This window comes from Pan troglodytes, chromosome 9 (genome assembly GCF_028858775.2).
Source record: "Pan troglodytes isolate AG18354 chromosome 9, NHGRI_mPanTro3-v2.0_pri, whole genome shotgun sequence".
Taxonomy (NCBI): Eukaryota; Metazoa; Chordata; class Mammalia; order Primates; family Hominidae; genus Pan; species Pan troglodytes.
Genome location: NC_072407.2, coordinates 23,347,632 through 24,420,735, shown reverse-complemented (window position 1 = coordinate 24,420,735; position 1,073,104 = coordinate 23,347,632). Strand labels below are relative to the sequence as shown.

At 43.5% G+C, this 1,073,104-nt stretch overlaps 4 protein-coding genes, 3 long non-coding RNA genes and 1 other non-coding gene across 26 annotated transcripts; 5 read left to right on the top strand and 3 right to left on the bottom strand.

Moving 5' to 3' along the window:
• Window positions 1–2,098: 2,098 nt before the first annotated feature.
• HTATIP2 (HIV-1 Tat interactive protein 2) lies at window positions 2,099–22,217 on the bottom strand. Of its 6 annotated transcripts, none has more exons than XM_001173819.6 (6): window positions 22,145–22,217; window positions 21,462–21,657; window positions 18,600–18,707; window positions 9,171–9,308; window positions 3,636–3,697; window positions 2,099–2,901 (listed from the first exon to the last, which is right to left on the bottom strand). In XM_001173819.6, the coding sequence occupies exons 2-6, from the start codon at window positions 21,654–21,656 to the stop codon at window positions 2,676–2,678; spliced, it is 729 nt and encodes a 242-aa protein (XP_001173819.1). In that variant the 5' UTR covers window position 21,657; window positions 22,145–22,217; the 3' UTR covers window positions 2,099–2,675. The 6 variants fall into 6 exon arrangements, with proteins under 6 accessions (XP_001173819.1, XP_001173812.1, XP_508329.2 ...); XM_001173812.7 differs by having other exon boundaries at window positions 22,096–22,203; XM_508329.8 differs by having other exon boundaries at window positions 21,982–22,196.
• A 204,355-nt stretch (window positions 22,218–226,572) lies between these two features.
• Window positions 226,573–233,648, top strand: DBX1 (developing brain homeobox 1). Its single transcript, XM_016922415.4, has 4 exons — window positions 226,573–227,091; window positions 227,757–227,858; window positions 229,803–230,005; window positions 230,468–233,648. The coding sequence occupies exons 1-4, from the start codon at window positions 226,725–226,727 to the stop codon at window positions 230,831–230,833; spliced, it is 1,038 nt and encodes a 345-aa protein (XP_016777904.1). The 5' UTR covers window positions 226,573–226,724; the 3' UTR covers window positions 230,834–233,648.
• A 20,086-nt stretch (window positions 233,649–253,734) lies between these two features.
• Window positions 253,735–265,124, bottom strand: LOC134807335 (uncharacterized). The gene is made up of 2 exons (XR_010147509.1): window positions 262,027–265,124; window positions 253,735–259,806 (listed from the first exon to the last, which is right to left on the bottom strand). It is a non-coding gene; the product is annotated as an uncharacterized LOC134807335 (long non-coding RNA).
• Window positions 265,125–268,514: 3,390 nt separating this feature from the next.
• NAV2 (neuron navigator 2) lies at window positions 268,515–1,041,939 on the bottom strand. Of its 14 annotated transcripts, none has more exons than XM_054662160.2 (40): window positions 1,041,798–1,041,939; window positions 1,036,084–1,036,738; window positions 554,393–554,510; window positions 544,335–544,387; window positions 520,292–520,364; window positions 509,057–509,315; window positions 504,823–504,891; window positions 496,772–496,932; window positions 455,393–456,494; window positions 449,904–450,016; window positions 443,511–443,619; window positions 440,940–441,329; window positions 405,878–406,000; window positions 353,997–354,135; window positions 345,805–346,096; window positions 344,407–345,109; window positions 340,864–341,331; window positions 340,158–340,223; window positions 338,726–338,770; window positions 335,815–335,975; window positions 334,098–334,286; window positions 327,696–327,748; window positions 321,841–321,864; window positions 321,652–321,726; window positions 312,418–312,501; window positions 311,949–312,060; window positions 309,847–309,992; window positions 306,869–307,041; window positions 299,030–299,183; window positions 297,681–297,843; window positions 296,850–296,950; window positions 294,286–294,381; window positions 292,307–292,475; window positions 288,878–289,113; window positions 286,643–286,797; window positions 286,328–286,399; window positions 284,325–284,521; window positions 282,334–282,452; window positions 275,318–275,521; window positions 268,515–271,977 (listed from the first exon to the last, which is right to left on the bottom strand). In XM_054662160.2, the coding sequence occupies exons 2-40, from the start codon at window positions 1,036,156–1,036,158 to the stop codon at window positions 271,852–271,854; spliced, it is 7,167 nt and encodes a 2,388-aa protein (XP_054518135.1). In that variant the 5' UTR covers window positions 1,036,159–1,036,738; window positions 1,041,798–1,041,939; the 3' UTR covers window positions 268,515–271,851. The 14 variants fall into 14 exon arrangements, 13 of the variants coding, with proteins under 13 accessions (XP_054518135.1, XP_054518139.1, XP_508328.3 ...); XM_054662164.2 differs by lacking the exons at window positions 1,036,084–1,036,738; window positions 1,041,798–1,041,939 and adding exons at window positions 333,427–333,525; window positions 673,096–673,362; XM_508328.8 differs by lacking the exon at window positions 504,823–504,891.
• LOC104008431 (uncharacterized) lies at window positions 340,997–349,735 on the top strand. The gene is made up of 2 exons (XR_683015.5): window positions 340,997–341,085; window positions 345,780–349,735. It is a non-coding gene; the product is annotated as an uncharacterized LOC104008431 (long non-coding RNA).
• On the top strand, window positions 673,604–676,129 carry LOC104008432 (uncharacterized). Its single transcript, XM_009460077.4, has one exon. It carries the CDS (start codon window positions 673,604–673,606, stop codon window positions 674,339–674,341), a length of 738 nt encoding a protein of 245 aa, XP_009458352.3. The 3' UTR covers window positions 674,342–676,129.
• Window positions 796,250–796,385, top strand: LOC112204897 (small nucleolar RNA SNORA1). The gene has a single exon (XR_002938643.1). It is a non-coding gene; the product is annotated as a small nucleolar RNA SNORA1 (small nucleolar RNA).
• LOC107967035 (uncharacterized) lies at window positions 797,417–809,404 on the top strand. The gene is made up of 3 exons (XR_001707200.3): window positions 797,417–797,594; window positions 798,416–798,503; window positions 809,202–809,404. It is a non-coding gene; the product is annotated as an uncharacterized LOC107967035 (long non-coding RNA).
• Window positions 1,041,940–1,073,104: the final 31,165 nt, after the last annotated feature.

The window sequence follows — 1,073,104 nt, the reverse complement described above, 5'->3', positions numbered from 1 at the left end:
CCATTGGCTTACTTGATTTTTTTTTCTTTTTTGGTGATACCCCACAGCACTGAACAATAAGGGTAAGTAAGGGCGATGTCTCTTTACTTTCATTTCTCTGGCACATAATATGTGGCCTGGCCCATAGTATTAATAGATACGGAATGTATTCACTGAATAAAAATGATGCCTTATATTATTGCTAAATGTACTTCTAAATGTACTTCTCTCCCTTAATTGTAAATTCCTAAAGGACAGAATCCATTAAACATTAGTTTTTGTTTTTGTTTTTCTTTGAGACAGAGTCTCGCTCGGTTGCCCAGGCTGGAGTGCAGTGGTGCGATCTTGTCCCACTGCAACCTCCACCTCCCAGGTTCAAGCGATTCTCCTGCCTCAGCCTCCCAAGTAGCTGGGATTACAGGTGCTCACCACCATGCCTGGCTAATTTTTATATTTTTAGTAGTGACAGGGTTTCACCATGTTGGTCAGACTGGTCTTGAACTCCTGACCTCAAGTGATCTGCCCACCTCGGCTTCCCAAAGTCCTGAGATTACAGGCGTGATTGACCGCACCCGGCCCAAATATTAATTTTGAAGCTTTCTTACATCCTAGGACATTGCCAGAATAGCTGCTGGCTCTCTTGAGTTGGAGTCATCGTTCATGGATGCATCCCCAGTGCCTGTGTGCTCAGTGGCACATGAAAGGCACTGAATAAGCATTTGCTGAATGAATTAATGAACACTTTTGATTACCTGGGCCCATCCAACTTTTCCCTTCATCCTTCCAACATAAACTTTTTCTGTCTGTGTAACATTTGGTGGAAAACTTCCTGAATCCCTTAGTACTAAATGGAACACCTAGTCCATTCAGTGTTGACAATAAAACAAGTTAACACCCATTGTGGAGGAGTGATTGGGCCAGAGACTTGTTCCTTAGTAAGTTCATATCTCACCACAATGCAGAGCTCAAGAGAGGGCTGCTTTTCTCTCTACTCCAAAGGTGAACACAGACCCTTCCTCATTATCCCACATCACTGCTGAGACCAGAATAACATGTTGAATGAAACCTGCTCGAAGGTTTGTGAGTAAGGAAATAATATAAGGAGAATAACTTAAAACAGGCCACTAGGTTTAGCTGCTTTCAGAGCCCACAGTCCTCAACATATCCTCGGCCCATGCTTTTTCACCACCAAAACAACACACTTAGGCTCTTCAAAGTCCAACTCCCAGGGAACCCCACCTGGCAGAAGGAAGATATTTCATTTCCTTTTAAAGCTCACATTTCAATATCCCACCCTGCCCTAAAATATGCCTCTTTTTTGGGTGACTGACACTGGGAATGTCTTCTCCCTTCTAAGGATATACACTCCAAATTAAGGAGAATGGCCTTTATCCTCCAGTGTATACTGAAGCTTGAAATGTACTTGGCATACAGTAGGCCTTGGAAGAATTGACTGAGTCCCTCGAATCACTTTGCTTCCCTGGTGCAGACGTTAAGACAAGTTACATTAACATCTTTTGTTCTATGATGGAAATTAGCAATGTATGTTCCTCTTGGCTTTGACCCTTCCTTCTGCATCTTCCTTTGCCTTAATTTTTAAAGTGCAGCAGCATGAGCACTTTAAAGTTTGGTGGCATAGAATTTTACTGGCTATGTGAACATTTAGTAATTAATCACTAGAACAAAGGAGAAACCCAAATATTTCGATTTTGTTCATCCACAACATGTAGTAACCATCAACTGGAACTACCTGGAAATATACGGGAACAGAGTGCTCTTGCAGGGTGCTTAAAAACACGATCTATGGGATCTATGGGATCAGGCAGACCTGGGTTAGAATCCTGACTCTGCCATTTCTTTGCTTCAGTTCTTCAGATTTGGACTCTTGAGCAAGGCACTTAACCACAGTGAGCCTCATTTCCCCATCTAAGACATGAAGATCATGATAGTATCACTTTATAAGGATCGTTTATAAGAGGGTTAAAGCACAGATAACACATGTAAAGACTGGTGCTTAGCAAGCATTTGGTAAATATTAGCTGCTATTATATCACCCCATAGGCTGAAATGCTGCATATCACACTACATGGGCATTTTCAAGCAATCTAAGAGGCACCCAGGAGTTGTCCATTCATCTTTATTCCTTTATTTAATCCTCCCCATGTATTATATAAGCTTAGGTACATAACTTCTATTACATAAAGAAGTAGTAAAGGCACAATGTTTACTTACACAATTACATGTAGTGAATTAGCACTTTTGTAACTCAGAGACATGAATGTCAACAATTTTAGAGCAGAGCTCATTTGCACGGTCATAAGGTTTTCATGGCTGCTGTGACTCTGCAGACAAGCATTTCAAAGCAGGCCCCCCAGCCAGTGGCATCAGAACCAGTGGCATCAGGGGAAGTATAAACAAAGAAAATTACAGATTATTGTGCCCACACCCCAGAAATTTTGATTCAAGTTTGAGATAGGGCTGACAAATCTTTAATTTTTCCAAAGCTCCCTGAGTGATCTATATGTATAGCCAGGCTCTGAACCACTGATGCAGAGCACCATCATTTCTTGATTGGAATGGATGCCTGAGGATAGTAAAACAACAAAGTTAAAACATGCTGATTTTTTTAGACCCTGAAATTACCGATTTGGTGATGGGTGTTAAGGTTGACAATAAAAACCATTTCTCCAGTGTGGTCATGGCTTGAGAGAGCCATGCGCTTTCCCCAGGTCATGGATGGCCTTGTTCTCCAGCAGTTCCATCTGCTTGTCTCTTGGTCTCACCACATTGTTCAGCATTGCTCTAACCACGGTCACCACAGGCACAGAATGCCCACTGGCCCAAGAGTCTGGTAAGGAGCCAAAGAACTTTCTAACCAGCCATTCACCTGGGCGAGATTCTTGCCTATCACATAACAGAACTCTAAAATAAAAATAAAAAAAAAAAGCAAGAAAAGCAGAGGAAGAGGTGGTAAATTGCACTGAGACCACAGTGGGCATTACGGACAAAACTGTATCCCCTCAATATTCTAATGTTGAAGCCCTAATCCCCAAGGTGTCTATATTTGAAGATAAGGCATTAAGGGAAGTAATTAAGTTTAATGAGGTCTTAAGGATGGAATAGGACTAGTGTGATGGGACTGGGGTCCTCATAAGAGGAAGAGACATCAGAGGTCTCTCTGTCTCTGCATACACAAAGAAGAAAGGCCATGTGAGGACACTGCCAGAAGGTGGTCTGTCTGCCAGCCAGGAAAAGAGGCCTCACCAGACACCAACCCTGAGGGCACCTTGATCTTGGACTTCCAATCTCCAGACTGCGTGAAAAAAAATTTCTGTTGTTTAAGACACCCAATCTGTGTGGTATTCTGTTATGGCAACCCAAGCAGACTAATACAGTAGACGTAAGGTTTTATTTGGCACATGAAGAGGATTTAAGAAGGCAGCCAATGCTGTCCAGGAAGTTCCAGACTATTCTGAAGCAGGCCGCACCATCTACCCTTTCTTTCTAAGCAAAACGGTGTGTCCTTCAGAGAAGCAATCTACCTCTAGCCAATGTCTTTCATATCTTAGATATTTCAGCTGTCAGCCTTTCCAAATGAAAAATTAGTATCTAGGGATTAACCAACAGTGGCATACTCTCATAAATATTATACTTACCCAGGCCTAAATACAGAGTAACGATCAAATTTTAATTCTTCAACCTTGGCTTCTACTTCTCCCTATTAAGAAAAAACACATTTTCAGTATTTAATTGCGACCAGCTCACCTGTGTGAAGTTTAAGAGAGAATAATTTGTGGTTTTGAGATAATCTGCTTTTGCAGATCTCAATACTCAAAATATCCTTATCTAGAATTTTAGGTTCCAAGGAGTCTGGGAAATTAAGGAAGAGATCATTTAATCCTGATGTGTAGTCTTGCATTTAAAAGATCCACTAAATGAGTGAATGGCTGCATAGTCAGTCCTCTCACTTTATTGATATTAAAACAGATTCAGAGAGGGTAAGTCATATGTTAGTACAATCATAAAAGAATATCCTCTATTTAGTCCAGAATTCATGTTGCATGCTAGCAGACACTAACGTTTTTTTGGTTTATAGGTAGTTCCAGTGGGTCAGAAAACCATAGACACACTATATTACTCACTTCTTAAACCTCACAAAATGTTAAGACAGATTACATCTAGATGATGCTTTAAATCTAATTTGTTAAATAAAGCATGCATTTTCATGGCAGGCATCTCTGGAAACAAAATGCCTGAGGAGCTCAGCCCACAGGCACTTCCAAAGGCCTGTGAACTACCACACGGTCATGCACGCCTCCTTCTTGGCCTGTGTGTACCACTCAATTGGCACTTAACCTGTCTCATCACAGACATTTAAGTAGCTATTTTTAAATATCTTTTTCTTTTTAAAAATTTTTTAATTTTAATTATTTATTTATTTATGTATTTTGTGTGTGTGATAGAGTCTCACCATGTCACCTAGGCTGGAGTGCAAGGGCATGATCTTGGCTCACTGCAACTTCCACCTCCCAGGTTCAAGCAATTCTCCTGCCTCAGCCTCCCAAGTAGCTAGGATTACAGGCATCCGCCATTATGCCTGGCTAATTTTTGTATTTTTAGTAGTGATGGGGTTGTCACCATGTTGACCAGGCTGGTCTCGAACTCCTGACCTCAAGGGATCCACCGGCCTCAGCCTCCCAAAGTGCTGGGATTACAGGCGAGAGCCACCGCGCTTGGCCATTCTTTTTTTTTAATAGGTGGTTTTTAGTATATACACAGAACTCTGTAACCTTCATCATGATCTAAGTTTTAAAATATTTCATCACCCTGAAAAGAAATCCCATATCATTAGCAGTCACTCCTCGTACCCTACCCTCTGGGGACCTAGTCAACCACTAATCTACCTTCTATCTCTATAGATTTGCCTATTCTGGACATTTCATATAAATGGAATCATATAATTTGTGGTCTTTTGTGACTGTCTCCTCACACTTAGCATAATATTTTCAAGGTTCACCCATGTTGTAGTATGTATCATTTCTTTTTATAGCTGAATAATATTCTATTGCATGAATATATCACATTTTATTCATCTGTTCATCAGTCGATGGCTATCTAGGTTGTTCCCACTCTTTGGCCATTACAAATAATGCTGCTATGAACAGTCATACACAAGATTTTATGTGTACACACATTTCTTAGCTTTTTTTTTTTTTTTTTTTTTTTGAGATGGAGTCTCACTCTGTCGCCCAGGCTGGAGTGCAGTGGCGCAATCTCAGCTCACTGCAAGCTCCACCTCCTGGGTTCATGCCGTTCTCCTGCCTCAGCCTCCCGAGCAGCTGGGACTACAGGCACCCGCCATCACGCCCGGCTAATTTTTTGTATTTTTAGTAGAGATGGGGTTTCACCGTGTTAGCCAGGATGGTCTCAATCTCCTGACCTCGTGATCCGCCCGCCTCGGCCTCCCAAAGGGCTGGGATTACAGGCGTGAGCCACCGCGCCCGGCCCATTTCTTAGCTTTTTAAAATATTTGTTTTGTCTCTATTAGCAGTGTGCATAAAAGAGATACCATAGCAGGCTGAGACTGCTATCCTTAGAAAGGCCTGTTGCAAGTTTGGCCCCTGGCTTGTGCTTGCAAACTTGGATTTTCGGTGTGTTCTCACCATTCCCTATCTGATAAGGGTCATGTACTATGCCTAAACTGTCTGTACAAACAATGTGGTTTATGCTGAAAACTTGCCTTTCTTCTGGAGGGCTGCAATTTGGCTAGGCCAATGTGCCTATGTAACTGGCTCCCATAAAAACCCTGCATTCCTAGGCTCAGATGAGTTTCTCTGGCAGAAAACATTCATCGCTGGAGACATTAAGCACATCCTGTGCAAGCTCTATGGGGAGAGGCCTCTTGGAAGCTTGTACCTACTTTCCTCCAGACTTCACCCGACACACCTTTTCCCTTTGCTGATTTTGCTCTATATCCTTTCAATGCGATAAGCTGTAGCTGTGAGTATGACTATATGCTGAGTCCTATGAAACCTTCTAGTGAATTACCAAACTTGGGGGTGTCTTTGAGGATCCCTCAATACAAGCAGATTATAAACTCCTTGAGGTCAGGGATGATACCCAATAATAAAATGTCACATGTCTGGAAAGTATACCTTCACCCTGAATAGATGAGGAAACCAAAGCTTATAAACCCTGAGAACAGAGGACATGAGGCCCATCCAGTACTCTGGGCTCCACATCCTGACATGTCTCCCCACAGCACCAGCAGAGTGCCCATAAAGCACATGATTGATCCAAGCCCCCAGAGCTGGCCCACCATGAATGAATGCAATTGAAACTTCATTGAGTAGAATAAATGTTCCTAAACAATAAAGGAGTTTCTAAAATTGGGTGGGGCGGGGGAGTTCATACACACATGGAGGCTGAGAAAATAAGCAATAAATACTAGGAATGTTACACACAGTAGTTGAAGGATTATTTTGGAAAGATAATCTTTCCAAATTGTACAAGCAATTATATATTGTTCAGCGTCATTCTGGGTTGGATCATTTGGTTGTCATTTCTGTCCTTTATTAATCTAATTCATAATCCCAGGCTGCAGGTAATGCAGGCCAATTGCAGTGAAATCAGAAGTGTCTTTCCGTTGTATTGGCCTTAATATTTGCTGAGGCTCTGTCATGGTCCAATCTCTGCTGGGTCCCTTTTGCATGTATTAGTGACAAAGGCTATTCATTACTTAATAGCTAGTGGCATAGGCCTTCGAATCAGCCTGGGTTCAAGCTCTAGCTTTGCCGCTTAACAGCTGGTGTTTTTGTTGTTGTTGTTGTTGTTTGTTTTGTTTTGTTTTGTTTTTGAGACAGAGTCTCACTCTGTCCCCATGCTGGAGTGCAGTGATGTGATCTCGGCTCACTGCAGCCTCTGCCTCCCGGGTTCATGCAATTCTCCTGCCTCAGCCTCCCGAGTAGCTGGGATTACAGGCATACACCACTGTGCCAGTTAATTTTTGTATTTTTAGTACAGACAGGGTTTTGCCACGTTTCCCAGGCTGGTTTCAAACTCCCAGCCTCAAGTGATCTTCCCACCTCGGCCTCCCAAAGTGCTAGAATTACAGGCGTGAGCCACCGTGCCCAGCCAACAGTTGGTGGTCTTAATATCACAGTACCTGTTTCCACACAAATGCACATAAAAGTCCTCAGAATACTGCCTGGCTCATTTAGTGTTAGCTATTTTTTTAAAAATCTGGTTAAATCATTATTATAACCCAGTGAGTCAGTAGTAATGCCTTTATCTTTAACAATGAGGAAATATCTTATGTATATTTTCTTTCCTAAAAGGTATAAATGTTGATCTTGCTAATGAGAGCAAAAATCCTATTTGATAACCTTTCTCAGAACCCACATGTGTCAGTGTTTTGAAAAACAAGTTGGGCCTGGTCCCTCATGCCTGTAGTCCCAGCTACTCAGGAGGTTGAGGCTGGAGATTGCTTGAGCCCAAGAATCTGAGGTTGTAGTGAGCTGTGACCGCACCACTGCACTTCAACCTGGGTGACAGAGCAAGACTTCGACTCTAAAAAAAAAAGGAAAACAGATTTTTTCCTTTTAAGAATTGTTCTAAACTCTGACAATTAAGTGGAAACTTTTCCATTCTTCGTGTAATTTCATTGGTGGCTCACTGATCTTCATCTGGTTCAAAATACTATTTTAGGATAGGTGAGATATGGCTCACTATAAGCCATGTGAAAAAAATCTGGAAATTTTTATTATTACAGGCTGATCATGAGCCAACAACATAATAAGGATGTTTGGTAAAATAGTAACAATCTTATATCTTATTTTTTAAAAAAAACATAGTGTTCGGAGCATGAATAGTACTCCCAGTGCAGTTCCAGTATAATATCACTGCAAAGTTCACCCTTAGCAAAGTGATGCAGTCATGAAGGAGCTAGACACAGGAACCCATAAAGAATGGTGCAAGGATTTAAAGGTGTTATGCCTGGGAAACATACAATTAAGGGGGCCATAATCTCCAAATGTCTTAAAAACTACAATGCAAAAGAAAGACTGGACGTATTTTTGTTATTTTACAAGGCAGAACTGATAACAATTTGTATTTACATAACAATAAATTTCACTTCAAGGTAAAGACTTTTGGACAAGTAGATCTGACCCAAAATAGAAAAAGTTGGCTAACAAGATAGTAATCTCTGTAGTGCTGGAGATATTTAAGCAGAAGGGAGATGAACTTCTGTAAAAGGACTTCACATAGGAAAAGTCTATGGCTGAATGACCTCTGTGGCTCTGCTGCTTAAACTGTGGGCACCTGGGGTGCAAAGGGAGGCACACAAAGACAAAGCCATGCCTATCTTCCAACAGCATCAATTTAACTGAAAGGTAAGTTAATAGAAACCTTTTAAATTAAAATAAACAGGGATATGTATAGTACTAAGAATAGCAAAATGTGCCTAAATTTTTAAAAGATAAAACATAAGACTTTTAAGAAAGTTGAGGCCAGACGCAGTGGCTCACACCTGTAATCCCAGCACTTTGGGAGGCTGAGATGGGCTGATCATTTGAACTCAGGAGTTTGAGACCAGCCTGGGCAACATGGCAAAACCCCATCTGTACCAAAAATACAAAAATTAGCCAGGCATGGTGGCTCGTGCCTCTAGTCCCAGTTACTTGGCGGGGCAGAGGCTGCAGCGAGCCAAGATCATGCCACTGCACTCCAGCCTGGGAACCTGTCTCAAAAAAAAAAAGAAGAAGAAGAAGAAGAAAAAGAAAAGAAAGTTGAGTCTGTAACTAGAATACTGCTTCAGGATAGATTTCTCCAAATCTCTACACAAATAAAAGCTCTTCTTTCCGCTCAGTCATTAGGGAAACTGACAGAAAAGTTTAAGAATCACTGCCTCCAAGTCTCTTCCAATGCTAAGTTGCCATGCTGACAGTCAAGGCTGGAGATGCCATATCTCATTCCATTTGTTGCTGGATAATTAATAGAGAGGAAGACATTGGAAATTACCTTTCAAATCATTCCTGTTTACTGAATATATTCCTGCAGTCCCGTAGCCATACAAACGCATAATATGATGTATTTGATGGTTTTTGTATTATATAATATTTTATATTCTTTAGTACTGCCAAATAGCTAGGGTTCTCCAAAGTGTATGAAGAACAAAAAATTGCACAAACCTTAACTTGTAGATATAAAAAATTGCTTGATTTATCAGCTCCTTTAGAGGATAGCAAGTTGAAATGTTTGCACCCTCCAGCTTTGGCCAGCTCTGCAGACTTCAGCACATAATCTCGGTCAACACGAGCAAATCCCTCCTAAGGGGGAAAAGGACATGAGTTATTTCCAAAAAGCAGCAAGTTCATCTTAAAGATTACTACTTGGCTTGGGTAGCAGGCTGGGAGGCCTGGAAGGATGGAGAGCTAAATAAAATGTGTCCAAGCAATACATGAAAGTCAGGCTTAGACCCTGGGAAAGGCTCCAGGTCTGGTCCTCCGGATAGACATACCAGCTTTAGCAGCAAGGCTGGACTGCAATAAGGAAACAAGGACAATGACATTGAAACACAGACACCAAACAAATCTGCAAAGAACAAAGGGAACAGTAAGATCAGGCTGAGAAACTACTTTTAAGCCAGACTTTTTTTTTTTGTCTTAATAACTTCACAACTTTACACTCCTGTTTTCTGTGTCAATTCTAATGTGGTAGGGTCTCCGAGTATGGGTGAGGACACTCCCCAGGCCCTAAGAGAACAAAGTCTATTTAATTCCCAATTTTTGTGTATGCTTTACAGTGTACCTCACACATTAGTAAAGAACGCATCCTCAAACGTTTTTATTAATGGGTCTCTAATCAAAAGTGTTTGGAGACACCCAATCTAGATTCAGTCCAGTGAAGGCAGTGGCTGGGTCTTTTTTCTTAATTCATCTCTCAGCATCAGCACATGTCCAGCATATGGTAGATGCTCCAAAAATGAATGAACAAAACTCCAATGAAAGCAGAGAAAAGGTAAATCCAGTCAGAAACAAACAGAACTAAGTGGCAATAAAAGGGGGAGGGAAGAGAATGACACAAATAACAGAATATAGACTCACTTCCAGGGCCTAACTGAAAAGCATGCACCTTTACCCAGAAAAGGGAATTCCAAGGAGTAACAGTCTCTTGAGACCACCATAAATTCTGGCATCTTCAAACCCAAGACAGCTGAAGACAAGTCTAAAGTCTATTGAAGCTGAACTTTATAGGTAGTCACAATTACAGAATGAGGTCTTAAGAGTAGTAGGAATTCCAAATCTGAAGACTGGACTACTGCCCCAGTGATTGATTGAGACAGTCTTGCTCTGTTGCCCAGGCTGGAGGGCAGTGGCGTGGTCTCCACTCACAACCTCTGCCTCCTGAGTTCAAGTGATTCTCCTGCCTCAGCCTCCCAAGTAGCTGGGATTATAGACACACGCCACCATGTCCGGCTAATTTTTGTATTTTAGTAGAGACAGGGTTTCACCACGTTAGCCAGGCTGGTCTTGAACTCCTGACCTCAGATGACCCGCCCACCTTGGCCTTCCAAAGTGCTGGGATTACAGGTGTGAGCCACCGCGCCCGGCCTGATTTTTTTTTAATTAAAAAATTTGCTCTGCAGTAGTTACTGATTCTAAATGTTCTATTTGGTAGGGCGATGTGTATCTTTCACAGAATGTTAGAAGGTACTTTAGGAAATATCACATCCAGTCCCCTCATGATATAGACAGGAACCAAGGTCCAGTGGGCGGGTGAACTGTTAGCTGGGAAGTGGGAGAGCCGAGAGCAGAGTGCAGATTCTGGACTCTGAGCAGTGCTCTTTTCACTGTACCCATGTTCCTTTTTTATCCCCCACCCTCTCTCGCTAATGAAAATGACTAATCCGTGATTGTGGTAGGCAGAATAATGGTCCCTCAAAGATGCCCACGTCCTAATCTTTGTGAATATGTCATGTTACATGACAAGGGGGAATTCCATCACAGATGGTATTTAGGCAGAAGCAAGATGAATCATGCTAAAACAACAACAACAACAAAACTGAATTTATTTCACTAGTCAACTGTGTCATTTTGTTGTAACAAACACATTATTAAAATCAGAGTTCTAGTGAACTGGCATGAGGGGAAGAAATAGATGTGGAAGGGAAATTCAGTGTTTTAGAAATTCAGTGTTTAGAATTAGGGTGCTAATCAGCTGGCCTTGAAACAGAGAGATTACTTTGAATTATCCATGTGGGCCCAATGTGATCACAAGGGCCCTTAAAAGTAAAAGAACGAGGCAGAAGAGCAGGCTGGAGTAATGCAACCTAAGAAGGGCTCAGCTACCACATTGCTGGCCTTAAGGATGGGAAGGGGACCACAGGCCAAGGAATGGGGGTGGCCTCTAGAAGCTGAAAAACATATGGAAATGGTTTCTGTCCTACAGCCTCCCAGAAAGGAATGCAGCTCTGTCAACACCTTGATTTTATCTCAGGTAAACCCGTGTCAGACTTCTAAGATGATAAATTTGTGTTGTCTTAAGCTGCTAAATTTGAGGAATTTATTAAAGCAGCAATAGGAAACTAATACAGAATTCAATTTTAAAACAATACGCCCGTGCAGATTTTTTAACTTTGTATGGAAGTGTATCATAAAAGTAAACATAAGTATAGAGCTCAATAAATTTTCATAAACTGAACATGCTCTGCCACCAGTTCCAAGATCAAGAAATAGAACATTACCATTACCGTAAAAGCCTTCCTCATCCTCCTTTCCCATCACTCACAAGTATATTTTTAACTATATCCACCACCTGGAGGACAGTGTTATTTTTCTGCCTTACTTTTTCTACCTTAGTTTATGGGTAATATAAACTTACCTCTTTACTCACGAGTCATCACCATCTCCTTTTGTATACTTTTTGTTGTATACTTTGACACTCAATCCTGAACAACGGACTTGCCAAGCTGTCTATATACTGACTCAAATTCATGCAGTTGCTTTTAAAGTCAGTGTAAAGCAAACCAATTTTAGTACTCAGCACATCCTGAGAGAAGTGATTACCCTCAGAGCCATTCTCCAAATGGAGACTTTAGATGTGCTGAAAGTGTGACAAGAGAAACAGCCCAAAACTACATAGAAAAATTCTAAAACACTAAATTTTTCTTCCACATCTGTTTCTTCCCCTCATGCCAGTTCAGCAGAACTCTGATTTTAATGACAGGTTAGTTATTCACAACAAAATGACACAGTTGACTAGTGAAATAAATTCAGTTTTTTTGTTGTTGTTGTTGTTTTAGCAAGATTGATTGGAGGGATTATTATAGTCGTCTGTTAAAATACTTTTTCTTTCATCCGTTTCTTTAAAAATAAGGGAAAGATTCAGCCAATCACAAGTCTCCTGACCGACGCTGTCTCTCTCACTTAATCCAAAGCCAGTAAAAGGATAATTTGATTAAACTGAGACCCTAATTTATTTGGCTTTAGTTCTGGATCAACCTCTCCTTAATAGAGTGCTGTCGTCTCCAATTGTTTGATGAAAATTAAAGTGACATAAATACCATGGGACTTTTTCAATCTGATTAGTCAGCTAAGGCACATCAATACCACCCCAGCCATCAGACTTTGGCGTCCTTCCTTTCACCCGCCTCGCTAACAACTGACAACCGCTCCTTGAAGGACGAGCACCCACGCTGCTGCAGAGACCCCCACACTTAGCCCATCATCCCTGCTCAATGGGGCCTGTTGACAAGATGCCCATACCTTTCTCCATTGCTGTTCTCTGGACAAAGCTAAATATTGTTTTATTAGCAATCAATGGCTGTTAATCCAAAACGATTTCACAAATCCTCTGAGCCTTCAAGCTCATTATAAATACGCGTTTTTCCAAGCCCACTAAATTTTGAATTTCACTTCCGTCACCCTGATGGCGTGGCCTTTTAGCTGGTGAATGAAACTCAAAAGCAAAAGGGTCAACAGCTTTCAAAGACTTAAAAATCAAACCGAAGCATGGGTCCTGATGACTGACTAGGAGGTATCACACACCAATTTTCTCTGGAGTGAGGAAGATTCTATTTACAGATGAAAGGAGCGATCTCGAAAATCTTATTCATGTCCTTTGTTGTTCTCCAATAGCTCGATTAAAAAGACAACAGAAAAACTAACTAAAGCAAGCTATTTCATATCTCAGAAACACAATTTTTAGAAAAACTGTACTTAGTTTCCCTAACCATGTGGACAGACATCTCTTCTGAGAGTAGTAAGTCCACATGTCATTCTGTCTTTATGATTCCATAGCCAATGTGTCCTGCTCTAAGCTAGGAATCTGAGTCCCTTCTAGAAAAAGGAATTAATTAAATAAGTTCCCACTATAAAGTCCTTTCCCAACACCCTCTCAAAAAGAATAAACACAGTATACTACACTCAGTAGAGATATCCTCATAGGCTCCACAACATCAAAGGCAGCAAATTCTCCAACGACTCTTAAGTCTTACTAAAATCCAAAGCTACTAAGTATTTCTTCTAATCTTCTTTACCAGTGCCTGAAAACTAAAAACAACATTCTGGCTTCAGAACAACTCATCCTAACAAGGTATAGTATTTCAGTGCTGACTGATAGGACAAGTTAGCACATCTAAATGACTCAAGAAGGTCATGGGGTCAGGCACGGTGGTCTGTGGTCCCAGCTACTCAGGAGGCTGAAGCAGGAAGATCGCTTGATCCCAGGAATTTGAGTCTAGCCTTGGCAACACAGTGAGACCCTGTCTCTAAAAAATTAATTAATTTATAAAAAAGTAAATCATGGGGATCTTTTTCTAAGAAGGGTGGGTCTATCATTCTGTAAAGGTCCCACTCAGCCCTATTTCTGCTTCAGGTTCTTTCTCCTTCACTCCCTTTCAATCCAACCCTATAAATTAGACTAGAAAACAAAGATGCTGACAAACACCAAATGGTATAATCTGAGGCACCTTTTGTTTGTGTCCTGGAGGGCATCTCCATATTTGATGTTCAATGGTAGGGGAAAGATCTTGGTTAGAGAAGGAGTTCTGGATAGATAAATAAAATCAAGCAGATACTGAGGATTCCTGGGTCAATCTATATGTTCTTGAAAAAGTTTTCCAATTGGATATTCTTTCTTCTGTGTTTCATAGAGTCAAAGAATTTTTCAGGCCGGGTGCGATGGCTCATGGTAATCCCAGCACTTTGGGAGGCCAAGGCAAGCAGATCACTTGAACCCAGGAGTTCAAGACCAGCCTGGGTGGGAAGCATGGCAAAACCCTGTCTCTACAAAAAAAAATACAAAAATTAGCCAGCCATGGTGGTGCATGCCTGTGGTCCCAGCTACTTGGGAGGCTGAGGTGGGAGGATTGCTTGAGCTGGGTAGGTGGAGGCTGCAGTGACTGAAATCGCACTCCTGCAGTGAGCCGAAATCACACAACTGCACTCCAGCCTGGGCGATGGAATGAGACTCTGTCTCAAAAAAACAGAAAAATGTTTAAGAATTTTGCAGTAGGAAGGTGGGTTCACCGGTCACCTCCTTCTGACAGACAAGGAGGCAGTGGCCTCCAAAAGCTAACCAGCAAACTCCAGGCTCCATAGCTACTTGGCAACCAAACAGGGCCTGTGATCTGGGTCCCCTGAACCAGCTAGGACCTCGCCACTTCACAAGCCCCCTCCTAGACATCAAATAAAACAACAGAGATTAGAACAAGGGTGGGCAAACTTTTCCTGTAAAGGATCAGACAGTAACTATTTTTAGCTTTGCAGGCCTCTGTTGCAACTATATAGCTCTACCATTATATTAATAGCACAAAAGCAGCCACAGATAATACATAAAGTAATGAGCATGGCTGTGTCCCGATACCACTTTATGTATAAAGACTAAAATTTGAAGTTTTTATATTTTCACGTGGTATGACATTATTCTTTTGAATTTTTTAACCATTTAAAAATATAGGCCGGGTGCAGTGGCTCATGACTGTAATCCCAGCACCTTGGGAGGCCAAGACGGGCAGATCACGAGGTCAGGAGATTGAGACCATCCTGGCTAACACGGTAAAACCCCATCTCTACTAAAAATACAAAAAATTAGCTGGGCATGGTGGTGGGCGCCTGTAGTCCCAGCTACTTGGGAGGCTGAGGCAGGAGAATGGCGTGAACCTGGGAGGCGGAGCTTGCAGTGAGCCGAGATTGCGCCACTGCGCTCTAGCCTGGGCGACTGAGCGAGACTCCGTCTCAAAAAATATATATATGTATAAAGACATTCTTAGTTCACAGGCTGTACCAAAACAGGTGGCGGGCTGTATTGCAAACCTTTGAATTAGAAGAGCAGATCATTAGAATCAGAAGCCATAAGATTCTAATGAGATGGGCCATGAGATGCCTAATAAATGTCACAGTGGCCACACTAATCACATTAATGACATCATCCACTCAACAGAAAACAAGAACCTGGACTTCTGGAGCCTACTACTGCCAGGTGAGGAAACAAATGAAAAGGTGAAACCACATCGAACCACCTTGAATTCACTAATCAAATCCCTCTTTTGATACAAATAAGGGGAAATGAACTATTCTCACTGGCATCTCTAAGTTTTTGTGCTTCACTCCAGGACAATACAGATCTGGTTTTCAAAGGCTATTTCGATCTTCACTAGCAAACAAGTTACTCACTAAAGCAAGGCAAAGGTTATCCAGGACCACAGTACCCAGAAAACCAGCAAGTGAGGAGAATTAATACACCCCAATGCCTCTTGAAAGTAGGTTCAACAAGAAGGTCAGGGTTGACTGCATCAGGATCTCCCAAGGAGCCTGCTAAAAATACAGATTCCAAGCTTCCAAATTCAGAGATTCTGATGCAGTAGATCTGGATCAGGGCCAAGTCAGGGAGCCAGTGCATTGACTGAACAACTATGTTCTGTGAATATGAGAAGGAAGATTAGCATCTACCCAGCTACTGCTAAAGGAAATAGTCTTCCAAACAGCTGAGGAAAGCTAATAGACCTTTTCCTAGAACCAGTGTCAATAGAAACCTGAGTAGACTGAATTTTGTGGGTTGGATTACATCCCCCCAAAATGCGTATGTTGAACTCCTAACCCCCATTACCTCAGAATATGACCTTATTTGGAAATAAGTTCATTGCAGATGTAATTAGTTGAGATCATACTAAATAGGGTGGTCCCTAATCCAGTATGACTAGTGGTCTTATAAAAAGGGGAAATGTGGACATAAGCACAGGTATTCAGGGAAAATACCACGTAAAGAGACACAAAGAGAAGGCTGCCATCTACAAGACAAGGAGAGAGCCTGGAAACTCAAGGGCTCAGCCTCAGAGCACTGACCAGCCTGCTGAGACCTGGATCTCAGACTTCTAGCCTCCAGAACTGTGAGACAATACGTTTCTGTTGTTCAAGCTACTTGGGTTATGGCAGCCCTAGCAAACTAATACACTGAACATCACAGGGAAATAAGCCACCTACTCAGAGGATCTCAATACTGAGACAAAAACGCTGAATTTCTAGAAGTTTCTCTGCTGGAAACACAGACTGCTAAGGCAATATGTGAGGTGTTCCAGTTACAAAATCCCTAGTGAAGCGTACTAGTTTTGCCACTAGCTTTGTAGTACTCATATGATAAACCACCCAACGACCTTTTTTCTACAGAGAGGGCTGCTGACCCAGAACACCAGCTGGGATAAGCTTGGAAATCCACAACCCCCACTTAAAACACTATCGTTACTTAGCCACATATGAACTGTCACCTCTTTCATATTGGCTAAAGTTATCAACCTCCCAACTTTATACTGTACACAGCCCAAATTAGTTTTTTTTTTAAAGCCCCCAAAACAAACAAAACACTTTTCTGGTATTAAGTGTCAGCTTGCTTTCTACCACTAACCTCTTAAATCATTTAAGTCCTAATTCATTTCTAAGCTAGGTGAATAGTCTAGGCTCATTAGTCTATTCTTGCTTACTAGTTAATTACTTTTATCTTTCCAAATTGATTTTAAAGGAGAACAAAAGGTATTGAATAGCCTGAGAGGTGAAGAACCAACCCCATTAAAAAAGAAAATTCTGGATAGTGAAGACACACAATTCCTCTGATTAAAATTGCATTACCCAGTTTGAACACAAAAAGCAGTTTAGACTTTTCCCTGGCACATCCTATAATGAGATTTGCCTTATGTCATGAAAATCAACCCTTCTATGCCTAATGCAGCATTTTGTTTTGCTGACTCACCACCAAAACCAGGTTGGCACTTGAGACAAACCTGCAGTGTCCTGGAACAAAAGTTTTTCAAGCTTTTGGAGGGCACACCACTTGTGACCGTGCCTGGGACAGAAAAGACTGTACCCACTGTTAAGCAGGAACATGACCCTTTCTAGGAGAGACAATGTGCCAATTCCTGGGAAAGTCAAACTTCTCTATAATCCACAGTTCCCATCACAGAGCTCAAATCCCAGCTGTGTTCCAGGATAGATATGCAGAACTGCAGAAGGTATGGAAATACATCTTGATTGAAAGCATACATAGAATTACTCTTTGCATCACAAGGAGGCCCAGAGAAATACATCTGAATCTAACTACTCGGTTGGTATAAATGAATAGTTCTTCACTATATGCTCCCTTAATGATTCAGGTGAAGGGGTCTGGCTTATAAACCTAAGGAGAATTCCCACGGCAGAGTCATAGTCATATATATATATATTTTTTTCTTTTTTCTTTTTTTCCTGGGATTACAGGCATGAACCTGGGCTTTATTTATTTATTTACTTTTTTCAGTTTCTTCTGTTTTATTTATGTATTTATTATTAAATATTTTTAAATTTTACTTTAAGTTCTGGGATACATATGCAGAACGTGCAGGTTTTTTCAGCTCCAGCATGTAAATTCTGCCAGAGGAATAAACTATAGTCAAAGTATAAATTAAATAAGATGTACCCGCATTAACATTTGCCCAGAATCCAGGTAGTAAACTCTGATTTCTAACTATGTAGTAAACTATGACTTCTGTACAGGAGCTGACTCCATTTAGAACACCATTAAAAAGAAAATAAAATGTGTGTTAAAAGACTTTTGCGTCAGTAAAGACTGAATCATTAGTGGGGTTGAATCATCGCTGAAGGCTGAGTCATCGCTGGAGGCTGGTTGAATCGTGCCTGTGTTCTGATGTTCTATTCCAGAAGTTTAAAGCTTGACATGAAAATAAGTTGAAGCAAATCACTCAAGTGAGACAGAACATTTCAAATTTCAAACATTTATTAAGGGGAAAAACAGCTGATTGTTAACAGCATAAACCAATTAGTTTTACTCAGACATCATGGTTTCCCTTAGTCAGGGGATGTAGTGATAGCGATAATCACAATAGGCAAAATCATGTAAATATTTACGACGTCTCCAGCACTGGGGCCTGAACTCAAGGATTACTTTGAAAGACGAACTTATCAGTACTATTAAAAGGATACCAAAGGTTAGTGCAGCATATAGAATCTTAAACAATAAAGGCTTATTCACATTTAAGCATTGCAACAGGCACAAAGAAAAAGAGTGAGCAAGAAAAGAATCCTTGATATTACTGGCCAGCAAAAAGGGAAAAGAGCATTTGCCTTCCTTACCGCCCCAGCTTTCCCTCTGGTGGTACCCAGGCAACAGAATCCAACATCATGACCTTGAAAGGCAGAAGCGTAGTCATCCAACTTTTCAAAGTCCACCACTTCTTGATTCTAGGCAAGGACACAGTTGTATGTAGTTTCATGTTATTTAAACAACAGACCAAAACCCCCCTCTAGATTTAAAGACTAAGTTACAGAACATTACTGATAGGCCTGTCCACTTAACATCAAATTTTACAAATTCCTTTTCTCCAACCAAAAAGCAATGAACCTCAATTGAAAATCAATAACACACACATATGTCCACAGTCTATATAACCGGACTAGGGGTGATCCAGATTTCTGAAGTCAGGTTCGATTATAATCTCTCTCTGGAAAAATAAAAGACCTGTGTGTAGCTTACCAGGAAGGAGACCACTGAGGTATGATGTGAGGGCAAGAGATGGTGTTTGGCATCTTAAAGAAGACCTAGCTGCAAATCTTGGGCTTGCTACTCACTAGGCATGTAATTATGGGCAAATTATTCATCATACACTACAGCTTTTTTTTTTTCCAGCTGTAAAATGGGGGTGACAATCTTTCCTTCAGTCCAATCCATGAACCATTTGCATTATAATTAGTCAGGGAGTGCTTAATAAAAAGGCATATTCCTACATCCCACACCAATAGTTCTGAATCAGAATCTGCACTTTTAACAAGCACCCACCTTAATTCTCATGCACACAGAAGTTTAAGAACCTCCATCTAACCTTATAAGTTGGCTGTATAACTTAAAAAAGAAAGCGTGATAAATTCCTATCATCCAAGAACTCAGATAAAATGTTGGTTTCCATCCTTACCGTCAACTCTGAAAAGAATTTTTCTGGCACTGCCTATGACACTAAAGAAAAATAGGGTTTCACTGTAATCCCAGCACTTTGGGAGGCTGAGGTGGGTGGATCACGAGGTCAGAAGATCGAGACCATCCTGGCTAACATGGTGAAACCCCGTCTCTACTAAAAATGCAAAAAAAAAATTAGCCGGGTGTGGTGGTAGGCACCTGTAGTCGCAGCTACTCGGGAGGCTGAGGCAGGAGAATGGCGTGAACCCAGGAAGCGGAGCTTGCAGTGAGCTGAGATCGCACCACTGCACTCCAGACTGGGCGACAGAGTGAGACTCCATCTCAAAAAAAAAAGAAAAGAAAAGAAAAGAAAAGAAAAGAAAAGAAAAGAAAAGAAAAAGAAAAATAGGGTTTCACAAAGTACCTAGTCAAACAGATGTGCCACCAAAACTCGACACTCAAAACACACATTTCAATTTGTTTCTTTTCTTTCTTTTCTTTTTTTTTTTTTTTTTTTTTTTTTTGAGACAGAGTCTTGCTCTGTCACCCAGGCTGGAGTGCAGTGGCACAATTTCTGCTCACTGCAACCTCCATCTCCTGGGTTCAAGTGATTCTCGCACCTCCGCCTCCTGAGTAGCTGAGATTACAGGCGTGCACCACCACGCCCAGCTAATTTCTGTATTTTTAGTAGAGACAGGGTTTCACCATGTTGGCCAGGCTGGTCTGGAACTCTTGACCTCAAGAGATCCCCTACCTCGGACTCCCAAAGCGCTGAGATTACAGGCATGAGCCACCACGCCCAGCCTTCAGTTTCAGCTTCTAATTACCATGAATATCTGACACAGCCCATGAAACCGGTGAGAACACATCTGCCTCAGCCTGAGGAAAGATGTCTGTTTTAAATAAACAAGTCCTGATGGACCAAAGGCATTCACACCATGACCTGAACACAGACCTGCGAGAATCAAGAACATTTATTTGCAAGATGGCTTGTTATTTGAAATGTTCTTCCTATGAAACCTGTGGGGCCAAATTCTGTAGCTGTGGTGTCTTGAGATCACACCATGTTAATTTGTTGCAGTTCACAGATAATTCCCTTTAAATAAAGAACAGAATCTCCAAGAAACTCAGGCTTCTGATATTTAGGGGGTCATGACAAGACAAAAGTCTGGTATATCATTCCTATAATCATAAAAGTGTAACTTAGGCTGGGCGCGGTGGCTCACGCCTGTAATCGCAGCACTTTGGGAGGCTGAAGCGGGAGCATCATCTGAGGTCATGAGTTCGAGACCAGCCTGGCCAACATGGTGAAACCTTGTCTCTACTAAAAATACAAAAGTTAGCCAGGAGTGGTGACACACGCCTGTAGTTCCAGTTACTCAGGAGGCTGAGGCAGAAGAATCGCTTGAACCTGAAAGGCAGAGGTTGCACTGAGCCGAGATCGTGCCACTGCACTCCAGCCTGGGGGACAGAGTGAGACTCCGTCTCAAAAAAAAAAAAAAAAAACCTTTAACTTAGAGTGAAGGTAATATCCGATTTACAGACACAAGCCTGGGAAGTCAGGCAGGGCAAATTCTTGTAAGTGAATAACCCCATCTTTCACTGCCATAGACCTTTCTCACTCTGCAAAGCAGTTTCAGAATCCCTGACAATATTAGTGTGAAGTGCGCAGGTTGACAAAATCAGCAAAGTGGCTGAGAAAATTCTCAAGGTCACCAGGGCTGCTTCTAGAAGACAGCTGAAAACAGTGCTCTTCTGTCTCACCAGCCCCCACCCCCATTACAACCCAGACCCAGCTTTATAGGGTTGCAGATGGAGAGAAGGGCTTTGCCCAAGACCACACAATGAGCGGGAGGGAGGCACACCTGGGCTACAATCCAGGAGTCAGACTTCTGGGAGGGACTCTCACAGACCAATCTTGGCCAAGTTTTGATGGCCTCTCACTACCCCCACCACTGGCAGGGCAGTATTCAGCCTTTAGGCATGAAATATGTTCACCTCGCAGAATCCTGGGGGTCCATTTGAGTCCCAGCTGAAATACCCACCACATTTTTATAAGCTTCCTCGTCGAAGGTGAGCTTCCTCCGGCCAATGAGCGTGACTTTGGAAAACAGGCCCTGCTCCAGGATTTCCTTTAAGAGCACTCTGCCGGTTTCTCCGCTGGCGCCCAAAATAAAGACGGATTTATTCTGCATCCTGAAGTCTTCCCGAAGCTTCGACAGGGCTTCTGTTTCGGCCATGCTGGGGAAATAACATCGACAGGTGCCGGTCTTAGGGTGTCAGGGGACTGCCCGTCCTTATCCCGAGGAACAAGGGCTGTTTATCTGTTAGGGAGGAGGCTATTGTTCTCCGCAGTCCCGGCTCTGGGGAAAGTGCTGAGTCACGTGCGGGGCGCGGCTCCCCGGCCATCTCCCGCACCTGAGCCAGCAGACCCATCGGAAGGGGCCCGAGCTGGAGGGTGCGCCCAGGTGCCACAAGCTGCTGGCATCACTGGGCATCCCCCACGGTATCCCCGGCCCGGCCAGGAGACCTGGCCCAGCTCGGTCCCATACGCGGAGGGGTTACCTGGGGCCAGCCCCCGGCCCCGGGTCCTCACGACACAGCAGGAGCAGGGCGGCCGCCAGAGCAGCCGCCGCCGCCGCGCTCAGCGCCGCAGGCCCGGCCATCAGAGCATCCCACCTTCCCTGGTCGGACCGGGGGGGTTGGAGGCGACGGAGACAGCGCCTACCCGGCTTGGTCTTCCGGGTGGCCTCGCGGCGACGCTGCCTCGCCCCGCCCACAGGGGCGGGACCTGGGGACGAACTCCCGGCACCGTCACAGGCGCGGGGATGGTGACCCCGAGAGCACGTGCACGGAGCCGCGACCCTTCCTAAGTCTGGAATCTGCAAGACCCTCTTCCCGCGTTTTCCCTCACCTGCTGGGCTCAGCTCACCCAGGCGCCAGCTAGTAGACTTGCCAGACTTGATCTTCAATGGTCCCCCCAGCTGGAATGTCAATTGTATATTGGCCATCATCTCAAATTCACCAAGTCAAAAACTTAACCCTGCCTACCCAACCACCCCAAACAGGAATAAAACAAACCTATTCCTAGCCTCTCTTGGGTGTCACTGTCCCTACATACACATACACACACACACGCACACACACACACACCTCCTTCTACCCTGTCAAGTCAGAAATCAGGATTCCTTTGATCCCTTTCTTTTCTAGCCTTTCCACACTACAGACTTATCAAGTTCTGTTATCCCATCTGCCTTACAAATATTTCTCCCATGTAATTCAAGCTCTCATCATATCTCCCCAGAATAAATGCTCTTCCTGCCCAGGTCCTGGCCTAATTCGTCACCTAGATGGTTGAACCCGGGTGACCTTCCACACCTATGATTCAGTCTTCCTAGCCCAGATCAGTGGTTTGGGACACAGGTATCTACACTGGGCCTGTCCTGGATCTTGGAAGTCCTGAACAGAGGTTAGAATGACAAGCAGAAATCTGAATAATTTCAGATTGTTCAGGTTTTGTTGGGAACATTGGTCATTTGGGGGCCCCACCTCCCATCTAGAAGCCAATGAAACACATTGCCTCTTCCATCTCCATGGGAGTTATTATATGTAGGCTTTGCCTAGGGTCAGCCAACCAGAGGCTCACACATAGGTTTTCAGTTTTGGAGGAGTAATGAAAAGATGCAGTGAAGGCCTGAGATATATGTGGGTTGGTTGGGGCAAGGGTATAGGATTATGGCATCATATGATCCACCAGCCATCTGATGATCTGATCTTGTCTTAAATTCCTGCCTGTTTTCAGAGACTGTTGTGAATACAGTACTTCCTGTTATTCTTCTGATAAATTCCTGTGCTGTATAAGCTTACCAGATATATTCTGTTGTTTGCAATAAAAAAGCTTGATTAATACAGAGCAGTGTGGTTCATTCCCCACTGGCCTGTCACAGTGCCTGGACTCTTCCCTTTGAGTTCCTAAAGCTTTTCTACAAGAATGCAATGTTAAACCTTGTCAGCAAACACTGTCCTAGTAATTCATTTATCAAATCTGTCACAGAAATTATTCATTGTACCCTGTCTATTCTTCCCCTTTGTTTAAAATTGTGGCATAATTAATATACAATAAAATGTACAGATCCTAAAGTTTCTGTTCCATGATTTTAGAAGATTGTATATACACCTAAATAACCACCACCAAAAACAAGATATAGAGCATGTCTGCCATCCCTGAAAGTGCCTTCATTCCCTTCTTGGCAATCTCTCCCCACTCCAGAGGTAATCACTTTCTGGTCACTATCAACATAGATTAGTTTTGCCTGTTGTAGAATTATATTTAAGAGTACAGCATGTACTCTTTTGTGTCCCAGGTTTTTGGCTTAACACATATTTTAATATTTATTCTTGTTTGTAGGCCTGCATTATGATTTCTATGGGCCCTAAGCACTTCATGAGCCCCTTCATTTTATGTACACACACTATATAATCAAAAATTATGTCTTATGACTATGTTGCTATAAAGATAAATATGACAAACTATTTATATAATCAAAAATTATGTCTTATGACTATGTTGCTATAAAGATGAATATGACAATTTCTTTCACCTAAAACATTTTCTTCCACCTAAAAGTTTATTTTCACAGGCCCCAGAACTGTGCCTACTATGCCAAATGAGTAAATCAGCCCTGGTTGTTTCATGTATCAGGAATTCATTCCTTTTTATTGCTGAGTAGCCTTCCAGTATTCCAGTATGAATATCCCACAACATGTTTAAATATTCTCCTGTTGATGGACATTTGTTTTGTTTCTACCTTTTGGCTAATTATGAATAAGGCTCCTATGAACATTATTGGACCAGTCTTTCTGCAGTAACATGTTTTCATTACTCTTGGACATATACACACACACACACACACACACATATAATGTTATATATATATATATATAATGTGTATATATATATAAAATGTGTATATATATAATGTGTGTATATATAATGTGTATATATATAATGGGTATGTATATAATGTGTATATATATAATGTGTGTGTATATATATAACGTGTGTGTATATATATATAAAATGTGTATATATATAAAATGTGTATATATATATAAAATGTGTATATATATATATATATATATAAAAAATGTGTATATATTATATATATAATATAATGACCCTGCAGGCAATCAGACCTTATGGTTGTCTTCCCTTGTTCCCTAAAAATTGCTGTTATTCTGTTCTTTTTCAAGGTGCACTGATTTCATATTGTTCAAACACACATTTTACAATCAATTTGTACAGTTAATACAGTTATCATAGTGGTCCTGAGGTGACGTATATCCTCAGCTTACGAAGATAACAGGATTAAGAGATTAAAGTAAAGACAGGCATAAGAAATTATAAAAGTATTATTTGGGAACTGATAAGTGTCCATGAAATCTTCACAATTTATGTTCCTCTGCCAGAGCTCCAGGCAGTCCCTCCATTTGGGGTCCCTGACTTCCCACAACACACTTGCAAGCTAGCACGAGCACGTGACAGTGATTTAGCCAATGAGAAGCAAGCAGAGGTAATATGTGCACATTTGAATCACATCTTTATAAGGAAGTTACCTTCTTTCCTTTCACTTTCCCTTTCCCTTCCCTTTCCCTTTCCCCCTTTGCTTAGGCCAGAATGTGAATGTACTGGTAAACCAGCTCTGACCATGAGGAGAAAGACACTCTCTAGAGGATAGCAGGGCAAGGAGTCCTTGGATGACTTCATAGAACAGAGCCGCCTGCCCACCCTGGACTGCCTGCACACCTCTGGGGAGTAATAGAAAAATAAACTTCTGTCATGTTGGAGCCACTGTAATTTTGTTACAGCAGCTTAGCCAGCATTTTGCCTAATGTAAGATTCTTTTAGTCAATCTTGTCAATGGATATTTACTGATTATCTAATGCAAGCCAGATACTGTGCTAGGCACAATAGATTTTTCCAAGGTGAATCAGGGACACCAGCTAAATTCACTCTCATCTTGAAGGCAAGTCATAAATACTTGGGAAGCTAAATAAAGTTAAGCAACATTATAAAACATCCCCCAAACTTTCATAGGGTGGCACATGCTGAAGGCCAAATGAGCATACAGAAATAGAAGGAAACTCAGAGAAAAACAAGTCCATGCCTTTCCTTCTCTGACAGCTGGAACGTCTCATCCAAGTGCTGAGATAATGTGACAAGACCTAGGCTCCTAGAGCAACCGGACCACAAAAATTCAGGGCAAAGGGGAAGGGGAAAGCATAGGGAAGGAGGGAAAGGGGACATAAAGAAACGGAGCTGGCATGGAAAGATCCTTGGCCAGAGACCTGCCTGCCACGTTCAGGTTTGCCTTTGATGAAGTCTCTTCATATATCTTGGCCTCCATTTCCTTATCTGTAAGATGGGAACTGTTTCATTACATTCACTTTGCTCCAAGGAACAAACTGACTCATGGCGAGTAAAGATGGTGAATATTGTAATATTGTAAGGCTATAAATCATGTATAAGAGAGACAGAATCTCAGAGAAATCTCAAAACAGGATCTGCTGTAGGATGGGGCCTTAGGGAGACTGGAACTGTATTTAGGTCAGATTTAGAGTCCTCAGGATCAGGGATCCATGCATCTTCACTTCAGAGCTATATTTTTAGTTATACCTTCATTAAGACTCTGTTTCACGTGTTTGAAGCCCCAAACTCAAAATGTTTTGAGGAAAAAAAAAAAGGAAATGTCCTGGCTCATGCAACTAAAGAATCAGTGTATATAATAGTCTTGGCATGACCAGAATCAGCCAGTCAGCCAATGGGGCCAGGACCCAGTCCCTTTCCCAACCATGGCTCTATTTCCCTTCACGTCGGCCTTACTCTCAGACCCTGCAAGATGACCCAAAGGCTGTACTCTTGCTCATACTCTTCATTGTCTAAATTCAACCAGAAGCTAGAGGGAACTTATATTGTGCAGACCAGTTTTCTTCAGGGCATACAATAAGGTAGATAAATGAGGAGAATGGATGATTGAAGCTATCAAGTCCAGTAGAAGCTATCAAGTCCCCCTAGATTCAAGTCCAGTAGAAAGAGCATAATTGTAAGCAGAAGTCCCCAGCTGTATCTCCTTAGTTCTGATTAAACCTGATTGTCACTGTGGCTCTGGGAATGAAGCCGGGTGGGGCTATCTCTTCCCACATGTCTGGGAGTAGGGGAGGAAGTAAGGTCCCCAAGGAAAGTAGAGGTCACTATTATAGAAAGAAAAGAGAACGGATGTTAAATAGCATCTAAAGTGGCTATACTTGTTCCCCATTTATCTCATTTATTTGTAAATATGAATGCTAGATAATTTTTTTTTTTTTTTTACAAACGAGAGCTTTAAATAACTGTAGCATGACTAAGATATCTGGTTGGGCACATAAGAGGTTGGATTTGGTAAAGGTAGGTGTCTGAAAGAAAGTATTGTAATTTTCTGCTCTCACATAACAAATACAACCATGAATTGCATTCAACAGTTTAGGTAGTTGATTTAGTGTATCTATCGTGTTCTTGATAGCTAATTGTTTTTATAGATGGAGAAACTGAGTCACACGTTTATTAAATATATCATCTAAGATCTTGGGATTAAACTTTGGTGCCAGGACAAGAACCTGGATATCCAGATCAATGACAAAATCATGAGTAATACCTGTGTAATTCTAGAATGTTTTCAGGAAAGCATAATTCTTCTTGTTTTTAGCTGATAGCACTGTATTTGTTAAATTCTTCAGGTTCCCTAGCACTCATGGGTATGTCCTCTTACTGATATATACCAAAGGAATAACCTATGTAAAAGCACTGTGGTAGGTAGAAGTATGGCTGGTTTTGAAGGGCCAAAAACCAATATGTTTGAAATGGAGAGATGGAAGCACGGGGCAGGGGCAGGGCAGGGGAGGGGAGACTAGAGAGGCAGGTAGGGACCAGCCTGTGAAGGACATCATAAGATACATTATCATTTATAATTATTGTTTAAATTTTAGGTTTTAAAATTTAGCAAACTTGATTTTATTAGATTTATTTTTTATGGTTTTCTTCTATTCAAGGTAGTGAAATATTACCTTAATTACCATTAATACATTTATTAGTACCTGTTACCAGTAGTACATTTAACAAAGTTTAAAAAAAAAGAGGACATTTTCATAAAATATTAAGTACAGCTGAGTGTATAGTAAACATAGGATATGGTAAACTCATGAAAATAGTATCTGAAGGAGTAAAGTTTGGGAAACACTGGTATGTTGGGCATTTTTCTTTTTTCTTTCTTTTGTGAGATATGATTTTGCTCTGTCGCCCAGGCTGTAGGGCAGTGGCATGATCTCAGCTCATTGCAACCTCTGCCTCCGGGGTTCAAGCTCCCACAGCCTCCCGTGTGGCTGAGACTACAGACACGCATCTTTTTTTTTTTTTTTTCTCCAGAAACAGTGTTTTGTCATGTTGCCCAGGCTGGTCTTGAACTCCTGAGCTCAAGTGATTATCTGTGTCAGCCTCCCAAGTACTGGGATTACAGGCACATTTTTCATTTGCCCCTCCAGATCCACTTTCCACTCTCTGTATCCCTTTTTGTGACTCCACAGCTGACCTCTAAGGCCTGCATCACCCAGTCTACCTTGTCCTCCTTGACCTATCACCTACCTTGGTGATAAGAGTCACCAGTAGGAAATTGAAGCAGAGGAGGAGTATGGGGTTAGGGGCTTTATTCCCCTGAATTCCTGCTGTGAGATTGCTATTCCTCGACCCAAGATCCTCACTCCCGTCTGATAGCCTCCCTGACAGCTACAGGCACTCTCTCCAGGTTCCAGTAACCACCTCCTTGCCTCAACCTTTTAGACTTAGGAGTAGAAATGGCTCCCCGCTATTGCTAGCACTGAGACACAGCACCATTCCTTGTTGGGTTTTCTTTAACCCTTCCTGCTTCCTTGTAAATAATCTTTCACTAAATTCTCCCTCAGTTACTCTGTTGGTACACGTTCTCTGTTTCTTGCCAGGACCCAAACTGATACACATGATGTGCTAGAAAGCAACTTTGCAGTCAGACGGAAGTAGATTTGAATCCTGGCCATCCACTTAGTAGCTGTGTGACCTCAGTGAAGTTCAACTAGATAAGCACAATATTTATCAAAACAGGAAGACTCTGCTCTGTGAGGTCAGCCACCACATCTATCTCACTGCTACAGCCCCAGCTCTGGGGCAGTGTTTGGCACTTAGTAGGTGCTCAAGAAAAATGTTTTCATGGGGTAGATTTCACCATACCTTATGCATGAGACCTAGGAGTGTAAGAGGTCAACTAGTCAAACATGCTTTATGGATGACCCCCAAGAATGTAGCAAGACTTGTGCAAGTAGTGGATCTTAGACACACTCTTTAATGCAGGCAACAAAAGGAAGGGTTGAGGCTGGTAAAAAAAAAAAATTAGAAAACATGTCAAGGAACTGACTGGCAAAGAGCACCCTGCCTACTATATCACCACGTCCCTAGAGATCTCATCTCCTCCCCCACTATCACTCCACCTCAAAAGTCAGTTCCCTTCTGAAGGGGGACTCTGTTGAGAGGGCATGTCTTCTTTCTGATGAGGAGGGAACATGAGGGAAGTCACACAAGGAGACCTGAGGGTCCCAGGGAGAAGACATTGAAGGAACAACCAGATGGGCAGAGGATTTATGCAAGACCAGGGCTGGATTGGCAGGGAAGCCACAGATGTCATGGTCCCTGAAAGTCAAAAAGAGGTGATGAGCTGGTATATTAGTTTCCTAAGGCTGCTGTAACAAATGACCACACACTGGATGGTTTACAACACCAGAAACTTACTCTCTCAGAAGTCTGAAGTTGAAGTGTCAGCAGGACCGTGTTCCCTCTGCAGGTTCTAGGGGAGAATGCTCCCTTCCGTCTTCCTGCTTCTGATGGCTCCAGGCGTTCCTCGGGTTGTGGCTGTAAAACTCCCATCTCTGCCTCTGTCTTCACGTGGTCTTCTCTTCTGGTGTCTGTGTCTTCTGTCTCTTATAAGGACAATTGTCAATGGATTTAGGGCCTGCCCAGATAATCCAGGATGACCTCATATGAAGATCTTTAACTTATTTATATCTACAAAGACCTTTTTTCCAAATAAGTTCATGCTCATAGGGTGCAGAGGTTAGGATGAGGACAGGTCTTTTGGGGGGCCACCATTCAACCCACTACGGATGTTGATATGGTTTGGCTGTGTCCCCACCCAAATCTCATCTTGAATTGTAGTTCCCATAGTCCCCACATGTTGTGGGAGGGACCCAGTGGAAAGTAATTGAATCGTGGGGGCAGTTTCTCCCATGCTATTCTCATGATAGTAAGTTCTCACAAGATCTCACGGTTTTACAAGGGGCTTCCCCCTTTGCTCAGCTCTCATTCTTCTCTCTCCTGTCATTGTGTGAAAAAGGATATGTTTGCTTCCCCTTCCACCATGATTGTAAGCTTCCTGAGGCCTCCCCAGCCACGCTGAACTGTGAGTCAATTAAACCTCTTTCCTTCATAAATTACCCAGTCTCAGGTATGTCTATTAGCAGCGTGAGAATGGACTAATATAGTCGGTAAACAGGACAAATATTGGTCATTTTTAAACGAAAGAGTTACTGGATGAACTCTGCACTTAATGGTTAAAGATTAAGCCGAAGGTAGTGTTCAGGGAAGAGATAAAGACAGGAGGGGGCTTCTGGTGAAAGCTCTTGCCAAAGTAACCTACGGGATGATGAAAATATGGACCGATGTAGCCACTGCAGGAAAGAGGAGGAAGTAATGCATATGAAAGACCTTATTTTTTAAAAAATCAATCTCGTTCTCTCCAACAACATGGAAAGAGCATAAGTTTTTGAGTCATATGACCCACATATAAGCCCCAGTTTGTATACTGACTAGCTATGTACATTTGGTCAAGCTCTTAGTTTTAGTCTTTTTATCTGTAAGTTGAGGGTAATGGCAAACCTGCTTATTGCATAGGTTTATAGGAAAGTTCAAATCAGATACCACACAGCACTGGTTGTGTGCTGTGACAGTATACCACATGGCCACATGGTGGCGATTTGCAATTCTGACAACACGTGGACATCCCTTGAAGCTTTAGAAAAATAAAGATGCCTGAGTTTGCCCTAGACCTACTGAATTAGGAACAGCAGGTTTAAAAACTCCTTGAGTCATACTGCTGCCCAGTTAAAGGAGAAATTCACCGTGGAAGGACATGGTATTAAGATATAATATCCATAAAGAGAACGAACATAGTCTTCACCTTAGGAAGACCATGTAGTGGCCTGAAGCAAACTGGGGTTCAACTCTCCTCCTTTAAAAAAAAAAAAAAACTTATGAACATCCTTATAAATCAGGAATTATGATTATTATGGATTCATTTTGTATTTTTAGTAGAGACAGAGTTTCACCATGTTGGCCAGGCTGGTCTTGATCTCCTGACCTCAGGTGATCCACCCGCCTCGTCTCCCACAGTGCTGGGATTACAGGCATGAGCCACCATGCCCGGCCAATTATTATTAATTTTAATATTATCACTAATTATTCAGTTTCATGTAAACATAAAACAAGTTCCAGTTTAATTCTAACTAAGAATTTGAAATATCCGAGCCTGTTTATCCGGCCACTGGGACAGGACACCCAAAGTCTACTTGCTGGGGTCTGAGGAGCTTCCTGGGAGATAAAGCATCCAAACAAAAGAAAGATCCTGGTACGAAAAGTTTCACCTCATAAGAAAGATTCAGCCATCAGAAAGGAAGGAGGGTGATTCAAATACAACGTAGGATCTGTTTCTTAATGACATTTACTTCCTGAGCTTCTGCTAGTTTCCCATGGCTTTGTGTAACAGTCCTGTGGTGCACACACAGTGAACCTGAAAAACCAAAACGCTTGTTTTACTAAGGAATGAACAAAAAGCTCTGCAAGACATTGAAGAACAAGCAGCACTGCTTGGAGGCTGCCTTTAAATAAAGGAAAAGTGGAAGGAGAATGGCTATATTTTATTCTTCCAAAAGGAATTTCCTGCAGTTTTAACTCCTCAAGGAATTCAGAGCCTTGGCCTCAGAAAGGAGGAAGAGGGTAGATGGAGGAGGGGAGGGAGAGGGAAAGAGAGAGAGAGAGAATGAGATGAGAACAATCTTATCAAATAACACAGTCAGACAGGGAGACATACTTCCAAAAACGCATTTCATAGATTGTGTGAGTCTTCAGAAGCAGGAGCTGAAGGGACTTCAAATGGATAAGGACAATTTCAGCCTAGGAAACCCAGGGTAAAGGATATTTTACAATTCCTGGCATAAGCACTGATTAGAGTAACATACAGGGAAGAAAAACAAGTTTAGTTTATAAAGGTTTGTGTGTACAACGCAGAACATAAATCCAGATCCAGTATCACCGTCCTGCACTCCTGGAAGCATCGCAATCTTGACAGTTGCAGCTAGGAAGCACAAGAGGGCGCCAGAGAAGGTGGAAATGTTTTATTTTCCCGGGTACTATTCAGTGTTGGAAAATCCCCTTTGATCTATTTTTTTCCTTTTTTACCATTAATTCTAGTTAACCCCTTTTATCTTTATTTATAAGCATGCTTACTATTAGTTCTCTTGGCTTTTTTAAGAAATGGAATGACTATCAGCGTTAAGTTTATTGGCTAATATTTCATTATTAACTTGGTTAAGTTGAGGGGTGGGATAGTTCACAAGTGAAAAAGCTAAAATAAGTAAGCAGTTTTGGAGAATGCAGAAGGGAAAGAAGTTGCTAGTGATGGATTAATTAAATAAATTAACATTTACTGGTTGGGTGCCCAGTCGTGTGTTAAACCCTATGGGTAGAAAGATAAAATGCACTCACAAATTTTCATCGAAACATCAGAAGTTAAAATTTCATAATACCTTATTTTCCCTATTTGAAACTCTCCTTATCCTCTTCACCTCTTCATCTATTAATCTCTTCAGAGGAACTATCTGTAATAGTTAAGCACAAAGGCTTTGGAGTAAGACAGCTGAGTTCAGTTCCCAGTTCTTTCACTTTCTGGCGATTAACTTCCTTGTGCCCTACTTTCCTCATCTGTAAAATGGGATGATAACAGCACCAACCTCATTAGGTGGTGTGAAGATTAAATGAGATAATCCAAGTAAAGTGCTTGGAATTGTGTGATATTTAAGAGTGCAGTCTCTATTATTATTATTATTATTATTTGAGACAGTCTCTGTCGCCCAGGCTGGAGTGCAATGGCTCGATCGATCTCAGCTCACTGCAACCTCAGCCTCCTAGATTCAAGCGATTCTCCTGCCTCAGCCTCTTGAGTTAGCTGGGATTACAGGCATGAGCCACCACACCTGGCTAATTTTTGTATTTTTAGTAGAGATGGGGTTTCACCACGTTGGCCTGGCTGGTGTCAAACTCCTGACCTCAGGTTATCCTCCCACCTTGGCCTCCCAAAGTGCTGGGATTACAGGCATGTGCCATCACGCATGGCTAATTTTTTGTATTTTTAGTACAGATGGGATTTCACCATGTTGGCCAGGCTGGTCTCGAACTCCTGACCTCAAGTGACCTCCTGCCTCGGCCTCCCAAAATGCTGGGATTACAGGTGTGGCCTGGCCTTTTTTTTTTTTCCTCTTTTTCTTTTCCTCGAGAGAGGGTATTGCTCTATGGCCCAGGCTGGAGTGTAGTGGTTTGATCATGGCTCACTACAACCTCAACTTCCCAGGTTCAAGGGACCCTCCCACCTTAGCGTCTGGCATAGCTGGGACTATAGGTGGCACCGCCATGCCCAGCTAATTTTTTTTTTTTTAATAGAGACAGGGTCTCACTATGTTATCCTGGCTGGTCTGGAACTCCTGGACTCAAGCAATCCTCCCACCTTGGCCCTCCCAAACTGCTGGGATTGCAGGTATGAGCTACCGTGCCTGGCCTGCTATTTGTTCTTGTTCAGGTACTACCCATTCGTAGGATTCCAACTGCAATAATAAATTCAAACAACTACAGAGCTGGAAAGGAAATAATATCTAATCTAATTCTCTCATCTTATAAATGAGAAAATAAAAGTTTGCCACTTGCTAGCCGTGTAAGATGGAAAAGTTCTTCACATTTCCAATCCTGTAAAAGGGAATAATGAGCCTCAACAGTCTCTTGAAGCTGTTGAGAGAATTAAATGAGGTAATGTACATAAAGCTATCAATATCACACAAAGTCAGTGCTCAGTTCTTCCATACTAGGGTATGGTAAAAAAACAAAACAAAACAAACAAAAAACACAATACACTCCAGCCAACTACAAACCCTAGCCTTTCAAGAAAAGATGGTCAAACAGTTTCAGATTTTACAATCATCCTTCTCACCAAATCAAATGAATGACACCAGGAAAGACTATGCAGGCTGTACTCACACAAAGGAAGGGCACTCCCTTATACCTCAAACTTTAAAGTGGCAGCTGGAGATCAAAGAGCGTGGAAATTAAAACACAGCCTAGACCTCTCCCTTCTAGGGAGGAAGAAGAGTCTAGAGACTGTAAGGCAGACAGCCAGGAGGAAAAGACATGGAATGTTCCTTGAGGCTAAATTCCCTCTTGGCAATGACATAAGAAGAGCTGAGCTAAGAAACATATTTTTCCCCCAGTTTAAAAGAAAGCTGGGCAGAAGGGCTGAGGAATGAATGCCTTATTCAATCGTCTCAGATTGTGAGCAGAAGCTTGGGTGGGTGCAGGTGAACATCCCACTAGAAAGAAAACTCCATGAAGACAGGAGTTGTATCTGTTTGGTTCATTACTATATTCCTGCCACCTAGATTAGTGCCTGGAACTTGGAGGATGCTCAGTAAATATTGAGTAAATATATTGAAACACTCCTTATAGTAGGGAAAAGTGCAAACATATTTTTGGAGCTTGGGGAATGCAAAAATAAATTTTAATGAAATTATATATATTTTCTTAAAAATTCATGCAAATTTTATGCTGTGTCATCTATTAGTGTTTATTTTTACATAAATTAGTGACAACACTTGTAGCAGACAGCTGTACTTTTTTATCCAGCATCGATTCATATTTCCTTTGTGACCCACCCCTTCCCATTCCCCATCCTGCAGGTGACTCTAGCAGCAATTCTACTTTCAACTCTAAGGCTGGGCCTATGATTCACTTCTAGCCAGTCTGAACATTTCCTTCCCCGACAACAGTGATTGTTTTAGGGTTAGGCACATTACTCAATCAGACCTCATGTGACATAATTCCTATTTGGCTGTGACTATGAAAAGAGATGCACTGTCTTCCCTACTGGACCTGGAGCTGTGAGGGTATTTGTCTGTGTAGGAGAGGAAAACCAACCTTTCCTTCTATCCTTCTAAGTTCTTAGCTGAAGCCCCTATAACCAAGGACAGATTAACAAGAGAAAATCATATGAATGTATTTAAGATGTTTTATGTGACATGGAAGCCTTCATTAGGAAATAAAGACCCAAAAAGGAGGTTAAAGACAGTCCCAATAAAAATAGGAGCAGTCAGGTTTTAGCTCTCAGTGGTGCCATTTTAGGAGGCTAGAGAAAAATGTGAAACATTAATTTGAAGAGCTGTAGACAGATATTGGAGGAAACTAGAAGATTTAGGACTCAGTTTATAGGTAGATAACAAAACCTTAAAGACAATGAACAAGACTAAAATGGAATACTCACAAAGCTGTGCTACAGGTTTCCATTGAAACATAATTTTTCTCTCTACAATCACCTCCATTTCTATAAAAAAAATCAAAGTAAAACTAATTTGTTGGCAAAAGAAGCCTAGTCTCATTAAACTTGGTCTGATTGTTGACAACACTACAGCAAGAATAGTGACTGACCACATAGGTCCCTTTCTTTTAGTTCGCTTTGCTAAAACTTTGCATAAAAAAATCTCAGATTAGACTTTTAAAAGCCTCTTAAGGCTAGGAAGCCATGCCAGGGACTTGCCATCAGATCTTGTCTGCAATCTCTGCAGATTTAGGCAAATTCCTCTTTTCTTAAGTTTCCCCCAATATTATGAAGTTCCTGGGCCTGCAAGAACTGAAAAGACAACATGAAGCACAGGAAATTATTTTGATCAGACACAAATCTTTGTTTGCTAGGCAGGTTACTTAAAAGATAAGGAAAAGCCATTTTACAATTTCTTTCTAAGAGAAGACCCATAATCCAAAAGACCATCATTTTAATGTTGCATCATACATTTATGACACTAACATTCTTTTTTTCCCTTTTTCTTTTCTTTTCTTTCTTTCTTTCTTTCTTTCTTTCTTTTTTTTTTTTTTTTTGGAGACAGGGTCTTGCTCTGTTGCCCAGCCTGGAGTACAATGACACAATCACTGCTCACTGCAGCCTCAACCTTCCAGGCTCAAGCGATCCTTCCATCTCAGCCTCCTGAATAGCTGGGACTATCGGAATGCACCACCACACTTGGCTAATTTTTTTTACTTTTTATTTTGTAGAGATGGGGTCTTGCTATGTTGACCAGGCTGGTCTCAAACTCCTTGTCTCAAGTGATCCTCCCACCTCAGCCTCCCAAAATGCTGGGATTACAGGCATGAGCCACCATGCCAGCCTCATCTCACATTTCTTATAGGTATATGCTGTTTCCTCATAGTACAATTTCTCATATTTATTAGCAGACTCAAATATATTTAGATTCTCTATACTGCATAAAAACAAGATGCCAGAAGTATACAAACTTAAACTTATATTCAGCAATTAATGTTTCATTGTTTTATCTTATTTGGAAATGATCTAGATATTCAATGAATACTCATAATTTAACTTAACTTACTAAAGCTTTAAGGTTTCAAATTACCAAAAAGAGTGGAAACTATTTTTAAGTAGACATATTAAAAACCATAATTTATACATCATAATTATTGCTGAAAAGTTCATTTACAAACTTTTATCCCACTTACATTAATTCACTTGTTCTTAGTAATTATGCTTGAATTGCTCATGAAAATTTCATGAGATATTAAACACAGCCATCACCTCAAATTATTTTTTGTTTTTGCTGACAAATCAGGCAAATATCAAAAATATCACAGGAGCAAAGAACCTAAAAAGTTAAACATATAGCTTTTTAAAATTTTACTGCTGTACTTGATATATGTCAAGCAATTCATTTTTATTGTATATTTTGTTCTGAGGTTGGATTTATAGTCTTACAATCTTAACTAATCCAGTAAAGATAACTAAAGCTTGTTTGACTAGTAAAGCTAGGTAGAAAATATGTCTGCATTATATTTAATGCTGACAACTCTAAAGGCATATTTATTGTCTTTAACTAAACCAACAATATTTTTATTTACCAAAGATTACCCAGGGCACATGTACTTGAAAATCATTTGAGTTAGTTCCTATATTTTTGAGAGAATACATAATATATATGAGTATTTTTTAAAGCTGATTAAATAGAACTCTTTTACAAATTAATTTTGGAAATACCATTCAGAGCTAGAAAAATATCACACGTACATAACATTACATGCCAGACACATATATATACATATAAACATATGTACAGATACAAAAAGATCTTATCGCTTTCATTCTAAATCTTAGCAATGAGTTAGATATAAACACAGAAACACAAAATTCACTAATCTACCAAAGAGTTGATTTTCATTTTTGTCTTATTTTTGTAATACAAATTATGTTTTTGGCAGATGGAACAAGTTAAGGTTACCTACACAATGATGGCTAAAGGAATTTATTTTATTTTATTTTACTTTAAGTTCCAGGATACATGGGCAGAACGTGCAGGTTTGTTACATAGGTATACGTGTGCCATGGTGGTTTGCTGCACCTATTGACCTGTCCTCTAGGTTCCCTCCCCTTGCCTGCCACCCCCCAGAAGGCCCTGGTGTGTGTCATTCCCCTCCATGTGTCCATGTGTTCTCATTGTTCAGCTCCTACTTATGAGTGAGAACATGCAGTGCTGGTTTCTGTTTTTGTGTTAGTTTGCTGAGGATGATAGCTTCCAGCTTCATCCATGTCCCTGCAAAGGACATGATCTCATTCCTTTTTACGGCTGCATAATATGCCATGGTGTATATGTACCACATTTTCTTTATCCAGTCTATCATTGATGAGCATTTGGGTTGGTTCCATGCCTTTGCTGTTGTAAATAGTGCTGCAATAAACATACATGTGGATGTATCTTTACAGTAGAATGATTTGTATTTCTTTGAGTATATACCCAGTAATGGGATTGCTGGGTCAAATGGTATTTCTAGTTCTAGATCCTTGAGGAATCGCCACACTGTCTTCCACAATGGTTGAACTAATTTACATCCCACCAACAGTGTAAAAGTTTTCCTATTTCTCCACGGCCTCACCAGCATCCATTGTTTCTTGACTTTTTAATAATCACCATTCTGACTGGTGTGAGATGGTATCTCACTGTGGTTTTGATTTGCATTTCTCTAATGATCAGTGATGTTGAGCATTTTTTCGTATGTTTTTTGGCCACATAAATGTTTTCTTTTGAGAAGTGTCTGTTCATATCCTTTACCCACTTTTTGATGGGGTTGTTTGTTTCTTGTAAATTTGTTTAAGTTTCTTGTAGATTCTGGATATCAGACCTTTGTCAGATAGGTAGATTGCAAAAATTTTCTCCCATTCTGTAAGTTGCCAGTTCACTTTGATGATAGTTTCTTTTGCTGTGCATAAGCTCTTCAGTTTAATTAGATCCCATTTGTCAATTTTGGCTTTTGTTGCAATTGCTTTTGGCATTTTCGTCATGAAGTCTTTGCCTATGCCTATGTGCTGAATGGTATTGCCTAGGTTTTTTTCTAGGGTTTTTATGGTTTTGTGTTTTACATGTGAGTCTTTAATCCATAGCAAGTTAAGTTTTGTATAAGGTGTAAGGAAGGGGTCCGGTTTCAGTTTTCTGCATATGGCTAGCCAGTTTTCCCAGGACCATTTATTGAACAGGAAATCCTTTCCCTGTTGCTTGTTTTTGTCAGGTTTGTTGAAGATCAGATGGTTGTAGATGTGTGGTGTTGTTTCTGAGGTCTCTGTTCTGTTCCATTAGTCTATATGTCTGTTTTGGCACCAGTACCTGCTGTTTTGGTTACTGTAGACTCGTAGCATAGTTTGAAGTCAGGTAGCGTGATGCCTCCAGCTTCATTCTTTTTGCTTAGGATTGTCTTGGCTATATGGGCTCTTCTTTGGTTCCATATGAACTTTAGTTTCCTCTAATTCTGTGAAGAATGTCAATGGTGGTTTGATGGGAATAGCATTGAATCTATAAATTACTTTGGGCAGTATGGCCATTTTCACAATATTGATTCTTCCTTTCCATAAGGATGGAATGTTTTTCCATTTGTTTGTGTCCTCTCTTATTTCCTTAAGCAGTGGTTTGTAGTTCTCCTTGAAGAGGTCCTTCTCATCCCTTGTTAGCTGTATTCCTAGGTATTTTATTTTCTTTGTAGCAATTGTGAATGGGAGTTCATTCATGATTTGGTTCTCTGCTTGTCTATTGTTGGTGAATAGGAATGCTTGTGATTTTTGCACATGGATTTTGAGACTGAGACTTTGCCGAAGTTGCTTATCAGCTTAAGAGTTTTGGGGCTGAGATGATGGGGTTTTCTAAATATAGAATCCTGTCATCTGCAGAGACAATTTTACTTCCTCTCTTCCTATTTGAATACGCTTTATGTCTTTCTCTTGCCTGACTGCCCTGGCCAGAACTTCCAATACTATGTTGAATAGGAGTGGTGAGGGAAGGCATCCTTGTCTTCTACTGGTTTTCAAAGGGAATGCTTCCAGCTTTTGCCCATTCAATATGATACTGGCTGTGGTTTTCTCATAAGTAGCTCTTATTATTTTGAGATATGTGCCATCAGTACCTAGTTTATTGAGAGTTTTTAACATGAAGGGATGTTGAATTTTATCAAAGGCCTTTTCTGCATCTATTGAGGTAATCAGGTGGCTTTTGTCACTGGTTTTGTTTATGTGATGGATTATGTTTATTGATTTACGTATGTTGAATCAGCCTTGCATCCCAGAGATGAAGCTGACTTGATAGTGGTGGATAAGGTTTTTGATGTGCTGCTGGATTCAGTTTGCCAGTATTTTATTGAGGATTTTTATATCGATGTTTATCAGAGATATTGGCCTGAAGTTTTCTTTTCTTTCTTTCTTTTTTTTTTTTTTTTTGTGTGTGTGTGTGTCTCTGCCAGGTTTAGGTATCAGGATGATGCTGGCTTCATAAAATGAGTTGGGGAGGAGTCCCTCCTTTTCAATTGTTTGGAATAGTTTTAGAAGGAATGGTACCAGCTCCTCCTTGTACCTCTGGTAGAATTAGGCTGTGAATCCTTCTGGTCCTGGACTTTTCTTGGTTGGTAAGCTATCAATTACTGCCTCAATTTCAGAACTTGTTATTGGTCTATTCAGGGATTCGACTTCATCATGGTTCAGTCTTGGGAGGGTGTATGTGTCCAGGAAGTTATCCATTTCTTGTAGATTTTCTAGTTTATTCGCATAGAGGTGTTTATAGCAATCTCTGATGGTAGTCTCTATTTCTGTGGGGTCAGTGGCGATATCCCCTTTATAATTTTTTATTGTATCTATTTGATTCTTCTCTCTTTTCTTCTTTATTAGTCTAGCTAGCAGTCTATCCAATTTGTTATTTTTTTCAAAAAACCAATGAAAACCTGGATTCATTGTTTTTTTGGAGGGTTTTTCATTTCTATCTTCTTCAGTTCTGCTCTGATCTTAGTTATTTCCTGTCTTCTGTCAGGTTTTGGATTTGTTTGCCCTTGTTTCTCCAGTTCTTTTAATTGTTATGTTAAGGTGTTGATTTGAGATCTTTCTAGCTCTCTGATGTGGCCATTTAGAGCTATAAATTTCCCTCTTAACACTGCTTTAGCTGTGTCCCAGAGATTCTGGTATGTTGTCTCTTTGTTGTCATTGGTTTCAAAGAACTTCTTGATTTCTGCCTTAATTTCATTATTTACTCAGGAGTCATATTGTTCATTTTCCATGTAATTGTGTGGTTTTGAGTGAGTTTCTTAATCCTAAATTCTAATTTGATTGCACTGTGGTCTGAGAGACTGTTATGGTTTCAGTTCTTTTGCTTTTGCTGCAGAGTGTTTTACTTCCAATTATGTGGTCAATTTTAGAATAAGTGCCAGTAGCACTGAGAAGAATGTATATTCTGTTGATTTGGGGTGGAGAGTTCTGTCGATGTCTACTAGGTGCATTTGTTTCAGAGCTGAGTTAAAGTCCTGAATATCCTTGTTAATTTTCTGTCTCATTGATCTAATATTGACAGTGGGGTGTTAAAGTCTCCCACTATTATTGTGTGGGAGTCTAAGTCTCTTTGTAGGTCTCTAAGAACTTGCTTTATGAATCTGGGTGCTCCTGTATTAGGTGGATATATATTTAGGATAGTTAGCTCTTCTTGTTGAATTGATCTCTTTACCATTATGTAATGCCTTTCTTTGTCTTTTTTGATCTTTGTTGGTTTATAGTCTGTTTTGCCAGAGACTAGGATTTGCTTGGTAAATTTTCCTCTATCCCTTTATTTTGAGCCTATGTGTGTCTTTGCAAGTGAGATGGGTCTTCTGAATACAGCACACCAATGGGTCTTGATTCATTATCAAATTCGCCAGTCTGTGTCTTTTGATTGGGTCATTTAGCCCATTTACATTTAAGGTTAGTATTGTTATGTGTGAATTTGATCCTGTCATCATGATGCTATCTGGTTATTTTGCACGCTAGTTGATGTAGCTTCTTCATAGTGTCATTGGTCTTTATATTTTGGTGTGTTTTGCAGTGGTTGGTACTGGTTTTTCCTTTCCATATTTAGTGCTTCCTTCAGGAGCTCCTGAAAGGCAGACTGGTGGTGATGAAATCCCTCTGCATTTGCTTGTCTGGAAAGGATTTTGTTTCTCCTTTGCTTATGAAGCTTAGTTTGGCTGGCTATGAAATTCTGGGTTGAAAATTCTTATCTTTAAGAATGTTGAATATTGGCCCCCACCCTCTTCTGGCTTGCAGGGTTTCTGTTGAGACATCTGCTGTTAGTCTGATGGGCTTCCCTTTGTAGGTGACCTGGCCTTTCTCTCTGGCTGCCCTTAACATTTTTTCCTTCATTTCGATTTTGGAGAATCTGCTGATTATGTGTCTTGGGGTTGATCTTCTCATGGAGTATCTGAGTGGTGTTCTCGGTATTTCCTGAATTTGAATATTGGCCTGTCTTGCTAGATTGGGGAAGTTCTCCTGGATAATATCCTGAAGTGTGTTTTCCAGCTTGTTTGCATTCTCCCGTCTCCTTCAGGTACTCCAATCAATCGTAGGTTCGGCCCTTTTACATAGTCCCATATTTCTCGGAGGCTTTGTTCATTCCTTTTCATTTCTCTAATCTTGTCTGCATGCCTTATTTCAGCAAGGTGTTCTTCAAACTTTGATATCCTTTCTTCCACTGGGTCGATTTGGCTATTGATACTTGTGTATGCTTCATGAAGTTCTCATGCTGTGTTTTTCAGCTCCATCAGGTCATTTGTGTTCCTCTCTAAACTGGTTATTCTAGTTAGAAGCTCCTCTAACCTTTTATCAAGGTTCTTAGCTTCTTTGCATTGGGTTAGAACATGCTCCTTTAGCTCAGCAAAGTTTGTTATTACCCACCTTCTGAAGCCTACTTCTATCAATTCACCCATCTCATCCTCTGTCCAGTTCTGCACCCTTGCTGGAGAGGTGTTGCAACAATTTGGAGAAGAAGAGGCACTCTGGCCTTTTGGGTTTTCAGTGTTTTTTCATTGACTCTTTCTCGTCTTCATGAGTTTGTCTAGTTTTGATATTTGAGGCTGCTGACCCTTGGATGGAGTTTTCATGAGGACTTTTTTTTGTGTTGTTGATGCTGTTGTTGCTTTCTGTTTGTTTGTTTTCAATGGTCAGTTCCCTCTTCTGTAGGGGTGCTGCAGTTTGCTAGGGGTTCACTTCAGGTCCTATTCATCTGGTTCGCTCCCATGCCTGGAGATGTCACTCAGTGAGGCTGGAGAACAGCAAAGATGGGTGCCTGCTCCTTCCTCTGGGATCGCTGACCTCGAGAGGCACCAACCTGATGCCAGTAGGATCACTCCTGTATAGGGTGTCTGACAACCCTTATTGGAGTGTCTCACCCAGTTGGGTGGCATGGGGAACAGGACCCTTTTAATGAAGCACTTTGTCCCTTGGTGGAGGGAGTGTGCTTCCCTGGGGGGAAACCCACTTGCCTGGGCTGCCTGGATTCCTCAGAACTAGCAGAAGGAAAGGTTAAGTCTGCTGGTCTGCAGAGACTGTGGCCAATCCTCCCCGTAGGGGCTTAAGCCTAGGGAGATCAGAGTTCTGTCCCTGAGATCCTGGCTGGAGTTGCTGGAGTTCCTGCAGGAAGGCCCCGCCCAGTGAGGAGGGATGGGTCAGGGTCAGGCCTGAAAAGGCGGTCTGGCTATAGTCTGCCTCAGCTGGTGTGTTGGGTTGTGGGGCACACCTCTTGGGAGCAAGCCATCCTGCCTCCCTGGCTCCAGCGGGGGCCGGGCGGGGGGGTGGGGGCGGTGTGAAGCGCAGCCTGGAGCTATAGAGATGGCTTGCGTCCTACTCCTGCCCAGGGAGCTTAGCGTGTTAGGCAGTTATCAGTTCCAGTGCTGGCTGCTGCCCCTCCCCCAAGGAGCTCAAAGGGCTTAGACAGTAGGCAGCCGCAGCTGTGGTGATGGTTGCCCCTCCCCGCAGGAACTCAGCAGGCTTAAGCAGATTTTAGCTTACTGGCTGTTGAGAATCTGCATGGCTCCATGGTTGGGACCCTAGGCCCCGGTGGCATGGGTTCATGAGTGGGATCTTCCGATCCGTGGGTTGCACAGTTCCGTGGAAAAAGCACGGTTTCCCCGCTGGGTAGCACACTCGCTCACCACCTCCCTTGGCTGGGGGATGGGTGCTCCCCCGGCCCGTGTGGCTCTAAGGTGAGCTGCTGCAACACACTGCTCTTCCTTCCTCTCTGTGGGTCATGCTAGCCACCTAGTCAGTTCTAATGAGAGAACCTCGGTTGCTGGTGCAGGATTTGCACGCTATTATGGTTCTTTTAAATGGGAACCTCCGATCGCCACTGCTTCTACTTGGCCTTCTTGGCCCCACCCCCAGGAATTTTTTAACCAATATTTGTGGGAAAATATGTTTAAATTCTCATTTGCCCTGACATGTAATCTTATGCAGGCTGTGAACTACATTCTAGGCAAGTGACTAGAAGACATCTAGCAGTTATCTGTGTGCATGTGTGTGTGTGAGTGTGTGTGTGTTTCAAGAGACGGAATCTACTATGTTGCCCAAGCTGGTCTTGAACTCCTGACCTCAAGCCATCCTTCCACCTCAGCCTCCCAAGTAGCTGGGATTTCAGGTATGTGTCACCACACTGGGCTCTATCTGGATATTTTCAAAGCACATCTGAGTGGATAAAATAGACTATTTCCAATTAGGCTTTTTCCTTTTCAGCCTCAGATACTTGCTTTTGGGGGCCCTCGAGTCTCTTGAGAGCAGAGGAGCTGAAGGTTCAAGTGACTGAGGGGCTGGGGTGGAAAAAGGTCTGGCAGAGATGGACAGAAGAATGGAGGAGGTAGGAGCTTGAAGGGGGACATATCAAAGGATTCAGGAAACTGAATGGAAGATTGAAAGTGGCAAAAGGATGAAGGAGGAGCAGAAGCAAAGGGAAGGCAGAAACTTCAGAGGGGCCAGTTTTGGGAGATCTTAAGTTTCCCCAAGGAGCCAATGGAGTTCCAAATTATCCTCAGCAAAATTGTGCCAACAAGAAGGAGGTGGACATCTAGTCAGCAGGGGCTTGAGAAGGGGATTTCAGTCAAGTGAGAAGTTCCCATGGGAGGAGCAGGATTAAACAGAGAAAACAGAGAAGACTTAAACGAAATTGGTTCCATTAGGCCCTGAATATCAGCTTCCAATTAGGCCAATTTCTGACCATAGATCTTTAAAAAAAAAATTCTTTCAAATATCTTATTATCAAGTTTTAGCTGGGACAAACAGTAAATATCTCTGGCAATACTGAACTTCTTTTTAAAATAATTTTTTTGAAACTAAAGGTATCTATTTCAAGTGACTCAAAACAAAAGCCAATAAGCCTTTTATGACTTACAACCAATAAGACTTTTATAGCTTAACCGTGGATGCAAGAGCCATCTTCAAAGAGAGTGCAAAAAAGGCAGCCTTTCAAGATCCAGACCACTCCCAAAGATAGCCACAAGAAAGACAGACTTAGATGGCCCTTCTTGGGGGCTGGCAACAGTCAGTAAGACATTAGCGGAGAATGAGATGCAACCTACATTTCCATTAGGCCATATTCTCAGGGCCAACAACCTGATGGTTGACTGTCTGCACATTTCCCTGGCAGGCAGAAAGCCAAGCCAAGCTCTCAGGATGCAAAATGACATAACTAGGAAAGCAGTAGCTGTCTCTGGCATGGAAAGAATCAGTAAACAAGATGTACCTCAAAACCAAGTTAGCCAAATGTGCAAGAATCATAATCCAAAGAACTAATGTTTGCAAGTTTTTCTTCTGCAAATATGAATATGGAAAAGAAAAAGTGACAAGGAGAAATTTTTACCTTTGTCTCTTAACTGGGTGCTACAAACAGAGATCTGAGAAAGCTGACTTTGGGAGAATGCTTACCTTTTTCTGGCTTTTGTCAGTTTCCCTGGATCCCATCAGCAGGATCTGAAATGAGTGAGGTGTCCAGCCGTCCCTTTGTGGTCACCAGAAACTGTAGGGGAAGAAAAATTTCTTTTTATCCTTCTAAGTTCTCAGCTGGGGCCTCTGTAACAAAAGGCAGATTAAGAAGAGAAAAGCATACAAATTTATTTAATGTAAATTTTATGTGACAAGGGAGTCTTCACAAGGAAATGAAGATCAGAAGTGGTTAAACCTGAGCGTTTTTTGTTTTGTCATTTTAAGACGGAGTCTCGCTCTGTCACTCAGGCTGGAGTGCAGTGGCGCAGTCTCAGCTCACTGCAACCTCCGCCTCCCACGTTCAAGGGATTCTTCTGCCTCAGCCTCCTGGAGTAGCTGGGATTACACGCACCTGCCACCATGCCCGGCTAATTTTTTTTTTTTTTTTTTGGTATTTTTAGTAGAGATGGGGTTTTGCCATGTTGACTGGGCTGGTCTTGAACTCCTGACCTCAAGTGATCCACCCACCTCGGCCTCCCAAAGTGCTGGATTATAGGAGTGAGCCACTGCTCCTGACCAAACCTGAGTGTTTTTATGCTAGGTTTGAAAAGTCATGGAAAGTTAGGAAAGTTGTGGAAAAATGTGATAGGACAAAAGTAACAAACTGGGGGAAATTTAGCAAGACCTGTTCATTCATATTTCTTTTGGAGTCCCTTCATCTTTAGGAATATGGATATTCCTTTCCTCCGGGTATAGAGTAAGGTACGAAGGTCTATAACCTGCTTCAGGATAGAAGGGCAAGGGAAAGTCAGAGAGTTCCTCCTACTGTTTCTCAAATTACTTCAGCTTAAAAATATTCAATATGCCAAGCTCCTATATTTTGGGGTAATGTGTCTTTGGGGTAGGCATCCTGAACTCCATTATCTCATGTAAGCCATCATGCCACCTTGGGAAGATCTATCAAGGAGTGAGGGCAGAGCAGAAGTAAAGCGCAGTCAACCAACAGAGAGAGAAATTGGGTCCTAAGGCCTTGTTTGCTATGATTATGCAGGCCGGTAAATTCTTTTCTCATTGCAATCTCTTGCAACAGAAGTAATCCAACCTGACGTGGCAGTTATATTTATTAATTTCTTACTTTGTGTCTATCCCTGTGCTAAGCGCTTTCCATGTCTTATCTGTTTTATCTTCTAACTGTCATAATAGCTCTATTAAGTAGAAATGAGATAGGCACTACTATTTTGGGGAAACTGTAAAAACCATGAAATAACTCATCTGAGAGCACACAATTTGTAAACGGAACAATCAGAATTTGAATCCAGTTTCAGGCTTTTCTTATAAAACTAGTATTCCCAGAAATGACACAACTACTCCCTAATGTAATATACATGCTCTAAAAAATATGACCTTGGTTGGTTGTCGCTCTAGGTAAGAGTAGCACATTTCTATCTATTCAAAGTTTCATTGATTTCTCCTTTCTCTGGGTATTGGTCAGGGTCACCATAGTCGAAGCCACCAAAATTTATCTCTCAGTTGCATATTGTGCTATATTACTTGCCAACTGTCTTACTAGAATGAACATTCTATGAAAGCAGGAACATTGTTTTGTTCACCGTTGCATCCCTAACACCTAGAACAGTACCTAATCACCAAGGCATTAAATAATATGTTGCATGAGTGAATGAACAAATGTGGATTAGCTTTCCTTGACTATAGTGGACAACTTGGAGAGCAAGAGAATACTTGAGAATGTTACATGCTTGATAATATTGATCGAAATCCTTTTTGTATCTTCCATATCTTCATATTGTAGAGGCTAAATGCACTTGGTCACACGTACACACATGCAGGCAGGTATGCACGCATGTTAACAGATAGATATGTCAACTGCACTCTTAAAACTCACTTGTTTCTCTCAGCTTCCACAGCAGGATCTGAGAGCATCTGGTTAGTGCCTTGAAACTGAATGTAAATGTTCCCAAACCCTGTTCTAGGCTCCTTTGCTAAGAGCAAAGCAGGGTCTACATTCTTGGCACTGTTGTGGTGGAACTGGCCCCAGCAGAGGAGGCTGAGAGATCTGAGGTCTCATCCTAGCTTTGCCACTTACTAGCTTTGTGGCCTTAGGCAGAGCCTTTTATGTCATCATACCTCCATTTCCTTGGGCATAATACAGGAATAATAATTCAGACCCGTTTATCTGCCAGCTTTTTGTGAGAAGCAAATTATATGGCTATGAGAAGACTGAAAAACCAAACAGGATATTTAAGAGTATAAATTGGATTCATACCATTTCTGGGTAAAAGAGGTTAAAAATCTCATTTTGATGCCTAAATCCCTTATATTTATTGACTGTGTGGGTAGCACAGGATTTGACTGAATGCAAATTGAAAGCAATTTAGCCAAATGATTTGGAAGAAAGAAATCTGGTTGAAATTAGTTGGCTCATAAAACAGATTGGTCAAAATAACAATTTGATAAAGAAAACTTGATTTTCCCAATTATTGGTTTTACAATAATTGGTTATTTGGTTTTACTTTGATGGGGAAGTCTTTTCCCATCTTTTGATATTATTTTTTGCCTTAAGGAATTTCTTAGACTTTAAAAAATTTTACCTGTTTAAGTCATTTTAAGGACACTTTTGATTTGGGTCTTTCATCAGTTTGGCCATGTATCAAATGTTCCTCTCAGGAGATCTTACTAGCATCCATTAATTATTTATAACTGGGAATTCATAATTGAATAATTAAAAAAATAGATTGCCGGAACACACTCAACTTCTCAGCTTGATAAATGTTGGAGTTTCCCTTTCAAACATTTGGACTCTCGGCAACTGGCTGCTTTTGGGTCCTTTTTACCACTTTTATGCAATTTGCTGTTGAGAGAGAGCAATGAAGGGGAGAAAATCTTGAGTGCAGGGGAGGAAGCAGTCAGGATTCCAGTGTGGACAAAGACACTATTATCGGCTAAGAGCCTTCTAAAACCTCCATTTAAATTTAAAACTAGCGGGCAAACTCAACTGTTGAAGTGGAAGAGGAAAGATTGGGTGAGAGGAAGGCAGTGAGGGGATATGCATCAAGCCGTAAACTCCGTGGAAAGCACAAGAGGGCGGTGTAACGCTAAATATTTCAACACTGACTGCTTGAAATCCTAACACTTGGACCTAAACATTACATTAAAATTCAAAGCCTTGAGATAAGAACTATAGCATCTATTTATGAGGCCATCAACAAAATACTTGCAAGTGGTTTTTTTCAGTGCTTTTACTGGGAAAAATTGAAATATACACACAAGTAGCAAGAGTTGTATATTGAATTCTCACGCCCATCACCCAGACAAAATAATCCGCAAGAGTTCACCACCTGTGCTTCATCTTGCCTTTCTTCTTTTCTCTAACTTTTGTTTGGAAGTATTTTAAAGCAGATCCCAGACATTATGTTATTTTGCCCCTACCTAGTTCAGTTTGCATTCCTGAAAGGCATGGAGATTTTTCTATTTTACATAAATATAGGCCATTCTCACTCTTGATAAAGTTTCTTGTTATTTTAAAATATCCAATTCATAATCCAATAATTCCAGTTGTCTCTAAAATATCATTTTCTAGTTTTGTTTGAATCCGTAACCAAACAAGGTCCATAAATTGTATTTGGTTGATCTATTTCTTGTCTCTTTTAATCTAGATAGAACAACAGTCACCCTTTCCCTTGCCCTCATACTTTTTCTGATGCCACTATACATTCAAGAAAGATCCAGATTCTGGATTTGCCTGTTTGATTCTTCATAATGTTTAGAAGTAACTTTTTATATTTTTTTAAGCAAGAGTAAATAAATGTTGTATTCTTAATAGATCATTTAGGATTATTAGAGTATTTGGATTGTAGATGTTGGTTTTATGCTGTGTTACTCTTAAACTCAACAGCACAAACTATGAAGGCAGATAGAACCACATTTAAATCCCAGCTTGGCTGTTTAATAGCTGAATATTCATCAATCTGAGCCTCAATTTCTTTATTTGTAAAGCGGATGTCTTGGGACATATGATTCTTGGGAAGATTAAATGACAATTTATGGTAAGCTCTTGGGACATAATAGCTGTACCATAATTGATAACTATTATTGATAATTGTTAATTTGATAGTTAATAATTGATAACTATTTGATAATTGATTACTATTATCACCAAACTGTATTTTCATAATGCTTACCATTTCTGAACAAGACAGGTAATACACAATCTGATGACAATAACAGACAGTTCATTTTCATCCTCAAGGGTGAAAAGTGTAATTAGTTTAGTTCTGCCACATTTATTCTCCTCCTGAAAATCATTTAATGACTATGGAAATCAGTATAACTCATTCAAATATCGAAATTAGTGTTCTGTGGAGCCATAGCAAATGAAAATGTCCTGTTATGTGTTAAGATGTTAAAGAAAGATTTATGAGTAGAGACTAGCAAGCCAAGAATTTATAAACCCATTTTTCTTGTCAAATCTCAGTACCTGATCCAATAACAACAGTAACCATAATAATAACAGCCCTTATTTTTCCAATTGACAAGACTGCCAAGCCCTAATTGATGAAAAGAATTCACCTGGTGATCCAACAGTCACCCTGCCATAATGTCAATCATAATAAATTGCAAGGCTGCAGATGAAGCACTCAGAAAATAAATATTGGCTGTTGAGGGTTTAAAGGAAAGAACACCTAGGACTGGAGAGTCACTGACGCTCCCGACTCCACTGGAGACGATTGTGTGAGAATGTAACATTTAATACAAGTAGTAGTATTCTGCATGTGAGAAAAATTTCGATCACCACTATTGACATGGACTAATTCAGTCTAAAACAAAAATCCATTAGGGAATTGAAAGTAGAAGAACTTAAGTCTATTCTCAAATTGTGTATAAACAGAAAGAGGAGAGTGAAGTTAGCTGCTGATATTTTAAGTTTCTTTTATTGACCTGGAATAGTCTATTTACATACATTTAAAAAATCTTACATTTAAATTAAAATATAGCATTCTGCCTCCTATTCTTTTTGGTACAAATCCAACTACATGTAAATAAATACAATAAAATGAAAATATACTAATTGCATTTTAAAATAACATGTGCTTATTATGTTAAATAATTGTGTATGCTTATTAAGAAAAAAGTCCAATACATGAGCATTTATTTGAAGGTAATATAATTTGGCAACAGTTTTGTTATTATGCTGATCCAATAAAAAATCACCCCTATAAATGCATGTTACGTTGGAGATGATGATTCACTCTTCCACAGTAACTTTGAAAGTATCTGCTTTAATTAGCACTGCTTATAACAAAAGCATCATTCTGTTTTCTAATGTGCTGTAAAAATGGATATCAAAATTATTCTCTTAAATGTATTGTACTTTTGTAGTGAAATTCATACTGCAAATATCTGAGATGCAAGGGCTATATACAAAGGACTATAAAATAAAGAACAAAAATGTGTTCCTTATAGGAAAGCTTGATTAGTTTCTACTTTTCTAACTAATGATTTACATCAAACCTACTGCAATCCAAAGAGACAAATGGTAATCAACTGGACAACTGTGGTCAGTGGCCACATAAATGACTTCATCTGCAAACCAAATCCCTCAATTTTAAATTGGATGGCTCTTTCCCTTGAAATTACAAGAAGGAGATCATACCCTTCCAACAAGGCCAACATGAATTCATTTGGTTGTTATTACTGTCTTTCTCCGGGCAACATAAACTGCCAGAGAATATTAGTCCTTTTGTAGTCATGTTTCAAAAGCAGACCTAATTGTTGGTAAAACATGCTAATTGTCAGAAACAGATGCTTGAAGATGGGTATGTCATTTTTGACAATGTAATCAAAGATCTTGTAATGATTATCTGCCCTTGAATTATGGATTCCAGAGTTCCAGAATTTCAGTGTTGGAGGGACCTTCAAGTCTTTTTTAGCTCTTCCTCTAGCGTCTACCCAGATTAAGCTGGAGACTCTTCTGATCTTGTAAAACTCCCCACAGATGAAGATTCTATTCTTTTTTTTTTTTTTTTTTTGTCTTTTTTTTAGGACAGGGTCTCACTCTGTTGCCGAGGCTGGAGTGCAGTGACACGATCTCAGCTCTCTGTAACCTCCACCTCCCAGGTTCAGGCGACTCGCCTGCTTCAGCCTCCCGAATAGCTGGGACTACAGGCATGCGCCACCACGTCTGACTAATTTTTGTATTTTTAGTAGAGACAGGGGTTTCACTATGTTTGCCAGGCTGGTCTCGAACTCTTGACCTTAAGTGATCTGCCCACCTTGGCCTCCCAAAGTGCTGGGATTTCAGGTGTGAGCCACCGCACCCGGCCGAAGACTCTATTCTTATCTTACTAATTGATTTCAAGAGTTTACTAACACAGATGTTTAAGTTCTTTCCCAGAGCCCAAATTGAATCTGATATTTTTGTAGTAGTCTCCACAAACTTCCAAATGTGTACACCATGCTGTTGTAGAAAGAACACTGAACTTGGAAGAAAAAGACCTGGATTTGACACTTCCTATTTGACCTTTGACAACTCCTTAATCTTTCTTGGGTTCAGTTTCCTTATTGGAACAGTGAAGCTAGTAATTCTTCACTAATCTATCTCAAAGGAAGTTGTGAGAATCAAATGAACAAAGATATGTAAAAACACATAACAATTGTAAAGTTGCAGACTTTTAAGTCTCACGATATTTAGGAAGTATAGAAAGAAGTAAAACTTTAGGTCTTAAATATTTATTTTGCTAGGGATTTTGGTTATGATTGTTTTCAGTTTACATTAGACATACCCTTTATGCAGGGGTCTGATCCCCAGGCCTAACATCTACAAAATTTCAACATCCATCCATCGCTTAGATTCTTTTTAAGCATATTGGGAGCTGTGAAGTCATGTAAATTAAGCTGTTGCAAAAATGGTTAGTGCTATTCTATTAAGAATTACAGTGAACCACCTGTTTCAGAAAATCCTGAGGCTACATTGTTTAATGAGGGCTGGGCTGAGTAGTTTTTCTTGGAAACTATAAGGCATATCCTTTATGAATGAATCTAGTTTGCAAGGAACTTGACTATACAGAGAATCATCTGATCCTAACATGGTAGTCAGCATCCCCAACTCGAAAGACCATATTGAAATCAAAGAAGCAAGGAGAGTATCTGCCATTTGTATAGTGCAGTTTTCTAAGTTCTTCCATATATTACAAATAGAATGTGTAATATGACTTACATCATTGGAATAATCTCAGTAATTTGAGAAGTGGCAACAAAAAGTAAGGAAGTAAATGTCATAAGTTCAACCACTTAAATATCTTAAGACAAAACTGTAGGGAGATTAAAAACACAGATGTAAAAAGTGTGTATCCAAACTCAAGTGTGATACTAACATCCATCAGAATACAAAGCTGTACCATTTATGCAATGGAGTGGAGATTTGTACCTACTCCTCATTTGTTTCCTTTTTCTCATTCTAACTTTCTTTTGGAAAACCATCACTCATTGCCTAGCATCCATACACTTTGGGTGTTATAGACATTATACTTTGGTCCTGGGGTGGGCTCTGATTGCTCTCAATCTGGTTGATCCTTACTTCTTTGAGATTACTCAGGATTGGTCTAAGCACAGTGAAACTCAGACCTGTGTTTGAAGGATGTGTAAAGCATCCTCTTTTCCAGGATGTGGAGGAGAAAGCCCAGTCTTCTGCTGCCAGCTATCTTAAGACTATGCCTGAAGCCCACCTAATGATAAGTTCACCCACATTGAAGAGCAGGGTGGAGAGGTGTGTGGAGAAAAGAGGTGAAGCCTAAACCATCTCATGGCTTATCAAGTATGAAAGCCAACACATTTTCTGCATATTTAAGCTACTTTGAAATGGATTTTCTCTTACTTGCAACCTAAATCACCCTAAACGATATATTTAATATACAAAGCACTTTTTGGTTTTGTTGTTGTTGTTTTGCTTTTTGAGGCAGGGTCTTTCTCTGTGTTACCTAGGCTAAGTGTAGTGGTGTATCACTGCTCATTGCAGCCTCAACCTGCTGGTCTCAAGCGATCTTCCCACCTCAGCCCCCCAAGTAGCTGGAACTACAGATGCATGCCACAAAGCCCAGGTAATTTAAAATTTTTTTGTAGAGATGGGGTCTCACTATGTTGCCCAGGCTGGTCCTGAACTCCTGGGCTCAAGTGATCCTTCTGCTTTGGCCTCCCAAAGTGCTGGGATTACAGGTGTGAGCCACCACCCCCAGCCATAAAATACTTTTGCATCATATATTGTGTAATTGTACATTCACAGTGACTCTGTGGAGTGGGTTTCACTGTTATTCCCATTTTACAGAAGAGGAAGGGAATCTCAGAGGTTTATGACCTGCATAAAGGCCATACCAGGCAAGTGTTGGAGCCAGAAATGGAATCAGGTGTTCTAGCCTAAGAGCAATTGCTTTCTGCTCTACCATGTCATGTTGAAAAGCCAAATTAAAGGCAGATTTTTGGGTTTTTATGACCTAGGAAGCATATAAGATTGTTTAATTATTAATATTATTAAAAATGGCAGGCACAAATTACAAAACTTAAAATCTGAATCTTTTGTTTGCAGCAGTGGTTGGATTCCTTAATTTAAAAAATCCTTTTGACATATGGGCCCTAACCTGTGGTCTGAGTATGCTGTAACTTTCATTGACTATACTGTAGTTTTAGCTCTGTACTGTACAACCAGGCAGCAATGATGATCTTCCGTTATGTGAAAGCTGGGATTATACACCTTTATGGTTAGTGCTACTAGCCCTGCAGTTAAGAGTGTCCAGCAAAAATCTTTGAATTGCTACCAGTTTCAAAACCCTATTCTTTGAAGGCAAGATGAGATGCTACATAATCCTGTTGTTTGTTTTTAAGTATTTCACTAAAAAGCCCATTTTCCAATGTCATGGGTGTGGAGTCTCATTGTATCAGAAAGGCTCAAGTGATATTCATTTATTTGGCAAAAATGTATTGAGAACAAACCAAGTGTCAGAAACTACTGGAACCCAGTTATACATATGAATGAACCATAGTTTTTTCTATCCCAGGTTCGCCTGTCCTTTTGTTTTAATTCAGTCAGCCAATAATTAGCTCTTATTGATTGAGTACCTTCTAGAGGAATGTGAGGGAATCAAGATGTGGTGTTCACCTTTGAGGAACTCACAGTAGAGAAAAAATAATGAAACATCAAGCTATTCAAGAACAACTAAATTATACATTTGTGACACTAAATCTGTTTATACTTGGTGGCCACATAAGGAATATCAGGGTGGGCCCAGTTTTCCGTAAAGGCTTTGAGAAGGTAGTAGAACAGAAATCCAGTAAGAATAGGGGTATCCTATTTTCCTTAATGGAGGGTCGCTATACCATGACAAGACCTACCTCTACAGATTTGTCTATAAATTATGTTTGTTTCAGGCAAAGATCCTGCTTTTGCAGCTGGTGTCACCATCTGTAAAATGGGGATGCAACAAAAACTGTCTTCATAGATTGGCTGTGATTATCTAATCATATGATGTATAAAATGAAGGCATTTTCCTATCAGTTATAAGCTTTCAGTTGTAAGTAACAGACAACCAATTTCAAGTTTGGCTTAAATAATACAAGGAATGTCTTCTCTTTGAAATCCATAGGACGATCGGTCTTTAGACACAGCTTGATGAGAGCTCTGTATCTCTGTGAATTTGTCTAGTTTGTCCTTTTTGTTTTTGTTTTTTTTTCTCTGTATAATGGCTTTATCCTCAGGCTGACTTCTAGTGTTATTCAAAGCATTTATCACCCTTATCAGAATGTCCTCTTAAATCAGAATCTTGGAGTATGGGGCTGGGGAGTGGGTGTCCAGGAATCATTTGACACGATTCCAGGTGACTGTTAGGCACATTAAAGATGGGGAATCACTGGATAGCCCAGAAAGAGGAAGAAGCTGAGAGGACATCGTTTATCCCAGGTTTTTCAGTCACAAGCCTATGATTATAGGGCATTAGCTAACTACTTGGTAAAGCCCAAGTCCCTTCATTCTTATACTAGAGGCACTCAAAGAGAAATTCAGGTCTGAGACTCCATAAACATAGTGTTTAGCTCAAGTCCCTTTTTCCTGTGTGCTTCCCTTCAGACACTTGACATATACACCATTATCTTCTCAGTGGAATCTATAGAGGGAGAGGCAGGTGGAAGGTGAACCATTAGGATTTTTTATCACAGCAACAAAAACAGACTCTGACTATATTAGGGAAAAAATAATTTATTAGGGCTGGACGTGGTGGCTCACACCTGTAATCCCAGCACTTTGGGAGGCCGAGGCCAGCAGATCACGAGGTCAGGAGATCGAGACCATCCTGGCTAACATGGTGAAACCCCATCTCTACTAAAAATACAAAAAATTAGCCGGGTGTGGTGGCGGGTGCCTATAGTCCCAGCTACTTGGGAGGCTGAGGCAGGAGAATCACTTGAACCCATGAGGCAGAGGTTGCAGTGAGCCAAGATTGTGCCATTGCACTCCAGCCTGGGCAACAGAGCGAGACTCCATCTCAAAAAAAAAAAAAAGAATTTATTAGATAAATACTAGGTGCTCACAGAATTGACAAGCAGCTGAGGAACAGCATTTGGAGACAGGAAGGAAGCATGAAAGACCTGGAAGTTTAGGCAGAAGGAACCATGCACAGGTATGGCCACACCTACAGTTTGGCCTCTAGAATCTACAGTCCCCAGAAGACTGAGGGCATAGGGACATGTGTTGATTATAATTTCCTGGAGTCAATCTTTATTGAATGTTCTTCCTGTAACAGGCCATGTGCTAGGGATACATGAATTAAAAAAAAAAAGAAATAACAACAAAAAACCATCCTTGCTTGGAGGGTACTCACAGACACATAAGCAAAGGCTGGGGCTCAGAAAACTCACCCCAAAATGAAGATCTCAGAAGCAGCTCTCTCTTACTTTCTCCTGCCCTGGCCTCCCATTCTACCCCAAGGCCAGCCATAGAAACTAGAATCCCTGCTCCCTAAGGCAGCTCATAGAAACCAGAACCCTTTTCCCCAGAGCCAGCCATAAAACCTAAAAATATTACTCTAATTTTCTCTTTTCTTCTGTGTAAAAACTGGCCATAAGGAAATCATCTGACTGACCTTACTTGAGCGTAGGTCATAAGACTTCCGTTCCACAGAGAGTCCTGCCCCATACCTGGGAGGAAGGAAAGCTGCACAGAGAGGCCAAGAATAACCTAGATAGACTCACCTTGCTGGGTTTGCCTACTCGGTCCATTAGCATTCAATCATACCCTTTTTGCCTATCATATTTCTACAGGGCTATCTACACTTCATTGAACTTAAGTATAAAAATGGGCCATTCCTTTGTATCTTTGGGTCTTTATTCTGAAGGCTCCCACATCATGCAAGACTATGATCAAATACATTTCTATGCCTTTTCTCCTTTTAATCTGCCTTTTGTCTGTGATTTTCAGTGAACTTTCAGAAGATAATGAGGAAGTTTTCCCTTGGCGCCTACACAAGCAAGTAGAATAACATGTCAAAATTGTTATTATCCAAGATAGCAATTTTTTTATGTCTTTAGAGCTATAGGACACAGATGAGGCTGCCATTGCTTTTAACTGGGGAGTAGCGGGGAGTCAAAGAAAGCCATAAGGAAACACTGACCTGGGCAGAGCTTGGAAGAACACGGTACAGTTCACCAGTGGATCTGTGAATGTTGGGTAAGATTTTATCTTTTTATCTAGCTTGACACTAGACCATTCAAAATATACAGTTTCAGGAAATAAACAGAAACAACTGCAGCAAAGTACATTTAGTCTTAATTTGGCTCATTTAGAAACACAATTAGATTAAAAATTAGTTTTCTTCTTGATTTTGTTAAAATGCCCTCCCGCCGAGACCGTGTCATTAGTAACATATCACTCTGGGTATCAGGTGTTTGGGGTTTATAAGGTACTGTGTGGTTAACATGCAAGTTTTTCATTGATTTTCTATGAATATTTTAACTTTATCTTTTCTAGACGTTGCTTACCAACCTGGACAATGACAAAGTGAAAAAAGAAAGAAGGAAAGAGAAGAAGGAGAGAAAGAAGAAGAAAGAGAAGAAGAGGAAGAAGGAAGGAAGGAAGAGAGAGAGAGGAAGGAAAAAAAGGAGGAAGGAAGGAAGGAAGGGAGGGAGGAAGGGAGGGAGGGAGGGAGGGGAAGAAAAAAAGGAAGGAAGGAAGGAAAAGAAGAAAGAAAGAGATTGATCCTGGGGGCATATTCATTTGGAGATTAGAATCCAGTGCAAAAGATACATCAGTTCTTAAAAGAAACAGCATGACCTAGCACCAAATAAAGTATGAGACAAGCATGATGGGAGTTGAAAGAATAACAAACAAAAAAGACCCAATAGGAATAAGTCAGAAAAGAATGGTGGTGGAGTATACCCAGCAGAGATGACCCAATTCCAAAAGCAGACACAAAAGACTAGGCTGTTGCTCTACTTACTAGGAAAAAGGATTAAAAGTGTGTAAAAATTTACCTCCCTGCACAAACAAAAACAAAAATTGCATCAGCAGAGGGAAAGTAGTTAAAATTGACAGTTTGTAAATAAAGCAAATTAAAATTTCATATCCTGTGCGGAGTAGGCTGAAAACTGTCTCCCTAATGCCAGCAGGAATTGTGCTCTGAGGGTCGTTGGCTTTAAAAGATACAAGGGTAGTTGCTGGTCCTTCTGTTGAGCCTTTGGCCCAGAACAATTTCCCACTTTGATGATGATTCCTGTTTGTCACTAGCTAGGGCTCCACTAAAAAAATCCTTTTCAGCTCTTTTGCAAGTTGAAATTAGCTTCTGGGGAAGATGACAAAGCCATCCTATTTCTGACTGCTATGGCTGAGTCCTAGAAAGTTCCATTCCTTGCAAATATCTGAATCCCAGGCAGCTGCACATGTCTTGATTTTCAAATAGAATCCCGGGACCGTCACTTCCCTGGGGATTTACCCTTTAAGCTGCAGAGCGACAGGCATTCAAATGATACCCATCCTCTGCCATGGGGGAGCCCAGGGAGAATTTTTACGTTTCACAGCTGAACCAAACTTCACAATGTGCCAGGGAAGAATTGGTAAAAGGTTGAGCTAGAGCGACCGTCTTCAAATTGGAATACTAATGATGACCTTTAATGAAGCCTGACAGTACAATCTGTTTCTCATTGTTGCTTAAGTGCCAGCTCCCAAGCACTCCCTGGCTTTCGAGGCAGGAGCAGACTGGGATAAATGGGCCCTGCTGGTTAGCAGGCCTGAGCACAGCTGATCTTTCAGCCGGGATTAAATTAATTAAAATGATTCTCTTGGCCAAAGAATTAGTCTTTTTATCTGTCATTATTGTATTGTTTATTAATCTCCACTGGAGGCTAATTGGTGTCTGAGCTTTTAGGGGCAAGGGATCTCAGAGTGATAGGGATGAAATTGCTCTCATTTAGAATGGGGAGAAGAGGAAGGGTTGTCTTAGTTCTAGATGTAAAATGAGCTTGTTAATTTAAGACCTTCATCAAAAGACTACAACAGCCCAAGGCAAGAACAGTAAGGCAAAATGGACCTATACGGAGAAAGGTTTAACTGTGTTGGCTGACCCAGATTACCAATCAATGGAATAGTCACTATATGGAATAGAAACCTACTATATGCAGAGTCCTATGCCGGGAAATTAGAGAACCCAATTCAGATGTCCTGGTTCCTCAAATAGGGGCACTTCCATTAAAGAGATGCCCACGTTCCATACCCCAGAGGAATCTGGAAAAAAGTCGAACACTCATCTAGTTCAAATTTTCATTTTAACAGATAATAACGAAAATGCCATCAGTGGTGCCTAAGTTTATTAAAGCTAGAGTATTTCTTAGGGTGGGAGAAAAGTGCCAGGCCAAGCTTAGAGCACCAACATGTCAGCTGAGTCCAAAGGAAATAAGGCCTCCCTTCTACTCTGCTTTCAATTCTTCCCTTGGAACTGGGGTAGATTTGGAAGGATAATCCAAGGAGAGGATCTCCAGGTTGTGCAGATATGGGTGGGGTATGTACCCAATGCTTCTTGAAACCAGCCTAGCCAGGAAAAGAGAGAACCCAAGTTCTGTTTGTATTAGTTAAGGCTTTTAGGTTGCAAATGACAGAAACCTCTTTGTCCTTTGCCTTTATGGCCATTTGTGGGAGGGACATTCTGGAGAAATTCTTATTCTGAAGGCTATGCTGCTTTCGCAGTTGTCTTTCTGTTGGTTTGAGTTCTGGTGTCTAGGGATGGCAAAAGAAGGTGATCAATTACAAGATGTTATTTTGCAAGCTTGGGGCTTCTCTGGCAATACCAACCCTTAAAACCTCAAGTCAGATGCTAGACTGTTAGCATTATGTCAGGTGTCAGGGATGGTGGGCTAATGTCCAAAGCCAGAAATCTTGGTTTATGATTCTTGAATGTAGACTCCAGCCTTGGGGTTTCTGTCTCTTAGCAACAGTCTTGTCTTGCTAACCTTTTCCCACTCTGATCATTAAGTGCTTCTTAGCCTCTGCTGAGCAAAACAATAGCCTGAGAGGTAAAACACAGCTGATGTTTCTCTTGCCTCCAGGCTGCATCCCAGTGGATGGCTGCCTACAATAGGGTCAGATAGGGAGTACACAGCATAGATGTTTGGGAAAATAAGGAGGGTCAGGCTTCCCTAGTTCCATGATTATGCCCAAATTCTAAAAGTATTTTCTGTTCTATATTGCAGTCTTTTCCTTTGTTGGCAGTATAGGGTGGGATAAAGGATTCAGCCTTCTCAACTCAGGCAAGATACAACCATCTTGAATCACTGACCACAGCAGAAAGGGTACCTCAACAATTCCCCTCTGTTGCTAATGCTCTCACCTGGAGCATGTAGGAGACTTACAAGGACTCAGAGCTGTAATGGCCACCTCCACCATGCCTATGTTGGGGAAGGCATGCCCCTTGTGAAAGCTGTCACAATAAAAATGGAGTCAATAATATTAAGAAAACCCTGATGAACAGAGCCAGAGAAAGCCATGAAGAGCAGGTTTTACTTGTATGCCTGATAATGAAAAAAACTACAAAAACCACAACTTTGCACAAAGGCCATCGTAACCTTACACCAAAAAAATACTTCTGCAAGGACATCTGCCCAGCAACTGCCTGTCCAACCTTGGATTGGAGTCACCCTTGTTACTGATATTCATAGCCAAGGATAATTATTTCCAAACAATTATGTAATCTTCCTTCTTTTTCTCCTTTAAAAACCTTTGTCTGCTTCTCAAAAGAAGACATTTATGAGGCCAAAGAACATATGAAAAAAAGCTCATCATCACTGGTCATTAGAGAAATGCAAATCAAAACCACAATGAGATACCATCTCACACCAGTTAGAATGGTGATCATTAAAAAGTCAGGAAACAACAAGTGCTGGAGAGGATGTGGAGAAATAGGAACGCTTTTACACTGTTGGTGGGAGTGTAAATTAGTTCAACCATTGTGGAAGAGAGTGTGGCAATTCCTCAAGGATCTAGAACCAGAAATACCATTTGACCCAGCAGTCCCATTACTGGGTATATACCCGAAGGATTATAAATCATTCTACTATGGCAGGGCAAGGTGGCTCAAGCCTGTAATCCCAGCACTCTGGGAGGCCAAGGTGGGCAGATCACGAGGTCAGGAGATCGAGACCATCCTGGCCAACACAGAGAAACCCCATCTCTACTAAAAATACAAAAAATTAGCTGGGCATGGTGGCACACCCCTGTAATCCCAGCTACTCAGGAGGCTGAGGCAGGAGAATCACTTGAACCCGGGAGGCAGAGGTTGCCGTGAGCCGAGATTGTGCCACTGCACTCCAGCCTGGGCAACATAGAGAGACTCTGTCTCAAAAAATAAAAATAAAAATAAAATAATAAAATAAAATAAATCATTCTACTATAAAGACACATGCATACGTATGTTTATTGCAGCACTATTCACAATAGCAAAGACTTGGAACCAACCCAAATGCCCATCAATGATAGCCTGGATAAAGAAAATATGGTACATATACACCATGGTACATATGCTGCCATAAGAAATGATGAGTTCATGTCCTTTGTAGGGACATGGGTGAAGCTGGAAACCATCATTCTCGGCCAACTAACAAAGGAACAGAAAACCAAACACCGCATGTTCTCACTCATAAGTGCAAGTTGAACAATGAGAACACATGGACACAGGGAGGGGAACATCACACACCAGGGCCTGTTGGGGGGTTGGGGGCTAGGGGAGGGATAGCATTAGGAGAAATACCTAATGTAGATGAGGGGTTGATGGGTGCAGCAAACCACCATGGCACATGTATACCTATGTAACAAACCTGCATGTTCTGCACATGTATCCCAGAACTTAAAGTATAATAAAAAATAAAAAATAAATTAAAAAAAACTTTTGTCTGCCGGGCACGGGCTCACATCTGTAATCCCAGCACTTTGGGAGGCCGAGATGGGTGGATCACCTGAGGTGAAGAGTTTGAGACCAGCCTGGTCAACATGGTGAAACCCCATTTCTACTAAAAATACAGCTACTCACTGTAATCCCAGCTACTCACGAGGCTGAGGCAGGAGAATTGCTTGAACTCAGGAGACAGAGGTTGCAGTGAGCCGACACTGAGCCACTGCACTCCAGCCTGGGTGACAAAGTGAGACTCCGTCTCAAAAGCAAACAAATAAAAATCTTTGTCTTCCTTTACCTCCCTGAATATGCACAGTTTACTATGGCATATGTATGCCCATTGCAATGTTTTATTCTTAAATAAATATCTTTTCTCTTAGAGAGCCTCTCTCTGTTATTTAGGTTGACACCTTTCATTGCTAGGGTGGGTAGAATCCCAAGGGCTTTACCCAACAGAGGTCACTTTTTCCCCTCTCTCCTTCCATCTTTTTTCTTTCCTTCTTTCCTTCTTTTCTTTCTCCTCTCCTCTTCTCTTTCTCTTTCTTTCTCTTTCTTTCTTTCTTTCTTTCTTTCTTTCTTTCTTTCTTTCTTTCTTTCTTTCTTTCTTTCTTTCTTTCTCTTTCTCTCTCTCTCTCTCTCTCTTTCTTTCATAAGTTCTTGCTTTGTGCAGTGGCCCAGTCATAATTCACTTCACTGGCAGGCATGGTGGCTCATGCGTGTAACCCCAGCACTTTGGGACGCTGAGGCCAGTGGATCACCTGAGGTTAGGAGTTTGAAACCAGCCTGACCAACATAGTGAAACTCTGTCTGTACTAAAAATACAAAATTAGCTGGGCATGGTGGCGTATGCCTGTTATCCCAGCTACTTGGGAGGCTGAGGCAGGAGAATCACCTCTGGGAGGCAGAGGTTGCAGTGAGCTGAGATTGCACCATTGCACTCCAGTCTGACCAATAAAAGCAAAACTCTACCTCAAAAAGAGAAAGAGAGGCAGAGAGGCAAAAAGGAAGAAGGAAGGAAGGAAGGAAGGAAGGAAGGAAGGAAGGAAGGAAGGAAGGAAGGAAGGAAACTCACTGCAGCTTTGAACTCCTGGGCTGAAGAGATCCTCCTGCCTCAGCTTCCCAAGTAGCTAAGACTACAGGCATCCACCCCTGCACCTAGCTAATTTTTTGTGGAGATGACACCTTGCTATGATGGGCAGGCCGGTTTCGAATTCCTGACCTCAAGTGATCCTACCTCCTCGGCCTCCCAAAGTGCTGGGATTACAGGTGTGAGACACTCCGCCCAGTCAAGGGGTTGGTTACTTTCAGTGCTGCTGCTGCCACTGATAGGGAGAACAGACTTGCTGTTTCCTTGCTGACTCTCACCTGGAGTGGGCCAGAAAAAGTCAAAAGACCTGCATATTGTAGCATTCCCCCGCATCTTGCAGGTCCTGTGGCTAGAGAGCATGGGATTTCTCAAGCTTTTTCAGTCCATAACCACATGTAATTCCAGGTTTCAGGCTTCCCTGGAGCCTGAGACAGGATGTATAGGAAGGAAAAGCAACCCAGGAAATTAACTTCTGGTTTGTCCCTCAAGTACAGAGTTCTTTACGCAGTGTACCTTCCAGAATCCTCTGAGAGTTGCTTCATGCATTTTGTCTAGGGTTTTAGTTGCAGTCAGTGGAAGTAACATTTCTATCATTGCAGTACTGGTCTAGGTAATTTCAGCTAAATAATGTCTTCATTATCTGTATTATTTTACATGTGAAAACAAAGCATAAAGCCAGGTCAAAATTCCCATAACATCTACCTATTAAATTAAATACACGTAAGAGGCATACATACAACCCAGGAAGTACTTTTGAACAAAAGGAAGATCAATGTTTTCAAACAATCAAATTGCTTTCCAGGCCAGCAGTTTATCTACTTAAGTCAGTTTTCACTCTCAAAAGAGGCTTGAGATTATAACCAATACATTTCTCAAGAATTCAGAGTCCAAGATGCAGTACCATCTGAAATGAGAAATTCTTTATTTTTATTCCCTGTTTGTATTTTTTCCACTGAGTCAATGAGGGAAGGCTACTAAGTAAACACATTGTTGATTATACAAGGCATGTCCTAGCAGTACAATACATAAAGTCCGTCCTCTCTAGAGGACCACAGGATGGAGACTTTGATGTTTTGACAAAAAATCGAAGCTGACACAGTTCTCATTTTGTTAGCATTCTTGCTAAAGTGTCACAAATCCAGGCCTGCTGACAGACTGGCTAGAGAAAAAGGAAAAAAATAATCTCAAAATTGTGTCCTATATTGTCTCAAATGTTATCACATAGTTGGTGATACTGGTTTTTGAGAAAACGATTCAACAATTACCACCATACAACAAACATCAAAATTTTCAAAAATTGAAGCTACAATGTCTTTAGCCTTATATTAAGAGGAGCATATAATCAGAAAATTTAAAACAGTAGTAAATCCAGTTGCTATAGATATTCCATTCCCATACACGATTGGAATTCTCATTCTCTACCAACCAACTCTCACATTATTTAGTTGTTATTTCTTTATCCTTCACACGAATACATTCTGTTACACACACACACACACACACACACACACACACTCTCAGCTCCTTTAGAAGAACTTGACCATTATGTTTATCTTTCTGAATTATTCTGACTCTTTGCACTTAAGACTTATAGCTCCTTGAGTGGCAATATGCCTGAAAGAAAAGAGAAGATCAGTTGAAAAACATGAGTGGAGTTGCTTAGAAAACTGCAAGCCTCCATCACAGGGCTGTTGTGAGGATCAAAGTGAGAATGTACGTGACTCCGTTTTGAAAATTCCAAAGGCGTTTTCAAGGGATGGAAGGGATCGCTATTGTCATCATACTAAAAACAAAATACCACCTCTTCTTCCCAAAACAATTCCCCCAAACACAGATCAGTGGAAAGGCAGAGCCTGTGGTTCATAGCCTTTCTTTTTATTGTCAGACCTCAGACAATTTGTAGGTTTTTTTGTTGTTGTTGCTGTTACTGTTTGTTTCACTAGGTTGCATAAGACTTGCACAAGCTCATGAACACTGTGCAGTAAAAGATTCATCTATGAATTGGTCCAACAGATGACACATTTTTTCAGGGAAATTTGCATTTGTCATTGCAATAATTGATTCATGCTCAACACATGAGTACATTTCTGAAAGATGTCTTTGTGTTGTGTTTGGGATTAAGAGTATTTTTTTTCTGTCAAAGCAAGGCAAATTCTGCCTGAACTCAATTCCTTTATAAAGCACAAAAAAGTAAGTTTGTAAAAAGATGCTAAGACAATCCTTTGGATGTGATGACCTCAGCTGAGCCTTTTTGCCATGTGGCCTGAGTAAAACATCATAAAACTTCTCCAGGTCACAGTTTTTCTAGCTAGAAAAACTGGATGAATGGACTAGGACTTTGTAATCCATTCAGACACTCACATTTTATGATTTTATGATTCTTCCCTTCTGAGATGCTCAAATGATTAAATGTGGTGCACTTAGGCCTTTAAAATGGATAAATCCTAGCATCTTCTCCAATTAACAGTGACATGGCTATTTTTGTTTTTGGCCAATTTGATGGCATAAGATGGTACCACATCATTACTACATTTGGCATGTCCGTCACTACTGAGGTTAAGTCTCTTTTCATGTGTTTTAGGACTTTTAGATTTCCTCTTATGTGAGTTTCTTGTTTATGTTATTTATCCAGTCCTATAGTTTGCCTGTTAAAATTTGTAGGAGCACCTAGCATAGTACAGATATTGTTTTCATTTGTCATATATTTCATATTTTTTTCTAGGCTACCACTTTGATTTTGTCATTGTATATTTTGCCATATTAAAAAAAAACACTTCTATTCCTTCATGGCTTCTAGGTTTCCTGTTTAGATTAAGAAGGTCTCTCACATAAAATGTTCCTACAAATATTTTAAAAATTTTTTAATTCTATTTTTAAAACACTGAAATATTTTATCAATCTGTTACTTTTACATAGGATATGAGTTAGGAAGCCTTTTTCTTCCAGGTGGAGAGCCAGTACCATTTCTATAATGGGCCATCTATTTGTATTGAATTATAATGCCATATCTCATATTTTAAGTTCTCACTTGCACACGATCTTTAGATTTTCTATTTGGCTCCATTGTTTTATTTACTTAAAAAAATTTTCTGCGTTGTGGCAATCCTATACTGTGAGAACAGTAGACTTGTGATAAGTCTTTACTTGCCTTAGTTAGTTGTCATTTTTTGATAAGAAAGAATTGAGTAAAAAGTCAAATTATTTAAATTGAAAAGCTTATTACTCAAATGGAAGAACAAATGAAAACAAGCAATAAGCTAGTTTTATCTAACTGAGCTATTTTTGAAATGTCCTTTACTTTCCTCAACTTCAGACTTCTCATCTCTAAACTGGGTGTTGATAATTGACACCTACTCCCTGGGTTTGTTGTGACAAGCTAAGGAAATTGTAACACAGTTCATCTACCTAAAGAATGTTACAGATGTCTGCTGTTATTATTTACATATGTCACAATATGTGGGATACTATTTCTTTATGGAATATGTGTGAATATGTAAACATGATGACACCTTGTAAAATGTCATGAGCCTCCTCTTGTTTCTCTCCACTGGGAACAGAGGAATGGGCTACAAGGCATTAAAATCACATGGTTTTCAAAGCCTTGGCCAGTTAATTGAGAAGAACTACAGAAAACAAATGGCAGTGATGAACAATGTGGTGTGGAAAAGCTGCCTCCCCAAATCCCCAGGTTAAATAGACTTAAGCATCCTATGTTGTGGGCCTTGCCTGGAGAGGATTCAAAGAGGATCACTTCCCCATGGCAGGCTGGGTAAAGGGTGAAAGGTTAACAGGCCAATCCCAGGACAAGGTGTTGGCCCAAATTAAGTATTTAGAACATTTGCTGAAGGACTTAGTCAGCTGAGTTCTTTATTTCCAACAGCAAAAGTATTTAGGGAACAAAAAAAGACTTTCGTATGGAAGAATTTGAGAAATCTAGTTGGGTCCTCTCTTCTTCAATGGAACCAAAAAAGTAAAAAAGTTTTCCTTCTATTTCAAGGAGACAGTTATAGATTGAAACTTATTTTGTGTTCTGAGAACCAATATCATATGTAAGACTCTGTGCTCAATAACTTTCATTTGGAATTACTCTTCCAAAGACCAACCAGAACCACCAAGAAGTACATACGTTTGCCTGGTAATCTGGCATCTCAATACTTCGATAGGTTGGTGCAAAAGTAACTACGGTCTTTGCCCTTACTTTCAACCTAATAATTTTTATTTTTATTTTTTAATTTTTCAGAGAAAATGAATTCTCCAGTAAAGCCTAGGCTGGGGCAAGGGCAAGAAGAGGCAGACAATTTTAGAGTTTGGGGAAAGAAGTATAACTGGACACCTGCCCCCATTCACTCCAAGGTCAGAAAAATTTTCTCCCATCAAGTTGCAAGGTACTCAAGCACTGACTTTTGGCTACGTTGTTATCCAAAGATGGAATTCCATAGCAAATAGATCACAGACCTGGAAAATGGCATTTTTGAAGACAGAGAAAAGAATTTCTTCAGATATTTATATAATACACTCTGTAAAGACCTCTGTTGAATTTTATCTAGTGCCAAAACTCTCATATCATCTTTCTAAATTCTGAAGATGTTGGCATAGATAGAATACAAAGGATCACATTAGCAAATCCCTAGGAAACTGATGCCAATCAATCAAATAAGGATTTACCTTCATTCTGCAATGACAGGCAAGATAATTTTAGAAAGCAAAGTCATTGTACATGAGACTAAAGCCTATAAACTACAGAATTTAGAAAAATAGGTGTTTGGAATGGGATAAAAGGTAAATATGGGAGGGAGAGGGTAGCAATTATTCACTTTACTGAGGAATTGCAAATATAGCAAGATGCCTTAATGGATTTAAATGATATGGTATACAGAACAAAAATCTGAGTTTCATACATACCTTCGGCATAAGATAAAATAAAATGCCACAAAAGTAAGGACAAGCCTGAAACACCAGTTTCTTTTTTCTGAGACATGGTCTTGCCTTGTCACCAAGGCAGGGGTGCAGTGGTGTGATCTCGACTCATTGCAACCTCAACCTCCTGGGCTCAAGCTATCTTCCCATCTCAGCCTCCCGAGTAGCTGAGACCACAGGTGCACACCACCGTGCTCTGCTAATTTTTAAATGTTTTTGTACAGATGAGGTCTCACTATATTGCCCAGACTGGTCTGAAACTCCTGGGCTCAAGTGATCTGCCTGCCTCGGCTTCCCAAATTGCTGGGATTACAGGCATGCACCACCACACTCAGCTAAATTTTTCTGTGTTTTTAGTACAGATGGGGTTTTGCCATGTTGTCTGGGCTGGTGTCGAACTCCTGGCCTCAAGTGATCTGCTCACCTCGGCTTCCCAAAGTGCTGGGATGACAGGCGTGACCCACCATGCCCAGCCTGAAACATCAGTCTTCAGCTCTGTAAAATCCTTCTCATTTTAGGCCTCTTGTGACCAAGCGCATATACTCAAAAGATGGCTAGCTAGGGTTTAGGTGCTATCTGTAGAAGTTGGAACAAAGCCATTTTCTCCTGGAGAACCATCCCAGGTGACCTCACAGCCCGGGCTATTCTAGTTGCTTCTCCCTGCAGGTAGATGCTTCCAACAGACCCTTCCCTCCCGGTGTCCTGCCTGCCTCCTTGCTAGACCATGAGCTCCTGCTGAAATGCAGCAGGGGCTTTTTGTCTTTGTTTCCCTATACCTAGCCAAGGACACAACATGTAGTAGAAGTTGGATCAAATTTTGTCAAGTAAAGTAAGCAAGGATGGGAAGGAAGAAAGCCAGGAGGAGGCCCTCCTTAGCCCTGAGCTTTTCAGGAGGTTGAGAAAACGGCAGATGGAGGGGTTGTGTCTATTCAACAAACACTCATTAAATACCTATGACTGCCAGACACTGTACTGGTTCTGGGGACAAGTAGGACCCAGTTCTTGCTTTCAGGAAGTTTGTAATTTACCAAAGTATTATGAAGCCAGACAGTTTATTGCAACGGAGGTGATGAAACAACATGGGGAAAATACAAGGGTAATAGGAAGGGGTTTTGTTGCCAGAGAAAGCTGGTTTGACTCCTTTCTTGGTCCTTCAGGAGCTGAATTACCTCAATAACTAATTAGTAATAGCCTAATATCTTATTATGTCACTGAACTTCTCTGTAAAATTCTGTATAATGCCCACTTTATTCGGTAATTGTAAGAATAAATTAATAAGACAAGGTATGTTACAACATCTAGCAGTCTCTGGTAGTCAGCAGGAACCCAGTTGTGTTTATTTTTCTCCTTGCCTTAATAAAAAGTAAGGGTAGAATATAAAATGATTTCTATGCTATGATGACAACATGTAATCATCATGGCTGCTTGTGGGTCAAGCCTGAAAGAGATCATTAAACACACAAACAAAAAAAAAACTGTGTGGGGGTGGGGTGGGGGATTAAAGGTAATTTTTTTCTTTCCTTTTTTTTAAAAGGCTTATTAAGTTGCAATATTCCTTGGGAAGTAAATAAGAATTGCACTTTTTAAAAAGAATTTTTTTTTTTTTTTTGGAGACAGAGTCTCACTCTGTCACCCAGGCTGGAGTGCAGTGTTGTGATCTTGGCTCACTGCAACCTTCACCCCCTGGGTTCAAGCAATTCTCTTGCCTCAGCCTCTCTAGTAGCTGGGATTACAGGTGTGTGCTACCGTGCCCGGCAAATTTTTGTATTTTTAATGGAGACGGGGTTTTGTCATGTTGGCCAGGCTGGTCTCGAATTCCTGACCTCGAGTGATCCGCCCGCCTCGGCCTCCCAAAGTGCTTGGATTACAGGCATGAGCCACCACAACTGGCCAAGAGTAACACTTTTTAAAGTCTAACTCTTAAAGTCTAACTCATCATATGATTTTCGCCAGAAGGATAACGATCCCTTATGATAATGGGGGTGTAGATTTGCTATTTTCCAGAAGTGATAGTTTGCAGAAAGTCAGGTCAAAACATGTAGCAGTGTGTTTTCACTAAAAGTAAATGAAATCTAAAAATTAGAAAGGTCTAAAATTCTCCAAGCCTGATTTTGCATTACACACACTTCTTTTCTTTCTGTGTGTGCCAAAGATCACCAACATTTCAAAGGCCCTCAGGCCAAAGAGGACCTCACAGAGGTGCTGATAAGTCCCCAGTTTTCCCTAATCAGGAGAGTACACTCTGGTGAAGACCTCACCATTTTCTTTTGCAGTGTTTTCAAGTTTGCACCCTCATAAGGACTAGGAAGGCAACATAAATGTGGGAATCAGGGGGAGTGTATGAATGGGGAGTGGTGGGACCTGGAACAATTTAAACTTATCAAACACAGTGCCAGCTAAACAAAACACAGTCCCAGGATACATATGCTCCAGACCCCAGCAGCCAGAGTCATCATTCTAAATTGCAGATCAGATCAGATCAGATCATGACCCTACTTAAAGACTTCCTGTGGCTTCCAGTTGCCCACTAAATAAACACAAACTCCTAGGCAGGCAAAGCAGACAAGGCATCCCGAGCTTCAGAAGCTGTCCCTTGCCCTTCTCCCTTGCTGCCCCACAAAATCACAGGTCCAGCCAAGCCGACCTTCTTATGGTAATGAAAGCGCGTGCCCTCCTGGCTTACATAACCTGCCTGGCTTCCCCTTCACATCACCTTCATTAAGCAAACTCTTACTCATTCTTCAAGACAAAGAATAATATCCCACTAGATCAGTAGTTTCCAAATTTTTTGGTTTCAGAATCCCTGTATACTTTAAAATTATAAAGAACTCCAGAGGATTCTGCTGGTGAGAATTATATCTCTTGATATTTGTAGTATTAAAAATTAAAACTGAAGTTTAAAAAATATTTAATTCATTAAAAAGAATATAAATGCATTATATATTAACAAAGACAACATTTTTATGAAAAATAACCATTTTTCAAAAGAAAACATATTAGGTAAGAAGAGTGGCATTATTTTACATTTTCATAAATCCTTTTAGTATCTAAGTAGAAGACAGCTGGATTTTCATAGCTACCTCTGCATTCAGTTTGTTGGAAATGTGGTTTTGGCTGAAGTATATGAAGAAAATCATCCTCACAGATATGTAGTTGGGGAGAAAATGTGTTTTAATAACCATTTCAGATAATTGGATTGTATTCTTTGCCATTATACCCTAGCTTGACAAGTGGTGATTTCTTAAAGGTTGGTCACAATATGTAATTTGAAACCATTTCAATGAAATTTTCATACTCTCTCATGTTAAAATTTGTTACTCTATCTGGCACTCTGAATGGATCTTTTACCTGTGCCTGATTTTGTGCCACCACGCACTGGTCAATTGGAAAACACTGGTTCACTGAGTTATGCAGATCTTTCAAATGTTGACACATTTCATCATGCAACACCAAAACATCACTTTCTTTAATATCTCCACTAATCTAAAGAGAAAAGTCATTATATCAGGAGATGTCAAGCTCATGATGGAGGATACATACACTTCTAAGATTTTAATTTTTGCTTTGAAATTTCAAATGTTAGGCCGGGCGCGGTGGCTCATACCTGTAATCCCAGCACTTTGGGAGGCCGACGTGGGCGGAACACGAGGTCAGGAGTTCAAGACCAGCCTGACCAACATGGTGAAACCCCATCTCTACTAAAAATACAAAAATTAGCTGGGCATGGTGGCACGTGCCTGTAATCCCAGCTACTCAGGAGGCTGAGGCAGGAGAATCGCTTGAACCCAGGAGGCGGAGGTGGCAGTGAGCTGAGATAGTGCCATTGCACTCCAGCCTGGGCAACAGAGTGAGACTCCATCTCAAAAAAAGAAAGGAAAAGAAAAGAAATTTCAAATTTTATTGTTCGCAACAAATATTCTCAGCTGTTTCCCCTGAAGTGATCAGGCCCACTTCATTCATTTGCAGGAAAATGTCTGTCCAGTACCCAAGTCTGAATAAGTATAGTTTGCTCTTTGAAATAAAAATGTTTCATGAAAAAGCAGCTAGTGCTACTTCAGCTCAGAACCTGAGCAATCCCACAGTGCTTTACCTTGAGGTGATCATCACGTTTGAAGTAGTATGTTATATGCATTTCCCAAGTAATCACACAGAATATTTAAAAAGACATGTATTCAAGGATCAAGATTTAATAAAATTAATATTTTTTGCTGTTTCATCAAAGGCATTCTTAAGAAAACCTGGAATTTTTAATTTTCCTGCAAGTGTGTGGTGGTGAAGAACACAAAGATTGTGCTACGAGTGCCATGCCTTGATTCACACTAAGGCTCTAGTGTCTCCTGCCATTGCTTTTGCACCAACTGTGCAAATGTCAACACAGTGAAAAAAGGCAAAGAACCCAGTGAAAAAAGGCAAAGTATAATGTGAAAATAGTGTTAACCTCACAGACACCCTTTGAGAACTACTGCCCTGGACTGTAAGTGGTATGAAGGCAAGGCCTATGTCCAGGGGCATGCCAGAGTCAGCTCATACTGGCTAGCAAGAACTTGTTAACTTTTCAGTGATTTTTGCAAGGCTGTTGATGTCACATTGGCTGTCTGGCATCAGCCATGGTAGAAGTGTTTACTCTATGGAAATCAGCAGACATTACAAATCAGGGTTTTTTTTTTTTTTTCTGGAAAGCTTATTGTTAAACATCTACCAATATACCACTATCTATGTCTTTACTTCTTTGTGAATTAGCATCTTCCATTGTGTTTGTCACATATAGGTATTTAATAAATATTTGTTAAATAAACAAGAGAAAATGAATAATTCAACCTATTGATGCTACCCCCTCCAGGAGGATTTCCCAGGCTTTCCAGGAAGAGTCAGTCTCGCCTTTGTGTTCTCAGTATTTGACATTCTAACATTGATTACATTGAGCCATAATTATTTTACAAGTCAGTTTTCCCCACCAGTGTGAGAACATCTCAAGAGACTATTTCTTGCAGAGTGGTAAGACAGCAAATTTCAGCATAGATACTTTGTTGTGAAATCACCTGAGTTCTAATCTCAATTTTGCTAATGCTAACTGTATCACCAGGCAATTGATGTCTCTTCTTTGGGCCTTATGATCAAAGTAGAGATCACATTAGCTTATCCTTCCAGGGATTTTGGGGAAAATTAAACAGATTAACACATGTCTATCAATGCGAACAGTAAATTAGTTCAACAAACTTTTACTTTTTCTTTTTCTTTTTTTTTTTTTTTGAGACAGAGTCTTGCTCTGTTGCCAGGCTGGAGTGCAGTGGCACTGTCTTGGCTCACTGCAACCTCCACCTCCCAAGTTCAAGCGATTCTCCTGCCTCAGCCTCCCAAGTAGCTGGGACTACAGGCGCACGCCACCACGCCCAGCTAATTTTTGTATTTTTAGTAGAGACGGGGTTTTGCCATGTTGGCCAGGATGGTCTCAATTACTTCTACATCAACTATTTCTTCATCCATTCTATCTTCCTAGAATCTGGTATATAGCAGAGGTTCGTGAAATATGTTGTAAATGCATCCTGTATTTCAAGCCTTGTACTAGTTGCTTATGAGGATAAATTAAGTCTGGAATTCTAACCTCAAGATATTTTATAGAAAGGCACACATATAATACAAATAAGAAAGGAAGAAAGCAGAAAGCTCCACAAGATGGTAAAGGTGAAATGATGAAGGCTCTATTCTCAAGAAGATGAGGATAATAGAAAAGAAAACAGAAATAGGCGACTGACAAGTTTGAGGAAATGGTGAGACAAAATAACCTTCAGAAACAGAAGTTGCTGGTAATACTTGGCTAGCTTCTGCTATGCCATCTGAAAGGGAGGGGAAAAGTGAATGTGTTCTGGTTACTAGAATAAAGAATTCTATTCTGGGGTAGTTATAATTTATTGCATCTTACCTAAGTCTGGATTAAATGTCCCTCAAAATACTTTCAGAATAGTAGCCCTCTTAGTCTTGGTTCCTCCACTTATAAAATGGGAATTATGATAGTGCCAGCTTCAGAGGTTTTTGTGTGTGCTAAACAACTCAGTGTTTGCAAAACATGGCACATAGGAAATACTTTATGAATATTAGCTATTGTTACTGGTTGTTCAAATTATTCTATGCTTACCTTCTAACTTCTGATTACTGTTTTGCTTTTTAAGGTGCCTTGATGACTAGGAAATGGTTAACCTGTACTGATTACCAGTATGCTAGTCATCAGAAAATTATTTTGGTAGGCATAATAATGTAGTGTTTTGGTGAAATGTTCCTCTGGTGCTTGATTACCTTTGGGTTAACTGATGATTCAGTTTTCTAACTCCTTTCCTGAAACCCTTGGGCCAGATATGTTTCAGGATTCAGATTTTTAAAGAAAATTTTTAGAATAATATCAAGTATATATCATAATTTAGATAAAACCCTGTGTGTTTTATCTAGTGTATGGTATATACTTTATATTATAAGCACCTCAAAATCAGACATATTAATAATATTCGTGCAATAAAATACATAAATACTTAATGAGATAGAAAGGTTATAAGTAGCTTCATATCAGGTTTTGCTGTTAAATGAGTTATGAAAAAAAACCTCTTTGGTTTTTCTGATCTTTGAGGATTTCAGAATTGCAGAGAAGGCGTGTAGGCTGGTTTTGGGCTTTGGGCTGGTGGAGCTGGGGATCCGACCTGCCTGGTAGTGACCTCTCCAGAAACAATTGCTCAGTTGCAGCCAGTCAGTCTCTCTCTGACCTTCTCTTTTGCAGCACATTCCACAGATAGGCTGTCATCCTCTGTAGGTAAGTACTTGTCTCAGGACACAAGAAAAAAGAAAAAAAGATGAGGGGCTAGGTGCAACTCCCAGATAGCATTCCTGGTGGAGGCTGCAGAGGCAGCAGTGAGTGGTGAATAATATTGGATACAATGCCCGCTCACTGCTCCATAGCAGTTTCTCAGGCCCTTCCCCATGTGGGAAGAGAAAGAAAGCCCCTACCGTGAGGCCACTCTCATGTTGCTGTGTATGCCTAAACACCCAATGACCGGATTTATTAACTTCGTATCTTTTAGCGAGGAGTTCATGTCAGACCTACCACAGGCCTAAAGATGGCTCCTGCTGGCCCCCAGGGTGAGGACAAATGTCCAGGCTAAGAGTGTAAGCGCAGCATGAATAGGCCTAAATTAGGCCAGGCCTAATAACCCGTTCACTAACACCTGTATTAGTCCTCCATCACTAGGGGTGCACTGCTGTCCGACAAGCCATAATCCCATAAGCTTTTCATTTGCATGTACCTCATTAGCTGATTAAAACTTAAAGAAGGCAGGTTTTTGCAGCTGGCGGGCCCATTCCTTCACACTGCCTGCCTGGGTGGCTTTGGTAATGAAGTCATGTGGGTGGATGTGAGGTTTATATGTATGGAAGGGATTAAGAGTATTAGAATTTGTGTGAGCTGATGTTGCCATATTCTCTCTACTGGAGCCCAGTAATTGGATGGGAGGAGAAATGGCAGACCCATTAGTTTTGTCTGTTTACTCAGGAGCAGGGTGCTGGAGATTCAATTTTGCTTTCTTTGGCTCCCTCGCCTTTGTGAAGCAGGCCCGCTTTGTCTCCTCTGGCCCTGAGCACCTCCAAACACCAGCCCCGCTAAGGCGATTCAGCCTCAAAGAAGAGACATCGGTGACTAGGGGCCCAGGGAGGAGAAAATGCAGCCCTGACTCAAGTACTACTTGAAGGCAACCTCATCCCGTCTAGTCCAATCCTGGGATAGAGAGCAAAAGATAATTGAAATTTATAAACACTTCTGAGGCCTTTTTTGATTATTTTATTAGTTTTCCACATTTGGGATTAACAATCCTCAGCATCAAACGCACCGCAGCCTCCTTATTTGAGAAATGAATGGTTAGACATTTCGGAGACTTAACAAAGCAATTGTTGTATTTGCTGGGTTTGCATAATTTTAATAGACAAAAAATAACACGAAGAAAAAATCCATTTCCTGTGTTGTTTGTACAGCTGGAGACAGAGCTCCTTGTGTTTGATGATGTAAGAGATGCACCATTGTCTCACCCCTCACCCCGACAATGCGGTCCCACTAATGTCGTTAACAAAACCGGACTGGGCAATTCTGAAAACTTTGAAGCTGAACATTGTCTCCAAAGTGTATGGGGCGCCACAGACACAACGATGTTTATTCATCAGCGGGGCTGGGTTTTGCAAAGCCCGGAGATGAGGACTGGAACCAGCAAAGAGTGAAGAAAAACGTGGCCTGAGCTTGAAGCCAGGGAATATACAGGGAAAATGTGGATTTGGAAATTTTATTTTTCTTCCATAAAGATATTACGGAAGCATAGAATATTTCAGGTCACTTATGTTCTGTGAAGGTTTATTTTATGTTTTCAATTTGCTTCATTAAAAGCCACAGTTCCCCTTTTCCCTCCAAAAATTTCTGATGTGAAACTGTGCAAGTATTTTTATCACTTACTGAAATATTTCATTTTAATTTGGTTTATGTTTTTAAATGTCTTTAGTGAAGAAACAAATTAAAACACCCATCACATGCAACTCTTGAGTTTCGGAGTTGGGTCATTGGTGGCGTTTTTAGTGAAATCACTCAGCGAGATTACAGAATTCTAATGAGACTCTCATAGGGAATAGAAAAAGAAACAGCAATACTGGTCATTGTAAAAAGTTTCCCATAGTACAATTGAGATGAAATGTTTAAAAACAAAACAAACAAAACCAAGCAAGCCAAAAAAAAGAAACAAACAAATAAAAACACTAACAATAATGTAATAACCATCCTATGGGAATATTTATGTGTGTTTCACCAATCATTAAAACAAAACTTTTCTATCTCTCTCTGCCTTTTTTACTGTAATGATTTTTTTCTGCTCCTGTTAACACTTTTAGTAAAAGCAATGGAATCCCCTGTGCTTAGTGTTCAATTCAGCTAACATTTTAGATCCCCTACTCTGCTGTACTTAACTTGGGGTTAGAAAGAGACTCACTAACAAAGCCTGCAAGATTTCAACCACAGCTCGGCATTACCAGTGGGCATGAAAGGAAATCTGGTTGTAAAGATAGTGAGGAAAAGAGAATAGGAGAAAGTTTTATCCTGGCTCACGTAGTGATTCTTAGAGCCAGAGATTAATGGAATCTTAAGAACAGAATGACCTTTAAAGGTCCCCAAGTCCATCCATGTAACCTGCATTCTACATCCCTTCTTAGTAAAAAATTCAATGGATCTACTTACCTGTTCCAAGCATTTGTGACCTATCATGTTCCTAAATTTTTGTAACCCTAATCTACAAACTGATCTTCCAGCCACTTTGCATTCTTCTCAAGCTTATCTTTAGGTAACATATTCTTCATAAAGAAGGAATTTCACATTTTTTGAGGACCTACTTACCATATAGCAAGTAACATGCAACATCCTGGGAAGTGGGAATAAATATTCTCATTGATAGATAATGAAATGGAGGCTCCAGAGGGCTAAGCAGCCTATCCATGAACAAATAGCCCCTAAGCAGATTGGCCCCCGATCTGATCTCTTGCTACATAACAAACCACTCCAAACTTTGTGGTTTAGAACAACAATTATTCTATTACTTTTCATAATCCTGTGGTTGAGCAGGGATGTTATGCTGTTTTGGACTGGCTTGGCTGGGTGATCTAGGAAGGCCCCACTCACAGGTCTGGGCCTCAGCATGAATGGCTAAGACAGCTGGACCTCTCTTCATGTCATCTCAAGGAGACTAATGAAGACTTGCTTATATGGTGGCAGTATTTCAAGAGAGCAGAAGCTGCGAGTCCCCTGAGGTCTAGGCTCAGAACTCACAGTCACTTCCCTTGCATTCTGTTGACCAAAGCAAGTCACAAAATAAGCCCAAGCTCAACAGGTGGGAAAACAGATTCTGCCTCTTGATAGCAGTAGCTGCAAAAAAAAAAAAACAACAAACAGACAAAAAAAAAAAAAAAAAAAACAAAGTTTGGCCATTTGCAACTGAATACATTATCTGGGTTCTATTCACTTAATTCTGGAGCCAGATAGTGTATGTTCAAATCTTGGCTTTGCTAGTTTTTAGCTGTGACGCTTTGGGAAAGTTAACAAACTCCTTTCTCTGTCTGTTTCTTTATTTGTAAAACAGGGATAATAATAGTACCTTAGTCAGAGGGTGGTCATAAGGGTTAAATAAATAGCTCTGCAGAAAGCACTTAGAATGCTGCCTGGCACAGAGTCTGCACACAGTGGAAAACTGTGTGTTTGTGACTTATGATCGTCATTCACTCATATGTTGTACTGTCTACCTCGATATTTACTAATGTTTAGCATGTGCTAAGACATGGGGACCCAAAACCAAAGAGTTAGGTGGGAAAGATTTTTATCACCTATTTATGTAGGCACCACGCTGGGTGCTTCATAAGTGTATTTTATTAAGTTCTTAGAAGGATTCAGTAGGGTAGATGTTATTCTCTCTGGTTACACGTAAATAGTGTCTCTTTTCTCAAAAAGCTCATAGAGTATGGAAAACATTACAAATGATAACAGTTGTTTGGTAATTTTATAACACACTCATATACACTATTAACTCATGGGAACTTCATGTTTTTGTCATACCTATGAAGCAGCTGAAGACACTGATGTGCAGAGAAGTGAAGCATCGGGAGGTCACACAGCTAGGGCGAACAGCCTGCACTAGGACCAATGTCTCTGGCACTCCATTCTAGGCTTTTCCATGATGCCCCAATGTCTCTCTTATTTATATCGGCATTTAACACATTAGGAGGGAAAAGATCTCCAGAAATTGCTGAAGATCTCCAGACATTGATTAGATGAAGGCAGAACCGCCAAACAAAGCATAAGATGGCTGCCCCTGGTGCATTCCATGCCTTGCCATAACACTTCCAGTTGTTTGCTGAAATCATTTTGGATGTGGTATGCCTCTTAAGCTGATACAGCAACACTAATGTACCATGGCCTTCTCAGGACTAGACGTATAGTCCAGTTCATAAAAGGAAATCATGCGATAGCTGGCTTGATGAGTAATCAGCTCACAGATGCAAAGCGTTAGTCAAGGACTAGGATGGTCACTATGAGAACAGCTTTAGAAAAACTGGGGATCATCTACATAATTTAGGATTGTCACAGTTCCCGGTCAAGGTGATATTGGCACATGGGGGCTCCTTTCGTACAGTGGAGGGGACCCAGTATCAGCCATCAGAAAAAGCAAGAGTTGGAGTCAGACAGACCTGAGTTTTGATGAACTGCCTCTTATTGATTGTGTTACCTTGGGCAAGTCCTTCACCCCGTGAATCTCAATTTCCTCATCCATTATAATAGCAGCTTCCTCAGATGGCTATTATGAGAACTATGTGAGATTCTGCACATAAAGTGCTGAGCATAGTGCCTGGCACAGGGAGAACCCTTCTTTTTGGTGAAAGATGAATTGATAGTGTCAGAGTAAGGAAAACCCAGGCATTCCCAAATCCTGCCCTGCAATCACCTTTCCTATTGAGGAAGCTAAACACATAGGAACATGAGCAGAATGGAAATTCAGGTTCCATTTTGGCATTCAGCTGCTTGTACACCCTTTTCTAAGTTCTGGAAAAGCTGTGGGGGAACTCAGAGTTTTAACTTGAGGACAAAGCAGGGCCTTCACCTTCTTCTTTAAAGAAGAAATCTCAGAATTACCTACTCTCTGATGGGTTCACGAAGGAAACTGGTCAAAGAGAAGAGGAAGGACAAGTGGGCATGTTGACCAGGTTTGGAGGGAGGAAGAGAGAGAAAGAGAAAAACAAAAAGACAAGGACAGGAGGGGGAGGTAGTGGTGGACGACGAGGAGGAAGAAAAGGAGATGGTTGGCCCCTTTGATGTGCCAGGCTTTGTCTAGGTTTGCTAACCACACAGAGGTAGGAAGAAATGGAAAGGCTGTTTAACACAGTGATACTGCCTTTTGGTAATCATAACTCACTCAGTGTTTTAGAATCTCATTATTCAGATTAGCAATTCTTCTTCCCTTGACAGGGATCATGGAAAAAGGTGGGTGGAGGTAGGCTTGGCATTGGGATACAAGGCTGAAGACTCGTGTCCACTATGGGACTCAATCTACCATACTATTGTCATTGTTGTTGTTGTAATATGCCTATACTTCAGTGTCCCCACTAACAGTTATAGAGAAATTGAATAGTGAGGGCTAAAGTTCTTTTCAACTTGGAATTAATGACAGTAATATTTTAGAAAAACTGTAGGTAAGTAAAATTCATTATTTTCCAATGGTACATTGAAAGAAAGAGAGAGTAGCATAAAAATAGAGCACAAAGAGAAAACCATACTTGGGCAAATTGTTTAACCCCTCGAAGTCTTAGTTTCCCCATCTGTAAATAAGAACTCATGATAACTATCTTCCAAATTTGGGAGAATTAACGAGTTAATATAGAATAAAACCTTGTATATGGTCAAGGTCCAAGAAGTGGTAGTTTATTATTATTCTTATTCATTAATTCTGATCTTTATTATGTTACTCAATGTACTCCTACTTTTTCAGCTTGAAGTTTATCATTCCTTACCCACCCACACCCCATAGCCCCACAGTGCCATGTCCAGGTGGAGCATCATAATAGAAGTATCATTGAATTTGGATTTAGGAAGGACTAGAATTAAGCCCAGGACAGTTTTCTAGTTTTGTGACTCATGACAAACTATTTACTATCTCTGAACTGCTTCCTTATTTACATAATAATTCTGTGGCCAAATTTCTAACTGTTAACCCCCGTATCCATTCTTTTCCTTTTTATCTGGGCATATTGCTGCTTGGTTAGAAGACTACATTTCTCAGCTTTCCAGTGGTGACCACATGATTAAGTAGTGGCCAGTGAGATACAATTGGGAATTTGTGATGACCCTTCTTTAATTCTTTCCTGTTTCTCAGGACAAAGATATGACGCCTGGAGCTTGGTCCCTGGGGACAATTGAATAGCTGGAAACAGGCCAAAACCCTGACATAGTATGGGTGCCCATACCAGCCCTGTAACAACTACCTTTTAACATCTCCTATGAATGACTAAAAATAATCAACCTTATTTAAACTAATATTTTAAGTTTTCTGTCACATAGAGCCAACTTTAAATAAAATAATGAATGTTCAACTGTTTGGTGTATTGTAGGCACTTTTAAAGAAATTTTAGTTTCTCTCTTCTTCCCATCAAATCCATTCTTCTTGCTCTAGTCAAAGAACCTTTCTTAAATTCAAATATTAAACAACATATTCCACAGATGTGCTTGTGTTATCCCCACTTCAAAGTCCTTGGTAGGATTATAATGAGGGTCAATTGAAATGATTCTGTAAAAGTACTCTGTACTTTGTAAAGCCCTATCTAGGTAGGAAGCCTGGGGGCCCTTCCCATCCTGACCGCAGACTTTCTGACCAGCCTTTTTTTCCACTGTTTTCTCCTGCCCATCCCAACTCTGTCTTTATGTACCTTATTTTCCAGGTGCACCAAACTGGACATGTCATACACAAGTCTCAAATGTTTCTACCAATGGCAGAGAAGCAAAAGCTCAAACCCCGGGAGTATCTAGGGACAGAATCTGAAGCAGCCTTAAACAAAAGCCCCAAATTTCTTGGATGTATTAGATTTTTATCTCAAAAAATTAATCTGAATTTTTACTCCTTAATATCCTGTTTACATGAATAAAACTTTACTGTTTAATTAACTCACCCTTGGGTAGCCTGTAGCTTTGAGAACTCCTGAGATCCAGGTCTGGGAAAGAAGAGCAAATTTGTCACATCTCTGTTTTTCTATGCTGCTGCTTCTGCCAGAAATGTCTTTCGCTGAACTTACTCCTTGCTAGCCTCCTCTGTAAAAATATTCTTGACTTCTTAAAGCAGACTTGGTCATTCTGTAGCATGTTGTATATCCGTCCACGATGGGTATTTAAGACGTTGTATCTAAAGTGGTCTTGAGGTGGGGAGGTGTTGGGTGGGATGGGCTCTTTATGAGTCTGCAGTATCTTCCAGAAAAATTACTTCATTTTTGTACCATCACCACTGATAAAACCACCATACCCCCATCTCCCTTAGGGCCTAGCACTATGCCTATGTCCATAATAGATACTCATTAAAGATTAGATGGAATGAATAAATGAATGAATGTTCAGCAAATGAATGCCCCTCATAACATCAAAAGAAAGGTAGCTTTGTGGATCTTAGACCTCAGATTTCACCCATGTGCACTGTCTAGTTTAGCCTGGGGCAATGCCAGTGGTGACCTCCTCCATGTACATGGCTTACTACACTTCTGAGGTGGGCCCTGGACCCTTCTCCGAGTTCAATGGAAAGATAAAGGCAACCACCTATAATTCAAGTCAGCCCAGCTAGGAAAATCCACTGCCAAGGTCCCAGTGGTCTCCGAAATGTCAATACTATGAAGGTTGACGCTAAGCTTTGCACACCCCACATTATCAAATGCCCTTTTGCTTCATGTTTTGTCTGGTCTGTCAGCACCATTTACTGCTGAGCAGGTCCCTTATCTTTATTGATCACTTAATTTGTCTTTTCTTAACTTCCCTTGCACCGTCTGGTGCCGTGTGTCCGTCTGTTGAGGCTGTCATGACTGGTTTGCTCTTGAAATAATAGGGGCAGCAGGTGGTGTGACTAAGTCGACCCTGTGCAGAATGGGGGACCATTCCCAGTCCCTGTCTCAACCTGCCGGTGTGTCTACACCCTCCCAGCTGTTCCACATTAAAGCAGTCAACTGTGACTTTACAGTCCGAGTTTTACACAACTGTTTTACAAACTGGGAAGAGGGTCTTTTGTGACAAATCCTTTGTCAGGCAGTAGAATGGGGGGAGAGAAAGCCAGTTCCGAGACTTGGTGCATTTTAATGAATATGCAGATAGACACACAACCCTTTGCCTTGGTAAAGGGGGTGTGTAACAGAGATGGGTGGCTGGCTGGAAGGAGAGAGAGCAGGCTCACTTCTTGCTCTTGGGACAATTTAGTATGAGGAGCAAGTGCTCTTTCAACACTAGTTTCTGCTTCAAACAGACCTCGACTCCATGAAAGCCTTCATTCCTCTTGTATGAAGGGTAGTTAGTTAAGAGCTTTATGTCCTAGGGTCAGTACTCTGTAGGCAGGGGTTATGCAATTGGGAAAACAAGAAAAGTATGCCTTTGGGAGGCAAAAGCAAGTCCCTTTATGATTTGAGGCTTGTACTCACATGTGAGAAGACATGAGACAAAATGAAAAGAGCACAGAGTTTTGAATCAGACAGACGTGGCTCCAAAGTTAACTGACTTTGACATAACTCACTATTAACAATATGTTGCATTAAAATTTCTATTTCTTAAAACAGAAATCTTTGATATGACAACATCTCTATTAACCAGAAGTTGATTAATCAAAAATTTTAAGTAATTAAAATCTACCTCTCTCTCTCTCTCTACACACACACACACACGCACACACACACACACACCCCTATACTTTAGTTATAAGCTAAAAGGCAAGGGAGAAATGATTTAATCTTAACACTATGGAAAGCGTACATTTGAGGAAGAGTCAGGAAACTTTCTATGTTCTAATACTAACCAGATGATTGAGTTTAGGCATATCACTTAAGCATTCCAAGCCTTAGTTAGGAAATTGTAGTAAGTTATTTTATCTCTAAGGTGTGTAAATTGGGAAAGGTGATGGTAATAGCTAAGCATGGTGGCTCATCCCTGTAATTCCAACATTTTGGGAGGCTGAGAAGGGAGGATCATTTGAGACCAGGAGTTTGAGACCAGCCTGGGCAACATAGCGAGACCCCATCTGTACTAAAAACAAAAAAAATAGCCGGGCGTGGTGGCACACGATTGTAGTCCCAGCTGCTTGGGAGGCTGAGGTGGGAGGATTGCTTAAGCCTTGGAGATTGAGGCTGTAGTGAGCTGTGACCATGCCACGGCACTCCAGCCTAGGCAAGACAGCAAGACCCTGTCTCAAAAAAAAAAAAAAAAAAAAAGAGGAGAATGGAACACTTGTTTTCTTTTCTCCCTTATTCATGTTCACGCAGGTCCATGGAATGGGAATTCCTACTCTCTTTTTGGTATTAAAAAGGCACTTTATTTAACTCTTCCTCACCTTGACTCCTTTCTAAGGTGGGAGAGGACTAGAGCCCTATCCCTTGGATCCACCTCTCTAACACACTATGTGGGGTGTTAAAGGTTGCAGTTTCCAACGGCCTGCTCTCCTCTTTCTGGTTGGTTGCCTGAGTAGTCACAGATACAATATTCTCCCTCCAGCCTATACATCTTCATCCATATGCTGAGCAAAGCTGGATCAAAACCCTGGTCCCATGGAGTCTCGCTCTGTTGCCCAGGCTGGAGTGCCGTGGTGTAATCTTGGCTCACTGCAACCTCCACCTCCCAGGTTCCAGCGATTCTCCTGCTCAGCCTCTCGAGTAGCTGGGATTACAGGCATGTGCCACCATGCCCTGCTAATTTTTGTATTTTTAGTAGAGACGGTTTCACCATGTTGGCCAGGCTGCTATCGAACTCCTGACCTCAAGTGATCCACCAGCCTCAGCCTCCCAAAGTGCTGGGATTATAGGCGTGAGCCACTGCACCCGACCCCTGGTCACATCTTCTAATGCAGAGATACTAAACATTTGATCCGTTGACCAAAATGTTTATTACTGATCCAAGACAAGTAATGCAGACACTGTCACTAAGCATTTAAAAATATGTCAGTTCAACCCAGGCTAGATAAATTAATCACAAAGCAAGCTTATTTTTCACATTAAAAACTCATGATGTAGCTTAGAGGAGAATGTATAGCATTATATGTTCTTATTAGAAAACAAGTAAGTCCTTTAATCAATAATCTAAGATTCCACCTTAAGAAACTAAAAAAAAAAGAAGAAGAAAAGAAATAAAAATCAAATGCAAACCAAAGCAAGAAGGCAAGCAAAAGGAAGGAAACAATAAAGAGCAATAAATAAATAAATAAATTAATTAAAAAATACAATTTAAAATAGAAAATGATAGAGAAAAAATTTTGAAGTTAAAATTTGTTTCTTTGAAAAGGTCATTAACATTGATAAACTTCTAGACAGGCTGATCAAGGAAAAAAGAGGGAAGACAGAAGTTATCAAATCAGTAATGAAAAAGAGAACATTAATATATGTATTACAGAAATTAGAAGAGAAAATAATATTGTGAATATCTTTATGCCAATGAATTTGATCTCAGGTAGATGTACAGATTTTTTTGAAACACAAAAACTACTCAGGAAGAAATATAATCTGAATTGTCCTTTATTTATTAAAGCAATTCAATTAATTACTAGAAACTTTCTCACAAAGAACACTTCAGGCCCAGAGGAGTTCACTGGTGAATTCTACCAAACATTTAAAGAAGAAATTATGCCAATCCTAAATAAACTCTTCCAGGAAATAGAAGAGAAAGAAATATATCCTAAGTCATTTTATGAGGTCAGCATTACCCTGACAGCAAAACCACAGAAAAACATTATAGGAAAAGAAAACAGTGTAATATTTCTCATGAATACTAAACATAAAAATCTTTAACAAAATATTTATTAAGTTGAATTCATCAATATATAAATGACATTTCATGAGTTTATCCTACAAAGCCAAAGTTGAGTCAACATATGAACATCAATCAGCATAAATAATCATGTCAAAGGACCAAAAAGAAAAATCCCATGCTCATCTCAGTAGATGCAGAAAAGCATTTGACAAAATCCAACATCAATTGATGATAAAAATTTTTAGCAAGCTAGGAATAGAAGGGAACTTCCTTAACCTTATAAAGGACATCTATGAAAAACCTATACTGGTATCTTACTTTGTGGTAAAAGACTGAATTTTTCTCCTTTAAAATCAAGAGGAAGGCAAGGATGTTTGCTCTCACTACTATTGTTTAACATTGTATTAAAGATTATAGCCAATGCAATAATTCAAGAAAAAAAAGGCATACAATTGGAAAGGAAAAAATAAATCTCTCTTTACTAGAAGATTTATAATCACCTATATACAAAATAAAAAAACTATTTAAAATGCTACTAGAAATAATAAGTGAGTTTAGGATAATTTCAGGATACAAGCTCAATATACCAAAATCAATTATACTTCTACATACTAACAGTGAACAATCAGAAAGTTTAAAAGTTTTTAAATGCTATTTACAATAGCTTCCAAAACCATCAAATACATAGAAATAAATCTAACTGAATTTGTGCAAGATTTGTAAAATGAAAATTACAAAACCCTGAAGAGAGAAATTAAAGAATACTTAATAAATAGAGAGATATACTATATTATTGGATTAATATTGGGAATATGTCAATTCTGCCCAAATTGATCTATAGATTTCAATCAATTCGAACCAAAATCCCAGCAGGATATTTTGTAGAAATCACAAGCTTATTTTAAAATATGTGCTTTATTTTAGATAAGTATTATTACTTGTAATAATACTTTATAAAGATTATATATAAATAATATAGAAATATATAAGTATATTTTTTAAAATAATATTTTAAACAAAATGTATACTGTATTTTAAAATGTATACAGAAAATCAAGGCCCCCAAAGAGCCAGAACAACTTTGAAAAAGAACAACATCAACTGATTTCAAGGCTTACTGTAATGCTACACTAATAAATACCATGTGGAATTAGAATAAAGATAGACCTATTGATCAATGAAACATAATATAGGGTGCAGAAATATACCCACAGATATATATTCAATTGATTTTTGACAATAGTGTTAAGGTTATTCAATGAATAAAGTATAATCTTTTCAGCAAATGGTACTTCAAAAGTTGAATATTCATGTAAAAAAAAGAAAAAAGAAAGAAAAAAAGGAATTGCAACTCTTATTTACAACATATACAAAAATTAACTCAAATTGAGTCAGAGACCTAAATGTGAAGCCTAAAACTACAGAGCTCCTAGAATAAAGCACTACAGAGAATCTTTGTAATCTTGGATCAGGCAAATATTTCTTAGATAAAATGCAAAAAGCTTGAGCCATAAAAGAAAAACCTTGATAAAGTATATTTAAACAAAATATAAAATTTCTGCTCTTTAAAAGACATTGAGAAAATGAAAAGTCAAACCATAGACTGGGAGGAAATATTTGCAAATAAAACATTTGATAAAAGACTTGCATCCAGTATGTATAAAGAACTCTTACAACTCTATAATAGTAAAAAAATTTAATGGGCAAAAGAGTTAAATAGACGTTATCAAAGAAGAGATTTGGATGCCCAATAAGCACTTTCGAACATGCTAACATTTTTAGTCATTAAGGGAAATACAAATTAAAACTACAGTGAGATATTACTACACACTTTTTAGAATGGTTAAAAGAAAAAAAGAAAGAAAAACAACTCCAAATACTAGTGAAAATGTAGAGCAATTTGAATTCTCATATAATGTTGGTGAAAATGTACAATAGTTTAGTTATTTAGAAAACAGTCTGACAATTTCTTATAAACTTAAAAATACCCTTACCATATGAACTAGCAATTCTACTTCTAGACATTTATCCAAGAGGAATGAAAATATATGTAGAGACAAAATCTGTTCATAAATATTTATAGTAACTTGATTCATAATTGCCCAAGACTGAAAATAACCCAAATGTCCATTAACTGGTGAACAGATAAATGAATTTTGCTACATCCATACAATGAAATACCACTCAATAATGAGAATAAACTACTGATATGTGTAATAACATGTATGATTCTGAAAATCATTGTGCTAAGTAAAAAAAGTCAGATACAAAAGATTGTGGAATCAAACTGTGTGGCTCCATTTATATGATATTTAAAAAAAGGTAAAACTACAGGAACAGGCTCAGAGTTACCAAGGGGTACCCTGAAAGGACTCTTGGGGGAATATTGGAATATTTTGTACCTTGATTGGTTGGTGGTTACCTGACTGCATGTATGTAGCAAAACTCATTGAACTATATATGAAAAAAGGGTAAATTTTACTCGATTTAAATCATAACTCAATAAACCTGATTTTTTTCCATTCCAAATACTTGGATCAATAAATCTGATTTAAAAAAATGTTTTGGATGATACATTTGTAAAAGTCTTGAAACAAAACCAACATATAGATGAGTGAAGCCCATCTTTTAAGCAACAAGTATGCTTATGCAGTTAAACTGTTGTAGACAATAGAAAAAGATGAAAAGTTTCCCAGTTTCTCAGCTGAGAATAGCCCAAAATTGATAACATACCTTAACAATGATAGCAATTAAAATCCAAAATTATAATTATAGATACAAATATATAAAATGCAATATTAGAAAACCTGTTTGAGAATTATTTTGAAATAATTATGTATTATAGCAAAATAGGGTTTATTCAGAATTTTTTTTTTTTTTTGAGATGGAGTCTCGCTCTTGTCGCCCAGGCTGGAGTGCAATGGCGTGATCTCGGCTCACTGCAAACTCCACCTCCCAGGTTCAAGCGATTCTTCTGCCTCAGCCTCCCAAGTAGCTGGGATTATAGGCATGTGCCACCACACCTGGCTAATTTTGTATTTTTAGTAGAGAGAGTGTTTCTCCATGTTGGTCAGGCTGGTCTTGAACTCCCGACCTCAGGTGATCCACCTGCCTCGGCCTCCCAAAGTGCTGGGATTACAGGCGTAAGCCACCACACCTGGCCTTCAGAATTTTTTAAATGGTTCAATATAAGGTAATCTATTGGCATCTATTCCTGGTTTTAAAATGCCTCAACAAACAAAAAGTAATAATGTAACTTAATATGCAACTAAAATGTAATGTTATGAGGAATTGCCTAAAATTATCAGCCAAAATCCTTCTAAATAAGGAAATATCAAAGAAATGAGATACAAAAATCAGAAAAGTAGAGATAAAGTTATAATTATTTACAGATTATATAACTATATATTTAGAAAACCCCTCAAAATAAGCTCAAATACTTTTGAAACTAATTAGAATACTTACTTTTTTAGTTTTAAATAAAAATCTATAAATATAATACCATGGAAAAACAGTAATCAGTTGGAAAATATAATGAAAAAACAGGTGCCAGCAGTAACAATAAGAACAACAACATAATTCTTTGCATAACCCAAAACATACAGAACCTATTAAAGAGCTATAAAACTTGGCTGGGTGCAGTGGCTCACACCTGTAATCCTAGCACTTTGGGAGGCCAAGGCAGGCAGATCACTTGAGGTCAGGAGTTTAAAACCAGCCTGACCAACATGGTAAAAACCCATCTCTACTAAAAATACAAAAAATTAGCTGGACGTGGTGGTGCATGCCTGTAATCCCAGCTACTTGGGAGGCTGAGGCAGGAGAATTGCTTGAACCAGGAGGCGGATGTTGCAGTGAGCAGAGATTGCACCACAGCACTCCAGCCTGGGCGACAGAGTGAGACTGTCTCAAAAAACAAAACAAAACAAAAAAACTTTACTGAAGTACATAAGTGAAAACATGAGTAAATGCTAAGACCCAGCTTGTCTCTCAATGATAAGGCTGATTGTTATAAAGATGTAAATTCTTCTCAGATTAATGTATAATCTATAAATGTAATGAAATGCAATAATCTATAAATCTAATGAAATTGCAATAAAAATTCCAATTCCTGTTTTAAACTCAAATATGCTTTTAAGAATATCCAGAATACTAAGGTCTGAGAACAGTCAAGAACATCTAGAGAAAGTATTGTAAAGGGTATGATAGGGACAGTGCTTGTTACACCAGATATCAGAACATATTATAAAACTATAGTAATTAAAAGACTGTAGCATTGTCTTTCACTTCAAATGAAATAATTTCATTTTCAGAGAAGAGAGGAAATTTTGTGGAACAAAATTCAAAGTTCAGAAACATACCTAAGTGTATGATAAATTTATACATGATAAAGGTGATATTTCAAAATAGGAGAAGGTCCACAAAGAGAGCTGGGAAAACTGGCTCAAAATGTGGGGGGAAAGTTAAAGCTTTACTCCTTTAATATATCAAAATCAATTCCAAATGCATTAAATATTGAAATGTAAATCGGAAATATGTAAATAATCAGAGAGAGGAAAAGAACATCATGAGGGTGACTTCTGACACAGGTCTATAAGAAAAGATTGACAGATTAAAATACATAAACTTAAGGCCAGGCGCAGTGGCTCATGCCTGTAATCCCAGCACTGTGGGAGACTGAGGCGGGTGGATCACCTGAGGTCAGGAGTTCGAGACCAGCCTGGCCAACACGGTGAAACCTCATCTCCACTAAAAATACAAAAATTAGTCAAGCGTGGTGGTGGGCACCTGTAATCCCAGCTACTCAAGAGGCTAAGGCAGGAGAATTGCTTGAGCCCAGGAGGTGGAGGTTGCAGTGAGCTGAAATCATGCCATTGCACTCTAGCCTGGGTGACAGAGTAAGACTCTGTCTCAAAAAAAAAAGCAAAAAACCATAAAATTTTGTTGAAAAAAAAAAGTATAAACATCATTAAAAGAGGCAAATCATAAGAGAAACACATTGGTAATGCGATATATCACCAAAAGAAAAAGAGTTTTTACAAATTATTGAGAGATAAATAGGTAAAAATATAGGCCAAGAACATAAATGAAAAATTCATGAAAAATTTATTAATGCATAGAAACAGAAAATACACATAAAATATTCAATTTTACTACAAATCAAACAAATGCAACTTATGATAGAAATGTTCATATTTAAATTGTTTTTATTTTAAGGATATCGCCCCTACATTAATCTTTATTATGCTGTTGGTAGATATAAATTTATATAACTTTACCAGGAAACACTGCAGTGTAGGGTAAAACTCACCAAGGCTTTAAAAATATTTATTTCTTTTGAAAGAGCAATTTCCCTACCAGGAATTTATCTTAAAGAAAACATTGCTTAAGTGCGCAGCAATTCATCTCCTGAATGTTCAGTAAATGATTGTTTATAGTTATGGAAATTTGGAAACAACTAAAATGACTTACTATAGGAAATTAATTTTAGAAATTTATGAATGTTCCTACATTGTACAATCGCATACTGATGGTGTTGTAGAAGACTATTTAATAGCATGGAAAGACGTTCAGGTTAAAACGCTGGTATGGTATGATCCCATTTTGATAAATAAACAAAAAAATACTTATAAGGAAAAAAAAAAGTAAAAGTACATAGACCAAAATGTTAATAGTGATTTTTCTTCTATCTGAAAGCTTCTTCTAAGCTTTCTAAAGTGGAAAATTTTATTTAAAAAGATCTAATTGGTTTTATATTGTTTATGTCATCTGTGTCACTCTTAACATTGCAGAATGACTGTGATGATAAATATCTTCATGCATATGTGAGTCTGTATGTCAAGTGTGGGCTATGTTCTTACCATACTGTATTCTAGTTCTTTGATTAAATATCTCTTTCCAGTAGACATAGTATTATTTAGAGTTCTTCTTCTTCTGTGAATAACACAATATCTGGTGTATGTGATAAATAAATATTTAAACTGGAAAAAATATGGGCTAAAAATTTGAACCAATATTTCTCCAAAAAAAAAAAAAAGAGAGATTCTGGAGACGAATACATGTCAAGATACTCAACTTCATTAGATATCAGAGAAATCCAAATTAAAACCACAATCATATACCATTTCACACCTATTAAAACAGCTAAAGATTTTTTAAATGACAATACTGAATATTGGTATATCGGTGAGCAATGAACTCTTACATATTGCTAGTGAGAATGCAAACTGCTACAGGTACTTTGAAAAACTTTGGCAGTTTCTTATAAAATTAAATATGCTATTACCATAAGACTCAGTAACTCTAGGAATTCACTCAAGAGCTATGAAAAAATCTGTCCACACAAAATATGTGAATATTTACAGCAGCTGTATTTGTAATTACCCGAAACTATAGACACTCCAAAGGTCCATCTACTGGAGAACAAACAGATTGTATTATATCCCATACAAATGACATATTTCTCAGCAATGAAAACTAATGAACTATGGATACATGCAACAACATGGCTAAATCTTAAAAGCATTATGTTAAATGAAAAAAGCCAGACACAAATAGCTTCATCGTATTTGGTTCCATTTATATGTCATTCGGGGAAAGAAAAAAAAATCATACTATCAGAAATTAGATCTGGTTGCCAGAGGCTAAGAGTAGTGAAAAGGGTTTAATTGTAAGAGGGTATAATGGAAATTTCTGGGATGTTGAAATATCCTATATCTTGATTGGTTACATGACTTTACACATTTGTACTTGTCAAACTGTGCACCTAAAAGGGGTGGATTTGCCGGCAAATTATAACGTAAATTATAATAAACATAAGTTATACTTCCAAAAACCTGGCTTATAAAAATAACATTGATGTACATAATGTTCACGCAAAGCACGCAATAGGTATTAAAAGTGGGGAATTGCTATTTTACTCATAATTTTAAATTTTGTTCTGATTTAGGAGTGGCAAAAAGTTGTGAGTATAATAGTAATTCTACATATTAATTGCCCATATGCACACTTTCAATGAAATGTACATAAAGCTTTGTAATTCTCTGCTTTTATCTATGTGATTTGGTTTTTGTTTGTTTAGTGATGGGAGTCTATGTTGCTCAACTGGCCTTGAACTCCTAGGCTCATGCAATCCCCCCACCTTAGCTGTCTGAGTCGCTGTGACCACAGGTGCATACCACTGCATGCAGCTCTTACTTTATTATATTAATTGAAATATAATTTTATATGTGTCAAATATAATAAACATTAACATTTGTGTTTTACATGTCTTTTCTTTCTTCATTTGTCTAGTAATTCATACTTAGTGCATTTGGAAAATTTATAGTGTGCTATGGATTGGAAATTTTAAAAACCTAGTCCTTCAATATAGATAGTGTCTAGAAGTCTCTAGAACCACTATTCTAGAGACAAGTCTAGAGGTTCATATGAGTGTGTGTGTGTGTGTGTGTGTGTGTGAGAGAGAGAGAGAGTTTGTGAGTTAGTTATTTCCCTTGCAGTTGGATTGAGTGACTGCCCATTCTTCAGACCCAATCTCCTCTCTATAAGGTAACAATTTTAGAAATTCCATTGGTTTAAAATATAAGATAAATTCTCCAATATAGCCCTATTGGCAGTCTGTAGCTAATTCTCAACTTTTTCTGAAACTGCAGGAAACAAGGTGTGATTGGCCATATCAAACCTCAAGATGAAGTTCCTTCCAGTTTTAAAATCCTAACTTTTGTTCCTTGAGCACTGAAACAGTGCTCAACGGTGGTTGCCAGGGCCAATTCACAGAGAAGTCTCCTTCCACTAGTCATTTTTGCCAATTTTGGGCACTTCCTTCTAAACTAGCAAACAGTTACAGGTGCCTGGGCTGCATAAGGTCCCTGCCTAGCACTATAATAGGGAAGATGAACAAAGCCGTCTGTGCCCACAAGGATTTATAGCTTATCTTATAATAAGAATTGCTCTCCAAAATGATGGTCCCAAGGTCAGAAAGATCTATAATTATCATGAAACATTCAATTGTGTTTTCCTTCTTATGTAATAAAGTAGTGCCAGAAATGCTAGAGAGGTTTTATACCTACAGTCATGAAAATTAATAGCTTCTTCCTTAAATTTCAGCAAACTAAGCATTTATTTTATCCAAATATCCAAATCTCAAATTTCTCAAGATTTTTATTCCTTCTAGTTAAGGATTTTTTTTTCTTTGAGATGGAGTTTCACTCTTGTTGCCCAGGCTGGAGTGTGCAGTGGTGCTATCTCGGCTCACTGCAGCTTCCGCCTCCCAAGTAGCTGGGATTACAGGCGTGTGCCACCACGTCTGACCAGTTTTTGTATTTTTTTTACTACAGACAGGGTTTCACCATGTTGGCCAGGCTGGTCTCGAATTCCTGACCTCAAGTGATCCGCCCACCTTGGCCTCCCAAAGTGCTAGGATTATAGGCGTGAGCCACTGTGCCCAGCCCCTACTAGTTAAGGTTTTCACTGCCCACTTGGAACTGTTATCCGAGCAGGGTAGGACCTTCACTCCTAAAGGACCAAACCACTGTCTGCAAAACAGCCACAGTCAATCAGATAATTAGCTTGATTCTGATACACCTTCATTTCTTCCATTGTCTTAGTTTTTTAGCTTACAATTTAATGTATTTATGTAACATAAAAATACTTTAGAGATTTTTCCAAGTAAGATAATAGATATAGCATTAATTTCTTCTAGTTTGTTGATACTTTCAAATATTGGAATGCGAGGTTTATATAGAGATCTAATTTCCAGGCTTTTCTTTTGCTAAAATGTGAAACCCTGGACCTTAAGAAATAATGATCTAAAGGCTTTTCATTTCTGGAGCAAATAGTTTAAAACCCAACCATTTATCAAGAACATCCTTCTAGAATATTTTGTTCAGGAAAAGGTCTTACTTTCCTCATAAACCCATATAATTACATTTAACATAAAATGGGAGATATATGATTTATCACATATCCCCTTTTGGTTTAAGCCAAACACTTTTCTCTGGTTCACAGTTACTTAACCCTTCCTAATCTCTGATGTCTCACTTTATCTGTCTTGCACCTTTATGTAAGGTGCCTCTGAACTTCTGTGGAAGCAAGAAAGTATGTAGTACTCAAAAATAAGCTGATTAACCTAATAACTGCAGTTTAAGAATGGGTTTTCTGTGAGGTCCTTCCCCTCCTTCACCATTATTTTGTTTAATTACTTAGATCTGGAGGTCTTTCAAGACCCTAAATTTATTTAACTAAATCCATGTAATGATATAATCACATAAAAATATTTATTAAAACTGGATGTTATTCACTCTTTCTCCCCTAATGAAATCAGAAATAACTCTTACTGGGTTTCTGGAAACGATAATTTTTTTTTATTATTATACTTTAAGTTTTAGCCATCATTCTCAGCAAACTATCACAAGGACAAAAAACCAAACACCGCATGTTCTCACTCATAGATGGGAATTGAACAATGGAAAAGATAATTTTTTAAAACAAAAATAAAAAATGTTGCAAGCAACTAAACTCAGATAGTGGGTAACGGTGTTCCTCAACAAAGTACTAGAATAAGCATCTGAAATTAGTCTTTAAGAATAAAAATTCAGGCCACGTGTAGTGGCTCATGCCTGTAATTCCAGCTACTCAGGAGGCTGAGGCAGGAGGATAGCTTGAACCTATTCAAAGCAATATGCAAGATATTTGATATTTGGATAACATAAATAAAAGCAACATGTTTTCTTAAAGATAGCATAAAAGATTTAACTTATAACCAAAATCTGGGGCTCAGGTTTACCCCTGAATACAAGTCTTATAAAGGATGACCTTTTTTCAAACATCTCTTATACCCCTGTGTCAGTAATAAACCCATGAGAGCAAGCAACTTCAATGCCTGTCATCACATTCAGAAAGCTGGATTCTTTCTAAACTCCTTCAGTTAAAAGTCCTCCAGTTGGTCTTATTTACTGTGGTCAGATGATCAAATAGTAGGGTCTCTCACCTCATGGATCCAGGGTATAAATTACAGAGAAGGCACAAGTGAACTGAGTTTGGTGGCTTCAGTTGAGACCCTGATGGACATTTGTCTACTTCACAAAAGCCTTTGTACAATTGGGTTCAATTTGTCACAATTGACAGTTTCTGCTCTAAAGAATCTGGAGTGGCACAGATGTTATAGTTTTTATCCTTCCTCAATTTGGACCAGAGAGACTCAGGAGAGTTAATAATTCCAAGCAATCTGCCCAACCCAAAATATAAACTGTTTTATATTTTTTCCCCTATCTCTCTGATATTATTTGAGATCAGATTCCTTAGCATGAGAGAAGTAGTTTCCCAGCCATTGCCAGACCCAACCAGGAGACCTGCAAAAACATAGTCATTTTATAAACTCTTAAAAGAGCTCTAAAAGGTACAAGCCGAGAGAACATCCTAACAGAAGTCCAGCTTGTGGAAGGCAGAACACTGCCTGACCTGTTACTGTATTCCCACGTAGTGTGTGAGTCAGTTGATAGTGCAATAGTCCCTCAGCACAGGTAATAGATACTGCAATAGTCCCTCATCACTGGTAACAGAATTGACAGAGGAGCTTGACACGTTGCCTTAAATGCCAATGGACTCATTTAACTCAAATCTCCCTTAGGCTAGTTTCAAAGAAAGCCCAATTTGTAATCAAACATCGACAGCAGGGCCATAAGAAGGCACAATTATAATTGCTTTTGGGACAAAAGTCACCAAACTCATGTTTTTTTGTTGTTTCCAAGAAGATGACTGAGGAAAACAAAAATTGTTGTGTAGGCACCTTGCAGTGAGTGCAGTTTCCATATAATTGTCTTAAGAGTAATTGAATCTGTCCTTTAACAACTCACAAATTATCTCCTGACAACTCGAAATAATAGACCTTTTTGTTAAAAGGAGAAAGCTTGTGGAGACCAAAGGTTAAACAGGTCTTTTCATCATGATAAATCACTGGTTAATGAGGTTACTATTGTTGGGTATTATGACCATTCCCTTTAATGCCATTACCTCCTGTTTGTAAAGCTGACACTAGTAATGATCTACATTCTTTGAACTTTTCCACAATATTGACTGGCTTCTCTGAGCAGATGTTCCTTGGATGCAATTGCAATAGGGACTACAATTCTTCGTCATGGAAAGAGCTTCAAGAAAGTTTATGAAATCCAGATGGTCTAGGCATTTGCAGAGAGGCAGGAAGAGGTAGTAGAAAACATAAGAACACAACATTTTAATTCTGTGATAACAATATCAATTTGCTGTAAGGACCAGAATGAATGGCCCTTAATTGGAAGGTCACACTGCCATTGCCACCAGGAGAAGAAATTAACCAATTACTGCAGTAGACTCTGTAGTATCAAATATCAAAATTAAGATTTTTCCCTTACAAATGCAATTCCACAATAAAGTAGTTCTTCATTTGAACTTGATGATTGAACAGAAATAGAACTATATAATTTTCACAACGGAAGGATTCTGAAGATCAATTACATAGAGAACAGATACCCAGAGGCAGGCATTTTAGCAACATTGGAAGCCACATAATGAATATATTATCAATGTTACATTTGTAGCAGTGTTCTTAGGGCAGAATGGTTTCCAGGGCACATTGCAATTTTTGAATCACAAAATCGCCCTTCTTTTGTTGTTTATTTTTGTTATTGTTTTGTTTCACTTTTTGTTTTGCTTATCTGATTCAAAAAAGAAAAAAAACAAATCAATAATCCAGACATACTGCTAATATGAAATAAATTATGCACAATGCCTTCCAAATATACATATGATTAGTGTTGTATAGGCTGGATATCCTGGTATGTTGGCATGAATTATATGTGCTGTTCGTCACTCAATGTCCACTGCCTTCGTGAAAGAAGAAAACAATAAAACCGTGCAATTGCAATCACTCAAGAGCTAGCAGGCACTCAGTAAATATCAGTTGAGTTAAACAGAAAAACATTTGTATGAATTTATGCCATTAATATTTGATACACTGAGATATTATAAATGTTTTCTTCTTTGCATTGCCGGGAAAGAACTTTTCTTATAGATGAATGAATCTAGAAATACCAATGCTTGTTACTTTTTCTCCCTCACAGTAAGTAATCACATCAGCAGGTTAGCTAATCTTTGGTACTTCAATCTTGAGCCCAGCTAACACAGTGTGGGTTTGTTTCACTTTTGAGAGGACATTGATGAGATTCAGAGAGAAAAAAATGAAGCAGTTAAAAAAAAAAAAAAGAGAAGAGGGGGAAGTAAGAGAATGGTCTGTATTCAACATGTAAAAACTCTCCTTAATGGCAAGGACTATATTTTATTCACTTAGTACCTGTCAGATGGAAGGTATTCAATATATGTTTGTTGAATTAATTTCACAAATACATAAAGATACAAATTCACGAATGAAAACTTCATGTACACACTATAGTTTATGGCTTAACTATTTCAGAATTCCTTTTCCAAATTTGGCTCACTTCAAATACCTAATTTGTTATTACAAATTCCATGAGTCAATTGAGTGGGGAATCATTTTGTCTATTTTGATGGATTAAGGACATGGATCCACAGAGCAGGTAACAAACTGCATAAAAAGGAAATATTGATTTCAAAGGGACTTTGTTCTACTTTTAAAAATTGCAAAAAGGAGACTGTCCAAAGTAAAATGGATCAAATTAATGCAATAAGAGGTGGTCTTGGCTGAGTGCCTTTCTTGTGGAAAGAGGTTTCCATTCTTGGTAAAAGAATCAAAATCTTTCCTTTTGCACAACAAAGGGTGAAACATGGTATTGAAACATTAATCTCTTAAGTGCTTTGTCTCTGCACCACCAAAGATTCTGAGATAGGAGGAAAACTCTGGATGTCTGGAATCTCATATCAAAGCACCAATAATTAGCTGTTTTTCACTTTTTTTGAAAACACAACCCTGGAACCACAGCGGGGATTAGGCAAATGTTAAATAGTAGGGCTTAATTTCCAAACCAAAGCTCAGACCAGGCCTATTCAGCATTCAGCTGAAATCTGGGGGGAAAAATCAAGAGGACATCAGGATGTTTTGAAATATATGAGTATCAAGTCCCGTATAAGCAAAACAGATATTCCACTTAATTCCATTTTTCACCACATTGAGGTATCATAGATAGTCTAAATTGGAGATTAAGCCTTTTTTCTCATTTTCAGGGCTTACAGAGTTTCAGTCATCAATTAACTTGTGATTCTGAGAATCTAGAGACAGGTCAGTAGACAGAGACATGATGAGAAAATGACAATTTACATTTCACTTGAGCCTCACAACAATTTTACATTGTGTTAGCTTTGGCTGGTATTATTATTCCTGTTTCAGATGAGAAAACTGAAGTTCTAAGAGGTGAGATGAGAGGCTAGATAAAGCCCAGGGACATATGACTACTAGGGAAAGATGCTCATGTAAACTAAAAATAAAATCCTAAGCCCCCTACTGATTGAATGGACCCCTTCTTGGCCAAGGGGACCCAAGAAAAAAATAAAAAGTGAATTCCTGGCCATGACTGGAAGAGAGGTTGAACACGTCTCATTGTATCCCCTTCCTTTTGGAGTTCAGACACAACTGTCCAGCATTAATATTAAAATAGAGAGCATAAGACTGACAGAACAGATTCTTTGTGGCACTAAGATACCGAAGTATACATGACCTAAGGCCATATGAGGCAAGGGTTAAATTGATGCCTGTAGGTCATCAATTTTGTTACATAAGATCCTTATCTTTACTTAAAACAACCTTTCTGCTGACTCCAAGTTTTAGACAGAGACTTACTCCTTTAACTAATTGTAAATTAAAGAATGTCCAAATCTACCTTAATCTGTAAGCCCTCCTTCAAGATATCCTGCCTTTTGGGGCCACACCAATATATATCATCCATGTACTGATTTGTCTTTGCCTGTAACTCTTGCCTCCCTAAAATGTATAAAACAAACTGTAATCCAACCACCTTGGGACCACTTGAGCGAGGCTTCTTGGATTTGTGTTTTCCCTGGGCTGTGGTCACTCATATTAGCTCAGAATAAACCTCTTTAAAATACGTTACGGAGTTCATTTTTTCTGTTAACACTTGCCTCTCTCCTGCTATGACTATGGGAATTTTCTTGTTGCACATAGATAACTAGACCCGTTTCTGTCACAATATACAAAATTCAAATCCAAATAGATTAAAGACTTAAATCTAAGACCCCAAACTATGAAACTACTAATAAAAAAATTTTGGGGAACTCTCCAGGACTTTGGAGTGGGCAATAATTTCTTGAGTAATAATCCACAAACACAGGCATCCAAAGCAAAAATGGACAAACGGGATCACGTCAAGTTAAAAAGCTTCTGCACAGCAAAATAAACAATCAACAAAGCGAAGAGATGACCCACAGAATGGGAGAAAATATCTGCAAAACTGCCCATCTCACAAGAGATTAATAACCAGAATATATAAGGAGCTCAAACAACTCTATAGGAAAAAAAAATCTAATAATCCAATTTAAAAATGGGCAAAACATCTGAATAGACATTTCTCAAAAGAAGACATACAAATAGCAAACAGGTGCTCAACATCACTGATTATCAGAGAAATGCAAAAAGGTGCTCAACATCATTGATTATCAGAGAAATGCAAATCAAAACTACAATGAGATATCATCTCACCCCAGTTAAAATGGCTTTTATCCAAAAGACAGGCAATAACAAATGCTGGTGTGGATGAGGAGAAAAGGGAACCCTTGTACACTGTTGGTGGGAATGTAAATTAGTACAACCACTATGGAGAACAAAAAACTAAGAATAGAGCTATATATAAAAATGTATAAACATTAATGTAAAAATATTACATACAAAAGTGTATAAACATAACTGTAAAAACAAAAATGTACAAAGTATGCTCTTATTTTAAGAAAGTTATAAAAATTGCTTTGTGTTCAGCTGGTGAACTGTACTTCTAAGTGTCTACACCTGTATCTGTCCTCCTAGCATCCCACCTAGCTGGGGTTCCATTTCCCAGATGTAGTCCTTTGCAGGCCATGGGATTATTGCAACTATTGGGCAATTCTAAAATCTATAAATGAAGTGGCACAAAATGACCACAGCATAAGGCAGAGTGAAAAAAAAAACTCTAAGATAGTGCTGTAGGAATTGAAAGAAGGGAAACACCACATTAATGAATGAAAAGGCCAAACACAGTGATAGCAAAGTCAACGGGATGGAATCTCATGAGCTCATAGCCTCCTTGGCAGGAGCACAGGAGCCAAGAGGCTTGTAGGAAATCTAAGGAGGTTGGGGATACCTTGTGAAGGACTGAAAATGCTCACCAGAGTATGTGTGTTTTGCCTTATTCTGGAAGCATTCATCTATAGTTGCATTGGGTAGGTCTGGTTAATGAAGGCTCTTTTACTTGCCTTTGCCCCTGATTCTGGAGTCAGTTTTCCCTGTACCCTCCATATGGATCATCCTCTCCTCAGATAGGTGAGTATTGTTGGGTTCAGGACACACCACCCCAGAATTTGACTACAGAAGACCAGAATATGCCACCCCAAAATATACTTCTGTTAAAAGACAAAATTACAACAAATCTATCCTTATATTAAGTTTAGCCTAAAGCTGCCTCCTTACATATTTTAAGTTTGGCCTAGAGATTTACCCATATATAGTGAACTATAACCTAACTGGATGTGTAAACAGACTGTCATCTATACTTGTACCAATCACCAAGTTTTGGGTGGTCACAAGTGGCCAACTGTTCAAGCTGTGTTCAAATAAGGGAGATGTTGAGCTGTAACCAATCTGGCTGTTTCTGTAAGTAAGATGTGTGCAAGGCTTTAGGAGAGCCTAGCAGCCACCTATTTTATTATTTATTTATTTAGGAGACGGAGTGTCACTCTGGGGCCCAGGCCGGAGTGCAGTGGCATGATCTCGGCTCACTGCAACATCTGCCACCCAGGTTCAAGCAATTCTCCCGCCTCAGCCTCCTGAGTAGCTGGGACTACAGACGTGAGCCACCACGCCTGGCTGATTTTTGTATTTTTAGTAGAGATGGTGTTTCACCATGTTGGCCAGACTGGTTTTGAACTCCTGACCTCAGGTGATCTGCCCACCTTGGTCTCCTAAAGTGCTGGGATTACAGGAGTGAGCCACCACACCCAGCCTGTATCTGACTTCTGTTTTCTGTATGTCACTTTCCTTTTTCTGTCCACAAATGCTTTCCAACCACACGGCAGTGCAAAAGTCGCAGGGAAACAGGCTATCCAATTCAAGAATCCTTCTTTGCTCAATGAAACTGTTAAATTCAATTTAAGTTTTTTGTTTTGTTTTACGTTTTTTTGTTTTTTAACAGATGGTGTCAGAAGTGCTGTTAGAAGTAGAACTTTCAGTGACCCCCAAAAGCATCAAGTGGCCAAATGAGGTACATGCTGGGCCCATTGTGTCACTGCTCTCTTGGATTCTGAAGCTCCATGACTTTGTGTTTTGGGCTATCCAAGTTTGTTTGAGCAAATTTTTTATCCAAACTTGGTTCAGAAGTCACGACTGAAACTGGACTGGGTCCAGGATTTGATCGAATCTGATAATTAACTGGTCTAGACCCAGATAGAGGGTTTAGATGTCTGACTGGGTTATAGACAGAAACTGGCAGCAAATGTCAGTACTGCAGGAGGTGTGGACTTCGGCTTTCAAAAATTTGCAGACATGTTTGTGTTCTATCCCCTTTGTTTCCTTTTCTTGCATGCTTTAGGTAGGGGAAAAAATCACTAAGTTGATCAAAAGGGGATCCAAGAGCCAAAGCCAAGATTCAATGTGAAAATGGGATTTTTAGTTTCTGAAAAACTGAGTACTCCATCTTTTGGCTACATCTACCTATACACATATAAGTATTAGGCCCTGAAAGTAGCAAATGCTTATAAAATGGCAAAATCTTACTAAAGCTAATTTAAAATTATAGTGGAATTTTCCAAATGAACAACACTGTACTTTAAAAAATCCATTCAAAAATCATTGTTGGTGTGTCTGTATATCTACACATCTATGTATGTTATATGTATGTGATAATCCTTGGTAAATGAAGCTAGTTTTCAAATTGTTAGCAAACTAAAATATAAAAGGCTTCAAAATTGTCAGTTAAACATAATTGAGACATTTTTACCTGAGTCTACTGGTCAGACAGGTTTATTCTGTCTTAGCTACATGTTTTAAGGTCATAAAACTGATACTTCTGTAATATTTGTCACACTTGTTTGACTTGTCTGTGAGCTAAAGCTGTAAGGGTTGGCTGCTAGACTCTCCTAAAGCCTTGCACACATCTTGCTGTGAGCCTGTCTTAGGTTTGAGCCTCTAGATTTTTGAGGTCTGGACAGGTGACCATGCTGAGGCCTAGGGACATAGTCTCAACAGTTGAATCACCAGCTGCAAGGCAGAGCCACGCCCCATATGGCCCTATCCTCCCCGGTCCAACTTTGCCTCCTGGCCATTTTGGGATTGGTTGGATCCTCCAAGCATCCTCTTCACCACTGTGTTCTCTGTCCTGAGCTCTATATCTGGGACATAGAAGGGTCCTGCCTTTCATAGCTCTTCTGGGTGCCATGTGGCTACTTGGGACCCAGGAAAACTGGGAAAGACATTAGGGAGTTTATCTATGTCACAGTTTCAAAACTCTTCAGTAATTTAAAATCTTACAGTCATGTTAATAATTTAATAAATTAAGTAAAAATAATATAGTGTTTGAGTCATTTCTAAGTTAAAATACTGAAACATTAATTATTATTATTATATTACTTTTTGAGACAGAGTTTCACTCTGTTGCCCAAGCTGGAGTGTAGTGGCTCAATCTTGGCTCTCTACAACCTTTGTCTCCCAGGTTCAAGTGATTCTCCTGCCTCAGCTTTCAGAGTAGCTGAGATTACAGACATGCACCACCACACCTGGCTAACTTTTTTTGTATTTAGTAGAGACGGGGTTTCACCATGTTGATCAGGCTGGTCTCAAACTCCTCACCTCAAATGATCCACCTGCCTCTGCCTCCCAAAGTGTGGGATTACAGGCATGAGCCACTGTGCCCAGCTGAAACATTAATTATTAAACATACGTTTAAGTTTATATACTTTGGCATTTTATTTTTATGTGGTATACAAAAGCTAAATATATTTAGATCTGTTAATAAAAAATTGAGAAAGTATATCTTTTTAAAAATATGTAATATGGTTTTTATCTATAAATAATAATATAAAACAATTCAAACTTAAATCCTAGGTTTTCACTAGAAATTTGGGTTACTAGAGTTAAAATTGTAGTTAATATATGTAATTCAAACTACTAGATACTTTAAAATTCTGTACACAAAGTATATAAAAAGCAAAATATGTTTTTGGTGAGGAAAGTTGTAAAGGAATAAAAATGTGTGTTTGTTAAAAAAATAATTTTGTCTAGTTTAAAAGTTATTTAAAGGTAATTTTTAATTTCAAAAATAAAAAATATATAAATAAAACTAAAATATAAAAAGCTTAAAAAAGAAAAAAGAAAAATCTTGTAAGAAATTATAAAAGGTTTATGAAGATCTTATGTGGTTAAAAGCTGACTGAGATTGGATGATATATTTATAAATTTATTAAAATTAGCTTAATATTAATAATACATTAATACAAAAGTAAAATTTGGTTTTTACTTTTAAAAAACTTTATGTAGTATTAAGAAGAGACAGTAAAATACTTTCGTTCAAATTTGCATAAACTACAAAAAAAGTGGGGGAGAGGGAGACAGATTCTATCTCATACTGTTTTTATTAGGTCTTTTGATTTTTTTGGAAAATAGTCTCCTCTTTATCAAAGAATAGAGGTTTTTGCTTTTTTTAAAAAAATAATTGATTATCTGTTTGGCTAAGTGAATGACTTTTATTTTACAGTGACCTGTGATTCTTTTTTTTTTTTTTTTTTTTTTTTTTTTTGAGACAGGGTTTCACTCCCATCACCCAGGCTGGAGTACAGTGGTGCAATCTCAGCTCACTACAGTCTCCACATCCTGGGCTCAAGTAATTCTCCTGCCTCAGCCTCGTGAGTAGCTGGGACTATAGGTGTGCACCACCATGTCCAGCTAATTTTTGTATTTTTAGTAGAGACAAGGTTTCACAATGTTGGTCAGGCTGGTCTCCAACTCCAGACCTCAAGTGATCCACCTGCTTCGGCCTCCCAAAGTGCTGGGATTACAGGCATGAGCCACCACGCCCGGCCTCTGTTTTGATTAAGTGTTTTAAACTTTTGATATATTTGACAGGCTTCCAAAAATCAAATTTCAAAATCAGAATTAAGGCTTTTCACCTCAAACTAACTTTGGGATGTTACGGAGGGCCCCTGCAGCATCTAAAAGAGATAATAAATAGGCTTATTAGATATGTTAAATTATATGGGAAACCTTGTCAAATAACAAATGATGGTTAACCTTCTTCAAGTTACATTTTTATGAATATGTTATTAATATATCTTTCAAAATTGCATGAGATTCCTAAAATTCTAGTAGGTCTTTCTATGTTACCCATCATAACTATGGTTATTATGTTAAATTATTATAGGCCACAGAAATAACCAAATTTTCTTGTCAACTGTGTCTTTAACCATGACCATTCTAAGTCCTTTCCACAGTTAATTGCTGAATTCTGATGCATTTCCTGGAAGTTCTTTGCAAGCAAGTAAAATCCTAGAGTGTTGTGTCTTCAAGGAAGTTCATGGAAAGTATGGAAAGGACCCTGAGAAGCACTGCTGAATAGAGATTTTTGATAACTTTAGGATAATATCGTTTGGACTGGGTAAGAATTCCTGGAATTCTAATAAAGAGACTGGCTGGTTTATAAAACTGCTAACCCAAGCAGAACAAGAATTAGTTATATACCAAGGAAATACTTTGCCAGATTTTCATGCTAAATCAGCCAGTACTGAAATTGTTAAGATAGACAATTTGAGTGAATTCCATATCCAAGTTAAATTACCTATGATAACCCATTTAATAAACAGTTATGCACCTGAATTGGAGAAACAAAATTGATATTTAAGAGGATATTTAAATATCAATTTAAGAGGATTTATATCCTTTTAAATATCAATATAGAAGCTTTCCCATGGAAGAAGGCTGATGCTATAACAATAGCTAAAAGATTATTAGAAAGTGTGATTCCCTCATAGGACACTCCTGGAAAAATCTCTAACAATAAAAGTACTTGTTTCACTGGACAAATTGCAGAACAGTTAAATATGATATTATAGATACAATGGCATTAGGTAAAGCTAATTGAATCGACTGGATTGCCTTGGTCAAAGGTATTGCAGACTGATGACAATCAGATCTACTTCCAGTGGAAACTAAAAGTTAATCTTCTATAAATAGTCACTGGTAGGCTTATGCCCCTAATAATAGAACCTCATGTATCTCCTGCTCCTAAACTCCCATACGACTAAATGCTGCAAGCTTTAATGCATTATGCCAAAGTGTATTGCCACAAGGTAAAGAAAGCTTTTCCATGATCCACCAACTGAGGACCGTCATGATCTAGAACGCAGAGATTGGGTCTTCTGGAAATGACCTCAGAGAAAGATCACCCTTGCCACTCACACTGCAGCAAAACTGCAGCCAACTGTTTAAACCATGTTTAAATAAGGCAAAGATTGAGCTGCAACCAATCTATTTCTATACCTCACTTCTGTTTTCTTTATGTCACTTTCCTTTTCCCATACATAAATCTTCTCCAACCACACAGCCACACCAGAGTTGCTCTGAACGTATTCTGGTTTGGGGGGCTCCTCATTCAAGAATTCTTTGCTCAATTAAACTCTGTTAAATTTAATTTGTTTAAAGTTTTTCTTTTCACACTGGTTTTGCAGATCTTAATTGGCTTCTATTTGCAATTCTAGAATTGGGCAACATTTTACATCAAAAATGGTTCAGAAGCCAGGTATGGTGGTGTGGACCTGTAGTCCCAGCTACTCAGGAGACTGAGGTGGGAGGATCACTTGAGCCCAGGAGTTCAAGGGTGCAGTGCGCTATGATTGTGGCTGTGAATAGCAACTGAATTCCAGCCTGGGCAACATGGCAAGACCCCCATCTCTAAAACAAATAGAAAAATGGTTCAGAATGCTTCATCCCACCACATGTGCAGGTTATACTTATAGTCAGAGGAAATGAAATGACACACAGAGAGCAAAAATGAGGTATAGAGACAGTCAGTTGGTTAAATCCCTGCATTTGCCTTAACTGAACCTAGTTCGAACAGTTGGCCACCTGCCACAGGCTGAAATTCGGCTGCTATAATTGGCTGAGACTCAGTTGTTGTTACAAAGGCAAATTCCTAAGTTAGGTTTTCTGTTGGTTTATTTGCTAAGTTAGGTTGCAGTTAGTTACACGGACTTGTACAGAGACTTCTAAAGCCCAAATGTAGTTTGATTTAGAAATTTTTTCGTATATTTTCAGCTGGTCATTCTAAGAAACTGCACACACAGGAGTAGCTCTAAAAAGCTGTCCTTCTGTAAAGGAAATTTACATCTAGAACAGAAATCTACATTATTGGAGTATCTGTATCAGGAAGAGGGCTGCTGGGAGATATATTACCTGAGAGAGACTTCAGCTGCATGACAAGACAACCTTTATTCACTGTACAATTCCTCTCCTCACCTTTCCATAACTTGCACTGTCTGCCACTCCCCGAACCCACAAACTCAAAGCCTCTATTTCTTTCTGTAACTCAGGATGCTACAGAAACTTCAATCATCTGACCCTTCTTTGAGTCTCATATTTTGTGGGACTCCCATGGTTATGCATGTAATTAAAATGATTTTTTTTCATGTTAATCTGTCTACTTTCAGTTTATTTCACAGACTCAATTCTCAAACCTTCAGAGGGTAGAGAGAAAGTTTTTCTCTCCCCGAAATACATTAGTTTCACGTCCTCAAACACAGCCCACGCCAACACTGCCCACAAATGTGCAGGGCTTCATGTTGAAGAGATGGGCAGGTCTGACAGGCTCTGTCCAGTTCTCCACTGCTGCGTACTTTCCTGATGTCGGCCCCGCTTGCTGTGTGCCTCAGCTGAGGAATGTGGCTGTATAGACTCCCCTCATGTATCATGTCTCCAATTGAAAGAAGTAGAATTTGTAAAAAGAAAAAAATTTTAAAAGCTTCTTTCATGTACACTGATTAGCATAAAATTGCTCCTTTGTCTCAGCTTCAAGGGAGGACAATGGTGCTGAGACTCCCGGCTGGGGGGAGTCTTCCTTCCTGCACTCTGAGCTCAGCAAGCCACCCCACACACAGACCCCATCCGCACGGGAAACCAGCATCAGCCACACTTTCAACCGTAACACCTAAAGGGGGGCCACCTGGCCAGACCTCTTTCACCCCAAGGTAAAAGTATCAACATGTATAAACAAGTATAAACATGACCTAGAGACCTGGACAGGAGAGAAAATATTCTGCCTTAAGGTAAAGCTTCAGCTTTCCTTCAGGAAACACATCAGAAACTTCATTCATCTAGTCTTTCAATATTTATTCAGTGGCCACTATGTCCCAGCCACTTGCTAAGTACTGATTTGCCCAGACCCCTGGCACTTGAGAAAGAGATGAGAAACAGCAAACAAAGCCATTGCTTTTTCCAAGAACATGGAAAAATACAGCAGCCCTATGATGCTGAGATCCAGGTACATATATTGGATTCTAAAATATACAACTTTCTACATCGTAATACCTCTCAAGTGGGGATAATCCTATAATTAATAGCACTCTGAAATCAGTAGCACATAAAATAAAGGCATGTCTAATAATGGAGGGTGTCTTGGATAAAAATCTTAAAGTGAAAGGCAATAACAGAATGTTAGAAACTGAGAAACTAATAAAAAAGCCTCATAGTTATAAAGCTCTGCGCATCTCATAGAAATTTTCCTTCCCATTCCAACCCTTTAAAATGTCTTCCAAAAGACCGAATTATATCTTATCAATCTGAATATGAGACTGTGTATTTAAAATTATCTAAGAGTATTTTGTTCCTGGCAAAATTGCATGGAAACAGAACCAACTTTGGAACAACAGAGCCAACAAGTCAGTAGACAGACTTGGTTCTAACTTCCATTTCAGGTACCTCCGATTCCTTTTCCTTTTTGAAGCCTTATTTTCCTGATCTATAAAAGATAGACGACAGCATTCCCTTCCTTGTTGTTGTTGTAGGATTAAATGAAATAAAGCATGGCACATAAGAGATATTTAATAAGTTACTTTCCTCTTTATATATAATTCCAACAAGTTCATTCGATCTGCAAAACGTGTCTATCAAGTGAGGAACTGAGGAAGTTCAGCAAGATCACGCAGCTTGTGAAAGAGTCAGAGCTGGTGTCTCCAACAGATCTTCCAGAGCCAAGAGTCTAGTGCCCTATTTTCTATAAAATGGCCAATTCCATCAAAATCCTCATCACAGGATTTTCACTCTCCAGAGCAGGGTCTCCAGCAAGCCCCTTATTTAGGAACATTCTGGTTCCTGAAGAGCCACAACTCATTCAATAACAAAGTTCAGAATAAACAAATCCAGAGAATGACATTAAAACGGCTAGGCTACTTATAAGACATTGATTGATTCTAGTGAACATTTGTGTGAGTTCTTGCGTCAAAGATGCAGGGGTCATAATCAGCTCTGATAGGATCCAATGCCTGTGACCCTCTCCTCCTGACACCCTCTGGGGCCCACCAGTTCTGGGCCGACACAGCTGCTCTGCTACCCCAGTTTGCAGCTATATTGACACAGCCATTTTCATGGTAGGCCTGTTGTAAATGTGTTGTTACATGGTGCGTCTGCCCCAAATTGCACGGTGTACGTAAATTTTTGTGTGTGTGGTGGGGCTGGCACGGGGGTTGTGGGGGTGCTAGGGCTGAATGGAGCGTGTGATGGGGCAACCCGCAGGAGACCTAACCCTGATAAATTGTTTACTTGTTAGCGATGGGGCTCAAGAGTGGGCTGGGGGCTGCAGGCTCAGCAGGACAGACGTAGAAGGTGGACCCACGCCAATTACCGGCCATTGTGGTGTCCCACCCCATGATTGACACCAATGTCTCCCCTCTCACCATGGGTCCTTTTACTATCCCGGACCCAACACAAGCCCCACTGTGCTAATACTATGGTGTCTTCAATTTCCTTTGCAGCTAGCAAAAATTAACCTAGGCCTCCGGCCTGTAGGAGACCTAAGGGCCTTATTTTATTATGCATTTTTTCCCCAGTTTTTCAAGGATGAGTAAAAAAATAGAGGTTGCTAAGGCCAGTTGGACAACAAAGGAAGCAAAGGGACAAACATTATCTTTGGATGACTGACTTCAAAGTTAATGATCTCCCCCCACTGAATTGTGCCCTCTGCAGCTCAATGAGGTCTTTGCCATCAGATAAAGAAGCACCTCTTTAATCCACTAAGACTTCTTTGTCCCATTGTGGCAAAATGATCATTTCATCAGTTGCGGGTACTCTCTGCCTGGAGAGTTTTTTAGCCTGAATGATTCAGAGCAGGGGAGACAGAGAAGGGTATTTCTCTACTTCATTTTTCCTCAAGTGACGGCTGAATAACTATGCAAAAAAATTAAGGCATAATGACCCGGCAACAGTGACAAAACCTAATTAGTCACGGAGGCCACTGGGTAATGAGCCGCAAAACCCGGCTCTTGAGTGTGTAATAACTGTATTTTTCTCCATTTCTTCCCCTTTAGTCACAGTCTTGTGTGGCATTTTTAACAAACTAAAATGGCACCAGATGCAACAGGGTTCAGACATTTTAACTTGAATTAAGAAACCATATGTTCCGATAAGTCATGGTCTCTTCTTTCCCACAGGCTAGGTCCTCCATCTGTGAGGTAACACTCCAGTGGTGAGGGAGTGATGGCCACTGGGACGATCACCCCACGAAGGTGACTGGGTGTTAGGGTTGGGAGTGGGTCCTCCAGAACCCGCCTGAGACTGAGGGTCCAGCTCTTGGAAGCAGCCCGGACATTCCAGCTGTGGGCCCCAGATATGCTCCCAAGCCACAGCAAGACTGAGAGGCCAAAGCTGGAAGAGAAGATGGGAGGGAGGGGGAAGAAGTGGGAAGGGCTCTGTGTTCGAATACCAGTGTGGAAAGCTGAGAGCTGCCTTTAACAACGTTATCCGCTTTCACGTAGAAGAGTGCTTGGCCATCTAAGGCATACGTTAGCCAACCCTGAGTGCCACAAACACCTTGGGCCTTAGTACCTCCATTGTTTTTGAGATGAAGGAACTACAGACCAGTGAAGTTAGGAAATTGCCCGTGGTCACAGTTAGAAATGCAGGAATCAGGATTTCAAGCTCTATTTGTGATCATTATCCCAGTATGTTTCCTATGTTTGTGGTCATTATTACTGTTAATCATAATTTCTTCTTAGAATTAAAAAAACTTAAAAGGATGGAAAGTTTGCGTATCATACAGCTTGGCATGATGTATCTCTTCAATCCTTGGACAGGGAATTACTTTCCAAAGTCAGTGAGGTAAAGTGTCATTAAGACATAATTTTTATTTAAAGCAAGCCATCATCTATGGTGTGTTCTTGGTCCCACTCTGGGTTTAATATGAGACATTTCCAATCTCAGTTTGTGGAGGAGACACTGCCCCACAGTGCTAAGTTGAATTTCTGTTCTACTTTCATGAATGTCGTCTTCTGGCTGTCACTAACATGGGGACTGTGAGTGGGTTTACGAAACGGCAGACATTGTGATCTCTGTTCTCTGAGAAACAGGAAAGCTGACCTTTCTTTTGTTTTTCTCCTTACCCAGCAGATGAAGGAAAAAATCTCCCCAAGATGAATCCAATTCTCCCTTGACTTCAATAAGGGATTCATTTCCTCCTGAGCCTCTCTGGTCATGGAATCACATAAGGGAATCCTGAATCAGGAATTCCATGTAGAATGTGGAGAATAGAATTAACTGCAGAACACAGACACAGTTTTGGACAGGGACTGCTGTCTTCTTGAGAAATCTTAAAACAGCATGCATTAAACAATAAAAACAAAAAATGTGGCCCTTCTCTCCCTGTAACAGGAACAAGACATGAAATGAAAATGCAAACAAAACTAATAAACAAAAACAGATGTATCTGTGCAGTTTGAAGGTTTATACAATGTCAATTATATTCTTAACTCCTCATACAATTCTGACACAGCAAAGACCTGGTGTCTGGGACTGTATAAAGTGACAGCTCTTTGTCTTTCTAAACCAGGACTGGCTGCATAATTTGCTGGGCCCGATGCAAACTGAGAATGTGGGATATCTTGTTCAAAAATTATTAAGAATTTCAAGATGGCTATGCAGAGTGTTAGAACTCGTGCAGGAGGACCTCTTTAGGGATGAGGCCCTGTGTGACTCCACAGATTACACTCCCATGAAGCCAGCCCCGTAGAGAGAGCTAGTGCCTCAGTGTCCATGTAGTGAAGGCACACACTAGACAACTGTGAATAGTTCACAAGGCTGCCTACCATTATTCCAGCTTCTCACTCAGAACCGTTCAAAGTTGAGTCTTTCTTCTTTAAACTTTGAACTTCAGAAAGTCTACTTTAGCATCTCAGAAGTACCGTATGTAAAATGGGGAGTTTCTCCATGCAGACAATGCCATTTCTTCTCGACTCTTCTCCAAACTTTCATCTATTCTAGTCCCGGCAAGCTTGGCTGCTCTGTTCATTGGGCCTTTTCCTACACTGAAGTCAAGTCATTATCCTCTTTTTATATACTGCACTTCGTGCCCTTGTGAACCTGTTGAAAAATAGTGAAAGAGAGTTGAAAAGTACCACTGGCTCCTAAAAATAGTGCTGACTAGGAGGCAGAAAGGGGGAACTCCGGTTTTATTCAGTGCTAAAGATAACACCACCAGAATGATAGACTCCTCCGAATTGTTTGTCCCCACTGGCCATTGTCCCTCGGGCACTGAATGAGCCTCTTAGCAGCTCTTGAGGGCCTGTCACAGGTAGGCACCCAACAGAGATAATTCCCAGCCTATGCTTGACTGCCCCTTTATAGACACTCACTCACGGCTCTGAAAGGCCTCAGACACTGTTGAATAAACTCCTACTCGCTTCCATAAACTTTTTCTCCCACTGAATTTTCCGGGGATGTGAACAGCTTCCCAGCCTCACCAGAGGATGCTTCTGAATGCACTCCTGTTCTGAATCAAAGCCTGACAGCCAAGCCTCTTTCGAAAACAAGAAAGAAAAAACGGACCATCAGTCCCCAGGAAGAATCTCTGTGCTTTCTTCTGCAGGTGAGGGCCAACTCCCAGCGGCTCTGGTCTGCTTTCCGCTCTTCTTATGGGTTTATTTATTTTGGTTGCAGGAGGCATCTTTTTCTATGAAGAAAAAAACCCTCTGTTTGTGGTTCAAGTCTGTCTCCTTTGGTTTTAAAAACAGAAGGGCCTCCCTATAGGGCAAAAAGACTCCAGGGTATGCTTATTGGGATGTCCTAGAAAAGCATGGGCTTTAGGGCTCTGCCAAGCTGGAATCTGGCTCCCACACTCACTTGCCTTTCTGAGGCACAGTTTTCTCATCTATGAAATATAATAGAGCTGCCTGTAATCCCAGCACTTTGAGAGGCCAAGGCAGGCAGATCACAAGGTCAGGAGTCGAGACCAGCCTGGCCAATATGGTGAAACACTGTCTCTACTAAAAATACAAAAAATTATCTGGGTGTGGTGGCAGGTGCCTGTAATCCCAGCTACTCAGGAGGCTGAGGCAGGAGAATTGCTTGAACCTGGGAGGTGGAGGTTGCAGTGAGGCGAGATGGTGCCACTGCACCCCAGCCTGGGCGACAGAGTGAGACTCCATCTCAAAAAAAAAAAAAAATATATATATATATATACACACATACACACACACACACACATATCACACACATATATAATAGAGCTAATAATAACCTATCTCAAAGGCTTTTTTTGGAAGGTTAAAATAGATAATGTATGTAACATATTTAGCATAGTTCCCAGCAGATTTTATGACTATATAATTATTATATTTTTCTTATATTATTCTTCTGACTTATCAGATTCTTGGGAGCCCCCTACAGCCAGTCCTTACATTCTGAAGTTATCATTTACCTATTGGTCATTCAGATCTTTCTAAACTGGCTTCTTGAAGGAGACATTAATTCCTCCTTAATACTTACAATTCAACTCTCCAAAATATCCCAGGTAGACACATAGTGGGCTGTTCCAAGGAAATCCTGCCCCAATTCTAACTCACCCTGAAGAATCCATTCCTCTGAAACATCTCTCCTCCAAGTTTCATACAGCAGGACTGCTTTTCAGTAACCACTTACTCTTCGGCTACTATTTATTGAGCATCTACTCTGTGCCCAGTCCTGTTTAGGTGTGGTGATATAAAAATGAGTCAGGAACAGATCCCCAGGGCAAAGAACTTACTGTCTAGGTGGGATAATGGGACTATATACAAAAAAAATGGGACTATATACAAGTTTTTTTTTTTAAATACACTATGCCCCAAAAGGGGTACAGATAAAATACTGTGAGGGTCCAGAAGAAGAGAGATTAGTTCAATTTTGAAGTGTAAGAAGGAGAGAGGATAGGGTCAGGAAGGTCCTCTTGAGTTGCATCTTACAGGATAAAGCGGATTTGTCCTTGCTGAGCTTGGCCAGGGGGAGGAAGGGAGCTCTCAGGTGGGGAAACCATCAAAGCAGGGAAATGTGGGATCAAGGGGCATGTTCAGGAACCAGGGGCTGGGCACGTATCCATCAAGTTCTCAAATAAGAATGAACTCAGAGAAACGGACCTTCCTTACCCATAGCCTTAGCAGTCAGCAGGCCTATTTGGTGTGGCCTTCTTGTTCTTGGTTAAATACCACAAATGCTTACCTCTTTCCAAAGGGCAGAAAGTTACACGAGGAGTTCTGGGAAGTCAAACCAACGTGAGACTTGGTCCTTACTCTCCCAGGAATAAAAGCCCTGCTTCCCAGCCCTCTCCTTCCAATAGCGTCATTTAATTTGCTACTACATTGAAATTATCTCTCTATATTATCATATGTGATATAACCTACCTACATATGTGATTTCAAAAAAGCAATGTGATGCCCTATCAGTAATTTAAAGGAGAAACATAAAGAAAATAATTTATAATAAAACAGAATATATTTCAATATGTAAGTGCTTGAGGAAAAATAGTTATGAGAGGTCAGCAATTTTCATCTATAATCATTGTAAATGCAATAGCTATAAAAGCAAACTGACATAGCTATACTTTGTTGGAGACTCAAATGCCACAGGCAGTGTTGCCATTGGTGGGTATAATTTTCTGCAATAGTGAAAAACTCTTGGCCCTTTAAAGACCAAACTAAACAAAGTATAATTGTCTTTTAAATTTTTGTTAGCAATGTTAGTTCCTTTCCTGGAAAGTTCTCTGGGTCAGTTTAAGCTATGCAAAAATTATTTAGTGCCTATATGTAAAATAGTATTTGGTTTGAGCTTTGGATAATTATGAACAGGTTTTTAATCTTGGATATCTAGTGGGACATCCGAAGTTCTAATGAGTTGTGGGATGATTCTTTGTTGCCTGGGGCTGTGCGGTGCACTACTCCTGCAGGGTAAATGACAATGGTTCTCCCCAGTCAATGTGATGACCAATCTCTCTACACATATAAATTTCTACAATGCCTCCTAGGGGCAGTACCACCCCCATTGAGAACCACTAGCCTAGAGTTTAGTTGGGGAGGGAAGGTCTACATCCCAAAGGAAGGTCTATATCCCAAAAGACGATTTGTATTATAAGTGATCATTGATTAAATGACAAATCAGCCATTCAGAAGAGACATCAGGTACTCTTCAAAAGAGGGCAAGCCACCATGGGTACAAGTCATCAGGAAAGTCTTCATGACTAAGCATGGTGTCAGAAAAAGTATAGACTCTGAAGTCGGACAGGCCCTGAGTTCAGAATCCCAACTTTGGCACTTATTCCCTATGGGAATTTGGGTAAATAATTTAACCTCTCCAAGCCTCCAGTTTCCCACCTGTAGAATGGGAGCAATGGTACCCACTTTGAAAGGTAAGTAGAGGGGATTCAGTAAGATTATATATGTAAAGTACCTAGGAGAATACCTGGTACATGGCAGATGCTTAATAACAGTAGCTAGTATTGGTATAAAAAGAGCAACTTCAGCCAGCCTTTGAAAGATGACAGGGGTCGGCGAGGGCAAGGCAGGTATAGCATGAGCAAAGGCTTAGGGGGAAGAATATCTAAGGTGGGTTTTTGGGCAAAGTAAATAGGTAAGTCGGGCTAACAAAGAGGGTAAGAGTGGGAGGCCCGACTGGAAAGATGGGCACATTTAAGAGTGTAAAACCTTAAATGCTTGGCTAAGGAGTATGGCACTTATTCTTGTTGACTAGACAGAGTCAATGAACATGGAGCATTCCTAGACAAAACTTAGGTGAAAGCCAACTACAAACAAACCCAGTGAGAGCTACAGCATCTGCTTCTCTAAACAGCCAAGTTATATACCACAGGCTTTTTCTCACACTGCCCTATACCTCACCTGATGTGAAATGGGGTGGCCTTGGACTTGAGAGCAGCCTGTCCAGTAATCTGTAATTTATTCTTAAAATGCTTCCTTGTGGCTGAATGTGGTAGCTCATGCCTGTAATCCCAGAGCTTTGGGGGGCCAAGACAGGAGGATCATTTGAGCCCAGGAGTTGGAGACCAGCTAGGGCAATATAGCAAGACCTTGTCTCTACAAACAAAATGTTAACAATTAGCCAGTCATGGTGGTGCACACCTGTCATCCTAGCTACTCGAGGAGGTGAGGAAGGAAGATCACTTGAACCCAAGAGTTTGAGGTTACAATGAGTTATGGTCACGCTACTGCATTCCAGCCTGGGCAACAGAGAAAGACCCTAACTCAAAAGCAAACAAACAAACACCCCTACCTTGCTTACAAAGTTGAGCTGGACCAATCAGACAATGAGATTCTTCTCTCGGGAATTTGAAAAGATACAGTTGCTAGAGCCAAGCAGACCTGGTGCTGGAGACTTTAGTTGGGGCCATGGGGAAGTTAGGAGGAGGCCAGTTGATAGAGGGCTTGAGGACTGGATCAAACACGGACAGAAGCAAAATCATCATTATGAGAAACCACGTGGCTTCTGGAGAGGCTGAGAGAGTAGCTGCACCCTACCATTTGTACTGGTGGTTTTCTGGATCCAGATCCAGTTTCCATACAATTCTTATAAAAATTCCCCTTTTCTTAAGGTTAGTTTATGATCCTAGATACCCAAACTTCTCTAAGCACACTGATGTTTATCTCTTCTGGAAATTCATGGATAAAGTGATTCCAACCCTTTAAAAACCTTATGCATATTCATATTTCAAATTTGTATGTAGCCTAATTGTGGAGATGATATGCTAAGTTACAATCTATGACACCATAAGAAAGACAAAGAATGGATTCTGGTGAAGAATGTGATCATAGACCTAATGCTTGATGTTCCCTGCCTCAACAAAATTTCCACTAAAATTATCAAAGAAAATAAACTGCGTAGAGTTAAAAATTCACCTTATCCCTGGAAGCTAGGGAACTGTGGCACTCACATGCCAGCAATTTTGAGGAATTTCTGCAGATTATAGCACAGGCAGCACTGAATTGGTGGAGGGACTAACAATACACTGTGTGGGGAAATAACACTGCCTGAGTTGTAAATGGAAGAAATCCCAGTGAGCCCCACATAACGATCTGTAGTTTGCAGCATTTTTGGGGGGAAAATCAGTGAAAGGGCACATTTCAAGCTTCCTAAAGACTCTAAAGAGGCAGCATGCTATAATCCTAAAGGAATTAGGGATCCTGTTGCCACAGGTTGTACCCAACACAGATGGATAGTCTGTCAAAGTATGAAGACAATGGCCACAGGTGGTCCCTAGCAAGAGCAGCCCTGCAAGTTAGAGAAGAGAATGGGGGCACAGTTAATTCAGACAATCAATCCCAAGGAAGAAACAACTAATACACAAAAGTAAATACTCCAGCTTTGACACTTCTGGTAGCCACTTGTTTCTACTCCATGATCCATGAGAGTGACAGACTGCTGGTTTCCCCTCAGAGCCATTCTATGCCCCTTTCTAAGTAGTGAAATGTTTAGTGGAGCACACAACTGCTTAGAATAAAAAGTGTGTTTCCCAGCCTTCCCTGCAGGTAGGATTCAGCCATGTAACTAAATTCTGGCCAATAGGATGCAAGTGAAAGTACAATGTGGCAGCTTCCATAAACCTCCCTTAGTCCCTTTTTCCCCCTTTCCTTCATTCTGCCCCTTGGAATGTGGATATGATGACTGGAACTCTAGCATGGACAGGGGAATAAGGAACACACCCTTATGATGGCAAAGCAGAAAGCTAGAGGGAGCCTGCACCCTGAGGACTTGAAGAGGGCTGCCTTACCAGCTCCAGGTTGATTCTCTCTGGATTTTTAATCTCTAGAAATTTGTTTATGTTCCATTTAAAATAGTATTATTTCATATCTTTGATACAGCCAGACCTAATTCTAACTGATTCAAAAAATAAAACTATACCAAATCTGAGGTGTTCACTTCCACCTTTATCTGAGTTTAAAGAGCTGTATAAAGGTCAGATATAATCATACAACCTCGATACTCAACAAATAAGCACACCACATTGTAATGCTAAACAAAAAGAGAGAATCCCCTGGATACATAAAAATATTCAGCAATTCAAAAGAGGGTTAGTATGAGGAATGAGAAGATGTACATCTCTAAGAAACAAAGAAAAATTGTAGGAACGTCTACAATTTGTATTGTCAATAACCTCTAAAAGCTATTGATCTATAAAACAGGATCAAATTGGCAACAAGAAAAAAATATGCTTAGAGGAAAGTTTTCTTAAAGAAACCAAACATGACCAGGTGTGGTGGCTCACACCTGTAATCCCAGCACTTTGGGAGGCTGAGGTGGGTGGATCAGCTGAGGTGACCAGCCTGGCCAACATGGTGAAACCCCATCTCTACTAAAAATACAAAAATCAGTCGGGTGTGGTGGCACACACCTGTAATGCCAGCTACTCAGGAGGCCGAGGCAGGAGAATCGCTCAAACCCAGGAGGCGGAGGTTGCAGTGAGCCACAATCGTGCCACTGCATTCCAGCCTGGGCAACAGAGCAAGGAAAGAAAGAAAGAGAGAGAGAGAGAGAAGAAGGAAAGGAAGGACGGAAAAAAGGAAGGAAGGAAGGAAACAGGAATAATGAATTTTAGAATGCAATGAAGGCAATAAACAGCAGATAGAGTGTTGCAGAAATCTGTGTGCCCCTGGTTATTTACCTTGCTCATTTCAACTTATAGCAAGTGCTAAATCAAACTAAATTTGGGCTTTAGAAGCTTCAGTATGAGTCCTAAGTAATGAACTGCAACCTAACTTAGTATGTAAACAAACTGGAAACCTAATTTAGGAATTTGCCTTTATAACAAATAGCTGAGGTTCAGCCAATCACAGTAGCTGAGCTTCAGTCAATGATAGGCAGCCAACTGTTCAAACCAGGTTAAATTAAGGCAAACACCAGCTTTAACCAATTAAGCTGTCTCTATACCCCACTTCCATTTTCTGTATATCACTTTCTTTTCTCTATCAATAAATATAACCTGCACATGTGGTAGGGCAGAGCATTCTGAACTACTTTTGACTTGGACTGTAATTGAGTCTAAAGTCACAAATAAAAGCCAACTAAGATCTGCAAAGTTAGATTTGTTGTAATTTTGTCTTTTTTAACACCATTTTTTCTGAAGCTTACAACACAAATCTATTCTATTCTTTCCAACATTTGGCTTAACCTGTTTCATTGTGAATATTAGGTCTATTAGGTATGAAATCCATCAAGTTTTTCTTTATACTTTATACCTCATCTCCACCTGCCTGTGTCTTCACCAAAAAAAACTTCTAAATCTAAGAGAAATATTTATATTCTTCCCTGTTTTAAGGCCAACCCTTTAATCTGCATGCTTGATCACCCCCTTTTCTGATTTCTCTAAGATCAGGAACTTGTACCTTTCTTTCTCCCCTATACTATAACCGTTTAATCCTTTCCTGAGTCCTTTCATGCAAATTATAAATATGCTCAAATTACCTATCTTTTAAAAAGCCCTGCCATTCTTCATCCACCATGGGTACCACATCACCTATCATCTCCTGTCTCAGTCATGGTCCCCAAAAGAACAGGTGATACTATCTCTATTTCCTCATTTCCCTAGCACTGTTTTTAAATGAGTTGCTTTCATTGTTATAAAATAATTTTTAATTATAAAAATTTTGAAAAATGTAAAAAGATACATAAAATAAAAATCATCCACAGTTATGTGACTCACTGAATATTACTGTGACTATTTCAGAGATTTTTAAATTCATCCAGTCTTTATATATTAGAATATAAAATTGAGTCCTACCACAATTATAATTTTGTAAGCTTTTCTCATGTTATACAGTATTTTGCAATTTTTCTATATCAATTTTTGTCAAAAATGATATTCGTTCAGACAAAAATTTATACATGAACATTCATAGCAGCACTACTCACAACAGCCAAAATGTGTAAACAACCTAATTATCCTTTTTTTTTTTTGAGACCAAGTCTCACTCTGTTACCCAGGCTGGAGTGCGGTGGCAGCATCTCAGCTCACTGCAACCTCTGCCTCCTGGGTTCAAGTCATTCTCCTACCTCAGCCTCCCAAGTAGCTGGGACTACAGGTGCATGGTACCATGCTCGGCTAATTTTTGTATTTTTAAAATGGGGTTTCACCATGTTAGCCAGGCCTGTCTCTTAACTCCTGACCTCAAATGATCCGCCTGCCTTGGTCTCCCAAAGTGCTGGGATTATAGGTGTGAGCCACCGTGCCCAGCCAATGACCTAATTATATATCAGCTGATGAATGGACAGACAAAATACCATATAGACTTACAACGGAATACCATATTGTTCAGCCATAAAAGGGAAGGGAGTACTGACACATGCTACTATATGGATAAAACTTAAAAACATTATGTTAAGTGAAAGAAACCAGACACCAAAGGTCACACATTGTGTGATTCCCTACATAAGAAATGTCCAGAATAGGCAAATCCGTAGACAAAAAGTAGATTAATTGCTGCCAGTAGATAAGGGGTGGGGGGGAAAGGAGTAACTGCTTAATGGGTATGGGGTTTCCTTTTGGAGTGATTAAAATATTCTGGATCTAGATAATGGTGGTGATGTCACATTAGGTTATGTATATTTTACCACAATAAAAAAATGATATTCAATGACTACAAAAGTTAACGTTGTATGGTCATGCCATAATTTACTTATTTTCTCTATTGTCTAAATTTTAATGTATTTAAAATTTGATTTTAGCCTAATATTACAATAAAGTTATTTTTCATTAAATCTGACTCACAGTATAATAATGACTGTTAATTTGATGCATATGCCTTTATTAGTTTGAGGAAACATTAATCTATTCCTAATATTCCAGGAATTTTTATCAGAAATAAGTGCTGAATTTTATCAAGCACCTTTTCATTACCCATTGGTTGAAATAATTATTTTATTATGTGACCTTTTGCCTTGATATATTTGCACATTTCCTTATAGCAAACTGCTCTTGCATTTCTGTTATATATCTTACTTGGTCATAATGTACTGTCGAATTCTATATATTAACATTTTACTTTGGACTCTTCTATCTATATCAAGAAATAAGATGATCTACAGTAGTGTTTCCATGTCTGGGTGTCTCAGGATATCTGCCAAAGCCAAACAGATTCAGAAAATTTGGGTAAATGCATTTAAGGTGTTTTTTTAATTGCAGAGTTCCTCAGATTCTTTAATATGCAAACGTATATTGTGAATCTCCAAGGGGAAGATACAATGTGAGAATTTCCCACATTTATTTGACCACAGACACATTTTTCAAGTCCTATCTGTTAATGGAACAGAGTTCCCTAATGTGGAAGTGTGTTCCACAAAATATCATTAGGAAACTGGCTATATTTTTTGTGGACTAAATTTGAATATATTATGTTTAATTTATAAAATAAGTTGGCCATCTCTTCATCTTTTCCTCTACTTCAAAACATATACATTCCCTGCCGCCTTCAAAATATGATTTTCCAGAGCTCTGTCTCTTGATTTTATTAAAGAACTACTTGGGCCTGTAATCCCAGCACTTTGGGAGGCCGAGGCGGGTGGATCACGAGGTCAGGAGGTCGAGACCATCCTGGCTAACACGGTGAAACCCTGTCTCTATTAAAAATACAAAATATTAGCTGGGCATGGTGGCGGGCGCCTGTAGTCCCAGCTACTCAGGAGGCTGAGGCAGGAAAATGGTGTGAACCTGGGAAGTAGAGCTTGCAGTGAGCCGAGACCGCGCCACTGCATTCCAGCCTGGGCGACAGAGCCAGACTCCGTCTCAAAAACAAACAAACAAACAAACAAACAAAAAACTACTTGGATCTATCTGTAAATTCAGTCTCTAATTTGGTGATTTCTGTTTCCATCTTTATTATTTCCATGCGTATCCATCAGTATCCTATCAGGAAAACAGGAACCATGGCAGTTATGTGGCCCGAGAAGATGTAACATAAGGAATGAGTGAAATAACGATCAGAGGGCTGAAAATTGAAAGGGGACTCAGGTAACACAGAGCTAGTAAATACTGGAAACAACTCCCACCCCTGGGGAAACAAAGGACAGAGCTTGGGCTTTTAAAACCTGAATCTTGGAGAAGGGAACCCTGTAAAGTCAGGGCCCAGTCTCGGAGGAGGAGGGGCTGCTGTCTGGCTGCTGCTAGCATCTTTTGAGGGGACATTGTGGAAAGCATCAGGACGCTGGAACCAATGTTGCTGCCATGGTCAAGAACTGTTGCCAGGGTGGTATAAAGAGGAACAGCAAGCAAACCACAGAAGCATATCCGTCTTCCTCTTCCACTTCCCTGTCCCCCTCTAATCCCTCCTAACTGACACCTAGCTAGCAAAGGAGGAATGTGGCTTGCAGGTTCCCAGCCTCAGCACCACACGGCAGGTATAGAAGGATGGGCTTGGAGCTGAAGACGAGAGCTTAATGGCCTGCACACCTTCCTTTTCACTCTTGTTTGTTCTTTCCTCTGCTCTTTTTTTTTTTTTTTTTTTTTTGGTATAGTTTTATTGAAATACAATTCACATGCCAAAAAATTCACCCTTTTAAAGTATACAATTCAGTGGTTTTTAGTACGTTCACAATGTTGCATAACCATCACTACCATCTAATTCCGTATTTCCATCACTCCATAAAGAAACTCCATACCTATTAGCAGTCATTTCTCTTTCCCCACTGCCCCCAGCCTCTGGTCATTCTTAATCTACCGTCTGTCTCCATGGATTTGCCTATTCTGGGCATATAAATGAAATCATCCAACACGTGGCCTTTTGCATCTGGCTTCTTTCACTTTAGTATAATATTTCCAAGGTTCATCCTTGCTGTAGCACGTATTAGTACTTCATTCTTTTTGTGCATGAATAATATCCATTTATATCAATATATGGCATTTTATTTATCCATTCATCATGATTCATCTTTTGTGTTCTTTTTGCTTGATATAAGAAAATGATATCAACATATTTCACAGTTATTTTGTCTCTCAATTTTTCTCTATAGTTTCTGGTTAGTTGACCCATAAAAATGGTTAGTTATCCATTCATTGTGAGTGGATAAATGAAATGTTGTATATTCATATAAATGGATATTATTGTTTTGTTTCTACTTTTTGGCTATTATGAATAATACTGCTATGAACATTTGTGTATAAGTTTTTGTGTGAACTGAGGTTTTTCAATTTTCTTGTGTATATACTCTTTTGTTTTTTATTTTTATTTTGAGACAGGGTCTCACTCTGTTGCCCAGGCTAGAGTGCAGTGGTGGGATCATGGCTCACTGCAGCCTCCACCTCCCAGGCCCAAGTGATCCTCCTGCTTCAGCCTCTGAGTCGCTGGGACCACAAGTATGTGCCACCACGCCCAGATAATTTTTTTATTTTTGTAGAGACAGTGTTTCCCTATGTTGCTTGGGCTGATCTCCAACTCCTGGGCTCAAGCGATCCTCCCACCTCTGCCCACAAAGTGCTGGGATTACAGGTGTGAGCCACCATGCCTGGCCTCTTTCATTTATTCTCAAACATAATGTTTCATGTAATTATTGGTTGTGTTTAAAAGCTGACCCCTTTGAGATCATTAGTCTTGCTCTGGTACAACTTTTCCACATCTGATAAAGTTTGACATGCAGTGTTCTCATGTATGCCTCTTCCTAAATAGCCATTAGTTGGAGGGTTTTTTTTTTTTTTTTAACCCAATGATTATTTAGGAGAGTATTTTAAACTGCATATAAAACTTCTTTTAAAATTGCGTAGAGCACTTAAAGCTATTTGGAATGTGTTGAGCTTTTCTTGGCAGCCTAGTGTATTTTCAATATTTTATAAGACCCATGATTGCTTAAAAAGTTTTGTTATATACATTTTTCTAATTTTTATTCTGCAAATTGTTTTTTGTCTGGTTGATATAAGAAAATACTATCAATATCTTTCACAATAATTTTGTCTCTCAATTTTTCTTCATAGTTTACCTAATTTCAGCTTTATGCATATTCACCCTTGGTTAGTCGATGCATAGAAATCTTTGACTATTAATTCTTCCTTGCGAATTTTTTATTAATATAAATTATTCGATTTAATACTTTTTAAATTTTGAACACATGCTAAACAAGGGAATAAGCATGCTTTCGCTGATATCTTTTCTTCCTAGATTACTTTTGCAATTGTTTTCAGTATGAAAACAACTATTTTTATGGAAATCATTCAGTGTTAATTCTAAATTTACTTTTGTCCCAGAATATTTCCTGTCATGTTCCAGTCAGGGTATCCAAAATGCTTCTATTATTTAGTCACTGGGGAAAAGGAGAGTGAAGTGATTATGTTTTGGGTAACTGCCTAAAAAAACAAAACCTAAAAATACTGAATGCTTATTGAACATTTCTACATGCTAACATCTGTTTTTAAAGCCCTATTTATATTAAATTATTTAATACTCACAGAAAAATGCTGACCTGACACACTTAACCACTTCATTCCCCGACTCTGCACAGCTGACCACCATCTCCCTGTCTTTGGCAGTGTCTCCTCCTCTGTCCCCTGCCGGGAAGTCATGTTCATATATCATGACATGGCCGCAGTCACCACAGTGATGAGAATAGGGCTAGTGGGAATTGGGCTGGGCCTCTGACCCAAGGTAACAATCTGTAGATTAGGCTGAATCATTTATATATTTTGTCCAAGAGACACTGAGACATTAGAGGGATAGGGGCACTTGTATAGAAAGGCTATGTGGAATCTATACTGGGCAGCCATTTCCAACCACAGGATGTTGATGATGCAGCCTGTGAGAGGCTGAACCAAATGCAAAGAGAGATGCAGTGTCAGAGGCCACGTGGATCCTGAGAGAGAGGACGATAGAGTTCCTACAAGGCTGAGCTATACTTCCTATATATTGTTACTGTGAGATATCCTTGCCTTCTTTTAATAATCCCTTTTAACTTTTACTGGTTTTGGTGTCCTCTTTCTTAGATGAGCCCTGATTAAAATAGAGCCAAGATTAAAATGCTATTTAACTAGAGAAGATATTGTGGCAAAGTATATTTTCCAAAGGTAGACACCATAATATCCCCCATACCACATGCTCTTCTAGATCCTTGCTATTTCTCAAATAAGAGGTGGAATCTATGTCCTCTCCCATTGAGACTGGGTAGCTCTTAATAATTGTATTGCCCAATGCAGTATGGTGGAAATGGCACCATGTGACTTCCAAGGCTAGCTCATACAAGTGGATATTACGGTGTTTATCTTTGGAAAATACACATTGCCACACTATCTTACATAGTTAAGTAGGGACACTTGCTCTTGGAACCCAACACCTTGCTGTAAGGAAGCTCAAGTAGTTAGTGGAGAGGTCCATGTAGAGAGAAATGAGGGCTCCAGGCCCAAACCCAGCTGACAACCAGCATCAACTTGCCAGCTAAGTAAATGAGCCATTTTGAAAGTGTATCTTCTAGTCCTGAGTTAAGCTGTCCCTGTTAATGCCACTGAAATCATAGATGGAGTTGCTCCTAACAAGTTCTGCTCTAATTGCAGATTCATGAGCAAAATAAATGATCACTGTTCTTTTAAGCCACTAAATTTGGTGGTGGAGGGGAGAGCTTTTTCCTGCTTTAGGAATATATAAGTCATATAAACACCACATTAAACTATAGTCATCAATTAATATATAGTTATTTCTTAGTGGGGATCTATAAAAATTGGACTTGGGGAAAGATGTCTTAAGATGGAGAGGCAGGGAACAAACAATGAGGAAAAGAGCCACCTTGCAGTCACCCATAGTCAGTGCATTTTGACACCTTGAGGGCAGGTTACTAAAGAAATGGATGAAAAAAGGAAGAGAGGATGGAGGGGAGGACGACTTTGGTTTCTTTCCCTGTGCTCTGCAGAAATCTCATGAGTGGCTTGGAGGCAGTGGTGGAGGTGGTGATGGGAATGCATGAGATGCTGGCATGAACTGTAGAGTCCTCAGGAGTATATCCTGCTCTTTATTCCTTATGGTTTCCGCAGAGGCTGGCACAATGCCAGCCACATAGCAGATGCTTAATACATATTTTACATTAAAGAAATAAATGAAAATTCCATGGTGTCCTGGTCAGAATCTTTGTTTATAAAGAATAAAAACTCCATCAAATTAACTTGGGTAAAAGTGAGTTTAGTGTGCAGATAAAGGTGAATTGCCTATAACCCAACTATACAATGTAGAGCAGGGTCTTGTGAGGACGAACAGATAGGATGTTTATATGTTTCCCTCTGCCTGGAGCCATGGGCATCTCTTACCTTGGCTCCCTTCTCCATCTCTAATCAACTTTTCCTCTTTACAGGTTAGCTTCCTCTGCCAAGCTTTTAGTTTATTTTTTCCTAAAATTCTTCTTGCTTTATAGAACCTTGTTGACCACCCAACATGCCTACTGCGCTATGACCAAAACTAACTGGCTCTCTCAGCCTAAATTTCAAACTCCTGTAAGGGAGACTTTAATTGGCTAAGTTGGGGCTTGGTGTCCCCATGAGTCTAAGCAGCTGTGACCAGGCTGGAGCCATGCAGTTCTTTGGGCTTTCTCTTCTAGACTGTGAGTGAGACAGCTTTCTAAGATGGGCATTGTTGAGGAGGAAATAGTGAGGCTATGACAGGGTTAAGCACAAGAGTTAAGGGGCTTGCATTCCACCCTCCAAAGCTTTGCTACAATCTATGGTCCTATGAAAATGCCTTTAGGATATAAAATACCACCATTGCCATAAAAATACCATCAACAAGATGCTTCCACTGCCCATCTGTTTTTCAAGCCACAATGTAAGCCTCAAGGAAGGAGATCAGGCTACAGGGTGAACCACAAAGTCATGACTCATGTTGTCCAAGATTCCCTATGCTTCTAAAAATTAGCACCTCTGGACCCAAGGGCACTCTCAGGCTAAACAATGCGATCCACAGGCAGCCAATGATTAAGATTCAGCGTTCCTCCCTGATTGAGAAGTGCAAATACCAATCCCCTTTCTCAGAGTTCCAGCATTCTAGTCTTCTAGTAACCTATATAGAAGCATACAGGAACCAGGATGTCAATTTGAATCAATCAGCTGTGTTGAAGCAGGAAAGCAAACAGAGGGTTTCTGTAGTGCCCACCTTAGGCTGATGGTCTGGATGGATCTTCAGACTTTCAAAGGTCTCCTAGTGATCTGACAGGCGCAAAGCTAAATCTCCGGCTCCACCTTCTTCTTAAAGAGTAGCTCCCAATGGTTAATTACTTTTTATCATTTGGGCCACATACAAGAGTTGAACACACATTGAGTTACAAACACATTTTCTAGGCCACACATCAAGTTGGCCCAGAAAAAAAAAAAAAAAAAAAACCTTTAAATATGATATATTTTTATACTTGCTTGGTCATGTCTTTCGGATAACAGCTGATCAAAATTCTAGTTGGACAGTTTAAAAAAATAGCATTTTCTTCATTCTGATATTCTGCACAGTGTTCTAGTCAGTGTGATAATAGGACCCTCTAAAGACATAATATGGGGGAAACTTTTATATTTATTAGTGACAGCCCCTAATGTCAAGTTTGTATCATGTTAGTTTCTAAAATGTTTACAATCCATTGCTCTATTTCGAAAAACTTAGTCTGAGATGGGGTTAAGTGCTGAAATAAACCAGATAAACTTAAGTTCTTGCCCCAAGGTACTTTTCTAAAAATTCCTTTTTAAATCTTTAAAGGTCCAGGCTGTTGGTTAACTGAGAGAAAGCCAGGGTTGATTGACAGTATCTGTCAGAGGCAATGAACTGCACTTCAACGATGCCTTTATGCCGGCGTGTCAAGTTGTTCAACTGTGACCCTTCCATCTGTTCCAGCTAATCTGAAAGTCATTTAGACCCGCTTCCCCATTCATTTGAAACACAGCACATTCTCCTGTTAACACACATATGCAAAGTTGTCCGCTGTCAGCAACCTAAGGAGTTTGTTGAAAAGTCTCACTTACAACATCTGTATAAACATTTACACAACAGAAAATCCATTTATGGACTATTACTGCCTCCCTAACTTAATTTTTTCAGACATTTCCAAGTATGGGGTCAATTTGAATGCACGTTTAGAAATTTACCTCCTCAAATTATTTTTTAAGCAGGTATGGTCACTTGATTTTGATATTTGAAAAAAAGAATCATTCTGTATTCCGTATATTAAGACTTCTTAAGAATACGCAATCTTATTTTCAAGGATTCAGTTAAAATTGAAAATGCTTGCATACTTTGGGGTTTTCTTCAAGCAAGTCTGGGAGCAGATAGTCAAGTTCATTGTATCTACTGAATCAGAATCTCTGGGGTGGGGTTCTGAGAACCTGTATTTCAAAAAGTACCCCAAGTGATTTTGTGAATCAACCAGGCTCAGAAACAGCTGATCAGGTTTATTTACACCTTAATAAAGTGCCTCCTACTTCATGATTCTATTTTCTTATTCATATGACTCATATGATCCCATTGAATAAATTTCTTCACAAAAGGTAAAAAATAAAACATAACAAAAACAGGAAAGTTTATTTGAGTGCTTTACATGAATGTTTCCTTGTGTTACTTGTAAACTGAGATTGTATTTGGATGTAATACAAAAGCATTTATATTAAATAAACACCTCCTTTGGTCCAGAACTAAAAATAATTGCTTTGCTCTATTTTAACCTGGTTCCTTCCTATACTTTGTCCAGATTTACATTGTATTGCTCAAGTATCCTCAACCCTGACACTGAATCTCTGTGTGACCTTGAATGGGTTAATCTCATCTCTTAGTTTGTATAAAGGAGTTGGAGAAGATGATCTCTAAAGTTCCTTATAACTCTGACATTCTCTGTGTATCTAAAACAAGTTTCCTCAATGATAAAATCACCTCCAGCTTTGAACATTATCTCCAACCACACAAAATCAGAGCCCACAAAGGTACAAGTTTATCAAGGTATCTTAGAAAAGTAATTCAGAGGTATAGGAGCTTAAGGGACCACCTTTGTGAAATCTCCCTAGAACTTAAATGTACACCTCAAGCTCCAATACAATTTTTATTGACCTCTTCACAAGATCTTCCACTCTGTTCCTTGAGGTTATATTTATAATATCCAATGGTTCTTTTCATTACATTTGTCCCTCCATTTCCCCACCTCCTCTTCATTTTTGTCTTTAGCCCTCTTGGTGCGGTCAAAAACACATAAAAGACCTCTGATGAGGTGTGTGAACTTGAACAAACAAGTCATTTAACCTTCCCAAGCTTTAGTTATTTTCATCTGTAAGATGGAAATAATATCTGCTTGAGTACTAAAGGAGGTAAGTGAATGTCAAAGCACTTTCTATGCTTTAACTTGTAGAGAGGTCATTATCATTATTTATTATAGTACTTCTGGTGCTGCTGCTGCTCATAAATTGATCCTCTGTTTTACTATTGTGAATAAAATGCCTTCTAATAAATTACTGTTTTGGACACCTATGGAGAAAAATGGAATTGCAGACATATATATCAAAAGACATGTATATTAAAATGTTTAAAAACATTCATAACTTTTGGCACAGGAATCTTTTTTCTAAAAACATATCAAAATATGTATCCTATATTTTACATAAGAACATCCATAAAAACACTGTTTATAATAGCCCCCATTAAAACCAATCCTATATCCATGAGTAAATCATTATCTAGCCATCAATGAGATACTATGTGGCCATTCACAATGGTGTTTTGGAAAAATATTTAATGACTTAGGAGATGCTCTTATTATGTTGTAAAGAATAAAAATAAAGCAAGATTCAAATTTACTTTTTTTTTTTTGAGACAGGGTCTCACTATGTTGCCCAGGCTGGAGAGCAGTGATGCGATCTCGGCTTACTGCAACCTCTGCCTCCTGGGTTCAAGCGATTTTCCTGATTCAGCCTCCCGAGTAGCTGGGATTACAGATGCCCACCACCAGGCCCAATTAATTTTTGTATTTTTAGTAAAGACAGGGTTTTACCATGTTGGCCAGGCTGGTCTCCAACTCCTGACCTCAAGTGATCTGCCTGCCTCGGCCTCCCTAAGTGCTCGGATTACAGGCGTGAGCCACCGTGCCTGACCCAAACTTACATTTAAGTTTGTATCTTATTAAGTATGTGAAATATATTCCCTAAATATATCTTAAACAAAGAAAAACAACTGACATATATTGAAGTATTTACAGTGGTTGTCAGCAATGGCAGTATAGATAACTTATGTTTTCTTTGCACCTCTGAGTTTTCTAAATTTTCTTTTAAAAATATATTTTTTTAAAACCTGCAGCACCTGCTCCTCTCTCAAATTTCAAGTCATATATACATTCACCCAAGGAAAACATTTTTAGTATCTCCTGTGTATCTTTGTGCATCTTTATACTCTGTTGGACACAGTGGAGACACAGAAATATATATATTAGGCTTTAAGGCACTTACAACTTAGAGGGAGAAATTGTTCGTTATACCAAGAATGGCATGTGAAAAGGGTCCTTAGAACAGTGCAAATGAAATGCCAAAGAAGTTAGCAGAGGAGGTTTCTCTGAGGATGTGAAAGTTAAGCTATTTATCAAATCCCTTAAGAACTGCTATTGAGGTAATAAACAATTGATAGGACTATTTTAATCTGGTAAGAGTCTGCATAAACTATACCTTCTCACTGGAAAATGGGTAATATTTTAGCTTTTATTTACTGAATGTCTCCTATCAAATTAAGGCCCAACCTGGTGAGCCCCTTATTTTTCAGAAGAACAGATAAAAGTTAATTTATCAACAATTCATTGTTAGGAAGTAAGATATCTAAGAAAGAATTTGAGGAGTCTTCAAATAACAGGTTACTCAAATCATATGAGGGCACCTGGCTTCATCTTATGATGCTCACTCAGTCCCCTAAACTCAGAGGTAGGACTTCGCATGGAAACGAGCAGGAGCTAATGTGAGGAGGGAAAGAACACTTTCTATCCAGTTCCAAACTGCCTAGCTAGGGGAGAAAATAAATAAATCATAGTTGGAGTCTATAATGGTTGACCTCACTGTAGAAATACAAATAAAATTGCCCACATAGCTGTCCCATCTTCCACCTTGAACAGCACAATTTTCTATTGGTGAATAAATTGGGGATAGATTATTCCACTTGGATGAGCACTTCTATGTCTAAAGCATGGGCCATGAACTTTAGTTGCTTACAGCAGCCAGGACAGGCAATATAGATTTGCGAACTAGATGGGTATTAGACCCTGATACTGCAGTAAATTGGAAAGTATGCCTCACCTAGAGGTATACTAAAGCATCCAAACACCACGTCAAACATTTGCTTCCCTATATTGTAGCCAGTTTTTTCCTGTACAGAGTGGCCCACAGAAGACATATTCATCAACACACTATTCACAATTCCAGGTAAGAGCTATCAATTTCTCCACCAATGCTAGCATTCACATCCTGGAAATGATTCCTTTTCAATGAGGAAGCTAGAACAATGAGAAGCTGGAAAAAAGCTCAATGTGACCAGAGAGCCAAGCAGAGCTTAAGTCTTGAGTCAAGAAATGTAAATGGTGAGGGAAGTTACACCCTACCTAAGGAAATGAATGAGGAGCTGCTGGTCTTCTTCTGATGCCCCCAGATGATATGATGAATTGCTTCATATCAGTGGTTCTCACTGGGGCAATTTTGCCCCAAAGGCCATTTGGGAATGTCTGGAGACATTTTTGGTCATCACAACTGGGGGACAGGGGACAATGTGACTGGTACCTAGTAGATAGAGGCTAGGGATACTGCTAAACATCCTACAATGCACAGGACAGTTCCCACAAGAAATACTGTCAGCATCCCAGAGGTCGAGAAATCCTGTCCCATGCTCATGGCCAATGGGTGTTAAAGGTAACACATTGCTACACTGAATCACAGAATTATATATTTGCATGTTTCTTCATTTCTAGGAGTAATCCTAGAGGGCATTTCGGAGTCTGTGGCAGACTGATGGTAGAAATGTTGAGGCAGGAAGCCCTTTGTTATCAAATCAATCCTAGCTCCACAATTGTGATTCAGCAGGTTGTCACAAAGTTTCCACAACAGAGTCTCCTGCTCCCAAACCTTCCAGGCCTCCCTACTGCCATCAAGATGAAGACTAGGCTTCTCAGTGTACCTTCCAAGGCATTTCATAATCTGATTATATCCTGTGCTGCCAGCTCCATCTCTAGTCAACACCTGCCACCTGTTCCAGATCTAGACTGTCTTGCCTTCTCCCAAACGTGGCTTGTTCTTCACACCTCCATGCCTTTGCCCATGGAATTCCCTCTGCCTCAACTGTCTTCTCAGCTCCACTCCCCTTCCCTGATTTTGCCAAAGGTAAAACCTCATTCATCCTTTTTGACCCAGTGAAAATGTTATACCCTCTCTATCCCCAGGAACCAGGTAGGGTGAACCACTTCTTCCCGTGTCTTCTATGGCGTTTTGTCCTCACCTCTGTTAACCTACTTAGCACTTACCGTCACGTGTTTTAGTTGCAGGTGTTTCCTCTAGCACTTTACCGTCATGTGTTTAGTTTCAGACTGTGCCTGGCACTAGGCCCGGCACAGGCTAACCCTCAAATCTTCCCTAAACTTAGTTCAATTGAATCATACGGCACTGTAGGTCTTTAGTGCTTACTATTCATTCATTCATTCGTTCATTCATTTTTGGACACTCACTATGTATCAGGCATTAAACAGGCCATATGGTCTCTCATGGGGCAGAAGTTCTATTGGGGGAGATAGATAATAAAGCCGATTCTGAGGTGAGAAATGGACTCCATAGGCTTCCTGACCATCAACTTCCTCATCTCTGCTTGAACTCTCTCTGTGATGAGAAACTCACTTTCTGAAGAAATCTAATCCAATGCTGGTAGACTCAGACTCTCCTTTGATTGAGCTGGAAACTCTCCCCCTGTACCTTCTACAAATGGATCCCAGGTCAGCTCCCTGCAGCCATGCAGAAAAAGCCAGCCTTGCTCTTTCTCACGATGATGCTTTGTGGATTTGAAGATGGATCTCCAGGCCCTCACTTCCTTCAGTAATTCTCACACGCCATGGCTCAGACTGCTAACTGCTATCATATTGCTCCTACTCCTTTGGGGGTCTCCCAGAATCTCTAACCCTATAATTGTGATCATTGCCATAATAGCCAAGATATATTAAACATTTACTATCAGCCAGGCATTGTGCTAAGACTTTTTTTTTTTTGAAACGGAGTTTTGCTCCTGTCGCCCAGGCTCACTGCAACCTCCACCTCCTGGGTTTAAGTGATTCTCCTGCCTCAGCCTCCCAAGTAGCTGGGACTACAGGCATGTGCCACCATGCCTGGCTAATTTTGTATTTTTAGTACAGATGGGGTTTCACCATATTGGTTAGATGGGTCTGGAACTCCTGACCATAGGTGATCTGCCCCGGGCTCCCAAAATGCTGGGATTTCAGGTGGAAGCCACTGCACCCCTCCTGTGCTAAGATTTTTAAAAGCCTTATCTCACTTAATTTTCATAACAATTCTATGAGGTGGGTACTATTATTATCTCCATTTTACAGATGAGAAATCTAAGGCTAAGAAGAATAAATAACTTGCCTAGGTTTACAGTTGTTACATGATAGGGTTGGGACTCATACCCTGAACTGAATTTGTAACTATTATATAATACTGCTTTTATGGCCTGTGTAAGGGGCCTTTTATAAACCTGGAACCTGGGTAATAACTCTACATCATATTGCATTTTTACAGATGACCACACAATCCTAGTGATTCATTGACTTCCAACTTTTTCAATCCTGGTACTGCTAAGGTCCCCGGTTCAGTGCCTGGCAAAACTTGGTATCAATAAATAGTTTTTAAAAAAATAAATCAGGTACATCTTCTAGCCATATCTGCACATTTTTTTTTTGTTTTATCTTGCCCAAGTACAGGACTTCACATTTATGCCTGAAATATTTAACTTTGTCAGATCCGACTCCTGGCTTTACAATGCTGTAGTAGGCTGAATAATGGCAACCCAAAGATATCAGGACCTAATTCCTGGGACCTGTAATGTTACCTAATTTGGAAAAAGGTCTTTACAGATGTGATTAATTTAAGGATCATGTGATGAAGAGATGAGCCTAGATTATCTGGGTGGGAACTAAATGCCATCACAAATGTCTTATAAGGGGGAGGCAGCAGGAGATTTGGCACACAGAAAGAAGAGGTGTGGGCAATGTAACCAGGGAGGCACATGTTGGAATCATGCTGTCATAAATCAAAGAATACCAACAGGTACCAGAAGCTGGAAGAGACAAGGAAGAGATTTTCCCCTGGAGCCTCTAGAGCGAGTACAGCCTTGCTGACTCCTTGATTTTGGCTCAGTGCAATTGATTTCAGTTTCCAACTTCTAGTACTGTGAGAGAATACATTTCCGTAGTTTTAAGCCACCACGTTTGTATAATTTGTCACAGCAGCTACAACGAACTAATACAAATGCTGAGTAGTTTTGGATCCTAATTTCCTAATCCAATGAATTAATTGTATCTCCCCAACCTTAAGCCATCAGCAATGGAAAAGATCTTGATCATGTCTTCTATTAAATATATATACTGTACAATCATGTAACTGCCAAAATGTACACCAGATGCAAGACCACAGGCATTGTCAGCCCAGGCATTTTCAGAATATGTTCATAGGATGCTAGTTTCACAGTAGGAATTACCACACAAAAGAAGCTTCATGGTTTAGCAAGGAAGTTTGGAAAACGCTGGGTTGAAAACATTTGAAAAAGTTTCTCTACTACAGGACTTCTCAGAGCCTTTAGCATGCTAATGCATGCTGTGAATGTCTAAGTAGGCATGTGGTCTGGTGTGTTTCCCAAGCTTATTTACTCACATTCATTTCACCCTTGGAAAAAGCACTTCTACAAACACATCTTGCAAGGACCACAGTTAAGAGAAAAATATGTCTGGAAGTCCAAAGCAATTGCTTTGCTGAAATCCACTGTTGGTACATTCAGGACTATAACACAGGTCTCCTAAGATTGTGTCCAGCATTCCTACTACTAAATATGTCGAACATCCAAAAAGGAAGCACTGAATCTTACCTTTAAAATAAAGGACACAGATTCTCCAAAGACAACTTTATTGAAAGGAAACTTTTTTTTTTTTTTTTTTTTTTGCAGTGAGTTAACAGCTTATAGAATACAGCAGTGAGATATGAGAAAGGGTGAATTTTTCCTATCTTTTGTTATTGGCATTGACCCTGAAGGTCCTTAGTCCTTTGCAGAAGCTTAAGGAGCTTAGATCAAGGGCAGATTTTGAAATTGAATTTATTCAGATTAAGCAAAACCTTCAGTGAGAGGATTTACTCCCCACAAGCTGTTGCCAAGTTGGGGCTGCCCAGGCCAGGCCCATTTTCCTGAGTCATAATCGACCTGTTTCCAAATTGCTGTCAGTGTATGGGCAGCCAGTTTCCCCAGGACATTAAACATTCAGAGCTTCCTCAGCCTTCTGGATCATTTTCTATCTCTCCAATATTTTTAGACAGGTTTCTTGCAGGCTGCATATTTTATAACAATTGTACAGGAAAATGATCCTAGGGACAGTAGCCAGAGATTCAAAGTTTAGAAAAATGCTCCTTCCTTATCAGTTGGCAGTTGACAAATCACAGTGAGATTACTTTTGGCAAGGAGGATATATTTTCCCATAACAATCTAGAAGACAGAGTGCAGTTGGGAGCCCAGTGTTACGAGTAGTTGTTTGGAGATTTTTCTTTTAATGCCATATTCTCCTGATTTACCAGACGCTACTTTTATTCTTCAAGTCTGAAAAATTGCCACTGATTTTGAGAGATCTGCCTGTGGCAGAAATAGTAGTTGTAGTGATATCTCTCAGAGTAGATGTCCTGCTTCTGAGATGCAACATTATCCATCTTCTATTAATAGTTTAAACCTACTTTGCTTTAAGACCTAGCATTTGGAAGGCCTTAGGTCTCAAGTTTTGTTCTTTCGTGTCTATATTTTAAATGCAGCTTTTATGGATGTGTTTCAAAAGTAATGCATATTTCTTTTAGAAATGTTGAAAATACAAGAAAAGCATAAAGACAGAAGTTAAAAATCTCCTCTCTTCCCGCCACTAAGAGATAAAGATCATTAACACCGTAGGCTCCTTTTAGAGTCATTTAAGAATATCTCAGCAGGATGCTGATGAGGGCAAACTTTGAGATTAGTCCCTCTAATCCCCACAAAATGGAAGGTAGTCTGTGTGATTCAGCTCTGTGTCAAGCACAAAGAGAATCACCTATAATTCGCTGAGCTACTATTTTTTTAAAAAATTATAGTTTGTGAAACTGAATGGGGTCTGTGAATCCCAATGAATAGATGAGGAAACTGAGAATCAGAGAGTGGCTGACTGTCCCGATCGCCCAGCATTTCAGTAGTAGGGCAGAGAGTATGAAACTCTTCTGATTTTCATTTAGTGTAGTTTCCCTTGTTATAACAGCTGTCTCACTACAGAAAGAATTCTAGCTATAAAATTCCACTTGAGTAAGAACATTTGGCTATGTCCTCAAAGCACAGGCAATTTTCATGCACCAATTTGGCATTATGGAGAAAGAAATGATCTCCACATAAATCCGAATTTCCAAACACCTAAAGGTGAGCTCCTTTAAGCCCAAAGACTTTTATCTTAACTTTAACACATTTCAGTGAAAATTATTCTAAATATACATTTGAAGGTCAGGCACACAATAACATTTAATAGTTTCTTGATGACTCAAAATTATAAGCATCAGTTTTTATCCTGTGCTATAATACAGTGAGACCTTCTGGGATTGGTAAATCGTAAAACCCTGAACTGCTCTAGACTGCTAAGCTTTTATAGTTTTATGTTTGCTTTATATGGATTTTCTGTCTCTCCCTGTGCAATCAAGCTGTCAGCTCTTATTTCTTGCTGCTCCCAGTATGTCCGAGATCTTCTCTTTATTTGTTTCCCATCTGCTATGCTGCTTCTAATCTGTATGTGCGGGGGAAGCAGATACTCATGTTTGTTAGAAGCATTTGTAATGTAAGAGTAAGTAGGTTCTGAGTGAGTATTGAGGGTCATAAAATTAGTGAGCAGACTTAGGGACATACATTTTGGTTAATCAGAATCCTCGTTAACTTTATTTTCTTTTTAGATTGGCAAATAAATGATGTCTAGATAAATGATACAGGACAGTACTTTAAAAAATAGGCATAAAAAACGCAGACATCCTTTGCTTATTTATATACATCAGTCTTTCCTTGGGAAGTGAACCAAATCTCCAAGCAACAGAGTGGGTCCCGGGTTTTTTAAGTTATTTCTTTCATTTCTTTTAAATTTCTAAAATCAATTTCCAACTTAAAAGTGGTCTTTTCTAAACTCAAATGGAGAGTAAATGGAAACTCAGCCAAGGTATCACTCATGAGAGACTGGCAAGTACAGAGGACATATCTCTAAACATTGAGGCTGCTTCTCTCCCTAGCAGCTGCTATCTTCCCTCTGCCAATATTTTCATTTCTTCACTTGTTGCTTGTGTGTTTTTGAAAAAATTTAAAATATTTCCCTTCATCCAAACTTTAAAATGCAATTTTTCTTTTAAATAATTGATAAGACTGATTTTTCCTCTTGTCACAATATTTTCTCCCAGATTTCAAATTCCTAAAAATACAGTCACCAAAAAACAAACAAGTAAACATGATGGACTTGAAAACTTCAAGCTCACTTGAGGCTGAAATCATTTTTAAAGCTACCATTAGCAATGGTGCTGTGGGAGCGATACGGGTTGTAAAAGCCAAGCGATTTGCAAAATTATGTTAAGACAAGGAATTACTCAATGCAAACACCTGCTTCAGAGTGATCATCAAATTATTCACAGCCTAGCTATGACCCTGCAAGCTGACTTCCCTGCAAGCTGACTTTCCTTTACTCCTACTCTGTGGTCGTTTGCATTTATCAGTAAACACCCACAGACCCACTACACTTTGCTAAACCAAGAGGCCAAATTAAACAACTCATACTGGAGTTAATGATGGGTTGTAATAACAACAGCCCAGAAACATTTGAATGGTGCATTAACAATTTGCAAAGGACTTCACACGCAGGATCTCACTTACACTTTGTAATCACTCTACGCTTAGGCTGTTCCCTGGGAAAGTTGCCACCAATGAGTTTTCCCAAAGAATGTGCAAAACTTTAAAATAAACTGAGGTTAATATACTACCCTAAGTCTCCTTTCTACTGTCTCCTCCCCCTTTTCCTTTCCAGCTGTCAGTTTTAAAAGTGTATGTTTTAATTTTCCACGGTTGACCACATCCAAAGCTGTTTTAAGAGGCACGGGATTCTATTCTTCTCTAAAATCTATATGCAGCCGTGGATTACCACAGCTGGTTCTGGTAACATTTGCAAATTCTAAACTATCTAAGACTATTTCTAAGGCTATTGTGAGTGACATTAGGCCCATTTCTGGCAAGAAATCCTCTAGTTGTAATGTATACTATCTTAAATGGTCTTTTTGTGACCATGGTCTGTATCCTTAAACAAATGAAAGGCATATTTCCCCTGATGGGTGTCCCAAGGAGAGCTTGGGAAGAAATCATCATTATCAAGGCGGTTCACCCAGACACACAGACTTGCTTGTTACCGTATTTAAAGAAGTGGCCACAAAGAAATAGTCATTGGATTTACAATAGGGGAAACCTAGTATGCATTTCCAAGGAATCACATTTTGGGGAGAATTACAGAATAATTACACATATGCTTAGATCACGAGCATTCAATGAAGCGGACAGTATTTTGAGGATTTAAGATGTTGGTGTTGTGGTCGTCTCTAAGAAACCGGGATAATTCAGACATTCAAATGCAAAACCGCACCATTTGGAGAGTGTAATGCGGTCTGTTCTGGTCACTGTTACAAATTCGGAAAGGATTCCCTGGCTGCAGACATTAGAGGCACTTAATACTTAAATCTGTTTCCAAATGTAAAGAATAGAACAAAAGTGCTGGGCATTAATGAAACGTATCCTAACACTGGTGTGCTGACACATTTCATTAAAGTGTCACTTTGGGAGAGTAAAAAATAATGACAAGAGCTTTGCTGTGTGCAACTTGATAAGGTCCTCAGATGAAATATCATTAACTAATAACACATTAAACATCCATTTTAATGCTATCAGGGTTTTCAGATTGGGACTGAATTAATTTCATGCCTAGGATGTTTCCTATAACCAATTACTATAAATAAATCTCTCTCATTGGTCTAAATACTTATTATTTATTCATGTTAGTTTCATTTTAACTTCCAGGAAATCAAGTATTGTTAGAAATTACCTTAATAAAATACTTTGACATATCAAATATCTTGTTTACTTATAAGGCCAGCCATAAATTATTTCCTGAAGGAATGTATTTTGTGAATATTTTAAAATACAAACTTTCTCCATTTTTGTTGGGTAACTGGCAAAATAATTTTCTATTGAACTCTAAAATGCTAAAGTGCTCTTCTACACTCAAAATAGTTTCTTTAATTAAAAAATTGTGATAAAAATACTTAACAAATGTAGTCCTAAAACTCAGCATTTTATAGGTTCAAAAAGACTGCTAATTTAGTGTTCCAGTTTAAAGCTAAGTTGTTTTCTAGAAAATTTTCCATACATAAATATATGTAATTTGTATTTTCAGTAAACTTTAAAAACTTCCTCTTCTAAGATCTTGTATGCAAAATATCAAAATAACAAAAACTTTGCAACTTTGATAGCCACTTCGATACTCTGGCAGATTTACATGGTGTTCTCCACATTTACAGATTTGTTTCGTTTTGTGCAGAAGAGTCATTTGGTGAAATGAACCAAGACAAGAAATTCTCCCAACAGGGCCTATGCAGCCAAGAATCAAGTTGCAAAGTAACACACAACAGGAGAGATGAAATAGAGAAATTAGTCCACAACAAAACAAGAAAATTGCTCAAGGAACTTGGAGCTGGCAGTCTCGCAGTGTGAAAGGTTAATCACAAGATTTAAAATCTAATCTTGCTTTCAAACGCAGTTCATGTAATTGCATACATTGTGAAGGAACATGAGAACAGTGGGAACAGAAAAAAAATTTAAACAAGCGGGCTTGATATAAGCTGTAAATTTAATATGGAGAAATGTAAAAAGTTAGCAAGAGTAAGCACAGACCTCAGTAAAGGGTCAGCCCGGGACCTGGGACAGCAGAAATGGCCACAAATCGCCACCTTGAAAGGAAAAGAAAGTTTAAATTTTGGATAAACATGTATTCGGATGGGATACTCCCTAAAAGACCCATTAAATTCAATTCCATTCATTCATGTTGTCTAACCCATATTTATAGGGGACCTATCATTTGCTGATATCGTGGGAATACGCAGATAAATGAGACACTAGAGGAAGAAAGTCATAGTTCCTTAGAGCACGAAGCAGAAAGTTTGGAAGTGGAAGAACTCACTCCATAAAGGGGATGGCATTTAAACTATGCCTTGAAGAAGGGCAGGACTTGGTCATACGGAGGTGGGAATGGGAAAACACAGCTGGCAGAGGCAACTTCAGGAGCAGGACACTAGACTATGCACAGAAGCCAGGGAGCACTTCAGGCTGAACAGCAGTGGCTTCCTATGTGGGAACAGTGGGGGCTGGAAAGGTAAGAGGCCTGGAGGAGTTTGGCTTAATTCTATGGAAAGCAGGAAACCTTCCCCTGGAGGTTTTAGAGTCCAAGAATAATATGATGCTAAAGGTTAATTTATTTATTTTTAAAATTAATTTTTTTTTGAGACAGCATCTCTGTCTACTAGACTAGAGTGCAGTGGCACGATCTTGGCTCACTGCAACCTCCACCTCCTGGGTTCAAGCAATTCTCCTGCCTCAGACTCCCAAGTAGCTGGGATTACAGGTGTCTGCCACCATGCCTGGCTAATTTTTGTATTTTTAGTAGAGACAGAGTTTCGCCATGTTGGCCAGGCTGGTCTTGAACTCTTGACCTCAGGTGATCCGCCCGCCTCAGCCTCACAAAGTGCTGGGATTATAGGCGTGAGCCACTGCGCTCGGCCCAAAGGTTAATTTGACATCTATTGTGAGGCAATCTAGAAGAGGAAGAGGATAATATAATCTTAGCAGAATATATTTCAATATAGCAAAAATGTAGAGGTCTATATTCTTGGACTAGAAAGTACAGAAGCCGTATTTATGAGTTAAGTGTTTCTAAATTCCAAGACTACTACTTCTTGTTAACTGGAAAAGCAGTAAGAAAGAGGTGCCACTGAGGAATGTGGTTTTTTTTATTTTTTTTTATTTTTTTGCGACGGAATCCAGCTCTGTTGCCAGGCTAGAGCGCAATGGTGCAATCTTGGCTCACTGCAACCTCCACCTCCCCGGTTAAAGCAATTATCCTGTCCCAGCCTCCTGAGTAGCTGGGCCCAGTTAATTTTTGTATTTTTAGTAGAGATGGGGTTTCACCATGTTGGTCAGGCTGGTCTGAAACTCCTGACCTCATGATCTGCCCACCTCGGCCTCCCATGGGATCACAGGCATGAGCCACCACACCTGGCCGGACATGTGGTTTATCAAGGGACAGTGAAGGCCCTGACCAGTTGGTGCTCTCAGAGCAAATTCCCTGGTTTCCCCAGAGAGAGGTGCAAGTTCTAGAGTGGTTGGGGGAGGGGGGGTGATAAATGCCTGGGACTGAAAATAACCACCCCTAAGGGCATATGTAATTCCCCCATCATAGCATAAATTTGAATTTGGATACATCCCAGATCTCAGCCCCAATCATGATATACAACTGCTGGCCAATCCATGAGCACCACCACCCCTGCCTAGAATTGTGCTAATCAGGATAAAAACTGCCTCTGCATTAATATCTAGGAAGGAAAGCAGCCCTCACCATGTCGGCAAACACATTTGGGGGCCCTTGGTAATAACTGTATGATGTTAAAGTGTTGGGGAGACAGTACAAAAATGGGTAATGGACAAGTGAGTAAAAGAAAGAAAGTCTTGGTTTTCATAGACGTATTTCTTTATCTGTCATATTTATGCAGTATTTTATACTTTTCAAGGTGCTTTTAAATATCTGATACTATTTCATTTCTCCTAATAACTCCATTATTTCCATTTTACAGGAAGAGTTATGGAAGCCCAAAGAGGCTGTGTGACGCATCTGACAGCCACTTGGCAGAGGAATGAGAACCCAGAACCCTAATTTTTTTATTCCTCCACCACTACATCACCTGGTCTCCTACTTATATCAACAGATTTTTTATTGAGAGCCTATTCTATAGAGGCCATGCTTTAAATCTGAGGAAAACCTATGTTGCGTGAAAACTCCCCTGCACAGAGCCCTCTGGTGGCAGGTAAATTAAGAATTATAAGGTAGGAAATTGAGAAATGTTTAGGATCTGATTTTACGGAGAGAGAAGGATATTGAAATATAGAAAGTTGTTCAGAAGGGCTTATCTAATATAGTTCTCTCACTTGGCATATTAAGAAATTGATGCCCAGAGAGGTCAAGCAATGTGCTCATGGTGGCAAAGCATCCCAAGTCAGCACTTCTCTCCAATCAGAAAGGCACCTCTCAGCATCTTCCTCATTCTCATTTGTCTTAAAAAAGATTTAATATTTGCCCTTCTTATCCCCTTTTGAGCTTCAGCTTTTTCATTTGTAAGCTAGGAATAGGGATAGTTCTCACCTCATTGGGTTGTTTTAGAGACTGAATGAAATAATGCAAGTCACACACTTAGCACAAGCCTGCCATGTAGTAAACACTACTCAATGTGTGGTCATTATTATAATGCTTAAGGAACCATCTCTGTCTTGATGTACTCAGAACCATTAACCCTAAAGCTTTGTGTTTGCCCTCATCTGTAGATCAGAAATAAAAAATATTTTCAGGGGAAGTGAGTGCTTTAAAGATGGTTTCTTCTCCAAGCTGAAAATAATGATCACATAACCTCTGAGACAGCGTCTCTCAGTGTGCCCAGGGAGCCTGGTTATTCTTCCGGGGTTAATGAGATTGGTCCTTCTTGGGGCAGGGCCAAAGGAATCTACCTCCTGCCCATTTTCTGAATGCAACCTCAATCCCATGGGTGGATCAGGGAAAAGGAATTGCAACATTTCCCTGTGCTTTTCTATTCGCCCCTCAGTGCCTCTTCTAAGTTGCTCAGTTAAGAGGCATTGTTAGCACCTCTCATCCACAGTTGTAAAATGGGAGTCGATAAAAATGCCTTGCCCTTCCTAACCTCAGTGAAGATATGAAGAGCACAAGCAGAATACAGTAGCCTCACTGAACAGAGGTGACAGAGGTCAGATCTCAGTGAGGCTGAGACAACAAAAGTTTGTGGGGAACACTACTGGAAAGCAGAAAGCTACTTGGTGGAAGAGTGCTATAAATCTGCATGGGGTCCTATGAGTCTCTGATGGAATATTAAGCTGACATGCATAGAGTGAGACTTCACAAAGTCAGGGAAAGGACAACTGCTGGAGTGCTATAAGCTGAAAAATTATAGGAGCTTGCACAGGGATGGGAGACATTTGAGTTCTCCAGAGTAGTGGACCTGACAGAATATCAAGAATATGTCACAGAGACCCCAAAAGGCCACAGCTTCAAAGTACAGTCATTCATCTCTTAATGAATGAGATACATTCTGAGAAATACATCATTAGGCAATTTTTTCATTGTACAAACATCATAGACTGTACTTATATAAGCCTAGATGGTATAGCCTAGGTGATATGGAATAGCCTATTGCTCCTAGGCTACCAACCTGTATTGCACGTCACTGTATTGACTACTGTATACAACTGTAATATAGTGGTATTTGTATATCTAAAAATTGAAAAAGTACAGTAAAAATAAGATATTACAATCTGGTATAATATGGTACTATAATCTAATGTATAATGAACTATAGGTTTAAATTAGCCTAAGAGTAAAGAGTTTTCTAGTCCCACCCTAATAAAGATTTTTTTAAGTCTTTACAGGATAAATCTGATCTTACAGAAAATTAGCTATCTATAATAATAAAACTCAAAACTCAACATGCTTTAAAGGGAGACAACAAAATCTGAACTCTCAAATATTTAGCATCCACATTGTCCAGAATACAATTTTAAAATTACTGGCCTGCAAAGCAGGAAAATATGACCCATAACCTGTACAAAACTAAGTCACTAGAACAGACCCAGATACAAGAGAAATGATGGAAGGAGTGAAAAAGAACTTTAAATACCTATTATAAATATGTTCAAGAATTTAAAGGAAAACATGAACACAATGAGGAGACAGATGGAAATTATAAAAATAAAACAAAAGGAAATTCTAAATCTTAAAAATGCAACTTCTGAAATTAAAAATGTACTGGATGGGGTTAACAGAAGATTAGATACTGCAGAATAAAAGGTTAATGAACTTGACATTGCATCAGAAACTATCCACACTAAAGTGAAAGGCTCGAAAATTTAACAGAGCCTCCATAAACTATGGAACAACATTAAGTGGTAATTGGACTCCCAGAAGGAAAGGAGGTGGGAGATGGGAAAGGATACAATTTGATGAATTAATTACTGGATATTTTCTCAATTTAATGAAAAGCATCAACCACAGATCCATAAAATACAATAAATTTCAAGAAGGATAAACACAAAAACACACACCAAGGCATATCTTAATAAAATTGCTGAAAACCAATAATAAACTATCTTCAAAGCAGCCAGAGAGGGAAGAGGACATAATACATAGAGAAATGAATGAAGATAGGAATTATTATTGATTTCTAATATAAACAATGCAAGTCAAAAGATAATAAAGTAAGTTTTTTTAATGCTAAAAGGAAAGGAAAAAAATAACTTTATATGTGTAAATAAAGCTGTATTCAATTCAACATTTAGACCTATCTAAATCTGTATTCTATTCTGTTCTATAGGTATAACTATTCTATTTTATCCACATCTGGCTAAAATATCCTTCAAAAATAAAGACAAAATGAAAACATTTTTAGAAAAGGAAGAATTGAAACAATTTGTAGAACTGCACCATAAGAAATGTTAAAGAAAGTGCTTTAGGTTGAAGAAAAACAATACTAGAAGGAAATTTAGGTCCACATGAAGAAATGAACAGCATTAGAAATGGTAATGATTTTTACACTTTACATGAAACAATAGAATACTATTTATTAACCTATAATAACATTATTAACTTAGATATAATTTAGTAACTGTGAGAAGTTAAAAATGCATATTGTAAATCAGGACATAGGGATAAGCTTAAGAAACTATTCTCAGAAACAGTATAATGAAAACAATACTGTTAGAAGTTAAAGAAGACCTAAATGTTCATACATTGGAGGCCTCAATATTACCAAAATGTCCACTTTCAACTAACTGACTATTTAAAGTAATCCAATTGAAAATTGAAGTGGTTTGTAAAAAGAAGAAACTGAAAAGCTGATTCTAAAATTTATATGAAAATGCAAAATAATTAGAATAGTCAAAACAATTTTGAAAAAGAAGAGCCAATTAGGGAGGCTTTTAATACCTGATTTCAAGATTCATTACTATAGTAAGTATACTAAGTATGGTATCATTTTGATAGACATACAGATACATGGAAGAGAATAGAGAGTTTAAGTACATATATATGCATATATATCTATGTATATGTTCAACTGATTTTTAAAAAGCTTAGCAACATAATTTAATGGGAAAAGCAAAGTCATTTTAACTAACAGTTAATGATACTGAACAACTGGATATCCCTATGGGAGAAAATAATGAACCTTCACCACCAGCTCTCACCATATACAAAAATAAACTCCAAATGGATAATAGACCTAAATATAAAAAATAAAACTATAAAACTTATAGAAGAAAATCTTCACTGCCTTGAGATAAGCAAAGTTTTGTTAAATGTGATAGAAAAGCACTAACCACAGAGAAAAATATTGACAAATTGGATTTCCTCAAAATTAAAAACTCTGCTCTTCAAGACACACTATTAGGAAAAGAAAAAGCAAGCCCCTTACTTGGAAAAAATACTCACAGTACAGATATCTGACAAAGAACTTGTGTTTAGAATAAATATTTTTTAAATGGGCAAAAGATTTGAACAGTCACTTCACAAAAAGATATAAACATCCCATTTATACTCACATACTATTGTCAGCCAAAAAGCACAAGAAAAGTTGGCCACGATTCATAAACAGGGAAATGCAAATTAAAACTATAATCAGATACCAACTCCTGATGAGAATGTGGAGTAATTGAAATTCATACACTGTAGGTAATACAACCACTTTGGAAAACAATTTGGCAGTATCTTACAAACTTGAACATAAGCTTTACATATAACACAACAATTCTACTCTTAGATGTTTACTCAATAAAAGTATATGTCCAAGATTTAAAAAAAAAAAGCCTTGAACATGAAGACTTATAGCCGCTTCATTCCCAACAGCCTCAAACTGTGAACAATTCAAATGATGTTTCATCAGGAGAATGAATAAACAAACTGTGGTTTATTCATATCATGGCATACTACTCAACAGTAAAAAGGAACATACGTGAACCTCAAGAATATTATGCTGAGCAAAAGAAGTCAGACAGAGTACATATTGTATGATTCCTTAATATGCAGTTCTAGAACAGGCAAATTGAATCTATAGTTATAGAAACCAGATCAGTAGAATGTTCTGGTTCTAGGCACAGAACCAGAGGCACAGAAATAGGCACAGAAATAGAAATGTTCTGTGCCTTGATTGGCAAGGCAGTTACATGGGTCCATATATTTGTCAGAACTCAATGAACTGCACATTTAAAATGGATGTATTTTACTGTTAAATTATACCTCAATAAAATTGTTTTTTTAAGACAAGTGAAAGGGGAGGAAGACATGGCAAAGTTATAAAATAGTATGCAGCTATTAAAAGGAATAAGGTAGATAAATATTTCTGAATTGAAAGATATAGTGTTAAGTGGAGGATAAGAGTTGTTAAATAGTACACTTGATCTAGTTTACATTTTCAAAAAAAGTAGTAGAGTGTGAGGGCAGAACAAGATGGTCAAATAGAAGCCTCCACCAAACTGCCCCCCTATCTGGCAGGAACACCAAATTTTAACAAGTAACTACACATAAAAAAGCACTGCCACAAGAATAAAAAATCAGGTGAGTAGTCACAGTACCTGACTTTAACTTCATATCACTGAAAGAGGCTCTGAAGAGGCTAAAAAAGAAAGTCTTGAATCACTGATGCCACCCCTCCTCCATCTTTGGCAGTGGGTGCATGGCACAGAGAGAGAATCTGTGCACTTGCTGGAGGGAGAGCACAGTGACTGGGGGACTTGGCATTGAATTCAGTGCTGCCCTGTCACAGAGGGAAGCAAAACCAGGCTGAACTCCTTGACCCCTATGGGGGGAGCATTTAGAAGACCTCTAGCCAGAGGGGAATTGCCCATCCCAATGGTCAAAACTTGAGTTTGTCAGCAAACCTTGCCAATATGGGCTGAAGTGCTCTGGGATCCCAGGTAAACTTGAAAGACAGTATAGGACACAAAGGCTGCAGTTTCTAGGTAACTCCCAGTGCTGGGCTGGGCTTAGAGCCAGTAAACCAGGGTGGCATGTGACCTGGGGAGACTTTAGCCAGGGTGGCTAATGGAGTGCTTGTGCTAATCCTCCCCCAACCTCAGGCAATGCAGCTTGCAGTAACAAAAGTAACTCCTTTCTTCTTGAGGAAAGGACTCAAGAAGTAAAGAGGACTTCGTCTTGCATCTTGGATACCAGCTTAGCCACAATAGGATAGGGCACTGGGGAGTCATAAGGTCCCAATTCCAGGCCCTAGCTCCCCGCTGACATTTCTAGACATACCCCGGGGCCAGAAGGGAGCCCACTGCCTTGAAGAGAAAGACCCAGTCCTGGCAGGATTCATCACGTGCTGACTAAAGAGTCCCTGGGCCCTGAATGACCAACAGCGATATCCAGGTAGTATGCTGTGGGCCTTGGCTTCGGGTGAGACCCAGCATATTCCCAGCTGTGGCAGCTACAGTGCAAGATTCCTGCTTAAGAAAAGCGGAGGGAAAAGTAAGGGGGATTTTCGTCTTGTATTTTAGGTACCTGCTCAGCCACAGTGGAGTACAGCAGGGGTCCCCAACTGTACCATGGTACCAGTACCAATCTGTGGCCCTTTAGGTACTGGGCCACAGAGCAGGAGGTGAACGGGGGGCTGAGTGAGCATTACTGCCTGAGCGTTGCCTCTTGTCAGATCAACAGTGGCATTAGATTCTCATAGGAGTGCGAACCCTATTGTGAACTGCACACGCCAGGGACCTAGGCTGAATGCTCCTCATGAGAATCTAACTAATGCCTGACAATCTGAAGTGGAACAGTTTCATCCCAAAACCCCCAGCCCCCGTCTGTCCATGGAAAAATTGTCTTCCACAAAACTGGTTCCTGGTGCCAAAAAGTTGGAGACCGCTAGAGGTAGAGCACCAAGCAGGCTCAGAGTCCCTGATTCCAGGTCTAGGTTCATGTACAACATTTCTGGAAGTGCCCTGGGCCAGAGGGGGGCCCACTGCTCTGAAGGGTGAGTTCCAGGCATGGCAGCGTTTATCACAAGCTGACTGAAGAGCCCTTTGGCTTTAAGGGAACATTGGTGGTGGCCTGGCAGAACTCCTCATGGGCTAGTGGTGGTGGTAGCCACTGGGAGAGGTTGCTCTGCCTGTGGAAAGAGGAGAGAAGACAGAAGGGCTTTGTCTTGTGGTTTGAGGGCCAGCTTAGCTGCAGTAGAATAGAACACCATGTAGATTTATAAGGTTTTTGACTCCAATCTCTGGCTCTCAGACAGTGTCTCTAGACACCTGGGGCCAGGGGGAACTCACTGTCCTGAAATGAAGGACACAAACCTGGTTGGCTTCCATACCTGCTAATTGTAGAGCCTCAGAGCCTTGAGTGAACACAGGCAGTAACCAGGTAGTGGTTACAGTGGCCCTTTGGAGAGACCCAGTGTTGTGTTGGCTTCAGGTCTGACCCAGTGCAGTCTCAGTGGTGGTGACCATAGGGGTGCTTGTGTAACCCCACCCTCAGTTCAGCACAGACAGAGAGAGAGAGAGACTCCATTTGTTTGGGAGAAAGCAAGGGAAGAGAACAGGAGTCTCTGCCTGGTAAGCCAGAGAATTTTTCTGGATCGTATCAAGACCACCATGGCAGTACTCCTACAAATCTGCAAGAACCACAGCATTTTGGGGCTTGGGCTCAACTCCCTTTGAATGCCTGGAAAGCCTTCCCAAGAAAGATGGACACAAACAAGCCCAGACTGCAAAGACTATAATAAATACTTAACTCTTCAATGCCCAGACATCGACGAACATCTATAAGTATGAAGACCATCCAGGAAAATATGACATCTCCAAACAAACTAAATAAGGCACCAGGGACTAATCCTGGAAAGACAGAAATATGTGACCTTTCAGAGGATTCAAAATAGCTGTTTTGAGGAAATTCAAAGAAATTCAAGATAGCACAGAGAAGGAATTCAGAATTCTATGAGATAAATTTAACAAAGAGACCAAACTAATGAAGAACCAAGTAGAAATAGAACTGAAAAATGTAATTGATTATTCCCTCAAATAAGTTTTTTTAATTTCATATTTTATTTTTTTATATATATATATTTTTATTATACTTTAAGTTCTAGGGTACATGTGCACAACATGCAGGTTTGTTACATATGTATACATGTGCCATGTTGGTGTGCTGCACCCATTAACTCATCATTTACATTAGGTATATCTCCTAATGCTATCCGTCCCCACTCCCCCCACCCCACAACAGGCTCCGGTGTTTGATGTTCCCCTTCCTGTGTCCAAGTGTTCTCATTGTTCAATTCCCACCTATGAGTGAGAATATGTGGTGTTTGGTTTTTTGTCCTTGTGATAGTTTGCTGAGAATGATGGTTTCCAGCTTCATCCATGTCCCTACAAAGGACATGAACTCATCCTTTTTTATGGCTGCATAGTATTCCATGGTGTATATGTGCCACATTTTCTTAATCCAGTCTATCATTGTTGGACATTTGGGTTGGTTCCAAGTCTTTGCTATTGTGAGTAGTGCCACAATAAACATACGTGTGCGTGTGTCTTTATAGCAGCATGATTTATATTCCTTCCCTCAAATAAGTTGTACAAACTTTTAGATTTCTCTTCTTCCTCAGGAACACCAATTATTCTTATGTTTGGTCATTTAACATCATCCAAAATTTCTTGGAGGCTTCATTCATTTTTTAAATTCTTTGTCTTTGTCTTTGTTGGATTGCATTAATTCTAAAGCCTTGTCTTCAAGCTCTGAAGCTCTTTCTTCTGCTTGTTTGATTCTATTGTTGAAACTTTCCAGTGCATTTTGCATTTCTGTAAGTGTATCTTTCCAGAAGTTGTGATTGTCTTTTCTTTATATCTATTTCTCTGGAGAAGTTTTCACCCATATCCTGTATTTTTTTAAAAATTTTTAAAATTTGGTCTTCACCTTTCTCTAGTACCTCCTTGAATAGCTTAATAACCTTCTGAATTATTTATCTGGCAATTCAGATATTTATTCTTGGTTTGGATCCATTGCTGGGAGCTAGTGTGATATTTTGAGGGTGTAATAGAACCTTGTTTTTTCATATTAACAGAATTACTTTTTTCATTTGGGTAGACTGTTTCAGTGAAAGAATCTGGAACTCAGGGGCTGCTGTTCAGATTCTTTTGTCCCACGGGGTGGGACATGTCATGCTCTCCCCCTTCCCCTAGGGGTGGGGCTTCCTGAGAGCCAGACTGCTGTGATTGTTATTGTTCTTCTGGGTCTAGCCACCCAGTGGGCTTGCTGGGCTCCAGGCTGGTGCTGGAGAATGTCTGCAAGGAGTCCTGTGAAGTGATCCATCTTCAGGTCTCCCAGCCATGGATACCAGCACCTGCTCCAGTGCAGGTGGCAGGGGAGTGAAGTGGACTCTGTGGGAGTTCTTGGTTGTAGTTTTGCTTAGTGCACAGGTTTTCTTGAGTGTTGGTTATGCTAGCAGTCACATAAACAGACTCAGGACCTCTGGTTAGTGAGGCTGTTGTTTTCTCCTCCTTTGGAGTGGGGTTGTTCTGTTATGAGTTACTGTAATGGCTTGAGTTTGTTGGCCTCCAGCCAGGAAGTGGCACTTTCAAGAGGGCACCAGCTGTGGTAGAAGAAGGGAGATATAAGCTTGCCCTACATTGGCTGGGATAAGTATTTTATAAGAATTTTATTTTTGGTTTACACACATAGACTGAAAATAAAGAGATAGAAAAAGATATTCCATGTGAAAGAAAACCAGAAAAGGGCAGGAGTAGCTCTACTTATATCAGAAAAAAATAGATTTCAAGACAAAAATTGTAAGAAGAGACAAAGAAGATCATTATATGATAATAAAAAGGTAAATTCAGCAGGAGGATATAATAATTATATAATAATTATATAATATAATAGTTATAATACAATAATCATAACTATATATGCACTCAATGCTGGAGAACCCAGATATATTAAGCAAATATTATTAGAGCTGAGAAGAGAGACAGACCTGAATACAATAACAGCGGGAGACTTAAACACCCCAATTTCACCACTGGACAGATCTTTCAGACAAAAAATCAACAAAGAAACATCAGACTTAATCTGTACTACAGACCAAATGGACATAATTGATATTTACAGGATGTTTTACCCAGTGGCTAGAGAATACATATTATTCTCCTCAACATATGGGTCACTCTCAAGGAAAGACCAGGTGTTAGGTCATAAAATAAGTCTTAAAATATTCAAAAAATTGAAATAATATCAAGCATCTTCTCTGACCACAATGGTATAAAACTAGAAATCAATAACAGGAGGAATTTTGGAAACTACAAAACACATGGAAATTAAACAATATGCTCCTGAATGACCAGTGGGTCAATGAAGAAATTAAGAAGATAATTGAAAAATTTCGTGAAACAAATGCTAATAGAAACACAACACCAAAACCTATGGGATACAGCAAAAGCAGCACTAAGAGGAAAATTTATAGCTGTAAGTACCTATATCAAAAAACCAGAAAAACTTCAAATAAATAACCTAGTGATGCATCTTAAAGAACTAGAAAAGCAAAAGCAAACCAAACCCAAAATTAGTAGAAGAAATAATAAAGATTGAAGCAGAAATAAATGATTTCAAAATGAAGAAAATTATACAAAAGATCAGTGAAACAAAAGGTTGTTTTTTTAAAAAAGATAAACAAAGTTGACAAACCATTAGCCAGACTAAGAAAAAATGAGAGAAGACACAAATAAATAAAATCAGAGACAAAAAAGGTGACATCACAATTGATATCAAAGAAATTCAAAGGATTATTAGTGGCTACTATGAGCTACTATATGCCAATAAATTGGAAAATCTCAAGAAAATGGATAAATTCTTCTTAGACACATACAATCTACCAAGACTGGACCATGAAAGAAATCCAAAACCTGAACAGACCAATAACAAGCAATGAGATTGAAACCATAATAAAAAGTCTTCCAGCAAAAAGTGCCTGGGGCCCGATGGCTTCACTGTTGAATTCTACCACACATTTAAAGAAGAACTAGGCTGGGTGTGGTGGCTCACACCTGTAATCTCAGCAATTTGGGAGGCCGAGGAAGGTGGTTTGCTTGAGCTCAGTAGCTTGAGACCAGACTGGGCAACATGGCAAAACTCTGTCTCTACTAAAACTAACTTTGCATGGTGGCATGTGCCTGTAGTCCCAGCTACTTGGGAGGCTGAGGTGGGAGGACCACTTGAAATCAGGAGGTCGAGGCTGCAGTGAGCCATGATCATGCCACTGCACTCCAGCCTGGGTTACAGAGTCAGACCCTGTGTCAAAAAATAAAAATAAAGAAGAACTAATACAAATCTTATTCAAACTGTTCTGAAAAATAGAAGAGGAAAGAATACTTCCAAACTCATTCTACAAAGCCAGTATTACACCGATACCAAAACCAGGCAAGGACATATCAAAAAAGATATCAAAACAAAAAACAAAAAACAAAAACAAACCTACAGGCCAAGCCAGGCACAGTGGCTCACACCTATAATTCAAGCACTTTGGGAGGCCATGGCAGGTGGATCGCTTGAGGCCAGGAGTTCGAGACCACCCTGGCCAACACGGTGAAACCCTGTCTCTACTAAAAATACAAAAATTAGCCAGGCATTAGTCCCAGCTACTCGGGAGGCTGAGGCAGGAGAATTGCTGGAACCCGGGAGGCAGAGGCTGCAGTGAGTCCAGATGGTGCCACTGCACTCCAGCCTGGTTGACAGAGTGAGACTCCCTCTCAAAAAAAGAAGGCGAGGCGAGGCAGGGCGAGGCGAGGCGGGGCGGGGCGGGGCAAGGCAGGGCAAGGCAAAGCAAAAAATCAATGGAAAAAAAAATCAACATTCCTATGATAAAAATCCTCCAAAAAATTGGGTTTAGAAGAAACATACTTCAACATAATAAAAACTACATACAACAGAGCCATAGCTGGTATTCTGAAAGGGGAAAAACTAAAAGCCTTTCCTCTAAGATCTGGAACAAGATCTTAGGATGCCCATTTTTAACACAGTTATTTAACATAGTGCTGGAAGTCCTGGGTAGATCAATCAGACAAGAGAAAAACATACAGGGCATCCAAATTGGAAAGAAAGAAGTCAAATTATCCTTGTTTACAGACGATATAATATTATATTTGGAAAACCCTAAAGACTCCACAAAAAACTATTAGGACTGATAAATTCAGTAAAGTTCCAGGGCACAAAATCAACACACTAAAATCAGTAACATCTCTATATGCCAGCTGTGAACAACTTTTGATATAGGCATGCGATGTGTAATAATGATATCATGGTAACTGGGGTATCCATCCCCTCAAGAATTTATTCTTTGTGTTACAAACAATCCAATTACACTTTTCTAGTTCTCTTAAAATGTACAATTATATTATTGACTACAGACACTCTGTTGTGCTATCAAATACGAGGACTTATTCATTCTTTCTAATTATTATTACTTTTTGTACCCATTAACCATCCCCACTTATCCTTCTACCGCACGCCCCCATTACCCTTCCCAACCTCTGGTAAGCATCTTTCTCCATAAGTTCAATTGTTTTAATTTTTAGCTCCCACAAATAAGTGAGGATATGCAAAGTTTGTCTTTGCATGTACCCTATATATATGTACAATTACTATATAACCAGAAAAATTAAAAATTAAAAAAATGTTTTAAGAAGTGGGGGGGAGAGAGAGAGAGAGAGTGTGTGTGTGTGCGTGCATGTGCGTGTGCACCCAGAAAGAATGCTTGAAAGGATACAGAGGAAAGTATATCAGTAGTTACTTTGGAGAGCATCAAAGAGGGGGAGAGCGCTTTTATTTTCACTCTGGGCTCTTCCACACTTCTCAAAATTTTAATGAGCCTTAATAGTTTTAAAATAAAATAATTTTTAAAACTTTAATACCCTCAAAGACAAGCTTTCTTCTCTCTAAATGATAGGGTTAATACAATAAAATAGAAAAGCATTTATTTTTCCAAATATTTTTATTATTCATACTTTAAAAATGTTTAGAAGCCTATACATGTTTTACTGTAGTTATATATACATTATAACTATACATGTTTTTCTGTAGTTACATATATATATACACGAAACTGATCATTTTAACCATTTTTAAGTATACAGCTGAGTGATAGTAAGTACATTCCCATTGTTGTGCAACCATCATTGCTATCCATCTCCAGAACTTATTCACCATCCCAAACAGACACTCTGTACCCAGTAGACCATAACTTCCCACTCCCTCCTTCTCACCCCTGACAATGACTAATCTACTTTCTGTCTCTATGAATTTTACTATTCCACGTACCTAAGTGATTAATACAATATTTGCCCTTTGTGTCTGACTTTATTCACTTAGTATAATGTCTTCAGGGTTAGTCTATGTTGTAGCATATATCAGAATGTCATTCATTTTTAAGGCTGAACAATATTTCATTGTGCATATATATTACATTTTATTTATTCATTAATCCATCCATGGGCACTTGGGTTGCTTCCATCTTATGGCTATTGTGAATTATGCTGCTATGAAAATTGGCTCAAATTCCTGCTTTCAATTCCTTTGGGTATATATCTAGAAGTGGAATTGCTGGGTCATATGATTATTCTGTATTTAATATTTTGAGGAGCCAACATACCATTTTCCACAGTGGCTGTACCACCTCACATTCCTACTTGTAATGCACAAGGGTCTCCATCTCTCCACATCCTAACCAACATTTGTTTGTTTCTGGGATTCATTTGTTTTTTGTTTTTATAATAGCCATCCTAGTAAACGTGAAGTGATATCTCATTGTGGTTTTGATTTGCATTTCCCTAATAATTAGTGATGTTGAACATCATTTTATGTGCTTATTGGCCATTTGAATTTCTTCTTTGGAGAAATGTCTATTCCAGTGCTTTACCCATTTATAAATTGTGTTGTTTGCTTTTTGTTGAGTTTTAGAAGTTTTTAAAAAATATATTCTGGATATATAATTGTTTATCAGATAAAGATTTGCAATTATTTTCACCCATTCTGTGGGTAGCCTTTTAATTTTGTTGATGATGTTCTTTGATGCTCAAAAGTTTTTCCTTTTTATGCAGTCCAATTTATCTATATTTTCTTTGTTGCCCATGCTTTTGGTATCACATCTCAGAAACCATTGCCAAATCCAATGGCATGAAGCTGTTTTCTTCTAAGAGTCTTATAGTTTTAGTTCTTATGTTTAAGTCTTTGACCCATTGTGAGTTAATTTTTTATATGGTGTAAGGTAAGAGCCCAACTTCATTCTTTCACATGTGGATATTCATTTTTCTTAGAACCTTTTGTTGAAAAGCCTGTCTTTTCCTCATCAAATGGTCTTGGTATCCTTGTTGAAAATCATTTGACCAAATATAGGAGGGTTTATTCCTGGGCTTTCTATCCCTTTCCATTGGTTTGGTGTGTCTGTCTTATGCTAGTACCACACTGTTTTGATTACTGTAGCTTTGTAGTAAGTTTTGCACTCAGGAAGTATGAGTTCTCCAACTTCATTTTTCTTTGTTCAAGATTGTTTTGGCTATATGGGGTCCCTGGAGATTTCATAATAATTTAAGGAAAGATTTTTCTATTTCTGCAAAAAATAATGTCAGAATTTTAATAGGGATTATATTTAATCTGTAGATCACTTCGGGTAGTATTGGCATCTTAGCAATAGTAAGTCTTTTAATCCATGAACACAGGATGCTTTCCCATTTATTTATGTCTGTAATTTTTTTCAGCAATGCTTTGTAGTTTTCAGTATATATCTTTCACTTCCTTGGCTAAACTAATTCCTAAATATTTCATTCTTTTTGATGTTGTTGTAAATGGAATTGTATTTTAAATTTCCTTTTTGGATTATTAATGCACAGAAATGCAACTGATTTTTGTGTGTTGATTTTGTATCCTACAACTGCTGAATTTGTTTATTAGATCTAATAATTAATCTAAATAATTTTATGGGAACTTAGACCTCTCCATACAAGATAATGTCATCTCTCTAGTGTTTTCTTATTCACCATCTGATGTTTTATACACTGGGTTTTAATCATGTATTTGTTTGTTTCCTATCTCCTTTGCTAGAATTTAAGCTCCATAGGAAAAGGAACATTGTTTCCATTGTTTACTGCTGCCTCCCCAGTGCTGTGGACAGTATTAACACAAAACAAAGGCTTGATAAGTATTCATTGCCTAAATAAATGAAAGAATAAAACTTTTCTTATTGGAAAAAGAGATTATGTTTCAGCAAGCTTGAGCTATTTCTTCATATGGAAAATATTTTCTTTCTATTTCCTTAACAGTTGCGTCCAGACAATAGTAAGTGGGTAAAACTTGTAGTCAGGGCAAAATAGAAGCTTTCTAAAGCAGGGTTTTCAAGGCATGGTCCGTTAATCTATGACACCAGAACCACCTGGTGATACATACTAAAGATATAGACTGTTTCCTGAGGTCTATAAAATCAAGCATCTTTTGGAAATGGATTCCAAGTATCTACACTGGTAACAAGTTCCCAGTCGCTTCTATTTATACTAAAGTTTGAGACTCACTGCTAAGATGATGATATGACTCCTCTATGGTCTCCATTATCTCCACCTGTAAATGGTGGATGACAATGATAATAGTAAGATGTGGTGATGAGCAATGGAAAGGATAGAGAGTTCTCACTCATAAGTGGGAGTTGAACAATGAGAACACAAGGACACAGGGAGGGGAACATCACACACCGGGGCCTGTCGGGGGTTGGGGAACAAGGGGAGGGATAGCATTAGGAGAAATACCTAATGTAGATGATGGGTTGATAGGTGCAGCAAACCACCATGGCATGTGTACACCTATGTAACAAACCTGCACGTTCTGCATATGTATCCCAGAACTTAAAGTATAATTAAAAAATACAGATAAAAAAAAAAGAAAGGATAGAGAACTAGAAGTCCAAAGAACCAGGTTCAAGACCTGATTTTGACACTTTCTAGCTCTGTGAGTGCAAGCTAGTCGTTGTGTCTTAGTTTCCTCATCTGTAGAATTGGTATGATAATCCCTGCTCTGTCCGTACCTATGGGGCTATGAAAACAAAATATGAAACCCTCTTATCAGTTGCTAAACACTAAGTTCCTGTAAAGAATTATGAGAAAGTTTTATGAGGAAGAGTATAATCCTAAAAATAAAATATGTATAAATAATTGTAAATTTAAAAATACAAATTAAGAATAACAACTAAAAGAAACATCTACTGTGTTTACATGTGCCAAACGCTGATGTCAGTATTTTACAGGTGTTAACAAACTGAAGCCTCATGATATCTTCTGAAGTATTACTATGATAATAATAAATAAGAAAACAGAGGCAAAAAGAAGTAACTTTGTAACTAACTCACCCAAAGTCATGCAGCTAGTAAATAGCATAGTTAGAAATAAATTCAAGTAGTAAGGAACTTTCCCACACAACAGAATTCTTTCAATATTTAGTAGGTTTTGTTATGACTTACAGTTACCAATTTTGAGAATAAAATGCATTTTTCTAATTTCAAAGCCATATGAGTAGTATAGGGAAGACAAAGGAAAATACATTTGTTGTTATAAATGCTACATAAGTTTCTCTATAAATGGTTCCTACTTTGATTCTGGAAGGCAAGAAGAGAAGGGTCTAGACTTTATAGACACCAACATTATAAGTATCCTAAAAACTAGCTTTGGAAAAGATTTTGACCTCCTTGTTACCTGAGAGGATTGGGCAAGGGGGCAGGAGGGTGGGGCATGGAAGATGGAAAGTAATGTCTACCCTTGGTGTTAACATCAAGGAAAGAGAGAGCAAAGGAAAGCCTATACCAAAGGCATGTACGAGCCAACATGAGACACACCATATTTCTAATGAGGTCTTCATGCATTTCCTTCCTTCAAGTAAAAACTGGAGCCATGAAATTCCTTTTTTGTTAACGTAAAGATATGGTAATGCCAAGCATTCATGACCGTAAGCATGGAAAATCGATGAAATTACAGTCTGTTCAGGGAAATAATATGGTGATGAGAGAAAGCATCTTTGCCTGTGTCAGGATCTTAGTGGCAGCTTTTAAAAACAGGTGAACATTTTCTTCTCCCTTGGCTAAAAAACATCCCTTTGTACAATATGCCAAGTAGATGTCTATGGAGAAAGGTCAAAGGAAAACCGAATGACACAAATAATTGAGATATTTTTAAGGGCATGTAAGTCAGTGAACATTTCATGAGTATCATTTCAGAAATTTTCTGCTCTCAAAGAAGTAGCCAAATTGAAATCATATACTTCTACTTAATGAGAAAAAGAATGTGATTATGTTGCCATAACATTAAGATTTGAGATGGTCATGTGACAAGCATCAGAAAAGTCAGAGTTTAAAAATCTAAGTAAAATCAACATGGTTCTTTCCCATAAATACTTTTCAGCAGAATGCATTAGAGAAATCACTAATTTATGAGCTAGTAGCAGCCACAAGTTAATGTTCAGAGTGATGCATTTCTAGTATATGCTATATTAAAGTCTTAAGTGATTGAAAAAAGTGTCGGCGTATCCAATCATGGAGTACTCAATTTCCATCTTAAGTACCATCTCCCAAGGTTCAAAGCTGCTTAAGTGTATCAGTTAGTTATTGCTGTTTAATAAGTCAAAATTTTGTGACTTAAACTCAACCACTTATTAACTTTCATGAGTTATGCTGACCTGTATGAGCTTTGGCTGATCTCAGCTGGGCTCACTCATATGGTCAGCTGCTTTGTTGACTGGGGGTTGGCTGGTTTAGAACGGCTTTGGCTAGCATGACTTGGCTCTGCTCCACATGGTGTCTCATCCTCCAGCAGGCTAGTCCAAATGAAAGCAGTCAGAATCTCTTGAGGGCTAGGCTCAGAATTGGCACATTATCTCTTTATTACATTCTATTGGCCTAAGGCACCTTGATTCAAAGGGTGAGGAGGAAACAGTTCATCTCTGGATGGGAAAACTGAAAAATAATATTGCCAAGGGGTAGATAGAAGCCATTTTTGCAAGAAACCACTATAATTAGCTAATTGAAAAAAGATTGCCCCAAATTTACAAATAGACTAGGGTCATCGTTTGACTCTTAGGCCATATATTCCTCGGGTAACAAATGTTAGATTATGGTCCCAGATTTATTCATGAGTCTGTTATCTTAAAAGGCTGAAAAAACAATTATGCATTGGCAATATAATTTAAAAATAAATAATGTAGTTGCTAAAAAATTACAAAGAGAAAATAAACAGCATTAAATCAGGCATTCATTTTTTAGATACAGGTGCCTGAGAAAAGCAAGTTTTGTTAGAAGATGGCTATATGGCATTTTCAAGCCACTGGGATACAGTAAGTAATCTATAAAATTAGGAATGCCTTGTCTCTAAGCCCTTTTTTGCCATCTGCTACTTGAACCATTCCCTGCCCACCATGAAAATGCAGTTTTAGTTCTAAATTCCCATCCCAATTTCTTTTTTTCATTTACTGCTGGGAAATTCAGGCAACTGCAGTAATGCTTAGGCTGGAAGCCTTGATTCCAATGCAGATTTTTTTTTGTGATGACTCTAAAAAGAACTTCTGTTCACTTTCAAGTGCTTAGAATTTAATGTCATTTATTCCTTTTCTTTAAATGCATTTTAATATGCTTCAACCATACAGAAAAATAGAGAATCACATAAGAAACACCCCATGTCCATTGTTCAGCTGTATCCCAATCCTAAATTATCATATTTGTTTTATATTTCTTTTAAATAAATAAAACATTACTGAAACGATTGCCCCTGTGTATCTCTCACTCCCTCATCTTTCTGCCCCTAACTCTCTACAAGTAAGAATGCCTCAGAGTTTGATCCTAGCCCCTTTTCTTGAACTGTACTTTCCTCCCAGGTTATCTCAGCCATTCTGCTGGCTTAAAATCAGAAGAGCACTACTCCCTTAAAATTACTCCTAGAGGCAGGACAGTAGGAGTTTTCTATCCCTGGTGCAAATAATAATGAGTGCCTTATCTGTAGACATTTTAGAAACAATATATGAGTGGGTCTAATTTTTATTATCACCATTTCTAAGCAGTATCAGTGATTAAATGGTCCTTCCAAGGTTGGGAGGGGGGATCTTTTTAAAAATTTAACTATGGGCTGGACGCGGTGGCTCACGCCTGTAATCCCAGCACTTTGGGAGGCCGTGGTGGGTGGATCATGAGATCAGGAGTTCGAGACAAGCCTGGCCAACATAGTGAAACCCCATTTCTGCTGAAAATACAAAAATTAGCCCGGCATGGTGGCACACGCCTGTAATTCCAACTCCTCAGGAGGCTAAGGCAGGAGAATAGCCTAAACCCGGAAAGCGGAAGTTGCAGTGAGCGGAGATTGCACCACAGCACTCCAACCTGGGCAACAGAGTGAGACTCTGTCTCAAAAAAAAAAAAAAAATCAACTTATAAACAATGGTTACAGTTACTGTTGAGTTTTTATTAAAAAGATGTGAGTTTTGAATTTATACATTTTTATTATTGATTCTTTAATAAGCATTGTATCCTACAAGGAAGAAAATTTGGAGGATGCCCATTTATATAGTCAGCTCTTCTCCTCCCTGTAGGATACAGATAAACTCAGCCATATGCATTCATTTCAAGAGTGGTTCATAATAGTTGAAATTATTTAGTCTGTGTCAGGTATGGTTCACTCACTTTCCATATCTAAGTAATCTCCAAGGGGTTCCCACTAGTATCAATCTAGTTTAAGCCATCTGGGTGCCATGACCTCCCAGTACCCGTGCATTTTCATCTCTCTTCAATTAGTGCTTCCCATATCCCCTGGAGCAGGTGACGCTGACTCCTCTCAAAAACTTTCAATGACTTGCAATTGCACTAAGCATCATTACCACGGCCTGAAAGCCTCTCTGTTTCCTGTCCATCATCATCTCAGAACACTCTCATCCTCCCTTCCTCACTTCTATCTACAGAGGGCTTGTTTCTGATTCCCAAACACCCCAATATGTTCCCTAACTCAGAGCCACCACACTTGCCCTCTCCTTTTCCTGGAAGAGTCTAGAAGGCTTTTATTCCAGTTCTTGCAAGGGCTCATTCATTGTCATCCTTTATCTTATAGTTTAAAGTCACTTCTTCAGGGCAGTATTCCTTGACCCTGTCTACATTTGTTATCAAGTTCATAATTACAGTGTTTATTTGCATCCTAGTGAATGATTTATCCCCTTCACTATAATGTAAGCTCCAAGAAAGCAGGAACCTGGTCTGCTTGATGTTTAGTATCTAGCACAGTGTGGGTACACATTGGGCATACAGTAAATATTTTTTGAGAATGAATGAATGAACTCTCCCTTTTTGCTCTGCATTTGTATGATTGCTATAGAAGTTGCCACGTTTTCACGTGATATACTCCCACTGTACAGAAGAATACCCATGGCTTATGTTGAAACAGCAAGCCTCTGCCTCAGGGTTTTTGAACTTGGATTGAGAAAGAGTCATTCAATTCCTCTCAGGTAGATAAAGTTGTACTGTAAAAAACTCATTGGCTATCAATGACTTTGCTTTCCTTCATGTAAACCAGAAAAACAGAGACAACACATTGGCAGAGAGATAAACAAAGCAGATGTGCATGGAGTAGTAAATACAAGAGACAGCATTCCTGATGGTGTTATTGTACCTGGCTCCAGGTGTTCCTGAGGCCCCACTACAGCCCTATCCTTGGTGTCTACTAGAAAATGACAAAATCCACATACTAAAGAACCCTTTTGCTTAAATTTGTTCAGACTGAATTCCTCTCATTTGCAATCTTAAAAATACCACGAATGCACTATGCTTTACCCAAAAAGTCACATGGATAAACAATAAATTGTTGTGCCCATCAAGTGAGCAGTTTAAGAAGGTAGTTAGGTGAGTGAACATAAGTCAATGTCACTCTTATAAAAGACACTGATAATCTGAACTCACATTTACCAGCCAAATAGGACAATAAGAAAATGAGATAAATGACCAAAGGACTCACTGAGAAGACTCCATTGTCATGAGGCAGGAGGATGATAGCACCAAGTAAGAGGGTGTCCTCAGAGATAAGGGGGAGGAATGATGTCTTGGAGCACGTTCCCTTTGGTGGACTTGGTACTTGTAATGATCATCAGATTAGGTGATTTCACAACCTAGAAGACATTCATCCATCAGACATTCACCAAGTATCCTCTGTGTGCAAGGTACTAAGCATGGCCTGCACCTTTGGTTTGGTATGCAGTCTCTGTACTCAATAAGGGGGAGTGGAGTTAGTGGTCTGAAATCCAAGCCAAGTGCTGCTTGCCAAACTGTGAGCAGGAGCTATAATAAGCAGAAATACAAGGGGGCTAAATGTTTTGACCAAGGGAATAGCATGTGCAAAAGCTTAAAAGCATGACACAATGACACATAGGATACTGTTTGTGTCAGGTACTATAAGCAAGTCAGAAAAGCTAGCAAATTGGGAACAGAGAAGAAAGGTGTGGAAAGGATGCTGGAAAGGGAAGAAGCCATCAAGGAAGGTCCCCTGAGGGGGCCCTTGTTTAAAGTTCACACAAAAATCAGTAGTGGTCCTGCCTGAGGTCCCAAGCTTCTAGAGAATAATCAAACACAGGTATCACCCTCAGGGTACTCCTAGGCTAAATCCACACATTGTTATATGGCAAAAGTCTTCCCAAAGTAGAGGACATTTGAGCAAAATCTTGGATGATTTATAGGCAGAAAGACAAAGGGGCTAAATGTTTTGAGCAAGGGAACAGCATGTACAAGAGCTTGAAAGCATGACATGAGGTAGTTTGTGTTGGGTACTGCAAGCAAGCTAGAACAGCTAGAGAACTGGGTGCAGAGAAGAAAGAGGTGGGAAGGATGCTGGAAAGGGAAGGAGCCATCAAGGAGGGCCACGTGTTCTACACTAAGGAGCTTCGTGTTTATCCTCCAGTGCACAGAGCCGCTGAAGGGATTTACTCCAGAAAAATCATATAAATGGGAATGGTGGATGAATTTCAGAAGGCCAGGTCTGGAAACAGGGAGACCAGTTAGGAGGCTGGTGCAATAGTTGGGGAGGGGGCTAGTGAGAAAGCAGTGGCAAAGGCAATTGAACAGAGGAAACAGACTGAGTGACATTTAAGGGGTGGGATGGAGACAATCCGAAGACCATAGGTCCTGTTTGCCCCAGATGATTTCAGTTTACATCTGTTGTCTGGCCTAATTATTAACAGTGCCTCTTGCACCCATAAAAATGTTCAGGTTTGGGTGATAAACTGTGTGTTCACCCCACCTGTAGGGCATAAAAGAAAGAGGAATCTAGGGTGTCCTTCAGGATCTGGTGTGGACATCCTTGAAAATCATCGTCTCAGTTAGTAGTGTAGAGTACAAAGGAGCAGTTCTGAGCCAAAAATAACAAGACTGTTCCATACTCGCTTTAAGGTGTTTGTGGGACATTTGAGTGAAATTACTGAGTAAGTAGTTTCAAATGTACTACAGTATGGTATGCGATGTTACAAAATATCATAAGTGACTTTAGGGCCATCTGTCATTGTTACATAATTCTTTCCCCTAAAATGTTCTTCCAGTCCTTAAATGTGTGAAGTTCTACACCAGAAACTCAAAATCATTGATAGAAAGCTAAAGGCACATCCATGACACATGGAGAGAGTAAAACCAATGGATTTTACTGATTGACACTGACAAAGGAATCTGGTTTCTTTTGCCAAATCCTTTTCCAGAGGAAACTCTCCTGCCTGGGACAGAAATATTTTACAGAAATGGCAGCATCCCAGGCTCTCAGAGGAGAGACTGAAATTATAATGTACAATAAGTCAATAAAGGAGCTTAATTTTTTATCTAGTCATTTGAGGCCAAAGCATTCCAAAACATAAAGTGGAAATTCACAGACTGCAATTAAAAACTACACTCCTCATTCTGGATTGAAAATTAAATAGGAAGAATAATGTAAGATAAGCTGAAAACTAGCTTCTTTCATGACTACTGCCTCTCTCTATGGCTTCTTAAAATTTAGCTTGCCTTCTTAACTAACCCCACCCCAGTCCCCCAACTACACATGCACATACACACACACACCACTGATACTTGGGTTGAACTTCAGCAAAGAACCAATTTGTCACAGCAACAGCTGAAACAAGAAGTGTCAGCAAGATTGATTAGACTTATTATTACAGGCTCTAGCACCCATCAGAACCATGACAACCATGCCTTCTCCTTACAGCCTGTGCTGGGGGAGTAGTAACCAGCCCAAAACTGACGGCCACGGAAGCCAACGACACCCATGCTCTCCTGGGCTACTGGAAACAGGCAGCCCACTCCACACCCCACCAACTGAGCCCCCATCTGACATGACCACCCCACCCATCCTGCCCTATTACCAGCCTCATTAGGCCCTATTTATGCCTGCAACAATCCAAACATCACACAGCAGCACCATCATAATTGATTAAGGAGATCTACCAAAGAGCAGTTTTGCTCAGAGATGTTTTTGGAATTCCAGTAGTCCACCCTAAACAGGGAGGGCGCAGAGTCATAAAGAGTGTGCTTACTAGGAGATATACCTAATGTAAATGATGCATTAATGGGTGCAGCACACCAACATGGCACATGTATACATATGTAACAAACCTGCACGTTGTGCACATGTACCCTAGAACTTAAAATATTATATATGTATATATATATATATATGTATATGTGTGTGTGTGTGTGTGTGTGTGTGTGTGTGTGTGTGCGCGCGCTCACTCCTCTCTTGCTTTTAACTGGGTGAGGTTTAGAGAAGAAAGAAAATGGGGAGGAGGATGGGAAATGCCTTATCTAGAAGAGTGAAAAGCAGCATGAGCTTCAGGATACTCTCTGCTACTAACAAGTTGGGTGACCACAGACAAGTCCCTTCCACTTGCTGATTCCTAGTTTCCAAGCCAGAAGTCTGGAAGCAACCCTTTTTCTCCTTATTCATCAGGCACCTCAATTCCCAACTATATTTTTATTAATAAAATCTGCCTTGGTTTTAAGCATCTGTTACTCTACAACTTAAAATCCTTCATTGGCTTCTCAGTGATGGGTAGGAAAAAGACTCACCTCCCTCTTGAGACATACAACATTTTAGGATTTACTCCTATAGCAGAAATAGGAAAATAATGACCAAATCAACTGGACTTTCCTGACACTGATCCTTCTCCTGGATTACCTCATCTTTTAACCCCATATCCTCTGGATGCTATGGTCCACCTGCATGGCTGGATCCCACCCATCACTTAGAACTGAAATGTTCATATATATTCTCCCCCTTTTGACCTCAGGATCCCCTACTATCTTAAAAATTATTGAGAACTCCAAAGAGATTGTGTTTATACAGATTATATCTGTCAGTTATTACTCTATTAGACATTAGAACTGAGGGTTTTGAAAATATTTGTTAATTCAATATCCAGAAAGCCACAACTTGTTAACATAAGTAACATATTTGGGTAAAAATAACTATATTTCCAAAAGAAAAACAACAGGGCATAAAGTAACATTGTTGTGCATTTTTCAAATTTCTTTTAATGTCTGGCTTAGTAAAAGACAGCTGGATTTTCATATCTGCTTCTGCATTAAATCTGTTACAATATTATATGTCATGTAGCCTCTGGAACACTACACACTTGTAAGACAATGAGAATGAACAAATCAAATAGCACCTTAGTATTACTATGAAAATAATTTTGAGCCCCTGAAAGACTCTTGGAAAGCCCCAGAAGGCCAAGGTCACATTTTGAGAACTTCTGATCTAGTGCAAATGGGAATGAGTTAAACTTCTTAAGATCAAAGACCACGGGAAGCAGTAGGGCAAACCAGGTAACACGCAGATTTAGAATCAGGCAGAATTGGATTTGAATCTCAACTTTGCCACTTACATGCTATTTAAGTTATATAAGCCTCAGTTTACTCACCTCTCAAATGGGAATAATGCCATCTAAAAATAGGGCATATAAGTGCTTGCCACAGCCTAGGACATGGTAATTATGAGAAAAAGAGAGAGAGAGAGTGTGTGTCATTAAATGACCTCAAAAAGTTATGTGCTGTCCTGACATGTCCTGGCACACTTCGGCTCTTGCTATCTAGTTTAAGGGGGAAAAAGGTACAAATGTATATAGTATATTATGGCAATGCTATACTATTGCCATTCCATGCTATGCCATACCACGCCATGCTATAATATATTATGCTATGACATGACATAGGATGGTATGATACAGTATGGTACAGCATGGTATGGTATGGAATGGTGTGGTGTGGTGTGGTATGGCATGGTATGGTATATGGCATGGCATGGCATGATATAGTATGGTATGGTGTGGTGTGGTATGGTATGGCATGGTATGGTATATGGTATGTCATGGAATACCATGGTGAAGTTCCTGCATCCGGGGCTGGCCGTTCGTCAGCTAGTTGAAAGAGCAGTTAAAGCAGACCACAGAAGGTAATGCACGTTTACGTGAAACATGTTATCTTAATCTAAAATGTGTGTAAAGATTCATCAGTTTTCCAAAATGGGGTCAATGCTTTTGAGGACAAGTCTTCTCATTGGTGTTCTGTGTTATTACTCTTATATAAACCACACCCAAAAAATATCAGCTATACTTTCAAACTTCAGTTTTTAAGTGTAAGGAGAAATTAAAGACACTTGAGAAGCAATATAAATACAAAATCCTTTTTAGATTTTTACTATTTTTCCCCAAATATCCCCAGTTTTCTTCAGTTGTATAGCAGTGGCTTTTAGTGGTCGACTTTGACCTTAGTCCCAAGTATTAGACTTTATTTTTATAGAAACAACAGCTGTCTTTCATTGTGCACTTAAATTTCATTGACTTATCTAATATTTAGTTAAGTTATATATCTACAATAGCAAGAACAACTGGCATAAACGGGTTTGGGAACAAACAATTGACTCTTGGTGAACATACAACTCACCTGATGAGGGCAGACATGCTTGGGTGTGCTATGGAGTGGCCAACAAGACAAGAGTGTTCACGGTGCCTCAAGCATAGGTCTGTATATTTAACAGAGAAAATGGAAAGTGATGGTTTATCAGAATTGGTTACATGGAGACTGCTTAAGAGAGTTTCTATAGATCTGTCTATACCATAATGGAAAAATATTCAGAAATCTCAAATGGAAAATACTAGCTGCAGAATACCTAGCTTCACTTCATTGAAAACAAACCAAAAAATCTGTGTATGTCCAAATGATATAATGCGTAGAAAAAGGTCTCGGAAGATGGACACCACATCCTTGGTTGTAGTGGTCACCTGTGGGGCAAGCAGAGATTTAGGATTATAGTAGAAAGTGAGTTTCACTTTTTTCTCTAGATACTTCTATATTGATTGAATTCTTCTACAGTGGTGATTACTTCTATAATAAAAAAATAAGTAAAAGAGTAATGCAAAGCCCTCCCCAAATAGTAAAATTAGAGGATAGCAAAACAGCTGTCCTCAGCTGGCTAAAGCAAACTCCAAAGTCCCCAGTGTTTGTCCTTGATGCACCCTCATTCCACTTCTGTGGCCCTCCCCATGTGGGTCCCAGTGAGCTAATTCTGCACTGCCACTCTTCACTTAAGTTAAAGGCTGGCCAAGGAAAATGACTTTTATCAATTAATTGTACAAATATGTCCCCTGATAAGAAAGGAAAAGTGCTATGAGAACAAATAGAGAAACCAGACCTATTCAGGAAAGGCATATAGGGTGAACTGAGATCCAAACTAGAAGTTAGCCCAGAAAGGAGATAAGAGGTGGGAAAAGCATTCCAAGTAGAAGGAACAACATATGTAAAGACCTGGTGATGAGAAATGCTGAGCATGCTGGATATTTGAAAGATGAGCAATGCAACAGAATCATAGAAAGAAAAGAGAGGAAAGCGTGGTAAGAGAAGCATCTGGAAGAGTGGGAGCCTTGGGGGTGGAAGCAGCTCATTCTCAGTGTCATAGGCCAGGCTAAGAAATTTGGTCTTTATCTTATGAACAGTGGGAAGCCATGAAAAGATTTTAAACGAGGAGTAACATGATCAGATTTACTTTTTGTAAAGATAGTGCTGGTGGAAACATGAAACAGTTCATATCAAATGATACAATTTTTCTAGCTGGTGGTTACCCTTGATAGGAAGGTTAGTGATTGCAGTAAGGCACTAACTAGGGAGCTTCTGGGGACTGGTAATGTTCTGATTCTTGATCTGGGCACTGGTTACATTGGTGGGCTCAGTTTGTAAAAATTCAGGTTGTACATCTATGACAGGTATACTTTTTATAAATATACTTCAATAATAATGGTTTATTTTAAGAAAAGATGATGCTGGCTCTAATATGGACAACCAAGTCAGAAGCAACAAGAGTAGAGGCAGAAAGGCCAGTTAGAAAGCAACTGCTGAGGTAGAGGCAAGATGGAGACTTGGGCTAATGCAGTGACAGTGGAGATGTAGACAGTGGAGATGTAGGGGTGGATTCGAGAGTGGCTTAGGAGATGATGGGGAGTAGGGATGTCAAGAATGTCTCCTAGATTTCCTCCTATATAGTTTGATGGATGCTTATACCATTCACTGAAAGAAAACAAGACACTAGAGGAAGACCAAACTGGTTCTTGTTGGTGCTGCTATTGTCTTAAGGGCAGGGGAGGCAGGAATGCATGAGATGAAATTTAGGCATGTTGAGTTTGAGACAGCATGAAAACATCTAAGTGGAGATGCTAACAGCCTGCTAGATATGCAAGAGCTCATAGAGGATATTTGGGTTAGAGATTTATACTGGAGGATCATCTGGGAAGTTGAAGCCATGGCATAGATAGCCTCAAATATGGAGAAAGTCTAGTGTTTGAAGGGAAGGGAGCTCAAGAACTTTGAAAAATGTCAGCATTTAAAGGACTTCATGGAGGAGGATGAGCCAATAAATGAGAGGGAGAAAGAAAAGTCAGAGAGAGAGGAGGAAATCCAGACATGTTCTATTTGGGGAGCCAAATAGAGAAAGAGAAATAATGCTTGCAGGACAGCATGGTGAGAAGTGCTTACTGCTGTTGAGAAGTCAAAATAAAATAAGAAAATGCTCATTGGAAAAAAAATGCCCTTTGGATTTAGTGGCATTTTTTTTCCAATGAGCATTTTCATATTTCATATTTTTTTCCAATGAGCATTTTCATACAAAAGCCTCTTTTGTAGGCAACTGGTGAACACTGCTGATGATATGCCTGATGGTGCCCACACCCAGGCCAGCACAATGAGCATTTAGAGGTCACCAGTGGCTTTATCAAGTACTCTTTTGATAGAATGATGAGGCTACATGCTAGCCTGGAGTGGTTGAGAGGTGAGTGGCAGGTGGGAAAATGGAACAGTGAGGATGAAGAGAGCTTCTGAGAAGTTTGGCTGTGAAGAGGGAGGAAGGGGAGACACTAATTGCAGTAGGTAGGGTTTTCTGTTGTTGTTGTTTAACATGGCACAGAATTGAGCACATTTAAACAATAAAGAGAAAGATCCAGGAGATAGAGATTGGAAACCCAAGAGACGGAAAAGGAGAAACAATAGGGACATTTCCTGAAGAGTGAGAATCCAGTGGAATTGGAGCACAGGTAGAGGTTTTGGTTTTAGACAGAAGGTGAAATATTTCCCTATTATGGAGAAGAGGCAGAGGATGAGTACAGAAGCTGGTGGGAGTGGAGGCAGCAGAGCAGGAAGTTGGGAGAGTTCTCATCTGATAACTCCTATTTCTTTCCAAAATGGGGCCATTTGCTGAGTGTGATGGGGAGGCAATTGTTACACATACCCTGATAGTACCACAGAAATTCCAATGTTAAACACCCTCAGTCCAGCATTTTACCTCCCACTCCAGTGTTGCACGCGTTCACTGACAGCTCACACATAGGGATGTAACAACACAGGCATTCAGGTGTTCCACACATGCTCACATCTTACAGAGTAGCTCAGGTGCTGTAGTGCATGCACACACATATTCATCCACCTATTCAGGTGTTCCCACGTAATGGCTGCCAAAGAGGTGGCCAATCCAGTTGTGAACAATGCAGGGAGGCTCTAAAGTTCTGGCATGGTCTCCTTGATCAGTCACCTATTTTCCTCCCTCTTTCCTCAGAAGAGTTCCACCTTTTCTCTTATATGGTTTTATTTTAACATCATCCAGTGTGTTTCTGCTTTCAGAGTACATGACATTCACTAGATGACAACGGGTTGTAATCTAGCTAAGGCCTAATCTCCAGAAGCCTCTTTTGTAGGCAACTGGTGAACACTGCTGATGATATGCCTGATGGCGCCCACGCACAGGCCAGCACATGGTCCCCGAGTGCTATGTTTAGGAAAACATGGCAATTATTGTTACGAGGCATTTCAAGGCTCTAGTGACCTTGTGTGATCATGGGTCACAGTCTCTTGACTATTGTCATTATAAATGGCTTTAAATAGCCTCTCCTTGTTAGGCTTCCATCTCCTTATTTGTAAGTTGAGGGGCTTGAATAGGTCATTTTTCAAGTCCTTTTCATCGATATCATTCTATGGTACCAAGCCTCTTTGGCTTTGACCTCCAAAACCAGTTTTTCAATGGGGCAATGTCCACAGACAGGCCAGATCATTGACGAAAAAGAAACCAAGGCCAGATATGTTTTTTTCCCAAAGCCCAAGAGATTACCAAGCACAAAGCAAACGTTGGACCCAGAAGTTGCTAGCCACTTAGTGTCTGTGATAGCTAGCTTTACGTGTCAACTTAGCTAGGCTATAGCAACCACTTATTTAATCAAACTCTAAGCTAGATATTGCTGTGAATATGTTCTGTAGATGTGATTATGATATATAATCAGTTCACTTTAAATAAAAGAGATTGCCCTCAATAATATGGATGACCCTCATCTAATCAGTTGAAAGCCTTAAAAGCAAAAACTGCAGTTTCCCAAAGAAGAAATTCAGTCTCAAGACTGAATTCTTGAGAATTCAAGAATTCAGTAACAGCAACTCCTACCTTAGTTTCCAGCCTGGCAGCCTGCCCTATAGATTTCAAACTTGCAGCTTCCACAATCTCATGAGCCAATTTTTAAAAATAAATATCTTAACACACATATATGTGTATGTATATATATATAAATACATATGTATATGTATACATGTGTATCTATCTACATCTATATTTATAGCAATTGTCTAATCTAATCTATTTATCTAATTGGTCTGTTTCTCTGGAGTATCCTGACTGATGGTATCTGAGAGGTCTGCAGGGAGAAGGGACAGTTGGTGATGTCCATTCTGATGATGATAAATGCAGAGAATGAAAGTGCAGCTGAGTTTTTAGTTTTTGTCTCAGAAAGAAGCAAGAACACTAGTTCATAGGCTTTGATTCTAAAATCCTGTAAGACTTAAAATCACTGCACTATGTTCAAGTTGACCACTTTTGTTACTTTCCCCGTTTCTGCACATTAGCAGTGATAAAACTGTTCAATGCCAAAGTATTATGTCTAGTTTCAGATGTGGCATAAAATGTGCAAAAGAGTGAGATGCACCCTACTGCAATTGTACTTAGGAAAGGGAGAATCCCAAAGGGAAGGGCTAGGGGCAGGACCCTAAGTCCCAAGAGCAGGCTGAGACCCCAAATCCATGGCCATCAGGAACAAAATATACTGGAAGGCACATTCCAGGCAAGGCCCTGAGGGTTAACAGCAGAAAGGCCTCTGATGTCTCCCCTTCCCTAAGAGTCCACAGTTTTTAGCACTGATTAGAGGGTGTATAGAGATAATCCTCATGCCCAATACTGCTTTTCTCTTCTGTGCTGACTTATAGGATGGTAAGCATCTAGCAGCAAAAAACTACAAACGAGGCTGGCAGGTGTACTCATGATACATGTATGCTTTCCCAGGCAGTCATTCTAAGAAAGCCTTTATCTGTCATGGCCAGCTCCAGCAGGTGATGCTTTCAGTTTCCACTAATTCAATTTGTGTAGAAATAAGCATAGCTCATTGGCTAAATCTCTCTTTCTCTTAGAGAGGAACTTGATATGGCTTGAAGTGGCCAGCTTAATTCTCATCTCCTATTACAGTCAGGAAGCTATATTTTTATTTGGTTAAAATTAAGAAATCTGATATCTGGAAAAGACCTTAGAACACATCAAGTTTAGCCTCTTCTTTTAATGGTAAGGACCTGGAAGTCCACAGAGAAACACACCCAAATAAGGCAACTGAGAAAATAAGTGGTGGGGATCAGAAATGACACAGTAAGATATCAATCCAGGGTGCTCAAGTGTGGGGTCAGGTGGAGGTGAGAATGCATGTTGAGGGTGATGACATGGAAGTTCATCTGCCGGTAGGAATGGCATCCTGGTCATCTGGTCCAAACTCTCCCCCAAAACCCCTACACTATTTCCAATCTCTGCTTAAATACTTTTCAGGATGAAAGTCTCACAATTTTTTTTTTTTTTTTTTTGAAACACAGTCTTGCTCTGTTACCCAGGCTAGAGTGCAGTGGCACGATCTCGGCTCATTGCAACCTCTGCCTCCCGGGTTCAAGCGATTTTTCTACCTCAGCCTCCCGAGTAGCTGGGACTACAGGCGCAAGCCACCACGCCTGGCTAATTTTTGTATTTCTAGTAGAGACAGGGTTTCACCATATTGGCCAGGCTGGTCTCAAACTCCTGACCTCAGATGATCCGCCCTCCTCGGACTCCCACAGTGCTGGGATTACAGGCGTGAGTCATGCACCGGGACCAGAAATGGTAAAAAGGCTAACGAAGGTCAAACAAGAGACAGAATCACGGGCAAAAGGGGCACATTCAGGGTTTTCTGGACGTCAGGCAGGGACTGCGGGGGCAGCTTTAGAAGGGGCCGGAGCCCGCCCCTGCACGCAGCTCACGCAGAAAGCGCCTGGATACTTCCTTAGGACCTTTTGCACTCTGGCCGCTCGACAAAAACACCATTTTGAAAAGGTGGTATTCACTGGGCTGTCAGAATTGAGGAACACCAAATTAAGGCCAACAGAACCGTGCTGGGCTCAGAACTGAGCCTTGGTTTTAATCCTGATGCTTTGGATTAATACCAGGTGCTAATTAGTTGACCCAAGACAAAGGTTTGGATTATTTTCAGAAAGAATTAAATCTGTCTCCTTAAAATTTCTATCTATTGCCCCAGTGATTCTTACCTTGCCTGCACATTAGGCTCACCTGTGGAACTTTTTAAGTGTCCTGATAGGCAGGTTACACAGCTGGCCAATCAAATCCGAATTTCTGAGGGTAGAACCCAGGCATTTGCCTAAAGCTCCTCAGTGATCCTAATAGGCAGCCAAGATTGAAAACCACTGCATTTGGCTCCATTCTTGTATTAGCCTGCTGTGGGGTGCCATAATAAAATACCTTAGACTCAGTGGGTTAAACAACAGAAATTTATTTTCTCATAGTTCTAGGGGCTGGAAGTCCGAGAGATGAGTGCTGGCAAGTTTGGTTTCCCCTGAGGCCTCTCTCCTTGGCTTGCAGAGGGCCGCCTTCTTGCTGTGTCCTCACTTGGCCTTTGCTCTTCGGGCTTGCATCCCTGGTGTCTCTCCCTTTTCTTAGAAGAACACCAGTCACATTGAATTGGGGCCCCAGCCCTATGACTTCATTTAACTTTAGTTACCTCCTTAAAGACCCTTTCTCCAAATACAGTCACATTGGAAGTTATGGCTTCAACATATGAATTTTGGGAGGACACAAGTCAGTTCATAACAGTTCTGCTCATTGACTAGAACTGGTTGGGTTAGAGCACCTTACCCAATGAGCTGTGGCACCCACAGGTAGCATCATGTTAGGCTGTGAGGGTGGCCACTAGAGGCCCTGGGATAGCAACCTCTGGCTTTATGGGATCTACTCAAGCACCCAGTGAGTTGAGCATGGCCTGGATTTCTCCTTTCACAGTCAGCTGCAGGGCACCCACGGAGATACTAGAGGAATTTCAGGTGCCCAAGGAGCCCAGAGCTAGAGGGCGGGAGACCTCTGTAGAGAGCTACAGACCAAGGAGGCGGGAGCTAGAGACCACACAGGTGCATCTCCAGGTGGTGGTTTCTACCCTCTCCTTTCCCATATGTCAGATGACATATTGTAACAAATGAGCTGGTGTGTTAGGCAAGCAGACTCTGCAAATTAGAGTTTCATTATTTTGAAGTGCTTCGTATTTATGTGGCTAGAACAGTACCTGAACATAGTAATCTTCAATAAATATTTGTTGAATGAACACATAAATACAGTAAATGAAAACATTTGATTGGATTTGAAATTCATTTAAAATATCAAAGATTTTAGCACTAAAAGTTCTAAAATTTAACTGCAATTATTAAAAGTTTTGAATGATGATTAAAAATAGTTTAACTTATGTTTCCTGTGTGAATACAAGTTTTCACTGATTGTGTTTTTCAGGAATTTTAAGAGCTTATTGTTAAGTAGTCTTTGTTAGAATTGTATAAGCTATTTCAAGCTTAAAACCATTTTTTTTTCAAGTCTTGATCATTGAAGCAATGTCCCCCCTTGTTCCCAAGCAATATTCCCAAACAGGTTTCTCATCACATTTTTAAGAGATTTTATTTGAAATATATTTTTGACGTATTTACATGTGTTACATATTTGAGATTTAAATCCTTCCTAATACTTTGTATTTGATTTTTCTTATAATTGTATCATATATAGAAAAACAGTGAAAAATTTCACCTTAGACATCTGCAAATCTCCTCTAGTTTATCCAGCTAAATCTTACATATATTATCAATTTGTATATGTGTTATGACACGAAAATGGATAGAAAACAGTCTTCTACTTCTCTCAGTAAATGGCACCCCCATCTAAATTACTAAACCAAAAACCTGGGAGTCGTCCTGATTTTTGTTCCTCCTGCTCTAAATCCCATTCTTTCAAAATTATCCCCACTGCCCACTCCTTTCCCTTCAACTAAGCCACAGTTATCTCTTGCCTGGACTATTGCAAAAGACTCCTAACTGCTCTGCCATCTTCTGCATTTCTTGCCCTTCTACAATTTCTTCTTTACATGACAGCCCGAGTGTCCTTTTAAAACCTTAAATAGATCATGTAATGTCTCCCCAACTCTCTGCACTTTTTAAAACCTCCCAAAGTCACTTCAAATAAAACCTAGGCTCCTTCCTATGGCCTAAGGGGCTCTACATGAGCTGGCTTTTGTCTTCCACTCCAACCTTATCTACTGTTCTTCCATAGCATGTCATGCTCCAGGCACACTGGCCTTCTCTCTGATACCTGGGGAGAGAATATCCCAAACCAAAGACCAAGGCCAAGTGGAGATACCAAGCAAGCAAATAGATATACAGACGGTCTAGGGTTCAGGGGGACACTGAGCCCATAATTTTTTTTTTTTTAATTTATAAAGAAAAGAGGTTTATTTGGCTCACAGTTCTGCAGGCTGTACAAGCAGCATGGTGCCAGCATTTGCTTCTGGTGGGGGCTTCAGGGAGCTTCCACTCATGACGGAAGGCAAAGGGCAGCAGCATCACATAGCAAGAGAAGGAGGAAGAAGGGAGGGAGGTGCCACCAGGCTCTTTTTAACAAACAGTTCTCACAGAAACTAATCAAGTGAGAACTCACTTGTTACCACAAAGATGGCACCAGGCTATTCATGAAGGATCCATCCCGATAACAGGAACATCTCCCACCAGGCCCCATCTTCAACACCAGCACTGCCATGTGGCAGAAGTTCTCCAACATTATGTCTCTGTAGAGGCCTCCAGGCAGCACTTAGGAATTGCCAACTCCTCTGGTGAGGTCACTACCACATCCTCAAGGCCCACAGTCTCCTGCTGCTGGCTCCGGAACACGGCACGCAGCGCCCGCAGCTGCCCCACTTCCTGCGTACTGAAGCATGGCTGCCGCTCTGCAAAGCACAGGACTGCGTCAAAGGCCACGGCCGCCTGCTCCCAGGCCACCTCCTCACCCTCACCAGGATCTCCTCCGCCGTCCTGGTCAGCTTTCGGAGTCTTTTCTGAACTCCACACAACCTCTGCTGGCGACGTGACAGCAGGGGGCCGTCCCCCTTCTGCCTCCCTTCCCACTACCCCCCAGCTGGCAGCCTGGCGCTGGTGAAGCTGTCCCGGGCAGGAGGAGCCTTCCTTCACAAGCTCCAGGATGTGTGCAAAGGACTTGTTGTGGGGCTTCACTGGGAAGCGCTCTGCCTCCACCTCCTCGTCTGGGTGTCTAGTAGAAACCTACAAGGCTGGAGGAGTGCACCCAGGAGGTGAAGCTTAAAAAGAACAGTACTCAAGACTGAGCCATGGTGCTCTCCAACATTTTGAGGTCAGGGAGATGAAAAGGCATCTGTTAATTAGCTCAAGTGACTCTTTCTATAATGTGTACATAGATCAAAACATCACACTGTACTCCATACACACATACAATTATTTATCAACTAAAAATAAATTTTAAATTTTAAAAAGGAATCTGTAAGGCTGAGAAGCAGCAACCAGTGGCATAGGAAAAAAATCAGATTTGGGGGCCTTCATAGCCCTCTGAGAAGCTTGTTAAAAATATACATTTTTTCCCCATAATCTATCCATCGGAGTTTTGTTTCAGTATGAAGATGGACACCCAAAATTTGTTTGTTTGTTTTTTTTAAACAAGCTTAGTGTTGTTATCATAAGAGAAACCTGGGAAACGCTGCGTTAGAGCTTGGCCCAATCAGAAGAATCAACTGTGTGGGGCCCTGTTCAACCACGTACCTTCCAGGGACCATATCCCCCAAAACACTGAATCTGGATCCCCAGGGGACTTAGAGCTTGGCAGCTCATCATCCAAACTTCAAACTTATTATTCCTTCTTAGGACTTGTTCCAAAACAAGCCACATGGTTTTGCTTCGGAGCCGATGAATCAGTAGTTCTCGCTCCATTTACAAAGGCTGATATGCTATTTCTACAACTGGAGGTGCTTTCTCTAAAACCATGTGGAATTTATTTCAGTTCATGTATGGTATGTTAGGGTCTTGGCCAAGAGTCTTAGGTAGGAACTAGGATTACAATAAACAAACAAATGGGAATCTCTCATGTAGACCTAATGGTAAAACTAAGAGCTTGAGCTCGTCACCCAAGCTTCTCAGCTGATCTTGGCTTTCAAAAGCACAGGGAGTTATTTTCTCTGAGTCTCAGGAACCACATTTACTTTTCCCAAGTGTTCTGAATCTGATGATGCCAAAATGGTACTTAACAGCCTCTCTTACTGATGTCCCCACACTTCACTCAACCCAACCTGCAGACAGCTGGCTTTTCGGATTCTGCATTGAGGGTCTTTCTACATTTCCTTACTCTGGATGTTAACCATTCCCCCTTCCATTTGCTCCAAATGGGAAACTTTTTGCCCTTTCTGACAGAAATCATTCCTTGTTGGCCACCTGATGGGTACTTGGGGTTAATTAGAAAATCCCCATCAAGAGTTCAGAGGCCAATATCAGCTGTCAAAATCCCACATTCCCCTCTTTCCTCTCTTTCAAGTGCAAAACAACCTGTGTCTGAAGATGTGCCGGAGATAAAAGGGCACACACCAGCGCAGGGGGCTTTAGCCCAGCCCTATTCACGGCCCCACCACCATGAATACAACAAAATCTCAATGAAAGTTTTAATCTCCCCACTGCATTCAGCCTAAAGAGAAAAGGGCTTCCTTTTAACAATTTCCCCCCTTAAATCTTTTGTGTTGCAATGCTCCTGAAAAAAGGCGGAGATTTCACTCTGACCCGGCAAGGGCTTTACGCCAAAGAAAGCAATGCACCTCAAACCTTTTGTGCTAAAATAAGAAGGGCTGCCGGCCCGAAGCAACCGGCGCAAAAGCAGCAACCCAGTGGTGGGGCTCGCGGGGACAGAGAGTGCCCGCGTCTCTGCAGACCCCGGCTCTGGCCTCTAGGCCAAAGGGCCTAAAACGATTCCTGAGTATGATCAGGCTAAAGGCCCCATTGCGCCTCAAAACTGCGGCGTCTGGAGTGGGAATGCGACACGGGTGCATGATTTCCCAGCCCAGAGTCTGAAATGCACCCACAACCCGCAGGCCAGTAGGCCCAATTATGCCCTTTGTTTTCACATTGGACTGAAGAGAACAAGAAAGAACAATTGCAACATAAACTCCACTCAAAGGCCAGCCCTCTCCAAGCACCCTTTGGGGAGAACTTCTGACGGCTTAAGGATTGTTCACAAGACCCTGGCTGGTTGCTGTGAACCAGATTCCAACTGCTCCACCATGCCTACCTTTGGGCACAGGCTCCAGGTCACTCCGCGAGCTGGAAGCGGGGAGCTCCCTCCCGCCCTCTGCAAAATACCTTTTGGTGAAAAGCGCCTCTCCCTCTCAGGCTCGCCTTTTCCAAGAGGACTTGGGAAGAACTTGCAGGGCGCCGCTTCGGTCTTTGGCTGCCTTCGCAATGACTCCCTTCGCACTTTCTTAACTGTTAGGGGTGCTCTTGGCAAAAAACGCAACCCCCCAGCTCTTGTAGCATAAACAAAACACAAATGTTTGTTTAATAAATCTGTATGACGTTCTTGTCTTCTTTATTTCTTCCAAAGAGCTGCCCTGAATGTTTGAAATTAGAGCCTGGTATTAATCCAAAGCATCGGGATTAAAACCAAGGCTCAGTTCTGAGCCCAGCACGGTTTTATTAGCCTTAATTTGGTGTTCCTTAATTCTGACAGCCCAGTGAATACCACCTTTTCAAAAGGGTGTTTTTGTCGAGCGGCCAGAGTGCAAAAGGTCCTAAGGGAGCGTCCAGGCGCTTTCTGCGCGAGCTGCGTGCAGGGGCGGGCTCCGGCCACTTCTAAAGCACCCCACGGCGGTCCCTTCCTGACGTCCAGAAAACCCTGAATGCGCCCCCTTCGCCCGTGATTCTGTCTCTTCTTGTTTGATCTTCGTTAGCCTTTTTACCATTTCTGAACATGATTTTTATGGAGGGTCAGAAACAGCACAGCAGATACTTTGCCACTGTCCATAGCAAAATTCTTTGGTTTGTTGTTTCTTTTTAAAATTTGTTGGTAAAAAGCCTCCTTTCTGGCCGGGTCCGGGGGCTCACGCCTGTAATCCTAGCACTTTGGGAGGCCAAGGCGGGTGGATCATCTGAGGTCCGGAGTTCGAGACCAGCCTGGCCAACGTGGTGAATCCCCGTCTCTACTAAAATACAAAAATTAGCCTGGTGCAGTGGCAAATGCCTGTAATCCCAGCTACTCGGGAGGCTGAGACATGAAAATCGCTTGCACCAAGAGGCAGAGGTTGCAGTGAGCCGAGATCGCGCTACTGCACTCCAGCCTGGGTGACAGAGTGAGACTCTCCCTCAAAAAACAACAAACCTTTCTCCTTCCCTGACCAGTTCTTTTTGGTGTGCATGGCTTGAGGTGTGTTTATCTTCAGGACAGTGACAGACACCGGGATAGATTTAAAAGATATCTCAAATTAGAGGTTTAAAGATACAGCGATGAGAAGGGAGTAGAGTGAGGGTGACTGTGTTACAGGAAAGGGGTCCTGATCCAGACCCCAACAGGGGGTTCTTGGATCTCATGTAAGAAAGAATTCAGCGCAAGTCTGCAGTGCGAAGTGAAAGCAAGTTTATTAAGAAAGTACAGGAATAAAAGAATGGCTACTCCATAGATACAGCAGTCCTGAGGGGTGCTGGTTGCCCATTTTTATGGTTATTTCTAGATGATGATATGTTAAACAAGGGATGGATTATTTATGCCTCCCCTTTTTGGAGTACACAGGGAAACTTCATGACTTGCCATGGCATTTGTAAACTGCATTGGCGCTGTTGGGAGTGTAGCAGTGAGGACGACCAGAAGTCACTCTCATCACTCTTTGGGTTTTGGTGGGTTTTAGCTGGTTCTTTTACTGCAGCCTGTTTTATCAGCAAGGTCTTCATGATCTGTATTTTGTGTTGACCTCCTAACTCATCCTGTGACTTAGAATGCCTTAACTGTCTGGGAATGCAGCCTAGTAGGTTTCAGCCTCATTTTACGCAGCTCCTATTGAAAATGGAATTGCTCTGGTTCACACTCCTCTAACATTTCTTCTCTCCCTTTTATAAGAGAATCATTAATCTTAAGGGTTGTAGAGGGAGGAAGATCCATCTTCTGTAACTTCTTTAGGCTGAATAGGGGTGATGATATTCCTATCTCACTGTGAGCGTTTCTTGCATTCAGGGTAGAGAGGAGTTCAATCAGAAAGTATCGCTATGGTGGCTGGGCGCGGTGGCTCATGCCTGTAATCCCAGCACTTTGGGAGGCTGAGGCAGGTGGATCACCTGAAGTCAGGAGTATGAGACCAGCCTGGCCAACATGGTGAAACCCCGTCTCTACTAAAAATACAAAAATTAGCCGGGTGTGGTGGCAGGAGCCTGTAATCCCAGCTACTCGGGAGGCTGAAGCAGGGAGAATTGCTCAAACCCAGGAGGTGGAGGTTGCAGTGAGCCAAGATTGTGCCATTGCACTCCAGCCTGGGTGACAGAGTGAGACTCCCACTCAAAAAAAAAAAAAGAAAAAAGAAAAAAAGAAAGTATCAGTATCATAAGGTCTATTCACAACTCTTGAGTTTTGACAAAAGGTGATATCTGGAATATTAATAAATGTTTAAGAAAACATTCAGTAAGTTTGTCCTGTATTTCTATACAAAGAGTAGAACAGTAATATATTCCACAAGAGTAATGTAAAATAAGTAAAGTTATTCTAAGTAAATTAAATTAGAAGGCTTTTCATGAACTGGGCAGCTGTTAGAACTAAGTTGTTACTTGATTCTAATATATCCAGAATTAGAATACTGATCCAGATTTTTACATTACCTGTCCCTCTTGTTTCTTCTGTGTAGTAGTCAGAGAGCCCTGGTTGGTTTACAGCAATAAGTAGGGTTAGCCTAAATTGTAGAAACAAGCTTAAAAACAATTGATGAGACCAGAAAGTATAACATAGTTTTTGAAACATATTTCTCTCTCTCCAGTTTCTCATTTTTATTAAAGACAAATCATGGTAAGACTGATTTGTTTTATTATACTTGGCCTGATTATTTGTATAAAGTGTAATAAGAATAATTATTTTTCACATAGGTTTTTAATTGGCTTTGATGGAACTCTGTTTCATAAGGAATCTCAGATAAGACTTTTTTAAAGTCGAGTCCTGCCATGGGTTTTTACCCTCAAATACCTATGAGTGGGGTAAATTCTTCTCCTTTTGAGGTCCCAAGATAACTTGGGGCTCCTGGACCTGTGAGAAAGTGACATTCTTTACTTAACACAGGTCAGAAACCCTATACAGGGACTGTGTAGGGAAGGTATGAGGCTAGTTCCCCACAGGCCTTTACAAGTTAAGTTTGATTCCTTAAAGGAAAGTACACCATTCTAGTCAAAGTCTTAGTAAAATTAACCAATTTCTCCAATTGTGTCCTATTACAAAAGAAAACAGAATCTTATCGTACTTATGTAACTAACTATATTGCCATAAGAATGCTCACAGCTAGTTTCTAAACTCTGGAGAAATCAGGTAGAAAGAAACAAATATGTTCTAAATTTTGTTCACAGTAGTATACTTTACTCAGTTGTTACAAGCTGTAAATAGCTTAAAAGTTTCCTTGACTCTGAAAAACAAAACAAAGGATTAGTAGTGTTTTAAGCAAAGTTAAAAAGATTGCTTCAGTTTTTTATTGGTTCAGTTAATTCCATTAACTCCTCTTCTATTTGATATTCATGAATATTCCAGTTCTTCATGAGAGTTCTGAAAGTTGTTTCCTCTATTCTAATGTTACAATTTTCCAAAGTTATTAGAAAACCTTTATTTAGGAACATCTGTTAGAGTTCTATAGTTGATTATAAACCACCTTCTAAAGAGGATTAAAACAAGACAACAATTGTCTGTGGAAGATAAAAAGTTTTAGGACAGCCACTGTTAAAGCCACAACTGATAAGGAAATTTGGTTACTTCTGTGGCACACAAAATTTTACATAACAATTATAAGTATTAATAACATACACTAAGTTACATTAGAATTATAGGAGTTTCCCATAATTTTGGAACATATACTAATAACACATTTATGCAAATATAGTCCAAAGAAAGCAAAATACCATTTCATATTTGATAATGCTTCCTGTATAGTTTTTATGCCAAATAAGTGAAATTTCACCTTTACATTAATGTACTATTAAACTCAATTTTTAATAAAACCTTATAGACATATTTACCTAATTTTAATGTTTAACCATAAGATTCTTATAAACCTGCTATAACCCTTTACATTTTTTTGTGAAAGATCCGATCAGTGCTCTAAGAAAAGCCCGTTGTGCTTTTATTCCAATGTTTAATTTATGGAAAAACTGAATAATATTCCTTTAACTTTAGCCAATATGTTCACATACAGAATCTCTTACAATTAATCTTTATAAACCTTCCACAACTTGTTTACATTTTTAGATTTTTTTTTTCACTTAAAACAATCCTTTAGTACTCTAGGCCGAAAAAATCCACATTCCCATGACTTCTTATAATATTTCACCAAAAACACATTTTACTTTCTTTACACACCTTGCATATAAAGTTGTTTCTTTAGTAGTTTTAATCATGTTATAATATTAACTCTTAGCAACTTTTACTTTTGGTGAAAACCCTGGTTAGTAAGGATTTTTAATTGTGTACTAGGTATGGAGTCTAGTCTAGGACACCAGGCAGAAGTGTAGATAAGAACTGACTCTCTAGCATAGTTAGGGGTGTGGCTAACTCCACATGTCCCCAGGCCTTATCTAGAATCTAATGGCTTTAAGGGAGGTAAATTGAACAATTTTCAAAAGTCAAAGAAACAGTTTGACCTTAAAGTAGTTAGTAAATCTGATATCTGGTCTTAATTTAGACCAAATGTCTACATTTTGAAGACATTTTACTTTACCAATAATCTTTAAAATTGTCTTTATTTCCAAAAGATTACTAAAGTCACATGAACAAAAAGGCATTAAAGTTTCTATTTTTCTGACAAAATATTTTATTTAATTGTTCATTTTTCTAAGCCAGTTAATTAGAGCTCTTTTATGTATAAACAAATGACACATATGACACACAGACAGAAGATTCAGCACACTTGTAAGATTTTTCATTGGTCAGTTTCTTAATTGGATTACTGGCTTCAGGGTGGAGCCCTTGGAAGAACAGGGCCAGGAAAGCATCCATTTCTAGGGCCAAATAAGCAGCTGAAGGCAAAGACAGATCCCCAAAATTAAGGGTATCATTTTATACTGGTTCCTGGATCCCCAAAAGGAGGGAAATACTGTGGAAGAGAGTGTAGTGCTTCTACTCTGTATTTCATTGTAGAACAACCCAAAGCTAATCAGCCCATTTGGTAATCAGCCCATCCCTCAGGGAAGCCTCATCTCCCGAGGGGGTAGGGGTGTTTCCTTATCTTCCAGGTGGCCAAGAGCATGTTTCTCTGATACAAGTGTGCAAAGAGTCAAGTATCCCTCTGTAACTACTATTAACTACCTAGTTATTACACATCAAAGCTCTCTCATAATGTGAAGTAATTTCTGATATCCCCAAAACTCAAAGCCGTCATATAACATAATGTAAAACAGAACAGAGTCTTTGATTTTGAGAGGGATCTATCTGTTTTTAATTCTTGGGGTTTCACGAGGTTAATTCTTGGGGTTTCACGAGGAAAACAGATTTTTCCCCAAAACGGGGTCTGTGGCACCTCCTCTGTTTTTCCCAAGGAGTCCCAGAAAAACAAGTTCCAAGAAGAGAAAAACATAAAGGCCTTTAAAATATATCTATAGCTTGTTTATCCACTTTTAGTTAAGTTGACTTTTAACCATAGTGCTCTTTAAAAAAGAAATCCTTTCAGATCTCTTATTACCTGACTTTAGCCATGCCAAGCAGCCAATATTTCTAGCTTCTGAACTTTACCAAAGGTAACCTGCTAGGTGCATAGAGAAAGGAAAATGTAAAATAGTCCACAGAGAAGAGAATAGACAAGGTCATGCAGATATTAAGCCAGAAATGATTTACTTCCTAGGTGAGGAATTGAACCCGGACCACCACTGTAAAAGTGTAAAACCTTAGTTACTGAGTTACAGTAGGAGGCAGTCTCCATTTTCTTTCCCAGAAGAAGTCTAGAGTAGTTAATTTTGAGGTTGTAAAGGGTTTTAACTGTTTAATATGATTTTTAGAGTTGACTATGACATGAACCCTAAAATTCCTGTTCCCTGCAAGGCGGAGACCAAGAGAAGGTACCACTACGTGGTTAAAAAGTCAAGCTCCCAAGGACATGAAACAAGGTGGAGACTTCATCCAGTTTTTTTGTTTGTTTCAGGGACCTGCAGCCAAGTTTGTTTACTGACCAGCTTGTTGGGTCGTCTTGAAACGTGGGGTTACAGGTATTCTAAGCCCATGTTTTATTCTACAGAAAAACGAATTCATAGCATAAAATACAACAGTTTAAGACTAGCCTTAGAATTCTTTTTCACATTAATCAAAACTTTACAGAGGAGATAAACACTGGTTTTTGTTTTGTTTTGTTTTTTCCATTCATTTAACCATTTGCACAGAGAGAGAGAGAGAGAGAAGCCAGAAATCTGACTGGTAAGAAATGGTTACCCTTTGGCCGGCATGCCAGGCTTCTGGGTTCCCTTCCTCTGAATGGCCCTAGTGATCCGGTTTGTGGCATCATCGCCCTGGGGGCCAAGCCGCATCATAAAGGAAAATTACTTTTTTTCATTCTGGCCAGAGTAAAATACGTGTGATAAAACATAGATATTAGCCACTCTGCTTAGCACCCAATATCAAACTGGCAAGACTTAAATTTGCCACCAGATGGGCCCTGTCATCTTTAATCCAACCTCTGACTTGGAGTTTCGACACGTGGTCAATGGGCAAGATGGCTGCCCTGAGTAATAGGAAAGATAAGAAAGGGAAAGGAGAGACAGAAAAGCATTGCCTGTGGCAGTGTGGGGAAGGCGAAATGCTCAGGGAGGTGAGAAAGACCCACCCACTGCAGCAATATTGAAAAGTTCAGGCGGCTGTTTCTCGGTAGCAAAGGGATATTTTCCAGCCATCCTATTAGCTCTCAAGTTTCCCTTTTAGGGAGGAAAAAGGTCCCTATGTCCCAGGATCCTGTACATGCCTAACCCTGTCACCCACAGCCATCAGCAAAGAGTGCAAGGCAGATTAATCCAAAGAGAACAGCAGTTAACATCACTAAGTGCCAAACCTGTTCTTAACTGAGAGAGACTTTACTGAGAGAGGCCTCTAACCCCCTAAATCTTAGAAGGGACTCTAACCCTCCTAAGTCGGGCCTCTAACCTAAAGTCAAGCATCCTTGCCTTTTATTAAGATGGGCCTCTAACCCATTCTGTTTTAGGAGAGACCCTAACTCCCCTAAGTTGGGCCCTTAACCCCATCCCATTCTTTACCTGGGTACCTCACCACTTACCCAAAGTTGTCCCATCAGTGCTGCAGTCTATTTCCTTTGGGTCGGGCGGGCGGGGGAGGGTCTCCTTAGTATTGTCCCTTTTGTGGTTCCCTAGAAAGATGTTACCGGACCCCACCACTTACCGAAAGGTAGCCTTTGGGTCAGGGGTTTCCACAGTATAGTCGCTTCCTTGGTTGCCAGAAAGACGTTACAGGACCCCGACACTTACCCAAAGGTAGCCATTGGGTCAGGGCTACTGCACTATAGTCCCTTCATGGTCACCAGAAATATGTTACAGGACAGGGGTCCCGATCCAGACCCCAAGAGAGGGTTCTTGGATCTCGCATAAGAAACTTAAAGTATAATAATAAAAAAAAAAAAAAGTAAAAAAAAAAAAAAAAAAAAAAAGAAAGAATTCAGGGCGAGTCTGCAGTGCAAAGTGAAAGCAAGTTTATTTAGAAAGTAAAGGAATAAAAGAATGGCTACTCCACAGACAGAGCAGCCCCGAGAATGGCTACTCCACAGACAGAGCAGCCCCGAGAATGGCTACTCCACAGACAGAGCAGCCCCGAGGGCTGCTGGTTGCCCATTTTTATGGTTATTTCTGGATGATATGTTAAACAAGGGGTGGATAATTCACACCTCCCCTTTTTAGACCACATAGGGTAACTTCCTGATTTGCTTTGGCACTTGTAAACTGTCATGGTGCTGTTGGGAGTGTAGCAGTGAGGACAACCAGAGGTCACTCTCGTCGACATTTGGGTTTTGGTGGGTTTTAGCCGGCTCCTTTACTGCCACCTGTTTTATCAGCAAGGTCTTCATGACCTGTATTTTGTGCTGATCTCCTGTCTCATCCTGTGACTTAGAATGCCTTCACCATCTGGGAATGCAGCCCAGTACGTTTCAGCCTCATTTTACCCAGCTCCTACTTAAGATGGAGTTGCTCTGGTTCACACACCTCTGACAACTGCATGATTTTGTTTTGTTTTGTTAAGACAAATAATAACAAAGGCCAGATAGCATTTAAAACTAGTACATAGATGTGGGTCATATGTCATATATTTTTCAAATAAAAGTCACCTATAAAGACTTTAAGGTTCCTTTCTTTGTATTTGCTACTTGCTGAATAAAGGGGTAGTAGAAAATACTCCTTTAAGGAGAAGGTATAGCTCAGGGGTAGAGCATTTGACTGCAGATCAAGAAAATACTCCTTTGATCATTTTTAGGCTAGGAAATTTTAGCCAACTTCTTATGCCAAATACACACATGCACACACACACACTTACAAAATGAGAGCTAGAATAAATTAATAAGTGATGATAATGCTGATCAACTTTCCTGCATCTACATTCTAACTACAAGCTCAACATTAAAAAAAACAAATCTACATACAGCTTGATTAAAGGGTTTCTCAGTTCCCTTCCAGTTCTAATGTTCTATAAATAACATTGTTTCTCAGGTTTGGGGTAGTTCAGGTGAAAGCATATCTTTCTTAAAAACCATAATTATCTGGATAATTAGACAAATGCAATAAAATTTAAGATAGTAATAAGTACACACTTTTAATACAAAATCATATTTCGGATGCACACAGATAAAATGAACTCCGGTGCAAATTATCCTGTAAGGTGAATAATTTTCTAATAAGAGTAAGCACTTCCTTATTAGTCTGTTTTATATGTCTGATTTTTCTTGAACTAGGTTCCTGTAAAACCATGCATAGCTTTTTTATACACAAAATGGCTATATTCATAATATACTCAAATTAACAATTCTCCAGAGTCCTGTTAAATCAAGTTTAGCCTAAAGTTGCCTCTGTACGTATTTTAAGTTCGACTTAAAGGTTTTTCTGTACATTGTGAACTATAACAAGTGGAGGTGTAAACAGACCGTAGCTTACATTTGTGCCAATCATTGAGTTTTGGCCAAATGTAGCCAATTGTTTGAACATGTTGAAATAAGGCAAATGCCAACCTGTAACCAATCCAGTTGCTTCTGTGCCTCACTTTCGTTTTTCTATCCATAAATCTTCTCCCATGTGGCTGTGCTGGAGTCTCTGAGCCTACTCTGGCTGGGAAAGCTGCTTGATTCGCGAATCGTTGGTTGTTCAGTTAAACTTCTTTAAATTTAATTCAGCTGAAGTTTTTCTTTTATCAGTCAAATAAGTACAAAACTGAGGAGGTTGGGTGGCATTTCTTCTCTGTAAACAAGAAAAGGGTAGGGACAAATGTCATTTATATAAATATGTCCTAGAATTTAAAATCACCTTTTTTTTTTTTTTTTTTTTTTGAGATGGAGTCTCTGTCATCCAGGCTGGAGTGCAGTGGCACGATCCCGGCCCACTGCAACCTTCACCTCCCAGGTTCAAGCGATTCTCCTCCCTCAGCTTCCTGAGAGGCTGGGACTACAGGCACGCGCCGCTAAGCCCAGCTAATTTTTGTATTTTTAGTAGAGAAGGGATTTCACCATGTTGGCCAAACTGGTCTCAAACTCCTGACCTCAGGTGATCCGCCTGCCTCGGCCTCGCAAAGTGCTGGGATTACAGGCGTGAGCCACTGTGCCTGGCCTGAAAATCCTTGTTTAAATTCAGATCAAATCTTAATCTTTTTTTTTTTTTTTTGGCCTTTCCTGTTTATTTGCTTCAACGGTTTTCAGGAGCAGTGATGAGAATTATTCCACATGTGCTGGATAGATTTTAGGCTTTAAAAGAGGCAAGATGCCTCTGACTTTGTCAGCATGAAAAGACTGCCCTGAGCAGTCTTCAACATACATTGTTAAAGACACTTGACTTTTTGTCTTGTTAAAAAAAAAAGAGAGAGATACAAAACGTAGGGCTATCTCTTGATCAGTGGGGAAAAAAAAGTCACTTAGAAAACATAAAAGTATTTTAACCCCTCCATTAAATAAATCTGTGCCAAATTTACATCTTTGTCAAGAGAAAATAAGATCAAATTTAAATATTTTATATTTTAACCGAATTATGAGTAATGTATTCTTTACATAAGTCAATTTAATGTGGCTCTTTGTGGAAATGTTTTCATTTGATGTTGATGCTCTTTCCAGAAGTTTTAGAGAAGGGAAAATTGTGGGGGGAAAAAAAAAGATTAATACAATGGCTTACAGATTTCAGTTAAGCCAAGATAGGAAAGGAAACAAAGTTGTAGCTTGTGGTGATAACTTGAACTTTAACTTAAAACACTAAAAATACTAACATTCCTTCAAAACTCAGCAATTTGAAAATTAATTTGTGAACTTTGCTGGAGTGAGATTTCTCACCTGAGCATTTTCTCTGCTTTTTGTAAAGCAAAGAGAAGACTTGATACAAACCACCTGTTGTGCTACCCACCTTATCCAATTAGACAAGTCTTTGGTCTTTGTGGAAATAATAACCCATATGAGTCACTACTTTCAGACTAACCAAATCTGAAAACCCTTCTCAGGGTAGTCTTTTCGTGCTCACAAAGTCAGAGGCATCTTGCCTCTTTTAAAGCCTAAAATCTATCCAGCACATGCGGAATAATTCACATCACTGCTCCTGAAAACCTTTGAAGCAAATTAAACAGAAGAGGCCAGAACAACAACAACAAAAAAGATTAAGATTTGATCTGAATTTAAACAAGTTAACAGTAACCCTATATTATTCCATATTTTACCCAGCTGTTTTGGGTATTTAATGAATTTGAACAAGGGAGCAGACCTGTGTTAAGGATTAGAGGCTATAAAGGTTCAAGAGGATTCTAAACCTTTGCTGAACTACGTATCTCTTACCCTGGCTTCTTGCTTGGAAGACTTTTAGGATTCAATGCCATTGACTTCTTTCTTATTTTATTTTACTGCAAAAATCTGGTTTTCTTGTCATTGCTTCCCAAACCAGATCCCTCAAATATTCAAAAACTATAAACAGTATATGTCATGCAGAGTGGGCTCTAAGTCATTTAGCCTCGTAGGACACTGGGGTTTATTTCTGAAGTCTTTCATAATCACCTGTGTCGACTGCAATGAAAGAGGCTTTATTTCAGTTTTACTCTTTTTCTAGGAAGGCATGAGAAAGAAAAAGACCAAATATTACCACATTTAGAGTAAAGTTGCAACCACTTCTCAAATTATCACTTCTCCAAAAAGAGTGAATCTCCTTAGTTTTCCCAGAATTGTAGAGAGAAAGATGAACATTTTCATAGATTAAAAAATTTGATGTTTAATAGAAGCTGATTCTGTGGATTAAGTTCAAATGGAGAGCAAGAGGGACATACAGTCACTCCTCAGGGTAGTTGGGGGATTTGTTCCAGGACCCACCCCAAGGTTTTACAGAACATGGACAATGAGACTCGAGTTCATGCTCTTAATTAAGTGCCATTTTTGACTGCCTCTGTAGTCACCAGAAAGATTAGAGCGATGTTGGAATTGTGCAATGGCTTGCAAAATAGGTAATACAGATGAAAGGAGAAGAAAACATTGCATAAAATTGATCCGAAAACGCAGCAAGACCCTGACTCTACAAAAATAAAAATAAAAAATTAGCTGGGCATGGTGGTGTGGGCCTGTACTCTCAGCTGCTCAGGAGACTGAGGCAGGAGAATCGTTCAAGCCCAGGAGTTGCAGGTTACAATAAGCTATGATGGCACTACTGCGCCCCAGCCTGGGCAACATAGTGAGACCCTGTCTCAAAAAAAAAAAAAAAAATCCAACAAGAGGATGTATGCTTCCTAACTCAATTTGGCATTTGGGAAAGATTTCCAGAGTACCAAGAATAAATCATTGATCAAATGGGATGATAGCAACAAAGGTGAAGATATCCTAGAAGATGGGATAGATTTTCTACAAAGGAAAGCAATAGCATCACTACTTCTCTGTTAGTAAGAGTAAGTAGACAACTACAATATGTACAAAGTAACAAATAATATTTTTTGTTCATATAGAAAATTTAGGAAATGTACAAAAATTAGAAAATAAAAAAAAATCATCCATAGTCTCACCACTCAGAGATAGTTGCTATTTTTTTTTTTGGTAATGCACATGTAAATACATATATAATACACATGCATAGGTACATTTTAAGTAGAATTAAATCTTATATATAATGTGTTATCTGCCTTTTTAGTCACTTATTATATCAGATAAATTTTCCTATTCCATTAAAAAGTCTTTGAAAATATTCTTCCTAATGTTACACGTATATATCATAATTAAACCAATTCCCTAGAATTGGGCATCCAGTAATTCTGTTTTTTGCTATTATAAGTAGCTCCATATTATACAAGTATATTTTTATGGAAATCTCTGATTATTTAATCAATATTAAATAACATTTTTTAAGTTCTTTATACATACTGCCATATTGTCTTCCAAAATGGTTGTATTCATTTACTTTCCCATGAACAAGATACAAAATGATCTTTTCACTGCTGGGTGATGATATATAAAAAAATTTTTTCTACCAACTGAATGGGGTTGGGGGAGAGAAGCATATTATTATTTGAAGTTGTTTCATTATTAGGTTGAATATTTTAATATGTTTCTTTACATTTTTGCCTTTAGTAAATTATCTTTGATGTCCTTTGGCTTTTTTTTTTTTTTTTTTTTTTTTTTTTTTTTTTTTTTTTGCTATTGGCATGCTTGTCTTGTTTATTTTTAAGAGCTCTTTACATATTGAAAATATTAAATAATTTCATGAAATTACATTTGGACCTATTTTTCAAGGCCCAGACTAAATTATGCATCGTTCATTATATTTTTCCTGACTTAATCTGCCTAAGTCAAATCTCCTGCTTCTAAGTCCTAATACAATATTCAATACTGAATTATACACTGTTTGCAATTCTTTAGAGTTTTTTCTTTTATCCTCCATAATAACTTTTCAAAGGAGAGTTCATGGATTTTAACAACTACAAAGATGATCAACTTGACATCTCTGAATTCTCAGTGTCATTTGCTGTGACAGAGTTACTGGAATTGGGTGGGGTTCAGCCCAGTTTCCTTAGCTACTATGTGGTTATTCTTGGGACATGACCAGGCTTTTTTTTGTTTTTGTTTTTGTTTTTTTTTGTTTGAGACAGGGTCTTGCTCTGTTGCACGGGCTGGAGTGCAGCAGTGTGATCTCAGCTCACCATAGCCTCTGCCTCCCAGGTTCAAGTGATTCTCCTGCCTCAGCCTCCCAAAGTAGCTGGGACTACAGGCATGCGCCACCATGCCTGGCTAATTTTTGTATTTTTAGTAGAGATGGGGTTTCACCATGTTGGCAGGCTGGTCTCAAACTCCTGACCTCAAGTGATCCTCCCAGCTCAGCCTCCCAAAGTGCAGGGATTACAGGCATGAGCCACAGCGCCTGGCCTCATAGTTTATTTTAAATATATGAGACATAATTCAAAGAGAGCCTATAGTAAGAAATAGAACCAAAAAAAGAAATTTTGGATTTTTTGTGAAGAGAGTTGAAATATTTTTTCTCATAATAATTTCTTTAATGATTCTTTATAAAGAATATTAAATTTTTCCGAACTTAATTTTATGGTTTGCTTACATAATAAACCAGGTGTCCAATCTTTTGGATCCCCTAGGCCACGTTGGAAGGAAAATTGTCTTGGCCACACATAAAATACACTAACACTAATGATAGCTGATGAGCTAAAAAAAAAAAATTGCCAAAAAAATCTCATAATGCTTTATGAAAGTTTATGAATTTGTGTTGGGCCACATTCAAAGCAGTCCTAGGCCGCAGGCAGCCTGTGTGCCTCAGGCTGGACAAGCTTGATGTAAAGCATTTACATGAGTCACCTTAAAATTACAGCACAGATAAGCAATGATAATCGAAATAAAATTAAGCATCTTAGGGCTTTCAACATTTGTTTCCTCTTAGATGACTTGCTCTAGAATCCAAGTCTTTATGAGTTATTTGGATGTCCTGAATGAATGTCTTTATCTTTCTTTTTATTAGTAATAGGAACTTATTTTGAACCAGTGTTCACCCACAAAACCTTTTATTTAAAAATCACTCTGAAATGGAGTGGCTCCAGGGATGGTCTAGAACCCAATGGAGAGGAATCTGAAATCACTTCCTCTAAGGAGGGAATCTATCTATCTATCTATATCTATCTAACTAGAAAGATAGAGTGGGGTGCATACTTGATTTGTCTACTTGTATTATTTTTTGCGCAATCTAATATAATTTATCTGGGGAGAGAACTAATGAGGAGGAGGAAATGTATGAAAAGGTGAAATTCATGCATCCTGTCTGGAACAGAGGCCTGATTTGAATGTTATTAACATAGCTGGACTTCCAGGCTTTCTGAAATGGTCTTTCATTTCCATATGAATATTGGAAAACGCTCCACTTAGGGAGGGGGAGATGTTGGGGAACAGACCTCTTTGCCTACATCTCAGCTAATTTATATGCTCTCCAATGGAGGTCATATCGATATGAGGCCCAACCCCTGTCAGCTTTGTGGGTCCCTTAACCTGAGAACCTTGAAGCCCATTGAGAGCTATTCATACTTGGCAGATTGATTTCTTCTGTCATTTTGTCATAGTAACTGACAATTCACTGCCATCCAAGTGTATCTGGGAGCACAATGCCCACATAAATATTGTTGGCAATTCTGAGCATATCCCTTTGTGGAAATAGTAGGTTAATTTCCTTCTGCCGCTCGACTTTCTATAGCTATGTGGCAGAAGATCATTTCCACTGGAGCCATATAGCCGACAGGCCCAGCAGGGCTTGTTTTGAAGAAGCACAGAGTTTAGAATCCCCCATCAGTGCAGAATAAAATTAATCAAAGCTTCAAACACAGGCTAATCTGAAAAGGGAGATGGGGTTAATAGGGACATAAAAACTTTGATGAGAAACAGGTGCAGCCCAAGTCCTAAAACTAGTCTAGAAAGTTTCAGGCATGAAATTAACAGACACAGGAAACTGTCTTTACTTTCAAACAACAATAATCACACAAGGGACAAAAGTCATTGAACCTCCTTAATCACACCAGCCTATTTGAAAGGTGCACTCTGAGCTGTGCTGACTCACAGAGCAGGTGGGGGACTTCTTGAAAGCGGTGCACAGAGTTCTGGGGTGGTCTTGGTCTACGGAGGACTTTCTTGTTGCATCCCCCGATGTTAATCCAATCATCACCGAATGGAGAGGCAGTCACAGTATGGCATGGCAGAAAGAGCAAGAGCTTCGGTAGTAAACATTCCTGGATTTGATATCAGGCTCCCCCACTTAGCCATGGTAGTCTAAGTCCCTTAACCTTTCTGAGCTCAGTTTCACTATCTATAAAACGGGATTATAAAAGTACCCACTTTATGGGGCAGCCATAAGGATTAAATGAGAGAATTTATTCATTCAATAAATCTTTTAAGTGTCTTCTTTGAATTAGGCACAGCATTTAGGACTGGTGAGTGAAACTGTTGGGGTCGGGGGAGGTCTCTGTCTTTGATTTTAGTGCATCCAGTTAGAATAGAAAATAAAATTCCTTCAGTGCAGGACTTGACTCTCTGAGTTAGCTTGGGAGAGTCAAGGAAGGCTTCTCAGAAAAGATAGCTCTTGAGATTTGAAAGAAAAGATGTTTGTCAAGCAGACCAGCAGAATACAGGCATCCCAGGATTGTGTGAAGGCCATGAGCAAAGACTAAAGGGGTGGATGAGGGCACATTCATTGTTGCTAGAGTTTAATGTGCAAGGAGCATGTGGTAGAAGACACTGCTGAGTAGAAAGAAGGTGACCTAATCACACTGAGCTTTGTGTATGCCCATTGCTGAGGAGTTTGGATTTTATATTGTAATCACAAGGAGCCTGTGAGATATGCCTGCCCTGTTGAGGGTTTACTATGGAGCACGTGCTGTGCTCAATTTCTGTACTATCTCAACAACTCATAAAGTGTCAGGCCTATAAAATGGCAATACGATTTCTCTAGTCAGGGGTAATCAGAGCTGTTGTCCCATGGGAGTTGATTTTCTAATTAGTTCCTTGTGATGGAAAATGGTGAAACAAGTTTGAGTGTGGGTGTGCAGGGAGAGGGATGAGAAACTTTTGAAAAATTCTACTCATGTCTGGGGTTAAGAGGCATGGAACAACCTCTAATTGATTTCTTTATCTCTCTGAACCTCTCTTGGACTCTCTGGTATGTGTGTAAATGACATCTGCCAAGCCTTAATGTAGCGCTTTCATGGCATGAGGGATGGCTAGCATCTTAAAAAATTCAAGTGCTATCTAAGGCTATAATCTGCTGCAATTTTCTTCTTCCTGTTTCTGAAGTGTGAGGCCAGGATGCTGGAACATCTGAAAGAGCCCAAGCTTAAAGAGAGGGGAGCTCCAAGCTTCCCAAGTCCAATTAAACAGGAGACAGGATTCCCTCGGAGGTTAGTAACATCCTTTGCTGCTGAGGCTTATGTATGAGATTCAGGACTTTGTGGGGGATATAGGGAAGACAAATCCTAGAAATCCAGATGCCTGGACTTTACCACCCACCGGCTATGTGACCTTGAGGAGGTCACTTAACTCCTGTGAGTTTCAGCTCCCTCATCTGAAAAATGAGAATAAATGGTAATGCCCACCTTGATTACTGCATGGGCCAGCAGGGGCTGGGATTACCCTGTGTTCTGGTTATCTGTTGCAGCATAACAATGACTACAAAACATAGTGGCTTAAAACTACAACAGCATCTATTTTGTTTACAAACCTACAATCTGAACAGGGATCAGTGGGGACAACTTGTTTCCGCTCCACCTGATACTAACCAGCTGGGGCTACTCAAATGCTAGTCCTGGGCAGGGCACAGTGCCTCACCCCTGTAATCCCAGCACTTCAGGAGGCTGAGATGGGCAGATCACCTGTGGTCAGGAATTCAAGACAAGCCAGGCCAACATGGTGAAACCCCGTCTCTACTAAAAATATAAAACTTAGCTAGGCATGGTGGCACATGCCTGTAGTCACAGCTACTTGGGAGGCTGAGGTGGGAGAATTGCTTGAACCTGGGAGGTGGAGGTTGCAGTGAGCCAAGATCGTGCCACTGCACTCCAGTCAGGGTGACACAGCAAGACTCCGTCTCAAAAAAAAAAGAGGCTCGCTCCTTCCCATGTCTGGGAGTTGATGGTAAGTCTGTCAGCGCCTCCTCATGACACGGTGGCATGGTGGTGGCAGATTAAAGGGCGAGCACCTGAGATAAGCAGAGTGCCAAGTCAAAGCTATACCATTCTTATAACCTAGCCTCAGAAGTCAGGTAGCATCACTTCTGCCATTTCCCTTGGTTAGAGCAGTCACAAGCCCCCACAGGATTCAACGGGAGGAAACACAGACCCTCCCCTGCCACCCCTCTGCAGAAGGAATGGCAGTGATGTTATAAGAGGGTGTGGGATGGGATATATGTATTGATGGAGCTATCTTTGGAAAACACAATCTTCTACTCCACGTGTAGCAAACAGCTTTATTAAGTTTAAAGCATCATACAAATGATGCTGCTAACACTTGGGCCTTTCACTTAAGTGCTGGCTCACAGATTTAAAGAGTACTATTAAGCTCTGTATTTATTCAGATAAGCAATATTTATACCTATTAAATGCAATTACTGTCCAAGACATGATTTTTTGTTGCTGTTGTTTTGAGACAGTCTTGCTCTATCGCCCAGGCTGGAGTGTAGTGGTGCAATCTCGGCTCACTGCAACCTGTGCCTCCAGGGTTCGAGCTATTCTCCTGCCTCAGCCTCCTGAGAAGCTGGGACTACAGGTGCCTGCCACCACGACCGGCTAATTTGTGTGTGTGTGTGTGTTTTTGTAGAGACAGGGTTTCACCATGTTAGCCAGGATCGTCTTGATCTCCTGACCTCGTGATCTGCCCGCCTCGGCCTCCCAAAGTGCTGGGAATACAGGCGTGAGCCACCACACCCAGCCGTCCAAGACACTTTTAAGCACAGGAACTCATTTCTCCCATAAAACAACCATAAGAGGTAGGCTTTATGATCCCTGTTTTATAGGAAACTGAAGCTCAGGGCATGTATGTGATAGCTTTATTCATTCACTCAATAAATATGTATTGAACCTCTACTTTCTGCCAGGCAATATGTTCCAAGGGGAACAATAATAAGCAAAACAGACATAATCTCTACTTGATCTAGTGAGAGAAAAATAAAAAACAAATACTTTAATCATAAAATACATTGATGACCTTTGTGATCAACATCATGATGGGAAGACCCCCATATAGATGGAGTCAGGGAAGGATTCTCTATGGAAATGATACCTTAAATGACACCTGAAGAAAGAGTAGGAGTGAGGACAGGCAGGAGAGCATGCCAGGCAAAGGGACCAGTCCATGCAAAGCTCCTGTGGTGGAGGGAGAAGGGTATAGCTGGAGTATAGAGAGTGAGGAGGGGCTTGCTTTGAGAGCAGCCAGAGGGGTAGACAGGCACAAAAGCAGATCTTTGCCCAATCATAAGACAGAAGCTGCAGACTCAGGGCTTGAACGTAGGTCTTCGCACACCCATTGAGGGCCTTCAACCCAAGACAATTGCCTGGATTGTGTTAGGCAGAGAGCTACCTTCCTGTCATCTCCAAAAGACCATTATACAGGTTTGGTTGAACCATGTGTTTCTCCACTCAAGTAACAGGCTCTTGAAGGGCTGCATGTTCTCCCTCTTTGATTAATCTCTGTGTAATATTAAGTGTAGAGCCTCAGCTAATTACTCCCAGACTGACAGTGAATAATGCAAACTCCTCTGTTAATTACTTTTTTTGAGATAGAGTCTTGCTCTGTTGCCCAGGCTGGAGTGCAGTGGCATGATCTCGGCTCACTGCAACCACTGCCTCCCGGGTTCAAGCAATTCTCATGCCTCAGCCTCCTCAGTAGCTAGGATTACAGGTGCATGCCACCACACCCAGCTAATTTTTATATTTTTAGTAAAGACAGGGTTTCACCAATTTGGCCATGCTGGTCTTGAACTCCTGACCTCAAGTGATCTGCCCACCTCGGCCTCCCAAAGTGTTGGGATGACAGGCATGAGCAACAGCGCCTGGCCAATTCCCTCTTAGCCCCCAAAAGGCAAATGCCCAAGCACAGCCCTAAGACCAAAGGGCCTCCCTTGGAATCAGGATGGCACATTAGTGAAAGAAATAAGAAAGCAGGACCTTTTTCAAAGCCTCAACCTGCCCTTCTGTGAAATAGGAGAAATTCTGCCCAATTACTTCTTGCTGAAGTTATTAAAAATTAATAGCACCAAATCTAATATAATCAGTTCAGTTACATACCCAGTGCAGGGATGGCATCCTTTGCTGTTTTTGCAGGGGAACCAGTAAGCTGGAGCAGATGGAACAGGAAGGCCCCAGGGAGAGAGAATCTCAGCACTCAGATGCACCATCAGAAAAGAATGTTTGCAGAGAGTGAAATGTGTGTTACAGCACGCACTTCCTAGCAGCCCTTTGACTCGCTTACCCAGTGGCTGAACTGTTGCCAAAATAGTTCTGTATAGGCTTTTGAAAGAAAACATCCTGGTTTCTCTGCTGGCAATTGTTTAGGCTACTGGAAGCTTGGACATTAAAAAAAAAAAAAATTCTCTCTCTTTAGCCAAAGACAGATTACTGGATCCTCTGACATGAGGGAAAAATGATTCCTTGGAGATAGGCACTATGTAAAAGGTATTCCAATTGTCACTGTCATTCACAGTTTTCAGATCTGTTTTATTATGGTGTCCAGTAGTAGAATAGTTAAACCATGATCCTCTACATAAATCTTTTTCTCATGTGTTTATTCATAACAACTACAACAACAAAATGCCAACTTAAATGACAGGAATTAGAATTGCTCACCAAAGGCAGGTAAAACATTTCAAAGTTAAAAAGAAAGGACACCCACTTTTCCAATTCATCTCAGCAAACTGCTCTGAGTTTCTTTCATAGTAGCTCAGTCATTATTCTGGCAACAAGACCATGACAGTTTTCATCTTGAACAGCTATTACTGATGAGCTATACTTGAAATTTCCATTCACTTAGAAGGATTACAATCTCAGTTATAGACTTCTCATCTGGGATAAAACTCAGTAAAATGATTCTTACATGAGAAACCCTCAAAATAGCCACTGAGATGAGACTAGGTTGGAAATAAAAAGGCAGTTAGGAAAAGAGTTAATCTTTGGGGGAAAATATCCTCCCTGTAGTTTTCATTTCAGTAACTCTTTCATTGTGAAAAGAATCACTTTAAGATCACACATTGATGTGCTTCTGTCTAGGAACTAATACATTCCATGTGGTCATCTACCCTTTCTGGGCAGAAGTCTTTATTTCTAACCATGTTTAGGTGCCAAAGTAGGTTATACTTGGTTGCCATAGGGTGCCAGTAAACTATTGTGAAAAGTTGTCTTTTTTTTTAAAGTAAGCTCATAGGCAGATCTGAGGCAATGATTAATTGTTGCTTATAATTAAAAATACCCTGAGAACATAATAATTATGCTCCCTTTGTCACCGGCATAAAAAATTTCCTGATGTTTTCAGACTAACCTGGTAGCAGCTGTCTAACAATCAATCAACATATCATTGACCAGATCTTCTAACCGTGAACTATAAATCCCATCTGCAGCATCCCAGGCTGAGGTTAAGAGCATTGTGGAAAATGGGGGACAGCCCAGGATAGCAAGACCTTAGAAAGCAAGGGCAAATATGAGGGAAGGTGACACTGGAGAGCTCTGTGGTGCCTGGTCTTATACACAAGATCTAAAACTCTGTACTCTGTGGCCCTTGCTGTCTTGGAGACCCAACCTGTGACTATGAGCCATTCTTGTGATTGCATTCAAACAAACCTCTACTCAGTTACAAATGAATGAGTAAATACTTGCAATGGAAAAAAATTTAGACATCATAAAAAATAATTATTTTCTATGAGGATGGAAATGAGAACTTAGGTACTGTACTCACAGGTCTAATATCCATAGTTGTGATGAAAACATCCATCCATCTTGTTCTATGGTGATGTTTCAGACATGGTGTTGGACTCCTGAAATAAAGTGATTCTCAATATAGACCTTCAACATTTTCCCTGCCATCGTGGAGCTACAACCCGGGAGGAATGCACTCAATGACCTTGCGAGTCTGAATGTGGTGGGTGTTAGAATGGAGAAATGTCAAGTGCCATAGGCCCCGAGTTTTCTGTTGGTTGTGGTTAGGGAAGGTTTCCTAGAGGAAATGGCACTGAAGCATCTAATGCTACGATCTTATGTTGTAGGGAGAGGGAGAGGCGGTAGAGCATCCCAGGCAGAGAGAATAACGTATATAACAGCCCCATGGTGGAGAGACAATGCCTGACAAATATGCTGAGAGGAATTAAAGGTTTTAAATTATAGCCCGTGCAGCAAGGGTGTGGGGAAAAGAGATGAAAAGCGGGGTCTGTAGAGATTGCCAGGGGCCACAGCGTGAACATTTGCCAGCCAAGTTAAGGCATTTGGATTTTATCCAAATTCAACAAGCCATTCAGGGTTTTTAAACAGAAGAGTGACAAGAGATCTTTATTTCTTAAAGACCCCTCTGTCAATCGAAGAATAAAAATTGGCTTTATCTGTGTCAGAGAGGTTGGGGAGAAACCAGGTAAAGGCTGTTGCAGTCGCACAGGTTAAGAGATAGTGCTGGCCTAGAGGTAGATGGTTGTATTTGTTCTATTTATTTACCCAGATTAATAGAAATCACATTTTTGCATTTTTATCTCATTATATAGCATAATCAAACTATGATAGGTAAGTTAGACCAAAGAGTTTAATACAATTCAATCCAACTTTATTATTTTTATTTATTTAGAGACAGAGTTTCACTCTTGTCAACCAGGCTGGAGTGCAGTGGCACAATCTCGGCTCACTGCAACCTCTGCCTCCCGGGTTCAAGTGATTCTCCTGCCTCAGCCTCCCGTGTAGCTGGGACTACAGGCGCACGCCACCACACTCAGCTAATTTTTGTATTTTTAGTAGAGATTGGGTTTCACCATGTTGGTCAGGCTAGTCTCAAACTCCTGACCTCAGGTGATCCACCCACCTTGGCCTCCTTTGGCTGGGTTGCAGGTGTGAGCCACCACAGCTGGCCCCAACTTTATTAAATGAACCTAATCTAAGTACTAACATTTCTAAATTTGTAGAGAATTCTATGAAAATGAGAAAATGTTTAGAGGACTCAAGTTATATTAGGATGGCTCAGTTATATATTCATAAATCTAAAACTTGATATACTATAAATAATACTGAACGCTTACTATTTGTATGCCCCTCTTTGCTTCCAAAACACACACACACACACACACACACACACAAACAAAAATACAATCCTATAACTTTCTTAGTAATGGTTTTCCTCTCAGTTGACATCCTAACTTGGGTGGAGCCAAAAGTCTTTAACTTCAAAGAATGCCAATTTGGGATTCTCTGGGTCTGATTCAAGCACTGGAAACAACAGCAAAGAAAACAGGAGACTTGCTCAATACCCCCACCCATTCGCCTAAATAATGTCACTATTTTAGGTGAAATCACCATCACATGTTTACTATAACTGTGCAAATATTATTTATTAATGTGCTGGTATTATACTATGGTTACATTTCCTTTAATGTGTAATTATTTTTTTTTTGAGATGGAGTCTTGCTCTGTGGCCCAGGCTGGAGTGCAGTGGCACGATCTTGGCTCACTACAACCTCTGCCTCCTGGGTTCAAGCGATTCTCCTGTCTCAGCCTCCTGAGTAGCTGGGATTACAGGTGTGCACCACCATGCCTGGCTAATTTTTTGTATTTTTAGTAGACATGGGGTCTCACCATGTTGGCCAGGCTGGTCTCGAACTCCTGGCCTCAGGTAATCCTCCCGCCTCAGCCTCCCAAAGGGCTGGGATTACAGGCGTGAGCCAATGCACCCAGCCTATTATATAACTTTTTATTTTTCCTGAAGTGAATACTTTCTTCTTTTTTGTTTACGTCGCTCTCTATGTAACTATCATTAGTGGTTCTAAAACTCTACATCAAAATTTTATTATTATTTTTTATTTTAGTTAGTATTTTGAGATGGAGTCTTGCTCTGTCTCCCAGGCTGTAGTACAGTGGCGTGATCTCGGCTTACTGCAGCCTTCGCCTTCTGGGTTCAAGCAATTCTCCTGCCTCAGACTCCCAAGTGGCTGGGATTACAGGCATGCACCACCGCGCCCAGCTAATTTTTTGTATTTTTAGTAGAGATGGGGTTTCACAGGCTGGTCTTGAATGCCTGACCTTAAGTGATTCACTGTTTCAACTTCCCAAAGTGCTGGGATTATAGGTGTGAGCGACTGCGCCCAGCAAAAATTGTAAAACACCTCGGAGTGCTGTTCTCTTTTCCATATCGGAGGGCTGTTCTCTTTTCCATATGGTCAAATGCAACAGGTGACAAAGATTCTCTCTTCGGCCAAACTCTACTTAAACTCCCCTGAACTTCAAACTAGGCCTTACATATTTCTCTCTGCATTGTTCAGTTTCAGCAGGAATCCCGATGAATTAATTTAACCAGAATCCTCCACCCTTGATACCTGATCACCCTGGCCTAACTTTTGGAAGAAGTTTATTAGGTTTGTTTAGCCAGAATCTGTCCTTTCCCTTGTGTTAGGCCATTCTTGCATTGCTATAAAGAAATACGTGAGACTGGGTAATTCACAAAGAAAACAGGTTAAATTGGCTCCTGGTTCTGCAGACCATGCAGAAAGCATGCTTTGGCATCTGCTCAGCTTCCGGGGAGGCCTAAGGCAGCTTTTACTCATGGCAAAAGGCTAAGTGGGAGGAGGCATGTCATATTGCAAAAGCAGGAGCAAGAGAGAGTGAGTGTGAGACACCACACACTTTTAAACAACTAGATCTTGCAAGAACTCACTCACCACCAAGGGCATGGTGCTAAGCCATTCATGAGGGATCTGCCCGCCGATCCAAATACCTCCCACCAGACCCCACCTCCAAATTTTGGGGATTACAATTTCACATAAGGTTTGGCGCGGACATATATTCAAACTATATCAACCCCTGATGTTTCCTGTCAGTAACTTTTCATCCAGTGACCACCACCCTGCTTTTTGGCTGGAAGTTCCCGCTTGCCCATGCTGTGTTCGGAGTTGAGTGCAATCTTTCTTCCCCACTGCAAATTCTATCTTGGTGGTTTCTACACCTATTGTGAATAAAGTGAATAAATCACTCGAATAAAATGGTTCCTACGCCTACTTGCCTTGAATAAGTCTGTCTTACTGTGCTTACCAAGTGTCATAGAATCATTTTTTAACACAGGTGACTGACAGCTCTGTTTTCCTCAGAAACTTTCCATTTTCCTGCTCCTCTTTGCACCATCTAGTCCTGCTGTCCCTAGACTTGCCTTTGTTTCTCTCCTGGGTTGGATCCCTTATTTCCAGAACCCTATGTCTTCTTTCTTGGTTTATACCCTCTTTTGGTAAAACACATCTTCCTGAAGCTTCTTCAGAAAGGATGGAAGACAGGTTCCTCATTGCTAAGAGTCCCAGTCCTCATTTCTAAGAATCCTGCTCCGTTGCAACCTTCTTTAAGGCAGATGCCATATGCTATGTTTTTTTTTTTATCTTTCAGGCTCAACATTCCCATTCTTCCACCAGTCATTCTTCATCATAAAGCCCTGAAATGATCTCAGTAACTTATCTGTTTACCTGTCTATTGTTTTTCTGCCTTGCATGCTTTATTCAAATACATTCAATGGAAAATGTATTTTCCATTCATAGGACCCCCATCTCACCCTGCCCCACCAAAAACTGTTGAAAGCATGATTAACAAAAATGGTAGTGTAGAAAGAGCATGAGTTTGGGAGTTGGACAGCCTTATGCTCAAATATTGGCCTTGTGCTTTTAGTTCTGAGACTCTGAGGAATCTACTTAACATTGCTGAGATCCCATTTTCTCATATGTCAAATAAGAGTGACCATCTCTCATTTTCATACCAGGTGATGATGCTGATATAGTTAAGGGTTGAGTTGTCATGATATCTGTAACTTACTTTCAAATGGTTAGGTCTCCACCTTCCCAAATATACACATACACATGCAGAGAACAGATGTGAAAAAATGGTAACAATTAGTGAACCCAAGTTAAGGATATGCAGGTGTTTATTGTACTTGTTTTTTCAAACTTTTCTGTAGTTTGACAATTTCCAAAATACACATTTGAGGCACGGGGAAAAGCAGAGCTATCTTACAGGGTCTTTGTTAGGATTAAAGGAAGCTAATGATGAAGCACTTAGTATGCCTGGTTATATCAGATGCTGAATAAATGTTAATGTCCTTCATTCCCTGGGGCTAATCCCAACTGTAGACTGGCCATCAGCCAGCCCTGCAGAGGGCTCCCTTTTAACCTCACAATCCAGTTGTAGAAACTTGTCTCTTGACTTTGCTCCCTATGCTAGGCCCACAAATGGCCTCCCAAAAGATACCTACATCAAATCTGTTGAACCTATGTTACTTTATTTAGTTAAAGGCATTTACAGATGTAATTAAATTAAGGATCTTGAGATGAGATCATCCTAGATTATCTTGGTGGGCCCTAAATCCAATGGCAAGTGTCCTTACAAGAAACATACAAAGGAAAACAGACAGAAGAGAAGGCTGGCCAGGCATGGTGGCTCACGCCTGTAATCCTAGCACTTTGGGAGGCCGAGGCGGGCAGATCACTTGAGGTCAGGAGTCCGAGACCAGCCTGGCAAACATGGTGAACCCTCATCTCTACTAAAAATACAAAAATTAGCTGGCCATGATGGCGCATGCCTGTAATCCCAGCTACTTGGGAGGCTGAGGCACAAGAATTGCTTGAACCCGCGAGGCGGAGGTCCAGTGAGCCAAGATTGCACACTGCACTCCTGCCTAGGTGACAGAGCAAGACTCTGTCTCAAAAAAAAAAAGAGGAGAAGGCAGTGTGAAGACAGAGGCAGAGATGGGAGTGATGTGGCCACAAGCCAAGGAAGCCAGGGAATGCTGGCAGCCACCAAAGTTGGAAGAGGTAAAGAACATATTTTTCTCTTAGAGCTTCCAAAGGGAGTACAGCCCTCTAACACCTTGAGTTTAGACTTCTGGCCTCCAGAACTCTGAGTTTCAAGCCACCACGTTTGTGGTCATTTCTTATGGAAGGCCTAGGAGACTAATATACTCCCCCTGCCAAGTCCTCAACTTGTGCTCCTATTCATGCAGCCTGGCTCTGCCCAAGTCTTCCCATAGCTCTTTCTAAGCTTCTGAGACTTCATTTCCACAGCCAGAGATCCACCCTTGTCACGGGCACTCCTTTGTCTCTCACCTGCCCTCCTGGCAGCATCTCAGTCAGCTGCTTGCTGCAGCATCTCTCTGATACCAGCTAGCTGCTTCTCTGCTCTTTGCATGTGACTTTTCCTTCATATCTCAAGCCCCATTCTTGCAGTTCAGCTGTCTGGTTCCTAGGGTCTAGTTATCTCTAACCTAACTAACCCTACCAACTACCATGCCCAGTTATGAGATTTTTAATATTTAAAAACAATGAGCATAACAATCTATGGTGACAAGAAATCAGACAGGGGTGGTGTGGGAACAGATTGGAAAGGGGCATAAGAGAACTTACTAGGGTGAAAGAGATGGTCTATGTAGTGATAGAAATCTGGGATACACAAAAGTTTGCACTTGCTAAAAGTAATCAAAATGTAACAAGATCTGTGCATTTCATTATGTATATGTAAGTTATTCCTCAACCAAAAAAAAATAAAAAATTAAAAAGAACAAGGCAAACCTGCTTTTAGCAAAAAAACTTAAAAGAAAACAAAAGTCACAAATAAAAAACAAATTTTTTAAAAAGGCACTTAGTAAATTCAGGGTTTCTCACCTTTGGCACTACTGGTATTTTGAGCTAAATAATTATTTGAGGGGCTGTCTTGCACATTGACTAGCAGCAGCCCTGGCTTCTGCCACTAAATACCAATACCATCCTCTGCATTTCCCCCAACTTGCCCAATTTGTGACAACCAAAAACATCTCCAGACATTGCCAAATGTCCCGTAGAGGGAAAAGTCGACACCCTATTGAGAATGGATGGGTTAGTTAACATGTAGTGTTCACCTATAGCCATCCCATACAAGGTGATTTGTGTACAATATGACAAGTTTGGGAGACAAACTGAAAGTGACCCGCCAAAAAACCTTTCTCAAGTGGAAAAAAAAGTTGGTCATTAGAGATATGGGCATGACCTGATATTTATTTCTCCACTCTTCAGTTCTAGTTGTGAAAAAAATATTAATACCTACGAGGACACCTAACAAGTAAGAATACCAAAAACAATAGCAGGAGGAAGAGGAGAGAAGAAGAGGAAGAGGGAGGAGGAGGAAGGAGGACAAAGCATATCAGTTAATTTAGCAGTTGCTATCATGGTAGTGATACAATACTAATGATAACTGATATTTATATATGTAATATATGTTTAAATCCTTAAAAATCCACTAATTTCTCCTCAACAATATCCCTTTGGGAAAGGTAAATATATTAGTTTTCTCTACTTCATAGGTAATAAAATCAGGGACAAAGGTTAAGTAACTGCCCAAGGTCACAGTCAATTAAGGGAAGAGCTGGAACCACCATCTTCGCCTTGGCCTTGTGATTTTTAATCCATCACTTTCTTCCCACTGCAAACCCTATTTCTAGGCATCAGCATCACTTGGAGGCTGGACGCAAATCAGAGAAAATTGTGTGCCTGGGAGGAAATAATCAATCCGTCCGTGAAGGGCTTGCCCTACAGACCCAAGTTCACCTATGTGAATAATAAATAGTAAAAAAAAAAAAATTACTTTAGAAACAACAGTCATTGAAGGTTTTCTTCATCAGTAAGATGTCTGAGGAGCACAATTTGTGGGGATGTATGTGTGGGTAAGGAGACCATGTGACAGTGGTGCCCAGCAGAAAGCAAAGCTCAGAGAATCCCAGAGACTGTTTCTGAGATAATAAACTCAGTCATCAAGCGAGGACTCCTCATTTCTCAGAATCTCAGTACTGTAATCTCTGGAAAGGCAGAGGCCTTGTTGTCTCATTTTTTACATGCCCCTGAGTATCTTTTAGGTAACAGATCCTAATAGACCCTGAATGGGTCGAGCTCTTTCCAAGCCTCTACCTTAAGGATTATTGGAGTTGGGAGGATTCTATTTCAAATAGGGTGTTCAGAGAGGGCTTCATTAATATGGTAAGGTTGGAGCATAGACTTGAGGAATGTGAGGAGTGAACCATGTAAATATCTGGAAAGTGAGCATTCCAGACAGAAGGAAGAGCCAGGCAAAGGCCCTAAGATGAGAGTACACCTGCCAAGTTCAAAGAGCCACAAGGAGATCAGTGTGTCTGGAGCAGAGAGAGCGAGAAGACCAACAGGAGATGAAGTCTGAGATATAATAGGGTGGTGAGGGAGGCAGGGCAAGGTCATGGAGGACCTATGGGCTTTTGTGAGGACTTTGGCTTTTATTCTGAGATGAGATGCATTGGAGGGTTTTGAGCAGAGATATGACAGATCTGACTTGCATTTTCAATGGGTCCCTCTGGCTTCTGTGTTGAGCACAAGGTTAGAAGCAGAGAGACCATTGCATTAATGGGGGCAAGGACCAGCAGATAGCAGTGAAGCTGGTGAAGAGTGATCAGATTTGCAGATGTAGTTGGAGAGGAAAGCCTGCAAAAATCTGTATCTTAAAGCTGTGTGTCAGGGATGGGTAGGAACAAGCCAGGACTGAGAAAAACCTTTGCATGAACTCTGAAGCACAAAATAGCTCTGCTGGTTCAAGGATCCAAAGGCCAAGGCAGTTTGAGTTTAGTAAACAGGAAGGGGATGGGGTAAGAAGCTGACCAGGTGGGAAGGGGACAGATGAGGCTGGGCACTGCAGGCCACAGGGAGGAAGTCTCTGATGGGTTTCAAGCAGGGCCATGTTTTGATGTAATTTATGTTTTCAAAGGTCACTCTTCTATAAGGAGACTAAATAAACTGGCAAATGAGCCATTAAAATAGTCATATTTGTATTCAGCCAAATCAGTGTTCCTCTAGCAGTCCCAGTTCTACTTGCTTAGGGCCGTGTGAAATGAGTCTCATTTCCTTCCCTGAGACTCCTTGCTGTCATGAGAACTCATCCACTTTGTTCAGCACCTCTCACAGTTACCCATGACTGAGTGCAGCATCACAGCTGCCCTGAGGCCCACACACAGCCAAACCAAACAGGGTGCTCCAGCTTCTATGCTTCCAGCTTGAGCAGCAGCAAGGACAGGCCACTTGCCATTCTTTGCATTCTGGTGCTTGCTAGGTGATGCACTCATTTGGCCCCAGTGACTTCTCTTTATCTGATCTATTTCACAATCTGATTACCACAATCATTTTGGCCTCCAGGGATAATGGCTTCCCACTAATGCTCGGCTATTGGGAATATATGGGTATGAGTGTGGGAAAGTATTTGTCTTGTTTCCCTGATAGGTAATAAGATGTTGGAGGGAATGAGAGTGAATTAGCTTCTCTCTCTCAGTAGGTAGTATAATCTTTTGCATAAAAGTTGGTGACTCTCTTTCAGAGTAAATATAAAAGAAGTATTGAGTATACCATGACCAACTAATTAGAGAACAGGACTTGCATTAAATGAGGGCTAATTTCAACACAAAATTAGTATTACTGCTGAAAGGGTTAAAAAAAGCTATTGGAGGCTCACCTTTATTTAATAGGGGGTGGGATAAGCAGAGCTCAAAGAAAGGGTCCTCAGCTAGGTGGGCACTCCTAAAGCAGTGGAAATGCATAAAATAGACCTTTTCTTCTCTGCTTGTATTAGGCCCTTATTCCTTGATTTTCCTAAGCAACAAGGACATCTAATTGTCATTCTGGGTATAGTCAAGAAGAGAAAATGAAATGAACATTTGTCAAGCACCTACCATAGGCATTTCTACTATAGCAGGAAGTTTTCAAAATAAAATTTGGAATTAACCATGTGATCAGTTAGAAAACAGGATTTGCCTTGTTGTTGTTTGTCATGTTTCTCCATCTGGAACTGGTGAAAATGGAAGCATTTTGAGCCAACATGGCAGTTGCATCTAAATGGCTTTGGTGCTTTCTTTATCACAACAGTGAATGATAAGGGAATAAAAGTAATAAGAATGAGTAAGAAATACTGAAGACAGTGACTATAGTACTATGAAAAAGAAAGGTCTTTCTTCTTGAGCAAAGGCTGGAAGTAATGAAGGCTAGATTTGCCAAGTAACGTTTATAGCTATATTTCAAAATTCTGTTAAAATTTTTACAGAAAAAATAACTTTGGTATCAAAAATCTGAAATTCGTGAACCCTTAGTCCTCTTCCATCCATCCTGTGTTTATAATATGGTTTTTAAAAATAACACGCAGATTTCATTGTCATACCCACCATCACACACCAGCAGCACCAGGCTGTGCTCAGCAGGTTCTCACTGATTGAATGCACTGAGTCAAAATAGGCCATGAATGTCCTGAGTTTTATAAGCCCAATTACTTATTTCTCAGTGAAATAGCAAATAGACTTGAAATTCTTTTCAGAAACACCCAGCGAACTTGAGTACACCAGAACTGAACCTACATATTTTTGAAACTATGATGTCCTTTGACCAGAACCTAAACCTGGGGGGATATTTCACTCTGGGCCGATGTCCTGAGCCTCTACTGAACAAGACCCCACCATCTGAGCCGAGAGCTAAGACTCCTAATGCTTCAGAAAAAGTTGATTTTTTCCTAGGAAGAGTTAAACTTCTTGAGGCAACGGGGCTTCCCTCAACTCCAACTCTTCTTGGTCCAGAAAACAGCTCTGGGAGCCCCAGAGGGGGCTTTTGCTTCTCTGACTTCTCACACCCTCTTCTTTCAAATGAATTTAAACCTTTTTTTGTCCAAATCCCTGCAGAAGAAAAAAAAAGTAACCACTCTGCAGTTTTTCTACTATTATGCAAATAGATTAATCAGGCAATGCTCCTGTGAGAATTAATTTATATTTGAATCCAATGAGGCCTGGATGCTTGCTAACTGAACCCCCAGGCCAATGCCTCAGCTAGGTAGCACTTCATATTATTCCTTTGACGAAATGTGAACTGACATAAATACTATGGCTCCCTTTCAATCCGATTACCCCATTACCTCACATCAATGCTACCCCAGCCATCAGATTCTGGCGTCTTTCCTTTCACCAGCTCCAGGAACAACGGACAACTCCTCCTTGATAAACAAGCATCCACGCTGCCATCTCGTACCCCCACTCCTAACCCATCATCCACACTCAATGGGCTCTATTCGACAAGGTATTTTATTTTGTTTGTAGGAATCAAGGATTAAAACCAGTTCAAAATCAAGCCAGGCTGGAACTGCTCATTCAGAGCTACCCTTTCACACAATCAGTCACTAAGAGCCTCTGGAAATAACACCCCTGAAGTATCCACCCTTTAATAGACGTCATCCCCCTGGGACGCCCCCTCCACTTCATCTCCCTCCCTTAACGTCTTATGAACTCTTTTTAAAACACACAAAAAACAAATAGCAGCACAGGTTTCCCTGGACTTGCGTGACCTGAAGCTCAGTCAAAATGAACCTACGTTTTACACCATACCTTTGTACTAAACTCATGTTGACAACCACTAAATTCTTTCCGTTGCTCTGCATAGAAACTTAAAAAAAAAAAAAAGATTTATTTCTTTACCCGTGCCTCCTCTTGTCCCCCCTTTTTAAAACTCTGCACATTTAAAAAGCTTGGCTAAACAATCCACCAGGTGGGAGGAAAGCTTTTCTATGTGGGCAGCTCTATTTCTGGAGCCCCCACCTCAGTAATTAGATTAACAGGCGATGTATGAATAGCAGCCCCGCTCTCTTCATGCTTTATGCGATTGATTGCACATAACTGATAGCAAAACATCTTCAATGGTGGCAGAAAAAAAACATGGATTTGTGAACTGTTCTATGATGAAAATGCAAATGAGAGGAAGAAAACAATGCAAGCTTTATTTTTAAAAAGCAACGCCTAGTAATCATAGTACTCAGTTTTTTGAGAAAGGGTCAGAAGTTACACATGAGAAGAAACTGGGGCTGTGGGTATGTTTGTTAGCTTTGTAGTAAAATAGTTTGAATATTTTGGTGTCCCCTTTTAACACAACCTAAAATAGAGGGGCATGACCCTGTAGGCAAAGCTTGTCTTTCTGAATTGGTGAAGGCAGAAATATCTTTTCTAACCACAGTCCCTCTAGAGGCTCTGAATTTGAGAAAGCCTTTGAAACATATTTTAACTACATATACATATTAGGAAATTATTCACTTTTTAAAAATAAGATAAAGCAAAATAACTATTAAGAATTAAAATTCATAAACACTCATTCAGCTAACTACAAGAAAAATTATGTTTTTTTGCCAAATACCATTTATATTTTTTTGCAATTTTCTTTTGCTTTCTGTTATTCCAGAGGATATCTCTATTTTCATAAAAAGTAGACTTCCATTGAAAAGTAAAAGAGGCATTGAGGAAACACATTGAATTGTAGCAATTAATTTTTATTAAAAATGCCACACCCCCTTTCCTCTCACCCTAACCCTGATAATTTTCAGCAGATGTCTAAAATTTGCTGCTAAGTATCTGCCAATTACAGGTTTAGTGGTTATTCAGGAATATTGTTTGATATCACATTTTTACTCAAAAATAAATGCAACTCAGGCTGGATGTGGTGGCTCACACCTGTAACCCCAGCACTTTGGGAGGTTGAGGCAGGCGGATCACTTGAGCTCAGCAGTTTGACACCAGCCTGGGCAACATGGCAAAACCCCATCTCTACAAAAAATACAAAAATAATTAGCTGGGCATGGTGGCACGCACCTGTATTTCCAGCTACTCAGGAGGCTGACGTCGGAGATTACTCGAGCCTGGGAGGTCAAGGCTGCATTGCATTGAGATTGCACTACTGCACTCTAGCCTGGGCAACAGAGCAAAACTGTCTCAGAAAAAAAAATAATAATAAGTGCAACTCCATTTTTCCCTTCCTTTGTTCTGGTTTTTCATCATTTATTTAACAAACTCCCATTTAGTATGTACTGATGGCTAGATGCATCTGCAGTGACAGACGCTCAGGAGTGTTCAGGATGACCAGTCTGGTTAAAATCCCTCTCCCGTCACATCCTTCCTTTACCTACAATTGAGGGCCACAGGAATCTTCTCCAGCAATCTCAGCCCTATTCAGCCCTGCCCCTCAACAGGAAACATCTAGGAGACTTAGTGCATTAGCCTAGAGGACTCAGCCTCTAGTTGCCTTCTTCTGGTGACAAACACTCCCAGACTACCCTGACTGGCCCTTGCTTTCTGGGTTTCCATAACTGACCCTTTGTGGTCACCTTCTCATTCTTCAGTCCCTTCCCAGCTCATGGCCTGCCCAGAACCAGAATTGCTCCAAGTGCAGGGCTTGCTATCCTCTAACCTAGTCGTACTCAAATGGGGCAAATAGCGCTGCCCCCCACCCCCACCCGGGAACATTTGGCAGTTTCTGGATGTATTAGTCCATTCTCATGCTGCTAATAAAGACATACCCGAGACTGGGTAACTTATAAAGGAAAGAGGTTTACTTGACTTTCAGTTCAGCATGGCTGGGGAGGCCTCAGGAAACTTACAATCACGGTGGAAGAGAAAGCAAACATGTCCTTCTTCACATGATGAGAGGAGAGAGAAGAATGACAGTTAGTGGGGTGGGGCAGCCCCTTATAAAACCATCAAACCTCGTGAGAACTCACTATCATGAGAACAGCATGAGGGTAACCACCCCCATGATTAAATTACCTACCACCGGGTCCCTCCCACAACAGGTGGAGATTATGGGAACTACAATTAAGATGAGATTTGGGTGGGGACACAGCCAAACCATATCACTGGAGACATTTCTGACTCTCATGATGAGGTGTTTGAGAGATGTGCTACTGGTATCTAGTGGGTAGAAGCCAGTGATGCCATTAAACATCCTACAATATACCATATGGCTCCACATGATGTTAAAAAAACCTTGCCATAACCAGTCCTTTCCCCAATCCCATAGGCAGTTTAGGCTGCTAGGTAGGAACACAGACTTTGGGTTAGATCATTCCAGGTCCAAATCCACTTCTGCCACTAAATTAGCTACATGACCCCTTGCAAGCTACTTTATACTTTTTGAGCCTCAGTTTCTTTGTCTATAAAATGGACTTATGAGGAGACAAGGAAATAAAATACATAAAGCACTAGCACAGTACTCACTAAAATAGAGGCCATCATTATTGCTGCAACTGTTCTTATTATAATCCCCAAATCCAGTCCCCTGAGTCCTGCTATTTAATGGCAAACTTCCTTCCTATGAACTTTCTCCCCATTGCTTAGACCAGAGGTGCCATATGGGGGCATGAGTCCACCACTTCTGCCTTCACAGCCTTGGAAGGCATTATTAATTAACAGTAGAAGTTTTTTCCATACCACTCAGAGTTGGCCTCAGAATCCTTCTTTGCACAGTGTGCTGAATCTATTTCAGTTCATGTGCTGAATCTCTACAAATTAGTGAGATTCAGCACATGAGCTGAAATCTAGTTGTCATCCTTAGTCCATATGCTATCTCTTACTAGAGGTTATTTCTTGCTAGATATAATGAGTTCCCAGTCACTAGAAGTGCTTAAGTAAGGCTGACATGAAAGGGATTTCACAGAGAGGATCCAAAAATTGGATGCATGTTTGGATAACCACCTTGGTAGCATGAGACCTGCACTCCAGATTGGCAACCCCTGTTCTCAAAACACAAGTCACAAGGAATATGATTTTGATGAGTACATAAGTCAATATAGGATGAATTCTCTGATAACTCCAAAATCTTATAAGAAAAGCTTGTTTCTTGCCCATGCTGCAATCTGATGCAAAGTGGGGGGCTCTCCTAAGTAACTCAGAGATCCAGGTTCATTCCTTCTTGTACCACTGCCACCCCAACATGTAGTATCCCACTGGAAGGAGAAAAAACAAAGAAGTGTATATTGGGAATTTTGTATGCCAGGCCTGAAAGTGGTGTACATCACTTCTACCTACATTCTGTTAGCCAGAACATAGTCACATGGCTCTATCTAACTGCAAGAGAAGCCAGGAAATGTCTAACTGTGTGCCCGTAAAGAAGAAAAGAATGGGTATTTGTGAGCATAAGCAGTACCTGTGGTAGAGTAATTAAACCACGAACAAAAGCCAGAAGTGAGACACAGTGATAAAGGGCAGCTACTAAGACTCAGCCCTGGTTCTAGCTTTGGGTAGAGCATATTTCACAAATCATGCTTTAATACGCAGTAACAGGCATTGTCTGTTGCCTACCCAAAGATACACCCCCCTTTTCCTTAATAACATGCACGTGTTTCCAGGAAGTTGGGCCCTTCACTAGCCCCAGGGAGGTGAACCTTGATCTGTTTAATCAAATAACGGTGATTCCATTTTCCTTGCCACTGACTGGTCAATTGGCACTATTCTGACTGATGACGTAAAAGCAATCCTTAGGTTGCACTTCTGGAAAAGATTTTCCCTGCTGATAAAAGGAAGGAGAATAGAATAAATTGGCTCATTTCTCTTCTGCTGAACATTGTCACTGGCTTGTGATGCCTGGAGGGGGGCAGCCATCAGGGACCAATTGGGAACCAGCCAAAGAGGACAATTCAAACACTAAAGATGGCTGAGCAGAGAAGGAAGGAACCTGAGTCTTTGGTGCTATCAACAAGCTGATGAATTAATGAACTCTTATCCACCATCCCTTCTCTGTCTGTCTGGGATTCTTCCTTCTGGGATTACCTTCCTTCTGGGTTTCTTGTTTTGTGAAATAATAATTTTTCTTTAGAGTTTATTCTATTTTTGCACAGGTCTTTTGCCACTTGCAGTCAAAAGCATCCTGACTGATAGATATGTACTAGACACTTGAGATATATGTACTTCAAACTGGAGCCAAGGTAGAACTGGAATTCATATTTAATCTCCCTTTGTCAGGGCAGGAATCTGAGAACTCTCCCACATGCTTGGTCCCCTGCCCTCACGAAGTTCACTTTTTAAAAATCTAATAACTACTTCTGTGAATAAGTAGGTGCTGGAAATGCTGCATCCATTTATTGAGATTGCTGTAAAGATTAAATGAGTTGATATCTAAGCACTTAGAACAGTACCTGGAATTCTGTAAGTGCTAAATATGTGGTCACATCATTGGTAGTAGTAGTACTGGTAGTTGTAGTAGTGGTAGTAGTAGTGGAACTCCTGATTTTTATAAGCCAGTGAAACTTTATTTGTTGCTGAATGCCTTCTGGGTGTCAGTTTGGCTTGGCTTATGAGTATAATGATGTTTTAATCCCTGTTAGTATTTCAAGGAAGAAGAAGGCCCCAGATTAATTGAAACCACAGACAACTCTCATCAACCTCCAAAATCCCAAAACTTTCTTAGAGAGTGGTTCTGAGTTGGTATAGAATAATGGTTATGAACATTGGTTCTGGGGCAGACTACTGAGTTCCAAGCCTCAGCTCTGGCATTTACTCTCTGTGTGTCCTTGGGCACTGTACCAGTCAGGATTCAACTAGAGGTTCAGAACGAATAAAATATATGCATACATATATATCTTACAAAGATACTATACCTAATATATACCTCATATATATCATACCTAATATATGTAGCATATATATCATCTATGTATTATGTAGTACATATGTAGCATATATATTATATATCCATATCCATATATATGTATATAGATTTGTTACAGGAGTTTAACCTGATACAATTGTGAGAGCCAGCTAAGCATTTTCCATAAGGCTGTCACCTTCACATCTAATGCTGGTGCGCGAGGTCCACGGGGCAGGCAGTCGAGAAGGAATGGTGGATGAAAAGTAAGGGGAGATCAAGAGCAGGATAGAACCCACCAGCATGAGCTGGAAGCCCATGAGAACAGACTAAAACCCACACTGGTCAGTCCCTGCTGCCCCCATCCTTGTGAGTGAGTGTGGAAGTCCTTTCAAAGCCCAGGCCTTTCTTCATATGGCTAAACATGCACACCTGGCCCTGGAGTCAGGAAAGCTGGGGAACATGGAGCACTTGCAGGACCAGCTGCTGCCTCGTGCCAGTGAAGTGGCTACAACAGGGCTATCGCTTTTCTTTCACTCTCCAAATTTCTCAGGCTTTCTTTTGTGGCCTACCCTGACTGGAATCACATAGGGAGGGAATTCTGAAAAGTGTAGTTCAGCCTAGTCAAGTTAACACCATGTAAAGCTACCACAATTAATATTATTAACTTTCCCTCAGTTTCTGTGTCCTCTCCTTTAAATAAGCAGGAATAATAATAGTATCTACCTCATAAGGTTCTTTTGAGGATTATTTTAAATAATGCATGGAAAATATTTAACATAGTACCAGACACATAGTAAGTACTCAATAAAAGTATATATCACTATATCACTATCATTGTTGCTGTTATTATTATTGGTTTAAGTATTCTTCACCAGGCCGAACGTGGTGGCTTACGGCTGTAATCCTAGCACTTTGGGAAACCAAGGCAGGTGGATCACCACTTGAGGTCAGCAGTTCCAGACCAGCCAGGCCAACATAGTGAAATCTCGTCTCTAATAAAAATAGAAAAAATTAGCTGCATATGGTGTTGCACACCTGTAGTCCCAGCTACTTGGTAACTGAGGCAGGAGAATTGCTTGAACCCAGGAGGCAGAGGTTGCATTGAGCCAAGATTGCACCACTGTACTCCAGCCTGGGTGACTGTGAGACTCCATCTCAAAAAACAAACAAAACAAAAATCTTCATCAATATCTAAAAGGAAATCTGGTACAGAATTAGGAGTTAGAATATTTTGTTTCTTGAGGGGTAAAGGCATTAAACTTCTCATGTATCTAAATATAGGCTGGTCACTGTTGTAGGGAATATGTATTTTTTACAATCTTTTATGGCAGGTATTATTATACTTATTTTAGATAAAGCAGTTGAAGAAACTAAGGAACAAAAAGGCTGAGTAACTAGACCCAAGGTCACACAGTTAGTAAGTGGCAATGCTTTATATATATCATCCCAAGAAGAAAAAATATAAGGTGATTGAAACTGAATGATGAGAAAGTAGTATTTAAGCTGTAATTTGAAGGATGAACAAGAGTTAAACAAATTAAGAAGGCAGAGGAAAAACCACATGTGAAACTAGAGTAGTAAGAAGAAACCTGGCACCTTACAGGAGAGAGGAGATGGGGATGGCAGGAGTACGGGTAAGGAGGGGAGGATGAAGGGGCCAGCAGGACCTGCTTCCGCTTTATTCTCTGTGGAATAGGAAGGCCCAGGATGGCAGGAACTGTGTATGTCTTGTTACTCCAGCATTCCCAGCTCTTGGAATAGTACCTGCTGGCTTATGCTAGGGTGTCACTAAATATTTGTTGACTGAAGGAAAGGGTGGAGTGATAAGATCTAACGTATGTTTTAAAATCTCCCTTCTTGCTGTAAAGTATGCTATTCCTTGGCTCCTTCTAGTAACAGGGAACTCATTACTTACTCATTACTTACTCTAGGCAGCCCTTTTAATATCTGAATACTGCAGTCATATCTTTCTAGGTTTCCATTTCTGCAGGCCAACAGCCTCAGCTTTTTGGCTTCATTTTCCCATATTCAGGAACCCTAGTCAATGCTATCCAAAAGAACTTCTGCAGGCATCATATGACCTGATTTCAAAACACACTACAAAGCTATAGTAACCAAAACAGCATGGTACTGGCATAAACACAGACACACAGACCAATGGAACAGAATTGAGAGCCCAGAAACAAAGCTACATGTTTAGCACTAACTGATTTTTGGCAAAGATGCCAAGAACACGTAATGGGAAAAGAATATTCTCTTCAATAAAGAGTTCTGGGAAAACTGGATAGCCACATGCAGAAGAATAAAATTAGACTGTTACCTCACACCATATACAAAAATCAACTCAAAACAGATTAAAGACTTAAATGTAAGACCTGAAACTATGAAATTACTAGAAGAAAACATAGGGGAAAATCTTTATGACATTGGTCTGGGCAATAGTTATTTTGAATATGACCCTAAAAGCACAGGCAACAAAACTAAAATTAGACAAACGGGGTTGCATCCAACTAAAAAAGTTTCTGCATTGCAAAGGAAACGATCAACAGAGTGAAGAGAAAACCTACAGAATAAGAGAAAATATTTGTAAACTACACATCTGCTAAGAAGTTAATATCCAAAATATATAAGGAATGCAAATAATTCTATAGCAAAAAACTCAATTTTTTAAATGGACAAAGGATCTAAATAGACATTTCTCAAAAGAAGACATACAAATGACCAACAGGAATATAAAAAACTGTTCAACATCACTAATCATCAGGGAAATGCAAATTAAAGCCACAATGAGATACCACCTCACACCTGTTAGAATGGCTACTATCAAAAAGATAAAAGATGACACGTGTTGGTGAGAATGTGGAGAAAATGAATGTCTCACACACTTTTGGTGGGAATGTGAATTAGTATAGACATTATGAAAAACAGTATATAGATTCTTCAAAAAATTAAAAGTAGAACTACCATATGATCCAGCAATCCCATTACTGGGTATACATCCAAAGGAAATGAAATCAGTTTGTTGAAGATGTATCTGCTGTTTATTGCAGCATTATTCATAAGAGCCTAGAAATGGAATCAACCTGAGTGTCCATAAGTATATGGATGGATAAAATGTGCTACACATACATAATGGAATACTATTCAACCACAGAAAGGAATAAAATTTTGTCATTTGGGACAACATGAATGAACTGGAAGGACATTATGTTAAATGAAATAAGCCAAGGCAGACATCACTTTCAAAAACTTTGGTTATGAAAGAAGTACCATGCTTAGACCAAACAGGAACCTTGCTTGGGGCATGTACTTTAGATAGGTCTCTAGTCTGGGTTCTCTACAGCCCTATGCATCTCCATGGGGCAGGAGTCCGTAGGGCCACAGAGACACATGTTCACCTAGAGCCTATAAATTCCCTTTTAGGCCCAGGAATTCTTTGCCCAAATAGAACCAAGCTCATTTTCAAAGACTGCACAAGCCCCTCCCAGGTCTCTCTGCCCAAGGATGGATCATATCACTGGTATGCCTATCACCAAACCTAAGGCATAGCCCAGGGATGGCTGTTTGTGGGGCTTGGGGATGGATTTCAGATAGTCAGACCAGGTGTCAACACTTTGGGTTGTGTGGCCCTTCATAATGCAGGGTGAGTAGTAAAGCAGGGTGAGCCTCCATCTGTAGGCCTCATAGGAGTTAGAGGACATTTCTAAGAAGAGGTAGTTACGGGCAGACATAAGGCCAATGGAAAGTCCTTTTGAAAATGAACACAATTTGAAAGAACCAGTGGTGAAGGGAATATTGAAGCTATATAGAGAGAATATGAAGCTATATAGAGAGAGAATAATGGAGAACAAAGTCCTTGTATCATTTAGGATTCCAGCAGCATATTTTCCAGTGCATATGGAAGAGACTGTTTGTAGAGGTGTGAGTGGGTAAAGGAAATAAACAAAGGATATTAATGTACTTAAAGACCAGCAACAGTGGGAAGCCATTATATCCCATTATGCCCATAGGTGTGAAAGGGCAGAAGGCTGAAAGGACAATGTTGCTAGAGTCCAGTGACCTTGGAAGCTGTAGCTACAGTCCCTCCCAGAAATGCAACTAGGCAAGAAGGGAGTGGGAGGAATAAACACCTCTTCTGCCCTTGAGTTGGTGCTGGTGCTTTCCATTGATAGATATCAACTAGAAGAATCTAGCCAGCAAGGTATCCTGGTGTCAATGCACGGCCTAAAGGCCAGCCTCTCAGGGCAAAGCAGGAGGGAGAAAGAGTAGACAGTGGGGTTTAGAAGTGTAAACAGAAAACAACTAACCAGCACAGTTCCCAAGGAGGCAGGATGGGGCTTATCTGCAGGGATGTGAATAGAATGGAGAGTAAGCTGGCAGAAAGGAACCTCTCTGTCTGATGACCATCTCTTTTCTCTCTGCAGTGGGAGGGGAGGTTGATGGTAGATGAAGGTAAGCAGGCAGGGGATTGTCTTATTATTCCTTCTACAGATGGAAGCTGGCATTTGGACTTGAGGCCTTTGTGTAGTATAGTCATACCAGAAATAAAGCTATTTTCCTCATCTCTTACCCATGTAAGAGAATGTCACATTCTCTTGTGCCTCCCTCTCCCTTCCCTACACTGACTAAGTGGAACTGCAGAGCAGGCAAAAGTCCCTGGAGATTTCTTCTCTCTTTACTGCATTAAAGCCTACCTTTAATGCATCTAAGCCTACCTTAGCCCCAGGCAAAAAACTCTCCAGCAATTTAGAGGCTCACACAATTCAGAATTTCCTCTCAAGCACTGGCTCATGGTTCAAAACAGCCCCTCTGATAGGTCCCTCCTTTGGCCAAATCAAGACTCCCTACCTGTTAGAAGAAAAATAATTTTTAAAACTAACTTTCACTACATTATAAAGAACTAGTAGCTTTGCCTCCAATCCTCCCATGGGTGTCTACCTCTTTGTCCCAACAGGGTAAATCTCTAAATCTCAAACAGAGACAAAATGAGCTTTGATGTTTAGAGGCAAGGATGTTTCTCCCACACTCCTTCTCCAGTTTACGGGTCCTGATTCTAAAAATGATTCATTTTCCTTCTGTTGGGGCTCAGAAAACAATAGCCCAAAATATGGCGCTTTGGCATGCTGAGTGCTTTGAACAAAGGAGACTGAAAGTTCTCAGAAATAAGCCTCAGACACAAGGTCTCTCACTGACCTTCTCCTGCCTCTCCCACTTCTCCTTCTGAAGTACAGGGAGTGAGTGGCTTGCTCTGAAATTCCCTTATCTGACTGAAGGAAGTTCTTCCAAAAGAAACACAACTGGCCGGGCGCGGTGGCTCATGCCTGTAATCCCAGCACTTTGGGAGGCTGAGGCGGGTGGATCACGAAGTCAGGAGATCATAGCCATCCTGGCTAACACGGTGAAACCCCATCTCTACTAAAAATTCAAAAAATTGGCCAGGCTCGGTGGTGGGTGCCTGTAGTCCCAGCTACTCGGGAGGCTGAGGCAGGAGAATGGTATAAACCCGGAGGGCGGAGCCTGCAGTGACAGTGAGCCGAGATCGCGCCACTGCACTCCAGCCTGGGCGACAAAAAAAAAAAAAAAAAAAGAAAAGAAACACAACTGTCTTCAGCCCCCTCCCTAAGAATCTCATCAAACCATCAGGGAAGATGAATCACTTGAGAAAAGATTGCAAGTCATCACTACACCCAACAAGCTATTCTTATTCTTCTGGAAGCTGCTCCAAAACAGCTTTTAAAAAGAAATTTAAAAAAAATTTTTTTTTTTTTTTTTGTAGAGACAGTCTCAATATGTTGCCCAGGCTGGTCTCCAACTCCTGGACTCAAGTGATCTGCCAACCTCGGCCCCCCAGAGTGCTGGGATTACAGGTGTGTGCCACCGCACCAGGCCAACTTTTTTTTTTTAAGCAGATACTTACCTACATCATAAGACAACCTTCGTTCACAGCACAGTTCTGCTCCTTTTGCCTTGGACAAAAGCAGCCCTTTCAGAGAAAAATTCTATACCCTTTCCCACCCAGCACCAATTTCATCTTCATCCAAGCCTCTTTAACCAGAAAGATTCCAGGACAGAACATCAATAGTTCCAGCTTGGGGTGGGGGGAAGGCAGAAAAGGCAAGAGAGGGAAAAGATGATGGAGCATAGAGGGGAAGGGGCTCATTGTGGCATTCCACCAGCTAAAAAGTGAGGCCCAGGACAAGGGGAGTGGGCCAGGGAGGATCCCCTCCTACTTTTCACCTAGTGTCGGGCCATGCCTCATGGTGGGACAAGAACTGGCGAGGACAGTAAGCAGGGCAGCCTGTTTGAAGGGAGGGATGTGGACTGGAATGTGAGGGTGGCATGACCTCAAGGCTTTTGCTCTTGGTACCCAGTGTATCTTGAGACCCCAGGAGTGACAGCCCAGTGTGTGCAGTCCTCCCTGGCTGGCAGATTTGCCTTAGGCCTCTAGAGCACTCCACTTTCCTCCCCTCCACCAAGGGAGCACCCTAGAACCTGGAGGTGCTGTCCTTCCTGTCATCACCCTGGGCTCAGAGGCTGGTTGTTGCTGGGCCCCTTCATAAGGCAACAAAGAGCTGAGGGGTTTTAAACCTCAGGAGATCAGATCTGAAAGGGCCCTTAGAGAGCTTTCTGAGGCAACCCCCCTCGTTTTACCCATAGGGACACTGAGGCCCAGGAGACAAGAACTTTTCCTAAAGACATACAGTAAAGTGAAATGGATTCAAATGTGAGTTAAAAGAATATTTAGATGCTGGAGGATCACTTGAGGCCAGGAGGTGGAGACTAGCCTGGACAACAAAATGAGACTCTGTCTTTATTATTATTTTCTTTTTTAAAAAAAGAAGAATATTTAATCCTGCAGTCTGTGAAGAGCTGGTTAAGCAAGGAGAAACAATGGCTATTTTCAAGCAGAGTGGGATGGAATCTTCAGCTTTAAAAAGTAGCAGTATGAAATTAATTTCCCAGACAAGTGGGCAGAGATAATGATGGAGAGAGAAAGCACTCAAGGCTGGGCTTACCAAAATTTAATTTTGATTATTTTGAACGGTCTCATATCTCCTTGGCCCAACATGGTTTTAATATTGCTAGGGAGAGGGTTGTCCAAGAAGGGAGTTGAAGTAAACTTTCTCCAAGTCCGCACTGCAAGCCCTGCACCGCTCTACAGAGATCCCCTTTATTCGGGTTAAAAAAATAATAATAAAAAAAAAAAAAGAAAAAGAAAACACCAAAAAAACCCACACACACAAAAAAACAACACACAGTTAACCACCTGTCAGGGCTGAGGATACAATGAGACTCCTGGAAAAAGAGCTTTTCATGCATGCGTAATATATTTGTTCAGCTATTCACTTAATGAAGCTGATAAATGTGATGCAAGACAATAGTCAAGTTAATCTATTTAGTAAAATGTTTTGAGACTTTCAGGCTACGTTAAGGAGGGGAGCGTCCGGCGACATTTTCATTTAAATGCGCTCATCTCCTCTCTTAGGCAGCACAAGGGGGTTCGGGCAATCTATGTGAATATAATTTCTTATAAATGTGTCTTTAATGGGTTTAATTCACCCTTGCCAGCTGTTTTGGGGGCTACTTTGTAAGAGCAAAACAAACGTTTCGGGCTTGGAAAGCTAGTTAAAATTAGTTTCGGTCAGCAAGGCCAAGCTATATTTCCTGCAAACCATCTGCTTGATTGGCACAATAGAAGGATTTTCAAGGAAAAAGAGAGGAGTGAGTGTGAAAGGGATGGGGGGTGAGGGGGGAGATACTAGAAAGAGCTGGTGCAGCGGTAGCTCCTAGTGGCCTATTCTGAAGGTGAACCCCTTAGAGCTGTCTTAAAAGAGAGGCTTGCGAAGAGGGGCTGGGGCGGTAGGAAAGCTCTTTCAGTCCGAGCCTCGCAGCCCTCCTCCTTCGCCTCGCCCGTTAGCTCCCTGCCCCCCCTCCCCACACCCCCCACCCCAAAGCCAGGCGTCGGGCGCTTTTCCCTGTCGCCGCCCGGCATCCTGCCAATCTTTCCAAAATGCGCTCTCACTCTGTTGGCTGCTCCGGCAGGGAGCATGGAGGACTGGGGGTCCGAAGCCTGCAAAGGGTGACCTTAGCGTTGCAGCCTTCCCGAAACGGAGACTTGCCATCTTTTCAGAGGGCGGGGAAGCTAGTGTCCGTTTCGCCTCGCTTGCTGGCCTTCGCTTACCCGAAACATTCTAGGCACGGCCCGCACTGGAGAGGGCCGCGCTGCTGCTGCGACCGCACGGCGCCCGGGGCAGGAACATGCTCGCTCTCCCCTGCGCGGGGGGAACGAAACCCCCAGAGTGCGTTCCGACACGCTCTTTCTACTATCCAAGGCAGGTTTCGGCAGCTTTGGCCACCTAGGCCCGGGGAGCCCCAGCCGGATCTGCTGCGGCCTCCCCGCGTAGGCAAGGACCTTAAACCCCAAACCAGGGACTCCGATTCTCTCTTTTCCCCTCCCGTCTTCTTTTCTCTTAAAAGAGAAATAGAAAGCTCAGCCTTGAGACAAAGAACGCGAGTGATTTCTCCGAAATAAACTTGAAGATAACGACATAACAGTGAATGGCAGGACGCACAAAACCCCATGGGGTCAGGTCAAATGGCATTAGTCACAGGTCTTAGCCGCAGCCGCCGCGCCGCGCAGCTCCTTGGGCTATCGCGGAGTTTGAAAAGACGCGTTCAAGGAGATCACTTAAAGTAAGATCCTTTCGTCCGAGTTCTTGCTTCCTTAGGATTTATTTTTCCTTTCACGGGCGGCCAGCCCTCGCCCCCTCGCCCCCGCCCTCACTTTTCCTCTTTGGCGCTTTAGGAATTCTTTAGGAGGCTCTGGAGACCGACCCCAGGAAGCAGGGTCCACGTGGATCGCAGCAAGGGGTTGATCCACCCTCCAAAAAATGGCAGGGTAGACTTTTAAAAGCCGAGAAGTTAGTAGCAGTTAGTCTATAGTGAAGCAGAATGGCTGGGGCTTGGGGTGGGGGCTGGGGGGTGGCATGAAGCCTGTCGACGGGCAGGAAACCGTGAAAACTGCATCCCGGCAAATGCCCCAACAGGGAAGGAGGAGCTGGGAAGGGCTCACGCTGGCTTCAAGTTCTTACCGTTCCCCCCTCCAAAAAAACAAAATCCAAGTTGATTTTGGCAAATATAGACTCTATTCTGATCATCCGGAAGACTTGGACAAGCGCTTCACCGGTAGGGAATCAAACATCCTGAAGCCCCCGGCGCGTCCTTCTGGGAACTGGCAATTGCCCAAGTCCTTAAGATTCGGGGAGAAAAAGGGGTGGGGGGCAGAGGGAAAGGGAGTGGGAGAAGGAGGGAGGTGGGCCTGAGGAAAAAAGTAAGGGAGAGGAAGGGAGAGAGCCAGTCTTATTGCAATGGGAAACTGTCTCGTGGCAAGGTTAAAGTGCAGGTGTTCAGATAGCTTATGCTTTTCTCACCTATTTTATTGCAAACTTCAAAAAGGAACTTTTGACGTTCTTCGACAGATCTCCTTCTTCCGTTTCCAGGAGACTCCAATTAACTCTAGCAAGGCGCTTCCCATATTTAAATAGCCCCTTATTTAAAAGTTGTTTCTTTCCTGATTGGTTTTCTCCCGCTGCCCATGAGCATGAGCGGTCTTGGGCTCAGAAACTCCGCACTTACGTCATCTTCTAGCATTAATTCGCCTCTAGAGCTGGGCCCTAAATAACTTTTTAATTTGAATCAAGGGAGAGTTTTAGCGGGCTCCGTTTCTGGTTTAATGTGATATAAATCGCAGATGCACTTTTATTGAATGGTTAAAGCAGCGACATGGAGATCATCAACACAAAACACCCCGAACAAAACCATCGAGAGAAATAAAGCTGGTTAATAAGATTTTTGAGAAAGCTTTGTGTTAAAAAGCAAAAAGGAAAACCAGCTGAAGGTGACAGTTAGTTCATGGTTAATAGGATCAGGGCGGCCTGGCGGGGCTGCACACTTCTCTTTGGGGAGGTTCAGCCACACTAAAGAGATGAATGGGACATTTAACACATCTGTTATCTCGCCGAACAGAGAAATGGGGGGAATCGAGTCTTAGTACCACCTCAGCCCCAACCAGAGGAAAGCGAAGGGACTGTCTCCAGGAAGATTCTCCTTTGAAGCCCCACATTCAGGGGAGGCTTTCCCGGAGTGGACCAACATTCTTGGGAACCGCATCCCTTCCCTCTGGTTTTCACGCGTTTGTGCGTTGTAGTTAATTAAGAAGCTGCCAAACCTTGGGCCAAGTTAAGGGCCCCGCAAGTGGTAGGGTTCTCTCCAGACGACGTCTGGACCTTCGCTGCTATGGCTTAAAATGTCAGGGCTGTGAGTTTCAACTTAAACTGCCGAGAGCTCCCTGTGTTTGGAGAACGGCCAGCATAGCACTCACAGCCTTTGGATACCCTTGCCCGAGGCAGTTTCCGGTCAGCCTAAGCTCTTTGCAAGCGGAATCCTGCCGCTCGGCAGCCCAGCGCCGCTCTCCTCCGCTCCTCCCGCAAGGTGAGGTGCGGAGAGCCCCTTGCAGAAACTCCTAGAGAAAATCGTTTTCCAAGTTGCTGGGAATTTGAAGGAGACTCGTTTTACTGTTCAGGTATCCACCAACGCTCAAACTCAACCAGTCTCCCGAAATGAAATAACTCCAGACCTCTCCCCACTCTTACGGACACACATCCAGTGGCCCCAAAGCATCCGTTTCCAAGTTTCCCTGAGTCGTCAGAATGGGACTTCTAACACTGATTTCACTCACCCCTACATTTGCTTTATGCTTCAGCTGGAGTAACGGATAGGGCTAGAGACCGGAAAGGGAGTATATTTTCATGTCCACTGACTTGAAACTTTTCATTGCCCCACCCCCACAAGAGGGAGGGCAACTTTGCTGATAGCCTGAAGATGTATTTCTATGAATATTTATTGATTTATTTTCCGGGCTTAGCAGGGGAGCTGCAAATAAATTTAGCGCGTTCTTTAAATAATTCCTTTTCTATGAGGCAAGATGTCATCTGAAACTTCTAAATAGGCATTTAATTAGCCCGGGTGTTGCTTCGGAACAAAAACCTTCGGCGAGAGCTTTGGGGGCGCACTGTATTGCAAAGAGGCGGTCGATATGAAGAATTGATGCGCGCGGGCCTTTGTTGCCGGCCCATTGTGCGGGCCATGCTTATGAAGACTAATCCAATCATAAATTGCACCCCTGCGCCAATCAGAGAGTCCAGAGCCTCCGGCGAATGAAGCTCGAGTGGAGAACTTTGTTGAACTTCATTGTCAGAGCTGTCACTTTTCAAAGTGCTTTAGCGGGCGGGCCACTATAAAACCATCACCTCGACGAGAGGACCACGGAGGACTCGCAGACGCCCAAGTGGGATTGTTACTTGGAGACGTTTGCTAAGCCCAAGAGAGAGGACACTGTGGGGGCGGGAGGGGCGGGAAGCGAGGCGTTTACCCTCCGGCCACTGAAAGAAGGGTTATTTCGCCCGCCCCGCGCCTACCATGATGTTCCCCGGCCTCCTCGCGCCCCCCGCCGGGTACCCTAGCCTCCTGCGGCCCACGCCCACCTTGACGCTGCCCCAGTCCTTGCAGTCGGCATTTTCCGGCCACTCCAGCTTCCTGGTGGAGGATCTGATCCGCATCAGCCGACCCCCCGCCTACCTGCCCCGCAGCGTGCCCACCGCCAGCATGTCGCCGCCCAGGCAGGGGGCCCCCACGGCCCTCACCGACACGGGGGCCTCGGACCTGGGCTCCCCGAGTCCCGGCAGCCGACGGGGCGGCTCTCCGCCGACTGCTTTCTCCCCTGCCAGCGAGACGACGTTTCTGAAGTTCGGAGTGAACGCCATCCTCTCCTCGGGGCCCAGAACAGGTAAGCGAGGGCAGAACCCTGAGGGCCCATTCAGGTACCAGGTATGCGCGGAGTCATCCTGGCCTCAGTTTCCTCTAGCGAGCGGGCCCCCCCACACACATCGGTGCACACACATATGCACGAACTCTGAGACCCTACGTCAGGCAATGTGAGAATAGCACAGTCAATTCCGGGGAAGAAAATCCTCCAGGCTCGCCCCATCCTCGGAGTGAACTTGAGCACACGCAGTCGGAGACGGTGCGCAGTCAGCTGGTGCAGTAACGCTGAGCGCACGCGCCTGGACGTCTGCGTTTCTGCCTTCGAGCTTTTGGGAGACAGTTTTTTTTTTTTAACTGAATATGATATATTTATTGGATTAGCAAATATTATAAATCTGCAATTTCTTTCCTCCCCACTCAGTCCTATCTCGTTAGTGCCTAGGATGGAGATTGGGGTAGAGTGGAACGGCGCAGAGAATTATGTTGGGGAGAAAGAAAAGAGTTTTACAGATAAGACAATGTTGGGAAGATTTATTTTACCCTGTCAACGTATGAGAAAGATGTCTTTGAAACCAGATGAAGGGCTAATTATATCGTGTGTTCAGTGTGCTATACAATAGGCAAGTACGTAATCAGATTCTTTCTGTCTCCCTCTCTCCTTTCTGTCCCCCCTCCACCGCCCACCAGAAACATCCCCAGCCTTGCTCCAGAGCGTCCCTCCCAAGACCTTCGCCTTTCCCTACTTCGAAGGGTCTTTTCAGCCTTTCATCAGATCTTCTTATTTCCCAGGTAGGTCTCGTCCCCCTTCTTTGCGCGAGGCAGGGCGGCGCCCCAGCCCCGGCCCATCGCTCCCTGCTCCGAAGCCATATTTCTCCGTCCACCCCTCGGGGTTATGCTCTGGTTCAGAGGTTGCGAGGCGTACAACATTCATGAATCCGTCGCGCCAATTTGATGCCCTATTTAGCACAAGCAGTGACTGCTTGACACTTTGCACCAATTCCCTGCTCTACAAATTAGCAGGAATTGTCATGGTCCCAATTTGAGGCGGTTCCCTTCCCTGCGAGGAGCTGTTGGCATCCCTTCACGCCGCCGTTTTCCCACAGAGTCAGTGCACTTGGCCACGATTCCCCACAAAGGTTTCAGCACCATGACCAATTGGTCAGCTCCTCCGGGCAGCCACACACAGACCGGCCCTAGTCCCTCCACGCCGCCGAGAGACACCTACCAGCCGGGGCTAATTTCTCTTTAAGACTCATTCAGGGCTTCGGGCTTTTCACAAGACCACATGGGGTGCCCTCTTGTGTAGGATGCCTAGGGTCGCCCAGGGGGAGGGGGATTAGATCCTCCCCCAATCCCAACCTATTTCCAGCCTGATTTCCAAACCCCTTCTCATACTCCTTTCCCACCCTGTCTTATAAAATACCGTTGATCTTGCAAAATAAGAAGCAGTTAGAAGAAAGCCCATAATTGTGTCCCAGCCTAAAGGAGCAACACCTTAGGCAGCTTCCACCAGGTTTTCTTCCTGTAACCTCAATGATGATTCAAACTATGGCTCAAAAACTCTGCCACTGGTCAAAACTAAAAAGGAGGCAGGAGAGTCCCTATACAGAGAAGAAAAACTGGGTATGGCCTGCGGGGGATGGGTAAAATCACGACAGCACTCCCAAATATCAGCAAAAGAAACAAGCAATTGATTTTTTAAAGGGGGAGAGATAATTCACCATCCCCCCACCCCCCAGCACCACCACCACCACCACCACCACCACCATTCACACTGCTGCTAATAATGGAATTTGCTCCCTTTCTCCCTCATCTCAATGCTCTAACAAAAACAACCCGAGCTTTATAAATAGCTTTTCATGTCCATTTAATGAAAACGATTCGGGGAAGAGAAGCCTCTGCCATCAGTATTCTCCCAACGGTCTTGGCCTGCAGTTGTGTTTAGTTTGAAAGTGTAAATCTCTTTTGTCCCAGTAATATATGGCTTTCGCTGCTTGTCCTCAGTCTTTTTCTGTTAGTTCATTACTACACAATTACCATTCACGCTTCATTAGAGTCTCTGTTTCTTTTTGTTTTGTTTTTTTCTTTCGCTTAAAGCGAAACTCTCCTCCCTTTTATCATACCAATACCCATTGGGAAGCAGTCAATGTGCTAATTAGCTGCCACTTTTCATGTATTCGGGCCGAATTCTTTACGTTTCGTGGGGGAGGGGAGGAAGGATTAATATAAAAAAGATGAATACTTATTGGATTTTTCAAAAAAATCTAAATCGGATTTTTCCCTCTTTATCAAAATAGTAAAGCACCTCATTTTCATCTAAAGAATGCAAAAGCCACTGAAATGATAAAAGCTTAGGGGAGAAACCCAGTGGCCTCGGCTGGATATTTTATTTTTATTTTTGTAATTTATTTTTTCTATTGCTGTTTTAGCTGATGTACGCAGGTTTGTTTCCCTAAGTCCACTGAATGGAAAAACGAAACAGGCTATTGTGGGGGCTGTTTTCTCTGTTTCCGTGGTTTTACCTAATCCGGGTTTGCACGGTTGAAAGGGAAAGTTATTTGGGCGGAAAGCGCCTTTCACTCTCGCAGGTTTGTAGGTTCGTGGCCTATTCTCCAGGGGGAGAAAAAGGAGCGCTTTAAAGAGATGAACAGATCAGAGCAAAAAGCCAGGGAGAGCCGTGTTGGGACTGGGGGGCGTACGCCCACTCACTCGCCACCTCCCCCCACCCTGCAGCTTCCTCCAGCGTGGTGCCCATCCCCGGGACCTTCTCCTGGCCGCTGGCCGCGCGCGGGAAGCCTCGGCGGGGCATGCTGCGTCGAGCAGTCTTCTCCGACGTGCAGCGGAAGGCGCTGGAGAAGATGTTCCAGAAGCAGAAGTACATCAGCAAGCCCGACCGCAAGAAGCTGGCGGCCAAGCTGGGCCTGAAAGACTCGCAGGTGAGCGCAGTTCCTCCACAGCATCCCCCCGCCCCCGCCCTTCACCCCTCCCCGGCGCACTCGTCAATTGCAAGGGTTCGGAAACGGCTTAGGTCCCACTGTACAGATGGGAAAACCGAGGCCTAGAGAGGGAGTGAGTACACGGGCCACTACCCTCGAAGCTCCGCAGGATAGCCCTCTTCTCTCCCCACCCCGACTCCCCGCCTTCTCTCCCGGCCTCACCGGCCCCCAACCCCGCCCTTCGGGGCAGGGTGGCAGCGGATGAGGCTAACGGAACCGCGAGCTGAGGCGGGGGCAGAGTCAATGCGGGAATCCACCGGAACTCATTTCTGGGGGTGGGGAGAGGACACAGCCCGAAGGACAGAGCCTGCACCCCACTCCACTCCCCGCCCCCGTGCGTCCCCCGGGGCCCCTGATCTGACCTCTGCTTCTCCCTTCTTCTCGCCGACCGGGACATTCCAGGTGAAAATCTGGTTCCAGAACCGACGCATGAAATGGCGGAACTCCAAGGAGCGCGAACTCCTGTCTAGCGGGGGCTGTCGCGAGCAGACCCTGCCCACCAAGCTCAATCCGCACCCGGACCTCAGCGACGTGGGCCAGAAAGGCCCTGGGAACGAAGAGGAGGAGGAGGAGGAGGGCCCGGGCAGCCCCAGCCTCCGCCTGGCCTACCACGCGTCCCCCGACCCCCAGCACCTGCGGGACCCGCGGCTGCCAGGGCCGCTGCCCCCCTCGCCCGCGCACTCGAGCAGCCCCGGGAAACCTTCGGACTTCTCAGATTCCGAGGAGGAAGAGGAGGGCGAGGAACAGGAGGAAATCACCGTGTCCTAGGAGCCGCTCGCACGCCAGAGTACTATTTTTAAGTGCTTTGAAATCGAAGATGTGGGGTCCAGTCTGCGCATTCACTTTGTCCCCGTGCCCAGATGCTGCCTCTCCCGACGGTAGAAACCATCACCTCATTGAGGGCGCCACCGGCCCTGCGGTAGCCCCAAAGAGACATTTCCTTCCCAACAAAACCAACTCCAAATAGTCCTCCCCACATCAGTTCACTTTAAGTCTTGGTCCCAGCCTTAACTTTTCAGCAAGGGCTCCATTCTATTTTGTTTATTACAAACTATTTTAAACACAGTGGGGTGTTCTATGGTCCCACGACGGCCTGGACCTTACTGTGAGACAGACTCTGCTGGTCGTTAGCAGCAACCACCCTATATGGTAGGAAACCTGTTTATGGAGGAGGAAACCGAGTTGGGAGTGAAAACACCAAACCATATAACTAACTCCAGCACCGTTGACCCTCTAGATCCCTTCCCCTCCCCTAATAGGTAGCAAGGGGCTCCTATTTCACTCCAGTCTCTCATTTCCACCCCCTACCCCACTTCTGTCTTCCCATAGATGTTCTCTTAGAAAGCTCAAGATTTTCAAAAAGGAAATTATATATATATATATATATATATATATATATATATATATATATATTAGTGCCTTCTGATTCAAGGCACAACATACATATTGAGTCTTCTCTGTCACCTTCCAAAAGCTCTCTGGCGAAAGAAGTGAGTTCTCTAAAGGGGGAAAAAAGCAGCAGTCCCTATTCTTGTATGTGTGTTTTAAAGCTTTTTCTTTTTAATGTCTGTATCCATAGTATACGCACCACACACTCTACCTTGTGCCCTTTTGTTATTCCTAGGGAGGTGTTGCTGAGCTGCAAACCTCCTGGAATTGGGCATGATGTGGACAGAGAGACCTATACAGCCTCTTTGTTTTTTTTTTTAACTGAACTTTGCTGTCTTTGCACAGCTCTTATGAACTGTACACTATTTTGTACACACAGGTTGTATGGATATTTTATACCAAGGTTATTGTGAATGACTATAAAGGACTGACTAGATTTCTCACTTTTTTTTTGCAATGGCTTTTAAACTTTAAAAAGGTAGCTGTTTAATTGCATAACTTATAAAGAAATACTTATTTTGTATTTTTATCATGTACAGATTTTTATATATGTATATATGTATCAAATGAACAAATGCCAAATAAAAGTAGAATGGATGCAATCAATGGTCAACTGATGTCATTAATTCACAGAATGGTAGAGCTGAAAGAAATGGAGCTGTTCTAGCCCTGGGACTGGGTTTTACAGTAGGTAAGCTGAGGATCAAGAGGTGCAGGCACTTATCCAAAGCCACCCAGCTAGTAAGTAGCCAAGCTGGAACTAGAAACCATCTGACTCTCAGGCCAGTGTCTTTTCTGCTTTCCTGTACCTTAAAGTAACCATATTTGCTATGTTACAAGTAAAGGAGCTCCAGAGTGATACCAAAAGTTGAATCTGCAATAAGCCGCCTCCCCTTCTCTGAGGACTGAAATGATGGGATAAGAGAAATCCATGCAAGTCAAAGTGGCTCAAGTTTGTAATGGTTTTTCTTTTCCTCCTTGAAGGCATTTTTCCTGGTCCTCAGGGAAGCTTCAGAACTGGTCTTGACTCATTCCTTCTGTGTATGACCTAATTTTATCAGGAATGCCATCTACAGGCCTGACATGGGAGCCCAGATATTGACTCTGGGGTCTGCATATGAAACAAAAGTTCTTTAGAGACTAGCTTTCAGCAGGAATGATTTCTTTAACCAGCAAGCTAGGGAATAAAGAACATCTGGTTAGATCCTGGCAGGGGCTTTTGTGCCCTTTGAGAGTTTGGTCTCTGCCCCATCAGCTACACACACCCATGTTTCTTTGCAATCCTAATCCAAACTCATGGTAGTTTGTATTATATTTGAAATGGAATATATTCTATTTTATATTAACCCTGTTTTCAAATAACACAAACCACCTCCATGCTAAGATCCCCTGCTGGGCTTGCTCCTGATGTTGGTGATCACTTTTCATTATTGTTATATATGATGTTGTGAAGTTGAAGAAAATAATTGTCCTCATTTTCATAATCATAAAATTCAAAAAACCTCCCACATTTCCCTATCAACAGACACAAAAGTGTTCAGCATGGTCAGCATTCAACCCAAGTTAGTGCTTTCCTTTCAGACAGGACTCTGAAGGATTCAGGCTGTTTTCTATCTCTCTGCTGTTGCCTGGATGTCCAACATGGGAGCCTGACTGGAAGCCTGACCTGGCCTACCTTTCCCTTTCTGCCAGCTCAAAAATTCTTTCTTATAGTCAAGAATCACATTCAGGCACAGGTGCGCATTAGTGTCTACATCTGGAGTCAAAGCACTCTGAAGGCATAACCGTGTTCATTGCAGTATTATTCACAATAGCCAGGAGGTGGAAACAACCCAAAGGTCCACGAATGGATGGATGAATGGATAAATAAAATGTGATATATACATACAATGGAATATTATTTGGCCTTAGAAAAGAAAGACACCCTGTCACATGCTACAACGTGGGTGAACCTTGAAGACATTGCATGAAGTGAAATAAACCAGTTACAAAAAGACAAATTGTACATGATTCCACTTGTATGAGATATCTAAAGTAGTCAAACTCAGAGAAACAGTAGAATTGTGGTTCCAGGGGCTGGAGGAGGAGGGAACAGAAAGTTGTTTGTTGTTCAATGAATATAGAGTTTCAGTCTTACAAGATGAAAAAGTTCTAGAGATTTGTTGCACAACAATATGAATATAGTCAGCACTACTCAACTGTACACTTAAAAATGATTAAGGTAGTATATTTTATGTTATGTGCATTTTTTAACCACAACGCTAAATTAAAAATTTGTTTTATTGGAAAAATAACTCCCATGCTAGAAGGATTAAAAATCTAGCAACCATCAAAGTTATGGCAGGCAAGTGAAAAATGTGAAATAAGCAATATTATAAGACAATGTAGAAGTCAAAGCACTTAAGATATACATCAAGTGCTTTTTAAAATCAGTAAAATGTAGAAAAGGAAAAAAATACTTGAGTTTTTTTTGTTTGTTTTTTGTTTGTTTGTTTGTATTTTGACTGTTTATTTGTTTTTGTTTTTGAGACAGCATCTCACTCTGTTGCCCAGGCTGGAATGCAGTGGTATGATCTCGGCTCACTGCAACCTCTGCCTCCCAGGTTCAAGCGATTCTCCTGCCTCGGCCTCCCAAGTAGCTAGGACTACAGGCCCATGCCACCATGCCCGGCTAATTTTTGTGTTTTTAGTAGAGACGGGGTTTCACCATATTGGCCAGGTTGGTCTCGAACTTCTGACCTCAGGTGATCTGCCTGCCTCGGCCTCCCAAAGTGCTGGGATTCAGGCATGAGCCACTGCACCCAGTCAATACTCGAGATTTTTTTTAAAAAGCATATATTATTTACATATTCACAAAGTGTTCCTGAGAACTACAAATGCTGTATTTCGGTTCATTCCTTTAGTGTTTCTTTCATCACAAGGGTGAGGATCATGTTCATTTCACACTGTTCCCCTAATGTCATTCACAATCCCGTACACATATTGGTTATTTGATATGTGTTGAGTGAATAAATGAATTATTATAAAAGGAGGGACAGATCTTCTAGTTATACAGGCAGTGGGTCTCCACACACAGCAACCACATGGGGCTCATTGTCAGGGTGGCTGCTTTAAATTTTTTATTATTTTTTATTTTATTTTTATTTTTATTTTTTATTTTTTTTGAGATGGAGTCTTGCTCTGTTACCCAGGCTGGAATGCAGTGGCGCGATCTCGGCTCACTGCAAGCTCCACCTTCTGGGTTCACGCCAGTCTCCTGCCTCAGCCTCCCGAGTAGCTGGGACTCCCGAGTAGCTGGGACTACAGGCGCCTGCCATTAGGCCTGGCTAATTTTTTTTTTGGATTTTTAGTACAAACGAGGTTTCACCATGTTAGCCAGGATGGTCTCGATCTCCTGACCTCGTGATCCCCCTGCCTCCACCTCCCAAAGTGCCGGGATTACAGGTGTGAGCCACCGCGCCCGGCCTAAATTTTTTTTTTTTTTTTTAATAAAAAAGGAGAAAAGAGACACTCTAGAATCTAGACTGCAGGCCTGGAAGTTTTAAACTTTACAAATGAATGTAAAGATTACTTTCGCTGATAAGAAAAAGGGAGTAAATTAACAGGTCAGATGTATTTTTAAAAATCAAACCAATAACTTTAGTCCAAAAAGACTGAAATAGTTACATGTATAAACTAAAGAATAAGAAACAAATAGTAAAAGAAAAAAATAAGGAGATATTTATTGAGCACCTACAATGTGACAGGCAGTCAGTCTCCTGGGTGCCTTACACCAGCACTACTCTGTGCATAAGGACCGCTTGAGGGTCTCACTGAAATGCAGATCATGATTCAGAGCTCTGGGTATCCGCTTTGCTAATGTGGTTGGTCCACAAAACACACTGTAGCAAAATTTAAATGAGTTTTAACCTCACAGTAACCCTTCTAAGGTAGATGCATGTTACAGATGCAAAAATTGAGGCTAGGAGTTTTGGTGATATTCCTGTGGTCACCCGGTCAGAATTCAAATTCAGATTAATCACAATCCTACTCCCTTGACTAAACTGATTAAAAACACATTTAACTGAAACTCAACCAGTGGGAACTCTCTAATAGAGCTTTATGTCTTTTAATGTTGTGCAGTTATGTGAAAAAAATAAATTATCAATGGTTATTAAAACCTTTCTTATGCTTCTAAATGTCCTACCCCACCACGAGATCTCCTTCCTATGGTCTAAACCTGTGATTCTCAAACTTTAGTGTTAAAACTCCTTTATATTCTTAAAAATTATTGAAGTCTTAAGATTTTTTTTGTTTTTATAGGTTTTATCTATTGATATTTATTGTAGAAGAAATTAAGATTGAGATAAATTTTAAATATTTTACTAATTAAAACAAATCCACTAAATATCAATAAAATATCACATTTTATGACAAATATATTATAAAACAAAAAAAGTTAGAAGAGTAGAGCCGGGCACGGTGACTCACGCCTGTAATCCCAGCACTTTGGGAGGCCAAGGCAGATGCATCACAAGGTCAGGGGTTTGAGAATAGCCTGACCAACATGGTGAAACCCCATCTCTACTAAAAAATACAAAAATTAGCCGGGTGTGGTGGCACACACCTGTAGTCCCAGCTGCTCGCAAGGCTGAGGCAGGAGAAACGCTTGAACCCAGGAGGCAGAGGTTGCAGTGAGCCTAGACTGTGTCATTGCACTCCTGTCTGGGCGACAGAGCAAGACTCCGTCTCAAAAAAAAGAAGAGTGGCACTGTCGTACCTTTCTGCAAATCTTTTTTTTTTTTTTTTAGACAGTGTCACACTCTGTTTCCCAGGCTGGAGTACAGTGGCACAATCTCAGTCCATTGTAGCCTCAACATTCCCAGGCTCCGGCAATCCTCCCACCTCACCCTCCCAAGCTGAGTCTATAGGCACGTGCCACTATGCTGGGCTAATTTTTGTATTTTTTGTAGAAACGGAGTTTTGACATGTTGCCCAGGCTGGTCTGGAGCTCCCGGACTCAAGTAATCCACTTGCCTTGGCCTCCCGAAGTGCTGGGAGTACAGACATGTGCCATAGCATCTGGCCACAAATCTCTTTAATGATTGACTTTATAGAAAACAGCTGGATTCTCTTATATGTTTCTGTCATTTGTTGCGATATGAAGAAAATTCGGCTTTATATAGATATGCAATTGAAAAAGGAGGAGTATTTGTATAGTCTTTTTAGATAATTGGGGTTGTTCTTAGAACAACAAGACTTGACAAGTGGTAGTTATTTAATGGTTAGCTGCAATATGTAATCTAAAATCTTATTAATGAACTTTTCAGCTCCTTTACATGAAGATCCATTGGTCTCTCTTCCACTTAGAATGGGTATTTTAGAAGAACTAGAAAAGCAAGAGCAAACACATTCAAAAGCTAGCAGAAGGCAAGAAATAACTAAAATCAGAGCAGAACTGAAGGAAATAGAGACACAAAAAACCCTTCCAAAAATTAATGAATCCAGGAGCTGGTTTTTTGAAAGGATCAACAAAATTGATAGACCGCTAGCAAGACTAATAAAGAAAAAAAGAGAGAAGAATCAAATAGACACAATAAAAAATGATAAAGCGGATATCACCACCGATCCCACAGAAATACAAACTACCATCAGAGAATACTACAAACACCTCTACGCAAATAAACTAGAAAATCTAGAAGAAATGGATAAATTCCTTGACACATACACTCTCCCAAGACTAAACCAGGAAGAAGTTGAATCTCTGAATAGACCAACAACAGGATCTGAAATTGTGGCAATAATCAATAGCTTACCAACCAAAAAGAGTCCAGGACCAGATGGACTCATAGCCGAATTCTACCAGAGGTATAAGGAGGAGCTGGTACCATTCCTTCTGAAACTATTCCAATCAATAGAAAAAGAGGGAATCCTCCCTAACTCATTTTATGAGGCCAGCATCATTCTGATACCAAAGCCGGGCAGAGACACAACAAAAAAAGAGAATTTTAGACCAGTATCCTTGATGAACATTGATGCAAAAATCCTCAATAAAATACTGGCAAAACGAATCCAGCAGCACATCAAGAAGCTTATCCACCGTGATCAAGTGGGCTTCATCCCTGGGATGCAAGGCTGGTTCAATATACGCAGATCAATAAATGTAATCCAGCATATAAACAGATCCAAAGACAAAAACCACATGATTATCTCAATAGATGCAGAAAAAGCCTTTGACAAAATTCAACAACCCTTCATGCTAAAAACTCTCAATAAATTAGGTATTGATGGGACGTATTTCAAAATAATAAGAGCTATCTATGACAAACCCACAGCCAATATCATACTGAATGGGCAAAAACTGGAAGCATTCCCTTTGAAAACTGGCACAAGACAGGGATGCCCTCTCTCACCACTCCTATTCAACATAGTGTTGGAAGTTCTGGCCAGGGCAATTAGGCAGGAGAAGGAAATAAAGGGTATTCAATTAGGAAAAGAGGAAGTCAAATTGTCCCTGTTTGCAGACGACATGATTGTATATCTAGAAAACCCCACTGTCTCAGCCCAAAATCTCCTTAAGCTGATAAGCAACTTCAGCAAAGTCTCAGGATACAAAATCAATGTGCAAAAATCACAAGCATTCTTATACACCAACAACAGACAAACAGAGAGCCAAATCATGAGTGAAATCCCATTCACAATTGCTTCAAAGAGAATAAAATACCTAGGAATCCAACTTACAAGGGATGTGAAGGACCTCTTCAAGGAGAACTACAAACCACTGCTCAAGGAAATAAAAGAGGATACAAACAAATGGAAGAACATTCCATGCTCATGGGTAGGAAGAATCAATATCGTGAAAATGGCCATACTGCCCAAGGTAATTTATAGATTCAATGCCATCCCCATCAAGCTACCAATGACTTTCTTCACAGAATTGGAAAAAACTACTTTAAAGTTCATATGGAACCAAAAAAGAGCCTGCATCGCCAAGTCAATCCTAAGCCAAAAGAACAAAGCTGGAGGCAGCACACTACCTGACTTCAAACTATACTACAAGGCTACAGTAACCAAAACAGCATGGTACTGGTACCAAAACAGAGATATAGATCAATGGAACAGAACAGAGCCCTCAGAAATAACGCCGCATATCTACAACTATCTGATCTTTGACAAACCTGAGAAAAACAAGCAATGGGGAAAGGATTCCCTATTTAATAAATGGTGCTGGGAAAACTGGCTAGCCATATGTAGAAAGCTGAAACTGGATCCCTTCCTTACACCTTATACAAAAATCAATTCAAGATGGATTAAAGACTTAAACGTTAGACCTAAAACCATAAAAACCCTAGAAGAAAACCTAGGCATTACCATTCAGGACATAGGCATGGGCAAGGACTTCATGTCTAAAACACCAAAAGCAATGGCAACAAAAGCCAAAATTGACAAAGGGGATCTAATTAAACTAAAGAGCTTCTGCACAGCAAAGGAAACTACCATCAGAGTAGACAGGCAACCTACAAAATGGGAGAAAATTTTTGCAACCTACTCATCTGACAAAAGGCTAATATCCAGAATCTACAATGAACTCAAACAAATTTACAGGAAAAAAACAAACAACCCCATCAAAAAGTGGGCAAAGGACATGAACAGACACTTCTCAAAAGAAGACATTTATGCAGCCAAAAAACCCATGAAAAAATGCTCATCATCACTGGCCATCAGAGAAATGCAAATCAAAACCACAATGAGATACCATCTCACACCAGTTAGAATGGCAATCATTAAAAAGTCAGGAAACAACAGGTGCTGGAGAGGATGTGGAGAAATAGGAACACTTTTACACTGTTGGTGGGAGTGTAAACTACTTCAACCATTGTGGAAGTCAGTGTGGCGATTCCTCAGGGATCTAGAACTAGAAATACCATTTGACCCAGCCATCCCATTACTGGGTATATACCCAAAAGAATATAAATCATGCTGCTATAAAGACACATGCACACGTATGTTTATTGCGGCATTATTCACAATAGCAAAATCTTGGAACCAACCCAAATGTCCAACATTGATAGACTGGATTAAGAAAATGTGGCACATATACACCATGGAATACTATGCAGCCATAAAAAATGATGAATTCATGTCTTTTGTAGGGACATGGATGAAATTGGAAATCATCATTCTCAGTAAACTATCGCAAGAACAAAAAACCAAACACCGCATATTCTCACTCATAGGTGGGAATTGAACAATGAGATCACATGGACACAGGAAGGGGAATATCACACTCTGGGGACTGTTGTGGGGTGAGGGGAGGGGGGAGGGATAGCATTGGGAGATATACCTAATGCTAGATGATGAGTTAGTGGGTGCAGCGCACCAGCATGGCACATGTATACATATGTAACTAACCTGCACAATATGCACATGTACCCTAAAACTTAAAGTATAATTTAAAAAAAAAATGTAGTAAAGAAAAAAAAAATGGGTATTTTACCCATGTATGATTTTGTAACATGATGCATTGGTCATATGGAAAATATTGGGTTCATTGACTCATGCAGATATTCCAAATATTAATCCTTTTCACACATCATCAAACATCACATTTGTTAATATCACCACCCATCTCATCATCAAAGTAAGTGTTGAGAAGCTGTCAAGCTTATAGTAGCAGATACAAGCTTCCAAGCCTCAAATTTTTATTTAAAAGCTCTAATTTTACTATTGAGAAAAATGCTGTCAGTTGCTTTTTCAATGGATAGGTTCACTTTATTTATTTTTGAGAAAATATCTATGACATATCCAACTCTGAGCATGGTTTGTCTGTCAGTCATATTTTCAAGTAAAAAGGGAGTTACATGAGAAACATGGCTAGTTCTAACAATTGTACGAGTGCTTGTCTTGAAACAATCATCACACTTCAGTATGCAGCAGAAATATTTATTTATTTATTTATTTATTGAGATGAAGTCTCGCTCTCTCACCCAGGCTGGAGTGCAGTGGCGCAATCTCAGCTCACTGCAACCTCTGCCTCCAGGGTTTAAGCGATTCTCCTCCCTCAGCAGCCTGAGTAGGTGGGATCACAGGAGCATGCCACCAAGCCCAGCTAATTTTTTGTACTTTTAGTAGAGATGGGGTTTCACCACGTTGGCCAGCCTAGTCTCGAACTCCTGACCTCAGGTGATCCGCTCACCTCAGTCTCCCAAAGTGCTGAGATTACAGGTATGAGCCACCGCACCCGGCCTAGCAGAAATATTTTATGCATACTTCTCATTTCATTATATAGAATATTGAAAGGGTTGAGTATTATATACTCTAGGGTTGAGATTTAATAACACTAATAAACTTTTCTGCTTTATCGAGCACATTCATAAGTGAAACTGGCTGGGTGTTGGGATGACTGGGGAATCATAGCGAATGTAATGACCACTAGCATGGGTTGGTGCTACTCCCTTGATTTCTTTTAAGGTAGGCTAGCAGCTTTATTGATCACCGGTTTTACATTATCCACAAAAATCTCAACACAGTTGTTCCACAAAAAGCCATGAGATTTAAAAAGGCATTCAACACTTTAAATATTTCAGCAATACTTGTATTGTTGTTAGGCATTCGTATAAAAGAAGCTCTTTGTTAATTAGTTGGTGCAAGTACTAAATGAATACAATCAGAATAAAAGGTCCAGGTACTTCTGTATATTTGGCCATTTTCAAAGCAAAAGTACAATTTTTCAGGTAATTTATTAACTCAGTCTTTTTCGAGCTGTTATACCACTGGAAGATGGCATTGCCATAATTTCATTAGCTGACTATCCAGTAGGTGTTAATTAATGTAACTGTACAGGGTTTTATTAGTCTTTTACCTATTGAGGGCACTTTCCTAGCCAATGCAAATAATAACTTATTTTGTAAGATGCTTTAGTGACCTTTTTGTTTCTAGTTAGAAAAGGTGTAACAAACAGGTTTTATTTATTTATTTATTTATTTATTTATTTATTTATTTATTTATTTATTTTTGAGACAGAGTTTTACTCTGATGTCCGAGGGTGGAGTGCAATGGCAGATCTTGGCACACTGCAACCTCCGCCCCTGAGTTCAAGCAATTCTCCTGCCTCAGCCTCCCAAGTAGCTGGATTACAGGCATGCACCATCACTTCCGGCTAATTTTGTATTTTTAGTAGAGATGGGGTTTCACCATGTGGATCAGGCTGGTCTCAAACTCCTGACCTCAGGCAATCCACTCGCCTTGGCCTCCCAAAGTGCTGGAATTACAGGCATGAGCCACTGCGCCCGGGTGAGAAAAGGTGTAACAAACAGTGTTTCAGTTTTTAAAGAGTGCGTCATATCAACGTTTTAAAAGTTCACTTCGATTCCTTTGTTTAAATTCCAATGGCTGCCCTCAAAAGGATAGTAAAACTTAATTGGAAGAATAACAATTTCTAAGAATGGTCTCTTGTGTAAAACAATAAAGATAAATTATTAGCATCAATAAAGCTGAGGGAAAAGGTAACTTTTGACATAATTTCTTTCTTAATTAGTTACATTCAGATTTTTGTGTGTGTATATTTCTCCCTTCCATGGCTCAGAGAAGCTTCGATACGTCATCTTCAATTTTTCTTAGCATTTTGAGAAGTATACAGTGCAGCTGTGGACTGAGAGAAAATGAGTCTGCTAATTTCCTTATTTTATTTTTATTTTTTTTAGACAGAGTCTCGCTCTGGCGCCAAGCTGGAGTGCAGTGGCGCTCTCTCGGCTCACTGCAACCTCCACCTCCTGGGTTCAAGTGATTCTCCTGCCTCAGCCTCCCGAGTAGCTGGGACTACAGGTGCATGCCACCACGCCCAGCTAATTTTTGTATTTTTAGTAGAGACAGGGTTTCACCATGTTGGCCAGGATGGTCTCAAGCTTTTGACCTCTTGATTTGCCCACCTCGGCCTCCCAAAGTGCTGGGGTTACAGACGTGAGCCATTGAGCCCAGTCTGCTAATCTCCTTTCTAAAAGCCAACAATTCATCCTTAAATATGAGAAAGATACAGTCATCCCTTGGTATCCATGGGGCATTCGGTCTGGTACCTCCTTCAGATATCAAAATCCACAGATGCTCAAGTTCATGGTATAAAATGGTGTAGTATTTGCATATAATCTATGCACATCCTCTTGTATATTTTATATCATCTCTGGATTACTTATAATACCGAATACACTGTAAATGCTATGCAAATAGTTGTTGTGCTGTATTGGTTTTTTTTTTTTTTTTTTTTGAAATAGTCTTGCTCTGTTGCACAGGCTGGAGTGCAGTGGCTTGATCTCAGCTCACTGCAGCCTCCACCTCCCAGGCTCAAGTGATCCTCCCACATTAGCCTCCCTAGTAGCTGGGATTACAGGCACATGCCACCATGCCAGGCTAATTTTTTTATTTTTTATTTTGTAGAGATGGGGTCTCACTATATTGCCCAGGCTGGTCTCAAACTCCTGGGCTCAAGAAACCATCCCATCTCGGCCTCCCAAAGTGCTGGGATTACAGGCATGAGCCACCACCATACCCAGCCTTGTCATCCACGTATTGTTTAGGGAATAGTGATAAGAGAAAAAGTCTGTACATGTTCAGTACAAACAAATTTTTTTCAAGTATTTTTGATCCACAGTTAGTTGAATTCATGGATGCAAAACCCATGGATATGGAGGGCCAACTGTATATGACAAATGAATTTTCTTTCACTTTAAAATAAAATATAAAATTCTAAAATTATAGCAGTGTTTGGTAAAATCTTGTAGAACATTTTCAAAGATTTTTAAAATACTATATTGTTGCTAAACAAGACAACAAAGTGCCCTTCTTGTGTTTCTGCACAGACTCAAAGGAAACTTGGGAATTTCAAAATAACAATTGGTTGAATAACAGGGTTACAGGTGTTGTAGCAGGTATAACAAGAGAGCAGATAAGAGCACAGTAGAAGTGCTGAAGAAAAAAATGGAGTTAATCCCGAGAAATGCACATAAATCTACATCTACTTCCCTAGAAAATTCTGGGAAGCACAAGAAAATACAAGCAAACATTCCATTTGCAGCCATCAGAGGGGGAGATGCGGACATCATCACACATGTAGCCTCTGGAAAACTCCACCACACAATTGCAGAAGGGTCTTGGGGACTTGCAGGGATCCTCACACCCCACTTTGAGAACCACTTCTCTACACATATAAACTACTTTACTGTGGTGAGAGATGGGAGAAATCTATGAGGCCAAGTTCCTACCACCCCACCTAAAAATTCAACTGCAACCACACCTGTGCCTTTCACAGGTCTTCATGTCACTCTCCCTTCTTGCAAGTCTTCCTTTCTACAACCTCTTCTCTACCCACGTTCAGCCTGTCTTTCTCACTGGTAACTTCTCAACAGCGTTAAACATCCCTCACCTGAAATATACCTCAAGGTGTCTAAGCCTCATCCTTGGACTCCTCAATCTCTGTCTTTCTCTTAAATGTTAAGTGTACCTCAAGGTTCTATCCTTAGCCCTTGCTCCTTCTTTCTCTACAAGCTACCTGGGTGATCTGCTCCTCTCTTCTTCAGTTTCAATTAGCACCTGTATGATGCAGAACCCCAATCTGCCACTCAAAGTTTTTTCTTCTTGTTACGGTAGGTAGCTAGTCAGACATGAGCAGGGCAGAAGAGGGACTCCCCACACCTCACCAGGAATGTGAGGTGACCATCAGGTGATGGTCAGGTGGTTGTTAAACTCTCTAAAATAATTGGTCATAGCCAGCACCAGGGAAAGGCAGTCTCCCAACAGACAGAAAAAACCCAAAACTGGTCATCTGCATCTTTCTTATAAGATCCCAGGAGATGGGTGAGTTGGCTCAAGCATGTGCATTAAGAGGCAAAATGGCGGGGTTTAACTGGTATATGACCTTCTTCTAGGAATGCTAGATGGTAACGGAAGAACGCCTCAAGTGAGCATGTGTACAACTCCAGTAAACACTCTGCGCACGTGGCCCCTCCCAAGTGCTGGTGAGCCACTGCACATGGGGATAGCCCACCCCAAGGGAAGAATCAGGGGAGAAGGGATGCAAGACATTGGAATTATGCCAACATATAAAACCCCAAGCCAAAGGTCAAACAGTGCACTTGATCTTTGAAGTTGCCTGCTTGGCCCTCTTGTAAGTGTACTTTCCTTCCTTTCATTCCTGCTCCAAAGCTTTCTAATAAACTTTCACTCCTCCTCTAAAACTTGCCTCAGCCTCTCACACTGCCTTATGCTCTCAGTTGAATTCTTTTTTCTGAGGAGGCAAGAATTGAGGTTGCTGCAGACCCCTACAAATTCACCACCACTAACATACTTTGGTGCCGGGTGACTCAAATACATTCCGCTGCTAACATTCTCATCTCCAGACCCAGATGGTCAACAGTCTCTGGACATCGGCCCTGCAGTGTCCCCACGACTTGTTAAATTCCATATGATCAGTGTCAAGTGCCATGTCCTCTAGTTGCAACAACACATTCATATAAAGCAAAAATGACTCTTGCCCCTAACTTTATGAATGCCTTTATTTCTCTTGCTCAAAAATTTAGAGACCCAGTGCCATTCCTGACTCCCCCCTTTCTCCTCCACACAAAACAATGAATCAACTGCTAAGACCTGCCACTGCATGTATGCCCTGAACAGGTTCTCTGCTTCTTTCCATTTCTCATTGCTACTATCTAAAACATTAGCTATTAGTATTATTGGAGGAACATACTATAAGCTAGATGCAGTAATTCGCATTTTACATACATTATTTTCTTTATTCCACATGATGACTATTTTAAATTCCATTTTACAGATGAGTAAACAGGTTCAGAGATCTTTTTGGTTATCCCTGACTCCAAAACCCTTCCCCTCTCACCAGCACTGAAGGCATCAAGGAAGGCTTTGTGGTGAAATTTGCCTATAGCCCTGAAGAATGGTATAATTTTTATAGGGTAAGATGGGGAAACCATACACCATATTGTTTCAAGAAAGACATAAGAAAGAGCAGAGAGAAGACTATTGCTGGCGTGTGTTTTGTGGACAGTGATGTTGAGTGGAAAGTGGTCCCTAACCCCCGGGCCATGAACTGGTACTGGTCTGTGGCCTATTAGGAACCAGGCTGCACTGCAGGAGGTGAGCATGGGCAAATGAGTGAAGCTTCATCTGTATTTACATCCACTCCCCATTGTTCGCATTACCTCCTGAGCTCCACCTCCTGTAAGATCAGTGTCGACATTAGATTTTCATAGGAGCACGAACTCTATTGTGAACTGCACACTCGAGGGACCTAGGTTGAGTGCTCCTTATGAGAATCTAATGCCTGATGGTCTGTCACTACCTCCCATCACCCCCAGATGGGACCATCTAGCTGCCAGAAAACAAGCTCAGGGCTCCCACTGATTCTACATTATGGGGAGTTGTATAATTATTGTATTATATATTACAATGTAATAATAGAAATGAAATGCACAATACATATAATGTACTTGAATCATCCTGAAACCATCCTTCACCCCCCGTCCATGGAAAAATTGTCTTCCACAAAACCAGTCCCTGGTGCCAAAAAGGTTGGAGACCACTGTTGTAGGAGACGTTTTCACTCAGAGGCAATAAACTGCAACAAGTAAAACATTTCTAAAATGCTTCTTTCCCTTACTTAAGTATAAATGAATAAAAATAATGGCTACTTAACGCACCATAGTGTTCTGGGTATAATGCTAATGCTTTTATTTCCTTTTCTTCTAACCTTTACCTCAGCCCTGCGTGAAAGGATCAATATCTGCATGTGACAGAATGGGAAACTGAGGCTAAGTAACTTTCCCTCAATTAACCAGACAGCAGAGGTGAGATTCGACTACATTCTTTCCACTAAGGGCAGAGACACTGTAGAATTCCAATCTCCACCACTTCTCCCCACCAACTTCAGCCCCTACAAGGGGTCCTTTCGGTAGATATTTACTCTTTCTCCTTTAAGAAGTAATTTTAGCTGGAGTTGCACAATCCAAATTTGAAAAGACAACCAGTATTAATTGACTATATACCTGGCAGAAATGTAAATAAGTTTGTAACTTTACACCCTCCAAAAAGAAAAACGTTTCCTTAATTTTAACATGATAGTTTTACTTTAAAAGAAAAAAATATGACTTTTTGATGCCAATGCAAAAAGAAGCCCAATCTAATGCAAAGTACTATCCTATCCAGATCCTAGAACAGAAAGAAGGACATTAGAGCATTAGGCAAAAACTAGGACAATCTCAATAAAGAAATGACTTTTGTGAATAATGATGCATCAATATTGGTTCATCAATGATGACAGAGGTACCATACTAACGTAAGATGTTAATATTAGAGAAGTTGGGTGATGGGTATACGGGAACACTCTGAACTGTCTTTGCAGCTTTTATGTAAGTCTACAATTATCCCCAAATAAAAAGTTTATGTAAAAAGAGTCCAAATGTGTTTGCGTAGAGGTTGCTAAGAACAAAATGAGACCACATTCTTTATCATGTAAATGACAAAAATACTATTAGAATAAGGTGTTTAATAAAAGAAAAAGTGAAGTTTCAATTCATTCTTTGGTAATCCAAAGCAACAAAAGTGTACCCCACCTCCAACTGGCTCAAGCTCAGGGGGGGCTGAAGATTCTATTATTTAACTCACTCACCCCTGCTCCCCCACACCCCTCAACCATCAGGGTAATGCCTCTTGGAATTCCTTTTGGCACGAACATCTTGTTTTAGAACCATGTTTAGACTGTGATTAAAAGAGGATTATTTACACCACACAGCCATCCCAATGTGAAAGGACAGGCCACCCCCTACATTTTACTAAACTTTTCTGTAAATACTACATCCAAGCAATCACTAGCAAACTAAGCAAAGTAGATAAAGGGGCAAAAGAGCTGAATTTGATTGTTCTGAGCAAAAAGTTTCATTTCAACTAGCAGCTGCCACTAAACTCTTCATTCTCAAGTCAAAAGGACCCATTTCCTGGGTTTGATGACATAAGCAGTGCCAAGGTTTATATTCCAAGAAAATGCTTCCTTTAAAGCTATAGCTACAGGGGATGTGACCAGGGATAAATAGTTATGATTGATAAGGCCTTGGACAGACTATTTTACAGAAGCCCATTCTACTTACACATATTTAAGAAAGCAGGTTCCTCTAAAACTGGGTAAGCTAAGTTCTCATGTAAGTTTCCTTTGCTTCAATAGTAAATTTCCCTGCTTCACATTTGTTCAGAGTATTACAATTTTACCTTGCATCATCACCCTTGATTTTCATAATCTCATGAGGATAATCAGGGTAGGTCTTATTATCTGCATGTTCCACATAGGCTCTGATAGGTTGACTGATTTTCCTAACACAGCACCACAGCACGGCCTGTTAGTGGTGAAGACGGTACTTTTTTTTTTTTTTGGAGACAGAGTCTCACTCTATTGTCCAGGCTGGAGTGCAGTGGCGCGATCTTGGCCACTGCAAACTCTGCCTCCCAGGTTCAAGCGATTCTTCTGCCTCAGCCTCCCAAATAGCTGGGATTACAGGTGCCCACCACCATGCCCAGCTTATTTTTTTGTACTTTTGGTAGAGACAGGGTTTTACCATGTTGGCCAGGCTGGCCTTGAACTCCCGACATTGGGTGAACCACCCACCTTGGCCTTCCAAAGTGTTGGGATTACAGGCATCAGCCACTGCACCCGGCAGTGAAAATGGTATTTGAATCAAGGTTTCTTAACTCTAGTTCAGGGCAGTTTCCTTTAGCAAGTATTTATTGCATGCTTTCTGTGTGTCTAGATATATGATTGTTTCTGTGGATAGAGTGATTCCTGAAATAAACAGACACCTTTCTCTTAGGGAGCTTATAGCCCAGTAGGAGAAGAAAATAATCAAGTAAATTAATAAGTGCATACATAATTATAAATTGTGAGAAGGGCTATGAGGGAAATAAGTACGATGTAAAGCTAGCCAGAGGAGCCTCTTTAAGAAGGTGACATTTTAGCAGATATCTGAAGAAGCCAATGAGGCACATATTGTAGAAAGGGTGTTTGTATCAGTCTGTTCTCATGCTGCTAATAAAGACATACCCAAGACTGGGTAATTTATAAAGGAAAGAGGTTTAATTGACTCACAGTTCCACGTGGCTGGGGAGGCCTCACAATCACGGCAGACGGCAAAGAAGGAACAAAGTCACATCTTACATGGCAGCAAGAGAGCTTATGTAGGGAAACTCCCATTTATAAAACCATCAGATCTTGTGAGACTTACTCACTACCATGAGACTAGTAAGGGGGAAACTGCCCCCATGATTCAATTATCTCCACCTGGCCCCACCCTTGACACGTGGGGATTATTGCAATTCAAGGTGAGATTTGGGCAGGGAAACAGCCAAACCATATCGGTGTTCCAGGCTGCTTATCACTGAGTCTGTGAAGGGCAGGAAGAGGTGGAAAAGGCTTGAAAGGAAATTGATACAATGTGGTCAAAGAGAGTGATAGTCTGGACCAAAATGGATCCAAAGAGATGAACACAGAATAACTCCTGTGGATGTTTGTGGGCCCATAAAAGACTTACATTTCATTCTATATGGGACAGGAAAGTACAGAAGGGTTTTAAGCACGGATTGATATAAATTGATTTGTGTTTTTAAAAAATTATCCTGAACACTATGTAGAGAACGAATTGAAGAATGAGCTAGTTCTATCTATGGGCAAAAGTTGAGGCAGAATGACCAGTTGGCATCAGTTATAAATTACGGTAGCTTGGATGGGGGGAGTGGCAATGAGGGTGCAGAGAGGCTGAGAAGTTAAAGGTAAAATCAACAGATTGTAGGAATTAAGTGTGAGAAGTGAGGGAAATGGAGGAATATACTGTTTGGTAATAAAAAATTCAGCCACAGAATCACATATGGACATCTTATGAAAAAGAAAAGACATATTAGCATGTAGTTAGATAAATTTTGAGTGTGAGAGAAAATCTCAAATGATAATAGTTCACAAAAGCATGCACATTTATCACCTGTGTACAAGTGTGGGATGGAATGGTGGCTCCAAGATTATCGGTGTCTACGCCTTTCTAATCTTCCCCTCTCTCCCTCAACACACAGCTCCTACTTTATGGTTCCAGGTGGTTGCTCTGGCTCTGGGCATCCAATAGTGGAAAGGAGAAAAGAGAGGGAGAAGAGCGTGTCCTTTCCTTTGAGGGAATGTCCTTGAAGTTACACACACCAATTTCCCTTCTCAACCCTCAGCCACAACTCAGTCACAGGACTACACAGAGCTGCAAGGGAGGGAAATGTCAGCTCACTTCTGGGCAGTTCGATTACAGAAGATGAAGGGGCGAATGGATATTTGGGGCAGCTCCCATTCTGTGCCCCATGTCTCCAACTGTCTACAGTACCTCTGTGGGGAAACAGGGTGAGGCAGAGATGAAAAGATGCTTCATGTTTCCTCTTATAGCTGTGCCCTGCTTCATTTATCTACTTTAGGAATGTGTTCATGCATTATTTACATACTTTTTTTGAAGATAAAGAAGGGTGGAAAAAGAGGGAGGAGGAGGAGGCGGGGGAACTGGTACCAAGGCTGGATAGAGTAGAAGGCACTAGTGAAGGTGATGGAAAGGATGCTGCCCTAAATGTGGGCAGAAGGCCAGGAGAGTAAGTCCTCATAGAAGCAAAGAGGAGAGAACATTTCAAAAAGCAGGATGCCAACTCCCCTGAAATTTCTAAAATGTCAATGAAAATGAATAGAAACTACTCTACTAGGTAGAAGTCACCAGGGACCCTGACAAGACCACTTTTCCTTGTGAGATGGATGTATAAGCCAAATGGAAGTGAACTGAGGAATAAAATGCACCAGAAACAGAACCAAATATATATGAAAGCTTGCTGTTGATAGAGAAGCCATTTCAGATCAATGGAGAGAAAACACACAATTCAATAAAGGATGCTGAGACAATCGGCTCTTCAAAATCTTGTGCACTTCTGATCCTGAGCTCCTATCATATGCAAACATTTACTCCAAATAAATTAACGAAAATGTAAAATATAAAATTTTCAAATTGGAAAAATATATCTAGTAGATATACATAGATTTACTAAAAGTGAAGAATGCACACAGGATACACATCCAATTCTTGCCTGGAAAGAGGGAGAAAGGGAAATAGAGCGAGGTGGAGGTCATACAGAGGACTTGAATTTTGCCAGGTTTTCACCTGAAGGAAATATGGCAGTTAACATTTGTAAATTCTAAGTAGTAAGAACAAATTTTATTATACTACCCTTTGACCTTTAACATATTTAAACATTTCTTAATGCCAAAAAATTTAATAGGAAAAAAGGAGGCGGACAAAAATGTAGGTTAGTTTTTTAAAAAAAATTAAATAGCATAACATAGTATAGAATTGAACAGAAAAATCTTAGCATGCATTCCATGAGTAATGTTTCATAAAACATTTGTTCCCACTTTATATGTGTGTTTGTGTGTGACTATGTGTGTGCAGGTGTCTGTGTTTGGGTGTGTGTGCTTGTGTGAGAGGGTATGTGTGCATTGGGCTGCTTTATAAAAATATATTTCCTACTGTGGGTCATAGTCAAAAAAATCCGAAAGCTGAATATAGACAAGTTTTTCAAGCCGGTTAGCTATAAAAGGAAGCAGACCAATGGAACAGTAGCTGAGAAGGTACGTGTTGTTAAGGAAAGTTCTTGATTTGTTTTGCCTTTGTCTTATTTTAAGTCTATAGATACTGGGCTGATGCAAGATAAATCAGTAGGGAAGCGGAGTTTGGTGATTCAGACTGGGTGGGGCGCATGAAAATGAGAAGAGAATTGAGTGAGTGGATGGTGCAGTCAGACATCCAGCAGGCTTTGCTGAGCACTGATTACGTACACAGGTATAATAGTGTGTGTATGCATGCATATGGGAGAGGGTGCAGAAAAATGCATAAGATACATTCCCATCCCTTGCACTCCATGCCATGGCTGAAAGTCTGTGTGATGTGATGCACAGTCTTTGACACAAAGTCTGTGTGCTGGCAGCCACACAGAACAGGCCAGCCAACAGGCAGGCAAGACTGGGCGGTAACAGTGTGCAAGTTGGAGCTTAGGCAAAAGACAAGGGATAGAAGTGACCAAGGCGGAGAAGCCTTCTTAGGGGACATGGACCTTGAGGTGGACTTGGGGATAGGCACTGAATGGGGGCAAAAAGCAAGAGGGCATTTGGGGAAAATGGTATTTCCTTGTGGAGGGGATATGGGAGGAAGAAGAATTGGGTCTTGGTAAAGGAGAGCAGAGGGGAGATAGACCCTGGGCTTTGGATTCCAGCCTGGAGAAGGGGACTGGGACGCGAAGATGGAACTCTCTTACTCAAGGCCAAGTTACAAGTAGACAGAATAATAACATTTACAGAACATTTACTGCATACTAGGTACTAGTCTACACAAACTACATGTATTTACTTTCCAAGTTATTCCTCATAACAACCCTACAGGGTAGGTTCTATTTAATATATTTATTTATACTGACAGTGAAACAGAGGCACAAAGTGTGAAGGAGTTTGCTTGCTGGAGGTCACACAACTGGCAACTGGCAAGCAGAGCTTCAGACCTAAGCAGTCTTGCTCCAGAGGCTCTGCACTTCCTAATGTGTGCCACGTCTAACAGTGAGCTGCTTTATGGTAGATGGCACTTAGTAGGTATTCAGGAAATGATTGAATTACAAAAGGAAGGGCATGACTTGGAGAAAAAAAAAAAATCCCTACTCTGTCCTTCTATTGTGCCTCAATTTTTTGCAATTTAGCCTGAGTTACGCCCACAAGTCATTCATTGAGAATCCACTATGTTCAAGTCATGTTACTGAAGTCAGTTAAAACACTGCCTATTAATACTTCTGTGACAAAGATACTTGTGACCTGACTGAGAAGAGCAGCAGGAGGCAGTTGGATCCAAACTTCTTTGATTTTGGACTAACTTGTAAGTTGAAAGACATTGTCAAAGAGGCAGTTGTTATGTGAGTAAAGAAGACAGAAATGTCTTAGTTCACATCTTAGCTCTGTCATTCACTGCTGTGTATGCCTTGGCCGAGTTATTTAATTTTTTAGACATCAGTGTCTCCATAAATAAAATAGCAGCATATTGGTAGTGGTCCAAGACAGGGAGAAAAATAGATCAGATTGTTTAATTGGCACTCCATGACCATATTTTGATCCATCAATTAGCATTGAAGAAGCTCCCACATTTATTTTTGTTATTTTTTATTTATTTATTTATTTTTTTTGAGACAGAGTCTTGCTCTGTCACCCAGGCTGGAGTGCAGTGGTGCAATCTTGGCTCACTGCAAGCTCTGCCTTCCTGGTTCAAGTGATTCTCCTGCCTCAGCCTCCCGAGTAGCTGGAATTACAGGTTTCTGCCACCATGCCCAGCTAATTTTTGTATTTCTAGTAGAGATGAGGTTTCACCATGTTGGCCAGGCTGGTCTTGAACACCTGACCTCAGGTGATCCACCCACCTCGGCCTCCCAAAGTGCTGGGATTACAGGCATGAGCCACCACACCTGGCCTTATCTTGAAATAGGAGGAGAAACTAACATAGACCAACCTGTCACCAAGTAGCTCACATAGGATGCGAAGGCCCATAGTTAGTGGCATCGTGTCTTCATCAGGGGATCATGCCTGCAACTCAGGTTCTGTGGCATAGCTTATCATGTTCTGCAGGTAGACCATTCCATGCTCAATACTGTAGAGATTTATTTTGTGCTTTCTTACAACCTCTCATAATCAGTCCCTACCACCTTTCAAGGTCAGTTCCCACTGGGAAAAGAAAGGTTTTCTTTTTACATTCTTTCCAAGTTTTCTGCTTGCCAATATTCCTTGGAGCCACAATAGTTCTCCTACCACTTCCAGCTGCCCTAACTTCTTTGCTCATGACCACTCTGGGATCTGGGACCCCATTTCTCGGTAGGATACTGCCATCTCTGTATAGGCATCAGTGGAGGAGTGAAAATGGACCAGGTCATGTTTCTCATACTGCCTTGTTCTGTTATTCTCCTACTCAACCTTCCTTGACATTTTGGCTTTGGAGCTGGTTGCTTTATGGTGGCAAGGTGGCTGCTGCAGCTCCAACCATCACTTCTTCATATGACAGCATCCAAAATGGGAAGCAAAAGGGACAATGGCAAAGGGAACTTCTTGCATGAATCTCTTTTATTTTGGAGGAAAGTCCTTCCCAGAATCCTCCTTATGTCTCTCACTGGACACAACTGGATTCTTGCCATGTATAGGCCAATCACAAGCAATGGAGCTACCATAATCAGACCAATCATGGTTTATTCTCTGTCGCTGGGCACACTGATGCTTGAACAAACCTGGGGTACTCTTACTCAGAAGGGTAGGGTGGCTGTTGTGTAAACAACCACCAGATGCCTCTTCCGAGACATCTAAGATAAATTCTTTAAGCAATTAGCCAATTTTGCTCCTCAAACCCATCCCATCATTTGGCCCCCTTCCAAAAGAGCCTTCTTAAGGCATTAACTGGCTTGAAGCCTTCCATCAACTTTTTGGAAAACTTGACCCCTTTCCCCTAGGGAACATTCTACTTCCAGTTGTATCTCCTTCCCCTCCTGTTTCAATTATTACCCCCACCCAAGCTCACATGGAATGGAAGGTAAAGAAGAGGTGTCCACATGACAAGTGAGGTGGCTGGGTGCTCCGAGTCCAGGGAGACTTTTGATGTCCCAAATTCTTTGTTTTTTTCAGATAGAGTCTCGCTCTATCACCCAGGCTGGAGTGCGGTGGTGTGATCTCGGCTCGCAGCAACTTCTGCCTCCTGGGTTCAAGCTATTTTCCTGTCTCAGCCTCCTGTGTAGCTGGGATTACGGGCGTGTGCCACCACACTTGGCTAATTTTTGTATTTTTAGTAGAGACGGGTTTTCATCATGTTGGCCAGGCTGGTCTTAAACTCCTGATCTCAAGTGATCCACCTGCCTTGGCCTCTCAAAGTGCTGGGATTATAGGCGTGAGCCACCGCACCTGGCCTAATGTCCTAAATTCTCCAGTGAAGTCCAGGAAGAGTGCTTCCAAATCTAGTCTTCACAAGTGGGAGTTCATCTCTTCATTCTCCCAACTGTCTTGTTAGCAGATGTTGAATCAAATTTCATCAAGCACACACATACACACACACACACACACACCTCTATCCTAATGACAGACACTAATCCTCAGAGGCAGTGAAGTTTAAACTAGTGGTCATTCCAGTTTTATAGCTCATAAGTCAGAAACATAAACAAACTAGTGGTCATAAAGGATAATGTCTCCAGGGGCCAGACAGGTGACAACAATCAGTGAAGGGAGCCTGTACTACTGGGAGCTCTGATGAGCCCAAGGATGCAGGCCCTACTGAATAGGACAATTTCTGCTCATGTTAGCTGACTGTTTTCAGGTTGAAATGAAGACTAGATTGCCTGGTTTTTAAGACAATCCAGAAATCTGGAATTTAAGTGCAATTTCCCAATTAAAGAAGTTTGTGAGTAAAAATATCTGTGAGTCATAGCAGGACATTAAGCCACCAGTTTTTAAGCCCTTGTCTAACCCATAATAAGGAAGAGAAATATGTTCTCATTTGGTAATACCTCCTCTCTCATAATGAAATCTCTGTAATATTATGCAGGCCTGTACCGTGCCTTTCCTTCATCTCGCCAACTCTTTTCAAATGGTCCTCTTTATGCCTGCCTGGCAAAAGAAAGTGGCCTGTAGCTGAGCAGTATGGTTTGGCATGGTAGCACCTTTAGCCTTTACTTGTCACAATGACTCACAGGTTTTTGTTTTATTCAATTATCTTATGATACGTAGCCACCGTTGCTCTTGTTGATGCTCAGGTCTTTCAGATCTGGCCAGGGATGCCCCTTTAAGCTGGATCTGGTGTTCTCCACTGTTTTTGTTTGTTTGTTTTTAGCACCTCCATGTTTTCTGATACAAGATGTTCAGGCTTGCCTTGTAATTTTTCTGTCAAATACCTGGAATCGGCCACTTCTCTAAGAAGTTCAGGTTTTTAAAATTAGAGAATGGCATTTAGAAATCATGGTGTGGTGGCTGCGATCATTTGTACTATAATATCATTGCTTCTATGCTCTTTCAGGGAACAGATTTATAGCTATCCTCTGTCTATCTATCTTTCTGGAGCAAGAGGGAGGTCTTACTGGTAATCTTTAATTTAATACAGCAATGTGGTGTTCTTCCTTTGTTCTCATTCCATATGTTTTCTCCCTTCTCTCTTAGTGAATGAGAATTATTATTCCCCCAAACAATATATTTGCTTTAACATTCCTTAGTCACAAATAGTGCTGGAATTACTACATCAATACCACGACCATCAACACATCTACAAAGCAAAGCACAAGATTATATTCCATTAAAATTATATTCCACTAAATTATTAAAGTTCAATTTGATATACACTTAGGTCTTTTTTCTGTTGGTGTCGACGTTTAAGATATCTTTCCATCCTTGCTGATTAACTTTATTTTCCATGCGCATTCTGTAGAGTTCCCCCTCTGAACTTCCTTGCACTCAACTTCCCTTCATCTCACTCCCTCCTCAACCCCTCTTTCTTTTTCTGCCAGACTGAGTCCTTTAAACTTCTGAGCTTCCTTCTACCTCTCTCTTTCTTTGTTCGCTGTCCTTATTGCATTTCCCCATAGGAGACTAGTTCTGTTCTAGGGACTAGATCTGTATCATGGAGTGAGCCATGCCTCCAGCTCTCATTTCATGTGGAAGAGATGCAGGGCCACAGCTACCACAGCAGATTGGGGGGCACTCTGTAACAGGGAAGCACAGGACTGCTGGGAGAACAGAGGGGACACTTCTCACCCCATGGTTGGGGGGGGGCTTGCACTCCTTAGCTGGCTCTCACGCTATAGGAAGAAGAGATATTTCCTTGAGTTTTTCCTTTCATGAAGCACCATTAATAATACTCTCGCCATAGAGTCGCTGAGAGGATTAAATGAGATAGTACATGTTAATTGCTTAGCACAGTGCCTGGCACAGGAAAGGAGTGTTGCACAGGTTGGGTATTACTATGTTATTAGTTCTTCGAATAAGCTTTCTACCCCTTGCTCTTGCTCAGCTCCCACTGTTTTGGTTTTGTTTTTTTTTTTTTTTTGAGACAGGGTCTCACTCTGTCATGCATGCTGGAGTGCAGTGGCACGATCACGGCTCACTGCAACCTTCATCTCTCAGGCTCAAGCGATCTTCCAGCCTCAGCCTCCTGAGTAGCTGGGACTACAGGTGCACATCACTGTGCCCAGCTAATATTTTTTTAATGTTTAGTAGAGACGAGGTCTCGCTATGTTGTCCAGGCTGGTCTCGAACTCCTGGCCTCAAGCAGTCCTCCCACCTCTGCCTCCCAAAGTGCTGGGATTGCAGGCATGAGCCACATGCTCGGCCTCAGCTCCCTCTTGAACACCAACAATTCTTAGATTTGGTCTTTTGAGTTACTTTTGTAGATCTTAGATTTGGTCTTTTGAGTTACTTTTGTAGATCTTGTTGGCGGTCTTCATTCCTTTCCGTTATTTTTTTCCTTTCTTTTCCTCTGGCTGTATTTTCAAATAGCCAGTCTTCAAGCTCACTGATACTTTCCTCTGTTTGGTTCCCTCTGCTGTTGAGAGTCTATCGAGTTCATCAGCAAATGAACTTCAGCGATTGAGCAAATGAACTTCTCAGTTTCAAGATTTGCTTGATTTTTAAAATTACTTTAATATTTTGTTAACTTTGATAAGTTTCTGAAATGCGCTTGTGTGCTGTCTCGGAGATCACTGAGTTTCCTTAAAACTGCTATTTTGAATTCTTGGTCAGGGAGCTCACCAATCGCCATGTCGTTAGGCCCAGTCACTGGATTTTTGCTTTGTCCTTTTGCGTAGGTCATGGTCTCCTGCTTGCTGGTGTTTTTGTGGATATACGCCCGTGTCTTTGCAATGAAGGATTATTTATTCCAGTTTTCTCTGTCTGGCTTGTTTGGGTTTCTGTGGGACATCCTTGCCTAGCGAAGCTTCGCGGCCAGGTCGCTTCCTCTTTTTTGGCTCTAGGTGGCGCCCTAAGCCCAGGTTCGCCTCGTCTCCAGTAAAAGGTGGGAGCACGGCCTGTCCCAAATAGGGGAGGTTTCAAAAGGGTTATCCTGGCAGTGTGGGAAGGCTGGCTAGGGGTTTGCGCCCAGGGCATCAGAGGAACGTACCTTCTACAGCATGGTGCTGCGGAACAGCCGCTCCAATGCGGCGTCTCCTTTGGCCGAGTTACAGGGCAGAGTTTCCGGGCTGGGGTTGGCCCTCGCCTCCCTTTGTCTCCGACTGTGCTCAGGGATGCCGCTCCCTTCAGTCACAGCCACACCTACTGCGGTAAGGCAAGGACCAGGTCTCCTGCCAGGGGACCCGCGAAGGTGGGGGAGTTGGCGCACCCCCTTAGTTTCAATCGTTCCAGTGTAGAAACCGTGCGTTGGGGAGAGATTCCGCGGGATCGGTGCCAGGCCGAATGTGGATGGGCGGAGGTGTCCTGAACACGGAGGTTCCCTTCCTTCACCATCTGCCCGAGGTTTTCCTCTTTTCTGTGGCCCTGGAACCGTCTCATCCTCAGACTGGAGCTCTGGGTTGCTGCTGGTGTGGATCTGGGCGCTGGGTATTTGTTTCTGGCTGTCGGAGGGAGGGGTATTGGAAGCAGCTTGCCTGACACTGCCATTTTGGGACTGGAACTCTCCACGCTGCGAGTATTGCTGCACGGTGCGTCACGCCCTCCATGGAGCCACACATGCCGCGGTGCGGTTCCAGGAAGAGCTCCGATGGCATGATTTTGGGTCTTCCCTCAACTACTCAGAACGTATCCCACGTCGGTGTCGATACGCACATGTATTCAATTTTGCCGACGCCACAACCATTCTTGCTTCTGGTAACGCTCTTCAGTTTTTCTTTAGCAACCCTGCCCCCCGCTTCTGGGTCCGTGTGGTCTGGGTGTAGCTGATGATCCCCGTACCCCAGCTCAATGAATGGGCACGGAACCCAGGCACATGAATCCACACCAGGACCCACTACGTAATAATCTGCAGGACCCGGTGCAGATGAAAATGCAGGGCTCCTTGTTGGAAAAGTATGAAGAATGACAAAGCTTTGCCCAGAGGTTCATGCCTGTAATCCCAGCACCTTGGGAGGCTGAGGTGGGAGGATGGCTTGAGCCCAGGACTTTGAGGCTGCAGTGAGCCGAGATTGGGCCATTGCACTGAAGCCTGGGTGACAGAGAGTGAGAAACTTTCTCTTTTTCTTTTCTTTCTGAGACAAAGTCTCACTTTGTCACCCAGGCTGGAGTGCAGTGGCATGATCTCAGCTCACTGCAACCTCCACCTCCCAGGTTCAAATGATTCTCCTGCCTCAGCCTCCTGAGTAGCTGGAATTACAGGTGGCTGCCAACATGTCCAGCTAATTTTTTTTTTAATTTTTTTATTTTTAGTACAGACAGGGTTTCATTGCGTTGGCCAGGCTAGTCTCGAACTCCTGACCTCAGGTGATCCACCCGCTTTGGCCTCCCAAAGTGCTGGGATTACAGGTGTCAGCCACCATGCCTAGCCCCTTTCTCTTAAAAAATAAAAGGAAGAAGAAGTGTTCCACTGAAAAAGTGACCACAGCCAAGAGGCTCAGAAACTGTAACTGAACCCAAAAAACCCTCCAAGCTTCTGCATCTCAGTGGTGCCTGAGGCAGGTCCAGCGCTCACTTGGGATACAGAGCAAAGAAAAGTCAAGGAAGCAAGGGGATGGGTCAGCAGTGAGGGAGGGCTCACTGATGTGTTGCCTTTGCTTCACACCTGACTGTCCTGAGCCCACAGATGGGAAGTGAGTCCCCACAGGGAATGCAGCAACTTCATGGAAATGAGCCCACAGATGGGAAATGAGTCCCTACAGGGAATGCAGCAAGTTCATGGAAATGTCTAAACTGAAACCCAGGTCCCCTAGCAGCAATCCAATCACAGGAAACTACATTGGTCTTTACTAGACAGGAGGCCAGAAATAAATTCCAGCCTGGCAAGATCTGGGGCAACTGCTATGGTTTGAATGTGTCCCTCAAAGTCTGTGTATTGGAAATGCAATCCCCAAGGCAACAGTGCTGGGAGGTGGGACCTTGGAGAGGTGATTAGGTCATGATGGCTCTGCCCTCACGAGTAGCTTAATGCTGTTATTGAAGGAGTGGGTTGTGGGTTAGTTTTTGCAAAAGTGGGTCCCTTGTAAAAGGATGAGTTCAGTCGCCTCACCCCTTTCTCGCTCTCTTACCTTTCTGCCTTCTGCCATGGGATGATGTGGCAAGAAGGTCCTTGCCCAGAGTTCAGGCGCCTTGACCATAGACTTCTCACCTTCCACAAAAAATAAATATCTGTTCATTATAAATTACCCAGTCTCAGGTATTCTGTTATTGCAGCATAAAACAAAGACAGTGACCTTTTAAAAACAGCTGTGATAACGATTGCAGTTCAGTTACGAAGAGTGGACAGTGGCTGCTAATGTCAGGGTTCAGAAAACGATATCCCAAAGTATGGTGTCTTGGCATGCTGAGTGCTTTGAACTGAATGACACTGAAAGGGTTTCATAAACAAAGTCTTTTTCTGTCCTTTTTCCTTTCTCTTCTGCTAACCTTTCTCCTCCAAGTCAGGCCATAAAAACTAGAATTCCTTTTCCCCAAAGCCAGCCATAAAACCTAGAAATATGACTTTAACTTTCCCCTGCCTTTCTGTGTAAGAGCTGGCCATAAAGAAATTCTCTGACCTACCTTGTCTGATAGCAGATAATAAGACCCTTATTCCAGAAGGGACCTTGCCCCATACCAGGGAGGAAGGAACGGCACACAGAGAGGCCAAGAAGAATCTGAAGTCGGGCCTTGCTAGGTTTCCCCACTCCACCTATTAGCATTAGATCATACTCTTTCTGTCCAATCATCCAATCACATTTCTACATGGCTGTGCATTCTTCATGGGGTCTAAGGCTAAAAACAGACAGTTTTCTCTTGAGTTTTTAGGTCTTTATTCTGAAAGCTCCTGTGTCACATAAAACTTTAAGTCAATTTGTTATGCTTTTCTCTTGTTGTCTTTTGTTATAGGAGTGTCATTCGTGAGTCTTATGATGGGTGAAGAAAGGTATCATACCTTTCCACCCCTACACTGAGAAGGACACTTATAGCATCACCTGCAGGTTAATATTGTCACGTCTATTTTACAGATTTGCAAGCTGAGCTCAGAGAGAGCTGCACCACTTGCCCAGGGTCACAGCTTGCAAACAGTGGAGCCCTGATTTGACTCTAGAGTCTGGGGCCTAACTGCTCCCCTAGTTGCCTGGGAAGGGAAGTTAGAGCACCTGGATTCTTATTCTGGCAGCATCATTAGCTCAGGGTCCATTCTGAGACAGTTTCCCTTCCTAAGTGTCACTATACCTTCCGGGCCTCACCTGCAAGGCCAAGGCAGAATGCCAGTGGGGTCATGGATGTGAATGCATAGTCAGCAGTGGCTGGTAGGGGTGCAGGCTGGTATAGGAGCAAGACTCCATGCTTTCTGGCAGGGCCTGGGTTCAAATCCTTACTCTGTCTCTGATTAGCAAGACCTTGCCCAAGTCCCTTGACCAATCATGAGACAGAGGATGACACCAACCTCACGCGAATGTTATGCAGATCACATGGTCCACGAAGGCAGGCTGCTTGGCTTAAGAAGATGCCTGACACACATCAATTCCTTTTCCTATCTCCTTTATAGAGAATGTAGCTTCATTCTCCAAGCATGAGGTAGAGGGAAAAATAGTATGCTCGACCTTCTGAGGGTCCTTTTGATTTTATTTTGAGACAGAGTCTTGCTCTGTCGCCTAGGCTGGAGTGTAGTGGCTCAGTCTTGGCTCACTGCAACCTCTGCCTCCTGGCTTCAAGTGATTCTTCTGTCTCAGTCTCCTGAATAGCTGGGATTATAGGCGTGCGCCACCACACCTGGCTAATTTTTATATTTTTAGTAGAGATGGGATTTGGCCGTGATGGCCGTGCCGGTCTCAAACTCCTGACCTCAGGTGATCCACTGGCCTCGGCCTCCTAAAGTGCTGGGATTACAGGTGTGAGCCACCACACCAGGGCCCAATCCTTTTAAAAACACTCTAACTAAATCTGAGAGAGAGCTGAATTTACTGCTTTGCAGGTCCACCCGTAAAGTCAGGGCCTGCCTGAGGATGGCATTGCTTGGGCTTTGCTGCCCTCTTGTGGCCACTGTGAGGTCGAAGGAGCTGCCCCTAATTGCGGCCCTGGAATATAGGAGTTGGGGGAGGACTGTATTCCTGATTCCCCACCCCGGGACATTCTGATCCAGCAGCAATAGGGGAGGTTCTGTGTCACTGGTGATAAGCCACATTAAGGAACCACTGAACTAGTCCAATCCCTCATTAGAGAGGAAGACTATGTCCCTGAGGGTGGATAGGACTTCTCTGAGAGTAGCAGCTAGGGTAGGCTAAGTAACTCAGGTCTCCAGACCTCAACACCCTTTCCACTATCTCCCCTGCCCAAGGCAATCCTGCCAGGTGAACAAAGCTCCCGAGACATCTGGACCCACCTGTCACCCAGGGCGAGGATTCGTCCGCTGCTTCGGTCAGGTCGTTCCCCAGCCTTTGTGTGAATCCAGTGGTGACAGGGCGCTCAGTATCCCATTAAAGCAGCCTATTCCTGTGGCCCTTAGGACGTTTTCCTTTGTATGGGGTCTTGATGTGCCTGTCTGCATCCTCCCCTGTTGGGCCTAATTCTGGCCTTAGAGGCTCTGCAGCTCCATCCTCTGACTCCTGCAGAGACTGCAGAGGCAAGCAATCACAGCTGGGAGAATGAAGAAGATGGAGTCAGTGTTTCATGGCATCTGGCACACGTGATGCATCACCTTCCTCAATCCTGCAAGACAGGGGAGTGGCATTAACTTGTCCAAGCTCACACATCAGTTAGTGTCAAGGTGGACAAAGCGTCCTCGATTTATGCATTCAGGAACCGACATACTGCTGAGAATTCAAGCAGTGAGTTAGTGATGGGGTGAAGGCCAAAGCCGGTGCTCAAGGGCAGCATTCTCAGCTGCACTGCAGCTTTCACTGATGGCCAGGTGGGCAGCCTGGGGTCGTGTTTACTTTCTAAAAACCTTCTGGTGCACAAAACAAAGACATATAGCTCAAAGATCTACAACAAAGCAAACACTTGTGTCACCACCACCTGTCTTGGTCTGTTAAGGATGCTATAACAGAAATACCATAAACTGGGTGGCTTTTAAACAACAGAAAATTTTTTCTTCCAGATCTGGAAGCTGGGAAGCCCACAATCAAGGCACCAGCAGACTCGGCATCTGGTGAAGGATTACTCTCTGGTTCATAGGTGGCTTCTGTGCTCTGTGTCCTCACACAGTGGAAGGTACTAGCTAGCTCTGTGGCTTCTTTTTTAAGGGCACTAATCTCATTCATGACAGTGGATTCCCATGACCTAATCACCCCGTAAGGGCCCATTTCCTCATATTAACACATTGGGATTTAGGTTTCATTTTATGAATTTTGGAGGGATAAAAAACTCAGACCGTAGCATCACCCAAGTCAAGAAGGAGGACATGTGCCAGCACCCAAAAGCACCTTTCCACCCCTCCCAACTGCTGCCCCTCCCTTCTCGCTTTCCTTTATATTTCTATGATCTAAGCCTGCACTCACTCCTGAAGGCTATTGTGAACTTTATAGACGTGGAATCATACATTTGGCATGAGTTTGTGTCTGGCGGTTTTCACTCAACATTTACTCAACATTCATCCACATACATTTTCACTGTGGGGTGATAGTGACGGATCACAATTTCATTTGTCCTACTGTCAGCGGACGTGTGGGTTGTTTCCAGTTTTTGTAATTATGAATAGTGCTGCTATGAACATTTGTGTCTATGTTTCTTGGCCCATATATGTATGCTTTTCCGTTGGATAAATGATTGTGTAGTTTCCTAGGGCTACCATAACTAAGTGCCACCCCCAAGGTGACTTCACACAATGGAAGCGTATTCTCTCGAGGTTCTGGATGACGGAGGTCTGAAGTCAGGGTGTCAGCAGGACTATGTTCCCTCTGAGACTGTGGGTACTTGCTTCTACTTGACTCCTTTCTGTGCCTCCATTTTCCCATGGCATTCGTCTCTTGGATCTTCACATTGTCTTCTTATGAGGAAACTAGTCAGATTAGATGAAAGGCCTGCCTTACTCTAGTGAGACCCCATCTTAATTAATTACACCTGTAACCACTCTGTTCCTAAATAAGGCCACATTCTGTGCTGGGGTTTAGGACTTCAACCTGTCTTTTTGGGGGACACAGCTTACTTAACCCATAACAATAAGAGGAATTGCTGAGTTGTCTTAGCAGATCCTGAGAAAGGAGTTGAGTGCAGATCATTTGTGCTGTGGTGCCAGGAAGCATGGCTGAGGCTGGGGCCAGGACTAGGCTCTCCTGAGGCAAGTGAAGTGAGTCGGTGCAAAATTTAAAGGGGACTCCCAGGGCTGCGCCCTCGGTGCTGACTCAACTCATCATCATTCCAGCTCTGAGGGAGGGAGTAGGAAAATGTGACAAGGAAGGGAGAAATTCCAGCTGAGTTTCCTTCATTATGACTGTGGGCGACGTGGCGTTCAGTCCCACTGGAGATCCTCTAATGCACCTTGTGGAGGGTGCCTCCCATGCCTCCCACTTGTCCCACAGAAGGATGAGAAAGCTGGGCATAGGCTGCCCCTGGGCCACTAAGTCCCTAGTCCTTGTGGGCCGCTCTGCCCCAGGACTGGACAAGCTTCTGCAGCACTGGAGAAAGGTCCCAGGTAGAGAAGCAGAGAGACACAGGTGCTTGAGATGGACCACTGTGAGCGTGCCAGGAGTTGTCCACTGGAAGTTCGGGTGAAGTCAGGCTGAAGGGGTACAAATTAAGGAATTTTTTTTTTTTTTGAGACTAAGTCTCGCTCTGTCACCCAGGCTGGAGTATGATGATGCAGTCTCAGCTCACTGCAACCTCCACCTCGAGGGTTCAAGCGATTCTCCTGCCTCAGCCTCCCAAGTAGCTGGGATTACAAGAGCCTGCCACCATGCCTGGCTAATTTTTGTATTTTTAGTAGAGACAGTGTTTCACCATGTTGGCCAGGCTGGTCTTGAACTGCTGACCTTGTGATCTACCCACCTCGGCCCCCCAAAGTGCTGGGATTACAGGCGTGAGCCACTGGGCCTGGCCCAAATTAAGGAATTATTGATGTCTGCTACAACCCATCCATTATACCCCAGACACATGTATTCCAGCTATTGGGCATTCAACAGTAAATTACAACAGACACAGTGGCTAACACCTGTAACCTCAGCACTTTGGTAGGCTGAGGCTGGAGGTTCACTTGAGGCCAGGAGTTTGACATTAGCCAGGGCAACATAGTGAGACCCCATCTCTACTCAAATATTTTTTAAAAATTAGCTGGGGCCAGGCATGGTGGCTCACACCTGTGATCCCAGCAATTTGGGAGGCCGAGGCAGGCAGATCACTTGAGGATGGTAGTTCCAGACCAACCTGGCCAACATGGCAAACCCCATCTCTACTAAAAATGCAAAAAATTAGATGGGCATGGTGCCATGCACCTGTAATCCCAGCTACTTGGGAGGCTGAGCCAAAAGAATCGCTTGAACCTGGGAGGCGGAGGTTGCAGTGAGCCAAGATCGTACCACCACACTCCAGCCTGGGTGACAGAGAGAGACTCCATCTCAAAAAAAAAAAAAAAAAAAATTAGCTGGGTTTAGTGGTGTGTGTCTGTGGTCCTAGCTACTCAGGAGGCTGGGGCAGGAGGATCGATTGAGGCCAGGAGGTGGAGGCTGCAATAAGCTATAATCACGCCACTGCACTCAAGCCTGGGTGACAGAGTAAGACCCAGTCTCCAAAACAAAAACCAACAAACAACAAATAATGGCTGACTGTTGAAAATTTATACTGTTTCCTAGATGACAGTGCTCTAACACAAAATGTCTTTCCTGAGCTGGTGCCTTAGTTACACTAACCTTGAAGAGGGCAGTCCAACCTTCGGCTTTAGAGTAAAAACCAGTGGATCCCATTGTCATGTGTTCTTTGTCACATTTTCTTCGCTTCTGAGACATTATTCATGATTCCATATAGCAAAGCAAGTGTGTGTTGGGTTTATTTCAGGGGTGTCTATCCTGTTCTTTTTAACTATTTGTCAATTCTTATACTAATAGCACAAGGTCTTAATGACCTTTATACTAAGTCTTGATTTTTGGTAGAAAAATCTCTCTCTTCTTCTTCTTCTTCATTGGCTATGCTTCACCTGTTGCATTTCCATGTAAGTTTCCATGCATTTCCATGTAAGTTTTAGAATCATTTTGTCAATTCTATAAAAACTCTGTTGGGCTTTTAAATGAGATTGCATCAAATCTCATTTTGCAGGGATTGACATGTTCACAACATGTATTCTAACTCAAAAGCATAATATTTTCCTACTTTTATTTGGGGTTTAATTTCTCTCAACAATGTTTAATAGGTTTCTTTATAGAAGTCTTGCACACCTTATATTGCATTTATTCTGCAGTATTTGATATTTTTGCTCTTAAATTTTTTTTTTTTTTTTTTTTTTTTTTTTTTTTTTTTTTTTTTTTTGAGATGGAGTCTTGCTCTGTCCCCAGGCTGGAGTGCAGAGGTGCGATCTCGGCTCACTGCAAGCTCCGCCTCCCGGGTTCACGCCATTCTCCTGCCTCAGCCTCCCCAGTAGCTGGGACTACAGGCACCCGCCACCACACCTGGCTAATTTTTTCTGTGTTTTAGTAAAGATGGGGTTTCACCATGTTAGCCAGGATGGTCTCCATCTCCTGACCTCGTGATCCGCCCGCCTCGGCCTCCCAAAGTGCTGGGGTTACAGGCGTGGGCCACCGCGCCCGGCCTAAATTGGTATTCTTAAAAATTTAAAACTTCTGGCTGCATATAGATGTTCAACTGATTTTTATGTACTGACTTTGAAAACTTAGTTACCTTATTATTTCTAATAACTTACCGGTAAATTCTGTTGCATAATCTAAATACAAAGTGTTACCTGTGAATAAAGACTGTTGAATTTCTTCCTTTTCCAATCCTCATAATTTATTTTTCTTGTTTCTCTGTATTGACTAGGATCTCTACCACAGTATTCAGTGGTGGTAAGAGACATCTTTATCTGTTTCTTAATCTGCAAGGAAAAACATTTAACATTTTACCATTAAATATGATTTATATAGTTCTTGCTTTTAAATATTTTCTTCCTTGCAAATTTTATTTCAGACATGTTGACTACAGCTCTGTGGGAAACCCTGAGGCACAGTACTCAACAAGACATACCTGAACCCCTGATGCACAGAAACTGTTAGAAAATGTTCTGCTGTAAGCTGCCAAATTTGGGGTTAATTTGTTACACAGCAATAAAGAGCTAATGCAGAAGGGATGTGTAATCCTCCATCAAAGTCCAATCTAAGTTGATTGTAGCTTAGCGTAGCAGAAAAGGCATGGGTTTTGAATCAGATATACCAAGAATTCCATTTCTACTATGTATTAATTTAACATTACTCAGCCTCAGTTTTCTTAACTGTAAAATGGAGATAATTACACCTACCTCTTAGAGGTGCTGTAATTATATGTGATAGAAATTTTCTATACGTCTGGTACCCAGTGAGTACGTAAATGCAGTTCCTGTCCTTCCCTTTTTTTTTTTTTTGACAGAGTCTCGCTCTGTTGCCCAGGCTGGAGTGCAGTGATGTGATTCTTGGCTCACTGCAACCTCCGCCTCCTTGGTTCAAGTGATTCTCGTGCCTCGGCCTCCTGAATAGCTGGGACTACAGGCACGTGCCACCACGCCTGGCTAATTTTTTGTATTTTTAGTAGAGACGGGCTTTCACCATGTTGCCCAGGATGGTCTCGAACTCCTGGGCTCAGGTAATCCACCTGCCTTGGCCTCCCAAAGTGTTGGGATTACAGGCGTGAGCCACCGCACCTGGCTCTTCCCTGCTCTTTAAAAAGCCATCTGTCCACCGTCCCCTTTATGTATGCTGATCATATTTCCTAGGTAACCTCAGAATATATCATGGAGCAATGGGATAGAATGTTTGACATGGAATCTTGGAATTCAGGACATCTAGTCGTCAGACTTGTACTACCCCTTCTTTATTATTTTTTTGACAGGGATTAAAACTGCCTATGCTAAATATCCGGATTCTTTACCTACTCCCTGGTTGGGCCACTGTTGTATGTTAAGAGTTAGACACTTCATGTTGTGAGCAGTTGAGCCAGCCATGTGGGATCAATTTCACTGTGAACCCACAGGACTCCAAACCATGCCTTTTTTGTTGTTGCTATTCAAAGTGAATGCTGAGATGTAAGGTCATCTCCCACGGCCTGTGTCTGCTATGGATGTGAGCTGCAATGTGGCAGGAGGCCCCCAAGATTAGAAGGCAGCCTGGCAAGGCAGGACGGTCAGAAGATGGGGCTGAAACTCCAACTCACTTCTTGGCTATAGGTTCCTTGGCACGTCATTTTCTCTGTTTTTTTTTTTTTTTTTTTTCCACTTGTAAAATGGGAGTAAGAATACCTCTCTGGCATCATTTTGCATTATACTGAGTATTTGGGAAAGCATTTGGAAATTAGTAGGTACTCAATACATTAAAAAAAATCCTTTTCATGCCAAGGGATCGACTTAGGGGGCTGGCTGGACACTGATGTTGCATGCCACTCAATGTGTGGTCCAGGCACTAGAGCACTGGTATTGCCTAGGAGTTTGTTAGAAATTGAGGATCCACTAGATCCCTGGTGATTCATAAAGTCTGAGAGGATCTGAAATTCTACAGCTCTAACAAGCTCCACAGGAGTGGCAAGAAGACCTGAGAAACTGAGAAGATGTGGGATATTGATGGCATACTAGCCAAGATGGGTTTGCAAAGGTTTTGGGTTTTCCCTGCATTTGCTGCATCCAGATAAGACTGACTTGCTCTTAGCATGAAATAAAACTCCTATGAGGACTTGCTCTAGCACAGACAAGCCAAACCACTAATCTGAATAAATAAGCATCAATTTTATTGAATCATGAATAATTTAAGACTGGTACAATCATCAGCTTTATTCTCTATGACATGGGGCATGATGTCCAGCAGATCATTGGCAAATCCAAAAACCTCATGACAAATGAAAATTAAATAGGTAGGAAGAGAGAGAGAGGAGGGGAGGAGGAAGGGAAGGGAGGATGGAAACATACCGTACACAAAATACTCAATTCCTAGTTTTCTCTTTAAAAATGGCTAGAAAAAATTCATCAAAATGCAGCACTTTAATCAATTATTTACAATTTCTATGTTACAATGAAAAAATGTACATCTTATAGAACATATTTCATAAACTGCTCCACTGGAAACAACTAGATCAAAACAGCAAACCTTCCATTTAATATCCACAAAGTTGGATTATTTTTCCTTTTTGAAGGAGATTCGCCACAATCAAATTTGAATACAGAGAATCTTGAAGTTTAAGCATCAAACAACAAAGTAAAAGTCCCCAAGATACAACAAAGATCTAGGCAAGTCTTGTTCCTGTCCCACTCCCACCCCACCCCTAATGAAACTTAAAAGGTATTCCCATTTCAATTATGGCCTGTATCATTCTTGGCAGTTTGGGAAGAGAACTTTTGGCTTCCATTGGTAACTCAACATAAATGTTGCATAGAATTTATATATTTCAAAATTGGCCTAACTGTAGAAAAGGCAAAATGGAAGCATTTCCGATAGAGCCCTAAATGAGTACAAAGTCACTTTGTAAAAGGTGAGTGACACTAAAGTAAAAATATGACCAAAATAAGAAATGTGCATATTAGACAACCCTGCTTCCTGAAACTTTAGGAAGGACACGGAGTTGTGAGTCACACAAGGGCTATGCTACTTGAAGTCAATGTTCACCAATCAGGCAGCACTAGGTACAGAAGTCTTGGTTCTGAACCTGGACCCAGTGGGAGGGAAGTCTGTGGGAAAGGGGAGAAGAGAATGACAAGAGAGGATCTCACATTAAAACAAGGTTTCAAACAATATTGGCAGGTGTCTACTCACAAGGTGATTGGAAAACTGCCCACGAGGAGAAGTCAACTTTACCTCCTCCCAAATTCACAGTACGCGAGTGTAGTAGGGTCATTGCTGGGAGATAAATTGTCTGAGGAGGGCCACCCTTCAGGTTTACCAGAAATCTTAGGGTTTGGCCCCCCTGGTCACAGGCTAAATATATGGTTTAAAAGTTTTATTAAAAAGAAAAACAGAACAAGACACACTCACACCCAGATGACTAATGAAGGCTAAGCAGAATAGTCTGAGTTTGCTGAGATTAAAGCAGGGATAGTGTTGAAAAGTTTTCCTTTCACTAGTGGGACACATTCCCCTTTTCTTTTCAAAGAGGAAGAACATGGTGTCATCCAATGTGAAGTGAGCAGTTTCGGGTCAAACTCTTATGGTAAGAAACTAAAAAAAGATGCCAAGAGACAAACCTTCAGAAATAGAAGAAATGCAAAAGATGGAATAAAAACCCCGATCATTAAAACAGAGACACCTTCACTGGTGTCCAATAAGGATTCTCTTTACAAAACAGAAACAAAAAACTCAAAAATTTACCATACTTTGTAATGAAAATACCAGTATGTTGAAGACACAGCAGACTGGGTTTCTATTAGAACAAGTATCAGCAAGGTCATGTAGACTTGTAGAAACTTTTGCCTTCTCCTGCACCAGACAGATCATTGTCCAGTTGGGTTGTCAGCTGGAGACTGATAAGAACCTAAAAAATGGATCTTTTTTTTTTTTCTTTTTCCCATGGTCACGCATCCACACAAATGAGTCTTTTGGATGAGAAAAGTCACAGCAACTTGAGTTCTCCTAATGAATAGATGACTTTTTAGCCCTGTTTGTTTCAATGGGGAAAACAATGACAAAAAAACAAACCCCAGGCAGGCACGACACTTATGTAAAATGAACACAGTTAGTACAAAACCAGTAAGGCATCACTTTGGGAAGGTCAGCACCGAAGAGGTCAGGCAAGGCTCGTCCAGACGGGGCTTCTGGGAGGGAGTGACCCTCACCCTTATTGAGCTGCGTCATGTTGGTTCTGAGGAAAGTGCAAGTCTTTTGCAGGGTGACCGCATCACCCCACCGGAAGCTGGGGCGGGCACGCTGGAGGTGTTGGTGTGTGTTCTAAACCCTCGAGGACGAGAAGGGAAGGCAAGGTCCATGGCTCACCCACATGTCGAGGACCAGGTCCTCGTCCATTTTAAAGGACACAGATACCCCCAGCCCTAGCAGGAGGAGGCGAGTGTGTAGGACTGTGAGGATGGACAACTAAAAACCAAAACTGAGCAGGACCAAACCAAAACTCAACTCCTGCGGTTCTTACTTTCACCAAAGGATTGATTCTGACCAAGAGGGGAAGGGGGAAAAAAAATCTTCAAAAATCAATGCATCAGAAAGGAAGAAACTCAACCTCATTTTCAAAAGGTAATCTGTTCTCCAAAGTAGAACAAGTCTCACTATACACAGTGTTTGCAGAAAAAAAAAAAACCTGATTCATTCATATATCAGAAGGAAAGAGACACATGCTGTTCTGCACTGACAGCCACATCCACTCACTCACACTCTCACTCCGTCACTCACTCTCAAGGATATTAATCAGAGGCTGATGGACCTGAATGGGGTGGTTCGATTGGAACAGGCAAAATACCTCTCGGGTAAGGAAAGCACCATTTAAGAAACATGAAAGCACGGTTTATTTGCTCCTAAGGTTTCCCTGTGTCGTAGCTCTGTAGTGCGTTGAACGTGACCAAAGCAAGCACCCTGGTTAGCACCAGTTCTCCCTGTGGCCGGCTGTGTGGGAGGGTGGGTGGCATGGCTCTGAGACCCAGTCTGGAGGGTCTGTGCTGAGGGGAAGCCGTGCTTCTCTGTGTTTCCGACTTTGCTCCAGTCTCTTCTGTCTCTGGGAAGCTCATGGCAGGATGCTGTTTGGTTTCAGAGCTTCATGTGGGTTCTCTTTTTTTTTTTCTCTCTGTCTCTCTTTTCATTTCAACGGCGATGATCCTTTCCCGAGAAGTATCTTCAGTGTCTTAGGGAGGTCACAGCAACAAGGCAAAACAATAATTAAAGTACAACAGAAGGTAGTGTAGTTCTCGCTGTGGAAGGAAGCGGTCCGCAGGCAGCTGGCCCGGGATGCCTGCACCCAGGTCGAGGCTGAAGGACGAGGGGTCTCGGTGTTCCCGCAGCTCTAAGGCTGTGGCTGGGGGCTGGCTCAGGAAGTCATCTTCAGGGTGATGTGGGGGATGCAGGTGGAATGCGGTGAGGAGAAGAGGAGGGCGCTGGGCTCCGGGCCCCTGTCACAGAGTGGACTCCAAAGAGGAGTCCAAGATGTCATCGTGATGGCTGTTGCTGTTGGAGTCGCTGTCATAGCTCTGGGGGCTGGAGTAGTTGGCTGCCTCCTGCAGCCTCATCAGCATGTTCATCTAGGGGAAGAGTGGAGAAGCATGAGCCGCTTTCTGTCTAGTTGGCCGCCCACCCTGGACTCCTAGAAGGTCATGCCACCTCCTCCAGACTCACCTGGGATAACAGCCCACAGTGGAGGCAGTGGACAAGAACATGGACTTTGGGCCAGGCTTCTAGGGTTCAAATCCCAGCTTCACCAATTACTAGCTGCATGACTTTGAACACATTACTTAACCTCTTAATACTTGTTTCTTTACTGGTCAAATGTGAATAATAATAGTACCTGCCCTATAATGTTAAGGGTAGATTGAGTTAATATACGTAGAGCACTGAAAACAAAATGATGCTCTCTATACATATTTTATTTCTTTTTTATTTAGGAGGGGCACACCTTTCAGGCATAGCCCTCGGCCTGGATGAAGGTGTGGCTGAGCATCCCTGTTCCTGGAACTTGGCATCAGCATCACTGACATCGGAAGCACACGGACCCCCTCCCACTTCGACAAGCATCAAACCCATCTCTTCTCCTTGCTCTGGCCAGGTCAGACTGGAGCCAACTGTGCTGCAGCTCCTGTGGAAGCCTTGGCAGGGAGGTGAGGGGGAGCACCAGTTACAAGCAAAGCCTCCGAGTGCAAAGAGCCTTCGCTTATGATTCAGGAATCTCTGGGCAAGTTACCTAAGGTATCTGAGCCAGCAGTTCGTCATCTGTGGAATGGGGAGAATGGCAACACTTCTCATAGGGTTGAAGTAGGGAATAAAATGATATAATGTGTATTAAACCCTTAGAAAAGGGGCTGGCCTGGCATATAGTAAGTGCTTAATAAATGTCATCTGTTGTCATCATCATCTAACTTAAAAGAGTTTAGCGACAGTGTTCTTGAATCTGCCTTTGTTTACATACTACGGGTCACGTGTTTGGGAGTGGGGAGAGGGAATAAAAACTACTTTTATTTATAACTGTAAATTGTGTGTATGTATTTTATATTTTATATAGGAAGTAAGTCAGGAATATGGGGCCTCTCTGAGCTAAGGCCAAGATGTGGTGCAGCTGGGCATACAATCCAGCTGCCCCTCAGGATGCTTTGCAGAGTCTACCCAGATGCACCAGGCTGCAGAAGCACCATCATCTGGTGTCCATCTGCACAGCCATAACTAGGGAAGAGGCAGAGCTGAAGTATAATGGACAATCCTTGGCAACTGGGATTACTTATTCACTCATTAAACACTCCCAGTATGTCCACAGTATATGGTTCTGGAACAAAAGCAAGTAAATTCTGTTTTCATGAAAGTCTCAGTCTCATGAGTGAGAAGCATTAATACATAAGAGAGCTATGATAATAGAGACACATGGCCCTGGGCAGAAAGAGCAGAACTGAGGAGAAATACCAAATATCTAACTTGGTAATGGAAGTGGCTGGACTGGCACAGCTCACTTCTGGGGGCCTGGGGTTGGAAGGAGAAATCTGTTTCTGCATTTCCAAGAATCCTGGGTCTTACCTACACACCTTCTGTGTCCAACCAGTGATACAAATGTTACTGGCTCAGAAAAGATTGTTTAGGGATGGGCTGGCCATTCTTTCCTCTAAATATACTAAATTCTATTTTCTATGTAAGTTAAGACCTCATGAGTTTGCCCCTGCAAAAAATACCTCCGTGACTTTGGCTTTCAGCAATGGTTAACGTTGCAAACGGCTGTTTAAAGTATGCTTCTTTCCTTTGTAAGACTACTGTTATAAATATTGCAAACTAGGTTGTACATGGCAACACAAATAATAAATCCTTAAAAAATACAGTTCCCACTGCAATCTTCAACAGAACCACAGCTACATCCCACCAAACAGTAGGATAGCAACCTGAATCGCCTGTTAATATTATTTTTTTTTTAATCTAGGGACTTAATTAGCTGCTAGGAATAGAACAGTAAATCAGTTGTCTTTTAATCCTGCTACATCTCTTATAATATTTTCTTTCATTAGGTAATGTAAATAATATTCTCTGTTATGTTTTCTTTTTGCTATGCCTGCCAAGAAAGCTTGGGGCTAAATTTAAGGCATGATAATAGTCCTTTAACCATGGGAGGTTTTGGTATATTTGCTTCCTTTTTATTTTACTGGGCTTTTGATTTGTTAGGTCTAATTTAGTAGTGTGACTCTGTGTGGGTCTTATATTGGTAGAGTACTACAGTCGATTAGAAATACTACTGTTATTGGCCCGGGTGTTTCTTTTGTTTGTTTGTTTGAGACAAGGTTTGGTTCTATCAACCAGGCTGGAGTGCAGTGGCACAATCTTGGCTCACTGCAAACTCTGCCTCCTAGGCTCAAGCCCTCCTCCCACCTCAGCCTCCTGAGTAGCTGGGACTATAGGCGTGTGCCACCATGCCCAGTTAATTTTTGTATTTTTTGTAGAGAAGAGGTTTTGTTACGTTGCCCAGGCTGTAACTGCCCACCAAAAGTGCTGGGACTACAGGCATGAGCCACCACACCCAGCCCGGGTGCTTCTTCTTTTTTTTTTTTTTTTTTTTTTTTGAGACAGAGTCTTGCTCTGTTGCCCAGGCTGGAGTGCAGTGGTGCGATCTCGTCTCACTGCAAGCTCCACCTCCCGGGTTCACGCCATTCTCCTGCCTCAGCCTCCCGAGTAGCTGGGACTACAGGTGGCCGCCACCACGCCCAGCTAAATTTTTATATTTTTAGTAGAGACGGTGTTTCACCGTGTTAGCCAGGATGTCTCGATCTCCTGACCTCGATCCACCCGCCTTGGCCTCTCAAAGTGCTGGGATTACAGGTGTGAGCCACCCCAGCCTGGGTGCTTCTTAAAGGGCCTTTATTGTTTTAGCAACAGCCGAATAAATAAGAAGCTTAAGCAGTGTGAAAGACTTAGCTCATCTCAATGGCCATGGGACTCATATTCAGGCCTCCTCCCCTCTGTGAGTCCCTCCTGCCCTCAAACCTCTCCCTGTTTACCCTATCATTTGCCTTGGGCTTCTGGTCCTTAGCAATCTCTTCCTCTGCTCTGCTATTGGTAGGAGAGATCAAAGTAATAGGATAGTAGGTAATAGAGGTGGCATCCCAAATCAGAGGGCAAAGTGTTGTATAGAGACAGTAGGTATAAGAACATTTAAGGGGAAAAATCAATTCTTAATCTTTTATCTAATACCAGAAAAAAATTTCAGAGGAGAAGTTTTTAGTGAAAAACTAAAACCATGGAAGAAAATATTGGCAAAAATGGCCCAGTCATTTGGGTCCAGCCTTCCAAAGCGAGGCTGGATTTAGTCACCTTTGTATTTCCAGAGGCTCTGCATCATACCCAACACACAGTAAGTGCTAAAGGAATGCTGAGCTGCTCTGGTGGCTGAGGACTCACCAGCGGGTCACCTTCAGCATCACTGGGGGGCATCTGCTTGCTTGTCGATCCCTCTCGAGGCATGGAGTAGCCGTCGAAGCCGACATCCTCAGGCCGTAACTGCAGCAGGGGAGGCCACTCGTGCTGTTGTGGGCTGGCTGCCCATGGATATGTGTCCATCACCCACTTGGCAGGATCCTCCCAGGGGGCGCGCCTTCCATAGAGCTGAAAACAGGCAAAGAAGGAACAGTCTGGAAGTGGCCCACATCTCTCTTGTAGCCCCAGTTTTGCGGCTTTCTGAAAAACTCCCCAAATCCAGCATCATGCCTTCCCTGTTGGAGTAATTCCACTTCTATTCCATGCTCAGGAAGTCATCCAAGATGCAGACAGTTCGAGGTGCTAAGGCTGAAGGCAGCATGACCCAGTGGTCTAGAATACAGGCTTTGGAGTCAGGCTGATCTAGGTTCATGTCTCAGCTCTGCCACTGACTCACCGTGTGACCCTAAACTCTGAGCCTTGATAATCCAATGTGAAAAACTGGCTGTGGGGGAAAAACAATGACCTGATTTGAAGCATTTGCCAACATCCATGGTACGATCCCACCATGACTGATTTCAAACCACTGACATGATGTCACTGGATGTGGAGTTGGAAAAAGGTGCTATCAGTTTTCAAGAGCCAGCTCTAGTACTCCATTTGGTGCATCTACCCAAAGAATACTGCCTACATACCTTGGGTTCTGGGCACCAACACTGCAGGCAGAGGTCACAATGGCCCTGGCTCAATATTTACTTTGATTTTGTATTGAGACAAGGTTTTGCAATGTTGCTCAGGCTGGAGTATAGTGGCATGATCATGCTCCCTGTGGCCTCCATCTCCCGGGCTCAAGTGATGCTCCTGCCTCAGCCTCCCAAGTAGCTGAGACTACTTGTGTGCCACCATGTCTGGCTAATTTTTAAAACATTTTTTTTAAGAGATGGGATCTCTCTATATTGCCCAGGCTGGTCTCGAACTTCTGGGCTCAAACAATCCTCGTGCCTTGGTCTCCCAAAGGTCTGGGATTATAGGTGTGAGCCACTGTGCTGGGCTGGTCCTGGCTCAATAAAACCCCGTTTCTTGAAAGGGGTCTGACTCTTACAGCCCCTATATAGAAGGGCTACTCCTTTTCAAAACAGCAAATTGCTAACAGAGGTTGCACATAGGCAGTGAAATTATAAGGGCTTCTCTCTTGTCATGTATTTCTCAAAATTCCATAATAGCTAATTGGCTCTTAAAACAGTAAACTATATTATCACTTATTTTTATGGTAAGATCAACACCATGCCTCCAAGCTCCTTTTCTTAAGCCTCAATTATCTAATGGTAAAATGATTTTAGTGACCATTACTAGCAATTTCAAGAAATACATACATTCTCTGAAGAACAGAAACCTAGACTGGCCCAACACGAGGCTCTGTATATTACACAGCTAGGTATAGGCTTTATATTTTTCTCCTTTAACACCACCACATCTTCCAGCTGACTTTGTGCCAGGTACCGTGAGAAATGCTTTACGAATACCTTGCTTAACCACCGTGCAACTCCAAGAGGAAGTACTAATACCCGTGATTTACAGATGAGGAAATAGGCCCAGGGAGGAGAGAAGCCAGAATTGGAAACTAAGTATGTTCAATTCCACGGCCCACTAGTTTGGCCCACTTGGTCCATGTGGCAGGACATGCTCACAGCCAGGGCAGTGTCACCTGTAGTTCTGCCGAGAGGACTCTGCAGGGGGCCTTAGGGCACAGAGACTAAAGAGTCCTGTGGGCCACCACGGCTGCAGTGTGTCTCTAGGGTGGCCACGGCTGTCTGTCTGTCTGTCTGCTCCCCCTGCCCTCCCGCGAATCCTGCCGTGGAGAGGGTACAGAGAGCAAGGTGCTGACAACAGTGCGAAGCTGAGCTCTGAACCAACAAAACCACGTCTTTCCAAGGGGAAGGAGCTGGGGCCACCTAGCCCCACCCCCTCATTTACCAGATGGGCCAATCAAGGCCTGAAGAGCAGAGCCCGCTGAGAAAGGCTGTCAGGCAGAGCCCGATTTGAACCTAGAACCTCAGCTTCCTTTGCCAGGCCTTTTTCCTCTCCACCCCTCCTGACTGACACCACCTTGAACAACTCTGAGTCATGTGAGCCACGTGACTCAGCCAGACCCGGAGCAGGGAGATGCGGAGCAGGCTGTTGGCCAGATATCAGTGTGACAGCCTGCTGGGCTCATTGTCCCTGCCAGCAGTGCCCATACTCCCATGACTGTCTGTGCCATCTGGGACCTCTAGCTATGATTTCTGTCAGGGAAGCTGCCCACCCTGCCCCTTCTCAGATGGGCCCATCTCTCTGTATTCGTGGCTATCACCCCCTCTGCTTAAGTCATGCAGCCTCCTATGACTCATTGCCTTCCCAGACACCAGCACTCCTCCCGTCCTGCGCTCTGGCCCAGTCTGTTGCTAAGTCTTCCTTAACCTGGGGCAGGAGTGAGTCTCAGGCCTAGGAGCTCAGTCTGGCATTTGAAAGGCAATTATTGTGTGAGCAGGAAGGAATCGTGTGAGGGGCATGAGTTTGTGTGTATGTGGGCATGTGTCTCAGGGCAGAAGAGAATGCAAAAGTGGGATATTTGGAGCAGAAGAAGGCTGCTCCACATTAGAACCATTTGTGCAATTTTGAGAAGTTTCTCCCTCTGAGGTCTTTCCCTGTGGAAACTGGGCTGCATTTCCCAAGCCAGACCTCACATGAGGCTGAACCAAACCCTCACAGCTACTGCTTCTGTGACAGCTACTGCTTCTGTCTCCACTCTACAGCCTGGATGAGGACATGCTCAGGGCTGCAGAATCACAGAGGCTAGAACTCCTGGAGCTGAACATGTCCTCAGAGATTATCTGGCACCATGGTTTTCAAACATTTGCTCTTCATCTCTGGTCCTCAACTGAGTAGACTGGGGAACTTTTGGGCTTCATAGAAACCAGCCTGAAAAAACACTCTTCCAGTCCAAACTTGTCAATTTATAGATGGAGAACCCAAGGCCAAGAGACGGGAGACCTGTCTGGGGTCTCAGAGCAGGCTGGACAATCCGATAAATGGCCCCACACTCACTCTGCACTGTTCCTGTTCCCTGCAGGCACCAAGCCTGCCCTGGGCACAGAGAAAGGTCTTTTGAGTTACCCTGCAGACTTTAGACACTTTGGCAAGTGTTTCCAATGACAGCTCCAAAGGGAAGCAGGGCTCAGGACTGAGTCATAAGACAAATGCGCATTAGGTACAAGTTAACATCATCTGCAAGAACAGAAAATATTTTTACAAGCCTCCTCACTTGTCACTGGACATGTTCAAGTCTGGGTGATGAATGGCTGGGTAAGTACTGTGGTAAGCAAAGGAAACATCATAAAGCTCCTCAGCTCCACTGCAGGCCCCGAGGGCAGCAGCAGAGACATCTGGACAGACAGACACAGAGGGGAGGACATTCACTTTCCCTAAGGCAGGAGAAGGAAACTGGCATCCCCACTGGGTCAGGAAAAATGGGAGCAGGACAACAGGGAGCTGAGACATTGAAAACTAAAACCTGGGCCACTGTGAGCCTTCTGACTGTGGGATGCAGGGGGCTCCTGGGAGGGTGTGCACATCACAGAAGGATGCATCGGCTGCACATTCAGGAAGGTCCTCCAAGCAGTTCCACAAGTGCATCTGCACATACACGCCCTTGCAGTGCTACCTTATGCTCACTAGAGGGCGATATCATGTTTCCTCCTGGCATGGGTGTACCTGTGGGAGGGGCTACCTGGAAGCCATCCTCATCCCCTGATGACAGCAGGTCTCCTTACGTTCCCACCAAATCCATACTACCATGGGCAGCCCTCCATCCCAGCTCCTGGTGCACGGTAGCCCTGTCAGAACCCATTCTAGGGACTCCACCTGTTCTCAGCCTAGAACCTCACTCTGAACTGCAATGTGCTCACTTCATGGCCACTTACCCGGGTTAGGTGAGGGGCAGGTGACCCTAGAGTAGGTGTGGACTCAAAGTAACACAAAGGAGAGTAGGGAATTTTAATTTTTTAAAAATAAAGGAATCCTTTTGTCAAATGAAATCATAGGGAGAACTCCACTCTATAAAATTCAGTATTTGGTTCCCCAAGCCACCTGTGGCTTCTCAGTGGAGTGATGGGTGTCCTCAGGATAGCCTGAAAATAACAGAAGTAGCCAAGGGGCCAGCTAGTCCTGGGCACCAACACGCACTCCACCATACCCTGCTGAGTGGACATGGTACGGGGCAAGAACGTCCGTGAGCCTCAGTTTCCTCATCTGTTAAGAGACTCACTGGGCTGTCAGAACTAAATGAGATCATGCACGTCGGGCCCCTAATGGTGCCTGGCAAGTAGCAGGCCCTCAAAAAACATCACCAAATGTTCCTTCAAAACCAGAGGCATGAAGAACACAGCAAGCTTCCCCAGGAATCCGCAGAGTCTATACAGTCTCCTGGGCTGATCAGGATGGCGAGGTCACAAGTTTGGGGCATAGTGACTCACTTTTGAGCCACTTAGTGGGATGCAAACTCTGGCCGCCTCCCTTTGCAGCTCCACACTCTTGAAAGACTAACCTTCAAATGACCTCTAAGCACAAAGCAGTGATGACTTTTCCTGCCTCACACTGAACTAGTGAGTCTTGAGATTGAAGCATGTCTCTGCTCTCTGCCCCAGATGGCTGGGGCCTCACTTTCCCATGGTGGGAAGGACGCCCAATGATCCTCTATGATCAGCTCCATCAGCAACCTCTCCTAGGTGGGAAGGGGAGTTCCTTTCCAGCCATGCCCAGAAAGCCTTCCTTTAGGTTCAGGTCCAAAGGAGCAGGGCCTTGGCACCGCCAACCACTGTTAACCAGTGAGGGGCTTGCTCAAGTGCAGCACAAGGCTGGAGCACAGACAGGCTCCCTGCTTCCTGGTTAATGCCTTCCAGGGCAGGGGAGGCCTTTATTCAGCAGAGCCCGTGAGTTCTTCCCAGTGACTCTGAGGTTCACTCCCCTTCCTACACCAGAAGACCACATTTAGAGCAAAGATGAAGCAAATGGGAGAAGGTGAGGTGGAATCAGGGGCAAACAGTCCACCTCATCTGCCTGCAATTCTCTTTGCTTTTCTTAAGCAGCTTGGGTTTCCCAGAGGTGCTGGGCATATCACACTCCCTGGAAGCCATCAATGAGAACAGAGGAGAGAGCCTTCTGAAATGAGACAGACTGCAAGAATCCAGCAGGTAGGAGATGCTTCCACTGGTCCCAAAATAGGAATGACTGAGTGGTTGTTTGGGTCTGTGGTCTTAACAAAACCATTTGATTAAGGACTAAATTATGGTCAATTTATCCACGCCAGTGACTTTACCTACCTAGGGAGGTTCCACTGCAAAGATCCAAAATCATTCATACCTTCTTGTATGAAAGCAACAGTTGATAGAGCTCTGCTAACCAATGATTTTAGGCTGGCCAAAAGTTGCCTAATTTCTTGCTTTTTTCCTGCTTTCACAATACACTTTATTAAATATGCTGACTTGAATTTGCAATGCGCATGCTCCAGTTTAGTGAAATACATCACAAGAGGCAAAATACTTTCCTTTTCAAGCTCTCTTTGTCCTGAATGCCTCTGAAGACCATCATTGCTGCTATAAATCATAGATAGAAAATAGTTGAATACTCCTCAGTTCAGCCCTATACAGAAATGACAAACACTGACTGCAGCCATTAACTTGCATTTGTCACACACGTGCCTGTGGGTGCACACCAGTCCCTGCACCCTCCACAGGCCTATGATAGCATCTTGTGTCTCCCACTGTCCAGTACCAAGGAAACAAAGAAACTCTTGGAAACCTGGCTACCAAACTGGTTTCTGGATTATTCAGCCACATGTGATGTCTGCTGATTACTCACTGTGAGTGTTAAAAGCCTACAGAACTTCTTAGGCTGCCTCCAGGCTCAACAATAAAACTATCCCAAGTTCCAAATTAATGGTAAGCTTCCAGTTAAACCCTGGGTCAAGTGAGAAGTAAAGAATTTTTGCTTTCCGGGCTGGGCACAGTGGCTCATGCCTGTAATCCCAGTACTTTGGGAGGCCAAGGTGGGTGAATTGCTTGAGGCCAGAAGTTCAAGACCAGCCTGGCCAACATGGTGAAACACCGTATCTACTAAAATCCAAAAAAAAAAAAAAAAAAAGCCAGGTGTGGTAGCACACGCCTGTAATCCCAGCTACTTGGGAGGCTGAGGCACGAGAACTGCTTGAACCCAGGAGGTGGAGGTTGCAGTGAGCTGAGATTGTGCCACTGTACTCCAGTCTGGGTGACAGAACAAGACTCTGTCTAAAAAAAAATAAAAAGAATTTGTGCTTTCCAACTGCTGCCAGGCAGGAGGAACTGGCAGCCTTATGGGCCCCAAAGTTCCTAAGAGGGTAGGGGTGCTGATGTCAGGGAAAGAATGCCACCAGCCTCAGGGCTAAGAACCTGGGATTTGACCCAGAAGGCATGGATTCAAATCCCAGACCTTTCAAGCTTCCCTTTTATAACCTTAAGCACATAATTTGTTCTCTTTGAGCCTCATTTTTTCTCTTAAAAATGGAGTAAAAAACCAAATTTCTGTCCAAGTTCCAGGACTAATCCAAGGCTTAACCCAAAAGGCAGATAGGAGAATATTTTGCAAACTGTGAAGTACTACACATGTGTGTGGTTCTACTTCTCAGGCACTCGCGATGCTGAGCACTTTCATTTCATCCTTGCAACAAACTCTTTGTGGCAGAATATCAATGAGGGCTCTGAGGCACAGAAAGGCTAACCAGCTGGCCTGGGGTCACAATGCTAATGGGTGGTAGAGCCAGGACTTGCAGCCAGGTGTGTCCCTACACTGCACTATACTGATGAACTCCCAGGTGAGGGGTTGTCACCCCATGTCAGTCAGATTCCTGGAGGAGGAGATAAAGACAACTCATCTGGTCACCAGAACAGTCCCCCTCAGCTTCAAGGAAGCCAGCAGGGGTGTCTTCTCACCTGGAGTCCTTCTCTGACAGCTTCCAGGAGATAGGGGATAATGGAATAGTTCCACAAGTCGGTGAACCACACTCTTGAGCCGTCCACATCGATGGGGCATGACAGGAAGAGCCGGGGGCCTGGAGACCACAGTGAAAATACATTAGCACTCAAATGGGCATGGGTGATGGGGCATCAGGTGAAGCCATGGTCCGAGCACCCTTCACAGGAGGGACCCTAGATGTTCTGAGGGATGGCAGGGCTGAGGCCTGAACGCAGGTATACTAGCCCTGGATGGTGGCCACAGAGAAGGACACTCTGATCCCTGATTCCACCTGGGGGTCTCCCTCCTCCAGAAAAGGCTTTATGGGGAAGATGCTCACTGTGGCATCACTAATCTTGATTTTTAAAAATGGAAGCCCATGCGCGGTGGCTCACGCCTGTAATCCCAGCACTTTGGGAGGCTGAGGCGGGTGGATCACGAGGTCAGGAGATCGAGACCATCCTGGCTAACACGGTGAAACACCGTCTCTACTAAAAATACAAAAAAAAAAACTAGCCAGGCGTGGTGGTGGGTGCCTGTAGTCCCAGCTACTCGGGAGGCTGAGGCAGGAGAATGGCGTGAACCTGGGAGGCAGAGCTTGCAGTGAGCCGAGATTGCGCCACTGCACTCCAGCCTGGGCAACAGAGCGAGACTCCGTCCAAAAAAAAAAAAAAAAATGGAAGCCCATGACTGCAAGTCCAAAAGAACAGAAACAGTTAAGCAAATGAGAGTACATCTACATTTGATAATGTTGTAGCCTTTAAAAATAATTTTTAAAACTGAGTAATTGGCTGGGCACGGTGGCTCACACCTGTAATCCCAGCACTTTGGGAGGCCGAGGCCGGTGGAACACCTGAGGTCAGGAGTTCGAGATCAGCCTAGCCAACATGAAGAAACCCCTTCTCTACTAAAAAATACAAAAAAATTAGCTGGGTGTGGTGGCGGGCACCTGTAATCCCAGCTACTTGGGAGGCTGAGGCAGAAGAATCACTTGAACCCGGGAGGCAGAGGTTGCAGTGAGCCAAGATCACACCATTGCACTCCAGCCTGGGCAACAAGAGCAAAACTCTGTCTCAAAAAACAAAAACAAAAAAAAAACAACAACTGAGTAGCAACAGAGAATGCTCATGAGATAGTGCTAAATGAAAAAGGATTTTTTTTTTTTTTTTTGGAGTCTCACTCTGTTCCCCAGGCTGGAGTGCAATGGCGCAATCTCAGCTCACTGCAGCCTCCGCCTCCTGGGTTCAAGCGATTCTCCTGCCTCAGCCTCCTGAGTAGCTGGGATTACAGGTGCATGCCACCACACCCAGCTAATTTTTTGTATTTTTAGTAGAGACGGGGTTTCACCATGTTGGCCAGGCTGGTTTCAAACTCTTAACTTGAGGTGATCCATCTGCCTTGGCCTCCCAAAGTGCTGAGATTACAGGCATGAGCCACCATGCCTGGCCAAAAGGAACATGTTATATGTATGCTATGATTGCCACTTCATAAAGCATATATATATATATATATATATATATATATATATATATATGCTTTTATATATACACACATATGAACAAGGACAGAAAAAATAAGCTCAAATTAAAATTATGTCAAGATGGTGGGGTGGTTAGTGATCTTTTTTCTCTGTTCTAAATGTCCAGCTTTCAGAAATGCTGATAAAATTTTATTTTTCAAGCAAAGCCAATCCCAGAGTGTAGCTTCAGGTTGGGGGAACCTTGAGGTGGGAGCTCTTTAGTGAGCCAGCAGTTTCTACATTGGGCCAGGCTGGACACATCTCTCTTCTGCAGACCACTAGCAATTTGGGGTCTACCTGGTCTGTGACTGTCCCTCTGCCCCCCTTTCTATCTTTATGGGCAGTCCAGCTTCTGCTGACTGTGCCTGCGAAGTGCTGTCCTGGCCAGGGCCCAGAGGATGGGCACCTGAGGATGCCAGCCCGCCCCCCTGACCCCAGTCTCCCACCCACCGATGGTGACGTCCGAGGAACTGTGAGCCTCCAGGAAGCGGTTGAGGTGATGCCAGACCTTGGGAATCCAGTCAATGATTTTTACCAGCTCCATATTGCGCACCCGCCCACTGATCTCTGTTTCCATGAGCTTCCTCCTCAGGAATCGGCCAAGGAAACCCTTCACAGGCTCCGTGTGGTTGGCACAAAGCACCCATCTGGAGGAAGTCAGAAACACTTTTGAAGCTGATGATGGTGATCCAAATGATGGCTGACCTCAGGAACCAAAGCACGTTAGAAACAGAAGGTGTATATGCTAATGCAACAAATTGGATTAGCTATGCACTGAACACTGTTCTAAACATTGTAACTATGTATTAACTCACAGTTCCTGATACCAACCCTCTAACATAGATATTATCTCCACCTCCGTTTTACAGACAGAAATGCTGAGGAACAGACAGGTCATGTAACTTTTCCAGGATCAAACAGCTAGTTAATTGAAGAACTAAGATGAGAACCAAGAAGCCTGGCTCCAGAGGCTAGGCTCTAACCACCGAGATAAACTGCCTCTTGTGCTTGATGTCAGGCCCGGTGCTAGGCTATGGAACTATCACTATGACTAAGACACAGTCCTGGTTCCCAGGAGCTCACAGTCTGGTGGAGGAGGCAGACAGGCAAAGAAAGAAATGAAATATGATGAAGCCTAAGGGAATCAGGGAAGGCTCCCCAGAGGAGGGGATGTCTGGGCTGAGACTGGACAGATAATGGGCAGCAACATAAGGAAAGGCAGGAGCAGTTGTTGGGGTCAGGAGTGGGGTGATGCTGCAGCCTTTGCAAAGGCATGGGAAATAGCGTGGATGTTTGGGGAAACTACCAGAGGTTTAGTGTAACTGAAGTTCATACTTGACCTGCCAACCCATGGAGTCTGGATTTCATCCTGCAGGCCATAGGGAGCTGGAGCTACTGAAGGACTTTAAGCACGAGAGTTCTATGGTCAGATGTGTACTCTAGAATGCTCACTCTGGTCTGGCTGCCACAGTGCAGAGGATTGGCTACAGAGTGCAGGGGGAAATCTGCAAGCAGACGTACCGGCTAGGTGATGGCAATGGTGTGCTGGGTGATGATGGGGCAGTGATAGGGGGAAAGAGGAGGACGATGGACTTGAGGGATAATTAGGGGAAAGCATGAACAAGACCAGGACAGCCTAAATGCAGAGGTGAGCCATGCTCTCAGTGTGCTGGAGGAGTCAACATTTCTCTGGTAATTACATTCAGACCCACTTTCAATAGATCTCCCTCAGAGATGCCCATAGAATGGCCAGTGGAAATGAGCCGGGGGTCCTAGCCCAGGAGACAGCTTCACATCCACCTCTAAGGGCCCAGGCAGGAGAGGCGGAGTCAACTGAGATTCAATATGGGGCAAGGGGTGTTTGGTGATGTCAATCAGGCAGCAATGCAATCTAGCACAATCGAGGTGAACAGCCCCTCCCACATCCTGGCCATGAGAGAGCACTAGCGTGGTGCTGTGGCAGCGGGGCAGGGAAGACAAGCTGGTAGGGAGTCACAGCAGCTGGGACTCGAGGGCCCACAGACCCAGCTAGGTGGGGACATTTTAGGTAAAAGCTGTCATTGCTCATGTTCACTTGGGACAGAGAGACGCCACTGGACACAAGCAGGGCAGCAGGGTCACCTGCAGTCCCTTCCAGAGCTGCCCCCTTGACCCTGTGACAGCAGGACTCAGAGGCAGAGACTTGATTGCAAGTTCCACTCTGCCACTGACCAGTGTGTGACCTCACCCAAGTCACTTAAGTCTCTGGGCCTTAGTTTCCCCATTTGTAAACTGAGAGTGGTGAATGTAATTACTTGAGGCTGAAGTTAAAATTAAATGGATTAAGCTGAGAAAAATGCTTAACAATACCTAGCATACAACACATACTCAACACAGGCATCTCTACCCGCCCCTTCTTGCTTTCCTTCTTTGTGATTCCATTGTTTAACTGGACAAGGGAAGGGAAAACTGACCTGAAGTTATGGTGAAGCTGCAGGTTGGGAGTCGAAGAGGTAGCCTGGTTCATTGTGCCAATTATGTAAGGGCTGCGGATAAAATAAAGGAAAAGAAAGCTGTGAGTCCAAGCCAAGCTAGAGAACAAGGTGGTCACAGAGGCCCATGGCCCTGTGCTTCCAGGCCAGTGGACAGCTGGCTGCCTCCCACTCCCAACCCTATGCGTGTGCACAGCTTCACTCCTACACCGGCCCCGGGCCACCTGTGTGCACAGTGCCCCATCAGCTGGCAGCACTCTCTCCCAGGGGGCTATGAGGTCCAGAACCAGCCTTTACCATTTGTGGTACTTGCAGTTGAGCAGCCCATTGAAGATCTCGCCCAGAGAGCTCACGTGGTGTAGGTTGTCCAGGATGATGACGAGGGGCATGTCCACAGCATTGTTCTCACTGTTGCACTGGTCAGCAAGGTTGGACAGGTACTGGCGCAATTCCTGTGGTGGCCAGGAAGGCCGAAGGAGAACAAGTTGGTGAATGCACTCAGTGAAGACACACCGCTCAGGGCCTTTGCCTCACCCAAGCCAGTGGAGGCAGAAAGGCCCTTCATGATTCTGCACTGTAAACACATTCTGGGTGCCTGCCTATTACAGGGCACTGGCTTGGTGCTCAGGGGATGCAGAGTGGGCATGGGATGAGTTAGGACTGGGTCCTGACTTCCAGTATTCACCTGATAAGTGAAAACCTTGAGCCTGGGGTAAAAGCACAGCACTGTGCTCTGTATGTATGTAGCCTGAGAGCTACATACACAGAAGCCCTCTACACATCAGAGCAGCAGAGGAGCCAGACACACACTTAAGTCATGCTGAGTAGTGCTGTGGCAGACACAACACACAGCATTGGGGAGACAAGTCAATATGCACCGGGCTTGGGGAAGTCCTGCTGAAAGGGCAAGCTTTGTATTTAACCTTGGAGAATGGGTGGGGCACTGGCTCAGCAGGGACTAGAACACAGCCCTGCATGCCTGGGGTAAGGGATGCATGTCATAAATGGAAGAGGAAGAATAATGGTGCATCAGTGGAAAAGGCTGAAACGGCAAGGTAAGGAGCTGGCAGAGAACCTAGGATGGCTGCCTGCCATTACTGTCATAATGATAGCTGGCATCACTTAGAGCCAGGCAGGGCTTTAAGGGCCTTACACACAGGAACTTCTGTAGTCCCACAATAACCTAGAAGGCGAGTACTATGATTACGTCCATTTTACAGAAGAAGAAGCTGAGGCATGGTATGATAAGGTGCCTGGCCTGAGAGTGCGCAACGGGTAAGCAGCGGGCATGGGTCAGACCTGGGTGCCTGCCCCAGTCTGTGTCTTCACCACACTGGCCTGTCTTAGATGCTAGCCTGCTTGCTCAGGGGGTAACACCTTCTCCATCTCCTACCAGCACCCACCCACCCTGGGCCTCCATTTTAAGTCAAAATATGTCCTGTTAGCAGTAGAAAAAGCCCACCTTTTAAAGTGGCTAGTTCTCTTAGTCCCTCTTCACCGTGATCTCTGGGCCCCAGGCATGTGGCTCCCCATGCCTGCGGAGCCTTCACTTACTGGTCCCAGGAGAAGTTCCCTAACTCACACAAAGGCTCTCAACAGAAGAGCTCTGGGTACTTCTCTCTTGTCCTGCACCTACATCAAGTTACTTGGGGAACTTGTAGATGGTGCAGATACCCAGCCTCAAACAACCTAGTGAAATAGATCATCAAGAAGTGAGGTCTAGGAACCTGTATCTTCAAGCACACTAGGTGATCCTTAAGGCGAAGGAGTCATTTCCAATCCGCCTTTGATTCTCTGGCCCCTTTGCATAAGGCCAGCTAGAGTGAATTATCCATCAATGCTCACTAATGCATGCATGAACAGGTCTGAGAAAGCACTTTCCAACTCTCGGCTGGGACCAGGTCAGGCTCCATTCAAACAGGTTTCCGTTGCTCACTGTGAAGCAGGAGCCAATCTATTTGCTGGCCACAGGGCTCTAGAGTCCAAGACTTTGACTTGAGCTTCAGTTCTACCACTTAGTACCATCTGAGTGGTCTTAGGTGCAGGACCAATCTGCTTCAAGCCTCTGTTTCCTTCTCTGTAAAATGGGGATGGTGACAACTACTCCCGTGAAGGTATTGCTGTGAGAAGGTGTTTGCTGGTGATGGGGCAAACAGTCTATAAATGTGGGCTTCTATTATTTTTATTATTGTTATTTTTGTTATTGGTGTTATTATCGTTGTTCCACAAAATATTTTACTTTGGAAAATCAAACACCCAGTACGCACATGATAAATTCTTGGTAAACTGCAACAGATGTATCGTGGATAACATTAAAGAACTACCAGCACTGAGCATCATAAATGAGCTCGATCAGCTTAACCACAGATGGAACTTCTTTTCTGCTAGCCCCCTCTGGACCTCTTTCACTTGGCTTTCTAAAACCACCCAAGGATTGTTGATAGGAAATGCTGCTTTCCCTTCAGGCTAGTGGTGATATCATCAGTTTTGAAAGGGCCAAAAAATACAGCAGACTCAGAATGACCTCCTCACCTTGCTGGACTTATGGTCCACGTTAAAGGTGGCGATAACCCCATCTGTCAACTCCCGTCCCTCTCGAAGCACTATATACTCAGACAGCCGGTTGGCCAGGTAGGTTTTCCCAGTGCCGCTGGGGCCAGAGAGAATGATCCGACGGTGCTCTATCAGGAGGGAGACGTAGCGCTGCAGGATGGGCTTGGGAATCAAGGACTCAAACACCAGTGAGTCCAGGCTGTTTTCTGCGAGCCCTGCATTTGAGAGAGACAGGAAGCATCTGAAGCCCTGTAGAAAAGGCAGCTCTCTGTGCTTGCCTAACTGGAACTGCCAAGACCTGAGGTTATTCCTCTCCTCGGCAGTCCACTCACCTGAGACTCCTGCACACCCAGGAACACTGGAGGCTGAGAGCAAAGTGCTACTGCTCTAGGAAGTCACCTCCCTGTTCATCAACGCCATGTGCTTCTGTCTCCTGTCTTGGCTAACTTCCCAGATTCAAACTCACCTTGAACATTTTGGCTCTCAGTCCCTATCTGTCCTCTGCAGAATTCATGAGGCTCTGGGCTCTATTTGCCTGTCTGGATTTACTATACTTACTACACACACACACACACACACACACACACACACACACACACACACACACCCCTCTAGTATACTATACCTATGGCATCTGCCCAAACCAAACCTGAGTCCTGTCTGTCACAACCCTGAGGTTGCCTCTTCACCCTGCTCCCTCCCACATACCAGGTACCACTGCTATCCACACTAAGATGTGCCACGAAGGCAACAGCACTTTTATCTTTAAAAGGAGGAAAAATGCAAGGCGGGATCATTTGATTCCGGAATGTGAATACTGGCAGACCTAGCCTGAAATGTTGTTAGCTGGGACTCTTGGTCCTCAACAACATCAAGTGGAAACTTATCCTTCTCCTTTCCTATCTGGGACAATGTCATTAATCAGGGTTGTTGGCTTCACAAGGGGTACCTTTTGGATACTGTCTCTAAGAGAAGATCCATCCAAGGTTAGCTGTCCAGAACCTCAGGTCACTGTTAAAAGGTACTCTCAAGAAACCAGCAAAATTAATAAAAAGTAAACTGAAGAGTATGTACTGTTTTATAATAGCATATTCCTTCTATGTACTCAGTCACTGCTAGCAGATCCCCCCAATGCATCTATATCTAAGTGTACAATGACTCTTCCAGAATGAACATGACAAAGGCCCCCAGATGCCTTATCTGCTAGGGACAAGCCTAAGATTTTCCTGCTACTGAGCTTGATGTAGTGTACACTTGCTCAAACCTCAATGCAAAGTATGGAGTGTAGGGTCTCTAAATTTAATAATAATAATAAACACAGGAAAAAACCACGAGAACACCCTCTCTGCATATATATGTACTGCTCTGTTTCGGTCTTCTGCCATAAACCCCACAGGAAGTGACTATTTTGCACAAGAGCTCACTTGAGGAAATGCAAAGTCAAACCCCCTTCCCCTGGTACCACTGAAGTGAATCACTGCAGCTCAGGCAACTCTTTCAGCTCAAATCCTTGAGTGGTTTTTAGTGTCTTGAAGGCATAAGTTTTAAGTACTCTAGGAAAGAGAAGAGTCAGGTGTCACTGAAAAATAAACCTGAGCTGATCCCTTGAGGTGCTAAAACTTGATGTGCTGACAGCAGCGACGGATCAGGGTCTGCAGAGGGGTGGCACGCTCCACTAGAGGCAGGTAATCTTGTTACTTTCTAGAGAGGCTTGGCCTGGTCTCAGCAATAGGCCATTCCTTTTACTCCTCAGTCCTTTGTAATGCTCACAGGTAAAACCAGCGAGTGAACAACGCATGCTTGGCAGGAGGGATGAAATGCAATTTGAACTCAGGACATAAAAGGCTCTCCTTAAAGGGTTCTTGTCGAGGATGATTGTTCCAGTGGGTCTGGTACTCCTTCCTGCTTCCCCTCATGGTAGAACTCTTCTTTCCCATGGGGAGCTCATTCCTGGTGGTTCAAGTGGAACCAATCCAGCTCCTCCACCAATTCTCCTCCACTGGTCCAGCTCTTCCACCAACCCAAATGGATGGGCTGGTGCCCAGGCTCGGACAAATCCTCTCCCTGGTCATAATGACCAATTCAGTGATGGGCATTTGACCTATAGTGGGCCAGAGTCATCCCTAGGAATTATCTGTTACATTTTCCCAAAAATCCCTCTTTCCTTCAGGTTCCTAAGCTAGAATAAGGAATTGGGCTACCAGGGGCCATTTCATCAACCATGTACAAAGAGCTCAATAAATAAGCACAGCCGATGGGCAAAGCTGAGGCAGGCCTGGTCCTGATTCACTGTCTGACCACCTGGATCCAGCTGTGCTTGAGGTGTACCCCTGGATTGCCCAGGGCCATGAGCCCATACATTTCCTTTTTTGTTACAGCTACTTTTGAGTCTGTTTCTGTCACTTATAGTCCAAAGGCACAATTGTGGAATTTCACTTGCTAGCAGGAGAAGGCTGTGTGAGGCTCAAGCAATATGTACCACTTGCCACCTGCAGAGCAAGATCTTAATTCCTGCTGATGGAAAATGGTGGGGTGCTTGTGGAAATTCTACCAACCAGGAAATACACCTTGCATCAAACAACTGCAAAACTGCAGTCAAGAGCAGTGCCTTTCAGGGAAGAAAGAAATGAGACAACACAAAAGAATGAGCCTAGTACAGTATTTATGAAAGTCTATATTCAAGTGGTCCATAACATATAGGAAATGATAGGGTTTTACAATCAAATACATTTGGGACAGACTGGATTAAACAGCCTTTTTAACAGCAGGAGTTAGGACATTGAATGACAGAGCCTTTGATGTACCAGTGCACTCCTGTCCCCTAAACACAAATGGGGATAACGATGTAGTTTCCCAGAATTGCATGGCAGTGAAGCTTTTTTTATCCTCAGTGAACTTTGTGGGCCTGGAGTTCTAAGGAATCCACTGGCCTGGGGCTTAATATCACTAGGTAATGAGAAACTGGAAGCTCTAGCAGCATCATGCGTGGGCACAAGCTTCAGCAGTTTCATCAGGATGCTCAGAGTGACTCCTACAGCCTATTGCAAGTCATGGTTTTCCCATCTGTAGAACGGGACTGCATCCAAAGCTTGCTGGCAAGAGTAATTCATCAGTATTGGTGAAGCCCTATTTCAACAGGGTTATTAAGATTCCATCATCTCAGAGTCATAAGGCTAATGGGATCTTTTGTTAGATAATTGCAGCAATAAGCTAAAATGATTTTGTTTCCTAAGGTGGTTGAAAAAGCAAAAGACGGTTCAACTTGTGTAGAGTAACTGTGGTAGAAGGGAGAAAAGCAGCCCACAAATATATGCACAAACAAAACTGGGGCCACAAGTGCCTATGCCAAGTCACAAAACGAACACTGCAATTCCTGAAAGCTCCGACCTCTGCAACAAGCTCAATTACCTTTCACAGTCACTGAGATGGTCGTGTTCTCTCCAACCAGATAGCCACAAGGAAGCAGCTCCGGTGTTTCGGAAGTGTTGCTGCGCTTGATTTCTCCAATGCTGTAGCCAAGAACGCTGTCTGAATTCAGCCCTAGCTGACTCACTGGGTCGACATGAATGATGTATTCCTGGAAAAAATAAAAAATAAAGACCCCATCAAAGATGTGGCTAAAATCTGCCCATGACTCATGTTTTCCCTGGGTGATTTATGATCATATTCTCTTCTTTCTCAGATGTCTGAGTTGAAATTGAGCTGTGGGATGAGGGGGAGAAAAACTGACTTTCTAAGGGGATAAAGCCCGAGTACCACAGGCCTCTTAAAATACAGATTTATCTGGGTAGCAGTGGAAGAAAAAAAACAAACCCCTAACAAGGTTGTGAACGTTTAGTCTGGATGAACCAAGCACGGAAAAGCTAGGCTGCTTTTCCTAAGTTTGGCTGAAGTCTTGAAGACATCAGGGCCTGTGAATGGTGCTGGAAAATTCACAAAAAAGTAATTTTGACGGGAAATCTCTCTTCCATCCCCTTCTTTTGGCTCAAAGATCATACAAAGAGATTAAAATGCAGACTGCTAGAAAAAATCAGCTCTAGATCTTTGAGAAGGAAAACGTGTGTTTAATTTGGAAAGTGTTCCCTCTTAGTTGAGTGAACAAAAGGTTTTAGGTTAGTAAATGTAGAACTAAGGTCCATGTACTAGGAGGTGACTGCACGATGACTTAGGTGGAATCCCAGTAACAGGCTTTGCATGGTCTCATTTCCTCACTTACTATGATGCCAGTGTGTCTCTTTTCAGCCCAAACTGTTATTCTAATCCAAGGATGTCCCAACTGTCCATCACCAGAGATAAGTTTTTGGCCTAGGTCGGAGAATCGGTCCATCTAAGCCATTCATATGTCTTCTCTGGTCTCATTTCTATAGGCTGGCTTACCAGGATGGGGACCAATCTCCAGTCAAAAAACAGAATTTTCTCTGTATGAGGCTACCTGGATCTAGCTGTTAGAAAGAAACTATAGTGTACTATTAGGTTGTTGCAAAAGTAATTACGGTGGTGCAATTACTTTTGCACCAACATAATAGTTAAGTTAGGTTTTGAAGTCAGACCAACTAAACCGGACCAACGGGGTCTAATTCTAGATCCATGACCTTGAACAAGTGCCCAACCTGACCCTCACTTTCTTCACCTTTAAATGGGATAATATAAGGGGCTTGGCATAGTGTCTGGCACAAAAAACGTGGGCTATTATTACTACTCAGGGAATATGATTAATGAGCACTTATAGTTGTTGACTTACTTCAGGACAATAGAAAAAAATGTACCAAAAGCTTCCTTCAAATCACCGTGTGTTTCAAGGTTCACCTTGGTACTCATTAGTTATTTATCCCATGGCAAACACCCAATCTAATAATGTGATTAAAAAGAATAGAGAAATAAGTATGGCAACATCCTTGAGCCTGGCCATCGATCAGACATTAATGTCACTCGTAAAACAAATCAAAGACTCTGAAGTGTTGGCACAGGATACCTGGAAAATCAAATTAAATCCCCCAAAATGAAGGCTAGAAATCTGATGTCTAAGCCCTGGCCACAGATTACATACTCCAAAGCATATGTCCTAAGACACAATTCTAAGGTGAAAAGAGAGTTGGACATTAGCAGTTCACTGTGAGAGGATCAAAGAGTTGCTCAGATCACACTCACTAGCTGGCCCACCACTGCAAAGGGCAGATGGAAAGAATTTGGCCGATGACCAGTCTGTACTTACCATTGTCCTTCCATTCCCTTGAGAGCCAGGGAACAAGTTCCAGCAACATTAACATGTAGGGAAGGGGACAGGTCTGAGAAATGGCCAAGCTCAGGATATCAACCTCTCTTTTCCTCCCCAGGCCCGGATGCCCATGTTAGGTAGTATGCTGTAGCCGTTGTCTTGAAACACTTACTTTGAACAGCCGTCTAACCACCCCATCGAGCACATCCCACTTCGTCTTGCCACTAACTCCAATGCAGCCAATAAGAAAGAGGTGTGGTCTGGAATCCTAAGGGTAAGGAAATGTACACAGGTGAAAAACAGGTGGATCTTTTCTGACTCAGTTCAGCAGAGGACTCAGGTTGCCTTAGAACTCCGCCAATGGTTTGAGAGGGGAATAAAAGTCCTATTTGCATTAATACCAGGTATAACTTAGGTGGAAGTAATAGTCTTAATACCTTTCCCTGCTTTACTGCTAAAACAGCGTTCCAAGAGTCAGGAAGAGAGGATTTCCTCTCTGGAATATGGAAACTTTTGCTAAGTAAATGTGTCAGACAGGGCATAAATCACATATTCCTTGTATGGAACTCTCTCCACATCTGTCTAGCATCTCTCTCTTTTCAAACCTTGCTTATAAACTCACCTCTTCCAGGAAGCCTTCAGTGATTAACCCCATCAGGCTCAGAGCTTAAATTGCTTCAGCAATTCTGTACATAACTTATATAATGATACATTCTGTACTAATTTATATTTAGTTTTAGGTATTTCTGTCGTATTTTTGCATATCAAGTTTACCTCCTTACTAGATCTTAAACATTGTCAGGACAAAATGTGTTTCTATTTTTTCTTCTATCTTGTTTTTAAATAACATTTATTGTTTTTATTCTTGTTAAAACTTAAAACATGTGCAACTCAGAAAATTAGTAAAACTCTGGGAAGAATACTCTCAAAACATCTTTTTCTAACTCTTTTGCATCTCTGTTCACAGGGCTTTGCGTAGTGGCAGCTAACCAGATCACAGTGATAAAAGAAAAGCTGATAGAACATGCCATAATATTGGGTTTTTACATGCTCATAAGGATCAGAGTCAGGAGCGTGGTTGGGCGGAGGTGGGGGAGGTGTCATATGGTGGCTAAGCAAAATCAGCAGAGAAAAGAGCACCAGTCTTGCAGTGACATGATCTGACCCCACCACTTGCCCCTGGCTTCAAATAAGTAATGTTTGGGGTCTTGGGTTTCTCAATTGTATAATGAGGATAATAATCCCTGGTCAACCAACCTCACCTGTATGCTGTAGTGATGCAGAATAATATAACTTTTGAAGGTGACTTGTAAACTTTTGTAAAAGGTATGCTCTATCTGTTCATATTGACAATCACTAGAATAAATAGTCCACAAGGTATAACCTGCATTTACTGTAAGAATGAGTTTCCCAGCCGGCTGTGGTGGTTCATGCCTATAATCCCAACACTTTGGGAGGCCGAGGCAGGTGGATCACAAGGTTGGGAGTTTGAGACCAGCCTGGCCAATATGGTGAAACCCCATCTCTACTAAAAATACAAAAATTAGCCGGGCATGGTGGCAGGTACCTATAGTCCCAGCTACTTGGAAGGCTGAGGCAGAAGAATCGCTTGAACCTGGGAGGCAGAGGTTGCAGTGAGCCGAGATCGCATCACTGCACTCCAGCCTGGGCAACAGAGTGAGACTCTGTCTTCAAAAAAAAAAAAAAAAAAAGATAAAGAAAAGAAAAAAGAACGAGTTTCCCCTAATAGTCCATCACTTTACTAGCTATGTTTTGAAAACGGAGCTATCTATTGTATATTTCATGGCTAGATGACGCCAATGGAAGTGCCAAAATGCTGAGCTTACCCCCTATAGTGAGGCTAGCAAGCCAGCCACAAAGCTGAATCCCCTAAGAAAGGTCTGGCTGCAGACGCTTTGCTCTGTGGGTTCCCTAGCTGTCTGAAACTACAATAGCATGTTGGCTAGAAATACTAAGAAATAACAAACAAAAAACACAAGGGAACTTGAAATGGTGACTCATGAGGCCTTTTCACATTTATTCGAGAAATAGTCATTCAAAGCATCACTGGGTTTTAATCACTGGCTAAAATTCAACTTTCAATATCAGCTCTAGCCCCCATCCCAAAACAGTCTCTGGCAGTGGTATAGACTCTGGAAGTTCCTAGACTTTGGAAGTGAACAGAAACCGTACTAGGAAAACTCAGATTCCCCAGCCTTGGGGAGTCAGGACGCCCCACTAGCTCTATTTTCAGCCACCTGCATGCTCCCAGGGCTTGGCATCTCCATCCCTTGATGTCTACCAAGATGTCTACTCTTGGTGACTGATGACCGATAAAACTGGTGCTCTTGGTCGGCTGCATGTGGTCAGCTTATTTCTGTACCTTACATGCTGAATGTGCATAGCTGCCTCTGAAGTGCTTTGGGAGTATATTACATTCAGAAAGGCCCTTTCCAATGGATGTTAGTGTTTAGTTAATTACATGAAAGTGAAACGTGGGACCATTTTTAGTATTCTTTATTAGACTTTCAAGCACACGAGAAAGGGAAATGCCGTTCGCACACTTTACTTGTGTCAGAATGCTGCAAGGGATTATGGTTAGTTAAGAGAAGGGTTAGTAGTATTTCCAAATCACCTTAGGCTCCAAGGTGATAGAGGTTTTACAATTAGATCACTAAGCTAGGTAGTTCTACCTGGGGGAGGGACAGGCAAAGCAGGGAAAGGGATCCAACTAACCTCCTTCCACTTCATTTCCTCCTGAAAGCTGACAACTATCTTAACATGCCTGCCTCCTTCCTTCCGAGCCGAGCATTCACCAGTGTCATCCAGCAACATGTCTGCGAATGGAAAACATCAACAGCCTTAGGCACATGGGGACAGCAAAGCCAGCTTCCTGACACCCCCGCTGCTGGTTGGCACAGCAGCGGGACAAACAGGTGTCAGGGTGCAGGGGGTGGGGGGGAAGGGGAAGAGGAGAGGGCAAAATGGAGAATGCAATCACAGAAACCAATGGTGGACCAACCAAAGAACCAGTAGGCTGACAATGCACCTTGCCAGATGGAAGTGCGAGGGAGAGACTCAACCAAAACAACAACAGCAGCAGCATCATGGATAAAAAATAAAAGCATCAGCCTTAATACGCTTACAAAGAAAACCTAGATTGTGTTCACTGATGGTTGCGCCAGCCTGGAATCCATCCTGAAGGCAGGAAGATCATAGACCAAGCCACTGCCTCAACTGAGACCTGCTACTATGGGGTTTGTGTACAGCATTCAGCTTGCAGGTCAGCCTCTTAAAATGGATCAAACAAACTCAGCATGGTGGGCGAGGGGATCCAAGCTCAGGGCTTGGAGAATTTGGGGTGCTGGAGCAAAGCATGAGAGCAGTCTAACGGCTGGGCTCATGTTGGTAGCAGACTCACACCCAGACACATACACACCCCAAGTGCACACACGCCTGTTGCCTCTCCATTTGATCTGTTGATCTGCTTATTTTGGGGTTCTCGCTTAGAGATCAGGGTGCCAGCTGTAGGTCCATTCCTGCCCCCAAACCCTGTAGGCCACTCACCCAGGCTGGTTGACTCAGTGAGGTTCAAGCTGTGCTGGGAGAGGCCCATGGACTGCCTCGGGGAGGCAGAGATGGACACTTGGGAAGGAGCCCGGCTGCAGCCACTGCCTTGAGACTCTGACTTCAGCCGATCATTCTCAGCTTTCAGCTTCTCTATTTCACTCTGCAAAGAGTAATGGAGAAGCTCCCTTAGTAGGCAGAAGTAATGTGAACAAGATTTTTCTGAAGGAAGGATCTGAAAGTTCCCTGCAGAAACCAGGCTGGTCTTCCACCCAAGGCGAACAACACCCTCAGAGAGATTTAGCAGTGTTTGCTAACCCTGCTGTAGACACAAGACATGCTGCCACGGGAGATCCATCCATTCAGAGAACAGGCCTTTGAAAAGACCTCTGAAATGCTTCCCAGAGTCTGCTGCTTGAGGGTTAAGTGAAAAACAGTCTTATGATCTAAGAGGTTTGTGCAACTCTGGCTTTTACAGGCTTCTTTCCTGCAGGACTTCTCAGAATCTTTAATGAGCTCCTCTACGCCATGAATTGAACAGAGGCACATGGTGTGCAGCATTTTCCAAACATATTTGATCAAGGTATTCTCCTTTCATAGAGCTTCTCATGGAAAGAGTGTTTCAGGGAACCTCCTTTGCGAAACACTGACTCCATTAAGGTCCCAGCAGACTCTAGAGGTATCTTTCATTCTATGAATATTCATGAAGAACCTACAATGTGCAAGGCATTGGTGCTACGTCCACAGAAAGGTATGCAAAAAGCCCAGAAGACCCAAATGTCTTCACTCCATGGCAGAAGGTGGGAGGGGCTGTAAGAACATATCTACAAGAATACTCAGATAAGGGTACTAACTCTCCAGCTGCAAGACTTGGAAAGGAATCAGGCCGAGCATTAAGGGAAGGGTCTAACTTGGATGTGCCGAGGAATATACCCAGTGGAGGGAACAATATGAAAGAGGAATTTCCAAGGATGCAAAGGGGGCAGTCAGCGACTCCATCTGGCTGGCGAGTAGATTCTGGGAAGAGGAGCTGGGGAGGGTGGTGTGGATTAACAGTGGAAATGACCCTGCAGAAGGCCTTGAAGGCCAGCTGAAGGAGACTGTACCACATGCCACAGGCACCAGGGGAGTCACCAAAAGTATTACGTAAAGGAAGAGCATGGGTACTCTTATTCTTCCAAAAGACTGGTCTTTGAGCAATGTGTGGGAGGGACTGAAAAGAGATAGAGGCTGGGAAAGTGAGGGCTGCCACCAGATTCTGATGTAGCCCTCAGGGCTTAGTGGAGAGCAGCCTCTGGGAGCTCCTTCATAGACAGCCTTGAGCTCAGCCCATGCTCCTGGGCTCTCACCTGCATCCTGTTCATGGCCTCCCGGAGCTGGTCCAGCTGGTGGGCAGAACTGAGAGCTTCTAAGCGGATATCCGTCAGCTTCATCTCCTTGTCTCTTAACTCATTTCGGAGCTGCATGACGGTCTCAGCTTCACTATCCATGCATTCTGAAATTCTAGGGAAAGAGGAATGTTACTGATGAAAGCAGCTCCTTTTAGTCCCCTACTGAACACTGGTCCACATCAATCATCAGGTTTGTTTAGCAGTAACTGTGAATAACCAGCTGCCTGGTGCTTCCTGGGGGTGACAATGCCAAAAGCACCTGAAAACAGATTTTATTCCTTCTCTGTATTCTTTTTTTCTTCTTTACATTGGTTTATTTAGACCACTGATGTTTAAAATCGTTAATATAGTTAGATTATTATTTACTGTATTGTTACTTTTCTATTTGTTGTCCTTTTTCTTTGTTCCTATTTTTGTCTTTCACTCTTTTCCTGAGTTCCTATTTTTGTCTTTCACTCTTTTCCTGCTTTTTGTGGTTTCACTTTTTAAATTTTATTTTTATTTTTATTTTTAGAGACAAGATTTCATTCTCTACATTCTTTCTTTGCTGAGCTCTGGCAATCAGAATGGCTTTGGTGTGCCTTTCAGCAAAATTCCAGGAATATAAGGATAAGCAGGAGCTGGCAAAAGAGAGTAGTAACCTTCCAGTTTGATAACCCCCTCCCCCACCATGTGTACACAGCTGGGCTTCCATGACACCACACGCCCTTGAGTTCCAAACCGACTCAGAGAAGCAGGGTCAGCTTACTGTTTTAAAGATTAGAAACTTCTTTATTAAACAGCTGAGGGGTGATTTTTATTTGCCAAAATGGGGATGAAACCTAAAGATATGCGTGGAAGGTGTTAATCTGTTCCTGATCACATTCTGAAAACTCACTCCCCTAAAAGTGTCTAGACAGATCAACCTTCTTTAGTTCTCTCAGCCCCCACACTGATTAACACACTCAGGGCAAGAAGGGAAACCTCTTCAGGGAGTTAGAGAACAGACGGGATGGTGTGACAGGCAAGCCAAAGTTGTATCTGAAAACTCTGCAACAGCCTGGCTAATTATCTTCTTTTCCCTGCTGCACACCAGGTCAAGGTCACCATGGGACCCTGTAGAGTTCCTCTTTCTGAAGAGGTGGTTCTTCTAGCTTAGGCTCCTTAGTTACTTAGGTTTGCTCTTCAAACACCTGGCAAATCAGCACAAAGTAGAAGATCATACAAGTCGTGATGAATTGCAATGTTAGGAAAGATAGTTCTCTTAAAAAAAATAGTTCTGTGAGTTTCAACGATCTTAGCATCTGGGTTACTGGGTGATCCAGAATAGAAAGCTTTGACATTTCTTGGACTGAAGACAGAAAAACAACCCCAAACACCCCCATTCTCAAGTTCATAAAGTTACAAAGCTGAAGCTGATTATGTCTAAAGGAGATGATAAGCATGTGGTCTCTGCAGAAATAAATGATCACATGAGTCTGCTCTCCAAGACCCAAGCTATGGGTTTGGGGCCAAACAAAACCTGACCTGTAAAACCGGGTGAGGGTGTGGAAATTTTAATTCCCAAAGGAAAATGATTTATAAAATTGTTAAAAGAGATGAAATTGTATTTCGGGGGCAGAAAGAACTGGAAGAAAAATTTAACACTTGAATAGCCAAATGTTTCTGTTGCTCTTTTCTTGACCTGAACCTGAACTTTTTTGATTTGAGAGACACGGTAAAACCACCTTATGTTTTTAAAAGTTACCAGTCACCAAGGAAGATTCTTAGCTTCAAAATCTTATTGAAAAACCCAAAGAACTCCTGAAAATGATCTAATTATTTCCATCTCACACTTTTGAGAGACTGAAGCCAATAGATTCAGGGCTAAAAGGGCGAGACAGAAATGTCTTTAGAATTTGCAACATCCTTTCTTTCTCAGCTCTCTGTACTTTGAATAGCCTGTGGTTTGTGAGGTTTACTGATAGAACCATGCTTTTTTTTTTTTCTTTGGTTTGGGAGGTTTGCAGGAGGAGCTTGCAAAAACTGGTTCTATCTTGAGAAGACTATGGTTTCTTGATTTAAATGGAGTGTAAAGTCTGAACAAAATTCCACTGTGATACTCCCTTCTTAGCCAAATCATGTCCTACATGAATCTTGAAGGCTCAGATTCACTGCAGAGAACAGTCTGTTCTGGCTGACACCATGTGAGGCTGGTCTGTCCAGCACTCCACGATAAGGCACCTTGCTCAAGTCATCTTCACCTGATCTGCACCCTTTTCCCAGAAAGCTCTCAGCAAGAGAGAAAATACCTTCTTGGCACTCATGTTATGGAACGTATCACATGGGTTACCTTGCAGAGCTTGGCCTAAACCCTTGACTTTACAAACGGTACCAAACTGAAATGAAGAAAGTCTGTGTTGGGAGGACTCTGTCCTCCCTATGCTCCTCCAGAATCAGCCAGCTCTCAGAAACACACAATGATGAGGCCTCATGAGACAGATGCCCTATAACATAGACATGATGTTGAAAACACATTCTTGGCCCGGCGTGGCGGCTCACTCCTGTAATCCCAGCTGAGGCAGGTGGATCATCTGAGGTCGGGAGTTCGAGACAAGCCTGGCCAACACGGCGAAACCCCGTCTCTACTAAAAATACACAAATTAGCTGGGTGGTGTAGCTTTGGTGGCAGGCACTTGTAATCCCAGCTACTCAGGAGGCTGAGGCAGGAGAATCGCTTGAACCTGAGAGGTCGAGGTTGCAGTGAGCCAAGATTGCGCCACTGCACTCCAGCCTGGGAGGCAAGAGCGAAACTCAGTCTCAAAAAAAAAAAAGAAAACACATTCTTTTGCAGCAGCCTTAACTAAGCTTTAGTCCCTAATCCTAATGCCCAAGACAGAGCCTTCTCCCCTAGTTCCTTCCCTGACTAGACTTATGCTGTATCGCTGATAATTTCATTTCAACTTAACATGTCACCTCTGCTTGGCTGCTGGCTCCTCAGGGACCAGGGTTATTCTCGGCATCATTTCTGGTATCTGATCACATTTACATAATGGGTACCTAACAAATGCTTATGGAATACCTAAACAAATGGGCTAGGTAGTTGAAGTATATTATTCCATTTCCTTTGTACATTACTCACTCCATGAAGAGGTACTGTAATTATCTCCAGTTTTAAAATGGGGAGGCAGAGACATGGACACAAACAGGCCCAAGACTGCACCATGTAAAAATGATAGAGGCAGATTCAAACCTGGCAGGTCTGCTCAGCTCTAGAGCCTGTGTTCCTGAACTATACCCACTAGGCGCTCAATACATGCTTGTCCACTTCATAAACTGCTTACTGAAGACACCTTATGTGTGTTTTTCCCTACTCAGTCCCTTAACTGTGATTCAAGCCTTTTTCCACTGTCTCGTCCACAGTCAGGGCTGGTGGCATACCTAATTTTAAAATGCCTCGAGTGTGGGAAAACGTTGCCTTACCACAACTACCATTCCTTTCGCCCACGGATTGGGGAATTTCCTAAGCCCAACTCCTCTGCCTATGGTTTTCTCTTTGAACTCCCTCTCACATCTAGATTTGCACATTCTTACAAACCCTTCGAGGTTGGAAACAAGCATTTGCTCTCAGCCTACCCTTTGGAAAACGAGACCAAAAACAAACATCTCCAGTGTGCATGGATGCTGTGGAATGTAAGAAAAGGGCTGGGGAGCCAGGAGCCAACCCCACCCGATTCCTCTGGGGAAAGTGAGTGGCTTGGAGGATAGTTCTGCCATGGTCCTGCACAGCTGAGTGCATCACCGCCTCTCTCTGCTCATCTTACTTGGCCGCCCAGCAGCATCTGGCCCCGTTCCTACTCCCTCCAGCAACAGTTTCTCCTCTCTGCTCCCAGGTTTCCTCCCACCTTGCTGGCCGGCAGCTGTAACTCCCTCTTTCTGAACTTCAAATATCAGAGTGCCCCAGAGCTCAGTCCTCTTGCCCTCTTGCCCTCTGGCCCTCTGATCATCTTCGTCTTCATTCAACCCCTTGGAGAACTCTTCCAGTTGCCCAGCTTTCGACACCACCAATAAGTCTGTGTCTCCCAAATCTACACCTCTAGGAAGTCCAGGCTGGTTGACCTGGATATGGATGTCTGCTGGCATCTCAAATTTAATGGAACCAAAGTAGTGCTCTGACTCCCCACTCTGCCCCACTCTGTGTCTCCCACTCATCCCAGGTACTCAAGTTGTAAATCTAGGAATATCCCAGGATGGCTCTCCTCTTTCCCTTGCACTCACATCTGATCCATCACCATACACTGTCAACTTTTCTTCAAGAATATATCCTAAATACATCCAGAACTCACTACTGTTATCAGTGGCTCATTCTTTCCACCAAATATTTGAGTGCCTGCAAAACCAATACAGTACTTACCTCCATGGAGCTTCTACTGTAGATCTGGGGTTGGGGTGGGGGACAGAGAACAAATAATCAAGGAAAACCTCTATGTCAGGTGTCAGGGGGCAACATGAACAATGGGGAAAAATGAAGCAGGGGCAAAGGGACCATGGGGAGCAGTGGCTCATGGTGGAATGTTGGTTTATGCAAGTGAATGGGCAAGGCCTTATTCATTAAGTCACATTGAGCAGAGACCTAAGGAAATAAATATCTGAGGGAAGAGCATACCAGGCAGAGGACACAGGAAGGACACAGGCCTTGAGGTGGAGAGTGTGATTGGAATGTTCAAAGAAAAAGTGGGCCAGAGTGGCTAAGAGCCCCTGGGTGATCTCCCTTCCCCATATTCCTTATACACAGAACAGAGACTGATCTTTGTAAATTCAGATTATCTCATATTCCTGTTTCAAACTCCACCACACCCACCCATTATACATGAAATCGGATGCGAATTCACTTCAAAGCCTTGCGTGTTCTAGGCCCTGACTATGTCTGTGGCTGTAGCCTCTTCGCATATGTGGGAAGTCACGCTGTCCATCCCTCTCTCTTTCAGACACATCGAACCTGTTTCTACATCAGGCTCCTTGTGTTATTTATTTTTTGGGTCAGGAAGACTGCCCTGCTCATTGGGAGGCTGGGGTGGCAGAGGCTGCTATGTGTTCACCAAAGCCCATTTCCTCCTTCACTTCTTCTGCTGCAGGTGGTATGGCTTTGAGTCCTGGTCAGTGGACTGTGGGAAGAGGCGACATAAGCCTCTTCTAGGCCTGGTCCTTAAAACCCTCCTGCAGGTTCCTCTGCACTCTCCACACCTCCACGCCCACTGGCTGGACACAGAATGTTGAGCAGTGGACTGGGCCCTGTGGATGGCGGGAGCCTCAGTGCCTACATCACTAGAGGGCAGGCCACCTGCTGACTAGGACTATCTGCACTGGGTTTGGAGTGAGCAAGAAATAAACAGTCATATGTAAAGCTGCTGAGCGTTGGGCTGAGTTTGTTACAGCAGCTAATGTTACATGCTGAAACTAACCCAGTGGCTCCCCCTGGCATGCAGATTCAGCTGAAATGTCACCTACTCAGAGGGCTCTTTTCTGACCACCCCATCTAAAGTTGCTGCCAAGGTACTCTGTATCTCAGCACTGTTTTAATTCACAGCATTAGCCCTTAGCACTCTCTAATTTTCCTAGTTTATTCAGGATTTATTTGTTTAACATTCACCTCCTCTCTTGGTATACAGGGTCCATGAGTAGGAACTTTGTCTTGTACTTTATCGTAACCACAGCTGAGAATGGGGCCTTCAGAATGAAAGTTCAGGAGTAGAATGAACTGTACTATGTCATGTCTCCACTAGTATTTACTCTTCTCAGGGGTGGAGAATCTGTTTAACTTTTTTTTTTTTTTTTTTAAATGGAGACATGGCCTTACTCTGTCACCCAGGCTGGAGTACAGGGTGATCACAGCTCACTGGAGTCTCAAATTCCTGGGCTCAAGTGACCCTCCTACCTCAGCCTCCCAAGTAGCTGGGACTACAAGTATGCAACACCATGCCTGACCGATTAAAAAAAATTTTTTTTTGTAGAGACAGAGTCTCACTATGTTGACCAGGCTGGTTGCCAGCTCTTGGCCTCAAGCAATCCTCCCTCCTTGGCCTCCCAAAGCACTGGGATTACAGGCGACAGTAACTGCACCTGGCTTGGTTAACCCCTTTTTGGTCTCTTCAGAGCATCTGGAATAGTGCTCTGCTCACACAGGTTGCTATACAAAAAGTTTAAATCAATAAATAAAGAAGACATGATGAGTTCCTTTTTCTCCTGGTCAGGAGACAACTGAGTTGGGATGCTTTGGGATGATGGCATGTGTGAGAGTCACAGGCAACTGGTTCTTTACTCTTTCCTTAGGCACTCTGCAGATGGAGGAGGACACACTCTCTCAGTCATTTGTCTAATTCTTCACTCAAAATAACACAGGGCACTGGGCTGGGCACTGCAGGGCCAAACCGAAGTCCAGTCCCTCAGTGTCCTTCTTCCTTCCCCCATTCAGTTTTACCCTCACCCATAGCAGTAGGAAGTACACATCCCTGTGGCTACCTTTTACTAGGGTGTTCTCCAAGAAAAGAGGAATTGATCATCTAACTCAGTAAAGTAGAGACCCTGACAGGGCCATGTTTCAATAGTGGGTGAGGTTGCTTAAAAGTCATAACCCTGGTTGGGTGCAGTGGCTCATGCCTGTAATCCAAGCACTTTGGGAGGCCGAAGCAGGTGGGTCACCTGAGGTCAGGAGTTCAAGACCAGATTGACCAATATGGTGAAACCTCGTCTCTACTAAAACTACAAAAATTAGCCGGGCATGGTGGCATGCGCCTGTAGTCCCAGCTATTCAGGAGGCTGAGACAGGAGAATTGCTTGAACCTGGGCAGCAGAAGTTGCAGTGAGCCGAGATCATGCCTCTGCACTCCAGCCTGGGCAACAGATGAAGACTCCATCTCAAAAACGAAAACAAAACCAAAAAAATGTCATAACCCTACTATCCTCTGTTTCCCCTCTTCCACTCCCATGCAGTTGGTATACTACAAAGACCTGGCCTCTGATTTTGCCTGTACTCCCTCTACCCATCTGGTAAGCTGCTAAGGCAGAGCCTTAAGACACTTATGCTGTCTTCAGTGGGCTGGCTGGTTAAGTGGACTTAGGGTCAGCGGCACAGACCTGGCCCCCTGAGAATGAAGAAAGATGGAACAGCACGGAAAAGGCCCTTCATGCATAGTATTTAACTTGGCCTTCCCAAGAATCCAGTGAAGTAGATGTAATGAACCCTATTTTTTACTAGTGAGGAAACTGAAGTTTATACAACCAAACTTCTTTCTCTAACCCTATCTCAGTGGCTGTCCTGACCCTGGCCATGACTTCCCTCTTCTCCCATGCACTGTCTCATCTCTCTGACAACTTTCCTTGCAGACTACCTGTGCTGCAGTTCTTTAATTCTAGACCTGGAACACCATGATTTCAAAAGAAATTCAGCCCTACTGAGCAGGGCCAGCCTTCCTTACTGCTGCAGGAAGCAAGCTCCTGTGTATCCATTTATCTCATTCAATTCTTAGGGCTAGGATACGTACACAAAAACCATTATCCCAAATTGATATACAAAGGTATGGAAACAAAGAGAACTTAAGTAACCCGCTTAAGGCCAACAAGTTAGTTATGGATATTGACACCGTCAGAACGAAAACCTAAGTTTCTTTTCTCTTTCAACTTTCCCAGTCCTAAAGCATTGAAAGAACACGCACAGTCCTATTAAAGCAAAGCATAAAGGATCCCAAGGAGCAGATGTGTCATAACAGGACTCCTAGCCATTCCTACTGGAGAAGGTTCTCAGGGGCCAAAGATGTTATCTGACTAGGCAGACAGACTTACAGAGAGTTGGAGTGAGAATTCCTCAGCAGTGGGGTGGAACCTGTGGACCCATTGTGTGGTAACTTTGGTGAGGAAGGCAAAGAAGAATCCGTCATCTCCTCAATGTCTGAATGAGAGGACGCAGATTTTGGGGACTTCTTCTTCCCGAAAGCTTGCTTGAAGGAGCTGCGTAACTGAATATACAAGACTGTCAGTCTCACAGCGGGGGCAACCAATGCTTAGACCTTGGCAAAACAGAGACATGCACACAAAAAAGCGATTAATTCTCCCATGTTTTTCCCCCCACCAATGGAAGAGGTTCCCAAGAGCTCTTTTGAATCAGTGCATTAAGGGAGGAAGAGTTATCTGGTGTTGCCAGCTTGAGGGACTGCATCTGTGGGTAACATTCCATGCCTACTCTTGGTTCAAGACTAGATGCCAACAGCAACACAGAGTCTGGCTCAGCAGATGGATGTTGGGAAGATGAGGTTACACGGCAACAAAGCAGGATGCTCAGACACGGTGATGGATGCGGATGAGGTTAGTCATATCAATGGATGGGTTAGCTTGGTATCTGATATTAAAGTTGGTCTTGCTTACCTCATTGACCTGCCAGAGAAAACGCAAGCAAAAATGGGGAAGGGGGAGGAAAAAAGACAATTTTTTAACAGAGAAAGCCAGTGACAGGGAAAGCTTCGGACTTTCAGACACAACATGGCTAATAATAAACACCACACACAGGGGAGGTTTCCAGTAGGAACACAGATCTTTAAAAGCACTGGGGGCATGTTCCTCCCTTCTGAAAGGAAGGGAATAGCAGGTTGGGGAGTCCTCTACAATTCCAGTTCTTCCAGCTTTTCCCTGTCTGGCTGAAATGGCTGCCTCCCACCTTCCTGTGCTTCTCATTCTCTTCTTTTTTCTTGTCAGTCACCTCTCTGTGCTTTAAATTTCTGGGGAGGTTGGAGCGGATGTCTTCTTTTTGAGCAGTTCTAGCTTCACTGTTACACTGGCCCTGGATGGCTGTATAGCTCCTTAACCTATCCACTTAGGAGTTTCAGCTATTTGTGTATATAAGAAGATACTCTAATAAGCAGCAAATTAGCCATGTCACTTGTTACTCAGAAAATGGTTATTTTAAAGAAATTTATTAACCATATTGGGGGAAAAGGAACTAGTATATTACAATTTCCCCAAATCATGAGATGGATCTGAAAATTCGTACCCCCCCCCACCCCGCCCCCCGTTGCAGGAAATGGATACCTAAACATTTTAATGAGAACATAAAGAATTAAAATGCAATGTCTTCTCTGAAAGCCATAATCAGATTTTTCTAGGCCAAAAACTAATGTTTCATCTTGAAAACAGGCCTTTTCAAAGTAATTTCCTTTTTCTAAAGTCTTTTTTCCTTGTGAAAATACATTCCAGGGGTTTTCTTAGTCACTGAAAAATTCAGAAAACAGGCCATTCTAAAAATTGATGAGATTTTTCTCCCATCAACAGGTTTCATCTATAATAAACCACATGTCCAGCTTGTGGGCAAATCTAGATCCCTTTTCTCTCCCATTTCCTACCTCTGATAATATTTCCAGAGAGCAGTCACAGAAACAGAAGGATTAGGGACACAAGCCATCAACTGAAATCCTTGCCTCTACCTCTGGTGAAAAGCCAGGTGGAAGAGGAGATTACAAAGATCAGACAGAGCTAAGCTTTGGGATTAGCTGAGGATGCCAATTATCCATCTTCCCTGATTTGACTGATAAGCGGGAGTTGTCTTAAAGCAACATAAGCACGTTTTATTTCTTGAAGAAAATGGAATAACCACTATTTTTCGTAGAAAATATCTCTCTCGTCACTTTGAAAATCAAAGCTGACCATGTTTATCGATTGCATATTAGAGACAGCAATATGAATTAATCCTATCTGTGTTTAGTCATAACAAATAAGTTGACTAAGAGCCATTAGTAACTTAAAAAAGAAAATTTAATCAGAAAGATGAGAGGGTCACACTAGACTGGCTTTTTAGCTTGCTTCCAATGCAAGTCATTGACAACCAAAATTACTAAATCCCTGATGTCTGTATCACTAGACCTCGCCACCCATCCAAGATAACACAAAATGAGTGAGAAGTGTACAGAATGAATGAGGACACTGAAGCTACTAGTGAAACAGGATGCCGTCAGCACAAATGGGGAATGGGGCCACTGGTCAACTCCAGATCAACTTGAGATATTCTTGCACTGAAGACAAGGGATAGCAAATCTCAGTCAGAGCTCTGTAGCCTTTAAAGAAGAATTAAAAAACTGGATGGAGAGTGGGGGGTGGAATTTTTCTGGGAGAGTGGAAAAAACCACCCAAGGCACCATTGTCCAAAAATTCAAATAACTCATTGGGATTATGAACACATGGAGAAACACTGTAATGGAGACTGATTCTATTAAACTTGCTATTTGAGGTACAACCTCTGGTTTAGAACTACTTGCTAACTTCTAACACTGACATTAGGAAACTTTTATTTATAGGACATGGTCAAAAAGTTTTCAAAGAGAGGGTTGGTTTGATGCTATCCCTAGGCATTTGTGATAATAAATAGATAAAGATTATGGCTAAAGATGGAATAACTAGCAATATGCTCAAAAAATATTTTGGATCTATGAAGAAACCATTTAAGAATAACTTTCCTCTAGTACCTGAAACTTTGTGGCCAACATATAATGAGGAAGAAATGACACACATATGAAATGAAAGATGAGTACTTTATGAAAAGTCTCATGAATGAGAAAAAAATACAAAGTGGTAGGGATGTTACAGATTCTAGTGTTTTGCTGAGTACAATATTGATTTTAGTAAAAACCCATCCACAAACCATTTCCTGGGATCTACGCCCAAAGTGCTATGTTCCACAGATAGTAGCTGGGCTGGACTTTATCTGGGGAGATGCAGCAGCCAGTTCTGCAACTGACTCTGTCCGTCAGTCCCCAGGAGAGTGGATGTGCACTCACCCAGTTCTTCCTCTTCTTCTTCTTTGAGTCACTCTCTATGTTGCTGCCCACGCTGGAGTGGCTGGTGGCACTGTTGATGCTGGAGACGCTGTCTGAGGAGTGCTGCCTGCGGATGCGGAGGTCTGCAGACTGGGCAGTGCCGTTTCCTGGAGACCAAGGCAGGGTGTTTCAGCAGCTGCCAGCCTGAGCCCTATTCTTTATCTCAGGATTTTGCCCTTTAAGCAAAACCCACCCACCTGAGGACTACTGGGTGTTTTCCACATATACATCAACTCTGTTCCCTACAGCTGTTTCTAAGATCCTTGAATAGGTGAGTGCATTGCCCTCTTCGGTCAGTTAAATGAGGCCTATCTCTCCCCACTTTACAAAACAGAAGTCAAGGGAGGTGTAGGGAGAATTTCCCCAACATCAGCTCTTAAGCTTTAGATAGGTGTGGAAATGTGCCTGTGAACTGAGCAGTTGGCACCTTCATTGCTAGCCCCCTCCCTCTCCTGCTCTCTGGGCTCCTGTCACAGTGGCCTTCTTGCAGCCCTCTGGAAGTGCCATGCCTGCCTCATCTAGGGCCCTTCCATGTGCTATCCCTCTATCTGGATATTCTTTTCCCTTAACTCTGTCCAGCCAACTCATTTGCAAATCCTTCCCATTTCAAAGCTATTATCACTTTTTCGGGAGGCCCAATAGACTAAACAACACCAATATTGAAAATGTGTGATATCTGACATAAAGTTTGCAGATAGTTTTTCTCATGAGGACAGAACTACACCTAAAGGCTGGTCTTTGAGAACACTAGTTGTAGGGTCAAACCAACTCATCAGGTTCTAGCCTCACTTCAGTTTCTCCCTAATCCCTGACCTTAAAAAGTGACCCTCGGCTGGGTGTAGTGGATCATGCCTGTAATCCCAGCACTTTAGGAAGCCAAAGCAGGCAGATCACTTGAGGTCAGAAGTTCGAGACCAGCCTGGCCAACATGGTGAAACCCTGTCTCTACTAAAAATACAAAAACCAGCCAGGCGTGTTCGCATGCACCTGTAGTCCCCGCTACTCAGGAGGTGGAGGCAGGAGAATCACTTGAACGCAGGAGGCAGAGGTTACAGTGAGTGGAGATCATGCCAGTGCACTCCAGCCTGGGCAACAGAGTGAGACTCCGTCTCAAAAAGAGAAAAAGAAAGTGACTCTCATCTATGAACACTAGTGTCCTCATCAGTACAAGGAGGAAAGAACAGAATCACACTCACAAGATTGTTGTAGAAAGAAAACCAGATAATGAAATCATTGAAACACTTAGCACTGCCCTTAGAACATATTAAGTGTTCCATAAATCCTAGCTCTCCATATTACTTCTATGATTACTATTACTGTTAATATTATTGTTATGAGAGCTAACTCACCTGCACTCCTACATTACCCCAAGATACACAAGGACAAAATAATTCACTTAGAAACGTTTTCCTGGGCTGGGTATGGTGGCTCATGCTCGTAATCCTAGCACTTTCGGAGGCCGAGGTGAGCGGATTGCTTGAGGACAGGAGTTCAAGACCAGCCCAGCCAACATGGCAAGACCTGTCTCTACTAAGAATACATAAATTAGCCAGGCATGGTGGCACATGCCTGTAATCCCAGCTACTTGGGAGGCTGAGGCAGGAGAATCACTTGAACCCGGGAAGCAGAGGTTGCAGTGAGCCAAGATTGCACCACTGCACTTCAACCTGGGTGACAGAGCAAGAGTGTCTCAGAAAAAAAAAGAAATCTTTTCTTGGACAAATAAGGGAGGAACTCAGTTCAGCTTATGCCATATATCAGCATGCAAATATCAAAGTGCTAGTGAAATTAAGGGTTGTAAAATACTTTAACACTCTGCCAATAGAAACATGTTTTCTTCCATTTTTCAGATATATCAGAGAAGATGAACTACCATAGCCATCTTTGTAGAGGCCAGAAGTGACTTGATTAAAGGTGTTTGCCTTCCAGTTCCTGCTCGCCTGACATGGAGCTGAATTACGCAGACACTGTCTTCTAGCAAGGAGGTTGCATCATATGATGTCAGGGGAGGGCTCCTAAGGGCAGGCAGGTCTTCTGGCTAAAGGCTGTTTCCCTTACTTTACCTTTGCAGTTGAGCTCAGGTGTGTTAATTACTCCATTAATGGCAGCCTGGGCAGCTGCGTTCTGTTTCTTTAGCAGCTCAATGGTTTTTCTTAACTCATTCAGTTCTGAATCCTAGGGAACAGAAAAAATTATTGGTCAGCCTAAAATCATTCTGTACAGAGTTCAACTGAAGTACAACTTGGCTTCAACACAGGAGGAGCGGGAATGAAGTAGCTCAACAAAACCTTTCAGATGGATCAACAGGCATGAACAAACACATAAAAGTAGGATTATAACTACAAGATCTATCATTGATGCCATTATCAATCTGTCATATTTTCACTCAACAGATTGGACTCCTTACAATTAAACTTTAACAATTCAAGAAATACATTAACATCCACACAATGATCTGAAATGAAAGAATAGTATTTTCAAGTTTGTTGTTAACTCCAAGTAGGGAGGGTTAAAGTATCCTTTCTGCCATACCTTCTGCTCAGCTGTCATGGTCAGACTCTGGAGCCTGATTGTCATGTTACCAAGACTCTGTTCAAAGGCTGCCACAAGGTGAGCCTGGAGGGGAAGACACAACCTCAGTTATATTACCTTGCAAGGCAAGAGTGCTTAGAAGGTGTCTGGCTCTTAAAGATGAAAATGCTGTGGGTCCATTGATCTAGGCTACTTTTTCAGCCTCCTCTTGAATCCCACTCCCCACCACTCTTTGGGATCCAGTCACTCCAGTCTTCTACTTGCTCAAACAACCCGTGCTCCTTCACACCTTAGGGCCCTTGTACATCTTTTCCCCTCTACCTGAAATGTTCTTCCCTCTCAACCCTTTCTCCCATTCCTTGCCTAATAATTTTTACCTGTCTGTGTAAAGAGCTCTCGGCTCGTACTTTCACGACACCCTCATATGCACTCTCACAAGCAAACTGTACTTCTGATATACACTTTGAGATATCATAGTTAAAAATACATGCAGTCTTGTAATTGGTAATGTATGTCTGTCTTCTCTACTACAATGGAGGATGATCTTCTGTTCACCAAGTGCTAAGCTCACAATAGAGGCTCATATTAAGCATGTTAGTAGAATGAACAAACAAAATGATTGGCGTAGTTTGCTTGTTATAATCCTGGTTAATAAAAAGCCACTGAAAGGCCCATCTGCTACCTCCTCAGAGAAATGTTTCCCAGTTCCTCCAGGGGGTTACCACTTTCCCACAGGCTTTCACGTAGTTTTATACACTTCTGTTAGAATATGACATAAGACGTACCATTATTTTATATTTCTAAGAATTTTTTAAATGCTTCCAGTTATAAGTAAAATAGCATCTAATTTTCAGAGATGTTAAAATACAAAAAAAGAGTAAGTTTAAGAATGGGGAAATGTGGCATTTTCCTGACTGCCACTTGCTCTGCAACTCTCTTCAAGGGTAAGAGGTAACTTTGTGCCCTAACACTAAGCTTTTGACTGTGAAGCAGAGTAGTAGGTGATATATTAGTTGATTGAATGAGAATCCTGGTAATGTTATTAAAGCCAAAAATAAAGAATGGAGCTGTTTCAAACAGTCATGCTAAGGAATTTCCAGCAATAGACTGAAGAAGCCATTAGGCAGCTAGGATCTTCTAATCTTCAATCTCTACTTGTATAATGGAATAGTGGCATGTCCAAGAGTGAGAGGCATTTGAGCAGCAGATGAGAAGGATCACCAGATTGTGCATTTGATGAGGACTGACACCATGTCTACCTTGCTCCTTACTGTATCCACACTGCTGGTACAAAAACAGCCACTCAATCATATATGTTGGATGAGCAATTAAAGGATTGAAAAGAAAAGCACTTAGATGAAGGAGGCAGTGTAGTACAGGGGAAGGGAACAGGATTTAGAGTTAGAGGTCTTCAGCTCTCCCTGTAGTTCCTTCTGAATACCCATAACAGAGCAAATCACCTGATCCTAGCAGCCTCAGCTTCATATATGAAATGGTACCAATATCTATTTTCCTCCCAGGGTTATTTTCAGCTAAATGAAACAAGACCGGTGAAAATGGTCTATGAACTGTTCAGGTACTGCAAAACACAGAAATGCATGGACACTTGTGGGGAAAAAAGGAGGTTTGGGAATGAGAAAGTGACAAGAGAAACTATGAGAGGAGTGCGAGTACCTGAGAACACAGGTGTAGACGGGGGAGTAGAAACACAGTGGGCTACAAGAGGGATGAGAAGGGCAGAGGATACATGGGAGGAGCTTGGGAGATGTGAGATTTGATCATGCTGTGAAATTCGAGAGGAGGAGATGACTGACACACACAGTGAGGAATCAACGCTGGATAAGCATGGGGGGTGGGTGGGGAGAAGCTTTTGCCGTGCACTGTGAGGAGGCACAGTGACATTTCAATCTAAGGAGAGATGTGAGGGGTAAAGAGAGGCCTGTTATTAGACTTCATTAAACAGGGATGGTGGAGGCTAAGACATCTCTAGAATCAACCGCTGGCAGGGAGCATTTCTACTTGTAGTAGAAATGTTAAGTGGAATAGTTAGCTTCTCTCTGATTGCACTCCCTCTCTCTATTAAAAATGGAGACAGGCCAGGCGTGGTAGCTCATGCCTGTAATCCCAGCACTTTGGGAGGCTAAGGCGGGCGGACCCTGAGGTCAGGAGATCGAGACTATCCTGGCTAACACGGTGAAACCCCGTCTCTACTAAAAATACAAAAACAAACAAACAAACAAACAAAAAACTAGCTGGGCATGGTGGTGGGCACCTGTCTGTAGTCCCAGCTACTCGGGAGGCTGAGGCAGGAGAATGGCGTGAACCCAGGAGGCGGAGCTTGCAGTGAGCCAAGATTGTGCCACTGCGCTTCAGCCTGGGCAAAAGAGCAGGACGAGACTTTGTCTCAAAAAAACAAAAAACAAAAAACAAAAAACATGGAGACAGTGCCTCTGCATTTTAAAATAAAGAGATATGCTTTAGTCTGCCCTGGAGAGTGTGGCAAAACAAAAGCCAATCAATTTATGACAGTCACATAGTTGACAAAGGAAACAGGCCAGGGTCTGGATGTCTCAAAGAACATTTACTATCCTCATATTGCAAAAGAATGACAAAGTTAAATGTAAATGATTGGATTTCCATTGATTTCAGTTCTGCATTTGATTGTCACCCATGACTCCACTTACGGGCATTCCTATTGTAAACAGGCTAAATGCCCCAATCAAAAGACACAGACTGACAAATTGGATAAAGAGCCCACACCCTTCAGTGTGCTGTATTCAGGAGACCCATCTCACATGCAAACACAGACATAGGCTCAAAATAAAGGGATGAAGGAATATTTATCAAGCAAATGGAAAGCAAAAAAAAAAAAAAAAAGCAGAGTTGCAATCCTAGTCTCCAATAAAACAGACTTTAAACCAAGAAAGATAAAAAGATACAAAGAAGGCCATTACATGACGGTAAAGAGATCAATGCAACAAGAAGAGCTCACTATCCTAAATATATACGCACCCAAAACAGGAGCACCCAGATTCATAAAGCAAGTCCTTAGAGACCTACAAAGAGACTTAGACTCCCACACAATAACAGTGGGAGACTTTAACACCCTACTGTCAATATTAGACAGATGAACAAAACAGAAAATTAACAAGGATATCCAGGACTTGAGCTCAGCTCTGGACCAAGCACACCTAATAGACATCTACAGACCTCTCAACCCCACATCAACAGAAAATATGTTCTTCTCAGCACCACATCACACTTATTCTAAAATTGACCTCATAATCGGAAGTAAAACACTCCTCAGCAAATGCAAAAGAATGGAAATCATAGCAAACAGACTCTCAGACCACAGTGCAATCAAATTAGAACTCATGAATAAGAAACTCACTCAAAACCACACAACTAATGGAAACTGAACAACCTGCTCCTGAATGACTACTGGGTACATAAGGAAATGAAGGCAGAAATAAAGATGTTCTTTGAAACCAATGAGAACAAAGATACAACATACTAGAATATCTGGGACACATTTAAAGCAGTGTGTAGAGGGAAATTTATAGCACTAAATGCCCACAAGAGAAAGCAGGAAAGATCTAAAATCGACACCCTGAGATCACAATTAAAAGAACTAGAGAAGCAAGAGCAAACAAATTCAAAAGCTAGCAGAAGACAAGAAATAACTAAGATCAGAGCAGAACTGAAGGAGATAGAGACACAAAAAACCCTTCAAAAAATCAGTGAATTCAGGAGGTCGTTTTTTGAAAAGATCAACAAAATAGACTGCTAGCCAGACTAATACAGAAGAAAAGAGAAAAGAATCAAATAAGATGCAATAGAAAATGATAAAGGGGATATCACCACCAATCCCACAGAAATACAAACTACCATCAGAGAATACTATAAACACCTCTACATAAACAAACTAGAAAATCTAGAAGAAATGGATAAATTCCTGGACACATACACCCTCCCAAGACTAAACCAGGAAGAAGTCAAATCCCTGAGAAGACCAATCAGAAGTTCTGACATTGAGGCAGCAATTAATAGCCTACCAACCAAAAAAAGTCCAGAACTAGATGGATTCACATCCAAATTTTACCAGAGGTACAAAGAGGATCTAGTACCATTCCTTGTGAAACTATTCCAAATAATAGAAAAAGAAGGAATCCTCCCTGGCTCATTTTATGAGGCCAGCATCATCCTGATACCAAAACCTGGCAAAGACAAAACAAAAAAAGAAAATTTCAGGCCAATATCCTTGATGAACATCAATGTGAAAATCCTCAGTAAAATACTGGCAAACCAAATCCAGCAGCACATCAAAAAGCTTATCCACCATGATCAAGTGGGCTTCATCCCTGGGATGCAAGGCTGGTTCAACATAAGAAAATCAATAAACATAATCCATCACATAAACAGAACCAAAGACAAAAACCACATGATTATCTCAATAGATGCAGAAAAGGCCTTGGACAAATTCAACAGCCCTTCATGCTAAACACTCTTAATAAACTAGATATTGATGGAATGTATCTCAAAATAATAAGAGCTATCTATGACAAACCCACAGCCAATATCATACTGAATGGGCAAAGACTGGAAGCATTCCCTTTGAAAACTGGCACAAGACAAGGATGCCCTCTCTCACCACTCCTATTCAACATAGTATTGGAAGTTCTGGCCAGGGCAATCAAGCAAGAGAAGGAAATAAAGGGTATTCAATTGGGAAAACAGGAAGTCAAATTGTCTCTGTTTGCAGATAACATGATTGTATGTTTAGAAAACCCCATCTTCTCAGCCCAAAATCTCCTTAACCTGATAAGCAACTTCAGCAACATCTCAGGATACAAAATCAATGTGCAAAAATCACAAGCATTCCTATACGCCAATAACAGAAAAACAGAGAACCAAATCATGAGTGAACTCCCATTCACAATTGCTAAAAAGAGAATAAAATACCTAGGAATACAACTTACAAGGGACGTGAAGGACCTCTTGAAGGAGAACTACAAACCACTGCTCAAGGAAATAAGAGAGGACATAAACAAATGCAAAAACATTCCATGTTCATGGATAGTAAGAATCAATATCATGAAAATGGCCATACTGCCCAAAGTAATTTATAGATTCAATGCTATCCCCATCAAGCTACCAACGACTTTCTTCACAGAATTGTAAAAAAACTACTTTAAATTTCATATGGAACCAAAAAAGAGTCTGCATAGCCAAGACAATCTTAAGCAAAAAGAACAAAGCTGGAGACATCACACTGACTTCAAACTATACTACAAGGCTACAGTAACCAAAACAGCATGGTACTGGTACCAAAACAGATATATAGACCAATGGGACAGAACAGAGGCCTCAGAAATAATGCCACTCATCTACAGCCATCTGATCTTTGACAAACCTGACAAAAACAAGCAATGGGGAAAGGATTCCCTATTTAATAAATGGTGTTGGCAAAACTGGCTAGCCATATGCAGAAAGCTGAAACTGGACCCCTTCCTTACACCTCATACAAAAATTAACCCAAGATGGATTAAAGAATTAAACCTAAGACCTAAAATCATAAAAACCTTAGAAGAAAACCTAGGCAATACTATTCAGGACATAGGCATGGGCAAAGACTTCATGACTAAAATATCAAAAGCAATGGGAACAAAACCAAAATAGACAAAAGGGATCTAATTAAAGAGCTTCTGCACAGCAAAAGAAACTTCATCAGAGTGAACAGGCAACCTACAGAATTGAAGAAAATTTTTGCAATCTATCCATCTGACAAAGGGCTAATATCCAGAACTTAAACAAATTTATAAAGAACTTAAACAAATTTACAAGAAAAAAACACCCACCCACCCATTTAGTGGGTGAAGGATATGAACAGACACTTTTCAAAAGAAGACACTTACGCAGCCAACAAACATATGAAGAAATGCAAATCAAAATCACAATGGGATACCATCTCATGTCAGTTAGAATGGCAATCATTAAAAAGTCAGGGAACAACAGATGCTGGAGAGGATGTGGAGAAATAGGAACACTTTTATACTGTTGATGAGAGTGTAAATTAGTTCAACCATTATGTAAGACAGTGTGGCAATTCCTCAAGGATCTAGAACTAGAAATACCATTTGACCCAGCAATCCCATTACTGGGTATATACCCAAAGGATTAGAAATCATTTTACTATAAAGACACATGCACACGTATGTTTATTGCAGCACTGTTCACAATAGCAAAGATTTGGAACCAACCCAAATGCCCATCAATGATAGAGTGGATAAAGAAATGTGGCACATATACACCATGGAATTCTATGCAGCCCTAAAAAGGATGAGTTCATGTCCTTTTCAGGGACATGGATGAAGCTGGAAACCATAATTCTCAGCAAACTAACACAAGAACCGAAAACCAAACACTGGATGTTCTCATTCATAAGTGGGAGTTGAACAATGAGAACACATGGCACATGGATACATGGAGGGGAACATCAGACACCAGGGCCTGTCGGGGGGTGGGGGGCTAGGGGAGGGATAGTATTAGGAGAAATGCCTAATGTAGATGACGAGTTGATGGGTGCAGCAAACCGTCATGGCACATGTATACGTACGTAACGAACCTGCATATTCTGCACATGTACCCCAGAACTTAAAGTATAATAAAAAAAAATTAAAAAAACCTGACCCCATGAAGACTGCTATTGAGAAGGTGTTTTTGCAAGCTTAAAAAGAAAACACATTTGCTCTGGAGATCCAGAGGATCCCATTTTTCTGCTAAGCAAAAGGGTTGCCTTTGTGTCATTAGCACAACTATGAAAATACAGGCTGTGGAGGCTGTTCCAAGCCTGGTTCAGAGCCACACACAACAGCCTACTCATCAAGTGCCACGCTCACATTCCCAGGGAAAACAAACACAAGTGGTATAAAAACACTCAGAGAAGGTGGCTTTGAGTAGTTTGTCCTAGAAAAACAAACACAGCTTGGTTTGCGAGAAAGATGGCAGACAATAAAACATGTTCACCCTTCCAGCAGTGTGCGGTAAGACTAAATATTTACTTTAAAACAATACTGGATTCAGTGCCTTTTATGAGGAACAAAACACCTTCTGGAATAATATAAGGGATCTCACTCTGACTCTTCTAGAACAGAGAGCAGAGTTCCAAATGGCCCAAGGTGAGGCTCCTGTGGCAGCACGAGGTCACTGGAACAATTAACCCAAGTTCACCGGAAAGTAAGTTAACTACTATTTGTTGACTAGTAAAGGCAACAATTGGCATCTGTAACTCTTAAACTAGGAGAGTAGCTCAGAATCACTGTGGTTTGACAGGGGTTTGCTGTCAAACCACACATTTGGATTACACCCAGAAGACCCTGACTTGCTGGTCTAGGGTTTGTTCTGGATTCAAATCTACACATCTAGTTATCCGGATGAAGAATCTGCCCATGGAATAGAACCTGTCTATAGAATACTGCTTTTCTGAATAGGACCTACGCCTCAGAATTAAGTTCTCATGTCAGTTTTTAAGGTTCTTTTGATAGCATTACTGGTGGCAGAAGAGGTAAAGAAAATAAAAGATTACAAAACACGTTGTGGTCTCCTATGTTAGGGTTTTTTAAAAAAATCAAAGATTTCCAGAAAAGAAAGAGAACTTAGGAGACTATATATTAATGGGGGCAGCTACCAGTTACTGAGCTAATAACTAAGGTCAAGCACTGTACTAGGTATCTCACATGCCGACCTTAAAGAGAAATGGTTCCCTTGAGTAAACTAAGGCTCAAGCTGGGAATACCATGGCAAAAACTCCAGGCGAATGACTAATGTGGGGGACTGGCTCAGTTTTCTAGTTGAGGGAAGACAGCCTCTTGAAGTTGGTTTCCATTTTAACGACATGCCGTGGTCATGCAGGTTGCTTTCTGTCTGGCTTGAACACATTTATCAACGGGCTCAGGCTGGGTGGTGAACTCCTGGGCAGCAAGCCTTGCCTCAGAGGCACCTTAGCACCTTTCGATATCTCAGGCTCTGCCTTCTGAGCTTCAGCCTTCACCTGGTCACAGCTGTGCATCAGGGCTCCAATACAGACATGGCTGATGGGGGTGGGGGATGAGGCACCTCTGCCTCTACTCTGATCCTCTATCTAAAGTGCAAACCAGCCCACCCACTGCTTACTTAAAACGCACTGAGAGGTGTCTACTAACTTCAGGAGGAAGCCCGGATGCTCACCCCAACAGCTCAGACACTGTGATCTGACCCCTGGCTTTCTTCGCTGCCTTCTTCCTCCCTACTTCTGTCCCCTCTCCACCCTTACCTCTCCTCCACATCCAAGCCATAGACACTAATTACACCCACCTACTGAGAGTTCAAAATACACCAAGATCTTTCTCCTTAACCTTTGTGCAAATTATTCTCTTTGGTTAGAATGCTGTCATCCCTGTGCATTCTCCCCTACCTAGCATCCATTAGATGTCACCTCCTCCAGGAAGTCCTTCCTGTCCCCCTTTTAAAAAATTTTTTTCTTATTTTCAATATCAGATGAGCTGTCCCCTTTTTCATCCCCCACCAAGAGTGAGCTAGGTGCCCCCCCTAGATATTCCCACTACCACCTCCTCCCTTTATCTTAACAGTTATCATGTTATAGCAAAATTGTTTGTTTTGTTTCTCTGCTGTCCCAGAGACTGAATGTTAAGATGTCAGTCACTGTGCTTGCTCTGCTGTTGAACCCACAGTGCCCGGGGCATAGCTGGCACTCAAACAGTTGTTGAATTGAATGCTGGTTGGCAGCATCTCCTAAATTCATAATCGTGTATATCACAATGACAGAGCAGCTACCTACATATTGAAAAGCCCTACATTTCGTTTCTTCCCCCTTCTTTCCTTTTTGCTTCTTTTTCCCACCCTTAAAATCAAAATTTTCAGAAAGAGGAAGAGAAATTAAGATTTTAATAAGCACTTCGCATATTGCAAGCATTGACTGTGGGCCAATACTGAGATGTAAATACTGTCACCCTCGTTACACAGATGAGGACACGCGGGCTGAGATTCAAGAACTTACCCAAAGTCACAAAGCCAGTAAGTGTCCAAACTGACATTCACACCCATGATGCTAAAGCCTGTGTCTTTTTCTTTATAATGTGCTACTTCTATTTGTTCAGCACAGGAGGACTTGAGGCTGTTCAGAAGGCAAGGATGGTGCTTCCTGTCCCGATGCTACTGCCCTATGTCTGTACTTACATTTGCTGTCAGCTGGGTGGTCAAAGCTGAAACTTTCTCCTGGGAGGCATCCAGTTCCCGCCGCAGCTTGCGAATCTAAAGATGACAAGGGAGAGGGTTACATGCTTTGGGAGTCCATTTCCAAGGTGAGCAGGGTCAAATAATTGACAATAGTTAAAGAGGAAATCCAACCAGAAAGCTGTTCCTTACCTCTGACTGGCATTTTTCTTCTGGCTGTAAAGAAAACATAAAGGAAATTAGACCAGTTAAGGAACAAAGAATAGTGTAGTCCAGCCCATCAGGAACACCATATTCAGATAGTTGCAGCAGTCTGGAAGAATTATTAGTTTCTTTTCTGGTGTATTTCTCTGGAAAAACTGGTTCAATTAAATTGACCCATCAGAAAGGCTAAATACAAACAGCTTATGATTTTTAAAAATTAGGAAGAATGAGAACACCACTCCACATTTTGGTTGTGAGGAGCCACCCTGCTCCCCAGGCAAGGATGGTGATAGGTAAAGTGCTCAGAAGAAGATATGTGATAAGAAGGCCATGAGTCAGATTTAGTAAACAAAAATACAGGAGGCCTAGTTAAATTTGAATAGCTTTAAAAAAAACAAAAAAGTCTAGGGCTGGGCATGGTAGCTCATGCCTGACATCCCAGTACTTTGGGAGGCTGAGGTTGGTGGACCACTTGAGGTCAGGAGTTGAAGACCAGCCTGGCCAACATGGTGTAACCCGTCTCTACTGAAAATACAAAAAAAAAAAAAAAAATTATCCAGGTGTGATGGCATGCACCCATAATCCCAACTACTTGGAGGCTGAGGCAGGAGAATGGCTTGAACCCAGGAGGTGGAGATTGCAGTGAGCTGAGATCACACCACTGCACTGTAGCCTGGGCAACAGAGGCTACCCGTCTCAAAAAATAAAATAAAGGGTCTAATATGTCCCATGCAATATTAGGGACATATTTATACTAAAAAAAATTTTGTTGTTAATCTAAATTTCACATTTAATTGAGGGTTTAGTATTTTCTCTGGCAACCCTGTCTAGGGAGCAAGGAAGACTGCTCCTGGGTTAATTCTGCCCCATTTTCTGCCCTCCTCTCACTTCCCTAGGACACTGCAGTGGGAGCACCAGGGCAGAAAGATCTCAAAGTGAGGGGGGTTTGGGAGCCCCTATCAGCCAGCCTGGTAACTCCACAGGTTGTGAGGATAAATGTGGCCTTCATCTTTGTGCTGTCCCATTTCAAGGACCCCAATTACCTGTGACCCTGTGAAGTAATCGTGAACTCTGCTGCCCCTCTTACTGGCTTCCCTCTTTGTCCCTTACATGCTGGCTCTGTGTCTAGGTGACACAGGTACCTGCTAGCCAGAAACTATAAGACCCTCTCTCCTCCCACAGGGGGAGCCCACATGAATTGGGGAGCCTGCTGCAGGAGGAACCTTTCTTTCCCTCTCCTCTAGTTCCCACAGGGGCTCATAAAGAGGAACCCTCCTCCTTCCTGGAAATGTTGAGGGTTCCTGACCTTCTCTCTACCCATCACTGTACCCAGGGAGGGAAGAGTGACTTGGGAACCAGATAGGTGAGTGAACATCAGTAAGAACTCTATTTTGTCCTTGGGTCCTCGCTAGGTGTCCTAATCCAATTTTACTAGGGATAAGCCCATTATTTTTAAAAAATCAGCATCTGACCCTGATGTCAGCATCTCCATTAGTTCACAATACAAAGTGGGTATGATTCATTAGAACTCGCAGGGCACATCCATCAGCTGGAATAGGTAGGCAGCTGCTTCCTGTCTGATCCGCCTTCAACCTATGCTCCCCATTGTCCTCCCTCCTGATCCTGCCCACAAGTCCCCTCCTCTAGGTTGGCTCCTACTAGCAGCAACCAATTTTTAAATACACGGAGCCAAGTCATTTAATCCTTGCAGAAATTCCATTAGGTAGGTTTGTTTGTATTCCTTCTGAGGTTCAGAGAGGTTAAATGTTTTGTATGAAATCACACTGAACAACCTCCTTATCTAAGAAATGCTTTCAGGAGAAGGTTGGAAGATGTCTTCAGAGCTCACTCTTCCCTCCCAGATAATATTCATTTGTCTCTGTCTGTCCATCTATCCTCACTACCACCACCTATCAAATATTTACTGATTTCCTACTGTGTGCCAGGCACTATTTTTAAGAACCTAAGATAGAGCCGTGAACATGACCAAGTCCCTGACCTTGTGTTGCCTGCATTCTGGTAATAACAGCTAGCATTTATTGAATGCTTACCATGTGCCAGAGACTGTTCCAAGCACTTTACATTCATTATTCATCTAATCCTTATAACAACTCTTTGAGGAGGTACTAATACTATTGCTTTCTGTTTTGTGTATGAGGAAACTGAGGCACAGGAAGGTTCAGTCATTTGTCCAGGGTCACAGCTGGTAAGTGGCAGAGTTGGGACTGGATCTAAAGTAGTCTGGCTCCAGAGCCTAGGCATATTCTCCTGCACTTTTACTATAGCTACATTCTCACGGGGGCTTTCCAGAAATAAGCCCCGAGTTCAATCCAAAGGGTACAAGTTAATGGTGAGAATGTAACCACTATCTAACATTTAGAAGGCTGGCGGAGACCTGTTAGCAGGCTTAGCCATCCACATAGGACAAGCCCTACTTTGAAACACTTCTATCGACAGGCCCTAACAGCCCTTCCCCATGCCTCTGCCACTGTCTGTCACTGTGCCCACCTGTCTCTGGGGTTGGGCCCCAATTATCAACAGCAGCCTAGAGAAAGCATGTGCTTTGCATCTTGCCCCCCTTGCTGCTGTTCTGCACATCTGGTAACACTATGTGAAGCTGCTAGCCTCCATCCATCCAGCAGCTCTCCTGGGAACTCCAGTGTTCCCTACCAAACAAGAAAGCAAGTCTAATGCCAGAAGTGGCCTTTGAGATTTTCTCTACTCCAAGAGCTAGCCATAACTTTTCCATGGCAATCATTTAGCACTGTGTAATCTTTTCTTTCACTGATAATTAAAATTGCAAATTTCATGCAGAATGAGCATTCTTGAATATTCATTATAGAGATTTCAAGGAAAGAATCTACTGTCACCCAATAAGAGCCTTTAAAACTCTCAGCAGGCTCCTTGGTCTGGGTCTGTGGCAACTTAACATTTCAAAGATCTCTTTTCAGACAACAAACAAGTACTTTATTCACCTTAACGTTTACAAAGGTGCCTGGAGCATGTGTTTCAGAATTTCATTATCACCAAGAATGTAATAACAGATAAAGGACCACACCTCAGTGCTAGGCGGTAGCAGAGTCTAGCCAGACTTGTAGTTTTTCTTGAAATTAGTAGACAGCACCAGCATAAAAACATTCAACTGATAGGCTATTTTTTTTCAAGTCTGCAAAAGCAACCTATATTCTCAGAGAAGGCATACTGAGGACAGTAAATGGGAGCCTTTGACTCCATGACTCATGGAATGTCAGAGATTGTAGGGGCCTCAGAAGATCACCTTGCTTGGTTTCCTGATGCCAAGGGCAAAACTGGGGAGACACTCTGAATAACCAGATGACTTGCCCAAAGTCATATGGTGAGAAGAACGCTATGATTACACCTCGGGTCTCTTGTTATCCAGATAAAAATGGAATTCAAAAGTATTATTATTAGGTCTTTACTAATTCATTGAATTTATATCAGCTCAGAAAAGACAATTTCAAATTTCATGAAAACAGTATCTTCATGTCCCCATATCCAGAACAACAGCTACTGAAGGAGAGTCTTTTACTGTAAGGACTTCTAGTGGTTGGCATGAAGGGGCTGCCCCCAGGAACTGCATGTGACAGTTTCCTAGATCTGAAGACACACAGGTTGAGAAGGTTATGCTCTTTCCCTCCAAGTCTGGATAATGCTGGCCAGTCTCCCATTTTTTTAATCTTCTGGAAAACCCACTCCCCTCTGTGTTGGCAAGAACCCCTGGGAATGCCACAGGGAAAACACGGGGCTGGGCACTGAAATATCCACTACAGCTTCTCTGTGCCAGTCCTGTGAAGCTAGAGTCCCATGTCCCTCTGGTGCCTGCAGCTTCCTCCGTCAGTAGCAGGCTCCTTTCTCTCCTAAATTATATCCTAGGGGTTAGTCCAGAGCCTGGTATATCCATGGTGCTAGTAAATACTGTTGAAGAAGTGCATTTAGGTTTGAAAGTACCAGCCTTGGTACCCATATTCCACAGTTTCATTCTAGAAGAAAGGACATAGTTTATCTACAGGCTGACAGCTGAAAGACCATCTCTATGCTTTCTTAGCAGATGATGGCTTAAAAAACCTCTCTCCAAGGTTACTCTACATAAAGCCTTTAAAAGGAAAGCTAGGACTTAGTGATGAAATTTCAAACAAGATGACTAGCTGAGGAAAGAGGAATTTTAGAGTTGGAGGGGTGAGGTGGGTAGAAGCAAGGGTTTCTAGGTCCTTCAAAACAGACCATATCAGCAATCACTGAAGTTTGTTTGCTCAATACAGGCCTAAGTTAGGCCCTGGTATCTTTAACTTGATTCTGGGGTGTCCTCTTATTTTCCAGGAGCTATACACAGTGTATTCTGCTATATAGAAACCAGGCATTATCAAAACCTAAATTATTAAAACATTTGTTTCCATGGGATTAAGGGCTAAAGAATTTCCAATTCACAATTAACAAAGAGACTTTTTTTTTTTCCCTGTAGAAATTCCCAAATTACTGTTTTTAAAGTAAATAGCATACAGCTATAGCCATGCGCGGTGGCTCACGCCTGTGATCCCAGCACTTCGGGAGACTGAGATGGGCGGATCAGTTGAGGTCAGGAGTTCAAGAACAGCCTGGCCAACATGGTGAAATCCCGTCTCTACTAAAAATGTAAAAAAATTAGCCAGGCATGGTGGTGCCTGCCTGTAATCCCAGCTACTCAGGAGGCTGAGGCAGGAGAATTGCTTGAACCCAGGAGGCAGAGGTTGCAGTGAGCCAAGGTCGTGCCACTTTACTCCAGCCTGGGTGACAGAGCGAGAGTCTGTCTAAAATAAAATAAAATAAATAGTGTACAGCTATAAAAAGTAAATACTACTGAACAAATCCAGTAGTACTGAAGATCTAAATGTATTTGATTACATTTGGCTTTCGTTTAGTAAACCTCTCTCATGTATGATAGCTAGCATTTAGGAGTGCTTGCTCTGAGCTGTGTGTACTATATTCATTGTTTTAGATTCATTTTCCCATTTCTTTCAAACCTACTTAAAAAATACCTACTACGTGCTAGGTACTGTTCTAGGCACTAGGAATAAAAACAAAAATGTCCTTGTCTAGAAAGAGTTTATATTGTAGTGAAATGTAATCTTCATAACATTTAATCCTCATTACACCTCTATAAGGTAGGAACTGCCATTATTTCTACTTTACAGATAAAGAAACTGAGGCTGTTCGGGCACCATGGCTCACGCCTGTAATGCCAGCACTTTGGGAGGCCGAGGTGGGTGGATCACAAGGTCAGGAGTTTGAGACCAGCCTGGCCAATATAGTGAAACTCTGTCTCTACTAAAAATATAAAAATTAGCTGGGCGTGGTGGCACGTGCCTATAGTCCCAGCTACTCAGGAAGCTGAGGCAGGAGAATCACCTGAGCCCAGGAGGCGGAGGTTGCAGTGAGCCGAGATCAAGCCACTGCATTTCAGCCTGGGCAACAGAGGGAGACTCCGTCTCAAATAAAAAAAGAAAGAAAGAAAGAAAGAAACTGAGGCAGACAAAGGATTAATAAATTGCTCAAGGCCTTTATTTTCCAAGTCCATCAGCAGGTGGCCAAGGCTTCTCACACATTCTGAATAGTTATCACCTAAAGCACAATGCCACTTTAACAAGGCAGCCAGTTCTGGATTTTGGGGTTGGTATAATATAATTAATAGCTGTTTGTGAATTTTAAATCTTGTTCCCTAATTAATTGATCCCCTTATAATGGAAATGCTTTCCCTAGGATAAATGCATATATTTTATTCTTGACACATTTGATAAAGGAACCCCAGTTCTCATGATCACAGCCACACAGCATTGATTTATACTCACTGTAGAATAAATTGACGATGTGCTGGAAACCAAGGAGAGTGAGGATCCATGAACTATTAAAAGAAAAAAAAAAGGTGAATTGATAGATGGCTGTTATGGAACCAAAAAGGGGACAGGGGAGGAGAACATCAGCAATACAGGACACTCCAGGCTTGGAATGACTTAATCTCACCTTGACACAACCTTTCCTGGTTTGGCGATAGGTCAGTGACAAATAAGTAATAGTTTGCTAAGGATGTCACTTTTCTATTACCACATTTTTCCCTTCAACCTTCTGAATACTTTTTCTCTTGACTGTCAGAATAATATATGATTACTGAACAAAAATGTTCAAGTACGGAGAAGGGTTAAGAAGCATATTCACTGTCACAACCTGCACTGACTCACAATTGCATTGCCCGGAGGCAACCTGTTACTGTTCCAGCATATTTCGCTTCACTCTTTTTTCTAATGTATTCCTTTAGGGTTAAGACTGTGTTCCAAATACAGTTTTTTACCCTGTTGGCATCTGTCAGTTGTATATGCAAAAAAAGAGCTGATTATTTTTAACCTAAGAGGCTGTTGGCCACAGTAAGTTCATTCTAGATGACCATATAGCAGATTATTTGTTTAGAAAACATATCCATCAGAATATAGATTCTTTATTTGATTTCTATCATGTCTACAAAGCGATGAGCCAGTGGTGTCTTCTTTTCTGTTTCAAACTGATACTTTTGGACTAGAACCACTTATATGTCCTTAGCACCCTTCCTGCCCCCAGCCAGTGGAGACATCTTTTTTTTTTTTTTTGAGATGGAGTTTCACTCTGTTGCCTAGGCTGCAGCGCAATGGCACGATCTCAGCTCACCACAACCTCTGCCTCCCAAGTTCAAGTGATTCTTCTGCTTCAGCCTCCCGAGTAGCTGGGATTATAGGCGTGCGCCACCATGCCTGGCTAGTTTTGTATTTTTAGTAGAGGTGGGGTTTCTCCACGTTAGTCAGGCTGCTCTCGAACTCCCAGTCTCAGGTGATCCACCCAGCTTGGCCTCCCAAAGTGCTGGGATTACAGTCATGAGCCACTGCGCCCGGCCGAGACATCTTATTATTTGTTCTAATTTTGCAGCATAGTGTTTTCTAGGACTTGGGTATTCTGGCCGCCTTCTTCTGTGGGAAGAAGGTTCTTTATTTTCTTGGTAACTTCTTGACAACTTGTTTGAAAAACAGAACTATTCCTATGTTAAGGCGTCACAGGACTTGTAACTGGGCACAGCTTTCCTGGCCATGGGTGGAATGGCTCTACTCCCACACCGAGTTATGACCTGTAGTCTAAAGTGGGAGGCACTGGGGTAACTTCCACGTGTACTAAATGGCATTCATCTACCACCCACGAAGTGAACTCACCTTGGATTAGCAGTCGGCAGAAGCTATATGCCAACAAGATAGCTGATAAGTAGCTCAGCCTAACACTCAGGTTCCTCTCTGTCATCTTTCCAATAAACCTTCCCTGACCTCTCCTTCTTCCCTTATATGTTCTTGTTACACTATGAATTCTGCACTGCTCTCCCAAGCTTGCCCTAGACAGTACTTTCCTGCCTCAGAGTCTCTGCCCATGCAGTTCTCTTCGTTTAGGCTGCATCTAAATACTGTCTATGAAAACAGATCTGCTCAAATGACATCTTCTCTATGGGACCTTTCCTCATTTCCCGGACTGCCACCTGGGTGGGCTTCCTCCTCCCTCTGAGCCCACGTAACTCTTGGCTTGCTATTCCAGCCCTCTTCTCTCTTAGCAGCTCCCTAATGCTCTAAGCTGTCCCTATATCAGCATGTACATCCACCCTCCTTAGCAATGCCCTGTGTTCTAGATCTTTTCCTCCATGCTTTCTTCATCCATGACTAATCTGACTCATGCCCATAAAAAATCAGGTTAAGGTGTTAATGGCCAATAATGGCTTTCAGTGTTAATATGTCCACACATTAACAGAGGCCTTTAATGTCCCAACTTTGTGGCCTAATGTTCCACAGAGGTAAGTTAATTCAGCTTACGACACAGACAATAGTGGAGGAATTATGTTGGAGGCCAAGCTGGGTGAAGAGATGTGTGTAACACATAGCCACACACACTTGCATGACTGGTCTGCCAGAGACTAGCACAGGGCTGCTATATGGCCTGTGGCTAATGGAAAATGGAAGTTTTTTCTTTTCTATTTCTGCATCTCATATACAGACATTTACTGACACAGTTTTAGCAACAACTCAGTACAAGCATGGGGCCACAGGCAGAGAAGAGCACATCTGGCAGGCTTAAGGTAGAGGTAATTATTTTTCTCAATAATTAACTCCTCTCACTTTGTAAATAGCAACAGCAAGGCTGTGTTCCAAAGAGACAGATCCTTGATTTTCAGAGTCAACCCAAAACTGGATGTGTTTTACCTGAACCATTGCAGTTCGGCCTCCTTCAAGGGAATTGAGCCAAGTCAGAGCCTAGGTTGTGCAATGTGGTTATTTTTGGACAACAAAATGCCTGTGGGAGTTACAGAAGCTAAACAGCTAAAGCAGGCTACATATTTTTCCTCCCTATAGCTATACCTCCACATTTTTCCAGCTACAAGGAACCACAGAGAATATCTAGGCCACTTCTGCCATTGAGAAATCTGAAACTCGGAGAGGTTAAATGACTTGTTTAAGGTCACACAGCAATTCAAGAACAGGATCTGCTGACTAGAAGTCCGGAGATCGCTCTGCCTTTGAGTAATCTGTTGTACTGGTTTCTGATTTTTTTTTCGTTTGTTTGTTTTTTTTTAAAGAGCCTTTTGGTGTCTTTTAGAATGGTGTCCTAGTCCCTTCATTCAGTCAACACATGGGCACAAGCTAGGAATGTTTGAGAAGAAAGATGCTTTAGTAGGAGTGAAAACACTAGATAGAATGAAACAACTAGGCATATTCCAGCCAATAAAGCAATCAAGTGCCTCTGACCCTCATCACAGAGAATCTGCAGGTAACAATCCCAGACTAGGCAGGAGTTTCCACCGTTAATCAACAACAGAGTACATTACATCTCAGAATGGTTAAGTGACGTGGCCAGACACACAGCTAGTCAGGAGCAGAAAGAGAATGTGGATCTAGGCATCACGATCTACTTCTCATTCCACAATTGGGTACTGTGGAAAGAGTCAGAAGAATGAAATGCAGTTCTGATGGCTAATGGACTGCCCTGCCTCTCCACCAGCAAAGGAAGCATCACAAAACAGAGAAGACATTGATGAAAGATCAGAGCTTGCCTCAGACAGGTTTTAAAAAAAAAAACCCAACTGAGTCAGATATCAAGGTAGGATTGAGTGAAAAGAAAGAGGGACTGGAATCAAGAGGCTTAAGACATCATTGTGGCTGCATAAAGTCTTCAAGTCACTTTTGCCTCAATTTTGCCATTAAAAAAATGAGGATGATAATGGCCCTTGGGGAGAAGGCTATAATATGACAATTATAACAATAGCTACCATTGAGTGAGCACTTACAATACTCCCCCTTCAAAGTTATTTGTTAAATGCTTTCCAAGATTCATCTCACCTAATCTTCACTTCAATTTTCCAAAGCAGGTACAATTATTTTTCACATTTCAGTGAATAGGAAACAGGCTGAGCAGGTCAAGTCCTTTCTCAGAATCACACTGCTAACAGTAGAGGTGCCAGGATTTGAACCACTTCAGCAATTCAGGGGCTAGATACACAAGCATGCTGCAATACAAGCTTTCTTGATTAATAAGCTTCTGTGCTCCTGGGGATTCCATATAAATTGATACGGTGGAGGGTTTCTGTGTTTTTCACTGCATTAGCTCTTAGTGATGATTGGTGAAGTCATGGGATTTTTTTTTCTCTAGAATCCATTTTAATAATGCCTCAAGCATCCCCTTAAATGTACGCTATTAAAGTTGACTTTAAGATCGCATAGTGCATCTGATAGAAAGTAATTTACCTGAAACACCTTTGAAAGGCTGCATCTGGCCATGCCTGTACCTAATCTACATATTTATAATTCCTAAAACTCCTTCAAAGTGGAAAGAGCTAATTAAATTGCACAAAAACCTCACACAAATACTTGTGCTACTTCTTCCTAAATTTCTATTCTGCTTTATGGCGTATAATACACCTAACTGATTATTACAAGGAGGTTCTGTTCGGTCCAAACATGAAATGTCAATTTTCTTCCAACTGCTCCTGCAATACTGGGAGTTAATAAATTCAAAAAAAGGAATTTCAACGAAAGGAATTAAAAACCTAATTACACAAACTCTATTTTATTTTTGAATGTAATAACCTTAGAAGAAATAAAATCAATCTGATGCCATATTTTCCAAAAGATGATAATGTTATGTATTCACAGTGTATTCACAGCGGTCCCTATCCATTCCCCTAAAGTTTGACTTTTACCTCTGTGCTTCAGTTCCATGTCACCATGAATCATTAGGTTTACAAAAGTCTAGACACTGCTTGTGGGCAAGCACTTTTTATCAATGTCATTTTGATATCCCAGATATTCCACAGTTGTGCTGTCTGCCAGCTTGATTCCAGATGGAATAAATAAAAGCTATCTGATGACGATACTGTAATGGTCCTGGATCTTTATGAGGCAAAGTGTGCTTGTTTGGACAAGTTTCAGTACTGGACGTGGTTCACTCAGGAACACACATGGCAGAGAAGAGGAATACAGTGCAGGACAAACTCCATATGCAAATCCTTCCCGGGGAGGTTGGGAAATGCTCCCTGGCGATGCTTGGCCAGTACACTGACTAGAAAGAAGTTCAAGACAAACTGCCACTTCCTTCACCTTAGGATCACAATATATTCTCTACTATCACTGTTCTGAGCAGTTATAGCATTAATTTCTAGCTCTTAAATCTCACAAATGCCCCTCAGTGACTCAGGCTTCTCCCCTCCTTAATCCTTGGTCCCAGCAGCTTCCCATATATGGATTTATAGACTTGTGCCTGTTCACTGAATGTCATGGTATGCAAATGATACATAAATCAGGGTGGAAAGTATTAAGTTAACAAGAAAATAAACCAGGGGGCAATTGTTCTGTAAATACATTCTTTAAAACTTCTGTTAAAAAGAACATTAGGCAAAAGCAGAATCCTGTGCGTTGTGTTTCTCTCCCTTTTGACTTGAAACTTCCTAAACAATCACAAATTTGTTTGTTCTTTCATGCTGGGAGGATGGTGGCCCTTTTTCCCTACTCATATGGGGACCGGGAAGCACCTATAACTCACCCTCCACATTCTGCTTTTTCAATGGCAACAAAGGGACAACTAGATGTATAGTCCTCAGACTAGGCTCCGTTTGCTCCAAGATTCCCCACTCTCTGGCTGGGGACTTTGAGCTGCCAGGAAGTCAATGCTGAAGCTGTGTTTTTACAGCTATGTTATTATAGCTTTACGGCTGTGTTATTACAGGCCATGACATGTAATAACATTATTGTGTTAACATTTATATGTATTATCTCATTTAATTCTCATAATTCCATGAGCTGAATACTATTATTACTCCTATTTTATCCATGAAAAAACAGAGGCACAGAGAGGTGAAGCAACTTGTTCAAAATCATATACCTAAAAAGCAGTGGAGCTGGAATTTAAACTCTGCTAGTCTGACTCCTATTCTTAATCATTGGTTAATGAGCATTGCCGCCAATGTCCCATCAGCCCCATCTTCATGGGGTGGGGATGATATCCTCCACAGAATTCTGACGGCTTACTCACCTAACTCATACCTTGGGTGATGGAACAAAGGAAGAGAGAAATGAAGTGAGCTGTGAAGACGGCTGACAAAGTTGTCCACAGAACTTTTCTCCCATGATTCTGATTAAAATGAACCAAACATAAAAATCCAACCCCAAATATTCTCAGTTAGCAACCAAAGAAAGAAAAGGGCATAACTGAAAACAATACACTTAAAAACCCAGTGCTTGAGAAAAGAGATGAAAAATTCTGGAGCAGAGCAGAAAGGCGTGGCTGCCCGGCCCCCAGAGCTACATGGGCGTGTCAGCACAGGGAAATGAACTCTCCAGTAGTTCTCTCTGCCAAGATGGTGAGCCGGTGGCTGAGCCTCAAGGTGGAGGCGCATGCCAAGAAGCTGTGGCCCAAGTCCAGGAGGGAGAAGCCTAAAGCGGACCTCAGTCAGCTCTATGGTTCACCAGTGATTTTTAAGCAGCCTCTTCCTCAAAGGCCTGGAAGGTTAATTAAGGGTCAGGCCAGACCTTACTCTTCAGAGATCCCCATCCCTGACCCCCAGAGTAGGTGGGAGAGGTGGGAGCACTTATAGGTGGGCTCTCAGGTTAAGGAAGTGAACTTAGCATAGAGGACCCTTAACTACACTGAGTAACCTGGGAGATGGAAGTTTCCTTCCTTACCTTCTTCCTTTCCTTCCTTACCTTCTTCAAACCCATCCCGGAATGAGCCTGAACGGCTCATGGTTCTGCTTTTCTCATCCAGGGACATGGAGCTATTCCGGAAGCGGCTGTCAGTGTATGGATCATACTGCCCATCAGCATTGGAGAGGCTGTGGGTCCTCAGCATGGTCGGGTTGGACAAGCTCATCTGGGTGACAGTGGTGGGACTCGCTGGAATAAAAGGAATAGAATCAAAAGGTTAGACATTCATGTCTCTGTTCAAATCCTGGTTGGGGACAAAGAGAAGACTGCTTATTTTTAGCCATATGTGTTTCTGCCAACTCTTCTCCCATCTGTTTTCTAAATGGTAGTCCCATCAGCATTTGAGTTACACACCGGGAGCTAAAAATAAGAGTAAAAAGGCAGGTCAGCTCCAAAGCAAGGCTCTGGGCCTCAGCTTTCCAACTTGGCACGTTCAGACAGGCCAGTATCACCTTCCAGGCATGAGCTAATTACTCCCCAGGCTCATCTGGAATGATTTTCTCTAAAGCCAAAAGCCCAAAATAGTCCAATCAGGCTTTTGATCAGATGGGAAGCATTTGTGCATGACAAGAATCTCTTGCCTCAAAGAGTTATGGCTGGGAAAGAACAGTGTGAACACAGATCCCATTGCCTCAGATGAGGGACATTTAATAATGGTATATAAAGAGGTTCAATGCAAGGAAGGTACATTTGTCTCAGCTAAAACTAGCTTTCTTATGAAAATCCTGTCCATTTGAGTCATGTGCAATATTTTCAGAGGTACTCATTTAGTCAATCAGAAATGAAGTGTTAAACCTCACTTGATTACAAGCCACCTCTATCCTTAAAGACTCTGAATTTGTTATTCACTATATTCAGAAAAGCCTGCCTCTCTAAAGAGTGAGATGAGATTAGAAAAGATTTCTCACCCTCTATCAGTCCTTCAAGGCTCAGCTCCTACTCTGCCACCTTCACATAACCTCTGCCTATAACTTCAGCCAGCACTAATCTTTCCTTTTTCTAAATGTGTCTAATACTTGCTATCTAATTATATTCAGCTTTTACATGATTTCATATAAAGCTTTGGATTGTTCTCTTTTACTCTATTATATAGGTGTGCATTGATGTGTTTGTCTTCCTGAAAAAGAATTCCATTGACATGTCAGCAGGGACTGTGACACAAATTCTTTTCCTTTCCCCACTGTGCCAGTCAAAGCATTATGTCAGAAGTAGGCATTGTTAAGAATACCTATTCAATCAAAACTTAACTTTTATTTCCAACTTAATAAAGCAATGAGGATGACCTAACATGGCATATGCGATAAAATCTATTTCTTCAGAGGTCTTAGAAAAAGAATGCATTCTTTTTAAGAATGGGATAACATGTTCTTTGCTATAGCCCTACCAATATCAACCAAATAAAGAAAATCATTGATTACAGTATCAAAAACTTTACTATTTTCTCTATTTATTTTTCTATCAATCTCCTGTAATCGAACTATATTGCCGAGGGCTAATCAGACACTGAGCGGGATGTGACTATATGTCTATTTCAAAATATAAGATAACTCAAGTGATGGGCGCACCAAAATCTCAGAAATCACCACTAAAGAACTTACCCATGTAACCAAAACCACCTGCTCCCCAAAAACTATTGAAATAAAAATATGTTATGTATATAAGATAACCACTGCCCTGTGGAGCTGATCAACATAGGTAATGACAAGTGGCTACTCACCAAGCTGGGAAAAGTTGAATCTTGTTCCGGAGGGAGAAGTCACGCTGGAGCCAGAGGAAAAGGGGGAATTGGCAGCGGTGTCCTGCAGGCCTCCTGCAGAATGGGACCGTAACCATTCTTTTGCATCTTCTTGCGTGCGAAGCTGGGAGGTGGGAGTATACCTGGACAGACAGAAATCAAGCCAGAATTAACTATGAACAATGCTTATTAAAATGAACTCTGTGGAGCTGATGGTAAATATATAAAAAGAAAACATATATCCGAAGATGATTTTTTTTAAAATCAGATCACTACCCGTCCCGAAACTTACGAAGTTTCTCAAAACCTTTTTTCTATTTGGCTGTGTTTGGGGAAAATGACTATTCCTTTCAGTTTGGAGGGAACACATAAAGGGAAGAAGATTGGTAAATGCTCAGAAGAGCCGTCACTGGGCGTATCTGTAACATGTTGCTTCATGACAGTGTCACGTCAAAGCCCCCACCTTGACAGGACTGAAGCAACAAAATGAGCTGCCGTTAGAGCTTTGAGGGAGGTTTAATTAGACAACTCATGGCATCTGCCATTCTACAACACAAATAAATGACCGTGAATCACAGCATATGAAAAAGCAGACATACAAAGCAAGGTTTGAGGACACTGATGCTTATAGTAGTTGCTGTAATAGAGCACAAACAAATCTTCATAAAAGCAACCCCAAATTGTTGAGTTTTATAGGAGAGGGTCTTCAGAAGTTATGTGGTCCACCTCCTCATTTATTCTGAAATGTATATGGTGATGATTTATTGAACATCTACAATGTGCTAGGTGCCTTCATGTGCATTATCTTACCAAAGCCTCAGACCTACTCAGCAATGCAGATGCCATTATTCCTATTTTACATTCAGGGAAGGTAAGGACCCTGCTGGTAGTCACAGAGTTGAGATTTCAATCCATGTTTGATTTTAAAATGCATGTTCTTTTCATTATGCCCATAAGTAGCATGTGAAATGTCTTTCCTCTTTTTTTTTTTTTTTTTTTTTTTTCCCCGAGACGTAGTCTTGCTCTACTGCCCAGGCTGGAGCAAGGTGGCATGATCTCGGCTCACTGCAACCACTGTCTCTTGGGTTCAAGTGATTCTCCCACCTCAGCCACCCGAGTAGCTGGGACTATAGGCATGTGCCACCATGCCCAGCTAATTTTTTGTATTTTTAGTAGAGACAGGGTTTTACCGTGTTGGCCAGGCTGGTCTTGAACTCCCGCCCTCAAGTGATCCACCTACCTCGGCCTCCCAAAGTGCTGGGATTACAGGCATGAGCCACCGCACCTGGCCTGCATCTGAAATTTCTGAGTGCCAAGTGGCCAGGGTATCCTCGGACTTATATATTATGGAGTGACTACTGATTATGTCAATAGAGGGATTCTTTGGGCTTAAGGAAAGATGTTGTCAGTGTGTTCGTACTGGATGTTCATGTGTATGGAGTGGGTGAGCTACACAGGAAGAATCAGAGTGAGAGGGAGCACAGAAATGTTTTCTCCTTAATGTTTTTACTATATCTGACAGACATGCAACTTTCCAGGACACATCAATTGCCTGAAAATAGCCTGTCACGTATCTCTATTCTGAATTTTTAAAAAACCAGAGCTACATAATTTTGATAGGCTAGATCTGCTACAGAAGTATACGCACCATTTCACAATGTTAACATTTAGAAGTTAGCTTTCTCTCAGGGCACCAGTGGGGCATCAAAGTCAAACTCACAGTGAGAGTGGCCATGATTTAAGCATCTGGCATGGTTGCTGACAAGCAGCTCATAGGCACGATTGAAACTGGTAAGTACAAAAGGCCTTGCCAAGGCCCCCTCTAAGGCCACACTGCTCAACAACTTCCTGCAGGATGACTGTTGGGAGATTTTAATACTTTCCTTCTTAGATTCTTAGAACTGGCTTTACTCAGAGGATCCCATTGAAAGGAAGCATTGATACCTACCTCACATTACTGTTCAAAATGCTCTCAGTCTTAAGAGCTGCAGGTTATTAACTACAGACATACATGACAGCAATGAAACATTTCATTCCAAGTCCCATTTTATGCGAAAGCACTTAATGCTTAGTGCAGGGTGAAGCTGATGCTACAGGGCATGTGGTGTTTAGAAAGCAGAAGAAATGACGGCTGCAACCATAAGACAGCAAGATCACAGGGGAGGCATTAGCAAACTGAATTTTCTCTGATTGGCAAAGTGATATAGATGGTGTGAGCAATGGTGACTTATAGCATCTTGTTTTGCCAGGACTAGCACCAAAAATGAACCTGAGCCACCACTTACCAGGAATGGAAGGACAGTCCTTCCTGGGAGTCTTTTCTTTATTATCCACCAAAAAATGATCACACCCATGTCTTGTTGGGCAATGAAAGTGGACCAATTTTCCATTAGAATATTTAGACAAGGGCAAAGTATCTGTCTAGCAATTTTTTTATGGGGAGAAAAGTTAAATATTTTCAAATTGGGGGAAAATATTCCTTGCCTCCTGTGCTCTTGTCCTAGCTTACAAATCAGTATGCTATAAGTCATGTCCTTTCTCTTGGAAGACAGCCATGTGAACAGAATGGTCATGGTGAAGTGCTCAGAAATTAAACCCATTGGCCCCAGAAGCAGCAATGACTGCTCCTTGGGCTTGCCCAGGGATGTTTTTCATGAGATGGTTTTACCACATTAAGCCTGAAAAAGCACAGCCCCTGCTCAAGCAAATAAGCTGACAAATGGAGAGTGAGAACGAGAGGGTGCAAGGGGAGCCGTCATCCAAAAGGTCCTGCGGTGGTGGTCAAAGCGGGGACCCCAGCCCAGCCCAAACCCCCACCAGCCATGAAGGAGTCACACAGCCAAGCTCCAAAGCCACAACAGATGGCACAGATGCAAGGAGGAAACACAGATACCTGAGTCCTTTCTTAGGCAAAGTGTTCCTATCAAGGTGCGGGTCACTGTAGGAAAGTTAAAACAAAAATAAGAACTTCAGAGCAGCACACAGAAGGCAGAAAGAGGGAAAGCTAGGGAGGGGGCTGAAGGGCCCTGGAGAAAGAGGTGCACATCACCAGGAAGTGCCTTATCCAGCTAGGCATGCAATGCAACACATCCACATCCGTGGAAAACAAAAGAAACCCAATCCTCAGCCTGAGCTGACACCAGCGCATACTTTACCCCAGGTCACCAGGAGGCCTGAGTCCCTTAACCCCAATTGTTCCTCGTTTTCCACAGATTCAAAGCAAAATTCAGGGGTTGCTCCACCTCAAAGCAGAGGTCCTGTGCCTTCTACTGCCCAGGGGCACTCTCTGCACCAACACGGCTTCTCAGAGAGAGGGATGCCCACTTCCCTGCACCCCTAACTCTGACCCACCCCCTAAATGCCACTGGCAATGACTTCAAATGGGAGAACGGACTTGTTGGAGGTTTCAAGAGGCCAGCAGTCTGCAATATTTGGAATTCATCTGTAACGAAGTGAATTCCAGGTCCCTCTCAATTTCTGCGGCCCAGGCATAGCTAGGAGCTGAGTCCTGGGTGGGGCATGTTACAACTTGCTGGCTGATAAAGTCAAAGCCCCTGGATTTCTAAAGACCAACGGTTTAAAGGCTTGGTTTGTGAGCTGATAAAAACAAAGTTTTCACTGTTGATGGGGTGAAGAGTTTTGTTTTTTTTTTTTCTGGCAGGAGACAACATCTGTTTGTTATGTTTGGCCTAGTCATCACTCCCCCACAAAATTAAGGTCAGTATCCATCTCTGAGGCCCACCTACAGCTAGGGGCAAACACAAGCGTGTACATTCGTAAAGTCTTAATACTCTACACATTCTTTTTCATTATCATCGCAGGAAATGGGCACACAGAACACAACAGTCTGCAAGACATAATGAGCCAAACTTCAGCAAAGGATTTTGAAAGGGAGAAGAGGCAGCTGCATGGGGAGGGGTAGACAAAGGTGAGGGCCAAGCTACACAGTGGGTGGCAGGTCATTTCTGGGCTTGGGGTTGGGGGTGGCAAAAGGAATGGGAAGGAAGCTGAAAAGCAGGAACATGCCACAGGAGGCCACAAGAGATGCAAGCGAGAGCTTCCGCTGCCCCAGATCAAGTGGCAGGGTTTGAGGTCGCCTTCCCAAAATGGGAATGAAGAGGCCAGCCCAACTCCACCTCTCCCTGGGCTTTAGCAGACAGAGGAACAGACTCTCACTGGCATGTCCATGTGTCACAGAGTACACTAGAGCCACAAACACAAGCAGGTGGCTTAGGCCAACAGCCTCGCACAAGACATCTGGCTTGACAACGAATGGGCAGAAGAACCTAGAGGCTCGGTTGGTCCCCGGCCTGCAATGTCATTACCTGTCCTGTTTCCTGGGCAGAGTACTTCTGCAGAACTTAGGGCTAGCAGCAGGGGAAGAGAGAGGGCTAGAAGTCCAGGCAGGTAGAAAACAAGAGAAGGAACATTAGCTTGGAAGAAAGGAGTGGTGTTGTTATATACATTTTTTTCATTCCCCATGCTGATCCTCGCTTTCTTCCCTATATGCAGAAACTGGACACATTTATCCCTGCTGCAGAGAAATCCAGGGCTCCGAGAACACTTTTAATTTCTTGATTTCCTATCAGTCCAGGAGGAGGGTGTTTGCCACGATGACAACAAACCTACCCAGCTGTCTAAAGAGCATCCTACTAAACACTCCATGTCTGCACCCAGTCACCTGCTCTGCTTGCACAATTACAAGGGGAGGGAAAAGAAGCTGTTGATGAACAAACAGGATAAAACTGAAGGATTTCAAAAGCTGAATGCCATTTCAAATGGTAGCATAAATCTGCCCCCGAGAGACTGAGCAGCTCCAAGCACCAAAAATAACCACAGAGGAAAAGATAACAGGGAGCAGAGCCAAGCTTGATTCCATCCTGAAGTGGTTTCCCCATGAAAGACAGCAGTAATTAGAAAGAGAGAAATCTTACAGGCAAAGGCTATTCGACATTTGGGATTCCTAAGCTAATCTTTTTATTTTTGGAAGGGTGTCTTTCTGAGAAAGGCAGCCAGAGGCACAGCACCAACCTTTCTGACAGTGTGGTCTTCACACTGTTAGTTCTGACAAAGGGAGTCAAGGAGTCGTCCTTGGAGGAGGCGATGAGGCCAGTGGAAGAATTGTGGCTGGGGACCCCTCCACTGCTGAGGGAGATGTCGATGGACTCACAGCTGGTGTGGAGGCTGCTGATAGACTGAAAGCCCAGGCCATCCTTGCTAACTGCGGAGGAGCTGCTGGCGTTGGTGCCCCAGGTGAGGCTGTTGGAAGGGGCCGAGTGGGCTGAGCTGGGGCTGGAGGCTAGCGGAGACTGGTTGAGGTCCACATTCTTGCTGTAGAGAGGACTGCTGCTCCCACTGCTCAGGACGCCACTGCCTGACGGGGAGTCTAGGTTACCTTGCTGAGTCATGGTGGCATGAGGATTGGAGATGACCACCGAATTTTTCATGTTTTCAGCTGTGGCGATGGGCACTTGCTTGGTAGGCTTCCCACCAAAGAGTCTGTGAAGAGACAAAGGGTTGTGTAGGTTGAACACCCAGTGCCAAGGGGCACCGGACTGTTAAAGAAGGGTAGGGCAGAGGAGTTGGTGAGAATTCCTGGGGAAGGAAGCACAGCCATTCCTACTGAAATGGCTAACGGTACTTCAGGGAAAGGTCAGCCAAAAAGTGGGCCTAGACACTAGTGCATCACAGGCTGCCGTCTTCAAGTTCTAAGCTGCAGCTGAGACTCTGACTCCATCTGAGCCAAAGAGCCATGAGTAATAATTTTCTACAGGCCTATTCACATGACACTGGGCCAAGATCTTGCTTCCCTTTCTTTCAATAGATAGACTAACTAGAAAACTGCCCTGGCCCAGGAAGATGGTTGTCTTCATCATCTCTGTCTCTGCGGCCCCAGGCATAAAGCAGGCACACAGTTTATGACAGCTCAACTCTAAGGGATTTGGTTTCTTGACCTCTGAGCACAATACATAGAATCAAGAGCATGAATTTAGATCTGGAGGGGGCCTAGGAAAAGTATCTTCAGAGATTTATCCACAATAGAAAACGCAACTGGAAAGATGTATCTTTTGAAGCCAGAGAGCTTACTTATCCAGTGACATACATGGAAATCTTGCTTGGTTCACAAGACATTAGACCAGACACACTGGGTGGGAACTGTGTCTCTGTGACAGACACACAGAAATGCCATTCTATGTCATCTCCCCTGCTCGTGGCCAAAAATGTGCCATCAGACTACAAGGAATGACATAAATGCCCCCTCTTCCACTGGCAGAGAGCTCTCTGGTAGAATGTTGAAATTATCTTTAAGTCAGAGAATTGTCCACATTCTAGTAATGCAAAGGCTCTATTACACTCACTGAAACCTGTGTTGAGTAAGTATCTCACAAGTGACAAAACTACTATGTATTTCTGACATGCAGGTTGCCTTGGGTGCTAAAAGTGGTGACAGTTTGATCTCTGCCCTCTCTAGACCGTCCTATAAATCTCAAGTATTGTAAAGACAATCAATCAATCAATCCTTACTACAGTGTGTGGTGGCAGAAGGGAAACACTTTGTGCCTGGTGACAACCAGGGAATGAAATATCCTAATGTAGAATCTTGGCTTTAGAATGCTTACATACTTCCAGTGATGACAGGGACCTCGTTACTTCAAAGGGTAACTTGTTCCATTGCCAAGCACTTCCAATTATTAGGAAACCCAAATCTCATCCACTTTTTTTTCTGACTTTTGCATATTGCTCCTCATTCTGCTATGCATGACTACATACAAAAGTCTAATCTTTGGTCTGTTAGTCCTTGAAATCATTTGAAGAGAGTTATCTATCAAATTCACCAAAGATTTTTCTTCACCATACTAATACACATCAAGAGAACTGAGAATACCTTAACGATTTAGGAAGAAATGTAATTTACCAGGAATTGGCTAAAAGGTGTTCAATGTAGAGCCGTAGGAGCTGCATGCATTTTCAAGCATTCCATTACACTAGCCTAAGGGTCTAATAAAATGCCTTTGTAGTTAGTAAAGGAAATCTATAATACCAAAGAGTGAATATTACATATAATACTTGAGGCAAGAAACAGAGAACATTTTCATTTACAAGGCAATCTGTTAAAACAACAAAGAGCAGCACAACAGACTTACCCCTGGAAAAAAAAATCGTTACTGAAATTCTAATAATCAAGTCTGGACAAAGAACAGTGAACTGCTTCATTATACCTTTCATGTGGAATGCTTCTTCTGAAGTCTTTTCAAACATTCCTGTTCATCCCCAAATATGTACGTGTGCATATAATTTTTATTTTCTCACTGCTTGATTTTCTTTTCTTGGGACTTATTCTTTCTTATGATAAGAAATTTCCTGGGAAAGTAGGATGAACTGTAACCTAGCAGTTGCAGTTTGAGAATGGTCCAGTGGATATTATAATAAGATAATATGAACAGGCAAAAGTTGAATAAATTTAAAAGAAACTTTAAACAAGTGAATAATTTGTTTATATCTAGAGCTTCCACCCAGTGTGAAAATGTGGGGAAATGATGTCTATTTAAGGTAACAGGAAATCAATTTCTCTTTTTCAGAAATATTTCTTCTTTAAGAGGTTTGTGTGTATGTGTATGTGTGTGTGTGTGTGTGTGTGTGTCTGTGTGATGGGGAGGGGGAAGTTAAAATTTCAGACTGACTTGGAATTCCGGAGTAGCGTAAAAGTATATGTGGGGACACTGGGCTTTTTGAGTAAAGGAAGGAGCTGGTCAAGATCACTGCCTGCCATAATGAGGAAGCTCAGCTGAAGAATTATTAACACAAGAAAAAAATGTATCTGCTCCCCTGAGCTACCCACCCAGGTCCAAGGGTGTATCAAGACCTCATTCTGGATTGGATGGTAGCTAACTTCTTTTTTTTTTTTTTTGAGATGGAGTCTCGCTCTGTTGCCCAGGCTGGAGTGCAGTGGGGTGATCTTGGCTCACTGCAACCTCCGCCTCCTGGGTTCAAGTGATTCTTCTGCCTCAGCTTCCTGAGTAGCTGGGACTACAGGTGCACACCACCATGCCAGGCTAATTTTTTTGTATTTTTAGTAGAGACGGGGTTTCACCATATTGGCCAGGCTGGTCTCGAACTCCTGACCTCATGATCTGCCCGCCTTGGCCTCCCAAAGTGCTGGGATTACAGGCGTGAGCCACGGTGCCCAGCAGTAGCTAACTTCTATTGAGTGCATACTACGACCAGACACAGCTACAAAGACGTATCTTTACAAAAACCCTGACAAAAAAGTATCTTCATCCCCATTTTACAGGTAAGGAAACTAAGGCAGAATTGTTAAAAAAGGTTATATGGCAGCTAATTAAAATGGACCTAAGATTTGATTCCAAGATGATTGATTCCAGAGGCCTAAGTTTTTCATCCCAACATGGGAAAATAGTCAACTGCAAAACTGCCGGCATGATCTGACAAAACAGCTTTACTGGAGGACTAAAGTGGAGAAAAACAGAGGGTGCTTCAACTAAGAAACAGGAAATTACTAAATCCATTCCCTGTATTCTGGTTCTGCTCTGCACCATTTATGTACTCACTTACCTGCGGAGTGTGGGAGAGGCCACATCTGGGTACTTGGCTCCAGGCTGGAGACTGGTCTGAGCCGGACTGGACACAGGCTGGGCTGCCGGATTCACTTTCACCGAGTTACAGGAAGCCACACTCTCGTTGTCTGATGAGATGCCTTTCTCCTTATCTGTTTGGTTGACCAGACCTGGTAGAGAGCTGCCTAGGGCTGTTTTGGAAGGCTCCCTCAGTTTGGGCACTGGCAGGCCTGCGGACTTGCTGCTAATGTTGGAATCTATGCTGCTGGTGCTAGACCTGTTCCCAGCCCCGTTCCGGCTGTTGGACTTACTGGGCCTCGGCAAACTCCGGTACTGAAGGTTTGTCCGGGAGCTTAGGGCTAGATACCCGTCATCCTGATTCTGAGCCCCATCCATACTTGACTTCCGACCAGCAGACCGACTGACGAGTGCAGATGACTTTGGGATTTTGCCCAGTGTGGCTGACCTGCTGGTGACCGTCACCCCGCTGGCTGTGATCATGGCCAGGCCGGCGGCGGAACCACTCTGCTTCTTGAACCCAAAGCTGTTGGCATTGGCAGTGGGTGTCCTCGAGCTGCTGGGGAGGGGCTTTTTGGATTCGTCACCACTGCTCCGGCCTGCATCTGATGGGGAGCGCTTCACCTGGGAGGCTTTAGGAGAAAGCCTTCCTTTCTCAGACACCTTTGCGTCGTCTGTTTTTCCTAAGAGAGAGATCAGCAAGATTAGCCTGCAAGCCAAGAGCCAGCTCATCCATCTCGTCTGTTTAAGATGCTCTCCTCCTCTGAAGAGCTGGTTCACTTTTCCCTTGGGGAGGCAGAGGAAAGAGCTTTTTATAAAAATAATATAGTCTACTAATGTACCGTGAGCCTTTTAGGAAATGTCAATAATTTTACTCATTTGCAAAGCAGTCTAAATTTACCCAGGATAAAGCAAAGCCAGCCAATCACTGATATGTCTGGGGGGAAAGAACCCCCTGCCTTTCCTGATCTTTCACCCTCTGTCCATTAAAGGGCTGTCCCTAACATGTCCAGGGGATACCTCTGCCCTTGTTTATAAATATCCCCTAAGTCAGGGACAACATCAACTCACCACACACCCACAGCTCATAAACCCATGCTGTTGAATAGCCTGAACTGGCTGCATTAACTCACCCAGTGTCTAGTTAAACCAATTCAGTATGTCTCAGCAGCCGAACCATCTTCAGAGCTTAAGAGGCTCCCATGCTTACTTATTTCCACTTAGAAAAAGGTAGGGATGTGAAAGTTTATGGAAGCTCGTTGTTAGCAGAGTATAAATCCTGAGACAAAATATATAATGTCACATCCTTGCTAGAGTTAACTATGGCTTTGGTTTTCAAAATGTCAACTGTAGGGCCAAGACAGCCCCGGCCTCTTACCAGTTCCTGGGGTCTTCAGTGCGCCTGCCGGGGCTGAAGGCTTCGTCCTTGGCATGGTGATGCCCACCTGAGCTGTCATGCCTCGCCGCCATGAGCCTGTCTGGGAGATGACAGGATTCTTCTTGCCCGACGTGCTTTTGTCGGACTCGTCAGACACATCAGAAGGATTCCGCCTCCACTTGGAACCTGGCTCCATTTTTATGCCGCTGTCTGAGCCTCCGTCTGATTTCTTGACATCATCACCAGACCACAGGGAATTCCTCTCCACCTGTGAGTGCTTCTCAGCATCAGTCTATGGACAGAGACTCTCTGAATTAGTCCTTCCCCAATCCCAGGCTGGGAAGCCCCTCACTCCAAAGGCAAAAATGCCAAAACACTGGAGTAGTTAAGGGAAAAATAATCATTACTTTAAAGATGTTTGGACTTTTGTACTCTGGTTATCTTGTTAGAAAGACTGATTTTCTTTTTTTGGAAAAAAAATAAAAAAGTAAATAATATCAATGTATCCCTGGAATGGAATGGAACGAGATGGCTGGGCACAGTGGCTCACGCCTATAATCCTAATATTTTAGGAGGCTGAGGCGGGAGGATCACTTGATCCCACAAGTTTAAGACCAGCCTGGGCATCATGGCAAAACCCCATCTCTACAAAAAATAGAAGAATTAGCTGAGTGTGGTGGCACACGCCTATAGTTCTACCCACTCGGGTGGTTGAGGTGAGAGGATCACCCCGGGGAGGTGGAGGCTGCAGTAAGCCGTGACCGCACCACTGTACTCTAGCCTGGATGACAGAGCGAGACTGTCTCAAAAAAGAAGAAAAGAAAAGCAAAAGAAAGGAGTGAGGGAAGAGAGGAAAAGGGGCCCAGGAAAAAAGAAGGAAAGAGCCCTAGCGAGGGGAAGGGGCAGAGCAGATGGAGATGCAGTGGGAATTCAGCCACCACCTATTTTCTGCCACTTGAACAAGCCTCCTCCAACTCTTGCGGCTGATCTCTAACCAGCATCCAGTCTCCTGGCCCGTTTCCCTTTGTTCTGCCTTCTTCCCATCACTGCACCGCAGAGAGATCTTTGGATCTAACACACCAAGCAAGGGAGCAAGTGAGCAAGGGTGGCTGCTGGTTCTACTCAAATCAGGGAGAGCCAGGAGCTGAGGGGAAGCACATCCTCAAATGCTACTTCCCCCAAATGTGGAGAGCCAATGATGCCTGCTCCGACCCCAGCATTATTTATATGTCACTGCTTTGCTCCCCTTGTGGGATTTTGTTCTGACAAGGGATATAATTAGCCAGCTTTCTTTGGAAGAGCCCTGACCTGCTGGCCATAAAACCCAGAAGGGGACAGAAGTGTGACGTTAATGATCTCCTGCAGCTAAAAGGCATAAAGCTGACCAGAATGCTTTGGAGGCCTCCTGGGGTTTGAGGCCAGTTGGAGGATGTCAGTAGTGAGAAGCAGCACAGTAAAAGGGGAAGGGAGGTCAGGAGCGCTTTCAGGGTGGGTATACTAAGATACCAGTCCCATATTTGCAATGCTTAACTACCGAGAGTAGGCAAGATAGGAAATTAAAATGAACACCTGGCAAGAATCTGCCTAACGCCTGTCATCCAAGAGTGGAAGAAATGCCTTCCTCCATGGAATACAATGGCTGAATGGGATAAAAGCTAAAAACAGATAGGCAGCCCAAGTTCAATCGCCTCCCCAACACCACCCCAACCCCTTCTCCCCTTGTGAATTCCACTCATCCATTACAGACACCTTATGAGTTCTTTCATTTGTTTTTTTCCAGCTAAGTATTAGTCACTAGAGATATGAGGAGGACAAACACACACTGCCTGGCTATGAGAAGCTCATCATTCAGCTGTGGCAAGGGACAGAGAGAGGGGAGTTCCTACATGTGGGCACGGGGCAGGAGCTCACTCAAAGCTTGATGAGCGAATGAATGAGCCTAGGAAGGAGCCAAGGAACACACGCTTTTCAGGCCACAACAGACATTAGCAAAATTATCTTATCCGATCTCAGCCTCTATTTAATCAGAAAGGGTAAGTACACAAGTACTCAAGTACTGTTATCTTTATCTCAATCTTACAGAAACTAAAGTTGCCCATTCTTTGTCCCAACTACCTCAGGTCAGTTTCCTTCCTCTAACCACTTCCAGTACATTCATCCAACCAGAATTTACTCCATGCTTGCTGTCTGCCAGGCACCACGGAGGGTCAGAGAATCTGGGGATAAGACTGATTTCCCACCCATGGTGGAGCTTACGATCCAGTGAAACAGGCAGAGATAGAATAAATAAACACAAACAAGGGTGTAATTGTAGACTACGAAGACTATTATAAGGAAAAAGACAAAAAGTCTGAGAAATAAATATAGACATTGACCTAATTTAGATGACAATGAGGTGGGTAGGCGACAGTGATCAGTTCAAAAAGAAGTACCCTAAAGAAAGAAAAGAAACTTACTTAGTAAAAGAAGAGTTTGGGGCAGAGCATACCAGGGAGAGGGAACCACATGTATAAAGGTCCTGAGGCAGAAAATAACTTGGCTTTGGAACATTCACTTCACAAATATTTATTGGGTGCCACTACGTGCCAGGAAAGCTTATTCGCACTAGGAATACTGCAATGAACAAGTATAAATCATTAACCTCATGGAGCTTACATTCAAGTACATTTTAACATATTCTAATATGCTCTAAGAGGTACTGAAAATTTAGCACATGCCACATCCTGGGTTACTGCATTATTTATTCTTTTAATGTTCCTATACTTATTTCCCCCCAATCAAACTGTAATGGTGCTAATACTAGTAGCATAACAACTACAATTTATTGAGTACTTACTACGTCCCAGGCACTAAGCTAAAGTGTTTGATATGTATCATTAAATTTAATCCTTATCAAAAACCTATGAGGAAATTACAGTTAATAGTCTCAATTTTACATGACAAAACTGAGGCACACAGTGAAAAGAAAATTTCCCAAGATCACATAGTGAGGAAGTAGAGATGCAGGGAATTCAGGGAGTCTAACTGCAGAGCCCACATTTTAACCACCATGCCACACTGCCCTCCCTAGGGATAAGTCGAGGTATATGATACATTTGTGCATACTCAGTAGCACCTAATAGCTATACCCAGCAGATTCTCCTTCCATACTGGCAGGCTCCCCAACCCCAGTTCTAGAGCAGCTCTAGCTTAGCCTCTGGGTGGGACCCATACAACTCCATTTCCATCAGTGGCAGAGACAGCGCACATGCCCCTGGCCTGGGAATGTGGCTTGACTTTCTCTCTCTGGAAAGAACAATCATCCAGCCATCACATCTCCCTAGCTTGGTCCAGGGTGGTCACCTTCCCAGCTCTACTCTGAATCCTTCATGAGCTACATGCCGGACTATAAGGTGGCACCCCTTGGGATTAAAAAACGAGAAAGTCCCAGCCTCTCTGTTCCTGGAGCTCACAACAGCGGAACCAGCCAACAGGACATCCACATGGGGACGTACGAAGAGTTCTATCCTGCCTTCCCCTCCATGCCTTGGCCAGTTGTTTCCATCTCAATGGTACCTCCTTTCTGAAGGGTTTTCTTCTGCCTGTTCTTGGAAGTCTATGTAGTCATTCGATATCCACATGGGAAGGTGAGGAAAGAAGACACGCACAAGGGACTTCAGAAGGGAGGCCAGTCTTCTGAGAGCAAGAGGTGAGGCCTGAGGAGCATGATGTGGGGGAAGAGTGTGGGCTTTGGGTCTGACAGATCTGGGTTCAAGTGCTGGGTGCTGCCACTCATTTGCTGTGCATGACCTTGGAGGACATTGCCCTACTTATCTGAACTTATTAACTCATGTATAAAACATGGATGATAAATAGGTCTCTTACAGCATTGATGGTGAACTCAGTGAACTCAGTGTGTGGGGGGCTCAATAAACAGTGGTTCTATTCATTACCAACTTTCCTGCCTCTGAAAATCCCCAGCACTCTGTTGTCCATCTTTAGCATTTATCCTGCCTTTGTCTTGCATTATGGGAGAACAGGTACTTGTCTCTTCTGCCACTGGGCCACAGGCCTTTGGAAGGCAGGGATATTCCCTCCCTGTGCCATATCCCTTGCGGATCTAGATGCTGAGCTGGCTCAAGTTTAAGCCCCAGTGACCGTGGAGATAATTATCTGCATCAACATCATCGCCTGCCAGTCATCCTGCCAGGCACTGTGTCCCTCCACATACATCCTGAACTCATCTTATCCTCTCAGGCTGTGTTATTATCCACATTTTACACATCAGGAAAATACAGGACTGAAGAGGAAAAGTAACTTACCCAGCGGGTGAGCAGAAGGGGGCACCCCTCCTCACCCCCAGCCAAACCCCATCCCTACATCCATGCCAACATCTAGAGAGCTCTAGGGTCATTCAAGGCCACACAAGACAGGAATCCTTGCCACATAATTCAGAATTTTATTTCCCTGAGTAGCAAAAAATAAACTGACATGGAATTATCTTTTTCCTCCGCATATGTTATTAAACATTTCACAGGCATTGAAAATGAGAGGAAATCTTGATGTGTGCATCTTTGCTCCTCAGCACCTGGGATGGTGCCTTCCACAGAACTGAGAGAAAATACTGAATGTACAGATGAATATGTGAGGGAGTTGCGTGTGTTTGTTAAAGCCCTTTGCCACCAATATCTGTCCTCAAAATAAAATACTGCAAAGTAAGATGAGTTGCTTTGAGACTACAAACAAAATATATTAAGAACGCAGTCAACCTTTAGTTAACCGCCATGAATGGAGGCTGGAGGCAGAGGAACAGTTAACCCAGGTGGCAGGGGCTGGGAAGGGACGAAGGGAAGGAGAGGAGGGAGGAAGGGAGGGAGAGATAAGAGAAATGGAGGGAAGGAAGAGGGAAAGAAAGTAACTTCTGAGGAACCATCCAGTCTCAGGCACCTAGGGAAGCATGTGCTGATAAAGCATTTCCCTGTTACTTTCACACTCACCCTTGAAGATGCATCTAATTAGTGCCATGTTATGGATGAGGAGGCAGGGGCTCGGAGAGAGTGCTTAGTTCATCCAAGGATGTCATAGAGTGAGGAGCACAACTCAAGATCATCTGGCTTCCAGGTCCACACCTACTCCCTGACACCTCAATTTGCTTGGCCAACCGGACTCACCAGCTCTCCTGGAGGAGTTGCTCAAGAGGCTCTTGGGCCTCAAGCAGGGGATTCTCTGCCTGGCCCTGAGGAAACAGTGGGCACAGGAGCTGATGCTGGACAGCTGGGCACCTGTGCTCTGTGGGGGGCATTCTCCATTGCTCCTCAATGTCCCCAATGATAGCGGAGTCCCTCACAGACAAAAGGAATCTCCATTCCCAATGATCCGTCTCCTCTTCTTTCAATCAGCTACACGAGGCTGTTTCTTAGGTTTTCCAGACAATAACTTCCCTGTTCCTGAGATGCTTTAGTTATTTCTCAGAGGCTTTTCAAACAGCAAAAACCTAGGCAGGCAACCTGTCCTCAATTTGCTTTCCTGATGGACATGCTGAGCCACTTCTCCCTGCCTCCCCATGCCTTGCCTGGCAGACTGTGTGCTGCCCACCCGTTCCAGGGTAAACCAGTATGTGACAGGAACCCAAATGAGCGACAGCATAGAAGGCGCAGCTCTTGGGAAGGGTACAATGCACATCTTCCCATTGCCTGATGCCGCTCAGACAGGAGTAATGGCCCTTAGCATTCCTCAGCGTGATATGAGGGAGGAGGATGGGAGCCTGTGAATTATGCTGATTCAAATATTTTGAGATGCTCCCTGGACAGGAACAAAAGGAATGTCACTAAAAATCCATTTAAAGAAACCATTGCGTTAGAAATCTTAGTAACTATTGGTGTAATCTGCATTTAGTTTACTTTAAGACCTACTTTTTTTTTAGTTTTCATTTCAACATTTTTAAACTCAGGTAGTTTTATAGGAAAAAAAACCTACCCAATGAATAGTAAACCATTTACATCCCTTAAAATAACTTCTGATCTTGATCAAAAGGCATGTTTGTGCAGAATCCTGCAGCCTTTTCTGATGTGACATTTACAAGATGAAAGTGAAGAGCTGGTCTAAAGAGCTGGGGCGACTGTATCAGCTAGAAAATCATGTAAAAATCCGAGGTGTTTATCAATGTGGAACCAGAGATTTCAATTCCAGCTTTGCAAGAAGGGAACAAAGGCAAGGACATTCTTCCAGTACAGTGTTTTACTGGCTCCACCTGCATCTCAGGAGCAAGCTTCTCCTACCTTGTAAGTCAAAAAGGGAAACCTCATGGATCTCTCTCTCTCTCTCTCTCTGCAGTACCTCTAATAGCCCGCCTCCTGAATATGTAGATGCAGGTGAGCAATTCCTTGGTTCCTTCCTTAGTATCTAAGGACAGTCTGGTTGTTCTTATCTTGAATATACAATGAGCCTCAGGAAAAAAAAATTAGTGTTCACAAGGAAAGGAAAATTGGTGGCAGGAGCATAGCCTGGCTGGGCACTTCTGACTTGCGTCTAATCACTGATGAAACAGTGATCGGCTTGTGAAGTGTGGCTTAGGTTTTGTTTGTTTGGTTTTTGTACAGTAAAGTACACAAATCTTAAGTACATAGCTTGAATACATTTTAGAAAATTAACATACTTACATAACCACTGCTCAGATTAACATACAGAGTATTACCCATGGCCCCCTTTCTAGTCATATGGGTAGTTTTTGTTTCTTAAAACAACTACCACCACCCACTGTCACTAGGTTGGGTTTCTGAACAATAATCAGAAAGTCTGGCTCAAATGAAGAATACAAGAAGTAACTGGGAATCCCAGGGGCAACACCTAGTGTATTTCATCAGGCAGTAAACGTTTCCATTTCTGTGGGACAGAATTACTCCCACACTCTGATACATCCTTTTCTTTTTTTTTTTTTTTTAGCCCTATTGTCAAAGAAGAGACACCTTTAAAAGAAAATAGATTTCCAAATCAGCTCCTATCTGTATGAAGTAAAGCACTGCTGAGAAAGGAAGAGGTTATGGAAGGGAGTGAAAGACGGGGCAGTGCTAGTTCTGCCTCCCCGCAAGGTTGCTCTGAGAGACTTTGTCCCAAACAGATTTCTCCAAGGGTTCGCCAAAGATGGGGGGTGGGGAGGGGTGGCGCCTGCAAATGGGGGGGATCAATCATGAAAAAGATTCCAGCCTGCGACACCAGTGCCACCACAGCTGGCCAGTTCTGGTGCTGGTCAGTCCCAAACTGGGGACAAGCTGTGAGGACAGCACTTTAAGTTTCCACTAGTAAAATGGGCCTTTCAGAACCATCCCTTGCCAATCATGAAGGAATGGTCTGAGGGTCAGTGAACGTGTCCACATGAAACTACACCACATTTGAAACATGAAATCTGAAGCCTTAAAGTAGGAATGGAAAACTCCAGTGCCTTGGGGTCAGGCAGGTAATTTAAGGAGTACAGCTGGCCAGCAGGGTAGCAGCTGTGCACACTGGAGCAGGAGTGGCAGGTCTAAGGGGTTGGATACTGGGACATCTGTTGATTGTCACCACATGGAGAATGTAGGCTCAAGGAAGCAATATCTTTGTTTTTCTCAAGAGCAACCAGGAAGACATTTTCATGTGAAATAATGTAATTCTAAAAATTTGACAGGGAATCTAGTTTAAAAGAAGGGTAACACTGTGGGCCAAATAAAACACGTCAGCAGGGGAATGTAACCCAGAGACAGAGTTCTCAACCACAGGTCAGGACATCCTGGCCTTCTGGTCCAGGGTTCTCAATCTTTATTTCCATCCCATCCTCCTACAGGGATTAGACACGTGCCCCTGGATAGCAGTGGCTTGCTGCGGCAAATAAGAGACACACACTCTGGGCTGAAAATTGCTAAAGTCCAACATCCTTTTCTGTTGTTTGTTTTTAAACAAATTATGAAACCGAGGTCCAGGGAGGAAGAGTGATTTCATCAAGTCCACACAGTGAGGGTGGTGAAGCCTCCCTACTCCCGTGTCCACCATCCGCTGCCTGACCCCTCCCTTGTGGACACAGGTCAGGGTCAGGAGGTGAGAGCAGAGGCGGCAGGAGGCTGGGCCTCATCTCATCAACCTGGAGATTCTGGTTGCCCCAAATGGCCCTCTTACCCCACAAGCCCAAGGTTCCCTGCTGCCAGAGGCTACTGGAGGAGCCTGGGAGGGCCTGTGTTCCTCACCTGCACATCCAGGTTTTTTCGAGAGGAGGCAGGTGTGTTGGCATAAGAGCTGATGGAGGAGCTGGTGTTGATGTCATCAGTGCTGAGGTTGTCTATGGTGTCGCTGATGCCGCTGCTGACGGAGCTGCTGTCGTCCCAGCTGCCAAGACAAACACACATCCTGAGCACCAAAACCTCAGGCTGTTCCAGCTCAGGCTGATGACACAGACAGACAAACACCATCCCCGAAAAGATCCAATCTATGCCATGAAGCCCCGGACAAAGCTCTTTTGCCTCAGATGTGACTCATCTCCACATCAATCACTGCTGTCTGGGATTGGAAGCTGGGTGAAGAGGCTGACAGATACCTTCCCCAAACTAAGTGCTTCCATAGCAGGGGTGGCTACAGACACTACCCATGTCCTACCCCATCCTCAACTTCATCCTGAGAATTTTATGGAAACCAATTTGTTCCTTCCCAGGCCTAGTGGCAGAGTAGGGGCATTGAGTCTGGGGACTAGAGCTAAAAGCATGCAGGGAAGGACTCCGCAGCAGGCACCTGTCGGGTCAGAGGGCAGAGCTGCTGTATGACTTCTGCAGACTTCACTCCTGGAATGAAACGCCGAGCGAGGGAGAGCGGCAACAGTTAGGAGAAACCTGTCAACTTGGTTAGCAGCTCTAACTCTAATAATATCCCCAAATACATCTAAAATAGATGTTCTTCATTTCCCAACCCTCCAACCGAATGAGGTCAGTCCCAAGCTGCCTAAGTCCAGTCTCCTAGCAATGGTTCTTTCTTTCTTTTTTCTTTTGTACCATCTCCCCACCTGCCAATACCACCACCACATTTAATCCAGCACCCAGTCCTATCACCTTGCTTCCAAAACATATCCAAATGTGCAGTTCTCTGCCCCCACTGCCACCCTGCAGTTCATGGTGCGGTCAATGCTGCCTGGATTACTGCTAAAAGGCCAGCTGGTCTCTGTGGTCTGCTTCTGCTCCCTAATGGTCCATCCGCCCGCAGCAGTCAGAATATCCTGTCACTTTACTGCTTAATACCCTTGAGTTGTTTCTCAGGTAATTAAGAGTCCAAACTCTCTATATGGCCCCTCAAGACCCTCTGAGCTTGCCTCCTACCCCAGTCCTGTTTTGCACCCCTCTCCATTGCGAGTGGCTCTGATCACATGCACTTCTGTTCCTTCTAAGCCAAGATTGCTCTCTTTGAGGCTTTCTGTTGGTTGTCCCTCTTTCTGAACACTTGCCCCTGCCTCCTCTCATCTTTCAGATCTCAGCTGAAGTGTTACCTTCTCAGGAAAACCACCCCACCAGCCATCAAGCCTGTCACACTCTGTCACGTCACCCTGTTGCATTTACTCATTTGTTTGCTGTGGGGTAGCAGATATGTAGCAAGTGCTCAATAAATACTTGCTAATCGAGGGCTGGGCACAGTGGCTCATGCCTGTAATCCCAGCACTTTGGGAAGCCAAGGCGGGTGGATCACCTGAGGTCAGGAGTTCGAGACCAGCCTGGCCAACATGGTGAAACCCCATCTCTACTAAAAGTACACAAAAATTAGCCGGGCGTGGTGGCACATGCCTATAATCCCAGCTACTTGGGAAGCTGAGGCAGGATGATTGCTTGAACCCGGGAGGCAGAGGTTGCAGTGAGCTGAGATCACATGACTGCACTCCAGCCTGGGCAACAGAGTAAGACTCTGTCTCAAAAACAAACAAACAAACAAACAAAAAACAAAAAAAAACTTGCTGATCGAAACTTACAGAAGTGAGAAGTCAGGTAGACAATAAAGCAGAATTCCAAGATCAGTGTGACACTACTCTAATTGACCTATAGGGGAAAAGGGTAAGTATTATTGTTTTTCTATTGTACAGGCAGAGAAAGTGAGGCTTAGAAAAAAATAGATACCCTGTACAAGGTCAGAGGGCTAGGAAGAGACAGAGTGGATCTTGATCGAGCCATTCTGATTCCAGAACCAACTACCCTCTTTACTGTGACTGCAGACAGTTTTGTATTATGTCAATTCTCAGCACACACCAGATGTGACACAGCCCACTTTCTCAGGAGGAAGCCAGGCTTGGGAGGCCAGGCAGCCTGGTTAAAGGCCGCTCAGCCAGGAGTGGCAGGTCTGATACCAAAGCATTGACTTAACCTCATCATTCTACCACTCAGTCTTCCACAGTCTTGCTGAAAGCCCTACAAAGTGGCAGCGTGGAACCTGGGAAATGCTGAGTGGTTGAGATTTTGAAAGCCAACAGAACATCTGCCACACACACACATAACCCCAAAGTTCTAGTTCATTCCAGCAGCTTGGAAGATACCTGCCTGTACATCTTGAGCTCTGCTGATCAGGCAGGAAGACAAAGGCTTACTAAAAACCTGTTTTCATCACCTTCTCCTTCAACACTATTTGGCTTCCAAAACCCAACCTGGAACATCGCACAGAAATGCGGGGGAATGTGAGGGTGGTCCCAAGGTGGGAGGATGAGGCAGGGAGAGTGAGGGCTCAAAAGGGGCTTATTGTGAATGAATCCACAAGGGTCCAGCAGCTCTGGAACTCTGCACACTTCACTCCTGTAATTCTACTTCTTGTGCCCAGCCCTCCATCCTGTTCCAAATTCTTCCTTTAAGGCTTTCTTCAAATACTCCAGCCCACCCACATCATCTCCTACTTTAAATTCCTACATAGCGTCACACATTTCTATTTGCTTCTATACACTCTTACACAGTTTTCTAGCTATTCTCTATACAAAGGGCTGTCCTATCTTCCAAACATATGCAGGGGCCTGCTTAGCGATAACAACTAAGTGCTTATCATGATCAGGCATTGTGCTGGGTACTTTAAATATATTGTTATAGGTTTCTCCAGTCCTCATATCATACCTGCAAGGTAGGTATCATCCTGCCCATTTTACAAATGAAGAAATAGAGGCTGAAAGAATAAGTACGCTGACCGATGTCATTCAGGGTTGGAACTGGGTTTAAAAAGCAAATGTCTAATTGCAAAATATGTAGTCCTTCTAGTCTGTGTCATGCTGCCTTCTGTAGCAACAACGGCTGTTCCCTGAGCCTGTGCCACATGCCAAACTATTCAACATTTGCACATACTCTCCTAGTCACTCTTAAGGGTGTTTCATAATGAAGAAACTGAGGCCGTGAGGACTGAGGGGCAATGCTGCAGCAACGTCAAGTTCATTCGGTGGACCACGTGCCTTCCATCTCCAAAGACACAGTCTGTGCTCCTTAAATACCTCCTGACGAACTCAATGTGCAGAGGCAAGACAGAGCAAGTTTCTGGTGCAAACTCGCCACCAGTAGTGGATTCTAAGCCCAGCTCCCTGCCCAACGATTCTTTGCAGGGTCACAGCTTCTGTGCCTGTTTCACCTAGGCTGGTAACCACAGGAGGATCTGATTGGGAAAGCATGGCGTCACAGATGGAAAAGGACTCAAATTTGTTCTAGTGATTAAAAGAAAATCCCATGTGTCTTTTCTTGCATCTGCTCTTTGGGGTTAGGAATTTAATGTATCTAAAATTTCTCATAATTTGATGAACAAGAAAGGGGAATGGTGGGAGAGGACCGTGGCTGGCAGGGAGGAAGGAGAGCAGTTGTAACAGATGCTCATGAATCCAAGTCCCAGATTTTGTGCTTTGAAATTGTAACCTTTCTTCCCCGATGTCCTTTCAACACCAAGATAATATTCCGGAGGGGCATGTGGCCCTCGATACACAGGATTCTTCCCATATCAGTGCCTGGAGCACTGGGTGCTTACCCTGAGTTGACAGGAAGCCTTTGTAACTGAGCCACCCAGAAGAGGGGAAGCCAGGGATCTAATCCATGGGTGGGAGTGGGGGACACTTATGACAAGGATGAAGGGCAGTGACACAAGGGAAGGCCACAATGAGCAAGGGCAGCCTCGATATTTGCCAGAGCTGTCTGTGGCCAGAAACCAAAGCTGCCCCTGCAGCTGGAAAACCAGCCATGTCTCCTTTGCTTCTGGGTCTCTGGGATACTGGCAAGTTCATCTTGACATAAAGTCACTTAGTTCTAACTTGTCCTTTTCCATTCAGGGTACAAATGATCAGGAGCCACCAAGATTAGTTCAGTGAGTTAGCAGATGTATTCTGAGGAAAACCAGTTCCACCAGATGCTCTGTGATAAGAATGTTGCCCTAAGAAGGGAATGTGGAATCTCCTGCCTTGTTGGAGATTCACACTGTAAACAGTACATCAACATTTTAACAGCTGTGAAGTCCAGTAAAGATCACTATAACTTTGCCTAAAGGAGCATTCCCCAAACTTATGTGACTACACAGGAAAAGCTGAGAAGAATGAAGCACACACACACAAAAAAAAAGCGAAAATGAAGAAAAATGCAATAGAGCCTAGAGCTGCCAGTGGCTACTTGATTTTCACTTCCCTGAGAAGGAAGCTGGCACAGTGGGAAGCAGAGCTGAGAGGGATGGAAGTGTGCCTTTGACATCGCTTGAGTGCCCATATCCAGCCATACTGAAAGCCAGAAGCACCCCTGGGAGATCCAGCCATGAGAAATAGTAAATTCCTTTCTTTCGCTTTTTGTCACTTGGCATACTCATGCTAACTAATGGGGAAGCGTAACTTGTTTGTAAAATAACTCCAGATATGTGGTTGAGAGTCAGATGGGAAAAATGTGGAAAGCATGCAGAATTCACTCAGGCAGTAAGGACACTGGTTGAATCTAATCAAGTGACAAAGGAAATTAGGTACAACCTGGGATGAGGCACAAAACTCCACTGACCCAAATCGGGCAATAAATGTTGAAAGCAGTTACAAAAAGTGATTAAGATAGCAACTTGAAAGGAACCTAGAGAATTCGTGTTTACTATGTGGTGAAATGAAATTCCAGAGAAGTGGCTTGGGGACCTCGATAACACAGCAGAAAGAACTACAGTGTACTCAGCTATGATTCTGGAACCATCATTCCTGGAAGAGGATTGGACCATTCCTGTGTCCTGGTCCTGAAACGGTCGGAGAAAAACCATATGATGGCGCTGAGCCCACCTGAGATGATAAACCGACTACCCTTATTTCAGAGTGTGTGATTTTAAATCTGGGAAAGGTTTAAAAAGATGAAAAAGAATGATGAAGTAAATCATAATATTAAGATTAAGGCTTTGTGATCATTGGGTTAATCAGTATGTATTTATAACATTTAAAAGAATACACAGCATATAACAGGATCTGACAAAACAGTCTTGTGATTTCAATTTGAAATGACTATTGATTTTTTACTTGAGACTTTTAAGCTGAAATGTTTAAGAATTGGATTACGGTTGTAAAAAGAATTGAAATGTTTATGAAAATAATTTATGACATTTGTAACTTTAATTTATTTGATTTGCAAGAGTTGCTTAAGTGCTTAGAAAGATTTTGCTTGTTTGGCTGGGAAATCTACCCTGTCAGACATCTGAAGAGCTTAAGGAAACCAGGTATGTTAAATTTACGAATGCAGTCTAAAATATTTCAGAAAATTTAATTATCCAAGCTTTCAAACAGCACTAATTTTGTAGGTAAGTGTAATCTGTTGCCTGAATAAAGTACTAATTGACAACAAGTGAAAATGATCTTAATTTATGAATAAAATACTTGTTTTATAGATGTGATTTCTAAGAAAATCTAGATATAAAACCAAAAACTTCGATTAAATATTAAATCCTAGTTAACCCTAAGAAGTTATTTTTGGGCACAAAAGCACTCTTAAAAATAAGATATTTTTTAAAGTATTAAAGCAGGTTTCATCTTTTGAATGAATCAATGATTTTTATATGAATGACTAGAAGAATAAATGAACCCACGATGGCATCTTCTCTCCTCACCAGTTTTTGCCACTCCAGTTCACCTTCACTCTACACAATAAAACTTTCAAAGCAGCTCCAAAATTGCTCTGAAAATGTTGGTGGAGATAGCATTGTGTTTGACAACCTTGGGAAATAAGCAAAACAACCCCAGGGCCTCCTCCTGGAAACTAACAGGAATATGGGACACAGAGCTTCGCTGGTTTCCCTATCTTTTTGGTTTTTTAATAATTTTAAGACAGCCTATCACAGATATACCTGACTTCTTTGGCTGAAACATCTAGAGAAATGGCTAGAAGATACTTCCATTGATTCATCAGAACAATCAACACAAAAGCATGATTTCCTAGCCAGATCACAGTCATGTACCTTTTTCTCCACCAATGAAATGCCCTACATTGGTCAAGTCAGATAAGAACATAACTGGAGTTATAAGTGATCAGATTTTAAAATAACCTTCACATATTTTTAGCCAATGTATAGGTGGAAGGAATTTTATGAAACATTTTCTATGTTTCTTCTCATAAACTCAACATTTTTAGACCCTTAGCCAAGGGCTTTGAATTCACTTGTTCATCTTATCCATTGAGCCACTGCCCCTGTGTGCCAGGCACTGTGCAAGGCGGTGGGGATACAGTGAGAACTCAGAGTTTTCCCTGCCTTGACCATAAATCCAGTAGACATAACAGACAAGAACATAGCTTAGACACAAATGAAAACATAAAATAGGGAGATGAGCAAAGGGCACCAAGTGGAAACAACACTGGTTCCAAACATCATTTCTATAGCCTCCCATATCTCTTAAAGCCACCAGCCAAGTTGGAGCACAAAGAGCTCTTCTGGCAGTGTTCCAAAGCCCGGGCCCACCACGCTTTTAGCTATGTTGCTTTCTTCTTCAACACATGGACACGCCAAGGGCCAGGAGCAAGGAGAGCCAGGCCTTTGCTCCAGGCTTCCACAGAACTACCACCGGTGAGGGTTCAGACAAGACACATCCTCTCCAGGCCCCAGTCTTCTCTTCTTTATAATGGAGTAGCTGGACTAAGCCATCCCAAAGGTTCCTTTCCAACGGACGTCCTTTACATTTATGCTCAGAGAAAAGTTGGTACAAAGGCAAGTGGGCACACTGGAGTTCTCCACGCTGAATGGTCTCCCCTCATTCAGTAAAAGCTGCCAAACAGGTAACTCCATTTTCTAATGTCTGGGCTTTTTCATTGCTGATGCTGATTTCACCTGTCAGATTATTTTTAGGTAGCCCTGAGTTAGCGGCCCTTTTTAGACAGAAGTATGTTCTCTTATTTGATACAATCCCCATGGGAGCCTTTCAGTTCACATGTGCTACCTGCTTGGTCCTGCAATTTGAGTTTGCAAACTCTGGTATAGAGGCGTTACAACTCAACTCACAATAGAGTGTCTGAACCAGACCATGCTATTTATCCAAAGAAAGAGGATGCAATCTTGCCTAATACTTAAAGCCACCATTGACAGCGTTACCAAATATGCCAGGCACTGTAGTAGGCACATTATTTATATTATTCCACTCCCAGTTTCCCCCGGATGGAAAGGAGACTTAGGACGCAGAGCTCATCAGAAGGATGAGATTCAAACCACGGCAGAATGACTGCAAGCAGCCTTCCAGCTCATCTGAAAGATGGCAGTGTCTTATAGATTGTAGCGCACAGCTATAGTACATACAGATCAGCTTTGAAATCTGTTAACTAGCTTAATCAAAAAGAACCTCCATCTACCAGCAGCCACCAAGTGTATCAAGAACAGACCCCATTTTGGCCAACATGTAGCCTTTTAACCAGAATCAAGGCTCTCACAGCCTCAGCCTCAGCTGTTTCTCTACTACCTCTTGGAGAAATACAGATGTGAAGGGAAAAGCCTCTACAAAAGTAACCAGAAAATCCATTCAAACATGGAAGGGCCCATTAAACCACGAGATCCAGTTTCAGTCTTAGAAGGGATGCTGACATCACCGTGTCAGGAATCCAAATGCCACTCAGAGGGCTTAAAGCACAATTTTAACAACCCCAAGACAAGCGATTTGCTATGAAAAAATGCAGGTGAAAGAAGCATAAATTATTTCAGCTTCACACATCTATTTTGCTCCACTGTTGTGAGGAGTGAGAATTCCACAGAACTGAGAAAGTAAACCAGACTTCACTGGGACCCCTGAGAAACTATATTTAATATAGGCAAATTTTTAATATCAAGCTCTTCCAGAGAGGTATCTAAAAGGAGCAAGAATCTGTAATGGTCCTGAATTAATGTGATATGATATTTACAATTTCATCTCTCACAAAGCAAAAAAGCAAAATAGAATCCCAAGGTTCCAGGGATGATTAAACAGATTTTTCCACTAGGATATACACACCCTTGCTTTCAGCAAAAGACTCCAGGAGGAGGAGTTATTGAAGGATCTGGAGGGAGGATCATTACACCTTTCAAATGAACTCCCTGTGAGATAATGTTGTTTATTCAAGGGAAAGACATGCTACATGATGCTGTAAAAAAATCAGATTGCAGATATATATTAGTTCCTCTCTACTTACTAATAAAACCACAGCCGGTGAGCAGAGATGAGGTTCTCTAACTACGGTTCTGAAAAGCAGTCTTCACAAAGCAAGGATCCTAATCCTCCCCAAACTCCAAAGGCTGGGTCTGCTTCCAGGAGGCCCTTACTGTCCTTGGAAACAGTCTGGGCCAGCCCCCGCCCCTCTGTCTGCCTCTTTCTAGGTGACTAAGCTCACACTGCGCAGCTGTGACCAGCTGCATCCAGGACTTACCTGCTCAATTTTCCAGTTCTGCTCCAGAATCAAGGCAGAGCCCATTTACAGGGCTGGCCCATGCCCCCCGCCAGACAGCTGCATTCAGTTGCAAAAAAGTCCAGACTGGTGGAACTCGTTTTCTGGCTATTGTTCAAGGCAATTGTTCCCGTGAAACCCCAGGGCCCGAGCGGAACGAGATCCTTTGGTGTGGATGAGTGAGCAAGCCTAACTGTAGGCTTAGTAGTAACCCCTGGGGAAGAGAAAGGGTTTGGCTACCTACATTTCCCACCAAACAGGTATGTTAACTATTTCCTCCCCAGGAGGTTTTCTCTGGAGCATCATCTCCTCTAACTATTGCTGGGGCCTGTTAAGAAAATCCACCTTCAAAGAATGAAGCAGGGCTCCTGCAGGGTCTTACCTTTTGTAGTCTATGTGGAAAGCATAATAATAGCCAACTTTAATCGACATTTACAGTTGTCAGCCCCTGTGCTAACTGCACTACATACATTATTTCAGTTAATCCTCCAAGCTCTGATAAAAATAATCACCAACACTTATTAATGGTTTGCTATGTGTCAGGCTCTGTTGTTATGTAACGTATGTTCTCCCAGTTACTGTTAGATAAATATTAACACTATACCCATTTTACAGATGAGGCAATTGAGGATTGGAGAAATAGTCCCATGGGTCATACAACTAAGAAATGTTGAGGCTGAGATTTAAACACAGACACATGAGTGTTCAACCATCGCATTTATTTATTCATTTTACACATTTTAATGAACACTCATCATGTGTTCATTAGACTTTGAAGGACTTCAAAGTTTCCCACACCAAAGAAGATACAGTTACTTGAATTAAAACTATAAGCAAGCTGGCCAGGCACGATGGCTCACGCCTGTAATCCCGGCACTTTGGGAGGCCGAGGCGGGTGGATCACGAGGTCAGGAGATCGAGACCATCCTGGCTAACACAGTGAAACCCCTTCTCTACTAAGAATACAAAAAATTAGCCAGGTATGGTGGCGGGCACCTGTAGTCCTAGCTACTCGGGAGGCTGAGACAGGAGAATGGCGTGAACCTGGGAGGCAGAGCTTGCAGTGAGACGAGATTGCACCACTGAACTCCAGCCTGGGTGACAGAGTGAGACTCTGTCTCAAAAAAAATAAAAATAAAAAATAAATTTAAAAAAAAACTATAAGCAAGCCACCTGTCTCTGGACTACAGCTCTGGGACCAGCTTACATAGTTTGCAGTTCTGGTGCAAGATGATCCAGAGCCTAAGCTTCAATTAATGCAAGGACAGAATGTAGTCACTAACCCCAGCAAATTTAGTCTCATCTAGTACCACTAATACCAGGAGGCTCCAAATGGAGGGACCACAGCTCTGCAGAGAAAATGAAAATAGGTCTGTGTTTGAATTCTGGCTCTGCCATCTCCTTATCAGGGCACCTTTACCTCCTGGGTGGCACTGTGCTAATAACATCCAGTTATCATAATCATTTTGGTGGGACCAAATCAGGTAGCCTAAGTACAGCTCTCCATGTATATGGGAGAGAGTCCATGCATGTCAGTTGCAGTACAGGATCCAGGGAAGCTGCAAGGACTGCAGGAAGGAGATGCAGGCCTACATTCTCAAACAGATGATTAAGTTCTAGTGTAAGAACTTGCTTCTTACTGCCATAAATGGATAGTGTCCTAGGGGAGAAGCAACGTCTACAGACGGTGCCAGGTGCAAGGCCAGTGATTTGAGGTGGAGAGAGGAAAACACAAACCGCATAAAAAAGGCTCCAAGGGGATTTAGCAGCCATCAGGCTTGAGTTTCACCCCACCGCACCTTTGTCCCATTTTGGTAACTCATTCCTTGACAAGTAGGTGGTCCCCTGAGTAAGCATGAAATTTTTCCCTTTGGCTTCAGGAGCTTGGTCGGGTTAGAAAGCCTGGAGCTTTGGTCCGGATGCCTTCGACCCTCATTGTTACACTAGGCACCAGCGTGTCTGCTGACCTCAGCTACACAAAGCCCTCTCTCCTTCAAGGCTCCTCTGGAGAGGGCTGCTTACCCTTGGGCCACTGCCGGCTGGCTTTTGCCAAGGATATCAACAAACTCATCCTAGTTTTCTGTTTACCAGAAGATATATTTCCCCTAAACATCAACAGAGTTCAGCATATTATAGCAAATGAAAATAACAGTAAACATTTATACAAGGTGAAAAGTTTTAATAATAGGTTCCAGATACCATGCTAAGCACCAACCCCTAAACACCTCTCCACTTTCTTATCAGGCACAAACTACTAATGCCCCCTTTGGATAGATGTGGAAACTGAAGCTTAGAGAGGCTATGTGACCTGCCCAAGGTGCCAGGGCTAACAAACAGAGCTGGATTTGAATACAGATCTGCCTGATTCTGAAACCCAAGCTTTTTAAAATCACATTGACTCAATGTTAAGAACAGAGGTAAAGATGCATTTAAATAGATCATGGTCTTATAAGAACTCAGAACTTCCAACTGTTATTCAAAATACACAGGACACTTTAATGCAATCAAGTTACTTTTAAAACATCTCAAAGAAATTAAAGGAAAGGGGATGGGGGACAAATCCCAGACAGGGCATTGGCCAGCTGTCTTAAAACTAAGTAGAATGGGACAGGAGTTCAATACCCCCATAGTCTCCCTCCCTCCAACCCTCCACTAAGCTCCCAATATATCTTAGGGATGTGGGAACCTGAATGCACAAAACAGAACCACAGTTGCCCCAGGGCAGCCAAGGGAGGCGGCTATCTCCCAAAAACAGGCTGGCCTCATTTTGCAGTTTGTCAAGGACTTGCCCTTAAGCTCTCTCTTTCTTGGGGTAAGAGGAAAGCGAAGGGACCTCAGGTCAAGATTTCTACAGCCCAAGAGAAGCTCAGCTTTAGCTAATTAGGCACCTCCAGCACACATGTGAACAGCTAGCGCCAATAGCTTTGGTCAGCATTAATATGCTGGGTGTAGATCTTCTCCCTCCAAGACTCCATACATTCAGCGTCTTAAGAAGCAGACCCAGAGTTCCAGGGCACAGCCTCAGCAGCCCAAGGCCAGCTCCAAGGTCACTGGCCTTTCCTGATTTGACCTTCACTTGGGATCAAGTCTTCCTGAACCAGGTACAAACTAAAGCTCCAGCCTGATCCATCCAGCAGCCCCGGAGCCTCAAGATCACAGAACTCCCAGCTAGGTCCTACTGCCAAAGCAGGGCTGCTTCTTAATACACAGCCCTCTTCCTTCCAGAAACAAGCTGAATCCGAGAAGCCCAGGCAGGCTGTGCTGCTAGCATCCTGTGTATTTCGGTGAGTCCTCCACAACAAAGTACGCCCTTCATCCAGCTGAAGTCACATTTAAAATTAACAGGTAAAACCATTCCGAGCTCAGATGCCAAGCCCACCCAGGAAGGCATGGTGGTAGAGTGAACCTGGGTTCCAATCCCAGCTTTGCCTCTTATCAGCTGTGTAACCTTAATCAAGTTACTTAACCTCTCTTGGTTCCCACTGGTGATTTTCAAAATTGAATGTGATCTCCCTGGCTTTGCAATGAAATTGAATGACACAATGTCTGCTAGATGCTTGGCATGTGGTAGGTGGTCATGAACATTGTTTTCTTCTCCCCTTGTCTGGCTTAAAAACAGAAATGTGCTTCCCTGGGCAGCTCTATAGGTCATAAGGTAGCAAGAAAAGTCCTTATGCTTAAACCTCCCATGCCATCTCTCCTGGAGCCTAGTTTACTTACACACACACACACACACACACACACACCCAGTAATTTGCTGTATAAACACAACCACAAGTTCACCAGGATCCTTAAATTCCAAACAAAACCTCCAACTGCAAGTCTTTTTAATCAGGGCCCTCTGAACCACAAGCAGCCCTTGCTTGGGGCCACACTGCCTTTTTCCGGCTCACCCCTCTGTACTGCCCCCACCAGCTGAAAAGTCCGGAATAACGACTTAAGACAGCTAGGTGATCAACACCCAGATTTTCAGGCTCAGCAGCCTAATTTGATAAGACGGTTTGGAAAATATTGACATTACCCAAATGTCTAGGTGGACCCAGGACATTCGGGTAATGCCCCAGTTTCCTCTGAAACCATCAAGGTTAGAATCAATGGGGGCGGAAGAGGAGAAGAGGTGAATTTCCTGACCAGCAACCTTGCCCCCCGCCCCCTCCCGCCCCCACTCACACACCACCACATAGCTCACAGTGATTTAGGCAGCTGCACCACAGGCTGCTCCACCAGGCTTTTCAATACCGGCCAAGGAAGACAAGGCAGTACATGCACCACACCCACCCCCTGGCCCCAGAAATTTTAGAAAATCGTCCTACCTTGTAAGGTTCCTAGGCCAGAGCATTTCACTACATTGCGGCCCTTGGAGAACAGCGGACAAAGAAGCTGAATGAATCTCACAGGATGGCAAGTCCTTTAGCCAGCTGAGCCAGCCCACACTGGGCCAGGGAATCCCAGGCACCCAGCAACTCTGTAACTAAAGGACTAGCTAGCAGGGATCACCATTCCCCAGGCCAGGAAAGAAATCCGATCCCCCAACAAAATTAACCTCTGAAGTGCTGAAGGATTGAGAGGTCAGGCCTCAGTGCTGGTATCAAGTCAGCTGTGAAAAGTTTCAGCAAAGCAAAAGCTAACACCAAACTCTGAAACCATTACCGTAAAGCACTGAATGGAAGGGCCCTCCATGTGGTCCCAGGGGAGTTTGCAACAGCGGGTCAAATTGAAGAAAATCTAAGAATGAAAAACTACTTTAAATCCTCACAGACTGCACAGAAACATTGCAGAAAGTCATTCCAGCCCTAAGTGCTACTTTTAATGATGCAAAAATCATTGACTATAACATTTCTTAGCTCATTCCATTGACGTCTGAAGGCAAAGCATTTGATTGAAATGATTAGCCTACAGAGAGAATTTCTGAACCTAAAAAGGAAATGATACCTGTTTGTACAGTTAACAACGACACACATACATTATTTCCGGTGATGTCAATTTTGATGCAGTGCCAACAAAAATATGCACTAATTCCGCAGGCTACTTATTTCAAAAGAAAAAGAATCTCAGTCTAGGCATGGCTACATTAAACATTATGGTACAGAGGCTGGAAGGGGAGGTGGGTGGGAGAGAGTCCCAGCTCTGGGATGGGAAGGGGTTGCACGGACTAATCCCTATTAAAACCTGTAATCAAGGCACTCAGAAAGAACTATGTAAACAGATGCTATGAACAATGAACAACTGTATTACTACTGAGAACTCAAAAGCAAACTTATGTTATAGCCACAAGCTTTATTTGAAAACGAAGGATTAAGATGTTCTCCAAAACCCTGACTCCCTCTCCAAAAATCCTACCAGTTGGTTCCTGGTAGCTTTCAAAGACTTTCCCCAAGAAAGGCTCTCCCCCTGGCCAGGGTGGCCTCTCCAGTGGAAGCAGGGAGCGGGGGTTGTGGCCCTGGGGGATGGTTAGGGAAGGAAGCAGTAACTGGCTCCAAGCGAGGTCTCTGTGTGGTCAGCATTTGCTCAGCAAACAGAAGCTTTCAAAGTGGAATGAAGAGCCATTCCTCCCCCACTGAAAAGGGAGGGAATAAAAGATCTGCTCAAAGAGGAGAGGAGGGTCTGGTGGTGATTCCCAGGTGAATGAAAAAAAGATTGTAATCTCGAAGGAGTCCCAACCAAAGTTAATCATTCACATCTCATCCTTCAGGGCCCTCGTCCACTTGAAATACTGCTGAGGCATCTGCCGTAGGGAGTGGGAAGCAGAGGTGGGGGTGGGCAGTGGGTGAGTTTGAGGGAAGGAGTAGTGTCTAGATTTATTAAGACAAAAAAGTTGGGACAGACCCAAGTTCTGGCTGACAAGGATGCTTCAAACCACCCCTTACCTTCTATGCTGTCCCTGGAACTGACTGTATCTTTACGATATTACTTCTTTGAGAATCTGTCCAACATCCGAGTTAACTTGGGAATGGGATGGTGATTGTGTGTATGGAGACACACAGGCACATGGGCACAGATGCACACACACGCTCTAAAAAGTTTCCATTGTTTCCTCGCTCTAGGCAAACATAATAGGTAAACATTCTGATTTGTCATCAAGGTAAGCTAGGAAATGTTGATCTATTCATTTATTCATTCATCAACTACCATATTTATAAAGCATCTGCAATGTGGCAAGTGCTGTTCTAAGTGCAGAAGATACAAGCAGTCAACAAAATAGACCAAAAATCTCAACTCTAATGGAACTTAGCTTCAGTGGTAGAACTATAAAATAAATGAGACAAAATGTAAATTTTACAGTACATTAGCAATAAATGCTCGAGAGAACAACGTATTGTAAAGAAGAAGATGTGATTTGTCAAGGTGGGGTGTGGGAAATTTTACATGGGCTGGCTATGGCAGGTCTGCTGAGGGCATGGTTTTTATTACAAATCTAAAAGAAGTATGGGAGCTGGGTATCTGAATACCTGGGGATAAGGGACTTTCAAGAGAGGAAATGGTCAGTGCAAAGGCCCTGAGATAGTATACGACTTGCAATGCATTCCAAGAATGAGTGGCTGGAGCAGTGAGTGGTGAACCAAAGTGGGGTGAGGAGGGGGTCAGGCCAGAGAGTCCAAGGGTACAGTGAGAGAGGAGAGTGCCTAAATGGGGCCCTGCAAGTCAGCGTAAGCAGCTTGTCTTTTACTCTGAGGGAGAGAGGATACTGGTTAATAGATGGAGTTTCTTCTTTTTATAAAAGTTCATGTAAATGTACAACACTAAACATATCGTTTTGATTACACATGATTTTTACAGGGGTGAGTTTATTGTAGGAGACATAGTGCTTTAAGGAGGTCTTAGTTTTCTTTCTGTGGTTAAAAGAATCACACCTTTCATGTTAGAGGCTCTGAATTATTTGCAGCTACAGGTTCTAATTGAGTCAGGGTTTTCTCATGGTTTGAAAGATAATAATTAGCAGGGATAAGGGAGACCCAGGCAACGAGAGAGGAAAAGGGAAAGTAAACCAACTCCATGAGGGCAGATGCCCTTTGGCGCTTTTCAAGAGCCAGGATTGCTCTGTCATTTTTGACCCTTGCTTCTAAACAGGCCAAATTCCAAAGGGCTCCCAGAACTCATAACACTTTTCTCCATAGAAACAATGTTATCAGTGATGTTAAGGTTTCCAGGTTACTCACAGAGCCATCTATAAAACCAAGATGTAGTTGATGAACTCTACTCAGGTATCAAAGAGTAGAAGAAAACTTTATTCTTGGAACACAGTACATAATTAGACAAAACAGAAAACCACAAAGATAAATCTAAAAAGATGTTCACTTATTTCTAATGAGTATTTTATGAAAACAATGCTAGTGAAGACACTTCGTTCCTTTTCTTCCAACATATTCAACCCTCTTTCCTGGCTTTTCCCTGCAGGCTGAAAAATATATCACTAATCTCATCAAATCAAACAAAAACTTTTTTTTTTTTTTTTTTTTTACCTCATGCCCATATTCTCCTCCACTCCTTTGAGGTGTTTTCCTGTACTTCTCATGTTCCGTGATCCTTCAACCCACCAGGCAAGATGTTTGTTCCCACTACTCCACTGAGACCACTTTCTGTTTTCCCTGAGAACATCAATGGCTTCCTCCTTGCCAAAGCCAATGGTCAACTCTCTGTCCTTACCCTACTTGAGTTTTCAGCAGCAGGTAGCATCGACAGATTCTCCCTTCTTGAGTGGGCCTCATCCCGGGTTTCCATACTGTCATCTGTACCTGGTTCCTACCTCCCTAACTGCGCTTCTCAATCTCCTAGGCTCACCCTCCTCTTCACCTCTCCAGAACTCCAGGGCCTCCATCCCTGGACCCCTCCTCTTCTCTAACTATAACTTCTCACTAACTTCTAACTAAGTTATAACTACCACTTCTAACTAACTTCTTTTCCTGGGTGATCTCATCCATGGCTTCAAATACTAGGTGCAGGCAGACAACTCTAAAGTCTGTAATCTCTAGCCTGGCCCCTTTGTGTACCCAACACATCTGAAATCAAATTTACCTTACTCAAAACTATTGCTCCCAACTTCCAATGTGTCTGCACCCCCACTCCCAAAGTCTTCTGTATCTCAGAGTATGACTCTACATTAACAGTCCTAATTCTCTCCTTCCTTCTTGCCTCTCATGTAATCCATTAAGAAGGCCTTTTGCCTAGAGTCCCCAAATATACCTTGAACCCAATCACTACTGAACATCTGCAATAAGATAACCTTGGACCAAGATGCCATCATCTCTTTCCTACAACAGCCACCTCCCGGGTCGCTCAGCCTTCCCTCATGCCTTGCTAGGCTCCATCCTACACACCCCAGGGGCAGCAATCTTTCTCCAGTGTACAGCAGATTCTGTCACATTCCTGCTTAAAGCCCACTGATAGCTTCCCAGGGAACTTAGAATAAAATTCAAATTTGTTCCCTTGGCCTAGAAGCCCTGATGTGATCTGGCTTCTCCTCTTCATTACGTCCAAAGACAGGACCCACAAATGCACCAAGCTTCTTCCCACTTCCTAGGCCCTCGCACTGTGCCTCCTTTCTGGAATGCTCCTCCCCATGTCTCCCACTGGCGGCCCACTTCTCACGGGTCAGATGTTGGTTGAAACGGCACCTCCTCAGGGATTTCCTCTTAGACCCTGGCCCAATTCCATTCCACCATATGATTTTCTTCATGGCATCAACCAGTCAACACATTGTCTTTCAACAGTCTGTCTTTCCCTCAACACAGGGAGCTCCTCGAGCACAGGTGTACCGTTTGCCTTTGTTCTGAGCCATATCCTCCCAGTGCCTAGATCACTGCTGATGTGGTCCTGGATCAACCAAGCATAGGAGGACAAAATGGAACTGATTATTCCATGCAGTCTCCTGGGGACTGTGTAGTACTTCCAAGGACTTTAGTTCAATGGTTTTATTTGGTCACAGACCCACTTAGGGGCCCGTCTCTCCATAAGAAAAAAGATATACAAACAATATTTTACACAGAATTTCCAGGGACTCACTGATCCCCTGAATCCTGTCCATAAAGCCCAGGTTAAGCGCAGCTGCTTCTGAGTTTTGTAATACCACTTTAGTTTCACTTTTTTTTTTTTTTTTTTTTTTTGGAGATGGAATCTCACTCTGTTGCCCAGGCTGGAGTGCAGTGGGCCGATCTCAGCTCACTGCAACCTCCACCTCCCGGGTTCAAGCGATTCTCATGCCTCAGCCTCCCGAACAGCTGGGACTACAGGCATGCACCACCATTCCTGGTTAATTTTTGTATTTTTAGTAGAGACTGAGTTTCATCATGTTGGCCAGGCTGGTCTCAAACTCCTGATCTCAAGTGATCTGCCTGCCTTGGCCTCCCAAAGTGCTGGGATTACAGGAGTGAGCCACCACACCTGGCAGTTTCACTTTTATACTGACTTTTTGTTTCCTTAATTTGGGAATCAGTATTATACTCAATTCAGTGGCTTTCTTCTTGCTTGCTAGTAACAGAACAAAGAGAGGAAGGGAAGGGAGGGAGGGAGGAAGGAAAGCTCTCCTGGATGAATGAACAAGAAGGAAAACAGAAAGGTTTAAAAGAGGATCTGTGTGTATGGGACACATTAAAACATGTGACACACATCGCATTGCCTGGTGTGGAATTTTACTGGGTGTGATCTGCAACAGGCAGTGGGAAGGAGAGTCTTTAGCAAAGATTTTGAAGTACAGCAGTTAATACTAGGGAGTTTATTATTTTCAACAAGAATTATAGGAAACTAGGCAGCTTTGGGGTAGAAAATGAACAACATTCAACAAATAGTCAATGCAAAACCTTTGCCAGATACTAGACTGGACACTGAGAATATAAGGCGGAGGAAAAGGAAATGCCCCAGTCCTGACAGAGCTCTTTACATGGAGGAGACAAACAAGCAAAATCATTATGGATGTTACGGGGAAAGTGATGGCAGAAATAAACAGGGTGCTGTGAAAGAGAGTCACACAGGAAGCACTTACTTTAAATAGCGTGGTAGGGACAGGCCATTCCCAGGAAGTGACATTTAAAGGAAGACATGAAAGATGAGAGGGCACCAAGCAGCCATCAGAAGGAGAAAGCCAGGTGTTCCAGACGAAGGGGTTGGGGAGTGGAAGGGGGACGCATCAAGTGCAGAGACCAGAGGGAGAGTCTGGGTGTGCTGGAGGGGCTGAAAGGTGGTTACTATGTTTGAAGCTTAGTAAGTGGGTGTGGGGACATTAGTGGAAAAGAAAGACTATCCTCTGGAGAACTCTCAAACCATTAATAACAACTGATCCTAGAAAAGTATCAATAAAGAGCTTTGAAAGGTAGTCAGTGTGCCTCTGCATCTCCCCCCATTCCTTTTCCACTTCCTCTATTCTTTTCTGGGAATTAGGACCTAAAGGATAAGCAAGAGGGCCTCCCTTCCTGTTAATGTTCTTTTTCTTTTCTTTTCTATTTTTATTTTTTGGAGACAGAGTCTTGCTCTGTTGTTTAGGCTGGAGTGCAGTGGCACGATCTCAGCTCACTGCAACCTCCACCTCCCAGGTTCATGCAATTCTCATGCCTCAGCCTCCTGAGTAGCTGGCACCACGGGTGTGCGCCACCGCACCTGGCTAATTTTTTTTTTTTTTTTTTTTTTTTTTGTATTTTAGTAGACAGGGTTTTGCCATGTGGGCCAGGTTGGTCTTGAACTCCTGAGGTCAGGCAATCTGCCTTCCTTGGCCTCCCAAGGTGCTGGAATTACAGGCGTGAGTCACTGCGCCTGGCCCTATTCATGTTCTTATGCAGAATCTCTATTTCCACTGGGTCCAGGGAAGCAGGACCTCACTCTTTGCATTTACCCAGATTGTGGATCCCTCCCTCCCTACTGTTTCCAGTGAAGTGGTGATACTGTGCTCCAATTATATTACAAAAACAGAATGAGCTGCCTTTCAGCTTCAAATATTTTATCTTATAGAGCTGCAGTTTCTGTTACCTTTTGTTGGTTAATTGTTGAGATTGTCTGGACTCCACATTTGTGAGTACTCACATGTAAAAGCACACATATTCCTTAATCTCTAAACAAAAGATTTCATTCAGCAGGAACAGTATCCAATCTGTTATCCATGCTTATGCCCTTCCCATTCTAAATCTGAAACCAGCGGATTGTTAACAAAACCTTAAAGACAGCTAAGGAACAGGACCATGTGGGTGCCAGCATCTTCAGCCTCAACTCACAAATCCAGACTTTCCACCCTCAGTCCAACATCAGGGATGTCTTTTCTGGAAGGGTGCCAATCGGCTATATCAACTCCAAAATGGCAGCATTTCCAGTAAAGGACATAAGAGGTCGAAGTTACTCCCAACAATAACGATAATTAAACTTTATAAGCTTTACTGCCTACACATCTCATCTCATTTAATTCTAAGAACTGTTCTAACACGCTTTATTATCCCCATGTTATGAAAAAGAAACCGGGGCTCAGAGAATTTAGATGATTTGCTCGTAGTCATACAACTGCCAAGCGACAGACTGGAGCCAAATCCTGTTTGATTTCCGTGACACGGCATTAGAGGAGTGAACACCTCCAGGTCACTATGCCAACAGATGACACTAAGACACTTAGTGGGCCAGGGCCATTCACAGGTTATCCCACAGTCCTTCAGCTCCTTCTAATACTTTTGGGTTTGGTCCAATTGAGATACAGTCATTTACCAAATTCCACACTATAGTCGCTCCTCCTATATTTGCAGTGATTGTTCTCTTTAAAATATCAGCTGGATATTGACTTTTGTGTGCCAGGCATTGTGCTGGGGAAACAGTGGTATGTCAAAGAGAAGATGTCTCTCTCTACCCCCTCGTGGAGCTTATAATTGGGTGTATGTGGGGGTACCAAGCAGTCAAATAAAAAACAAATACATTTAACCGCAATCCATGAGATATGCCATGAAAGAAAAAAAGAAATAGTAAACTGTGAGGACATATTATAGGGAAGAAGAGAAGGAAATTATTGTCCACAAAGTCAGAAAAATCTGTACTCAGGCTGCCTGTATAGGAATGCTGTGCAATGGTGAAAGTTGACAATTTTGGTGAAAATCTTGAAACTTGACCCTAGATGTAGCTTTCTAAATAGCAAAACCTAGATTACCCCATAAAACCCCATCCCACACATCCCTGGCTAAGAACAACAGCCACAAAAATTTCTGTGTCATTGTCTCCAAGGCCATAAGGAGTAGCAGCAGATGGCAATGCTCGACACGTATTTCAGGGAACAGTATGAAGTGAGGCTATCTTGCCTATTTGGTCATGAGCATAAATCTGGTTATTTAGAGTAAAACAGGAAAAAAACCCAAAGAAGCAAATCCATGTGGCAATTGGGTCTTTTATTTATTAATTAACTACCTTTTTTGAGACAGTGTTTCACTATTGCCCAGCAGGAGTGCAGTGACACAATCTCAGCTCCTTGAAACTTTAAACTCCTGGGCTCAAGCAATCCTCCCGCCTCAGCCTCCCCAGTAGCTGGGACTACTGGCATGTGCCATCATGCCTCTAATTTTTATTTATATTTATATTTATTTATTTATTTTTGAGATGAAGTCTTGCTGTGTCACCCAGGCTGGAGTGCAGTGGCGTGATCTCGGCAAACTGCAATCTCTGCCTCCCGGGTTCAAGTGAGTCTCCTGCCTCAGCCTCCCAAGTAGCTGCGACTACAGGTATGCACCACCACACACAGCTAATTTTTGTATTTTTAGTAGAGAGAGGGTTTCGCCATGTTGTCCAGGCTGGTCTTGAACTCCTGACCTCAGGTGATCCGCCTGCCTTGGCCTCCGAAAGGGCTGGGAATACAGGCATGAGCCACTGCACATGGCCTATGCCTGGCTAACTTTTAAAATTTTTTGTAGAGGCAGGGTCTTGCTTTGTTGCCCAGGTGGGTTTTGAATTCCTGGCCTCAAGCAATCCTCTCACCCCGGCCTCCCAAAGTGCTGGAATATTACAGACATGACCAAATACACCTAGCCATGGTCTTTTAAACAGAAAATTAAAGGAGATTTAAAAGAACATGATGGGCTTTGAGGATCTATATTTTATTAAGGGTGCTGTAGGGGCACAGAGAGAGTTCAAATGTTTATTTTTGCAGCTGCACTATTATCTCTATTAAGATGGATGGGGAATGAAAAAAATGTTTCAGTGCTACTCTTTGGCTTTTTCCAATGGGAGTCCGGCTCCAAGGACATCCTTGACTGTGTCTACCACAGGGTGATAATGAGGGAGAGGGACAGGTGGCTGGGGTGAGGAGGGGGAAGTGTAATCGGGGAGAAGGAAGGGATTGGAGAGGAAACTTGTAGGTGCTCATCATTGGCAGCCCCTAGGCAGACTGCGACTTAAGCCAACAGTTGGGGACTCTGATCTCACTCCACTTCCTGCACCCAAAGTTTTCCCACTGGCCCCGGTCATGCAGCCCTCATGTTGTAGGATGCGCTGCAGGGCAGAGGAGAGAACACTGGAACAGAACAGAAGCTTGGGGCTGAGCCCCTACATCTGTCACCACATTGACTTTGGCCAAATCACTTCCTGACTGTGGCTCTCAGATTACTCTCCTGCTTACTGAGCAGGCTGCCACCCCAGAGGTCCGCTAAGAACCTTCCAAGTATGAAGGTTTTGTAAAACTATACCCCTAGATCTCCCACTGAATTCCTTCTCAAAAGAAAATTCATTTGCCTTGTGAATTTGACTCATGATCCATCTGTCCCCTACTGGGGACAGACCTTGAATTTACTGCAGACTTTCTAGGGACCGGGCATTGTATGAAATGCTGTAAATACCTTTTCCTGCAGAACCCTTCCTACAGCTCCATGAGGTCGTAATTTCTCTTGTAAGAAAACCTGTTCTATACCTTAGCTTTGGTATTTCATTGTTTCCCTTCTGAGTTTATAGGGACTATAAAATAGGTTCACAAAACCTTTCCCAACCTCTGAACCACAGTCTTGTCTACAATGAAAGGAAAAAAAAAAAGTTTGGCAAAGAGCCCAACTCATTCTAGGTATTTGCCTAGCGGGAAGGCTAGCTGAAAAAGTTATAGACTGGTTAAGAATTAAACTCCTTCCATTTGACCATTAGTCTCTAAGAGAAAAACTGTTTTGAATGGAAGAAGAGAAGTTAAATAGAGTGACTGGCACACAGAAAGTACTTACAAATTTTGCTATTGGTTCTGAAAACCAACAGTGTGCCAGAGACTCTACTAACTTTGTATACAATGTTGGTATCAAAACTCACAATATCCCAGTATGATAGATTTTATTATCTCTCATATACAGATGATCTACAACTCAGAGAGGTTAAGTAAGTTGCTCAAGGTCACATAGCCAAAAAATGCTAAAGCCAAAATCTGGACCCAGGTCCAACTTATTCATAAATCAGTGTCCTTCTGGGGCTTTCTTAAGCTCCCATTTATGGAGTTCTTATCATGGTGTTTACTGTGCTAAATTTTCTGGTCTTATTTTATCCTTCTGACATTCCCTATGCAGTATGTATAATCATCCCAAGTTTATATGAAGAAACTGGGAAGCAGTGAGTTAAGTAAGATGCCCAAGGCCACACTGCTGGTAAGCCCCCAGGCTTCTGATTTCAAAGCCCATGCTTAAAACTACTCTTTATCACCTCTGGATTTTTGCCTTGAGACTGGTAATTGGCACATTGGGGATGATTTTCTTGACTTTACAGACAGCCACTTCACTGGTTTGAGTATTAAGAGTGTATTGACAACAACCCTATCCCCTGGTCGCTCTTTTCCCCCCTTTCTTTCTTTTTATTTTTTTTGAGATGGAGTCTCACTTTGTTGCCCAGGCTGGAGTGCAGTGGCACGATCTTGGCTCACTGCAACCTCTGCCTCCTGGGTTCAAGTGATTCTTCTGCCTCAGCCTCCCGAGTAGCTAGGATTACAGGCGTGTGTCACTGTGCCCGGCTAATTTTTGTATTTTTAGTAAAGATTGCTTTTCTCCATGTTGGCCAGGCTAGTCTTGAACTCCTGATTCAGGTGATCCACCTGCCTCGGCCTCCCAAAGTTCTGGGATTACAGGCTTGAGCCACTGTGCCCGGCCATGAGTGGGTGATTCTATCAGTAGGCACCATCATGGTATTAGGTTGGTGCAAAAGTAAGTGCAGTTTTCACAATTAAGAGTAATGGCAAAAACCACAATTACTTTTGCACCAACCTAATAGTTTCAAGTTCTATATTTTTGCTTAAGTTTAGAGAGAAAGATAAATGTTCTCATTCAATTCAGAGCACAATGTAAACTGATGCTATATGTGTAGGTTCAGCTGCAGGGAGCTAGCTGGACCTAGACAGAAACTCCATTCTTCAGCCAACTTTCTTCCAAACACCGTACCAGGAACAATGGAGTATGGATAGAAAAAGTATGTGAATGGTTCAGGGTAGCCCCATCACCACTGCCAGAAGATACTCGAGACTATGCTCCTCTGTAGTGCCTCAAGGGCATCATCTGCACACACAAATGTCAGAATTATAAGGGAAATATAGAATACAAGCTTTATTGGCAGCCCTCACTAGTGTGCATACATTAGGTCCAAGAATGGTCTTTGCATTTTTGTTTATAAGAACAAAAGAAGTGAAATACCCTAAATATTCACCAGTAGGAAGAGAGTTAATCAAATTATGTCTCCTCCACGTAGAATGGAATCCTGTGTGTGACCATTAAGAATGATGTTAATGAATCCTGATAAAGAAAAATGCTCATGCTGTACTACACAATTACAAAATTAGATTATAAAACATCTCTCATTTTTTAGAGGCTGTATAATGTAATTAAAATTAAAGACTATAGAGTCACACTGTCTAGCTACAAATCCTGGCTCTGTCACTTTTAGCTGTGTGACTTTGGACACGTTGCTTAAGCGATGTGTGTCTGTTTCATCACCTGTACAATGAGTTCTTACTCCCAGAGGTGTTGTAAACACCAAATGAATCAATACATGTAAAGAATTTAAACTAGTGTGTGACTCATTGCAAGCAAGTATTCAAGACATGTTTGGTCTTTCAAAAAACAAAATGTCTAAGTGGTTACATGAACAAAAAACACCTGGAAAGCACCACGGTGTTAACGATAGATTTCTCTGTGTCATATAACATTACAACCTTTTTCTTTTATCCCTATTGTTTGCTTATCTGCATTTTCAATATTTTTTCCAAAATTAAACATAGGCTAAAAAAAAAAACAAGAAAATCACATTTAATATTTTTAAATCCCAATCTTTTATCAGAAACAGAAACCTCACCAAAACTCATTTTTTAAAAAAAGCTATGGGTCAGGCCAGGTAATTACAAAACCTGGAGTCTGAAGAAAGTGCATTGTGTTTCCTCGTCTTTGCTAGTTTGATGGCCTAACAGCAAGAAAGAATTTGCACCCCAGCACCTTGATCCTGAAGATGCATAGGCAGGCCTGCGGAGAGGAAGAGACTAGAGAGATGGGAAAGCCTGATTTCATTCCTAGCTATCCACTTAGTTTAAAATGTCAGGAAGTTTAGCGGATTAAGGGTATTACAGTCGCTATTCATAAAGGTGTTTTGTTAGAACTTCTAAATAGCAATCTGGTGAAATAAGCCTTGCACAGGCTTAAATGAAAGCCTGTTACAGTACTTAAAGTTTCCTAGAGAAGGAAAAAGACCCCCAGGTATTAATTTACCTAAAGAGCAGCTGCCTGGAAGACACTGTAATGTATCTTAAGTAGCCAATGCTATAAAATAGATAACCAGTCACAGAACTAGGAGGTTTGAGCCCAGATCACCCGGTGGTAGAACTGCAATTAGCAGTAATGAGAGGCATGTCTACATTTTGATAAAAGCCACAGCTGCACATATATTATAGACTTGGGTGCTTTCTAAAAAATCCAAGGACATTTAAAGCTGTTGGAATCCAAGAGACAGAGAGGCGTGTTTGAATTTCAAAATTCGCAAATTAAAAAAAAGGTGGTGGGGGGCTGTCACGCTTATCTCACAAATGCATCTGGATGGGACAGTATGTCAAACTCCAGGGAGAAAAGGAGACTCACAATTATTAAGCCCCTATTTGCACAGCAGACACAGTGCCATTTAAGCCAATTGACCTAAGTGTTCTCCTTTGCAGTCCTGATCCACGGGAGCAGACAATCTTGTAAATGAGTCTCTAAATCAAAGGTCTGCAAAACAAATTCCATTTTCCCCCAGTCCTTCTTATGAGATCATAGAAGGCATCTCAAGAAAAAAGACATCTTCACAATTAGGGGAAAGATGGGTCAGGATGAGAAGTCTTACAGAATGGAAGGGGGTGGGGTTTGAGAGAAGCAGGCTTGGGAGTGAATTCTGGCTTCACTAATAAGCTGAGCTATACAGACTGGAGCTAGTCTATCTGTCTGAGCAGTTTCCTCATTTGGCTTGGGTAATGAGGAAACACTGGTGAACAAGATAGGTTCTTGCCCTCAAGATGCTTACAGTATAGATGAGGTGACAGGCTAGTAGCAGACATTTAAAATAGGATGTATTTGGTACTATGATAAGGAAAAGTTCAGGCTATCATGGGAGCAAATAGGAGGGACACCCAATCTGGTCTTTGGTGTGGGGTAGAGAAGGCTTCCTGGAGGAGGTGACATTTAACGTGAGCCCTGAAGGGATGGGGTGAGGATGAAGAGAATGTCTCTGCAAAGATTGGAAGGCAAGAAAAAGGATGGTTTGGGGCGTGGGGGAAGCAAGTAATTCAGTGTGGTTGAAGAGAGGAGAAGGAGGGGAAGAATAGCAGGAGTCAGATCTCATAGTAAGCCCGGTAACAGTTTGAACTTTATCCAAGGGGGATCGGAAGCTCATAGACAGGCATTTGCTGCTTTTGGAAAAGCCATGGGTAGCAGAGATGCAGACGTACCAAAGGAAAATTACTCCAGCTCTGCTTCCCAATTCAGAAATCTCACGGCGCTGTTTGCATTTTATCTAATTTCTCTGACAAAGTCAGCGTTTTAAAAATTATGATGTCCACCCCATGGAAAGCTGTAAATCATAACACTATCTCACAGCTCATTTGTCACAGGTTCTAGAGCTCGTTCAGACACCATTGAGTTCAACGAGCACCTGCCTTCATGCACTTCATTTTGGATAATCAAATCTCAAATTTTATACAGGGTTGGTTATCTAGTAAACTGAAGTTACTCTAGACGCTCACAACTGAAAAGAAAATTAGGGGCCATTTGACTCAAATCCGAATTTGAGTAAGTAAGCTCAGGGGGAAAAGTACCTTGCTTGAGGTCACAGAGTTTAGGGATAGATCCAAGGTTAAACCTCAGACCTCCAACCTCCAACCTATGCTTTTTTGTCTTGCACCTTCATCTCTCCCCGTTACAGACTAGGAATTCCAAATTCCTAGCCCAAGGTCAGAGAGGTCTCACTGATGCCTGTGTAGCCACGTGAGGATGGGAAGTCTCATTTGCCAGTAAGCACTACAGGAAGTGATGGTTGAACACGATGGGACTAATAAGAAGGAAACGTAGTTAGAGTGATCTTATTCATTTAAAAACAAAAGCAGCAACAATACAGCAGTCGAGGAAAAGAATCAATTCTATTTAAGCAAAGCAATTTAAAGTAATAAAAAATGTTTCCAGCATTATCCTATTTCAAAACATTTATCAGATGCCAGGGAAATTAAGCATGTGCAAGCACACACACCACTCTGTGCAAACGGTTTATCTAGCAAAACAAGCAGGCGGAAAAAAAAAAGGTCTGAGGAACTTCAATTTTTAACTGCCAAGTGGATCAAAGACACAAGCAACAGAAAAAGAAATACACAAGTCTAAATTTAGTCATCTCTTATACTGGTTAAGTCTTTTTTCAAAGTCTGTTGGCTGTTGCCTGGACACAGCTTTGGTGTGAATGACTTTCATCTGAGCCTCTATCCTAAGGGTCAAGCTTAAGATGCTGATGGCAAGCATGCTTGTTTGCTGTGTCCCTGAAGTCTCTGTTTGGCTGTTAGGGGGCAGGAAAAGCTCTCTGGAAGTTTTTGGACCTCAAGAAGTAGCTGAAAAGAGTCAAAGTGATAGAGAAAAGACAGAGAAGATGACAGGCATTCATACACATACACTGATTTAAACTTTTTTTTTGAGAGAGTCTCACTTTTTCACCTAGGCTGGAGTGCAGTGGTGCGATCTTGGCTCATTGCAACCTCGGCCTCACGGATTCTCCTGCCTCAGCCTCCCTAGTAGCTGGGATTACAGGCACACGCCACCACACTTGGCTAATTTTTGTGTTTTTAGTAGAGATGGGGTTTCACCATGTTGGCCAGGCCGGTCTTGAACTCCTGACCTCAGGTGATCTGCCCGCCTTGGCCTCCCAAAGTGCTGGGATTACAGGCATAAGCCACCGTGCCTGGACTGATTTAAACTTAAAATACACAGGCTGACAGTTCTGAAATATTTGGTTTCTGCAACTTTGCTCTATAAAACAAAGCTCTCTCAATGACCAGTCTCACAAGATTTCTACAAGGGGTAAAGTATGATAACGTTCTCTTCTATAAAAATATTTTTTGTTTTTGTGAACATAAAATGTTTTTACAAATCCAAAACAGCATCATAAAGCAAAGGATCTAAAGTGTGTGGCTGGGGATAGCAGGCAGTTACTGTACCACTGGCTGATCTTGGAAGATGATTACAGCTGAAGCCCCACAGTGGTGGCAGTTGTGCCTCCTAGTACCACCACTCCATTCTCCCATCGCAGCTGCTGATCAATGGGCTCACACACCAGGCTTGATAGAGAAAAATAATTAGTCTGACTTACCTTTCAAAGGAGAACTGATTTCTTCAAGGGCTGGCTTTTGTCCCCCAGCCAACCTGTCAAATCTATCTTCTCCTGGTGACCCGGGTGCAAAACAGCACATGAATACACTGTGCTGGCTAAATTTAGACTTTGAGAGCCTTTCTAACCTGTCATTTCACTCCACAGAAAAGCAGATCAGTTTCTTCAGTGAAAATACTGCCAACCCAATCAATGTGGAGAGATGAGGCAAAGCCCCAAGGCCACTCAAAGGTCCTCTCAAACTTGCCCTGCACCTCCAGGAAAAATTCTGTTCACACATCCTGGGCATATGAACAGAGTCTCATTTTCAAAACTGTTAGAGAGAGCAGTGCCACCATTTTACTTAATCACCTAATTCTTCTGTTTCAGAAAGTCCTATGGAGTCCTTACTACACCAATAAAGCCCTTACTAAAAATGGGCTGGGCACAGTGGCTCAAGTCTGTAATCCTAACACTTTTGAGAGGCCAAAGCCGTGGAGTCCAGAAGTTCAAGACCAGACTGGATGACATGGTGAAACCCTGTCTCTACAAAAAAAACAAAAATTAGCCGGGCATGGTGGTGCATACCTGTAGTCCCAACTACTCTGGAGGCTGAGGTGGGAGGATTGTTTGAGCCTGGGAGGCGGAGGTTGCAGTGAGCTGAGATTGTGCTACTGTACTCCAGCCTGGGTGACAAGAGTGAGACACTGTCTCCAAAGAAAAAAAAAAAAGAAGAAAATGATCTTCAGAAACCAGGGTCCAGTCTCAGCTCTACCACCAATTATGTGCAAATTATTTTGCATTTTTGTACCTTGGTCCTCTGTTGTTTTTCTTTTTGAGATAGGGTCTTACTCTGTTGCCCAGGCTGGAATGCAGTGGTATGATTACAACTCACTGCAGCCTCAATCTCCCAGGCTCAAGTGATCCTCCCATCTCAGCCACTTGACTAGCTAGGACTGCAGGCATGTGCCACTATGCCTGGCTAATTTATTTATTTATTTATTTATTTATTTATTTATTTATTTGAGATGGAGTTTTGCTCTTGTCGCCCAGGCTGGAGTGCAATGGTGCGATCTTGGCTCACTGCAACCTCCGCCTCCCGGGTTCAACTGATTCTCCTGCCTCAGCCTCTCAAGTAGCTGGGATTATAGGCACCTGCCACCACACCTGGCTAATTTTTGTATTTTTTGTAGAGACAGGGTTTCACCATGTTGGTCAGGATGGTCTTGATCTCTTGGACTCATGATCCACCCACCTCAGCCTCCCAAAGTGCTGGGATTACATGTGTGAGCCACTGCACTCGGCCACAATTTTTATATTTAATAGAAGGAGGCATGGGTTAAACATTTTTCAGAAGAAACATCTTTGGTGCCTCTGCTACCACCCCCAGGCTGGCATGACCTGTGGGAACCTGGCTTTCCGAGGAGGCCCTTATCTCCAGAATACAATACCCAGTCTGCTTTGTCTATAATCAAGCCCTAATGATCCCTATGGGAACCTGGACACCCTGAATCATACAACTGAAAGACCTTTGAAAGATCACCTCTCTGTCTCCTTCTCACCTCACGCAGGAACCCCTTCTGTAATGTCAGGGATATACAGTTTTCCAGATTCTGAGTGAATATTCCCAGGAACAGGGAGTAACAGGGTCTGGAACTCCCGACCTCAAGTGATCCACCCGCCTCGGCCTCTCAGATGCTGGGATTACAGGCGTGAGCCACTGCAGTCAGCTGGTTCCCTCATCTTTAAAATGATGAAATCTCACTGAGTTGTCATGAGGATTAAATGAGTCAATTTAGGTAAAGTGTCTGGCTCACAGTATATGCTACATACATGTTAGCTGCTGCTGCTGCTATTACTACTTCTACTATTATTCTAGCTTACCCAGCTGTCCGACCTCAGGCAAGTTCACTTCTCTGAGCCTCATTTCAGTTTTCTGGCATGAAAAGTGAAGGACACACCAGCCTTGCAGGAGTTCTGAAGGGTGAAGTGAGATGAAATACTTTGAGCATTCAGCTCACTGCCTGGCACAATGAAGTGCACAGAAATGTTGATTCCCTGTCCCTGTATTCCTCTCCTTATTGAAAATCTGTCTTATTATAGATAGGACTCATTTCTCGTTTTTTTTTTTTTCTTTTTTTTAAAGAATGACTAGGCTGGGTGCAGTGGCTCAAGCCTATAATCCCAGCACTTTGGGAGGCTGAGGCAGATGGATCACCTGAGGTCAGGAGTTGAAGACCAGCTTGGCTAACAAGGTGAAACCCTATCTCTACTAAAAATATAAAAATTAGCTGGGCTTGGTGGCAGACACCTGTAGTCCCAGCTGCTCAGGAGGTTGAGAGAGGAGAATTGCTTGAACCCGGGAGGCAGAGGTTCCTCTGAGATTGCGCCACTGTACTCCAGCCTGGGCAACAGAGCAAGACTCCATCTCAAAAAAAAAAAAAAAAATATATATATATATATATATATATATATATATATATATATGATTAAAACTCAGCAGAATCACTTGGGATTGAAATTGTTCTCAAACATTTATTGAACTTTTATCATGTGGCAGTTTCTTCTCAGGCCTTGGCTTTAAAGTGTTAAGACAGACAGAAAGGGTCTCTATTGTCAGAGAGCTTGTGGGCCAGTGAGAATGAATCAGAAGACACTTCCGTTCCTGCTCTGCCTTGGAGCTTAAACTTCCTTCCAAATAATAGCTATTGTTTATTGGGATTATCGCAAGTAAGCCTCACAACTCCACCAAGAAGCACTTCTTACTATCTGCATTAATTTACTCTAAGTCATTCACTGGTTAGCAAGTGGCTGAGCTGGGATTTGAGCTGAACCCTATTCTGGAGCCTTTGCTCTTAACCACTGTGCTATACTGCCTTGGGTTCAAGGTCTTGCATCAAAAGAAGGATTGGAAAAAAGGAATGGCAGACGAGAAACCCTGACTCCCTAAAACACATCTGGTGGTGTCTGGAACAACAACCAAGGCCAGTGTAGTCCATGATGAGGGCTTAATGTTTGTAATGTGAAAAGCAACCCAGTGGATTTAGATGCTATCTTCTTTCAGCACCCCCTTAAGTTACACTAAGGCACTGGGAGGGAGAGGGAATTTATGAGAATGGCAGGACTGAGCCCCTCTGAAAAAAGTCACTGTAACCTGATCAGAATACCAAAACTGCCCAGCATCAGAGCCCACTGCAGTCACTTCTTCAGTGGCAGCAGAGAGAAGCCAGGCTTCTCTGGCCAGAGCCCTGCATTTACAATGCCCCTGGGTTCCTAGGGGTGCTGTAAGCTCCTCGCCAGTATTGACTTACGGCAGTGGGGAGAGGAGAGACCAGGACTTTCCATGCCCATTTGACAGAAAGGGAAACTGAAGCACAAAAAAGGTGTGGATTACACAAGAAACATGGATTCTGAAATTAAAGGTTCCTCCTGAGGATATTTTAGCCTGGCAAGCTTACCACCTTTTGGCATCACAATTCTAACTGTTCTGGTGAACATACAAAATAGCAAATTAAGCCTTTTGAGGTGATATGGAGGGGAATGTAGGACCAGTGTAATAACATCTGCTACTAGGAATTCCAGGTGAGCTTCTGGATGGTCTGGAGGTGTCTCCATCTCTGGAGTTTAAAGACCCCTGGTGTTTGGGAACCAATTTTCAGGAGTTCACCAGCAAGTTAAGAGAACGGGCTTATGCAGACTGGATGCAATTTTCCTAAGATGTTTTCTTCTCAAATATTCCTGAACTCACATGAGCCTTCCATACTCTCTAGCAGTAACTAGAAATAGATAGTATTATTAACAATTTAACAAAACCAGAAGCTAGAACATCCAAATCCAATGAACAGAATGGCTGTTTTTCTTACTGAAGAATAAGAGCAACAGATCCCAATAATTCAGGCTAGCAATAAGGAAGGGCTTTGTTCTCATCCCCAGCTCTTAGAGACTGGTGAGGGTCTGCTTCATGCCCACAGCCCTGGTCTGGCCTGTCCAGAACAGTGGGAGGTGTGCAGGTAGGTGGATGTGACTCTCTCACCTTTCCCACCAATAGGGTCCAGTTGCTTCCTTCCTGGAGAGGCAACAAACCAGAGCAGGGGTGATTCTTTTACCTGCTGAACTCAAGTAGAACTAACTTAGAGATGGAGGGAAGTGGGTGTGGGTAGAACAAGAGAGGCAGTGTCCCACACCTGGCACGCTGAGTCATTTACCCCTGGGAGTCGCTCAGTATAATCATTTCAGATAATGGAGAAGGCTTGTATTGCAGGGTCAGAGGACCTGGATTCTGGTCCTGTTTCTAGTCACTTGCTTGCTGTGTGATTCCGGACAAAAGACCTAGTCTCTCTGAATCAGCTGTATCAACTAACTTAAGGGTAGTGGCAATAGTTTTCCCCTCATAAATGGATATGCAGATAAAATAGACATATTTTATTGATGACCTCAATACAGATGTCATCCGAATCCATCCTGATCAATTGCCAGTTCTCACCAGGTTATGATGTAAGTTAATGTGCAGCATGTTTAGAGCACCTAGCACAGGGGAGGGGAGGGAGGTACTTGTCATTTTCCACTCTCAGTGACCTCAGAATCCCACCTTTCCCCTCTCCGACTTCCCTCCCAGGGTGCAGGAAAGGTCTGCGTTTGTTTTCTGGGCTCTGCCTGAAGGGCTAGTTGCTTAGGACAGAAAGCATTTCTGTAGCCTCGCTTCCTCCCAGTTGGTGGAACAGCCACTGTCCACTCTGGTTTACAGCCCATTTATGGTGGGGTAATCTGGTCACTGGGTGTTTGTGTAGTGTTTAATCATTAGGAGGTGGCCAGTTCTAATACTGTGAGCCCCAGGGCATCTATGAATAAGTCAGCTATTTGCTTCAACCTATCAGAGTCTGTTTTTGGAAGGCTTCTCTCCAAGAACACAAGGCTGACCCCTGACACAGACAGTTCCAGGGGCGCTGGGGTAGGTTACTTCTGAAGGGCACAGTGGAACACAGCTACCGGAGGTGGCTATTACAGTGGCTTTGAGTATCAGAGTGGGGCACCTACTGGCCTGGAAAACAAGTGGTTGGCCTTCAACGATAGGATTTCCCAGAGAACAAAACTCCCCAGGCTCAGTCTCTTTTCTCCATCCCTCCCGCACATTCTGTCTTCCTTTCCACCAAACCTGGACTGCTGTTTCTCTCCCTCACCACCTATAACTCCCACCTGTTTTCCAAGGTCCAGCTAAAAGCCTACCACCTCCAGGAAGCCTTCCTTCTGACCCATGCTACAGTGCTCTTGTTCTGCCCTCTGAATCTGAACGCACTGACATCTCCCTGACTGCGCTGTCCCTTCCTTTAGTCGCTCACGACCTGATCTCTGAGATAGAGAGAGGGCTTTGGGATCTTTGAAAAAGGCTCCACTCCAGGCCTCTGTGTCCCCAAAGCACCTCTTACACAAGGAGTTCCCAGCAAGTACTATGCCTGATGACAGGTGTGAGGGACTGAATTCCCCTTCCCATGCCCCAAATTCACATTGAAATCTAACCCCCAATGCGATAGTGTTTAGAGGTGGAGTCTTTGGGAGGTGATTAGTCATGAAGACAGAGCCCTTGTGAGTGAAGTTAGTGCCTAATAAAAAGGATCCCAGAGAGCTAGCTTGCCCTCTTTCTGCCATGTGAACGTACAAGTAGAGGTCAGAATTTCTGCAGCCCAGAAGAGGGCCTTCATCAGAACTCGACCATGCCGGCATCCTGACCTTGGACTTCCAGCTTCCAGAACTGTGAGAAAGAAGTGCCTGTTGCTTATAGCCACACAATGTGTGCTACTTTGTTATAGCAGCCTGAATGGATTAAAACAGGTGGGACAGCCACACCCCCACATCATCTCAGGGAGGCTTGCCCTGATTTTTTTTTTTATTACACTTTAGATTCTGGGGTACATGTGCACAACGTGCAGGTTTGTTATATATGTATACATGTGCCATGTTGGTGTGCTGCACCCATTAACTTGACATTTACATTAGGTATATCTCCTAATGCTTTCCGTCCCCCCTCCCCCCACCCCACAACAGGCCCCAGTATGCGATGTTCCCCTTCCTGTGTCCGAGTGTTCTCATTGTTCAATTCCCACCTATGAGTGAGAACATGCGGTGGCTTGCCCTGATGTTTATTGAAGACCTACTCTGTGTCACCCACTGTGCTAAGGGCTGAGACAGTCCTGAGAGTGAGAAAAACAACAGTGTTCATAGTGAAAAAGCCAAGGTCTCTGGATGGAGAGAGATAACCCATCATCCAAAACTGGAGTTCATTTCAGTAAGTGCTGAATGAGCACCGACTATGTGGCAGACATCATATTTTTGGGTCCTGAAAACCCAGTGATAAATAAGATAATCCCTGTCTTCAAGCCAAGCAACAGGGAAAATAGGAAAACAGAAGGTAAAGATTTGGTTAGACTTAAAATAAAGGATTGCACGGGGTCCTTTGGGAGCCCTGAGGAAGGGACTTACTAGGCCTGAGATGCCTAGAAGTGGGCATTGGAGCTGAATCCAGGAAGAGGATGTGTTAGCCTGGCAAAGAAGGGTCAGGAGAGGGCATCCCAGGAGGCAAAGGCATGGAGGTTTACAATACCCCGGAGCGTGCTAGAGACTGCCAAGTGTTTGGCGCAGCCGGCTTAGATGTTGGGGACGAGGCGGGTGTGATAGCAGGGGCCAAGGCTGGAGGGTCATCTCTGAGGCTTGCACTTTATCCTGTATGTGACACAGAGCCACAAAGGGTTTTCAGCAGGCAGGTGGCACACAGGATCAGATCTGCATTTCAGGAGGATCACTGTGGCTGTGCTGGGATGATGCGCTGGGTAACAGGACGGGCACAGCAGGACAGTAGCAGTGAGAGCAGAGAGACAGTGCCAGGAACCGCAGCACACAAGGACGTGCTACAGAGCAGTGGATGAGGGAGGGAGAGGAAGCGTTCGTCCCAGCTCTCCAGTGGAGCTCAAACCTGAAGTCTCAGAGCTGACCTCTGTGGCACCAGAGAGGCTGGGTCATTAGCATGACAAGTGCTGCTTGTGTACAGAAGCCTCCCTAGCTGACTTCCTGCAGGGACATTCAAGGCCAGGGCTCCCATTAGCTCCCCCAGCTTGCTGGCTTTGCTCACTACCCCTTTATTCCAGATCATTAAGAACGCAGCCCTCTGGGAGGTTTCCTTGAGGCCTTTGTTTAAACTGAGAAGCAAGTACATTTAATTGCCTCAGCTAGACACCCTGCTTTACTCTCCTCACACCACCCTCCACACCCCTTCCTGGTCAGTACCCCAGGCCCTCCCCCAGGCAGCTTCATCCCACAGCTTGTGTCCTGAAACATAATAAGTGCATGCTCTGAGGCCCTCCTCAAATTATGGTTCTGATCTTTACTTCCAAAAACAGAGCTGGAATTATAGCTTGGCTCCATGAGAAGTTCAAATCCACAGGGTCATAAACCCTTTCATGTTCTGTTTCAAGACCTTTGCTGGGGATTTTAACAGGTTTGCACCTCTGATGTTGTTACACGGTGGTTAGTCTGCCAGTTCCAAAGATTGAGACCTCCTGCCAGGATGTGGAGCGTGTTAACTACTTCGGGTTTTGCCAGTTATCCATCGGGGTCTCAGGCCTTAAATATCTTCTGCCTTTTTTTCATTGCCAGAGTTCCCCAAGGACAGAAGTCAGGGAATAAGAGCTGAGTGAGACCTCCCAAAGCAGATCACAAAGAGAAGGGGACACTGCACCACGGAGGTGACACAGGCCAGTGGCCACGGTGCTGGACCTGGGGCTGAGAGGACCCACATGTATATCCTGGCAGATTTAGGCATCTTAGACTTTCTGTGCCTCACTTTCCTTATCTGTGAAATCAGCATTCTGATCATGACTAAATAAAAATTGCTGCCATTGATCAAGGGCACTGACTGGGCCAGGCACTGTGCTAACCTTGTGCCTGGCACTGTCTCATTCAATCTTCACAGCAGCCCGATGAAGACATGGGGGCTCAGGATGGTTAACTGACCTCTACGCAGCAGCAAAGTCGGCGTCTGAACTTGTAAGAGTGTCACATAGGTTAAAATCATTTTTCCTGGCCCAGCGCGGTGACTCACGCCTGTAATCCCAGCACTTTGGGAGGCCGAGATGGGCTGATCACCTGAGGTCAGGAATTTGAGACCAGCCTGGCCAACATGGTGAAACCCTGTCTCTACTAAAAATACAAAAACATTAGCCAGGCATGGTGGCGGGTGCCTGTAATCCCAGCTACTGGGGAGGCCGAGGCAGGAGAATTGCTTGAATCCGGGAGGCTGAGGTTGCAGTGAGCTGAGATTGCGCCATTGTGCTCCAGCCTGGGCGACAAGAGCAAAACTCCATCCAAAAAAACCCCACATTTTCCCAAAGCAATAGTAGACTGGGTTAAACCATTCAGTCTCCCGCAAGAGAAGTTCCTGAACATGAATAACCTGATTTTTTTGAAGGCAAGTTGGGCCATGATTATCTCTCTTTGAGGACTGGCTGAGGACTGAGTGGGTGGGTTCACTGTGTGCCACAACAGCAGGGTTGATTTATGCCAGGCATGAGTGGCTTACAGCCGACTGATGCCCCTTTCTAATGGGTCACAGCCCTGTTCTGGCTATTGGCTAGTGCCCTATTCTGGTTGGTTGGCACCAGAAGCACACTGGTTTTAAACATTTTGCACATCAGCCCTGCATCACAGTGCCTGGCAGTCATTTATTCCTTCATGGTATATGTAATAAGCACCCTCTCTGGACGGGCCCTGTGCTGGGAGAGGGGATTCACCTGCAAACGGAGCTGACCTGGTTTCTGTCTTATTGATACTGATAGTCTAGTGGGAAAGACATAACAGGCAAATAAATAAAAATTAACACAAATGAAAGTAAGAGATGTCAAATAAACAGTTTCCAAAAAGAAACCAACAGCTGAAACTTTCTTTAGATTGAGTGGTCAGTAGCAGCCTCTCTAAGTGGTGAAGTTTGAGTTGAGACCTGAAGGAAGAGAATAAGCCAGGCTTATAAGGAGAAAAGGAGAGGGGTGGGAAGCACAGTCTATGCAGAGGGGACAGTATGTGCAAAGCTTCTGACGAAAGAGAAGATCCGGCACGTCCAGGGGAATGGATGAAGGCAGGAGTCAGGGAGGTAAAGCGTGATGAGGTGAGGCTGGAGAGGTGCGCAGGGGCCAGAACACACACCACCTTGGAGGCCACGGCAAGGAGTCTGACCTTTATTCTAGGTGCAATGGAAAGGCACTAAGGGAGGGTTTCAGGCAAGGGCAGAGGAGATCTGATGTATATGTTAAGATTACAATAGCTTCTGGGTGGAGAACGTACCGCATGAAGGCCCTGGTGGGTACAGTGGGCCTGGAAGGCTGCAGTGGGAGAGCTTAGATGAGAGAGGATAGCAGCCTAGACTCCTGGACCATGGTAAATGAGGGAGAAGGAGACGGAGGTGGGCGGAGAGAGGGAGAGAGAGAAGCAGAGAGACAGGGAGAAACAGAGAGAGAGAGAGAAGCTGAGATTTGAAACTGTTTGGGGGGAGTTTGCCGACTGGAAGGAAAAGGGGGAGGAAAACTATTCAGTCAGTCTTATCAATTATCTTAGGATAATATTAATTACCTAAAATATAGCAAACATCTCCTACTGTATATGCCCAGCTCTGTGCAAAGCCTGGGAATGCTGAGAAAAACACACTTTTGTTCTGCTTCCTTCCTCTCAGTCTTGGGGGAGACCATACCTAGGAGCCTATTGTTCCAAAGGCATGTTAAGGGCTACCAGAGAACAAAACATGGTTATGGAGAGACCCCGGATAGATGAGAGCCCCCAGAGGATCCTACCTGGGGTGGAGGGAGGAGTGTGGAAGGCAGGGCTATAGCCAGCCATGGACCATGAGTCGGGATTCCCTGGATAACGTAAAGGATGCCAGGAAGCTTTTCCTGATTATTCTTGGTGCTGGATCTACCGACTAGTCAACAGCGGCCTGCCCTCCCCTTTTAGAGATGGGGCAGCCTGGTGTCTCTGATATAACACTGGCTTTAGAGCCAGACAGGCCTAAGTTAGAATTCAAGCTCTGCTTCTCTCTGCCTATGTAACCCTGAGCAAGTCACATAAGCTCACTGAGCCAGGATTCCTTATTTGTGAAATATGGATAATTCCTGATGTGGTAAGTCCTCTGGGAGGTTAAAGCTAATATGTAGAGTACCTAGGAGAACACCTAGAACATAGCAGGTGCTCAGTGAATGAAAATTGTTGTTTTTGATGATGAAATTCAGACTAGGACCACAGATCCCAAACTGTCAAGAGTCCTACGGTAGAGTTTAAGCAGCCTCCCAAGGAGCCTCTGTTTCTGGTGTACCCAGAGCTCTCATGAGTTGCTACCACACTGACAATGGAAAAATGAACCTATTCTCTCCACAAAACTCTTCCACAAGTTGGAGGGGCCCTGGAGGCCCACCAACATCTCCCCACATAGTGCTCCACCAGCTTCTGGTTAGGTGTAGGGCACCCAAAGTCGTCCCTGCACTCACCTTCTAGTGTCAAACTTTGCACCCCATAGGAGGTGACATGACAGACTCCTACCCAGACTACCATGGCCTGTGGTTCTGTTCACATCTTCTCTAGGGCTTCAATTACTGCATACTCATAGGTTGCCCACAAGCAATGTCCAGGCAACTCAAATAAGCAGCCAGGGAGAATTTTTTTCAAGCCTTATTTTGCCAGTACAGAAACCGTAGGCTTGTGAGTCTCTCTCTCCAAACCTCAGGGTCAGCTAAAGAAAGAGGTACCAATAGAAATCCTCAAGTTGGAGGTTTGAGCCCACTGAGCCATGCAGCCACCTCATTTCCCTCTGTCCCCATTTAATCTCCTCCACACAATCCTGCAACATCCCTCAAAATGTCAGGGTCTCTCTTCAGATCTCGTTTCAGGCAATTTTACAGTACTGAGCACCACAGATTAATGAGGAAGATAAATCAAAGAGCACAGTGGACGAGCGAAAATAACAGGACTGCAGCTGAAACACACAAGGCTAGCCTCTTCTTTCTGCATTACTGAGACGCAAAACAGCCACAGGGGTTTACAGCAGAGGCTGCTCCTAGAGAAGGCAATGGAAGACAGACCCTGAAGGTCAACTGGTGTGATCAACACGACAGGGGAAACTCTGAAGCCTCAGCTGGGGGTTCTGGCAATAAAACAGTTAAATGTCCTTTAGAGAAAAATATTATACTCACAGCTTCAAGCATCCCTAAGATCTTCTTAAGTAAAGGATAGAATTCCCTCAGCAATAGCAGAGCTTGGCCTGAGCCTGAGCCACACTCTTGGGCTTTCTTTTTGCTGAGCCTCCCAGATGGGGAAAATGATACCCGGAAGGCGGACTGGCTTAAAGGTCAGAAATCCAGATGCAGTGGCTTTGCAAGCACCTCAGTTGGTGCTAGGCCCTAGGGGATGCTCACTTATTACTCATGTAGGTCTAAACAAGGTTTGCTTTTTGGAAGGATAACAACTGACTCTTTAAACAAAGAGGGAGGCAAGCACAATGATTAAAAGCAGAAGTTTTGTGGCCAGAGAGACCTTAATTCAAATCCTAACTTTGCCCCTTATAGCACTGTGGCTTTGGGGAAGAAATGTCACCTTTCTGAGCCTCATTTTCCTTATTTGTAAGCCTATCCTTTCCTTGTGTAACTTACAACTCATTCCAAGAGCTGTTTTGTCCTCTGGCACTCAGGAGTACCATGCAAAGCCTGTCAACTGCATGAAAAATCACAGCATAGGAGAGTCCCTCCAAATGACCTGACATTGCCCATTCTCCAGGCTGACCACTGCCCTGCTCAGGACAGGCAGCACCCACTATTAGTGCTGATTTAGGGAACAACGTACATCCAAGTCTGATTAAATCCTGAGTCAAAGCACCCAAAAAAAATAAAAACAATTCAGTTACTTGGAATTTTGTTATCTCAATGAAAACAAGACTACAATTTCATGAGTGTCATCTCTGAATATAATTTTGATGAAGCTCCAATTAGAACAAAATCCATTGCAATGTATAATAGCAGATACTCTCCAAAGCATTAGAAAAGTCCAAGACCCCACCACTCTCCACCGCAGCTGTCCTCCTTGCACTTCTCCTTGGGAAGATTTCATTCTGGTTCTTCAGGTCCAGACATTCTTCTTTACCTGCCATCAGCAACAACAGCTATCCACCTCTCTCAAACACCTCGAAGTGCATTACAGCTTACCCTAGGCTTAGCTTTGAAGTACAGCGAGAATGGACACCTTAAGGCCTTCTCCTCTGCTGCCTGCACAAGAGGGGGCCCCACGGCATGCCAGCTGCAAGAAGCCACTCAGCCTGCTGGAGTTGTACACATGAAGGGCCTTGGGCAAGAACCTCACTCCTAACTGAAATACCATCAAATGAGACACATGTCATCATCACTGTCAGAGACAAACAGTTCACAGAGTCCCTGCCCTGCATGGATAAGCTATACCCATGAGTCATTCTGTTAACTCTGCCCTTCAAGTAATAAACAAGAACACTGACTTACAGGAGCTCGAGGACCTTAAAGATCAGCTGGGCTGACCACACAAATGAACAAATAGAGGTGCAGAGAGGGGAAGCATCTTGCCCAAGCTAATTCACTAGTGGCAGAGCCAGGTATAGAACAAGGTCTTTTGGTTCCTACTGCACTCCTTTCCTTATCGCCTGGATTGCATTCATAATCATCACCAAATAAATAATGTGTGCCTTCATCAGAGTTACTTAGAGTTCATGCTTTCCAAACCCAAGAGATGACCTTACCCCTGAAGGCTAGAGGACAGAGAGTAGTCACTGGGCTACTAACAATCTCAATTTCCTCATTGGCAAAATGACAGGGCTACAGTTGATGATTCTGAACAAACCCAACCTTGACATTGAAAGCTTCTATCTGGTGTGAACTGGCTGAGGAGAGACAGCCCTGGGAAAATACCTTTATATACAAAGTAACCTTGGATAGAAACATCAGTTCACTACAACTCTGGGTGTCACAGCTGTCCAGCATGTGAAGGTTATAGTGAAGCCAGGGACCCTTTTCCATAGGCCACCGTAAGTGCCTTATATTCTGGGCTTATTTCAATCAGATCTTACATTTCAGTAACAGAAATCATGGCTAGGCTGACCTTTCTTTTTTTACTCTTTTTTTTTTTTTTTTCTTCTTTGAGACAGAGTTTTTTGCTCTTGTCGCCCAGGCTGGAGGGCAGTGGCGTGATCTGGGCTCACTGCAACCTCCACCTCCCGGTTCAAGCGATTCTCCTGTCTCAGCCTGCTGCGTAGCTGGGATTACAGGCGCCCGCCACCACGCCCAGCTAATTTTTGTATTTTTAGTAGAGACGGGGTTTTGCCATGTTGGCTAGGCTAGCCTCGAACTCCTGACCTTAGGTGATCCGTCCGCCTCAGCCTCCCAAAGTGCTGGGATTACAGGCATGAGCCACCACGCCTGGCCCTAGGCTGACCTTTCAACATGACAAAAGATACTTAGGGAAATAAAACGAAAATCCCAAATGGTTGATGAGATAAGCAGGACTATTGGACACTTGGGTAATGTTTCTAAAGGATCTTTCACATCATCACTGGCAGGAAAAGGAAATTTCCTGCATTTTATTAGGATAACAGCAAGTTCCCAGTATAGGACCATATGCAGTCCCCGATGCTTCTGGTCCTCTCTGCACCCAAGGCACATGGTTAAAGTCTCTATAGCACTTGGCACATCACGTTACAATGGCTTATTTAGGTCTTTCTCTCTCTACTTGATTGTAAGCTTCTTGAGTACAGGGACTACATCCCACTCATCTTTGGATCCCAAGAGCCCGTTGCATAGTAGGTGCTCAGTAAATTCTAAACAATCACCAGCATTTTCTATGAGCCATTACATATGAAAACATGGTCCAAATACTTTGTTGAAATACAACTGACTCATAGCGTTGAATAAAATTCCTTAACCAACTCAACCATTATGTTCCTTCATCTACCAAGAAGACAATTTTACCTGCTCACTCTTCCCCATCCAGAGGAGCTACCAGAGGCCATGTGATCAGACTGGGTGGCATAATGCCTGGCATCTGATATTACTGCATGCAGTAAATACGTGATGAACTGCATGATAAGGCGGTTAAATAACGGGGGGAGAGGGGAAACATCAAGCACAGGCACTCACTTGCATGTGATAAAAGCATGATAGTCATTAGTGCAGTTCACTACATATTTTCTGTTCTCCTTGCAGGCATATGGTATAACTGTACTTCCCTTCGCCTTTGAATTTAAGTGTAGCCATGTGACTTCCTTTGGCCAATAATGAGGAAAAGTTACGTGGGTCATTTCCAGACAGAAGCTTTAAGAAACTGTGTGTGGTTCACCATGCTCTCTTTCTTCTTGCAGTGAAGACTGTCAGTGCTCTAAATGGTAGTTCCTCTAACTCTGGATCCCAGAGTGAGAATGATGTACAACATAGCCTTCCACTGACCTGTTATGGCCAAATAGAGTTTTTTGAGAATTGTTTGTTATGCAGCATAACCTATGCTATCCTGACTCATACAAAAACATTCACAGGTACCCAGATTAAAACACATGAAGTTATTTTCTATTGCAGGGCACAGATATAGTCAAATTCTGACTTGGGATTGGGGCCTATGCTTTGGGTGACCAGGGGAGTTGGCATAGAGAAAGGTGACCCATCTTGGCCTTTCTCTTTGGCCTCTTATTCTTGCTTTCATATTGCTAGACATCTTTTCCTCCACACTTTGAACAATGATTAAGTTTAAACAATCACCTTTAAACAACAACTGTTGAACAGTTACCATTTATAGAAAATGTACTTCAGGTGGGGCACAGTGGCTCATGTCTGTAATCTCAGCACTTTGGGAGGCTGAGTAGGTGGATCACCGGAGATCAGGAGTTCAAGACCAGCCTGGCCAACATGGCGAAACCCTGTCTCTACTAAAAAGCAACAACAAAAAATTAGCTGGGCATGGTGGTGTGCACCTGTAATCCCAGCTACTCAGGAGGCTGAGGCAGAAGAATCGCTTGAACCTGGAAGGCAGAGGTTACATTGAGCTGAGATCGTGTCACTGCACTCCAGCCTGGGGAACAGAGCGAGACTCCATCTCAAAAAAAAAAAAAAAAAAGTACTTCAGGAGCATGATTATACTCTCTCTGACCCTCAGGTCTGCTTTTACTATCGTGTAAAAAAGTTATGGAACAAAGTTATGAAGTTGGGCAACATTAGGGAATGAGAGATTCCCATGAGGCCACCATACAGCTCTTTCCTTTTTAAAGTGAAAACACTGCATGCACAAGAATGATACTCTGCAGACTATTCCTTCTCCTCTCTTTACAACCCCCTGGTAGAATTCCTCTGTGGTTTAAGTTACAGATGGTTTACTTCCTGTCAGCACCATCCCTTGTTCAGCACTTGTGGCTCCAGCCACTGATCCCACAGGTAGTGGCACTAGCATAAAAGAGCCTCTTGGGCAAGGCCAATGTAGTTATTATTACCCTGCTACTGAGGAAATAGGCATTTGCCTCTAAGGCTCCTTTTATGAGCTTTAAAATGAAAATGACTTTCACTGTCTCTTACTTTGTTTCTAGTTGTTATACACAACTAGGAGAAGAGGAAAGGGGATGGAAAGAAACCAGTGAAGATCCTTAATGCTGGCCACTGTGCTGGAAGCATCTTCTCATCCCAAGACAATGAGTATAACTCTTGAATGCAGGACTGAAAAATGCTCAGGGGCACTAATAGTATAACAGAAAGTTATAAGGCAGACAAAAGGAGAAGGCAAGGAAAATGGAAGAGGAAGAGAGGGGAAGGGCTGGGAATGAGAGGTAAAGAATGACAGAGAGTCAGAGAGAGGGTCAATTGATTGACCCTAGCAAGAAAAGATGAAGACAAAATAATACGAGAGAAGTCATGAAGGAAGGAGGGAAAAGCAAGGACAAGTTCATTCTCACTTGGGCCAGTAGGAAGCTCAATGCTGAATTACTAAAAAATGCAACCATGTGGGATGAAACACGGATTGTGTTTCATCAATCCGTGTTCTCTATTTTTACCTTTTTTTGCACATCATATTCAAACTTACATTTCCCCACAGTCTTAATGCTATACTCATTTATTTTATAATTGTTCTTTTTATTAAATGCAGTTATTATAAGCTGTTATAGAAATAAAAGGGGTTAATTATGAGCTAATTAATTAAATATAAAGAAAAGTGAGTTGCAACGAGGTAGAGCCTAGATTGTCCTAAGTAGCTTGCAGGACCTAAGAATTAGAGTATTTATCTTGGAGGCTTGGCACAGTGGCTCACACCTGTAATACCAGCACTTTGGGAGGCTGAGGCAGGCAGATCACTTGAGCTCAGGATTTTGAGACCAGCCTGGGCAACATGGTGAAACTCTGTCTCTACAAAAATGCAAAAATTAGCCGGGTGCAGTGGCATGCACCTGTAATCCCAGCTACTTGGGAGGCTGAGACAGGAAAATCACCTGAGCCGGGGTGGAGGTTGCAGTCAGCCAAGATCACGCCATTGCACTCCAGCCTGGGTGATGGGGCCAGTGAAACACTGTCTCAAAAAATAAAATAAAAATAAAATATTTGTCTTAGGTGCTTCGCAAAAACACTTTCACCACCCTCATTCACCTCATTTGATCCTCACAACAGTCCTGTGAGACAGGTATGAATACTGCCCTCATTTCAGAGACAAAAACCTAAACTCAGGGGAGTTAAGTGACATGGAGATTGAAGACTGGAATTAGGGCATGTTTACAGCAAAACTCACATCTTTTCTTTATAGCTGCCTTGGCAATATAACTGTGATGGTTTGTATCAGTGCTGTCCAAAAGAGTTTTCTACAGTGTGGGAAATGTTCTCTGTCTAGGAGAGCACTGGCCACATGAGACTTTTGAGTACTGGAAATGAGGCTAGTGTGATTAAGAAACCAAACTTTTAGTTAATTTTCATTAATTTTAAATAGCGGTGGCCATTACAGTAGGCAGCACAGATCTAGATTCTCTCACCTCTACCACATGTATGTAGGGGAGATAAGGCTCAAATACTGGCAGCTAGAGATTGTATGAAGTGGGATTAGTGGTCAAAGAGGAGAGCTCACCTTTGCTTTACTTGATGACGATGGGAAGATTAGGAACAGACCGTACATAACAAGTAGAGAGGGGAGGTAATGGGGGGAGGGGGAAGGTATTTTAGGGTGCCCTTCTTAAACCATGGTCCCAGCCTCTGGAGGCCCTACAAATCCCCAAGCTCTGGGTAGAGAACCTCTAGCAATTGCTTAAGGGTCCATGTAGTGGTTAGCCAAGACCCGGAGAGAAAAGTTTTTGAATGACTGCAGAATCTCTGCAGATCTGGTGGCCTTGGAATTCCTAGCTCACTAAAGGGAAGCATCACCTCTGACCTGTGATCTTGACATTGCAGGCTCCTCCCTCAACTAACAATATAAAAATTGCAATAAGTCAGAATTCACAAATGGGCATCCCTTTTCTAAACTTGCAAGAAGGCCAAGGAGGCAACTGGCCCAGCTCTGTGTAAGAAAGGACCTTTTCCTTGAAGTCTGAGAACAGTGATGAGAAAAGGGGTGAGGGCAAGCCCACTCGCACGGTCCATGTGCAACAGGTCTGGGAGGGAGACAAGTCAAGAACTATTCCCTTTTTCCTCTTAATGTGAATCATTTTGCATTGTCTCTGAAGGACAGAGTTCACTTTTCCAGCTGTTTGGGCATTGCTTGTATTTTCAGTGGCTAAGGGCTCATTTGAAGAGACGATACCATGGTAAGAACTCAAAATTAGGGAATCTCTACAAGGAGAGCTCCCTAAAAGAAGCAGTATGTTAGGTGACTGGAGGATTTGGGGGGTGATCAGACAGGCCTGGGTTTGAACCCCAGCTTGGACACTCATTAGGTGTGTAACCCTGGGCACGTTTACTCACCCTCTCTGAGGACCACTGCTTCAAATCTATGAAAGCAGGATAACATCTCCTCTCAAAGGGTCAGGGGTAAATGAGATATTTGTAAGGTGCTTGACACAGTTCCTGGCATAGAGCAACCCATCAGGAAATGGCAACTATTACTGGTTTTATTACCTTCTGATATAAGTTTATATTAGTTTTCTATTGCTGACATAAGTTTATGTCAGTTTTCTATTGCCATAACAAGTTAATATAAACTTAGTAGCTAAAAACAAAAAAAATTGATTAGCTCACAGTTCTGTGAGTCAGAAGCTGACATGGGTCTCGTGGGCTAAAATGATGGGTATGTGCAGGGCTACATTCATTTCTGGAGGCTCTAGGAGCATCTGTTCCTATGGCTTTTCCCCTACATAGAGGCCACCTGCATTCTTGGGCTGTAGCCTTCTTCCTCCATCTTCAAAGCTGGCAATGGCATGACGAGTCCTTCTTACATCACATCATTCTGACCTCCTCCTCTTGGCCTCCCTCTTTCACTTTTGAGGACCTTGTGATTACGTTGGACCCACCTGAATAAGCCAGAGTAATCTCCCTGTCAGCTGACTGGCAACCTTAATTCCCCTCGCCATGAAACTTAACATATCCACAGGTTCTGGAGATTAGAATGTGGCCATCTTTGGGGATGATTATTACACCTACCACAGGCTTAGAATGAAGCGTGAGGGGAGCAGTCTCTTCCCGTTTTTGCTGCTTCTCTTATGTGGCTCTCAGTAGGGACTATGCTTCAGAAATAACTGGCTTGTTGGGGACCTACCACCTGGTAAGGGTGCCAATTGCATCTGCAGGCTGGGGACCTCTGGCCTGGATTAAACTCTTTCCTCCAGATCAGACCTGAATCCATGAATGCACTGCTTGGTGCCAGGAGGCCTGCTTTGTTCCATATGAATCACAAAGCCAAGCAGTGTCCTGGGCTCTTGGAGTTCTTATGACACTCCCAGCAAGGAAGGAGGGCTCAGCTTGGCAGGCTGCTCAAATACCAGGTTGCATAGTTACATTCTTGCACCATGAGACTCTCCTTGAGAGAGGCCTCCCAATTCAAGCTGAAACTGGGACGCCTCTGAGTGCCAAGGCCCTGGATGCAGCCTGGAAAGTCTGTACAGTGACTCTGAATCCTTCACTGAAACAGCAATCTCAGTACTTAAAACATTCAGAATTTAAAGGGTAATGAAAAACTTATAACAAGATGAAAAGAAAAATCTCTCCTTTCTGCTTGGTTTCCTGGCACAAAGGTGGAGGGCGATTTTCATTTGGTTCAAGTTTCAGGCTGACTCTTTACCACACAGCATTTGTTTTTTTGTCTTTAGAAGGTTTGAAGTAATATGGCCTTATCATCTAAATTAATAAAAAGCACTGAAATTCAGTAAGTATTCTAACGGCTTAGAAGAAAGTTACCAGGTAGTTCCAAAGTCCTCCTCCTGATCTAATGTCACACCAAGCCTGATTTCTGTCCTTGTTGTGCTCTCAATGGCATTTATGTGATCTTGGGATGACATTCGAGAGGAGCATCTAACTGGCTCAGCCCGTTCTGTGCTAAAACACAGGTTGGTAAAGAAAAGGATGAGGAGGATGGTGTGGCTTTGCAGTCACCAAGAAAGGGACTTAGAACTTTCCCAGAGCTGATCTTTACGCTATCAAAGCTCTCAACTTGCTGGAGTTCGGGAACTTTTGATGGGTTCTGAGAGGACAGCAGTGCATGTAGGAACTGGCAGGAGTTCAATGAGCCATTTGACTGTCTGTTAGCCTAGTCTTGGCCCTCCTTGCCATATTTCTTCTTCTTCCCAGTCTGCCAGTTTGGAGACCTCCATGCCAAAGCTCCTTTTATCTGTCTGTTATCTGGAGCCTATGATGTGTAATAAGCCACTCCATTTGTCCCTTTTGATCCTCTCTTCTCAGACACCTGGCTCTAGTCTGCTGGAAGTAGACACTGATCACTATCAGGAAAAACCTGGAGCCCAGGAGTGGCAACCCTAAAGAGTGACAAGAGATCAAGGGCACACTTTACTATCTTCATTTATTATTTCTTAGAAGCTGGCTGATAACATACCAGACTCACCAACTGACACAGTCTCTATCTCCCAGGCTCTGAAGGCATCCATTCTTATCAGTTACTTTTAATAACCCTGAAGATACCCCAGCCACATTCTGCTGCAAACAGGCAAGTTCTGCCTGGTAGGCCAGCGTCCCTTAAGGTCTTTTCCTGGAAGAGCTGTTCTCCCCAGCTGCTTGGCTGTGGTTACTAATTTTCTTATTCACACAGTGATCTGCCTTTCTTTCATTTGCTGAGGTCTAATCAGGTCTAATCACTCAGTACTTTTCCTCTTTCCTTTGTAGAACTCATGTGGTCTATTGCTTATGTGTGAATGGAAAAAGGACCGGGCTATCTTTTTATACAGAACTTCCTGGAAAAACCTTAGCTCCGGGACCTTCGATTTTCAGGTTTAAAGGAAAGAATTCGGGTCAATTATCTAAGTTGTTTAAAGAACATATTTCCAATTACAGGGACAAGAACAGTATTATCGAAATTGCAGCCACTTGCATACTACCTTTGTTTTCTGATATAACTACATACCACCTGTGATATTCTTCCTTGATATTTCACATTAAATTGTCTCAAGTCTACACTATCCTTACCTTAAGCAGCATTTGTAAAATCACAGGTTTGATGTGCTAGTTGTAAGTTTTTAAAAAAATATTAAAATTAAAATGTAATTATTAAAAAGGAGTATTTTCCTATCTGCCATCTAAAATTATCTCCTATACCACCATGATAGCCTCCCACTTTGGGAAACACTCATTTAGAATATAGATTTTGTAACTACATGAGACTAAATTTGCGATTTACATAAAGAATTTTACAGAAACAAATGTACTATTTCAACTTAGCCAAAGATGAACTATTACTATGGTCAGCTCATAATAACTTTGGAAGTTATAAAAATTTAGCATATTCTAGAATAATGGAAAATATCTCCTTGCCTATAGGCCAGAACTTATGTAAAACAAGGGTAAATTTGTAGTCTTTTACAAATCCTATGTCTTTAAAAAGCCATCTGAGTTCTTTCTTTAAAACTTTGTCAGTTATCCACTCAGTTTGTTTTTTGTTTTGAGACTGAGTCTCACTCTGTTCCCCAGGCTGGAATGCAATGGCTGCAATGGCACAATCTCGGCTCATTGCAACCTCTGCCTCCCGGGTTCAAGCAATTCTCATGCCTCCACCTCCCGAGTAGCTGGGATTACAGGTGTGCATCACCACAAACGGCTAATTTTTGCATTCTTAGTAGAGACAGGGTTTCATCATGTTTGCCAGGCTGGTCTCAAACTCCTGACCTCAGGTGATCTGCCCGCCTTGGCCTCCCAAAGTGCTGAGATTACAGGCGTGAGCCACCATGCCCGGACTCATTCAGTTTTAAATAAATGATCATATTGGAGCATTCCAGTCTGGAGAGAACCAAAGGACATTGTTGTCCATTTGGTTTAACCATACAGGCTGAACTAAAACAACCTAACAAGTGCTACCTATCTTTTCAACCCCACCCTCATCCTCCATCTCCAGAAGCAGGAAACAAGCTCAACTGTGATCTATAGTAATCCCATTAATCTTACAATGAAGCATTAAATTAAACTGCCTAGCATAGATTCTTCTGCTACAAGGAAAACTGTATCTTGTAAGGCCTGTATTTTATGCGGATAGATTTACTAAACAACGTATAGAAGAATACAAATAAGCAAAATAATTTGGCAAATTGTCAAATCTCCAGTGGGGGTGTTGTAGCAACTGATTTTTTTTTACTGTTATTATTTACTATGAAGATTTTAGTTACAGAGAGTTTAGTTTCTCCTTAGTAAGAGCAGTTCTCAGCCTGGGCGCAGTGGCTCACGCCTGTAATCCCAGCACTTTGGGAGGCCGAAGCAGGTGGATCACCTGAATTCGAGAGTTCGAGACCAGCCTGGCCAACATGGTGAAACCCCGTCTCCACTAAAAATTCAAAATTAGCTGGGCATGCTGGTACACACCTATAATCTCACCTACTTGGGAGGCTGAGGCAGAAGAATTGCTTGAACCCGGGAGATGGAGGTTGCAGTAAGCCAGGATCATGCCACTGCACTCCAGCCTGGATGACAGAGTGAGACTCTGTCTCAAAAACAAACAAACAAACAAACAACAACAAAAAAACAAAAAAAACTTTTTTTTCTCAAATGGTTCACGTTTCTATGGAATTTTCAAACCCATTCCTTTCTTTGTTAATTACAGGAAAAAATCTGACTTGAGCTAGAACCCTAGTGGAAGGCCTTTTAACATCCCTGATATAAATCACAAGCCTGGGCACTGGGGGGACTCTAAGGAGGACACATTCAAGTTAGTGGTAGAGACTGGGCCAGATCGCAAGTTCCTAACAACTCATTCAGTGTTTCCCAGCCTTCCCTGAGAGAACATGAAGATTCTTCTTCAGCAAATTCCATCTCTGGGTGTGATTTCAGTATTTGTCTCTTTGGTGTGCTGCCCTATTTCTCTAAAGCCACACAATTACAGAAGTCACTTAGCTCTTTGTAAAAAGCATGCCCTGGGAACAGCAGGAAGCTGTTGTTGTGCTACTATTTGGCTTTCTGACATAAAAGGTTTAGTACCCGAAAAGTCGATGGTCATTTTAAACCACTTGCATCTAAATTCCATGTTACATCTCATCAACCCAGATGTGGAAAGAGGTCACGTGTTCCAGCAAATCCTTAAACAGCCAGATCATTAAGGGTATTTGAAATCTGCACTGAAATCCAGAATTATAGCACATTAGAACAGGAAGGGATCATAGAAATCATATAGTCCAAACTGCTCACTTCATCGGTTGCTCAGGGTCATAGAATCAGTTTGTCAGAGTAAGAACTAGAACCTGGAGGCCAAATAGTCCTCTTTTATTATCACAGTATTTTCTGAAACTCTTTTCTTCTCTGGCAGCAGTGGCAGTGACGCCTGATCAGCCTCTATGATGTCAACTACTTAGCATGTGGTGTCTAAACCCATGTCCTTAAGCATTGCCTCCTATTACCATGCAACAGGAGGCTTTTTGGTGAAGGCTGCTCAGCCAAGGCTAGGAGAGATCCCTTCTGCACACAGACCTTCTGTGCCACAAGGTGCAATACCTCATTAGCCAGAAAGCTGGCTAATGAGAGAGGAAGTAAAGCACATCCCTAGGGCCTGCTGAACTGACAAAGACACAGTAGCAACAAGCAAAACAATAACAAAAACCACCCAAGCCTGAACTCCCTGTGTTACTGCTGTCAGAAGCACCACCCTACACAGAAGCAGGACTCAAGAACCCTCGGCAGCCCTTTCCTACCTGCTGTACCTGCTCCTAACCCCAGGTACAGATTCCAGGCCTCCCCTCCCTCTCTGTGGGTTAAAGTCTCCATTCACTCTCCCAATATCATAACCCTCATTTCTCAGGCCACCCTGGGATCACCTCTGCATCTGACCAGCCCCAAGTGCAGCAAGCTTACCTGTCAGCGTCTCCGAGGCCCAGGGAGGTATTTCGTTGCAGGGTCTCCCGTACCACAGCCATCCCATCAGGGAGCCGGTTCAGGCGACGGGTATAGAGGCCAAGTCCACCATCAGTCATGTATCTTTAAAAGGAGAAGAAGATGATGCACATGAATGTCCAAAGCAAGTGCCTTCCAGGCTTGCATTCATATCCAGAAGCCTGTACAGCCACCAAGTGCTCTAAGGGGGAAGAAACTGAGGATTCCCTGAGGCTCTGGTGCTGATCACAGCCCAAGGATAACTCAGCTGCTGATCCAACCTAGAGGATCACCAGCTTGCTAACAAAAAAGTGAAAAAAGAGAGCGAACTCAGCTTAATTAACCCAAACTCACAGGTACCTACGACGCAGAAGGGAACTAGGGAATAAAATTAACTGTCAGATGGATTCATGACATTCTTTTTAATGTCAGCGATTATACAAGCAGGTGTTTTACCTGAGTAATGGAAATGGAACTGACAAATCATTAGCAAATCATAGGCAATAATATTACAGAACAGTGAGTGGAAAACGCAGGCAAGCTTTTGAGAGAGGGGGAAAGAAAGGATAGAGGACAGATGAGTGACCTTTGCCATCACAGGCAAGTCACTTCCCTGGATGGTGAGTTTTTCACCCAGGCTATAGGACTATCACAGCCTGTGATATGTGGGGATATCACAACATGGGCATGAGAATTAGTGAGATAAGGAATATGAAAGTGCACTGCAATTTGTGTAAGGCTATATAAGTGGAAGACATTACGGTAGTCACGATCATGAGGTGAATTTCACCCTTGATACTGATGTTTTCAGGGGGTTGTCACAAAACTCTGAACAACACTAATGCTAATTTATTCTTTTTTTGGTAATGCTAAAAAGCTGTCTTCTGATGAAATCAGTGCTGTTCTTGAGAGGGAGGATGTTTGGAACTTTCTGTACAGATGGCTGATTGTCTACCAACCAGACAAGTTCCTGAAAGCTTAGCCACTAGTAGGAGGTAGCTCAGTCCAAGGCAGCTGTACCTCATATCTACCTTGGCTTCCTCACAGCCCCCATAAAGGAGACTGGTTTTGTCATTTCCCTCATCTTCAGAGGAGAACAGGGAGGCAAAGCAAAACTTGGGCAGAGCCAGAAACCAAACTTGGATCCCTTCAATCCCTTGTGGGCCCCATCAGATCACCCTGCAAGGTATCTGAAAATGCAAGCATTTTACATTTCAAATCAAGTAATATGTAGTCAGAGGACCAATGAGTCATTATTTTTCTGAAACAGGGTCAGCTGAGCTACATCATGGAAAGCTTAATTGCACTTGACATTTTAACTTTTGCATATATGGAGTCGACCCTGAGGGTTCCCAATCCTTGAATTTCTTCTACCTGTAGCTGGGGACCTTTTTAGGATATATTTTTCAAGAACAGAATTATGAGATGCAGATGAGGCTGCCCAGACCAGGAAGTTCAAGTAAGGGGCAGAGAAGAAAATTCTCACTGGAGTTATCTCATGTGAAAAGCACCTTCCAGAATGGGTAAGAGGAACCCAGGAAGCTTCTAAGCTACTGTGGCTAAATTCAACACCTCCAATGTTCCCTGCTCCTCCCTTTATGACATTAATGATCCCCGAGGTCACAATGTCAACATAATGAGAAATCTGTTGGAGTAAATCAGAGTAAGTGTTTGTGCTTGTGCTGAAAATGCAACAGAAGAGACTGAAGTTTTCACTCAACTTTATCATTTTGAAAACCACTCTGGGAATACACTAAAAACCATCAAATTGTATGCTTTAAAATGGTGAATTTTTAGCCGGGCATGTGGCATGCACCTGTTGTAGTCCCAGCTACTTGGGAGGCTGAGGCAGGAGAATCACTTGAACCCAGGAGGTGGAGGTTGCAGTGAGCCGAGATCGTGCCACTGCTCTCCAGCCTGGGCGACAGAGTGAGATTCTGTCTCAAAAAACAAAACAAAACAAAACAAAAACAAAACAAAAAAGAAAACCCCAAAAATAAATAAATAAAATGGTGAATCTTATGATATATGAATTAAATCTCAATAAAATATAAAAAATGATTACAGCTATAGTTAAACAATTATTTGTCTAATTGCCCTTCAATACATGTCTCTCACACTAAATAGTAAGCTCTTTGCAGGCAGAGATTCTTATTTTGTTCAAATCTATATCCCATGAGCTTAGTACATACTAGGTGCTTATTAAATACTGTTTTTGTTGAATGAATGAACACATGAATGAATGAAGCCCAAAGACACAGCCATAGGGCTGTGCAAATTTTTTTTTTGCAAGAACACTGATTACAGGTTTTCTTTCCTCTTAAGCTTTAACAAACTTACATTTAAGACATATGACAAGCAAATTAAACGGTCGATCTGCCAACCTACCCATTATCCATCCATCCAGCCACCCTCCAACAGATAGAGTGACTCAGGGTAGAGTAATGGGTTATGGGCATCCATCCTACAAGTAGCACAAGGAGGAGAAAACACCTACACCAAAATGCCATAACTTTGCCAGAGGCTGGACTTTCTAGACCCCATGTCCTTTCAAGGAGAACTCAGTGGAAGCTCTTCAAAATACAATCTATTACACCATTAAGCAAGGCAGTTAATTTTGATTTTAGCAAAGTCTGCCCAGCCAAGTTAGATAAACAAAATTCTTTCAACTGGGGAGATCTTGTCAAAGGACAAACAAACTAATTTTAGCATTCATTTCCCTGCTGGATTTTTATTGCTGGTGAAACAACACACACGGTTGGGTAATTACACACACACAGGCATGTAGACAAGGCCCACATGTACAGAACCCTGGCTTCCTGCTAAAGCCAGACGGTGGGGCCTGGTGAGCATTCCAGACACGGAATGCTGAGAAACGTTGCAGCCCCAGCCCAGCTACACCCGGGTGCAACGTGGATGTGTCAGAAAACGACAACCCCAGAAAAGCAGGAAAGCCTCTGAGAAATGGGACTGAAATGGAACTGAACATGTGAGCTGGGCTTGCTGTTGGGAATTCTGACTTTGTTTTGGCAGAGGGGAGGGGAAAGGCAAAGCTAAATCAGGATCTTCTGCCTTCTCAAACTGTAGGAAGAAATGAAAGTCAGGGAGGTGAATGCAACTAGTCTGACAATGATCTAGTTTCAAGACTGCAAGTCTATTTCACTTATCGTGCGCATGTAGAGGGAGGGCAGGCAGAGTGATAAGGAAAATGGGGAACTTACCTCTTCTTTTAGAGGTATGTAAACACATGTTCAATTGTTTTTTAAACAATAATATTCTTTGAAATAAATTCTGTTGTATGTCTCTCCCTGGGAGACGGCACAGCACCAGAGACAGAGCTGTGGTTAGAGCCAGCCTCACACTCAAGAAACTAATTTAAAATGTTTCTAAATTATTATCCACCAATTACAATGATTTACAAACAGCTCTGTATATATTTTTAAATAACTCCTGTATTATAGTCAATGAAAAATATACAAATTTGGGTTTGCTGGACCAAAATTTGTATAGGAATTGGCTATTGTATACATCAATATAGACTGCCTTAACAAAGTGAAAGCCTTAAGAAAGCATAATTTACAGATGAAGCAGCCACGGGTGTGTTTATCTGAAACACTGGCTTTTGCCCAGGGGTGTTAAAAAAGCTTGTGTTTCTGAAGGTTCAGGGAGCCAGAGGACTGATGGCCTCACCCTCCACTTTAGGAGCTTTTATAAGAGGCTCACACTGGGTGAAGAAGAAATGACTTGCCTGAGGTCACAAGCAAAGGAACCAGCTGATCCAAGAACTGAATCTCAGAACACCCATGCCACACTTTTCTTCTCCTTGGAGAGATAAATAATTAGTGCTGGAGCCTAATGAGGTGCTGGTAACATCCTCATGTCTTCTGAGTGGACTCTTGCCTCAGTTGCTAAGCTACTGAACCATCTCCCCGTTACCCTCCCGAGTTCTGCCATGATAGGTGGGTGGAGGTGGCTCTCCGCATCCACCTTCTTAAGCTTCCCCAGAGACCCCTGGATGGAAAGAGTCAGAGCCTCTGCTAAAGGGACAAGGTGTCTGTGGGGTGTTTTTCTTGCTTCCCTGGGGTGGCCCATGAGCATCAGGGTTAAGGAACATGACTGTTGTTAGACCCAAGTTGTTCAAATGCCTTCTCTGCCCCTTGCTGGCTGAAGGACCTAGTATACATCATTGTTAGTAAGCACTAATGGTACTAAATGCTCACTGGGTACTGTGTTAAGTGCTTCACATAAATCATGGCATTCAACCTTCAAAATAATCTTATCAAGTGTTATTATCATCTCTATTGTTCAGATGAGGAAAACAGAGCTGTGGTTAAGATCCCAGTGCAGGCAGGTGAGTTCAAATCCCAACTGTCGCATTTCAGCGCAATTTCTTCTAGTTTAAGTTCCCTCACAGGATTGTGGCAGGTTAAATGAGACAGTGCATATGTTTAGAATGCCCAGTACCTGGCATATAGGGAGCACTTCCTAATCATTAGCTGCTTACAGGAGTGGCAAGACCTAGTTCCTGCTCTGGTGAAGCTCAAAACCTACTAGGGACTAAGACATGCAAATAGCTCTACTGCTACATAAAAGTGGTATAACAGATGAATGCATGACTGGCTTTGAGAACACACGGGAGAAAGCATCGCAGAGGAGCGCTGTTTAAGTTGGCCCTAAAGAGTGCGGAGGAGTTTGCCAGCCAAAAGAGGATCCATCTAGACACATGGATAACATATGCAAAAGCAGAGAGAAATGGCAGAGGGGAAGGTATGTTCAGAGAAGGGTAAGTAGTTCACTATTGTTAGAACACTGGGATCACAGCCAGGAACTGGGCTGCATGGGACCTGGGGGATGGTTTTGAACATCTTGGATGCCAGGCCTTTGCCTGTAAGATGGGGGATACATGAAGGTACTAATGAGTAACAGGCTCTGGCTTCTGTTTCAAAGAGAACATCGACTTTTCGATTCTTCCAACATTCTGTATTCAATTTTTGGTGGGCATTTTCTCATCAGTATTTTCTTCTACAGAGTTTTCAGAACACACCATTTCCTAGTCCTGTCTGAGTCATCCCAGACCTCTGGGAGCTGGCCAGACTTGAAGGGTAGTCCTCACCATCCCTCCAGTCAAGACAGACCTGTGAAGGCAACATGCCTTTTACGAAAGGAACTTTCTCTACAGAATAGGTTGGTAACTGACACTAGCTATGAAAAAGCTGTGGAATCTAACAGGACCTGTTAGAACAAATACTCCAGACTTCAAGTCTAACATTTAGTAAACAGATTTCTTCCCTTTCTTTAAATGTAATGATGCAACAATGTGGAACCAAGTGAAACTGGCTTTGTGAGTCACCTTCAGAAGCGGCGAAAGGTGGCTTCTCATTTCCAAAGTTCACAGTTCAACATGGCCTGCATAAGTAATACAAACTGACTGCCACTAATCTCACCAGAAATCACCTCTGTCAAGAACTGTGTGAGGAGAGAGGGGACAGAGAAGGAAAGAAATACGTACCGACTTGCTCTAGTCAAGTGCATTTCTAATAGAGCATGACATAAAAAAAAAAAAAAAACCTCTCAGATGCAAGAAATGAAAGAACAAACAGAAAACAAATCAATCGTACATAATTACTTTTCTTCAAAGACATGTCAGCCTGCCTGTATTTTTTGGACACACTTTTGGTTGAAACGTGGACATAGAAACATGGAATAATTACAAATGTGTGTGTAATATTCCTTGCCAATAACAATATAAATATCTGGACGTATATATCAACACATACTTTGTTGCATAAGATTGAAAAAACTAATGGGGGCTGATGAAAAGCCCTTGTTGTTGAGCAATGTCATCAACATCCAGATCCCCAAACATCATATGCTTTCACAGGCCCCTCTACTCAGTTATAATACAGCGTGACATTCATTCTCTGAGTTTATTAGGATGCAAATCGAGTTTCTGGACAGACCTGGAAAAGAATCCCTTTAGTTTAGGGCCTCTGAGAAGACAGATGAATCAACTTCACTCGGGGTCGTAGGAGGATGCACCGGCCAGCGAGTCTAACAAAGCTGCCTGCATCCTTTTGAAAAAAAGCTGACCTTGCTGGGTGTGGTGGCTCACGCCTGTAGTCCCAGCACTTTGGGAGGCTGAGGTGGGTGGATCCCCAGAGGTCAGGAGCTTGAGACCTGCCTGGCTAACATAGTGAAACCCCGTTTCTACTAAAAACAAAAACAAAAACAAAAAAAACAAAATGAGCTGGGCGTGGTGGCAGGCGCCTGTAATCCCAGCTACTCGGGAGACTGAAGCAGGAGAATTGCTTGAACCCGGGAGGCAGAGGTTGCAGTGAGCCGAGACTGTGCCATTGCACTCCAGCCTGGGCAACCAGAGTGAAACCCTGTCTCAAAAAAAAAAAAAAAGAAAAGAAAAAAGTTGACCTCTCTGAAAAGAAAAGCAGTGGCCACATTGGCTTAAGGAAGAAGAGAATGCTCTGAAATGCAAAAATATGACTGGAAAAAAAATGGGCTTAATTTCTCAGTGCGAATTATAAAACTGCAGCACTAAAATTTAGTGAATACTTAAAATTTTGCTAAGGAAACACATGGAAACCACTTTGTCCTCAATGAGTTTTTAGGCATAAATGTTCAGGCAAATGTGGCATATTTATCAAAACCTTTGTCCCCCATGACAAGTTCAGAGACATGTTGCAGTGACTCTAATATCCTACTCACAGCATATTCTTACATATTTTAGAATCAAATAAAGGTGAAATTCAAGCGAAGAACACAGTATTGCCTCTTCCTGATTATGGGTCACCCCAAACTGACACAAGATGAAACAAAACCAACAGCAACCTTTGGAGAGAAAGCCCAAGGTGACAATGCCTTTCTCAGTTGGGGTTCCCTGTGGTAACAGGACTTTAACCATAAATAAGACAGACTGCACAATCCACACAGTTAAGAAACAAGAGGATGTGAGGTGGAAGAGGGGTAAGAAATGTAATCTTTCATTTTTATGACTTAGTGGGCAATTCTTCTAACAGACCCACACATCTTTGGCCTTCATGCCTTTGGGGGAATGCTTCCAACAACCACTGGCAGAGGCCAGTGGGAAATGTGACTTAGAGAATCCAACCAGTTTCCTACCTTTCTGCTTGATGCAAAATTGGGGCACCCTTTACGCGATTTCCTACTGTCCTCCAGGACTGTCAGCTCTTCAGGATGTCACCAAGTTGATAACGACTTGTTCTTTTTAGGAGGATTTGGGAGTTCAATGTACATCGTGAGTAAAATCTTCCCTTATCTCACTCAAGCCTGGAACAGTCTCCTGTGGCCACAACACACACCACCTTGGTTCAGAGCATAGGATGACGTGACCATGGCATATAGACAGCACTGCTGCGAAGTTTCTTCAATGGCCACGAGCCATCCCCCAGGAGAACACACAGTTGAAGGGGCACCAGCCCCTGCTTCTCTGCTGCAAAGTGAGCCAGATAACCAGGAAAACCCAGATCAATCCTCTGGTCAAGGTACAGCAGGAAGTCAAGGCTGCTGCAGAAGTGAACTCACTCAGGAGTTCTGGAGCTGACTCTGGCTAGTCCCAGTCAACAGAGCACACCTCACTGGGGAGTACTGCAAAGATGTTGCTAAGCTAATCAAACAAGGGCTCAGATCTAGCAGGCCATGGGGACAGAGGCAGCAGCAGGAAAAGGTGGGCCTGAGTTAAAGAGGAGTCAAAAGGTCCCAGGGGCCCCCTGCCAGCCTCGCCAGGGAAAACTGGTGTCACAGACTTTTGCCATTTCTACTTCCTAAAGCCAGTGCTGAGGACTGCTTGAAAGAGAAAGAGACAGAAGAGATAGCGTGGGAGTCGCTGTCTGCAGCTCAACTCAACACATGCCTCTCCATCTACCTGCTGCTTGAAATACGGGCCATGGAGCAGTAGTTTCAACATCACCTGGAAGCTGTTTTAAAAAGCTGTATCCGAGACCTTCTAAATCAAACTCAACATTTCCATAAATTCCCCAGGTGATTTGTGTGCACACTAAAGAAAAAGAAGCACTGGACCCAGGCAGTGGTCTCTGTAGAGGGGAGCACAGATGATCCAGGAGTGAAAACGCAAGTGCTTCTATGTATATTTATTTCTCATCAAGATCTTTCTGATTCCTATGTTTTTGCACGCTATATAGTATATGCAATATTTCAATAGCATGGCACATATATATTTTAAAAAGAACTACAACCAAATCCAGTTTACAGACCATTATCTAAATCAGAAATTCCTAAACTTTCTTATTAACCTCTTTGGAGAAACTAGTGAAAGCTAGGGACCTCATCTCACATATGTGCAAAATTCACATCCAGCATGAGTTGGCTCACAGACCTCGAGGCCCCACCTTAGCAGTGACTTTGCTAAAACAGGGCAGAAGTAGATCCTGGCTGAGTAGATGCTTCAACATACTCTACAATGATTTCTACATTGCAAGACTTGTCTGTTTGCTATAAACCAATTCCGCAGTGGCTCATGGCATTGCTACAATTCACGTTACCCTGAGTTTTAGCACACAGGCTCAGTCTCACCACTGCTTGGGTCTTGCTTTCACCAAACTTCTAGCAGAGAGATTGATCAAGTGGAGAATTTCTGTGTGGTGGTGAAACAGGCTACCAAGGTTTGTGTGTCTTTTGCAAAATGCAGTGTGACTTTCCACAAGTTTAATAAAATTCCATCTAATACTAATTTCCAGAGCATTTTGGTTGAAAAAGATCTATACGTATATAAAGTCCAGGAGCATTTTAATTTGAAAGGCCTATAATAGCCCTAATAAAATACACACTCCGATGCACAAAGAGCCGAGGATTATAACAATAGTGTACTTATCACCCTTAAACCAATAGACATATGTAAAATTTTAATTATAATCCATGGCTACGCTTGTTTGAAATGGACGCAGGCAGGGCACACTTCTGAAGAAAGGCTGCACACGTTCGAAAATTGACAGTCCCTGTGTCTGAAACTGGTCTTGCCTGAATTGTCTTTATTGTGGTTCAACTGTCAGTGTGGAATTGCAGCAAATATTTCTAGCATTAGCAGGAAGCTTTTTGTCCACCTTCTGAAAGATGAAACACATCCTAACACACAGGAGACAGTTCTCTAGACAAAGCCCCTTTAAGCTCTTTCTTAGAATGAAACAGATGGTGAAAGGAGATGGACTGATATCCAGGAATTCTCAAACCTCAGAATACATGCAGATCCTCTGGAGAGCCTGACCAAAATGCTTATTCCAAGGCCTCAGCTTCATACATGCAAGATGTATTTAGTAAGGCCCAAATCTTGCATATTTTTAAAAAACAGACTTTACTTTTTAAGAGATTATTTCTCTAACACCGTACAGAAATTACAGAGTTCCTTTATATCCCCTCTTCCCCCCAACACTTTGCTCTATTATTATGTACACTTTTTTCTTAGAAACAGGGTCTTGCTTTGTCACCCAAGGTAGAGTGTACACTGCTGTCCTAAACTCCTGGGCTCAAGGGATCCTCCCATCTCAGCCTCCCGAGCAGCTGGGACTACAGGCGCACGCCACCATGCCCTAATTTTTAAATTTTTTGTAGAGATGGAGTCTTGCCACATTGCTCAGGATAGTCTTGAACTAGGCTCAAGCCATCTTCCCACATCAGCCTTCAAAGTGTTGGGATTACAGGCGTGAGCCACTGCTCCTGGGCTATTATTAATATTTTGTATTAGTGTGGTTCATTGTTGCAACTGATGAACCAATATTAATACATTATTATTAACTAAAGTCACATTAGGGTTCACTCTGTGTCTTACAGCTCTACTGGTTTTGATACAGAATGTCACCTACCCACCATTACAGTATCACAGAATATAATTCCACCACCTTAAAAATGCCCCATGCTCCACCTATTCATCCTTTCCCCCAAGTCTGCATTTTTAACAGACATGCAAGTAATTCTCTTGCAGGTAGTCAGGCCAAAACTGTGAGAAATGTTGCCTTAAATCATGAGACCTGGGCGGAAGAACTGTGAGCTAGACTGGATTCAGTTTCCCTAAGAATTAGTTGACTATAATGTGGCTACACTGTAACAGTAATTTAAACTTCAGATCCTCTTAGTAACTACTCTTGGCCCCCTCTGTGTTAGGGGACAATATCCACATTAACCTAGGTTGAAGCTGATCCCCAACGTTTCCTCCATCTCAAATCAAGGCTTGATAAAAGTTGTTACTACTTTAAGTTTCTTCTAAAATATCAAGTGACTCATGATCTCATAGTTAAATGCCTACCGGCCTCAGGACAGTCTGACTGTTGGAAACTCAGATGGCTGGCAAGTGGCAAGAGAGAGCAGTATTAGGCATGCTGAATTCAAAGCATTATGGACAACACACAGGTAGCTCAGTGGGGCATCATAATCAGATGCTCTTCCTCTGGAAAAGCCTTCTACATTGTCAACAGAATCTGACAGAAGTGGATCCTGGCTGAGTAGATCCTTCATCGTATTCTGCAATGGTTTCTACATTGCAAGACTTGTCTGTTTGCTATAAACCAATTCAGCAGTGGCTCATGGCAATGCTACAATTCACATGTTACCCTGAATTTTAGCACACAGGCTCAATCTCACCACTGCTTGGGTCTTGGCTTTCACCAATCTCCTAGCAGAGAGATTGATCAAGCAGAGAATTTCTGTGTGGTGGTAAAACATACTACCAAGCTTCGTGTGTCTTTTGGAAAATGCATTCTCCCGAACACTTCTGATGCACTGAAACACACCTGCCAATCATCATCTGTGGGCTGGTAAGTCTTATCATTCTTGCGATTTCTGCTACGGCTCCCCAAGCCTCAGAGTGCTCTGAGACACAGGCTCACTATTCACGTTCAGTCAGCAGAATTTTTGTTGGCTTTGAGGATTGTATGTTCCCTTTGGAAGATGACTAGAGCCTGTAGGGGTGGGAATCTGACATCTAGTGTCTGTTTCTCTTCTGGGTTCATGTAGACCCCCCCAGGTAACAACCAAAGTCTTTACCAAACTGGGGAGAAATCAGCTGGCACTTTGGCTTAGGTTCATGCAAGTTTCACCTTGTCTTTTCTAGACTGCAGCTGAAAGAATGCCACGGTGTACTGAGAATAGATAGAATGAGAAGGCGACTAATTTGTAATTGTGAGACAATCCCTGCTGTAGACAAAGGCAAAAAGCAGGCCTTGGGAACATCACTCAACCTCAGCGAACAACTAGATTTCTGGAAGCACTGTAGGGAGGCTGCAGGAAGGGCTCACATAGAGTCACATGTAGGACTTTGCCCAGAGGAGGCCTATGTTTAAGGTGGTGGCATTTGTGCAACAAACATTTATGTAGTACCTACTGAGAGGCAGGCACTAGCCTGGGTGTTGGGGACATAAGAATCAGACTCAGTCCTTGAGCTTGAGGGGCTTAGTGTCAGCTTGGGGCAAGCAGATGTGTAAATATTTGCATGGGGTTCAGTAAAGGCCAAAGCACAGACAGAGGCCAGAAAAGGCTCCTTAGAGAAAGAAAGCCTCCCATAGCATCTTGAAGGTGTCTGCCAGGCAATATTGGCTTGGGGGAGGGAGATCAGGTAGTTCACACAGACACGCATGTACAAACACAAAGGACCCAACATGTAAAGTGAACTCGGTGTATGGTTTTCTATGCTAAGTTTCTACCAGGTGATATTTTCATCAAGACAGTGATTATTCTGGGCACTTATTCTAAATGGGATTCAAAAAATAAACCACCAATACCAAGGAAACAGATATATAGACCTTTGGCCTTCAAGGGTAGAGGATTAAGCAAAACTAGGTGACTATGGGATGCTCAAATTACCAGCCATTGAATCCACAAGAACAGTAGACATGACAGCTGACAACATGAAATGCTGGCCCTGGTCACTCGTGCAGATGTCACCTTCAGAAACTGCACACAGGCAGCTGAGAACACTGGTTGTCTGTAGGAATGATCCTATCTCTAGGGAGGGAGCAGGAATTTGAAAAGTATGTTCAAGGCCCAATGTTTTTGATAATGCATTCTGTAGCTAAAGTTTGACAAAATTTGAGTTGTTGTGGAGCTATTAAAGATACAGTGATTCTGAAAAGCCACATCTAATTTTACCCTCCAGCTCTGCACCTCCTCACCCCCCAATCAGGGTGTGAGATCTTTCAGGATGGGGCATGACATCTAAAAAGAAAAAAGTTTGGGCCAGGCACAGTGGCTTATGCCTGTAATCCCAGCACTTTGGGAGGCCAACGTGGGTGGATCACCTGAGGTCAGGAGTTCAAAACCAGCCTAGCCAACATGGTGAAACCCCGTCTCTACTAAAAATACAAAAATTAGCTGGACATAGTGGCACGTGCCTGTAATCCCAGCTACTTGGGAAGCTGAGGCAGGAGAATTGCTTGAACCCAGGAGACAGAGGTTGCTGAGCCAAGATCGTGCCACTGCACTCCAGCCTGGGTGACAGAGCAAGACCGTCTCAAAACAGAAAAAAGTTTGAAAAACATTGAGTTAAAATATGTGAGGATGGAAATCAGTCATTGTCTTCCTGGAGAGTTCAGATTTTGAACTAATTAAGGTACCAGATTTCCATATTAACAGGAACTATCCAAAAGTGTGTTGTACATCCACAAAAGTTGCATATGATACATTCACATGGGGGGAAACAAGGCTGTGGCTGGGGTGTTACAGGGGGGCCCACCCATGCCCTGAGCCAGGAAAGGGAAATCTCACAGCTCTCTCTTTGGGGTGTAAAAAGGCTTTTTTATACCCTGCAAAATAGGTCCCAAACCCATCTCTCCATCCCCTTGCCCCCTAAAAAGAAAACAGGCCATGGTAGAAAGTCTTAAGATAAAATCCCACAGTGAAAAGGCACCCCATGCAAACCACAGGCCACAAGAAAAGAGAACAATCACTCTAACCTCTTCAGCTTGGCACATACCACATAACCCCCGTCCCTCGCATAGTGAGCAATGGAAAAATGCCCTTTTCTACTAAGGTTGGCAAAAGTGTGTCCTACTCACAAACGTGCCTGTGGGGCCAGACATGACACAAACTCCCCAAAACCAGTTGATGTGCTCTCAATGACTAAAACACTTGTGCTTATCTTCACCTGGGCATGCAGTGTTCCCACACCATGATGCTCTGCCTCATCTAGCATATTAATGTCGAAATACAGGATGTCTTTTAGATCATCTCCCCCACCTCCCACTTGAGGACACCACACTGAGAAGGTGTGAACTCTAAAACCTCATTTTAAGTGCAACAGAGCATTGAGAAAAACATTCATGATAGGCAGTTTCATGGAACTACAGAACATTAGATCTGGGGGGATTTCAAAGATTACTTGGTTTAATGATTTTTCAGATGCAAAATGAAGACTCAGAGAATTGGAGTGATTTGTCCAAGAAAATACAAGTAGAAAGTAGTCACTAAGGTTTTTTTCATTTAAATGTATTTGTGTGTTCAATAAATCCTTTTTCTGTCTTTTATGATAAAATTGAAGCCTGGCTCCCTTATTTCACATTTATTATAACTGTTGGCTTGTCTTTCTTCTTGTGCTCCAGCCTTCACCCAACAAGTTCAATAAAGGTAGCTCTGTTATTATTATTTCAGAACCAATACTTTTGCTTCAAAATCCCCAGTCCCTATAACTGTGCCTTCAACTCTCGAGATAGGTACCTACCAAGTGTTTCTTGGTATACTGAAGAAAGAATAAATAACAATCAACAATTAAATTGTTGGACTGGGTGCAGTGCCTGTAATCTCAGCACTTTGGGAGGCTGAGGCAAATGGATCCCTTGAGGCCAGGAGTTCAAGACCAGCCTGGCCAATATGGTGAAACCCCATATCTACTACAAATACAAAAATTAGCCAGGCATGGTGGCGCACGCCTGTAATCCCAGCTATTTGGGAGCGTGAGACAGGAGAACCACTTGAACCCAGGAGGTGGAGGTTGCAGTGAGCTGAGATCACGCCACTGCACTCCACCCTGGGCAACAGAGCAAGACTCTGTCTCAATAAAAACAAAAAACTGCTTTCACTGTAGTCCTTCCTTATCTGTGGTTTCACCTTGCATGGTTTTAGTCATCCACAGTCAACTGTGGTCTGACATTGGGTGAGTATGGTACAATAAGATATTTTGAGAGAGAGAGAGACCACATTCACATAACTTTTATTAGAGCATATTGTAACAATAGTTCTATTTTATTGTTAGTTACTGCTGTTAATTTCTTTTTTCTTTTTTTTTTTTTTTTTTTTTGAGACAGAGTCTTGCTCTGTCACCAAGGCTGGAGTGCAGTGGTGCTATCTCGGCTCACTGCAAGCTCCGCCTCCCGGGTTCACGCCATTCTCCTGCCTCAGCCTCCTGAGTAGCTGGGACTACAGGCACCTGCCACCACGCCTGGCTAATTTTGTTTTTGTATTTTTAGTAGAGACGGGGTTTCACCATGTTAACCACGATGGTCTCGATCTCCTGACCTCATGATCCGCACACCTCAGCCTCCCAAAGTGCTGGGATTACAGGTGTGAGCCACTGCGCCCAGCCAACTGTTGTTAATTTCTTACTGTGTCTAATTTATAAATTAAACTTTATCACAGGTATGTATGCATAGGAAAAAAACCCCATAGTTTATATAGAGTTAAGCACAGTCTGCAGTTTCAGGCATCCACCGAGGGTCTTGGAATATATCTCCTATGGGAAAGGGAGGAATAGTGTATGTATATTTTATGCATTAAGCATCTGGAGAACACAAAGAGAAATAAGATGCATCCTTGCATCTGCTTTAGAGATAAGTCAAATACTATCAATAGTAGACAATGATACAGAAAGGGTCCAAAAAGGACTTCCAGGAAGATGTGGGCCTTCCGGGTCTCATTTAAGGGACAGCATGGCTCCAGCAAAGAGTCCACCGTATTGGGAACAATGTTACTGCCACACCCTACAGCATCCTGAACTTGAGCTGAAGTGAGTTTCATTTCTCCATGGCCAAATTCCCCACTGTATTTGATTCTTAGAAAAGTGAAAGCAGTATAGTGGGGAGCTCAGTTTGAAAGGCAAAAGAACTGTGTTTCTCTTTTAGAATTTCAATATGTACAGGTCAGGACAGTACCACAGGTGTGTTCACAAGAGGGACAGGGTGTGGCACAAACTGTGTGGATGAGCACGTTTCTCCCTGTAGGAAGGCAGCTGCTGGAGCTCTGGAGGTAACCTGGGCATAAGACACTCAGAAGCCAAGCAGCCAAACACCCAGGCAACCTGCGGACAAGGAGAAGCCAAGGCGGTTGGGAACAGGGTGTGGCAGGGGTGCCCTAGCAGCAGCCGGAGCACTCTGGGGGGAAAGACAGGCTGAGAAGTCGCCGAAACACAGGCCAATGACCTCCAGAGTAGGAGCCAAGCTATGGTCAGTTGCCTATAGGACACTCAAATTACCTTCTATCAGTGCACCAGGAGCTGGTCATAGTGACTGATACTACTACACAGACCAAATAATGGGGTACCTGACTTTTTTCACTCTTTAACTTGTTCAAACGCTTCCACTTCCACAAGAAGGTAGACAGATAAGCTAAAATCATAATTCAAATGGGATTGAAAGCAAAGCAGAATTCCCTAGGATCTGCATACTGAGAGAGCACATTCAACAGTAAAACATGTTTACACTTTAAAGACCTATTATTAAGGCTGGGCACAGTGGCTCATGCCTGTAATCCCAGCATTCTGGGAGGCCGAGGTGGGTGGATCACCTGAGGTCAGGAGATCGAGACCAGCCTGGCCAACATGGCGAAACCCCGTCTCTACTAAAAAAAATACAAAAAATTAGTTGAGTGTGGTGGTATGTGCCTGTAACCCCAGCTACTTGGGAGGCTGAGGCAGAAGAATCAGGAGGCGGAGAATCCAGGAGCTTGAACCCAGAAGCGGAGGTTGCAGTGAGCCGAGATCGCACCACTGCACTCCAGCCTGGGCAACAAGAGTGAAACTCTATCTCAAAACAAACAAACAAACAAAACTACAACAACAACAACACCCTATTTGTTTTCATCATATGAACTCTAGGTAGTAAAGTTCATGAACATCTCAGCTGGTGTGCAGACACTGTGTTTCCAGCGGTCCTCATACTCTTATCTGGACTGTAGCCACAGTCCACTTCCTTATCTTCCAGATCAGAACCTGGGGCAGGAGGGAGGTGTGCACAATTTTTGTATTTATTAGAAGGAGTCATGGGTTAAACATTTTTCAGAAGAAATGTCTTTGGTGCCTCTACTATCACCCCCAGGCTGGCATGACCTGTGGAAACGTGGCGTTCCAAGGAGACCCTTATCTCCAGAATACAATACCCAGTCTGCTCAGTCTATAATCCAGCCGTAATGATTCCTCTGGGCACCTGGATACCCTGAATCATAAAACTGAAAGACCTTTGAAAGATCACCTCTTTGTCTCCTTCTCACCTCACACAGGAACCCCTTCTGTAATATCTGGGATACATAGTTTTCCAGATTCTGAGTGAATATTCCCAGGAACAGGGAGTGACAGGGCTCATGTCCTTGCAACACTGCCTCTAGTTTTAACAGGTCTACTTTTGGGCACATTTTTCCTTATGCTGATTAATGGTCACCTTGGTGTCTAGGCAATAAAAAACCTGTCTAACTTCCACCTATGGTTCAAGTTTGGTCCCCTGGAACCTACTGCTTTTCTAAGTACTTTCCATGCCAAGCCAATATTTGTACTTTCTACAAACATTTCTATTATGTTTTGGGTTTTGAATCCTGCACCTTGTTACCTGTTCTTAAAAAAACCTCTGCCTTATTCTGAACCCCTTAAAACCTAGCACCGAGAATAAAACAGAGCTTGATATTGTCTAGCTAGGAGAAACTCTGTTGCTTCCCATATTCTTATTCTATGAATCCAGTTGAAGGTTAGGCTTTGTAGAGCTCTAAGGAAAGGTAGGAAAATCCTTGGGTCTACAGAGCCTAAAGTGCAGCAGGCGGCAGCACCAAGAGGATAGGCTTGGCTCTCAAGCTTCCTGAAACTGGCCGCACCCTTTAGTAGCAGTATGACCTTGGACAAGGGACTTCTCTCATCCTCAGTTTCCACATCTGTAAGATGGGGACAATCACGTTATAGGCCTTCCAGGATTTCTACAAGAATTCAATGAGATAATGCCTGAAAAGTACCTGCCACATGAAAAGTACTTAATGAATACGACCTGTATTATTAATAGCAGCAGCAGCAGCAGCACTGCTCCTACTATCACCCCCTTTCTCTCTCTTTTCATTCCGCTCATATTACCCAAGCATACACAACAGGTCTGGTAGAAGAAGTTGGAAATGTGAGAGAGTAAAAAGACACAATCCCTCTGTTCAAGGATATTCTGGCCTGGGGGACAAACAAGCCCAAAGAACCTAAGAGAAGCCATCTGGGAGCTGTTACCAGGTGTTTGGAAACTCAGAGGAGGGAGACCATCAATGTCCATCAATGTGCATCAGCGGAGGCTTCCTAGCTGCAGTAGACTCTTGAAGGATTGTGGCAGGTGGGTGGTAATTGATGGGGAGGAGTTTATGGACAGAGCAGACTGATGCAAAGGCTCAGTTACAAGAGCATGGTGTCTGTATCAAGGAAAACGTCTGTGGTTCAGAGTGGCAGGAACAGGACGGCAGCCGGGGTGGGGAGAGGACGGGTGGTCAGTGAGGGGATGAAGGAGATGGCAGGAAATGAAGAAATGAGGCTAGGCAAGTTGATCATTTGTTAGCTTCTCAAATGCAAAAGGAGGGCCTATGATGCGCCATGCTCTGTGCTAGGCACTGGGGATACATAGTGTACAAGAAAGACAAGGCTTGTGTCTCCATGGAGCAGACACTCCAATGTGAGACTATGGAGGGAGGGCCGTGTATATCATACTGGGTGGTATGGGGATATATTGTTGTGAACTGTATTTGCCACAGATGACCACAGCAACATCTCTGATCCCACATGCAAGGTGACCTTGCCATCCTCCCACTGAGAGGTGGGATCTATGCACCTTCCTCTCGAATCTGGAGGGCTCGTGACTGCTTTGACCAATACAGTATGGCAGAAGGGACAGTCTCTGCCTTCCAAGGCTAGATGATAAAAGGTGAGGCAGCTTCTGCATTGTTCACTGTACCCTTTGCCCTTGAGCCCTGAGCTCCATGTAAGAAGTTTGCCAATCCCCAGGAAGCCACGCCATGTGGAGAGGCTGCAGCCATCTTAACCTTCAAGTCATCCCAGCCCAGGAGTGAGACGTGGGAGTGAACAAACTCTGGAAGAACTCTAGCCTTCAGCTATCAAGTCAATGCCAGCCCTGCTGTTTTCCAAGCAGAGGCTCCACACATGGCAGACCAGACACATGCCATCTCTGCCATATCTTGTCCCAATTCCTGGTGCAGAGACCCCATGAACATAATGAAATGGTTGTTTCAAGAAGCTACATTATGGAGTAATTTGTTGTACAGAAACAGTAACTAAAACACAGAGTTTTCTCAGCAGGCAGTGAAGAGCCACTGAGGAATGTAAGCAGAGAATATAATCAGATTTGTGCTCTAGAAAGATCTCTCTCACCAATGTGTGGAATGGATTTGTTGGATGGGCATTGGGATCAGAAGAAAGGCAATTAGTGAAAGGATGAATTGTCATCATCTGGGTGAGAAATATTAGCAGCAAGATGAGAGAAAAACCATAGTAAGAGATACTTAAGAAATGGAATCCATCAAATTCAGTGACTGGCGTTCCATGAACAAGAGAATGGAAGAGTCTAAGATTCTGGGTTCTGGGTGTGGGAAAAAAAATGGATGGTGGAAACACAGAAGAAAAACAGGTTTGGGGGAAAGAAGAGCGATTACATTTTAGACATGTGTACACAGCTTCAGTGAAAGTCCTGAAATGAGTGGTTGAATTCAGGCTCTGAAGTCAGGCTGTCCAAGTTTGAGTCCCAGCTCCCTAGCTCACCACCTCTGCAACCTTGGGCAAGTTACCAGTGGCCTCGCCCCCGCAAATCCCTGTGTCCTCAACAGGAGAATGGGAAGAGGAGTTCCTAGAACATAGAGATTAAAGTAGGAGGCTGGGTCCAGTGGCTCACACCTGTAATCCCAGCACTTTGGGAGGCTGAGGGGGGTGGATCACCTGAGGTCAGGAGTTCCAGACCAGCCTGACCAACATGGAGAAGCCTCATCTCTACTAAAAATACAAAATTAGCCAGGTGTGGTGGCACGCACCTGTAATCCCAGCTACTCAGGAGGCTGAGGCAGGAGAATTGCTTCAACCCGGGAGGCAGAGGTTTGGTGAGCCGAGATCGTGCCATTGCACTCCAGCCTGGGAAACAAGAGTGAAACTCCATCTCAAAAAAAAAAAAAAAAAAAAAGTAGAATGAGGCCAGCTGTGGTGGCTTATGCCTGTAATCCCAACATTTTGGGAGGCTGAGACAGGAGGATCACTTGAGGCTAGGAGTTTGAGACCAGCCTGGACAACATAGCAAGACACCATTTCTACAAAAAATGTTTTAAAAAAATTAGCTGGGTGTGGTGGTACATGCCTATAGTCCTAGCTACTCAAGAGGCTGAGGCAGGAGGACTGCTTGAGCCTAGGAATTCGAGGTTTCAGTGAGCTATGATCACGCTACTGCACTCCAGCCTGCACAACAGAGCTCCTAAGCTCCAGTCTCATAAAAAAAAAAAATGAGGATGAAAAGAGATAATGTATATAAAGCACAGTGCCTGGCATTTAAAAGTGTTCAATAAATGGTAGCTAGTCGTGTTAATATTATTACAATGGTCATTATTATTAACCATTATATATACTTGGTCAGAGGCTAGGCAGGTTCTTTGTACCCTGAGGACCTGGCTACAGGGCATTAAATGAAAGCTGTTCCCAAGGAGCCTCACATACAAATCTGGTGCATGGTTTAGTCAACTGTAATGTCCGTGTCAGCTTCTAAAATAGCTACACCAGCTTGCAAAGGAGGGAGAAAATCCAGTCTGTTAGCTGTCCTCAATCTCTGTCTCTCTCCCTCTCTCTCAACTCAATGGTTGAGTGGTTTTAATTAACAACTCCCAAAGAGTAAGGCAAAAGTCACTCGATTAATAAAGCTCTAACTTGCCGTGCACAATTCTGAGGTCTCAGGGTGGCGCTGAGCTTGTAATTGTGGGTTTTGTTTGGGTTTGCAGTGGGTGAGGGGCTGAGGGAGTGGAATTTCCTCAGAGAAATTCGGGTATCACGTCTAGAAACCATAGGTGACTGAAATGCCCGCTTTCATGAGATTTAACAACAGGAAGCCACATTGCGGTAAGGCCCTTCGGTAAATCACTGTGCAGAATTGGCTCTTGATCTGAACTTTCCTGCCTCTGAGCACCTCATCGGTTTTCATTTCCAGCACGCACAGAACCAGTTTTGCCCCCATTCACTTTCTGCATAAGCACTGGGGAATGTTGACACAAGTGTTTCTCATGCTACAGTAAAGACCTGTGACATTTAATTGAAATTAAACACATAATATTGCTTTCGAGGCAAAGAGAAGTATCTGCCTCTGCCCCTGCCACAGCCTCCATGGTCCTTGCACAAGCATTCTCCAGCTATTTTTTTCAGTTCCTACATAACTCACTCCTCTGTACCTTACCCTTCCAAATGGCACTTTCAAGTACCTTCATAGCTCCTTCAAATGGCACTGGGAGTATCCAGGGCTTCCGATGTTCAGAAGGTGCACACTCTTCCTTTTTGGTCTTGCCTTCCATATATTCGGATATTCAGAGTGTGGGGACTAGCTATAGTAAACTGCCATCCCATAGGGTGCTTGGGATCCCGGGCTTTGAATCAGCCTGGCTGAATGCTTGCTTCCACCAGTTACTGTCTGTGTGGCCCGGCCAAGTAACTTCACCTCTCAGAGCTTTGGCCCCCTTGATTGTAAAACCGGGACGAGAAACAGTCTCTATTGCAAATAACTAATGGAAAGAGTAAGTGAGAAAAAGCATGTAAAGAGCTCAACACCGTGCCTAGCACATAATAAACTCTCCAAAGCAGTTAGCGACTATGAATTACAGTGCCACCACAGCAGGACTGGCAGAAAGTCATGGGTTAGCAGGCACTGTTGAGTCCTCTGTGGCCTTCCCCCTTCTCTATAGAGCCAACACCACATTTATTTCGTCCCATGTTTCTGACAACTTGAGTTGACTTCACCCTTTAAACTTCACTGCTCAAGTATGTGAGCTTTCTAATTTCGAAACAGATGACTGGATGATTACAAGCACAAAGCTCTGGGAAAGGGATACAAGACTCCAGTGATGCAGTGGAGATAACCACAGACCCTGTCTCCCACTGTTCCCAAGATCAAGAAGTGAATGTGGGCTTGATTTATAGGTAGAAGGCTCTGGAGACAAACTTGGGGCCTCTCCTTAGGCTCAGAATCTTATTTCATTTTTGGGTCTCAAAAATCATCAGCTCTCTGGAGGTGTCCATGCCAGTGTGTCTGTCTCACTCTGCAGTTATTTCAGGATTAAGAGGAAAGGTCAAAACCTCCATTTCTCAGGGAGATTTCTTACCAGGACCCAGGGGACGAAGGAAGGGATGCAATGATTCTTCCAAGGCAGGCATAGAGTCTTGATCTGTGGTCACATCCAAGGCAGGGTGCATTAGCTTTGAGCCCTCGCAGATGTTTATTAAAGCTGATGTGTTGACCCTGGGCCACAGGTGAGTTGCCTCCTCCCTTACATGATTCACTCCCACTGATCATATGGCAAGGCCTGCTTACAGGCTGGGATGGCTGATTTTATGTGTCAACTTGGCTGGGCCACAATACCCAGATATTTGGTCAAACACTAGAGTCCAGATATTGTTGCAAAGGAATATTTTAGATGAGACTGACGGTTAAATCAGTAGACTCTCAGTAAAGCAGATCATCCTCCATAATGTAGGTGGGTCTTATCCAATCAGTTGAAGGCTTTGAAAGACTGATGTCCTCTGAGCAAGAGGGGATTCTACCTCAAGACTGCCTTTAGATTTGAGCTGCCACACTGACTCTACTCTGGATCTCTCAGCCAGTAGGCAGGCCAATAGGCTGAGAGACCCAAGGAGGAGTTGATGTTGCAGCTCGAGTCTAAAGGCAGTCTAAAGGTAGAATGCCCTCTTGGCCTGCAACGAGGGCATCTGAAGATTTTGGACTTGCTCAATGACATGACCAATTCCTCCACACATGCATACACCCATACCCACACAAACCTACACACACCCTATTGGTTTCGTTTCTCTGGAGAACCTTGACTAATGCACAGACCAACTCTGATCCAGCCAGGAGCTATTTGGTCACTGTGCTCAAGAATAAGATGTTGTGCCTGATATCATCTTTGTAAATGTTCTAAATAAAATAAAAGACTAAAAAGGCAAGCAGATGTAGTAACTCCAATAGGGCTAAAGGAGCCACCATGCTACCTGTGCCAAACACTTTACAAACACCATCTCCTCTACTCCTCCTCACACACCTGAGAGGTGCGCCACAGTTTAACACATGGGGAACAGAGGCTCAGGAAAGGAAGAAATTTCCCTATGGTCACAGCTGCCAATCAAGAAATGTGAAGTCAGGTCTTCTGCCTCCATCTCTAAAGTTTCTTTCATTGTACATTTCTTCCAGAACAGCTTGATGAGAGGTTCATGAGGTCCCAACAAAACTTAAGCTTCTTATCTTGATCTGAGCACAGGCACACATCGCCTTCTGTTTTGAGTCTTTCAACATGGGCTGACTGTCTCAGGGCCAAAATACTCCCAACCTCGTCCAAATGTTTCTTTTCATATTCACCTCAACTCGAACTTGGTATTCTCCAACCTTCCCATCATAAATCTGTTGAGCCACTCTAGCTGCTGGCCCTTGAAAAATACTGGGAAGGGTATTTTCAACTTGAGTGATCTACATGCTTAAGATAAAAATAAACATGGGCCGGGTGCAGTGACTCACACCTATAATCCCAGCATTTTGGGAGGTCAAGGTGGGAGGACTGCTTGAGCCCAGGAGTTCAAGACCAGCCTGGGCAACCTAGTGATACCCCATCACTATATAAAAAGAGAAAAAAAATTTAAATTAAAAAAAGAAAAGAAATATGGATTTGGTTTTCTAGATGAGAACTATGCAAAGGCTTAGCAGGAAAAACAGGGGGGCTCAGGGACTGTCTGTGAGCCCTCGGGTTTCTGTCTTCCAGGTCCATTTGCATAACACTGAGTAGAGAAAGAAGATGCCTGCAGACCACTACTCTCCAGCAAAGAGGGTGGCCCTGGGCTGGACATAGTGGTTCACACCTGTAATCCCAGCACTTTGGGAGGCCCAAGGCAGGTGCATCACTTGAGGTCAGGAGTTTGAGACCAGCCTGACCAACACGGTGAAACCCCATCTACTAAGGATACAAAAATTAACTGGGCATGGTGGCATGTGCCTCTAATCCCAGTTGCTCGAGAGGCTGAGGCAGGATAATCACTTGAATGCGGGAGGCAGAGGTTGCAGTGAGCTGAGATTGTGCCATTGCCCTCCAGCCTGGGCAATGGAGCAAGATTCTGTCTCAAAAAATAAATAAATAAATAAATAAAATTTAAAAAAAGGGTGGCCCTAAAGGATGCAGGACAGCATCAACTATAGCAAAGCAACAAGAGCACCAAAGTCACAGTGGAATCCCAGGATACAAAGGGAAAGTGACAATAAAATGGTAGGCCATCTTTTTCAACTCTTCCATGGGCTTAAGACAATTAAGTAACAATTACCCTCTAGGGTCTTCATTTTCTTTATTAATAAAAACAGTATAAAGCCAGAGTGTGGGACTTAGATAAGACGCCTAGCACACAGAAGGGATGCCACACATATCAGCCCCCATAAGCCACCCGGAGCTCCAGAGTAGGATGGAATATGTTTTTCCTGTACATGTAAGCACACTTCATTAAGTGTGAGCTCATGGGCCCCTGGTAAGAACCTTGAATGATCAAAAGTTGGCACAAAAAGTAGAGTATCAAACGGTCCAGCTTTGAGAACAAATAACTGACTCCTCCTCTTGTCCATCAAGCCCCAGGGCACAGTCAGGGGCCTGGAACTGACTAGAACTTATTAAATACTTGCCAACTTGATTCAACTAACATGCAGAGTCTCGATCATGTTGATTAATGGACTTAAGGTGGAATTTCCCTTAAACATCTGGGCCAGTCTCAGTAACACCCAAATGCTGACTGTGTTTTGTTGATGCTGCTTGCCAGTGAAGAGCCCCGGAAGGGCAGGAGGTCCGTTCCAACAAGACAGCAGACAGTCCAGATGGTGAGGGGGGAAGAAGGAGCACCTTGCTAAGCATGATTAGTCACAGCGGGCTTCTCTCGCCCAGCATGGTAGTTGTCGGCTGGAGGGTATCGTGTTCATGCTTCCCACATGAACATCAGTTATGGTCTTATGTCTAAGGAGAGGGCTCACTAGCTTCTTACCCTTTGGGGCTTGGGGAGGAGTCATGGGGGGAAGAGCATGAAATATGTTAAGTACTTTTATCCTGCACCATGCGCTGAATTTGGTTATATCAGATTGAATCTAGGAAACACCCTCATTATGAGGACAGTTTGGTGGGGTCTGCAATGCCCCAGGAACTGGACTAGCACTTTGCCTGTGTCACCTCATTCAATTGTCACCATAACTCCAGGCATTATTATTCTCATTTGCAGATGAGCACAGTGGGCTTCCCAGAATGTGAAAGTGAGAACATACAAGGTCCTCACAGGACCTGCTCTAGTTTCAGATCCACTTTGGAGCCCCCACATTTTGCCTCTTCATGTTAACATTCACCACCATCTGCCTTGGGTTGCAATGAACTATTGACACGCAGGGTGTTCTTCCCCTCTGCGCCCTGGGTTCCTCCGGGGGCAAGAGTTGGCAGGCTGTGGGACTGGGTTTTCCTAAGGCTCCTGGAATCATATTCTACACTCTCCTTAAACATTCAACCCACCTTGGTCTGGGGGTGGCCTGAAAGGCCTGAGACAATCTGGGGGCACAGGGTGGGTGCTAACATGCAAGAGGGAAAGCTAGGAAATGACAAAGGGTGTTGAGGACAGACATCAACTATTTCCCAGCAGTTACAACACAGGCTGGAGCTGGGGAGCCATCCTTATCTTCTCTGTCTCCTTTGTGTCCCCTGTGTAACTGGCCCCCACATCAGGCTGAGTTTAATGTAAAAAGTGTCTTTAAACTCATTGTGCATCTGTTCCCCTGGCCCTGGCCTTACCCAGCCCTGTGGCTCTGCTGCATGGACTCTGGAATAGCTTCTAACCTGAGCCCACTGCCTCCCAACCTCCATCTTGAATCTGCAACCCACCCAAGCACCAACCTCATAATAACATGACAATGCCTGTATGTCCTTAGGCTATTGGTCTGCCTGGGCCCTTGTTTATCCTGTGAGGCCCAGCTCACATGTCCTCAAGGTGCTACTGCCGCTGCTGGTAGTGACAGCGGTGGACAATATGGTAGCGAACCCTGCTGAGTGCTTAAAGCATGCATGCCAGGCACTGGGCTGAGAGTACACACCATGATCTCACTGAAACCTCACATCAAACCTATGAGATGGGCACAGTGAAATTAAATAGGTTACTCAAGGACACACAGCTAAGAGTGGTGGAACCAGCCTGGACTGCAGGTCAAACTCCACAGCCCACACTTTTCCCACTGACCCTCACCATATGGTAAGGGTGTTTGTGTCCCAACACAAGCCATCACTTCCTCACTGGCCTCCTTCACTCACCACTCTTATGCTGACCTACACAGTGCCCTGTTGCATGATCTTCCCTTCACAGCGTTAGGATCCTGGCAACCTGGTCTTACTCATTTCCCTTGGTCTCAGTGCTTTTAGCATAGTCTTTAACATATAACAAACTCAATAAACACTTTTTACACGGGATTTTACTGCCTTTTGCCTGGAGCCTTCCCAGAAGGTAGGCCAAAGGAAAGGATTCCAGTGTCCAAGGCCAGAAGAGCCTGTGCTTTGGAAAGCTATGGGAGGAGGACATGTGTAAGGGTGGGTGGCAGGCAGGGAGCAGCCCATTTGGAGGCCTCTCAACAAGGGCCTGAGACTTCCTTCTCCCAAAGCACCCACTTTTGTTCCCGTCTTCTTTTTCCTTCCCACAGGATGCAGGGGTGGGAGGGAGGCAGGAAGGGATTCAAGCCTCAAAGCTAGATAGGAAATTCCCAAGAAATCGAGGCCCAACCCTAGTTTCCTGAGAAGACAAGACACCCATTTATTATTTTTTTCCTCTCTCTTCCTCATAAATTACTAAGCCAGCATTTGCCATTAGACATCTGTGGCAGTCTGGGCTGCCCACGTCAAAGCTGGACCACACTTCATTTCTCCATGGGGCTGACCCCCAGTAAATCTCTTTTTAATCCAGGTCTCAGCCTGCTAAGTCTGTCGTCACCAGCAGTGGACAGAGTGCGCATGGGAGTGCTGGAGAATTTCTCCTCCTCCAGTGGGCTAGCAGCTCAGTTATTCTTTCTCCTCTGATGAGATTGCCTACCCAGATGCCGATAAGGGCTAGTAGGTTTCCTGCACTCAGTACATCAAGTGGGTCCACCGTGGAGGGAGAAGAAGTGTTCAGTTGATGCTGCCCCAGCCATCAGGGACGACTGATATTGGTAGCCAGAGCCATCCATCTGCCAAACCACCCATGTCAGACAACATCACAACCACGCAGGGAAAGCTGTCATTTGTTCTGCAGCACTTGGGGAAATTAATCTTGCCCTCTGCATGACTCTGCGCTTGCTTACTCTACCTAGAGAGCTGCTTAGGAAAAGAGACCATTGTACTTGCCTGGGATATTTAACACCAAGGAAAATATCAGACAGGGAAAAGTATTTATGATTTCTGTGAATTCATACACTATTAAGAGCTGTCAGCAAGTAGACACTGAGGGAAGCAGAGAGGCACAGAAAGAACCCTAGAAAGGATCTGGCCCAGCCCCATCACCAACCTACTGGGCTACTCTGGGCCTGTTCCTTCATCTTGGAGCCTCATTGCATCTTTTAAGTCTGTCTGTTTTAAGAGGACGGCAGTGCATTAGGGGCAAGTGACTTGCTGTGACATAATGAGAAATGCACATTTGGTCTCTGCTCCCAGTGCCTGGCACAGAGCTCCTAAGTCTTTGGAATTTCTTGATAGGGGTAAGAGGAGCATCTTTTGTTATTCATAGCAAACCCCTTTCAAACATACCTGGGCTTATGCTACTGAGGTGACTCTTGGAGGATAGGAGCTGGTTGCGAGACAAACCAACCATGTGATTAGAGCATTGGAACTTTCATTCCTGCCCTCTGACCTCCAAGACAGTAAGGAGACAGTAAGGCGGGGATGGAGATGGACTTAATTGCTGATGGCCAATGATTTAACTAGTCATGCCTACATAATAGAGTCTCCAGAAAAACATTCAACTATGGGACTCAGAGAGCTTCCAGGGTGGTGGACACACAGTGTTGCTGGGATGGTAGCACTCATGGAGAGGGCATGGAAGCTCTGCACCGCCCCCACACCTTGCACTATGCACCTCTTCATCTGGCTGTTCAACTGTATCCTTTACCATATGCTTTATAACACACCAGCCACAGTAAATAAGTGTTGCCCTGAGTTCTGTGAGCCATTCTAGCAAATTTCTGAATGTAAGGGAGGTCATGGGAACTCCTGATTTGCAGCCAAGTTGGACAGAAGTGTGGGTAACCTTGGGACCTATGACTTGTGATTGGCATCTGTAGATATATATATATAGAGAGAGAGAGCGCGTGTGTGTGTGTGTGTATGTGTGTGTATGTGTGTCGGGGGTGTGGCAATCCTGTAGAACTGAGCCCTTAACCTGTGGCATCTAGGCTAACTCTAGGTAGATTGTGTCTGAATTGAATTGAATTATAGGATGCTCAGCTGGTGTAGGAGAATTGGTTGTGTGGGGAAAGCAACCCACATATTTAGTGTCTGAGTGTTGGGAAGAGAGACTTTCCATTCATTGGCTCCAAGCCCTACAGATAGGTCTGTCCACATAGCTGAGTCTTTACCTTTCCTTGACAGCTCAGTCTTCCTAATCCCACTGAGATCAGCCCACTGGCTGGCTGGCAACCTGAACTTCCCAAGCGTTCCAAGAGCGCCAAAAGCCAAGATCATTTCAGTGGGATCGGCCTAGAGAAACAAGAATCTATCCTTTCCAAATCTCGAGATGCCTGCCACACCCTGCTGGAACCTGCCATCAATCAGTGCCTTTCAGGGCAGCCTCTCCTAAATTCATTTATCTTGGCTCCAGGGTGTGTTAGGCTGTAAGGAGCACTCTGGCTTTCTCTCCTATCAGTCTGCCAGAAACAACAGCCTATCAAGGTCACTCCAGGTCTGGTCTGGACATATTCACCAGATAAGAAAGAGCCTTTCATGCTATTAATCTACCCCCTTTGATTCAGGGTACTGTCTGCTATGTTCTATGCTGACTTGGTGAGAAATACCTCACACATTTGTCCCATAATGTTCAGTGAAAGAAGGAAGAGATGAACGGGGCATGTCTATCTTCCATCAGTCCACATGGCAAATGCCCCTAGTTCTCTCTTTTTCTTGTATTGACATTGTCAAGCTCACAGGGTTAGAGGCAGTCCAAACTGACAGGGCCCAGAAGAAGAAAGACATGTGGCTACGTCCTCAAACTCAATGGTGCTACAATCATAGGCACAAATTCATTTAGCGGAATATGGTTGGCCTTGCCATTTTTAAAGTTAGTTGTAGCATTCATTTGACATTTTTTTTTTTTTCTCAGACAAGGTCTTGCTCTGTTACCCAGGTTGGAGTGCAATGGTGTAATCACAGCTCGCTGCAGCCTCAACCTCCTGGACTCAAGTGATACTTCCACCTCAGCTGGGACCACAGGAACATGCCACCATGAATAGCTTTTAAATTATTTGTTGCAACAGGTCTCACTATATTGTATAGGCTGGTCTTGAACTCCTAGGCTCAAATGATGCCCCCATCTCAGCCTCCCAAAGTGCTGGGATTGCAGATGTGAGTCACCATGCCCAGCCAACAAATATTTATTGACTGCTTACTATGCAACAGGCAGGCACAGTGCCAGCCAATGAAGATACAGGAGCATTCAAGATAGATTTGACCCTAACCTTTAGAACTTACAACAGGTTTGGGTTTTGTCTTTCCTATCTCATACACACACACACACACACACACACACACACACACACACACACATATATACACACATATATATACACATACATACATACACACACATGCATATACACACACACGTATACACACATACATACATACAAACACTAATAAACCAATCCTGATGTAGTGCTACCAGTGCTAATACAGATACAGCAAGTAACAAGGAAGCATACAGAAAGGTCACTACCTCTGCTTGGATGGAATCAGAGAGGAGATGACCTGACGGGCAATAAAGGAAAAGATACAAGGCATTATACATGCAAATGATGCATGAGAGCACGAAGCATCCTCTTATGAACAAATAATACAAACAAAAATAAAGTATAACAACTATCCATATAGCATTTACATTGTATTAGATATTATAGGTAATCTAGAGATGATTTAAAGTATATAGTAGGATGTACATAGGTTATATGCAAATACTATGCAATTTTACATGAAAAACTTGAGCATCCACAGATTTTGGTATTTTCTGGGGGTCCTGAAACCAATCCCTCATGGATACTGAGGGATGACTAATTAATTCAGCATGAATGAGTTCCTCAATTTCTGAAGAACAGAGTCTCCCAGCAGGCATCTGTGCCCATATTTGTTGATGGAGTAATTCCTGCCACCAAGGAGGGAAGACAGCAGCCCCTAAAAAGCCACTGTGGAAGACCAAATGCTTACACCCTGTTTTCTCTCCACACTAGGCTATTGATCAGCCTCATTCTCAAAAGCCAACATCCTTAGCCCTAAATATCACCAGCCAGGAGCTTTAAACCAACACAATGACTCACAGTGAAAAGGAATTGAGACCACAGCCTCTATCAACCACTAGATGGACACCACAGGCTAAGCTGGCTTTCTCCAAGTGTTCTGTAAATAGAACCATTGAGCTTCATAGCGTGTGGTAGCGAGTTATATAAGCATAAGGTCCTGCCAGAGTAGGCATCAAGAATAGACCATTCTCAAAATATTAAATACCTGCTAAGTCCCAGTCTCTGGGTTTAGAAAAATAATGAGTGCTGTCTGCCTGCTAGGAACTCCAAGTTTAGTGGAGAAAGACACACACACACACACACACACACACACACACACACACACACACGTGCACATTTCTTGTGCATCTCAGATTCTTGCCTGTTCTTTTCAAGCTCTATCTCTAATATTCAAAGGTTAAGAACTTGTTCCAGTTCACTTGGCAGAGCCAGGATTAAATCTCAAGTCTGTTTGCCTTTTAAGAATATACTCTTTCCTCAGTACCATCTAGTGGCTTTCAAACACTTCCCATGCAAAGTGAAACGCTTATACATAAGGGTAGGTGTGAACCAAGACTACCAGAAACACGTGAGACTGAGCTAACTCTGACTGGGGGAATCCCAGAGGACATCACAGGGGAGACATTTTCTTCAGGATTAGTCAGATGGGCATGAGGGGAAAGGAATTCCAGGAAGAAAGCAGCATGTCCCAGGAGGGAGGGCTTTGCAAATGCAGGAACCAGCTTTTGGTGGTGGCAGGTAGCCTAGAGCAGTGGGAAGTCTGGAGTGTGTGAAGGGAAATGTGGCCGGGGGTAAGTCAGCGAAGGCAGATGAGGCAGAGGCCATGAAGAGCCTCCACAGTCAGTTACGGCATTCAGATCTGTTCCCACAGGCAATGGGAAGCCATCAAAGGTTCTGAGAGGGAGAAACTTCTGATGTTATATTTGAAGGGTCATTTTTTTGTCCATAAAGGGATATCTACTTATACTTTGGAACATTACATAACTCAGTGCCTCCTTTGAAAAGAAAAAAAAAATCATTTCAAACATATGGACGTGGAGTCTGCCCCTTTAATTTTATTCTGTACCATATGGCACTTTGAATTTTTAGAATATGAGTAGAAGATTGACTTCACAGATCAAAACCTAGTAAGAGAAATTTCATCTGTTATTTTAATTTCCTCCCCACTACAGCCAATGCCCAATTTATCAATCCAATAAAAGGGATGAGTGAGATCAGATAACAACCTGTAAAGTACTTCGACATGTCTGGTATATACCAGGCACAATATAAGAACACACACACACACAAAGTGTAAAAGGCATTTGCCCTTAATTCTTAGCTAAACTACATGGTAATATGGTAATAAAGTAATTTCAGCCCTACCATAGGGAGAATTGAAGGATACACACAGGTGCACATGCACACACCAGTACAGAAAATGAACTAGAGGCATCAAAAAATAGCTGTTATGCCAAGCCGAAGTACAGCATCACTTTGAAAACAGAGGTCTTAGGTTTTTAGAAACCAGAATTTACTTCCATATCAGATTTTCTAAATAACCTTGCTATAAACTTTTACAAGAACTTTCCTCAAAGAGCCTCTGTACAGATTGATATATTACTCATACATCAAGGCTACATTTCTACTAAGCCAAATAAACATCTGGACAAAAGCTTTAATCATTTCATTGTTTCCAAGCGCCTGGATGTTTGAGGGAGATAAGGCATCTAGACCCCGACTGGGATTTTGGTCTTTATCAGATACAACTGCAAACAGAAATCCAGCTGAAGGTTTAAAAACCATATTAATTGTAGCACTTCAAAGCTCAGGGAAGTCAAATGACATGCCTAACGTCACAGAGCTGGCAAGAGGGTGGGGAGGGTTTAAGCCCTGGTCTGCCCAATATGATATCCCAGCCTATTTCCCTTTCACTACATCAATTGCCTCAACAATGCCTTATTCAGCACATTCTGAAGCACAGAATAACCAGCCTTTCAATATTTACAACCTTGCCAGTTTATAGGAAGAATATGATGAGTAGAAAAGACATTAAGTGTCTTGCCCTGAACTCTGCCTGTAAACACAAACTGGTAACTTGGCCTCAAAGCAGAAATTCACATGCATTTCCGCAGAGTGGAGACATGCTTAACAAGTGTTCTAGAATGCTACAACTAGAAGGAGCATTAGGTTCCATCTGGGCTACCTCTCCTCATGCTGAGGGTACATTTCTACATTAAAAGGAACAGGAAGAGAAACCAGATCAAAGTTCTCCAGTTTCAGTAATCGGGTGCTTTGCTTACATTTCTGAACTTTTTATCTGCACTTGCTCTAAGTGCTATCACACATGCTAAAACGTAAGCTTGGCAAAGCTGGAACTGAAATGTAAACATCGGTGCTTTTAAGCAAAGGTAAAGGCTCTGGTTTGGATGGTTAAAGAAACCAGGAGTTTCTCAATCGGCTATCACTAAGATTCAGGTTAGAGTGTTTCAATGTCTCCACCTTGTGGACATAATCAACACTACATCAAAATGAATTCACTGGCCATCTTTTTAGAATTGAAAGACTGGTTCGACAATAAAATCAACCCTTTATTACAGGATACAAAAGCCTCAAAACAAGCCACAATTTGTTGGGTAGTATATGAAAATGGGAATTGATAATAATAAATCTGAGTCCATGCTAGATACCAAAAGTCTTCTAAACAATAATACAAAGATTACATTATGTGAAATTCAGTTGTAGTAATAGGTGTATGCTATTGTTTTTCATGTTTATGGAAAACTAGAAAAAAAAGGATGCTCTAAGTTGACCAGGTCATTTAATTTCTCACTCCATTAATTGCGCCAGCCATTCCAGGCAGCAGAAATTTGTTGTACTGTAAGGTGTTGGGGCTCAGAAAACACTACAAAATAAAGGCCTCAGAAGCGAAAGTTTTTCTCTGACCTTTTTCTGCCGTCTGGTCTCTCAATCCTATTTCCCCTGAGGCCAGCCATAGAAACTAGAATCCCTGTGCCCCTAGGTAGGCCATAGAAATCAGAACCCTTTTTCCCCAAAGCCAGTCATAAAACCTCCAAACATTATTCTAATTTTCCCTCTTCCTTTCTGTGTGAAGCCTGGGCATAAGGAAATTATCTGACCCACCTTGTTTGATTGTAGAAACCTCCATTACAGAGAGGGCTCTGCCCCATACCCAGAAGGCAGGAATGCTTCTCAGAAGGGCCAAGAAGAACCTTGCTTGGTTTCCCCACTCCATCTACTAGCATTAGATCATACCTTTTTTGCCCAATCATATTTCTACACAGCTGTCCATACTTTGTAGAACCTAAGCATAAAATTGGACAATCTCCCCTATATCTTTGGGTATTCATTCTGAAGGCTTCTGTGTATATACATTAAGTAAATTTGTATGTCCTTTCTCCAATGAATCTGCCTTTTGTGAGCTGATTTTCCAGTGAACCTTCAGAGGGTAAAGGGGAAATTTTCCTTTTGCCCCTGCAAAAGGTTTGGTGGATCCCGTTTTCAAAGATCTCACTACCCAAGATAGTTCTAAAAGTAACGGGCTGAAAACCAAAGCACCTCTATGCCTCAGCTTTTAATGAAATAAAAGAACACTTCTAGTCACAGAGGTAGAACAGAGGAAAATCAAATTCATTTTGAAATAAACTCTAGTAGTTGTAGTATTTCAATACAGCAATAAAATATTGGCAAGATGGTATACTATTACGCTCTGTCCCTAATAGCTGCAAGCCCTTGGGCAAGTTATTTAACCTTCCTGGACTTCACCTTCCTCATCTCTAAAATGGGGACTACGATATCATCTACCTCAAAGGATTGCTATGGAGATAGAACAAGAGAGTATAAAAGTAAAGCACCTAGCACTGTGTTTGGCATATAGGAGAGTTAGCTATTATTTAAATTATAAAAATACTGACTCACGCATTGGGTTCTTGATCATTATTTTCATGGAAATGAGTGGCACAATTAGTATTTCTGCTTTTTCTTATCTGTAACTTTAACAGCTAGAACATTCAAGGTGGAAAAGATCTTGGAGAACTTCTGGGCAAGTCATGTTAACAGATGAAGGAAGAAGTCCCAGGCAAGTGAAATAACTCACTGCACCTTAAGTCTGCAGGGTGATCTGAGAGGGGAGCATGAACAAGTTACCAGCCAGGCCTCGTGCTATACAGTCATGGCAGGCTCCACCTGAAAGGTTCCTTAGACATCATCTCATCACTCCCCTTCACTTCATATATGAGCACACAGAGAAACGGGGAGGCTGGGTTTGTTCATTCATTCACTGATTCACATGTTCATTGATTTAGCAATATTTATGAGCTCCTATTATACACAACACACTGGGGATTCTGCGGTGAACGCACAAGACAAGTCCTTGGTTTATGGTACTTACTGCTGCAAGTAGGAGGGGGCCGGGAGGCAACAGAGGATATACACATAATCAGGTTAATTTCGAATAGTGATAATCTTCCAAAGGAGCCTGCCACAGAGTGGTGGAGATGCCTAGGGCAGGAGGCAGGACACACACCTGCTTCAAATTGCATGGTCAAGGAGGGCCCCTCCAAGGAGGTGTCAGCTGAGCAGCAAGAAGGACCTACCACGCAAAGACCTGGGAAGCAGAATCCAGGCTGAGAAACAGAGTGCAAGGCCGTGAGGCCGGAAAGAGCTTGACAAGACTGAAGATTGGAAGGGACAGCTGCAGCAGGGAAATAGGTAGGAGAGAGGAAGATGAGATCTAAGAGGCAGGTACAGGCCAGATCTCATAGGCCCAGGGAGGCCGTCTAACCTGCAAGTAGTCCATCCTCAGTGCAAGGTTTGGTTTAAGGGACTGATGCGACATGGTTTGTTTTCAGGTATTACTCTGTTGTGATTTACTGGCCAAGCCTGGACTACCCAGGCCTTCAGACTCACAGCCGAGCAGCGTTTCCCTCCATGTCACACAGCCTTTGATATGGACAGCAGAAACTCAGGTGGGCAGTTTGACCTCCTCCGGAAGACTCAAATAGAGCCCTACAAAGGAGAAGCCAGGTGCCAAGCCCTCTTTCTCTCTGGGAGAAAGGGCGGCCCCGGATACTTACCCGCTTGTAATGTCATCGGTCCGGATGTTCTTGCTCAGAACATCCCCATCGCTCATGTAGCCGGGGGCGTCCAAGCTGATGCCTTCCAGGTCCATCTCATCTCCTGCCTTGTCTGAGACGTCCACATGGCAGACACTACTGCCCCGGGAGGCCAGCTGCCTTCTCAGAGGGGCGGAGTACACATAGCGACCTGACTCAGTGTTGATGAACCGGCTGGCGTTGGCTCGAGGGGGGTACCCATTGCCCATTGAGGGGGCGTCTCCTGCTTGGAGCCGAGGGCTGGACTGGCCCAGTCTCCAGGACAGAGGCGTGGGCCTCCCTGTCAAGCTGAGTATGCTACGGCCACTCATCTCCGTGGTGACATTGGTGTCAAACGTGGTTTCCAATGTGCTAGAAACAAAACCAACCTGATTAGACTCAAAGGTACCTAGTATCCTTCACAGTTTATATGATCTTTAATTATTTAGAATTATGAAATAATCCTCATATATAAAATAGGATAAAATAGCCAGCCCCCATGTACCACCTGATCTGCTTCCTCTGCTCAAAATGAGAAAGGAAAGCTACACATCTACATAACATTCTGAAAAGCCTACCGGAGGCTTTCCCTGCTAAAACATGGTACAAGAAACGAATTACTTTAATTAAATGGCCTCAACTACTAGAATTTTCTTTCCAGGCCAGATGCAGTGGCTCACTTTCCAGGCCAGATGCAGTGCCTGTAATCCTAGCACTTTGGGAGGCTGAGGAGGGCGGATCATGAAGTCAAGAGATCAAGACCATCCTGGCCAACATGGTGAAACCCCATCTCTACTAAGAATACAAAAATTAGCTGGGCATGGTGGCATGTGCCTATAGTCCCAGCTACTCGGGAGGCTGAGGCAGGAGAATCGCTTGAACCCAGGAGGCTGAGGTTGCAGCGAGCTGAGATTGCACCACTGCACTCCAGCCTGGCAACAGAGAGTGAGACTCCATCCTCCCCCCGGCAAAAAAAAATAAGAATTTTCTTTCCAATCTGGGAAAGAAAATACTAGAAAATGCTGAACTGATTAGGATGGAGCATGAAGGTTCCTGCTTGCCCATTCATTCTAGGATGTTGCATCACAGCCCTCTTTTCCTAAGGGTGGGATTCTCCACCCACCGGGAGTTCCTAATACCACATTTTACATCCTCAGCTCCCTCCCAACTGAGCAGTGGACACAGTTCTAATTTTTTAACCCTCTAAAGTTCACTTCCCCCAGACTGTTGCTTTTCTCATATTTCATCCAAAAAGCCTGGAAAGATTGGTAAATGCCTGGGCTTGAGTTCCCTCTTCAATCAAGTTACATGGACCAGAATCTGCCCAAGGATGAGCTCAATCTCTTGGCAGAGTCTGTCTTCCACTGTTTTCACAGCGCTGCAGTTTCTTGCAGCCCAGTCAAGACTATCGTCTGTACCTTCACAGGAAAACTGGAATTTCCTCACTGAGCAGAGAATGAGATTCTTCCCTGCAGAAGAAACCACTGAAGTCTTCCCTCCTGTCATAATTACCATCCCACCGTCAAACTGCTATGCCAACATTAAGTCAGTGTCAGTGACGATGGTGGAAAAAGGGATGTTTCACACCTAATGGTAGAGTCACAAGATCCAATATCTGACTCCCCTTCATTCAGATACCTAAAGGTTTAAGAGGGTACCACCCCCAAACCCCCGAGTTTACTCTCCTCTGGAAGAGCCAATTTGGTCCCTTAAGCTGTTTTTGTTTTCCTCTGATCTTGGAAGTGGCCTTATTTTTCTCAGATTGGACCCCTTGTTTTGGGCCTCGGTCCTATTGGAGATGGAACCCACAGTGGTTAACCCCAATCTTCCAAAACTGCTGACAGTGGGGAAGCCCTGTGGTTTCCTTGCCATAGCCACTTATCAAAGAAACTGAAATTGGAGAAGCAAAGGAGACTCCCTGGGAGCTCAGTGGGGACAACAAGAACTTTCCTTGATTTCTGCAACTATAAAACCTCCTCCTGCCCAAATCACAAAAGACATCCCAGGGTTGCATCCTCTTCAACTTCTTGTTCAACAATGAAAGCACCTGATGTTTCCAATGTAATACTAGATTTCATCCAACTAAATCAGAGTTAAAACATGATCATAAGTTTTTATAAATATTTCCTTACATGTTTTATGTACGTGCATGACTAACAATATTACAGAGTGCTGCATATCAGAAGATTGGGTAGGAATTCAAGCTATTCAGTTTATCACACAGGTCAAATATAGTTCACCTGCTCATTTCCACAGCACCAGACAGTTATAGAAAATGCAGGTAAAGTGAAATTTAAATAGAGCTGGTCTACAGTATCCTTTGTTGAATGGATTTAGCCACCTTCTGCTTTTGGGAAAAATCTGTCTATACTAATTTTTTATTTCCTATAACTCTCTTCTGCATGTCGTATGGCATTCTTTGTGAATTCCGGCACATTTGGAAAGCAAGGCTATGATCCATTATAACCAAATCGCTTTGCTACTGGTATGAACAAACACAGGAGAAAATTAGGATACCAGGTAGTTCAGTAAAGTAATTCACACTGCAGATACCTGTGTGTAACCTGAGTTCCCCTTAAACTGGACATGGTTTCCTCCAAATTCTGCCGCAGATCAGCGATGTTCTTCACTGTCCGCAGCCGCCGAGCCTCAGGATCTTCCCCTAGAAAGATGAGGGTTAAGACTAGTTTAATTCTCTGACCAACCATGAGCTTCATAAGGGCAGCATCCATGTCTATGACCATAACCATATTCCATGCTCAGCACGTGCTTTGCTGTGGGTGCTTAATAAGGATTTGACAATGAATGAATGATTGAATGGAAGTGTGAATGGAAGCCCAAAGGAAGTGTGAAGTCCAGGGAGATTCTTCCTTCAGGTGCCTCCTTAAATAGGTGAAGTCTAGCATGTGGGAGAAGCCAAGTGCCTAGTCTGAGATGTAAACACATTTCCACAGTGTCTCCAACAGAGACATGCTCAGGTTAGGTCCAACCAGGTAGTCATTTTCTACCCATGCAAAAATGAGTGAAGCATTTTGTTTTCTCACCTATTGATGATATATGCAGCTATCTTAGGCCCTACTGTGCAAGCATAGCTTGCAGTAGTTAGAAGATCTGCAACTGTTAATCACAAATATTTATACAGAGAAAGGTTGCCTTCTTCCTTGTTAGATGTATTATGTCACCTCAAATTCAAGCTCCTCTACTTACTGGCTGTGTGACTGTGGGGAAGGTGCTGGTCCTCTCCATCCTTCAGATTTCACTTTTCTAAAAGGAACGCAGTGGTAGTACTGACCTCAAAGGACATTTGTGGAGATAAACTGGGATCAGGCCTGGAGATCCCTTAGCACAGTGCCCACCATAAGCACTCAACAGAAGCCAGCTGGTGCTCTAGAGCAGGGAGCCTGCAAGAAACAGCTGGGGGTCAGGTGCAGTGGCTCACGCCTATAATCCCAGCATTTGGGAAGCCAAAGTGGGCAAATCGCTTGAGCCCAGGAGTTCAAGACCAGCCTGGGAAACATGGCAAAACCCTGGCTGATGGCATACACCTGTAGTGCCAGCTACTCTGGAGGCTAAGGTTGGACGATGTCTTTAGTTTAGAAGGCAGAGGTTGCAGTCAGCCGAGATTGTGCCATTGCAATCCAGCCTGGGTAACAGAGAGTGAAGGGAGGAAGAGAGGAAGGGAGAAAGGAAGGGAAAGGAAGGGAAGGGAAGGAAAGGGAAGGAAAGAAAGGAAAGAAGGAAAGGAGGGAAGAAAGATGAGAAAGACAGAAAGACAAGAAGGCAAGAAAGCAAGCAAGAAAGAAAAGACAGACAGAAAGCCAGCCAGCCAAGAAAGAAAAGAAGGAAGGAAAGGAAAGAAAGGGAAGGGAAGGAAGACAGAAAGAAAGGAAGAAAGGAAGAAAGAAAGAAAGAAAGAGAGAAAAAAAGAAAGAAGAGAAGAGAAGAAAAGAGAAAAGAAAAGGAAAGGAAAGAAAAAAGGAAAGGAAAAAGAAAAAGAAAGAAGAAAGAAAAGGAAAGGAAAATGGAAATGGAAAGGGAAAGGGAAAGAAAAGGAATGGAACGGAATGGAAAGGAAAGGAAAGGGGAAAGGGGAAAGGGGAAGAACAGAAAAGAAAGAAAGAGAAGAAAAGGAAAGGAAAGCAAAAGAAAAGAGAAGAAAAGAAAAGGAAAGAAAACAGACAGCTGGGTTCCTCTTTGTCAGGACCACAGTATTCCATTCCCTGGGCAAAACTTTCCACAAGACACTTGGCTGAGCAGCATTTGAGCTGACCTGGCACTAGTGTACCATGAGAAATATGCCACACACAAGCTAGGACACAGTGCAGTCTTGTTTTGCCTTCTCTGGCAATTCTGTTTCTTTCTTTCTTTCTTTCTTTCTTTCTTTCTTTCTTTCTTTCTTTCTTTCTCTCTCTCTCTCTCTCTCCCCCCTCCCTCCCTCCCTCCCTCCCTCCTTTCTTTCTTTCTTTCTTTCTCTCTCTCTCTCTCTCTCTCTCTTTCTTTCTTTCTTTCTTTCTTTCTTTCGAGACAGAGCCTCGCTCTGTCGCCCGGGCTGGAGTGCAGTGGCACGATCTCAGCTCACTGCAACCTCCACCTCCTCAGTTGAAGCGATTCTTCTGCCTCAGCCTCCTGAGTAGCTGGGATAACAAGCGCCTGCCACCACACCCGGCTAAATTTTTTTTTTGTTTTTAGTAGATACAGGGTTTCACCATGTTGGCCAGGCTGGTCTTGAACTCCTGGCTTCAGGTGATCCACCCACCTCGGCTTCCCAAAGTGCCAGGATTACAGGCGTGAGCCACCGCACACAGCCTAGTTCTGTTTCTTTTAGCCTTACAAAGGGAAGAGGAGAGGGGCAATAACTACAATAATGATTAATAGAATTATATATTTTCTCCCTCAGAGTAATTTTAGGGAGAGCTGAGAAGACTGAGGAAGCACAATCATGGGTCTTTAAAAGCCTAGGACTATTTTCAAGTGTTGAGCAATATTTTCAAAGAAATCTCCATCTAGAACATAGCACAAGCAGAATTTACATTAGACATCAAGCAGCAGCAAGTAGAATTGACATCAGACACCAAGTTGAACTTCCAACAATTGCCATTAACAGGGGACAAGGCAGCTAAGAAATATAATAGAATTGACTTTTCTTCTGAGATAGATGACAACTTTCTTAGGTCGTTCTTGGCATGGTGGTGCCTGGAGGCTGGGATGGAGTAAATGATACACCCATGATTTCATGGAGGAAATTTACTTGAAAATGCAAGTGCTTTCCAATTTCTCCTTCCACCTTTTAACCCAAAGAAATTTGGAAGGCATTTTTCTCTTATCTGAAAAGTGGTCAAACTTGCATTTCCCTCCCAGTGCTTTAAAATACATATATATGTATGTGTTTTTAAACAACAGCAAAGATGAATGTCTATTATACCTTCCCCTAATGACTTTGGAGGAATGTAACTGCATCTACCTTCTGGGTCATCAGTGAAATCTTTTACTGCCAATTTGGCCACATTTTATGTATATAAGCCTGTTAAAAAAATATTGATTCTTAGGTTAGCTCTAGGCCCTTTAGAAAATATTGATTATGAAGCTAAGTCTAGGCATAGGTTTTCAAATTACCTCAACTGATTACCTTAACCACACGCACAAAATATAATAGCCATATTTACTTATCCATCACTCTATTAATGACATATTGTTGCTGGTCTTAACCCTCCGTTAGAAATTCAACTATTTTATTTTTTAGAGACAGGGTCTTGCTCTGTTGCTCAGGCTGGAGTGCAGTGCTGTGATCACAGCTCAATGCAGCCTCAAACTCCTGGGCTCAAGAGATCCTCCCACCTCAGCCTCCCATGCAGCTAGGGCTACAGAGATGCACCACCATGCCTGGCTAATTTGTTTTCTTTGCAGAGATGAGGTCTTCTATGTGTTGCCCAGGCTAGTCTCAAACTCCTGGCCTCAAGCGATCCTCTCACCTTGGCCTCCCAAAGTGCTGGGATTACAGGTATAGCTACTGCACCCAGACAGAAAATCAAAGATCTTTGAGTTGGGGATGGTGTCTCATCTTTCCTTTTGGTAACCCCCCCACAATTTATAGAGGTCTAAGAAATGTTTATTATGCAACACGTTTGGTCAGTGTGGGGTTGTAGGAAAAGCATGGACTTCACTTATCCACAGATAAATATTTAAATTGTGGCAATGCTGCTTATTAGCCACTTGATCCTGGACAAGTCACTTATCCTCTCTGGATCGCATTTGTAAAGTGGTCATAAAAACCTCTCGCTAGAAGGGTTAGGGTGAGAGTCAGGTGATATGGCATACAGCACAAAATGAGGGCTCAGTAAATATGAGTGTCCTGTTTCCCTCTTGTGGTTCGCGCTGGGAAATATTTGCCCTCCTCCAGGGCTCTACATCAGATCCCAAGGGCAATGTAGGAACACAAAACAGTAACCCATCTGACATGCTTAGGTGATCACATTCTGAACTGCCAATTATGCCTCCTCTGACAATGACCTGAATGTAGGATTTACCCACTAACTCACAGCCTGAACACAATAAAAACACAATCGAGCTCCAGTGGAAGCAGCAGGGAGCTTTCAGCTCACAGATATGGAGAGGTCTTAAAACTTTAGTGTCTACCTGTAGCGATCTGGACTTTGCCAAGGAGGGCTCTACCTCAAGCCACTAGTCATGATTGGGAGAGCATCGCATTGTGACCAAATATGACTGAGTTTGGAGGATATCAAAGTGTTACAAAAGGACCATGGAAAAAATCCAGGATTTTTACTTGGAAATAAAGAAACCTTAAGGGATATGTTACAACATGAAAAAGAATGAAAATGGGGCTTCAGAAGGCTGAATTATATCCGGTGATTGGAAATGTAAGAATAAAGAACTCCATTAACTGGTGAAGCCGTCAACAACAGCAAAAAAATAAAGGGCTGCCTTATGAAGGAACAACATTTTGTCCAAGAAATATTCAAGCAGAGGCTGAAAGATGAGTCATCAGTAAGCTATAGAAGGAATTCATGAGCAGGATGATAAGCAGGTGTGTGTGGTTCCTTCAATTCTATCATGCAAGATGCATTTCTCAACTGTAAGGCTCTGTACATGACCACACACCATAGGAAAACCCACCCATTTGCATAAGTAAGAGGAAGAACTAAGCAATTGATCAAATAGTTATGTAAATGTCCATTTCTAAATAGTCCTACCATTCACTGTCATTTCAAAGGATTGGCTGTGGGTAAGTTAAATTCAACCTCATGCTATTTATTATTCAGTGTCTCCATAAAAAAAAATTCAACATAGTCACATGTGTGATTTCTACTGCTTGAATATAAAGACATGTCACCCTGATAAGGAATTTTTGTTAGCGACCAACCCCTTTTGATTTGACACCAAAAAGTGCACAGTCAAGCACTACTGGCTGCACAGTCTCTTCCCCGCAGCCGATTGACAGCATCTCAGGGTTTCTGAGCTCTTAAGGCCTGGTACAGTGGAGACATGGAGATAAAAAGAAAAATTAGGGGAAGATCACATACTGCAATCTGTCACTCTGAAATCTAAGTAATATTTGGAATATTCTCTGGCTCCTGCTTTTGCTTTTCAAATGTGGATTTTGCTGAGACTCAGCATCTGACAGGAATCCACACTGCTCCACGGGCCACACATCTGAACCATGCTGGGATCTGAAGCGTTGGCCTCGCTCTTTTGATGTCTGCACATCAGAACACAATCTGGAATGTGCATGGAGACTCGAGCAGCCATCTGAACTCCACACCCTTCTCATTGCTGGTCCTTTTCCTGTGCTATCCATGTACTCATATGAAAGAAAGCTACAAACCTTGAAGAGAAGGAAACAAAATCAATCCCAAATGTGGGGCCCAAATCATTCTAAGATGGACTGCTTACAAATGGCTTGAAGAATCTCTGCACCGTCACCGTGCCCAGGCAGTGGAACCAGAATCCTCTGAAATTAATCATTGGGGCTAATTGCTAGATGGGTAAGGTTCAATCATTGGGCTGCAGATCAATTCCATAGCTGTAATGTGGCTATTAAAATGCTGTAGTCAGGGATATTCAGTTCAATAAATGGATTTTAAGCCTGGATTCAGGTTTTAACCCGACTGTGGAAGTGGTAAGATATGAGAAGAATGACACAGCCACTAATAAATCCATGGCTTACCACTCATTTCCCTGACTAGAAGTTGCTGGAGCATGGGACACAGAGTTTTGGAATGGGGAAAAGAGACAGAGAAGATAGCAGCCTGGAATCCACTGTAGTAAGAATTCTAATTAAGGTGTGACTTTTCTTCTTTAATTAAGAATGTGACAGTATAGTGTCCAAAAATAAATGCTTGCAGAATTAACTATACAACAACTGTGGATTTTATGCTGTCATACAGTATAATGTACCTGTAATCATCATTGTCTACATTACATTTAAATAAAATTTATATATTTTTTTTGTTTCTGGTAAAAAGAAGCATGTTACAATTTCCCCCCCCCCAATTCATGTAGGACTCTAAGAACACATTTTAAATCAGTGCTTCCATACAGGAACAAAATCCACTATTTTAGAATTCTAAATCTTGTTGAAAAGCAACTTTATCTGAAGAGTAAACAAGAAGATTCAAAGTTAAGTATCAGTGCGGTCCAGAGCCCCTAAATGAATAAAACTGAATGTATCTTAAAAATAGGATTTGCACACCAGTAAGAGACTTGTTTACAATTCTGGGGAGGAGGGAAGAAACTGTAAGAGGGAGAGAAAAGGGAAGAAAAACAAGAAGAAAAATAATAGGAAAAAAAAAAGAAAGAAGGTTTGTTTAGCTCAAAGTCAATGCAAACATAATGCAACTCATAATCAAGCTGGGTTCATGCTGTTCCAGCAGGTATTGCGTGGAAGGCCTCATCACCAACGGACACAGATTTCTGAGGCTCCATACTCACCAGTGAGTTCTTCCAGAGCAGGCTGTCCAGTCTTGGTGAAGTGGCTGGGCTCCATGCTCACACCCGTTGAGCTTGACTCGGCAGTAACATTCCCTTCAGTGTCCGTCTGAGACCTTCACACACAAACCAAAGCAGACACACTTGTCATGAGAGGCAACTACCACATCTGGACCACTGTGGTCTAACCACAGCCCTCACCATCACCTCCTGTAGCAAGAAGCTTCAGAACAGAGTGGACCAGCGGACTGATGCTAAATAATTCATTAGCCGTATGTGGAGCAATGTCCTAAGAACAGAGAGAGCCGCTGAACTGTAAAAGATAAACTTTTCATTGCCCAGATGGAGGGTCTGCAATCCCTCACTGGGGAATGCTTCTCTGAACCTCCATCAGGATGCTAGGTCTAGCCAGACACATGCTGGAGGGTACTGGGTGGTTTGAATAATTTAACCTATGCCAAAGAACAACTTCTAAGTAACCAGCCATGCCAACAAGTCAAACATAAAGATGACTCTATTAACAGCACCCCCACCCCAAAATTCTCCTGACATGGTTTTCTCTATAAAGGTGACCATAAAACCAGTCGGAAGTGGGTGCCAAGCAGGTGTGTTTGCCCTCCAGGTCTCTGATTCAGAGCTTAGTTCTTCTGACATGAAAGGTCTCATTGATCATTATTTCAACACTTGACTGAAATCTGTACTTCCCCAAACCCTCTCCATGCCCTTATTTGTCAAGCAAATTGAAGCAACAGCTTCATGCAATGTTTTCTTGTCACAGCTACCTCTGCTCATTCAGGCATGGCATGCAAATGCATAATTACACTCAGATGCATGACCCTGCATGTAACATTATTAACGCACTGGCATGCTGAACTAATTCAACCGATTTCACTACCTGTGAAGAAAACGTTTGCCCAGAATGAGAATGGACCACGGGGGATGTACTGATAAACCTCAAGTCATCCAACTGTTCTTCCCTCCTTTGTTCTTCCTACTGAGGCCATCGTTCTCAATTCTCTTATCTTTACCTTTAAAGGATTTCATAATCCCTGTGCTCCTTTCACCTCCAGCCAGGGTCCAAGCCCTCATCATCTCTGCTGAGGCCTTATGAGTACTTTGAAACAGGTACCTCACACCTAGAGGTTGCAAATGGCAGCCTGGTGTGGAAACCAGCCCAACTTATTCCTACTGGTCTGCATAATATTTTAAAGTTTTAAAATTAGTTCAACATTTAAAAATCGGGATATTTCACAATAAATATCTGAATTTCTGCCTTCGTCCAGTAAAAACAATAAAGCCTGGAAAGGACTGTCTTTGTTATTGCAGATCGCCACCTGCTGGTGCCAAGTGGTGGCTGCACCCTCTAAAGAGGCGTGGCTCCCTCTGCCACAGCCCCACTCACCCTGAGCCACCCATCTAGATGACCATTTAGAGGCCAATTAGGCATCTGAATCTGTGATCTCCATTCTACACTCTTCCTAAGTTTGGTCTACTCCCCACACGATCCTTCATTGACTTTTGTAATACTGACGTGATGACATCACTGTCTTCAGTGGTTTCCATTACCCACAGAATAAGGTCTAAACTCATTGTGGTAGATGATGGCCACATTCTTCCTTTATTTCCAGCCCCATCTCCTGCCTTTCTAACCCTTTACATACAACTCTACTATGCTGCACCCACATGTGGCTTCTCTCCACATGGCTTTAACAGGTTTATCTTTGCAGTAACTGCAACCTCTCTGCCTAAAGGCCCTTCTCCTCCTTCCTTAGTTTGCTGCTAATCTGTCTTTAAGATGCAGCTTCCATGTCATCTTTTCCTGAGAGCTTTCCCTGACTCCTTGCCAGGAGTTCCTATAGCACTCTCCTTATTCTCTTGTTGGCTAAAATGTGATCCTATAGCACTCTCCTTAGTCTCCTGTTGGCGAAAATGTAAATCTTTCCTCAACTAGATTGAGAGCTCTTCAGAGGCAAAGGTTAGTTCAAGTTCATATGCTGCACAGGCAACACAAGAAGGGTGTGTTGACTGGATAAATAAGAAATGTTTAAGTCTCAGAAGATGCTAGGTACTAGAAGGAACATTAGACTTGGAAGTCTAAATATTCGACTAGCTCCAGGTCTAAGATCTATAACTTGTTAGCCATGCAAAATTTGAGTTGTCACTTCACCTCTTTGAATCTCAGCATCCTCATCTGTACAATGGGGATAATAATAGCAATCTCCTCTGGTTCTATAAAAATGAAAGGTGATGTGACACACAACTCTTAGTAAACTATAAAGTGATAAAGTGATAGATGAATCCACTGTTACTTCTGAATTGATAAATATAATTCATTCTGAGTGATTTTTTAAAAAATGACCCATCTTCCCTTTACTCCTTGCTAACAACTTTAACATGGAGAGGTTTTGGTGGGGGTGGGGGGGAGCAATTATAAGTTATATATAGTGAACCATAAGCTTGAGGGAGAGAATTTTAGAGCAGAAAAGGAGAATAAACCATTTTATAGAATCTAATCTAATCCAATCTTCTCATTTTCCAGATGAAGACAATAAAGATAAAGTGATTTAGAGTCAAGACTGGTGGTTAAGAGCCTGGTCTCACTAGTTAGACAGACTTGGCTTTTTGGTTTGTTTGTTTTTGAGACAGTCTCGTTCTGTTGCCCAGGCTGGTGTGCAGTGGCGTGATCATGGCTCACTGCAACCTCCGCTTCCGAGGTTCAAGGGATTCTCATGCCTCAGCCTCCGGAGTAGTTGGGACTACAGGCGTGCACCACCTCGCCAGGCTAATTTTTGTATTTTTAGTAGAGATAGGGTTTCACCATGTTGGCCAGGCTGGTCTTGAACTCCTGACCTCAAGTGATCTGCCCACCTTGACCTTCCAAAGTGCTGGGATTTCAGGTGTAAGCCACCATGCCCAGCCCACACCTGGTTTTAAACATGAGCCCCTCTAGTCTAGTTCTGTGACTTGGGGCAAATTGCTTAATTACCTCTAAGCTGCTAGCTCATGGAGGTGTGGGAAGAATGAAGTGAGCTAAGATGTGGAAAGCCCTTAGCGGACTCTCTACCCACACTCGATCAATACCTGTTCCTGCAGCCAGTGCCTAAGACCTCAGAGGGCACCAAGGGCTGATAAAGGACAGGGCCCAGGTGTCCTGATTCGTATCCTGGTGCTCTTATTTCCAGCGTCACTTCCCAGACTCCCCTAAAGATGAAGGCAACTCAGAGGGGACAGAAGGACGTTAGTTACCCAGAGTGGGCATTAACGTAAAAATGGGGCTAGTCAGATCCACATCATAGACGTTTTCCTCTTCCTCCTGTCAGACATTTGCTCTTTATCATTAAGACTTTTTCTTCTGATAGAAAAGCTGGAAATAAAAAAAGGTTATATCTTTTATAATCTTTCAAATGATTATAGCAAACAACAAAAAAAGAAGGAATGGGATTGATGGTGATCAAAGACTGTGATATTTTAATTTTGAAAATGCAAATTGAGAAGCTGTGAATCCTGAATATGTATTACCTTAAGACTAATAATGCTATTGGAATTATAAAAATTTCATATGGAGCTATTTAGTTGCCTCCACACTTCAGAGAACAGTTCATGGCTGGGCGCAGTGGCTCATGCCTGTAATCCTAGCACTTTAGGAGGCCGAGGAGGGTGGACTGCCTGAGCTCAGGAGTTCAAGACCAGCCTGGACAACATGGTGAAATCCTGTCTGTATTAAAATTAAAAAAAAAAAAAAAATTAGCCAGGCATGGCGGCATGCACCTGTAGTCCCAGCTGCTCAGGAGAGGCTGAGGCAGAAGAATTGCTTGTACCTGGGAGGCAGAGGTTGCAGTGAGCTGAGATGGTGCCACTGCACTCCAGCCATGGCGATAGAGCGACACTCCATCTCAAAAAAAAAAAAAAAACCAGAAACAAAACAAAACAAAACAAAACAAAAGCCGTGTATGTAGACCAGCTGAGTCATTATCTAAGCCCTGGTGCTCTTCTCAGGATTGTGAGCTGAGCTGATGACTTGATTCAATAAAATGAGACCTCCCAATTAAAAAGATTGGTATGACCCTCACTGAAGGAGAATGCAAGCAGAACAAAAGGAAGGAGTGCAATGCCTGACATTCCTTTGCTGGCCTGGTGCTGGCTGGCTTTCCTTTGAAAGCACTTAAGCCAGTCCCTCCACCAGCTATTGGCAGGAACTGTAACAGAGACCTCTAGAACACAGTTCAGGAGGAAAGAGGGAATATCGAATTCTTTGGGGAATCATACAAACATAGCAAGCTGAAAGTCTGGGCATGCACCTATGCACCTGAACAGGTATGTAAATACGTGTATGCACATATGCCTTTGCATTTTATGTATGAATGTATACTTGTGTCCATGCTTATACGTGACTTTTAATGTGTGTCCACATGTATGGCTGTATGAGTGTGAGTGTACAGCTGTGCATATATATGCACTTGAGGTACAACTGTAAAATACGTGTCTAGAATGTGACACTTGATCATTAATCCTCTTTTGTGTGTACAAGTATTAGTTATCCAATTGTGCAGTGTGGCCAAATGCACTGCTCATCTCCAGCACAGGATCGAATCAGGCACTGTCAGTGAAAGCTCTGGGAATTATAAGAACTTTAAGGGCAGGGGCTGGGGAGCTTCCATCTGCCTGGAGTGGACTCATCCATGTGTATGACATGGCCCCTGAAGCCCATGTGCCTCATTCAGTAAGGGGTGTGGTGTAGCCTGAGCAATGAGCAATGTCACTGACCAGAATCACACGGAGCAGCAGCACCACTGTGTGGACTGGCTCCACACAGCCTCCCATGGTCCTGAGGATGTGCCATCAAAGAGACAGGGGCTAGGGGACAGATAAGGACAGAAGGATCCATCCATTGCCACAAACACCCAGGCTTATGTCCTCAGAACATGAGCTCTTCTGTACTTCTAGAACCAGCCCCTCCCCTACCATTACTCTTCTCCCCAATGTCCCTCTCCCTTCAGAAAGCCCCAGCACTCAGCAGGGACTGTGAGGATCTGGATGTTCAAGGCAATCCCTGCTATAAGAAATCTTAGTTATTGAGCCAGGTGTTTATTATTTATTTTTTAAGTATGTTGGGATGTGTTAGGACTAATGCTGGGGACTGTCGGGTGACACCAAACCGCCCCCACCCTCATATTTAGGCCTTCATGCTTTCTGCTCAGGGAAGCTGCTACTACAAGGCCTGGGGTCCCCACATTCCTATGCATCCTGGGATCAGCTCACATTTTACTTCCCTTCTTCAGCTTTCTCTGTTCCTTCCCCAACCTGTGCTGTATGAACTGCTCCCTGGAGCACATTGTGTCTGCTTCTCTTAGGAGTTTATCACATGGTTTCTTAGCTATTGACTTAAGTATTCCTGGAGCACAGTCTAGCTCCTGCCCTTACAGACCCGGAATCCACTATAAAGGAACTTTTACCCAATGTCCCAGGCAGCACAGGTGGGTGGCAGCTCCTACCTGTACAGGAAAGGTGCAACCGTGGCAGTGTTGGGATGGTTGTATTGCTGCTGGGGCTGAGGTAGCTGAACACTGACGGTATTGCTTCCTGTGGTCTGGGTGGTCCCGACGGACCCACTGACAGTCTGGCTGCTGATGCTGTGGTTCAGGGTGGTCCCTCCTGGGCCTTTTCCTTCTGAGGACGCCAGGCTGGAAGAGGAACTGGAGTGTCTGCCGTCCAGCTGGGGCTTCTGCTGGGGGAGTCCTGAGCTCAGCTTCCCACTCCGGCTCCGCTCCCCTTCCTTGGAAGGCGCTGGGGCACTTGGGGATTTCCCGGGCATGCTCTTCATTCCTGGTTTTGGTATTCCACTGTGGGAAGGGGCCATGGGCTCCTTCTTGGCACTGTTGAGCTTCCCCCCTTTGGGGATGAAGCTGGCGATCTTGGAGGACTTTTTTGGCATCTCGGGCACAGCTGCTCCACTGGGGTCTTCTTTTGGCTCCTCCTTGAGGTCCAGCCTCTCCGTCACAGAGGCTCTCTTGGCAAGGTCCTTGCTTTTCTCCTTATCCTTCTCCCGCTGTTGTTTCTCCTTCTCTTTCTCATTGCCTTTCAGAGAACTCTTCTTGTTGGTCAGTGCCCGGCTAAAAGTCCTCTGGGCAATGCCCTTGAGTGCAATCTTGGGGCTGCTGGAAGCAGGGCCCACAGTGGTGAGCATGCGACTGGCGGCCTCCAGCTCCTCGCTCTCTTCAAAGCTGGGCAGAGTCTCCAGCCGCTCACAGCTTGTGTCCCGGGACCCCGGGCCCTCACCTGCCTTTGAGCCCCCTTTACTGTTGAAAAGTTTCAGCTTTTCCAGCATGGACTTCTGATTGTTGGGGGCCGGCTTCATGGCTTCAGGTGTGGGCCTGGGGGCCTCAGGCCCAGGAGGCTTGACCGAGAGCATGGATACCGTGGCACTGTGCTTCACGCTGAGGGATTTGCTGCGCCAAGGCTTGGTGGCCGCACCGGGCTGCGGGATGGCCGAGGAGGTACTGCAATTAGTAGGGGTGGAGCTGCTGCCGCTCTCCAAGGAAGCAGGTGCATTGTCACTCATTCCGGGGTGGGAGGAGGCTGAACTTGCCAAAGGCTCTGCAGAGACAGAAGAGAGGAGGCCTGAATCATACTTGTTGACCTGCACTGAAGACCAGGGAGGGTCAGCCATGGCCACACAACCAATCACTCCCAACCCAAATGCCGTATAGCTCCATTGCCCACTTTGTGGATTATCTGTGGTTAGGTTTTAATTTCTGGCTTGACTTCCTCCTGCTTTCCATACTGCACAGTTCACATCTCCCCAACCCCATCACATTTTGGTGGCATGTACCACCTGAAAGCATGCAGGTCTTAACAAATCTTAACAGACACCTGCACCGTTAATACAGCCAGTGCAGGAAAGAGTAGGAAATACCTACCGTTTTCAATTATTCCTCCCATAGCCTGTTTCCCAATTATGGGAAAGAATCAAGAATTATCCAACTTTAAGCAAACAATGTATCAGAGACATTAAAATACAACAATTACAAAAATAGAAAAGAAGGAGAAACCATGTAGAATCTTTAAAAAAGAATAATTACACACAAAAGTTGTTAAAGCCTATTAAAGCATGTAAGTTTTTCCTATGCTGGCACTTTTTAAAAGCTGCAAACGGCTGGGTGCAGTGGCTCACACCTGTAATCCCAGTACTTTGGGAAGCCGAGGCAGGCAGATCACCTGAGGTCAGGAATTCAAGACCAGCCTGGCCAACATGGTGAAACCCAGTCTCTACTAAAAATACAAAAATTAGCTGGGTGTGGTGGCACATGCCTGTAATCCCAGCTACTTGGGAGGCTGAGGCAGGAGAAGTAGAGGTTGCAGTGAGCTGAGATCATGCCATTGTACTCCAGCCTGGGAAAAAGAGTGAGACTCTGTCTCAGAAAAAAACCAAACAAACCAAAAAACCAAAACACGTTGCAAACATGGTTCAGGTTGGACTTAAAAACAGCTTTTTTTTCTCCTTTTTTTTTTTTTTTTTTTTTTTGCTTAAGAGTGTAATCTATGCAATGGGTTCACTGTGGGCAAGAAAACACACAGGTTATCTGAAAGTCAAGGCTTCCCCTTGGCGCTCAGTGAGTATTTCCCTGGCCAGACTCTTTTCTCAGAAAAGCCTCAAAATATTTCCAAACTAGAGCCAGAATTGTTCTAGTGAGGGCAGGCTCCAAACTAACGGCTAGTCACCAAGGTGGCCAATGTGACAGAAATGGAAACTGCAGCAGCCTGCTTCTGTCAGTGCCCGGGATGATGCAGCCTATCTCTCAAGGAAGGACAGCTGTTGGAGAGAAAGTGCCAGGCAAAGCACGTCTCCACTGGGCCCCGTGCCCGCACCCACCCACACCCCATGCCCAGTGTGCACGGCAGACAGGATACACCCCTTCAGCCCCCCAAAAAGCACCTCTGCATCTGCAAAGTCACAATGACATGACTTACCTAGCAGCAGCCACTTTCTCCTGCAATGATTCCCTAGGAAAAATCCTCCAACCGGAGAGGCTGCCCTTCCAATTGTCACAAGTGTTTTCGGTTAAACTGCTCATGTTTCTAATTAACTTTTGTCATCCACAACTACTCCAGTGCCCAGAAGCCTGGCGGGATTAACGGCTGCTTCTTCTGCCTTTTTTTTTTTTTTTTTAAATACCTATGTTCCACTGCCTTCTAGCAACAGAGTAAACTGTATATAGAGCGGCTTTTTATGATTTAAAAGTCAACGGCTGCTGAAGCCGAGTGAAGGCAGCCCCTGTGTGGGGCGTGAGCACCGTGCCGTGAGAGCTCACAGTAAAGGAACTGCCTCCTTTCACTCTCAGCTGCTCGGGGAAGCCACAGCTCCAGGGTGATCCAAAGCAGACCTCCCAATGTTTTAAAACACATATATCTTCCTGACTTACTGGGGATTTGGGTTTGGAGGGAGGGTGCCTCACAATCCTCCCTAACAAAACTCAAGGGGTGTTGTTGGATGTTTTCCTGGGGAGACTGGCTTGGAATCAGGCTCCGAGAACCCACCCACACTGCTGGCCTGTTAGAGGGTTGCTACAGGCTTGACGCTGCCCATCAGCGGCCTGCTTGGTGTCAGGAGGCTCAGTGCTCAGCACATTGTGAAAAGGAGTTCCTGCCCCTATTTTAAGAGTGAGGAAACTGAGACTTAGGTAGGGCTAAAGAATAATCCTAAATTACACAGCCAGAAATGCAGATATCTGGGATTTGAACTCAGGTCTCCTGACATGGTGTCATAGCTACCTCCTTCGATGAAGAATGCATGTGAACAGCCACTTAAACAACAAGAGCACTTTTAGGAACTGCGCATTCTACTAGCTTATGTATGTTCATGACATCCATGGTGGGGTACAAACCAACCCTGCCATTTGAAATACAGCAGCCTACATCACAGAGGATGGCTCTCTGGCTGAAATAATAGTGAACCCACCAATCCTGAGTACCACTCCTCCTAGGAAAACTGCCTTTCCCTTTACCTGAACTTAGATCTGGGGCAGATGTAAAGTTTTCATTCATTCATTCAATATATTCATTCATATGTATCTGTTCATTCATTGAGCTCCTAATATGTGTCAGATACTGTTTTAGGTACTTGGGATCCATCGATGAAAAAACAGATAGAAATCTCTGCCTTCATGGAGTTCACATTTTAGCAAGAAGGAACAGATAATAAATTTAATTAAATAAACTATATTATTTGTTAAAAAATAGTGCTAAAGAAAAGGACGGGGGTCTTAGGGGCAGGTTGCAACACTGTCCTTATAGGAACTACAAGATCCCATTCAAAGGTATGTTCCTCTTTCCTAAAGAAGTTTTAGGCATAGTCCCCACATGTACATGGATCAATGTGATCTTACTGCTTGGAACTACTCTGAGGCTTGCTCAGAAATGGATGTCTCCACTATAATTTCTATTTTTTTTAACACTAACAATCGCAGCTAGAAATTAACCAACTAAGTAGCTAATAACTGACCCAGAAGAAAACAGATACTTGGCTTGTCTTGGTGAAATGGCCATCTGAGACTCTCAGGCCTGGTTTATATCACATGACATTTTCCCCTACTGTGTGCTTCACTAGGATTCTGTCCATACCTCTTCCATAGAATGATTTTGGAGGGGCAGCTACTTTATACAATGCTCTGGGAACACAGAGTTGAATAAAGCTCCCGCCCCCTAGAACTCACTGTCTCAGGGTGCAATGGACCTCAAAACAAACCATGAAAACAGTGTAAAAAGTGGTAGACGGCTCTATGAGGTGCTATGAGAACTGGAGAATTAGTAGGCTCTACTAATTCCCTCTGAAGAGTTTGGGAAAACTTCCTGGAGGAAGTGATCCTTGTGTTATCACGTGGTGCTTCTGCTATAGGTCAGTTATTCCCCTGGTCTGGGATTTCCTCCAGGACAGAGACTCCCCGCCCTGACTCATCTTTGTGTTCTAAAGCCTGCTGGAGCATAAAGATACTTATGAATTGCTGGTGGGTAATTTTGATATTTGCAAGTCATATTTAAGGCAACAGAGATGTAGGATTTGTGATGAGTCTTTAGGGTTTTATTACAACTCTTAAGCCTAAACTCAGGAAAAAATTCAGATTAAAACTCAGAGAATCAGAATTTCTATGTAGTATTTAGTCTGGGCTCCCCTGGTTATTAAGTCATGGGGGCATTTCAAGGCTACTCATTACGACTATAAAAGGTAGCACCTGGGTATGATTCTGAATTTGGTTTCTAGAGCAGGAGTCTTGAGTGGTGCTAGAGAGGGGGCACTAGGGCATCTGAGGACCAGGTCATCAACATTCTACACTCATGTCACAGCCAGAAGTTCCCTATGACATGAAGGGTATGTCAAGTCATGAGTGGTCTTGTACAAAGTAACTTGATACATTTCTATCATTCCTAGGATATCATACCAGTGATCTCAGAGCTTGGCTGAGTGGCTGTTTGGGGCCTGTTCCTCTCTTTGTCTGTTTCTTTTTTTCTTTTTTTGAGATGGAATCTCACTCTGTCACCCAGGCTGCAGTGCAGCGGCTCGATCTTGGCTCACTGCAACCTCCACTTCCCAGGCTGAAGTGATTCTCCAGCTTCAGCCTTACAGACGAGTACCACCAACACCTGGCTAATTTTTGTGTATGTGTGTGTTTTTTTTGTAGAGATGGAGTTTCGCCATGTTGCCCAAGCTGGTCTCAAACTCCTGAGCTCAAGGGATCCAGCCACTTCAGCCTCCCAAAGTGCTGGGATTACAGGTGTGAGCCACCGCGCCTGGCCTTCTTTGTCCATTTCTAATCCTGGGGTCCTATGACTCCTAGCATGAAGCTTTCCTCAACAGGCTTCTCAGATAGTAAGTTAAACAAAGGGGAGGTGTGGGTGGGTAGGCTGGACCTTGAACTTTGTCCCCAACTCATGGCGTGATCCTAGATATGCCATTTTGCCTCTCTTGGCTTCAGTTGCCCCATTTGTTAGAAAGAGGATGAGCTATTTCTCTAGTGTCCTTTTAGCCTTGCTTCTATTCAAATCGGGGCAAGTCTCTGAGACGACCCCTGCAGCTGGGTGATTTCCAATCTTGATGGAGAAAACCGGCTGGGTCAAGGTATGGTCAACATTAGATGAGCTGCTTGTGAATTCAGAAATGCTAGTATCCTATGAAAACCAGTTTGGGGGAAGGTGGGTGGGGTGAGTTCTTCAAAATGAAAAGCACTTATTTCCCTGGTAACTAACAACTCTTGTTATTTTCCTCAAATATCTGAACTTTTGTTAAAGCAAAGGAACCTAAGGGGGAAAAAGAAAAGCATAAAAGAATGTTTTGAACATCTGTATCCCCCAAATGATGATATGTGGGCCACTGAAGTGGATGAGATTGTGTTGGATGGCACATGAATATTTTTATATTTTAAAAGTCATATTTATTGCTTATTAGATATATTAGAAACATATTGGAAAATGATAACTAGCCATATATAAATTAACAGTTTCATGGATATTAAATGTAGATTTAAAATTTGAGCTAGTTTAAGGAAAATACGAAATAAAAAACACAAGTGGCTCACAGATTTGGCAAAAATCACGCAGAAATTTTATGAAAGACTGAAGTGGGAGAAACACTGTTACATTAAATCAAGATATACTCATATTAAATGTGTTCTTTTGAAAAACGTAATCAACCAAATAGAAATCAAACCAGAAGGCTCAAATAAGGACTAGGTTCAAAACGAACCTGAAATGGTTAGTTTTTAGAGCTTTATTTATTTCTATGTATTTGTGTAGTATGTGATATTTTGCCAGTTCTGGCAACATGACCAGGCCTTGTTGAGCCAAAGGTAATTTTAAAATAGTAGCTGTGACAATTTTTGACCACATAGTAAAAACACAGTAAGAATGATATATCGCCATCCAATAAACAGCCACTTCTCCACATGTTAAACTGAAAAATATCAAGATATACTCTTATTATGTACAATAAACTCTGATATATGCTACTCTAGTCTGTTCTAAAATGCTGATTGCAGAGCCCTTAAACAGGTTTGTTTTGTTTTGTTTTGTTTTAAGATGTAGTTTTGCTCTGTTGCCCAGGCTGGAGTGCACTGGTGCAATCTCGGCTCACTGCTGGAACCACAGGCACATACCACCACACCTGGCTATTTTATTTATTTTATTATTTTATTTTGAGACAGAGTTTCACTCTTGTTGCCCAGGCTGGAGTGCTCACTGCAACCTCCACCTCCCAGATGCAGGCAAGTCTGCTGCCTCAGCCTCCTGAGTAGCTGGGATTACAGGTTCCTGCCACCATGCCCGGCTAATTTTTGTATTCTTAGTAGAGATGGGGTTTCACCATGTTGGCCAGGCTGGTCTGGAACTCCTGACTTCAGGTGATCCTCCCACCTTGGCCTCCCAAAGTGCTGGGATTACAGGCGTGAGCCACTACGCCTGGCCCTTAAACAGGTCTTATGCCCCACTAGTGGGCTGTGCCTTGCAGTTGGAACACCTCAGTTCTAAAAGACCAGCTTACAAGGTTGGCCCACCACCAACTGACAAACCACTGTAAGAAGGAAAAGTTTCATTTGAAACACTGCAGACAGGATGCCTTTGAAGAAAAGGAATTTTTTTTTCTTGGAGTTTAGAGAGAGTATTAATCCTCCGGTTGGGAGGGAAAAAGTTTGGTTTGGTTTTTCTGGCAACCAGACTTAACCTTCCCTGACAGGAACCAAAATGCTTTCTAAATGAAAATACTGTTTAAAGCAGATAAATAAAGCATTTCTTCCTCTCTCCTTCAGTGAGGGCGGACACTGGCCCCAGGTCTCTCCTGTCCCCAGCTTTTCAGTTAGGGAGATGTTGGTGGTCTGGTCCTGATGCCAACAGGCACTCAGGGAGAGTGTCCTGTTGATCCCAGCTCCTGTCACTGCTACTGTGATTTTTAAATCTGCCCTGGGGGGGTTTCTGGCCTAAATCCTCTCCCAAGTCTTTGGAGAACAGGCCTGATAATTGGGTGTGGGAAAATGTCTGCAATTTCCTAAAATTTGTCAAGGTGTCAATCTTGAGTATTCAAATTGGTTAGTATAATTGAAACTAGTTTTTTTTTTTAAAGTGTATTGACTCCAGCCACATGAGCTAGAGACTGTTTTCAGAGTCATCCTAGTCAGTTCTTGACAACCTGGTAGCCACCAGACCACAGAAGGGCAGGTGAACCTGTCTCAATCCACTTAGAGGTTCTGCAAGGTTCTTGGAGCCTGGCTGGAGGAGCCTTCTCAGCAGCACTGCTGTGTCAATGTCTAATATTAAGTATATAGCTTAAACACAGTCTTCTCTCCAACTCCATCTTGGAGAGGATCCCTGGAGGTAGAGAGAGAAGTAAAGAAGGTAAGCGGGGCATGAGGACAAACAAAGAATGGAGACAGGAAAGTGAGAGGGCATGGAGGGAGAGCGAGCTGGGCTTTGGATCCACATGCTTCAAGGATCTTATTGTGTCTATAATTCCATACGCTTCCAGAAAGTCTAAGCTAGAATAAGGATGAGGATCTATACAATAAAATGGTTTTTTAAATAATCAAATGTTTTTTAAAGGTTGTTTGGTTAATGCAATCCCTATCAAAATTCCAGTGACTTTCTTTTTTTTTCAGACATACAGAAATCTATCCTAAAATTCATTGGAATCTCAAGGGACCCCCAAAAATCAAAACAATCTTGAAAAAGAACAAAGTTGGAGGCCTCACACTTTCTGATTTCAAAACCCACTACAAAGTTAAAGTAATTTTTTAAAAGTGTGGTACTATCATAGAGACAGACATATAGACCAGTGGACTAGATAGCTCAGAAATAAACCTTTGCACATATGGTCAAACAATTTTTGGTAAGAGTTCCACAACCATTCAATAGGGGAAAGAATGGTCTTTTCAATAAATGGTGGTGGAAAAACTGGATATTCTCATGGAAAAGAAAACTAAAGTTGGATTCTTTTTTTTTTTTTTTGAGACGGAATCTTACTCTGTTGCCCAGGCTGGAGTGTAGTGGCGCGATGTCAGCTCACTGCAACCTCCGCCTCCCAGGTTCAAGCAATTGTCTTGCCTCAGCCTCCTGAATAGTGGGATTATAGGCATGCACCACCACGCTCGGCTAATTTTTGTATTTTTAGTAGAGACAGGGTTTCACCACGTTGGCCGGGTTGGTCTCGAACCCCTGACCTCGTGATCTACCCGCCTCAGTCTCCCAAAGTGCTGGGATTACAGGCGTAAGCCACCACACCCGGCCTGGATTCTTACCTTATATCATATGCAAAGATTAACTCAAAATGGATCTAAGATCTATACATAAAAGCTAAAACTATAAAACTCCTAAAGGAAAATATAGGGCAAAACCTCATGACTTTGGATTTGACAATAATTTCTTGGATACGACACCAAAAGCACAGGGGACCAAAGAAAAAATAGTTGGATTCATGGAAATTAAAAACTTCTGTGCATCAAAGAACACTATCAGTAGAGTAAAAAGGCAACCTACAGAACCAGATGGAATATTTATAAATCACATATCTGATAAGTGACTGATATCCAGAATATATAAAGAACTCTTACAACTCAACAAAAACAACCTGATTTTAAAATGGGCAAAAAACTTGAATATTCTCAAAAGAAGATAAGCAAATGGCCAATAAAAATATGGAAAGACATTAAACATCACTAATCATTAGAGAAAGCAAATCAAAACCACAACAAATACCATTTCATGCCCATTGGAATGCCTACTATTTAAAAAATAAGCATCCCTGACCCTTGTTATCCTGCATTGTGGTTAGTAGATGCACCTGACTTAGCTTACTTCCAAGAATGCCTGAAGTCTTATTAGGTCCCCTGAAATGGTGGTTAGAAAAATCAATAAACAAACAAAAACTATTATCCACACCAGATCTCTCCACAGGGCTCAAAATTAAAATCAGGTGCTCCTGACTTGTCCCCCTCTTGACTAACCATGTCAGTTCTCTCTAAAACTAACTGAACCCAATGACTAGAAATCTTGGTGAGGCTTTTAATGTTTTCTTCTTCTATGCATGGTGGAGATTTTGCTCTCTACTGGGTCACTTAAAATGTCATGTATGAATACTCCAGTATCTTGTGACAGTTTGATCAAAAATAAATATGCAGAATGCAAAAGCACATTATCCTAACAGACAGAACCCTTCTCTGTCCTGCATGAACCACACATTTCCCAGTTTTTCTCAGTGACTTTTTCACCCCAGAGGAAGCAGAAGAGGCCCTCGACAGCTGGAGCAATTACAGTTGTGTTTCTTTGTAATATGTGACAAGGTAATCCTTTTTCTTCAGTGGCTTATTTTGGATAAAACCAAGTGAAACCATGGGTGATGAGGTAATTCATTTATCTGCTGGTAGCTAAGAACCAGTTTTGTTTTTTTTTTTTAAAGAATTACCCCTTTCCAAAGTAGTTTTCACTACATTTTCTCCAAACAGTTTTACAAGGTATGTTCTTAAATCCCATGTAATGTTATAAAGAATTGGTAAAGCTAAACAAAGGTTAACTTGCTGGAAATATTCATATGCAGCTGGGCTTATGTTTGACCCTATGATAACACCTTAAAAAGAGAATAAATTCTTAAAATCTCTCCCTCTCTCTCACACACACACCCTTTACATCAAATGTATTCCATACAAATTTTAAAAATCCTCCCACTCAGCTGGGTAAGGAGACGGATCATTTGCTGGTATCTGAAGGAAGATACCTTTAAAAATATAAGACATGTCTATTCTTTATCTTTCAGTTCTTGAAGCCACATCACCCTCAAAACACATCCTTTCTCTCTCTTGAACTTATTTGTTCAAAATCCCCAGGAGAAAACTTTTGCTTTAATTGGTCAGGCAATTTCTCTATCTTGTACCATATATGGCTATAAGAAAGTACAAAATTGGCTGTAGAAAACCATCTCCCTTTTTCCAAGAGTGTATGAAGTTTCACAGACAGATTATACACACTTTACAGGGGGCAAATCCCATTCTCTCAAGAGGTCATTGTTCACAACCAGCAGCTTTTTGGCAGAATGCAATGGCTGTACACTATTGTAAATAAATCCTTCTAAGATAGAGTTAGTTAAGGAATTCTGTAGGCCCCTTCCTCTAGGAGCCCAGCCCAATCTTTCTGCTTTCTATTGGGGCAAGGATGGGCAGCCCCAAATAGGAGCCTCCAAATCAGTGTTAAACCAGAATGGCTTCCACTGAACAATATAAATAGACAGTAAAAGAAAGAAGAAATTCCATGGTCAGGTAAGTTTGGAAAATGGAGGTCTAAATAGTAGTCAAATCGTTTCTTTTTTTTTTTTTTTTTTTTGTCTACAGGACTTCTCAGAACCTTTAATGTGCCTATTTGCACTGAGAATATCCTAAAGAATATCCTAAAGGATAATGGGATGATAGTGTGATTCTTAAATGTATTTTTGCCAGGGAACTGATTTTATGGGATAGTTTAAAGAAAAAGCCTATCATGGGATGCATTTTGGCAAACACTGTCCTAATGAAGGGGGCATAAAATGGGTTTACAAGCTAAATCAGAAAAGACAGATGTCCACTGGCCACTTACGAGGAGAATTAGAAAAGGGAGAAGAAGATGAGCCCTTATTTCCTCCTGTGATGCTATAATCTAGTAAAATGTGGGATTCTTTCATGCATTCGAGCATTAAACACCCGTAAGGTATACCCGCTTTCTTTTATTTACTCTGCATGGAGGCCAAAAGCTACATGAAAATAGGAAGTAGGTTATTACCAGGCAGCAGTATGCCTAAAAAGATTTCTATCAACAGTTAGGGTCACTGTGACTCACTACAGAGACGTGGCTGCCATGAAAATCCATGGGATCTTGGGTTATATTAACACAGGAATGACATTCAGAACAAGAAGGGTGAGGATCTTGCTTTGCTGCACACAGCCCAGACCACAGCTAGAATGGTGAAATCTTAGAATTTTGGACCTGGAAAGGCTTCTTGGAGGTCAGCTACTTTAAGGCATTCTTTTCTCAAAGCGGGCAACAGAACCGTGGGCAGGTAATGACTTCTCCAAGGTCTCACATTCAGTAAATGCCACAGCTGCTACTAAACTTGGGACTCTGGAATTTGTTAAGTAACATAGCTTCCCTGGCTCTACTCCAAACTCACCAAATCAGAGTATCTCTGGGGAAGGACTCAAAAAGCAGGGGTTTTAACTAGCTCCCCAGGTGACTGTAATAGATACCAAAGTTCAAAAAGCAGATGTTAATAGAGTTCAAATCTTACAACACACACTGAGAAACTATAGTTTGCCCTAAAGGACGAGGATGACCCTAAACCATGCTCAAGGAAGAGTGGCCAAAATGACAGAGACCCTCAGCTTTAGAGAAGAGACAATGAAGGAAAAGGCAACGGTAGAAGAACTCTTCTGAACAAGGTGGCTTTCCTTTCCCTTCAATTTTTCTGCCCAAAGACACTGGGAGGCAAAGAAAAAAAAAAAAAAAGTTACAGCAACACCTGCCAGAGCAGTCCATGACTCAGGACCATTCTGAACAAGAGTGTTTGGACAGTGAGAGACCCAGGACCCATTACTTACAGTAGTGGGTGTTAGGAGGCGCCCTCGGGTTCCCTGGAGCAATTTTGGGGACAGTTGAAGAGGGTGAGGTCAGAGAGTATTTATAGCAATTGTGGAAAAGGGGAATTGAGTCAGCCTGTTTTTATATATTCTCTGCTCCACTTCGACCAGAGCAGCTCTCTTTACATCTAAGATTTTATTGGACAAAAATTTTCCATGGCAAAATATATTTATACACACACACACACACACATATATAGCAATATTACTAACAACACATGTTAAGAAGGATAACATTCAACATTTACAGAGCATGCACTTTGTGCCAGGCACAGTGCTAAGCATTTTTATTGTTTTAACTTCTTTTATTCGTGCTATAAATCCAATGAGGTAGGTAATAATGATCCCATTTTACCAGTGAGGACAACTGAGGCATAGGGGTTAAGTTACCCAAGATCGAACAGATTAGAGCTAGGCAACTTTATTTCAAAGTCCACACATGTAAGTTGCACTTCTAGTCTACCCCACCTTGAGAAGGGACAATAAACAGGACTCTCAAAATATGTGCTTTTCTCTGGGCACAAGATATAGTATTTTCATCAAGCCTTCTGTCAACAGCTTTTAGAAACTTTACAACAAAGTTTGTTGACCTTTAACTCCTTCCCTGAAGACAAAGAGAATGTTTCCCTCCAGGAGGTTCTTTTTAAAAATAGGAACGTCAGACAATTTAGCAGTCATTTAAATATGGTTTTTGTTCTTCAAAATTTAGGATGCTGGCAAAATGTAATCTTTCTGCTGTTATTTTTTCTGTCAATCAAAATCAGGAGCCAACCAAAGAACGAGCTTATTATATTTCTCTGGAGGAATCAATGCAGAAACTGAGAGCTGAATTGGACTATTATTCACTCTCTATGATTGTATTGTGCCAAATGTGCAGGAACAGAAGAAAAAAAAGGAGTCATTTATCCTGATTCTGCCAAGAATGCAGACACTTAGTATCAGATAGATCAAACAATTTCAGGGCTTCACGGATGTGACTGATCCACACACAGCCCTACTAGATTTCTGGGCCTTTTCACCTGACAGTTGTCTTCTTAATGGGAAAACAGAATTCTTCTGAAAAGATGAAACATACTGAGATAGAAAATGCCTCAAGAGACTTCTCACCAGCTTTACTCACCTAAATCAGGAAACAATTTCCTACACGTGTCTGTTTTATTTTATTTAATAGGTCTGGCTGTGACAAGTTGGTGGTAGATTGAGGTTTTGCAAATGAAGCACCCATTTAGAGGAATCCTAACAATTCTTTGTAAGGCTAAGACACTTTTAAAAATCAGATAATTATAATGAAGTGGAAAGAATGCCAAGATAATCATCTTATTCTGTTCTGTGATATTCAGACTACCCTTAGAATTATGCAATCATCGAACTTTGTGAATGGGTTCAAGTCCAACTTAAAGGCTTGGTAATCTTGCGTCTAGCTAAGCTCCAGTTTATTCATAAGTAAAAATAAAACTAACACTAATAACTAGTACTTTTTGAATGCCACCTCTGTACCAGGCACTGTACTAAGTGCTTTAAATAATTTCATTTAGCCGGGCGCGGTGACTCATGCCTGTAATCCCAGCCCTTTGGGAAGACAAGGTGGGTAGGTCACGAGGTCAGGAGATCAAGACCATCCTGGCTAACATGGTGAAACCCCGTCTTGACTAAAAATACAAAAAATTAGCTGGGCGTGGTGGCACACGCCTGTAATCCCAGCTACTCGGGAGGCTGAGGCAGGGGAATCACTTGAACCTGGGAGGCAGAGGTTGCAGTGAGCTGAGATTGAGCCACTGCAGTCCAGTCTGGGTGAAGAGGGAGACTCTGTCTCAAATAAATAATAATTTAACAGGTTTATTTAATTATTTCATTAATTCACGCAAGTATCTTATACAGTGGATTTACTGCAGCTCAGAGACATTAGCAACTTGCCCAAGTCATGGCTAATAAGTGCTAGAGTAAGAATTTGAACAATAAAGTCCATGCTCTTATTTTTTTTTTTTTTTTTGAGACAGGGTCTTGTTCTGTTGCCCAGGATGGAGTGCAGTGGTGCAAGCATGGCTCACTACAGCCTCACCTCCTGGGCTCAAGCAATCCTCTTGCCTCAGCCTCCCATGTAACTAGGACCACAGGTACATGCTACCATGCCCAGCTAATTTTTTTATTTTTTGTAGAGATGGGGTCTCACTATGTTGTCCAGGCTGGTCTCGAACCCCTGGGCTCAAGTAATCCTCCTGTCTTGGCCTCCCAAAGTCCTGGGATTACAGGCGTGAGCCACCGTGTCTGGCCCCATGCTCTTCTTAATCAATGGACTTTATTAAATGGAGATGGTGACTAAAGCTTTCTTCCTCCCTCATGAGCAGCAAAAGGGCAATGATGTGAAAGCACACTGCAAACTGCAAAGTCCTGAGATTAATTCTTATTCTTCTCTATTAATATTGGGCTTTCTTAAAGCAAGGTATAGCTACACCAAATTTTGGTGGCGTTATTCTCTTTTATAAGCAAGATGGGACCAGGTCTCAAACCCAACTCTATGGAGAAAGGGAGAACTGTCCTTCCAGTGCCATAGTTTCATACGTGGCTCCCACGGCCCTGCCCAAGCTGACCTCTGCCATATTCCCACTCTGAGCCAGGGCCCTGTGCCCTACAGGCATTGGCCTGTGTGCCCCGTCAACTTCACCAGGCTGACTGGAAGCAGCCCAGTAAACACACAGTTCTCACTGTCTGGAGTGGTGACTCAGTCACTCTTGGCAACATCTACTCTGTTTCCATAAGGCTCAAAGAGCTCTTCATATGAACCTTGTTGAACAAGGACTCAAGGAGCTTCTCACCCACGTGCACGGCTACGAGATAGAACATGGAAACCAGGCTCACTCGCAGACCAGCTTGGAGGTTTTAATTCCAACTTAAACATTCTCAAGCTTATTAAATTTTGTTTCAGAGAATCTTTGTCATCTTGAATAATGAATTCTGGATGTACAGGAACCAGGGATATGACTGGGCTCAAAGTTATTTGGCCACATTTCTCTTCGGAATCCTAAAATAACCACAACGTTGCATGTTTTTTTCTCCAATCACCCTATCTCATCCCATCCTTCCAACTTTTATTTTTCTTTTGACATTTCTTCTGTTCCAGGTACTTTCCCAGGTGTTAGGGATACAGCAATGGATATATGGTGTATGCCTTCAAGGGGTTCCAGGTCTTGGGGATGAAACAGAGCATAAAGCAGAAGGAAGGACAAAGCAAGAAGCTATCATGATGATTGGTTTACGGACCTGTGGATCACAAAAGGGGTTGCCTAACTCAGTCCGAGGGCAAGTGGGAGTCAAGAATTCATTCAAGTCACTGAATGACTGCATGAAACTTCTAGAACTAAACCTTTTACAAAGTAGGAAAAAGAAATAAAATGTCCTGGGGTCCATGCCTAGTGATTAAAATCAAACTCAAGATAACAAAATATATAGATTCTGCACTTGATCAGGGCAAAATCTGGTCAGCCAAATACATTCATGATACTAATCATAACCAGGAATTCCAGGGGCATATCTATTCCACCCAAGCATAATGAAAAATGGGACATATAACTCAACCAGAATGTTGTTCTTCTCTGCTCACCCAGCATGCATATACTTTTTTCATTCAGTTGCACGTCGTGAATTTATTTCCACAATGAAGAATGCTTACAAGTCACCTCCCAGTCCATGATGGAAAAAAACAGGCATGCAGACTCAACTCTCATTTTTTCCCCAAATTTGGCTGACAAGCCAGAAGCAAAGTTGATGGTTTCAGATAATATCAAACTGACTATTGACCCAACCACTCCCAGCTGTCAATCCAGATACCCGTAGTTTGAGACAAATGGCAAACTTTCTCCAGCAAGAGTCACATTTTGTACTAAAGATGTAAATGAATGGCAGACCCAAATGCAATGTTATCCTCTCAGTTTGGGACTTAAAGGAGAAGATGAAGGCAGGAAAAGACAACCAGCATTAGCTCCACACTGAGGTGCACTGGGCTTGATGGACCCAGGTTCTCTCCCTGAAGAGGGGATTATCAAGCCTATTTTACACAACAGTAAATTCAGGCTCAGAGAGGTTGAGTCTTTGGCCTGATATCAAAAAGCTGGAGAAGGTAGAGGTGGGATTCAAATCCAGGTCTGTCCAATGGGGAAGCTATAGCCTGTTGCCTCAGTCTCATTCTCCTTTGTGAAAAGTAACAAACCTGGCCAGGTGCAGTGGATCACGCTTGTAATCCCAGCACTTTTGGAGGCCAAGGTAGGCGGATCACCTGAGGTCAGGAGTTCGAGACCAGCTTGTCTTGGCCAACATGGCGAAACCCTGTCTCTACTAAAAATACAAAATTAGCCAGGGGTAGTGGTGAGTACCTGTAATCCCAGCTACATGGGAGGCTGAGGCAGGAGAATCACTTGAACCCAGGAGGCGGAGGTTGCAGTGAGCTGAGATCGTGCCACTGCACTCCAGCCTGGGTGACAGAGTGAGACTGTCTCAAACAAAAACAAAAACAGACCTGTGAGAACAAAGCTATGAAATGAGGTAGATGTGAGATGAGAGGGGGATAGCAGAATATTTCTTGGAAGCCACTGTCTGTGAGGGTAAGGGGGGCAACGACATTTCAGTTACAGGGGAGAGTTGTCTCTAGTAGAACAATTCCTTGACAAGCCACCTGGCCCAGAAACTCAGGCCCTAGGAGAACAGCAACTGCCTTACAGAAGGCAGAAAATTGCTAGGGAACATGGGGTGTGCAATATTTCCCTCCCTGTGACACCCCCTCCCTCAACAATATACTGTCACAAAAGTTACTAAAAATATGAAATGCTTGCTGTGAATGCGTATCTCTTGGAAACCAGCAAGGAGGTGGGCTTCTTGTTCAGAATGTGGGAGTGGAGTAGAAACCACCTTCACAGAAAGGCTGGAGGCAGCACCTCATGGGAACTCACAGAAATCCTGAGGCAGGTTCCATACTGTCCAATCAGATCTCCAGAAGGCAGGTAGGTTCTTGAAGCATCTAGGCTGGGCAGGGCTGATCCAGGACACCTGATTTCTTAGTTACACCAGCATTGCCTGCTTCTGCATCAAGGGATAGCCATGCATTTCTTCCTCCTGGCCTTAGTTGTTCTCCTTTACCTCTCAAAGTACCCCCAGTTCCATAACCCATTTCCTAACCCATTGTCTTCTCATCTCCCCATTCTCTATCCTTCACAGATTTTGGCCCTCTGTACTTATCAGTAGCCTGCTGCAGACTTAACTCACTCCTCTAGGATGAAGGCCAGTAAGCCTGGGCCTGAAGGCCAAATGCAGCTCCCCACCTATTTTTGTAAATAAAATCTGATTGGAACACAGCCGTACTCATTCATTTACATATTGAATAGCTGCACCAGAGACCCCATGGCCCTTGAAGTCCAAAATATTTATTGTCCGGCCATTTAAAAGAAAGTCTGCTATCCCTTGCTCCAGAATATCAAGTCCTTAAAGCCTGGGGCTCTGTTTCATTCATCTCTTTATCTCCAGTATGTGATACAGAATAAATGTTGTTTGATAAAGTGAGTGAATGCATGCATGAGGGTTAGACAGACGCAATTAGATCAATTTAACACAGTTGTTACTGCAAAGACACTAATTGGAAATCCTTTAAACTGAAAAGAGATGTTCTAGTTAGCCATATTTTCTATTTAAGCCAGTTAACAGCAACAGCAACTTTTATGTATTAATGCATACTGATTTTATTTTTTTTCCTCAAAAGCATGTTATTCTATTTCTCTTTCTTAGTAAAATTGGGTCTAACTGAAAACTCTGTGATGCTTTGGGCTGCATTGCTGAACATTAGTATCTGGTACTGAAAATGACAGGTATAGCCTTGGAAGATATTTGGGAACAGGATAATTTATCTTCCAGTTAAATGGTGGATGTTACTGGTTTTTGGTACATATACCAAAAACATTAGTTTATTTCCCTTTCATTTGCTCTTCATGATTTTAATCATTAATAGTTTAATAACTTATTAAGTATATACTGTATAAAAGGCACTATGCTAAGTATTGTACTTGCATCACCTAATTTACTCCTCACAATAACCCTATGAAGTAGATACTGCTATACCCCCGTTTTACAGATGAGGAAACCGAGGCTTGAAAAGACTAAGTAGCTTGTCCAATGTCAGATGACAGGTATACATCTGTGTGGCTCCAGAGTCTGAGCTGTAAATAATTACTCTATAGCTCACTCATTTATTCACTATACCAACAAATATTAAAGTACTTAACAAATACTTTAATGTCTCTGTATGCCAAGTCCTGTAATGGCAATGGAGAGAGAAGAAAATGAGGCTCAGTCCCTGACCTCAAGGAGCTCACCTGCTCATGAAGGACCAACAAGATAACCATGGAACCTGGGGAGGACAACTAGAGAGTAGAATAGGGTGCAGGAGAACTCAGAGAAGGGGCTTCAAACTCAATCTCCAGAGGTCAGGGAAAGATTTCTAGAGGAAACAAAATCTAACCTAAAACATAAAAGATGAGTTAGAAACTTGGTGGGAAGAAGGATGAGGAAAGTGGAATGCATTTCAAATGGAAAGCTGCAGTGGCAGAGGCTGATTATAAGAGAGTATGGCCTTTGCATGAAAACACGTACTATTGGATATGGCAGAAGCTTCCAGTGAGAGGGGAGGGCACAGCAAAAAAATGAGGACAGCTCACGGAGTCTTATAGGCCATGGTGAAGAGTCTTCAAATAATTAAAGAGAGAGGAGAAATGGTGATTCAGTGTTCCAAATTTTATGTGAAGGAAGTTTACCTGGCTACAATTTCCCTCTTCTCAACACAAGTCATCTTTCCCTTTACGAAAATGAGATAACTTCTGACAGGGGATTTCTCCCCAGTGCCCCACTGAAAACCCAGATCCTGGTGGACTCCATGATCAACTGAATTCCTTGAAAGCACAGTGGCTGGAAAAAGTCAGGACTCCACAAATATGTACCACATGAATGCACTGGATTAGTGCAGCAAAGCTGTGCACCAACTTTGACTAACCTTGGACAGGCTACTCCAACTGTGGAAGACAAAGCTCTTAAGGGTATGTTCTGAAAGGAGATAAGAAAACAGAGATAAACTTCTCTGTATAAAAAGAGGAGAGAAGGGGAGAAAAGTAGAAAGGAGAGGAGAAGGGAGGCATGGCTGAACAATATAGCAGAAGGCTGGAATATTAAGAACAAAACAAAAGGTGGCCATGGAGAAATTCTAAGTGGCAAGGGAGCTGAAGAACTTTTAAGAACAGGAACAACAATATTAAATTTTAAGCGGTTTGTATTGCAATCGTATAACCCCTCCACGGCCCTAAACATTCAGGAATAGTCCACAATGCCCACAGCCTGTATCACTTTTCTGAGAATGATTTGGGGTGGTTCCCATGGGTAAGAGAGGGATATTACACAGAGAATGAAGATACATGACCTGTAAGTGCAAGTATTTCGGCAGAACAGACTAGGCAAAAATAGTGACCGACAGTAATGTGACACCACCTTTATCCCAACAAAACAAAATAAGCAAAAGGAAACACTTCCAAAAAGATTAAAAAGGACACTGGGTCTTCCACATGTGAGTTCTCCAATTCACATTTAATGGCTGGCAAATGACTAACAATTGATTCTGGAGGGAAAAAAGAAAAGTTCTCATTCATAGTGTTTGCCAATTCCTGTGGTGTAGATACTCCTGCTATGGCAGATGTCTAGCTACCAGCATGACATCAACAGGCTTGCAAAACTCCTGAAAATTAAAAAATTCGCTCGGATGTGCTAGTAGAAGCTGACTCCAGCAATAACACTGGCTCGTGGAGTCCACAGCTGATGTCTAAGTTAAAGGCAGTTTCCATGGATCAAGCCTTTGCTTAGGTTTTGCCAAGACAAGGTTTTACCCAGAGTTGTAGTAGTTTTTGGAGACTATGCGGACCCTATAGGAGACTAAGGTAGGCACAGGGATAAGAAAGGCGTAGAGCTAGTCGCCATCCATCAGGTAACTATCGTGTGATCAAAGTACATAGAACTAAAAGGAAGCACTGAGGTCAGCTAGTGCGATGGAGGAATCTAAGGCCCAGAGTGCGTGATTGCTACTCAACGTCACTCTGAATTAGTAGCAGATCTGGAACCAGAGTTTTGACAGCCTCCTTCCTTTCTCTCTGGGCCTCAAAGTCTCATCCTCTTAGGCAAAGGCACGGCATGAATTTGGCTTATAACCGGGCAGGGGCACACATAGACAGTTCTGGCTAAATTTGTACATTTTGCTAGTTTACAATTTGCAGGATTTCTGCCTCTCTCTGTATGAAGAGGAGCTCTGCCAGGGATTGGTGTGAGCTTAAGAAAGCTAGCCAGAAACCCAGCTGACAGGAAGATAAGACCAACTGGGGTGGCCAACAGTGAAGGAATGAGCAGACAGGTTTCTACAAGACAACATACAAGGATGTGGGGCTGATGGGATATTACAGACTGGGAAAGGCTCCCCCACACTCTCATGCTAATTAGCAGGAAATAGAAGGGCAGAAGAGGGAGGTCCTTTTATTTTCTTAATAAAGCTGCAAACACAAAAAATACAAAATGTACCAGGCAACGCCTCTCTTTTGCTGAAAATGAGATCAAATTAGGTACCCTAATTATTTTTCAAATGATTTCTGACCTGGTTATATTATACAAAACAGGACAGAGTGATTCAAACCTGCTGTCAATACAGAGTTAAGGAAAGAAAAATGCCAGCGATTCTGCAGCTGTCCAGCTGTAATCCTGGAGGAGTAGCTTTCATGGCGACTCTGAGGCACAGAAACAAGCCAAACTGCCAGAGCAGGAGTTAAACCAAATAAACCTGAAGGATATCAGTTTATTAGGAGGAGAGTCTTAAAATAGCAGCCAGGAATGCATGGGTTTCCCTGGACAACTCAGATTACATGCCCTAACCCTGCCTTTAGTAACACAATGCACTAAAAGGTTCTGTTCAATCTAGTTTCTCTCTGAATTGCAGTAAGTTTTCAGCTTAGGGAAGTCAGTCTGTAAGCAAACACACTGGATGAGCAAAATGTATACATACAGTGATGTTCCTCAGAGGGGTTAGCTGGGTGTAAAGAGAAATAAGGCACAGTCTGGGTCTCTTGGAAATGTACATCAGGGTTAGAAGAAGAAACATGCCTATAAGGACATGGTCCCAAGGGTGAGGGTTTCCAGTTACACTAAAGGATGGTCTTCATGACAATGAGTATTCGACATGAACTCTAAAGAATGCATTCCTTCATTTAATGCATCTCTGTTTTGTGCCAGTTATGGGGACACAAAGATCAACAGTGACCAGTCTCATGGGGCTGGGTAAGGGGTGTCAGGCATTCTAAAATATTACATTGAAACAAATTTTATTTTCTGTTTCATTTATTTAACATTTTGGTAATCAGCAGCACAGACATTAAAGTCCAAATGTGTTTAAGTGGAATGTAAACATTTGCTCAAAGCTGTGGGTGTTTGAAAGCAAAGAGGACTTTTGCAAGAGATATAGAAACGTACAAGAATCACTTTTTTGCTCTTATTCTGCAAATGAAGCAGCAAAGTGTCCTAGAGTCCAGATGTAAATTCCATTTCCATTTTTTCTATTTCAAAAACATTGGCCCTAGCTCATCTTGTCTTTGGCAGTTCACTAAACTTTATTTAATGAGATAAAGTTGAAGAACTACTACCAAACACAGACATTCTGCTTAAAAATTAGAATGTAAGCACCAAAAGATTAAGTCAGGATGTAACCTAGTAGAAATTCAATGATGAAATGCCTGCAATCCATCATTTTTGCCAGTTAGAATCGCTAGAGTGGCTGCAGATGTTACCACTTGTGCTCTCAAAGGTTGAGGGCTGCCTTTTGCTAACAGATGCTGAAACCTACTAGAATTTAGGTGGCCCAGAACTTCATCACCACGGAGCTCTATCAGGTTTCCCCATGTCCACAAATAAACCAATCACTGGATCAAGATGCGCTCTCCCTTTCGCTGTAAGTCAACCAAGTTATTAGCAAAGCTCCTTGGACAGAAGTTTGGAGTCTTTCCGCCTTTGCTGCAGCTCTGTCACCCACCAAGAATTTGATTTCTGCCCTGACTGGCTTGGGTGGGCATTCTAGGTCATCCGCTGTCTGAGGTCAATTTGGAACTGATGAAGAATTCTTAGAGTGAGGTGACAGGATTCAACACCAAAGAGATTCAGAAAGCCTGGGTTCTGATCCCATTTTGGCCACCATCCTCTCAATTCTTTCAACAAGGATTTATTGAATATGACAGGCATGCTCCCTGCCCTCATAAAACTTGGAGTCTAGCACCAATTTGCTGGGTAGAATTGAGAAAGTCATTTTTCCTACTTCATTTAGACACCTACACACATATACACACTCAACTTCCCTCTATCATGCCATGTCCCCTTTTACCACCTAGACTTTGGACATGCTGTTCTGTCTAGAATACGCTTTCCTTATTCTATACAGCTAATGCACCTTTCAGCTTAGACCTCACTTCTTCCAGGATATCTTCCTGACTCCTCCAAGATTGGATTGGATGCTCCTTCCAGACATAAATGTCCTATAGACACTTATCACAGGATATTACAAGTGTCTGTTTCCGTGCTACGTGTCCTGTCCCTATTCCAAGCACAGCATCTGGCACATGCGGGGATTTCAGGCACCATATAGCCAACAGAGTTGGCTACAGTTCACTTCCAGCTCACAAATATTTGCTGAGCCCTGTCCTTGCCCTAAATGAAATCAAGACCAAAAAAAAAAAAAAAAAAGTGCTTGCAAAATGATGACACTGTAAAAGCCAATGAGACAGGGATTAAGCATTACCTTACACTTAAGGGCATTTTGGGGGAGAAGTGATCATTGTCCTCATAAAAATGAGTTCAAATTATCATGATATTTTTACATGTGGTGTTTGGTTATTTTTTTATTTTGTTTTGTTTTGGAGACAGAGTCTCGCTCTGTCACCCAGGCTGGAGTGCAGTGGCACTATCTCGGCTCACTGCAACCTCCACCTCTCAGGTTCAAGCAATTCTTCTGCCTCAGCCTCCCGAGTAGCTGGGATTACAGGCACATACCACCACGCCTGGCTAATTTTTTGTATTTAGTAGACGTGGAGTTTCACCACGTAGCCCAGGCTGGTCTTGGACTCCTGAGCTCAGGCAATCAGCCTGCCTCAGCCTCCCAAAGTGCTAGGATTACAGGCATAAGCCACCGCGCCTGGCTAGTTATGTTTTTTTCTTAACATGCTGATATGTCAGAAAACAAACTCCAGGGCGCCTCTGATTTAGAGTGTCCCTATACCGTTTTTCAAGAACTTCATACTCTTCCTTTAAGCTCCAATTCTATATGAACTCTCCTTGCCTACCTTCTCCCAGTCCCTAAGCTTCCACTTTCTTCTCTGAATTTCCATGACTCTGACTGCCTGGACCACTCATCTGGCATTGGCTGGTTTTGTTCATAGTTGCACCTCCAGCAATTTGTACAGCATTTAACGTAAAAGAGGGGCTCAATGATTAGTGAATTTAGTAAAAACTAGCTTGTATGATAGCATGAGGGTTAAAAGCAAAATATTAGCTTTGCAATGATGCAGATTCTGGTTCAAATGTCAACACTGGCCCTTAGCTGCATAATGTAGGCCCATTATTTAATCACTCTGAACTTCAGTTTCTTTATAAAATGGAGATGTTACTACTGACACTTCTAGTAGTGATGTGAGGGATTAAATGAGACTATGTATGCAAAATACCTAACACACCTCCAGGCACATAATAACTCAATCACCCCACGATGGGCAGTGACTGTTACCATTTTCTTTGTTGTTACTGTTTCAGTGCCCCCTTTCTATTCACAGTCCATTTCCTCACCTATATTACAAGCAATTATATAAGTTATTATATATGCCTTATAAATAACTTTATAAAGTTATAAAACTATAATAAACTTTATAAAGTTATTTATAAGGCAGGCGTTTGTAACATCTGTTGTTGACACACATGGAAGGCTTTAGGATAGTGATGAAGAGGAGGAGGAGGAACATGATGGCAACTATTACTTCGTCTGATGTCATTAATTTGCAACCCTATGGCAGGCTTTTGATTTCAAAAAGAGCAGCCGAGAAGTGGGAGAAGAGAAAGACCAAGCTTGCTCCTGAAGAAATGTGCTTCCCAGAGAGATTCCACAGGACCCCTGGACCACAAACCACAGAAAACCATGAGATGTTTTACAGCCAGGAATCTCCTCCTACTCCCAACTCCCCACCTCTTCCCCGGCCAGGGTCTTTGCTCACTGAGGGTATAGAAAGTGGTTTCTGTGCATTAGGATCAATTGACAACTCAAAGTTACAATCTGTTTTTATCTGGATCAGAGGCAGAAAGATAAATGTCTCAGGCATTACTTAAAATTCCTAGGCCAGCACCAAAGGCCTTCTATCTATGCTGTGGTTCCAGAGGGAATGGCCAGAGTGGGGTGGCCAGTTACCTGCGTCAATGCTCCGTTTACTGCCTGGCTACTCCTGGAATGGGGCACTGTCTAGAATTGGGGTCTCAAAAGGAGGGGGTACACACAGTCCCATTCCATATGAACTAGATTAAAATTAAATATATACAGGGAAAGTGGGACCAGAAATTCTTTCCTTTAGTATCCTTCATGCAAAATCAATACACTTTTTTTATTGAGGGGAAACTGAGGTCCAAGAAAGGGGAGACATTTAACCATTAATGTTTTGGGGTAGAAGAGCTAGAGTTATAACATCTACTTGAATATGGCATGAACAGAAAGCCATTTTTAAAACCACTGTATTGACATATAATTCACATACCATGAAATTCATGCATTTAGAGTGATTCAATGGTTTTTAGTATCCTCATACTCACGAAGTTCTCCAACCATCACCACAATCTAATTTTAAAATATTTTCATCACATCAAAAAGAAACTCTAGCCACTCCTCATCCCTCCTCTACTCCCACCCCACAGCCCTAGCAACCACTAATCTATTTTTTGTCTCTATAGATTTGCCTACTCTGGAGATTTCATATAAACGGAATCATACAATATTTGGCCTTTTGTGTCTAGAATGACATTTTTTTTAATGACAGACTTCAGCAGCAGACTCACTGGCTGCTCAATGAATAATTTTCTAGAGCTGTGCTGTCAAATACCATATCCACTAGCAAATGTGGCCATTTAAATGAATTAAAATTTACTACATTAAAAATTCGTTTATCCACACTAACCACATGTCAATTGCTTAATAGTCACATGTAGCGCTAGTGGCTACCACATTAGACAGCACAGAGCGTAGGCTATTTCCATCATTGCAGAAAGTACCGTTGGACAGTGCTGCAGAGGATAGAGGCATTTATTTATTAAATACAGACCAGCACTCTGCAAAATGTCTCCTCCTCCTGGTGCTGGAGAGTAACCAGTGAGGATGAGGAAGAGGTTAAGGGAGGAAGGAGGGAGTGAACGGGTGGGCCAAGAAAAGCTCAGTATACCCTCCTCCTACCCCACCACAATGTTACTTCCAGTGCCCTGAGAGCTCCCACACCCACCCTGGACCTCAAAAGCTCTCTGTTTAGTTAAGCTCATCCAAAAGGCAGATATGCCAAAGCCTCTGGAAAGACTTCAAGGAAGCCAGCCTCTACCTTAGCCGTTTGATGATTTCTGAAGCGTTACATGTCAGAAGGTGATCTGAGGGGCTCCTTAATGAGACTGAACAGTTCTGATCAGTTTCCGGCCAGCAGTGGCCATTCCGGTTGCCAAGATCATAAGTGCTAATGCTGACTAACACCACAAGGCCAGAGCCAGGGCATCTTGGCATGCTCAGACTGAAGGGAACACAGAAAGCTCCCTGCTCCTTTCCTGGGGGCTGCCTGGGAGTTCAGCTACAATGTCTTTCCTCTAATCTGTCCAAAGACACTGTAGTCACCAGCCCGCAGCAATGGGGGAGCAAGTTGCAAATTGTGGGTCTGGATGCATTAAGACAATCAGAGCACCCAGACTGAGGGATGATAAAAAACAAAAGGAAAAATAAAATCATATTCAGAGAAAAGTCCTTTGATCCTTCACCTATCAGAGTACTTTGTTCCAAAACACTGTGGAAAAATAATCAATTCTGACTTTCAAACATTGTTTTATAGGAATATAATTGGCTAATTTCCTTTTGTTTAAAACTCTGCCAAAAGATGTATCTTCTTTTGTCTACTTTAGCCAATTTATAAAAAAGAAAGGACAACCTAACAAATGCTTCTTTCAGTGTTCGCTAGTTTCAATCAATACTTCTGTCTCAAATTCCCCCTCCCCCTATGAGTGGCAGTGGGGGAATTTCAAGAATCAATAAGTGACATTTCTAAGACACCAGGAGCAAAAGATAACAGGGTGGATATTTACCAAACTATGTCAAGTGTGCATTTGCTAAAAGTTGTCCTTTCAGTGAAGGTCATTCAGTGTTTCTTGGTCCCTTGGTTTTCAAAAACACTTTTCATCACGGTTTATGAGAGAGAGAGGAGGATGAGCAAGAAGAGGTGGCTACAGGGGTGCTTCAGACTTTTGATCTGAAGCAACAGACCAGGAGTGGAGAACTGGCTCTCTGAGGTTCTCAGTTCAGCTGCTGTGGTTACTTTCTCCTTTGTAGTCATTTCTGACTTTTGGACACTTATGAAATCATTGATTCAACAAACCTTATATACACAATTTAGGGTATTTTTCTGTATGTTTCATCTCATGGAAACCATACAATAACTTTATGTGGTTGGTGCTATCCTCATTTCCATTTTAGAGCTGAAGAATGTGAAGTTCAGAGGTGTTCAATGACCCATCAAAGCCACACAGCCATCAAATAGAGTTGCTGGGACCAGACCCCAGGTGTCCTGAGCCCAAGTCTGACATTTGGATCATCTTCATCACACAACAACTTTTGCCAGTTGGTGTGGGAAAGAGAAAGCAGAGAAGTGTAGGCCTGTGAATACCAAGAATCCCAAAGGCTGGAGAACAGGCTCAAGTGGAGTAAGACCTGTTTTGCAGAGTTCTACTTTAACAGCTGGTTCCTACCTTCTTTCCTTGGCCACAGGGGCCTCATAAAGCAAGTGGTGCTTGTGCCCCTTCACCGACCTGCCAGCATCTGCTTCTTAGAGACACCTTCTATTGGACTGGGGTAACCAAGGATGCTTTGGCTGCTCTACCCCGTGAGTTCTTAGAACTACATACCCCTATAACTTATAGGAAACTGCAAGTATGTCTTAGTGCATCTTAAATGAGCTCAGTGCATTCTCATTTTCATGCAACTACAGTGGAAACAGACTATTACCTTGACAACTGAAATCAATCCATCAACACAAATTCACTGGGTGCAACCTGTTTATTGTTGTAGATTGATTACAAAAACAGCCCCTAGTGTCCACCCCTCTCTGTGCCATGTACGCTTTGCAGTGTGACTTTGCAGCTCCTCCTTCAGTAGGTGGAATCTGTTTCCCAATCACAAGAATTTCGGCAGGTCACGTGACTAGGTTTGGCCAAGAGAATGAAGACAAAAACTGGTGTCCTCTTTCAGAGCTTAGGCCTCAAAGGGCCTTGTACATTTCAACTCTCTGCCTTGGCACTCACCTACCACCAGAAGAATAGCTTAGACCAGACTGCTGGGAGATGAAAGACCATGTAGAGAATTCTGAGTTGTCTCACCTGAGGCCATTACAGATCAGCCAGCATGCAGTCAATGTGCCAGATGCCCTCAGACATAGGAGCAGGCCCAGCCGAGACCCCCTGAAGCTGGTGCACCTTAGCAAGACCGTCCCATCAGCCTTGGGCTTGTAAGAAATCATACGTGGCTATGATTTGAAACCATTCATTTTGAGGGGCTGGGAAGATAGGGGTGAGTAAGGCACCTGCTTCACCAAACTTATCAAGATGAGAGGGTCCAAAAAAAGGTTTGCTCCCACAAGTTTTATTATTATCTATTTCCTAGGCAGTAACAGGTTTGAAGATGTTCTGGGGGAGGTAAACACTACTTGTGTTGGAAGGTATGAGCCTGAAATGGTTCAAATTGTGGCTAAAAGAGCAAAAGCTTGGAGTCAGGTGACCTAGGTAAGAATCCTTGCCCTAGCACATATGTCCTATATGGAAAAGTCCCTCTCCCTCACAGGTATTCACTGGTTTTCACTCCAAGCCAGATGAATTTAACATAAGCCAAATTAATCCTGGCCCCCTAAGAAGGTTCATTACTGAAGGTCAGAGCCTCATTCATGCACGAACAACAGGACAGACTGAATGAGTCTCTAGTATACAGAAATAGTTAAAAATAGGGCCCAGTTTCTTCCCTACAAGGTCGAAATTACTGGCTCTTCCTGGACTCTGTCCCTGGTTTTCCTTAATGAATACTGCCCCCTACAGCATGTCAGTGAAATAGATTTTTAAAAAAATAATTTGCATGAACATTCCTATCTGGCTCTTAGATGAGGGCAAGGAATTATCCAAGTGTTAAATGGTGGAAACCACACATGCGACTTCTCATGAAGTAGCCATGATTTCTTCTGTGTGGCACCCATCCTTGCCTGTGAACTCTCTGATGGCCTCTGAGCATGAACTTGGCAAGTTCAAGACAATTTAAGTGAAGTTAAGGGAGAAATCTTCTCAAGAATGTGAATGGAGCAAAAGAGGTCATCACAAATGCACACAGGCATATCCACACAAGATGCAGTCTTTTTCCAGCATACAAATGAATCCTAGAGTACAAGTAGCACCCTCAAAAATAAAGCGCATTTTTGGAATGAATGAATACTTTTAAGGGAACCAATCCAAAGGTGGGGTTTTGGGAACTCTAATAAACTGTGGGGATATGTGTGAAATTACTGAGGTGGAGGAGACTCTTCCAGAACAAATCACACCAACTTTACCCTTGCCTGGGGTAATTAAATGCTAGATTTGCAAGCAATCTTAGAGAAAATCTATTCCAACCTACCGGCTATTGTAAGAAACCTCACCTGTAGCATCCCTAGCAAGTGATGATCCAGCCTCTATTTGAATACCTCTGGGGTCAGGGAACTCACTACTCTCAAGAGAGCCTATTCAACTGTGAGAAGACAAATGTGAAAAGCTCTTTTCACAATATACATATGGAGCCAAAGTTTGCCTCCCTGTATTTTTTTTACTTTTACTCCCTATGTCCAGAGAGAGAAGAAAAAAGCTAGTTCAGGATATAGATCTTCATTTGTGCAAGGGAACTGGTTTCTGTCCATAACACTGTTTTCAAAAACATCCTTTATTTCCAACCATTGTGTGGGAGAATGGGGATCGTGGGCACAATGGACCCTGCAAACTTTGGCTATGGGTCTCACCCTGAAGAGGTTGTACCTAGTCCAGAGAATTAAGTTTCTACCTAATCCAGAGAATTAAGTTCATTCATAGTACCCCTCTTTTTTTTTTATAAGAGCAGTTACCACAAAATGTAACGATACTGTTTGCATTTGTTTACTGTCTCTTCCATCAGACTTTAAGTTCCATGCAGGCAGAAATAATCTGCTTTTTCACTTTTGAATACTCAGTGACTGGCATAATGCTTGGTACATAGAAGACATTCAATAAATAACCTCAGACACATGAATATATGAAGGACTGAATTCCAAGTACACAAATGTATAATAAATAAGGGAGAGAATCATTTATTCCACACTATACAGTCTGGTTTAGAATTATTTGCCTCTTAAAAATGGAACCAAATCTAGCATACCCTTTTTGCAGCAAAAATCAACTAGTGCCTTCAAAAATCCTTCTCCTTAGGGCTAAACCTGATCCTTGAATCCACCAGCTGGCTGCCTGCCCACGTGAGTGGGTGGACGGCTTTGTGAAGACCAATTTTAGCTCAGGCCTGCTGTCAGTTCCTCACCACTCAAGAGAAAGTCTTTCCACTAGGCCACATGAACCTGATCACACCCACACTGTGGGTTTTCTCCACTTCACATACATTCTCCTAAATTGAGGAAACAAATGTGGGGAGGCCCTGTCTGGAAGAAAGCATTTAGACAGTCTGCAAGTTATTATCCTCCCAAGCACAGTGCCTGAGAATGCCAGGCTAGAAACCAAGGATCCTCTAGGAAACACACACAAAACTTGGGCAGTAGGGGGCAGCAGTGACTTACAGTCCTAGGCTGTCCTGGAGCCAAAGGACTTTTTTTTTTCCTTAAACTTTTCTTTTTCCAAGCTATGTAATTATAGCTTCCCCACTCCACATTTAGATTTCCCACTCCACATTTGAGAAGAATGCTGTGATTCTCCAACTCTGAAAAAGGCAAAGGGAGCATTAGATGTTAAGAGGCTGCCTTTACCTTTGCTCTTATGAAGGAAGCAGGCCAGGCCATTGATTTCCATCAGCAGTTGTTATCTGTGCATTGTCCACAAAGTTTGGGGAGCCTTGCCATCATAAAAACTAGCATAACCACTGCTAAGGAATCATGGCAGGAGCTCCTAGGACACTAAGAATGTGAACTGTGTCCATGAGGCCTTGGCACAAACCAGCGTGTAGCATGACCATTCGTCCACAGTGTGTGACACCTGCAAATGGCCCATGTGTCACTCTCACCACCAAGTAGATATACCATGACCATTGTCTCAGATATTCTCATTGCAACCCCGATACCTTCATCAGGAGAAGATGGCTCCCTGGCACGTGGGCTACACACTGGTATCCCAATGAAATGCACACGTTGATGGAATCACAAAGGCAAGCTGCAGCTAAGAAACAAGCACTTTATTTGCGAGAGTCACTGAAGCCTGAGGATGTCATGTCCTTGGCCCAGAGAGGCAGCCAAGTGCACATTCACAAGAAACTCCTCAGTAAGTAGTTGCAGCTACCTGAGCTGCCAGGCTTTACTGTTCAGGGTCTCTCTCCTCATTCTGACCAGCACTCCATGCTTGCACTTCACATTGTGAACATGGGCTACATATGCTCACAGAAATGTTAGCTTCATTTATCCCAAAATGTATGTATCTTCTCATGCTGTTGAACACTGTCAAATACCTAAACTTGGAGGAAATAAACTTTTAAAGAGGACCTTAAACTAAGGAATGACTAAACTAAGTCCTGACTACAGATGAGAGCTTGATAAAAATGACTATTATGAGAGCACCCAGAAATGTAAATACTTCCCCCTCCCAATGATCCTTGAAATGAAACTGAATTCATGTATGTGTGATAGTTTCCTCGTAACAGATGGAAGCAAGAGAAATGCTGAGATTTATCATCTGAAGATCGGATGAACATCAACTAGTCATTTTCAATTCCTGAGACAAGACTAATCAAATAGATCGTTCATCTTTCCAAATGATTTATTTTCTCTTTTTCTCTACTCCCTGTTACAAAAAGCCAGGTTTATTGTATTTTAGAGAAAGGTTATATAGCAGAACCATAAGTTCACACATTGGTTTTGAAATGTATCCATATTTAGAGACAAACAAACATGGTGGCATTCTTCTTCTCTGTGAAAAAAGGAAGGCTTCAGTATTAAAGGTTATTAGTTTCACACATTAGAGGGATTTTTGTGTCTCCTCTTCTGAAGACTCTTTTAAATTACACAGTAGATCAAGAAAATGACTCCCAAAGGGGGCGAAAGACTGCACCGGATACAATTTCTTTCACCTTGATGTTCGACTGTAATGCTTGAGGTTAAGGACAAAAGCTAGGGTGGAATAAGGGCAGTTGGGCACATCACTCAGGTGCCTCTCTAGGCAGCTTTAATAGTGCTCGCCCTTCCTCTGAACAGGACAGTGCTCTCCTCCACATAAAGTACCACCAAGCTCTGCAAGTGCCAAGGAGACAAAGAGCCAAAAGGTGATTCTCCAGCTAGGGCAAGGTGAGCCAACTTCTCCCTCAGAGCACCTCTTTGTCTTGTATTCCCTCTGCTCCCCTATTTAGACCTCAAAGGGACACTTTCTTTTTAATATTGCCAGTCTAAGGAAGAATCTGTTAGCTCAGCAGAAACAAGACAGCAATGAAAATGTAAAAATGAAAAATGCAAGAAAGAACTTTGCTAAAGGTTAGTGAGGCAATAGCACAAAGCCAAAAGAAAGTAAGACCTATGCAAGTAGTTAAGTCTACCCAGTGTAAGTTGCTGGTTCTCAGAATAAATTTCAATATGTATATGACAAAATGTATACATACATTTAAATGATTCCCCATTTATTAATCTCCTGCTATGTGCTAGGCATTTGTCTGGGTGTCTTACTATATTACCTCCATTCCCCATAACAATGTACTACAAAGTAGTTGCTGAGAATTAAAGGGCAATTAAAAGGGAGTGTTCTCTTTTCTCGCTCTGTTGCCTAGGAGGAAGTGCAGTGGTGTGATCTCGGCTCACTGCAACCTCTGCTTCCCAGGTTCAAGCGATTCTCCTGTCTCAGCCTCCCACTTAACTGGGACTACAGGCGTACGCCACCACACCCAGCTAATTTTTGTATTTTTATTAGAGACAGGGTTTTGCTCTGTTGACCAGGCTGGTCTCAAACTCCAGACCTCAAGTAATCCTCCTGCCTCCGCCTCCCAAAGTGCTGGGATTACAGGCGTGAGTCATCATGCCCGGCAGGCGGTGTTCTCTTTTAAAGGTAACCAAGAAGTCCTGCTAAAACTAGGGTTCTCAAGCTCCAGTGCCTTAAGATCTCGTGGGTGTGAAATGTAAACTTCTAGGCTTTTATTCAAAAATATGAATTAGAAGGACTCAGTTTGTAATGCCTGGGGATTTGTCTTTTTAGCAATTACCTCAAGGGATGATGAGATGGCTCATGAATCACACCTTGAGAGACAACAGTCTAGAGTTTTAATTGGATTATGCAAAAAATGAGAAAGAATGCTTCACATCTAACTTTCTCCCAACATTAGGGCTATAGAAGCCTGTTGCCACTTCAAAGATAAATCAACTGAATCTCTGAGAGGTAAGATAACTTGCTGTTGGAAAAGGATTAACAAAACCCTTCCCTCTTTTGGATGAGAATTTGACCTTGGATTAACTTGCTAACTGTTCCCCTGGAAATGTGATAAAGACAGAATGCCCACTATATTACTAAGCACATTGCTTATGGTAAAAATGACACATCTGGATGGGAAAAACCATAAATGAGGTATAAATACTTCCTGAGGACACCATCATTTTGAGCTTCTCTGAGTTCTATGACAATTGATTGGGCCTAATCCTTGTGGGAACCCTAGAATTTATACTTATGGGGCTGTTACATACTCCCTTGGGATATGTGACTTTTAAGCTGGACGGACTTGTGCACCTGCCCTATTCAAGTCTTATTACCTCACACCTGAGCTGTTACCTGGGGATGCAGGGGTACAGCACTAGAATGGTGCTAAGCATGGCCTGTGATGGTCTTTTGAGGGTCATCCTGAGCAGATGCATTGGTGACCATGACATTTGGCCAGAGCCATACTTCTGGGAAGCGGCAGAGCAAATACTCAAACGCGGTGGTCTGCCTTCACAGTACTTGCTTTCTCTTTGATTGCAAGGCCCCAAAACTCCTCTCCTGAGATAACTGAACACTGGCCCCAAGACTTTGATACAACTTCTTGTTTATTCCTCCAGTGATCTGTGAAGTCCCTAAATTTGGCAGCATCTAATCCATCCTGCCTACTTAGCCTCAACAGGTGGTCTAACTGGTCACTGAGTTCCATTCCAGGCAATATCCCAGACAATTCTTTAAATTCAATGATGCCACCTTGGTTCACACCTCTAGGTTGGCTTTCTAAGCCCTTTGACAACTATGGGTTCTAGCTAGAAGGTCATAATAACATCACAGCTGATTCCCAAAAAAAGATGGCTATCACCCACTCTAACCAACCGACACCTAAGCTCTCCCTGGCCTGGGATAATAGCTCCAGCAATGACAAAGACCAAGGGAGGCCCTACCCCACCACAGAAATGATCTTGCAGAAGTTTACACTCTACAAGCCCTCCATAGAATATGAGTTGAATAACACAGTGAACCCAGCAGATTTGCTGTCAGATTAACACCCAGATCAGAAAGGGTAGGACAAGTCATTCTTTCCCAGCCTTCCTTTTCTCTAAGCAAAAATTTTGAAATGGAAATCAATACAAATGATATCACTTCTCGGAAGTCCTCCCTGAGTCTTCCCAGCTATGTTCATCTTTTTCCTCACAACTTTGAGCCTCTCTCTATTATAGAACACGTGAGCATCATTCCTCCCTGAGACTGTGAGTCCCTGGGAAGCAGAGTCTGTGTCTCAATTCTGCCTGTCACGACAACCAGTCCAGTGCTGGACAGATAGTAAGTGCTCTATAAATGATGATGAAATGAACAAATGAAGAAAGTAACCTGAAACAGGCCACCCCAACTGTATTTTTGTCTGCATGACTTGGATGACTGAATTAATTTCATCTAGTCTAACCTGTAATTTTATGTCAGAATCCTGGTTAATAGCAGGACGTGGGCAACTTTTCCATGGTTACATCTAATCACCAGCTCAGATAAATAACTTGGTTTGCCAACCATAAAGTGACATGTTTATAGAGATTCTAAATCAATGGCCCCAAAGTTACTCAGACATGACATAGTGCTGAAGGTTATAAAATTCTGTCTCGAGCCATGTCTGGCTCTTCTCTTCTGCTCATGACAAGGAGTGAACAAAGAGGAAGGGAATGACACAGAACAAAAACTAGAGGAGGAAACCCACCAGAAAGCATGGATCACGGATGGCGCTCCCATCAGATGAGGTGCAATAGCCAGCGCCAACTGAAGAATTCATTCACACCTCACGGTGGTTTAGTGATGGAGGACCTCAGACTCACAGAGGGGAAACTGAGTCTGGAGAAGTATCTTGAGAGTAGAAAGTTTGACCTCAAACTCAAGTGCTTTTTGTCCTATGTTAAGGCAACTGGTTGTCAAAGCAGTGTCAGTAAACAAGTCCAGTTTTTATCAAATGGTCTTGTTATTTCAGCTTCTTAAAATAATTTGCCTCATTTCAAAAGAATGAAAGTATTTTTTGCTGAAGACAGTGATAAAAGTGCTATCAAGTTTGTAGAGAAAGTAGCCCTCTCATATCTTGTTGATGGGTATATAAATAGGTATAATCTTTTGGGAGCAAAATTTGGAAGTATTAAGAAAACTATGCATACCCTTTGATACAGCAATTCCACTGAAATGGTTATATACATGTAAAAAACATACAAGGATATTAATTTCAGTACTATTTAAAACATCAAAAAATTGGAAACAACATAAATGAAAGTGATTAAATGATATTGTGGTAAGTCCATACAATGGAATATTATGTGACTATTAGGAAGAAAGAATGACCTATATGCACAAACGAGAAAGGCTGTCCATGACTTCATGATTTCATTTAAAAGATTTTGAAAGTAATATGAATGTGTGTACGGGTACAGAGCTTCTGAAGAATAATTACTTATAAAGCACTTTCTAAGAAAATTTTATCTGTCAAAATGTGATCATATGTGCATAAAATATGGAATAATATAAACAAAGTGATAAACAGTGGCTAATCTAGGAGGTGGGGCTATGTAGGGTTCTTTGTCTTTGAATACATTTCTATGTTGTTTGAATATCTTCCATTATTTTTGTAACGAAAATCAAGATGTGCTTTCTGTAAAATGAAGAAAACCGTATTATTCAGGAGAAAGTATCTTCTATATGCATGTAAGTCAGTCTAGGAATACCAAATTTTTCAAATTCATAATATGGACCAAATACTTTAGAAATGTACTAGATCCCAGGCAGTGTTAATTCATTCAAAGGATGTGAGAGGACAGGAAGAGAAAACACATATCACAAATATTTAAAAAGACAGCTATTTCTTTGCCCCTGAAAATCTGTGATTCTGGTCTGGAGCCCTAGGGCCACTTGGAGTCAACAGAAGTGAGTAGTCTTCCTGCATCCTTGACCATCTCTGGACACTGACTTTTCAAGGGCAAATCTGCTCACATATATATCACAGGTCAGGCACAGCTGTGGCTCATTGCTGCTTGCAGGAGAGAGAAAAGGAAATCAAAGGCAAATCTAACCATGATGGCAATGATGATACAACAAACAACTTGCAGGTTCTCCTAAAGGTTCTGCAGACTTTCCTCCAAACCTCACAGGCAAAATCTGAGATCAGTCTTTGGGAAAACTAGTAGGTTATGTTGCTGTTCAGGAATATTTTTGTTTTTTATACATGAACTGTGTACTTGGCCACCACCTTATGGAACAAGTGAATGAATTTCATGTGAGTCTCTAGGCCTTTTCTAGCTAAGAAGTATTATATACTATCACTTTTTCTTTAGCTTCATATCTCAGTGGGTTGTTCTGTGTAACCAGAACTAAATTCAGTGATGATGGTAGGAGGGGGCATGATTTTAAGATAAATTCTTTAGGATTTCCCTACAAAGCATAAAGTGCTCTATGGGTTTTGAAAAGTTGCCTGTTACAATTTTTAATTCCCTTTTTTTAAAATTACACTTTAAGTTTTAGGGTACATGTGCACAACGTGGTTAGTTACATATGTATACATGTGCCATGTTGGTGTGCTGAACCCAGTAACTCGTCATTTAACATTACGTATATCTCCAAATGCTATCCCTCCCCCTCCCCCCACCCCACAACAGGCCCCGGTGTGTGATGTTCCCTTTCCTGTGTCCATGTGTTCTCATTGTTCAATTCCCACCTATGAGTGAGAACATGTGGTGTTTGGTTTTTTGTCCTTGTGATAGTTTACTGAGAATGATGGTTTCCAGCTTCATCCATGTCCCTACAAAGGACATGAACTCAGTATTTTTTATGGCTGCATAGTATTCCATGGTGTATATGTGCCACATTTTCTTAATCTAGTCTATCATTGTTGGACATCTGGGTTGGTTCCAAGTCTTTGCTATTGTGAATAGTGCCGCAATAAACATACGTGTGCATGTGTCTTTATAGCAGCATGATTTGTAATCCTTTGGGTATATACCCAGTAATGGGGATAGCTGGGTCAAATGGTATTTCTAGTTCTAGATCCCTGAGGAATCACCACACTGACTTCCACAATGGTTGAACTAGTTTACAGTCCCTCTTAATATTTTTTAAAAATTGGGACTAAATGCTGAAATATTTTTGTCACTTATTGACAGAATAATGAAATTCTAATTTAACTCACTGATGTCATTAGAACAATTCCTCCAAGTGAAATTCTTAGGTCAATGGGGTCACACATTAAAGCCTATGAATTGCAGGCTATGACATGGATGACCCTTGGGGACATTATGCTAAGTGAAATATGCCCATTATTTATATTATTCCATATTTTTATGCATATCCTATCACATTTTGATAGATAAAATTTTCTCAGTGTTTATTTTCCAAGCAGTATTCTAAAGTGCTTTATAAGTAATTATTTAATTCTTCAGTAGCTCTGTCCCATACACAAAAAGACAAATGCTGTGTGATTTCATTCACATGAGGTATCGAGAGTTCTCACTCATAAAAACAGAGAGTAGAATAGTGGTTGCTAGGGGCTGCTGGTGGGAGGTGGTGAAGGAGAGTTATTGTTTAATGGGCACCGAGTTTCAATTTTGCAAGATGAAAAGGTTCCAGGCATTGGCTGTACCACAATGTGAATATACTTAACATTATTGATTAAAATGGTGAAGAGGGTTAATTTTATGTTATAGGTATTTTGCCACTACTTTTTGAAAAAGTAGTCTATGAATTGGCTCACCTGAGAGTGCAATGCCAGATCCTGACCCAGTCAGGGTCTGACTCACTTACAGGAAGGCTTCGGTGAAGGAGCAGGAGTGATGGGATTACATCACGGACTTTACCTCACCTGAAAACAGTCCACACCTCAGCTACAGCACCCACCACAACAAACTGTGGCTTATCTGTTCACAAGAGCGTCCCTCCCCGAGACAGAACTTCTCAAGGTGAAGGACAAGAGGTGACCTCATCCAGGTACCTGTTGTGTCTTACCCAGGTGGTTATTTCACTCTGCATGTGGGCTGGCTACCTCAGGAGCTGCAATCAACAGGTTGGATTCAAGGAAAACCAAGGACAAAGGTGAAGGAAATGCAGAAGTTTCTGAAAGTAAACTTCCACTGGCTTTTTACCTCAGGATGGTTGAAAAAGTTAGTATAAAAAAAAACCTGGGACAGCCCAGGGTAGGAGAGAGAATAAATGCACCCTTCTACAGACTGGGACCACCATCAGTTATTTTTATCATTGTGAATTCTCACAGGAGTTTTCCAGCGTCACAGCTCACATAACACTCTCACAGGTACCTTATCCTCATAACAGACCTCCCCAAGGACAGGAAGAAGCCAGAGTTTGAATCCCGGAGTGGAACCTGGATACAATTCCAGTGCTTAGTTACCAGCGAGGGCAAGTTACTTAATTTCTATTAACCTCATTCTCTCTGCCTGTAAAATTGAGTTAACAGTATTTACCTCACAGAATATTTGTAAAGATCAGCTACCATACTGAAAATCAGGCCAGGCGCAGTGGCTCACACCTGCAATCCCAGCACTTTGGCAGGCCGAGGCGGGCAGATCACTTTTGTAGTGATCTGTAGTGGAGTTAGAGACCAGCCTGGCCAACATGGTGAAACCCTATCTCTACTAAAAATACAAATATTAGCTGGGCATGGTGTTGCACACTTGTAATCCCAGCCACTTGGGAGGCTGAGCTAAGACTGTGCCACTGCACTCCAGCCTGATTGACAGAGTGACACTCCGTCTATAAAAAAAAAAAAAAAGAAAGAAAAAGAAAAGAAAGAAAATCAAAGTTCCTGGCATATAATATGCACTTAATAAATAAGTATGATAGCCGGGCACAGTGGCTCGCGCCTGTAATCCCAGCACATTGGAGGCAGAGGCGGGCGGATCACCTGAGGTTGGCAGTTCGAGACCAGCCTGACCAACATGGTGAAACCCCGTCTCTACTAAAAATATAAAATTAGCCGGGCGTGGTGGCACATGCCTGTAATCCCAGCTACTAGGGAGGCTGAGGCAGGAGAATCGCTTGAACTTGGGAGGCGGAGGTTGTAGTGAGCCAAGATCACACCACTGCACTCTAGCCTGGGCAACAAGAGCAAAACTCCATCTCTAAATAAAAAAATAAGTATGACTTCCCTTTCTTTCTTCTGACACTAAAGTCTTTCCCTGGGGCATTGCCTCTACTGGAATTTGCACCATGGTCCTTTAAGGGGCCTCGTTGTTCTCAGGCTGCTCAGAGCAGATATGGGAGCCTTTGCCCAGGGCAGGGGCAGGTCAGTCACTGTCCTAGCATTGGCGGGCACACCCGTAGGCAGCTGTAGAACACAGTATACTTCTACACCTGTTAAATCCACCAGGAACTTTTACCTTTATTTTCTCAATTTTTTGGACTTGAGTCTCACATCCATCTTTCAGACTCTTTTATAATAGCTTCTCCCCAAATGAGCATAGGGCAAGGGCAGACTGGCCCACGAGGAGACGCCCAGCACAGGCTTTTCCTAACACCTTCCCAACTTTCTCCTCCTGTGCCAGCCAACCAGCCCTCAACAGACGAAGCTTCAAGCATTTGTTTCCCACTTCCAGGGAAAGCACGGTATTAATCATGGTTCTGAAACCGAAGTGCCTAGGTTCAAATTCAATTCCATCTCTCACTATCCCTGATATGACTTCAGCAAGTACTTAACCTTTCTTTGCTTTAGTTTCATCTTTTGTAAAATAGGGTAAAATAAGACACATGGTAGATACTCATAAAGTTTAGCTTTTACACATCAATGTAAAAACACAAAACTTTCTATTACATATATACACACACATACATATATACATATATATAAATGCATTGTGAAAGTTATGGATGGATATATATAGAATGGTGTATATTTGTACTCTAAGGAGAATATGCAGGAGAACTTTGATACTTGTACCATTTTACAAGCATATATTATTTTTGTAACCTAAGCACACTTAAAAAACACACGGGTATGGTGAAGAAAAGGAAAGTGGGAGAGAAGAGGGCAAGGAAGCAGGAAAGGAGAGAGAGAAGAAGACTAAAAATGGTTGCTTGAGGCAGAAACTAAGGGCTGGATGACAAAGTCTTGATAGGTTAAGATATCCTGGTGATGGCGTTAGTGCCATTTGCAGAGTTCCCAGTGCCTTGGCTGGGAAACCTTTTTCCATACACATCTGTCAGCCCTGTATACATTTCCTTCATATGTAGGGAGGAAAAGATAGAGTGATTAGCAAACACTTGGGGGAACTCAGTTCCACTGAATCAAGTGACCCTGAGTTAGAGGAGAAAATGGCGGCGGTTCCCAGCTCATTCACAGTAGGAGGGCTGCCCATGTTCCTGGGGCACTTTAGGGAGTGAGGGGGCAGCTTTCCTGGACGTCAGGGAAATAGAGAAACACCATGTGGACAGCCCTAGGAATCTTCTACACCACCAGGTAGGAAATGCTTCCAGGAGACCTGGACGTATTTCCTAAAGATGTCTAGACTACTTTGCCTAGAAGGAATGAAGGAAGGCTCTGCCTCTTTTGGAATAATCTTTGAAACTACCTTAGTTTCTCCAATGTCTCAAGAGATAGAGGCTGAAACAAGCAAAGGTTTGTTTTACTACATTCTGGGCAGGACCCCCATGGGACTATTCACTATTTTTCTCCAACCTAAAAACTCAGTACTGTGTATAGTAAAAAAAAAAATCCATATCCTTTTATGGCAAAAGTTACATCATCACAACTCCTAGAGCAAGGCTGTCCACTCCTTATATGTAGCCAAGATCTTCAATGAGCCAATCCACATTCCTGACTTTTTCAAAGGGTGAAAAACCTCTTGTTCCTAACTCCCCTCACATTATTTCTGACGGATAAAAAAGCTTATCACAGTTCACAAAATGCATGCTCCAAGAAGCTTGCATTTCTGAAAAACTACTTAATATATGGAACATATTCCATGAAAATTTATTTTCAAATTCCAAATGCTATATTGCTTCTATGCATAGCCAGGTGTCTATGGGGCCCCACCCAAACAAAGATAGCAAATTATTTTTGCTAGTGACTATAACAATATTTTCCCCCACTTTATTAATACCTCTGGCTACTAAAGCTCCTGCCTACCAAATATGTCCTTGTAACTCATTCTCAACACAGATGCAACCCCTCCCCACGACCCAACCCAATTCACCCAAAGGAACGAGGTAGATGTGCTCTGAAGGAAAATACCAAAAAGGCTCCTCAAGAAGGTGACTCACCTTTCTCGTGGCTGCTTGGCGGTGGGGGTGGGGAGGTGACTGGTTTGGATTTATCATAGTTGTTAAAGCTCTGGCTGCGTCGGTTGTTAGCAGTAGTTGACCCTCCGCGTGTTTTGGCCTCGCTGCCTGCAGCGGATACCCTCGCGGTAGGACCTGGAAGTCTAAAATGCAAAAGCAACAGGATAATGCATTCAGTCTCAGAAGAATAACAGTGTGTAGGAAGAAGGAACTGCAACCATGCAGGAGGTAAAAGAAACTATCCAAGACATTGTGTGGAGGTTTGCCAGTCACAGAATTTGGTGGAACCATTACAAACATGTAGGCAAGTAATGACCCCAGCAAAGTCCAACAGCAAAATGTGAAGTTTCCCTTTGAGCAGAGAGAAAAATTTTGATGAAGAAATATGTTTGTGGATTAAAAATACAAAGTTCAACATGGCAAAACCCCATCTCTGCTAAAAATGCAAAAATTAGCCAGGCATGGTGGTGGGCACCTATAATCCCAGCTAATTGGGAAGCTGAGACAGGAGAATCAGTTGAACCTGGGAGGCAGAGGTTGCAGTGAGCTAAGATCACGCCATTGCACTCCAGCCTGGGTGACAGAGTAAGACCCTGACTCAAAACAAAACAAAACAAAAACAAAGTTCATTTTTTTTTCCCCCTCTGGGATAAGTATTTTTACTTTTGCATAGGGTCAAGCCAGTCATTTCTAATTCTATCAAGCATGGAACATAAAGGCCTCAGAGGATTCTAAACTGATAACCTTGTGTGTGCATCTCTTCTGATAGGTATAAAAACTGTTTGCCATAATCTGGGGTTGTAAGTATCAAGAAAAGGGCAATTTATAGAGGTGAGAAGGTGAATTACTACCACTCAGAATCCAACATATTTGCAATGAAAACTTCAGGTTGGTTGGAAACACTTGCCCACACATACATTTCCCTTCAACACCTGATGACCTGTCTCCAAAGGCATTATTTTGAGGCTGAAGTACAACTTATCTGCACAGTAGATGGATAACATCATATATTCTTCCTGTAAAACTGGCAGGAATTTGTTGGCCTAAAGACAAACACACACTCTCCCTTTAAATAAAACACCTCATTTTGGGTGGTTTGGGAAATAAAGTCACCATCCATAATGTGTCTAAAGGTATTATGGCCCATTCACCAAAGAGTTAATGGTAAGACTCCTCAAATCAGAATTTTGGTCCAGGGAATTACTAAGCAGGCTGTTTCCAATAATTAAAGTTGAAAGATGAATAAATGATGAAATGTTTAGTTATATCTTTCAGCTGAAATCCACTTAGCTGTGTTTAAAAGCCACTGGAACCTCAGCTGACTAGCATTAGATCTAGTGATAAGTCTGAATTTTCAAGTCATAAAACTTTCAGCCTTCTCTTTCCATGCAAATCTGTAAGCACCAAAGAAGTCTACAGTCTGGAAGCATTTTAGATATAAGCAGGCAATCACTTTAAACTTTTTCTTGTTGGCTGGGCAAGAAAGATGGTTGTAGAGTAAACAGAGAACATGAGCTGGTGTGAGGGGACTGTAAAATTTATATAGTTAAAAAGAAGCTGGCCCAATTCCCTGACTGGGAGCTGGGAGAGAAGGAAGGGGGTTAGCTCTTCCCCCAACAAGTTGCAGTGAGAATTACTTCCCACTGTGCTGCGAGGATTTGTCCCTTGGTTAATTTACCTCATCTCCTTTGGAGAGGACATTCACTCCACAAAGACAGGCACAGAACAGAGTACAAAATACTAGCAGTGCCAGTGCCTGTGTTTGGGGACCAGATGTGGCTAGCACATCTGGCCAAGGAGGTCCAGCAGTGGGATCTTAGTACCTCTTGGTTCTGCTTCCAATGCAAACAATGTTCTGCAAGTCCTTCAAGTCAGTGTTATCTGATTACTCACATCCAATGGAAGAGCTTCTGCAGGTGAAGATCTGGGCCTCCCTTGGGCTGGACTTTTTAAACCAGACAGAGTCTTTGGGAATCATTATGCCCACAGATAGGCCTAGAAAAGGATTATGGACTTGTACCAAGATGATGTCACAGCAATGGTATTAAGTGGTGTAGGGGAACGCAGGTCACAGTATTTTACCACAGTGTGGAATTTGCAAAGAGCAGGGAAGCAAAAAGTAATGAAGAGGGAAAAGATGCATTCTTTCAGAGTTGCTGGAGAGCCCCTGCTGTGCTGACCATAGGCTGAACCACAGCAGATTTTTAGGACAGGATAAGGACTTTATAGAGGCAAGCAATCAAAGCATAGGATGGGAAAGATACAACCTTAAATCAGGTAGGCAGTCTGGTCCTCTGTGAGGCAGCATGGTGTAATGGATAGAATACAGGTTTTTCCATACACAAGACATTGGCGCAGTCTCATAACTTCTCTGAGATTCAAATTCCTTACCTGTAACTTTGGAATAATGATGAATAATGATTTACAGTTATACCCAATAGTTAACAGTTATACCATTGGGTATAGCTGTAAATCTGAAATGGCTTAATGTCCAGCCACCATATGTTAGTTTCCTTTCTTGTCTTCTCCAGTGAACACAGGTTCATGAAGGGATTGGACACTGGCATAAAAGAAACATGCTATGGCACAAGAAATAATTGGATAAATCAAGAAAATAGATGAGTCTAGGTTAAAGTATCAGAGAGAACTGGACAAAAATCAATACACAAAAGTCTGAGATGAACATTTTCAAAGAGGCAAGATAGGCTTCGGCGAGCAGGGCTCATCATCTCCCTAGGAACATTCCAGAAGAGAAACTACTCAATCCAAGTATCTGTGGCTGACTGAGATCTTATACTTGGGGTATCTGTGGGCTCCACTCTCTGGAATGAAACATCCCTGGTTTTGGATTAACTAAGACAGTTCTGGGTTTTCCTTGGGTTGTCATGGTCAGATTCTTTTCACTGAGTCAGTGGCTAGCTACTCTTTTGATGGGAGCAGCACATCGTTCAAATGGCTACAGCATTGTGCCAAGCCTTTTGGGACATGGAGAAGGAGTTCTTGAGGACTGTGAGGATAGTGGACATGGCAAAGGGCGAATGGTTTGCATATAGCCGTCAAAAGCCACCAAAAAGCTCAAGCCAGCTCCTGTCCACCCCTGACCACTATCGCCTCTACACTCTAGTCAGGACAGCTCCCTGAACTTGATCAAATCAGAAAACTGGATGGAGATCATGTACTTTTTCCCACCATTCAGAGAGAATCTATGTTGACTCTGTAGTTTAACACTAGGTTCTGTTGTAAATGGGCTCAGATCGTTGCTTGCTCCAAAGTAAGCCCCCTCCGTCTGACATTTTCAGCAAAATTTGGTTCACAAACAAAGGCCATAATGACTGTGTGGTAGGTGGGAAGAAAGAAAAAAAGCTAAGCCCGGACTCACCCAGGAGGGAACCAAAACATCTCTTGGGATGATGAGTCCATCCACAAACTGAACTAATTCAGACTGAACTTTAAAGTACTGGGGTTCAAGTGCAGGATTTCAAAGCCAAAGGTTACCACAAGAACCTGAGACACCCAAGCAAACCTGGAAGGCCACTGGACTTTCTACAAACTGAAAGAGGCAGAGCTAGAATGCTCAATCTTACCCGGATCTCAAGGGGCTTGTCGACCCCAGCTGACATCTAGATTACACATGTATTGGTAAAATACGTGAAGTTCAGAAGGTATTCAGAGAAGGAAATGAAGATCTCGGAGGTTGGTGAGATGATCAGGAAAGGTAGTGTGTACAAGACCCCAGAGCAAGTCCGGCACGCTGAATGGGAATGTGAGTAGGGGATGGGAAAGCAGGGGGCAGAGCATGCCACTCTGAAGCAAAGCCTGTAGAAAGTACAGGGGAAAGAAAGAGCTGGTGTGTGCTGGGACTCGGGGGACAGAGTGGGAGTAAATGAGGCTAGAGAAGCAAGCAGGGCAGGGGAGGGAAGACTTTGTATGCTACACTATGGAGCTTGGACTTGGTCCTGCCCTCCAGGGATATGGTGTTAATTAAGGAGGCGGAGAGCACAGGTAGAGGTGAAAAGCAGAATATCTTCCAGTTTACCAGTGGTGCAGAGCCGGGGCCTCTGGCTAACATTTTGAGATTCATTATTGGTAACATCCTTGTGTATCATGGGAATGTCTATCAACCTCCAGTCTGGAAGCATCTGCCATCTGGAGCATTAGAATCCCTGTTTGCTGAAGAGCTAGGTCTTGGCTCCTGTGGAACAGCTGCAGGTATCACAACAGATGCTGCCTACTGGGCCTGCCTCACTGAGGCAGCGTGGTGAGAGGGGAGCATGGCAGGTCAACCCTGCGTCCCTTACAGCACCAGAAAGTCCCAACAGCTCCTTCCCAAGAGGAACTTGACCTCTCATAATCACTGTATGTCCAAACACAGTTACAAATAACAGAGAACACAGACGGGTCCTTTGAAACATATACATGTTGAGTTTTTAAAATATTAAGCTTAAGGGAAGTGGTGTAAGAGGTGGGGGAAGAATCCTGCTGCTGTTAGAGCCATGGTCAATTTCTCCAACGTGTGCAGAGCCAATTAAGCAGAGCAGTAAAACTGTCATTCCCAGCACATAACCTACGAGTGCATCCCGGCTCCTCTGCTCCACGTGATGTACGTGCTGATGGCAAAAAAAAAAAAAAAAAACAGTTCTTCCCCCCAAAACCACTTCAGAGGCTGGGAGCAGAGGATGGCCCCTCCCAGGAAGCATGGCAGCTTGTGTGCACATGCTGGGGTTTGGGGAGGGCGGTCATAATCAGAGATGCTTTTTGCCAGGCGAGATGATTACATACTAAATCTCTCATTTCCATGGCATCTGCTTTTCAGCCCAGCAGCTGGGCAGAGAGGACCAAACTACTAACCCCACTGCCTCTTTTCCACAAGATAGTTGCATGCAGATCAATTCTGTGGGACTTTCTAGAGGCAGCCTGGTTGCCTTACCTGACCCAGATGAACCCAAAATACCAACACTGCCATATCTGAACTGATTATATGTCAGGACTAAGGAAAGACTTTATTAATTTATATTTATAATTATTCATTAAATGACTTTTTTAAGCCTCACAATGCTGTGAGCAAGGCAAGACTACCCCATTTGACCAATAAGGAAACCCAGGCTCATAGAGATCAAATCATTTGCCCAGGTAACACCATCAGTAAGTGGTAAGGATGGGCCTTCGCTTAGGTTTAACTGCACCTCATATCCACTATGCTTCTCTGCTTCCTGCAGGTAAAATAAGCCTCCCTGGGCTCACCAGGGAGGCCGGGAGGCAATAAGAGTGGTCAAAGGCAGAAGTCCATGGAGAGCTTTCACCCTTATATCAATTCCCTCCATACGCCCCTACCCACATCCAGATTCAAGGGTGAGGCTTCCCATTCTTCTCAATACCTCTGGTGCCCATCAAAGTGTTGGGTTCTGGCAGGTGTTCCACCAATGCTTGGTCTCCAACAAGAGACCTATTTCCAGAGCCCCAGGGGAGGTGGCCTCCTCTGCCAGAAGGGGTAGGACTGCTTCTTTTGGCAACCAAACTTTACTGCTGTGCTTAGTGGTGCTTGATCAGCTAAAATTCTTCACAGGATCCTGCTCAAGGCTGGGGGTGGGGAAAGGGGGGTGTAGAGAAGGCAAGGAAGAGCCTTCAAAGGCTTCATTTGAAACAAAGAAGCATCCCTTCATTGGCCTCAGCAGAGACAAAAGCGTATCTCAAAGAAGCTCTAAGTGGGGGATATGACACTAAGGGAAAGCCAGATCTTGGCTTAGGGTAAACCCAGAAGCACTGTGCCCAGCCCAGCATCAGGACAGGGTTGACACACCCTCATCTTCCAGTGCTTCCTCTCTTCCCCCTGCCTTCTTCCATCATCTGGGACTGATAACAAATCATTCACGGGATGGGCATGTGCTTCCAATTAGATATTTCCCCAGCTAGGTCCTGTTTTCTTTATCTTGCAGGGCTGAGCACATCGTGGGAACAGGCACTAAATTTCAGGTTTCCTCCCAGCTCATCCCTCCCCTTTCCTTTCCTATGTATGTGCATTTGTGTGACATTCAACCCAACTGAGAAAGAACCAGTTTGCCAGAGCAGTGGGTGTCCACTCTGACTTGGGCCTGGTGTTGTTAGGGAAAGCAGCTACTTTCTGCATGGCTACCAGAAGTGGTGACAAACTTGGGTCCCCTATTGTCCTCCTCCACCGAGTCTGGGTAACGTGTGGACTTGCTCTATGGAGAAGCACACTGCCATACGGTTTCTCCCCTCGCCAGCCAGGCAGAGCCTGACCTGGGTCTCCCCAAGTGTAAGCACTTCAGAAAACCAAACTCTAGGTTTGGCAGCTCAGTGGCTCACACCTGTAATCCCAGCGCCCTGGGAGGCCAAGGCGGGAGGATTGCTTGAGCCCAGGAGTTGGAGACCAGCCTGGGTAACATTGAGAGACCCCACCTTTAAAAAAAAAAAAAAATTAGCTGGGTATGGAGGCATGTGCCTGTAGTCCTAGCTATGTGGGAGGATTGCTTGAGCCCAGGAAATCAAGGCCACAGGAAGCCATGATAGCGCCATGAGTCTAGGTTAAAGTATCAGAACTGGACAAAAATCAATACACAAGAGTCTGAGTTGAACATTTTCAAAGTGCATCTGCACTCCAGCCTGGGTGACAGAGTGAGCAAGACCCTGTCTAAAAAAAAAAAAAAAAAAAAAAAAAAAAAAAAAAAAAAAAAAAAAAAAAAAGAAAAGTAAACTCTGGCTAGGAAAGGCACCTAGAGGCTAACACACTGGGGTAGCAAGTGAGCAGTTATTTTGTACGTATTTGTGATAAATGAAGACAGACATGAGTATGGATTTCCCTTTCCATACTCAATAAGAATATGGAATTCAATGAAATATAAGAATAAGAATTCAATGAGAATTCAATAAGAATTCAATGAAAAATAAATACCAGTCATAATAAGGAGATTCTACCCCAGCAGCAATTTCTGTTAGGATGCCACAAGGGCAGTGTGAGAGAAAAAGCCAAGAGTAGTGGTTGAAACGTAAGATTTTAAAAAGCAGCCTCAACAACCACAGAGATCCCAGAATTGAAGGAGAGGGAAGAGAGTGTAGCACTGTGGTTATAGTGAAGGTTCTGAGTTAGACCACCTGTGTTCAAATCCTGGTTCGTCCATTTTTTATGTGTGTGGCCTTGGGCACAATGACGTAACTTCCTAAATTTTAGTTTCCTCATCTGTGAAATGGAGACAATAATATGACCTACCTCATGAAGCCTGGCATGAGGATGATATAAGATGACACATTTGAACTGGTGCATTCAATAAATGTTAGCTGTTGATACCTTGAAAATAACAGTAGAAGCAATGATGCAACGTGATATAACTGGCTTTTCCCATACCATAGGATGGGTCCTCATAGGAGGCAGCAGACAGGTTAAAGTCTGAATTAAGAGAACTAGCTCGTGAGCAAGCCTATTTTTTATTTTCAGGGAACTGAGGCGGTCTCCATGGCACCTAAGAGCATCCAGAAACAAAGACGAGACATAGCTGCCTTGCTGTTTTGTCTCCTCTGCCCAATATGGATTCATGCTCAAGTCTCTATAACTCAAGAGAAAACCAAACCCACATTAGTAATTTTAACAACAACAACAACACAAAGCACAACACACATAAATGAGATGCAGGTGAGGTGGGATTAGGGCCAGGACGAAGCAGGAAGCAAACTCATCATAAAACCACTATAAAAACTATGTAGAAACTCACCTTTACCTAAATCAGAATGGATTCTGATGACAAAGCAGTCAAAGCCAAAAGTCAAGAAAATGCGAAACGTCGTGTACACCTCATTCTCACTTGCACTCTGTCACTTCCCCCACACACACTTGCAACAATCCCATGGCCACTTTCAAAGCTCTGCACCATGGGACCATTAGCCAAAGCACATTTAGTTTTCTCGAACTGCAAACATGAAACGAGGAGAGGACCAAAGGCAAACTCAGCCAGAACAGAGGGAACAATGGAACAGTGGGTTGGGATTAAACCATGCTTTGCAGGACACAGAGAAAGTCTAACCTAGAGATCTTTTTCTGACCCAGAGTGAAGCGGATGATTTTGCTTTGAGATGAGTCCTTGGATGATGCACTGCATGATAGGAAAGAAAAAAGTGGAAGAGCTGAATGAGGAGAGAGAAGATACATTAGACACACAAATCCTAAGAGTCTTCTGACAATGGGGATGTTGCTGTTTCTTTCCCCCTGCCCACTGTTTTCTATGACACACAGCTTTCTTTCTAGGTCTCAGTTTACTGATTTGATAGATTTCCAATGTGAAGAAACTGCTTTTAAGATTATCTAAGAATGCTTGTGTGTATGTATTCATGTGTGTGTTTCTTTAAACATCAAATGTCTTTCTTGCCTTAAGGCCTTATTCTCAAAATATGGGGTCCCTAACAAGTAAACAAACTTTATGCCTTTCTAAAGTATTGAGATGTTTCTATTTCACATGCTTGTTCTACTGGGGTGCTTTTCAGATGAATGTCCTCAGTATCCCATAAAGGTGACCCAAAACAAGATGTTTGCAAACCTATACCCAGATGTTGCTGGCCTTGGGAATTTTTGCTTTTAATGCTATAGAAATCACCATTTAATGCTTGTTAAACTCACTAAATTCTGTTTTTCTTGTACTATAAATTGGTACATATAAAGAATTTTAGTTAGGCTTAATAAAAGAAAAAGTTAAACTTATTTACTGCTTTCTGAAAGATAGAAATATTTATCTTTCTTGCATCCATACATCCTGTACCATGTTCATGAAAGGATCTGAGGTAAGAAATAATTTATTGGTTTTACTAGTCTTAGGCAGTGAAGAGACAGAGGAGAATAGAGAAAAATATAAAGTCATTTTCTGGATTATTCTTTAACAACTGAATACTGATTATCTGTGTAGACGCAGATGGAGGAAAAAAAGCAAGTCCTGGAGACTATGCTCCTCTCCTGGACTCCAGACCAGTGGGGAATTTCACAGGGTGAAATGTGGATTAAGTTCTTGGCCACCATGTCAGTTATGAGACGAGCTCAGGGGAAGAAGCAAAGTGAGCCTCTATGAGGCTGTCATGGAAGATTTGCTCTGATTCCTTCATGCCAGTGGAGCAAAAAAAAATCTCAGATTTTCTTTGCCAACTTCCATAGCTCCTTTACCAGCAAACTTCATGAAAAGTTGTCCAAGCTTTAGTATTTGCTACCCCCCAGGGGTGCTGAACCTAGATAGCTTCAAAATAGTTTTTAGGCAGAGTTCTAACAGAAAAACAAAACAAACCTGGCATGTGGGGGGTTTGCATCAACATTTGACATTAATAATCAAGGGTCCAAACCACTGCCCTTGGAATTTTGGTTATCAAAGATAGAATTTGGAGACCGAGCCACTGATGTAATTTTATCATTCTTAAATTTATAGCCAGAGTGTTAGCATGGGATAGCATATCCCTAGACCTTGAGAACAGGATTATCCTTTGGAAATACAATTAGAAAGTATCAGGATATAGTGAATAAAACCAGTCTTCTGCAGAAGTAACCCAACCTGGGCAAGATGAAGGGGTGAGGACATACAGCAACTCCAAAGCCCAGTCTATGTCACCACTGTAGGGTCAGGGGGCCATGATGGCAGGACACTTTGTAGCTGGAATAAATGAATGTAAAAACCTGACTCAAGTAAGTTTGGCTCTTCTTTAGGTAAAGCACTCGTTAGTAGTAGGATGTTTTGGCTTACTGGGAGATGGGTGCTCTGACTGGAATATCTGGTTATTTTAAGAAAACAAACGCCTACCATGGAAATGGATGCCTCAGGTTAGCAAAGCTCAGTGACACAAGCCACTATTTCTCAATGCATGTTCCTTGGAACCCTATGCAGTGAGATGCTCTATAAAATAAGAAGAGTGACATGGCTAAGTTTGTAGAATGCTCCTTTCTGTGTCACCACCTGTCTGAACATTCATAATGCATACCTGCTCTCCTGGGCTTCCTCATCTCAAAGAATTAATACCACCACTTACTTAACTGTTCAAACCAGGAATCTAGGCTTTATCTGTGATTCCTCTCTTTCCATTACTCCCGAGAGTTAATCTGTTTGCAGGCCTCTTGGCTCAACCCCCTAAGGATTCAGAATTGGTCCAACTCCATTTTTGCTTCTATTACCTTGGCCCAACTCATCTATAGGATTGCAAAGTCCTCTCAACTGAGGTCCTTCCTTCCATTCTTGCTCCTCCACAATCTCATTCTCCAAAGAGAAGCAAAGGTGGATTTTTCGACCTGCCAATCAGATCCATTCTTTCTACTACTTTAAGACTTTCCCGTGGCTTCCTGTCACCCTTAGAATGGAGTCCAAACCCTATCCAGTTTAACTGGTACTCTATGATGGGGCCTGAGTGCCACAGCAATGTGCAACTCCAGGGACCACAGGTCACACTGTTATCCACATAAATGGTAGCAGCCCTCTCTCCTTCCAAACTACCTTATCACTGATCCCTCTCCTCCCCTACTAAGCTGTAATAACCTTGTTTATGCTCTTCCAACACACCAAGCTTACCCTTCGTGTCCTGAGAGAGACCTTTCTATCAACCAAACCTAAATTAGCAACCCAGCCCCTCTGAATCCCATCATCTTATTACAATACTCACCACTATCTGATAGCTCCCTTTCCTGTTCATGTGCTTGTTTGCCTGCCTCCTCCAAGAGCATAGGAGAGCAGGCACCTCGGCAATCTCATTCATTCTTGACTCCCAAGTGCCTAGAACAGTGTCTGGCACGTGGGAGGCTTAATACCAATTAAATAAACAAATGCATATTGGCAGGTTCAAGGATCTCAGTAGACCTACAATGACAGCCATATAACAATTTAACCCAAATTATCTCCCAATATTTTCCCCCCACAGAACTGCAATATGACCCAAGTTAACATCCCAGGGAATAAGCACTCGGCAGAATGCAGTCTGGGAAATGATGCCCTGATCATTTAAATAACCCATGTCCATCAGGGAAGCTCTGACTGGGAGTGACTCCCACTCAGGCAGTTCTCCAGGGAAAGGGTTTGGCAACTGGCTGATAAGGCTGTCTGTTCCTCATTGCTAGTCCAGGCATCTCTCCCACCCCACAAATTTCCATAATGCAAACTGGATATAATTAGATAATTAATTACAGGACCTGATTTACATTACACCCATCAGTGCTGGTTTTAACATCATCACAACTGGGAAATAGCACTTCTCATGGGGAAAAAAGAAGGCTGTAACTGTCTATAAGGCAGCAGCTGTGTTTGAGCAGCTTTGTGCTCTGCCCAACTAAATGGGTAATAAAAGGTATATCAAGGTGTGTGAGAAGCCTTATGATTATTAATGCTGGTGCTTTGGGGGAATGAAAAGAAAAGGCCATTACTCTTCAGCACACATTGGATGAAATCAAGCAATCAATCTGATCAGTGACATTTAGGGTTTATAGCTGAAGTCTTGTGGCTTAAAAGAAAACAGTATGAACTTTTCTGTAGAACTTGACCTCCAGTCAAAAACTCTAGTTCCTAAAGTCTTCCTTTTTTTTCTACCATTAAGACAAAAGTTTTACCGGGTGATGTTATTTCCATTGTAGCACAGTAGATAGTAACTACAGTGGCAATTGGCTTGTACCCGGTGAGTATGACTGGCAAATGTCAGTCCCCCTGGGAACAAAATCCAGGCCCTAACCCTGCAGATCACTCCTGCATTGTGGGACTCTCCCCATCTCAGTTCAACACAACACAGTCACATTTAATGGTAACTGCTCCTGTTAGGTGATACTGCCCTGCTCAGGGATGGCTGCCTCCTTCCCTTGCCACCTTTCTTTGGTGCCCTCTATATTTCTGTTCTCGCAAAGCAGAGGCATCCACAGGAATAGAACTTTTACCTCCACTAAGTAAAACCACTCTCATTTATAACACTGAACATTCAGCTTGTAGGGAGACACACAAAAGGTGTTCGAAGTCTATTTTAGGGGCTGTTTATTGTCTACGAGCATGTGTGTAATGGGCCGGAGTAATAGCAGGAGCAGGTAATTAGCTTTGGCTGCTGGCAATTCTGACCTATAAAAGCATACATCTCTGCCAGACACAAGAAGGGCTCCTCACTGCATCCATTTCAAGGCCATGCTAATTTCCCACTAACCACCAGTAGCTCTCAGCATTGAAGAAGCACAAATGAAAAAGCCATACAGGATAGCCTAGAGATTGGTTGGCATGGAGGAAGGTGCCTGAAGAACAGAACCATCAGTTGGCAAGGAGCCCCCACCTGGACTGCATTTCAGCTTGTGCTTTTGACTGCTGATGTGGCGCTGGCTGGTGAGGCTGGCACGGGGCTTGGGGAGTGACTGGCACCTGCTGCTGAGGGGTGCCAGCCTGGCACTGGGAGGGGGCCCCGGCCACCTGGGATACGGCGGGCGGCAGAGGTGAGGAGAGGTGCTGCTTCTGGGGCTGCTGCTGCTGCTGCTTGAATCGGGAGAGGCTGAAGAAGAGGCCTAGAATGGCCTTGAGGTTTCCATTCCTGATCTCTGCAAGACAATAAAGAGACTCTTGTCAGATGGGGAGCTCTTCTTGCTGTTCAATGGGCTGTTTCAGTCGGCACGTGAGTTTGATTTCTTTAGGATATGACAGGCTTCCTGAACACTTCATTGGTATCACAGTCAATTAAAATCAGGCCTATACCACAAAGAAATTAGCTTATTCTCGCCATTAGGATTAGAGTGGATACAGGAGGCAAGTTGCAACTGGATGTCCGGTAGGTGCCAAGAGGAAATTCTCAGTAAGGACACCAGTGAAAAAGCGTCTCGAGCAAGACCGTGCTTGTTCTACAGGCAGGGGATGGAGGAACTCTGGCACTGGGGGAAGCTTATGGGTCTTCACAGTGCACTTGGCTTCTGCCAAGTCCATGTTCTAAGCTTCAAGCCACAGTGAGTGTGCCAAGTGGCTGCTGTCCCACTCCATGATCTGTGCTCTGCTTTCCCCAGTCGTCCTACTCTCAAATACGTGGCTCTGTGTCCCCCATCTGCTGAACAGATAACTCTAATTTGGGGTGGGTATAGGATAGGCTAGAAGGACTTGGTTCCATAATGGACTCATACAAAATATTCCCTACATTAAAAGAAATTAGAACAGAGTGGGAATAAATTTTTGTTTTTATTCCAGACAGTATTTTTCAATGTTAAAATGCATTTGCCTCAAAGTATGCATAAAGAGTTGCAGAGGAGAATAAAATATTTATTCACAGGCAAAGGCTATGGCTCATGAGGGGCTTCTCCTTGGGAGATCCCTCCTTTCTATGCAGTTAACACTAGATGCAGATGGCCAGAGTCTGAGCAGATCCTGAGAGTGAAGTTCTGGGGCCACTGAGCATGAGGGACAGAGGAAAGGGAACCTTGGGGGCAAACTTACTCAACACTCTCTGCTTTCCTGTCATCCTAGGATGGGTTTTTCTTAACTGGCAAGGGGGAAAAGACAGATGTGAAGCAAGAAAGCTTCAAAGGCCTTGTTAGAGGGGTAGGTAATGCACACTTACAGGTTAGCCCCAGGCTGGGAAAGAGGCTGCTAGTGAAGGAACAAGAGTTTCCTCCAAGGCTTAGTTGAGGGGCAGAAAGTATGAATGGAGTCCTTTCAGAAGCAAGCTCCATTCCACGCAGAGGAGGAAGTGCGCCCTGCCAGTGCCTTCCCCCCAGAGTGATTTGCTGATTAGGTCAGGCTGAATTATTTCCCTTGAAGCATCCCTTTCTCCAGGCTCTGAAGAAACTGACAATACAAACTTCTAGAATCCAGCCTTCACACCCTACTTTGGGAGCTAGCAGATTCTGATCACAGGACAAAGTAGACAGGAGCATAGCATTTGGAAAACCTAAGCCATGAGTTCCAATCTGTATTCTTACCACTTAGTTGTGCAACCCCAGGCAAGTCACTTAATCTCTCTGGGCCTCAGTAAAAGGGCAATACAGACACCACTTTGCCCCATTGCACAAGGTTGTTTTGCAGAACAAATGGGAGCACTTAGGCAAAAGCACACTTTAAACAGTGAAGTCCTTCATTCATCTTGGTTATTATATGACTATAACCCCAGAATCCTGAATGAGATTCTCATACAGCTCCAGCTTCATACCTTAAAAATGACAGTTTTTACTATGGTGACCTTTTAACCTATTGTGCTAACTATGACACTTTTGAGAATGAAAGCCAGGGAGTGGGGAGCTCTTAATTATACCAGGACCACAGTTGATAGCCAGGACTGATGTGGACAAGTCAGGATGCAAAGTCACTGCTTATAAACCACTCTGTGTGATGTGTGAAGCAGATAAATGTCCAAGGGGTGGGCCAGCCCCTCAGTCTCTTTTGGTAATTCAGCTTTAATCCTTCAGCCATGGTTCCTTCCCCACACTAAGGAAACCAAATGAGAGCCACACACCTGTAGCATGTTCCACTTCTGCTTCCAAATGTTCTCAGTGGTACATGAGAATCACACAGTGTGAGGCTTGGATGAAATAATTCAGCTGGCTACTCACTTTACTTATGGGAAAACAAAGGCCCACAAGGTGAAGTGACATATCTATAGTCACCCAACTGGGCAGTGACAAGACCTAGGGACAGAATCAAGATAAGCCGGCCAGGCATGGTGGCTCACACCTGTAATCCCAGCACTTTGGGAGGCCGAGGTGGGTGGATCACGAGGTCAGGAGATTGAGACCATCCTGGCTAACACGGTGAAACCCCATCTCTACTAAAAACACAAAAAATTAGCCAGGCGTGGTGGCGGGCGCCTGTGGTCCCAGGTACTCAGGAGGCTGAGGCAGGAGAATGGCATGAACCTGGGAGGTGGAGCTTGCAGTGAGCCAAGATCACACCACTGCACTCCAGCCTGGGCAACAGGGCAAGACTCTGTCTCAAAAAAAAAAAAAAAAGAAAAGAAAAGAAAAGAAAAAAGGAAAAAAAAAAAAAAAAAAGAATGAAGATAAGCCAAGCAAGGTCTGACACACTAGTTAGTGTCTGTTAAAGTTAAGAAAACAATTTCCCCTCAAAACTGAATTCACTGGAGGGAGAAAGTACTGCTAATTATGGGGATAGATGAAATCTATGTAAGATTTATTTTTAGTGCCTTTTACAGTTATCAAGTCATATAGTTTATAACAATAAGAGCTATTATTAACCAGTGTGTATCAGGCTAAGCTCTTTATATGCATGATCTCATTTAATCCTTACAATATGGGAAGTGAGTAGGATTATCCCTCTTTCACATAAGGGGAAACAGAAGCTCAGAAAGGTTTTATGACTTGTCCAAGGTCGTAAACACTGGAGCTGGGATTTGAATCTAGGTTTTCCGACTCAGGGTCCAGTTTCCTAACACTGTGTAACTTGAATTACTTGTATAGCCATCATGTTTTATTTTAATAAATAAAATAAATGCTAGCTGGTAGGCATTTGAGTATTCTTTATTTAAATAAATAAATATTTTTTATTGATAAATATTTTTTATTGATAAATAAATATTAAATATATAAAAATATATTTAATGTTTATTTTATAAATAAATAAATGAAATCCTAGCTGGTAGGCATTTGAGTATTCTTTATTTTTCTGGGATGTCAAATATTCTGTGATGCTTTTTTTTTTTTTTAACCATGCAAGAAAAAACAGGAGAGGAACTAACAATTCAGCATACCTGGAGGATCAGGGGTCATCCACTGCAAAAAGTAGGCACGTTCACATCAGCTCCCTCCATCACCTACCAGCCCAATCCCAGTGCAAACAGCGTCAGTCCTGTTGTATTTTCTACCTACCATTGTCATTTAGTCATTTATTGATCAGAATGGCCACTGTTCCCTAAAACATTTTTTTCATTTGTCAGAGACTACAGTGCTCCTCCAATAAATATATTTCCTCTTAGAAGGCAGCATTTTTATAACAAACATCTCTCATTTTTTGGAGCCAGAAAATCTTGTGGTTAAATCTCTATAGTCCATCGTTTATACACTTTGAGATTTCACAGGATTCAATCTCTCTGAGCCTCAGTTTTCTTCTTTAAAATGGGCATATGTCCTACTGTACCTTTCCTATAGGATTGTTATGAAAGTTAATTGAAGATTAAATGAGAAAATGAGGCCGGGCACGGTGGTAAACTCCTGTAATCCCAGCACTTTGGGAGGCCGAGGCAGGCAGATCACAAGGTCAAGAGATTCAAACCAGCCTGGCTAACATGGTGAAACACCGTCTCTACTAAAAATACAAAAAAATTAGCCAGATATGGTGGCACGTGCCTGTAGTCCCACCTACTTGGGAGGCTGAGGCAGGAGAATCGCTTGAACCCGGGAGGTGGAGGTTGCAGTGAGCCGAGATCACGACACTGCACTCCAGCCTGGTCAACAGAGCAAGACTCCATCTCTAAATAAATAAATAAATAAATAAATAAATAAGAAACTGAGTGCACCTAGGATACTTCCCGACTCTGTACTTCCCTTTTTTGGCTGAGAAAATGTGGCCATTCTACCTGCAACCTCCTCAGAACCCACCACAGAGCTCTTCACCCAAAGGAAGCCTAAGAAGTGGTCCATTCTCTCTGCTCATCCCCTGTGTGCCACAGTCGCTGGTGTCCAGAAAGGAAAACCATGAATGATCTAACATTAGAGAAAACTCAATGGTAATCTTTCTGGTTTTAAAAACAGTTTTACTGAGTTATAATTTCATAAAATTAAGTATACAATCTAATGATATTTAGTAAATTTAGCAAATTCTAGATTTAAAATATTTCTATCATCCTAAAAAGATTCCTTGTGCTCATTTACAATCAATCCCCAAACCCACTCCCAGGCAACCACTAATCTGCTTTCTGTTTCTACAGATCTGCCTTTTCTGGATATTTCACATAAATAGAATCATGCAATACAGATGGTCCCCAACTTGTGATGGTTTTACTTACAATTTTTCACCTTCACTATGGTGTGAAAGCAATAGGCATTCAGTAGAAACTATACTTCAAGTACCCATACAGCCATTCTGTTTTTCACTTTTGGTATGGTATTCAATAAATTACATACAATATTCAACACCTTATTATAACACAGGCTGTGTGTTAGATGATTTTGCCCAACTACAGGCTAATGTAAGTGTTCTGAGCACATTTAAGGTAGGTTAGGCTGAGCTATGATGTTCAGTAGGTTAGATGTATTAAACGCATTTATTTTCAACTTATGGTGGGTTTATCAGGATATAACCCTACAGTAAGTTGAGGAGCATCTGTATATAGTTTTTTGCATCTAGTTTTGTTCGTTTTGAGACAGAGTCTCACTTTGTCATCCAGGCTGGAGTGCAGTGGCGCAATCCCAGCTCACTGCAACCTCTGCCTCCTGGATTCAAGTGATTCTCCTGCGTCAGCCTCCCGAGTAGCTGGGATTATAGGTGCATGCCACCACGCCCGGCTAATTTTGTTGTTTTCAGTAGAGATGGGGTTTCACCACATTGGCCAGGCTGGTCTTGAACTCTCGACCTCAGGTGATCCACCCACCTCAGCCTCCCAAAGTGCTGGGATTAAAGGCGTGAGCCATCGTGCCCGGTCTGCATCTGGGTTCTTTTACTTAACATACTGTTTTAAGGTTCATCGATGTTAGAGCATTTGTCAGTTTTTATATTCCCATCATATAGATACACCATATTTTGTTTATCCATTCACCAATTGATGGACATTATAACTGTTTAATTTTCTTTTCAGATTACAAAAACTCAAGAGTGCTGAATGTGCTGACAGCCACACAGTTTCTACCATGGGTGGTCTATAACAGACAGTATCTAAAATAGCTAGAATTATATTCTTTCCATATTTCCAAATGGTATTTGTCTGTGTTCCATGAGGCTTGGTAAGCCAGCTCCACAGGAAGTCTAAAAAAACCCCAAAGCCCCACAAGAATGTTTCCCTCATGACATTCCCCAAGGCTTTGGAAAAGGAGTTACTGTTTTGTATCTGATTAACCTCACTTTCTGGACTTCTAGAGAAGGAAAAACATGTAGATGTAGAGAACTGACTTGCCTGAGGAGACACTAGCCAGTTGTGGCTAAACCCAACCTGGAGCCCTGTTCTTTCTCTTCCTGTGGCCACTCTTGTGGCAACAGAAAAGCAAATTGCATGGGCCATATTCTCATATTCCAATTTCTATTTGAATTAGTATTGCCTTGACTCCACTTTCTTTGGGTTCTGACTAATCGCTTTCTTCCCACTGGCTGGTCCTAATCTGCATAGATGCTGGGGGGTAATGTCAGGCATGAAGAGTAAGATAAATAGGAGTTATTTTCTTTCAACATTTTTAAAGAGAAACTTCAGGCTTGGTTTACATGGCACAAGTGCTGAAATAATCTAATACAAAGAAACCTGCTTTGTAGGGTATAAGGGATTCAAAGCCAAAGGGAGGGCTGTGCAAACCACAGAGCTGCAGAACTCCTATTCAATTCCTTTGAGCCATGGTTGTGTGAGGTTTACCCAGCTGATTAAGGACTGTGGATTCTGCAGCATTGTCCCTGCAGTTGGGCCGGCCGCATAATCAGCATTCACCACTTAACTTGCCCCTCCACTCAACAGCCCTCTGTGTTCTTGCTGCTCTCCAAGTCTGCCAATCACTCTACCCACAGGAGAAGTGGGATGAGAGGATGGGAGCAGAGCCTATGGGGACCCTTCTGCTAAGAAACAGAAACTGAAGGTCTCAGTCAACGCCATACTCAGGTAATATAGGTAGGAGGAAATGGAAATGTTCCACCTGCTGCTTTCACCGTACGGGTCCAGAAAGACCTCCTGCTTTCTAGCTTGGGATGAAAGGAGGAGAAAACTCAGTACCTAGATCTCTGGCCATCAGGGCAGCAAACCCAGGACTGAGCTAATCAAATCAGCAACTGGTTTCACTTCAAAGCATACACTCCTTCCACCTGGAAGGATGTTCCTACTTTTGTTTATCCAATGTCTGCAAGGTTTCCCCCCATCATATTAATATTACCTATGCCTGATCTTCTGTCTAGATTTCCTTTCACCTTCCTTTTCTGTCTGGCAAATGCCTATTCATCCCATGAAATCTGGGGAGAAACGTCCCACTTCTGTGTAGCCCCACTGAGAGCCCCAGCAAAAGTTGATTTGCCTGTCTTTGGTCACCACTGGATCCTGTGCTTACCACTAACACAGCTCTGTCTTATTAACTGGAATCAAGGTTAGTTTAATATGACTGGCTTGATCACTGGTGTACCCCAGTGCCTAGCACTGGGCCTGGCATACAGGATGTGCCCAGGAAACATTTGCTGAACTAGATAGAATATGCCTTACTCCCCAACCTCCACTTCTCCATTGCAGGAGGATGGGCTCAGGGCCAGATAGCACAAACCCCAGGTGTTCTCAAAATGGCCAGAAATAAAGGCCATCCTTCCTCACAGGGGCAGGTTTACAGATGGCTGTGACAGGTGGTGTGTTCTGGGGAAGGGTTGGTGGGGGGTCTTGAACACCACCCCAGGGCAAAGGGAGGCCCAAGCTCACAGGACTCTGGCACATCTCCAAGAGCAAATAGATAGGTTCAATCTTCAGGAAAACTGATGGGGCAGGAAGGCCTAGTCCAGGGAAGTTCCCCAAACCAGCAGCACCTCCATGGGGCTCACTCAGGCCTGCAGCCTCTGCCCCCAAGCATCCGCCGTCTGTGCCCTAGAACAAAGGCTCCCTGTGGCTCTCTAGCAGGCGGGTCGGGGCAGGCCTGAGCTGCTGAAATGCTTTGAGGACAGGTGCATACACCCTCCTGAGTGCAAACCCAGCTTTAGACTGGGAAAGGGTGGAGATGTATCTATGGGGCCTTCCAACTGCTGATGTTTTCTTCATCAGAGAAGGAGCCTCAGGGCACTCAGTCATCTTCAAAAGGAGAACAAAAAGCATTAAATCTGCATTACTTTTTAATACACCACACTGCTTTGCTAGTAGTTATGCAGGTGGATAGAAACATAGGCAGTAATGTGCAGTAGCACACACCAGGCCTTTGAATCAGCAGATGTGGGTAGTTTAGCCACTGCTGATCTTGTGGGCCTCCTTTTTATAATGTGTAGCTTAATCTCTTTGGGCCTTGGTTAGCTCATCTGCATAAGGGGGATAATACTAATACTGACCGCATAAGGTTGCTGGGGGTACTAAATAAGATATAAATATGCACAGCACTTAGCTCAGTGACTGACATGTGGTAAGTTCTCAATAAATCTATCCCTGTAATGTAACATGATGTCAAGTGAGATATTGCCTGTACCCTGAAATTATGAATAAGGCCAAATTTGAGGATTAAAGGCTGTAAGTACCCTTGCTTTTTATAAGTTTGAGAATGTGGCAGACGTTGGGGCCACTTTCCCAAAGGAATGCAGCACTTCACATTTTTAACACTCATATCTTCATCACTCCCCAACCTCCAAAAAATATAAGATCTAGATGACAGAATGTCATTTTGGGGAGACAATGTTTGATGATCATGGAGAAAGGATATTTTCCTCCCCTCACCAAGGAGGCAAGGCAGCAGAGTCCTTGGGCCCCTTGAAGTCAAGGGAGTGGTAGCTCTAAGAATCGCTCAAAGTAGGGGTGCTGGCAAGAAGGAGGGCCTGGCATTCCAGTCCCAAATTGGACATCCGCTTAGCAGAGACTTGGCTGATCTGCCTCTTGGCCACCTGAGTGGGGAAAAGAACCGGAGAGAGACTGTCTGGTGGGGGACTGCTGCCAGGTGACAGGAGGCCTTGCAGTTCCACCCACTGCAAGTGGAAAATGGGGCCCACACGTTCCTGCTAGTCCTATGGTAGGTACCGGAGGGATCATAAGACTGAGGTGAAAGATCTGGCCAAGTCTCACAGAAGACCACCGGTGCCCCGGGAGCTACATGGGAGTAAGTCCTGGTCAGCAGGGCCTGCTGAGACTACCAGCTGAGACAGTGGCAGTGATGTATACTGAGGACAGCACCTTCCCCAGCAGCAGAACTCTGCTTCCTCTGTGCTGCCTCAATCCTGGGGGCTCTGGCACAAGAACATGGGAAGGGGAAAGGAGAGAAAGTCAAGCCGGCATGCCCCCATCTCTCTTCAAACTCCTAAAGCCATTTATACTGGAAGGAATGAGGGTAAAGAGCTTTGAGTAGAGTCTGAGATTGAAGTTTAAAAATGACCGTCACTGAGTCATAAATATGGGCATCAAGTAATTGTAACAACTTGAAGATGACTAAAGAGTTATACATTCTGGCCAAAATATCATTAAGTGAGTCTTGACCCAGCAGGAAGGATGGGGGTTCAACATAGCACAGTTAGGGCAGTTATTGAAATACCACAAAACTCCTTCATGGTTATGCCACAATGGCTTGATACCACAGCACACTGGCTATGGTATGCTCTTCCATGCTCAGAGCCTCCAAGGGTCATCTCAATGTTAAAAAGGGGCAGACAGCTGAGTGTCTCTCTGCATGATGTGCCTCCATGGGCTATAACATCTTCTGAAGCAATGCTCCAGGTGACAAAGAATTTAAACCTCATTTCTTTTACCTTTATATGGCATACCTAGATTTTATCCACCTCTATCCCAGAAGACGCCATAATCATGAGCTCTGAAATCACACAGAACTGGGTGTAAATCCTGGCTCTGCCACTCTCTAGCTACATGCTTCAGGGATGCCGCTCATAACCTCTTTAAACCAAAGTTTCTTCATCTATAAACTGAGGCTGTTATAAACTCCAACTTTAGTTGTGAGAACTGAAGCCAATATAGATAAAATCCTGCAAAGTACAATTGGTACTTGTTCTTTCAACAAATACTTATTGCATAGATTCTCTATGCCTTGGGGTACAGAGAGGATGGGACAGATGGGGAAAACAAATGAGGCAGAAGTCAGGCCAATGGGTAGATTGCTGAGTAGCCAGGGGTCACTACCAGCCAGGCAGGATGAAGCAGGCCTGCAGAGTCTGCATACCCAAGAGGCCCTGCTGCCAAACACACCTCTGTAAAAGTCCCTGCTGGTGCTCTGCTGGGGGACACAGGCCTGTCCCAGGAGTTCAATCACTCCCAGAAACTAGGAGGAGTATGCCCTGCCACCTACCAGCCAGCACAAGAACTCTCTACTAGGAGGAAATCATGTGCTCCTCTGAATGGGAATTTGCATCTTCCTACTCCCAGCAAACCCCCGCCCCCCAGCAAAGCATATTCCACATGTCAGCCAGCCCTGATGTTATCCCCATGGATGAGGGTCCGTACCCCAGGGCTGAGGAATCTTCTGGGATTAGGACTGACCACACGACAACTGCTTCTGCGACCTCTGGAAGCAGTGTGGCCGTGGCTGACTGGGAACAGGTCCAGTACATCAGAGTTCCCAATTGAGGAATTCCTACAGTCCCACTCAGAGACGCAATACATCCACGAGGCATTAATAGTTGTCATTTATACCACCCACCCCCAATACCAGGAGAGACTACCACTCAGAAACGCAGCCAGGAAAACCAAGCTTTCACCGCGTAGCAGAGCAAAGGCAAGGAACAGGTCCCAGATGGAATCCATCATGCTTGCAAGCTTACCTGCTCAATTTGGCTGTTTCCTTCCTCATTGTTCTTCTCTGCCCCACTCTGACCACCAGAGTCCATGCTAACAGGCCTCCTTTCAAAAAGCAGTCTCACTAGGGAAAGGTGCTATCATCTGAAGCCCAAACTGCTTTACCTGTTCTGGGAAAACTGGAGGCAGGTGCAGCCTAATGAGCTTGGGAGGATGCCTGGGCCTATGGCAGCTCTGAGCTGGCAGCTGCTTGTATTTACAAACAGGAGAGAGCGTGAAAGTTTCAGGCTGACTTGTTGTCTGAGGTGGCAGCTCTGAGCTGGCAGCTGCTTGTATTTACAAACAGGAGAGAGCGTGAAAGTTTCAGGCTGACTTGTTGTCTGAGGTGGCTGAGAATTCAAACCAGCCATCTCCAGACCAATAACTAATTTAATAGCAAAACACTGGTGAACACTCATGTGCTAATTAGCCACCAAATTTAATTAAAAACTAATCACAATGTAAAAATATAGCATTGCATTAATAAATCACATGCTTTTTTAAGAGCAAGAAAAAGTGCTGCTTCCTCGAATAAAAGAGATAAGGATTAAGCAGTTTTCCCTGGGAACTGTACAGCTGAAATATGCTCTGTGGTGAAGCATGCTCTCTCCCATAGATAAGGCCTGACTTGATAATTAACTGAATTACTAGACAGGTGAATCAAATCAGCATTGTTTAAGCAAGTCTTTCTCAAATAGGACAGCTTCCCCTTCACTACCCTCTCAGGGTCTTGCAGAGGTGGCTGGTATGGTTGAATCCACATTCTTGGAGTGAGTCCTTGGCATCCTCAAGTCTAGGCAACCACTGAGCAACATAAAGGAAAACAAAACCAGAGGAGCCCACAAGCATCCCTTGTCATAATGGTGTTAATATCATTCATAAGTAACAGGTGGGCATTTCTAATGATGAAGAGGCAGCTTCATGACAAGCGCTCTGACTCACCTTCTGCAGACAGCCCCTGGATGTTTATTCCCTTAGCTGCCAGGAAATTCAAGCAGGCATCTATGTTTTCAATCTAGGAGGGAAAAACAACAATATATACTTAATAAATGTTCAGCCTCTCCAGAGCCATCTCTTATTAGGAACAATGGGAAAACAGAATGCTGTAAAAACGGCCGATGAATGAACGCCAAGATAGGACACTCTCTTTTGTCTGTACTTGCACAGGAAAAAGGTTACCTAATATCCCAACCACATAGTGCCAAAAGTTGAGGTCTTGCATTGCTCACAGCCGCCAAAAATAACCAGGGTGGAATGGGAGCTCTCATCTTGATCACTGTCACCACCAGTGCAATCCTGAAAACTTGAGCAGTTGCCAGAAAAATGGAGGTGGGGAAAGGGTTAGTGGACACACCCATCTACCAGCAGCTGGGAGAAATTTCCAGCCACCAAAGAGGCAGGCAGTCAAATGTACCAACAGTGAATGGGAGTTTTCGCAGGAATCTGGGTAGCATTTACTCACAAAATTCTCCGGATGGCAGGCATTGCAGATGACTGGGGAGGGCTGTGACCTCCTGAACCCCTCTGTCCTTTGTGCTTTCTGTGGCAAGAAAGGACCCACCAGAGTCTGTGAGATCTGCCAGGTTTGCCAGGGCTGACACCACAGCCAAGGGCAAGCCAGTGTCCAGCCTTCCCAAAAGAACAATTAGGTCATTCCCAAGAGGCTAATTTTACTTCAGTTGTCAGGGCTAATTGTTTTTTGGTTTAAAGGAAAATGTTCTGGCTTGATTAATGTCAACGGGTACCATAAGTAAAAGAAATTGCTTTAGACTTGGCACAGAGGTCTTTGAATTTCACGCAATTTGCATTTCACAATGGGGACCCCACTCATTCCCCTCCACAATCACCCCACCCCTCATTACTTCCCAGGTTCCGTCAACATTCCTATGAACTCAAATCAGTATTTAACCCATGGAATTTATTTTGAACTAATAAATGATTGCCTTCCACAGTATACATGTGACCCTTCTCGTTTCTTCAACTCCAAGCAATTTCCCAATGCTCCTTCACAGCCACAGAAAATGTAAAGTGTCTACACTTAGGAGCTCTAATTTGAGTAGCGTCTAGCTCCAAGGCAGTCTTCCTAAAGTTCACATCCACCCACCTATTGACATTTGGCATTTTATGACTTATCTACTCCCAGTCTTCACATCTTCCAAGTGCTTTAAATTAAGCTATGGGATACCTGAATAAAACTGCACCCATAATATAGACTCTACTCAACCCTGAGCTTGAAGTTGCTCCATCCTTGCATGTTTAGCACAGGTTCCCATCTCCTTTCCAACCTCCATCTCACACTTCAAGGGTCCTCATCTGGAAGACACTTTCTCATCTCTAGAAAAAGGTGCAGAATGCAATTTGCTGCAAACTAAATGTTGATGCTATGCGTTATGCCTTTCATCATTGCAGGAAGTCCTTTCTTATACACATGGAGGAAAGGTGAGTTTTCTTTTCATCTTTCCTGTCCTCTGTCCAGCCCCGTGGATGACTTTTGATGGTGTTGGTTTTAGCAAATATTATGTGATAGAGAAAGTGAAGTAAGGAGGTCAGATTTCTGACCAAGATTACACAGGTCAATGTCAATGGCAGAGCTGGGTGAGAAACCAGGAGGTCCTCTTCCCTGTTATACACAGGAGCCTGCATTTACATAAATGCAGACAACCAGGTGCTATTGGCTTAGAGGGAATGAGGGAGGGGAAAGTAAAGACAATACTGGCCGGGAGTACCCTGTGTGTGATGTCTTGGAGCAATCTGCTCCCATTTGTAAGTGCAATAACAGTTGTGTCTCTAAATGCCACTTCACCATACCATGAAACCCTGCTTTTGAGAACAAATGTTAACTATCAGTCCTTATTTCTACTTTTGTACACAGTGGTAATATACCAAATCCACTCAAAAGGACTTGTTGCCCCCCAAAAGAGACACTAGTATTTAAATAATAATAAAATTATAAAATCCCTCTTCTACTGCTTGCCTTTTCCTATCATTCTCTCCTACTTCTTTTATATAATATCTTGCACATGGCTGGTGAGTGAGGCTTTGGCAATTATGTCCCCATGGAAAGTGAGAAAAAGAAAAAGCTCACCATCCCGGAATCTCTTATTGCAAAATCAAAAATAGTACACTCGATATTTATTCTGGGAAGTGTCATGGAGGTGGGCTGATGAGGTAGGTTAAGATTTTTCAGCAATAGTCCAGCAATATGGCACTGAAGAAAAAAATAAAGACAACCACCAACATATTCAAGAAAAGCACTGCTCTACTACAACACTATTTCTATAGAACTCACATTCCAAGAAGCATAAAGTACATTACTTATATTTATGGAACATTCAACACATACAGCATCATTTAAAGTACATGATAGTGTCTGTTTGCAAGGCTAGCCTTGATACATTTCAATTCAGCCATCTGCTGGACTTTCTTTTAATGTCCGATTCTATTAAAAGAATGAATAATTATAAATAAGTTACCCGAATACTTCTTCTTTGTTAACTTTTTAAAGTCCTGTCATTTTTTTCACAGAATTTTATAATTTTGATCAGTAGTTCTCCACTGGCTAGGGATGGAGGGTGGAGGTGAGGGACCAATTTGTCAATGTCTGGCAGCGTTTGGGGCTGTCACAATGGGAGCAGGGTACTACTCGCATCTTATGGATAGAGGCCAAGATGTAGCTAAACATCCTACAATGCACAGTACAGCTTCTCACAACAAAGAACTGTCCAGTCCAAAACATCAACAGTGCTGAGATTGAGAAGCCCTGAGTTATAGGATTCTTTCAAGCATTCATTCAGTCAACATCATTGTGTAGATGTCTGCTCTGTGCCAGCATGGCACTCAATTCTTTGGATGGTGTTGGTTTTAGCAAGTATTACATGATACAGAAACTGAGGTAAGGAAGTCAGATTTTTGACCAAGATTACACAGGTCAATGTCAATGGCAGAGCTGGGTGAGAAACCAGGAGGTCCTCCTCCCTGTCAGACATAGGAGCCTGAATTTAGATAATCCTTCTCTAGGGTCCACAGTGCCATTCAACACACACCTTGATTCCTGTCTTTCTCTAGAAGAATCAGAGCACACAGACAAGAGAAGCATTAGGATCTTCCTTTATTAGGTGAACAGGGAAGGCCTGAGGGCACCATTGTTTTCTTCTAAAGAGATGAAATACAGGGAGCCAAAACCAGATGGCTGGTCTGCACTCCAGAAGATGTTAAAACTAGAACTTTGTCATTATTTAAAAGATCATTCGTAAGTCCATCAAGTGCCTTGAATTTTTCCCTTCTACTATGATTTCTCTGTTCACAGAAGGAGTTCAAAAAACATTCCTCAAGTCTGAAATCCACTCTTTAATAATATTCCATTAAGGTTAAAAATCACTCCTGACAAGGCGGCCGAGACCCACGCTCTTTCATCTGCACCCCAGGAAGAGAGTGAGGCTGGGAAGCAGAATGGGGTCAGATGTGGCTTCCAACCTCCTGGCTTCATTTGGAAGGAGATCAGAAAGGGAGATTGTTTCTTTGATCCAGGCCCTCTTGTGATTAAAATTCACCTTAAGGTTTTCTTCTAAATACTGTACAGGTAAACACAATCCATCTTCATGTACTGTTGAAACTGCAAACTCCTACCACACCTCAAGAGGGGAACAGCCCCAGCAGCAGCACCCCAGTAGTCATTACAGCACAATGATGTCCTCGTGCCCATCTTTAACAAGACTTATGTGTGATCCAGACACACAGCATGAGATGAGGATCTGATTAAAGTTGGGAGGCAGAGTGAAAGAAAAGACTCTTAAACAGCAAAGTATGTAAATAAGACCAAACTTGTTCATTAGCATGTAGTGGCCAATATAAACTACTTTCCAAAATTAGCTGAAAAAAATCTGTATGAAGTCTGACATTCCAGTGTTTTTGAAGGGGGCTGGGGACCGGGTGAGAAGCTATTGTAGTTGTTGCCATAGAAATGGGTCCAAGAGCTCTGGGACTGAGTTCCTGGAATTTGCAGCATTAGCTGGGGTAGAGGGGGAAACCCAGAAAAGGGACTACCACGTGGCTTGGAGACTCTGGGAGCAGAGAGGTGTTGAGTGAAGGATGGAGGTAAAGAAAAGGGGCAGACCAGGATGCACCTCCCCAGAATTCCCTTTGTTTGGAGCCAAATGTGGCCTCCACCTTGCGCAGTGCCTGAACATCCATGAGAGAGGCTGCAATTAAGCCTTTCTGCCAATCTCAGCTGAGACTGCCATCCCAAAGTTTAGTTTCTCAACAGTCCCTGACCTTTAGACTTGCAGGGCAACTTCCAGGGGCTGTGTTGCAGCCTTTGTCTCCCATATCCTGAAGTATTTCCCCACCAAGGAGAGCCAGGGAGTTAGAAAAATCAAAACAAATGCCAAACAACTGGAAAGAGAATCAGGAGATAGGAAGCAAATGGAAAACTTTGCATTTCAATCATGATTAAGGCTGGACTTGGGTCTCCTGATAACGTAAAATATGCAAACCTCGGAAGCACTGCTATATATCTCCCTGGTAGCTTAGAGACTGATCAAATACCATCTGTTGTGGCAGTTGTCATGGCAGCATTTTTCTCTGAATACCAGTGTAGCTGAGTGCAAAGCGCATGAAAATGATTAATGCAAACGAAGACCATCTCTATGGGTGCTACCACAGCCTAGGGGAAGATGACATTCTGGGCATACCAAATAAATGGAACTGTAGTTCTTATGGTTTAATAGTTTTTCACCAAGCCCCTTGGGAAATCTCCAGTCTGGAAGGAGAGGTAAACAGCTGCTGCATTAAAGTCAGGCATGGTCACAACCATTTTTGTAAATCATGAAATGCCTAAAGCTTAGGCAGTAGGAGCTTTAGACCCCAGGCAAGGCTAAGTGAGAACCTGCAAGTTCTGGTGACTTTGGAAGCACAGTGTAGCTTCTTCATAAAACTCATATGTCAACCCAACTTCCTCCCAGAAGTGTGTGGGACCCTCATACCTGATATTGCTATTTGCCATCAAAAGTAATTGTCACCCATTCATTTATCTATTCCTTCACCCCTATTTACTCAGCACCTACTGGGTGTCAAGCAATGTGCTGGTGTTGAGTATATAGTGGTGAATAAAACAGACATAATCCCCAACCTTGTAGAACCTACAGTCTAACGCAGGGAAACCAGCATTTAATAAAGAAAGCACAAATAAGTATATGATGACAAGCTGTTATGGTTACTGTGAAAGAGAAGAGTGTTGGGAACGTGTACACAGGAAGGAAGACCTAATCTAGCCTATGGGTGCAGCAGGGCCAGGGGGAGGGTAACAGACAAGAATTTCTTAAGGAAGAGGCAGCACATAGGTCCATGGATAGGGTTTTTTGTCTGCTTTGCTCACTGATGTAGCCCCAAGCACCTAGGATAGGGTGCAGCACATAATAGATCTACTCAAGAATATTTGTTTACTGAAGGAATAAAGAGAAATTTGTGCTGAGACCTAAGGAGTTAGCCAGGCACCAAGAGTGGGGAGAATAAGAACCTACCAAGCCTAGGGAATCTAAAGCTAAAAGACTCCATACAGGATGCAATATACCACATTCTGGAACCCAAAAAAAGTCATAATGGCTGGAGCATGGCAGGCAAGGGAGAAGGGCAATGAGAGGTCCCTTGAGCAAGAGTAAATGGGGCCACATTGGGGCATGTTGACCACATAAAGGAGTTGACATGGAGAAGGAGCAAAGGCAAGGGTCTCTTCATTCCTTGGGAAGTCTTGTCAGTACCTCGACCTGCCCCATTACCATGGAAGTAGCAGCCCAGCCAAGTCCTTCCTATCTGAAAGCTGGAGGATGGGCTGTTTCATGTTAGGGATGGGTCAAACAGTGGCCTCAAGGTGGCTTCTAGGCTGGTCACAAAGAAGGGGAGGGATGGGAGGCAGATAGCAACATTTGTGGTCACATGTACCAGAAATGTCTGTTCCATATCTAAGAGGTCTCCACGTCCTTCTAATATCCCTTCCTCTGTCTCTTTCCAAAACTAAAAAAGAAGAAAAAAACTATGAAACCAAACCAAAAAGCAAAATGAACTTTAGGGAAATGCCCTCCTAAATGTCTGTCTTGTAGTGTTATCTGCCTCTTTCCTCTATACTCCTAGAGGTCACCACCTTACGCATGATTTACCCACCTTCTTTTTTTTGTCCACCCGTATCAGTGTTGGGGGCCTAGCGACCTCACAAGATCACATGTCTTATGGAGCACAGTGTGGTCCTGGAGATGCACAACTCCATAGGGCAGAGCTTGCGGGGTCCTGACACTACAGTTTTAATTTTAGAAGCGGACCTCAGAAATGAGGGAAACACATGGTGGTGCTTCCAATTCTCCTAGGTATGGAAATATTCGGGAGCATCAGGGCCTGCCCTTCTGTAATGTAAGCTACTCAGGCTGATGTATAAAGAAAGCCAACTTCGTCCTGTCATAAGAGGGGCTCCATGACTCTGTCCCAGCTTTGGCTATTCAAGCATCAACGTTTACAGCAAGCCAGCTCAAGCTCTCATGGTGGCTTTGAAACAGGAAAGCTTAAGAATGTGGGAATCACGGGCTGGACACAGCTTATGAGTCCCTATGTCAGACTGCTTCTCCTCCTGCTTTTCCGCCTTGCCCAGCTCCTGCCTTTAATTTGGCAGTGTTATCCACCATACTGTTTATAATATTTATAACTTCAGCTTTCCAAGATGTTGTCAAAAATTCCCTTTTTAAAAAACTTTTTAAGAGTTTCTCTGCTTTACAGCAAATGGGTAAGTCCATATGGATACAAAAAAAAATTATCTCTAGAGAAAAAATTGAAAGCAGGATTCTCAAATTCCTCCAGTGACTATCTTTTTCCACTTTGCTTCCAAGTGCCTAGAATATTTTTTCCTATTATTTTCCAACTTCTCAATTTTTCCCTTGAAACAAAGAAAGCAACCTGGGAGGGGAGTTGTAGCTAAAGTTCTAGAAGTCTATCCTTACTCTGGAGGCTCCCATAAGATACTCTTATGGCTGAACTCTGTTCTCTTTTAGAGATGGTAGACCCTACGAGAGGAAAAATTCCACTGGTGACTAGTGTCAGAAAGGCCCAAGGATACCTTTGTGTGCATTCAATCAGTATCCCATTCTGTGTATCCTTTCTCTTGCTACAATTTCAGAGTGACTCTCCTTAAAACTTCCTAGCACTTCCAAAAGGAATCATCAAGCTAGAAGCTGGACACAAACACAAAAGGGGAATGATTAGGGCTAAGGAGTGATATTTAGAGGATGTAACACAGGCTTTAGGTTCAGGCAAGTCTGGATTCAAATCTTGTTTCTGGCATTTACTAAATGATGATGTTCAGCAATTACCCCAGTGGCCTGATCTATAAAATGGTCATTATAACACCTACCCCCTAGGGTGGTGGTTGTCATTAGACAAGAGGATATATTCGTGATGTTTAATATGTGCCCAACAACTGGTAGTTTTTATTACTGTGTTGTAATTTTAGGCATGAGTGGCCCTGGGCAATAGTTCTAAGGACAGGACATTCCAAAGCTGTGTCTTGGGTTGGCCCCTGGTGAAACAGAATCGAACAGGCTTATCTGCTTTCCGTTTCCTCCTCCAGGCTTTCCTCTCAAGCACAGCTCTCCAGGAATCTGGGCCCTCTCCGTAACCTGATGTCATGCTTACTTCTCCGCAATCTCTTTCTTGAAAAGATGCTGATAAACAAATTCACACCAAGACAGAAGGGACTGCCATTGGCTTCCCACATTACCTCTTGCCCACAATTATTAGGTGACAATATCTGTTTAAGAGAATATGACTTTGGACTCCTCCATATCTGGTTCTGGCTCCCTGACAGATGCCCACAAGACTCTAAGAAAATTATTAACTGCTTCAAGCCTTAGATTTGTCATCTGTAACATGAAATGCTGATATCTATCTCCCACCATTACTGAGAGGATTGGGTGGGTGGATATATGTCAATGATCTGGAACTTCACATATTCAGAGCTCTAAAAGGGCTCATTCTTCACGTAATTTCATAATGGCAGAATTTTCATACCAGTGGCATTTCCAGAAAGTGAAAGATCATTTTGAAGTGTGAGACACTCTGAGACTTGTTAAATTATGTGACACTAGTACAGCCTTTCTACGAATATGTAATTTGTCACTAGCATTCATTTTTAGCCTGCCAGAACCAGAACTATCTATCCAAAAAATTTTGTGGTCAAAGTCTCTTCTATTGAGTTGCATGAGAAACCCTAAGACCTTTTAGGCAAATAGTTTTGGTTAAGGAGAGTCAACAGTCCATTATGAAAAACAGTATGGAAGTTCCTCAAAATATTAAAAATAGAACTACCATGAGAACTCCCATTGTCAAAAGGAAAGGAAATTGGTATTTCAAAGAGATATCTGTACCCTCATGTTCACTGCAGCACTATTCACAATTACCAGGATATGAAAATAACCTAAGTGTGCAACGCATCAAAGGATAAATGGATACAGAAAATGTGGCATATGCACACAATAAAATATTATTCAGCCATAATAAAGGAGGGAAATCCTGCCATTTGCAACAACATGGATGGGCCTGAAGGACATTATGCTAGGTGAAATAATCTAGGTACAGAAAGACAAGTCCTGCATGATCTTGTTTATACGTGAGATAATAAAAAGTTGAATTCATAGAAGCACAGAGCAGAACAGTGGTTTACCAGGGGCTGGTGGATGGGGGAAATGGAGAGATGGTAGTCAAAAGGCATCAACTTTCAGTCATAAAATGAACAAGTTCTGGCCGGGCGTGGTGGCTCACGCCTTTAATCCCAGCACTTTGGGAGGCCAAGGCAGGTGGATCACAAGGTCAGGAGATCGAGACCATCCTGGCGAACACGGTGAAAACCCATCTCTTCTAAAAATACAAAAAATTAGCCGGGCATGGTGGCGGGTGCCTGTAGTCCCAGCAACTTGGGAGGCTGAGGCAGGAGAATGGCGTGAACCCGGGAGGCGGAGCTTGCAGTGAGCCAAGATCGTGCCACTGCACTCTAGCCTGGGCGACAGAGTGAAACTGTCTCAAAAAATAATAATAATTAAAAAATGAACAAGTTCTAGAGATCTAAGTTAGAGCATGCGTGGTAATTGAAGTATCAATGACTTTGATTGTGGAAATCATTATACAATGTATACATATATCAATTCTACTTTTTAAAAATCAAGTCGTTTTTGCAGAAAACATTGGTTTTACCCACAGAAGAGGACATAAACTTGGACTCAAACTTTAAGAAAAAAATCCTGACTTCCAGTCCCCTAAGACAGACAACAGAGGTAGACAGAGTGGGACTACAGACACTTGTTGGAGATTTCACCCAGTGCAATTACCTGGAACCTGACAGTCTCATTCATTCCCTGAAAATACAGATTGAGCATCTACTCTCTTCTCAGTCCTATTCAATGGGCAGAAAATGCAGGCAGACAAGACAGTGTGGTCCTTCCCTCAAGGAGCAGCTAGTCTCCTGGGCAAGAGTTGACTTTAAGTAAACAATCACTCCACTAAACATACAGTCACAAATATGTTAAGGGACAACTTATTCTTATCAAGGCACCTACCCAAAAGCCTGACACTTACTCACCATGCTCTTTTAAAAAGGTCTGGATTGTTTTTTTGGTATCTTTGCCATATTACATGCTTAAACCCATAAGCCACCATAGAATCTTCAAGAGGTAGCAGAATATAAATGCAAAATTAAATAAGACATCAGATCCTTGAAATTCAGGAGTAGATATGTCTCTAGAGTGCAGTGACTCTTCAGTTTTGGAAGAACCACTAGACCACATCGTTATACCCACAAAACAAGTAGATATAAAGGAATATGGTAATGGAATAATCTGTAGAGGAAGGCCAAGAGTGAAACTCATTCCTCAGCTTGGTACCAGTTCCCTCACACCAGCCTGTGTAAGTCAGCTTTGTGCTTTGTGCCTCAGCCAATTTGCCACTGTCGGCAGCTTATGGTTCTTCTGGTTGTTCATGAACAGTCAATCCATGCATTTCCTGAAATTCCAATGATAGTGTGTACTTAAATGTAAGACCTGTCCTGGTGGCATCCATAAGCAGGAAACAAAGCCAAGCAAATACCTTTGAATGCATTAATGCTCAATTCAGAATCCTGCAGGACTTTGCTCACCTACTCTGATGATGGCTAGAATGAAGGCTATGGGTCTGCTATTCTCTGCCTTTATAGAACACCCTATTGTGTTAAAGTCTATGAGAAATCTAACCCCAAATCACCATTGTTTCCACTCTAATTTCAAATTCTGCTAGCAATCAGTGGGTGATTATTATATGCCAGGCACAATACTGTCCACATACATTACCTCAATCTATTTTTTATTTCAAAAGCTAGTTGTAGGCATGGCTAAGGAGTTGCACCTGAATCCTAGATCACTGATGATCGTGAATATATAATTTGGGGAATTTTGCAAGGAATACACAAAATATTTTAAACTAAGAAACGATTTGGCCAACAGTTTCAAATTCTAAAATCTGTGATAAAGGCAAAGAGCTACATGCCAACCAATTAGGAATTATGAAATTAAAAATAATTAAGCATATAATAACTAATTCTCCACTCTGCATACTGCCTGCTGCCACAGCCACAATGTCAGAGGCATGGTCGAAATCCACTGAAAGAGGAGAACAAACTAGACAAGGAAGGATTCCATTGCAGGACATCCCTGAGCTTTCCAAGGCCACAAGATACCAAATGCACCTGTGAAGAAAGAGTGATAATTTTTAAGTTGTCATAGAATGCTAACCTCTGTTACTATTTACATCTTTGCCAAATCTTTGGTTGAACTAGATAAAATTGCCATTTTTGTAGGTAAAAAATGGTTAAATATTGGTCATTTCATATGGTTCTATCTACATATCCACATATCAGGAAGGCTCCCTCCACCCACCCCAAGGGCTAAAATTAAACTGCTGGGTGATCATAAAGAGAGAGCACTTGATAATCATTCATAAAAGGAGGCAACCAATGAATTCTGAAACTCAAATCAAATCCCAGGAAATCCTTCTTAAAGGAGTCTCACAAGACTGGTTATGCAATGTATGTAGAGGAAAAGACCAAGTAGGAAGAAACACCCTATCCAAAGGCTAACCATGAAAGGCCCTTTGCTCTGGTTAGGGTTTCTTCTGTACAATCTCCTTGGAGAGACAGAAGGGGGCCTGAGGAATACTTTAATTCAAAGTTGACTCATTTCAGAAAGCCTCCCACTAAAAACACGCACGAGTAGTCCCTCAGTGGAAACCCGGAATGCATGCCTCTTTCTTCTTGACTTCATATTCCTTCAGGGGAAAGTATATGAGACGACATTGTGGACAGGTTCTGCCCTCACATCCAACTCTGTGTAACTGGTACCATGTTCCCACCAATGTGGGAGTCCTCTCACCCAAGAAAGCTACTGAAATAGGAAAAGTCAACTCATCTCAAAGTTTCATCATTACTACAGCTATTACTAAGGGAGATTTCAAGGGTAGACAGCGGAATCAAGGATTTCGAATGACCAGGTGGAAAGTCTAGGGAATTGTGGATTTCTCAGGGCTCCTTGGCCACCTCTGGGCAAGGTACTCAATTTCCCTAAGCTTCAGTTTTTCCTTCAGTAAAATGGGGATAATTATTCCTTTCTTGAAAGCCGTACAGAGACCTTGCCAGAAACTAGTATTTGCATTCTTATGAAACCTGAAGCACTGCGCTAAATTCTGTCCCATACATTATTATTTCAGTTAATTTTTATTTTTTTAATCCACCACTAGATAAGGTAGATATTATTATCATTTTTCAGATGGGGAAATGGAGGCACAGAGTGTTTAAGAGCCTGCCTAAGTCACAGCTATTAAACAGCAGAGTTAGAATTTGAACACAATAGGAAGGGTTCTGTAAGCTATGAAGCCCTATGCAAACATGGGGCATTAACAACCAAACAGCAAGTGCTTTGCCAGAGCTGGGAAGGAACATGACCACCTTGCCTGGTCATTTTTCCTGCCCTCTGGTTTCAGCAGTACAACAAGGCAATAAGTAATCAGTCCATGCAAACCAAATCTAACCTTTACATTTTAAAAAGGATGCTTCACAGAGGAAGAAGTAACTTTCTTAGGGAAGATATTTAGGTTCTAAATCTTCAGGAGCAAGAATAATTTAAGTCAATATAAACATTTATAGGCCTCTCAAGCTACCACATGCCAGTGCTTAGGATTCCTGAGGAAGCTCAGGAAACTTATGAGAATATCATCATTTAGGGATCAAAAACGTCAAATGTGTGCAGGGGGATAGGCAGGTAACAAATGATTAAAAGGGGTTAGGTATAAGACAATAGGGAATGGTGGAGATTGTGACAAACAGCCCACACCCACCCAAAGGGGGCAGCTCCTACCCAGTTATAGCCAATTTTTTGCCTGTTGTGTGCCAATCCACAGAAGATCAATTTTAATGAAATATATTGATTTTTATCTAACTGTTGGCATCTGTTCAGTTTTTGTTTTAAAAGCACCTCAACTTAGCTTTTTGGCCACCATTCTCTACTCTCTGAAGTGAACACACTGGCACTTGTCCACTGACCTGACCAGTTTCCAACATGCAGATGCCATAGGCTAAACATGCCTTACAAAGTCCAAACAGGATTTCCCTGCTAAGTTCCACTTCACGGCAAAATTTTTAAAAAAACAACACATATACAAAAAAACACCTCTTTGATGCTAGGCTGAAACATAAGAACTCCATGAAGACATATGCAGGGAGGTGGATCCAAGCATGAGGCCCAGATGGCTTTTATATAAACCACAATCCACACGGTTATAAATCACCATCCAATTTCTCTTTCAGCTCAGATCTACAGCTATGTTTCCCTTCCCCCAGCCCCAACCTCAGTCAGCCTCACATTTGCTACGTTCTTTAACCTTCCTGAGTACAACATGTTGCCACTCACAACACGTCAGTCCCAATGCAGGTGTGTTGGGAATTTCTTCATTAAACATTCACTGAGTGAGCATCTACCAGGTTGCTAAGCAGTGTGAGCAAATGGACAGATGCCACTACTGTCCTCAAAGAAGTTAATGTCTAGTGGGGACACAGGCATTTAAGCCCAGTGTGCTAAAGAATTATCACCCCAAACGTTCAGTGGAAAAAAAAAAGTTACAGAGGTTAAGTGAGCTGGAAGAGGGTAGAGAAGGCATCTCAAACTCCAACCAGATCATGACCACATGCACAGTTCAGATCATATCAATTTGGAACATATAATAGTTCTAAGAAAAAAGAATGTACAAGGCAGGAATGCCTAAACTTTTGACTTCCCTGGGCCACATTGCAAAAAGAAGAATTGTCTAGGGCCACACACAAAATACACTAACAATAGCTGATGAGCTTTAAAAAAGTCACAACAAAAAAGATCTCGTGATGTTTTAAGAGAGTTTACAGCTTTGTGTTGAGGCTCATTCAAAGCCATCCTGGGCTGCAGGCGGCCTGTGGGCCACGGGTTGGACTAGCTTGAAGGCATCCTAACCTTTCCAAAAAGTAAAAGGATTCCCTCATATTAACTTTTAAAACTGGAAACAACTTTACAGACTAATATATATTTAAATGCATGTTTGCTCAGTCATATCCCAGCAAAGAGGCTTTGTTACTTAACTCAGAGACAATGTGTCATGCTTGGCAAAGTGTGGTCACCAGAGCAGTAACATGATCAGCACCCAGGAGACTGTCAAAAATGCAAATTCCCCAGCTCCTCCCTAGGCATACCAAATCAGAAACTCTGGGGATGGGGTCCAGCAATCTGTTTTAATAATCTCTCCAGGTGCTTCTCACATATAAAGTTTGAACACGGCTATTGGAGGCTTTACCAACCCAAACACCATTTCCCTTATTAATGAAAATAATCTGTTATTTTGGTGTCTTTTCATATACCTTTAGAATTGAGTTAAAATATAAAATTGTGAGAGAAGAGACTGGATCCCACATTTCTTGAGAGCACTTAAACTTACACAGTGCGCTCAAAATATTAAAATTTGATATGTCACATCACTCCATTCTCTGTGAAACTCCTGGATTGTTGGACCACTTATTGTTTAGCTTTCTCATCTGAGAAAAATTGCTGAGCACTTCTAACATACCTAGACCTATGCCAGGTGCTGAGAATATGGATATTTTTATTGAACTGAAAGAGATTTTTAAAAAAACTATTCACATTACAAAGCTTTGATGTTATTAAATAGCATATAAAATATGGTAAATTCCTAACATTTGCTTAAATGTTATGTTAATTAACAAGACAAACATATGTTAGTTGTGGGGACAAAGTACCTATTTGTGAGTTTACATTGGCAAAGAGGTCCAGAAGATGCAATATTCACTTCTAATTACTGAGATGAAATGCACTTGCCTCTCCCATGACAGCTTAGTATGTATATCAGCCCACAATGTGGACACAGTACTAGAAATAAAAAACTGTGGGTCTCTGTCCTCCACATGCTTCCCTACAGTGACGTGCTCTGAATGTACTGATGCAGCAAGCTCCATTCTGAAGGGTTCTAACAATAGAGGCACCTTCCAGTAAACTCAGAAATCCAAGGAACCCACATTTACAGCAAAATGAGCCTGTGCTATAAAACCCAAATAGCTTACTCTCTGATACAGCAAGTTATTTTGCATGAATCCCAGAGTGTATTAGTTTCTTATTGCTGCTGCAACAAATTAACCACAAACTTAGTGGCTTAAAACAATACAAATGTATTATCTACAGTTCTGGAGGTCAGAAGTCCTGAATCAGTCTCAGTGGGCTAAAACCTAGGATTTGGCAGGGCTGCATCCATTCTGGAAGCTCTAGAGGAGAATCTGTTTCCTTTACCTTTTCCAGCTTGTGGAGGCCACCTGCATTCCTTGGCTCATGGCCCCTTCTTCCACCTTCAAAGCGTGCAACTTAGCATCTTCCAATCTCTCTCTCCAACTTTACTTCCATTGTCACATCTCTCTCACCTTCCTGCCTCTCTCTTATAAGAATCCTTGTAATCACATTGGGCCTGCCCAGATAATCCAGGATCATTATCCCATCTCAAAATCCTTAATCACATTTGGAAAGTCTCTCATCAGGTAAGATAACATATTCACAGGTTCTGGGGATTAGGATGTGAACATTGTTGGGGATGGGTTGACACTGTTCAGCTACCCCACTGAGGGCGTACTTTCTGAATATGAAAAAATCTTTTGATGTACCATAGTTAGGAAATATGTGACTTGTAAACAGGGCAGGGAATGACCTTCTCACTTGCATTAACTGTGAGCCAGGATGAGACCAGGTGCCTTTTATACCCCCATCACAACAACCCTAGAAGGTAGCTTCCATCATTATCCTTTTCCAGATGAGAAGACAGACTCAGAGAAATTCAATTAACTTGCCCAGCACACATACCCCGTGTGTGGAACCTAGGTCAGCCTGATCCCAGAGCCCATGCTTATTCTTCTTATCCCACATCTCCTTCCCACAACAGAATGTCTCATCCTGAGCCTCTGCCTATGCCTAGATGAGGGGCTAGGGTTACAAATGGAGTGTTTGCCTTTCCATGTCATAGTGAGTCTTTTTTTTTCTTCTTTAATCAATTTCTTTACATGTAGAATAGCATAACAGTTAAGGGAGTAGACTCTCGAGCCAGGCTTCCAGCAAACAAACTCCAGCTTGCCACTTACTAGCTGTGTGACCTTGGGCAATTTACTCAACTGCTCTCTGTCTCTGTTTCCTCATCTATAAAATGGCAATCATAATTGTATATGCTCTCATAGAGTTTTAGGAAGATAAAATCAGTCAATACAGATAAAATATCTAAACCAGTACCTACTCTAAGTGTTTGCTATACCTTGTTAAATAAAAGCATGGTGGAAAGTCAGGGACAAAGGTGCTACTGGGTGAGGGGAAAGAATGAGAGGTTCTTTATCACAACCCACAGCTGGCCCCTGGCAGAGCATATTAAATGGCATCAAGGTCTAAGTTCCTCATTCTTTTTAATGGAATGGATAAAATACATTCCTCATTCTATAGGACAGTTATGAGAATAAAATAAGTTAAAACATGGAAGGCACTTAGAACAGTACCTTATCATCATTTTTGTTATCAACATTAATAAACTGGTGGTTGTGAGGGTGCTTAATTAAATATGCTCACCTCAAGCAACACAAAAAACTCAATAAACTAAAAATTAACCACAAGTCCTGAGAGTAATTACAATGTTCTATTTGTATTTTCTTCCTCTGGATAAACTGAGGAAGAAAAGAATTAGGGAAAGACACTTCTAGAACAGCACTACATATCTATTTCTTAAATCCTATTAGGAACTTCCAAATTAATACTGAGTGCTCAAAGCACTGCTCAGCTGTAGATAATGAAATCAGAATAATGGTATGTTAGAATCCTCCAGCTACACACACACACATTCAGGCCAGCTCCCTCCCTGGTCTTTCCGTCTGTCCATCTACTCATCTTGTATTTACTAAATGCTGACTACAGGCCCAGTCACCAAAATGACAGACACTTAGGATACTCAAGTGAAAGACATGGTATTTCCTTCAAGAAGATGAGTAAACAGACAACCACAAGAGAGTGTTATGTTAAAAGCAGGCACAGGACACTTGGGGACACAAAAGATGATAGGCACCTCATTATGTCAACACTTTGAGGAAACAAGTGACCTGAATATTAGAGGTCACACTGCCCAGGAAGGGGCAAGCGGGAGATCAGTCCTGGCAGACTGGACAGTACTTTATCTGTAAATAAGTACTTTGTATATTACCAAAGTACAAAGGCATGAAAATACACGGCCTCTTTGGCATACTACAAGGTATCTGGTCTCGCTGGGGCATAGAGTTTGAGTGGCCAAGTGGCAGGAGAGGATGGTAATCAGATCTTGAAGGATCTTCTATTCCGTGCTAAAGAGTATGGAGAGGGAAATGGGAAGGCAATGACAGTTTTAAACACGCATGACTGAAGAGACAGACAGACGTGGAGGTTGTTGCCACCTTTGAAAGACAGTGAACGATGGCCAACACATAAGACAGTGTGTATATGCTGCCCTGGGTGGGAAGCAGTGGATGCTTCCTGCTGATCTTGGCCCTGAGCTCTTTCTACTTTGCTTTAAATTCTAAGTGGCCTATGGACTTTTCTTCATTCCTTCTTGGTTCTGCAACATGTGTGTGCCCTTAGGGCTGTGTAAAAATAGGCCCAGGGCCCAGGGAAGAGGCAACTCAGCTGCCCAAGGATCTCAGACACTCCCCAGGCATGTGGCCGGCTTTCTGGCAGCTGTTGGGAGGGCTCAAGGTCACTGGGCCTGGAAATCTGATCCCACTGCAGATGGCCTTTTCCTGGCCCAGGAGGCTCTGGAGAGAATGCAGCCAGAGGTACCTGGCGCCAGGGCCCTTCGAGGCCAATTCAAGGAGCTGCCTTTCACAAGGGGCCACCTGCCCCTGTTTCAGCTTTCATGTTCCCATCAGCAGGTCAACTCAGGCCCTTTCCAGAAATATTCCATCTCCTCCCTTTTTGCTAACTCTCAGCTAAACCTAACTGGTTCTGCTGTATCTGCAGATGAAAACTAAGGAGAACAAGGCTTAGTGAGGTGGAGACTATTTTTATGATACCCCTTCTCTGTCACAGAGGTAAACACCATATCTCTGAAAATAGACTTGGGTTCGAGCTCCAACTCTGCCTCTCCGTAGGTAAATAATCTGGGACCAAGAGCAACCTTTTAAATCCTCAGTCCCCATGTACAAAATATAGACAATAACTGCATCTTTATCATAGGGCTGCTTTGGGTGATTGAGTAGGCTCTCAGCACATCGTCTGGTGCATAGTGAGTGATCAATAAATGTTAGCTCATTAAAATCTCATGGTAACCCTGCGAGGTGTTGTTCTCTTCCACATTTCTCACAGAAGGAAGTGAAGTGCTAAGGCCAAGTGGATTATCCAGGGCCACTTATGATGGGACTGAGCGAGACTGACCACACTGTTCTGTGACATGAGATCTCTCAGGGGTTTCCTTTGAGTCCAGTGCTATCATTCAGAGAGATGTAGGTATACAAATGAATTCAAACCCCACTAAACAAGCCCCCACCCAAAAGCAGAGTTGGCTGTTCCCGAGGCATGTCTGTTTTTTAACAAATGGTTAAGTCCCTTGAAAAATCATCAAAAGAGCTAACATCTACTGAGGCCAGCAACTCTGTGGCCAGCAACGTGCCAGCACTTCATGTAGATTGTCTTGTGGAAGCCTTAAAACAACCCCATGGGGCAAGTACTGTTACTACCTCTGTTATAGGAACTGGCTACCTTAGAGACTAAGGGACACACCTGGGTTACAAGCAGTTGGCGTTCCCAGCCCTTGCTCTCAGCTGTGATGCCTTGCAGAGGTCAGAGGTAAGACCTAATCCGACTTCACAGAAAAGAGACTGAGGAGGACCAGAGAAAGGAGGGCTGGAGCCAAGAGCAGAGCTGAAACCTGACACTGCCATGTTCCTTCCTAGGCTGCATCCCGCTGCATCTCCCCAGGTGCTGGCCTCCTGCAAGGGGCAGCTATGGTGGCCCTGTCCTGGGCTACCTACCCCTACTTATAGCAGATTTTATCACTCATATATGGGGTTCCACAGCTTTTATTTGGGAAAATGAGGGGTTCTGCTTATGGAATAGAAGTTAGAAAATCACTGCCTGGCCCTTCTCTGTGCCTAAGTGCAGATTCCTACTGTCTTAGGAACTCCAGTGCTGGCATTTTCCATAGAGCTCCCTGAAAGGACAGGGTGAGAAGAAGGGCTGTGCCCTATGCAGCAGGGGCACCAAACCTGGAGTCTATGGAGCCCCAGGGCATACATGAGCTGGCCTCTGGGGTTCATGATCTGCTCAGGTTGTATGCAAAATTCTGGGGTAAGTGCAATTTGGGGAGGAGAGAGCTAGAAGATTTCTGAAGGGTTCTCAGATTTCCAAAAGGTTCTATGTCCCCCAAAACATGAATGATCACTGAAAGAAATCTTCATTATCATAGTAACTGCCATATACTGAGTGCTGATTATATGCCAGGAGAATAGGGATAATAAGATCACCCGCATCAAAGGGCTGTTGGGAGGATGAACTAAGGGGACATGCTGTATTTGTAAAGCACTTAGAATGGTGCTTGGCACAAGGCAAACACTGTAAGCTTTGGTTATATTTTATCACTTTAATTAATATTATCCATTATTATCATTTTCATTGCCTCATTAGTCTTCATGAAAACTTTATGAGGTATGTATTATTATCAACCCCACTTCATAGAACAGGAAATATGAGGCTTCAAAGAGTCAAGTAATTAGCTCAAGGCTGCAGAATAGCAGAAAAGGAATTAGAAACCTGGCCTGGCTGGTCCCCAAGCTCAGGCTGGCCCTCAGTCTAGATGCACTGAGGGAAGAAGGCAAGAGGACTCCTTGAAGAGCCCAGGAGGAAGCAGGGGCTCAGCGCTGGGAGGCTCAGCTGACTCCAGGTCCAAGATCAGCTAAAGGGGAAAGCAGGCCTGGGGCTTTTTTGCTGAAAAGGCAAGCAAGCCTCCCTAACTTTGCACTTCTCCTAATCAACAACAGACAGCCAAGCTGCTTAAAATAATAACGATGAAAAAAGAAAAGCACCCCCTGCCACTGGCTATTCCCAGGCTCCAAAGTGAGCCAATGCCCCCAATGTCTTGAGTACAGTGAGTTCAAATTGGGAAGCAGGGCCGCCCCAGCACCCGCTGGCTAACCTCCAAGCAATGTTTTTCCTTCCACACTAACAGATAACTCTGCTGAACACTTGAAAGCCAAAGAGATGCCCCTTGGTTGCCATGGCAATGTTAAATAGACAAAACATTTTAACCAGCTCTGACGCACACACACAAACTTATTTAAGGGCCAAGGGGATGAATTTGGTGGGGGAGAGGGAATGGGGTGGGAGTGTTGTCTCTAAAGCTCCATCTCCAAGGATTTGGCCCCAAAAGCATCTGGGTCAGACTGAAACAGGGCAAAGCGCTCCTTAAAAACAAGCCAAGGCTGGGCTTGCTCCAGGAAAGGGAAGCCACTGCTGTGCCTCTCTGCCTTTGGGTTACAGACCTGGTGCCATTTTACCAGGGCCAAGAGGAGGGCGGCACTGAGGGTTACAAATGCTGATGGAAAAGCATCAGGCTTGAGTCCTAGGGAGAGCATCTCAGTTTCTCACCCAAAAGGTGTGAGTGTTACGCCAGCCCACAGCAGAGTCAGGAGGACTGAATGTGTGATGGGCTCATAAGCCTTAAAGCACTGTGTAGATGCATATTAGTGCTAATATAAAAATATTAACAGCCGTTTCCAACCGGGTTGTGTTTCCATTTCCCAAATTTCATGGCTGAACTTCTGTCCACAGGAATTGATGACCTTGAATTTTTTCCTTTAGAAAACTTTGTTCTGAGGTTTCTCCCCCATATGTAGGAATCTGTGTGATGAAGCATGCACAAGGCTTGTCCCAGGTCTGAAAAGACCTCTGTGCCTATGAGTCTGTTGCACTGTGGGCTCTTCCATGCCCCTCCTTTCACCCCAGGTACAACAGGACAAGGAGTTGATGCTGCCCAGAGGCTAGAAGAGCCTCACCAGACACAGTTCATGGCAATTTGGTACAATCAATGGATGACTGTTTGTAAAACCTTCCTCTGTGGGATCCATGATTTCCTCAAGTAAACCCATTCTCCAGAAATGGGTTCCATGCCTGGCTGTCTCCACTTGGAATCCTCTTTCACCCATCATCTCTTCTGGTGAACTCTCTGACCTTTCAAGACTCACCCTTTAGAAGTTATTTAGGAACCTTCCTTGCCCTGGGGGTAGAATGGGTCCCCACAGTGCCATGCACAGGTGTCTGTGGGAGCAGCTGCAATAGTCTATTCTTCTAATTGTTCTCTGGTCTCTTGCCCACTTATCTGAGTTCTTTGAGGGCAGGGATCACATCTTGGTCACCTGTGTATTCAGCTTGGCCTAGTCCAGCATCTCACATTAGTAGGCACTCTGTGACTGCTTGCTGATTGACAGTCTAAAAGTACACAATGCCAAGCCCATTATGATTATGCACTGCTGCCCCTGGAATCCTCTAGGTCATATTCCACAAATGTCTGCTTTTACTTCCCTATCCTCTGGGAAGACAGCAGGAGTTACAGCAGAGAACAGAGCAGCTGGGCAGCCTAGTGGGTTAGGAAGAATGAAGGGAGGGAGGAAAAGGTGCCTTCTTCCAGGGCTTGCTCCTCCTACAAAGCTCATGCTCCTAACCTACTCGTGAGCTGAGGATACAAACTGACCCACTGAAAACTGGAATAGCACCCACTCCATTCCTGCTCTGAAATAAAACTCCTTTTGTCTCTATTATTAAAGGGCCCTAAAGGTGCTCTATCTGTTTTCTTAGGGAGTGACTGCATTAACTCTATGCTGATTATTTTTTTTTCCTAGCAGGGCCCGTTACCCTCCTAACAGGATACACTTCCCAAGTTCTCATCTCATTGTGTGTCATCTTCCTTCTGCCATGCTTTCTACATATCTTCTCCTTTGGTATCCTCCAAACAGGCAATATTTAGCGAACAACAAATGTTTATTATTGGCCACCCAGATAAAGTCTAATTGGGAGGTTAACCACCTAGGAATCTAGAAATGGTGGCTCACACCCTATGTCATCTTCTCAAATTATACTTCCCATGAGCAAAAATGCTTTAACTCTATATATGCTTGTGTGCACACAGGTGTCCTATTAGCCAGAAAATCATCCATGCCTGTCTATCGAAAGAACTTCCTGTGTAATCTAGTGAGTTCTGCCTTATGAACTTGTCATTGTTTTGTGATGTAGGGGCAACAACAATGATCCTATTGTCCTTCTCATCATCCTATTCATTTCCTACAGAATAGAATGACTGTGGCAGAGGTTCTCACATTTTCCTGGACTCACATCCTGTACGCTGAACTACTCTCTGCTAGGCTTACCACAAGACTGTGTCTGCCTCCCTACCCCTAAGCTGGAACTAATTATCACAGACAATTATAGGATTTTATATTCTTGTGTTCTAAAAAAAAAAAAAAACACACACAGTTCACACACACAAAAACAAAAACAAAACAATATAGCACTGGCATGGCTGAAAGAGTTATAGAGAAACTGCAACACTGCATTGGTGCTATGGTAGTATTTATAAGTAACTTATTTGCATATGGAAATAAATTTGCAAAGAAGAATCTGAAATGACAATATTACAGGTTGAACATCTCAAATCTAAAAATCTAAAATCTAAAATATGCCAAAATCCAAAACTTTTTGAGCATGACATGAGGCTCAAGGGAAGTGCTCAGTGAAACACTTTGGATTTTCAGATTTGGGATGCTGTAAGTATAATGTAAATATTCCAAAATCCAAAACATTTCTGGTCCCAGATATTTCAGATTAGGGCTACTCAATCTGTATAAGCTTGGAAGTAGACTCTAACAACACGCAAAACCTCCAATAGAAGGTGCTTAGAATACAGGTGCACCAAATAGAATAAAAGTTTGACAATTTCCACATATCAGTTCTACACACACATTATAATGGCCTGGGGCAATTGCATCAGTATCTATCCTGGAGGGAAATAATACATCTGTTTCATATGAAGATAGGACTACATGTGTAGCATGCCTGCACTAAAATTAAGTCTTCTATCATCCAAATTTTCTCAATTATTAATACCCTAGACAGCTGCAGTAGCTGCAGCAAAAATAGCAGCCCAGCTTTTCCAAAAGTCAAAGCAGCCATGAGATGTCAGCCTGGGGACTTTCCTATGTAAGAAGTGGTTGGTCTTTGGATCAAAAAGAAAGAAAACCTTCAGTGGAACAACAACAACAAAAACTTGTTTCAGAATATAAACTGGAAAATGACTCCCTTTCCATACATACACTGACATCTTTATATTCAAAATGTGCATTAAAAAAAGCCAACTAAAATGGCTGCCTACTTGCCCAAGTCACTGGGATAACAATTCAGAAAACTAAACAGTAAAGCCAAGGAATGCCAATCACTTTGGTTTATTCTGAAATGAGACCTATCAAACTGTGCCTACTCAAAGGAGGTAGGATAGGGTTACAGAAGCAAATTAAGCTTTTTTTTATTTTAGATTTCTGGAAGCAAATGAACATCCAGCAAAAAATAGTTGTCCTTAAGTTTCCACCTTCATGTTTTAAATAGGTTATTAGTGTTATCTTAACGGACTCTGGAAACATAGTTTTTTTGTAAATATTCATTCTTGAAATGTGTTTTGAAGTGAAAAACTAAGCCAATGTTTTCTGAACTCAACAATGACCATAAATTTTAATTCAAAGATTATGTGCAGGACATGCAATAAGAAAAAGAACAGATTTTTAAAAGATTAGTTTTGGGGGTTATGTATAAAGCTATAATATCAGAACTTAAATGCATCATGCCAGAGAGAATATCACTTGCAAAGGTTATGTTGAAAAGCTTCAGATGTGACTGCATATTTCACATTTCCTGTCACAGTTCTGATTTCACATCATTCTAACCTTTAAAGGCAATCTGACCACATGCTCCAGTTTCTGATTAGTAAGATACCATCACTTCATCCGTGCCTCAGCTCCATACACAAACACATATTGATGTGGGTCTTTGAGGAAGCAGAACGAGCCATAGCAGTTCAAGTACTAAACATGTATATGTTTGTACCAGTTCTGCATAATTTGTGTCTAAGAACAAGGACAATATTTCACTTTAACTGTCTCACAATCTACATAAAAATCATAGCCATTTTTCAATAAATGCCAACAAATGTCAGAAAAGCAGAACACAGCTACTTGGAAATAGCTGTGAGTTTATTAATATAATCCCCTGGAGTAAAGCATCTGGTATGAATGTTTTCAAGATGGTCAATATCATTTAGAGGCAGGGCTTGCTGACAGAACTCAAACATTTACTACCTATGCACCACTTACCATTTGGGATCTGTTCTTCGGACAGCCATTGATGTCTTCAATCTTTTCATTTGCTGAAAAAGGAAACACAAGTCAGAAAAATAAATCACCAGAGAGACACTTTCAGTAGTGATGTTCAGGACACTTGAGGCAACCAAGTCCTAAGGCCCATACCAGGGTTTGTCCAATCAGTGCAGGCATGTGAAATACTGAGACACATCTAGCAAGCTTCAGGACTTACTCATCGAGCTGCCGTCCTCCAGGGACAGCTGGGGCAAGGTCGTCATCTAAAACAGAGACAACTGCATCGATGACAGTCTTGGAGTGATGGGGCATCGTGGAAATGCTTGGAGACTGGGAAAGAGAGTGAGCTAGCTGTGATTGTGCTTTAGGCTCTTGGAAAGGCAAATACAACTGTCACAAAAGACAGAATAGTTCAGAGTGGATCAGTCCAGCTACAACTCAGCTCCCAGGGAAAAAAGCCACAAATGAAAGCGTCTCACTCCATCTTTGGCCAGACTAATATTGCTTTTGTTTGTCCTAATAACTATTCCCAAAGCAGTGGCAAATGGGGAAAATGAGAAAGTGAGACTTCATCACTTTCTCACTATGTGACTTGACCAATGCCACACAGTAAGTCCAAATTAGATCAAGGGACACACATATGTGAAGTCATAATAGCACCCAGCTACTTAGAGAAGTAATAGAAAGAGGTTGCATTGCATTCACAGGAAATCAAGTACTAATACAAAGGGGGACTGGCCCAGCTTCCCTGGGTGAATGCAGTTCATTGTAAGTATGGAGGAGTCCCTGGCATAACACAGTCCAAGATATCTATGGAGAGACTGTGTTTGAGAATACAGCAGCACAAGAAAGGCCGTAGCATAGTGGTTAGAACACTGACTTTGGAGGCAAAGATACGTTAGTGTGAATTCCAGCTGCAGAGCTTCTTAGCATGTGACATCAGGCATGTCACTCGACCTCTTTGGGTCACAGTTTCCTCATCTATAAAACACAGTTAATACTACCTGCTTCACAAGAGAAGCAATTAGAATTAGATGATGCCAGTAAAATGCTTAGCACAGTGCCCAACACGTAGTAAGTATTCTCTAAATGGTAGTATCATTAACCCAATAATACGTATTGTATATAAAAATTGTCCTTTTGATATCTCTGTCTCAGTTTGGAAACTCAGCTAGGGCTCCACAGTAAAGGACTAAGGGTTAGCTTCCTCTTGAAACCTTTATATGCTCCCTCTGCAATCCCATGTCCTCACCCACAGAAGGGAAAGATACATTCAGGCCTCTGTCCTCACAGCACCCTGTACCTGCCTCTGTTTTGTTCTTAATCATCCAATACATAATTCCTCCTTTTCTTGTTTCCCCAAAATATGCTGTGAGAGCCTGGCAGACATGTATAGTTTACCTTTCACATCTGTATCCTTTGAGCTCAATAACTGCTCACAAAATTGAATTCCCCAAATAAAATCATACCATATTTTAATAAATATGATACCTAAAACTTCCAAAAAGAGAAAAGCCATTGGAAACTGTCTGAAAAAGATAATAGAATCAAAGTGTCCCAAGCCTCCAAGATTTTAGAAACCTGAATCATTATCTCAAATTGAATTCATTTTTTCTCTGTTTCTATCTTGAGAGACAAGTGAAAATTAAGAAGCAAGCTAGTGGCAGAAAATTGTTTAAAAATCTAATTACCATAAGACAGACTGGTTAGTATATATTCAGTCTAATCTACACCTTTTTTTTAGAACCTGCCAGAAGTAATAGATGTTAAGGTTTATGACCCACCTGGGAAAATCCCAATCTTCAGAGATCTAATTGCATTTTCTCAACTCCTCTTAATATAAGAACACTAGGATAGGCATTGTAGAAAGCCTTGCTCCCAAAAGAGGTGCCATGAAAAGCACAAACAAGATGCCCACTGAATGGAATAACTCATAGATGTTTGTTCTTCTGTTTATTAGAAAATATAATGAGCCAGAATATATTGCTAGCTTGTAAACTTCATAAGAATAGAGATTCTTATCTGCTTTGTTTTCTACAGTCACCCCAGAGCTTAGCACAGTGTCTGGCACACAGGAGCCACACAATAAATACTTGTTGAGTGGAACTAAGAAATAAGTCTTCTGAATATCTCAATGAATCAAGAAATCTTGATTCTTGAACACTGAGATGAATCAAGAAATCTTGATTCTTGAACACTGAGATGAATCAAGAATAGCTGCCTATTTTCAGGCAGCTATCCTTCCACTTGTAATACAGATGTACATACTAAAGTCCAAAAAAACCAAACACTTGACAGATGGCACTCTTCCATACCTGGGAAATTATGGCAGGCATGAGCTCTGACCTTGGATTTTGACACTCAACATTGGAGAGAATAAATATGCCGCTTTTGAGAATCAAGGCCAGTCAAGGTGTCTTCCAAATGGATACTCATGATGGCCAAAGTCATAAGTCATTGGATTCTGATCAATACCCAGTTCAGCATTAGGTCATTAGTGCTCATTACAGTGAAGGATGGATAACTGTGATCCTAATAAGTCATTTGGGACACTTTAAAGATTCTTTATATGCCACCTGAATAATGAAACCAAAGGGCTTGGTCTAATTTCTCATCTAATTCCTTTTCATGGTCTGTCACCTAAACCCAGTCAGGTGCTCTTTGAATTTAAATATCATGGCTCTTACAAGCCTAATACTTCCATTTTACAAAAGTCAAAATAAACTGATGGGGTAAAGCCTAAATATAACCACTCTAAAGAGTACACGGGAAGAGATGAATCAAATGACTAATCCAATCTCAAAATAAATAATTAATAAAATTACAAAATGAGTTTTGGGCCTCCTAGTTTCCAGTTTCATATACTTGAAATACTTCTCCTATACTTAAATTCCCAGGAATTCCTATGGTTGTCATAAATAATTAGAGTGCTAATAGCAGCTCTGATTCTGCTGGTAAGAAGGAAGAGCTTGGTCTTCAAAGCTGAATTTAGTAACTCAGGGCAGGGGGTCTTTGGCTGCATCCCAAAAGCAGATAATCAAAGAAACAAAGGCACTTATCCCCAAAGTCCTCATCTGTGATTAAAACTGGCATCCTTAAGTGCCAATGGTTATTTATCCCAGCGTATTCAAGACTTTCTTAGCCCCACTAATGCAGTAACCTGCCTGCATGCAAGGTGACTAGTTAGTGACTGGAAAGCATCAGTGCACTTTTAAAATAAGAACAGTGATATCAAGCTTATTACTTTTCAAAAGACTTCATTAAAGGATTCAGAACATTTCAACATAGCTTGTGCATCTATGCACTTATCATCCCTGGCAGTTAACAATCCTGCCAATGGGAAGAGACAAAAACTGGCTCCCCAGAAAGGTAAATGACTTACCCAGGGTCACATAATGGTAGTAGATCATCAACAGAAAGAAGGGATAGTCCTACATGTTGTCTGAATTTCCTGGTTGTGTTCAGAGGCAGCCCAAATGGTGGTGGAAAAGAAGCTGCTATCAGGTCTTCCCACTTCTAAGAAGAAATTCTCTCTCTCTCTTTGCTCCCTTTTTCTCCAATCCTCCTTTGTTCATCTTTTCCTTCCTCTCTCAACTCTTATCCCCTTTTCTCCCACCCCTTCTCTCTCCCTCCCTGCTTCCCTTGCTCCAACCTCTTCTGGCATCCTCCCTGTGTGACAGCAACGTAAGCAAAGGAGGGAGGCCTGTCTCTCTCTTGATTCATGCTGTTTATCCTGGCCTCTTAAACCTTCTTAATAATTCACAGAGATGCCACTGTGATGGGCTGGCAGGCAACAGCCAACTTGGGGAAGCTCATGACTCAAAAAGATAATCACACTAACAAGACGCTGAACACACAGATCCAACCTTAGCCACCAAAGGAAGGCTCCTAAAGAGCAGCAGCAAAAGGCCCACTTTCTTCTGCCTTATAGAAGATGATGGCGGAAAAGTCCCAAACAATCCCACCATCTAGGAAGCCCAGCTCCAGGGGTGTCTGGGATAGATGAAGACTTAAGAACAGCGCATGTGAAAAGCATTTAAGGCCAGGCATGTGGCTCACACCTATAATCCCAGCACTTTGGGAAGCCGAGGTGGGCAGATCACTTGAGGCCAGGAGTTCCAGACCAGCCTAGCCAATATGGCAAAACCCTGTCTCTACTAAAAATACAAAAATTAGCTGGGCATGGTGGTGTATGCCTACAATCCCAGCTACTGGGGAGGCTGAGGTGGGAGAATTGCTTGAACCCAGGAGGCAGAGGCCTCAGTGAGCCAAGATCGTAACACTGCACTCCAGCCTGGGTGACAGAGTGAGACTCTGTCTCAAAATAAAACAAAACAAAAACCATTTAAGTTTTTCCTTGAAGTTACACATCAGATGTTACTTCTCAGCCTGAAAAATCAACTCTTCAACCACTAGCCCTTGTTCTTAGGCTAAAGCCCAGAATTCATTGCCTTATACCTGGTGGCCCTGCCCGACTTTGCCTTGCTGGCCCTCTGGCTCTCCTCTCCTCTCTACACACTATTTTCTCTGCTGGGAATGCCCTCCCTGACTGCTTTGCCTGTCTCACTCTTAATAAAGTCTGGAGTCTTGGCTTATAGGTAAGTTCCTTGAGGAACCTTTCTGTGATTGACACCCTCCCACCATCCCCACTCCATCATAGGTCGGGTCTTAGCACCTGACCCATAATGGAGTGGGTCCTCAACCATGCCATCATCACTACACTCCTCCTGGGCCTGGAAAGCGGCTGTCCCTTAAAAGGCACAATCTTGCTGCCTACAAATTTTGATAGGCCTTCATTTAGATATGTTTTCTTTTTAACTTTTCATTTTGATACAACTTCAAACTTACAGAAAAGTTACAGGAATAGTATAGAGAATTCCCACATACATCATCCATTCTCCTTTCCTTTCTCCCTCTCCTCCCCTCCTTTATCTGTAAGGCACACATATCATCTTTCTTCTGAGCCATTTCAGAGTAAGCCACATAGATTATGCCCTTTGCTTCTTATGCTTAGTGTTTATTTCCAAAGAACTAGTATATTGTCTTCCATGGTACAGCTATAAATTCTGGCAATTTAACATTGATTTAATTCCAACATTCCAGTTTTGCCAATTGAGTAAAAAATGTCCTTTAGACCATGTTATTGCTCTGCACAGGATGCAGTTCAGGATCACGTAGTGCATTTAGCTGTCACATCTCTTTAGTCTCCTTCATCCTGGAACAGTTTCTCAGCCTTTGTCTTCCACAGCATTCACATTTTTGAACAATGTAGCCCAGTTTTTTTTTAATAGAATGTTCCACAATTTGGGTTTGTCTGAGATTCCTTAGGATTAGTTTCAGGTTTTCCATCCCTGACTGGAATATAGCATAACTGATGTTGTGTTCTTCTCAGGGTATCACCTCAGGAAGCACATGACGTCCATCTGTCCCTCACCAGTGATGTAATTTTGATCACCTAGTCATGATGTGATCTGGATACTCCAATTAGTGCTTACTTTGTTTCCCCTTGCAGCTAATAAGCAATCAATAGAGAGATATTTTGAGACTATGCGAAAATCCTGCTCCTCCTCAAATTTCCCCCTCTAGATTTCAGCATCCGTTGATGATTCTTGCCTTAACTCCCATTCACCAGATGGTTGCAACTCCCTCTATCAGTCAGCGTTCTCCTGTAGAGTCCAGCCCTCTCTTCTCCTCCATTGATATATCTATTTTTAAATGTATCTATTTATTATTATAGGCTTGTGGATTCCTATTTTATTTAGTGGCTATAATCCACTGTTGTCTTCAATTGATTTTGATGTTCACACTGTCCCCAGATTGGATTATTCTTTGTAGCCCTACAGGGAATGACACTACCAAGGGGAGGACTTAATAAAAGAAGAGCTGCTGTGGTCTGAATGTTTGTATCCTCCCAAAATTCATATATTCAGGTTTAATCCCTAATGTAATGGTGTTTGGAGATGGGGCCTTTGGGAGATAATTAGGTCATGAGGGTAAAGATCTCATGAACAGGATTAGTTTCCTTATAAAACAGGCCCAAGAGAGCTTGATCATGCCTTCCACCATGGAAGGACACGGTGAAAAGATGGCTGTCTGCAAATGAGGAAGTGGGCCCTCCCAAGACATAGAATCTGCCAGCACCTTGATCTTTGACTTCCAGCCTCCAGAATCATAAGAAATAAATGTCTTTTGTTTATATGCCACTCAGTCTGGTATTTTGTTATAGCAGTCTGAATCTAAGAAAAGAGCTTTTGAAGGATTCCAACTCTCCACCATTAGAACTAGTGCCTGAAAAGGTAGTAAGCTGCCCATCACAGGAAGTAATTAATAGAGGTTGTTGACTACTTTTTATAGAAGCAATTCATTCATCAGATCGGAGCTTTTAAAGGTCCTTTCCAAACCTGACAGTTGAGAGCTGTGGTAGATCCCTAGAAAGTAGAAAGGTGTGACATACAATTTAGAGGAATGTTTAGTGGAGTACTAAATGTTGAGAAGGGGAAACATTCGGGCTACCTATTGGAAACAATCCAACCCAGGCTGGTAGTGAATAAAATTCTTATTCCTAATCCTCTCAACTTTTCGTGAACATCACTGCATGCAAGGCACCATGCTAAATGTTGGGAACCCAGAAAGGAAGACAACTAAGACCCAGGCCCAAGACAGCAGCTGGTGGGATGATAGAGGGAGGTCCCTCTGGTTCTGTGTGGGGGAGCTAGGAAAGGTCTCAAAGAGAAACTCACTTTTCAAGAATAAGTAGGAGCTTGCCAGTCAAAGAACAAGTATAGCCACTAGAATTCTGTCCAGTATAAGATGAAGTCAGTAAGATTCCAATTCTGGGAAAATTTTATGTAGATATATATAAAATTTTATGTAGAAAATTTTATGTAGATATATATAAAATTTTATGTAGAAAATTTTATGTATGTATATATAGATATATGAATATCTATATATACATACATATGTGTATATTAAATATGTGTACACATACAAATATATTTTTACATTTTCTTTTAATGGGCATGTATGGGGGAAAGCATGGACTTGAAAAGCAAAGTGTTCAAATGGCCAATAGTTCAGCATCCTAGTCAGAAGATGCTTCTCCCCCCTCTCACCAAGAGACCTGTGTTCATCAGACAATCTAAGAGTAAATGCTCTGAGCTGGCTGATAGACAACTGAGGAAAGAAGTCACACAGGAGATGCCTACAACTGCTGTCTTCTCACTCCTTTTAGCCTGTTCTCTACATACAGAGCAGAGTTTCCAAGCCCCAGCACAGCCAGTCTGGTGAGAGAGTCACATGCTGATATCCAGCCTTACTTGAGGAGTCTCTGGACAAAGCGATCCTGTGTTGGAGGGTGGAGGGTTTAGGGAAGCAATTTAGTGGCCTCAGGTGTGGCCTGGACAACTGGTGCTAACTTGGGTCTCTGGAACTGCAGACCAGTACCCTAGGCCTAAAGATGCCACTGTCTAGGGAAGTTCATCTGATCTGAATAGATTCAGGGAAGCATCATCCTGAGCAATGATAAAACTGCTAACTTACATTTTCATAGCACTATGTTTAGAAAATGCACAACATACATACTCCCATTTGCCTCTTCTGAGCCCGAGGCAGACATGACTAATCTATCACAACATACTGACACAGATATTGAGACCTCATCATCCTTCCATACATACCTTTCTAGGTAGCTGCTGCCAAGTGCTATCTGGAACATGCCATAGGTTTCAAACTTATGTCATATTTGATACCTAACTTGAATTTCATAAGACTGCTGTAAGATCAGATACAACAAGCATGAATATCCTCATTTTAAAGATGGAGAAACAGGCAGCAGAGCTGATCCCACAATCAGGAGGGATGGAGCTGGAATGAATGTAAGACCTCTCAGTATGATCCTTTTTATATTCCCTCTCTTGCTGCCTGTGCTAAAACCTGGGAAGTTTTCAGGTAGAAACACTCTGCACAGCTGCAAAACTCAGTCAAAGTAGGCCCACATGCATAATGTGATTCTGCTGATGTGGGCTTCAAATCCCAGCTCAGATGCAAGTTGTATTTCCATGACCATCCTACCAAAAAAAAAAAAAAAAAAAAAAAAAAAAAAGGTACCGCTTCTGAGGTCTCAGCCTTCCACATTTGTTATTTATTCTTAGCAAGGAGTACAGAACTGGAACACATTGGTGCTCAATAAGTGGTTACTAAAGTGAAGGAGGACAAGGCCCCGCACTAAGTTAAGCATCTCTGGAGTAAAAAGTAATATAATACAGCAGAGCAAAGAACAGAAGCTTTAGAAGCAGACTGGCTGGGTTAGAATTCCCACGGAGACTAGTCAGGTGACATTGGACTACTAAGCTTCACCAGGCCTCAATTTCTGCATCTGTAAAATGGAGAGAATACCACTTACTTCAAAAGGGTTTTGAGAAAATGAGAGAAATTTTAAAAGATCTTTGGACAATAATGATGAAGAGTAAGAGGAAGAGGAAGAATTGGAAAAAGGAATGTGGCAGACAGACTTTACAGAGACCCCTAATGATGTCTGCACTTTGGTATTCATGCCCTTGTATCATCCTGTCCCCTTTGAGTGTAGGGACCTGTGACTTGCTTCTAACCAACAGACTATGGCAAAGCTGGTAAGATGCCATTCCCATGATTATGTTAGGTTAGGTAAGATTCTACCTTGTTAGCAGACTTGTTCCAGAAGCTTTCTCCCATGCTGGCATTGAGGAAGCAGGCAGATATTGGGAGGCCCATGTGGCAAGGAGCTGAGAGCAGCTTCTAGGAGGTGATGGTGGCCTCCAGCTGACAGCCACCAAGAAGCCAGGGCCCACAGTCTTATAACAGCAAGAAAATTAGTTCAGCCAACAAACTGAGTGAACATAGAAGCAAACCCTTCCCCAGTTAAGCCTCCAGATGAGAATGCAACCCGGGGCAACAGCTTGACTGAAGCCTTGCAGAGGCACCCAGCTAAGCTATGCCTAGAGTTCTGATGCACAAAAGCTGTGAGATAATAAAGACATGTTGTTTTAAGTGGCTAAGTTTGTGATAATTTGTTATACAGCAACAGAAAACTAATACAGGGAGAGGAGGAAAAAGGAGAAGAGGAGAATCAATGGCAGGTAGTCTAAGAAATCAATCACAAGACAACAGGGAAAACAAACTCCTTTCTCTTTGAATGGCAGCAGTAGTCCAACAGTTTCAGCTAAGGCCAACCTTCTGTGTTTTCAGGTACGTACTCCACGGATTTGAGCAGAGCTCCAACTATGAAAGACTACTTCTCACACTTGAAGGGTAAGCAACTTTTCCACAACAACATGCCAGAGAGGCTGGGCCCTGTCCTCTCCTTGCACCTTCTCCCTTGGCCAAGGCTACCAGTAACAATAATCAGGCTAATGCTGTCCAATTGACCTCTAAGCCTCCTCGGTCTGCTCTGGGCTCTCAGTCAGGCCCATGGGGTGGTTACCTTAAGGCCCAAGGCAAAGCTGTGGCCAGTATCCACCCACGTGCCTTCACTGGAGGAACTCTCTCCTCCCAGCACATGGCCAAGGCATGACAAATTCTACTGCTCAAGTTCCCTTCCCCTAGTATTAACCAGGACCATCTAATCCTCTCTGGAGTCTTAGCCTTTGATTTGTCAGACCCAAGTAGAGTTGGCAGGATTAAACCAGCCCCACGTTACTTTTTTTTGGGAAATATTTCCAGAGTAATCCACAAAAGTACCATCCAAAGGGGGAAATGAGAGAGCCAGAAAGATAATGGGAGGCAAGAAGTGGTGCAGAACACCTCTTCCCCAAATGACCAGCATTTCCCTCTGGCCTTGGCCAGCCTTTCTTCCAAGAGAATCAAGATGATATTTCTGTGTATGTGACCTTAACAGGAAAAGCATAAAATCAAGCTGGTACTCACACAACTTAGTCAAAACACAAATCAAATAAATTGTCAAGACATGAGACAGAAAGCTGCCTTCTGAGAGATTTCAGTGCTCTGTTCCCCTCACCCCGGCCTTTTGAGATGGCTCCACTGTAACTCATTACCCCCAAGGTAAAATCTTCTCTTACCCACAACCTGGATAATCTGGGCCAGGAGGACGCCATCTGTCACATCTTGCTGGAGATCCTTGATAAGACGCTTGTGGCCGGATTTGGCTAGGTAATGATTGGCCCAGTCTGTGTAGATCTGTAAAAAAAGCAAACAGGCAACTTTAGGAAGCCAGTCGGATCCCCTCTCAGAGTCTGAGGCAGCTGCTCGGGCCGGCACAGTGGCCACTGTCCCATTGGTGAGCTTTCAGGGCCAGCCAGCACCATTAAAATTCAGTGCATTGTGCTGATCACGCATTCAGCTAACCATAGCTGGGCCTTAGCCTATTGAGAGGACTGCCGTCAAGATTCAGGGAAAAACTAAAGAAAGCTTCAAAACATGCAGAGGGCTGAATGAGACAGGGGACACAGAACTAAACAGTCTGCTCCAGACGGCTTTGAGAGGCTGCAGCTTTGAGAGGCTGCGACTCTAGATGCAAGCAAAGTCTCCCCCACCCCTTCCCATCTTTTTCTCTTTATTGAGAAAACGTATGGGGAGGTTACCACCCAACAGGCATCTCTTAATGGGCCATTTCAGGGTAAGGAGGGCTATTGAGCTATTCTGAGTTCTCAGGAGCCTGGGTCCCTTGAAAAGAAGCCAAGTATGAAAACAGAGCCCCTTCAATTACTCTTGTGTGAGTGAAGTTATTTATGGCCTCACAATAATCTCAAATTTAATCGGTTTAATTTAAAAGCCAGGCATCATTTTCACTGTTGGGATTCTGTGAACAAAACCCAGCAAATTCCAACATATTTAAACACAACACTGTTGTGTGCAGCATTTTAGAAGGCAAAGACTGGCTGACCCATGGAATCAGGAGAACAGACCGCCTTGGGGAACATATCTGACCTGCTCTTCCTGGTCACAGAATGGTCAGGAAAGAAGAATATTTTCTTTCGAAACAAGCCAACAAGCACAAGAAAACTCTTGCCTGAAAATTTTCTCCCCAACCATCAAAGCCAAAAACAAAACAAAAAACCTTCTGATTTTGAGTGCCAAGTTCCATGCATGGACTTGTGAGTTTGCAGAACAGTGTATATGTGAACATGTAGGCCTTAAGGTATCAGCACCTCTTTTTTTCAGATGGATAGGAACAAATGATTGGTCAAAAGGAGAATGTCCTGCCTCAACTGGTTAGTGACAACAGGCTCAAGTACTAATCCCATGATGTCTCCACCAAAATGATGAAGGTGATCATTCTACCTCAACCAGTAGGCCTGCTCCGAGGATCCATGTGACTCCCAGAGCAGCATATGGTCTCATCCTCACCCTCCATCCTGTTCTTCCAAATGCCTTTCCCAGTGTAATCCCACACAAGGGTCATCCCCCCCACCCCCCAGCAACACTCCTGGAATGGGAACAGGAGCCGGGGTCAGGTTTGCCAAGCAGAGATCTTCTAAGGAGGTAGCATCTCTGGCTACTCCACCTGGGGACCATGAGGGCCTCATACCAGGAAGTGATGAGGTGGAGCTGCATCTCCTGGTTCCTGAAGAGATGAGAGCTGTAGCACCTGTCCACCACCCACCCACCTAGAAGCTCTGTCTTCCACTGCAAAGGTGCACCCACAGTGTCCTTCTATTTCACAACACAGCCCAAGGATCCAATCCTTAAATCCATGCTAGTCTCCTTCCCCGTGACTCTCCATTTGTCAGAGACCAACGGTCTAGTAAAGTAAGAGTATTTTCAATTTTATAAGCACAAAGAAGGCTCATGAAGTAGATCATCACCTTTGTAATGACAATAGCCAACTTGAAATTTAAAAGATCATTAAAGAAAATTATTAAGAGGGAGAGAGGAAGGAAAATAAACATTAAAAGGAAAAGAGGCAGACATGGGTTCAGGTCCCGGTTCTGTAGGCTCCACAAGAGTAGGGATTTGGGTATGTTTTGTTTAATGACGTATGCCAAGTACCTACAAGAGCACTTTTGAAAGAGTGCCTTATGCAGAGAAGGAGCTTAATAAATCCAACTAACATACGGTGCCTACTACATGCCAGGCACTGACATAAACATTTTACACATGTTAACTCATTCAATCCTCATTCTATGTGGCAGAGGTTATTATTGTGTCCACTTTTCAGAGGAGAAAACTGAAGAGCAGAAAGGTAAAGTAACCTGTCCAAGGTCACAAATAAGTGGCAGAGCCAGGATTTGAGCCCAGACTAAACTATTTTACAATCCCTTTGACATCCTACAATGCCTCTCTGAATACAAATGTGAATGTTAATCGAGTTATTCATCCCTTCCGTGGCACCCTCCTACTGACTCTAGGTTCATGCCTCTATTATGTTCTCAGTGAAAGAATTTATTTTATTTTATTTTTATTTATTTTTTCCCAAGACAGAGTCTCGTTCTGTCACTCAGCCTGGAGTGCAGTGGCGTGATCTCGGCTCACTGCAACCTCCGCCTCCCAGGTTCAAGAAATTCTCCTGCTTCAGCCTCCCAACTAGCTGGGATTACAGGTGCACGCCACCACGCTTGGCTAATTTTTGTATTTTTAGTAGAGACGAGGCTTCACCATGTTGGCCAGGCTGGTCTCTAATTCCTGGCCTTGTGATCTGCCCACCTCAGCCTCCCAAGTGCTAGGATTACAGGCGTGAGCCACCGCACCCGGTCCCAGATTTTAAAAGTAATCAAAACCCAAACCTAGCTCTTTCCCTTGCTATCTGAATGCCTTTGGATAGATAAGTGACTCTACTTTTCTGGGCTTCAGTTTACTCACCTGTAAAATGAGTACAATAAGGCCTGCTTCAGAAGGTCGATGTGAAGACTCAGAGTGGGACTACATGGAAGTGCCTGTCCTGATCCATGCTGGGGCTCAGGAAGTGAAGGCAATTGGGGAGAAGGGTAATAAAGAGGCGTGCTCTGGAACCGACAGAGTTGCTTTAATCTTAGCTTGTATGCTATCAATTCCCTCTGTGCCCTCTGGCCTAAGTGTTGTCATTTGCAAGATAATGATACCTACATCATTGGTATTATGAAGATGAAATGAGCTCATACATACAAAGGTCACAGAATCTGGCACATGCTAAGTGTTCAGTAAATAAAAGTTAATAATAAAAAATTTTATTAACAGCTTCATGAAATGGGCATAACAAAATCAGCCACAGCCTCCATCCTGAATCTCCAGGATACAAATGACTCAAGGATTTCTTCCCCTTCTCACAGCCAAATTTCAAGAGTCTGGAATATCCCCTACCTGGAATAACAAAGTATGGCACAGTGTAAAAGAAAAACAAGTCAGAAACCGGCCAGGCTGGTATATAAAGCAAGGCTTCCTTCCCTAACTAGGGGATGCACCACACTGCTCTCTCAAACCCTGGAGGGATTTCCTCAGCCACGTGGGAGGGACCATGAAGTTTACAGTTTAAAGCCACGTGCACCTAAAACATCAGCTGAGTGAGAAGTGAACATCAACAAGGGCACAGCTGAGTGGAATGAGATGCTGTGCCTCAGCTCATCCCTTCTTAGATGATTAAGGTTCTTTAAAATAGACGTACTGTCTCTACAACTAGGTTTCTTTGTGAGTTTGCACAACACAGCAAGAAGCCAAGGTTAAACTTATTTCAACAAGTGCACATACACACACACTGCGATTACAGAGCCACGGTGAGGCCACACAAGTATCAGGTACACTCACAAGAACTTCTACAGGATAGAGTGGTTGGAAACGGCTCTGCCAAAGTGAACTTCTCATTCTGAAACAAGAGCTCTTCTCTCAACTTTAATTTACCTACACACCAATGCCAAATGAACTTTCCTAGGGCGCAGCTCTAATCTAATTACCCATTCAAAAAATCATCAATGGCTCCCCACTTCCCACTGAATTAAAGGCAAACTTGAGCCCACGAGTTCAAGACCATCCTGGGCAATGTGGTGAAACCCCCCCCCCCTACAAAAAACACAAAAAATTAGCCAGGTGTGATGGCACGTGCCCATAGTCACAGCTACTGAGGAGGCTGACGTGGGAGGATCACTTGAGCCCTGTAGGTCAAGGCTGCAGTGAGCCGTCATGCATCATTGCACTCCAGCCTGAAAAAGGAATGAAATTCTGAAACATGTTACAACATGAATGAACCTTGAAAATGTAATTCTAAGTGAAATAAGCCAGATACAAAAGGACAATATTGCATGTTTCCACTTACAGAGGTACCTACAAGAATCAAATTCATAGAGACAAAGTACAATAGGGGTTAAAAGGGTCTGGGCAGAGGGAGGAAAGGGAAGTTTTATGGGTACAGAGTTTTGGTTTGGGATGTTGAAAAAGTTCTGGAGATAAATAATGGTGATGGTTATGTACCATTTGTTACATGAATGTACTTAATGCCACTAAATTGTATATGTGAAAAATGGTAAATTTTATATCTATTTTATACCATCCCCCCCTTAAAAAAATTGTTTTTAAGAGTCAAGGTCTCACTCTGTCTCCCAGGCTGGGGTGCAGTGGGGTAATCAAAGCTCACTGCAGCTTTGAACTCAGCCAGCTTCCCTGACTCAAATGATCATCCTGCTTCAGCCTCCCGAGTAGCTGGGACTACAGATGGTGCCATCACGCCCAGCTCATTGTTGATTCCCTCCCCTTCCTCCCCTTCCTCCCCTTGGTAGAGACGGGATTCCGCTCTACTACCTAGGCTTGTGGAACTCATAGAACAAAGGATCCTCCCTCCTAGGCCTGGGCGTGGGCTCGCAAAATGCTGGGATTCCCAGATTACAGGCTGGTGCACCACACCAGGAGCAAACACTTCCCACTTTAAATATTCAGTTTGTGATTGGCTGTCATTCAGTATTATGCTAATTAAGCATGCCTGTTTTTAAACTTCTTAAAACAATTTTTTAAAATTAAAAAAATAATAAAAATAATAAAGGCTAACTCTTCACACTTCAGTCAAGGCAGCCTTATCATCCGTCTGTCCCAGAAAGTCCTCCAGCCTTTGAAGGGGAGGCAGCGTGTGTGGAAGAATGCAGCCTTTGGAATCTGACCTAGTCAAGCTGGCCCTTGCCCTGGGCAATGTTAGTTTCTACTAATCTTTCTGTTCTTTGGTTTTATCCTCCATAAAACAGGGATTATATCAAACATATTGTAAGGCAGTGGCTGGCAAACTGCAACCCGGGCCAATTCTAGCTGACCACCTATTTATGTAAACAAATAGGCGGTCAACAACCTCGGGACAGGTATCGGGACACAGACTCATCCATTTATGGTCTCTGGTTGCTTTCATGCTACAAAGCAAAGCCAAGCAGTTGTGACCAAGAGACCTGTGGCCCACAAAACCTCAAGTACTGACTTCCAGGTCTTCACAGAAAGTCTGCCAGTCTATGTTATAAGGACCAAATGAAATGATACACCTACACATACCACATGCTCAGTAGTAATAATACGATAACCCTCAGGAAAACCGGACACACCCCACACTTCCCTGTCTCTGAACTCAGTCTATCCCCTCTGCCCAGGTGCCTCTGCTGCCTGAGGCCATCTCACCCAGCTTAATTCCAATGCCTGTCCCCCATCAAGTCCCTCTTAATTTCCTGACCCAAACCTCAGCTGCCTGTGATATAGCAGATGTAGAGAACGTGTATGCTGGCACCACCTTTCCACTCCCACTCACCCATCTCTGCACTCCTGGTTGTGCGTCACAGGGGCTGGCCCACGGCAGGAGGCTGGTAAGTGGTCGCCAGGTAGAGCTGAACATGGAGAAAAAGGGCAAATCTTGGGAAACTGATTACACTTGAGACTTACATGATGTGGGCTCTCAGCAAATCCTCCAACCAGAATCTCTTTATTGATTAAAAAGAGCAGGGAGCAGGGAAAATAAATCACTCCATAGCTCAGGCTCATTAATCAGAAACCATTTCACAAGGATCATTAATTATCTGGAGTTTCCTCTCCCTTCCCTCCCTGTCCCCAGCTCTCAACTTTTTGAAGTGAATCAAGAAAACACCTAGATTTATTTTTTAAATCAGTGTTCATGGGCCATGCTAATCATGGACATAAATTCAGCCCCATCTCCTTCACTTGCTGTTTCAGTAGCTCATGCAAGGAAAATCATTCTTCCAAGGGGTACCCTTGAAAAATAAACTTATAATTTCTTTAGTCATCAAAGATAGATTTCATCAGGTCCAACAATTCAGCAAAAACAGAGCAATGTGCGTTTTGAGTAAGGGCTCAAGATTTGGAGTAAGGGCTTAAAGCAAGCAGGCTTCCTGTCTGAGCCTCAGCTATCCAGAATTGTTTTCTCCAAAGTCTTTCATTCCCTAAAATGATGGAAAATTGAGGGCTGCTGTTGCTTTTTCCCCAGGAGCCCATTGATTCTTCATCCTGGTTTGCCCCCAGGTGGATAGCTGTGAAGTTTCAGTAGAAACTGATTGGACAAAGAACAGCAGGAAAGACCAAAACCACCATCCCATCCCCAATTCCAATTCTAAATCATCAAGTCATTTCACGAGAAAGTCTCTAGGATCCTTTGACACTAGTACCCAAGAATGAGTCCAGCCATCCTCTTGCTCCAATCACTCCATCTTGCAGAGGTACCCCTCTGCCCATCCCTTCTAACCAAAAACTCAGTGCTCCAGAACTGCTCTGTGAGGGAGAGAAGCTGCTGTCAAAGGCTTGACAAGATAAAAGGGGAAGGAAAGCTAAGACAGCTAAACAGTGAATTCATTTTGATTCACTTTATTACCCCTGACAGAATTTTAAGGAGTGCATCATTTGTTTGCTTATAACTCCACATCATTCCACATCAAACAGGCTGAAATCCAAAAGAGAACATTTTGTCAGATCAAGTAAAGAACCTAATCATTAGTTGTAATAACAAAAACTGATAATAATTGTACCATGTTAAACCAAAGGGGATAATAGCACTGCTAAGTTTATACTGCAATTAGCCCTCAAATGAAGCAGGGTAGCACTAAAGAACCCAAGAAAAATTCTGCAAAACAACTGCACTGAAAGTGCTAGAATGGAGCCTTAGCTACCAAACTATAAATGCAGATGGATATGCCAGGCAGCCTGATGGATCCAGAGGCAGATGGCATCAGGTTAGCAGCTCCAGGAGAAACAGAGCAAACTGTATTTCTTAGAAGGAAATGCCAATGTGGAGACTAATGTTTAAAGTAAACCAGTCGTTTAGCATCTGAGGCATTTCCAGTGGATTGATTGTAAGGGGAATGCTACTGTTTGGCCCCAATTCAAGAAGACTCACTCTAGACTTTGGTAATGTCATCATATAATGCCTTTTTTTTGTTTTTTTTTTTGTTTTGTTTTTTTTTTGAGACAGAGTCTCACTCTGTCTCCCAGGCTGGAGTGCAGGGGTGTGATCTTGGCTCACTGCAACCTCCATCTCCTGGGTTCAAGTGATTCTCCTGCCACAGCCTCCCAAGTAGCTGGGATTAAAGGTGTGCACCACCATGCCCAGCTAATTTTTGTATTTTTAGTAGAGATGGGGTTTCACCATGTTGGCCTGGCTAGTCTCAAACTCCTGGCCTCAAGTGATCGCCCTCCTCAGCCTCCCAAAGTGCTGGGATTACAGGCATGAGCCACCACACCTAGCCAACACAATGTCATTTCTAAGACTGAGCAGTAGGTGGTTAAATGGTTTAGTTCTGAATGCTCTGGAGTATAAAAAATGATTTTGCAACAATAGTAGAGTGTTCATCCTGTCCTTGAACACCACAAAGAATGTCACCGCTTATTCAATTGTTCACAATTTTAAGAAAATCGAAATGCACCATTTGTTATCAAGAGCTAAGCTGGTGACACATTCATTCCTGCATCTGCAGCATCTAGCAAGGAGTATGATACCCATCCCCACAGGTGTCAACCACAAGTCCACATAACCTTTTAGCTGCATGGGGTGAGGAAACCAAAATTAGCTGGTGGCTTTTTCCCACTTTCCTCTCTCCTTAACGGTTTAATGTATCCTCCTTTTAATGTAGCCCCCACCTTGGGATTAAAAACCACCTCCTTACAATAGTCAAATAGGTGAAATGGTGTCCCCAGCCCTACACACTGGAGAAACAGGCAGAGCACAGAGAAGCAAGTCTTTTGCTCAAGGCTGCACAGCACCACAGGGGTTTCTGCTCTCCGGTTTCTCAGAAAAGTCTGGTTCTGCCCAATGTCCCTGCAGTGCCCCACATGCCCAACCTCTAGGGCAATGACCATGATTCTATCCCCATCCTTGCCATCTTCTGATGTATTACTTGGGACATTTGTGGGCTTTCCGCAACCACAAAATCATAAAGGCAAGTGTCTACAGTCTCAGGTGTAGGTGTGGACCAGGGTTGAACTCTGGCTTTGCCTTATAAGCTAGGTGACCCTTGGGGAGTCATATCCCTTCTGAACATCAGTGTCCTTCTGAACTTGTGCAGTGGTGATATACAGTTGCTTTACAGATTAAATGAGATCATATAAGTGGTTAACACAGTGTCTGGCACATAGTATGTAGTAAATAAACAACCATTATTAATATTCAAATGAATAACACTGAGTTTTGGAGGAATAAGTCATTCTAGATTGCTGAAGGTTTACACTTCTGAGAGCCACATTTTAAACTATTCCACTGGGATTTTTTTCCAAACAGATTATAATGATCTGATTTTTAATTAACACAATTGCACTTTTTCTTTTCTTTTCTTGTCTTTTTTTTAATACTTGAAGTTCTCAGATATGTGTGTAGAACGTGCAGGTTTGTTACATAGGTATACATGTGCCATGGTGGTTTGCTGCACCCATCAACCCGTCATCTACATTGGGTATTTCTAATGTTATCCTTCCTCTAGCCCCCGAGCCCCCGACAGGCCCCGGTCCCAGGGACGTCACTATAAATGATAGTGTTTTGATGTTTACAGGGATGTGTCCTTAGGACCTACTGAGTTGCTGGACCTTCCTTAAGAGACCCCAGAGTCTTTAGAACTGTATAAGCTGGGCACAGTGGCTCACACCTGTAATCCCAGCACTTTGGGAGGCTGAAGCAGTCAGATTGCTTGAGCCCAGGAGTTTAAGACCAACCTAGGCAACATGGTGAAACCCTGTCTCTACAAAAATAAGAAATAGGCTGGGCACTGTGGCTCACGCCTGTAATTCCAACACTTTGGGAGGCCAAGGTAGGCAGATCACCTGAGGTCAGGAGGTTGAGAACAGCCTGGCCAACATGGTGAAACCCCTTCTCTACTAAAAATACAAAAATTAGCCAGGCATGGTGGTAGGCACCCGTAATCCCAGCTACTTGGGAGGCTGAGGCAGGAGAATCACTTGAACCTGGGAGGCAGTGGTTACAGTGAGCCAAGAACACGCCATTGCACTCCAGCCTGGGCGACAAAAGTGAAAATACATCTCAAAATAAAATAAATTAGCCAGGTGTGGTAGCATGTGCCTGTGGTTCCAGCTACTCAAGAGGCTGAGGCAGGAGGATTGTTTGAGCCCAGGAGGTCGAGGCTACAGTGACCCCTGATCACCACTGCACTCAGCTTGAGTAACAGAGCGAGACCCTGTCTCAAACAAAACTCTGTATAAAGTAAGAGCACACACTGTTTAAGCAAGAGCCATGCTGGAACTTTTCCCTCAAGGAAAACCCATAAGTAGAAGGATTTTGTGACACCCCTTTGAGCTGCCCCAAGGTACAGCAGGGAAGGCTCTTTGGTTCTCAGCTGATCTTGAGCCAGGTAAGACTCCTAGAAAGCTGGGTTCCAGGAGCACTGAGATGTGAATGGGTTCTCTATTCCCCATCTGAGCATATGAGGAATTGTATTGCCAGCCTTTGCTCTTGACATATGTTTTGTAATATGGCTAGCATGAACATTTATACCAAAGGGTATAAATCCCCGTTTGGACCCAGAAGAAGGCAGCAGGGGGAGGGGAATAGCCATCTGCTGGTTTCTTCCCTTTTTATCTGCAGTAACCTACTTGCCTGCACAACCACCAAACAAAGATAAACCCTAATACCTGCCCACCTAGAAGCCTTTGTTTCAAAGGGATACTCACACAGAGCAAGTGACCAGCAAGAGTGGCACAGCTTCTCATTAATTAGGATTTTCATCTTTTTCGACATCCTGGGACTATCCCTACTCCTAACTTTGCCTGTGAATATCAAGTTAAGTAGCTTAGAGCTGCATGCGTGCCTTGGTGCATGAAGCAAACATTGCCTGAGCATCTACCTGTGCAGGGGGCAATGCTTGCTCCAGTCTTATGTAGGATAGTAACTACCATCTGCCAAATGTCTACGGTGATATGATTAAGAGAACACTTCTTAGAGTCAGATAATTTAGTTCCAAACATGCTCCAAGCATTTCCTGATAGTTTTAGTAACTTGCCCAGAATTACCCTATCTGAGACTCAGTTGCCTCATCTGTAAAATGGATCACCCATTCTGGTTACTGTGAGATTGAAATGAGATAATCTACCAATGCCTGACACACGGCAAGGGCTCAACAGGTTAGCTGTGATTATAATTACCATGAAGATGATGCCATGCAACGTGAACACTTTACAAACAAGGGATTCCTTCAGTTTCCAACCCACCTCTGCGGGAGATATTATTTTCCCCATCTTACAGATGAGGAAACTGAGGCTCAAAGAGGCAAAGTGACTTTCCCAATGTTATGTGACAAGTACGCAGGGTTTGAAAGCAATAACTGGCTCCTAATGATGCCACACTGTTACTGAAGGGCCCACACAGAAACCACTAGCCACAGAAGGTCAAGTGCTACAGCAGTGCGGAAAAAGCAGAGAGAGAGGGAAAGGCATATTGCATAATACCCATCACAGTGTTTCCCCTGTCCCTGGGAACAGGGCTGGCCACTTGTCAATCAGGACTAACAGACCCAGGAGGGGAGCTGACACTTTCCCATGTCACCAAAGCACAAAGCAAACATAGTTTCACAACAATCTCACTGTAGCAAAAACAAAAATGCCAATATAACATGAGTTACCATTGCAGGACTGTATCCAAGTAGGGAAACACTCAGGGGCAAAGTCCCCCAGTTCTTCCAGTCTGTGGTGTCCAAGGCTGGTCTGGGACCCCATGCAGCAGCAGACACTGGGTCATGCCTGTGAATGGCACCACAGCCACACAATGGTGACATTGTCTGATGGGAACATGAACAAGCCACAGGTGGGTGTACACAGCACCTCCAGAGGTTTTGAAACTATGCCTTTAAAAAAAATAAACCAGGCTGGTGAACGTGCTGGGAGAAACAGGTGATATTTTAAGGATGAGGGTGTAGGTGCCTGCTTCATCCACACCTCAGGATAACCCACATTCAGTGCCTACGAGCTTCCTCTTTTTTTTTTTTTTGAGACAGAGTCTCGCTCTGTCGCCCAGGCTGGAGTGCAGTGGCGCAATCTCGGCTCACTGCAAGCTCCGCCTCCCGGGTTCACACCATTCTCCTGCCTCAGCCTCCCAAGTAGCTGGGACTACAGGTGCCTGCCACCACGCCTGGGTAATTTTTTATATTTTTAGTAGAGACGGGGTTTCACCGTGTTAGCCAGGATGGTCTCAATCTTCTGACCTCGTGATTTGCCCGCCTCGGCCTCCCAAAGTGCTGGGATTACAGGCGTGAGCCACTGGGCCCGGCCCTCGATCTTCCTCTCAATGCCCCGTTTCATACTTCATATAATAGAAAGTACTTTCCTATTCATTTCCTCATTTGATCACTACCCCCTATGTGCTAGGAAGTCTGTGCTTCTGTCTACTGTGTGCCAGGTGTTTTGTGCCTGTGATCTCATCTACACTCTCTCGCTCACTGGAGTAACAGCTCCAATACGCCAGGACCAAACATTTAGAGCCGTCCTTGTCACATAGTAGGTGTTCACTAAACAGTTGTTGAATGGATGATCAGCCCCATTTTACATACTGGAAAACAGGCTCTAAGAGGTTAAGGTGCACAGGATCACATAGCTAATAAAAGGTGAAGCTCCATCTGACTCAAGCTGACCAGCCTCACGGCTACCACCTCTCACCACGGCAAAATATGTCTCCAGCTCTCCCTGTAAACTCCCTGGAAAATCAAATAAGTCCAAGTGAGGCTGAAAACTGGAATTCTTACTGGTCACTTCAGAAGAAAATTGAGTCCCTTTCTACAGCACTTCCTCCCACCCTCTCCAACCTTAGAACCCAGATCTGAACAACTTTTAACCACAATGTCTACTAGCTGCCAGAAAGCCAGATGTCAGAGCCCTGCTAGGAATTTTTCAAGTGTTTTTTCTCCCTGTGTTCATTAGTTACTGACTAATCAGATGCATTCTCCTTCCAAGTGCTTCCTCTGGTATGATGGCAATCAGGCCCTTGCAGAAAGGCTTGGGAGCAGCTGCAAGCACACTTATTGACAGCAGACATCAATCAGTGCCACTGCCTGACAGGGCAGCCACACCTAAGTGGGTACTGAGAACCTGGGCCACTACAAGGCCTCTCTCTGGTCTGGTCACAAACTGACCTTTTAAGTCGTAGCCTCCATCCGGTTGTTCAAACTTCCATAGCTCCCCTCACCTGCAGACTGCAGACAGAGGGACTGTCAGCTGCCCTCATCCAGCCAAACACCTCAGCTCCACCTTCTAGGCACAGGCTCCCTAGGACGTCTGGCCTTATCATGCCCAGCCAAGACTTTGGAGTCTTGGTTGACGTCTGACAGGTTGCTTAACATCTCAGGATTGTTGAGGGGATAGAATGAGAGATTAGATCCGCAGAACTCTGCACATGTTTAGACACAGACTACACTGAGGCTTTGTGGCTTTGGGCAATCCACCACTCTCTAAGCCTCAGTTTCCACATTTGTAAAATGGGATAATACTCTTATTATCTGTTGTAAAGACTAATGTGTCTATTGTGAGGACTCAATGTTTGTAAAGTGCTTAGCACACAGGTGGTGCCTTTACTGTTAGTTTCATTATTTCCGTCATCTCCATGTCCCTAAAAAATGCCTTCAAGTGCATCAGCTGGTGGCATCCCTCACACCACAGTTCCATGCTACTCTAACCCTCAGTCCCTATGGGCAGGTTCTCTGGTCCCATGTGCCTCCCTGGTCCCCTCCACTTAGCAGAACGCCCCCTTCTCCTAGAAGCCAACCCTGCCTGCCAGGCTTCTGTGTGAACTGGGAGGTCAGAGAAGGCAATTAAAACAACCCTGTGGGACAGGCTCCCCAGCCTCTGTGCCTTTTCACACGCTGCCCTCTCTGCCTAGGGTGCCCTTCCCCCACCACCTAGGAAATGCCCACTTGAAATCTGAAATGCAAAGTAAATGTCAGTCCCCGTAAAGCCATTCCCAACCTGCTTGCCTACTCCTAACAGAATTACTCATTTTTTCTTCTCACCTCTGAAAGCACTTTGCATCTGCCTTTATCCTGGCTGTTGTAACTACTCACATCTGTCTCAATCAGGAGCTTCTATAGAGTAGAGAACAAGTTTTATACATATTTAAAACACAAGCACAACACCTGACTCACTACAGGAGCGTGATAAACAAGCACTCATTGATTTACTGGTGGGTGGGTAGATGGATGAATGGAAGAAAGTAAAAATGGATGGAGGAAGGGAGGGAGGAAGATCTGGGTAAACAGACTGGTGAATGTTCAGATGGATGGAAGTGTGGATGAGTGGGTGGAAAAAAAGAGATGAATGATTAAATGGTGGGGGATGCACAAATAGACAGATGGACTAATGGGTGGGACAGATGAATAAGTATGTTCCCCTTCACTGCCTAGATTATAAAGTCCATAAAACCAACATATTTCATGTAGCTTTTAGACCAGTCATAGCAAAAGGCCCACAGCAGGCACTGGTAAGTAACACTGCCATGAGACAATTTCAGTAGCTTGGTAGCAGGACCCACCCGACGGTGGATGCTAAAGTGCTATTTTCAAAGATACAAACACACATACAGTGGTATGCCAGGGCAGGCATGGACTGGCTCAAGAGAGTTGGTTGTAACATTTTCAGTAAATTTTGGAGCTGATTGTTAACTACAGCCACTATTTTAATAATTAAATTATATAAACTTAAAATTATATTTTTAAAGTGATAGTAAATATTTAAAACTCATCACTTTCTAATTATTTTACTGTATTTTACTATTATTTATGGTCATGAGATTATTTACACCTATTATATCTGTATGAGGGAAATACTATATAATAATGCACTACTGTACATCTCTTCCCAGCTCAGAGTGGGTAAATTAAAATCAGTCTTGGTAGAAGGATTTACACCATGGTAATTGGCAAGTACTACCTATCAGGCTTTTCTCCTTGGAGAGCCAACTGTTAAACATCACTGAGTATAGACAGGTGAGATGGAGTTAAAAAAAAAAAAAAAATCACTAAATACACACAGGTGGGACAGGAAAAAAACATGAGTTATTATTTTCCCTCCTTACCCCTACCCCTCCCCCAAACTGGAAATCTCTTTGTTTTGTAGAATGATGGGTAAGAGTATGCAAATTTAGGGGACAGTAGACTGTGCTAAAATGCTTTGCATAAAAAAAAGGGAATTCAGGGAGAGAGGTAAGATCTGGAGCTGGGAAGCCTGTGGGGTGCAAAGAGGCTATCTGGGTGGGCAAGAAGGCTTGGAGATGAGATCGAGGGGCCTTTAGGGAGACTGAATACGATCTGAACTCTCCCCTTGGAGATGAGATCGAGGGGCCTTTAGGGAGACTGAACGATCTGAAGTCTCCCCTTGGAGATCTCCAGTGCAATCTGTATTCTTACTGGTGCTTTCTAGGGCAAGTGGAATCCTTCTCAGAAAGGACAAGAGGTGCCAAGTTCCGCTTCCTAGTAGGTGAAGGGACAGGAGCAAGTGAGCTGGAGCCAAGGTTCAGTTGCTCCCCATTAAGAGAGTGACCCGGCTTTATTTACAGGGCCAAGTGGGTAGAGCATGAGCTCAAGGTTTCCCTTTGCAGGACCTCTCAGCGTGCTTGTTACAGAGCACCTGCTCAAGGACTGCTGGCTCAAAGGCCCTCTTGGCCACCCCATCCCTCCTTTCACATGAGTGTCTTTGGTTTTGGCACTGGTCTCCCAAACACTGACCATCCTCAATTTGCCCAGTCCCTCCCTTCCCCAACTCGGACCTCATCACCCACTGAGGCGTCCCAAAAGCCCCGCTCCAGGTGTTCCCCCATTCCCAGACACTGGACCTAACTGTCTCTGCCTGACTTGGGGATCAAAACTCACTGGACCCACATTCCATTCCATCAGGGCTTGCTCTGGCACACAGCTCTGGCACAGGTCCCAGGCACACAGCTCTGGCAGAGAAAGGTGAGTCACAGTTCCCAAAAAACATTTACATTTCCAATGGGATCCTCAATGCTTTAACCCCAGGAGACTGATGTGAGGCTATATAATCACTCTGGAAAGCCTGGGAGATTTTTTTTAATGGTAAAGGATTTTTGTTTTGTTGTTTTGTTTTTGTTTTCTTAGAGCCATTCAGACCAGGGCAGGTGAGTGGCTATATAAGGTGTACATTGCTTATTAAAATTCCCAACACCAAAGGCAAACTGTGTGCATGCATGGTGATTATTTGAGGATGTTTCTTACCCAAGAAACCTGAGCAGTGGGGTGGTGGGTAGTTTAAGGATTTCCCCTGAGAGATGAGGGGTCAGGTTTCCTGAAAGATTACACAGCAGACTGATTTATCTGGGAGAAGTAGATCCAGAGAGGGCTCCATGTGGAGTCCCTTTTTCTGCATAAGGGGCTGTGACCGAAGGCACAGAGGGGAAAAAAAACAGTGGTGGGAGCCTCCTCTGGTTTCACCTGAAGAGGGAGGTGGAAGGGCCTGAAAATTATATTTTGTTTATAAATAATAGACATTATTGGTATATTTACATATTTTTACATAATGATGCCAACCATAAACAATGGACCATAAAGCATTGACCTCGGAATGATCAATTGCAAAATGTTTAAACCCTGGAAGCATTTGCTTAGGAGAGCGGATATTCTGTGTTGATGTTATTCTATAACCATAAACTTCCCTGAATTTTCTGCTAATGTATCCAAGTCCAGGCAAGTCACTTAAACTCTTCAAATGCAGCTTCTTCATCTGTGAAGTGGAGATCATAATAGCATCTACTGCACCAACTTAGATGAAGAATTGAATGAGGAAAAAATGTGAAGCACCTATGAGCACACTTGCAGAAGTACTCAGGGAGGGGTAAGGGACAGAGGGGTGAAGGAAGGTACAGAAGGACTAGAGAAGATCTGACATTCTCATAAATGGCCATGGCCCTCCAGCCCGTTGGGCAGAGAGGCACAGAACCTGGCAAAGACTGTTGTGTCATTTGTGGGAAAGTTGTGTAGCAAAGGCTTTAAAAAACTCTGGAAGGCAGGCAATTCCCAGCAGTGGCTGGCGCTGCCCGGCCCTAGGAATGCGCTTGCCTGCTCCTTCCCCATTTGGGAGCCTCATTCCTTTCTCAGCAACTCCATGGCCAAGAGACTTGGCCACAGTGGAAATGACCGTTGTGCCCCGGGCCCTTCTCCAGCCCAGATGTCAGAGCTCTCAGGCCTGAGGGCATCTCGGGTTTTTCATGTTTATTATTTTTATTATACTAGGCGTTTACTACGAAGAATACCAAACACCAAGCTGGCACCTAGGAAAGAAGTGGTGTCTCCCCTACCCAGGGGACAACCTGGCCCAGAGCACAAAAGAACAATTTGCACAAAGGTACTATTTATTCTCCAAAGTCCTGGAAGAAGGCCCTGATTGATTCATCTCAAGAAGAATAATAAAGTCCTAACAACAGTGCTGTCTCTGCCTCCTGTCTGCAGTGCTTACCATTTATAAAGTTCTTTCGTAAATACAATCCAATCTGAGCCTCAACACAATCCTGGGAAACATGGGCGGTGGCAGCTTGCATTCTCCCCATTGCATGGATGAAGCCAGTGAGATACCAGCTGGACAAGGTTAGCATCTGTCCAGCTAACAGACCAGGTATTCCAACTCAGTCCAGTCATCTTTATGCCACAAGGCAGTTACAAAAATCAGGCCAGGTCATTCAGATGACCACGATGAAGAGGAAGTTCTAGGATGGAACTGGAAGGAGCCTTGTGTTCCTATGAAGATGGGAATTTGAATTCTATGTCTAATCACCCAGGTCCAGCATGGGATGGGAATTCCCGTGCAGGCATATAAGATGTGTTCATCCAACTTCAGAACCACATACAATAGCTGCCTCCTATTGAAATGTCTATTTTTAACCTTCTATCTCAAAAGAAATCTCTTCCACAGGGCAGTGAGCCTAGACCCCAGGAGTTAAAAATAATAATGATAACTCAGGGACATCCCCATTAATTGTGCTTGGCCTGGGTAGTGCTACACATCTAGAGCAAACGACACACATGTCCAATATCCCAGCAACCTTCCACCTTTAATGAGCCACACACCCAGAGGATGAAAGAACAAGAGGATATCAAATACTCAGAGGACTCAGTAAAGTGGCTCACATGGAAAATGACCTCAAAACTGTGTGAAAACGTATCTTCATGCAGGGATTTTTTTCCCTACACCTTTCATACCCACATCATTCTTATCTTTGTACATAAAGGGCCACACAGAATATCTGCTCACCAAAGCAAATGCTTTGCGGGTTTAAACGTTTTTATAATAGATCCCTCCAAGGTCAGCTGTATAGAGTAAGCATTAAGCAGATAAGAGAAGCACACTCTTTCCTAGAAAATAAGCACCTGCCAAGCCACCTAATAATGCTAATGTTGCCTAGGAAGTTGGGTTAGATACGTGGGGGAGAAGGATAAGTTTTAGGAGGGGAGGGTAAACTACAGCATTTTTGCAAGAAGAATAGGCTAAGAAGGTTCTCTCTCTGTCATAAAGCCATTGCCTCTGACCACATCAAAGTGACCATTCTACCTGGGCATGGTGGCTCAAGTCTGGAGTCCCAGCTGCTCCAGAAGGCTGAGGCAGGAGGATTGCTTAAGCTCAGGAGTTCAAGGCCAGCCCGGGCAACATAGTGAGATCCACTCTCTCAAAACAAACAAACAAAAAAGTGGCCATTCTGATTGTAAAACCAGAGCGCCACACAGCTGCAGGCACCAGGACTGCCATTAGCCCCTGAGTTACAGTAACCGTCTGAAGGTTAAGGAGGCATAAAGGAATAAAAATGCATCTTGCCTTTTTGCTCTGTGAATGCATGCTCCCAAATGGATTCTCGGCAGCAAGTGGAAAGCCATGGGTACAGATGCCTTCCAGCTTAAAAGATCCCATTCAGGTCACCCTGGCCAGGGGAGGGAGAGGGCAGTGGGCCCTTCCCAGGACATCCCTGGGTCTCACTGAACAGGAAATTGCTTCCAGTTTCCCCCAAGCAAGTCCCTCCTTCAATGAAGCCCTCAGGAGTACTCCCTGGCATCTCCTCCAACTCTTTTGCACCTGCTGAGGCCCACAATTAAGAAAACAACCGAAACCTGCCACACCTGTTGACATCCAGGACCTTCCCAATTTCAGCTTCCTCAGCTTGGCCTTTGGTTTATGCAGTTGTATTTTCTCAGGCCACCAACAATGTCCAGACAGATCTTTCTCTACCTGCTCTAAAAATACACCACCCAGCCCTCACCCTGGGCGGACATATGAAACAAAAAAGCAGCACAAAGGTGGCAGTTAGCTCTTCTAGCTTTCCACAGATGAAAGTCCTGCTTGGAGGGCTCGTGGTCTCTGCTCTGCATAGAAAATAAATTGAAACCATCTCTAAACACAAGTCCAATTCAAATAAACTTCATTGTCTCTCCCCAGAGACCCTGCCAACATCCCTGGAGGTTGCTTACCACTTTATAATGGTCACAGGAATCCCGACTTTGACCCCGAGCGGGAACCCATAAGTTGATGCTTACAGGCATGGCTCAACCCACAGCAGCAGCGCAGTCCTCAGCAGTCAACGTCCCATGCCCTCTCTGGGGGTGTCTAGTTCAAAGCACTGTGGAAGCGTGTGAAGCCTCCAAGGTTAATTTTAGCTGAAGTCACGCACCCGCTGTGGTCAGATTTTCTTACACAGGCCACCTCCTGAATAGCGGCAGCTTATGTTACCCCAACCCACTGGGCGGCCCTCTGGCCCCCAGCCCTGACTCCAAACTGCTGCAATTCTTCCATCTCCATCTCCCCCATCAAATTCTCACCCTCCAAAATAATCCAACTCTCGGTGCTTACATTTTCATGACACACTCAGGGGAAATAAATCACCGTTTCTTTGGCTGCCCTAGGCAACCAAACCTGGGGAATCGTTCCCCCACTTGGCCCATGCTTGGCAAAAGCTGGGCATGAAGCTCTAGGCCAAGGGACTGTGCAAACTTCACTTGAACCAGGCAGTGGCTGCTGAGGCCACACAAGAGCAAAACCTTACATGCTTTCCAACTCCTCCAGTGGGGTTTTGACAATCATCCTCAGAGCTTTTAGTCGCATGGTGTCTCCATGTGCCTCATCTTTTGCTTGACTCTGTTGAAAAAAAAAACAACAGTGCCTGCCCTTACATTTCTCTAAAAGGCCAGTGCAGGGGAGGAATCTACATGTTTCATCGAAAGGTCTCCCTCCTGCAAAGAAGAGTTTGAGCCTTCATTCAACTTTGTAGAGGTTATGAAAAGGCTACCGAGACATTGGCATGGGTGCCGGATTCCAGATTCCAACAAGGGAATGAGTATAGGCTTCAGGTGGAAGGTTATTAGAAGAAGTACATTTCAGCCCTTGCCTCCTGCCAAGCTCAGAGATAGGGGCCTGGCAACTTCATGATGCAATTTGTGCAAGAGTTGCTTGCTGGACTGAATTCTGGTCTCCTCTTAAGATTGCCTTTTCTCATTGTGGACAGGACTATAGAAAGGCGATGGAAAAACTAAACAAATCCAGAGTGGCCTGCTATGATCGCAGACAAATCCCACAGCCTGTAACCTTGGAGACAAAACTCTGGTATGCAGTGTTTAAATCAGGTGTTAAGGCCACATCTAGAAACTGCTCCAAGTAGGATGAAATGCAATATCTTTGCTCCACCTTAGGTCTACCTGTTACACTACCAAGGCATCTTAGGTCTTTCCTTCATATGACTCATTACTCTTGTAATTATTTAATTCATTCAGGTATTTATTGAGCACATACTCTGGTACTCTGATAATCTCAGAGGATTCAACAGTGTCTAAGGAAGTGCTCTTATGAGGCTTTATTCTATTGAGGATGAGAGGTAGGAGAGAGAGACAAAATGGTAATAAAAAATAAGCAAACTAATATTAGAGAATAATAAATGCTATGAAGATGCATTAGAGAGTGAATGGCCAGGAGTGGAGGGACAATGTGGTTGGGAAATCAAGAATGGCCTCGCTAAGCAGGTAATATTTGATCAGAGACCCAACTGATAAGAAGAGAGCAACCATGCAAAGGCTCAGGGAGTGGTTCTCCCAGACCAGCAGCATTAGCATGGCCTGGGAACTCATCATAAATGCAGATTATCAGGCCCCACTCCAGGCCTACTGAATCAGAAATTGTGGGGGGTGGCAGCTTAGCTGTGCAATTTGTGCAAGAGTTGCTTGCTGGACTGAATTCTGGTCTGCTCTCGAGATTGCCTTTTTTCAATGTGGACAGGACCATGGAAAGGCGATGGAAAAACTAATCAGCAGACTGGGTTTGAACAAGCATTCTGGTGGTCCTCATGCATACTACAGTCTGGGAACCACTAAGCCATAGGAAGACCATTCCAGGCAAAGGATTCTAAAGACAACGCGAATCTGTTTTGCTCACCACTGCAGTTCTCAGCCACTAGACCAGGGCATAGCACATAGTAGGAATTGAATAAATATTTTTTTTGACTGCTCACCAAGCTTAAGTCCCATCCCCCTAGAATCCAGATAAAAATCACAAGAAGATAAAAATCACAAAAGGCTATCTGCATAAAACTTTAGCAAAAGCACGCAAAAAGGAAGAGGAGGCAGTCATTTACAATTCCAGGTGGCCAGTGGAAAGCTTTCTGTCATGCCAGAAACTGCCAGCCACTAAGAGCAACTCTTCCCAATCTAATAAACCTTGGCACCACAAGGTTGGCAATTAGATTTCCTGTAAAAGGCTAAATGTGGTAACCTTCTGCTTCCTGATTTTGAAACTCAGTAAGAAAGGCATTAGTGTGTGGCAGCTGGGATAATCATTTAATTGATCTTTTCCCCCCATAGAAGCCTCCCTTCCCTGCTCCAAGGCACTGACTTGTAAATCAATGTCACCTTCATTGTGAGCATGAAAAGACAGGAAAAAACACCCCCCTTCCCAAACCAAATGGGAGTCAATTTCCTAATGAGGCCTGGGTGACACTCTGAATGGGTGCTGCCATTTCTCCCCCTCTGACCTCCTCCTTGGCCACCCACACAGCTCCATCCAGTCCAGTAGGAGAGCCCATGACATGCAAAGCAGAAGACAAGAGGCTTCCTACCAGCAGGAACTCCACAAGAGAAAGGGTGTGGATTCTGAAGTCAGCCGGACCTGATTCAAATCCCTGAACTGGATAATATTTAGAAAGCAACTAGACAGCCGTTTAGCATGTAGGAAGAGTTCGATAAATCACACACATTTTTCTCTTCCTCCTCAGTGTTGCTGTGTGTCATTCCACCCATTCATTCAACAAATATTTAATAAATACCTACAATGCACCCTTTCTGAGGACAGAATGATGAGCAAAACTGACACAGAGCCTATTGTCTTGAGGGAGTTGACAGATATTAATCAAATAAGGATGTCAAATAAAGATATTATAAAAAGATGCCAAAGGGAAACGGTGACAAAAGGTACAAAGGAGAAATATATGGCATCGTGACAGCCTATATTGGGAGAGTTCAATCTGTGTAGAGCTTATTAAAATACAGATGCCAAAATCCCAGGTGGGCATCTACCTCAACCTCAGGCCATAAGGCCCAGGCCCAGGTGTGTTTATTAACAAGCTTCACAGGATGTTCTCACTGTTGGAGTGAAAGCTTACAGACGAACAAAGATGGAAGGCTAGGATGAGCCATGTGGAAATGGATTAGAATTGAAGACTCTATAGAAACTAAAAACTGCTTTCAGTTTATAAACTATACTATAGTTTATCAGTATAAATTACATACTGATCTATATAGCATGTCAGTGTAAAGGAATCTAGATGGGATATTTGTAGATACGTGTACATATCCTTGTTCTTTCAGCTGAAAAGTCCTAAAAATAACAACAGCCCAGTAGCAACAAGCAGATCTAGCCCCTGATCTCGGTTTCTAATAGCATTCTCCAATCAAAAGAACCAGGGATCCTTGGAGAAATGATTCTTGGACTGGGGCAGGAAGTATTTAAAATAAGCCTGGAGCACAGTATAGTGCCAAAATGTAGGCATATATCCCCACTCCAAAACACAATGATGGAGTATGTCAAAGTGACACAGGAGCCAACTGAAAGAGCTCCCAATGGCCAAAGCTGACCAAGCTCAAAATAATTTGAGCAACAAAATAAAGTAGTATTGGATTATAACTCAAAGTGTGAAATAATTGATACTGCCACAAAGAAATGATTGACTAAATAAATAGAATAGAAAAATCTTCCATGTAAATAGAATTTCAAATAAAGTATGTAGATGTTCTGCTCTCAAGGTTAAGTGTGGGCTGCACAAAGAGTAAAACATGGAAAAAAGGGAAAGAGTAACTTTACAGTGAAGATACCAGCCAAACACTATCTCAGCCAGGTGATCGAGGTTAACATAAACATTAGCAAGTCATGTTGATAGCATGACCCTGATAGGATGGGATGAAAAATGTCACTTTACCTCTGTGTTCTTCCTCTCCAAAACCTACAACTTCAGTCTAATTAGGGGAAAAGCATCAGACAAATCCCAATTGGGGGGCAATAGCGATGATGTCCATTCTACAAAATATCTAACTATAACTTTTCAAAACCATTAGAAGCATCAAAAACAAGGCAAGTCTGAGAAGCTGTCAAGCCCAGAGAAGTCTAAGGATGCATGAGAGCTAAATGAAATGTAGTATCCTGGATGGGATCCTGAAACAGATAAAGGTCATTAGGTAAAAACTAAGGAAATCAGAATAGAGTATGGACTTTAGTTGATAATATTTCAATGTGGGTTCATGGGTTCACTAACTAACTAATATGTGAATATTAGTTGTTAATAATGGGTGGGGTATATGGCAACTTTCTGTACTATCAAATTTTCTGTAAAATTAAATCTAGTCTTAAAGTTTATTTTTTAAAAAAGAACAATTACAAAGCTCCATAGTTGACTATGGTGTGCAACCAGGTTTGAAAACCCAATTCTTAATCCTCCATGGATAACATGTGGATTTAGCCATTTCAAGGGCAGAATGCTAGCCTGATGTTTGATTTGAGATCAGAAAATTTCAGAAACTCTCATGTGTGTGTAAACACACAAACAACATACATGGGTATGTGAATATAAAGTTTATACCCTAGTTATTATGCACAAGAAATTCTTCCTGCATGCATGAATTTCCTAGAATACTCATTAGTAACTGTTCAGGATAAAAGGACTTAACAAAAAAGAAGCCATTCAAAACTCCAGGTTTTGCTTTGATCCATTCAAAAGGGCCATGAAAGAACTATTTGTGCCCAAACAATAAGTATTGGGAATCTCCAGTTAACAACCCTGAGCTCTAACTCAAAAGCTCCCATTTGTTCTTAGATAAAGATTCTGCATTTGGTTCTTCCTCACCATTAAAAGAAGGACTCAAAAATGCCAGAGGTTCCCTCAAGTTTACTTGATGTAAGACATTGTAATTAATAATCAATAAACTAGAAAACATCAGATCCTAAGAACACCAGTAGCATAAAAATGTCTCCAAAATGAATTAAATACTCAATAACCCATGAAGTGAAGATTTATTTCTAAGGGGAAAAAAATATCCCCCATATGATTGGAAACATAAGCCAGGTTTTACCAGCAATAGGTGGCAGCATTTCTATTCTCTGGGCCACATTCTACATAATTGTACCAACTATTAATAGACAATAAAAAGACAATTGTTTTTTAAGGTCCTACCATAACTCTTGTTTTCCACTAGCGGATAAACTTGCTATAAATCTCTTTTGCCAGAGATAACAAACTCACATCTCTTCTTTTTTTTAATAAATAAAAGAAAAAATAATAAAGTGACAAATTAATTCCTCCAAACTTAATAAAACTAATTTAATCATTTTGTGCAGACCATCTGCTTCATGGATGCAAATCTAACTGCATTTTCTACTGCCTGATAACTTGCTTAATTCAGTTAGCTCTTGTGACCCCGCTTTAGTGCTCAGTTCTCAATGGGACCTTTCCTTGGTGGCTTCTGACAGCTCCTAGTCAGGAGCTGACTGAGCTAGAGGAGTGTTCCCCCATGGAGTGGTGATGCAACCCCTCTCCAGCTGGTGCCCCTCAGTGAATGAAGTTTTAAAGAGGGCAGCTAAGATGGCTGGAGTTTTAGTGGAACTGAGGCTGGATAATGGGTACCACTGAGCACTTCCTACGTGCCACACACTAATCCCTTTATATGTGTTTGCCACATTTAATCCTCACAATCTTAGACTTAGTTTCTGTGACTAGTCCTGTTTTTAAGAGAGGTTAAAACACTTGCTTAAGGACTCATAGCCAGGTCTCAATACCAAGCTCATCTCACCTGACAGCCACCTGCCACTATGAAGGTAATTCAGCATGACAGAGTGGCCACTCCTAAGTTGGCTTAAGCTGAGGCACCAATACCACAGTTAGTGGTTACCAAAGTAAGCAAGCACAGGACAAATATGCAAAATGCAGAATTTCAAGGAATATCAAAGAGTCAGTTTCACGACTTTTCCTGCTGTATCAGACGGAGGATAGAAAAACAGGTGAACGTGTAGAGAGAGAATTTTTTGAGAGGAGGTTATCATTGGAGAACACTGCTATGAGCACATCCTTTGCTCACCCAATCAAACCTAGTGGGTGGGTGAGAACTTCAGTGGGGTCACTGGGGAGCCTGCAGTGGATATCCCTGCAGTTAGGGATGCTGTGGCCTGGGGCCTGACTCCTGCCCTGAGAATCTAGAGGGAGAGAGAAGAGCATGGCTGATGGTTCAGTGGTAGCACCAAGGGATGGTTCCAGGCTGGGATTGGCCTGCAGCCCCTACCATTGGGGCAAGGAATTCAAATGTCTCTTTGGAGAGAGTGTGCACATAGGTGCATTTTGGGTTCTAAAAAGGGACCCTAAATGTGCCCCAAAAAAGAAAGGCCCAGCTTTTAGCAGAACAGGAAACCAGCTCAAGAAGGCAGCATCTAAATAAGCATCTTTGTCTTCTGTGTAGCTCCCTGGGGGTGGAGCAGGAAGGTGAGGGTGGAGGAGGCCGGCTGTTTTCACTCTCCTGCTTCAGGGTTCTGACCAGAATTCCAGTTTGGAGCTTTGGTTTGTATTGTGGAAGGGATATTCTAATTTGTCATGTGAAACTATCTTTGCAAATTATCATGACCATGGGACTTTCTATGAATGAACAGAAAGGCCATGGGTTGCTAACGCATTTACCCCCATGGCAGGAAAACTCCATGGGCTTTGTCCGCAATGCACACATCACATTTGCCCCATATGCTGGTTACATGACTAGTCTCAATTCTAGCTGTGCATCAGAGTCCCTGGGGGAGCTTTTAAGAAACACAGATGCCTGGGCCTCATATTTGAAGTGTGCGAGTCAGTAGGTTTGGATGCCCATTTTTCTTTTCTCTTCAAGGGTCTCAAGAGGATTCTGATGCCCAGGCAGGGTTAGCTATCATATCACACTCTACATAGAGATATATAGATAATTATCTCCGAAAGAGGAAACAGGGGCATTTCACTGACACCCAAGTTTCTTCTTAATATTTAGAAAATCTATTATATGGTGAGTGGGACAGCGAGGCTTAAGTGTTCCCCAAAAAGGAGGGTCTCTAGCATTGCTTTTTCTAATTCACCAAAGCATCAGCATACAAAGCCTCTATGAGATTACCAAAAGAAATTCTCCATCCCCTCTTTAGAAATGAATCTCCACTTTAAAAATAAAACAACTGAAATTCAGAGACACGATCTGGCCAAGGTCTAGTAGTTAACAAGAAGCAAAGCTGACATTCGACCAAGGTTTTCTGCTTTCAAAGACCAGGTTATCAATCATCATACCTTCTTCTTTCTAAGAATCAACACTGATATGAGAGATCAAGAGGTTCCATCTCCCTGGCCCCAGGCCTGATCATGTTCCAAATTTTAAGTTGAAGAAATGCAGGTACTTGAGATGAAAGGAATCTGATGACAACAGAAGTGACTGATGCAGGATAATTTCCTACACAGAACTGCAATGTCAAGGCCACTAAGAAATAGTTATCACTTACAATGTAATATCCCTTTGATGGAGAAACAGAAGTCAGGAAAGGAATATTTTCCAATGAAATGTTCACTGGAGAATTCAACCATCTATAAAATACATTAGGTTACAAAGCCAGAAGGAATCTTGCCTGACATTTTAGGGCCTTGTTTATTTTCATATAAGAGTGTGGGAAAGAAACTCTATAAAGATGGAACACTGGCTACCACACTAAAGCAAATTCAGCATGAATGAGCTTTAAAAATTGCATGTTCAATCAACTACTTAACTCCAAGTGACTGAGCTATCAGGGGACAAAATAAATAAATAAAAACCTCTGTAGTGAAATTCCAGGTTCAGAAATCAGACACGCATGGTTTCATGGAAATTATCCAGGCTTTGATTCTAGGCAGAAGTCGGTTTGAATTCTGGCTCTGTCACTTATGAACTGACCTGGTGACTCTGGGATAGCAGTTTAACCTTTTGACCCTCAGTGTTCTCTTCTGTGAAATGGAGATGTGAATGCTCTGGTTTGGAAGGATGTTGCGGGGATGAGAAGTACGTTTGGTAAAGTCCCAGCAGCCACAACACAAGCGTTCCTCAAGATTATCTTTTGAAGAACCTAGATAAACATGGTTAGATATTTCAAATAAATGGAAAGAGACAGCCTGATAAGGAAAGGCAGCTCACAGCTCATGAAATTTTAATGTCAGTGACAGTTCAGGTTTGGCCCTAGTCAATAGGAACCATAAATAGCTGTCACCTAATGGCCATGTCCTCTAGAAAATGGGTTATTCGTCTGAGTCCATCTCCCAGAGGACAGCTGCAAATACCATCAATACTGGCACTAAGCAACAGCCTTATTTATAGCCAAGGGACAGATTCCAAAGATAGAAGAAGCCATGGACGCCAAACCCCATCTCAAAATTCTCATTCCTAGAGGACTGAGAGGTGAGGCTGGAGAGTAGGTCTTAGAGGAATGCCTGTGACAGTGGAGAAACTGTTAATAAAAGTGACAAAAACTAAAAATAAGAAGAGGTCTGAAAAGAAAGAAGCCATGAGAGAAGAAAATGTAAGTGGTGCTACATATGCCTGGCTTTGCTGAATCAGCCATCACCCATCATTAAGACTGCCTCATCTCTCAGCTGACACTTAATCTTTAAAAATTGGAAGACCTGTCAGAATCTGTCAGCATGCATCCAGATTCAAATGAGGGCCAGAAAGTCTTCCTTTGGCCACCCCTGCCAAGAAACCACTCCCAAGCACCTACAGAACCAAGTCCTACTTCCTTAACTTGACTTTCAAGAACTGCCACTTAAGCAGGTGCCCTGATTTCCCACTCCTCCCTTTCACTTCAGCCCAATTCAACTACTGGTGATTCCTCATAAAGACCCACCTCTTTCCAGCCTCTGGGCCTTTACTCCTGCAGTGGGAATGCACAGTCTTCATAAACTGGGATCCTACGGGTTTCTCAAAAGCACTGGGTTAGAATGCCACTCTTCACCCCTAAGTTTTCCTTGGCTTTTTCATCCAGTTTCTTACATGTCTTATCCCCTATTTCACATGTTAAATTCTCTAACAGCAGGATCTATGATCATTATCTCCATATCCCCTTGTAAGTTTCATGTCAACTCAAGTGCCAATAAATGTTTCTCAGATGGATGGATGGATAAATAGATGGATGGAAGGACAGACAGAAGATTGGACAGATTTGATGGATTACAAAGAAACCACCAAGGGAACACATTATCCACTATGTCATTGTCATTCAACACAGCCAGGAGATGGAATGTCCTGGTTATCACAATATGCTGATTAACAGAATGCTCCTCCCACAAGACCATCCACAGATTCAACCACTGATAACTGACCTTCTCAAGATTAAAATAAGATCCACCCTGCATTTCAAATGGACTAAAAAAGACTGTCTCTTGTTGATGATTCATTCAGCACTTAGATACCTTGCAAGACTTGGGGTTGGGAACTGTAATTGCCACTGCACTGAGGTATGTGAGAGGGATAGCTTACAAAGAGTACTGATTAAAATAATCCTAAATAACTAGACATACGTTTGGTGACGTTGTAATTGAAAATGAATAATTTTGTCCATATTCCCTTCTTCAATGGAGACTTATAAAACGAGTATGAACATTATCTATTTTTAACCAGATGACCCTACAAATCTGCAGAGACCTGAAGGACACACACACATACACACACACCCGCTCTCTTTAGTGCATGAGGTCTGGCTCTTCTCACTGACCTAATGAGTAGACCTGGATTCAGAAAGTAAGTAGTAAAAGTCATTAAGCAAATTGGCCACAGATCGCCTTATACCGTATCACTTTTGTCTCACCTTTAATCCTAGCCACACCCCTTTCAAGCTCTACCCTACCCTTGCCAATTGTTCCTAGACAAGGGCCATGTTTGTTTGACCACTTTCCAATTCGATAAGCCACTGATGGGGCGAGGCAGAGGAAACACATGTCAAACAAGTCAGATTGCTATTACTTTTAACTTGCCTTTTTCAAGCTCTCAGGTAGAAGAACTGGTTCTGCTGCATGCAGAATTTTTCCATTGCAAAAGCAGGGAGAAGAATGAGGGGCTTCCCTGGACTATACATTATCCTCTACCATTGGGGGAATCCCCCAAGTGCTCATTTAACAGTTTCCTCTCACAAGCATCTTCCCTGCCCCAGGGCATTCTGCTCTATCTCAATTAATTATATGCAGCACCTCAATGAAGCCTCACAATATCCTTTGAGGCAGGGATGACTAATTCCATTTTGCAGATGAAGACACTGACACTCTACAGAGGTAAGTAACTTGCCTAAGCCACAGACAGGATTTGAACACATATCTGAAGCTCTGCTCCCACCATTTCAGTGGGAAAGTGGAAGGATGTAGCATTTCATGCTGCCAAATGCTTTCTTGGCCCCCAAGGTAACCTCTGCAGTGTGAGGCGTTCTCTGCTAAAGGGCATTAAAGGGTGAGCAGATACTCACCAGAGGGAGTATCTCCCTGCCTGCATTTTCAAGACAAAGCTGATGCGCTCTGTGTGATCAGAGACTCCACCTGAGTTCAACAGATGCACTGGTGATTCTGTTGTTTAGTTTTGATATACAGCACCAGCACAACCTGCCCACCTGGGAATATTTTGGTGCCAAGAAGGAACAGAAGGGAATACATCGCAGAAATATTAACCTTGGCAGCCTCCTCCCACAGCAAACCACTGGTTGAACTTTAATGAAATTTTGCACAAGAGCAGAAACATCTGTATTGCTGGTAAAAATAAACCCCTGCCTGGAACACACAACCGTCTCTGTGCAAGCACATGACAAACCTGGAAAGGAATGGAAAGGAGGCCTTCTCTGTGATCAAAATGGCTGTTTATAACAGAGAGGAAGCAGCTGCTCCCCTCTGTCTGTTTTTCCTAGTTAGGGTTAATGGCTTCTTAGGAAAGAAAATACATTCTAAATTTGTGCATCTGAGGCTTTCCTAGAAGGCTGATTTGTGTGGGAGAGCAGAGGTCCTGCAAATTGCCTGTCCCCATCGACTCTCTCATCCCCACAAAACCATTCTCCAGGATGAAAAAACATTGGTGTAATTTTTTTTTTTTTTTTTTTTTTTTGAGAGACAGGGTCTCACTCTGTCACCCAGGCTGGAGTATGGTGGCATGAGCATAGCTCACTGCAGCCTCAAACTCCTGGCCTTAAGTGATTCTCCTGTCTTGGTGATGTACTATTCTTAACCAATACTGGCACTATAAGGCCTAATTGCTTTAAGTATCTAGAAATAATAACTCATCCAAAACCAAAATTAAGAGCATGGACATTAACTTATTTAAAAGATGCAAGAACAAGAGGCCAGTTCACAGATCACAGGTGGCTGGGGAGGCCTCAGCAATCACATAAAGTTGCTATACAGTGTGGCGTATTCCTCTGGGTAGTCTTTCTTTAGAAAAAAGAGCACAGGCCCTCCTGGAACCCAGAATCAGAGAATTCTGGGAATGGAAGAGGCCAGCCAAGCTCTCTAGCCCAATCCCACTCCTCCTTGATGCATGAATCCCTTGCACAAGCTCCATGCCAAGTTTCCCTAAACTGCCAGGGGTAAAGACCTTCTGACCTCCTATGAGAGCCATTTGGCACTAATCTCAGAAAACTCTTCCTCCCACTGAATTGAATTTTGGTCCCAGTTTGGTGAAGAACCCCAGTGATTAATCCTTCTAGCCCTTCGGAGATAAAAGGTGGCATAGTGTCTCTTTCATGAGTCATAATATCATAAAAGAGTTTCAAATTCCTATAAATACTCTTCATAGAACAAAGCTTTAGTTCTCTCACCACCCTGGCTATTCTCCTCCGGACAAGGGTGATGATGGATAAGGTCGGCAATGATAATTATTAAAATAAAAGCAATGATTTTAGGTCTTATTAAGCACACACTATGTGGCATACACCATACTACATGCTTTATATGCACTTATCACTGAATCCTCACAACAACCCTGGGAGTTCAAGACTATTGTCCTCTTAATTTCACATTTTGAAAAAATAGGAGCTCACAGGTGACATAACTTGCCCAAGGTTACAGAGCTAGTAAGTGATAGTGCCGGGATTTGAACTCAGATTCAGCCAGAGACTGCCCTTCTTTGTCACTGTGCCTCCAGAAGATGGGGGCAGATTCCAGCTCAGCCACATCCTCCGAAAGTAGTCCCCAGTGGTGTTAGCCTGGCTCATGATCCTCAGGGCTAGGAGGTCCATGTGCCTGACCCTATACTTCCACTTTCAGGTGGAGGCCGAAACTGCCTTGCTCTAATGAAAAGAAAAAGATCCAGGCAGACGTAAGCCTCAGAGAGGGAAGAGGAAAAGGAAAGTGGGAGGCAGTGAGGACACACTTTGTATCATTTAGCAATCTGAAGCAATGCTGGGCTTGGAGAGGACACAGCAAAGGGAGAGGTGCCCAAGGAGGACAGCAAAGGGCTGGCAAAGGACTCTGCCTTTGGGGAGACCCAGTCAGTCAGTGCAAAGAGGAGAGGGGCAATCTGCTGCCCACAGGCAGGGGGCAGGCCGCACCACCACAGACTGACTACCGTTTTCCATTCCCTAAATTGGGATGGGGTCCTGCTGTTGCCAAACTGGTTGGACTAAGTCACAGACAGTAAAAATGACCTGTCTGGCTGCCACATCCCTGATCAAAGCTGACTCATTTCAAAGGTGAACTGTCAGCAAGTTGGGAGATTGTAATCAGACAAGGAAAAATAAACTATAAGGTTACTTCAGGGGTTAAAATACAAACCTCCCTAAAAAAATAAAGTTATCTTTTGTGCTTGCTTCTGAAATGTTCAGTCCTAACAATCTCATGAGGAAACTTATCAGGAACTAATTAAAGAATACATCTGGGTCCTGAGGTAAGACCTACTGTTCATTTGGCCTCATGCCTTGTCTAGGATGGGGAAATTTTCTGAAGCTTAAATAAATGACCCAAGGCTACAGACCAGACTGGGATCCCAGGTTTTTGGAGAGCCCAATGTTGCTTCCACACACCTTCACATTTTAATCATGGTGTAATGAAAGCACAAAAGTTCCCAAAAGACACACACACATACACATATGTATCTATACACACATGCATACAAACACACACACACACACACACACACACACACATACACCCATTCTCCTTTTTTTCTCTCTTTTTGGAAAAGCAAATAATCGCCAAGCTATCAAGTTGGAGCACACTAAGCTTGCATTTCGAGATAATTTGGTTTAAGATTCATTCAGAACCTGGATTTTCAGAGTAACATGATTTGGTCAAGAGAGGGATTTTTTTGAGCAGGTCCTAGGGTGTCTACTTAGAAATGGGAACAAGAATTATTTTACATTTGATATGTTGAAGAGAATGAAGTTTTTCTTGCTTCTCAAACCATGAGAGACTTGAAAACTTCTATGAAGCCCATACATGTTCCCAGGAGGGGGCAGCCTTGCCTGGCCTCCTGGAAGCCAACTGGAATCCTCTATGTGAGACTGTGGGCTGCTCCCCAAGTGCTAGAATATCCAGAGAACCCCACAAAGCCCAGGCTTGTCAGAAGTGGGCCCAGCCCCACTCTCCCTATACAGAACTGCCAGCGAGGACAGCAAACTCTAGTGTGCAGGGAGGAACGTCAGTCTAGCTAGTGGGGAGGACAGAGGTGTAGTGGGGGCGATGGACAGAAGAGGTTGGGAGAAGCACTGTGAAACCATCACTAATGTCATACCTGCATTAATCAAACAAAGTGTGTCAACTTAATAGAAGATGAGGGGCTCCCTTGAGCTCCAGGAAACTGCCAAGATGCATTTTCCTATTCAAGTTTGCAGCCCTGGGCTGAAACCCAGGGACAGTTAAAATAATTTCTCCATCAAATTACTCTTGTGAAAAGGAGCATATTCCAGCCTCCTAAATGATGAAAGTCACTTAAGTCCATATAAAGTAGAGTCTCTCAGGGCTCTGCTGTCCCCACCAACATATGTGGAATATAGCAAGGGGGAGGCAAAGAAAGGAAAGAACAGGGCAGGTGTGTGTGGGGGGGGTGGGTTCCGAAAAGCACCCGCATACTTGACCTCATTATCTCTACTGCACTTGGGACTCTATTCCCTTAACAGTTTGCACATGCTCTGCAGGAAAAACAAGTAAATGCTGGACTGTCCTGGCAGGGGCAGGTGACAGACTTTCTGAAGCTCAAGGGCTGCCCAGGAGCTTCTGAACCAGCAGTTCTTCACCCCGCCACCCACCCCCTGCCCCTGACCGCACCACTATAACAGGCGTCCTGGCCAGTTGCAGTCCAGCACCTAATTTGGGAGATACCAGGTTCATTGTACAGGGCAACTGATTCCAAATCTCACGCTATCTGCCCACACTAAGATCCACTGGGTAGTTCTGTCTACTCACTTAGGGTTGTTGATTCTTAGCAGGTTTTGGTGACAGGGACACAACACTCAGCAATTGTAGAACTAACTCAGTGAAGATCTGTAATCTGGAACGCCCTCCTCACTCTTCCTTACCTTTCTAAGTCCTATGAAAATGTTCTATGCTGGCAGTTCCCCACCTGTGGGCCCAGAATCCCTGGAGTTCTTGAAGATGAAGCAGTAGGGTCTCTTGGAATTCATGTGGGCATAAGAACGCTTTCAATCAATCAGCGGGAAAAGGCATGTCTGCTAGTGTCGGCCCTCAATAGTTGCTGAAGTTGCTTCATGCCACTCTTCTGTTAGGACTTTCAATATCATCCTGTTATCCTCAAGATAAAGTCCCAGCCCCTGAGACCTTGGCATGGTCTTGCAGGACCCAGCCTCTGCTCACCTCTTCTCCTTAACCACCTCATGCATTTCCTCTGAGCGGAGTGGAGGGGATGTGTGCTAAAGGGGTTACAAGAATACTGACTGGGGTAGTGCTGATATTTCAGATCTGTAAATTTAGGGATTTTGTTTCCAAGAGTCCATAGATTCATAGGTCAAAGTCAGGCATTGCCAGGAAAACTAAAAGCTTTGAAGTCAGCTAAACCTAGATTTTAAAATCTCCACCATCCACTTGGTAACACCAGGCAAGTTATGTAATACATCAGAACCTCGGTTTTTCTCTATCTGTAAAATGGGTACACATGAAGGCAGCTATGAGATAACCCATGTAAAGCATCTGACACAGTATTTGACACAGTATCAGTTGCAGATCCCCAAAACCCCAACTCAGGCTTCCAAAGTCGAGTTAAACTAAAGCAGTACTTTATCCACAGTCAGAAACAAGCATGAGGGCTCCCCGTGGCCAGCCTCCCTTCCAACAACAAGTGTCATTTCTCGTCATCTTCATTCATGCACAAACCATCCCCTCCCCACATCTTTTTAAAGCCATTTTCCCACAGAAGAGGAGATTGGCAGTGATGATTTCAAACTAGATTTATGAAAACTCATAACTAGAAGATTAAAATTCCAAATGTCATCTAGATAAGATGGGCCAGATGCTTGGAGAACTGCAAAAGCTTCAAGCTCTCTGCACTGGCAGAGAAGTTGGAGCGGTCAAGCAGTCACGTCTGAGCACTTCTCTTGGTGAGAAGGGAGTGCACTTCTGTCTATTACAGGAAAGAAGAGACACATTTTAACAGGACTGAGTAGGTACACTGCATCTCCTAGATGAACCATCAACTGGTGTTTGGTGTGGACTTCAATTCACTGGGAGACAACTGTGATCTGGGTTGGCTCACTGGTCTTCTCCTGGGTGGGTCTGGAATGTGTGTCTGTCTATGCTGAGGCCTTTACTAGAGACCAGAGGGAGGGAATCACACCATGGCCACTAGGAAAGAAAAGCCCTAGAGGCTAAATCATCAGACAAACATCAACTGACTTAAGCTGATCAGAACCATCTCCTACAGATCCCAACAAGCTGAAAAGGAAAGGTGAAAAGTATTTCCAGAGCTCATACCATACACATGCCCATCATGGTGAAAGCTTTACACCGGTGACTTCATTGAGTCCTCAGGACAACCTGAGGAGGGCCACTGTTATCCCTCCTGTACAGAAGGGAAAACTGGTGCCCAGGGAAGCTAAGAAAGATCTCCAGGTTCTATAAGCTCCCCACACAGAGTGGCAGAGTAGGGATTCAAAGCAGGTATTTCTGAATTCAAAAATCCATCCATTGTGCTAGAACTGGCTCGTTCCAACCAGAGCTGCCACATCTCATTGTCTGTGTCCACAGAAGCTGGCTTGCTCCCACTCACTGTCATGACCAGAGTATCTCGGGTCAGAAGGTCAATCAAATCTTCCACATCATGGTCAAGGCATTAAAAAATAGTACAGAAAAGAAAAAGAGAGAATGAATGGCATTTACAAGTTGACCCTTGGAAATAGTCTAAGATCAGAACTCTCCACAAGTGAGAGAAAAATGCTTTTAAGAACCTAGTCTTAGCCTTCTGAACTGTGCAATATGGGGATGGGAGGAGGTGGAGAACATAACTGCAGCTGAAATGGATGGCAAATGCCAACAGACAATAAAACCACTGGTGGCCAAACTGAGAGCCTAAAACCACCTGAGATTCAGGAATTGTTAGGGAAAGAGTTCATGCGCTTTGAAAAGCCAATAAAGACCAGGAGGGGTGGAGGGGAAGTGGGGGGACTCATCTACTGCTCTTGTCTCCTAGCTGCTCTCTCATTCTGGCCTTTTCTCATGCCGACCAGGCCCACATTCTCCTGCTCGATCCTCTACATGCCTCCATCACATCACTCTCTCTCTGGCTCTCAAACCTGTGTGGGGGGCCAGTGACCCCTCATACCATTTGAGATAAAGTTCAGCATCCTTAGCCTGGCACTCAGGACTCATCATATCCTGGCCTCAGCCTCACCTGGGTTCAGCAATATGGAAATGGGAGGGGATGGAGAAGAAGGAAAGTGGGGGCCGAAATGCATGCCAAGTGCCAAGAGACAATAGAGCCATGGGGAGACTACCTAATCAGAGAAAGTGTGCAAATCTCAGCTACATGGTAACAAGCAGCAAGTACCAGCAAGGCCACAGGAAGAAGAGAACAAAATTGGCTTAATCCAACAATCTTGCAGAATTCTGCTCAGGGTGTGTAGGGGCACGTGGTAGTAAGGTTTGGATGAGAAAAAGTCAGAGATGGAGTAGTACAATGCTACCAACCTATCTCCACCAGCCTTCCCTCCACAGAGAGGTGGTGTGGCTTAGCGACTGGGCACACCAGTTTCAGGGTCAGCCTGACCTGTGTTTAGCATTATGGCTCAGCTTCCTAACAGCTGTGTGACCTTGTCAGGGAGGAAGATTACTTAGGTTCTCTGAGGCTAAAATGGGAAGAAATAACATTCAGATGAAGAACTAAATTACTGCATGTAAAATGTTTTCAGTACAATATATGGCACCCAGAAAGGGTTCACAATAAAGAAAGTTGAGGATTTTCAAGCCCTCATGACAGCAGACAGGTTTGTTTAATTTGGGTTCTGTCAATAAGGTGCACCTGCATGAGGATTGAGGCAGAGGCCCTCTTTCTTGCTGTAGTAATACATATTAGGAGGGTCTGGTTGAACTCTTGGTTTCAAGGCCAAACTACTATAGCTGAGCACCCCTAGATCTAACTTCTGTTCTTTGTAACTTCTCATTTCTTTTCTTCCAGAAATTCTATAAGTATCCAATTCCCTGTATGAAATCTCTTCTTGTTTGAGGTACCAAGAATGGTTCCTAGTTCCTGGACTATCCCCCCCATTGATGAATTCCCTAATTTACTATTTAGCTCCTCAAGCTCAGTAACTACATAACACATTATATACATGCAGTTTAGTGCTCAGCCCTACTCTTACGAGCTGCTCACTACCTGAGTCCATGAGGAATCCAGATTCATTTTCATTCAGGAGCCAGCTAAACCTAAGTGGGTTTCTCAAAGCCACTACAGTCTGTGGAACTGACAAATGAAAGTATATATTGACTAACCATGCCTATGGCCAAGGAGGGCTCAAAGTATCTACAAAACCTTTTGCTGTGCAAAGAAATAACCACAATTTGTCCCATGGCAAACTGGAAGGACAAAGGCAGATCTGTCACTGAGACAAACCTTCATCACACTTTCCAATCAACATGAGGAGGCAAATTTATCACGAAGTGTTAGACTAAAACTTTCTGACCATTATGTGAGCTTTAGTAGTTCCTTTGCTTTCCCATTCCCCTGTCTTCCTTTCTCTCTGATCAATAAGAGTTAGCCTTACTTTATAAATCTCTGTTTCACAAACTACAGTAGATGAACTACTTATGGTATAATTTATAAGATTTCAGACTGTACACTGGTGAACATCTTAATAGCTATATATTTATTTTTATGATTACCTTCTATTTTGCCCAATATTGCTTTCGCATTTACCATTAGAATATTTTGTTTCCTCTTTATTTAAATTTATACAGGTTAGGTAGTCAATTTGAAGGAAACAAGTAAATAAGGGACATAAGTGGTAGGCAAATATGGCAAAAATTCTAAATATGCCATGAGAATGATAAGCTTGGGTGACATTGACTTAAATCAAATCTTACAAATAAATGTTCTGGGGAATTCCAAATATCTAATCTATTTGGCTTATCAGGACAGCAGTATGAGATGGCTCTGAGAATGTTCACAACTCATTTTAAATAACTTCTGTCCCATTTCTCTTCTCAGGCCCTTGGGAATAGTTTGGTCTTACAGGAAAACTGTTAGAGTCACGAATGTCAATAGCCTTGCACAGACTGTGGCACTGGACAGGTTATTCAACCTTGTTTGCCTGCACTCCTGTACCTGGGAAAGGAAGCCACTGAGTATGCCTACTCCATAGGGTACCGAGTAGGGCAGAAAGATGCCGCTAGGCCTTTTAAGTTAAATCATTAATTTCGATGATTGTCTTTATTGCAATTGTTTTCTTTAAATGCAGTTTTCGAGATATATATATTCCTGGAGTTGAGGGAGAGGAAAGGTTTGCAATAAATTATTCAAATAAATGAATATTAACTGGGAAAAGCTACAGAGCCATGGCCGCAGAGGTAAGTTTACCTCAAGAATACAAATTCACAATTATGTGAGGGAAAGGAGGTTGGCATTTTCTCTCTAGACATCCCATAAAAATGCTACTGGCACTTAGGTCCCTCCCCCTAAACCCATCACAAGAGGGCGTAACAGGAAAGATTAGGAACAAAGCCAAGGAAGTAACTCCCTGCTAACAGGACAGGATGAAGCCACATTCTCTGTGGACCTACCATGGTCATTTTTAGCTCAGATGTCACAAAATATATCCTAGAATGTTTGAGAAGGGAAAAGGTCTTCTGGGGAAAATAGTTGTTATATTCATTGTAAATACCATATTGACTTAAAACAGTTTTTGAAGGGTGGGATCACACCTGTTTTGTAAGATATGAGTTGGGTTCTTCAGCAGCTATAAAGATGTAAGAGACTGGAAATCTACCCATAAGAGTAGGATCTCAGAGAGGAAGTGAGAAAGATGATACATTATAACCAATGTGACAACGATATATGGCGTGTGGGACCCTAACAACTGTTGAGGGGGAGGAGGAACCGTCGCTGGCTTAGATGGAGTGAGAAGAAAGCCTCCTTACAACGCCGAGCACAGGCGTTCCTTTTCAGAGGACCCTGCTCAAGTCATTTGTCATTCATTCATTTGACAAATATTTATTAGGCCCTACCTTTGAACCAGATATTCTGTGAGGTACCAGGAATTCAGTAGAAAATAATGCAGACATGTCCCTATGTCATGGGGCTCATCTACAAGTTGAGGGAGGCAGATGATAAACAAGTAAACATACCCCTAAACGAGGCGATTTCGGTGTGTGATGCACTCTGAAGGAAGTGTGTGGTAGACATGAGGTAGGGACTGAAGTGGACACTGTGGTTGGGGGTCCCGGCGGCCTCTCTGAGGATAAAATGAGAAGGAAGCATCATGTGAAGAGCCAGGCAAGAATATTCTGGAAAAGCAGAATAGCCAAGGCAAAGGCCCTGAGGTGGGCGCCTGTGGCTGAGAAAACAAGAAACTTGAGATGATATCAGGAGGAAGGCAGCGGCCAGATGATACGGGGCACTCCAGGCCAGGACAGGGGAATCGGATTTTATTCTGTTTCCTTGAGTAGCCAGGGAAAGGTTAAAACAGGGCACAACACAATCTGATTTAAGTTTTCCATAGGCCGCTCTGGCCACCTATGGGGAGAATGAACAGAGAGGCAGGGTTGGGAGCAGAAGCAGGAAGCCCAGGCTACTGGAACAGTCCAGGTGCAAGAGGCCCAGGCTAGGTGACGGCAGCAGAGACAGAAGGAAGTGAAGAAAAGCAGTTGACAAAGAGTGCTAGTGCTGGGCATGCTTTGGCACTGAATCAATGCTTCCCCAGTGAATACATTATAACTTGGCTGGAATTTTAGCTGATTTGATTGGCTTTTCTAAATTCAATCATCATAAAAGTTAAGACAATTATACACATATCCAATGGCTCTAAATCAGAGATGGAAAACAAAAGACATCTTCAAACTTGACAATAATCAGCTGTTGTGATATATGCACTGAGACAAATCCAGGGCAGCACCTCCATCCATCCTTTCTTTCTTTCTTTCTTTTTTTTTTTTTTTTGAGACAGAGTGTCACTCTATCACCAGGCTGGAGTGCAATGACATGATCTCGGCTCACTGCAACCTCTGTACCTGGGTTCCAGCAATTCTCCTGCCTCAGCCTCCTGAGTAGCTGGGATTACAGGTGCCCACCACCACGCCCAGCTAATTTTTGTATTTTTAGTAGAGACAGGGTTTCGCCATGTTGGCCAGGCTGGTCTCGAACTCCTGACCTCAGGTGATCCACCCACCTCGGCCTCCCAAAGTGCTGGGATTATAGGCATGAGCCACTGCATCCAGCCTCTTTTTTTTTTTTTTTTTTTTTAATGGCTCACTCAAAACTGAGCTGTTAGGCGCTCCCTGTCTTCCACTGCCTTCCCTCCACCCCCCATCCCTCACAACCCAAGTCTCAAAGTTAAGCACCTAAAACCTCCCCCAGAACAAACTGTAACTTCCAAGGAAGAATGTGCTCTGGCATGATGCTTCAGTAAACCCAGAAGGCATGCTGAGATAAGAGTATTAAGGGTACCTATTAATGAAGCCGGAAGTTTCAAATAAAGCAGAAGAGATGTCCCAAAGGGAGACATAAACCAGAGCCTGCATCCAGGCAGAGTCTGAGTGAGTTCTGTAATTGCTGGCAGGTTTGCAGAGAAGGCCTTTTCCTCCCAGCTTCCTCAAACAGCAGCAGTGTCACAGCAGCAAGGAGGAATAGAGGTTTTCTCTTTCCCTCTGGAAGCGTGAGGTGCATACAGTTAGGACACGGATCTTCAATGGGCTCAGAAAAACCATTCTCATTTACCAAGAGTGCTCTCCCCTGCAGCAGACCAGGGTGTCAGCCTTGGTACGAGGAGCCAATGGGCTGGCCAAACCCTTCGGAGGGCAGGAGGAGGGGGCAATGCCCCCCACTACTTAGAACAAAATCCCCCTGGCAGTGAGAGCTTTGACTTCCAGAAGAAATTATGGGAGAAGGGAGAGGCAAAGGGACCCATGACAGGAAGGAATGTCACTGGCACAGAGCTCCTAAAGCCTGGGACCTGGACCTAAGTATATGTGTGTTGGAGAGACATGCAGAAAAGAGGATCTCCTGTCAGTCTCTAAATTTAATTACCTCCTACCACCACTTTGGTATATAAATTGCCATGCATGTATATAAAGGTATATAAACTGTCACACATGTGCAGAACAATCACCCTCCTCTCCCCCACCATGCCCAGGACAGTCCTCTCATGGGGGCCCAGCGTTGGTGCTGCACAGAGATGGTGGAAGAAACTGAACATTGCAAAGCATCTCCTGGGGCCAGGCACTCTGTTAGCACCTATGCTCACACATGTCTACCATATAGCCCCTCTGAAAATCATCTTAGGTGGAGAGGAATGACCATCTCCACACTAGAGGGGAGTAAATGAGGCCCAGAGCCATGTAAGCAGTGCTTGGCAAAGCTGAAATTTGAATAAGTCCTATGCTTTCCCCACACCTTGCTGCCTTCCTCTCCTGCCAGGCTTTCTTCTGGGGAGACTGAGTGCCCGCTCTCTGGATGGTTATGGCCTGAGATTCCAACCCAAACACTCGGCTTGCCCCAAGTGCTTACCAAGCTTGAGAAAGGCAACCAGTCACAGATGTTCTCACATGGAACTAACTCTTTTTAGGGAGGGAAGAACTCTGCAGCACCCCAACTCTGCTACCAAGTGTATTTACCAACAGCAATGGGATGAGGTCTCTCTCATGTGCAGATTAAGATGCTCCTTTGAACAGCTCTCAGGCACAGCTTCTACCTGTCATGCCAGCGTGTGCTCCCCAGGGGCTCCACACCTGGGCCAGGAAAGGAAAGGAACTTGGCGGACTTGACGTGTTCAGAGGCCCCAGCAGATTGGTGGGTGCAGTACAAGGGGCGGGCTGGATAGGGAAGGGGAGGAGCTCAAAGATGCGGTTCCAACGCCTTGCCCTCTTGCCATTTGGCAGCTGGTGAGGTGGTAATGGTTAACCTGGGAAGGTGCTCCATCCTCCTCTGCTGTCCTTGATGTGAGTGATGTCCACTTGGGCAGGACTTGTCTGCAACCTGGGCCTGGCACAGTTCCTGGCCGAGAATGGTTAAGGGTATAGTTTTCAAGCCAGATTGTTCTGGGTTTGAAATTGTGGCTCTCCCTCTTACTAACTAACTCTGGGTAAATTATCACCTTCTGAGACTTAGTTTCCTTATCTATCATATTAGGATAATAATAGCACTTACATCACAGGGACTGTTGTGCAGATAAATTACATAATGTGTGTAAAGGCACAGAACAGTGATTGCCACCTAGTAAGTGCCCAATAAATGCTAACAAATAAAAAAAAAAAACAAGCAATATTCCTTTTAAGTGAAAAGTAATTGAAGCTGCAGTTCTTCCCTGGAAGTGGCAGCAGATCCAGCCCTAATATTCCTCCCTTTTGCAAACAGAAAGGAACAACTGTTAGCGACTTGGTGTTGCATGATGTGTTGGTTGCCTCACACCTTGGGGGGCAGTAAAAGATGTGACCATTTACTCAGAGCCTACTATACAGGCAGGTAGGTGCCTCATACACATAATCTCTAATCTATTCAACAATTCTGGTGAACCAGAGTTACTCTTACAGAGGAGGAATCATAGTCTCAGACATATCAAATAACTTGTCCTGGGTCACACAGCTAATAAGCAGCAGTTTCACAACAATGAAAGCAACATTTACACAGCCCTTATGCTGTGTAAGGAATTGCTCTGAGCCCTTTCTGTGCATACTGTACTACCCTATCTCTAAGAATAAAAACTCGTGGGTGCTGAGGACACTCTTCTAATAAGAGACAACTGTGTTGGAACAAAAAATGCCCTGGGCTGGAAGTCAGAGACTTTGGGCTGTGACCTTAAACAAATCACTTTCCCTCTCTGGATGTCAGTTGGCCCAAGTATAAAAGGATTGGTTTGGACTAGAACTCTGTCTTGAAAACTTGCAGTTCTAACAGTATATGGTTCTCTGAATTGGGCTTTCCTCCTTCCAGAGGAAGACCATGAAATCCATGAAAATGTGGGCTGAGGTTACTGACCAGGCCCTTCCTCAAACGGCCAAAGCACGTCTAATGGAAGAGACAGCATGCAGCCGGGTGCATGAGAGCCGCCCACAAGATAGCATCTGAGGCTGGGAAATCCTGGGCAATTTACCAGATCCTTGGTTTTTCCCCCTTGGCAAAGAGAGGGAAATAACTTGCCTTAGCGGGTTGCTTTGAGGTCATAAAAATGGTCATAAAGCATTTTCCCAGATTCAAAGTCCGGGTTTCAAAATGCTCTTGAACTCAGCCATGAGAAGGGTAATCAGAGAAGAAGTCGGGACTTTGCAGGATTCCCAGAAAGCAGTCTGAGAATGTAAAAAATCTTCATTACTTCTCCATGCTTCTTACAGCTGAGTCTGGTCCAGAAAGGGGGAGGAAGCCCCAGCACTAATTCAAAGCAACTACAAAGATACTCAAAACAGTGCCATGCTATTTAGCACAATTATATGCTATCCTGTTCTCCAAAGTCACCTCTTCCACTGGACAATAAATTCTCACAGGATATGAAATTTGTCTGTCTCTAATCAAGACCTGATGACTGATTTCATTTTCACGATAAGACCTGAATATACCGTCTCTGTACACCAACCAGTCTAATTCTCTTTTCTTTTTCCTAAGTGCTTTGATTCAAGTCAACAAATGTTTACTGAATATGTACTATGGGCCATGCAGTATGCCATGTATGCATTCCGGTTACTTCTATAAGCTAACAATAACAATAACGGCCGAAAATAGCATCAGTCTCTTAGACTGGGTGTGGAAGAGGAGAATCAAACCTTCCCTCCCTGAAAGTTTGAGAAGGTCAAAGGATGGATTTTGGGATTTCGACTACTTGCTTAAAATCTGTTTATTTTCATTATTTAGCATTCACAAACTATTACATAAGTATGAACCATTCATCTATTCAACAGTGATTTCTTGGGCATCTACTCTTTAGTAGGCAGTGTACTAACAGTACTGAGAAGCTAAAGAAGAAAACTAGCTTCTTACTGATTTTATTGGAAGAATAATTCCAGAGGTCTGCAATTACCAATTTTAAACTAGAGAAATGGTGTCTCTCTTCCTCAAGAAAGATGAAGAGATTCATTTGTTGATTTAGTCAAATAAATGAATATTTACTGAGCACCTATCTTATGCCTCGCAGTGGGGCTGCATTAAAAGCATTGCAGCAGGATTCTTGCCCTCACGAGAGCCAGCAACATTTCAAGAAGACAGCCTGTTACTAACTGGCATAGATGTTATGAAGGGATAAAATGAGGGACTCAGATTTTGCAGGGGGTACCTACATGAGACAGAGGGATCAGGGAAGGTCTCTGTGAAGGAGCTCCACTTAGGTAGAGTTCCTGAGAGATAAGAGCCAGTCAAGTAAAAAGAAGAGAGAAGAGCATTCCAGAGCAAGGGAATGCCATGGGCAAACTCCCCCAGGTGAGAATGAGCTTGGTGAGTTCGAGGAACCAGAGGAAGAATGGTGCAGCTGAGGCCTGGTGAGCAACCAAAGGAGGTACAGGAGAGAGAGGGAAGGGAGCAGACTGACATGTGCTTAAAGCAGCAGACTGGTACAGTGACATTTCTTTTTTGACACCTCTCTGGTGCTGTATGGAGAACAGACTGGAAGCAGGCAATAGTGAAACTATGGAGACCAGTTAGGAGATTATGGCAGTTCTCTAAGTGAAGGGTGAAGGTGTCCTCGTCTATGAAATGAGAAGTTGTTGGACTTTAGATCTATTGGGGAGGCTCAAACGGAAGTATTTGCTATTAGAATGAACGAATGCAGAAAAGGAGGACTCAAGGATGATGCCTCAAGCTCTGGCTTGTGCAGCTGGTTAAGTGGTGGGACCATTTACTACAGTGGTTCTCAACTGGGGCAACTTTCCCCCCTCGGGGACATCTGGAAACTTACAGAGACATTTTTGATTGTCATGACTGGGTGTTGCTACCAAACATTTTACAATGGGTAGAAGCCAGGCATGCTGCTAAACATCCTGCAATGCACACAAGAGCCCCCTATAACAAATGGTCATCTGGCCCCAACTATCAAAAGTGCTGAGGCTGAGAAACCCCGACTTACAGAAGTGGGAAGACTGAGGTGGGGGAAAGTTTGAGGGGTTACTTAACTCTACATCTGGGACATATTACATTTGAAATATTCATGCTAAATTGGACTTGGAACCACACTGCTTAGAATGGAGAAAGTAACATGTGGGATGGGCATCCAGGTTCTTTTGGAGAGGAGAGAGTACATGTGTTCTCTCTGAGCCAGGAAAAGCTAGCTACTCATAAGCCCCTCCTGCTAGCTAAATTATGAAAGAAATTTCATAAAATCAAGAAAGTATGGCTCTTTATACTTGCCATTCACCTTATTTATGACCCTCCCTTTCTCCCACTCTAAATTTTGCCTATTCTTTCAGCCCAGCTCCAAGTCCTAGATTTGGGAGGCTTCCTGAAGGACAACCATCCTTCCTGGGTCTGAATTCAGAGGAGGTGACTTTTCCAGCCCCTCTCTAAGTTTACTATCATGCTATCGCATACACACCTCTTAAAGATATCTGATATCCCTGTGAGAAAAGGACTCCACCAATCTTCCAGATAGAGAAATGGAAGTTCAGACAAATTAAACAACTTGCCCAGGGTCACAATGATTTGTACCAAGTTCTTTTTGTTTCTGAAATCAATGCGTTACACAAATTGCCTCTCTCTGATCTCCAACAGTGCTTAATCTACAGCCTTTAGATGATTTCTACATCCTGCTTTAGAATGCAGCACTCTACCGGGTGCAGTGGTTCACGTCTGTAATCCCAACACTTTAGGAGGCTGAGGCAGAAGGATCCCTTTTCCCCAGGAATTCAAGACCAGCTCTGGCAACATGCTGAGACCCCATCTCCAAAAAAAAAAAAAAAAAAAAAAAAAAAAAGATACAATAAAAATTAGCCAGGCATGTTGGTGTGTACCTATAGTCTCAGCTACTCAGGAGACTGAGGCATGAGGATCCCCTGAGCGCAGGAGTTTGAGGTTGCAGTGAGCTATGATGGTACCACTGCACCCCAGCCTGGGTGTCAGAACAAGACACTATCTCAAAAAAATAAACTAAAAATGCAGCAATCTGGCACCCAGAGTGGTTATCATACAGTTCTTCTTCTTCTTCTTTTGTTTTTAACTTTTTAAAAAATATGGGGTCTTGTTATGCTGTCCAGGCAGGAGTTCAGTGGCTATTCACAGGCACAAATACAGCACACTACAGCCTTCAACTCCTGGCCTCAAAACATCCTCCCAACTCAGCACCCACCCCCGTCCACCTCCCCAGTAGCTGAGGCTACAGGTGCACGCTACCACGCCCAGCTTAACACACAGTTCTTGCTGGGTAATTTGTAGAAGTGTCTTCCCTCTAGTCCAGCCTCCCTAGCCAATTATGTTGTAAACTGGACAGCAGGGAGCTATGTAGGGAAGAAAGGGAACTCCTCCCCTTTTCCCTCTCCCCCAGGTTCCCACTTGGATTCCCCAAAGAAAGCTCCATCAGTATTTCTGGCTTCCTTCTCCACACCCAAGTCACTCTCCCACAGGAGAAGCTGTATCTAATCTGACCTGGCAAAAATCAGTCCTCTTATGGGACCCCAACTTACTGGTGGGGTGACTGTGTTTAAAGGCACAAATGAAGCTGTATGCAATCTCAATGACCTTACAGTAAACAACCCCACATTTTATGTGATTCAACTTTGCATTATACTGAAACACTGAAATGGCAACTGTACCATTGTTCCATTAATTGAACACTTAGTGTGTGCCAGGAGCTGTGTTGTTTCTGGGGATACAAAAATGATGGAGACTAAAGTGCTGACTTCCCAGTGCTGATGCTATAGCAGGTGTCTGCAGAGGGTCAAGATGAGCTGAGAGTAAGGTGGTGGCATGAAATAGCAGACTGTAACCACAACTTCCACTGTGAAGACATAATAGGCTTAGCAGCTGAAACATCCTGGAACTGCACTGTAGATGGCCTTGGAACACCAATTGCCTCTTTGAAGAAGTCTATTTCAATTGTACATTAATCTTCACATTTTTAGAATCTAAAACACTTCTGGGAATTAAGTCAAGAAGATAATGCAATAAACTCCAAATTCCTGTCTTTGCCCTTTTTTTCTTTTTTGACCAACTTGGCTATCTAAGAAGGTCTATAAACAGAACCTTTTCCCTCCTTGCCTGGTGTAAGGTAGGTGTGCAGTCATCCTTACTGAGTGATAAGCACCTTGGGAAGGAGAAAGGGCAGAAAGCATGTAGCATGTATTCAGGAAAGATAATGTAAAAGAAACCTTTTTGTCCCCAAGTTGTCTGGGTTTGGAAATCTATTTATTCAAATAGGGGTCCCCTTAAGCCAAAATATACTTAAATCTGGAATAGTACCTAACAAGAGAGACAGTGAGACAGCTTCTAAGGAATGAAAACTACCATGCCTATAGCTCCCACTCCTCCCCATACAGTGGCCAGACATTACTCCGTGGACAGAACATTTACTACTGCAATTAGTGCTTTAAAAAAAAAAAAAAAAAAAAAAAAAGCCAGCTGACGCAATAAACTCATCTTATTTAATTTCAAAACATGAACTCATTGCTATCTCAGGAAATATCACCTTACTCTTTGGATTAAATGTTATCCCAAGTCTAGGAGGCATTCAATACTGAGAAAGTAATATACTTTAGTTGGCTTTTCCAGGCTCAAGTTTCACCAAAACAAGTTTCATGCAAAGATTAGCCAAGTACCAGGTAATGGGAGATGGCAGGGTTACGTCATCTGTGGCCCATTTCCAAAGAAACACGGCTTTTCCAGGTGGAATTCTAAGTGCTCTCTCTTCTCGCTCTTTATAATCTTTGCTTTGCCAGTCAGCAGAATGGTTAAGGACAGATGCATTGAAACAGGCTGCAGGCCATGAGGCCCTGGGCCAGTCATTTCACCTCTCTGGGTCCTTCCTTCCTCTACTGTGAAGTAGATTGTTCCAGGCCACTTGTCATGGGGCCTCTTCTGAACTAACATCCCAAGATTCTTAGTCCTGGACTCTACTTTCCAAACTCTTCCTGTGGCTGCCCCAGCATGAAGTCACCTACCTGATCGGTAACATTTAAACACTGTGTGAGTCTTACATTCTGTAAGAATGAATGGAGGCAACTACTTGGCAGATCATTCAGCTCATCTCCCAAGTCCACTGCTCAGGTAAATTTCCAACCCTAACATTAATCCACCTTGTATATCCTCAACCCCTTCCCAGGCACAGAGATATCAAAAAGAGTGATTCTTGCTCTCGATCTGATAATGATGATGATGATGAATTTCTGTTGACTCTTTATGAGGTGTCAGGTCCTGTACTGAGCGCTTTGCCTTCATTATCTCATTTAATTCTCACAAAATCCCCATTAGGTATGCATAACAAATGAGGAAACTGAGGTACAAAGAGGTTAAATGACTATTCCAAGATCTCACAGATAGTGGTGGAACCCAGGATTTGAATCTAGGTCTGTCTGACACCATACTATCTCTTATACTTGGAGTGATCAAGTGCAACTATAAATGCAACTTACTCTGCCCAAGACAGGACCAATTTACAACTGTATCTCAATGATCAAAGGAAATGCAATTATCATTAGTACTCCCTTTCACTCTCAGAAGTATCTTGGTTGGGATAATAAACTATACAGTCACCTGGTATAATACCTAAGGAGTGTCAATAATAATAATAATTACTATTATTATTATACAATATTCATGTCACTTTTGCAATAAAGCCCCTCTTTTTTTTTTTTTTTTTTTTTAAGATGGAGCTTTGATCTTGTTGCCCAGGCTGGAGTGCAATGGTGCCATCTTGGCTCACCGCAACCTCCACCTCCCAGGTTCAAGCGATTCTCCTGCCTCAGCCTCCTGAGTAGCTGGGATTACAGGCATGTGCCACCATGCCCAGCTAATTTTGTATTTTTAGTAGAGACGAGGTTTCTCCATGTTGGTCAGGCTGGTCTTGAACTCTCAACCTCAGGTGATCTGCCCACCTCAGCCTCCCAAAGTGCTGGGATTACAGGCATAAGCCACTGCGCCTGGCCAATAAAGCCCCTCTTAACCGTCCTACATTAAAGGTAACCTCCACCATTCCTTCCTATCCTTCTCACCCTGCTATATTTTTCTTAATATAATAGCATTCATCACCATAAAAAGTAACATGTTTTGCTTATTATCTCTTTCTTCCAGTAAAATATAGGTATGAAACTTTTTTGTTGACTCATATATTCCCTAGTTCCCAGAAGATGTTTCATAAATGTGTTGGATGAATTAAGGTAACATCATGATCATTATCATTATAACAATGGCTAACATTTATTGAGCATTTACTACATGCTTGGATGCTGCTCTGAATACATGTATCTTACTAAACGACCCTAACAACCTTGAATTTGGAAGGATTATCATCATCATTTTACAGATGAAGAAACTGGGGCTCAGAGAAATAAAGCAATATTCTCCCCAGGTTGCACAGATCATTGGCAGAGCTAGGAGGGAAGGGGGGTTTGACTATCCCCAGTATCTATGCATGAAGCCACTGTTCAAAGTCTGATAGCAAAGATACCACATCCACCAGCAGCTCAAGGACTTAGAGAATCAGACGAGGGTTCATACTACTGCCTGTCAGGGCTTAAAAGCCCTCCTTTTAAGAAGTCAGGGAGGGCTTCTTAAAAAAAGGGGACTCAATCTGAGCTTCAAAAGGATGGGGTGATAACATGGAGAGATGGAAGAAGCGTGAAATTGGAATATCACCAGGCCAACCATGCTGATTGGAACTAACAGGTTCTATGTGGAAGCTCTGCTGAAGAAGACCTAAAACACTGCTATCATCTAAAAGGCCTTGAATCCCACAAAGGAGTTGGACTTCATCCACCAATGGACTGGATCCCACAAAGGTTGGAACGAGAAATCAGTAGTCTTGAATCCTGAAACTTCACATCAGGAACAATGCTAGAAAAATAGGCAAAGCTATAGCTGTGAAACAAAAGACTCACTCCTGGACCCTCTACAGACATACACACCTTCCTAAGCCCAGTAAACATACTGGAGCTGATAAATCCCATTTAAAGTGCCTTGCTTTCCTATAGATTCATTTGTGCCACAGGACCTATCATGTTCCCAGTGAGCACACAGCTCATCTCTCACTATGACAAAGATAATGTATAATGCAGGTGCTTACCCTTGTCCCACTCCACAGTGTTATAACCAGACATATTATTTCTGGTCACAAGGGCAATCCTCGACTACATCCCAGCCCACCCAAATATCTCCATCACACCTTCTTGTTACCCTGTTTAAACAATATCTGTCAACTCGTTCTAACCCTTCACTCTAACACCCATTCTTAGTGGGAGGTCAGGTTCTTCCACTGCCTTTCCACCTTCCTGGCTATTGCTCTTATATTAGAACAAGCATTTCTGTAACAATCTCTGAATCAAAAAGAACAACCCTTGGGAACAGCACCTGGGTCACCCAGCCCAGATCTCTAGCCTGGCAGCTGGATAGACAATGGCAGCCTGGTCCATGTGTCCTGGACAGTCTTAGAGACCCTGAAGAAAAGCTTAGCCACATGCCTTCTGGGTGGCTGGCATTACATTACAGGAGCCAGAAACAAAACAATTTTTTTCCCTGGCTTCACACAAAAACAAAAACAATTGCATAAGTAATGTAAGCACTGCCAGGTCACCAAAGGGACCAATTATAAATCTCTACTTCTCTATTAACACAAAAATGAAGGAAAATGTGTTACCTCAAAATGACATTAAGAGGAAGTCACTTACTAATTTCAGAGGATTTCTCTCCTTTCCTCCCAATATTCCCTTCTTTATTTTCCTAGTAATTAAACAAAGTCAAAACCTTCCTCACATGCTTTGGTTTCAATTCAGGAAAGTACATCAAGGCTATGAGGGCTCATTACCCATAGCTGAAATGCATATGGAACTATTCTTGTATATTCCAACCTGCTTTCTCAAGGAAAGAATGGAACTTCTTGCCCTTGAGATTTTGGGGAATTAGTAGAAAATGGACATGACTTCAGTACCTGGGAGATGGTCAAATCTATGCCAGTTACAATTAGTGGAAAGCAGGAGAAAGTCCTAGAAGTCCCTGAGAGTGGAAATGACTGTTGTTTTCTAGCCAAAGGTGGTAATACTTTCATTTGAGTGTTAATGAGCTTTAGTCAGGAAAAAAAACGGAAGTTGTTAAGATGAGAATCAGTCTATACGTGTAAAGAGCTGAAGCAAGCTGAGGGATGTGTTAATTAGTTTGATAGTGGGAATCATTTCATAATGTATGCATAGATCAAATCATCACATTGTACACCTTAAATATATACAATTTTTATTTGGCAATTAAGCCTCCATAAAATTAGGGATTTAAAAAAAAAAAAGCTAAAGGAGCATTTGTCTTTTAAACACAGCACCTGGGAGCTCAGGAGTTCTGCAGGGCCCACAGCATCCTGGCCTTTGGGAGGGAGGAGCTCAGGAGTTCTGCAGGGCTCACAGCATCCTGGCCTTTGGGAGGGAGGAGCTCAGGAGTTCTGCAGGGCCCACAGCATCCTGGCCTTTGGGAGGGAGCAATATAACTACAGGGAAGCAGACAGAGCCCTTTAACCCACTGACCTCTTTTAATCTGCTTGTTAGCCTGGCTGTGGACAGGCCCAGGGGGTCTTTGACCAATGCCTCTCTGGGGAAAGGTCAAAGGTCAGGGGCACATTCCCTCATCATCATTATTCTCAATTATTCTTCATGCAGAGCCACTTTCTCCTTCATTTTGAGGAAGAGCCCCCGTAAGTGTTTTCCAAGACGCTGAAGGGTGATGACCCAACCCATCCCCACTTTCCTCTCCGCCTCCCTCCTAGGATGTCCCTGATCAAAGGGGCTAAGAGGGGATTGCAGTGAACAGAGAGGCCCCTCACAGAGAGAACTGCAGCAGTGAGCACAGGCGTCTATACTGCACGCTCATGCAGACCCACCTCAGCAGCAGGCCCTGCAGCGCTCTAGGAGGCATCCAGGGTGTCTGATACAGCAGTTCAAGGTACAGCCTTTGCCATCAGACAAAGCAGCACTTCTAAAGTTACTAGCTCTGGAATCTTAGGCAAGTCATTTAACTCTCTGAGCCTTAATTTCTTTATCTGAATAATGGAGATAATAATAGTTTTTATTTCAGAGGATTGTAGAGAAGATGAAATAGAATCATACACATAAAGCTCAAAGTAAAGGTTGAACACATGTTAGCTATTAATATGATTTTAGCAGTAATTTAAAAAAATCTTTTCTTGATGATAAATGTAACATATGAGCTTTGTATAAAACTAGAATATAAGGAAAAGTATAGACCAAAAACAAACAAACAAACAAACAAACAAACAAAAAACAGTCCTGGTAACTTCCCCCCAAGAACTTGGCACTATTGACTTTTGGGAATGTTTCTGTTGAGTCTTTTCTCTGTGTGTGGAGAAATGCACACACTACTGGTTCATCTCGTCATCATATGAGCAACCATTCACTGCCCACCAACTAATTGCAGAACGCTGAGCTCAAATCCGGATACATTTTTTTCCCTAATTTTTACTGTAATTCTGTGAGGTGCTGTAGTCTCAATTTACAATGAGAAAACCAAAGATCGAAGAGGTGAAGCAACTGTCCCATGTCACAAGGCAGTGGCTCCTGTGCAGAGCTCTGGCTACAGGTCTTTCTGACTGGACTACCTGCACTCCGTGCATTAGCACAGGCTGCCAGGGGGCCTCTCTCAGTGCCTTTCCTTTTGCCATTCTTGGACTCTACCACTCCTCAAATAATACCAGCTGCTCCAGAAGTGGCCTCATTGTTTCTCCTTGCTCTGCCTAAGTCCAAAGAATTTAAAAGAAGGGAACTGGGGTGTGGAGGGAAGGTGGTAAGAATGTCAGAACCACCCACAGTATGCTCTGTGGCTGTGCCCCAAGCTTTTCCCCTCCCAGTGGGTGCTTTGGGCCTGGGCAGTCACCTCCTCTCACTTTCATCAAAGGCCTGTGACCCTGTCAGATGGGATTTGGACAGATGTAGGATCTACCAGCTACTGCCTTCTCTCCTAGGTGGGCAGGTGCATTTCTGACATTCCCCTGCAGAGATAACATATAAAGATGCAAGTTTTGCCTCTAATTACTCTGGGCCTTATTTTTGATCCAATTAGCCTTAAAATAGAACAAGAAGCAAGACCTTTAATTCTACTATTCAAACAAAACAATGAATTTTCAAGCTGTGGGTTAACTGATTTCATGTTTATTGAAGTGCATCAATGATAAAAGTTCAGGCACACACCTCTGGCCCCAGGCCTCATTCTGGAGCAGTTATTCACACACAATTGACTTCCAAGATGTTCCCAGGGAGCTCCTTCCTGCTGAGGGCCACTAATGATTCAAAGGTAAGAAAGGTTTGTTTTCCCAGAGCCCATTAGAAGAACCAACCATTCACCCAACAGTACAACGTAGAGTGGGGACAGATTATGTCTCATTTACCACTGAAGAAAATAATGATAGTTCCCATTTAATAGACAAACATGCTTCCAACTCTATGCTGGATCATGTTCCTGTATTATGCCATTTCATCTTTTCACAACCTGGGGAAAGAGAGTTGTAAAACAGCCTTTTACAAAAGAGGAAAACTGATTCAGGGATTAGTAAGTGGCAAGGCTGGAATTCAAACCAAGAATCATCTGCAAGCAAAATCTTTCACAACGAACACAGGCACCAAGGCTGTGCTCCGCACAAAACACACAACAAATAAAGGGTAAATTGATCCATCAATAAGTGAATGAACAAAATGCAAACTAATGATACTTCAGCTAATGATGTATCAGTGGTTTCTAGCATTCACAGAAAAGCTGAGGCTCATCACTGAGGATATCTGAGGCTATCTGGATGCCAAGACCCAGTCATGCCTCTTCCTGCCTGGGCTCTGGGGCAGTGGGATACACGGGACAGAAACTGCTACTCCCTCAGGGCTTCCCAGTTGCTTGAGCTCCCCTAGCCCTTCCTCCACCTCATGGGGAAAGGGTATTTTGGTGGACCATAACTACCTTGGGTGGTCTTCACAGTTAATTTGAAAAGTGAGACAGCTCTAAAGATTCAGGCAGACCCAATAAAGGCTGACCCCTGACCCGTGTTGAGGAAAGCTCCCTCCTTAGACTAAACGGGCAGCAATATCAGAGTGGAGAAGACATCCCAGCCCTTACCATGACCACCTGCCACCAAGCTCCAAAAGCCATCCCCTGGGAGGCTCCACGTTTTCCCTGCCTGGCAAATCATTCTTTTTCTTCTTTTTAAAAAAGGATTTAGGTTTGGCAACCTGACCCTATGCAGTTCAGATCGGGACCCAGCTTTCCTATGCTGCCTGTTAGAGTGGCATCTCAGGTATAGCTTGGAGAGAAATTATGTGAAACTCTGGCCTCTTCCACACCAGTCTGGTTGGAGAAAGATTCCAGGAAGGGATTAGGGAGCTGGAATCATGACATAGCATAGCAAAGGTGCATAACGTCTGCTAATGTTACAGCACATTAAATGAAGTTGTAAAATAGTAGCTTAAAGTTAGGCAGGCCAAACATAACACAAGAAGTATGAAAAGCAAGGTGCCATTTTTCCAGCAAATAAGTTCATTATATGAAGACCCAGCTTTGGTTGATTTAGCATCTTGGTATCCAATGCAGCTGCTGTGACTTTCTTTTCTTTCTTTCTTTTTGTTTTTTGTTTTGTTTTGTTTGTTTTTGTTTTTTGTTTTTTTGGTAGCATCTTTAAAGACCTCACACCAGTAAGTATGCATTCCAGTTTATTAATCATACCTATTTCTTATTGAATCCTTTTTATATGCCAGGCAAACCACAAATATGATTTCTTATCCTGGCACTAGTTCTACAAGGTGGGAACTTGCTCCATTTTACTGAGAAGGAAACTAACATCCAAGGGGGTTAACCGACTTGGCCACAGCACTGGCTGACTTTAATGGGGGAATTATGGTCCCCGCCAGTTGAAACTATCCGATAAAAAAACAATTCACAAAAGCAAAACCCAGAGATTTCCGATCACATTTCCTCTTTGGGATGGAGAAACAACTCAGGCTTCTTTGGACAGCAAGGAAAATCCTGCTATCCTCAGCTCTCCCGGGAGTGATAGGCGGTTATTTTTGAAAACGGAGGAGGGAAAAAGTACCTGTACCCTGGATGGTTCTTTGCAAGCTTGAAAGAGAACTAAGCCATTGTGAGAGGCGGGAGGAGGACCCGGTGCATACTCACTCACTCGGGGCTCATGTATTCCCCACAGACAAGCCAAACGGCAATAGAGATCAATAGCCATGTGCACCCCAAAGTATCAAGACACAATGGGGGCTCGGGGGAGGCGGACCACGCTGTCCCGGGACCGGCTGTGAGGGCGCAGACCTGCTCGTAGGAGACAATCCCAGCGTGTGCAATCCAAGAGAGCTCCAGGAATTCGTAGGTGGAAGGGACGGAGAGATAATGCAGCCCAGTGCCACCCCGCTTCAATGACTCACAACCAGAGACATACACACATCGACTTTCCTGGTTTAAACACACACACCTCCCCTGAGATCTAGCTTCAAAACAATAAGGGAAATACCAAGTGCGGAATGCATTTCAGGGGCTTTCCACCACCCGGGCCAGTTCCTAAAGGGGATGGGGGGCGGGGTGGGGGGTTAAAAAGTAGAGCAGCGCCCAGGGGGTGCGGTCTGCAGTCCACCCTTACCAGCTTCATGGTGGTGTTATTCTGTTCCCAGCGCCACAGCATCACGCTCATCTTACTTCAGGGCGAGGAAGGAAGGGGCAGAGGAAAAAGGAGGAGGGGAAAAAAAAAAAAAAAAGCCGAAGCACCTGCCCGCGCGCCCGGCAGGTCTGGCCGTCCAGTCCCGGGTCTCCTCTCGGCCGCGGCCCCTCCAGGCATCCCCGGCGCCCGCGGTCGCCTCGCCCCCGCCCCGGGGCCTCTGCTGCGCGCGGGGACCCTACCCTGGAGACCGGCGCCCGCGCTGCCCAGCTCTCGTGCCTCCCTCGCTCGCTCCCCGCCGGCCTCCCCGCCTCCGCCAAATCAAACAACTCCCCCTGTGTCCAAGCGCCCGCTCCTCGCAGCGCGGAGGCCGCTGGGGCCGCGGCGGCCGGGGGCGGGGGGGGGGGGGGTCGGAGGCTGGTGAGTTCCCCGCCCCCTAGCTGGCCCGCGGGCCGCCCCGCGTGGCACCCGGCGCTTCAATGGGCCCTTCGCCACTGCCGCGGGTGGGCGCGAAGGGGGAAAGATGGTCGGAGTTGGTGGGAGGATACTTAACTATTTCGGGGAGGGCGTGGGTAGTAGGGAGAGCCTTGGGCAGAAGATGGGTAGGGGTGAGGCCGGGGGAAGGGGCTGTGGAGCGCAGTTCATGGCTCCCCGGTCCCCATGGGTTCTTAGCCCAGACACCAGCCGGCGCCTCACTATGCGCACTCATCTCCATCCGCATTTTCTTTCTGCACAGAACTCACGCAAGTTGACAGAGCCGCCTCCCACTGGAGCAGGTGGAACTATGGCTGCAGGATGGATGCATTTCTGACCCCCACAACTGTAACCACACACACACACACACACACACACACACACACACACACACACATTTTCTGACCCCTACAACTCTAACCACACACACACACACACACCCTGCCCCAGCCCACACGCTGCGTTCCCAGCAATATTTATTTCCTGCCACGTGAAGGACAGAGTTTGAGTATTTCCAAACACACCTTGCCTGGCCGCTGCTGGAGAAAGGCCATTCAAGGCCCTCTGGAGAGGAGGAGAGGTCAGGCAGCGACAGAGGAGGCAGCCTGTGGCCTTTATTTCCTCGTCTGCCTGCTCCACCTGCCACAGGCCCCGGGTGCCTTCCTTTGAGGACTGGGGACCTCCCCACCTTCCTGCCCAACCCTTGTCCTAGGTCCAGCATCCTCTCATCTGGCAGTGACCCTCCAGGGGTCCCCAGCAACTTTCGGTATCCTGAAAAGGCTCAAGAATCCTTCAGCTCCCCAAGGCAAGATGGCACTAGCCACCCAGACCTCGGAACTTGTTTCTGATTTGGGCAGCCATGACATCCTAGGATGGAAATCCTGGCTCTCCCCGACTGGCAGAGAGTTATAATGAGAAATCATGGATTGCCTTATTATATATTCATTTCCGTAGTCAAAACTGTTCATAATGAGGAAAGGTGATAAAATTGGTCCTAATGTTTTTCATTCTAATCTTTAAAACATGGCAATTAGATCAACTTGTCACCCTACCTAAACCTTTCAGGACTTGATTTCCTTTCAGAGTTTAAAAATCCCAGCTCTCTTCTATGACGTGCAACCTGGTCTCCCACCCTCTGGCCAGCTGTGTTGCAGCAACAGCGGCCTGCTTTCTTTTTCTCAAACACATCCAAATCATTCCTACCTCAGGACCTTTGCACGTGATAGTCCCACTCCCTGGAGCACTGTTTCCCCCTAGACTTGCCCATGGTCTCATGTCTAATGGCACCTCTTCAGGGAGAATTCTGACTCCTAATGTTGAAACTTCTCGTTCCCACACTCTCTTCCACTCCATTACAGTTGTCTCATCGTCATTGTTTTGCCTACTAAGTTAACTTAGCTAACCTGTATTCTTGTTTCTTTTCTGCCTTGTCCCACTAGACTACAAATTCCAACAACCTTGTCTGTTTTGTTTCCCTACTGTTCCCCAGTACCCAGAACAATGTGTGGCCCATAGTGGGAGCTCAGTAAATGTTTCCCAAATGAAAGGCTGTTGATGATTGTCCTAGTGTCCGTCCATGCAGCTTCCTCTACAGCTAGGACTGAGCCAGACCCAGGCAGCAGATCCCACATCCTGCCTCGGGCCCTAACTCAGACCGAATGACTACAAGAGGCCCTTCTATGTACATCTCTACACATATTTCTGAAGAATGAAACAGAGGCAGCAATATTTGCTGTCTCAAGGGAAGGGGCACAGGCTAGGACAACATATCAGAAATGAGAGAGCATGTGTCATTTGAAAAAGCATATTCTGTATTAAAATATATTTATATATTTGGAAAACAAATCCTAAAATAATTTTTCCAAAAATAAAGCTTGACAAATCTTATTGGCTAAGAGAGCAAAACACAAGATATCTCTATCACAGCTTTTTAAAGCCTAGAGTTCCTTGGAGTTGAGTGGCTGGATAAAGAATCCAAAATCCTGATTGTGTGAAAATACTGCAAGATCAGGGATTTATACATTTTCTGGGAAAACATCATTAGGTTCATTATACTTTCTAGGATAGCCACAACATTTACGATCTATACATCTGCAGAAAGTCATTGAATGAGCAACTAGTTTCCAATCTTTGCTGGAAAAAAGTGAAAAAATACCACTCATGGTACAAGCAGAGATGGGAAGGTGTGGAGGGAGATACAGAAGGTACCTGCCTCAGCTTTAATTAAAGAGAATAAAGCCTGTGACTTTTCACTTCAGATCTCGCACACCTTAGGTCATAGGTATTCTAGCTCATTTAGCAAACACTCCTTGAGCATCTACCATGATGCATTTACCCAGCTTTGCTGAGGGTGTTGAGAATCAGGGAGGATTCCTTGTCTGGGGTATGTGTCTCTCTGTGTGTGTGTGTGTCCCTACCATGCACACACACAGTCTAGTAAGAAAATGGACAAATACACCAACAGTTGCAATGTAATGCAACAGGTGCTACAAAAGAGGGCTGTATAGTGTACAGCTGGGTCATAAAGAAAAAGGCTGGTGAGCGCGGTTGCTCACACCTGTAATCCTAGCACTTTGGGAGGCCAAGGTGTGAGGATTGCTTGAGTCTAGGATTTCAAGACCAGACTGAACAACATAGTGAGACCTTGTCTCTACATAAAATTTTAAAAATTAGCCAGGTGTGATTGTGCATGCCTTAGTCCCAGCTACTTGGAAGGCTAAGGTGGGAGGATCATTTGTGCCCAGGAGTTCAAGGCTGCAATGAGCTATGATGGTTCCACTGTACTCCAGCCTGGGCAATAGAGTAAGACCTCCACAAACTCTGCAAAAAGAAAAGAACAATGCACAAGGCTGGGGAGCATGGAAGGACTTCACAGAGGTGATGCTGACCTGCTTCTGGCAGGTTTGACAAGAGGAGAGAAGCATCTCAGGAAGGTGGAATAGCATGTGCAAGGGTGTAGAGGGGTGAAAGTTCATGGCAGGTTCTGTGTGTTCACATCACATGGGGTTATTTGGTAGGCTGGGACAAGCAAGATTGCTGTAAAGGACACTCTATTCTTAATTCTTATAAATAGGGGAATGATTTGTCCAAGCTCCCATTTTAAGAAGACCTAGTAACAGCAAGAAGATAGCTTTAAAAAGGTAGAGGCTGGAGGAAGGGAGACCAATTAGATGTCTGTTGAAATCATGCAGGGGATGGGTATGAGGACCCAAGCAAGACGAGGTGAGTGGAAGAGATGACTGATATCACCAGCATGATGGTACAGATGGTTCCAAAGGGTAATGGCTGTGAGTTCACAGGTGTCAGGACCCTGTAGATTTGCAGAGACAGAAGTGGCTTCTTACAACCTCCTCATCCACCAAACCCCTCCTACCACCTTTCTCCTTCCTCCTATTTCCATAATCTTCCACCAAGACCTTTGATGTGAAGTAGCGGAAAGAGATCAGTCTGTGTTGACCACGTGGAACAATGCTTTTGAAGGTCTGCCCTGAAGTGTGGTCTGGTGCCTTCCGGCTGTTGTCCTCTTTTTTCAGCTCATGGCTTTCTGACCCATCCCCTGGGCCTGACTGCCAGCTTAGCCTATCTCCCTGAGCATGACCATTCTTGAACTCTCATGGTAGCCACGAGGTAGGGTCCCAGTGTTCTGGTACTGTGGAGCCCCTGGTGGGGCTGACCCCTCAGAGTCTGGATCTGCCTTTCACTGAGTGGTGTCCTCTGTTCCAGACCTTTCCCGTCCCACCATACAAGAGACCTGTCCCACATCGTTCAATCACTCAACACTCCCATGTCTGCCTCCCATGCTTCTCTGAATTTTCAGCACCTGCCCAGCTATGGCAGCCACATGATAAATATCTCCTGAATGAAAGTTGGACTGTCCATCTTGCTCATCAAGGCAGAATGAAGAGGGGTTCAGGCCAGGAGGCAGGGTTGAGGCCTGGCATCCCAAAAGGTGCCACTGGTGTTTCCTTGAGCAAGAGCTACTCATCAGTGGACCTTCTTTTCTTCACTAAGAAACTGATGATCTATAAAGTTCCTTCTCACTCCTAAATTCTGCAAGCCCAGTCTCTGTCTGATAAACTAATTTGTGTCCAGCTGTTAACGGTTTAATGTATTTCCCAGATAACGTATTTCAGTTTAACAAGGGTCTTCCACTCTTTCAGCCAAAGCAATGACTAATGGGAAAAAGCTCAGACACGGTGGGGGCCGGCCAGGGGAACTTCAGACAAAGTAGGCTCTCTAGACTGCTCCCATGCATGATGTGGGCTGACGCCTCTCCACCCACACATGAGGCAAGGCTGATGGGGGGATGTCAGCTTTTACATGGTCTTAAAATGACAAAAGAAGGATCAGAAGCACTGTGGCACCCCATGGGGAGGAGGGAATGAGCTGGATAGCTTGTCAGAGGGAGCCCATTTTGCCTCCAAATAGCTGGGCCTGAATATAAAAATACCACAGAAGAGCTTCACATTGCCTGCCGCATGAAAACCCTAGCCATAGTAGTGACTATTTATTGAGCATGGTACTGGACACCTTTCACAGCAATACTGAAAATACCTCATCACAGCAATACTGAAAAGGATCCTTTTTGCTATTTTGCAGAGAAAGGCTCAGAGAGGGAGAGTGATTGATCCTCTTCATCTGACTTGAAAGCCACCAAACAAGAGTAAAACTCAGGCCTCCCTGCCTGGTCCCCTATTTCTGCAGTTGTCTGCATTACTGTCATATTACATGAGGAAATGAAACCCCAGAAATGCCATCTCTGGGATCATGAAGGCAAACTGTGTGCAGACATTTTTGCGAGTAGCTTAAAGACTTAGTCTCTTTCCTTCTCTGGGGGTACCCAGAGACCTTGGAAAGAAAGGAAGAAGATGTATAAAAATTAAAATAAACAGCTTGTGGAAGTACACAGTTGGTAGGCTTTTCAGAACTTCAGAGTCGAATTTAAGAAAAGCACTAATCCTTCCTAGAGAAGAAAGGACTCCTGTCCACAAGCCAGCGACAAGGAAGGCCTGAGCACAAGAGGTGCCGTCTCCCCTCCACCAGCCTTGGAGGGGAGTAAGCCTCCTACCAAAAGGTCAGCCTTGGAACACTGGGGTCTGCAGGGGGTTGAAGGCTGTTGGAGGTTTCGAAAGTAAGATGTATGGCTTTCAGGAGGGCAGACACAATGTCACACTGACAAGCCTACGAATGAATGAATGAATGAATACGCCCCCAGAAAGGGCTGGGTTGGGCTAGCAAAGGATTTCTCTCCTTCCTCTCTTCCCTTTTCTTTTTTCTTGAGATAAAGAATTATGTAAAGGGATCTCCCCATTGCGCATACTAAATGCCACTGCATTTAGTATGTTCCCTTGACAGGGTTTAATTTGTCACTTCCTGGCTCCCCCGACAACTCAGATACTTTCTTCCTTCTAATGGTGGGGGTCAGATGAGGGTCAAGAATTTCTGGGTGGAGTAGTGTCTCCTATCACCCCTCCCAATGTCCCTGTGGGCTGCCTACTCCTCTGGAGTAGGTCATGTATGGTCACACCTCCATGCCTTTGCTCAGGCTGTTCCCTCAGCATGGAAGGTTTTTCCTTCCGTTCTCTACCAATTGATATCACGTTGATCTTTCAAGACTCAGAGCAAAACTAACTGCTGGTGAATTCTCGGATCCTTTCCACTCATCAGAAGTATGTAAATGCTCTTAGTACTTTGTTTCTATCTCCTCTACGGCCTTTAAAACAGTACAACTCCTCTTATAGTAGGGGAGGGGTGCATTTCATTTGTTGTTATGGATGTCAGCAATGACATTAATATTATTACAACTGGATTATAAGTTGCTTAGGAAGAGATACTCTATCTTATTCATCTTTGTATACTCAGAATAGTACTGGGCTTATCATTGGTATAATTAAATAGAATTGACAGATTCAGTGTCAGGGCTATAGGGAATTTAAAGATCATCCCATCCTACTCCCTAATTTTCCAGAAGAATCTGAGTCCCCTAGATAGACCCGTTTCCACTGTACCATCAAAAATGTAATGAATATAAACTGCACTGAAACGGGAAGCCAAAAATACTAGGCATACAGGCATCTTGAGTGAGACCTCAGGAAGAAATCAGAAATTCATGATGCCCTCACCAGGCTAAAGATTCACTTGTTTGCTGGGAATCTGGATATGTACTTGACATTTTCTTTTAAATATTACCAGAAGGAGAGCTTTTGGAGAGTGAAGATTACGTGTCATTTCTCTCTATAGCCCTCAAAACGCTCGAAACATAGAAGGCGTTCAGGGTAAAAAATAAGTTTCAGGATGAATGAATGAATAATTGAAGACTAATTTGAAAGCTCCAGGGTAAGTGGTTTTTTACTTATTCAAGCAGACAAACTGGTCCCAAGCAACCCAGGGCATATATCCCAAGAGCAGACATGCTATTCCCATGAATCCAAGGGTTGCCAGGTGCCTCTGGAATTTATTTGCTCTGTTCAACATCCGGGGCCTGAGGACTCCTTCTCCAGCCCCCTCCCCACCCACCACCTCAATGCAGCAGATAAGGGTTGAAATTGTGCAATCTTTGGGAGACCTCTGACCCCCTTTTAAGGGCCTCCGTGCTGCTGGTCCTCCCTCCTCCCACCCTCCCAGGAGCTGCACCTCTAGGGTCAGGGCATGGGGACCTGTGGCCATTTTGGGAAGTGCCTTAAAGACTCATTTTAGGCATATCTAGTCTACTCAGGTAGGCTAGGGGTTCATTAAGGTGAAAAAAAAAATTTTTTTTTTAAATTTTTTTAAAAAAAATTCCTGCCACAGAACTGTGGGCACAGAAATATGGATAGCTATTGTTGACGCACTTTTAAAAGTTCAATGGCTTCTAACTTTTGCCCTCTGTTCTGGTTTTGTATTTGAATGATTCAGAGAAACAGTTTAGAAAGGAGTTGCCCTCAAACTCTCACTGGGTTGCATTTGTCTGTTGGTTTTTTGTTTTGTTTTGTTTTCGGTGGTTGTGGTTTGGTGGGGGTGAGGGTTGGTGTGGTTTTGTTTATTTTATTTTCCCTGTGGGATCAGCCCTTTCATTCTTGGCCAGTTCTGGTCACTAGGGATTAAGGTTAGCAATTTAGGAAGCAGTGTCTTTCCCAAAGGGCTGTGGTCTATGTTTCCTGGGAACTATTGAGGAACTGAGTGCCTCCCTAATAACCCTTTTGCTGTACGGAATGTGGTTGCTAAACGTTACCTGATTGAACAATTAAAGGAAAACAAATAGCCTTGAAGTGGGTTAAAAAATTATTACCTGATGGGAGGCTTGGGAAACCTTTCCCTTAGAACAAAAACAGTAGGTAAACTAACTCCATTTTTGTTAGGGATCTTAATCCTCCCAGGAGATGGTTGTTTGCAAGCACACATACACAACGGTGGACACAATCTACTCCAGGGCTTCCTCCTTCACCCAGCCCAGGAGAGGGTGCCTCCAATGAGCACCACTGGGGTGGGGGTGGATGCTGGCACTCTGGGTCTGGTCCACAAACATGAGTTGAGGGAGGAAACAGGTGCACCAGCAGACACAGAGTGTATCTGCAATCACCCTCTATCCAAAAGTCCAGAGAGGACAACCTGGGAACTCCCAAAATGAAGGTGCCATTGTTTAGCAAAGGAAAACTTCAAGTGCTGCTAATGACTTGCTTTTGGCTTCTGCGCAGGTCCATGACATTGCATTGGTCATAATTACTGCTGCTGTTGATTGGCCTCAGCAGTTCTGGGCATTTCTCAGATTGTAGAGCAGAACCAGTATGGAGGTCCTCCAGAGCAAACTCAATTCCTTTCCACAGCTTCCTTCCTGGTCATATTCCAGTGAAATGCCAACATCAAGAACTCATGATAACCTGGTTTTATATTTTTCAAAAACACTCTCACATCAGTTATCCTGGCAGTTATTCTTAGAACTGCTCTGTGAACTAAGCTGAATGGCTGGCATGGTCCCATTTTCCTGAGAAGGACACTGAAGCACAAAGAGGTTGAATGAGCTGTCCCAAGCTGCACAGCTGCCTAATGAGAGGTTCACACTAGGCCTTAGACCTATTAGCTCCTATCCAAATACCCTCCTCATAGGTTCTCAAGACAAGTGGACTTTACACAATAATGTTATTATTAGCAAAAGTCCTAGGCACTATCTAAGTGCTTTATATAAATCACCATCTTCAGTCCTCACAATAAACCTTTGAATATGGTACCACTGGCATTTTACAGTACAATGGAGGTACACAAGTGTTAAGCAAATTGCTAATTGTCACACAGCTTATAAATAGTGTGGCTGGAATTGCAACACAGGCCTGTCAGACTGCATAGCCTGGAACCTAAGCTTCTGTGCCTTTCTGCGTATTTCCTCAGACTAGTCCCTGCCATCCCTCCTCCACCCCATGGAGTCCACATAGAACTAGCCTGCCTCAAGACGGCCCTTTGGATATTTGAGGACAAGTGCTAAGGCTTCCCAAATCTTCTCTAGGCCAGGACAAAGGCCACGGTTCTTTCAATACTTCTTCTACCTCTTTTCCGTCCTTTTGCCATACCAGTCCATCCTTGAAAAGGCTCCTCAGGCATTCTCGGAGGGGTGCCCAGAAGCCCTTATCGGCTACTTTTTGTTGACTGAACTCATCAAACTCTACTTCGCTGACTGATATTAGGCAAGCACAGCAAACTGCACCATGGGGCTGTGCTGCTGTGAAGGGGGATGAGAAGCCCCCAGAGGAAGGGCTGCAGAGAGGAAGTGCTGACTGCTTTTTCTTCTCTCCTTCCCGATGAGAACATGGAAAAAAACAGCCTGCCCTTCAGAGATTGCCTCCCTGCCTCTGCTTTCTCAAGGAAATGTTTTCCTGAGAGCCACTCAACGTGCGTGCAGGACGCCCATCCTGGATGAAGAAGTTCCAACCACATGTGTCTGCTCTTCATAACCTGGAGGAGACCCTGTGCCCTGGCATCACTCCCTGTTTCCCAGGATTGCTGAGGATTTGCTGTCCCAGCTGGAACCCTTAGCTCTTAGAGCTGGTAAACATCAGGCTCTGCTCAGGCTCCGCAGCTTCTCTGCAGTTGGCAGGGATCAAGCCCGTCTGCAGGGAAGAGATAGACATAGGTCTGTTTTCACTGGACAGACTCATGGTTATCTTCCTGAAGGAAGCCTAGGGGGCTGGGCTGGGAGCCTGGAGATCTGCACTGCAGGCCCTCAGGGTCTGAGTGCATCCTTCAGAGACAAGCTGCTTGAATTCAAGTTCTGGTCTTCCCTGGAAAATATGTGACTTGGGGCAAATTATTTAAATTTTTCATGCCCTGCTCGCTCATCTGCACATGCAGATTATAATGATGCCTGTCTCTCAAGATTGCTGTGGGGACCATGTGAGATATGCATGTGAACACTGGGCACAGTGCCTGTCACATGATCAGTGCTCATTGAATGTTTATTGTTCCTATTGGTATTATTGCTTTATACAACTTGACTAGGGATCAAGTTATACATGGCTAGAGCATTTTTAACTTTGCAAGGACTTTCATTATTCTCTCATTTGATCCTAATAATTCAGTGAGGTGACAACATCAAGGTTTACCATTATAATTGTGTAGGAGAAAACACTAAAGCCCAGAAAGGTGAAATGACTGGTTCAAGGTCACAGTCTAGACCCATGATTAGATCCCAGACCATCTGACCTCCTGCCTTGGGCTCCTGAGACAGGGCTGTGATGAAGTTTGACATGTACTATCACTGCATTTTCCCTCCTGTTATGCAGCTGTCTTATTTACTAAAATCAAGAGCTACTCTCATGATCTAGGACATAAAATTCCCAAATGTGGATATGTACAGGCTACCCTGATCTATACACCCCAGTTTCTATCCTAGGGGAAGTCCAAGGAAGAGATTCTTGTATCTTTTCATTCCCTGACCTGGTTCCTGGGCCAAGGATGGTCCAGTCCCTGCCTGGTGCATGAGTCAGTTTATAGCCTGGCTCACTACCCAGTCCATCCCATCCTGGGACATCAGGTTCAGCCAAGACTCATCGTCTGACTATGAGCCAAAACTCAAGGGTGTAGGGTACCAAGTCCTCCTGGAGCCTTCCACAGGATCATCCCCTGCAGTCCACCCCCCAAGGGGCCTTTTATGATTGCCCTAGGAAGGGGCCTAGGCTCTCTTTTTCAATAACCCAAATCCAAGCTCATTTCTCCTGAGGCCTCTGGACTATAGCAAATCAGGGTGGGAGAAGGAGGTGGAAGGAGGGTATAGCTGGCTGCTCCAGATGCTTCCCTCTAGTTGCCAATCCCAAGTGGCCTATAGGAGGAGATCCCAGGAGTAGGAGGCTTCACACCTGGAGCTGAGAGGCACCATGCTCCATAAAGTGGCTCCAGAACTACCAGCTTTTCACACCATGATCCATCCAGGACTGATAAGCACCATCCAGTCCCCATCCACACCAACTTGGTTTGCAGGCTGGCTCAGCTGTGTGTTTCTGGGAAGGACAGTTTATCTCAGCACTCTTCTGGCTCTGAGAGCTACTTCACTCCCTCCTTAAGAGACATCAGCACTGGCTCCACTCAGCACTTATTGTCCAGGGATGCTCTAATGACATCAGCTTCCTGAGAGCTGGACAGTTCCCCTCACATCAAAGCCTGGCTAAGCTCTCCTCTACCCCCATCACCATGTTCACACTTGGATTCACCCTTCAGACCATGACAGCACATGGAACTGGCCTCTCACAGTCCACAGCCACCCCAAGCACTGCTTGGCACCTTCATCCGATTCCTCTTTGCATTACACAGAGCCAACCGGGCTGAGGATTTAAAAAGAGGGCCTTGTTGCAAATGAGTAGTACTACAGGGGTTGAAAACCAGCTGGCCACATGGCAGAATTGTCCTTATATGTATTGATTATATATTATATAATTTAAAAATTGTCCTTATATGGATATATTTATTAATGTATCCAGCAAATATTTTTTTCTGAATGACCACTAAGTGCCAGGTTCTATTCTGGGTGATAGGGAGGGAGAGTGAGGAATGAGACAGACAAAGCTGGCACCTGCCCTGGAAGAGCTGATGCTAGGCTGGCATTAGTGACAAACAAGCAAGTGAAGATATAGTAAGTCCTAGAGAGAGAAGCCACTGAGGGATAGCATGTCCTTGGGGTGGAGTGGGGAGAGCATTTTGGAGGGGCTGCTCAGAGAGGCTTCTCCAAGGAGAGCTTCTGCAAGCAGAGGCTTAAACAAAGGCAGGAAGCAAGCCACATGGAAGACCTGAAGGGGCAATGTTGCGGGGAGAGGGAACAGGAGTGTGCAAGCCCTGAGCAGAATGTGACCAGTGTGCCCCCAAACAGCCAGCAAGCTACTGAGGCTAGAGCACAGTGAGCAAGGCAGTGGGCAAGAAGATGTGAGCAGGAGAGAAGGGTCAGGCCAGCTTGTATAGAGCAAGAGTCAGCAAACTGCCACCCAGGGGCCAGATCCAGTCCTCAACCTGTTTTTGTAAGCCCATCAGTTAAGGACAGCTTTCAGCTTTTCCATTTTTAAAGGGTTGGAAGGAGAAGGAGAAGGAGACAGAGGGAGGGGGAGGGGAAGGGGAAGGGGAAGAAGAAGGAGGAGGAGGAGAGAGGGAGAGAGAGAGAGAGGGAGGGAGAGAAGGAAGGAAGGAAGGAAGGAAGGAAAGAAGGGAAGATGAGGAGGACAGGATGAGGAGGAAGAGGAGGAAGGATGAGGAAGGAGGAGGAGAAGAAGATGATGATGTGATAGACTCCCATTTGGCCTAAAATATTTACTATCTGGCTTTTTACAGAAAAAGTTTGCTTATCTCTCATATAGAGACCTACAGAATTGTAAGCCATTTAAATTTTATTTCCGGTGTTATCAGAAGTCACTGGAAATAAAAGTCACTGGAGGGTCCTAAGCAAACAAGTGGAACAACCTGATGTCAATCTGTTAATGCCTATACGCTGGCTACACCATGGAGAGATGACTGCGGGGTCCAGGGTGGTGGCAGGAGGGTCAGATCCAGGACACTTGCACAGGAATGACAGGAGGGTAGTGTCTGGGAGGGTAGCAGTGAGTGTGGTGAAGAGGGATCAATTTTGAAACATATTGGCAAAGATGTGCAACTGAATATGAGTGTGAGGGAAAGAAAGGAGTGAAGGGTGACTCTTAGGTTTTTAGTTTGAACAACTGGGCAGGTGTTGGTGCTACTGACAAAGATGCAGAAGACTAAGGGAGAAACAGTCTGTGAGATGAACTTGAGAAATCAAGAGTTCCAGTTTGGGCATGACCAGTTTGAGATGATTAGACATCAAATGGAGACATTTATATATACATTCATGCAAGATGCACGCACATATGACATAAAGAATGATGATGTCACTGATGCTATTGGAGAAATGAAAAGAAAAAAGAATGTACTGAAGGCTTACTCTTACGTGTGAAGTATTTCATATTCATTCTCACAACAACCTATAAGGAAAAAATTCTCCATTTGTCTCTCCTATTTTACTGATAAGAAAACAAAGCCAGGGGTTCAAGTTTCTTAACACCACATCTGTTAGCATGAACAATACATCTGTGTCTACTTGGGAATATGCCCTTCCTTTTTTGGTGCTTGTGTTGAAGCATTTTTATTTGGGGACACAGTGGACAAATTGAGTTCTCCCAGTTGTCTGGAATTGTTTTCTACAGACCAGGGACAATAAAATTTTCTTGTTTCTTACCTCTAAATTTAGTACAATTAAATAAACACATGTTTTCATTACAATACTTTTTCTTAAACAGTACTTAATTATAAAATGCATGCTTATCCGTTAAAATATCAGTTAAAATCCGGGAAGGTGCTGAGAGTGGCCGAGAGTGGCTGGCCACGTTGATTTCCTCCAGGAATGCTTCCTCTAAGACCTAGAGGTCTCATCATTCATCATTTCACTAAGGCACGTGTTCGTCCTGTGCCAATCCACTTGTTCTAAAAAACGAAGAACTTCAGGAATGGAAAAAATGTAATTACAGAGCACTACTTCTATTTTGTTTTTTAGACTTTAGATTCCTGGCCATCTCTTATTAGCTTATTTCTGCTCAATTTCCAGTCAGACCCACTAACTGGGATTTTTAACCCGAGGGGTCTCCATGGATAGAGAGATGTTATACGGCCATACGTTTTGCAGTGGGCAGGGCAGTGAAGGGGAAGGAGGGTCCATAGGTTTTGTTACATTTCCAAAGGGGTATGTAACTTCAAAAAAGGTAAAAAAAAAAAAACAAAAAAAACGCTAATCTTTTTCCACTTCAGTGATATTTCCCATAGTCTGTGAATGTTACCTCTTTTTTTTCCTTAACAGTCTCCCATGGAGCTGAGACAGTGGCATTTGGGGTTTGCTTTCAGAAACTATGCGAGTACGGATTGGTATTTTTCCAGGCACAGCATAAAACGGAGCCTAATTCATTCACTTCCACATTGACACAAGGGAGAATGTTCTAATTCCGCAGCCACTGAGAAAGGCAGTGTCGCCCCCAGGCTTCACACAACCCTCTTTCACTTAATTATTATTTAAGTCTCACCCCTGGCCCTGACTCCACACCGTGGGTCTACACCATTTCCCTGAGTACACACAGTCTTAGATTCCTTTGAGCCAAAGAAAATAATGCTGTTCTGATAGTCGAAGGCAAGAACAGACTTTCTAAGCAGGTTGTTCATCTGCCAGAATTCTTGCATGCTATGCCTTATTCTTAAACTCCAGATATCAATCACCATCTCTATAGGGTAGAGAAATGGAACAGAAAATACAGACAGTCTCCTGTTATTTCATTTTGTCAAAAGCAAGTAGCATATTCAAGTGGAACATTTTAGATCCAAGATCTTTGTGAGCATTCATTCCTTCATTTCTCCAACAAATACATATCACATATCTACTGCGGTCCAGATACTTTTTAAGTGCTGAGGACAAAGTAGTGAACCAGACAGACAAGGTTCCTGCCCTCCTGGAGCTTATGGACAAGTGCAGGAAGATTGCAGGTAAATACAAGTGTGCTAAGAAGTATGAAGGAAAATATGAAGTGCTATTGAGGACAGGTAACCAAAAGACCCTATGGAGTAGATTGATGTTAAGGAATAAAAAAGACTTCCCTGGCTGGGCGTAGTGGCTCATGCCTGTAATCCTAGTACTTTGGGAGGCTGAGGCGGGTGGATCACAAGGTCAAGAAATTGAGACCATCCTGGCTAACATGGTGAAACCCCGTCTCTACTAAAAATACAAAAATTAGCTGGGTGTGTTGGTGTGCGCCTGTAATCCCAGCTACTCAGGAGGCTGAGGCAGGAGAATTGCTTGAACCCAGGAGGTGGAGGCTGCAGTGAGCCAAGATCATGCCACTGTCCTCCAGCCTGGTAACAGAGTGAGATGTCATCTCAAAAAAAAAAAAAAAAAAAAGAAGACTTCCCTGCTGAAGTAACAGCTATGCTGATATCCAAGTAGTTGCTGAGGCCAAGGCGCATGGAGGAGAACAGAAGATTAGGAGCCAAGGCTTCTGCAAAGGCCCTGAGGCCAGAACTAATACAGCATATTGCAACAACTGGAAGAAAGCCTGTGTGGCCAGAGCATGGAAAATGAAGCCACAAATGTCTAGAAACATGCTGGAGAAGAACTTGGGGATTTGCACAGAGTGGGCTTTGCATATCATTGTAGGGATTTGGATCTTTATGCTGACAGCAATGGGGAGTCATGAAGAAGTATTCGGCATGTGTGTGTGGGTTTGTCTGACATGATCAGATTTGAGGGTTTGTTTTGTTTGTTTGTTTTGAGATGGAGTCTCACTCTGTTGCCCAGGCTGGAGTGCAGTGGTGCAATCTCAGCTCACTGCAGCCTCCACCTTCCAGGTTCCAGTGATTCTCCTGCCTCAGCCTCCTGGGTAGCTGGGATTACAGGGATGTGTCACCATGCCTGGCTAATTTTTGTATTTTTAGTAGAGACGAGGTTTCACCATGTTAGCCAGGCTAGTCTTGAACTCCTGACCTCAGGTGATCCGCCCCCCTTGGCCTCCCAAAGTGTTGGGATTACAGGCGTGAGCCACTGCACCCAGCCAGATTTGAGGTTTTACAAGATCATTCTGACTACAGTGTGAAGAATGGGCAAGGTTCAGTAGACCAGGGGAAGGATGCAGATGGTTTGGACCAGGGTGAAGGTAATGAACATGAAAAGAAATGGACTTACCTAGGAGAAAACCGGGAGCATGAACCAACAGAACTCAATGGTAGGTTAAATGTGGAGATGAGGATGAGGGTAGGATTAGTCCTCTAATCAGTAATTTCTGGTAGTCCTTAAAGCAGTTCTAGACATCCCTTCCTCCCTCTCCCCTAGGAAATGGCTACGTCAGTGGACATCGCAGTTGGGGTTACAGTAGCTGGGTGAAACAGCCACTAACTCATGAGGCTGCAGTGACACTGGCCATTGTTGTGTTGATTGAAAAGCCACAGATGTCCTCACCTGGAGCCTTTGTGTTGGCTATTGTGCTGCCTGGATCATGCTCTCTGGTCTTTACCTGGTGGATTGTTCAGTTTTCACGCTGCTGCCTCAGAGTAGTCTTCCTTGAGCCCCTCATCCAAAGTTGCCCCTGTCACTCCTGAGCATATCATTCAACTTTACTTTCTTCATAGTACTTGTCGCTCACTGAAATAAACTTATTTTTGTATTTGTTTACTCGTGTTTTGTCTACATCTCTCCACAAGAATGTAAATTCCGTAGAATAGAAATTTTGCCATTCTTGCACCACACTGCTTAGAACAGTGCCTGGTACATGGTAGGTACTTAATAAAAAGAAGATAAATGAGTGAATAACTCCCCCAAGAAAAAAGGCCTCCAGACTGCCCTCTCTTTCGGCATTCTGGACATCCATAGCAAACTTGACTTCAGTGTTGTCCTGGTCTGAGTGATCCCTGTGGTTGGATTCCCCACCAGCTGCTTCAGACTCATTCTGGCCTCCATCTCAACAAAGGGCTCAGGTAAGCTGCAGTTTTCAAAGAACAGCACTCCCATGGGGAATTCCTTTTCTTTATTCCCCGAAACAGAAGAACCACCAGCACTGGTATTTTTCCAAACTCTATACCCTGGGGCACAAAGCAAAGGCAATAGGATCCCAGGACAGAACTACTCATTCACGCCCATGACTGGAAGAACTCACAAGCAAATATTGCTTGTGCTGCTGATTCGTTACTATTTTTTCTCCCTAGTTTTCCCTATAGAGCTCAGGGCCAAAGTCAACTGCATTTGTAGTTCATAACTGTTTCTTTTTAACCCAGTGTATTGGACAACATTTGGTTCTCCTAGCTAAATTCCTTCTCAGAAAGGGCACTAGATTCTTCTCTCTTACTCCTCTAAAGTTTATTTTGAAAAGATGCCGTTTGCATAACATGAAGATAGGGACTCCATTCTACAGAGGGGAAAGAAGCCTGGCATAGTAAGACCCAGCCAAGCCCCTGAAAAGCCCAGCAAAGGGGCAAGTCAGTGCTTCGTCACCAGCAAATGGTCACTTCTCAGAGCTTGTGAGTCGATGGCTGGTGTGCATGGTTCTTCTGTTTTCCTGCAACATGCCTGCATTCTCCCCTGAAGCCAGGAGGGAAATAACTAATAACAGAATCACTGTCCAGTATTATTTCAGCTAAACCATAATATGATGCCGGTAGGATGATAAGATCAATTGTCATCTTATAAACCTACTGGATTGCCCTGGAGTTGGGTTGGGAGCGGGCCTGAGAATGGGGTAAAGGACAGGGTCCTAGAATGGCTGGGTTAGACAGAGGGTCTCATTCTCCAGCCTGCCTCTCGGAGGAGCAATGCCAAAGCTCACCCTAATATGCTGGGCCGCTCTTGAAATGAAATGAGGATACAGTTCTGTTTTAAACCCTAATTCATCTGCTGGAGCTCTCACTTAACCAGGAGCATTTTTCTTTTTCAAATACATAGGTGTTATCCTATCCATTTGCCTCTTTCAGAAAATAGAGTCAAATGGACAGGATAACACCTATGTATTTGGAAATTTACAAAAAGAAAAAAATCAGCTTGAAGGATGCTATGGAGGGCTGAGCTCAAGATAACGGCAGCGCCATTTGTAGACCACCTTACCCCCCACCCCCAGCATTTCCACATGCTCCACACCACCACTCATCTGCGTCTTCTGCACCTGCGCCTCAAACGGCAACAGCAGCAATCATTCATTGAATAATGATTCTTCAGGATGTGATGAGCACTTTGTATATATTATTTTTTCAGTTCACATTAAAAAACCCCATGAGGTGGATATCATTATTATTTATATTTTACAAACAGGAAACTGAGAAATTAGAGACTTAAAGCAACTTGCCCAAGAAAATATAGCTAGTAAGTAGTACCTGATGTGGGAGCCAACCCCAGGAGTACCCAGCACCAGAGGCCCCGCTCCATGCTGTTCCTGGCCTCTCTTTGACCAAGCAATCGATTTATTCTGTTTACTAAGTCAGGAAAAGTGCATTTGTTTGGTTTTTGTTTTTTCCCAGAAAGACTTTCACCGACTATTTTTCCTAACACTAAATTCAAACAATACCTGAGCCATAGTTTCTTCTTAAAAGTTAGGGTGTGTTAGACAAGATTATCATTAAAGTGTCTTTCAGATCCTTGCCAGGCACGGTGGCTCACGCCTGTAATCCCAGCACTTTGGGAGGCAGAGGCAGGCGGATCACGAGGTCAGCAGATCGAGACCATCCTGGCTTACACAGCGAAACCCCGTCTCTACTAAAAATACAAAAAAATTAGCTGGGCATGGCGGCGTGCCCCTGTTGTCCCAGCTGCTGGGGAGGCTGAGACAGGAGAATGGCGTGGACCCGGGAGGCGGAGCTTGCAGTGAGCTGAGATTGTGCCACTGACAGAGCAAGATTCCATCTCAAAAAAAAAAAAAAAAGTGTCTTTCAGATCCAAAGTTCTATGATTTCATTCTGATCAATTGCACAAAAGCACCTTCTTTCTCTCAAGAAAGAAGTTGGTGGGGGGGATCTTATTCGATTCTTTAGAATATCCACCAGTAATTCTCTGTAGACAGGAGGGTTCCTCCAAAATCCTCAGAGGGGATAATTAATTAAGATCAATGACCTCCTGGGGGTTGTGGAAAAGAGGGCAGAAGCAGTTGCTCTGCCTCCCTGGTGAGGTTTTGGCTCCCTTTCTGGCAGCCAGCTGGGTCTAGTCACAAGGCGATTGCCAGCCTCATCAATCACCCATGCACCAGCACCACAACCAGCCCGAGATGGCGTGGAGGGAACCCACAATCCCCCAGGTCAGTTGACTGTTTGCACTGCAGCAAAATAGTAGAGGGCTCCACTGGGCCCCAAGCCCGAACCCCGCTCCCCTGCAACCTGCTCAGTTCACCCACCACTGGGGCTGCCCACCAGCTCAGCTCACCCTTCCCTGCGAGGCCTGGGCCTGTCCTTGGCCATCATGTCTCCTTCCATACATTGGTGGGGATGGATTCCTGGTCCCCCGCACTGCCTCTTATAACAAAGTCACCCCGCTTGCAATCACAGTCGCTGCTTCCTGCTCCTCTGATCCACCACCACCCTTCGCCAGCTCCAGCTCCTTCAGCCCCTCTCTATTGCCCATACATTTTATGTGGCTCTTTTTTTTACCACTCAAGCCTCATCTCACACAGTCCCTCCTCAGAGAGGCCTTCCCTGACCCATCACTTGTCACATTACATTATTTTCTTCACTGCCTTTAGTATTACTTGAAATTACTGTGTTTATGTATTACATCACCTGGTTCCTTCACACTAAAATATACGTTCTATGAGGGCAGGACCCTCCTGTTTTGTTCATCCTTGTGTCCCAGTGCCTCAAATAGAGATGTAGGTGCTCAATAAATGGAGTGAACAAAACCCTTTATTCTCAACATTCCTCATCTATGAAGTGGAGGGGATAATATTTACACCACAATGTAAATATTACAATGAGTTAATATTATGATGCTGCTGTGAGGATTAGAGACAATGTATAATATTTTTGGGGTTTGTCGAAGACTAGGTTCCAATAACTGGGCAATGATGATGGTAATGATAATGATGACACTGAGAGAGGCAGCACCAAGAGACTGGGGGTAAGACTGCAGGCTGCAGAGTCTGAATTTGGCTTTGGCAATTAATTAGCTGTTTGATCTTCAACAAATAAATTCTCTAAGCCACAGTTTCCTCATCTGTAAAATAGAGATTATAACAGTATCTCTTAGGGCTTTTGTGCAGATTAAATAGGACAATCCATGAAAAGTACCCAGAACAATGTATAGCACATACCATACCCTCAATAAGTGTAAGCTGTTACTGTGCACCAGATACAGGGCTATTCATGTCCCTTATACCTTCCCATCACACACCATGCAGCCTATGAAGCACTTTCCCAGAAATCCTCTTAGTTCATGCTGCTGAATCTTACGATGAAGAGGAATTACCCACTCTACTTTATAGCTGATAAAACTGGTGTTCAGAGAGGTCAAGCAACTTGCCTAAGGTCACACAGTTAACCCGAGGCAGAGGAGCAAAAGCCTTTAATTCAGAAATTCAAACTCTCTTCTTGTCACCACCCCAGGGTTGCTCTCTTGTGCAACCTGCAGCCCCAGAATCTGAGGACACCTTATGAGGCAGTATGGAGAAACTCTGCCATGCTGCTTGAGTACTCCTGCTAAAAATAAACAGAAGCCCTAGGCCTCCACACACACGTTGAGGCCAACTGTGTTACTCCCAAGCCCGCTCCCTTATAGGACAGTCAAGGGTTTGGCAACACCACAAAGGCAGATGAAGCCTGTGGTTTCCACCAGGAGAGCAGGCCCAAGGTTCTGGTGCTCTCTCAGCTTCAAAACAACATTAAAATAGCCCCACATTAGATGGGAAAAGGTCACAGCAGGGCGCTGAAGCGGTCACCACAGACTTTTTCAACAGTTTCCAGCTGGCACAGTGTGTTCTCTGGGCATCAGGGTCTTCCCCGTGGATCAGCCCAGCCCAGCCCAGCTCAGTCCAGCCCAGCAGCCCCTCCTGTTTTGGTCCCTGGCCTTGTCTCAGCCTCTGTCCTCAGAAAGGTTTTCAAAGGTGGCCTGACCAGGCCTTGGCAGCTCTCTCTGTACCAGGGGCAATTCAGGAAAGGGGCTCTGTGCGTGAAGTCCGAGAAATCCAAGGGGCTGGATGCAAATGAAGTAAGGGGAAAAACAAACTGTGCTCACCAAAAAGAAACCGGCGCCCTGATCAGCCTTTTTAACTCCCAGCAGGAGCAGATTTGTTGTGACTAATGCATCAGGCTTTAAATAGTTTCACGCGGCATACTGATTAGTCCAAGGCACAACAGAGGCAAATGCAAAGTTTCCAAAAAGAAGAAAAGGCTGCCACTCTCAAAAAACACTCATCTGCTGATGGACGCCCACCCTGTTTAATTCCTTAATAAAGCAACAAGGCATAGGGAGCTGGGTGAGAAAGAAAGAACACGGAGCCAATCAGATTCCTGGGGGTTTCAGGTTGACTCTGGTTATTCTTTCCCTCAGTCACCCTTCATGACTGCCCCTTGCGCGCAGTCCAAATTTCTTGGTAATACCTTCTAGACTCTTCATGAACTGGTCCTGTACTGGTCTGAATAATGTCTTGCCAAAAATTCATGTCCTCCTGGAACCTCAGAATATGACCTAATTTGAAACTATGATCTTTACAGATTTAATTAGTTAAAATGAGTTTATCCTGGATTAGGGTGGGTGTAGGGTAAGTGCCCCTTATAGCAATAATTTAAGCATATCCTTAGAATGACCTTGTCTGGCAGAAACACCTGAATGTGCGTTCTGAGCCAGGGAATCCAGACGTAACCAACCCACAGATTCATTCCTTGCCCATGAGGAACATCTGAGCCCCCATCCCGTCCCATAGAACAAGAGCTGTACAGGAGATTGAGGCTCTGAGCTCTAGATTAAATGAAAGTTGCCACGTGGAGGTCATTAAGGGGAGGCTGTTAAGTGATGTAGAAACTACAGTCTTTTTGAAAGCAGTTGTGATTTTCCTGCCCAGCCAGCCACCCCTGTGGCTGTGCAGTTATCTTGTCCAGCCTGCTGCCGCTGGACCATTTCTATATGTAAGGTGGTTGTCCTGTCCAGACTGCTGCCACCAGATTCTCTGCCCTGTAGGTAAGTCCCTAATAAAACTCCATATCGCATTTGCTGGCTCTGGGTCTCTTCTTTGGCCTCTAGAACCTGGTGACTTCCCTACTGAGAATAATAGGAGTTTAGCACAACATTGGGTTGCAAAGCCAATGACTGGTGTCCTTATAACAAGGCTATGTGAAGATACAGGAGACACGAAGAGAAGAACACCATGTAAAGATGAAGCCAAAGATTGGAGTGATGCATCTACAAACCAAGGAATGCCAAGAATTGCCAGTGACCTTAGAAGCTAAGAGAGAAGCATAGAGCGAGTCCTTCCCCAGAGGCTCTAGAAGGAACCAATCCTGCCAACAACCAGATTTTGGACTTTCAGCCTCTAGAGCTGTGAGATAATAAATTTCTGTTGGTTTAAGCCACCGGTTCATGGTATTTTCTTATGGTAGCCATAGGAAACAAATAGAGGTCACAACCTACATGTCTAGCCTTTCTTCCATCAAAGTCACCTTCCTCACAGTCCATGCATGGGATGTAGCTCTTATACATTTTTAAAAAATAGAATGACAGAGTTCAGATCTCACCTCCACCATTTTGGCTGCTGTGTGACATTGGGCAAACCAATTCTCTTATTTTTAGTTGTCTACTCTGTAAAATGAAGATATCAGAAGGACTGTTGTGGTGAGTTGAATGTGAAAATGTACTCGTAACAACAGGGAGACTATATTCGCTACCAGAATTTTCTTGGGGAAGACATTGCATTTGTTTGGAAAATACAGCTAAAACAACCTCTTGCAGAAGAGTGGATCCCAAGGGCCATGATCTGGACACAATGATCTGGATCATTGATCCTGTGGATTAACACAATGGATCTGTAGTTTGCAAGTTGTGGGTGATGGTGGCAAGAGTTGGCTAACAAAGGGTGAGGAATGTAGAGTTCACAGGAAAGAATCCAGGAGAGAAAAGGGCCAGCAAGGAAGTAAGCAAGGGAAAGAGACAGCAACACTCCTCCATACCACGGTAGGCTAAGGGGAGTTCTCTGGGAAAACAGAAACCTCTAATGGATATTTTGAGTTGCTTGCAGTGAAGTATACAAGATAAGCTCAATCCTCCATGTCCTCTACAAAATAACCAGTCAAATCTAAATTGGGTACCAATATTTTTATAATCATGGATTCTTTTGGTTCAAACTTGTAAATGTATTGAGTTTAGAGTCTGGGTTGTTGTCATGGGGTAAAAATGAAGAAAGCCCATGCAGACACAGGAGCTGGAGAACCAGGGACCTGAGTGACATCTGGTTTACTCACTTAAGAAAGTTGCCAGCTTACTGCAGGTAGTCTGTAAACATTACAAATAAATGTTTGCTTCAGCCTCAGCCCTCACCTTCCTGACCATGCCTTGCTCCTGCCTAGGCTTGGAATGACTTATCCTCTGCCTTCACCACTTCTTCATCTGTTTGAATCCTACCCAGCCTTCAAGAATCAGCTGCCTCCTGCACGAAGCCTTTACCCACCTTCCCAGCCAGAAAGGATGATCTTCCCTTCTCCCAGCTTTGTGCAGTGTGTTCCCATGTAACAGGCACCTTATTCCTTCTGGAGTTAATTAATAAAAAGCAAAGTTAAAAGTCATGCAGAGGAAGATAAGGGAATATCAACTCAGAAAAAAGAGAAAGGCCCAGAAAGAGGCAGGGAAAGGGGAAAAGTTGGGAGGAAGGGCATTGAAAAGCTCAAATGGCCAACTTTTTTCATGGTCATTGTATCCCGGACTAAGCAAAAGGGACAGAGGGGAAAGGCGATATCTCTAGCAAGCCCTTTTGTAAAGTTGAAATTCAAGCATTTCTGTTGACTCTTGAATGTCATTCTGAAATACAGTGAAAACAATTGCTATGCTGCTAACGTGGTTTCCTGGAAGCTCTCTTATAGTCATGTGGGCATGAATTACCAAAACCTCCACCCACCAAGCTTTCTCCCCACCCTTCCTCTGAGCAAATAAATACACCAATCATGGCCTAAAATGGGCATTAACCTCAAAGCTGGGACAGGTGAGATGCTTTGCCCCACCCGCCAAGGGCTCCTTAAAGGAGCTCTCCATGGGCCTGGAATGAGGAAATAATTCAATTTGCCTATTAGTGGAGAGGACAGAAGATAATCAGGGGCTGGGTCCACCCCCACCTGTCCTGACTTCAGCACCTGTCCTGGAGCCTGGGCTACTGGGAGCAGGGGACAAAGGAATGAAAGACACATTTGCTGTTCTCAAGGAGGTCCTCGTGCAGGGGGAGACCAATGAGCAGACAAATACAGTATAGTCTGACTAATGCAACGACAGAGTAGCCTGGAGGTTATTGCAACCCAGAGAAGAGAGCCTAAACCCAAAGAGGAACTGCCTGGGCTGAGCCTTAGACAATGAAGAGGAATTCTATGTCTCCAGTCTATGACTTACTGCCACAAATATGCATAATGACCCTTCAATTCATCCTCATTTCAGGGATATCAAAATATAAGAAAATGTATGCTTGGGTGGGGGTGGTAGGAAAAAATCTGTGGAAATAAGATAAAGAGGCTTGAGGGGGAAGGGCTATCCAAACAGAGGGAACAGAATATGCAAAGGCCTAGAGGCAAAATCATGGTCAAGATAAAGGTACCATTCTAATAAGTACAAGTGAAGGACTCATGAAGTGGGGAGTGTCTCACTCAGCTTGGACAGCTATAACAGAATACCATAGACTGGGTGGCCTAAACAAGAAACATTCATTTCTCACAGTTCTGGAGGCTGGAAGTCTGAGATCTGGTGCCAGCATGGTTAGGTTCTTGGTAACGGTGTTCCTCCTGATTCACAGGCAGTTGTCTTCTCACTTTATTTTCACATGGTGGAAAGAATGAGTCTAATACCTTCATCTCCTTATAAGAGCAATAATGCCATCATGGGAGCTTCAGCCTCATGACCTCATCTCAGCCTCGTTACCTCCCAAAGGCCCCACCTCCAAATACCATCAGATTGGGGATTAAGGCTTCAACATATGAATTTGGGGGAACACAATTCAGTCCATGGCATTGAGTTTAAAATAATTGAAGTGAATAACCATGAGAATAATCACTGTTTGTCTAATACTTACCAATGAGAAATTCCCTCATAGTATTATCTGTGATAATATACAACTGGAAACAACATAAATGTCCAATGGTCAGGAATGAGTTATACAAATTATGGTACCTTCATACAACTACTTTCTGGCTACTAAAAGTGACTGTGTATAAAAATCCTTAATGACATGAAAAGGTGTTCATGATGTACTAAGTTTTTAAAAATATGGGTCACAAAATACACAGATGTTAATTAGTAGGAAAAAAAATGACTAAAAGGAAATTGATCAAAATATTCACAATTTTTATCTCAGGGGTGGGATTGCAGGTGATTATTAATCATCCTTTTCCCATCCCTATGGTTGACATTTTCTATAAGATTTTTGAAATGAGAAAGGAAGGTGAGTGTATGTATATGTGCATGGGTATGTAAGAGTGATTATGCATTTACTGCTGGACATGACCCAAGAAATGCAGGAAACAACATCAGTGTGGCCCTCCAGGTGAGAATAAGTGCACAGGTACCCAGCCCACGGCTCACTGCAGCTTCTCCCATTGCTGGCTGTTCCCTGAGTACCCTCGTGTGGGCTTTGCCAAAGGTCACACTCAGCCTCCACCATTCTCTTACACAGTTTAAATGACACAGGGACAGTCACCTTCCAAGATGGGGATATAATTAGTTCTTGGGGCCAAAGGTTCCTTTTAAAAATGTTTGATCTATTATCTGTCTGCAAATCAGCACCAACAGATATGACTGTTGGCCTATTCTCAGAGGGATGGTGAGAACATGAAAGAAGAGGCTCCAAGGTGGAAAGAAGATGGTTTTAGGCTTTGAAGATCCTACGAGATCACAGAGCCAAGGAGAAAGCCCTTTGCCTTTACTGGTGAATGTGTGAACTAGTAGTTGACCACCTGGGTCAAGTCTAAGAAAGGTGGCATGTGGAGTAGAATACAGCTGAGATTCACTCATTTTCCTATCTAATCCCTCTCTGTTCTCTACTCTGAAGCTACAACAGTGAACAGGGACAGCTCCAACCTTCACGGGGCTTGCATTCCACTGAAAGAGAAGGACAAAAAGCAAATACGTGCTTTGAAAACAGGTAGTGATACATGCTATGAAAATAAAGGAAGAGAGTAGAGAATATTGGGGTGCTAGTTTAGATGGGTTGGTCAAGAAAGAGCACACATACTAAAGAAGTAAAGGAGCAAGCTCGTGTTTATCAGTGGAAAAGCATTTAAGACAGCAGGAACAACAATAACGGCCCTGAGTTGGGAGCATGCTTGAAAAACTCAGAAAACAGTAAGGAAGCTGATGTGGTTGGTGTGGAGTGAGATCTGGGAAAACTTCTGGGGGCATCCTTCTCTAGCTGGCCGGGTACGGTCTCTATAGATATGGGTACCCCACACCTTGTTACCATCCTATGTACCAGACCCCTGGCAGCTGCTTTCTCCTACTCATCATCTCCAGTCTAAGAGTAAATGAGTCACTGAAAACCTGTCCTTGTTGACTAGCAGTATGAGTATTGGTTAAGAGCTCAGACTCCGAAGTCAGAGCCCTGGATAAAAGTCCCAGCTCTGTCACCTCCCTGCTGTGTGCCCTTGGGTAAGCTGCTTAGCTAATATGTAAGCTAAGTGGTGCGCTGGGAAACTGGATCTTCTTTGGGAGGAAAGGGGATAAAGAAATGCTCTGATTTGTAGCATTTGCCAGTTTCCATGGTGTAAATACTCTTGCTATAGTCTATTTTTAGCTAGCAACATGATGTCACTGAATGTGAAATTGGGAAGAGATGCACACAACTGGCTCTCAAGAGATAGTACCAGCCAGCCTCAGCATACCATTGCCTCAGTTTCTTCATCTGCAAAATGGATTTCATCTTATAGAGTACCTGGTGGGAATCAGATGAAGCATACATAAAAAGCACTTAGCACAGTGTATAGTATATAGCTAATGCTCCACAAATGAGAGCAGCAATGCCGACTCAATAAGGATCCTGAATTCCTGTGTGGCATTTGTGTATAGAAATGAATTCTCAAAGGGAAAGGGCCAAGAGGAGCCTGGGACCCTATTCTGACTCTGTCTCTGCCTCCTTTTGTGACAGTGCAAGTTGTTTTCCCTCTGTGGTCTTCAGTTACTCTATCTGAAGTGAGAGATAGAACTCAGTATAAAGCCCCTTCCACACTGGACATTCTATAACTTCCTACTTTGGGGAATGCTCTGGAAGCAGCATTAACAGAGTGGGTGAGGGCTCCCAAGGCAGCAGGAAGGTGGGATAGAGTTAGCCATATCTCACTAATATTAAAACTACCTGGACAGAGGTGGCAGATGTGTTCAGAGTCTAGGACAGCAAGCCTGAGTGAGTTCTTTACTGGCAATGGCCAAAGCATTGTTTGAAAGGTCAAGGGAACGACAGAAAAATACCTGGGGAGAAAATGAGACACATGGCAGTTGTGAGAGAAAAAGATGTGTATAAGTGAGAAGGTTCGGGACTGATAGATTTTCAGAAAATGTCTTTAATCAACATTTTAGAAACGAAGGCCATTTCTGCCAAACCTTGCATGTGAAGAGAGAAAAGAATTCAGAGGAGCTGTTGATAAAACTGGGGGTGAGATGAGCATACCAGAAGCAAAAATGGAAAAAGAAGGTGAAAATGATCAATGTCCTCTAAGACAATCCTCACCCAGACACAGGCAAGGGAGAGCGAAGAGGTTCGTTAGAGAAATCAAGTAATGCCGAACTTTATGGAATTGAGAACTGACTTTGCAAAGCTGAATTCTTTGTGCTTCCAATGTCCTCATTAGAATCCCTTTGAAGTACATCAGAGTATAATTTTCAAGAGTCAAGAACAAAGCTTCATCTAGCCATTGGCTCAGATGGCCCACCAGCAGAAACAAAGTATCTGAACCCTCTGCTCCCTCAAAGCCACAGACATGAGGCAGGCCTCTCCGCAGATGACAAACGGCACCAGGAGATTTTGTGGACTTTGCACTTTTATTCGTGAAAGTCTCTAGCCTGAATTCCTTCTCAAGGGGACAAATGAATATCAAGTCTGAATGCCGTGATCCCAGAAATTGCTTCCACTAGCTATTATGGTTTGGAACTCAATTCTCCTCACAAATGAGTAGTTTTCTCAAGCAGGCTGAGAATTCACGGCCCTTCTAAGTCATGACAAGTAGGTAACGTAACCGAATTTCCATCTCAGTAATCCCTGTCCTAACATTTTTGGGTCAGATATTGTTCCCATAAGGAGCTTAATTCAGACGTCTTGACATCCAGGGAAATGAAAGGGGAAGTTACAGGATGTATTTCATTCTGACTGAAGCTAAACTCTGACAGGTGAGCTTAATTACTGGCTGCCTCTAGCTCCTAATCATCCAGCTTATGATGGAAAGAATAAAGTCATCATAAAAAATAACGACATTTTAGTCAAACTGGGAACAACGTTGCAGCAGCCAGTGACTGGAGTTGTGAATGAGAGCCTTGAAGAGGTGAGGAAAATCTGGGAGGGAGATGCCCCCACCTACTCCTCACACCTTGGTTTCAGAATCTTGAAGGCGCAGTGAGTCCCAGGCCTAAGAAATCAGGAATGGCAAGTACCACATTAACTGTCTATAAACAGTTATCAACAGTAACCTTTAAGCTTATTAAAAAACAAACTGGGAAATGAATCGATCACTGTCAAATGCTCAGTGGGATGCTGCTTCTAAAAATAAGAGTCCATTTGAAATTCTAAGAGCTTCATACAGAGGATGCTTAAACAATCTGCTGGTAAAACTTTAAAGGGTACAAGAAGACCTCTGAATGGCCCAGAAACAACACAAACTGAGAGTTAGAAGCTCCAAGTTTTAACCCTGGCTTTTGCCAGTCACCAGCCTTGTGGTTTGGGCAAGTTCTTCCCTATCTCTGCCTGTCAATATCTTTAATCATGGTCACTCACATCTTTACCTTTCAGCAGCATCATCTGCTTTGGAAACCTGGCTGAGGGATATGCTCATTGTCTTGCAAGCCTGTTTCTCTTTGGTCTGCACCTCTCTGTGAAGTGAGGTGCCTGCACCTTCCCTGCCCCCTGTTCCTAACAGAGTATTAACACTACCACTCATTGAGTGCTTCCCATGAACCTTTAAGTAAGCATTTTACCCACATCATTACATTTAATACTCATGACAATGTCTACTCATTCATTTAACAGATATGCATTCCTTACTCTGTGCCAGGCACCATGCTAGGGGCCGGGGATTAGGTGGAGAACAAGACAAGCCTGGCCCTTGTCCCTGAGGAGTTTGTGGTGTACATATTATAACTAGTTTACAGGTAAGGAAAATGAGATTCAAAAAAGATTAAATAGTGAGAAGTAGCAGAGGGAGGATTCAAATCCAGCCTAGATTGTGACACTTCCAGTGGCCTGGGTACATTTCTTTTTCCCTCTCTCATAGTCCTTGGAGGTGGGGTCCAGGTCTCTTGTGCCTTCACAGCACAGTAAGATGCTTGATAAATAAGAGTGGCTTAACTGAACTCTGCAATTCTTGGTTACCTAATTTGTAAAATGTGGGTAAACAGGTCTGCCTCACTGTCTCCTGGGATGTGAAAATCCCAGGGCACATGCAGGCATCTATAAGGGCCTCTGAACAAGCTGGGAGAATTGAATGTGACTTGCTTTGAAGGAAATCCAATCTCTCTGCCTCCACCAGTCCACTGGCCAGCACTGCCCACAGCCTCAGAGCTGCCTCGTTTCACATCAGAGCCTTCCCCACAAAGCCTGGACAAGGTCTCACTACATGCCCAGCATATCCCACTAATGCCATGCTCAACTGCCCATGTGCTCAGGGTTTCCTGGGCTGCAAACCATCTCCCTACTTGGTTAGCAGGCTCCCCAGGGGCAGCAGACAGAGGCCTAGCAGCCTGGCCAAGTCTTCCAGGTCTCTACCTGGGCCGGAAGCTCCTGGTTTCCAGAAGGGATCACTGTCAGGAGAGAAAATGACACACACTAGCTCTTTCCTGGAAGGGAAATAACTGCCAAGGGAAAGCATTAAGTAAATAGTGTAGCCCAACTCAGCTTACTTTTTAGTTTGAAAAACCAAAATAGCTTGAAACCAGATCAATGCCACTGCCTAAAGATAGTCAGGGGGAGCAGAGGAGGCCAGGAATGGGACAAAAGCAGATTTGCCTCCCCTGCAAGGGCAAATTGAATGCTGAGTGGTCCAAGCATTGAGACTCAGCCCTAGTCCTAGATCCCTTCCACTCCTGGTTGCTTGGCGATATGCTTCATTCAGCCCTTTCTGACTATTGTCCTGTGTGAGAATGGCATAGTCAGTGTTGACAATATGTAATGAATTTGACTCCTATATCTGCTGTGTGACTTCAAACTACTGATTCAACCTCTCTGAGCCTCAGGTTTCACAGCTATATATTAGGTATAATTATTCCTACTCCTCCTAATAGTGTTATTAGGAGGTAAAATAATGAGTGGTGAGAAAGTACTTGAGACATAATGAGTGTTCACAACATAAATGTCCAACAATGACAGACTGGATTAAGAAAATGTGGCACATATACACCATGGAATACTATGCAGCCATAAAAAATGATGAGTTCATGTCCTTTATAGGGACATGGATGAAACTGGAAACCATCATTCTCAGCAAACTATCACAAGGACAAAAAACCAAACACCGCATGTTCTCACTCATAGGTGGGAATTGAACAATGAGAACACATGGACACATGAAGGGGAACGTCACACACTGGGGACTGTTGTGGGGTGGGGGGAGGGGAGAGGGATAGCATTAGGAGATATACCTAATGCTAAATGACGAGTTAATGGGTGCAGCACACCAACATGGCACATGTATACATATGTAACTAACCTGCACGTTGTGCACATGTACCCTAAAACTTAAAGTATAGTAATAATAAAATTTAAAAAAAGAGTGTTGAATAAAAGGTAGACAGTGATAATCTTCATGTTTTTTTTTCAGCCGGGAGAGACATGATGAGAGAATCTTGCAGCCCCTTGCAATCAGGAGTACCAATTTTAGGGGGCATCCAAGACGTTATCTTATTAACAATGTGGATGGGGCAATATGAGGTGAATGAGAGCAAGATTCAAAAAGAGAACATGGGGGCATGTGGCAAAGGGGTTAGAAGAATCAGAATGCAGAAATCAGATACAATTTAAATTAAAAAGGAATAAATCCATTTCAAATTGTCCTATCCATAACTACTTATTCAATCCACCTTCTTTTGATCAATCCTCCTTCCATGCCCTTCTAGCATTCTCCTCATTAATGACAGTAAACATGCTCCATAAATAAAAAGTGTAGTTGAGAGGTAATTAATGCTGGGCCGTCTAATTCTGAATTTCCAATCATGCTCTACTTACATTAAAATAAGATTGGAGGCATGTGTGACAATCAAATTTACTCTAGTTTAAAAAAACATACAAACGCATACTGAAGTCAGTTACTTGGGGAGATATTTGGGAATCACGGCTGCAATTAGCTTCCATATGCCACCCAAATATGTTGAGCTCCACTTGTGCACCTGTCAGGATGTGACACTGTCAGCGTGTCTTCTGCAATGCCACACATATGAGATGTTCAGGGACAAAGATATCTCATGAGATCCAGTAGAACCTAACTGTGCTGGAAGCTGTGAAGTGGGCCGAGGCTGCATTTGACCTGACCCTATGATTCCATTTCTTACTAGCTTTGTGTTTTGGACAAATCACTTCTCTTCTCTGTTTTAGTGTCTTCATTTCCCTAATCTGTAAAATGGGCATAATATTTTAAGAAAATCATGTTGATAAAAATGCTTTGGAAACTGCAGGATTCTGCAGTTGTTAGTAAATACTGTCAGCCCTGATCCCATCCAAATGTTGCCCAGTGCTTTATGTCAGGGGTCCCCAGACCTTGAACCACGGACAAGTACCATTGTATGGCCTGTTAGGAACTGGGCTGCACAGCAGGAGGTGAGTGGTGGGCGAGTGAGCATTACCACCTGAGCTCTGCCTGTCAGATCAGTGGTGGCATTAGATTCTCACAGGAGCGTGAACCCGATTGTGAACTGCACATGCGAGGGATCTAGCTTGCACACTCCTTATGAGAATCTAATGCCTGATGATCTGAGGTGCAAAAGTTTCATCCCGAAACCATATCCTGCATCTCTGTCCATGGAAAAATTGTCTTCCACAAAACTGGGTCTTTGGTGCCAGAAAGGCTGGGGACCACCGCTTTCTGTGATAGCCGGCTACCCCCAAGACAGATTGTATTTTACACCTTTCCAGTGTCAAAAGCCAGGGGCAGGAATGGTGACAACATGTAGGGAAGCAGGTGTGTGGAGGGCTACTCTGGGGACAAAATCAAGGGCCAACTTACCCATTAGGCACAGTAGGCACAATGCTTAGGAGCCAAGATAGTTTTAGGGGCCCATGGAAATGTTGTAATTTGTTTTTTAAACCAGAAGGATGAAATGGATACAATTTAGCCTGGATTATATTTGTCTTTTGCAAATACAGTCATAAAATAAACACCTGAGCTTTCTGGAGACAATGCCACAGGTCAAGGAATGAATGAGAATTCCAGACACCATGACAGGCCGAAAGGGGAGATTCCTGAGGGGGACAGGGTCATGAGCAGTTTCTGGGTGCCTCTGAAATCATGTCTTCTCAGCAATTGTCCCACATGACTACTGGACTCATCTTCCACGTGGAGATCATTTCTACTCCTAGTGCTGGTGACAGTACAACCCTGCTAGAGAGCGATAGGGAATATTTAGTAAAATCTAAAAAGCATGTACTTTGATCCAATAATTATGCTTTCAGGAGTCCATCTATCTTACAGTCCTATATGGGAAACTGTGCAAAAATAGAGGTGTAATCGGCACATTGTTCATGACGGCAAAAAATCAGGATAACCAAAATGCCTACCAGGAGGACAATGGCCATATAATAGTCTACAGTGCAGAGTTAAGAGAAGGCATTTGACATCTATGTCAGGAGATGCCTAAGAGATGATGATGCATGAAAGAAGACCTCTGTAGGATGGTGAGGATGGTGAAATTCCAACTGGAGTAAAGAAAGGATAGATGTATTTGAATATACTTGTTTTTGTACAAATTTTCTGGAATGATGCACAAGAAACTGTTCATAGAGGTGATTTCTGAGACAGTGGGGTGAGGTTGGTTGGAGAAAACATGAGTGTTTTCTATTCCTTTTATACCCATGTCACAAATCTTTAAAAAAAAAAACCATCCACAGATATTACCTTTTAAATTAAAAGTACTGATTGAAGCCATAAGCAGAGAACTAATTATGGGTTTACCACAATTAGTGGTGCTCCTTCCTCCATCCTCAGCCATGTTCCCTAACTCACTGTCTCTCTAAATGGGCCCCACATGAGTGCTGTCAGAACTAAACCTTCTGGAGGTATTTAGGACAGGGAGATGGAAGGAGTGACAGCCAACAGCTGGCACTGGGGAGTGTTTCAGTGGGTCTCTGGCAAAGTGTGACATTGGCATCCTCTACTCTGCACAGTGAAGGCCTGCAACTCATCCCTACGATAGGACTTCACTCCAGGTCTCTTTCTGGAAAGTCTTTCACTCTTAAACTACACAAAGACAAGCCCTAGAGGCAGAAGTATGGGTTTAAAACCAAGCTCCCACTTCACTAAGTGACTGAACCTCTGTAAGCCTCAGTTTCTTCATCTGTAATATGGGAACAATCACACCACCCTTCCAAGGCTTCTTTGAGGAAGAGATGAGATAATCTCTGTGAAAACATCTTGTACCTTATCTAACACATATTAGGTGCTCAGTAAACCAACTGTATCTGAGGCCAGTGGAGGGGAAGCATACTACAACCCAAATAGGACTCCTCCTCCGAGTACCTGTGAGATGGGCTTAGCATTAGGGCCTGAGGATTGGGATGACCCTGGCCTGACCCAAACCTTCCATGCCAGTGGGGTAAGTAGACACTCCAGGCTCTTTGGGCTGGACCAGTCCAGACAGCTGCCTGGGCAGGACAGTGAGAAGCTGCCGGGATGACTGCCCAACTCTGAGCACTAGGCTCTTTGTCTATCATCAGAAGGGATGAGCTAATGCTTTGTGTCCAGGTCCAGATACCGTCACATTCCTGGGGCTGGAGAGGTAGCTCTAGGCTAAGCCCAGCACTTTTTTGTGGCCTTGCCTTGGAATTCTGCATCTTGTCCTTCATTGAGACCCAGAATGTTGTCCTTTGGGGAAACCCAGACACAAGCTCCTCATGCCTAGAACTGACAACTGCAGGCACTAGGCATTCCCACCTGAAGCTACCCTTGTGTGAGCAGACTGCAAGCAAGACCTAGGAGGGAGAAAGCACCAGGAACTCACAGCACGGGTGGAAGACCCCAGTGCTTCACCCACCCTGGAGATATCCTGGGCCAGCAAAGAGGGAGTAGCTCATATCCATTCCTTCTGCCATCTGTCTTGTTGCTAGGCTTGGGTAGTGGTTGGTTATGCTAGGCCAGACCCGACTCCCAAGTTCAGAAGTACTGGCCTCACTTTGGAGCTGCAACAGCTATAACCACCACCTCTCCACCTGTAGGGTCCTTTGCAGTTTATAAAGCCCTTCATAGGAGCCTCACAGTGGCCTTATGAGTAAATGTTGAGGATCTCCACCACATTTTAGATAAGAAACAAGTTCACATAGGTTGTCATTTGTCCAAAATCCCAAATAGGGGGAGCAGAATTTGAACCAAGGCCACACAACTCTCACAGTGCTCTTTCTCCTAAACCCCACTGTTCTTCCTTCTCTGATCTTGGTTTTGCCTTCCGCACTGTGAGCAGGTAGAAGTGGACCTTCAAGTCCCAGGATGCTACAAACTCTGACATCTTTAATAAGACACTACAGAAGTCTCCATGCATGTGTTGCTGTGAAACGCCACCAGGTGGCAATAGTAGCCACAGCTTGCCAGGACAGCCACCAAAGTGGACAGGAACATGGGCCTGTCTGCCTGTCTGTGCCTTCCAGGTTCAGCAGTGCAGAGCTGCAGCTTCTAATCCACATGTGGACTGGCTTGGACAAGGGCAGAGGTGGCTTTTAGATTTCCTGCCCATCTGTGCATCAGGACTGAAGGATTCCTGCTCCCACTATCTAGAGATGGGCAGAGCTGATACCAGGCTGTGCCCTGGTACAGGGGAACCAGCCCTGTAACCTCCCTGGAACCAGTGCCTCATCCACATAGGCACCAAGCAGAACAAGGAGGCATGAACTGCCAGCCACCAGCTCTTACCTGGAGCAGCTCACATAGTGGGTAGCAGGCAGTCCATGAGTCTTCCTTGCAAACCACACCCACACCCTTGCCAATCCCAGAGCTAGATGATGACCATGTGTGAAATTTATTCCGGCCTTAAAGTAGCTGTTTATTGGGCACTATGTGCCAGACTCTGTGTTAAGTGCCTTGCACGTATCTCCTTTAATTCTCACAAAGAATGTATGAGGCAAGTACTTTTATCACCCTTGTTTTACAGATGAGGAAATTGAGACTGAAAGAGGTTAAGTAACTAGCCCAAAGTTACAGGAGGTAGGAAGTGGTAGAGCCAGTATTTGACCCCAAGTCCCGATGACTGCTGAGTCCATGGTCTTCCAAAAATGTTTGGTTGGGCTGGAGTATAAGGGGCTTAGGAGGGGTGAAGGGGAGAACAGGTGTATGACAAGGGGCTCAACATCACTAATCATCAGGAAAAGGCAAATGAAAACTATAGTGAGATGCAGATATTACCTTACACCTGTTAGGATGGCTATCATCCAAAAAAGTCAAAAGATAACAAGTGTTGGCAAGGATGTGGAGAAAAGGTAACCCCTGAACACTGTTTTTGGGAAAGCAGGCATTATGAAAAATAGCATGGAGGTTCCTCAAGAAATTAAAAGTGGAAATGCCGTATGACCCAGCAATCCCCCTTCTGGGTATATACCCAAAGGGAATGAAATCAGCACCTCATAGACATATCTGCACTCCCCTATTTGTTGCAGCATTATTTGCAATTGCTAAGATATGGAAACAACATAAATGTCTATCAATGGATAAATGGATAAAGAAATTGTGATATATATATATACACACACACACACACGATACATACATACACAATGAAATATTATTCAACTTTTACAAAGAAGGAAATCATGCCATTTGCATCAACATGGATGAAACTGGAGGACATTAGGCTAAGTGAAATAAGCCCAGACACAGAAAGAAAAATACCGCATGATCTCTCTTATATGTGGAATCTTTAAAAAAAAAAAAAAAAAAAAAGAAAGAAAGAAAGCCAGGCTCATAGAAGCAGAGAGTAGAACAGTTGTTACCTGAGGTGGGGGAGGGAAGTGGGGGAAAGAATGGGGAGATATAGATGAAAGGGGACAAAGTTGAAGTTCTGTGGGATAAATAAATCTAGAGATCTAAAGTGCAGCATGAGGACTATAGTTAATATTGTATTGTATGCTGAAAATTTTCTAAGAGAGTAGGTTTTAAGTACTCTTACCACACATACAAAGATACTTATATGAGATGATGGACATATGAAATTGCTTCCCTGTAGTAATCATTTCACTATGTACAAGTATATCAAAACAGATTGTACATCTTAAATTTATACAATTAAAAATTAAAAAATAAAATCTGTAAGGGGGAGGCTAAGGCCATTTAGGAGACAGCCTTGATGTCAGAAAAGGTTACATTCCCATCTTTGAAAATGGTGCCATTGCAGGATCTAAACTCCTCTCACTTGATCTCTTGCTACAATCTCACATCCCTTCTACTGATAAGTCACCCAGACTGTTGGCTGCTATTGGAAGCAGCAGGAAGAAGAGGTTAGGAGTGTGGGCTCTTGGGCTCTAAGACCATAATACCTGGGTTACTAGCTGGGTGACCTGGAATGTGGCTGTGAGCTCTTTGCATCAGCTTCCTCACCTGCAAATGTAGATGATAACAATAGTAATAGTGTCTACCTTATAGGCTTTTTGTGAGGACTGGAGAAAACAATATATGTCACATGCTGATAACATGCCCGAGATACAGTAAGCACTCAATAAATGTTTGCTATTATTGCTGACTGGGCTACCAAAGGAAGTATTGTTTCTAGTTCAATTCCCCCATTGTACTCTTCCCCTCTGCAAAATATCAGTAAATCTCCTTGCCTGAATATGTCTCCTGTGTTCTTTTTTTTTTTTTTTTTTTTTTTTTTTTTTAGTATTTATTGATCATTCTTGGGTGTTTCTCAGAGAGGGGGATGTGGCAGGGTCACAGGATAATAGTGGAGAGAAGGTCAGCAGATAAACACGTGAACAAAGGTCTCTGGTTTTCCTAGGCAGAGGTCCCTGTGGCCTTCGGCAGTGTTTGTGTCCCTGGGTACTGGAGATTAGGGAGTGGTGATGACTCTTAAGGAGCATGCTGCCTTCAAGCCTCTGTTTAACAAAGCACATCTTGCACTGCCCTTAATCCATTTAACCCTGAGTTGACACAGCACACGTTTCATCCCCATGTCTTTGCCCACAATGTCCCCTTTACCTGGAATGCCACCTACCTACTTCTTTTGAATAAACCCCTTCACACTTCAGGGCCCATCATGAATAAGTACAGTTTGCCCTGGGTCTGTTCCTTGTATGTTTTACTGTCCGGAGATCCCTTCCAGCATGTCACAGGGTACTTTGTTTCTAGTAGATGCCTCCAAAGTGCGCAGTACAAAGGATTCCCCATCAAGCTCCCAGTGGCTGCCCTCCAGGGGGAGCCTGCTCGGAGTACGAATAAACAGGGAGAACCTTCCTTTCCCTCTCCAAGGAGAGGATAATACAGTTTCCTCTCCACTGTCCTCTTCAGATCTACTGTGAAATTTAAATTCATGAAAGCTGGGTTCTGAGCCTAAAAGCAAACACCAGGGCCCTCTTAGAAGTTCCTCCATCCAGCTTGCCCGAAGTCTGGAGCTGCCGGCCGCTGCTTCCTTCTTCAGAGGGCAAAATAAAGCATTTTTTCCTTGGGACACTGCCAGTCTCCTCTGTTTCCATCACTGACTCCAGCAAAAGAGAGGCTTAGCTAGGGATTATAAACTCAAATTCCCATAGGGGCCAAGAAGCTGACCAGGTATAAGACATATGAGCATGGTGGATACTGTGGCTAACAGAGAACACTCTCTAAAATCATTTTTAAAAATTTTCTAAACCAATGTGCCAGATAAGCAAATGTCTCCACAGACCTGATTCAGTCTGAGGGCCATCAGCTACACCGCTCAGCTTAAAAATTCGCTACTGACCCTCAAAACAGGGGGATTCAGGGTCCTCAGTGTGACCTCTGAAGTAACAATTAAGGGGGACAGACCTGAGTTTACATCTCTGCTCTGTCATTTCCTGTGTGACCTTGGGCATCTAGCCCTCTCTTTACTCATTTCTCATCATTAAAATGCAAATAAAATGAGAATGCTCTAGGTTGCTATGATGATTAACTGAGAATATGAAGAGAGTAACACAGAATCTAGTATATATGAATGTTCAATAAATGATTTTAAATTTTACTGACCAAGTTGGGAGGATTACAAGGGAAGTGTGTAAGAGTTGTCTATGTATCTTCTTTTCTTTTTTTGACAGAGGGTCTCACTCTGTCACCCAGACTGAAGCCCAGTGGCACAATCGTGGTTCACTGCAGCCTCAAACTCCCTGGGCTCAAGTGATCCTCCCACCTTAGCCTGCTGAGGAGCTGAGACCACAGGCGTATGCCACTAAGCCCAGCTAATTTTTGTATTTTTTGTAGTGATGGCATTTCACCATGTTGCCCAGGCTAGTGATTTGTATATGTTTCTAATTCCATTTTTCCGTCTAATATCAGTCGTGTGTTTTCTCCAGCTTCTGCCTCTTCTCCCAGCAGGTACCAATACGTGAACCAGGGGACAGAAGCTAATTTACTGAGCTCCAGCACACAACTCTGCACTGCTGTGGGCAGCTTGGACAGACAGTCAGACATCAGAGCAGCAGAAGCCTTACCTTTCATCTCTGCTGACATTAAAACACCTTTAAAGAGCCGTCACAAAGCCCAAACACTAAAACCTGTGTGGCTTCCTTTACAGGACAGAGACTGAGCTCTCCTCACAATGGCCAGGAACCATTCTCCCCAGTATCCCCTAGCAAACAAGCCCCCTCTACCAACTTGATCAGCCAAACCTGGTGTCAGGATACTGGGGGCGGGGTCTGGGTTGGTTGTAAATACTGCTTCGCCCCAGGAAAACTCAGCCACAGTTCCCCATTAGGAAAAGCCACCATCCACTTATGGTCTCCGTATTTTCTCCAGAACCAAGCAGATGGAGATATCTTTTCATCTCCTGGATGTGTCTCTCCCACATCTGTCACCCACATTTATGATCTACATCTACAGAACTGGAAATCCAGCCTGGGCAAGGCTGACAGGCTCCTGCTGGGTCTTCAGCAGACATGTGTCTAGAGGTCCCTGCCCTGCCTGGGCTGTTGCCATGTGGCAGGGAAAGCATAGCTGGCACCGAGGGAGGAAAGGGACCCGACTCTGGGGCATGTCACTGGCCCCCTGAGGGAACTCTCTGCAGAGCAGATGGTTCTGGAGGTGTCAACCTCTCCATAAGCCCAAGACAGCTCTTTCTGCATGCCATGTCGGGGAAGGAGGCCTCCCCAGTCAGTGAATTTTCCAGATAATCTTCCTGTTCAAAGCACTCAAAATTTTATTTTACCTTTTCATTCATGAAGTTGTACATTATATACTCACATCTTCTCAAAAAGACGAGGACATCAAACAGAAATTCACATCATAACCACCACTAATTGCTCTAAGAGCTGCTGAGACAGTAGATTTTTTGGTCCCCTCTTCCTTTGCTGTCAGATCGTCAGTGGTTTCACCATCAGCCATGGCTTGGGCTGTCACAGCACCTACTTATCTCAGCTCCCCTACTCGGATCAGCTGCGTTGGATCTGCTCAGGTCTCAGAAATCAGATAATAACTAGTAATAGCCACCGTTCACTGGGCACGATATGCACGTCAGACCTCCTGCTAAGTGCCTTCCATGCACTATTTCAATTAACCCTCTCAAGCAACCTGTCGGGTAAGAACTCTTATCTCCATTTTTCAGATGAGGAAACTGAGCTCAGAGTATAAATAAATGCCTTGCATAGGGACATGGAACTGGAAAGGAGCAAGGATGGTTCTTGGATCCAGTCTCTTTGATCCCAAGTCTGTGATTGCAATTGCCAGGTTATACCACCTTCTACCATATTACTCTGACTTGGAATTATCTATTTGACAGCTGGGCCCTTTCCCCATCTCCTCTTCCCCATCCCTTCTCCCTGCCACGATGTAATTATAATGCCTATTCTCCCAACCAGGCTGTAAGATCCGTGAAAGTATGGGTTCTGTCCTTCTTGTGCACCCTGTAACTCCCCACGATGCATAGCACTGTAACTGGTATATAGACGGTGTATAATATGTAGATTCACTCCCTTCCCTTTCACTCATATTTTCTGGTTTTCATGCTCTCTTTGAAATTCTCTAAGTCCCTTTCCAGTGGCTGGGATTGACCAGGCTGTTCCTTGCTCTGACCCAGAACCACAGGAGTCCCTGTCCTCAGCTGTCCCTTCAGAGCAGTCTGTGAACTTCTGTCCACTTATGGTGTCAACCAGATGTCCCAAGGATCTTCAGGAATTACCCCAGTGGTGTTGCCTTGGGCTCTATGGCTAGCAGCCAATTCTAGGAGAGCAAGAGGACTGCCCCTCCTGGCTGGCACTACAGTTCTTTCATGAGATTGTGTGAGACCAGCCTGCCAAAATGGGGCTGGCATATTAATGTTTGGCAATAAGTTTTTTTTTCCCCTGGTAGGGGCCCCTCAGAAAAGGTTTGCCAGGTGTCCTGCATAACCTAGGGGAGGTGGTTGTGGCTATACTAACTCTAAAGGAAGACCCCACCACTAATGTTTATATTGATGAAATCTGATTAAAATGAGCACCACAGGTAGCCATAATCAACATGTAGAACAGCAGAGTTGGGCGAAGAGATGTCATGAGTTCCTGGGCTTTGGAGGCACCAGACATGAGTTTAAATCCTGGGTTTGCCTTTTATGAGGTGGATGACACTGGCCAAGTTCCCCTCCCTCTCACATATTGAGCAAAATGTGAGCACTTCAGTGCAGGAGCATTGTGGCAGTTTTTTAAAGGCCTCCATGCCTTTCCCTGGGTATTTAATGCTGACAACAGCTTTCATTAGAGCTCAGCATATCCAGTTTTATGAAACATGCAGTAAAGACTTTGTAAGAGTCCTTACCACTGGAAGATAAAGTGTCTTTATCTTCCACTTCAGCAAAGCTCCAGAACCTGGGACTGCCAAGGAGGATCTCATAATCCATGTCCTGTGTCTGGCCCACCAGTCCTGGAGCCCAACAAGAGGGCCTAGAAGGCATACTGGCAGTATGTAGTTCTAGTTTTCTTGAAAGAAAGCTATTTTTAATCCTAGCAGCAGTGGAAACTGCATAAATTAACATAATCTCAGCCTCACCAACTACTTTCAGTATTTTTTTGTTTGTAAAAACATGCTTCATGATCAAAAGCCATGCCCAGTTTGTGTCTGGAGCTAGTTGCTATAGAGAGGGTGAGATATAGGGTCACTGCTGCATACTATAAATGGACAGCATGTTTTGAACTGTCACAACCCTCCACGGACCTCACTCTGCCCCTTGAGCTTCCCTGGGGGACAAAGGCTTTCTGAAAAAGATCTTTTTCTTCCTGAAAGCTGATACTGGTAGCCAGGTAGGTGCTGGCAGGTCAGGCTGATGTTGCCCCCATACTGGGCAGATGGCAGCACATGGCACCAGGTAGACAGCCCCCAGCATTCTAGCTCCTTCCTCCTCACAATGTCAGCCTCCCAACCTCCATTTGTTCTTCCCATCCTTGCATGTTATTTTTACCACGGGGAAAAAAAAAGTGATGCTATTTCTCTGCATTTTACCCTGAAACAGTCACACCAGCTCCCTTGAAAAAGCACCCACCAGATGGCTCTGGTCCCTTGGGCTCAGAGAAACTGCAAACCTCCTGGGCTGTCGGCAGGTTATTAAAATTTCATGCATCATGCAGGAGGAATGGTTTCAAACTCCTTGGTTCAGAATGGAGTTCAAGTTGTGGCTCTGATTTGGCTATATAATTCTAAGCAAGTGACTTGCTCTAAGCAAGGCCTTGCTGTGCCTGCATTTCATCCCATGTAAAACAGGGTGAATAATAGTGCTGATTTCACAGAAAGGTTGGGAGGATTAATGAATCCAGTGCCTGGAACATAGTAGGTGCTCTGTAAGTATCAGTTGGAACTACTATTACCTCTGATATAGATCTTTGGGGGCTGAAAAGGAATTGTACAAAGGCCCTGCCTAGGATGCCAAGGGAAGAAAGCTGCTCGCAGGGAAATGCAGACTCTCCAGTACCACCCATTTTTCTGGCAGAGAGAGCCAGGGAGCATGAGCAGGGGCCCATGCTAAGCTCACTGCCATCCTGCAACTGGGAACACCGAGCTGCCTGGTCCCAGGCTTCATCCAAAGCCCATGGAGAAGCTTTATGTCTTCTGGAGTTGTTCACAGTGGGCCTGGCACGACAACTGCAGCTTATATTTAGTGAGTACCTACTATGTGATATGTCCTGGGCTCAGCACCTTACAGACCTTCTCTGATTTACTCCTCTCAACACTATTATCCTCATTTACAAATGAGAAAACGAAGAGTTGAGAAATGAAATGACTTGTTTAAGGTCACACAGCAAACAAATCTGAGGCTTGGCTCCAACTCTAGCTTGGCTGTCTGGAGAGTCCATGCTTGTAATAACTACATGCTACCTAGGTGGGCTGGAGGGCCCAGGGCTGCTTTTCACTGCCAGCCTGAGTGGAGGCTCATAGGCTTGACCCAGCCCTCCATGGCATACTTGGCTAAGAGAATGTGTTTCATGACTTTTTTGGGAACCTGGGTCTAGAAACTTGGAGTCCTGGCACTGCTGGTGTGAAGCCTAAGTTGAGACCCCAGCCCTTTCCATTGTATGTCTGTTGGGAGTTAGGGGAGGGATGCACGAACTTTTCCCATCCCTTCCTAACCCCAGGATCACTCACATCCCCACCTTCATTAGCCAAGTTTCTAAAAGTCTCTGTTAAAATGCCAGTGTATGACCTGGAAGGAGGGAGATCTTAATCCAGTGTTGGCAACGAATGCTTGAGCATGAACTGCTTTACATCAGATTGAGGGTGAATAGGAAGGAAGGGGAAGCGGTTGTAGGAAAAGAGACCCTGGGTGGTTATGTTTATGATAGCACACCCTAAAGGAAGGAATTGGCTGGCACAGGCCTTCTCAAAACTAACCCATCCAGTGTCCCTTCACTTAAGCAATTCCCCTTGCACTGAAGCTGATGACCTCACTCATGTTAAGATGTCTATGTCTGGCAATGGGTCATCATATTCATCCTCTCAAATATCATATTTCCATTTTAATAAAGGCATTTAGTAAATTGAAAGCTTGTTTTTCCTAGTCAGGTCATAACTTCACCAATAACTACCGCCAGGAAGTTGGCTCCTATAAAAGATCAATAGGTTACCTTGAATTCATTGTAGACTCTCCTATTCCTTTATCCCTTTCTCGACATGGTCACCAGATTCTGCCCTAGTTCTTCCTTCAATGGCTCTTACATCTGCTTGTTATTCTCCAGCCTCAAAGTCCACCACTATTTCAGACCCTTATGCCTCTCTATGCCTCCATTTCCTCATCTAAAAATGGGGCTAATTAGAGTACCTTTCCTATAAGATTGTTGTGAGCATTAAACAAGTTCATGCTTGTAAAATTCTTAGACTAGTATCTGGCAAATATTAAACATTCAATACATGTTAACCATCACCATCACTATCACTATCACAACTACCACCATCAGCCTCCCATTACCATCATCAATAGCAGTACCAGGATTACCAACAGTCTCCAGGTAGGCCTCCAGTCTTCATCCTTTTCCATGTCCTGATATGAATATCTTATACACTATTTTCAGCCCGCCTTCCCCTACTTGGAATCCCATGATAGCTTTCTGTCCTTGAAAAACCCTCTTTCCTCTCCCCATATATCTAAATCCTTTCTCTCCTTTAAGTAAATGTGAGATCAGAAACCAGCTCCTACCCCATCTCCCCTGGAAGTCTCAGTCCCATGTTATCAAGTCAGGAACTAATGGTGCAGGTGCCTTAAAACCCGTTGTGCAGTAAGTGAAGCATCTTGGGTTCTTAGCAGAACCTGAAGGCAAGCACATGCCTTCCACTGTTTCGGTCTCCCTTAAAGCACATAGACCTAGGCACATGGGTGATAGTAAGGCATAGACTCCAGAACTGAACAGACTTGAGCTCAAAACCTGGAGCTATCATTTACCAGCCATGTGACCTAGATCAAATCAGTCAACTTCTCTATCTCATCTTACTCATTTGAAAAATGGGTCTAAGACATAAACACAGAGTGATAGAGACAACTGAACTTGATGTTGTGAAAGAAGCTCCAACACAGAGCTGAGCACACAGCAAATGCTCAGCCAGGTCTAGCTCCCTTCCCTGACCTTCAGCCATCAAGGGTTGTTGATGATTATTCTATTAGAAACAAAAGATCGCCTAATGGAGCAATTTAATCCACCTGCTTCTGTTCCCACTGGAGGGGGAAATGATTGGCTAAAGTTTGCCTTCTCCAGTGAGAGGCTCACCCCTAGCTGCTCCCTAGAAATACCCCATTTTCAAAGCTGCTTTTGTGTTCAAGACAATAAAACTAGCATCCATGCCAACTGCATAATTGTGCAGGCATTGATTAACACAAAGGAATAAGAAGATAATAAAAATGAGGCCCATATCTCAGACTTCACATCCAGCAAAGGAAGAATAGTTGGTGTGAGGCACATAAGTCCTCAGATTCCTAAAGGATGCTCTTTCTCCCTGACCCTGCAGAGGCTGGGCAGGTTAGGCCTGGCACACACAGGCATGCTGAGATCTCCAGGAAACACCCAGGTATCTGAACCAGACCATAACTGGGCAAGGAATCCCAGAGTCCAGCTAGTCCCCAGGGATGTGTCCAACCAAAAGCTAGAAGCAGAGTTCCTTGAAGGCTGGGTGACCAAAGGCCTCCTAAGAAGCCAGGGGTATATTCTCCCAGAGGCACCTCTCTGGCTATGCCTCCTTGGGCTGGTTACCTAACCTCTCTGAACTTCATTCTCCACCTGATAATTTCTACCTCACAAGGTTGTTATGCTACTCAACTAAGACCCTCTTAATAGCTGCCCACTTCTGGGCACTTGCTATGTGACAGACTCCATGCTAAGCACTTTATATGAATGGTCTACTTTTCATCCTTTTAACCATGCCTGTGAGGCTCCATTTTACAGGGGAGAAAACTAAGGCACAAAGAGATTAGGTACTTACTTGAGGTCACACAGTAGAGATGGTGCTGAAACCCAGGCCTGTTTGAATTTCCAGCCCATACTCTTTTTTTTTTCTTGAGACGGAGTCTCACTCTGTCACCCAGGCTGGAGTACAGTGGCATGATTTCGTCTCACTGCAACCTCCGCCTCCTGGGTTCAAGCGATTCTCCTGCCTCAGCCTCCCGAGTAGCAGGGAGGCTGACTACAAGTGCGCGCCACCATGCCTGGTTAATTTTTGTATTTTTGTTTAGTAGAGATGGGGTTTTGCCATGTTGGCCAGGCTGGTCTCAAACTCCTGACCTCAGGTGATCTACTCACCTCAGCCTCCCAGCCCATACTCTTAATCATTATCCTTTGCAAACAGCAAAATACTGTACAAGCCACAGAGCAGGGATGGGGCCCAAGCATTCCTAACCCCTCTGTATTTTCCCTATCCTTCAACTCCTACCTCTGACCTCACACATACACACAAACACACACATTTGTTTGATCTAGGACCCTGCAGTTAGCAATACATGTTCACGTTAATCATTTACTTGGAAACTCACATTGGTCCCTAAAGCAAGGCAAATTGTTCCCACTTTCTAGATAAGGAAAATCAAGGCTCAAGAGGTTAAATGATCGGCCCATGCCCACATAGCTACTCAACTCAATGACGTGGCCCAGGATTTCATCTCAAATCTTCTGACTCTAAGACCCCTATCCTGGTCCTACAGGTGCGAGTGAGATGCTCTCCTGGAATTTCTGAGACACCTCCCTCAATAACTATCCCCTCAACAACCCCTGCCATCTACCCACAGTGTTTATGGTTCACTGAATTATAGTTGCTCTTTTGTTCAAATGCCTCTCTCCCCTACTAGCCTGTAAGCTCTTTTGAGAGCAAAGCCTACATCTGTCTCATTCTCATTAAATTGCCAGGGTTCAGCCCAGTGTGATAGGCAGGTGCTCAGTAAATAGTCACCAACTGCAATTGTATCCCAAAGCTTCCCTTCCCACTGTGGGAGCCAGGGAGAAAGCTGCAGCTCCTTAGAAGGGAGGGTGGTGTGGGTAACATTGGGGGCAATGCTTGCCTGTTAGTAAGACCTACTAAGTGTGGCATCCAGTATTTTATGTACAGGAAATGGGAGGTGGAGGGTGGGCACAGAGAGGCCTCCTTCTCCCTATCCCCCACCTTGGTGGCATCAAGGAAAACCTAACTAAGTCCTAGTAACCCCACATGGGTATCCATCATGGCTGCCTTGGGTAGGGTCATCAGATCTAGCACATAAAAATAGAGGATGCCCAGTTAAATCTGAATTTCAGATAAACAGCAAATAATTTTTTGGTTTAAGCGTGTCCCATGACCCACAAAATGAACTCATATCTTGGTTCAGGCTTTGTCATTTATTACATATTTAAATATAATTAAAATTTTTTCACCACTTATTTAAAATTCAAATTTCACTGGGCATGCTGCATGTTAGCTGGCAGCTGCACCTGTAGGCAGGCTAGACTATTGGGGAAGGGGTGTTATTTATCCAATCAGGCTGAAAAGAATGCCCCTGAGGACCAAGGGGACACTAGAAGGAGCTGACTATGATCCTGGTGTCTGGTGAGCAAGGCCTGGCTCAGGAAGGGGGAGCAGTGCCAGGCCGGGAGGAGGAAAAGAGCGGCTGTAGCCTGAGGAACTGGGTTCACGCTGCCTTCCTGGCATAGGGAGTTATGCGGAGCCCACCCCAGCTGCTACCCATTAAGCAAAGCTGGCATTTCGGAGCACGTCAGAAGCGCTGGCTTCCAGCCCTGGAAGTCAGCGTCTGGCCTCTGAGCCAGCACTGCCTATCCGGCCCCAGCCCTCTCACCTCAGCAGACCGAGGGCCCCAACAGGCCCATTGTCGTCCTGCCCTGGAGCCTCAATGGGTCCATTCAGGGGCTTTGCAACAAGCTCCTCTGGAAGGCACTTTTTCCTCCCCCTCCAGGGTGCCCTTGGCCAAAACCTTCGCCTGTGTGGGTGGGGGGTCTGGATGTGGTGAAAGCAGCCGGCAGCAGCACAACGTTACTGAAGGCTGGATTGTTGACAGAGGGCACAGAAATGCCCCACAAGTCACAGGACTCCAGGGCACTCTGCCCACACTGAACCCCCAACCCTGCCGAGGGGAACTGGGCTTCCGAGGCACTTGCACCTGAGGACCAAGAATCAAGGTCCCCAACACATTCACCGTAGAACTGTGGAAGATTCATGACAGAAACCAGATAGATGCAAGTTCAAGCCCAGGCTTTACCAAATCCTGGCTGTGTAAAGTTGTGAGTTGCTTCACCTCTCTGGGCATCTCTTTCTTCATCTGTAAAACTAGAGCTATCTACCTCCTAAGGTGGAGGCTAGATTACAAACATCATGTAAGCATGGAATGTGGAGCCTGGCACATAGTAAGTGCTGAGTACACATCCCCTTCCCCTCTCCATTCTTATTTGTAGCTCTTCCTGATCCAGTGAAGACCCCCCAAAATTTGCTCTCCTATAGGTTGCAGATCCAAAGGCCACTGTTACAGGGATGTCTTGGTTCAGACTTTATCATGGAACATGGGTCCCCTGCAGACCTGAGATTCAGCTGCGGCCCCTCTCAGCCAACACAGCCCCTAATAAGGAGAAATGGCACTCAACATCTCCTATCATCTCTGGTGCCCTTTCTGCTAGCCCACTCTGGTGCCCTGAGCATCACAAATCTACTTTATACTTCCAGGTCTACCACTGCAGGCTGCTTCAAGCCCTGGTTTCTGAATAAGAAAATAGATAAAAAGAAGCTCAACTCTATGGGCACAGTTAGGCAACTTAAAGCCAGCCATCTTGGGCCTTAAACAGAGGACAAAGAGACACATGCCTTGGGTTCATTATATTTCACCAGGAGTCTCAGTAAACCCTTCCTGGTGGCTGACATTCCCAGTGTGATGCCTACCCAACCTGGCAACTCCTGCCAATGGCAGCAGGGAGAAGAGCCAGAGCTTCCTGTCCACCAGAGCTCTCCACCGTCTGTTCATCAGACCAAATCCAAAGTATGCTTCCCTGTTTTCTCGGGATCTTGCATGCATTCAAACCTCAGCTCCTCTCCCATCTTCTAGGATCCCATTCCTGCTTGCTCCAAGTCACCCAGTTCCCTCCTTCCCTCAGTCTTCCAATTTCATCTTCTAATCTAGACCAGTCTTTGTCAGAGTGAAGGCTACAGACCATCTTATGCACACTCACTTGGTCATATTTTTCAAAGATATGAATTCTTGGACCTCACCCCAGATCTGCAAAATCAGACTCTCTGATGCTCTGGCCCATGATTCTGCACACTTAACAAGCTCCCTGGGTAATGCTGAGCACATTGAAGTTTAAGAACTACTGTCATGAAGGAAGGGGTGGACTCTTGGCATCTCTCTCTTGCCCCATAGGACCTTTCTCTGCACACGTTCCTTGCTATTAATAACAAAGAATGAATTAGTTGGTTTCCTTATTACCAAATTACACTAATATAATAGAGCACTGCCATCTCATTTCTTGATTGAGTTCTGCCTTGGACTTTTCTTGAGAGGATTCTATCCATATATAACAGTACAGCAGAAAACACACACAGACATACTCACACCCAAGATGTAACATTTACGCTGTACTCACATGCCAGGCATTTGCCACATGCCTCATCCACATGATCGCATTTAGTGCTGAGAGCAGCCCTGTGAGGTCATTGCTATGGTGCCTGTGGTGCAGATGAGGAAGCAGAGGCAGGGTTTAGCAGCTTGCCTAAGACCATGCTGCTGTACGTGGACAGAGCTGAAATCCAAACCCTGGTCTGTGTGGCAATGACCACTCGCTCTTTTCCACTTCACTATCCTGACTTCTCTGAGGTGGCTAGTATCAAATTCAGATCTCACCCCAGAGTGTGCATCAGAATCTCCTGCAGAGCCCTAAGAAATACAGATGCCAAAGTGCCACTCCAAGCCTGAATCTATGGGAGACATCAGGGCTGGTGGATTATTTGGACAATTCTACACACGGCTGGTGAAGAACCACTGAATATGTGCCCAGAGTCATGAAGCTTGCTAAATGAGGGTCTAGAAAGAGAACTTAATGTTTTTGACTCTAAGAACAGTGCTCTTTCAGGCTCACTATACTGTCTCATATGCTATGGTGATGCCAGTGGCCAAAGTGGACTTTCTACAACCTCTCAAGGAGCATCTGGACACATGTGCGTGCAAACACAAACACACGCATGCACACACACAGAAACCTTCTTGGTGCCAAAACATCATCTCTCAGTCATAGGACAGCTTCCCTGTCCCTGCTCAGGACCAGGTCTGGACTCCAGAGTGGCTGGACTAGTCATTCCTGCAGGTGGTTTCAATGGGGTTAAATGAGACAAAGCTAGGAGAGCTGGACAAAGCTAGGAGAAGCCAAAAAGTGCTCCACAGCATCCTCTACTACCTTCCTTCCTCCTGCAGACTCTGGAGTGAAGCTACACCTCTGTCACTAAGTCCTCTTCCTCCACCTGTGGTGGCCCATGCCTGACTGAGACACAGGTGTGCACAAGGTCAGGCAGTTTCTATGGCATCAGTGATCATGTGACAGCTTTAAAATAGCCCTGATTTACACAGAACAAGGGAAAAAGGCTCCAACATCAGCATTAGACAATAATTTCATCAAGCGGCCTAATTCAGGAGCTCAGTTATTCTGCTCTACTCTTATCAATGGGCTTTCCCCAAATCAATGCACAATTGCAGGGTGATTGAAAGAAATGCCTCCACAGGCAGATTAGATTTGCACAGCACCTGCCCATTGAGAGGGCTTCCCTGAGCATTAGACAAGGCAATGGAGAGGGAGTGAGCCCCTCCCACTGGTGCCCTGGGAAGCATCCTGCCTCCTACATAACCACATGCTAGAATGATGCAATGTGATTTGGGGGACTCAAGAATTGGAAGATTTCCAAACAGCAAAGGACTGTGGGAGTTGGTTTCTATTCAGACTGTGGGAATAGCTGACCTGTCTTTGCTGAAGTATCTAGAGAGGCATTCACAGCCATTTGTGAGACAGGCTGGATGGAACTACCTCCAGCTCCTGAAAGGTGCTATCTCAACCAGCCCAGGCACACCTGGCAGAGTGGGGAGTCAAGGCCCTCTAATTACTGCTGCACTCCCAGGTTGAAGACTGGGTTTCCCTTCCCTCTGCAGCTACCAAGTAGATAACAGTCTCTGGTCATGGTGACCAAACATTAGCTACAAAGCCCAGTGTGCAGGTGAATTACCCTAAGCAACATGAGAGATGTAAGAAACAGAGTAGCTACGGATTCTGGAAGTCTGTCTTATGAGGTCCTCTTCTAGGGTGACTCCATCCATCCCTCCCATCTTCAACCATAGGGGGTTATTTGAGGCAGTTGGGCCTGTGCCTCCAGACAGAGGTGGCGACAGTACTTTGTGGGATGGGGTTTCTCTTAGATTCTTCTTCTGAAGGGGTTGAGGGCATAAATGCTCTTCTGCTTCTTAAACTTTCATTTCTGTATATGTCATCCGGGATCTTATTAAAATACAGATGTTGATTCAGCAGGTCTGGGGCAAGGCCTGGGATTCTGCATTTCTAACAAGCTTCCAGGTGATGCCATTACAACCAGGCCACAGACCATACTTTTGTTAGCAAGTGTTTAGATCACAAAAAGTGGGCAGAAAAGAAAAAGAAAAAAGAAAATCTGAAAACAAAGTGGAATCGTGCCTGTTGGCAACCCTGATTCCCACATTCTACTGTGGGCAGCTCACAGTCAGTTCTAAATTCAGGAAAGGCACCTCTCTGATAAGGTAACATCAAAGCAAAGAACTGGAGCTGAGGGAGTGAGTGCTGTTGGTATCTGGGGAAGACATTCCATGCAGGAAGAGCAGCAAGTGCAAAGGCCCTGAGGCGTGGCATCCTCATCTTCAAAATGAAGGGGTAAGAAAACAGAGTCTTTGTGATATAGTTCTAAGGTTCTAGAGCCAATAGGAAGGCTTTGGGAGATTGGGGAAAATAACCTGTCCTATAGGAACAGGACAGGGGAGTGAAAACTACAGGCCACCATTTCAGCCCCTCCTTTTTTAGTCTGACACGCCTCTCTTTCCAATGCTGTTTCAGAGGAGAAAATTACTAGTTGTTTTTAAGAAATAAAATAATCTAGCCTGTTAAGGAAGAGATATTTTTAAACCACTGAAGGGATTTTTCCTTTCCCATTTCTTTTATTGATATATCTCCTCTCCTTCCAGTTCTAAAATAAGCACCCTGTCTGCCCTTATGCTAATCCAAAGGCAACACACCGCAGAACGGCGAGGGCCTCGGCAGAGCCAGGCAGAGGTCGATTAGAAGCCACCAGACCTGGGGAATGCACCAAGGCAGCCCAGCCAGCCTGGCCTCGCCCATGGCCTGCTTCCTCACAATCCAGGTGACGAGACACTCTTAAAAACAGCAATGGAATGTAGCGAGAGTTGGTATTTGCAAATGACAAATTTCTGACTGAATTCCAGTTCTTTGGAATGGAAAACTAGCAGGTCCTGTTACAAAATGTACCAACAGTTCATGCCTAATACATGGGTGTGGGCAATTCATATACTTCAAATCTAAATGTGGCTAAAAATATGACAAAGCTGGCATATTTTTAGCCAGGTAAACATTTCTAGAGACTGGGTCAAATTTATACTGGTTTCTGCTCTGCAATCCAGAGAAGGAATGATTCCAAATGAGTGAGAGGCAAGGACCAAAGAGGAAAGCCATGGAGTCCCCCAGGCAGTTGGGATTCCTGGTGACCGTCTCTAGTTTATGAGTACTTTCCAGGACATCGTGTCCTTCTCCATTAGAGAGGGAACGCTTTTGAAAGACCAGGGCCCCATGTTACTTTAGACGGCAAGTCTTTGCTGGGTTTTATGACCTCTCACTTGCTGGGGGACCTTAAACAAGTTGCTTTCCCTTTCTGTGTCCTCAGTTGCATGTGTCTCTCTTCCCCACCCTCAACTAGACTTGGGTTTAGTGGGCGGCAGCACTAAGGGAGGACCATGCTGTGGGGAAGGAGGCAAGCTCTGTAGTCACTGCCTGAGATTCAGACCTGGCGCCTCCACTCACTGGGTGTGTGACCTTGGGCAAGTTGCTTATGCTTTACCTGCCCCAGCTCATCTGTACAATGGAAACAATCACAAAAGTATCCATCTCAGTGTTTACTGCTTTTATGGCAATTAAATGGGAAAATCCACATAAAATGCTGAGAATATCAAGCACATAGTAAGTGCTCAGTAAATAACAGTGATCTTATCTACCTCACACTTTTACATACATGAACTGCTTTAGCTTGCACAATGTGTTGAAATGCTATAACCACACAGGGAAATTGAGGCTTGACAGGGCAGACCTGTCCAAGCTGCAGTTCAACAACTATTTCTTAAGTGCCTACTGTGCCCCAGGCCTCGCCCTAGCATTAGGAAGGTGAGATTCCTGGTAAATAAATGGGGAAGTAGGAACTTAACCCAGGTCTCTCTGGCTTCCAGCTAGCAAGGGTCTTAAGAGGCTGGGTAGAAAGAACGTGGACTTGAAATTAGACAGTCCCAGTACCGGCTCCATGTGGTCTTGGTCAAGTTACTGACCTCCTCTGAGCCTCATACATAGAATGGGGATGAAATGCCCCCAGTGCCCTTGTGAGACTTAAAGGGGATAATGTATGTAAAGTGTCTGGACTATGGGAGGTGGTCAGTGTTGGCCTATTGCCACACTTATACCATCCACAAAGAGGCCCTATTTTTCTGATTCTTTGAGCCAAGTGCAAAAGCTTCCTAATATGAAGCAATTAAGAACACTCATTCTGGGCCAGGTGTGGTGGCTCACACCTATAATGCCAGCTACTTGGGAGGCTGAGGCAGGAAGATCCCTTGAGCCCAGGAGTTTGTGGCTGCAGTGAGCCATGGTCACGCCACTCCAGCCTAGGTGACAGAGAGACACCCAGTCTCTTAAAAAAAGATACTCATTTTAACTACTTGGTAGAAGGAGGGGAAAAAATATATAGCATACGGCTGGTTCCAATCTTTAAGCTATCAGGCCTTTCAGAGCAGAACATCTGATTACTAACCGAGATGAAAATACTGGCCCACAGTCAGAAGGCTTGGGTTCTGGTTTTTACTCTGCCCTTTGGAGCTGGGTGACTGGAGGCAAGTCACACCCCTCTCTGGGTCATGGTTTCTTCATCTGTACAATGGAGCTATGGGAACAGATGGCCTCATAGGTCTCCTCTGGCTCAGATGTCCTAAGTCTCTAGTACTTAAAGGCACAGATCACTAAGCAGATATCCCAAGTAAGCCAGGTTATTCTAAATCTGGTTTTGTCACCTAAATGGAGGTTTTTTCCTTCAAGGCTTGTCTTCTAACGATCAAAGCTTGCACACCGGAAGGTCTGACAGCTCTGGCACACTTGTGGCCCACACATTTTGAAGTAAACATGCGTCACTCCCAGGTCTGAAAAGAATCAAAGCAAATCAGCATGAAATGGGGACTGTCTGCAGAGCTGCAGCCAGCATGTGGCAGGAGGACAGGAACAAGGTCCTGCCAGCTGTTAGGCACATGGACCCTGCTGGGCCGGCAGCACGGGGGTCACCTGGGGGACAGCAGCCACAGCAGTAGGACAAGGAGATCCTGCCCAGATTGCAGCAGGATGTGGGCAAAGGCCAAATAGGGCTCCTCATCCTATAAACACAGAGCCTCTGTCAACAAGCTGGCACAGGCACAGAAGGCCCCAACGAGGGGGAAGCAGCAAGAAGGGCCGAGACCAGGGAAGCAGGGAGTAGGCTCCAAGAAGAGGAGGGTCTGGAGGTTTGATTATCTAAAGCAGTAGCTCATATGGGACTCAGGCCTCCTTCAATTACTGGCAAAAGAAGGCAGTGGTTAAAAGCACAGGTTTGGGAATCAGAAAGACCTCAGTTCAAATCCTGCCACTGTCTATACCAGCTGTGTGACCCAAAAAAGTCCCAGAACTCCTCCAAGGCTAGTCCTCTCACTGACTCCTATTTTTCTTCTTACTGGTAAAGTAAGTTCAATAATATCAGCTCAGAAAGTTCGTTTGAGGATTAAATGAGATTATGTAAGGAAATGGCACATAAATGGTTGCTGTGATCATCATTCCTGGAAACTCTGTCCTATCCTAAGCTTTTCTAAACCTTCTCCCTTTCCTAACCAACCAAAACCCCCTCAGAACCCTTCTCAGGTCCTCCATCCAAGGTAGGGGCGGTTGGGGGTGGGGGGCAAGAATCTGCCCAAACTTGCCAAAGCCCATGATGTTCTCTCCCTCTCAACCCCTCCAGTCTGCTGCAGTGCCATTATTACATCCTGACAGCTCTTCTTCCATCGCAGCAGCCAGAGAGTTTGGATATCATAAACAGCCTTGTGCAAAGGAATCTGCCTCCGCCCTCTACTCAGCCAGACCAGGCAAGTTTCCCTAAGACCTGGTGTTGGAGAGCTTTGATGCTGGCTCCAGACAGTGTTCAGGTTGCCCACTCTGTGTCTCTGTCTCCTACGCTTGGCCACCCACCATCACATGACCTTCTCAGTTCACATCCTAAGAGGGAGTTCTGCAAGATCCATCCACAGCTCGAGTTCAATATCTATTTACTACTGTTTTCCAATGCTTTCTTTCATCTTCCCTTACCCTTCTTTTCTTCTGCAAATATTAACTAAAAACTTATTATGTATAGATCCTGTGCCAGCAGGAATCAGGAGAGACACAGCCCTGACCTCATGGAAGTCATCGTCCAGCAAAATAAGCAATCACAGTCCAAGCTGAGGGGCTAATGGCCAGGCTATGGAACACATAGAAGATACACTGTATTAGGACCATGGTGGTGGCAGAAGGCTTCCTGGAGGAGGTAACACTAAACTGATTTTGTGTGGGTAAAGTGTGGGAGGATTCAGTCAGGCAAAAGAGAAAAGCTTGCTTCCAATCATACTCCTTACCTTCTCAGTGCCTAGACCAGTAGGGCTCAGTCAGAGGTTTTAAATTTTTTTAAAAAATTACTTCATTTAAAAAATTTATTTTGTATTTGCAACCTTGGAAACACCTTAGATTTTTACAAAAGATTACCAAATGAAACTGAATCTTGTGATTTATTTCCAGAAAATGGCAGCAACCATTCTCATGAAAGAACAAGGAATTAAGCCAAAGTTTTCACACTATACCAGAAAGAAGATAAAGAGTCCAGAACCGAAACCTCATGAAACAAATTTGGCCAGGCTATTGTGAGTACATACACACACTCCTATTTCATTTATGTTCTCATAAATATCAGGGGCATCGGTGACAAATACTATTCAGGCAGGACTTTGTTTTGTTTTTAAAAATTTCAAACCTACAGAAAAGTTGAAAGACGTGCACATATATCTTTGCCTAGATTCACCAGTTGTTAACATTTTGCATTTTCTTTCTTCTTTCTGCAGATGTTCTCACCTTATTTTTCCTAATTGAGAGTTAAGTTACTTACTGACATCAAGATACTTCCCTTCTAATATTTCAGCATATAGCTCCCAAGAAAAAGGACATTTCCTTACATAACCCCAATACCATTGAAATGGATAGAATAATACTATCTAATACACAATCTACAATCAAATATCTCCAATTTTCTCCCAAATGACCTTTGTAGCATTTATGGTTTTCCTCATCCAGGAGCTACTCAAGAATCTCTCATCGGATTTGGTTGTCATAGCTTTGGTACTCTTTTCTAGAAGAGTCCTTCACCTGCTTTAAAACTTTTTCATGTCTTTCATGACACTGACATTTTTGAAGATCCCTGGCCTGTTGTCTTAAATAATGATTCATAATCTAAACTTATCTGATTGCTTCCTCATGCCAACAAGTGATTTTGAATCAAATTCCTCATTTTCTCCTTCCTCTGTCTAGAATCAGCCCGGCCAGTTAACACTCAACAATGACATTTAGTGGGCCTTGTGGCCTCAGAGGACTTGAAATTTTAAACATCCCAAAAGGGTTCAACCAATATGATTAAGCAACTATAAGCAACTAATACTTACTTAACATTGAAAGAGTATTTTCAATATTTCCAAACTCTAGGGCAGGGGGAGGAGTCAAATGGCATATGTATTACCAAGCTAAAGGAAATTTGAAAGTGATTTACTTAGACTCAGTAGTAACAGCATTTTTTCAGATATTTTTTCAAAGTGCTTTCACACTTGCTATTTAAGAAGGTTGACTTCAAAGGTCAAACAGATAAGCGTTCAAATATTTGGGTCTACCTACCAGCTGTGCTCCTTGGAAAAGTAGCTTCACCTCTGTCAGCCCTGGTTTCCTCAAGGGCTACCTAAAGTGTAAGATGCTTAAACAGGTGACTTGTTCACAATAATTACCTGTGTTAATCTTCATAGTAACTTCAAAGAAGGTACAGAAGGTACTATCTTCTCCATTTTATAGGTGAGGCTACTGAAGCTCAGAAAGAAAATGTGATTTGTTGAAGGTCATGTAGCAAGGTGACTAAAGAGACAGAATTAGAACCAAAGTTGCTAAGTCCTAGAGTGGTCATTTCCAGTTCTCTTCAGGAAGTAGCATCTACCTCATGGGATGTTGTGAGGATTAAATGAATGATACATATCTGGTGCTATGCATTATGCTGATACAGAGGCTGTGCTCAATCGATATCCGTGACTAGTATTATAATTATTTTTAAAGTGCCACTTTGCCATGAGTAGCTAATTTTGTTGAAAGTCTTCCAAAGACCGCTGAAAGTGGGATCACAATTATCTTGACTAAGACCCCATTTCTGCCCTATCCTCTGTCCCACCAAGATGAACGGAAGGATTGGAATAACCCAAAATTCACTGAAGGTGTTGAGGTTTCACTTGGAAGAAAAGGCAAAATATTCTGAGGCTGGGGGCCCATTGTTTGCAAAACACAAGAGAGGATCTGTATTCCCTGGGAAAGGGGGCACTAAGCCATGAGTCATTCTCTGCCTCTGTGTGGGCGAATGGGGGTTCCTGCAAAAAACTTTGTGTCACTCACTATTGTCTTGTGTAGATTAAAGCACAAAAAGCCTAGCTAAGTTTTGTTCCCAAAATCACATGGCCCATTCTGCCCAAGCCATTCTAGGAACACATTGTCCATCTCTTTGAAAAATGTGACCAAGAGACAGAATAGTCATTGAATTTGGCCTGTGGTTATTGGTAAAGCACCACTGGGCAGCTGGCCATGCCTTGGGGCACCTTAATGGCCAACTGATCACAAGGTCCAGCTCTCATTACAACCATGCCTGCTGGGAGAAAAAAGGGCTTTCCTTCTGCCCTCAGAACAATGAGGAACCATTAAGAAGCCCAGTCAATGAAAATGTTCCATTCTTGGTCCTGTCCTGGGCTAGGCCCTCAGATTGGCCGGCTCCACTCAACCACCTCTACAGTGCCAGTTCAGACTGGTTGTACAAAGGAAGCTTCCCACAAGTTTGGTTTGTAGCAGATCCCTCAGCTTGGTTACTGTTATAAAGATGGCATGTCTGGGACCAACCTGTGAAGGTTTCAATTAACAACTCGAGATATGACTTCTTTGGATGACGTTGTTCTTAATTTACCCATCCATCTAACCAAAGCCCTGCTATGCCCTCCACTTTCATGGTGCAAGCCATCTGTCTTTTCATGTACTCAGCTGCGTACCTGGGAGGCAGAGAGGTAGGGTGGAAAGAACGTGAGCTTGGAATGAGGCAGACATAGTTTCCAAACTTGGATCTGACCTTAGGTAACAAAAATAGGCAATACTATATATTCCTAGCTTAGTATGTGCCATACACTGTGTTCAGGAACCTACCTGTAATATCTCACTGAACCCTCACCCCCAACCTATAAGCATCACCATTTCTGCTTCAAAGATGACAAAACTGAAGTTTAGGGATGTTCTATAATTTGCCCAAAGCCTAGGTGCAAACTCTGACCTCTCAATAAAGTCGAATTTACCACATAAAACTGCCTCCAAGTGATAACCTCCCTTGGCCTCTGCTTTCTCATAAAAAATGCACAGACCGTTTTCCATTTTATCCAGCTTCTTGTGCCTCACATTAAATAATATCTATATAAAGAGCTCCGCAGACTACCTGGCACATAGCAGATGCTCCATAAATGTTCCCTTCCCTGCTGCTGAGGCGGATTCTGAGAACTAAGAATTTCTGACCTTAAGCCAAAATCTCGCTGGGTGGTTTGACTTTTTCAGAATGGTTCCAAGAGTTTCACTGGGGCCTCATGAAAACACCTCTCTGAAGGCTACATCCCTTATATCTTATAAGTAAATAATATGGGACCCAGATTTGGTGCTTCAGATCTTGGTCACAGAGGAAGACAGAATGAGAAATGGAAAGCAAACCTAGCTATTCTGAAAGCTAGAATTTGGGCCGTAACTCCTCCAGCCTCCCCTTTGATGTGTGTGTGTGCTTATATGTGCTCAATACTTTAAGCTGTTCCATGTGTATATATTTGTGTATCTGTGTGTATATATGCATATATACACATATCCAGAAGTAGATGTATTTATATACAGATATATACACATGTAATGTTACCCTGAATAAGCCACCAGTACCACCCTTAAAGTGTCTTTAGAAAATTAACCCATGGAGTAAGCAATAATATGTGAACCATAAACATTCTTGCATGTTGGCAGATAACCATGCTATACATTCCCCTCCAAGAACTGAGAAAGAGAAGAAAGGGAGTAACACAATAGCAGAAAAATGCACTAATCAAATCCATAATCACCTTTGATGATGGAGCAAGGATTCTAATCAAAACACAATGGAGCAAAGTTGCCACAGGTTGTAAGCTTAGAGCTGCGCTCTCTTCCCAGGGGCCTCCTCTACGCTTTCTTTTTCAACATCTAAAACACCCACAGAGAAGTTCAATCACTTCTAATTACTTTTTTAAAAAAACTAGGTGCAACTTGAACACCAGCTGCTAAAAACAGGAAATATCAAAATATTTTATATATGTATATATTTTTTCTTTTTTTCCTTGCAACTGCTTCTTAAAAATAGGCTAATGTTCCTCAAATAGCTCAGGCATGTTACTTATCTGAAGGTCAGCCAGAGAGAGTTTCTGAACAAACACAGAGCATGTCTTTAAAACAGCTCTCTGCACATGGTCCTAATTTATTCACATGTTAACAGAGCAGATGCTATAAATGTTCATACTTGGGGGAAGGCACAGGTATCTCAGTCCCAGGAAGGTAATTCAGGGGAGGTGTGCTGCTGCTGCAGAACACAGTTTCCACCACTGGGAAGGGTGGGGGTGGGTGGGGGAGAACCAGCTGTAGGTTTATGGGAGAGACTCAAGGTAAGGGGCCTGGAGGAAGGGTGGGTGACAGTAGGGCTGTACCTAACAGCTACTTGCTGGCTAAGTTAGGTCTTTTCACACTTGATGGAGATGAAGAGCAGGCTTAGGGGCAATGGGATGTCACTGGCTGAAGAAAGTTGCTGCATAATAAAACAAGGTGTCAGAATAGCCTCCTTTCCCCTGTAACTACCACGTTGAATATTCTGAACCCCAAGCTAAAAATAATAATCACCATCATTTCCCAATGATCTGTTATGAATCTGAATCAGGTCCTTAACGGACACCCTCTCCGGATCTTCTCACAACTACCCTGCACATTCAGAATGATGATCCACCAGGAAGCCAACATGCAAATCCAATCCTTCAGCTGCAAAGCCTTTGTTCTTTCTCTTCATCACCTTTTGAAAGGGAAGATGTCAGATCTGGAGCAATGACTTGTTGCATGAAGCAACATCAACTGCTCGGTACCACTGCATGACCTTGCTCTTCATTCTCCACTATCACATTCATTCTGACTTCCTCTCCTCCCGATCAGTCACTCCTTCCCATCTCCAAAATTCAGCTCATCTTCTGTCTCCTCCAGAGGCTCTCTGGACTTCTCCAGCCATCTTGGCCTTTCCTTTGAGCACCTTGGATACCCAGCCCCAAGCATGCCTCTGAGGCCTCCCTGTGTTGTGCCCTGTTGCCCTATGTATATCAGTTATGCCTCCCAACTAGATTATAAAATCCCCAAGGCCCAGGCCATGTCCTATTTGCCTTGTAGATCTGCCAGAGCAGGATGGAAAAAGAAAGCAATGAAGAGTGGGAAGACCGCAGGCCTCAAAGCCAGACCAACCTTGCTGGACTCCCTGCCCTGCCACCCTGGATGACCAAGAGCAAGTGGCTGTACCTTGCTAAGCCTCATCTAGCTCAATGGTTACAGCAATGGTCTTATAAATCAGGGCCTGCAAGTTCTAAGACAGTCTCTGTGTTTCTCCCTATACAATATCATGGTTAAAGACATGGGATCTAGTACCAGACTGCCCAAGTTCTAATTCTACCTTTGCTACTCACAAAGTTACCAAACTGGTCTTTGCCTCAGTTTTCATATGTGTAAAATGGGGATAATAACATTTATCTCATTTGATTGTAATAAGAATAAAATTAGTTTTTAATGTAAAGTCCTTAGAACAATTCCTGGCACATAGGAAGTGATATATAAGGATTTGGCCATTATTACCATTGTTATTATTGTTACCATGTTGTTATTGTCATAGAAAATGGATGTATCAGACCTGATTTAATGTTTCTGTAAAGATGAAATGAGATTATATGTAAAGAGCCTCACCCATCAGGCACTCAGAAAGCAGACATGCCCTTCCCTCATCTTCCCGTTCTGCCTGGTACTGTACTAGAAAGGTGATAGATGTTCTACAGATCCTTGGAACAGATTGATACCTTTCCAGGGGCTTGAGAGAATAAGCCATATCTTTTCTCATTTATGGGCTATTAATGTTGATTCAGCATGCCCCATCTCTTAGGTTAGCAATATAAATAGCTACTTTTATTAAGTGTTCCTTATTTGCCAGACACTGCACTGAACACTTTACGTTATTTTTCTTAATGCTCACAACTCTAGTGGTTGTTCATGCTCATTTTTTAATAGATGAGAACACTAAAGCCCAAAGAAATTAATCAAGGTGGTCACCTAGCTAGTATATGACAGACGCAAGACACCAGCGATACCCATCTGACTTTAAAAGCTATGTTATCAGCCACTACACAACCCAATCTCCTGCCAAAAATCCCCTGAATAAAAGGGGAGTCAGGGGCCCCAAGAGAGCATTTGCCATTTAATTCATTGTTTCCTGAGTATCTTCTAATAATATATACCAAATTTGGGACCTGGAAACTACCAGATGGCCAGTCAGACATAGTCCTCATGCCATAACCAAGAGACTGTTTTGGAGGGGGAATGGGTACCCTATCAGGCAGACTGTGGGAGAAGCCCTGGCAAAGAAGGTAAAATCCCATTGGCCAAAATCACTTTGATGTCAGCTGTGCAGACAGGGATCTGCCACAGGGAAGACCCCCCAGAACCCCTGGGCACTGGCAAACGAGGGCAGGCAGGTAAAAATCAGGGTAGTCCACTGGAAGTGGCCAATTTCCTTAGCGGTCCATCCAAACTATGTTCACCATCAGTACACAAGGGCCCATTGAGGGCGAGAGAGGTGAAATGGGGGGATTATGGACCAAGGGCAAAAGAGGGAAGCAAAGTCTTGAGGGAAGTGGACTGTTCCAGCCCCTCAGAGAGAAGCTGAAGGACATTTTTTTTCACGGAGAGGGTGATGAATCACCTTTCCAGAGCCTATGCACTGCCAGTCCTCTGACAATGTTTGTTAAATGAAGGGTCAAACGGGCAAAGGCAGAACAGCTGCCTGGATATGAACAATCCCAGCATGGACTTTCCCTCTCATTCCTCGGGTGCTCCTCATCAGGCTCGAGGGTATGTGTCACCTCCAGTCCCGAGTCACTGTACTGACCTCCCACCGACTGCCCACTACACCTCATAAACCCCACATCCATGGATGAAGGGAAACCCCATGCAGAAGTGTACCCTGGTGCTCACCCCCATTGCAGAGCCCACTGGACAAATCCTGTATGTAACAACAGAAGAAGAGCAGAGCACAACAGAGGCAGGCCCCCGGAGCACTGGAGGAAATCTTGCCTTCCTCCCACACACCATCACTCAAACCTGTCAGCTTCCAAAAATGTTTAGCAAGTGCAGCAGCAAGGGGCATGCTTATCAGCCTGGTGTGGGAGCTTAATCTGCTTTGAGGGCCTTCTCCAGCCCAGAGTTCCAAAAGCCTGCTTACAATTAGCTTCAGCTCCAGTTCCCGCATCAGAAAGCCTAGGAATGTGTTGAGCTCTAGCCTCTGATCAGCGAAAGCTCCAGGAGAAGGTGGAGACGGTGTCAGCAGGGAAGTATGTGCCAAAAAGGTCAGCTGGTCTGTTGCCATTTTCCTGACACCAGCCCCAAACCACCTCCCCTCTGGCTTCCCGCCTCTCCTAACCGGACAGTCACATCCGTCAGGTCGGCCTGTCCCCAAAAGTCCCTGCTGACTGACTGCCAAGAAAATATAGCCCCCTCCTACCAGAAGAAGGGGGAAATGGAGCGGGGAGGACCAAGAGAACCTGATTGGCCCTTGCTAATTTCTGTAAAAGAGATTGCACGGCCAGGGCTTGTCACCCAGCCGAATTAAGTGATGCAGGCTCTGTCTGGAAAGGTAGGAGTCACCAATTCTCTTCAAGCCATCTCCCATCCCCACGCCCCGTCACTCGGGCTACCAACACCAGGATCTACCACCCAGGAAGGAGGGGCTTAGCTTCGGCCGCCATTCTGAGGCAGCCACCTCCACCGCCACCTCCACCCCCACCCCCACCGCAACAGCCAGCCAAGGCGCTAGGAGTCTCCAGCTGCCGGCCTCAGCTGGTGCACTAGTACCGCAGTCCCAGCACCTTGCCCGGAATCCCGTCACCCCGCAGGATGGGGCAGGGACAGGTCATCTTCAAGCCAAGGGAAGAGCAGGTTCACTGCCACCCGCGACCCCCTTTTCTTCCTGGATCTTACAGCCAGGCTAGGGGGCGTCGAACCCAATGGGGCCTTAGATCATTCCTTGTCCGGAACAGAATCTCTGCGGAACCGCCAGACAGACACACAGCTGCTGCTGCGGATACTGGCTTCTTGGGGCCAAGACCTCAACATGCAGGACCTCACATTTCCAGCGATGCACACGTTTTTTGAGAACATCCCGACCTTTCCTCCTCCCCAGGAAGATGCTGCAGACGTGCCCGCCATCCCAGGTCTCGAAGAGCTCTTAAGGCAAACCTCCGGCACCCGGGCCACACCCACCGGCCGGCCCACCCTCCTCGCGCATCCCCCACCCTGCCGGCCTAAGGGGAATGGTTCCCTTCCCTGACCACATGGTAGCCCCTTCTCCCATCCAGCCCTTTCTCCCACACCATCCCGAAAGAACTATTCATCCATCCTTCCAGAACAGTACCCCGGCAAACGGCATCTCTCACCTGGGTATCGAACCCGTTTTCCACCGAGCCGCTCTTCCGCAGCGGGAGCCCCTCCCCCGCTGGCTCCTGCAGCCCCTGCAGCACCTGCGATTTCAGGGGGATCTGGCTAGGATAGGTGGTCTTGCTCACCTCCACCTTGCTTCCCAACTTCAGGTAGCAGGGCTGGGGGCCCGCCCGGGCCGGGGGCACGTGCAGGATGGGCGCGGCGCTGTGCACGGGTTTGGGCAGTCCCGACTTCATTTTGGAGGCGACCAGGATGGCCGGCATCTTCTCCCGGGGCTTGGGCTTTCCCAGCACGTCCCTGGCAGCGGCGGCGGGGGCGACCGCTAAAGGCAGCGCGGGTAGCAGAGCAGGCGCCGGGCCTTAGCCCACGAGGCGCCCACCACCAGCGGCTAAAAAAAAAATCCCCAGGTCGGGGAACTCGAAGCAATCGGGCGAGCGCGCCTTTGGGGTGCCGGGATGGGAATGGGGGACTGGCCACGGCGCTCAGCGGGTCCCACCTGGACGGATGCTGCCGCCGGGTCTCACACCTCTCCTGGGTGACCTTTCAAGAGCTCTGGGGGCTCAGGGGCTGCCGCCTCTTGCAAATTTCCTCCTGGGAAACAGAGGCTTGGACGCCCATATTAACTTGTCACTGCATCTCCGAAGTGAGGAGGCCCCTTTGGAAGAGACAGAGGCGGCGGCGACCCACGAGTCCCGTTCCGGAGGCTACGGGTCTGAGCCGGCGACAGAAAGAGCGAGCAGCCAAGGAAGGAAAGGAGAGAGCAGCGAAGGAAGGAGAGAAGAAGGGCGCAAGGGTCCCAAGACGTCTCCACCGAGAGGCAGCTGCCACCCTGCTCGCGAGCACCGCAGTGGCACCCGCGACGCAGCAGAGGTGCGGCAAGAGCCCCCGAAAGGTCTCTCTTGGGGTGACAGTCACCGCTGCCCAGAAGGCCCCCGGACTGAGAGCACCTTAGCGCCTGCGGGTCTGCACATGCTCCGTGAGCTAGATAGCGGCAAGGCTGTGGCCGTGGGGCGCGGGCGCCGGGACGCGCGGCTGGCGGGCCGGGCAGGGCTGCGCTCGGGAGCGGCCGCCGCGCTTCCCGGGAAGGCTGCGCTGGCTGCGGGGCTCAGCGCAGGGGAGGACAGGCTGCGGCCGGCGCTGCTGCGGCGCGCGCTGACAGCCGGGGCCGCCCCGGCGCGCCCATTGGTCCACGGTGCGCCAATCAGCGGCCGCGGGTCTCACCGCAAAGAGGGCGTGGCCTAAACTCTGGCCGCCGCCGAAACTCTGGGGCCGCGCTTGGCCGCGAGTACAAAGCGGGCTGGTGGCCGCTTTGCGGCACTGCCCCGGCCGCGCGCCTCCCGGGGGGCCCACACCCCTGCGTCCCTGAAACCCTTCTTTTGAAAAATGCCCTTTCGAACGCAACCGTCCGCCCCAGAGCCACGCGGGCACGGCTCGAGGGAAGTTTGTTTCCTTTTTCAAATTGCTCCGGTCACCTTAACGGTTTGAGTCTTCCGGAGTCACGCCCGCAGCCTCGCTGCCCCCATCTGGCTTGGGCAGGGCCGAAGCTCGTCTCCCGCTTTAAGAGCGCGCCAGCCATTTCTCCGCCTGCTCTTCCAGGCCGGCTGGGCGGGGGGCCTCCCAACGGCTTCCTCTCCAGTTTTCAAAGGCTGCACATTTCACTTAACTATTTGAAGTATTTATAGGCAAATACAATACGCAGGGAAGCTTCCCGCCCCGAGACAGCTCCTCCACGCAACCTACCACAGACTCTGTAATTAGAGTGGCCTGAAGAAGCCGGGAGAGGCTCCATGACCCCGGCAGGCTCTGGCCAAACCTTGCTGCGTTTCATGGAGCCCCTCCCTGTCCGCGCCTGGGACGCACTGGCCCCAACAGGTTCCTCGACTCGAATTCTCTGTTTGGGTTGCTCTGTGGTTTCCTCGCTGACTCAAAGTGTACGAGAATAAGAAGGAAACTGAGAGATGATCAGGCAGGCCAGACTTCGCGATTTATGAATGAGGAGCCTCTCACCCTGTAGAACTGCTTGGATTAGAATTGGGCAAGTTATTTAAGCTTACATGCATCCTTATAAAGCTTCTGTTTTCACATGTAGTAAGGTGGAGGTTTGACGACATTTACCTAATGAGCTGTTGTTTGGATTAAATGAGATGGTATGGTTGGTGCATGACAGTCATTTAGCACAAGTACCTGGCAATGTAAGAGACCAATAAAAGCTGGGTTTTATTTTCCCTGTTGTTAAATTACTGCTGCTTTCCCCCAAAGTCATCTCTGTTTATAAACTATTTGTCTTTCTTCTTTGTTTCCAGGACACTTTGTGCCCACCCTATAGCCTGATCTTCAGTGCTGATAGCATTGATTTAGAATAACTCAGATGCTATTAACTATGTCCTCCTGGAATTCATGTTAAACCCCTAATCCCCAATGTGATGGTATTAGGAGGTGGGGAACTTTAGGAGGTAATAAGATCAAGACAGTGGAGCCCTCATGATAGGATTAGCACTCTTATTAGAAGAGACAGGAGAGAGATGCTTTCTTACTGCCTTGTGAGGACACAGAAGGCAGTCTTCTGTGGACCAGGAAGAGGGCCCTTACCAAGAATCTGATACCGTGTTGGCATCCTAGTCTCAGACTTCCAGCCTCTAGTACTGTAAGAAATAAATGTTTGTTGTTTAAGCCATCCTGTTTATGGTATTTTTGTTATAGTGGCCCAAAGTGACAAAGATCTCAGACCAGAGGAAACATCAAAGTCTTAACCTCTGAAGCATTAAGAAATGAGAAGGCACCTTCTTAGCCATTCTAGGTAGCAACTTTCTACTCTAGTTAGGCTGAAATGCACGGCCCTGTCTATGTCTGTTTCAGTTATCCTCCCTCTCTCTGAAATCAAGTCACACATCATTCATGCTACTTACTTAACACTTTGCCCTTTGCCATCTGATGCCACCTCCCGTACTATTGTCTCCCATTATTTAACTTGTTATTTATTGTTTCATGCATTCATTTTCATCTTAGAGAATAAACATCTTGGAATTAGGAGCTGTGTTTTAACTTTCTTTAGATCTTCTCAGTATGGAGCATAAAGCTGTGGACAGAATAGCTACCCAACATTTATACGGAATGAATGATTGAATGATGCTAGCATCAACCCTCAAGAAGGAGAGATTGTCTTTTAGATTTAGGAACATAAGGACATACGAAATATTATGCTATAAACCTTGGGACTCTTTTGCCTGCCCTGAATTCTAGTTCTGACCAGTGTACCAAGATTTGTGGAAAGATATCACAATCTTCAGCTTCTAAAGATCAGGGAGATATTCCAAAGTATTCTCATGGCCCTAATGCAGTGGTTCTCAAAGTGTGGTCCCTGGACCTGCAGGAGCATTACCTGGAAACTTGTTTGAAAACCCCACCCAGACCTATTGAATCAAAAGCCCTGGGGATGGGGCCCAGTAATCTGTGTTTCAACAGTGTTCAACCTAGTGATTATGATGCAAACTAAAACTTGAGATATTCTGCCCTAATGAATATATCATGCATTCAGTGCATCTCCAGAACTTCTTAAACCTTAATATGCCTAAGAATCACTGGGGATCTTGCTAAAATACAGATTCAGATTCAGTTGGTCTAGAATGGGGCTGAGATTCTGCTTTCCGAGTAAGTTCTCATGTCATGCCCATGCTGGTGTTCTAAAGATCACGCTTTGAGTAGCACAGACAGCAGGAGGATTTCATCTTAAGGGCCATCTACTGAAAAGGATCTCAGAGTGCATCCATCTAGTTGGAAATAGCCGCCTGATCACTTGATAATGTCTGCTATGGGTATAGAAATGGAAATAGTGAAATACATATTATGTATTTGCCATCTTTGGTTTCCTGTTTAAATTGTATTTACTGCCAACGTCATTTTGGGGTTCTGAGACCCTCAAATATGCATAATTATGAAAAACAGTATTTCTTTTAAAGTATTTCTAATGTTCTAGGATTGGTAAACATGAGCATTTCCCTTAACCCTGTGTGTTTTATATAACTAAATTCTGATAATTCTTCATTTTTCTTGATGAAAGATCTTTCACTTGAGGACAAGTGAATCTTTTAGTCTGTTTCCAAATTTCTTTCTTTTCCTGCCTCTTCTTCCCTTTAGTAACTCTATTTGCTTTTTCCTGGAGCATTATTTATCTCCTTTTTTTTTGACCGAGTTTTGCTCTAATTTCCCAGGCTGGAAGCTGGAGTGCAATGGCGCGATCTTGGCTCACTGCAGCTGGGATTACAGGCGCATGCCACCACACCCGGCTAATTTTTGTATTTTTAGTAGAGACGGGGTTTCATCTTATTGGTCAGGCTGGTCTGGAACTCCAGACCTCAAGTGATCCACCCGCCTTGGCCTTCCAAATATTCATCTCCTTTTATATCTTTTTTTTTTTTTTTTTTTTTTTGAGACGGAGTCTCGCTCTGCTGCCCAGGCTGGAGTGCAGTGGCGCGATCTTGGCTCACTACAAGCTCCGCCTCCTGTGTACACCCCATTCTCCTGCCTCAGCCTCCTGAGTAGCTGGGACTACAGGCACCTGCCACCATGCCCAGCTAATTTTTTGTATTTTTAGTAGAGACGGGGTTTCACCATGTTAGCCAGGATGGTCTCGACCTCCTGACCTCGTGATTCGCCCGCCTTGGCCTCCCAAAGTGCTGGGATTACAGGCATGAGCCACCATGCCTGTCCCTATCTCCTTTTAGATATTTTCTATAAACGTTCATTTTTCTTATTTAAAGCAAAATAATTTATCATAATAACCAGACAAGGGTGGGGGGGGAAGCTATTTTTTCTCCTAGGATAAATGAGATAATTATAAGTTTCTTACTTAAATAAGATAATCTCAAATTATAAAAACGGCCTATAAGTTTACTCCTTCCACACTGATACTGTGTTAACATGAAAAACGTCATTTTAAATCAATGTTTTGCAAGCATTGGAGGCCAACGCAAGTCACTGGTTCGGAGAATGGCAAGCTGCTCTGGAAAGAATATACTATCCAGGTATTAAAATAACTTTTTTCTTTTTCTTTTTTTTTTTTTTTACTATATGCACTATGGACAAGTATGCCAAGTTGAAATGGCCCACCATTTTAAATTCCAACTTTGACAACCATTCTTTATTTTTCTTCTGGCTCAGAACTTGCAAAATCACCCAAATGTCAGTGATAGGCCAAATTGAAACGTATTATCAAAGCTCTCAGGACCACTGAATCATCCTAAGAGACTGGATAGCTCCCTGGTTCTAAGAGCCATCCTCAGATCAGGAAGTGCCAGCTGCACCCCTCTCTGCTCCTCAACATCAGCCACTTGTGATTAGTTGAGTGTGAATTGGGCTTCAGAGCTGACCTGTGAGTGACCAGTTCCATCAACCCATCCTTCATCTTAGTTAAAGACCCCTGTTGGCCTGACCTCCCAAGAAGACAGTCCGGTGAAGAGCCTGGAACATCTAAGCCCCAGCCTGTCACCAAAAAATGCAGGGATCTTGGGGGGAAAAGTCTACAGCCTTTTGGAGACCCTAGATTATACATGATGAGGGGAAATGTTGCAAAGTTTCTTGAATAATATAAAAAGCAAAATATTTATGAGTTTATTTGGGAGTAAAAAAATGCACTTTTCCTTAATTTTCTACAAATGGGTTGGCAACTTATGAGACATCTCCGAGATGGCACAAAGGCTCACCTTTTAGTAGTGGCTGAGTTGAGAGGCCACCCATCTCATACTGCAGAGAAGTGAGGTAAGAACCTTAAGACATCTCTTTGGAAAGTCTGCTCATCTACTCACCCTATCAGTGACTCACTTCCAATCTCAAACTTTCTTCCAGATGGGTCTGTGTGCAAATCAGTATGCCCAATGGTAACCTCTGGGGCTTTTTTTCTGAGAACAAAGGCTGAGGGTTCCCCTACCTGCTGAAGCTAGAGTGTGAGGGGTATGTATGTGTGTATGTGTGTTTATAGGCATTTGAGTCAATGACCCAGACTAAATGTCAAATAAATATAGTCACGCACTGCATAATGATGTTTTGGTCAATGACTGACTGCACATAATGATGGCGGTCCTGTAAGATTATAAGGAAGCTGAAAAATTACTATTGCCTAGTAACATAGTAGCAGTCATAACATTGTAGTGCAACACATTACTCATGTTTGTGGTGATACTGTGCTGCAAGTTTTATAAAAGTATAGCGCACACAACCATGTACAGTGCCTAATACTTTATATAGTTGATGATAAATACTTGATAACAAATTACTGTGTTATGGGTTCATGTATTTACGGTACTATTTATTGTTATGTTAGACTGTACTCTTTCTACTTAAAAACATTAACTGTAAAACAGTCTCAGGCAGGTCCTTCAGGAGGTATTCCAGAAGGCATTGTTAGCATAGGAGATGACCGCTCCATATGTGTTTTTGCCCCTGAAGACCTTCCAGAGGGACAATATGTGGAGGTGGAAAACAGTGATATTGGCCCTGTTTAGGCCTAGGCTAATGTGTCTGTTTGTGTCTTCATTTTTAATTTTAAGAAGTTGAAAAAGTTAAAAAAAAAAACTAATAGAAAAAAGCTTATAAAGATATAAAGAAAATATTTTTGTATAGCTGTACAATGTGTTTGCGTTTTAAGCTGTTATTTCAAGAGTCAAAAAGTCAAACAATTTAAAAGTTTATAAAGTAAAAAAAGTTACAGTTAACTAAGGTTAACTTATTATTGAAGAAAGAAACATATTTTTAATAAATTTAGTGTAGCCTAAGTGTACAGTGTTAATAAACTCTGCAGTAGTGTACAGCAGTGTCCTAGGCCTTTACATTCTCTTACCACTCACTCACTGACTCACCCAGAGCAACTTCCAGTCCTACAAGTTCCATTCATGGTAAATGCCCTATCCAAGTATACCATTTAAAAAAATCTTTTATACTATATTTTTACTGTACCTTTTCTACGTTTAGATACACAAATACCATTGTGTTACAATTACCTATGGTAATCAGTACATCAACATGCTATACAGGCTTGTAGTCCAGCAGCAATAGGCTATAGAATATAGCCTAAGCGTGTAGTAGGCCATCCCATCTAGGTTTGTGAAAATGTACTCTATGATGTCTGTACAACAACAAAAAAGACTAAAGACTCATTTCTCAGAACATATCCCTATTATTAAGTAATGCATGACTGCAGGTAGCAAACCATTGATTAATCAGTGGCTCAATAATTAATACAAGGAATAAATTGTTGCAAGCCATCTATGTGCCTGGCTTTGGGCATTATGATGGAGAGCAGATAAGAATAAGTTATTGCTCTCGGCTCTCAAGCTTCAAAGAAGGATGTAGCTGCTGTTTCTCACCTGAGGATTGTCCTTTCTCGAAACTGAAAAAGAGAAACAACTCACAATCTAGCAGGGAAACCAAACGGGAATAAATGAATGACAAACAATATAACCAATACTCTAATAGAGGCAGCACAAAATATACAATGATAAACCAGGCACAAAGGAGGGTCAACTATTTGTGGGGTTATCAGGTATGTTGATTAATTTAATTTTCTAACAAAAAACCTAAAGTAATAGAATTTTTTTGCTTTTACCCTTAGTGTTGAAACTCTAAGAGGTATGTTCCACTCTCCTACTTCTATAAGTTAAGTCTAGGAAACATTCCTTTGTTTACATCTTGCCTCATCCCACAAAGGATTAGAGGAAAGCCTATATTCAATAAAACAATGGCTAAATATAATGTAATAGAAGAAAAGGATTCTTATTTAAAACTTAGACTGTGACTACTTTCACTTTCTGTAGGTGGGAGAAGGCTGTGTAAATAAATCATATCAGCAGAAATATAAATCACATATCACTTCCTTCCATATTCAGGCACTAATATCTATTAGTGCCAAGTCTGAGATTTCAAAGTCTGCCAGTTCTAAGCTGCTCAAGAGGTCCTCTGAGTATATGGTCTTAGAGATACATTAGTGAGCATTTGGATATATGAAGGTCAGCCTAGAGTCCAGGGGTCAAGCTATATTGTCATCTATAATAAGTGAGAAAAATTCCGTTTCCTGGGAGCGGTTCAATATGAAGGGCTCCCAAAAAATGGAGTAGCCAGAGCAGTGTGAAGAGCCTATTGAGGAGGACAAAAAACACAGACAAAAGTGCCAAAGTAAAACCCGTTTATTTTCCCAAAATAGCAACAAAGCCTGCTATGGTACCAAATACTTGGAGTGACTTGATTTTTCTTTAGGTGGGGGAACATTACTATTTTTTTTTTAAAGAGATAAGTTTTGAATTTGGGGTTGTTTTGGCACAGAAGGAAGAGAACAGAGAAAACAGATACACAAGAGTGAGATCCTAAGATTAATGGGAGCAGAAATGTAGTCAGGGATGGCCACGAGAATGAAATTGTGCCTCTTCCCCATCACCCTTGCTCCTCATTCAGTGATTTGCAGAATCCTGGACAGACAGGGAATTGGATTTCCTGTTTGATGTGAGATAGAATGACCAGGCAAATTTAATTAAGAATGTCTTCTAACAAGGAGCTGGGACCAGGAAAAATATAAATAAAAGATAAGTATAAATTATATGTGTGGGCAAAGAGGTCAAATAGGGAGAGGAAAATCAAAACGTCTGGATTCTCCAGTCCAAACAGTTGGCTCTAGCTGGTATTTTGGAGTGAGCACCACCTAGGGCTTTACCTGCAAAAAGTAAAGGTGACACTGAGATGAGTATGTTCAGATTCTAGGCTGGATCTGACATGCAAGGTTTGTTTGTTTGTCTGCTTGTTATTTTTAATTATCCACCCACTTTTTCACTATTACAGAAGACTTATTTATTTATTTCTACGAATTGAGGTCTAGTTAATTCAGTTTCAAATTGATATTTAAAATTTTTTTTTTTTTTTTTTGAGACAGAGTCTCACTCTGTCGCCCAGGCTGGAGTGCAGTGGCATGATCTCTGCTTACAGCAAGCTCCGCCTCCCGGGTTCACGCCATTCTCCTGCCTCAGCCTCCCGAGTAGCTGGGACTACAGGTGCCCACCACCACGCCCGGCTAATTTTTGTATTTTTAGTAGAGATGGGGTTTCATCCTGTTAGCCAGGATGGTCTCGATCTCCTGACCTCGTGATCCACCTGCCTTGGCCTCCCAAAGTGCTGGGATTACGGGCGTGAGCCACCGCGCCCAGCCTCTATTCTTCTTCCCACACATATGACTAGGCAACCAGAGTGGACCCAATAATAATGATGATGCTGATAAGAACTGTAATTTATGAAGTTATTCTTCTTATGTGCCAGAGACTAAGGTAAGCATTTTACATACATGATTTCTTATGCTCACAACAATTTCATGAGGTAGATAGTTATTCCCATTTTTATTTTACAAAAGAGAAAAATGAGGCCCAGAGAGGTTTGAGTATCTTACTTAAGATCCCACCACCAATTAAGTAGAAGAGCAGGACTTGACTCCAGTGCCTGGACTCTGGACACTAGACAGTATACTATCAAAGGAATAGCCATCATAATGATAAGCATGGAAATGATAATGTAACTTCCTGTTTCTGATACGGTTAAGATCTGCCTTATATATGGCATTTAAATGAATCCCCACAGCACTCCTGAGTGGTGGCAGAATGAGTCCATTTTAAGTTGAGGAAATGGGTGGAAAGGTTTGGTAGTCACCCAGTTTGCTAATGATAATGGTCTTAATAATAAGGCAAGGAAAGATCACCAGTTACAGGGGGTGGTCTTTGCATGATGTTCATGCTCTGAGACAGGGCTTCCTGCTATGTTCATCTGGAGGCAAAGACAACTTCGACCAGTACTCCTTAAACAAGAAGCCTAAAAATCACCCAGGCTGCTTGTTAAAGGAAAAGATACCTACCCCCTTCCACCCCCACAAAAAAAACCAGACCTAGGATTCTGAAGCTGTGAGTCTGCATTTGAAAAAAGCAATGAGGTTACTCTGAATTAGTGGTCCTCCCCTTTGCTTTGCATCCTTGGCTTTACATTAGAGTCACCTGGGAAATCCACAAACTAAGGCTGTCCAGGTCCCACCCTGGACCAGTGAAATCAGATTCTGGGAGTGGGCACAGGCAGTAGAATGTTGAGAAAGCTCTCTGGGTGCAGACGAATTGAAAAACATGGCTTTATGAAGTGCTGCAAAGGCTTTGCTCTCACAACACTTTACAGTGGGGGATTACTGAGGCAATAATCTGGATAATTTCAATCTATGTTAACAGCCAATCTGGAAAAATCCAGGCCTTCTATTACTTTCTGAGTGAGATTTCCTTTTTGACAGAAACACTCAGCCAGTCCAGCTGCCCATGCAGCCCAAACACAGCCAGGTAATCCCCCAAATGCCGCCTCAGCTCCAGCGGTGCGGGTAGCATCAGGCAGCCTGACCCTTACTCGTTACTCTACCGGTTGCTCCTGCAGGGCCACCAGGCACTGAGCTGCGATGCTCCCCACCTCCCCACGGCTCTCTCAACACATTTCCTCTTTTGGTTACTGCTGTCATCCTGGAAGCCTTCATGCCTACCCTCTGACTCTGCCCCAGGCATGGAGCCTGGTGAGCCTCAGATGGAAGAGGCGCTGCTGGTCAATGTCTGACCTCCAGGAAGAGGCCCAGTGCCCAGGGTTTAGGACTCTGAGAGGAGGATTTGGAGCAGAGTTAACTCATGAAGGTCTGTGCTAATAAAAGGATGTGTTGGCCTAAAAAAAACCTCAATAGTGGATAATTTAACAAAAATTAGAGCTTTGGTATGCATTTTGTAATTTAAAAAAATATTTTCTTTATTATTTATATATATTAGCCTACTGTTAAAATTATTTTGCTAATATATTTATATGTGTGTACATACGTATAAATAAATATGTTTATAAAGAGAAGGAAAAAGAAGGAAGGAATCATGTCGAATTGTTAACAGCAGTTCTTTCTGAGGGGTAAATTAGGGACTATTAATTTCTTATTTTATACCATTATTTTTAAAAGTTGGAATTATGGGTGGCTTTAACTTACTTTTCCATGGGATTTCCTTTTTTTTCAAATAAATATTCTCATTTGTTTTAACCTTTTATTTATTCAAGGGACATATTATTATTAGTAGTAGTAGTAGTAGTATTTTGAGACAGGGTCCTGCTCTGTCACTCAGGCTGAAGTGCAGTGGCACCATCTCAGCTCACTGCAAACTCCTCCTTCCGGACTCAAGCAATTCTCCTGCCTCAGCCTCCCATGTAGTTGGGACTATAGGCATGCACCACTGTGCCAGCTAATTTTTGTATTTTTCATAGAGACAGGGTTCCATCATGTCGCCCGGGCTGGTCTCTAACTCCTGGGCTCAAGCAATCTGCCCACCTTGGCCTCCCAAAGTACTGTGATTACAGGTGTGTGTGCTTGGCCTCAGAGGACACTTATTAAGCCCTGCTGTGAACCAAGCCCTGTGCAAATGTTGGTGATACAGAAATGCAGAAAACTAGCTTACATCCATCTCTGCCCTCTCCTTTTTCAGGCAGGAGAATTGAGCTCCTTCTCCCAAACTAATAAACAAAACCTATGTTAGCAACCAAAAAGTGAAAATCCAGTTCTAGTTAAAGGGAGGTTATCTGTATAACAAAGTCACTGACAAGTGGGATCTCTTCTCACACAACTAAAAACCATTACCCCAGAAATTCCGTCTATTCTCCCTTCCTTCCAGGGAAGTGGATCCCACAGAATCATTGTTTACAGAAGTGCCAAGACCACCCCTGAGCACAAGGACTAGGAAATCAATTCTTTTCTGACTGATCTATCAACTTGCCTCTATAACTAATGATGTTGGTGGCCTCAAGACAATCTTCTTCCTGCAGAAACAGAGAAGATGGAGAGGAAAGTGGGATGCCAGAAATGAACCCTGCAGGGCACATGTAAAAGGGAATTCTAGTTAATGCTACCCCTTGGCTGAGCTCAAGGATGGTCTAAAAGCTGTCAACAAAACAGAGACACCCATGAGGATCTTTTGGGCCCTGAGAGCATTTGAAGTTGTGTGAAGATTTGAGACCATAAACAGCTGCATTGATTTCCGTTCCCTCTCCAAATCCAAGGCAAATAAAACCTCAGAGCTTCACGGGTGGAAAAAAACAAAATACACAGGAATTGTCTTTTATTTTTTGGCTTAGAAAGATATTGTTTTATAAACAGTGGGGCAAGACACTATTAAATTGTTTTCCAAAAAATTGCCTGGCAGCTTTCTTGAAGCTCCACATTGCACAAGAATTTTAGACATTCACACACATTTATCAGAATTTTCTTTTCAAGGCAGTCTGGAAGTGCCTCAAATACGAACCAAACAAAGTTAGTCTCCCTGAGGTTGCAGTGAAAACTACTAAGCATCATCATCATCCTGGCTTCATTTCCACAAAGTCCATCTTTTCAAAAAACATCAGAATGTTGAATTAACTCCCATTCAGAATCATTTGCTTGTTAGGGTCTTATCCTTCCCAAGGGGTACCACAAAGGGCTGATTTGAGTATGCAGAATCCAGTTTTCAAAGGCGGCTGGCCGACAAAGCTGATTTCCTGCTGAGTTATCAAAGGCAGTCTTCTAGAATCCCCTCCCATGACCGTGGCCATTTGAGCGCTTTCCTTGCCTTTGATCTCCACGACCCCATTTTCTTCTGGTTTCCCTACAAGAGAAACTCTGGCAGACCCCCCACCAACCCCCAACCCCTTAGATAGTTTATTTTCAGGTTCCTTTCTAAGTGGGGTGAAAAAGGGGAACACGGAGGCTGGATCTGGCAGACTTCACTGTGGTGCCTGGCTTCATTTCTTATTGACTGATTGAGGCAAAGGTCCCCTCACTTCTCTGCTCCTCAGTTTCTTCAACAGTAAAATAGGAGTGATGATGACTATTTCACAAAGTTCTTGTGAGGATTTGAGATAATGGAGACAGAGGGCCAGGTGTAAGTCTAGAACCTTATAGCTGCTACATTCATTCATTCATTCTAATAGCGTTTTATGTTGCTACCAAATGCTGGGCAACATGCCAGTCACTGGTGATAAAATGTTAGTAAGAATCAAAATTCTTTTCTCGTGGAGCTTCCAATCAGGGAAATTGTAATTACATAACCACATCAGTGAATGCATAATTACTAAGTGAGGCAAGTGCTATGTTAGCAGGTAAGACATCTTAGACCCCTTTAGATGTTTGGGGCCAGGATCTGAAAGGCAAAGAGGATGACCAGGCAAGAATAGGGCTTTTGCTCCTGCCTGCCAGTGTGCTTTGGGTGGAGGTCTGAGCATTGAGGGGTAAAAATCTGGGTCCCCAACCCCACACTTCTCTGTGTAGAGTAAGAGATAATGTCAGGGTTTCGGTTGCTCTTTTGGAAGCTATTTAGTGAAGTAAATAGCTTACTTCACTATTTGTTTGCGCTTAATTGGTTGTGTGATCTTGGCCCAGTCACTTAACCACTCTGAGCCTCAGTTTCTTACCTCTGTTGGTAATAAGGCCCACCTCCCGGATTTAGGGGGAAGATTAAAGAGAGGCAGTGGAGCTTAGTGGTTAAAAGGATGATTTTGGAATTTGATTGCATACGTGTGACTGCATGGGTCTGAACTGTGCCACTTACTGGCAGTGTTACTTTGGACAAGTTACTTAATCTCTCTGTGCCTCAGGTTTCTCATCTGTAAAATAGAGTTTATAACAGTCCCTCCCTCATAGGGTTGTTGGAATGATTAAATGAATATAGGTAAAACACTAAACCAGTGACTAACCCATGGCCACCGCTACTATTATGATTACCATATTTCCTGGAACACATTAAGTATTCAAGCCACAGTTCCTCTCCCACCTACCTTAGGGCCACTGCATGATCCCTTGCCGTGGATATATCTGAATGTGTGGAAATTTCCATTGCTACGACACTAAGTGAAGGCCCAGAATCTGAGGCTATGAGCCCATTGGGGATCCCTGTCCCTCTGGCTCACAGGGATCCTCCAGCATCTTGGGTAAGGGATCTGTATGTGCAGAGCTGGGGCATCCACAATGGACCAGACAGGAAAAGGAAGCTAGAGAGTGTGTGATGGAAGCTCCCTGTACACACTTTCCTTGCAGTTTTGCAGGCCAGGAGAGGCACAGAGGGGCTCAACTTTTCTCATTGCAGTCCTGGATCACATCTGTCCACATCTGACCTCTTGCCTAACTAACTTGGTTCACAAGGAAATGCATGGTAAGGCTATGAATGTCTGTTTTCTCAAAGTCATCTATTCAAGGTGCTGCACTACTCTTCTGCTGTGGAGTATCACATATGGGATAAAAGCAGATCCCTACCCCTCATCACCAATAGCTGCTTTTGTCCCAAATATATGAGGTGCCCAAGGCAATCATCTCCAAGTGAGATGCCTTTTCTTGGAAAACAGGCTTTGCTTTCAGTGACCACCTCTTCATACTGGTATCTTTCTGACTCTTCAAAATCCATAAGTAAAATCAACATACCAGGATCAGCTCAGGTGCTATGGTAACCCAGGCACAGGAAGCCACTGGGGCTGGTGGCAGTATTTGGGGTAAGAACTAAACAGTTATGCACCAGGGTCTTCATCCCATTTAATTGCTTCAAACAATGCTTGGAAGTAATATTTTCCCCTCTTTTACAGACGAAGAAACTGAGGTACACAAGTGGTAATTTGCCCAAGGTCACGTAGCTAGGAAGAACTGGCATTCAAATTCTTAATTGTCTGATTCTAAACCCCATGCTTTTCTAAGACACTCCATTTGACATCAGCAACCTGGCACAGAATTCCTGACTGTGCTTCTTATTTGCTGAAGATTTCAGCAACAGTGTTACTGATTCACTGTGGGCCACAGAGTGGGGGCCCTAGGCCAGTTGCCCTTCTTCACGCCTTTCTCTAGCAGGTGGCTGGAAGTAGGATCTGGAACAACTGCAAAAGTAGCTAGCAGTGGTCTTCTTCATAAGGCAGGGGGCTAAGTCACAATGTCCTGGAGTTCAGGTATGGAAAAGGACTTCAGAATGTCTGGAATCCTCTAAGTGGTCTTCTCCCTCCTTCTCCTTTTTCTTACCCGCCTACACACACACATACACACACACTCTCTCTCTCACATGCACACACACACGTGAGCACTGTCCACATGAAGCTTGCATCTGGTGGGAAGGCATGCCAACCGAGGTGTTGAAATCTATGGAGAGTCATGATTTGGCACCTGTGGAGTACTTTTCAGCACTTTGGAATGACAGCTTACTCGTCCACACAAACCCTTCCAGAAAGGTTGTGTCTGTGCCATTGTGGAGGGAGGAAATCAGAGCAAAGGCTATGGGTGGCCGTGGCCAAGCTGGAGCTGAACTTTTCACCTCTGCTCTGTGGTTGGAGCCAGGAGGCCTCTCACAGGTAGCTCCTGCTCCTGGTTGTGCTCTTCACAGTCCGGGTGACCTTGGGAAAGCCACTGCCCTTTTTAAGCTTAGCTTTCTCATCTGCAAAATAAGGGGTTTATTCAATGGCTCTCCACCAGGGCTCTCTGGGCCCACGGGGATCTAGAATTCAGTAATGGCAGTTAAGCAGGCATAATAACAGCTGCCATTTACTGAGGGCCTCCGACACATTTACTAGGTCGCTTGTGAATTATATCCCCAATGCTTAAAACAAAGCTGCAAGGTAGGGATGGCCACCTCATTTTACAGATGAGAAAAGTGAGCTTCCTAGAGGTCAAGGGGCTTGCTCAGAGTCACGTGGTAAATGATGGAGTTGGAATTCAAACCGTGGCTCATGTGTGTAACGATTACACCCCGTTCTCTCCTGGATTACACAATGAGCAGGGAAGTGGGTTTGCAGCTCCTCCATGGCAGCCCCATCAGCACTCAGCCCTGTGCTGTGATGAGTGGGTTCTGAGCAACAGTGTAGTGAAGATTCTTGTGGGCTTGATGATCGGAGTGGGCACAAGTGCTGGGTAGGCAAGGCAGCTTCCAGGGAAGGAGGGCACAGAGCCAGCTGCTCTAGGACTGACCCCAGAGTTACGATAACGTGTCAAAGCAAGAGTTCAGTGGGGAAAAGGAGCAGGAGGCCCTTCTCACATTCCTTCCCACTCAGCACGGAGCTGCTGTCAGAGCCAATTGCCATCACAAGCATCTGCACCTTCCCTGCTCTCTTCTGAAGACAATGACCTACTTTTTGTTGTGTAGAAATGTATGCTGAGCCCCTCCCAGCAAATGCCTTCACAGTCTAGTTGTTACAGGTGGTAACTATTCCAATCACCTGATTAAAACCCAGTGTCCCAGTCGGGGACCCCAAGACCCCTCCGGCCCCATCCCTGCCTCCCTCCCTAGTTTTTCTTTTGCCACCTGCACCAGCCATCTCCAGACATGCCATGCCCTTTAATCTTTCCTCTATAATAAAATCTGACATAAATAAAAAAAAAGAACTATCTTGCCTCTTCCTGCATTGCCCCATTCAGGAAGAGGCAGGACAGTTCCTTTTTTTTAAATTTCAAATTTTATTATAGATTAAAGGATATATGTGCAGATTTGTTACATGGGTAAATTGTGTGACACTGAGGCTTGGGGTCTCAACGATCCCATCACCCAGGCCAAAAGCATAGAACCCAACAGGTGTTTCTTCAGCCCATGCCCACTTCCCTCCCTCTCCTGTCTAGCAATCCCTAGTGTCTATTGTTCCCATCTTTACCACCATGTGTATTCAGTGCTTAGCTCCCTCTTATAAGTGAGAACATGCGATATTTGGTTTTCCATTCTTACGTTAGTTTGCTAGGATAATGACCTCCAGCTCCACCCATTTGCTGCAAAGGGCATGATTTTGTTCTTTTTTATGGCTGCATAGTATTCCAGGATAGTTCTGAGGTAAGTACAGCTCTCTGAAGGCACACCTTCTGTGGTCCTATTCTAGTTCCACAATGCTGTGTAACCTTGGGCAAGCGACTCAACCAATCTATGCCTCAGTTTTCTTGTCTTTGAAATGTGTACAACAGCACTATCTATATTGTAGGATTATTGTGAGGATTAAAGAGGAAAATCGTATCTTAACACTACTTTTAAGAAGCTCCCTAGGTGATTCTACTGTGCAGCCCAGGGTTAGGAACCACTGAATCAAACTATCATCTCCAAGAGGGTGGAGAAGGTGTCTTCTTGTGCTTAAAGTCCTTGATGCTTAGAGAGCACAATGCCTGCTGCAATGTCAGCATCTTGGGAACAGTTTTTGAGTGGATGAATAATTCTATTTATTTGGAAGATTAAAATGTAAACAATCCTTTCTCTGAAGCCAGACAGCCAGCCACTATCATCAAGAACCAATTTCAAACCGGAACCAGTAAACCATGATCCTGATCATCAAGATGTTATGCTGGCTGAGGACTCCACTGTGAGATGCTGAGCTGAACTAAGCCCTGCCTTAGTAAATATGGTTGATATTTAATACTGACTCCTGGAAAACTAGGAACAATAGACTAAATGAGAGTCATGCAACACACAAAAGAGAAGGAGACTTCAATATGAGACAGATTTTTGGGCAGGTCAGTGTTTGGACATTTACTCTAGGATTCTTAGGTTTTTGTCAGGCTTCCAAGTTTCAAGGCCCATGCCAGGTTCAGACTTGAAATGGACAAATGCACTTCCTGAATCCTCACACCTAATTCCAGATGGAAACACTGGGAAATGTTTCTGACCAGCTGTACTGCTAGGACAGAAATTATTCTTAGCACAATGGCGTTGGTGGCAAGCCAGTTTATTTATTTATTTTTTTTTTCCCGATGTGATTGATGTTCAAGTAGGCTGCCGAAAAAACTAGGAGAGCATTTCTATGTATGGAGGAGAAGGTTATGGGGGCATGATTCAGCATCTCAGTGTCATGTAGCATTTTGCTTTTTCTCCTGTGCTATGTCCTAGCAAGCCAAGCCTCATTCAAGGAACCAATAGCATATGGAGTAGAATGGGATTCAGTGAACAAGGCCTTAGTTAGGATTAGAAAAAAAAAAAAGCAGGTCATCTAATGTCTTTATTTTATTTTATTTTATTTTATTTTATTATTTCATCCAGGCTGGAGTACACTGGTGTGATCCCAGCTCACTGCAACCTCCGTCTCCCGAGTTCAAGTGATTTCCTGCCTCAGCCTCCTGAGGAGCTGGGATTATAGGCACACACCACCATGCCTGGCTAATTTTTATATTTTTAGTAGAGATGGGGTTTCACCATGTTGGCCAGGCTGGTATTGAACTCCTGACCTCAGGTGATCTGCCCACCTCAGCCTCCCAAAGTGCTGGGATTACAGGCGTGAGCCACCATGCCCGGCCCATCCAGTGTCTTTAGACAGAACTCAAATGGTAAACCAGAAGGGACAAAACTCTTTATGACAATAAGGAACACATTTTCCAGCTTGCACCCTGCAGCCAATCAATCCCAGGACAGCTAGGCTGTATTAAAATGCATAGAATGACCTGAAGTCAGGATAGGTCATGTGACAGATAACAATGCCAGGTAAGGCAAAATCTAGAAAAAAAAAAGGCTGGGAGCAAATATTCCTCAAAGTCCACTCTGTGCCAGGTATTGTCATTCCCTGTTTACGGATGAGAAAACTGAAGTACAAAGAAGTTAAATAACCACTTCCATTATTAAGTGGCTGAACTGGGTTTTGAACTTGGATTGCAGACTCCAAAGTCTGTATCTTTCCCACTATGTCATGTTTTGGACCGGAGAGTGCTGACTCAACTCCCTGAAGGCCACCTTGGGTTGCCAGATAAGAGCAGGTAACTGACTGCACCTGGCCAGGGGAGTGAGCAAAGAGGCAGCAGTGGGAGGTGATCCCCTCATCAGGTGTTCTGATGCCAGTGTGTCCCTTGGCCTGGAATACTGGGAGTACATTCCCTGATCCAAGACAAGTGGTGGCAGCTCTCTCAGGCAGTGGCACTGGATAGCACTTTGCTGCTGGCCACTGAGGTAGAGAGTATCAGGTCACACCCGCCTCTGCCAAGGGAACCTTGAAAGGGAAAACAGGCTCCGGGGACAGTGGAGGAACATGTCAGCAGATCCCACCGAACTGGGCCCAAGAAAGGCCTTTTTTCCAACCTAGAGAGGTACAAGGGAGAGCTAATGTGACAAGAAGTCCTAGCTTGCTGCCAAATGGACTTAGACGAGCAATAGCTGTTGGTCCCTTGGGTGGTCCCTGCACCCCTAGTCTATCTGCATGAGCCAAGCTGGCTCTAAAATTTCATTCTAAGGAAAAGAGGGGCCAGACACCACCAGCTGACCCCAGTGACTAAGGGCATTGGAAGTGACAGTGGGAGTTCTACAGAATGGCCAGTTCAGGATAATAGAGTTCTGGCCCTATCTCTTTATGATCAGAGGTGGGTTACTTTCATCCTTCCGAGTCTCAGTTTCTTCAGTGTAAAATAGGATAAAACTAATACCTACCTCCAGTGGACCCTGAAGATGCTCTGCCCAGAGTACCATAGGTCTCTGTTCAGTGGCCCTCCCCTCCCCTGGCTTCCCTGTACTTTGCTTCTAATGATCGGCACCTGTGAGCTTTCTCAGAGGCCTGCCCCTTCACCTATGCATGCAGAGAGCTGGTTGTGTCTGAGGGTTGACTCCCTGGGCAGCCTGTGGGTATATGAAAACCCAGCTCATTTGCCTTGCAGTGGGTGTGATTTAAGCTCCAGAACTCCCCACACAGTGCAGCTGAGGCTGGGACTCTGCCTGAAACCTCATCCTTGCTTGGCTGTATCCCTGTCCCTGTCCTACTCTCCTCTCCTTTACTGGTTTGTCCTGGGAGCCCTTCTTCAATAAGTCACAAATCCTCATCTTAGCGTCTGCCTCTGTGGAACCCAACCTGAGACACCACCCTGTTGGGTTATTGTGAAGATCAAATGACATCATTCATGTAAATTGCTTAGCTCACACAGGCAATAATCAATAAATGGCAGCTGTTTATTTTTAGATGGAACTAAATGAAATTGTCTATAACAACTACTTTTGACTCAAAAATGGTGATTTCCTATACATCGGCCTAATGATATTTTACAGTCCAATCTCCTAACATTCTCCCTCCAGCTACAATGAAGAGATCTTTCGAAAGAAGACCGTAGTCTACTCTAGTGGGTTCTCAAGCCAGGGTCTTCCATGTTCTATCCTTCCTAGAACAGTGCTGGCCTCCAATGTTACACCAGTCGCTGGTGTGTGGGCTCTACTAGGCTGAGACTGGGACAGACACACTTGTTATTTAACCAGAAAACCATGTGAATCTGGGCTCCACCTAAAACAGTAGAAAGGGCAGGGGTGTGGGTGGGAAACAGCAATCAGTGTTTGTCAAGTGGAAAAGGACCAGATCATAAATAGGAAAAATGTTTTCAATTTCCCCCAAGGGCAATATTTTCTAAATATATTTTTGTTTTATTTTCCTCAAAAGATGACTTTGGTGGCCTCTTAAAGCAGACTGTTGTGAACCCACCCTTTGAAGGGCTATGGTATATTTATGGTACATTTCAGCTTCAAACACTGAACAAATGAACACTGTGTTTGTGTCAGCATGGCACTCCTGGTTGGAGACAGAAATAGGGCATGGAAAATTGTTGTTTGTATTTCCTCTAGCTGTTGCCGCCCCAACCTCATGACAATGGGAAAAGTCTATGTTACAAACAAGCCATCGGCTATCTCACTCGAAACACAGCATCCCCTCCCATCCCATCACAAGGGGACCCTGTGGAGGGTGAGAGTCACACGCAGAGGCACCACCTCAAACACAGAGGAAACCAAGGGCCCTGGCAGAGGTGGGCTGGTAGTAGATACGTGAAAGAGACAAGATTAATCTGAAAATACAAGGGCAGGAGGGCACCAAATGATCTGCTTAATTGGCAAGTGCCAGCCATTGGTTAGATAGGAGGCTATGAGCTTGGAGAAAAGGTCTTGGTCAGGTTCCCTGTAGAGCCTGGGCAGGCAGCAAAACCTGTCCTGATGGGGAAGCAGCCTTGGCTGCCCTGTTCCCTCGGTTTGGAGCCTATCAAATGTACAACAGCACACAGAACACCTACCAGCTGGTATAATGTATATGCTATCTGCTTGTTTACTGCCCATCCCCATCTCCCCTCACCTCAACACACATGCACACACTTGAATATTAGCTCCATAAGAGCGAGGGTTTTTTTCTGCTGCATCCCCTGAGTCTAGAACGATGCCTGGCTTGTGACAGGTACTCAATGCATATTTGCTGATTGAATGAATGAAGTGTAATTGCCTGTAGGATCAATATGCAAAATGCCTGTGGAGGCAATTAAGGATACTGAGGCATTAGATAAGATTTGATTTTGCTCATTAGATTCTACTTACTAAGGTAGGAAAAACTCAATCCAAGATTAGAAGGATTTGCAACAACAAGGACTCAAACAAGGAATGCTTTTTGCTTTACCAGAAAATACCATTAATCAGGACATCCTTATAGATGTGGATGTTTTGTCTATAGACCACAGCATACTTAGATGTTTCCAGATAAGTCATATGTTTAGCATTAGGTAGCATCAAGCTACAAGCTTTCCCAGACACAAACAAGCAAAAGCATACATTTGGTTGGTGCTTCAACATACCAATGACCCAGCTTCTCAGACGTGGGTTTCCGGGGGGTACATATGAACAGAAGTGCCTGGTGAATCACATGCAGGTCACAGATTGGGGAAGATGTTTGCAGACTTCGTTCTAGTTCAGACAACACCCGCAACCCCCGTGGTGAGGCCTTCAGCCAGTGTGGGTCTTTCTCCCAGTGAGTCTGCATGCTCACCCAAAACTGTCAGATGGATCCCATTGATGTATTTTGGCAGGAGAAGAGCCGCCCCTGAAATCACAGAGGGCCCACAGATGTCACGCTGGCACTCGGCCATGGAATCACAGACTGTGTCTCTCATGGTCAATGGCTGGCCTCATGCAAAACCCTTCAAACCACCTGGCCAGACAGTGGCAGGGCCTGAGCCATGTGGAAAGTGTTGTCAGCTCCTGTCTCCTAATTGAAGGCAGAACACACAGGCCTTCAAGCATTTAGCTGTGCATTTTGACACCATAGTGCCAGCCAGGGAGGGGTCTTTTGGCCCAGATAATTCTAGTGTGGCCAGGAAATGAATGATGTAAGGTGGATTTTGGGCTTCTTTGCCCTTGTCTTCCTCCAGGAAGCTGAGGCTGGGTGAGAGTGGGGACTGCTGTTCTTCAGTGGGAAGAACATGCCACAGTGGGAAAAACCCAAGGAAGAACCAAGAGGCGGGAGAATGGTGTGAACCTGGGAGGCGGAGCTTGCAGTGACCTGAGATCGTGCCACTGCACTCCAACCTGGGCCACAGAGCGAGACTCCGTCTCCAAAAATAAATAAATAAAATAAAAATAAAAATAAAAAAGATGGTGTGGTCAGGAAGTGGGGCTGAGACCCACTGAGAAACTGCCTGGAACTACACTGCAGTTAGAAGCCACATGTGACAACTGCGGACTTGAAACGTGGCAAGTCTGAATTGAGATGTGCTCTCACTCCAAAATGCACATGGTATTTAGAAGATTTTGGAAGGAAAAAAAGAAAGTGAGAAATCTCATTAATAATTTTTGTATTCATTATAGGTCGAAATGGGAATATTTTGGATATAGTGGGTTAAATGATTTCATTTGCTATAATGAATGTCATCTGTTTTTTTTTCTGTTTTTTAATGTGGCTACTGGAACATTGAAAACTACATACATGGCTTGCCTTCTATTTCTATTGGATAATGCTGACCTAGAGCCTGGTTATCTAAATGTGATCCCTGGAACAGCAGCAGTAGCACCTGGGAGTTTGTCAAGAATGCAGATTCATGGGCCACTCTCCAGCTCTACTGTAGCAAAGCCTACATTTTTAACAAGATCCCCAGGTGATTCACTTGTACGAAAAAGTTTCAGAAGCTCTGGGCTAGCTCATTCCCTAGGCACTTGGCTTTACTGCTGACAACCAGGTCAGCTTTGAGGGGTGTGGCAGAACAGACTTTGAAAGAGAAAAGCTTTGGTGTGTGCTGAAAATCGGGGATCTGGGTTCTACTTCTGGCTCTGCCTTGAAATTGCTGTGTGACTTTGGGTAAGCCACTGGACCCTCTCTGGGGCCAGTTCCCCATCCTGCAAATGAAGAACCTGGACTAGAAGAACTTCAAAGTTCCTGCAGGAGCTTTCTCTTGCACCAGCTGGTAGGACTAAAACCAGCTCCTTTTACCAAGATTTCTAGAAAATCCTAGGGAGGGTTTTGTTTTGTTTTTACCTTGGCTTTTGCATCAGTCCCATTCACATATGGTGGGGAACCAACACATGTGTCTCCATTGTCACTGCCTCCTTTGGATCCCCCGAACTTTATTTTAATTAATTAACATTTTTGAGCACTTACTATGTGTTGATTCTGATTCTAAATGCTTTACATGTATTGTCTCCTGTAACACTCACAATGACCCTAAAAGATAGGGCTCACCATGACTTTTTAATATATGAAGAAATTAAAGCACAGAGAGGCCAAGTAAGTGGTCCAAGATCATACAGTCGGCAATTGGTTAACACTCAGAAACCACCAGACTTTGGCCATGCAGGTATGCCTGATGAGGAGAGGAGTGACCTAAAACTATAAGGTGGTAAACATAGGCATGAATAAAGGAAAATATTAGAATAAATGTAAATGGGCTGGGCGCAGTGACTCACACCTGTAATCCCAGCACTTTGGGAGGCAGAGGTGGGTGGATCACCTAAGGTCAGGAGTTCTAGAGCAGCCTGACCAACATGGTGAAACCCCACCTCTACTAAAAATACAAAATCAGCCGGCCGTGTTGGTGTAATCCCAGCTACTCAGGGGGCTGAGGCAGGAGAATCACTTAAACCCGGGGGGCGGAGGTTGCAGTGAGCCTAGATCGCGCCATTGCACTCCAGCCTGGGTAACAGGAGCGAAACTCTGTCTCAAAAAATAAAAAGTAAAATAAAATAGATGTAAATGAAACAAGTCAACACATAAGGTCAAACTCTAGGTTCTTTCTGCAGCATTTGTTTGATTCTCATATGATAGTCAGTATCGTGCATCTGGCAACCATGGCAATCTTTCTATTTCAACTCAGCACCCTCATGATGAAAGTCTCGTGGAAAGACACTCTGTCCATGTGCTACAGTGACACCAAAACCCTGCACACACATGCTTTGGCAAGGCTGACGCCAGTGAACGGGCAAGCTGATTAGCTGAATTCATCTGCTTGTGAAATAATCTGAAAAGGGTTAATGCTAAAATAAGTCCTTTCCTTTTTTAAGATTCCTCTCCTCTCTTATGAATAAAATTTTCTGTAAAAAGAACTACTTATAAAGTAATCACAGCAATGCCACCAAAATCAGAAACGAAAAGGCAATTTAGCTGGCTGATTATGAATGCAGCCTGGGGAGGACCGTCCTCCTGGCGGATGCCTCCGACCCAACCCGGCTGTTGCCAGCCTTGTGGCCAGCTCTTGGCCCCCAGTGATGTCTTTGCCCTGAGTCCTGTTCCCATGTCCCTACCTTGCAGTCCTCTTCCCCAACTTTTCCTCCCATTCCTGGTTCTAGGCTTCTTGTCTCATCTCTTGTTGATGTCTTTGCACGTATCCCTTGGAGCTGGTAAATTATTTTGGGTTTGGCATGCTGACTCCCTTGAATATAATTTGCACTAGCCCTACGGATTTTCCACCTCTGGCTGCTCCAGGGACTGGCTGAGGCTTGGCTCAGCCTGGCTTTCATAACTCTGTCCCAGCATTGTCACACAGCCTTTGTCTAGAGCAACTTTGCCTTGACCAGGGCAGCCAAGAATGGAACACTGAGAAGGGCCACATTGGGATGCTCCTTCCTTTTAGATTCCCAATGCCTCCAGGAGCTCTTTGTGGAGATGTGCAGAGCTCTCCTTATACTGAGTTACTTTCAGCCAGGGAATGTGCTTACAGCCTTCCTCCTCTACTCTCTGAAAAAATAATCTAGTTTTTCATAGCCAGGATGACCATATGATTTTTTTCATCCAAATTGGGCTCTTTGTGCAGTGAAAGGGGATGCTATTAATAATTGTGCCTGGATAAAAGGCACAACCCGGGACTATCCCAGGCTAACTGGGGCATACCATGCCTATACTCATAGTCCCACTTTCCTTTCAGAGGTAAAGCCTGATACTAACTCTATCCCCACATTATATAATATATTTTGATTACTCCTTTGTTCAGAATCTCTCAGACTTGCCCACAAAATCTCTCTTAGTAGAAGAGAGCTGATATGTATCTCCCTGAGTGACTGGTGCACACAGCAAAGGGATCATCCAAAGCTTCCTGATAGCAGAGCTTGTCTTTGAAATTTGAAAAGAGCATATGAATATTATCATTCTACTTAATAATTCTCCTTGTTTTGCTTCAGAAAATATTTTTACTTCTCATATATTTTTTCTTAAAATGTAAAGTAGACTTGATGCCCAGAAAGATGCTTGCTGCAGGTTTTCCCTGTGGTTTGTGTACCTCTGTTACCACGGCATAGTCTGAGAATCACAGCTTCTCACCCAGTGGGGTTAGGGGATGAACATTCATGGTGCCCAAGGCATTTGTTGGAATGGATAAGATTACACAGGTCAAGGTTTAGCTCAGACTCTGAGCTTGCCTAAGCATTCCACTTTCTCCTTTACAGAGTCTTCTGTTCCTTTATGTACAACAAATATAAGGCCAATAAACCCCTCCAAGAGTTTTCAGGGGCTTCATAATCATGCAATTCAAGGAAGTAATTGGGATTCTTTGCTTCTCATGTAAGAATACTTGAGCTTGATAATGAGCCAACTCTAGGTAGACCTTCCCCAAATTGGGGGTGTGTTTTGGGTTACCTCCCCTCTTCCATCCCATTCTACGATCTCTGAAGAAACCAGAAGACAGATCCCCTAGCAGGCATGATTGCAGTGCTAGAGTGTGTAGCAACTTCACCTGGATGGAGGATGAGAGGCAGCGCTAGGGCACAGGGGCTCTCTAGATGAATTTCCTATACTTCCCTAAGCATGACCTTCTTTCTCAATGAGACCTGACCTAACTCAAGAGGTTGAGGCACTCATTTTCTGTGATCCCATACTTGCCAGTCACCCTGGGCCTCCCTCTTGCCAACAAAGTTCACACACACACACACACGCACGCATACACACATGCACATGTACACAGATGTACACACACACATGTGCACACATCCCTTTTCTCTGGAACCTGCAGCCATTTGCCATATCTGAGGGTTTAGTACATCTTGTGTTCATTCCTCCCCTCCTCCACATCCCTCCTGCAGACTTACAATTTCCCTGGAGATGAAAGGATAATTTGAAAATTAACTTCTTATTCCAGCCTTTCTCCATAGCTCCAGGGAATATTCTCAGATCAAAACACAAAGGACCTGGGAGATAATGATTAGGAGGGGACCTAATAGGATGCTGGTAATGTTCTATGTCTTGACCTGGATAGTGGTTACACAGGTGTGTTCACTTTGAGATAATTCATGTATAATGTTTGCTTTTTTCTGAATGCATGTAACATTTCAATGAAAATTTAAATGTAAAAACAAGCACAGAACCAGGTTATGGCTGAGAGAGAAGGCTGTAACCTGGAGATTGACTATCTGGATAAGAAATATTTCTAGCTCTTTTCTGGCTCTCAAGTGTCAATGCAGCCAAGAGCTGCTGTATGGCTCCCAGGGCTACCGGTGTTTCGGAGATGCTGGGCTGACAGCCTGCACTGTCTCCCTGTTCCAGGGAGAATGCTGTATTGAGAACATAATAATTTTAGATCTCATACTGACCTTCTGAGCCTCTGGGCAGTTTCATGTTCCTAGAATAACAGAGTCAGCAGGTCCTTGGAGGGGAGGCAAAGTGGTTAAGAGCTCAATGTGTTGAAACCCTACCTCTGCCACTTTCTAGTCATGTGACCTTGGGAAAGTTATATAAACTTTCTAATCTTCGGTTTCCTCATCTGTAAAATGGGGCTAATAATAGTGCCCGCCTCATATGGTTACTGTGGGAATTACCTGTACTGCATATGAAGGGTTTAGCCCTGGGCCTGGCAAAAACTAAGAAGTATCCATTAAAGACTAAATGTTATAATTGAGTCCAACCCCCATACTTTATGTGAGGAAACTAAGACCCAGATAGAGAAGGGAGTATCTTATTGAAGGTCAGAGCCAGGATATAACAGTGACAATCCGGGCCTCCTCGAGTCTAGGACTGTGGAGCTCTCTCCATGATAACATGCTGCTTTTTCCCACACTGGGGGTCCTCCCCACCTGGGCAGACCCATGCAGCCATGCTTTATTCATCCAAGCACCAGACAATGTGAACTTATTTTGCTCACAACCCCTTTAAGTGAGAGGAGACTGTGATGAATGCAGTGTCATTCATCTGATAAGGTGAATCCCCAGGTTGAGGAGAAATGAACAGGCAACCCCTATGACCTGGAGTACCTCCCTGTGAGCCACCCTGAGACCACACAATGGGCGGATTGAGGGAAACATGAGACTCTTGTTTAGTAAACACAGAGTACCTGCTTTGTGGTCAGGCCCAGTGTTGGGGACAACTGGGAAATAAGAAGGACCCCCACCTTCCTGGAGCTCCCAGTCTGGGAGGGGGATAGGTGGAGGGATGGAGAAGGGTGATTCGGAGAGATAGGTTATTCAAAGGAAAAGCAAGGGAACATATCACAGGGGACCCAACTATCTGTGGTATGAAGCAAGTGACATGGTCGTGGAGGCAGTGATGTCACCATAGAGACTAGAAGGCTGAGTAGGAGCCACCTAAATGAAGTGAAGGGGGCAGAGAAGAGCCAAGGAGGAGGCCCTGGGGTGGGTCAGGACATGAACATGGGGACCTGGAGAATAGGCTTGTACTAGGGAGCTGGGGGAGCAGTATGAGAAGAGGTGAGTGTGAGCATGCAAGATCTCCTGAGCATGCTGAGAATTCTGGACTTTATGAGATGCGAGAAGCCTCTGGAGAGTTTTAAGTTGGGAAGTCACATGATGAGATTTGCCTTTTAGAAAATACCTGAGCCCTGAGAGTCAGTCTAAGTCCAAAAGCACCGCTTGGTGCAGAGCGTGGGAGGCTCCTGAAACCTCATACCATTCCCAGGACCAGAGCAACAGGGGCCCTCTGAGACTGGTGCACCTTCATTTATCAGAAAGATAAATGGAAGATTAGAGAGGGAGGGAGGTTTACCCAATATCACTCAGCAACTTAAAAAGAGTCAGAGCTAGGTCCAGTTTCCAAGTCTTCAGCTGCAATTCCTGTTGCACTTGCAATCATCCCCATGCCTCACACGGCTGTTTCACTAGTTTGTGTGAAAATCTTTCAACCCCAAATAAACTGATACTCTTAATGAGCACTAAATTCATCTTTGCAGAATGAAGGAATTTAAGTGCATGGGAACCCTGGATCTGTTACTCTTTCTCCTCTTCCTTAACATTATCTTGGAGCCTGCAGAGCTTGACTCCTCAGCCCGGCCATACCTGCAGGCCTTCTCAAGTAGATATTGGGAAGGGGGTGTGGCCACAGGGCCTGATTCTAGTAAGGGCTGCTTGAAACCTGCTTTCCCCACCCCTACTGCTGGGGTCTGGAAGTCTTCGAGGCTTCTTCTTCAACTGCTCCCCACTGATGGATGATATCATAGGCATTTTGAAATGAGAGGAAAACTCCCATTTGGCTGGAAATTAAGGTGATTTAAAAGCAGATGGCAGAGCTTCTGAACTGAGAGGGCAGGACAAACCACCCAAACATGCCTAGCTAAGCAGTCTGTGGGGCCTTCTGAGGGAAGGTTTGGGATTCGCTGGAGGCTGGCCCAGGGTGGGATCATGGTAGGGCCTCCTCTGAGGGTCAGGACTGATGTCAGCATTTGGGTCTTGCTCTCATCCTGCCCCAAACCCATATTAACTACAGCTAGAATGAGGGAAGGATTTCCAGGTCCTAGCTCTGCCTGACCATGTGCTTTTACGGAGTGAGGGACTTGGATGGGAAATCAGCACTCACTGAGCACCTACAATGTGCCAGGCACTGTACTGAGAGGCCATGGGTTATAATGACCCAACTTTGGGCGATGTGCCAACCAAGGGCCCTTGAGCCCATATGGATGTGAGCACTCTTGGAGGATGGGTGAGAAGAACTCTACCCTTGAAGAGAATGGGTATTCCCATAGTCAATCATCCCGGAAGGGCTGGAAATATGATGAGACTCAGGACTGGATGAGGGAGAAATATATTCCTCACTCTGGTGTCTGTGGGGTTGGAACTGGGCTTGCAGTGTGGGGGGGCCTTGAGTGATCTGGAAGTGGGTGAGTGCCCTTGGCCGTGCCCTTGGAGAGGAGCTTGGCCTCCACTATTTACCATGGTGGAGGCAGTAGCAGCTCAAAAAGCATCAAGTTTGGTGATAATCAGCATTTAGGTAGTGCTTGGGTGCTCCAGACTAAGGGGTATATCTGAGCAGCTGCCCCTCTTCTGAGAGTTGTGAGCCACCAAGACTGACCTTTAGATCAAATCAAGAGCTTCACCTTCATCACTGGGGTCTCAGAGACAGCCAGCAGTGGTGACAACTGTGCCAGCAGTGCAGATACCTCCTGCTGGGCATTGACACATGAGTCAATACCCTGGGAAAGCTCCCAGAAATGATGGGAGGACATTGTGACAAGGGCTGAAGTCCAGCATGTAGACCTAGGATATAACAGTTGGCATGAAAAGGAAGTATAATTCTATTTAAATTGAGTTCAGGAACAGACACTTTATATATTACCTCATTTTTTCCAACACAATACCCTTTGAAGAAAATAGAGCTAATTATCCCCACTTCACAGATGAAGAAACTAATTTTCAGAGAAGCTCTATCAGTGATTTCCAGTTTTTGGATTTCACAATCAAGTTAAAACAATTGGGGGAGTATACATGGATTGTTCACGTCAATTATCTTAGTAAGGAAATTTTAAAAATTAAAAAATGCTACATCTAAACTTATCGTCCCATTTTGGCAAAAGAAAAGATATTTTAATGCAAACAATTGTGGCAGACAATTTAATCAGAATAAAGGTCATTTTTTAAAACTTAATAAAATTATATTGTTGAAGATCCAATTTAATATCCTGAGTTTTCTCCCTCCTCTGGGCGTTGGTGAAATGTGGCCTTGTCCTTGTGCTGGTTTGTGGAGTAAAGGTTGCAACCCCAGGGGCTGAATGACTTGCTCATGTCCTGGTCACTCAGCCAGAAAGGGGCAGAGCCAACCCACACAGACCCGACTGGAAGCCCAGCCTTTCTGGATGCCCTGCACAGCTCTGCTCTACTGAGGCAGGCAGTGGGGACCACAGTGGTATCCAAATCCTTGCCAAGTTGCTCCAAGAGAACATCCAGGCCTCGCCTGACTCTTCTCCCCACAGGCCTCTTGGATGGGCTCAGTGAACTGGCTGAGAACTCTACCAGTAATGCCAGCATAGGGGATTTGGCTGAGCTCAGTACAATATGTTTTTATCTGTACCAAATTATGACCCATAAAAATTCAGTCCTTGCTAGGACACAAGCAGCTAAAAAAGAAGGTGACCCAACTCAACCTTTTCTCTTTTAAGAAAACACATCACTGACCCCGCCTTCCTAAGCTGCTGCCATGAGGCTTTCTGTTACACCCCACAACCCCTGACATTCTGTTTAGAGGAAATGAAAAACTACTCTCTCTCCTTGGCCCTCCCCATTCAAACAGGCTTACATGTGTCCCAGAACAAGGCCACTGATGACTTCCCAAACTCCCGGCTACTCTTCCTTCCTCAGAGAAACACAAAATATTAGCACTACAAGGAAATTTAAGGATCATTTAATACAAACACCCCCATTTTATCTATATGAACCAAAGCAGTCACTGAAACCCAGATCTTCTAACTTCTAGCCAGAACCAGGCTGGCACAGTTGACAATCCACAGATTAACAAAGGTTTGAATCTAGTCCTCCCTCATCCTAGTTCTGCAACCTTGGAAAATGCTTCACTTCTCTGAACCTCACTGTTTTCGTCTGAAAAATGGGCAAAATGAATATGATATGTTTTGGATGTTTGTCCTCTCCAAATCTTATATTGGAATGAGTGTTGGAGATGGGGCCTGGTGGGAGGTGTTTGGTCATGGGGGCAGATCCCTCATGAATGGCTTAGCATCATACTCCTGATAGTGTGTTCTAACTCAGTTCATGCCAGATCTGGTTATTTAAAAGAGTGTGTGGCATCTCTGCCCTCTCTGTCATGCTCCCTCTCTCACATGTAATATGTAGCCCCCCGTCCCTTCTGCTATCATTGTAAGCTTCCTGAGGCCCTCGCCAAAAGCAGATGCTGGTGCCATCCTTGTACAGCCTTCAGAATCATGAGCCAATTAAACCTCTTTTCTTTATGAATTACCCAGCCTCAGGTATTTCTTTATAGCGACACAAATGGACTGACACAATACCAGCCTCCCAGGTCCTCGCAGAGGTTAATGGGGCTATGTATATAAAGCACTTCTTGAACAATGAGATCACATGGACACAGGAAGGGGAATATCACACTCTGGGGACTGTGATGGGGAGGGGGGAGGGGGGAGGGATAGCACTGGGAGATATACCTAATGCTAGATGACGAGTTAGTGGGTGCAGCGCACCAGCATGGCACATGTATACATATGTAACTAACCTGCACAATGTGCACATGTACCCTAAAACTTAAAGTATAATTAAAAAAAAAAAAAAAAAAAAAAAGCACTTCACAATGTGCTTGGCACATTGACCACAGTGCTCATTTCCACAGTACACATTTCCTTTCTGGGCAGTTTACGAACTTCTCTAAGGCTCAGTGTCCTCATCTGTTAAGTAGGATAACGATTGGATTATGAGATAATGCATGTGTGTAAAAAGTTTAGCACAGTTCTTAGCACATACCAAGCATGTGGAAGCAATTATTATTAGCATGGTATTATCATCAGCCCCTTCTTTCTTTCTTTCTTTCCTCCCTCTCCAGATTCCCACTCCTCAATCTACATAAGTCAACAGAGCAATGTGTAGGGTGTACCATGGGGTGAGTATGTTGTATGTGGGTAAGGTGCTGTCTAGCGGAGTGAGTCCAGGTGCTGTGCCTGATGCTCTGGTAGTGGTGGGCAGCCCTGGAACCCTGCAGAGTGAAGTCCACTCCGTGGCTTGCTCTCTCTCAGCTGCTTGATCAGATCATGTGACTAACACAAGCTATCTTGATATTGTGGACATCTATCTATTCCCTGCTGGATATATTTTCTCAGGTGGAGGTGTCCTAATTTCTATATGAAACCACCACGCAGCCTCCTGAGGCTGCCAGACACCTGACACGTACATCCCACAGGAATTCCATTCAGATGTGCCCACAGGTCTCAGTGGATTCCCACAGTGGCTTCCTAGGTACCTGGTCTGGAGGACATGCTTACTATGCATTGGTGAGAGTTTCTGGACATTGAATACATGTTCTGTATAGAGAGATTTCCTGTACTCCAATCCCAGACTTGCCAAAGGCTGGCCAGATCCTCCCAGAATTGCAGGCTATTGGTGTGGAGGACCAAGGGCTCATCCCAAGGGGCAAACCTATTGCTAAATCCCATCAGACTGGTCACCTCTTTAGAGGGACTTAGGCAGACCAGTGGGCCATTAATGCCAAATAATTAAATCGATAGGCTTCTAGAAGATAAACCTGATCTCAACTCAGCTAGCCATTTCACACAGAGTGGTGCAATTACCCCAAAATTGCAGAGAGACCTGGGTTCAAACGCTAACTCTATCACTAACTGACTTTGGGTGTTTCCTCACCATTCAAAACTTCAACTTCCCTATATATAAAATAAGGACAAGCAAATCTATCTTTTATAACTGCGGTGAAATTAAATTGAAAATTGATGATACTTCAATGCCTGGCACATTGTCATTATTTGATAATGATCCAGTTAGGGCAAAACATATGAAGAAGGACTGCCAGGTCAGGGGACGTCCCTGAGAGAATCTCACTGCCAGGCATGACCTTGTCCCCAGAAGCTAGATCATTTCAGTTCAACCCGTGGCTCTGTCTCTCATTAGTAAGTTAGTTAAATTCTGCACCTCAGTTTCTGTCTCTATCTGTAAGTGGGGATAATGATAATACCTACCCCAAAGGGGTTTGTGATGATTAAATTAATTACTTAATGTAAAATGCTTAGAACAGTGCCTGGCACCCGCTAAGTGCTGCATAAATGTTGGCTATTCATAATAGAACTAAGTGATTCATCAGTAGTCTGAAATAAATTCCTAAAGCATGGGCTTTGGAAGCCCTTGATTATTTGGCTTTACTGAAATGACAGGTGCAAAGAAGGCATGAGATCCCTACCGTTCTCTCACGTGAGCTCATTCCTGAGCAGAAGAGCCGTGTTTTATAATAATTACCATTTCTGGAATGCTTGCCATATGCCAGTTCCTTTATAAATTTTAGCTCTCATTCTCACAGGAACCCTCTTATATAGGCATTATTATCCCCATTTTGCAGATAAGGAAACTAAGGTTCAGATAGGTGAAGTGATTTTCCCAAGGGAGCACAGCAGGTAGGGGTAGAGGCAGGATTCAAATGCAGGTCTGTCTGGCTCCATAGCCACAGCCTCCTTGCTTCCCTAAGCAGAATGGGGTTCCGCATCCCTCCTGTGTGTGCGGGTGAGGGGTGTGTCCTACAGTTCCCCAGCACTCATTCAGCCCTACTGGCCTGGCTGGGTGGTTGATATTTAAAAACTGGAGAGGAGGGGGAAAAAACCCTTAAAAACAATAAACAGTGATTCAGACTGAGTCTTTACTCAGGCAGTTACGGGAAACTGGCGGGAGGCGACAGCCTTAGTCACTTAGGAATGGCCGAGCCCCTGACTCATGGGCAGCAGATCACGCTGCTCAGGACAGAAGCCAGCACTGCATTCGGTGCCAAAAAGGCAGGAAAACGCTCTGAAGAGGGGGGTGGGGGATGAAAAGAATGATGTGCTGGGGCCAGAGCTATCTTTTGTGAGGAGCCAGGCTTGTCCTGGGCGCTGGAATAACATCCAAACCCCCAAGCCTGATGTTCCAGCCCCCTTTCTGGAGCCCTCCTCTTTTCCAATCTGATTTCTCTCTATTCTCATTCAAGAACCCCACCCTCCAGCCAAATGGGATGGCCCACTGTGCCCAGGATGTCCTGTCTTTGCCCCTCACTCCAGGTGCCTTGGCCCCCAACCCTCCTGGCCTCTCTTGTGCCCAATAGGTAGGGCTCCCCTCCAGGGGCCCTTCCTCTTGCCTTCAGCACTAAATTCAGCCCCTCATTCCTCAGGTATTTATGGAGCACGCATTATGTGTTAAGTTCTATGTTAGATACTGGAAATCCAAAGATAGCTTAGACACAGTCCCTGCCCTCAGGAAGCTCATACCTAGTGTTTGTTTCAGTACCAGGTACAGGAGTACACAGATCACAACAGGAACCGCCAAAAAGGAAGGGCTGTGATGTGGGGAGCACAGAACACTGCTGGGGTGTCCCAAACCACCGTAGGAACCAGGGTTCCCTAAAGGACGTGATGTTTGAGATGAATCTTGAAGAGTAGGAATGAGTCAAGAGATGGTGGGGTAGAGAGGGGAAGGATATAGAATCATCTCTCTCTTCTAAACAAAAACAGAAACAAAAGCTGAGGCAGGTACTGTGAGTTTATTGTACCAAAGGGGAAGGAAATGAAGAAAAAACAAAGGGGCAAAATAATAGCCCCCAAATCTTTTTGTGTTTTTTTTTTTTTTTTTTTTTTTTGAGACGGAGTCTCGCTCTGTTGCCCAGGCTGGAGTGCAGTGGCACAATCTCGGTTCACTACAACCTCCGTCTCCCAGGTTCAAGTGATTCTCCTGCCTCAGCCTCCAGAGTAGCTGAGACTACAGGCATGTGCCACCACGCCCAGATAAATTTTGTATTTTTAGTAGGATAGGGTTTCACCATATTGGCCAGGCTGGTCTCGAACTCCTGACCTCAGGTGATCCACCCACTCAGCCTCCCAAAGTGTTTGGATTACAGGCGTGAGCCGCTGCACCCAGCCAGCCTCAAAATCTTGTTAAAATTTTGGACTAATTCCTTTCAGCCTTTTCTCCATATAGCTCTATGTATGGAGACATATACATTTTCAAAAACCCAAAACATGTTAATCTGACCGCTTTGTAATTTGCTTTTCACATTTAACAACATAGGAAATCTTTCTATGTTGATAAATATTAGTCAACATAACAGATGCCACAGCTGATCTGGCCTGAGAGAGGTAGGTTTAGCTCGTGGAGGTGGTGGGAAATTCTGAATTTGAACACCTAGCACTGGGGAATGTACTCATCCATTCTCCACAGGCCCCACCTCTCCTTGCTGTCTTACACAAATAAGATCTGCTTCTCTGTTCACATCAGCTGCCTGGCCAATCCAGGCATTAGCATTTTGAGCCTCTGATGCTCAACATTTGAATGGCTATGTGGTATCCCGGAAGATGATGCCCCTTGATTCACCTGGCATTTTCCCCATGCTTCTCTTTCGACACTGCCAATTTCTACCCTAGATAGCAATTGATCACATAGCTGCTGCCTTCCCATCTGCGGGCTCCTCAGACGCGGGTTTTATATGTGATGTTTCTTGCTCTCCCATCACAGAGCCTAGCACAGCTCTGCTGTGACTTGCGCACAACAGGCAGTCACTAAACAGTTGATGAAAAGAGAAAGGAGGAAAGTTACAGGGTTAAGCTCTTGACCCCTCCCAGTGCAGGTGAGACACCCATTTCATCCAGATCCTGCAGCGAGATGACAGGCATGGGCTCCGGAGTAAGCATGCCTGGACTCCTATTCTGGTCCCATCACTGACTAGGCTAGGCAAGTTATTTAATCTTTCTACGTTTCATTTCTCATGTACAAAATGAGAATACTAACTGTACCCATTGTGCTAGGCTGTTGTGAAGGTTCAATCCTACAAAAAAGGACCTTAGAACAGAACCTGGCACACAATCACAAAAGTTAGCAATTGGTTTTCTTCTTATCATCCTTATTATCTTGGGCGCTCTCCAAGTGTGAGTTGGGACTCAACTCCCCTCTGAAGGAGGCTTTCTTCTTGGTCAGCATCCCCTCGTTCCTATTCCTGGGGCGCAGCCTCTCCCTGTGGAGAGGGGTCTCTGGCCAGTCCCCAACCTGACAATAGGGATGGATTCTCTTCTCCTCAAAGGAGAAGGATACTGGGATTGTGGCCAGCAGTTTCCAGGCGTTTGGAAAAACCTCAGTGGGTTAGACCAGGGGTTGGCAAACTTTTTCTATAAAAGGCCAGATAGTAAATATTTTAGGCTTTGCAGGCCATATGGTCTTTGTTGCAACCACTCAATCTTGCCCTTGTAGCCTGAAGGCAGTCATGGACAATACAGAAACGAATGGTCATGACTGTGTTCCAATAAAACCGTATTTACAAAAACGTGGCCAGCTGATTTGGCCTAGGGGCCATAGTTTGCTGGCCTCTGTAGATCAATCACAAAATCACGCAGTCAGGGCTGTGAGTCTTCTCTGCTTCTCTGTAACCCTGAAAATGCTCCTTTCCTTCCCTGAACATAATTTTTGTCATTTATCAATTGAGGAGTTTGGGACAGATAATTTTTAGGAGTCATTCTGTCTTGAAAATGCAATAAGTCTATGACTGACAAGCTGTGTGACTTTGGGCAAGGCCCGACCCTCTCTGGGCCTCAGTCTCCTCCTCTGTAAAATGAGGGGATGCATTGATTATCAAGCTCTGATCACAAGCCGAGTAGGACACACTGGGCTTGGGAGGCACCCAGACCATGGCCAGGTGCTGCCTTTGCCCACCTCACTGCCTTTCTTCCCACAGCCAGGGACCTCTGCAAGCTGTCACCCTGGGCTCGGCCAAAATTCAGTCATGCTTCGTGATGCAGTCAAGTTTCTCTTGCCCAAATGGCTTGCCTGGAAATCACTCTGCAGCCAGACTGCAGCAATCCAGGTTTGATTACGCCAGGCATATGGGGAGACTCTTTGTGCAGGGTGCCAAGTGGCAGTACAGGCTGGGGTTAGTATCACCATGGTCTGGACCCGACTGCAGCTTGCCTCAGAGGCCAGTAGGGAAAAGGAGTTCTCCACTTCACAAGGCCAAGTTGATAGCCTTTTTCTGTGGCTGGCAGTCTTGATTCTTTCCTTGAGAGGCCGTGCCTTCACTCTTGGTGTGGTTAACAGGCTCCCACAAACTCACACATGCACACACAATCACATGGTACTCTTGTGACTGTCACATCCTAGGAAATGTCTTAAGGATCTAAGGAGAGTCAGGAAGCTCTCCAGACCCAACCAAATGCTACTTTTATCCCCATAAAAAGAGAGGGCCAGCTGCTCTGGCCTGACCCACAACGAGGCAACCCTTAGAAGATGAATTGAGTCGCCAGTGGGAAACCACAGCATCCTCGTGGCCTAACCCAGGCCTGGGACAGCCTGGTTCTCTGAGAGCCAAAGTGCCAACAGCAATGACACCACCAGCACACTGGGCAATTCTACCCAGCAGATGCCTCCACCCCATAGAGTGCATGACGTCCACATCTTCCCTGGGGTATCGGAATAACAAAGGCTGTGTCCCAGCACTATTGTACAGCTAGGGAAGGCCGGAAACCAAGCTACAGGAAACTGGTTGCTATGGTTTCCTTGAGCGTAATGCCATAGAAATTGCTTTCTAAAAATTTTTTTTTTCAGGGAGAGGTAAGGAGGGAAACACTGACTTCAATATTTACCATGCACCAAGCATTGTGCTAGGTTGTAAATACTCAAAGTGAATCACTAGGATTGGTAGTATTATCTTCATTTTGCAAATGAGAATATGGAAGCACAGAGGAACTAAGGCTCTTGCTCACAGACACACAGCTGGAAGGTGGGAGAGCCAGTTATGAACCCAAGATCTCCATACTGCAGTGCATGCTCCTTTTCAAATATATGTGCTGGGAGCCAAGAGATCTTGCAACCTAAAATATTCTTATTATGAGGCCAGACTGGAGCAGGGAGGGGGATCGAGGAGGAAGGGACAGGGACGAAGCTAAATGAGAGAAATCAAACAGCTGAGGCATGAAGACTGATGCCTTCTGATGTGCCAGAACAAGGCTCTCAGGGTGGGTAGAAGGGGCACAGGACTTGGCATCAAAAGGCCTTAGTGTGAAGGTCACCTTCCTCACTCCCAGCCAGAGCCTCCCACATCTGTAAAATGGGTATAACAATCATATCTGCCCTTTGGGTTGTTGTAAGGATTAATTGAAATAATATACATCAAATGCATGGTACAGAGTAAGCACTCAGAAAATGTTAACATTCTTGCGATTGATATTATTATTAATTACACTGTTGTGAAAACTCGTGAATTATAAATTGCTGTACAAATATCAATTAGTTTCGAGGGGACTTGAGCAACTCTGAGGCTAACTCAGTTGAGGGAGTAGAGCTAAAACACATTTGGGCCCCGGGACTGGCCATGCAGGTTGGTACACTCCACAACTCACACACTGTACAAAGCAGCCCTGATTTATGGGTGGATAGAAGGAAGCTTCCTACCACACATTTCTCAGTCAGTGATGCAAGCATTCATTCCACAGGTATTTATTGAACACCTATTTGCTATATCCTGTGCCAGGAGGCATATGACATGCTCCCTGCTCTCCAGGAGCTCACAGACAGTGAAGGAGACAGAAAAGCAACTACAGACTGATGCCTCGTATAGTTGGACACAGGCAGTGGGTGTCCACTTTTTACAGGGAGTGTATGCATGCGTGTGTGAGCATGCGTGTATGTGTCCTGGTGGACAGGAAAGGCTTCCCTGAGAAGGGAGCCCTTAAGTTAAGCCTTAAAAAATAACTGGGAGTTTATCAAATAAGTGAGGGAGGGCAGACTGGGAAAAAGGAATAATACCTACAAAGACTCCAGGGCATTTTTGAAACATATGATTAGAGTTTAAGTGTACATCCATGGCATAGAGTCAGGGAGAGCTAGAGAGGTGAGTTGAATGAGAGATGGAATGGAAATAAAGGTTGGGACCAAGTTGAACAGGGCCTTTTTTACCATGCTAAGGATCCTGGAGGTTTCTCTCTGCTGAGGCAAGAGGAGGAAGCTGCAGTGTGCATGAAGGATGTGGCCATGAGGTCTCTGGAGGTCCTGAGGGGGACGGATTAGAAGCACTCAGGCTCTTGATCTCTGCTAGGCACCTTACTGAGCTCTTTGCATGGATTTCCTACTTTGATTCTCACCCAAACTCCATAAAGTGGTGCAACTATTTCCCCATTTTGCAGATGAGGAAACCAAGGCTTAGCTAAATTCTGTGCTAGATTTGAACCCAGGGAGGTGGCCCTTTGTCCTCCTAATAGCTACTGCCTCTTACTGTGGACAGGGAGTACATTTCAGAGGTCAAACAAGAGGCCAGGAAAGAAGTTATGAAGTCTGAAGGAGGGAAGTATCTTGTGGGTGGAGGCTGAGGTGGAAAACCTTATGTTCCAGGCAGAGAAGTGCCCAGGAAGCCTGAGACTCAGGAAAACCTGCTCTCTAGGTGATCTCACTCACAGAAACTTGCAGCTGTTAACACATAGCCATTGAGATTCCTTTCTGGGCTTGCCCCCACCTTTTGTTTGAAGGAGGTAAGCCTGGCCCGTGACAACACTTGAGAACAAACTGCTCACTGCAAAACTGGGAGAAGAAAGCAGAGGCATATACCCTTTTTCCCTTGGGGAATTTGACCTTTGGGGCTCGTTGCTTATAACCTTCCATTGAAAAAAATCGCTACTTGGGAGCTGCAGTCATTCCTGCCTGTCAAGAGTGGCCCTCTGGCCCAAAGGCTGGCACCCAGAAGGACTTGCTCTCCTTTTGAGAGCGCGCCCTCTCGTCCCTCTTGTGTAAAAAAGTACCCTGGAGTGGAAATAAAATAATAATTGGGGCACAGTTATTCTCAGGCCAGTCTCGGGAAGTTTCCAGGCAGCTCAGGGAGACGGCGGCTTCAAGAGTTCCTGATGCAGAGGTAACAGAGAAGGTGAGTTGGGGCCAGCAGGAGAGAGGGCAGAGGAATAGCCTGATGCTTAGCCAAAAGCTCCTTCCACATCCCAGGCCAGAGGCACTTGGCTGCACAGCCCAGGACTGACGACGGCCCACGCTGCTTTCCAAGTGCCCCTGAGTTGCTGTTACTTAATTAGCTCCATGGCCATAAAAGGCTGGCTCAGCTTGGAGGAGGCGCCTGGCCCCAAGAAGCAGCACACTGAAGTGTCATAAAAACACAGCATGGAGAAGGGGCAGGAAAAAGAAGGGCAGGTGGTAAATTCAAGTCATCTTGGGTCTGTTGTTTCTAATAGGGCTTGCTCACCGTGGCCTGAAAGGATCCTGGGACCCTGCGCCTGAGCCCTGGTTGCTCACATTCACTACTGTGCCTAGATTTAACCCAACATGGAAGGGAGGGAACAGGCCCCGAGAGCAGAAAGTTGCAAGCTTTGGTGCTTGTGGTGTTTAAACAAAACCAGAAGACAAGGCACACAAAATTTCAGCCCTCTATTTAAAATCATTGCCAGGATTCTTATAAAACTGACTAATGTGCCACTTAATGTCTTCTGTTCCTCCCCAATTAACACCTCAATTTGAGAAAATTATTGTAGAGTATAGTGCCAAGGAAACTTGTTATCAGAGAAGCTGTGCTCACAGGGTGGTGAGAGGAGAGGTTTGGAATCAAACTTCTCTGGGTTTGAATTTTGGCTTGGGCACAAGCTGGCTGTTTGACCTTAAGAAAATAACTTCACCTTTCTGTTCTTCATTTGTTTCCTCATCTGTCAAATGATGATAATAATAGGATTTATTTCTTAAGATTTGTAGAAGAATTAAAATTCTGTGCATAAGGCACCCAGCACAGTGCCTGGCATATAGCAGATGCTCAAAAAACACAGACATATCTGAATATATTTATAAAACTCAATGTAGCATCTCTAGCATCCTGGTTCTATAAATGGAGATAGTAATAAGTATCATTACAGGGTTGCGTGTGGAAATTCCTTCCATGGTAATGGTCCTCAGCATATGCTCAGTATTAGTCTTTTTCTCTTTTCTTTCCCTCCCTTGCCTAGGCTGCTTAGAGGTTCAGAGCCAAATTCAATGTTCAATATAGCTCTTGGGCAATGGCTATTTCTTTTCCTTTCTATTATATCAACCATGTTGTATCCATGTAACTTGTTACAACCTGTCTCAAATTCCTTTTGAAGAGAGGCCAGGAGCAAACAACACACAAACACTCACGAATCTATATTCTGCCCCATGGGAACTCTTCCCTGTTCCTCTGCCTGCCTCCTTAAGACCTAAATCCTCTGGCTTAGAAGGTACCATAAGCTGCTAGTTAGTAGCTGCATGGTTCCCTGACCCCTGATTCCCACTGTTTCTGACACAGAGGGCACTCAACCTGCCCATGGGCCTATCCTGAGCCTGAGCTGGTTGGTGTGGGAGGTGCCAGCTTGCATCATCTCTTAGGCTCCTTCCCCATGTCCTCTCTCTGCTGCTGGTTCTGTGTCAGCTACCCTCAGCATATCCCTCCTGCCCTCCATCCCTTGGGTCAAGCAGATGAGAAAGAAGTCCCATTGGCCACCATTTGCAGAGCATTTACAGGGGCTCACTGGCTCCTGAGGATACCCCCAAGAGGAAGATCCTATCATGATACCCCCTTTATGGGTGGAAAATTAACACTTGGAGAAGTAGAATAACTTACTCAACCAAGGTCAGTTGGTGGCAGAGCCAGGAATAGAACCCAAGCTGAGGAAAAATGAATCACAATGCCACTTTGACCAGCAGCGATACCCATGTAGACCTCCCTCACTGCTAAGGGTTGAATGCACATTCTGGCTCTGCAACTTTATAAGAATAAAAAAATGGAGAAAAGTTAAACAACCACACAAATCCCAAATATTTCTTGAGCATGGACTCAGGACCTGGTGTTGGGCTGGGGACTTGGTGAGACTGTGCACTGCACTTTGCTATGTGCCTGGAAGCATGCTCGGCAACTCCACTCAGAGTTCCCAGGAGATGTAGTGCTGGTCCCTGCTCCATCCCCTGGCTTGCTGTTTCCTCAGCCTAATCTCATTCCTCCTTTCTTCCTTCTCATTTCTCATTCTTACTCAACTCGGAAAACTTCCCCAAGAAGTCTACATTCCCACAGCACTTGGTGGCACCCATCACTATTGTAATGGCCTGTCTGTGAATGTCTCTCCCTCTAGACAGGGCATTTTCTGCGGACATGAATCAAGCTTTACACATCTTTGAATTCCCCACATGTAGACCAGTGCTAAGCATGCAGGAGGAGCTCCTAAAGGTTTGTTTACCTAAACCAGGAGGTGGCAAATTACAGCCCATGGGTCAGATCTGGCCCTTGGCCTGTTTTCGTCTGGCCCCTGAGCTAAGAATGGTTTTTACATTTTTAAAGGGTTGCAAACAAATAAAGCAAAAACAAGAATATGCAACAGAGACAGTACACGGCCCTGCAAAGCCTGAAACATTTATGATCTTGCCCTTTATGGAAACAATTTGCCAACCCCTGCTCTAAACTGTTGAAACTCAGTCTTGTGCAGGAAACAGGCGGGGCAGAGGAGCTAAGGGGACAAGTGGGGTTCAGTCTGACAACAAGGAGCTTCTCTGGATGCAGGAGAAAGACAGGAACCATGAGAAACAGGGGAGGGAGCACATCATGCCAACCTGTGGTGGGAGCAGCGAGCAGTCAGAGAGACTCCACAGAGCAAGCTGAGTTCAAAGGGCCAGTAGGGTTTTCAGAGTCACCATCAACAAGACATATTCCTAGCTGAAGGACAGGACATAAAAACTACATGAAATAAGAAGCTCTGTGTAAAGAAGCCGATAACCTAAGAAATCACGCCATAAATTATGGAGGGATACTGTGTGCATGTGTGCTTGGGATAGCTAAATGTCGTAAGTTTTTTAAAGCACAAACCAGTAGTTGGTGAGACAAGAACAAGAGCAAACAGTACAAAACTAGGGAAATCCCAAGAACTAGATCAGAGATACATGGCAACCAGTGCTAATTGATCACCATCTTCTTTTATGATAGGCTCAGATGTAGCTTCAAAATGCCTGTCAGCCCAAGCTCCAGCCTGCTCTGTGCACTTGGCCTGCACCTCGGAGGTGTAACCATTTGCCATCCTTAGACTAGATGGAGTCTCCAGACTCTTGGCATAGCGGGGGCTTTGAGGAGAGGGGCTGGGGAGCTGGGTGGACCCAAGGAGCTCCTCCCTTAGCTGCGCTGGCATTCCAAGGGGCCGGATGAACTAGATTGTGGCTGCAGAGTGCTTAGACTAGGCCACTGGGGAAGACAGGGTGTCATTATTTATCCACACAAAGGGCTGCGTGGTTGTTATGTCTTTATTAATAATTTCCTGTGGGCTCAGAGGTGCCCGCAAGCTGCCGCATCACCTAATTGGCGGCTTCTGCCTTCTATGTGACCCAGCTGCCGCTTCAAAGCCTGGGCCTTCCTTTGGGTGTGGAGGGACCAAGCAATTAGCACCCGCCTCCTCCCTCCTCTGCTCAGTGAGTCAGAGAGATGCTTGGTCAGCAGTCCTCTTCTCCTGGCCTGTCCTCTGAGGACTTCAGACACCCTCAGCAGCCTCAGATGAGGAGCCGCAGGGTGGCTGCAGCCTTTTCCTTGGAATGTGACCAAAGAACATGCACTGTCCCCTCTCCGCGGGGTTCCCTGAGCACTGCAAGGGTAGACACTTCACTTGGCAAGTATCTGTTGAGCCTGTACTGTTTGTAAACTCAGTGGGAGTCCCCGGAGATGCAGCAGTGAGGAGGAGTGGCTTGGCCTTTTCCTTGTGGAGTTCCTAGGAAATCCAACAAGGCTGTGATGGCCCGGGGAGATCAGAGTTAGGTGAGGAGGCAGCAAACCCAGACTCCGGGAGTCAAGGACGTCTTGCTAAAGGATCTGAGGCCTACGCAGAGATGTCATGGATGGGTGGGAGTCACTGCTGTGAGTGGCAAGGAGTATGCAGGTTCTAGGCAGAGGCAACAGCGTGTGCTAGTAGAGGCAACACAGTGTGCGTGGCATATGTGAGGGACTGAGGCTTAGAGAGGCTGGATCATAGCTTGCAGGGTGGGCATGACAAGGAGAGGCCGGAGTCCATGAGTTAGTGAAGGCAGGAGCTGGATCACATGGGACTTTGTGGCAAACTGAAAGCATTAGGGCTTTTTCCTGAGTATGTTGATGTGTGTATGCAGGGCATATGATTATATTCACATTTTAGAAAATCTTGAGATCTAGATCCCAAGTGGGATTTAAAATCTGACCCACTGGGCATCACCCAGGACAAGGGAGGAAGGAGCCCCATCTCACCATGGGTCACCATGGGCAAATGGGTCTCACTCATTGGCACTTGTCCTTAAAAGGGCACTGAAAGGCACTTGGAATTTACTAAGAGGAAAGGGAACTGGATAGGGTAGTGGATAGGACCCTCTTACCAAGCTCAAACCACTCAGCCAGGTGCTTCTGGCTCAAAGGCTCACTAGTGCTGAGCTTCATTGCAAGCAGGATCTCACTGGTGGTGGAAGGAGAGGGAGCTGAGAGCTCCATGGTACCCAATGCCTAACCTTTGGCAGGTAATCCATACAGTTAGCACTTAAACAGAGCATACTGTGCACAAGGCACTGTGCTTTACACATCCCAACTCATTTAATCATCCCCAGACCATGAGAGAGGTGCTATTGTCATCCACACTTCAGTGATGTTAAAATTGAGAGAGGGTAAGTCACCTGCCCAACCCCATATAGCAGGTACATGGTAGAGCCACTTTTAGTGACTCAGTGAAGAAGGAAAAGAAGGAATGAGAAAGGCCATCCGAGGCTTTGGAATGGGAAAGTATTCAGTGAGATGAAATGGAGTAGATGAGAACACTGGAGTGACAGTGCATGTAGGTGTCCAACATGGCTGGAGCCTGTGGGGAGTGGGCAGCGAAGCCCATCTTGCAGATAGCTTGTGCAATTAAATGACCTTTCATACAGAAAGGCCCAGTGTAGCTTCTGGCACTGAGGAATAGCTCAATAAATCTTAGGTGCTGGCTGCACTGTCTCTTTGTGTCCGGTGCCCCTGCTAGAGCTAACCATCTCTCTAATGGCCGTATATGGCCGTCACTTGTCCAGCCATGGATTTTTCCATTCACCTGTCTGCTTGTCCTTCATTTTGCTGGCATCCCAAGAGAATGGACAAGAGATGAAAATCCAAGCTTTCCTAATTGTCTCCCATAGGCCTGTCATGTATAGGGAAACACTCAACAAGCATGAAATAGGAGATTATTGTCTGTTACCTGCATTCTGCCTAGACAGCAGGCTAACTAATACCCTAAGGGAGAGAGCCAGGGATCCTGGGGCCTCACTTCTGATTTGGCAAGCAGATGAGCTGATGGGAAAGAGTGTGAATTCTCAGCAGCCACAGATTGGACACCAGGGCGAGGTGGCTCAGCGTCCCTGTCTTCAACCTAGCCTTGAAACAAAGGATGAGTCAAGGGCCTGAATGAGGAGGGACAGGAAAAGGGTGCCCCACCCTGGATTGAGATGATGCAAGATCATCACTGAGCTACAAACATACTTCAGATCACTGGACTATGGAATGTAGGGCTATTTTTTTTTTTTTTTTTTTTTTTTTTTTTGAGACCGAGTCTCATTCTGTTGCCCAGGCTACAGTGCAATGGCGTGATCTCGGCTCACTGCAACTTCCACCTCCCAGGTTCAAGAGATTCTCGTGCCTCAGCCTCCCGAGTAGCTGGGACTACAGATGTGAGTCACCACACCTGGCTACTTTTTGTATTTTTAGTAGAGGTGAGGTTTCGCCATGTTGGCTGGTCTTGAACTCCTGACCTCAGGTGATCCACCCGCCTTGGCCTCTCAAAGTGCTGAGATTACAGGCGTGAGCCACCATGCCCAGCCTTAGGGATACTTTTTAAGGCAATTGATGGCAACAATGTTTCATATGTGAAATGCAAATCTTATATGTCATGGGACCAAAAAATGTTCTCTTTTGTAACATTTCCCTCCCTGCTCTGCCTGCTCAGATTCTCTCCTTCCTCTGTCCTCTCTGCTCCCAGGAGGGTCCTGCCAGTGTCGTCCTCTTGACCTGGGAATAGAGGGAGAGAATAGGTGGGATGGGCCTATGGGTCTGGGCTGGGGGAGTTTGGGGGGATTTAGCTAAGACAGGCTGCAAGGGACCTTAGAAGTATAAGGGCAGTGGATGAGAGTGCTAAAACACAAGGAAACAAACACCTTGAGATGTGTAACTGCGGGTTTTAAGTCCCTTTAATGGTGTTTGAGGAATACGAATAAAGGACTTGAGTTACGTTGAAATTCCTTTTGGCTTCTGAAATGTGTTCTTTTAACCATGACACTGTTCTGGGTCTAAAACCCATGGACCACTGCTTTACTAGCTGTGCGCTTCTAGCTAATCCCATAGCAAAGAAGTCTATAAAATACACATTGATACTAGCCCAGTGAGTTCTCCAGTTCCTCAGAGATTATGCATTGACTTGTCTCATTCTATCACTTATTCATTCACTCACTCAACAAGCTCCTAATAAGCACCTATTATTATGTTCTAGGACCTGTGCTGGGCATAGGGGATCCAGAATGGTTCCTCCTCCAGCACACCTCAGTCCAAACCCTGGGCCCCACAACACACCAACTGAATTGTCTCCTCCTCTTCACTCTGTTTCTTCACTTCCTCGTGCCCCCAAAGCACACCCACAGGTATTGGCCATCTGGATTGGACTGAAGAAATTGCCAACCTTCCACCTGTGCCCATAGTCAGATACACATTGTAATTATTTGTCCACGTCTGTCTTCCCTGCTGACTCTGAGCATCTCAAGGTCAAGGACCACGCCTTACTGAGCTTTCATTCCCCAGAGTCTACAACGGGATCTAGCATAGAGCAGGCACCAGTGAATAATTGTTCAACTTCTACAAATCTGTTTGTCTTTATGTTATCAGTCGGCAAATAAGAACGAGCACATCCTCTGTGCAAGGCCCTGGCTCTGAGAACCCAGTGACAATGGGGACAGTATTGCTATGTCCACACAGCTAGCAGCTTCTTGGGGGAGACTGACAATGGGAACATACAGAGAGGGGCTGGATCTAGTCTGGGGGTTGGGGTAGTTGGATTATGGTGGGAGGGAGGCTGGGGAGGGCCTTCTGGAGGAAGCGGCATTTAAATCAAGTGGGAATTAACTAGAATCAGCAGTTTTCAAACTGTTTGCATATGAAAATAACCTGGAGAATTATATAAAAATAGTGGTGTCAGAGCCTTACCCCCAGAAATTCTGATTCAGTTAGTCTGGGTTGATACCTAAACACTAGCATTTCTAAAAGCTCCTTAAGTGATTCTATCATGAGAGGCCAGGTGGAGTCTCATTGAGCTAGATAAACGTGAAGGTGGAGTTGGAGGTAAAGGGGCGGAATGAGCAAGAGGGACATTCAAGGGCAACATGTATGAAGGTCCTGAGCATAGTCTAGAAACTGAAAGAAGTATAGTAAGGAGGAGGCAAAGACAGAGAAAGGGCATCATCTCAGCCCTAGCTCTCAGTGTCCACCAAGCCCCCATCATGCTATCCCCAAGCTCTACAATCTGTCTGGGAGCCTACTGTGCTACAGGGGAGAAGCAAACATCCAGAGCTCAGGCCACCCACACTTGAGGCCACCACCCCAGATCTCCCTCAATGATGGCAGTACTGAGTGGTGGTTATTTTCTGCTGCCTACGGCTGCTGGAGGAGGAGTTACCAAGAACACCTGGCTGGGTAGGGACTGTGATGACAGGAGGAACGATTGGTTTCTGCAAAGGCATAATGTGACCTTTCTATGCCATCCCAAATATTGCTGAATGTGCATCTGGATTCCATTATATGTGTTGGGCCCCACCCTAAAGCAACTGAATCAGAATCCTGGTTGGTCTGGCCGGTGAAGAAACTACATTAAATATTGAAAGCTGGTGAACAGAATGAGAAGAGCATGTGATTTTAACGTCAGAGAGAACAGATTCAAATTCTTACACTGATTCTTTGTTATTTGAACCTGCATAGCTGTTTAGCCTCTTGAAAGCTCAGTTTTATTTTACTTGTAGAAGGGATTTATAATATCTTACTTGCAGGCATGTGGGTGATACGAGACTAATAACGTGAAAGGTCCAATTGCCTGGATGGAAAGTAGTTGTGATGAAAATGGGATAATGATAGTGATGACGATGATGATGATGACGATGATGATGATGATGATTCTGCATTCTTTGAAATTATGTTGTGATTCATAATCCTAGAATGAAATAACTTTCAATTATGGTTGTAATCAATCATAAGTATCATATTTACTTATACTTTGGTTGATTAAAAAAGTTATTTATAAGAAGAGTGATAAGAACACTGTGCCAAATGTTTCACTATTAACTTGAGCCAATCATGCTTTTCTGCTCTTCCAAGAGAAGATTATAAATACTTCTGACGGTGAGAAGTTTGAGATAGGCTTGTCCTCAAATGTCTATTTTCAAATCAAGGTATAATAATAGTAATGCCTAGCTGAGCATCTACAGTCTCTTAGGGCTTTTACATATATTGAGTTTAATACTAGCAACACCTCTTCCAGATAAATATTAATATCCCCATTTTACAGAAGAGCCAGTTCCTTAGAAAAAATAAGCCACAAGTCTTTTCCTGGGTTAAGCTTCCTGAGCAGAGCTGCCATGGGGAGGAGGAGAGGCTCATGAGCTGTCAGGAGCTCCAGAAGGGATGTCAGGCAACCGCCCCCTCATCCATGCACCATCTGCTTCTCAGCTCAGCTGCCTCAGAAACAGCATCGGCTCCACAGACCTGAAAGGAGCACTGGTCCAGGGAACTGTGGGAGTAAAAGAGGATCTTGGCCAGTCGGCTGCAGCCTAGAGAGCTTCAGGAACCACAGAGTTGAAGCTGCTGTTCCTGCAGAGGTTGCAGGCATGCCTCTTGCTTCTTGGATTTGAGTGGCAGTTTCTGTTCTCTTGATTTGGCATCAGGCTCTGCAATGGCTCCCTCTCTGCCCAGCCCTTTAGCTCAGCCTCTCAAACCTGGGACTGCCTCTCCCTCTCCAACCCCCACAGGAAATGCGACATAAGTGATAAAATCCTTGGCTTTTGAGTTTCACAAGACTTAGGTCTGAATGCCAGGTCTGCTACTTACCCATCAGCTGTGTGACATGAGCGAGTTACTTAATTTCTCTGAGCTCTTGGTTTTTCCTCTGTGAAGCAGATATAGCTAAACCTCTCTCTCACACCCTGCCCTGAGGATGGAATGTGAGAGTGAATATAAATATGTCTAGCACATTGCAAACACATAGTAGGTGTTCAATACATGTTCTTCCATTTCCTCTCCTTCATTTGGGAGGTGGAACTCAACATTCTCCTCCATAGCAAAGGCTTCCTGGTATTGTAAAGCCCTCAAGGTATAGCTAATGGGTCAAAGGCAGGTAGGCTGAGGCCCAAGTATTGGGTGGTATCTGACTGTCAGTTTCTACTGAGATTCAGAGCTGTATAACCTACCCCTTTACAAGGCTTGCTGGAAGCTGTGTAGATGGAAGACTCAATTCCTTTTCTGGGAAACTCATGTCTGTAGTCAATCCTGTTACCACCATATTGGCTTGGTGCTTCTCCCATAAATGGCTCTAAATTAAGCTTGGACTCATGACCTCTCCATTAATATTCTGCTGACCAGTCATAACCAGGCTGGGACATGAAACATGACTACTAAAAGCTCAGGGATAGCAATAGGGAAGCACAGGCGGGACTAGGAAACTGGCAAATCTAGCTCACCTTCAGTCTGGCATCTGCAAAAGACCCAATCCATGCCTGCATGCCCAGCTATAGGACCTGTATCCAGGTGATGAAGAGTTGACTTTTTCCTCTCACCCAAAGGAGGCTTCAATCAAAAGAGCCTAAACTAAAAAAGAAGGAGACTCAGAGAAAGAAATCAATTTCAGTCTAAGGCCTATCTATCAAGTTCTGGTGTTCTTTAATAATTGAAGTTGGGTTTTGCCTTCTGGCTTCAAGGGAGGTCTGGTTCCCTACCTATATAGCTGTGGGTTCACCCTTTGAGAGGGAAGAAAGGCTTCCTTTCACAAAACAGAACAGATAAGTTGATAGTGGCCTTCTTGTGCACTGTGCCATGGATTCTGAAGCTGTGGTCTGGGCTTGGCAGGAAGGAATCTTGTCGGTACTTAGCGGTGCCTGCCATGGGTATTGGAGTGGGGAGTGGTAGTCACATGCTACACAGTTGTCATCCCTGCCCCATAGCAGAAAACATGTATTAGAAAATGAGTCCATACTCTTAACATCGAAGATAAATGGATGTTATTGTATGTGAGGCTCTTTTGTTCTTTCTGCAGAGAACTTTGATGGAATCCAAGATGGAAGAGGAGGCTGGAAGCAAAGGGCTGGGGAGACTTGAATTGTTTTGAATAATAGAGGGAGAAAATATTGCAGTTTCTATGTTCATCTGAAAGGAAGGAGATAAAATGAAGAAGGAAGTAGGATAAGCAATGAGAGCTGGAAAAAGAGAATATGCCACTAGGATGGTGTGAGGCTGGGTGCTATATGACAATAGAGCAGACAATGAAAAGTCCATACCATGGGGGTCGGGGAGAGGGGACCACAGGAGCAGTTTTTGGATTACAGGCCCTGGAGTCAGACTGCCTGAGTTCAATTCTTTAGCCCTGCTACTTCCTGACTTTGTAACCTCAGAAGTTTCTTATCTTCTCTAAGCCTCTGTTTTATTTGCAAATTTGACATAATGGTAGTGTCTAATTCATGGGGTTGTGGGGACAGTAAAATCAGATAATGTATATAAAGTGCTCAGCACAATGCCCACCATATAATAAGCACCCCATAAACATCAGCTTGTGTTATTTTCATGTATTACACACACCATATCTAATATTCAATATGAAATTACATGCATTTCTAAAATACATATCCCCTCTCTGTCTCTCCAGCAAATCTTTAGTACACTCGACCCACATACACACTGTCTTGTGTGAGAGATATTGGGTTTCCAGGTGAGCAGATGTGATGAGAACAGAGTCAACATGGGCTGGTTGGGGGGAAAGGGTCAGTAAACAACAGAGGAAAAGTGTGGGATCTCAGGGGACTAGGCAAATGGCTTACCCTTACCACTCCCCAACCAGGAATTGACTGAAACTGGGGAGGGCTTTGGACCTCCACGAGGCATGGAATGTGGCACTCAAGCTAACTGTAAGTGGTCCTCTGTGAGTCAGGAAGGCCCTAGCAGGCATCATCTGGGTCCCATGTCCAAGAAATAAGGATATGGAGTGGCAAGAGGAGGGCGTGCAGCCCAGGAAATGTAGCCAAAAGGCTACCTGGCACTGGACCTGAAGCTTCAGTGTCTCAGGCATGGGTGAGACAGGCAGGTGCTACTATAGGAAGCCTATATCCTGCTACAGGAATTCCTGAGCCAGTGGGCAGAGCTTCATCTTAAGGGAGCAGCTGAATGGAAACAAGGCTCACAGGCAGGCCTGTCCGGTGCCACTGGGGTGCCAGACAACTGAGGGCCACACAGTCACCCCTCCAGCTGCCTGACATGTGGTGGTTAGCAGGAATGGAAGAACACGTGGGGCATGTGGCCCACATGGATTCTGAAAGGCTGAAAGGTAGGCCTCTCAGCAATTGCTATTCTTTCCCTGAGGAGGCAGGGATCTGGTCTTACATGCTATGAACCTTGCCAACCAGTTTCTATCAGGTGTTTCCACCTCCTGCCTCACCCCACTGATGGGCAGGGAGTAAGGCCACCTTGGGTAGGCAGCTGCTTCAGTCTGATAATCAGAGTGACTCTGACCACAGCAAACGGCCTTCTGCTGTGGGATCAGCTACAATCATAATATTTTTTTTACTCACTTTGGATAACAACCTTCTGGTCTTTGATGGTAGGTAAACTAGAAGTCTCATATTCTTTTCACCTTTTTTTCTATTAATTTTGTAATAAACTTGTTTAAAACCACACACAGAAGATGATCTTCCTCTTCACACATTTTTAAACAGAATTTAAGTGATGCTATAATTTAAGCCAGAGGTAGTAGACATGTGGCTGCTGTACCCCCACTTCCCATTCCCATAACTATGGCAGACATTGCTAATCAAACCCAGCACTTTCCCACTGCATTCCAGGCAGCCAGTAGCAATTGATTGGGGTGGACATATACATTAAATGTGACTTGCTGCCTGATCATTCCTCACCTCAAATTCAAGAGCCCTGGGTTCCAATTTGACTTCTGCCACTAATTAATTGAGTAGCAATTAGTCTTCTTATTAGTTTCCTTATTATATGAGATAAATGTCCCACCTAACTATAGATTCTTGTTTGAATTGAATGGATACAAAGAAATAACATGAAATCAACAATGAAATCCATTGAGTATTGAATGTCAGATTCTACTCAACATTTTCACACTTGTTCTCTTATTTAGTATCATAATAACTGTCCACACTGGGCACAATTTCCTCACTCCTTCACACATTAAGGATACTGAAATATAGCATATTTAAGGAACTTGTCCCAGAGCACAAAGCTAATGAGGCTACAAAGCCAGGATTACAATCCAGATCTGTCTGGTCTTCAAACACTTATTTTTTTTTCCTTTACACCTTAGTTTCAAAGTGCTCTGAGAAGTTTAAATACTGTACAAATAGAAAAACCCAGGCCTTTTATTGTTACGATGTTTTTGACTTTGAATCACCTCATCAAACCGAGTGTCAACAGTGGCACTCTGACAATAGCCAAAATATAGAAGCAACCCAAATATCCATGGAAGAATGAATGGATACACCAAATGTGGTAAATCCAGACAGTATGATATTTTTCAGCCTTAAGAAGGAAAAAAATTTCTGACACACGCTACAACATAGATGAGCCTTAAAGACATTGTGTTAAGTGAAGTAAACCAGACACAAAATAGAAAACACTATAGGATTCCATTCACGTGAGGTACCTAGAGTACCAAATTCATAGAGACAGAAAGCTGAATAGTGGTTGCCAGGGGCTGGGAGCTGGGGTGACAGGGTAGATGGTTATTATTTCAGGGGTAGAGAGTTTCAGTTTGGGAAGATGAAAAAGTTATAGAGATAGATGGTAGAGATGGTTGCACGAAAATGTGAATGTACTTCATGCCATTGAACTGCACACTTAAAAATGATTAAAATGGTAAATGTCATGTTATGTATATTTCCACCACAACTAAAAAAAGAGTGACACCAAACAAAAGCCCCATTTTCCCTCAATTTTTAGAGCATTTGCACAGAAAAGTGCTATTATGATTGCTACTACTACTATAGTTACAAGGACAATTCTCCATTCTCGACTGGGAGCATGCTACACTCAGGCTCATTTCAGAACCTTGGAGCAGCAGACAAATGTTTAGAAATTATATTCAATATTATAATTTTATATTGTGAAAGCAAACAGAGCTTCCTGTTACTTTTGTACTATATCTTGTCCACACTTTCTCGACTGGCAGGACATGGGATCAGAAGGGTTGAGGAACGCTGTCTAGGTGTCTGAAACCAGAGGTGGTTGGGTTATCCTGACTTTTGTTGGGATCTGATGCTCAGTCCAGGTGGCTTCTCCCCCTCCCTAGTGCCCTGTGGACCTCTAATTTCTCCTGACATTGCCCAGCCACTGCCTCCCCTCCCTACTTGCTTTCTTCTGGATTCCATCTCTTGTTGCCTGGGTGTCGAGTTCAGGAACATATGAACCATAATGTCCAGGCCAGGAAGTGGTGAGTGACAGTGATGACTCATCCTGAGTCACACGAGAAAAGAAACCAGACAGGTGAAGAGCTCCCAGATCAAGGCCTTGTCTGCCAGAAAGCACCAGCCCTGCTGGGGCAGCCCCTGGGATGCAGTGGCCAAGTGAAGTCGGCATAAAGCAAGCCTGTTTCCTTTGGTCCAGACTTGCCGTGCTACCAAACCTGATATTTTCTGCGGCACTGAACCTGTGTTTACTTTGAACAGCTTTGCCTGCCAAACTCTTGCTGGGGAAGGGAACACAAACAGTGAGAGAAGGATGCCTGGGGTACTCCTCTCCAGAACATTTTCTTTCCAAACAAGAGTTGTTTGCCTGGAAAGGCTCAATCTCTTAATGATAGGCAGAGAAATGATCAATAGACTAGTATTAATAGCAATAATAATAATAATAGTTCTTTTGTGTAGTGCTCACTATGTTCAGGTACTGTGCTAGGCACTCCATAGACAGTAACTCATTGAAACATCACAACAACCCTGTGAAGTAGAAATTAATATGATCTCCATTTTACTGATGGAGAAACTGAGGCTCTCAGGGACTGACTCAATTGCCCAAGGCTATACCACCAGTAGATGGCAGGGTCAGGATTGAAACTCAGGAATTCTGGTTTGAGCCTCTTGTCTTCAATGTCTCAAAGAAACTGAGATCTAGACTAATGAATCATCTTGAGTCCACCCTCTTTCTAACCTTGCAGCCCATATCAATCTCTTAGCTTGTCCTGTTGATTCTGCTTCCTACTTGTATCTCCAATGTGTCCCTATATAGCCCAGGCCACCATCATCTCTTGCCTGAATTCCTGCTATTTCCCTACTTCTGCTCTGACCACTCTCCTCCCTGCCTACTTTCTATACACGAGCCAAAGTCATCTTTTAATATCATAAATTAGAGCACATCATCCCCCAGCACGTTAACTCCCACTTAAGACCCTTCTTCAATGCCTTCCCATTGCACCAAACTCCTTCCTGTGTCACACAAGGCCCTACACCACCTGGCCGTAGCTTATGCTTCTTGCCCACCACACACCCCATCTGAACTGGCCTCAGCATTTGCCCGTCCTGTTGCCAGCACTCAGTCTTCACCAAGTTTTTCTGCCTACCTGGGTCTTGCTGGCTCCTTTTCATACCAGAGGTCTCCGGTCTAAATGCCAGTGCTTTACAGTCACCTTCCTTACCCCTTATACAATTAGATTCTTCTCTGTGTCCTTCATAATATCACAACTTGAAATTGTACACTTAAATTTCTTTAGTTTTCTTTATATTATCCATCTTCCCTCTTGGACTATAAGCTTCCGAAAGTCAGCAATATGTCTATTTAACTCACTGAAGTACTTTCAGGGCCTAATGGTACAAAGACAGAGCATCCTTTAGCTGCTAAGCTTGTGTTTGTCAAATGTTTTGCTGATTTCGTTTTCCCCAGGACTAGTGGAGAGAGGTACCTGGCTTCCTGACTCTATAACTTTCCTGTGCCTCCAGCTGAGCACCCTTGATTCTAAATGTCAGCTTAAATCTAATCAGTCATGTACTGGAATATTGGCTGTCATGGAAAAATAACCCCTGCTTTGTAGAATTTTCTGATTTCCATGGTGTAAATACTCCCACCATAGCTGATTTCAGGCAATCACTGTGGTGTCAGTGAATGCAGAATTAGCAAGAGACACAAGCAATTAGTTCTCATGAGCCAGTGAGAGCCTGCACGAGGATACTGCTGGGGCTCACCCAGATCTAGAGCCAATCTTACCCTCAGTAAGAGGATTTAGGGAGTCTGGCTTCCACATTCAAAGGGCTCAGCATAAAGCATTCTTTCTGCCACCTCTGCCTTCCACCAGGTGGCATGGATCTGATACTATGGCTGGTAGTTAAAAGTTTGAACACTGGCACCATGCAAAGACCCCGTCAGCATTTTAGTTCCCCTGCCTTCCAGCTGTGTGACCTTGAACAAACCACATAGCCTCCTAAGACTCACTTTTCTTATCTGTAAAATAGAGATAATAATAGTATCTACATGGCTGTTGTGATGATTGAATGAGTTTCTATGTGTGAAGTGTTCACTATAGAATAATAGCTAGAAGTCTAAACTCTGGAGTCAGGCAGCCTGACTCCAATGCTGGCTCTGTCACTTACTCGCTGTGTGATCCTAGGCAGGTTACTCAACCTCTCTGCGCTTAGTTTCTTAAGTTGTGAAATGGGATAATAATTGTTCCCACATCATAGGATTGCTGTGAAAAATTAAGTAAGTTTATAAATGTAGAATGCTTAGCACAGAGTAAAATATATTTATTGTTTGTGATTAAATGACTATAACGCAAACAAAAGTCCAGAGAACAGTGTCTGTTACATAGTATGAGCTTGATAAATAGTAGCTTTTATTGTTAATAATACCTGATCTATTATTATTGTTAATAATACCTGTGTTCCCCAGGTCATGTCCCCTAGTGTTCTCAGATCTAATACCTGAGTCTTTATCACCCCATACCACTGTCCCTGCTCTGATGAGCTGCTCCTATCCATCACCCTGGGCTCCCCTTCCTGGTGAAGGATCCTTGCTTGGATCTGTTGCTTGTCTCATCCTATCAAGACTCTGAGCTCTTCTTCATGCCTCCCTGACTCACTTTCTGCCCGCATAGGGGTCTGGAGCCGCAGAGCAGTAGATGATCTTCGCTTGGAGGGTGAGGGACATTAGCAGAGTCTTTCCCTCAAGGCCCTCCACATCTGGTCTACCCTGCCTGGTATCACTAACCGATGTGTTCCTCACCCTCTCAGAATACAGAGAAGGAGTGACTTCAGAAAGCTGAAGGAAGTGGGAAGCACCAGCATGGTGGGAAACGGGCAACAATTCAGATATGGCCATATTTCCCTAATATACACAGCCAACTTGACCATCTGCCTCTGGATGAGGCATAATCAAAAGAGTACGGGTGTTGAAAATTAACTTGAGTTCAAATCCTCAAATAATACCTACCCTCTCTGAACGACAGGGTGGTTTTTTTATATTAAATGTATAAAATAAGTTCCAACTGCTCAATTGTATTGGGAAGTACAAACTAGCAAAACGTGTATGTATCTGGCACAAACTGGATGCCCAGAAAGGAGTGGCAATCATGGTAGCCTTCCTGATCTACCCTAGCCTCTCCTGCTTTTTCCAGCTCTAAATACCAGAGGGCTAGGTTGAGCCGCTGGTCTTACTCATCTCTATCCATACTTTCTAGGCATTCCCATGGGTTTTAATACACCCCCAGCCTCAAACTCTCCCCTCAGCTCTGAATCTGTAGAGCTAACTTCCCACTCAACAGCACCACTTGGACATCTAGAAGACATCTCAAATGCATTACAATCAAGGGAGAACTCTTGGTTCTCCCACTTCCCTCTGCAGGCCTTTCCCTCCCCCAGTGTATCCACCTGAGTAAATGGCTCCTGCATTCTCCCAGGTGCTCAGGTGGAAAGCCTAGGTGATATCCTTGATTCTTTTTTCCCCTCACACACAGAATCCAAATCACAAGCAAACATAGCCAGCTCCATCTATAAAATATATCCTGAATCCGACCGCTTCCTTGTTCCTCTGTGGCTACCATCTCAGTCCAAGTAACCATTTTCTCCCCCTAGAGCATTTCTTCTCACAGGAGTCCAGGGGGATGCAGATTCCAAGTCAGTGCGTCTGGGCTGGGGCCATGATCTCAGTTGATGTGGGTGTGGCTGGGTCCCCAGGCACCCTGTACCAAGTCCCCCTGCCTCCACTCTTTGCCCATTTATTCACCCATCAGCAACCAGAGAGATCAGATTAAAACATAAATGCCTTCCCTTCAAACATGGAGTGAAATCCAACATTTTAACATGACCTTCAAGCCTGGGCATGATCTGGCTCTGTGCTCCTTCCCCAGTCTCCTGTCTGTGCCTCTCCCCCCTCACTCACGGCATTTCACCACAATGGCCTTCTTTCTGTTCCTCACACACACCAAGCTGCCTCCAGCCTCAGGGGCTCTGCATTTGATGGCCCTTCTGCCAGATGAATGCTGAGCTGGAGAGTCCAGTAAAGCATGACGCACCACAAAAACCAGTAAGGTACAGGCCCCCGTGACAAGGGATGGGCCTTTGCTGTTGAGAACTGACCCCAGAGCGCAGCCTGCAGCTCTTCTCCCTGGTAATGGTGGTCTCTGCATGCCACTCCTCAGTGCTCTGCATTTTGTCATTTCTATCTGCTATTTAGATAGTAACTTAGCTTGAAGCTGTGCTGTGAGATAATCATAGCACAGCAAGACGAGCTGACACTGCTGAGCCCCTTCATGGAAAGGTTTTCTCAAGTCAAATGTTCTGAAAATGACATCTTCCCAATCCCCCAGCAGAGGCTTGTCTCTTTGAAAACCAAGGGATCAGCTGGACAATCTTCCTTCTCCAACCAGTGGCTTGGAGGAGTGTGAGGCTGCTCTTTGATCTTTCTGGTCACCCCTAAGATTCTTTTTTTTAAATTTTTTATTATACTTTAAGTTTTAGGGTACATGTGCACAAAGTGCAGGTTTGTTACATATGTATGCATGTGCCATGTTGGTGTGCTGCACCCATTAACTCGTCATTTAACATTAGGTATATCTCCTAATGCTATCCCTCCCCCCTCCCCCCCACCCCACAACAGGCCCCGGTGTGTGATGTTCCCCTTCCTGTATCCATGTGTTCTCATTGTTCAATTCCCACCTATGAGTGAGAACATGCAGTGTTTGGTTTTCTGTCCTTGCAATAGTTTGCTAAGAATGATGGTTTCAAGCTTCATCCATGTCCCTACAAAGGACATGAACTCATCCTTTTTTTGGCTGCATAGTATTCCACGGTGTATATGTGCCACATTTTCTTAACCCAGTCTATCATTGTTGGACATTTGGGTTGGTTCCAAGTGTTTGCTATTGTGAATAGTGCCACAATAAACATACGTGTGCATGTATCTTTATAGCAGCATGATTTATAATCCTTTGGGTATATACCCATTAATGGGATGGCTGGGTCAAATGGTATTTCTAGTTATAGATCCTTGAGGAATCGCCACACTGACTTCCACAATGGTTGAACTAGTTTACAGTCCCACCAACAGTGCAAAAGCATTCCTATTTCTTCACATCCTATCTAGCACCTGTTGTTTCCTGAATTTTTAATGATCGCCATTCTAACTGGTATGAGATGGTATCTCATTGCGGTTTTGATTTGCATGTCTCTGATGGCCAGTGATGATGAGCATTTTTTCACGTGTCTTTTGGCTGCATAAATGTCTTCTTTTGAGAAGTGTCTGTTCATATCCTTCACCCACTTGTTGATGGGGTTGTTTGTTTTTTTCTGGTAAATTTGTTGGAGTTCATTGTAGATTCTGGATATTAGCTCTTTGTCAGATGAGTAGATTGCAAAACTTTTCTCCCATTCTGTAGGTTGCCTGTTCACTCTGATGGTAGTTTCTTTTGCTGTGAAGAAGCTCTTTAGTTTAATTAGATCCCATTTATCAATTTTGGCTTCTGTTGCCATTGCTTTTGGTGTTTTAGAGATGAAGTCCTTGCCCATGCCTATGTCCTGCATGGTATTGCCTAGTTTTTCTTCTAGGGTTTTTATGGTTTTAGGCCTAACATTTAAGTCTTTAATGCACCTTGAATTAATTTTTGTATAAGGCGTAAGGCAGGGATCCAGTTTCAGCTTTCTACATATGGCTAGCCAGTTTTCCCAGCACCATTTATTAAACAGGGATCCTTTCCCCATTTCTTGTTTTTGTCAGGTTTGTCAAAGATCAGATAGTTGTAGATATGCGGCATTATTTTTGAGGGCTCTGTTCTGTTCCATTGCCCTATATCTCTGTTTTGGTACCAGTACCATGCTGTTTTGGTTACTGTAACCTTGTAGTATAGTTTGAAGTCAGGTAGCGTGATGCTTCCAGCTTTGTTCTTTTGGCTTATGATTGACTTGGCAATGTGGGCTCTTTTTTGGTTCCATATGAACTTTAAAGTAGTTTTTTCCAATTCTGTGAAAAAAGTCATTGGTAGCTTGATGGGGATGGCATTGAATCTATAAATTACCTTTGGCAGTATGGCCATTTTCATGATACTGATTCTTCCTACCCATGAGCATGGAATGTTCTTCCATTTGTTTGTATCCTCTTTTATTTCATTGAGTAGTGGTTTGTAGTTCTCCTTGAAGAGGTCCTTCACATCCCTTGTAAGTTGGATTCCTAGGTATTTTATTCTCTTTGAAGCAATTGTGAATGGGAGTTCACTCATGATTTGTCTCTCTGTTTGTCTGTTATTGGTGTATAAGAATGCTTGTGGTTTTTGCACAGTGATTTTGTATCCTGAGACTTTGCTGAAGTTGCCTATCAGCTTAAGGAGATTTTGGGCTGAGACAATGGGGTTTTCTAGATATACAAGCATGTCATCTGCAAACAGGGACAATTTGACTTCCTGGTCACCCCTAAGATTCTATCCTGTCTGATCATCCAGGGGAGTGTGGGAGGTGGAGTGGCTCTGCCCAGGACCTCAGGTATCAGTCTTCTCAGGTTCAAAGTCCAACTCTGCCAGCTGGGATGCGTTACCATGGGAAAATTACTTAAGCTCTCTAAGCTTTGTGTTCCTCATCTGCAAAATGGGTATAGCAGTTGTTCACTATCTCACATCCTTACAAGTGTGTTCATATACAGGATGAACTTAGGATGGCTCCTGGCACATAGTAAGCACCCAATAAATGTTAGCTATTGTTGTCATGCCTTACCATCTCTGATATCTTCCAATAACACAGCAACCAGGGCAGCAGAATTGGACAGAAACAGCATGAGGTTTTGATGCCAGTCTCTGCCTGTCTACGTGTCTTTGGATAAGCTGCATCACCTGAGTTTTCTTATCTGCAAAATGGGAATAGTATCAGCAACTCTCTGGGTACAGTGAGGAATATTCGTGAGCTCACAAATGTAAAATGCCTGGCGCTTAGAAGAGGTTTAATAAATGTTAGTTCTCTTCCTCTTGTCCTCCTTACTCTCCCTCTGAAGCTCGCCTATGCATTCACAGTACTTTTTTACTTTCGCTGTCACGCTGAATAAATGAATACATTAAGTTAGTGTGAGCAGATACTTTAAGAACTCAGGCTGGTACATTTCCCATGTTTCACCGCCATCCATCATGAAACATTAACAAGAGCACTTAAAGAAACACAGCCACATCAGAGATAGAACGAAGCTCCTCTGTTGCTCAGTGGCTCTTGTGCCAAGTGTCACATGCTATTAAGGCCAACAGCAGGAGAGGCTGAGCTGAATGGGGAGCCTCAAGAAGGGAATGGAGAAAGGATGGCTACCGAGAAGCTGCACTGTTCATAGTTGGGGTCTGTGGCTGGACAATCTCTGCCTTCCCTAGAGCTTTGGCAAATAAAAACCAATGCTTCATGGCCTCAGAAAAAGTGGAGATAACCTTAACACCCATCAACAGGAAACTGGTTAAATAAATTGTAGTCCATGCAAACTATGAAATGCTTTGCATCCATTAAAGAGAAAGAAGCAAATTTATGTGCTGCCATGGAAAGCTGCCAAGTGTAAAAGCAAGGTGGAGAATACTATGTATGGGATGGTTCCATTTATGCTAAAAAAGCTCTGTAGTCATTTATGGACATAGCTGCATGTAAATGCATAAGCTGCACACCAAACTGGTGACAGCCTCTGGGCAGTGGGGAAGCAGACTCAGGGCAGCCATGGAGGATAAAGCGACACTTGTGCTTTTTACCACGCATCCTTCTGTGCTAGTGATTGCTTTATGCATGTGTTACTTGGGAAGCTAAGGGAGAAAAGGGCGGTGGCGGGCGTGGAGTGGAGGGAAGAAAAGAGGGAAAAACCAATAGTTCTTTGTCCAAAAACCTAAGCTTAGACAATCAAGGATGCTAGGGTCTGGGGGAAGCCTTGATTCCTCACTGCATATCACAGTTTATTCAGAGAAATATCCAACTGTGCAGCCCTCACAGCTGACCCTTGGCCCACATCCTCAGCACCTCTGCAGAGGGGCTGGGATGGAGGCTGCCTTGACTCAGGACCCCACAAGAACCCACCCTGCATGTCAGTTCTGCTGGCTTCAGACCGGAGCAGCCCTGGAGTGAAGATGGTCCTGAGGACACTTGTAATAAACCAAGATTCCTCCAAGCACTCCTCAAAGCCCCTGACCCTGGGTAGATTCTGAATGAAGGCTTCTGTTAGCTGGGATTGTAGTGGGACAAGCGGCATTTTTTTCTAATAGGCTTCATTTAATTGGTTAATATCTTGGATTAATCACTGTGCATCCAAGTTATTATGAAATAAGGTCACTCCTTGCTCCAGGATGTTCTATGGTCCACCATTACCTACAGAATGCAGTACAGCTTTCTTACGCTGTCACTCAACGTCCTCAAATTTCTGGTGTAACTAAATACTCATCCTTCAAGGTTTAAAGAAAAAGCATATCCTATTATGCTTTATGACTCATCCTGCCAGAAATGGTTTTTAGAAACAGATGCCATCTGTCAAGGCTGCCATCTGCCCTGTCTTTGCTATGAGGGCTAAGGTGGATGGCTAAGCTGGTCTATTCAGCCTCAGTTTTTCACTCAGATCCTCCTCAGGCTCTTAAATGAGTCAGGATTGGTAATAATTCAAATTATAAAACAAGTTTCCATGCGTTGACCTTTTACCTCATGCCACATGGTGCTAAGTGCTTCACATACATCATCCCACTTACTTCTCACAATGAAATTTCAAAGTGGGTGTCATGTGCTTCCTTTAAAGATGAGGAAACTGAGGTTCAGCAAGCCCATGCTGACAGGGGAATCTTGACCTCTAGGTAACACTGCCAACCCAAGGCATGGTCTGACCACTCACTGATGTGGGCACCTCTGCAGCCATGTGGCCCGTTGGGGTGTGCAGTGAAGGACATTCCAACAAGCACGTCTTACAGACATGTCACATTATATGTTTCCTGTGCATCACAGGTTCTGAAATTCCCCATGCCTCTGTCCCAAGGGAAGTGTACCCAGGCCTCTCTTCTCTACCTTGGGGCCTGGCAGGTTGAAAATGCTTGAGTTAGGCTCTTATTTAATCTCTCTGCTCTTATAGAACCCTTGAGAAAAGACGTTCTCCCTGGAGATTAGCTGTGAAGAATGCTTTCCAGGAAAAGGCTCTTGAAGTGTGTCAAGAGGGTCTGTACAAACCTAATGGCTTTTTACAGACCTAGTGGGGTGTTTTTTTTCTTCTCCCAAGAGCTACCTTGAACGGAGACTCAGATGATGGGATTCAGGTTCTGGCTTGGCCATCAGAGCTGTGTGACTATGGGCAGGCAAATAGCTCTCCATGTTTAGGCTAACTTAATTAAGAAATAGTTTACATAGAATAAAACACTCATTTTATGTGTTCAATTCAATGAGTTTTTATAAATGAGATACTTCTGTAACCACCAGCGCAATCAGATATATACATTTCTATCACCCCAAAAGCTCTACTTTCTGTTTTCCGTCATTAAAGATTAAGTTTGCCTTTTATGGAATTTCATACAGATGGAATTATTCTGTATATAGTGTTTTTTGTTTGGCCTCTATCTCTCAGCATGTTTTTGAGATTCATTCATGTTGTGCATGTGTCAGAAGTTCATTCCTTTTAATTGCCGGGTAGTATTCCACTGTGTGAATACGCCACAATTTGCATATCCATTTACTTGTCGTTGGATATTTGGCTTGTTTCCAGTTTGGGGCTACTATGAATAAAGCTGCTATGATCCTACATAAACAAGTTTTTTGTGTAGCCCTATGCTTTCATTTCTCTGGGTTAAATACCTAGGCATGGAAGTTCTGGGTCACACAGTGGGTGGTGTTTTAGTTTTCTTGGGCTGCCATAACAAAGTACCACAACCGGGAGGCTTAAAACAACAGGAATTTATTGTCTTACAGTTCTAGGGGCTATAAGTCCAAAATCAAGGTGTTAGCAGGGCCACGCTCTCTCTGAAGCCTCTTAGGGAGGTTTCTTCCTTGTCTCTTCCAGCTTCTGACAGCCCTAGTTCCAGCCCTTGGCTTGTGGCAGCCTAACTCCCATACCTGCCTCTGTCTCCACAGGGCCACCTTCCCTCTGTGTCTGTGTCTTCACATGGCATTCTCCTCTGCAGCTGTCTGTCTCCAAATTTTTCTCTTATAAGGGTGCCAGTCATATTGGATTAGGGCCCAACTTCATGATCTCATCTTAACTTGATCATATCTGAAAAGACCCTGTATCCAAATAAGGTCACATTCACAGGTGCCAGAGGTTAGGACTTCAATATATCTTTTTTGGGGAAGACAAGTCAACCCATAACATATGGTAAATATATGCTTAACTGTATAAGAACTGCCATTTTCTAAAGCGGTGGAATCACTTTACATTCCTGCCAGCGATAGAAAAAGTTTCAGTTGCTTCATGTCGTTGCCAATACTTGCTATTTGTCACACTTTTGTGTTTTGGCATTCAAATGGGAGTGTGGAAGTATCTCACTATCGTTTTCTTTGCGTTTCCCTGGCTATCAATGATACTGAGGGTCTTTTCATGTGCTTATTTACCATTCATATGTCTTTTGTGCCTGTTCAAATATTTCGTTCAATTTTTAATTGCATTGATTGTTTTCTTATTATTTGGTTATGTGTTTATGATAGACTGAATATTATATTCCCCCAAATTCATATGTTGAAAACTAATCTCTAATGTTATGGGATTTGGAGCTGGGGTCTTTGGGAGGTGATTAGGTCATGAAGGCAGAGCCCTTGTGAATGGGATCAGTGCCCTTATAAAAGAGGCCCCAGAGAGACCCCTCCACTCTCACTGTGAGAATACAATGACAAGACAGCCATCTGTGAACCAGGAAGCAGGCTTTCACAAAACACCAAATCTGCCACATCTTGATCTTGACCTTCCAGCCTCCAGAACTGTGAGAAACAAATGTTTGTTGTTTATATGCCATTCAGTCTAGGTATTCTGTGACAGAAGGCTGAGTGGACCAGGACAGTGTTCTTTATAATATATTCTCTCGAGGTCATTTGAAACACAGGAGTAATAATCTTATTATGAAAGTCCCCTAGAGCTCTTGTAGCTCAAATTAAGTGGTGGAATGGTGGGAATGTTAGCCCACTAACCAGATGCAAATATTGCACTGTTCTATATCCCTTGACACAGCAATCTTACTCTAGAGAATTTATCCTGAGGAGAATCACAAGGATTTAGTGATATGAATGTTCCTCATAGCACAGTTTATGCTATAGAAACACTACGATTAGCCTAAATGCCCCAAAACTGGAGCTGTAAGTTCACATGATAGAATACTATAGAGCCACGAAAACAAATTTCTATGGATAAAAAATAACACAGAAAGATGCTTATAATGTTGAGTGAAGAAAACCCAATTACAAAACATCAAGTGTAATATAATCTACTAAAAATGTCCATAATTAGCATAGTAAGATATCAGGTAGGAAATACATCAAAATATTAACATTAATTGTTTCTAGGTGGCAGAAATTTGGACAATTTTTATTTCTTTTTGGCTTATCTGTATTATCTGATTCCTCTACACCTAGCTAATAATAACTGTACAAGTATTTAATTGTGTTACTGCCAGGGTATAATTTTCAAAGGACAGATATATGTTTGACATTACCTTGTTATCCTGAAGGCTAACCATCGCAGAGTAGAAAAAGTCCACCCCTATGATCTCTCAGGGGGCCCCATCACCAACCACTCTCCAGGGCTGTTTTCACTTGGCAGATCAGCAGCAACGGTGGAACCAAGGCCAGCACCCAACAAACATAAGAGCCATCCCAGTGTGGACTGGGCTTCTGAGACTCATGACCCTTGGGCACTTCCTCTTAGCTACTGGGCCCCATTCTGAAACATGATATGCTTGAGGCCTATCAGGCAGTGATGTGCAGGAAAATGTTTACCAGCTGGCTCTCTAGGAAAAATAAAACCAACTCTCATTTGGCATGTTTGCAATTGCTGTGGTGTAAATATTCCCATCATGGCTGATGTCAAGTTACTGCCATGGCACCACTGAATGTGGCAGGGGAAGAGATGTGTATAGTAAATCATTACATAGTATTTTATGTAGTGTTTCCACCATCTAGAAACAATAGACCTAAAATAACTTCAAGAGCATAGACAGTAGGAAAGAAATGATGAGTTTTGAGTATTTATTACCTTTGTTTTTAATATACTGTCTTAATTGTTAGATTATAAAATTTAATTTTTAATAATAACTGCTTTTCACAAGTAGCTCACAAAATTCCTGAAAAATTAACAGCTGGCTCTTGTGCGAGTATAAGCTGACTCCAGCATACCACAGCATATCAAGCCACCCTCCCCTACAGAGAAGCCTGTCCCACATCAATGTAGGGAGGCTACTAAAATGTCTAAGCCTCAGTGTTGTCATTTTTTTGTAAAATAAGACTAATGTTATCTGACTCACAACAGTTGGGAGGATTAATGTAAAAGTTCTAACATTATACCTGGCATAAAATAGGAGTTCAATGACCGCTAACTTTTAAACCTCTGAAGCAGACACAGTTATGAGAAAGAGCCAGAACCTTTGCCCTCTTGCCCAGAGCCCACCTCTTCTCTCCTGCTTCCACCAAACAAAAGTGTGGGTCAGAAGCCTTGACTTTCTCCCTCTACTCCACATCCATCCTTGGCCAGGGCTCACAACCTAAAGGTGACTGGCTACAGACACAGCAAGGTATGGGTGTCCAAGTCCAGGTTCAAGAGCTGGAAGATCCAGATGCAAGTGCTGCTACTCCCATCTGCTTGCTGCAGAAGCTTGACATGTCCTGGAGCCTTCCCAAGCCTCGGTTTCCTCATTTCTAGAAAGGGGTCATGCATCTGCTTCACGGAGTTATAATGAGGATGAGGTATGATGTTGGTGCTGGAGGGAGGTGGGCAGATGCTGACCATCCAGCAGATGCTCATTTTGTGTTGCAAGTGGACTTATGAATTTCCAGGCTTGGGAGGATCAGGAAAGCCGGGACATTTTGGGAAGCAAAGAGCAGCTTTAACCCTAGGTATGATCTGAGGACTACTCCACAGTCTTCCATGGTGGCATCAACTGACGAACAGAGCCAGCATCTCCATGACTTCTGGAAACCCATCAGCCTGGGAGATCTGCAACAGTGGACGAAGTATGTAGGCACATGTGTGCTCAGCCACATCCTCTCAGGCCTGTGGTTTTCTAAGTGCTGAGGGCAGCTCGCCAAGGGAAATCTATCTGGACAATCTTGACCACAGGCACCAGGATGGCAAGTTCTAGCAGCTCAAGCCAGAGACCCAGAGAAAAAGTGTCGTCTCTTACTCCACCTCTGCTTGTGGCAGGAACAGCTGGCATTTTCTGATACTCCTGCCACCTGCCTGTGGCAGAGCCTTCAGAAAATCTGGAGGCCTAGGAGAGGGAGTATGGGAGGGGGCTGTCCTCCTGTAGTGCCTGAAGAGAGATGGGTTGTAGTATAAGTCATATCTGAGTTCAAGTCTAGGCTCTGCCACATTCAAGCTGTGTGATTTTGTGCAAGTTACTTAACTTCTCTGAGCCTCATGTTCTATATCTATAAATTGGAGAGATCTATAATGCCTACCTCACAATGTTGTTGATAAGATGAAAGGTTTTATATTTAAAGCATCTAGCTCAGTGCCTGGAGTATAGATGCTATTTGAAAATTGTTGTATGATTACCTGCCTCTGGCCAGCACCCTCACCCTGAAATATACCCCAACATCCCCACACCCTGGGAAGCTCCCCAGATCCTGTACCCTAACTCTTCTGAACCCATTCTTCCTCCTGCCCTCTGACTTCCAGTAGTTTTCAGCACCTGGTAAACATCACCACACGCCCTCAGCTCAGATGTGGTCATGAGCCATGTGTGGCTGCCCAGAGCTTGCCTATACAAAAGACAAAAAGAATGAGGAAGCCTGCCTGCCAAACTTTCTCTGCCCCATTTCAAACAGGCCTGATGTGCAGTTAAGAATATTTGTATTAAATGAAATAGAGCTCCCATCCCACACCTCCATTTTCTTTTTCTCAGTGAGCTCCATTCTGCAGCCCCTCAAGGTTGGTAAGGAGGAGCAATTAGAACACGAAGCATGTTGGTATAAAGTCATACTCAGAGATGCTGGGTGTGCATTTTCTGGTTTTCTGGCATTTGCTCAAGAGGCCATTAGCATTTCTGCTGATGGGGCTGAAGCCCCCAGCCCTGGCCTCTCATTCAACCCCATTTGCAAAGCCAGGGGATAATCTGCAAGGTAGGTGCAGGTTCTAAGAAAAGCTCAGTGCCAGGCATTTTCATCAAGCCAATGAGGTATCACTGCCCGTGGCAGCCAATGTTACCTTTAATGACATCACATTGCATGAGAGAAGCTACCCAGGTTCTTGGCCCCAGCAATGGTGTAGTTTTGGAGTTAGACTTGGTTTTGAATTTCTGCTTTGTCATTTACCACTGGGTGACTTTGGAAGAGTCACTTAACCTCTCTGGGCTTCAGTCTTACTCAGCTGTAAAATACTAGTTTCCACCTCATCCAACCAGAGTTGTGGTGATAATTATTGGGTTGGAGCAAAAGCAATTGCAGTAATGGTTTTTGCCATTACCATTAAAAGTAATGGCAAACAACGCAATTGCTTTTGCACCAACCTAATAAATGAGACATGCTTTTGAATCATATAGCAAGTGCCTGGCCTATAGTAAAAGCTCAGTAAGTTTTAGTTTCCATTTCTTCTCATCCCTTTTCAGCTTGTTGATATCCCTTTCCTAACTCTACATGTTGTTAGTTGCCAGACTAGGGATGGTGAATATCTGGCATCCTTATCACCTCAAACCTATACCAGGTCCTGGGCAGACATTACTAATTTATCCCTATGGTGGCAGGTGGAATTATGGCCCCCAAAGATGTTCACGTCCGAATCCCATAAATCTGTGAAAATGTTATCTGACATGGTAAAAAGGACTTTGCACATGTGAATAATTTAAGGATACTGAGATAGGGAGAATCTCCTGGATTATCCAGGTGCACCCAATGTAATCCCAGTGGTCCTTAGAAGTGAGAGCAGGAGGCAGGAGAGTCTGTGTCAGAGTGATGCAGCACGAGGGAGGCTCAAATTGGCCTTTGCTGGCCTCGAAGATGGAGGAAGGGGCCACAAGCTGAGGAATAGGACCAGCCTCTAGAATCTGTAAAGGGCAAGGAAATGAATTCCTCTTTAGAGCCTCCAGAAGGAATGCAGACCTTTCGACACCTTGATTTCGGCCTGGTGAAACCCGTACTGGACTTCCAACCTCCAGAATTGTAAGAGAATAGGCTTGCGTTGTTTTAAGCCACAAAATTTTCATAATTTGTTATAGCAGCAAAAAGAAAACTAATACGTCCACCTTCTTTTCCCATAAGAATTCATTGGCCTATGAATTATTTTCAATACAGTGCTCCAGGCAACCACAACCAAGGAACTGGTGTAAAATACCAGACGCAACATTCAGTCAAAGCCTTACCTGGGCTACAGATAATGCCATAAACTGGTCCATACCTTTGTGCTCTGGTTTTTCTGCCCTGGCCTGCTGGCCCATCTATCCTGATTTTCAGATCTCATCTCTGCTGCCTACTTTCCCCTTTACTTGAGGCCCAACAAGCTGAGGTCCACACTCCAACCAGTTCTGAATCTCTTCCTGCAGTCTCAGGCCCAGTAGTGGCCCCAGAAAATCGACTACTTCTTTCCAGGGCTTTACTCTCCCAGTCTCAGCAAGAGCCTGGTCTTCTGCAGCTGCCCTGTGATCCACGGCTGAGGGATCCTCAAAGCAAAGGAACCCACAGGAATGGTGGGATCACAAGCAATATTAGACCACAGTCCGCCTTCCTGGCTCCCACTTCCTTTAGCTTCAGTCAAAAGGCCTCTACCACAGAGGGTTATATGAGATGCATTAATTCATATCCACCGGCCTGGGGCCACCATAGGAACAAAGGCTTCTCGCAGCAACAGCCAATACCAAAAAAATGCTTCCTCTGGAGGAATAAATGGTCCCAAATAGAGACATTTTTCTTTTGCTTGTACATCCAGAGGGGCTATACACAAGGACAAGGTTCTCAGGGGTTGGGCATCAAAGTGGAGAAAATAATGACTTACAGTTCAAAATGTCCTGATATGAAACACCTTTTCCCCAGCATCTCTTTCTGGAATTCACTTCCATGCAAATATAACCATACATGCTTCTGCTGTGTACATACCCCATCCCCCTCCAGGGCAACAAAACTCACAGAAAGGCTGCCGTGTGTGTGTGTGTGCACATGCACACAGAGGTATCACATACACAGACACATACACACAGGGGTACCTACTTACTAACCCAAGATACTTATGCATTTATCTACATGGAGATGATTAAATGCCAGCTTCCTGGTATGTACGTGCTCAAATACAACACACATATTTAGAAGAGCAAATACATCCAGAGAAATGCAAATCAAAACCACAATGAGATACCATCTCATACCAGTTAGAATGGTGATCATTAAAAAGTCAGGAAACAACAGGTGCTGGAGAGGATGTGGAGAAATAGGAACAATTTTACATTGTTGGTGGGACTGTAAACTAGTTCAACCATTGTGGAAGTTAGTGTGGCGATTCCTCATGGATCTAGAACTAGAAATACCACTTGACCCAGCCATCCCATTACTGGGTATATACCCAAAGGATTATAAAACATGCTGCTATAAAGACACATGCACACGTATGTTTATTGTGGCACTATTCACAATTACAAAGACTTGGAACCAACCCTAATGTCCAACAATGATAGACTGGATTAAGAAAATGTGGCACATATACACCATGGAATACTATGCAGCCATAAAAAAGGATGAGTTCATGTCCTTTGTGGGGACACGGATGAAGCTGGAAACTATCATTCTCAGCAAACTATCGCAAGGACAAAAAACCAAACACCGCGTGTTCTCACTCATAGGTGGGAATTGAACAATGAGAACACATGGACACAGGAAGGGGAACATCACACACCAGGGCCTGTCGTGGGGTGGGGGGAGGGGGGAGGGATAGCATTAGGAGATATGTCTAATGTTAAATGACGAGTTAATGGGTGCAGCACACCAACATGGCACATGTATACATATGTAACAAACCTGCACGTTGTGCACATGTACCCTAAAACTTAAAGTATAATAAAAAAATTTTAAAAAAGAAGAGCAAATACATCCACCTTGTGGCACCTATATATATAATTATGTATAGGATCAACACCTCAAAACCATAGTGATTCCCCCTGTATGCATACACCCAAGCCCACACCAGATGGCAGCCATGCAGAACACACGCTGGCACACATCTCAAAATACCTTAGTGAAAATAAGCAAAAGCCAAGTCAATAGAAGCAAAGGCCTTTGATGTTTTTGTTTCTCCAACAGAACTACCACCTGATGCAAGGGTTTGACTGCTGCAAGCTGCCCACTTTCTCGCAGCAGGCAGCCACTGTGAATACAGGGTTGGTGCATGCTGATAGCATGGTAATCATTTCCCAGGAGCCATGGGTGCCCACATTAACACACACACACACCCCTGACTGTTTGCAGCTGCCTTTTCTTTTTAAATTTCTCATATAATACACTTTGCAATCCAGCCCCCCTCCTGCTTGGCTGAGCTAAACTATTTCGGGAATTGGCACTGATGCTGAGAGCAAAGATCTTATTCCGAGATGCTCAACAGAGATCAAAGCTGCTTAATCAAAGCCGTTGACTCCATGCACAGCGCCTTGGCACATCCAGAGAGCCCAGGTGGAGAGGAAGAAGTCAAAGCGGATGATTTAGGAGACAGAGAGAATCCAGCAGTGGAACTGCAGGTCTGACAAGAAGCCTTCAGCCAGGATCAGGGAGGAACTCCTGAGGTCATCTAAGTTCCTGGTTTGTCTCATTCTCCATCTCCAGATGGAAGTTTGCTCAAAATAACCCCAGAAAAATGAGAGTCTATTTAAAAAGCTCTCCAGGGAGGAAGATTTCCTAACACTGTACTGAGCAATTCTCACACTTAGGAAATGGCTTTGTCTTCTGGTGCAGGTCTGATGAAGCACCCTGGAGCTTATTGAACAATGGCCTCCTCCCTGGCTTGTGCCTGGGTGGGGCTGGCTGGGACTTGAAGAGTATGTGCAGATGGGGAAGTCATCATTATGGGTACAGTGCCACTGTGGGAAAGTAGAGACACGGCATAGGGATGTCCAGTGGGATCCCGCAGAGAGGAGTCTTCATCTAACGCTTTCAACTTTCCATCTCGGCAACAAACAGAGCAGCCCGTCATTAATTAATTAATTCAACCAATATCTATTCAGTACCTGCTATATGCCAATCACTATTCTAGGTATTAGGAACATAGTGTGAACAAAATAAAGTCTCTGCCCTTAGGAAGCTTGAATTTTAGGTAGAAATGGGAGGGATGGCAGAGATGGATCAAAGTATAAATAAATAAAAATTCTATTTCAGATTGTTATAAGTGCCAGAAAGGAAATAGACAAAGGGCTGTGAAAGAGAGTGGGTAGAAGCCATAGCAATAGAGGCTGTGTTGATGTGGACAGGGTAAGCACAGAAGCTTCCTGGGCGGGGCCAGGGGAATTTGAGCCAATGCCTGAAGGATGAGAAAGAGTCACCATAGGAAGAGCAGCGGGAACTGTGTTTCAAAGAGAAGGAGCAGCCAGTGCAAACGCCGGAAGGTGAGCGCTCACTGTGTTTGTGGGGGTCTGCATAGCCATGGTGTAGTAAGCAAAAATGCAAGTGGAAAGAGAGGAGATTGTACAGTCAGACTCAGATCAGCTCAGGGGGGCCTGGCAGGTCACAGTGAGGAATTTGCCCTTATTCCAAGGGTTTCAATTCATTGGCTGCTGAGGAGGATGGGTTAAAAGATAGCAAGAATAGAGGCAGCAAGACCAGCTAAGAGTCTCCTGCAGTATTCCAGGCATAAAGTGATGGCCACTTGGACTAAGGGAGTAGCAGTGGAGGGGGAGGGATATGGATTGGTTTAAGACTTATTTTGTAGGCAGACATGATGGCCTTGTTGCTAGATTGAATATAGAGGGTAAGGGAAATAGAAAATGCTGTCATTGGTCAATATTATTACAAAGTCAAACTATGTAGAGTCAAAATTCCCAGGGCTGGGAAAGGTCTTTGAAATCATACCTCATCCAGGGTTTACACTTACCTCTGCCCCTCCCAGGTGGGCATGGGATGGCGAGCCAGCTACCACAGGGGCCTGTCTGCCCAGAGTGCGATGGACAGCAACAGTCTCTGGAAAGCTTTCTTTTGGGTGGTGCTGAACTCTGCCTCTCCAAAACACTGATGCTCTGATCCTGGTTGTGTTCCTCCCTAGAGGTTAGGAGGAAAACCAGCTGATTTCCCTAGGTAGGGACTTTGGGGAAGTATAGCGCTAATGGTGTCCTGGGTCCCCAGGTTAAACATCCCTGGTGTCTGCAGTTGCTCAGGCCATCCCTAGCTTGACATCAGTGCCACAATGTCCCTTCACAAGTGTGATACCTGTTGTAAGTCTTAGATTTTAGCATGTCCAGGTTTGGAGAATCTCCAGAGGATAAGAAGTCAGCTATCATCTCTCCTGAGACAAACATTTGCATCTCTTAGCTCACAGTCCAGCCACCTGCCCAGAACACTGGACTGGCTAACCTCCATCCTTTTATCCTTATCCTTCTCCTCCTAGAACCACATCTCTTTTCCTAAAATGTTCTCTCAGGCATAGAAGATGGGTAACACCATACAGAACTGTTTTTCCCAATGTCAGCCCTGAAATAATGGTCCCCTGAGATATGGCAGGGGAAAAAAAGATCTTCAAGTGAGTAAATCTGGAAAATCCTGTATACTATAAGATATAGTAGTATATATTATAATGTATTTACATATGTGTATTTATGTATATGTAGTATATATTATATGTATTTTTATATATTATATGTATTTGTGTGCATACATACATTTAAAATATCATACCACAGTAAAATCTTCTCTCAGAGTTTCACGATACACATGAGCAGGCTCTGAGAAGTCCTGTAGTAAAGATACCCATCAACTTGGTTGACCAGTATATCGTCCAAATCTGTCGGCCAAAACAACCTTTCTTCCCAGAATATCTATTATTAATAGCTCTGCTTGGAAAATGCCATTCCAGGTAAGTTAGGAAATGGAATTTGTTATTTGGGTAACTTAAGCCTCGAGCCCCACTTTGCCCTGAAACATATAGATGTTTTCAAGCCCAAATGGCTGTTTTTGAATTCAATTATCTGCTTAGTAGGTTTCTTTGTTCTTCATTGGTAGTCACAGAGCTTGCTTCACTTACATACACAAACTGACTTTAACAAGTGAGCAGAAGCCGGGTTAGTCTCCTTCCCATCTTCCTTCACCCATGCTGAATTTGAATGAGCCATCCCCTTGGCTGCCAACCAGGCCTTAGATAGAACTGAATGTTTACACCCTGCTACCAGTTTCTAGGGGGGTATCCCCACATTTTTTCCACTTCCCACTCCATCTCCCTGATCACAAGGCCAGGCAGCATGTAGCGGTGGGAGAACGCTCCACACAAGTCCTGGCCCCATCCCTCACTCTGTCGGGGGTGCCTGTGAGACACTCAGGACATTGCTTTTCTCTGATCCTCTGTTTCCCCTTCTGTTGAAGAAAGTAGATGACCACTCACAGCCCTATCGGCAATGGGGTTGTTTTTTCTACCTCCACATCAGTGGGCCTATGTGGTTGGTTTCCCAGAGAATCAACCTAAAAATACAGCTATGGAAAGTGTCCTCCCCACACACAACCTTATTAAAAACTGGAAAACCTCTTGAAATAAATACATCCTTTGTTGCTAAAATATCTCAAAATATTTTGCCATTCTATATACAGTGCTAGATCTAAAGTATAACTATTGGGAACTTAAAAATAGTTATGGTGATGGTGGTGGAGGGGGCTCCAGGGGCCCCCACATGGGGTTATGCAGGCTGTGCCTTCCACACAGGGGCAGTCATAGAGGGTCTAACCATTTCATAAGCATGCCTGGTGACCAAACCCTCCTCAAAGTAGTGAATCTGTTTCATCTTCTATGTCAAACCACAAACCTGAAGTGGACTATGTCGGGGGTCCTCAAATATAAGCCAGATTCTTTGAGCAAACATTTTAGGCATAGTGAGCCATCTTTATTGGGGAATGAGAACCCTCCAGAAACCCTAGTTCTTAGATGCTAGTCAAGAGCCAATCTTGTGAGCAGGACTTTCTAAGGATAGCAGTCTTAAGCCTGCTATGTCAATTCTATTCTGCACAAGAGCCAATATTCTCTCTATTTCTTTATTATTTTTATTATTATTTTTTTGAAACAGAGTCTTGCTCTGTCACCCAAGCTGGAGTGCAGTGGCACGATCTCAGCTCACCGCAACCTCTGCCTCCCAGGTTCAAGCGAGTCTCCTGCCTCAGCCTCCTGAATAGCTGGGATTACAGGTGTGCGCCGCCACGCCTGGCTAATTTTTGTATTTTTAGTAGACACGGGGTTTCACCGTGTTGGTCAGGCTGGTCTCGAACTCCTGACCTCGTGATCTGCCTGCCTCAGGCTCCCAAAGTGTATTCTCTCTGCTTCTTGAGAGAAATTAAAGCTCAAGAGATGCACCCAACCACCTGTGTATATTTCGGCTCATTTCTAACTTTGCAGGACCTTAGTTTCTTCAAGGGTAAAATAATGAAGATGATAATAGAAAATACTTTATGCTGTCATTGTGATAATAAAATGAGTTAATGCATATAAGACCTTGCCTATAAAGCTTTGGAACAGTACCTGGCACATCATAAAAATTCAACAACTGTTAGATAGTGTTAGTATTGTCAGTCCAAATCACACGGTTAGTAACTGGCAAAATGAGGCTTGCAACTCAGGTCTGTCTTAATCCACCACATCTGTCTTACTCCTTCACATTATTGCTTCCAGAAAGTTCTGCTTTCTCAAGCACAAAGGTTGCTTTTGTAGTTCATGTGGTGGGAAGCATGGTTATAAAGGTCCCTGGGTTTTACTTACTACTGTTCAGACACGGAGAGTGAAACTGATTTTCTTCTTTTATGCCCAGTACCAAACTTCCCAGTATCAAAGGGAATGATTGGCCCAGTCTTTATCAGGTGCTCACTCCTGGATCAATCGTGTGGGCCCAAGAAGTAGGATCATGTAGAAATCTAGTAGCTCCTGCTGAAACCATAAAGATTTGTGTAAGAAGTTTCTACAAATGAGGGTTCAAGACAGACAATTCTGCGTCCATTACAAGTGACGTATCAATATATACCACCTAAGGTTACCCTGAGTATTTAAGAAAACATATGTAGAATATTTAGCACATAGTAAGTACTCAATAATTGATCAGAAATCTGTATCTGAAATAAAAGCCAACTGACTGGCCTACCCTAAGAAGATACCTGGAAATAAAGAGAACAAAATGCCCACTCGCTATGAAGAATCCTGATATAGTTTGGATACTGTCCTTACCCAATCTCATGTTGGAAGGTAATCCCCAGTGTTGGGGGTGGGGCCCAGTGGGAGGTGTTTGCCTCATGGAGTCAGATCCCTCATGAATGGCTTGGGCCATCACCTCAGTGATAAATGAGTTCACATGAGATCTGGTCGTTTAAGTGTGTGACATCCTCCACCCCCTTGCTCCAATTCTTGCCACGTGAGATGCCTGCTCTCCCTTTGCCTTCTGCATGAGTAAAAGCTTCCTGAGGCCTCCCCAGAAGCAGATGCCGGTGCTACACTTCCTGTACAGCCTGCAGAACGGCAAGCCAATTAAACTTCTTTTCTTTATAAATTAGCCAGCCTCAGTTATTTCTTTATAGCAATGCAAGAATGGACTGATGCAGATACCAAATCACCTTGTGTGTGTCAACATTGGCAAGATGGGTTGAGTGGAAGAAATATGTCAGGGATTCATGAGCTCAGAGGTAAATGGGGGCTGAAGGGAGGTGCACAAAGATTGAAGGTGGAGGCAAGACCAGCAGCTAGGGAAGGGAATACAGAGAACAGAGGCCTGACCAGGCAGAAGTTTGTGGTCCTCCATGTGGCCAGGAGGCCAAATCTCAACTCAATGGGCCAGGTATTAGTCACAGAAACCAGCCAGGTAGCCACTACCTACCTTTTCCAGGAAGGTACTTTGAAGCTTTCTGTTGGGATAGGGACCATCCCAAGAACCCAGGCTGTGGCAAGCTTATGTTTTGCACATGGGAAGTAGTGAGGCTTCCCAAGACCATGGAAAACTTGTTTTCTTGGATGAAACATAAAAAGAAGGCCCAGAGGTATTTTACTGGTTGCTTTATAGAAGGCTTAAGTTAGAACTGCTGAGCTATGCTGGAATCACATCTGGCCCATTTGAATATTTTTAATTTTCAGCACTGAAGCTCCTTTCTTTTAAGAGGAAACTCATTATCACATTTCATGAGGTGTGGCTCTACACCAACTAGATTCTGGACTGACCAGGTCTTGTATATCAACCTGAAAGGTGTGAGTCTGAAGTTTTAGCATCCTTCACAGTAAGTGAAGGAAGACTTAAAGACTGCAGAACTCGGCCAGGTGTGGTGGCTCACGCCTATAATCCCAGCACTTTGGGAGGCCGAGGCGGGTGGATCACGAGGTCAGGAGATCGAGACCATCCTGGGTAACATGGTGAAACCCCGTCTCTACTAAAAATACAAAAATACTCCTGTAGTCCCAGTTACTCGGGAGGCTGAGGCAGGAGAATGGCGTGAACCCAGGAGGCGGAGCTTGCAGTGAGCTGAGATCGCGCCACTGCACTCCAGCCTGGGCGACAGAGCGAGACTCCGTCTCAAAAAAAAAAAAAAAAAAAAATACTGCAGAACTCATCTCCTTAATTCCAAGAGAATTGCATGCACAGACTTGAATCCTTCTCTCTCCTGGTATAAAGTAAGTCTGCAGTGTCCTGGGTCCCTTCCAGAGTGCTGAGCCCTTAAGTTACAGGCAGGGCCTTCCAGAAGGTGGTTTGAGTATAGTCAGCCACAGACCAAGAGCCGCTTCTTAGGGATAAGGAAATCTCTCTCTACCCACTGATATTCAGGGGCAAGTCATTGCTTCTCTAGGGGGAAACAAAGGCATAAGAAACATATATGGAGAACAGAGTGGGGAACAGAATAAAAGACACAGATGTTAAGACAACAACAGACATATCTATGATTTCTCCAAAAGCTAACAAAATGTACTGACCAAATCTATTGACCAGTGCTCTAATAGGTGAGATTCAGGCTTGTGAAAACAGCTCTCAGATAAGTTCGTTGTCATTTCATGAGCATAATGGTCACTTAGCCATTGAACTAGACATGGACCTAAAAGCTATTCTAGCTTCACTGCAATACAAATTCCAATTGATGACTCAGATTACCTTTTAGGACTTTTAACACCCCCCTCTTCCTTCCAATACCCACTGCTCACCTATCCTTAAGGTAAGATGGCCTGTGCTATGGTTTGGATGTGGTTTGTCCCCACCAAAACTCATGCTGAAGTTTAATTGCCAATGCAATAGTGTTGGGAGATAGGGTCTAGTGGGAGGTGTTTGAGTCACGAGAGTTTATCCTCATAAATAAATTAATGCCCTCCCAAAAGAAGTAGGTGAGTTCTCGCTCTCATGGGACTGGGTTAGTTACCAGAGGGCAGGTTGTTATAAATACAAGTTTTTCTTTCTAGACTGTCTATTCCCTCCTCTCTTGCTATGTGATCTCTTTGAACACATCTGCCTCCCTTCCACGTTCTGCCATGAGTGGAAGCAGTATGAAACCCTTACCAGATGCAGCTGCCCAATCTTGGACTTTCCAGCCATCAGAATCATAAGCCAAATAAACCTCTTTTCTTTGTAAATTACCAATCCTCAGGTATTCTCTCATAGTAACACTAGACTGACTAAGGCAGCCTACATTACCATAATACCATTCTGACTGGTGCTACTGCTTCTAGCCTCTCTTTTCATAATCTGTCGTCCACACTGCAGCTGGAGTAATTGGTTTCAAAAGCAAATCTGATTATGCATTGCTGTGTTCAAAAAATTCTGATGATTCTGCACTACTTTCAGGATAAAATTCAAACTCCCTAGCTTGGCATATATCGCCTGTACACTCTGGTCTTGCCTACCAGTAGAACCACATCTTATATCACTTCCTGCGATACTGCTATATATTCACCAAAAGCAATTTCCTTTTCCTCCTGGGGACATGGCTAGAAGTGATAGATTCTAAGGAGCCAAAGGATGGCAGAGTCACACAATGAAATCAGGAACACCAGCGCAGGACCACTTCATGAGCAAGAAACAAACTTTTATTGTTTGAAATCACTGAAATTTTGTAGACGCTTATTATAGCAGTTAACGTACTCTAACAAATACATGGGCATGTTCTTGAAACCAATAGGTCTTTGCAAGCTATACTGTCTCTTCTACAACATTTTCCCCTTTATTTTCTGCCTAGATAGTTCCTAATTATCCTCCAACAGTCTGGTATCACTTATTCTGGGAAGCCTATCTTGTTTTCCTAGGCTGAGTTAGGAGCCTCATCTCTGCAGTGCCCCAGAATTCTGTCCTTCTCTTCTACCAATGTACCTAACCTGTGAAATGTTTAATTGCCTCTTCCCTTGTCCATTTCCCCCACTTCCTAGACACTGGACAGGGGCTGTATTTGCTCACCTCTATATCCCTGGGGTCCAGAATATGTGTCCCTTCCAAGAGTAGCAGTTGAGTAAATGTTTTTTTGAAGGAACGAATGAATGGATGGATGAATAAATGAAGTCAGTTAATACATATATTTGTGAGGGGTTGTTCCTTTTCTTTTTACACAATTAAAAAAACTTTTAGGTTTGGAGGTACATGTGAAGGTTTATTACACAGGTAAACTCATGTCATGGGGGTTTGTTGTACAGATTATTTCATCACCCAGGAATTAAGCCCAATACCCAATAGTTATCTTTTCTGCTCCCCTCCCTCCTCCCACCCTCCACCTTCAGTTAGACCCCAGTGTCTGTTTCCTTCTTTGTGTTGGTAAGTTCTTGTCATTTGGATGGGCTGTTCCTTGATGATAACCTACACATTTACTCAATGCCACCTCCCTCACATGTGTGTGCTGAGGACAATGGGGGTATGAGAGCAGTGTGGTGGCAACCAAGGCCCAGGCCCAGTGCAGGGAAACCTATGCAGCAAACCTGCTCCACAGTGGTCAGTGTCAAAGCCAGAGCTCTGGCCTCTCTGCATGTTGTGGACACAGGTGAGAGGGGCAAGAAAAAGTTTGGAAGCCTTGGCACAGTGTGAGAGAAGGAAGGAACATACCTTTATGAAGTATTTCCTGTGTGCTAGGCTGTTTAAATTTATTATTTCATAAGTCCATCCTATGTCAGTTCTATTAAGTTTGCTGTTATGATCCCCATTTGTCAGATAAAGAAGCAGCTCAGAGAAGTTAAGTGACTTGTCCAAGAGGCCACACAGCTGGTAAGTAGTAGAGCTTGGAATCCAAACTAGGCCTACCTTCTGAACAGGGGTCCTCCCAGTGCACTTTATGGAGCAAAGGCTGAAGCCAGACATGCCCCATTTCTCCATGACACCCGGTGGCTAGACCCTGCACAGATAGGAGGCCTGCGCATCAGTCTCAGCCTGAGCAAACACTCAAAATGCTTCCCCTGGCAGCAGTCCGTGAACATGGGGAGAGTGAAGGAACAGGCTGCTTTTCCCTGGGCCCGAGCTCCGTCAGGCAGGCCTGATTTGCCGGCTGCCCCAGACACTGTGGAAACATACACTGGGCTGTTGGGTCAGGTTCCCCTGATTTCTCAGATGAGGGAGCCAGGCTGGAGCCAACACATTTCTCAATCTCCAGGCAACCACTGACCAGGCCTCCTGGGCTGTGTCTCCACTGGCAGCTGTGAGCACCGCGGCCTCTTGGCGGGCTGAGTACCTCTTAGCCCTGTTGGCAGGTAAGGACCCAGTGTCCTGAATGCCAGGGACCTCCCCCTCTGTCTGGGGAGACAAAACCAGGAGCTTAGCCAGGAGCCCCAGGCCCAGGTAAAGCCTTCACTTGCCTCAACAACCTGGCAGCCAAGAAGAGGCCCCTGAATTGCGGGCAGGGAGATCGGGAAGGCAAAAGTCCTGGGATGTGGCTAGGAGGAGAGGTTAGTTGGGAGAGACAGGGAGGAGCTGGGGGCACGGAATGAGCTATCTCAGTGGTCGCTGTCTTCTGAGGGGCCTCTGCCAGCCACTGTGATGAACAGACACAGCTCCCGCCCCCAGGAGCTTAGAATGTAGAAGAGGAAGAGACAAAATAGACAGTCGTAGTACAGTTTCAAAAGGAGGCAGCGTCTTCAGGCTCCACCCTGACTAGCTGTGTGAGCTTGGAAAGTGACAAACTCTTTGGGCTTCAGTTTCTTTGTCTGTGAAGTGGGACTAATAACATCTTCTTAAAGGGTTTGGATAAAATGCGTGTGGGTACAGTGCCTTGCACATAAAAGCTGCTTGCTAAATGCTGTGTGGATTTTTGCTCTCCTAGTTAGATGGAGCATGTAGAAGTCACGAACTCAGGCTTATATTTCTTTTATAACATCCATGGTTTCTAGCCCAGTGGAGAGCACTGAGTAGTTTTCTAAGTAGGAGAAAGGTCGAAGGCATATTCCGATGAGATAGGAACAACTGCCATCAATAATAGCTTCAGGAGATACATCTTTCCCTGCTGAGTTTGCTCCAAGGAATCAGCCTCTTTGAACTGACCACAATGAAAACCACAAAACAGGCAACAGCAGGCAGGAAGGGTTGGCCAGTTTAATAATCTCATAATAATGAGTCTGGATAATCTAAACTTGATAAAAGCTCGTTGAATAATCAAAGACAGTCTGCAATTGTGGAATAACTCCCACCTAGACAACACTTTCAGTTTGCAAAGCGCAGACATGAACATTATTTCATTTGGACAAACCCAATAAATATGTATGGAAGCATACAGCCTTGCAACAGACTCATAATGTGAATTATTCAGGGCCTTGATTTAACTGATAAGGAAGCCAAGGCTCAGAGAGGTAAATTAAATTGCTAGAAAAAAGACCAATCCTGTTTGATGCCAAACCCAATGTTCTTTGTACCGCACCAAACCGTCCCTATAAATAGATGGTAATGGGGGTGTGCTCTCACTGATCCCTGTGCCAGGCAGGAAATCCAACCAACACAGCTGTCCTTAGTGTGCTGGTCTTGAAGATGGGCCTTTGAAGCGACATGTAATAGCTATTCCCCACACCCCCACCCTGCCTGCCAACAGGCATGTTCCCTGACGGGTGGGAACCATAGAAAAGTAAGAAGTGGGCAGTTGGCACAGCTGGAATGCAAACAGACAATGAGGCTGGTGAAAGATTGGCGTGGGTCTCTCTTGCTGATGGAGAATGTGTAAAATATGGAAATAAAAATTGCACAACTGAGCTGTCTCCTGGGAAGACGATGGCTAATTAGATGTCTGACAGCACACAGGCTCCTAATCACTGAGCAATCCTTGCCCTCGGATTGCAAACTCCAGCCACAAGCCGGGCATGATGCCCATGGAGGCATCCATCTCCTGGGACACTGGTGGTCACCACAGCCACCACTCAGAGGGTGCCTTCTAGGTGCCACACTCAGTGCCGGGGGATTGCTTTCATCAGCTTTGAATGCAAGTCTCTCCTTAAAACACTGAGAGTGAAGTGCTGTGAGAGTTCCCTTTAGCTAGATGAGAAAGTAGAGGCCAGGGGAGGTAATGTGAGCACACTAGTCTTGGTAGGAAGGGGAAAGGTAGTCAGTGACTCTAGATACAAAAGGAAAGATAGCCCTAAATCCATAAAAAAACACTTGTTGTGCTTTCTGTCTTACATGGGCATTTTATGAGGTGAGAATCTTGTTTTGGCAAAAGCTGGAAAGGCCCTCAGATGAAACTGGAAACCATCATTCTCAGCAAACTATCACAAGGACAAAAAACCAAACACCGCACGTTCTCACTCATAGGTGGGAATTGAACAATGAGACACATGGACACAGGAGGGGGAACATCACACTCCGGGGACTGTTGTGGGGTGGGGGAAGGGGGGAGGGATAGCATTAGGAGATATACCTAATGTAAATGACGAGTTAATGGGTGCAGCACACCAACATGGCACATGTATACATATGTAACAAACCTGCACATTGTGCACATGTACCCTAAAACTTAAAGTATAGTAATAATAAAATAAAAGAAAAAAAAAGAAAGGGTCATGGATAAAAGGAAAGGGACAATGCAGGCCATTTTTGTAATAAATATAGTAAAATATTAAAAAAACAAAATAAAACACTGCTTTTAAACTGGTGTTTTACCAAATTTCTTTTTTCTTTTTCTTTCTTTTTTTTCTTTTTTCTTTTTCTTTCTTTCTTTCTTTTTTTTTTTTTTTTTGCAACAGGACCCTTTGTTTTGGGGTGCGTGTATGTGTGTTTCTTTTTGAAACAGGGTCTCACTCTGTTACCTAGGCTGGAGTGCAGTGGTGAAATCTCGGCTCACTGCAGCCTCGACCTCCCAGGCTCAAGCAATCCTCTCACCTCAGCCTCCCAAGTAGCTGGGACTATAGGCATGCACCACCACGTCCAGCTAATTTTTATATTTTTTGTTTCACCATGTTGCCCAGGCTGGTCTTAAACTCCTGAGCTCAAGTGATCCATCTTCCTTGGCCTCCCAAAGCATTGGGATTAGAGATGTGAGCCACTGTGCCCTGCCAAAACCCTTTGATTAAGTGTAGTATTGTGTGGAAGCATGGTAGACAAAACAGAGCAAGAAGGAGCAATCTGGGTAGAAGTGGGGGTCCTGCTCATTAACAATTGCCTTCTTTCCCTTTTGCCTTGCTCTTCTCACCATCACATCTTCTTGGAACCCTAGGGTTCCTCGGAATCCAGTTTGAAAACCACTGTCTTTGTTCAACTCCTTTATCTTGCACATGATAAAACAAAAATCTGGAGAAGCTAAATGACCTTCTCAGTGTCAGAAAACCAAGAAGTAGTAAAGGCAGGAGCAGAAATCAGCTTCTTCTTGCTCAGGTTGAGGATTTGGGGCTAAGCCAGGTAGGCTTTATGTAGGTAGATATTGATGATGGAGATATTGATGACACAGATTTTAATGAGTTCTAGATACAGAGAGACGAAGCAAATGATATATAATTTATTGAGCATTCTTTGTGCCAGGCTGTGTATACTGGGTATACTAGGGACTCAGAGTTGGGGGAACATAGGTCGCATTCCCCAGAAGTTCACCACAGAGTTGGGGAAACATGTAGTGGCCCCAGGGGCTGCCTCATAAATCAGAGGGTACAGAATTTTGGTAGAGGTGCACATGACAGCTTATGGGGATTATTATAGTGAGAGAGTCATTTGGGACTGACAGAGGCTAAGACTTTGGGAACGGAGGACTTAGCCAGAGCTGGAGGGTTGATGTGGCCATTCCAGGGTGAGGCACTGTGAGAGCAGAGGTTGAGAGGCGGGAAAGTGCGGGGTGTGATTTAGTAAATACATTGGTGCCCTTCAAAACTGAGGCCCATTCAGGTCCTTCCCTGACTCCTTTCCTAACAAGGTCTGTTCTCCCCACCCTACCCCTGTCCCTGCCTAGGACCTATTTGAGGGTCCAGCCTCTTGGTTTCCAGCAACTGTCCAAAGATGGGAGGGGGAGTGGGAGGAGAGTAGGAAACAGGAAATTAATTCTCCTAGGCTGTGTGTGTGTGTGTGTGTGTGTGTGTGTGTGTGTGTGTGACAGAGAGAGAGAGAGAAAAAGAGAGAAAGAGGCAAAGAGTGTGTGTGTGTGTGTGTGTGTGTGTGTGCGCGCGCATGCGTAAGAAAAATGTCGCTGACATCAAATACTGTCTGAAACCACTTCTGCCTTTTAGGAGAGAAGCACAATTCCTTTCCAGAGAGTTTTTCTTACATAGCTTTATTATTATTATTAGTCTAGGAAAGAGCCTAATGGGCCCCTTTGGTCCCTGAGCCAGAAGGGATAGGAGAAATACAGGAGAGGACTGAATGGCTCTGCCTAAAATGATATTTGGGTCTTGTTCTCTGGGAGCTCCAGAGGCTTGATGGGTGAAGGCTGGTGAGTGGGGTTGGGGCAAGGGCTCAGAAATGGTGGGAGAGAGAGATGTGACAAGGAAATGAGGATGGAGACACTGAGGCAGAGCGGGAGGCTGCACTCCACGGAGACAATGAATGGCCACCACATTTTAGATACATAGGGCTGTTTTCTGCCCACTCTTATATTTTCAGCAAAAGCTGGGTAGCTTCAAGAACCTTGTGTCAATGAGAATTTTCGAACAAAGGTGGGCATAGGAGATAGGGCTGTAGTCTCAGGTGCTTGCAGCAAGGTCAGGATGGCAAATGCACCTGGCAGGTGAACTCCGTGGGAGTACCGGGGAGAGAGCACCTCTCAGAGTAGCTGGGATAGAGCTTGAGCCATTTTATTTGGATATTATGGTAATCAATGATTCCAGAAGACTAGGAGGGTAGGGGACCTTGGTGTACCTGGTTCTTTGAGTATAATTATATGTGCATGTTTCTGGTATGCATTTTTATATATGTGTTCATGAATGATGACACCTGTGTGATTGTGTTGGCAACTGTATTTGTGAATATGGGGAAGTGTATGGGAATGAGTGAGTTTCCTTGTGTATGTGTGAGTGTATGTGTCGGAATCCGGACTTCAGGATCTGTGAGTTACATGTGTACACCTGAATGTAGATGAGTGCATGGCCACATGAGCGTGGATGCGTGAGTACATTTCTGAGAGGCTTTTGAATATATATCTGTGTCACTCACCATGTGTGTACGGGGTGTGGGGATATCTGTGAATGTGTGAGAACATATACTCTGTAAGAGTGTGCCCTGATTGCCAGGAGCCCGGGGCAGGCTGGCACCTCTGCTCTGGTGTCTTCCTCCCCACAGGGCCCTGCACTACGCTTGGCTCTGGGCAGTGGGGAAGTAGGAGTGGATGTTCCTGGGTGTGCTTGCCCCAGAGCCTTGCTCCTCGCCCAGGAACATTCTCCCTTTCCCATTCCTGGGAAGGAACATAATGTCCACTGGCTCCTCTCCCGCCGGACAAGTCCAACTCCTCTGCTGCCTCAGGCTGTGAGGCACTTCCTGACCGGATGGGGAGCATCCAGAGAGCCAAACCCTGGGGCCAGAGTGGGAGGGAGACATACCGGCTCCAAGAGTGTCAGCAAAAGGAGATTCTCCCCAGTGGTGATTAAAGTAGCCATCATCTATTGGGTGTTTGCCACATGCCAGCCCAACACAGAGCATTTCACATGAATATATTTGTTTATGCCTCCTTGTGGACTGAGCTGCCAGATATTATCATTATCTCTTCTTCTTCTTTTTTTTTTTTTGAAGACAAGGAAACTAAGGCTTAGGTTGAGGAACTTGTCCAAGGTGGCAAACCCAGTGAGAGGTATATGTGGGATTAGAACTAGGTTTCCTGTCTCTGGAGCCAATGTTCTCACTTTGCAGGCAGGACCCAACCCTCCCATCTCATCCATCGCCGTCAGTGCATAGATGGGAGACTGAGGTCCAGAGGGGGGAATGTTCTCTTACCAGGCTTCCTTCGGCTCTGAGATGTCCCCTAAGAAGCCCTGGAGCTGGGCAGACTGTAACTGTGGCAAAGGACCTACATGACAATTGTGACTAACTTTCCCAATTTGGTAAAGGTCTCACTTAAAGGTCTGTGGCACACTAGACTTTACACAAATTGGTCCTCTTTGCTGGGACTGATGAGGTCAAAATTGAAGCTTCTCTGGCTGTGACCAGAGAATTTCATGCATGAAAAACCTCCCACTTCCATGGCCTAAACAACCCCAAAGCCAACGGACCCCTTGGTCCAGCCCAACAGGCACGTGAATCTCTCTCTTTTTTTTTTGACACAGAGTCTCGCTCTGTTGTCCAGGCTGGAGTGCAGTGGTGCGATCTTGGCTCACCACAATCTCTGCCTCCTGGGTTCAAGCAATTTCTCCTGCCTCAGCCTCCTGAGTACCTGGGATTACAGGCACACAATACCACGCCCTGCTAATTTTTGCATTTTTAATACAGACGGGGTTTCACCATGTTGGCTAGGCTGGTCTCGAACTCCTGACCTCAGGCGATCCACCCATCTCAGCCTCCTAAAGTGTTAGGATTACAGGCGTGAGTCACCGCACCCGGCCCACATGGATCTCTTGACCTTCAACTGATTATACACACCTCAGCCTGCCTCACCTTCTTCAAACACCACTTTAGTGCCTGAGGGTAAACTATGTGCCAGATCATATGCCAAGTGCTTTCATGTCATATTGGGTACATATTGCACTTTCTAATTATGGTCTCAGTTAATCTCCATAACTATATTATGAGGTTGGTATTATTCCCATTTTATAATTAAGAAAACAGAGTCAGAGAAGCTTAAGTCACTTTCCTAGGGACACACAGCTCATAAAAGCTGGAACCAGAATTTGAATTTGGATCTGACACTAAAACCTATGTTATTAAAAATGTAAAATAAAATACCTAGGAATAAAGTTAACAGAAGCAGTAAAAGACTCCTATGGAAAACCACAAAACAGTGACGAAAGAAATTTAAGAAGATGCAAACAACTGGAAAGACATCCCATACTCATGGATCAGAAGCATTAATATTCTTAAAATGACAATACTACCCAAAGCAGTCTACAGATTCAATGCAATCCCTATCAAAATACCAATGACATTCTTCACAGAAATGGGAAAAAAAGTTCTAAAATTTGTGTGGAACCACCAAAGACCCCAAATAACCAAAGTAATCCTGAACAAAAAGAACAAAGCTGGAGACATCATACTATCAAACTTCAAAATATACTACAGAGCTGTAGCAACCAAAACCACATGGCATTGGCATAAATACAGACATATAGGTCAGTGGAACGGAATAGAGAACCCAGAAATTAACCCACATATCTACAGCCAACTAATTTTTGACAAAGATGCCAAGAACACTCACTGAGGAAAGGACAGCCTCTTCAATAAATGGTGTTGGGAAAACTGGATATGTAAAAGAATGAAAACAGACCTCCATCTCTCATCCTATACTAAAATCAACTCAAAATGGCCAAATACCTAAACGTAAGACCCCAAACTGTAAAACCACTCAAAGAAAATATAAGGGAAATGCTTCAGGACGTTGGTATTGGAGAAGATTTTATGAATAAGACCTCAAAAGCACAGGCAACCAAAGCAAAAATAAACAAGTATGGGATTATATCAAATAGCAAAGCTTCTGCACAGTAAGGGAAACAATCAACAAAGTAAAAATATAACCTATAGAATGGGAGAAAATGGTCACGAACTACTCATCTGACAAGGGGTCAATATCCAGAATATACAAGGAACTCAAACATCTCCACAGGAAGAAAAATAGGCAAATGATCTGGACAGACATTTCTCAAAAGAAGATACACAAATGGCCAAGAAATATATGAAAAAAAATGTTCAGCATCACTAGTCATCAGGGAAATGCACATCAAAACCACAATGGGGTGTCTTCTCCCCCCAGGTAGGATGGCCATTATCAAAAAGAAAAAGAAGAACAAATGTTGGCAAAGATACAGAGAAAAGGGAACTCATACATTTTTGGTGGGAATGAAAACTAGTACAGCTTCTATGGAGAACAGTATGGAAGTTCCTCAAAAAACTACAAATAGAATAACCATATGATTCAGCAATTCCGCTACTGGGCATTTCACCAAGAGAAAGGAAATTAGTATATTGAATAAATAGCTGCACCTCCATGTTTATTGCAGCACAGTCCATGATAGCTAAGTTATGGAATCAATCTAGTTCAACAGGAGATGAATCAATAAAGAAAATGTGGTATATATACAACATGGAATACTATTCAGCCATAAAAAAGAAATGAAATTCTGTCATTCATAGCAACATGGATGGAACTGGAGGACAGTATGTCAAGTGAAACAAGCTAAACACTGCATTTTCTCACTAATATGTAGAAACTAAAAAAAGTTGTTCTCATTGAAGTAAAAATTAGAACAGAGGATACTAGAGACTAAGAAGGGTTGGAGGAAGGGAAAGATAGGGAGAGATTTGTTAAAGAATACAAAATCACAGCTAAATAAGAAAAATAAAGTCTAGTGTTCTATACCACTGTGGGATGGCTATAGTTAACAATAATGTATTATATAGTTTCGGTTAGCTAGGAGGAGGATCTTAAACATTCCCAACACAAGGAAATGATAAATGTTTGAGATGATGAATATGCTAATTAGCCCAATGTGATCACTATACATTATACGTATCAAAACATCACTATGTACTTCATGAGTATGTACAATTATTATTTGTCAATTAAAATTTTTAAATAAATGTTAAAATATTTTGAAAGATCTGGTTCCAAGATGGCCAAATAGGTACAGCTCCAGTCTACAGCTCCCAGCATGAGTGATGCAGAAGACTGGTGATTTCTGCATTTCCAACTGAGGTACCGGGTTCATCTCACTGGGGCTTCTCAGACAGTGGGTGCAGCCCACCAAGCGTGAGCCAAAGCAGGGCGAGGAATCGCTTCACCCAGGAAGCACAAGGGGTCACGGAATTCCCTTTCCTAGCCAAGGGAAGCTGTGACAGACGGCACCAGGAAAATTGGGTCACTCCCACCCTAATAAAGTGCTTTTCCAACAGTCTCAGCAAACGGCACACCAGGAGATTATATCCCATTCATGGCTTGGAGGGTCCCATGCCCACAGAGCCTCACTCACTGCTAGCAGAGCAGTCTGAGATCGAACTGCAAGGCAGTAGCGAGGCTGGGGGAGGGGCGCCCACCATTGCTGAGGCTTGAGTAGGTAAACAAAGCGGCCAGGAAGCTCCAACTGAGCAGCTGGAGGAGGCCTGCCTGCCGCTGTAGACTCCACCTCTGGGGGCAGGGCATAGCTGAAAAAAAGGCAGCAGAAACTTCTGCAGACTTAAATGTCCCTGTCTGACAGCTTTGAAGAGAGTAGTGGTACTCCCAGCATGGAGTTTGAAATCTGAGAACGGACAGACTGTCTCCTTAGTGGGCCCCTGACCACTGAGTAGCCTAACTGGGAGGCACCTCTCAGTCGGGTCCGACTGACACCTCACACGGCCGGGTGCCCCTCTGAGATGAAGCTTCCAGAGGAACAATCAGGCAGCAACATTTGCTATTCTGCAATATTTGCTGTTCTGCAGCCTCCGCTGGTGACACCCAGGCAAAGAGGGTCTGGAGTGGACCCCCAGCAAATTCCAACAGACCTGCAGCTGAGGGTCCTGACTGTTAGAAGGAAAACTAACTAACAGAAAGGACATCCACACCAAAACCCCATCTGTACATCACCATCACCAAAGACCAAAGGTAGATAAAACCACAAAGATGGGGAGAAAACAGAGCAGAAAAGCTGAAAATTCTAAAAATCAGAGCTCCTCTTCTCCTCCAAAGGAACAACACAGCTCCTCACCAGCAACGGAATAAAGCTGGACAGAGAATGACTTTGACGAGTTGAGAGAAGAAGGCTTCAGACAATCAAGTTTCTCCAAGCTAAAGAAGGATGTTCGAACCCATCGCAAAGAAGCTAAAAACCTTGAAAAAAGATTAGACGAATGGCTAACTGGAATAACCAGTGTAGAGAAGACCTCAAATGACCTGATGGAGCTGAAAACCATGGCATGAGAACTATGTGACAAATGCACAAGCTTCAGTAGCGGATTCAATCAACTGGAAGAAAGGGTATCAGTGATTAAAGATCAAATGAATGAAACAAAGCGAGAAGAGAAGTTTAGAGAAAAAAGAGTAAAAAGAAGCGAACAAAGCCTCCAAGAAATATAGGACTATGTGAAAACACCAAATCTACATCTGAATGGTGTACCTGAAAGTGATGGGGAGAATGGAACCAAGTTGGAAAACACTCTGCAGGATATTGTCCAGGAGAACTTCCTCAACCTAGCAAGGCAGGCCAACATTCAAATTCAGGAAATACAGAGAATGCCACAAAGATACTCCTCGAGAAGAGCAACTCCAAGACACATAATTGTCAGATTCACCAAAGTTGAAATGAAGGAAAAAATGTTAAGGGCAGCCAGAGAGAAAGGTCAGATTGCCCACAAAGGGAAGCCCATCAGACTAACAGTGAATCTCTCAGCAGAAACTATAAGCTAGAAGAGAGTGGGGGCCAATATTCAACATTCTTAAAGAAAAGAGTTTTCAACCCAGAATTTCATATCCAGCCAAACTAAGCTTCATAAGTGAAGGAGAAATAAAATCCTTTACAGACAAGCAAATGCTGAGAGATTTTGTCACCACCAGGCCTGTCTTACAAGAGCTCCTGAAGGAAGCACTAAACATGGAAAGGAACAACTGGTGCCCGCCACTGCAAAAACATGCCAAATTGTAAAGACCAGCAAGGCTAGGAAGAAACTGCATCAACTAACGAGCAAAATACCCAGCTAACATCATATTGACAGGATCAAATTCATACATGACAATATTAACCTTAAATGTAAACGGGCTAAGTGCTCCAATTAAAAGACACAGACTGGAAAATTGCATAAAGAGTCAAGACCCATCAGGGTGCTGTATTCAGGGAACCCATCTCACATGCAGAGACACACATAGGCTCAAAATAAAGGGATGGAGGAAGATCTACCAAGCAAATGGAAAAAAAAAAAAAAGCAGGGGTTGCAATCCTAGTCTCTGATAAACAGACTTTAAACCAACAAAGATCAAAAGAGACAAAGAAGGCCATTACATAATGGTAAAGGGATCAATTCAACAAGAAGAGCTAACTATCCTAAATATATACGCACCCAATACAGGAGCACCCAGATTCATAAAGCAAGTCCTTAGAGACCTAAAAAGAGACTTAGACTCCCACACAATAACAATGGGAGACTTTAACACCCCACTGTCAACATTAGACAGATCAACAAGATAGAAAGTTAAAAAGGATATCCAGGGATTGAACTCAGCTCTGCACCAAGAGGACCTAATAGACATCTACAGAACTCTCCACCCCAAATCAACAGAATATACATTCTTCTCAGCACCACATCACACTTATTCCAAAATTGACCACGTAGTTGGAAGTAAAGCACTCCTCAGCAAATGTAAAAGAACAGAAATTATAACGAACTGTCTCTCAGACCACAGTGCAATCAAACTGGAACTCATGATTAAGAAACTCACTCAAAACCGCTCAACTACATGGAAACTGAACAACCTGCTCCTGAAAGACTACCGGGTACATAACAAAATGAAGGCAGAAATAAAGATGTTCTTTGAAACCAATGAGAACAAAGACACAACATACCAGAATCTCTGGGACACATTCAAAGCAGTGTTTACAGGGAAATTTATAGCATTAAATACCCACAGGAGAAAGCAGGAAAGATCTAAAATTGACACCCTAACATCACAATGAAAAGAACTAGAGAAGCAAGAGCAAACAAATTCAAAAGCTACCAGAAGGCAAGAAATAACTAAAATCAGAGCGGAACTGAAGGAGATCGAGACACAAAAAACACTTCAAAAAATCAATGAATCCAGGAGCTGGTTTTTTGAAAAGATCACCAAAATTGATAGACTGCTAGCAAGACTAATAAAGAAGGAAGGAGAGAAGAATCAAATAGATGCAATAAAAAATGATAAAGAGGATATCACCACCGATCCCACAGAAATACAAACTACCATCAGAGAATACTATAAACATCTCTATGCAAATAAACTAGAAAATCTAGAAGAAATGGATAAATTCCTGGACACATACACGCTCCCAAGACTAAACCAGGAAGAAGTTGAATCCCCGAATAGACCAATAACAGGCTCTGAAACTGAGGCAATAATTACTAGCTTATCAACCAAAAAAAGTCCAGGACCAGACGGATTCACAGCCGAATTCTACCAGAGGTATAAGGAGGAGCTGGTACCATTCCTTCTGAAACTATTCCAATCAATAGAAAAAGAGGGAATCCACCCTAATTATGAGGCCAGCATCATCCTCATACCAAAGCCTGGCAGAGACACAACAAAAAAAGAGAATTTTAGACCAATATCCCTGATGAACATCGATGCAAAAATCCTCAGTAAAATACTGGCAAACTGAATCCAGCAGCACATCGAAAAGCTTATCCACCATGATCAAGTGGGCTTCATCCCTGGGATGCAAGGCTGGTTCCACATACACAAATCAATAAACCTAATCCATCACATAAACAGAATCAAAGACAAAAACCACATGAGTATCTCAATAGATGCAGAAAAGGCCTTCAACAAAATTCAACAGCCCTTCATGCTAAAAACTCTCAATATATTAGGTATTGATGGGATGTATCTCAAAATAATAAGAGCTATTTATGACAAACCCACAGCCAATATCACACTGAATGGGCAAAAACTGGAAGCATTCCCTTGGAAAACTGGCACAAGACAGGGATGCCCTCTCTCACCACTCCTATTCAACATAGTGTTGGAAATTCTGGCCAGGGCAATCAGGCAGGAGAAGGAAATAAAGGGTATTCAATTAGGAAAAGAGGAAGTCAAATTGTCCCTGTTTGAAGATGACATGATTGTATATTTAGAAAATCCCATCGTCTCAGCCCAAAATCTCCTTAAGCTGATAAGCAACTTCAGCAAAGTCTCAGGATACAAAGTCAACGTGCAAAAATCACAAGCATTCCTATACACCAATAACAGACAAACAGAGGGCCAAATCATGAGTCAATGCCCATTCACAATTGCTTCAAAGAGAATAAAATACCTAGGAATCCAACTTACAAGGGATGTGAAGGACCTCTTCAAGGAGAACTACAAACCACTGCTCAATGAAATAAAAGAGGATACAAACAAATGGAAGAAAAATCCATGCTCATGGATAGGAAGAATCAATATCATGAAAATGGCCATTCTTCCCAAGGTAATTTATAAATTCAATGCCATCCCCATCAAGCTACCAATGACTTTTTTCACAGAATTGGAAAAAACTACTTTAAAGTTCATATGGAACCAAAAAAGAGCCAACATTGCTGAGTCAATCCTAAGCCAAAAGAACAAAGCTGGAGGCATCACGCTACCTGACTTCAAACTATACTACAAGGCTACAGTAACCAAAACAGCATGGTACTGGTACCAAAACAGAGATATAGACCAATGGAACAGAACAGAGCCCTCAGAAATAATACCACACGTCTACAACTATCTGATCTTTGACAAACCTGAAAAAAACAAAAATGGGGAAAGGATCCCTATTTAATAAATGGTGCTGGGAAAACTGGCTAGCCATATATAGAAAGCTGAAACTGGATCCCTTCCTTACACCTTCCTTACACCTTATACAAAAATTAATTCAAGTTGGATTAAAGACTTAAGTGTTAGACCTAAAACCGTAAAAACCCTAGAAGAAAACCTAGGCAATACCATTCAGGACATAGGTGTGGGCAAGGACTTCATGTCTAAAACACCAAAAGCAATGGCAACAAAAGCCAAAATTGACTAATGGGATCTAATTAAACTAAAGAGCTTCTGCACAGCAAAAGAAACTACCATCAGAGTGAACAGGCAACCTACAGAATGGGAGAACATTTTTGCAATATACCCATCTGACAAAGGACTAATATCCAGAATCTACAAAGAACTTAAACAAATTTATAAGAAAAAATCAAACAACCCCATCAAAAATTGGGTGAAGGATATGAACAGACACTTCTCAAAAGAAGACATTTATGCAGCCAAAAGACACGTGAAAAAATGCTCATCATCACTGGCCATCAGAGACATGCAAATCAAAACCGCAATGAGATACCATCTCATACCAGTTAGAATGGCGATCATTAAAAATTCAGGAAACAACAGGTGCTAGATAGGATGTGAAGAAATAGGAATGCTTTTGCACTGTTGGTGAGACTGTAAACTAGTTCAACCATTGTGGAAGTCAGTGTGGCGATTCCTCAAGGATCTATAACTAGAAATACCATTTGACCCAGCCATCCCATTAATGGGTATATACCCAAAGGATTATAAATCATGCTGCTATAAAGATACATGCACACGTATGTTTATTGCAGCACTATTCACAATAGCAAAGACTTGGAACCAACCCAAATGCCCATCAATGATAGACTGGATTAAGAAAATGTGGCACATATACACCATGGAATACTATGCAGCCATAAAAAAGGATGAGTTCATGTCCTTTGTAGGGACATGGATGAAGATTGAAACCACCATTCTGAGCAAACTATCACAAGGACAGAAAACCAAACACCGCATGTTCTCACTCATAGGTGGGAATTGAACAACGAGAACACTTGGACACAGGGTGGGGAACACCACACACCAGGGCCTGTCATGGGGTGGGGGGAGGGGGGAGAAATAGCATTAAGAGATATACCTAATGTTAAATGACGAGTTAATGGGTGCAGCACACCAACATGGCACATGTATACATATGTAACAAACCTGCACGTTGTGCACAAGTACCCTAGAACTTAAAGTATAAAAAAAAGAACAAAAAAAATTTTGAAAAACACAAAAAAATTAAATGATCACATTTGAGCCCTACAATATTCCTGTGAGGTAAAGAATATTTAGCCTAGGATCAGAGGCAGGCCACAGAGATGTTAAGTAATTTGCCTAAGAACACACAGCGAGTAAGAGGCAGAAGCAGGATATGAACTCAGGTATGTGGAAACGCCTATGTGCTTTTGTGGATGGACACTTGAGAGCTTGTTATAAGAATGTGGGCAGATGTCAGGGGATGGGGGGAGGTTTACTCTTTCCTGCCATCCCTGCCCTTTAGCTCCAGTCAAAGTGGGTCTCTCTTCTCTGGGTCCCAGAGAGGCCATCTTCCTTCTTACTCCACTTATCTCTTTCCCTGTACCCCCTCCCCAAATCTTTCCTTCTTAGATTTCCTATGGTTCTCAGAAGCACCCGTATATCTCCCCTCAGAGCCCTCATGTCCCCAACCTGACTCTAGATTTTTCAGCTGATTTTTCTTTGTCTGGCCCCATCTGCATGTCAAATCTATGGCTCCCCACCACCACAGCTTAGCACAGGGCTAGGCCCATGGTAGAGACTCAGACTGTTCCCATTGCTTCTCCTGATGACAAGGATGAGCCTTGAGTCACCAGGGACCCATCCATCCATCCATCCATACATCCATACATACATACATACATCTATCCAGACAGCCATCTAGCCATTCAGCTACCCATCCATCCATCCACCCATCCGTCCATCCATCCATCTATTCATTCATCCATCCATCCATCCATCCATCCATCCAGCAATCCATCAAGCAATCCATCCATCCGTCTGTTCATCTATCCATCCAGCAATCCAGCCAGCCAGCAATCCATCCATTGATCCATCCAGCCACCCAGCCAGCCAGCTAGCAATCCATCCATCCATCCATCCATCCATCCATCCATCCATCCATCCATCCATGCAACAAATATTTAAGGACCTACTATGTTTGAGGCACCATTCTAGGTATTTATTTATATCAAAGAATAAAATCAGACAAAAATATCTGCCTTATGGGTCTTATAGTCTAGGGAGGAATGAAAGACAACAAACAGTAGGTAAGTAAATTACGGAGTATGTGAGAAGATGATGAGTAAGGGAAAAATAGCGTAAAGTAATGGAGAATCCAGAGCCCATGGGGGAATTTTAGGCAAGTCTTGAAGGAGAGAGTGAGTGAGTCATGGGGATATCTGTAGGAAGAGGGTTCCGGGTTCTGCGAGTGGCAAGTGCAAAGGCCCTGAAGTGGGTGTGTGCCATTGTGACTGGAGCGGCATGGCCTGAGGGGAGTGATAGGAGAGGAAGTCAGATTGTGTAGGGACTTAGCCACCATAAGGACATGGATTTGTAATCTGAATGCAAGGGTAGAAGGTGAAAAGTCCTCCCTCCCAGATCATTGTTTTACTGCTTCTTTTCATTCAGGTTTCAACCAAAACTGTCTCCTCAGGGAGGCCATTCCTGGGACTACCTTACCTAAGTGGCACCCTCACACTTTACCATGCACTTCTTCTCACAACCACCATATTTAATCTTCTTCATAGCACTTACTGCCTGGAAATTAGCTAATGTGGATTTTCTTGATTCATGTGTCTCTCTCTATGAGAGTGGAAGTCCCTTGAAGGCAGGCCTGTGTCTGTCCTCTTTAGTACAGAATCCTCAAAGCAGAGCAGCAAGCAGCCTGTTATCCCCCCATTACCAGACAGTTAATAGCTGATATACCCCCAGAGGGCTGATTACTGGCTCATAAACCTGTTGGGAAGGCAGGTGTATGCTTTCTGCAGAATTCCAACCTACCCCTACTCCAGCTGCCAACATCCTCCTAAGATGCCCTCCTAACACCCACCTAACTAGGGCATGAGAAATTACCCTCAAGTTATAGGAAGCTAAAAGAAACCATTTTCAAAGCTACATCCTTTCCCTGACCCTGCTGCCTCTCAACTAGGTCATCAGAAATAAATAGCCCTTTTCCTAGAAAGAAAAGAAACATGTGGTGTTGCCCTGCTGCTCCAGTCAGAAATCTGTATTACCTAGACTTCTAGGGAGAAAATAGGGGGAAAAAGGAGAGAACAAGCTAGGTACTTGACACAGATTTTATCATTTAGGCCACCAAATGAGCCTGCAATGTAATGTTATGAGACCCATGTTATAGATGAGGAGACTGCGGCTCAGAGGGTAAGTAATTTTCCCTGTCTTAGTATTAAATGATGAGTACATGGCAAAGGCAGAATTCTATCTTAGGTCTGCCTGACACCAAAGCCTCATGCTCTTTCTACATCTCTATGCTAAACCCTCAGCCTCAATTCAGCATAAAAACCTATTCTGAGGACTGAAAAGAACCAGGAAAAGGAAAAAGGAACCCATCTTGATAGGGTTGGGGTTTGCTGAGAGCCCTCTCACCACTTATGCCAGAGGAGCCATCCTGGGCCTAGTGTCACCCAAGCAGAAGCATTGTGCACCTTGGTCTCAGGGCATGCAGGACAGCCCTGTCCTCCCCATCATCGGGGCACGTGGAGCAACCCTGGGGGCCAGCTCGCCAGCCTGGGTGCTCCACAGGGAGTCTCCGCTGCCTGCCTGACTGCCTTCCAGACTAAACATTCCCTCTCCCAACTCTCCCTGCTCCGCGGGGGCAAAGTGTCCTAGGAGAGTCTCAACAACAGAAGTGAAGGATAGTTTATGTGTGTCTATGGACACCCTTGGGAGAAAGGCGGGCATGTACCCAGGCTTACAAACAGGCTGCAATACACACACATAGGGGAGGCCAGCCCAGAGAGCCACAGATCACGTGCATACACACACACACACACATACAGTCAAAGGCAAAAATGGTTATCTCTGAACACTGATAATGAGAAGTGGGCCCACATTAAATTACAAACACAGAAATACTCAGCATGGTGTGCCCTGGACTTCTGGACTCCAAGAAGGACATGTAGGCCTAAATGTGAATACACACTCATACAGTCTACGGGGCTCTATTTTGGAAAAAAGGGAAGAAAAAAAAAACCCCCGTGAATGTTTCCACTGTGTGCTGCTTATAAAAATTCTGCAGCCTGGAGCAATGCCCCTGAGCTGTGTGGCTGTGTGTGGGCTGTCAGATAAAGTGGAGATCATGAAAACAAACAGCTCTGAGAGCATGATGATGGGGAGGCAGCGCTCTGCTTACAGGGTTAGGGGTGGGGGCTGGCTACAGGTCAGGATCCCCCCAACAGTGGACTCAGACAGAGCTGATGGGCTTACTGCTTCAGTTTTCTGAAAAATAAAACAAGCCTACCCTATGTGATTGCTTTGCTCAGATTCAGTGTAATGAGAATTTGAAGCAGGAGCAGGGTGCTAGCACATCACACGCTCTCAATAAATGGAGGCTGCTATGATTAAGCTCACAATTCCTCTGGTAATAAGGGGACATGAATCATTTCATTGCCATCTTCAATGCTTCCCCTTTTAGAGCTGATTCATTATGGCTCAGAAATATTATTACTAAAAATGCATTTCCTATATGTGTATATGTATATAATGAATGCCTAGCACTGAGTGCCTAGCCACTGTTTTGCATTTATTATTGTTACTAAAAATGCATTTTATATATGTGTATATGGGTGTATATGTATATATACATATACGAAATGCATTTTTAGTAACAATAATAAACACAAAACAGTGGTGAGGCACTCTGTTAGACATTGCCTAAGACATTACGTATATCTTACTTGGCTTTTACAACAACCATATGAGGACATACTATTATTATCCCCATTTTACAAATAAGGAAATAGAGGCTCAGAGGAGTTCAGCAAGTTTTAAGTCAAACTATTAGTAAATAGAGGAGTTTGAATATGAACATAAATCCATTTAAGTGTTAAAAACTCTGGTCATTATATATATACATATATATGATATATACAGTATATTTTTACATATTTTAGTATATTATATATACATCTGTATATTTAATATACATATTTGTTATTGTTGGAAGTCAGCCTGAGTAGGTGAGTAGGCACTAGTGAGCCCAGACTCTCAGGCAATGGGTATAAAGTACCCATTCTGAGCTTCCCTCAGTTTGGGGCAGGCAGCCATCTGTTGACTCCATCATGGCCCTCTCTTGGGCATAATTTTGAGCATGAAGTAATAGCACTGGGGGTGGGACAGAAGTCACAAAGAAGAGTACCATGTTGGGTAGTAAAAATGAAAATTTATGGTGGCTAGAGAGGTCTTTAAGGAAAAGATCCAGAAAACAGAAGGCACATAGGGATTAAAGAAAGGAAGTCCTCATCATAATCCTTACTGTGACCTGGAGGGCATGATCATTCACTCTATAGAGTTCTAGGGGAAATTCCTGACAGAGGCCCTGAGCAGAACAGGAAAACCACAGCTACAGAGAAAACGCCTCCACCAGCATGACCTATGCCACTGGCCCATAGAGCTGGGTCCCTCTGTCCTCCATTGGCCAGATGTGTGTGTTGAAAAGACAGCAGGACACCAAGAGTGATCCCTAATGTGAACTATGGACATTGGGTGATAACCATGATATGTCAATGTAGGTTCATTGAGTGTAACAAATGCACCACACACTGGTGCGATATTGATAGCAGAGGATGCTATATGTGCAGGGCCAGGGGCTACATGGGAATTCTCTGTACTTCTGCTCAATTTTGCTGTAAACCTAAAACTACTCTATACAATAAAATTTATTAATTAAAGAGAGAGAGAGAGAGAAAGGGAAAAAGGGTGGGGTGGAGCCAAAAGAAAGGCACACGCTACCACTGCATCTGAGGATTTTATCTCTGTTCTGAGCAGCCAAGGGGTTTCCAGGAGGTGTCTCGCGGAACTAGGCTGGAGTGGAGAAGAACACAGCCAGCAGGACCCAGCCCCCTGCCTCATCTCCTCTTCAACCCCCACCAGATTTTATTTGCTTTATCGACTGGGCTTCCACATCAACTTCATTTTAAGAAAGTTGTGCTGCCAGCCTTGTTTTAAGGCCTTCTGCACCAGAGACTCCACCAAGGGAAAGACCACAACCCTCTTTATCTGTACAGCACCCTGCAGTTCTCAAAGCTTTTTCATGAAAGGGGCCCTGAAGGAAGGAAGCTCACCCTTCAGCCCTATTATCAGGTTGGGCATATAGAAAGTGCTAAAAAATTATTTATTGCATGAATAAATAACTCACGTGCATTTTACAGCAAACCTGTGAGGTAGATGAGGCAATTTAGGTTTTATCCATTTTACATTTACTGAACTGCTTACAATTGGTTAGGCATTGTAGTAAGCACTTCACATGAATTATGTCATATAATCCTCCTTGAAACCTCTGAGCTAAGTAACATTATTATGGATGAAACTGGGGCACAGACAGGTAAACTAACTTGCCGAAGGTCATATAGCTAGTTAAAAGTGGATTCCAACTCTGGCCGCTTGTTTCTTGCCCACGATGAAAAGTTGTTTTAGACTCAGTGAAACCTGGGTTGGGAGAGTTGTAGCAACCCCTGCAAGTCCTGGAAAGGATTGGCCATAGAAGCCAAGTTCAGATCCCCCAAACAGCTCAGACCCCCTCCCACATCATCAAGACATCATTTCAACAGTCTGATTATGGCATGAGATGGCTGCTTCCTCAACCACCTAGCAAACACAGGACCTTTCCAGCCTGGGGTGCCAAGGACAGCCCCTCCTGGGAGATCTGTCCATACCCAAGGCCTGCCTGATGCAGTGGTGGTGGTAGGGAAAGGAAACAGGAAAGCATATTTAGAATGATAATAAAAGCAAGACAAAAACATGATTTTTTTTTCCTTAAAGCCTCACAATCCCTCCATATCCTCAGCTCAAACACAGGATAGACCCTAGTCAGTTGTGGAAATTTGCCAGCTGGGTCCCTGGTGTGGTTTGGCTGTGTCCCCACCAAAATCTCCACTTGAATTGCATCTCCCAGAATTCCCAAGTATTGTGGGAGAGACCCACGGGGGGGTAATTGAAATCATGGGGGCCGGTCTTTCCCATGCTATTCTTGTGATAGTGAATAAGGCTCACGAGATCTGATGGGTTTATCAGGGGTTTCTGCTTTTGCTTCTTCCTCATTCTCTCTTGCCACTGCCATTTAAGAAGCACCTTTTGCCTTCCGGGATGATTCTGAGGCCTCCCCACCCATATGGAACTATAAGTCCAATTAAACCTCTTTTTCTTCCCAGTTTCAGGTATGTCTTTATCAGCAATGTGAAAACAGACTAATACAGTAAATTGGTACCAGTAGAATGGGGTGTTGCTGAAAAGACACCTGATAAGGTGGAAGCGACTTTGGAACTTGGTAACAGGCAGAGGTTCAAACAGTTTGGAGGGCTCAGAAGACAGGAAAATGTGGGGAAGTTTGGAACCTTCTAGAGACTTGTTGAATGGTTTTGCCCAAAATGCTGATAGCCATATGGACAATAAGGTCCAGGCTGAGGTGGTCTAAGATGGAGATAAGGAACTTGTTGGGAACCGAAGTAAAGGCAACTCTTGTTATCTTTTAGCAAAGAGGCTGGTGGCATTTTACCCCTGCCCTAGAGATTCGTGGAACTTTGAACTTGAGAGAGATGATTTAGGGTATCTGGCGGAAGAAATTTCTAAGCAGCAAAGCATTCAAGAGGTGACTTGGGTACTGTTAAAGGCATTCCTTTTTATAAGGGAAGCAGAGCATAAAAGTTTGGAAAATTTGCAGCCTGACTATGTGATAGAAAAGAAAAACCCACTGTCTGGGGAGAAATTCAAGCTGGCTGCAGAAATTTGGATAAGCAGCAAGGAGCCTAATGTTAATCCCCAAGACCATGGGGAAAATGTCTCCAGGCCATGTCAGAGACTTTCACTGCAGCCCCTCCCATCACAGGCCCAGAGGCCCAGGAGGAAAAAATGCTGTCATGGGCCAGGCCCAGAGTTCCTGTGCTGTGTGCAGCCTAGGGACTTGGCACCCTGTGTTCCAGGTGCTCCAGCCATGGCTGAAAGGGGCCAATGTAGAGCTTGGGCCATGGCTTCAGAGGGTGGAAGCTCCAAGCCTTGGCAGCTTCCATGTAGTGTTGAGCCTGTGGGTGCATAGAAGTCAATAATTGAGGTTTGGGAACATCCGTCTAGATTTCAGAAGATGTATGGAAATGCCTGGATGTCCAGGCAAAAGTTTGCTGCAGGGGCGGTGCCCTCACGGAGAACCTCTGCTAGGGCAGTACAGAAGAAAAATATGGGTGGGATCCCCCACACAGAGTCCTTACTGGGGCACTGCCTAGTGTAGCTGTGAGAAGAGGGCCACCATTCTCCAGACCCCAGAATGGTAGATTGACTGACAGCTTGCAGCATGTGCCTAGAAAAGCCACAGACACTCAACGTCAGCCTGTGAAAGCAGCTGGGAGGGAGGCTGTACTCTGCAAAGCCACAGGGGTGGAGCTGCCCAAGACCATGGGAACCCACCTCTTGCATCAGAGTGACCTAGATGTGAGACCTGGAGTCAAAAAAGATCATTTTTGAGCTTTAAAATTTGACTGCCCCACTGGATTTTGGACTTGCATGGGCCCTGTAACCCCTTAATTTTGGCCAATTTCTCCCATTTGGAATGACTGTATTTACCCAATACCTGTACCCCCATTGTATCTAGGAAGTCACTATCTTGCTTTTGATTTTACAGGCTTATAGGCAGAAGGGACTTGCCTTGTCTCAGATGAGACGTTGGATTGTGGACTGTTGGGTTAATGCTGAAATAAGACTTTGGGGGACTGTCAGGAAGGAATGATTAGTTTCTTGAAATGTGAGATTTGAAGGGGCCAGGGGTGGAATGATATGGTTTGACTGTGTCCCCATCAAAATCTCAACTTGAAATGTATCTCCCAGAATTCCCACGTGTTGTGGGAGGGACCCAGGGGGAGGTAATTGAATCATGGGGCCAGTCTTTCCCATGCTATTCTCGTGATAGTGAATAAGTCTCACGAGATCTGATGGGTTTATCAGGGGTTTCTGCTTTTGCTTCTTCCTCATTCTCTCTTGCTGCCACCATGTAAGAAGCACATTTCACCTTCCACCATGATGCTGAGGCTTCCCTAGCCATGTGGAACTGTAAGTCCAATTAAACCTCTTTTTCTTCCCAGTCTTGGGTATGTCTTTATCAGCAGCATGAAAACAGACTAATACAGTCCCTCTCACCCAGGAAGGGGCTGGGCTGAGCCTGGAGAAAGACGAGGAGGTGCTAAGTGTACAGGCATTTAGGCAAGTAGGCCTGGGCTCTTATGAATGCATCCATCCACCCACCCACCAATTCATCCACCTCCATCCATCCATCCATCCATCCATCCACTGCCCCATCCATCCATCCATCCATCCATCTGTCCATCCACTTATCCATCCATCCACTGCTCCATCCATCCATCCATCCATCCACTTATCCATCCATCCATCCATCCACTTATCCATCCATCCATTTGCTGGAAATGGAACAAGTGCCCATATTCTGCTGCTCTGAAGCTGATTGACCTCTAGACTTGCTCCCTAAGACTGATGGTCATTTGAGAACTGGATATCAACAGGCTGTGACAAAGCTCTTCAAGCTCTGATGCATGTTACCTGTGAAAAGTTGTTTCTGCTTATACCTGCATTATAAAGCAGTAAGAGATTTCTGAGACTTCAAAGGGAATTCATTGTATAGAAAGCTCAGAGCTGCAACTGTAGCCCACATCTATGTAGCATGAATGAGCCCAGGCACCCACTGCCTTAGGCAAAATCTGATTTCCCCATCCCTTTATTTTCCTCTTTATTCTGACTTCCTCATCCAAATATAGGTTATTATCTTTTGTTAACTTATATATTTTAAGCCTCCTCAAATCCTTTTTTGGAATCAAGTTGAAACATAAAAGAAAAAAAATGATTGAATTGAACTAATGCAGATGAAATAAGGAGGGGATTTATTTCAGGAACTGAGCTGAGCTCCCAAACTGAGAGTTCAACCATTCTCTGTCACCCCCACCCATGATCCTGGGGATATGATTGCTGTCAAATGACTCTTTCTAACATTCTTTCTGCTCGAGGAATGGCAGCCCTTCAATTAGCACCTATCAGTCCTGGTTTTGGGCATCTGATGGAGAGCCCCTAGCTTAGTGTTCTCATTGTAAAATTGGGATTATACTTGTTCCTAGCCTGCAAAACTGTTGAGAGGATTAGTTGACTTCTGCACATAGTAAGGGCTCAGTTATAGTTAGCTGTTATTACTGGTAGATTTCAGTGATGCATGACTTAAACAGAGGTCCAGTCTTGGCACTAGAGCCAATATGGACCCACTGAGCAACTCTTTCTACCTTCCTCTCAAGCTTTGAGTGTAGAGTAGAACCTTTGAGAACACAGAGGCTTGCATGGCCAATAATCATTTGTTCAATTGATTCTAGATATTTAATGGTAATAACCTCCTCCCTCCACAGTTAAGGCTGGGTGAGGCATGCAGTGGTTAGTCTCTGCTTAGCCCTTGGGGTACACATGATTCCTGTCTTCAAGGCACTTAGTGTCTCCAGGAAAGACTAACCTACAAACCACCAACCTCAGCGCCAGGATGAATGAACTGGTGATGGCTCCATCTTGCCTTTAGACCTTTGCCCGTGCTATTCCCTCACCTGTAATACTTTTCCTTACCTTCATCCTCCCTTCACCTGCTCTTCTTCCCTCTCTACCTCTCTCTCTCCCCTCTGCAGAAGGTGTTCATTGTGTTTCTACGGACTCATTCTTGATATATTTTGTATTCTCTTTTTCTCCCTCCCCTCTTTCCTCTCTTTCTCAATTTGCAACTCTCAATTTCAATTTTTGTTTCAATTTTTATATTTGGAATTGGTTACTGTCCTTTTAGTAGTAAGATAAATGGCTAAAATATGCCTGCAGCTTATCTTTAATTAACACAGCTCACAGTGTTATCTGCTTTCAAAAAGGCCTGTACTGGTGTACTAGGCAGAATCGTGCCATCTAGAGATGTCTGCGACCCAATCCCCTGAACCTATGAATAGGTACATTTATGACAAAAGTAATTTTGCAGATGAGATTAAATTAAGGATCTTAAAATAGGGAGATGATCTTGGATTATTCAGGTGGGCCCAGTGTAATCACAAGGGACCTTAAAGATGGGAGAAGAAGGCAGAAGAATGAGAGAAGGAAATGAGACCATGAAAGCAGAGGTCACAGTGATGCCAGTGATTGCAGCTGGGGGCCAGCCAAGCAGTGTGGGCAGCCTCTAGAAACTGGGGAAGACAAGGAAATTGATTCTCCCTCTAGAGCCTCCAGGAGGAATGCAGCCCTGCTGACACCTAGATTTTCAACTCGCACCTCCAGAAAGTCATTAATTTGCATTGTTTCATGCCACAGAGTTAGTGGTAATTTGTTACAGTAGCAATAGGGAACCAATAGAGCTGGCTCCAAAAGAAAGGGAAGGAAATCCTGTTTCTTACAGGAGTATTTCCGTTTCCTAATGTCAGTACAACTAGGTTTTATGGGCGTACTTGTGTGTGAGTGTGTGGGACTTGCCCGTATGGCATATGGCTATCTTTTCTCCTCCAGATCATGGTTGACACAGGACAAGTTTCCTCAAAATAAATAAACACTGTCATTTCAATTGAACCTTTGTGTGGAGATAAGTTCACATCCTGAAGTGGACTTGGGCTGCAAGCCCCTTCCTCTGAAAAACATCAAGGGCATCATTGTGTTCATGCACTAATAAGCACTGCAAGGCAGTGTATTTGCTTTTCTTGTGCTTTCTTTTCATAGTGGCATCTGCTGGGCTTCAGCTGGCATCTGGACATAGCATAAGAGAGGACATGATGGCAGATGAAGGGATCTGACATCCTAGGAAGGAGGCAGTGGTCTGAACAACATGTTACCACTTATGAACACACCTATGTTCGTGCAGTGAAAGCATGAGTTCTGTTTATTTGAACAACAGAGCTCTGAACAGTCCCCAAGCCTCCCATTTGCTCTGCTGGAATGCACAGCGTGGTGGTGCAGAGAAGTCTTGAGGTCAGAGATGAATTTGAAAACTGCCTCCTATTGATGGGTAACCAGGGTTGTTATTGTTTTTTCTTCAGCTGTAAAATGGGAGAATTGGGGGAGGTTCTGGTTTTGAACTGAGATAATGCATTGATGTGCACAGCACAGTCCCTGGATCAAAGTAAGCCATCAATACACAGTAGCTCTTGGGATTGCATTTAGCCTCCTGATCTAGCATAATAGTAAGAACAATAAAGAAGCAAGACTAGGGTTCTGTGGTCAGTTATCTTGTTTGAAGAATCTTTGCTGAAATGTTTTGAAAGGACATGATGTACCTTTTCTTCTTGGTTCCCTTTACACATGACGCTTCTCTTCCAAGCTGTGATTATGAAGTCTGTAATCTGAGTTCCCATCTCAAATCCTGCTCCATGAGTCTGTTTACTTCCCTGTCCCTCAAAAGTATTCTCAGTCCAGCCATACCCATTCATTAGAGACTCCAAGACTGACAAGGAAAAGAGCTGAGCCATGAGTGGAGACAGTGTGCAAGAAGTAACTGCTTACTCCTTCCTTTGGGGCAAGGAGTACAATCAGCTGATGTGGCAGGAAGCCTGCAGTGTTGGGTTAAGTAGCAGTCAGATACATTTAAGTGGAACTGGCCCATCTTCCAGCTGCAACCTCAGATGACAGCTATCCTAGCTCCACTTAGAAAGGCAGTGCCTCTTCTGCTCACCAGTGGGCTGCCTTCCCCAGAGCTCATGATGGCAAGGCGGAACAGAGCTGGTCCCCAGGCCTAGCAGAGCAAGAACAGGGCAGCTAGGGACCAATCATCCTGGCTTTCCTCTGGGCCAAGAGGGCTCCCCGTTTCAAAGGCAGATAGTGGAAGATCTGAGAAAGAAGTCAGGATTGAGGGTGATAGCCACCCCCATGGGCCTATGTAGAGTAACAGCTGAAGATCCAACTGGAATGGATGGTAGGAGCCATCTCCACTGCACCTTCTTCAAACTCTCCAGGGACACAAACTGAGAGTGGCCCTGTAACCAGTGTGGTTACCAGCCTGCTCTGCAAGGCCGATCAGAGCCCAGCTGTAAGCAGACCCTTCTTTTCCTTCCCTGGCCTGGGAGCTGGCCCATACGGTGTGGAAGGTGCATGCCAGCTGGAGCAATGCATCTCCAACTTCAAAGTGTTGGAGAATCACTTGGAGATCCTGTTAAAATGCAGATTGTGAGTCAATGGATCTGGAGTGGGGCCTGAGCCTCTGCATTTCTAAGATCTCAGGTAAGGCCATGCTGGTGGCCTGCCTTTGGGATTGCAATTAGCTTGATAACAGGCTAAAACAATAAAAAATAAAGGATAATACAGAAACAAGATGAGGGTCTTGTAGGAGACTCTTCTGTCTGCTTCCATGATGTTCTGGGTGTCATATCTCTTGGCAGAGGTAATTTAGAGTGCTTCCACTTCCAAGTGACCTTTGAGGTTCCCCTCTGTGGGCACTTTGAAGAATTAACAGGGAATAGGACAGGGCTTGGAGATTTGGATGAGACTAACATTGAGTGCCTGCTTGGAACAACAGCAAGAGGAAAGGCAAGGAGCTGGGACTGGGCAGAGTTTAGCTGAAGCAGTTGGGAGGGGGCAGGTGAGGAGAGGACGGCTAAGGGAGAAAAAAGTGGAAAATGGAGAAGTGAGGTCAGCGAGGAGCACTGGACACTGAGTCAAAGCTCTTACTCTCATCAGCTTTAACACCTGGGGCAAGCTGACACCTCTGAGCCTCAGTTTCTTTATCTATAAATGAGTAGTGTAACATTTAAGCCTCAGGATTAGGGTGAAGGTTAAATAAAGCAACAAATGTGAAAGCATCCAGCAAATTACCTGGCATGTAATAGTATCCAATATCCAATACACTTTGAAATAACAAACCAGTAAGTAGGCTCAGGCTTTGCAGAGTCTTCACAGCCAAACAAAGGAGTTTGGCTTGTGCTGCCAAGAAGCCAGTCACAGATTATTCCTAACTGCAATAAAGCAAGCTCTCCCTAGGGATCTCTGCTTAACTGCCTCTGAGTAATTCTGAGCACTTAAGTAGAACTCAAACAGATAAAATTATATAGTTCAAAACCAGTCTTGAATGCAGACCCCTCACTAATCCCGATTAATCTTTTGCCTCCGTCTGAAACGGTATGATTCCACAGGCCCCTGGATTTCCTGGAGTAATCCACTATCCCTCTCTCCTCATCTCCTCATCGATGAGCAGTGGGTTGCATTGGTTGCATGTTAATAGGATGTCCCAGGGAAACAACACAACCCACGCCCAAATCCTGTCCGGGGCCTGGAATACCAGGACTTTCCAAATCCCAAATCTGATGAAAAGAAATGACCCATTTTGCAGGGACCTTGCTAGAAGCCCTTAGAAAAAGGCTGCATTGAGAAAGAGTCCTTTCTAGGCAAACAAATGAGGTCCAGGAGGCAGTGCGGCTGCCTATGCCAGGAAGGCTTTGTGGAGGCCTGTGTCTACCCTCCTCCCCGCTAACCCTTCCATCCTCACATGCTCCCTTGCACAGGTCTCAGCTAAGTAGAGCTTATGCTGCTTTTCATGACTTTCTTTTTTTTTTTAAATAATATTTAGAAATTGTTTGGGGCCCAGAAACTTAAACATTTCCACTAAGCCATTATTTTCCTGCAGTATATGTTTGTAAAATAGATAGAAATAAAGCTTGCATTTCACAGACAAGAGGAAACGGTAAATACACTTAGGATCAGTGCAGAGTCCATCTTCCTTTACTCTCCTTGGGAGAGGATCTTAAGTGGTGCTGGGCCAGACTACTAAGTGCTTCTCCCCCAAAACCAAAAGATCTAGATGAGTTTGGGGGTTGAAGGGGCAGCTGGATGGAGGCACATCAGAACCAGCTGTGGGTATTTTTTCTTTCCTAAGTAAATATCCCTTGTCCCAACTCCTCCCCTGGACCTTTCAAAAAACAGGCAGCAGTCCAATGTAGTAGTTAGAACATGAACCCTGGACAAAGGCTGTCTGGGCTCAATCCTAGCTCTGCAATTCACCAACTAGAGGCCTTGGGTAAGTTAACCAATGTATTAGTCCATTTTCATGCTGCTGATAAAGATACACCCAAGACAGGGAAGAAAAATGGGTTTAATGGACTTACAGTTCCACATGGCTGGGGAGGCCTTACAATCATGGCAGAAGGCAAGGAGGAGCAAGTCATGTCTTACATGGATGGCAGCAGGCAAAGAGAGAGCTTGTACAGGGAAAGTCCCATTTTTAAAACCATCAGATCTCATGAGATTCATTCACTATTATAAGAAAGGGCAGTAAAGACCCGCCCCCATAATTCAATCCCAGACCAGGTTCCTCTCACGACACATGGGAATTGCAGGAGCTGCAATTCAAGATGAGATTTGGATGGGGACATAGCCAAACCATATCAACCAACTTCAGGGCCTTAGCTTCTTCACCTGTAAAATAGAGGGATAAAAGTGCCCATCTCATGAGGCTGCTACAAGTGTCACAGGAGTTAATAGCCATGAGGTAGTTAGAGCATTGCCTGGCACAAAGCAAGATTCAACGATTTAATGCATCCCAAGCCACCAATATCTAATGTGTCCCCAAACTCTCAATCCTAGCTGCTCCAGCCCAGTCCTCTTGCAGTTCCCCAACCCCATAAATGACAACTCCATCCTTCCTGTTGCTCGGACCCCAATGCTTGGAGTCATTTTTGACTCCTCTTTTTCACACTCTATACACCATCCATTAATAAATCCTATCAACTCTAATTTGAGCATATATTTAGCACCTGGCCACGTTTAAACACACCACCGCTGCCCCCCCAGTCCAAGCCACTGTCATCTTTCATCCTGACTGTTGCAGTAGCCTCCTCCTACCCTCACCTCCAGCCCACAATCTCTTCTTCTCACAGCCTCTAGAGTAATTCTTTAAAAACATTTAAGTCACATGATGTTTCTCCTCTGCTTAAAACCCTCCAAAGCCCCCTATCTCACTCACAGTAAAAGCCAAAGTTCTACTGGGCCCTAGAAAGTCCTATGTGATACAGCCTACTGCCTCTCTGATGCTACTGCCTACTTCTCTTCCCCTTGCTCCCTCTCCCCCAGCCACACACTCTTCCTTGCTGTTCCTTGAACATGCCCAGCATGCTCCTGCCTCAGGACCTTTGCACATGCCATTCCCTCTGCCCAGAACACTCTTCCCTCAGAACCCTTATAGCTCCCTCCCTCCCTTCCTTCAGGCTCTACTCAAATGTCACTTCATCAGAAAGGCCGTCCTTGAACCTCCTATATAAAACCTTCCATCACTCACTATACCCCTTTCTTTGCTTGATTTTCCTTTTGAGCTCTTATTACCAGTTAACGTCATACATCTTTGTTCCTCTGCTTTTTTTCCTCTCTCCCTGCTTTAGATATGCTGCTCTAATATAGCAGCAGCCTAGTCCCTTTTCTCTTTTGCTCTGTTTCTTTTCTTTTCTTTTTTTTTTTTGAGATGGAGTCTGGCTCTGTTGCCCAGGCTGGAGTGCAGTGCAGTGGCGCAATCCTGGCTCACTGCAACCTCCGCCTCCCGGGTCCAAGCGATCCTCCTGCCTCTGCCTCCCAAGTAGCTGGGACTACAGGCGCATGCCACCATGCCAGGGTAATTTTTTGTATGTTTAGTAGAGATGGCGTTTCACTGTGTTAGCCAGGATTGTCTTAATCTCCTGACCTCGTGATCCATCTGCCTTGGCCTCCCAAAGTGCTGGGATTACAAACATAAGCCACTGTGCCTGGCCCTCTTTTGCTCTATTTCTAGTCTCTAGAAACATGCCTGGCACAAAGTGGGTGTTTATAACTGTGAATATCTCCCTCCCTCCATTTCTGTCCCCCTCTAATACAGCTCCATGCTGCAGCCAGAAGGATCTGCTTACAATACAAATTTTAAATTTTATAATGCTCCTCTGTCACTCGAGAACCACCAGTGGACCCCCCTGCTGCCCACAAGGCAAAGCTACTACGTGACGTGGAAGTCCTTTTGTGGTATGGTCCTATGTAACCTCAGCCCTCTCTGTTGCCATCAGTGAACCCTCTGCCCATGGAGCAGAAATGTGTCATTGCTCCCTGAGTAATGATCCTTTGCTCATGCTGTTCCCTCAACTTAGAATGCCCTTCCTCCCTTTCTCCATCTTTCAGACTCTCACTGTAGTGGGTTGAATGGTGGTCCCCTAAATGATATGTCCACCTGGAATCCATAGAAACAACCACATTTGGAAAAAGGATCTTTGCAGGTGTAAAGTTAATGGTCATAAAATGAGATTATCCTAGATTAGGGTGGCCCCTAAATCCAATAACAAATGTCCTCAGAAGAGAAGAGAAGGGGAGAAGATACAGAGGAGGGGGCCAGGTGAAAACAAAGGCAGAGATTGGAGTGATGCTGTCACAGCCACGAGACGCCTGGAGCCACCAGAGCTGGAAGAGGCAAGGAAGGACTTTCCTCTAGAGTCTGCCAAGAAAGCATGGCTCTGCCCACGCCTTGATTTTTATATTTCTGACCTGCAGAACAGTGAGAGAATAAATTTCTGTTGTCTTAAGTCACCAAGTTTGTGGTAACTTGTTATGGCAGCCCCAGGAAACTAATATACTCTCCCTTCAAGACTTGTAGAGAAGTGGCCGGGTGCGGTGGCTCATGCCTGTCATCACAGCACTTTGGGAGGCCGAAGCAGGCAGATCATGAGGTCAGGAGCTCAAGACCAGCCTGGCCAACATAGTGAAACCCCATCTCTACTAAAAATACAAAAATTAGCCGGGCATGGTGGTGTGCACCTGCAGTCTCAGCTACTCGGGAGGCTGAGGCAGGAAAATAGCTTGAACTCGGGAGGCGGAGGTTGTGGTGAGCTGAGGTCGCGCCACTGCATTCCAGCCTGGGCAACAGAGCGAGACTCCATCTCAAAAAAAAAAAAAAAAAAGACTTGTAGAGAAGCACTCCTTGCCTCCCACCCCCACTGGGGGATTGTGCATCCTTTTCATACTTGACGTCCCCAATTTCCTGGCCAAAGCTGATTGGACTGGGGATGAACACTCAGCCCAAGCTGAGCCAATCAGAGTGTCACAGGGATTCGAAACTGGGACAACAGGACCATGGGGCCCTGGTGGGGCAGGTCATCTAGGCTCAGAGCTGGGCAGTGTAGGATTGTGTGCAGAAAGGAAGCCATGCAGAGAGGAGCAGGACAGACATCATATGCCCTGATGATTCTCTAGTTCCTAGAGGAGAAGTTCCTGCTCTTTGTTTCTAAAAGATTCCCACTCCCACTTTTCCAAAACCTGGCTTGAGCAAGTTTATTTTCCTTGCAACCAAATCATTCCTAAGCTAACAACTGAGCTTTAGTGTCACTTCATCTCTGACCCCATCGCATAGAGAGAGAATATCCTAGTCTCTGGGCACCTCAGCTCTGTGTCCCCACCAAGATTCACTGTCACCGATAGCAATGTTTGCATGCCAGTTTTCCCCCAAACTGAGCTCTTCAACCATGGATCCATCTTGTTCTGCCTGTTCCCATTTCCCCATTACCAGATGGGGTACCATGTCTGGGACCACAGTGGATAAATAAATGAATAAAGGAAAAAATGCCACTCAGTTATGCCCACAAGAAACTTATGGTCAGGGTAGGAAGCCCAGACTGACACACATACCCAAGAGCACCATCCAAAAAGGACCAAGTAGAGGGCTGCTCTGAGTCCAGGAGGGGAGGCCGGAGGGCCACTGCAGAGGCAAGGGAAGGAGAAATTGTAGAAGTGGGGTGTGGGAGATGATCACTGGACCAGGCAGAAGGCAGGGTGGAACAGGGAGGATGTTCCAAGTAGGGTGTAGGGGCAGTAGGGAGGAGGAAGCAGCAGCAATTGGGGTGTGTGATAGAGATAGGGCCTGACTTTGAGCAGAAGTTCGCAGGCAGGAGCTCTGAAGGAAGGGATCACTGGGCCAGTCCTGGGCTTTGGGTAACTCATCCACCTAGCTGACACCCATCCAGACACTGTGCCCAGTGCCAGGTGTACAGAGATGACAGATAGCAGAATTCAAAGACCAGGCTGAAGCTCTTGAGAGAACAAGACTGTATCTGCTGTTCCAAGGAGGAGAAATAGTATATAAACAAAGCTTCTGTGGAGCACTTTACAGTTTAGAAAGTGCTTTCTCATGTATTAATGATTACAAAGTCACATGGTATAGTAGAAAAAGTGATGCTGCTGCAGAAAGCCTGAGTTAAGATCTTGCCTCTACCATTTGGTGGCTATAAAACCTTCAGCTAAGAACCTCCTTGAGCTTCAATTTCTTCATCTGTAGGATAACACCAGCTAGTGTTTATTGAACATCTAGTATATGCCTACTATCATAATTGCTTTTATGTGTATTAACTTATTTGATCTTCAAAAACAATACTACAAAGTAGTTACTATTGTTATCCCCATTTCGCAGGTATAGAAATTGAGGCTCAAGGAAGCTAAGAAACCCGTCCAAATCACACAACTACCCAGCAGAAGAGGTGAGATTTGAACCCAGTTATTCTGGCTCCAGAGTCCATGTTCTTAGCCACAATGCTGTACTGTAGATGATGACAGCAGCCCCTCCTCAAAAGTTTTAGGGGATCAATAAGATTAATACACATGTAACTGGCTAGAGGTTATACGTAAATATTGGCAACTGTTATAATTTTATCCAGTGCACACAATGTTAGAGCAGTTGGTTGCTTTAGCAGATGCTGTTGACACCCTGTCATGTTCCCTTGGCTTAGCCTGGAGGTCATCCACAGACAGTGGGCATGTCCCTCGCCTAGGGACATCCTGTCTCTGAGAGATTCTTGTGCATCAAACAGGGCAGGCCAGAAGTGCTGGGGTTCTCATATCCCAGGAGAAAACCACACCCAATGAGGCAGATGAGTTGGTGCATAAACACCCCAGCTTCTTTGTTCCTCCACGGGACAATTCTCAGGTAGGTCCAACATAGTCCTTCAGAGGGCCCCTGTGGGATTGAGCCCAGCTGCCCATTATAGTAACCCACCCATTAGCACACCTTTTATTGGCTTTCTCCTCGCTGTCTCACTCCCCACTCCCTCACAGTGCTTCCTGGAATCGCTTCCCAAATAAACTACTTGTACTGAAATACTTACTTCACAGTCTGTGTTGGAGGATCCAGACTAAGACATGGATGCAATTCAGTTTGGAGAGAGAGAAAAGGAAGAGATATACCCATTAAAGCTTGAGATTTTTCTGGGCAGATACTGCCAGGAGAAGAGCATCAGCCCTCGCAGTGAAGGGAAACGTTCCCAGTAACTAGAAAAATGGATCAGCCCTCCCTCATGCTGTTTCTCAAACAGAATAGCCCCTTCACCCACATTTCACCTGACACTTCAAAAAGATTGACCATCAAGGGATTCTGGCAAGAGCCCTGATGCCTCTGGAGTAGATTACAGAAGCATTCCTTGAAACCTTAGGACGTGAGCATAAAATAAACACAAATAAGCTCCCCTTGTCTAAATAAACCGAGGTACAGTTTGATGAGGCAGTTTTCTTTTTCTCCCTACCCCTTCCACACTTCTCTCCTCAAAGGCCAGGCTTGTTTGCTTACTTATTTAATACTAAACCCTTTGTACCTTCAAAGAACGCCTTTGTGTCTGAGATGAAGTGGAGCATTTCTGCCTGCTGGACACAATTTTCCAAATGAACCTCCAAACACAGAGTAGCCCAGATTATTAACAATAAGACAACCTTGCAGGTTGGCTGGATGGATGAAATGAACAGGAGGTAAGAAGGAAAACATGAGAAAGGGTGTATTTTCAGCAGGTTTTTCCAGCCAAACCATTTGCAATTCCACTGGAAAGGATTCTCAGGGGGAAAGAAACCAAAGAACATGGTGAGAAAAAAAGCAAATTACTGGCTCAGCAGTGTGACATCTTCCCTTGACAAGTTGGGCATGAGGAAAGAGAGAAAGACAAGTTGGGCATGAGGACACATTGAAAAGGACCAACGCTGGCCAGCATGATGGCACAGAGGGCTTTGTCACCTCCAAACGTGGGTGGCCTGGGCCACAGTCCTAGGCTGGGCTCAGAAGTGCCCCTGCCATTTCATCCATCATGGAAACTGCACAAACACTAAGAGCAGAGGCATTTGACTGGACCCAGACATTTCAAATGGAGAGAAGCTTTCAGAGAACACAGTTGGAACCAAAAATCAACATAAGGATCACCAAATGCACACACATACACAGGCCATAAAAGAATGTATTATGCAGAGCCAACTAAAGAAAAATCACAGGGGATATTCGCATTGTGAAGCAGCCCATTCTCTAATGGGTCAAGTCCTTCCCATAAGAGGCAGGATAACCTACTGGTCAAAAGCTTGGTGGTGGAGTCAAACTCCTTGGGAGAGAATCTCCCTAGCTCTGCCACATATGGGCTGGGTGACCTCGGGCAAATTCCTTAATCTTTCTGTGTGCTTCCATTTCCTCATCTGCAAATGAGGGCTGATAATAATAATTATATTTACCTCAGAGCATTGTCTGTGAGGTTAAATGAATAAATACGTATACATCACCTAGAAGAGGGTCTGGCATGCCCAACACATGTTAGCTCTGATCACTACATAACTTCAGCAGACAATAACTCATCAGCACTACAATAGCTTCCCAGGTACAATAGGATAAAAGTTAAAAAGAAAAAGCAGCATAAAAGCAGGTCAGACTGAAAAAGAATTCCCTGAAGCTAGGAGACTACCTTACTTCAAACAAAGCACAGTGACCGTCTTACCTGTGTACAGTTTCCTCGGCTCACGGATGGCTACTCGCTGTGGGTGCCACAAGTGCAGTGTGAGCTCTGAGGACCCCCTGGCACCCCCAGGTTCTCTTTGGCATGCTAGAAAGGTCTGTTGGACTGCAGATCAGAAGTGTGGCTGAGGCTGGGGCACTGCCCTTGCAGAAGAGACGGCACACCCCCTCCCCTCTCCCTGCTCCCAAAAGCCGCTCTTCCATCTGGCTGTGCCTGTCACTGTCAGGGGGCGGCGGCATCTGCTTCTGAGCTGGTCAGTGGCTGGGGCCTGGCCCCCCAGGGCAGCGGAAGGGCATGCCATTGGCATGGGTCATAACTGGAGGCCAGCTCCCCCGTGGTCTCTCTGTGCAGAGAATGCTATGTCCCAGACCCACCTGCCCTTGAGAGCAGGGCCCCATCCCTGTCCTTAGCTCAAGACAAGGGCCCAGGATTTTCTTTATAGAGGTGAGAAATGGCCACGGCCATTCCTCCACTCATCTCAGACAAACACACGCACCCCAGTAAAACTCGCAGTTCTGTGCAGACATTCCTCACACATCCCCAATCCTCCCCACCTCCTTCAGCTAAAAATGCCCACTTGTTTAGACTTCCGCAGCTTGGGCATGAAGCTGGAATTAAAACAGAGACAAAGGTCCACTATCAGTAATTATTTCTGAAGTAACAAGCAACTAATTGGGACTTACTGTTATTAAAAACCTATACGGCAGGCAGTAATTAAACTGCAGCTAATGAGAATTTCTGCACCAGGCTCTGTAGCCACCACATGGCTATTCTCCTCATCCTGGGTGGAAGGGTCTGTTGTTGGAGGAAATAAATGGCTTCCTCATAGCCCTCCAAGAGATATTAGTCATATTGGAGATTTCTGCCCCAGGGAAGTCAGTAGTAAGATGGGGCAGCGAGGCAAGACAAGGCATAAATATGAGAAGCCCAGGAACACATGGAGGTTTCTAGATTGGCTGCTATTATCCTCTGGATGGTGACATCATGCCTCTGGGAAATGGCTGTGGGATACTGTCAAGTCAGTAGGACAACAGCTGAATCAACTCTTTCATAAATAGATTTATTGAGCACTTCTTATGTGTTAGGAGCTCTGGGAGATGCATTTATATACATTATTTCATTTACTCTTCCTAACAGCCTGAGGAAGGAAGTAGCACTAGGCCCTGTTTTACAGATGAGGAAACTTGGCTCAGAGAGACAAAGTCACCTATGGAAACTCACCTGGCTGCTGAGCAGAGTGAAGCCAGAGTTGGATCCAGAAGGAAGAAAAACTTGGAGTCACATTCTTGCATACAACACAGCAAAGGGAGGCAGTTGGTGGAGTCAGGGGGGCCAGCTAGGTGTGGCCACCTTCTAGCCTCCTGGTGAGCTTGTTTAGCTACCAAAACATTCTGTGCCTCCGTTTCTGCATCTGCAGAGTGGGGATAGTTATACCTACCTACTGGGTTTGCCATAAAGATGAACAGCCTGCAGATGAAGTGTTTAGCCCAGGGCTTGGTGCATGGTAAACACTCAATAAAGTCCAGTTGTTATTCTAGGTGCTCTACAGATGCTCTCGGAAGTAGTGCTATCATTTGCTGAAACTCATTGTCTGAGCATGGCAGAGGTTTTGTAATAATGAAAGCTGTGGAAGTCTCAGCAAACAGTGTCTGTCTGCCTGTGTCCCTTGGGAAGGGGGCAGACAAACCCAGCGAGCTGGTTCTGCTCTGAGGCCACTGCCCTGGTGTCCGGGGCAGTGGGAGGCTGGCCAAGCTCCCAGACAGCCTGTCTCGGGCCTGGAGCACAGAGCCGTTGCCTCACCAGCTTGTAATGAACTGCGTCTCCATCCTGATTAGGGGAACAATCCTCACACAGAGAGACTCAGGGGAAGGAAATGACAACGTTGTGGGGACAGGGTATAACCTCACCTCCCAAGGAGGAGCTGGCTTCTGGGGAGCCGGTGAATTGAAGGTCACAGCCCAAGATGGTGCCCATCCCCAGGGAGGAGGCTGAGCAGATTCCACTAGGGCAAGTCTAGGATTTAAGAAATGTGCTAGGTCCAGCCAGGCCTCTGTATGCAAGCCTAGAAGGTAGCAGCTCATAGGCTCTGGTTTGCCAGAAAGGGCACACAAGGAAACCAACCTTCCCTGGGCACCTACCCCATATCATTCCCCATGCCAGCCTTATGACATCAACATTGTCCTATAAAATAGAATTTTAGAGCACTGTCTTTTCCAAAACTGTGGGTTGCAGCCCATTACTGGGTTATGAAAACAATTTACTGGGTGACTAATACCATTTTTAAAATAACATGATTAAAAAAAATCAGAAAATTTCAGAGTGCACTGCACGTGGTACAGATGAGTATTGTTTTAGGAATCTTTTATTTATTTAGTGTAAGTGTGTTTGGGAGCAGAACTGTGATATAAAATACATTTTTTACTGAGAATTATGGTCAAAACTTCTCAAAAGAATGCAGGCTCTGGCCAGGCATGGTGGCTTATGCCTGTAATCCCAGCACTTTGGGAGACCAAGGCAGGGGGACTGCTTAAGTCCAGATGTTTGAGACCAGCCTGGGCAACATAGTGAGACCCCATCACTACAAAAAAAAATTTTTTTTTTAAATTAGCCTTCATGGTAGTGTGTCTGTGGTCCCAGCTACTCGGGAGGCTCTGAGGTAGGAGAATCACTTGAGCTTGGGTGGTTGAGGCTACAGTGAGTCATGATCGTGCCATTGCACTCCAGCCTGGGCAACAGAGTGAGATCCTGTCTCAAAAAATAAAAATAAAAAAAGAATGCAGGCTCTGAAATCAGACTGACTGGAGAACCTTTATCAAGTTGTAAAACCCCTCTGTGTCTCAGTTTCCTCATCTATAAAATGGGGATAATAATAGAACATTTCATAGTGTTGTTGCATGAAGTAAATGAGTTAATATTATAAAGTGCTTAAAGTGGTGTAGCAGACACTGCTAGCATTCATCAATTTCCCCTCAGCCAATCTCAAAGCCCCACACAGATAGTTCAGTTCCTTGTATGTGCCAATGCCTTCCTGAGTCTTTCTCCTGAGGATGCTCCCTGGTCATGGTTATATGCTTAGCCCAAGCACAGGGTAGGTCAAAGGTGTGGTGAATGAATGCCCCAGGAGTGACCCTCCACCAATAAGGACTGGAAGATGGTGGATAAACACAGCAGTGGAGATTCTGAGGTGTGTTTCTCAGTCTCTAAGAGGATGTCCAGTGGGACTGAGCCCCCATTGCCCACCAAAATGACTCCTCCCCATCTCACTTCCCTGTTCTCTCACATTGCTTCCTGGGATCCCCTCCCATATAAACTTGCACCTAAGTCCTTGTCTTGGTGTCTAATCTTAATTTTGATGAACTTAAGCAGATTCTGACACAAAGTAAGTGCTTGATAGATGTTAGTTATTACTAATCATGTTCATCTTGAGAGAGGATCTTTGCAAGTGCTTTATGTGCAATATCTCACCAAGTCCATAAAGTAGGAACTGTGATTGTCCCCATTTTTCAAATAAGAAAACTGAGGCTTAGCAAAGTTAAGCACGCTGCTCAGGTTTACATAGCTAGAAAGGAAAGAGTTCCACTCTGAACCCATGAGTGTTACCAGTGCCCCTGTTCTCCACCTCTCCTCTCTATCTAATCTATACAATCACTCTGCCAGCCAGCTACTGTTGTCACTCCCATTTTACAGATATGGAGATGGAAAGCCCAGGGAAATTATTTGCACTCAATTCCTGCACTATTCACTACCATGCTGGGACCGACAACTGGTATCCTGACTCGTTACTGTGCTTTCCATGACAGCAGCAGCAGCCTGCTTCTATGTGCCCTGGATAGAGAAGACACAGGAGAAATCCCTTCTTAAAAAAAAAAAAGTCCCCGAAGTAGAAACCAGCCAGCTACCATCAAACCTTGCAGCACAGGAGAAAGGTAGGATGCGGTTGAAAAGAGACACAATTTTCAAAGACTTAGTGAAACTTACAGAAACTTAATGACACAGACAGATAGAAATCTGCTCTAGTGCTTGTGCCTCAACTCCTCAACCTGGTAAATGGGCTGATGGGCCGGTACGAAGTCCCTCTACTCATTGCTGGCCTTCACTTTCAGCTCCTCTTCCTTATCTCCAACAGCCCCAGCATTCCACCAAGGTACCTCGAGCTACTGTACCTTTGGTCTGAGCTCCATCTGCATGAAATTCACTGTGATGTTTCCCTGGAAACCTGCTGTGTGCCACACGCAGTGCTAACCTCTCAGTGCCCCAACTTCCTCATCTATTAAATTGGGATAATCCTAGTATCTTCTTCATGAGTTGTCGTGAGGATTAACTGAGCTAATTGTGCAAATCCCATAGCTGGCAAAGGACCCATATCTAGCATATATAAAGAATACTCAAAACTCCACATTAAAAAACAAACAATCCAACCAGAAGATGGGTAAATGACATGTAGAGACAGTTTACTGAAAAGAATATACAGATGGCAAATAAGCAGTGAAAAAATGTTCAACAACACCAGCTATTAGGGAGATGGAAAGTCAGACCATGATAAGGTGTCACTACATACCTTTTAGAACAGATAAAATTAAAATAGTGGCAACACCAAATTCCAGCAAAGATGTAGAGACACTGAATCACTCACACATTGCTGGTGGGAATGTAAAATGGTACAGCCACCCTCGGAAAGAATTTGACTTCCTTCCTAAAACACTAAACATATACTAACCATGTAACTCAACAATGGCACCCCCAAGCATTTATCCCTGTGAGATGAAGACTTACATTTGAAATAAAAATCTATACACAACTATTTATAGCTGCTTTATACGTCAAAGCCAAAAACTGGAAACAACCCAGATACTTTTCCTGGTTAAACCATGGTCTGTCAGTCAGTCATGTATCAGTGGTATATCGGTGTATATCAGTGGTATATTGGTGGCATATCCACGGAACAGAACTCACCAGGAACAGAGGAATGAACTGTAGACAGACAACCTGAATGGATCTCAAAGGCATTATGCTGAGTGGGAAAAAAAAAAAAAAGCCAAGCTTAAAAGGTCACATACTTTGCCATTCTACTTAGATAACATTGTTGAAATGACAACATTTTGCAGATAGAAAACATACTAATAGTTGGTTGCCAGGGGCTGGGGGTGGCGGAAGGGAGAGGGGTGGGTATGACTCTGAAGGGGCTGCACAAGGGAGATCTTTGTGGACAGGGGAGAGTTCTGTATCTTGATTGTTGTGGTGATTGTGTAAGATTCTCACAATTTTACACAAGTGAGAAAAGGACACAGAACCATACTCACACAGTCAATTGCCTGGTTTTGAAACTGTACTATAATTACATAACGTGTAAACATTGGAGAAAACCAGGTGAAAGGGACCTCTCAGTTCTATCTTTACATGGGATCTCTCACAACCATCTTTGCAACTTCCTACAAATCTATCATTATTTCAAAATTTTAAAAAATATTTTAAATGAACTACTTGTAAAAAGCTTAGAGCAGTGCCTAAATGAGCACTTAGTCAATATCAGCTCTCATTACTATTATTTTATTTTCATTGTTACTTCATACAAGTCATCTTAGTTAATGCTAACAATAAACTTGTTATCACAAGTTTTTAAAAATCCCTATTTTACAGGTGGGAATAGTGAAACTCAGACATATTAGATAACTTGTCTAAGTTTGCATACCCAGAGAGACCTAGGAATTAAAAAGCCCAAGTTCATGGACTTCCCCCAAACATTCAACTATGAAGACCAGTAAGATAAAAATCTTTGCCCACATCAAGCTTTATAACATAGTGGGGGCAATGACAAAAATATAATTCAAATTAAAGTGGAAAGTCACATACTGTATAAGTTCTATGGGAGGACAGGAAATGGAGGAATAAAAAATTCTGAGGTGATCTAGGAAGGCTTCCTAGAAGAGGTGGCATTTGGAATTGTTTTGAGGATTGAGTAGGAGATTAGTAGGTGTGGAAAGAAGGCAGTGATGCAGGAAAGGGTATTCCAGGCAGAGAGAACCTGATCATTAAGCGGTGGGAGTGCTTAAACAACAGTGACAAGCCCAAGGTGGCTGAAGCAGCTGGTATGTTACCAGAGGAAGATGCAGATGAAGGACAAGCAGAGGATAGTCAATGAAGATAGGCGCTGAATGAGCAACAAATCAATATTGAATCAATCAAAGGGATGAATATGGGTGCCTCTATGTGGCCTGCTTCAAGCTAGATTCAATGATGATCCAAACATATGTGGATGCTGGCCATGCAGATGTTATTCTGGGAGGGAAGATCAATAAGTGTGAGGGGGTCAGGACTTAACTGTAGATTGGGCTTGTATCCTTAGCTTTTGCTCATTGTGGCCTCCATAGCCTGCCTGGGAAGCTGAATGGCCAATGTCTAAAGTGCATGTACAATTATGACAGCGTCCACAACAAGCAGCCAGCCATCTGTATACGCTGAAAAGCCAGGCAGAACTCTGCTGTGGGTCTTGGGGTCCCAGGAAGCAAAGAGATCTTCCATTTCAGGACCTCAAGATAAAGTTTCTCAAGGTCCTCCCAAGGCTCAGCCCTAGCAGATCCTGAAGGCAAACCCCTACTTTTTGTGGGTTATAGGGTCCCACAATGGTTGTTCTGGACCGTGGAATTTTATCTTTCAAGTCCTGATCCCTATCACACTTACACTAATTGATCTTTCCCCCTAGACAATAACATCCGCATGGTCAGGATCTACATCTGTTTGGGACATCATTGAATCCAGTTTGAAGCAGTTCACATAGAGGTGCCCATATTCAGATCCCTTTGATAGATCCAATATTGATTTGTTGGTCATCTGCTGTTCTCAGATTAGAGGTGAGGAAATAAGACAGTTCCTAAGTAGAGAAGAGACAACCATGGCACACTGCACACAGGGCAATGACGGCGCCTGACCATCTAGACAAAAAAGAATGAGAAACTATCCTGGACCGTGACAAATGAAGGCAGTCACATATGCATAGCTTATCCTAAGAACTGTGAAGGTGATGCCCCATTCTCAAAGAGAATAGGCACTGTTGATCATGCGATCCAGAGATTGTTAATGGGGCTACATTGAGAAACAAGCTATGTTTCCATTCACAGCAAACACATCACAGTGGTGACAATGAGACCTGTAACATTTCTGCTAAGGTCACGAGTGAAAATGGGATGCAACACAACCTCAACATTAGAAAAATGTTAAAGAATAATGCATTTTTGCTCATTAGCCAAAATAGCAATATGCTTTCTACAATTCAACTGCTAGGGCCCTAAAGTGAATTATTTGAAGAATTAGACCCTAAAGATTCTGGATAGGAAGTTTTTAAAGTATTTCATCAGTATGTCTGTATTGAAGTGGAGACAAAAGAAGCCCAACTAAGATGGACAGAAGGACTGTGGATTCAGCAAGAATCTCTAGAAAGGCCTATCTTGAAGATAAATCTTGACTCAAGATTTGGAGGAACTAAGATGACCCTGATGGGCAGTAGAACGAATCACAACATGTAAAATTCCTTAAATAAAAATGTATTGACTTAAAGAAAAAACCATAATGGTGGTATTTGGTTGTTTGTGAGCTTTTGCAGTCAGGATTGTTGCTCAAATACCTTCCTCACTTCTCCATATCTGCCTTGGTTTGCCTTTATCACACTGTCCCCCAGGGCCTGGCTCAGTTGATGCTTTTGGAAAATGGATTTTGAGCTGTAAAAGACAGCTTTTCCAGATATAAACTCAAGCTTCTGAAGCAAGAATTGGATTAAAAGGAGCAACCGAAAAGGACCTCAGAGATCCTCTGGGACAATTGCTTTTAATCTGGGTTTCCTGGAGCTTAAAGGTTCTGCAGAGGTGCCTGGGGTGCGGGGAGCTGGGAGGCAGTCCTGGGTAAGGGGGATGCTAAAGTGGCAAGACTCAGGGTCTCCACCTTCCAGCCAGAAGAGCTCAATGTGACCTTTTTCACCCACTGAAGTTCCAAATCTGTTAGGAGAAAGATTCCAAGGTTTAAGGTTTTAAACCCACTAAGCTAGTCCAACACCATCATCATATCATAATTTTAAAAATAGCTGATTTTGAGTGTTTAGTGTGTGCCAGGAACCGTTATAAATGCTTTACATGCATTACCTCATCTAATCCTCGCAGCAGCTCTAAAAGCTAGGTACTATTATTATCTCAGTTTTACAGAGGAGAAAACGTCGGCACAGTGGTTAAGTAATTTGACCAATGCTCGCAGATCACAAGCGAGGAAGCCTAGCCTGGGACCCACACAGCTGGTTCCTGAGCCTACACAATTCACCACTACACAAGACTGAGGAAGTTGAGGCACAGAGAGAGGCAGGAACTTGCCCCAGGCCCCACGGTGAGCTCAGGGCTGAGCCTAGGCTGGAATCCCGCCTCCTGAGCCCTCTTGCATGCTTCTTCCTCCTGACATTCCCCTTCCCTCTCTCCTTCTCTACCCTACAGTGTGCCTTCTGGAACCAACTTACAGGTGGCTTTAAATAGACCATCCCTTGGTTACCAAGCATCTGTGCTCCCACGCTGGGAGCAGCTGAAGGAGATGGAGCTGTGATGGCTGATCGGCTTCTAGGCCCCCATTCTGAAAGGGGCTGTGGCTCTCTCTTGGCTGGAGCCTCACTTCCCACCTGCTGCTCTAGATACATAGAGGCCCTTCACCATTTGCATGCTGTCTATCCAGGCTCACCTACACATGCTCTTGCTATTGTGGATACAGATATGCCCTGTTCCTTTGACCATGCCATTCCCACTGCTGGAAATCCCTTTCCCGCTTTGTCAGCCTGGTGTACTCCTCCTCAAATATCCTTTTTCCAGGGCCCTGACCTTCCTGACCTCCCTTCCAAGGCAGAATCAACCACACCTTCCCCAGCACTCTCCACATCACAGCACAGATCACTGAATTGTAACCACTGATTGAATTTATTTCCTTGATTAAAAATCATGCAGGTGGTCCCATTTTTCCTTTGGTAAAGTCAGGATAGCTCCTACAATCTGCCTCTGGTTAAGCTGGGAGGTTTTTTTGTTTGTTTGTTCGTTTGGTTGGTTGGTTGGTTTTTTGTTTGTTTTTTTTGTCTTCCTGAAATTCTGTCATTAAATTGATAAAATGTTTTGTAACCATATCATCTTAGGATCCAAGAAATACAGGACTTCTCTGTCTCCCTCTAGACTGTGAGCTCACCTGGGTTGAGGGCCGTGATTCAATGTCTCTGGACCCCCAGGAACCAGCACAGAGGAGGCACAGAGGAAGGACCAGGTATGGTGAGTCGTGGTGCTCAGGGGCTGGACGGTGCCCTCTGTGCCCAGATCTCCATGGGAGGCATCCCAGAGGCCTAGGAGAACCCCAGCCATCTACCTATTGCCCATTGAGTTCATGAAACTACCTTATGATATGCAGAAGGAAACATGGGCAAGGACAGCAGGCTTCTTTTTCCCCCTCTAACCTGGCACAAATGAGGTTGACCAAGCCCAGCAAGATTCCAAACCACATCACACCCCATGCTCTGACTCCTTTCTTTTTTCTTAGAGATAGCTACCATCGTTGGCTTGTTCCTAGCAGTTAGCTCTATTAAATTCTTTATTTCTAAGAGAATTTTCCAACAGACCTTCCACCATTTTCTATCCTTTTTCATTCTGCCTCCAATGACCTTCTAGGCCCTCCAACCTATGTCTCCAATGGTAGTTGTGTACCACTTCTTCTCTTTGAACCTCAGCCCTATACATATGAGGATCTTAGACTTGATAGGGTCTAGCAGGTTACACAGGACTTTGTTTATCATTTTCCTTTTCTCTGCCTATGGCAGACATTACTAATCAATCACAGCATGCTTGCCTTCAGAATTCATCTTCAGGAAGCCACTGCCAAGTGGGTTGGCTCACAAGCTGGGTCATTTTTGCAGCTGCGGGCCTAGATGCCCTCTAAGGGAAACTCTAATCAGAGATCCTTGGGTAAAATATCCATACACCAGATTGTTTTGGATACTCCCAAATTCATATAATTTTAAATTTCTCTTTAATAAAATCAATTTGTAAAATGGATGAGTAACTAATTCAGGATTTTGTGGGAGCAGGAGGAGGAACATTTGACTAACCAGTGGACTCTGGGGTCAACAGACGTACCTTTGAAGTGGCCCGAAATAGTTGACCAGGAATTTGGCTTTTCTGTCAGGTGACCCAAGTCAGGGAAGAAAGGAATAGAACTAGTAGGATAATCATTCATTCATTTCTTTCACAAACATTTACTGAGCACCTATTACATGCTAGACACTGATCTAAGGGCAAGAGATTTGCAGACAAAGACAGTGACAGCCCTCATGGTTGACCAGGTACTAGACCCAATGGCACTCTATTTGCATATCACATTTAATTTTTTATGGCCTCAAGGCTGGATTCCTGAATCATTGGGTGGAGAAGAGCTATCCACTGACTAGAAATATTAGCCTTGGACTAAAATGTGGATGAGAACTAAATTTCTATTGTGTTTGTGCCTTTATACATTGTGGTACCTTCTTGTTATAGAAGCTTGTGTTATCCTAATTAACATATTTTCTGTGTGCAGTCAGTCTCATTGTGACTTTGGTCTGGAAATGTCTTTGTAGCTCCATTGCTTACTTTCAGAAGAGCCCTTGGGATTGGGTACCCAAAGAAAATATTCATCAGCCATGAATTAACCCTTGAAGTCAGATGCTTTCAACCCAGACCATAAGAGTTTTCTATGAGGACCAAAAAGCCCTGATAAAATGAACTTTCAATCTTTTAGAGAAAAATGTGGAGCTGGGAGCCAAGGTGGCTGAATAGGAACAGCTCCAGTCTACAGCTCCTTGCATGAGCGACACAGAAGATGGGTGATTTCTGCGTTTCCAACTGAAGTACTGGGTTCATCTCACTGAGGAGTGTTGGACACTGGGTACAGGACAGTGGGTGCAGCTCACCGAGCGTGAGCCAAAGCAGGGCAAGGCATCGCCTCACCCGGGATGTGCAAGGAGTCAGGGAATTCCCTTTCCTAGTCAAAGAAAGGGGTGACAGACAGCACCTGGAAAATTGGGTCACTCCCACCCTAATACTGTGCTTTTCCAATGGTCTTAGCAAACGGCACACCAAGAGATTATATCCTGCACCTGGCTTGGAGGGTCCTATGACCACAGAGCCTTGCTCATTGCTCGCACAGCAATCTGAGATCAAACTGCAAGGCAGCAGCGAGGCTGGGGGAGGGATGCCCACCATTGCTGAGGCTTGAGTAGGTAAACAAAGCGGCCGCGAAGCTCGAACTGGGTGAAGCCCACCTCAGCTCAAGGAGGCCTGACTGCCTCTGTAGACTCCACCTCTAGGGGCAGGGCATAGCCAAACAAAAGGCAGCAGAAACCTCTGCAGACTTAAATGTCCCTGACTGACGGCTTTGAAGAGAGTAGTGGTTCCCACAGCACGCAGCTGGAGATCTGAGAACGGACAGACTGCCTCCTCAAGTGGGTCCCTGACCCCCGAGTAGCCTAACTGGGAGGCACCCCCCAGGAGGGGCAGACTGACCCTTACACGGCTGGGTACTCCTCTGAGACAAAACTTCCAGAGGAACGATCAGGCAGCAACATTTGCTGTTCACCAATATCCGCTGTTCTGCAGCCTCCGCTGCTGATACCCAGGCAAACAGGGTCTGGAGTGGACCTCCAGCAAACTCCAACAGACCTGCAGCTGAGGGTCCTGACTGTTAGAAGGAAGACTAACAAACAGAAAGGACATCCACAACAAAACCACATATGTACGTCACCATCATCAAAGACCAAAGGTAGATAAAACCACAAAGATGGGGGAAAAACAGAGCAGAAAAAATGCTCCTACAAAGGAGCGCAGCTCCTCACCAGCAACGGAACAAAGCTGGACAGAGAATGACTTTGATGAGTTGAGAAAAGAAGGCTTCAGACGATCAAACTACTCTGAGCTAAAGGAGGAAGTTCGAACCCATGGCAAAGAAGTTAAAAACCTTGAAAAAAAATTAGACAAATGGCTAACTAGAATAACCAATGCAGAAAAGTCCTTAAAGGACCTCATGGAGCTGAAAACCATGGCACGAGAACTATGTGACGAATGCACAAGCCGCAGTAGCTGATTCAATCAACTGGAAGAAAGGGTATCAGTGATGGAAGATAAATGAATGAAATGAAGTGAGAAGAGAAGTTTAGAGAAAAAAGAATAAGAAGAAATGAATAAAGCCTCCAACAAATATGGGACTATGTGAAAACACCAAATCTACGTCTGATTGGTGTACCTGAAAGTGACGGAGAGAATGGAACAAAGTTGGAAAACACTCTGCAGGATATTATCCAGGAGAACTTCCCCAATCTAGCAAGGCAGGCCAATATTCAAATTCAGGAAATACAGAGAATGCCACAAAGATACTCCTCGAGAAGAACAACTCCAAGACACGTAATTGTCAGGTTCACCAAAGTTGAAATGAAGGAAAAAATGTTAAGGGCAGCCAGAGAGAAAGGTCGGGTTACCCTCAAAGGGAAGCCCGTCAGACTAACAGCTGATCTCTCAGCAGAAACTCTACAAGCAAGAAGAAAGTGGGGGCCAATTATTCAACATTCTTAAAGAAAAGAATTTTCAACCCAGAATTTCATATCCAACCAAACTAAGCTTCATAAGTGAAGGAGAAATAAAATCCTTTACAGACAAGCAAATGCTGAGAGATTTTGTCACCACCAGGCCTGCCCTAAAAGAGCTCCTGAAGGAAGCACTAAACACAGAAAGGAAAAACCGGTACCAGCCACTGCAAAAACACACCAAATTGTAAAGACCATCGAGGCTAGGAAGAAACCGCATCAACTAAGGAGCAAAATAACCAGCTAATATCATAATGACAGGATCAAATTCATACACAACAATATTAACCTTGAATGTAAATGGGCTAAATGCTCCAATTAAAAGACACAGACTGGCAAATTGGATAAAGAGTCAAGACCCATCAGTGTGCTGTATTCAGGAAACCCATCTCATGTGTCGAGACACACATAGGCTCAAAATAAAGGGATGGAGGAAGATCTACCAAGCAAATGGAAAACAAAAAAAGGCAGGGGTTGCAATCCTAGTCTCTGATAAAACAGACTTTAAACCAACAAAGATCAAAAGAGACAAAGAAGGCCATTACATAATGGTAAAGGGATCAATTCAACAAGAAGAGCTAACTATCCTAAATATATATGCACCCAATATAGGAGCACCCAGATTCATGAAGCAAGTCCTTAGAGACCTACAAAGAGACTTAGACTCCCACACAATAATAATGGGAGACTTTAACACCCCACTGTCGACATTAGACAGATCAATGAGACAGAAAGTTAAAAAGGATATCCAGGAATTGAACTCAGCTCTGCACCAAGCGGACCTAATAGACATCTACAGAACTCTCCACCCCAAATCAACAGAATATACATTCTTTTCAGCACCACACCACACCTATTCCAAAATTGACCACGTAGTTGGAAGTAAAGCACTCCTCAGCAAATGTAAAAGAACAGAAATTATAACAAACTGTCTCTCAGACCACAGTGCAATCAAACTAGAACTCAAAATTAAGAAAATCACTCAAACTAGCTCAACTACATGGAAACTGAACAACCTGCTCCTGAACGACTACTGGGTACATAACGAAATGAAGGCAGAAATAAAGATGTTCTTTGAAACCAATGAGAACAAAGACACAACATACCAGAATCTCTGGGACACATTCAAAGCAGCATGTAGAGGGAAATTTATAGCACTAAATGCCCACAAGAGAAAGCAGGAAAGATCTAAAATTGACAACCTAACATCACAATGAAAAGAACTAGAGAAGCAAGAGCAAACACATTCAAAAGCTAGCAGAAGGCGAGAAATAACTAAGATCAAAGCAGAACTGAAGGAAATGGAGACACAAAAGACCCTTCAAAAAATCAATGAATCCAGGAGCTGGTTTTTTGCAAAGATCAACAAAATCGACAGACCGCTAGCAAGACTAATAAAGAAGAAAAGAGAGAAGAATCGAATAGACCCAATAATAAATGATAAAGGGAATATCACCACCGATCCCACAGAAATACAAAATACCATCAGAGAATATTATGAACACCTCTATGCAAATAAACTAGAAAATCTGGAAGAAATGGATAAATTCCTCGATACATACACTCTCCCAAGGCTAAACCAGGAAGAAGTTGAATCTCTGAATAGACCAATAACAGGCTCTGAAATTGAGGCAATAATTACTAGCTTATCAACCAAAAAAAGTCCAGGACCAGACGGATTCACAGCTGAATTCTACCAGAGGTACAAGGAGGAGCTGGTACCATTTCTTTTGAAACTATTCCAATCAATAGAAAAAGAGGGAATCCTCCCTAACTCATTTTATGAGGCCAGCATCATCCTGATACCAAAGCCAGGCAGAGACACAACAAAAAAAGAGAATTTTAGACCAATATCCCTGATGAACATTGATGCAAAAATCCTCAGTAAAATACTGGCAAACCGAATCCAGCAGCACATCGAAAAGCTTATCCACCACGATCAAGTGGGCTTCATCCCTGGGATGCAAGGCTGGTTCAACATATGCACATCAATAAACGTAATCCAGCATATAAACAGAACCAACAACAAAAACCACATGATTATCTCAATAGATGCAGAAAAGGCCTTCAAAAAAATTCAACAACCCTTCATGCTAAAAACTCTCAATAAATTAGGTATTGATGGGACATATCTCAAAATAATAAGAGCTATCTATGACAAACCCACAGCCAATATCACACTGAATGGGCAAAAACTGGAAGCATTCCCTTGGAAAACTGGCACAAGACAGGGATGCCCTCTCTCACCACTCCTATTCAACATAGTGTTGGAAGTTCTGGCCAGGGCAATCAGGCAGGAGAAGGAAATAAAGGGTATTCAGTTAGGAAAAGAGGAAGTCATATTGTCCCTGTTTGCAGATGACATGATTGTATATCTAGAAAACCCCATCGTCTCAGCCCAAAATCTCCTTAAGCTGACATGCAACTTCAGCAAAGTCTCAGGATACAAAATCAATGTGCAAAAATCACAAGCATTCTTATACACCAATAACAGACAAACAGAGAGCCAAATCATGAGTGAACTCCTATTCACAATTGCTTCAAAGAGAACAAAATACCTAGGAATCTAACTTACAAGGGATGTGAAGGACCTCTTCAAGGAGAACTACAAACCACTGCTCAATGAAATAAAAGAGGATACAAACAAATGGAAGAACATTTCATGCTCATGGTTACGAAGAATCAATATCGTGAAAATGGCCATACTGCCTAAGGTAATTTATAGATTCAATGCCATCTCCATCAAGCTACCAATGACTTTCTTCACAGAATTGGAAAAAACTACTTTAAAGTTCATATGGAACCAAAAAAGAGCCCGCATTGGCAAGTCAATCCTAAGCCAAAAGAACAAAGCTGGAGACATCACGCTATCTGACTTCAAACTATACTACAACAAGGCTACAGTAACCAAAACAGCATGGTACTGGTACCAAAACAGAGATATAGACCAATGGAACAGAACAGAGCCCTCAAAAATAATGCCGCATATCTACAACTATCTGATCTTTGACAAACCTGAAAAAAACGAGAAATGGTAAAAGGATTCCCTATTTAATAAATGGTGCTAGGAAAACTGGCTAGCCATATGCAGAAAGCTGAAACTGGATCCCTTCCTTACACCTTATACAAAAATTAATTCAAGATGGATTAAAGACTTAAATATTAGACCTAAAACCATAAAAACCCTAGAAGAAAACCTAGGCAATACCATTCAGGACATAGGCATGGGCAAGCACTTCATGTCTAAAATACCAAAAGCAACGGCAACAAAAGCCAAAATTGACAAATGGGATCTAATTAAACTAAAGAGCTTCTGCACAGCAAAAGAAACTACCATCAGAGTGAACAGGCAACCTAAAGAATGGGAGAAAATTTTTGCGATCTACTCATCTGACCAAGGGCTAATATCCAGAATCTACAATGAACTCCAACAAATTTACAAGAAAAAAACAAACAACCCCATCAAAAAGTGGGTGAAGGATATGAACAGACACTTCTCAAAAGAAGACATTTATGCAGCCAAAAAAACACATGAAAAAATGCTCATCATAACTGGCCATCAGAGAAATGCAAATCAAAACCACAATGAGACACCATCTCATACCAGTTAGAATGGCGATCATTAAAAAGTCAGGAAACAACAGGAGCTGGAGAGGATGTGGAGAAATAGGAACACTTTTACACTGTTGGTGGGACTGTAAACTAGTTCAACCATTGTGGAAGTCAGTGTGGCAATTCCTCATGGATCTAGAACTAGAAATACCATTTGACCCAGCCATCCCATTACTGGGTATATACCCAAAGGATTATAAATCATGCTGCTATGAAGACACATGCACACCATGTTTATTGCAGCACTATTCACAATAGCAAAGACTTGGAAGCAACCCAAATGTCCAACAATGATAGACTGGATTAAGAAAATGTGGCACATATACACCATGGAATGCTATGCAGCCATAAAAAAGGATGAGTTCATGTCCTTTGTAGGCACATGGATGAAGCTGGAAACCATCATTCTCAGCAAACTATCGCAAGGACAAAAAACCAAACACCGCATGTTCTCACTCATAGGTGGGAATTGAACAATGAGACACATGGACACAGGAAGGGGAACATCACACACTGGGGCCTGTTGTGGGGTGGGGGAGAGGGGAGGGATAGCATTAGATGTACCTAATGTTAAATGACGAGTTAACGGGTGCAGCACACCAACATGGCACATGTATACATATGTAACGAACCTGCACGTTGTGCTCATGGACCCTAAAACTTAAAGTATAATAATAAAAAAAACTTTAAATTTAAACTTTCAAAAGAAATTAAAGGAGATTGAGAGAAATTTGTTAAGCAAGATACAAAGAGTGCTAATCATTAAAGAGGAGATTGATAAGTCAACGCCATTAAAACCAAGAACTTATGCTAAGAATACTTTAAAGAAAGTAAAAAAGCCAAGTCACATGCAGGAAGAAGATACTTGCAATTATATAACAACCTACAGATTAGTATACAAAATATAAGGAACTCCTACAAATCGACAAGATAAAGCAAACAATTCAATAGGAAACTGGGTAAAAGACATGAACAGACATCTCACAGAAAAGGAGACACATGTGGCCAATTAATATAAGAAGAGATTATCCACCTTGTTAGTAATCAGAGAAATACATATCCAGCCAAAATGCTATTTTGTATTCATCAGCTTAGGAAAAATAAGAACCAAATGTAGGATAGGATGAGTATCCTATAAGTAGGCTTACACATTCTGGTGGGAGGATAAATTATTACAGTCACTTTGAAAAATAATTTTGCATTGCTGGTAAAGTTGAACATTCACATACCTTCTACTCAGCAGTTTTACTCCTAAGTGTATTCCCAAGAGAAAATCTTGTTCACATGCCCATGAAGACAATGTTCAAGAAGGTCTATGCAGTACTCCCCATAATAGCAAAAAAGTGGAAACAACTGAAATGCTGACTGACAAGAAAATAAATCAAATTGCCTAAGATAGTGCCTGGTACACAATAAACACTCAATAAATGGTAGCTGCTATGGTTTGAATATTCATTCCCTGCAAAACTCATGTTGAAATTTAACCCCCAATGTGGCAGTATTGAGAGATTCATGGATTAATGGGTTATCATGGGAGTGGGACTGGTGCTTTGCAAGAAGAGGAAGAGAGACCTGAGCAAGCACACTCAGCCCCTCACCATGTAATGCCTTGAGCTACCTTTGGACTTTTCATAGAGTCCAAATGGGGCCCCTTGATCTTGGACTTCTCAGCCTCCATAACTGTAAAAAATAAATGTCTTCTTCATAAATTAAAAAAAAAAAAGAAAGAAAAATGTGATACTTCCCAGAGAAATTCCCAAGCACCATGTTCTTTTCCTGGGAAATCAATCTGGCTACAGGTCAATCTTTTAGGCAGCCAGAAGCCCCTCATCTGGGTTTTGGTGACAACTGGCTGTGGCTCTCCGAGGGTACAGGCACAGTAACAGCCGCCTGGCAAAGAGAAATTAGCAAGTCCTGGAAGCCCCACCCCCCGGTTGGGTCAACAGCACCAGTCAGATTGCCACAGAAATAAATATATCCCATTCATAGAGCTTTCCGTTTAACAGCTTTCAAAGTCATAAAGTCTGCATAAGGCCAAAAGATACAATTGTCCAATTAGAGGTTTTATCTAGGAAAACACATATTTTCAAAGACTGTTTGGTCCCCATGCCAGGATCATAGCTGGGCTGGTTTAACATGCTGGGCCTCTGGGTTTTATAGTACTTTCCACTTAAGTGAGACAGGACAGAGGCCTTCTCAGAGCCTCTTGTCTCCAAGGTGGTGTCCAAGAGGGGCCTAGAGATGCTCAAAGCCAATCATTCCCATGAGAATTCCAGAAAAGCTAGAATCTACCTAGACCAGGTCATGTAGGAGGGGAATAACAACTAACATTTGTTGGGTGCTTACTATGTACACTTACTGAATTCCAGGTTCTGCTCTAAATACCTAACACATATCATTGCATTTACTCTTTCTTATTGCCTTACAACGAAGTGTCTATTTCCTTCCTATCTTCCAGAGGAGAAAAGCAAGGCTTGGAAAGGTAAATCAACATATTCAAGATGATCTGGTTCAGTGAGTAGTAGGGTCAAGATTTGAACTTAGGTCTAGTGATTCTAAAACACTTCATCCTCTATAATCAGTTGCCACCCATGACTGTCAGGGCCCTTTCTCCGTCTCTGTCCAGCTACTTGAGCTGTGTTATGAAGGACAGATAGACGAAGACCAAGGAAGGGTTTGTCACTAGCAGTGGGAACCAATGAAGGGAACCAGGCCTGGGAGAGAATCCCTAATATTTGCCAGGAACCATGTTAAGCATTTACTTAAATTATCATGCTGAATTCTCATAATAGTCCTGCAAAATAAGTCTTATTATATCCATTTGACAATTGAGACAGCTGAGGCTTAGAGAGGTTAAAAACTTTCCCAAGGCCACACAGCTCAGAAGTGGTGGAGAGTCTGCCTGAATAGACTCCTTGCTCAGAAACATTAAGTCAGGCACTGAGCTTACCCACCTACGTACACATCATATGGCTTTTATTCTTGGGAGAGATTTCTTTCTTTGTCAAATTCTGGCTCTACTTGTACACATTGCACTGATCACTTCCCTGATAGTCCTGGATGTTGAAACTTACACACACACACATTTACATCTAGGCCACTTACTAGCTGAGTAATCTTGGGTGTGTGAACATGTCCCTAAACCTCTCAGAGGGGTTTCTGCTCTCCTGGGACTCACCACTTAGACCAAAGGTAGCAAACCTTTCCTGTCGAGAGCCAGAGGGTAGATATTTTAGGCTTTAGGGTCATCCACTCTGCATGACAACTGCTCAACCCTGCCCTGTAGTGTAAAAAACAACCATAGATAATGTATAATCAATGCTATGGCGAGATTTGGCACACAAGCCTAAATATGCAGACCCCTGACCTAGATGGTCAACATAATGCACAAATAAGTGTAAATTCCCATTTTGTAAGTACTACAAATGGGAGGTATTAGTGTACTCAGAGTGTATACTAGGAGGAACTGACCTCCAGGGGATGGTGGCTGGACAATGTCACAATGTCACCACAGAGCAGGGCCAGAACTGGAGTCCAGGCATCCCATTCTCCCACTGGGACTCACCCCCTGCATGTGTGGCCTCCTTGGTCACCAGTGAATCTCCCAAGTCGATGTCCCTTCTAGAGGCTCAATGACATCAGGCTGCACTCAGAGAGCAGCCCAGGACATCTGCAACTGCCTGGCTTAACCTCTGACTGTGGCCAAGAGCCTTCTACTAGCAAATCACTGGCTCATTTCTCTCCAGCAGGGCCTGGCTCACAGCACCTTCTGGAAAGCCATTACAGCAGCTACAGCAGCACGCGCAGCGTTAATTTATGAAAATCTCAGCTTGTAAAAGCCCAGCTCGCAGGCAGAGCCGGAGGAGGCAGAGGCACTCTGCACTGGAGATGCGTGAACTGCTATTTGCTTCTCTTACAGCCACAAAAGGAAATGCTGGCGAGGGCTTCAGAGAAGGGGTGGTGGGGAGGGGACGCTGCTGGATTTAATAGGAGGAATACGAGTCATTTGTCTTATTGTAAAATAGATGTGTGTTTGGAAGCAGAAAATGCTCTGGATCCTTTCTTTCCTCCCCTTGCAGGCATGAAAAGCCTTGAGCAAAACAAAATGCTGCTGATTTTGAGTCTATTTTGGGCGCCTGTCGCTGATTGTCTGCTTCCGAGGCCTGTGCACATGCTGCCTTCTCAAAGAATGGTTTTAACGAATTGAAATGGAATGAATGAGCATCTTGCTCCTGCTGCTGCTGCCACCATTGGAACAGAAAGCAGCCCCCAATGGTGGGGCCTGGTCCATGGCTCCTCAATTCTTCCCTCTCACCCCAGATGCCCACACAACCCACACCCCCATCCACACAGTGCTTGCTGGCTCCCGAGTTAGGCTGCTCACCCCATGCCAGGAAGCTATTTACCAAAGGAAATAACTGCGATAAAAGGGCTAAAAATAGGCAGCAGTGATGGAAAACATTTTGTTGAGAGATCTGCTGACAAGAGGGGAAACAGAGCTGTGAAAAAGATAGGTGGTGAAGGACACAGAGGGAGAAGTGGCTACACTGCACATCTAGGGGGCCCAGGAGGAGCTGGGGTCAGGGCCCAGAGGCCAGGTGGCTCACACAGATGGCTGCGCCCTCACGGCAGATCTTCCCTGTCAGCGGCCCCACCCTTGTGGTATTTCACCCTGCCTTAGAAAAGTGAAGGGGCGCGAGCCAACAGGTTCCTTCGCCAGGTGGGTATCTGAGGACAGGTATCTGAAAAGGAGCCCCATGAAGGAAGCAAATAGAACAGTGATGAAGGCTGACCACACATTTGGCTTTCGCCAGTTAGCAACACACGGACGTTGGACAAGCTGCTTAAGTTCTCTGAGCCTCAGTTTCCTCATGTGATAAATAAAGATATGCTTAGACCCACATCATAGGGCTGTGGTGATAATCCATGCACACTATTTACCAAACAGTGGCATTATTCCGGTCATTCAGGCTTTTACAAACATGGATTGAGGGCTTTCATTGTGCAAGGCACTTCCTGGAACCCAGGGATTCCTTGAAGTAAAAGACAAATTCCTGCTGTAAGATACTTTAATTCCTTAGTGAACAAAGGAATTAAAGTAGAGAAGGGGGAGCTGTCCTTAGAAATATATAACCAGCACCACTCAGCCTAAGACAGCCAAATGGAAGGACCCCAGGACACCTTCCCAGGCCACAGACACATCCATTCCATCCAATGCTGTGTGTCTGCTATGCACTGTGTACTGAAGAGGGAATGATGAGAAAGGCTCAGGGTTCCCTTCTGAAGCCCACAGACTGGTAGAGAAGACAGGGAGGGAAACAGATATATGTTATTCACATGAAAAGGACCATACAGGATTAGGTTTAAGAGCTCTCTTTGGGAGCAGCAGATCTTTGAAATTTCCAGGCACCGGAATGTGTAAGTTTTACAACAAGCTAAATATATACAAGTTAATCATATTCATGTATTTGCATAAATTAATAAACAGCAATTATATATTATAGCAATTTCTAAGTAATATCCCCAAATAACTATCTCAATATACCAAAATAGTAACAATGGTTATTTCTGGGTGGTGGAATTATGGGTGATTTTTATTTCTCCCCAAATTCTCTACAATTAGTATGCATTATTTTTGCAATAGAAAAACAAACAAATAAAACATGAGTAAGAAGCGAGTGGTTTCAAAATACCCTGCAGATGGGAAATCTGTTCGCTTGCCTTGGATTCAGCTGAAAGCCTCTCTATGACTTCAAGAACCATCAGAAGTTTGAAGTAGCTTGAAAACAGATTTTTGCATCAGAATGCGGCAAGGCTGCCCAGTCTCTGGCCAAGTGGGTCTGATCCCTTACCTGTTTATTTTGTGGCTGAGGATCAGAAAGGAGTATGCTAGCTTGGAATGGAGAGTGTAGACAGAGGAGGACCCATTCCACAAATGGCTGTGTGCAAAGGGCACTTAGGCCTGGATTTGAGCACTTTTTCTGCCATACACTAGATGTGAGATCTTGGGCCAGTTATTTCACTCCTTTGAGCCTCAGATTCCTCACTCTGTATGAGTTAAAAAAGCCATCCTGAACCACCCAGGCTCAACTGGGCATCTATTAGAGTCCACACCGTAATCTGCTCAGCCCTCTGGGTTACAATGGCCTCTTTGCTAGGAACAACTTAAAACTAGGGAACACACCTTGTCCACAGCTGTGATTCCCTTACCTCTCATAGTGCCTGGTACAGTGACCTTCAATACACATTTGCTGAATGAATGAGATGCCAAAGCTCATGCTAGGTCCTGTAGCTGCAGAGATGAACGACATGGATCCCTGGCCATCAGGAGCTCCCACTTTAGTTGGAACTCAGTCTCCCCAACACAATATAGATGATGACCAATGCCTTAAAGGGCTTATGTGCAAAGAGAAACTAGAAGAATGGCGAAGAAAAGGTGAATTTCCCCAGGGGTGTCTGAGGAAGTACTTGTATAGGGGGGTAGAATCTGAGCACAGTCTGGAAAAATGAGTAGAGCTTCTCCTGCAGGTACAGAGACAAGGCAGGCAAAGGTGTGGAGTGGAGCAGGAATGTGCACAGCAAGGAAGAGGCAAGAGCAAGGCTAGGGCCAGGCGTGGAGCACCGTGGATGGGAAACCAGTGGGTCTGACTGGCATTCTGGCTGCTGTAGGAGCCCAGGCTTAGAAGGAGAGCTGATGGGCTCCTTTCTCATTGCAATGGCAAGAGCAAGCATCTACCGCCTGTGCTAGATGCCAGCCTCGCCCAGCATGCTTCCACCTGCCCATCAGGAGGGCAAGGCAATAGGACCAGTTTGGGGTTAATCACTGCTAAATCTAGTCTGCTGCAAAGAACCCCTCTAATTTAAACCAGCATCTGTGAGAAGGGCCAGCTTTGGCAGGGGCCTTGAGGAATGTGGACATGATTAACCTCTGCCAGTTGCAGCAAATTAACTGCAAAAAGAACATCCTGGCAGCACCCCGGATCTTAAGTGCAGCCAACCCTTGAAGATGCAGGCTGATTGCTTTGCCTGGGCTGGAAGTGCAAAGCTGTGTCTTTACTGGGCACTTCCCATTAGGAAGTATAGGGGCACCAGCTAAGCTCCATCCCTCCTCAGGGCCTTCGCCTGTGCTATTTCCTCAGCAGGAAACCCCTTCGCCCAACTGAGTATGGTTGGCCTGTTCTGATCTTTCAAGTCCTGCTTCAAATGTTGTTTCCTTTGTGATGTCTTCCCTGACTCCCCATCTAAGGTGGCTTTGCTATTCTCCCCACACTCATCACTTTCTGTTCCACCATTCTATTTTCTACTTTTCAAAGAGTTTATTTTCTTGCATGGTTGTTCATTTCCTTTCTCTCTACCTAATTCTAACTGGACCTATGCTCCACGGTAGCAGGAACCTTGTCTTGCTCACAGCTGTATTCGCTATGTTTGGCACTTAATAGGTGATCAACAAAAATAAACGGGATGGAAGGAAGGAAGTAAAGAAGGAAAAAGAGGGGGTTTCTAATACAATGGCTCCAAAATGTCCACCAAAGCACTTAGCCCCACTGCCCTGGGAAGATGGCTCATTACCCATGAGCCCACAGAAAACCTATAGGCCAGGGCCAGGAGTGTTGGAGCCCCAGGGACAACACAGGCCAGGAATCTGATGCTAAAGGAAGAATAAGGGACTAGGAAGGGAATTAACATTTATTGAGCACCTACTGCTCAATAGTGCCAGGCCTGTGATTACTGAATGAAACCTCTCATTTTACAGATGAGGGGGGCTGTAGCTAATAATAAATCATAATAAACATAAAATATCTAACATTTATTTTTGCACCTGGGCTAATCACATTGCATATATTTTCCCAACAAGTTTGGGAGGTAAGCATGATTACTGCTCCCATTTGGTAAGCAGTGGGAACCAGGAATGCTCAGTAACTTGCTCAGTTTTATACAACTAGCTAGTGGCAAAGCCAGGATCAGAACTCAAGTCTTTCCAACTCTTGTCCAACATCCTCTTTTGACAGAAAATGCCCTTCACACTATCATGATGGCTGGTTTGGCCCTGCCTTGCAGCCAGCTCTCCAGGGAAGTTGCTGGAAGGAGCCCTGCCCCAGGCCACGGTTCTAGGCAGACTTCAGACAATCCCCAGTCATCCACCAGCTGCTCAGCAGGCCAGTTAATTAGCCTGCCACCCCCAAGTGCTGAAAGCACTTGGGCCGCCTGACACAGCACCCTTGCCAAGAGCCTCCCACAGACACAGGCAGGTGAGGAGGGATGGGCCTTCTAGCCCTGCAAAGCAGCCAGCTCAGAAACCACCCAGGGAGGCCTCCCTGACAGGCTGGGTACAGGGGAGGGCTCAGGCAGCACTTTCTGTCCAGGAGAAGAAAGCACAGTCCTCAGGCTCTACCACCTACCTATAAGCTGGTGACCAGATAAGTTTCTTAATCTCTCTAAGCCCTAGCTTTCCCATCCATAAGGCTTCTGTGAAGATGAAGTGAAATGGCAGATGTCAGGCACTGCCCGAGGCTGGCACAGGGTAGCAGCTCAGTGAAGCTCAGCTGTACCAGGTAAATTCTAAAATCAGATCCCGCCAGGAAATCCTCCTTCCCACCTATATACTCACACATGCCACAGTCATTGCGTCCATACTATGTGCTCGGCTGTGTGCTGAGCGCTGGAGAAAACATCATAAACAAAATGGTCAAAATCCCTGACCTCAAAGACCTTCCAGTTGGGAGTGGGTAACCAACAAAATAAATACGATAGTATGTCAGACAAGGTGCCAAGAAGAAAAAGGCAAAGCTGAGAAGATAGGTATGAAGTGTAGGGGCAGGATAGCTGAGATTCTGAACAGGGTGCCCAGGGATGGGCTCACTGAGAAGGTGACTTCTGGGAAAAGAAGTGCAGGAAGTGATGAAGGTAGCCACACAGATGTCTGGGTGGAGGTGGGAGGTAAGAATGTTCTAGGCAAAGGAAACAGCAAGCTCATGCCTGAAGCCAGAGGAGCGCCTGCCGAGCCAAGACGGAGTCCTCACATGAGTTCAAAGACAAAGCATTTCCCAAACAAGAGGTTAATGAGAAAATTAGATTTTGTAAAAATGCAATTTGTGGCCAGTTTTTCAAAAGGCATGCTGTTGACCCTGTTGGTTCTGCGGTTTGTTGTTTCTGGAAAGCGGTCCTTGGCAAACTTCAGCATATTCATATAGGTTTCCTCAGGTAATTATACTAATTAATATCAGCAATAGGAATTATAATCCCTGTCATTTATCAAGTCCCTACCATGTGCTGGGCAAAATTCTGGAAGCTTTTATATACACCATTATGATTCCCATTTTACAGATGAAGAAAATGAGGCATAGAGAAATTAAGCCTTTTAACCAAAGTCATGCAGCTCATAAGTGGGAGAGTTGGAGTTCAAACTCCGACAGACTGGTTCTGGCATCTATGTGCTGACCACCATGTAACTACCTTAAAAACATGGAAGTCATTATTATTACTAACAAGATGGGGTTCCCTGGGCTGTCCAAGCTTTCTTGCTCTTCCCCAAAAGCCATGCTGTTTCCCCAAAATGAACACTCCAGAGCTTCCTGTTTAATCTTTTGCCCCAGGTCAAGTCCTTTTGTCAAGATGTAAAATATTGAAGCCAAAAGGTTGCAGATGGAGTACTACAGCAAAGGGATGACAAAATTCCAATCTCTATTGCAGAGAAGGGTGGCTGAGCAAGGAATATGGCAAGCTGATGCCATATCCCCAAGTCTCAGTTTCCCCATCTGCCAAATAAGAAGGGACGGAGGGCTTTAAGTCCTCTTCCAGTCCCTGATCTTAGAGTTCAGCGACAGGGACCCTGGACCCTGACCTAAGCCATGGAGCATATTGTCAGGAGTGTTCAACTGACATCTGGAAGGCAGCAGCCTGGGCAAGCTGACTGTGTTGCCAGGCAGTGGGAGGAGCAGGCCATACTACCTAAGTCCATGGCTTGGGCCAAAAGAGCATCTTCCCATCTGCACCCCTGTGTCTGCCAGTGTTGTCCTGTGGTCCTGCCCCAGGCAGTAGGGGGCAGATGGTTCTACCTGCCAGTCTACTCATCCACAGGATGTCCCTAACACAGTGAGTGCTTAGAGGGTTGGGAAAGACCAAACCTGCCACAGTCTCCCCTCTCCTCCTTCATCCTTCCATCTCTGCACTTCCTGTTTTGGGACCTCCTAACATATCTTATCATTCAGCCTTTGGGAAAAGCTGATTTCCAGTGGGAAGGGGATATAATCATAATAAGTAACAGTAAAGGCACCATTTACTGACTGCTTTTCTGAGCTACACGTTTCTTTTTAACGAAAGTAAAATTGACATAACATAAAATTAAACTTTTTTTTTTTTTTTTTTTAATTTTCTGAGATGGAGTCTCACTCTTGTTGCTCAGGCTGGAGTGCAGTGGTGCAATCTCAGCTCACTGCAACCTCCACCTCCTGGGTTCAAGCAGTTCTCCTGCCTCAGCCTCCCGAGTAGCTGGGATTTCAGGTGCATGCCACCACTCCTGGCTAATTCTTATATTTTTAGTACAGAAGGGGTTTCACTATGTGGCCAGGCTGGTCTTGAACTCCTGACATCAGGTGATCCACCCACCTTGGCCTCCAAAGTGCTGGGATTACAGGCTGGCACTGTGCCCAGCCAAAAAGTTTTCTAAAGTGTACAATTCAGTGACACTTAGTACTTTCATAATGCTGCGTAGCCTTCACTTCTAAGTGGTTCCAAGACATTTTCATCATCCCAAAAGGAAGCCTGTGTCCATTAAGGAGTCAGTTGCCATTCCTGCCCTCTCCTTTGCCCCTGGCAACAACTAACCTACTTTTGTCTCTCATGGATTTGCCTATTCTGGATAGTTCATAGAAATGAAATCATATAATATATGACCTTATGCCTGGCTTCTTTCACTTAACACGTTTTCAGAGTTCATCCATGTTGTGGCATTTGTCAGTACTTCACTTCTTTTTATTGCTGAATAATATTCCTTTGTATGGATATACCATACTTTGTTTATCTATTAATCTGCTGATAGACATTTGGGTTGTTTCCACTTTTTGGCTATAATGAACACTGCTGCTATGAACATTCATGACCACATTTTTTAAACACTTGTTTTCAATTCTTTTGGGTGTATGCCTAGAAGTAAAATTCCTGGGTCATATGGTAATTCTATGTTTAACTTTTTGAAATACCATCAACTGTTTTCTGCAGTGGCTGCACCATTTTACATTCCCACCAGCATTATAGGAAGGTTCTAATTTCCCCATGTCCTCAGAAACACTTGTTATTTTCAATTTTTTAAAAAATTGTAGCCATCCTAGTGTGTGTGAAGTGGTATTTCATGGCGGTTTTGACTTGTTTGTCCCTAATGACTAATGACGTTAGAATCTTTCCATGTGCTTCTGGGCTATTTGTATATCTTCTTTGGAGAAATGTCTATTCAAGTCCTTTGCTCACTTTTTAATTGGTTTATTTATTTTAATCAGGTCTTTTTTATCATTGAGCTTTTGATATATTCTGAATACTAGACTTACCAGATATATGATTTACAAATATTTTCTCCAAGTCTGAAGCTGTCCTTTGGTGTAGAAAGGTTTTTAATTTTGATAAAGTCCAACTTATCCATTTTACCTACTGTTGCTGATGGTTTTGATGTTGTATCTAACAATCCATTGCCAAATCCAAGGTCATGAAAATTTACCTCTAGGTTTTATCCTACAAGTTTTGTGTTAAGTGTTTTACATCTAATCTTCTTGACATCCCCTGGGTGAATTCCATCATCATCATCACCATTCCCATCTTAGAGACTAAGGGTCAGGGCATTTAAGTTACCTGCCTAATGTCACACAGCCACACAGAGCAGAGGCAGGGTTTGAATCTGTGTCTTCAGCTCCGGAGCCCAAGATGCCTATCATTCAGCCTCTCCAGATCTGCCTCCTGTTGCCCATTATCCCCTCATCTCCAATAATGTAGGTAGTGATAGGTAGTGATTCCACAAACAAAATGCTGGCCCCAAAATTTGAAGGGAAGGATGGAAGAAATACAGATGTTCCCCCTGATAGCTACAAGGAGTAATTCTGCTGCCTGGGAGGAAGACTCAGGTGAGACAGCCACCTGGTTGAATCCCAGGGGAAAGTCATCTTTACCTTTCAAAATTTAGCTTTAGTAGACTTTGTTGTGCTTTTGTACTTTCCTTCCTTATAAAGCAGCAACTCTGGGGCAGTGGGACAACCTCCATGATCCATTTCATCTCATAACTCCCCATCCTGGGTGGTGAGGGACAGTTCTCCCTCCCCAGGGAGCATCACATTGTAATCAGTTCCTGACAACGCAGCTCATTCCCCAGAGAAGGGGGTGAGATGTAGCCCTTTGCATCCTGATTCCTTGCCTTGAAGTTGACAGCAAACGTTCATTTACTGAGGTCTATTATGTACCAAGCTCTGTGCTATGGGTGCCACAGAAATAAGTTTTTCAAGTAGGCCAGCAGAGAATAGAGAGAGAGAGAAACAGCTGCCATAGTTTGAGACAGAAGGCAGGATGGGACAGACCGAGATGGATATTAGGAATCAAATGTGGGAATATTCATTTATTCACTAAAAAAGTTTTATGGGTTTTTCTTACATGCTAGACACTCTTTTAGATATTGGGACAAAACAGTGAAAAGACAGACAAGGTCCTTTGCCCTCATGGGGTTTACATTCTAGTGAGGAAGAGAGACAATAGACAAGGAACCAGCTTGAGATGGGATCAAGAAGAGGCTGCATTTGAGCTGAGCCCTGCAAAATGAGTAAGACATTAATGTATTGACAAGGAAGGGAAGGACATTCCAGACTAAGAGAAATGCATGAACAAGGGCAGGGAGGGATACAGCTCCTTGACATCTTGCAGGTGTATTTGCTAATTTATTTATTATTTAAAACTTTTTTCCATGACTATAAACATTTTATTTTTATAAATTTAAAAAGTACAGAACAAGAAGAAAAATCACCTATCATTCCCTCACCCAGGATAATAAGTTTCATGACCATGCAGAAGCTGAATCCATTTGACTTCTCTGAAGTGCTGGGCCCAAGCATTCTGTGCTCAGCACCTGAAAAGCATGTGCTGGGTGAGACAGAGCCTTGCTTTCTTCCAATGCTGCCTGTCACATAGAAGATGCGTAGGAGACCCAGGGCAGTACATCTGAAATGAAAGTTAATGACTTTGGCCCAACAACTCCTAATCAGATCCACTTAGATTAGAATTAGAGAGACCTCACCTTTGCATTCTCAGAGTGTGGCCAACGTGAATGGGGAGGTGACGTTAGCAGCACAGACTTGGGTTCTGAGACCTGGCTCAGCCTTACGTAACTAAGACCTTGGGCAAGTGCTCACCATCTTTGCTCCCCTTCCTTCAACGGGGGACTAAAGAACAGGGACTAGACCTACCTGGGAGGTGCTTTCATAAGAAGTCAATGAGATCAAGTCTGTGAAGTGCTTAGCAGGGTCTGACACAAACAGTGTTCCAGGAGAGAGCCTCTTATGCTCTGGACTTCTGGGTCAAGTTGGCCTTTGCCACTGTAAAGATCCATCTGTACAGCTTGGACATCCAGAACTCACAATCACAATCCAGAACTGGGCTCCAGACACACCCTCACCTCTAACTCTGCCTGCTCCATGTCCTTCCTCGAGTGTGAATCCTCCCAGGCTTCACATTGATTCCACAGCCCAAGTCTCTCATGTCTAGAGCCTCTCTCAGGGTCTCGGTACTGGAGCTCATTTCTACAAAAACTATTTTTACTGGGCATCCTTGCCTGAGCCTAGAGATCTCTGAGCCCCCAAAGACAGCCCTGGTGGCCTCCTAAGCTTCACAGAGTGATACTCAAAGGAAGAATGTGAGCTGTGGCTTGTGCCAAAGCATGGAGAAGAATGTGCCAGGCCAAGGGAACAACAGGGGCAAATGGGCACAGGCACTGGTTCTCTGACTTGCTCATTCATGTTTCATCCATTCAACATTTACTGAGCACCTACTGTGAGCCAGGCGCTGCAACAGCTGCAGGATCACAGCTGTGAACAAGCACCTGCCCTCAGAGAGTGCACAGCCAGGGGGAGACAGAATATGAAATATGAAGTTACACTATCGTGTGATCGGTGTTAGGATGCGAGGGTACACAGAGCCCCTAACTGGGCATGAGGCAGGGTGTATGCAGCCTGGGGAGAAGGTCAGTGATGGGAGACCCCTCAGAAGGAGGAACTTTAAGCTGAGCATGACTGTGAGTAGGTTCCTGGAGGATTTTCTTTTTGAAAGAGAGGGTAAAGTGAGGAAATGGGTTCCAGATTGCAGAATAGCCTATGGAAAGACCTAAAGACAAGGAAGAATGTGGTCTATCAGAGGGACTGAATTAAGCTCCAGGGCTGGAGGTTAAAGGGCCATAGTGAGATGTCTGAGGGCCGAGGCTGGGGACAAAGAGGGGCCTGGCTCACCAAGAGTCTTAGAGCTACAGTGTAATGGTTAAGCTCACAAACCAGGGAGGCAGAAAGCCTAGAATTAATGCCCTGTTCAGCCACTTACTAGTTGTGTGACCTGGGGCAAATCACTCAACCTCTCTGGGCAGTGCTGATGGGAAAAGAGAGAAGGGAATAAATGTGAGAACATTACAGAAATAAATCTGCAAGATGACTTCAGGGAACCATATACATTGGTCCAAAACATTGCATGGAAAGCCTCAGCTTTGCTCTCTAGTGGGTCGGTCGTCCCCTGGGATCACCACTTAGGATGCAAACTACACTTCCCTTCCACAGCCCCGGCCTCCAATCCTCGCCCAGTGTGGATCACTGGCCAGCCTTTCTTTCTTTGGCTGCAAGAAGTCCACAGTCAAAAGTGAAAAGAACCAGTTGCACCCAGTCATCCTGTCCCCGGCAATAGCTGGATGTTCAAGAGAGGAGAAAAAGAAGTATCTATGAAGCTGTCAGCAGGGAAATTCTGGAACATGGTGGAGACAGAAATATTTACTTTGCAGGGATAAATATTACAGAAACAGCCCTCCATCATCCAGTCTCTGGTCTAATGTAGATTTCTCCTTCCAGAAAGGTGTCCTTATTGCCTGCAAAAGTGACAGCTGCAGAAAGTGTAGACCTTTTTCATAAAACAAATAAATGCAAACAAATAAACATAATATATGGAAGATTCTGTCTCACAGGCAATGGTGAAAATACATGGATTTGAGTTAGGCCTTTGTGGGTGTGTCTTTCAGATCCTTGGTGACCATGGGCCAGTTATCATGCCCCTCTAGACCTTAGTTTCCCTGGATGCTGGACAGAGCATATGTAAGTATCTTCACAACATGGCTGTGAGGATGGAGTGTGCCCAGGATAATGTCTGGTGTTTCATAAATATGGATTCTCTGTCTCATACTCATCTTCCTCTCTATAGCATGAACTTCCTACATAACCGGCAGTTCTGGAATATCTGAATCCACAAGCAGCTCCAACCAGCTGCCTGAGCTCCCTGTCTCAGGCACAGGGGTGGCTGCCAAAATGACACAAAGAATCTCAGTAACTGAGCCAAATGGCGTTTGCAAAACTCCTCAAGTTTATGGATCACCTTGAAGTTAAAGGTGGAATTTAGTCATGGTCTCCTTTTGACTCAGAGAGGTCTTTACAAACTGGAGGTCATTTGCTTGTCTGTAACAACTGCACATTAAAATGACCACCTTGGGCTGGGAGTGGTGGCTCATGCCTGTAATCCCAGCACTTTGGGAGGCCGAGGTGGGTGAATTGCTTGAGACCAGGAGTTTGAGACTAGCCTGGGCAACATGGTGAAACCCTGTTCTTACCAAAAAAAAAAAAAAAAAAAAAAAAAAAAAAAAATTAGCCAGGTGTGTTGGCGTGCACCTGTAGTCCCAGCTACTCAGAAGGCTTAAAGGTGGGAGGATTGCTTGAGCCCCAGAGGTTGAGGCTGCAGTGAGCTGTGATGGTGCCACTGCACTCCAGCTTGGGTGACAGAGCGAAGCCCTGTTTCACAAAAAAATAAAATAAAATAAAATAAAATAAAATCTCCTTGGATAGCTCTTCATGCTGCAGCCCAGTGTCCTGCGGTCTATCCATAAGTTGCTGACATTACAATTCACCAGTGCAAATGAGAGCAAGCCCAGAGCTCCAGAGGAGAAACACGAAGTCGCAAGTTCTTTTCCTCCAGCTGCCATTGGATGCCAGGCCACATCAAGCATTTCGTCTTTAGATGGCGAGACAGCTGGGAGGAAAATTGAAATGTCTGCACAGTGTTGTGTACATTGCATGACAGTGTCTTTGAAAAGCACATCTCATTGGGTGCACACATGTTTGCACACAGACATGGTTTATTTTAATGGTGTATTCAAAGCAGGGAGTGGGCTGTAGTAGTCATTTTACTGGCATTAATTTCTGTGGAAAAAAAAGGCGGGCTGTCAATTTATCACTGTAGGAAAATCAATGAAATTTGAGCTTATTCCAGATACCTATGAAAGGGGTGGTTAAAGGAGAGATCAGTGATGAATGTAGCCCTTCCTCAGATGTCCTGACTCCTGGGTTCCTGGGAGCAGAGCCTAGCAAAGAACTGGTGTTTTCAAGACTGCTAATTACAAGCAAATCTCAAATTCAGAATGTGATCAAGCCACTACCGAAGCTCTCACCAAAGGACTCTTGGATGAAGAGGGAGGAGGGGACCTTTAATTGGAGAACAAATGGGAATTTGAATAATTTGAAAGATTAGGGAAATAGGAGAAGAGTACTTCCAAGGGTTTCGAGGCAGTGAGGAGTAGGAAGAAAAGCATGGGCTTTAACCTCAGCCACTGGGCTTTACAGATTTGATTGATGTAGAAGTAAACATATGTAAAAGGACAGCCATGGATCCCGGCAACATACTGGGCACATACTAGGCGGCTGGTGCCATTATTACCTTTTTCTGGAGAGGGGGCAGGCAGGGTCTCACTCTGTCATCCAGACTGAGTACAGTGGTGTGATCTCGGCTCACTGCAACATCTGCCTCTTGGGTTCAAGAGATTCTCCTGCCTCAGCCTCCCGAGTAGCTGGGATTACAGGCATCTGCCATCACGCCTGGCTATCTTTGTATTTTTTAGTAGAGGTAGGGTTTCACTATGTTGACCAGGCTGGTCTTGAACTCCTGACCTCAGGTGATCCGCCAGCCTCTGCTTCCCAAAGTGCTGGGATTACAGGCGTGAGCCACCACGCCCGGCCCAGTGTCATTATTACTTTTGCTGCTCATTGGCTGCGTGGCTCTGAGCAAGTCACCCGACCTCTTTGGGCCTCAGGCTTCCCCTCTGTGACATGCTCCTGGGCAGCCCGGTGGGAGGTACAGAATAGCACACGGTGGGCACTCAAGCGGCGGCGGACCTCCCGGCCCCCTGATTTCTAGGGGACGGCAGGAAGGGAACTGACTCTTGGCTCTGGATTAGTGGGCAGGTCTGGACACTCAGGCCCCGCCCCGCCCCTCAGCCCCTCTCGCTAAGTGTGGTGAGGCACCTCACGCAGTTGCTCCTCCAAATGGAAAAAGAACACGACGCCCAGATCAGAGCTCTGCCAAGAGTCTCCTTAGAAAGGCCCGGCAGCCAGCACTCTGCCGAGGGCCTGCCAGAGCCCGACTGGGTGGTGAAAATAAAATTAACAGCTAATGAGCCGCTTCCTGAGGCTTCAGGGAAGAGCCAGTGTCAGCCAGCGCAGGGTCTCACTTTTTGAGCAATTAGAGGAAAAGCAGGATTCTGTCTTGTGAGCATCACCAGATATTCCTGTCCACAGTGGGGGGAAAATTCGAGAAGAAACGCTGATCCCAGCCTCAGCCCATTCCCCCAGAGAGCGCCCCACCCTCAAGGATCACCAGCGCTATGCCCTGAAATGTGTTTATGCTTCCCCCTGCTGGTGGCTATTGTCACTGCACTCCCCAAAGCCCCCGCCACAGAATGGGTAGGCCAGGCTTCTTACAGCCGCTCATCTTCCCTGGAGGGGTAGGGGTCGGGGGTTCAGGTGGGGACGGGGTCCTGATTGCAGAGGCTGCAGCTGGCCTCCATGTGAACAGCTGAAGACAGGGAATGTCTCTAAAGAACGACATTACAGCAGCAGCTAATATTTATTTGTTCAATATTTAATTTATTAAATATATTTGCTTTGCTTTAATTGATTTGCTTAATATTTATTTGCAAGGTGCCAAGCCCAATGCTAAGCATTTTTCCTGCTTTACCTCCCTTAACTCTCTCAATAACCCTGTGAGGTAGTTATTACTATTCTCTTCATGTTACAGGAGGAGCCTGAAGCTCAGGCATGCTGAAGTTCATACATCTGGTAACTGGCAGAGCCCAGATTTGAACCCAGGCAAGCTTAACTCCAGATCTTCCATTGTAGTGGAGGCTCTCCAACTTTTGGGGGCATGTGAATCGCTTGGGATACATGTTAAAATGCCCCATAGACCCGGGATTCAATGGGTCTTGGGTAAATAAAGCCCAGGACTCAGCATTTTAACAAGCACATTGGTGAATTCTGGTGTAGCTGATTAATGGATGCTACTTCAAGATTTACTGCAGCCCACCAGGTGCATCCCGATCCAAGGGCTCAAGTAGCAACCAAGGTGTTCATTTTACTTTACAGTTGTTACAGACAAAAATCGACTCTGGTCTATAAAGGTCCCTCTGTGTCAAAAGGAGACCATGACTAAATTCCACTCTCAGCCTCAATATTCACAAAGATCTAGCCTAAGTGTGATGGGGCTCCGACTCCTGAGTCCTGGCACCCAACTCTGTATTACTGGCAGAGCTGTGTTTGGGAAGAGAGACTGGGGAAGTGATGGAGAGTTGGTAGGGAAGGTGTTGTCCTGACTATTGGGCAGGTGTGGGAAATTCACTTCTTTTCCCTGGTCTTGGTTTGTCCATCTAAGCAATGAAAAGATTTCGGATCTTCTCTAAATTTTGAAAATTCTATCTGCCCACAATCCAAACTTTTGTATTTCTTTTGTTTTCCTGAGAGCTCTCATAGCAATCAAACTGAGCTATCCAGTGTCCCAGCTTCTGCTTTCTGATAGGTCCAGATGTTAAGTTAATTGGGTCTCTGCTGGTAATGTATTTAATACCTTCTCTAGGTAGGTGAGGTGTCTTGGCAGGGCCTACTCCACGTTTTGAAGGTGACATTATTTTAGGACCCAGAGAAAACTCATGAGATTAGATGGATAGACAGAGATTCCTTGACATCTTACTGACCACACCATTAATACATATGATTGGCTCTGAATGGAACTTGGTTATGAAGCAACCCAGTCCTGTAGGTGCTACTGATGCAGATCTATAGACTAGGAGACATAAAACCTGGGCTCTGACCTGAGAACTATTGCTTTAGTGCTGGGTAAATCCATACCAGCACAGGGCCTTCATTTTTCTCTTCACAAATGAGGCATTAGGCTTTGTGGTACATGGTCCCTTTCTTCCTGGATTCTGAGATGTATTAGATCAGCCAGCTCTGGGCAAGCCATGTGTCAGAGGTCTAATCCCTAATCAAACATCTTAGAATCCTATTCTGTTGCTGATTTAGTGCCTAAGCTCCAGGGCTGTCAAAACTTGAAATTGAAAAAAAAAAATATGAAGAGTCAAAAACATTAAGTGAAGACCCAATCCATGTCTCAAAGAGAGAGTTTATTGTAAATATCTTATCCTGCCCTAAAGGATGCCTAGAGCCCCCAGAGATGCCCCAAAAGCTTGAGGCCCCAGGGGCTACTCTGCTTGTCAACAAGACTTTCCACCCTCTGAGAGCGGATTTGCCCCAAAGGGTTGGTGGTCAGGCATAATAACTTGATTCTGTCATGATCCACCTCACAGGCAGGTGCCGTCTTTCTATATATGGATGTTCTGAGACTAAATGAGAAAATATAGATAACACTTGGCACAGTCAGAGTTCTGTAACTGTGGATTGTTGTGGTGGTTTTTGTTATTTTTACTAGTTAACCCTTATAAGGGCATCTGTAAAATGGATATATTACCACTGCCAGGGAAATGGTTGGAAGATTAAATGAATGCAGTGTGGAGGCACGAGGCCCTCACCCCCAGAGGCTTAGTGCCTGCATCTCTGGATGGGGTGACACCCAGGCCCATCAATGGCAGGAGAGAAGAAAAGCCTGAAGTGGAAAAATGTTGGAGACCTCAGCCCTCATCTCCAGGAGCTCCCTTCATCATCCCCAGGGATGGTAGCCTGGGGCAGTGGGGCAGGATCTCTTCTTAGCCAGGGCCCAGTGGCAACCGTAACTGAGCCAGACTTGCAGGCTGTGGAGCCTTGGCCAAGTCACTTAACCTCCCTGAGCCTCAAGGGGGTTAAAACAGAGTGCAAGGCAGAGGTCCCATTCACGGAATTCAATGCCAAGTGGTATAAGAAGCAGAAATCTTAGGAAGGGCTTCAGATAGCCACAGGCTATGGGATTTGGGATCCGTGGCAATTTAACTTAGATCTCAGGGAGTCCCCAAACACATATCTAAATTAAACAGAGTGATGAAGATAATTAACTTACTGATATCTAGTAATAATAGGTGCTTACACAATGTTCACTGATTAACGAGAGAAATTTACTGAATATATTGTACTAAATAGCTGATGAAAGCAAGGTCAAGTTCAAGTGGCCTTTGCTATAGGCCTTGGATTTCTGAATTTCATATATGTATGTGAAGGTTGAGGCTAGCAAACACAAGGGCCAGACAATTTCCTGATTTTCCCAAAATAACAGGTGGGCCCAGCAGTGTCCCCCTTCCCTGGTTTCCCGCCCGACTCTCCGTGACTGGTTAGGAGACGCTGCACCCAGATATCCGGCTTCACTCACAGCTGACCACACTGAGCAGTACCGTCATGTGAACAGAATTAGTCATCTTTTTGGTGAAAGTGAACAATCAAAGGAAGAAGACCCAACACACATTCTGTCTTTTATCTTCTATCAGAAATGCCTCTTTCTGACCTTAGAGACCCAAGCTGAAATTTAGAATCGGAAGGGATGGTTGAGGTCATCCATCTAGAATTTGCCAGGTGTATTCAGAAGAACACTGGTCTTAACGGAAAAAGAGGGTCTGAGGTCAGGGAAGTTTGGAAAACACTGCACATATATCCTTTCCTGCCCTTTGAAATTCACTATGCAGCCAGGCACTTAAAACTCTTGGAAGAGTCCTGCAGAAAGAAGCCTGTTCAATTTTGTTTAACCCAGAGTTTCTCAAACTTATTTATCTTTGGGACCTTGCTGTTGATGCACTTTCCTCTTGCCCACTTAGTGTGTACTGACATGAGCATTTCTTCTATCTGGTCTACTCTATTCATTCCCAGTATAGCTGTAGTTCCTGAAGTCACCTGAATGTGCAACCCATTATCTAGACCAGACACTCAGAAAGATGGAGTAGCTTACCTAAGGCCATATAGCTAATTATTCTTAATAGTCATAAACCAATATTTGTATAGCAATAAAGCTCATATCTGTACAGTGCTTTAGAGTTTTCTATAAACTTATATTCACAGCATGTTGTTTATCAAATGTGATAATAGCTGCAATGTTGTTGAAGGCATACTCCACGTCAGGGCTTTTACAGGTATGACCTCAGTGGCGCTTCACAGCAGACATCTGAGGCACATTGCTCGTTATAAAGGTGAAGACACTGAGGCTCAGAGACTCCAATTAAAGTGCCCAAGGTCACACAGCTGGCAAGTAGCAGAGCCAAGACTTGAATCCAGAAAGTTTGATTCCAAAGCCATCCCCAGTGCCCCGCACCCCAATGAGAACTTGTTTTCTCGCAGGCAGGAAGCAGATGTCTCAATAGCTGATAACCTGGGAATCTCAGGGTTTGTCTAAAGCTTGTGATTAGTTATCAGATTTCTCAGGAAGCACATCCTTACTCTTTTTTTTCTCTTTTTAAGTGGACAAATCACCAAAGGAGGCCACAACATCAGGAAAATAGTCTCTTTTACCACCGATTCTGAGCAAAGCAATGAAAAACAGCTTCAACAAAAAGCTAATTAGAAAGTCATAACTTGGAAAACCACCAAATGCAATTCTGATGAGGATCAAATTTAATAAAAGCACAGCTTCTGGTTCCTGCAGCTAGAGCGAAGCAGGCACGTGAGGGGAATGGCTAAGGCAGACTCAGCTAGAGAAGTCGGGATTCCAGGTACACCAGGCAGCACTCCAGGCTGTCCATCTATCCGCCCCCAGGGGGAGAAGGGCTCAGGCAGCTCACTGAGAAGGGGGCTCTGGAGACACTCACCAGGGGCAGACCATGAAAACCAGACTGGCCCTGGGAAAGGGAGAGCGTCAGAAGCTTCCGAAGAAAGCACTTCCCATCCCCAGGCTCCTTTCCTGTAACAAGGTTCCTGGGAGTTTCCTTACTGCACAGATGAGAATGGCTTGTCATTAACATTCACATCAATAGATGCTTCTTGAAGACTTGAAAATGGCTATTGCCTGTGGGGATAAGCATGTGACCCCTCCTGCCATCCACCCTCAGCCACCCTAGTGCCAAGGAAAGGAAGCATGAATACAGATTCTACCAGCAGTAGACACATTCTGAACAAATGAAGTTCAAATTAAAATCTCAAAATAATTCATGCTCCCATAATGCTTTATAGGTGATAAGATGCTTTCTTGGGCATTTCCTTATTTAGTCTGTGCCATAATTCTATTTGGTGGTTGTCTTTACTATATCCACCTGACATCACACGAGGAAAACAAGGCTCGGGGGTTAAATGACTTGGCCAAGGGCACAGAGCTTACAACAATGGTGCCACAGGAGAATGGGCCTTTAATTCAGAAAGACCTGGGCTTCAATTCCAGCTCTGTCCTTACCTGCCATGTGATCTTGGGAACAATCTCTGTAGCTGAGGCACCTCAGTCTCCTCAGCTGTGAAGGTGGCTTCCATGTATCGAGGACTTTCTGTGTGCCAGGCACTACTATAAGTACCTGTGGTAGGTGGTTTGCAAGATGGCCACTAATAATTCCTCCCATTCTTGCATGTGCAAGTCACTCATCTCATCAAGAGGAGAGGCCTATGTCTCTTTTCCTTAAATCTGGGCTGGCTTTGTAACTTGCTTTGACTTATGGAATATGGTAGAAGTGACTGCTGTGCCAGCTCCCAGGCAAGGCGGTAAGAGGCTGGTAATGGCCTTTAGTTCCCTTGGAGTCCTGGGCCACCATGTATAGGGCAAACACACTTGACAGCAATAACATAAACATACCCTGAGAATGGCCCTGTATGGCACCTGTGTGGGACTTGAATGTGTGTTCCGAGACAGGGAATCCAGGGATGGCCAACACAGACATTCATTCCTTGTCTATGAGAAAACATCCGAGCCCCCGGCCTGTCCCATGGAACACAGGCTGTACAGGGGATTGAAGCCCCAGGTTTTGGGTTAAGTGAATGTTGCCAGGTGCAGGTCATTCAGGGTGGGTGTTAAGTGAAAATGCTCTATAAATTGCATGCTGTTCACAAGCAGCTGTGGCTTTTCTGCCTAGCCTGCTGCCATTGGGCCATAGGAAGGTGGTTTGACTGTCCAGTCCGCTGCCACTGGATTCTCTACCCTGTACATAAGCCCCTAGTCACAACCCATGTCTTGTTTGTTGGCTCTGGGTCTCTTTTTCAACCTCTTGAACCTGATGACTTCCCCATTGAGGTGAGTAGGGGTTTGGCACAATGCCATGTAAAACCATTCTGACTCTCATGCTGGAGAGAGAGGCCCTGCCAGCCTTTAGCTGAGGTGCCATGCATTTGAGGAAGCCCACTTGGCTCATCCAGCCCTACTGGAAATGCCCAGCCAACATCACATGAGGAAGCGAGTTGCTGTCCCACTGAGCCCTGCCCTAATTGCAGAATCGTGAGCAAATACGTAGTTGTTTCGGGTTGGTTTGTTTCGCAGCAATAGATAACTGAAAAAGTACCTAATGTGTATTCATTTAGTCCTCATATCAACCCCATGGAGAAACTGAGGCACAGAAAACTTAAGTAAGTTACCTAATAAATAACAGCAGGTTTTAAATACAAATAGGCAAACTATCCAGAGCCCACCACGTTTATAAGCACCACGTTATACTGCCCCTTCATAAAAAGAGCAGCACCTCTCAGAGTTATTAAAGAGATCGTCCCTCCCCTACGTTCATCCCACAAGAGCACCCCATCTTCCAAAGAGGAGGCTCCACATGGACTCACATGATATTCACCAGACGAAGTGCCCTCTGTCATTCTGGCTCGATGCTGCCCCCACGTGGCCACTGACTGTCCAAGCCTTCCGTTTGGACACATCCTGACTGCAGGAATGCAGCTTGAGAATCTGCCATCCCTTCAGCCACCTCTTGATCCCACCCTATGCTTCTCAACTGGAAGTGCAGCCCCAGTTCTGTTCTGTGTTCGGTGTGGGTCCCATTTTAGCCAAGGCTTTTCGCGTTCACTGCTTATAGGGAAGCATCCCACCTGAAGCTCAAGTTGAAGTGTGTCTACGTGACCACATGAGCACTGATAGGGCCCCTGGGAGACAGAATGTCCCTGCCTAAGCCATCAGCAGACTTGTGGCGACCAGAAGTTCCAGTTTTCTCATTCAGAGCCTAGAGTACCATCGATTGTCCATGAATTGCATAGACAACATTTAATCAAGGGCAGATGTACTTCAGCAGGAGAAACATTCATGTGAAGAGATTACTTCACAGTGGCTAAAATAAATCAATTCTACAAACAAAACATTCAGTTTACTCATCATAAGCCATAGATTGCCAGGCTCAGTGGATCTAACAGGTAAGAGTCTGGGTTTGAATGATACACCTCGGTTCAAACTCTGGTTCCATCATTTGCTGACTGTGTGACCTTGGACAAGTCTCTTAACCTCCGTTGGCATCAATGTCTTCATTTGCCAAATGGCTACATTAATACCATGTCTCTTGTGGAATTTAACCTGCGGGTTAAATGATATGGCATCTGAGAGCACTTACTGCCTTATCATCCAGTGATCTAATAAGCCTGAATTATATTTTCTTTGTTCATTTGCTTATTTAATTTTAAAATTCCTTGGTTATTTTACATGATAGAAGCAATGCATGTCTATTATGTAAAATTTTGGAATTAGAGAGAATAAAGAGAAAGAAGTAAAGAACTCTGATACAGGGATTTTTAAAATCAGGGTCCATAAATCCCCTAGAAGACTAGTAAGAATTTCAGAGAGTACATGAACTTGGATAGGAAAAATGACGTTTTTATGTCATGATCTAACCAAAATACAGCATGGTCATTTATTATGAATTTTGGCATCAAATAACAGTAGTTTTAGCTATATAGACAACTTTGTCACTGACAGAAACTTAGACATTTTTATACCACATTTTAGCTATTGCATGTAATTTAAAATATTACTTGAATTCATCACTACCTTATAGGTATAGTAATTGTTTGATCTTCTGCTAGATCGTGTTACTTAAGGTATTAAAAAGAAGCACATATATTGAAAAATTATTTTAACATTTTGATATCTGTATTTCAATATTATTGGTTTTCTTTGAAATTCTATGGTTTATATTTCAGGCATTTAAAAACATGCTGGTAAGCCCATAGGCTCATCAAGCTGCCAAAGGTGTCTGTGGCACAAAAAGGGTTAAGAGATCCCTGCTGTGGTTCCTCCAGCCAAGCCCATGAGCAGTTCAGATTTTCCTGCCACCCTTTAACTGTTTACTTCGTTCATATTGTTGCAGTCAGGTTGTATAGTATAATTTTGTAGCCTGTGTTGCTAACCATAAACATGTTTTCACATTGCTTCTTACACACATAATTTTTAATGGTGGCATGATATTCCATTTTGTTGATGCACCATAATTCACATTCCCCTGTGGTTTACCATTTACAATGGCTTGAACCTGTCACTTTTACAAATGACATTAGGATGAGTATCTTCTCTCATAAAGGATCTCCTGTATTTTAGATTATTTCCTTAGGCAAGATTCCCAGCAGTGGCAGAGTGAACATTTTCAAGTTGCTGACACCCTTCCTGGTCCCCGGGGAGCTGCAAGCACATGGAATCAGCACATGGAGGATTGAAGAAGAGCGAAGGCTTTGAAAGGAGGAGGGAAGGGAGGCTGAGGAGGAGAAAGATAAATGGGAGGGCAGGGTCTGTAGGGAGAGGTGCACAGGCTGTGACCCACTCAAGGGTGTCCAGCCAGGTGATAAGCACAGGCTGAACTCTAGTCAGGCTCTGCTACCAAGCTGTGCACTCAGGCTGGGGCTGGGGCTGGGGCTGGGTGGGCTCGAGGAAGGTACATCTTCTTCCAGGCACCATGGGAGCAGAGGAATTCACTATTGCTGAGAAATTCACTATTGTTCCCTGGTGGTGGCATCTTCTTGGGGTCTCCAGGACATACAAACCCCACACCCTCAGAGAATGCTAGAAAGAAGGAGCCACATTTTCAACCTAGAGTCCCCGAACCTTTAGTACCTGGGAAGGCAAAAATCTGGGAAGGCAAAAATGTGAGCAATGTTTACTTCCAAAACAGCTAATAAAACTTGAACATTGACCTTCAATAAGGCCTCCCCATGTAAAACTCATACGGGTTGGAGTTCACTGCTGCTTGTTGTTTCTTATGAGTACACAGTGATTGGAGTGGATGCTGTGGTGAGCTGCCCAGAGCCCCCCAGGTCTGGGAGTGTTGGCTGCTGTTGGTTTATGGCTAGTCCGTCCCCAGGAATTGCACTGGATAAAAGAGCTGCCTTGCCCAAGGTGATAGCCCTTGCCTGATTCATGTGGGAGTGCACAGGCCTGGCCTGCTTTCCCCAGTGGGGACCACTCTGCAGCTCTTCCCAGCCCCAGACCTACCTGGGGACCAGCTGAGGCCTTTGTCGTGCATGTTTCATGGTTCCACCTCTCCCTCTGCCAGCTTCTGCTTCCCCACCTCATTGATGGCATTACCAGCACATGCCCCAATTTCCTGTACATTGATCCCTGTCTCAGAATCTGTTTATCGGGGAACCCAATCTAAGATAGTCACATATCTTGTTTACTCAAAACTGAAAAGGAATAAATTATTACAACATACATACATGGGTAGATAAGATTTTTTTTTTTTTTTTTTTTGCAAAACGTGGTATGTATGAGATAGAAACCCCATTTTTAAAAAATTTATTTATCTTTAATTTTTTTTTTCGGAGTTTCGCTCTTGTTGCCCAGGCTGAAGTGCAATGATGCGATCTCAGCTCACTGCAACCTCCGCCTCCCGGGTTCAAGTGATTCTCCTGCCTCAGCCTCCTGAGTAGCCACCACGCCTTGCTAATTTTGTATTTTTAGTAGAGATGGGGTTTCTCCATGTTGGTCAGGCTGGTCTCGAACTCCCGACCTCTGGTGATCTGCCTGCCTCGGCCTCCCAAAGTGGATAGAAAACCATTTTTAAGAAATGTCCTTGCTGGCAAAAACACCACCACCATAAACAACCATCTAATTCATCCTTACCTACTCCCTCATTTTATAGACGAGAAACAGAACCCTGGAGGACAAGTGGCCTGAAAGTCACAAAGCCCACAAACAGCAGAGCTAGAACACAAAGCCAGACCAGCAGTGTTTCCATTCCTTGAGGCGCCTCTACTAGCTTTGGGTTCAGGGCAACGCATTTTCTAACAAAAGCCTACCCCATGAGTGGGGAGGAGCTGGGCAATGGAGCCTGGGGTCTCCCCCAGAGGGTTAGACACTTCCTGCTCTCTAACATCCAGAGACAAATCATAAACTGTAAGGTTGGCCTAGTGTGGGCATTGGCATCAGACAGCCCAAACTCAATCCTGGCTCTGCTATTGGCTAGCTGTGTGGCTTTGGCACAGTTGATTTACCTCTCTGAGCCACACTGTCCTCATTTCTCAAATTAAAATTCTAAATTCTAATTATCAGAGTTGCTTTCTGAATAAAGTAAATGCCTGCACGTAGATGTCATAGCACGATTTCAGGCCCTTAGAAGACTCTAACCCAGCATTAGTTCCCTCTGGCCACCTTTATTTTGTGTTGCCTCCTGGCTTAGAGCGCAGAATTTCAAAAACAAAAAACGAGAGAGAGCTCCCACAACTTTTCAGTATGAAATGCTCTGTCCCCTTCTCTGATTGCTAGGGGAACAGAAAGCAGCCTCTTTTTCTACTGGGCGTGAAGCCCTTTGAGTCCACCCAAACTCGCCAGCAGAGGGCAGCACAATTCTGCTAAAAGCCCACGAGGGGTTTGCCACCCATTCTGGGCCTCCACCATCTGATGACTTCCCGGCTGGCACAGAGAGGCTGGTGCTGCCTCTGTACCTCTCCTCAGTCTGGGTCCCTGGAGCCCTGGCAGCTGTGGTGTGTCTCCCCAGAAAGGGAATGGCCAGACCTGCTCTGCAGCAGCAAAGGCTGGATTCAATTTGCAATGCCAAGGCATATTTGCATGTGCTCTTCTGTTAAATACATCAGTTTGTTACAAACAATACTTCCCAGAGGTGAAGATGCAAACCAGGCTGAGGCCACCCGCAGCCCAAGCTCCCATTTCCTAGGCATTGAAAATCGGCTGGTCAGTGCCTTCCCTGGCTCATCCTGGGGTGATGGGGAGGGGAGAGAGGTGTGTGTGTGTGTGTGTGTGCGTGTGTGTGTGTGTGTGTGGTCTGCATTACTGTATATTGGTACTCCGATGAAGGCTCTGAGGCCTGGGTGGGCATCCCCAAGGGGGAGGATGAACTAAAGCAGGGGTAGGCCCCCATATCTCTCTTACTCCTTCCAAAACGAGCTGGGAAGAACCCCAGGAACAGAATCCGCACATTTCCCCTGACTTCAGAGAGCCCTGCTCAAGACAATGAAATTAACAAGTGAGAAGCCCAAGATTAGGGGTGGGGCTGTTGACCTCCTGTATCTCTGTCTCTAGATTTCCAGGAATTTTTGGGCTTTCTAGACAAAGGTTCTGGCTTGAAGGTCCATCTGGGCTGGAGATGGGGCTGTGCATTGAAAGAATGCTGCCCTCCCAAGAGTCCTTCTGAGCCCGGCTCTTGCAAGGGACCAGGAATGCCTCTCCTCACCAAGGGACATTTTCCTGCACAAATGTATCCATGGAGAGCATGTTACACAGCCATGCTGAGACTGGAGGCAAAACCTGCCTTCCTTTTCGCTCCACAACTGCAGAGGACAAGAAAAAGAATTTCAGCTTACGCGTTCCTTTCCCTGCCTTGAGAAGGATGGTCTCAGCACCCCCATCCAGCTCCCCCCTCCCCCCCCCCCCCACACACACTCACACACACTCTCTCACAATGCAATGTTAACGCTAAAGAAGTAAGCAAATTCCTTGGTGGGTGGAACTGCTGCCCAGGAAACAGCCCCTCGGAGAGAGCTACTTTAAGGCAGAAAATCCTCACAGCACGCTGGCCAATGAATGCTGTTCAGCTCTTTTACACTACAGCGCTGAAATAATCTTTTTTTCACTTTCTCTCCAAAATGCCTATAATGTCTGTGAGGCTGAATAATTTACGGTCCTACCGTCCTTCATGTCACAGAGTGGTTCCACTTAATGTTGTTCCATGGCCTTGTGACAAATGGAGTTTTTCTTGTGTTCTTTGACCCAAATGGGATTCAGGCTGGGGAGCTTCTGCTCGGTCTGGGTGGGATGGGAGAAAAGTGAGGAGGAGGGGAGAGGGTGGCTCCTGTGCCGGTGGCCACAGGGCCCAGCAGGACAGGCCCTGGGCTCCACGCCCCTGAGCCCCGATGGAACAGCCCCTGGGTTTCTGGGAATTGATTCAGAGAAGTGTAGAGAGGCAGAGTGGGGAGGCTGAACACTCAATGACTGTAAACTGTGAATTCCCTGCAGACGCCTCACACGCCTCCCCTCTGGTGTCTCCATCTGTCCACGGATTCCCAGTGACTCCAGCTCTTGCTCTTCCCAGCCCCAGGCACCGCAAAGAGGCAAATGAAAGCCAAAAGGCAATGAGCCCTTTCCCCCGCCTCTCCCTGCCACTTACACCCCAAGAGGCTCTGTCCTGTCTCCCAAACTGACCAGTCTTGCTGCCTTCTCCAGGGGCCCAGGCCACCCCAGTCTCAGCCCTGGGCATCCATAGAGCACAGGCCTCATCAATAATTCACTGCCTCCCCCGTCCTCCTCAGACAAAGGGAAGGGAGCCTGCAGGCCTCAGAAGCCCCAAGACCCCAGGGTTGCAGTCAGGGAGCTAATGTCCTCTTGAAAGGAGAGGAGATGTGGAGAGAGAGAGAGAGAGAAGAGGAGAGGAGAGGAGAAGGAGGGGAAGGAGCAGAGTAAAGAGGAAAGAAAGGCTAGGAAAAGGAAGGCAAATAAATCCCATCCAGGATAACCATTCTGGAAGTTGGTATGCTCCACACGTGAAATGCACTATTCTGAAAGAACTAACCATTTTTTCCCCCACCACTATTTTACTGTAGAAATGAGAGGAAGCAGGACGTGGCTGGGTTTCACAGACTATTTCTTCACAGTTTCTTATTCTGTTTTGACAAGACATCTGCTTAAGCTACTATTCTGAACCACGCGGTATATAACCTCCATCAGCTTTGCCAGTTCCAATGTTCTGCAACATAACACGGAGGGAGCTGACAGGGCACACACCTGGTGGGCTGTGAGGCCAGGAGGGAGGGGTGCAAGCGGGTCAGGGACAGGCATACTGGCAGGCTCAGGCTGGGGAGCAGCCATCTGGGTCCACAACTCAGCAATGAGGACTTGCCGTGGAACCCAGGGGATGTCCCTTGACCTCTCTGAGGCTCAGCCTGATCTGCAGATCCCCACCTCACAGAGATGACTGGGGGGACTTTAAGAAGAAAATACGTGGTCCTGACCCCTCTGTACTTATGGTCTTGCTTGCGTAGACATGGAACTTGATCTCAATGACAAGTGAGCCTGCCAACCTGCACATGTTCTTGCATAAATTGTAGTAAAGAAAGTGATGGTGCTGCAGGGCAGGCAAACCCCAAAGTGGGGCTTAGCTTGCAAGGGTTCTTGGCTTCCCCCAGGACAGCATGCAAGGGCGAGCCAGTGCTGGGGTAGAAGAAGACAGCTCATTTGAAGTGGCAGTGTCACAGCTCCAGCAGTCAGCGCCAGCTCCTGCAGAGCAGGGCTACTGCATAGGCAGTGTGCTGAGAGTAGCCCATCAGAGCAGTTTTGCAGTCATCTTTATACCTACTTCTCATTATATGTAGATTACGGGGTGGTTTATGCAGAAATTTCTAGGGAAGGGGTGGTAACTTTTGGGTTGTTGGGACATTGCCATGGAAAGGGGCAGTAACTCTTGAGTGTTGCCATAGCAATGGTAAACTGACATGGCACACTGGTGGGCGTGTTTTATGGAAAGCTGCTTCCACCCCATCTCTGTTTTAGCTAGTCCTCAATTTGGTCCAGTGTCCGAGCCCCATCTCAGGAGTTGAGTCCTGCCTCCTACCTCAAGGGGAGTGGGCAATATCACAGGGCCCACGTAGGAAGCCACAGCATTGTGGGCATCTATTAGCAAACATTCATTGAGCGTCTGAAGAGGTGGCAGTGAGTGCACGTACACAGTCCCTTTCCTTGTACAATGCTGCTTGCAATGCTGCTTGCAGACTATTGAGCTCCAATCTCTGCTCCAGAATCCACCCTGTATCGATCTGCCTTTAAGCAAGCCCCTTGACCTCTGTGGGCCTCAGTTGCCTCATCTACGAAATGGAAATTGTCAATCCCAGACTTATGGAATTATTGGGGAGATTTCGTGAAGTTTCAAGTATTCGGGTTCTAACAGAGTCCTGTACACAGTATGTGCTTAATAAACGTGCATTCCCTTTAACTTCTCATTCCTTAGAAGATGGGGCATTGAGGAGCTCTGGAAGGAAATGTGGAGTTTCTCAGCTGATTTTCTTCATATGGCCATTTTATTAAATGAGCTTCAGAAATAGCTTTATTCTCCCCCTTTAGATATTGTTTTGTCAAATTTCCCTTTTTCATTTCTAGACAATATCTCAAGCAGGTCCCAGAGTTTTTCTGGCTGCCTCCGGGTATTAGAACAATCTCATTTTCAGGCAATAAAAAGTCCAGTGCAATCTAAATCAAAACTTGAATTTCCCATCCACCTCCACATATGTCCTCCCTCCCTGGCTGAGGCGCAAACTGCAGGACTCTAAGCCAGCAGAAGCCGGGGGAGGCTGGCCCCCCTATTTTGCTTTCCCTGCTCCATCTCCCCTTCTTTTGCTCTCCTGTTAGTGGGCCCCTCCAGAGCCGAGGGCAGGGCATGGGAAGTGGCTATCAGGAAAAAGCAGATTCTTACCAGACTAACGTTCTTGTCATCTGGTCTATGGTGCCCTTGGTGGGGCAGATGACCTAATGCTCATGGTGCAGCTTGGTTTCTTGGGTGATGTCCACTGGGGCCTCTACGCTGTATCACGATTGAGACCTCTCAGACACCTCCTCTGAGCTGCCCTGCAGCACACCACTCCCGTGGAATTCTGCTGCAGGAGTCCCCTTACCCTGGCAGGCAGGCAGCCTTCTGAGCTGGAGTCCTTTTGAGATGGCTTAGCCTGGCTCCCATTAGCTGTCCATTTGCCATACGATTGGTAGGAGGGTTGTGCTCTCTCACGGTACCTGCCCTCCTTCCTCTGTAGTCAGGGGCATCTACTATCTCCTTCCGGCCAGTGTCTCTCTGCATCGGGTGAAGCCTCAAGCTCCTGAGGATACTTGTCCTTCCATCCCCCAAGAGAAAGCACAAGGTGGGGGAGGGGCACTCTGAGTTCCCACAGGGACAATTAAGCCACCAGTTGGGAATAGGACGCCAACCTCTCTTCGTGAAGGCAGCCTCCCGAGTGGCTCCAGGAGGATCACCTTTCTTAACCATCCCAGGTTTCCTTTCTTCACTCTAGAGGTAGGAGCCCCAGGGCTGCTCTTGGTCACCTCTTAGCCAGTCTGATGAGAATGGCCCAGCCCCTATTTTTAGAATGTGTGGACACTTGGCTTCAGTTTTGGAACCTCAGCCACATTCCAAGACAATAAGAAATGTCCTTCTTAACATCATGTTACAGTCCCCAAAGCTGAGACATTCACCTGTTTAGGGTCTAGATGATCTTCAAGCCCCTCTCCCTCTGAGAAGCAATAATCTGGAAGAGATTCACTCTTACCTTTCTTATCTGTAACCCCAGGTCAGACAAAAAGAAGGGAATGAAGAGAATCCATCACCTCTACTTAATAGCTTTGAAAAGTTTACAAGTTTAAACACTCACCTTGAGGGTGTTTTTTTTTTTTTTTTTTTTTTTTTGAGACGGAGCCTGATGTGTCACCCAGGCTGGAGTGCTGTGGCGTGATCTTGGCTCACTGCAAGCTCTGCCCTCCGGGTTCACGCCATTCTCCTGGCTCAACCTCCCGAGTAGCTGGGACTACAGGCGCCTGCCACCAAGCCTGGCTAATTTTTTTTTTTTTTTTTTTTTTTTTGTATTTTTAGTAGAGACGGGGTTTCACCATGTTAGCCAGGATGGTCTCGATCTCCTGACCTCATGATCCGCCCACCTCGGCCTCCCAAAGTGCTGGGATAACAGGTATGAGCCACCGCTCCTGGCCGAGAGTGTTTTTAAATTTACTATTACTCGTGGATGGCAGGACATTGGTCAAGGGCACACTCTTTGGTTGTGGGCTGGATCACATGGTTCATAAACCTCCCCCTTTCCAGTAACCATCAGTGAGACCTTGGGCAAATGACTTGACATCTTTCTGCCTCAGCTACTGCATCTGAGAAATGGAGGTAAGCACAGGCTCGCCCTCCTAGGGTATATAGGCACAGGTCTCTTAGAATAAGGCCTGACACACTGTAAGGGCTGTGGAAATGTTTGCAAGTGAAGGGTAATAACCGAATTCTCTCTTCGTCTGATTTTCCTTTGAGTATTCACATCTTTGCTGTTTCAGGGTTTTGCTTTCATTGTTATACCTTTTCTTTAAGTTTCTTTCTTTTATGTTTGTCTGTGAACTGCTCTTTGGAGATACCCATTACCGACAGCCATGAAATTGTCATGCTGCAGATATCATTGCTAAACCTATCCTACGAACTAAGATATTTAAGGAGGAAAGATGGCAGCTGCAGAGTCAGGCCCCCTGAGTCTGAATTCAACCCTGTTACTCACTAACTAGGTGATTTGTGGCTGGTTATTTAACCTCTTGCAGGCTGGGATTCCCCATCTGTAAATCACCTTTACCCATCCTTCAAACATTTCTGTGGGTCCGCCAAGTTCCAGACATTGAAACGTTTACTATCCAGACTGCAATTGCTTTGTTTTAATTAGTATGGAATTGGAACCCAGAAACATCCTAAAAATCCAGCCCATTTCTTAGAGTAAAAGTGAGTTCTCAGATCCTTTATTATTATTATTACCACTATTCTACCACTATCATTGTCATTATTATGACTTCCCTGAAAGTACAAGTCTTAGAGCTCAGGAGAATGGAAGAGAGGGGGGTCCTACTTGTCCCCCGGGCTCTCAGCCCCCACTCCCTTCCGTTAGTAAGGGGTCCCAAGAAAAGAGAAAATGAAAGAAAAACTAGAGAGACCAAAACAAGAGGTAGAGAAGATCAAACCTGCAGTTGGAAGCCAGCAGCTCCCTCTCTGCCTGATTACACAGTGTGCAGCGTGAGGATGTACTTCAGGCACCTGCAGCCAAGGGGGGATGGAAAAGAGCAGTGGTGGGAAAAGGAAGAAAGGGAAAAAATCAGCTTCAATGAGGTGATCCAGAGTTTGCAATTAGAAAAACCAGAAGAAAGCTATTTTGGTGTCAGCAGTTTTGTGTCTCATAGTTAAATCCTGCTTTGATTTGGCATTACATTTGGGGGTGGGTAAGAGGAACTCAAGTGTTTCCAGCATCTTTAAAGCTGTCATCTGCTGGGTGTGCTCCTGGCCCTCCGCTGGGCTCTGCAGATTGCTTCACAGCAGCCCTGGCTACTTCAATGAACAACTGCTTTCCACCGCCTGGAGAGCTGGCCTCCAGAGTTCCAGTGGGACCATCAATGTCTGGGGCAGCAGTGTTGCCATGTGCAGGGCAGGAGAGGCTGCTGTTGGACGTGGGTAGGCAGGGACCACCCCCATGTCAATATTCAAAGGCAGCAGGACACAGTTCCGGTGCACCCACTCTGATTCTATGCCTGCCATTCTGAGGAGCAGTAAAGAGGCTACATCTGAGCTTCCAGAATCCAGGTATCAATAGTGACCTAAACTCCAACTGATCATCTCCCAGACCCTGATGTAAAAAATGAGACAGAAGTTGTCTTGCTGGAAGAATCCTAGAGCTTCCTTATTTTGTGTGTGAGAAAGTGTTTGCAGCTGGGGTTAGAAAGTGCTGTGTATTAGGAATGTAGCTTCACATCTCAAGAGGAGAGAGATGGAGAAAAAAGAGAAAAGTGGAAAGTAAAAACACTAAAACGGTTACATTTACTTTTAGGGAAAGTTAAGAGAGAGTGTACTCAAAACCTGGGAAATAAAATCTCTTCTTACATTCCCCAAGGCAGTTTAAATAATAGAAAACACCCCCAAAAAGCCTAGGGTGATTAACAGTGGAGTTTGGACATCAGAGGGTGGTTGCCATGGTGACCAGTCCTTCCTTCTGTACACAGCCCTCCATTCTTCATGAAGCCGCCCCACCCTGCAGGTGGCTTTGGAGAGCTGAGGATTCTGCAAAGGGGCAGTGGAGGTGGCCGCACTGCCCAGCTGCCAGGCTGTTTCCTACCTTCCCGCAGCAGCTCAGCCTCTGCCATCTGGGCCCCACACCCAGGGCCCCAGCATGGGGCCTCCATTGGTCACAGCCACCACTGAACCCCCACCAGTCAGTCTCGCCCTCAGCAAGATCTCAGTTACAAAGCAGCCAGGGTTGAGAGAGGGAATCTCTGAGCTGGGGTTCAAGTTTCCTCTGCCATCTGCTCTTCAGAAATCCATCAGGCCTTGCTCGAGACCCCAAATCAAGCCCTCATGGGGAGGAGATGTCTTTTCAAGAAAATATCTACATACTTGTCTCCCATGCCTGCTTGAGCACAGTTTGGTGTGGTTTCCTGGAGAATGACTCTGCTTGGTTTTAAAATTGAGCTCCATGAAATTCTAGGGTTCCCTGGAAGCATCTGAGGGAAATTTCATCAGTGGAGGAAGAGACCCCCTACCCTAACCTACTTGGAACAGTTCTGCTTTCATTTAGATTAGATTATAGACTCTGCAATTATAACTGCATATAATACAAACTACAATACAATACAAATACCAAAAATTCTGCTTAAAAGGCTGAAGATTCTTAGGTCAGGGGTGTCCAATCTTTTGGCTTCCCTGGGCCACATTGGAAGAAGAAGCATTGTCTTGGGCCACACATAAAATACACTAACACTAACAATAGCTGATGAGCTAAAAAAAAAAAAAACTGCAAAAAAAATCCCAAAGTGTTTTCAGAAAGTTTAAGAATTTGTGTTGGGCTGCATTTAAAGCCACCCTGGGCCACGGGTTGGACAAGCTCGTCTTAGGAGATTTCCCTAGTGCTTAGTTTTCTTACTATTTCACCAAGTGTTTAGTACCCTCTAGGAAATAAAATGCACGACCATTTTCCTGATTCAGTCTACTCACTCCAAGCTACATTGTCTGATGAGAAACTGACTCCCAGTTGCGCCATGCCAGCCCTTTAAGTGAATGAGGCTTCCAGGCAAGCTTTCCACCTCAAAGGGACACCACTGCCCCATACCTTCTTCCTTTCACCATCCACCTGGCAGTCTTCCCACAGGAAGGGAGCCGTCCTTAGAGGCCACATCCAGACAAATGTCAGTCTCTATACCAAAGAGGCTTGGAGGAAAAAAGACAGAGAGCACACATGTCATGAATAATTCAGTTGGCTGCCCGGCCCAAACCAAGCTCCCCTGGAGGCAGTGTGGAGACACAAATCTGCCCACCTTATGAAGCTTATAGCAGTTGCCAGTTAGGTCTGGGTAGCAGCTTGGCCCTCCTGTGAGCGCCCAATAATAAATGCCCACACTGGCGTGGAGGGCTGTGGTGTGCAGCAGGTACACAAGAAATGAATGAGAACTGCAAGGCCGGAACGACTTCATGGGAGGGAAAGGGTCTTTGATTAAGGCAACTGCTCAACTCCAATGCACATTTGCTTTGCTGTCTCTGGGGCTGAAAGCAGGGTAGAGAGGTGGAGAGTGGGACATTTACTTTGGCCCAACCATCTGCTAGGTGTTCCACATGTGTGGAGCCAAGACACAGACACCCTAGCAACATTTTGGTGAGGCAGGTACTACGATTCTCATTCCTTTGCTTTACTCTCTCTCAAGGAAATTAGGCTGACGGACAGTTTGGAAGATTTGCCAGCAATCTTAACAGCTAGCAAGTGGCAGGGGCAGGCTCACCTCCAGCCCTAGCTGGCTCCAAAGCTGGGGCTCGTTCTTTCGTGTCCCTAATTCCCTTCTTACTTTCCATGCTTTCTGTTCACTGTGTCCAGCAGGATAAGGTGGCCAGGTAAGCAGCCAGGGGGTGAGGAACTGGGAAGAGGCTGCACAGTACACCCTGTTTCTTCCAGAGGATGAATTCTCTCCCCCACTCCAAGCTGTCAACATAGACAGGTGTTCAAGGGTGGAACGCGGCCCAGCTAATCCCTGCCTGACTTTAATTTCCCATGTGTGGAATATGGACTCCAGGGAGGCAGAATGCAGGAGGCAGAAGCTCAGGCCTTGATGCCTACTCAGATCTCTAGATGCCAAACTCTATTAACTGGGGTACTGACCAGTAAGCCTTGGGGATGTGAGATCTGAACCTGATCTTTATGGTGGCCTCAGTCTACACTGTCACCCTTGAAACCTGTGTCTGTCTTACAGCACGGATCCCATTCTGCTGGTATTGGAAAGATTCATAGTGAAAAGAACTCGAGATTAGAGTCAGAGGGTCTAGGACCAAAGTCCATCTCGTTCTCATGCTCCTTCAATCACTCGATTTTGATGGAAATCAACTCTGCCAACATAATTGCTATTTCAAAGAAATATTCATTCATACGCTCAATAATTTTTTAGCAATCAAAGATGTATTGAGCACTTACTATGTGCCAGGCACAGTATTGAGAACCACAAACCCATAAGATGCTCAATAATATTATTTGAATGAATACAGTGCAAATCATGTTGTAGTAAGTATATATTCACAAGCTTTGGCCAGGAAGAGCAAAATAAGTAGTTTACATTTGAACAATACTTTTCATAAGGCTACAGAGTACACTCACATTCATTGTAATAATTGATGGATTATCCTCAGCTCAAACCGAGAGCATGGCCACTCTAGGAATACTTGGGGAGCTATAAGAGGAAGAGGAGGAGGTGACAAATAGTATTTGATGCAGTTGAGAGGTCAGCCTCAGAGTTAGCCAAGTGAGACAAGAGAGGACAAGGAAGAGAAAGAGAAGTAACTTTTGAACACCTACTATGAGTACCTCATTTAACGCTGAATGATCCTATGAAGGGAGGTAGGTATTTTCACTCCTTTTTTATAGACAAAGGAAGGCAAGCTCATAGAGGGTAGCTATCTTGGATAAAGTTACACAGTCAAAAATGGTAAAATATCTGACTCCAAATTGAACGTTTTTTAATCCCTATGCCATTCTGAACCTTTCCCAAAAGAGGAAGACGAGGAGGAGAGGCTGTGTCAGTGGGATAAGGTGAGATTTGTTGTGATAAAAGAAAAAGAATAGATACAGGACCATGCAAACAAACACAAAAAGCCCAGTGACATTTCACTGATGATAGCAATGATTACTGTTACATTGATTGGCAGCATGCATCATCGGCAGTTCAAGCCATAGTTCCTGGAACTTCACAGATATATTTTGAAAGGACTTTCAGCAGGAAGCCCAAACTTCCAAAAGAGGAAGATTGACTACCATACCAGGCAGTCATTTTTATCTCTGCTTTATAGACAAGGAAACTGAGTTTCTACGAGGTTAATCAATTTGCTTTAAGTCACCCATATCGGAAATGGCAGAGCAGGGATTTGAACCCAGGGCTTTCTGACCTTCAAATTTATGTTGCTTTTTATGGCCCTATCTTAAAGACGACCAAGGATGGGTGAAGGAACTCTTAGAATCTCAGAATTTGGAAAAGATAATAAACTTTCTCTAATCAGGCAGTTCTCAAACTTAGGTGATTAGACCCATGCTCAACCAGTGACATGGAAACCTTATTAAAGGGAAACAGGCTTCATCCCTAATCAAGGAACCTGCCTTCTCCCCTGTGACCCTGGTGGCGGGAGAGGTACCCAGGAAGGGGCAGGGTTTCAGGTGAAGGGGAGAGCAAGGTGGTGCTCACAGTCTGAGTCAGGCGGACCACCTGGCTCTTGCCTTCTAGCTCAAGACCTTTGACAAACTTCCATGTTTCCTGAATCTCAGTTTTCTCACCTGTAGAATATTTTATAGGCAGCACTTAGAGATATTAATTGAGTATGTGTTTAGGGTCAAAATGACCTGGATTAGAGTAACAGCTCTGCTTATGACCTTCGATAAATTAAAACCTCTGGGCATTTGGGGTCCTCATCTCTAAAATGAGCATAATAAAATCTACTTCATGACTTGTTACAATGAAGTGAGACGGTATATATGGAACCCCTCAGTATAGAACCTGACCCCTAGTAAATACTCCACAAATGTTAGCTATTCTTACTCTGGGCAGCGGAGCAAAGTGCTTAAGAGCTCGGGCTCTGGAGTGATCCTTCCTCAATTCACTGACTCTATCATTTACTGCCTTGGGGCCACGAACAAATTCCTTAAACCCTCTATGACTTGTTTCACTCATTCTGAGAAATGGGGATAATCGTATTATAGTATCTACCCTAGAGGGTTATTATGAAGATTAAATAAGATAGGCATGGAAGATGCCTAGCATAGTGTCTGGCAGGTGGTGAGTGTTCCTTAAAGGGTACCCATTATTAGCTCCATATGGGATCAAACTTGCCAAGAATTGGACAACAGCAGTCAGGTCTGCACAGTGAGAGAGTGAGCTCCCCGTCTGTGGCTGTGCTAGGCCAGAGGCTAAAAGACCATCTGTTAAGGGTGGGTGGAAGGGATTCCCATACGAGGTCAATGGTGGGCTTTGCCAACCTCTAAGACTCTAACTGTCTTTTCTGTGCTGTGACTCTCAGTGTGAATTAGTAGAGAAGACACTGACCCATCAGTTCAGCAAATCAAAAGTGGAAAAATTACTTTCTAGCTTAGTTTTAAAAATCAAAGCCCCTTTCCAGCCAAAGGCAATTACAGACTGATCCACAGTAAGGCAAGGCATATTTCAATTGAAAAATGGCATCTTCCTAGTCATTGCCATATGGAGCCAGGACACCAGGTGGCCCAGGGCTGAGACCAATCACAGGGTCCAATTGGAACTAAATAAAATGACCCCCTGGAGGAAATGGCTCCAGCGAGGCCCACAAATCCCCATGACATGTCATTTTGGCAAGTCCCACATCAGCCTGGGCCTATGCTCTGCCTGATGCCCGAGGCCCTGTCCCTTCTCTCAAGTGGGACAAAAAGATAAGGGGCCTCAGCTGTGAGTACATCCCCTGTGTGGGAGGAGGAGACCACAGGCACAGTGGAGGAGTCCTGGCCTCAGCCTGCTCCTGTAGAAGGCCCCAGAGACAGCCAGAGTCACATGGGTTGTCATTTGCCAACCATCGGCTGGCAGTTCCCAAAGATGGGCCACATGACCCAACGCCTTCATCTATATTAAAACTCTCACTTCCTAAATTTCAGCTCCATCCCAGGACAATCATTTCAACACAGGCATTCTGTCTCTCCTTTCCTGTCTTCTAGAACAATTTGTCTTCTCCCTGCCATGGGAAAGCAGGTCACATTTTTGGTAGAAAAAGTGGGATAGTAGATGCCGGAAGATGGAGCCATGTGCTGTTGTTATGATTCCCTGGCCACCACCCCAAATCCAGGGCAATGGTCAACTCATCTGCCTCCACTTCTGGTTCCAGTAGCAGTGAATGCAAGAACCAATTACATGTATAACTTCCTCTAGGTAGCATCTCTCCTCCTCATAATAATATAGTTTAGCATTTAACAAAGTCTAATGTGTTTTATGCAAACATTTAAAAAGACAAATACTTGAGAAGTACCAAGTTAAGCAACATTAACAGGTTTCTTTCCTGCAGGATTTCTCAGAATTGTTTTCTTTTCTTTTCTCTTGTATTCTCTTCTCTTGTCTTGTCTTCTCTTCTCTTCCCTTCCCTCCTTTTCTTGTCTTTCTTTGAAGAAACAGGGTTTTGCTCTGCAACCCTGGCTGGAGTGCAGAGGCACGATCACAGCTCATTTCAACCTTGCCTCCCACCTTGTGATCCTTCCACCTTGGCCTCCCAAAGAGCTGTAATTACAGTCATGAACCACCACGCCTGGCCAGAGCTTTTAAAAAATAAACTAAAGTGCATTGGGAATCTCCAAGAAAGGGATTGGGTCAGGGGGAGCAGCTACAGCATTTTCCAAGCGTTGTCTCAGAGTGTCTTGAAGGAAACACACTTTGGGAAAATAGCAGAACTTGGAGCATGGACTTTGAAGCTAATAGCCCCTGCAGGGGATGGGGAGGGTTGGAGGGTTAAATCTGGGTTCTGCAACTTACCAGGTGTGTGACTTACTTTAGGCTGCATTTTGCTGCATTTAATGGAAATGGGAATGATTATAGTTACCTTGCAGAATCACCATGAGTACTTGTAGTTACATGCACAAATGTATATAAAATGTTTATTGCCTAGGAAATAGTAAGTGGAGAATAAATGGATGCAATTATTCTTGCTGATGTGATAATTTTGTTGTGAAGAATGAAATAGAGAAGGGCCCTTGGGCTTGTCTTTGGAAAGAGTGAGGAGCAAGGAGGAGAGGAGCTAGAAGACCTTGACGGCAACCAGTCTTGGTGGGACATTAGGAGCAGCTCAGGGCCAAGTTGCCACTGAAGGTGGGTGGTGGCAGCCACTGCAGGAGATGAAGGCAGGCGGGGCCCCCTGGCTCTGCAAGCTAACAAAGAAAGGGCTTTTGGGGCTCAGTCTGGCCCTTCAGGGATGGTGGCTGGGAATAGTCAATCGTGTTTACCCCCTCAGTTGCTGGGAACAATTGTCCCTCTCAGTCGGCCTATTGTCTCCAGTAAAGCAGGCACATAACTCCCATTGGCACTGATGGGATTATGTGCTCCTATCGGGACAGAAACAGAGCCCAAGCTTGAATAAGAGATGGGGAAGCAGTGGGTCCCCCTCCGCGACCTATCTCAATGCAGCCATTCGTTTGATTATCAGCTGAACACAGTGAGGCCTCTTTCAAGAGAACTATTCAACCCTGAGCATTTGTAGCCTGCCTGCTTCTTGATAACTTTTCAGAGAGTAGGACTGATTGCATCAAATTCAGTATGCAATGAAAAGGCTTCAAAATGCCCATGACATTCGATCTTGAATCAAAATGGCAGCTGATAATGGCTTTCCAAATGGCTGTGTTGTCTCAGTGGCCTTCAATCTTTTTGCTCCCATCCCCTAAGAAAAAGAATGTTGAAAAACATTTGGACTCTTTTGCACATTGTTAAACGACTCTCTAAAACTTACCATGATGTATGTACCTAAGTTTACTTTGTGTTAACAGGGAGTGAAAAATTGTATACATTCTTACAATGAAATAAGATTAATATTAAATATAATTAGAATAAGTATTTCACAATGTGATTAGAAAAAAACACAAGCCTGAGCTACCCTAATTGGATAAAGCACACCACAAGATTTGGGATGGAGGAGGGATCTACTTTTTATCAAGTGGGAGAAGGGCCTCTGTGAAACCTTCTTGGACAGATCTTCTTCTTGGGTAGATCAATTTTGAAAACGAGTAGACAAGTTGAGACCTGGAAATTGATTCCCTTCAACTATTCATGCCTGCACACCCCTTGGAAAATCTTCATCTACCCCCAGTTTGAAGACCATTGATCTAACTGATCTTAATGAGGCTCAGTACGTAGAATTAGAGAAAACTGTGACTTTGCAGAGGCAAGGCTGCCTGGGCATCACAGAACCATTTACAGTTCAGGGGAAGGGGAGAGGGATGAGAAATGACACAGGGCTCTTGCATTACATTTTTAGCCATACTGTTAGCAAACATTTACCAAGTACCTACTATATGCCAGGCTCTGTTCTAAGTATTGGAAATATTGTATTGAACAAGACAAAGTCCATGATTTTGTGGCCTTTAAATTGTAGTGGAAAGATATATATATATATATATATATATATATATATATATATATATATATATATATATATATATAAACTGTCATTATCCTGGTTGTGATATTGCACTAAAGTTTTGCAAGATGTTACCCATTGGAGCAAACTGGGTAAAGGGTACACAAAATCTCTCCATATCATTTCTTAAAATAGTATGTGAATCCACAATTATTTCAAGATTTAAAAGTTCAATTTAAAAAGATACATAAATAAAACACAAACACATAGACTATGACACAAAAGCATAAAAAAAAGAAAGTTATAATTGAAAAATAAGTCTGGGCCTGGCAGCTAATGCCTGTAATCTCAGCACTTTGGGAGCCTGAGGTGGGAGGATTGCTTGAGCCCAGGAGTTCAAGATCAGCCAGGAAAACATAGTGAGACTCCCATCTTAGCAGAAAAAAAAAAACAAAAACAAAAGTTAGCCAGGTGTGGTGGCGTGCACCTGTAGTCCCAGCTACTCGGGAGGCTGAGGTAGAAGGATTGCGTGAACCTACGAGGTCCAGGCTGCAGTGAGTCATGACTGCCCCACTGTACTCCAGCATGGGTGAAAGAGCAAGACCCTGTCTCAAAAAAAGAAAAGAAAAAGGAAACAGAGGAGTGTGCTAGAATAGAACAGTGAGCTTCCACAGATTCACAGCTCAGGGAAGAGGCAAAGGTCAAGCTCAATGATGACAATAGCCACCTGGGCCAGGCCACTCTAGAGATGTGTCACAGCTTGGCTGTGTTATTGGACCTCACCAGGATCCTTCCAATATCAATGACATTTAAAGATATAGGAACCAGAAAAAACAAACCAAGAGAGTCTATTGGACTGAGCTGCTTTCTGTCTGGCATTTTCTTATCAGACATGCTGCAGAGCATAGGTGCTGCAGAAGAAACTGTGAGTAAGGAACCCAGGTCTGAGTTCTGGGCTCTCCTTCTCATAACAGTCATGTGACCTTGGTAAGTTACTCATTTCTTTGGGACTCAGGTGCTTTCCCTGCAAAATGCATCACCTAGTTCAGTCCTTCACAAATATTTCACCTCTTAATCCTCATGACATCCTATGAGGCAGGTGCTATTATTATTTCCATTTTACTGATAAACGAACTGAGACTTAAAAACATTAAATAACTTGCCCAAGTCACAATAAAGTAGCAGAGCAGGGACTGGAATCCAGTTCTATTTTATTTAAAAAGCACTTAGACTAGATCAGATATACCTGTGAGATTGTGTCTAGAACTAAGGAAAGCCAGTCTGGAAGTGGATAGTAAAGGCGACCATATCTAGAATACACTTAAGAGCAGAAGCAAAAGAACACAGTCCACTTGGTGGCTGCTGAGCCAATTCTAAAGCCTGTCACTGAAATAATAAAGTGAAACTGACTGTCAGCTTCCACTGCACAGCAAATCAAATCCATGCAGCATGAAGGGCTTGGTACTGAGAAAAGAAAGGGGTCTTGGTAGACTTGGGTTTGAATCCAGGCTTCATCATTTATTTTGTAGTATGCTTTGGGAAAGTTACTTGATTTCTCTGAGTCCCAGTTTCCTCAGCTGTAAAATGGAGATAATAATATTAGACTTTCCTCGTGAGGTTGTTGTGAGGTTGGCTTAGAACACTACCTAGCACACTGGGCAGTTTATTCATGGTGGGTGCTGTTATTATTATTATTGTTATTAGTTGTTGTTATTGACCTAGAGCTGGATAGCTCTAGAAAAGTTATTATTATTATAGAATTAAATAAAATATCACATATAGTAGTGCCTACATCAACATTCTCTTGCAGTTCTCCTCGATTTCTTTTTCAACACAAGTGAAGAATTGTTAGATCCCCAGGGACCCCTTTTTATAATTTCCTTCCCACCATAGACCTCACAAGGACATTGTCTCTTAAACAAGTTGAATTTTTGAAAGGCAACTAATTAATGTCTCTATTTTTTATTAATCAAAAGCATATATAATTGCCAATCTGAACTCCTGCTCTTCAGTAAATAACCAGTTACCATGCTGGTCTACTATAATTCTTGTCAATGGAAAAGATGTTTGTGCCCAAGTTCATGTCCCTCTAGTCTGACTATGATCAAGTAGAATATACCAGCTGGGCTTTTGGGAATGGTAAGAATGGCTCCCAGCCCCCATTATCATTTCCTGAAGGTTGTGAAGGACACAAACCTGGAACTAGTGGATAATCTTAGACTTCGGCTTCTAGAACTCCAGGTCAGGGAGGAGAGACACCACATTTGGAGTCTGCCCACTAGTTGGGTATATGACCTGGGACAAGTCACTTAACTTCTCCTTATCAATTCAATAGGAACAACATTGATCTTGGAAGGCTTGTAAGCATTAGTAGTAAGTGCTGAACAAATATCAAAGCTCCAGTTTGTTTTCCAAACTTTAATGGGTATTGGCACATGGTGGGGAGTCTTGTCAAAGTGCAGATTGTGATTCACGGTGTGGGGTGGGGCCTGAGATTCTGCATTTTTAACATGCACTTCAGTGAGCTGGTACAGCTGGTCCCTGGACCACAATCAGTAGCAAGGATCTAATGCACCTTCCACATGGGGCTTAGAAAAAAGTACAGTGGTGTTCAAGTGGGGACACTTCAGTCCTAATCCAGCCAGCATAGTGCAGTCGACAGAGAGAGATCTTTGAAATCAACAGAGCTTGACCAAAATGTCAGCTGGGCCTCTGACTAACTGGATAGCTCTAGGAAAGTTGATTTACTTCACTAAGGCTTGGCTTTCTCTTCTGGAAACTGGAGACAAAACTGCTTACACCTCATTAGATGTCTTGGAAGATTAACAGGGACCATGTACGTAAAGCATTCAACATAAGACTTGGCACGTAACATTGCCAAGTAAATTGTAGCTTTCTAATCTTCCACTACCTGGCGTTGTGACTCTAATCAAGTAACTTAATCCCCTCTGAGCCTGGGTTGAAGCCTATGAGCTGACCCATTGGCTCTTCTGCTTCTGTTTTCCTAGTTATGATACTGGGTCCTAATGTATCTGTGGCCACTGCCTTGGCCCAGTCTGCTCTGTTCTAGAAGCTTCAGCAAAAGATCTACACCCAGAAGGTCCCCATACTCAACCCTGGGAGGCACATTTATTGTGTGCTTTCCTGGGGCTCATTTGGACCACAAGAAAATGGATCCCCACGCTGTTGGGCGTTAATTGAGAACTTTAATTCTCAAACCCCTGAATCAGGCTTGATTGGGCCCACTGAACCCGTAAGGCCAACAGGGAATGGAGTTCAGCTCAAGAATGATGAGACCCTGTGATCAAAGGAGGTGGAAGAAACCGCTGAGAGATAATTTATTAATAAGGGATAAATAGAATACTAATTAAGGCAGAGCTTTCAAGACGGCAAATTCCCAAAGTAAACCTTTAAGGAATGCTCAAATAATTACCATTTTAATTAAAAGTATATCACCCGGTACAAATGGCAAGCCACCCCTTCTCACCATGAGGATGGCCTGAAATGCAAAGCTGGCTGCATCTTCCCAGGTGCAAAGGCTGTGAGCTGGTGAGTGAACCCAGGTCAGGCTGAGCTGTAGTTCCCCACCTGGGCCTCCTCTAGGCTATTACTTGTTGGGCCTGGGGACTCCTCTTCTACTCCCCTGCAGCCTTACTCAGAGGGCAAAGTATGAGTGCATCTCCTGCTACCAAGGTTCCCACAGTAGCTGCTCCAAGTCCCAGGATTCAAACCCCCTTCTCTGCCTCTCTTTCCATTCCAGCAGCTTCCTGTTTTCCCTGGTTCCTGTCTCACCTGATCTCCTCAGAGCCACTGCCAAGCCACTCTCCACAGCCCTGCCTGCACAATCTAACTAAAATGCAAATCTATCATGTCCTTCATTTGCTTGGAAAATCTCTACTGGCTCCTTGTTAACCACATCAATAGGAATAGCAATGATTTATTAAGCACTTATTATGTCCCAGGCACTGTGCTAAGGACTTATTTTGCACTCAAAACAGCCCTACAATGGAAATATTAACCACATTTCCAAAATGATAAAACTGAAGTTAAGAGATGTGAAATTGCTGGCCAGTCATGCAGTGCACAAGTGGCAGAGTGAAGATTTGAACCAAGGTCTGAAATTAACTTCAAAGCTTACATCTTAACTACTAGTCTACATTGCCTCTTGGGTCCTGTTTGCTATAGGTTAGGGTCTGTTTCCTGGCATGGAATGCAAGGTCTCTCAGTTTTCCTCCTCTACTCCACCTCCTTCATTTTCTGCTGCTTCAAACATTGCACAGGGAGCCCTGCAGCTCCAAGTTCCATGCCATTGCTCCTTCCCTGCTCCCTGGGAGCCATCCATGATCCCCTGTATCTTCTTGCATCTGCAGATACTGTGTGATCCTCCTTTCCTCAAACTGAAGATCTTTCCTCATCTGCAAGACAGGTTCACTTGTTCCTTTCTCTGTGCTCCTTCACTTCTCTCTCTCTCACCTCTTTTATTGCTCTCCTTCCATGAGACACTGAGCTCGTAGGAAGCAGGGACTGTGCTATTCAACTAAGCTCCTAGCACAGAGCCTGGTGCTGTTGAGTAGGTGCTCAACATATGTTCACCAAAGCTGTTGGACCCATGATTACAACCATGCACTGGAGTCTGCACTGTGGGTACAGCAGGGGACAAACTGGATCAGGTCCCACTAGATCAGGTCCGTGCCCTCTGAGATCCCACAGTCTAATGGGGGAGACAAGCAATAAACAAATAAGCAAATAAACATGATGCTACCAGGGGTTGGCCAACACTCTGCAGGCACTAAGTAGAGAGATGCAGTAAGGAGTAACTGGAATGATAAGCAAGGTGGCCTATGACATGGGGCTGTAAAAATGGAGACCCAAATGAAAAGGAGCCACATGGGTGGTGTGGGGTGGCAAGTGCAGATGTCCTGAGATAAAACAATTTGGTGTGTCTGTGGATAAAATAGTTCCCAGAGGGGAGAGAGAGAGAGAGAGAGAGAGACAGACAGACAGAAACAGAGGGGGTGGGGGTAGAGAAAGTGCACGTCTCAGAGAAGGTTTCAGTATGTGATATTTCCAGGAGGACAATTACTGAAAAGACAGGGAGAACCTGGTTTCACTGGGGTTTCACCCAGCCCTGCAGGAGGATGCCAGAGGGAGGAAAATGCCCAGGAACACCCAGCCTGACAGCTGGGACATGTGTGGACATGGTCAGCTGATGGCCTTTGTAGGAGGGAGAGAGAATTGTTTACACCAATGTTTGTCAGCCTTGCAGAAGGGGGTGGATATAATTTTGACCCCAAGAACATTTCACAATGACTGCAGATATTTTTGGTCATCTCAACAGGGGATGGGGAGTTGTTGCTAATGGCATCTAGTAGGTAGAGGCCGGGGATGCTGCTAAATAGCCCACAATACACAGGACAGTCCTCCATCACAAAGATATATCTAGTTCCAAACGTCAATTGTGCTGAGGTTAAGAAACCCCAGTCTACACTATATTCCTGGTTGAAATGTTGATGCATCTGACTCTACTCAGCTCCTTGATTAGTCCTAGACTGACAACAAGCTTTCTCCCTTCACTGAAACTCACTCCAACCCACTTTTCCCCTTCTTCCACCTCTAGCTCAGGAAACATTCTCACAACAACCTGACCAAAGGAATCCCATTCAGTACCACTATGTGTGGACACTGGTCCTTGACTAGCAAATAATATGGTCAAAGAGCACTAAACCCAGAGTCCACAGGATTGGGGATGAGTTACCTCTACACTCCAACATCAGTTGCCTTCCTTTCTGTTGACCTTTTTGCAGGGACACTCCATTCCCATGAAAGTAGAGGGTCCCCAGAGACAAACTATCTTCCCCTTGTATGTGAGACAACCCTTTGAAGTTGCCTCGTGTCATAAGAAGGGGTTGCCCTTGGGCTCCAGCCACATGCTACTAAGTTTAGCTCAAGAATTATGCATCAATCCCAGCAGGGAGGCAGGGGGCTTTAAGCCAATGGCCTGAAATACTCTGGTCTGCAGCCTGGCTCCACCACCGTGAGTAGCCTTCTCCCTTTTTGGCCTCAGTTGCCTCATTAGTGAAATGGAAATCATAATACATGGCCATTTATGATGATTAGTGATTATATTAATATAAATCACCTAGTAGATGTTCAAAGTACTGCAGCTAGTAGTATTGTTATGCCTGAGCTGGAAGAGGAATTAGAAATCACCCTGTCCAGACTCTTCATTTTATAGATGCAGATGTTGAGGCCCAGAGAAAGAAACAGATGGACTTTTTTTCTGGGTTTTGAGATGATAGAGTAGACATTATACTTGCATATTACTGATGAGAAAACAGTCCAGCAGTGAACCAGGCGAGCTGAAAAGCTTGGCCTTTCTGGGCAATGCCACGCAGCTAGTGCTGGGTGATGCCCTGTGTTACAATTCTGGCCATCTGTGAGTCCTGAGTCCCCAGACCAAAGCCCTGCAGAGCAGCTCCACAGTGGCTCCTATTCCAGAAAAGATCTTTCACTGCCCAACTTTCCACTGGGCTCGAAATGGGCCATGAATCTCCCTGCTCAAAAATTTGCCATGCTAGTGCTCAGTCCTTTATACTTCTATTAGTTTCCATTGCTTTTAATGGCAAACACCACAATTACTTTTGCACCAACCTAATTTTTTTTCTTTCTCTTTATCCTCTATCACTCCCTTGGTGATTTCCTCAACTCTCTCACAGCTGTTAATACCATCCATATACTGGAAACCCCCAAACTTACTAAATCCCATTGACTCTAAACCACACATTTTTTCCACATTATAATATCTCTGAAGTTGCAGTGTATCCTAGCTTAATGGACAGTGCTTTTTCTTGGTAGTAAATAAAATAATGGTCTTATAGTCAGTGGCCTCTTTGGTTTGATTAAATATTGGACATATTTACCCCTAGAACACACCCTTGAATTCCAAACTCAAAAATCACAATGGCTTTTCAACATGTCCCTTGGACTAGTAATAGACATCTCAAACACAAATGAGTCCATTTGAATTCCCAACCTTTCAGTCTCCCCTGTCTCAGCAACTGGCAATCCCATCCCTCCAGTTGTTCAGGCCAAAATCTTGGAGTTACCATAGACTCCTTTCTTTCTCTTGTAATCTGCATCCAATCTGTCAACAAATTTTGCTGGCTCACTTAAAAATAAATTCTGAGTCCAATCATTTCCTACCAATCTGCTACCATTATCTGGAGACAAGAACTTCTTGTTTCTTACCTAGATTATCTCCATTGCCTCCTAACTGGCCCCCTGCTTCTTTGACTACCTACAGTCTTGGCTCAGAGCAGCAGCCAGAGTGAGCCTGTGATTAAAACAGCCTTAGCTCCCTGCCCAAATCACTCCCTGCCTCCTTACTCTGGTTCATTTTTAAAGTCACTTATAATTAGGTGCTATTACATATATTTCTTTCTTTCCATGTCTATCTTCTGTTTCCCCTACCAGAATGTGAGCCCCATGAAGGCAAAGATTTTATCTGTCATGTTTAGTGCCTAATCCCTACTTTCTAGCATAGTCTATATATTTCTTCAATACCTACTATCTGCCAGGCAATAAATACATAAATACATAGTAATAGTAGTAATCTTTGTTGGATGAATATTATAAATATTTGTTGAAATACATACCGATATTTAATAAATAAATACTAGTTGGTAAATGAAGTATATATAAATATTTGTTGAGTGAATCAGTTTTCACAGGATAATGCTTTCAAGGGAGCAATGACTTTGAAGTCAAACTAACCTGAGTTCAAATTCTGAATATACTACTTCGTGGCTGTGGGACTTGGGAGATTCATTTAAACTCTCAGCCTGTTTCTAATCTGTATAATTGGAAGAATTAGGCCCACCTTTCTGGGCTGTTTTGAGTTAATGTGCATACAGTACCTGCACAGTCCCTGACACATAGCAGGTGCTTGGTTTTTTATTGTCTATTACTTTATTACTGTTGTTCCAACCTCTACATTTAGCCACGGAGCTCTGGAGCTTGTCACAAAACCACAGCACATTTCCGTGGCAGGTGAACTCAGAGCAGAAGCACAGCGGTGTCCATGCTTTGGGGGCGGGAAGACTTGGATTCAAGTCCACGTGATACCATCCATCAGCAGGGTGACCCTGGGCATGCCATTTAACCCCTCTGAGCTTCAGTGTTCTCAGGCATGAAGAGGAAATAATGACCACATCTATTTCATACAATTGCTGTGAGCCCTTCTGGTGTGCATGATATGCGTGTAAAGCACATAGGGCATAGCCAATTCTAAGCAAATGCTACCTTGCATTATTACCATCTAACCTGACAGAGCTCAGTCCCTGCCTCGTGATGCCCAGGGTGCTGCTTTGAGCTTCATGCCACCCTGCCTGCCTGTGGATACACACAGTGGTAGGAGCTTGCAAAGGCTGTCCTGTAACTACAGCTACCTCCTAAGAAACAATCACATCCCACCCCACACAGAGGCAGTCCCCACACCGCCTCTTTGCTGGGGTCGCCAGAATGCTAATGCCAGGCTATGGTCCTGCCTGCAAGTGATCTTCCTCACCACTTCCAGTGGCGACAATGGTGACTTGCTCAGGGGACTTCTGACCCTCCAGCTGCCACCAGTGTGCTTTGTTGGGCCGATGGTTTCCACTGGGGGAAGGGAGATAGACAAATGCTGATTTTTCCATTCGAAATATCCTATGACCTTCCAGCAACCTCCCACACCCCTAGAGGAGGAGGTAAATGGTAGTAAAAAAGATGTTTTGTTTTCCTTCTGCAAAGAAAAATGACGCTTTGTGTTCCACTCTAAATTATCTTTCTGACTGGAACCCAACTAATTCAGAAGTTAGAACACCTATGTAGGGCAGGAGGCCCGCTGGTCTCTTCACCGGTCACTGAGTGATTTGAAGAGGTTACTGTGTGAGGGGCTTAGGACAAGGGGGTGCCCTGTCCTATTCCCTTAGCAACTTCCACCCCACATCAGCCACCAAGGGGAACCCTGGACCTCTGTGCTGGTGCTCCAGTGGTCACCAGGGCAGAAAAGGTTCCTGCACCCCTGGGACTTATATCCCAGTTGGGGAGACAGGCCCCAAAGGACATAAAGACATAAACAAGGTAATTTCCATTCAGGTGAGGGCTCCAAAGAAAAAGAAAAAGGCGAATTACTGGGGATGGGGTGGGGCAGGTCTCAACTGCCACTGTAATTGGGGTGGTATTGGGGGGCCTCCCAGAGGAGGTGTCACTTCCATGTCCTTTCACACAAGTACACACTCTCTCAGGGAGCAGCTGTACCCCCAGCACTAAATCTACTGCCCAGCAAGAACTAGACAACCATGCATGTGTGTTAAATGTTAATGTTAATCAATGCAATGAGATGTAGCTCTTTGTAGATCTAAATGCTTCTTAACTTTATGACTAACTCAGTAACTTCAGCTCCTGCTTTCCAAGAGCTAATCCAAGGAACAGACTACAGTGAAGTTTTCATGGGGCACCAATAACATGAGAAAAATAAAGACAATATTGGGAGTTTTTATACAAAAATCTAATTTTTTTAGTGTTTATTCTGAGATTAAGTTCTTTCCAACTTGGAGTGTGTGTGTGTGTGCACGCACGTGCCAAAACGCCCTTTCTTTTATAAAATAATGGTGCTGGATGTTCACTTTTTAGGTTTCTTTTTCTTTAATGTTTTTTCTTGGCAAAATAAGTTTCTTCTCATTCTTTTTTTTTTTTTTTTTTTTTTTTTTGAGATGGAGTCTCGCTCTGTCACCAGGCTGGAGTGCAGTGGCATGATCTCAGCTAAATGCAACCTCCACCTCCCGAGTTCAAGTGATTCTCCTTCCTCAGCCTCCCGAGTAGCTGGGACTACAAGTGTGCATCATCACATCAGGCTAATTTCTGTATTTTTAGTAGAGACAGGGTTTCACCATATTGGCCAGGATGGTTTCGATCTCTTGACCTCATGATCTGCCCATCTCAGCCTCCCAGAGTGCTGGGATTACAGGCATAAGCCACCGTGCCTGGCCTTCCCATTCTTAAAAAATGTTATTGGGAATTCAACAATCTGGGAACCACTGTTTTATAGACTTTTTACTTGGCAGCCTGAAGGCTAAAGGAAAACTAGCTTCATTTTGGAAGGGAGCTGGCAAATGCCTTCCAGCCGCCTCTGCCCACCTGCCGGAGTCCATCCCTGTTTTGGCAGTGAGGTGATGGGGTTTCAGGTCTTTGGAAGTCAGACAGTGTGTATGAGAAATGGACTCACCTCCAGTTTCAGTAAAGGATGAAAAATAAGAGACATGGGGCACTGTTCCCTCAGCAGTGTCCCTAAACTGCAAATTGCTCCTTCTCACTAAAAATTACTGGCGATGAGGGAAGGCAAAGACCAGAAGGTCATCAAAAGAACTGCCCAGGGTCCATGATGGCTGATTTACAGCAGATTTATGCAAAAGATCTTCCTCAAACCACCTCTTTTTCTGCTACCATTTTTCTTTTCCCTTTGTCCCTCCGTGGCCCCCTCCCAGATTAAAAACATGAAACTGGGGTGGGAGAAGAAGCACTGGGAGTGTGCTATGTTTCCTCGATACAAAAATTATTAATCCTTCATGCCTGCCGTGTACCGCACAGCAGGGAACGTGGCTTGATTTCACAAAGCTCTGGGAAAACTTCCCCACTGCCATGTCCCTACCATTTGTTAAGAGAAACAATTGCAGCCTGATTCCCAGGATTTGTGTGTGTGTGTGTGTGTGTGTGTGTGTGTGTGTCAGGGCAGGGAGCTATCTCCTTGTGACTTGGCTGCACCCTCAACCCCACAGGGAAGTGGCAGGGAGGTCTGTAGAATTCCCCTCTGTAGGAGTGCTGGTGGAAGGTGGGCTTGACCAGTCAGAAGGGACCACCCCAGATGCAAATCAAGAGCCTAAGTCAGAGTGCATTCCAAGTGTGTGGACCCTAAGACAGACAAAAAGACATCATATACTTTGCAAAATACTGTGAGAGATCAAGCTGCAGAAGTTCATGATTGGCATCTGATAAATTCAAGAGAGTGCTGGATGCGGAGAGAGTTGCTGAGTGGACGGGGTGAGGGTGGGGTTGGTGCTACCATGTCGAGGCTAGGAAAAGCAGTTTCAATGGGCTGGAGAGCCTGATGTCTGTCCACTGGAAAGTTGAAGCTCATTGGACTGGTGCCTGATACAGACTTGGGAAAGTTAAAGGCAAGGGAGTGTGGCTATCGGCTGGGAGATAATGAAAGATGGAGAGAGAGAAAGAGCAATGAATTAGTCCGTTTTCATGCTGCTGACAAAGACACACCTGAGACTGGGTAATTTATAAAGAAAAAGGGGTTTAATGGACTCACATTTCCACATGGCTGGGGAGGCCTCATAATCGTGGCAGAAGGCAAAAGGTACATCTTACATGGCAGCAGACTACAGAGAATGAGAATCAGCCAAAAGGGGAAACCCTTTATAAAACCATCAGATCTCGTGAGACTTATTCATTACCATGAGAACAGTATGGGGGAAACTGCCCTCATGATTCAGTTATCTCCCACAAGGTCCCTCCCACAACACGTGGGAATTATGAGAGCTACAATTCAAGATGAGATTTGGATGGGGACACAGCCAAACCATATCAAGAGAGATAAACAATAGAGGTGGGGGGGGGTGGGAGGGTTGGAGAAAGATGCCATAGCATGGAGAAATAAACCAAGTCTCCCTCCCCAGAAGCAGCCAAGGAGCCACGAACCCCAGGGACCTGGGATGTCCTCAGGAATGTTGGCCTGAGAAGGAAAGCTGGGATGAAGAAGAATTACCACTACCTTACTCCCAAGGTTTGTGGGTACAAAAACGGTATTTTCCAGATATGGACTTTGTGTAACAGAAAGTTGGCCCAGGGAAGTAATGGACCTCAGCAGAAAGCTGGAATGAACTTCAGATTTCCTAAGGGGTTGCCAAGCCAGTGGTGGCCTCATGATCCAGTGCAATCAGCCAGGTCAGGGGACTGTAGGAGAGCTTCCCCAGCCATCCTGGGGACTCTGAGAAAGTGGGAAAGACCTCTACTGCAGAGAGGGTTTTAAGGGTCTGCCAATAAGCACAAGCACACCAGGCAAGTAAGAACTGTCTTTCCCTCTTTTCCCCTTCTTCTTCATCCAATCCTGGAGTGTGCAGTGAGTAAACAACAGGTGAAAAAAGAACAGAGAAAGAGATAAGAGGCCAATCATATTCATTCCCCCGAGACAAGGCTGACTCTGAAGCTGACTTTAGAAAGAGAAGGGGAGAAGATTGATCTCCAATTCAAATGCAGAGTTGGAATTAGCACACAGGACTGGGAATTCCAATTACAGAACTGAGGCTGTGTTTTGTGACTTCAAGTTATGCAAGATATTACCTAACAGAGGACGAAAACATTGTGGGGCCTCTTTGAGTTTTCACTGCAGGGGAGAAGAAAACACTGAGAGACAAAAATGAAGTCATGTTCTGCTCATTCTAAGAGTTATGCTTGATTAAAACACAGTGAACCAGGAACCAGGAGGAGCTGTAATGGCCCTGGGGTGATTTTTTTAAAAAGACAAGGCAGAAAGGACAGGTCTGCCTTCGTGACACTGTGGCAGTAGGGCCATGTGTGGACCTCTCAGCATGATGCTGAAAGAGAAGGAAACCTTCTTCTGGGGCAACATTTCACAATGCCCACCCAAACCTTTGCACCTCCTGACAGGGAGGCGGGGAACATTATCAGGAGAGGTGGGACCTGTCCCCGAGACCTGGGCCTCCACCCTAGGATACTCGTCCAGCTGCCCATAAGCCTGAAGACTGGTTTTTCTGAACTACCAATCTCAGCAGGTCATCAGATAAATACCTGGGATTCCATATCAATGAGGGAGAAAGGTTAAACTTCCTCAAAGGAAGGGAGGGCAGGTAGGTTATCTCCAGGAGGCATTTTTTGTCTCCTAGATAAGAAAATGCAGAATGAGGGCACTGTTCCACGATGTGATGGGTATTTCCCCAACCACTTCTTCTGTGGGAACAAGACTATCCCCGCAGTTTTGCCTGCAACCCCCTCACTGAGAGAAGTGCCCACTTTGCAAAGATGGGCAGGTTCTCACTGAAGTTGCTTCCTACCTCGGGGACTACCCAGCCTTCTAACCTTCTTCCCCTGCATGGCTCCCTGGGCACACAGACTTGTCAACACCTTCATAAACAAGATGTGTGGTTTCCACATCACTAACGACAGACCGCAGTCCTCACTTCCTCTGCCTGCACCCCCTCTTCTATTTCACTCAGACCAAGTTTGGTGGCAGGCTCAAGGAAGCATATCCAACACCACTTAAGAAATTCATTCTAGAGTGGTTTGGGGTTGGCACACAGCAAAGCCTGAGCATTTCTGATGATCTGAAACATGGTGTAGGAAAGAGGCCACTGGAGACCAACACGTGGCTTCAGCTCTGCCACCTGCTTGCCGTGTGTCCTTGGGCAAATCAGTGCACCTCTCTGGGGCCCAGTTTCCCCATCTGTCAATGACACAGGTTGGACAGAAAGATCCTTTCCAGCTCTAATGAACTCCAGTTCTGTGAAATCCGCTATGGCTTAGGACACTGCACTTTAGCTTGAACTTATGACCCAGACAACTATTTGAACACAAATTTGATATTTCTTTTATGGAGAAATGAATGACATTCACAGGGTAATAACTAGGAAGCCATTTCAAACCGGGGATTAACAGGAAGAAAAAAACCCCGCATCTCCAAACTTGCTAAATATAATTGTGTTTACACAACACTGATCTTATATACCACTCTGAACACTAAGCTGTGTCTGTTAGCTGAAGTCAAAGGGCCTGGATATCACAATCCTAAATAACAATTGTAGAAAGCCCAGAAGCTTGTAAAGAATTAGCAGGAAAGAGACACCATCTCCTAGGGAAGTCCTTAGAGCTTAGGAAAATTTGAGAGTGGGGTGCTGGGACTTCCCAATGTGAAATTAATATCTTAAAAAAAGATAAAAACAATAAAGTCCCCAAACTTCTGCAAGCTTTCCAAGAGTCTGTTACAAGCCTGGCCCTTTTAGGCCCAGCCCCCCACCAAAGCCAGTACTGACGTCAGCTCACTGTCTCCATAGCCGGCAGCCCTGGGAGCTGAACTCACTAGATCAATGAAAACATCAACCATGCCAGACGTGCCTGCCCTGCTCCAAGCCTGCCAAGGAGCCAGGGGTTCAGGTGCAGAGCCGGGCCATCTGTCATTAGGCTCTGCTGTTAATTGCTGTGCTAATGAACAAGGTTTGAACTGGAGGCACGAAATGCACATGCAGATTTACACACAGCTCTGTAGTACTGTGTCCCATTCCCTGACAAGCTAGCACAGTCTCTTGGATGCAAAGGTAAAGGTGGCCAAGTGACATCACACACACAGATGTTGCATAACCCAACCAGCAGATACTCCAAGTGGCAGATGTGCAGAATTTTTCAGCTAGGTGCTCATTCCTCCAGTCCTCCATCTACTCAACAAATACTGGCTTGGTGGTGGCCACCGTGTCAAATGCCAGGGCTCCAGAGATGACAACAACAGGGTCCCTACCCTCAGGGGATCATATCCTACCAGGGGAGATAGAGAGGTGAACAAACAGGACAAATACAGGTTGACAAGTGCTAAGAGAGAAGTCAGAGGCTGTGGGAACAGAGAGGAGGAGTATCTAACCAGCCTGGAGTATCTGGAAGACTTCCTGAAGGAGGAGAAAACACCTGGGCTAAATCTTAAAGGAAGACCAGAAGTTACCCAGGGAAAGAAGTGAAGGAAGACATTATAAACAGAGAGGCCAGGAGGTAAGAGAGAACTTCAGTGTCTGGGGACACAGGGAGTCAGATACAGGAGGCTCAGAGTGGGCAATGGGAGGTGAAGAGTGAAGACACTGGGGTATAGAGAGTGAGGATGCTGGAGAAGAAGGTGGGGTACAGATGGTGACGAGTCCTGAAGAGCAATTGCTTTGCAAACCTTGATCAAGCTCTTGCAATGTGCAAACGATGGCATTAAGTCAATGTGGGGGCCCTTGCCCTCATGGCACATGGACTTCCTAGAGGAGAAAGAAGAAGAGTGGCTCGGAAGAAGAAGAAATGTCACCAGACTGAGTTAGTCAGAGAAGGCCTCGCTCTAGAGGAAGCAGAACTGGGCCTCCAGCTTCAGGCAGAACTTCAACAGGTGAGCCAGTGCCACCACCCAGATGTTTTGTGTATGTTGCCTCACCAAATCAATGATGACATGACATCTTCCCATTTTCCAGGTAGGGAAACTGAGGCCCAGAAAGCTTAAATAGTTTGGGAGCTGGGAAGTGGAACAGGAGGGATGCACTGTTCCTGACTCCAGAGCCTGTGCCCTATCCATTTCACCTTGCTGCTCCCCAAGGCTTTCCTGGTCAAGGGAACAGCCTGACAAGCATGGGGAAGGCATGTGAAAGGCACACAGGAGGACCGGGCAGGAGGCGGTTTTCACTGGAGAAGGGAGTTCGTGTGGAGGAGATGGGGGCCTTGGGTGTGGAGTGATGGTCAACAGAGCAGCACAAGCTTCAGCTTTGAAGTCTAGGAGCCCAGGGACAAGTGAGGTACCCTCTCCTGGCTGCAGATTTCTCACTGCAAAATGGGACCTAACACCTGCCTCCTCTGGATGAATTCTCCGATGAGAACCCAGTGAGATAATGAGTTGAGTGCTTAGGAGATGGCCTCATGCCTTGTGAGTCCTCAACTGTGGATGATATGATTATTTTAATCAACAGCCATCATTATTCCCAATAATAATAACTGCAAGTAAGACCCCGGAGGTAGGTTGGGGCTGGTATATGGAGGACGCTGAGCTCTAGGCAGCCATGCCATCAGGATTCTGTTGACATTGGGGAATTACAGTGACAATTCTTAAGAACAGACGTGAAATAACAGCTTGGACAGAGCATGTTCTCTTCTACAGAATAACACAGCAACTCCCTTATTCAGAAGTGTCATGATTTTTCTCCTATGCAGAAAAATTGTATCACAGTGAAGAAAGGCATGTCCAACACTTCAAATGCTGGCCACAAGGTGCCAGTGGGGGTGACAGTGACCATCTGAAGGCTGGACACACACCAGTGGCACTCCAGTGGTGAGGAGGCTCAGGAGGGCCTCATGGGTTCCAGCAGGGGCCAGGGGCACTCTGGATACCCCCGGCTGGTGAGGAGGGAAGAAGGTGGGGTCACTGCTGCTGGCCCCTTACTGCTGACACTATGAGCCTCTTGAAGGTGTGGGGCCTCATCCTCTAAGCTGTTTATCGCTGAAAATCAGAAACCTCTGGAGGCCACACTCCTGTAAACACAGAAGCAGGTGCTCCCTGGACCACTCCTCTCTCTATCAAAAAGAATAAGGCAGTGTGCTCCTCCTCCAGTGGTGGGCTTGGAGACGATGGAGGGAGGCGAATGCCTTTGTGAGGGGTGCAATGTGGCTTCATTTTGAGCCTGCCTCCCACCTTCTTGCTGTTCTGCAGAAGAGGGAGGCTGTGTGGTGGCTTCCAAGCGGCACAGCCATCCTTGAGGAAGGCAAGTGGGATCTGGCGTATGTCGGGCACCAACAAGTCCTTGAGCTCATTTACTGTCTTGTGACCTCTCTATGTAGCAGGCCTTATCCTCACTTTACAAACAAAAATGTGGCCCCAAAAGGGCAAATGACTTTCCAAGCCATGCAGCTAGTAGGCCACTGAGCTGGATCCAAACCCATCTGCCTAAACTCTAAAACCCCAGTTTTAGCCCCTGCCAAATTCTGCCTCTCAGAGCAGAGGGTGGGAGAGAGAGTAGTTGGCTACAGTTCTTCACAAAAGTGATTGAATGATCGTGGCCAAAGAGAAAGGAAGGGTCCAGAGCCATGCAGAGGGACAGTCCTGGGTTTGCATCTCTGCTGGAGCGACCGTTGGCACGTTACTTATTCCCTCTGATTCCTGCTTCCTCATCTGGAAAATGGATCTCAGAAGGCCTATGTGCAGGGTGGTTGTGAAGATCAGACACAAAAGACTGAAGCCCTTGGACTTCAATAAGTGCTCACTGATGTCAGATATAATTATTGGTTATTATTACAGAGTGGCAGATAGGGTAAGGAGCTCCTCAAATATCCCCACTAATGCATAAGATAGGTCAAGAATGAAACTGTGTGCTGCACAGGGCGTGAGAATTTTCTTCTGCCTCCCCGATAACTGGATCCTTTATTGCTGAGCACTTATGTACATTATCTAATTTCATCTTACCCAAAACTCAGAAACTAAATGTCCCATCACTTAGAGAGCCAGCTCCGATTTGGCCGTGGATTCTAGAGCCTGTGCTCCTCAAAGCTTGGCTCTCTGCTGCTGTGGATCACAGCTACCTAGGACTTGGGGACTGGCCTCTGGGTCCATGGTCTCCAAGAGGAAGCCTGGTGTCTCCTCACAGCCCCCTCACCCTCCTCTCAGAGGGTCTGCCCAGCAGTAGCACGTGACTCAATCACTCTTCTAAACCCAGTGGCAACCACTGGCCACCCACTATGAATTACCCAAGTGGAAGAGTTCTCTCCGGATGGGGAGAGGCAGGGTTCAGCTGGGAGTGTTTGGGTTCCCAGGCCCATCACCACGCCCTGCCTCATGGCCAAATGGCTGTTGGACCCAAATGCAGGCTTGCAGGGTCCAAATAAACCAGATAGGCAGGCGCATGGGCCTTCTTAAAAGATTCCAAGGCTGGTCTTCCATTCCCTTTCCATCAAACCACTGCCTCAGCCCACAGCGAGGGCCAGGGGAGCTGTAAAATCCCCATTTGCCACAGTTAGCAGATGAGTAATGAAATGGTAATGGCAGCCAGCAGTGGCCTCTGCTCTCCCAAGGCCCACGCCCCTGCCTCCTGTGAGTGCCAGCTTGGGACTGAGACCAACAGAGCACCTGGTACCCAGAGGTACCTGGAGACACACCACTGGGCCCTCGCTTGGCAAAGTGCATCTTCGTGTTCCCCCTTCCTGAAATCTGAGCTGTCTTTGATATTCCTGGGGAGCTCATGTCCTCTATGAGAGGCCTTAGCTTACGGTCTCCAAAGATAGGGTAAAATAGGGGAGGGGGCCCTAGAGGATGGGAAAGGAGGAAGGAGGGAAAGGGGGAACAGCATTTGCATAGAGCTTGGGGCAGGAAGGAGCTGTCACTGAATGGAAAGCAGGCAGCGTGGCTGAAACACACAGTGAGGTACAGGATCGGGAGGCAGAGACAGTCAGGTACACTGAGGTATGGGACAGGGAGGCAGAGACAATCAGGTGGGCCCCACAGGCCGTGGGGCGGATTTTGCCTCAGGGTTGGCAGGGCATCCCATGGCTTCTTCCCTTCTGCCCTGGCAAGTTATTTAATACTTTTCTAGTTTTCAGCAGCATTTTAAAATTCATCTGTAGCTGGCCATGCGTGCCTGAAAATGAGCTGGTGTCAGCTCCTGGGCTGTTGTCTAGTAAAATGCCCATGAGTGTTTGTTTATGAGTGCATCGCAATAAAAGGATTAGAGGCAGCCATATCCTTCCAGTGGTCCCTGTGGTCAGTGGCTGCCTGAGCGTGGAGGAGAGTGGAGCTCTGGGCACCCTGCCAGGAAACACTCTGTCTCCTTTGGTCCAGCAAAGAAAGGACCTCAGTGCCCTCAGGCCCTAAGAGTAAAGTTAAAGAAAGCCTGGGCCAGAGAGAAAGAGTTATCCCTCAAAATGCTTCCGTCTTGCTCAGTTAATCTAATCTGCTTTATGTGGCACAAAATAAACACAACCCCTAATTAGCAGGTTCATGCTGCAGCTGAATTCTCAAACGCGCTTCACAGATTCCAGCCTCAGCATTCCCAGAGAAGGCCCAGGATCTCCCTGAGAGGCCCAGTTGGTGTTTGTGGAATCATCACTCCTCTGGTGATCACGCAGTTTGCCTCACTTTCTCCATGGAGCTCTTTGCTAAAGGACATTCTCCTCCAGGTCAGTGCTCCAGCCAGCCAGCCCCAGCCTGGAGGGTCTGCTTAAATGAGATGGGAGGGGTAACATGGTGCATCGACATGCTGGGCTGAATCTCAAACCAAGGCAGGGGCAGCCTTCCTGAATGTCAAACCTGGAAAAGGGGGATTCTGTCATTCCTTCATTCATTCAGCAACTAGTTACAGAGCACGCCCTCTCTGTTAGGTGGCAGAGGTAGCTAGAGCTACATCATCAGGGTTCAAACCCTGACTCTACCATCTCCGAGCTCTGTGGCCTTGAGCAAGGGACTTACTGCTTTGTGCCTCAGTTGCTCCACCCATAAAATGGTGATAATGAAAGCACACATGTTAAAAGGAAACGTGAAGATTAAATAAGGCATAAAGAGTTAGGACAGCCCCTAGCACACAATAAGCACCTTACGAGAGCCCATGCTGCATGAAGGCAGAACTGTGCACCTGCCTTGTTCATCATTTTATCCAGGCACCTGGGAAGCCTGCCCTGAGAGGCCCGGTTGGTATTTGGTGGTAGAAGGCAGGTGTTCCACAAAGATTTGGGGAACAAATTATGAATTAATGAAGTTGAGTGGTTGTTCTAGTTATTATTATTATTGTTGTTAATATTGCTTACTTCAGGCTGCTATAACAAAATGCCATAGACTGGGTGGCTTATAAACAACAGATATTTATTTTTCACAGTTCTAGAAGCTGGAAGTCTCAGATCAGGGTGCCAGTATGGCCAGGTTCTGGTGAGGGCCCTCTTCTGGGTGGCAGACTCTCATCTCATTGTTTCGTTTTCTCACACAGCGGAAAAGGTGAGGGAGCTCTATGGGGTCCCTTTTATAAGGATGTGGATCCCATTCATGAGGGTTCCACCCTTATGATCTAATTACCTCTCAAAGGCCCCACCTCCTAATCCCATCACACTGAGGGTTAAGATTTCAGCATAGGAATTTTGAGTAGGGGCGCAAACACCCCGTCCAGGGCAATTATTACCGTTATACTCTGTAAGCTCTTACACGTCATGCCAGGAACACAGGAATGAATAAGTCAGATGTGATCTCTGCTTTCATTTATCAGATGAGAGGAATGTTAAACAACTAATAAATGTTTGCTGAATGATCAAGCGAATGAACTAATTACATGATTATTTAATTACAGCTGTGAAGGAAAAGCCCAACAAAAGGCAGGGTATTTTGTTCTAACTGAGGATGTCTACTGACACAGTCAAGCTGTAAAGCAGACCACGGACGGCAGTGCAGCGGGGAGAACAACTCTACATCTGGTTGGAGGTGGAGTAATGTCCAGTCTGGGCACAGAGAGATGGCAGGTGTGCAGCTGCACTCAGCATGGGATAGAGGTACCTGATCTAACCACAGAGAAGGGGTGGGTCAGGAGAGCTTCCTGGGCTGAATGTTAAATAACAGAATCGAAGTCAATTGAGCCAAGGCAAGGGTAGGCTGTTTCCCCTTTACTTCCTGTGAATCTCAACATTTAGCATGGGTCTGGAACATCACAGATGCATAACAAAATGTGTGTTGAATGAATGGATGGCTGAATGACTGAATGAATGAAGCTTTGATGAGATTCCCCTAGGAGTCTGTTATCCAGGAAAGTTGAACATCCATTAATCTTTCCAAGCCCAAATGAAGAAATTGAAGCCCAGAAGGAAGAAGTCAATAGCCCACTCTATTCACCCTACTTCTCTGTCCCTCTTTAGCTCTGTGCTGCTGTTTGAGAGGAATTGTTTACTGTCCCAGCTATGCCCTCTTGTATTTTTACAAAGCACAGTTTTGTTGTTCCCAGCAAACATAGTATCTTTCTATGGCACAGGCTGGACGCCATTCTACACCTCCATCTTAATGCAAAGTTGTTCCCCAATGCTAGGGCTCAGTCCATGCTTGGTTTTGCAGACATGTCTCTATCAATAGAAATCCTCAGCTATAACAAGATTATTTTTACCCATTGATCCTAGTGGGCTTTCTTACCTGCAAAGGGTCTTAGGGGACACCAGGGTGGGAACCACAGAACCCTGACTGAGAACCACTCCTTTAGGAGCCTCCTCTGGCTGTTTGGTGTATCACTGGTGCATGGTGCAATATCTGGATAAGCCTGGCCAAGAGCCTAGTCTGCTTCTGGGGGCTTATCCTGAAATTCTGGAATGACTTCTCAACCTTTGATGCTCAACCACCTCCTCTTTGCAGGGCTGAAAATAACTTGGCCACTTCCTGACAGGCATGACTGGTGTCAGTTTGGGGTGCATGATACTGAATTAAGTGCCAGGTACAGATGGGCAATTTGTGGGCAGTTTTACTTAATCCGCCCAAAAGTTCTGCAAGGAGGTGTCATTATTCTCATTTAAAAGTGGAAGAAATCAAAACTCTAGAGGTTTGGTGATTCCACTCAAGGATGTGTGAGAGTTCAGAATCAGAAGCAGAAAGACTTAAACCAGGGAGATAAATCCCCCAAAGGAGGAACACCATGCCAGGGCACGCTCACAGGCAGAACCTCCAGGCTTTCACTAGGGTGGCTGTGAGTTTTTGCAAACTATGGCTCTAAAGGGATCATGTAACAGGCATGAGAAACCAAGAAAGTGGACTGCGCAGGCCAGGAGAAGGGAGTTAGCAGTGATTCCTTCTACTACTTTCTCACCAATCCACATCCTTTCTCTTCTGCAAAACCCATTTCATCGTATTATTATTATTTTTTTTGGAGAGAGAGGGTCTTGCTATGTTGCCTGGTCTGGTCATGAACTCCTGGGTTCAGTTGCTCCTCCCACCTCAGCCTCCCAAAGTGCTGGGATAATAGGTGTGAGCCACCATGCCCAGGTGAAATTTCATCTTTTTAATTCTGTTAATAACTTCATCTACCATTGTGTCTTTCTTGTTTGTTCACTGAAATTTCATAAAACCCCACTGCTGACATGAATACTTGGGTATGTTGTATATGGTGACCTTGGTCTGTTGCCCAGCCTCTGGAAACTCAGGTCCTCATCCAGGTGGAAACACCAGCCCAGCAGGAAGTCCCTTGGCTTTATTGCAGTCCTCATTTCTCCTACTCTCTCTCTGCAGAGACTGTTGAACAGTCAGAGGGACCAAAATAGAGCTAGCCAAAATTGCAAGTGCATTCTATCGTCTCCCCCGAACCCTCATGCTCCTGTCCCACAACATGAGCCAAAGGAAAACAAAACAGGGAAAGTAGACATGGCTCATTTTGCTTGTAACAAAGAGATGAGTTGTGGTGAAGAATTAACCAAGGTGCATAAATTAGCACAATCCTATAGGTTGTAAATAAATCAGCCTTAAAAGTGTTCACAACTTAAGCCTCTTTTATCCTCAGCTGAGAAAGCCTTCTGTGATTTCCTGCCCACGGTGTTGTTAGTAAGGGTGGCAGTTCTGGACTTTGGGGGTGGGAGTTGTTAGGAAAGGTGGCAGTTCATTTGGTATTGTGGGGCTCAAACTTCAATACTACACCATTGGCTTAGGAGAAAGAGGGGCCTATGTCACCTTTTACTTGCAGCAAAAAGACAAAAGATCCCCATCATGTTGTAGAAGCTGTTCTGAGTTCTGCAGCTCTTGGAGTCCCTTAGAGATCTCATTTGATCTCAAGTCTTTAAGTCCATCTCTACACATTGATGACATCCTAATTTATATCTCCAGCCAGGACATCTTCCTGAATTACATGCTCATAACTCCAGCTGCCTATTTGACTTCTCCACTGGCACATATAAAGAAATCTCCACAGTAACACTTTAAAACCAAATTCCTGCTATTCTCTCCCAAACCTGCTGCACATGCAGCCTTTCCCATCTCAGTCAATGGCAAGCCCATTCTTCTAGTTGCTCAGGCTGAAACCCTTGGAATCAACCTTGATTCCTTTCTGTCACTCACATGCCTCATCCCATCAACCAACAAATCCTCCCAGCTCTACCTTCAAAGCAACCACAGTCCTAGCACTTCCCACCCCACCCTGCTTCCACCTGGTCCAAGCCTCCAGCATCACTTCCTGAATCGCAGTAACTGCCTTACAGAGTTATTTGTATCAAGGGAAAACTGGAAACTATTCTAGTATCCATAATATATATTTTATCTCTTCATTTTCAAGGCTTTTGTACTCTGGGTTGTCAAACTATTTAAGATGCTGCTGAAGAGGAATTAGCATCTGGGAAGATGTTCACATGAAATTACAAAGTGAAAAAAGGATATGTAGAAACTGGAAAGTTATATTGGAAAATGCTCTCTGGTTCTGAAATTGTAGAATTTTAAATTTCTTTTTACACTTAAAAAATTGTGTTCATGATTTGGAAAAAATACAATTAAAAATAAAATGATGGAAAAGTAAAAGACAGAAGTAGAGAAAATACATGGTTGATGTAGAGGACAGAGAGGCTGCAAGTTCCCTCTCAGGCATGGAATATAATATTTGAGCTGTAAGTGCTGTGAACTCCCATTTTATAGATGGAAAAAGAGAGGTCCAGAGATACACAGTGAGTTGCCCAGAAAAATAATGCCTGCTTTCATTTACTCCTGTGTACCAGACATTGTGCTATGTGCTTTATAAATATGAAAATTTGTATTCTCCACACTGGCTATATGAGGTTAAGAATATCTCCCTCTACCACTCCATCCATTCTACAGATGAGGAGACTGATGCTTATACAAGTTATATAATTTGCCCAAAATCACATGGCTAGTCATATTCAGAGCCGGTACCCAAACCCCAAAGTTCATGCTCTTAACTATTACTGTTTTCCTACTTTACAAAGTCATACATTCAGCTGGGAAGGAGAACCTAGATTTCCAAACTCCCAGTCACCTTGCACCATTTTGAAACGAAGGGTGGATGATTAGAATTAAACAGCTCAGAGGCCCCAAAAACTCCTCCTCATGCCCCTGCTTCAGCCCAGAGCACAGCCTGGGCCTGCCTGGGCTGCAGCCATCTCTTCTGGTTCAACTCATGAGTCCGAAGCTTTTCCCTCTTTGAAGGAGCAGCTGCTGTGGGCAGGAGACTTCCAGAGAACATGAAGTAAATCAATGTTGGAGACTGGCCTGGCGTTGGAAGTTTCTCCCAGAGCCTGGCCTGCCACCCAGAATTCTCTCCTTTGTGAGCTCCACCGAGGAAGTAAATGCATAATGGATTTAGGGACCATCCCCTAAGGTTAAATGTCAAACACACCTTCAAATAAAATGTCAGAGATAAAAACAGCTAGTGAGTTGGTCTCTCTGAGATGCGGAGAAAGTGTACTCTGGTCATTTCCGCAGCTTCCAGGCTGTGTGGAGAATCCTGTGGCCTAAAGGGGGGAATTGGGTTGAGGAGTTGATAAATATTTTCACCTAAAATGTCGGTAAAAATAAGGTCAGAAAAACCGCAATGTTAAAGAGCTGCAGAATGTGTGTTGAGAGGATCTGGTGAGAGAATGTTACATAAACCCTGGGTGAACCGAATTGTTGTTCTAGTACTGAGGACAACAGTCTCCCTCCAAGCTTGAAAGTGAGAACATTAAGATTTTCCTGCTAGAGGCACCCTCCAAGACAAACACAATACACCCTAGAGAAGAGCTGCACAAAAGCATCATGATGAGGCAGAATAGCCCCCAGCCTGCAGGCCTAGGTGCCAACTTTGGTGCAAATCTTAGCATTGTAAAAGAAAATATACAGATTAGGCTGAAATGGTGGGGCAGGGTAGAGACTGGCATATTAGTCTCCTGGGGCTGCCACAAACTGGGTGGCTTAAAGGAACAGACATTCATTGTCTCACATTTCTGGAGGCTAGAAGTCCAGAATCAAGGTGTGAGCAGCGCCATGCTCCCTCTGGAGCTCAGAGTAGAATTCTTCCTTGCATCTTCCTAGCTTCTGGTAGTGGCCATCAAGCCTTGGCATCCTTTGTGTACAGCTGCATCACTCCCATCTCTGCCTCTTCATTGCACAGAGTTGCCCATCCCATGTGTGTCTCTCTCCTATTCTCATACCAGTCATATTGGATTAAGGGCTCACGCCACTCCAATAACCTCATTTTCACTAATTACAGCTGTGATGACTTTATTTCCAAATAAGGTCACATTCTGAGGAATTAGGGGTTAGGACTTCAACATAGGTTTCTGGAGGATCCAAGTCAACCCATAATAGTTGGCCCACAAAAGAAACGAAAATAATGGGAGCATCAAAAGGGAGAGATTTACATAGTGTGCCAAGCATGCCTGTGCTTCATGGGGACAGGGCCCATGACTGTCTACACCACTAGATCCCCTTAGGCCACACCCTGGCCCAGGACACCACTCTGTCCCCTCCACAGAGATGCCCTGCTGCTGATGCACAATGAAAGGAGTGTGGCAGCCACATCAGGGTGCCATCACCCTGGGATCTGACTGTGTAACCAGCAGGGCTTCCCAAAGTAGCCCTACTCTACAGTTTTCCATGCAAATAACCACTGCAAAGATTGGGGTCATTCCACATTCTACTTGCTTTTCAACACCTGTGGGTCTCAACTTTTTCTGGTTGAGAATAACACCCCTTTGAATGCAAAAACTGTGGATGACACACTGGAAGAGATAAAGAAACGTGAAACACCACCAAACAAGTCAGCAAGAATAACATCACCATTGCTGCAGCAGAAGCAAGTCTCACCCTTTCTATAAAAATGCCCGGTCATCACACTTGTCACGCATGGTCTAGAAATGCAACCGCAGAAATCACAAGGTTCTAGTCAGCCCTCCACACTGCCCCCACCCCAGCCTGGGTCTCTGTGCAGGTAGAGTTACGTATCGTCCTTCTTGGGCTCCCCTACATATTTCCAAAGCAAAGTTCTCACATATCTCAAGAAAATCAAAGGGATTCACCATTTTACTTCTTTACAGGTTGTATCCCTCTCTTTGCAGCATCATCCAAGCCAGTGTCACAGCACAAATATTCAGTTATTGCAAAATGCAATATCGTGCTGATCTGCATAGTCTGGTGGCATGCCTGTGAAGGGCTGTGTGGCATGTCAGTATGAAAACACACTGCTGGGAAACCCTCTCCAGCACTGACAAGGAGAAGGAGACCAAGTTATTTTCAAACATTTTCTTTTCTCCTGGCAAAGGCTGAAACAGAAAAGTGGCTTCCACCTGGTCCCGAGTTATTCAGCAATTCCAATTAGTCATTTTGCCCCATTCTAGTTAATTGAGCTTTCACTCTAAGATCCTAAAATAAAATGTGAATGCAGAACAGTTACCTTGTGGTTTTAGCCTACCAGCAGGGGATGGGACCCTTCCTTTTTAATTTTTTCCCTGCCTCCCTCCCCGTCATGTAGCCTCCCTCTCTGGTTCTCCCCAGACACATGGGCCATTGGTAGTTGGCACCTCAGAGGCATTTACCATTACTGCCCACCTTGCTCAGTCTCCTCTCATGGAGGCCAGTTTTAGTCTCTGTCTCTAATTAAGCCCTAGCCTCTGTACCCAGAATCTTCCCAAGAGAGCAAACTGCCAGCTATGAGTTTCACTTTACAGCCCATGCAAGGCTGTTTTCCCTGAAGACAAACTGCAACCCTCCCTGCAGCCCCCAGCTCTCAGAGTTGATCAGACCCTCCCCTCTTTCCACCCCTCAGAGTCCCAACAGAGCCTCCTAGGTAGAGAGCTCTCCAGGGAATGAAGTGGTTTCCTGATGGGAAGGGAAACAGAGAGTTTATCTATTTCCTTTGGAACCTGTCCATGCAAAGCAATGTCAAAGACTGGGCTGGGGTACAAAAGGCATTAGGCAGGGACCCAGAGGGCAATGTGCAGAATTCTGGCCACAGCCCCCAGAATGTGTTGTTACTGGCTATGTCCATTCTTATTTGGCAAGCAGTCTTTGGACAGGCGTTTGGTTTTCAGGCTGGGCTTGATGTGTCCTGGGTCAGGAGGGAAAGGCTGGTGGCCATGCTGGATCACAGGGCTTGAGGCTGGAGGGAGGCTGCAGAGCTTGGCAGGGTTCCAGCAGTGGTGCGGGCTGAAGGGAGTCACCACCGGGAACCCAGGCCCGGGCAACAAGAGGTTCTCTCATTCTGGCTTCTCCCTCCAGCACCACCTGCCAGGCCAGAACAGAAAGAAGGGCGACAGAGACTGGCAGAGAAACAGCAATTACTGCTCAATGAGAAGTAAACAGCGTCTGCTTCCAGAGGCTTTACGGACCAGAAAGCCCACAGGAAATAGCTCCTGCTTCCCAGCCTGGAGGTCCTCATGCACTAGCCCTCCCTGCTACAATTTTGATGGTTTTTCGCATATTTACAGAATTGTGCAACCATCACCATAATCAGTCTTAGAAGAGTTAATCACCCCTGACCCCAGAAAACTCTGTGTTCATTAGCAGTCACTCCCTTTCCCCTTCCCACCCCTCTCCAACATTAGGCAACCACTAATCTACTCTCTGTCTCCATAAACTGGTCTATTTTGGACATTTCACACAAGCCTCCCTGGATCCCAGTTTAAGCATCCTGGGGTTTGTCTGCCTGCCAGAGCCATGGTGCCACTGGGGCTACCTGTCCTGTGGGATGACAAGGCAGGTCCAAACCTTTGCCTGCTCTCCCATCCATTCCTTTTGTGTTAGTCCATGTGTCTCCCGACTGTTCTCTCCAACAACACAGACTGACAAAACCTACTGACTTGGAGTCAGGAACAGACTTTGCTATTTTCTGGCTGTGTGATCCTGATGAGTCACTTGAACCTCCTGGACTTGTTCCTCAGCCTAAAAACCAAGACTAATAAATCAAGTCTATCTCACAGCCTTACGTGGGGATCAAAAAAGATGGAGCATGTGAACACACATTGTACATCATGAAGCTGTATGCAAATAAATATCGTGTAATTCCCACCCTTTTTGAGTTTATAAATAAAAGTGAAAACCTCGTAACTCTAAGTCCTCCCCTTCCTTGCCTCTATTCCTCTGTGCTCGTTGGTCTATGTGCCTACTACGCAGCTGCCAAGGATAACTCAAGAGACCCAGCCATGAGAAGCAAGAAGAGAAGAGCTGACTACTTTCCAGTGTCCCTAGATGAAAAAAACAAAATGATCAGCCCTGGGCTGGGTAACCTGTTGCCTGAAAAGTGCTGGCCCTGCCACAATACACAGGGCACCATGCAATGACCAATGGACGTCGGGCTGGGGCAGTCCTGGGTTAAGCGCTGGCTCTGTTGTGCCATCTCTGCCAACGTAATTAACCTCCTCTCACCTGTTTCCTCACTTGTACAATTTGTAATAAAAATATTTACACCCTTGTGAGGCATCTGCTAGGATCGCCCGACATAAGGGCTCAGCACAGAGCCTGGCTAATGATAAACAATGAATTGCAGCCACTGTGATTAATGCTGTCATGGTTGTAATGATTACTGCTGTTATCAAAGAAGGAGACAACAAATCAGTATGGAGAACTGGCTCTCATGTAGGTTTCAGGACAGCATCCACAACCTCTCTGGACCCCAGTTTCCTCATGTTTAAAATAGACATAAAAATAGTAGCAAACTCATAGTGTAACTGTGAGGGTTAATGAGTTCACACACTTAATGTGCTTAGAACAGAGAGCCATGGATTTATCACTCTTAAGACAGTTTCCCTCATCCCCTCACGGATCCACAGCCACTCCTGTGTTTCTTCCTCTCACGTTCTCCTCTATATAATCTCTCTTGGTCCCTGTTTTCCATTTAAAAGGTTCTTCTGGTATTTCTCCAACTTGCATAATAGCTTCTAGTTTTCCAATCTCATCTAACAGTCTGTTTGCACCTGCAAAAGTCAAAGAACTGAAACATTTGATAGATCCTCCTGGAAAAATGCTAATGCCCAGTAAAAGAATGACCCCAGGAATGAGAAAAGACCTCAGACCCATTCTTGAAGGTGGGTCCCTGCCTGCTAAACCCAGCTCATAACATTTTTTTTTTTTTCCTATTTCTTTCCAGTTGGATGTTTTGGGTGAGATTAAAGCAATTCTAGCAAATGTCAGGGGCTCAACTGCCCAGTGCATTAGAATAAAATTTCATTTTCTCCTTAGAGTTTTAGGGGCAGTGATTCTAAGGCTTTAGGGGGGAAACATTGATGAAATCTAAAGAACCAGCAAAGAGAAGGTGGGGCAAACAATTATCTTCTCATCTTGCCTGCTGCTGCTGATTGCATTATCATTTATCTCAGTGCCTGCTCTCACCTAGGAAAAGCATCTTGCAATATCGGGTTGAATAAATATCCCAAACATCAGTGCCAATACAAGCTGAATACAAGCCCAAATCAGCCAAATCTTAAGTGCATTTGCATCTAATCCCTTTATAATCCTTTCTATGGAATAGAGTAAAAGCTGAGCAAGACATTCCAGCCTTCCCGGGGTGCACAGGACACAAACACCCTTGCTCAAACTCCATAACGTAATTATCCAAGGTGCCTCCTTTGAGGGTTTGAGGCCCCAGCACTCATGCCAATGACGTAGTTCCTGTCCAAGATGATTTTGTGCACTTGCATGTGCATGCACACACAGACACACACACCCACACACACAAACACACTAATAAACAATAGGGGACGAAACCTCCAAAGGAAAGTGAACGAGTTGGCACAGACCTTAAGGGTTGCCTTGCTCACTCATCCCCAACCCCATTTTACAGAAGAGGACACTGAAGTCCAGAGTAAGGGACTGACATGTCCTAATGCTCTGTCCTTTTTTATTTCCTCATTTGTCACATGCAAATAATTTCTTCTATATTGCAGGGTATTTGAGGATACAATGAGAAACACAAGCCCTGAAATGTAGTAGATGCTTAATAATTTTACTTTCTGCTCTTCCTTCTCAAACTACCCAGTTATGTAATAATTTTGTTTTGTTTGTTTTCTCCTGAACACTTAGTAGGACCACAATATTAAGGAAGCTAGGAAAGTTATGAAGGGCTCACCTTGCAAAGCATAAGCTTTTCCCCCAGGGCAGATGTTGAGATTTCGGAGGTTTTACTTGCTAGTTCATTTATTTAACAAATTCAGAGTCAGCCACTGTTACAGGCATTTGGGGATTCAATAGTGAATAAAACATTTATTGAGAGAGATAAATCTTAAATCATTTTACTCATAATCATTTAATTAAAATTCTGATTAAGTGATACAAAAGGCAGACAGGTGGCTGTAGGGGTACATGACGGGGAACTTAGAGACTGGAGTGGAGGATAATCAGGGAAGGCTTCCCGGAAGAGGTAACATTTACATGCAGATATGAAAGGTGATTAGGAATTCGCCCAACAGTAAATGGGACTGAGAATGAGAACTGGGAAGAGAAGCCCAGGAGGAAAGAGTAGAAACATATGCAAAGGCCATGAGGAGAGAAGGTACCTGCCACAGTTAAATAACCAAATAGGATTAGCAGGAAGTCCAAGGGGCTGGTTTTGTGCTTCTATGCTCCTTTGTTTTTCTTTAGTTTGAAAGAGGACAAAGGTCAGCATCCACAGAGCCCTGGGGAGGAAGGGTCATTAGAGTGGATAGTCAATGAGTCAGCCTTGACTCATCCTGACCCTGATTCTGACCCATGGATCAGGTCAGGGTAGGAGTTGCTGCAACTCCAGAGGAATCAGTAGGACAGCCTCAGGAAGAGAAGGCTGAACCCCTGAGACAGAGCCAGGCTGGTCCACAGAGCAGCCCCCATCAGCATGTGCTTATTAAAACAATCTCCCTCCTTCATCCCACCCCACCACTGCCCTTGCTATAAAAGGAAACATACTTTCCATTTCATCAAGGACCAATCTTTCAGAGCCAACCGAAATCCAGAAATGCATGTCTCTTAGGCTTCATGTATTTATTAATCCTCATCCCAGGGGCACTGTGTATAAGGGTTAAAAGCCTGGGCTCTGGAGTTAGACTGCCTGAATTTGAATCCTGACATTGTCATTTACTAGCTGTGTGACCTCAGGCAAATCTCTGAACCTCCGTGTCCTGATCTATAACTTGAGGATAACAATGGACTCACTGATAGGGTTGTTATAAAGATTAAATGAGATAATGTACACAACATAGGGACATATAGGTGGAAGCCTTCAATAAATGGAAGCTTTATGATGATTATAATGATGATGATTTCATCAATATCATCGGCATCATAGAAACCATGTAGAATCCGTCTATAATGCTCCAGAAACTGAGCTAAGCATTTCACATCCTTTATTTTCAATGTTCCTCCAACTTTGGTTTAATGATCCCCATTTTCTAAATAAGGAGACAGGCTCGGAGAAATTAAGTGATGCAGCTATTTAGTGACACAGTGCAGATTCAAACCCAGGCTCCAAAAGTAGTCCACCCTCCACATTTCTATACCAAATTAGCCACTTCTCATCAAAATCCTGTAAAATCCTGTTAATTACAACAAATGAGGATGAAGTCAGTTTATACTACCTGTTCATTAATTGGCAGATTTTTAACATCATTCCTTGTCCCAGGAGGACTCTCCAGGGGTCTATTATTACCATACAATTCTTTGGGGGAAATGAAACAACAGCTGGCCCTGCCAATCACCATGGCAAAACTCCTGTAACTACTATAACTATGTCAACAGCAACTTTATACATACATACAGATTCCAAATTTGCACTTAACTGCTATATTATGTATGTACTTGTTCATGACACCACTTGGAATTCAGGTAGAGGTATTTTCAATCAGCTCCAACATCCCTTTCCTTCCTTGGATGTTTCCAAGACCCCATCAAGCCAGGCACATTTAGGGAGAGAGGTTGCTGGGGAGAATAGAACATTGCCAAGCTCTGGCGCCAAATACTACACTCTGGCAACGTGTAAGTGTAAGGCAGGCATTTTGGGTGTGTGACCTCTGCAATCACACAGGGCCTCATGCTCAGGAGGGCCCTGTGCTTGATTCAATACTCTACTGGCCCCATCTTGAAATTCTTAATGATTTTTGAACAAGGGGCTCCACATGTCCATTTATCAGTGAGCCCCTCAAATTATATAGTCAGTTTTGTGTGAGGACAAAGCAATGGACAGATACTGTGAAGCTCCTTTCTGCGTGGCATTTTCTCTTTCTTTTCTCCTTCCTTTCAGAGCTACCAAGTCACCCCACACTCTAGCTAAAGAGCTCTACCTGACCAAAACTCAATGGCCTTTCCTCAGGAAATCCAGCTATGCTAATGCCACCAGAACTGAGTCAGAACTCCTAACTCTACAAATATGGCTCCTCTGTATTGAGTGCCTGCTAGGTGCCAGGCACAACACTCAACTGGGACCAATATTATTTCTGATCTGGGAGACAGTTAGGTATGATCAGCCCCATTTCACAGTTGAGGACATTGAGGCTCAGAGAGATTCAGTGACTTGTCCAAGGTCACACAGTGCATCAAACACAAATCTGATGAGCCTTCTCAAAGGCTCTTGATGCCACCTGCTTCCAGAACATTCTGCCACTCACTCTGCCTAGGTTGCTGCCCTGCCTGACTTGAGCTCAGGCAGTTCTGCCACTTGGGGCAGATCGGCTACAAGTCCTGGAGTATGGGCCCTTCCTAGCCCCATGCCTATAGTTTCTGGCTCCTCTTACCTCTTCCAGATTTGGATGAAAACACTCTCCAGCATGGGGTGGGAACTGGTCTCCTGAGAGGCTGCCATTAGGACTGGGTGATACAATCCTGAAGTGCAGAAGAGTTAACTCCCACTAGGAAAACTTTGACCAGTGGAAAATAGGAGTTGAGAGGGAGCAGCACACATACATTCCTTCTTCCTCTCTCCATGGACTGCTTCATGATAGTCTGCCTTGCAGCTCATCCAGCTGAGTCCCACGTGTCATGCTGAAAGGTCTTGTGCAGTGACCTTCTGGGTGTCTCCATGGCTGTTTGTGACATAATATCCATCAAGGAAACACACCACTTAGTGTGGCTTTGCATCCTTCTTTGCCTCGCTTCCTTGTGTCTCACCTTTGCTGTCATGGATTTGCATCTTCCAAATGAAACATCTCATTTTCAATTTTTGCCCCAGGCTCTATCTTCTAGAGAAGCTAGCCTAACATACATATAGGAAGGGCAGCCTTCCCACTCAGCCCAGGGTGTGGTGGAACTTCATTTAGGCTACATGTGAAAATTGGCCACCTGCTTTGCTGTAAATGTGATTTGTGGTTCTCTGCTGTCCAACTGCTGTAGGAATGGCCCCCACCTGAGAGATGCAATGGCCATTCCAGCTTGCTGGCCAGTGCAGGCCTTCCTTCTTCTCTCTCTCCCCACTCCATCTGCATGACCCGACCCACCCCACCTCAAGGCATGGTTAATTGTTCGTTAGTGACACCTGGCCCAAGTTGACCCAATGAATCTCTCCCTCTCTTGGGATTTTTAAACTCAGGACTAAGTGATTCCATCTCCGCTTCTTTCTACATACTCTCTCCAAAACCACATACACAGTGTCTACAGCTCTAAGTAAGAAATCCTGGGAGTGGTCAGTGGACATCCTTTCTGTTATGTGGGTAATGTCAATCTGCAGCATGAGAGAAGAATTCCACCAATATGCAGAGAGAAACAGAGGCAGGAGCTACAGAGAATGTCCTAATAGCAGTCTCAGGTATGTGGCTTTCTGCATTCCAAAGCTCAACTGCTCTTCCACCCTCCCCAAGGTTCAGTTGCTCTGTGTGCTCACACAGTAACCTCCATTAAATGTCCCTTGTGGCCTAATCCTATTCTAATTATGCTTTTGCCATTTGTGACAGACGGAAGTGCAGCTAGCACAGTGTATTCCCCCAAGGGGTGAGAGAATGGGAAGATGGGAAGAGGCTAAGTTTTGGACTCCAACAGGCCTGGGTTTCAATCTCGAACTCCATCACTTTCTATCTGTGGACCATGGACAAGTCATTTAACCTCTCTGTGCCTGAGGTTCCTCATCTGAAAATTAGAGGAATAACACTATGTTTCAAGGCAGATGTGAGGATCGAATTGGGACCAGGTTTACAAATAACATTCTTAGCACAGGGTCCCCACACAGAAACTGCTCAAAAATGTGAATTACTTTTTCCTGCCTTACATGCCAGGGGGAGGGGCTATCTCTAAAGGCAGGCTTTGCTTCAGCCCCAGACCCCATTTTGTTGGGTCAGAAAGCACTGTTGGTTACTATAAACTGTCCTCATTCCCAGCACTTTGGAAGGGGAAAACAAGACCTAGAGGCCTTCCCCAGAAATCAGAGATTCATAAACTTTCATCCCTGAAGCGTATCTCTCAGATAGGATAGCTCCACCTTTCACATTGGGCTGCTCTGAAAATCCTAAAGAGTGGTCACTCAGCTTGGACTTGAATATGTCTCCTAACAGGAACCTCCCTCCCTCCCCAAAGCAGCGCATTCCATTTTTACATAACTCTGACATGAATAAAGGTTTAAGTTTCCCTCTCCCATCAGGCTTGGAGTCCTTGACAGATTGGAAACTCCAGATTTCTACGACAGTAGGATTGAAGCCTTGAAAGATCTTAATGTCACCATCATGAGCCTAAAAGAGATCTTTGAAAAAGATACTACATGGATCATATGGTAGGAGTATGTTTAGTTTTGTACCAAACTGCCAAACTGTCTTCCCGAGTGGATATTTCATTTTGCATTTCCACCAGCAATGAATGAGAGTTCCTGTTTCTCCACATCCTCACCAGCATTTCGTGTTCTCAGCATTCTGGATTTTGGCCATTATAATAGATGTATGGTGCTGTCCCATTGTCATTTTAATTTGCATTTGCTTGATGACATATGATGTGGAACATCTTTTTATATGTGTTTTTGCCATCCGTATATCTTGGTGAGGTGTCTGTTAAGGTCTTTGGCCCACTTTTAATCAGGTTGTTTGTTTCCTTATTGCTGAGTTTTAAGAGTTATTTGTATATTTTGGATAACAATCCTCGATCAGATTGTCTTTTGCAATTATTTTCCCTGCTTCTGTAGCTTGTCTTTTCATTCTCTTGACAGTGTCTTTCACAGAGCAGAAATTTTTAATTTCCAGCCATTATATTCCTTGACATTCACCTCAAAGACTTGAAAATTATGTCCGTACAAAAACCTGTACATGGATATTTATTGCAGCTTTATCCACAATTGCCAGAACTTGTAAGCAACCAAGACATCCTTCAGTAGGTGACTGTATCCATTGTGGTACATTCAGGCTATGGAATATTGTTCAGCACTAAAAGGAAATGAGCTATCAAGCCATGAAAAACATGGAGGAAACTCAACACATATTACTAAGTGAAGGAAGACAATCTGAAAAAGCTACAAATTGTATGATTCCAGCCACATGACACTCTGGAGAAGGCCAAACTATGGAGACCGTAAAAAGATCAGTGTTTCCTGGGAGTAGGAAGGCGGGAGAGATGAATAAGCAGAGCACAGAGGACTTTTAGGGCAGTGAAACTACTGTGTATGATACCATAATGGTGGATACTTATCATTACACATTTGCCCAAACCCATACAAGGAACAACAGCAAGAGTGAACCTAATGTAAACTATGGACTTTGAGTGATTATGATGTGCCAGTGTAGGTTAATCAATTATAACAAATGTGCTACTTTGGTGACAGATATCGATAATGGAGGAGGCTGTGTATGTGTGGGGGGCAAGGGGTATATAGGAAATCTCTGTTAACTTCTGCTCCATTTTACTGTAAACCCAAAATTGCTCTAAAAAGAGGTCTATTCAAAAAGGCATTATATAACTCAATTTAATCAATTTAATCAAGACCATGTTTACACAGTACTTTGTGTCCACACATCATGATCATAAGATCAAAATCATGTTGGAAACTGAAGAAAGAAAATTACCTGACAGTCTTCCAATCCAGAGGCGAAGTCCAGGTCCCATCTCCTGGAATTCTGATAGGTTCCATGCCTACTTCAACTAACACAATATGGACACTGCCAGTTTCCAGAGCCAGGACTTATGAAGCTGGCAGTTTGTATTCTCCGCTATTTGAAATACTGTCTCTGGGAGCAATGGACTTCAAACTCTGAAGCCACCATGCTAATGTGGCTGCATGTAGGTGTTCTAGCCAATAGTTCCAACTCATATGTAAGTTGCTTTGCTGGAGGGATGGCTTGAAAGCCTGCCTGAATTTCTGACCCACAAAGTTATATCATAATAAAATGATGTTATCTTAAACTACTAAATTTTGGGGTGATTTGTTATGCAGTAAGAGATAACTGAAACAACCTTTGCCCCATCCAACAAATGGGAAAACAGAGGTATAACGAGGTAAATGACTTGCCTAGATAGCTGGGCAACAAGTGAGGCTGGACTCCAAGACTTCTTATTCTTAGCCCCATTTTTCTACTTCATCTTAATTGCACTATGAAAACCTATAGCTGTCATCAGCAAAGCGTACCTGCCTTTAATTTTAACTAAGGTAACATTATCTGGCACTTCTGTAGCCTGGTGTCAGTAGAGTTCTTTGGCTCTGTTCTAAGTGCTTTATGTCGATTTACTTATTTAATCCTCAGAACAACCCTATGAGGTAAGTGCAATTATAATCTCTAAATTATAAATAGGGAAACTGAGGCACAGAATGATTAAGTAATTTGCCAAAGGTCATATAGTTGGAGGGGAGCAGAGCAGGGATTTGAACCTAGATATTTTTGTTCCTGAGACCATGTGCTTAACTACTGAGGCATATTGTCAATAAAAAAAAACCTAGACTATCTTAGATCTCTTCCATTTATTAGATAGATCTCTTCTAATAGAGATGATCTGAATTCATGGCCACTATGTGTGGCTCAGTGCCTCGTATGGCTTCCACCATGAGTAATTTCTAAAAGGTCTCAAGAAGCTTTTAGGAGACTTGAGACCCATCGACTGTTCACTTACAATGCGGAGCAAAGCTAAAAAGGATATAACTGCTTTATATCCAGTTGGGTGCAGCATCTTTTTGTCTGCCTGAAACTCCAACAGAGAAGCCAGGGCCACCCAACGAATGCCACAATTAATTTCCCAGAGCGCAATATTGCCTGTGGGAAGAAGAGACGCCGGCTCATTTCTTATTCATGAAGTCACACTGTCAAGCTTCATTTGCATGAAGTAATTTCTGCTGCTGCTACCCTACCATAAAATAAATCCATTTCTCCTACAGTATCTAGTATCTTTACACTAAGAGAAATGAGTAAGCAATATGTGCTATAAGAACACACCCTTTGGACCATTTTAATCAGAAACATGTCTGTAGCTAGCAATAAGTGATTTTATAGGAATATAAAATGTTTTGGGCTCAACATACTCAAAGGCGACTCTGCCTCAAGATCTGTTTTTGGGAATGTGTTTAGCATTTCTTCCTGCTTGGCCAAACACTGAGGTTTTACAACCAGTGGAGTTGTGGAATTATAGCTACTGTACCATCATCCAGAAAGAAAAAGAAGAAGAAAGGTAGGCAGGTAGGTAGCCAACAGAATCCTAATTAAATGAGTTACTGGAAATGTAGATGACTCCATGTATATAGAGAGAATAGTGGTCCTGCAAAGATATCCATACCCTAGTTGCTGGAATCTGTGAATATATTACACGCAAAAGGGACTGTGCAAATGTAATTAAAATTAAGGACCTTGAGATGGGGGAGAATATTGTGTATTATCCAGGTGAGCATAATCTAATCATGCGAATCCATAAAAGTGGAGAAACTTTCCCCACTGTAGACAGTCAGAGAGAGATGTGATTACAGATGAATGTTCAGAGAGAGGCAAGGTTGCTGGCTTTGAAGATGGAAGAAGGAGCCATGAACAAAGGAATGTGGGCACCCCCTAGGAGTTGGAAATGTCAAGGAAACAGATTTTGCCCCCAGAGCACCCAGAAAGAAACACAGCCCTTCGGATGCCTTGATTTTAGCCCAGTGAGACCCTGTCAGACTTCTAACCTATGAAAGTGTAAAATAACAAGTTTGTGTTGATTTAAGCCACTATGTGTATAGTAATTTATTACAGCAGCCATTGAAAATTAGTATACTTTGTATCAAAAGATCTTTGCCACTCACTAGCTGTGTGACCCAGCCTGAGCAACCTTACCCATCAGAACTAGCATTCCTCAGGGAATCAGAGCAAATTAGATAAAGCATCTGAAAGTTTTATAAGTCTTAAAGTGCATTGCAGAGATAAGATTTTAATATCATTAGTATTGTTATTCCAGTCAATTATACTCTGTTCAAGGGATAGCCCACGAGGGATGGCTGGAATTTTCTAGTTCATAACGCTTAAAAGTAATTTAAGCAACTAATACTATCTTCCTCCTGACCAAATATTTTTCAGAGGTGATAAAAGTCAATTTAAAAAAAGACAAGAGGTGCTTAATCATTTCTTCAGGACACTTTTCAAGCTCTATCCTGGATAGTAATTGGGGACGGGAATGGGTGTATCAGCTTTTTATTGCCACACTAACAGTATGTAACAAACTACCCTAAAAGTCTGTATCTAAAAACAAGAAGTATTTATTTCACTTATGAGTCTAGCTCTGTGATCTTGGGTGGGTGTGGCTGGACACTGCTGGCTGTGGCTCAGCTCACTCTTATGACACGGTCAAATGGCTGTTGGGTGACTGGTCCCTTCTTCACATGCCTCTCACCCTCCATCAGACCAGCCTGAGGAGCTTCTCATGGCCACGGAATAGGAGCAACAGTGGAAATGTGCCAAGGTCTTTGTAAGCCTCTGCATATGACATATCTCCGAAAATACCATTGGCTAAGACATGTCACTTGGCCAGACTCAGAACCAAGTGGTTCTTTAGTGAAAGAAAATGCAAAGTGATGTGGCAAAAGGGCATGGAGAGGATGTGTGTGTGTGTGTGTGGATGTGTGTGTGTGTGGTTGTGTGTGTGTGTGTATATATATAGAATCAGGGCCACTGATAGAGTCAATTTACTACAGAGAAAAGCAAAGGAAATTTGCTTTATTTAAAATTTATTAACGGCCTACTGTATGCTAGAACTCATCTAAGGGATAGGAGATAAACATAATCTACCCTATGCAGGGAATTTATATTCTAATAGTGTCTGAGATGAGTGCCTAAGGGGAAAAAGAGCAACATTTGATGTGCTCTTATAACCTGCCAGGCCTGGGCCAGGCACTGAGGATATAGCTGTGAACCTTATATTATCACATTTACTCTACACAATAACCCTGAAAGGTGGGTGTTATGCTTATCCCTATTTAATAGACAGGGAAACCAAGGCTGAGCAAGGTTAAGCTGTCTACATGCCCAAGTTCAAGATACAGAGATACATCTATCTCATTCCAAACCCCAGATTCATTCTGCTACACTCTGGAAGGCATTCCTTCACTGACTCAACACATACTTAAGTGCCTGTGCCAGGCACCGCTCACCTCTCCTTAGAAACGACTCACAGCATTTCTCCCTTTGACTATCTGTCAGATTTCACCAACTGCAAACAGAATACCTGCCCTTTCCCACCTTGACCCCTGTGTGGGGTCAGCATGGTTAAGAGATGCTAAGTAACTCCTTTAAAAACAACAACAACAACCCTCTAGCAGGAACAATTTATCATCATTACTGTAACCCCTGGTTCACTTCAATCTTAGGTTCCTGGCCTTTTATTTATAGTACCTTCAAAGAGGTTCCACGTCATTAATTGCTCGCCATTAAGGCCAATTAGATGAGGTTAGAATTTCAGGGTAAATCAGCCCACACAGGTGGCAAAGGCAGCTGTGCCTGCCTGGTGTACTGGCTCTGCCTTTTAAGAAGTATAACAGCCCAGAGGTCGTATGAACAGGTTGGCTAGGCTGTATGGCTTGCATAAAATGAATGAGCTATAGACAGATGTTGACCGTGGACTTAATTTCAACAACACAGACTGGAACATGGTGAGAAGTTTAAACTAACGATTTAACCATAGTACTTTGCTACTCAGTGAGGAAAAACCTTGGGAGAAAAGCTTATAACAGAGCTGTCAACCTAGTGAATTAAACCTGGCTGAACAAAGCTTTGTACATCTGATTATGATGTGACATCCAACAGCACATGCGGAACCCAGATTCTTGAGAAGAATCTACTTCAGAGCAAGGACCTAAGCTTTCCATCTTTGGAACACAGCAGACAATAGTAGCTCAATAAATATTTGAGTAAGTAAATATGTGGATGAGTGAACAGATGGATCGATGGGCAGGCAGATGGATAGATGAAAGAATGTAACAGAATAAAATATGGGAATGAACAGGTAGGAATAAATGTTTGTTCAATAAACAAATGGATTTGTGAGTTTTAAAAAATGAAGTTACAAGATAGTTATGGGGGTGGATGGGAAAAGGAAGAAAACATTTCTTGAATACCTTCTGTATGTCAACACTTCATTTATATATTTTCTCACTGAGTTCTAACTGCACCTTTCCAGAGATGCCTTCATCATCTTCTGTTCAAGAAAAGCATACTGAGGCTCAGAGAGATTCCTCAGGGGACCTGGCCAAAAAAGCCACAGTTCAAACCTAAGTCTGCCAATTTTCTAAAGACTGTGCCCTCCCCCTTTTGGGGACCAACCTCCTGGTGTGGTAGATGAGGAAACCAAGGCAGGGAGAAATAGAATGATTTGACCACATCAGTGGCCCATGTGTAATAAGATCAGGGGGTGCTGCCTAGATCTGTTGTCCTCTTCTCTGGAGGAGCCACATGGTGAATAGGGATAGCCCAGAGAGACTGGAGCCATCAGGGCAGCACGCAGAGTGCTCGGAGCCTGGAGTCTGGAGCCAGGCTGCTGTGTCTGAATCCTGACTCTATCACTTCCTAAGTGCGTGTCCTCATGCAAGTCACTTAAGTTCTCAGTGCATCAGTTTCCTTATGTGTGAAATTAGGATGATGACAAAACGACCTCAGAATTACTGTGAGCACAAAATGAGCTCTGATAGTGTCTGGCTCAGAATCTGCAAGTAATAAGCATTAGCCCCTTCTTCCTAGAGTCTGCTGTTCCAAGCCACTTTTAATATTTTGCATTCCCAAACCTGGCAATCCCTGACTTAACACAGTGATGGAGCAGAGGACTTTCTGCTGGTTGATGTGTGCTTGGAAGCACAGAGCTGGGCTAACCGAGACACTCCAAAAGGGAATTCCATTTTCTGTCTGTGGCTTTAGGGTCACAAATTCAGGTGGCGGGCTCACCTGTAGGTTAGCAAAATTTATTCACTCCCACCTCATGATTAATGATTCCTGAAAGCTCAGAACCATGTGGACCCTGAGGCCAAGGCCTGCAGCTGTTTGTCTAACCATGGATGAGTAGGGACAATATACTGAAAATAGGAAGAGAGCCTGGGTAATGCGAGGCCATGAAAAGCCAAGGAATAGCAAACACACTAGACCACTCTAAGGAGGCTCCCACACTCACATTCTAAAGACTCCCACTCACCAGGGGAATTAACCATTTCTTCCATCATGTTCTGGCATCTTCTATCTCTGTCAAGGGGCCAAATCCCAGATGAAGGGGAGAGAGAGCTACCCATTACTGAGCACCTACTATACACCAGACTATGTTTTACTTCACAAATTCTTATACGGCACTTACAATGTTCTGGTCACAGTCTAAGCACTTTCCAAACATTAACTCATTCAATCCTCATAACAACCTGTGAGGCAGAGACTGTCATTATTGCCATTTTACAGAAGTAGAAGGAGATGCACAGAGAGGTGAAGAAACTTGCTCAAAGTAAAACAGCCAATATGTGATAACACCAGGATTTAACCCCTTAAGTTCTGCACTTTGGAATGGGTACCTGCTGGGATGGGTACTATCTTTAATTCTAAGAGCAAATGCAATGGCGGCTATTATACTCTCCACTTGACAGATGAGGGATCCAAGGCATAGAAGGATTAGGTAATGTATCCACACACAAATGGTAAAAGTCCAGGGTAACCCCAAGTCTTGATGAACTCAATGCCATTCCCGTGTCATTGGGAGCCAAGCTGGCCTTAAGCAAAAACAGTCAAGAAAACTGTTTTTGTTTGTTTTGTTTTGTTTCTGTTTTTATTTTTGTTTTTTGTTTTTTAGTGATCACATTGTAAACTTTTTGGAATAATGCTAATTTCATGTCATTTTAAAATAGCTTGTTCATTCGATAGCATTATGGCAGCCAGCCTCTAAGACAGTCCTCAATGATCCTTGCCACCTAACATTCAGGCCCTTGTGTAGCACTGTTCACCCTGAACAGGACTAACCTGTGTAACAAACAGGATGCTGCTGACCTGATGTGTAGTGACTTTGGAGGCTAGATCATAAAATACACTGGGGCATCTGCCTTGTTCTTTCTTGAAGCACATGCTTTGGAGGAAGTCAGCTACCATGTTGTTAGCACACTCAAGCAGCCCTGACAAGGAACTGAGGCCTTCTCTTGCAATCAGCACTAACTTGCCAGGCATGTGGGTAAATCATCTCAGAAACAGGTCCTCCAGCCCCAGTCAAGCCTCCAGATGAATGCAGCCCCAGCGAACATCTTGACTGCAACCTCATGAGAGACCTTGAGCTAAGCTGCTCCTGGATTCCTGACCCAAAGAAATGGTGAGATAATAAATGTTTATTGTTTTAAGCCATGAAGTTTTGAGGGTAATTTATTACAAAGCAACGTATAACAAATCATTACATATAAATTTTTCAGTCTTTGGGGAGGCTTTTTAATCAGAGAAAAATATCTTGAGAAAAATAGTCACTTTGTGACTCTGAATCTCACCCAATGCTAGAGCCCCCATTTTCACTCTCTTTACCCCTAGTTTATAGAGAGATGCCTACTTTTCTGCATCTTCCTTTCTGGAAGCCTCCTGCACTCTTTGGGTCTCAGCTGTATCCACTGTGTCAGAAGGGAGGTGGGAAGATGTGATCCCCAAATCCAACATTAGCCTCCCTTAGACCTGCTCCCGCATCCTCTGTCCTTTTTCCCCATCTCCTCTCCCGCTCTCACTGACCCCCACACCTGCTTATACATCACCTTATCAGAGAAGAGGACAGCAACATCTGCCACTTGTTCTCCCTTAGCAATCTGTTCTTCTCTGATTTATTTTTTTCTATAAGTTTTATTACTATATATAATATATAAAATTACACATAAAAACATGTATATTTACATGCAATATAAAGTTACATATATGTAATTTTTTTGTTTATATTCCCTCTCTCATCCATGCATTTAGGCTTTATAAGAGCAGATATACCTGTGCCTAGAATAAATCCTGGAACACAGGAGATGCTCAATAAATGCTTGCTGAATGAAAGGATGGATAACAGAATAAATGAATGACAGCTCATTTCTAAGTATTTTCTGTAAGTTCTGCAACCTAGAGGTGTTAGGCAATGTATTAAGTAAGCTGTATGTCACCAGCCAGTGTCACCACCTCTGGGCAGCTTTCCCTTTACCAGGCTTAATTGAGGGCTCTCTCTGCTCACAGCCAGGTTTGCTTCCCTCTCTTATTGCAGGAAACACACCACACTACAGTGGTCTGTTTATAGCCTGTCACTCCCATTAGAGTCTGTGCATCTGGATGGCAGGGACAGGGACTACTTCATTTCTGGATGTCCCATTCCTAATGGAGAGCCTGGTGCTTGCTTGCTGAATTGAATGAAGGAAACCGCCAATGTGAGATAAGGAAAGAACAAGTACATAAATGAAAAGAGCTTTTCCAAGGGAACTCAGCTGTCACAGGCTGAGCTGACAGCTGAGTTCATGCCGTGACCTAAGGGGCTGATAAGTGTCCCCTCCAAACTGTCCAGTCCACAAGTTATCCATGGGTCCTCTGGAGACCCAGGCCCTAAGGCCTGCCTGCTTCAAGCAGCAATGAGTTTTCCTGTCAGGGGGTTCCTGACCTGTGCCCATCAGGATTGGCTAACCCAGAATGGGGAGAGGAGGGTAGTGGAGCCCCAAAGACCAGCCATGCAGGCTCTCATTCTACACTCAGCAGCCTTCCTCCTGTAGGGCAGGCTATGCAGGGCAAGTGTTCAGGAATCTAGGTCATCCAGTGGTTTTCAACCAGGTTTCACATCAGTATTACATCTTCCAGAGACTCAGGAAACCCGGGGTGGGGTCTTTGTATCCTTATAATTAATAAGCTCCACAGATGACTCTGATGCATGACCTGCGTTGAGAACGTCTGCATTTAGATCACAAGTTTTGCACCACACACATATAGGCTTCACCCCTGGCTCAGCTACAGTGATCTGTGTGGCATTAATTCTGTGTCTTAGTTTCTTTATCTGTAAAATGGGGACAACTTTACTGGGAAGTGTGAGGATTAAATGGCATATCAGCCTTTCCTAACAAAGAGCACATATTCATTAGTGTGTAGTAAATACTAGTAAGTGGCAGCTCAAAGAAGAATGATTTGGGGCCTAGGGGGAAAAAAAATTTATGGGCCAAAGTGTTGTCACTTGTGAGCCAAGAGTTCAGAGGACCCAAGAGATCCTGAGTCCCTAGACAATTAAATGCATACCTATTTATGACAGGAAGCCCCCAGCCAGTGTTTTCTCCACCCACAGTGACCTAACTGGCCCAATCCATGGCCCTCTTGCCACTTCTTTCAGCTGCCTTGTCTTCTGTTCCAAGAAGGTCTGTTCCTTCTCCAGGAGAGTCACACACCACAGCACCTGGGTCAGTCACTTGTGCATCCGTTGGGGTCCTGTGTCCCAGGGGCCACTGCTCTGCAGAGCTCAGTCTGGTCTGCAGGGATCAGGCCAGTGTCAGTCATCTCCACAGCTACAGATCCAGCCAGAGGGAGATCAAACAGTTCTCCTGCTAAGAGGATTTGTAAAATACACAGCACATTAAGCATAGGCAGCTATTGGTCTGATACATTGCTTTCTTTCGGGCCTTTCTTTTTAAGGAGGGAAAATAATTTTTCTTACTGCAAATAGAGAAGTGAACTCCACTCTCTGGCTGGCATTCATTAAGTTCAGAGCACTTCCTCCAGGTCAGAGAAGCTGCTAGAAGGGAATGGTCAGGAGGGATGGCAGAGAATGCAGCAACTGTCCCAGGCAGCTCTAAAGGGATATCTGTCTCTCCAATCCCACCTGCCACATGCCTCACCCTTAAGGCTCCATCCGGTGGCAGTCCCAGGGGACTTCTTCAGCCAGCTGGCAGGGGAGGTGCTTTCTGTTCACAAATGCCCTGCAGAACTGGCCTCTCCAGGGATTGGTATAGCTCAGGGATGCCGAGCTTTTTTATAATAGAGGAATGACAAATCATGTTTAATCATAAATTTTAACAATATTTCATGCTCATGGACATACCATAGACATTACAGAGAGGCTTTAAGAAGAAGGGAAAATTACTAAAATTCACCTCTTAGAGATAAACGCTATTGGCGTGTTTCTCTCCTAACTTTTTCAATAGATTCCTACATAGTTATGAGATCATGCTGTATAAATATGTATGTGATATGATTTTAAATTTCCGCTAATGTGCCTTTAATCACCTTCATTGTGGTGGTAGTGGTGCAGATACCTTTAATTCCAGTATAGTATTCTATTGGAGGAGAAGGATAATGGGGGGAGGGAAGAACCAATTAGGAGGAGGAGAGAGGGGAGGGGGCAGGGGAGGAGAGAAGGATTGCTAGCCTCCACCCAGTGATTAACCTGAGCTGGGCACTCTGTGAAGTGCCTTATGTACATTCTTTAATTTTACCCATATAGCAACATTATCGACCTGGACGATTATTATCAGCCTACTTTGTACATAAGAAAACTGTGGCTCAGAGAGGTAAAGTAGAAGGTGCTCCAGTGATAGAGACATTAAGGAGCTGAGGTGAGACTTAGAATCTGGTCCAGCCCCAGGCTTCACCTCCGGAACTCTAAGCCACTGACTTAGGATGTACCGTGTCACATCTAACCTCTCCTCCCTCGGTGAAAATATAGGCATCCATTTGCTTTTGTAATAATATGAGTATTGAATATCTTTGTCCATGTGACTTTAAGCATTTGTCTTATTATAGCCTTTGGATAAAATCCTGAAAGACAAAGTTTTTAAGTTTTTATAAAGGAGAGCCTTTATATCTATTGGGATTTGCTTTTGCTAAATAGGACAGAGGAAGTCAAAATAGCAATTGTTTAAATAGACAAATGTTTATTTTTATATAAGAAGTTGGGAGGTGGGCAGAGCTGATACTGTGCCCCATGAAGTGGAAGCTGGCCCCTTCCAGCTTACCCTCTGATTTCCCTAGAATACGGTTTTTATCCTCATAGTACAAGATGGCTGCTAGAACTACAGCCATCACATCCAAATTTCAAGCAGCCAGATGGATGAGGAGATGAAGAAAGTGTGCTCCCTCTCTTTCAGACACATGCTGATATTTAACACAGTAAATTTAGGGACATATCCACATTTGGCTACGAGGGAAGCTGAGAAATAGTGGCATACCTTGTTTCATTGTGGGTTGTTTTAATTTGCCTCACAGGTATTGAGTTTTTTTTTTAAACAAATTGAAAGGTTGTGGCAACCCTATGTCTAGCAAATCCACTGGTGCCATTTTTCCAATAGCATGTGCTCACTTCATGCCTCTGTGTCACAGTTTGGTAATTCTCATAATATTTCAAACATTTTCATTATTATTGTATCTGTTATGGTGACCAATGATCAGTGATCTGTGATGTTACTATTGTTTTGGGTACCACAAACTGTGCCCAAGATTAGATGGCAAACTTAATCAATCAATAAATGTTATGTATGTTTTGACTTCTCCATTGAATGGCCCTTTCCCCATCTCTCTTTCTCTCTCTCTCTCTCTCTCTCTCTTTGGGTCTCCCTATTCCCTGAGACACAACAATACTAAAATTAGGCCAATTAATAACCCTACAATGGCTTCTAAGTGTTCAAGTGAAAGGAAGAGTCGCACATCTCTCACTTTAAATCAAAAGCTAGAAACTATTAAGCTTAGTGAGGAAGGCATGTTGAAAGCCCAGATAAGTTAAAAGATAGGCTTTTTGCACCAAACAGCCAAATTGTGAATGCAAAGAAAAAGCTTTTGAAGGAAGTTAAAAGTGTTATTCCAGTGAACACACAAGTGATAAGAAAGCAAAACAGCCTTATTGCTGATATGGAGAAAGTTCTAATTGTCTGGACAGAAGATCAAATCATCCACAACATTCCCTTAAGCCAAAGCCTAATTTAGAGACATGACCTAAATCTCTTCAATTCCACGAAGCCTGAGAGAGATGAGGAAGCTGCAGAGGAAAAGTCTGAAGCTAGTAGAGGTTGGTTCATGAAGTTTAAGGAAAACAGCCACCTCCATAACATAAAAATACAAGGTGAAGCAGCAAGTACTGATGGGGAAGCTGCAATAAGTTATCCAGAAGATCTAGCTAACATCACTGATGAAGTTGGGTACACTAAACAACTGATTTTCCGTGAATATGAAACAGCATTCTATTGGAAGAAGATGCCATGTAGGACTTTCATAGCTAGAGAGGAGACTCAATGGCTGGCTTCAAATCTTCAAAGAACGAGCTGACTCTCTTGTGAAGAGTTCATATAGCTGGTAACTTGAAGTTGATGCCAATGCCCATTTACTACCCTGAAAATCCTAGGGCCCTTAAGGATTACACTACATCTACTGCTTGTGCTCAGTAAATGGAATGACAAAGCCTGGATGAGACCCCATTCATTTACAGCATGGTTTACTAAATATTTTAAGCCCACTCTTGAGACCTACTCCTCAGAAAAAAATATTCTTTTCGAGATATTATTGCTCATTGACAATGCACCTGGCAAAAGCTCTGATGGAGGTGTACAAGGATATTAATGCTATTTTTCTGCCTGTTAACATAGCATCCATTCTGCTACCCAGGGATCAAGGAATAATTTCAACTTTGAAGCCTTATTATTTCAAAAATACATTTCAAAAGGCTATAACTGCCATGGATTATGATTTCTCATATGGAGCTGAGCAAAGTAAATTGAAAACCTTCTGGAAAATTTCACTATTCTAGATGACATTAAGAACATTCATGATTCATGGGAGAAGGCCAAAGTATCAACATTAATGGAAATTCGGAAGAAGTTGATTCCAATCTTCATGGATGGCTTTGAGAGGTTCAAGACCTCAGTGGAAGAAGTAACTATAGATGTGGTGTAAATAGCAAGAGAACTAGAATTAGAAGGGGATCCTGAAGATGTGACTGAATTGCTGCAATCTCACAATAAACTTAAATGAATGAGAAGTTGCTTCTTATGGATGTGCAAAGAAAATGGTTTCTTAAGATAGAATCTATTCCTGGTGAAGATGCTGAGAACGTTACTGAAATTCCAACAAAGGATTTAGAATATTATATAAGATTATTTAATAAAGCAGCAGCAGGGTTTGAGAGAACTGAGTCCAATGTGAAATAATTTCTACTGTGGGTAAAATGCTATCAAATAGTATCACATGCTACAGAGAAATCTTTTGTGAAAGGAAGAGTCCACTGATGTGGCAAACTTCATTGTTGACTTATTTTAAGAAATTGCCACAGCCATGCCAACTTTCAGTTACTGCCACCCTAATCAGTCAGCAGCCATCAACATTGAGGCAAGACCGTCCACTAGCAAAAAGCTTGTGACTCACTGAAGGCTCAGATGGTCATTAGCACTTTTTGGCAATAAAGTATTTGACAATTAAGGTATATACATTATTTCAAGAAATAATGCTATTGCATCTTAATAGACTATAATATAGCATAAATATAACTTCTATATGTACTGGAAAAATAAATTCATGTGACTCACTTTATTGCGCCGGTCTGGAACCGAACCCGCGATATATCCAATGTATGCCTGTATAGTGTTTAACTGGGTGGGAATATGTGTCCAGCTAAATATTGGGGTTCTGGGACTGTGGAATAAAGAAGAATGTATATCCCAGCCTCCTGTGGATCCCGTGACAGTGTTCCTCTCATGGAGCAGTGGAAGTCAGGAAACAGTTTGGGGGAGAAGCATCTATCTTTGTTAGAAATATTATAACAATAGCCAGATGGACTTAGTACGTAGTATATCCCAATACTCCACAAGACAATTCTCATATGTCATCTCTGATCTTACAGTGAGAGAGCTGAGAATCAGGCACAGGTGATTCTCTAGCATGTGCTGAGCACCAACTCCGTGTAATTTATTTTAACTTCTGACATCCAAGCTGTTGTTTTGCCTCACAAGATGTGCTCCTGTAAGTCAGAGACTGTGACCCTCATTTAATGGATGAAGAACTGAGATGTAGGAAGTGATAAAAGTTACTCAAATCTGCCTGTGAGTAGTAAAACTGGAATTAAGCACTACTCTGTATGAAACTATAGTCTCTGCCTTCCCACATCATAGTACACAGTGTTCCTTTATTTTCTAAGAAATGTATCATTAGAAGTGACAGCAGAGGTAGAAAGGCATCACAATTTTCACATTGCCCTTCTTCTTCCCTTCTCTCTCCCATAGGAGCTTAAGACAACAATGTTGGGTCTCAGGGTTTGAATTATTTGCAGATGCGGCTTCAATTAAGGTGTAGACCCTTGGGAAAGGGACACTGGGACCTTGTATCTTCACAGTATCAGAGACCCCCCTCAGCTGAGACAGTCTCATCACCTCTTCTGTGGGGTAAAGGGAACCTTCTGGATACTTCTTTCTCTGTCCATGGAGAAACAGACCCTCAGACAGTAGAAGAGATGCTGAGTTCTGGGCCCAGGCCAGGATTGACTGAATGGCACACTCCTGAGAGCAGATTCCCAATGTCCTTTGAGTCACTGTCTGTCCAAGTGACTCAAAGCATCCTGGGGGAGAAAACTGTCTGCTTTACCCCAAAGAAAGCAGGACAGACAGGGTCACCCTCTAGACTGCAAGACCTGTCAGTAGGCATGTGAAATACTGCATGAAGAGTTTGGACTCATGCCTTGCCCATAGTAAGTACTCAATAAATGGCCACACCTGGTCATTCATTTGTACATTATTTGTATTTGTACAGGTATTTGTATATAATTATGTCAATAATAATGCAAAGGTGGAATTTATTATTTGTTATTATTAGGTGTCACTATTGAGCAATAACTAGCTGCTAATTTTCTATGCATTATTGAATTTAATATTTATAACAATGCTGTGGAATAAGTATTACGGTCCCCAATTTAGAGGTAAAGCAACTGATGATTTATGAAATCACTCCCTGTAGGGTACACATCTGGGAAGGACAAAAGTGAGATGCTAACCCAAGGCCATCTGACTCCAGCTTTCCCTCCCTCACCTTTATCTTGCCATCTATACATTTGTGCCACGTGATTAAGCATAATTCATAATGCGCTGCTTTAGTTGTTCTCAATGAGAATACTCTCTATCCATAGCCATTCCTGTTTAGCAATGCCTGCACATTGAGTGAGTATAAAGGATGACAGTCTCAAATGCACTGAAGTGTTATTGCGACTAATAAAGCTAGTTATAACATCACTGTATTTAGAGTAGCTTCTTGTCATTTTGCATCTTTTCAATCAACGGATAGAAAAGCAAAATTACTAAGGTGGAGGAGGGCAGTGGTCCCAGAAACCTTGCAGTTCTGATTCACCAACCCAACCCCTTTATTTTACACATGGAGAAATTGTGGGAGAAAGAGGGGCACTGCCATGTCTGGGATCACTTAGTGACGGCATGTGATATTTATCTTGCTTTCCTGAAGCTGGAGGAGGTGGGGAACGTACTTCCTAATTTTTAGGATGTCTCTGGCTTTTTACATCCATGACTCCCCTAAACTCTAGAAGCATGCATTAGCTATCTCTTGATGTGCAACAAATTATCCCTAAACTTTGTGGCTTGGAGCAACAACAGTTTGTGCCTGTCAGTAATCCAAAGACAGTTTAACTGGGTCCTCTACTTTGGGGTCTCTTACAGGCTGAAATCAAGGTACTGGCTGGGGCTACAGTCAAGGCTTCTGAGGTACAGGGTCCCAGAGGGAGATTATAAGTGGATGCATCTAAACCCTGTCAAAGTTTAATGGGAAAAATTCACTTCCCAGCTCACTTGCATGGTTGTTGGCATGAATCAGTTCCTTGCAGGCTGTTGCACTAAGGGTCTTAGTTTCTCACTGGCTGTTGGCCAGAGGTTGCTCTCAGTTCTTGCCACATGGACCTATGTAACATGGCTTCTGACTTCACCAAAGCAAGCAGTCCAAGAAGGCTATAGAAAGAGTTCCGCAGGATGCAAGTCACAGCCTTTTGAAACCTAATATGGAAGTACATCCCATCTCTGTCACCATGTTCTTCATCATTTTTTCAATCCTTCCTCATATGGAAGCAAGTTAGAAGCAAGTCAATAGGGGAGAGGATTACCCGAGGGGTGAATACTGGAGGCAGGGATCTTTGGAAACGTGTCAAATGTTGCTTATTATAGAGTATCAGCTCCTTTTCCCATTTTGAGAAGCTGTTACTTTACCTTATGAGGAACATTTTTAACAGGAATGCCTTTCAGCACTGAATCAACAGATCCACTTCAAGGTGACCTTGCAAGTGATGAGTCTTTACATTCTAAAATTGTTAGGTCAGTTCTACTGGCTGCATCCTCTCTCTGCTTCAGACCCAGGCTCAGAGAGCAGGACAGCTGGAAGGGACCTCAATGCCCTCTAGGTATTTTCTAGATAAAGAGGCCCAGTGAGGGAAAGCCACTTACCCAGGTAATGTGCCTGAGCCCTATTCTTTGGTCTTTAGCCCCAGAGCCTCTAATGGTAGAGGCAGTCCACTCCTATCCTTATCATCCTCTTAAGTCCAGGAGAAAACACTTGGTTGCAACTTTCCCTAGGCATCCTGTGGGGTTTGCAGGAGCTCTTTTCTTGCTGACTCAACGATCCCAGAAGGTGTTCCAATGGATAGAAGATTGTTCCACATCTGAAGAACTACCCATTCATTCCTTCATTCACTAATTCATGGGTGGCTTTAGAGAGAAGATGATGCCTGAGCTGAGTCTTGAAGGATGAAAGATAGAGAGAGTGACGGTATTAGTCCATTCTCACACTGCTATAAAGAACTACCCAAGACTAGGTAATTTATAAAGGAAAGAGGTTTAATTGACTCACAGTTCCACATGGTTGGGGAGGCCTCAGGAAATTTACAATCATGGTGGAAAGAGAAGCAAACACGTACTTCTTTACATGGTAGCAGGAGAGAGAAGTGCCGAGCAAAAGGGATAAAAGCCCCTTATAAAACCATCAGTTCTCATGAGAACTTACTTACTATCACGAGAACAGCATGAGAGTAACCGCCCCGTGATTACCTCCCAATGGGTCCCTCCATGACATCTGGGGATTATGGAAACTACAGTTCAATATGTTCAAGATGAGATTTGGGTGGGGACATAGCCAAACCATATCATTGGCTAAGGCAGAAGTACCAGAAAGACCAAAGGCCTGAAGGATTGAAAAAATGACGAGGAAGGCCATCACCTAGTGGCTTCAGAGGCACAGGGTCCCAGGAAGAGACTATAAATGGATACACCTAAGCCCTTCCTGTTTCCGGGCAGCCAGCCTCAATTCCACCCACAGCTACTCTGCTACCACCCACCTTTGCTTGGTTGGCTTTGCAGTCCAGAGGCTATACTGGGCAAACACCAGAGGAAGGGTGTTTTGCACCTGTTTTCAGGGCTACTGTGGGGTGATGCTTTTGCTATATCTCATTCCTGAAGGGCTGCCTCACCCTATTGAGAGGAACAAACCTCAAGGGCAGTGCCAAGCTTGTCTGCTGGCATCAGGTGGAGGGCGCATGGTGGAGGAGGCTCTTGCATTCATTTCTGCCCAGCCTCTTTTCTCCTGCCCTGCAGTCAGGTTCAAGCTTGCCCTGTATACTGTAATAACACAAGCCTGGCAATGGCACAATTGGGAAACAAGTCATGTTTGTTCCATGGCATCTTTATTCCATAGTATCCCATCCCTGCACACTCTGCCCTGTAACTCGGATCCATCCCCTGGTCTCCCCACACTAGTTCTTGGTCTCTTTCTTTCCTTTTAAAAAAAATCCTTAATAGATCCTCCCATATAAAAACTCATCCTACCTCTTACTGTCCTTTCAAGAATCTTTTCCATGGGAAGAAAATTTAACCTAATGGGCATTAATGGGTGGGAATGAGTTTGTTGAATTGCCTTCCCTGGTGCCATATTTAAATATTCACAGTTGATTTCTGGAGACTATGTCTCCCCAAAGGAGTGATTGCAGTTTTTGAATTAATAAGGTCAGTGAAGATATTTGGGAGTGGATGGGCCTTTAAATGTCCCTCAGTCAAGCCCTGTGTGTTGGTAACTTCCTGCTAGTCTGGTCCCAGGCTAGAAGAGAGGGTAGAGATGAAGCAACTTGTTCTTTCTGATTCTCTATTCTCTCACCTCCCACTTGGACCTGAAACCCAGATGGATATCTCAAGTCAAAGGTCCTGGGGATGAAAAGTCAGGGCTAGACAGAGCCTTGGATAACACCACATCTTGACCCCTCCACATATCCACACTTACACTTTGTGAATAAGGAGACATCACCAAGCAGGGAAAGCAACTTGCCTAAGGACACAGTTATGGCAAAGTAAAGCTCTTAGGCCCCTAGATAAGGACCTTTGCACTATGATAGCTCCAGGGGTCCACAGGAGTTGCCTGTGATACGTTCTAGGGCAAGGCCAAGGTGGGGAATGGAATAACTGAGTCTGTAGCCTGGGCCTCTAGTGCACAGGAAGGACTGAAGGTATCCCAAGACACAGGAATTTCTCCTGGCCTTGGGGCCACAGCTGTCCCATGGATAGAGGATTGTTCTACATCTGAGGAACTGCACATTCATTCATCACACAGGGTCCTCCCTCAGATCTGTCTGGATGGGTGCTGGCTGGGGCAGGAAAGCAGGCAGGTTAAAGCCAGACCCCATGCCAGCTGCCAGAGCCAGCATTGCAACTAAGAGTTTTCCCTTACACCTGTGGGTCCATCCATCAACACTTTCTCTGCCTGACCCCAGCAGCCTGTTGCTGTGGGGCTGGAGAGGATGTCGGGTGGAGAGCTGGGGGCTCAGGGGCTGGCCAGGCTGATGAGGAAGGGGTTTGGGTCAAGATGGACAAAGCCTATTTCTGCCTCCTCCTGAGAAAGAAAGAATACCAGAAGTTGGAACTTTCTCCAAGAGGGATCCAACCCTGAGAATAGGATGCTGTCATCCCAAGGTCTAGGAGAATGGACCTCAAGGTCTAGGCAAAGGCCTCTCAGGGTCAAGAGCCAAAGTGTCCCTGCCTCTAGGCACAGGAAGTGTCAGTGGGCTAAGTTGCTCTTTTGGGGACTGTTTTCCAGGGAATATATGATTCCTAAGAAGAGATGCTTTCTAACAGCCAGAGCTTTGGAATAGTGGAACCAGCTCCCTTGGAGGAGGTGACCTCCCTGTCATCAGAGATGTATAAGAAACAATTGAACCAGTATCTGCGGATGCTGCAGAGGTCACTGACCCCAAAGTACCTTCCAACCTCTCAAGATAGGAAGCAGCACAGTGCAGAAGAAAGAGCCAGGCTTTAATTAACATACTCATTCCTTAGGGGTCTTGGAAAGCTCTGAGACTCTCTGTGTGTGTATGTGTGTGTGTGTGTGTTTGTGATCAGTCACAAATCCAAGGTCATGCAGGGCATGGAGGAGATGGAGATCAGTGTAGCAGAACCCAAGACGCAGAAGAGGCAGAACTTTAATTAGCAAGAAGGCATGCGGAGCACACCTCCCAGTGGTCTGTGACACTCCAGAGGGGTGGGGCCCTATGGATAAGGCCTGTTGAGTTAAAATTTGGGTTCTAGAATCAAGAAACTTTGTTTTCATTCTGGCTCTGCTGCTTCCTGGGGCATGTCATTTTACCTCTGTGTGCCCCAGTCTTGTCTTCTGAAAGACAAGAACAGTGGTCCCCCCTTAACCTTGCGGGATGCATTTCTAGACCCCCAGTGGATGCCTGAAACTGTGGATAGTACAGAACCTGATGGCTGTTCATCAGAACACGTTTCTGTTTATGTCATCTGCCAAAAAACTTAATACCTTTTCCATCTTAATGAAGCACTTATCATGCACTGTGGCCATAACTTTTACAGTATAAGGTGGGACAGCAAAACTAACATGCATTTTTTTCCTTCTTCACAATTTCCTCCTTCTTAGCAACCTCAGCATATGACTTTTTTTCTTTTCTTATTAAGTTGAGAACTTTCACCTTTTCACTTAAAGGTAGCACAGCACTTCAAGCCTTCTCTTTGGCACAACGAAATTTCCAGCATCACTACCCTTGTGCTTTGGGGTCACTATTAAGTGCAATAATGGTTACTTGAACAGAAGCACAACAATACCATGACAGTTAACGTGATAACTAAGATAGCTACCAAGTGACCAATGGGTGGGTGGCATCTACAGAAAAAATACACTGGGAAAATGGAGGATTCATGTTCTGGGCAGAATTTCATCACACTACTCAGAATGACATGCAATTGAAAACTTAAGGATTGTTCATTTCTGGAATTTTTCATTTAATATTTTCAGACTGTGGTTGACCACAGGTAACTGAAACCATGGATAAGGGGGGACTACTATATACTCATAGTGCTTACTTGCCTACAACAAATTGTTTTGAGGATCTTATTTAATTAGAGAGCAGACTAAAGGACTTAACACTGTGTCTGGCAAGTGGCAAGCTTGGCTCAATAAATGGAAATTGGTATTCATTTTAAGACATGGGATGTGGGAAAGGCAATGGTGCACAACAGCCAAGAGAGTCATGGTGGGAATGTAAGCTGCTGCCTTGCCTCAGCCGTCCCTATGAACAACTCCCCACAATCCATACATGCATGCACATATACACATATGCAAGTGTGTATCTGTGGAGTCCCCATACCTCTCCAGCACACTGGCACTTAGGGAAAGGCTGAAATTGATCCCAACTGCCTTAAAGAGAATACCCATTTACCCATGTCTTGAACAGTACTAAGGTATGTTGGGCATTGCTCAGGTGGTCCTGATATGCATTCTCCTCCATGCCACTGCCCATCCGACCAGCTCCAGATGACTTCTCAGCCTCTCTGGACCTTGCTCAGCCTATGACAACAGCCTTGACTTGCAAAGACTATTGGGGAGGGCGGTGCTGGTGTGGTCAGAGTAGCTCACACTAACTCCCCTAAGACTCTATCTTCCCCAGTCATCAACAGCAACATGCCCTCTCCATTTACAGTGAATTCACATATGTCTTCAAGCATTGAGTCAGCCCCGGCTTGACTTGTGGAAAACTGCCTTTTTCCAGTTCTACAGGCAACAATAACCCCGGGGTCCTATAGAACATTCATTATGGTCCAGGACAGTTGAGTTTCACTGTAGAGAGCTCAGGTAACAGGAGACTAATTCAGCAGCATATTCTCATTACTAGAGGCTCAACACAGGAGCAGCAAGGGTCCATGGAGGAAATTCATCTTGGAGTTGATCCTGGAGCTGATGTCTTCCTTTTTGTAGGGAATGTAGATGGGCTTCAGTTTCACTATCTATAAAATGGCAATAATCATGGTACTTGCCTTCTTGGGTTGTTGTGAAAATGTAATTTAGTTAGATTATATTAAATGTAAAGTTCTGGGCATAATGCTTACCCACAGCAGACTTTCAATAAATGGATTATAAATTTAAAATTACAAACACATAAAGTTATTATCCTTCTCTGTGAAAAGCAGTAAGAATCTTCCACCTGAGTCAGACCTCCTATTTATTTGCCTGGGATTCTGTCTTTGAAAGTAACATGAAGGGGCATGCTGTGGATGACAGTATGAAAGTCATCTTAACTGACCTTTTACTATTAAAGTGCCTGAGGTCCAACAAGCGTTCAGTAAGGGATAGATTCCATCTTGTCCCTCCCCACCTTTGTGGGCCAACTGTGAGACATTGTAGATATTTAGTGGCCTTTAAGCACCTTGGTATGCATGAAATATCAATACACTCAACTACAGAGTATATTTTTTGTGTATCTCAAGGCACAGCCAGCATGGAATGTTTAACAATCCGAAGAGCAGCCTCTACATACAGACTGTTTACTATGTGCTGGGCACTGCTCCAGATGCATTACATGGATTATTTCATTTAATCTTCCAAACAACCTCATGGACATAGCTATTACTATTTATCCTGTTTTACAGATGGAAGAGCAGAGGTTTAGAGGGCTTAAGTATTTTGCCCTGCATCACCCAATTAATAAGTGGAAGAGTCAGTACTTGAACCCAAGTCTTTCTGCCTTCAGCATGTCATCTCTTAACCACTGCTTGGATATTTAGCAGAAAATAGTTGCAAGACAAAAATGAGGCTCAGGGGCTTTTACAGAGCATTGGTATAGATGTCCTCACCTGGGGTGTCACTGAGTGACTGAAAGCTCTTCCAAGAACTTTCTTTCTGCAGAGTCCGGGGCTGGTTTCCAGGCCACAGTTCATAAGCCCAGGCCTGGGGCCAGGTGCTCCTCAGGCCCTTGGCTTTTCTACCAACCAGAAGCCACCATTGTCCCTATCCATCCAGTACAGGTACCAGGAGGTAGAGATTCTCCAGGGTCCTGTGGGGAGTATTTGAATGTATGTCACTCTTGTAGACACTGGTGATTTGATTCAGTAGTGGACATGAGTTACAAATGGCCCTAAGATCTGTCCCCTAAAACCTACCCAGCAGTCACCTGTCCGGGCTGCAGGTGCTACGGATCCTTATGGCTGATGTCTCACGAAGGCCATCTGCTCAGCCCCACAACATCATCCCTCTATTCCTCCCCTTCAGGCTCTATCTGCAGAAGGCATGATTAGCCAGTAAGCAGTCCCAAAAGAGAAAGTTCAGAGAGGGAACACGTGAGTGGGAAAAGAAAGACAGACAGACAAAGCGCTCAGCAGCAGCTGGTCTGGGAGCCTGGACCCTCACCTCTAATCTTGGTTTCTGCAGTCAATGGGGAAGAAATGCCACAATTTACATGACAAGGGCCAAAGGAGAGAATTATGGCAAATCAATTCTGCATGAGGAGATAAAGCCCCATATTTAATGTATGCTGTGAAAGGTGGAAATTCAATTCTCATAATGTCAGATGATGCTGATTAAAACTGACATTCATGATTAGTATGATGGTTTTCCCTTCTCTTCTTGGATTTGAAGAACAAACAGGCCCCATAAAGACAGAATTGCTGAACACCATTGTAAACAGGCAACTGAATAAAGAAAAGGCTGCACCGGCTCCCACCACCGCCACCGCTCAGGAGAAGGGGCATCCATCCCTCTGAATGAAGTTGGCAAATGGCAAACAGAGTCCAGCACCACCTTGAGAAGTTTCTGGAATCCAAATCCAGTCCTGGTCAGCCACACAAGCTACATGCCCTAGAGCCACTTTTCCTCTCTAAGCCCGTTTCCTCCTTGAACAAATAAATGGGTAGTGTCCCCCAAAGCTTGCCTCAAAGATGCTTCAAGAAAAAGGGGTTCCTGGTAAAGTATATCAGGATACACTACATCCTCTGGGACTCTCAGAGTACATATTAGCAGGTTAAGGGCTCTGAGAAGTCATGCAGCAAATAAACCCGCTTAATTTTGTTTAACTCTGGGTTTCCTTAAGTGAGAATTGACAACGCTTTTTTTCTGTCCAGGGCCAGATAGTAAATATTTTAGGCTTGGCAGGCTACACAGTCTCTTGTAACTACTCAGTTCTACTGTCCTAGCATAAAAGCAATCTTAGACAATATGTATATGAAAGGGAGTGACTATGTTTTCCCCCCAATTATTTTTACAACAAGTTTGCCAATCTGCAGATGGACCACAGTTTGCCAATCTGCCCTAGAGCATGAGCCCTCTAGCCTCGGCCTTCTTTTTCAACTGGAGGTGGGGCTGAGAAGCGTGTGTGCGCACATGCACAGCGTAGGGGTTAGCGTAGCAGGCAAGATCAAGGCTTTTGTCTTGGTTGGTCAAGGCTTAGATTGGGCACTATCTCCTTGTTGCACTTCATATTTGCAGAAGCAAGAACTCCCAAACACATTGTAGGTGCTCAACAAATTTTAATGGGCTGATTACAATATTTGATGAATTAATTAATTAGCTAATATATTTTCTATGAAAGACCTACAAACAGGCCAACTAACATAGAGGCAGGAGCTTAGTTCCGAATCCCAGTTCTGCCATTTAGTGATTCTGAATCTTTGGGTAAATGACTTAAGCTCTGTCACAGCTCCTGGCATATAGCACTTGCCCTCCTGAGTGGTGGGAATTAACAGGACGGTTTATGGAAAGGATATACATAAAGCACTTAGCACGGCATCTGGCACATGGTACTCAATAACTGCTCATGGTTGCCGATGACAGCTTATTATTAACATTACTATCCAGCACTGGAGCATTATTTAAACACCCAAAAGAAGCAATCTCCGAAAAGGTCCCTTTTGGTGCTTGAATTCTGTTACGAGTTGAGGAGGGGGAAAACTAGCTCCTAATATGCCACCAGAGAGAGCCACGGTGGCAAAGCCCCTCGTGGGGCTTCCAGACTCTCATCATTAATTTCCCATCAGAGTTCATCTTCCCTGACCTCCCTGTCAGAGAAGTTTCTTTAGATTCCTTTCAGCTTGGTTAATTATACCCGACACAGTGACTGCGCCACCAAATGAACTGCAGCCCAACTCACAGCGACCTTCCAGACTCAACCCCACCCAGCTGGCTGGGGCAACCCCATGAAAATGTCTACCCCACCTCTGTAGAATCTGCCCAGACCACCGACATCAGGGGAGACCTCTGGAAGCTGGGAACTATGCTAAAAATGTGCACCTGTCTCGTGCAATGAAAAATAATTCCTCGGATGCCTGGCAAAGCCTCCTTTTAATTAACTCATTAGGGGGAAAGCCTCGTTTCTAAAATAGACATCGTATTTGCATCAGAGTTTTTCACCTGACAAGTGAAGGGGACTTGCCTTGGGACAGCAGAGAGATGCTGGGTAAAGTTTATGGAAGCCAGGAGAAAGTGGAGATGGAGGCTGAGAAGCGTGCGTGCACACATGCACAGCATAGGGGTTAGCATAGCAGGCAAGATGAAGGCTTTTGTCTTGGTTGGTCAAGGCTTAGATTGGGCACTATCTCCTTGTTGCACTTATCTTTGTATTTGCAGAAGCAAGAACTCACAAACACATTGTAGGTGCTCTATAAATTTTAATGGGCTGATTACAATATTTGATGAATTAATTAATTAGCTAACATCCTCCCCATTTCTTGTTTTTCCTTCTGCTTTAATCTGCAAGGTCCTTGCTGTTTTTCTTTTCAGTGAACTCCAAACTGGCCTGCTCTGTCCGTTGCTTTGATATTGTCTCCTGCCAACTCCCCTCACCTCATCCTCTCACATTTAAAACCTTCCATCAGCAATTCTTGCAGGCACCGGGCTCTGGGTCTCCCTGTCCAGTCACCCTCAGTGACTGGGACTCCCCTTCACTTTGCTGATGTAGAGCTTTGCTTGTGCAATTTTCTCCGCCCTTCTCTTCTGCTGCCCATATTTGAATCTCACCTCCACCATGCCTGCCAAAAGGAGGTCTTGTTCCTGTGACCTACTATCTCTCCCCTGGCACCTGCCCACTTCCTCTAATTGACCCTGACCATTTTCTGCCCAATGAAACATTTTTTTAACATATATAGCTTATTACCCTTATAAGGGCTCTTTGAGCATTTTGAAGGCTATAGGATAGCTTTCTAGGGAAGATCCTTGCTTATAGCAATACCTGCTGAATTTGCCATGATAGCAGCAAGTTAGCCTTTGTATTGAATTGCATTTGGCAAAGCATTGTATTTTGGGATCTAGTGCTATATTCTGAAGGCCACCCAGGGTATAGAATTTAATTCCTGCTCAAACTTTAAGTTCTGGCTCCCCACTTTTTGGCTGAGAAACTTCGGGCAATGCCCTAATCTCTCTAAACTCCTGTTTCCTCATCTGTAAAAGATGTTCATAATCCTAGCCTCACTGAGCTCAAGGAGAGGCATGAAGATAAAATGAGATTATGTACATGAAAGGAAGTCTCAGGTAAACCTCCAGCCATCACAATAACAGTAAATTCCCATGGACTGCTTGCCGTATGTCAGGCTCTATGCTGGGGACCCTCGTGAAGGTTGTAAATTTCCCAATATGGTCTCCATTTTAGAGATGAGAAAACTGAGACCCAGAAAGAAGTAATGTCACCAAGACCATATAGACCACATAGACCCAGTTCTGTCTGAATGCAAAATTCACAATTCTCCACTCTGTCACACCGGGGATTTTGTTACTTGTATGACTGTAAGGTAGGAACATATACCTCAGAGGGCAGTAATCCCACTCAATAAATCCTTGCTGATTAACTGTTTCAATGCACAAAATATAATAAATAATGCAAATAAAATCAGTGCAGCTCCCTGCCTTCTAGGTTTTGGTGTAATGTAAGTGGCAAAAATTGCAGAAAACAGAGAACAGCAGAGTTGGACATAAAAGGCCCATAAATATGACAGGTTTTATAGGGTTTGCAATTTTTTCTTAGCAATACCCTCATCGATGCTTATCTGTCAGCTTTGCTAGAGAGCTGCCTGAGAACATGACTTTACCTTGAGAAGGGTTTTGATAGTCTTATCCAAAAAAATCATTTAGCTTGACCCAAGACTGGTCATATTTATCTCTTTGTGACCAGGTGTGGGGGCAAATGACCCCTTGGGAATGCAATATGATGGAGGGTGGGGCAGTGGTAACCCCTCTCCTTTAAGCCTCCCACCTGACACCTGAAGGGGCCATGAAGAGGAGAGGGAGAGTGGAGGGTGGGAGAAGGAAACCACATAGGAAGGTGGTAGAAACTGGGGCTGCTGGTCCAGGGCAAGATGCCCTGACCCAGGGCTAAGTACTGGGAGGACCATCCTGGGCACTGAGCTTTCATGCTGGCAGGAATTTGGACATCACCTTTTGATTCCCCAAGTCTAAGCAAGAGAACACTAGTGTTCCAAGAGGCTCCATGAAGTAGGCTTTCCTAGTAAATTCATTTGGGAAACAGATGCACATCAGCTTGGAAAGTCCTGCACACAGCGATTGACTTGTTCTGTCTAACATGTGCTTCCCGGTGTATTGGATCATGGATCCTATCATGTTCCACAGAGCTAATGTTACTCAGAACATAGTTCAGGGGGAAAAACTGCCCCCCACCTTTTTTTACATGTGAGGGTAGTGGCATCAAAGTGGAAGAGAGTGCGGGAATGGCTGCTTAGGATCAGATCAGTTGGTAAAAAACTGAAATCAGGATCCAGGCCTAGAGGTTCTAGCAGTAGCCCAGTGGTTGGCAATACAAATACCCATAGGAGTAAGGCAGGCTGGCTATAGGGGAAAAAAAAAAGTCTCTTGATGGTCTAGCTTGCATTATCTTACATCTTAATAATGTTGGGGGTTTAGAGAACTATTTTTGACTATAAGAGAAACAATAGTGTAAGAATGGGCCAGGTGCAGTGGCTCACGCCTGTAATCCCAGCACTTTGGGAGGCCGAGGCAGGTGGATCACAAGGTCAAGAGATCGAGACCATCCTGGCCAACATGGTGAAACCCCGTCTCTACTAAAAATACAAAAATTAGCTGGACATGGTGGCGCGTGCCTGTAGTCCCAGCTACTCGGGAGGCTGAGGCAGGAGAACTGCTTGAACCCAGGAGGCGGAGGTTACAGTGAGCCAAGATCCCACCACTGCACTCCAGCCTAGTGAGTAGAGTAAGACTCTGTCTCAAAAAAAAAAGAATGGCATGCTCTTAAGGGCAACTGACACTCGACTTCAGGCAGAAAGGTCATGGTGAAGACTGAGGCTAACAGGAATGCCTGGAGCCAAGGGGCAGCCACTTCGTGGCTCTTACCATATGAACACGCACGACAAAAGTTGTTGGTTCTTCTGATTTCTCAAGAAAAGCAGGACAGACCGATTTTTATGGCACATCTCCTGAACAACTATTTTTTTCAGGCTGACTTTTATCTGCACATCCTCATTTTCTCTGTGGGACATTTTCCTCTCCATGGATGGCCAAGCACTAGGCACTCTCTGGCAGTGGTAGGCAGAACCAGGCAGGTCAGCAGGAGGTGGAGATTCCCTTCCTAGTTTGCTTTGCCTCCAGGGATTCCCCAGAGAGATAAATTGGGACAGCAGCAGCTCCACAAACAGCAGTGTTCAACATAAATATTGCCAGGTTTGAGCTAATGTGATACCAGCCTGTAATCCAAACAAAATAGACCATTGTCCTGTGATTATTTCTCCCCTGGACAAAAGCCTCTGAACACTTGGCCTCCCATTTTTTTAACCTCTCTATTTATGGGCCATGTTAATTTAATTCAGCAGCTCCGCCTTCCATGTGGCTCAAAGGCAGCAGTATTTGCATTTCACGATTTCAAAGCCTTTCTGGTCTGCTGGGCTTCACTGAAAAGAAAGGCTTTGTCCTCTTCATTCTGAGAAACAAGAGGACAGAAAAACCACCCAAATCCTTTGACGTAACACAAAACATGCCCAGCAGCTACACACGCCGTTGCTCATATATCAGAAAGAGAGACTCAATCCCAGAACACCTGGAATGGTCCGGAATCATCTGTCCTTAGCCTTCCGGCTTTCCCCAGATGTAGGCTGTGACCAGGGAGTGGAGAGACCTCCCCTTCTCTGTGGCTGCTGACCCAGGGCCCAGTGGAAAGTTGTCTAAGCAGCTGGCTGGGCATCCTGAATGAGACAGTTGTTCATTTGACCAACTCATTCCCCACCACCCACCACCACTAATGGAATACTGGGCACCAGGCTGGCAGCTTTGTAAAGCTTACCACGTCTCAGCCTTGCAGCAGATGAGACGGGGCTTGTGACTGCCACTTCACAGATGGGGAAACTGAGGTGTAGAGAGGCAGAGTGATTTGCCTGAGGTCTCAAGACCTCCTGGAAATAAAAATAAAGGATTCTCTTTGGGCAGCAAAGCTGGCTTTTTTCATCGGTTCTCTGGAGATGACTTTGATTTTTAGTCCTGTGAGCAAAAATGGATTTCTATTTTTCTTTTTTAATATAGATTTTTAAACTGTGCAAATAATCCATGAATATATTGTTTTTATACAGCATTACAGATAAGGCTTGCAGCTCTATAGATCACCCTCATCTACTCCTTCACTCCATTGCTACACTTAAAAGCCTCACATGCTCTCCTGTCCTCTCCAAAGGCAGCTGCTAGCATCAGCGCCCACAGTAGCCTTCTTTTGTTTCCTGTTTATAAACCATACATTTTCTATGGCTACACATACGTGTATTGTTTGATGCTTTCTAATAAAATTGTATCACAGTGTACACATCTTTCACACTTTCCTTATTACAGTCAACACTTGGAGAATATAGAATGCAGCAGATCAAGAACTTTCTCAGTCTTTCTAACATGCCCCAAAATACAGCCTCACTATGGTTCATTTAGCGTCTCATTGTTTTCACTCTCACAAACGACGCCACTGGGCTGGACTTGCATTGCTTCTTTGGACACATTTACAAGTATTTCTTCAGAGCTGACATGAGAAGTGGGATGGCTGCAGGCAAAAAGGACTGCTGGTTCTCATACCCTTCTACTTCTTCCATAGGCTAGAACCCCAATTTCTTAGTTTGGGTTCCCTGAAATTATTTCTGGCACAGAGCAATGAAGACCAGTTTATTGGACAGTGCTCTAGAGAGGGCCACGTGTAAGGAAATGTCCAGGACTAAAAAGAAGGAATAGTGGGCCTGCAGGCCCCAGCGGACCTGACGAGGACCCCTGGAGCTAGAATGACCCTTCAGAGTTGTCTCAAATTCAGCCAAGGAGGTCATAACCTTTTATGTCAGCATAAGGCAATTCTTGGCAAAAATGGTCTCCTCCGGGAAGCTTCAAACTTCGGGCAGGTATAATCTTGGGTGAGACAATTCTTTGTGGCTCTGAGGAATAATCAGAAAGGGACAGAGTTATGTACTATCAGTCATCAGTGCTCTCAGCAGCTGGGGGATAGGCCTATCAGTCCTTAAGAGGGGACCTGGGTGAGGCACCACAGCATCCCATGCACCCACTTCCAGTGTGACAGCCAGAATAGCAACTCCATTTCCAAGCCTCCCTCACAGCTATATGCATGACACTGGGTTCTGATTGACAGAACACGGGCAGAAAGGTGAAAAACTTCCAGGTTGTACCTTAAAGGGAAAGGGTGTGATCCCAAATCATTTCGCTTTTGCAGGAAAGGAAAGTGAACTTCAGTGTCATTTAAACCAATTTTACTTGGAGTTTCTCTGGAAAAGAAAACCTGAAAGTATATGCTGACTTACGAATTATGAGGTCATTGGATATGCACTTTTAAATAAATTTAATAATTATGATACTACCAAGCCTCTCCCCCCACCCCCTCCTGCAAAGTATGAGCATGGAAATGACTTTGTACTGAGCCATCTGTACCATCTAAAGCCTGAGCCTATGTCTGACCTATCTTCAAGAGTTCTAGCAGCAGATAAGGGTTTGATCAGACTCATAGAGAGAAGCAAGCTTAACTTGGCAGGAAAAAGACCCAAGTAGACCTGACTAAGCCACATAGCTTCTGGCTTCAGTTGGCTCTGGGCACCAGAAAACATGGCTGGGAAAATCAGCAAGGACTAAAGAAGCCGTATAGGTCTGAGGCAGAGCTCTGAACTCTGGAACCTGGGCTCCATCCATTCCCGGCATGGCTGCTCTCTCAGGAGCCTTGGGAAGTTCCCATGGGTCCTCTGTCTTCTCATCTGGAAAATGGTGCTTGCTGGCCTGCAGCACAAAGGATGGGATCTTCACCCAGACCTGGCAGACCTCCAGTTAATTGTGGTTCTTTAATGCACTGCACAGCCAAGCTGCTGGGGAATCCTATTGGTGAGTAGACAGCACCAGGCTTGGCTGCCTCTGCTGAGTAAATGATGGTTTTACCACTGAAACTTCAGGCAGTGCTTCATCTTCCCGGCAACTACCGCTCAGTTTAGTAGCACCGCCTAAATCAACCAGGAAACAAGCCTTGGGGAAACAGCATCAAGGGAGGAAGGTAACAACACTTCCTGAGGCCTGCTAGGGGCCAGGAGTTTACAGATATCATCCCATTTAATCTTCTTGACAATCAGTGAGATCTAACTCTGACTACACAAGAGGAAATTAGGACCCAAAGTGATTAAGGAATTTGCCCAGACTGACAGCGTGAGGCTACTACACCCGCCCTATATTACTCCAGGCTCAATAATAACAGCATTATTACTCATAATAATATTAATGACTTATATTTACATGATACATCTATTATTGGTATCGTTCTAGGCACTTTACATGTATCAATTACTGAATTCTCGGGACAACTCTATAAGGTAAATACTCTATCCCCACTTTACAGATGAGGAACCTGAGGCACAGAGTGGTGAAATAATTGTCCAACATCACAGAGCAGGTAGAAGTTGAAGCCAGGACCTAAACCAAGAACCTTGCTTTGGAGTCTATGTGCTTATCCTCTGTACCATAGGACCTCTCTGCCCCATGTTTCTGTCTATACCTCCAGCTTACTATAAGAGAATTTGAACTGAAAGGGATTGCAGAAAACACAGTCTAATCTCCCATTCTACAGATGAACAAACTGAGACCCAGAGAAGAAAGAATACCTGCCCAATAACACAGATAGGAGTAATGAAGCTAAGAGCAGGACTAAGGAATTAAGATATACATAATTAAGTTTAAAAGCAACCCATTAGTTGGGATAAGTACACATTATCCCTTGATCTGTTTCTTATTTCAACAGATCTGAAGTTTTGGGGACTCTGGCAAGCCTAACTGTGATATTCAGTGAAGGCGCAGGCAGGAGGGAGGATCTGAGAGCAGCATCTGTGGGAATAGCAGTGGGGTGAAGTCAATTGGAGCAGCCAAGGCTCTGGTGGCTCTGGCAGCCACACAGGTGCCAGGGGAGGTGCAATAGGGCCCGCAACTCCACTAGATTTACTTATTGGGTTAAGCACTGCCTTCTTCATACTTACTGTTTGCTGGTTGAAGATCAAAAATGAACACCTAATAAGGATGAGGTTGGCAATGTAATCAGTATTGAGAGGTAATGGAAGGTAATGGTTGCAAGCATAGAGCCTGACTCAGCTCTATCATTACTCTCTGCATGATTATGGACAGCTGCCTGACCCCACTTACACTCAGGTCCTGCACTGGTAAGATTGTGATGGTAATAACACCTCCTTCACCAGTGAGAAGGAAATCTTACTGAAGAGATTTCAGGTAGTCCTAAAGTACACACCACATGGCCGGCACAGAGGAAGCACTCAAGAAATAGTTATTGCTGTCGCTTCTTATTAATACTGCTATATGTTGGGCATTGAGTATGTGCTGGACACTGGCTAAGGGCATTATAAGCGTGTTCTCACCTCAACCACCTGCTGATGTGAGTATTACTGTTTCCAACACACAGATGAATAAATGGAGACTTGGGAAGTTTAAGTGACCTGCACAAAGGAACCAACTGCCTCCTTGGTGTGTATTCTTGACATGGATCCCCATCCCTACCTTAGTGCAGTATTCAAAAGGCCACTGGTAACACGAGGATGTGGCCAGGAGTGCTAGGGGTCATTTGTGGAAAGGCACAGAAGGCAGACTTCAATGAAAGTGCTAGAATACTGCTGTAAGTCTGGGGGACACCAAATGGTCCTTCATTAGAAAGAGAGAATTTGGAGGTGGTTGATTTTATCTCTTTGCCCTACCAGATCCCTTCTAGACACTTTGCTATGCTCTGTGGCTTGGGAGGCTGACTCTACAGACTACATTATCTGGGCTCCCTTGCCGTCTTGGTCAATGAGGGACACTGACAAGAGAAGGAAGAGAAGGGAGATTGAGTGGTTATCCCCTATGTCCCTCAGGCTTGTCTCATTGCTCTCCCCAAAGCCAAGGGAGCCCCTTATCCAAGTCTGTAGTTCTTCCACTTTGATCTTTGGATCGAAGAGTTGAAACAATTATTGCTTTTGCCAGTCCCCATTGGTTCCTCTAACCCTGCTGCAATGATTTGAATATGTCCCTCAAGTTTCATGTGTTGAAAACTTAATCCCCTATGTAACAGTGTTGGGAAATGGGACCTTTAAGAGGTGATTAGGTCATTATGGTCATGATGGATTATTGTCATTGTCATGGGAATAGGTCTATTATCACAAGAACAGATTTGTTATAAAAGTGAGTTTGGCTCACAGTCTCTCTCTCCTTTGCCATGGGATAATTCAGCAAGAAGGCCCTCACAAGATGCCGTCTTCTTGATATCGGACTTCTGAGCTTCCACAACTGTAAGAAATAAATCTCTATTCTTTATAAATTACCCAGTCTCAGGTATTCTTTTACAGCAGTATAACATTGATTGAGACACCTGCACATGGCTTGGTAAATTGTCCCTTGATTAAGTCCTCTCCAATCACCCTTTCCAGTGTTCCACCTGCTTCCTACTGGAACCCTGATCTAGGCTTATAAGATTCCAAGGAGCTTATAGTAGAGGGATGTTACTGGAGTCATGAAAAATCATCTGGAGTCTGTCTAGGGAATGGTCTAAACACCTACATGAGTGATCAGGGAAGCCAACAGGTCTTTGAAGCCCCATAGCTCCACTAGCACTAATTCACTGGCTCTTCCAGGTCTTCCACCCCTACCTCAGCCCCAGTGGAGCAGGGAGTCTTTGCAGAAGCAAGCTCACAGGAACCACCACAAGGGCTGCCTGACATGGCCTGTGGCCACAGTCAAGCTATCTCCAGGTCATCTGGCACCTTCCTCTCTTAGTGTTAATGAAAAGGCACAGGTGGCTGCCTTATTTTGCATTCTTTCCTCCTTCTAAGAAGACAGAGGATCAAAGTGAGGGGTTCTTGTGGGGCTTTGCTCACCAGCCGAAGCTGCCTAGGTGAGAAAATTCAATACAGTAAACACAATAACTGAAAGGAGTCCAGTAAAAAGATGTAGAACAGACAGAACATACAGAATAGCCAGAAAATATCATAGCCCAGTTAAACAATGATGCTTGGACTTCAGAGGTTTTTTTCCTTCTTTTTGCCTGCGCTTTCAAACTCCTGCCAGGTTTTCCAGGGAAAAGGCTGCCGGGATCCTGCAAGTGAGAGTGTACCTGGGAAAGCGAAGTGAGAGACCACAGTGGAATGCTAGAGCCAGAATATTCAGGAGGGTGAAGGCTGAAACCAATGCCACTAACCACATGGGGAAAATGGTTCTGGTTGATCAGATGGTTTAATTAGTAGGACCAGTGGAACTGGGCTCTAGGAATGGTAGATTTTCCCACCCAGTTGTGCAGGAAAGGCAGAGCGTACGAAATCCTCTGGAACCTAGAGGCCAACCTTATAAGACCCTTGCTATTCTCCACCTCTTCCCATAGAGTTAATGGGGAAGTGTGAAGATCACAGCCTAAAGAGATGGCTTCTCTACCACTCTGCTTCACCCTGGGACTCTGACTCAGCTCATTCATGACTTGCATTCACACATGGATGTTCTTGGTGCTAGAACTGGAGCAAGAGGAACAGCCACTGATCTTTAGGAGGCAGTGGGTTCCTTGGAAAGGAACTTTGACATCACTCTTGTATAGGGTTTGCTTCCAGCTCTGCCACTTGGGCAATGCCAGAGGACTGCAGTTTCTGAATACTTTCCACATGCCAGGTACTATGCTAGGTGCATTCCACGAATTATCTCATTTAATCATGAGATTAATCATGAGAACCTGAGAACTCATGATAATCCTATGAGTTAAGTTTGGTTATCTCAATTTTACAGCTCCACGGGGACTCAAACCTCAGTTCTTTGTCTCCAGAATATCTTCACTTAAACCATTATTTGATCTATATTTCATATAACCCCTTTGTACCTCAATTTTCCCTTCTAAAAAATGAGAAATAAAAAGCTACCTCAAAATACAGTAACATCAGAGAAGGACCTCACTATGCAGTAACAATAATAATAGCTTCCAAATTTTGAGATTTACTACATGCTGACACTAGACAATGAATTTTATTTCAATTTAATCCTCCTGTTATGAGTTGAATTTTGTCATCCCAAAAGATATGTTGAAGTCCTAATCCCCAGAAAGTGACCTTATTTGGAAATAAGGTTATTACAAATGTAATTAGTTAAGATGAGGTCACATTAGAGTAGAGAGGGCTCTTAATGAGTGATGTCCTTATAAGAAGAGGAGAGAGACACAGAAAGGAAAATGCCACAAGAAGACACAGAGACACCCAGGGAGAAGATGGAGGCAGAGATCAGAGTGATGTTGTCACAAGCCAAAGAATGCCTTCCAGGAACTGGAAGAGGCAAGGAAAGACCCTCCCCTAGAGCCTTCAGGGTGGCGTAGCCCTGCCAACACCTAGATTTTGGACTTCTAGCACCAGAACTGTGAGACCATAAATTTCTGTTGCTTTAAATCTCCCAGTTTGTGGCACTTTGTTACAGCAGCTCTCAGAAACTAATATACAACTCTAGGCATTTAAAAAATATTTTTACAGATGAGAAAACTGAAGTTCAAGTGCATTGACTAACTTGCCCAAGATCACGCAGCAAGTGAGTAGTGGAGTTGGGGATGGAAGCCAAGTTTGTCTGACTCAAGAACCTCCATGCTCTACCACTAAGACCACAGCCTCTCCCTAGGACAGTCTCAGCCATGCTAATTGCCTTCCATGTACCATTACCCTCATCAGCTCCTTCTGCCCACCCAAGCCTCCCTTCCTTATGCCCACCTCCCACTGGAAGACTTCGCTGTTGATTCTCACCCATGTGGCCTCCCCCTTCTCTGAGCCTCATGCTTCTATGGCTATGAAGCACATTTCTTCGTGCCTTTCTCTGCAGCCCACTTCTTCAGTTCAGATTAAGCCCAGCCTCCACTGCCAGACTGAAAGCTCTTTCTGGCCAGGACCAGGCCAGATCTTCTGCAGCTCTTCTCAGAACTAAGGACAGGGAGTTCATCTCTACCCAGTATTTTCTCACCTGCCCTTAGACAACCTGCTCCAAAGACAGGACGCTGATTCTGGCAGCAAGATGCCATTCTGATTCGCCCCAGATCTGAGAGGTCCACAGATCCTCACAAGGATCAAAACACTTCCCAGATGTTTTTGGCAACACTGGGCATCAGTTACCTTTAACTTACTCTAAATTCAATGTTCAGCCTCTCATGGAAAAACATCTGTCCATCCAGGGTGTGATAAAATAAGTTATTTCACCTCCAATGGAAAGGTACCCAGAAAGCAAGTCAGTTACGAACATCACAAGTGATTTTCTTGTCTTAAGTTCATGGTTTTTAACTTACTTCTAAAAATCTTCTCTATGGAAATAATCAGAAATTACCACCAAGATTTGTGTTCAAAGATGTACATTAAAATAATATTATTTTGAAGAAACTAAAAACAGCCTAAATATCTGACAAGAGTCAATAGATTTGTTAAATTACGGTATACTCACAGAAGAAATATGCCTTATTGACTAGACAAGTTATGGCTTTTCTAAAAATTTAAATATCATATCTGACATATTAAAAATGTTAATTCTGAAGAAAATGTAACATCATAGGGGAAAGTGGATGCTATACTGTTAAGAGGAAAAATTGAGCTAGAGAATTATACATGTACATGTAATGTGATCCCAATTTGGATTACAGATAGATATCCATCTCTCTCTCTCTCTCTCTCTCTCTCTCTCTCTCTGTGTGTGTGTGTGTGTGTGTGTGTGTGTGTGTGTGTGTGCGCGCATGTGTAGAGACAGAGAGAGAGAAGAGAGAACAAGATAGAAAGAGTGAATCATGGCTGATAAAGAGAGAGAGAGTTCTCAGAATTAGAGAAATACATTTAAAAATCCCATTTTTGTAGCAAGACTCGTAGTGAATTTATTTTCTTCTTTGCAACTTTCTGTGTTTTCCAAGATCTCTGTAACAATTAGTGCCAACACTTGCATAACTGAAGCAGGGGACAGGGAGCATCTGCCCAGTGACCTGTCCCTGCACACCACCCTTGCCCCTCCTTGCATGTGTCCATGACCTGTCCCAACTGACAGACTCCTCTGGGTTCATCCCGTGGCTTCTTCAGAGCCCTCGTGTGTGGCTCCTTCCTTAGCTATGTAGAGCTGTAGAATAAGCAAGTGTCAGTGCATTCAAGAGTCGAAGAGCGGTCTCAGTGAATGGACAATTTTCTAGAGCATCTCTCTGCATCACGTAAGCAATTCATCGTCTGGGACAATTTCCAAGAAAGGCTCATCTGCTCTGAGCAGCAGCTGGCTTTGGCACCTGCACACCTCCTACCTTGTTCACAGACTTTCAGAAACAAAAGCAAAGAGAAACTGCAGGCTTCACCCCCAAACTAGAAATGATCTCTCCCAAGAGTGTAGCTGCCAGCCACGTCTCAGGGACAGGCACGAGTGGGGCATTTGGTAGAGAAAATAAGGGATTGCGGACAGGTGCAAATGGATTTTCCGCATCGAGGTCACAGGAGGGGAAATCCCACCAATACAGACAAATGAAATATCTAACCCATTCCCTTGGCCTGTCACCCAACACAGAGACAAGGCTTTTATAAATGCTGCCTGTCTTCCCATCTGGCACATCGCTATAAAAATTTAAATAAAATATCAAACACACACAGCACCAACATTATCATCATCATCACTCTTCTCGTGGAAACAAGAAATTCAACTAAATGAACTCTGTGCTGTGAACCGCATTTTAATGAAACACATTCATGTATATTTCTAGACCCCTACATCTCTAGAAAGTGTCACACTTTGTGGGAAACAGTTGGTGCTCTCTGATCCACCACTTTAACTGGTTAATTCCTCTCTACTGATTCCCTTCTGAGCTCATGCCTTAGGACATAGATCATTTCTAATCCTAAAATATTAGAAAGAGCAAAGGAATCAGACAGCTGAATTTGAACTGTGCCTCTGCTACTGGTTAGCTAAACCTCAGTTTCCCCAACTGTAAAAAGGATATTTAAAATGCCTACATTATGGGATAGTTTTAAGGATCAAGTGGGATAATAAGAATAAACTGTGGCCCATAGTGGATCCTCAAATGACTATGCCTTATGCTATATCATCTTTCATCCTTACAGTTCAGCTATAAATTTGGTCTGGTCACTTTCTCAAAAGCCCTAATCAGGGGACTTTCTCTCGAGTTCCTGTTTCTATAACTTTCCAACACACAAAAAGGCCAGATATTTTTACTTAGGCTTTCATCATGAATTGGAAATTACAGAAGTTTTCTCTGAACTAATTAAATTTGATTTATTTAATAACAATTAAAATAATTAAAATCTGTTGGGATGATAATGGTTATTTAATACAAAGAAGCTATTTTATAAAGGAAAAAGTTAAGATCTGTGATTCGACTCTACCTGTAGATATGGGAAAATCTTGGAATGGAAATGATAACATCTCCATGGCCACCATGGCCGGGTAGTCCTCTCCTCTAGCAGGGGGCTGTCTTTTCTTTGGCGGATCAGGAGCACCCTGAACCCTTCCCATCCACGCCGACACAACCTCAGGAGCAATGACACTCCCAGTGCCCTCTTACCTAAGGAAAGTGGAAAGTGACCCTTCACAGATGGTTTCCCAGGATCCTCTGTAAAATAGCTCCATTTTAAGTTAGCTTGTCAATAATCAACACTATCTCAGACCAATCCATAGAAATAGGACTACTGCATAGGAGCCCCTTCAAAACAGTGCTATTCCAGGCTAGCTCACAAAAGAGCCCAACTCCAGGCTAGCCCGTAAAAACAGTAATATTATAAGCTTCGTTCTATAAAACTAATATTATTTTAATTCCATTAAAGACTAAACGGGGTTTCTGTGCATTGGCCATGAAAGTTATCTTCAAATTAAATACTCCCTGAAAAGTGCACTCTGAGTCTGACACAAAAGTCCTAAATGCAAACTGTAGGGATGCAGTCCATTTTCAAGTGTGGGCCTGCCAGGAAGGCCTAACCTTTTTGCACCAGTTTGTCTCCAATCACAGCAGCAAATTTGGACAAGGCATGTTAACAAGGCACATCCCTCTGACAGATGAGAACAGACAGAGCCTGACAAATTTGCTGATTGAAATCCCTATGAACCACATCTCCTGGGCAACCACTGTCTAAACAAGGAATATTATAGATGAAAGGAAATTTGGATAGTGTGATTCCCACTTCTCCATTCTGCAGATGAGAAAACTGAGGCCTAAAGAGAAGGGACTTGCCCAAGGTTGCCCAGGAGTAGGACAAGTCTGAATGCCAGGCCCTCTCTTAGAGGGATATTGCCTGTTTGCTTCATTCTGCTCTAATCAGCAGGATCTATCCTATATCCCCTCTCACTTCTTTCATATTCCTGAAACTCTAAAGCTTATTAATGAGAAACTTCTGCAGCTAAAATTCAAAGCCAATGACCCCGAAGAGTGTGGCCTTAGCTATTTTTCTGGGCCCCAGCCCCTCACAATAGCAACAGAGCTCTGGCTCAGGGAGAAAGACAGGTTTTTAAAGCAGGGATGGCATTTTTTTAAACAAACAGTCCCACTAGAGTGTAGCCTGCAGTCAGCTCGTGATGGAAACGGGTGCTCTGGGCTGCTCTGGCCCAGCACTAATCAGATTCTGCGCTTGATCCTGAGGGACCCGGATTACTACCGTATGAAATAGAGAAATGCCTCCATTATCCCTTAAATATTTTCACTGGATTCAAGGGTTTTCACACAGAGGAGAAACATTTCTTGCCTATTGGCTTCTTTTCTCCAGGTTAATCTGTATCGGTTCAACCTTCTTTCCGGGTGCAGCATGGCAGACACTCACCTGCCTGCTCCCTGGGGCATGGTGAGGGTCCCCTGACTTCAGCATGGCCAGGAAGGACCCCCAGCCCGGCCCTTCCCTACTGCCACTGTGTCAGCTCTCCCCAGCCCCTGCCCCCACACTCTGTCCTTCCAGTTCCCCCAAGTGCTCCCTGTTCCCTCTTGCCTCCAAAACCTTGTCTTCCCTGCCTGGATTGCCCTTCTCCCTCATCACCAGCTCGCCTCTGAACATAATTAACTACTATTTGTCCTTCCAGACTCAGCTTTTTCTGGAAGCTTTAGACACCACACCCTCTCCAGAAAATTAAGCAGCCCTCACACAGCTCCTGGGGACCTCTGCTTTCCCTTATCATGGCATTGGATCCACTCACCAAAGTAATTGTCCATTTCTGGGTTTCTCTCACCAAACTAAGGTAAGCAAAGAAGTTAGGAGTCTGTGCTCACTCCATCTGCCTGGCAGTGCTGTCTGAATGGCTGTATGGAGAAGGAGGCTAAAGTTGCACATTGAGCTCAGTGTGAAATGATACCACAATTGATTAACCATGTCTGACACAGGCATGGGATTAGAGTGGAGACAGGTAGGCCAGTTTAGCAATAGATTGTGAGCTGCTGGAAGGCAACTTTGTATTTTTCATAGACACGGCACAATGCCTGAAACATAGTAGGTGCTTGATAAATATTTGTGAGTGGATGAAGAACATGATCTCTATTACTTATTTAGGACCCATTAAATACCAAGCTAACACCATGCTGCTTTATTTACATTATTAATCCTCAAAATATTTCTATGAAGTTATAGATATTTGGAGTCTTATATAAAAGACAACAAATCCAGACCTGGAAAATAATTTGGTAAATGGCTCAGAATCACATAGTAATGGACACAGGATTTGACCCAGCTCTGTCTAAGCCCATAGCTATTGCTCTTTCAGCTCAGTTACTCTAGAAGAAAAGAAGTATCCTCTGAATACTATACTGAATACCTCAGCCCAGAAAGTGCCAAATTTTGGACTCTGTAGAGGCCCACCTGGAAACAGAGCTGATATAGGGAAAATTTCTGGGCAGTGAGGCTTTCTCTTGGCTTCAGGATCTTTCTGAACCCTAGCACGCATGTATCAAGACTCCAACTAAGACTCAGGTGTCTATAGAGAGGAGAACAAAAGAAGGAGTAGACAGAGTGAGGTTGGGAGTCTCTCAAAGACTGATGGAGGCTAAGGATGCTCTTCCTCAAACCTGTGCTACTCAAACCTGGTCATCACTACCCCATTCTGGGTGTTAGGTCCTCATCCAAATATTATGAGCTTTGGCCTTGTAAGCTCCAGTGCTTCTTCTATCTCAGGCAGTTTATATATGACTTGGAGATGAAATACAAAAGCATACATGAAACATAGAGAGAGGAATTATTGCTGATTCACTCACTGAAGATAGCTTATCTCTAAAACCAAAGTGGGCATAGCATAGTTTACTCTTTTGGTGGCATGTTGTGTCTGAATCCGAGCTCTTAATTACACCAGCTGTGAACCCTGGGTGAATTTCATTCTCTCTCTGAATCTCAGCTTCCCCACCTATGAGATAGGAATAATTCGGCCAGTGGTTTTCCAATGTGGTATGGAATTAGGAGTAGTTGTACCTCCTGGAAGCTTGTTAGACATGCAAAATTTTAGGTGCTACCCAGACCTATTGAATCAGAAACGCTGGGGATAGAGTCTAGTATTCTGTGTTTTAACAGGCCCTTCAGGTGATTATGATACATGATGAAGTTTGAGAACCACTCAATTAAGCCAGTGGCTTTCAAACCTTTCAGCACAACTCATATTAAGAAATTTATTTTTCGGCTGGGTGCGGTGGCTCACATCTATGATCCCAGCACTATAGGAGGTCATGGCGGGTGGATGACATGAGGTCAGGAGTTCGAGACCAGCCTGGCCAACATGGTGAAACTGCGTCTCTACTAAAAACACACAAAAAATTAGCCAGGTGTGATGGCGGGTGCCTGTAATCTCAGTTACTCAGGAGGCTGAGGCAGGAGAATTGCTGGAATCCGGGAGGCGGAGGGTGCAGTGAGGCGAGGTCGCGCCACTGCACTCCAGCACAGTCTAGTTTCCACACACACACATCTGTTCATAACGGAGATATAAGGTTCACAGTCTAGTTTCCACACACACACATCTGTTAATAACGGAGATATAAGGCTCATAAAACATTCTTCTTTATTCTCAAAATACTCTCTGATGCTTGCTACTCCATTTTGTTCCATGTAATTTTGTCCTATTTCATATTTAAAATGCTAGTTTTGACCCATTAAGTTGATTTCATGACCCACTAATGGATTTCAAGCTATGATTTGAAAAGAAACATGATCTAAACAGTCCCTTCCAAGTTGGACTGACCAGAAGAGATGCTTGTAAAATACCTGGCCTACTGGCTGTTGCATACCAGGTTCTCAATTAACGGTAGCTATCATCATCATCATCCTTATTAACAAATTACACAGTGGGTAGAAACTTATTAAGTATTTTAAGTGAAATGAAACTCACGTTAATGCCTGAAACCACATAAAACGCACAAGTCCCAAACCTCTTCTTTCACATGTGCTTATGCATAAACCCAAATTCATTTTTTCCTAGGAAATCCCTCCGAAAGTTATAATTACTCTGATTCTTGGCAATAAAATAATCGTAGCACTATAAAAATCCCTGTGGAGGAGTGTTGGCAATGGACCAGGGAGAGGGGAGGCGGGGTCTGAGATGATCATTCTGTGCGGGCTGAGAAGGGAATCTCCATGGTGCACTGAGCTCTGGTGAGTAAATTTCAACTTTCCCGTGGCATTTACTCAGCACTGTAGTTGCCAACAAAACAGATCTCCACTAAGGGGACCAGATGGCCACAAAGGAGCCAAATGGGAAAGTGCTGGTTACAAATTACAACTGCAGCACCTGAACTCTGTAGACGGAAGCTGCTGCAGTGCTAATAGTCCCCTCCTGGAAAAGCAGACCTGAGTTTAATTCTAAGGACCTGGAAGTATGAATCCCACCAGAAGCATGCTCTATGTCTCAACTCTGTCTATTGCATGTAGAAGGGGATGAGTGTACAGGACCCCACCTAGCAGGCAAAGGAAAACCTCTACCCCAGGGCTGCCAGATGAGATCTTTACTTATCTAGGAAGTTCATCTTGGATTCCCTCCAACCCAAAGGAATTTTTTTTTATTATACTTTAAGTTCTAGGATACATGTGCGCAACATGCAGGTTTGTTACATATGTATACATGTGCCATGTTGGTGTGCTTCACCCATTTACATTAGGTATATCTCCTAATGCTATCCCTCCCCCCTCCCCCCACCCCACGACAGGCCCCAGTGTGTGATGTTCCCCACCCTGTGTCCAAGTGTTCTCATTGTTCAATTCCCACCTATGAGTGAGAACATGCGGTGTTTGGTTTTTTGTCCTTGCGATAGTTTGCTCACCTGGGAAGCGCAAGGGAAGAAGCTACCAAAGGAATTTTTTAAATGATGAAATCTAATAACTACTATTTGGGGGTCACCCACCATGTGCCAGGTGGGCAACATGCTGAGTACTTTATCTGTTAGGTAAAGTGGGATTATAAAGGAAAATTTTCAAATGTGAAAAGAGGCTCAGGGAGGTTAATTAAGTTGTCCAAAATCACAGAACTGGTAAATAAGAAAGCTGGATTTGACCCAGATCTCTGACTTCAAAGCCCAATCCCACATTCTTTCTAAGTCAGCAGCTACTTCCTCAAACTCTTCAGCGGAATCAGGTCCCTGGATCACAAGAAGAGAAAGGAAAAAGGAAAGAAACTAGTATTTGTTGAGTATTGACTATGTGTGAAACACCATGCTGAGTGCTCTAAAGACATTTTCTAAATCACACCATTCCTTTCAGATTATTATCCCATTTTCCAGATGAGAAAACTGAGGCAAAGAAAGGTTAAGTATCTTGCCCAGAGTTACACAAAAAGTAGCAGAACAAGGATTTTAATCCTAATCTCTCCAAGTCTAAACTTCTTGCTTTATCCACTACACCATGCTGCTAAGTCTTGGAAGGGCATCTTCTCCCCACTTCCAATCCACCCTAACTGTTCCTGCAGTATTAATCATCCTAAGACACAACTCAGGCTATAGCATTTTCTTGCTCAAAAACATCCTGTGGCTCCCAAGACCTAGAGAAAAGCCTAAATTCCTTACCCTGGCTCCTCAATCTGATTCCAAAAGGCTTTTCCAGTATTTATACCCAATGCATCTTTTCTAGCACAAGTAGACACCCCCTATATCCTCTGGCTCAAACTCACCTCCACACAACCATCACAGCATTCTCTCTAGAATACTGGTTGATTATCCCACTCCATTCCTTGAACATCTTAGATGGCTCTATGGAGACATCTCTCCTACTTGCTGCCACCCTTTAGCTCTTCTCCTGGTAATAGAGATGACTGTCCTCCACTCAGTCTACCTTAGAGTGAGTTCATGACCAGGCCTGGCTGATCAGATGATCACCTCCTCCAGGCCACAGTGATTGGGTTAGGTATAAGGAAATCACCTGAGTGAAGTCTGTTCAATCCACTCAGAGCTAATCCCAGGACTCTGGCTCAGGCAGAAACTTTCTCTGTTCTGGGAGACTGAGGATTTTGACCATAAGGCTGTTGGCAGCCACTTTGCCACCACTATCTAAGAACACAGCTCACAGAGAGGAAAGATGCAAAAAGACAAGGTCTTAAATGCATGGTGTGTTGCCCCTGGACCTAGCCTGGCCTGAAAAGACAGCTACCCCTGGTCAATTCAATGACACAAGCTAATGCATTTCTTTATGCATAAGCCTGTATAGATTGGGCTTTCTATGACTTACAACTGGAAATTTCCTTATAACCAGAAGTTACAATTGATGTAGCTCTTCCCTGCCTTTAGCATCTTCCAGGCCTGAGCAACAAGGACCCCAGCCCACCTTCCCATGCTCATCTCCTTTTATTCCCCCCAGCCCCAAGCACCACATCACCACCTGTGCTCACACACACTCAAGACTCCCTGCTGTGGCTCATGCTGTCTCTGCAACAGGTAGTTGGTGGCAGATTGGGATTTGAATCCACACTCATCCATCTCAGCATTTGACCTCAACAGCCATGAAGGACTGCCTCAGAGAGGTAGGGGGTGTGACTAGAAAGGTGGTATGAGGGACCAAGGGGCACCCCATGCTAGGACAGGAGTCTGAGCATTATTCTTCACATGTGTAGAGAACTGGTTAAAAGCATGGGCTCAGGAGTAAGGCTTTTTGGGTTCAAATCCTGACTCCACCTCTCACTAGCTCCGGGACTTGGAGTCTTCACTTCTCTGTGCCTTGGTTTCCTTTTCTATAAAAGGTGGTCATCATGAGGACTAAATAAGTTAACAAAGATGAAGGACTTAGACAAGTGCCTGACACATAGTAGGTACAATCTAAATCTTAGCTATTATCACAATTCATTTGTAGGAGACAGAGAGCCATGGAATGGTCCTGGGCAATTTCCCAAGGCATATGCATGGCTAGACTTTATCATATTTCACATGAATGTGTGGCTTAGGCACAGGAAGGCTTTGGTGAATCATTCTGTGTGCAAGTAAAGGATCCCCCACCTAATGCTTCCTCTACATTTGACCAGACATCTGTGGGAAGGGGCTCTGGGAGCAGCCACAGCTGGCTAGTCACCCATCACAAGCACTGCCTACTCCCTGCTACAGTGTGGCTGTCACTGGGCTGACCTCTCATCCACATGCTTCAGGAGGATGGCAGCTACGGGCACCAGGCCCAAAGGACTCCTCAGGACCTCCTCCGCCAGTGAGACTGCCATTTCCCAGATGCTGTCGTCTGGCTGGGCTTGCAGACTAGTGAAAGCAGGATGCCTGTCATATAGGGGACATGCCTGCTGCCAAACCATCATGGGAGGGGGACCAGATGGGGGTTTTGAGGCCATAAGAAAGGCAAGGAGTGGCAACTGGGCTTGGAAGGGAGGACCCCCTGCCATCTTTCTTCTCTAACTCCTTGTGCCCTATTCTGTGCATGTCCCAGCAACCCACTTCTGTGCCTCATTCTCTTCAATTCTTTATAATTATTTCTTGGGGGCAAAACATGAGTTTGCAACTCATCTGCAAGACCCTTCAGGGTGGGGGCTTTGTCACATGCATCTCTGTTCTCCCCTTTGCCCAGGACGGTGGTGCCCCAAAACTTGTTACAAAATCTGTCTCCTTTTCTCCACTTTGCTGGTGACACCCCAGGCTGGCATCTCCTGCAGGGAAGACTGGCCTTCCTGTTCTCTTCTCTCCCACTCCCTACAATTCACCCTTCACTTCATGTGGCGGCCCAAGTGACCTTTTAAAAAATGCAAATCAGAGGGTGTCATTCCTGCTTAACTCTCTCAAATGGCTTCTCATCCTAATTAAAATTCAACCTAAACTCCTTACCACGGTCAATAAGGCCCTCCACAATCTGGCTTTGCCCCTCCTCCATCCCTCTTCCCAGCCCTGACCATTGTTCTCTTTCTCGTCCTCACTAGGTCAGATCCTGCCTCAGAGCATCTGCACTTGCTGTCCCCTCTGTGTTACATGCAGGTCCCGAGGTCTTCACACAACTGGCTCCTTCTTGCCCACAAGCTACCTTGCTAGAGACGTGTTCCCTGACCACCCAATGTGAATTAGCCAAGTATGTCAACCCTGCATTTCCTCTCACATTACTCTATTTTGATTTCTTCACAGTATTTATCATTACTTCCTTAAAATGACATTGCCGCTGTTGTTTTCTTCCTTTTAAATTTTGCTATTGTTTTTCTTCTCCATTTAGAGTATAAACTCTATGAGAGTAGAGATGTTGTCTGTCTCACTTATCCCTGTATCCCTGAGCCTCGAGCAGGGTCTAGTAAATAACGAAAACTCACTAAGTATTTAAAAATAAATGAAAAGATCTAATAGGTTAACTACTCCCACCCTGCCTTGACCGTACTTTACAGAAGAGCCGAGTCCTAAGAGGTGGGAAGCAAAAGGCATGTCCAAGTATGGCACCACAGGACCTCTAGTCTGAAGGGATTTGGGTTCATCTCCTGTTTGCCTCCCTCACATCAGCCTGTTAAGCAGATGACAGCATCTGTCCAGGAGAGTCTAGTCCTGGGAAGGAGCAGTCCAGCCATAACAGGAAACTGCACCAAAGGGAGAGCGAGAATGGGGTAGAGAGCATGAGCTCTGGGGTCAGACGACCTGGGTTCAAATCCCACCTCTAACAATTTTACCTGGGAGGTCAGACATGTTATTTATTTGTTCTCCAAGCCTCCAAAAAGTTAAGCTTCAGTGACTTGGGGTTGACTTGATGATGCTGGGGTCAGTAGCATCTGCAAAGGGAAAGGAGTCCACCTGGCCTTGTAGGGTTGGGGGCCAAAGCCAGCTGTAAACAGCTGCCTCTGTGCTGGCCAAGAAAGAAAGTAGGTATTGGGAGGAACTGTGAGAACACAGCCTCTCTGTGGCTCCTATTTAGGGAGGATGGACATTTTCTCCAGGCCCATCACCCTTTATCTGTGAAGTAGGGATAATAATAGCTATTCTGCAAGGTTGTTCCACACAATAGACACTACTTATTAATAGCCATTATTTCATGAAGGACTTCGAGGAGTCAATGAAACAGTGACTGTGCATCTATCGTGGCACCTGCCCACAGTCAGTGCCCTTTAGATGGCTGCTTCAAGATCACATGAAGGAATATCCCAGGAACACTGGGTATATCACAGGTATCCTTTAAATGCACGCTCTTTTACTTTCCTCTTTCCATTGGTAAATCAGGGGCTTCTGGTTATGTTTTTCAGAGTTGGGTCTTCACCTGTCTTGGAGGAGCTGGTGGGAGCAATCCAGGTTGCTTGGATGACATTGTTATACCTCCTTGGTGCTCAAACCCTGAATAGCAGAAGAAGCTAGTGCTGCCTGGCTTGGCCTCCTTCCCTCCCCCTCTGCAGGGCTGGCCCCACCATGAATATGCACGGTCAGGCTTTAGCCACAGCTGGGGAGGAAGGATGCCTCTGCCTTCTATAGGTCAAACACCATGGCAACCGGGCAGGCCCCCAAATATCCACAGCCTTTTGATGCAGTAGGTTCTGGTGCGTTGCTCAAGAGCAATTTCTGGGACTGTTTCGCCAGCACAGACATTACCCTGGAATTCTACTGATGGTTTTCCTTAAATAGCACAGAGGTAAATGCACAAAGGAGGGAGGAATTATCATAGTTTTGAAGAGCATGAGTTCTGATTCTAGCTCCTACACTTCCTAGCTCTGGGATCCTGAGACAATTTACTTACCTCTTGTCATGTAAAATGGCATAATAATAGTGCCCATTCATAGAGATGCTGTGGTTATATTCAATTATTCATTCAACAAATATTCACTGAGGCCCTAAGTGCCAGGCATTATATCTAGTAGCTATTCTTGCCTTGTAGAAATTACAGCAGAATGGGAGAGAGATTATGTACAATTCATTCAATTTCATATGTAGCAAATACTATGAATGGAATTTACAGGGTGCTATGAGAGCATATAGTGGCCTAAAATGTGATGATTCTGTCAGTAAACAGCTACTGAGCACCTACTATATACTACTTGTGGTTCTAGGTGCTAGGGATATGGTAAACAGACTCCAAGCTGGTCTCCAACCTTCCAACCCATCACTTTTCCACATAGCAGCCATAAACATTTTTGTAAATAAATATTACATTATATCACCCAAGTGCTGAAACTCTTTTGGTGCCTTCCAATTGCACTTAGAATGTAATCTCGCTATGGCAGTTACCTGACCCAACCTGGCCCTACAAAGACCTACCAGTTCTCTGAGTCTTCTAAAGTCACTCTGCCTCTTGCTTAAGTCCAGTGGTTCTCCAGCTCTCAGGTACATCTGAATTACCTGGAAGGCTTGCTGCCTACCCCCGACCCCCAGAGTCTGTGATTCAGTAAATCTGGGGTGGGGCCTGAGAATTTGCATTTCTAACCTGTTCTCAGGTGATGCTGCTGCTGCTGGCCCAGAGACCCACAGTAAGAACCACTGTTTTAGCCACAGGGCCTTCTTTTTGCTCCCTGAAGACACGAAGGTTTGTCTTATCTTAGGACCTTTGTACATGCTGTTCTCTCTTTCTGGAAGGTGCTCCCACCTCCCAACCCTCCCCTGGCTAGCTCCTTCTCAAATCAATTGCCCTTTCCTTAGAAATATTATCTTTAGCCATTGACCTCCTTTACTTTCAGTTACGTGTCCCATTAATTCACGGTTACAGTCTCTGGTCTGTTCCATCATCAGCCTGGCCCACCTTCCTGGAGGCTCCATGACAGAAGGACTGGGTCTGTCTTGCCTCCTAGCTCAGCACAGTGCTGGCAAACAGTGAGCAGTCAATAAGAATGCTCAGAATGAACAAACTTGCAAACAAACAGGATCCCTGTCCTCAGGGATCTTCCAGTCCAGGACACTTCGTCTAAAGCCCCAGGCCCAGCACACAGTAAATGTCAATTAACATTAACCTCCAATGCTCAGGGTGATGGGCCTGAAGAAAACATCCATCCTCCTTCAATAGAAGCCACAGACAGGCTGTGTCCTCTTAGCTCCCCTTGGGGACCTACTTTTTCAGCCAGCATTGAGGCAGCTATTTGCAGCTGACTGTGGCCCCCAACCCTATGAGGTCAGGCGGACTGCTTTCCCTCTGCAGACACCACAGGCCCCAGTATCATCAAAACAACCCTGAGCTGCTGAAACCTAACCATTTAGAGACACAGCCCTTCTTCCAGCTTCCCTGTGCTCCAACTTGGGACTTGCAGTCTGACCCAGCCTTCACCTCTCAGTGCTCTGAATCACAATGCCTCCAGGGACGGGGAGTATTCACTTTAAGCTGCAGACTCAGAGCCCGGTAACCCTTGTTTCACTGGAGCCAGCACATCTCCGTGAGCAGAATCTACGTCCAAGGCGGTGGCAGCGGATGGTGTCCAAAATTGCCCAAGAAGGCTATTCAGAGGCAAAAATGGATGGGCAATTAATAAGGAAAAATGATCGTAATGGCCTCCCCCAACATAAAGGTATTCAATTAAGGCACAATAGTGACAGGAAGGCCAATGGATGGCTCTGGATGGCCTCTTTCCTTTTTCTAAAGGGCTGACTCTGGCCTTGAGCAGGAGACAAAACCTAACAGAGTCATTTAAAAGGATAAAGGATTTATCAGCGAAGGGTTTAGATTCATGGCTGGAAGGATTTCAGGAGGAGGAGAGAGCTGTGGGGGCCCTGAGGATTGTGCAGAGAGACATGGCCTCCACTCCAAGGCCAGGTTAGACTGCTCTCCAAGCCCCTGCAGGTTCAGGAGCAGATGGGGCAGTTTGGGCAAGGCCACATAGATGACATACATTTCAGGCTGATCCAGGCAGCCCATGGGGGATCCAGAAGGTGTCTAGGGAAGAAATTCACATTCCAAAAACTGTTAGCATAGTCAGGGATCCCTTAAACACATTTCTAACATCAGTTTAAGGTTAAAGATTAATTTTCCTGAATTGATCTAAATCTTGCTGCCCGGTAGCACTTTGTCAGAGTCCCAAGAATAGCTCTTCTTAAGGACACGCATCCTTTCTTGGTGCCTCCAATCCTGAAAGGCTTTCTCCTTCCTTGGGCCCCATATCTTGCCCAGTATTTTGCTTTGCCTCATTTGTACTCAGCTGGGATCCACCTGTTTATTTTGAACACCTGTGATGGGCCAGCCACAGTGCTGAGCACTGGGGATCTACAGGGCACAAAAAAACACAAGGTGTCTGCTGTCTAAATTGAGAGGGGAACTCAGAGCAGTGGACAGTTGAATATGAGCAATGTCATGTAGCAATCCCAGTTATGATCCCAGTCTCTGGAGTCAGATTGCCTGGGTTCAAACCCTAACTCGCACTTACCAGCCATGTGACTTTGGGTTCATGTGATCTTGATGGAATTACTTAACTTCTCTGAGCCTCAATTTCAACATCTGTGAAATGGGGATATAGCAAAGGTTTGTTGTGGATTGGATTAATACATGTAAAAAGCTTTTACATATAGTAACCACTATTTAAGTGTTAGCTATCTTATTGTTATTATGAAAGTCGAAATACAGAGGGTCCCTGACTTACAATGGTTTGATTATATGATCGTACAAAAGCAATACACATTCACTAGAAACAGTACTTTGAGTACCCATACATTGTTTTTCACTTTGAATACAGTATTCAAAAAAGTTGCATGAGATATTCACACCTTATTATAAAATAGGCTTTGTGTTAGATACTTTTGCCCAAATCTAGGCTAATGTAAGTGTTCTAAGCACATTTAAAGTAGGCAAGGCTAAGCTATGATATTCAGCAGCATAGGTGTATTAACATATTTTTGACTTAGGATGTTTTCAACTCACAATGGGTTTATTGGGATGTAACCCAATGGTAAATCAAGGAGCATCAGTACAGGACTGTGGAAGAGAGAGGAGGATTTCTCACCCAGACAGTGGGCTATGGAAGAGGATGGTGGCTAGACAAGGAACCTGTCCTAGAGGTCTTTTTGGAAGACAGAGAGGGCATGGTCAATATGGTCATTTGTTTATGGTCATCTTCCCAACCTGTCAGCTGTGTCTTTATCTTCCTCATTCGTCTCCATATGTCAGGGCCCAGCATGATACCTGGCACATGGCAGTTCTTCCATAACTATTTGATTCTTAATTTTTTAAAAGCAATCTCTTAAATTTGCCTTTAGTTCAACTGATCTCTGGAGGGTTATCCACTTAGGTGAAAAGACTGGAAAGGAAATGAAGAAGAAATATTAATCTTTACACACACACACACACTTTTTTAACCTAATAGAACTGACCAGGTGTTGCATAGTTACAGGATAATGATGTGAACCACGTAGTGAGGATGAAACAGCTGATACCATAGTTATGAGGATACTTCATGGTACAGACACATTTCTTGTTGATCCTCTTCAATGCCTCCTCTCCCACTTAGGATAAAGACACCCAACTTTGGTCTGGCCTACAAGACCCTGCTGATCTGTCCTTGCCCACCTCAGCAGCTGCTGTTGCTCTGTCACTCTCTAGACTCCAGCCAGCTTCTATTTCCATGTCCTTACATTTGCTTAACACCTTTCTGCCTCAGGGCCTTTGCACAAGCTGTGAGGCTGTTCCTTCCTCTAGAACTCTCCCTCTTCCCTTCTTTCCTCCTAGGAAACTCAGACTTATGTTCAGTCCCAGCTAAAACATCCTCAGGACAGGCAGGGCTTTCAATTCTCCAGACTAGGTCTCACTGTGACTTGTCCTCCTAGCATCCTACACTTCTCATGTGCAATACCCAAGTCACCTGTAATTATTTTAGTATTTGCGAACTTGGTTTTTAAAATCTCTGTCTCCAGCTTTAGACAGTAAGCCCCACTGCTGTTTGTTTAGAGCCCAGCCCAGAGCTGAATAATAGTAGGTCCTCAATAAATATCTGTTGGAAAGAAGGAAAGGATGCAGGGAAGGAAGGAGAGAGAATGTGTACCATTTGGGGAGAGGTATAGACGGACAATGAATCTATTAGGGTGAGATCTGCTTCCTTTTCTGTGATGTGACGAACTCTGTGCTGCTTGGGGGATACAAGTAAATCTCTAGGAATATCTTGGAGTCATGAAAGAAGAGAATGAGGGAGGGGCAGAGAAATGAGAGGAGGTGGAGACAATACGCAGGAGGCTTGGGACTCGGTTTTGGAACAACGGGGAGATGGAGATGGAGGGATGCAGATACAAACAAGGGGCAGACAGAGCTCTGTCCCTCTGTCCCGTCAGCTTCTTTCATACCATGTGACCCAGGGTGGAGTTAAACTGGGGACAGCTAAAGCTCTCTATGCCAGTATATTACGGGAAGGAAATCAGAGAAGTCCCTACTGGGTGGTGATTTACTAAGTGGCCACTCTGATCAGAAGCTTCCAAGTTGTTTCATCCTCCCTAACCGTAACTCTGTACCTCATTCAGAAGCTGCTACACACCTGCACCTCACCCAGCAGACCCACAGGATCACCCACCAGTTGGCACCATAATGCACAGGTGGCTTCAATGAGGAGGCTTCAGAAACACCAAGCGCAAGCCTGTCACACGCACAACCCTGTTCTGTAGGGAAGAAAATCCATGCCATTTGGTGAAAACTCTACACAAACGCGTCCCTGCCAAACCAAACTGATTAAGCCAACCCAGCTGCTTGATTTAGTTGTGAATGACGAAGTTGTATAGGTTATGCAGGGAAATCTTGTTAATTTAAAACTCAGGAGACCAGACATTAATTCAAAAGTCAAAGTGAAACTATACATGTGTGGTTTCTGATATTTTTATTAATAGGGCATTTTTGTCAGCTGGGAAATGGCAAAGGTTCTGAATTATGTGCTGTTTTGAATAAGCCATTAATGGATTTGGAAAGTTTTTTGCCATTTATGCTACAGGATGTAACAAATGACTTCAGGGCTTAGCACCAGTGATTTGCCTAGGCTGGTTCCGGTGAGAAAAGGATAGACCTAGCCATTTTCCTGCTACCAAATGGTTTTCGTCCAGCACTCCATGGCTCAAGGAGCTGGTCTTTAGACACTGACAAAGAGAAAAATGAGAGGGGAAGGGAACAGGTGGCCCTGCAGGTCTGAATACTGCTGATTTTAAGTGACCTGTCACCACTGAGGAGTCAAATCATACGCTGTGCAGGGAAATTAGGTGTTGAGCCACTCCCCAGGTGCTCAGAAGAGGGGTTTTAAAAATCCATGTGTACCATGCGGCTGCTCACCCCTGCAGCTCCACTGTACAGTCATACATGGATTTCCAAATTCCTTGTTCAGGCTGTCACTGTTGTCCCAGAAGGTCTTTTCCCCCATTCCAAACACTCAGGCAGTTCATTTTGTAAAATGAGGTCCCAGTGGTGAATTGAAAATAACACAATTTTCAGATCGGCATCCCTTCCTGTCATGTCTTTCCCTAGAAAAGTGAATAAAGGCTCTTTGTTGCCCTTTGCTATGGATGTCTGGTTAGTTCTCACCATAACCGAATGAAGCCACGAATCTTCAGGTGGAGGGCAGAGCACCAAAAAGATTTGCAGAAGGAAGGGCCAGGGGGTGGGAGGGGGGTCACCGGAGTCCACAGTTGTTGTTTTTAGCACAGCCATTGACTTGCTCTGGGCCAGGCACTGCGGACATAGAAGGTGCTCTCATGGCCCAGCCCTGCCCTCAAGGGGCACACAGCCTGGTGAGGGAGGCAGACATGGAAACAGACTATAATAATTAGGAAGTCACAAAAGCACCCCACCCCGTGCCCCTACCCCCCCACCCCCACAACACACACACACACCCTGAATTCTTCCCTTGCTCTCAGTCAGGTGCAAGGTGGGGGCCAGCCCTGGGAGGTGGCGGTCCCTGCCTGAGGAGGTATGGGCAGGCTTAGTATAGAAGTGCTTTCCCTGAGCACAGCAGCCCTCCCTGTGGGGTTGGTACCAATGCATTCTGCCTGTGGGCCTGTGGCTGTTCCTTCTCGGCTCCCACATTTTTTTTTTTTTTTTTGAGATGGAGTCTCGCTCTGTCGCTCAGGCTGGAGTGCAGTGGCAGGATCTCAGCTCACTGCAAACTCCGCCTTCCGGGCTTGGCTCCCACATTTCAAATCAGGCCTCCACATTCGTCAGAATCTTCTCTTGGGGAGTGTTTCAAGAGCCCTCTACATCACTTATATCACTGTGGACCAGGCTACACTTGTCTTTCCTCAGCTCAGAGCCCAGCTGGGTCATGCTTCCCAAACTGGAGGCCAGGTTCATGATGGCTTAACAGACCCAGGAGCTGGGGCTGGAAGGGAGGGAGTGTGGAGAACCAAAAATAATTGCTCAATTTCAGGGCTTGCTCAAGGCTAAGTGAATTTAATAATCCATAGATCATGCTATACAAATTGCATTTCACAGTTTAAAAAAAAATAGTCTCACACTGTGTAGAATACTGGGTGGTTTATTTTACAAATAAATAACTGCACTCTAAACAGCTCTATTTCCTTAGCAATCACTCTTAGAGAGCACATTGACTTTCTGGCTCTCCTCTCTCCCTCCTTCACAGACCATAACTTCATTGCCAAAGAGTCTTTATTTATCAAACTAATCACTACGTGAACAAAAGAGAAAACGGATGGCATTTATTAAGTGCTAACTATATGTTAGGCAATATCCAGCATGCCCTACATATATCATTGCATTCAGTGCTCATAATATGAAGTAAGGAATGTAATCCCATTTTACAGATGAGGAAACTCAGAATCAGAGAGGTTAGGGAACTTAACTCAAGTTCACATAATGAATACTTACAGCCCAGACCTCGTAAAACAAAATGTCCGGCTAAATAGCAAATGGTCTCCCCATGAAGAACCACGTGCCAGGATCCCAGTATAAGATGAACTTGGGATTGGGAGGAGCCAGACTTCCCAGGATGTCCTGGCCATCTGCATTTCTGATGTTGCTTCTGAGGATAATGCTTATATTCCAATCCACGCAATGAGAGAGCCAAGCCTGCTGAGAGCGCTAAGGTAACACTCAGGTTTGAAACCTGGTCTGGTTTGAAAGGTGGGAGCTGAGAAGTAACAGCCACAGGCAGAATACATTGGTACCAACCCCACGGGGAGGGTTGCTGTGCTCAGGGAAAGCACTTCTATGCTGAGCCTGCCTGCCCGCACCTCCTCAGGCAGGGACCGCCACCTCCCAGGGCTGGCCCCCACCTTGCGCCTGACTGAGGGCAAAGGAAGAATTCAGGGGGAGTGTGATGGGGGGTGGGGTAGGGGCACGGGGTGGGGTGCTTTTATAGCTCCCTAATTATTATAGTCTGTTTCCATGTCTGCCTCCCTTACCAGATTGTGTGTCCCTTGAGGGCAGGGCTGGGCCATGACAGCACCCTTCTTCCTTTAACCACTTGTGGTGGGCAACAGCTCAAGCTAAACCAGGGTGCGTGTTTGGTCAGAGGAGAGAGAGGAAGGTGGGAGGGTCTGGATTTGTGTGTTCTGAGCTGCTCATTGGGAGCTGGGGGTGAGCATGGAGGCGGGGGTCCCTGTGCCTCATCTCTCGTATCTCACTGCAAGAATCCAGCAGAAGGACCTGCTGATGGAACGTCAAGGCTAAGGAAGACAGAAGCAGCACTTCTCCAGAAGCAGCACGTCTTAAAAGTCAACCCAGTTCTACCTGGTCCAGAAAGGGACCTTCTGTGACTTATTCTGTGGGTAAGTGAAAGAGATACGGTCTCTGCCCATGAGGCAGGCTTACATTCTAAGTCAGGAGTGCTTGATATTTACCCCACCTATGTCATAGTGTTGTAAGAATTCAGGGTAATAACAATAGCAGCTAACTGAATGCTAGACCGTGAGCTAAGGGCTTTAAATGCATCGTCTCGCCTTCCCCCAAACCTCTGTGAGGTGGGAATTACTATCCTCACTTTCCACAGCAGGAAGCTGAGGTTAAGCACATTTGTCCTGGTGTCTCAGCCAGGAAGTGGTGGAGCTGGAATCAAACCAACTCTACCAAACCCCAGAGCCCAGGCTCTGAACCTTCACCCCACACAACCGGTTCAGATGAGGGTGAGTGGAAATGCTTTGGAAACCACGAAGCAAGGTGCAAATGCCAATGATTATTTGGGTTCATAGGACAGACTGATGGAGAATCTATCTTGAAAAGAACCAGCCCACTCAATTTCAGAGATGACTCAAGTAATCTGGAAGAGATTGGCAGTATCATGTTTCCAACTAGTTTTGTTCATTTGGAAAAGGATTCAGGTTAGGATTAGAAAGCAGATAAACCTCTTTTACCGCAGGCCTCTGAGCAACAGTGGCTCTCAGTATCCCAAGTTGTGAGTGGGGCAAAATCTTCTTGATTCTGGGGAGGGGATACATAGAACTCTCTTCTGGTCCAGCAGGCAGCATAGTAACCTCACTTCCTCATGCAATGTTCTTTTCCTCACTATTGTCTCCCCTCCTTGGAGAGAAGTAGAATCACAGGTGCCTGGAGGACTTTCATGGCACTAGAGAGACCAGGCTGACGCTGGCTCCCCTTTCCCTGGTCCCAGGCTACATCAACATCTGTTCCACACTGTTGTTTGGGGGTCATGAGACCTCCAGTCTGTAATGGGATGGTCATATTCAAAAGGACAATGGCCTTTACAATGACCTGGTTCTCCCTCCCCACCAGGCTCTGGCTCCCACATTTGAGGTGCTCCGAGCAGTTCAGCGGTTCAGCTGTTTGCATTAATGATGACTCTGGCGGCAGGCAGGCAGGCAGGCAGGCACACCGTGTGAGATGCAGTCCTCATTCTTGTTATCGAATCCCCTAAAGCAATTGCTAACCCCCTGCTATCACCTGGCAGGCTAGAAGGAGCTCATTAAGAGGCAGAAAACTCCCCAACATGTCCAAAAACTCCATTCTCTGGAGAGCTGCCCACTGAGGCAGATAAACCTTGAGTTGTGTCAACTTTCATTTAAACCCAAACAACCTCTGGCCTTGTTCTCTGTGTCGGCTGGGCCTTGGTTAATGTCACAGAACATATACTAAAAGGAACTGGGAGGGAAGGAAGAAAGGATGCAAAATTTGTATTTAAATTGCTCCTCCCCAATCCTTAAAAACATGGAGGCATCTAGGAGCCCATAGCTATGATTCTCTGGTGGTAGGAGGGAGGGGTTTTCTAGTCAAGAGAACTAAGATCCCTGATCCTGTGCTTCAAACGAGGCTACTTGGTTCCACTTTCATTATCTTAGTCTGGGAAAGTGAAGATAGGTGAATGTAGAGCTAGATAATCAAATCGTTGTTTTTCTTGTGTTGTTTCCTGAAGAAATTCTACGGATGAGACTGAGCAAACTAAGATCTGGAAAAAGTCTTGAAGATGCACAGCGTGGTAAAGCAAAATGACTTGGGCTTTGCACCACAAAGACATTGTTGACACAAGGACATATGACAGGATGACATAGCTAAGAAGTTGAGTCTACAACAGAGAATGGGCAAGTGACTTAATCTCGCTTTCTGCCTCAGTATTTCTCACCTGTACTATGGGGATAATAACATCACCTACCTTGTAAATTATTGGAAAGATTAAATGATATGGTTGCTCTATTTAGAGCCTAATATGGTACCTGGCACTTGTAACTTCCCTCCATCTCCCTTTCTCTCTTATTTAAAAAAAAAAAAAAAAAAAAAATCAGAGGCCAAGAGACAATAAAGAGGGCTGCCAAAAGCCACAGAGCTAGATCCAGCCAGTGGAAATGGGCAAGTATCAGTCTCCTAACACTTTCTGCTTTTTCCTAGCTACATCTTGACATTCTGCTGAATTACCCTTGGCAAATGGATGTGGCTTGAGAGACCAGAGTCCCTACCCAGTTAAAATTCAAATCTCAGCTCCAAAATTTACTATGTGAATATGGCATAATTCCATCAAGTACCTTGTATCAGCTTCCTTATCTATAAAGTGGGGATCATAGCAACTTCATAAGGTTTGTGATGAGGATTAAACAAGTTAACATGAATAAAGTGCCTAGTCCCATGCCTGGTGCCTCCCAGGAGTTCAGAGTCCCCTCCCTCACCTCCTTCTTCATTGTATCTCCCACAGTGTCCAGCACAGTGCTCTACCTGCAGGATGTATTCTGATCTTTGTTGGCCAGTAGGACTAAAAAAAAACCACGTGCCAGAAAAATGTAGCCTTCTGGTCACCAAATTCAAAGGGGGCCATGTCTATCTTCAGGACCACATTCCTTACTTCCTCTTCCCGTGTTCGACTGTCTGTTTTGCACCTGTGCACCATGTTCTCAATCTTCTGCATGCCTCTCTTCAACCCCAGGACCAGACCACAGTCCACCTCCCATTCACCCAGTGCCTGATTCTCCATTGATAAATAATGATGGTGGTGATGATGAAGATGGAGATGATGATGGCAGTGATAGCAGAGATGGTGGTTGTGGTAGTTAACTTTTATTGAACTTTTACTCTGGGCCAGACATTTTCCTATTCTTCATATACATTTCTTTATCCAAGTCTCATAATATCCATATGCCTATTTATAAAAAAGTTTAAGTAATTCACAGGGCTAAGTGATGGAGTTGGAATTCACATCTAGGCATTCTAACTCCAGAGTCTGTACAGTTAACCACTAGAAAAGCCTGAAAACGACCTCTCAGAGGAGATCTTATTCTATATTTTATAATAATTAGTAATCATATAATAATTAGTAATAATAATAATAAAGGAACAACAGCAATAACAATGTAATTATTAAGGTAGTATTAGCTGCTTTAACAGGTAAGATCCAAACTCTTGGTGGTTCAACACAAAGGGAACTCATTCCTTGTTCATACAGAGTTCAATGATAGAGTGAGGGGAGGAGCAGGTGGGCAGTGGGGGGCCGGTTCTACAGCCATTCAGGGATCCAGGCTGATGGTTGCTGCACCATCTTCAGCACATGGTTAAACCACAGCAAGAACATTTTATGAGCCCGTCTAGAAGAGGCATTACATCACTTCTATCCACGCTGTATTTGCCAGAACTTAGCCACATGACTTTCCCTAGATGCAAGAAAGGTTGAGGAATGGAGTTCCTGGCTGGGCAGGGCTTCTGAGCAATAACTCTTCACTGTGGAGGGGGAGCCCAAATCTTTGGAGAGAGCTAGCCATTTCTACCACAAACAACAACAGCAGCAACCATAAAGATAATAATAAGGGCCAGGCTCAGTGGCTCATGCCTGTAATCCCAGCACTTTGGGAAGCCCAGGCAGGCGGATCACAAGGTCAAGAGATGGAGACCATCCTGCCCAAGATGGTGAAACCTCGTCTCTACTAAAAATACAAAAATTAGCCAGTCGTGGTGTCATGGTGGCTGGTGCCTGTAGTCCCAGCTACTCAGAAGGCTGAGGCAGGAGAATCACTTGAACCTGGGAAGCAGAGGTTGCAGTGAGCCGAGATTGCGCCACTGCACTCCACTCCAGCTTGGCAACAGAACAAGACTCCATCTCAAAAAAATAATAATAACAATAATAATAATAAGAGGAGTTGTCCTTTATTGAACACTCACTACGCATCTATACTAGGCTCTGTTCTAAGTACTTGATACAATTATATCTACTTTTCTGAACTCTAAAACATAGATGTTATTATGCTTATTTTACAGAGAAGAAAACTGACATTTTAGAAGATGTGAAGAATTTGCTCAATCTCACACACCTATCAAGGGGCAGATCCAAATTCCAAGCCAGATGTCTTAGTCTGGGTCTTGTAGAAAGCAGAGCTTGAGCAGTGTAAACACTCTTTGGGAAGTACAAGCCCAGGACAGTGAGAAAGAGGAGAGAAGAAAACCCATGTGAAGGAAGGAGCAAAAGGATGCAAAGAGATGCCTTAGTGTGCTGGCCACTGCTTTACCACAAGCTGCTGGGAGATGCATCAGGTCACCTGACAGGTGTTCTTGCTCAGCATGTGGGACTTTCTGCAAAAGATTTGCAAGGACAAACTGTATCTCAGAGTGGTCCATGGCAGGGAGAGAGAGTGGGGATGCACTGCCCATCTCTTTCAAGTTTCTTCCTTCTCATTGGTCCAACTCCATGGAGAGCTGACTCTATACTTCTACATCATTGCAGACCATTGGTGGCCACTGAGAAGGCCAGAAACCATATCCTGCAGTGTAGCATTTCATCCAAGTGTCACAGTGGAGGAGCAACTCAGCAAGGATAAGGCCTGGCATAGAGGGCATGAAGGCCATGCTGGCCCAGGGCTTCAGCTCAGAGATTCTAGCAAGGATGCTGCCATAGGTGGCAGCAGGACAAGGTAACTGTGACTTCAGGAAGAAGGAAGTAGTATGAGGAATATGATGCCCAAGATTCATGTCTCATTCCCAAAGCTCATGCTCTTTTTACTATGTTACCTGGCCTCCCTCTCCAGTTAGATCTAAATGTGGGTGTTTCAGACACCTTGATGGGTAGGTCGGGGGACCTCTTTGGGCAGGACTGCATCTCAGATCTTATCCTAAAAGGGACCACATTTCTCCCGATGGTGGAAGGGGCAGCTGAAATTAAAACACCAAAAACACAGGACAATCCACTTCTAAGCTGCTTTAGTCAAAGGAAACAAGCACATTCTTGAAGCTACTGGAAGGGAGAGAATGATACTTTTTATATAGCCTATTGTCACACTTGCTGTAAAGGTTGGGACTCTAGGGCCAAGGCAGCCACAGGGGGACTTGTTTAAGTTTACACAGCCAGTTGGTGGCAGGGTGGAACCAGAGCCCTGGGCCCTTGCTATGATGCCACCATCTCCCAACATCACTGCAGGCTTCTGCAGGCCACCTGAGCCCTGCCCTCTGATCCTGGCCAGCTCTCCCACACCTGGGCTCTCCCAGCAACAGCAGAGAAAGGTCACCTTCTCACATTTGAGAAATGCACCTCCTTTCTAGCCATATCCACCACCAGCGCATGAGTCACCTCTCTGGGGAAAGCCCTCCTCTGTGTTGAGTCATTTCACCTTTGGTTTTCAGTGATTCCAAACCCACAGACGTAATTATCCTTATGTATCAGCCAGCCTTATCACAAGAACTCAGCAACTTGCCTGTGCCGCCAGCAAAAACCAGATAGGAGCGGGGACTGTTTGAAAGCCTCAGGCAATGAGCAGGGGAAACAGGAATGGAGGCCCAGCCTCTTGCCAGGACAGCCCCCTTTCCTCAACCATTAGGATTTCTGAGAGGGCCTCTGGGATGATGGGGAGGAGGGAGAGTGCAGGTGGGAGTGCACGCAGTCTCCCCTCCCCAGGGCCCTCACATTCGGAGCTCCACTCCACTTCCGCCACAGCAGTCCCTGTTTCTAAAACTGGAGATTGCTAGACCAGGAAATGGCAGGCCTGAGCCAGTGGTTCCCAAGCAGCCCTGCCCCGCCTGCCAAGCCATTAGGAGGAGGATTGAGATGATGGGGGATCAGAGCAGGCACAATTAAACCACACGTTGCTATCTTGCAAATGGCATGAGCAATGTGATTTAACAGCTCATTATTAATGGGAAAAATGAGATAAGGACCAGGTTCGGTGTCCAGAGGAGAGCTCCCAGACCAAATTGAATATGTGCTAATGCTTGCTTTCAAGCCAGCGGCTGACAGAAGGGTGGATTCCACTCCTGCCCAACTTAGCACCCCCAGCCCCTGGCTCCCTGCTGAAGCCGAGGGAGAAAATGGGCTCCGATAAATTGTCTGCTGCAACCAACATCCTCTCTTTGAGAATAACAACCACAAGAGAAGCACCACATCTGTTGTTTCACAAAATTGGTTAAAAAATAAATAACAAGTAGCAGCCCACTTACAAGTGCCCACCATAAGACAGGATGAAGGAGTGGGTTGTTTCGAAAAGATTAGGAAGAAATGACGTGCAATGACTTCAGTCTTCTCTTAATCAGATCTCAGTTTCATGCTCTTACTGCTATCTGTACGCAGGGCATTAGCCTGTTGAAGGGTGTGTGTGTGTGCATGTGTGTGTGTGTGTCCCAGTGTCCTTTCTTGTACCTCTCCGATCTGTTCTCCTCACAGCAGCCAATGTGATTTGATCACATATCTCTCATGTTTAAAACATTTCAATATCTCACTAGGACTCTTAAGTCAAAGACCAAAATCTCCAACATGGCTGAGAGACCTTGTAGAGGAATCTCCTCCAGGCTCTAGACCCATCCATCTCCAGCCATTCTCCTAGATGATCCCCAGGGTCCAGCCACACTGGCCTTTTGTCCTGCCAAGGCCTTTGCATCGTATTCCTCCCCCTGCATGAGACATTCTTCCCACCTCCTTTTGCCCCTTCTAAACCTAGTTAAACATCAATATCTCAATAAAGGCTTCCTGGGCTTTCTCCTTTATGTGCCCTTCCATCATCCTGTACATCTTCTTTGTATCATGTGCCACAGTTTTAATTACACAATTATTTGTATGGTTAGTTATTTAATGCCTGTTTTCCTCATTACACTGCAAACAATGACAGCAAGGTCAAACTGCATTTTTTCTGTACTGGTTTCTAGACGCTGTGGAAGATTGGCCTACTTAGCGATGGGGCAGAGGTGTTTCAAGATGTTTATCCTGCACAAAGAAAATAATGGGAATAGTTGTTGAGGGAGGGTGAAGGTTAAACCAAGTCTCCATTCATTCATTGAGTTAGTCAATCACCTAGAGTTCATTGAATGCCTAGTCGATGCCAGGAGGTGTGTAGACTGGGCAGTCAGGTTCAACAGTTAACAAGACAGCCATGGCTTGGTATTCTGTGCCCATCTCTCACCCCCTTACCATACTTGACTGCACTTAACCTAACACAGTCAGTACTTTCAGCATCCTCGGTACCAAATAAATGTTCAATGCAAGAATGAATGACTAGAGTTATATAAGCCTCCCATGAGACAATCAGCCAGGAGCATAACCTAGCCCCTCTCCTTACCCCGTTCTCAACTTCCCAGACCCACCCTCTATTCCAACCATACCGACCCCAGCAGCTTGGACAATACTAGTTACACCCTTGTACAGGTTACAACCTTTCCCTTTGCCTAACTCCAACTCATCCTGAAGCACTTGGTTTAACCATCACTTCCTTCAGGATGCCTTCCCTGTCCTGACCATCACCACCACCACCACCCTCACTAGACCCAAGACTGACAACTTAAGACTGAGTTGGGATACTTGCCATGGCTTCCCATAGCACCCACTATCTCCCCTGCTAATTGTCTGTCCTCCCCACTAGACAGTAGCTTCATGCAGACAGCAACCACGTCCATCTGGTACACCAGCCCTTTGCCTGACACATAGTAGGCCCTGAAAGATTATTTTTTACATGAATGATCGACTAAACATTTGAGTGGCAATTGAACATAAAGAAAGAATGCTTCTATTATCTAGCTTTTAATTATATGACTTCAAATACATGGGCATTTTGCTGAAGGTCTGATCAAAAGGGTAAGTTACTTTTAAAAACTGTACTTGTAATTAATTTTTTTAAACCAATTTGTATGTTACTCTCAATATCCCACATCATCCTTGGCTATACCTGAAGCCCTGGGTAATGAGGACTGATATTCAGAATGAATGGAAGATTAAATCACGCTCAGCGCATGTAAGAAAAATGAATTCTGACATGTTCTAAGGATTTTTAACAAGGGTTGAAACAAAATAGGATTTCTAATTAACCCTCAGTTACCTAGGAAATTGCATCAGTCACAGTGTTCATTCATAAAAATGTATTTCTTGATCATGTCATGTATGAATGATTAAGGAGCCAAATATGTGAATAAGCACATTGGGACATAGAAAGTAAACACAGGTATCATGTTGGGCCTATTACATAGGTTATCCCATCCACAGCTCACAACCTCTCTGTGAGGTCAATATTATCACTGCCACTTTTTTTTAACTTTTAAATTCAGGGGTACATGTGCAGGTTTGTTACATAAGTAAAATGAATGACTCTTCCTATATCCTTTTTCTAAGGACCGGTGTGATTATGTGGTGCCCATCTGGATGATCCAGGGTAATCTCATTTCAGGAGGTTTGTTGTACAAAATTTCATCACCCAGGTATTAAGCCTAGTACCTATTAGTTATTTTTTTCTGATCCTCTCTCTCCTCCTACCCTCCACCCTCTTATAGACCCCAGTGTGTATCACTGCCACTTAGCTGGTATGATATTGTGATACAATAAGAAATATATATTTGGTCTTTGTCTTGGGTTCCTGGCAGAGAGTTTCTAAAATGCTTGGAACTTCCCGAGCCATAGGAGTGAAAGGAGCATCTTTTGCTATTCATACAAGCCCCTTCCAACCACACCTGAGTTTATGATAATGAGGTGACCCTTTGTGGGCCCCTAGAAAACTTCAAGATGGGGGCTGGCTGCCAGAGGAACCAACCATGCAATTAGAGGATTGGAGCAATCAGCCCTCTCCACTCCCCACTTCCAGGGAGGAGAGAGGGGCTGGCGATTGAGCTAATCACTAATGGCCAATGATTTAATCAATTATGCCACTTAATGAAACCTCTACAAAAAAAAAAATCTCTAAACTTCTAAGTTTTGACAGCCTTTGGGTTTAGAGAGCCTTTGGGTTGGAATGCATCCACATGCCAGGAGGGTGGCACATTCTAATTTTACAGAATGGAGACTCCTGCAATCAGGAACTTTCCAGACCTCATCTTATGCAACTCTCCTTTGGACTACTAATCTGTACCGTTTATAATAAACCAGTCAATGTAAATAAAATGCTTTCCTGAGTTCTGTGAGCCATTCTAGCAAATTATCAAACCCAAGGAAGGAGGTGTGGAAAATCCTAATTTATAGCCAATTGGTCAATGTCACTGGGTAGTTAGAGTCAGAATTGAATGGAATTGTTGGAATGTTTGGTGTCTGGAGAGTATGAAAATTGGTTGTTGGTGTGGACAACCCTCACATTTGGTGTTAGAAGTGTTATGAGTTAAAAACAGATCATAGTAGCTAGTAAAACAGACTCTGAGATACAGAATAAGTTCCCCAGGATTGCACAGGTGACAAGGGCTAAAGACAAGATTTGAGAATAGGGCTGCTTGCATCCAAACCTGTGCTTCCCCTGCTCCCTGTCTTGCTACATACAGTGGTTGATGACTGCTACTTAATCTTCGGAAGCCTCAGCTTCTTCACCTGTAGACTGGGATAACAATAGTACCCATGAGGTTGTTGTTAAGGATTGACAAGACAGTCCATGGAGAGTACCTTTGTGCACATTAAAGCACAACGATGAGGCCACAGGGAACTCCTCTTTTAACCCTGAGAATCAAATGACTATAGAACAAGGGATGGGTGATAGTGGATCAAAAGTCAGGTGAGGCCAGAGTCAAAAGTAGAAGCACTTTATATCATTGCCAAGGAGGCGGCTTGGAACCTAGCCCCAGTGAAGGCTTTTCATTCTTTTAAGAATTCATTCCAGAGACATTAAATCACCAGTGATTATGTTGGCACAGAGAGTGATATTATGGAGAAAAATACACATATCAATGACTCAGAAGTGATTCTGAAAACTCAGCCTCTAATTGGAGATGTTTGAGGAATACTTATTCAATGTATTTTGCCTGTCTTTTTTATGCTTGCACAATAGTTATATGATAGGAAGTTATGTCTAGTTAAGTATAAGAAAACTTTATAATGGGTAGAAACATTCGAAGTGATGAGAATGCATCGTTTCATAGTTTAATTGGCAGTAACTTTTTTTTCTGAGTGGCACATAAATCATAGTGAATGTTATAACCAATGGTTTTTGAGATTTGATGAAATGCAACAACCTTTTTACAAATAGACATTTGGATATTTGACCCATTTGTGAGCTTTAACTGCCTAAAGAAGGAATTCAGCCAAAGGTATAAAAGACTATTGTCCCCAGTATTTTCCAGAGTTAATTTTGCTGGAAAATAATGGTGCAAAGAAAGACAAGAGGACAGAAGGAAGGGGATGGAAAAGAGAAAAGGGAAGCAGAGTGTGGGGTGGGGTTGGAAACAGATTGTATATATTAACACTTGGATACAGGTTTAATCTGATTGATAGGAATAAATATTTAAAGGATGACACCAAGACACTGTGAAATCCTCAGTCATCAAGCAGAGATTACCATGTACATTTGGGAAGATAGTGGGTTTTGAGTTGAAAGTTTTCCAAGGATTGGAAAAACGTATTTGTCTGGTTAGCCTTAAGTAATCAGAAACTAATGAACCTGGGACCTTCCAGTTAAATGAGTTGATAGTAGTAGCTTTATCTCATGAGTGGTCAGTTTCCTTTGTGATAGATCACATTATCTAGAAATGCACTGCTGCTTTCACAGTCTTGCCTACCTCATTTTAGTAATTAGGCAAGAAAAAGAAAGAAAAGGCATCCAAATAGGAAAGGAAGAAGTGAAACTGTCTCTGCTGACTACATGATCTTATGTATAGAAAATCCTTTAGACTCCACCAAAAATGTGTTATAACTTATAAAAGAACTTAGTAAAGTTACAGGATATAAAATCAATATACAGACACCAGTAGCATTTCTATACACTAACAATGAACTATTTGAAAAAAGAAATTATGAAAACAATCCTATTTATAAAAGCATCAAAGAAAATAAGATTTAACCCAGGAAATGAAAGCTCTGTATACTGAAAAGCATAAAATATTGATAAAAAATTGAAGATGACACAAATAAACAGAAAGGTGTTTCCATGTCTTCTAACCTATGTTCATGAAGTAGAACAATTAGTATTGTTAAAATGTCCATACTACCCAAAGCAATCTATAGATTCAACGAAATCCCTATCAAAATTCCAATGTCATTTTTCACAGAAATAGGAAAAACAATCCTAAAATTCAATGGAACCATGAGAGACCCCAAATAGCCAAAGCAATATTGACCAAAGGAAAAAAAAACAAAGCTTGGTGGCATCACACTACAAGATTTCAAAATGTATTACAAAGCTATAGTAATCAAAACAGCATGTTACTGGCATAAAAACACACATAGACCAATGGAATAGGCTACAGAGCCCAGAAATAAATTCACACATCTATGATCAACTGCTTTTCAACAAAGATGCCAAGAACACACAATGGGGGAAAGAACAGTCTCTTAAATAAACAATTTTCAGATAACTGGACATCTACATGCAGAATAATGAAATTAAATTCTTGACTTATGCCATATATAAAAATCAAGTCAAAATGGATTAAAGACTTAAACACTTAAATATCAGACCTGGAACTGAAAAATTACTAGAGGCAAACATAGGAGAAAAGCTCTATGACACTTGTCTGGGCAATGATTTCTTGGATGTGACCCCAAAATCATAGGCAACGAAAGCAAAAATAAACAAATGGGACTGCATCACACTAAAAAGCTCCACAACAAAGGAAGCAATTAATAGAATGAAGAGACGACACAGAGACTGGGAGAAAATATTTGCAAATCATACATTGGATAAGGAGCTGATATCCAAAATAGACGAAGAAATCAAATTTCTCAATAACAAGAACACGAATAACCGTATTAAAAAATAGGCAAAGGACTTGAATACTTTCTGAAAGGAAGACATACAAATGGCCAACAGATATAGGAAAAATGCTCAACATCTCAATCATCAGCAAAATGAAACTTAAAACCTCAATGAGCTATCATCTCACACCTGTTAGGCTGGCTATTATCAAAAAGACAAAGATGACAAGTGTTGGTGAGACTATGGAAGAAAGAGAACGCTTGTACACTGTTGGTGGTACTGTAAATCAGTATAGGCATTTTGGAAAACAGTATGGAGGTCCTTCGAAAAACTAAAAATAGAATTACCACATGACCCAGCAATCCACTTCTGGGTATATACTCAAAGGAATTGAAATCAATGTCAAAGAGATGTCTGCACTCCCATGTTCACTGTAGCAGTATTCACAATAGCCAAGATATGGAAACAATTGAAATGCCCATCAACAGATGAATAGAGTTTTTAAATGTGGTATGTATACACAATGGAATATTACTCAGCCATTAAAAAAACAGAAACATCTGCCATTTGTGACAACATGGATGAACCTAGAGGACATTATGCCAAGTGAAATAAGCCAGGCACAGAGAGACAAATACGATATGGTCTCGCTTATATATGGAATCCAAAAAAGCCAGACTCATAGAAGAAAGAGCAAAATGGTGGTTACCAGAAGCTGGTGGTGGGGTGGGAAAGGTGGACAGGGAAAGGCAAGACATTGGTCGGAGGATATAGTTTCAGTTAGATAGGAGGAATATGTTCTGATGACCTACTGCATAGCATGGTGACTATAATTAATAATAATGTATTGTACATTTCAAAATAGTTTAAAAAGAGGATTTTAAATGTTTTCACCACAAAGAAATGATATATATTTGAGGGGACGAATATGCTAAATTAGTCTAATTTGATCATGCCACAATGTATATATGTACTGAAACACCATACCATACCCCATAAATACATACAATTATTTATCAATTATAAAGGAAAGAAAAGATTTCAAAGAACTGGATATCAGTGTGAGAAGTTGAGACATATTTTGAGAAAATAAAGGCTGTTTTTATCTTTGCTGAAAAGAGCTTGGCAAAAAAAAAAAAAGCCACAACCTTTTGCTTCTTTCCTGTGCTTCTTTTGACCATAAAAATATGAGAGATTCACGTGACAATTGATATTTCCATGTATAAGGTTAATGAACATCTTTGTGATATTTGAAGTCTCATTTATAACAAAGCCAAGGTGTTGACCCCACCTCCCAGTTCAGAGTAATTTGATTTTGCAAAAGAGGAAAATGCCTTAGGAGCTGTTAAAATACTTATTTTCTAAAGGAGCTAAAAAAGAAATGTGCGCCAAAGCTGGGGATAAATCACTGTGTATTCATTCTTGGTAGCTTCATGTCCAGTCTGGCTCTGGATTCCATGCTTCTGGTGGCAACTCAGCTCCTTTCTTCTTCTCAAGGATACACTGAAAAACTCCTCACTTCCTTTCATGCTCTCCATCTTCTTCATTCTCCTTTTTCCAATTATCAATAATAAAACATTGGCCATTCTGACATATGAATTCTGCTTTTAAAAATGCTTCAGTTCTCCATCACCTAATCACACAGAAATGAACCCCAGTGCCACTTTCTCCCTCCAGGGACCAAGATGCCTTAATATCTTTAATATGTACATCATCAGCCACTGAGCATCTACTGTGTGTAAAATCTGATGCCTTGGTCCAATTTCATGGATAAATTTGTAGTATCCATCTCTTGAGACACATGGAAAACCATATCTTCTGTTTCTTATAACAGACTGCTGGTGTTCACCAATATCCATGTTCTCCTCTTTTTTTTTTGGCTCATTTTCCAGTCTCCTTTCATCCAACAGAGGCCATGTGATTTGTTTGCACCAATGGAGTGTGTGCAAAATAATCATTACTTCCAAGCCTGGCACCTACACTTCCTGCATGATACTTCTTGCTCTCTCTTCCTTTGCCTATTGGCCAGATGCTGAAGTGTTAAGCCATTGCGATTTTGAGGCTCATCTCTTACAGCAGCCAGCATTGTTTACTCTAATACATTTCTATTTTTTGAGACTTTTCTCTAATACAGATTTTATTTGTGCATATAATACTTTAAACATTCAATTGGATGTGAGATCTTTTGAAAAGCAACGATCCGCCTTTGAATTGGGGGAAATGCAATTTGCCAACAGTGGTCACAACTGCAAGAAGTTAATATAAAGGCCCCAGTTAGCTTCAGGGGCCTAATCAGAGACTCCCCATGGAGCTAACATTCTTCAACAAGCAAGCCTGTTGCTGGCTCACAAAATGCTTGGTCCACACCACCGCCTTTCAGTTGAGCAGATGGGGGTTTTGATATAAATTGTGCTGGCATTTGCTGCTCTGAAAATAGATTTGTTTTTGCCTCCTTCCAAATTCAGTCCTAAAAAGCAATAGTCAACAAGTTTCATTTCCTCCCTTTAGGCAGGTCAGCCGGACCAGATATCTGTTTGCTATTAAAAAGCACAAAATAAAGCCAAGGATCTCATGCTTGCGGGGCACCTTGGGCTTTACCTTGTTGGTGCCCCATCAAATGTAGAAATTTCTTCTAGAGAATTCCAGGTGGAGCATCCTGTTCTGCTTGCCCTCTTTGATGCGGAGCTCACCACTTAATGAAGGAACACATTCTAGTGTTAAAGAGTACTTCCAGTCAGAAAGCTGAAACTGACCTCCTCAAACATTCCGTTTTTCAGTCCTGTATCTGCCCTTTAGAGGCATCCTCCCAAAATATAGTCCCATCTCTACATATTGACCCTTCAGGCATTTGAAGACAGAATTGAAGTCTGAACTCTTATCTTTTCCTTATCTCTGCCCCAAAGTCCTCTATACAGCATAACTCCCAGGACTCTTCCTCAGAACATACTCCAGCTTGTCAATGTCCAGTGAAAACTGAAGTGACAGGAGCTGGCCACGGTTTGAGCAATATGGAAAGGAATGGGGTTAACATCAGTGCCTTCAGGACACTGTGGTTCTGGGTGAGCTGGACTCTTGTGTTTGGGTTTGAGGCATTTTGAAAAGTAAGAATTGCCTCAGAGGACAGCAGCAGCTCTCCTCAGCTGCGGTAAGAGTTATTGGGGAGATTCAAATGAGGGTAAAGAACACAGGAACCTGGGCCTCACAGAAACCCTGGAATGGATTAGTACTGGAACATGCTTTGAAACCTGCAGGGAAATATAGAATTCAGTGCAGTCTCCACTACAGGGACACCCTAGCTGTACCTTGGGGGCCCCAGCTCCTTCCTGATTGACTTCTGCTGCTCTCCATACCACCCACTCCCCCACTGCCTCGCTCTCCATGCTCCATGTCTTCTCAGTGGCTGCTTCATCCTGGCTTTCACCTCCTCACTGTCCATGACACCTTTTGGCTTCTGCCTGCCTTCTTGTGAGTGTGCCATTTGTGGTTTTTTTCCCAACATACTCTCTATGACTTAAATTCAACACTTCCACAGGGAGAGAATATGATCTTTTCCCTTAATCACCACCAACTCAGTCATGAAATGTTTTAGCTGCAGTTTGTCCTAGCAGCTGCTGGCCAGCCTATGGGTTAGTTCAAATGCTCTCCCCTAATCAATAAACATCAATTAACAATGATGACAGGGGTGGGCCACAGGAGAGGAAAGTGGCAATTTCTACAGAAGGATTCTGGGTTTTCCTCACATTCACAGAATGTGAATTCAAGCTTATCAATGCTTTTTTTTTTTTTTTTTTTTTTTTTGGTCAGAGTTTTGCTCTTGTTGCCCAGGCTGGAGTGCAGTGGTGCAATCTCAGCTCCCTGCAACATCCACTTCCCGGGTTCAAGTGATTCTCCTGCCTCAGCTTCCCGAGTAGCTGGGATTACAGGCCTGTGCCACCACACACAGCTAATTTTTGTATTTTTAATACAGACAGCGTTTCATCCTGTTGGCCAGGCTGGTCTCGAACTCCTGACCTCAAGTGATCGGCCAGCCTTGGCCTCCCAAAGTGCTGGGATTACAGGCATGAGCCACCGCACCCAGTCTTATCAATGCTTTCGACAACCAGATCACACCATGATGTATGTTGGAAAATGTGATGTGTGTTATGGAAAAATCCAAAAGCTGTGTTTTTCCTAGCTGCTGCTAAGCCAGCACTCTCTACCTTGCACCTATATGTGCAAATCTTGGCTTACTATATTTCATCTTGATAGACTCTACAGAAGGTCCCAGTCCTGCAAATTTGCTCTTAATCTAAATTCTATCTTCTGACACCAGGCATTTGTTTGTTTGTTACTCTCTGCTCTGTAAATTCCAAAGGTTCCTTACAGCCCTATCAGAACCACAAGGAGAGGAAGGAGACCAAGAAGGTTGGGGTCAGCACCCAGCCCCAACCTCACTTTGGCCAGAAAAACTGTTCTAGTGCAACAGAATTCCTGGTAAGAGTTTCTTGGAACAATATTTTCTGAAACAGAAATAAAATTTGAAAACCATGGAGGCAGGGTCTTTTTGTGGCCTCTGTGCTCAGTGGTTGGTCTCATTTCTCAGCATAGCATGCTTGCCCACCCCCAGGACCTCCTTCTGGGGCACACTAAGATGGGTATACTGCGGTGCCCTGTCACACTTCCAGCTTCAGCAGTCGTTAAACGCAGCAAAGAACTAGAAGAACGACTGCTTACCTCCTTGCTCCAGGAAGCAACAGCCTGCTGTGCCGATTCCCACTTCGGGCTTTAACCAGCAGCAACTCAGCACAGCTTGAAGGGATGCACTCTTTATCCCTGGTACCATCAGACCAGGGCTGAGGGACAGCAGTGGAAACTAGCTGTGGGCAGCTTCCAGGCAGGGATGAGATGCCCCTCCACCTGCCTGTCTATGTTGCCTTTAACAAAGCTAAAATAAGGCAGATTTACATTATAAAGGTTTAGCAGGCCATGAAGGGAGTTTTTTTTCTATTGTGTCTGAATCTTGGCTAAAGCCTCAGGCTAAAGATAATTGGTGGCAAGTAGCCCATGTTCTAGAGGGCTGCTTGACACACTTGCAGCACTTACTGGAAGATGGCAAAGCTAGCCTGGAAACACCCTCCCTGGGTAAGAGGCTGTGTCAGAGGAGGCTGGAGCTTCTCTGAGGAGCAGACCTTTCCAAGGACATCTGTAGATGAATTGGAGGGGACAAAGAAAAGTGATGCTGTCTACCCTCAAGTGTCAACTGATCCACATGGCAGGGGAGACTGGCATCGTATCTTCTTAACTGGATGTGTGCAGAGCTCCAGAAACTTGCAAAAACAACTCCCTGGTGTTAGTGAAGCAGGCCAAAGTGAGAAAGTTCTTGAGAACTTGCTCTGTCTCCAGGTGTTTGAAAGTGTGTGTAAAATAAACATTGCTGCCCATGAGCTGAAGCTGCCATGATAGCCAGGTGAGGGGATGGCATCAGCAGCTGGGCTCGCTGCTCACTCCCCTCCTCGCAGGGCAAGGGTGCACTGTACTTATGGGACAGGGAATGCCAGTGAAGGTCGCTGGGTTTGAACTGTCTCAAGAGGACCCAGCCTGAGAAGGCTATGCGAGAGGGGACTGAAGAAGGGGAGAAGACACCAAACGGGTCAGCTTTAGGGGCAGAGACCACATGCCGAGGCTCTCATAAAGCCTGCCACATACTCCATGGAAGAGCTGACTCTAGGAAACTGCCCCAGCAAAGGTGATTGGATGGCCAAGCGAGAAGTGCAAAGAGCATCAGCTGCATGAAGAGGCCTCTGCCCCATTCCTTCCTTCCCTTGCTCGGCCCTAGGGAGCCAGAACTGAGAGGGGTGGGGGTAAGGGGACAGGTGGGTAAGAAGTGGAACTGAAGAGTGAAAGGACAGCCAGGGTCTCCTCATGCCCACCATTGCTCCCTGAACTCTAGACCAGGTTTGAGCTGATGAGAGGGATAAAGTTTGTAAACTGAATGTGAAATTGAAGTTTCCATTTATATTGGGCTAGACTTTCTAATTACTCAAGATGAGGCTGCTGCCACTTTTTTTCTAATAGCTAAAAGGGACTGGAAATGATGTTTCTCCAAGTGACAGGGAAGTGAGTTTGGAGGCCCTGGTGGGAAAAGACAATGTGTTTTCCTGATGAAATCCTGCTGACTTCAGGCCACTCAGCAAACTGGTTAAACAGTCTCAGGACTTAATCTTCCCAAACCTTAGATTCTTCATCATCTGTCAAATGGAGAGCAAAATGCCCACCTCCTAGAAGTGTTTTGAGAACTAAAATGAAAATGTTATGTCAATCTTTAAAGTGTCCAGCACTTGGGAGTGCCCAGCCAACAGTGCTCCCTTCTTCCTCTATTTGCCATCACTGAGCAGAGGCCCCTCCCTGCAACCTTAAACCAACAGACTTGAAGAACAGCAGAGATGAAGAGACTGTGGAGAGATGTGGTCTAACTTCCTCCTATTAGAGAAGATGAAACTGAGTTTCAGAGAGACTGGAGTCCTACTGCCGAAGGTCACTCACTGGGTAACTGGCAGAATCAACATTGAGACCAAAATCTCCTGACCCCCAGGCCAGTCTTTTTTCTTCTATGAAGTGTATGGACATTCCCGTAATAGCCCAGTGAGGCTTTATTGATTGGTTAACTGAAAAGTGACTGGAGACCTTTAGACTTGGTCCTGGCCCCCTTGGCCGTGCCAAGAAGTGCCCAGTAAATAAATGCATTGGCACAAGTTTTCAATTCACAGAGTACCAGCCCTGCTCCAGGAACTATGATTAGAGCTGGATACACACCTGGAAACCACCACCTCTGGACTCCCTGAGCTCCCAATCTGGCAAGAGAAGCAGAAGACTCTGAGTGCACCTGGGGGATTCTAGAAAGGCTTCACAGAGGGCTTAATGAGCTTGTGCAATTGGGTAGAAAAGGATGGAGGTCCATTTAGGGTCTTCCCCTTTCCCCTTCTCCCCAGGTGACCTCTCTGTTTTAGGGGTACCCAGTTTTGAATTCCTTGGCTGTGTAGTGGGGCTAGCAGGAGGGCATTTCTAACCTTACCTTTGCCTCCAAGTACATTAACATAATGCACACACGTCAAGGCTCTTAGGCAACAGCTTTCCTGATATGGATGAAGAAAGAATCACATGGGAAAGAAGTTTCCCACAATCAGCTTGCACACCTCTGCTCATTTCACAAGTTAACAGTCCTACTGATCAGCCCTTCTCTTCCCACCCTGATTCTCTGCTTAGAAATTTTTATGACAGGAAGATGACTAGGTGGCATAGAGGAAAGATGACTGCTAAGGTACTTCCCCAAAGAGAGCAAAACAAATAGAGCTCAAGGTTTAATTCCTGCTCAAGGTATTAAATTTCGCATTCAAGTATCACCATTGACCAGTGATCTCAAAAGACTTAGAAGGAAGAACACAAGCTGCATTTTTCTTAACTCAGGTAATCCAAATCTGAATTCAGTGTAAGTAATAGCAGGGATAAGCACTTACCTCTTTGGATGTAAAACCAATTAAATGCAGCCAAGAAGGTACACTAGCTTGAATGCGTCAAGGAGCTAATTCTCAGTGAGGCCCCACATTAATTGGTTCAGCCCCACTTTGCAGCTGGCAAAATTTCCAGTGTCTCTCAAAGCCCAGTACTGAGATAAGCCACTAGGCTACCCCTTCCAAGCCACAGACACTGACAGACAAAGGGCAGAGGCTTTTAAACAAATTGGGAAATGGTATGCGTTTATGTGTGTTTTTAATTCGTTGCCAATATTAAAAATTGGGATATTTAACAACAACAACAACAAAAAACCCTGACTTCTGGGTTTTCTTAAAAACATGAAAGGTCTCAAAGATTTAAACGTATTTGTAAAACCCATTATAATAGCAGAAGAAATCATTGGAGAATCCTTTTACAACCTCAGGGTAAAGAAGGTCTTTCTAATTTGGACCCAGAATCCGGAAGTTCTAAAGGAAATGATTGATTTGGCTACATTAAAAAAAATACCCCAAACACAATCAAAAACACAAAACACTAACTAGCGGGGGGATGCAGATTCAAACTCATATCAGGAAGGGATTAGCTCTCCAATATATAAAAAGTTTAAGAAATCAATAAGTACATGGTCAACAACCCAATAAGAAACAACTGCATGCAATGAACTGACAGATCACAGACAGTGAAATACAAGTGGCTTTTGAGTACGGAAGATATTCGGCTTCACTCATAATTTAAAAAATAAAAAGTAAAATTACATCAAAATGCCATTTTTCACATGTTAGAATGGTAAATACCCTAAATCTTCATAATACACTGTTGGCATGGCTGTGGGAGATTGCAAATCCTCCCCGCCTTGACCCCCATCCCAGAAATTAAAAACAACAACAACAACTATTTGTGCCACAGCCAGGAAGCCATTTGACTTCAAGTCATGTGTCCCAAAGGCTGGATTCCCTTGGGAGTTTTCTACCTGGATTCTGAAGATGAAAGTGAGAATTTTTTCTGGGTTCTATTTGACACTTAACATGCTGCCCTCCTATAACTAGGCAAAGGTTCAGGTTAAAAATAACAGGTGTCTCCTCAGTAATCCTAGCTGCATGTGCTCTTCTATTTCTTATTAAGAGAAAGAAAGGGAAGCAGAAGGAAGAAGAAGGACCAGCACAATTGCAAGCCTGCTGTGCGCCAGGAGCTGCATAGAGCTTTATATGCATTATCTCATTTATAGCCCACGTCAAGTGTGAGAGCATTGCCATCCTCTTTCTGCAGGGGAGGAAAGAGACTCAGAGTAGCCACATGACTTGATTTCTTTGACAGATGTGTGCAGAGGGGACTGAACAAAGGAGCCACAGCTTGGGTTCCCTTGGAGGAAAAGCTTATTTTGATATGGGTCATTTTTCATTGATTGAGTCAAAGGAAATCTGGAAGCTAAGAGTGTCCCGGTCAGCTGCTAAGAAGTCTCAGTCACACTGTAGCAGGGTGCCATGCCAGGGATTTAATTTGTGTTTTTCTTTAATACTCTTCTCCAGTGAGAGAGGTGCCAAGACCAGTCTTAAATGGATGCTCTGTGTGAAGCAAATAGCAGCACTGAACTCATCAAATGCCATTGCTCCCTCTGATGAGAGGAGAAAGTATGAAGATTCTTCACACTGCATAAATCATTAGGTTCCTGGGTAGTGTGGTAGGGCTGAGAGTCAGATGGGTCCTCAAGAGAGACATAAATTTCCTGCCAATACAGCAGTTGTGGGAGGAGTCAATAAATTGATGACAACCCCGCCCCCCAACTCAAAAAACAAAAATTGATAGGACTGTTTACTCTAAGCCTGAAAAGAGGTTCTCACTGGCTATGGCCTATTTGGTTTCCCTCTCCCTGCACCCCAAAGCATATTCCTCTCTTGGCAAGTTTCCTATGAGAGACTAGGATTCCTACTAACCAGTCCCTCCTTGTTAGTAGAACCACTGTGGGTAGATGTTGTTGTGCTTGGCAAGGGAATATCTTTGTAAATTAGGGACTAGAGCAAAAAGGCGAATATTTTTTTTCTGTAACCAAGGAGCATCCCTGGTTTATTTCTTCATGGAGTCCTTCAAGGAGTATCAGGTTGTGATGGCAGAAATTTTCAGAGAAGAGGGATGAGGAAGAAAGCTATTAAATGCCCTGGGGAAGCTGGGTTCCTCTGGAGACTGCCAGCCGCACTTCCCCATCCTGGAAACTCCCTGGGACCCATCTGACCCCTTCTTTGGGGAAGAAACAACTCTTTACATCTAGAGCTGTGAGGCAAGCTGGTTTCTTGGGACGCTAGGAGCACTGGAGAGGCCAGGCAGGAAGCTGTCAAATTTTGCTGAGACCCACATTCCCAGAATCTCTCCAATCCCAAACTCATGTCTCCTTTCACCACAACTCAGAATCACTGAGCTAGAGTTGTCCAAATGGTGCATTTCTCTGAAACAGCGCAACTTCAGGAAATATCCCATAATATCTTGCTAAATCAGAACTCTCAGTAACTCAAATACCATCTACTTCCCTCTTTCTCTCTGTCATTGAAACAAGGTAAAAGATAAGAAAACAATCTCACCTCAGGGCTTTGGATGATAACTTTTAGCAGATATATGGGTCTTGACATCAATAATAAAGAGCCTTGGGAATTGATGTTCAGAGTTACAGGCCTGGGATCTTTTAACATCCTCAATAACCAAAAAGGGATTTAATATGAGTCTTATATTCTACCTATTCACGTGTGAAAAAGAGATCAGAACTAAGAAGGGTTAAAACCATAATGGTTTTCTGGATAATCCTCCATTATCCAGTATCATCCCTGTCCCCAAATTTAGTATTTAACGGAAGTTGCACTGAACCTTTCCATTGTATAATGTTTCTTGGCCACTATTCTGTGACATAATGGGGCAGGACCACGTAAAATAAACAGAGAATATGGTTCTAGTCCAGACTGTAACCACTGGCTACATGCCCCTCTAATTCTCTAGGTCTCAGTTCCCACGCATGTAAGACAAGCCAGTTGAATTAGTGCAGGCTGTCTCTGGATGGAATGAAAGAGAGACCAGCAGGGCACAGAGTACCTATCCAGCTGGAAGAAGGAAAAGGCATTCATGAAGAAGGGAAGAGCATGATCAATGTCCATGGTAAAGCACGTTTGTCATTGTCCTTGGATTTGGTGACTCTATCTACACTCTTCTTAGATATGGATTGGCTCTGCTCTTCTCCAAGAATAACATTTCTTTCCTTCTGCATGAGACTCAATTCTATTCATCCTTAAAGGTCCAGTTCAAAAGTCACTTTCTTAACCTTTTTCTATAAACAATCTCTTCACTGAACTATTCCAGCATTAATTTGCTCCTCTATAATGAGCCTTGCCACTTTGCCTTATTATTCCATCATAGCCCATAGTCTCATAAACACAAGGTTGTATTCCACAAATGTGTACCAAATAATGCTTAGTAAAATGCCTCAAGCATAGTATATGCCCAGGTTACCATAGAATGACTGACTGAATGGAAGAATAAATGAATTCCCATAATATCAACATATTATGGGACATAGCAAAATTACTCCAATTTAACCTTAATACTTTAAATATTTTTATTTTTAAATTCTTGCTTAGATCTTCTTATAAAAACACCAAACTAAGGCCGGGCACGGTGGCTTATGCCTGTAATCCTAGCGCTTTGGGAGGCTGAGGTGGGCGGATCACTTGAGGTCAGGAGTTAGAAATCAGCCTGGCCAACATGGCGAAACCCTATCTCTGCTAAAAATACAAAAAAAATTAGCCAGACGTGTGGCAGGCACCTATAATCCCAGATACTCAGGAGGCTGAGGCAGGAGAATCACTTGAACCCAGGAGGTGGAGGTTGCAGTGAGCTGAGATTGCGCCACTGCATTCCAGCCTAGAAGACAGCGAGACTCCGTCTTGAAACAAACAAACAAACAAAAAACGCTGAACTAATCCTATTCCAAATTCTATGGCTTATTTCCTATAGATCCCTAATTTGACCGCTTCTTAGAATGTGGAGGAACCTTTAATTTCTGACAGTCAAATCTTTGATGAATGCCACACATAGTGCTCTTCTCTTGGCCCTCAAAGAAACATCTCTGACAGCATTTCAGCCCAACCTTCTGGAAATATTTAATTCCTCTCTTACAGCCTCCCCATACCTCTAGGAAGCAGCAAATAATACTTAGAGAACTAGTAATCTTTATTCAACACAAATAAAGGGGAAAACAATACCCATGGCTCCTTAAAGCTGTATATTAGCCACCGTGCAGAAAGTATCTCATTGATATTAATGTGCTTACAGCTTATTACACAAAAATTAATTAAAAATTGAATAAGGCCAGAGCTCAAAATTCCGCATATCTAATTTCCCTGCCAAAGCAGCTCATACAAAGAATAGCTAAAATTCTAAGAGCATTAGTTTATCACAGTGCAGCATACAACTCCATTTCAGTTCACTCCCTTTCAAAGGAAATGGGGACCCTGTGGCTTTCTGGGATCCTTCATTAACATGTCATCTTTGGGGAGTGGGCTTGGATCTAAAGAGATTTCATACTATTATTCTACGATTCTCAGCTCATGCCTCAGCTCCTAGAGAACTTCCTAGTTATTTCTCAATCACAGATGGCCCGTCCCAAGCAAAAAGGCTAAACCTGTCAGAAGTCTCCCCTGGCCCCAAATATCTCTACCAACTCATGGGTGACTCAGTGAGAAGAAACTCCTGACAGTCAGATCAAGCTGATTTCTACCTCTCTGCTCCCTGAAGTAGCTGTGTAGAGTAAAAGATAATGAAACCCAGTTAGATAGACATTGGCAAGCCACTTTCAATCTCTGAGCCACTGTTTCCTCACATCGTACTTGCCTTAGAGGAATGTCAAGAGCTCAATGAAATAACATGTGTGTTGTACATGGTACAGAGTAGATGCTCAATAAATGCTCTCCCCACTTAAGATGCTAAGTTTCAGTCCAGCAGTTTGGAAGCTTCATTGCTTTCCCCATAACAGAATATTCTCAAGCCTCTTACCTCTGAACCCTACAGGACAGTAAATTTTTGAAGGTGAGAGCTTTTTGACCCATCTCTCTACTCCCAGCACCTCACACATGGCCTAGCACATGATTCTTAGTCCATGACCATCTGTAGAATGAATGAATGAACAAAAATAGCCACCAGTGGTTGGGTGCTTACCAGTAGCACTTTACACATATTAGCTCATTTAATCTATACAACAGCTCTATAAGGTAGACACTGTCACTGTTTAAAGCTTAAAGATACAAAAGCTCAAAGAGATTTGGTATGGCAGCTTTGCTGAAGCTACCAAAATAATGGATAAACCATATGAAGTTGCCTATATCCCATCTTTTAAAAAATACAAATGAGTATTTACTGTGTGTCAGGCACTGAGGTAAATATCCTGCATATATTATAATTTAAATATTATAACCTTGTGAAACAGTTGAAATCACAGATAGGAAAACTGAGGCTCACAAGGGTTAAGTAACTTGACCACAGTTTTTGACTCTTTTAGACTTACAACAATGGCCAAGAGAGAGGAAGTCTCATCCACCTGATATTAAAAGGAGAAGACAAGCTCACACTCAGGCCTGTCTGCCTCAAGCCCCTGATGTGCCACATGCCTCTTGAATCCATGGATCAATGAATGGCAGAAGGGGAGAGGGATGGAGAGAAAGAGCAGGCATAGGAAGAAAGAGTGATGGAGAGAACAGGAATGAAAGGGAAGACTTTCACAGGCACTGTAACTATCTGGGTAATTCCTACAAGGCCAGACGATTCCAATGTAATCTTCTGTGTAATTGTTGCCATGCAGAACAGGCTGGACTCCAGACCTAGCAGTTTCTGGCCAGTGCGCAGAACAACAGAGAGAAAGGCCTCTCCTGTATGCTCAGCCGCAGAAGGGCCTTATGGGTGGCTTCCTGTTGGGACAGGAGTCAGGCTCTCCAGCTCCTACCCAACCCACAATCCTGTGCAGACCAGCCACGCTCTGCTGGGTTTGGCGTCACAGAGGCATTCCTTCCCTTTCTTTCAGCCCCTAATTGCTCTTCAGGGCCGTGGGGGTCTCCCTACTGGCTGGCAGCCTATGAGGCTGGCCAGACTGAACTCACTGTTCCATGGGATCACGCATGAAGGCCTCTTAAAAGCACTGGTTCTCTCACCATCAGAAGCTGGATCAGCCCAGCAGAGATGAGAGTAAACCACCACGTACCAAGGCGTGATTTCCACCCGCTCCCCGCCCCCCAAACTGGCACTGTGTCACTGGAACAAGGACTCACAGAGCAGCATGAGGGATGGCTCCTCAGAGAAAGAGCATGGGCTAGGAGCAGTGAGTCTTGAGTTGCAGGCCTGGATCTGCCTCTGTGTGTGACCTGATGCAAGTCCCCTCCTCTCTCTAGGGTAGGAGACTGACAGGCTCTTGGGCTTGAACATCTCTTCTAAGCCTTATAACAACCCCATGATGCAGGTATAAAGCTTTTCGTTACAGGTAAGAAACCTGTTGCTCAGAGACACTAGGTGACTTGTACAGTGTCACACAGCAAGAAAATGAGGAGTCAGGATGTGATTCCAGGCTGGCCTGGCTTTGAAGCCCTGTATTCTCACCACTGCCCCTCAGGGGCTCTGCTCCTTCATTTGTAATAAGGGTTAATGGTCATGGTCATTATCTTAACTTCTCATGCTTGGGCAAAAAAAAAAAAAAAAAAAAAAAGCCTCTCTCTTAAGGCACTTCATGGGCTCTCAAGTCATCAGTGTTAGGAATTAGAATCATTATGTTGTTTCTCCCACCATTTCCAGCCTCAGTTTTCAAAATTTCCACCTCCATGATTTTTGCCATATCCTCATATCACATATGCTAATACTTAATGTTTGTCTTTAAATCAAATTTAAATCAACTAATTTTTAAAAAGTTAATATCCTCCTAAGCAATAATATACATAATATCAAGGGTTTAGTGCACTGATTATATTCCTTCCTTATATGCAACAAAATAAATTGATAACAATTAAATTATAAACTGTTCATCCAAGTGACACCTTGGAGCATGTGAGCCTTCTGTGAGGAAATGCTCTGTGAGTCTCGGCCCTTCCCCCAGCGTGGACACATGTGAGCATGCGTGCCTTAGAGCCAGGTCATCTTCCAGCTGCGCACTCTGGTCCTCTGTGATGGATGCTGGGCTAGTACAGAGGCAGCTGTGTAATGGGAACCTGGACTGCAGCAGGTGGGCAAAGGAGGCAGAGTTGAGCTCTGAGGACCCAGGGAAGCATGGCTTCCATTTGGGATGCAGCTGAGAGGGCTGGAGGGCTTGGGGCAGGTGAACATGAAGAGATGGAGAGAAGGGAAAGGCAGGTCCATTGACTATGACCCCTCCACCAGCAGCCACGCATCAAAGCCAAGGCCAGGCATCCCACAGTACAAGGCTAGAGAGAGCAGCTGCTTAACACCTTCAGAGGTAGCAACATCCTCAGAGATCTAGTTATGGCAGGCTGTGGGGAGGAGGGCAGGCCCACCTAGCACCCTGCCATGCACCGTGGAGGTCACCCTTGAGTTTTGCTTTGTTTTCCTTGTTAGCTTAGCTTTTAATTGAAGCATAACAGAAGACAGGACAATGCATAATTCATAAGTGTACAGCTCAATGAATTTTCAAATACTGAACTGCACCCAGAAAAAGAAATGAAACATCAACTTCATCCTAGAAGCCCCCTCATGCTCCATTCTATTATGGTCACTCTCTTGCTCCAAGGGTAAACATTATCTTAATTCCTAATACCTGATATTGGTTTTGCCTATTTGGAACTTTATAGAAGTGAAATCGTACATATGGAGTCTTGTGTCTGGCTTCTTTTGTTCAACATTATGTCTGCAAGATTGATCCATACTGTTGCATGTAGCTTAGTTTGTTCTCATTGATGTGTAGTAGTCCACTGTATAAACAGACTTCATTCTACCTTTAATGAGTATATGAATACTACTCAGATTTTGGCTAAGTAATGTTGCTATGAACATTCTAGCAGATTACTTTTGCCTTCATTTCTTTTGGGTGTGTACCTAGGAATGGAATAACTCAGTCATAGTATACAGACATGTTTAGGTTAGTGGATACTGACAGTTTTTCATATCAGTCACACCAATTTTCACTCCCACCAACAGTGTGTGCAACTTTTAGTTGTTCCATATCCTTGCCAACACCTGGCATTTTTTTATCTTTTTAATTGGCCATTCTCGTGTGCATATAAGTCACCCATATTTTGTTTTTTTCCAAACTGCACAACAGCCCATAGGCTAACGCCACTACTAAAGATAGTGACATGGGAGAAACACAACAGTCCATAGGTCAACATCACTTCTAAAGACAGTGACATGGGAAAAACACAACCGCCCACAGGTCAATGTAACTTTTAAAGACAGTAACATGGGCGTAGTAGACTGACTCAGAGGACCTCACCTTACTGCTTGCTCTCCAGCTACTGATGCAATGCCATTAGGAAAGAACTGCCACTGCTATTTACAAAGCCCTGACCCAGGGCTTTGCCCATTCGTTCATCTCACCCTCACAGCAAACTGCCGAAGGCAGGCAAGGAAGGAATTATTCTCAAGAGCTTACATAACTTTCCAAGCATGTACCCGACGCAAACTTCAGGCCTACCTTCTTCTGATTCCAGTTCAGTTTCCTTTCACTGAGTTTAAACTGACTCTTAATTCACTTCTTCTCCATTTCTCAGAAGCATCTGTTGAACTGCAAGATCTCTGATGTTCCTTCCAGTTTCATTATGGTGGACTGATTTGTTTCTAAGTGTGTGAGTGGTTTACTCACTCACCAAGTGTGTAAACAAATGGAAGATCCTTGCTCAATCCTGTCTACAAGGAAATGAAAAGAATTTGGAATATGCATTTCTATCATTCCCCACGTCTTCACATCAGACTGAGAAGCGGGTCTCGAAGCCCCACCTGCCACGGTTCCTTTCTCATGCCAAGCAAAGTGCAGAAAGGGAGGAGCAGTCGATTGCTGCAGCAACCTCCTCCTCAGCTGTCCTGAGGTATGCACGCTGCTGGAAAAAAGTTCTGCCTGCATTGCCAGGAGAATCATATTCATGAGATTCCTCCATATCAGACATGTTTCCTAAGTTTTCTAATTGGCTCATGATGGATTTCTGCAAGTGCTTTTGATGAGGCTCACCTGCAGTGCCTCTCCTCTAAAGATAGTAAGAAAGTTACATGTTTTTGAAAGAGCAAATAATTGTGAAACAGCATTTCAACAACAAAGATGAGCAAAATATAGTTCATAGAAGGTGAGCTACTTGCAGGCAGGGGCCATGAAAGAAAGGGAAGGCACCCAAACTCCAGCACAGTGCCAGCCCCCCAGTGCCACTGACCCTTGAATCTCCAGGACTCAGCTCCCAGACTCAAGGCATACATCTCATCACATATATTCAGGTCTGTATACCCTCCTTGAGCCCCTATTACTGCACTCACTACTGTTATCCTTGCCTCCTCCCTTACCTCCCAAATACCCTTAACTAAGCCTACAAGTCATCTATGTCTGGAATCCATGCCCTGCTATCACTCCTTACTGCCACTACCAGAGATGAGCCCATCATCCTCCTACCTGGACTCCCACTATAGCCTCCTAACCGGTCTCCCTGACTCCACTCTGGCCACCCAGCTATATAGCAGATGCAACTCTGATCACAACACCCCACCACCACAAGCCCTTCAATGGCTTTGGATGACCCTTAGAAAAATGCCCCAAGCCATTTTGCTCATCTGCCAAACCTTCTATGATCTGGCTGCTGCCTCTTTTTCCAACCCCGTCTCAATCCATTCTCCCCTTGGCTTATTTTGCTTCAGATCCACAGGTCTTTCAGTTCCCTAAATGTGCCCCTACGCTCTCCTACCATCATATGCTGGTAAGATGTGATTACACATGCTGATCGCTCTGTCTGGAATGCCTTTTCCCTGTCCTTCATCTCCCAAATTCTGTTCATCCTTGAATAAGAGTTTCAGCTTAGAAAACATGTTTTCAGTGAACACTCATCCAAGCCCAAGGTGAGAAGGCATCTGTGGGCTGTAAGCCTCACACCACCTGCATGTTCCCCTCTGGAAATGCTCATCCCATTTAGTAATTCTTCTCTCAGTGTCTAGCCTCCCTCCTAGACTGTAGTTTCCTGAAAGCAGATGCAATGTAGAAGTTGTTCATAGCTCACTCTCAGCCCCTATCATGCAGCCTGTCAAATAGGAGGCTCTCAATGAACACTGACAGATTGAGAGGTTGATTGAGTGATAGACTGTTTGCTTGTACTATCTTGATGCCAGGAAGTCAGAAAGTCATAGAGAAGACACCTTTTTGTTCTGTTGTTTTTCATACTTTGAGTTCTGAGATACATGTGCAGAACATGCAGGTTTGTTACATAGGTATACACGTGCCATGGTGGTTTGCTGGACCCATCAACCCATCATCCACATTAGGTATTTCTGTTAATGCTATCCCTCCCCTAGACCCCCATCCCCTGACAGGCCCCAGTGTGTGATGTTCCCCTCCCCAGGTCCATGTGTTCTCGTTGTTCAACTCCCACTATAAGTGAGAACATGTGGTGTTTGGTTTTTTGCTCCTGTGTTAGTTTACCGAGAATGATGGTTTCCAGCTTCATCCATGTCCCTGAAAAGGACATGAACTCATCCTTTTTTAGGGCTGCATAGTGTTCCATTATTTACCCAGTATTCCATGGTGTATATGTGTCACGTTGTCTTTATCCAGTCGCCATTTGGGTTGGTTCCAAGTCTTTGCTATTTCCAAGTCTTTGCTATTGTGAATAGTGCTGCAATAAACATGCGTGTGCATGTGTCTTTATAGTAGAATGATTTACAATCCTTTGGGTATATACCCAGTAATGGGATTGTTGGATCAAATGGTATTTCTTGTTCTAGATCCTTGAGGAATCACCGCACTGCCTTCCATAATGATTGAACTAATTTACAATCCCACCAACAGTGTAAAAGTGTTCCTATTTCTCCACATCTTCTCCAGCATCTGTTGTTTCCTAACTCTTTAATGATCACAATTCCAATTGGCATGGGATGGTATCTCATTGTGATTTTGATTTGCATTTCTCTAATTATCAGTGATGATGAGCTTTTTTCCATGTGTTTTTTGGCCACATAAATGTCTTCTTTTGAGAAGTGTCTGTTCATATCCTTTGCCCACTTTTTGATGGGGTTGTGTTTTTTTCTGGTAAATTTGTTAAAGTTCCTTATAGATTCTGGATACTAGCCCTTTGTCAGACGGATAGATTGCAAAAATTTTCTCCCATTCTGTAGGTTGCCTGTTCACTCTGATGATAGTTTCTTTTGCTGTGCAGAAGCTTTTTAGTTTAATTAGATCCCATTGGTCAATTGTGGCTTTTCTTGCCATTGCTTTTGCTGTTTTAGTCATGAAGTCTTTGCCCACGCCTACATCCTGAATGATATTGCCTAGGTTTTCTTCCAGAGTTTTTATGGTTTTAGATCTTACATTTAAGTCTTTAATCCACCTTGAGTTAATGGTTGTATAAGGTGTAAGGAAGCGGTACAGTTTCAGTTTTCTGCATATGGCTAGCCAGTTTTCCCAACACCATTTATTAAATAGGGAATCCTTTCCCCATTGCTTGTTTTTGTCAGGTTTGTCAAAGATCAGGTGGTTGTAGATGTGTGGCACTATTTCTGAGGCCTCTGTTCTGTTCCATTGGTCTATATATCTGTTTGGTCCCAGTACCTTGCTGTTTTGGTTATTGTAGCCTTGTAATATAGTTTGAAGTCAGGTAGTGTGATGCCTCCAGCTTTGTTCTTTTTGCTTAGGATTGTCTTGGCTGTACGGGCTCTTTTTTGGTTCCTTATGAAATGTAAAGTAGTTTTTTTCTAATTCTGTGAAGAAAGTCAATGGTAGCTTGATGGGGATAGCATAAAGTCTATAAATTACTTTGGGCAGTATGGCCATTTTAACAATATTGATTCTTCCTATCCATGAGCATGGAATGTTTTTCCATTTGGTTGTGTCCTCTCTTATTTCCTTGAGCAGTGCTTTGTAGTTCTCCTTCAAAAGGTCCTTCACATACCTTGTAAGTTTTATTCCTAGGTATTTTATTCACTTTGTAGCAATTGTGAATGGGAGTTCACTCATGATTTGGCTCTCTGTTTGTCTATTATTGGTGTATAGGAATGCTTGTGATTTTTGCACATTGATTTTGTATCCTGAGACTTTGCTGAAGTTGCTTATCAGCTTAAGGAGATTTTGGGCTGAGACAATGGGGTTTTCTAAATATACAATCATGTCATCTGCAAAGAGAGACAATTTGGTTTCCTCTCTTTCTATTTGAATACCCTTTATTTCTTTCTCTTGCCTGATTGCCCTGGCCAGAACTTCCAATGATATGTTGAATAGGAGTCGTGAGAGAGGGCATCCTTTTCTTGTGCGGGTTTTCGAAGGGAATGCTCCCAGCTTTTGCCCATTTAGTATGATATTGGTTGTGGTTTTGTCATAAATAGCTCTTTTGATTTTGAGCTATGTTCCATCAATACTTGGTTTATTGAGAGTTTTTAGCATGAAGGGGTGTTGAATTTTATCGAAGGCCTTTTCTGCATCTACTGAGATAATCATGTGGTTTTTGTCATTGGTTCTGTTTATGTAATGGATTATGTTTATTGATTTGTGTATGTTGAACCAGGCTTGTATCCCAGGGATGAAGCCAACTCGATCATGGTGGATAAGCTTTTCGATGTGCTGCTGGATTCAGTTTGCCAGTATTTTATTGAGGATTTTTGCATCGATGTTCATCAGGGATATTGGCTTGAAATTTTCTTTTTTTGTTGTGTCTCTGCCAGGTTTTGGTATCAGGATGATGCTGGTCTCATAAAAAGAGTTAGGGAGGATACCCTCTTTTTCTATTGTTTGGAATAGTTTCAGAAACAATGGTACCAACTCCTCTTTGTACCTCTGGTAGAATTTGTCTGTGAATCCGTTGGGTCTGTGAATCCTATTTTTAGTTGGTAGGCTATTAATTACTGCCTCAATTTCAGAACTTGTTATTGATCTATTCAGGGATTCGACTTCTTCCTGCTTTACCCTGGAAGGGTGTATGTGTTCAGGAATTTATCTATTTCTTCTAGATTTTCCAGTTTATTTGCGTAGAGGTGTTTATAGTATTCTCTGATGGTAGTTTGTATTTCTGTAAGATCAGTAGTGATATCCCCTTTACCATTTTTTATTGTGTCTATTTGACTCTTCTCTCTTTTCTTTTTTATTAGTCTGGCTAGCAGTCTATCTCTTTGTTAATCTTCTCAAAAAACCAGCTTCTGGATTCATTGATTTTTGGAAGGGTTTTTCGTGTCTCTATCTCCTTCATTTCTGCTCTGATCTTAGTTATTTCTTGTCTTCTGCTAGTTTTTGAATTTGTTTGCTCTTGTTTCACTAGTACTTTTAATTATGATGTTAGGGTGTCAATTTTAGATCCTTCCTGCTTTCTCCTGTGGGCATTTAGTACTATAAATTTCCCTCTAAACACTGCTTTAGCTGTATCCCAGAGATTCTAGTACATGGTGTCTTTGTTCTCACTGGTTTCAAATAACTTATTTATTTCTGCCTTAACTTCATTATTTACCCAGTAGTCATTCAGGAGCAGGTTGTTCAGTTTCCATGTAGTTGTGCAGTTTTGATTGAGTTTCTTAATCCTGAGTTCTAATTTGATCGCACTGTCATCTGAGAGACTGTCTTTTATGATTTCCATTCTTTTGCATTTGCTGAGGAGTGTTTTACTTCCAATTATGTGGTCAGTTTTAGAATCAGTGAGATGTGGTGCTGAGAAGATGGTATATTCTGTTGATTTGGGGTGGAGAGTTCTGTCAATGTCTATTAGGTCTGCTTGGTCCAGAGCTGAGTTCAAGTCCTGCATATCCTTGTTAATTTTCTGTCTCATTGATCTGTCTAATATTGACAGTGGGGTGTTAAAATCTCCCACTATTATTGTGTAGAAGTCTAAGTCTCTTTGTACGTCTCTAAGATCTTGCTTTATAAATCTGGGTGATCCTGTATTTGGTGCATATATATTTAGGATAGTTAGCTCTTCTTGTTGCATTGATCCCTTTACCATTATGTAATGCCCTTCTTTCTCTTTTTTGATCTTTGTTGGTTTAAAGTCTGTTTTATTGGAGAACTAGGATTGCAACCCCTGTTTTGTTTGTTTGGTTGGTTGTTTGGTTTTTGGTTTTGCTTTCCATTTGCTTGGTAAATATTCCTCCATCCCTTTATTTTGAGCCTATGTGTTTCTTTGTATGTGAGATGGGTCTCCTGAATACAGCACATAGATGGGTCTTCACTCTATCCAATTTGCTAGTCTGTGTCTTTTAAATGGGGCATTTAGCCCATTTACATTTAAGGTTAATATTGTTATGTGTGAATTTGATCCTGTCATTATGAAGCTAGCTGGTTATTTTGCCTGTTAGTTGATGCAGTTTCTTCATAGTGTCAATGGTCTTTACAATTTGGTATGTTTTTGCAGTGGCTGGTATTGGTTTTTCCTTTCCATATTTAGTGCTTCCTTCAGAATCTTATAAAGCAGGCCTGGTGGTGATAAAATCAGCATTTGCTTGTCTCTAATGGATTTTATTTCTCCTTCGCTTATGAGGCTTAGTTTGGCTGGATATGAAATTCTGGGTTGAAAATTCTTTTCTTTAAAAATATTGAATATTGGCCCCCACTCTCTTCTGGCTTTTAGGGTTTCTGCAGAGAGATCTGCAGTTAGTCTGATGGGCTTCCCTTTATGGGTAACCAGACCTTTCTCTCTGGCTGCCCTTAACATTTTTTCCTTCATTTCAACCTTAGTGAATTTGATGATTGTGTGTTTTGGGGTTGCTCTTCTCGAGGAGTATCTTTGTGGTGTTCTCTGTATTTCCTGAATTTGAACACTGGCCTGTTTTGATAGGATGTGGAAGTTCTTCTGGATAATATCCTGAAGAGTGTTTACCAACTTGGTTTCATTCTCCCCATCACTTTCAGGTACACCAATCAAACGTAGGTTTGTTCTTTTCACATAGTCCCATATTTCTTGGAGGATTTGTTCATTCCTTTTCATTCTTTTTTCTCTAATCTTGTCTTCATGCTTTATTTCATTAAGTTGATCCTCAATCTCTGATATCCTTTCTTCCACTTGATTGATTTGGGTATTGATACTTGTTTATGCTTCACGAAGTTCTTGTACTGTGTTTTTCAGCTCCATCAGGTCATTTATGTTTTCTAAACTGGTTATTCTAGTTACCAATTCCTCTAACCTTTTTTCAAGGTTCTTAGCTTCCTTGCATTGGGTTAGAACATGCTCCCTTAGCTGGAAGGAGTTTGTTATTACCCACCTTCTGAGGCCTACTTCTGCCAATTTTTCAAACTCATTCTCCGTCCAGTTTTGTTCCCTTGCTGGTGAGGAGTTGTGATCCTTTGTAGGGGAAGAGGTAATCTGGTTTTTGGAATTTTCAGCCTTTTTGTGCTGGTTTTTCCTCATCTTCATGGATTTATCTACCTTTGGTCTTTGATGTTGGTGACCTTCAGATGGGGTTTTTGTGTGGACATCCTTTTTGTTAATGTTGATGCTATTCCTTTCTGTTTGTTAGTTTGCCTTCTAACGGTCAGGCCCCTCTGCTGCAGGTCTGCTGGAGTTTGCTGGAGGTCCACTCCAGACCCTCTTTGCCAGGGTATCACCAGCAGAGGCTGCAGAACAGCAAAGATTGCTGCCTGTTTCTTCCTTTGGAAGCTTCATCAGAGAGGGGCACTCGCCAGATGCCAGCTGGTGCTCTCTTGTATGAGGTGTCTGTAAACCCCTGCTGGGAGGTGTCTCCCAGTCAGGAGGCACAGGGGTCAGCGACCCACTTGAGAAGGCAGTCTGTCTCTTAGCAGAGCTCGAGTGCTGTGCTGGGAGATCCACTGCTCTCTTCAGAGAGATGTTTCAGCAGACGTTTAAGTCTGCTGAAACTGTGCCCACAGCCGCCCCTTCCCCCAGGTGCTCTGTCCCAGGGAGATAGGAGTTTTATCTATAAGCCCCTGACTGGGGTTGCTGCCTTTCTTTCAGAGATGCCCTGCCCAGAGAGGAGGAATCTAGAGAGGCAGGCTGGCTACAGCGGCTTTTCGAGCTGTGGTGGGCTCCACCCAGTTCGAACTTCCCTGGGGCTTTGTTTACACTGTGAGGGGAAAACCGCCTACTCAAACCTCAGTAATGGCAGATGCCCCTCCCCCCACCAAGCTTGAGCATCCCAGGTCAACTTCACACTGCTATGCTGACAGCAAGAATTTCAAGCCAGTGGATTTTAGCTTGCTGGGCTCTGTGGGGGTGGGAGCTGCTGAGCTAGACCACTTGTCTCCCTGGCTTCAGCTCCCTTTCCAGGGGAGTGAATGGTTCTGTCTCTCTGGTGTTCCAGTGCCACTGGGATATCAAAAAAACACCTGCAGCTAGCTCGAAAGACCCCTGGTTTTCTTTCCAAGCTCTACTCTATAGCATGAGCTGTGTGACCTTGGGCAGATGACTTCACCACTTTGAGCCTCAATTTCTTCATCTTTACAATCTTGATAGCAAATGCATGCCCTTTCTGCTTCATAGATGCACCTGAGTAATGGGGACATTTACTCCCCAGTGCAGCCAGTGTTTCCAGGGGTCATGGGGATGTACCAAAACGAGATGCCAGTTGTGAAGATGCTTCACAAATTGAAGCTCTCTCTTCTCCTTCCATCTCTTGGATTTAGATAGCCCTTGGCTATCTAAATGAAGATGCACCAAGTAGGGCAGATCCAACAGCTGGCTATGCTCTTGGTTAAGTCACATCTCTGGCCCTCTCCTCACCCAGGTGGAAAGGAAATCTCCACATACCCTCTCCCCAATCCCTATCCCTTAGAACATTCTCAGGGCACCTTGAGATTGAGATAGCAGCCTCTTGATAAATAATAAATGGGACACAACCAGATGAAGGAAAGCTAGAAGAGATTACAGGAGGTGGAAGAAAGATACTCCAGCCACAATAAATAAATGACTCCAGGTCCTCTGTGTCTCCAGGGTCTTGTAATAACAGAGAAAGCCCCTAAACGCATGTGAGAAGGGGAAGGAAATGCTATTGGTGGCATGGGTGTAGAGAACATAGTCTGTGCACTTAGAAGGTCATTTAAACTCCCCACAACCCAGTGGCTTTCAATGGCTTCAGGAGGTCAAATTAGCTGACAAGGTGGTCCAGAACTGAAGTACCTCCTGCTGCTAATGCAGTGGTAGTCCCCAGAGCAGCAGCATCACCTAGGACCTTGTTGCGGCAGATTCTCAGGACTCACCTAGCTGCAATGAATCAGAAACTCTGGGGGTGGTGTCAAGCAACCTGGGTTTAAAGAAGGCCTCCAGGTGACTGGCATGCCCGTGTGTGCCAATTGCTGTGCCAATGCCCTGGAGGAAAGCAAAAGGAAAGGGAGATAGGGGAGCCTTTCCCATGCAACAGAGGTGTCCCAGGGTCCCTCTAGCCCCAACAACAGGGGTTCCCTGTATTTCAGACTAGCTAAAGAAAGATTTGATGTCAAGCTGCTCTCTGTGCACACATCCATGATTCCCTTCATTGGCAAACAAACAAACAAACAAAAAATAAACAATTGATCCTGGAACCCAAGCTGAGCCTTGAGAATAGGGGCTCAAAACTGCAAACAAGTATATACACCTGCCTGCCCTTCTTCTTCCCCATGATCCCTGGAAACACTGGCTACAGGGATGAATGTCATGAAGGACACACAGAGTCCCTACCTCCTATGGCATGTCATTCTATCTATTATACCTTCATTAGTTATGTTTTACATGCCTTTCTTTCTAACACAAAGAAAAAAATGAGACTATCCTATAACAGGAGTCATCAGAAGCATCAGCACAATGTAGTGGCCAGGAGTACAGATGCTAGAGCCAAATCCCCTGGGTTCAAATCCCAGCTTAGCCAGATAATGACTGCGTGACCCTGGATAAGGTAGTTAACCTCTCCATGCCTTGGTTTCCTTATTTGTAAAATAGAGATAATAACTGCTACTTAGTAGAGTTGGTATGGAGATTAAATGAAATCGTATTTGTAAAGTGCTTAGAATAGTGCAGGGCACACTTAACATTATTTAAGCGTGTGTTGAATATATAATCAGGCAGGGCTTAGATGGAAACCAGCAGAGTCAGAATGAAATTCCATATGAAAGGGAAGATGAAAGGGAGGAAAGGGCCCAGATGAGGAAGCAAAACAAAAAGTTTGCCACCTTTATAATGCAGTTAAGGCTGCCTCTGCATGTTCTTAGCTCTCAGAAAGGTCCCCATTACTCAGGGAGGACCACCTCTGTCTGCCCCCCTGAAGCAGGGCAGGAAATGGGTAGGGTGGAAAAGCAGCTCCACAAAGGATTGGCAGGGAGAAGCTGTGGACATCCTGGGGCCTCACCTAGTGGGGTCCTGTCTCCTGTTTACAGTAGACCAGGAGAGCGTCCCAGAGAAGTTCCTAGCCCCGAGTTGGGCCAGGGCCCCCACTTCTTCCCACTGAATCCTGAGCCGCCTGTCTCAGCCCAGAGTACTCAGTCATTTCTCTCCAACTCTGGATAGATTAAAAAATCTCAAACTTTGGTGTCAAACAAGACCTGGGTTCAAATACCAGCTCTACAACAGAAGATTCGTGTGACCTGAAGTGAGTAACCACCCTCTGTGAGTCTCAGTTTCTTCATCTTTAGAATGGAGACAGGGCCATAAGTCCACCTCCAAGAGTTTTGGAGAGAACTAAATTAAATAGTGAAGGTGAATCCTGGGTCATGGTGCCTGCAGCATCACGGGAGCTCTGTGGATATTTGCCAAAGGAATGAACGGCCGCTCAGACCAGACAGTCTTGGAGTCCTTCTGCTGACAGCCTTCACCATTCCACTTAGAAAGGACAGGCCTCTAGTGCTGCATTCCTTCTTTCCCTCTCAACCTTGCCAAGGCCCCTCCAAGCAGCCAAGGGCTATCTAAATCCAAGAGATGGAAGGAGAAGAGAGAGCTTCAAGACTCCACCCACCACCCAAGAGCAAGGCTGAGTGCTTAGGGAGTGACTGGGAGTGATGAGAAGGTTCAAAAAGAAATCAAGTTCTGTTAATGAAAGACCAGAAAAACAATGCTTAAATTAGTCTCCATGCTTTGTTAAATCTGAAAATCACATAAAACACCAGTGATTGAGGAAAGCATTCTTTTCTTTCTTACTTTCTCTTTTTTAAACCCTCAAGCATCATTTAGACTTCTGCATTTTCAGAATAAATCCACCATCTTTCTAGTTTCCCAAAGGCTTGGCTGACATGGGGTGGGCCAATGATTTGCTCACCAAGGGAAGCTGATGTTCCCAAAGGGGAAAAAAAAGACATGTGATTTACATGGCTTAACATACTCGTTAAGGATGTAATTGGAGTCACTTTGCCACTGATCCTCCAAGAGCCCCCCTCTCCCCACCCCCCATTTAATTAACAGGGTAACCTTTAGCTTCACAGCTCATGAAGAAAGCCAAGTATGAAAGAGGGAGCTCTATCCACTTCCCCATCCTGATCCTACCATGCAGCTTAAAACCCCAGTGGGACTCCCGAGTTCTCAGGGGCAGGAGGGCTGTCTTCAGTTTGGAGTATTAACATCCCCCCCACAGAAAAAAGAGGCTGTAAAGTTTGCATCAGCCAGGCCCAGGCTCGAATTCTGGCTCTGCCGTTCACTGGCAGTGACCTTGGGCAGAATTCTTAATCTCTTTCAGCCTCAGTTTCCTCATCTGTAAAATAGGGATAATAATTCAACAGACAATTTACAAGGTCGTTGTGAGGTTCAAGTGAGTGCAACATTTACTGTGATCTCAGCACAGAACCTGGCAGGCAGTAAGTATATTGCAGTTTGCTTTTGTCACTAAAGTTGTGAGGATGGAGGGTAATGAGTTTTGAGGTAGCAGGACCTGAACTGCCAAGGGGATTCCCAAACAATGATACATTTTCATTTTGCCTTGATGCAGACACAAAACAGTTTATGGGGAACCACATACAATATTTCTAGCAAAAATTATCTGGAGTGACTGCACACAATTACTCAGATGTAACCAAGGTTCAGAATATTTTAGCTCCTTTCCATGATCTCAATGGGTCTGCTGTTCCCCTCCCAGCCTCCCCTTTCCTGCCCTTTCCCTGCCTGCTTGCAACATGGAATATAAATAATTAATGCTCTCCAATTACCTAAGCCAAAAATAAATAAAGCTTCAATGTGTATTGGATTTCCACACAAATCCACCATTAGAAAGAGGATGCATCCCCACGTGCAGGTGTCTGCATCTCGAAAGCCATTTGTGATGAGGCCGCTCAGTGGGTACCAGGGTTAGTTAAAGCTCGCTTCATTACAGTGGCATTGGGGCAGATGGGAACTGACGGCACTGGGCTGTTTTCATAGGGAAATGTGCACAAAGTCCCAGGTCAGCACGGTGATAAATGGGCTTGCCGACAATTTGCTGGGAGTACGCATCTTGGGGGGCTCCTGAGGTCATGAAATGTCTGCTGTTAAGCTACACAATTTTCTTTACTTATCAGTCCCAACCACATCGCAGACACATATTTGAACAATGAAACAAAGGACAACACGCATTATCATGCCCCAGCCGGAGAACGGGAGCGCCGCTAAGCCAGACGGTGCTGATTGGACAAAGCCCGGGACACACATAATGCCGAGTGTGGAAGGGAAAGAAGGCTGGCGATTGCTTTTTAAGGTAGCAAGTTGGAAGGGGGGCATGCGGGGGCTATGGGTGGGTGGGGAATTCTCTAAAGAATACAAGTCCCAAAGGCTGAAGTCACCTGTGACCACAGGGCCTCAGTGGCTGGCTCCAGTCTCTACACAGCAGCCACAGAGATATCTCCAAAATGCAAATCCCATTGTCCACTGGTGAACGTCAAACTCTTCCGCATGCTTACAAACCCTCCCATGTTCTCGCACCTGCTTACACCACCTAACTCTGCTCCCACCTGTATTCCCCCCTCGGGCTATATCTGTAGGCCTTTGCACATGCCATCCTCTTTGCACATGTCATACTTTGCGTCTCAGCTGAGATCGGCTTCCTCCAGGAAGTCTTTTCTGACCACCATTAAGTTGGAATTTGGTGCTGCTTGTCAGCCTCTCTCAGCACGGCTCTGTTTAGCTGTGTTGCTGATGCCTTGGTCCCTGCCTCTAGATTCTAACTCCACAGAGGCAGGGGCTGCCTTGTTTGTGGTCTTTCCAGTACCCTGCAAAATGCCTGAAACAGAGTAGATGCTCAAAACTATTTATGAAATGAATGAGTAAATATGCAGAGAAAGAATCTTTGCACTGGCAGGAGGCAGCTGTCCTAAGTGGGCCACACACACACATCCTGCCAAGTAGGGTCAGGACCTCCATCTCCTCCCTGCCTCCATCCAAATGAGCCTCCATCTGGCACCAGGAAGGAGAGATTAAATGAGTTAACAAAGTTAAAAGCCATACAGGTCCCAAACACAATTCCTGAAAGGGAGTTTGGAAGTTACCCCAAAATAGGGGAGTAGAAGTGGGCGTGGCATTTGGTGTGTGGCCCAGAAGTTTGGAGTCAGAGAGGTGAGAGAGAATCAGTAGCAGTCAGGAGAAGAGGTGATATTAAGGAATTTCCTTAAACTATCATGAATATATGCTGCTGCATTCATGGGTGAGTTTCAAGGGCCAGAAACTAAGCAGACCCTGTTGGCTATAGGGAGATGGGGCAGGGAAGCCCAGATCCTCTGTAAGCCAGTGGTGATGACAGAGATTCCAAGAGAACAAAAAGCTTAGTTAATTGAGAAAAAAGAAGGCTGGATGAGGGGAAAGAGGAAGAGCCTCCCAGGGACATGAGCCCATCTCAAGGGAATGTATAACTTCATTGGGGGGGCAGGGATACCAGAGAAGTATCAGCAAGCTTCTGAGAAGCCCAGCCTGGAGGAGAGACAGCCATGGCCTCGGTTCTGTCTACCCCATGACTTTAGGCCAAGTCACCTGCTGTTTCTATCTTCCTTTTTCCTCTTCTGGAAAACGCTGTCCTCCACAGTTTGCTTAGCATCTTGCCGTTCTGCATGGTGCTTCCCCATTCGTATTGTTTAGTCTTCCCACGTCCTATTAGACAGGACCCTCATTTAGCAGATGAGGAAACTGTGGGTCAGAAAAAATAGAGCCACCTGTCTAAGCTTACCTAGCTAGTAGGTGGCCATGCACAGATTTAAACTCAGGATGAGTCCACAGTGTGTGCTCCCTCAAGCTTAGCAGGCTACCAGGTGGCACAAGTTTCCCGCCAGCTGTAACCTGGGGGGAGAAAACAAAAGCCAAGCCAGCCTGGGCTGACCACAGAAGTAGACAATACTTTCCACCTCTCCCTACCTACCAGACACCTCATAGCTCTTTTTTGGTATTTATTTCTTTGTATCCAGCATCAAATTACATTATCCCTCCCTTCCCCACTGACCAATGCCATGCTTCTGCTACTCTGTCCCAGTGACCCTGTCTTGTTTATCAAATTAGCGATCCAAACCAAGATAATTATGGGCGATGACTATGGCATCCCTCCTAGATAACACTTCGGCATTTTTACAGGGCTCTTTTTGGAGACCCAGTGCTTTTACTCAAAGGCCTAATAAGAAGAGAGAAAATGAGAACAATCATGTTCCCTGATCCCACTCTGTGCTGGGCACATGCACAGATATTACAAAGCAAGTAGTGTCAATCCCATTTTACAGATGGGACTGAGACCTGGAAAGATTTAATAACTCAATCCAATGTAAAAGTCAGGAAGTGACAATACTGCTTTCAATCTAGGCCTGTCTGAATCTCACTGTGTCAAACTGTCTTTCAACAGAGTGGTGTTTTCAAGCACCTCATGAGTATGCAGGGGAGACGGATGGTTTTCTAACAGTATACAGAAGGAGGAATTCTCAGGACACACACACCTTTCAGCAGCCTCATGTTACTCCTTCGTATTCAGATAAATACAGCCCTGACTGCGGAAAGAACTCAGTGGAGAACAGAAGCAACTGCTACAGAAAGGAAGGGATCATTTATCATGAAGGGGAAGACGAGAGACCCAGGTGGGAAAGGAGAAGGGGAGGGAGCCAGTCCAATGTCAGAATTTGGGTGAAAAACAATCAATATCTGGCAGGCACCTCCCAAACATCTGCTTCCCTATTTGTTTGGGGGAAATAATGATCTTGTTCCTTTCCATGATCTCCCCATCCATGAAGAGAGCCCACTCACTTGGCAGAGCATATGCCTGGTGGGGTCTAAGACCAGCAGCCTTCGTGTACTTGTGAATGAGTTTTCCTTTTCTTATTCATGAACGCTCAGGGGCATCAAGATTCTGGGCTTTTCTAGGACAGTTAATACTAATTCCTGTCTTCCACGGACCAGGGACAAAATATTTATGAAAGTTAGCTGCCTTTTGCCTCTGTCCTTGGTCCACAGTCCTTGTACACTGCCTCGTATAACTGGAACTCCAGACAGAGAGCACAGAGAGAGGAGGGAAGGCAACCAGCCACTTGGCAGTGGGGCTTTGAAGACCAGACAGACAGGCCTTCCAGATTAACACTTAAAAAAAGAAAAAAAAAGTTGTTTTACCCTCCGTTCTATGATTCCCTGCTGAATAGGAGTGTGAGTTTAAAATTTAATCATGAATTCATTGGAAGGAAATAAATCAGAGTAAATGTTTAAAGTGCAAAATTGCTGAGCTCTTGGGTTGTGATCACTCGATTTAGCATAAAAATTAAGAGTTAGTGTTTTCTGAGAGCAGGCACAGAGGCGCATTTACAATTTTTTAAAATGACAGATGCCATTAATTTTTAAAAAAATAATCTGATTTGCAATGCAGTATACCATACTCAAAAAAAAAAGACTCACTATTCAGAACCTAGGGTTAAAGCTGCAGAAACTATATCTATAAAAGCATCCACAGAAAGCTGAAGGTTGATTTCTCACTATTGGCCTCATAGGCCAATGAATTCTGATCTTTCCCACTCACAACTCAATTCAGGAGGAGATGCTTATTCGCAGTGAGGCACTGCTGAGGTGCTGGAGAGAGGAGAACTCACCAGTAGGCAAGAAGCCTGACGTGCATTCAGCTCTGCTCCCTTGCCAAGTTCAGGCCTTCCTCCTCTCTCGTCTGAGTGACCCAGGTGCACCTCACTTGACTCCAGTGAACTCCAAGAAACTCTCAACCTCAAATACAATGTGATCACATCGTTCACAATTAAAATCTTTCCATGATCTCCCCCTCCATGAAGAAAGCCCACTCCCTTGGCAAAGATTATGCCAGGGCCCCAAGCAATTGGGCCCCCAACCTCTCTGTCTCGCACCCTGTACTCAAGGCCTCCACCTTATCTTCACAAGGCCAACAGAATCTGCCCCCACCTTTGCCTGACCTTCTCCCACTGTCCCCTCACTCACTCCTCAGACTCACCTCTTCACCATTTCCCAGGCTGCTACTACCTCGTGGCCTTTGCACACGACTTTTTCTCTATATGGACCATGGTCCCCTTAAAGAGCCACGTACGCAAGGGAGTCTTCACTTCCCTTGGGCTCTGCACAAATGTCACTTATCAGAGAGTCCTGATTTTAGATGGCCACCCCATCTAAAATAACACCCCTTCCCCTAACCCCACACTCGATATCCCTTCCTCTGTTTTATTTTTCCCCATAGCACATACTTGTAGCCACCTAGCACCTGACATCCATGCCTGTTTATTGACTGCCTTCCCACACTAGAACAGAGGCTTCATGACACTAAGGACTTTGCCCGTTTTGTTCTCTGCACTATCTCTGTGCACATAACAGTGCCTACCATACACATTGTTGCCTCTCAATGAACATTGATAGAATGAATTAAATGAACAAATGGCATCACATTCTGTCTGCTGATCCCCACATCGTGTGCTGCTACATGCCTCCCTATCTCTGAACAAGTTGTTCCTTTTACATGGAATGCTCTTCCTCCCATTCCTCTTGCTAGGCTAACCTGCAGCTTTTGTTTAAAGCCTCCTTCTCTGGGAAATTCCACCTGTCTTCCTACCTTGAACCCAGACCTGGCAAGAGTGCCGGTTCTATGCCCCTTGCCATCTCCTGTTATTGCACTAGAGTATCATTGTTGGTATGCTTTGCTATCTCCCCTGGGGCATGCTGACCTCCACTCCAGAAAAGTGTATTGGTTTTCCTACGTATCTGAAGCACCCAGCAAGGGCCTGGCACACGGTAGATACTTCATAAGTGGCTGCTGGTTTAACAAATAAATGATTATTATATTTTACATCTGTTGGGTGCTTCCTATTTGCCTGTAACTGTTCTAAGCACTTGGCAGAGATTAACTCATCACCTTTTAACAACGCATATTTCAGATGTAGAAACAGAATCACAGAGAGGTTAAATAAGTTGCCCCAAATTCACACAACATAAGTGGCTGAGCTGGAGTTTGCGCCCAGCTCTAGAGTCTGGGCTCTTCACCACCACTCCCGATTGCATTAGTAATGAATGGATGAGGGATGAATGTTGAACCTTAAGTAATATTCTTTTTTCTCCTCCTTTTCCCTCTTATCTCTATGTTCTTTCTGTTATTCTTACTCTCTCCTGCTCCTTACTCATACATTCAGTTCACAAATATTTGTTGAGAACCCACAATGTGCCATGCACTGTGCTGAGAGACAGAGGTAACTACAGTGAGCAATGCTCACATGGAGACAGATGCTACTTAATCACAAGAGTATACATGGACAGATCATAATAAGGACTATTCATTCCTGCATTCATTCTGTTATCCAATAAATGTCTATTGATTGCCTGCTATGTGCGAGGGGTCGTTCCAGGTACTGGGGATAAAGCAGTATCTATTTACACTCAAATAAATAAAAAATAAGCAAACAAATAAATGGAAAAATTGCAAAAGCTACATAAATTACACTATAAGTGTAATGAAGGGGTAAAAATACAGACTGTGAAGGAAATATACAAAAAGAGCTACAAAAGCATATAGCAGGGGACCTTGCTCTAGACACACAGTGATAGAAACTAATACTTACAAAGTGTTCACTGTTTCAAAGCACTGAGCTCTGCATGTATCAGCCCATTTATAATCACCACGACTCTATGTATTGGGTGCTATTGTTATCCTCATTTTACACATGAGGAAATTTAGGCACAGAAAGATAAGTAACTTGTTCAAAGTCAAGCCACTAGTAAGTAGCAAACCTAGATTTGAACCAGGTGGTCTTGCTCCAGAGTCCATGCTCCTCAGCACATTGCTAAGAGAACACCTTCTTCTACCATCTAGAGAGGTGGCCTTAGGATGATGTGTCAGGAGCTGTGTGACCCTGGGTGGGCCACTACCCCTTTGGACTTCAGCATTCTTGAGTTAAAAATAAGACTACTGGCCTAGATCAGAGTCCAATGTCTTATGTAGGGAATGAGGGACCCTTAGAAATCACATGAAGAAATTTGTGTGCATGCATGTCTATGACCATACCACCCTGAATGCGCCTGATCTCGTCTGATCTCAGAAGCTAAGCAGGGTCGGGCCTGGTTAGTACTTGGATGGGAGAAATTTGTGTGCATGTGAATGTGACATGTTTCTTAAGTGTGGCACTGCAATTTAAATTAAATTTTCAGAGTGGTCTGTGGCCCCAAAGGAGTGCAGGAAATTATTCCTTCTAGAATTTAGTGTTCCATGAAATATACTGAGAAACATATCTTGTGTGCTTTTGTATGGAATATGCCATGCTCACGCTCAGAAGAATGCAAATGTATACATAGTGCTCCCTGCAGAGTGGGTGAATCCTGAGTCCATCTTAAATAATTTTCCCTGCATCTTCCGGATTACCCTTTCTTCCTTTGATTTGTGATCATTCCTCCTTCAACTGCATCGTTCTGTACATTGAAGATCCAGACATATCCCTGCCTCGCTCTAATGTCTAAGGCCAAATAAAGCTTGGCTGCACAGTTGTGATTTCATAAATGTGCCCAGTAAATCCAACAGTGAAACATTTTATTAGGTGGGAAATGCCAAATGCCATACATAAGTTATTTATTTGCCTATCAACACCAATAAGACAATTTCATTTTACAGGGGTACAGTTGGATTCCAAGGCTGGCAATTCGTGGCTGCTGGCGCAGTCAGTGGTATTTGGTTTTGTCTTTATATTTTACATGAATATCCCAAAGAAAAAGAAATTTGGTCATTCAATGCTTTTGTCTTAAGTCACTTAACATTATAAGTATCTTTCAATAATGCATTAACATATAAAATATATTCTTAAAGACAAACAGAAAGAATTAATATTTTATGGGCTACAACCCGCAAACATCTCTAGAAGCACTGAGAGCATTGATTGTTTCCTAAATCCATTAGGCTCTATTTTGATCTCCAATGGCTGGAGACAGTCTGCTCTGTGGTAGGAGTTATTCTGGCAGCACGATAATTTAGAGGGAGCCAATGTTTTGACGACCTTCAGCTTTTGACACCAAATGCTAAAGAAGCTCCAATAAGAAGACAAGACTCCTGGCTCACCCCTACCAGTTGCCACAATTACATACTAGCTGGTCAGATTAGAACTGCCCTTCTGTGATGAAATCTGAATTAATCAGGCTGGTCCAACTAACCCACCAAAAGGTCAAGTTGGAGCCATTTTCCATCAAGATGATGATAATGATTATAATAGCAGCAGCTATCATTTATGCAATAGATAATGAGCATCCTACATGGCCCTAGGGGTCACTGTTCACATCGTGGGCTAGAAGATGACAGTAGTGTCTTGAAGAAGGGTACCTTTTTCTAATTCCAATTCTTACCTTCTAATGACATGTGAGTTAAGAGTCATTATCCCTATTCTACATTTAAGGAAGGAGACTTAGGCAGGTGAATGACCTACTCACAGCCATACAATTAGCCAGGGTTGATGCTAAGACTCAAACTCAGTCCACCTGGCTTCAGTTCCTGTGTTGTTTTCCTAGCACTATGGTGGACAGCACACAAGCTGGCTGCTAAGAGGGACCGATGTGACTCCAGGAGACTGAAGGAAGGTACCAGCTGGAACAGATGGGAAAACCAGGGTAATGCCTCCTTATCACACGGTTAGGACCTTCGGAGTTGGCAAAGCCCACCACCAGAGGTTCTACCTGGAACATAGCAGGGAGATGGAGCCCCACTCCATTGATGAAGATAATGTATCTTCCTCTTCCTTGTGACTCCTTATGTCTCACACCCCGTCGGATTTTCCAAAGCTCTTACTGAATTGAACCATAGTTTATAAGGTTTGTCTCTGCTGTAAGGAAGCATTCAGTCTTTTTCCTGCCTACCCCTTATTCACACTTTCCTACACACTCCCAGTCCCCACAACTCCCCGAAAGACTTACAGCTTCCCAAATGTACTCTGCTCTTTAGAGTAACTGCTGTTATCTCTTCATTCTTTCCCATATTCTCATAGTCTCCTCCCACCTGCCTTTAACTGTGAATAACTCCTGCTCAGTCTTTCAGACCTAGCTGAAGCGTCATCTCTTCCAACAATCTATTCCTGAAGCCCATCTGACCCCAGGCTGGGTAAGGGGCTTCTCTTCCGTACTCCTAGAGCCATCCCATCAGAGAACCCACCAACGATCTGGGTGCCAGGAGGGGCAGCACCCTATATGTGGTAAAGGGCTAGCTAACTTCAGAGTCAGGCAGACCTACCCAGTTTCAATCTCAGCTTCACCACTGGCCCTGGGCATTTTAATCTCTCTAAGCCTCAGTTTTCTCATCATAAATGAAGCTGATCATAGCAACTACAGTTGAGGATCAATGACATAATACACATTAAGTACTCAGCACAGGGCCTGCCATCTTAACCCTGCAGTACTGAGGGCATGAGGGGGCTCTGACCCCCATCTGTCCACTGCTCCCACACTGTAGGCTTGTGGGCTCTGAGGGCAGGATCCTTGTCCAGTTTCTCTGTGTCCCCTGTCCACCTACACTGGGCCTGTACAGAGAAAACTGATCAGTAAGGATTTGCTGAGCTGCACAGAATTGCAAAATATGACAGCTAAGGAGTATATCCAATCTCTGACTTGTAGGAGAGAAGGAAGGCACCTGCATTACTGCCCAGGGAGATTAGCATACTGGTAGTGTCAGAGCTGAAATAAAGAGCTGCTGACTCTCCAGGTTAGAATCTGACTTCTGAAGGTGGCAGGGAGTGCAGCGTGGGTAGAGGGAGTTCTGATTTTTTTCTTGCAAAATTCATCACAGACACTCAGCCTAAGACACAGGGGAACACAGAACTGTGTTTTGACTTCTAATTTATCTTCTTAATATCCACTTTCTCGTGCCGTGGAACAGGGCCAACAAGTCTCAAAGATCACATTTCACCAGAGACCTTGAAAGTGTGATTCAACATCTCTTTTTGCAGTAATAAGATCTTTTAACCGAAAGTGACCATTTTATGAGGCTGATGCATTACAAAAGAGCCAATAGGCAAACTGAAGCTCAGGATTATTAAAGCCCTGGGAAAAATCAATGTGCTCTGAAGCCAGCCTCCAGCTGCGACTTAAGCAACAGTGACCCTGAGTTCAGGAAAAGTGTTTGCCAGGAGCTGAGGCTGCGTCCAAAAATGTTGTGCACCCACTAGCTGTGAGTGTGTCTGTGGGGGGAAGGAGGGGCCTGGATCCCCAGCAGGGCAGGCTGCTGCTTGGGAGCAGGAGATTAACAGAATGCTTTTTAATCCCAAATGATGGGTCAAGTCATAATTAAGGGGCTGAGCAAGAACTGAGAGTCAGAAGGGAAACTGAGTTTCAGGAAATTAGGGAAGGACAACCAAAAGGTTGGAGAATGAAGGCAGGGGTCAGAAGTTCATGAGAGCAGAGGGTGAATGAAACATAGCAGGGGCTTGGCGGACCAACAAGCCAGAGTGTAAGAGGGGCTGATACCACAGGTTTTCTGTGGTGGCAGAAGCATGGTACGTGGGAAAGCCAGCTATGTTTAAAGGGACAGAGACAGGCCGATGCAGGGTGATGTCATGCAGATCTGTGTCCCTGCCCAAATCTCATGTTGAAATGTAATCCCCAGTATTGGAGGTGGGGCCTGGTGGGAGGTGATTGGATCAAGGGGGTTGATTGCTCATGAATGCATTCGCACCATCCTCTCATTGCTCTCCTAGCAATAGTGAGTACGTTCTCCAACATCTGGATGTTTAAAACTGTGTGGCACCTTGCTCTCTCTCTCTTGCTCCTGCTTTCCCCATGTGACATTCAGGCTCCCAATTTGCCTTCCGCCATGATTTTCAGTTTCCAGAGGCCTCCCCAGAAGCAGATGCCAGTTATGCTTTCTATACAGCCTGCAGTATTGAGTCAATTAAACCTCTTTTCTTATAAATTACCCAGTCTCAGGCATTTCTTTATAGCAATGCAAGAATGATCTAATACATGGGGGAAGCCAGCAGTGCCATCTCCCCAGCCTGTTTCTCCAAAGGCCATCCCTCTTGGCATCAAGGCTTCTGGAATACAGCGATGCCAGCTACTATCCCTATTCCCATCACATAGAGGCACTGCTGCTGCCCTTTCTCCTTTTCTCTTTTCCCCTCCCCTACTGCAGCCCAGCCAGTCTCAGAGCTGTATGGGCTTATGCTTAGCATATATAGTCCAGTCCTTCCGGTTTACAGATGGGAAAACTCAGACCCAGAGGGGAGACGTACCTCACCCAGCCATGTGGCAAGAGAGGAGCTAAGCTGAAGCTTGTCTCCAGGTCTCTTAAGAGCTGATCTTTTCTCTGTGACATATAATTTAGAGGCCATTTTTATTCAAGGTGCAATTTTAACCTATTTTTTATTATAAAACCAATACTTGTTTGTTGTGACAAATTCAAATTAAATATACATGCAAAAATAATAATAAAATGTAAAGATGATGTACCTCCTCCCCTACCCAGCTTATCCATAAACACATGTACCGGAGGTAACCACTGTGACAGTTTGACAAGCTACAGGAGGTGTTTACAGCCCCCTTTCAGGAGGCAGACACAAGGACAGTATTCCCTACACACACACGCACACACACATACACACGCACACACACACACACCCCCCCCCCCCCCCCCCACAGAATCCAATTCTCTCCACAGTAGCTCTGCTAAGTGGTCACCCAGTCCTGACTCGTGTCCCTCCAAAACCGAAAGAGATCATTACCTCTGGAAGCATCCTGTCCACTTTTAGATAGTTCTAATGATCAGAGAAACCCTCTTATAATTGAAGGAAAATGCCTACCCATAGCCCCAGTTTAATCCTTTTGACAGCCCTAAACACATCAGTTCCCTCTTTTTATGGGGACCTCTAAGCAGCTGAGAATAGTCCCCATAGCCCTCTGGGTTTTCTCCCGGCCATGCCAACCACCCCTGGTTCTATCAATGATATCTGAAGAACAGACTCAAGACCACGTGTCCCTTACAAACTTCATCCAGGGCAGAGCCACAGGGAACTGCAAGGGAGAGATACATTCATTACACCCTTACTCCTCCGTGGTCCCCATAAAAAGAGGAAGTGGCTTCCAGTGAATACACATGAGCCTCACTTTAAGGGAATCCACCATATCTAAGTCCAAATGTAGCAGTCATGAAGGATGACTTGCCTGGTAGCATGTATTTTTGGATTCTTTTGGAAAGTGAAAATTCTGCATTACTAGAGAGCTCTGTGGGAGTTTAAATAAGCATCAAATTCCACAGTATCCACCGCCACACAAATATCTGGATCCCACTCCAAATACGAACTGGAGGCCCCACGGACCACTCCATCAATGTTCACCAAGTTCTCTTTATCAGTGAACACCTAAGAAGGGATGCACTGGCAGAGAGCAGGGCCCGAGAACCAGCGTACTGTTGAGACCTCCCCACCCAGTGAGGTGCCAGGGGACAGAAAGAGCACATGCTCCTTCTGGAGATGCAACAGACTTCATGGATCTCACAGTGTGGCCACCATAGGGGAGCCCCAGACAAGAGCAGAAGGACACAGATAGGGCATTCTAAATAATGTGGTACCTCTTCACAGAAAATGCACACTGTGTAGACACCCTCATGGGTTGTATGTTAGTCACACTTTAAACGCCAACCTAAGACAGACACCACTGGGCTGAGTCCTGGTCTCACACATCACGTTGGGCCCCTGCTTGGGTTTGAATCCTGCCTCCGTACTTCCTCACCATGCGATCTTGGATAATAGTACAGACAGCTACTGGCTACAAAGTGCTCAAATGCTAGCCAGTGGTAGTACTAGGTGTGCTTACTAAATGCCAGTTGTTCTGCTAATTTAAAGACATCCTCTCTCCTCTGTATTTTCATAGCTGCTGAGACTGGTTATTTACAACAACCATCATCATTTATTAGGGATTTATTGGGACATGCTGAGTAGGGCTCTAGGTACTTCATATGTATTATCCCAGTGAATGCTCACAAAATCCCAGGAGGTAGGCATTATCACCCATTGTAAAGATGAGCAAATTCCCAAGTCCTGCCTGAGGCCAACTCAAAACTCTCCTAGATTATACTCCATAAGGAAGTGCAAGGCTGGGACAGAGACTCAGTTCTGCTACAGGAATAGCATCCTGTCTACTTTTTGATAGCTCTGGTAATCAGAGAGAACCTCTTATAATTGAAGGAACATGTCTACACATAGCCCTAGTAAAGGGGCTCAGCATGTAAAGGGGCAGAGGAGAGGGGGAAAGAGGAACAGAGACCATGAGGAAGGGAGGCGGGAAGAGGCCCAGTGGCAAGGACAGAGGCTGAAATCAATCCCAGAGCCATCAGTGTGCTTGGTTTGCTCCCAAGAGACATCCAGAAACCGGTAGCAAGTTTAGTGGATCAGCCGCTGTCCACTCCAAGGGCTTCCTCTGCCCTGAGGACAGTGGTGGGAAGGTCTGTCAGCCGCCTGCATGGTTCAGACTCCTGCAAAGATGATGTCTCCTTGGTCAGGACCTGGGCAGATGCACCTGCTTCTGAGCAAAGACAAGCTACAGGTACTGCCCTGTACAATGGTGACCTCAACCATGTCTGGGCATTCTCCACAGACTAGGCTCTGACTGGGGCAGTTTTGTCAGAAACAAGAGTCCTCTCTACATCCCAAGCACTCTGCACAGAGGAGGCCTTCAAAATGCACACTGAACAAATGTAGGGGCAAAGAGGGACAAGTGCTATCCAAGGTAGCAGATGTGTGGGCCCAATGAGGGGCTTTCTCTCCCTGACAAATATCTGCGTGACAATGAACAGGAATGTGAATGCACTAACACGCACAGCATGCACCCACTCAGGTGTAGCCACGGCCTCACACATGCACATGGGCACATGCTCACAGGTATGTCCATGGGAACACAGTCTCACTCTTCCTCATTGGTCCCAAAGCACAGCACCAGAAGATTTCAAGCTATTGTGTGAACCCAAAGCTGTCCCCACCTGGAAGGTCATTGGCACTGCTAATGTTCCCATTTCACAGACTGAAAAAGGCGTGCCTCTGACGAGCGAGGCTTAGCAGCTCAGTGACTTCCTGCATTTTGGCCTTTACGGGATTATGTACTTGTTAACCACACACACTGCAGGTTACATTCAGCCATTCCTTGGTTGGTTTTCAGATAAGGACATCCTTCCTGAACATGCGCTGCAGCCCTGTGTGGTGTGATGAGGCCTCAATCCCCGCCACATTTGAACCTCTTTCAGGCCCTCATGCCACCACTCCCCACCCCACTGGGCTTTTGCCCACACTGTTTCCTCTGCTGAGATACTCTTCCCTCCTGTTTCACTCATCAACTTCACTCTGCCTGCAGATTTCAGCTCGGGGAAGTTTTATCTCACCTTCTTGCCTGGGACTTTCCTTCCCCACTAGACATGTCATCATATCCCTGTTTGAATGTGCCATGTCTGTGAGGCCCTATCATTACTGCTGTCACTCCCACAAGACTCTAAGCTCTGAGAAGACAAGAGCCATCGCTCCTCACATTGACCATTGTGCGCCAGAGTCTTGGCTCCTTACATTGACCACTATGCGCCCAGAGTCTAGCATGGGTATGCCTGGAATATAGTAAGTGTCCAGAAAATATTGGCTGAAGAAACAAATGAGTGAATGAATGCCCAACAACCCTGGAAACAGTCTCTTTTGGAGTTGTGATTTTCCTTGTTAAATCAAAGCGATTTTTCCCCATTATAAAAGTACTATCTATACCTTAAAGAGAAATAGAAAGAAACTGGGAAATACCCTCTTTCCCAGGACCCAAAGTTATCCCTAAACAGTAAAATCATGAGACACCATTGGGCAAAGCATCCAGGATGTTAAGGAGACTCAGTGACTTTCCTGGCTATGATGCAATCCATGGGAATGAAACCATGCTGAATGGCTCAGAGTTTAGCTTCCAGAAGAGACCTATGATGTTTCCTTTGACTTCTCACTTCACTGCCTCCCCCAAGTAAAGCAGGTCTTCAACACTGCTGCCTCTGAAAACGTTCCAGGTTTACAGTTTCCAAATGGAAAGAGAAGTTTCTGATACAACAGTCTACATGAGTTTCACACTTTTAGAAGTGAGATTTGACCTAAAAAAAAAAAAAAAAGAAAAAACAAAAAAAAACCTTAAGTTATAAAATCTCTTTTTAGAACAGAAGTAATAATATTGGAGCCAAAAGGCTCTGCAGTCAGTACATTTCAAATTTAAGGCGAGCAAATTGCTACTGGGAAAGAAAAATAACCGGGCACAGAGGAGAGAGAAAAAAGAAGAAAATCCAAATTAAAAAGCCTAGAGTATGTCCAATTACATTGTCTTTTTCCTTAGATTTTTGTCTACAAAAGGTACTTTTCATTTCAAGGAGGAAAAATAAATTTTAATTTGACAGCTGATATGATTTCCGTTGCAAAATTAAAACACATTTTGTCAAGGTTTGTTTGTTTCCAAAAACTATATATTTTATTGTCACACATATAATTTCATAGTACAGATAAAGCTCATATTTTATAAGCCTTATACAACAGACAAAGGGATCCGCAGCTTCCCCTCTAAATCAATGGAGCACAGCAAGTAGAATGGGATGGAAGTATTTTAAAGCTGCAGATCAGACCAATTTACTTAACAGCTGAAGTAGAGGACAGAAGCTTCCAGAGCAAGCCAGCAGATTTTAGAAGCCTCCCAGGAGGCACTGGGCTCAATGGCATATAGGCCTGTCTGGCACCTTTATCAGAGGCCTTCTGGTCAACAGCATGAGAAGAATGAAACTGATGGTCTTACTGTGTCATTCCCATGGCAGGATGGGCAGTGCAAAGCAAAATATTACAGTCCCCAGGTAATCAACCCATAAGCCCTCTTTCAAAGAGAAAAGAGGGATGGACAGTCTGGGAAAGGGGGAAGTATGACTTTAGGCTGTAGGGGTTAGATCATCCAATTCACAGATCTCTGCCTGTGACCAGTGGCATAGCATATTTCACCAGGGAACAACACACCAACAATGCTGAGTGACATCAGTACTGTTTGCTAGCCTCTGGAAGACCCATAGGGAGGCCATAAGCAAGTTCAAATCCCTGCTCTGGCACTCACTGGGAATCTGAGCAAGTCACGTATCACCTCAGAGTCTCAGTCACTTCAATTGTAAATAAGAGAGATAACATACTTCCTAAGGCTGTTCTTGTAACTGTGTGCCCAGCACTGTGCCTGGATTTACTGCAAGATCACACTTGAACCTCACTACAGCTCTGACCAGGTAGGAACTATGTGGCAGTTTTAAGCATGGCTGCAAATTATTTACCACCCTTCCCATCAAGAGTCTAATATCCCTCCCCTTTTTATGGGCCAGCCTTCCAGACTCACTCCCAATGAACAGAATGCTGGAGAAGTGATGCTGAGTGACTTCTGAGGCTAGGTCACAAAAGGCAGTACATTTTCTGCCTGGCTTGCTCGTGCTCTCAGGATGCTCCCTCTTGGATCCAGCAACCACATTGTAAGGAAAGCCAGGCCACACGGACAGGCCACATGTAGCCCAGCTGACTGCCAGCATCAACCACCAAGTATGTTAGTGAGAGAACCTTCAGATAATTCCAGCTTCAAGCCACCTCAGTTGATGCTGAATGGAGCAAAAAGCAGAAAAAAAAAATTACCCTGCTGAGCCCTGCTCAAATTGTATATTCCTGACCAAAATATATGTAACTGAGTTAAGTCATTGTGTTGGAGTGGTTTGTTATATAGCAATAAATGCCTGAAATAAACTGTTATTCTATCCATTTTACAGATGAGAAAATCAAGGCTTGGATTGATTAAGTCATGCCTCAAACAGCTTGCAATGAGCACAATCAGGACTTGAACGCAGCTGGCAAAGTGTATGCCCATACCCCCTATTCCATACTACTTTCTGTCTGATTCTCCATCATCAAAGTAAAAGAAGAGTCTGATTAATCCTTGGTTCCTAGAAACCACTAATCCAAACTCTCCATTCTCTAGGCCTTCTAGTCAGGAGTTTAATGTATTCCTTCCTTTACTATGATTTGTAATCATTATTTATTTTTTAGCTTCATTTAAGTATAATTTTCTCAGTGATGGTCACATTAAAATAAACACATATGCAGGAGAGCTAGTTAATCCCTGCAAGTTGAGCTGATGGGTGGAGACACAGCAGGGGAACGAATATTAGCATCTTCTATGTGCATGGTACTGTCCTAAGTATTTGTCAGTCAGTATTCTAGACACACTGGAGAAGAACAAACTCAAAAAGAAAAGTCACACTTGAGATTTAACTCCAGTGTTTGTTACAACACACAGTATGAAATCCATCCCCCCCAGTTCCTGCCCCTCCCCCACTGCCCCACACCAGACTAACAGGCATTAAAAGAACTATAACTTTCTTACAGCAGTGCCATTAGCAACACCCAAATTTAAAATCATACCCCACTGTTCCTGCTACTTACAGGGACACATTAACAGTGAACGTCTTGCCCACTTCAACATCCTCCTCCAATGTAAGGGGACATTATTCTCAGTGTCATTGATAAGGTTTAAAATACTTGATCTCCTTTGAAATTGAGAGCATCAGAACTCACTGGGGGTTTAACTCGAGGGTGATGATGAAGTCATATGTAAGGAAAATTCTTCTGGAAAAGGTGTGCGGACAGGGTGGTAGAAACCAGGCTGTGGGCTTTGGGAACAGGTGAAACAGCAGCTGGGAAGGAACAGAGGTGAGACACTAAGACAGAACTGAATGGAAGCTAAGGGTGAAGCAGGGGGACAGGCCAGAGGCAGGTCAGAGGGGCTCTGACAGGGAAGGGGTGCCCCTTGGAGGTGAGTGGTAGTGAAGGCCAGAGGTGAGGTTTAATCAGAATGAGAGACTGGGGCAGCAGGAGGCAGTGTGAGCAATGATCACTAGAGAACGAAAGCCTTGGGGTATGGTGACTCCCATGAAATGCTGGGCCCCTCATTTACTTGGCCTGGGATACCTATGGGCAAATTATTTATCCTTTCTGCCTCTCAGCTTCTTCATTCTTAAGACAGGAATGAATTAGAGTAGCTCCTACCTCTTGAGTAATTGGAAGGGATAGTGTTATCACTGAGCTCATAGGATCAATTAGATACTGCATTTAAGAACTAGGCACAGTGCCTGGCAAGTAGTTATTGAACAATAAATGGTAGCCTTTCCTAACACTGACCAAGCCCACTCCCATCTCAGGGCCTCCTGGTACATTTGGCTTCCTCTTCCCCTGATCTTCCAGCTCTTTCTCAGCATATAGGGTCTGCTTAGAGGTCATGTCCCAAGAGAAGCCTTCCTGACCATTTCCCTCCCCTCCCCTTCACCACTTACCCTACTTTACTTTCCTCATAGCAGGCAAACCAGAGGGGTCATCAGTTATGAGACAATCCATCAACCCAATCACTCTATTCCCTGACCATTTGGTTTGATGTTTCATTCCCCCCAACTGAAACTTTATGATTTATTTATTTATCTTACTTGTTTATTGCTTCTGTCCAGGAGTTTTGTCTATATTGTTCACCCTGAATTTCCCTGAATCCCAAGGGCTAGCACATAATAGGAACTCAATGAATGTTTGCAAAAGGACCAGATTCATATTTATTATTATTTTTCTGGCAGGGAAGCAGGATTAGGCTTTCAGGGCAGATCTGGGAGTCATCCACTGGGATTCAAAAGCTGAGGCAAGGATATGGTGATCTCTGCTTGAAAAGACTTGAGAAACAGAAAACTGTGGGCCCAGGACCATCCATCATGAAAGGCCACAGAGAGGGTATAGAAAACAAGTCCAAGGAGACCAGAACAGAATCATCACAGCATCAGTCCACCAGCACCCACACAGCTGGGCCCAAAATAAAGCAATGACCATGGTGAGGATCCTGGAATGGACATTGCGCCCCAGGAGATTATCATGCAATCAGGCTTCACATGTAAACCATCCACTAATTTATGAGCCTACACAAACAATTCCTTCCTGGAATGTTTGCACAAATGGTGCAGATTACAAAACTCTAGCCAAAGAACAAAAATATCACATGGCTAGGGTCACAGAGCAGCCTGGGCCATGAATAGAGGGCAGAGGGATTCTGCCTCCGAACTGAGGCCACAGTTTTCCTGGTCTGACCAGCTGACAGCTGAGAAGCAATGTAGGAACCTGGCCAGTCCTTCACCGTGAAGAGCTTAGCAATGTGGGCTGGGCGAGAGAATTTCAGGGAAGTTCAAGAGGCCTAGGCCAGCCACAGGAACACAGATGAGATGTCTGGGAACAGCAAGGTTTAAAATAGTAAAGCACCAAAGACTCACAGTTCCATAAACATTTTCAAAGTACCTACTGTGTGCCATACATACACTGCACCGACCATTCACACAAATTATGGCATGTAACCCTTATGAGGCACAACACAGTGAGGCACAACTCCTTGTGAGTTGTTGTGTGATGACTGTCCTTGATCTTCATGGTCCAGATGAGGATCCTGAGACTCAAAGAAGGAAAAGGATCTGTTCAGCATCACAAATCTGGTGAGTGGGAGAATAAGATTCAAAGCCAGGCATTTTGTGTCCAAATTCTGTGCCCTTTCTGATATATTGCAGCAGCCTCTGAAATATAAGACACGTTGGGAAAGCACATCGTGCTTCCAATATGCAACTTAGCATGTGCAGGTAAGTGGTAAATGTATTTATTTGCTTGTCTCCATAAGACTGAAGTCTCTATCTTAAAGGCTTCTACCTCCCTGTGGCCTAGAGCCCTGTCTTGTGCATAGTAGCTATTTATCCAGTGTTGGTGAATTGACAACCTGGTGGATTGACTGCTAGCAGAGAGGATGGACAGCAAGCCAGTCACTGCTCACCCTCCAGTGGATCACAGAGGACAAGTTTATGAGTTTTGCTTCCATCAGTGGAGGCATCAGGGAAATGAGTATTGATATGGGGACAGCTGTGAGCTAGATTACAAAGCATAGCCAGAGAGAGGAGGCTGGTAAAACACCAGAATGCTATGCCAAACATGAGCTTGGCTCATAGTGAACTATTGAAGACTGAGTAGGGAGATCATTAACTCTGAACTTAAAAGAGTCTGGATTCAAATTCCGGCATCACAGCTAGTGCTGTGGCCTTGGATAGGTACTTAACCTTTCTGAACCTCAGCCTCCTCATCTGTAAATGGGGAGAACACCATCTGTTTGATGGGATTGTTGTAGGGATTATAGACAATGTATCCAAAGTCCTTGGTGCATAGTAGGTGTTCAATAAACTATGGCTATTGTGAATTTTAGGGGTGATACCTACAACAGAATAAGATTTCACAGATATTGTCTTGCCCAGTGTACCTACACTGCTAACATTTATTTCGTAAGTCTCTAGGAAAGCAGCATTCGGGGTCAAGCACCTTCTCCAAATCCACCAAAATCTGCCATCACACCCACTCCCTCTCAGCCTTCCTCCCAGCCAAAATCACCATTCATCTTATAGTTCAATCTTTCTGTGAAGATTACAGTACAGGAAGTTTAGAAAAACAGATTCTCAGATGGAATATGTATTACATGGGTGTTTTTAATTCCCAGCAATTAAAATCTTTAGAATAAGAAAGAGAATCAGCAGGCAAATTTTAAACATCTCCAATGAAGCTCCACTGTGAGGAAGCAGGACTCAAGACATCCGAGATAAAGCTGCTTTTTCTGGGACTGGGAACAGCTGGGAAAGTCGGGTTCTTGCAAAGTCTTTTCAGAGATGAGCGATGGGTTTGCAGGGACAGTCATAAATGTCCATTATCATGAGGAACTCCAATGTGCACTGTATAATCCACAGTTTCACAAAGTATTCTAAAACATACAAAGATTTGCACATTGTTTCTAAAATCCCTTGACCCCGTTCCTTCCATCCCAAAGTCTGACGTTTCTTTCTTGGAGTTTTCAAGGTTTAATCTCCTAGGAAATTAGTTATACTTTCTGTGATTATCATAGCATGTGCATTCAGATCACCTGAGGATCTTGTTAACAAGCACATTCCAATTCTGGAGGTCTTGGGGAAGATCCTGGGACTCTACATTTCTAACAAGCTCACAGGCAATGTCATTGCTGGAGGTTGGCTCACTGAGAGAGGAGATGCATAAGAGAACAAGTGGGTGAATCAGGTCAAAGATTCATAGAAGGGAACCACACATTTGCAAGTTTTTCCTCTCCATTACGCTTTTTTTTCTGTAAATGCTACTTTTAAATTAGGCTGAAAATCAAACAACTCTATTTAAATCAAATTATAGCAAAGAGGAAGACTTAAAGAAAACAAATGACTACAGAGTTGTTCCTCTGAACCAGTTTTAACCATCTTCACTGGCATTAAAATGGCTCCAGTCCTCTATTTCCAGTCTCTGGGACTCTCTGGGTCAAGTCCCCAGTGCTGCCTGCGACCTGGCAACCTCACTCAATACCCACCAACTACTCAATCCCTTCCTGTCTCTTTGCTTAAGGAAGAATATACTTTTCCGTTCCACTTGGCTAGCAAAACTGGGAAGGGGAAGAAAATGTCCCCTGGAGGAAATGGGTGGTGAGACTCAGCATCTTCTCTCGTGCACCACCCACCTCCCAGCCCATGCTCCAGCAGCCTGAACTACAAGCAGTGTCTGAAACTTCCATGCTTCCAGTCTTTATGCAGCCCTTTCTCGGGATGCCATTGCATCCTAACTACCTCCTTTTCTTTAGAGCTGTCATCCTCTAATCTCAGAGACAGAAAGCTCTGGGATGTTCTTCCACTGCTACTCCTCCTCCCGCCACCATGCTCCCTGAGCACCGAGCTGATTGGGATCACAGATGCTTAAAACCTACCCAGCAGGATATGGAAAATTTTAAATGATTAACGTGAACCAATGAACTGTCTCGTGTATGTGTATACAGAGAGTGTGTGTGAGTGCGAGTGTGTGTGTGAGCACACTTAGCAAATGAGAGACCAAGAAAATGATATTATCAAAGAAAATTTTGAAATGGAACGAAAAAAGGATACTTGGAGGATGAAATGTGAGTTCTTGTCCTGGATCAGGCAGTAACCACCTGTGTAGCCTTGATAAGCAGCTCCCAGCACCCATCCCATGTCTTTGCCTATACTTTACCCCAAAGAAAGACCCCACTGTCCTTCCATTGAGTGGGTGTCACCTCCCCCTATTTTTACCCTGAGCCCCTCCCATGCTTGATTGTTTTCCAGGAAATTATTTCTGAATATCATGCCCGTGCTCCCACTTGTTTTACCCTTTACCCATTGCCTTTTTGAGTCACAGAGATAAGGGGCTTGTTTGGGAGCTTGCTTCAAAAACTCACTTTAGTTATGCCAACTCACATTTTCTCTCTACCAAACCAAGGTCAAAGTTATTGACACATTTCCTGATGTTATACTATGGCTCAGTGGAAGCTGCTGAAAAATCCTTGCGTAGAAGTTACACTAAAAGCTGTACCAGTCCAAATGTGAACTTGATAATATAGGCTCCCCACTGTCTCCCGCTGTCTCTGAGAATCTGTTGGAGTGCATCTTATGCCTCCACTGAGATTCAGATTCAACAGGCATTCATTGAGCACCTATTACATGCCAGGTTGTTTATACCTGATCCATTTAAATCAACCATATGAGATGGGTAGTATCATGCCCATTCCATCCAGGAAAAAACAGAGTCTTAGAAAATTAAAGGGATGTGCCCAAGATCACATAAGACATCACACAGCAATAGAGCAACCCAGTTCTCTGACTTCAAAACCAGAACCCCTCTCATTATAAAATGATATCAGTTTTTCACTTCAGAGCTGTTCCTTCTGTGTTTGGTTCAATGCTGGGCACCCAAACGATTGTTAAATGCATTTATCTTTGCTTGCATTCATGCTTTGGGGCAAGTAAACAAAGCCAAGTTAAAGTACAATTTAAGACTGCATTAATTTAAGATAATTGTTTTTACATTGAGAGGTCAAAAATGGAGCTATATTGGGCTGGGTGTGGTGGCTCACGCCTGTAATCCCAACACTTTGGGAGGCCGAGACGGGTGAATCACGAGGTCAGGAGATTAAGACCATCCTGGCTAAGATGGTGAAACCCCGTCTCTACTAAAAACATACAAAAAAATTAGCCAAGCATGGTGGTGGGCGCCTGTAGTCCCAGCTACTCGGGAGGCTGAGGCAGGAGACTGGCTTGAACCCAGGAGGCGGAGCTTGCAGTGAGCAGAGATTGCGTCAATGCACTCCAGCCTGGGCGACAGAGCGAGACTCTGTCTCAAAAAAAAGGAGCTATATTGAAAAAGCAGTTGAGAAATAAACAGTTTACAGATAGAATGAGATAATTATTACCATGTGCATTAATATGCATTTCTTTTCAAAGAACTTAAATGCAGAGGCAAAGGCAAGAGGTTAAAAATCATCTCTTTCCTGATGAAGAAAGGTCTAAGTTGTGAAGAAAATGACAGACAAACACAGGTGCCTCAAGACTTCAATCTTTGGTGCAAAAACATTTTTTGCAGTTGTCAGGTGTATTTTGAAATTTGTTGTAAGATAATACATATATCTGAGGATCAAGAAAATATGATAAATAACAGTAGCTATATGGTGGCTAACTTAACAAGGCTTCCTTTTGCAAACTGTCTTTATGGTTCTTGAAGGCTTTAACTTTGTTTTATTCACCATGAACTCTAAATATATAACTGTTGGATAAGTGCATGAATGAATAAATATATTTATCCAAAACTATTTTATCACATCAAATCATTTTGAACAGAGTTTAACATAAACCGGAATTTAAACTGATTTTACAATAGCACTGAACTGAGATCCCATTTGCTCCATATCCTTACCAATCATGGGAATTGTTAGACTCTCGTATTTTAGCCATTCTAGTGAGTATAAAATGGTATCTTACAGTGGTTTAAAATTGCATTTTACCTATTATCAATGCTGTGGAACTCCTTTTTGTGTGTTTAATAGTCATTCTCATATCTCTTGTGAAGTGCTTGTTCAAGTTTTTTGCCATTTTTTTGAGTTGTCTTTTTATTGTGCATTTCTAGGAAATCTTTATATATTCTGGATGTGAAACCTTTGTCAGATGTATACATTGTAAATATATTCTTTCAGTCTGTGATTCACTCATTCTTGCAAAAGCCCATTTTTTACAAGCTTGGAGACAAACTCATGCACATCCATTAGGGTCCCAGCTCAGGGATAGCAAGGTCCATGGTGAGTGTATCAGTCAGAGAAGCCCGCACTGAACGCTTCCATACCAGATGCCTTGTTGTATGAAGGCTGAGAGTTTCCAGTTTTCATCTTGTGGTCTTCAGTCAGTTCAGAGAAGCTCATATTCACTGGGCACCTGGAGAGTGTACAGGATACATGGTCCTATCCATGACAGGATTCACACTAGAAGCAGCACTTTTGCAAGGAAGGCGAGGGGTGGAGAGATGAGTGGCGCACATGAGTCCATGCAAACACCCATAATACTAAAAATCCAACAACCAGCACCCAATTAAGCCACAAATGACAGCAATCCAACCCTATCCTAGATAGTTCCACAGATATCCTGAGTCAACTCACATTTGTCTTTGTCTCTCACACTGTCCAAGTCAACATCTACACAATGATAAAGATGATAAAGGATGTTCAAGGTCACAGCTAATGCAGGCAAGGCCAAAAAATAACTTTTTATAACTCATTTTACTCTCTTTACCAAAGTAATATCTGTTTACCATGGAAAATGTGGAACTACATATAACCAAAGAAGAAAAATACACAAATACCACTCCATAGAGATAAACATTTTATATTTTAAGATGTATCCTTTTAGTCTCTTCTTTCTGCATATATACATTTTTGTCTCTATTTTTAAAAATGTGTTCATGGAGTATACACTGTTATGTAATTTGCTTCTTCTACTTTGAATATTCTACTCTGAATATTTTTTCATGTTATTGCACAGTCTTCTATTACATAATATTTAATGGCTGAACAGTTCCCAATTAAATAGATGCAGCATGGTTTATTTAGCCAATTTCTTATTGCTGAAAATTTACCTTGTTTCCAACTTTTCACTTAAATGCAACATGAGGATAAACATTTTAAGAGCTAAATCTTTGAGCATCCAAGATTATTTTCTTAGACTAAATTCCTGGAAGTGGACTTGCTGGGTTAACAGGAATACAAACATTTAGGTTTTGACGCATATTGTCCAACTACTCTCTCATTGAAAGGAAAAAGCTTTAACACTTATTGAGCAAGTATACAGCAGGCACTGTCCTAGGGGCTTTGGCTGAATTACTTCTGATGCGTTGCAATACCAGCAAGGGTAGTGTTACCTTGATTTCACGTAGGAGTCCCGTGGAGTTCAGAAAGGTTGAGGCACACAGTCATGAAATGGTAACCTGGGACCAGAACTCAGTTGTGTGTGACGCCGAAGTCTGTGCTGTTTCAAAACTTGATTCTCTCAGCTTCTCTTTACTGTGGTAGAGACGCAGACTAAGGCATTTCTCAAGGGCTTTTTAAAAAGGGTCTATATTGTTGGGAGCAGGGGTGGGAGAAACTGACTGCTATAACAATATAAATAACTTATTGACTTAACCCAATAAAAGATGATCTCTTGCTTACATCATAGTTTAATGCTGGGGGCAAATTGAGGTGCTTTGCTCCATGTAGCTATTCAGGTACTCAGGCTACTGCCACCTTATGACTCTCCTTTAAGTCCTCTGGTATCATGAGGTTATTTGGGAGGAGGGGCCAAGCCTGGAAGTGGTGGACAGCTCTTCTGCTCATATTTTGTTGGCTAGAATTCATTGACATGGCCACAGTTAACTGTAAAGGAAGCAGGGGTATGTGGTGGGGCTGTGAGCCAGGACAGAGAGAATACAGCTGCTAGTGCACTATAGCAGTGTCTGTCAGAGGATTGAAGGCAAATGGGATTTCTTCCTAAGCCTCAGTTAACAAGAAAACTCCACAAATCCGTCAATCAGCCTAATGTAGAAATTCAATGTAGATACCCTGGAGTCAGACATCCTGTATCCAATCCCTGCTCTGGCCTCACAAGCTATATGCCTTTGGAGGTAATAAGAGTAATAGCAGCTAACAGTTATTGAGTGCTGTCTATATACAAAGTGTATAGTAAATGATCAAGCACTCAAACTTTGGAGTCAGACTCCCTAGGTTCAAGTTCTGGCTCTGTCATGTACTAGCTATGCAATCTTGGGCAAGCCACTTAATCTCTCTGTACCTCAGCATCCTCATCTATAAAATGGGTGGAATAATGGAAGCTATATGAGGTGGTTATATGGATGAAATGGGTTCTACCTACAGAAGCACTTAGAACAATGTCTGACACAGAGCAAAACCTTATGTAAGTTTCAGCTACTATTGTTGGGATGATGTGCCAGGCATTGTGATTTTCAGTCATTAGACTTTGGGCCGCAGTTTCCTCCTCTGCAATGTGGGGGAGATAATTACTTCCCATAGAGCTGTTGTTGCCGTGAAGCAAAGTCATGTGTGGAAAGCACAGCCTATAAGTGGGCTGCCGGAGCATCTGGCTGGAGCGAGCTGCTCCATGAACGGCAGACGCTGCTTGACTCCCCGACAAGTTCCAATTCATCAAGGTTTGCCAGTCGGCACAATTGCCTCACCCTGTGCTGCTGTCGAAGGTCACTGGCAACAATTCCAGGCTCTCATTCAGCATGGGCCGAAAGAAAAAGAATTCTATAGCCAAAGCTGTCTCCCACGCTCACCTCCTGTCCCATTGTACACTGGGAACATGGTGTTGCAGCACATTATTCCACCCCCGAGGACACCGTGCCCTTCCCCCTCAGGCGCCATTCAGCTTAGATTAAAAAGGCACTGCCTTTCCCAGCTGCCTTTCTGAAATATTCATCCTGCAGACAGAGATTCCAGCACATAAGGCAGCCCCCTGGAAGCCCAGGAGTCTTCTCTTTCCAGCAGCATTCCCACCTGGGGGTCAGGTGGTGATGGCCCCAGTGAGCAGCCTGCAGACTAGCTCTGGCCACGACCCAGCAGATTGGCATAGGACACACTGCCCAGAGCTGCTTTGATTTTCCCAGGTCCTGTCTGGTGGCTTCACAGCCCCTCTTGCCCTCAGAAACCCAGAAACGGCCCCTCTAAAAGGAACCTAATTAGTTCTGGTTGCCTTCCTGTATCTCCCATCTCTCTTTCTCTGGCTCCAGCCTCCATTTGTGAAGGCATCTTAGTTAAGACTATCTCTTTGGCACCAAAAAACCAAATGGCCACATTTGCCCTGACGTTATTTCTCTTTGGTCCACTTATACCCAGTGCTGACCTGTTCCTCTCCCAATCCCAGCTCCCAGGACACCAGCTTGCTTCAGAGCCCTATCCTGCCACCACCTTCATCAAATATCCCCACCTCACTATCCACGCCCTCTTCCCTGGGCAGCAAGCTTGGTGGCCCTGAGCTACCACACTTCCTTTCTCATCTCTGGAAAGAGTCAGGGTCTCCGTATGTTTCATAAACTGCTCCGCATGCTTGCAGATAGAACACAGGCACCCAGATTTTGAAAGATCCCCAGCACCTGGACTATATTTTACCATTTATGACTTCATTCATTCATTCATTCACTTCAATATTTATGTAATTAAATAAATCCTTATATTAAGTGTTTAGTGAACATTTATGTCCAGTTACTGTGCTAGGGTCCAGGAATACCAAATCTAATAAATCATAGTCCTGCCTTCACAAAGCTCCAAGTCCAGTGAGTAGAGAGACAAGGAAATTGACAGAGAAGATATAGAGTGATAACTGTGATAGTGGGGGAGCAGAGGAGAGAATCTCCCCCAACTTTGGTGGGTCAGTGAAGGCTTCCTAGATGAGGTGATGCCTGGCTGAATGTCAAAGGATGAGGAGAATCAGTTAGGCAAGGATAGGGAAGCCAGGGAAGGCTTCTAGGAAGCAGAGAGAACACAGGTATAGGCAAAGAGGCAAGAAACACTGGAAACCACTACAACCCATTTAGAACCACTAGTGCTTACTATTCAGTGTGTGGAAGGAGGTGGGGCTGCAGTGGGGTAGTGGAGGACCTAGGTCATAGTCACAGGGTGGAAAACTCAGCCTGGTTTGCCCAGATTTTCCTGGTTTTAGCACTAAGAGTCCCATGTCCCAGGAAAACCCTAAATCCCAGGCAAAGCAGGACAGTTGGCCACTTTACACAAGTGGTTCTTTGTTCTGCTCAAGAGCTTGGGCATTTTGCAAAGGTGGCAAGGAGTTAGTGGAAGACCATAGCAGAGAAGCAGCATGATTGGCTTTGTATTTATAATTTATGCAGAAAATCTACTCCACTGATTCCACCATCCAGACAGAGGGTGTACCTTCCTCCACGTCACACCATGGGATGATTCATAATGCCTCAGAGCACACTGACCTCCAATGCTTTGTCATGAAGGTTCTGCCGCTTCCTGTTGGCCTGCTGTCATGGAGAATGTCATGGAAGATCCCCGGAGATGGGAGCTCTTCCCTCCTGCACACCCACATGCCTCATGGTAACCTACTCAGAAGCACTCCACTTCCTGAGCAGCCCTTTAGATCACAGGACATGGAAATTCCAGAGACAGTTCAAGCATGCCATGATTTTCCCAGACCAGCACAATTTCTAGCTAGTGTCTTCCAGACTTTTAGAACCACAGGGATGAAATATCTAATGCAAGGGAACAGCAGTGGCCTAAGGAAATTCAATATGGAGAGAATCCCACTGTAACAAGCTTGACGGGTATCAACATCACTGTGTTGTATTCAAATCTCATTAAGACTGACTAGACTGTTGCCAGAGTAGAGAGAAGATATACGCTATTAGTTTTATTTCTTTGCATAAAAAGATTCCACTTACATGGTTAACTGCAAGTAACATGGCAACAATAAGGGGATGTAGAAGATTAGGTAAAAGGGATGTGTTATGCAGGAGCCTGGAAGGTAAAAACCATCATGGCCGTATTTATCCCTTTTGCAACTATAATAAATTATATTAATTATATAACTTTATTATATATGTCTATAACTATAGATACTAAAGCTAACCAAGATGTTAATTAAATCTGTTTTTTGGAATGGTGTTTGGTGATTTGGAAGAGCTTGTTAAATTATCGGTGCTGGCGGGAGTAGAAATGCTTCCTGGGAAGACACTGTTGGCAGGTGAGCAGAGAATTACGTGGCTGGATTGCCTGCAGACAGCAAAACAGAAAAAAAAGGAGAATGCGAGGAAGTCTCAGAGGAATGCCAAGGAAAGCAGGCAGTCTGACATGAAATAGAGAAAGACCTGGAAGAAGTCCATGTGAAGCTCTGGTCAGCTCACCAGAGGCACAACAGGACCAGGAAGATGCCGGAGGAGGGAAGAGTCAGGGCAGCGGATGTGGCCAAGCCCGGCAGGTGTCGGTAATCTAAGGAGGCTGTCACTTTCTCTCCTCCCATTTCTCTGCCCCTTCCTCCACAACAGCCACTCAGGTATCTGCTTCAGAACATAACTAGGAAATGGACAGAAGAAGGACATTTTCCAGTGAAGCAAGTATGAGGTACAGATGTGAATGTCTTCTGAATTTCACTTGAAATTATCCCTACTTCTGTCATTGCTTCACAGCATCCCTTCTCAACCACCCCCTTGCTCCCAAGTAATAGGCCTTGCTCTTATTCTCTAAATATTAATAGTTCTCTCTCTGACCCCTCTGACTTTTCCACCTTATTAATTCCCTTAGTGGCCCCACGCCCAGTCACCAGGGCCTCAGTGTCCTTGCCCCTGCTCACGCCCCATCCAGTCTGTCTGACCCTGAGCCACACTGCAAGTTTCCAATCTCCTCACCACCAGCCCCGTGGATCTATGGAGCCAACTTTACTGGCCCACAAAAGTCCTCCAGACAGTCCTCCTCCTCCTCCTTCAAGACTCAGCTTTGGCAGCAGCCTTTCCGGGAAACTTCTCTGCCCTGCCCCTGCACACACTGGGGAAGAGATTCAAGAGAGGTTGAGTAATTTGCCCAAAACCACACAGGGAATGAAGGATGAAGCCAGGGCTTGAACTCAGGCCATGGGCCTCTGCTGACACACTTAATTTCTCCACATGCCCAGCACCGAGCCTGGGGTGGGACAACTGGAAGAAAACAACAAAGCCCCTGCCCTCAGGGAGCTCAGAGTGGGGTCCCAGTGCATGACCTGCCTTGTGGACCCGATGGATCCTCAGAAGCTGCTGCACGCCCTTAGCAGCACTAAGATGTGTGTGCTGATCAGCTATTCTTTCAGAGGAGACAATCAAAGAAGGCGCCAAACCTGTCCTCGGCTTGACACCTAGAGCACTGGCAGACACGAGGTCAGTTTCATGACGGGGAGCATCTCCTCCGTGAGCGACTCCCTACCCCACCCCCGCCCAGCCCTCCATCTGCCACTTCAAAAGCCAATCTGAAGGAGATGCTCTTATCACGACCGGCCCTATCACCACAAATAGTGAAGCGCTGCTCTTTATTAAGGGCGCGCGCTGATTCCGTGCATGGCATCTATCAGCGATTCAGTGCGTGCACCCTGCACCACCTCCCCACGTCTGCCAAGGAGCCGATAAGGTGTCTCTCATCAGGAGGATGCACCATAGGCCCCACCGAGCCAGGGGCATGTTGCCAAGAAATAAACTCAGGGGAGGGGGGTAATAAAGAAAACTAAAGGAATACCCCAAGGTGGTGAAGACTGGACGTGAAAATGAAGCGGGCACCCCCAAAAGCTCAGTCCTTGTTTTCTGCTTGCCTGAAAGAGTCCATTGCAACTTGGAAGCCAGAAGACAAATGACATGTGTAGGGGGGCCGGGGCTGTGACAGCCGAAGCGGATGGGAGAAATGTGTTTGCGGTACGCATCACTTCACTGCACATGGAGCTTGTCTCATACATACGCTCTGAGAAGCCCTGCTCCTGTCTCTCTGGAGAGGAGCTGTTTGTTCAGACCCCAGACAGCTCTGCCTTGTCAAATGCTGTCTCCTCTGATCTTCCACCTGCCTCCTCCCAGCCTCACCTCCTTAATCTATTCAAAAGGCTGTAACCCAAATGAACCTTCCCACACTTCATATCACTCCCAGAGTCAAGTTGAGCTGTTACACCCCACTCCCATCTCCTTCAGCTTACTCCAACAAAAAGGCCCCTCTGTTTTGCTAAAGGAATGAAATGAAATTGGATTCCTGGGAATTTTCATGGAATGGCAGAACCTTTGCCCTGGGAAGCAGGAGACCTGGGTTATCCTTCCCAGTACATATTCTAACCTCCCAGGGCCTTGAGAGTCTTGTCTGTAAAATGGGCATGAACGTATTTTATTCTGAATACCCAAGTCATCTTTTGGAAATCTCCTTCAACCTGAAGACCTATAATCAAGCCAAGTCCACAATTCCCCCTCATATATTCACATATGTGTCATGCTCAGCACAGTGCTGCATACTGGGAATATGGAAATAAGAATTGCAGTCTCTCCCCCAAGGAGCCCATGGCCAAGTGGAGAGAGAGGCATGCAAATATCCAAACACAGTGAGGGGGATAAACATGCTGTAGCCCCGGGGCTCTGCAGGAGCTGAGAAGGACCCCTGAATCTGCCTGGGAACAGGAACAGAGCAGGGTAGGAGTTAGAGGCTAGCAGATGGACAAGATGGTCAAAGGCTTTCCAGGCAGAAGAAAGAGCTAGTGCAAAGGTTATAAGAAGGCATGGCCAGCCCCCATAGCAAGTACTCAGGTGTGAAACTACAAGAAGACATAGATAGCACCCTTCTATGCTTCCTGACAACATTCCTATTTGCCCTATTCTTGCTGCTTCCTTGGGGCAGTGCAATCCACCCTTTTAACTTTTTAAAGATTGAATCCTTTCATATTGTTGTTGAGAAAACAAGGCCTAGAAAAAGGACAGAGATTGCTGGGAGCCAGAACCAGGTCTCCTGATGCTTGTCTGGGGCACTTTCCCCATGCCATGTTTTACAGCCTTCTCTGGGTCACGTTACCACTCAAAGTTCCTTCACTGGGAATGCCTTTCCCTCTTTAGCTAGCTCTGCCCTACTACTTTCTTGACAGCTGAGCTCAACTAAAAGTGACATAGAAGTGGCCAATAAGTGGTACCTAGGAAACTGGGACAACCCAGGGAAATACATGCTTGTTAAATACCATACACATCCAGACTTGGCTCCAGCACTGCTTCCTCCAGGAAGCCTTCCCTTACTCTGAGCTTCCCCTCCACCTCAGGCTAAGTGTCCATTCTTTGTTTTTCCAGAGCCCCAATGCTAATGTCTGAGCACTTGTTACAGTTTACTATTATCATCCCTTCACTTGCTGTCTTCCCTACCAAGCTGAGGGTTCTAGACAGTATCTGGTATATAGTAGATCTTTCATAAATGTTTTGGATGGATGGATATAGACAGACAGTTGATTGAATGAATGAACAAGGCTGTTTCTTTGGGAAATAATGTGTGATTATAGAAAGACCTTGAAACAGAAATAAGAGAAGTTGGGTTCAAGTCCAGGCTCCGCTGCTCACTAGCAGTATAACAGCAGGTGAGTCCCTCGTCCCCTCTGTGCCCTCGTCTCCTCCTCTGCGGTAGGGGTTTCTAAGTGTACCTGTCTCAAGGTTGTCATGAGATTTAAATGTGATTATCATTATAAAGGTGCTTTGTAAACTCGCAAATGTCATGTACCTATTATCTGTATATACCAATTAGGATGCTTCACCAGCAAGTGTTGTTTTGTTTGTTTGTTTTTTAAATCCACTTTAATGTTGCCTTAACAAGATCCAAATTATATAACCATAAATGCACAAATAAGAAAAAGTTTTGAGCAGGAAGTAACTACAGAAAATAGAAAACAAGACTTTCTAAACACCAGATTTTTCTTAACATCATCTCCATAAACTTGCCTTTTCCCTGCGACATATCTGGCTTTTCAGGTCTCAGCTGTTACTTCCCATTGGAAAGATAATTAATGAAGGCTACCTTTAAGAAAAAAGTTCATGGCTATATTGTGAGCATTTATTTTAGCAACAGTTTAAACCTATAGATCTTTAATCCTTTTGCCTAGTCTCTTTCAAAATCCCTTCTCTACCTCTCTACCAAGATACTTATAATGATATTTGTGTTTTTAATAAAAAACGAATCTTGTGTGGAAAGGCTAATAAAATGATCGTAAACACACACCCCCCACCATCGCCACCAGAAGATAAAAAATAAAGAGATGTAGGAATGCCAAGTGATAATAACATGGGATTATTTTGCTGAGATCTTCCAGGGGAGTTCAGTGTTTTATTAGGTAGTGTGACGGGACCTGAACACCTGCACAAGTGAAAACAAGAGGGTTTCATGTAATTCTGTAGATAAATTTAGGTCCATCCAAGCCACAGCATCCAGTGATTTAGGCACAGGGACTGTAAACTGTACCCTCAAGCAGCACTGGCTTGATGGATCTCTCTAATATCTAATTTAATAGGAAGGAGAGGCTGGGAGACCAGTAAATTTAGACTGATGTAGAGCAAGAGCTGAGTTTGTGGGGGAGGAGGTAGATATTGAAATTCAAGCACTAGGGAAAGAATAGGACCCCAAAGAATTTTGCTAGATTGTAGGAGAAGGGAGTACCAACATGGTGCCTGCTCTCACTGACCGGTCTCTTGTTTCCCAGCCTGTGCCCAGCCATCTTCTGGGATAAATTTAAACACACCTGCTTATGAGTGTCTGCAGCAGGGAAACAGTGTTTCTGCAGAGGTCTTCCACCATAACCTCATGGAAGAAAGGGTTTTTACCCAGATTTATGGGACTGTAACTACTCAAAGCTAAAAGGATCATGGAAAGAACAATTGGCTGCCACAAACCAATAAGTTGGACAAATGAGTATTTACTAATTTTCATTAGTCTTGGGCTACATTTTGGAAGGAACACAGAAGTATAAGATCATTATTGTCGAGAAGGAGCTTCCAATGTGCCTAGAGAGAAGGACATCAGAGTCCATGTCTTGACTGGGAAGCTGGGTGAGCCAAGTGGGAACATCTTGTTGTCAGAGGCAGTATCCGATCAGAAGGGAGAGCTACAATCAAAGTCAGTTTCTGTGCACCTAAAAGACTGAGAATCAGAAAGGGGATGGGGCAAGGCCTTGATAGGGAAAGACAGAGACAGGCTCCAATCCAAAGAGAAGAAAAACCTAGGAGAGGCATTGAGTAATACAATGGGAGTCAAATTGCCAGGTGGGCCAAACAGTTGGAGAACAAAGGGGGAGAACGCTATATGCCCTGAATGTCCACATCCTGATCTCTCCTGAATTCATGATATTTCCAGTAAAGGCTTCTTAGAATCAAAAGGACAGATGATTTCTTAACACAACAAAAAAGAAGAGTTGATCTAGCTCATTAACTCATGGTTGAGTTCTCTTGGTGTTTCTTCCTATTGTGCAGATTTTTAAAAGGATATGTAAAATATACTTGCATAATTGCAACATAAAGTATCAAAACAATTAGTTTCTGCTAAAGTATGTGAGTGACTGAGGATGTCTCAACTATGTGTCATATGTGTTGCCAGAGAATACACTATGGTGCCATGTGACCATCCAGTAAACTCACTGATAGCTCACCCTGCAACCAAGTGCCAGGCACTATCACAAATCATCCTTCAGTGAGGACAGTTACATGGTGAGTCATTTAATAGCTGATTTAAAAAAAAAAAAAAAAACCTTTTCGGAAAAATTCTCTTTGGATGTGTCAGGTATTCAGATTCCTAGATAAATTGTCATCTGCTGGAGCTGACAAAGAAGTATGGGTGCCAAGTTCATTGATACATAGTGAAAAACAAGAAAGCAAGATTATGTGTGAAGTCAGAAAAGCATGTGTTTTCGAGAAAAAGAAAACAAGACTGGTGATACGTGTGGTAAATTATGGTCATGATAACATTATTATAATTGCTATAAAATGTACATACTGAGTTTTGTTATCTGGACAATTAAGAAAGATCTACTGTTATTTTTAAGTTATAAATTATTATAAAAATAACTCAATGCCTTGTTTTCATACAGGTTATCTTGACTAAAACTATTTCCCCCTTTTCTGAGGGGGAAAAAAGCAGGTGATGTGGGGTGTATTATGTCTTTCAGCCTCCACTGACTCATTTATAAAACTAGAGGTGACACCTACCTGTCATATTTTCTTTCATTCAACATGTAACAAATATTCACTGGCGCTAGGCCACATGCATCCACATTCTAGGTTCAGGGCTATAGCGACGATCATGAAGATAATGCTTTTGCCTTTGTGAATTTTATGTCTAAGGAGAGAGACAGTCAATGAACAAATATATAATAAGCATGCAATATCATTTTAGGTAGGACAAGTGCTATGACAAAAAAACAAACAAAAAACAGGGAGGGTAAGAGGCTACAGAGTGGAAGATGGGGTCCTGCAGGAGGGACTAGTTTGGATGATGTGATCAGAGGAGGTCTTTCAGAGGAGGTGACCTGAAGGAAGAGTGATACAGCCATGAGAATATTGGGGGAACTCTTTTCCAGCCAGAGAGAAAAGCAGGTGCAAAGACCTTGAGGTGGGAATTGTTGGCAGATTCAAGGAGCAGCAAGAAGGTCATTGTGGCCAAAGGGAGAGTGAAAGAGAAGAGAGGGGAGAGGCAGGCAGACGCCAGACCTTGGAGTGCCTCTCAGACTTCCAGGTGGGGGACATGAGGCTGGAGCACAGGTGAATAGCTGGATCTAGAGTCATAAATTGGGGAGTTATCAGCCTAGAGATGAAAGGTAAGGCCAAAAGCCTAAATAAGATCACCTACAAAATCCCAGAGAACAGAAGAAAGGACTAAGTTCTGAGCCCCAGGGCACTTAACATTCAGAGGAGGAGCCAGAAGAGAAGACCTTATTAACATGGGAGAAAGAGAAAGAGAATGTGAACATCACATGGAAAGATGATCTGTTTCTGTGGGAATGGTATGGGATAATGCCTGTAAAAGTGTCCAACAACAAGTCGACTCCCAAAAATGTTCGTTGCCCCTCATAGGTTTCAAAGAGAATAAAGTTCTGCAGGATTTAAAAACGAGAAATCAGTGAAGACTGGAGAAAGAAACAATATTCTCCCATCTGGATAAAAAGAAATACAATAATACTGGTTAAGGTTAAAATGAATCTTTCCTAGAAACTCCAACAGCCCAAGTGGCCAAATGCTGTGAGATAATTAGAGCGTAGTGCTGATGGGGCCAGGAGGTCCTGAAACCTGGTTTCCACAGCTGTTTCTCAGCTTTACTTATTACTAATATCTCTCAGGCCTGCTCTTTCCACAGTCACATAGAAATAAGGTAGGATTTTGGAGCAGAGGTCAGCCTTTCTGTTTGGGGCCAATGTTTTCTAGGTGCTATCCTTTAAGCACAAAGGGATGGGGACTCAGTGTTAGAGACCCCACTGCTCCCCTCTGCAAGCACCCCCAGACATCTGGAGGGAGGACTACCAGCCCAGCTCTGTTGCTCCTCTGCGCCAGTTAGAAAAGTGGTCTTACTGACAGCTATTTAATACCCAGGCCAAGCTCCATCTGAAGAAAATACAAGCCCAGCTGTCATCTATTCACAACAAATGCAGACCATCCAGTACTGAGCCCAGTGGATGGGGCAGCAGAGAAAGCTCCCAGGTTTCAAAGGATAAAGGGACCTGATTGAAGGAGTCAGAAGAATCTCTATTCAGCACTTTTCAGCTAGGGAATCAAGTGCATATTCAGTGTCTCACAAGATGCTATGGTATAAAAGGATGACACCCCTCTTTTACAAATGAGGAAACTGAGGCATTCAGAGGGGGAAGTGACTTGCCCCAAGAGAAACATGATGCCTTTAGTAGCAAAGCTAGAATTATATCCAGGTTTTCCAATTCCTTACCAACAGGGTTAGTATGAGGATTAACTGTGATACAGAAAAATAGGCCAGGTGCAGTGGCTCATGCCTGTAATCCCAGCGCTTCAGGAGGCCAAGGAGGGTGGATCACCTGAGATCAGGAGTTCCAGACCAGCCTGGCCAACATGGTAAAACCCTGTCTCTACTAAAAAATACAAAAATTAGCCAGATGTGGTTCTGGGTGCCTGTAATCCCAGCTACTCAGGAGGCTGAGGCAGGAGAATCACTTGAAACCAGGAGGAGGAGGTTGCAGTAAGCCGAGATTGCACCAGTGTACTCCAGCTCCAGCCTGAGCAACAGAGTGAGACTCCATCTCAAAAAAAAAAAAAAAAAAAAAAAAAAACAAAACCTGATACAGAAAAAGGTAGGCATATTTGATTCCAAGATGCTGGCCTGGCAGAGCAGAATTAGGGAAGTCAAATTTTGGAGTTGGATGGCTTCCTCTTGAATCTTGACTTAATAACTATAAAATATGGCATAAGTTATTCTTAAGCTCCCTAGCCATCAGTTACTTCAGCTAGTACTACCTACATTCTTCTAGAATTATGGTAACAAACAAGTGAATGAAAAGCACACAGCACAATCCCTGGTAAGCACTCAGTAAGTACTCAATAAACGTTAACTACTTTCAGTCACCATAACAATATTTTCCACTATTTGAAGGGTCTCAGGCAAGTTGCTTCCCTTTTTTGGGTTAGAGTTAACCTGTAAAATGAGGGAGGGTTAAACTAGAATCAGATGGAAACAGGAAGAACATGGTGATTCAGAATGCAGACTCTGGCCTCCAATGGTAAGGATTTGAGTGCTGGCTCCTCCACACTTATTCTCTCCAAACGGCATTGCCCCGTGGAAAAAAAATCAAGATAATAAACAGTATCTACCTTCCAGAATTTTCCTGAAGATTAAATGAAATAATGCATGTAAAATTCTTAACATGGGGTCTGGCACAGAGTAAATTCTCAATAAAGCTTGGTTATTTTGGCTGTTTCACTTTTCTGCAATCCTTTTCCAGCGACAGCAATGATTACAGAGGCTAACCTGCTGCTGTGTGACATTAAGTCTCTTGCCATCTGAGACCCTAGCTTCTCTGTCTGAAAAATGGGAATTGGACTAGAAGGTCTTAAAAGAACCTCCATCTCTGACCTTCTACATATGAGGCTACAGGCAGCTCAGGAGCAAACAATCAAGAAAATGCCCTCTTCCCATGAAGCCATGGAATCGTCCCAAAATTCAGAATTGGAGAGCCCAGCTGGCTGCTGTTACACAAGGTTGGAAGCCATGTCTCCTGGTGCATGTCCCCTTAGCATTAGCTGTCAACAAAGCTGGCCCTCAAAGCAACTGCAAATGATGTATCTGTGCACGGTGGGGAGTCTGCAAGCACAGGCGCCATGTTATCCTCTGATTGTTACACAATCCAGGCTGGCCAGTCCTTCTCTGACTGAGCACATTCCTAGGCCATTTTAGGACACAAAGTATCACAGGAAAGGGAGGACTATTCTCCTTGCTTCCTCCTTTCCTAAATAAACATTCCATTCCATGTTGTAATTGTTCTCCACATGGTCTAAAATATTTAGCAGAAACATTTGAGGAGTGGGCAACCACGTGCCAAAAACTGTGCCATCTGAGGTCTTTGATGCTCAGAGTCTTCCACATCAGATGACACACTCTCACCTGCACAATAGCTGGACCTAGGTAATTAGAACAAGTCTCTGCTGTGGAATTTGAGAAAAACTTGCTGAACAAGTAGTACAATGCAGCTTCCTCTCTTCCCCCATCTCCCAAGACCGGCTCAATGTAAAGGCTTGTCCAGCAAGAAAGACTTAACCATTTCCTCATTAGACATTCTTTCACTCATTCAGGCCAAATTGGTATTTGATGCAACAGGGAAATATGTTGAGTACATTATTAATTGAGCTCAGCAAAGGAAAGGTCGCAGGGGTGACTGGCACAATTACAGGATGTGGGCAACAGGCCAATGAAAGAGCGTGTCAGGGAGAAGGGGAAATCGATGGCTATGAAATTATGGAGGGTTATGAATAGTTGGAGGCCATTGAAAGGCTGATATTCTGCCCAAACCAAACACATGCAAGGCTTCTGTGTTCAACCATCTTCAACTGTTTATTATTAAGAGGAAAACTTCTTAGCTCCAAGGCAGCTAATACAGAGAAGTGAACCCAGAAGCCTGTACCAGGTCTTAGAGCCACTTGATTCAAAAGACTTGATTGGAAATTTATCAGACTGGTTAAAGCTCCAGCAAGAAAAGAGATGTCAAGGTGCCTACCAAAGGAAACTAGACTTGTTATCTTTCGATTTCCTGATGCACCGGCTCGATATTCACAACAACCTCAGGAGGACATGGGTTTCCAAGAGGCTTTTTCAGATAGAGTATGCTGGGGTAAGGAAATGGCCCCCAAACTGCCTTAACTGAGCATTGATTCTGTAGAATCAATGTGCATTTCATTCTACAATAAAATGTTAGTGAACCATCTAGAAGATTCCCTAGGGCACCTAGCTCAAAGAAAATCTCTAAGGAAGTCACAAAAGTTTGCAAAGGATATTGCACTAAAAATGAACCACACAGCATTAAAACCCTCAGTCTCCATGAACAGGCCTGGTTAAAGATTTCTTTTTAAAAAGAAATCACATTAAGTGATAACTATGGAGAGAACTGCCTATCTTGTTTATCAAATACAGAGTAGACCAGGCAGAAATGAAGTTGTGGTCATTTTATAAAGGTTTTTAGATTATTAATCTGAATCATCAATAAAAGCTTTCATTAAGTTGCACCCTAGGAATTGATTTGCAATGGGTCGTTCCAATGTGCTATGCAAAGTTGCTGTAGAAAATTAGTCATCCTAGACTCCCTAAAGAATATAGACATGACATCCGGGCATCTGTTAAGTTTGCTCAAAAACATATGCGAGCCTCTTTTTAAAGAACCATAATTACATCCTGCTGAAACCTCCAAGGACCCTGCTAACTGCCTTTGTATTACAACATCCATTTCCCACTTAGGAAGCTCGGCTCTGCTATTTAGATGTGCGTTACAATCTGCTTGCTTCTCCAGCACACTTTCTCAGCTAGATTCTGTAAATAGTCAAGTCATTCCATGCTCAAAGAAGACCAAACTTGGAGAAAGAAAGAGTTATGGTGTGTGTCTGTATACTTTGTTAAAATATAACCAGGAATTTGGAGCTAAATGGACTTGAACGTTAATCTGAGCCATGTCTCCTTTTCAGATGGCACCACTGAAGACCTGAGAAAGAGGTAGCTTGTCCCAAGTTGCACAGCTAAAATCTGAAAAATTTATCTGAAAAATATGATTAAAAGCTTACTTAGGCTTTGAAGTCAGACAACAAATACATGCTCTATCACTTATTTGCTGTGTGACTTTGACTTTTAACTTCCCTTAGCTTCAGGTCCTTTAGTTATAAAATATAAACTGTAACAGTTCCTGATATATAATAAGTACCCAGTGAACATTAGCTGTTAGTGTTCTTTTTATTTTCACAAATATGACCTCATCTAATCCTCATAACAACCTTATAAGGGATAAAGGGCTGGGATTACTAGCCTCATCATACAGATGAGAAAACTGAGGCTCACAGTAGTGAAATGGCTCTTCCAAGGCCACACACACCTCAGGTCCAGTTTCTTCTTATACAGTCCTGCTGCAGTAGATGGGAAGAAGCTTGGCCCCTTTAACATTCCATCAGTTTTCCTCACTTCACCTAGAGATGAACAGGGAGGCCACCAGGAAACTTGCTTGTTTGTTTCTACCCAAAAGCAAACTTAATGTAGCCACTATTCTAAGGACTTCAAATCCTGTAGGACCTCTTGGTCTGGCTGGCTGGCTGTTCCTTGCCTTGGGAGAGGAAAAAATAGCAGTTGTGGCTCTGAACCTGCTACTGGACATTGAGGGTGCATGAATATGAAGCAGAAAGAGTGGGAGAGACATATTATTTCAGATTATTTCAGGATTCTACTGCATATTTTAAAGCTAACATCAGAGTACTTGTTGATGCTCCATCAGCCTGCCCTTCTGATCCCCAAATCTGGCCTTTGGGAAAATCTAATTGCCTATTCTGAATGACACGGGAGCCATGTGAGTGATAAAGTTGTAGACAGTCACTTTGTGATTATGTGTCCTAATGGAAGGAGGAATGCATTGAATGAATGTGTGAGTGAATGAATGAATGCACATAAGAGTTATTTATTCCAGCTCTGGGGTACAATATAATGATGTCTCCATTAATGCATCTTCTGGGAACTCAGTCCTTGTGAGGATGTCAGCCAAGGATAGAGCCATAAGAAAGCTGCAAGAGCTGTCTTAAATACAAACCCTAAATATTGGGCTTCTCTGGACCTGACTTAGGAGGCATTCTAGTCCTTAGGGCCCACGAGGATGGACATACAACTCAAGCAAGGAATAGCTGCACTCTGGGCCACTGGCAAGGAGACCATCCCAGTGAGAGGCAGAGATGACTCCAAGAGCAGATGGGTGGGAGGATCTAGAGAGCCAGTGGGAGCTCTCTTGAAAACCCCACCACCATGAGCACTTTATACTCTTGGTATTTGCTTATTCACTTATTCATTGTTTGGATGAATAGTTCTTGGAGTACCTACAATGTCCCAGACGTAAAACCAGAAATATGAAGATGAGTAAGACTTGGCTTGAATTCTTGAAAAGCTCATTTTCAAGTAGGGGAAACAGACAGGGAAACAGCTTTCCTCAAAACAATGTGAGAAGTGCCACTGTAGAAGTCAGCTCAAGGGGCCTTGGAAGTCAGAGGAAAGGCTCCCAACCCAGTGGGTAGGTGGGAGGCAGAGAAGGTTTCTCAGAAGAGGTAACTCCAATCTGAATCTTAAAGGTGGACAAATAGGTCAGCACAATCACTGTGACGGTTGTTCTTGGCAGAGGGAACCGTGAATCAAATGCTCAGAGGCTGTGAGAACATTGAGAGGCCAGGACGTTACAAATGGTGCCACATGACCCAGATTGAGAGCCTGGTGCTGGTTCTCCCACCCTAGTCATGACAATTCTGGGCCTCAGTGTACTTGTCTGCATAATGATGACTCTGGATTAATGACCCAAATACCAAAGAGAATTCATCAGACTTAAGAAAAACTGCTCTCAACAGTCACTAAACAAAACATGAAGAGCTGACACATCATTAGAATATCATAGCAGCTCCTAAACTGCAGCTAGTATACTCTAGCTAGTTATCTATTTAATACTTGAGAGTGGGAGGACGGGGAAGGGACAGCAAGTGGCTGCCATGTGTTCAGATCTCACTATGCACATTCTCAGTGTTTTCTCAGGGTCTCTCAGACAGCCTTGGTGCTCTCTCCTAAACAGAAAAAAAAAATCCCTGAAAAGTGCTATTCTCCTCATTTTACAGATGAGGAAACTGAGGCTCATGGAGAGGTGATTTGCATATGGTTCCATTGTAAGAGTTGGATCCAGGATTTTATCTGGGGTCTGTTTAATTCCAGACCCAGCTCTTCCCAGAATCACTCTCTGCCTCTGATCCACCACTGACAGCTCTGGCAGATCTATCCTAGGGATCTGGAGCCTTTCTTCAACTCATCCAGCCACATGCTTGCTCACCCAGGGGCTCCTGGTACCCTTCATCTGCAAACTAGCATCCCAAGGAAAGCTACAGAAAGACAACCCAGCTAGAAGAAGCAAGCAGGAAGCAGGAAGAGCAGCCCTGGCTCTCCTACAGGTGAGAAGAAGCCATCCACACCCTCCTGCCATCCATCCAGAGCTCCAGGCCTAGCAGGGCTCCACAGAGGGGCACAGTCTTTGGGTACAGCTACTGCCTCTTCTCTCTGGCTAGCATGGGGCTCTTAGGAGCCAGGAGCCACCCTGACATCATGCTTACTGGTAACCTGACCCCTAATGACTGCTCACTCCTCACCCCAGCTGGGCCCATCATGCTGGCTCAGGGGAGAGGTCACCCCTCCAGGGGAAGGGGCCAGGTGGGGCTCTTTTTAGTGGCTGCTGAAATGAGAGATAATTTGGGTTACTGACATCTCCCACAAGAATTCCCCATTCTCAGAGCTGTTTCTAATTCTTCCTCTCTGGCTCCTTCAATAATCAGGCCTACTTTCACTTCTTACTAAAAGGGCAAAGGTGGCTCTCCCTTTGGGCTTTCACTCATTCAGCGAGTTGACCAAGAACAGGAGTTTTCAAAGCACAAGGCTTTGTCCAGATGCTTATTGCTCTAGGAAGATAAACACTTATGAACAAACTATTTAATCACTGACTCATGCACTCTATAAAATGGGTCTAAGTATCAGCAAAACACTAAGTGTATTTAAACCCAATTCTAATAAAGCAGACAGAAGGGAAAACATAAAATATAAAGCCTCTTTAAATACACTGAGTATTTATGCTATGACTCTGAAGGGTAGAAAACAAATCTGAGACTCAATCTCCACCCTCTAGCATCTTAGAGTCTAATTGGGAACAAAATTATTGTAATTACCACTATTACTGCTTCTGGTCAGCACTTACTGAATATTTCCTGTCTAGTAGGTACTTGCTAAGTGCTTGCATTTTCTCATTTGATCCTCACACCAAGCCCAGGTTATAACAGCTGTTGATTTCCCCATTTAACAAAGAAGGAAGCTGAGGAACACCGAGGTGAAGTGACTTTCTGAAGGTCACTGAACCAGGACTTTCATCATTTTGACCACAGTGCATGCTCTTAAGCCACAGGTGATTCAGTGAAATGATGTATCGGGTAGGAAAACAGGGAGAGAGCTGAAAGGAGTGAGAGAAGAAAGAATAAGAGGAAAGCGATAGAGAAGGTTTCAAATGGATAGAAATGTGAGATGAATCTTGAATACTGACTAGGGGTAGATGGTTGGAGAAAACTGGAAAGAATGAGGTGAAGGTAGACAGATTTCATTTCTGTTTCCACTAGGAAAGCCAGTCTTACTGAGATTTGCCCAAACATAAGCTATTGTCTTCTCTGAACTCTATCATCTATATCTGTGAAACTTGGGCTCTAAGCATATCTGGAAAAGAACCTCAGATGGGATCATTTGTCGCTCATTCTTTCCAAAAGGAGGTGAATTTCTTTCCCTCAAAAGAAAGCTCAGATTAATAAAATTTTTCCCAGAGATCTTCCTACAGAAGGTGAACGAACAAAAACCGAAATATTGTTGTATGGGTAAACCTAGCTTTGCATAGTAAACAAATCTGTGAAAAATAACAAGAGGTGACAGTTTTTTGTAAAGTTCTCTAACTAAAAGAATTCCATGATGACATCTTCTGTAAAGCAAATCCCTATTTTATACAGTGGAAAACAGACCCTTAACTCCTTAGATTTGGAGAACTGGATGTTCATGTGTGAATGTGGCTGTTGTACTGCTACCGTGGCATCTGTCTGCTCCAGGTCACTGTATCCCTCTTGCAGTCCTGTGCTCCAATAGTGATGGCCCACTGTGTTCAGGGGCTCTAAGCAGACACTGCAGGGGCTCTGGGTAGACATTTCAGGGGACACAAATATGCCAGAACAGGCTAGCAGGAGCTAAAGACCCATTCACATATGACTAGGATCAAAATTGGAAGACAGAGACAGAGGGGGTGACACTGGCTGCTTTCAGAACACCAAGCAAGGATCAGTTGGTTCAAGAGAAAGTCTGGCCACATGTTTGGGAAATAAATAAGCAAGCATCCCTCTGTCAGGAAGGAGAGCTTCCTTTCCTGGGGTGGTAGCAATGGCAGAGCAGATAAGAGAACCAGCTACGGCTTCTGTGATACTGTGATATAATAAGAAATATATATGTAGTTCTCATCACTGATTCCTGGCACACAGCTTCTGAAGCCCTTGGAATTTCCTGAGTGAAAGGAGCACCTTTTGTTATTCATAACAAGCATTTTTCAAGCATACCTGCGTTTATGTTAAGGAGGTGACTCTTTGGTGGACTTCTGGAAAGGTTCAGGATGGGGGCTGGCTGCCAGAGGAACCAACTATGTGATTAGGGTTGGAACTTTCAGCCCCACCCTCTGGGGAGGGGAGAGGGGCTGGAGATTGAGTTAATCATGCCTGTGTTGTGAAACTTCCATAAAAATCCATAAACCATGAGATTCAGAGAGCTTCCAGGTTGAAGAACACAGGGAAGTGCTGGGCAGGTGGAGGCCCTAGAGAGGCCTGGAAGCTCAATGCCCCTTCCCACACACCTTGCCTTGTGCATCTCTTCCATTTGCCATTTTCCAAGTTATTTCCTGTATAAACCGGTAATAAGCAAACTGTTTTCTTGAGTTCTGTGAGCTATTCTAGCAAATCATCAAACCTGAAGAGAAGGTCTTGGGAATTTTCAGTGAGAGGTACAGGTGGTCTAGACATGCAATTGGCATCTGAAGTTGGGGCGGTCTTGTGGGTCTGAGCCCTTAACCTGTGGGCTCTGATGCTAATTCCAGCCAGATAGCATCAGAATTGAATTGAATTGTAGGACACGCAGTCAGAGAATTGGTTGGTGTAGGAAAAGAACAACCCACATTTGGTATCAGAAGTATTCCGTGGATAGAAATGAATCACAATAGCAGAGCTTCAGACATACTTGGGTTTGAATTTCAGTTTCATCACGTATTAGCTGGGGGATGTCAGGGAAAACTATTCAACCTAAGTTTTCTCACCTGTAAAATGAGGATGATGATAATAATACCTTTGGAACCAACCCAAATGTTTATCAATAATAGACTGGATAAAGAAAATGTGGCACATGTACACCATGGAATACTATGCAGCCATAAAAAAGGATGAGTTCATGTCCTTTGCAGGGACATGGATGAAGCTGGAAACCATCATTCTCAGCAACCTAACACAGGAACAGAAAGCCACACAACACACGTTCTCACTCACAAGTGGGAGTTGAACAATAAGAACACATGGACATAGGGAGGGGAACATCACACACCAGGGCCTGTCGTGGGGTGGGGGGCTAGGGTAGGGATAACATTAGGAGAAATGCCTAATGTAGGTGATGGGTTGATGGGACCAGCAAACCAGCATGGCACGTGTATACCTATGTAACAAAACTGCACATTCTGCACATGTACCCCAGAATTTAAAGTATAATTTTAAAAAACCCTTCATCATCAGATTGTTGTAAAGATAATAGAACAGTGTCTGATATACAAAACATGTTCAAACATTAATTGTTGAATGACTGGATGATCAAATGAATGAACTGATAAACAAATAACAACTAATACTGACATAGTACTTAGTAGGTGTCAGGCATGTTTCTAAATGTTATTAATATGTTCAATTCTCAAAATGGCTCTAAATGATAATAATACTATTATTACCCTATGTTATAAATGAAGAAACTGAGGCACAGAGAAGACAACTAAGTTTCTCAGAGTCACATGTCCAAGAAATGGTAGATTTGAATTGCAAACCCAGGTAACTACAGAACCTGTGTTCTTCTCACTATGATGATGGCAGATGGCAAGTGTCCAATAATTACAGATGTTATCTATTGTTATTATATTATTATTTATGCTACAGAGCAGTGCTTTCCAAACAGGTCTGTGTACTCCTGGTGGTATACAATATTATTTTAGGTGGTACGTTGACGAACTTTTAAAAAAGTTAATGATCGTGGTTTTATTTCAATGGGTATTAGAAAAATAAGTAGCTCATCAAAACCCAAGATCTCATTGATATTACCCTTGTGACAAAGCTCAATTAAAAAAAAATGCGTCAATTTAAAGACACATAAGGTGGTAATAATATGGTAGAAATTAGATCAGTGGAATGTTAATGTCTAATAATGGTATATGATGGAAAATGGCACAGGCTTTGCAGTCACATAGAGCTGGCTTCGAGACCTGGTCTACTACTTCTAGCTGTTGGACTTATAAGAAAGCTACCTAACTTCTCTGAGTCTTTACTTTCCCATCTGTAAAGTGGGAACAATAGTACTCTCTTGTGTGTGCTGTTCAAGTGAAGTTAAAGTGACAGTGTATACCTGCACCTGCATTACAGGGCCTCACCAATTGCTAGCCCATCTCCCTCTCCAGCTCATCCTCCTCCCCATCCAGAGCCACTGTCCTCACTCACCTCCTCTCCATCCCCTCTACCTTATCCCCCTAATCTAGCTGAAATCCATGATATTTGGGCATCATTATGGGAGCCTAGGGATTCTCCTCTTAACCCAGCTCCAGCAGGTGAATTCCTTCCACCACCTCACTTGTGTTGACAAGATTTGGAGACTCTATAGGAATCCAAATGGGAAGATACTCCAGGGACACAAGCAGAAATTAGATTTTTTTTCAATTACCGTAGGCAAAGGGCTTCGTGATGTTCTACTAATGCAAATGCTTATTTGCCGTTTCTCTCTTTGCTGTCCTATGGCAGGCCCTGCCAGTGATTGACGGCCACCAGAAAAGAGAGCGCACACATCCCACACTCACGTTTTCAAGCTGTATTGATCTCAGATGGCAGAGGAAGCTGGCTCCCTGGGCTTCATGTAGTGACCTCAGGACTGTGGATGGCATCCAGGGAGGAAGACACTTTAGAGCCCGGAACTTTGGCCTACCTTCCGTGCAGAAGGATCCCCCCATCCCCAAAAGCAACCTAGATACCAAATGCCCACAAAAGGCTAGATAGACCAAGAAGTCAATGAATCTCACACCAGTCCAGAAGCAAACTGATACCCAAGGATAAGATGTGACACCCAGTCATGCCTGTCACTCGAGAGGTGACGTGCTGGGATTGGAACCCAAGTCCAATGTAAAGTGTGACTTTTTCTCAGATTTCTATGGACAAGAAATGGTAGTCCCAAAGTAGACCCACTAAAACCTCAATAACAAAATGCTTAGCAGAGGCTGAGAGACATAAAAAAGAGCTCACTTTTAGTCAGCACCAACAAAATACACCAGGTGTTGTGAGAAGTACTTTACTCATTTTATCTAACCTAATACAACCCTACAAGGCAGAAACTATTGCCATCCTCATTTTATAGTATCTAAGCCAGTTTAGCGAGGTTACAAAATTTTCCCAAGATTTCTGGACTTTTTCCCAGGACTTTCTGAGGCCAGGATTGAAACTCAGATCACTCCAGTTGTCACAGTTTTTTCCACCTCATCATTCTGCTTCCTGTTTTCCATTGTCAAGAACTCCATCTTCTCTGGTGCATTCCATCTGCCAGTTTGTGGGACCTAAGTAGACATTTATTTAAGTATCCACTTGATGCCTGTTTGCTCCATTGGACTGAGCTTTGCGAGGACAGGGGCAGTTCAGTGGGAAAGACAAACATTCAAGAGATGATTCCATCACTCCCCTGACCATCTACCACAAAGAGTGCCCCCTGCTCTCCAGCCTTCTTCTTCCTCCCCTTTCTACCAGGTTTTTCCCAATAGATTAGAGATGTCAATCACTGCCTGTCCACTCATGCCTTCTTCTGGAGCGATCCACCCTCAAAGGCTAGGTTTTATACCATGTGACGCTGTCCCTACCCTAGTGATAATTGACTGGCCCAGGGACAGACAAAGAACTTGGGTGGCTGATCTATCTCTATGGACTTGCTTTGTTTACATAAATATATATTTCTGACACTTGTTAAAACAGTCGAAGAGACTTTATGTGAGACTATTGCAATAAAAGCAAAAATTTCAACAGGGGAGAGAGATTGGGCACAACTCCAAATATAGCAAAGACAGCTGAGGATTTATAGCCCATGGGCAGAGTGACAGGGGATCAGTGGGTGGAAAATTACCAAGAGGACATGTCAAGGATAGGGGGCTTCTTGCTAAACTGACCTAACAGGATGCTTGCTACAGACAGGTCAAGGACACATACATCAAAGGTGGGGAATGAGGAATTTGATCAGGTCTCAAGGGTGGGAAGATTGTGCTAATAATTGACTTAGCACAGTTCTTGCTAAGACCAGGCTGGCAGGCCAAAGACAGGATGGGGGCCAAGGCTGAGATTTGGCTGAAGAGACAGCTCAAAGGAGCCTAAATGAAGTTTAGTCAAGGAAAGAGTCTTTGTCAGTTTCTAGGCACAAAAAGATGGGATAAGCCAATTAGATCAACTCATGACTCTGAACTAAGAAACCCAGAGGGAAGTTCTCAGTAGACAGTGATAATAAAAGAGACGAGTAGTGATGGTGGATGGGGGCAATGAGGATCAGCCTTGAAGGGAAGAGGGAAGAGAAAGAAACCATGAGAAGCAGTGGAGGAAGAGTATTGGGAAGGAGAGAAAGGACCTGCTGAACCAAGACAGGCAGAGAAGTGACCCGACAGCCAAGGAGGCACGCATGGCAGCATCTTGAGCCCCTGATTTCCTGAAGCCTGGCTGACACTCAAAGGAACAACCTTAATTAGCATCTCCTTGCTCAAAGCTGTTTCTCTTGAATGCATTCTATTTTTTGGAAAGAATAACAGCATTCCACCTTCTCTTCTGGGTAAGCATTTCTAAATGACTGGTGACGTCATTTGTTTCTATTTCAGAACATTCCATGGGCTTCAACAGGACACTGACTCTGCCCTCAGAAACTGAGACTCCTCATTACTTGCTCTCACAATTTGCCCCATTGTGCTGCAACATGTAAGGGCATATTTTGCACTGATTTATTCAGTACATCCCCTTTTGGGTACATCTGAGCCACAGTTCTTGCCTCTTATCTTACCTCTAAATGATCAGCCAACACAGACATCAATGAAATGACCTTCCAGGTCACCTGTCACCATGGACCCGTGGAAATTCAAAGGGAAAAGGCATGTCTCTACAGTGGGGGTGACAGGGATAATAGATTCACAATAATAAAACTGGGTCTTCACAGTTATGAATCCCCACACGCATAAAGACTCACAAATGCAGAACTTTTACCTCTAAGCAGTGCTGCCAGACACTATTTCTCCCATCCCAAATCAAAGACAATTAAAACCTTCTCCTTTCTAAGAAACTACTGCTCTGTGCCACAAAGAATCTAACTCAGAGAGTCAAAGGAGAGTCCTAACTCTCCCTTTTACCCTCTCATTTGGAATGTCAACTGTCACTCATTCATTCAACAAATATTTCCTGATCATCTACTGTATGCCGAACACTGTAATATGTGTTCTGAATACAGAAACAAACATGAAACTGAATGGCTAGTGAAAAAGAGAGACTTTCAGCAAACAATTCAATATAGATTTACACATGTGAGGTGCAAAGTGTATCTAAGAACAATTATTTATCCTACTTTTTAGCTTCTCATGATGATTTTCTCACATCATTAAGGATTTTTACTTACTGCATTTTTAAATTATAACAGTGGAAACAAGGAGAAATATTTTAACTTAAATTTAGACTCACACACCTCTGTGTAAGAGGTGGGAAGAGGGGGTCTGAAGGAACCTTACTCACCTAAGAAGCAGACAAAAACCTGGATTCTGAACATAAAGGCACACTGTTCCCAGGTATCCAGATTGGTACCTCTATGATGGCTTCACAAGAGATGAAGGACATAGGATCTTGCTGTTTGTAACCAACATCCTGATTCTTGTCCCTCAAGTCTCACTGTGACCCCAGAGATTCAAGGGAGTGTAGGTGCTGGAAATGGATACAGCTTTGGGTAACTTTATCTTTACTTACTCAGCTTAAGGAAGAAATCCCCTGTACATCCAAGCCCAGTTCTTAACTTTCCTCTCTAACATATGCAGTTACATGGCTCTGGCTCATTCCCCAAATGACCTCCAATTCCCATGTCAGGAATCACCCTGACTTGGCTTCTTCAGTCACCTGTCCCGGTCCCATATTTGCCTCTGCTTCCTCCCCGCAAATGAACTCAGAATGTAGATGCAAGGCTGCAATGTTGTTCCTCATCTTTGAAAGAAGCTGCGTTGTAAAAAAACATCTACTCCTGCTCTGCCATCCGCATCTCCTCTCATTTCTCTTCCCAGCCCCCACATCCCTCTCTTTCTAATTATACCAACGAGAAAGAAGATTAAAAATTAATGCCCTGAGGATGGGAGTCAGAGATGTCATTATTGTGATTCAAACCCCAGGCATGGAAGAATCTGATCCAAGCTTTAGGAGCAAAGTAGCCTAGGATGGGTTTTGGAAAACCTTGATTAATTGTAACCCACCTCTAGGTAACCAGGTTTTTTTTCCTGGTGCTGAGGTTATAGGGGATGCCACAGAGTGGATCAAATGAAATTCAAAAAAAAATTTCAAGTAAAAATGCAACCTGTAAGGGGTGTCTTAGACACACTTACAAAGGTTTAACCTAATCCCTACATGCCAGGGTCCTGTATATTGTAATTTAACGTGTGGAAAGATGAAGTCGAAGTGGTTATTACAGGATTGCTACATAAAGGAAGATTTTGTTGTCTCCACTGACTGTACTTCTGAAACAGAAAAGTACACTTTCTTTTAGAAAGATGTGCATAACACAAGTTTAAACCAGAAGGAATTTTATGTGACCTTCAGTTAACCAAAAGGAAACTCAAATGCAGTAGCAGCAGCCACCCACCCCCATCCCCATTTTACTCCTCCAATAGGCCTCTTACAGGGATTTTTGCAAAATAATGCAAGGGAAACATATGATAAGAATTATAATAGGTATCATTTAATACTTATGTGCTAAGTACTGTGTTAAATCTTCAAGTACATTATATCTCATAATCCTCACCAAAAGTTGTATTATTAGCATCCTAATTTTCATAATGAAAATGGAGAGGCTAGAAAGGTTAAATAAATTATCCCCTTAATAAAGCCTCAAAGTTATGTGATTAACAAATACCAAACAACCTAGGTGACATTGCTGCTCTTTCTCCCTCCAGTTTAAAACCATACTTCAGATAGTTTAAGAAAGGAATAAATAATGACACAGTACAGACCAATAGGATAAAATTAAGTCTAAAGAGATCAGGTAAGTAAAAGGGCTTTAACAAATGTGCCAATCCTGGATCTCTACACAGGATGCCAGTGGGAAGGCTGGCACTGCATACCACTTAGCATTAAATTTCATCCTTCTTTTGTGCTGAGGACTCAATGATTTGGTTTCTGGAAGCCAGGTTGGGATAGAGCTGCAAAGCCAAAGTAAATTCAGTTTACTTATGTTCAGAGCTATCCTTGTGCAATTTACATGAATCTGTCAAATAAATGGAGAATGGCCACCTATGAGGGTGCCTGAATCATTGTTCAACTTCTAGCGGCTTTAAGGACCAAAAATAACCCAACTTTTCCAGCATCATTAAAATCAGGTCCAGAAAAATGTCAAATTGTCTTCACTGTTGAAAATTAAGCCAAAATAAAAAATATCAGCATTCATTTCTGCTGATTGAAGAAGGCCGTTTTATTCCCTAGAAAACAATCCTAATACAGCCACAGTGGGGGTTAAGGTTTCATGAATGTTTGGGAAACGCAATTCAGTCCATAACAGCCAGCATCCATCCCAGCTGCAGCCCCCCAAAAGGCCACATGGTTCCCCTGTGAGCTGCTTATTTAGTTCTCTCTTCAGTGTGCCTTTCACTTGGCCCCTTATAGGCAGAGCTCACGTTCCCCCTCCTCCAGAGAAGTCCTCCCTGACCTCTCCAAACCAGAAGGATGCTTACCTAATAACACAGTCACTGCTGATTGAATTGCCTCCCCCAAGACACTGGAAGTGCCCAGAAACAGGAGACAATATCTAAGCTCATCATCATGATCCCAGTGCTTCATGCTGCGGCTGGCTGGCACACAGTAGGTACTCATCAAAGCAGGATGAATGAATAAATGAATGAATGAAGACTAATCATGCTATCTCACATTCTCTTCATTGAGATGAAGGCTGGGAATTGGTCTGACCCCTTTGCCATCCTCCCCCCTGACCCTATACCTGAGTCAGGTCTCAAAGCTTACTGAATGGAGTTGCATCTGGCTACAGTCTCTCTCCTTTCTTCTTCAGTGATATTTTAAATGTGCTGTGGTAGGTCCTCACTGTCCATCCTAAGCTCTTGCTTAACACTCCCTTCATTCATGTCAGGAAGACAGGTGGGCCCTACAGGCAGCGACCTGTCAGAAGGCAGATCAGTTGTAACTAACTGCTGCTACCTCCAGCTCCAAAGGAGCAGCAGCAAACACTGGCCCAGGCCAGGAAACAAGCATTTCAGCTCATCTGGGGAGCTGGGGCTGAAGCCTCATCCTCACCTAACATGTCAGTATCCATCAATCCAGACCCCTAACCACACCTTCAATGCCCCAGAGCTCATATCACTATGGCCAAGGAAAATCCCTCTAAAGTAGCCCAGCCTCACTACTGGCCTGGGATTGACCTTGGGGAGGGTGGTGGCATGCAGCCCTGACTTGCTGAATGACATGGGCATTGTTCCCGGATAAACAAAACATCTGTAAGATGTCATACAGGTACCATGCAGGACTGAAGAAAGAGAAATGGGAACAAGGGAGCCAGCCAGGAAACTATGCCACCATCCAGGCAAAAATTCCTGGACCTTAAACTAGGGTGGTAGCAGTGAGACTAGAAATTCCACTACTGATTGAAGAAGGTGGTGGGCCTGTGAGGTGGGAGAAGGTCAAACAATTCTGAGTTGCAAACCCAAGTGACGAGGAAATTGGGAATGCCATTAATAAAAATGAAGACAAGAGGCTGATGGGGCAAATATGATAGTATATTACCCTTTGAAGGGCAGGGCTTGGCAGATCCAGAGCAGTTCAGCCAACCCTAGAAATTTTAATTACACTAAGCCCGAGTTCACACTCTCCAAAGACATTTTTAAAAACTGGCTCCAGGAGGCTTTCATGCTGAGAAGTTGACAGCTAGGAGAATATTCAAACTGAACCATCTTTGTCACTACTCAATCATCAAGCATCTTTAAAAAAAAAAACAAAAAACCCAACAATTCTTATTTTACAGTGTTCATCCGCTGTGGGAAACCTCTGTCTGTGAAGGACAAACTTCTAAAGAAGAGTAGAGAAAAATCAATCAAAAAGTCATTCCCTTGACTGATCAATAGGTGTCTGTCAGGAAAATTTTACTTCGCCAATCTATGCTAGTTAAGTAGGTTCTTAGAGCACTGAACAATACTTACCTCACTGAATTTCTCTATGCAGAAGCCCCCTGTCTCCCCGGCTTTTTCCTCACTTCAGCACAGAATTTGAATCTGACAAGAGTTAGGGATGCATAGAGAGCTACCATCTATATGTGGCACCCAGGTAAGTCTTCAAAGGAATAGGGAGGAGCTTTGAGAGCTCTGAATGATAACCTCTCCTGGCACAGGGGACAAGTGGGCACATTCACATCTGAGAGCTGCCTCCTGATCTTCCCACAGCCAGCCGCTAAGGTCTCTGCTCAGAAGACACCTCCTCAGGGAGGCATCCCCTTATACCAGCTAAAGCTCATCCTCTTGGGGCAAGAGAAGAGGTCTAGATCTTAATACCTTATGCATCTGTGGCTGCATCGGTGTGTATGAGGTAGAAAAATTCATCTTCATTGATTTGTAAACTTTAAAAGCACACACTTTACTGAATCTAAGTTATGCATCAATTAAAAGGGAAATTCAAGAATAATCATAAATATGAAATGTATACCTCTCTCACTCACTACACCAACTTTGCCTTATTAATTTTCTTTAGAGCATAGGCCAGTGTCTGGAAATTGATGGTGTAGTTATTTGCCTGTTGTTGGCTCTTCAGAAAGGTGCTGTCTACCACAGTGGCCCCTAGCCACATGCAGCTATTGAAGTTTAAACTAATTATAACTCAATAAAATTTAAAATTTGGCCACACTAGTAACATTTCAAGTGCTCCGTAGCCAGATATGGCTAGTGGCTACTGATTTGTACAGTGCACGAATAGAACATTTCCATCATTGCAGGAAGTTCTGTTGGAGAGCACTGATCTAAAACATAGGCTTCAAGAAAAAAGTGGCTTTGTATGTCTGGTTTATATTTAGCTCTTAGAAAGGTGCCTGGCACAAGGAGGCACTTCATAAATACTTCTTGAATAGATGAATACTGGAATTATGTAATATCAAAAAACAGAGCCCAAACCAAAAACCTGGAAACATCCTAAATATACATCTATAAGGGATTAATAATATAAATTTTGGCACTTCTACAGTGTAACTCTATCCAGTGATTAAAAGGCATGATTTGGGTGTGTATGTAAGGACTCAGACAGACACCCACATTATTTTAAATGACAAAGCAAGCTTCCTAAAAATATGTATGGCATGAATCCATTTTATTAAGAAACACAAACCCAAAAAAGTCGAGAGTAATATGTACAAAACTGTTAATAGCAGTCACTGCTGGATAGAATTAGAGAAATGAGAAATTTATATTCTGTATTCTTCTATAACATTCAGATTTGTGATGTGTATGTATTACTTGAGTATTTTTTTAAGGATTTAAAACAAAATCACATGCAGCCCTCTAAGAACAAAAGGAAAAAAAGAAAGCCCACATTGCAATCTATCCCAAGGTTATGTGGAACATTTCTTAAATATTTACCGAGTGCCAAAGTCCTTCCCAGCTACATTCCATTTAATCTTAATAATATCCCTATAATAAAATCCCCATTGTCCTATGTTGAAAATGTAGACTCTAAAAATCAGAGAGGTTAAGTAGTTTTCCCAGGGTTGCACAGCTAACACACAGCACCATTGGCATTTGAACCCAGGTCTCTAGTTCTATATTCCATGACGCTTTTCACTGCAGAAGGTATATGCACATACCCACAAACAGCCAGATCCTATTTGGCCCTAAACTAGCCATTTCATCCACATGAAACCCCCAGCAATCACCAAGCTACAACCAGGTGCATGAGAAGTGGCTTTTCCTTCTTGGGACATTGGGAAATACAGCAAAATTGGATCTAGCTAGCCCTCTGCCTTGTCTCTTGACTTATCTCACAATTGTCTTTCGCTAAACATCTCTTACACACAGACAGAAATGCCAGGAGGATCTGGTGCCAATGAATGCTTGGTAACTTAAGCATGCTGGTGGAGACTTCCCAGCTCTCCAGCAGATGCCTCGATTGTGCCTTTGTTGGATTTTCAGCCAATCCCCCCTGAAGAGGAGTTTTCAGCTCACCCGAGGTATATGAGCCAAAACACTGTAGAGTCGCCTTTCAGCTTCGTGGACAAGACATTCCAGGCTGCACGCTGAGAGGCTTGTTTAGCTTCACACTTGACGCAAATGGGGTGTATGTTTACCCACAAACACACACATGCACACACCAACAGAAGCTGCTGCCGCCAACAGAAGCTACTGCAGTGGTGGTATTTCTAGAAGCCCAGAAACTGTACTCTGGGCAATGTGGAACTCGATCACAATGCCTATCAGGAAAAACAATCTAATTCTTTCTACACAAAGTTTCAACCACAGCCCAGAAAATTCAGTAGAAGATGAAATGTAATACTCTGTTAAGCCTTATTTTGCCAGCGCAAGTGAGAGCTCACCCAAGCATGCAGACTCATTAAAATGGATCTTACATATATCATTATAAATTTAATAATCGCCATGACGGCTAGAGTTCAAGTTAAAATGAATGTCAGCTGAGCATGACCAATTGATGTTACCCCAGCTGCCGCAGAGCCTCACTTGGGGTTATATTCTACTTCCAGAGGCTCCATAGTACATGTGGACCCAACGCAGCCAGAGCCAAGAACAGATGGGAAATGCAGACATCTACACCTAGCCAAAAAGAAGCCATCATAATTGCAGATTATCTTGCTGTACCAGCCCAATTAAAATTGTCTACAGTGTCAGAGGTCCCAAATGTTCCTCCACTAAGTGTCTGGATACCAAACTTGGCTAATATTTAGTCAAATGCAATCAATCCTGGGTTCTGTTCACAACTATTATTGATTTTTCTCCTATCTCTCTGAAAGCTTCCGTAGAAATAGGAGTAGACAGGTCTAGTAGGTTATACACTTAATAAATCAAACACCACAAAACAAATCCCACTTATCTAGGTTCCCAAGATAGTGGGCATTCTTCCCAAATTATAGCGACAGCAGTTTCAGAAATTGAATTTTTTGTTAGGAATGGAGTCAATATTTATAAAATGTTTATTTTTGATTATTTTTATCCTTGGAAAGTCAGAGAAAATGCAATACAAAATCCTTTTTCATACACACACACACATACACACTCACAGAGAGAGCCACATAAAATCATAGGGAAGAGTCAGAAGGACAGTTTTCATCTCCATGTGTATTTCACACTGGGAAGAGTCAATCTTTGAGACTCAGGAGGAGAGGGATACCCACACCACTCTGAAAGAACATCAGAAGTCTTTTTTTTTTTTTTAACCATCCACAACATTTCAAAGGAAATGTCAGAAATTATTTTCAGTTCAACAAAAATTTGGACTCTGCTAGAGCTGTATTTAACCCTTGCCACGCCCCGGTCTTAGCTATGCCCCAAGAGTGAGAAGATGTAGCTTCAACTTTCTTCCTAGACAACCAACCACCCTATGCTACTCCACAATGCGTCTGCCTTTTAAAGACAAGTTGAACTTTAACTGGTAGACACAGGTCCTGGGTGACTGCAGCTTTCAGACCAATGACAGCAAATGACCTATGCTCAACAGGCCATTTTAAATGGCTGTGACATTCTCACGGATAGGGCCAAAGAGTGCAGTAGAATATGTTTTTGATCCATAAACACAAGAGCCAGACAACCACACAGAGAATAATTCAAACAAAACCTCCGCTGTCAGGAGCAACATTTCCAAAAGGTGCTAAGAGTGTGTGAATCCCGAAGGGGGCTTCAGTACAAAGAAACTCATATTGGACTTTGAGAACACCAACATTTTTTGTTAACTCCCTCAGTTAACGCTTATAAATCTTTGCCTTTTTGGCTGCCAGGACTGAATTTTTTTTCCCTTTTCTTTATCTTTCTTCTTGCCTACCAGTAAGTCAAGACACCCAGCATCGAGACATAGCAAATCTCAAGCCACCATGCTACCTCCTTCCGGAGAGAAAGACAGACAAGCATGCTCGATGATGACCACCTATGCTCTCTGAATCACACTTAGCAATTCCAGCACCATAATCCAATCAACCAACAAAGTTCTGCCACTTACCCTCTTTTGATCTTCCAGTCCGTGGATAACTGGCTTTCTCTTCTGCTGTTGGCTGGACTCAGAAACCGATTCCATTTCCCAGAAATAAAATCCTCTCTCTCCTTCAGTGATGCTTCCAAATCCACAGAGGAACAAAATAACCCACACAAAAGTGATGCATGCAACAGCCAGACAGAGTTCCCGCCAGCCAAGGAAATCAGCACCACCTCTTCAAAGGTCTTCCTGTCTTCTTAAAATCCACTCGGGAACCTCACTCGGCACCGCTGCCTTTGCAATGAGGGTGACTGCTGCCGGCATCATGAGAGCTAAGTCTTGGGGTTTTACTTTAGGTCTGAGACTCGCTTCATGAGAGCCCAGAGGACAAATCTGGGCAAAGACAAGTCCATATCCTGAGGCACATACCACATTACTGCCCCAGAAACCCTTTCCTTCACTGTCTCCTTGGCACAGATAATTTATATGTCAATAACAATGTAAATGGGCATTTAATCCACCAAGCTGATAACATCCACATCCCTCTCTGGCAGCCCCTGACTCCCATAAATCACTGCAAACACTGCGCGGAAAGCCGCCCCTCATGGCTCCTGCAAGCGTTCATCACAGCGGTGGCTCCCCTCCTGGGCTGTCATCTTCCTTCATGGTGTAAGACCCATACCTGAGGAGAAAATGTTCAACAGTCAGATTTGTCTTTTGTAGAAAAGTACAGATTTGAGCTGTCTTTCCCACCATCTGGAGCCACATAGTGAGGCCTGAACCAAGCAGCAGCCGATGATCATTTTCCAAGCTCCTCTGAGCACATCCATGGACAAGGAAACTCCAGGGGCCTCACGGGCTCCCCACTTCTCACGTTCTGGAAATAAGCACACCGGAGCTGGAAATGAGTTATCTTTCAAACTTCCATGGGGTGCATGATCATCATCATCATCATCATCATCATCAGAGGAATAAGGCACGAAAGTATGAAGAGACAGGGAAGCAATGGTCTGTGAAGCACAAAGCATCAATATTTTCCCCCCAATTACAGCTGCAGGAGGCAGTGTATGGCAGGCGAGACACCAGGGTCCTCAGGGAGGGTGAGAAAGAGCAGCCGAGATTGTCTCAGGGCCGAAAAGCAACTGCCTGTGGAGCCGCATTCCCTGCCTGGGAATCTGCAGATAGAGCAGACACTCAGTCACCTCCTGGCTGACGTCACAGAAGCTCGGAGGGACAGGGAGGGAGGAGAGAGGAAGGGACCTCTGCACCAAGAAAAATATTCACACTTGGTTCACCCTCCCGTAAATAGTCCAAGAGGTGGGGACACATCTGAGGATGCTAGGAAGATCATGCATCAACAAGTAATTATGAATGCCTCCTCCCACAACACCAGCACCATCAGGAAGGAAAGGAATGGGGGGTGGGGAGCTCTTTACTCAAAGGCACTAGTCTTGCCAGCATTTGTAATGAACGCACTAGCCATTCTACAATTCAGGCCATGCCAGCCTCCGGGAGAGCTGTGGCCAGATCCGGCCGCAGCGGGTACTAGATAGAAACCCACAGACCCTCCCTTGCAGCTGTCCTGACTGGTGGCTACTTTGGAATAAGGCCGAAGCCATCCCCTATCACAAAAGGCTTCCGCACAGCTCAGTGCCAAAGCAGGTTAAGAGGCGGACATGAGACTCGGCCACAGAGGGCTTGTGAGGGGGGAGGAGGAGGAGGAGGAGGAGAAGGACTAGCAGATGCTTGGGAGAGAAGCAGCAGAGGGGATGTGACTTCACAGGTACATCCCTCTTAATTGAAGGCTTGTCCCACACACGTGAAACACTCGGCCAGAACAGATTTCTGCAAGTGAATTCCCAAGTCACAGATGTTCTGAATTTGGTAAGAATCAGTGAGGAGCAGAATGTTCAAAAGGTTATCTTGTATACCCAAGAGTGGGTGACATTATAGACAGAATGACTGAAGCCCTCTGCTGACCCAGGAAGTAGCTGAGCTTTTAGAAAAAAGTAGATACTCTCTTTTTGCTCACCACCACTATCTCCACAGCCCCTTCAAGGGATCCTTTGCGAAGGTGAAACCTCAGAATCATTCTTTTTAGCTCCAGACCACAATGCAAGTGAACTCTGACAAACTGGCTATACGTATTACCCTTTTCTGAATCCAATTGAAACCTCAAACTAAAAGACTCAGGCAGACCTAGGTTCAAATCTCAACACTGCAGCTTTGTGTGTGACCCTAAGCCAGTAACTTAATCTGAATCTCAGTTTTCTCATCTATAAAGTGAGGAGAATGATACCACACAAAATTGGAAAGATCAAGATCACCTATTAACACAGAATAGGTGATCAAATGATAATTGCTAACATGTACTGAATGTTTGCTATATGCTTAGTGCTAGCTACTGCTTCATATATTCATTTATTCAGCACATCTCTGTTAAGGGCATGCTGTGTGTCACTTCTTCTGCTTCAAATAGAGATGTTTAGCTTTGTATTCAAGATGAGACAACTGAAGATAAGAGAGGTCGAGTAACTTGCCTAGAGTTACACAGCGAGGAAGGGTGGGTCTAAAATTTGAACCCAGGTCTGACTTCAAAGTTCCTGCTCATATCCATGCTGCTCTGGAAGGAGTACTGTTGTTTGACTTTTCACAAGCAGGCTGAGTTCAGAATCTACACTTTTCATAGCTACTGGCCCTCCTCATGAATAATAATAAAAGAAAAAAAAGTCCGGTGCCAAAAAGGGTCTCCTGCTTGGAAGGCCTTCTCCATCGGGGCTGCCTCATTGACAGCTCTGGGCTTTCTCTGTATCTGAGAACAGCTCTGCACTCTGTGCCAGGCCCCTGTGCTGGAGCTCCCTCCCAGGTGAGACCCTGTCACATCCCATCACACCAGCCGGCGCACACGCCCCAAGTGCACATGGGGACAGACGCTCTCACCACAGAAATACCTCCCAACCAGCAGGAAGTGGGAGGATGTTCAACACCTCCTGTGAGCCTTTTGTTTTTTTCTAGGAGTCAGTCTCCACCAGTTCTGGGGCTGTTGCTGTCCTTGTGCTGGAGCCAGAGGGGAGAGAGTCACAGGAGAAAGAGGAGAAGCAAGGATGCTGTTGTCAGCTAGCTAGCTGCCACAACCAGTCTATTTCCTGACTGGGCAGAGGGGACTTCAAGAGAGTATGCCCTGATGTAAAAGCTCTGGTTTCCTACTGCCAGAGAAATCTCAGGATGTTTAAATACACTTGAATGAAAATGAACTGAAAGAAAGGACTCAGGGAACATTTAACTGAATTGTTGAGAAATGAACATGCTTGCTGGATTGATCCCTAAATGCAGCAATGGATCAGCAGCTTCTCCTCTCTGTGTCATGAGTCAGTTAGGAGCAGCTGCAAGGGAAAGGAGAAAAACAAGAAGGCCTGGCCAAACTGCACCATAAGACGAGTGGGGAGCATTGAGGGCAAGCCCTGGCTTCTCCTCAAAGTTCAGAAGACAAGCCCACTCTTACTGAAGATCTTCTGAACACACTGCCAAGACTTTTTCCTGCCTGGTACAAACAGCCTCCCAAAGGCTTCAAACTCCCATTCCACATCTGCCCAAATCCTTCTTCCTCTGGGCAACCACCCCGGGGTGGGAGGTTGGGTGGGACGGAGGTTAAAGACAGGTTTGGAGATATAGCCCAGTACATAGATGGTACAGGAAAAAGCTTCCTAGTCTTAGAGGTAGAGGCATCCTTCAGAGGGACCCGCTGAAGTCCCTTCCTGCAGTAAAACTTCATTCCCTGTTAAATGCCAATTTAGGATTCCAGGTGCCAGACAAGTCATAGGCCAGGCCTTCTTAGCTATAACTTACTCCTTCTGCCGTGGGTGTTGGAATTATGAGCCCAGCTTTGGCAAAATATCCTTAGATTTTCCCAAAGTTTGCAAAATCAGGCAATGCCCCTTTGGCCTTTTCCTCACTCCTGTCCCTCTCTCCAGTGGCTGCCGGGACTGGGGAAACTGTTTTTTAAATCTGGATTAAAGGTTGGAGGGTTGGGGGCCTGACCTGTTTCATCTTATACCTGAAGTTAAGCTTCTAAAAGAAGGGTGCATCTAAAAGAAGGGTCTTTCCAATGGTCTAATTAACACTTATCACCAAAATCACATTTTTAATTAGCCCTTGGTGTCAATAGGGGAAACAGAAGAGCTTCTTGGAAATCTAGCTTTTCATTAATCAATCAATAAATAAGTTACATAAGAGGTATGAAAGAGAACCAAGGAGGCATGGTGGTTTCTGGGCTGAGTTTCTAATCTAGGGGTTTTTTTGCTCCCAAAGGGAGCCCGTGAGCCGGCCACTTCTGCTAAGCCACAGGGGAGGGAGGGCAGACCCAGCCGCCAACCCTGGCGCCTTTATCTGTGCACTGCGAGCGAGCGGAGCGTGCTCCCGCCTCTTCCCTGAAGAAAAGAAAGGATCACACACAAAAATAAGTCACTAGGGCCCCAGCTGGGCGACGCGGGCTGCCACCGCCGCCGCCTGAGTCCCTTTGCAGGCAAGAAAGGAGCCGGCTCAGCGGAGCGCACACCCGGGAGGCACAGCGGCTCCCAGTGCTCGGGCGCCCCCTCCCCGCCCGCGCCCTAGCCCGCCGCCCGCAGCTAACCGGAGCGTGGGAGAGCGAGAGCCAGGGGAACCGCAGGCCTGGCCTAGTTGCCCCCGGCTTGGCTCGGATCCGATCCACCTACACCACCCCCACCAACACATACACACGTATGGACAGACAGGCACAGCAAAGAGACACAGACCGACACAAGCATAGCAGATACTCGCAGACATGCAGACAGACACACATACAGACTTACAGACGCACATCCATATACACAGATCACAGAAGCTCAGATTACAGACGAGGAAGCACGCCTCCACAGAGGGACCCGCGCAGACAGGTACTGGACCTACATTCGGAGACAGACGTAGCTAGAAAACAGAGGCGCAGACAGAAAACACATGCGCTCATAGATACACCTAAAGACTAGCACACAGAGAGGAGGACACACAGACCGAAAACACAGAGACGCCGACAGAAGGATCCACAAATAGCGGTATTCAGACACAAGCACCTGGAGAGGGCGTTCACAGACACCCATGCCAACAGCAAACACAGAGGGACCCAGATGCGGGGATACACCCAGAGACACAATCACGCAGAGGGGAACCCACAGAGACACGCAAACAAGACAGTCAGAAACACAAGAACACGCACAGGAGGTGGCACAGCCTCAGGCACGTACGCCCAGAGGGACACACACCCACTCCGGATGGGGGCGTGCACAGTGTCGCTGGAGGCCGGGAAAGTGCGCCCCCGAGCTCACAGAGCAGCCTCGGAGCACTGCGCCGGGCGCCCAGCCCCACATCTGCTGGAGAAGAGTTTCCCAGCGCATCTGTGAACAAGGGCCCGCCGGCCGTCATCGCGCACGGGTGGCTATGCGTCCGCTCGCTCGGTATCTATGCTGCGGCCGGGTGGCTTGAGAGGCCCTGGCTCTCGGTCAGAGTCCCGCAGCAGAGGTGTGGCCCCCGAGCCTCTCAATGAGGGGCTGGCCCTCTCCCCAACGGCAGTCCCCACCCTGCTCTGGACCCCGGAGCTCAGCACAGAGCATCCCCAAGTCCTCTCCTCCTTGCCCACCCAGTTGCACCGCAAACTTTCCCAGGCCGGTCCTGCCGCCGGGCAGTCCAGCCAGACCCGACCTGGGGGAGGCAGCATAGGGGGTTCCTACCTGCGCCCACACCGGCTTCGCGGAGCCGCCTCCTCCAGCCGGTCTCGCACTGCACTCCGGCCCGCGCTTCTCAGCCGCGGCCGCTGCCGCTGCAGCCGCTCCTTGCCCTCCCGTTACCCGGGAAACCGCCTCCTCCTCCCTCCCGCCAGCCAACCAGTGCAGTTCACATGGCGCCTCGCTGCCAATCGGCGGCCTCGCCACCCCGGTCCCCTTCCAGGGTCCAGAGCCCTTTCCCAGGCTAGCGGACCAGAGAAAGAGAGGGGGTCTCTCCGGAGCTACTGCTATTCAATGGCAGACCTGCCAGGCAGAGACATGCCAATCATGCCTGCTAACGCCCTTCTTCTGTGGGACAGACGCACCTGACACTTTAAGGAAGACCTGCATCGTTGGACAACCTGAGTCAGAAGATGCCTCCGGGCACCTGGTTCAACCTCCCACTAAATCCAGGAATCCCCTGGACAGGATCCCATCAGGGAGCTGTCCAGCCTGTGTCCAAACACCTCTCTGGATGGAGCTCTCTGAAGCTCCCAAGACAGTGCTTATTGCCTTCCTGATTGTAGAGCTCTGGTTGACAGCAAGCTCTTTCCAACACCAAACTGAAATCTGCCTGCATGTCAAGACCCGTTTCTGCTTCTTGGACACGCAGAACAAGGATCCCTGGGCCACCTAACAGCCAGACCTTCTGTAACCTAGAGGGCAACACATCCTATCCCCAAGGTTACCCATCTCCGGACAGTTATTCATTCTTCTTACCTTACCCAGGGCCATTTTGGAATCTGGGAGGCTTGTGCTCCCCATGTCCCTTATCTCTCTTTCATGGAGTGGCCTAGTACATAAGTGCCCACACGAGAGGATATCAGGAACCCAGTACTGCAAATAAGACTTAAACTTCTGAAAAAATGTTCTCTCCTCTCCTAAGTTAAGGTCAGGTCCAAAGAGTAAAAGGGGAGGCCAGACATGTCTGGAGAGGCACTACCATGGACATTTCTCTCTTTCCACTCCGCCTCCAATCCTATCATCCAATCAAAACTTGCCCCACCACACAGGGTGCCCAAGGTGAGAAAGCAAGGAGTCCTATTGGTCTTGGCAGGAGAGAGTCCTGGCCTTTCCAAAGTCTCCAGGGGCCACCAGGCTGCAGGGCCTGTCCATAGCCACAGGCAGATCTTTCTATACCACCGTCTGGTGAAGACCAGGTGGGTCCAGCATTCTCAGGGTGTTATGTACACAGACATCCCATTAGAACAGGAGCTCAAGACACACACCAAAGCAGAAGGCCAATCCTGCTGCCGGGCCCCTATTTGGGAGGCAGGAAGAGATTGGGGCTCAGGAAGGGAGCTACACTTGTCTGGTGTCAGAGCAGGAGGGATTGATGAGGACCAGACAGTACCCAGCTGGATCTCTGCCAGATCCAACCATCACTCTCCAGGTCTGGTTGTAGGAAGGGGGACCAGCTGTAGGATGAGGGGATGGCAGAGGTGAGGGAATTGCAGCTGGGGTGGAAGCTCATGCTCACTCAGAAACATTCACATATATTACACTCCTGAGCCCTGTCCCAGAGGGGCCCATTGAGACTGCTCACAAGACAGAGCTACAAAATAAAACCCATGCTCTTTCTGAGCCAGTCAGCTCAGAGAGGCTTGCAAGAAAGTCTCTCTGAGCTCATGCAAGGAAGAAAATCAGTAGGGTCATGGTAGGGAAGTGACATTATGAACCCAGTCATAAGGAGTGTGATATAGTTAGAAGAACACAGACCTGAGTTAGACAACTTGGGCTGAAATCCCCTCTCCACCATCATCAGCAATGTAATCTTGTCTCTGAACCTAGATTTCCTCATCTATAAAATAGGGAAGTTAATATTCCTCTTCATATAGATGTTATAAGGATTTGATGCGATCATGGATGAGCACAAACTTTGTAAACAATAATATATCTTACAGAGACAGACTTTTCTCAATATGCCCACTTTGCCCCTGTGATGGTTAATTTTATGTGTCAGCTAGTCTAGGCTATAGTATCCAGTGGTTTTTTTTGTTTTTGTTTTTTTGTCAGACATCATTCTAGATGTTTTGGGGAAAGTATTCCATTAGATATAATTAACATTTAAATCAGTAGACTTTGAGTAAAGCAGATTATCCTTCCTAACATGGGTGGGCCTCATCCAATCCATTGAAAGCCTTAAGAAAAAGATGGATGTCCCGAGGAAGAAGGAGTTCTATATATGTGTGTATTCCATTGGTTCTATTTCTCTGGAGAGCCCTGAATAATACATACATCCCCTTCCTGGAATGATGATGATTTGCCAGGCAAATCCAAGGAGCAGACACAACCAGGTGGTCAAATCTGTAGCCTGATCATGAGCCTGGAAGTCACTGGTACACATGCATATGTTTCCCCAAGCCCAGTACTGGTAGGTGTTGTCTTATTTTTATAGATGTTTTCAACCCAACACTCTGTGCAACAATCTTTCACCTACTAGGGGTGGGCAATCTGGGGAACATTTTTCTAAAACAGCTACCTTTCTCTCCTGCCATTATGCCACTTGCCTTAGTCCCCACCTGCATGCTAGGAGCCAGGAGAGCAGAGCCTTCTCCATGGAGATTCTGATCTCTGTTTCTCTCTCTCTAATTTTCTCTCTCTCTCTCTCTCTCCATCCTTCCCTCCCTCCCTCCCCCACCTCTCTCTCTCTCACACACACACACACACACAGTGTGATCCCAAGTGACTGTTGCAGTGGCAAAGACCTTAACACCTACTGCCAACAGCAAGACAGTTTTTGCCTCAATAAAGGATGACCTATTTTTTAAAATTATAGCCAATTACCCATGTAGGATCCTAACCCCAAACCTGACAGTATCACCTAAAGATAGGGTTACTTCAATTTCAGATATTGAAAAACAGGAATCAGAGTATAACCAGGTCTCCCAGAGAATGGAACCACAAGCCTAGGGACTGTAGAAACTCCCTCTATGGCTTCTGGGGGGAATGCACCTTATCTCCTTTTCTGTTTACTCACCTTCCTCATAGCCTAATATGACTGCCAGTCTAAGTGTCTACATCAGGATCTCTCAGTGCAAACACCCAATAGAATTTGCTCATAACCTCTGGAACTTAGTTCAAATTTTCATGAGAGAATCTGATTGGTTGTTGACCTTTGGGACAAGTCAGGGGGTCAATAAATGGTGGCAAACAAGAAAGGGACTTTAGAATGGTTAAGCAATGTCAGACATTTGTAGCACACAATAAAAAGAGGACAGGCAAAAGTACTTACTCAGTGTAGCTTCTGACTCCTAAAACTGAGCCCCTGCTGCTCCTCAGTTTTCTTGTCTTCAAAACAAGAATATCCATGTTGCCCTCCTTCAGAGCTAGGGAATATCTGAAGCAAGTGTATGTGAAACACTTTAGGAAATTAAAGCATGTCCTTTCCTTCCCTAATTTAAGGAAAATGTTCCATCCAATCTTGAGAAGACTTGAGGAAGAAGTAACCAGTCTTAGAATTCTGGTAAGCAGACACAGTACTAGATTCAGCTTAGACACTGTCTTACATGAGCTGGGCATCACAGAGGTGAAATCTTAAGTACGAAAATGTTCTCTCATGTCTTTAGCTCTCTCTGAATTGGACACAGAGTCAGCTGACCAGCAGACCAGGAAAGGAGATGAAAAATGCATTTTCAACCTTTTTTTTTCTTTTTGGACTGGTGAACTTTCATTACCTTTGGGGATCCAAATCTAAGAATTTTTCCCCCAAATACTTGTCAGAATTTGTTGTCTTCTGCTCTGGAATCCCATAGTTCTTTGTTCCCATCTCTTTTACGGCATTTGTCATGTCATACTGTAATCATCTCTTTTCATATTTATCTCCCTTACTACTCATTCATTCAATCATCATTCACTCACTCCTGCAATAAATTGTATTACTTAATAAACATTCTGAGATAGAGTAATGAACCAGGTAGGGAAGGTCCCGCCTCTCATGGTGACAGTGGGAAAAGATGGGAAATAAATAAATATTTAACCCAGATAATTTGAGAGAATAATTAGAGCTAGGCAGAGAATAAAAATAAGATGGTATGAGAATGACAAGGTGCTACCTTCATTTGGGTAGTTGCAAGTGACTTCTTTGAGAAGAAGAAATTTAAACTGTGATTGGTGAGAAGGATACAGCCATGCAGGATCAAGGAAAAGAACATTCCAGAAGAGGCAGCTGCTAGTGCAAAGGCCATGAGGCAGATGGCAGAACTACAAACTTGCTGTGTTCACGGAGCAAAAAGATGGTCAATGAAATTGAAGCATAGTGACTGAAGGGAAGAGCAGTGCAGGATGGATTTGGACAGTAGGCAGAGCCAGACCATATAGAGCCTGAGCCCACTGAAAGGCAACTAGATTTTATTCCAAGTGCTGCTAGAAGCATGGGAGGTTTCTGTGTTTGGAAGTGACCTGATATGATTAAATAGATCACTCTGGCTGCTTCATGGAGAATTGACAAGGATGGAAGCAGGGAGTTCACTCAGGATGTGATTACATAGTTCAGACAAGAAGTCCACTGGACCAGGATGGTAGCAAATGGATGGAGTTGAGGAATACTTTGGAGTCAGAATCAATAAGACTTTCTAATGGATTGGAGGTTGAGGGAAACAAATCATGTATATCTAGATTTTTTTTTACTTGAGTCACAAAGAGAGCTCCCTCAATGCAGAAGTTATTTCTTGTTTCTTTTCCTATGTCCCACTACTGGAAATGAACCAGGCACATGAGATGCCTATTAAATGTTTGGATGGATGGATTAGTGAATCCTTTAGAAATATCTTATTCATGTCATCCTGGGAAGAAACAAGCCCATCAGAATAGCAAGCACAGGGGAACATCCACTCTTTCTCTATCCTATACCCCTTCATGATGTCAACTTTATCCTCACCCCAAATCTTTCTCTTCCTTTAAGACTTAGCTCAATTAGTCTCTTCCAACATGCCAAACTAACCTCACTCTATATTCCCTCACCTCACCCTTACCCTCATACATACCACTTGAGTTTATGGTATATTAAATACATATGATTATGCTTTCTTGCTTCTTCATTCATGTATTTAATAAATTTTATTGAGTGCCTACATATGCCAAGAACTTTCATGTCTGTCTAACATATCATTGATGAGAACACACAAAGAATCAGGAAATCTCTGAGAAGTCAAAACAGATGATGCCAAGGTTTGTAGTAAAGACCATAGCCTTCCCAGGTCCTCATTCAGGGTCTGATGCTCTTGGTTTACTCACACTTTAAATGGGTTCAGTTAATTCATTTTCAAGCCCACAACAAATTAGTTCCCCACCTAACTGGGAAAACTGACAACTGTAAGAATTAAGGGACAACAATCTGACAGCAAGAGAGGAGACCAATAGACCTACGAAAAACAAAACAAAAGGTCTGGGCGATCTGGGACCATTTAGTGAATGGACAATCAATCTTACACATCTCATCCATTCATTAAATTACATGAATCCATCATAATGCCGACTCTGAATTCAGCCAAGTTTTATACAGCAGGAAAAAATTCAGTATGCTAGAAAGCTTTTCAAATAAATTGACTAAATGGAATTTAAGGGACAAGCCCAGAGCTACCAAAAAGTTCAATTGTCAAAAATAACTCGAATTATATATAGCTAATATTTTACACTGATAGAACTGTAAACTTCAATTTATTGAACAACTCTAAATGCCAGTAGCTTTAAATGCTTGACTTCATTTAAGCTTCACAATAACTCTGTGGGGTAGGTACTGTTATCTTTATTTTATCAGGGAGATAAGAGGAAGAAACAGCATCAGAGAGGTTGAGTAACTTGCCTTTGGTCACAAAGCCAGTTTGCAGCAGTTCTTTTACAACCAGATCAAAAGCTGAAGGAGAGAATAGACTGTATCTATTTCTCCTTTTTTATCCCTCTTAATGCTTAGCATAGATCTGGACAGATAGTAAGTTTTCAAAGTAGGGACTCAGGGCTCATTCATCCAACAAATTTGTCCCAGGAACTGTTTTGGCACTAGACACACATTGGAGAGTAAGCCAGGCATAACTTGTCCTCAGGGTGCTACAGCATGAGGAATGGATGGACCTATTCCATAGTCTGTCACAAAACCAATTTGTTGTTGTCCTACTAAATATGACTCTTATTCTGGATCTTTGGGAATCAGCTGAAGTTTCACTCTTGAAAATAATAAATGCCAATAACAGCAAAGTTAGACATTTGTATTTGAAGAAAAGTCATCACCACACCTATCTTGTACCTGTTTCTCAGGCAGCCTGCAGTCCTTATTTTATATTGCCACCCTTCTGCAACTTCACTGAAGGGTGGCTTAGTGAAAGTCACTTCTAGTTCCTGTCTGGACTTTGGTATCCTCATCTGCAGAATGGCTGTGGTGGGGAGGAGGAAGGGCAGAAATGGACTGGCTGGGACATTCTGGTTCTCTCTTCCTCCTACTCCTGGCAGTTTTTATTTTTCCTCAAACATTTCCGTTAACATCCTTTACTCAGCACCACCATGGTTGAGTAGCTAGAATAGAAGGAAGGAGCCCGATTACCCAAGTGATGATGGGTTGAGACAATGTAGCATTATCTGAAATAGAGAGTGGCTGGGAGGGAGCTTATTTTCAGCTGGCAAGGGGTGGAGGCAGAGGGTGGGCTGGCTCTGTTTTTCTTGCCATTAGGGGCTGGCACCTCTGTGAGCATGGGAGGTTGCTATAAAACAGGCCTGCAGTGAAACACCCACGGGTGGCATGAGCATGTCAGTTAGGCTGTGGAGGAGTCACATGTGGAGGAAGAGCCTCAGAACGGAACTTCCCAGGGAGGTTGGAATGGGTAACAAGATTCAAGCTCTAAGTTTATTTCAGTAGGCTGTTTTGGTTTTCAAGGTATCTTAAAAAAAAGAAGGGGGTCATATATGTACTGGAAATGGAGTCGAAACTGAAATTGTAAAACAAATCCAACAAATATTTATCAAATGCGCTATCCTCACTACTGGAAATGCCACAGTGAACATGACAGGTGAGCTTTCTTCCATCAAGGAATTTGTGTCCTAGCAGTGGAGCCAGTCATTAAACACAGAAACAAATATACAACCTGGATAATCTTAGATAGTAATGATCACTGCCACAAAAGAAGTAAAATAGGATGATATGATAGTGAATGAGGTTGGGGAGAACAGCATTTCATAGTGTGACCAGGGAAGGCTTCTCTGAGGAGGTGACAATTCAGACTAGACCTGGAGGAACTGGCCAAGTGAAGGTGTGGGGGAAGAAAGATCAAAGAGCAAGTGCAAAGGCCCTGAGACCACGATGTGTCCGATGTAGTCAAGAGACCAATGTGGCTAGAAAGTGGCAAATAATGAAACAATGTTACATGATTGAGTCAGAGAAGTCTGTTCTAAATGCAATGGGAAGCACCTGGAGAGTTTTAAGCGGATAAATTTTCAGAAGTTTTCTTTGGCTGCATTTTTGAGACTAGATTATAAAAGAGGGAGCAGGGGGACCCATTAGGTCACTGAAGTCACCTGGCAGGAGACAATGGTGGCTTACGTAGAGATGTGAAGATGGAAATAAAGGACAGATGCTGTCTCTCTCAGACTCTGCCCACTCTCTCATCCTCAGTTCTCACTGCTAATTGGGTAGCCTAGTTCAGGCATCAAAGGAGGGTCTGATTGCCCAGGTCATTTCAACATACCAAGCCAACCTATGGGTCATCTCCTCTCTCTTCGTCAAGTGCTCACCTCTAGGGCAGGTAGGAGAGACCGGGTGCATTTAATCAAATCAGGGCCACTAATGCAGTGGGGGCTAAGGCAGGCCAGCCTTAGGTGTGTAGTAAGGTGGAAGGCGCAGAAGGTGCTGTGTGCCACATGCAACAACAGGCAGGCCCAATGGTGATCTTAGCCAGCACCTCCATACCACTTATTGTCCCAGGCACTGTTCTACATTATTTAGATATAATAATTCATTTAATTCTCACAGTTATCTCATAAGACAGATACTATTATTATCCATATTTTTCAGAAAAGGCAATAAGCACAGAGAAATTAAGTGACTTTTCCAAGGTCATACAGCTAGTTAGGGGTGAAGTTGGGATTCAAATTCAAGCAGTGTGACTCTTGAGGCCTTGATCTTAACCACTGTTGAAATCTTCTCTAAAGTCTAGCTCAAATATTACTGAGAAGGTATCCTGAACATGGATGTTGAAAAAAAATAGGAATAAATATTGCCACAGCTGCTGCTGCTGTTTTATCTAGTGAAACCACGAAGAGACTTTCTACACTGCCTGGTTTAAGCTCCAGCTCTTCCATTTACTATTTCTAGGATCTGGGTAAAGAACTATAACTTCTTTGAGCCTCAAGTTTATTACCTAAAAGTTTATTTTCTAAAGATAGAGATACCATCTGTCTTTGCTGTTGTCTAGGGATTGTTTGTAAGACAACAATTACAATGCCAGGGGCAAGGTGCTCTGATAAATTAAGAGTGTGTTCTACAAGTAAAAGCTTGTTACTCCATCTGAATAGTGTTTGTTTCTTGGGTGTGTGACTCTTCATTGACATTTTGTTTCTGTGAATTCTTCAAAGGGAAGGCTTTTTGCTTTGATGACGAGACCCACCCACCCAAGCTTCCTGTGTGTGGATCACGACCTTCCCTGGGAAGACAGGTGTGGGGACCCTGGCTTGGCTCCTTTGCATAGCACATTGGGAATATTTGCATTTCCAGTGTCTTGTTTCTCCATTGAATCGGGGACCCATTCTATTTTTTTTTTTTTCTTCCTGTGGCATCAGATGAAAGTGGCCTGGAAGTCAATGCAACTTCCTTTCATCTCACAGTGTGTCCAGTGGCCTCCTAACTACTCAAAGCCCAGCAGGCTAAGCTGAGCAAGGACACACAGAAGAAAACTCCCACTTAGATTCTTTTGGAGGGATTCCTGGCTACTTCCTGACTGGCACTCCCTGACTGCAGCCACACACACGTGCACGCGCACACACACAGACACACACACACACACACACAGCAGTGCACCCACAGAGCCCCAGGGAGCACTCTTCAAGACATCTTTGAAGTCTGATGATGCCATTGTCTTCTCCCATGGGGTTGGCTAACAGAAGCCTACGTCGTCTAAATCCTCAGAGAAAATACAAAAAACTCTTTTTTTCTGGGTCAGTAGGTAAGCTTTGTATAAAAAACAAAAACAAAAAAAAACCAAAGATGTATTCTTCATGGAGAAAAATGGCAGTATGAATGCTTTTACCATGAATCTCATTGCCTTCCTTTATCTGCAGAAATCTCCCATGGGGATGGGATGCTTGGCTCTAAGCAATGTGTAAGTGGGTACAGGTGACAGCAGGTCGAATGCCAGGGAATCTTTGAACCCAGAGATTCTGGCTCCACAAGACCTTGTTTCTGTTTAGCTTTGGTTCTGAGAACAGTTTTTAAATATTTAGGGTCCAATTCCAGCAGGCTTACTAAGCATTTTGGGGGCAGAGGGTGTGATAAGTTTACAATTTGTAAATATAGGAACCATTATTTTTGCTATCAGACTGAAAAAAAAAAACTTTTTAAAGTAGCATTAAACATTACTGGTGAGGGCAAAAGGAAACAAATTCAACAAATATTTATTAAGAACCTACTCTGTGCTAGGCATTGCTCTAGGCTAGATTCACTATGGTACAGGAAATAAATGAACAAAATCCTTGCTTCATGGAATGAACAAATCTAGTATAATTCATTGTGCTAGAAATGTGTATACCTACTAGAAAGTAGGATGCATGGAAAACCTTGAAAATGTGTATGTGTGCCCTTTGACCTGAAAAGTTGTGCACCCATATATGTACAAGAATATAAAGTTTGTTTGGGAGAATAAAAATTTAGAAAAGAAAAACCTAAATATATAACATGAAGGTACCATGTACATTCATTATGGTCTGCTTTTATAACTGAATACCATGCTACTACTAAAATAATATGGAAGAACATTTATTGATTTGGAAAATGCTAATGATACATTGCTACACAGAAAAGTAGGTTACAAAATGGTAGGTAGAATATGATTCCACTTGCATAAAAATGTTTATGAATGGAAAAAATTTCCAAAAGGTTATTGTTTAATTTAGCAATATTTACTTAGCTTACTTACTATGTGCCTGGGCCCTGGGGTTACCAAAATGAACAAGATAAGCCAAGTCCTTTCCCCTCATGGAATTTGTGGCAGTTATCTTTGAGTGGTAGAACTTGGGATAACTTTCATTTTTTCCATTTGTTTTTCTGTGTTTTCCACATCTTCTAAACCAACCAGATATTCCTTTTGAAATTAATTTAAATTAAACATAATTTGAAAAATAAACCTTGGAGATACTGTTTGTGGTTTAGGATTGAAAGGTGAGCCTTAGAAATTAAAGCACACCTGTTATGTCCTTCCTCCCTCTGAGGAGGTAAATGAGATGGCCAAAAATGGTATAGCCAGAGGACAAGAACCAAAGAGACAGTGCAAGACAAGGACCAGGGTTGAGAAGGAGAGGCCACATCTTTAGCCAGGATCTGGGGAGAAGCAGACAAAAAGTCAAGACCAGGAGGTAGAGAGAACAAGCACAAAATGGAAGACAAGGAGAAGGCCCAGCTCTTTGCCATGAGTAGGGTGGAAGTGCCCAAAGCCCCTCTTCATGCTGCCTCCAAGTTTCGTGAGGGGTCAGTGGGGGACAAAGGCGCAGGATCAGGGACAAAGGTACAGAATCAGGTGGGAATTTTCTGCCACCTCCTTAAGCACACCCACCATCAGATTAGCAGTCAAATGCTGAAAACCAACCAAACGTCCATAAATGAATGATTAAGGTCCTTTTAACACTTATCCCTATGGTGGCCAAATAAAATTTTGAGATGCTAGCTTATATTTTATTATTTTTTCCTTATAATTCCTTAAAGATTTGGAAATAAAGTTCAAGTGTTAGGTATTGGTGGGTTCTCTGAGAACGAGGTCCCATGCCTTCACCCATATCATCCTTCCCTCCATCCCCAAGGCCAGTCCCTGGAAAGAGTAAAATTTATTTTTAAAAACATGGTTGGGGGTATTTGAGAGTCGAGGAGACCCATGACTCACTTCTTTAGGGTAGCTCAGAAAGATGGTCCCCATAGCCCCTACCCCAGCATGATTTCATGCATTGGAGTAGAAGCAAGTCTACTTGCAGTGGGGAGGCCGACGTGTAGAAGCAGGAGAGATCAGGGTGCTTCTCCTGCTCTCATTCCACCTTCCTTGAGTAAAGTTCCACCACCACAGGTGTCTGTGTCTCTTTTGTGATTCTAGCTCCCGCCAACTAAACCCTCCCTACAAGGTCCTATAGCTCCAGCCAGGCAGCCTCTGCCCTGGTTCTAGCCCGAGGGTCCTGGCTTCTGGGCCCTGCAACCCCACCATTTCTTCATGTCCCTCCATCCCTCGTGGTGATAGTAGTTTCCCCCGTAGCTAATCCTGTCCCGTTTGGCATCTCAGCCCTTCTATATCCATGTATTCAATTTCCTGTTGTATGTTTGATTTTGTTTGTCTTAACTGGACTTTGACTAATCAGAATCAGAAGGCTCCTCATTCACAACTGAGATCTTGATGCCCTGTAAGTCCCCTGGGAATTTATCACAATCCCAACAGGAAGAAGGGAGGCAGAACACCCTCAATTAACTGAATGCACCCTCACGAAAACCTGGGAAACCTTTGGATGGTTTCGTTTCCATGGAACTGATCAGTGGGTTTTTTGTTTGTTTCTTTGTTTTCTACCAACAGGTGTAAAGGGAGTTCAAAATAGAGCTAAAGTTATAGAAAAATAGAATGATTATCTTTGCACCCTTGAATATGTAGCTGGTGAAATTCCTACTCACGACATAAAATATAAACCAAATAATGCGGGTGCAGTGGCTCATGCCTGTAATCCCAGCACTTTGGGAGGCCGAGGCGGGCGGATCACGAGGTCAGGAGATCAAGACCATCCTGGCTAATGCAGTGAAACCCCGTCTCTACTAAAAATACAAAAAATTAGCCGGGTGTGGTGGCAGGCGCCTGTAGTCCCAGCTACTCAGGAGGCTGAGGTGGGAGAATGGCATGAACCTGAGAGACGGAGCTTGCAGTGAGCTGAGATAGCACCACTGCACTCCAGCCTGAGCGACAGAGCGAGTCTCCATCTCAAAAAAAAAAAAAAAAATATATATATATATATATATATATATATATATATATATAAAATAAATGCATGCCATCATTTTGACTAAGTAAAATTTATATGCATGTGGACAGATAAGCAAAGGAATAGGAAAACAATTCCTTATGATAAGGTGGGAAGATAATACTTTATTTTTAAAAATATGTTACCCTTTTTAAAATGAGATGTTTTCACTATAACTCTTACGGGTCATCTAGAAGCCTTAGTAAAGCAGACATCTTCTCCATCCCAGGGTCATCATCTGTGGAAAATGGCAAATATTCTTCCCCTGGAGCAGCACAAGTGAACAGGGACATTTTAATTCTGTGGAAAGGCTGACAGAACCTGAAATGTAAAGCTAAAAATATAGGCAAGCAGCAAAGAATAGCAAAGGCGCTAAGATACATGTATCAGAAGCAGGTGTTAGACACTTTCTGAAGCCACATCATAATTCAACTAGGTCAGATGGAAGGCTTAGATGACACAAGACCGAGAACTGGTGCAGAGCCAAGGCACCCTGAGAAAATGAGGGCAGTTTGACCATTTTGGGGGTTACCTCCCTTCTGAGGTTAGATGACATTGTTCTGCTCTCTCACAAACCAGTTCTTGGTACCCTTCTGAAAAATATAAGCCTGGACTAGAGGGGTTGATCCATTCTCCATGTCTTCATACCCAGGGGGATGGGTGAATGGCCTCTGCAGAAAATTTTGAAAAGGAGACACTTAAGAAGTAATAGCATCTTTTGCCGGGTATGGTGGTTCACACTTGTAATTTCAGCACTTTGGGAGGCCAAGGTGGGAGGATCACTTCAGCCCAGGAATTTGAGACTATCCTGGAGAAACATAGTGAGATCATATCTCCACACACACACACACACACACACACACACACACACACACACACAAACACAGAGTAAAAGAATTAGTTGGGCATGGTGGCATATGCCTGTAGTCCTAGCTACTCAGGAGGTGGAGGCAGGAGGATGGCTTAAGCCCAGGAGGTCAAGGCTGCAGTGAGCTATGATCATGCCACTGCGCTGCAGCCTGAGTGACAGAGTGAGACCCTACCTCAAAACAAAAAAAGAAGGAGTAATTGAATCCAAGAGGAAACAGTTCAGCACAGTGGTTCTGATCACAGACTTGGAGCCTTGCAGACCCAAGTTGGATCCCAGCTAACCACGTACTAGATATATGACTCCAAAGCAGCCCTTAACCTCTCTGGGCCTTAGTCTCCCTATGTGTGTAATATGGTTGATAATAGAATGTACCCTAGAAGATTTGGGAGAGTAGTAAATGAGATAATGCTGATAAAATGTTTAGCACATAAGTGCTCGATCAATGTTAGGTGCTATAATTTTATGGAACTGCAATCCCTAAGTTTGATTTCTTAGGATAAACTAAAGATGTCAAATGCAATATATATTGAGCCACAGACCCTGTAGTAGTCACAAAAGGAGAAAGTGAAACGAATATGATCCTGTTAAACCTTTCTTCTGTTCACTGTTAGTTGGCAGAGAGAAGGGAGAAGGGAAAATAAATAAATAAGTAAAACCCAATCAGAAAAGCTGGAGGCCCAGTGGAGAACCCTTTACTGAGGCTGACATGGGAAGTACGTATGCTCCAGGTTACAAAGGATTTTGAATAATGTGTGTCTCTGAGTGTTTACGTAGAAGTTCTCATCTATTTTATAAGCAACTCTGCTCTTCCCTCAGAAGTTTGGACAAATAGGACTCAGGTCACTCAGAGGAAAGATAATGGGTCCTTGCCCATGTCTCTGAGATCAGGTAAGCATCCCTCACAATTCAACCTGCCCCCATGGCCTTCTGAACTTGGGCACCATTGTGGACCCAGGGAGCTACGATTTGGATAGGCAGAGGGAAAGGAACTGCTGGTTGTTAATTTGTGTTTTCAGACCACACATCCAGTCTCAGGAAATTAAATCACAGATCCAAGCTGGATGTTCCCCAGTCCTGTGATCCTTAACATTTTGAAGGGCCAGTACTCTTGGAAATCTGATGGAAACTTTGGACTCATCCCCAGACAACACACTCAAGCACGATGCACACATGCGGGTGCATACCCTATTTTTCATACTATTTCAGAGTATTTATGAAGCCACGTGAACCTTCTAAGATCCAAAGATAATTTGATTCTTAAGACTTTTTAATCCTTGAACAGGAAATTTCAAGTGACATCCACTTAGGATAAATAACAGTATAAAAACAAACAAACAAAACACATCCTTTCTGTAGCAAAGACCAGCTGCTCCCCTTGCTGGTTTTTGCGTGACTCTTACAAATTTCAGGGACTCATGTGGTAAAAGCCCAATTTCCCCTCACATTCCAAAATCCAATCACTCCCTCATGTAATGGCCTTCCTTCTAAGTATTCCCTGCGACATCCCTAAGGCACATCCCTGTTGTCCCTCCTAAGCAGCTGGGCAGTCAAGGCGAGCCTCATTGCAAAGCTGTCAAGGCAAAGGCAAGAGGTTACATAATTCCAATTACCAGAAGCCCCACCAACTCTAAACAGCTCCTTACCACTTCATCATCCTTCCCCTCTGAGGAAATAATCACAATTGCCACTAACATCCTGGAAACAAAAGCCAACAGAATAAACACAGTGCTCTCTGGCAGACCTCAGGATTAAAATGTAATCTCAAAATAAAGTCTAATAACTTTTCCCCTTTTGAACACACTTGGAATAAAATTAGCATATAAATCAAAGCTTAATTAGGACATTGTAACACTGAACAGCACCGGCTGGTATTAAGGGTTTCAGGCCCAATATGATGCATCAAATAAACACCATAATTAGAGAACAAAATCAGGGTGGTCTCCTGGTAATCAATCACCCAGCTAGGTTCAAGCTTTTCAACTTGAGGGTCATCTCTGCTTTCTGTCTTGTGGATCTTGCCTTCCAGCCAGTCTCTCCCAAGGGATGTCATGCATCTTCCAATCTGTGTTTCTGGCACATCTCTCCAGCTCTTGGCTCTCAAAGGGGAGTCATGGCACCAAGCAGGGGTGGGGAAACTTGCAGATTGCTCAAAACAATAGTTTGTGGGCTTCCAGAACGAAGCATTTATTCCTTCTATGAGCTGTGCTATGCCCATTATCCAATCTAGACAAATACCTGTCTGGGACAGAAAGTCAAGAATCCCTGAGAACCGTCCCCTCTGCTTTCACTATGCTCCAGCCACATTGCCATCCTTGCTGTTCCACACACACACTAAACAAATGCCTGCCTCAAGGCCTTTGCACAGGCTGCTCCCTCTCCCCAGAGTGCTCTTCTCCCACAAGGCTTTCTCCCTCACTTCCTTCAGATCTCCCCACCAAAATGTCGCTTCATCATAGACGTCTTTCTCACCTCCCTTATCTAAAATAGCACTACCTAACCGTTTCTAACTCCCTTCGTTGGAGAGTTTGAGGGGCTACAAAATAGCACCCTTCTACTCCGTGTTAGTTCTGATGCAATAAAGAATAAGAAAAAAAAAAAAAAGCAAGGCAGATGGGAGAACAAAATCTCACCTTTATTTCCAGTACAGTTGATATTAGAACATGTGGCTGATATCTGTGGGCAAAAGGGCTTCTGGGTGCTGACATGCAGACTAGGAAGCGGGGTCACCTAAGAGGTAGGGCAGGAGGAGCAGAGCTGGCTGGAGCTTGCCATGGACAGGCTCACTCCCTGCAGAATGGAAGAAAGAAAGAGCAGGATCTTATGTGCCCTGTTCTTTATCCCAAAATCACCAAAAGTGAACTGGGCCCTTCCTGCCAGGAGGAGTGTTCTCAAGGGCAGGTGCTCCCACCCCACATGTCCCAGTATAATTACCCATGAGCTCCTTGAAAAGCTACCTGATTTCTCATCTGCTTCAGCTTTCCTGACCTCCGTGAATGCAGGACACTATTTGTCTTGCTCACTGCTGTATTTGCTGCACCGTGGCAAGCCCTCTTCCCTTGGGAGGGGTCCATGCAGCCTGAAGTTGGGCTTGGGTTTACAGTTTCCTGGGGCTGGGCCACCTGTTTGAGGTCATGCTGGGGCATAGGCAGAAGTCTCCTCCAGTTTCTCTGGCTTCCTCATCCTGCTTCTCTTCCTAGTGTCTGCTGGCTCCCTGACACTGCTCCCAGACCACCAGAGCCCTGCATGGGAGCAGAGATCCCTGCCTGAGTCACATCTCTTGAGCATCTGAGCTTCACGAGGCTCTGGCTCTGCGGGGAGTGGGGGGACCCAGACGAGGTGTCACAGACCATGCTCAGGGAACGCAGCCTGGTAGGGAAGGCAGATGTATAAATATCTTCAGTGTGGTCATTTCTGCATTAGACTGACCAATACTAATGACTAATACTGATGATAGCTTCCATTACAGAGTATCCTCTACGGGCCAAACCTAAAGCTGAGTAATTCACATCTATTAGCTAATTTAGTCCACGATTATTTTATGAAACAGTGACTATTCTAGTCCCATTTCACAGGTGAGAAAATTGAGGCTGAGAAAAGTAAATTACTTGTTGAAAGTCCTGCAGGTGGTAAGTGATGAAGTCGAGATTCAAGTCTAGGTCTGCCTAACTACAAAGCTGAAGAGCCTAAGCTCTTCCTGCCTAACCTTTCCCCTCCTGGGTTCATCTTCTCCCCAGGCTACCTCTCCCCATGCTCGCCAAGAATAAGGGATGAATGACCCCGCAATGCTGCAGGCCTGGCAGCCTCTGCCTCTTCCCACATAAGATCATTTGCCAAACAGGCGCTCATCTCTCCCCGTCTTGTTCATGCCCTGCAGGGAACCTGTGTCCTTATCCTGAAAAATCCTTCTCATCCTTATAGGCCCAGTTCAAATGTCACCACCTCTATGACCACTCTCCTAGAGTCAAATTTAATCACACGGCTTCCCCATTCATGTCAAGAACATGCCCCTATTTCAGTGGTTCTCAAAATGTAGTCTCTGGACCAACAGGATTTGCTGCAAGTAGAACTTGTTAGAAATGCAAATTCTTGAATCCCAACCCAGAGTTACTTCAATATTAGAATTACTGAGGGTGGGGCCAGCAGTCTATGTTTTAACAAATCCTGCAGCTTTCATACAAAAGTTGAAAAGCACTGCTCTATTTTAACACATCTCATTAGAGCCACATATATAGGTTTGAGAAAATTTTTATTCTGCGAGGACCTACAGGGCCAGGACTGGACGCTGTTGAGAGTTTGTCACAAAGTAGGTGCTTAGTTGGCTTTGAAAGTGCTTTTTTCCCCCAGCAATTGCCTGGCAACCATGGCTTAGTGACGTTAGCAATGACAGCCAGACTGAGGTTGGAGGCAGGGGCCTTTTGCGTCCTTTGCAGCAGGCTTCCTCCTCTTGTCTTGTACCTGCTTGTTGAAAAAAAGTTTAGGATTTTTCCTTCATTTATTTCACAAAAATTTATTGAGTGCCTACCAGAGACCAGACACCACTAAATATGAGAATACAATGACAAGTAAAATGCCCACTCTATCCTCATGGGGCCAGCACAGGAGACACATACTCGTCAAATAAGAAGGGCCAACTCAAAGTGGCATTTACATTTATTAGCTTATTTAATTGTCATAAGTAACCCTAAAAGTGAGTAGTGGTGTCGTCTCCTGTCTACCAACGAGGAAGTGAATAAAGAAAGGTGAAATACCTTGCCCAAGTTCACGCAGTTTGCACATGACAGAGCTGAAGTTTCAACCCTGCAGGCATTTGTTCCTGCTCTTAATCACTACACAATGCTGCCTTAAAATAATTACAGAACAAAATTATAAACATTGATAATCACTTTGAAAAACAGTACATAAGAGCACATGACAGGGAAACCTTATGTAGTCAGTGAGGGGAGAGGGTGCAGTCAGAGAAATACCCTGGAAGAGGCCACATCTGAGCTGGAACCTGAAGGATAAGCAAGAGTTAACTTGCCAATCAGTGAGGCAAGGCAAGCGTGGGTACAGATGAGGCCTTTCCCCAAAGAGGAACAGCACTTGTAAAAGCCTTGAAAAGGAGGCCTGGGGGAAGTTGCCAGTGGCCACAGCACTGAGTTGAGGGTGGAAGAGGATGTGGATAGAGGCTGGAGGTATGGGCAGTGTCAGACTGCCATGACAACAGTCCTTATCCTTGGCCCACTTTTCCAAAGCAGTGTTGTCAAACCAAGGGTTCCACATGGATGGATGGCTCCACCGTGTGTGAAAATGTGGCTGAAGTGCAGGAAAATCTCATCATTCATCCACTCAGTCATTCAGAGATATTGATTGTGTGCCTACCATGTGCCAAGAGCTGTTGTAGGTATCGGGGACACAGCCCCATTCTCCTGGAGCATATCCAAAGCAGGCCTGGGGAGAGAGGACTCTCTGACAACTGACTTTTGCATTCCTTCATCAGCACTGAGCCTGGGCTGTGGGCTGCGTACTGTGTTAGGTGTTCTATTGGATGGTCTGGTTTGCATTTTAAAAAGAAATTGAAGGCACATTCCAAAATCACAACTATACCTCCTAGTGGCTAAAATGGACATCTCTTAATAATTTCAACAACCACTTATAGCTCAGGATTTGAAACATTCCTGAAGAAGCTGGCATTAGATAAATCATTTTGGACTGCTCCATAAAGTGAACTTTGCTAATAGAATCTAGGGTAATGAAATGAATGTCTCCAGACCTGTAATTCATTCTGCATAACATTTACACACTCCACTCTGCTGAAATCTTGTCAAATGACTTCAGTCAGCAAAGCTCAGCCTGAAGAGGAGGTGGAGAACTAGCACAAATTTGTTCAAAAGCGCCTTCCAGAAAGCATTTTCAAAAGCTGTCTTCATTGCTTCTTGTTTTTTTCTTTTTTCTTTTTGTTTATTTTAAGTTCGGGGGTACATGTGCAGGTTTGTTATATAGGTAAACTTGTGTCATGGGGTTCTGCTATACAGATTATTTCATCACCCAGGTATTAAGCCTGATATCCATTAGTTATTTTTCTTGATCCTCTCCTTCCTTCCACCCTCCACCCTCAGGTAGGCCTCAGTGTCTGTTGTTCCCCTCTATGTGTCCATGTGTTCTCATTATTTAGCTCCCACTTATAAGTGAGAACATGTGGTATTTGGTTTTCTGTTCTTGCATTGGTTTGCTAAGGATAATGGCCTCCAGCTCCATCCATGTACCTGCAAAGGACATGATCTCGTTCATTTTTATGGCTGTATAGTATTCCATGGTATATATGTAGCACATTTTCTTTATCCAGTCCACCACTGATGGGCATTTAAGTTGATTCCATGTCTTTGCTATTGTGAATAGTGCTGCGATGCGTGCATGTGTCTTTATGATAGAATTCTTTATATTCCCAGAAATAGGATTGATAGGCTTAATGGTGTTCTGTTTTTAGGTCTTTGAGGAATTGCCATTCTGTTTTCCACAATTGTTGAACTAATTTACACTTGCACCCACAGTGTATAAGTGTTCCTTTTCCTCCACAACCTCCCCAGCACCTGTTATTTTTTGACTATCAAATAATAGCCATCCTGACTGGCGTGAGATGGTATCTCATTGTGGTTTTGATTTGCATTTCTTTAATGATCAGTGGTGCTGAGCTTTTTTTCATATGCTTGTTGGCCGCATGTATGTCTTCTTTTGAAAGATGTCTGTTCATGCCTTTTGCTCACTTTTTAACAGGTTTATTTGTTTTTTATTTCTTATAGATTTGTTTAAGTTCCTTATAGATGCTGGATATTAAACCAGATGGATAGTTTGAAAATATTTTCTCCTATTCTGTAGGTTGTCTGTTTACTCTGTTGATAGTTTCTTTTGCTGTGCAGAAGCTCTTTAGTTTAATTAGATCCCATTTGTCAATTTCTGCTTTGTTGCATTTGCTTCTGGCATCTGTCATGAAACCTTTGCCTGTTCTCATGTCCAGAATGGTATTGCCTAGGTTGTCTTCCAGGGTTCTTGTAGTTTGGGGTTTTACATTTAAGTCTTTAATCCATCTTAATTTGAATTTTGTATATAGTGTAAGAAAATGGTCCAGATTCAATCTCCTGCACATGGCTAGTCAGTTATCCCAGAACCATTTATTGAATAAGGAGTCCTTTCTCCATTACTTGTTTTTGTCATCTTTGCCAAAGATAAATGGTTGAGTGTGGGCAGCCTTATTCCTGTGCTCCCTATTCTCTTCCAATTGTCTGTGTGTCTGTTTTTGTACCAGTACCATGCTGTTTTGGTTACTGTAGCCCTGCAGTATAATTCGAAGTCAGGTAATATGTTGTCTCTAGCTTTGTTCTTTTTGCTTAGGATTGCCTTGGTTATTGGGGCTCTTTTTTGGTTCCATATGAATTTTAAAAGAGTTTTTTCTAGTTCTGTGAAGAATATCATTGATAGTTTGACAGGATTAGTATTGAATTTGTAAGTTGCTTTCGGAAGTCTGGCCATTTTAACAATATTGGTTCTTCGTATCCATGAGCATTGCAATGTTTATCCATTTGTTTGTCATCTCTGATTTCTTTTAGCAGTGTTTTGTAGTTATGGAAGAGATCTTTCGCCTCCTTGGTTAGCTGTATTCCCAGGTATTTTATTCTTTTGTGGCAATTGTGAATGAGATTTTGTTCCTGATTTGGCTATCGGCTTGATAGCTGTTGGTGTATAGGAATGCTACTGATTTTTGTACATTTATTTTGTATTCTGGAGATGTCACTGAAGTTATCAGCTTAAGGAGCTTTTGGGCTGAAAGTATGGGGTTTTCTATTTATAGAGCCATGTCATTTGCAAACAGTGATACTTTGACTTCCTCTCTTCCTATTTGGATGCCCTTTATTTCTTTCTCTTGCCTGATTGCTCTGGCCAGGACTTCGAATACTATATTGAACAGGAATGGTGAGAGAGGGCATTCTTGTCTAGCACTGGTTTTCAAGGGGAATGATTCCAGCTTTTGCTTATTTAGTATGATGTTGGCTGTGGGTTTGTCATAGATGGCTCTTATTATTTTGAGGTATGTTCCTTTAATACCTAGTTTATTGAGAGTTTTTAACATGAAGGGGTGTTGATTTGGCATCAGTATGCAGATACCACTGAAACTGTGACATGTTGGTTTCTCACTGCACACAGAATAAAAATCAAATTGCTTTGCTTTGTCTATAAGGTCCTACATAACATGGAAGTCCCCCATATCTGATACTACCACTCTCCTCACTCCTCCAAACCAACATTTTCTGGGCACCTCAAATAAGTCAAGTTCATTCCCATCACAAAGCCTTTTTTATTGCTATTCCACTGCCTAAAAGGCTATTTTGTAAGATTCTCACATGGCTGGCTCTGATTCTTAATGTCACAGCTCAAATGTCACCTCCTCAGAAAGACTTTTGCTAATCACCTTAAAGTTCCTCACCTTTAGCACTCACCATTCTCTGAAATTTTCTTGCTCTTTAAATTTACCTGTTTTTTCTTGAATCTGTCTCCCCCTACTGAAATACAAGCACCATTTAGAGCAAGGTCCATGCCATATTTTCAGTTTGAACACTTTGACCTTGGAAGCTAAGTGTGTAAGATGCAATGCCTGGGTTCCTGAATCACTGGTTGGAGAAGAGCTGCCAGGTGATAATGAACAACTATTTTTGTATTTCAAATGAGATTTGGCAGCTTGTCTGTTACATTAGCAAACATATCCTTAGCTAATCCAATACTTTTTGACCATTTTCTGTCAGGTTGTTAGAACTTGTTTGATTGATTGGTAGAAGTCTTTTATATTCTGGATAGAAATCTTTTCTATGTTACACAAGTAGCAAATATTTTCTCTGGGTTTGTCACTCAACTTTGAACTTTCTTTATGGTGTCCTTGTTTTACAGACATTCACAATTCTTATCTAGTCAAATCTGTCAGTATTTTTTATCATATTATAGACTCTGTTATATGCTAAGAAGGGTTTTCTCTATACCAAGATTATAAAAGATACTCTCCAAAGTTTCCTTCTAGTTCTTCTATTTTCCAGCTACAATTATTCTTATATATTTTATAGATATTTTTGTTATAAGCACCTTTTCTCCTAGTTGCCTAACTAGGTAATGTTAATATATAGGAAGGTTACTATTCTGTATTCAGCACCTTAAGTACAAATTCTTAAAAGTCAATCTTCTTAGATAGTTCAGCCAAACAATTTTACCATCCTCAAATAATTATAACTTTGGCTCTTTCCCTCCAATATTTGTATCTCTCATTTCTTTATCTTATCTTACTGCTTTGGCTAAGACTCCAACACCATCTTGATTAATCCCAGGGACAGTATGTGTCCTTATACTTTTCTTATCTTTACTAGTGAGGCCTCTGTTACTGTACCATTAAATTGATGTTTGCTCCCTTCTTATGCTCTTTATATTTTAAAACCCTCCTTCTCTTCAAAATTTACTAAAACCTTTAATTAGGAAAAGATGTTGAATTTAGTAAAATCTGTTTCAGCACTCAGAGAGAAAGTCATATGGTTTTTCTCCTTTAACCTATTAGTAAAATGAATTCATTAACAGACTTCCTAATGTTAAGCAATATCTGCTTTCCTGGAACAAAACTTTACTCTGTCATCATATGTTGTACTTTTCATACTTTTCTGGATTTGATTTGCTAATATTTTATATAGAATTCTTTTGCAACTACATTCATAATCATGTGTATCTATTTGGGGCCAGTGCTCTTGAATGTTGGAAAACATGATATTGAAAATCATAGATCCTCATGAATTAGGTGGTTTATTAAAAGGATACCTGGGATAAAGTAACAGAATGTATAGGTGTATCTGAGGCTGTTGGTGAATCCCTCAGCCAAGCCAATCTACTCCTCATTTTAGAGGCCCTGCCGATGCTCTGGAACTAGAAAAGAAAACCGGAACATGTGGGAGATTTGAGGTTTGGTGAATTTAATATTGAAGATGCTAAAGAGGTGTTCAATCATTGCAGCAAAAGATAATAGAGGCTAAATTAACAAAAGAAACCCAGACTGCACCCACGTATCTGGATGGGACCTCTCTAGCTGAGAATAAGCAGAAAAAGGAAGCATACAGGAAGACATCGTGGGCATTTTTCCTCCAGAATTTTACAAGCAAAGGGAATTTCATCTTGAAATTTAATGTCTCAATGGGACCATAATAATGAAAGAGAGTTTACATTCAAATTTGGAATGTTTCAGATTGTGTGGGTGTGTTGTACATATTTTGTACTAGCATATACAACATGGCTAGGCATAATTTGAGATGGAAATTGAATGTAAGATAAATTTTTTGATAATGTAGAATTACCTGGAGTGTTCCTAAGATACAGTGACCTAGAGTTAAGAAATGCTTTTCTGATAAGTGCTTGAGTGGATGGATACCCCATTCCCCACGATGTGCTTATTTCACATTGCATGCCTGTATCAAAACATCTCTTGTACCCCATAAATATATATGCCTACTATGTACTCACAAAATTTTTTAAATTATGAAAAAAGAAATGCTTTCCTACTGCCCACGTCAGAGGCTACATTGCACATCTGGTCCTAGGAGAATAGAAAGGAGCAGTAGGAGACTTCAGGTGAGCAGCCTCACAAAGGTGAGATCAGGACCCTTCTGATAAGAACAGCGTCACCCCTGGAGGCTGACCTTGGGTTTGACTACTAAGACCAGTGGATTAAGACAGAACAAAAGGAGGGGGGTATAGAGCAAGAGGACCCTTCAGCACCTGTGCCGTGAATCCCAACTCTGCCTGCTCCCTTGATAACCTCACCATTACCAAAGGGACTGTGGATTGGTAACCTGATGGGTCAGAGCCCAGTATTTTCAGTGGGGAATTTTTTTTTATAAAGTTACTTTTCTTTAAAGGTCAATAACTATAGAGTGCTCTTTTCTCCTTCTTACCTCCAATTAGGGCTTCTTGTCTTCAGAAAAAAAAAAGAAAAATCTGGCCATAGCTTTCTTTCTCTCTACCTTCTCTGTATTTGTCCAAAAAAAAAAAAAGGGACATGATCTATTCTGCAGATTGAGACAGAGAGACAGAGAACGCTCTCTAACTTTCAGCACAGCTGAACTTGCTATTCCCAAGATTTCGATTTAAACTGGAGAAGTGGAAAAACCCCACTCCTGAAGCTAAGCCAGACTCTACAATTCAGCTTTTGCCAAAGGCCCTGTCTTGTGCCAAGCACATGTACAAGTATTAATACGGTTATGCTTTGATTCCCTTTCTTCTGTTTCTGAGTAGCACATGTGTCCTCAATTGCATGAGAAGAGGTCAGGATCTAGCCATTGCCTGGTTTTTTAACCATCACAAGGGACCAAACATCTCCAACCACAACAGAACCAGAGTAAGGATTGGAGCCCTGGCTGTCTTTCTCCATAATTGGCTCTCTCTACTTCTGCATCAGACCATAGATATGCATCACTGGTTTCGTTGCTCACAAGTTTCATGCACCTTTATCTTCCCCTTTGTTGGGTGTCTTGTGCTAATTATTTTTTTAGTTGGCTGAAGAACTTCCTTAAGGAGTTATTTGTTTAAAGTTACATGAGTAGCATACTTGCTGAGACTGGGTCTTCAATATTTATTTATTTTGCCTTCACATAAGAAGAATCATTAAAATGATTATAGAATTATAGGGTATCTATTTTTTCCCCGCTAAACTGTATAAACATTGCTCCTTTGTATTGCAGCATTTAGTGTTGCGGATTAAAAATCCAATAACAGCATGACCCTCTCTCCTTTGTAACTGGCTTATTTTTCCTTTTTAAAAGATTGCAGGATTTTTCTCTTGGTTAGAATTCCAAAATTTCAGACGTATATAGGTTTGTACGTTGATAAAAGTGAGAGTTTTAGTCTAAATTCACATTTCTTCTGTTACGAGAAGAAATTTTTTTATGTTTCCTTGATTATTGTCTCTCCTTTATGCACTCTGTTCTCTACTTCAGTATATTTATTTTGTGGTTCTTGGACCTACTAAATTCTATCTTGTAAGTTTATCATTTATTCTCATAATTTCTATCTTTGTATTTTTGCTCTGCATTCTGGGAAATTTCTCTAAGTTGTCTTCTAATTCACTAATCTTATTTTTAGCTATATGCCCCTTCTAACAGTTACTGTCTCCATTTCTTTTTTCTATTTTGTTCTCAGGATTCTTTTCTATTGCCTGATTTCCTCGATTTTGTGTCAAACTTTCTCTTATTTTGTCAATTAAGTGTCTTTTAAAATACCTCTGAGAATATTCATTAAACTTTTTCTTCCATTTCCTACATTAGCCCTGTTTCAGACAGAAACAGTCACTCCAAATTCTCAGCCTGATCACCTTCCTTTGAGCTCCCGATTCTCCTCATAGTTCTGATTTGTTCTTTGCTTTTCGTTAATCCTAAATGAAGACCTATCCTGGTCAAGACTGATGGCTGATATGGATTTCATCAGCTACTACAGAGACCATTACTTGAGTTCCTCTCCAAAGCCAGGTGTGATAAGATAGAAGAAATGGGTTTTAAGGTGGGCCTCTCTTTGGGTCCACAGGCTGAGTGCAGGGTAGCCGACAGATGACCCCCTTCAGGCCCAGGAATGGCATCATCAACTCCCAACAGAGCAGTGTTCACACCTTGTGCAACCTGGGGATGAAGGCTGTGGTCAGACTCTCTGAGTGAAGCTAGACAACCCCCCAAGTCTTTAAATTTGGCACTTCTCTCTACACAATGACACCCTGCTTCCTACCTCCCACACTTAATGCTCATCCTAAATTTCCTAATCACTCCCATTGTATTAGGCCATTCTTGCATTGCTATAAAGAAATACCTGAGACTGGGCTATTTATAAAGAAAAGAGGTTTAATTGGCTCACAGTTCTGCATGCTGTACAGGAAGCACAGCTCCAGCACCAGTTTCTTGGGAGGCCTCAGGAAGCTTACAATCATGGCAGAAGGGAAGGCAAAGCAGGACCAGGCACTTCACATGGTGGAAGCAGAGCAAGACAGATTGAGCGAGGTGCCACACACTTTTAAACAACCAGATCTTACAAGAGTTCACTACCGCAAAGACAAGCACCAAGGGGGAATGGTGCTAAGCCATTCATAAGAAATCCACCCCCATGATCCAATCACCTCCCATTCACCTCCCACCAGGCTCCACCTCCGATACTCGGGATTACATTTCAACATGAGATATGGATGGAAACACATATTCAAACTACATCACCCATATATACCCTTAGTGATCAACACTGAGTAACCATCTGGCTTTGGTGATTGATAGGCTTGGGGAGGGAGCAGGATGATTGCAGGAAGATGCACAACCTTCTGGCCTGGACAACAAGGTGTGCCCCCAACAGACTATGAGCATTTGGAGAGCAGAGAGTGGGTCTTATGCCCCTCTATTTTTAGCCCCTAGCACTGTGCCAGCACATGCTGCCTGCTTGGTGAGTGACAATGGAAGAAACGATGTGCACTTCCAAACCAACAGTGTTTTGTTCCAAATTTGATGCGGTTTGGCAAGTCCTTCTCACCCCCATCATTACTCATTCCCATGCCCTGGTTTGACCATCTTTGGCACAGACTTCAAGGTTGGCTCAAATATCGCCTTAAAGGAAAACTTCTCTGCCCTTTCCTGTGTACCTTCAGACCTCATCATAACACCTGTTGTACTCTGTACATTTGTGGTATAGGCTCCAAACAAATGTGAAAATGAATAAATGCACAAATAAATAAACCCCCCACAAAACTGTGATCCCAAGGCAGAGATCACATGCCATTCAATTTCACATCACTGATGAGAATGCTTCAGCCTAGCACCTGGCACAGAATGGCCAATTATCGTATAACTGAATTGAACAATACACAGAGTATGATTATCCCCAAATTAGGGCATTTCCATATTATTGTCAAACACTAGGAAATAAAAAATACTTAATGATGGAGTCTCAGGCACCATATTCCCTTAGATTCAGGCAGAAGAATGACAGGAAATTCATTATTGGGCACCCTAAGACATGCCAGGCACTGTAACAGGCACTCTCATCATCATAAAAGAGAAGATAATATTTATCAAGTACTTACCTACTGCCAAACAATGTTTTAAGTATTTCATATATGAAAACATATTTGACAGCACTGTCAGATAGACGTTAACATTGTCCTTACTTTTTATAAGAGTAAGTCAAACTAAAAGGTGATGTAATTGTTCAAGACTGCAGAGCCAGTAAGTGGCAGAGCTAGGATGTGAACCCAGGCAGTTTGGTTCTAGAATATGGCTCCAAATAGCTGCAGTATTCCAGCTCCTTCATATAGTGTCCACACCAACCCCAAAAGGTACTATTCCCCCATCGTGTAGATCAGAGAACTGAGGCTCACAGAGTATGTAATTTCCTCTCATTCAGCCAACATCTACAAGTTAGACACTGGAACATGGCAGCGCTGGCAGGGAAGCCAGGTCTGCCAGTTCTCAATCAATGCCATCTCTGCCACACACACACACTGCTCCCCTTCCTCGCCTCCCTGAAGTGGGGGTGCAGAGGGAAGCCTCTTGGCTGAGCATCACACCACAATCCCCAGATGCCTCCATGATATAGTACTAAGAAACCCCGGGAAGCCAATAACATGCTTCACCCTTGGGTGTCCTGAGCAGATTGGGGGCCCGGCCATGTGGACATTTGAGAAGCACCTATGATCTGAAGGCTTGGCGTTCGAATGGCTTCCATTTACTAGGGACTGGCTATGGGCCTGAGATATTATTTATATTCAGCATCTCTTAATTCTCTCCACAATACCATGGGACAGCTATTACCACCATTTTACAGATTAAACTGAGTCTACAAAAGATGAAGTTCCTACCCCAGGTCTCTCAGCAGTGAGTGGCAGAACTGGATTTTGATCCCAAGTGTGTCTGACACCAAAATCCATGATCATGACAGAGAGGTTTAGCCTCAAATTCACCTTCACCTTCCCCACAGGCCTGCTTTACAACTGTCAAGCTTGTAAGAGAGTTGGTAGGAAGAACTAGAAGAGGAGGGTGGATTTGGCCCAGAGAAGAGTGAGAAGAATGTCTCCAAAAAGGAGTAGGAAATGGTGAGGAGGGTTGGGGGGCACAGAACTGGTAGGGATGTGGTATAAATGTAGGGTCTTCCCCGTGCCCATCTCCCAAGGGAGATGGGCCAGAGAGAGGAGAACAAAGAGAAGCATGTTTTAGAATGTTGAAGGCACAGCTAAGGAGTCTGGTCCTGGTCCCGGGTGCAGGTGAGGAGTCGGCGCCACTGGCCACAGGTCCTACCTCTGGACTCTATAGAGAAGGCCTCCTAGGTCTCAGGCTCAAGGTCAGAAATCACTAGATGTCCAGGCTTCTAGCCTCATCCACTGTATAGGCCACATAACTCAGGGTCTGTTCAAAGGCTCCATGCTGGGGATCACGGTAGAGGCACAGCCAGTGGCTGCTGGTGGCCACAGAGGGCCAGCCCTGGCTGGGACTTTGGCTTCCCACTCTCCTCAGATCACACACAGTCACAGCCCAGCAGCACAGCCTTAAGCCAAGTCTAATTTTGCCTCTGGGACTGAGAAAAAATGAGCTCTGCTACTCACAAAGGAAGGCCACTTGCCAACAAGTTGCTCTTTCACACTCTTTTTGGAGCAGACACAACACTGGGTTTGACCAGCTGAAATCTTTCGCTGAACAGTTTTCTCCCAGGCATCTCCTCCCCAGTCTTTACCTGGTGTAAAGCCTGTTTAAGATCAGCACACAGTGATTTATGGAAAGCTTTGAAATGCCCAGCGTTGTGCTGCTTGCAGTGGGGCAATGAGAGTTTAAGGCATAATTCCTGACCTCAAGGAGTTTGCAAAATCTCTGCAGGAATTAAACCCACCACAATAACACCAACAGTAAAGTGTTACATTCAGTTGGTGCCCATTTATCACGTTAGTATGCCTTATATTATTTAACCGTCAAAATAGTATAGCAAAGACAATTACCAGGACTTTACGACCTGGTGTTCCTGTCTGTAATGTAACTATCATTGGTGGATACTGGAGTTGCAAATGGAATGAAACATCAGGTTTTTAAGTTCCCTAGTGATCAAAAGATGGTAATCTAATAAAGTCCAAAACACTAAGAAAAAAAGTATTTAATTAAAAAATAAAAAATACCTGAAAGCCCTATCTGACCTCCCAAATTAAGGTGAATTACAGGCCAAAGGACAGAGAAGGTAAACAGTGTGTTAGAAAATACATGCACGGGGTCTTCATTGTGAGGTCTCCCATGTATACATGTTAAATAAATTTGTATGCCTTTTCTCCTATTAAAAAAAAAAAATGATAGGAAAATGCATGCATGAGACCCATGCCACAGTTGGACCAGAAGGGTCTCCTTGGAGGAAATTGTCCCACTTAGATGGACCACTGCATAAACAAATGCCCAGGGACCCAAGAAGGACTGGGTGAGAGAAGATGCCAGAACAGCCTGTGTCATCCAGGCTAGGCCACAGAGGCCCGAGGCCTGTGGAGGCTCCTGCTGGCCCTGACCCAGCAGCACACTACTCTGATGATCAGCCTGCAGACATCACTGAGGAAGCTGAGAACTTCAGGGACAGATGCAGGGGTGCTTGGTGGGGGCAACTGGATACCTGCAGGCCTACAGCTATAGACCCACTCTGTGTGACCTTGGGCAAGTCACTGCCTTTCCAGGCTTCATTTTCTTCCTCTGTAAAACAAAGGACTTGTAGAATACCAGGGATTCTTTAACCTCCAGGTTGGGGGATTATGAATCCCTCTGGTAACTTGAAAGTTACAGATTTGTGTTCCTTGGGGAAAGGAATGCATACATATTTGGCATAAAATGTCAGGGATGTTTCCACCAACATCTACCCTCCCCAAAAGGCCCCTAGGTAACAATAAGGCTAAGAGATCTCCAATAATCATTTTAGGCCGGGACAAGATAGGTTGAGGAGGCCTGGACAAGATTTGTAGGTCTTCAATGCCAGGTTCAAGCGGGGTTTAGGGTCTTAGGCTGAAGCAGTAGGAAGCCACAGTAGGTAATAACTGAGAACTGATATGCTCAAAATACCCCCTGGTCCAAGTTCTGTGACTTCTTCAACAAGGACCTAGGACTAAGCAAGCCTACAACAGACACAGAGATGCCCATTTGCTGCAGAAGCCGAAAGATTTGTTGTTGATATAAAGTGATATAATGACCCGGAATTCCTAGGAGAAGGATCTCGCTGAGCCCATAACAGCTGAATATATTCATCTCCTAGGGCCCATATGCAAGCTTGAGCCCTAAGCCTTTTAGATTCAAGATGCTTCTTGGCTCTCTGGCCAGCTTGTGGACTCATATGCTTACCTGTAAGTCCTGCTCAGAAGACATCTGTCGCTAACTCCAGTCCAAGCTGCCAGTTGGCTGAAAGGGTTGGAACAGAAATTCAGGACCCCGCGGACATTGTGAGTTAGGTTTTACATCTCCTGCTTAAGACGTCAAGTCAGAGCTAAGGTCTTGTCTTAGTGGAAACTCATCTCTCTTTCCATGTCGTGAGGGGAAGGGGCCTGTGAGCTGGAAGATCAGATGCAAGAAAAATTCCATGCATGAGATGGGAGGAGGTCTCAGTGCAAGGCTCTTATTCCTGGTTGCACATTAGAACCACCTGAGGAGCTCTCGAAATATACTGATGCTGGTTTCCACTTGGCCAGGTGAGTCAAGGCTCCCCAGGTGGTTCTAATGTGCAGCCATGGCAGGAAACCACCATCCTAGGCAGCCCACACCTTTAATAAATCAGCTACAGGGCTCTAAGACCAAAAGAACCCTAATGCAAAGCAGTCAGCAGTGAATGGCACAAGCCATGTGCAATGCCTGAGAAAAACCATAATTCCGACATGGAGAAGGTTCCAGAAAGCTTCTTGGAAGAGGTGTCCTAGAGGCAGCAAATCTTCAACAAGCAGACATGGAGGTGAAGGGCACTCCAGACAGAGACAACAGCTTGAGCAAAGATCCAGAGGCAGGAGAGTGCTGGGGAATCAAGTCCCTGTGCTCTTTGAGGGGAATATCTCACCAAGTGAACTCTAAAACGCATTTTATATGAAACCTGGCCCCACAGTTCCTGCATTCTTTGAGCTTGATTGAAAATGTTTCTGACTTTAGTGCTTAATTTTTTCTTTTTGAAAGGACTGTTCTTAAACTTGAACTGGAGGTGAAAGAGG

Coding starts and splice junctions, on each gene's coding strand:
- LOC104008432 (XM_009460077.4), top strand. CDS start 673,604: ATGCTGCCGCCGGGTCTCACACCTCTCCTGGGTGACCTTTCAAGAGCT.
- NAV2 (XM_054662164.2), bottom strand. CDS start 673,362: ATGCCGGCCATCCTGGTCGCCTCCAAAATGAAGTCGGGACTGCCCAAA. Junction 340,224..340,863: donor AAGACCACACTGTCAGAAAG/GTTGGTGCTGTG, acceptor CTGGACTTCTAG/CCCTCTCTCTTCCCCTGCTG. Junction 299,184..306,868: donor AATTCTCACTCCAACTCTCT/GTAAGTCTGTCT, acceptor CTCTTTCCCTAG/AATTTCAGAATGCATGGATA.
- HTATIP2 (XM_508329.8), bottom strand. CDS start 22,082: ATGGCCGGGCCTGCGGCGCTGAGCGCGGCGGCGGCGGCTGCTCTGGCG. Junction 21,658..21,981: donor GGGCCGGGGGCTGGCCCCAG/GTAACCCCTCCG, acceptor TTATTTCCCCAG/CATGGCCGAAACAGAAGCCC. Junction 2,902..3,635: donor TACTCTGTATTTAGGCCTGG/GTAAGTATAATA, acceptor TTTTTATTTTAG/AGTTCTGTTATGTGATAGGC.
- DBX1 (XM_016922415.4), top strand. CDS start 226,725: ATGATGTTCCCCGGCCTCCTCGCGCCCCCCGCCGGGTACCCTAGCCTC. Junction 227,092..227,756: donor CTCCTCGGGGCCCAGAACAG/GTAAGCGAGGGC, acceptor ACCGCCCACCAG/AAACATCCCCAGCCTTGCTC. Junction 227,859..229,802: donor CAGATCTTCTTATTTCCCAG/GTAGGTCTCGTC, acceptor CCCACCCTGCAG/CTTCCTCCAGCGTGGTGCCC.